This window comes from Patagioenas fasciata, chromosome 3 (genome assembly GCF_037038585.1).
Source record: "Patagioenas fasciata isolate bPatFas1 chromosome 3, bPatFas1.hap1, whole genome shotgun sequence".
Classification (NCBI taxonomy): domain Eukaryota; kingdom Metazoa; phylum Chordata; class Aves; order Columbiformes; family Columbidae; genus Patagioenas; species Patagioenas fasciata.
In genome coordinates this window covers 40,245,511-41,398,943 of record NC_092522.1, presented here as the reverse complement: position 1 = coordinate 41,398,943, position 1,153,433 = coordinate 40,245,511, and the positions used below count along the sequence as shown (strand labels likewise).

The window sequence follows — 1,153,433 nt, the reverse complement described above, 5'->3', positions numbered from 1 at the left end:
TTTTCTGCTTATGCAATTCCCACCGTATAGCTCAGGAATATAGTTAAATATGGTTTTTATTTTGTTTGTTACAATTATTATCCTCCCTTTCTGCCTCCCTGTTTCTAGAACTAGAATGACAATCCATGATACAGTTTACCTCATCTTTTTCTGCTTCCAAATTCAAACAAACTGTTGATTTCAGCTATAATTGCTTCTTGAATCAGTCTCTGTGTCTTTTTACACTAAAAGAATTACCTCTTACATACTGTAAAGCTAGTTGTTTAAAAGTGATTATTTAAGCTGCTGAGACAGTGCTTCACTAAATAATGTTCTGAATTTTTTGCTATAATAATCGGCTTGTTGCTACGCATGCAGCCATTTTTCTATATCGTTCTGTTGTTAGACTTAGTAATTTCTTTGATCTTCCTAGCAGAGATTCAATATTCTCATCATTGTCACAAAGTCAGGAATCCAGCTCCACTAATATATTTGAATTCTGAGAAACAGAATTAGCAATTTTCTGTAAAGATCCCACTCTCTTTAATCACAAATGCATTTGTTGTCAGTTGCACCACGTCTATTCACTCAAATGGGCCAGAGAATGGAAATCTTTCACCGCTTTCTGTACTCTTCAGAGTGTTTCAACCTTCCCATTTTGGCCTGTTGCACTGTTTATTGTCCCGAGCATCTGCTCCTCCAGCAGGTGGGGAACCCGACACCAGCCCCTTGGGCCTCATCAGAAAATTTGGGGGGTTTTGGGTGGGAAGAATGCTTTGCAACCCTAAGACCTGGGTGCTTGTGCATGGCTCACTGAGATTTCATCCTTCCTCCTGCAGTGGCCTGGCTTCCCTAGTTCTCTCCCACCTCCTGCTTCTCTCATCATCAAATGAGAGGGTCGTGTTAGAGCTGCCCTGGAGGAACATGCATGGTAACTGATTGACCAGTAAACACAAGTAACTGGTTAGCCGGGTATTGCCATGTGGAGCAACCAGCAGCTGAGTCTTGCCTAGCTTTGATCTTTGTCTCCTGTTCAGGTATTGATTTATCATCCTCTTTCCAATCTCTTTTGAAGTGGTCAACAGAGTTCGGAAAGTCGCTGAAAAAAGAAGGAACTCAATGACAGGTAGATGTGGGGACCATGGTCATGGTCACCTGAGTCTCATTTTATTAGGAAATCAGACTAAACAAACAAACAAACAAATTGCAAGAAAACCCAACTCTTCTTTTTACTTGCTTGATGACTGGCAATTGATCTGATGGTCTGCTTTGATCATTTTTCTTCAACTAAACAAATAGAGTTTCTTCTGTTTTTCCTTGCAATTATTAAACCTAATGTGATGTCTGTGTCTCTCCTAGAGTACCTCTGATTCAACTCCGTTTTTCCTCAAATATGATATTCAGAACAAGATATCAGATTACACTTTCAGCTGCAACGTAAAATAATGTCTTCTTTTACCTTCCATATGACACTGAGTATTAATATATGCAAGGAGAAGATATGGCTTCTCTTGTGAGTTTCATATTCCTGAATCATACCTATTTGATGGTTCAATAGCACAACCATACTCTTTCCTGAAGTAGTGCTGCTATGTCTTATTTCCCTGTTGGGTATTTCTACGTGTTTCTATTTCATATTTCTTGCATGTATCATTTTGTCCTTTTGGCTTGTTGATTTGGAAAAATATTTCTACTTTATAAAGATAGTTTTACAGTCAGACTCCGTTCTCCAAAAGGAACATTACATTTCTGCCCCCTCTGCAGTTTGTCGTAATGTAAAAACATAATTCAGACTAAGGAAAAAAAAAAAAAAAAAGAAGTATGCCAAACCAGAATAGGTTATCTGTGGAATCCTAAGAGAAATGTTGTGGCATTTTCACAGAGACCCATAGCTGGCTATTTAATAAGCAGAGTGGTTTAACTACCCTTTAGCATGTGTTATTGAATCTAGATAATATTTACAGGGTTTTGTTGTTGGTTTTTTTTTTGTGGGAATGTCACACAAGTAATGTTAAAACCCTTACTAAGTACAGATATGTCACATCTGTCTTGTCATCTTCCAAACAGGACTACTCCTTCAAACAGTAACAACTTTGCCGAAACAAATGGGATTTCTTGGGCACTACTTCTCTTCAAAAATTCATAGAAAATATTTTTATCCTTTTTTACATTGTAGATTCTTCAAAATAACTTTTACTTTCTTATTCTAGTATTTTTCTTAGCTTTTGAGTTTGCATTGAATGAGGATGGGCTCCTTCTTTTTCCCCTTTCAGTTTTCTGAAATCTTACTCACTGGCAACAAATTTGCAAAGATAAATGGTGCTAATCCAGATAAGTCCATACAAATCTAGAGGGTGACGTTAATCATGCAGCAATAGGTATAGTAGTACTACATAATGCCAACTAGTATTCATAACTCATACTTGGATTCTGCAAATATCACACAGGTACTTAACATTTTCATTGGTTTGGTGACTAAATTTAATATAAAAATTATATAAATTATCAGCAGAAAGGTGGACAGATCCGTGAAAGCAGTAAAACTGGTTTGCTACATTGCACTTTTGCAGCACTATGTTCCTAATCAACAGTTCAATTAGAATATATTTATGCTATTGACATAACAAGAAAACCACCTGTAATAAAGCTGAATCTGCATTTATTTTGTCCTTTTATAAATTCTTATTGAAGAAAATGTTCTTCTTTAAGAAATCGTATAGCCATATAATCAGCTTCAAGTATATGTTAAAGTCTTGTAAAAGACGAGTCTGTACTTAAAAGCTTTCTTGCAGTGGGACCTAATAATGTGAATGGTTAATCAGTACAGGAGTTTTCCACAGTGCTTCTCTGAAAGTGGAGCATTTTGAGCTAATTTTTCATAAAAAAAAGATGGCCTGAAATTTATCACTGGAATAGTCCTACCAGCTGACTTGAAATTTAGAAACAGCTTGAATTCAACAAGGGATAGCATATGGTATTTTGTTGTTTCTCCGAGGATTTAAAGCCACATTCAAACATTAAGTAGCTCTGGAAAAACAATCATGATTGTCTATTATAAACAGAAATAGTATATCAAATTGCTAAATTCTGACTTTTTAGCATCTATAAATATCTCAGTAATCAGAAATGTGCATAATAAGGCCTCAGTATCACAAATGTTTCTATGAAGTTTTAAATCCTCTGGTGTTCCATGGATACACAGCCTGCAAGCATGGCTTTAAGTCCTGTCAAGATCTTTCCTCTGAGATTTGCCTTTTTACATCTGCATCATTCATTCAGCGACTGAGTTGTGAATCATAAATGAGAAAATTGTATGTTCAGTCAAGTTACTGTTGTTATTACTATTATTATTATCTCTGTGTGTGTGTGTGTGTGTGTGTAGGGAATTTGTTGGGTCTTCATCCATTTATGTCTGCCAGTTACTGCTCCTTCATTCATGTCTTCAGGGTTTGGTTAAGAAACTTACTTTCTGTTAATGCACATATAATTTAATTAGTTGTTATATTCAAGCTAAAGATTCACACTTAAAAATGGCACCCAAAGAGAAGTCTTCTGTATTTCACTGAGGTGTGAAAACAACTCTGCCTTGAGACAGGTATAAAGGCTGTAACAGTATAGGAGGCAAAAGCAGATACACACACTAGAAAAAATGCAAAGACATAATTTGAACCTGAAGAGAAGACTGGAACCCCAAGAACAAATAATCAGATTCAACCAAAGGGACTCCAGTAGACCAACTAATGAGAGCCCATTTATTAATAATTAGCTTAATTCTCTCCTTTGCTGTACCCGTCAGCTCTAGAAACAGAACACAGATTGAACAAGTGGAGCTGAAACTATTAGGATTCTCTATTATGCAATATTCAGATACTTGTAAATTCAATGGAAACTGCAGTAATAGATTTAATAGCAAAGGAGGACCAAATGAGATTTTAATCCTTCTTTCCCATTAACATTGCCTTTTGTGGGGTGTCTGTCACATAACGAATGAAAAGCTTTATGATACGGAGACCCGTGTGACTGCACCCAGAACTAGATTTACGTGAATCCCTTTCTGAGAGTGTCAACAGCCTTCTTTCAGCAGTAATGGTGTCTGATTCTTAAGCTCTCAAAGGGAATCCAGAAAAGGCAGCCTTTATCTGAGGAAATGAAATTATTCTTAGCTGTGAAGTCTGAGGATTCTTGTAGTGCTTTGTATCCACATAGAAGAGGGTGGTAGGATTTAATTAAATGAAAACAATGACAGTCTTGCATATGAAATTTTACAGGAAGCCCCGTAGAATTGTGCATCTCCTGCGGATTCTTCAGGTTGCTTCCAAAAAGGTCACCCTTTCCTACTAAATTAAATGGGAACAGTTTTTAAAACTTACTTTAATTTTTCTTGTCTTTGCTATGAAAGCAACAAGGGGTCTGCAGTTTTCAGAAGTGACTTACACAACAAGATTCTTTCTACTGACTTGAGCGGAAGCAAATTCCAGCTACCATTGAGCAAGTTTGAAGGTCATGCCTGAACATTCAAAGTTTCTAAAACAGTTGTTTCAGGTTTGACTCTTAAACTATCAGAGGGTCGTACTAGATCAACACTTGTGATTTTTTGTTCTAGCAGGTCTGATATTCACTCAATTGCAAGCACCTGAACTGCCTTATTCTTCTTCCCTTATCATTCCAAAATCAATTGACAGTGAGTCTATGTGTGTTGTAGGGATCTGAAATCAAAATGTGCCATCAGGCTCAGAGAAATATTTAGCTCGCCAGCTTTGTTTCTTTGCTGTCTTTGTGAAATAAGTGTGCCATTATGGCAATGACAGACCCATTCTTTGATATACCTGTGCTGGAGTTTTCTTCAGATTTGAGTAAAAGTTCCCTTCATTGCTCCTGTGAGCTGTTTATTTGCCTTTATTTCTTCCAGATCATTCTGGTTGTATACTGCCTTCCATCAAGGCAACACTCTGTATAGGCAATGTCTAGCTGAACTGGGGGATTTGGACTCTGGGTAGTTTTCTGTGGAGCAGATGATGAAGGTGTAAGAGCAGAAGTGAGACCTGTCCATAGCAGGTGTGAACTACTTTAATAGCAGAAAACGACTGAAGTACAGGGACTCTGGAAAAAATGTTTTTAAAAAAATCTCTATTAATACATCCTCCTACTCACAGTCTGTGTCTAAACCCCCTAGATCAGGAGATATCAACCAGCTCTTAGAGGCAGGACCCTAGACCAGCTGGACCACACTCTGGGATGGGAGTAGACCCTGGCATCCACCATCTGGCTGTCCTCTTTCCCTGTTTCTCAATCCCAGTCTGAATCACTGGAGGACTGTGACTCTGCATCACGATGAACACCTGACTGCCTGCAACCACAAATACCCCATGGCACCCACATGGGCAGCAGCAGAGGCAGCCAGTGACCTGCAGGGTCTTCAACAGGAGTACATCAAGCAGGAGAAGCCTGCAGAATGTCAGTGAGATAGTCTGTGATTCTTTAGCTAGTAGGAGCTTATATCTGGGTTCAGATGTTGAAAAAGCTGAAAGAAATGCAGAAGTGTTCCTTGGGAAGTACTAGAATGAGACAAAAAATGTAAATAGAAAAATGATTATTCAAAAAAAAAAAAATTACCTTGGAAAAATGTCCAGTATTAGAGATGTTTCTATTTTTTCCTGATATGTGTTAGGACCTCCATTTTATAAAAACATTATTGCACATTTTATTGATATGGTTATCAATTTGAACCTGTGTTATATAAGAAAAACATATACACAGGAAAATGCAAAGAAATGTTTCAGTTTGCCTGCTATCTCAGAAAACACTCATTCGAGCGAACCAACAGTTGATTGAACAGTTGTTTCTCTCCTCCCCTCACCTTGTCCCCAAAGCCTTGACCCTTCCCTCTCTGTCATCTCAAAAAGGAACAATATAAGCATTGAATTCAGTATGAAACGTAGCAGGTAGCTTTAAATCATTTATTTCATTTTATGAACCAGTTACAATTCAGTTCACATATTAGTCAGAAGAAAAGGAATAGCTCTCCCTCTTTTACCCAGTCCCTTAATGATTTGAATTTACCTGAGAATGTTGAAAACATGGGTTCGATACCCACCCTTGCACATGTGGTAACGGCACTGCTGTGATTGAAATGATAGCAAAATTTCAGGAAAAACCTTCTCTGAATGACACAAAGGTAATTTTACCTTCCAAATCTCAAATGATTCTCTTTACCTTGAGGCATTTTAACACTGGCATCTGCTGCTGACAGCGTTTTAATATCCTTCAGCAGTCATTGGGACGGAGAGTTAGGAATCACTCTCCATCCCACACAGGAATGGTAACAACTAGAGAAATGAAAGTGCCTTTCACAGTTGCCAGTATGTTGGTTGACTGGGCACGCTCACAGGAAGCTGGAAATGACACCCTGGCTCTGTTTTTAGAGAGGAAGGCACTGCAGAATGGGTGCTTCAGCTGCAGCTGAGGACAGATGCAGGGAGCTTCAGCACGGAGCCAGGGCTGGTGCTGAGCATCCACTGCCCTCAGGGCCCGGCTGTACCTCCCCACCGCAGCCTGCAGCCTGGAAACTGGCATCTGGGAACTGCACTGGGGACAACCATGCTTTTATGTAAGAATATATTCATATATTTTCACAGTTAGCTGCACCGAGGTAGTAGAGCACAAGGTTCTCAGGAAACATTCTTAGTAAAATCATTAACTGAGAAGAACAGGTTGTTAAAGCTGCCCTAGTAGTATTGCCATTCAGTGAAAAGGGAAGAGGGTGAGATCAGTGTTTTCCCCACTCTCCCAGAAATGATTTTAGGTTTGCCAGTGGTGTGCACCCAGCACCCAGCTGGATGGTGGCACTGCAGGGGGAGTTGAAGAAGGACTCCGGGGCCTTGCAAGCCTCATCACCCTCCCTGGAAAGCCTTCTGGAGTCACCAAAAACCTTTGCACATCACCCTGGGGACCTCTGGCACTCAACAAAGTGATTTGGAAGCAGTCAGCAGTCTCCAGCATTATACATGTGATGTGAAAAAATTGACCCAATCGGGTTTTTGTCAGTTTTCGGGGCGACAGTTATCTGTAGGAATTGTGCTGGGTACGCTGTGCTGTGGGCTCGGCTCTTTTTCAGGGTGTGCTGTGACACATCCCTCACACTTTTGACCTCTCTCTTGTTGTGAACCGTTCAGGCTCCATATTACACCATTTGTCTGTTCTGTCACTTTTGATAACCTGGCAACCATTGCATTTACTTGCTTTTAATTATGCTGCCATTTAATTTGCTTTTGACATCTGTGTACAGTTTCTATCTGGGGTCATTTTAATTGTTTATGGCTAACAGACTTTGAAAGGAATAAGATTTTCTTATATTTCATTCTAAGATAATCCATTGTGGTTTGCAACAGTCATCTGCTGCTGTTGATTTGGTGCCATACAGATTATTCCATTACCTAGAGATCATTGTTATTACTATATATCAATATCAATTATCCATCCTATTTCTTATTGATCTGCAATCTCCTGAGCAGCTGATTTCCTGGGGCATATTTCATCCCAAGCACAAATCCAACGAGTTCACTGGAGTCATGTAAAAGATGAACCTGGTTCCTCTGGCATACTGACCTCCTGCTAGTACTTTTATTGAGACACCTACTGATTGTGCAATCACCTGACAGGTTTGATACTGCACCAGTTTACAGCTCCTGTGATTCATGATTCTGCTGAAACTGACTGGCCATTTGTCATCATTATTTTTACTTTCTTCCTTGTCCCCTGTGATTCTCACACTTTTTTTTTTTTTTTTTTGTCCTCAGTTTCCATCTGTTAGTTGAACTTTTAATTTTGTTTTCCTTCCTCCCCTCTAAGCTTCTTCTGCTTGGATATCTGCTTTCCTGTACACTCCGGAGTTGTGATATCACCTTTTTTGTGCTTCTGTTATGCCACCTGCAAGTCCCTAAGGCATCTCTTCTTTTTCTTCCCATCAGGCTTTGGTATCTAATTTCCCCATTCTTTGCTTCTACTGTGTGTTTCCTGGTCACAATTTGCATTTTGCACTTACTGCCAAGAGTCCTCTCTCCTTCCTCCTTCACCTCAACCTTTCTTCCTGATTATCTCTGGTACAAAGCACAAGCCAAGCATATATACAGTCTTACTATACAGAGATGCTTTGTGAAATGTCTTGGCAGGTCTGATATATCTCCTCTGTCAAGAGGTAATAACTACGTTTCCTCATATAAAACCTTTAGATGATGTTTGAAGAAGAACTGTAATAAGGTGGGAAGTATCTAGTTTACAGATGTGGTCTGTCAGGCAAATGTGGTTTCTACTGATGCATATACTTTTCTAAATCACTGTGATTTTCTCAAAAATTATGTAATTTATCTCATAAAGTACACATAAATATAAATAATTCTACACTTTGCCAAGAATGCAAGTATAACTATTAACATAAAAAAGACAACAACTCAGGGCTGATTTAATATTGACATAAGACTGAATTTCAGGCAAAATGCAAGTTTTTAGGATCTGCATCAATGTCCCTGGTGACCTCTGATGAATAAGTTAAAAGCAAATATTTGTGCTCTTCAGGAACTAATGTTCATGTTGTGCATAGGCTCAAGCAGCCAAACCTTCACTTGTCGACACATCAGCCCCGTTGGCTGCTCTGGGCCAGAAGTTTGCTCCACTCCTCTTGGGAACTGCACTGGGCTATGAGTTGCATCTGCTCTGCAGGAAAATGGTCTTGGCCTGTACGTGGGTTTCTTCCTCATTCTGGGCATTTGTTTACTTTTTTTTTTTTTTTTAATGTGCAATTGTTCAGACGAACAGTAACAGTTGGTAACTGAGATTGTCCTGGAGTTTAAGCAACCTCATATTTTCATGTTTAAATTTTCCTAGAAAATTATAGCTCAGCATGTGACTAGAATTGTCTCTTGCCTAAGAGACTCACATTTCTGTAATCAGTGGTATAGGAGCTTCCCTCAACCCTGTTTAAAGTATAAAAAAAAAAACAGGGTGACAAAATAATACAAAGGAAGTGACCAAAATATCTGACCACTCTTGCACAAATACTTAGAGAATCCAAGAATTTCTTCTTGTAATTTAATTATGTAAAAGCATAAATAATTTTATTTTGAGGAAATATATTGTTCCCATTGTTGGTTATTTCACTCTTCCTTTTTTTTTTTATTTTATTTTATTTACCAGATTGTCCTTATTTTATCTGGCTTCACTGGGTTCATGCTACTTAACCAAAATAGGTGGCAGCAACTGTTGTGAACATATACTTAAAAAGTAACTGAGATTTTCTATTTGCACTGACCTTTGATCTGCTGGGAATATGTTGGAAGGACTGAAGCCAACTGCAAGTGCCCTGAGGAGCACTGTCCTGATCCCCCCCTTGCCTCCTGTGATGTGAGGTCTCTGCACATGGAGGAGGGGGCACAGAGGAGATTCCAATTAATATTAATGACCGCTCTGGAGCTGGGGGGCAGGGTAGCTGAATGCCATTTCACTGCCCTTCATTAATGCTGCTTGATTCATTACTGCCTTCTTTGTCCTGGAAAAGTAATTTAAAGTCTTTGGACAGCGCTGCCCTTACATATATCTCACTGGTGAGTGAGTAAACATAAGAAAGCACCAGGGCAAAGGGTTATGGAAATAGAAGCTCTCAAGAAAGACTCACAAACCAGCCAATTTAGTGCTGTTTAAACTCAAGTGTATTAAGATGAGGTGGAGGGTGAGTGCCAGCTGAGACAGCCCTGCCCAGGCCAGCCTATGCCCCTGTCACGATGCCGGCAGGGCTGCACCGAGGGCTGGCTGCTCCCCGCACAGCTCCTGGTTTTACAAAGCTGCCTCCAAATGGTTTGACCTATGTTTTATGAGAACAAACTCAGCCTGGAGATTGCTGGGGAGTTAATGAGGATTAAACAAGTTCACCTTGATACGTCTCTTCTTCCTGAATAGCACTTTAAACTTGGACCCACATGTGTCCACTGACTAGAAGCTGTTATTCAAGCGAATCAACTGGCCACTGCAGTTCAAGCATCATCTGTGATTGACTGGGGAGATCTAATTATAGTGACAGCACAGCACTGTGAGGCTGTGGAGGATAGGAGAAAAGTCTGGAAGGAGAATGATGTGGTGATGCAGGGTTAGATAGCTACAGAAACTGCTGAACCTCCTGGGCTGGGGAAGTCAAACATCACCAGAGATACCACTATCATGAAAATTAGATTATTATAATTTATTATTACATGACAATGACTCTGTTTCATGCAGTCCAGGGTGAGACAAGGTAAAACAGAGGTTGCACCTGTGACTGTTACCAAGTGACCCTAGTAATGGCTGATAGCACAGATTGGTCCTGGGACCTGTAGCTTTGTGCCCATATTGCTGCCAGCAAGTCCTGCTTTCTCTTGCTGCAGGAAAAAATGGGGCTCTTCTGACGAAGGTAGCTGTGCTGAGTACAAAGTGTAGGAGACAGCCTAGGGGGCAGGTCAAAGAGACTGGAGAATTCATGGTTACCTGAAACTTTCCACAGTAACACCAGCTGATTCACTCAGACCAGCATTCAGGCCACTCCTGCAGAAAAGTAGACGTGGACCCTGCCTTAATGTGTGTGCCACACAGCAGCCAGACCCAAACCTGCAGGGTTTAAGCCCATGTGTTTGGTTGATGATTAACCTGAGCCGAGAGGTCACCTGAGCACAGGGATTGACAGACCCTCGCAGCCAGCCTAGGAGAAGTCAGTGACTCTGGTACAGGACAGCTACTTTGCCAGATGGGATTTAATTCAAATGAAAAGAACAGCAAAAATTTAAGAGCACTAGCTTCATGTTGAGGAAACAACAGCTGGAGGATTTTTTTTTCAGTAACAACTGTTTTCCATGATTTTTTAACTGGTTCATAGAAGCACTGAGCAGGTTGGTATTGCACCACACCAGGAATTATATTTATTCTGTTATGTGCAAAAGAAGAATACATTTATATCTCTTTGAATTAACTATGTTTTTTGTAAATGTACTTAATGAATGAAAACCAGTAGAATTGCAGTATTTCAAAATACAAATTATGATGCAGGTGCAGCATATGTGTTTCCATTAGAAGAAATTTACACCTCAGTGACCATAAACATCTTGGCTATTGTCTTTAAAAAAAAATCTATTTGATATTGTTTGCTCCCTACTATTTTCTATTAAAAGAATGCATCATTTATATTGGTCAGGATATATGAATTCTATATCATAGCACTCAGACTTTTTTATTTTCTTTTTTAGTTAACTATGCGATAGGAAGGCTTCTAATGCCAAACATTTAATGAAAGCAAATAGAGCAAACATGAATAGCAGGTCTTCTAATGAATAAATCTGAATAATAAAAATCCCTGTGGAGCATAGAGGCAGATAGGTTAATTCTTTCCCTTGAATTTTAATCCTGATTGGAAAAAAAAAAATCAGAAGAGTTTTCACATTTAACATTTGGCTATCCATGAAACTCAGAGAAAGAAGTTTTTATTCTTAATATCTGGTCTATAGCCGTATTTGATTAACAGAATCAATGAAAGGATACTTATAATGTGATCTCCATAGCATCAGAGAGGATGGAGCAGCAACATTGCTGCTCTAGTTGCTGGTAAAACTTGTGGGGAAATGAAATGGAAGTGTGCCCATTGTACTGGTTCTGAACAGTCAGCATAGAAGTACAAGACTGACCCCCTCTCCCCAGCATTTCTCTTAACTAAAACTCACAGAGAAGAAGGGATTAGAAGTTCTGGTATCCACCATAACCGTTGTGTATTCTTTGGGACTTATTTTGTTCTCTTTTCAGTGGTTTTTGAAAGGAAAGACAATAAAAAACCCAGCAGAAAAGAAAAAAACCTTCCATTGATTCAGCCATGAGTGAAAGTAAAACCTGATTTTTCTCTTCTAAATACCAGGTTGTTCTCCCTTTAAGATATATTTCAGCACCATTACTTGTTCATTTTAAAAGTGGCTTTTTTTTGATCGTGAAACATTGCCAGAGGAAATAAGGGACATCTAGATCTTAGAAGCACTATAGAAGCTATAGAATTTTTTGTTTAATATCTTTAAGGCGCTTATAGCCTTGTAGGCGAAATCAGGCTTCCATCAGCAAGTGAGAGTTATATACCCAAGACCGGACAATCTGTACCAATCTCGGACTTAGCGAAGTCAATGCATGTCTTGAGAATTAAAAGAGTGCAAAAGATGCAAAATGGTCAAGGCTATTTCTATGACACTTTTTTTTGAACTTGTTGTTTGAAGGTGGCAACAGAAAGCTAATTAGGATTATTTATCAATATAGAGATTATTTTTGTTTCCTTCAGTCTCCCATTTAAAATTTCCTATTTCATTTAAGGAATTTAGAATTGTAAATTTACTGCATGATAAACACTATATCTAAATGAAATCCACTCAATGCAAAGGCAGACTCAGGATAAACATTTAGTTTCATTTGTGGCATAGAAGAAGGTACATGACTGAAGGCCAACTTTTGGGTTTGTCTGCAGAAATCATCAAGTATGTCAAACCATCTCACAACATGGGTAAGATGTTAAGACCCATAGGTTTTAAATTGCACTTACAAGTGTGATATGTCAAAGCCAAGAACAGAACTACCCTTAGGATGGATAATAGCAACATGTAGGAAATATTTAGTCTCAGACATCCAAGCATGAAGATGACAATATACCTAGTAGAAACTCAGAACATTGTCAGGTTTTGTTAACAGTATTCAACACTGTGTAGCTAAAACCTTAATACCAACTGTACCTACCTAAAAAAAAAAAAAAAAAAAAAAAAAAAAGGCAAATTTATGTATTTGAAACAAAAATCAAGATGAATAAGGCAAAACCCAAAAATTTTATACATGTATTTTACACACACATACACACACTTTTTCTTTTCTATTTAAGAAGAAAAGGAAAAGATATTTTGTTTCTTTTGTTTTCTTATGAGAAATTAATTATTAAAATTCATTTATTTCAAAAAAGAAATGACAGCTCAAATAGAGTATGAAGAGAAATCCTGGTAGCAGCTTTAAAAATTTGCAACATATGGGCCAAAGAGGATATGCTGTATCAGACACTGAATTTGAAAAAAAAAAAAAAGTTGCATGTAGTCCTTCCTGGCTTATCAGTGAGCCTGGAATACCTTCTCACAGTGACTTTAAAAGCAAATGCTCTAGCTGGCACTGTCACCTATATCTTCACATACTTCCAGGCTATCCTTCTGGATACACAAGGGCTTCAGTAGACTGACAGGGTCTGGAAAGCTGCTAGGTGTCTGGATAGCATCAGATTTTCACACCTTAAGTAGTCAAAAATATTAGTTTATCATGGTCAATGTTGAACCACAAATTCCTATGGTAACTTCCTGTGCTGACCATCTCCTTTAACAGTCTGCAAGCAGTGTGGTTTTTATATTGATGGTGTGGAGCATGCTTCTGAAATAGAGCAGAACAAAATAGCATATTTTAGCATAAGATAAATCCTAAGGTAGATAAAAGAGCAAAGAATGCCAGAGATTCAGATAAGCAACGTGATGAGAGATTAAATACTGTATTGTCTATAAGACGATACTGCAGATCCTAAGCAGCTATTTGAACAAGTCAGGTGGGTTCTGTTTTTTCCACAGTGAGCACTGTGGAATGAAGATCTGTGATCTGTGATCAAAAAACCCAAAGCAACAAATGAGATATTATCTGTAAAGACTGTCTGTCTGAAAGTATTGTAACATCAGTGATGAGCCCTCAGCTACAGTATGTGCTCAATCCGGATCAATCTATTTGAAGAAGAGGTAAGGAGATGTAGAAATATGTGATGGAAATTGCTAAGAGCGTGGCACAATTTCTGTGATGAGAGATGACCAAGATTGCTATTGTCTAGCTTGGAAAAGAGATGAATTTCAAAGGATATGAAAAGACTATATAAAATAATGGGTTCTATATGAAAAAAATGCAGGTATTTTTCTTTACAGCTACATTTTCTCCTAATATAGGAAGAAGCAAGTCTTCAGTGAAACTGAAAGTCAACCAACGTAACCTGATGGGACGAAAAATATGCAAAATTTAGTAGTAGAACTCACTACCACTGAGCCTTAAGGTTTAGCTCAGTGCTGGAATCATTTAAGTACATATGTAGGTAAGAAGAGGCACCATTTCTGTGATGGTTTAGCCAGCTCTCAGACTGCAGAGAGGCCCTGAATGTCTTTTCTGTCCCCCATCTAGAGCCAGACTGCCTGCATCCTCGGGGCACCAGGTCCTCCTGCAACCCCAGCCCTGCTATCCCAGGCAGCAAGGCATGGCTCCTGAGTTCAGTGCCATGCTTGATTCAAATGAGAATCCAGCAGGCAAACTTGTTGTGGCGACAAAGAGATGGAAGGGAAATAAATTGTTATAATTTGCTGTTGAGACAGGTTTAGCACACAAAGACATAAAGTTTGGGTATATACTGACAATGCGCCATCCCAGAGTTCAAGAGTTTACATGTACATGTAGACATCAGCACTATCATATCTATTGGAGTAAAAATAGTAAGTGGTTTATAAAATCACTGTGTCTCCAGTCACAAACTGACTTATTGACTAATGAAGACAAACTTCTTCTTGTGGGCAAGGTGTTTCATAAATGACTACTGTGAATATTACTACACTTTACTTTCTGAATGAGTATTCATTAAAGCCTGTGTGCTGTGAGAGGTAGAATACTGGGTTGCAAGAATAATTAATCCCAACCAGCTTCTCTATTCCTATCTTTCCACATTCCTGAAATATATGTTGCTATATAACAGTAAATAGCGTACTGATGTAAAATTTTGATTAGCTATAAAAGAGAATGCATTCAGCCACTTGTTAAAATGATAATGTAAGGAACAATGAAAACAAAAATATATAGAAAAACTTTCCATTTCCTACTTTCAAGGAAAGTAGGAAAAATGAGTCTCACATCATCACTGTATCATAACAAAGCGTAAAAATAACTAACAAAAATCAGTGCCCAGCTCAGAAAAGACACTCTCGATAGCCATGTCAGAGATTTATATACTCATTGAAAGAGAAATGGCTCATTTGAAGAATGTGTCTGCCATTTAAAAAGCTGCTAGATAAATTCCTGATTTACTGTATCCTTTAAATGAGCAAATAAAGGTTTTATGAGCATGTTCTGATAATCACCCTTCAGAAAGCAAGGGAAAACTTCATGTGATTTATATTGCTCTGAGAAACTTTTGGCTTACTCTAGAACAATGCAGAGCTTACCACAACAGTATATGGAATGAACTGTGAAGCAGATGAAAATCTGGGACATCAATTTCTGAGACTGAGGCATGCTCATTGAGAGCGAAAAGTAGATGTTAATATAAATGAAAAGCAATTTAGAGTTTTCCTCTCATTCACATGCTGAGAAAAGGCTGAAGAAAACTCATTTGGGGAATCTATTTTTTAAAAAGCGAAAAGAAAAAAAATACAAAGATAGGATGACAATAAAACCAGTATACATTTATTTCTTCAAACACACAGACAACTGAGAAAAGGTTGCAATGGAGATAAACATGTAACCTGCAAATGACGATAAATGGAATTGCTTTAGAATCACATCCTTCATGTTGAAAGAAGGAAAATACTAGCACGTCCCAAACCTTATATTCAGCTCAGTCCTGCTGAGAAATCTTTGAGGGTAACTTTCAAGGAAACCCAAAGAGTTATTAAGCAATAAAAATTTTAGATAGCAGAAGAAACTCCTAAGGTTTCAAAAGGGACAAATTCATAACTAACACAGTTCTTCTCAAAGATAATAAAAAATGCAGAGGGATGGAGCAGAAGAAATAAAAAAGAAAGCATCAGTACTTTTTAATGTTCTAATTATTCATTTCAAGTTACTCCAAAGACCTATTATTTTAAAAAGACGTTCTTTGTCAGGACTGCTCATTGTCTTTTTTAGGAGAAAACTGATGAGTTCACTCCAAAACTAGAAGAATATATACAAAAGCCTTTGCTTTACAATAGTAAATGAGTCCGTATGTAGATCAGAGCAGTCTGAAGAGCAAGGAAATTCTGCCTATACTAGAGTCATGACTACATGCATGGCTTTGGGACTATCAAAACACATTGCCCAAGAAAGGACGACAGGTCTCATGAGAATGGAGTCAGAGCTGTCATCAAAGACTGCTCTAGGACTGCACGAAGGGATATTATTTTCCCTTGGCTGGATATTTGTTAGGGATGATTTTGCTGAGAATGTAAAAGAGCAATGAGTAGTGAAGAGATGGAAGCTCCTGGTAATTAGATTTCTGGCTTAAACTCCTGTCTTGAAATTCTCTAAACCGTGTAATGTATAATATTATTTTGTATTGAAAAATTCTCCTCTAAAGAGGAAAACAGAACATGTATTACACCACTGAAAATGACTTTGATTCGAAGCTTAAATTATTGCTAAAGGGTTTGTTAGTTTTCACCTGCTCAGCAAGGTAACTTAACATTTTTATTTCAAAATAACTATAATTAAAAACCCTTGATATATTAATTACATTTTAGGAAGGCAATAGACAAAAACGAAAAAAATGTAAAAAATAGAGATAGTAGAAGTTTTTATTATAAAAAAAGAATTACATTTTGTCTACAAGTTCTCTTTTTCCCTTATGCTTTCCATGGTTATTGAGCATTTGAAACACGAACATTTCAATCGCAGTAGTGATGCTGGCTTGGTGACATCTGGGAGAAAAGTTTTTGAGACATCCTGGTCCACCTCCTTCATTATGTCAAATTGCCTGGTTAATTCCTATAGGTGTGGCTTGGAAGATCTGATGAAATGTGACAGTAATATTAAACACCACCCCCCCCCAAAAAAAAAAAAAAAAAAATCACAGCTATTTCTAAATCTGTTTTAGATGTACTCAATGCTATGAACACTCTTGACTTGGAGCCAGTGCAAGTAATGGCAATGGAAAACCAGCTGGTCAGAAGATCATTTCCTTGTTCCAGCACCAGGGCTTGCCTCATCGTTGGTGGGATAAAGCCATTGCTCAAGCACTGCTGAACCTTAATTGTTCATCAGATCCTGGTGTTTAAGGGGTATTCTGATATGGTGAAGACTGAAGTACTTGTTTTAACAGAAATCCCCTCTCTACCCTGGTCATCCATACAGGTTAGTAGCCTCTCTCTCTCCGATTTGTAGAAATTCATATTTTAGTTTCTGTCCTTATTTGTTAAGGAAAGTTTCTCCCTGACTTCTGCTTGTTAATCTTTGTCTTCTGCACTGGAGCATGAAGGTTTTTATTCATTCTTTTCTGTGCAGCGATGCTGAGCAATGGTGGTGTTTCTCATTAACCATATCAACATGTACTTTGAGTCTTACAAACCTCTTGGCTATAATGCTGTTTTTCAGCAAGGAGTTGATTATGCATCGTGTGAAAACAAGTATTTCCTCTCAATACAGTGCCTTCAGACAACGTTGAAAATTCCAGAGCTGTTCTTCTCTGAGTAAAAAAGAACAAATACTTCAGTTCTACTCACAATGTACCCATGTTATTAATCTCTTACCTAAAATTTCTCTCTTTTCTAAAATGACTTGCTTGTTGCACAGAAATCCTTTTTCTCTCAGCATTTAATTTTCCTGTCCGTGAACCTGTCATGCTGTTATTGGCCAGAACTTGATACAATATTCCACCTGAGCACAAAGGCATTATTGTATTTGCAGTATTATTTTCTACTCCATTACATTTAGCCATGCTTCCCTCTTTGGTCATTATTTGCTTTCAGTGTGACCAACGTTTGTCATCATACTACCTGTCCGTCATGGTAGTATGCTGGCTTTCCCTAGGTTCTAGGTTTCTTCTACCTATACCCTGCTGAAATGCTTTGCACCTAAAAGGGCGGTCCTCTGATCACCGTTGCATGTGAACAGGGAGGATGCTGTTGGGGTGGCCCAGAAATGGATTTTGTGAAGTGAATGTGTTCACTTTAGCCTTTTATTTTAGTTGTGGCTGGGACATGACCAGGGCAGAAATATATGTTTGGTAATTACTGCATTTACTTTAAAGAAGCAGGGAACATATAACCTCGTGATTCAATTAGCATGCTGCTGCTTCGCTGCTGCAACAGCTGTGCTGCTTGCACTGACCTTCTATATTAATTGTTACTTTTCATTTATAATATTCCTTTGACACTTTCTCTATGCAGAGCTCCACAATGACTGTGGGCAACAGGTAATACAATGCACAGAGCAAGCAGTCCTGTCTCATAGCTAAACATGCAACAATCAAAAGCAAATGAAGTAACAGTTCTATAGTTAGGAAATTCAAAGTGCACATTCTGACAAATGCATCTGTATTTATATCTCTACAAACACATTTAATTCACTGCAGTTGTGCATCTAGCTACCTTCTATACACAGAAATCTACAGTTTGTAGACTGCAGTAACCAGACACTTCTGATTCCAACTCTGAGCATATATGTTTAATTTCCCCCCTACCTGTTTTTTCAGTCCTGCAGTTACTGTTTTTACTGCTAAATTTCAAGAGATAATAGAATAAATCTTCTAAATAAAATATAAAAACTGAAACAGTGGAGCTTGCATTTCCTGCATCTTAATGTTCAAAGCGGGTAACTGGCATTATTTCAACCTTCCTTTCTCTTATGCTTCTCTCTGCACTTACCATCAAGGTAAATGTAAGCTACATGGTTTGCATAATTTGTGCCCTTTTTTCCAGACTGCAAGGGATGTAGATGCACAAGGTGGGACTTCAGTGTGTTCTATATGTCTAAATCCAAAACAACAGTCCTCAAAATCATCACAAAATCTGCCAACTACCTTTCAAGATGTCCAGTGCCCACAGACACCTGCATTTTTAATGTTACTGTCCCTGACCCATATCTTTTTGATTCTGCATATATCTGAAGAGTCCTCAGTCTTGTCAAGGTTAGGTAACCTATTTTATACTGGAGCCCACAAACAGTGTTCCTCTTCTTGCTTTCTCTTGGGGTCTGCTCTGTGTATCCACAGTCACTGGTGCACGAAGCAGTGTCACCTTTTTAAGCTGTGAAGTAACATTTAGAGTACTTCTCTCCAAATTTCAAAGGTGCTTTAAACCACATCTCCCATTTTTGCAGAAAAATGGCCAAGAAAACAAATTATTTACAAGTGAAAGGCAGATGACAAAGGAGTACTGATTTGCTTCTATGGAAATAAAGACATGTTTTGTAGAATAATAACGGGCATGGGGAATGCAGGATTAACAGCACCATTTTTGACATGGTAACTGAAACATAATCCGAAGTCTACTTCTTGAACATGGACTTTGTGTGCATTTTGCATGAAACAATAACTGGATAAAACAACAATATAGATATGGGAGCAGGAAATAGGGAATCAGGTAGTTGCTGGGCTAAGGAGACATCACTCATTTTGCTCCCTGTTCTCGGGTGGTGAGCCTTTAATGAAACATGGGACAGAGACAGCAAGAGAGAAGTGAGAAATTCTTCTTCTGTGAATGGAGTACAGCCCATACAGTTGTGGCAGTCTTTCAGGGCAGGTTCAGATCCCTTCCTTTGGTCACTTTTCAGCTGTAAGGTTGACCTTTTCATTCAATTTTGGGAGAATGGGGCTAAGAACTATAGTGAAAAGGATGGGAATGTAAATGTCAGAGTTACAGCAAACAGCTTCTAGGTGCCTACTTTTCCTCTCCTCTTCCTCCCATCATTGTCCTCTGCCTTCTGGCTCCCCATGCAAATGCCAGACACACAGACCCGAATGCAATGCCATGGAAGAAGCAGGTGTGCTACAGTAACAATCTTCAAAACACAAGACTGAGCAGAGAGACATCTAGAAATAGGCAATAAAAAACTACTTCATGAAAAGTAGACTTCATAGCCTCCCATTCCTCTCCTTCCCCTAGACTTTTGACATCTCTCTTGAGGTGTGATGGAGGTGTTTCTGTCTATCTGGAAGAAGAACTGAGCAGCGAATATCACTGATTTTTTATAAAAATGTTCTCCCAGCAGGTGGGAGACCTGGGCTAAAGTTCTGCACCAAATACAAGAGATTAAACTCCATGCTTGCTGTGCTTTAGAAGCCTGCCTTACTTACAAGACTACAGGCACCTAATTTAGGGTCCTTGATTCTTCTCTTTGGTGCTACAGTGCCCTGGACTGTAGTGTGTTTTCATTGCCATGTATTTCTGGGTCTTTACTGCTGGTGGCTCCTTACGCTCCACTTCCATACTATGAGGTCTGCAGTTTATGTCTTTGTGCAACAGGAATAACCCCTCCAACATTTAGAATTTCAGGATTACTGAATCGTGTCTCTTACGCTTGGTGCTGTAGGATCAATCAAAGGAAGAAAAGAGAAGATAAAATAAAAAAAGGTTATACTTAGGAGAGCTTCTGCTAAATAATTCTTTGCTTTATCTTTCAGTCCTATAAAAAGCAGTCATGGCATCACAATGGGATACACTGAAAAACAAGTTTGTTTTGGCATTTAATCCAGAGTGGGAATTACCTCAGTATTTTTTATTTTGAAATCTGTGACATTTGAAGTACTTCTGATTACATTGTCACTTTATTCCCAAATCCTTTGTCCATCACACTCAGAAATGGATGGGTTTTTCTGATTGTTTCTGTTTGACTTTTTATTTTTTTGAATGCAAGAAATAAAGAAAAAGGAAACAAAGAAGATCAAAGATGTTTAACCTAATATGAGTCTGAGTCATCCAAGTCTGCACTATTCTCTGCAACTGAAATGGGTAAGTAAATTAAAGGCATTTCTTGAGCTTCTCCTCTCAATTTAACAAGAGAAGGACAATAATATCCTTTGCTAGAGTTACTAATGAGGACATTTTGCTGTGAATTTTGAAAGAAGAACAGAAGCACAGGTTCACATTCTGAGGTTTCTCCTAGTACTTGGGCAAGCCCCTTTTAAAATAAAAAGGCAAGCTCCCTAGGCCTAAGAAAGCCAAAGCTCATTACAGGGCATAATTTGTAATTTCTTCCTAAGAGTTAGGTTTCCAGAAATGACCTAGGGTCGAACCTTCAGAAAGTATTTAAGTGCCTAAATTCCGTTGCTAGGAATGGTGGGCAGCAAGTGCTCAGAGAAAGCTATCTGCCACTGGCTGGGTACCAAACCTAGGGACATCAGCAGGAGGAGATATTGCCACTATGCACCAGGCATGGGCCTGGAGGGCAGAGAAGTGGAGATGACAACATTGACACAGCAGCTGCATAGGACCAGGGAACATGTCCTGCATGTCCTGCAAGGTGCTGGCAGTGGGGGACTTCAGAGATGACCTCTGTGGAAAAAGGTCTCAGATGCCCCATGCAGGACACAGCTGTGCCAGCCAATATACACACCACAGAGCACAGCTGGACCCATCGGCCAAGCTGGTGGTGCCTCTGGGAAAATATAGTTAAGAAAGGGTAAAAAATGCTAGAGAGGCAGAGAAGAAGAGAGTGAAAACTAGAAGAAGTAACAACAAGGTCAGAGGAAGAGTAGCAGGAGGTGCTCCTGGCACAGGGACAGAGTTTTACTGACAGGGACTGCAACCTATGGAAGACTCTCGCTGGAGCAGAACTATCCTGAAGGACTGTAGTCCACACTGGAGCAGGGGAAAAATGTGAGGAGGAAGGAGTGGCAGAGAGAAGCTATTATAGATGATCAAACCAATCCCTTCCCCGTGCCACTCAGCAGAGGGGAGAGGAGTCAAGAGTGAAGGAGTGCAATGAAGCCTGGGAAAGGGGTGGAAAATTGTTTCTCACTACCCAAATCTATTTTGTTGACAATGCATGAAATAAGTTTTCTCCAAGTCGTGTCTTTTTGCCCCTGACAGTAACTGATAAGCAATCGTCCTGCCTTTATCTCAGTCCACAAGGTTTCTCTTCCTGTTTCTTCCTCCTGAGGAGGGGGAGTGAGTGAGTGGCTGGGTGGGTCAAGGCTAATCCCACACAGAAGCTCAGTGACACATCTCCCAAAACAGGAGAGAGATGAGGTTACTGGAGAGTGTCCAGCAAAGGGCCACTAAGATGATTAAGGGCCTGGAGCATCTCTGATACGAGGAAAAGCTAAGAGAGCTGGCACTGTTCAGCCTGCCGAAGAGAAGGCTCAAAGTGTCTTTTACCAGTACATGCAAATACCTGAAGGGAGGATGTAAAGAAGACAGAACCAGGCCATTTCCAGTGGTGCCCATGATGGGACCAGAGGCTGTTGGAAAGTAAAATGTGGGAAAGCAAGATGTATCTTCCAGCCACCTGGACAATAAAGGAAGATCAATACTAACATGACTATCCGGACGGTCGAAAACATAATACTAACATAGTAATATATAAAGGCCCTTGGACAGATTACTTTGAAGTATGTTTCTCATAATTGTAAAAAATTATAGCCCAGACTTGTGAGTATGGTATCTCGGGCCAGATAACTGCCCCCAAGTGCATGGGATGTGTGAATGTCCTTGGGCCTGGTCTGTGAATGAGTGGAAATACAAGTGAGACAAACATCACATGAGTTTAGTGCGTTTTTAATAACAATTAGTGGAAAAACACCTTTTGTAAACATCTTAGTCCATGCCCGTACCTGTAAATCCTATAAATTGTAAATGGTGAATAAAGAAGGCAGCCTAGGCCTAAGTCAGCTCCCTGCTTGGCCAGGCTCTGCACTCCTTCATGAACAAGATCTCTGTCTCTGCATGAATTTCTGTCTGCATCCCGGTATGCATCATCTCTAATCGCCGCAAGAGGCAACGGGTACGAACTGAAACACAGGAAGTTACCACTGAACATCAAGAAACATTTTTTCATTGTGAGGTTGACTGAGCACTGGAATGAGTCACCCAGAGAGGTTGTGGAATCTCTATCCTTGGAGATAGATATTCAGAACCTATCTGGATGTGGTCCTGGGCAAAAAGCTCTAGGTGCTTCTCCTTGAGATGAGAAGGAAGGATGGACCAGATGACCTCCAGAAGCCCCTTCCAACCTCAACCATTTTGTGACCCTGTGTAAATGCTGAAGTGTGAAAAAGGCAATTTCATCTTTTCTAAAAACAGAAAAGTGACAGGACATGAAATCTTTAAAAGATCTTTTATCGCTTATGATAGAAATTCAACAGAAAGATATTACTTTCGAAGAGAGATACTGAACTAAGACATTATTGAAACCTCTGTAGACTACGCTGATTAACTCAGAAGGAATTTTAAATGCAATGATTTTCCTCAGTTTTACTTAACCTCATGAAAGGAAAATGAAGGAACAGAAGTAGTCATTCTCACATTCTGAGAACATTCAAGTACTATTTCTAATTTAGCCAGGAAAAACAGTATCTGTCACTTCAGAAAAGACTGTAGTTTATCATCTACAACTATCAGTTTCACCTGCTTCTTCCTAATTTATACAACAAGCTGATAGCAGATCTTTGTCATCATTACTGAACTTGCTTGTGCTTTTATATAGTCTTCATAATTTTATCTAAAATGGATATTAAACTAGATGACCTATAATTTCTTTGTTCATATATTGTACTCAATGAGTAGTGTATTTCATCAAACTGTCAATGTATACCTACAGTATTACTAGATGTTGCCTCTTTTTATAACACTTTTTTCTTTCAACACATTTTTGTCACCAAAGCAGGATTCAAAATGAAGAAACACATTCCAGTTGTCACTGACATTTTGCATTGTACTTCAATCTCACTATAACGCCATTACTTTTTTTGATTCCTAGACTGTACTTTCTGTTTCCCACTTCCATACAATTACATAAATCATGCATTCACTTGGAAACACTGACTGAAATTACATTGCCTATGTTTATTGAATTCATTTTGAAAGCAGAGCTTCTCTAAGGTTGCACACAGTGACTATTACACAGCAGACCTGCCCTCCTCTATCTTTATAGTGGTAGTTTGAACGTATTCTGTGTTTAATCTCTTGGTAATACTCCTGTCCTATGGACTGTACTGACATGCCTGGTAGAGGATGTTTCTCTTTGTTCTAATGTCAGAAAGTATTTCACTTGTTTCCACTCACTCTTCCAGTTAAGTAATATACTCCAACAGATTTTGTTATCTATAATTTTTCCTTTGTGCATATACAGTGGCTACCCATTTTCTAATTATATGTTTCTCAATGTTGGTTCGTCCTATATCAAAGTGAAAGTCAGGTCAGTCTACCTTCAGAAGTATTATACTAAGTAAATTGTTACCTGCTCTACAGCAACTCTTTGAATATTGTATTTTGCAAAATGGTATTCCAGCTTCTGTTATGCAGTTTCTGTGCTGGGGTATTTTAATATAGTATTGATTCCAGGGTTTTTTAATAGTAGAGATAAAAAATGTTCAGGTTTTCAGAGACATTAATATCTATTTTATATATAGAATGTGAACAACATGCTCACTTTCTACCGATATTCTCAGCAGTCTACCTCACTTCCTAATTGCTGGCTATATTTCTATGACTTAAACATCTTTCTTGCATAAAGAAAGCCTTGTATTTTTCTGAGTCTTAAAAAAAAACATTGGTGAAAATAAAAGATAAATACCTTGAAAAATGTGTATTGCATACATTATTGGACACTTTTGAAAATTCAGATACTAATTTGACATATCATTCACATTGAAAATGTGTTCTAATACACAGAGAAGTGTCTGTATTGTATTTAAATATGTGCATCCTAGAAACTGAGTGAGTATTGTTTGTTTTGTTAGGGATGTTTCATCAGGGCCCATACAGGCCCCTAAGTTCCTTGGCACATTGATGATAGGAAGCAAATCTATTTCCCTGTGTGTCAGCCATCAGTGACCTGAAATTTTTACTTGTATTTTAAAACCACATACTTTTTTTCCCCCCTCTCTTTTTTCTAAAAGAACCTGGCTAGATCCCAGCTTTCAAGGCCCATCTCTTTAAATATTTGGGCATAAGCCTGTATGCTCAGTTAGACACCTAATAAAGTATCAGCATTTTCAAGGCTGTTATTTCAGCTGCTGTGTAGCTTACAGATCTCCATGTCCTTCAGATGTCTATTTTGCTCCTGAATATTTTTGCAAACTTCTGCAAGTGCCGATGTTGTCTCATAACTAATTAGTTGCTTGGAGCCTTAGCTCAAAACTAGAAGGCAGGTGGGGTAAATTAGGATCAAAGGATGTATCTGATAAATGAGTCTTAATTCACTGGCACACTGAGATCAAGCTTGACAAACAGTGCTTGCAAACCTTGGTTTAGGATGCTAGAGCAGGAGAGAATAGAATAGAATAGAATAGAATAGAATAGAATAGAATAGAATAGAATAGAATAGAATAGAATAGAATAGAATAGAATAGAATAGAATAGAATAGAATAGAATAGAATCTACAAGGGCTACTGATGTCACTTTAAATTGTAAATATTTCCTGGCAATGGTCTAGGTGTCAAACTGACATCAGTGAAAAAATCATCTACCCTGAGCAAATGTGAATCGACAACATCTAAAAAATATTTGTCCTTGAAGGAGCAAAGAAGTTAGGCTTAATGTGGCTTAGTTTAAGGATGCCGAAATTTAAATTATTTCATATTTGATGGGGTCATTTGCCGACATATTTAACATCCTAATGATTTTATTTAAAATACTTTCACTAGAGGACAGACAAAATCCTTAACCTTGACCCTAACTAAAGTCAAATTTTATAGCTTTGCCGCTGTTTTTGTAGGGTTAGGTTTATAACCCACAGTTTCTAAGTATGGAAAAGATTTCTTTGTAGGCTTAGGCTTCATCGTTTCTGATGTTTCTGCTCTCATTTATCAAGTCTGGAAAACCACAGAGGCAGAAAAATTTATAACAATATTCTTCAAAGTGTGAATTTAGTTTTCACACTCTTAACAATATCGAGATTTTATTTAAAGGACATGTAAGCCTAACCCCAGAAAAGACTCTTGTCTCCTCAGACTACTTCAGAAGGGACAGTACACTGACTGGAAACACACCCTTTTTTTTTTTTTTTGGGTTTGGTTTGTTGGTTTGTTTGTTTGTCTTTTTTTGTGTGTGTTTGTTAATTTTTCTTTGTTAAAAGCATTCTGCCTCAAATAAATTAATCTCAAGAACGTTCATACCTGAAAATATTGCTGTTGTTGATGGATCTTGAGATACAGATAAAGTAGCTAAGACTCACAAACTGACTTTGAATATTGCTCCAGTGTAGTGCCACCCTTAGCCGATCCAGCAGAAAATCAGTACTCAGCAGACATACAGCCTTCACGACTTTAACTCCCTGAGCCACATAGCTTTGCCCTGTGTAATATCCAATATAAAGATCCAAAAGAAAAAGAATAATAAATAAAAGACAGGATTTAGGTAGATAGGGGTCCTGCACCCTCCTCCAGGAAAAAGAAAAGCTCCTGTAATTCTGCTGTAGGTCACTGCGGGGGGAAGAAACAAACCAGGGTCAGAGATCCTTGGGACAGAGTTTTCTAACTCAACCAAACCAATAAAAAACACCATTCCTTCTTCTCTCTGGGGGTTCTTGGTGTGCACAGACAGCACTGTGGTGTGCTGGTGTCTTAGCCCAGCCCAAGCCTGCGAGGAAGGAGTGGGCAGGCAAAGCCTTCCTGGCCCCTATCTGGCACCTCTTCCAAAGTCTTTGGGAAGAAGGCAGGCTATATCTCATGGAGTGCTTCCCTCCAAAGTCAGATGCCATTGGTTTTGTGATGATTAACTTATCAATGTTGTAATTTTACATTATGCATCCACCTAATACATTCCTCAACAATCTAGACAGTACCTTCTCTTTCCCCTTTTATCCTCCTCTTTACACATTTTATTTTTCAATACAGTTGTTGAATTAAACATGCTTGCTCTGTTAAATGGATCCAGCTGGTCTTAAATCACTGCCCAGTCAATGGAAAACCTTAGCCTCATTTTTCTCTTCTTGTTGATTCTTTCTTTAGGGACTTTGCCACCTCAGTCCCTCACCTCTGGCACAGCTCTACTGGCAGAATCTTGAATTTTATGGAAAAACCATATTTTAAATTAGAAGTTTCAGTATGAAATAACAAGTATCACAGTCTTTCTCCTTCTGAATGCAAATAACAACAGATCTAGGGTATCAACTTTTTTTTTTTCTCCTTTCACTTCCCCTGGGAAATGCCTTTCTTTTAAGCCTTACTGAAGATATAGCTATAAGGAATGTAGTGGTATATCTAGGAAATTAAAATGGAGACAAGACCAAAAGTCATGGTGGACAGTCTATGGTAGAAATGACCAGATTTTTGTATGCAAGCCAAACCTCTACATTGTGAAGCCTCTATATTTTAAATAACTTGAAAGCTGAAGGCCCACTGAAGCGCTCTCACCTCCTGTCCCTCACCTCCTCCTGGCCCATCTCCAGCCCTGAACAGATACTTGCCTGGGTGTGCCTGGGCTTTCCTAGAGCTTAGGCTAGCCCTGAACAACCCCAAAGCCAGAGCACAAGGATATAGAACTCACACCATCCAGCTTTGGGAATGTGAGATTGGCACCTAACTGTTTGAGCCTGGAGTCTCTTGTCACCCAGGACGAAAAGGGTAGGCTCCTGCCAAGGAGAATTTGCAGCAGGACCAGCCCAGCTCCCGGGCTGAGTGAGTTTGGAGCATGATTACTCCCCTTCCTAGATCCATAGGAGTTTGTTGTTCTTTTTTCACAAGTTTTCCATGGAGTTCGTTTTCATCACTATTGCCCTCCTAAAGGACATTTCAGAGTTATTCAGTGTCTTCCCTGTCAGTTTACCAAATAATTTGTGCCAAGCTTAAAATGAATGTCCTGTTTCTCCTAACATGGTGTCTCCTCCATCACTGTCTCAGGGAGGTCTGCATCCCTAGGTAGTTATTTGATAGAGGCTTTCATACAATACCTGTATTCAAAATTATCAGGAAAAAAAAAATACTGTACTTTGTTTAATAGGAAAACTCACCAGCTTCAGGCTGAAAGTTGACATCAGTAAGATTAAAGTGGAAAAAATGGAAAAAAAAATTAACTATCAGGATAATTAGTCATGTGAATATGTTATCAAACAAATTCTGTTGGGTTTTTTTCCCTGCAGTTGTATTTCTTTTTCTGTCTCCCGTATTTATACTGTTTTCATTTTTTCTGTCCCATGTTTGATTTCTCTCTTCATCTTAGCACATGAAGTCCAAGACTTATTTGATTTATCATATAAATCAAAATACACCGAAATGTTTTATGATCTTCAGTCCTCTGATTTTTTTATGCTATTACTCTAGCATCTCTCAGACTTAATTGTGCAAGTTGCATGTCTCAATGCCATTAAGTCTCAGAAAAAAATTTTTTGCTCTTTCAGTTTGTAAATCCCAGTCCAGTGAGTTCCATGTAAAGATTATGAAAACTGTTGTGGTCTATAGCTCCTTATATACATCTAAGCTAATTCTTCAGTGGATCTGATTAGAGTTACAGCTGTAGCTTAGAACGTGGTCTGGACAGGTTGTCACCTAAACACTTCTCTTTCCATGAGCATTAAGTAAAGGGTTAACCCAGTACAGGAGTGATTATATTAGATTCTCTTCTTCATGTTGTGAAATTGTAATAGCTTCCTCTTAAACACTGTTACTGCTATTATCTTAATTTGTTTCACTCTGGGTAATGTACTTCCTGGCCTTCACTTTCATGGCAGGCCTCTCCTCGTTGTTACACTTAATTTGTGGAAATGTCAGAGCTATCTCAAGGCCTCCTGAAAATCACCCCAACAACTCACTCAAGTGACTCACAAGCAATATTAGCATTTGTCAGCCATAGCTTGAGGGTTTCTGGGTTTCTTGATTTTCTAAGCCACCAAAATCTGGAACAGCGAAAGTAGTGTAATGGGCCACTGTTACGAAGAAGTGATCTTGCTGGCGTATTGCGAGACCACTCATGCTCTATTTGAGTCTGGGTGGGATATGAAAGCATTTGAAATAAAAAAGAGAAGTGGAGAAGAAAACTTCACACAGAATCTTCCTCATGGCTTCTTGAAGGAGGAGTTGTCTAGACAGGGGAGGGAGAATAAGAAGTCTGGCCTTGGCACCAGTCCTTCGCGCACCAGTGACCCTTTTTAGAGTGGGAACGGTCAGACAGCTTCTCTTTCCCAGAGATAAGATGAATAGAGACCATCGCCTGCTTTGATGACTCACACTGATTTGGGGTTCCCTTAGATGGTGTCTGCATTTCTTTGTGCTCGCAAGCTGTAAGGTTCATAACGGCAGGTGCCCTCTTTTGTTCTGCTGTTCTGTGTTCATGGATGCTGAGCAAGTATGCTCGTTTTCCATGAGTTGGACTGTTACAAACTACAAAGCACCTCAGAAATGCCTGTCGAATAGAAAGAAATGGTCAGAAGAGTAACCATATCCAGGATAAAAGCTTTCCTCTAAAGCACAGAAAGAACTTCAATACATTCAGTTTCTTAGTTGCATAAGAAAACACATTTTCAAGTCAGATTCATAATCTCACAGCTTGGTCTTATAGGTGAAATGCCAATTTGTTCAGTCATTTAATTAATTACTGCTATCTGCTCCATGTGTTTTATAGTTAATATTTTGTGCTATGATGATGTCAAAAGGCTCCAGATAAGTCTGAGGACCCGCAGAGCTAAGTGCTACATGCAGCTGTAAAAATGCTGTCTCTGAGCTTGAATTTCATGTCCTCCCCCTCCACCCCGCCCCTCAAAAAAAAGGATTGTAAAAGAGATGTGGACATGGAAATCAAAGTTTCTTCCCCAGCAATGCACATAACAATGGACCAGAGTTGGAAATTGGACCCAAATATCTTGCCTTATCTGGGAGGGCCAAGTCTGCTCTGCCTCCCAGCTTCACAGGTACCATCTTCCAGCTTCTTATGAGTTATAACCCATCCCTTAACATGAAGTGCCTGATACTGTTTTAGAAGTGGAAAGTTTCCCATTGGCTCTCCCATGTCATATCTCACTTCTTTATAGCAGCTATCTGAAAGTGAGCCCACCAAGAAATAACTGAACAAAACATCCCAAGAGGAAGTGTCTGGAAAGGCCATTCTCTTGCCCAGTCTTCTATTTGTCATGACAACTTGCATTTTCCTGGAACATGTCCAGATGACAAGGAATGCAGCTGACTTTATTACTCATGACAGAAAAACATCATGAAGAATAATCAATTTAAAAACCTTTGGCCTTTTGCTGTTGTTCTTTTCATTTACATTTTTTGAGAGGCTCCCTACCTTTGAGGCTTAGCCAGTGCCTAAAGGGACAGGCAACCACAGTGCTACAGGGAGTACAGGGAACAAAGGGAGCAAAAGTAAGGGCTGCTCTCAGTGATAAGAATAAAGAGCACCTGTCTAAACTAAACCTTAAAAACCCTTTTTCTTCTGGGTACAAAACCTTTCAGTACGTAAATATTTCTTTGCGCCTGTGAGTTCCTCAAACTTTCTGTGAAGTATCCATTTGCTCCAAACAACACCTAGCTAGAAAATATTCTTAAAATTGTCCTCACTTTTCCTGTTGGCAGCTTTCCCTCTCAAGAAAGCTAACCTCTCTTTTTGCTGAGACAACATCGTTAGCCTGAGGTTTGGGGCAGACACCCAGGGTGCCATACTGTAGTTCCTTTGTCCATGCCTTACGGCCTTTTCTCCCAGACAGCCCAGATATATCCTCAACCTAGCACACCTGATGCCTTAGGCATAATCTCCACTTAGCCCTTTAGAAACACCCTTATACTGACAGTTTCATGCCCTGTTTGTTTTCTCCATGCTGCCTATAGCCAGCATAGTGATAACATAGTAAGTGCAATGGCTTGGTGCATGTGAAAATACCACAGGATAGAAAAGCAGTCTTCTAAAACCCTTGGTGGCACCTGTAGTGCTTTCCATTAAGCTGCTGAGCTTAGCATTTCTACGTATCTGCCTTTTCTTCCTTCCCTGGCTGTTGTACTTTGCAGCTCCAGGAAGGAGACAAGTGTCCTGTAAAGGACTGCAGTGGCATGGCTCTCCTGAGACATCCCCCTATTGTAGCAGGTGACTTGCTCTGAAAGGACAAGGTTAGTCTGAAAAGGTGAAGGGCACCAAGGGAAGCTGCATAACACAACATTATAGATGAAGTAAAGGAAATCTGTCAAGCCTAGGAAAGCAAGTCTACCTGTGAAGCTGAGACATTGCCTGGTTTGCATTTCTTATGCTCATTTAGAAAAGTTCTCTCCAAGAACTGAAGTCCCCTCAAATATCATTTCCAGACTATTTGTATATGATGTCTCTCATCAAGCTGGCCTTCTACACTAAATATGGAGACTTTTAGTAGGAATAAAAAGTATAAGTTTTCCTTCTGCAATGTTTTGTTGTTTGGGATGGTTTATTCACAACATATGACCTGTTTCACCACTGGATATTATTTGCCTTTTATACCAAAAGGTATGTTGGGATGATGAATTCAGAGGTGGCACAAGACTTCTCAGAAATGTAGGCAAATTGGATTTTCCATCTCCTTCAAAGGAGGTTTCTGGCTTGGGTTGTGGCTAGGGAAGAAAAGAGGCAGGAAGGAAGGAGAGAGCTGGAATGTTATTTGAAATGCATGGTCACTAGATTGTGGTCCCAGTTATTACAAAACAAGAATTTGAAACCCCAAAGCTTCCTTCCTGATGGAGAATGCCTTTATGGTCTTTATGACTGCAAATAAATTCGGTTACATTTATTTTCATCTGTGCGCTCCAAATGGCTGACTATAATTTGAAAGTGTCAGAACTCGCCAGAGAAATAAAATTGTGGAGGAAAGTTAAAAGCCATCACCATCCAGCTGAATCTGCAAGGCAATAGGGGAGGTATAGGCACTGAGGAAACAGACTTTAATGCAGCTGCCAGTTCCATAACTGGACATACGGAGTGGTGCCAAGGAGCATACCAGGCTTTACTGGGGTCCCTGGCTCAGCCTCCTGACACAGGATAGGTGCACCACTGGACACCAGATGCGAGCTGAGGGCAGTCAGAACAGACTCAGCTGTAGCCAAACTCTCCTGCAGCAGCAGGCGCCATCCCACGTGTACCCACTCTGCCTTTGGCACTGGCAGCAGCCACCAGCCCTCAGCTTCCAGTGCTCTGGCAGAAGCTATGCATATATTTATTCCCATGGCAGTCTGTTGCTCCAGTCAATCGGTTTCATTTATATATGTTTATGTGTGTGTGTGTGTTGGTGTGTATGTGTCTGTTAGTGGTATTTAAAATATGAAACTAAGTAAATCTAAACCTGAATAAAATAACAAAAATTCAATCAATGAACAATTCTAGCAAGGTTTTTGGCTTCCACAGTGTCCTGTAATGAACTTACGTCATCCACACATGACTGAATTTGCCCTCTAACTCTTTTCAAAGCAAGACAAAAGTCAAAACAGTTCTTTCTGCTATTATTATTTCTTTATATCAGCAGTAATGCATGCAAAGGTACCAATGACTGTAGCATCTTAGTTTTTGCTCGTCAGGTTAGTAGTGAAGTTTGGACATAGAAACTCCAGACACCCTAAAGCACGAATACACCCAGTCAGCACATATACCTGATTCTTCTCAGCTCTGCACATCCTTGTAATTTACCCTGCATAGTCTAATTGATAATCTGCATGATCACTTGCTTTTTCTAGGACAGCATTTGAAACAAAAAGGCTACCAAGGTGCAAAACACTTCTGCTAATGGTGTTTGTAATGGAAACTGCCCTGGTAATTTTCTTCACTGTGTTTAAAAAATAATAATACAAACGTAAGACAAGGAAAGAACTAAATCCAACTATTAAACATCTCAGAGCCTAAGAAATTACCACAGAGAAAGCCATGGAGCCAGCATTTTATTTATAGCGGCATGGTAGTCTTAGCTAATTCTAAATGAAAGACAAAATACAAGAGAAAAAGAAAGCAACAAAAACTTTAAACATCAGAAAGCATGATCCCAGCCATATGAGAATGAATGACTGGATTGGCAAGGCAAACTCGAGGAAAAACAATGGAATCTTTTAGCAAATAGTTAATGGTGATACTAAAGAAAGCACAATGCTAAAAAAAAGCAAAAAAAAAACCCCAAACAAACAAAAAAACCAAATAATCCTTGAAAAATAGGTTACTTTAAACAGTTCTGTAAAATGCTCTATTGTTTTCATGTGCCATTCATCTGTTTACATTAAGTTCTTATGATGATAATTTCCCACAGAAGGGAAACTAAAGTTAATCTTCATATTGGATTTAATTCACAGAGAGGATCGATTGTTATGCTAGCTAATGTCTCTTTAATCAACATGTCATGCGTATTTGGCTGGCTTCTGTAATAATTTATATCCTATTGTTTTGGAGATTGGTAGCTCCCCTTGAAGTGACATCTGCTATAAGCAACTCTGCAATTTTGTTTCTCTTGTGAGTTCTGATACTTTCAGACTGCAGTCAGTCATTTGGAGCACACAGACAGAGGAACTTAATCAATCTGATTTCAGATAATACTGACCATAATGTGGAACCCACCAGGTGAGAAAAAAAGAACAGGATTTCCTCATTTTGTTGTACCATAGGAGAGACCATAACCTAGTGACCAACCATCGACATAACCATAGGGTTACTGGAAGAAAAATTTAGGCCAAAAGGAGAGGTTAAAAATGTTAGCCTTCACTCAAGTAGCTTTAGCATCGAAGTAAGATGAGGAGCTTCCTGGCTTTGTTTGGACTCTCAGTCATCCTGCTATGACTGGATCTCTGATAATAAGTAAGGAACATGGGCTTTAATGGAAGAACAACTGTCACATCACCTTTTCAGCTACATTTACTTTGCTTTTCAAACATAAATTTGAGACTGTCGTGAGTCCAGACATGCTTTGCGTCCATAGTTCCCAGAAGCATATGTAAGCGGTGTGTCCACCTTCAGATCCAACAAGTTATAAAATCATAATTTTGAATGCCTGCAGTACAGATAGGACAGGCCTGGCTCTTTCTGTACCTGCCAAGGTGGATTCTCCTTTTTGAACATCACAGTGTCTTGCTGCAGCAGCGTCACAGGGCTCTTTGTCACACACAGGGTCAGTCATGTACTGCAAGGAAACCTGTAGCTGTAGACAACTGGACTGGAGTTACTGCAGTGAGGTAGCCCATGTGAAAATGGGGTAAGAAATGCCTGAGGGATTGATATGTCCCCAGCTTTTTCATAAAAGAAAAAGAAATGTAGAATTAAACAGCAGACTCCAACATGAGAATATTTAGAGCATGTGAAGCCATAGCCTCATCTTCAACCAGTCTGTAGTCAGGAGTAACAGCAACACTCTGTAAGGGCTTGTCATGTGGACTTACTGCCTAATGAACAGTCTCTTGCTGCATGTAAAATGTCTCTTTCCTGCTAAGAATGTTTTTTGCTTTCCTCCTTCCTCCAATTTTTGCCCGCTTTCCAGTTTTGTTTACACTTAACCTTCCCTAGTTAAGTGGGAAAAGAAAAAAAAAATCCATAATTATTTGTGTCTTTCATGCAGCTTCTTCTTGAAGCAGTTCATGATTAGGGAAAATAAAAAAGTGTAGTAAGATACTTGCACATTATCTCAGGAACTACGTATGGGGGCATCTGGCTCCCTGTGCTTGCTGTTTTGCTTACCTAGCAGCTCAGTCTGTTCTCTGCTTCAATAACCAGTTTATATCTTTGTCCAGCCAATGACTGTATGATATGAAAATTACAGAGAATGTCTTAGTTACTTGGCACTCAGATTATGGAAATTGCCTTCTATTCAGAGCATTAACCTTCCTGGAGTCATGGATTTCAAATGTGTTTGGTCTTGATGTTGCACTATAAGCACCTCACTGCTGAAACAGTTAAGGATATCACGTGAGTTTACCAGCATTTTGGAGATTCTAGTAATTCTCCTGCCATCCATTTCTAATCCAACAATGTAACTCTGGTGGTTCTTTTCCTTGTTCCTTTTGTATTGCCTTCAGAATGTCCTACAAAGAGATCCATCTATCAGAAATTCCGAGGATAGGTCCACTAAGTATATGACCAATCTTACCCTGCCTTCTTATCTAGAAGTTGGGCTTGTCTTTTAAAATCTAGTGATGTTGTTTATTTGTACACAGAAAAAAAGAGGAAAAATCTTTCAATAAATTGTGAAATTCTGTTACAGTTTGCAGTACCTCACTATTTCCAGCAGGGCACAGCCCGCAAAAATATTTCATTGCAAACTGGTTTTCTTCGTTTAGTTCTCCAAGTTAATGCTCTAAGTTAGCGATTTACAAAACCAGTTAATTTTACGCAAATGTACACTAGAGCAGATAAAAAACTTGGCAATTGTTTGGGCAGAGTTCAAATTGGGAAACATTTACAAAGCTATTTCTATGATAGCCACATAATACTACCTTGCAACCCAGCACAGTACAAGCCCAAATCTGAGTGAGGAAAGCCTTTGCATAAACCACTGACAGGCTTGGATACCTACTGAGAGCTTTTCTCAACTTTGCTGTTGAAACAGAGAAATTGTGTTGGAAATAGGGACCAGAAGTAAGGACTCATGAAGGCTAACTGTTTTATTCTCTGCCTGTTCCTCTATCACTGATGTCTGTCCAGTAACTCAGTGTTGACAGGACTGGAGAAAGGCTCAACCCAGCCTTGGGTACCTGTATTTTTATCCTGCTAGATAGGAAACAGTTGTGGTAGCAGTAGCTGTGAACCTGTTAAACTGGAAAGACTGAATCTCCCACTTGGTTGAATGTTAAAATCAACATGTGTTAAAATGTGCTGCTCTGCTTTCTTGTCTCTGAATAAACTATTCTGATAAAGTTTTTTAATGAAAATGGAAAGTTACCTTCCAGAAGGGGCAGTCTCTGACCTTGAATGGGGTGGAAAGTGACTCTAACTCAGGTATTAAGTTTCAGAGAAAAAAAAAAAAATTAAATAATACCTGTGTTCAGCATTATGTGTTAAATAGCTCTACTGACCTACCCAAATAGCTTAAAGGCTTTTCAGCTGCTCTCTTGATAGATCCAGATATTTTCATGCACATAGAGGATATGTGATTTGGGAGTTTTGATTCAAGTCGAGGGAACAGATCCAGAGAAACTTATATCCTTTATTTTCAGGTACATTTTGTTATCTACTGGCTCTTTCAGATCTCTCTGGGAATTTAGTTCTTGTTGAGATCTATTTCATTTATTCCTCATGTTTATTACTGAAGGTCTGGACCCTCGTTGTATCACCTGCATCATTTACTTGTGCAGTATTGGCTAACAGACATAGTAAGCTCTTCGCAACATGGTATTTTCAGCCTAGAACCAGAATAATAGTTTTGCTCAGAAAGTATTTTGAGAACAGTCAACAGCCTCATAGTTAATACATCTTGCTGACCCCATTAAATCTCAAACAAGCAAACAAAAACAACAACAAACAAACAAAAAAACCAAACACAATCTTGCAGTTAGGATCTTTAATTGAAAAAATTGCCACAACCAATTGTCTCCCCTTCTTTCCAGACCATCCATGCTACCTTGTGTATTGCTTCCTGCTGCAGGAAACAGAAATATTGAAAACAAAAACAAAACAACAACACCCACCCAAAAAAACAAAAACAACAACAACCAAAAAACAGGAGCACTTGGTAAATTCCTTCCCCTTGTGCTCAGTACCTAGACAGAACTTTCCCAACAAGTTTAACTACTTTTCCAATAGATCACAAAGGTAGAAGCAATGAAAATAGACTTCCCAAACTTGTCCCTGTCCATCTGTTGTTTCTTTCCAGCTGTTCTTAATTCACCAAAACCAGCCTTTTCTGATTGCCTTTTTTTAATAGGCAATAAGAACAATGATTTAACCTACTGATTATTCTCATTTGGCTTTTAAATAACTCCAGTATGTTCATAGCAGGGATATTTTTTTCTGGATAGAAGTAGATGAGGAAGAAAAGTGGTGTCACATCTTGATGCAAATGAGTTTGTTAGGTTTATATGATTACCAGCACTAGGAGGAAATGGCTTTAATGAAGAAACAACCTATACAATGGAAAATCAAGTTTTCATTAAGAAGGTATGTTATTATTCAGATACTATTTCTGGAGAACTTGGATGAAAGGAAGAACTTACTGTCTTATGACTCAGCCTAAAATGAGTAAATTCGGGAGCTTAGAGAGTTTCAGTCATTTATCCTGGAGTTCCTGGCTGAAGTTAGCTAGTTTGTTTTGATATAGGTGTCTTATACTATGTTTCTGAATATTGGTAATGTAAAATTTAACATGTTTATCTTTCCATCCTCCTTTTTTAGCCTATTAAAACCTTCCAACCATCACTCAAAATGAAAATTCATTCTGCCTTAATTCCCTGTTGCAATTTATGCGTCCAGCTGAAAAGCTATCTTGACTTCAAGCTGTAAGTGGGTGAAACCAAGAAACATGGGAAGTCTCACCAAAATTAAGGTGTTTGGGGAGGGAAGGGAAGAGGAAAGAGGGTTAAAATCCCAGGAAAAGAGCTGATGCAAGAAGCTGCCAACAGGCCTTTCTGCCAATACACTAATGGCAGCCTGCAGGGATGAAAAGAAGCTGTCTCCCACCTTGTTGATTTCCCCTTCGGGCCAGATTTGCTTCATTACAAAAATGAAAGGACAGGTGATACTCACTTTGTTTTTGTAGATGGCGAGGAGAAGAAGTCAGTAACTTTTTCATTTCAGGAAAAGAGAAAAAGCGGAGGGATTGAGGGAGTTAGTTCCTAGCTGTATGAAAGCAAAAATCCAGTTTCTGTTTTATCTTGAATGTAAGGAAGGTCCTATAGCCAGAAGGGCTGTAAGAAGCTGAATTTCCAGTAATGGCTTGGTAACATCTGATTACTGGTGCTTGTAGCAAGAGATCTGTGGAGCTGGGCTGTTGGAAACTTGTGTGTTCATTTTAATTTCCTTTCCTAAGCTCTATGGAACTAATTTGGGGTTGTGGGATCTAATACTGGGACTCATGTCTTTGAAGTATAGTGTCTCATGTAACAGCTTCTTAGAGTGTGAGCAGAAGGCAGCTGGAGCCTTGTACGACAGTTATTGATCACCAAGAGGGTAGGTGTTTTCCAAGTTAGCCAGATTGTTTTGGATGTGTTCTTTCAGGGCAGTTTTGCCATAACACTCTGTTTTCTAGGTATGTCCCACTGAAGCCTGACTTCCTCCTGTAAATAAGCAGTACTGCTGGGGACTTCTTGCTTTTGGTTTGGTTTGATTTGTTTTTCAGAAATTAAAAAATAATAAAAAAAACCAATAATGGATTCTGTGAATCTGTAAATGCATTGTTTGGTACCAACAGCTGAAGCTGAATGTCACTGGTCAGTCTGTTATCATAAATACGAGGGCAAAATGATATTGGAAATCATTAATGTAAGTAATCCAAAATGGCCTTCTTTCTTAATGGAAAAGATATGTCAAATGTATGTTTTACAGTCTATCCTGTACTGGCCTTGTAGTTGTCAACAGGACTTGCCAGGTATCATGTCAGAAGCAGCAATGAAGGACAAAAGTCAACAGAAACAACCCTTCATCCCTGTATCTTCTACCATTTTTTGTAACATTTAGGTAACTTACAGTATTAATATAATTATCATTTTCTATCCAGATCAGAAACTAGAAAGAAAGACTTCTAGCATGTCTGATCGTATACTACACTAACCTGAAGTTATCAGTTGTTTCAAAAAGACTGTAACATTCCAATTTTTTAAGCAGGGGAAAAAAAAAAAAATCAACCATTAGAAAGAGTTGGTTTTCTGGTCCAGGAATCAGTATTAGTCAATTAAATTTGTTGAGGTTTGCATAAACATTTTTTCTTAAACAGCGGTGATGATTAATAAGTCCATCAACTTTTACTGCTGCTGTTAAACTCAATTTGCAGTTGTCAGGTGCTTTTTGGGAATATGGAAGTTTGACTGAAATTCTAGAAAACTCCATCTGTTGTGTTTGCTTTTTTTTTTTTTTTCTCTTTATGAAAGAAGTGACACATAATCTGTTATCACTGTGTCAGCAAGTGCTGACCAAATATGATCACTTGAGACTGTGAAGTACCTATAACCTTTCTGTTTTAGCACAAGGGGAAAAGCTGACTATCAACAAAGCCACGTAGAAAATCATGCTGTTTATCTCTACTAAAGGCATGTGTTGTACTACAAACCTTGCAGGAAGACGGAAGGAATTATCTCCAGCAACAGTTTATAATGAGAGCAAAGTTTGTTAAATGTGATCTGTCTTCTATTACACAATTAGAGGGAGGAAGTGCCAGGTTTTACAAAATAGCTTTACCCTACATTTACACCATGCGAAATTTTTAGCTGGCAGGAAGAGATTCCACAGCTCCACAAACAGCATGCTTCTGCTCCCAACAGATAAGAAAATGCTATGCACAATGCATTGATTTTCCTTCTAGTACAGCACAAAAATGACGCTCAGGTTGTAATGACATTGGAAAATATTTAGTATGGATGTGGATGAAGTGTGAGATACTTTGTATTTACAGGTGAAAGTACAAGAAGGCTTTGTATATTATTTCCTATACACACACCCCTACTTTGACTTCTTTTTAAATTGTTTTGTCCTTTATACTTCGTTTCTGTTCTTTTCTCTTTCATCCACAAGGCGTAGTTCTATTTGCATCATCAGTTCTGCCTGTTCTTTCAGGAGATTGACTATCCCTGCTTTGTACTGGGAAGAAAAAAAGTAGAGCAACAAATAAATGTGTCTTGCTTAATGTATATTGAAATGAGCTGGGTAATGTGATATCATAACTAATAGCAATAATCTTAGCAGTTTTCCAAAATAGCCTATTCAGTAATTTGCTGCTAATGTTGTGAATTGTTCTTCTTGGCTATGTTTACTTAATATGTCTAATGATTTTGTACTTATCATTCTCCCTGACTCAGCTGAGCTAATAGCTATGACCCCTTCCTGTTAGCTTGATGCTCTTCCTCAATGAACAAAGAAGTTACTGACTGATGCTCTGCAAAGTACAATGCTCAATTCTTGCAGTCCAATTTTGACCCAGTGGGAATAGGATTTTTTCACCTGAGAGGTGCTTATGGGCAACAGCAAATTATAAAAACCTCTTTGGTCAAGCAACTTTGATCTTTGTGTTACAAGGCACTTTACTGGACAGTATGCACGTACCAACAGATGTGCATATGATGGTGGGATATGGGATGACCTTCAACTTTTCCCTTTTCCAAGAAGAATTTCGGATCTCTTCTGGACTGAGCCAGACCCCTGTGTGGTCTTGGAACTGCGACAGTCACTTTCACATGTATGAAACCAGTTCATATGAGTGTGAGGGAAATATAGCTCAGTTAATCAAAGTTCTTCTAAATCACTGTTCACAAAAGAATTAGAAATTTATTTACAAATGTCATGGCACCTTGTCAGAGGGTTATTTATTGGGTTTGCTGCTATTGCAGGCAGAGGGAATTGTCAAAATTAGTCTCATTTTCTTCCAATAATTCAGCTTCTTGATTTTGAACTGTGTTCTTGCCTTGTTAGTTTTTCGCACTTTCCTGATAGGTCAAGTGGTATGATCTATTAAACTAGCATTACCAATTTCAGAATGTCATTGCCACCTGGTTAACTGTATAGATTGAGGTCTGATAGCAATAGCATTTCATCAGCTGATTCGTAAGCAACCACTCTGAAAGCTGGCATGCAGCTATTAGAAGAGTAACAATTTCTCTTGACCAATTTCTAGAGAGAACTAGAAGTCTATGTCAGATACCAAAGCTCCCAAGCCTCTCTGCCAACCTCTCACCAAACTTTGAGTATGACAGAAACATGGAGGTTAACAATGTTAACTTCTTTACAACAAAGAAAGTAACGTGGCTCCTTTCTTAGAAGCAGAAAACATTAAGCTGTTGTAATTCTGTTCTAAAAGCTTCTTTGAAACTCTCAGCGAAAGTGTCCTTCCTAATTTTTCTCATCCTTGCTTTTGTATCTCCTTAAAGATCCTCTTTGTAAGTAGTTGTGTTGACAATTCCAGCTGTCTTTTTCAGAGAAGCAACTGATACACTTTCATTGCCCTGTCTTAAAAACACTGCTCCCAGCAGCCATCTAGCTCTTGCATCAGATAGCATTTAAACTTTGTCTCCTATTTATCAGTCTTACCATTTTCTTCTGTAAAAGTTAAAGGTAGGTGGCTCTGAGTGTCAAAAGATGTGCATATTTTTGAGTGCCACCTTGGCATTCATTTTTGGTGTGTCAAGAATGCCTTCTTCCTTCAGTGGGCAAATCTGTATGAGGACTGACGACAGTCAGGAGGCCCAGCAATCACTTGTTTTGTTTCCAAATGGATATTCAGTTCTCAACTGATAGCTTTGTTGGTGCCCCATGGAGACATGTTTCTGGGATATGAGCAGGATGGCCCTATGAGGAACAAAATAAATGTCCAGACTGTTTGTGGAGATAAATTCTTCTTCTGTTGAACTTTTCAGAGTGGTAGAGGGACAGGGATCACATTAAAACTGTAATCATTCTGTCTCTGCTCCTGAGCTGATATTAAGATGCAGTCTAGATGGGTGCAAGTCAGTCAGGGAAGGTACTATGTATCTGCAATTCCTGAAGTTAAAAATTCTCCATAAATTATATGCTACTCTTAATTTCTCTGGACACTGCCTCAAAAACCAATCTCACCCCCACCTGTATTTTGCTAACAACTTCATCAGGTCAAACTCTTCAGCCCCTCTCTGCTCCACAAGCCACAATTACTGACATCTATAGTCTCTGTGTTTTTGGACTACTCTCAATGGTAAAACTGTTCAGGAATATGCTTCTTCTTAAAAGCAATTATAATATTTTACTTTCCTATACCCACAAATTCAGGTTGGCTGTCTGAAGTATATTTGACTAACAGTACTGAATTAGGAAAAATTGCACTAAATATAAAATACAGAAATGTGCAGTGTTTTGGAGGTCCCCTTTCTGGGATGAAAGACATCAAAATCTTTATTAACATGTAAGTAAAGCAAAGATTCAATTAATATTAAATTATAGATTTAAATTCACAGTTAATTAATCAAGGAAATCAATTGATCAAGCATTGGAAATGCTAGCAAATCACATCAAACACTATAAAATCTGAAAAAATTATTTGAATTCCTTGCCTATAAGTAAAATTGTATTAAAGGTACTCATGTTTGAACATTTGCGTAAAATAAACAGTGGCTTATAATCTAGTCAAAATTTGTACTCTTGCTTAATCAGTCACTGTGGGGGTTTTTTGTTTGCTTTTAACCATAGTTGTATCACTTCAGTAAATCTGTGATTTGTTAAAAATAGCTTGAGATTAATGAGTGATGACTCTTACTCTAATGAAGTTCTTCCCAGTATCAGTATTAGCTTCAAAACTTTACACAGTTAGAAATGTACTTAATGTAAGTAGGGATGCATATCTGCTGGAGTTCATTACTGGATTTATGCTAGTGTCAGCCGCTGCAAATATTGCCGTACTGGAGTAGCAGAGCCTTTTAGGGAGCTTTTAGTGCAAAATCATTGTTCTAAGTACCAGAAATTTTGAGGCTAATTCTTTTATATAAATAGTTAAAAGCACAGCATCTTTTATGAAGACTGAAGAAGGTATCTGATGGCTTATTACTAAGTATAACCTAAGAATAATGTGTCCTACAAGGTGCACTATAATAGTCTCTTTGCCAATTTGCCAAGGAAAACAGCTAAACTTGAAAGGTTCTTTTTGGTCAAAGGTCATGTTTGCTGCTGAGTTTTCTACCTACTTAAGAATGTGTCATTTACTAAAAGAACATATGTTCTGCCAAACTTTTATGTTTGAAGACTTTTGTTTTCAGTATACATGAGAATTTCCCAGAAGAGTCTCTGTTGACAGCTTTGTGTAGTTACTCTGTGTGACTTGTAATGCATCCTTCAAGAAAAAAAATCTTTTTAATTAAACATCTCTAAAATGTAACTGCAATTATAAGACAACTTCTTCTGCCTCCTTAGGACATGACTTCAATGCTGTATAGTTATTTATGGCACAGACAGAAAGTATAAATGTCTCTTCATTAATCTACAACTCAGGCTTAATGAGTGCTGAGATTTGGGGTTTGGGGACCATTAAAGCAGTTCTACCATTCACCCAGCTCTGTGACATTACTACGAGTTAAACTGAACCTTGTAAAGGAACAGTATTCTTGCCATCTATTAATTGATGCCTGGGAGTGAAATGCCTTTTAGTTTCATTCAGTCTAGCTTTTTGTATGTAGATTTCTCGACCATTAGTCACTACCCTCAGAATTCACAATCTTTCATCACCAGAGTTATGGCCCTGGGATAGGATTTTTTTTTTTTTTTTAATGCCACAATTTGATAGGGAATTAGGACAAATACATGTGTGTTGAACTCAAACCACCAAATTCCCTCTGGTATGGACAGATAATATTGTTGTCAGTAGCTAAACACAACATTACTATACCTTGAATAAGGAGTTTTTGAAAAGTCTTTTGGAGAAAAAGAGAAGGAAAATGACATCCAATAATTTTCTAAGTTGTCTTTCCTAGGCCTGACTAGAATCTTGCCAAAGTTTTGTGCTAAAGAAAGTAACATTAAAAATGAGGCAAAAATGTTGTGTTTTTTTTTCTTTTATAGATGTATAGATAATTGTAAGATGTTTGGAAAAAGGAGACTTAATTCAGCATATTTAAATAAAGGAAAAACAGAGGAAACTCTGTGACCTTCAACTACTTTTAGTGGGTCTGCCAAACCTTCAGTACCCAATTCTGCTGACTACAAAAGTGAGAGTAAAAAATATTAACACTAATAATCCTTTGTATGTTGAATTTCTTTGTTAAAAATTCTTGTGTATTTTTTGAGATCTTGGAGGTTATATGATACAAATTACTGAGAAGTATTCTTGAGAAGCAAAAATGTCGTGGTTATCAAGTGGACGTTTTTACAATATCTCCTTCTAAGCTTCCTCCTTCACTCCCTCAAGTCTTTACACAACGTTGCTTCTTACCAACCTTCCCCAGCAATGACAGGTCACCCTGTGAGGAGCATGGTACTTATCTTTAGTTACTTAACATCCTCTGAATAGCTCTGGTAATTTTGTAAGAGATTGTTTGAGTATATTTTGGGCTGCAAGTTCTAAAGCATGGAAATTTGTAGCTAATTGCCCAAAACAGTAGAAATATCAAGTAGTAGGGCTGGGAAGTAGTCACATATCTTGAGATTCAGTGCAATTCTGAGATGTGGCATCCCCATTGGGCCAGAATAAATAACATAAGGTAATGAGAATGCATTGTCTTAAGATAGACTGTTTCATTTCCCAGTTAAATGAACTGAATTCCAACCTTTTCAGCAAGGCCAAACTTTGGCTGAGAAATGGTATTCTCACTAAAGGCAGAAAGCTTTTTGTGTTGGCCTTTAAAGTGCGTTTAAAAGAACTGTAAATGGCTACCTTGTCCTTGTGCTGTGTAAAGGCTACTGCTAAATTCTGTAAAAGCATACCTGCATGTAGGAAGGAATAACCCCATTCACCAGGTTAGGGGTTGACCTGATGAAAAGCAGCTCTGTGGAGAAGGACCTGAGAACTTTGGTGAACAGCAAGTTAACCAGGAGCCAGCAATGTGCTCTTGTGACCAGAAAGGCCAATGGTATCCTGGGGTGCATCAGGAAGAGTGTTACCAGCAGATTGAGGGAGATTCTCCTCCCCCTCCATTCTGTCCTGGTGAGGCCATATCTGGAGTACTGTGCCCAGTTCTGGGCTCCCCAGTTCAAGAAAGACATGGACCTACTGAACAGAGTCCCATGGAGATGATTACAAAGATGATTAAAAAGATTATTAGAATTCTGGAGCATCTTTCTAATGAGGAGAGACTGAGAGAGCTGGGTCTGTTCAACCTGGAGAAGATTGAGAGTGAATCTTATTAATACTTATAAGTATCTTAAGTGTGGGTGTAGGGAGGATGGGACCAGACTCTTTTCAATAATACCCAACGACAGGATGAGGAGCAACAGGCACAAATGGAAATATAGGTAGTTCCATCTGAATATAAGGAAAAACTTTAATTTTAGCATGACAGAGCACTGGAATAGGCTGCCCAGAGAGGTTGTGGAGTCTCCTTCTCTGGAGATATTAAAAAAATGCCTGGACGTGATCCTGTGCAACCTGATCTGGGTGAACCTGCTTTAGCAGGTGGGTTGGACTAAGTGATCTCCAGAGGTCACTTCCAAGCCTAACCATTCTGTGATTCTGTGATAGGAGCTGAGTTTTTTGTGATTTTGTTCTGTTACTTTGCACTGTTTAGTATGCGATTACAGAAAAACCTCTGTTAGTGGGCTTTAAAAGGAGAACATCATCCCTTTGTGATTGTACTTAAGATGATTTAAATTTGAACTTTGTGAAGGTCCAGGTATAACATGAATAGTTTGTGCAGATGTCTTGATACAGTTTGTGAACTGTTGAAAGGACCTAGTATATGCTTAAGAGAGAGTGAAAAACAATTAGTGTTTCACTGCAGCAACAGAAACTCAAGTGAAATTGGTTTGGCTAAAATTTCTCATCACTACTAGTTAATGGTTGTGGGAGAGTGTTGCCCTACAAAGTGTTTTCCTCTAAAATTAGAGAAGGTAAACCAATACGAGAGAATTGCTCTTCTTACTAGTTTGGAGGTTTAAGTGGCTTTCCTAAGCAGAAATGCCTACGGAGTATAGTAAAAAAACAGTAAAACAATTGCATCTTCCATAATGTATACAACGAATATAAGCAAATTTTTTAGTGAGCCAAAGGCAACTGTGGGGAAAAGTGTGACATAAATAGGACTGGACTGCAACAAAGACAGCACAAAAAACCTCATAGAGGGCTACTGACTGGAACTGTTTTCACTTGCTTAATTATGGAAATAGTGCTAAAGCACACAGCTTCTCAAAAAAAATAATGTCTCACTCTTTTGGGAGTTCAGTCCTTCTTCCAGACACTTGGCTTCTTATCTTTTTGGAATCACTGACTCTCATCCCCTTGTCCCTGAAAAATTATAAGAGAGTTAGTTTCGTCTGCTGTGTACAAGCATAGCTACCCGTAATGAAACACCAACTTCTGCAAATAATTTGAGAGATTTCTTCTTTTTAAAGATGGGGCTTTTTTTCATGTAAAACAGGTCCATTAAAATAGTACGAAGCCCCTCGATAATATTTTCAGACCCAAAAAAATGGGTGACACTTTATAAACAGTGTTCTATGACTACCTTACTATTTTTTTTCATGTACATGTATCTGTTCCAGATGAGGAACCTCAATATAGGTGTATAGTAACCATTTTAAAAACTAAAAAGAAAAAAAAAAAAAGGCCCTTAAATTTATGTAATACTTCTGTGCTCCTTTGGAAGTGTATAACTCTCAGTATGGAGAAATAAGGTGTCTTTGCTCATTCCAGTTGACTTGATGTTGGAGAGATGAGTAAGAGATCTCTGCTGACTCTCTGGAATGAGCCTGGGGCAAAAGTAGACAAAGCAGTAAGAACTGAGTTTTTCTGTCGGTGTGACTCTATGTGTGTGTGATTAGTCTGGCTTTCCAGCTGAGATCTCCAGAGGATGCAAAGATCTGTAATGACTTCCTGAACCCTGCAGCAGACGCCTCTGCTGACACTTCTGTTGGGCCTCATCCAGTGCACATATCGAAGGCCAGCAAGTTGCCTGGCAGAGAGGGAACCAAACCATTGCCTCCCTCACTTGCATTTAGCAGAGTAAATAACACCAACCAGAAAGCTGTGAGATGTAGATGGAGGACTAACTGTCCTTGCTGTGAAATGAGGTCTTACTACACTAAACAACAATGCTGTAGTTCATGTCACAAGAGAGGCATTCTCATGCTCTCCATGTAAGAGATCTTTGATTACTGCGTGCCAGTAGGATGTTCAGCTGCCTGTGTTGTAGTGCTTAATATTTACTATCTAATACTAGTATCGCTGCACAGGAGCAAATAGAAGCATATGATAGGTGATGCAGGACAAGTTGGGATAGTAGCAACTAAGGTCAAGAATTAAGAGCAGTGTTACTTAGAGGAATAAAACTGTTTTTTCTTTCCTTTACATGGTGTCTAGCTGCTGTGACTCATTTTCTTACAGCAGACAAGCTTGAATGACATGTGCAACACCCATACCAATTAAAGTCATTTCAGAACCTTTTTATGAAACTGCTTTTCTAACAGAAGTGCACCTGTCCTGCTCTGTTCCTTTCCTCTTCCTCCCTTCAAAATGTAATGGCTTTCTAAGCAATCTTGGCTGTAGTTCAAATTCTGCAGTTAGTTTTCTTGGATGATGACTACTCCTCACAGCTAGACGTCTATAGAAGATCCACTATATGCTGTTTTCCAGCTCCAGGTGAAGGATCATAGTGAGCATCATGCAGCTAAATAGCTACTTGGTATTCATTTAGTGACTAACTTCATTCACATCACAGGAATGCACCTGGGAGGTAATTGAAAGTAAAAATTATGCAAGTGGAGACTGGCTCTCGGTGACCACAGGAATGTAACATTTCTGAGAAGGAAGTGATAAATCAGTTCCAATTCAAATCCATGAAACAGGTGAAGAGAAATTAGGAGTCATCCAGGTGCAAAGAGAAAGTGGCTTAGGTAACTCTGGCAATTGTGCAACTGCACAGTGCCTAAGAGCACAGTTAATGGGCAAGTGGGTGAAACACTGAATTCACATGAAAAAGCTAGGCAAGTCTCAAGAGAGGCAGAGAACAAGTTGTTTGAAATTTTCCAGCTGTGGATAATGCAAGGTTTAAAAAAGTCTGAGACTGTTTCCTGCTGTGAAACCCCCCATAACAACAACACCCTAAGGTGGGGAGACATCTCTCTCACCAGGGCTCTGTAGTTTAGTGACTGTGATGTCAAATTCTTGAATACAATTTTTGTTGTGAAAACAGACTGTAAATGTTAGTTGCCTTGAAATAAAAACAAAGGGAACCAGCTGGGTATTTACTGAGCGACCTGCCCTGACCCCATTAGGTAGAATTCAAACTTTGTTACACATTCCTTTGATGAGATGGAGATGTTGCAGTGGCAACACCATGTCATGTCTGAACACTTAGTCAACTTCTCCACTCCCAAAATAGGCATTGTGTACCACTTACAATCACTGTCATTTTAGAAACCTGAATCCTTTTGAAACCAAATATTAATTTCTTTTTCACTCCAAGAAATTAAAAACGAATGTGTCTTATCCTAACCTGGGAAAGCACTCTGCAAAAATCATGAAGTTGGCTTCCCAAGCACATACATCCTGATGTCCTTTAGGTGTCAACATTGATAAATCATGATGCTGATGCTAAAGCACAAAGACGCAGTTCTGCTTTGGGCTCCTAGCAGAACTCCACAGTGGGAAGCAAATTGGAATATCACTGACAGTCAACATAATAAAGGTCAAACCAGTCTCAAGGGAACAAATACAAAAGAAATATTAAATAAATGTAGTCAATGGCTCTGCTGTCAGGAGGAGCACATACTGTTGTGTGAATGATCTTGCGTTTCTACTCTGTGGGGAGTTAAGCATGTGGTATAGCTGCACTCCATGTCTCTCCTACAGGTCATAATCTTTCTGCACGCTCCCTTCCTGAAGACATGGTCATGAAGGCAGATGTCTTTTGAAACAAACGGTTTTGCTGTGACAATTCCATGACTGATGTATTTTTCACATGCACACCCTGACAGTCACAGGTATGTGGGTTGTGGGGAATTTTTCTAAATGTTCTCAGTGAATTTCCAGTATCAAAGATCTCCTTCAAGGGCACTAGAAATATCACCAAAGGGATTGTTACAGCTTTTGTGAAAACTATCCATTCAATGTTCTTATTTGCAGCAATACAGACACTGACAGCCCACCAAGCTGTGCAGAACTCTGTTTATTGTGTTTTCAATGAGCTTGGATTTTGGTGTGTATAAACGGGAAGTTATAGTGATATGAAGTCCCACATGTAGGTGTGCTTTTTTCCAACATATTTAAATGCAAGTCATATTCTTTTTTTGCATTCTGTGTTCCTAATGAATTATTAAATATTAATTATCTCCAGTGCCTGCTGATGGCATGAGGTGATCTAACAATTATTTACTGTGTTTGCCAATATGCTCACCTGCTATGACTCTAAATAACAACACTGTTGTCAATGAAAGAAAAGGCAGATGAATTGTGCATGAGATCTCTGTGCATTATATTAGTGTATAAAAAAGATAAATCAATACTTGCAGCTTGGGGAAAGAATTAAATCATAGCTGCTATGCACATTTGGTTAACTAATGGCAGTTTTTCTAGCTGAAAGTATTTCAGAGAATGCCTTCAGATCTCCTGACACTCTGAGCTGTGGATATGTAACTCCCAAGTCTCAGAAGAACTGCCCCACACTCGCATGAACACTAACAGATCTATTTCTACTGATAGTACAATTCAACACGACACTTTAATGATCCTTGCCTAGATCCTTGGCATGTTGATACCAGAGTGCAGGAAGAAGAAGGCAAGTCTCCTGAGTTTTGATCTCCAGCATCCCCACTTGAGAGAAATTATTAATACTCATTTAACGGTTCCCAGCACTTCCAGCTATATCAACTTTATGGTCCCAGATACAGGTAGACTTAAAAATTAACAGAGCAGCTCCAAATATCCTTCTGCACCTGTGTTTCCTTTCCACTAGGAAATCTAGCCAGTGGATGAGAATTGTTCTCAACAGTTGCTACATGTTCCTCTTCACCAAGATCTGCCTGGTATGGGTGGTCAGGTCAGAGCTGACAGAATTTTCCCATCAAAACCTTTTTAAAAGATGGAAGTGAGTTTATAACCCAGCCAAAAAGCTAGATTAAAGCTTTCACTTCAATGATCTGAAACAGCCTCAAGTTGCTCCAGGGAAGGTTCAGATTGGATATTAGGAAAAAATTATTCATGGAAAGGGTTGTCAGGCATTGGAACAGACTGCCCAGGGAAGCAGTGGAGTCACCATCCCTGGAAGTGTTTAAAAGGCATTGTGATGAGGTTCTTAGGGACACGGTTTAGTGCCAGAGTTAGGTTATGGTTGGACTCGATGATCTTAAGGGTCTTTTCCAACCAAAATGATTCTATAATTCTCTGATTCTATGTGAAATACAATATTCTCTAAAGGCATACCTTAGAGTGGTTAATTATTCAGCAGGAGACTATCTCTGGCTTATTTGGAACACCACAATAACTGTATATTAAAATTGCTTTCGAAGATGGCATCCAGTCCAAAATATTTAAGTTTTTTGTTTGTTTCTTTTACTTTCTCCAAAATCCAGAATTTCTTGCATTTCTTTTCCAGATATTCTTCCCAAGCAATCAGATGACTCATGAGGAAGTCAGAATAGGTTAACTGATGGACCTGTCTAAGCCCCAGTAGAAGAAATATTTCCAGTGAATCTTTGTATGCCCAAATCACCATCCTTAGAGCTTAAGTATAGTAAACTATTATCACAGGTACAACCTAATAAAAGATGTGAACATTCAGTTATTCCTGATAGCAAAGTAAATCTGCCTTTTGCATATGTTAAATGTAAATCTTTTATAAATAAATATATTCTGATTTCTGATATGGCTTGAAAATGGTCCAACTGATGTGAAGTAAAACCTGATTTTATAGCTCCAGTTTTATGGGAGTATCATTCTACACATATAATTTTCAGATTTGTTCAGGTCATTTTCAGCAGTCATATTCAGTCCCACAGGGCTTTTCCTCTGTGCTTACAGCTCCTTAGAGTGTAGGAGTCACATGCAACACTAACATAAAAGCCACAGCATTTTTTTTCATTTTTTTGGTTTAAGTTTTGTAAATTCAGGAGTAGACAAAAGTTGTATAATGTTTCTATGCTTTTTCTGTATCTTTGCAGGAACTGCTCAGTGAAAACAAATTGTACAACATGGGATGAGTAATCTCTCTGATCTGACCAAAACTGTAGCTCATGCATAACTCTCTGGATCAAAAATTACTTGATCAAGAGGTAGACTGAATATGAATGAAGACACTGGTTCTTTTATTGTGTCTTTAGTTCCAATGTTGTTAGGATTTCTTCTTTTTACAATTTTCCAAATAATTTGTAGAATCTTACTCAAAACCTTCATATTGTTAGTACGTTAATCAATTTCTTGTCCATGCAGTGCCTGTAAATTGTGCTTGTGAAATAACTGATTAAACTATCTCACAGTAACAATACAATGTCATCCCAAAGACTTATGTTCTCTTTCCTTAAAGGAAAAATGTTGGTTCTAAAGCCTACCTCGTGTCTCAAATAATTTTGTTATAAGAATTTATTACATTTGCCAGAGAGTAAGTGGTTGTGAATTAACTTCTTTGCAATAGACTCGGTCATGGTATATTTGCAGTTATTAAAATCTTTCGGAATGAGAGCTGGTCAATGTGATACCAAACCAAATTTTACTGCTAAGCTCACCAAAGATTCTTCACCGAATTTAAAAGACCATATTTTTCAGATTTGCTCAATCAGATCTTCACACAGCTTCAATTTTCTTCTCCAGTGTTTTGATCACTATTTTAGCAGTTATTAAAACTTTTGTTAATAAAATATATACCTGTCTCCCATTAAAAAAAACCAAACCAAAACAAAAGCAACAACAACAAAAAAACCCACAAAATAAACAAACAAAAAAAACCCACCAAAAACAACAACAGAAAAAAAAAAAAACAACCCACCTACTTCTAATCTCATGGCTGCTCTGTGAGAAGAACGTTTTTTTTCCATGGATGTTGTTCTGGGACAGTTTTGGAAGAGTGGTGTGTGGGGAGCTATGCAAGCTGCAAGGGAGCTGCTTCCTGCTATTTTAGGAGGGAATACATCCAGGCATCCCTACTTTCTGCTTCTCATTGCTTCTCTACAGCCTCCTGCCCATCCAGTCTCTGCATGAGCAACTTACTGATCCCGTTGCCTATGCCAGCATGTCTCCCCTGAAGAGGCTATAGAGGCTGAGCTGAGTGGCATGGACCACTCCGTGTCCTCCCTTGCCAGGGGCTGGTGCTGACCACAGAGCTGCTGTGACACTTCCGCTGCCTGCAGGGTCTTTCCACCATATAGGAATCAACACCTCTGACTGCAGCTCTGTCTGGTGGGGCTTTTGGATCCTGAGCACCAGTGAGGGGACTCAGTGTGCAGGGAGTAAACAGCTGTGAACAAGAGTTTTTCACAAGAGGGAACAGTGAGAGGAGCAGTGCAGGGTGGGAGCACAGTCAAGGCAAGGGCAAAGGAAAGATTCTGTTGGTCAGCTGGCTTGTGTATGGCCCACCAGCACATATTATTTATCTGTGTGTTGAATATCCAGCTGAGATTTTGTGGTGATAGCACTTCAGATGATGGTCTATATTTCTCAATTGTTGCCCATGTTAATAGGCGATTAGATGAATCATGAATAAACAGGAATACTTGTTTCAGGAGAAATATTTAGCCTAACTTAGTATTCTAACCTTCCATAAAAGAGAACTTGCAGCCAGGCCCTTTATTTAGTTACAAATAGTTTCTTCTCCTTTTGACTCATACTAATACAGTTAATTTATTCTCAACACAGGAGCTGAACTGAATTATCCTTAAAAATTGACTGAAAATGAAAAGACAAAATGTCAGTTGCATTCTGACAGACCAGAAGACAAGAGTAGTTGCTCTGTAAGAGATTCAATATCTCAGGAAGAAATTTTAAGTGTCCACGTACTGTGGACAAGACAGGGCTCCATATTTTTTTTCAGACTTCTTAAGACAGAAACATGCTGTTGAATTGGAGTGTGACAGTTCCCACAGGCTAGACTACACTATTAGTTATTTTTTGTTTTTAGTTAAACAAATGAGTTATCTGAACATGTGCTTCTGTCATTGCCATGTGGATCCTGACCAACAGAAAAGATATCCCAAAGAACCTTGTTAGCAGAAACCACTCAGCAGTTAAGCAATGGTTTACAAGTCTTTACAACAGGAAACATAACATAGTCTCTTGAAAGACAGCAATTTCATGCATGGTGTTTCTTGATATGAAAAAAATGATGACTTGTGCCTAATAAAAATGTTAATGTAGACATTAAATATTCATTAGGAAATCACTGTCACTCTTCTTCATAGTGGAATAGATTGGTTTGATTTGTTCATTCAAGATGCTGGCAATCCTCAGATGAAAAATATTTTTTATTATTTCTAACTTAAGGTATAAACCATCAGTCTTGTTATTTATTTATTTACCTTACAGAACACCTACACAAACTACCTATGCACGTTGAATGGAATCATAAAATTATAAACCTATTTAGATTGAAAGAGACCCTTAAGATCATCAGGGCCAACTATAAACCTAACACTGCCGAGTCTACCAATAAACCATGTCCCAGAGTGTCACATCTTTTAAATAACTCCAGGGATGTAAGGTGTGTTTAATTTCATTTCCATTTAACCCCTAGTGCTCATCTTGAGTCCTTGTCTTCCCTGTCAACACACACTCTAAAGACACACATACCTTGGTGGCTGCATTCAAACATCTATGTACTGAAAAGTATTGAATTTCCTCTTTTCTATATGCCAGCTATGGGCTTCCAGAACAATCTAGATATCTATAATCCCAAACTATCTCTCCCCTTTGATATGTCAGTGTATTTTTCTGACCCCTTAATTTTAACTTGCTAAAACCACATCTATTTCAGCTGGGTACTACTCAAGTAAAGCCCCTGAAGTAATTGCTCTACTGGCAAAATGATTAAATTTGCCAAATTAATAGTGTGTAACAGCAACGACAACTAAATTATCACTGGAAGAATGTTTGGAGTTGATTTAGAAACCTCCCTTAATAAGTCAATATCTGTTTTGTCCTCAACATCCCTGAGAAGGAAATAGATTTGTAATGGAGTAACTAAGACAGAAACCGATAGGGAATTGATAGAGGAGTTTGTGTATGTTGGATTTCCAGCTTGAGAAGAGTTATTGAAAACATGACAGAGGTAATACCCATTACAATCCAACTGTTTAAATTTTATTTGCTAATATGGCATGAGAACATTTTGCATCACACTGACATTTGTGGGTATTTAAATTTGATTTGCTGAGCTAGCATGGGAACTAGTTTCAATACCTTGTGACATCTCTCGATGTTTAAATGTGCTTATCATGTTTAAAAATCTTTGCTTATGTACTTCGCAAATAAAATATAAATTGGTTTGGTTGACAAAGAAAATGTAAGACAATGAGATAGTTTCAGTGTCAGAGATTTGATATGCCATAATTCCATATTTTAGGAAAAAAAAAAATTCCATATTAGTTACAATTAATCCCAAATCTTACCTAACATTGAAATTAGAAAACAAGAGTAGGATGTGCAGAAGATATCTAACCAGGAAACACCTCCTCTAACTTAGACATATGAGTGGGTTTTAAGGGATCAGTCCTTATTGCCCAATTCATTCTTTATTTCCTAACCCCTCCTGCAACGTGCTGAACCTTTCAGAGTGGAAAAGATGATAAGGGGGAAAAAGCAGTACTGATTTTGAGGTAGCCATCATGTTCAACACCAGCTGTGTCACTGCCATCTGATACAGTTCAGCAGGTCTGAAACAAAGTCATAAGGGCAAAGCTCAAGATTTTTTGGTCTCATAGGCAAAACATATATGGAGTGGTACTGGTTCAACACTGCAAGACTCCTAACACTTCTGTAGTGTTCAAAGTGTCACATCTGTAACAACTTCCCTAGCAGTCACTGTGATTTGATCAGAGTTCAAACTCAGCTCACATTTCAGCCTCAGAAGGCTCTATGTTTGGGTTCTTGCTGCATCACCCTCTCCTCTTCTAGCCAGCCCTCAGTGCTAGATGCCAAACATTGTCTCCCTTTTAAGGTCCCACCAGGTTTATATCCACCTACTTTTTCCATTGCCTCCTCCAAACACCCTCATACTCCTGTAGAGGAACACTTTAATTGTGAAAAAAACAGCTTTTGAGACCTGGAGCTCTAATAACAGTTACATCGTTGGTCTGAGGGTACTCTGCAGTACATCCAGAAAGGTAAATAATTGTCGTCATGAAGTGTGACTTCAAGTTGTGGTTTTGTCATACACGTTCCAAAACTGTCTCTTCAAGCCCTCAAAAAGGACAAAAAGTGTCTTCAGTTTATTTAGTTAATAGTGAATAAAATTGTAGTTGAGACACTTTGCATTTTTTTATTAGGCTAGTGAAATTTTAGCATTAGCATTACTAGATTCTTATTCAATTAGTGCCTGGTGGAGAACTCATGATGCAAGCCAGAATGCAGAACTGATTGGTAGTTTGGCTGCTATGTGAATGAATGATGGACAGAGGGTAGTGGGTTTGGAAGTAGGATCAATATATATCCTGGTTATTTAGGAAATGTTTCCCTCCTAAAGCTCTTCTACTGTCAAATCTGGAAATACAGAGGCAGTCAAACAGGTGACATTGTGGACTCCACCTAGAAACTTCAGAGACAGTAATTTGTGCTTCTGCTTTCCATATAGGCTGAGAAGAACTGATCCTTAGTGTGATTTTTTTTTCCCCGAGTTTTGCTATATATGTATGTCAGGAGAAATGAGAAGAGCAACTGCAACTCCAAGGCTGTTTTGTGGAAGGGAGTTAGTGAATATAGAAAAAGTGATACACAAGTACAGAAAGGACAGAAAAAGTCTGTGAATTGTAGAGGGCATGTCATGAGAGCATGTTGCAGTCCTGGTTTCAGCTAACATCTAAGAAAATTGTGGAAGATCAAGGCCTATCCCTCTGGGAATCAGGAAGTTTAAGCTTCATGAAGTGACTTTCCTTGTCACTAAAAGATGTGATTCACTGGGTGTCACAGAACACATTTTGTCATCAGAAGATGATCTCTGTCACTGGTCTATGTTGCTTTTGTATCAACTAACTTCTAATATCTGTGCTTGTCTTGTTGCTCCTGTACCAGGAGGGAGGTTTATAGATGATATCACCAGATTGTCTCCCACTTTCCATCTTTTTTTATTCACACAATTCTATCATTTATCCTTAATTCCAAACATTCCTGTGTTATTGCCAGTGAAAGTTTATTCAATTATGATGCAGTATATTAGAATTATATTTTCCTGCTGTATACCATAAACAGGCCTTTAATAGCTCTGAATTCTGGTCTTTTGGGGAACATAAGATACTGGAAGGCAGTTTCTTGTGCTCAGTCATGGGTTTCTTGAACTAACTCCATGATAAATTTTACTGCTAAATTGATATTTTGACTCTGATAGGAAAATAATATGTAAACCCACTTGGTTTTGTTCTGCCTTTATTTTGCTTTCAACATAGAAATTACTGTGTTTCAATCACTTGTTCTTACTTGGAAACCAAGTCTGATATATTACTACTACTACTACTGCTACTGCTGCTGCTGTTACTACTACTACTACTAAAACTAAATAATTCCAGCACAGAGACTTTTCCTTGGAATTTGCCTCTTCAAGCTTTGGGTGTGCACACATTTCATGGAAGGTACCACAAGTTTTGTGGACATTATCCAAGGTTAGGTACCAGAAAAAGCAACTGCAAGGGGATGCTCAGCTTTGTTTATAAGCAAGCCATTCTTTGAGGTGATCAGTGATGATAACTGATATAGCTGTCCTTTATGATTAGAGCTGGGAAACAAAGCAGTGATTTGTTTTCTTTGGCAAAGAAGCAAAGGAGGAATTCTGGTAGAGATATATACATAGATATATAGATATCTTCCTGAACTTGCAGTAATCTAGGTGACTAATACCACATTTAATCACAACTCAAGAACGCAAAGGTTTGAGGTGCCATATTTTGCATGCATCCGCATCAGAGAGATATAAAAATAGCGAAATCACTAGTGCCTAAAACATTTTATTAGAAATCATATATAGAGGAAAATGTTGAAAGCAGTAAAAGTCCTTTTTATGAAAATTGCATTTGCCTAAACTGTCAGAAGAAATCAGGAACAATTTAAATAAAACATTACCTTGTGAAGAAACACAGACAATAATTGATGATCTCATTTCAGTAAAACATCAGGTCCGGATGGGATTAGTATTGAATTCCCCTCAAAATATACCAACATAATTTTACCTTGCTCAAGATATATTTACACTGTTCTATAAAATGAGAATTTTCTTCCCTGTTCAGAGACATGGTTACAACATTGTGTTTCATGTGCTCTTAGAATATTGCAATTGGAGTATTTTAGTGCTTTCTAAATGAAAATAAATCATACTAAAAGATAAAAATAGTGCATTAAAGATTTTCCTTGTGCTGTATATAGTATGTTGAAGAGAGAATTGCAAAAACTTGTCTGATGGTGTGCCTCCAGCCATGTAAGATTACTGCCTGTGGCCTGCAAGACAAGGCTTCTTAGACTAGACTGAGACGCTCTTATTGTGTCACAACAAACTTGGTAAAACAGCTCCTTGGGTTCCCTGGAATGTGGCAAGAACAAGCTGTAAAGTTTGTCTGGGTTTTGTGTCAAAATGTAGCTGTAGCAGAGATTTTCTGAGTGGCCATGATAATAACAAGCAAGCATCACTGATCAAAGATCCTTTTGACTAGCAATGACAATCACAACTTACTGGAAAGTCAATGAGAACATACATAGAACCCTAAACATAAACCACAGTAAATTAAAAAAAAAAAAAAAAAAGTCTAGTTCGACACCTTACCATTGGTTTGAGGATTGTCTTATATCTCAATATATCTCAACGATTGTCTTATATCTATCTGCTTCCCCATCTGTCTCCCAGGTGCTGTAGGGGAGCTACATTGCCCTGGGCACTGAGTTACTGTCCTTGCTAGCCCCCATGTCACAAGTCAGACACATATATGGGTGCTGCTGAACTGCTACAGACAGATGTTATTAGAAACTGTATTGGACTAGGGAACTGTGGTGTTTGGTTTTGTTTTAAATAGTATCATCTTATTTTGCAGAGACTGGGAGTTAATTCAAACCCTGCAGAGAACTCCCCAGCATGCCTGTATTATGGCTGGAGGCCGATGCTGAGAGACAACCACCAGGTTTCTGGTGTGCACAGACAATAGCTCACCCCAGGGAGGAGAGGTGAGCCTACCTGCCGACCTCGGGTACACACATCTGCTCCCACTCAGCCCCGTGTCAGCTGGGTGAGTGGCCAGACACAGCAGGCACAGCCCAGGAAGCAGCTAGCAGACTGCTAGGGAGAATTCGGCACCTTCTGTTTTGCTCAGGAGAAGAAAGCATCAGGAAGTGTGACAAAGTACGGGTTAAGATGACACATGCTGTGACTGATGAAAGAGAGGGATGTGAGAAGGAGATACAGGAACTTAAGAAAAAGGACAGAGCAGAAAAGCATTGCAGTACCTACCTGCAGTGTTGAGTGTTTGGGTATCAGAAAATGGGGTATGTATATATGGAAAGAAGGATCAGGTGTGTCTGAGTGTACTCTCAAATGTGTCTGTTATGTTTTGTCTGTTTGCAGAATAACTTGATCACCTATTATAGTGTTGTGAGAAGAAGTTCGTACTGTTAATTATTTCTTCATTTTGGCTTTATCTTTCACATGTTTGGACTTCAGCTAAAGCCAGTTCAGTATTTGATGCCCCCATCTATTAATCCTTTGACATTAAGAAGAAAAAAAAATTCATAATCACTCACTGAAAGCCAAATTAGAAGAGGAATGTGTCTTTCTTAACTTCAAAGTGCAACTACAACTTTAATATTAAACTTAAGAGTGAAGGACCCCAGGCAGAGGAGCTGCCCTTTTATGGTAGGCAGGTGAGAATAAGAGTAGGACACCACAGAAACTTTTGATATGATATTCTGAGGCTTAAGAGAGCAGGACGTTTACTTTAAGGGATCTAAAATAAAGTTTTTTCTTTAGGACCCTATTTGTATTAGTCTTCTTCTATAATCAATAGGGAAGGATAGATATTGCCAGAGGCCATTCAGTTTTGAGGCACACCAGAAAGTGACTCAGAGCCTCTGGTTACATGAGGACTATTAGGCATGTTATTTAGGTGTCTAAAATTAAGTCTGGTGAATTGAAACTAATCCATTAGAAAACTCTGAGACCTCCGCTGACAACACAGGAGTGGAGATGGCCAGCTACCTTCTTGATACTATGTTTCTGGCAGGAAAATACAGAGTAGCAGCTGCCAGAGCCCTGGTCTGCTACCTAAAGAGTATTGACGGCATATATTGAACACTGCCTCAACCCAATAAATGCACTCTGTTGGTGGCTGTGCAGAGAATAACATTCCTTTTCAAGGCATCAGTCCTTCTTGGTTGCAAACCATGCACTTGCTTGCTCATAGCTAAAGATTTTCACAGTTGATGTGTCCTGATTGTCATTTTCTCCTGCTCAGGTTTGATTGACTGTTCCTTAGCCTGCAGCATAGGGTGGGAATTAGGAAATGTGAGTGATGGTCTTGGAGAGAGCACAGTGTCCTCTGTGGACCATAAAGCCCATAAATCAAAGGAAACACAGATTCTCCCTTTTCGTGTTGTGGCTGGTTGTTCCTCCTATCTACATTTTTCTTGTTGCCCCTGTCAATAGAGGTTCAAAGAACCATATACTTTTAGTGGTAAAACAACTTCCAGAGTGTGGCTTTGATATTCTTCTGTTTTTCCTGTTCAGCAAGAGGTTTAATACATGGATATTGTACTTTTTTGCTTTCTATATACCTTTTCCACTCTGTTCATTCCTTTTATAATTCCAGTGGTATAATGTGTAAGGTGTTTTCCATACAACCTGCAGCTCACTGACCCTGAAAGGTAATGAATTCAGAGCTCTCAACTCTACCTGACCCATTGTTCACAATAAGCTACTTGTCATATACATCACATCCCTCTGTGGTCTGAACTGTGTCACAGGAACATTTTATAAATCACATAGCAGAAGAGGAGTGTACTGAAGATGCTTTCAATTGCGTCTACTGTCAATTGTCATTTAATGGACACAATCTTTTAATTATTTTAACTATTTGGTCGTCTCTAGTACCAAATAACACAAATCACAGAATATCCAAGAGCACTGGCATAATCTCTGAGACTTTCATGGCCACCTGGCACAGAGTTATCTGCCTTTAGCCTGTACCTACATGGTATGAAAATAAAGGGATCATTTGTGCGTTCAACTCTGTAACTGGGGTTGTGGTTGTGAATCCAGAGGTACACCACATATATTCTCATAGGTCTGACTTGAGGTTCAAGAAGGGGCTTATGCAAGCAACACACACGCACAGACTTAGGAGGTCAGAGAAAGGCTACAGTACGTATTGTTGCAGCCTGGGGATGCTGAGAGCAATGGGGTTGTGATGACCACAAAGCCTGAAAGTGTCAAGCTGATTGCAGACATCTGAAGCCAGTCTTGCCTTCTCCAGAGAGTTAACTACTCCTTGTTCTAGGCCAATGACTATACTGTATGGGCAGCAGCCACTCACTCATTTTGCAGTCCCTGAGACAGGCAGTATTGACAGTTGCTGTTGTCATTGCTTGTTCTCCTTCTGCAATATCGCAAAGCAGTCATTGCACTGGACTCTGCCTACAGTCTCTGAAGTTACAGACTTGGTTTCCTTCATTGTCTTCCCCAAGCTAAAGCAGATTTCAGCTATAAGCTAGCTATTTATAAACTGGTAGTGAGTTTGCCAAAAACTTAAGCAAGGAATTATACACAATCCAGACTATACAGTGTATGTAGACAAACTTAACATTTCCTAATGTTCAAATTTAAGTTATTGAATTCCATTAAAGAACAATGTAAGAAGAAGAAAGCAGTTCTGCCTTGACCTTGCAGCATCCAATTGGGCTTTGTTGCAGGGGCAAGCTTCAATAACCCTGTAACTTTAAATTGTATGAATTTGGAAAAAGACTGGGATAAGGTACGAATGAACTGATCTCTGAGGACACCAACAGGTTTCATCAGTTTTCAGATAGAGCATGATCAGTGTTGTATCTTGATGTGAAAACCACCCGCACAACTTACACTACAAACAGAAACTGACTATAATCTTTCTCCATGGCCCTCAGATGTCCTTCTTGGCTCCTCTATCAAATTCCAGGCCAAGCAGCTCCTTTGCCCTCCTGACCTTACACTTTTCAGCTGATGGCCACAGGACAAGGGTGGTCAGCAAAGATGCTGAAGGTCTTTCCGGTTTGCCTCCTTTTTCCTGCTGCTTGCATGCTCCACAGTCCTGTGGAAGTGAGTTGGACATCAATGACAAAATAGTCAGGGAGGCTGCTGCCTCCTGCATGTTTAACTGGAGAAGAGAGGATCCACAAAAAGGAGCCACATAGCCTCAAACCTCCCAGACTCCAGCTGCCACTGCTGCACAGTTCTGCTGCTCTCTTGCAACAACTTGTACTTCCTGAGTAAATGATGAAAGGAGATGAGAAATACCTATTCCTCAAAAAGGTGCCTTTGCTTTTCCATATAATTATTTTGATCAGCTGATCTCTACAGCTGAAGCTGTGGTAAACAATCTAGGCAGAGGTTACGCTTGAGACAGTTAAATCTACGCTTCTTGAACACCAGTGATCACCTTACCCTGACAGCCTCCCACCGGAACCATGGGAAACATGGCAATCACTGAAGCTCCTAACTTACAATATCTACAGACTTGATGCATTTCAATCCTTTTAACAGCTGAAATTCTGAGTTCCCTGAAAGTTACTCCTGTTACTATACAGTGTAAACCACTAATGGGGTTGACTATGAGGGTCTTGCTGGGAAAGTTTTCACTCGGTCCCATGATGGAGCACTTTTTTTCTATTATGAAAAACTGGAGGACTCCTCAAAAAAATATTCAAGAAAGCTGTACTTAAATGGTCTCTAGTGTTTACGTACTTTTAAGAAATGGACCAGAAAAGACTGAGGAGAGAATGTTTTGATTCCATTAAAGAAGTGAATAGAGTAAATGTCAACTTTCCCCTGCTTTATTTATGTTTCATAGACATAACATCAAACCATCAGAGCTTCTGCACTGTCTTTGTTACTCTGCCACTGTCAGAAACGTAATTCTTTCAGAGTATGGCTGTACTGGGGCGAACAGCAACATGGAGTACTGTGCTCACCTCTCCCCCCACCTGTCTGTATCATGGCACTTATGGCTGCTGCATGAGACCACCTGAATTTGCTTCTGAGACATTTTTACTTTGGTCTCAGAAACATGTTTATTCATAGAGCAAGTATTCTCTTTCTGATTTTCAAGCTACAGCAGATCATGGAGGATTTTTACCCCAGAAATTATAGGAAATATGGGAAAACATGCAATTTAGATATCTACAATTAATAGCATGCATTCAATACATCTCCTATTCAGTAATGAGCACGGCTTCTTAAGTCAGACTTGAGTCTTTTCATGGAGTACAAGACATTGCCCTAACAGATGCAGAAATCTTGCTTTCAACCACTCAGCCTGTTTCTTGTGGGACTCTAAAGCATAAACATTTTGTCTTGTCCTGTCACCACTAGTCTCTGGAAAGCAGCGATACTCTACAGTCAATGGATGTAACTTAGCTACATATTTCTGGGGAAAACAGTGATTCCTTGGTCACCACAGAATCCAGCTGTCTTGAGGTCTCTGCCTTTGTTCTGGAACAACAACCTGACACTGTCTCTGCAGCACTAATAGCAAAGTGAAGTTAAAACAGTCTGCCAAGATAACATGAAATCTAAGCAACTATGAAACATGATGCATTACCATAAAATACTTGAAAAACATGAACAACTCAGTATTCAAATTTCACAAATATATTTGTTCTGATTATTCCCTGTGCCACATCCTTTTTGCACTTTCCTGGTCATTTTTTGCACAAGGGGGGAGTGGGCAAAGTGATGTGCTCTAGGTTGCTTTTCTGCTGAGTCTTAGCAGAGTTACTGGTGGACCTGACTGCATGAACACATCCATCAATACTATAACAGACTCTATAATACAGCTTTTCCCAACTCCAAAGCACAGAGAGGACAGCTAAATGGCATCATTTTCTTAAGGTAATACCCTTTCAATAATTTTATCAAAGCTACTGAGAAAAAATGCTTTTCAAATAGTTCACGTAATTGCAGAGGCCTCCCTTTAATCTGAACCTTTATCTCAGGGCTCTTAAGAAAAAGAAAAAACTGGCAATGTATTTTCTCTGGTTCTTTCAAAGACTAACTGGCAATGCCAGAAGCTCCCTATTCAAGATCTAGTATTTTCCATTTGTTGAAGGCCAGGAAAGGACAAATGCTTCTGAAGACATATAGGTCCACTGGAAGTAAAGAAGAAAAGGGAAAAAAGACAGTAACAACCTTCAAAGAGACAGCAGTCTGAAAGTGGCGAGTCTGCTCACAAGATTTATTAGGTGTTGACCTGCTTCCACCACTTTGGTTGTAACGTGATGACAGCCTGGTGGTGATGGAGAGAAGCCACTCTTCCTCCTTGATGCTGACCTAGAGAATTGGGATCACGGACCAGTCACACAAGCATACCTTATAAAAGCATTCATGGTGATTACATTGCCACCTGCTCCCTTGCTATTTAGTACATCAAGAGAAGTTGTCAATTCCTCAGAAGTGAAAATCATTTCACATCTTGCAGCTGGCCCCCATCTTCAGGGAATAGAGGCAAGTAAAATATTTTTGCAACTCCCTGGAATGTATGTGATATATAATATGTGTGTATATATATATATATATTTTTTTTTTTTTTTTTTAATTGGGAAACTCAATATATTGTCACTTAATTTGAAGCTTTTAAAATACTGAAGATGGAGTACCTTAAATGGACCTGGGAAGGAATAAATCTCTGTATTTTTACAGTAGTCTGGAAAAAGGTGCACCTTATAGTGGGGGTGGGGTGGACAAAGGCATCCCTACCCTGCTTTCCAGTCAGCTGGGAACAGATCTTAGATTGTTGAGAAACAGCCTGTCATCATGACTTTTACCACTAGAACAGAGCATAAACAAATACACAAAGCACTGTGATGTCAAAAAAAAAGTTTAATGAAAACCCTTTTATTGACTGATGGCTAGAGGTGAGTGAGCAACAGACTTTTCTGGCTGGTTGGTCAAATCCCCAACTGTCTCCCCACTGTTTTACTTAAAAAAATAAAAAAAAATCAGAAAAGCTGATATAAAAATAGAATCCCTTCACCTGAACCACAAACCGTTTCACTTCATGATTATTTCAGTCCTTAAAACATGATATTAAAATACCAGACTTAAAAATTAAAATGTAATTTTAAAATGAAAAAAAATTAAATTTTTCCTTTGGAAAATGTGCAAATAGAAGTAATCTCTAGTTTTCTTCTCTCACATTCCAGATCCCATTCCAAAGGGCTCTTACTCATGTTCACAAAAAAATATAGTCTCTTGAAACTACTGCTTTAGGTGAATTTATTCTTCACTCCCAAATTTACTGATTTCTGATCTTGGCAGAGATTTAGGCTAACAGATTACTTTTTTCAGTTTCAGTTTTTATTTCTTCCTACCATTTAATTTATTTATTTATTCCCCTTAGTGTTACTAGAAAACCACAGTACTTCCAAAGAACATGTACTCTGTTTTTCCTCTTTTTTACTTTTGTCTTAGAACTAAAAAGAAATTCGAGATTCTGCTTAGTTATAATATTATGAAGAAAAAAGATACTGAAAAATGGTGTTTAAATATAAATATTCATATTTTTGAAGGACAAAATTAACCTAGAGATTATTTCTGTATGGTTGTTGAAGTTACTGTGTATGATTGAACATCCCATCTAAAAGAATTTTATTACTTTGAAGAACATAAAGTCTGTCCTGTCTCACTGATAAGAAGTGACAACAACTCAACAACAACTTTACCATTAGCTGAAAATAAAACCATCAGACAACTCAGTCTAGCAAGAAACAGGAGAGAGGTAGGGGGTGAAATTGCAAGTGGCTCTATATTTTCACCTATTACACAATAAATCCAATTCTATAATTGCAACATTACTACTGGTAAATTATGCTAAGTTATTGTTAAATCATTATTACTAAGAAAAGAAAAATCCAGAAATTATAAAAAAAAATGTATACTCTCAGCATCACTGTTTTGTTAAAAAATACCAACAAATGGTAGGTCAGGCTTTTTATAAATAATCTTCATTTTTAGCAATGATGTCAGGGAACCTGAATTGGACTTCTTGTTCTTTCAAGAGGAGGAAAAAAAAATCTTCCTGACTCCTTAATTTAAATGTGGGCTTTAAAATACACCATTCTTAGTGAAAGAGGCTGCTGTACCACATGAGCTGCCAGCAGAAGAGGCCAAGTGGTATTAAACCGTGGCACAGGGTTTCTGTGTAGCTCTGTAGCATAAGAGCATAAGGGGATAAGAAACCTGAGACTCATTTCCCTTTTCATTTTAAAGTGTTGTTCCTCCTTCCACCTCCCTACTCTCTTCACCTCCACCACCCTTGGGCAAGAGTTCCTGGGGGAACAGCTCTTGTCACCCACAAACGTAGGAATGAGAGGGCAGAGATGGTATCTACCAGGCACCTTTCCCTCTTTCACAGGCTTGAGAAGAGGAAACCCCTTTGCACTGTTCCCTCTTCCACGGTCTGAGCCCTACACTGAGGAAACTAACAATAAAACTAAAGCACGCTCATGGAGGAATTGCACTGTTGCCAACTCTTGTGATTTTTATTGTGATTTCACAACTTCTCATAGTCCCAATTCCTAGAATCAGGATCTTATGGTAGAGTCTACTTTTAGATTTTAAAGAAAATTTTAACTTTCGTGGTTATAGAGAAAAAAGACTTCTCATGTGAAGTGAGTCCAAGGTAAGGAACTAGAAGGCAAATAAGAAGTCCCTAATACACTACTATTATTTAATCATTTGATGGCTGGGAGAGAAAAGGCTCATGGTTTCTAAGTGTTTTTAGGGTTGTCAACAATTGAATGGGAGAAGCAGGTTCTCTTCAATGCTTTTACTGAACGTCACAGTTACTATTAAAGTGACAGAATTAATTAACTACATCTGAGGGTAGTAGGATCCATTCCAGATGTGAAAGGATTGAGGCTTTGGGGAAAAAGAAAAGGACTTTTGAGGAAAGAAATCAAAGAATGGGCAAAACGAAAGGAAGACCATGAAATTTCTTATTTCATAGCTTTTGTTTCAAAAAGAGCATATTCAGGTCTGCACCTTCATTAAGTGTGCACACAGTAGGCTGGTTCACTAATGACTATGGAAATACTGTCTGTCTTCATTATGGAATATTGTCTTGCCAGAAATTATATTTTTGGCTGCTTTTGGCTTTTGCATTTTATCACTTAGGTGTTTTCTACTCCTAAGATAATTTCCTGCAGAAAAAATGCTATTATTCTCATTCGAGTAGCATTTTTTAGCAACTGTTACTGTTTTCTATCAGCATTCTCTGTTTTGGAACAGAACTAAACTGTCTGTTTCAAATTCCATCTCTGTTGCACTGTCTCCAGCATTGCTTATGAGATAGCAATTTCACAGCCCATAATCCCGAAAGACTATAATAGGATCTACATAAGAGTTTGTGCTGGTTTTATATCAAATTACAGGTGATAGCATGGCTTCTTGTGTGCATTTTGTTCATCTGATACCATGAGATCTCATTGCTTTCACAGGCTTGTATGATTTTAGTGGTGAATCTGATTATACAGTGCTGAAATGTGGACACCTATAGCTGTAAGCATCACCTTTCTACCAGTTTTTTATAGACTGCATTTCTTATATCTACTTATGAATATCCTACATGATACACGTAAATCTTGGAGAGGACTGTCATGATGGTGGCACTCCCAGAAACAGATATTGCCCTCTCAAACCTAATCCCTTTGTTTAAAATGAAATATGTATGAAAAATAACCATAACACAGTCCCAGATACCCGTGCATAGCCTATTAAGTGCATTCAGGTGTTGTTCTCTGAAGCACGTGTTGTATTTCCCTGGAACAAATAAACCAGTCATAGTATTTAAGGAAGTTTTGTCATGTTTGTCTGTGTATGTGGGCTTGCAAGTAATTCAGTGTTTGTAAAAAACAATACAACCATTTTATTTATTTTTTATTTTTTTAAATATCACAGTGAAGTAGAGAGGGGTAAGAATGTAAGACATTAAATGCATATTTCTACTGATCTGAACTCCATTCTGAGTTCACAACCGTTGACTGTCCTACACAACACCATCTAGGGTCCACCACCAACATCACACATCCTGTGTCCTATTCCTCCAGCCTACCCGGGGGCTTATCTGGATATTTTTCTACCAAAAGGTGTTGACAATTATCAGCAGGTGGAATCAAACTCTTGTGTGATGTAAATCAGCCTAAGACCAACTAACTCCACCTGGCTTTGTTCAAGAAAAGTCTCCAATGTGGAGGGGCACTGAATGAGGAGGTTGGAGGCTTCAGTTCTTTACTGAATAATATAATTCAACTTTATATTGGGTATAAATTCATTGTAGAGCTTTGACTTATCAAACGTGACCAGTTTCCAAATAAAAAAGAATAAAATTGCTGGTCTCGGTTGCATAAGTAGGGGAGACATTCAACAATTTAGGGTCATTACTCATTGTCATAAGGAAAAGGTTTTTAGGAAGATGTAACAGATCACTTCAGATACTTTACACTCTAGTTATATATTTTAACTGAGCTGATTAATTTGTTTTACCTAGCCAGACACCTTAGCCGGCTGACCCTCGATTATAAACGGCAGCATGATTGAAGCCATTTCCTTGCCAGCTGGCCCTGAAAGTGGTAAACGGTACTTTTACTCCTGTTTAATCTCCTTCTCAATTATTTGCTACATGATTTAGCTCATCACTAAGAAACAAAAAACTCTGATTTTTTTTTTTTTTTTTCCATTTAATAGAGATGTTTTTTTTCTCCAGACAGGGATTCCTGCAAGCTGCACACCTTTACAAAGTGATACCCTTGTGTTGTCCACCCTGAAGTCATGGCAGAGGACAAAAACTCAGAAAATTAAATCACATGACTACAGAAGTTAGCAGGATGTGGATCCTATCCAGAGCTTTTACTCAAGCTGTCAGCTCTTTGCCTTGGCCATTGTTACTGAGGCTTCCAGACCAAGCTTATAGTTGTCAAAAACTAATCAGGATTGAAATACAATTTGAAGCAAACAACTATTTAAACATATGCTCAAACTTTTCTTAGAGTTTGGAAACTGTGCCTCAGAAAACGCTTTTTGAGTCTGTTGCTAAAGAAAATACAACTATCTCCATTTGCACAGAAGAAATGAAGTAACAAAAGCCAGAAGTCCTGAAGCATCACTTGAAATGAGTGCTGGAGGCCCTTCCTCTTCATCCCTACCCATAAATGTCACCTAACATCTGCCTGGTGAGCAGTGAGAGCCCCCACCATATTACAGGCATTATAAAATACCAGTGTTTCTCTGTTTTTGGTAGTTGTCCACTGAACTCTCCTTGGCTTTAAAGGAGAGTAAACTTGTACTTCCCAGTTTTCTTAGGAGACTTTAAACAGTGAAAATAATCATTATATTGTGTTCTCCAGGGAGACCAGCTATTTATTGGAGGCAAATACATTTTTTCCTGAGGTATTGTAGTCTGAGAAGATGTTACAATGTTTATCCTTTCTGTAAAATGTTACACATGAGTTATACATCTTAAAATTAATATTCTAAAAATATATTGCAAATGTACATATTCTTGTTGGTGTAAAAGGCAGTATGCAATATAAATGGATGAAGAAAAAACAAAATATTGCCACAGTATAACTCAAGGAGTTGTGCACACAATGTAACTCGAATACAGTTAGGATCCTAATAGGTAAAATATCGACTTCTGCGCTATATCAGCAAAGTTCTAAAAACAAGGGATGTTAATATTTTTTTACTGTGAAAAGAATTCTAAATAGACAAAAAAGACGCACTTTTCCCCAATTTGCTATCATGTTATGCCTTTCCAATAGCTTTTTTTCTTCTATTTTTTCCCCCCTCTGTCTCTACTCATGCATTTTCTTTGGGTGTTTAATGGTTCCCTCAGGGCAGGACCAATTATTTATGACACACTTCTCCATGTAAGATTTATTTGGGAAAACTGTTCCTATGGAAACTGCTGTTTTCAAACAGGCTTGTATTAACTTCAAACAATAGGATTGCATTTACAATAAAGAATACATCTTTTATTAGTAGGCATATTCTAATGACTTTGACAACCAAACAAATTGCTCAGAGGAACAAAATGAGGTATATTCTGTGATGTGATCAAGTGGGCATTCAGCTGTCAGCTGGTAAGTACAGGGAATTGGAGTAACTCAGTTCATTATAACAAAGTCCAGTTTGAAGCTCTCTTAAAATTTCAAAAGCAAGTTTTCAAAAATATCAGTCAGAAGCCTGCACTGGAATGCTATGAAAGAACAGTTAGTGCCTTATCTACAAATAAAACACTGAAGACTTTTATTTCAGAAATATCAAATTTCACGTGTATGACATACCTACACTATAAGGCTTTGGAGATAGAAGTAGACTGACAGGTCAAGATGTTTTGAACGCTTGATTTTTGTGGCTTCAGGATCAAGCTCTTATAATTATGTTTTCTCTTGGTGGTGTTTTGCTCTTTTTTCCCTCCTCTTTCTACCTCCTGCTTATCTTCTGCTATTTGTAGTCCTCCAGACAAAATGAAGCATAGTGCAGCTGCAGCATAGCCCACCTGAGCAGGTTTTTAAGGAAAAAAAATCATTTTTATGTGCCTGAAGAAACAATTTGCATTAACAATAAAAGCAATTTAAGAGCCTATTTCCTTGATTGCCATAGTGGTATCATTAGATTACTAGACATGTAATGCCTTGTAATAATATATTCAAGAATGTGGGGGGTAGGTACAAAAGGGTGTCGTAGCAACATCCCAGTCCTTCAGTTTGGACTCTCCCTTTGGGCCTGTGCAGAAGTTAATACTGTTAATATGCATGTTCCTGCTGCCCAACTTTGCACGGGAACGTTCGTAACACTTGTTTGTCTTCTGACTCATCTTCTTAAGAGAGATGCAGAAAAAATAACTTACATCAGCTTTCCTGCTGGAAATGCATTTTGTATGCTCAAGTGGCCTTTCACTTATTTACATGATTAGCCGAGAGAGATTCCTTTTTTTAGAAAGAACCAATTCAGCCAGGCACTGAATAAAATCCAAGGCTACAATGTGTAAAGGAAATAAACTGTAACTTCCAAGTTGGAGAGTTTAAACAGCCCAAGATAAGCTGACTGCAGAATTATCAGGAAAAAACCAAACAAAACAAAACTTTAGTTTGCTATGCTGCAGCTCCTGAGTGTATCATCACATGTACATGAAAAGAGAAAAGTGCATGAATTCATTTATCTGTTGAACTGCAAAAATGCAACATTGCCAACACAAGAATTAAAAAAATTGTTAACTAGATCACCCAAAGACACTGATTGCTCATATTTTTAAGACAGTCTTATGAGATTAGTTGGAATTGCTCAGGGTTTGGGACCTTTATAAAGAATTAGTTTCTACCCTCTTTTCTGCAATGGAGGCCACATGCCACTACAGACTTGTCAAAGGAGTGTTGGTGGTGAAAACTTCCACAGAACTGGTGACTGAAGTCATCTGATGGCACATCTAGTAGGTTTCATATGTAATCTTGGTTTCTAAGTTTGTGCTAGAAGAAAGGAGCTTCCTTCTGAATGGCTCTACAAACTTTGTCAGAATTGCCTGATCTTGGGCAAATAATGTGCTAAAATTGGCCTCAGAGCAGATGACATTTTCCAGTGGCTGGCAAAACCAAAATAATTTTAAAATATGTGATTATAGAATATACTATGTATAATGCAATATGTAAACAACAGAAATTACTTTGTAAGTAGCTGTAAGTAGCTCCCGTTTGTGGATTGGATTTTGCCATCTTATTTGTACTGAATCCCATAGTGTTTCATTGATCTAGAGGCAGTGTGTCCTCCATCCTTGAAAACTGCTTTCTTGAGGTTTAAAAATCAATTTTCGGGAAGAACTTACTTATCCATTTGAATATGGAAATGAAACGTGCATTGATTTATTTTTCACTATTTCATCCTACAAACAAGAGGCTAAAAGACTTCAATGGAGGAAACATGAGAATTTCTATTCCCATATCTTGATAGTCTTTGCCTTTTAACTTCTTCAAGACTGCAGAGCTCCCTCCCAACTAAAATCTATCCAGAAAATACTCATCTATCTATCTGTCTATCTGTCAGAAGATCTATTGTGACCTGAAGGCCAATAACTGAATTAATTTCTCCAATTTATATTCCCAGTGTTTGCAGGTTCTTTGATTTCAGTTGTATGTTCTAATCTGTAATTCTAGAACCTGGTCCTCTATGTCCCTATGAGAATCTCCACTTCCAGCCCTTTGTGGCAACACTGGAAATCATAGCAGCTCAGCACCCAGAGGGTAGATGGATTCATTTTTGTAATTAATTATAGATACATTCTCATACAAATGATCACTGGGTGAGTAATAATTTTTAATGTTTAATGTGACAAGAATTTCCTGAGTCAGGCTTTAAGTCATACAAAAACTGGAAGAAAAAGCTCATCGAAATATGGATATATTGCTTTCAAATAAAATAGAAAGGAAGGCATTTTTGCTTACATTTCAAGTGTGTTTGTTAGACCAAGAAATGCAGGGTCTTACCAAAAAAAGGGCTTTGCAATTTGCTGAAGACAGGGGATTTTCAGAAAGACCTACTCTTTTTGTGCTGTTCAATGGGATATTTATCATATTTTTCCAAGTCAGTGTAGGTCATTTTGGAAAACTCTCACTCTTGGCCTACTTAGAGTGATTTATACTCTCATTAAAAGAAAAAAAAAAAGAAATTCTGAAAGAAAATCGGAGAATCAAGAGTTTAAACACCTCTTTTAATCCCCAAATGCAACATTAGGTAACATAGGTGTTCAGTTGCTAAACCTCACTCTACTGGCACTGAAATGCACAGACAGCACATTTTTCATCAGCACTTTCTCCAGCAGCTGCACTTTTGCCTTGAACATTTGCACAGCCACTTAAATGCTGCACAAATTGTCACCAGCAAGATTTATCTCATATCCATGATTCACAAAGCAGCATTTTTGAGCTTTTGTCATATGTGGGCTGGATCGTCTCAGCCTGCCCTGAGCATTTGAACTTTCCATGCAGCTCCACCTCATTGGGATCCTAGCAGGCCCAGCAGCCCAACCCTCCTGCAGAGCAGGGGAGAGCAGAAAGTGAGGGCATCAGAGCCTCCCAGCCAGGGACACCCCTCTGCCCAGTCTACAGCTGGGACCTGAACACGGAAACTTCATCCTTCACAAAGTTTCCCTTACTCTTAACATGTGGAATGGATAAATTTTCTTTCTTCTGTTTCTCCTCTTTGTTAATATATTTCTATATTCACTGGATAAGGGATGTGTATCTAACTACCCCAGGTTAATATGAGGACCATTATGGTTTTTAAACATTCTCAAACTCCATCTACCCAATGAATTTTTAAACTTACACTTCAGGGAAGGAAGACAACCACCACTATCATTTCCTCCATTTCTGGAAAAAAAAAGGAAGTAAAATTGACTCAACTTAGACACTTCAGTCCAAGAAGGGATTCACAACTGTGAAACAGGTGTATTTCTATCCATTCCAAAATTAGAAACATAGTATATTTTGGAGGAAAAACCCATGAATCTTTCTTCTTCTCCAGTTTCCTATGGGAAAGCACTACCTGCTTCTACAAGCCCACATCACTCTCCAAGCAATGGACGGGGTGCCAAGTCTGACATTACAAATTTTTCTGGCAAGCCAGGGGACCAAAATTTTGTACATCTCAGTGTTCAATAGTGCAGTGTTTAATCCTCCTTGTATTTCTGTAGTTACCATACTGAACCAAAAGGAGTTGCTATGGTTTCTTGTATGACAAAATAAAAGCTTTACTAAAACAGGAGCTGATCCAATGCGTGATTAAAAACTGGAAATCTGAAAAGAGACCAGTTGACTTGCTTTTATTTTCTTGTAGAGGAGAATTATTAGAAAAGTGAATATAGCTGCTTCTTAACATCATATTTCAAAGCCTAAGTATCTGATGACAGATAGGTTTTTTAAACCAAAAAAATAAAAAAAAAAAAAAGAAAAGAAGAAACCAAACTAAACCAACCAACCAACTAACAAGAAAAAAAAAAAAAAAAGGAGAATAATGTAGACAATGGAATAAATATCTTTATTTTTAAACAAAACCTGCTTGTTTCCTCGAGATGACATACCAGCTTCTTCCCAAGTACATACCGACCTAACAAAAGTTAAGCAAAATTTCATAGTTTTGAACATGAAACTACTTTAACCTTCAGAAATTACAGGATAGTACAAACATAACATATGCCCCAGCATTTTGTATTTGTTCTGTGTTTAGACAATGAAATTAGTCAGTTCTCTGCAGAATTAGTGATTCTTTTTCTCTGACTTCTGTATTGAGTTTATATCCTTTATATTTTTACTTACAGTATTATTACTTGTTTTTAAACCACACACGTAATGTGCTATTCATTTGTTGCTCCAGTTTAATCAGCTATAAAAAGCAACCAAAGTGATGATCACTGGATTTCATTGAATTCCTAGATTGATCTTGAAGATCAAATTGAAAAGCTTTATTTTCAACAGGGATATGCCTGTTAGACGCTTGTCTGCTATAACAAGATAGCAGTACCTCATAGTATTTTTGTACTGCTGTAAACACCTTTCTAACCATTCCACAGGAATACCTTGTGTCTACACAGAAAAGGCATTTGTGAGGACAGACTCCCAAGGTCGTTTGCAACCTCTGCCAAAAAGGCAGCAAGGTTAGACTCAAGTTCACTCTGAAACTTCAGGACATAAGGAAACTAAGTGTTCATTTTTCTACAGTTAGTTTTCTTGAGCCTTTTGATCTACTAATCTCCATTTATTTGTCTTGTGTTTTCAAGTATTTATATTTTCCCATGAGGAACAGTAAGGAAGCGTTTGACTTACAGCTGCAACAGGTATGGGCACTGGCTGTATCTGGTGCACAATACAGAGCCTTCTCCCAGCAAACGCATGCTGATACTAACCAACAGAGTTTTGTGACACGTATGCTTGGCACCGGCCTTGGCTGCCAATCAGATTTTCAAGCCAGTCAAGCTCTCTGTGGATAATTATTTCTCTTTTTGTCTTCCCATCCTTGTTTCCTGTTCATCAGTAAAAACAGAACAGCAGCTGATAGAGTCCAGCTTCTATCCTGCTGAGAGATGAGATAAAAATTAAAATTTTGGGGGGAGGAAAAAAAGAAGCAAAACAACAACAACAATAACAACACACACACACATGAAACCACACAGAATTTTTATGGAACACAGTTCCACAGCAGATCTGGTTGAGCCTGAATCTTCCCAGTTTTAGTGTGCACAACACAACTCTTCTACTGAACTAAGTATGTGCCAACTAATAGCCAAATGGAATGTAAAGGAACCTGCTAGCAGTTTATTTTGTTTGAATCAACTGGACTAAAAGAACAAGAAAAGAAAGACCTTCCTCCTAGCAAGACATTTGATATATCTTTAAGATTATGAAACAGTTTGATGTTATTATGATAGATGCTGTGAAAAACACCAATGTCTAGATGCAGTGTTATAAATAGGGTTAATGTGGAGGCCAAAGTGATGAGCTTATTTTCACTTTTGTTGGAAAGACAACTTGAATACACCTAGCTCCTTATCAACCCCAAGCACTGGTAGCTAAAAGGGGGACCCAGCCTGTAGGGGCTGGACAACCCAGGGAGGGGAAAGCAGCAAGTATGTGCTCAACTGCATGAAATGTAGAGGGCATTGCATAAGGGAGGGTGAGGCAAGTACCTGAAAGAGGATTTTTGTGGAAAAGAGAGGAGAGGAGTATCTAGGAGGTGGGTTTTTTTGTGGGTGGTGGTATTTTCGGTGTTTTTGTTTGTTTGCTTGATTTGGTCTTGGCTTTTCAAATTCTGAGAAAATTAACTTGGCTTAAAAACCATAATGGGATCTGCATTGTGTGAAGGCAACTTACCCCTTAAGGTTCTCAGATGGAAATGCAACACATGAATGTTCTAGTTAAAAGCAATTAATGTCTGTGTTAAAATCTGTCTGGAAGATACACAAATCTCCCTGAGTTTCTCCTGAATATTTAACTAATACGATTTTAAAAATGCCAGACAAAATTCTTATTAGTCACTGCCTAAAGGCATTATGACATAATTCATATTATAGGGTTTTTGTCCAGGAAATCATTACTTCATGAAACTGTGATAACCTTTCTATTCATTTTGATATTGAGGCAATCATTACAACCCAGACAATTCTAAGATGTACAATTAAGAGACCAAGTGAATCATAAATATAAACAATCCTAGAAGCTTGCTTAAACCATAAATTGGAACACAAGGTCAGTTTTGGTCAACTGTTTGGGAATCTAGAACCAACAGAAATATTTCCTTTATTTTGGACATTCTGGTGGAAAGAGAATTGAGAGAAAAAATGTCTTGCAACGTAAGCACAAAATCGTTGGACTAAATCAACAAATGAGAACATGAAACTTAGAAGTCTAGGCTTGTTATCCAAGCTGAGAGAAATGTAAAACATATGTATGGCAGAGAAATAAATGAGAGACCAAATTCTGACTATAGTTGCACCCATAAAATTTCAGTGACAGATTTTAAAACATCGCCTTCTTAGTCAATTAAAGGGGTAGTTTTGTAGTAGTTTAGAAATACCTTTCTTTGACCTGAAACCATCTCTTTAAAATGGCAATTTAATGCTTTAGAAAACTAATATTTGCTGCAGAAGTTTTTAAATAAAATAAATTCATATAGGAGCTTGATTCAATCTTTATACAGTATTTGAGTACATGAGCAAAAGCCATTACAGAAATACATTTCCAAACTATAAAGCATGTACGGAAGTCTATTTTACATTTAATTGTCAGAGCAGAGAAATCACTTCCAACAAAGCACAAAAATAATTATTTGATATAGAAATTTTTCCTTTTACAAAAACCTACACAGGAGACTCTTTTTATCATCTGACTCTATTTAGCTCAGTTTATAAGAAAATAGTATTAAGAGATATGCAGAGCAGATTAGCCTTCTTCTCAATGAAGTTCAGTAGGTTCCAGGGAGCAGGTAGCTTCAGCAAGAGTGATCTCCATGTCCTGGCTCCATGTTGCAGTCAGATCTATGTTATTAGACATAATAAGTACAGAAGTGGGCCTTTCACTCCTGTGCTGTTATGTGTGCTATTTGTCCTGGAGATAGAGGAAAGGTGGTTTGCAGTAGGAAGAAATGACAGCTGCTGAAAATTCTGTTTGCCACATTTTAGGGGTATTTACACCTGTTGGCAGTTTGAGAAAATAGACTTTTAGAAAGAAATAGAAGAGAAAATAGAAAATAGAGAAAATATCCCATGTGAGGAAAACCAGTTCTAGGAGCTTTCTGGTTCCTCTTCTGAATATCAAGTAAAATCACCAAGATAAATCAAGGCAGCATATTCTAAGGTCCTACCAGAAACCCAAAATCTGCACAGTAGTACAACTGGAAAACATCAGTTTGAAACCTCCACTTTTTCCAGGAGAGACCTTTCTTGTGTAGTGCTGGTTCTGGAATTAATCTTGCCCACGCACCACCACTCACTTTTGGTATTTTAATGAACAAATATATTCTAATCTGTTTGTATGGGTGTCAGCAGCACATGTGTAGCTACATGCTTATGTCTCTCCTGAACTCACTCTATTCCTTCTAAGATTCAACAAAGTCCTTGTTCTTCGAAATAAATAAACAGGAGAGCAAGAATGCCTTCCACATCTCTCAGACATCTTAGCCTTGGAGTTTCCACAGAGGTATCTTCTGTCCTCATGCTTTAAGACCTGCAGTGGAAATGTATTATGATGGCACATATGCCATTAGTTAACATGTAGTTGTGAAATATGTGTTAAGTCATTTCCCCTGCTCTCTTAAATGGGACCAAAAAAAATATTAAGAACTGAATCTCAGACTTGAAAACACTGGAATGATTTTGGTCATAAAGCAAGAAAGGTTTCAAAAAAACAATCATACCTACTCTGCTTTCCTTTTCATTTCAAAATTTTGTTGCCTGTCTGCTAAAGCAACACAAAATCCTGGGAGATCAAATGAGAGGGCTCCCGCCAGGTTCAACTCTTGGCTGAGCAGGTGAGCACCCAGGGTCTGTAAAAGCACCTACCTGGCTCCATCTCAAGCTTAATTGCAGAGAGCAGGTTGGGTGCAGGAGTGACAGACAATCCCACTTCTTCAGAGCAGTCAAGGCTGTGCTCACATAGGGAAAATATGTAGTATTTTCAAAGGCCAAAGTGTAATCCCATCTGTATTTTTATATTCTCAATGATACCTGAACTGGGGAAAATGCTAATGGCAAATTCAAACTCTGTTATGTATTCCACGATAGAATTGTCATTGACTAAACAATAATTAATTGATTGTTTTAATGTGTTACTACAATTTCTACATCAGTATCAGACCTGAAATAATGGAGAGATGTTTTAAGGCTTTACTGAGTATGTGCCATTCCCATTTCCAATGGTAAACTACCAAATGTGAAATTGGTCATTGAAAAGCTCCAAGGGAATATCAAAGGGAATATCCTAAATGTGTTTATGCTTTTAGGCAGAGCTATTACAAAAAAAAAAAAAAAAAAAAATCCCTTAAGATGCACATATCTTATGTGTACTAGAGAGAATATTGCTAGTTTTCTATGGTCCAGATAATAGAAGAGAGAGAGGTAAGGTGGGGAACACTGAGTGCCCAACACCTAATGCTTTCCCTCCCTACAGACAGCTTTGCTAAGGCTGGTAAGAAACTGCTCACAAGAGTAGTGAGCAGTGGGTGGAAGGTGACTGCTTCCATGCTTCCTCTTTTCCTTTTGTAATGACTCCCTTGGATCTCTAAAAAACAACCTTTAGATTTTTCTGGTAATTTCCTCTCATCCTTCCACGTCCTTGTGCCAATAGCGAAGACAAGAAAAAGATAGACAATGTTTTAGAGAAAGTTTCAGAACCACATAGTGATTTGCAAAGTGAAGTGCTGTGGGAGGAATCTAATCTCCAAGTGCAAGGTTTCTGAAAATTTTTGCTATTCATATCTCTGTTTTTTTCTCAATTTATTCATCTTTTTCACTAGAAGCTATATTTCGTGCTGTATCTGCCTAATTGTGCTGTAAAACTGACCAATGATCAATATTGTCGGTGGTCAAATAACACTTGAGGCTCACAATCTCTTGTGGAGCATAAAGAATCTAGAAAAAAATGCTTTTGGTTTGGCAAATGAAAAAAAAATTAAAGTCCTTATTTGTGAAAATAAGAAACTATCAGGATTAATTAACCATGTTTCCCAGCACTTTTTGAGTGGAAAATTCCTACGGGTTTTCACAGTTTCTACCACTTGCTGGTGCTTGTCATTCCCCATCCTTTTGTAACCATAATAATCTCTGTATACACATCTGAAAAGGCTCCCACCGTCCCCTCTCACCTGTCAGCCTAACCTGTTTTTCATTATGCTTTGACAGTGTACACAAGTTATATTCTCCTTTCAGACTGTAAGAGGTTTAGAGGTCCAGTATTGGAGGAGGAAACAGTCTATGAAGCTTAAATTGTTCCTTTACAAATAGGCTTCTGCTATTTTTCCTGTGTATTCACTTCTCCCACATCTACCCATCCTGTGAGTGTATAAAATAATCCAATCATTTCTGCTGCTAAAATATTACCATCTGGTCAAATTGTGCTTGTCTCATTCCCTCACTGTGAACAGGTATGCTTGTTTTCACGCTGATTGATTGAAAATACTAACCTGATTTTTTGATGTATAATTGCTCTTTTCACTTTCCAGCTTGTTTTTGTACTAAGCAATACCTTTTTATTTGTTCCGTTCTTGTTAATCAAAAATACTTCTGTAACAAAATTAGGTGGAAGAAATTCAAGTCTAACAGGAGAATTGATAAGAACTGGACATATCACCCTTGTGAGGTTTGTCTGTCACTATGTGATACACTAAAGATAACTTTTTTCAGTAGGCCAGATATGTCTGTAGAATATCTGAGAAATGTCATGATGTAAGTTTTAAAGGAAAGTTAGAAACATAGCAATTACCTTTTAATTGATGCACTGTTTTACTCCCATGGATCAGATACCCACCTCGCCATGAAGATTTGCCTTTCCTGGAATATCAAATCAATAAATAAGGAGAAGCAGCAGAATTAAATTATTATTTACTTTAAAAAAAAAAAAAAAAGAAAAAAGATTTACAGTCGATATAAAAAGAGAGCTCTAATTTGCAGTTGATGTCATTGATATGAGCTCTGTTTATCTGGGAGTAATACATAATACTAGAAAAAAAGGTTTAATGGTTGCCTTAATTTCAGTTAGCTTGGCCAGTGTTCCTTTGGGCGCACTTGTTAAGCCAATGGGGTATTATTCTGTGAGGTTTATCGCTATTTTCTCCACAGAATCTTCAACTTGTGCTTTTCATTAAGAACAGTGTTATTTTGCAAGTACCACACTATGCTCTTAGAGTAACAGCGTCCTCCTATAGGTTCTACTTTCTTTTATTTTTATGAAGCTTTTCAAATGTAGTATGATCAATTCTTCTAAAATGCCTGTACCTACTATATGTTCTCCCATGTATCTGGAAGATCTGGCACAATTTAAAATTACTGCTTCTGCATCTTTTGACAGTATATTTCATGTTATTTTATAATTTTCATTCAGATTCCAGAATTTTGGTTAATTTCTCAGGATATTTTGAATTGCTGTTTTTGACAAAGGGAACTGGATTTTGCTTTGTAGCAGTATTGTCTTGTAAATCATCTATATCAGTCACATGCAACAGGCACAGAGTTTGTGTTTCTGTTTCATATTTGGGAATATTTTTGAGACAGAGAAAAAAACCCCATCCTTCTATCTTATTTTTGGTTCAGTTACTGCCTTTGTTTAAAACTAATCCTAACTGAACTGGGGTAGATTGTTCACCCATTAGATTTTCATTAATTTAAAGTTAATTCTTATGCTTGATGAGCTTTTTCACTGATCAGTCTTATTCTGGAGTAGAAAACACAATTGTTTATCTGGTATCCTTTTGGCAACAAGAAAAGAGCATAACCAAAGGAGAATCCAGGAAATTATGCATACAAGTAAGTTTAATTTGAATTCCCCAGAAAAAAAATCTGAAATAAATAATAAAATTGACCATTTTGAAGTACTGAACTGATCTAGTTTCAACAGAAAGAAAAGTATGAGGGCTCATGGGCAGGAGAACTGCATATGGTACTGTTAGCAAAGAAGGGAATATGTTCTGTATTAATACATGGGCAGGGTCAGTTCAAAAGTGTTTTTTCTATCACCTGTGTTTTTATTATCTATATTAACTACTGTAAATATTTAACAGGCCCAACCTTACTTGTAGTTTCATACTCAATAGCTCTTTTGATTTTAAAGATGACCCATTGATAACTGCTCTCTGAGTGCATTTTTAAGAAGTTCTCTACATTGAAGAACAGAAAATTCAAACTGATCTTGATAATTTGCTTTAAAAAAATTGTATACTACTATACTACTCAAGATAGTCAAGAGAGAGATACCTCACCTAGAAAAGAAAAATCTGCCACACAAAAACAGGTCGAGGATTAAATGGTGGGTTGTCAGGTCTACAGAAAGAGATATAAGGGTCTGAATATGAAATTAAATAAGAGTCAATATTTTTACACTTGTGAGAAAGGTAAGAAATCTACTTGAATGCATAAACATAAATGTATTTTAAAAAATGACTGACATGATTCTTCTCTGCTCAGCACTGGTAAGACTTCAGCTGGAATGCTGCAGACAATTTTGGGTACTGCAATTTGACAAGAACTTACACCAGTTAAAGAAGGAAAGCAACAAGAATGGTTGATAGTTCAGAAATTGTAATGTGAGAGGAAAGTTTGAGATTATACCTTCTATACGTTTTAGGGGTGCTGACATCACCAAAGATCTTGTTCCTGAGAGCAAATTTGTGCGGGGCACAGGAAGGAACAAAATAACATTTTCAGCACTCTTCCACCTTTAGTATTCCAAGAAACTATCAGTTCTTATCCCAACATCTCTGTGTCAAGAACCCCATGCCAGAACTACCGACTGCACTCACACTTATAAACTTAATATGGAAGGAGCATGGGCTCAAATCTTGATATATATTATCATCATGAATCCTGGCATACTTTTGGTGATACCAAGGCATCATCTGGGGCATATCTGCCCCAAGGACCCCTTCCAGCCAGCTGAATTTACAAGGTCCTGGAGGCTGTAGGGGAAGATTGTCACAGGCCTTTTTCTTCAGGGTCCAAGAACATCTCATATACTTTTGTAACTATTAGCATAGTCAACAGTATGGTGTCTTCATAGACCTCCAAGCAAATGTCAGGTTGTCTACACAGCAACTGTAGACTCATTTGTATCAGTCATTGAGCTGCTCTTGACTACCTTGGGCTTCTTCCTGTGGCTTCTATAAAGTTTCTCCAATTTTCCTCAAATTATCCTAGCTAGCCTCAAAAAACACCCTGTTTTCAGAACTGAAAACCTACAACTCTACCCAAGAATAACTGTTCCCATTTCCTCCTCGGTTTGATTCTGCAGGAGTTTAGCTGGCTAAAACAAACCGCAAAGCAGTGCTAAAGTGAAAAAACAAAGCCAGGCAGTCGTTTGTGATATTACAGCACCCTCAGCCCCCTGTCCCAGGGTGGTAGGAGCAAAGAGGGGGCTACAGCAATTTGGAGTGGACATGAGAACCAGCTTGTGGGGTGAGGGCAGGGACAGTTACAATCTGGGAGGGAGAAACACCTATTTGAGGGTTGCAGCTATGGGCAGTGTAATAAACAGCTGTCACCACACACCAGCAGCCCTGTCACTGTCAGGTCTTCAGAGATTCAGGCAAATTGTGTTAATGTCCCTGATCAAAGTGAGCTGCTGACGGAATAAACATGCTGACCTTATGGTCTGCTTATAATAAACTCCAACAATATTTCTCACTCTAACTGTAGGCAATTCAGACTGCTTTCTTAAGTTATGTTTGCTAAAATCAATTCCTAATGAACAGTGTAGTTTGAAGATAAATGAAAACATTTCATTGATACTGCAAAATGTCACAAAGGCTTATTTGAGCTTCATCATCAACCCGTTTTGCTGGGTGCAAATCTCCACATACTCTCTCTTTTCACCATAATTGTAGCAAAAAATCCTCACAGTATTTCCCTGAGGAGAGCATTCCATTTGGTTGCTGTAGGAAAAATAACATATGTCTAGTAATGCAGCCATTTTCATTAGATACTGTTCAATTAGGAGACAGCAAGGAAAGTTTTGTTTGTTTGGTTGGTTGGTTGTTTTTTTTTTTCCTTGTGGGATTTTTTTTTTTTTCCGCAGGAAGCTGGACAGTTTGCTAGCTGAAAACTGATGCTACAGGTAACTGACTACATGGCACGTGTTATTTATCAAGCAGCAGTTGCTACCTTGGTTTGAAAATGTAGCTGACAGAAAAAAAAAAATGCTTTTAGTAGTTCATACTTCAAAATTTAAAAGTTCCAATATTTTTCAATTACATGGGCAAGGTCCCCAGAACTTTTTTTAAACCTTTTAATAGAGGTTTTAAGACTCACAGATGGAAACCTTTCTCTATTACAGAAGCTGTATTTCCTAGGTGACAAGTGGAGAGTCTCATCACCTATGGAGCCAGCAGCTGGGACAAGATTAATTAGTGAAGCTGAGAAGGTTGTTGTGCCTGAAACTGCAAGACAAAACGAAAAAATATCCTCATTCTTAGACTAGACTTCAAGAGGAACATAAATATCTTGGTTTTTTTCTATTATATCACTAGGACTGAAGTTTCACTCACCTATTCAAAGTTGATATATATTCTAGATATGGAGGAAAAGCTGAAAACAAGTGATAGTCAACCACGTAAAAGTTAGAGAGAAGCTATAATATTTTTTTCAGGACAGTTCTCACATTTAGTGACAAAAACTTAGAGTTACTCATGTCAGAGAAATGCAATTCTTGTATGGGTTATCTATGATGGTATCTATCAGCTTGATGTATGCTTAATTTGGGAGCTGAGTTTTAACTCATATTTCTTGTGACATAGGACTGAATTTCATCATTCACTAGAGGGACAGTTAATCTAATGAAGGTGAAGAACTCAATCTTTTTCAAAACGAGTATGGATCTGGCTAGTTGGGATATCTGGCCATAAAATTAACTTTCTTACTTAAATGGTTGTTTATCATTATTTTATATGAAAGTGTGTGTGTGTATTCATATATACCTTTAGACCTGACATAATCTCCTCAGACGTGGCATTTCTCTCCTTGTATGGATCTACCTGAATGCAGGGCATTTTGTTGCTGGCATGGATGCTGTTTTGCCAAAACTCAAAAGCCACAGCAACACTGAACCAACATATGTGAGTCCTGCTAGTGGTGGTGTAGATGCTACTGCTCCAAAAGTGGTGGAAGAGGGACTTCAAGGCAGGCTGGGCTAGCAAGAGTGGTAGTTGCCACATGGACACAATGACTGGGAAAAATGGAAGCATTCAAGAAACTGAGAATGCCTGTGGCCTGGGAGGAGACGCTGTGGACAGGAAGAGAGAGAAAATAAGGTGATCTGGAGGAAAAGCTCTGGAATGATATGCATCATTGCTTATGAAAGTGCCATGACAAAAAAAAACCCACCCTAATAAAAAATGAATTTGCAAAACATTTTGTAGTGCCAATCTCACTTCTAAAACATGTCTGCTGAATTATCTATTATACATTAGCTCATTTTAAAATCGGTGAAGTTTGCAGAAGACTGCATTCCTTCTGGACCAGGAGCTCTATACATACTGTCTCCTAGGGATAAGAAAATAATTACTGAAGATCACCTTTTCCCAGACAAGTGTTGTGAACTGTTTAGCCACTAATTTACAATTTAATCCCAGGGTCCTCTCTGAAATAGGCTTTTAGATGCTAACTGGAAGCTAACAAAATGGTTATTTAAACTCATTACATTTGAAAAAAACAGAAAACAAACTTTCAGTCATGTGGTATAATTGAAGCTGTTTCTTTTGTGGCAAAAAGAGGAAACAATGGAATAGGATTGTGTGTTTTGGTTTTTTTTTTAAGTATTATTTTTTGTCTCACTCACACATATGGTCTGCTTCTTGATCAAGTGTAATATATACTTTTTTCTCAACATGTAGGATGAGTGATAAATAATAGCTTACTGTTTCACCAGTTATAGTGTTTTAAACTTTCCATGGAGACCCCATATTTTTAAATGCTGCTTTGAGAAGCATTTTTAAAAGTTTAAGTGTCTGGTACGAATACAATGGGATAAAGAATCAGACTTTGCAAAAAATGACAGGTCATTAGTGTTCTAATTGCATATATTTGTTTGGAAACTGTTAATGAGAGCAACCAATACTATGAGACTTGTTTTCTTATAATGAAGTATGCTTGGAAAATAAGATTTTTTTTCCCAAACTCCTCCTCTGTGGTTTTTTTGCTCTTACCCTGTGTCATGAAAGCAGTAAGTTCTGCTTAGTGTTGAAGACTCAGTTCATGTTCAAAGGATCACATTTTCTTTTGTTGTAAGTGAACTGACAACAGTTTAGCACTCCTGATTTAAACCATCTGAGATTCTAGTTTTTGTTTTGGCCTTTTCCACCCTTTCCCATGCATTTTAAACAGCATTGCTGAAAAGGTACTGAGGTCCAGACCTGCAAAATTATTTCAGTGCCCATGTTTCTCTGAAATCAATGTGATTCATGTTTCTAACTGGTTTTGAGCAGTCAAGACTGAAAGATACAGTGATGTGAAGGTACATACAATGTCAAGCAATACCAATTTAAATTTTATTGTGGTTGCCTTCAGTACTTTAGGAGAACAAAAACCTGCAGACAAACAAACCATAGGAAAGTATTTTAGAGGCCTTAGGGAAAAAAAAAAATGTGGAACTTTTCTTTTGGTAATTTTAATATGAGTGAAATATTGTACAAGTAACTCCCAGGTGATCCCCTGTCATTTTTGGCTCTCAATCTAGAAGCATGTGTATGTCAATACTACAAGCTTGCTTTCCCTGGACTGTATATCTGCTCTTCGATGTTCACTAAAATGTTGTGTGCTACAGTGACAATAGCATACAATTCTGTAGAATTCAGTGGGGATCATCCCAGGTACAGGAAAGAGAGTAGAACAATGCTCACTTAGTTTACATTTCAAATTAAAAAGTCAGGTTCATGATACACCGAAGCTATCATTTTTCGTAGATCTCCAATACCTCCAAATCTCACCTTTCAGGTAAAGTGATATATTAGAAAGCATAAAATGCAACAGGTATCGAAAATCATAAAAATATTACATTAGTGTTTGTTATTATTTACCTACAGAGATAAAACTGTGTCATGTGTACTGTCATCAAAAATAGCATTGATATTTGTCAGATGTTTTCTATCGTGCAGTGATCTCAGAGTTACATATTGCCTTGAAGTGTGTGTTGCAAATCTGGAAAAATTATCACACAAGGCATGATGTAAAAGGTCCCTTGCAAGATGTGTTATTGGAGTGACAGTATGCCATACAAGACGATACTGGGTAAAACAAAGCAAAGATATACCAGCGGCTGTTGTGTTTTCCTACTCACTCACTGAGAACATATCTCAGCTTTTAGGCTATAGCTTGGAGTGCATCCAAACCATCTGCACTCATATAGCCTGCAGTGAAGTAAATGCTGTAGGGTCAAACTTGCACTTTGTGAAAAAAGACAGTCTCTTTGACATCCTAATGAAATCACCTATTAATTACAGGTGTTTGTAGCAGGCACTATTAGGTATTTTGCATGAAGTAGTTGAAGGATGTAGAATGGGTGAAGAAACTTCTGTGAAAGCTATGTGCAATACACTAGTGCAACACAAATATGAAGGGTCTCCTGGCAGCCACCAGCCAAAACCACAGTGGAATAACTGGAAATCATCTGTTGGTTGTAATGACCAGACACAAAGTTTGGATCATCTTGTAAACAACACCAACATTGGATTTAAACAAAGTCTTTTCCATGAAAAACATGAGTTGCTGAAGAACTGTTCTGTGAAGTTTTCTGAGTATTTTTAAAGGATTTTTGTTTGCTGATGATAGTGTTTAACTCTTGCTCTATAAATTCTTGAAGTGTAACAGGCTAAAGATGATGAACAAGACATTGATATGAGTCACTCAGCAACAGATGGTGAAATATCATTCTTCCGCTGTTTGGGACACAGCTTTAAACAGATAGGTACTGGAATGCTCTTATCACAAATTCTCTTTAGATTGTAGACAATGTAAATGAATTATATCTATGTTTTATTTTTCTAATTCTTAAAAAAAAAAAAAAAATCCAAGTCCTGTTACTTAGAGTAAACCAGATTTATACTGTTTATCTCAAGAACTAAACTTTCCCTGCTGTAATCATTAGTTTTGCAGTTATATGAAAATGTGTAAGTAGGTGCTATAAGCTGTATTAATGTCATATTCAAAGTGACAGACTGTAAAGAGGAAAAGAACAGCTTTTTTGTTCTGAAATAAGCTGATCCACTCAGAACTACGTTGGTTGTTTTCCATATTCCAACTACTTCCTGATATTACAGGTAGAAGGACATGAGTGTCTGCTATCTAGGAATGAAAACTTAAGTAGCAGAGACATTATACAATTTACTTTTATACAAGGAAGAGTTTTACCTTTTTTTTTTTTTTTCTTTTTTAATTCAGATGTGTAACATGTTGTTAGAAATACATTGACACATTAAGGTACCAACAGGTGATGTGAAAATATGTATTACACCAGAGATCCTTGTAATGCTTCTCAATTGCTTTTCAGTGATTAGTTTGTTTCTATCTGTCTGCTCTCCACAAAAGGCTTTATTCAACTCAGGGTCTTGTTCTTTCCCTTTAGCAGAGTATGTCCTTAACACCTCTCCCCATATCTTTTCAGCTTTAATTTCCAGAACCTTTTATTTATTTATTTATTTTTTCTCCATAATCACTACAGCATCCTTTCTATAGACACTGTATGTCAGTGTAACAAATACAGGCAGGCAAAGACTACCTTGGGTGAGGAGCATGCAAGAAAACTTGCAAAGTGTTGGTTAGAGAATTATGCATTTCTGTTATTTAAAAGGGGCTAACAGGAGAATATTCTTTGTGTCCCTAGTTTGACAAAGTAAGACATTTAACAGTCCTCTAGTGATTTGCCCTCAAATTAGAAGGATTACTATGTATCCTTACTTGTGGTTTTTATTGAAACATTACAGCTATGTAACTAAATTGACTCTGAATTGGTCTACTTAAGGCCACTGAAAGACTATCCTTATTAAACTGGTATATCTCCTGGTTAGTCGTTGTAGTGTAATCTGATGCAAACTGAGAAAGTTTTAATGGAGGTAAGTGAATATATAGAGGTTTGCAGCAACTGAACTGGAACAATTTAGAATCAAATTATCTTCCTGAGTTCATGGCTGTGGTGGAGCTCCTCTTAAGCTATAACATGTAAGCAGTGACAGAGCTAGTTTAAAAGGAATACCTATAGAGATATGGGTTATTTCTTTAAAAGCTGTAGAAAGAAGCCAGGCAGTAGGAGCCCTGGGGAAGATGTAGCAGTAAATTAAATGGAGGAAGAGAGGATTTGGGACCAATAATAGATTTCTGTGTCCTATATAATGACCGTTGAGTGCTAGGAGAAATGCTTTGTGGTTCTTTACAGCTGGTGCAGGAGAACTCTTCTCCTAAAACTTCAGTCAGTGTGCTGTCTTTGAACTGAGTCCTTAACATCTGTCCTGGCATAATTTTCAGCCCTTGGTCTGTGAATATGAAGGCCAAAGGTTTGCTTTTAAAATATATAATAAATCTGACTCTTTCTTAATCTAAAGCTTCCTGATGTCAGTGCTTTTATCTAAAAACAGTGGCTTTCAGATACCACACCAATATTGAGTCTCAGTATCTACGTCTAACTTTTCTATGAACTACGTTTAAAGATGGGAGCCTTACTGGTTTCTTAGAGCAACAGCTTCCCTAGGTTGCACCCAAAGGGTAACTTGTTTATGCCACTGAGTTATAGTTGCAGGATTACCCCAGACCCAAGCTAAGAAATGGGAGAGGAATGGTGCTGGCTTCTGGTCTGTTTGGAAATAGAAAATGAAGAGAAGTGTTCACTCGTGGGGAAAAAAAAAAAAAAAAAAGTGTGCTTTCTTTTTTAGCTCAAACTTTTGTCACGGGATCTGCCTCAGCTGCCGTGGATGCAAAGGTATCTGAATGAGCCTGTTACACCAGTATACTGTCTGTTCCCACAGGAAAAAGGGAATGAAAATGGCATCAAAGCCAGTGGTCTGCACAGGTGCCAGGCGCAGGGCAGACCTTGCTGGTGGAATGGCGCTCAGCAGGATCCGGGGCCAGGATTCCTTGCCAAGTCCTGTGTACTGGTACAGTGCAATAGCCAAACGGATGAGGGTCCTACAGCACAGGTCCTACAGTTAGGGATCCCTTTGTTCACATTTCTTCCTAGGGGCTGGGAGTGCCTGGAAAACAGCTGGCAAAGGGAAATCTTCATGTTCTGTGGTGTACCCTGCCCCTGGAGAATGCACTTACATGCTGAATTCAACTGCTGAATCATGTAAGCCTGAAGCTTAGAAGGGGAATGAGAAATACGAGTTGGCTTAAAACAAGCATGAAATCTGGTAACACAGGTGAGCACTCCCAAATCTTACAAAACTTTGTAGTACACAGTTTCCATTTCTATTTGCATTACATTTACCTCATCAGATCTTGGTCCAAGAAGCCCCAGAAACCACTGGCTCAAGAGTGCTTTAGTCTCTTCACCTTAAACATATTGTTTGTTACAAGCTGCTTCTAAACACAGTAGTCCATCCTGTTCAGTACAATTATATTTTTAATAGTAGTGTTCCATCTACTTGGTTTACAAATATCAATGCTTCAACAATATAATGTTTGAATCATTTTTTCCATGAAGCTACAAATATTGTTGTTAATTTTTTTGACAAGTCACAGCAGAGGAGCGATGGGAAGTGAAAGCGTGCAAGTCAAACTAGATTTGTTTCCCATTCAGCCAAGGTAAAAGGCTTCTAGTCTAGTCTTTCTGGGTAAAACATAATTTTTTTTTTTTTTTTTTTTTCAGAAAGACCTATTGCTGTCATAGAACGATGAGTGCTTTTTCTCTCTTATTTTCTTGTTTGCAGAAAATGTTACACTTCTGAATATGTTCTCTGTGAGAACAGTTATACACATTTCAATTAAAAATAAAAATAAATGGAGATAATTCAGTATATTTTCCCCATAATTTATTTTCCAGTTTTTGCAGTATTGTGTAATTCATCTCAGTATGTATTCTTCATTTGCAGTAGGAACACCTTTATATCTTCTTGACATCTTGCATTTCCCTTGTCTTGATATAAAAAGCATCATTCAGTCAGCAGTGAGCACACATTGGTTCTGCTTCTTCAGCTCTCTGTGAGATCTTCCAGCTTTTCTCTTCCTGCCAATTTGCATTTTGTCTTTAGCAGGACAATCTTTCCTTGCAACTTCAATATAGTCTCATACAATTATCTTAAAGGACTTAGCCATCTTCAGCTCTCCAGATACACGGCAGTCTCTCTGTCTTTCTTCTGAAAGTTTATCAGCCATTTTAGATATACTATAAAACAGAAAGATCAATTGATTTATTAGTTTTGGCTTTTCTCCTGTGACACCTCCAGGGCTTTAACAGTCTCCCCACCTACCCTACCTTCCTACTCCTAGCCCAAAGCTCATCTTCAGCACTTTCTTCCCTTTCACCTCTACAGGCTGTTCTGTCCAGTTCTCCATGACCTCTCTCCCTGATGTTCATGACTTTCAAGCTAAGAACTTGATTACTGCAACTAATTAATTAATGGAACCTGAAAATTTGAAAATTCTTTCTTCCTGGTCATGCTGCCAGAACTCCCTCCCTTTAAATCACTTCTGTGTTTCAGGTAAAATCCCAGGTTTTTCTTTTAACTTCAAGACATTGTACATATTCATTTCTTGCTGCTTAGCTGCTGGTGTTATCTTCTTGTTTAAACTTTCATTCTGAACCATTCTGCCAGCACAGCAAACTTTGAATTTGGTGCCTGACTTCTGTTACTGGGTTCACACTCTTCTGTGCTAATATTTCATGCAGATTTTTGTTGCACTGGATTAATCTGTAAGGCTGCAACAATTTCTTCCTTGAAATCTTCCTCGAGGTAGAACCTTCAGCCTTGCCTGAAAAATGAGGGAACTTTGTCAACATTTGTAATGGTGCCCTTGGCCATTGCTGCATCACAAGGTCACATCTCATCAAATTTCTCTTTAAGGATGTGGAACAGGCATTTGTTAATTTTCTGACTTTTTCATCCAAGGACATTTTTCTTGATCCAGGACCCCCATAGTGTTCAGCAGGAATTTCGAGATCACCACAGCTGAACGACTTTGTTTGTGGTATGAAACATCCCTAGTGAGTCTGAGTGGCCATCTGAGGGCTATGAGCTGGATGCAGCTGTTAGCCCCAGGACTTGTGCTGCTCACATCGTGTAACCAGCAACATGATGTTGTGCTACTGTGACAGTTGCACATCCCCCCTGACATCCGGGGCCTTCAATAGGACAGTTGATGGCTCCTTAGCACCTTTTGTGCCACATTGTGCCTGTCCCAAGGTACATATAGGGTGGTGCCAAGGGGCTGGTAGTCACATCCTCCCCTACCCCGGGGTGGGGTGACTTCACCTCCACCTGGCTGGGGGGCCAGGAGGGGTGGGACTCTTAGTGTCCTCAATGAAGGACGTGCTCAGAGAAGCCGAGAAACTTCTGGACTATGTTGTAACGCCCACAGCCAGATCTGACCAGCCTATAAAATGGGGTCCTGCCAAAAACCCCCTTTGAGTGGTCTTCTCAGAGCTGCGGGTCTGTGAACCAGAGCCCTCCCCTTAGGCTGGGACACCGTCTAAGGAGACTTCCCAAGACTGAGAGCGCCTCACCTCCTCCTGTGGTGAGTGGTTATTTACTAGATATATTGTTGAATGAGACCCTGCCTAACCCAGGCAAGTGTGAGCTCTCACCTAACCCAGGTGAGTGAATATTTCTTGTGGGTATCCTGGAGTGAGAGGCCTCTGTTTTGTGTTTCGTGTGAGTGTATGAGTACGTTGTAGATCCTCTTTATTCTTATTTGCTACACTCCAATAATTTTCTTGAGGTTCACCATGAAGCTTGTTAGCCCAAATTAGTGTTAAGGGGCTAGAACAACATCTGATGTAGCTTGCAAATCAGGAGAGCTTTTTGATAAACTATGCTGGTTTTCACTGTAGAGTTTGTCCTCGCTGAGCTTTTATAACAGGTCTGTGTAGGTACCAGTGTTTCTTACATGTGTTGATGAAACTCACTATCTGAAAAGCACTGGTCTTTTTTCACCAGCAGGACCTACTGTGTAATGGACATCAATATGTGGACGTCATATTTGCATTCAGTAATCCTGCAATAATTTTTTTAGGTATTTTTTAAGCTCACAAATGAATCGAATGTGATTTGAGTGCCATTCAGTGATGAGAAACTGTTCTCTGGAAGAAATATGGACCTCATGGTCTTGAGCTCCTGGTTCCCTGCTTCATTCTTCACAACAATCTTCAAAAGTCCTATTCTTACCCTGGATGCAGCACCATTAGTGCAGATATTTTATTGTCAAATGTACTGTAAGACTAGGCTCCACAAAGCACTTAGCCATGGATGAGCTATTTGTTGATTTTGCTGGAACCACAGACAAAGCAAAAGTTAATTATATGTGTAAGTTCTTTGCTGCATTAGGGCCTGTATCTCTTTAAAATAACAACAACAAAAACAGACACCAAAACAAAAACACCAAACCATGTTCAACAGTAACATAAGGTAAGTAAAAATACTGTCATGATAGCTATTAAAAGTTTATATAATAGGGAGAGGAATGGGAAAGAGATTTAAGAATATTCAATTTCTCTGGGACTAAATATAGCAGATTTGGTTGTTGTTGTGTTTTTTTTTTTTTTTTTTTCCTAAAACAATCTTTTGCGTAGTAATATTGATCAAGTCACACGATTGTATGTATTTGTTCAGGAAAAAATATCCATGTTATGAGAAAATTTCTCCTTGATAATAAAATATCTAGAGGAACAGACATTTCCAACTTAAGGGTGTATAGATCAAACATGAAAGTGATATCAACTTACGAGAAAAAAATAAATTAATTTTAAATATCATAAACAACATTTATTTACTGCTGGAATGTCTGTGAAAAGACTGCCTTTTTTCAGGTGTTTGTTTTCTGGATTTTCCATAGATACTATACATGCACTCACTACATAAGAAATAAAATTGCATTTCAGAAATTCATTTTGATGCCAATGAACATTGCATTAGATTCTAAAAGAACATTATTTTGAAAGTAAGAAGTATTTCTGAATTGGCACAATACTTGCTTCTTTAACTGTCTATAGCATTTATGGTATCTGGATTAACACAATAATTTCAGAACATTACAGACTTTGTATAAGAGCTGTGAATAAATTGAATGGATTTTAGTTTTGCTTGTATTTTTCTCTCTAAATAAAATATTTGCCATCTGGCCAAGCTGACATTTTGCTGACAAGCTTGAAAGAAAATTAAGTCATTTTTTTATTTTACAGGTATATAGGAGAAATTTTCATTTTCAAAATGAGATTCAGGAAATAAAGTTTTAGTGAATAAATAACATATTGAACATATTTCTGTTTGTTCAAAAAGTTATGTGAAAAATCAACACCAAGCAGCATGATGACGTATTAACAGAAGAACATAAATAAATAAATAAACAGGTAAAATTCCCAGAAAACCTAACACACTTACAAGTGCACTTACAAATTGATACTTCAATATGTTCTCTCTAAAGGGAAACTTAACTGCATTATGTAGGCAATTTACCTTTTTTCATTTTACCTGCAGAATTTTCATTTTCCAAATGAATTCACATTGATTTTAGAATAAATTATCTCATACTGGGAAAATTAGGGCTTGTTTGTTTATGGTGGAATTTTCTGTTTTCTGTTTCAGTAATCCATTTCTACTCCATATGTACTAATTGGTGCTAGTCTGCTGGTTTGGAAAAAAAAAAATCCCCCAAAAGTAGTAGTGCTTGAACAGCCTGACCTTGTATACATACTTGAAGCTAACAGTTGTTCATGCAAATACACAACCTGGTCTTCTCAGACACTGAATAAATGCTAATTCACAGCTGGATTTAAGCTTTGAAATATTCGGTAGTGATTTTGGTAGCTTGTTGCTGCCCTGTTTTATAAAATCACAAACTTTAGGTCCATCTCTTGTATTTCCTGTCATTTTGAATGACATTCTTTGAAACTTGAATGACAGCTTTCTTGGAAGCATATATGGTAGGGGACATATGTGTCAAAGATGACATATTTGTTTTTAAAACACGATGATTTTCATATTTATGGCCCCATTAATCACAGACCAGTTACTGCCAGAAAAGTGTCCAGTACAGAGATGTGGCAAACACATAATTAGCCTTGTAATTTCTATTCCAAACTTCTTTTTTATTTAATTGGTATTCAAAAGATGCAAGTATCATTATTTTGCTAGAAATCACCCTCATTCACCCTAGTTAGTATAAGTAAACATGTAATTATAAAATGGACCACATTATTGAAGTCAAATTATCTTTTGAGAAGATGTTTTATGCTAGGAATAAAGATGCTGCTAAGGAAACCTTACTGTGACTAGAGCCATATGGGTGGTTAGCACAATGCAGCAGTATAACATATGTGGCAAGGAATTGGGAGAGAATACAAATAAATGAATATACTTGTTTTCCCTAATTATTTGACAGCATGGGACATGTTAGGATATTTGGATTTCCTTTTTTTTTTTTTTTCCCAGATTTTGCCTTTTTTGTTTGTTCAGCACCATAAGGGATTTTTACATCTTTCTCCTCCACATACTCTTACCTGGTTGATCAATCATGTCCTTAAGACACTAATAAAAGAAGAGTCATTGCTTCTGCCTTCTGTGAATCTGACATTATTAGCTATGTTCATCAATAGTGATTCACACTACCATATTGAGAGAAATCTTTATTGCCAGGGAGTGCATGAAGGAAGTGCATGAAGGTAGGAGAAGATTTGAGTCGGTGGGAGATGAGAAAGCCTGCTGCAGATCTTTCTCACATGAAAATTACAGAGGTTAAAATATTAACATGTAGAGATTGTTGGCAGAAATAGAAACAACTAATTTTATCAGTAATCTCTGCCCCAGTAAGATAAATTAAATTTACACCTTCCTTTTAACTAGGCTACATAACAAGAATGAGAAAAGAAAATGGCTAATCACTCCATATATGAGTAAGTTTTCAGTGTGACCCTTGTTCTTCACCCACATTTTTGGAGATGGACAAATGCTTCAGTGATGGGTCACATCTTGCAGTGGGGCTATGGAGATGGTACAGATTTTACTTTGGAGGACCACAAATGCCTCCAGAAGATCCAGGAAGGTAAATCCCAAAGTTACTCTCCTTCATAGGGTAGCAGCAGGACACCTCTCCCCCTGCATGGCTGGAATGATTCAGGTAAATCACCTGGAGGAAATGTGAAGAAACAAGTCTATGCTTGAGCACAGCAATTGCATTTTCACCTGACCAGTACTGAGATGAAGGATGATTCTTCACTCCCAGTTCCGGGAAAGTTTGCCAAAATGTAACTATAATATCAAAGGCTCAGTTCCCTTTTTTTCTTTTCTTTCTTTCTTTTTTTTTTTTCCTTTCTTTCAGAATGATGTAGTTATCTGTATGTTTGTTCACTCATTGAAAAAGCACAGAAGCAACAAGCTCTAACAGGCAAAAGGTTAGTATCATTGCCTATTCCCTTCTGAATTATCTGATTTGAGGATGAGTATGTCATAAGTGATGTTTTGAACTGGTGGCATGTGATTTCATGTGTGAAAGCAATTGTGTAAGGGGTATGTGTAAAAGCCCTTGGCCACTACTTTAGCCTGGTTGTTCCCAGTAGAAACTCTGTATTGGCTACAAAGTTATGCCACAGCCTGCCTCTGGAGTTGGTGAAGGGTTTTTTTCATCTTACCTGCTTGATATTCACACTTCATCTATTTACCCGGGAATCATGCAGAGAAAATAATTAAAAAAAAAAAAAAAAAGGACCCCAGAGAACTCTTCTGAATCTCATGTATGGGACATGAGATTCAGAAGGACATGCCATGTTCTAGTTCTGAATTACGAAATTTCAGGTACTCGTTTAAGAAGATAATTCAGCAGTGACCTTTGAGGTAAGATTACAGTATTTCCTCTAAATGTGTAGCAAAGTTACACCAAATTATATTCTATATCTCTATTGTACACAATAGCAGACTGAGAGCATTGAGAAAAGAAAGGTGTCATTTTGCCTCTATAAAGCGTTTGTGGTATAGTCACACCTTGAGCTGTCTGCAGTTCTGTTTTCTGCATCTCAAGAGAGAGATGGAGGTACTAGAAAGTGTGCAAATGATCCAAAGCATGCAGAAGCTACCTTAAAAGAAAATGCTAGAAAGTCTGCACGGTTTTGTTTGGAGCAGAGAAGATTGAGGGAAGGAAAGATCAAGAAAATCATGCAGATGACGGTAAGCTGAATGCAGATCTGTGGTTCACTAAATGCTACAACACAGAAATGTGGAGACATGGGATGGTAGTCAAATCAACTTAAAAAGATTGAAAAGTACTTTACATTATGGGTGGTAAACTTTGGGAACTTTTTTGCCACAGGAGATTGAGGATGGCAGATGGTATCAGCAGCTTAAAAATTTCTAGTAAGTATCTAATGGAACAAGCAGGAATGTGCCCTCCAATATCTCTAATTCAGTGGTAGTGGGTCCTAGAGAATGAGAAGAACAGGTAGCAGAAAATGATCACGTTTTGCCACTGTCAGGAAAGAAAACCTGTGCTATATAGAGTATTAGCTTAATCCAGAAGGATACTTCTCTTGGTCTTCCTATCGTATTATCCTGGCAAGTTCTTCAGTTACTACAACCTACCTCTTCATAACAACACTGTTTATTTTTATTCTAAGATATCCCAAAAATAAAGATATATGTGTTTACCTTGAAACCATTTTTGTACTGACAATACTCCCTCTGAATTGACAGAAAACTCATTTTCTTATGCATATATTTTCATGGAAATTTGAATTTTTTACCAGAAATTGTCTCTACATTTTGTGTTGCAATTTTCTTCATGTGTCTTAGTTTCTGTTAAATAATTCTCAAGAATTACTCAATTGTTTGAGGCAGTCAGACTTCAACTATGTCTTTATTAATGTCTTTACAATATAGTACCAGTAGCAGTCTGTTTATCAATGATGACAGCACATGCTGTTGGGCAGGGTAATGTAGTTCTATTGAGTTACATCAAGCAGTTGACTTAATAGGTCTGCACACATCCTGAAGAATATTCATCTGCTATAAGTTTAAAAGGCTGAACCTAAATGCCCACTGGAGACAATTTCTGACAGGGTCAACTCATCTTATTTAACTTTAATCTTCTCTGTCTCTAGCTGAAGCTACTTTGTTTACTAATGCCATTGACTAATGCACTGAGACCATCCCTCACTGGAGCATGTATGATGCATCTTTGCAGGGCTTACCCACTTCGCAGTATAAAGTCAGCTTTTGAAAAGAAAGAAGAGAGATTTATCCATAACTGGTAATTCTGAGCACTACCTTTCTGATAATTTTAATAGTCCAAATATTCATGCAAAGTAGTGTAAGCAACATACAGACCTGAGATTTGAATGTTGAAATAACCCCTTTCCAGAAGGCTGGGTAAAATCTTTTTTTGACAATGCCTGAGCAATCAGGGATCACTTTGATGGCATTTTTCTTGTAAATGTCTGAGAAACAAAGTTTGAATTTGCTAAAGAAGCTAGCTACCTGTCCAAACTCTTCTGTGAGGTTTAGTTCTTCCTCACCATCAATCTCTCCCTTTTTATCTGTAAACGCCTAAACTCATCACTGTACTCCCAGAAAAACCGGGTAGAAAACTGAACAAGGACTTTTGCAGTGAAAGTGATTTCAGACTGGTTTTGTTTGTTTGTTTGTGTTTAACAATGGAACAACGCTTATTTGGCAAGTGAACCCTTCTGCTTTCCCTGATTTTTCCAAGATCTCCCTTGGTAACAGGACACCTTGTTCAGAGAGATAATTGTGCCAGGCAACTAGCTATGGGACATAATTATGAGCTTTGAAGCTGCAAGTCTCCCGTTGACTTATAAGCTTTAAGTACATGAGGCGTCATTTGAGGCTCATTTTGTTTCTTAGGAACTTCTTAATTAAATCTTATTTTTTAATTCTTCCCACTCCATGCTCTTAGTAAACTTCTAGCAACAACAGTGGCAAATTACTGAACAGAAAATAGTTTAGATGCAATAATAATTTAGTTCATTTTAGCACAACCTCCCACAGAGAACTTTTCTATACCTATTTTCTGTTCTGAAGTCTCACTTAAACTATTCCCATTCTTAAGAATTTTCTACTTATCTTTGATAACGAAAATATAATTTTTACTTTGTAATAATTTTAAAAGGCTCATATTTTTTGATCTAATTGTCTTTCTCCTCACATTAACAAAACTGCCATTTCCCAGTGCAGTTTCTTAATATTAAGGCATAAATCAGGAGTTATTAGAAAACACAAATTACTCAAATCCCTGTTGCTCTTTTCTGTTCCTATCTGTGCAAAGTAGATGTAAAATGTTTCGCATTTGGAAATGCCGGCATTTGCACAATCTTTGCACTTGAGCTTCAAGCTCATCTTGTGTAAACGACTACACATGTTCTGGGCTCAGGGACGTGATATTCCTTGTTTAGTTCCATAACCCTTAATAATAATGATAACAACAGCAACAACAATAACCACCACCCTAACCTCTGAATCTTTTTTTTTTTTTTTGTAAGGAATAAGGTTTATTTTTTAAAGCTGGGTCTTGAAATCCATCTTCGAAAGATCTTTGGAAGGCAAATTGCAATGTCACCCAACTAACTACTGGCTTTAAAGAGGTCTGTTTCTGTGCGTGGACTTCAGTTGTTTTTTTCTGTCATTTGGGAAATATTAAATCAATGTGCAGAAATACCATATAGTACTTTGAATGAACTTGTAAAAAACTCCATTTTTATTTTGTTTATGTTCAAAAAGATCTGCTTTCATTCATTTTCTCTCTTTTCCTCAATTTAATCATATTCTTCCTCAGAAATACTATTTACACATCAGCAGACGGTCTGCATTTTTAGCTTTGAGCATGCCTACTTTTCACGTGTGCTGGCATCTGATTTATGATTTGTTCATCCAGACTTCACAGGCAGTGAATTCATTTACTAGGTTTTCACAAATGGGTCAGAAACATCTTTAATGCTGCAGAAGATAAAAAGCAAATGAGTTTGGCTCAAGATAATGCCTGTACTACCCATATAACCACCATTCCAGAATAGTTCATGGTTTGCAACCATGTCAAAGTATTCACTGAGAGCAGCAAATCAGGCTGTCTGTTTAACTTCTGATTCTATATACTTGCTGAATAATAGACATCTTTCTTCTAGGAGAAAAAAAAAAAAAAAAAACAACCACAAAATATTGAATGTGTATATGCAATAAAATATTACGACGTAACGCAGTTATGATGGATAAACAGTGATTTTACCAGCAATGGCCTCCAGTAGAAGGAAATGAATGACGGTACTTTAAGTGAGATCAAAACTTTCCAGCTAATGCAGAGTGTAGTCTTAATAAAACAAGACTTTTAGAGCCAAAGAAACTGGAAAGTTTAGATAGGTGGAGGAGGAAGCATTACTACATGGATTTAAACACAGTATTTTTCATTATGGAGTATACAAGGCTGCATAGAGTTTTGAAGTCAGTTAAGTTACAGCTTGGAGAGAAAAAATTAAAACTAATGAGGAAGAAATAAAAGGCAGAATAAATTTATGTTTAGAAATTCACGGTCAGTAGTTTTACAACTACAGCTTGAAAAATGCAGTCACAGGTTTTAACGGGTGAGAAAAAAATTCCCTGCCAAAGGTAGTCACCTAAGTCATCAATTTATTATTAATTAGCCGTAGTTCCTCTCCACGTCTGCATACCTGGGTTTTAAATGAACAATCTTTCCCCATGTGACTGCAGCATGAGAGCAGATATGTCCCAGCTGGGAGTACTGCCTGAATTGCTGTGGGGCTGAGTGCTACGCTAGACAGCTACCTTTGAGGGGAGAAGGTTTTGCAGATAGAAACAAATGTACACTAATGCAGCATTGTCTCTTGGAGACAATACACTAAATGATTCTGCAGAATCTCATATTTCTGCATCTGAAAAAAATATGGATCAGGTTCACATTGCTCCCCAAGTCCTCAAGCTGGACCGATGATAGTATTGAATCCACTTCCACAGTGCTTAGACCCCCATACAGTGGGATCATATTAGGGATGTATTTCCCATGGATGTAACCATAGAATACCCTATCAATCACATCTATTTTATATGGTTTTCTGTTGTTAAATTTGTATTCTGTGGTGAATTGCATACATTATTCTACCATCTTCTAGGCTGTATGGGTCAAACTGTGCATTAAAAATAATAATTTATCTGCATTATTTACTCATGAAATCTGAACAAATGTAGCACATTCAATTCACCACATTGTGATTTGATTATTTGTGTGCAAAAGGCCCTTGGGCACATAAAAGTCTCTGAGACAGTAGCATACCCATCTCTTTAAAGGATCAATATGTCTCTTGTCTGATATGAGTCCAGTGCATGTCCTGGAGAGGGAGGTACAGTAGGACTGGGATTCATGCATCTGGGGTCTGTTTTGTAGCAAGGGTGTTGACAAGACTCCCAGTTTATGCAAGTATCCAAAAACTAATCAGCCAGATACATCTCCAACTGCAGTATAACCATCTCATTTTTCTCATAGACCTAACAAAATTTTTAAAAAGGGCTTGATTTTCCTCCTCTTTCCGCTCATGCAAGCTTTTGTGACTAGTTTTGCTTTGTATTTTGGGCAAGGAGTTTTTCTTAGAATCCTCATGTGAGTGGTTCGTGGATTTTGTGGAGTAGCAAAGTTCAAAATTAAAGTAGAATTGCTTTATCAGTAATTACCATCAGATTTTCTTTGATACTCCTGTCCAACTCCTCTGTGTCCCTTGCTGGAGATTTGAAAACATATTTATGTGCATCCTTGACAGTCCTGTCTGCCATTTATGAGACACCTGGAAGGTGGGCAGTGAAGCTACTTTCTGGGACATAAAAGCTCTGCTCTTCTGTGTGCCCCTTCACTGACTTTGCTGTAATATTCAAACAAACAGCATTTAAAGTTAAGTTGCAAGAGCTTTGTTCTCAAGAAGAGAATTATTAATACACTAGCCTGGAAGAAGAGGAGTGGGGTGGGTGGTGAACAGAGGTTACTGTGGAGTGTGCACAAAGACGATAACTCAGTTTGAGAAGTTATATAAATCAAAAGGACCACCCCTAACTTGAAAGCAGCAGCATGGTCCTTTCTGTTGTTCAACACTAGTCATGGGTGATGGAAGAACAAGAAAGTCTTACAGTCTAGTTACACTCTTCTAATTGATCTGGACTTTGGTTAATCTGAATTAATTAAGTTATTCTTTGCTCGTTAGACATTATTACTAAAGATTCGGAAATGGCAATTAGGAACAGAGTAAACAGCAGTAAATGGTAGCTACATAGATGAGTAGACAAGGTGGGCCATATGTCAGAAAAGACAAAAAGACCAGTGAAGGGAGAAAAATAAAATAAGAGACTAAAACATTTATTTCTATGTCTAAAAAAAGTGAACATAAATGGCTCAGTTGTTCAGTCTAATCCTCAGACAGACACACATGCTCCATTGCTTCCCTTATTAATCCAGTGACTTCAAACACATGTAAGTACAGATTTTGATTATGTTAAATACCTGAGGATACGGGACTGAATCAAATCTTAAAAACATCCTTAAAGAGATTGGGGAAAAAGACAAGAAAATTTGGAAAAATAAATTTAAATAATTAATTATTTTAAGCAGATTGTAAGCCAAAACAAATAATAAGTATAAAAAGACTTGTTTTAAGTAAAACTGGCAAGTGTAAGAAACTGACTTCTTCAAGAACAGGAGGTAGCAAGTGCTTTGAGTAAAAACCTCAATAAATTGATATATCATAGAGAAATTTGTTGACATGTAGGGAAAAAATTAGGTGTATGTTAAAAAGTATTGACATGGAGAGGGTTTACCGGGGTTTGTGAGCACGCATCCTCTATCAGTGCTGATATCAGTCAGTATTCTGTAAATATAGTTGAAAGATCTCCAAATGTCCTGCATTCCCCCTTTGTTAGATGGCAGTATTGGGCCAGTCACAGGTTACTTCCAGCATTAATTCAGTTTTAGCATTCATCTTACCCGCAGTGATGATTTCCCTTTTTTTTTTTTTAATGAAACTAAAAATTGTAAGCAAGGCATTGCAAACTGACTTAAACACAGACATATGACAGAAGGGCAAATAGATACTTCACCTTGCTGTAATAGGACTAGACTCAGAAACTGTACTTTAATATATCAAGAATGCAAATTTGACAAATAGGTAGTACTAGAATCTAAATTACTTTAACACATATAAGCCAGATCTTCAAAATTCCTAAGAACTGGCCTAAAGTCATCAATAAGAAAGAATATTTTAGACATTTTTGTTACTGTCTCTTGGATTTTGATCTTAACCTGTTTGGCCCAATTTTCCTGCAGTAACTGTGAGAATTTTGATTTGTTTTGCTCTTTTTCATTGAAATAGAGGTTAACATGTATCCAGGAGTTTGTAGCTTAAAAAAACATAAACCAAAAACCAAAAAACACTACCCTACTAAATGTGCTTAGGTTCATGAAATGTAATGAGAATCAGCAACTTTTAAATGCAATAAAAGGGAAGCTTTATGTCAGTGTTTATCCTGTCAGTCCAAAAGAGTCTGGGTTTGTTGAAGATGCAGCACAAATATCTTGCTGGATAAGGAACTCTGACATCCCAAATAAACCTTTTTCTTTGTACTGAGTGGAATTCAGGATACACTGTAATGATCTGAGCACTCCAGTAAAGACAGTTGTGGTTTACAAAGCAATGTTAGGTTTGTCTGCCCAGAGCTAGACATACTTACCTAGAGAAACACATAATTAGGATGTGAACAGTTTTCCAGGTCATCTTGGAGTGGTTTTACTGAGAGGCGAAAGAAGAGAAGATTGAGGGTAGCTGAATCCCAGTGTTACCATACACCATCTCTTTTTCATTCCTTGTGGTGCTCAGCATCTCTTAAGTTATTGCCTTAGACATCTCTCAGCTGCCTAGACTGATATCCTGACCCACCACTGCACCCCTGCAGTGAACTCTTTTCACTTACATGGGCTGCACATCTGTCTCTGACTTTCATTGATTCGCAAAGGTACAATCAGGAAAGTGGGAAGTGAAATAACTTGACAAGGGAAATTAATATTATCTCCATAGTGAAAGCATGGGAAATGTCAAGTTTACTCCATATGAACTAAGGACAAAATTGTTATTATTGAACAGTAATACTGATCACCTTAAAAAACGTAGCTAGGTGGGCATCCGAATGTGCCAAAGCCCTGTACATCCAGTTGCGCAAATTTATGGCAAGCATTGTCCCATACAGCTTACAGTCTAAATCAAACTGGTGAGGTGACATACTGGACTGTCTCAAAAGAGCTGGAAACTGTAAGAAATGAGCAAGTCAGTTACAGGGAGAAGTCTGATACCGAAGATGACAGCAAGTAGGGTTGAGTGCATATAGGATATTTTAGCATTACTGGGAGGAAAGGTTTGCCTTGTGTACAGCACAGAGCAAATGTCTATATATTACAATATATATGTATTATTCTGAGTCCTACTTTTGAAACTGAGACCTGGATCAAGCAACTGCCAAACCTTCTCCTTCCAACGTTTGTTCCTCTTACCTATTTGGTTTTTCAAAGGAAAAAAAAGCTTGTTGAAGAAGTTCTCTCTAACATAGTATGCTAACTTCTTTTGGGCTTTTAACTGCACTGGATAAAAATGAATCACTCTTTATATGTAAAATAAAATAAATAGTCTTTTAAAAAAATCTCTTCAATTGAAATGGTTTATAAATCATATGAAATCTGTTATACTTCAGCATCATTTTACAATAATATCTCCAACTTTTGCGATCTTAAGCATCCTGTTTAATAAATAAAACAATCTTAACTACATTCTGAAGATAAATTATCCAGATCAAAGAGAACTACAGGAATAACAAAATGTGCCAGGGAGAAAAATAGGAATAAAATACATAATTTTCCTTTTAAAATAATTCCCCATATAATTTTATTGTTGTTGTTTACATGCTCTGTATTTTGATAGACATTATGAGTTTTCGTCTTGTCTTGACTATTAGATACTGTAACATATCTTAAACATTAGCATAACAATGTATTTTTCCGAGGTATTTATTGTATAGTATCATTTATGAAAATCTGTCCACCATGCCCGCATGTATGGATCTGATGCTCACAATTGAGCTTTGTTTCAAACTCTGTGAAGCCATTCTAGAAACAAAAGGTAGATTTGGCTGTTCCTTTGTCATTCTCCTGCTATAGAAGCTGATCAGGTTTCCAGACCCTAGCTCTGGTTTTGGACTGGATGCTTACTGGTGTGGTTTAAATAAACTGTTGTCTTATGTTAGAGAACTAAATACGAGGTTAGTGGACAAGTAGATAAAAAGCTATTTTCCAACACCTTCAGAAAACACAAAGTTAAAGACCTCAGCACATGCTACACAGAAGATCAGAACTTTCCTCCAAGTTTCTGTAGAAAAAGTATTGAACAAAAGTTAACCTACTTCATAAGGCTTAGCCATTTGATTTGCTCAGATTCACGCTTTTATATAGAGAAGATGCCTTTTGTAATCTTTGTAATGCACTGAATCTTAGAGGTGTGGCACCAATTACTGGTACAAATTTTCAGTAAAGCACTGGGTATAGAATTCAAGGATATGTCAACCAGTAAAACTGTCAAATGCAAACGGTCAGATGGCTTACAATCATCCATGTTAGCTATTGGTCTCAAAATGTAGACTCAGTCTGTGAAAGATACATTCAATTTTTTGGTTTACTTCTTTTCATTCTCTAATTTCCTTTAAATTAAATGTTCTACATATAAACTTTTGTTCCCTCCAGGTCTGTAGACAATTTTTTTTTTTTTTTTTTGGTCAGATGATTTCTAGGGAATTTTGCAATGCTGAACACAGGATGATAAGAGCAATATTCTTGAATTGCATTATAAATATCTCCAGCTTGGTACTGTCAAGGCACAGCCAGATTCTGCTATCAGTACTGAGAGAAATGCAGCCTCTTGTGCTCCTTTGTTTGCTCTGTTGTGGCAGCACCAAGAAGGAAGAGCATTGTTTGGCAATTTCTCTGTGACAAAGAAAACATGTCTTCCACAGTCAAATCTTTACCGCCCCTTCTTCTGAAGACATCTCACAGATGTGGGGTTGTTTGGTGAGTAGTGTGCATGATGACATACTCAACTTGTGCCAAGTATCTGAATATCATCCTATTTTATTTATTGGAGATCAGATTCCCAGAACAAACATGGTGAAAAGCTAATGAAAGATCTTGAATTCTTCTCCTGGCTCCCAACAGCTTTTATTAACAGAAAGCACTTTGGGGATCTTTTTTTCTTGTATAAAAGTGTTTCAGATTTCTCAAACTAAGGTTTAGGACTAGGTGTAAAAGAAAGAAAACTACAGTGCTAGGGGATTACAAGAATAATATGTTTTCTTCCTTCACCACAAGGCTATGCTGTCTTAGGTCTTATTCTCAAAACATAGCAACCATGTGAAGAATCTTCTGTTTCCTCTTTGGAGGGGAAGGAGCAATAAAGAAACTGTCCTTCTTTGCTATTTGAGATACCAATCCAAAACAGTGCCTCCAAAAAGCCAAGTGCACTCATTATCTCTAGAAAATCTCTGCAGGGTGTCAGTGGTCATGAGTATTTGTAATCAATCTCCAAGCTAGTGTATGGATCCATGTCCCCTGACACATCTCAGACTTCTTTGCCCAAAACTGGATTAAACCTGGGTACAAGAGACCCCTCTCCTCCCTTTCCAGATGATCCTGGCCTTGCAGCAGCTTCTTATTCAGGTTGAGCAGAATTAATCCTGGCTGTAAGGCACAGAGGCATACATGTGTGGAACAAAATAATTTTCTATATAATCTTCTTTGAATATTTAGTGTATAATATTAAAGAATTGTAATTTGACAGCTGTATTGGATTGTGTTAGACAAATGCCTGTTTAGTTAGAAGAGGAGATCAATAAATAAATTGATGACCTTGTTTTCCCTGTATGAAACGGATATTCTTAGGTAATTTGAATTGTGTATGAAACAAATGGTGCAATAAAAAATATGTTCAAGACAAAGGTCAAGGTAATAGGTTTTGAGGACAGAATTTAAAATCATTGATTAAAAAAGCAGTTCTTTTCTGAAGTTAAAGCATATTGTTGCTATGCTGAGAGTTCATTTATTTCAACTAGACCAACATTTTTAAATGGTGCTTGCTGCTTATTTCATACTCTAATTACAGTCCAAATAAACTCTATCCAAACTTCTGTTAGCAACCCCAACCCTTGATTTTAGAAAATGTTTATTATGGAGCTATTTAGTGACTATTTGTCTTCATGGGCAGGGGGAGTGGCTGTAAATTAACTCTTTGAATGTAATTCTGGGTTTCAAGTAGTATTTCTGACTGTGTTTTGTTATTATTTGTTGACATATACCATTTCAATTCTTTTCTTAGACACACTTTATACTGTAAATGCTTTCTTCATTTATTGTGTTTAAGTTCTATCCATCATAACTAAGGGATTGGCTCAGCTATGTTGTTCCTTATGTTTTGGATATTAATTATATACACAGCTGGGAATAAGTATTTTTGGGAATTCTTAGCTAAAAAGGTGTTAAATCTAGGACCATAAGTCTAAGATGTTGAAACATTAAGTCTAACATTGTCTTTATGAAAATGAAATTAGGTCTGATTTTGTTCCTGTCAAAGAGCTATAATCAACTCAAATTTTCAGGGCCAAAAGTGAAAGTGAAATGGCACTGTGACCAGTTTTAGACTGTCCACTTAGAAGACTGGTGTCAGCATGGCAAACAAAAAACAACAGGGAGGTCCTGGGAGTAGCAGATGCACAGCACAAGCTCAAAGGCTCAATATTGTGTATACATGAAGATGGGGCTTGTTTAGGTGAAGTAAAGCATGATGATGAAAATGGTGGCATCTTATTGACGGACATAGCTCTATCACAAGGGACAGTTAAGGACCTACAAGCAGTGAACCAGAAGCAAAGTGATAGCTTGATAAATTGAGATTGGTTTTGGAAGAGGATAGGTATGTTATAATTCTGGAGTCTGAAACAATCTCTGTCCATACAGATGACTGCCTCTTTGCAGCAACTGAGCCAAGAAACTATATTCAGCTTGGTGTAGCACTTAGGCTCACAGTTAACACCACTGACAGCTGCAAGGTTATGTGTTTGATCTAACCTCAGCTTTATTCAAGGACTGTCTTGTAAAACAATGTCTTGAAGCATCCTAAACCTATAGAAAGGTGTAGGATGACAAAACAGAGAATGGAGTAGGTTGTGCATTCATCGTATCTTCCATACAGTGAATAGAAAAGGTCTTTGTTTAGTTCCCTGAGATTCCTTAGTTTGAAGACCTGAAGCTAGTTGTTTTTTTTTTTTTTTCATACTCCTCATCTCGGAGGAGATCAGATGAACTTTTCTTGCAGAAGCCCAGATGATGCCCTGCCCACATCTGTCCTATGCTATGGGCGCAGCGTTTGCAGGCAGGAGTGGGAGGACGTATGACTAATCCTGCTTTCCCACTGTTGGAAATATTCTCTCTCTGCAGCATGCATAAAAACTGAAAGTAAGTCCAATTAAAGTGGACTATACCAATAAAGAGAGAACACACAGCAACAGTTGAGTGATTATGTAGGGCAAAACAGCGTGGTAACCAACTGACTGCAATATGCTCTACTAAATTTAGACCATATGTCATACATACAGGTAGGTGGTATGCACTGCAGTCAGCTACGTTGGACTTGTTTGCTTTCTTATTGATTAGGTCTTCAGGTCTGAGCTGCTGTAAATTCTTTTACTTCTCAGTGCATACTGTCATATAGGCTACCTGGGGAACTCGTAGCTACAGTCCTGTTTAAAGACTGAGTTTCAATTTTTTTCTTTTCTCAGTGTTCATTTATTCAGCTCTTCATTTCCAGTGCCTACTGTTTTTGGAGCCAAGTCATGATCAGAGCAATATACATTTAAATTGTTATTGCTGCAGTGTTTCAAAAGCTGTGTCTATCATCTGAAATGAATCACTAAAGCTACCTTATGATTTAAGTTATTTTTCATGCAATTAAAAAATGTGCATGGCATAAATATATGACTGACCAGATTTACACTCTCTCATTCATGCTGGGGGAAAAAAGCCCAACGATATCATCATTCATGTATGCATTCAACATTTTGCATGACAGGCTTTTCAAATGTTATGAATGTAAAGCCATAATCACTCCAGGGCAAGATTATTTTTTTCTAGTGTGCTCATAACAACAACAACAACAACAAAACCAACATTGATAGATAACTGAATGGAAGAGAGATTTTTAAATAGCTGAGAGAATGATTTCCAACAAGTTTTTTTGAATTTTATTACTTTTCAACTACTGCTACTAAATACTGAATATTAACATTATGTCCCTGTGTATATAGAACACTTGGGGTACATTCAACATGAATGCCACCATAAGAAAATATATCACAAGTTGTAGTGTTGGTACAACTTGTTATAAAGCTGTTCCTTATGTAATTAGATACTCTTTCTTTTGATTTTGTCAAATTCTCACCCTTTCTGCCACAAGATTTTTGTATTTCTTGAGAAAAACTTCATATGAAACTGTTCAGCTGTTTCTGAGAATAACATTACAAGAACAAGTTGTCATTTGGCCAATTTTAAGTAAAATCAAGTAAAATTAAATAACTGTTGTGTTCAAGTACATAGTTCTGAAGGCTTTTCAGGGCTACGTATCTCATGAAGAAACATTCTTTGTTTTCTGTTCCTTTCGCTGTTAACAGGAAATCATAAACAAATTATAAGCTTTGGAAAGATTTCTGTACTGATGAAGTACATTTTCATGTCTCTGTACACTTCTAACATATAGTATAAACTCTAGATTGACTGTGTAACATCTGCAGCTGATGGGTAAAGAAAAAGGCATTTCTGACAGTCATAGACTGAAATGGGGCAAGGACACATGCCAAGAACCTAGCAAAAATTCTGTAATGCAGAAGAAGAAATGAAGCTGCTGTGAAGGTGGGAAGAGAGGGTGAATAATTGGAGGTGCAGGGGATGAAAGGAGGAGTCAATTTTGAGAGAGAAAGAGAGAGAAAGAATGAAACAAAGAACAGACGTAAACAAGGAGTTTGGAAGGATGGAGACTGACGATGGATCTGGCATCCACTGGCACAGGTGTAACAACATGTGCCACTGGCTGTGTGCTAAGGCAGGGATACTGTGGGAAAAATATCAGCTATGCGTGTAATTACAGAGCATATGAGAACGCATGCACCAAAGTCAGTCAGCCAAATTCTGCCATTTCTTATCTTACACATTTCTAAATAGCAGAAGACATTATTTTACTAACATTAATTCATAACTGTAGAATAAATTTGATATATATACATAGCAACATGTTATTGTCTGTTACAGAATATTAGAAGAGTTTAGCTGTACAAGAAATATTCATTATTTTAAGAGAGAATTATCATCTGCAATATCAAACAAACAGACAAGTCACCAAAACAAAAACCAAACAAACAAACAGACAAAACAAAACAAAAAAATAAATCAAACCAAACAAACCAACAAAACAAAACCAACCAAACAAAAAAACCCTTTATTTGTTTCATAACAAAAACATTTTGGCTACATAATAGGAAGAATACTTTCTGGGAAATAAAACAGCTGGACCTACACTAAACAGAGAGTGGGGTATAAAGAATGGCTAGCAGCATAATATAGAGAGAGGGCCTGGTTTTCGAAAGGATCAAAGCTTCTATCTGCCTCTGTTTCAGCAGAAGATCCTAGCAGCACAGCAAGTAGCCTTTCATGGTTTACAACTGGTTCATTTAATGTCACCTTATGTCCTTGTGCATGACTCTCTGAAATTCCTGGACTATGCTCTTGGCAGAAGGAAACTAAACCTTGTTTTGCAGGAGTCCCAAACTTTCTCTAAATTACAAGTGCAGCAAATCAGCAAAAATTTGGCAGAGGACACCCTGCAGTGGTTCAATACCAAGCTGTACTGGATCCCATTGCAGTCAGGACAAATGCTGCAGCCAGGAAGACCCTTTGTTACTAAGAATTTTCCCATCATTCAAGTCTAAATACATACTCATTCTCTGGACATGGAACAGACAATTAATATAACCTGTATTGGTCAGGGCCATTTTCTGGCAGCTCTATGTCACTATCAACTTTGATTTAGGCCATTTTGTGTGTTTAACTAGATAAATAAGGAATAAATAAATAAGGAATCCAGCATGTTTCTGTGCAACAGATAGTAATTAAAAATATAGAAAAATACTGATAAACAGAGATTGGAAAAAGAAGTAGCCTAAATCAGGTGAAAGTCTAAGAAATGCAAAAGGCTTACATAGCTCATACATAATCTCTTGACTTCTTCAGTGTTTTCAGAGAAAACCACCTGGACAGTGTCCACTTTCATAGCATTAGAGATGATCAATAAGCAAAAAGAATGAATTTTCACTTTACATCATATATAAATATCACAATTAAATTTCGAGTGGAACTTACTGAATCAGCTATATGCTGGTATTTATTATATTATCATATCTCTTTGAACATATGTTTTCAGAGACATTTAATAACTAGTGCTAATAGCCAATGTTCTGCTTCCTACCTTGTACAGCTAGTCCGGAGATTTCATAGTTCCTGTATCCTTCAATTAGTCCTTTTCTCTAAATCTAATGTCCCAAAAGAAAGACAAGACTTCGGTTCAATTAAAATAAATAATGCAGGTGGAGTAATATGCCAAGCAGAACATTTATTTCTGGCACAAAACATATGCAACTGTCAGATTCCCAACTCAATCAGTGAAATAAAGGGGATAGAATTAACAGTAATTTTTCACTTTTCAAAAGCCTCAGCTAGCCTACAAATTTATGGGGTCTCATTACACTTGTATAAATCAGAAAGAATTCGGTTGAGTTTTTTTAATGATTATTGCGGTAATGCCTACCAGACCTATGTAGGATTTGATCTTCCTTTTTCTAAGTTGTACTCAGATGCAATCTACAAATTTGCAATCCTACTGGGTAAGGTGAAGACCTAAGAGTAATGAGAGGTTTGTAAAGTTGAAGCTCAGTGGTAAAACTAGTAAAATAATACACTAGAAGACAGGTTATTGACATTAACAGCTGAAACATCCAAACAGAACATAATTTGGAATGATCAAATTCCCTGAGGGGTCAATGAGAGGTGTTCCTCGAAAGGCACATCAGAGAATGATTTATGAAAACTGCAGGTAGAACTTCAGGGAGACCTTGCAAACAACCCTTCATGCCTTCTCCCTTGGACTATACGAGTAAATCTGTTTTCAGGGTTTTTTCTCTTGGCTCTTTTGTTCACCATTCTGTTTGTTTTCAGCAGATAGTAATATACTGCTTATAATTGTATTAGAGGTGTAGATATTAAGTATATAGGATTGTGCTTCAGTAGTGTTTGTTTTCCTGGAATATTTTTAGAGAAAGTCAAGTATTTGTTTCCTCTGGTAGCTTGTCTGGTGTTTTCTTGAAGGCAACATTTGTCTTCTCATTTAAATGTGAAAATTAGGTCTAAAATCATATCTTCACAGGAAGAATTATTTAGTTACTGAGTAGTGAATGTTATTAATATGGCCTTCACAAATCCTGAAATATGCTGCTACTCTTTTTCATTTCTGAAAAGACAGAAGCAGAGAGAGGCAGATTAAATGTATGCACTGTCTAGCCTAGTTATAATGACTTATCTTTTCTTTCCTCCGTGGATGGCAGATTTAACATTTTAGTGATGTTTTAAAATAATTGCACTTCCGATATCCTATTGCCCTATTTCTTTCTTCACCTTCTTATTATTTTCAGCATTTTTCTCCCCTCCTATCCAGATTATATCACAAATCTACAATCTGCTTTCTACAATTTCAATTTAATCACAGGTCAGACAGAAGATTATTCACTTTTCTGCTGTGTCACAATTCGAGCTGTATACTAATCAGCCTGGAAACCTCGTGACAGACAATAGCTCCTGCCTCTGATGATTTTATGGGATGTTTTCCTGCACTCATCTGAGTGTAGGGAAAAAGGAGTTCTACCTGGTCTCCTGGAGTTTGCTTGGAGAAGGTCTATCAGGGAGATTGTGTTTCACAGTATTTGTAATTGCTCTGTGTCAGTCACAGGCTCTGATTTTCAAAAGTTGAATCTTTCTTAATTGTTTAGTTTAGGTTACACCAGTGCTGCTATCAGGAATTGCATCTGCACCTAGCCTGAGGTCACCAGGCTGAAGAGGCTTCAAGCCTGAGCAAAATGCCAAGCAATGGAATTGTGCAGAAATATGTGTGACAGTTTCCATGGAACAGGAAAAAGGTCCAAGGAAGGTATTGTGGATGATAACCTAGCTATGTAGTGAACAATTTTTTGGAGATGAGAGAAGTCATTATGGAATTTGTGCTCTTTCCTTTCTGGAGGTCTATGGCAATAAGGAACTTCCATCTACAACAGTCAATAACATATAGAAAAAGAAGGGTAATTTTAGGACCAGAAACAGCTGATATCACCACATTTAAAAGCTGACTGAAGAACAACTCCCAGTTTTGCTTTTAGATTTTCAAAGGGCAAGGAAGATGTGGTGTTTTGTTTTCTTTTCTTTTGCATAAAAATTGCAAGATTTTCTTTATGTTTGAAGTGTGATCATATTAAGATCTCTTCTATTAAGAAAATGTGAATATAATGTCTTTTAAACTGAAATCCTGCTTTTAATATGAATCTATATACATAATTTCCTCAAATAATCAAAATCATAGCTGCTGTGACATTTTCTGGTTTTGAGCTTTTCATACTGATCTTAAATGACTTAAACTTGATAATAAATTCCTATTGAAATATCAGGAAAATAGGTTTATCATACATACTGACAATCATAGTTTTAATGGATTTCCAGACAGTTCTGAAATTTTTCAGCTGTCTTCAGGATCCTATAAAGCTATACTTTCTAAGGTGTGAGGAAGAGGAATTTTCAATCAATCAACTGCTTCAGCAAGATATCACTTTAAAGCAAACAGCTTTAGTTGCCCCTAGTGTAATATAGATACTCAGAAATCACTTCTGATTGACCTAGACTTTAATCAGACCAAATAAAACCTGTCTTGTTTTACAGTCACTGATGTAAGTCAGAATGAAAAGGTGCTGAAGCCAATGAGCTGGTTGCCTAGAAAAGCAGAAACACGGTAAACTGTTTTAATGTGGTTTCCCCACCTGGATCAACAAGTTTGGGTTAAATATTGTCAGAAGGAAGTGTTTCATGGGGTACCTTGTGATATGTGCCAGGTTCAGGCAAGCAGGTTGATTTACTATAGCTTCGATTTCACCTAGCAATGTGGATTGTGTTTTAAAAAATAATTTTGAAATCACCTTTAAAAACCCAATGTCAATTAGGTGAGTGAAAAAATGTCAGTGCTAAAAGTATGTATGATAACAGAAAGATTCAAAGGTCACTTTTTGTGAAATCTTCTGAGATAAAAGATTTTTAGTTAGAACATTACCAAAACATCTTGCTTAGTTTAAATTCCTTATACAACACCGGTTGTATTTCTAACATTCCTTAAAAAAAATATTGAGCATCTATTGACTATGTTATCTCACACTTTTACTACATGCAACCAGTTAAGTACTGACCAGTTTGGGTAGTTTTACATGTTGAAAATCTAACCAACTCTTAGTTTTAGACAAAACTTGAGTTACAACCTAAATAGAAAATGATCAGGTTCTCTGAATTAAAAAAAAAAAAAAGAAAAACAGTCAAAATCAAGCTGCATTTCTCTCTTAACAGCATCTCACTGTGGCCTCAACATGCAGGGAAAAAGTGCTTGCACATTATTAAGAAATACTTGTCATATAATGTTCAACAAATACTTTGTTCTAATTCCCTTTTTAGGGGGTAAAGTGCTGTATGTTTATCCAGACTAGACAAATCACTAAAGTCTGATGAAGTAATTATGAAAACCCTTTTTTCCACAGATAAAGCACCTCAAAAGTCTGTAAGTGTCTAGATTTTACGTAATCCAGTACAGCACTAATGATCACACTATAAATTAAGCCTGCAAAACTAATAAAATGAAGAAGGTAGACAATCCTCCCATACTGATTATCTAGCAACTCCTCAAAAACTGTTTCTCAATTTTTTGGTAGGAAAATGGAAAACTAAGGTATAATTAAATGTGAGATGTGTAGATGATGAAACACTGAATTCAGCAAGGAGCTAGAAAAGCTCCTGCCTATATCTCTTGGGTAATTACCTGTGCTGCAGCAAAGTATCTGCAAAAGCTTTCTCCCCAAGAGGGACATATTTCATGTTGCTGAACCGCCAAGAGAGTGTTCAGCTGGAACAAGCCCACAGGAAAAGCATGCAGGAAGGTAGAAATATTGAGATCTGTTTACGTGCCATTGCATGTACAGTGTGAAGAAAGAACTCCTAAAGGATTTTACCTTATGAGAAAATGTATAGGAAAATAACTCTTTTTAGACCAGCTTCATACACTCTGTATCAGCATAACTCTTTCAAGTCTGCAGACATTTATTAGGTTATATAAATAAAGTATCAGCTCATTTAAAGGCACAGTGCTCACTCTACATCCTTCCATCGCTTCCTCTAAGATAGCGTCATCACCTAATTTTATCCAGGCTGAAAGTCAGCCCTCTGGCCATCTGTATCACTGTATAACATAAAAAAAAAAAAAATAAAAAAAAGATCTACAGACCACTAGGTCTAGATATTATAGCCTGCTTACTATGGTAAGCTAATATATCTGGACAGTGGTTTCCACAGGGCCAGTGGGAGGACGTAAAACAGAGTTAGGAAGCAGGTCAGAAATATGTTATTTTGGAGATTGGGTTTATATGGAGTGACTGAGAAAATAAAAAAAAAAAAAAAACAACAAACAACCAACCAAAAAACCAAAAACAAAACAAAAACATGCACACACACAAAAAACAAAAACACACACACAAAAACCAAAAACACACACACTAAACAAAAACAAACAAACCAACCAAAAAAAAAAAAAGCAAAAAAAACCAAAAACAACTTCAGAAGGAAAACTGGCAGAAAATGAGCAAAGCAGTAGTCACTGAAAAGAGCATCACACAATGCTGGTGGGAAACCAACAAGCATTGCTGAGGAGGGCTAGCAAGCACAGTGGTGTACGAGGTACCTAAGGCAGATGCTCAGAAATGGCCATTCCATTGGAAGTGGAATACAACTTCTGAGAGTCTTGGCTGAGGTTTCTGAGGTGAGCAGGTGTGAGAACTGAGTCCACATTTATGGGGTGTAAGCTCTGCTGATATTCCAGCATACATTTTCAGTTGAAAATGCTCAATATATTTTATGAATAGACTATTTTCTGGAGATCTGCTTTAAAACAGAAGTAAAACAGAAGAACTAAATTAAAATCATAACTCTCCTTTGTTTTGGGAATGAAGGGTTATTTTCTGCCAAGCATTTCTGAAAAGCAAACCTTGATGTTTGTTTTTTGTTCCCAAAACAATGTGAGTTGCTACAATGCATTATGTAAAGCGAGCCATCTCCACAACTCCAATTATTTATAAGTGTTTTTATTTTCTCTTTCAAATGCAAAGTCCTTGAATAGAAGACAATGATCTACTACATAAATATTTTGGTGGATAGTATGAAGAGGGGTAAATATATTGAAACCATTTTGACAAGGATAACACGTAATAAATTCATTTTAAGATAATATAGATGAACAGCACAGATTCTCTTGTGCTGTGGAAAGTTTGTGCAGCCAGCTCAGAAAACTGCTCGTAATTCAAAAATATTTCTTTTTTTCTGTTGTTGTTCAAGAATTTATGACTGCCTGCATGCCATCTATTCTTAAGGCCCTTGACCTTAGGAGGCCAAATACAGCCAGTAAAATATCTACCACAATTATTATTTCAGAAAAAGAAAGAGGAGGAAAAGTAAGGCAAGAGGAGTGATGTGCTGTAATTGAGACTCATCAGTGATCTCATTGTTTCCTCCCATTGCCTTGTCTGCTAAGAAAGAGTTTCTGCACATTCCCCAAACCCTATTGTGGCATTGAGGAATGGCAGCGGCCATATGGTAAGCAATACTACAACTAATTTATTCAATGTCACCCGTTGAAAAAAGAACCACTGTGGGAACCAAACAACCATTTGCCGCAGTTTTTGTGGTGGAGGGAAGAACCATAAGTTCTCAGGAGATGCACTATGTCCATGGGCCTGCCTCAGGCAGGGATGTTATCTGGGGGCTGAGGGTGGCCACAACATGTGCCGTAGAAACTTCCTCACAGGTGGCTACCATCCCGCAGCATAATGGCTGGTTGTTCTGGGTGACAGTTCCCATCAACAGCCCCACTGTCCTCAGATGAAGACAAGGTGGTACCTCAGGTCCAATGTCAATCTAGAAAACCCTTTGAAGAGCTGAAGTACAGGTCTGGCCATGACTCCGCTCAAACCCCACCAGGGCTTCTAAGTGAGGGGTAGAGTGCTCCTGGGTGGGGGACCCTGGTGACAATAGTCAGGTTAGTCAGGAGTAGTCCTAGTAGTACTCCTATAAACTGCTTTGGCCCTAAAAGGCTGTCTTTAAAAAACAGTCTCCCCAGATCTCCAGTATGGAGAGTCTGTCTTAAACCTGGACTTCAGATCTGAAGTGTGGAGAGATTATGAACTGTAAGCAGCCACCTAAACACAACTGGCATTCAGCAGAGAGGCCAGTTCCATTCTGCAGGTACAAATAAATATATGTACTGGAGCTAATAGGTGTGGAGAGTAGTGGAGCTCTGAATTTGTCCTCTGAAAGAGTACATGAATAAATTTATGACACTTCAGGCAGGTAGATATTATCCATTGCTCATTTCTGTGAGGTTATTTTACCGCGTATGTTAGTCCAGCCAGTGTTCATCTGGAGGCTTTTATGATAATTTCCACATGTTTAGCCTGAAATTGACAGTTCAGTCTGCTATATATCAAGCCAAACTCTGTTGATCATCTCTGCCCTTTTTCTTTCCCAAAGTCATTACTTATATTCAGAAATGACTATGACTGCTTATGCAGAGCTCTCCTTTGTGCTGTCCTGCAGTCTTTAAGAGCTGTTTTTCAAAACAAGCTGCAAGTTGTGTTGCGAATGCTCATATTGAAGAGCCAGCACTTCCTGCCTCCTCTTTCCCCTGTGCTTCTCCCTGAGACTTTTCCTTCCATTAACAACATGATGCCTTTGAGAACTGAATGCATTCTCATCAAGTTCGTTCCCAACTGAAGCCCTCGCAAGCTGCATTTAAGCACTGCTGACAAGACTTTCTGTCACCCAGGAGTTCTAGGCTGCCCTCCATAATGATGATATATTCCTTTAAGATCACCATAATGGTGTAACATGAAGTCTACAGCTCTTCTAGTAATGGGCCTAGCTTTAAAAGCTGTTAGTGGCTTGTATGCTCTGGCCTTTGCAGTTCTGCCAATAAAAGGGTGTCTCTGAGTTTAATATTACCTCAATTGTACATCTGGCAGTGATGGAATTAAAGCAGCACTAAAAAAAGCAAGACAGAGGTATAAATAAAAAGGTATTTACTGTGATCATATACATAGGATGCATAGAAAAAGAGAATGACAACTTCCATCCTGATGTAAATACAATTCAAAACAGTGGACTGAGTGCTGCTTGATGAGCTCTGCGCAGATGTGTGTTTGGAATGTAACTCTGGGAAAATGCTTCACACTGGGGAAGGGAGAGGTGAGCTGCACAGGCTGTTGCCAGGTCTCTCTCCCTGAGCTACAGACACACAAATGTGGGGACTTCCCTCCACACCCCACTACATGGCTACCCCACCCACGCCTTGCCGTTACAGTTTGTTACTGGGAAAATATGTACAAAACAACACCAAATAAGCAGTCATTCTCATTTAACTCCTTTCTTTGCAGTCTTGAATAATCTGTTCTCTAGTGGTCCATCTGGAAGAAAACAGGTAGTTTTAAAGACAAAATGTGATATGCGGAAAAATTCCAGCCCTAAGCATTAGAGTCATTTGGGAAAATACAACAGTAGCTCTTTTTACTTGTAATTTTTAAGCCTACAACTTTCTATTTCTCATTTAGTCTTGCTAAACCAAGAATGCTGTGCTTATTTTCTCTTCTCATCCTCCATGACAAAGAGTTAAATGTAATTTGAGTTGCAAATATAGGTTTTAGGAAGCAGTCTGTATTAATATCCACTACCTACTTGCAGTGAGAATAACTCCAAAAAAAGGCAAACAAAAGGGTAAACAGTACATTGTAAAGCTACTTCTGACCTCTACTTATGGTGACAAACCCACTGTTAATCCACCAGTCATTCATGGCTGCGATATTTTTCTCCTTTAAAAGAACTGCAACCACCAAATGCACAATCGATTGGTTGGAAGTTGTTCTCTGAGATTCAGAAGACAAATACTTTGGTAACCAAAAATTTACATCAATTTTTTAGTATTTATGTACCAAAGGTAGCCTACTGTTACTTTTGCAAATACAGCAATAATTATTTCAGAGTATAGAGGAAATTGCCTCTAATATCACCGAGAACCTGACCTCTATGAAAATTATGGTGAAACTAATTTACAATAGTTTATCTTCCGAGCAATTCAAAAGAAATTATAATTCATTTTTAGTGTTGGGAGTTCTAAAAAACAAGTCCCAGAGAAGAACCAAACACTTCAAAGGTAAGACATACTCACTCTTCTCACAGCATCCATTGCCTTTGAATTACCATAAGACTCTGTTTTTACTAGTTTTAAAAATACCTTTTAAATCTGCATACAGCTAGGCAGATGCTGCTGCCCCAAGTGCAAAACTGTATATAGATTTAAAAGCTATTTGTTTTCAAACATCTTGTTTCTCTCTTTTGAAAACTGCTGCATCTTCAGCTGCAGGTACTTCAAAGACAGACAACCATTTGAGAAATGTGCTGCAGCTGAAACCAGGAATACTTCTTTTAGTTTATATGTTGAACAAATCATGATTTGGGGTTACAAGCACTTTCAGTATTTTTCTGGTGAAGGATAAATTATTATTGCCTTCAAACAAACAAACAACCTACCTAGCTCTCATGAATTCCTGTTTTACGCATTTTAGGCTCCTGTACATTAAAGTATTTTATTAAATAACTATGATTAGTCAAGTAATCTGCTATCTCATTAACCAGTGTTTTTCCTTTTTATCTTCTGCAAACACTGGCCTGAATCTCTGTTCACTCTCATAGAGGTCATTAGTATCTATCATAAAAATTCAGACTCATGTCAGGCCTCTTACTGACAAATGAAATCATTTTTGTTTACAAAACTATATTTCCCTATTTCTTGTAGCATAATTTCAATATTGGAACGGAAGAAATGGTTGGATCTTGCCTTGTTTTTATCCTAGGTTTTAATTTCTTTGTTCTCTAGTGTGATGGTCTATATTTCTACTCATAGGAGGGGTGGAGGAATGGTGATATGTGTTTACTTTTAAAATTCATTTCAGTTGTTAAGAACACTAAATTGGTCCTGTTCAGCTTGTTTAAAAAAAAAAAAAAAGCAAATCATGCTAATACAATAGAAAAGAGAGTAAAGTGATGCTGAACAAATAAGAAACCTGTTTTTTGTATCTCTTCTGTGTAAAGGCTGTGACAGGTGGGAGAGTAGTGAAATATGATATACAATTAGCATACTTTTTCTTTTCAGTTAAGTCCATCTGTATATGCAGGCTATTCTGAAAGCATTGCAAAATATACATGAATGCAAATTTTCCAATGAATAGCTTTAAAATTTCAATTTTTATAATTATTTAAATCCATTATTATTGTTGGTTTCTACCATAGTATTATCATCCTCTAAAAATGCTTTCTGCTTTGAAGTGAGATGTTGTGACATGACTTACTGTCATCTATGAGCAAGTAAAGTAGGAATGTAAGCCATTTCAATAGTTATTAAATATGTTGGAAATATTTAATTACAGTACCATTAAATTATCATTTCAATGTATTTAGAAAGCCTAATTGGAGTGTTACTAGTGAGAAACACTGCCAGTGAAAAACAACTGAGAGTAACAAATGAATAAAGCAATGTTTGTAACTGGGACAAATATTATAATGGGTTTAAATTCTATTGTCTAGGTTTTCAATGTTTCTTTGTAGTCTAGGCAATTATTAAAATCAGAAGTTTTAGTTCCCCTCTGTGTTTTTGAAAGGGTAAGAAAAAAAAGAAGGTCCAAGATGGTGTTTTGTTTGCAGCTGCAATCTTATAACTAAATACAAATGAATAAGGTAGGAGGCTTTAAGTTGAAATGACCATGGTGTAAAAACTGTATGCTGTCTCTAACATGCAGATCTCAAGTTGTCATGGACTAGGTCTACTGGTAGAAAAGGACTATCATAGCAGCATGTTTGAAACTTCTGTCTTTCAGGCACTTGCTCCTTGGAGTTATGCTGAAATAATGGCCAGGTGCTTGGGCTCACTGCACAATGTATGAAAAAATTGAAAAGCTGCTGAAATTCCAAGCCCCTAATGAGGCAACTATCTACAGTTAATCAATAGGGCAATACTGAGAATAAAGTGTTTTGAATGCCACACTTCTCTAGGCACTCAGTGATCACTTCAGTTTTATCAGTTTACTTTGGGATCCATAATCTACAGGGCTTTACTGGAAGCCGGCATTTTTGTCTTTATTTTTGTCTATTCTCATCCTAGTGGTGTTAAGGCTGTGACACATGCAGCTCCTTTGTTACTGCGCCTTCTAGGCTTCATTTGGGACTGTGGTTTGGGCTGCAGGTGTGCACATCTGTGCTCTGACCATCTGCCTTCAGGTAACTGAGAGTGCATCTTTTTTGGCCAGTATGTGAGAGGGTTACTGTTGTCTTCATCCAGGGCTACAGTCTCAAACCTAACAACTCATCTCAAGCATTTACTGTCCTTGAAATTATTCCTATGGTGATGGAGTAGAAATGGTACTAGCAGGTGTCTCTCAGAGAATGTCAAAGCCAAACTCCAACCTCCATGTTACTTCAGAATCTTGTATGCCACTTTTGTACTATTTATCTAGTTTGTGCTTTCCTGGATCCTGCCCCACTCCCCCCCCCCAAAAAAAAAAAAAAAAACAAAACAAACCAACCAACCAACCAAACAAAACCCCACAAACAACAAAGCAAACACAAACAACAACAACAACAACAAAACAAACACAAAAAGAGGTGCTTCTTTTAAAATCTGATCTTCTTGTAGTCTAAAATATATTTTCTGAGTTATATATATTCTGTCTGCTCCATTCTAACACTTGAAAGTCAGGCAATCATAAGAACCTGAACTCTGAAGGCTGAATAACTGTGTTAGATTATCTTTACCCAGTTAGTCCAAATGAGTGTGGACAAGGGTCTGCACCAGATAAGTGATATTACTCCTGCTGATAAGAAAAGTAATAGATCTGTTTGACTTGATCTGCTTTGCAGTTTATATTTACCTGGGATATTAGGGAAAAGTTCTTCAACAGCTATGATGTGTTCATCCATGATAAAATCCACATGAAGAAGGATGAGTCCTTGAGAAACGTGCAAAGAAAAGAAGCCAAAACCTCTGGGTGTTGCCTGTCCTCTATGCTGCATAGGACAGATGCCTTGGAAACTAGTCTAGTATTGATTCCCCTTGCTTCTGTGATATATGCTTTTATAAAGAGCATAGAGCACAGAATGGGTGTTCTTGCTGTCTTGAGTAGGATTAACCACAAAATTTAGTCTTTATTTACAGGTAGACTTTTTTGTTATTTACATTTTACTCTTTGTCCATGACAGTGACATTTAGTGACTGAGTTAGACACAGAAAAATATTCAGTCAGAGTTTATTCTCATTTCTGGTATGTATATAATTTTGGAGTAATGCAGAGGGAGAGAGAGAATGGATAGCTCTAAAGATTATATTTAAGAACAAACGTGCTTGCATATTTCCCAACCCAAGATTTTGTCTCATCTTTCATCTCTGATATTGCATTCAAACTCAGAAATTAAAAATTCATTAAAGCATGACCCTTTTAACTATTGATGAACAAATGCCAAAGCTATTTCAGAAACTTAAACAATCACTTTTCATATCATGATGTATGATGTTGCACTATTTTCAAGATCCTTCATGTATTTAAAGAGGAATTATTTTAAAATATCAATTTACCTTTTTTAATTCTAGCCTATGACATTCACCTAGCTATTAAATGATTCTCAGAGCTTTCCAAAAGACCGGTGTTGCCAAAAGATACTTCTCCGGACTTTCCCCCCAGTATTGATACAGCTGCGTTAATGAGGTTACTGGAGTTGCCATGTAATTGAACACTGCATAGACACCTGGGATTTTTCCAGTTTCTACTGTTATGCTACTTAAGATGCTACTCTGTCTGATTTTAGAGAACAGTAATTAGTAGAAAAGATGGTCCATTTTCGATTTTTGATTTTCAAGTGGATATGACATTTTTAGATACTTAATTTTTCTTTTTCTTCTCCTTCTCTAATTGTGCTAAAAAAACGAAAACAATAGGGGATTTACTGTCAGTGCTTCCACTAGGGAGCGAAAATACCTGCACATTATGGCAAACTATTATTTTCCTACTGTCAAGTACAAAGAGAAAAGTCTTGTTCAGCATGATTTAAAAACAAAAGCTAAGAATATTTTTCTGTATAATTACCATTAGATAAATAATCACAGTATTTAAAAAAATGCAGACAAAAAAACCCTAAACAACAAAGAAACAAACAAAACCACAAAGAACAACAACAACAAAAAACAAAACAAAACAAAACAAAAAACAAAAAACCAGTCCTCATATTATGGCATGATAAGAAATCATGAACTTAACCTAAACCGTGTGTATTTCACCTTTCACGCTATGCTAGATTGACTTCTAAACAAGTCATTAATTTAATTTCCTTCAGAACAGACTCTACAATGCACTTACAGGCCACTTTATGCACGCAAAGATCTCCTAACTCAGCTGAGAGCTTGAAAAACTTACTGTACCATGGTGAATCCAAAATAAACTCTCCCCAGCTAAGTGGCTGCAGCTCAAATTCAAACCTCTGTTTTAGATTCTGTTAATGCTGTTTTGTTAATTGGTTTGCTTCTTCTGGTAAAGTTTCAGTTAAAGAACATTCATCTCTGGGATGAAGGAAAGGAAAAGCCATCAAGACTGTTACATCTTTGCCTAAAATAAAGACAGATGTGTCAACCACAGACTATGTTTTGCAGGAGTAGAGGAACATGTCGTTCCCTTAGCCTCGTCCTCAGTAGTATGAGACATCTATGTCACTTTCAGTTGAGGGAAATGCCAGTGATGTTAAGAAATGCCAGAAGTACTCACTTTGGCTCTTCTGATCCCTCTAAGAAATGAAGTTTGAGAGAGCTTGAAAGTAAAGCATTCTGCCACAAGGTATTCTTTAGTTTATGCAATTGTATTCTACTGAATTACTGTTATTATGGGAATACAGGTGGTCCTAAGAAAAACCTTCTCTTGAATTTTAAAGTTGACATATTGCTTCTTTAGCAGCTCCTGAGTGCCTTAGGATATATAGTACTGTACAGTGTCTTCCTACAAAGGGCCTTTTATGTTGTGCAGAGTCAAGGTAAGCATGAAAGAGCCTCTGCTCATTTTCGAGCTCTGTGGCTTTGGAAGGTGGAGACTAGACGTACATAAATCAAGGCAATTATGGATGGAAAGGCTGCTGTACTTTTTCCTACAGGTTTTCAGAGTTGAGTGGAGGGTGAGTTTTACTTTAGATAACTCAAGTACTGGGGATCCCACCACTATCTCTGAAGAACATATTCCATAAAACTCATTGGTAGGAATTCTTTCCAGAGTACTCAACCTAATATTTCCCCCCTCTGTTTCATCTTGTACTCAAGCTGAAATTATTTTAATTTTGAAAAAAAAATAAAAAAAATCTTCCTATTGCTTCATGTGTGTATCCTTCAACTACTAGTAAACATTTTTCTTATATTACAAAGCCACCTATCAAAATGTTAAATCTTTCAAAGCACTCCAGATACAAGCCTAAGTATCTTCCTATTTATGGAGAAGAGTCTACTCTCATCCATTCATAAAAGGTCTGCGGAGATCCAGATGGTGTCTAATTTACTGTTACCATTCCTGTTCCTTATGAGAGGCTACATGGGGAACTAGAGCTACTGATACTGCATGATCATAGTTTTAAGACTGATAGAATTACAGTATTATATGACAATGTTTAACATAATTAGTTCTCTCTTCTTACTGCGTGAATGTAGCACGCTGCTGGAACAGAACTGAGAGAGCAGGTGGGCTAACCCTGACACATGTGAAGGTAATCAGTTTGTGAAAGGTTTATCTCACAGGGGCAAAAGGATGCTGGGACAGGAATTAGCAGGGCTCATTTGGAGAGCTTTAAACTAGACTCAAAAGGGGATGGGGTTGTAGCTGGGCTTGCATCAGTGGGGCAGCACTCTAGAGTTCATGAAGGCTGGGAGGCCTCCCATACCACTAGGGTGAAATTGGTGTGCTCAGCTCGCTCCCTGAAATGCCTGCACACCAATGCGTGCAGCATGGGGAATAAGCAGGAGGAGTTAGAAACCTCTGTTCGGGCAGGAGATTATGACCTAGTGGCAATTACGGAGACATGGTGGGACAGCTCACATGACTGGAATGTGGTCATGGATGGATATGTCCTTTTCAGAAAAGACAGGCCAGCCAGGTGAGGTGGTGGAGTCACTTTTTATGTGAGAGAGCAACTACAATGTGTTGAGTACTGTACAGGCATGGATGAGGAGCGAGTTGAGAGTCTATGGGTGAAAGTTAAGGGGCAGGCTGGCAAGGGTGATACTATTGTGGGTGTCTATTACAGGCCACCAGATCAGGGTAAGGAAGTTGATGAGGCCTTCTACAGACAGCTGAGAGCAGCCTCACAGTCACAGGCCCTGGTTGTCATGAGGGATTTTAACTTCCCTGATGTTTGCTGAAAGGACTACTCAGCCAACCACTGTCTAGGAGGTTCCTCCAGTGCACTGACGATAACTTTCTGATGCAAAGGGTGGAGGAGCCCGACTAGAAGAGTTGCACTGCTGGACCTCATCCTCACTAACAAGGAGGGTCTGTTTGAAGTGGTAAAGGTTGAGGGCTTCCTTGGCTGCAGCAACCATGAGATGGTGGAGTTCAGGATCTCATGTGGCAGGAACCGGATAACAAGCAGAGTTGCCATCCTGGACTTTAGCAGGGCAAACTTTGGCCTTTTCAGGCAATTGCTAGGGGAAATCCCATGGGCAAGGCTGCTTGAAGGTAAAGGGACCCAAGATAGTTGGTTGGTGTTCAGGGACTGTTTCTACCAGGCTCAAGATCAGAGCATCCCGACACGTAGGAAGTCAAGGAAGGGAGCCAGGAGACCTGCGTGGTTAAACAGGGAGCTGCTGGGTATGCTCAAGTGGAAGAGGAGAGTTTATAGATCATGGAAGGAGGGGCTGGCCACTTGGGGAGAATATAAGGCTGTTGTCAAAGGGTGTAGGGAGGCAACTAGGAAAGCTAAGGCCTCCTTAGAATTAAACCTGTCGAGAGGGGTCAAGGACAACAGGAAGAGCTTTTTCAAATATGTGGCAGATAAAACTAACACCAGAGGCAATGTAGGCCCACTGATGAACGAGATGGGTGCCCTGATGACAGAAGATACAGAGAATGCAGAGTTACTGAATGCCTTCTTTGTCTCTGTCTACACTGCCGAAAGTTGTCCTGAGGAGCCCCGTACTGCTGAGGCCCCAGAGGAAGGCAGAACAATGGAGGAGTTTGCCTTGGTTGATGAGGACTGGGTTAGGGAGCAATTAGGCAATCTGGACATCCATAAATCCATGGGTCCAGATGGGATACACCCGTGGGTGCTGAGGGAGCTGGCTGAGGTCATTGCTGGACCACTCTGCATCATCTTTGCCAAGTCTTGGGAAACAGGAGAGATACCTGAGGACTGGAGGAAATCAAATGTCACTCCAGCCTTCAAAAAGGGCAAGAAGGAGGACCCGGGTAACTATAGACCAGTCAACCTCACCTCCATCCCTGGGAAACTGATGGAATGACTTATCCTTGGTGGCATCTCAAGGTATATCAGGGATAAGAGGATCACTAGGAGCAGTCAACATGGCTTCACCAAAGGGAAGTCGTGTGTGACCAACCTCATTGACTTTTATGAGGACATAACAAGATGGATGGATGATGGCAAAGCAGTGGATGTGGTCTACCTTGACTGCAGTAAGGCATTTGACACAGTCTCCCACAGCATCCTTACAGCTAAACTGAGGGAGTGCGGTCTAGATGATCAGGTAGTGAGGTGGACTGGGAACTGGCTGAAGGAAAAAAACCAGAGAGTCGTGGTCAATGGGGCGGAGTCCAGTTGCAGACCTGTATCTAGTGGAGTCCCTCAAGGGTTAGTACTGGGGCCTGTATTATTCAATATATTCATCAATGATTTGGATGAGGGCATAGAGTGCATTGTCAGCAAGTTTGCTGATGACACCAAGCTGGGAGGAGTGGCTGACACGCCAGAAGGCTGTGCTGCCATCCAGCGAGATCTGGACAGACTGGAGAATTGGGCGGGGAAGAATTTAATGAAATATAACAAGGGCACGTGTAGAGTCTTGCATCTGGGCAGGAACAACCCCAGGTTCCAGTATAAGTTGGGGAATGACCTATTAGAGAGCAGAGTAGGGGAAAGGGACCTGGGGGTCCTGGTGGACAGCAGGATGACCATGAGCCAGCACTGTGCCCTTGTGGCCAGGAAGGCCAATGGCATCCTGGGGTGTATTAGAAGAGGGGTGGTAGTAGGTCAAGAGAGGTTCTCCTTCCCCTCTACTCTGCCCTGGTGAGACCACATCTGGAATATTGTGTCCAGTTCTGGGCCCCTCAGTTCAAGAAGGACAGGGAACTGCTGAAGGGAGTCCAGTGGAAGACAACAAAGATGATTAAGGGAGTGGAGCATCTTTCTTATGAGGAAAGGCTGGGGGAGCTGGGTCTCTTTAGCTTGGAGGAGGCTGGGGAGTGACCTCATTAATATTTAGAAACATATAAAGGGTGAGTGTCACGAGGATGGAGCCAGGCTCTTCTCGGTGACAACCAATGGTAGGACAGGGGGTAATGGATACAAAGTGGAACACAAGAGGTTCCACTTAAATTTGAGAAGAGACTTCTTCTCAGTGAGGGTAACAGAGCACTGGAACAGGCTGCCCAGGGGCGTTGTGGAGTCTCCTTCTCTGGAGACATTCAAGACCTGCCTGGACGCATTCCTGTGTAACCTCATCTGGGTGTTCCTGCTCCGGCAGGAGGATTGGACTAGATGATCTTTTGAGGTTCCTTCCAATCCCTAACATTCTGTGATTCTGTGATTCTGTGATTCTGTGATTCTGTGATTTTATGATTCTGTGATTCTGTGAAACTGCTCTTGGGAATCAGCTCCAGGAGGAAAGCGGCTCCAGCAGCCATGTACTCGTACTGTCAGCCACATTTTATGGTTACTTCTATTTTTAAAGGTTTTTATGCTTATACTAGTGCCCATGGCATCCTCTACTGCCTCTCATCCTCTACATCTTCCTTCAGAAAGGATTCAGTCTTCACAGAGTGGTCCTGATGTGTGGTGCCTGATATCCAGTTCCTGCATTCAAAGACAGTTGCATAAGAGCGACACAGAAGTAAATGTGTCGGCTTTCTCTTCATGGTGATAGCATCTCTTATGGCAGATCTATCTTATTCCTGCATCTATCAGCTGCTGAGCTATCATTTATATTGGAAAGCATCTGTATCTGGTTGTCAGTGGTGTGCCTATAGCTGCACATCTTTTCACATACTTTCAGAAGCAACACCTGATTATATGCAATTACAGATGGGTTTGAACCCCTGAGCCTTTGTAGCAGAACTGTTTTATTTTTACAGAGTGAGGGGAAATATCTGAATTTCAATCTGTTTTCCTTTCACACTACTTTCCCTTTCCCATGTTCAAAATTACTTTGGCTTTGGCTTTGGGTGTTTTGTTTGTTTAGGGTTTTGTATTGTTTTTTACTTTAAAAGTATGTGAATTATAGCCACAGACTGTGAATAGGGGTGATGTTATACCACAGAGGACAATACGAGAGAATGGATGATGTGTGAACTTTACAATTTTGGTACAGAGGGGAACAGGCAATGTAGAAAAGGAGGCATCAGTTACCATTTCTGACTTTCTGAATGGGTAATACATCCCTTTTTCACATCCAATTTCATGAGATTTCTTTATCCCCTTTCCAGAGCGCTGAGCACATTCCATGCTCCTGGGGATCTGACTACCAAGGTGCAGGGTCCACAGAGAAGGAGCACAGCGGCCGTGTTTCAGGCAGTTCTGATGTTGACCCTACCTGCAGGCCCACAGCCCAGCCAAGTCTCCATCCAACCCTATCCCCTCTGAGGTGCTGGATGCCTGGGGCGGTGGCTGCTCCTGGCTGTGCTGCTGCTGGCTGGGTTGGTGGGATGGACCCTGCTGTCAGGCCTGGCCCTGCCAGACCCACCATGGGGAGCCCCTGCCACTCCTGGCTCCCAGTTCTTCAGGGGGAGGAAGTTTAATTACCCACTTCTCCTTTGCAGCATATGCGTTGACCTTCTCTCAGTGCAGTATTAAATGATAGAAACTGGGAAGAAATATGCTCAAAGCTTTTGCCTGGAAAAACCTTGAAATCCTTGCTGCCATGGCATATGAGATTTATAGGCACATTGACCAGAGATATCAGAAGGAATAATGTGGATAGATAAAGTTGAGTTTGAATATATCCTGGTTTTGAGACAAGTTCAAGACTGTTGACCACAAGTCATATGGGGTTCTGCAGCTGTCTCCACTGTCTAGGTTCAGTCATGTTCTACTTTGATGTCTTTGTCAAAGCTCATTTTATAGGCTAAAACAACCTCTGGTAGTCTGAATGGCTTCTACAGAAGAGGAAAACAATGGAACAATAGCCATTCTTCTTGATTTCTCAGACCTGGGGTCTACTGTGGAAGAAGCCCTGCTTGAGGCTGGGTGCTACATCCCATGTGAGCTGCACACACTGTTGATGTAATCATTTCTGTACCATCTGTATATTCTCTCCAAACCATGGCTATGGAGAAGGAAGGGAGATTCATCATGTGTTGTTTTGCTCTCTCTAGTCCTGCTCCAGTTCATCTGTTGGCTTATGGCTAGAGCTCACTGGATACCTTTAATTCTACAGAGAATTCTACCTACAACCTCATCAGTGCATGCCATATCTAACGATCCATAGTGGAAGTGCTTTCTTAGTTGGAATTTGGCAATTGTGATTATGATGTAGTCATGCCAACCTGTGATCTGTGCTGTAACTAGCTATTTCCTAGCAATAGGATGCATCCTACTGTGACTTTTACCCTGCAGCAACTAAATGAGGAAATCTTACACGCTTCATTATTTTGTGAATGAGTGCGGGGATGAACTCAAGACGTTGTAAAATATTAGTGTGCACTGCCATCCAGGAGCTGTATTCAGCAGAATGTGATCCTGAGCCCAGCAACAAGGCAGGGTAAAAAGGTAGGATGTAGTTTGATGGATAGAGATTACACTGTCATCCTATTGCATGTAGAATCATGAGTCATGATGTCACAAATGTAATAAGATAACAGCTTGACCTGAATGTCCATGTATTCTACTTACCAATTGGAAATGAAGGAAAGTCACTATGGCTTTGATCAACTAATGTTTTTTTTTATTCTTCTCTATTTGGCATATTCACCTTTTGCCCTACAGCTAGCTAGCCACAGTTATGCCATTTCCTAAACAGGGTCCAGCTGCAGTGTTTCTGCTTTTATTTCACAGACTCTTCAGCCAGAGGGTTCAAATAAGTAGCACTACCCAGTCAGGGGACTGTTTCGAAACATTGTCTCCCAAAAGTGGGAGTAGCAAGAATAATCCTTTTAAGTAGGAATATGGGATTTGCATTAAGTGAACAGGGAAAACTTCCTCTGATGCTACAGGCTCTGAACATCCACAGCTGCAACCCACTTACCACCTGCTACTTCACCCATGACAAGCAAGCTTATGTTTCAGCTTTTTACCTTCCTGTCACAAAGTGTGTGAGTAAAAATGATGATTTGCAGATAGGACTCCTCATGAGAGCAAGCAATCTGCACAACCTCCTTGTTCTGCTGGCTTTAAAAACAAAAAAGCACTTGCAAGTGAAGTCAGGTACCATTCCTCTGCTCCTGGGAGAACACTGCTGCCCTAAGAATATGAAGAAAATGGTCATTTTTTGAATAAGAATGCAAGAACAGATGCACTGGGTCAAACCAAACCTTCACCTAACTCAGTGTCCAACTGTGTCCAAAAACAGAGATGAGGAAAGACTGTGAGGCATGCAGTATTCAAAAATTGACTGAATGTGGCCCTGAGAAACCTGATCTAACTTTGAAACTGGCCTTTCTTTGGGTAGTAAATTGACCTAGATAATCTCAATTATTCCATGACTCCAATAAAATAAGACTTTTCTATTACTACTGAATATGCCCACAGCCTGTAATGATTTACAGCTCCTGCTATAGCTCTGGGAGGTACCACCTCTTGTACTTTGTTGGAAAAGCAAATTCCCATTGTAACACACAGTTACAGAGTCCAATACCACAGCTTTAATTTGATTTTGTGTATCAAATATCAAAAATATCATCACTACTAATTCAAACTAAGTATCACATTGGCCACCATTACAAAGGAGATGTTTCACAGAAGCAAGCCACATTCTTATATGAGTTCCTGTTTTAAATACTGAAAGAGCTTCTTGGGATTCTTTCCAATCATGCTCCTGCAGTTAAAGGTTAATTTGTCACAAGACAAAAACTTTGTCTTTTACTACTCTGTCTTTGATATCAAACTCTAAATCTTAACTTTGTGTATCAAATCTCTGTTCTTGACAGATTTGTCACACCTACCTGTTTTAGCATGGGTTTGGCACACTTGAGTGGAATGAAGGACACAATTAGAAAGTCTTTAATATTTTAAAATATGTATTTGCAATCTTTGTAACAGAAATATAAAGTCATCTGCAACTGGTGACTGAAATTTATAATTTGAAAAACCACAGGATTTACATGTCCCATTCAACAGATATCTTGTGATGAGTATAGTGAATGTCTTCAACAAAAATAAAACTTAATTTCTTCCTTTCTGAAATGACTAGAGAGTAATAAAATGGTGGGGTATATGGAAGAAAAGGAGATGCAGTTTCTGGAAGCTTTTCCCCAGGCTAAACAGCCTGCTAAAAAGCTGATGAGTGAAAGGCTGTGTCTGGGACCACTGAGAAGCAGAGCTCACTTCACAAGGGGCTCCTTGGGCTTTTGTCATATGTATTAATGGCTTTGCAGAAGGAGCTCCTTGGAGGTATGCAGTACTTAAATAACTGAGCAGGCTGTGCTTGTTAAAAAGGTGAAGAGGAACAAACGTGCAGTAGTGTTGAAGACCAGAGCTAATGTCTGAGTTGTCCACAGGGAGCAGAGTATTCCAAGCGGCTGCGCAGGGGAAGTGTCCCAGTTCCTTTGCTCACCTCCATGGGATCAGTGCGGCTGCTCCCCTTAACCCTAGCAGGGGGTTGGCCACAGACTTCATGCTTCTGTAATGTTGGAAATATTACTTGAAGAGCTAGAGGGAAGAAATGCAGGAAATCTCTTCTCCCACTGCAGAAGATGCTTTAAATTAAGGCTTAAAACCAGCTCTCCTTCAAGACCTTCACCTCCCTCCATGAACAGAATTGACTCAGAAATAAATATTCACATCTGCTTTGAATTACCTAGTCAAGGCTCATCCTTTGAACTTCTTACTCAAATTCAGGTGAACAAATTCACAAGGCATGTCCAGCCGAACACTTTATAGACCATGTAAAATTGTGTGAAAAACACTTCAGCAGTGAAACCAAAATATTTACAGGGGAAAAAATGGGCTTGATCTAAACAAATATTTGTTATTCGTTCTTTGTCTGACTGAAATAAAAACAACAAAAAAAAAATTGGACACAGTCATTTTCTTTTTTTGAAGAACTGTTTTTTAATCTGAAAGAAAATGTTGCATTAACAACTGCTTTTAAGAAATGCAAAGTAAACAAAACCTGAAGTTTGTCTGTTTTGTTTGGTTAGTGTGTATTTTTTTAAAAATTAATTTACTATATGACTGTGTGTTCCCAGTTGCCTAAATTGGAAAAGGAGATCTGATTTTGTTTCTTGTGAGATGTGAGGAGGATCACCCCAGATAAGATCAAAACGTGATTTTGACATAGTCTTCCTTCAAATTCCCCAGCTGGATTGAAAACTCACTGTTTGAAAATTAATACTTCCACATTTTATTAAAAATGTAAAAGAGGAAAAAGACCCATATTTGCATGGTTAGGAACTCCAAGATAACAGACCCTATGTCAGATCTCCTTCTTGCAATATATACATGACCCAGGGTCACCCATTTTTCCTAAAGAGTCCCTCTATCCCTTGTTCTCCAAACTGTTTTAGTGGAATTACTTAAGGTTTTGAATACTTTTTTTTTTTTTTTTTTCCCCCCAGGAAAAATCTGAATTTGCAAATGTTTGGAAGAACCTAAGCACATTCTTTAATACATTAATTGTCAAAAATATTTTACCTGGCCCCAGGTAGAAGCAACAACTTGAGCAATTTTTTTTTTTTTTTAATAAAAACTGTATGTGAACTGGTCATAAGCTACAGGCAGAACTTGACTGTGAACTTTTTCTTTATTTTGTCTTGTATAAATTGAATGTTGAAATACTAATGACTTCTGGGAAACCTTTGTGCAGCAGCTGACAGTGCTACGGAAAGAAAAAACTTGCAACAAATTTTGACCTCAGGACTGACTTTGAATTGTGTTTTCATTAACTTTAGAGAAACCAGGAGATTCTGACACCGCTGAGAGAAAGAACTCTGTGTTATGATTGCATCAAATCATCGTCAAAAATTATACAAAAGCAGATGTTCTTTTCTTTGGCTTGCTCACTTCTGTCTCTGTTAGCATTTTCTCTGTACTCCTAATTTTCCCCCTTGAGCTTAGAAGCCAGATTTTCTATTATTTTGTTAAAGTAAGGTTAGTATGTTGTTGTTTCACCTAAAATATCATTATTTGTGAGATTTCAGGAACCAGTAGAATGTTCGTGACTATTTTGCGAACACAGAATCAAGAACTTCAGCATGACATTTTTGCTCCAAATTGTGCCTCAGTCATTTATTGTTTTCAAAATTGTGGCTCAAGTGTAGGTGTCCCCCAAAAGGCAAATCATGTTTATGTGTCATTATTAGGTATTTTTGCAAGTTATGAGTCTCATTTGAAGTCCAGGAAAATAAACGAGGAAACTTTCTATTTCCAACCCATTAACTGTGGATACACAGCGGAAGTGTTGCTGCAGAGGTGAAGCCCTGTCTCTATTCAAGTCAGTGGCAAAATTCTCTTGAATATCTGTGGATTCAGGATTTCTTAAGATCTTCAATACCCTCTTTGGGATGGTTCAGTTCCATCACCAATACCCTGTGAGTGTACCGGAGCACCATGTTATTCACCTTTTTATCCTGAGGGTACAAGTATTTTTGCATCAGAGAATGCAGCTTCATCAAAAGCAAAATGTTTTACAAGACTTGAATTGTTTTTCTCTGCAAACAGTCTTCCTGGTTTGATAAATACCTGATGTCCTGATTTGAGATGAAAAAATAATATTTCTTTTAAATTTAAGACCCAGTGTGATATTTTCATAAATATGTTTACAGTCTTATTTTATATAGTTTTATCTTAATTTTGAATTTTAGCCTTATTTTAAATATTATCTATATAATAATGTTTTGCTGTGATAAACAGCAAACATGCTGATGTTTTCAAATAATTTATTTTATTTACTGTCCCTGGACATATTAAGGTGTCACTGGCCTCAATATGTTCATACAGAAATCCCATTTTCAGGCCAGTGCTAGTTTGTGCAAACAAGTTTTGAATTAGATCCAAAAAGAAGACTCAAATGCTACAGAACAGGAAAAAAAAGACTATATGTATGTTTTGAGTTGCTGTTTTTGTGACACCTCCATATGACATGGTGATAATGTGATGAAGTGTCAGTGCCCTGAGAGCACTAACAGCCCCCCACCACAGCCTCTCCTCACTCTGCCCATGGCCCAGGACCCTTCTTTCAGATCCCTGGGGCCATCAGTCCCTGCCCCAGTGATGCCGCAGCAGGGGACAGCACTTTGGCATAAAGCACAAGGCAGGTAAGCAGACAGAAACTTAAAAAAGAGAGGGAATGAAAACAAATAGCTGACAGATACCATTTGAAGGAAGAGAGGAGCAAGAGAAAAATCATGAAGGCTGCCTTGGCAGCTTCCCAGGATTCTAAGAGATGGAGAAATAAGCCTTACGAGACGGCTGAATTCATGTTACTAACATCACCCTGTCTATGTAATTTTGACTTTGATAAGTAAATAACCAATACTACAATGTAGATGTTTATGCACAATAGTCTCCAAAGATATATCACCTGTTAACTGCATTGCCAGCAAAGTATGATTTCCAGATGGTTCTTAAGGTATTAAATTTTCAGTAATTCTAATCACAAAAACTTACTTTAATCTGCTTGGAAAACTCAAATACCCAGTCTAATAGGAATGACTATTACCAATTTTATTTCAAAGTGATTCCAAACTCATACATTTTGCCCGTGGGTTTTAAATTCAATTTATGGCCCAATTTGTCATCTGAAACATGGAGAGAATAATTGCCTTAAGAGAATAACAAGGTTCTACTGGTTTTTAATTGGGGGTGTGGGGGGGAAGGGATAAAAGTTGCCTCATGATGATTAAAACCTTAATGACTAATGTGAAAGAGATGGCCTGAATTAAGGACAGACATCATGCATGGAGCTGTGGGAACATACAAATTCAGAATTTATGGAACATACTCTAGGCTATCTTTTCTGATAAGGACAAAAAATTCTGTTTGATTTAAGGTGCTCTGCATCTCTAGCACGATTACATGAAGCTCAAAGTCCATTTGCTCATCAAGTCAGAATAAAAATGTGGCACAACAGAGAACAACACCTTTAAACCTTCAACAAAAGAGTTTAGCTCACTTTAAAGGCAAACTCTGGTTTCACTGAGTTACTTGCTGCAAAATGTCAAGAGAACCTCCGCACAGAAAACACAATCAAACACCAGAAAGCGATCTTTTCACATAGCCTAGGCAAGATGCACAGGCAAGGGCATATGAAACAAACTGCATATGTCTGAATGACAGCAACACTTAGATAACTTGCATTGCATAGCAAATATTTACAAGTGAGAAAGGTATTTGAAACAGACAGCTATATTTAAAATTGTCTACATCTTGCTGCTTTAAACATCCCAAAACTTTCAGCTATTGAGGAGTATTTATTCCAGTAGGAGAAAAAGGTTACCATGCAAAGATGAGTATTTCAATATGTCGATTTTTAAGACAGTTGTTAGGGAAGAATCCATTTCCTCCTTTATTTAAAAAACAAACAAATAAGCAATTACAAGCAAACATTGACCCAATTTCTGCATATCCTTGGCAGGCTGGAGTAGAAAGTTGAAATTTGGCAGGAAGATAGAATTTAAGGAATGAGAGATGTTTTACAGATTCTCAGGGAAAATTAGTTTCAGTTTAGCTGAGTGATCAACATTTTAAAAGTATAGTTTCTTAATATTTTGAATAACACCACTTACACAATGGTCTGAGGAAATAAATAGAGCATTTTGCATTGCACAAAGAAATTGAACCTAGAATTTAACTCAAGATAAAACTAATAAAAACCAATTTTCATGTAATTCAGTCTTTTAGGACTGAAGTTTTCAAATGAATTTTTTCATGTTCTGGTGATTTTAGGGGTACTGTAGTACTATATAACCATCTGACTTCATTACTTGTGGCTTTTGATACAGTCCAAATTTATACTAAATTATCATTGTGCAATGTAGAGAACAATTATACATGACCTTCAGAAGCTGGGTATGGAAAAGTAGTGTAAACTCATTCTACTGACTTCCTTGTCAATGGAAAATCATTCTTTAATGTATATTTGCAAGTCTTTTCACCAGTTTTTCTCCTATATCATTAATAAAGTAGTTTTAAAAAACTGGCCCCGAGAGAAGCCCCTGAACCCATCCTCTGAAGGTCTCTCCAGTTTGATTCACTGCTTTTTCAGGTGGTTTACCTGGTTTTGTGTCCGTGAGACAGCAGGCATACTTAAACCAATATCACAGTTTTCATTTTTGAGAGTCATGTTTCTAACAGCTTTTACATGTATGAAATTTCAGCTTTAATGACACCAATTAAAAAACACCCATTGATTTGGCGGGAATATAGGATTCACCACTTTTGCCCAGTTATCAGCCAAGTTAAAAGAAGTGTTCTGTTGTAACAACTGAGCTTCTTGATCCAATGTGTATCTATCTGCCCTCATATCATCCAGAAAAGGCACTGATCATACTAGTTTTGCCGTTGCAACATGCACTGCATTCCAGCACCTCTTTTATTTTTTACAAGATAACAATTACTTCAAGGGATTAATGTTTAAAAACAAAGACTACACACTAAGTAGGATTTTATTTGAAACTCTCAAAGATATTGCAAAGTGTTTTCCTCTTTCTTACCCTGGCATTTGGCACTTGGTTACCCTGGTTCCCCTGCCACAAGTTATTGTCTATGTATTTTCTGACTGCAGGCTTGCCTAGGCCCCACAATTGCAAATGTTAATGCAGGAAACTGGTTCCAGTGATTTCAGTGGAACTTCTTGCACTGTACAAGCACACATATGGGTATTTATTCAGAGAACTGAAGGGTTTATCTCTGAAGTTTTCAAGACAAACTTAGATCATCAAACTTTTTTACCTTTTGGACCTCTAAAATTAATACATAAGTCTTTCTGTAAGAATCTTTACCAACCTTTCTAATTTCTCAGGAATGTTTTATACCCTGAAAATTATTTCCTTCGGGCTGTTTAGGCTTACTATTTTTTTATATACTCCCAAAATATGGTGAAGCTCATGCAGTAAGTTATGGGGCAGGTTTGTGACTGAGCTACATGTCACATGGAAAAAAGACATAAGAAGGACAAAGTAATATTGAATTCAAGAAAGCCCATAAGAAGAGGAAGAAAGAAAGTGATTGATACAAGCTGTTTTTTCTTGAATTCTGAATTGGTCCATCTGTGTAGCCCAAAGCACTGGAACGAGGTAAAGGAATATTTGGAAAGTTCATGTAACTTATTTAATGCTAAAAATAGCTGGTAATGTTAGAAATTAACTGATAACGTTAGAAATAAACTGTTTCTTTACACAGATACACCATGCAAATGACTTCCGTGTGGAAATAAATGTGCGGCTTTGAGGGGAAAATAAGAACTTGATGCAAATCTCTGATTCAGTAAAGTCAAAGTTCAGATATGCATAGAGTTAGTAATTGATTTTCTGAAATGCTGTAGTGGATGAATTTCAGAGATATTTATTTTTTCAAATTGAGTTGTCAGTGCACTGTCAATTCATAAAACCAACTCTGCAGTAATATCCGCTCATCACAAAATAAGCTGACAGACTCTACCGTATTTTTATAGTGAATCATTTAAACCATGAATCATTCATAGCTTCACACAGGTGCTGAAAATAGTGAAAAACCTGCTGTCATGCTAGACAAGCTTGGCACGTGTTTACCACAAGTGATGGGTTCTTCTTTGCAGAACAAGTCAGTTTCTAATCTTATTAGGAAGGAGGAAAGATCAAGAAAGAAAAATAGAAGAAGGGCTCTTTTCTCCATCCCGTCCATTCCACTTTTCCTCCCATCCATTTTTAATGATATTATCTTGCCCATTCAAAATGAAAAATGGAGGGAAAAGTATTTTGATTTTCTACTGCAATTGTTCCTGCTTTTGTTCCAGTGACAGGTAGATATAATCTATGTTGTTCCAAAAGGATCAAGTCCTGATATACTGAACATATCAGAGTCCTTGTTCTGAATCACCTCCAGCATGTCATTCTGTTGGCGTATGTGTTTGTAGATAATTAACTGCATGCACCAAAATAATCCAAGGGATCTGGGCATTAGTACAAAAGGTAGAAGCAAATGATAGGCTAGCATCATAGCTTCTGTAAAATGTGCAGAACACCTGTCATGGGGCAGTCTGCAGATTGCTTTTTTCTCTGCCTTGAATAATAGTAGAAAAGCAGATTGCAAAGGAAAATTAAAATACCCACCTGAACTGACCTGCAAAAGGCCAAAGGATGGGCCTGGCTAGCATACAATGCACTAGGTGGTTGGTGATGTTCTGGGAAGCACTGATTCCATGTCAACGCATCTATAAAATGAGTTAATGAGCAGGGTGACAGGATGTAGCCATTTCACACATGACTAGGCAGGCTCTCCTTGTGGAGGAGTGCTCACCCCATCCCCAGGGACATGTTCTGCCTGCCAGTTTGCCTGCCAATCTGTGACTGTCTCAGACAGAGATGCAGGTCAAAAGAGGAAATGTTTTAGGCCCATCTTATGCCATCAGGGAGTAAGAATTTGTGATCAGCATTGCAGGATTTAACTCTTAGGCATTTAGCTCTTAAGCACTTTAGCATCTGACAAAACACTCCTACAGTACCTCTACGTTGCAGAAGAGTTATTTGTCTAAAGCAGTCTCCTGAGTAAAGTTGTGAGCAGAAAGGGCCAATAGCAAATACAGAGGAGCAGACCCCTCTCTTACACTGTATTCCTCTTCAGGAATCACCAACTTGTGATTCACAGCCCTGGACCTCTGTTGGAGCCAGGTGCCTATACCAAAATACTAAAGCAAGCTATGGGTTTCCTCTCTCTCCTGTCCTGCTTGTCAGTGGGGCACTCACTCACCAAGCTCTTGTAGTACACCCATGTTCATTTCCAGCTATCTCATCACAAGGTGTAGGGACCCTTAAGCTGCAAGGTATAGGGAAAAAAGTAGGGTGTGCTTCCAGTCCCTCATGTTAAAGCTGTTCCCGTTTGTTTGGTATAGTTAATTATTTATTCAGCAATGAGAAAGGAAGCGGAAAGAAAGAGAGGGAGTGAAAGCATGAATCCTCTCAGCCTGTAAGCCACATAATATTGACAAATATTACCGATATTTACCAGGATGAGGGGGAGACCTGAGGCCCAGTCACCGTGTTTATTGCTATTAATATGTTTCATCTTAACATGAAAAGGGGTGAAACTGAAGTTTTTATGTTTGAGATAATGGTCTTCCATAGATAGTGACAAAAAGGGAACTATAACCCGCCACCAAATGTTTTGCGTTGATTCTCCATAAAGCATAGACTGAGAATGTATCCTGCCTTGGACCATAAATGACAAAGTAGGTCAAAAGACCCCTAACCTGACAATCCAGAGTAGATATATGAAGGAACTATGGAATCACTCAGCACTAGCAAGAATAAGGAGCTTCCAAGGATTCCCAGAACTAACAGAACTTTGCTGAAAAAAAGCCCAATAGGTTCCTGCAATGTTTTAGAGTCCCTGGAGTTAGACAGCAGCTGAGTTTCTGAGATCTGAATGTTGGACGTTAAAGTCTGAAGGCTTTAATGATCTAAAATGCTAATTAGCACATCTGTGTATCTGAATGGAAATGACCTCTTAATCCCATAGGCTCTTTCCAGATCTGATTCAGAATAATCATGGACTTGGAAAAGTACCTTCCAACTGAAATGTGCCCACTCTTCTCAAATCCAGTTTCTCCTAAGAGAAATTATGCATGAAGGACTATCCTCGGATAGAGTCGTCTTTGAGCTTCCAAAATACCATATTGGTTGTTTATATGCTGGAAGCTCTTTAGGTCTTTGGCTCTTCTTTTTGTGTGTTCTACTTGCCCATTTGGAAGTGACCTTCTGGGGCTTGGCACAGCAATTTACCTAAGGGATTTTTATATGTAGATAAACTTTTTGTCTTTACTCAATTTGGATTTATTTTCTCTGAATTTAAAGCTAATTAGTTAAAATGCTTTAAAGGTCTGTGCAGACATATTTTAATTCCAAATATGTGTTACTTAATTCAGATTAACTTTCTTCAGAGTTCTTGTGCAGACAAATCGTAAGAAAAATGTGTTATTGTCATCCATCTTTATACTGGTTGGAGAAGGAAGATGTCAGAAATGGACCATCATTTAAAAAAAAGGAAATGTTTTGATTTTTCATAGGTATTTTTCCCCTTTTTTTACTTAGAATCATCTGCTGCTAGTAGGTTACCCCGTGAAGATAATTCTGGTCTAGTTCTAATGCACAGGTGCATAAACTGTAAAATATTATGTTGTTGGAACCCAGGGTTTATTTTCATGCATCAAGTAACTGATAAACAGATGTTATTCAATTGCCATTAGGAGCACTTCTTCACTGAAAGAAGAATGAACAAAGCCTGCTATAGCCTGATAACTCCAAATTATTTAAATAATAGAATAAGACAAAAGTAAGACTCATTTGAATGTTGGGTCAGATTGTTATTGAGAGTACTAATTATTTTTTCCAAATCACCATTTTATCACATATTTTTATGTTAGCCAATTTACAAAAAAATTGGTTTGATGTGATTATAGGGGTTCACCATTTTGATGGGCAAGTAAAATTTCAGATGCATTATTGCAGACCGAGAGTCCTCTGATCTGATCATGTCTGTGCTGATCTGCACAGAGTACATTCACCTAATGAGAGATCCTCCCTACTGTATGTAACCTGTTACCAAAAGAGAAGAAGAATGAGGACTTTTAGTTATAGCAAAAGAGAAATTAGGTGATTTATTCAATGTCACAAATAATGATAATGGCAGAGAAAGGAACTAAATCCAAATCTAAATCTCCTAAGCCCACGGCAGGGATTGTGGCCAAAAATCTGGGTTTGGAAATGGTTTGTATTTGAAAATGGCTTATATCCTAATCATTATCATTGTAAAGCGCAGTTAAATAGGTTTCTGTGTATAATTAGCATCACATTTGCCAAGAATATCTTCTATTATTGCCGATAACATTTTGAAAGTTCTTGTTTAAATTCCAGCCATATGTCTTAACTTGGTAATGAATTCCATGGTGAAGAAATATTGATTTGGGATTAACTCACATTGTTGCTGTCTTTTACTTGAGTAATATGAGCTGTCTCATTCAGATATGTTTAGTTGTTTTCTTAGCTTTTTAATGCTTCATTATTCTACATAATCTGAATCCTGATATAGCATACTAAACATCATTCTTGAAATTTTCTGGAATTGTTCCATAGTAACAATTAGAAGATTTCTCTGACAGTAAGAAACAAAACTAAACAAAACAAAACAAAACAAAACAAAACAAAACAAAACAAAACAAAACAAAACATTTTACCCAAAGATAGGTACATCTTTTTTTAAATCATGTCATTACACAGGGTGTTTCAAAAAGTTGGACCCAATTTCTAAGCTATAGTGATCTCAAATTGTGTCTGTCTTTTTGAAACATTCCATATATTATACCTGGACTTTTCCTGGTAGAGTATGAAGTCTAAGTAATCTAATTATCTTTCAGGTTTAGGACCTCAGTTGATGGCAGTGTAAACTGATCAAAGAGAATTAGGAAGGACAATCTGGGAAGACAAGAAGAGAGTTGCCCTCTGCAGGAGAGAAGAGCAGGGCTGCCTGGAGCTTTGCCTGGAAACAATGAGCCTGCTGAGAGCTTGTGGGTTGGAATCAGAAGGAAGACAACATAGGTGACTTTGTTGTGGATTTCTCCTATAGACACCTTGAACAGGAAGAACTAGATGAAAACTTTAGACAACTAGAAGAAACTTCTATTTTCACAGGTCTTGGTCTTCATGGGGGATTTTAACTACCTCAGTATCGGCTATTAGGTTTCTGGAGTGCATTGATAACATCTTAACATAGATGATCAAGAAGCCAGTGAAGGGGGGATGCTCCGCTGGACCTAATACTTACAAGCAAGGAGGAATCAATTTGGAATGTGAGGGATGGGGGACATTGTGGCTGAAGTGACCACGCAATGGTGGAGATCAGTATTCTAAGAGTGAGGAACAAGACAAATAGAAAAACAACAACAGCAAGACAAGCAGACTTAGGTTGTTCAGGGACTCGCTTGGAAGAATTCTACAGTCCTGAAGGGAGGAGAGGTCATGGTGAGATGATCATTTATCAAGGGTCATCTCCTTTAAACTCAGTAATGGTCCATCCTGATGAGCAGAAAATCAAGGTAGCAGGAAGCCTGAATAAATGAGGAAGGAGATCCTGATAAACTCAGACATGAAAAAAAAAAAACAAAAAACAAAAAACGTACAAGAGGTGGAAGCAGGATCAAGTCACCTATGAGAATCACAGAATGCCCTGAGTTGGAAGGGACCCGCAAGGATCATTTATCCCAACTCCTGTCCCTGCGCAGGACAACCCCAAAATTCACACCATGTGTCTGAGGGCATTGTTCAAATGATTCTTGAATACTGTCAGGCTGGAGGTTGTGAAAAAGAGGAATATACAGACTCTATATGAGTATGTAGGGATGGGTTTTGGAAAGCCTTAGTCTTTTCTGATAAGATTTGCCTTCAGGAAGTCCAGGTCCATGACAGTAGTGGAAAGGTCTTACTTTGACAAGGAGGACTTACCCTTAGTAGGGAAGGATCACATTAGGGAAAACAAACAAACTGAAGATACACAAAACCATGGGATCTGAGGTGATACACACGTAGTTGGTGGATGTTGAGGCAAGACCAGTCTTGATTATCTTTGAAAGATCCTAGCAGTCAGGAGAGATTTCCTAGGAGTGGAAGAAAGCAAATGTCACTTCTATCTTCAACAAGGGAAAAGAGGAGGATTTGGGGAATTACAGGTCAGTCATCATCACCTGGCTCTGTGGAAGCTGACAGCAAAAAAATTTTTTAAAACGTTCTACACATATTAAGGACAAGGGTGGCTGGGAGTGGTCAGTATGGATTTGCAAAGGGGAAATCATGCCTGACCAACTTTACATCCTGCTACAATGAGATAACAGAGGAAGAGGCATTGGGTAAGTCAAGTAGCAGTCACCTTTGATCTTCATCTGTTTTATTTGAGTACCAAAGAGCTGCATTTGAGTTGACAAGAAATAGATTTCCCATGTATTTTGCATGCACAACTTATTAGCTCTTGTTCAACTGCAGTATCTTTGAGTGTCTCAGTGTACGTAGTTACCTGTCTCCTCAACAAAGGACAAAGAGAAAACTGTTTGACGGCTGCCACTGAGATGCAATTATCTCTAATCCAAGAGATACCTACCCCTTGGCTATACCCCACAGAAGTTTACTTGTTTTATACCTGACTAGAAAGAAGGTAGAAGAAAACTGAGCAAGAGTAAATAAAGAAACTAGGTACTAATGCTGGGTTTAAGAAACACTGTATTAAGATACTCTAGGAATCAGGGGGATATTTCACAAATGTGAGAGGCTTAGGTGAGTCAGAAGAGCATGCACATATTTTTCTCAGCTTGAGGCTTAAATGGGGGACCAGTCAGTAAGGAAGGAATTCACTGAGACAGGAAAGAGTGTGATTTATTGAAAAAACACCTGGGAAAATTCTTGAATTCTTGGAAGTGTCTGACAATTTAAAACGAAATTGAGGATGTTGAGGAGAAGAAACATGCTGACATTTATTATATTGAATATTCTATAGTTCCTATCCTGGCTCAGGTGCACTGCAGGTCTGTTTGGAATTAGCACAAAAGCTGTCTATCCTTTGGCTTCAGGTATCAGTAGTCTCTGAGCAATGAATTTCAAACTCAAATAGCACAGAAAGCTGAAGGGAACATTTAAATTAATAAGATATTTCTGGTTGCGGAAAGAAGGAAGATCTTCCTTAGACCAGCAGTACACTAAAGTGGAGGGAGCCCATATAGTCTGTACCCTTGAAGTTTTTGATAAGCTAAAGAAAACCACACTTCTCTGTGAACAGACCAAAGAAAGCTGCATAATTTTCACACTGTGTGGAGAGTGTCTCTGCCACAGTCAGTGTGATGCATTCCTTCATCTATATTGGAAAAGCAAATGGTTGATTCAGTTTATGGTAAAACATACTATGCCTGAGCTCAAACCCCAGAAGAATCTTATTCTGGGAAATGAAGAATTGTATTGTAATCTAGTTATCCTTTACTTTCACACGATCAGAAGTTTTGTGGAAGTCAATCAAAGACTATTTCTTGGCTGTGGTTTCAGTCTGTAACTTGATCTCCATCTCTTCCCTGAGAAGCTTTTAAAACACCTTGATAAAGTCCACATTGTTCACTTATTTTTCATGTTTTGTTAGCAATGCTTTCCTGTGTTCTATTGCATTTTAACTTCCACCATTTTACACTAGGTTTCTGGCTTTAACCTTTTTTTTTTTTTTTTTCCTCTCCCTTGCCTGTCTCTAAAGCATTTCAGGGAGGAGTGTATGTTCCTTCAGTACCTTTAGCAGAGTTAATAGATCATAGTAGTATATGTATGTCTTGACAACTGTGTCAGCACAGTTGTACATAGAAATTTGGTCTTTAAGATGTGGTCATATGAACTATTCAGCTGGGTATGCACCAAGACTGACAAGCCTGGATCTGATCGGTGGTTTAACTGGTTGTCTGCTGTCTTGACAATAGCAAATAGAATATGTAAGAGGGTAAGAGAAAACCCAGTATTACAAGACAGAACTTCCCTTATGAAATTGTCTCCTAATTGCCTCTTCAACTGTAATATTCAAAATGGAAATTTGTGAAAGTTGGTTATCTAGTTGCCAGTATAGTAAAACAAAACAATGAAACAAACCCAAAACAAACAAACAAACAAGCAAACAAACTGGTGTAAATGTTTGGAATATCAGTGTTTCTTTATTGGAGTTTTCTTGCTATGCTATAAAACATTATAAAATAAGCATTTCCCTCTAAACATCTAATTCAAACTCTAATTTTTTTTTCTCATGACGACAGTATAGTTAGGCAGTATGTCAGAGTTTTTACTTCTATACCCAAAGCAATTTTTTGCCAAATGTTGTCCACTTTCACAAACATTTTAAATTTGTCAGAATCAAATAAAACAATGCAATATGAGTTTGCAGTTTTTTTCTTCTGATCAGTCTCAATCATTTTTTCAGTATCATTGTTAGATGTCTTTAAAAAAACGTGCAAAAATACAGAACTATGAAAACAGTTTGCACATTTCATGTACCTCATTCTTCAGTTTATCTTTTCATTGGAAACCCCACCTTCATGTGCCAAAAGCAATCACACCATGGTTTCATTAGTTATCTGAGGTAAAGTGGTACACTGGACACACTAAACTTTTAAATTTTTTTTTTTTTGGTCCCTTCCCCAATTTCTGCCAGTTTATCTGCGACTTATTTTGTGAATAATGTTGCCTATAGCAGTTCTCTCCCACTGCATAGTCAAAACTGTCCCTGGTAGTTAGGCTGTTGCTGTTTAAGTGCTGCTGTTGGGATGCTCTACATGCAAGAGGACATGGGACATGCTCTGGTGATGACAGAATGACTCTGCTGTGGGCCAGGCTTTACCCCAACACATGACGCATGAGGGGGCTCACAGGACCCCCCACAGGAATCTACTCTAACTTACCTACACCTGCTCTGCAGCATTGTCTCTGTGTTTGTAGAGCGCCTTGATATACTGGAAGTCCAGTAAAAGTAATAGTTTATGATGCAGCTTTTCCCCTGTTTTCTTGGAGACCTGGAAATATCAAAATATGTATCAGTACATCTTCTGCCCTGACAATTGGCAAGTGTGGCTCAATCCTTGTAAGTATCTTACCTGAGAACTCATTTACAAAATTCCTGAAGGGGAAAATCCAGACATAGGACCCAAAATGCAGTAAATGTGCCTTGTTCTGCTATTGGATGAGGAAGAACGGCTGCTGAGTTCTGGTCCCAGGTGCCATGACCTCAAGGTCCCATGCAACAGCAGAATACAAAATCTCACAGCCAGACCCCAGAGCTGCTCTTCATTAAGGTTAGAGGAGTTAATCTTTCTGTCTTCATACGAATCTGCTGCAATGGATTTTGTTTACTCCTACCTCGCAGAATGGGTGAGAATTCAGCCTGTGTCAATTAGTCTGTTTGAACTGGAATCTGCAGCATTTTATTGTGACCTTCCTGAAATTACCGTTCTCAGTAAGGGCTGCTGAACGGAGCCCTCTTAGAGCTGGAAAACCTTATTCTTCTTGGACTTTTAAAAATGTGCTTAAAAATCACCTAGAAATGATTTATAGCACTGGCTGGACCACGTAAATTTCAATACCAATGCATAAATCTTCTAACAAAGTTATCTACAGAGTTATAGGCAGAAAGGAGTGTCTTCCTTCTCTAAAATGAAAATGTGTTTGGAACGATGCCTCGCTCACACTTTGATCTAATGTGAAGAAATTTTATCGTATTTATTATACTTTGAAAAATCTTTGTACATGCTTTAAGATGACTAATCACAAAACTTGCTTACAAGATTCTGGGAATGAACATGTACTGTGGCTCAGGGCAATGATGAAGTGTCACTTTACTGAAATAACATGAAACAAAGCTTCTTATGATAAAGAAAACAATACTTGTAACCACTGACTGAATATTTTCTACTTTGAAGCTTCTGTTTATGGCTGCACTTTCTCTGTGTTCCTTTCTATTTCTGCCTGCTTTGTATTTTGCTACCATTTTAGAAAAAAAAAAAATAAACGCATGTCCACCATGGCTGTTGGTACCTTTAAAATATTTTCATATAATTTGTTTAATATGAATTTTAAAATAGGTATAGAGAAATTTTAAATGTATTCAAGTATCTTTCACGCTTAAGATGACACATAACTTTTGGTGATAAGTACACGAAGTCTCTACACTTGAATAGATATTTTCTGACTCATTTTCCAGAACTTAATAGTGACCCAGATATATTATAATGTATACTTGAATACTGAACATGGACTATTTACATGCCCAGAGTGTGGCATTCCATCCTCTCAGTTGTATAAATCCAGCAGCCTTTGTGAAGCAGTCTTCATGCAGCTAGTTCTAAAGATTAAACAGTTGGTAATGAACTTGCCTACAACTTTGAAATATAATCCTACATATTAAGACTACCTAAAATAGTCAAAGTACCTAAGGAAAAAATGTGAGAAAATAATCATCAGTCAACATAATTTATTTTTCTGCCTTTAACAAGAGGTGTATAGCATTTGCTCGTTAACTTGTTAGATGAGGGAACACTTATTTATAAGACCATCATTATCACCTGGGCTGATGTGGTTCCTGCGGCAGTCATCTCATCTCATGTGCCGTGCAGAGAAGTTCGAAAGTACAGAAACCACATTTACCTAAACGCAAGAAACAGGGCCTGATGCTTCTTTACCTTTAGATATAACCATGCAATATAAAGTATAATTATAACTAGAAAAGTGTGTGAAGGAAGTACAAAACACTTGTACGTGAACATTATCAGAGTTTAAATACAGACCAAGATCCATTTATGCCATTAAACACTTTAGTGATGCTTTATTATATGTAGTTGGCAGATCTGGAGAAGTTCTGTTTTCTTAAGTCACTTGTATTTTTAGATCTGGTATCTTTTTGTCATCTTTTCTTTTCTTGGAACCGTAAGAACATGAAAACTCTTTGAGAATGCTGATGTAGGATCTAGTTCAAAAGAACTGGGGGTCCTGGTTTTAAGCTCTTGAAGAACATACTATTTCAGTTTCTACATCTTACTGACTCCCATTCTTGTGCCCAAATCTGTTTCATCTCCATACTAAACATTTTCATTTCTTTATTTCTTTGTTCCTTTATAAATCTCTTCCATGATAAATACAATTGAATCCCACATATATATACACATACATTTAATATAAATATTTTAAAATAATGTTAAACAATATAAATGTTATAAAGACTATTTAGATAAATATTTACATATACATTTATAAACTTGATATAATATATAAATATACATCTTTAAGGATTTCTATAAATCTGAAGCATATGCAAATATCCTATTGTTAAGATTAATAACATTTGTAAACTCAATATGCGTAAAATCTTTATACATATATCTTTGCTATTGGATTCGTCTTCAAGAGATTGACTCTTGTCCAGAATCCACTCAGCCTTATTGCTAATTATTGACTTAATTTGGTTACTAAATGTCTATGTGTATTTTGTAAGCACCCCTCTGAGAGCACCCTCTCCTGCTTCCTTTGAGCTACACTCTTCAACCCTCCCCTATGGTAGAAAAGTACCTGCTCTGCATCATAGTCAATCTTAGACAACACTAGTATTTAAAAATACTGGTCTTCAGAAACACAGACACAAAAGGATATTTTGACTCACTCAAAGTCTTACCCTCTTTGACCATATTTTTAGAAATCAGGAGACAGTGACAGCTGCATCTTTAATTTTCTAATGTGACTATCGTAATCGCTTCCTACATGCTAAAGTACACAAAGAGAGGAAAAATGAGCCCAGTTCTGCCAGATCATGTTGATGATCTGGCAAATTTTGTATAGTCTACCCATTTTTGTTAGGGTTACCTTATTTTGGTGATAAACTCACTGTGCCATAGTCCCCTTCTCCACACTTTTTTGTTTGTTTGTTTGTTTGTTTGTTTGTTTTTCTGAGAATAGTTGTAGAAAAAGATTTAACACCTTCTTTTTCTCCCAAATATCTTATCTTGTAGGAATTCACTTTTATTTACTTTTTTTTTTAATTTTTTTTTCTCTTGACCTCTAGAGACTCCAAGAAGTGTATGTATTTAGATTTTTGAGTACTTGCCTTGTGCTGACAGAAACTTTCACTGGGGCTGTGCAATGATGAGGCTTTTCCAACCTAGATCTGCATTTCTTACCTCTGGAAGATGGATGGAATGCAACTGCACTGGTCCTTTGTCATAGAATCATGGAATCACAGAATGATTTGGGTTGGAAAGGACCTATAAAGATCATCTAGTCCAACACCTCTGTGATGTACAGAGGCATCTTTTACTGTCCTTCCAATGTCTGCACCCTCCTATTTGAGACCACAAAGGGACATGCTTTAAAATAGAAGATATGCATTCACTCTGAAATACTGTTATAATTCATTTATCTTTCCAGTTACTCTTTGCATTTAATACTTAAGCACCCTCAGTAGATATACCTTCAGTACTGTAAACCAAGCTTTAGCTGTTATTATTTTGCCTTTGTTCATTTGCATGTTTGTTTGTTGCTGGGTTGTTTTTTTTTTTGTTGTTTGTTTGTTTGGGTTTTTTTTAGGGCCGGTATCACTGTTCTGGGTACCACCTTGGCTTGAAGACCTGTGTCCAACTTAAAATTAAAAAGTATTCTATTTATTTTCAAGCTGACAGTTCATTTATCTTCTGCTGCTACCTTGGCCATTACTGCAAGGAAGAACAGCTCTGAGTTAATGACTCTGTAGTCATCCTCTTTGTCCTTGCTATCTATTCATATGCTGCTGGTACTTGCAACCTCTGGCAACATGATAAAATCCACTGCACTTCTTATATCTTCTTCCAAAAACTATCAATTACATTGGTGAGTGTTGTTTGCTACAGGATGTGTTTGTTCATGTGCTGCTTTTTGAGGCTGCCAGCTTCCTGTTACATATCTCTTCACTGGAAATATTTTAAATTCTGTACGATCTCCTCATCTTCAAAAGTATCATCTGCACTCCATAAACATCACTCTGGATCATGATTTGCCTTTTTTTCAGTATCACTGAGTTGTTTTGTAAGAAATGAACAGTTCTTATTTTCTAAAAATCCCAAGGTCAGAGATGTGATCTGTTCTTTTTTGCAGGTACTCAGCCCTAGTAGTTTGCTGATGACACCAAGCTGGGAGGAGTGACTGACACGCCAGAAGGCTGTGCTGCCATCCAGTGAGACCTGGACAGGCTGGAGAGCTGGGCAGGAAAAAATTTCATTAAATATAACAAGGGCAAGTGTAGAGTCTTGTATCTGGGCAGGGACAACCCCAGGTTCCAGTATAAGTTGGGGAATGATCTATTAGAGAGCAGTGTAGGGGAAAGGGACCTGGGGGTCCTGGTGGACAGCAGGATGACCATGAGCCAGCACTGTGCCCTTGTGGCCAGGAAGGCCAATGGCATCCTGGGGTGTATTAGAAGGGGGGTGGTTAGTAGGTCGACAGAGGTTCTCCTTCCCCTCTACTCTGCCCTGGTGAGACCACATCTGGAATATTGTGTCCAGTTCTGGGCCCCTCAGTTCAAGAAGGACAGGGAACTGCTGGAGAGAGTCCAGCGCAGAGCAACAAAGACGACTAAGGGAGTGGAGCATCTTTCTTATGAGGAAAGGCTGAGGGAGCTGGGTCTCTTTAGCTTGGAGAAGAGGAGACTGGGGGGATAAAGGGTGAGTGTCACAAGGATGGAGCCAGGCTCTTCTTGATGACAACCAATGATAGGACAAGGGGTAATGGGTACAAACTGGAACACAGGAGATTCCACTTAAACATGAAAAGAAACTTCTTCTCAGTGAGGGTGGCAGAGCACTGGAACAGGCTACCCAGGGAGGTTGTGGAGTCTCCTACTCTGGAGGCATTCAAGACCTGCCTGGACACCTTCCTGTGTAAACTCATCTAGATGTTCCTACTCTGGCAGGGGGATTGGACTAGATGATCTTTCGAGGTCCCTTCCAATCCCTAACATTCTGTGATCCTGTGATTCTGTGACTTTCTACCTCAGATCCATCAAAACCTCTTCAGGTGTTCATCTTCTTTAGCATACTCTTTGAAAGCATGTCATTCTTGATTCAGGTATTCATGAAATGCATAAACATTCAGTATTACAATTAGCTTCTTTTACTACCTTAAGAAATTTGAAACATTAAGTTTGTCACAACCAAAGCCACTTCCTGGCTGTTACTTCTTTTTGAGTAACTCACCTTGCTTGCAGATAAAGGTGTGCTCCAGCTGTATTTCACCTCTGGTAGCATTACAGGTCACTTCCTTCTCCGCATACTTTCTTAGTTTGTTTTATTCCCAGTGTCACATATTGAACAACAATCTCTCCTAGCCAATAACTCCAACAAGGGGGTGCTCCATTCAGTGTCTTGATATCTGGCAATTTGGTCCTATGAAAGATGTCTGTTTTGAGACCCCCATAGAAGGACAGTTCTCTGCACAGTTTTAATCATTGCACTGAATCAACAAAGCTATTAAAATCTGTGGTAGCTATACAGTGGGTAATTTCTTAGTCAGTAGCCTGAATGCAGAATAGTCCTACCTAAACATTCCTCATCTGCACCTTTTAATTTCCAAAATTTAAGAAGGAAGAGTGTTGAGAGACATCACTATATTAATTTTGAAATATGTTTAAGTTATGTTTGAAGTATGTTAACTTAAAATCAAACAATAAAAACATGAAAATAAAAAGAGAACGTTCAAGAAAAATAGTGTCTGAAATCATTAGGAGAAGTATGGAAAATAAAACAGAAGTCATTGATATTCGACTGTATAACACTGTCATGTACTCATATCTTGTTTACTGAGTGCGGTATGCGAGGCAATAAAACTACAAAGGTAGAGCAAATGGTTATAAGCACGATACTGAGTATGGAGCTTTTTCTCCCACTTGGGAAATAAATCAGTGACAAACATAGTAATAGCAAATTATGCATGGTAGGGGAATAGGGAAGAAAACCGAAATAATTTAGATTTTCTTCAAACAGTGAGGTTACACAACAAATTTTTTAAACAGTAGATATAAAACCAATGAAAGAAAATGTATTTTACAACCAAGGTAAAATTTCAAGGAACCACTGCCACTGGATTTTTAAGGCCTGAAATAATAACTGAGCTCACAAGAAGATTTGAAATATTCACAGAAGATAGGTCCATTGACAGCTGTCCATTAACTATGATCATCTGGATGCAACCTTTGATTAGGAAGGAGTGTTCATCTGCAGTTAGGAAGGTGTGTCGTGGGAACTGTGTCTCTACAATAATAATTACCTTATTGCAAAACTATTTTTTCCTAAAGATCGGCGGTGCCCGTAGTAGAGGTACTTCTTCTGAAGTTATATCAGTGCAGTACAAGGAGCTGAGTACCTTCTCCTTGACATGCTTACAGATCAGCATTGCATGCCCGTTGGTGAGAGATGTGGGCTACCATCGTAGTTTTTTCAATTATGAGAAAACAGTCCATCCCCTAAATAAATTCCTGGGTGAACTTCTGCAATCGACCATCTATACAGTTTCACTAATTTGACTAAGGTACAAACACAGATTAAAAAAAATATATATATATATGGAAAAAGCCCTTTTCCATTTCTCCCACAGATGAATACACATTGTTTAATAAACTTGCAGCAGCAAAGTAGGTGAGATTTTAATTTAGAAAATACAGTGTCTTACATCCGAAGGAACGACTATAATGTTATGTTTCGATATAAATACTCTTTCAGAAAACTCCCAAACTAATGCATACCAAATGTAGCACATAATCAACATTTGGTTGAGATAAATATATTCAGGTTTAATTATTAGGACAGTTCTAGTTTAATGCTTATTTATTGTAAGTTATAAAGAAAATGGCTGTCTAATTTTCACATTGTTTTTATCTTGTAGCATAAACAGACATTTTCTTTTTCCAAATTTTTAAATAAAAAGTGGGAGCTTTTTCTTACCTACTCAGGTTATGTATTGTAGAAATGTCAGAGCAGATATCACTGTGCTAAGTAAATAACACAAACTTTACTGTGTAATTCTCTAGTCAATGCCGATTACCGGTTTTGTTTGTTTTGATTATGATATGCACAACTGACTGTTTTCTGAGTAATCTGCAGTCTAGCTGAGTGCTAAGTCACTGGATAAACATATAAACATAGCATATCATACAAGACACTTCGGGGCTCCTATACATATAGGAATAATATATTTGTGTAGGTTCCAAGCTCTGGCTGATCACATATCCTATTTGTATATATGCTGATCTATACAGCAGTTAATTAAAGGAATTAGGACCTTCATACAAACATAATGAAGAACGCCTTTTGTTGGTTTTACTTCTTTTTAAGCAACCTTTTGGAGGACATATGAAATGATAGTGGCTTCTCTCAGGTCTCCTTCTTCAGCATAATTGCAGACTAAAGCAGACTCTACTCCATAACTTCTTCAGCATTTATCTTAGAGTGTACTGCTCTCAACACACCCTTGAGCAAGGGACAGGGACACAAATCTTATTACAAGAGCAATAAGCAACTGATTTTCAATGTAATCCGCTAGAAAGGATATATTTCTACTTTAGGTCAGTATTCAGTTTGCTATGGTTGCTTTGAAAACATCCCAGATAACACTGAGGAGGATTTGTCCAACATTTCCTTGCTGTTAAACTGAAAATACAGCAATCATTTCTATGCGTCCTGTTTTTCAAGTAAGATTTCTCATTGAACAGTAGGCCTTGATGGAATTTCCATCTTGTTTTACTATTTCTATTGCATCAACATCCCCTTTGGAACTTTTGGAACTGAGTGATACTGAAAATGTGTAGACCTTTAATTTCAAAATAAACTTCACCACAGAGACATCTGGAGTTAGTTTAACACCAGCTCTTAAATGTTCCAATTACACTTCCTTCTTCTTAGCTCTGACTCTTAGTCATATGGTGAAGTCCAGTAGCACCTTATTTCCAAAGCCCCCAATTCAGCAAACACAGCTTCTTCTGGTCTCCTTTTCATGTTTCTCTTTCTTACCAGCATGCTCTCCTTGCATTTTCAGGCTCAGACAACTGTCAGAGGCAACATCCTTTCAGACAGTTCTTTATAACCAGTCACATGGTTGTTGTGACTCTTGTGACTTATTTTTTAACACGAATAGGACACAGACATGAACTGACTTTGGAAGTCAATAAATATTCCTTCACAGTTACTTTATGATTTTTTGACCAGAAAGTGAACTACTCTGTGCAAAACAATGGGTGTGGTTGTTTACAAACAGTACACTAATCTAAAGTTAGTGTACTTCCCTTAAGGATATCAGAAAATGTAAACTTTGTTCTTTGACCATACTGGATTCATTAAAGCTGCTTCTATTTTTAAGCCCTAAAGTACAAAAACATCTACCATGGAGTAGCTTCAGTCCGAAGGATTCTGAAAAGTAGAGAAAGCACTGGACTTGTGGAAAGAACGAAAGAAATGCTGGGAGTGAGTAAAAAGCATTTTAACATGTTCCAGTTCCAACACCCATGGAAAGCAAAGATCTCTCTAACCTGTTTTTATTTTTTGCTCAGAGGTGGAGGAAAGGAAAATTGTAAAACGGCTAAAAGTAAAAATAAAAATAAAGACTTCTAAAGCCAGGATATTCCAGACCATTGAGATTACCAGAAAATGCTTCCAGTTATGCTAGGATATTGTATTATATAAATAGGAAAAGGCAGTGGCCTTTTACCATGCTAGGTGGTCAGTTCTCTCCCTATCACTCCTGATGAATTATATTTACTGTAATTACACTCCTATATATATATTATTTTATTACAAATTACTTGGAGAGCAAGGGTGCTTCTCTGTATCAACAGGAGTGGTAGAAGCTTGAGCAGAAACCTGAAACGAAGGAGCAAGAGTGGGGAGTCCTGTGCTAGAATTCTGCTTCTTACCCTAATAATGAGCATCTCATTGCTATCCTGTGCTACTACTCTTGAGATACATTGAATATCTCATAGAAAACTCGGTGCAGCAACAAGTTATCACATGGTCAAAGTAAGGACACTGAATTCTACCATGAAAGAGCCCTGGCATTCTAGAAGATTCCACCTTAACCTAGGTCACATTCTCCTGTGCTCCAGTGTAAGACCTTTGTCTCGAGGATCCCATACCAGGCTGAACACCTAGCGAAATAGTGCTTGAACTCTGCATGGCATATTTTTATTTAATTTAATTAGTTAGGTAACCGCAAAATCATATTATGTCCTATGTACTCTCTTTTGCTTCATCTCTATCATGCTACTTTTTGATCTACCTACAAGTATCCAAAGCGTTTTCCTGTATAGTGGATCTTTGAAGACGTGGTGCCCTTATTGATTCACCTAGTTTGACTGTCTGAATAAAGAATATTCTCAGAGCACAATACTATGCAGCACAACATGGCACGTAAGTCAGCTGTTACAGACACTTGCCCTTGATTAATTAGCAGACTGGCATGGTTGCTTGTCTTCTGTCTTTCCAAAGATAAAGGGTGAGCTCATGAAGGGGATGATCAGATATGCCATATGAAGAATGTCATCTGCAGAATCAGTGCTGAAAAGATGTGGCCCCTGCCAATACCAAAACAGAAAAAAAAAAAAAAAAAATTAAACTCTTCCTCTTCAAAAGCAATACAAAAGAGGAAAAGAAAATACACATAAAAAGAAAATCCAGCTAAATGATCAGTTGCCATTCCTGCAGCAGTAAACTAGAGAGACAGCAGTAAGCAATGTGTAGAAAGGACTTCAGAAAGCTTAAGAAATACAAAAGATTTGCAAAAAAAAATTTACAGTTAGTGAAAGCAGAAAGTCCAGAAAAATACAAATGACTCAAGGAGAACAAGGTTCAGAGTTACTATAAAGTATCTTGCAAGTCAGTGAAACCCAGTGGTACTTGATAATAAAGAGGGCAACAGTCAATGTATGGTTAATGTATGGTTAAAGAAAACAGTGACTGAAAGCTCTGCAGGATGCCAGACAGGGATCTGAATGTATAGGCCACAGGATCAAGATACAATTATAAATGGATCATTATATGTAAAGTACATTGCATATCAGAGTATATTTGTGAGATGAAAGGCATAAATGTGTTTTCATGTATCAAAAGTATGTGGAAACCATTTTTCTCTAAGCAGAGAATGTCACATAAGCCAGGTAAATGTCGTCTAAATAGTCTCTGACTGAAAAGGCTAAATCATGCCCAGTACTCCCCTGCTCTGACATGTAGAAAGTTTCTGGATAACAATCTTACCCTGAGATATGTTTCAGGGTCTGGGCACCTGCTGGGCATGTGTGTCCTGGCGGGGAAACAGGGGCAGCTGCTGCTGTCCTCACAAAACTTTGAAGCATTAACATTTTTCAGCGCAAAACCAAATGTTCTCATGCTAAGTTATGATAGAACAAGTCCCAAAGCCAACTGGCACTAAAACATCCTGATGGCAGTTAGGAAGCCAGGCAAGCTGAGATACGATCAGCCCTTGTTGAAAACTCAGTTTGAAAGCTCTAGAGCTTACAATGTCAAAGAAAAATATTTTCAAACCTAGCTAATGTCTCTTCTCTCTGGTGATCATTTAAGACAAAATTGGACAACAAAAATGGTTACATGACAGCATCTGGAGCCTTTTGTGGAGGGAGTGAGGCTCAGCATGTAGTTCAAAAAAGTAATGGGTATTTTTTGGTTTAGAAGACCGTGAGAAGGAACAGCATCGAGTGTTTGAAGACCTTTCTAGAACTCAGGTTACTGTACTTATGCATTAATAGTAGTATTTTTAATAAGTATTTCTGTTTGGCCAAAGAACACAGTACATTTCATTTTGTAAGGTGCTATAGAAATGCATGAAGCACAGAAGCATTATAGTCTGAAGGAGCATTTATGATCATTCTGCCTTTCTTCCTTCCTAATATAAGGCACAAAACTTCACACAGAGATTTCTGCATCAAATCTAAAAATACTATCCAACATAGTATCTGGATAGCACACATTTGAGACAGATACTGATCTGAAGGTACCAGGTCATGGAAAACTCCTTTCCCTTGCTAGAACATAACACAAGCTACAAGTGAGCCTGAGGGGCAGGGAAAGGACAAGGGCAAGGACACAGAGAGGGGAAGAACGTCGGAGCAACTGATGAAATCCAGCTGTTAGAGAACAAGAGTGTGGATAATCTAAGGGGTCATAATCTCAAAATTCTTTTCATTATTAAAAAAATATCAGCTTCAGTTCAAAATTTGGTAAATACATGTGCTGAAACAAAGAAGTAGCCAAGGGAGCAAGAAGATGCTGGATGCTACAGCATGATTTAACTAGGCATAACAGGATGAAATTAAACTGATAAATGAAAGAAGATTGTGAAGCTGCAGAAGCTGTTTAAATGTGTTGTTTTGGACGCTTAAAATAGGACCATGTGATGTCTAATACTCCCTGCTGGGACGGATAAGAACATGGACTAGGTGACCTAGTAAATCTTTTTTCTGTGAAGCTTTGCCATAGTTTTTAGTTGATTGTCCTGTCTAAGTTCAGCAATACTCATCCAGCATGTCACTTTGGGAGTTTGTGAAATACCATACACTCTTTGCCCAGAGCAGCTGACAACTAACAAACAAAGACTTTTTGTGCAAATGACAACCATGTTAAAACAAAACCAACCTTTTGATACAGCTTCCAGAAAAATATTTACGGGAACCACTGTATTTCAGTAACATGTTAGGAAGATTTTTCTATAGAAAATTTTCCATAAATATTCTCTATCCATTCAGTATGTCTTCAACATATGTGAGTGAAATACCCTCATACAGACCAATAATTTTCAGAGCAGAAAACACGTGTGAAACTGCAGACTGGCAGCTAGAGGTGTTATTTCTCACCTAGAGCTTGTCAGCCATTTCATACACTCACAAAATGCTCCAAAGATTGTGGAGAAATTTATGTTTACAGAAATGCCACCTTGAGTTTACTCCAAAGGCACATTGTAAAGGTTGTATTCTGCTTAAACAAAACCTAACCATTATATTTTCATAACAGCAACGGGATTTCAATAAGGAACTTTAACACAAAAGTGGTGATGTACTTGTTTTGTTGTCATATAAATAGCTTGCCTTAAAAAATAATAAAGACAGATCCTTTGTCCACATTCCAGACATTTGACAAACAGACTTCTGTTGACTTCGCTGGGCTTTGGATTATACCCACTGCCATCAAGATGAAAAACTGCAGGCACTTAAAGGTTCTGGATGGATCGAAAGACTAGATTTATTATCCCTCTAAGAGCATATGTGGAGGGAATTAGTATGCAATATATTGCTATGCACAACCAACCTCACATTCAAACTCAGGATCTGACACATTGGTAAAAATATAATTTAGTAGAAAACTTAATTTTTCTTATTAGCTCTGCTTAGTTCTGAAGTCAACTACTTTCTAAAGAGAATTTTAACATTGCATTTACATAAACAACTGAATGAGCTGTTGCTCCCAAATAAGCTTCCAGACAGATACAGGTTAAAAGGTAACCTGCAACACAGGAGTGGAAGCAAGAAATATCAATATTATAACATGTGGTGGTCATCAGCAAGATATTTTTTACATCAGTTTCGCTAGGTATAAATTTTGGTTGATTTGCTAAATATTGTCAACTTAGCTACCAGAAAATTCTTCATAGTACTGTGAAGTACAATATATGCAATCATTTGTCAAACATTTGCAGAAAGAGAGGAGTCTGAAGCCAGGATTTCCCATACCCTCACATTCGACAAGGACAGTTGACTGAGAAGGTGAATGCGAAACCAGGAAGTGCTGCTCATCTGCAGATCAAGGAATTATCCATGCCACAAATTGGCCACCTTATGAAAGTCAAGGTATATTATAAAGGTGACTTTCTTTTAAACATAAAGAAGAAGATGCTGTCCATAGAAAGACCGAGAAAGTGAGAACTAGTTTCTGGCACAGAAGAGGGTTGGGTGAGTGAGTACATTTGCATGCTTCAAACCACCAAAGGAATCATCAGAGCAAAAGTTAAAAGTAGTTTCTACAGTCAATAGTGCAAACATGTCTCATGCTGCTAAATAGACACTAGTAACTATGTAGAAAAAAAAAATCCCAAATTTCAAAACCACATATTTGCCAAAATAACTATACTCACTAGCCAAGTATACGCAGCGAGTTGTTTCAGGATTTTTTGTGGAATAAACCAACATCCTTTTTTCCTCTGTAAGTAAATATATTTTTGGGATATTATTACAATATCCAGTGTGTTACTCTCCATGTCTAGGTCCATAGAGGTGGTAACACTGATTAGATTAATCCTCTGACCCTGAAGTCACAGGTTTTGACAGGCTCTGAAACAGCTTTTGGGGAAGGTAGGAGGGGGAGTGCTGCAGTTTATGCGAAAGTTTGTCCTTAACTTCTGCAAAGACAAGTCCTAGGTGTAATCCTGACCTTCAGAAAAATTAAGGGAACATGACAACTGAGGTGAAGCTAAAAGGCCATTATGTTAGAAGGTGTTAGCAGAGCTCTGCTATTTCTGCGCAGCACACAGGGCAGGTTGACAGTGCAAGGGTTGCCTCGAGACCCTGTTTGCTACCAGTCCCTTGGGAGCAGGCCTACATGAATATATGAATTTTCTGTTTATCAGATGATCAACAGCAAGAAATTGCATTAGGTTGAACTGAATTGTTTGGGGATCTTTGTTTTGTTTTGTTTCTTTTAGACACTCTTTTTCTTAACCTGTTGTTCAGTCTCAAGATGAAAATTTGTGGTTTATTTTTCAATTTTTCCATCTCCTCTTTCCCATGTTCCTCCTCCCACCGCTCCCCCCCTTTTTTTTTTTTGGCAGAAATTATGGCTTGATACTTCACGAATCATTTCAGTATCCTCCAAACTGCATTTTTGACAAACTGACTATCCAAAACCATTGCTCAATTCTACCCAGTGGGAATAATTCGTCCCCAGGCTTCCCAGAAAGGATGCTGCTTCACACTCACAGCTTGGAGAAGTGAGAACATGACACCATTCTCCCAATGCCGAGAGGCTGCTGGGTTTTAAAAAATACAACTGGGCAAATATTATACTCTATGGAAATCCATACCAGGAATAATTTCTTGAAAATTGTTAAACAGTTATATACTTCACATGTATGAAAAACAATTAAAAATCACTGCATATATTGTTCAGTGACATCTGAGAAAAATTATCATTATCCACTTAAACAAATTATTTCTCCAGTTGTCAGACATAGTCATAGTATATGAATATGCAAAATAAGTATATAATTTTCATTTATTGTCAAAAAATCCATAAATACGTATTTTTGTTCTTTAGTCTTTGCTTCCTACTGTTCTGGTCTGAATCTAAGGTCATTCATTATTTCTGTGACATATGTCTATTTGATAACGTGAAAGATTCTTTTCCCCAAAATGCAGAACTGACTCTGTGATTATATGGTTTCAACACCAGGCAAGGAAATGAAGTCAGGTCTTCAATCACACACCACAGATTGTGTATTTACTCCGGTCTTTTCTCATACCAAAGATATTTTAAGTCTGTCTACTTTGCTTCTCCTATGAATGTACCCTTTTGCATTGCTTAAGATCAAACTTTCTGCCCCAAACATTTGTTCATCATATTGTGGGACTTGACACGTTGAAGTCTTTATAACATTTTTTCAGTAGATAACAAATGGAAACAGAAGCAGAAGCGGGCATTGAAAGCCAAGCCTTCACAGCTGTGTTTCTTACCATAAGAGACACTGCCCTTCATAAAAAGTTCTACATGACCATCACTGCTAAGCAAAGGATTTTAGAGTTGGCTAGATGGTTTTCAATCTCTATATTTGCAAAAACTAATATTTATATAAGAAGGCATTACAGGGCAGTCTCACTGAGAGAGCAGCTGTAAATTATTCAGGCACTCATCTGGAGAAGACATCTCCATTCTTAGCACATGTTTATAATTGAAACATGGTCCAGCTTTTCCAAGGCTCCACTGAGTGACTCACAAGGACAGTTCCATGTGCAGTGCATGTGACACTATCCCGCAGCTAATGTTCTTTCACATGGAGTCATCTGCATCCACCCAGCACTGGGGCATTTTTAAATCAGCCCTCCCTTCTCTGGTCAAGCTTTCAAAGCCCCTTTGCTCTGCTGTTGTGCTGGATACATCTTGCATTTGCATCTGGCATTTTGCATATTACATGTTCTGGGAGGCTGACCTGAAGACAAAGCAGTTTGGAGGGTTGGAGGCCAAACTGCGCCTATCTCAAGTTTTGTCCCATCCACTCCACTGACATTTCTGAGGCAGCATGTAAGAAACCCCGGTGAGCAGTATTGTAGTGTTAGATGCAAACAAGTTTTTGGTGATGCACTAACTTCAGAGCATAGGAAGTAAGGACACATGAGGTGGAAATGAAGAGGCTCTTAAGGGAACCCAAACTCTTAAAACAGCTCTTTGCTGAGATTCGTTCAACTTTTGTGAAATTAAGGAAGGGAATGTGCAGATGACTGGACTGATGACCCAGTGACAGTTTACTCTGAGATGCAACATTTAATGGTAGGAATAAAATGAAGAATGTATTCCACTCCTCCTCTAAAGTTCAAAGGCCACTTCAGAGTAATGTGTACAACTTTCCATATAAGATTTAATTGTGATTAACATGTGTATTCAGGGGTAGGTACAATGTTATAAAACTTTTATCATGCTTTATGTGGGGATTTTAGTGCACTATGTGTGAGGATTTTAACACTATACACATTTGTAGATTAAAATAAAACACCTGGAGGTTCAGTGAATGCAGACATTTTAATGAATTGTTTAATGAATTAGTGAAGTGAAGGTGGGCATTTTAATGATTCACTCAAGACTGGAATCCATGAATGCAAAGACATTTTCAATGAATTTTTAATAAACAAAATGAGAATGCCAAATTAAATGCTGTGAACAGTAGAAAGAGATTAAACACATAACTGTGACCAGTAGAAGTATTATTAAACACACACAATCATGTGCCAAGTTAAAACCTTAAGTACAAATTAAACAGGAGAGATTTATACGGGCTGCTTTACAGTGTCCAGCCATGATATCCACCATGCTTTCCAGGGACCTCTTTACTCTTTCATTATCTTCCTCAGCTGTGTCTGTGACAACTCTACCATGTCTTTGTTTTTCTCTCTTTTTTCCCTGTTTTTTCATTCCTTTCTTCCAACTCTTCATTGCTCCCTCAGAGTGTACACAGAATTTTTTTCTGAAGGCAGTGCTGCTGGAAGAGGCTGATCACTGCAGGGACACTCCATTAGGCTGTCCCTGCGTTGGAGATTAAACACGTTAGGTGTGTTCTCCAACGATGAGAACATAATCTGTTGAAGAGACATCAGTCCAGCTGAGAAACTATGTAGTGATCTCATTTGCTACACTGGTGCCTTTAGAACTGGGAACAGGGTGAAAGAGAGTCACAGACACTATGCAAAGTGCCAAGCTAACTCCATTGCCACGCAATCTGTGCATCAAATTAAAGCATATTCTTTTACTTGCTTTTCTAAAAATTAAACACTCATGGATCAACGTAATGGGTGCTACAAAATAGCTAGGACTTTACAGTAACCAAAATATCTTTCTCTGCTGGAAACATTTGTGTTGTGTGACTTGGCCGGTATACCATATCATACTTCATGCTGGTTAAAGTCTCAGAAGACATTTTTTTCCTTGTAACTACTGCAACAGGGAAAAGTGTACTTCCTTTAAACTTAATACTTAGTCCACACAGTGCCACCGTTTTGTTTGAAGCTAATTTGGGGCTTTTGGAAGTAGGAAGAGGAAGGAAGTAGAAGACCAAATGTAGAAGTATGAGGAGCACTAATCAGGGGACAACAGGTGACATTCATGTGGGGTATGGATGTAGCAACACCAATAAAAGAACTGGGAAGCCTATACGACTCTAGTACAGCTGCTCGATATATGCCAGCTAACTTCAAAGGAATGTGCAGATAAAAGTTTGTTTCCTCTCAGTCTGAGGCAATAGGGAGCACATTAATTTCTCACATACACAAAGCAATGGAGTTGACCCACTTTTCTACCCAGCATATCCCTGCATGCAGCCTCTATTTAATGAAGCAAATGTTGGGGATGGAAAGTCAATAAGAAAAAAAGCAGCAAAGAAGTACATCCTACTACACAATGGCAGCCCAGCCTGATAGAACAGCACCAAGGTGTTAATGTCTCTCTGCCTAAACTAGCTCCTGAGGGTGACTCTCCTCCCACAGAGGGTTACCCTTGCAGCTCAGGCAAGACTTCCTGACTGTGATTCTCAGAACTTGAATTGCTCCAGTGAGATTGTGGATTTCAGTGACAAATTGTGTCTGTTCCATGTCATGGGTGCAAACTACAGAGGTGTGCATGGGGTTGACCAAGCGCAATGCCTCAGCAAAGGAATCTCACATAAGTCCATCTCCTTATAGTAGATATTCATTTAGTGAAGTCTCTCATAGAACATGTTGCTTTCCTCCACACATCTATATGCATGTAGAGCACCTTCGTTATGTTGTGGTCCTGACAGTTTTGCTCAGATAGCTACTAAGAAAGCTCAGCACTGCCATGCTTGCATGTGAGAACTGAAGTCCACGATCTCAGGCATTAGCTGAAGCATGAGATCTCATTCAGGGAGCTGAACGCATGCAGAATAGACTGTGGCTGTAAAGTAGCGTTGAATAGCACAGTTTGGTCCAACCAGCATGACCTGGCAGTAGCAGGGGACCGCATGTTCACCCACTCTTTACAAATAAACTTCACTGTTGTGGAAAACATCAACTCTCGTTGGAAGCTACTTCCACCACGGGTTTCTTATCATACATGAGAACAGCAGGTTGGCAACAAGACTATTGTTTGGGAACACTAGGTATTTTAACATAGAAGAGTACAAGCTAACCAGAAAAAAAAAAAAAAAAAAAAAAATCAAGTGTTGACAAGCCTTCAGCTGATACAAACTGGCAACTGATCGAATTATTTCAGTCTACCATTATTATTCCCACATGGTAAGCAGGCCTGTACTCTCCTTTTAGGAAAACTGTGACTATGACTTTTCACTTTGCCTTTCTGTCATGGCTGCAAGGAGTCAACATAAATTAGGCACTCAGAAGCAGATGCTACATGCATATTCTCAAACATCATACAAGTGTTTTTCAAAGCATTTCTCGCAGATTTCTTTTTATAGGTACTTTGTAGCATTCCATTTGAAAATCACAGTTTTTCAATTTCTCCTTTACTTGTTACAGTTTTTGTGCCATTGTAAGAAAAGTCACCTGCTCATTAAAAATCTGGAATTAATATACTTTTTGTCTTTGGTATTTCTTCAAACCTGAGAGCCAGAAGCTCTATAAACAAACAAGGCTCTATTTTTAAGTGCTTAATTAGCACACTCTCATTTGCCCACCTTCACTGCAACTGAGAGGCTAGAAAGGCGTTTTTCTATAAATCTGAGGCTAAGTGTAATACTATGTTGCAAAGAGATAACAAGGGAACTCCTATTCCCCTCAATGTTTGCCCTAGGGACAACATTTCGCACATGGACAACAGTTGGAAAACAAAAACTGGAAAAAAAAACACCACGTCACCCTCTACATGTATAGAATTTTCTTAAAGTTTTTGAAATAAAGGACAAAATATTATCTGGTTTAAATCAAAACAAAATAGAGTGAGCATGATCTGTCTAGCAACGGTAAAAGGCACTGGTTCAAACTTTGTTACTTAACGTCTAATGACAGTTCCATGTTAATGTTACACTGCTCTGAAATTTTTATTCATGCTGCAGATTCCCCGAGTTTTAGACATATAATTAAAATCCCTTCCATGAGACTAAAGAGTTATTATCATGGCTCACATTCCTGTTTCTGTCTCAGCTGTTACCTTGTCTGGCCTCCATGCCATAATTTACTCTTTCTTCACATGATTACGGTTTTACTGTAACAAGAATCCCAAGAAGAAGTGAGAGGTAAGCCCTGAACTTTTTATCGTTACCTCTCCTTCAAGTACTAGGCATTTGCTTTGGAAGACAACAGAAAAAGCTACTACTGTTTATTTGATTTGGAGACCTAAAGAAGTTAGTTCTCTGCACCTCTGAGGCTGGAAGTATCCCAGTTGAAGTCTACCATGTCCCCATAAAAACAGCATGATATATAATTCTCAATCAGTTGAATCTTCATTCCTGTCCAGTAATGCATTGTATTTTAATGAAATACATTTGTTCTCCACAAAGAGGTTAATTAGTAGGAGAAATGAAACCCTATCTGGAAAGGGAAAAGAGAGATAATGGTGGCAAATTAAAAACAATTAATACTCCCAGAAAAGCACATATTAATAGCATCATAACTAACAGGGACTCCATATCACTAACTGAACAACAACTGTTGTCACGGGTAAATACAGGATTTTTTTACCGAGACAGTGTGGATCAGGAAGCATATGCTCTGTCAGAGTCCCTCCAAAGTGGAATTTTGGTGCTGAGGTCACAGGATCTGGCCAGCTTCTGTATTAACAATGCAACAGTTTCTCATCTCTGGGATCCAAACTTCTTTCACAGCACAGAGCAAGTCAAGTTACACAACTTTTAGTGAGTTTTAATATTTTAAATTATTACACCCTCTTTAACACAAGAAGGAGATGCAGCTGAAGCTGCCATCTGATGTTGTAGCACCAAGAAATCCATTCCAGGGAACACAAGGGTTTCTACACTTAGACTCGGTAGCCTTAATCGGATTGGGCTATCTACAGGTATTGACAAACTTAAGCAGTTTCTTCTCCCCTTAATTATGTTTTCTCTTACATATATTTCCACTGTTTGTCTTATAAATGTCATCATAGGTCTAAGAATGGATTTTCCAATGAAGTGGGTTTTTTTGTTGTGGGACATCTTTTGCTGTAAGGAATTTTTCTTTTTGGTCATGTTGTGCTAGTTTTGACATAACTTTAACAGAAAATTATTTGGACAGCGTATTTTCATCTCCAGCAGGATGTTCCTAGTAAAAAATGGGAGAGCGGATGAAGTAAGGACACAAACTGGTCCTCTGATTTAGACTAAAGATTTTACCTCAGACCTTTTAAATCATAATGTAAAGTATGACACCTCCATAGTAATATCAACACCTAGTACAGTGCTATTTAAACCATCTTGCTGGATTTTTTTTTTCAGCAAAAAGCAAAGATCAAAGAGTATAAAAGAAATCCTAGAGCTGCAGAATCTGACTAGAGGCCTTTGTTTATAAATTTGTAATAGTCCTGAAGACTCAGCATGGCATTTATCTCCCTAATTTAGACACAAAACGAAAATACCCACTTCTGAGATAGCTGACTGGAAACCTTTCATAGTCACCTGAGAAGAACAGGTATTTTAGGGGTGTTATATATCACAATGAATAACGCTGACTGTAGAAGCTGTCTCTCACCTAGAATTCTTTCTCTTTTTTTTTTTTTTTTTGTTGCCTATTATGCTTCTTTTTGTCTTTTTATTTCCTTTCTTTTCCTCCAGAGATTCTTTATTCCTTTAAATATTTTTCCCGTTAGCTTTCTTTATCACCAGGTAGCAGTCTTAAGATATTTCTCCAAGTTCAGTGAGTTCATCTTTGTTGGAGTCCAACTTGTAATACAATTCACTTTCCAGCTTTTTCAATAATATTTCTGCTGCTTCTGGCTCTCTGCATTTCCTTGTGATGCTTCCTGCTCTAACAAATAATGTGGTAGGCAATGGAGGTGCCAGGGTGACTCATGGAGATATTTTCTTCTCCTATAGAAAGAGGAGTGTCATATAAGGTAGTTTCTAATCTCTACCATTCCTCTGGTTAAAGGTGTGACCTCTCTGCATTATTGGTTGCTCATTGATTTGACTTCTGTACTGCTATTTTACAAAATAAAATATTTTGCTGAGATATTCAAAACTTTGCAGTTAAGGAGCTGGAACTGTTGTGGACTTTGGTACTAGGTATCTACGAGCTCTTCCGCTTTCCTCATTTCAAGAATCGTCTAAATTTAGCATGTTTTGTAGCTTTTGTATATAAAAATTTCAGCAGAGATTCCAAATAATTTTTCCTTTTTCCTCTGCAAGAAATGCAAAAGTTAATGCCTGAAAGTTCTATGGATTCCTAATTTTATTTCTTATGTTTTTATTTTTATTAGGTCTTTTAGTTCACTATTGCTTTATCTTCTCCTGTCCTGGTTTTGTTAAAAAACAAGTTTCTCTTTTAGTGAATTTGCCTGTCAGCTAAAGCCTTCATATTAGCTGCATTTTCCTGGAGAACCAGATACATGTCTTGGTAAACCTAACAATGGAATGCAAACTTATTGATTAGCACGGATGGACATCTCGCGAGAGGGGCAACGAGAAACCGGTGACCAAGAAGCTGACCAACGGTGTATAACATTCCATTCACGTGAATACTTTATATAAAAGTGGGAGATCACGAGGATCTCGTGCCTTTCTCTTTTTCCTTTTCCCTTCTGCTTATGGCCGACATTAGGAGAGGACCTTGTTAGTTGTCCCTGCGAACGGAGGCCTAGTGAGAGACTGAATCCAGCACAGAGTCTAATCCAGGATTTTGGGTGCTGGTTCTGCAGTTGTTGAGACTTTCAAGATTGGTTTTGTATATTTTGTATTATTTTCTCTATTCTTATTAGTAGCATTAGTAAAGCATCTTTAACTTTTCCAACTCTCTTCTCTCTGTCCTTCTTTCCCTCCCGATCGCCTGTCCTGAGTGGGAAGGGGGAGAGGGAGGGGCAAAAGGGGAAAGTGGGGCGGGAGAGGAGGTTAACAATACATCTGCCAGGGTTTGATTGTCACCCCACAATCTTAACCCTCGACATCTCCCCATGGAATTTTAAAATAATTTAACATTACTCTTGAGGTAAGGCCAGTCAGGGGGGTCTTTCTGTCAATCATAGAAACGTGCAGAGAGATTAGAAATTACTTATAAATCAGTGAGGAAGATAGCCCTGGCTCCTCTTTCTTTCACCCAAATGCTTGTGATAGACAATGTTCCACCCAGATTTTTATCCTTACCTAGGCAACCTGCATTTCAGGGATTTCTGAGCCAGAGGTGGGAGATTTGCTTTAGCAGCCCTTGGTAGATTGTGTTTCCAAGGGTTTCACCAATGACAAAAAAGCTGTACAGCTACACAATGTCTGCAAGGATTTCTTCAAGGACTTTACATCTATGAGTAAGTATCGCCACTAGTATGTTTTCACCTTGACCACTGATCTTTTGACTTGATGTCTCCCCTGTTTTTGTATTAATATGGAGATAGTGTAAATAATCTTCTCCTAATCCTTTTTCCTCTTCCAGTTTTACTGGTTTGATATAGAAAACCAAAATTGCACATGATATTCAAGGGCAAAGGAATACCATACCTTGTAGTTTTCTCAGTTGTTTCCTTGTTTGTTTGTTTTTTGCCAAAACAATATAAAGCTTATGAACCCAGAATAAAACTGTGAATCAGAGCCCTGACTATTGCTGTGATTTGTACACTGGGTTGGGAGTTTTCAATTATTTCCAGGACTATTATCCTAATACACAAACATGGCAGAAGGATCGCTACCAGCCAGTCAGGTTTTCAAGCAGGACCCAGTACTCTTCCAGGGAGAATGTCCAAGGGCGGAAAGGTCTGGGCAAGTTTAGCAAATGGAGATTTTTAAGCAATCTGGGCACAAGATCCAAAATGGCCTTGCAAAGAAGAAAGAAATAGCCCATCAAAGGCAGTTTTCTCTATACACAATACACTAGCTCCCGTCATTTGGGGAAGTGTCTACCTAAAATATATGTTTATCTGTGCTTTATATAAACACAACTATTATTTCAGAAGTCCAAGCAGCTAAGACAGAATTTTCCCACATCGTTTCCTCTCAAGGCCACCAAAACAGCCACGCTTATGATTTATTTGGTCTGTAACTTGCAGCTCTGTCCTTAGTGCTGTGGACTTGTAAGAGCACGTGTCCCCTACGGACACACGCACTACCTGTCAGGAGAAATTCTTAAGCAAGGGCCTCCCAAGAGGAGCTGAGGAAGAGTGGGGCCAGTGGGGACTGTTGCTCAGCAGAGGCACCAAGCAACACCACACGCATGTCCTGGAGGACCAAGGGCAATCTGCAGCCTGCAGCAGCTCTGCATCTTCAGGCAAAGCCAGAGCCTGACCCTAGGCAGGTAGCACAGCAGCCACTGCTGTGTCCTGTGGATTTCAGGTAATGGTATGTGCTTACCAGTGCCACTGTGAATTTTCTTTGTCTTTTTTCCCTCTCTTCCTTCTTTAACACACGGGAGAAATTACAGCTTTACAAATTTAAATCTAAATGGTATTAAGGTTATAAACTTATATCATCCACATTCAAAAAAATTATTCTTGCATCATCAACATAATTTTTCAAGGCAAAACTGCTGATATATTGCATTTGCTCTTCAACTGTGGTAAATATATAAACATTTTTGTTGTTGCATGATTGACATCCCTAGTACAAGGTGTGTATTCTGACTGAGTTGAAATAATTTTTCAGGAGTTTATTCTCTCTATTGCCTGACATTTTAAACTCACAGGACCCAAACTGGACTTCTCATGGGACTGTCTGATATTTCTGTGCTGAAATGGTGTTACCCATCCTCCCACCCTCCTGGTGGACAACAGGATGACCATGAGCCAGCACTGTTCCCTTGTGGCCAGGAAGGCCAATGGCATCCTTGGGTGTATTACAAGGGGGGTGGTCAGTAGATCGAGAGAGGTCCTCCTTCCCCTCTACTCCGCCCTGGTGAGACCCCATCTGGAATATTGTGTCCAGTTCTGGGCCCCTCAGTTCAAGAAGGACAGGGAACTGCTGGAGAGGGTCCAGCGTAGGGCAACAAAGATGATTAAGGGAGTGGAGCATCTCCCCTATGAAGAAAGGCTGAGGGAGCTGGGGCTCTTTAGTTTGGAGGAGACTGAGGGGTGACCTTATTAATGTTTATAAATATATAAAGGGTGAGTGCCACGAGGATGGAGTCAGGCTCTTCTCAGTGACAAACAATGATAGGACAAGGGGCAATGGGATCAAGCTGGAACACAAGAGGTTCCACTTAAATTTGAGAAAGAACTTCTTCGCAGTGAGGGTAACAGAGCACTGGAACAGGCTATCCAGGGAGGTTGTGGAGTCTCCTTCCCTGGAGACATTCAAAGCCCGCCTGGACACATTCCTGTGCGACCTCACCTAGGCGTTCCTGCTCCAGCAGGGGGATTGGACTAGATGATCTTTTGAGGTCCCTTCCAATCCCAAACATACTGTGATACTGTGATACTGTGATCCTGGAGGTAAATGAGTATCAGGCCCCAAATATAATTATGCTTGTGAGCATATGAGTGGATTCTCAGGTGACTTATGGAGGTAGAAACATTTTCTTCCATTTTGTTCATGCTTTCAATATTATGACAGACTGTTACTGTTCACTGGAAGCTTTAACCAAACCCAAATCAGAACTGTTAGTAGATACTGAGCCACAATTATGTAGTTGCTTACCCCATTTGTCACTATGGGACCAAATGTACTAAAAAGCCTTTATCTTTAAAGAAGAAATTCCATATACTGTTAGAAATGGAAATAAGTGTATCTAGGTGGAATAGCAGCCAAAAAAGATGGATGGGTTATTAATCCCATGCAAGTGAAGAGAACATGTTCATTTATTATTTTTTGAGCATAATATAACTAGCATATTTCTACATACACCTGCAAGTGTGTGATCCGTATATGAGTTTTTGTATGCTCTTATAGTATTGTCAGCGTTGACAGTAAAGTACATGCTGTAGTTCATGATGATTTTGGAGGACAAATAATACTGGGGAAATCTGTGGCCTCAATGTCAGTGGAGTCAAAAGCAGACAATGCAGCTGGGTCAGTGTAATCAGTCCCATTGGGCTTCACAATGATGCAGCTGTTCTACGAGATGCATACCGCACTAGTCTTCTTGATGACACTGGGAAGTGAAGGGGATGTTAAACCATCAAGGGAGAGCCTCACTTCTGGCCCCTGAGTGTACAATGTTGTCCATCAAAACCCTACCAGCTCTGAAGGCAACCATAATGCTTCCTAGAACTTCACCCTGCAGAGCTGCTGCTGTGCCTCTGGTGGTGTGGGGCTGCTGGGGAAGATGTTTTCTTCAGCCTCTGTGCCAAGGGGATTTGCTCTGATTGGATTAAAGGCATTTAATCCTTAATTTTACACCATGGTCAAACTTTCATCCAGCCTAGAGGAACGGGGTGGGAGGTCAATCTTTCAGAAGTGAGGAAAAAGGAGTGTCTGTGGGGCTTAGCAATGGGCACATACAGTAAGCCTGAAGAGCAGGACTTCAGGTGGTATTATTTGTCTTTCCCATAAAAGGTTTGATAGAAGGAATGTAATTTTGCATGTTTTTCACTACTGTCATTTTCAGTCAAATCCTAATAGTCCTCAAAATGGAGCTGCCTTCTCAGCTACATCAGATTTATGTTGGCATGAAACCCCCTTGGTTTCAGGGGAGCTAATCTCAGTTTACTTAAAGCATTGTAAATCAAAGAGAATATGGAAAAAGAACAGCTCAAAGTCAGGTTAATGGGAACGTGACCTGTGTGGGGGCCAAGTACAGTGGCCATTAATGTGCAGTGAAAAAAGAACCTTCATCTTCAGAAAGAGTTGCCAAAAGTCTATGACTTTTTCCTTCACAGTCTTTGACCTCACCAGAGTGCCTTAATTTATGTTTGTCCATTTCCACTCTGCTTCTAATTTTAACCTGTTTTTCCATGTCTCTCTGTATATGAAATTGCTCTATGATATCTCTCTTTTTCCTTCCCTCTCCACCCTGCCTATTCTAGGGATAGGTATCCTACAGGAGATCCCAGTCACAATATTCTTCCAGGTGGTCCTATCCTTAAAGATTGTTTGGAAGGAGTGATTTGTGGTTAATCTTCCTCGAAGGATGTTACAAGAGCATTGTCTTGATGTTGGAGAAAGAGTGACACATCCAAGCAGAAATGGGTGATCTTTAATGCAACGTGGAAGGAATTACAAATTGAAGATCACAGCCATAAAACTTTAAAGACGAAGCTGCAGCTGAGTAACCTGACTGAATGAAACACTGAAAAGTTTTTATACCTGTTTAAATTTTGATAAAGATTAGTTTTAAAGGACTTGACGTTGGAGATTTTGAACTCACACAATAAAACTCCACAAAATCCATTTCCTTGGAATGAAATGTGATTTTTCTGAAATATCACGTTTTCCTCTCACAAGAGAAGGACCATTTTCACAAATCAGAGAATTTTCAAAATCATTTTCTCAGCAATAATTGGAGATTAAGCAATTTTTTTTTTTTCTAGAAGTCTAGTGAAAAACAGTTCCATCATTAATATTTTGTTACTGGAGAAGTGAGCTGTGGTTACAGCTCAACAGACCTTGGAAAATTTTCAGCATAAATTATGCCAGAAATATCCATGGAGGAAAATCCTTCATTCCCCCTATATTCTTCCCTTCTATCAAGAGCTGTAAATACAAACTTCTTATTGAGTAATATTATAGAGACACCTACTTGCCCTGCTGCACTTAAGGGTTTGTCAATGCTTCTATTATAAACCTCTCTTTTTAGGGGTTCACCTGACTGTAAAATTTTGCTCTAGACTGAAACTTGGCGTAAGATCACAGTAAAAAAGCATGTTTGGGGTTTTTTTCCCCATAATTAGTTTTTCTTCAAATTTGACCATTGGAAAAAAAAATACATAGGCTACAAAAATCAGAAGAGAAGCTGTTACAAAACATACACTCTTCATACATTTTATCTCCATTTATTCACATTACTGGAAAAAACACAAACAAACAACAAACAAACAAAAAAAAAAAAAACACCAAGCAAAAAAACAAAACAACAAACAATAAAAAATAGGTTAACATATAGGTTAACATTCCAGATCCAGTTCAGCACTTAAAGAGCAAACACATTAACATTACAGCTGGAATTGCAGTGGTCTCTTAACAGTGGGTGATCTGTCATTCCATATGGGCTGGCTATAAAGGTGTGAGTTAAGTATGGAGTTACAGACTTAATTCTGAATTTCCTTAGCTTGGTGATTTTAAGACAGATGCTTAATTCTCTTTGAAGGGAGTGGTTTATATACTTTTACTTTGAATGTAGTTTTTGGACATCATGCCCAGAACTCTTTTGAAAGTCTTTCCCCAGAGGTAGGAAAATGAAAGTATGTTGTCATTTCCCATTGCTCCCCCAAAGGAGGGGTTTTGTTTGCTGTTCTGGATTATCGTTCTGAATTGGGGGTTTTGTTTGTTTGTTTGTTTTGTGTGTGTGTGTATTGTTGTTGGGGAGGGAGGGGGGTGTTTTTGTTTTGTTTTGTTTTCCCTCAGTCCAGTCCTGTGAACAGCCCAAATAATATACATATGAACTTACTTTTTTTTTCTGCCAGTGGAGACATAAGGTATCTGTATCACTTCCTGTAATCCAATGACATACTAAAAAAGTATATGATGCCACACATTTTTTCTCATTTGTTGAATGGACATTTTGAAAATTTGCCTAAAGTTATTTGGGAAGGGAAGGGAAGGGAAGGGAAGGGAAGGGAAGGGAAGGGAAGGGAAGGGAAGGGAAGGGAAGGGAAGGGAAGGGAAGGGAAGGGAAGGGAAGGGAAGGGAAAGGAAGGGAAAGGAAGGGAGGAAGTGAGAGAAAGAGAGAAAAAGAGAAAGAGAGAAAGAGAGAAAGAAGGAAGATTGTTTTTTTTGCCCTGTTGGCACTCAGAGAATGCTTTTATAAGTGGTTTCAAAATAAACCACATTTTGCTGAATCAATAGCCTTCATGTGTATGGTAAAATCATCATTAAAGGACATGCTTCAACCATAAGTATCATGTAGCTGTTTGGAAAATATTTTTGTAATCTTAATTAACTCTTCCTAATATTGTTAAAAATAATATCAAGCAATATTTTTATTATCTTCAAAAGGGAGTCTGTAGTATTTTCTGTTTCATTACTGACTGGTTTCTCACAGTAAGTTAAAAGCTCACCTAAAGTATGCACGCTAATGTGTATATGGTCATAGCTACTTAGTAAAGGAAAATATCTACCTTTTTCACATAAGAACTGTTGTAACGACAATTAACTCAGAGTCTGATCCAAAATGTGCTAAAGTCAATCAGGGCACTGATGTAAAATCTACAAGGCCAATATCAGAGCACGCAGCCTCTACTTACCAAGGGTAGGGGTATATGCTAAAATCCAAGCATCTGTATAGCAGAAATAATGTCAAATTCTGGCACCTTTGAAGCTAGCTGTCCTTAACCCTTCCTTACCCACCATACAGAACTTTGCATGATCAAGGCCTGAGTGATTTCCAGTGTTTCTTTTGAAGTCACGCTGACACAGTTATATTTGTTTGTAGTGGATTTTGGCTACAGATAATTTTTTTTCATACTTTTTCAGCTGTTCATCTTTTTTTTTTTTTTTTAAATCCCCTTTCTATGCTGAAATTTTCCAGCTGCTTTTGAGCCCAGAGTGTAAATATTGGAACATTTGAGTAAAATCCCTCTAACCACTTTTACATCATTGACAAAGTCTGCTGAACTCAATGGAAAGATGCCTGCTGACTTCGATATTCTTTGGATCACACACTTGCTTCTTTTCCTTTTGCTGTTTAAACTCAGATATTCTTCACTATCATGGGCTACAAGTTATCCAGGATTATTTTTTGCTGGCGGAGAATTTATAATAACAATAGGCAGGAGCTTTTCCCAGTAGCTACACTTCTGGACCTCCTTTACTTTCTTCCTCTTCTGTACATCTGTATATGTCTTATACATTTAAGAAATTAATCTAAAGATGCGTGATTTCTCTGCTGTGAAAGAAAAGAACACTATCTTGCAATCAGAATGACCTTATATCCACGGGCGTGTTAATTGCTGCAGCAGTGGCAAGAATGGTAAAAGTTAGGGCTACAAAGTGAAGAGGAGTTGTGGTGGTTGTGCATGACTCTTCAGCTGATAACACAATAAAGACCTTCGAAGAAAGTGTGTGTTGGGAGCTACTAAAACACACACATGAAGACAAAGAACATAAGGGGATTCAGATAACTAGCTTGAGACACCATGCACCACTGTTAAAGGTTGGTGAAAACTGTATACCAGGTATTTAGTTCACTGCAAAAATGCTGTGTTAGCCCAGTAAATAGTCTTGAATTTGCATTGAATTCTCTGAGTAGTTCTAATGCTTTAAAAGTACATTTATATTTTGAAGACTAGATAAAATCAAAGAGGACAAAAAGGAAGAAACAGGGGATTTATTTTCTGTTCCACAATTTGTTTTACTAGATTGAACACAAACTTGTGTCACCAGAGGAAAGATTTTTCTTCCACAGATTTCCTTTCTTAGGACAACTCAATAAATCCTGGCAGGATACTGGCAAAGAGCAAATGAAAACATATAGTATAGGGGTTAACACACCCCAAGGAAAGGTCTGGCCCATTATCCAGAAAAACATCATAATAATTAATTCTAAATGGGAGTCTGTCACTAGAGAATGCTTTATAGCATCATCAGAGATATTTTTTCAAGCTGCAAAGACCATCAGACAAAAGGCTGATCCCTGGCTTTGGGACAGGTTAAGAACCCACTCAGGCTCTTTGAGGAACACACCTCACCTTGGTTCTGTTTCTTAACTATGCTTAAAAGGTACTGAAGATTTTTTTTTTTTGGACTGAGCTCAAAATATAAGGTAAAATCTTTCCTCTTTCACATGAAAAAAACCAAACACACAACCCCCCTCTCATTTGAATCTTACACATATTTTAAAATTATTTTCGGTCAGTCTAATTACTGTTTGTCTTTGTCTGAAGGACAAAGTTATGGTAGAGGTTTTCCCACAGCCATGGAGTTTTAACAGGTCACCTGTTAAAATGATAAAAGAAAAGAGTCAAGCACATTGAAATAAAAGCTGAGATTTACAGTTATAAAGAACATTATAGGTCATCTCCAACCTCCCTGCTCACAGCAGGCTGATTTGTTGAGGTTTGTCTCAGGCTTTCACCTTGCAACACAGAAGTTTCATTAAGCTCAGTCATGTCCACAACTGCATTGAACTAATTAGAAGGAAAGCTGTAATTAAAAGGCAGATTTATTTAGATTAGGATGAAGAATTACTGAATGCACAAGGTAAGTGAAAAACTACAGGACTTTCACTCTGTAATTTGTTGCGTTTCTTTCATTCAAACTATTCTAGATAATGTGCATAACTACTGTGGGGAAAAAAAAAAAAAAAAGGTTGTATTTCCTGTATTGACTGATTCATTGATTCATGCTTACAGTATTGAGATGCTTTTAGCTACCTACCAGTGTAGTCATGAGAATGTTTGTAGCATACCAACTGGAGTTATTTTAAGCATTGTAGTAAGGGTTTCTAATGACAAGCTGCAAAATGTTTGTATCTTCTGAGCCAACTGACATCTAATTTGCTGGGAAATTTCTTGATTCACCTGCTGAGTAGAACAAAAGAAGAAGAAGAAACATTAAAAAAATATGAGTAAGACATTTGATAGGAAGCATTTTGTTTTCTTCTTACGCTGCTTTTCAAAACAGAGAGAAAAGATGAGATAACTTCTTTTAGAAACACTTTCTCACAATCAGATTTCATTTCAGGAGTTAAGACCCCAATAGAAAAATATTCATACCAAAAAGACAAAATAAAAAAAGAGAAAGACCCTGAAAGCAAAGGAATAAGAAGTGATGGCATATATTGTCTTAAGCAAGTGTTAGGCAGAGGTAAGAGAAGAAAGGAATAAAACAGAAATAAAAGAGTTCCTGTTTCTATGATTACAAGCGGTCAAGAGATTAGACAACACGTAAATAATTTTCAGTCTGTCATATCTGAAATAGCATATGTGGAAGGAATGGGAGGTGGCAGGGGGGAGACCAAACTGTTATCCTTGCAGGTTGTGGAGGCCTTGTTATATTTCAGATGTTAGAGTGGTTCTGCCAGATGTTGAGTCTGCCTGAGATCTCTGCAGGACAGAAGAGTGAAGTTGTCCCCTCAGCTGGTGCATCCACACTGCAGCCAGAATAATCTCAATGGAGCTATGCTGATTTAGAGAAACTGAGGATCTGGCCCTCTGTTGTCATGAGTGATTTGTCCTAATTGAGAACTTTTCCCAAAAAGGAAGTATCCCAGTGTGTGAGGAAGGGAAACCCATGGTTCCTAGATTCCATGTTTACCAGGAAAATGTCCTAGGCATGTTTTACACAGTTTAACAGTTTACCTGTTTGTTATTTCTACTAATTGCCCATGGTTTAACTACAACATCAATGGCTCACTGTGCTCCTGTCAGCTAGGATGCATTACAATAGTAACAAGATGGAGAAACATCTGAACTTGCACCTGCATTTAGTTCACTGGTCTCGAAACCGGTGTGGGAGAGAGGCCTGTTGCAGGACATGCAAGAAGGTGTCTGAAATCTGGGTAGGTGTCCCATTCTTACTCTTATTTTTCAATTTTTTTTCCCATGGCTTATTAAAATAAAATAGCTCATTTAGAAAATCCAAACATTTATGTGGTTCTTTACTATAAAACACTGAATGTGGTTCTATAGTAGGTAGCTCCTATTAGTTCTGTTCCTTCAGATCAGTTTTAATTGGCACTGATATCAAACAGTCATTTAGCTGACAAAAAGCTTGGTTTAGTGTTATGTCTTCTATAACAATTATCTCTTATCTTAGTCTTGCAAAAGTTATGCAATTGGAAGAGGAATACAGTTTATTTAGAGCTATAAGCAGCTAAAAGTAAATGAATTTAAAATACTGTGGCTCACCCTGACCCGATCCTAAACTGACCTCCAATAGGACTTTTTCATGGACTCCATTGGAAACTGCAAAATACTGTCATATTAAAAATTCCTTTAACAGTCACCTTCTGGGACACCCCTGGGTAACTAAGATTCTTTTCTGCTTTTCTGGATAAATGGAAACACCAAATTCCTTTCCACCTTTTCAAGCTCAAAGTAAAAAGCAAGAGGTTTTGTTTCTCCATGTGTCCATGTTATTTATACTGCTCTGATGGTTCAAAATCTTCTTTTCACTTGCACCCTAGTTTATTCCTGGCCAGGTTACTTATCAGCCCCCAAAATTTGTGATCCATGTCAAAACTGAAGAAAGCAAAAATCCACCACCCCAAACACAAAACTCTCCAGTCCTAGGCTTGAGAAGATTTGGAACAGTGACAGTATTCCTACTGACTTCACTGGATGCAGAATCAAATACTGGGGATTTCACAAGGCCTGAGGATCTGGCCAGTAGAGCAAATGAATCACTTCTTTGGGCTCGTTGCTGAAACAAAACTTCAAATTCACACAAACTAGGAGCATGTTGTTTTAGAGGAAAACCACTTAAGTCTGGAACTGGTGTCTTTGCTGCTCACTAAAAGCCCAGGTTTAATGCTTATGAGGTTTCAGACCTGTCTGAATAGTAATGCAAGTAATTTCATATTCCCAGATTATTTCTCTTCTTTGCACAAGTGAAACTGAGTAGGTTGGGTAACAAGTGGTGAATTAAACTCTGTATTAAATAACTTATTTTTATGTCTGCAGGTAGTCAAATAGAGAATCTTATTCTCTCTCAGAAATCATTTAAACAGTTTAAAACTGTTTTCACAAAGCCCTTACAATGGAACTTTTGTTTGATCGCATTCAACCTTGCTCTGTAGTTGTAGCTTTAAGCATATATGAGTCAGACAGAAAAGAGCTTTTAAGTAATTTATGTCTCCCTTCCTACTCAGTGTGTGTTAATCAGGTTGCCACCCACTTTTTTAGTAAATGATTTACAGCCCTGGTGCATATAATCACCTGCAGAACGTGAGTCACGGAGAACATGTTTGAACCCTAAACCTCTGCAGGCATGCAAAGGAACTGGGTGCCTCCTGCTCCTGGTGAGATCTCAGTAGCCTCACAGTTTTGCACAGATTGGTGCTCTAATTAAGTCTCACAGCAGGTGTTGTGTAAATCATTCTCCTCAGGTGAGGCAAACTATTTCTGAAGGAAAATTTTAACCAGAACGTATGGTCAGATTTTTGGGGAACAGACAGTCCTTCCCACAATGAATGTGTCCCTCAGTAGCTTTAGCAAAGCAGAGACTTTATTAACCTTATCTTTTATGAAAAAATAAGAAGTAAATAATGATCCTGATGTTAAATCCTCTTGGACCAACCTAATTGCAAATTGTAGATCTGGGACTGTATTTTATATGTTAGTTTCCAGGTCCACTTTGCTGTAATATTATTAGAAGCAGTGACTTTTTCCTCCCACCTGCACTGCCCGGTACACAGTGCGATCAGCTGTCAGACGATAAGTTCTTTGATTTTAGATTCCTAGTGCTGGGAGTACTTACTCTTGGGGCATGTTAAGAGAACAAAACCAGAACATTTTCTGAAAAGGTCAACCTAGCAGTATTCTTGCAGGATTCTACAGGTTTTCTCTTCTGCACCCACCACTGAAGGAAAGGGGTTTTGCTTGGGTTTTTTGTTCATTTGTTGTTTTTTTTTTTTCTTTCCTATTTGTTGGAGCAAATGGCTGCACACAGGCAAAAATGCTAATATGACCCATGCAAACAGTAAAGAATTGAAAAACATGGGTGGTTTTTATTACAGAGAGATGGCAGCCTGTTCAGCACTATGTCACACTCACCATTATCAAGTCCTTCAAAAATTTTAGTCCTTGTTACTTCAACATGAAATAGCAAGGACAATTTCAACTTAAAGATATCCCTTCCTTTCTTCCCTTTAGCAAGAGAAAAGTCTGACATTCTTTTAAAATTATATTAAAGATCTTAATATTTGTTTTAATGAGAAAAGTATATGTTAACCGAGATGTGCTAGAGGATTTGTGGCTGTTAAGGTCTGAAACAGATTCTTTGTAGACAACATAAACAGAATACAGAAAAGGCAAGTGAAAGATTGAACATGAAGATTCGTCCTCAGGTTTCAAACTGTTGCATACCCACTTAAGGGCAATTTTTCACAACTCATGGTCTTATAGTTGATGTTGGTATACAGCAAATATGTGCCATTGCAGGGTTGTTTAACATTACCCTGAGAAATCAAGTGCTTACGGCCATAAGGCAGCAAAAGATGCAGTATGGAGCACCTAATCTGAAATCTAGTAATTTAGCTATTTGTTAAATGCATATATATATATGTGTATATATATATTAAAGCAGAGAAATGGGAAGGACAAGGAATGAGGTGGTAAACAGGTGACAGTTCATTGGGACTAGGGCAGTAATGTGAGTCTTCCCTTTGAGGCACATCAGGGCTCATCTGAAACCAGCAACAACATCAGGATCATTTCAGTCCTCTCTGAGCTTCCCTGAGAAGCCCTCAAAATCAAATAGTGAAGACCCATACTGTCCCATGGCCTTCTCGAATCCTGCAACCCTCTCCTTTGTCCTCTGGTGCTTAATGTGAAAACCTCCATACAAGATGGAAGTGTAAGCTATTTTTCAATTGTTTTGTTTCTTTATACTTTATTTCTACCACCCACTATTTTGATGTACATCCATGTTAGTTGTATGAGATGCACTCCTAAATCAGCTTTTACTTTGGTTTTGCCAAAGCTTTTTGCCTATTTGCATTTATCTAGCTGTAATTTTGAGCAGTTATGTATGTTGTGTATACTTCCATACAGTTGTAAAGACCTACATACAATAAGTCAGAGCTCAGTTTGTGTTATGGTGGCCAGCTGAGGGCATAACCAGTGCAGAGAATGTAAAGTAAAAATATGAATGCCTTTGTGCTCTTTCAGTTTTAAAACAGCTCCAAACTTCTCCCTCCCAAGCACTCAGGACTCATGGAAACAGGAGTAGTCTGACTACAAACCAGGCACTGAGCTGAGATGGGACCAAGTTATGGCCTGACATGATTGATTTTTAACATGACATGATTCTTTGAGACATGAGAGATTTCATAATGGCCTCTTAAACAACTTTTAAATTGCTTCTATGGTTTTGAGCAATATGGCCTCCCAACAGTACAGAGATGGTATTCAGCAAGGGCCATAACAAGTAGTACGCATTTTCTGTTAGATTTGATTTCCACACACCTCATCAGAGCTGAGAAGCTAATTATGAGATGGGATGCAGTGGGGGTGGGGGAATCAGGAAGTGAATTACACTTTTAATATGCTGTTCTCTGCTGGTGGCTCTGTGGATAAAATTATTTTGTACCATATAGAACTGCTGCCTACCATCATGCCCAGAAGCATGGGTAGAGTTCATTAAAAAAGATGTTAAAAGACTGTTGTTAAGGATGCCAAATCAAGCAGTTAAAAAGTAAGAAATGCCAGCAATAAATTGATTCACCAACAGCTTTCCTGAGCATAATGATGTAACCTTAAATTATATGATAAACCCTTCCTTTTTTTTAAAAAAAAAAAAAACTTTTTACTTAATTGGTGCTTCTTTTAGCTTTATTCATCCAAATGCAACACTTGTTGAAATATTTGAAACACTCCCTCTTCTTTAAACATTGCAGGATATACTTGTTTGATTTTTTTTTTTTTCACTGTAAGAAACAAAAGCCCCTTCCCACAATTCCGCAGCATTCCTAGTGAAAGCTGCATTTCATACTGATTTTCTGATCATCTTCTCAACAGCTTTTGTCATAAAGCTGAACACTCAGCCCATATTAATGAGCTAAAAAAATCTGACTAGCTCTTCCAATCACATTAAAGACTGATTGTAATTCATATGCACAAGCAGGAAGAATTAAAATTTCAGTCGTTTTCATTTCCTAATTTCTGAGTACTTGACTTGGCAACCTTATTTTTAAGACATTGTTGTGTTCTTATCTAAAAAAAAAAAAAAAAAAGCAAAGCCAAATTATATTATGGGCCGTTTTCATGGCATCTCTTCATCTCTTCTGTTGCTGGATGACTGCCTCACTATGTTGTTAGTTCAGACCCCAGCATTGCTAAGATTTGAAGGAGGAAGAAAATAGTTAAGCAATCTAGATTTAGGAACAGCTCCCGCTTGCCTCTTGCTTATTTCCACATTCTTAATGTACGGGGCTGCCTGCTATGCTACCACCTATTGAGTCCCAGCTGCTGCAGCAGTCATTCTTTAAATGGAGACACATTCTTGACAAATTAGATACTTTTAAAATCTGACTAAAAAAAAAAATAATCAGAGGAAATAAAGACTAGTAGCCAACAGCCTAGTGAACAACATTTTATCCCTTGTTATAACTGTTGCTGTGGCATGGCAACTAATATATAAACTCTAAACTGCAATGCTATAATGTATTGCCAGTTACCTGGTACATACACAAATTGTTAATGTTTTATTTTCATGGTTTATTACATTACCCATATCACTTATTTCCTACAGTACATATTTTACATATGACATCCAAGTACCCTATCTGAATCTGAAAATGTATGTTTAATTTCAGGCACTTCCTAATTTCAAAAATAAATTAATTCCTAAAACTCTCTTTGCATTAAATTCCACCAAAAAAACCCTCTACATTTTCAGAAGTATTGTATGAAGATGGATGTGTAGTAAATTTATTAGTGGGTTGTCTTACATCATATTCGTCTATACGATGTTATAAATTGAAAAATATGATAATGAGGAAAATGCAATAACGATTAATAATAGTACTGATGGATGCATAATTCTCAGGGAAACAGATTTCACCTACTTTCATAGAAAATGTCCTTGTGGTGTCATCACCTGCTTTCCAGCACAGAACAAATAAACTGTGCTGTAAACTTGAAACATCTAAATGCAAATGCCCCAAGCACAATAGAAGTTTAGTGATTTTCAAATTATTTATCACTGTTGAATTCTGTACAAGTGGAATTTATTACCTCCAGCTCTTCAACTGACCAAACAGTGAATGTAATAAAAAAGAAAATATGTTGAATATGCATCTTTGCACAAGTTGCTTCTTGTGAATGAATTCTGTGAGTAAAGTGTTCTCTTTAAAAGCCTTGCAGTGGGCCAACCATTTGTTGTATCTCCTTCTATTTTTCTTAATTTTTTACATGTGTCAAACTGGAATTTTTCTCCATCCTTTTTTCAGCTGAACTAGTTTATACAGGAAACAGTGTTCATCTCTCGAGCTTCTTGTTTCAATATTCTAGGTGGGAATATTTTTACGTAATTTTAAGTGACTTTTTCAGTCATGCTGCTAACCTTTCTTATTTCTGGTTAAACTATTCTTTTGTAAATGTCTTGTTTTCCTTCCCTTTAGCTTTTTTATCGCTTCTGTCACAACAGTGTCTATATTTCCTAGGCAAGACTGGGAATCCACCATAGTATTTTCTCTTGAAACACCCGATAAGAGGCAGGATCTTTTAAAAGTGTTATAATCTGTATGGACAAGATAGACAGGAGATGGCAAAAAAAATCATCATCATCATCATCATCATCATCATCATCATCGTCATCACTTTGTTTTATAGATGAAGAATGGAAGACACAAAAGAGGTGTGGGTATTTAGGTTTTAAGTTACACCTTTAAATATCAGCCTGTGGAGGAACTGCAAAGTACTCCGTAGCTTCAGCTGCAAAATATTGGAAACCAAAGAACAAGGCCCACCCTCCCTGTTTCATGCATGTTATGAAGGGAGGAGACTATCTTTTTTCTCCCACTGTCCCTGGCTGATATTGCAGGAAGGTCATGGTCCTTCTTTGCTGCCTGCTGTGCACTAGGTGGAGGGCAGACAGGTGTTTCAGCATTCACTTCCCCCTTGCCAGACCCTGGCTCCCTGAGGCCCATCACGATGCCTTAGCATCCTCCTCCCAGATGGGCACAAGATAGTAATGTATCTATATGTATACCTCTTTTGTTGGTGGTGGTGGTGGGGTTTTTTTTGACACTCCCTGTACAACATATATAGCTCCTTACGCTGCCAACTTTCTTCTTGTGCTCACCCATGAATTTCACTTCTTTCTTCGTATGTCTCAAGGATGTTTAGTTCCTTGGGAAGGACCTTTGGAAATATACTATAATGAGCTGCACTGTTTACAAGACAGTTGCATTGACAAACTCAGTCACTGTTAGTTGAAAACACTCCTAAACATCAGTATCTATCATAATCTCTCCTCTAGTCGCTCAACTAGTAATGTTTGTGTTGTCTTTCTTGGCTCTTTTTTCAGTACTGCATTAGCTTTCAGTTACTAGCATATACTGTTCTTTACATGTATAGTAATACAAATATTTACTGTCAAATATGGTTGATATGATTCAGAAAGTATGCTCTATGAAGGTTCAGAGGGAATGTTTTCAATATTTTAGCACACTCTGCATATTTTTTAAATTCAACAACAATAAGAGAGTAACCAAATGTATTTTATGTGAATATGAAGGCTAAGTGAAGATGATCTATTAATTACCAAGTCCATGCAAGTGTATTTTAAACACAGACTCAGAACATCCTTGAGTTTTGCAGTTGAATATGTTTGCAAGTTAATTGGTCTCCAGTTACATCCATATTGTCATGGCTGTACCTCCACGTGTGACTACAGGATCCCCGGTCAGTCACAGGTCTTCAGGTGACACACATTCTGACTAGTTTGGAGTGAACCAGCTGGTTTGCCAGGGAGAAAAACACAGCCACAATGTGATGACTTGTAGTCCAGCTTTATTCTTACAGGCAATATGTACACTACTCTTTCTGGGTAATTTGGATTTCAGCCTAGATGCGAATGAAGCTACCAAAAGCTAGGTATCTATACCCTCTGTAGCTATGCACACCTGTAAAATGGATATACACAAAAGATGATTAAGGGAGCCACAAAGATGATTAAGGGAGTGGAGCATCTCCCTTATGAGGAAAGGCTGAGAGAGCTGGGTCTCTTTAGCTTGGAGGAGACTGAGGGGTGACCTCATTAATGTTTACAAATATAAATAGGGTGAGTGTAACGTGGATGGAGCCAGGCTCTTCTCGGTGACAACCAATGGTAGGACAAGGGGTAATGGGTTCAAACTGGAACACAAGAGGTTCCACTCAAATTTGAGAAGAAACAACTTCTCAGTGAGGGTGACGAAACACTGGAACAGGCTGCCCACGGGGGTTGTGGAGTCTCCTACTCTGGAGACATTCAAGACCTGCCTGGACGCCTTCCTGTGTAACCTCATCTAGGTGTTCCTACTCCAGCAGGGGGATTGGAATAGATGATCTTTTGAGGTCCCTTCCAATCCCTAACATTCTGTGATCCTGTGATATAACAATTCTTTTTTCCTCACATTTCCCATCTTGCTTTTGGAAACTCTTCATTTCACACTGTATCTATAAATTAATTAGCATCGTGGGACCCTTATCTTGAGGGCACAGAAATAATTATATTCACTGGAATCATTTTACAATTGTGCTAAACAGAGGAGGGAAAGGGAAATAATAAATATATTTGGCTATATGTAAGCAGTGTACAGAAACTGTTATTATGAATGATAAGTACAGCCTATCAAAGTAGTTAACCTGCAAACACACAGAAAATCATACATTATGTATTAAAAAATCTTTGTACAATGTAAGGGTTAATTTCCAAGTGTTCGACTGACATAGCTTTGCTGTACAGAAGATGAGTCAGAAGGTTTGTTTATGAAAGAAGTGAGACTGACTCTGTGAGTCTGAATAAAGGAGATAAATACTCAGGACAGACATTCTCTGCAGCAAACAGGGTAGCCTAACTCCTCAGCTCTGTGGCCATGCAGGAATGTGGGGTCCACATACCCAACCTGGGAATGAACTCAGTCCCACTGTCTATGTCACTGTTGAAGATCTTAAACAATACTGGTCCCAATACATACCCCTGAGGTACACCACTCATCACTGATCTCCATCTGGACATTGAGCCGTTGACCACTATCCTCTGGATATTACCATCCAACCTGTTCCTCATCCACTGAACAGTCCATCCATTAAATCCATATCTCTTCAATTTAGAGAGAAGGATGTTGTCGGGAACCATGTCAAAGGCCTTGCAGAAGTCCAGGTGGATAATATACATAGCTCTTCCCCTGTCCACTGCAGTAGTTACTTCGTTATAGAAGGCCACCAGGTTGGTCAGGCAAGACTTGTCCCTATTGAAGCCATGTTGGATGTCTCCAATCATCCTCCATGTGCCTTAACACAGCTTCTAGAAGGATCTGTTCCATGATCTTTCCAGGCACAGAGATGAGGCTGACAGGTCTGTAGTTTCCTGTATCCTCCGTTATGCCTTTTTATAAAATGGGTGTAATGTTTCCTTTTTTTTTTTTTTTGCAGTCACCAGGGTCTTCACCTCGCTTCCATGACTTCTCAAATATCATGGAGAGTGGCTTGGCAACTACATCAGCCAATTCCCTGAGGGCTCTGGTATGCATCTCATCAATCCTATAGACTTACGTATGTTCAGGTTCCTCAGGTGGTGACAAACCTGATCTTCTCTTTTAGTGGGAGAGACTTAACTCCCCCAGTGCCTGTCTTGCAGTTCATCCGCTCAAGAGGTGTGGGAAGAGAGATTGCCAGAGAAGACTTGAGCAAAAACATTATTAAGTACCTCAACCTTTCATCATTTGTTATTATTTTTGTGTTGCTAGTAGCTCATCAGCTTTCTCCAGCAGGCTGTGTAGTTTAGTTGGCCTTTGGTCTCTGCTGCCTGGTTTAAGTTATTCAGACAGATGGTTGTCTTTAAGGTCTCCAAAATTAACATGTAAGGAATAGCCTGCGGACAACACCTTTGCTTTTTTTATACAAGAATTGTGGGTCATGCTTCTGACTCCGTATGTTACTAACGTTGAACTGAACTCCTCAATGTAAAATTTTCCATCCTTCTCTCCTTGGTATTTTCTCAATTCTCTCATATTAATTCACCATTTATTTACTCTGAGCCAATCTGAATTCCAATTAAGATAATGGTATAATAATTTACTTCAATCATACCAGGTTTCTGACCCACAGAATACTTTACAACATAAAGCCAATCCCCATTTCTTTGGTGCAAAGACTCTGACTACTGAGTTAGTACAATCATTTTGCAATAGAAGGAGAATTAGAACAGGTACATTACCACATTCAGCTGTTTCTTCACCTGTGCAGGAATTGAACCTACCAGTTGGGCAGGGAGAGGGTGTTAGTCTTCCAAGGCACCTGCATTTCAGCAGGGGTCTGATGTTCTTCCCACAAGGGACTAGCATATCCCCTGGGGCAGACCCCTGTCGTGCAACCCTGCCATGGTCACATCTTTCCTAATGAAAGATCCATCTAACATGGCCCATTTTTGCAATGAGAAATGGTTTCCTGGGAAATTCCTGTCTACTTCTAATGAGGCTGAATATCAAAAAGTTATTCCAGAGCAATGACTGCATGCTCAGTGGACACAAACACATTTAGTGATGTTTTCTGGTGTGAGGAAAAGTACTGTCTTGCAAAAAGTGTAATGCCATTGGTCTGTCTCACTCTCTCAATTGCCTTTGAAAACAATATAATTTCAGAGTTCACTGCTATATGTATATGTGCAGCATGATTGAAAGAGCAGGGCACTGAATGAGACTTTGCTGTTTTAAAATGCACAGTTCAGTTTATGACAAACCAGTACATCTTCAGTGAATTGTGTTGAGTAAGCAGATTGTTCATGACAGCTCTATGAATAATAATGGTGATTTTATCATGATGCTTTTGCTCCTGCTGGATATTATTATGCAAAACTGTTCCACAGTAACTGTTATTCAGTTGCAACTTACAGAGAAGCTCAAAGGTTGCAAGTTCAGTACAGAAAAACTGTTTTTTCACTTTTCTTATTTATGTCTGTATTTACAACAACTCTCAGTTTAACATCTCATACGGACTTAATCCTTTACCCTCTTTCTGTGTGGAAGGTGAGTACTAAGGAGAAAGATGGGCAGAGTTGTAACAACTTATCCCTCAGATGGTTTTTCCCTCTCTCCTTCAGCAGTCCCCACTCCTTCCAGTCACTTGCTGTTAACCCAATGATCTCTCAACCTGAGGTGTTTTATATATGTTCCCATTTAGAACTTTCTCTGGTTAACCTGGCCTCCTTGTCTCCTCATCCTTGCTAAAAGCTACTGGCAACCCAGAAGGGCTAATAAAATGCACAGGAGGAGGACAGAGAGACTAAGAAACCATAAGCAGAGAGAGGTAGAGATCACGAATTCTGAATCTTCATCTTTGTAGATTATTACCCAGGAGCTGCTGCTGTGTTCCATTACCACTTCCCAGATTCATGACAGCTAGTTGGTAACTCCCACAAGCTGTCACAGCCACAGGGCTAAGGTCAAGATCATTCAGAATCAGCCCATCCTTTGGATGCACTGGAAGTGCCTCTGTGCTCCCTGCATGCTTCAGGGCTCTGAAGACAAATGTGGGAGCTTTCTGTGTAGGAAGGTGTTCAAAGGCAGCCAGCAGAGACAGAAGAGATGAGACCATGCTGTGGATCAGGCAGACATTAATGCCCTTTGCCAGGCAGACCTTTTCAATGTAGTGATTTTCTGCATGGCTATATTAGTTAAAAGTAAACAGTCTTGAAAGTTATGATGCTGTCATGAACTCTTTTTGTGTTCCTGTGTAGTGAAAGAGCTGTAGTGTTTGTGTAAGCAAATCCTAGAGAAGTCCAGAATACATGAGATATAAATGTGTTCAATAGACTATACCATGGAGGATAGTAACTCTAGTACTATTTTTTTCTTTTGACCAGTGTTAGTATCTTTTGAAGCAATTGCAACCTACTGCTGTTTTATCTGACCTTACCTGTGAAGCCATTCTGCTCTTGTCCAGTGTGTAAAAGGCAGCAGACAGGATGCCAGCTAATTGCCATTGCTGTTTTCAGCTGATGCTCTTTCTTATTCTTACCTGTTTGTTCCCTGTGTGAGTTGATTGTGGCTACTAAGCTGGAGAACAGGAAAATGCCCATCACAAGCCTCATCTTGCAGGCTGAAAAGAAAGAGAGAAGGAATGTCTCAGCAACCGCAGCAACTTCTGCTATGCGCTGAAGCTCTGAGAGCATTCCCACATTGCGCTTGTCTCCTGGGAGGGTGTGTTTTAGAGCAATAGTGTCAGTACTGTATCACTACCAATTTCCTAGCAGCATGTAGTTGATTTCCTGTCTATATATGCTAGAAAAGATGAAGGCAATAAGTGAAATTTAGAATAATGACAAATGAACATCAAAACCTACTTCTTCTTTCTTCCTATTTCCATCTACATACCACATACCTGCATGCATTTGCAGATTCATCCTTTTAATTTTTTTTTTTTTTTAGTTTTTTATACTAGAGTTTATTGCTAAGAGCCTGGACTCTAGTCCTATAAATACTAATGCACATGTCCAACCTTAGATATATGCAATATCATTACTTTAAAATTTTTGAATGTGTGTATTTTTTTTTCCATTGTTTCATATAGGTATAACATACGAGATTGTTATTGGTTTTCCTCTTACGAATTGAATTATTTATCGACAGTTTGTTAATTGCTGATTTTTGTTAACTCAAGCACAAACCAATAAATCATCTCTGGTTTCAAAAAAGCACTGCTTAGGATATATTTGGTCTTGCAGTGTATGTCACTGAAGTCTTTAATACAAGTGTCTCCCTCTTGGGAAAATCTATGAAAATACATCACAGTATCTGTGAGCAGTTTCATCCATTGATTTATTTTTGTTTTGCCTCTTGCATATTCATACTTGTTTCTGGAAACTGTCAAACTTTACCAAACTTTAGAGTAAATTACACTCCCCACCACCCCACATCCACCCCCCCCCAAACACAAACAAACAAACAAACAAACACAAAAAAACCCACCAAACTAAAACTAACGTGATTCACATAAAAAAGAGTTTCCCTTAGAATAGGGTTGTATGGTATCAGCCTAGGTGGTATATTTCAATACTCATGTCACTGCTAGGTTTTGGTAAATTATGCTATGGTTGTCACATTTTTCCTGGCAGCATCTCCCAGCTGCTATACTTTGGGAATTAAGTTGCAGCAATGAAAACACAATGTGTCTGGTGCTGTGGCATGCCAAAGGAAATGAGATCATAGTTCAGCTGATGAATTTCTCCATGAGAATTCAGTAGGCACCTTTTGGAAACAAAAATTGCTAAGGTGTGGGTAACCACAGGCAAAAAAGTGGATGTATGTCTAAAAGAGGTAAAGTTGCCATGGAGTGAATTCTGTTACAGAAAGGTACTAATTATATTGATCCTAAGGGCTGATCTTTTAAATATCCAGTGAATTATTTGCACCCAGTTGTTAGAAGGAATATTCTTTACTTTGTCTTCCAGCGCTGTGAGTGCAAGCTGAGTCTCTAGTGAACATTTGTCTTGGAAGCCTTTATCAGGTACTTCAAAGTAAAATTAGTGTAGAGTCTTCAGTTTGCTCAAAAAGTGGATACAAAAACCCCAACAGGCACAGTTTTGAAAGATATACATTTTAGCTCTGGGATGTGCTAAAATTTTCACCTACAGTATTTATTTTAATCAAAAGTATCAACTTGTATATAGAAAGGATAACAAATACTTCTACTACTTTGGGACTATCTTAAATACATGACCACTCACTTCAGGGAGGTCCAGACCATTAAAACCACCTCTGAATTCAAGGATTGGTGAGGTGTACAGCAAGATTAAAGCCTGAACTGCAGAGCTCAGAGGCATCCCTACTTTGTGTTATTGGCCACTATATAAAGTTGTCTGGCCCTAAAGGGTTATAGGTGAAGTCCTCAGAGTAAGACTCTTTTAGAGCCTTGCTTCCTCCCTGATGACTATTCATCTGATGGGAGAGGAGAGGGTTTAGGGAGTTTCTGTGTGAAAGGGAGTACAACAACTGGCATTCTGTGACTCCAGGCCAAGCTGTGAAAGACACTGACAGGACATCCAGCCCACACTTCTGACAGGGCAAAAGGTGAAGAAAAATGTAATCTCAGGTTTCAAAGGACAACAAGGACCAGAAATTTAACTTAACTGATTTGAACTGTCAAGTCCATGGCAGTACAGTGATTGAACAACCGGTCCATCAGCCAGCAGGGCATAGCCCTGAGCAGCCCTGAAGGAGAGGACTGATAAGGGAATATCAGAGAGATGCTCTTGAGAATTATTAAATAGTTGAAGAGTATTATCCAGACAAGAAAAATCTGCCACATAGGTGGCCAAGGCATGAATCTTGGAGAGGAAATGCAGGATAGAATTTTTGAAAGACAGGGGGTAGGGGGAAGATGATATTTAGAGCTTTGCCTAAACTTTTTGACTGTACCAGAAAGATTCCACTAATTCCCACTGGCCTTGCAGCAAGCCTGCCATGATTATATGAACATGTAGGAATGTGCAAGGGAATGTCAAAACTGACCCTGAGTTTGACAGCTGAAGGGCAATGGTGAAGCTGTCAACAGCGATGGGCAGAGGAGGAAGAGTGGCAGGTTCAAATTAAAGAATTACCTGTGATCTGTTTAGCTTTGCGTGACAAGGAATCAGCCTGAATACACAAAACTGTCAATTCTACTCAGAATGGAACTGAAACAGAGAGGAGAGGGAGGGAATAATAGCTGAAGAGAAAAACGTGTACAATGAGAAAACAGGAGTCTGTAGTGGCTTTGAGAGAGTCTCATGGAGAAGGAGCTGCTCTAAAAGATGCTGAAAGAGCAATAAAGAAGGTAGATCGAGAGCCACGAGGGGGTACTGCCACAAAAGCCAAGCAAGGAAAGAGTGATCAAGGGTATCAGATTAGACAGGAAGGTCAAAGAGGACACAGAGATTCCCCTGTTAGCCAAAAAGAGGTCATTTGAGACCTTGTTGAATTAGCTTGAATGGAGAGGACTGGAGCCAGATTGCAATGAGTCAGAGGAAAGGAAATCAATGCAGTGGTCGTAAACAGGCCTTTCAAGTCACTTAGAAGTGAAAGGGAGAAGGGAGGGCTGCGCGAGAAAGAAAAGCTGACCTATTTGCACTGGAAATTCACAAACAATGTATTGCTTATCCCTTTGCCTTCCTCAGTGTATGAAGTACCTTATTTTTTTTGTTTTCTGATGGATTTTGTTGTTTTCATTTTGCAGATCAGAGAAGTTTCCAGACTCCTTGATTTTAACAATCATCCATTAATATATCTCAGGCACCTACCCAAGGAAACACATATGTATAGCAGCCTGTACGAATTTCTGTCTCTTAAATTTATTACTCAATCTCCATTTAACCACAGAGCTTCATTTGTTTTCATGATCACTGCTTGAATGATGTCTGGTACTGAAATTCATTGGTGCCAAACTGAAATTAAATTTGGTTTTAAATCCCTGGAAATTCTGCAGAAACATGGAGCCATTGTGTTATAGAACACACTGTAGAAAAGCCTGACTTATCATGCTGTTTCTCCAAAAACATGTTTATTCTTTTCAAGGCATACATTTGTCTCACCAATCACAGATTTTGCCAACCTGGCAACTTTTAAAAGTTATAAAAACCATTTTGATAGAAATGCAACTGCTTAGGGGTTAGTCATATAATTCTTACTGGAATGAAAAGGTACCTCACAATAGGAAACATCTAAGTCTTATGAGGGAATACGGACTTGTGATTTCTGGCACTGCCTTTGGGGTCAGTAAGTACCTGTGCCTGGAAGAAAAACAGAATAGTGGGGTAGAGAATTTCCACATTGAGCTTGAAGCTATTCTTGCTGTCTGATTTTAAGACCACAGTTTTCGCATGCCACCTTCTGCTCATGATGTCTTGATTTTGACAGAGTGAACACCCAAAAAAAGAAAAGCCTCTTTGAATCACATTTTGCTTCTAAAAACATGAGTGAAATAAGAAATATGTTGTATATCAGACAGCTCTGCAATCAGGTTGCTGGTGGCCCACAGGGCCTTTCTGGGTGGCCTGTAGATTTTAATCCTGGGTGTTCCTTACATAAATTGCTGACAAATAACGATACAGTGGCTGTAGAGCCACTTCTGGCCTTGTGCCCCTCTGTGAGCATCAGTCTGGGACCTGGGAGCCCCAGAGCTCCCCATGCCAAGGGCAGGCTACGCCCTGGCTCAGATACATTGTGCTCTGCAGATCACAGAATCACAGAATCATAGAATCACAGAATGTTAGAGATTGGAAGGTACATCAAAAGACCATCTAGTCCAATCCCCCAACTGTAAAGTGATTATCCACAAACAGAACCTAGAGAGCATCTAGAGTCGGCTATAAAGCATCTTAAAAAAGAAAATCACTTTAACAATATTCAGCTTCACCTTTCTCTCCTCCAGAGCAATAAAGCAGTTCATCAGACTTGATCATTTTTTCCTTGATATTTAAATCAATGCTTTCATCCATGTTAAATGAATACCATCTACAGCAGATTTAATTTCAAGTTACAAATGAATAATCTTAGAGATTTTATCCCTTTTTCAAATAATTATTGAAAATGTGGTTTTGATTTGCAGACATGGGTGTAGAATATTCTGGACAAATACATCTCCAGCTATGCTCTACTCTGAAGCTGTCTCTAGAGACTATTAATGTGGTTGGTCACCTAGTTCTTATAGGAACCACACCCAGGTTTTAATGAAGTTTGCAATTTTAAAAGAAAGAAATTATTACCTTTAATAAGCTATAAATAATCTTGATTGTACACGCATACATTTCCCTCATCTACATTTGAATACACAGTTTTGGACTGAAGTTATCTGCTAAATTTCTTGTGAGGAAAGCCCACTGAAAGAGCCAGGGTTTAAACCTCTGAAATGGAACAATAATTCTGGGCTACATTCCCACATGGTTTACACTGCTGTACTGTTACTGTGGGCAAGGCAAATCTGGCAATGTTTCAGCTGAAGAACGGAGCTCACGGTCTCTGCAAGTGTCCAGCTGGGTGCCATTTCCCCACTCCACGTGACTAGCATACAAGAAATAGCCTTTCTTGCAGCGTTTCCATCCTCCCATCAGGAAAACAAATGCACTGGAAAAGTCATTATTGTCTCTTCCAGGTTCCCCTTGGTCATACATAGAGCTACCCAGGGAGAGATTGGGTGCTATATCCTTGTAACAGGATTGCTCTTCAATGGCTGCTTGGTGTCTTCAGAGTCAGAGCTGTACAACATCACACAGCATTCTCAAGGTCCTGTGTCATGGTTACACTCAGATATAGCCATTTTAATTTCATGGGATTTTTTTTTTAACATGCATTCACCATATAGAAGATTGTCCCCTCCTTCTTTCTTTTTAATACACCCTCAGGAACCAAATTCATTAGTAATAAGGATGTTACAAGCAAACACATGAGATACCAAGGATTATTTATGAAGTACCTGACAGTGATATTTTATGCTCAGTCTTTCTCCTGGGTGTATGCTATGTGGAAAAAACAAATTTTCTACATCAGATTGGTTTGGTTTAGGTGTTTTTGAACAAGTTACACAGGCCACAGTTAAGAATTCGTAAGGTTACAAATACTACAGGTATTGCCAGGAAGCCTAATTAATGCTATGGCATCTGAACAAATTTTTAATAATCTTTTCAAGCATTCAAAAATATTCACACTCTCTTATTCCCTATCTGATAGGCACTACTGTCCAAATATTCCTCAGAGAGTCAGCACAGGGTTATGAAAGAATTTCACATGACTAGACACATCAGAAAGCCACTAGAAATACTGCAAACTGTGGTTGTCCATAGTTTCACTATGTTCCTTGGCTTTCTCACAGCACCTTCTCATGCAATGTCAACTTCTGAATTGCATCAGGAAAAAATAAGAGATCCTGAATTCCACTTTTTCTCAAAGCTACAAAGTGTTGACTTTCAATTATGTTACCTTTTCTGGCAAAGTAAAGAAGTGTATGGAAGAGAAAAGGGGCACAGCTGTGATACTTCAAAAGAACGAGGGGGAGACTTTGCAATTTTAATTATTTAGATTCTAATTGTAATCACTAAGCTACAAAATTCCTGTCCTCTCCCTCCCCTTAAAAAATGATTAATTATGGCCCATTTTGCTTGACAATTTATTGTCATACTTCAAGAAGTCTAACAGCAATTAAGGTTCTCTGTTAATAGTGTCTCAGGATGCTAGAGCTCTGTGGCATGACCTCAAACTCTGTGTGTAAACAGAAAGCACCAGTTAGAACCCGTGGGCATTTTGATGAGCAAGTATTGAAGAATACTTTTAATCAGCTTGAGGAGCAAGGAAAACCAGAGCAATGTGGCGTAGTGGGGTGATGTTTTGGTGTTGTGGTCAGCAGCTGGAGCAGGTTGGATAGGAGAGCATTTGAGTCAGACCCTGGTACCTCATGTAGAATAGCACTGTAACTGCAATGTTGCACTGCAGGAGAACAGAAATTCATATTAACCAAAGGCAAGGAGAGAAAAGGGATCTTTATCTGGAAATGCAGAATTTTATCCCTTAATGTAAGACAAACCCATTCAATCACCTGGGCAGTTTATTGGTAACAAAGCAAACACTTAGCACATATGCCTTCAAAACGATGTTTTACCAGAGGAACAAACGCAAAACAGTTTTAAAGAATGAAAATAAAACATTGCCAAATTGTATGCAAACTATTTCAGATTGGTTATGATTTATTTTTCCATGTATGTTAATACAATGCATTTTCATTAAATACAAACCAAAAATGTGACAGAGTAAGGAGCAGACAGAGTTGGATGTTTAGCCTGAGGAACTGGGCTCCAAAAGTGTCTATCCACTTTATTCATACATTTCCTACTCTGCTCAATTTTAGACTAGTCAGAGTCTTCACTGCCTCTTTCTGTTCTTTCTGTGGAGGGTGATCTTAATGACTTACGGCTTTTGTGGACAAAGGTTGTTGAAATTGAGTCACCCAAAAAGGCAGAGTGGTCACGTCTTCTCCGAAGTCTTTTGACCATTTATATATGTTTAAATGAAGAACTTGTTCTCTGCTAGGTATCTCAACAGTCCTCATCTGTATCCTTCAAGAACATCTCAGTTAGTCTCGTTCAAATGTTCTTGTATGCTTATAGTTTATGTGATTTTCATAAGTCCTGTATGCCTAATTACTCTGCTAATTACAAGATATTCCCATGTTCATCACCTGACTCTGGAATTTCTGTAGAAAGCAAACATAAAAAGTATTTTATTCTGGCAGTATATGGACTGGTTACTAAGCCTTAACCAGTATAGTAACATGCTTTCTTCCCAATAGTTATGTTTATTCTGCAATAAATTCAAAAATTTTCTCTGAATACATCGGTAGAAAGTGGAAGCACAGATACAATGAACTTCAGTAGCCTCCCTACATTTATATGAGTAAGATATTAACTAAACTTGAGCTGCTAATGCATTCTGCTTTTGGTATTCCTTCTAAATTCACAACGATGAGATTATCTTAGAGTTGCGCATAGTTTCAAATACTATATCTGAACTGTCGTTTCAAGAATGATCTGAAATCCCATGTCCAGCAGCACCACACTCCTCTTTCCCCATGTCCTGGTCCCTAAGGCAAAGGGGTTGAGGAGGGGACAGCTCAGGCAGGGAGGTAGGACTCTCAAATGCCCAATGATATTGATGATGGGCTGAAACCAGCAGGGATTTTCTTTGAATCAAACATACAGTCTTCTTGTGGAACTGCCTTCCAGCTGAACCTTAGGCAACACATCCCAGGCACAGCTCTGACTGGGTTTGAGTTTTAAAGGGAACCTCCTCTGGAGTTTCCTGATATGCTCAAGTATGCCCACAAAAAAGGTTTTTTGGACTTGAAATGAGCCAGACCCTCAGTGATTCTAGACAGTGTACATGGTACATTTCCCGTGCCCTGTTAGACTTTCAGTTTTCATCATTTTTGAAACTTGCCTTAGAATTTCCTGTCTCTCCTTCAACAGCATTAAGCAGGTCAGAAATTAAGCAAACAGATCATCAAGTAATTGAACATTTCAGTTGTCACTATTGTAACACTTGCTTTCTCAAATAGAAGAAGCAGCTAGAAGTCTCATGGGGTGGTGAGGAGCTCTTAACAGAAGGCTATGCCTATTCTCCTGAGACCGCATCCAAAAGGCATAGCTGAAGAATAACTACACAGCTCAGGTGAAGGTATGTTATGAAGTGGATATGCTAGCACTATGAAATCAGACTATGAAGACAGACAGAAAGTGAATTCTTATCCATAGAATAATAATTTCTGACCTTTAGAATACACCCTTTCTGTAATATTAAGGAGAGAAAACATTTCAGACATCTAGAATATCAGAAGATTTTTGATTGTTAATTGTCTGGTTCTCCAGGAAAATGCAGCTAATATGAAGGCTTTAGCTGACAGGCAAAATTCACTAAAAGAGAAACTTGTTTTTTAACAAAACCAGGACTTTAGTGAAAAAAAAAAAAAAAACACAACAAAAAACTAATATTAAAGAACAAAGGATCATTTTAGCCTGGATCAGTGTAAATGAGTGCTTCTTCTACTGCTACTCTTAAAGTCAGAGTTTCTGCACTATTAGCTAGCTGAATATTTGTTTAATTTGCATTTTTTTAACACTACACTCTATACAGTGCCACTTACTATGAGGAACTGAAAATTATTACAGTTTGTGGAAGTTTTATTACTTGGAACAGCAAAATTCTTTAAAAGGAGTGAGCATTCCAGTAAAGATTATTTTTTTTTTCAACTATGCTATCCAATCGTCAAATGGAAAAAAAACATAGCTAAAAGGATTAGACTAAATCATGAATAACTGCCAATTTCCTTCTCTTTCTAGATAACACAATGTATCAAAGCTTTAAACCATTTCAGACAAGTTTAAACCTCCGAGTAGTGTTGCATAAAAGAAGGCATTATTCAGCATAGAGTGTTCACAGTTTTTTATTTTATTAAAAGAGCGTAGTGATGACTGCAGAAATTATACATGTCCACTGAGTCATGTTAATGAGAAGAACATGAAGAAAACTGGTCAAACTTTGAAGAAGTTTGGATCTGAAGATGACTCAGGCCCAAAATCCAGGCATGAGGGACTCTGCAAGGACCAGACTGTGATTATAAAGCTAAAATAGGGACCTGGGGCTCCTGAAAGCCATCCCGATTGTGCTAGACACTATGGTATCAACTCAGAATCGCATCCAGATGTGGGTAATGTATTCTGATTTTCAAATATTTTTCCATGGATGCAGAGCACCTGTACATAAGGAGCCCAGACAGACTATTGAAACCAACTTCCCAAGTCCAGACTGCGGCACTGACTGGAGCTGTCTCCAGCTGTTCCAAGTGCCCAGGCTGCAGGTCACCACCACTTTGCACTGCTGAAAGATAGCCAACCATGAGGGCAATGTGAGGGCTGACAGAGTGACCTCTGACCATGCTCCAGGCTGAGAGGACAGACAGGAACAAGGTACTGAGGGTGACCTGGAGAGGCCTATTGAGGAGTCTTCATGGCGGCCATGACCCAGCTTCTCATTTGGGCCAGGCATGCCACCAGCCACATCTGCATGCTGCAAGTCAGCTTGGAGAGTGAGCAAATGTAGCTCACATCTACTTGAGAAGTGCCACGTAGACATAACACCCTGTAAGAAAGGAATGAATAAACAACTCTGGCTGATCAAAAGCGATGGGATGCCTGCAGCTCCCAAGCCTTGCAGACAAAGACTTGCAGATTCAGATTTTTCTGACAGCTGCATGCAAACAAGCTTGTGTAACTCTGCCCTGGATGGAGGAATGCTGTGAGGCAGACACACAAGCCAGGGCTTGTGCCGACACCTTGGTCACAGGCCCTTCCTGTGGGTGGGAAAGGAAGACAGGATCCCCTGGGGGATGCATTAAAGTACTGAGCATGTTCTTCGCCCAGAAGCAGTGAAATAATGGGAAGCAGCTATGGGATGGGTGAGCACTGGCAAGACCCCCTGTGGTGCAGCCACAGCCAGCAAGCGTGTAAGCATGGCAAAGAAACATGGGATGTCTAAGAAAACAAAGGAGAACTGCTCTCCCAGTCTCAGAGAAAACTGTATGAAGGGGATCTCCCTCCCTGCCCAATGAAGGAAGTCTTTTGTTGCTTACAAAGAGGAGTGAGACTCGTGTTTAAGCAAATGAAGGAATCACAATCTCACCACTGAGGCATCTTCACTCACTTCCCATTGCCTTCACCCACAAAGACTTTGGCAGTTTTGGAAGACCTGGAAGAGCTGCCGAAGCCTGGGCAGATCACACTGCTGGTGTCCAAAGTGAAAGGAACATGGGGACACCTCGTCCTCCCATGGCAGCTGGAACCTCCGTGGTGTTACAGGCCCAGCCTCATTGTGTGCCCCCCAATGCTGGCTGGCAGGTGGGAGATGTGGGCACCTGAGCAGGCAGGGGCTGGGGTTTCTAACAGGGGTGAGTTTTGGGAGGAATATGGGCATATAGTGACAAGATGTGGAGCTATGGGGGCCGAGGGCCTTTGGAAATTGTGACAGAACTGGGCAAATGGCACTTGGAGTACTGAAAGTGAGACTTTAGAGAAGAGAGAAATCCACAGGGAGCCATAGCTGGTAGTTACATTGGCAGCTGTAGCAGAGAGATCAATACCTTTGCATCTTTTGTACCTTCTGAAAAAGTGTTGAAGCATCCTGAATAACAGAAATGGGGTAGTGCAGGGATGAAATTTTATAAAAGTCTAAATTACTTATTATTTGCCTTGGAGTTTTTACCCTAAAGATCTTCTCCTTTCTAAGTTACCTTGAATATCTGTTTTGGTTTCTTAATATGAGGTCCAGCATTAAAAATCTGTTCTCAGGTTCTGAGTTCCAAACTGAGATAAGTAGGCAGCTAGAGAGACAGTTACAGAGAGGTACAAAGGTCTGTGTGGTTTCATCTGCTATTCTTCCATTACAGTCCAAGAGCCTAATATTTGATAAATTCTTTATCATGTCACACCTTATTTAGAACAAAAGTGGTAACTACAGCTGAGTGAGAAATTTTCATGTAGAAAATATTAGATTTATCAGTTTCTTTTTATTTTCATTTTTAATAGGTGAAGATGAAGTGAAATAATCTTTCGATACCAACTACTTTGATATCAGTGAATCGACATTTTAGACAAAAAGGCATAGCCAGAAAATTCCTACCTCATCTACTAGATGCTCCAAATCACATCTTTCTCAGACTGACTACTTTTTTTCTGAAGCAGACAGTTGAACCATGCTTTTCTCTGACTTATATTTTTACCAGCATGAATTGACACATTTGTAATGTCAAAAAGAGCAGACTTCAGTATGATCAAAAAGCCCAGCTCAGCCTTTCCTGTAGAAGATAAAGCATAACAAATGGCAAGATCCCCTTTTAGCCTGTAGGTAAAATTGATGTAGAGATCAGCAGATGAACTGATAAGCATAAAGAATAAAACTGGCAAGTATTATAACCTTCAAGAACACTTGGCACATCTTACTCATTGCTGTGAGCTGATGCAGCTTTAAAGGTTAACAAATTTATACATGCCTCACATTCTCATTTCTAGTGTGGATCTTTCCAAATGTGTCACATGTACTCATCCTCATTGAAGATTAACTGCACAGCAACATTAAAGTGTTAAAAAAAGCTGTGTTCAAGTTCTGGGAAAGCAAACCAGGGACACAATACTTTCAACAAAACAAAAATAGCCAGATTTTCACAGAAACACTCACCTTTGGTCTGTGACCCGATGTTAAAAGTGTTACATCAATGGAACTTTAATGGAAAAGGTTTGTGGGATAAAAAACCTTAACTCAATTCTGCAGAAGCTACTTCATTTTAATTATGTATTGAAGACTGCAACAGCATAATTATTAGCCCTGTCTGTTGTTCCTCTTTATTTCAGTGTTTTACTTTGCATTGCATTCATGCTTTCAGTAGACAATAAAGACGATGCCTTCAAAAATGTGTTTACCACTTTCAGTAATTGCATAGTTCTATGAACATACCTTCAAATTCAGTTGTTATGTCCATAAAGCCATCACATGCTGAAGAGTCCGGTTACTTTGCTAATAACTGTCATGAGATATGTTTCCACAGAGGTATTTTTAATACTTGCCTGGCTAGAACGGATTATGAAAATTTTTGTAGGAAACTGAATATTTGCTGTTCTCTGTTGACTGTGCTAACTATTTCCCTGTAATGTATTCCTGTTGTCTGCACATCCCTTAACAAGAGACACAATTTCTCAAACAATAAAGGCAATCCTTCAGGTGCTGCTGATTTTGTTACTGCCTTTGCAGGTGCGTAAGTAGTTGCTGGGGTTTGATTTGTTCCACTAAATTGCTTTTATGTCTTCTAACTGCAACATACTTGAAGGTGCTCTTACTTTCCTTCTGGTGTTTAGTGGAAGCTGTACTTTTTATTACACTCGTTTGCTAAATGTGTACTTTGCCTTACTTTGCTCACCTTTGCTTTCCCTTTAAAACTTTTCTTTTTCTCTTTTCTCTCTGCCTCTCTTAGCGAAGTCCAGCTTGTGATTTGGAAAGTGGGACTGAAAGCAAGGAGGAGGGCAGAGGGAAAACCTCTGCCAAGCACTGAACATGCTCCCATGCAGCCAATGTCCTGAGCTGGGGGCAGGCACGGATTGGTGGGGCTGCCTGGTGAATGTGGGTGCAAAGCTGTTCCCCTCTGGCACCTGGGGTGGCTAGTGTCAAGGGGGATGCCCCAGCTGACTTTGGGCACCGGTCAGCAGTGAATTACTGTCACTCTCAGGAGGGAAAAGGAGCCAAGAAGGATTCTGAATCACAGGCTTGTCCTTCTCAGCGCAGATTTCATATGGAGCCTTGCTCAGTAGTCTGCTGAGAATTAAAATTTAGTTCTACAGCTGTAGTTTTTCTCCCTAAACAAATCAAACTTTCCTTAAGGAAATATAAAAGAGAAGATGAAAGATATTTTCTTTACTGGGAGATATTTCCAAAGGGGGAAAAATGTAGTAACTTCTGAAGCTGGCTTTAAAGCCTGACTTTCAAACTCTGATTGGTCAATGCATAAATCCTCCCACAAGCCAACTAAAAGTCATATAACTTTGCCCAAATATAATTTACTTTTTATTTTACTTATTTTTTTGCCTGTCTTCATCTTCTACCTCATTTCCAAGGAAATGACTAACCTTCCTCCCATCTATCCTTTCAGCCTCCAGGCTGAATGTAATTTGGTTCAGCTTAGTACTACACATGCTTTAAAACGTTGGGGAAGTGTGTATTTCCAACAAAAAAGCATGTGGAAGACTTGAAAATAGAATGAGACAAGACAGATAAGTATAATAAGTGACATCTAAAAAAACCAACCAACCAAAAAAACAACAACAAACAAACAAACAAACAAAACACACCAGGACATGTAATGCAGATCCATACTTGAACAAAATCAAAGTAAATAGAATAATTCATTTCAGTAGTAGCAGTATCTTACATCTCTTCACTTTAAAAATATTTTCTTCACTCCTTTTTCCTTAGGCTTCTTCTGCTTCAGAACACAACGAAGGGTCAGCATCACCCTGAGTAGCACCTTAATGCAGAAATAACCTCATGAAACCCAGTTTCTCTACTTAGGGAGAAATGGTGATTGATAGTGCATGGCCAATTATACTAATTGGTGCATCCTATTTCTGCACTTGCCTTAGTCATTCAGCTGAACTTTTGTAGGTTGCGAGAAAAATTTTGATGGTTTTGTCCTGGAGAAGAAAGGGACCCCAGTTCATTGCTGTTGAATGTAATTCCCTTTTGAAGAAGTCTCATCCATTTCTTTCCTCAGCTCTAGAAATCTGGTTGATTTTTCCAGGTTAATCTAGCTCTCTTGCTAGGGTCATAATATTGTATTCTCCCCCTAACCTTGTGTCTGGATGCCCTGCACAGAAAGCAACTTGCAATTATAAGTAAAAATAGATCCATAGGCTGGTTCAGAAGCATGCTTATACTCACTCCCATCTGGTAAGGGAGCAATAACACTCACTAACAAGGTGATAGGCCAGTTTCTACAAGGCATAAAAACTGACTGAAGATTAGCTTAGAGAGGAATCCTACCAAACACAGCAAGTGCCATAGTTTCTGTCAGTAGGACCTTCTGTTTGTAAACAACGTCATCTCAGAGCCAAATGTTTCATTGCCCAAGACCGTAGCACCTGTAGCCATAACTCAGTGAATCGGTGCCTCTGCTCTGCCTCTACTTTACTTGCCAAGGCAAATGGAGGAATTCTACCTCCAGTGGCATGATATCATCATTTATCCACACTTCTTGGCTATGTTTGTAGCAGTACCTTCTAAATTCTAAGCCCTCGTTAGTTTCAGTTAACACCACCACTTTCATGAGGGTCTCCCCTGAAGAATCCTTGTGTGAAAATCATAGAAACTTCAGTTTTGAATCACTGATCTTCAGAAATCATGTCTTTTCCTGTGCATGTTACACATCCTGAGAGAGAGACTGAGAAAAAAAAAGAAAAAAAAAAAACATAAACCAAATGCAGCTTAGTTTTATATAGTACCTTTCAGGCTAAGTGTACCCACCAGCACCCAAGAGCAGTGCAAACTGGATTTTCCCAGCTGTTCTTACTCAATGTTTTAAAGACATAGGGCTTAGCTTTAGGAGAAGGTTTAGTGCTCTGAATCCTGGATCCTCAAAGGCACTTCTTCCTGACCTTGAGAAAGAAAATTTCAACCTGAAACGGAGCTGGACTTCAGAGATACCTGGCCTATTCTCCAGCATGTTTGGCATTGCTTGGTGCCTCTTTGTGGAAAACCTTTTCTGAAAGGCCCATCCATACATCAAATAGACAGAGTAAGGACTCCTTAAAAAGTTCTGACAGAACATTTAAGGATGATTTTGCTGCAATATGTCCAAATGATTAGTGATCTTGGCCTTACAGCAGTAGGTGTTGTGCTGTCACATAACAAGTGAATGCAAATGTACTGTACAATAACTTCCAAAAAAGTAATTAGTGCTATATAATAGTACTATATTATACTTTCCAGCCTTCTCCAGCTAGATTTGGCAATGGGCTTTTTGCCATAAGAACCTGGCAGTATATTTGAGGTGATCTAATAAATAATTAAAGGAAGCACCCACCTTAATGAATTTTTTAGAACTTTAAATTAAATATTTTATTATTAGAATTTCTTGTTCAGTTTTCCAAGTGGATTCTCTGAGAGAATGGCATATTTTCAGACAATTGATGGCTGGGTTTGCCCCACTTCCTGCCCTCTATACCTTTTATAATGTTCAAAACCCTAGAAGAAACGGAGGACTGGAATCAATCGTAACCTGAAATGATGAGAGGTAAAAAGAGAGGGAGATTCAGCATTTTCACAACTCTTACTCCACTGTGCGACCTGTGGTATATGGGGTACACATGGCAGTGGTAATAGAAAGTCTAAATCCCCTATTACCCTTCCCTCTGCCTCTCCCCTGAGGCAAATCTGCTCCCACAACACATTTCAGTGCTCTAATGACGATTTTTTAATGTGCATAAAGCATTCTCTATTTATACCACTCCAGTTAGTATTTGTGGTACAAGAAAGCTTAATTGGGACCTTCAATGCAATTAATTCATAGATATAATTCCAGTGAGAAAGGACTATAATACGGGACTGACAGGGAGCCCTGTGCGGCTGTGAATGATGAAAGAAGAATGCTACTTGTAATATGCTGACACAGTACAGAATTAGGCTTTGTGTTTCCCAGTTATAAAGTGTCTTTTGGGAGGAAAGGCAGACATTTTGGGTTAGCTTCTATTTAATTATGTGTCTTCAAATGTAAAAGGGTTTATTGAAAGGATTCAAAAGAGAGAAAGAATGGAAAGGACTCTAACACTTTTTTTTTTTTTTCTGATCTTTTTCATTATGCAAGTACTCAGGGATCTCAGCAGAGTAAATTCTGATTAAAAACTAGAAGTGTTTTCATATTTTAAATAGTATTAGACAATGCTGGGGAGTCTACAACTTCCCTTAGAACTCTCCACTGCTTGATTTTTCTTGCAGTACCTGGATGAAATCCAAAGAAACCGTTACATGTTGTTCAAGATTTAGCCCACATTTTTCTCCTTATTTTTGAACCTAAAAGTTTCCAGGTTGTCTTTAATCTCATTATTTTTGTTCTGATTGTTATTTCCTATGTAAGTTACTTTGCCAGTGTCCTTAATGAATCCAGTTTAATTGATTTCAGACCGTTTCTCCGATGCATGATGATTAAACTGTATTTTATTCTCATTCTCCCATGAATTTGCAATCTCTCCTTGCTTTGTGTCATTTGAAAATATTATTTGCATTCTTTGTATTTTATCCATAGTCTCATTCATTAAATCACGTAACACATATGGCACAAGGGATGCCTTAAAGTGAAGAAAAACGAATGACGAGATGCAGACACTCTGGGGCAGAATTTGTCAGCAAGATACAAAATGAGAAAACCAGAAAATTGGTCTGATTTTCCTGAACCCCTAGGCAAGATTCATTAGGGGTATAGTAAGAGAGCCATGTTGATTTATTCTTGCTTATAATCTGTTCAGTTTTTATTAGAAGAAGTTACATCCTTGGGAGAAGTTCACATCAGAATCTAGATCCAAACTTCATATTGGGTTGATAGCAGATGTTCATATATATTATGTTAATTCAGCCTAATAAAGTAGGAGAGATGAAAACAGTGTTCACAATGCAGTAAACAAAATAATGTACACAGAGTTTCAGTTACCTGGGCATAAGTGAAGAACTAGCTGAGACTTTGACGCACTAATACACTTATCAAGTTTAAAAAAAAAAAAAAAAAAGAGAAAAAATCCAGAGAGGTTGAAATTAATAAGTAAATATTTTGATCTTCTTTTTTTCTCTGTATAGTTATGGCTTCCAAATAAACCATTACATACAGATAAATGTTAATATTTTTTAAATTCCACCAATTTTTCCAGTGATTGTTATGGTGAAAAACAAATAAACAGACAAACAAACAAACAAATTCCCACCAAACCAATCTGTCATAAATACTGAACAGTTAAAAAAAAAATTTAAAAGGATTTTTTTCTTTAAGCTCATAATTAGCATGGTGTAATAAAAACAAGTACCTCACAGCATTTTTTTTCATTAAATTCTTTTCTATCTAGTCACAGGCTCTTAGGGATTAGTACCGTGATATTTGGTAGCTGTTGGTTATGACACTTTACGTTTCATTTAACACATTGCAGTCCGAATCTTGCACAGTCACCACGCATTTCTTAACAAGAAGTTTAGATGTGTGCTGTTAGGTACAAATATGTACACAGCAAGGGAACATAGTTAATCCAAATCCGATGAAACATGTGTTCACTTGTTTTGTACTAGACTTATATTCAGGAAAGTATTATATTGTATGTATTATGCTGTAACTATCGGGCAAGGAAAAGCAGACAATAGGGGGTTGTATGTTCCTGAGGACTGATGAAGAAGAGCTCCTCCTCTAGGAGCATACTGCTATTTTCTCCCATCCTGAAGTTATTCAGCCATTTTTTTCTAGTTACAATCAGAAGATTGAAACTACATCTAGAAAATACTTTGTTTCGTTGAATTTCTCTCATCCTTGTAATATTGCAGCTTACTGTCACTAGTAAGAGGTGAAAAAAAGCCAATTAGAGGATGTCTGCATAATCTTTAGAGCAGCCTGTTTGTCCCTCCAGACTAGGCTAATGGTATAACCCAAGATTCACCAGATCCAGCTGCAAAGCCTTATTTTAGGAATATATTGGGCTGGTACAAGGATGTGACTGTTTAACAGTCTGAGTTTGCTTTGCTTTTGACACATTTCAAATACTCATGCACAATTTCTGAAAGTTTAAACAGACAGGCAGCAAAGTTTCAACATAAAATCACTGGATTCATCGTTTACCATAAAGATGAATGAAGACTCACTCTAAGTGTTTTAAGGCACAGGGAGAGAAAGCACTGGAGTCTGGCACGAAATCTATCATGATGGGCACTGTTGCGAGGAGAATTTATCTTGTACTGACAATACCTCTGCATGACAATGAACATAACAAACAGGGCCAATCAGGCAATGTTGTCAGGCCTGCAGTCCCAATGGCCCCTCAGATACGGACTAATGACAGTCCGATGTTTACAGCTTATGCCTCAGCGCTGTGTATATAACCCAGCTGCTTCCTGCGTCGGAGCTCTGTAGCAACAACAGTTTGAGCCTCCAAGTGCTCCTGCCAAGACTGTGGATTTATATTAGGAGCACTGAAAATATGGTGAGACCAAAGGTGCCCTCAGCCCACCAGTTCATCTCAAACAGACACCATCAGTGGTGGCCCAGGGAAGAGTAAAAGAACAGAGCAAGCACATAGTGGTACTTCCCTATGGTGGCCATGTAGCTCTTTGTTTTACCACCACTGCAGGAGAACATGGCAGTTTCTGTCCTGAGAGGGAAATATGCCTGTCTGGGAAGGAAAATTATCGCCATTTTCTTCAGGAACCCTAGAAATTACAGTCCTTAATTTGTGGATTCATTCCCTAAGAGACCTTCACTTGATTCCCTCTGCTTTCAAGAGCCTGCTGCAACTGATAAGAACTTTTGTGGACCCAGATGGCTACACGAAAGAGACCTTTCTCATTGAAATTTTCCAAATGTGAAGGATGATTTCATTCACACATACCTATTTTTTTAAGGACACACTTAGAAATTTAGCTACCATGCCTTGTTTCAAGGCAAGTCATACTGTATTTTTGAGGCTAGTGTGGACATACATTTGTTAAGTAGCTAAGCAATGCTTGGCTGCCAAACCGAAGTATTCCATATTTGATACACGGAACCAATTTAATTTACATAGGATGATATCCTGTCTCCACATGTATTAATATTTGGATAACATCCTTATAGAAACACAAAGCCCAGCCCTCAAGTGCTATCAAAGGACTGTTCCCTTGGTAGGATTTGGATACTGATTGTGTATTAAACAACTGTCTATTCCAGAATGTACAGTCATAGACAAGCTCAACTGAGACCAAATAATCTAGTTTTGTGAATCTTATTCTGATTGCACTATTTTTTAAAGCTGAGCAGAGTACTTGAAGTTTCTGAGCTTACCTGTGGATGTAAAATATAATGCTTAACTCTTTGTAAACAGATGATGAGTTAATACACAACACAAATTGTAATCCATGCAAATTACTTCAAAAAACAAAATCCCATTTTGGAGGCACCTGAAATTATAATGAATTGATATATAAATTATAGTTTCTGTATCATGGTGCAAAACAAGGTCTTGTATTTTCTATTCTATGTTTGTATTATTGATATGTAAAAAGCTGCTTAAAAAAAAAAAAAGAAAAATATTTCTAAAATATATATAAATAACTTTTACTGTTGTTTGTCAAAGCATATCCAAAAATGTTTATCTCATTTTTACTTATCAGACTCAGCCCCATGTTACAGATGGGGAAACTGAGGCTCAGAACAACCCAGGTTTCTCTGACCTCACACAGCAATCATAGCACTAGCATTGACTCAGGACTTTCTGTGCACCCTGCCTGCCCTCTCACTTAGTGACAACCCATGTTCCATTGCTATAGTCTTCATAAGTCTAGTCATCATGTATTTCAACAATTTCATGTTTTTGCTGTTTTATCTTGAAATCCCTACATTGCAGATGGGGTGAGTGCATCTATGTGCTCAGGCACGTGCATAAGGAGCTTGCAGTCTCAACTTTTGCAAGAGAAAAGACAGAATTTTTTAAGAAGTAACAGACAGTAGGAGGAATAACATCATAAAACAGGTGAGTAGGGTCATGAATCTCATTATAGAGACATACGGGGCAAATTACTGAAGAGTATGCAGCAATACAGGTAGCAACAGCTGTCTTTCAGTAAAGACATCAAAAAGACAGATTCTTCTTAACACAAATAATAGCTGCAATATTTCATTAAAAGAATAGTAAAACAACTTCTCATGGAAAACAATAGGAAAAGGTCAGTTTCCACCACCTCATTGTTAACAAGAAAGGATGTTGATTTACAACTATAGAATAGTTGTATTCCCAGTGATCCATTTCCTCCATCTCTAGAGCAGGCGTGTCAAACTAATTTTGACCGAGATGTAGGAGTAGTTACATTTATACAGTCCTAAAACTTCATTTGGCCCTTTGAAGGCAACTCTGAGGCTGATGTGGCCCACCACGAAAATGTGTTTGACACCCCTGCTCTGGAGCACACACTTCTAGAATGAAAAACAAGGATGGCGGCATATGAAAGTACCCTCGCCCCATGCAGACGTGAGACCTCTCTATGGTAGTTTCATTTTATTTCTGCTTCTTGTAAACCAGTAAGAACACACAATAAGTAACAGAAGAAGGGTAGGAGGAATCCAGAACACATCCAGCTGGGTTTCAAGGCAGAGAATTTCTTATTTCTAAAATCGTCTATGTGCATCATCCACAAAAGAATGGAGTAACCAAAAATTTTCAGATGGGAAAAATGTAAAAATAAGGAAGCACAGCAGAAGAATTTATGGTCATAGCAGATTTATATTCTCTTTGTGGTGTCACATTCAGACAACACAGATGGCTTCATCCCTTTGATTTAGCAGTGTAGATTTTTCATTGTAGTTTCCCCTAGACTCACTAAGTTAAAACAAGGCACAATTACATGTTTTACTGGGGACACAGATCACCCCCAATTTAAACTGACTTGAAACAAATGTAAAGAAATCATGACTGGTAGAGCTGGATCAAAACTTAGGACCTTACTATTCTGTCTTGCACAACACTGAGTTATTTTACCAATTAATGCCACGACTTTGGCTACTAGGATAATATTGTCCTCAGTTAACCTGTCCTCTTCATACAAAGGACCTGGATTCAAGTGATCCAGGCAGCATAGTGGTGCATGATGATAGCCAGTCTGCTGCTTCTTTGCTGAACGAAAATTGTTTGAGTATTAACAGCATTATGGGAAAAGGATAGTGGAAGGCAAGGGAGTATTAAAAACTATGTGAAACTGTTCTATTTTCCTAACATTTAATTTTTATGTCTCTGCCTTTACCTTCAAATGATCATATTCTCATTTCTAAACATTTCATTTCTCATTTGAGAGGCACATATTTAAAAAACAAAACAAACAAACAAAAAACTTGAAACTCTGTGATATAATGACCTCGCAGCAGAACATGAAGAACCTCATCCAAAACTTACTGTGGTCTTGAAAAGTGAATTTTCATAGAGATGCTGTAACACCTCATTTCAGTGATTGTTGGACTATATGAACTTGCACATGTTTCACAAGGAAAATTGCCTTTAATACCGCTCTTCTCCTGTTTTTTTCAGGATCACACATTTCAGCCTAGCCATATGTTCCTTAAGTACAATAAATCATCCTCACTTAGGGGTTTATATGTTCTGGGTACTTCAGGCTCCTCAGTCACTCTGAAAGCCAAGGCGCCCACACCAAAGATCGAAGTGAAGGGAGCTTTAAATTGCGCTGTACAGCCCAGATCTATCATAAAGCTTTCACAGTCTCCAGGCCATTAATTTGTTGTAGACAAGTGGGATATTAATATACTACACTTGCTCTCTTTAACTAGAAAACTATTAGCTGAGTCCCAGTGTTCTAACAAGCTAATAAAAATAATACGTTTGCAGTTAATCAGTAAGAGACTAGGTCAGTTGCATGTCTTCTTTCCAGTATTTTACAGAAGATCATGATGTCAAATAAACTCATAATCTTTCACACATATCCACACAAGCATCTTCTGAATAGCTCAGCTAACCAATTCAAAGACATCATCTAGATTAGGATAATTTTAAAGGAGAAAACATTTATATGATCACCATATTTCTGCATTTTTCCTCCCCAACAGTGCGACCTACATCATTTGTGGATGACATTAGCAGCAACTAAGATTGTAAAGAAAACTCAAATAATAAAGAACATACTCAGGATGTGAAATCTCACTAAAAAAAGAAAGTGAAAAACTTTGTCATAAGAATACGAGGTTGCTTGATAAGTTTTCAAAGCAGTGACTTGAGGCAAAGTTCAGATTCAGGCAGGAGACCTCCCCATGCCTTAATTCCCAGACCTTTGCAGATCTGAGGAAGTTTCAGAGATACAAGAACATCAACAGTTATAAAAGTTAAGCTAAACTAGAGGATTAGAAAATGCCAGGCTCATGGTGTTAGTCATTATAGATTCTGAGTTAGTTTTCCCATAGGTAAGCTGTCCTTGCATCGTGGACATCTTGCACCAGGACATCTGATACTGGCCACTGTCAGAGTTGAGGCAGAACAGCCTGAGCCACTCTGGCATTACTCTGTGCCCCAGTGCTGGCGGTGGCTCCCTGATGGATTTACTGTTATTGCCAAACAGCCATTATGGCCCCACAATCGCTTTGGGCTGACTGAATCCCATTCTGAGTATCCTCAACCACAAGCAAACCAGTAATATAGCTTCTCAGTACCTTGCTATGGTGTGGAAAACTTCATATTGCACTAAGGAAGGGAAAAAAAAAAAAAAAAGAAGAAAACAAGAGAGAAAAGAGAGGGAAACAGATGAAGGTGTCAAACCGCAGAAAGGGAAATGGTTAGTAAATAAACTGTCCTTGAATTATTTCTTTTTTTCTTTCTTTCCTCCAGGTCACCAGATCTCATCTCACCATAATAACTACTGTTTTGTGTCTTATTTATTATTATTATTGTGATGTGATGCTCAAGTATATTAGTTCTTACCAAGCCTCCCAAAGCCTTCACCTGTGATTAACTTTATGGCAAATGAAGTCATAGTCCCTTCAGTGATACAGGCCCATGGAAAGTCCACCACAGACCAGTGTGAATTGCAGTTCATATTTTTCATTGTCAAAAAGCTTATGACATGAATTAAGCATGTTTTTTCACTTAGTGGTCTTGCATAATGAGTTTGGTTTATATTCATTATTTCTTATTTTTTTACAAATACACTGTGAAGAGAAATTTTATGCTGTGATTTGTTCTTCAAGAATTCACAGTGGCTATTTGTTATTCAAAATTGAAGACTGATAATTAGCTACCTAAATGACATGGCATTATTTCTGCTTCCAGCTTGGAGGGCTGAATCATAATAACTGGAGGCAAATCCTTATTTGGGTTCAGAATTTCCATATAAGCATGTTTACCAGCACAATGACTATTTTGTGTTAATAATAAGATTATTGTTTTCTAACTTAACTATGAGTGCACCTCACAACGTTATTCGTGTCAGTATGCACAGCCTGTTTCTCCACAGTAAGCTTTCCTGTAACTACACTGGTCCTGCAAAGAGAAGCTGTAAACAACGGAGAAGTGACTTTGTGACTTACTGGCAAAATATTTATTCTCACTGCGCAAACAGTACTCCATCATTCACGTGACTGAAGGTGTGAACGAAGAGCAGGTTTCCATTCAGGAAGGCAGGCAGAGTCCCCGAACACCTTTCTCCAGTCCCTGGAGCAGGGTCTGCTACTGCATTGGGTGTGCATGGGGGTGGGGATGAGGAGCAGTACTTCACCTTCGCTCAGTGTCAGGATCTTGGGGGTGACCCCAAACAACATTTCCCCCTCCTCCCTGGCCAGGTACAGCTTTTGGCTTTACCAGACTGATCCCCAGGACTCCTGGCGGTATTTCTAACCTGTTCACAGCCCAGGACCCCCTCTCAACCCCCGTAGAATCATCAGCCCCTGCCCCAGTGATGCTGCAACATGGCTGGTCTCCATCTCCCCATAGCTCTACCTTCCCTGGTCATGGGCCCTGCTGAGCTGGGTTCCACCCACAGACTCACGACCCACCCTGGTCCCCAGGGAGATGCCTGATGCCCAGCACCCCCAAGCTGCCCTACTTCTGTCTGAGTCTGACAAGCCAGCTGTCCATCACTGTGGTCCCAGGGAACCACTGGTCTCCATGGCACCATGATGGGTGGGGGTGTTAATGGTGAGAATTCAGTTGCTTGTTGTAAGGCCAAAGAAAAGGAGTTGGCTGGGAACAGAGCTCAATTTTTGCTAGTATTTAGTCCCATATTTAAACAAGCTTAAAGGCTAACCTTGACAGGAAAAAAAAAAAAAACAAACATGAGAACAAAAATTAAAGGAACAGGAGAAAACTAATATGTACACCAATGGTATCATGAGCTCTGTGAAACAGGCTAGATCCCAGAGTAAGGTAATAAAACACTGCACAAGTTGGTGACTTCCAGATCCAAAGGGGGATCTGGCAGATCCCCTTCCCCTACTGCCTCCCTCATCCCACTGCCCTCTGAACTACTCAGTGGGCTGCCCACAGCCATCCACATCTGAACGGTCTGAAATAGTTTAAAAGCAGGTAACCAAATGCCATTGCTTCAGGTCAACAAGCATTTCTCTGTGTCTCCTTCTGCCTTCCCCTTCCCTCCATACAAAGCTATTCAGTGGGAAAATGACCAAGCTTTCCTTTCACAGTCTTCCTTATGAACAGAAAATGGAAACATTTCTAACTTCTACCAGAGACAAATGTGGATAGAAGAAAAACGCCTCTAGAAATGAGAGATGAAGTAAATAGTTTGTACCCACACATATGACAAACAACTGCAAAACTCATCTGAGATTCACCTTGATTTTGAGATAGCTTGTCAGTGACCTGTGGGTGGATGTAGAAAGAACAACTGCATTATTTCTTTATAATTCATATTGAACCTGCAAAAAGTACACTCTCGCATAATGCTTTTCTGAATGAAGGCCATCATTAAAGCAGTAGCTAAAAAATAGTGTAAGAAGGACTCCCCACTAATCAGTCCAAAAACTACTAGTTCCAACACTTGAAAGAGCAGCTTCTGGCAATGACTAATACATATATGTATTCCAAGAGTACCTATAAAATATGATAGCTGTCCTGTCCTGACATTTAGAAGCAGATGATCAAACAGCCCTCAACCGGGAAACTTCCAGTGCTCTGTGAATCATTGACTTCCTTATGATACCTGTATGACAAAGACCGCCCAGGAACATTTTATTCCATTACCACAAAAACTTCTGCATAAGAGTTATTAGGAATGCAGAACCCCATTCTCAATACTTTACCTACATCAGACCATTGTCTCTCATATGAAGAAACACACATAGTGTTCCCCTCGATCTTTTTCCTCTGTTATCTGCATTTATTTGCCATTGGACTATGTGTAATCATGAAGGAGATAATGTTTCATTCCTGTGGTTTTCCTGAGATGTTGAGAAAAAGCCTGATAGAACCAAAAAAATTGACCCAGGCTCATCTGCAGTTGTGGCTTTCTAGACTGAAAAAAATGCTGGTATACTTTTCTGAGGAAGATCTATTTATGCAGTGGCCTGTTCCAAAAGCAGGTTTATACTCATCCCTGTAGGGTTGCTTCATATTCCCCTTGCTGCGAAAACATGGTTCTTTTTCAGTTTTTCTTGTGTTAAATTACTTTTAAAGGAAAATAAGAGTCAAAAGGTATTAATAGAAGAAGACAGGAGTGAATGAAAGATAACATGGCAGATCAGGTCATGTCATAGAGTGTGATCTGGCCCTAATTTTGTGTGAGACGCTATACTGGGATACAAAAGTGTACACGAGCAAGAAAAATATCTTGAGAAGTAGTTCATCTCACCATCTGGACAGGCATTTCTTTCCTGATTCACTGGTCTCCAACACTGCAAACTCTTCTTCTGTCAAACACTCCTCCCAGGATTTCCCAGACTACTTGAGTAACAGTTTGCCTAAGACCTGTTTAGGTTTCAGCGTCGATGTCAAGGATTAAGTTAGAGGAAGGAGACAAAACAGAAGCACATGACAGCAAAGCAGAAACCAGCAATACTGACACTTGTAGCTACTGAGGTAAATATGTGCATTGATAGGATTGGTTAGGTACAAAGAGGTATCTCGTATTGTTTCATTTCTCGTATTTGAAAAACATGCTGAAGCTTTGAGCCCAGACACTTGCAGAATACGAATTTATTATTCTTTGCCCAGAAACTTGTACAATTCTGACTAGTAATGGGTAGTTTTGGATGAAGTTGGGCCATCGTTTGTGAGATAAGTACATTTAGCATATGAACATGCCAAGAGATTAGCTAAACAAAAATACACTGAAAATTAATTGAATCAAACACAGTAATCGCAAACCCCTTTTTTATTCTGTCAGATTTCTTTGTCTTACATTGGTGGGCAATGGAGAAATGCAACAAAGGTGGAGAGCATAATTTCAAATTTTTGTGTGATCATCTGAAACTCTGGTTTGAGGATGAGGGAGAAGCTGGGATCACTCTTGGAGCTGAAAACTTCCTGCCTGCTTTCACTCTCATGCTTTCACCTCTTTACCCTCATGTTTTCAAAATGTCCATCTGTAGAAACAGAGTTAATAAAAAAATGTCATCTTTAGGAAGGCATTGTCTGCTGTGGAAACTGGTGTGCTTCTTTTCAGAGATAATCTCATGTCATTGTTATAATGCCTTCTTCCTATAGTTTTTTTTCATTAGCATCCCCAGGATTCCAGTGAAAGAGTCAGGCAAGGGTTGTAAATACTATTATCCTTGTTTTACAGAGAGGAAATGAAGATCAAAGGGTAAAATAATTTGTTCTTGGCTGTGTACTGAGTTGGAGCTAAACACAGGATTTAGAAAGCAGAGTCTTTCAACACCAGGATACTTTATTCAGCCCCACTGCTTCCCAGTACCTCTGCTGAAGGTACATGAAGTATAGCAACCAGAATGCACGTGAAATATTTTCCTCCCTCAGCTCCTTGCAGCTCAACTGTCTTCTAACACATAAAAATAACGTACACTCTTTGAAGACAATATACCTTCCAAATATGAAAGGAATTTGAATGTTCTAATCACAAAATCTGTAGATTTTTGGTTATTTCTCTGAGACCAGTGAAGCATGCTTTGATTAACCATGTTTGAGCATAGATCAAAAAATGGCTAAGAGATTTTTGACAGAATTATTCAGTTCAATTATGTCATAGACAGGTAAAACTAAACCAATGTCAGACCTAAAGAGAGCTATTTTGAGTTAAACTTAATGGGAAAATGAATCTTGGAATGAAAATGTAAAACTATGATGGTATAATAAAGTGTTAAATACTGCTTAATTATTGCCTCTTTAATGTTACTATACAACAACATAGCATAAGACTCTCTACATAAGTTGTAATAATAATTTTATCACTTGGCAGACATATAGATTAATGATCTTTTCATTGTGCTATGGGCCTGTCTATCCCATCAGGAACAAAAGAAAACAGTCATGAAGAAGAGTGTAACACAGTGAGATGGTAGGCAAGGGGTGCTGCTGTGTGTTTTTGATGGGACAGCTGGAGCATGAGCTGCAAGAGGCCTCCCCAGGGTGAGGATGACTTCTCCATAGTCACCAACAGACATATCACACAACTGAGTTTGTAAAGAAGCAGGCACAAGAACTATTTCAGTAGTTCCTTTTCCATTCCAATTTCAAGCCCACGGTATTTTTCTTTTGTCTTTACAGTGCTACATGCTAGATCCATAGTGTTTAGTAGTGCAATCCCATTGATTGCATTGTGCATTTGCCTCAGCCTAAACGATCACTCCTTGTCATTTATTTATCATTAATATTATTTTTTCTGTTACTCCATAGAACGAGAGATATGGCTGGTTGTACATCTTGGCATATCTTCTATGCTATTCAGGTTAGTACTGCTCTCATCAATAGAGTACTTGAACTTCTTCCATAAGTGCCCCCTGCCCTTCTTATGAGTCACTCAATAGTTGTTAATGTTTGATGGCTAGAGGAATGGGTAAGAGATAAAAGACAGAGAAGCATCTGCAGCAGATTTTGCTCTGCAGAGAAACCTGGTGACCCTCACTGTGTCTCTGCTTTTTTTCACAGTGCAACCAGGAAGCTGGCTAAATCCTACTTAATACAACTGATGATGACTTAGGATAAGCAAAACAAAAGCAAAAATTGACAGAATTTGCTAATGGTATTTGCTCCCAAACTTATAATCATTTACGTACTTTTCTCTAAAGAAGGCTAAACTTATGATGATTTCCTTTTCAACGCAGTGATACAGTACAACAGTCCAAATTTTAGGACAAATATATTTTATTACATTCCCGCCTAGCATGGCCAGAATACTATGCCTTCAGGACTTTCATCCTGACTTTCAGGTTGCCCTTGCCTGCTAAGGAAACCTTTAAAATTTAAAGGAAAAGAAATCATTTGTACGTTCTGCAAGCTGAGGAAAGAAATCCTACTTGGTGTGATTTGCTATAATGATAAATTTATCAGAAGCTGTTCATTTTATCTGCTGCAGAACTGCTCTTTGATGGCATTAATCTGCAGTAATGATTACAGAAAAGTAATTCAAAGCTGTTCAAAGAGAAAGGTGACATGATGCTTTCCAGCTCTTTTTTGAATGCTGCCTCAGATTCTTCAACATATGTGGGGAGAGAAAAGATGGGTCATATGAAGCTGAATATTCTGGGGAATCTGGAAACATGGAGCAATGAGAGCAGTACTTAGACTACATTCATAGTAAAATACATGTTGCAGACTCCAGATAGACCTTTCAGAGTGAAAGACATCAGAGTTAAAAGTTTTGGTGATGATCAGTATTGTGTGTTTTCCATTAACAGTTGGTGAAGATGAACCACAAATTAACAGTAAATTAATGCTTCATAATACTTCAGGTGAAGTGGATTCATGGTACCTTTTTGCATGACCTTTTCAAAATGAGAGATTCTATGAATGGTTGTAAGAGAGCTCTGGAGCTTGTCTAGTCAGAACTTTGAACAAGATTTCTAGGACTTGAAGATACCAAGTTGCACAGGCTTTTCCTAGCTGTGAAAGAAAACACCCATGGATGGAAAGTCTATGACTTCCCTGGTGATGTGGCCCAAAGCTGTACCTTGCGTTTGCAAGAATGCTTTTTCTTCTTTCCAGACCGAGTCTTGCAAGCTGCAAACTGTGCTCATTGCCTTTTGTTTTACCATTTCTCTGGTATTGAAGGTCTGCCCTGAGACACTGCAGTGCCTTGTCTGCACGTACACCCCTCGAACTTAAAACTGCTCTAGGAGGACCTGCTCATGCTCACACTTTCTCTAGCGCTTAGAGGGATACCATGATCCCACAGGCCATCCAAAGCTATAGAGAAACTAACTCCACCAGGCTCCCATGCACTGTACCTATTCATCCATATTAATGGTCACACTTACCTCACCATCTGGTCCTGAGCGTGCATTATTATCTCATGGCCTGAGTATATGTTAACCAGCTACAAGTCACCAGGTAGAGACTGCAGGAGGTGTACACATGTCCTCAAAGCCCTAAGCCCAATATGAAGCCTGACAGTGATACTTACACCAACAGTGGCACTACCTGAAGTTATGTTTCTTGCTGTCACACCTTAGATATCACTGTGCCTTGCTATCTGCCCAGCTCCCCAGTGAGCTCCAGCCATGCTTACTGGTAACAGCAGCCAGCCCTCCAGTTTATGTTATTTCTGGTCCTTGGCTAACAGCTTAAGTTACTTGTGTTTTCTGCTCGGCAATGCAGGCCTGTGCTTGCATGGAAAGCTGAAGGGTAGGAAATGGTTGTACTTATATCAAGTCCTCAGACTGCTCAGTTTTTCTATGGGACTTGGGAAGATGCAAAGTAGAAATGAAGAGTCTAGCTCCTTTTGGCAAAACTTATCATCAAATGAAGGAAATCTGATTCTCTTTTTAATGTAGTTCAGCCCAAATCTCCTCTAGACTTTCCCCAGGAAAGGCCACATGAATGAGGATCCTCTGCCACAGTCACAGTAAGGACAGTGCTCTCACAGTCTCACAGCCACAGTTCTAGAAAAACACCAATGCCTTTTGCATAGAGGAATTGATTTTCTGGGGCACTGCAGCATGCTCTGCAACAGTTGACCCCTGGACAAAAAGCAGATCAAAACTATCTGCTTACTGAGCCAAGAACGGCAATAAAACCCATTGCAGCTGTGTTTCTTAAAATGAAACCTCAGGCTTGTATTCTTCTGTGCCATCTGTATCTGATCCTGTGAAAGCAGAACTTCACAATGCTCAACAAACTGTGGTTTGGTCAAGTAGGAAATCAGGATTTATCTTTCAGTTACTCATTAGTCTGCCTCACTTCCAAAAATCCAGAGAAAACCATGTTGTAGAATTAATATCTACATTCACATAAATGATAGATACTGTAGGAGTGACCTCAACTTTTTTCTGTCATCTCCTGTCTGAGTCCTGATCCTGTATCTGAAGACTAAATGTTGGCTGGGAATCATTAAGTCCCACATGAAGATTTGTAAAGAATAAAAAATACAGCAAGGTCTACTGTCTGCCACATTAGCTCTCTTGCATATTTCTTTGAAATTATTGTCTCCTGTTGTCATAGTCTGTTCGACGATGGACTCGTGATGGTTCTTTTCACCTTGATCTCAGAGTGCAAAATTGAGGTGACCAAAATGCCAAGGGGTCATGATTCAATCAAGCAGGTGTTAGTTTATTGATTTGCTCGTAAAGAGGCACGCGATAGAGAGAGAGAGTAAGAAAGAGAAAGGGGAAAGAAACGGGAAAAAGTAAAGGAAAAGATGAGAAACAAGGTTGTGTTTATCACCAGTTCAGTTCCAGAAGTGTCCCTTTGGTCTCAGGGTCCCGTGGAGTCCTGCTGGTCCTCCGTCGTGGTTCGGGATCCTCTGGTGGGAAGATCTTCAACGGTGTCCATTCTTTCATGCTTCTTCACCCCTCCTTGCTCCTATTGTTTTAGGTCAGTCTCCACCTTGATTTCGCAACCCAGGCTCATACTGCGCAGGCTTGAAAGATTCATGCTTTCTTTTGTCAACGCTTACGTGTCCAGCATTTGGGGGTCTTTCTCTGGTCCACTGGGTGACCTCAGGACCCTTTGTGAGCTTCTGGGCATGCTTCTTTTCGTTGGCCATAGTTTGAGGGAACAAGTGAGGGACACGTGTAACTGAGGCTGCAGGTAAGAACACGTTCTTCTGGATGGCAGCTATTGTCCCTGGGTCAAAGAGACCCTCATAACAATAGCTTTCAGGAGGTGGGGGGCTGGTTTGGCTGGAGAAGCAGGCAAAGTCCACACAACAGCCATTGTTAGCAGGACCCCCACCTCGTATCAGAGAAACAGTGCAACACAATGCTTCTCCTTGGGCCTCTCTCCAAGTCATTGTCCATGGGTTCTTTCGATCTCGGCTTCAGTTCTCTAAGTTCTTGATGGTGATGTTCAGGCAAATACTGCTCCATCTTCGGACTGACTCTCACACCTGTCTTCCTCTCCTGACCAGGCCAAATTTTAGTCTTCTTCCTGTATTGGCCAAATAAAGTGCAAGGCGATGGGGATGAGACAGGGCTCCCTTTGGAGAGGGATGAAACAACTGTCAGGAATGTTCAGGCATCCCAGAGCCTGGGAGTTTGGTAGGGAGCTTGTAAAACAAATCTTTCAAAACTTTCTAACACACACCTTGAGAAATAAAGGGAGAAAACAGTTTCTGGGGCAGAAGAAGGGTGGGCTAGGAAAACTGTGAAACTAAAGTTTCTCTTCTTTACTGTGTTTGCACCTTAGCCACCCTGGAGATGGTTAAGTTGATCAATTTTCTTGGATGCCTTAGTCAAGCCATTGTCGAGCTCACTGCATGTGCAGCAGTATGGTAATGAATTTGTGGTGAAGCTCCTGCCAGAGTTAAAAAGAGATATGTACTCTATACTCAGCTTGTGATTATTACTTATCTGCCTTCATCTGTCTCAGGAGCTCCTACAAAAAAGCCTACCAGCCCAGTGACATCTGACCAAGAATTCTCATGGAATGTTCAAAACAGAGATGGGTCTGTAAAGATGCATATTGCTTTGCAGAAAGATGTCACCTTCTGCAGGTGGATACTGTTTCTGGTCCATCTGAGTGTCTCTCCACTTGCAGTTGTCTCAGTAAACACGTTTCTGTGGCACTCTTGGATGTACATTGAGTGCCTTATACTATTATATAGTGGTGTAGGAGTACCCTTTCAGAGGCACCAGGCTGCTATTGTGGTACATCGAAGCTTAGTAAAAACAATGCTAGGTATGTTGACTTGGACATAACATTTGTGAAATATGCACTGGGTATAGTAACTTCTTGGTGTTGGGACATGGCAGGAGGGTGTACTGACAGGGATTGTCTTGAATGTCCTTCTAGAATAAGTTTAGGTAAACATGGCACTTTCTGGTACAAGTAAACATGGATCACTCTTCTAAGAGTGATTCCCAAGTGAGCATCATCTCTTTTTGGCTACACGCAAGCAGGCTGGGTGCTGTAGTATGGCTGTGACTGACATTTGACTGCATGATACATGAGCTGGAATAACACCATCTTGCTCCTGAAGGCATACTTGGAGTTCCACATTTCAAGTAGCCAGCACATGTGACTTTAAGTATTCTCACAATGTCTTGATCCATATAGACACAGTGAATGAGAATGTGGCATATGATTATTTCGTTACTGAACGTTCTCCTTTGTTTCAGGTGAAGTAATCTGGGAAAAAAAAAAATAAAAATTGCAAGGTCTTACCTGCAGTGGTATCAAACAAGCACAGTTCAAAATGAGTCCAGGGGGAGGAATATTTACTAGCGTTCATCAGTGGTAAGCGTCTTCTTTGCGATAAACATCAGAGAAGGCAGCCTTAAGTAAATGTCAAATGTTTTTGAAAATCATGTCCTAAAGATTTTCTTTCAGTGCATAAGAAAATATATCCTTCCAATAACTGCAACACTAAAGATAGGGTTGTAAAGCAGCAAAAAGCTAAGAAAAAAAAAAAAAAATCCTGACTGAAACACGAAAAATCCAAAAGTGAAATGCCCACTTTTATACAACAGACACATGAAGTGTTTCCAGTGATGACTAAAAGGGAAAACATGAAGCCTATGTTCAGAAAATTTCACTGGGAAAATGCTCTTAAAGACAGTGGCAAAATAAATCTTCGGTTCTTTTTTTTCCAATCCATGTTGAGAACTTATAGTACTTGGGGAACAATGTGTGTGTTTTGCTACACAGCTACCTACAAGCATGCCAGAAAACTGTAGAAAGAAGTAAACAGAGACATTTGGAGGATGTGTGTGCTGACAGGATCCAGTGTTCAAAATGTAGAACAACTACAATCACACCATCACAGTTTGACAGTGCACGTGTCTTCACAGAGCTAAAACTAGTAATAATGTCTAGCTTTTTGGCAGTATTTCTCATCAGAAGATCTCAAAGTATCATTGATAGCAGTTATTATAGCTCAGGCACAGACATCCCTGACAGCACACCTCTGACTGTCCATACTATCCTGGCCTATGAGAAGTGTTGAGACACCATGCAGCCCTACATACAGATGCTACTCAGATCCCTGGCAAATCACACTCTAACACCTCCAAGGGTACTAAAACATGTCCTGAAAAAAATTGTGTCAAAATGGCATCAGGCCCACATCACTGCAGCTTTTATCACACAGCAGGCACACCAGGACGAGACCCCGCTTACCCAGGGGCACGCTCAGTGATAACATCATGCTGATTCTGAGGGAACATTATAAACCTCTCCTAGTAAGAAAAGGCAGCTGCAATGTCTTGATAATCAGCGGTAGATCCATGTAGCCCCATAAGTTTGATACGACTATAGTATACCACAGGGACAAACGAGAAGCTGAAAATGGAAGTCAGTAGGAGAATTCATAATTAAAGCCCAAAGGACTGGGATGGAACAAATAGGTTTTTTTCTTTCTCTCAGTTTTTTATTTTGCCTCCTGTTCAGCTGCTTTTACATTTAACGAACATGAACAATTTTTAATGAACTCAGAGGTGGGCATGGCACAAAGTCCAAGCTCAAGATACCGTACAGCAGAGATGCAAGAAACCCTTATATTTGTTTATTTCAGTTCTTCAAACACGTGTTCATGCTGAAAGAATACATTTCCTTCCTGCTTTGAAGGTATAGACCAGATCATAGTGGGTCTTTCCCTTCTTTCTCTTAGTAACTACAGCTGGGGAAATGCTTCTATGCATATCTAAGCTCAAATGACACCAAGATTACAACCTTACTCTGATAGCCTGCAATGGGCTGCAATACTGAAGCATGACTATTCATACTGCGTAATTACTTACCTGTTCCCTGCAAGCTGTCACCTGCCAGTTGTCCAGACAGTAGCCAGAGAATATTCAGGCAGTTGTATGCAGCAGGACCATTGCCAGTGACCTGCACAGTGAAGTCTTTTTGAGTATTTTAGGAGATAAGATAGATTAGGTCCATAGATAGTAGCTGTGTCAGGCCATTCACCCTATGAGCCAGAGAATAGTCCTATGTTATCTGCGGTAACAAACATAGCCTGAAAGCCTGAAATGATGGTATTAAATAGGTGACCCATCTATCAGAAGAGTCCTGTTGCATATACCACATTAGAGAGAAAGAAGAGTGTCCATGTATGCAAATGTTTTCCCTAGTTTTCTATACTCCCAATGGGAAAAAAAAATGTAGAGAACAATTGTTGGCCAGCTTTCAGGTCTACCTCACTTCTATTGACTAAAAGAGCTGAAAACAAAAAGCTGTGCTTGAGTTACAGGCACAGCAGGGTATTACTATACAGTGATTTGAAACTCAGTGACTGGCTGCTGTTATGACTCCTGACTTAGCTTGAAGTAGGAATCAGTTTTAACCGCAAAAGAATTACAGAGTAGGCTCCCAGAATCAGGGACTCTGCAACAGTGTCATTCATAGATGTGGTAGCATTCACATTCCTCACTTGCACATTCATAAACATCGTTCTGATTTTTTTTATTAATACAGAAATAATAGGAAAGCATCAGAAAAAGGGTTTTTTTTCTAAAGAATCATAAAAATGTAGAGAGAAACCAGTATGCAAGACCAGCGAAGCTTCAGGAATGCAGGAGTGCTGCATATCTGTTTCACCGATAGTACTGAATATACATATAATACTTGATGCCATTAAAGGGTGCAAAAATGGGGTTATATCTGTTCCTTTTCATATTTACCTTTTCAGTCTGATCTCTGTAACACAGGATGCAAAATTTCCTCAAGAAGTTCTTCCACTGAGCTCATATGCTTTGGATGAACGAAAGTTCTCTTTTGGAGAAGACATCCTGTCTTGATTTAAGGATACTGAGGGAATGAGATCAAATTCCTTACTTAACCTGCTCTGTATTAAGCTAAACACATAGAACTTCCTAAACATCCAGCTGGAAGACACATCTTCCAGAAACATTGTATCACACCCTATAAAGTATTGATTACAAACTGTAAGAATGTATGTTATCTTTTATGGTTTATCACTAAAAGTGTCCAGCTTGCTTTGTGGAACTGGCTTGTTATTCAAAAGTTTTATGCATAAAGCAAGTGTTTTCAGACTCTCCCTCTCAGGAACAATTCAGAAAAACCTCTTTTTATATCCACAGAGTTAGCTGATATGGATCTAGTATAAGTGAATCAGGACTTAGTATCCTGGAGGCAGGCATCTTGGACCAAGGTGCAATACATACATACATAAATGTATTATGAGAATTAACTTTATCTCATTAATTATGATTCAGATGTTTTTATTTATATGTTAGCCACACATTTCTTTGGTTTACCCTTGTGCAACTGTAGACTTCCTTATCTGCATTAATGGTTACTCTGCTGGATGTCTTCACACTACAACAGCTTTTCTTCGATTTACTTTCACATATAAAATAAACGCCAAGCCAGACATTTATGTGTTTTTCAAAGCCATCATTAAGCATTCTGAAATTGAGTGGGAAATAAAAGAAAATGTTTTCCTTGAGTGTTTCCATATTTTCATGGTTATTTAAGAGTGGGCCTTTTTACAAACCCAAACAAGCCACAACAAAAGAATGACAGAATGAAATATTTAGAAAAGCTGATCTTTGTCAATATGTTTTCAATGAATAGGTAATATTAATACTATGTTAAAATGCTATTGTTTCTGTGGAAAAATATTGGTTCCCTGGGAATTCAGGTCCCCTCAGCTATCAGACACTTTTGTCAGTCTCAAAAATAATTAGGAAGTAAAAATCAAACCCATTTTTCTTCCAAGTGTTTTTCGCTACGGCATCCAGTAAAATTATCATGACAATAAACCTGAATTATCAAGAAAAAAGGCTATGGAGTGAGAGCAAGAAGAGACGGAATTCCAAGAGACAGTGAGTAGTTTAACAGTCCCACCACAGTAATGTCACATTTATACATCAATTGAATAACCAAATAAAAAATCATACTATTCAGGACTATCTTCAACTATTTTTGTTCTTCTTTACAATTTCAGAAAGTAGAGAAAACAACAAACTTTAAATCTGCATAGAATGTTAAGTAATTTATTTCAGATAAAGTAAATTTGGATTGGAAAAAGGGAAGGCAAAAATGATGACCTGTAAAGCGTATGCATCACCAGATCTGTAAAAGGAATGTATTATGAAAAGATCACTGAGATTTCATAATTTGGCATGGTGCCAGAAGAGGGGAAATCTTGTCTACTTCTAAATATCTAGAAATTAAGATTTTATAACGAATCTGGAGTAGGGTGTTTGACTTCAGTTTTCTAAATACTGCATTTCAGTCAAGACTCAAATAAAAGGAGCAATAATTTCAAAAGGAAAATGTATTTTGGTTTTGACTTTTTTTCTTATTTTAGATGGTGAATTTATGTTAAAATAATCCAATTTCACAAATAATTTTGTGTTCTTCAGAATCTCTCAGACCGTTGGGTTTTATAACTGAAAGTTTTCTACAACTTTTGGAAAAGTTACATAGTGGGAGATTATCCACATTATTTTTCCTCTGGGTAATTTTTAAAACTTACCAGCATTTTTCAATATTGTACAGAGGATGAAAGAGATGAAGAAATCATTCCCCTATTTACATTCAGTGACAAAAGAAAATTCAAAATGGAGAAAACAGGGGAGAGGCAAAATATCATTGCTTTCTATTTTCTATTTTAGTGCAAAAGCTCCTTGTTTTGCAGCCCAAGTGCAAAAAGGTATTTTCACAAGTTTAAAATGATCTATTCATCAGCTGTAGCAAATAGCTTTTGCTTTGCTTTTCTGTGTATTATTACTAGGGATTCACATACTTCTGTTGACTTCTTATTATCCTCCATCTCTTCTGCTTCGTATAAATGCTATTCCAATCCAGGTTTAATAATTAAGCTGTATTGTACAGATGCTGCTGGTCACATTGCAAACTTTCCAACTTGTGGATTGGTGACAGTTACAAGTATCAAAACCCCCCATATTTAAAGTTTAATTACAAGTATCATTTATGTAAATGCATTATCTTTATATATGGTGACAAATAGTGGGATGATAAAATGAGGGAAAGGACTGCTTTGGGTGACACAATAGTAGTCAAGGGCTTGATGTACTATGGGTAGTCAAAGGGAGAAAGTGAAAAGACAGTACAAATGACAGATGTCATGGAAGAAAGTGTGGCAAAGGAAGGACGGATGAGAAGATGTTACAGGGACGATGTCAGGAGAGCAAATGGACAGGGTAGTGAGTTTGCAGGGTGGTACTAAAGCAGCCTAGAGCACAGTGTAGTAGCTGACAAAAAAGAACTAGCAGGTTAAATTAAATGATTAACTGAGGAAGCGGAGTTGGCAACAACATCTGCTTAAAAGGAAGGGAATCAGTTACCATCTAAGTCAGCTGCATAGAGGAACAAAGAAGCAAGTAGTAATGAATTGATTTAGCAGATAAGTAGCAGACAGCAGCATATCAGTGAAACAGTTAGCCAAGTTATTTATTATGTCAGGTATCAATGGGAAGAGAGATGAGTCAGCAAATGGACAAATAAATAGATCAAGCAGTAGATTAGTGGTGAGGCATAATGAGAATAAGCTGTCAGAAGCCATGTACCTGGAAGACGTTTCCCAAATATGCTGAGCAGTGGCAGCAGGACAGCCAGGGACACCTGCAGGGACACTGCTCCCCGTGCAGGGTGCCCAACGAATGCTGCTGGGGGCTGAGAGCGAAAGTGGGATGAGAGAGCAGCAGTGAGCATCTGCCTGCTTCTGGGGAAAAAGGGGGAAGAAAATGTAGTCAGCAGGAGAATGGCCCTGTTTTTTGAGTCTCTTGGTTTGAATGTGCCCAGCTTGATGCTTAGAGCTTCTTTTAAAGATAGGTAACAATTCTGAGCCCCAACACTGCGATTAAAGGGTGGCAAATGGGAAACAGATGAACCTGGCTAGCACAACCTTGTATGCTTACTATTCAAAGAAACAACCACTTATTTGTTGGCCTCATATCCTGTGATGTTTTATCAAGCAAAATGGAGAGCTATGATTCAAACTGCACTTCCTTTTTACCAGCTGCTCCTTCCTCCCCACAGGCTTAGCAGAGAGGCTGAGCTCATTTCTGAGCCATTTGCAGCTTCTGCACTAGTGGATAGATGTACAAATGTTGTGAGTCAGGATGCCTCTTTGGTGTGTGGGGCAGCAGAGAGGAGAAACAGAATTGATGTTAACCAAGCAAAGACAAAATAAACTAAGATTTTAAGTAATTCCACACATAGGTACTATATATGTCACCTTTCACAAAGGTATATCATTAATTTGAATTTTTAAATTAGCAAAAGAGTGATTATTGTAGAGGGGCTTTTTATAAGGCAATGGTATGGTGTGATGTACTGGGCCACATGCTGTGTCCTCACTTCTTGGCTAATGGTCATTCTGTCTTGGGCAAAGACAGAAGTTTGAAGGGCAAGAGAAAGTTTTTGTTGATACGTTTTTATCAGGGAAGCAGAGAGACCTGATGAAAGACAGCTGGGATGTGAGGTTATTCCAAACAAAGACAGGGAAACTAGAGGAGGTGTATGGAGAGAATGAAAGAAGCTCGCAAGGCTAGTTTCTAAGAGATCTGGTTTATGTATATATAGAATCACATAAAACTACTCTCCTCTGATTATATTCCTTTATGCATAAATAAGAATTCACACCCTATTGGTATGAAGTATCTGATAGATGCAACAGTCCAGTTTCCCTGACATTTTAAACACAAGCATTTTAAAGCCTTGAAAGTCTTTTCATTGTGTTTCAGAAAGCGGTGAGGCAGGGGAAAGCTTTGTATTAATATGTTCCTAGAAATTTCTCTTTAGCTCGGAGAAGAGGAAACTGAGGGGTGACCTCATTAATGTTTATAAATATGTAAAGGGTGATTGTCACGAGGATGGAGCCAGGCTCTTCTCGGTGACAGCCAATGATAAGACAAGGGGAAATGGGTATAAACTGGAACACAGGATGTTCCACTTAAACATGAAAAGAAACTTCTTCTCAGTGAGGGTGACAGAGCACTGGAACAGGTTGCCCAGGGGCGTTGTGGACTCTCCTCTGGAGACATTCAAAACCTGTCTGGACACCCTCCTGTGTAACCTCATCTGGGTGTTCCTGCTCCGACAGGAGGATTGGACTGGATGATCTTTCGAGGTCCCTTCCAATCCCTAACATTCTGTTATTCTGTGTTTACTGTCACACTTTTTAGTTATTTGCCATTTGGACAGTTTGAATCTTCAAAGGCCTCCCAGGCTGGACTTTTGAGCACATGTTAATAGAAACAGAATATGACAGATGCCAGTGCTTGTTTTGCACGCTTGTACTTGTGTGCAAGATCCTATAGCTTTGCATGTACAAATTGTTGCATGCTCAGAATTTACAGGTTTTAGAAATAAATATTCTGCCTTTTGAATCTCATAAATCATTCAGTCTTAGCTTCAAGGTTCAAAAGGAAGTTAAATGAATGCATGGATAAATAGATAAATCTTCCATTGCTCCTACCTGTGATAATTCATTTTCTTGAATTTAAAATTGTTTAGCATTAACACCTCATTTCTTGTAATATTTTTCTACTCTCTTTTGCTTTAACTGTATCTTACAGTCAGTAGTTCCTGAAATTTTAGTAGGGCACTTGTAGAGTGAGGCAGGTATGGAAAGCCATTACAAAGTAGTTCATTATTTTGCAAAAGATAAACACTTCTTTATATTTGCTACTATCCTCTCTCCCTTTAAAAAAAAAAAAGGAAAGAGCTTCTCCTTCGTTTTGGAAATTTCCTGTTTTTTCAAACTGGCTCCAGAAATGCCATAAGCAGTCCAGAGAGGTCATTTGCTCAAGATGCTGAATGTAAGTTTACTAGGTTCATTAGGACATTAAAATTTAGCATATGCTTAGTTTTATTTTTCAAATTTTTGAGGATTGTTTTATTTTTTTTAATTCTGAGATTTTAGGATTTCTCTATTCCATCTGCAATAGGTAGATACTTTCTCTTCCTTCACAGAATGAAAAAGGACTCCATGAATAACCATGGAAGGAAGGAGGTTGACATCTCTCTGTTTGTCTGACCACTAATACTAGGAGTCCCTGATCAAATAAGAAGAGTAATTGTATGAGATGCTTCTGATGAGCTTTAACAGCATTTGAAAAATTAAATACAATGAGATTTAATATAGGGCAACAATAAAATAAACATAACAATAAAACTACCATTAAATATAAAAATATATACCTATAAAATCTGAGGTTGGCTACGATTTGCAGACCAGAGCACGGTGAAGTAAGACAGTAAAGAATTTTAGGAGAGCTATGAGAGAGTGGCAATATAATTTATAAGCATCTCAGGAGCATTACTTACACAATCTACAAGAACTACATGTTCATGAATTTCTATAAATGATCAGATTTAGTATTGTTTAAGAATGAAAAATAAAACTTTCCAAAGTTATGTGGGTAAATGTAGATATATTTTACACATTACTAGCTATATGTACAATGTTCCTAAAGATTTTAAAAACTCCAAAGCATAGGAAAAAATAAAGATGGAAAACCAGTTTCTGTAATTTATTACAGAAATAAGCCACAACTGGATCACAGCGCATTATTCTTCATCATGACCGCAATTGCATGAAAACTGTATTCGTTTACTAATGCATTACTTGGATGTAAATTCTTTGTTGTTGCAGCTTAGTTACATTTCAGCTTGCTTCCATTTAGCTTCAGAAAATTGGAGTTTTAAATTTATGTGTCCTTCTAGGAGAAAAAAGTTCTTACCAGAAGATTGGAATTTATATGCACTAACTTTGGTAATTTTTGAAAGATATGTTTATGCATATACACACACATACACTATTTAAGTCTCAACTTTCTGAATGCCTTCTCTGTCTCATTGAGCCCCAGACCCTGGTGCTTTTCTTGTCACAGTAAGGAAGGACAATCCAAGCATAACAGATGCCCTGGTAGATACTTGCTCTATTCCTCCTCCACCTCCAGCTCTCCTCATGACTTTGAGCAAGTTCACTGGCCTTTCTGATTTTGCCTGTACTGCCCATTTGAGTGATTCAAGTCCATATCCAAGCCCCGCTCACCACCTACCCATGCTACACACATAGGCAACTTGGTGGGATGTGCTATCCATCACATGGATTGGATGGAGAAGACTATCCTACAGCTGTCTCTGCCACCCACATGCACTTTTGCCTTCCAAAGCACAGTGTAAACACATGAAACATGAAGAAAAGCCAAACTCCCATGTAGAAAATGGAAGGAAGGAAGGAAGGAAGGAAGGAAGGAAGGAAGGAAGGAAGGAAGGAAGGAAGGAAGGAAGGAAGGAAGGAAGGAAGGAAGGAAGGAAGGAAGGAAGGAAGGAAGGAAGGAAGGAAGGAAGGAAGGAAGGAAGGAAGGAAGGAAGGAAGGAAGGAAGGAAGGAAGGAAGGAAGGAAGGAAGGAAGGAAGGAAGGAAGGAAGGAAGGAAGGATTAAAAAATAAGAAACATGGGGCTACAGGTATTTATCTGCACTGTAGCCATGGAGCCCATATGATTTTCTACCTGACAGTGCCCCTCAAGGACTTCTTGCAGTGGCATTAAGGAGTTCAATCACTTCAACATTTTGTACCTGAGCTATATCCTAACTTTTTAAGCTTACTTGCATATAAAGAAAGAACGCTGGTCCTTTCAGAATTCCGGTCTCAAAGCAACCAGTTATTGTGCATTTGCTTAGTTTCAACCACATTAGGAAAGCCTCTAAAAACACAAGAAAAGTTCCCAGTCTGAACAGGGACTAAAGTTGAATGTGTTCCTAATGCATGAGCTCTCTGTTGATGCTATGGAGAATATGTTGAAGGTGGTAAGAAGACCAGCCATGGTTGCTGGTAAAGCAACTATCTCGCCTTGCAGAGATGTTTTTCAGTTTTTGTTTTTTGTTTGGTTGGTTGGTTGGTTTGGTTTGGTTTTTTGTTTGTTGGTTGTTTTTTTGTTTGTTTTGGTTTGTTTGTTTTTGGTTTTTATTATTATTATTTTTGGTCCCCGGTCCCTCTCTTTTATCCCCTGTGTTTTCACTCCTTCTGTCTGCCCCTAATCTTTCCATCAAGATACTGACTGCCCTGTGGGTTGCCTTTTTTCCCCAACCACTTCATTATTTTCACCTGCTGATTTGCTTTTCAGTGATAAAGTGTAATAGAAGACCAAAAGGCCCAGTAAACTACACTCATTCAAAAAGCAAAAAATCCCTCATCACTGTATATACGTACATGGGTGAAAAATAGAATACCATATCTCCCTACAATAGACAGAGCTAAAAATTGAATAATATCCCTCTCTCAAGAAGGGCTCACTAGTGAAATAAAACCCAGAGCCTTGAATGCACTTCAAGGCAGTAGAAAATCCTAATGTTAACATGAAAAATAGGAAGAGTTGTAAAAGCAAAGTAGTAGGTGGCCTAGAGGGCAAAACACAAGTGGCAAGATTAATACTGAAATAGATGCTGGAGTATGTGCAAGAAAAGCTGAAGAGACACAGATCTAAGTGGTAAATTAATATATACAAATTTCCCTACTTAAGGGAATCAGAATTCCCTTCCCAATGTTGGATGAAAATAGACCCTTTTGACTCACAGAGCTTTTTTAAAGATCTTTATTACCTTTGGAGAAATGCAAACAGGGAAATGTAAACCTAAAGCATTGCTCAGCCTCGGAGAATTGGGTTCTAGGTGAGTGGATGGATAGATACACATAATGTATTCAGATTATTACAAACTTTTATTTCGTTGAGCTGGAATTCTGATGTATTTGCTGAAACTGTTTCTGACTTTAAAATAAATCAAGTGAAACAATTTGGCCATGGTAAATATGCTAATAACTGTCTGCACAAGTATGATAAAAGTCTTCTTGTGCTGCCAGTGTTTTAATTTATGAACTAATGCGACTATGATGACTGGAAAATGAGTATGTGAAGTAGTTAAACAAGAGGTATAGAAACCATGTTCAAGGAGGTGGCTCTTCAGAGCACTTTCCCCTGGGATGCTTCCAGATGCTGCACTACCCTGCTTTTGCCAGGCTGTATAAGAGGAAACAGAAGTTTTAACAACAAAAATATTAACTACACTTCCTGATTTCTTTCTAAGAAGGCCTATGATTTTCAGTAGTAGTTTAATAATTTTGATTTGACTAAGACAAGCTTAGCACAAAAAAGAAAGCTCAGTCTAGTCTCCAGCTCTTCTGAGACTTAGACACAGGGTTACTTCTGGGACAGAGCAATATAGTGTATTTATTCATTTTTGCTTGAGCTCAGATTTAGCTCAGAATGACTTTATGTGAATTGGTGCACACGAAGTGTATGTCTTGTTTATCTGAACCAGCCTTACCCTGGCTAGGCTGACTGCCAAGGGCAAGATAATAAAGCTCTGAAATCTTGCCTGGACGTCTCCGCAGACATTTGGGCTGTTAGCCTTTGTTGGCATTGGCTTCATGACAGCCACACCATCAGAGCAATACCTGAGGTAGTTTCAGGTTAAATGGACTGCATTTAATATTTTTCACTACAGAGTATCCAAGATACAAATATACCCTAGGAAAAAACATACAAATGTTCAAAAAAAAGAGTCATCCTATACATTTTAATGAACTCCTCTTTACAGATGCAGTTGTAATCCATTTTGGTTTTACTAGCACACAGAGCAAGAACTATTTAATTAAATTGTTGAAAACTGTAAACAGTTTAAAATCATGAATTATTTTTAGAATTCATATATTTGTGGCAATTCACAGGCAACAGAGAAAAGACTGGCAGAATTCATTAAGTAAATTACTCTTTGTGGATTATTTCACGTGCTGTTCACAAATGTGAATCAAGAAACAAACACGTTTTCATAGCAACTTGAAACAAAACTAGGAACACAGATTAACTACTTCTGCTTGCAAGCACATTTCTCTCATTTAGAATTAATTTATAAAATAATTTCAACTTTGACAAGTCATTTCAGTTGAAAGTCTGTGCACAAAGCACAAAACACAGATCTATCTTTAATAAATATCAGTAAAGCCCTAGTTGCACTTGCACTGCATGTACGGTTTTGTACAATGACAAGCAGTAGGGTAGAAGATGTGGCTGGGTTACAGACGGGAAAGCTCACTTGCAGATTTAATATCCATTACTTCCCTTTCTTCTTTTTTTTACTCTATGTATTGCAGATCGTTGACTGATAGGAAACTCGGTGTTAGCCTTACCTTTTAGAGTTGGCAGAATATTTAAGCAACAAAAACTAGAAATCGTATTTTAGTGGGATATTTTGCTTTGATTGTGAGACAGGATTTCATAGACAATTAATGTTGTCTTTTTCCTCTCCCAAAATTAGGCCTTTGATCATGCCTGTCTGCTACTTCTGATGCATTTTCCGTGATCTTAGTCTTCAAAATCTGTTACTTCACCAAGACATTGTTAAGGTCTTTGAACGTGGCATCTTCCCAGAAATTTTTCTTTACCAATTTCCACCTTCTCTCTTTTCTGTCTCTGTCTGTCATAAGTTGAAAGATCTGAAACTTGATTTAATAACTTCTTCATAGTGGAAGGCGTTCACTTCTTGAATCACTGATGTGTATATGTGTTTCCATGAATAAGTAACTGAAGTAATAATTAAAGTGATGAATAAAGAGATGGACTAATGAAGTCACGTGTATTATTAAATGGCTCAGATAGGTGGAATAACTTAGTAACAATATAATTACAAAGAGCACCATCAATGGAAGATCTCAGCTAACTGTAGGGGTAGAAAGTGTTAATGCAAGAGTTACTTGAACTCTCCCAAGCAAAGAAAATGCCCATGTTATCATAGTACAGGCCATTAACCTTCTACAGAGCTTGTTGTGCTGGCTGTCATGTTTTCTTCCATATGTAGTCTGATGGGCATGCCATCACTTCACAAATTTGTGTCAACACTAGAAAACAAATTTAAGATCAGCCAGAAGTGGCTTGACAAAAAACTTGGGAAACTGAAGTATATTGCGGATTTTCTTGCTTTGAATATTCTATACAAGTAAACCATGATGCCGCTTTGCTGACATTTTTTATCATTTGGATGTGTAAGATGTAAAGGTACTTGTTATGAATTCATAGAAGTCTGCCTGCTTGACACATACTGCAATGTCCTGGCAGTTGTCTTGAAAAAGCAGACACTTAAAATCTCATCTTGAAATACTCTTAAAAGAAATCATATAGCACTCCCACAATAGTATCTAAGGGCTAGGCATGTAAGAAATACAACTACACCCAGGAAATCTTTCGTAAAACATTATCAAAGACGCCTGAAACAGATACAACCATGAAGAGCACATTCGGTGCGTAGTATCACCTAAATGTGTCCTGCTAGACACTTTCTGAAATGAAAAGGTTTTTAAATCTAATTTAAACTTGGATAACTCCAAAGACCTTCCAAGGTCATAAGAAAAGCCCCAAAATGAAAATAGTAAAACTCTTGTGTGAAATTCAACATTGAAATATAAACTAGAATATGAGCTTAGATGTATTTTAACTTCTAATTAATGTGTTTCTCAGTTTCTGTTCCTTTATGATAACTGAGGTTATTCTGACTCCTCTTCTCATAATTCTTGGTCCATTAAATAACTGTCTTCAGCATTGTTCACTCACTTGAAGCTGGAGACTTAAAGCTGCACTAACTTTATATTAAGGAAAGAGAATCAGTCTCCAGTACTGCTGATTCCTGCTTTACAAAAAGCGAGTTCCTTGGCCATACTTAAAACCTTGCTTGAGGTCTTTGAAGAGCCTTGCTGCTATTATTTTTTCAAATTGCAAAATATAAAAAGATATTTTTAATAGCCAAGCTGAAGGTCCATTTACTGTATTATGAGGATTTGCTTTAGATTTACTTGGTTGTAGTCCTTGTTTTTTGTTTAATTTCTTAGAACACTTAATTGATATGAGAGCTTAGACAACAAGGGAGCTACAACCATGCAGCTTCATTTACATAATGCAGTACAACAGTAAGATCTTCAGTTTGCTTCTCATTTTGGAAAGGAAATTAATGTACTTTGTTCTTTCCTCTGGACCTTTTCAGTATAGCACTATTGTTTGATCACACAGGACTTGTTCTGCCTTGGGTTGTCCACCTGGTCACAGCAAAAAGGGAAGGAAAAAGGAACTTTCCCGTGTAGCACATGGGTTGGATGGGCTTGTAGCCCAAGTGCTTGGGGAAAACCAAGGACTGCATCAAAATTGCTCTGGTGGGAAGCCAGGGTGATCTGAGGAGGGAGGGTGCAGCCAGAGGCAAGATGCAGCAGCCTTTGAGGCACTTTCCATGTCACTCTGTATGCCAAGTATCAGAGTACATTCAATTCATGCCAGAAAAACTCTTTGAGATACAAGTCTATGCCTTGAGGGCATGGTCTAGCTCTATATAAATACTACTTTATAGGTATATTATAAGAGTGAGTTTCTTTATCCGAACTGACCACTTCAACTCAGCCCTGAATAGTGCTTGTGCTCTGAGTTCTCATGAGATCGGTTAACAGGGAAACGCAAACCACACTCCGAGAAAGAGCCAAAAAAAGGTAAAATTAGACCCTTTTCCAAGAGCCTTCATCTCACCCATGAAGTGACTGGGATACAGAGAAGTTCAGCAACTTTCACAAAGAGAGAGAGAAGTGTACTTGCCTAGCGCAGTGCAGCCTCCTGTGTATTGCCCCAAGCTAGCCCCGGGCAAACAATGCATCTTCACAGCACTGTGTGACAGAGCTCAGAAATACTAACTGTGAAACTGAAATCAGCTTTGTCAGAGCTATGCTCAGGCTTATTAGCATAGCCTCTCTGCCAGGCTAGTTATCTAAGACACTGTGCTGTGGTTGGACTGCTCCTGATACCACACTAGCCTGTTCAGGATGGATCAAAGATGCATCCAGCTTCATTTCATGGTACAGACTCCTCCTGTCATTCACAGTTATTTTTGAGGAGGACGCAGGTTCCCTGAACATTGTCCATTTATTCCAAGTACCACCAAGACTCTTGATGGTGATGAGAAGGCAATTAATAATCATGGTACCATTATGCTGCAGGCTTTAGAGAAGCAGAGAAATTTGCAAGCAAGCTGTAAACAGTTTAGCTGAAGTATCAGAAAAAGCCTTACCAAGTCCTGCAGATCTCAGCATGGGCTCACTCAGAGGTCAGGTCCTCTAGCAGGATGTGGTGCAAAGGCAAACCAGGTTCAAGTACATGAGCTACTTGGCCTCCCTGTGTGCTGCTCTGTGGCCTTCAGTTGAGGTTATGCCTCAAAGATCAGACTCCAGAGAGCAAGGAGCCACCCAACGCTGTCTCTCCATCAGGTGGACTGCACACACAACTCACAATTTTCCCTTAAAATCTCTACCACAACTTCCAATTTGTTCCCACTTAGGATCTGGGAAGGAAAAAAAAAATCTTGTGGTTCATTAAGGATATCGTGAATGCATAACCACAAACTCACACCAGCATGTTTTATCCCACACTTAGTGAAGCATTCATTGTTCTTGGTATTTTTCTTAACATGTGGAATATAATAAGTTTTCAGTGCTGGTTTAAACTTTTTTAGTTGTGATAGGATAGGAAATACCATCAGTCTTTGAGAGCACCAGCATGTAAAGGCCTCTTTTTGATCTCATTTTTCCTTTTGGTTTTCTCGTCTTTTTTTTCCACTTGTATAAACTTGACCTGGAACAAAATGTTAGCTCTTCCGTGACACAAACACCTGACACCATCATTCATTTCTAAAAGTTTCGGCCTTGAGGAATTCTAATCTCTTTGTAGGATAACCACATTTTCTCCCTGACTTTTACTTACAGAATATTTATCTGTTTTAGAGCTAAATCTACAAAGGACCCTAAATCCCAGACAACTGTCAATTTCACATCTTATATTGAGCCTCTCTTTCCCCTTATGCAATAGCTCGATGATTAGCAAACACATTGAGGTTCAGGTCTTCGTGATCCCTGGTTGCAGTGTTAACCTGTGGGCTACAGCTCACTCTACAGCTGCATTGTGAAATGGTCTCTCACACTACCTCCTATTGAATTATTCCACTCCTCATGATGTGATAAAATTGAGCCAAGGAGAGGCTTTGACATCCATTCTGCATAGTTGGAAAGGTCACACAGGAAAATGAAGGCCTGCTCCTACCAGGCTGGACCTTCAATGAGTGTTTGTCACCTTAGGGACCTTGACATTTAGAGTGGAACTGGGCCAGCTCTGGCAGGGAAAGGGTGCAGAGCTGAATGGGTCTGCTCAGAGAAAAATGGCCTAAAGATACCTCCCTGCTGGCTTACTTCTTCTACAGAGCAATTGAAAACCTAGCATAAGTCTCATCCCTGCCTTCAGTCTCCCAGACTATCATCATAGCAAGGCTGAGACTGAGGAAAATTTGAAGAAGAGAGCACGTGGCTGCTGTCACAGCAATGATGGCCATGGTCAATGTCAGTTAATCTTAGCCTGACAAACAACTGCAGTTCTCACAACTTCCAGCTGTTTTTCTGCAGAATTGTACACATTTTCCTTAAAGTAATTAAAACAATAATTATATTATGAAAACACTTTACAAGATAATCTCCTCTTAAATTTCTTTTAATATTTTCTGGGGAATTACCATGGGTAGCATAGAAAATAGGTAATTGAATTTTATCTCTATTACCATTTTGACAGCCTGAACTCTTTCCCAGAGTGACAGATTTAATTTCTCACACATGGCTTATATGGTTTTTAAATGGAATAATAAGTGGCATGATATTGTTTCTTTATGTGGCATCTAAGCCATTATTTAGCAATATATCTGAAGCATTTCATCTGAATTGATAGCCATTAAAATTTTAAAAGCAGAACCTTAGCAGGGATAGATTGATGCAACATCACTGGAATCAGCTGTGCCTTGCTAACTCACACAAGCTCAGGATTTAGCCTGTGATATTGTTGTCTCTTTTTCTTACCTCTCACCAAATTTTCGCGTATTTTTATCAATGATCTGGATCAAGGCATAATAAAAGCCCTGTGAATTCATTATAAGCCCAGCCCTGCAACCCAGGGAGCTATGCAAGGGGTGACACAACATTGTCTTTTTTCACTAGAGACAAGGGAAGCGGAAGGTGTTCTGGCTTTTTCCCGTAGTGCTCAGCAACTCATACAATTTAACTGCCAAGGACATATTTACTGCTAATTCCAGAGACACCAATGTTAGAATAAATCAGAGCAGGGAAAAAGGTGGTAGCTCTCACGAATACCTCTTTCCAACACAAATTTGAGGGCTAATAAGCATTACATAATACTGCTGCTTTCAGTTCAAAATCAAGTAGCTTAATTCACCTCTGAAATAACAGACCTGTTACATTAAATCCTCAACTGTGGATATAAATACTTGTTTTCTGCACAAGTTAATAGCTTTTCTGCATGCAAGGGTAGAGGAAGTTTCAGAAGGTCATAATTTCCTACTAGCTTTATTAAGAGAGGGTCACTTGGAGTTGCTGTGCATCCCAAAATGAGTTGCGAAAGTTCACAGGAATCTGTTGATAATGGCATTGACCTTTGTACTTCTATGATGCTGAATTTTAGTTCTGTTTTCCGGAAAGGAAGTTTCTGGCCTATGTATTCTAAAATGGATGTGAAAATACAGGTTAACCCAGAGCAGTGTGTCTGATAGCTGAGCTTGAAAGGAGCAAGGTGCTACAGCAGAAAACAGGAAAAGCCTACAACAAATGTATAGACTTAATGAGTACAGGTGTAAACTCAGCCCTTTACATTTGCATTGCATTTTTGGGAACCATCTGATCAAAATCTTTTTGGCTCGATTCCTGAAAGGAATGTTGTGATAACACAATATGGACTTCAGCTTTTTGCCAGGCAAACAAGTTTATTTGCACACCATCCCAACCCCATTAAAATTTAATTAAGGGGCTACAATTTTTAACCGTTTAATTATTGCAGACACAGCAGCAGTGGGAACTGTACTTCCTAGCCTACCCCCCACCTCCATCCCTTCCTATTGCACCTTCAATCCGCATCTCACAAAGACCTTAGAGTAGAGCTCAATAAAAACAGAAGTGAGGGTCAGCCTGTGATGTTCTGTGGAAGCTATTGTAATATTTTCTTAATCTAGCAAAGCAGAAGACAGTAGGAGAAGAGTTTATAGATAGGGCAGCAGCTGGAAGGATGATATGCCAAATGCGAGAGTAACACTGTGGGGTTAGTGATGGAATTCAAGTGTTTATCTCCTCAAGACAATAGTGATAACATCCATTGTCCCTGCTTATCCATATCGTTGAGAACATGCCTCATGCAAGAAAATGCCTGCTCCTTCTCCAATAGAAGGTAAGAAAATTCTTCTTTATTTCATCAGAATTAGTACAACACTTTGGAAAATTATGTACATTCAGAGTGGACAAGGTGAGAAATATTTTGGGGGTTATATTGAGGAATGCTGACAGGATTTAAAGAAGTGGTTACTAAAGAAGGTAGAGTGGCTGTAGAAATATTCCAGAATGTGTAATCGCAACACACACCTTCTGGCATTTTAAATTCTCCTTAAAGGTACTGACATGCTTGCAGAAAATCTACTGGAAGAGAGGGAAAATGGGTACACATTAATAGTTATCTTCCTTTTGGGGAGCAAATTAATGTCTAGCAGTATTTGTAGCTTAATCAATACTTTCCCGCTAAAACTAAACCAGTCCTTGCCAGCAACATACTTCTGCCCACACAAGTGGTCTGCCTTGACCGTGGCAAATCGGACATAATGCTGATCAGGTTTTAAAGCTCACAGTAGCGTATTTACTTTGGCCTGCAGTTGTGCAGATGTCAAGAAAAACAGCCATTTCCAAGAGTAAAGAAGTGCAACAGAACTTCATGGTTACCTCAGCTTGTCTCAGGCAGAAGTTTTGCACAGCTGGCCTCAGTTTACCACTGCTGAGTTCAGGGGGATTTGTAGAGGGCTTTTCCTGTAGCTGGCAGAGCATGTCACATTTATAATCAGCATCTAATACTGCTATGGAGGAGTTGGTGTTTAATGAAAAAAAAATATTTTCAAAGAGAAAAATAGGGATGAAATACATACACAATGAAACAGAAATGCAATATCTTTGTGCTTTCATATTTGCTGGATTATAAAAATGCATCCAGCTTAAAACATAAAGAAGCTCCCCCCAAACCATTATTAAGAAGTCCAGCATATAAACAAGTATGCTATTCATAAGCTAAATTATATATAGCAAATGTAAAATAGACAGATGTACCTTGCAGAGTCTGTAATCAGGGACCCAAGTACTTATCAGAAATTCCTGGCTTCCCTTCTTCAGAGCACTCAGACTCCAAGAAAGCATAAGGCAAACTCAAACATGCAGTGAATCAATAGGAAGGAAGCAAGAAATGGCTGTGAAATGACTAGGAGATAAGTGAATTAATCCCGCACCAAAGCTGGCAAGTTTGTTTTTTGGGGTTTTTTCTGCTTGATGTTTACTAGCTAAAATTTGAACTGAACGTGGAATCTCCTATGGGGCATTTAACCTTCTGGAATCCCATCTATCTCAGGGAGTAAAATGTTCAGTTGCTTCTTCAGGAAGGTCAGTAGTCCAGAAGATTAGCTACAAGCTACCATGATTCATTAATTGTGGAGGAAAATATGCCAGTTTGATAGTTAACTGATTTTCAAACATTATTAAGTACAAAGTAAACCTCAAAATAAAAAGGTCATTTGGACAGAGAAATAAAAGTCTGTGAAATCTCAGAATTAAGCATGATTTTTTAAAATATATTTTTGTCATTGTATTTAGTGATTTTGTTATATCTCGACGGAGGAATTTGATAAAATCAAAACAAAATCAGAAAGGGTTACAACGTTGATGAATCTATGTTTTGAGTGTAAACTTTGACCCCGTGTTAGAAGCCACAGTAGTGGTAAGAGTTACTAATGTGCAAACACTTGTAAGAGAAAGCCTGTCTGACTGAGGAGGTTCATGTGCACCCTTGATACATTAAAGCCTGTCACACGCTATACTGAGAATCCCTGCTCCTAAGTGCCTGTCCACCTCCTCTGTTACCTGGTTGGAGCATGGGTAGCAATCAGAGATTGCTCTTTTCTTCATTCCTTGCAAATGCCGCAATACGCTAAGGAGAGAACCAGTATGTTCTTCTGACTACAGGGCAACAACTGCTTTTTGCTGAACAGAGGATGTTCCTTCCAAGCTCATAGGACAATGAAGCTACAAACCACAATCTGGCTGTCTTTGTAGAAGTAAGATAACTGAAGAAAGAATTCACAATGCTGTTACACTCAGACCTTCTTCATTTTTTTTTTTTTTCTCAAATTTGATAAGAACATCCTAGGAAATTATGTGCTTTTGTTAATGTAACATTAAGGTTGATAAATCAAGTTCTCAAACATCATGAAATGCAGAAGTCAGGCTGAAGGCTCAACCTTTCCTCTGGCACTTTGCCTCTTTCTTAAAATATAGTCTGTCTTTATGCTCTTATATATAATTTCCCAAACTACAAAGGAGTCAGTATAACACAGACTGGAATCCTCTACAAAGCTTTATAAATAGTAAACGTATGACAGAAATGTTGTACAGCTAGGCTATATAAGGATAAGAGTAATTTACAAACACTTCTGTATGTTCTTCTTTGCATATCAGTTTGGCATGATTATCTTTCTGTCTTGATCATCTCTCTGCTATTATTCATGCAGGTAGTTTTCAGATAACACTAGTATTGTGGAGGTGCTGTTCCTCCTAGAGATACTGATATTCATGTGGAAATGAAAGTATTCAGATGTGAATGTAAATATTCATTTTTTCCTGTCAAATCTGCTGGCTACTGAAGATAAGCTTTTCTGGCCTCAGAGGAAAACCTTGGAGGTAACCGAGTCTTTAAGGCCCTCTGCTTCCTGGATAGCCCTGGATGAACAGTTATCATAGCAGTAGCAGAGCAGAAGTCTGTGCAAGGTTGGATTTGTCTAGGATCCCTCTCACAGCCACAATAAACACGGATGGCTCAATGGCAGCTATTCTCTCGTGTGGGCAAGGAAGACCATACTGATCATTTGCCTTACTGTCCCTTCCGTAGGCACCAGTCACCCCATGCAACGCCTTTCTTCCTTCACTGAGTAAAGCCCTTGCAGATCAGCAGAGGAGGTATATTGTAAATGGGGATGTTTCATACACACACATGTACAGCAGTTTTATAGGAGGATGGTGGCATGTAGGGCTTCATCTTCTGTCAGAATCTCAGCCCAGACTTGGCACTATTTTTCTGAAAATCTGCCTCAAGGTGGAATAAGTATCATGATGGAGAGCAGATGGCATGGCTGTTCACGTGTGTGTGCAAAATATCTCTTCCACATGTGCAACAAAAACTGTGTTGAAACGTGAAGATTTATTTTTCAAAGCAAACTCCTCCAGGCTCATTTAGAAATGTAAGTCTCCTCCTGCAAGAGGGAGACTGAAGATTGTGAATATAAACATAGATATAAATTGTCATATATGAATTTTCTAAAGTTTTATTATTATTATTATTATTGTTGTTATATGATTCATTTAAACAAAGTGTTTCAGCAGAGCCACCTACTTTGTCATGTGTCCAACTGTAGAGTAAAATTTCCAAGTACTAGTCCTTTTTGTACAGAGTGAAAAATACTTCTGCCTTTAAATGGTACAGGTCAGAATTTCTGGTACCTGGTAGAGGAATGCAGAGTGCACAGAAGCAAAATACTTTCGTTTCCACCGCTTTAAAATATATAATTTGGAACACCTGAGATGGTGATTCACCAAGGTAAGTGTATAATAAGATTGCCATGAAATCAGCTTTTTAGCACAGCATGCAAGGGGAGATAATATGGAGAGCAGAGGACAAGATTCCTCCTTCAGCATTGATCCACTGACACAGAGCCTCATTGGAGATAGGGTGGGCTGGACTCCTTGACCTTTCTTTCCCACCACACCAGGAGCTCCATGCCTGTGGTTTCACCCTGAGGCCAAGGAGTCACACTGCTGCTCTGCACTCAGATCAGTCCACTCATGACAGCTCTGTGCCTTGGTGGGAAACTGGCCTTATGTCACAAACACAGTCAGAAAGAAGAAAAACAGCAGAGTCTTAGATGTTTAGATCTGTTTTGTGTACCACCAACCTTCTCTAGATCATTGCCTATGAATCTGTCAGGAGATAAACAGTATTTGAGCAGACTGTACTTTTATTTCTTGATATAGTCCAAATGATATCCTGGATACACCACATCTAAATATGAATGCACCACGTTGAAAAGAAGTCAGCTGGTCAAGGTTATTACCCTGGATAACATCTACTGAGATTTATCAGACCCCTGACCTCAATTTTCATCACACAGCTAAGCACAGTATTATTATGTCTGCGATTGAGCACTCTTGAAATTTTGACAGCTTTCAGTCAGATACTTATCTCTGGACACAAAGAGAAATTTTGCACATGTACCTCTGTGCATTTGTCCCAATTTTAAATATATTATTTCAACTTTAGCCAAAGATGTGATGCACACTGCTTTATAACAAGTGTCTGCTGCCTGCACATTTTTGAGTAGTCTTAGATAACTTTTTGTGGAGTCATTTTTACTTATTGTGCATAAGGTGTGTACTTGCTCTGAAGATATGTTCAAGGTGCTCTAAGTGACATGTTCGCATTTTGTATCTATGTTAGAGATCACAAGGGAGAAAGATATGTCCAGGTTTCAAAAGGAGGCCACAGAGTCTGTTCCAGCACAGCAGCAGGGTTTGCCCCTGGACCAGCCCGCGTGAGAGCGAATGAAGAACTGGTGGGCCCTCCTCCACCGCCATCATTCCCTGATGAAAGAAATGAAAGCTCGTGCGTTGCAAGAGGAACAGATGCCTCACCACAGAAGCGAAGTGTCGCAAATTACTTCCTGTTCCTACTGTGAGCAATGAGGACAAGCTCTTCTCTGAGGCTCAGTGTTTTGGGTGCTTCCACCATAGTCTTCGATTTGAGCATTACCCATGGCATGATACAGCCTAATGTGAACAACTCCCTGGCAAGCCATTTTTTTTGACATAAGCCTGTTGGTATATCATAATGTTGTGCTTAAGTTCCTCTTGATTAAATGCAATTCTTTGCATCTCAAATTATTCTAGACAGTTTCCTTTAACATTAACTAGAATTAATATTTACATTGTGATATATTGCAAATGACAGCTGTTGGAACAACTTTTTCCCCAAAGAACTGTATTTTCTACCAGCCAGCTAACCTCAGAATTTGGTGGAATTATTATATAATGTTGTTTCCAACCAAAATAAATGTGTTCAGTTTTCCTATAGGCAGTGGCATTAAATAACAGTTACACAGCTCGGTCCTGTTCCCACTAAAATTGGTGGAAAAACTCCCACTGATTTCATGGGAGCAGATTTAGATCATGGTTGATTTACTATAACATTCATAGAAATTATGGGTACTCTAAGAGTAGGGAAAGTTTGGCCACATAAGCCTCCAAAGACCTAGATATTTAAAATATATCTATTGCTGCTACTTATACGTCATTCCATACACTTTCAGACTCCCCTTCATACTCTTTCATTGACTGCACAAATATGTTTGTAAATATAGTGAAAACAACTGGAATGCTTATTTTTAGGGAGAGTTGCAATCAACAGGAAGGGGAAGTTGACATAATCCCTTTTCTCCAGACGAGGAAACTAGTCTTTTTCAGGTTAGCTGTCAAAGTAAAATCCAGAGAGGGGTTTTTGCATGTTTAACCACACCTGTGCACAAACTTCAAATTTCTTTCTTGTTCCCCTAGATCAAGAGGTGTCTAAATGATCTGGCCTCTTAAACAACATCCTATCTTCTTGTGCCAGAAAAAAATATTTCCAGCTGCATGTTATTGGGTGTGCCTTTTTTATTTTTTTCAGGATTGTTGCTGTTTTCAGCTGTGCACCAAGCTTTCCCTGGTCAGCTTTGCCATTCTCCACTCCAAGGAAGCAGCAAGTCACTTTACATGAAGAAGCTCCTGCACTAAAGAAATATGTAAGTCCTGACCTACTCTGAGAGGGTGAGGAACATGTCTATGCAATTCCTCCAAACCCTTTTTAAGAAAAAGGCTTCCCTCGGGAGAGTGCCTCCAGGTTAATCCTTCCAGGTCACCACAGCAGCTTGTGGAGGACAGTGTTATTCAACACCAGCAAAAAGTTTCAGGAAACTCTAACCTTTAAGACTGCATAAATTACATCATTCCTACAGCAATCCCAAGAGACAGCATACCTCCACAGCATGAGTCCTTCCCTATTTTTCAGGCTTCAGGGAAAGGAATGGTTATTTGTTGCAGGCCCAAACCAACAGTAAATATCAATATTTCTTGCCTGACTCAGCTGCTTTACTTTGTGTATTGATCTGCCCTTGTCTTCCCACTCCTATGCCTGTGCACTGAGGGAGGACAAATAAACAAGTTCACAGCATTTATTTATGCCAACTCACCTCAACACCGTCTCCAGGGGCACAACAAGAATTCTTATTTCTTCCCTTTCCTTTGCAGAAGTGCAAAATGCAAGTCACAATCCAGCCTTCCACACTTTGCTCAATGTTTATGAATTAAATATGTGGATGCAGAAACCTGGAAATGTTATTGGAAAGGGCACACGGGGCATAAATTGCACACAGTCCTGCATGTCACAGTGCCTCCACCTGTCCTGCCAGCTGGGAAAGAACCCACAGATTTTCTCACACATCACAGCTGTATCCTACCCTGGTTGGTCACCCAGCTACAAAAGTACAATTTCTTATCCTGTCAGGCAGATTACCTACATGAATAATGTTAGGTAAAGCATGAGAAAAATTTAAAAAAAAAAAATCAGATTTTTTTTTTCTATTTTTTTTAGATTCAGATTAGTTAGTAGTACTACTTCACTGTCGTAGAATCTGAATGCTTCGCTACAACTGAGAAAACTGTAATACATGTTTTTTAAATGTCAGAAATCCTTCCTGTATCCAAACCAATAAAGAATAATACTAATAATTTTCTCGTAAGAATAGAAGCAATAAAATGCTGTGGAAGGGTGTCTTCCTCACCAAATTTTATACAATCTTGATGGCTTAGTGGATTCCAGTTCTTTTTCAATAGATATTTAGAGAAAATGAGGAAAAGGGCCACTTTTGTTATTTTCAGGTACAGTTTTTTCTTGCAACGCTGAGAATCTTTCACAGCACACCAGATAGAATTCTTGCCTTTAAAAAAGTGCAGTGGCTTTTTAATTAAATAATGATACCACTCTGATCAAAAATAATCACAGAAATTGTACTCAGTCATGGAAAGCAAAATTAGAGACAATAATTATCCCCTTTAACAATATTTTGTACTAGTTCTATTCCACAATTATTAGAAATCAACACAAGGGAATGAGCATAAAGCAGACATGAAATAATATCAAAACCCTGTGCATTATAACTACATATATCACAACAATTAAAAGCTCAGACAAAAAAAAAAAAAAAAAGAAAAAAAAAATAAGTCCTTCTACAGGAGAAAAAATAAAATAAAAGAATAGAATTTAAGGGAAAAAAACCCACTAATTTTATAGTCAAAAGCTATTCTACTTTTATTTCCTCTTCCATACTATCCTAATATCAGTTCAAAATATACCAAGACACTTACAACAGGAATCAGTTGTACTATCAAGGGATTATTCAGGTTTTGCAAAACACCAGTTCCTCAGGATACCAGTGTGACTGTGACTGCTTTTAGACATCACTTCAAATTTACCTTTGTGATCTTCTTCATTTTACAATGGCAAGAGAGAAATGTAGCAGCTTTTAGAAATGTCAGCTACTGCTACAGGTTTAGAGACTTGTTATAAAGTGCAAATATGATAACTAACAAAGGGGGCAGAATTATCCAGGATGATACAGCAGATGCTTCAAAATATATTGTTTTCCCTCAATTTAGGAGGCAGAAATTAATTTAGAAAGAGCAGGTGAGGAACCAAGATTTCTCATTCTTCTTAATTGTTGAAGCATCTTGAACGTCAGTGGACCTGTGTACATTTAAATTGTTGAGTCTTTAGCATTATTTTTTCTTTCTTTACCATGAAAACAACACTTTTAGGGTAATGGATTCTGTGCTCTTCCTGCATCAGAAAATAACCTGAAACAGAACTCCAAAAGAACTTTTTCCTTAGTCCCAACATGCAGCACCTGTGCAATCCACATTTTAACTGTATTTGTTAGACTTCAGTTAATGTTCCTACAGGTAACAATCAGTTAGTGTGCTTATTAATTAATTTAAATTATTTTATATGTTCATCATCAAAACCAACCAAACAAAAAAACCAAATCAAAACAAACCCAAATTAGAACTCAACCCTTCCATATTTGCAGTGGGATATGGTAACTGACATCTCCTTCCACAGGAGTTTAGTCTTTACTGGGCCTTCTGAGAATTATGTTATCCAAAAGGTAGTTACTTATATAAAATTTGTGTAATTGGTATACCACATTCTACTTTTTGAAAATATTAGGAATGCAGCATTTATCCTAGCTTGTTTACTTTCAGAAAACTCCCTCTGTAAATTTACTCAGAAACTGTAGTAAGACATTTTCCTGGAAGGTCAGAGATTTTGGGAATCACAAACAATCTGTGGGAAGCTGCTCCACACAGGATCTTACACAGGACGATTTAACTGTTCCTGCATTTAAAATGCTTCCTAGCCCTTCCTTCCAGTCTGCATTCATTCAGATGAAATGATCAGAATGAGGTTTGACCAAACAGGGGAAGTCCCAACACCTGCATCAATCATCTGAGATCCACTGAAGTCAATGAGCCAGTTTATCCTGGCTGAAGTACTGGCGCTTAATCTCTATAAAATAATTCATCTGCACATTTGGTACAATAAAACCTAACAAAGCTGTGAAATTTCTATTTCCAAGTTGGACAGGTCTGGGGAGGTTGTTTGGTCATGGATGGAAGCATCTCTGATCTCAGTGCCAGCCAGGGAAGGAAGAATTCCCTCTTGTGCTGTGGCTGAGCCATATTACACGAAAGGCCGCATGTGCTGCCCTGGGAAGTGTTAATCTGAGTGTGGTGTCTCTAACTCTGCTAGAGCCACCCCTCCATGTGTGTAAATGAACGTGTAGTCCAGTGCCAGCTACCAGCTTAGCCATCCACCAAACACAAGCTTCCACATATTTATTTATGCAGCATCTGCAGTGTAAGTCTGTATAGATTACCTTGGCTTGATATCACCTGGAAATTTCTGTTAACAGAAAGTGCTCAACCTGAATGTCATTCCTTGAGCTGATGAGAAAAGTTAACTTCCATAAAGGTGCCTCTCAGCTCACTTTCTGCATCATCTGTTTATAGGTATGTCTTGGGAGTTCTTGTATTTCATGTTCCTAATATAACTTTTACAAGTGTGAAAGAACATCTCATGAAAGTGCTTTAGTTATCCTGACTGTAGAAGAATACGATATCAATTACAAATTTTCTTGCATCTCTTATTACTGGTTTATTCAATTTTGTTTCTTTATTTTCAAGATTTGTTTCTGTCATATTTTTCCCATTTCTTCCTCTCACCATTTTTTTAGTGTGGGTCAAAAGTGAGACTGCTAACAATATTGCCTGTTGATCGTTTTGCTTACACAGGTGACAAAGGAACAAAGAGCTTGACAAAAAACATTCATTCTCCATTAGTCTGTATCCTCATTTACACGAGGCTTAATTTAAAGCCATATGTGTATTTCACATTGTACCATTGTAAATGACTACACAGGTGGAGAGCAATACAAAGTCTGCCCTAAAACCAGGGATGGTCATGAGCTCTGTTGCCCAGGAGACCAGTTTATGCAGTGAGGTTAGAGGAAATGACTGCAAGGCAAGTCTCACCTTGAGTTAATGATCCAACACACAACAGATTTAAAAAGTGAAAATTGCAGAGGAATAGGTACCTGAGTCCAATTGAGCATACAACTGAACAGACAGAAATGCATATAAATGGATTCAGCATTTCAAACCTCCTAGTTGATGCTTTTGGGATTAACCTCAGATAATCTACCTCCTCTAGGACAGACTGCTAAACAGCTTTTTTTTTTAAATTTATTTTCCAGTAAAGCCACCCTTGTGTAACTTGTCACACAAGCACAGTCTCTATGAATTGATTACAGTGTGATATACACAGCTGGATCACTGAAGATACAAGGATTGAAAGCATGCTGGAAAGGGAAAGGAATGAGTAATTAGTGATATAATCCACTAAGTGGTTTAAAATCCAAAGGGAAAAGACCACTGACAGTGAAAGCAGAAGCTGACTGTGTTTGCTTGTGCCTGAGAAATGCTATGGAGGTGTTGAGCTGAGAGGTTTCTTGGAAGGGGTTGGACAGTGATGGCTGAGCCAGGCCCCTCCGTGGGGGTAGGACTATGTGCCGGGCTGTTTTCTGTGGAGCCCCCCACCCACATCCATCTGTGGGGCAGACAGGGAGATCAGAGGGATGACAGGCGGTGGATGGTGGTCAGGCAGCAGTCTGGCTGCTGGAGGATGCCTGCTCTAGGCAAACCACAACCTGTCCAGAACCACACAGGCAGGTGGCATCTCAATCCTTCATCAGTTTGACCTAGTTTGACCAGATAATTTACTACTTTACCCCTCAGCCCCAGAGAATAAATCCTTCCTCTTCATCTTCCGGTTGACAGAGTCTATGTTTTCTCATTTCTCTTATACTGACAATTTTATCATTTTGGGATTATTTCTATTCTCAGAGAACCATCTAGAAATCCTCTAAAGAAAATCTCATTCTTTTCCTCAAATGCTTTCCCTTTGACTTATTTTCCTGTTTTTCACTTTTACTGTTTTTGTCTGCTTTCTCCTTATTTACTCTGCATACCATATCACTATTTCAGCTCATTTTATTGTACTTCTATCTCTTGTGTTCATTCCCACAACAAATGTCATTTCCAAGAACCATCATTTTGGAGTCCTGACTCTCCTATCTATTTCTTCAATGTCCAGAGTTGCAATACTGTTTCTTTCTTTTTTCAACTCTCTTTGCTTTTAACTTGATTTGACTGTTCCTTTCCTCTTATGCTTTCCTTACCCTAACAATGCCTGACCATGTCTCTCCTCTGCTCCACATGTCACTTTATTTTTGCATTTGTGCTGAATTAAAACAGGGGATAAAGTCAAAGTTGCCCTCCACCTCACCCTTCAAATCCTTCTTGACATGCTTTACTTTTGACCTCTTTTCACCCAATTATGTAGTCCTGGTCTATGTCTCTTACTGAATCTACTAATGATTGTTTTCACAAACTTTGCTTCACACTCTTTCACCTCCATTCTCTGTCCTTTCTTCAGAAGATTTTGCCTTCATATATCAGTTTCAAAGCCACAAATTCTAATACCAACTTTTAACATCTTTATTCTTGCATCACCTCTTAAAGCATTTTAATCAACTAGGTGTGATGTGAAAAATTTTTCTCTGTTATTTAAATATAAATAATTCAAGTTAAAGTATCTTGTGAATTAACTTCTAACAGGTGCATTAGGCATATGGAGTTCAATATAAGATGAAATGGTATTTTGATATATCCTTCTATTTTATTACGAAAAAAGGTGCTTAAGTCATTCAAGTTCACAGAATTGTGAATTGACAACTGACACGGAGGAGGAGAAAGGGATTTGTTCTACTTTGGACTTTTTTAAGCAGAACTCTAAAGATTCTCCTGAGATTGTTGAACTTGAGACTGAATGAAAAGTTAACGTTTATTTTACTAATCCCTAAGCCCCAGAGGAAGTCACAGACTCTTCATATCTGGCCCTATTTCAGTTGATTTAAAACACGTGCTCAGAGGAATCTGCTCTCTCGAGCCTTGCAGAAAAGGTGGTCGTTCCCCCTGCTCAGTCAACAGCACCGCGACCCAGCACTGGGAGCCCAGGTTTGGTTGTGATTCCTGCTAGAACAGAGGATCCTCTCACTCCAGCCCCAGAAGCAGTTAAACATTTTCATCACAGTGAACAACTTCAAAGGGGCCACCCCACCATCAAGTGTCCTGCAGCCTAATTTTTTTTTTTTTTTTACATGGAGGTAAATACAGTTCCAGATACCCGTAATAACTTAGAGGAAAACTCACACAGGGATTTTCTGAATGGTCTGCCAGTCCCTGGGCTTTTTGCCTGAACTTCACCTAATCTCATTCATCCTGCCCTTTTCATGCTCCCTCATGTAGCGCTAAATCCCACGGGCAAGCCAGGCTCAGAGTGGTGTGAAACAGCCCCGGGCAGGGGATGGTTTGGGAACCCCAGTCAGGATGGGCTAACCCACCAAACCTTGGGGCCAGGGCCTCCAGGTATCTACAGCATTGCAAAGGGGCTGGAAAAGAGTCTGATGGTGCTTGAAGGCTGTCCTTAGGAACATAAGTTGGCATGCTGTGTGTGGAATGTTTCAGGAAAATGAACTGTTCTCCAGGATACTAAAGAATACTTGAGTAGGAGTAACAAGTAACTTTAACTATGGGATGATATCCACAATGAGACTGTCAGAGTAAAACATTTCTGGCATGATCATCAACAATTTTAAACAGGATTTTGAACAATTAATATTTTGCTATGTTCCCATAAGACAAACCATTTGCTTTCCATTTGATGAGCACCCATTCTAAGCCACTAATGCTGCTCACTGATTTTTTTCTTACCAGTTGTGAATATCCACCTAAAACCTGAGGATGTTGCTTGCTTCAGAAAACAATATTTCTGAGAGAAATGAGGTTTATTTTTTTCCTGTGAGCTATCTTGCTCTGAAGAAAATAAGTGCTAAAAGTGTTTTACTGCCATAAGTAAAGCTCTGGAAAATTAACACTGAGGCTGAACTTTTCCATCCTGTGAAAGCCTAGATTTTCAACTGTGAGCAATAAAACATATTTTCAGGATAATGATGCAGGTTGAGAACTTTTGCTGCTGCAGGCTCTCTGAGGAAACTCCCCTGAGGATAAAGCACACATTGGATAAGAGGATAGATAGATAGATTAATTTTTCTGTATTTACCAAGTAATTGAGTGTTTTCTCAATATTTAGAAAAGTCAAGTAGTTATATGGCTGGATTTTGCTATTCATTGGCTTTAGGATTAAATGTTCTCTCATACACAGTATTTCTCAAGTTCTTATGGCTTCTGTATTGATTTACTGTATATTTAATCAAACTTTCTCATGCCACATGTCTGTCTGACAGTTTCAGCAAGGAGTAGACTCATTGCAAACCTACCTCTCCTTAGAATGCAGCTCTCTCTTACACTGGCAATAGTAATGTTATAAAATAACAGTGATTAGCTTCTGTCACTGTAAAGCACTTAACCCATTTTTGCCAATCCAGCTTCAGTTTCCATGGAAACAGGAGACAGTAACAGAAGACAGACTTTTTTTTTGCTTTTGTTGGATTTGAGCTGCCTTCAAACTTTACTCATGCAGCCCCCCTTCCTCTACACTTTTTTCCTTAAACCTATAAATGTTAGGATTTGGGAAGATTCAGTCATCCGGGGTTTTCATTTTACTGTGACTGGTTTTGAAGAAACTTTTTGGCTAGCAAAATTTGACAGAAGATAGACTTGAATATTGGAGTCCTGGGTCAATTCACAATGTGGTCTGAATTCAGTTTCTCAGAGATAAAATGAAGTCTTAGTGGACCCTGTCAGTGCTGTGATTTAGCAGGAATGGGATAGATACAAGCTATTACCTAGATGATCATTTTTATAATATTAAGATACAATTTTAGAGATGACCAGAAGCAGATACAATCAAATTAGATCTGGGTTACTATACCCTTAGAAGAAGGGTTTTGGCCTTTCTGAGAAAATAGAGATACTCTTTAAAGGAATGTAAAATATATTAATATCTCACCCTGGTGTATTAAGGACTGTTGAAAGGATAACTTATCAACTAAATCACCCTGACTTCAAGTAAGGTCCAGAAAGCATATATTAAAATTTTAGAAACAAAATGTATCAATCAACTAGTTGTCTGTCTGTACGATCCAGTACTTTTAAAAGCCACAAATGTGAAGCAATCACAAAGCATTATCTGGCTCACAGTAATGCTAAAGACAAGTACTACATACCAAGAATGAAGTTGAGCTTCCTTTCCATGCAAAATTTGTCCATGAATAAAAATGTGTTTTTTCCTTAATTTTTTGTTACCACTAATTTTTTGACAAACACCTTTGGTGATAAATTAGATATCCTAAGTTGCTGATTCACAACATTTTCTGTTCAAAGACTGAGCATATAAATCACTAACAGAATAGGCTGACATGTTAGCCAGACAATGAAACAGGTCTTTCTAAAACAGAGGAGACTCTTTACTACATGGGGCTTTGATTCTTTTCTAGTTTGTAAAGAAAAATAACAGAACATCAACAAGACTGGGAAAGGAAGTTCAGAAAATCCATTTTCAAATGTTCCTTTTCCTTCTCCATATTTTTAAAGAGCATTGTGCACTCCTGAAGCCAAGAGGATTCACAACTTCTATCATTATTCTCTCTTATTATCTGCATTATATACTATAAGGTAATGCTCACTGTGGACTAGGGTTTCTCTGTGACAGGTATAGCACAAATGCACAGCTTTTCCTGCCTTGAAAAGCTGATGACTATGAGTTCAGTGCTCAGGTCTGTGTTTCATTTTTTACTGTAAAGTTGCTTGTTTTCGTTCCTGATGGGGAAAATAAAACAACATGGTGAATATACATGCACCCAAACAATAATTTATTTTTATATCCATGCATGTTTCTCCATAAACTGCACATTGTGATACTTTATCTTCATTTCACTGTTCCTGAAGAAAAAAATCATGTTAAAAAGTCTGCTCATGCTCCCCATGCTCACTGGGAGCAGCTGCTCTGAGCACAGCAGCACAGGCAGCCAAGCACTACAGTATTGCTGCAAAACACCCTCCGTGCTTTGTCATCTGACTTCAAGCAACAGGGATGTATCTGCAAGAGCAGCATGACCTCAGTAGAAGTGGCACAGTTTCAAAATACCTCAGGCTTTTCCTTTATAATTGCAGGGGAGACTTAAAGAAAGCACAGCTCTGGACTTGCCAGTCCCATTCCTTCCACCCCAATGCCTCTTTCTGCCACCTTTTGCATCCCCTCCAGCCAAATCCTGATTTCGGCAGTTCAGTGCGGGTCTCAGTGCTGCCCCAGATGTCAACACCAGCAATGGAGCAGGAGTCTCACTACCCAAGAAACACCACCTGGCTCAGACCAGCCAGGCCCCTTTGGCATCAATGGAGATGCCCCAAACCCTGGGGCAACCAAGAGCATAATGCTGAGCATGGTTGCACTGATCATTTCTCAGGCATCTCAGGAGCTTCCCAGCCTCCACAGCAGGCACCACCAAGGTTTAAACACCTGCTGGCATGTATTTACATTTAGCAGCATCATTTTGTTAGCACTGTCATTCTCATCACTAACAGGATTCTGCTTCTTACACCCTTGTCCCTAACTGCTCTAGCCACCCTACAACCATGTGTCAGAAGCAAAATATTTGGATTTTCCAGTGTACAAAATAAAATTCATCCCCCAAATTTATGTACACATAAAACAACTATCTGAGAAGATGGTTGGTGTCCAATCTGATTTTTTTAATTTGTTGTTGTTGTTGTTGTTCTTGTTGTTGTTGTTTACAACAATACTTGCCATTACTGAGACCACCAATTAACTTCACAGAGCCAAATGAGCAACAAAGGTAATTTCTTTCACTGCTGTCACCATGGGACCCATTTCAGCTAACAAGGTCACAGCAAAATCTTCCAGGTCCTTTTCTCAATCCTTTCAGCTGTCTAGACCCACAAACTTGATTTTAACTGGAGTAAAGACCTGCTGAAATATATTTCTTTTTTTCCACAACAGCTGAGCATAAGAGTTGGCTCAGCTGAAATGAGCCCAGAGTTTCACATTAGCGCTTTCATAAAGGGAACTATCCCCAGTCCATTTATTTCTTTTCACAATTCTTGTTTTACTAGAAGAAGGATGCCTTTAGAAAGCAATACCATGGGATCTTTACAATAGGTGTTGTGCACTGGTATCACAGAGTATAATTTTGGAATAGATTCTTGTGGTCCATCCCCCCAAGTAACACAAAAGAAATTTTTAGAAATATAAAGAGGATCTGGAGAGATTACTTCATCCATCTTTGCACCGAGGCAAAGTTGGATTGTTTGGAGCTATTCAGTGAAAAGTATTAAATATGGCACAACTATGTCTTTCAGAAAAAAAATGCTATAGGGAAGTGAGTTTCAGTGAAAGCTTTAAGAGTTTCAGTGAAAGTTTTTATCTTAATAGCAGCAAAAACTTGCCATATTAAAATATGTACAGTTTGAGGTAGATTATATTTTTATTCAGCCAAGTCTTAATGCCAGTGAAAATAAAGCAACAGGACATAGTAACAAATAATATACAGAATGTAAACTCAAAAGGAAGACTGCAATGACTGACTGTAAATGTATCATTTGATATAATTTCTTAATTTTACTTTTATATTGTGAGATACAATAATTATTTTTGGTTATATTTTGTTTTCTGTTCTTTAGAATTGAAAGAGATTAGAGGAGCAACTTAAAATGAATGTTAAAGTTTAAATTTTAATGCCACCAGAATTTTTAGACTATAATAAATTTATAATTGAAAATATATTGGTTTCTATAGATCTTACTTTGTAAACAAAATATTTAACCTGATTGGAATTCAGCACTCTAATTTCTTCAACATTCTTATTTAAAGGACTTAGAATGTGAATGGGCATAAATCTCTGATAACTTCAAGCTTATCCTACAAGGGTTTTAACAGAGGGATTTCAGTACTGAATGTTGTGAGAACAGCCTGCTGAAAACTCGTGCCAAGCTGTAAACAATCCAGAGAATATCAATTTTCTATCATAATTCCCTTTTGATTTTCAGAAGGTAGTACGTGCTCAAAGTTTTGGCTCTATGAATGACTTTGTGTCTCTGTTCTGGCTTGTTGGCTCCATTTTTCTTACCCCTCTAACTTTCCTGGGTAAACTGTGTGAAAGATAATTTAGGCTGACAGCTGTCTGTTACTCCACCCAATACATTTTTCCAGAACCTATGCCCTGTCCTCACTTATACTCTACATAAAAATTTTAGTGATTAGGCTTGCCTCCATGGTTTGAATTTAGAAAGGAGTCAGTGGGCTTCCAGAAAGTAGGACAACTACCTGCACAGAGAGGGCTGCAAAACTCATGCTTAATAGCAAGTGACAATGCTTAACAGTTACAACTAGCTACAAGTAATGAGAGGAAATGGGAAAGAAAAAAAAAATTAAACACATCAGGATGGATATCTGGTGCAGTTTCCTGATCCCTACATCTTCAAAATGTAACTTGCAGGCAAAAACTGTAAACTGAGTAGTAACCCTCCTGTGTCCTAATGGATCATGCACTGTGAAGAACATAACATTTTGATGATTTCCCTCAGTGTATAAACAAACTCTATCTTCTGTTCCTGTTCATGCTTAAAATAAAAAGATGCTTAGCAGATCATAAGCCAGAGAAACTGACCGTTAGTTCCCTTACTGCTATAATAATGCTGTCTTATGTACTACAAAATTATTTTTACAGAAGTCAGACTACAATTACAGAAAAATAGGGAACATATAGTGACAAGCAGCAATTATCAGAAGAGAAGGAAGAAGGTTGAAGAGCTTTTGCACTCTCTGAGGAATCGAGTGTCTGAAGTGTTGACATGTCACAGGGCATTAATTTCTATTTGAAGCAGGACAATTCAGGTCTGAGTTTTTCTGTCTCCAAGTTCCCTCCACTAAAGGATGCTATGTCTTTATTTCCTGGACTGCATGTCATGTCATTTTATTTCTATCTATCTCCATGTAATACTTAGAGACCTATGACCATATAATGATCTTAGCCTAAGCTCGTATTTTTGCTAATTAATTAGGTACACCTAAAAAAAAAAAAAAGCACATTTAATTACCCTCAACTTGTCATACTTCCTAGGATGAAGGAGCAGCACAAGACCCACAGCATCCAAACTGGAAAGTCTAGTGAAGAATGCGAAACAAACAGCTCGTGAGAATTACTATGTAATGCTCCAGATTGCTGCTCTTTGGCTTGTAATTTTTTATGCATCCCAGGAAAAAATGCATGATAACACATAACACAAAGTATTCCTCTTGAGAAAAAAACTCGTAAACAATTATGATTTGAAAAAATACAGAGGAAATTATTGGTAGCTTTTCAGAAGCTGCATTAATAAATGTTTCAGTAGTACTTTTGGAGTTTTCTCAAAGTATTCTTTTCTTTTTTAGGCCTTCCAGTCTGAAATTTATTAGGGTCCACAATAAAGTCAGAGATGATCCAGCAAGAAAACAAATCAAAACAGAACACAACACATCAACCATCAAACAACAACCCCAACCAATAAAACTGAAGTAAATTTGCATCTCTAACTCATGTAAAGAGCATCTGATAATTTCAGGTTAAATTGCGTATATATAATTATTAATAGTTTTCATTAGTGAGCACTAAATAGTCCAACAAAACATCATCTATCCACACATTGACAGATATTTTTACCTGATTAACTTAATTATCATGCTGTATTAAAATTGGTAAGCAATTAAAATATACATCAAAGGTGAATTTTTATGACCTTCATGCTCTGTTAACATTCTGTTGTGAGCAATATCATGGCTACATTTATGTATTGCCTCTATTTCCACTATTTTTTACCTTTTTTTTTTCTTCCCTGACTTTTAAATATAGCATAGTTCTAAACCTAAGCACATTATCCATGAAACAAGCTTTAGCTATGCTTATTTTGCTATAAATGCTTTTATTTCTGAGAGTGTTGTCATTCCCCTTTAATGCTTTGACTTGGTTCCTTTAAGTAAATTATTTCAGAATTATGACTTTGAAAAAAAAACAAGAAAATTTGAATGATTAATTAACCTACTGACAGGAGAGAAGCCAGAAAGACGAAAAATATAAAGTCCTACCTTCAGGAAGGAACTTTTTTCTTTTTGCTTATATAATAATAGATTTTTAGAAACATATTTTAATATGCGCTTAATATTTCTATTTCATGCCTAGGCAAAGCCTGATGTCTCTCCATTGGCTTTCTTTCCAGAAAACACCTTTCTTGCTGCAAGAACATGTGTAATACCAAGCATGCACTTGAAAACTCCCTGAACAGGAAGCCCATTAATAGAGTTAAAAAGTGTATTAATCGGTTCCCATAACTGGACCATCTGTCACAAGAAGATGAAAAGCTATGTGGAAAGAGGCATTCATTTGTGAATTGGGAAATACTTTATAGTCTTTTTTCAGTGCTTATTATTTCCAAATACAAGAACTTTTTCCTCAGATGCCTGCCACTTCCACCCAGAAGGAGACATGGACCATGGAGGCAGATGCTGTTAGAAAAATAGTACAAGTAGTTCTTATTCCGTTTTGCTTGTTGAAACAAAAATGCACATTCTGAATCATAGAATCATTTAGGTTGGAAAAGAACTTGAAAATTATCAAGTCCAACTGTAAATTGTCATAGGCAGCTAATTCCCAGAGAAATCAGTGATATGCAGGTGCTTAAATACTAATTAGAGATATGGACAATGAGTCTATTCTCCCGAATATGGAAAGCAAAGAAGACAAATATTTTCATGTTTGTGAATTATATTTCAAGTGGGGAAAAAAAAATAAAAAATTTAAAAAGAATAATAAAAAAACCCAGCATCCTACCAATCCTACCATAACTGTTTCTCCTGGATGTTGAGGTTTAGATACTCACCATATTGGTTTTGTTCCAAACACCTCGGAGTTTGCTTAGTCTAGATTTGGAGTCATTTCTATTGGTTCTACAAGACTCAAGTATCATGCAGATCATACATATAGGACTGGTGGCACTTTCATTAGTTGGACAGTCCAAAAAATTTGATACTTTAGAATCAACACTGACAGGCATCTTGATAACCAGACTCAAGTGATGGTTTTCATGTTTGTCACAGTAAATGTCCCAGTCCTGAGCCAATAGAAGCTTATAAATAAGCAGCGCATTCTCTGCAGTGTGAAGTCTCTGGGAAAGTGCTTCTTGATTGTCATTTTCCAGCCAAACACACTGTAATGAGATGCTCTCTAGAGCTGACTGGAATTTCTAAATCTTAGAGTTTGAAAGGTAGAAGCTGGTCCTTGAACAAGGTAAAATTATGACTGTGTTTTTATAGGGTAAACAAATGTCCCTCTATAAACAGTACTTAGGGAGAACCAAATAAGGATTATGTAGCTTCATTGTATATTGCAGAGCATTCCAAGCAGACCAGGAAGCTGGCTGGAAGAGAAGATGGGAGCTTGGCAAGAACTGTACAAGCTATCTAGAGCCAGGGATATTTATCATGATCATATAACTAAAGGTCTAAAAAGTATCCATGCTCAAATGGAAAATTAAATTACAAATCGATCCCTAAAAACAGTTTCTAGAAATTTTGAGAATTACACATTTATTGCTGTCCCGGTATTTATAATCATCGTCTGTAATAAATAAAATCTTCAACTGTTAAAAAATAGTATTCTTAATTTTTTCATGTTCATCTCAAATACCATACCTATTTTCTCAAAGAATGTAAGAATTTCTGGGCAAAGAGGTCTCATATTAGGTATCCAAAAACTGAAGCACACATGAGAACCAGCCATATCTAAAGAACTTGTCTTACTGTTGTTGTGGCCATGGTTCTGTGTGTTGATTTCTGATACACAGATCCACTTTCTAGAACTGATTTCTTAAGGTCTAAACTGCACATTCAATTAACAATATATGCTGGATTAACAAGATGGCATTAACTTAATATCAGTTATGCCTGTCTCTTTTCCACATTATGTACTGTTTAGAAAAGGTTAGTTCAGTGAACGGTTGTTATAATACTGTCAGCTTCCTTGATTTTATTTAAGTTTAAAATTAATAAAGTTTCCATCTCTGATAGGTTACAAAAAACAACTGCAAAGCAGAATCCTGGCAGCTTCCACACACATTAGGGGAAAAATAAAAAAAAAAAAAAAAAAAAAAAAAAAAAGGGTAGCAAATAAAAAGAACCAAAAACTTATTTACAATTAGATCTATTTCTTTTTAAACCAACTTGAGGACATTTCAGATACTGGTTAAATTATATTTTGGGCTTTTGAAAAACTTGAAGTTTAAAACAAGATTGCTACTGCTTCCCAAAAGAGGTTATTTTGGATGAGGCATCAGAAATGTCTGAATGCCCCAGGAGGCTGTATAGGGAAAGTCTTGAAGCCTGGAGTAGCAAGGGATGGAAAATATCATAGTTTATGGTGAATCATGAAGGTACTTCCTGATTCTGAAAGCAGAGAAGTTATGGAAGTTTGAAAGTTACAGATAAACATCAGAAAAATAAGAAAATAGTTCCAAAGCATGATAACTGCAGGCAAGACTTGGAGTCATTGCTTTATGCATAAATCTGCTGCTGCTCAGTCAGTGCTCCCACTTCTCGTACACTTACTCTGACACAGTCTCTGGTCAGAGTTCATGCACTTTCTTTTCCCTCTTCTTCTGGAGATGAAAACCTAATGACACTAATGAGAACATAAGGCATTTATTATTCCATAAAACACTGAAACTGGCTTTGAACATTTTGAATTTCTTTTTATTTGCAGATATATTATTAGAACATTAGCAATGGACCCAGTAGTTTTAATGTCTCAATTATTTGCCACTGTTTTGGTTTGCAGTGGATTTTTTGTCTATTTGGTTTTGGCTAGGCTTTTTTTTTTTTTTTTCGTTCGGATGACCTAAAAGAATAAGGAGAAGAGGCTCTTGATACGAGATGGGTGGTTCTGAAGCTACAAAAAAAATAGAACTCATAGCAAAGAACGTAACTGTACTGTATCTACTGTAATCACTCCCTATGTTCCCTGAATTTGGTACTGGGGATAAATTACAGGGCTGAATGTGAATTTTCTTATGTTCCTTGCCTTGTGAATGTTCCACAAACACCAATTTCTACAGAAGCTGATTTATCTACCTTCTCATCATGTATTCAGCAAGTTACTTAGGTATGTGCTCATGTGTCTTAAATCACATTGTTTTGATGGATTTGGGCATAATATTCCAGCAAGTTCTAAAAGTATTCAAGTACTTGAGTGCTTTGCTGAATGAAGTGATAGAAACAACAAATGTAGGCTAGAAAAATATGTATACTACTTAAGTAGTAAAAATGCGAAGTAAGGGTGAACTATCATCCTTACTCCTACATCAGGGGTGTCAAATTCATTTTCACTGGGGGGGGCAGGGGGAGGGCCACGTCAGCCTCGTGGTTGCCTGCAAAGGGCTGAATGTAATTTTAGGACTGTATAAATGTAGGAGAGTTCGACACCCCTGTCTTACATGTCTAGCACAGTTGGGATTACGAGACTCGACACCTTAGGATTTACCACAAGCAGAAGCCAGTGCTATATGCTGCAATGCAACTAGAGATTTCTATCAGCATAGTTAATCTTGTCTCCATCTCCAATCAACCAATAACAAATAGAATTTAATCCTACTACATGTAAGTCTGCATCTTACATGACCTGGTTCTCAGAATAATTGAAAGCATATCAAAATTCGTTTTCGAAAATAATATTTTTAGCAGAATACCTGATGTTGTAAAATAGTCTAATGTTATATGCTTGTTCACATCATTCAACTGTTGCTTCCACTCCAGCTAATCTTAACTATCCTGCCTCTCCCCAAAGCACCATGCAATTCCCACTTGAAGTCAGATAAAGTAAACATTTTACAGGATAGCATGAAATTACTTACTTTGGTTTTATTATACAATATATTTTTAAATCCTGAAAACTAGAAGTTCCAAACACAATTTTATTTCCCTTACATCTGTACTTTTAAAAACAGATATTTACCCTTATTTATTCTACACATACAATAGATAAGTTGGCTATGCTTCTCCACAGAATGAACTAGAGGGTTTGTCCTTGCAAGTACAGTTGCTCAAGGAAAGGAAAACATAGTATTGCAAACAGAAGGTTTTGTTGGTTGTTTTATGATTATTTTTTAATATTCTTGAAATGACATCGTTCTATTTAGTCTCTTAAGCTCCAGTGTCATGCATCAGTAACATCCTAGAAACTGATGGGCAGAAACAGCCTGTCAGTCACATTGCCTCTTGCTGCCATAACTTAAACAGATGCCTTGCAGAAGGGCCTATTTCAAGAGGGAAATCACTGCATCCAGGACAACAGAAGCACATTTGCAAGTTTAGTTCTAGGAACATAAGTCACACACCATCAATATCTTGAACGTAATAAATAACACCTTTGTAAAATCCACAGTGATCTAACTATGCTTCCTAGTCATTACAACAGGACTGTCAAGGAGGTGCTAAACATTTCAATACTGTGAGCCCTGACCCTGGCTGTACTAGTAAACCACGGAAAACGATGCAGGTTGCATGCTTAGAATATTCACCTGTGTTTCCCAGGGTTTATGAAAGGCTACATCATGTCACAATGCTTCTGGTTTTTGCGTTACATTAGAGGACAATGACGATTTTCCTAGTGATTGCTGCTAGAAAAAAATTGCACCCAGTAGATCAGCCATGTAAAAAGTGGGTGAGGTTTTGAGTCCATAAAGGCACATTTTAGGGAATCTAAATTTTTATTACAGACAAATGAAAACTGCCATATCATTTAGATTACAAACACAAATTTTCTTTGTGTAATTAAACCACAACTTTCTAATTATAGGAATAAAAAGTCTGGCATATAAGCTTTTCCCAAAGACATTAAAAATACAGTAACAACTGTGGTACTTACTGACAGGCAGAACTGATTATTGGAATCAGCTATTTTACCCAAAGCTTGCCTCCTGAAACTTTATTTCAGAAACTGAAGCATCATTTCCCAAGTACTATAATTTTATGGTATAATAAACCTTCCAATTGTAAATATGAGATTCTGGAAAGAGGTTTTTTAATGTTGCTTTAAAAATTTACTTTTTTTCAAATTAATGCTTTTTTAAAATCACAGTTAAAACAAAGGTCAGTGAATTCAACTTCTGTATGGTTATATCACTGCACATCCCCCACAAGTAATCATCAGGAGTAAAGAAGCAAAAAAGAATAGAAGTGCAAAGTGGGAATATTAAGGCTTGTCACTTGTTTATTTTCACTGTTATTCAAGATCTGCAAAATTTTCAAGTTTATAAGAGTTATTATCTGCAATAAGCTGAAATAGATTCTACAAGTCCCTATTATTTGGACTTTTAGTCAAACTGTGTCTTAATAGTGCCAATATTCCACTGACAGTATCAATCACCACTCAGTAAATTAAGCCTGCTTAAATGTCTTATTCTTCCTGGCCACTTAGTGTTTATATACACTTAGTTAAATTACTTCTGACTTAGCAGATACTCCAAATCAGTATATACCCACTGGTATTTGTTTTCAAATTTCTCAGCAAAATGAAGCTTTAATTCTAGGTAGGGGTCCAGATGATTCTGTAATACAAATGTTAGAAACAGAAATTACTGTAAAACTTCAGTGGTTTTAAGAACTTAACTTTATCTTGCTGACTGCTTGAATTGGAAAATGATTGGACATAGCTGAAGAGCTGATTTTCGCTTATGCTTCCATTTGCTTTTCTTTACGTCTGTTCGAGGAGTTATGGAGAGAGAAAGTGTATCAGCAATCAACATCAGTGTTCCAGTCAGTGTCTCAAAGCTAAGCCTCCTGTAGCTAGGAATTAGAGATGTGATCAAGACAGAAATGGAGCAGCTTTGGCCAACCAGGACCACAACTCCCACATATCCTCTGCACAGCTTAAGCCTCACCAGTACTTAAAGCTTTGAGCTCCATTACCCAGCCGCTTATAAGCTCATCAAGCATCTCAGCCCATATATGACAAAAGCCAATTGAAGAGCAGTGGTCATCACAGAATCACAGAACATGTGGAGGAGCTGTGAGCAGAGTTTCACTGACTTTCTCCACTGTGACCCACACTCGATGCCTTGACATCTCACCCTTCCCATTGTCCCAAGAACACAACTGTCCCTGTCTTTCTGACAGCACCTTATTCTGTGGTAATTTTTGAAGCTGATAACAGCTCTTTCACCAAACAGATGCTCTTTCAAGATTTAAAAAGCAGCCCCTAGGTTCATTAGGTGTCAAGGATTTCTGAAACACCAAGGATTTCTGAAACACCAATTCATATTTGTTTTGTGCAGTGTTCACACAGTAAATATGACTTCTTCAATGTTTCTCTGTTCAGACAAGGCGGAAATCACCTGAACTTGTGCTGGAGAAGAGCCACAATCCTTTTTACTTCCTTAAAGTTCACAGGGGGAAATAATAAAGCAATATAGGTGATGACTGATGCCTCAAGTAGCACAAATACAGAAAAACTTATAGTGGGTTGGTCCCAGACACAAAGAAACATGTTCGTTCTAGATTCTGCTAGAATTAATAGAAGATTCTGGTAGCAGCCAGATAAAAGGAGAACGTCAAAGAGGTGTGACCAAAAGTCTGACTAATAAAAATAAAAATACTGTGAAGTCTACACAAAGTGAATTATTTGTGGAATTGCTAAATGCAAACATTATGGACGTTCAGGGAGAATGTACATATACTTTCTGCTAATCAGCAAGATGAATTACGCTGATTGATTGCTCTTAGATACCTCCGTGACTTCCATTCATGCTGCTTCTTTCCCTTTTCCTGCCACTACTGAACTCTGATTGAAAATCAAGTTTTGTCTCTGTGGTGTTAGAGACATTCAAGGCCACATTGTGACTTCAAGCTCTTTTACCATTACAGCCATCCAGCCCATAAATTCAGAGATACATGAGAATTGTTGAAACAAGATACGTCTGCCAGTTCTGCAGAGGAGGGAAGATCAAATCATAATGATGCACTTCAAATAAATTCCAGGGCTCTGATGGCTACTCTGTAGAAAGCTCACCAAAAGAGATTGAAACATTAGAGAGAAGAGGCAAAAGAAAATTTTGAAGTTTTTCACATGTCTTCCAGCTAGCCTGTATTTCAGTTTAGATTGACAGTGTTCAGCTCAGTGAGACTTGAACGGCTGTGACCAATCATGATAATATGCTGAGAGCATAAACTACATCAAGCCTGATTCAACCAACAAAAAACTCTTAATCTTAGTTTTGGCTGTAGATCTGCTCAGACTCATCCTTGCACAGGTCAGAACTGTAATTACAGGCCCAGACATCTTCATCTTGCCATCAGACAAACCAGAAACCTCAGCTCCAATTCTTCCTGGACCACAGACTCTGAGCTCAACATCCAAATCCAAATTCAGTCAATTTCAGTGGTTTTAATTTGCTTTTGGGATTGGTTTTTGGTTATGGAAGAAGATTGAAACCAAAAAATACTTCTCAGAACAAGGGCTGGGGAAAGATTATGACTCCATCTTAATTTTATGGACATAAAAGCTCACCCCTTTCAAAGCCAGCAACATCTGTCACAAACCATGATGCCATCACTTTTTGACTTGCACAAACTCCGTGGAGGGGACAGTTGATGCTCTAAAGTGAACATGTCCTGCTCCAGGGGGATGCACAGCCCTGAGATTTGTACCCAGGTTCCCCAGGGAGCTCGTGGAGAGCAATGGTGCCATGCCTTAGCTAGCTAGCTCACTGGGAAACCACCAAAGCCAACCAGGTTCGTAGCAGTGTCTGGATCTCAACCTCCTGCACCACCAAGGCAACATCCCAGTCATCCAGTGATTGGTACTCCAAGATGTGCCTTACTTGATTTCTCTGAGTTGAAATTCCTCTGTGAACAGGTGCAACAGTATCCTTCTCCCTTCACCATCAATACCTTACCATCTTGGTAGGAGACTCAAATCTTTCTTTCCCATTTTCTGTTCCTTTCTGCAGAATGGCATAGCTTCAAAGAGAAGTACAGTCACCTTCCTCTTCTGCCCTGGTTTCTGGATTATTAGCCCCAGGGCAGTACACTCTCTTGGCTTTTGTGGGGCCCGTTTCAAGTCATCATGCTAAATCAGAACTGAAACCTGGGTCATCATGAGAGGTGGAGGGCCACTAGTGCCATGTAGTATTGTCATCGCCAGCACTGCCATTTTATATTGTTATTACCCACTGTGCCACATAACCAGTCTTTCAGAGGGCTACTTCAGTCCTGCAGCTAAGGAGTACCTAGCTTAAGACTCTCACAAAGCTTTAAATATTAGCTACTGATGGTGATATCAAGACCTTGGAACAGCTACCAGAAAAATGACAGCTCACAGGTTTAGGTAGCTGCTGAGGGAAAGGTTTTGAGATCCCCTGTGGTGCCTAAATATGGTGCTGAAACTGGTAGTTAGGTGTCCATTTCTGGACTGAGTTCTCAGAACACTGATTCAATTACAGCATTCATTTTTTTCAGTTTAAGTTTACACTAATCCAGCATAGTGTCTCCAGAGCCAACCAGATTCATCACGCACACAAATTCAGGTATATGTTGTGTAAGGTCTTTGCAGGATTGGGATCAAGAATAATAGCTGTCACTGACAATTAAAAGTGTTCAAAAGAAAGTACAATGCCATTATTAACATCAAAAAGGACAAACCTACTTAAAGAAAAGGAGGAAAAAAAAAACCACATACATCTTTAGAGCATGTTAAAGAAAGTAACTGGACAATGGTTTTGGACAATAAAGAAAGCTGACTTCTTTTAGTTATTAGTGATGCAGATTACTGTCCATTTGTTGGTTTTGCTCAAACCTAATTTCTCAGGTCAATCACCATAATATCAATTTATAAGAATCCCAGGGGAAGACCATAGTTTTCACATTTAGCAACATTATTACATTTGCACACACAAGGAGTTGCAGTTTCTGGTAAATCTGTTGTCTTTATTTCTGTTTTGAAGTAATTAGAGGTTATCAGTTGACTAGCTACACAGTACATTCATTTTTATTCTTTATCCTGCAAATATATTTTATTTTAAATTTCCCCACCCAGATAAAAAAGAAAAACTCCAAGGTAGGAAAGGTTAGACAGTGGGAAAATGCAATTTTAGGAGATTTTGTGTAGCAAAAAAGGAGACCTGATCCAGAGCTGACTAATCACTATCCAAACCCTCTTGCAGCTCTTTATCAGTGTTTTAAGCCTGCACCAGGCAGCGGATGTTTGATAGCTGATTGTAAAACTTCTTATTTTTCCGGGTTAGCTGCAAAACAGTTTTAATTTATTCCCTCTGTTCATATAACCAGCTTTTATAACATTATGCAGAAAGAAACTAGTTTATCTGTAAGTACAGATGTAGTCATTTGCAGAGATGGCAAACCAGAAAATAATTGCTTATCAATGCGATTTCTTTTGTTCGTCCTCTTTCAGATAATTCCTTCTGGCTTTATAGATAAGATCATGATTTATTGCTAGGACTACATTACAAAAATCCAGTATTGCATCTCCTGCATAATCACAGTTATTGCCCACTGATCACTGGGTAGTTTATAGTTTCAGGGGGTTGAGGTGTTTTTGGGAAGGATTTTTATTGAGTTTGTTTGTTGTTTTGTTTTGTTTTAAAATAACTAAGTTATTCCAAATCTGCCTTTTACTCTTACTCGCTCACAAAACATGACCTGACCTTTACTAGTTTAGCAGACAATTCAATGATGCATGCCAGTGTCGGAAATACATAACTTTTCTTATCTGCTTTACAGCTTTCTTTTCTATTACCTGCTAGTATAGGGACAACTGCTGTAATACAATTAAGACTCTTACTAATCAGTTTGTTCATCCAAGCTATCTGCTAACATCATATACAGACAAGATAAACAGACAATTACCATGGAGAACATCTGCTAAACAAAGTTATAATTAATAATAAATGAAACTGAGTTCCCAACTACTTAAATACAGTAGTTATTAATTATCATGTGGCTCTGAGCTATTTGTGTAGAATATATAATTTACAATTCTGCATGATCTCAGTTGTATACCCTGAAGCCTCCAGAGCTATCTTTTGCATAACTTTAAACACCAATATGTTGGTTGTGAAAGTTTGTTCTGGCTTCTGCCCCAGCTCTCTCCATTACAATGCCAAGAAATGCAACCTTGTATTTATGTGGAAGAAATTACAACTTTTAAACACTAGTATATAGCAAATGCCAGGATGATAGCATGCAACTGAAGCATATCTGGCTGGCAGACCTGTCATACACAATCGTCATATACAATCATCATCCAGCTGTACAATAAGCAATGTGGAGGTGGCCAGCACTGTCTTACATATTGTTCACTTTAAAAATTTTTAACAGGTCTATTTTCATCACCTGGCAGATTTACCAGCCAATTTCTAAAGGACGATGTAATTTAAACTCCTATTATAGACAGTATCACTTCTTCAGAAAATTAGATATTCTACATAATGTAAAACCAGATATCTTTCCTACTAGAGGTCGCATCATAGATCCACAGACCAAGCAATGCCTTCAACATTTATGTGCTCACCATGAGGGGGGGACCATGCAATACTTGTTTCCTGATAATACCAGTCATACTACATTTTTACAACAGTACATTCTCCAGTTCCCAGATTATCACTTGCTTCCACACCTTCATTTCCCACCGTACTTCTTTCAAAGAGTTCCAAGAAGTCATAAGCCTTCTCCTGGTGGCTTACCCAATTTAGAAACCAGACTACCAACAGGGTTGTGTTTTCAGTGGCAAAGACCTGTCATTTCCAGAACAGGTCTACTCATATTTGCCTGGTGACATAAAGCACTGTAAGGACTCTGGTGTAGAAGGGAAAACTACTGCATCCACCCAAGCCAGCCCCACTGGCATTACTCACTTTTTTCTCCCAGCATACCCAAGATCTCTCTCCATCTCTTTCACTAAGTAGCTCCTTCTGCAGTGGCAAGCACATTAAGTCCTTTTTAAAACTGCATTTATTCTGCTTTTTATATCTTCTGATTGCCTTATCAGTCACTTCCAGAGAGAAAATACCTTGTGGGTGATCTAGTCTACCTACAGCTATTTGTCCTTAGTAAATAATGTCAACCAGACTTGTCTAACTATTCCACATCATGTCTCACTTCTCTGTCCTACTGAAGACACAGAATTTTAGTCTTAGCTTGGCCCAGTTAATAAACAGTTAATGAAAACAATTAATTACTAAATTACATTTAAAGACCCTCATTCTCCACAAATGCCTAATAAAGTAATTTAAAAAGGCATTGTCTCCTTGAAATGCAGAATCAGTGTGTTATCTGGTACGTCATAATGTACCCCATGTAATTTTGTTTTAGCATGATTAATTTCTGACAATGGGTCACATTGGTAATAAGCATGGTAATTGCCATAAAAGATATTATGACTTCTCTATGTAGCAGCCTCCTGCTGTTAAGCTTGCCAATTGTACATGAGAATTAAAAGCAATCTTCAGCCCAAAGTAAATATATGTAAGTTCAAATTCTAGACCTTGGAAATACATGTATTTAACTAACAGTTGTAACAGGATCTTTGGCCTCTGTGGCACACCACAAATAGCAGACTTGAAATTATCTGGGTATAATGATGGCAGCAGTGGCCAGTTACTTGTTGCAAGCTTGGCCTGAGCCTGTAACAGGGTGCTGATAAATGTCAGGTGTTATATTGTGGCTTATTCTGTGGGGGCTTTGTGGTTTTAAGCTATGTGTTGGTAGGGACTTTCCTAAGTAGTAACAAACAAAAAATAATAGAGGAAATCATTTAAAACAAATATTTTGCATATTTTAATAACACTGTTTTTTTTTTTTCCAAAAATTAAATAAAAGCCATGCAAAAGAGACAGGTGAAGTGATTGCAAATCCCAAAATTGCTAACAAAAGATTGTTAAATTTACAATATTGACCTCCTATCACATCCGGAAATCTCTCACTGGCAAAGCATTCCTGGTTCAGGAGGCTCATCCTCCAAACCACAGAAGTCCATGGTGGAAAAGACTAAACCTGGGCTCTCTGCTCCTCACAGTTCCCTGGAACATTTGGTCCTTTGACACTGCCTTCTGGCCTGTGAGTGTTAGAGCCAGTACCAAGATACCTGGTCCAAGTCACCACCTCATGTTTCTGGGAAGCCAGTACTTGCACCAGTCCTCACTATTAGATCTGAGTTGTAAGAAGAGCATGCTGGGACCTGCTATGGGGGTGAGGTGAGGTGAGGTGAGGTGAGGTGAGGTGAGGTGAGGTGAGGTGAGGTGAGGTGAGGTAGCAGGTGCTTTCTCAAAAAGAGTTGCCACACAGTGATGAGAAAATATTCTGGTAGGTAACGTACAAAGACTTGATCATAACTCACACAACCCCATACAGTCCAAAATCACAAGGGAATTTGGGAAATCTGGAATTCTGCAGACAGAAAATACATTTTGCTGTGGTCAGCTTCCTATCAGCATGTTTCACCTATGGTTGTGGGTGCAAATAATGTAATACAGCAGGTTTGGAACAATCATGATCATGACTAACTCTTGAGGGAGAACATTTACAGATTTCCTTATAATACACAGAAAAGGCATTGACATTTATATTTTGGCATGTGAATACCTGCTTGGAGGTCCTGAATGAGAAAATCTTGCAGAAATTCTGCCACTGGACTTGGAAGTCAGCTGAAGAGGACAACTACTGAGAGTCTGCTGCTGGTGGTATTCAAGTTAGTCAAATATAGTACACACTAACATGAAGAGTTACAGAGACCTTTTCTTTAGTAATGGAAGGGAAAAGTGCCTTGAACTTTCAGTGTGTTAGATGCAATCAAACCACGCAGGGGCTGCCCCTCCAAATTAGGTCCATACTCCTTCTCAATGCATACACTGAATATCCAGTACACTGAAGTTTTACTATCCATTGCATGGAGTCAGTGCTTTTCCATTTTCTCCACAACACTCGACAGCAGTCATGTCCAAAAAAGCTATTGCTACCTTTGTGTGTATATGTAGAGAAAAACTCTAAAGGCATAGCCTTTGTATCTAACTTCTCTTTTATTGATTTTGAGTAGCCTTTAGGTCAGAAACTTTGATATTCTGGTTGAAAAGGATGTACAACTAATCCTGTCTGTATCTGTGTTTATCAGCAGCATATTTTTCTTTTAAGTATGTGTAAAAAGAATATTTTATTAGTCATCTAAAAGCAGTTTAGAGATAGAAGACCTTTCTTAACCTCTTGAAATATCTCTCAAATCTAAACTTAAAGACTTCTGCAAACAGTAGCTGTAACTAAGAAATGTCTATTCTGTATGAAAACCTTTCTGGTCAAACAATTCATTTACATATTGTGCAAGGAGCTGACGATCTTTACACAACCACCATGATGTTCTCCAAGGCACAAGTGTTCAGAAGTAAGTTATATCAGCTGGATTGTATTTATCATCTATATGTCTCTGAAAATACCTCTGTGATAAAACTATTTTACAATTTTACTTCCCCAGAATGTCTGTTTTTCAACTCTGCTTTAGTTCTACTTCCAAGTCTTCTTCCATTGAACTAGATATGTTAACAATGTGGCAGGTAAAAAATCGGTTTGTGCAGGCTCCAAACAATTCATGTGTCTTTGTGTATCTAAAATAGCACAAATAAATGCAAAGAAACCCCCACAATATAATTGTTTTCTCAAAGCAGTGTTTGAAAAGACAGCTTTTTTTTTTTTTTTCTTTAGAAAGAAAATATTAACATTTCTAGGATTTGTCCAAAACTAGCCTTCGGTTTATTTGAAAGATTTGGAAGATGGAAACCCTGGTTCCACTAAAATAGTGGAAGTTTACTATGTGACAGCAATGGCGGTGGCATTTCACTCAGAAATCTTAGCCACTGCTGGATGGATGTTATCTGAATATCAGTTCCCAATATCAGGCATGAAGAACAGATATAAAATATCCTTGGTATTACTTCACACAAATTATTTTTTCATACTTGTTGTAATTTTTTGTGTAAAAAGTTTTATTATTTTCCCATAAAATAAAAGACAATCCTGAGGAAAAAAAATAACACATTTTAAAAGCATGTGTGCTGTTAACTAATTTCTTTTATAATGAAGTAAAAGCAGGAAGCACGAAAATTGAAGGCAGTTGAAATACTTCTCTGGAATGACCCCAAAGGAATGATGAGCACGTCACTATTTTGGAATGGAAGTTTTCTTAATTTGAAACTCTTATGTTAAGTTCTGAGCTTGAAATTTATAGTTTCTGACACTGATCCACAGGATCTCACCTTCTCTCAAGGTATATTTTGGGGATGAATGGCCAGTCACATTCCTCTATGTCATCTTCCATCTCATAAAAACAAAGTGTCTGTGCCAATGTCACTTTTTTCTTTTTCCAGGACATGTTGTCACAGCAGGAGGCTGTGAGATGTAATCTCAAAATACCTTAGTTACTCACTTTTTTTAATATTATCTCCTTCACATCTCTAACACAGAAGGGTATTTCTCTGTCACAGGCAATGGCAGTGGTCTCAGAAGCTCTGAACAACACAGACTGAGAAAGGGCAAGCAGTTCAGTCCTGAATAGACTTCTTTTATTTTCTTTCACCAGTAAATCAAATATTTATCCTTATGAAATACAAGTCACAAAATTTGCTAGGTCAACAATCAGTCTTCATGTACGTCTAATGATCTCATTCCACATGAAAAATCATAAAGAGAAGAAGTTAAAAAAAGGTTTGCTAATTGCTGGGCAGCTCATTCAGAAAGTAGGATGCTTATGCCTATAACCCATTGTGTATTGATGCTACTCTCTGTAACTTGGCAATATGCTTGGGCTCAACAATACAAGAAATTAGTAACAATTCAATTCTGCTAAACTTTTTAAATGTTCTTTTGTTGCTCAATTTGGTTGTTTGTGGGTTTTTTGCTTGGTTTTTTTTTTTTCTTTGTGGGTTTTTTGTGTGGTTGGTTGGTTGGTTTGGTTTGGTTTGTTTGTTTGTTGGGGTGTTTTTTAGTGAGACCATTGTGAAAGTAATATACTTTTACCTAAAAATAGTCTTTGAAGACAGGGAGAGGATTTGTTTTTATATAACTTTCTGGACTGATCACCAGCTATTCCTTAGTGAATGATATTAGAAACCGTTAGTATGTTAGAACTATATGGCAAGTACACATTTGTAGTTATTCTTATAAATTAAGTTAATAAATTAATGGCAATAAATTCCATTAGGTACACTGGCTTTGCTCTAAGCAATGAAAAAGTACCATATAGCGATATCATCCCTGTGGGGTTCTGAGATACAAGGTCTTTTCTCCTTGATTATATTGCTGTAGTCTCACAAGTAAGTTAGCCAAACAATTCAGGTTTAGTTTCCTAAGGTACCAATATAATGTTTCATTTCTAATTCTCAATGGACCCCTCTTGTCACAGGCTAACTTCATCGTAAGTGCTTGTAGAAAATTTTTAATAAATATATTGGAATGCTGTTGTTAAAAATTGTCTTAATTTAAGGAGAATTTTATCAGCAGGAAAACTCATGAGGATTTCTGTTTTACTTTTGCCAAATGTTGACCCTTGCAACATATTAGATCTTCTATTAGCAAAGCCAAATGCTTATGAGAATTCAAGAGAAGACTTGAACCGAGAATTGCAGGAGATACTTGACATATGCATTAATAATATATAAATGTGTATTTTTAAGTTTTCACAGAATTATAGGATCACAGAACCACAGAATGGCTGAGGTTGGAAGGGACCTCTGAAGGTCATCTGGTCCAAACACCTGCTAAAGCAGGGTCACCTAGAGCATTTTGCCCAGGACCACATCCAGACAACTTTTGAATATCTCCAATGAGGGCGACTCTACCATTTCTCTGTGCAACCTGTACCAATGCTTGATCACCTTCACAGTGAAAAAGTGAGTTTTGATGTTCAGAGGGAACTTCCTGTGTTTCAGTTTGTGTTCTTTGACTCAACCACTGAAAATGGCCTGGTTCCACTGTCTGTACATGTTCCCTTCAAATATTTGTATACAGTGATAAGATCCCCCCTGAGACTTCTCATGTTGAACAGTGCCAGGTCTCTCAGCTTTTCCTCATATGAGAGATGGTCCAGTCCCTTAATCAGTTTAGTAGACCTTTGGTGGACTCTCTTCTGTAGCTCCCTCTCTCTCTTGTACTGGATGGAGTAAACTATGTCCCAGAACCAGAGACAGCACTTCAGGTGCAGCCTCACCAGTGCTGGTTAGAGAGGAAAGATCACGTCCTCTGACTTGCTGGCAACACACCTCCTAATTTATTACAGCTCAAGATACTATCAGACTTCTTTGGCACAAGAACACATGGCTGGCTCATGTTCATTTCAATGCCCACCAGGATTCACAGGGCTTTTTCTGCAAAGCTGTTTTCCAACTGATTGGCCCACAGAGTATATTGATGCATGGGGTTGTTCCTCCCCAGGTGCAGGACTTGGCCCCTGCCCTTATTGAACTTCAAGAGATTTCTGTCACCCCATTTCTCCAGTGTGATTAGCTCCCTCCTGGTGGCAGCACAACCCTCTGGTGGATCAGTCATTCTTCCCAGTTTTGTATTATCAGACAGCTTGTTGAACCTATACTCTACCCCATCATCCAGATCATTTATAATGATGTTGGATGGTGTTGTACTTGATATGGACTCCTAGGGTAGTGATATACACCTGACCTCTGTTCAACAGGGCCAAGTGCTGGGTCCTGCACTTGGGTCACAACAACCCCACGCAATACTACAGGTTTGGAGAAGAGTGGCTGGGAAGTTGCCCTGGCAGAGAAGGATCTGGGGGTGTTGGCCGACAGCCAGCTGAACATGAGTCAGCTCTGTGCCCTGGTGGCCCAAAAGGCCAACAGCATCCTGGTTTGTATCAGGAATAGTGTGGCCAGCAGGACTAGAGTAATGATTGTACCCCTGTACTCTGCACTGGTGAGGCCTCACCTTGAATTCTGCGTTCAGTTTGGGCCCCTTACTACAGGGAAGACATTGAGGTGTTGGAGAGAACGCAGAGGAGGGCAACAAAGCTGGTGAGGGGCCTGGAGCACAAGTCTTATAAGGAGCAGGTTAGGGACCTGGGCTTGTTCAGCCGGAGAAAAGGAGTCTGAGGGGAGACGCTATTGCTCTCTGCAACTACCTGAAAGGAGGTTGTAGCATGGAGGGTGTTGGTCTCTTCTCCATAGTAACAGGTGACAGGATGAGAGGAAATGCACCAGGGCAGGTTTAGATTGAATATTAGGAAAACTTCTTCACTGATAAGGTTGTCAGACATTGAAACAGGCTGGCCAAGTGGTTGAGTCACCATCCCTGGAGGTGTTTAAAAGATGTATAGATGAGGTTCTTAGGGACATGATTTAGTGGTGGACTTGGCAGTGTCAGGTTAACAGTGGGACTCAATGATCTTAAAGGTCTATTCCAACCAAAATGATTCTATGATTCAATGAAGACTGGCTCAAAGTGACCGTGGATTAACAGCATAAACAAGAAAGCCACTTGCCCTGAATTCAGCCTGTACTAATGCAGGGAAATAAATTATTAATTTTTCAGAGAGTAGCTGACCACTTAAGCTAATGTCCCAAAATGAATCATGATCCATTCAGGAGTAACTCTCCACTAAATATAGCATAAACTCTGGGCATTGCACTCTTGATTGAGGCACTGAATATGGGTACTAATAACAGGTAGCATAAGTGCCCTTCCTTCTCACATAACTTACAAATGGATGTTATTTGGTGGAGAAGACTTAGAGACAGTTTCAGTACAGGTAATAATCAAAAACAAGTTTTCAACAGATTTTGTGTTCAAGAACATGAAGGAACTGAAGCAGCTATTGCAGCCTGTTAGCATCAGAGCAGTACAAAGCCAGGTCCCTCCTGTGGAGTTTTCCCCCAAGCACAACCCAGTTAATTCAGCTTTGCACACAGAAGGCCTAAAATGTCACCTTTACTGATCTCACTTACACGGATTCAATTTATTTGGTGTGTAAAGGGATAATAATGTTAGAAGGTTGTGTAAACTGATATATGATATTCAGGGGCATTACTCCCTGGCAGATTTCTGCTTTATGTAGCAGAGGAAAAAGATTTCTGGTCTGTGTCCTTACTTGTTTGAAACACTTTGTTGCTTCTGCACGAACTCTTATTAGTGGTCTGGGTTCACACAGAAGTAGGTTATAGTCCATTTGCAACTTTCAGATAACTTCTTACAATTATTTGATAAGAGCTGAACTCTTTCCAACATATGGATGGACAGCAATTTAGGAAATACAACACACATATGACATAAATATCAAATATGCTATCACTTTCTAAGGAAACATGGACCAGGATTGGAAAAGAACTCCATAGATTTTGGCATCAACAAATGATTTGCAAAGAACTCTGAAATGAAGGTGAATATCAGGTAATTTCAATATTGTAAAATGGTATTACCTTGTCAAGATTTTTTCAGTCTCTTCCAGATGCCTTTTATCTCAGTTGTCTTTCAAAGACAACAGATATTTAAACCTAACATTGTCACATCAAGACCCAAACACATAATACTCATGTCTTCTTCCCAAAATATGTACCAATCTCTCTCACACAAGTGCATTTGAATAAAAATTTTATTTAGATCACACAAGCACATCTGGCTCAGTTCACAAGGGAGACAGAGGGTAGAGGTACAGGTGTTTCTGAGCAGAGGCACCCACCATTTCTGTATTGGTGTTACCTGGGTGCTCAGATGTGACTTGGGGCCTCCATGTCTCCACAGCTCACACTGCCTGGCTATCACATCCCACTCTGATTCAAGCCAGGAGCAAGACTTCAGGTAAAAGGCCTTTGGGAAGAGGAGGGGAACTGCCTGGACATCATCTCTGCCTTTCTCACAAATACAGTGGTTTCATCTCATTATACAAAACCATGTTTGAGCATAGCTCTGAAAAACACAGCATAAGCACAGGCCAAATTTCTACTTGTCAAGTCTATCAGGTGTCTACATTTTGCTATGGGACATAACATAGGATAATAGTTTTTCCTCCCCTTGCATGTTCAGAGTGCTCAACCAGGATATAGGGTGTTTATGTTCTAATTCCACATTCAACTGACCTTCCTGGAACCCATGTCTACATGATAGGAGATCATATACCATAGTTTAGGCTTTCTGAATTAAGCCTTTTCCCTACTCAAACTGCTCTACATCGGGTAAATAACCAATCAACTAACCAGTCTACCATGAGAGCAGAGCGTGGAAGTTGATGCTGTGCACCCTGATGATTTGCCTTAACCACTGAGCTGGGGACCTGAATCTCACGAATTTTTAGCCCATGCAGCTGGGAAGAGCTTAGTGAGCTGGGATTTAAAGAAAATTGCACCAAAACAGCTAAAGGCTTGATTGAAGGCATGATTCTGAGACATGAGTCTACCCCCCTCAGGTAAGAGAGGGCCCTGAACTGGTGTGTCCTGAATTGCAGGGGCCAGTTGTGTCCCCTAATTCTAGTATTCGGGTTGGTCCAAAGCATGCTACCCTTTCAGAAAAGAGGAGGCCTAGGCAGTTTACAAGACACTCCCATAAACAGACAGACCCTATAATAAGAACCAGTGGTTGCATTTTAAGTACTGTTGGTTTTGAATTACTAGGTCTGTACTTTGTATGGTGAACATGTAAAAAAATCTGATCTCTCATAAACTGACAGAAAAAATAGAAGTGTGAAGCAAGTGAAGGTAGGAAAACGGATAACTCCATAATGAATATTTTCCACTGACGTAATAGTTTTTTTTAAAGGCATTACCAAACATGCTATTTAGTTAGTCGCAGACATTATACCAGGATAAGAAGTATTGCATACCATTGGAATTGGCTAACAGTGTCAAATCCATCTCTAGTACTTCCGCAGTGTTGTTACAGATAGGTAGGTATTAACTACTCCACCAAAAACTTCACTGAAGAGGTGAAACAGAAACTTTAGGAAACATTTATGAATTAATATAAAAATTTTTAGTATCTTGGTGGGTTTGTCAGAATGTAGTTTTTACTAGTAGACATGATCATTACTGAAGTACAGATAAATCAAATTTGCTGCATACACTGTTACCCATGATTGAGTAACACTGTAATTGCCATAAGAATCCAAGCAATATAGTTAACAAATTTACAAGACAGTCTTACAGAAAACAAATGTGGTTTTGGCAATGAAATTTTCTTTTCTCTACAATGAGCTGGAACTCAAAACTTATTGAATGGATAGCTTTGACTATTAAACAATAAATGACATAGCAATGCAAATGGCTGTACTTTTATAGTCAGCCTAGAAAACAAAGATTTGTTGCATATATATATATATACATATACATGTATACATGATCTCATGATAGTGTCTATATGAAGAGAACAAGACAAAAACTGCAACACTAACACACTCTGGCCTCTGTTCCTGTTCCAAACACAGAATGAAGACAACCGCAGGTACGACTACAGCTGCTTAAAGCAACCTTGTGTTGTTGTAGACCTGAAGAAGCCTGGGTACATTATGAACCTTGCAATAAAGTACTCAACATTAGAGAGTTAATAATGTGTGTTACTAGCATGCTGCAAGGTGCAATAACAGCTCATTAAATGTTCCTAGAGCTGTCTGGTAGATCTGGAAAATCAGAACTGGCTGGGAATTGCTCTAAAGATGTTTCCCCCAAGGACAAATACACTGACCCACAAATCTCAACCTCCTTCTGAAATACTGTTTTCTCATGTATATGATTGACAGGTTACTTTTGAAAGAAAAACACACAAGCACTGCTATTCAACAACATTGCATCTTACATATAAAGAGGTTACAAGGTGAAACCTACCAGAGTCTGCTTTTCCACAATGGCCTCTCTGCCTGTGCCAAGTTAAGCACTACAATATTTCAGGGATTGTTCTGTCCTTGGCAGCCAACACGTTTCAGAAAATGGTGTGCCGAGATGGGATGGTACCAACTTGAGCCCTCCAATTTCACTCAAATATCATCTGTGTGGTCTGACTGAACCCTTTTTTCTTTTTTTCTTTTTTTTTTCGTCTTTCATGAAAAACATACTTTAGTCGAGCACAGTTTGGCTGCAATGAACACAAAAGTGATGGGGCGAAATTTTACGATTTGCAAAATGCATATCAGCCAAGCTGATCCAGTGGTTCCCTCTCTCCCTAAATGGTGAGCATTTGACTGGCACACACTTGGATTTCTCACCTATCAATCTGTGTTGATGACTAATGAGCTGTTCTTTTCCTGCACTGAATTCTCCATGGAAAAAGCTTAGCAAGTGCATACATGGGGTAGATAGCTGAAAGGGTAACTAAGATTTCTGATCGAAACATGTATGTACTTGGTAAGAAGAACATGCTTGTTAGGTGCTGTAAAAATGTTTGTGTAGAGTTATGGCCCTCACTTCTGTATAGCAAGTGGAAATTAAATTCTGCACTATTCTTTCCAGATTCTGCAGAATTCTGACATGGCCAGTGAAAAATTCTGTTTTCCAGTGAATTAAATAGAGGGACAAGTAAAACAATTAATGTAGCAGAACTGAGTTGCTTCTCTAAGTACTAAATCTGATAGGATTTTCCCTGTTACTATCTTTATAATTGCTTAATTCATCTGTGTTTTGGTAAGGTCAAATAATTCACAGTATGTAGAAGTTATCATGGAAACCACAGATGGAGGGATTACTGTTGACATTTCAGTATATAGAAAGTGTGGATACTTATTGGAAATCTAAGATGGCTGGATTTTTCCTGGTAAAAAAGTCACTGGTGATATAATTAATAATGGTGACATTCAAATGTTCATCTTTATATTTCAAGCTTAACAGCCCAGTGAAATGGACGGGGCTGATTATGACTTACAGAGTTACTGTTTCAGATTGTCTGTAGACTCATTAAGACAATATCGCATTAAGTGTAATTTGTTCACTCTTTCAAGGTCACCTGCTACCAAAAGGACTGAAAGGCATATGTGTGAAACCTTTGTATCACTCCCTCTTCCAAACTGCCTTAGCTAAGATAACCTGCCATTGCATCTGTTGCTCCTCAATAACATGCTGTTTTCACAAATATTTAAATACGATGCACATACTTTAAAGTAATCGTTCATTTTATTTTGCCTTATGCTAAAATATATGTAGTGAAAAAAGTCCATACTACAGCTAAGAATATGTAATCATACAATCTTTTCATTTGTAATTCAAACTTTCATTAATGTGAAAAAATTATATAGTCCCACAGCATATGGGTTGGCAATATTCTACTGTGTATGTACTTTACAAATGTATAATGATCTTGGAAAGAGAAGATGAGGGAGGAGGCATTATACAATGCAGTAACACAGAACCACATTACACTGTGAAATTATTGCTGTTCTTTCCAGTACATTAGAGGAATTGGTGCTAATGCTTATTTCTTGTCCTTTCAGCCAAAATGTCACCAGCCACAATTGTTCCTGACTAAATTAATCATATTGGGCCATATGTTTCCTAATGATCTGCAGATCACAATTTGATAGCAGCTGTTGTAGATCAAAGGTATGAAAAATAAACAAAGAATGCATCACCATTAAAAAGCTGAAGCATTCCTGTAATTTCAAGTCTCTATCTGAATACAAAGCCTGTAGTATATGGACAACAAGATCTTTTCAATATATGGGGCAAAATTATTTGCTGTGATGTTTTAAGAAGTCATGCACATGTCAGTAACTCTGAAGTAGCCTGCTTAGGTAAGGGAAAATTAATTAAATAAACCCCCTCTATCATAGCACACCATAAGAAAATCACAGAATTATTTCTGTTGGATGGGACTTTTAAAGGTCATCTAGTCCAACTCCCCTGCAATGAGCAGGGACATCTTCAACTAGACCAGGTTGCTCAGAGCTGCGTACAGACAGAAATGGATAGTGAAACTGGAATTTTTCTCAGCAAAACATTTGGCTTGACACTGAACTCCCTACATTGAAGTTCATACTGTTGTAATATCTTTGATTTCAGAGGACTTTCTCATGAATTATGCAAATTAATCATGTGTAACTCAAGCTAGCAATTTGCCATGAAACACTCATGAATTTAATTACTGATAATTGCATTTTTAAGTGAAAATTTTGCCATTAAATACTTTTTCTTCAAACCTCATTTTCAACTTTGATACTAATATTATTTTCTTAATGAAGATCATCTTATGTTTTGAAATGTATTCAAGCACAAGATGAATTCTAAGTGAAATGGCTGCACCCATTTTAGAATTAGAGAAGCAAAAATAGCATTTTTTTTTTCTGGTAAAAAAGTGAACAAATAAAATTAGGTATGATATGAAAAGGTATTATAATTTTTTTCTGTGGTAAACTTTAATTTCCATACATCCTGCAGAACATGACACATATATTAATAGTACTTGTACACCAGAGTCTGAACTTTGATAATGAAAATTTAAGTTTTGCTAAGTTGAGAAACCAGTTGAGAATATATAGACAAAATATCATTATAAAAAGTAATGCAAAGTTCCAAACATTGTAATGTCCTGAAAAACTCAGAAACATTTGTTTTCTTCTGCTTACAGTTTCTGCATGCTCTCCTTTAAATCTGAACACAACCGTTAGGTACAAAGAAGATGTAACAAAAAAATTAGAAGGCATCATGTGCCTTCTTTTTTGTCATGCAGAGCCTCTTTTTTGAGTTCATGCTACCTTGTCATTATGAAGAAAGAATTTATCAGTTTTCATACCAGTGAGCATTTTTTTTCTCATTAGAGCCACCTAACTGCAATACATGGCCAAACCTCCCGTATGCTGTCAGTAAGGACTGCATTTTTGCATCTACAATTTTTCAGGCACAGCGGAAGTTACTTAAACATCTAACTATTTGATTTACAGATGCAATCAGGTACCTGCATATACAAGTGATTGTAACTGTGGGTGTTCGATTGGGGACTATCATTTAAAATTCTGGCTCAAAATGTACAAAATAATTATCACTGAAATTATTTAGGGATTTTATGTCAGTTCATTAAATAAGTAAGTTTGACACTTTTGTATTCTCCCCATGTCAGAAACTGCTTAAATCCTAAGTCAGCTTTCCTGTGGGTATGTGCTCTCATTACCTTCCCTACTCCACTCTTTCTTGTATCAACTATGAACACAGCATCACTTCGTCTGGCACAAGTGTAACATTTATTCTGTGTAGGCTGTGCACCTAGTTCAGTTGCAAACACCCATGGCTGAAGGTGGTTTGGTGGCTTTGTTTTATATGCAGAACCTGAGGACAAAATCAGTCTCTCAAGTGAAAATGGTGTGAGCCATGCCCTCACTCCCTTCCTTCGATCCACGCTTCAGCTACATCAATGAAACAATTTCCACTGACACTGAAGGCTTTATGTAAGAATTTAACAACTGAGCACAACAACCACAATCTGGCTGCATGTGTTATTAATCCATCTAACAGTCTCAAAATCAAAGATATTTTTTTTCCCCTTCTGTCCTTTTATCTGTCCTCTGTCTGCACTTGTAGGAAGATAATCAATACACATGAAACAAAATGATAATGGAAGATGTTGCTCTTTGAAATATTTTACATGAGACAAAATGATATTACCAGGTCACAGCACAAATCCGCGCCCACAGATACCAATCTTAAGGACTAATATCGTCTCACTCATATATGTAAATTGACGCATTAACAATTTATAAATTATGAAGAGACAACAGGCAGATTGTGTGTGATGATGTATACCCTCTGCACACTTATACAAACAACAGAAATCCTTTCTTGTTGTCCCTGGGTCCCCTTCTAAAATTTCTGTTATCCAGATTATAGAAGGGCCGCTACAGTGACACACTTTCCAGTTAGCAACCCTATTGATGGCCACTGTAGCCACGGTTCTTAGGTATTAACTGTGTTTGTGTGAAACTCTGTGGCCTGTAGAGGAAAAAACAAACAAACAAACAACAAAACACTGAAAACTGCCTTTTTTAATGGATTCCACCAAGTGCTGTACATTTTAATAATATAAATTATTGCAAAAACTGAAGTATAACAAAGAAGATTTTAACATTTCATTTAATTATATTTGGTAATAATTTTGTTCTTTACCTTTAACCTGAATTTTAGCTTCCTCCAGTAAGATAATAGATAATATAACCCTCTTCTACAAGGATGTTGTCTAGTTCGGTCATTTTAGCCTGGCAATTTTCCAGATCGTTAAAGATATTTTTCAGTCTTAAATATTGGCTATGACACAGTCTTCTCTTTACAGTGTCTAGATGAAAGTTAGGGATATATGTCATATGTTTTCTTTTCATTACTCCCCTACAAGACGCATGTTGGTAAAATTCATTAAGAGGGGTTACAAATGCTATTCTTAATTGCCTGAATTCCTCTGAGTGCAAAGAAAAGCATTCCCCAAGCAATAATGGAAACAACAGCAGAAAATAATAAAACAAAACCACATTAGATTTAACCAAGAAAAAATGCAACCTAATTAATCAGGTGAGCTGGAGGACGGTAACAAGAATTAAAATCAGCTCCTCAAGAAGAGGAAGATCTCTGAGCGGCAACAGTTCCAGGAGACATTTAGCAATATGTGCAGGCAGGGAACCAGGCAGTAGAGGTTTAATCTACTCAGGACTCCAGGGCATCTGCAAAGCTATCTTGAGGAAGGACTGTCTTATCCTGAAAGGAGAAATGGCAGCCCCACAGAGGGCAAAGCTCTGGGCATGTAAAGGTGTATGAGGTAACACTTAATAGCTATGGGGCTTTAACATGTCCTGCCTCTAATTCCTGAATCATACCACAGGTCACCAACAGGGTAATTAGAAAGATTTCTGCTGACAACAACAGGCCTTGGGCCAGGCTCCAAGCAAGGTCTAAGTGTATGACTGGTGATGGCAGACAGATGAGGACTTTGCGTCAAGATGCAGATTTTATCTGGGAGGTAAATGCAAAGTCTGTTTATTATGATTCCACACAGAAATCTGAAAACATAGATGTTCTTCTTAATATCATAAGATAAGGATAATTAAAAAGGAAATTAGAGTAGAATGACAAATGTGTCTGGGGGGCTAGTAGTCAATTAACATGTAGAGATTGGCTAGGTTATTGCTGTCAGAGAGAATGATGCCAAATGAGACATCAAAAGGGTGCCAATGCCAAAATTGTCTAACATCATTTTTCTTAATAATATAGAGAAGAATTATATGAAGAAACAACAACCTAAGATAAACTTTAAGGTGGAAATCTCTAGCTTTGCATAAATTAGGAATTCCTTACCAGAAACCTCCAGCTACTCTTTTTTACAGCTATTAAAATTATATTGGAGAAAATGTGATGTTCTCTATGGCTATGGAAAATTCTGGAATGCAGCAAAGGAAACAGATTCAAACCCCCTAGAAATCAATTAGTGCCTTTTATCCTTCTCCAGAACACAGCAGGCTATGTTGGAAGGAATTGTGATCCCAATGCCACCAGCCACTCACTTGTTGACTGCAATGTGATTTTCTGTGGATCCATTCTTCCCATTGTGCTCAGTCCTTGGTACTTCCCACTATGATGTCGAGAGTTTTGTGATTCTCTAAAACTCCACATAATTAATTTTTATAATTTGGTAAAAAAAAGAGAACAGGACTTTTCTTGAACATCTCATTTTTGGTCATCACAACTTTTGGAAACGTTATCCCTCACTGAGATTTAAAGAGCAAGATAAAGCAGATCAAAGACAGATTAGTACTAAAGAATTTTTTTCTTTTAGATTAGCATGTGAAGTGTTCTGTTTTGTTTTTTTTTTTAATATACCTAAACACCTTCAATCACCAGCCCTTAAAACAACTCAACATACCATACTTCCCTCCGCAGGGGACTTCCTCTTCCTTTCCCCCAGGAGGTGGCAAAACTGCTACCAGGGCTGCAGACACAGACAACACAATTCTCTCTGTATTTACTGCAGTGTGATAGAGACAAGCCCTTGCTTATTTCTGGCTTTTGGAAAGAAAACAGGTACACATCAGCCCATGAAATGGCTGCAATGTACAGCAATAAGAAGGGCAAAAACTCTTAAGAGCTGTCATGTTTTAACAGGCTACGACACAGCCTTGGCATGTGCCAAGAGGGGAGGCAGAGGGAGCTGCCTGGGAAGCATGTCATGTTTGCCTTCCCATCACAGAAACATTTTTCCTAGGCCTGTCATCACCCTTGTTGAATACTTGCCTGGAGGAAACTGAACGGTTTGCAGTGCTTCTGTACGAACACACCGGTGTGCCTGTCAGCATCACTGGGGCAAGACAGTCCCACTCTCCAGCCACAGGACTGGATCAAAACGTGCTCGATAACCTTTGGAGCAAAATACTGAGGGGGTAGCACTGTAGTTGCTGCAATGTGGGAGAAAGTAGCTAGAGTTAGGTAATGGAAGGAAGGAGTGGGGTGAAAAATTCTTCCTGGAAGAAGGTATCTTCATAAAGAAGCCTAGAAAAGAAGCACAGCTTTGTGGATGTGAGAAAGCACAAGGAGGATGCTGTGAATGTCTGAATAGCTCTGCCAAGCTCATAGAGCTATACTGTCCCTCAAATGATCCTAATGAGGACAAACAGACAATAACATGCTTGCAAGTGTGCAACTACATTCCACCCTTTTTTTTGACATTATTTCTAGAATTTGTTAATGAGTAACACAGTATGATGTTGCCAGGGTTAACCACATTTCCCAGTTTTGAGGAAAAGCTGTCGTGGGTTGTGGCTAAGCACTGAGGTCCTTGCAAAGCCAAACACCATACCTGTCCTACTGTTAAAAGTACTGGTGAAAATATAACTCCCCTCTTTCAGTCTGTCCTGGGGAGACCATTCATTTGCATGACAGATACAGTTATGTCTTTCTCCACCAACATTTCAAATCAAATCTGAAGAAACACTGAAGTAAAACTAAGAAAAAGCATCAGGTCCTCCATAAACAGCCAGGTAGCTAGACACTTTTCTCTCATTCATAGTGGAAGAGCGCCAAGGAAGTGTTTTACAGAGCATTCAGATAAAAAAGGGAAAGGAGGCAGTATTTACTTCTGATGGACAAAGGAATGTGTCTCAGCTTGGAGTGGCCACAGGGAGAATTCCTCTTTGCTTCTCAGTGACTGATTTTTCTGTGACAGGACAGTTAGATGTAAGAGGCAAATATTTGTGACATAGTGTAAAACATTGTTTGGATTCCTTTTCTTTTACAACATTTTCAGCCAGGAATGCACCCTCTAAATTTCAGCGCAAGATAGGAGCTGACCACACTGAAGAACCACCAGTGAAGAAGCTCTTCAGGGTGAGAAGAAATGTGTAGTTCTTTTATTTCAAACTTAAAGTGCTTCTTTTGTTTTTTTGACCAAATACATGCTTGTCAAAGAAACCTACATATGTGTCTAGAGAAGATTTTCTTTTTTTCACTGTATTTTATACCTGGATTTGAGATTTTTGATGGTACCTTATTGAATAAAAAGGAAATTGGAGAAAATATAGGGTAGGGGAAATGGTAGAAGTAGCTACGTATTTGGTAGAGGTACAGGGAGAGATAACTGACCATTTGCTACCAAAAGAAGAGGGTATAGCAAAGTTAAAAGGCACTGGAAGAAAGGCTTATGGTAATGTAATTACTGAGAATGAAAATTGTTATGATTTTTATTGGTCTGAAGTACTACATGGAAATATTACTGCAGCTGGTGAATCTCAAAAGGCAGCTGAGGAACCAAAGCATGAGGTGCTGCCAAATGACATCCCTGGCAGCCATGGTATAGTCAGCTATAGTGGAGACTATAGTCCAGGAGACTGCCCTACAGCACACTTTGCTTAGCCCTCCTGCCCTATGAGCTTTGAAAAAGCTGGTAGGCACAAAACCATTCATTTTAGGTTTTTAACTCTGGAAACAGAAATAAAACCCGTATTTTTCCTCCCTTTTCCCTTCCACCTGCCTTAGACATCATGGTCCCTGGCTGCGGTGAGATCGTGGCACAGCCAGGAAATGCAGGATTAGGTGCCGCCGGTGATGGGCAGCTGCCAGGTACTTGAGTGGATGGGGGTCCATCTCTTACCAGATGTCAGCTCTGGTCTGATCTGCTGGGAGCAAACCTCTTCTTTCCTAAGCGCCTGCTACCCTTACTGCCATTTGCCTGCTGGTATGTGTAGACAGATCACTTGTGGAGGCAGGGGCCGTCTTCCTCTCCATCTGTTTGCTCATCGACAAACAGAGAAGAGCTCAATTTCAGTATAACCTGCCTTTACAGCACTCCATCAATCAAGATAACCTACTGGGTGTCCTTTTCCACCAGAACTGGCATGCATCAGTAAAGTCTGGATTTCCATAGAATTTAGGTGAATTCACATCATTGCTATGTAAGCGTGGGTACAAAGGGATAGTGAGAGAGACATCATTGAATACTTTCATGCTTTAGTTCACTGTTTTACCTTAATCAGAAATAAAAGACTTTTGCCTTTTAAAGCAGTTTTCTCATTACAAAATACATGAAAAGGGCTGATGGAAACCATTTCCAGAGAAAGATTTTCTGTTGGGAAAGTAGAGGTTATGTAAATCAATATACCTTCAGGTAAAGATCAATTTTTATGGAATTTTCCCACCATGATTATCTAAATTAAATATTTTATTTTACATTTACATTAATTTCTGCATCCAGTTAGGCCAGCATTATGCCTGATGGGACTTGCAGACAGAAATACTCTTCCTTATTCTCCCCAATGAGCCTGGTTTTCTGTTTGACCTGCATCTCCCTCATCCACCAGTTTCCCATTGATGACAACTTGCTCTGATGAATCCCCAGAGTTTCAGCTGAACTCAGAAATGGGAATGGAAGAAAAGGAAAACCCAGAACCATATTCCAAAGGGGTACTGAAGAAACCCAGGCTTACTGACACCAAAGTCAAGCTGAGCTAGATACCAGTTCGCTTTGATTTTCACGTAATTTAATTCTGAAAAAGCTCTTATGTTTTTTGATTTCTTGGTCTGAATCAGTTTTGGATTTAGGTATATTCATGTTTTGCTTAGACATGTTTACCTGCTAAGATAGAGGTGGTATGAACAAAAGACTGAGATGGGGAATGAGATCTGTACAGACTATGGCAAGAAGGGCAGGAAATCCAGCATGACGAAGCCCTGGGCAAGCACAGAAGGAGGGAAAACATGAAAGGATGTAACTTGCTTTGGTTTCAGTGGAAGTTTGATTGTGATTGTTTCTCGAATTGTGTCACATATTGAAGGGGTTTATATAAAGTCACTCTACCTACACCGTGGTCCTAACTGACATTGCAGTCATGGAAGAGGGTTCTAAAGCTTCTCGCACTGCTATTTGTGACACTAACACAGCAGAATTTTCTATCATATTGGAGACAGCCACTGAAATCCTCTTTCGCCTGATCCTAGGGTGACCCTCTGTGAGGATGCACGGTGGCAGAAAGACCACATCCCTTTTAGCAGCTGTGTAAACTACTTTTCTGGCAGAAGAGGTTTGATGTGCCATGTCTGAGAAAGCGCAGTCCTGATAGTGCATCATGACTGCCTGGTTACTTCCATGGGTCCACACCATCCAGAGGAGCTGGTACCTGCTTGGAGGCTGTCAGGGTGAAGCAGAGGGTGTCAGTGATTCTCAGACAAGGAGACTGTTGCTACACTGGGAAAATTTGGGGAGGTATAGGGGATGGTGTCATCTTTTTTTTTTTCTGTGCTATAATATAATGTCTCTGCAATATATAATCCTGCTGCCATTAATCTCTCTGCTTCTCTCCCATAATTAAGAATAATTCTTAATTCATGCTCTCTAGTAGCATATATTTCTCTGATACATTGCTTATTTAAGCTCTGGTTTTATGATGTGTTTTTCCTCTGTTGTAATTAGAAAATGCCATAAAGCTATGTAACAAAGTAGAGAAATATGCCTTACAAAATGAAAACTAGAAAAGGCTGTTTAATAACAAAGGCAGTTTCAGAAGTGATAAAATAATAATGCGAGTTCTTTCTTTTTCACCAGGCCAGATTTACCAGCACACCCTGGATACATCACTCCTCTCCAGTCACACAAAACAGCTGTAAACCTGGTTTAACCAGGCTGTTAAATCCAGTTTACAGCTGCTTTGCATCACCAGAATGGCTCAAAGCAGGCAGCACATACCAGTAAACATGGGCCTAATTGTACACTAATGAACAATGAAGTAGTTTAGCATGCAGTATTCACTTTGGCAGAATGAAAAAGAAATCTTTATATTGAGCAGATATGTGAGAATTTGGTCTGGCTTTGCTCGAGGCGAAAAAGTCATCCTCTCTTATTCTGAATGGATTATAATTAAGAAAAGCATCAGAGACAAATTATTCAAGGTTAGAAATTTAAAAGGGCTTTAAGAATACATCCTCTCTTTCCAGATATATTAGTGCCTGCTCAGGCTGCAGTTACAACAAGTGGAACTCATAGTTTAATTACAAAATAACGGTCAAAAAATCTGCTTATGTAAGCATTGTGTTTCCATTAGGGAAGAAAAACCATTACAGAAAACAAGATAAAAAGTTAATGTTGCAAATCTCATTGTCTGTGTATAACTTCATTAATGCTGGATAACTACTTTATACTTAGCAGGTGTTCATCGTGGAAATCTGTTAAAACAGTTGAAATCAAGTGCAACCTAGGTGTCTGCTTAGTTTGTAGTTACCTTAAAAAAGCCAAAGCTCAGGGTATTTTTCAGTACTTTAAGACATTGTGTTTCCTCTGTAAATAAAGCTTATGGACTTAAGGCAATCTTCTTGCTGAAAATACAACAATCTCAGGTATAACCTGACAAACAGAGAAAACAAAAATACCCCGATGACTGATTCCCATTTGTTTATTCAGTAAATCATTCTCAAATTGCAGGGAAAAAGTGAGATAGGACAACTTGTTAACAGAGGAATCACAGAATTTAAGTGGAACCTCCTATGCTCCAGTTTGCACCCTTTGCCCCTTGTCTTATAATTGGTTGTCACTGAGAAGAGCCTGGCTCCATCATCCTGACAGTCACTCTTGTGACATTGTCCTCCTTGTACACCCAAGCACTGCATCAACAACAGTGGAGGATGTGATGGAGGATTGGGCTCATGCATCACTCATCTCTCCAGGTATTTCCTGAAGCCAAGAGACAACAGGCCTTTCAAATGGATTTGCTTTTGGGATTCCACATTCAAAAAGTGGTTGCAAAAGCATAGTTTTCATTTAAGCAGGATTGAGCCTAATATGCCTGATCTAGCTACAGATTGACTCTATGTACATTCATATAGCTGCTGGCAGGCAGAGGTAGGCCAGGCTTTGCATACTGAGCCTCAGCCCACAACCACATAGTCACCTAAGGCTGCGTCTGCTGTGCACAAGCTCATACCCCTCTTCCCAGCAGGCTCGTGATTATTTCAGACCGAGGGCTGTGCTCACAGCAAACACATGGCTTCCCCTTTGCTGCTGAGAAGCATCCAGCTGGCCCAGAGCATAAGCACAGAGAGTTGTTGTTTGCGTGTGAAATACCATACAGAATACCAGCAAAATATTATCTTAGTTTTGAAAACACATTATCCCAAGATGGACAAAAAAATGCCAATTTGAAGAAAAAGCCAGGAAAATCCAGTCTCTGGGCTGTAAGATATTTAACCTTTTTTTTACTTGAGTGCTGAGCATCCCACACAATTTCAGTGATGATAATAATAATAGCAGTAACAATAATAATAACAGAAAAGCAGAATCTGAAACAAAAGGCAAAAGCTGAACTCAAAGCACTTAGCAGGTGTTAAGTTTCATGCTCAAAATTATGCACCTAAAAGGTACAATTTAGGAAATCACACTTAACCAGCAATAATAATAATAATAATAAAAATAATAATAATAATAATAGAACAAAATCATCATGAAAAAGGATGAAACTATTCAGAAAAGCCTTTTGTCACTGAAACTACAAAAGTGAATGATGAATCAGCTTGTGGCATGTCATTAGAATGAAACATCTCTTCACTGTAAAAATGGCTTTTATCTAACTCAAAAATACAATCTTCATGTTACATTTCATGAGGATTTCAGTTCTTAGGAAAAAAAACCACACACATGAAATGTATTTCCTGGACACAATATAAAACCTTTCAACAGAAGTAACTACTTCAAACAATCGAAAGGTTTGTGGACCCTTTCATAGAAGATAATATTCAGATAATATTATAACAATAATAAAGGACGGTGGTTTAAAAGATGGGCACTACTACTGCCTTCCCTTTTTACACAGCCCAAGACGTGATTTGTTATATTAACTCCAGTCAAGTCAGGATGGAAATATACTGTTAACAAATGTAAACAGTTCTCTGATTATAATGCTGTACCTTGCAGAACAAATTGACTTTGTCTGGCCAGGAAGTTTGCAAAGCTGTATCCATACTGCTGCAGGACCCTTACAAGCCAGACTCTCAGCTGGCATAAAAGTTTGTCACTGCCTCCGTCTCAAAGGAACAACCTCAGTTTACATCCAGGGAGGATCTAGACCCTTATTTATTGTCTCTCTTAGTACTTCATTATTGTCTGCATAGATGAGCTGATTGATGAGACACCTCTGTCCAAGAAGATAAACGCTCTTGCAGCTGATACTTATGAAGAAGGACAGGTATTTTTCTGGAGACTTGTTCCCAGAGACTGGATTAATCTATGGAAGATTAGGGCTAGGAAACTGCACCATCCAGGCAGGAGCATCCACACTGTCCGCTGACCCCAGAAGGCCATGGCCAAGCCCTCCTTTGCTGCTTGGTGGGGCAAAAGGCAGACCCAAGCCTCATGCACAGTGGATGCTCTGAGACTGTCTCCCCAGCCACCAAAGGGAGCCAAGGAAGACCTAGTACAAGTTTGTCTGAGTTTATCCCTGCACGTGCTTTCACAGAAACATGGATCCTGTGGGGTGGGGGATTACTGTTACCCAGTGCCCTCCTATAAAAACATCTGCTTACATGCTTATGTAAGTGTATTGATTCCTAGGAGGCTCTTATCCCAGTCCTATGCTCCTCCCTTTGGTTCATATCTGTAAAGAAAATTCAACATTGTGTAAGGCACTGAAATATTTCAGTATCTGTGTTGGGGTTAAGGTGGCTCAAGGTTAATAAGTCACCTTACACTGGCTTAAAATAACTTGGAGGACAGTAACTCTCGGTGTGCAGAGTATCAGTCAACTGTTGCTTTCCTGGGTATAGGGAGAAATTTCGACTTTAAACAAGTTCTTTTCCGTGCATCCATCACATGTGGATGCAAATTCTTACATTAACCTCTGAAATGTCTGAAAATGGCCGTTGCTGGAAAAAGGACACTGAGTAACTAATCTGATCTGGCACAGGACTTGATGTGTTCTAAGTGACAAGAAAGAAAGGTTGATATCCTGTTTGCCTCTACATCAAAAGCTAGGAGGATGCAAACAAGAAAACGCATTCAATTCCATTGAGAGAAGGGTTAATGATCAGCCGAACACGGGCTAAATACAGGCAAACTTGAAAGTCCACAAGTGACCCTAGGAATATACCAGAACCAGTGGCAAAAGAAGATCTTAACAGATCCTTAAGAACATATACTTTCTCAAGCAGGAAAAAAAAAATCAATAGCACAGATTTAATTTAAAGCAGTGATAGAAAATTTACTGTGGGCAGAGACAAATAGATAGTTAGCATGGGAACCAAAGGTCGGACAAGGAAGATTACTAATCTTTCACCTTCTAAACTGGCTTGGTTTTTACATTCCTTTAAACACAACCCTGCAAGCCATACAAGGATTAAAGTAAGGAGATTTTGTCAAGATAAAAAACTGAAAATTATCTCTGTTAGACATAGTTAAATTGGTCTGAATTTCAACTGAATATTATTTATTGAAATTGGTTGTACCGTGGAGAAAAAATTACAAACTTGTTATTTTCTTCCATAAAGGGAGAAAAGCTTTTCTTCCCTTATATTCCTATGATTATTCTTGCTTAGAGGTCACCTTTTGTTAGAATATTAAGTATGAAAAAGCTAAGTGAAAGTTTTGGGGTTATTTTTGTCTTTTTGTTTTGTTTTGTTTTGTTTTCATATGGGATAAATTACTTTCTAAAACAATAAAAGAAAGAAAATATTTCTGTTTAATAATTTGACCTTGATGTGAGAATTCAATTGTCAATCTAATCTAGGTTCTGATAAAAGTAAGCAAGTATGTTAACTATACTGAAGAGATTTCTGCTTATAATGATATGTAAATCTTTCAGGTATGGAAATCCTCAAGAATCCCTACCTTTGCGTTATACATCTGTATTCTTATGTTCTGAAAGTTAGGTAGGAAGGAAAATCTTCTTGAACTGCTATGCTAAACACTGTGTAATGAGACCTAAAAGGTTTGGTTTTGCTGTAGAGGCAATATTAACATTCTTAATTCACGGGGGAAAAAAAAATTAAAAAGGATCACTTGATTTTATTTACGGCTATTCAAAGCACGACTTATGAATATACAGAGTGATGGAGTATTGTACATTACAGGTATACTCTATAGACTCTGAGACTGTATTTATCACAAGTAGTAAATATTTAAGAACATTACTGTTATATCTGAGTGAGTTCTGACAAAGCAATACCTCTATGTTTTCTGCATATTCTATATAAATATGTATTTGTGTTTGGACAGAAATATAAATATCTGTACCTAAAGACATCTATACACTGAAAATCATAAAGAAATGCACCAAAGTAATGAGAAATATTTCTGAAAAAGAAGTAGCCTGCACATGTGTTTCTCACTTAGGTAACCTGGAGAGTGTGGAGGATACTGGATTTAATATTGGGCTTCTGCTTTTATTGGTCTCCAAGGGATGGCTACCTGTCTCCTTGGACTTCAACAGGTACTGGCAGAGATTGGAGATATCCTAGTTCTAGGTCCCTAATGCTGAGCAACCATAGCAGTGTGATGGCGATACCCTTTATGTTTATCACATACTGGACGCAAATGTGGAAAAAGAGAACAATGCTAAAAGCCAGGAAAAATAACTTTTTAAGGAGCATATCCTTAGAAATATCAGTCTCCATATCTGTCTCATGACTGCAAAATTCTCTGTTCCAGGCCCTTTTAGGGGGCTGTAAGTGAATCCTGTGTCTCTTTGGGATTATCTCCTTCCTGTTATATGGAAGACCCAGTTTTGTTTCTGTAGATCTGCAGACTATTCAGCTGTCAGTTTTTCAGGGCTCTTTCTTGATCTTCTGGAATACCATACCTTTAGGGAGAAATATAGGTGTTTGCTCAGGAAAGGAAACAAATGTGTGGTAGGTTCAATTGTGACAAACAGGAAAAAAGCAGTTTTAGACTGCTCAAAATGTTGGGTGTTGAATGAAGTTTCTGGAGAAGTGGGTAGCAGGCAGACAAACTAATTGAATCTAGTATATTTGTTCCATGTTTAAGCACAAGGAACTCAGTTGCCTTCTTAGTGACACAGTAAATCATGTAATACATACATTAGAAATGTATGTATAAAGGTGTATAATTCAAAAAACAGTGGAAATTGTCCACCTTTTTGTCTTTCTATGCTACAGTATGAGACAACAAAGAAACGAGCCAATCAATCATAGCTTGTACACTCAGACTCCTAAGGCCTGCAGGATGCTTTGTAATTTGTGATTTGACCTCTTGGGACCTTCGTCTTGCTGAGGTTCTCACAGAAAAAATGATGTGCCAATGAAGAGTGACACAAGATTCATCTTGTTTGACTGGCTAGGTCACAACAACAGTTTGGGTTAGTCTATAGCCATCTGCGATGGTTGGGAAAGATATAGTGAGGCTCTGTGGAATTGCTTCCTAAAAGTATCACCAGGAAAGACACAAAATACGCCTAGGTTTATCACATGCAGTATTGGGTCATCCATAATACAGATACTTGTGTATCTGTATACTACTCTTGGATGCTGCACCAGCAAGCACAACAACAGAAATATCTTGAATTAAACAAAATTAAATCTAATCTGAATAGCAATTGGTAGCACCCTGCACTGTAATTGTGTCTGCTGCACTGCTCCACTGCAGGCAAAGCTTTTGGTGTTATAGGACTGGTGCTATAATTTCCACACTGCTGTCACTTGGCTGCCAGCAAATGAATGTGGCCAAATTCAGTGACCAGGACAGGTTGCCCTTAGGCTTGACTGGCCGTTAAGTCCTGAGCAGACATGCTGAGCTCCCTGCTGGTGCTGGTGTGACCTGCAAAGTGCTACAATGTCGTTTGGAGATGCACCAATACACTCACTGCTGGCCCAGGATCAAGAGACTTAGGAGTACATGTTTGTGAACTTGTTTGCTCAGCATCCTCTGATGTTGCATCATTGTTGCCACTTAAGCAACCATTTGCTAGCCAACAGGGATCTATGTCCACTTGGGTACCAGTCCCTTGCCAGGGCTGTTAGGGGCACTCAAGCTATGGTAGATCACTGAGAACAAGAAATTCTGTGGCTGTTATAAGCTTGAGACGGATATTGCTACAGAGGAGTTAGTTACCTGTAATTGCTGACACATTAGGAAGGCAGCAGTGGGAGTTTGGGGGTATCTCCTGTTCGTGTCTGGCCACTTTTGCTCTCCCTATCAGGTCATAAATCAATATACTGAATGCAACTGTATATAACAAGGAGTACTGCTGCATCCACTAGAGACACACTATCCACACACACACACACACACACACACACACACACACACACACACACTCACCTCACTCGTTGCTCTGCTGTTTACTTTTGATTTATGGTCCACTGCCAATCCACATGGACTGGGATTGAAAATGTTGCACAGAGTGAATCAATTACAGTATACTAGATTGATAGGCCACCTACTGTGTTTAAAAATAATTGAACTGTGAAATGATTAAGTAAACTGAGAATTTCTATAAGTTTGAGTGCTAGGTAATTGTAAATGGCAATTATGGAAGAAAAAGAGTATATTAAGCAGCAGTGACAAGAATAGATGTTAAAATTCTTGTACTAAAGAGGCCTGTTTTTAACTTTAGTATGTATGAGTTATCATCTAATCAGAGAATCCAAATATGGTACAAATCTCCAAGAAGGAAGAGTTAAAATGGTATGAAATGTATTAGAAAAATATGCTAATTTCAGAGAAAGCAATACATAAAATCAAGCTATTACTGAAAGTAAAACTAAGTGAGAAATATTGGGGAAATAAGCATAAATGGTAAATTGCAAATACTGAAGAAAATACATCTGTTAACTTAAGTAAGTTATTTTACTACTTTTTGATACATAAGAAGAGAGATAAATATAAATAGATAAATACAGAGAGATACTCTAGCAACCCCAGGGGCATGGAAAAGGAAAAATACAAAAAAAAAAAAAAAAAAAAAAAAAACAACAACTGATCAAAGCATCCATTAGGCAAAGCATTAGTATTCAGAAATGTGAACAACAGTCCTCTGATCTTCTTCAGGAGGAAGAATTCATAACATTAACCAAGTGAGAGATACTACCTGGTTCCTTCCCTAGTCACTGTGGAGTTAGACTGCAACAGGGTCAATGTGGTTGCCCAGTTGTTCACCCCAGGACCCTGTGCTGACAGTAGGAAGATCTCAGGGACATGAAAAGGCCACAGCTTCCTTCTGACCCCGCTCATCAGTCCACTGCCTCCCAAAGTCTGTTCATCCCATGGCCCACTGCAGATGGCCCGAAGGCTCCCAACGAGCCTTCTCATCGTATCTCAGCATGAAGCATTTTAACAGCATCTCTAGCCAGAGTCACCACCTGATGATATCATGGTCTCTCATTGAACAGCTCAAGAACAGAGCTAGTCTAATTTCAGAGCTTTGGATTTATTTGAAACAGTAATATGTTGAACAAGAAACAGCAAAGTTACAGAAGTACTACTGATCCGAAGTTTCATTCTGCCATTTCAGAAAAACATCCGGTTTCTTTTTTCATGTTTACACTGATTTTTTAGAGTTTTGCAACTTCAATAGTGGGAGCACACTCTATGCCATATGACATCATATTATGTTTATTTTATTGTGAAGTTGTCGAGAGGCTTTATTAATACTGATTTACTATCTTCTTCACAGGTTCAAAATATCTTCTGCCTGAGTTGTATTGACAGCTTGTACAATAATCAAAGCTTTTTTCCCAAGAAAAACCTTTTCAAGGACAACTTCCTAACAGCCTGTAAAAACTTCATTTATCCTGGCAAGTAATTATTCACAGAAGTAGTATCATGAAGTCAATGTGACCATCAGCGTGATCAATGGGAGCAATGTTGATCACAACAGGGCCACATGTCTCTAGTGACTTGAAAGTGTGACATCTGACATGTGGAGCTCCTTTATCCACTACCAAGTTCAGCAGGAGCTGAAGGGCCTGTAGCAGCATTAGAGGCACTCATCTTCTCCCAGGATCACCCCTCTCAGAGTCAGTTATCTCCTGACACACCTGAAAGAATTTTTTTCACACCTCCTTACAACAAAACCCTAAGGGTGTATTAGATTGTGCAAAAATCTGTTATCATCGGTTTGCCATGTGGAATAGTGTAAATTGATCAGTCATTTAAAAAAAAAAAAAAAAAAAAGAGAGAGAGCACACAGAAGAATAGATTGCTACCCTAACTTCAGAAACCCACTGTGCAGCCTGTGAATTCTAATACATGACACTGTCTATATGGGTCTTTGACATGTTGTTATTTTAAAAAAACATTACTAAGTTCCTCACAGCCATTCGCATGTTTTAATAGTGTCATTACAATATGCTTCTAAAGCAGCAATCTCACTATGCAAGTAAAAAGTACTATTCTCTGAAAAATTTTTTATCCTTCTCATCTGCCATGCATTTGTTAACATGTATTACATAGATTCGCTTTCCTCACTGATGCATAACGATGGTAATGGCCAATCTGTCCAATATAATCAACAGCCCATGAGAAATTTCATAGAACTAGTTTCTGGTGTGTGTTGGGAGAAGGATGGAGGCATCACAGATGTTGGAAAGTTATTTCTTTGTCTTCTTTTTGTCTCCTAACAAGATGCAAATACCCTTTCTATCTAGCATGATAATTTGTTTAGTGTAATGTGCATTTGGTAACGATAACAAGGGAGAAGTGTTTAACCTAGGGTACTGTCCTTTGCATTCAAATAAATTGCCTCTTTAAAATGTGCTTATACAAACTGTGAATTTAAACTCTCAGTTCCTGTGAACAGCTTCTATGATATTGTGTTTGTATTAGAGGAAAACTTTCAAGTCATCCCTAGGAAACTAATCCCCAAGAGGGATGAAATTCAGGAGAGGCTAACAGGGTTGCACCTTTGATCTATTCTCCTTGCAGCAAAGCGAGACAGGACTATGCCAAAGCCTTTAATAAAAATACTTGGGGAATTTTAAACCCAAAACTATCTGCAATGTTTACAATCCAGGATACTTTTCATTAGGTCTTCTCTTGTAATGTTTCTGACCTACACCTCTTTCAGATGCAGGTCAGTCTGCAGGGATGACAGAACTAAACATTGCTGAAAGTCTCTGTGTAGCCTTCATGTTCTGCCATGTAACAGATATTGCCTAATATGTCAATGCAGGGATTAGTTTAAGGAAAAGAGGCACTTTTCCACTTACTTACTTTTGCCTCTCTCCCTAAAAATTTACTCCTACTGTAAATTTTAAAGGTTATAACCAGTAATATATGCGTATACTGCTTTCAATAATTTTCCAAGACAATGCTTAATTTGCTATTTATTGACAGTCGGTTCAGTATCTGAACAATAGTATCAGGATCATTCCTACTCAAAAGCAGATTAGTGCAGAGGAGGAACTCCCTTCTGGTAACATTTCAAAACACACTGCTAATTACCAGAAGTACGTTTTGACTAGTAGCAATACAGGAATATCTTGCAAGAAAATGACTCCTCAGTGAGAGAGACCACCGTGTCATTTCATAGTATTTGAAGAGGTTTTAAATGACAGGTTTTGTTCTGGGAAGGTGGTGACAGTATTGCAGAATTTTGTAAGATGACTGTTATAAATGCAGCAGCAAAAGCAAAGAATGCTCAATAGACAATGAACCTCAGTACCTATTATTACTATTCTTCCAAGATGTAGGATTTCCTTTTCATATTTCAAGGGGTTTTAGTCAGCATTCAAAAAAATTGCATTTAGAATGTAACAGGTCAACATCCACAGACATTGTCCAGGTGATTCTGGTTAATGTAATGAAAATTGACTGTGAATGTCTAAAGAAATACATCTAAAGGAGATCTTATTCTCACTATACAAATGAAAAGTCAAGCCTCCTTAGCAGTTCAGCTTCATGTCATAATCATTTTTCCTTCTCCACCTTTCAAGTACTTATGAACTTGGTTTCCTAGAGGGATCAAAGGAAGATGTTTTTAACAGTCATCCCTCAGTATTTCATCCTTACATAAAAAGCCCTCCATAGCTCCTGGGAACCATGTCATACAGGCAGTAGTAGCCAAGGGAGCCAACACAAGATGTCTTGCTGTAAGATCAGTCTCATTCAGGACCAGCCACAAGTGATTTCACTTTCCTGTGCAGGTCAATGGATACCTAAATGTCTGTGAAATGGTGCCATAGCTGCAAGGTAATACTCCTATATTACCTTTAATGACATTTTCTGGTTTTCACTGCCACTCTACCCCATTAATCCCACTCTGAGAGCTGAAAAACAAGGTTCTATATATCCATATAATGGACTGTATGTGTTTTCAAGGTCTCTTCTGCATCTAAGAACATTAAAGTACATGAATTCTCTCTCACCCTATACAATGTTATAAAGCATTTTATACTACAGTAAATTCCTGATAAGGTTCTCTTGCTACCTTCCAAATGCCAGCCTCAACACCCAGGGCTCTCATGCAATGTCTGCTGAGTAACAGGATACAAAGCCAACTTGCTTTCTATTTGCAACCTGTAACAGGGAAACACATGCATGTTAGATTTTACTCTTGTTGGAATACACATAGAAAGAAAGTAGAATTTCTTCTACTGTAATCATAGAGATCGTAGGCAAATCCATGTTTCTTCTCAGACGGAAACGGGCCTGTTCTCAGCACATAGCTCAGAGGCTGTGGTCTCACTGCCCATGCAATTCAGGACCAAACCCAGATTTTGGCCCAGTGTGGGCCATGTTGAATGACCTGGAGTTGTTCTGCTCAATCTCACTTCCAGTCTCTCCTGCAAGACTTTAGTTTTATTGGTGTGCTGCTTGGTTGCAGCCAAGATCCTGCTCCAGAGTTCTCCTCCTTTCCTGGGGAGCAGCTTGAAGAAGTTCTAGCAAACCCTCCCTTGCCATCAGTAGCTGATCTTTCACTCCAAAAATGTCTGCAAGGCGATCTCAGGGTATGGTGAAAAGGGGTTTGAAGCACACTGGGCACAGAAGTACCATCCAGCGTGATGCGGGATTTGCCAGGCATATTCCTCTTAGATGAAAGAGCATTATTCCTTCGTTCTGTACAGGCTGGCTCCGTGCTTGCTCTTACAATATGTTCTGGAATTATTCAAGGTTTTTCACCTTTGGTAGCAAGTCTTTGACCCTTGTTTCTATGAGTATGCAGTTTGTGTTTACCTCAGAGAACCATGACTGGGCTCATTTAGAGGAATAAGTAACAAACGGGGCGAAGACTGTGTGACAGGTTAAAAGAGAATAAATCTCTTTAAGAACATAAATCAGTCTCCTGGAGCTTGTCCTTCTAGAGGTTAAAGTGACAACCAAAGACAACAGAGATCAAGGACTAGAGTAGCTAAACTGTGTTGCAAGGAGTTGGTTTTGGTTTGGTTTTTTTTTGGCAATTAATCACCAGTAGTGGGGCCTGATCTGCAAAGATCTACAAAAACTACTAACCCCCAAACTTTTGTCCAAACTGCAAAAAATACAGGAGTGTCTCAGGTCTGTGAAAATGGGCAGGGGTCTTGACATATCGCAACATATCAGTTGGGATAATCCAGATGAGAGTTTTCACACAGATACGTGGTGGGGGGGGGGGGGGGGAAGGGCAAAAGAAGCTCCATATTTCCCATCTTCTGCTCACCACACCTTTTTTCTCTATTATTATTATTTTTTAATAAAAACTCTTATCAATCTATAAAAGATTGCTTACTATCTATGAATGTATTCCTGGCATAGTAACTTACAGAAAGAAAGTAAACAGCACTGGTAACACTATTTTTACACACTCAGATAGGGCAGGTTATCTAGGCATAGAATCATATAATCATTTAATTTGGAAAAGACCTTTAAGATCATCTAGCCCAACCATTAACCTGACATGATCAAGTCTACCAGTAAACCACATGTCTCAGCACCACATCTACAAATGTTTTAAATACGTTCAGGGATGGTGACTCCACCACTTCCCCGAACACACTGTTCCAATGCTTAAGAACCCTTTTGGTGAAGAAATTTTTCTTAATATCCAATCTAAACCTCCCCAGCCAGAAATGAAATGTTGGTCTTGATCCTGACCAATGGCATATTCACTTTACACTGCTCCATTAACCTAAAGCAGACTTCAAACTTGATTTATCCATTCTTGAAGAAACACTGCAGCCTTTGCAGTGTTCCCATTTCACCTTCCATGGTGCAAGACCCCCAGTTAACAGCAGCATGTGGAACCCTGGCAGGTGGGAGCTGGGGCCAGATTTTCTCAGGATAGCCCTGAGTTGGCTGGCAATCAGAAGACCACTAAATGTATCCTTTTCGTCACTGCTGAGAACGTGAATGTGTCATTCACATGAAGAGAGAGTTACAGGCCAGAAGGAACTGCTTCTCTCAGGGCTGTTCCTGAAGATATAGGCATCCCTGCACATCCAGTGTGTGACAACTACTGCCCCTTGCATGCTGATATACTCAGCCCCTTGTGACAATAAAATAATTTAACTTACCCATTTTTTAATTTAAGCTAGTTTTCTATGCAAACAGTAGTTTGTTCTAACATTCATCTGCTTTTCAGGATTTCCAGACATGACCATTGCTAAATCACATCAAAAGCCATCATTCTTGCATGAAACAACTGAGCTTCCTGCTGGAAGGACCAGCAAAGCTTTGTCTTTGGGGAGTAAAGGTTCCTGCTGCAGGGAAAGAACAACAGCAGGGTGAGAGGAAGGGAGAGGAGAAAGCAGACTTGGGCTGCCTCTGTGGACATGAGATTGTACTTCAGGCTTTCCTTGGAAAAGTCCTGAGGGAGTGCAAGTTGCAGGACTTCATCCTTTTCACTTGGGTTTTCAGCTTAGCTGCTCACCCCAGAAAAGATCTGATTGTCATTCAAAACACTCTCTTTTTTCTTTTTTTTTTTTTTTTTTAAGATCAGATGATACCTGGTGCATTCTTTCATCTTAGCAATTTTGATTCTATACTGGCAAAGCCAGGGTCTGCAGGTCTATGAGCCCTAGTTTTCTGTATGTTCTACTTCTCCTGCATGTACCAAGATCCAGTAGTTGCCTTGTCTACTGTTGCAGTGTAGACACACATCCACTCATGCTACATTCTAGACAAAGAAAAAAAGAAGGAAGTACTACTTTTTCCAAGCAGGAAGACTGTGTCATTACATGATCCTGATGGGAAGGCTTCATGTCAGTTAAGGACACCCTGTTGCTTAATGAGCAAAACAGACGCTATTGATAGTCCATTAAATATAGTTAAAGGGTGAGTTTGCAGTAATCCAATTAATGTTGGGCATTAATTCCATCTAATTAATTTCCAAGGAGAAGTTATAGGTGGGAAAACCTGGGAGCCTTTCAGTTTCTCAGTTTGCAGCTAGGAATTGATTTCTAAAAAGTAATAATCTGAGAATGATTGAGAAATATATTAGCTAAAATCAAAGCGATGGGTTTAAAAAGCAGCCAATCAGAAGAAGACAGATTTGACACTATGAAGACAAATTATCTACTAAGTAAAATTAGGTTGAAATATTATGACCAAGAAAGCAAATCCGTCCTTGCAGGCAGCAAACTGTCTGCTTTAAAAGGAAGGGAGATTGTTCTCAAAGCTCAAGTTAAATGAAGGTATTATCTAAAATAACATGTGGAAATAAATCTCAAAATGTGACTGAGAAATCTGGAGAACTCTGTAACTGAGGCAGAAGTTCTAGAATTTTATTTAGAGATGAGCTACAAAAGAGTGAAGATATGAATCTGTGCTGCTTTATAGACACCAGAAATAGTATTTAACTCTTTAACAGAAGGAAAAAAAAAGCTTTTTCGTGGGTTCTTCCTCTACGAAGTTCTTTCTCAGTCTATTCTAAAGTCTTAGTTTTAGTTGAAAATCAGTAGTAACAGTGGTATGACAGCAGACTTGAAGAAGTGAAATTTGAATGAGATAAGAAATTCATATTTCAGAATGCTTCAATTTTTTTTTAATATTGGGGAGACCATATAAGTTTTGATATACACTATTCTTTCAAGACAGTTTAAAAACCCCTCAGTGATGCACTTGTCAAAGCTAAGTCTCCCCACGCAAACAAGGAAAATTGGGCTTGATGTTTCTTCAAATCTAAAACAAAAGTAAAACACAAATATGTTTTAAGTAAATGTATTCCCCCATCCAACATAAATGACTGAAAAAGGGCACTATCACCCTTTCCCCAAAGACTGAACATAAAGCCTAACAAAGTCATATCATATTACTCTGCACAGACTTTCAGGGAGATTGAATCCACCACAGAAGCTCAAAATCAAACCACTGTGGATAACTGGGTGCTGGATTGTCAGCTGCTACCAGCATCAAATGCCCGTGGACCCTGTGGATGCTGACACTTTGCATCTCAGTGGTCCCACCACCAGAATATGAGAAGAGTTGTCTCTTCCTAGTACCCTGGCCAAGTGAGGCAGGGTCCTGGTTTCTAAAACCTCACTGAAATCCTGCCTCTCTTCTTGGTCATTTGCACAGTGCTTACTGTCATGACCTCTGAGCCCTCAGTCATTTACCTGTCCCTGAGTCTCAGAGTAATTTAGCCTTTATATTGAGCCCGTAAGTAATACTTTTATTTCCCTTCCAATTCCATGCGTGTCTTCAAACTGCAGTGCATCTTCCATAACAGAGTAAGGTAGAAAACTCTGGCTTCCCTACTCTCTGTGTCACACAGAAATGCACATGGTCTCTTAGGAGAAAAATACCAATGGGCATTGCACTGCCTACACTTTGTATTGCCTCCTCCTCATCATCACCCTCCTTCTCCTCACCTTTCTTTTCTTCATCTTCCTCCTCTTCATCTTCCTCCTCCTCCTCTCTCTGCAGCCATGCTCCAGGTGTCTCCAGGGGGCTCATACTGAACATTCCCTATCACTGTGAGAAATACCTTCACATTTATGATATCCTGCCTCTATCTAAAAGACACGTGGTTCCCCACGGTATTCTCAGTATTAACTGAAGCCACACTAACCCCTGTTTGTGTGTTGCAGATAAATTGTTCTTGGAGACCTCTCTGCTTAACACTGCTTCTAGCAACTAGGCACTTCTCATTTATTGCGAAATTTGCTGTTTGCTTCTTTGTCACTTGTGAAACTGGTCTTTTTTTTTTTCTCCTAAAATCCCAAATGTCTGCAGTGTTCAAAGTAGCTGAGTGTAGACAATAGTTCAGCTTGGATTTTCTAATTTTATCTCCATCCTTTCTTCAGGTTCCAGCATTAGGGTTTAAGTAGTGACTGAATATAAATCCAAATGATTTTTACTTCCCCTCCCAGTAATAATCTATCTATGAATAGATAAAACTAATTTTATTTTCTTGAAAAACATACTGAGGGTAGAAATAGTAAGTTAAAGAAAATGAAAAGCAGAGTATGCAGCTTTCAATAAAAGGCCTTTTCTTTGTAACACATTATAAAATATCATTTTTATAACCTGAAAATGTGAAATAAATAGGGTCTTCCAAGTAAAAATAGAAAGTAGAATCACATTAGAAATGACTGAAGGACTCATTACTGTTGAATTTTTTTTTAAAAAAAGAGCAATTTTAAATGTATGGGTGAATGTGACCTGATGGAGTATTTTTTCTCTTTCTCTCCTGTAGTAGTCTGCACAGCAACATGAGGTAGCTTTGCAAACTAACCATCACAAGGCAAGATTTTAAAACCTCTGAGGACTCGGAAATATCAGAACTTGATAGGACCTGGTATGCTTGGAATGGAGCACTGACATTCTGTCATTCACTGCTTTGGTTAGTTATATAGTCCTCATATTCCTTTTCATAAATCAAGCACTACTAAATTTTTTTTTTGGGAAAGACTATTTAATGCCTGAGCCATGTCAGTTGCTGCATAACAAAAACATCACCTACACCAGTTTATGCATTAAAGAACAGTTTGGATATCTTGGTGCAAAAGCGTTTTCTCTTGCTGCCTTTATAACTTCATACCTGAGATGGCCAAGAGCACACCATGACTTCAGTACTGCTAAAGTGCCAGGTACATTGATGTCAGAGAATAAAATAGAAAGGTGTAAAATCTTGTTTGTTCCCAAAACCAAATGAAAGGACAAAGAAGACCCATGCCAGGGCATGTGGGAGGGCAGCAGAACGCCCTGTCCCACCCAAAAGGGTGATGCTAAAGCACTGTCTTGCCCCTATTTTACTGTGTGATTTAGAAATGCAGCTGAGCCTTGAAGAATAGGAAAACCATGGAGAAAAATGCTACATGATCATCAGATTAATGACTGCCATGTAACACAGATATGGGAGGACACAGACCACATTTGTGTCACCGAGTCTGGGATGCTGTTGCCTAAGGCACATGTTTTCACAAAACATTTTCCACTAGTAAATATATGTTACCTGACAAATTACGTTTTGCTTCTCTAGTGTAGTTATACGCAGAGGCTGTCAAATATTCTGTATAAAATTACACTGAACAAGAAGTTTCAGCACCCTTACTAGGAAAAATGAGACTTTTCTGAAATGTGCTTGGGGGGAAAAAGTTCCATTTAAACTTGCTTCTGTTACAAAATTACAATTTTTCTGCAGAAAATACAGAAATGTCATGACAGCATATCTTTCTTCCCATCATTTTACCAGACATTGCTCTTTTTTTTTGTTTGTTTTTCAATGTGGGTTTTTTTTATAACGTGTTTTTAATGCCAGTGCTAATATAATGGCTCCATTTAATGAACTTTTCCCAACAGTAATATCATACATTGCCAAAACATTTTCTATTCCTTACCACTGAGCACATATCAATATTTGCTTCTGTTATGCATGACAAAAAATAGGGCTTTTTGGTAAATGTGACTGCAGATGCAACTGCAATAGTAAATCTATTGAAATGTTACCTGAACGTGTCATCATAGAATCATAGAATGGTTTGAATTGGAATGGGCCTTAAAGTTCATCTAGTTCCAAGCCCCCCTGACATGGACCGGAACACCTTCCGCTAGACCAGGTTGCTCAAAGCCCCATCCAACCTGGCCTTGAACGCTTCCAGGGATGGGGCATCCACAGCTTCTTTGGGCAGTCTGTTCCAGTGCCTCCCCACCCTCCTGGTGAAGAGTTTCTTCCTTATACCTTATCTAAATCCACCCTCTCACAGTTTAAAGTCATTTAGCCTTGGCCTTGTAAGAAGTCCCTCTCCATTTCTCTTGTAGGTCCCCTTTAGGCACTGGAAGGCTGCTCTAAGGACCTCCTGGAGCCTTCTCTTCTTCAGGTTGAACAACCCCAATTATCTCCACCTGTCTTCATAGGAGAGGTGCCCCAGCCCTCTGATCATCTTCATGACCCTCCTCTGGACTCACTCCAGTAGATCCATGTCCTTCTTATGTTGGAGGTCCCAAAGCTGGATGCAGTACTTCAGGAGGGTCTCATGAGAGTGGAACAGAGGAGGAGAATCACCTCCCTCGACCTACTGGCCATGCTTCTTCCGACGCAGCCCAGGATATGGTTGACCTTCTGAGCTGCAAGTGCACATTGCCAGGTCATGTCATAGCTGATCACATTGTTAGATAATGTTCTACCAATTGATAAGATAATTCTGTACTAATTATTGAGCCACAGCTTCGAAAAATAAAAATACCTCATATGGGAATATATTCAGACATAATTCTTGTCCTTCTGCATAACCAGTGGAAGAAAAAATTGTAAATATTAATATGGACATGTACTGGCACTCTTAGGAAACTAACTTATGTCAACTGAAATAAGGAAAAAAAGAAAAAACTGAGGCTAAACTTCAACATTGAAAATGGTCTTGTGGTCAGGCATCTAAAAATAGATAACATTTCATCACTGCTTCATCAGTTCTGTAGTTTCAACTGTTGAGTACTAAAATCCCCATCTCTGAATACATTGTCTCAGACAGTTGATGCAGAAACTGGTGTCTCACGCAACAGAGGTTGGGTTTCCCTGACTGAGATCAGTTCAACTGCAAGCAGTTTGTAACAACACCTGTAAACTCAAAGTACACCATAAAATTACACTCACAAGATACAATTTTTACTTTATATGTGGCCCCTTTAACATCAAAAAGCTTTAAGTAACTCTTAGAAGGAGGGTATAGGAGCAGGTGTAGGAAAAAAAATTAAACAAGGCTAGTATTGTGATCCAGACCAAAATTACAAAAGAAAGATGAGCAGAATTTAGAGCCTGTTTCAGTCTCCTCTTGATTCCAGCTTTATATCCATCATGAATCTTTGAGCTCATTTTAATGTCTGTTGCGTTAGTATTTAATTATCTGATTAACTTCCATTTAAATATATACACGCACATATATGTAGATGCATTTATACATAATGTGATTATATATATATATATATATACATATATATGTGGTGTAGACCTACAAAGAACTTGTATAGAAAAGACAGATGGATAAATGCACTTTACAAAATAAAAATGCATTATAAAATACAGGGAGATAATAAGTCTGCTTCTTTCCCACCTGAATTCTACTAGAAAAGCCATCTATTTGTACTTCATTCCTTTATTTTTTCTTTCTCTGTCTTTTTTTTTTTTTTTTAATATACGTTCAGTGCTTACAATATCCTGTTTTCATTATAGACTGGCAGTGTGCTGGGAATTAAGCCTGTGTTGCACACAGACAGGTGTTATTTTATAGATTGTCATTCAATGTAATAGTACCAGATTTTAGCACACAGACTGCATCCCAATTACCCATTAACAGTTTGTGTGGTTGGGGAGCAGGAAAATATCTACTCTGCATTGTAGCAATTATTTCAGGATATCTGCTACCCAAACTTTATGAAATAGGAGGCTTTTCCATGAGCAGTAACTGCTATTTTAAGCAAAAGTTTTGACTAAGAAAAGAGTAAACTGAAAAGCATTTGAGTCTTTCTGCTGGGCAAATCTCCCCTTCTTACCTTTTTCCAGTCCATGAAGAAATGGAAATGTACCTGATGCAAGGAGACAACTGAGGATGGGCTTACAGAATATTCTGATGGCACAGTTCGCTGGTAGCTTGCGTTTGTTCCTGGAGTTTTGTGGGGTTTTTTAAGGAGACATGGTGTATGCAGACAACTGTCATCTTTATTCTATCATCAAGTCCACACACATCTGGAAAGCCCTCACATTCAGCATATCCTCTGCCAATGATGCAAAAGCATCTGCTATGTGCCTTTTCAATAGCATGCAAAAGGTTTCGTGATATCAGAGAGTGAAACACAGTTACTCCTCTCTTGATGCAGTTTTTGATCCCACTTTGTGATGGTAAAGATGGATAGTTATTTCTAAGAAGTTTTAACAGAATCCTGAGCAAGTTCACAAGAGAAAGCTGTAAATGTAGGACTGTAATGGCTCATCCAACATGACTGGGAGAATCTAACGACGTCAAGCTTGACAACCCAACTTCTGGGGCAGAAAAGGCCAGACTACCCAGGCACATCTTCAACAACAGATCCATATTTAAGGACTATGTTCAGAGTGCTAAATTAGTGAATATCTTCTAGAGGAGTGCATTTCCGGTGGGCCTGAACTGGGAGCGGGTCTGCCTGTTCCTTCCTGCTTGTTCCAACACCTATGCAGGGACCTGGGCAGAGGCTGGCCTGGGGACAATCTGGTGCCCCAGAGTCAGCTGCACCCTGGTAGCAACCCACAAAGCAGCAGTTTACAGGTCTCAGCAAGCGGCACTGGCGTAAGGACACTCACTAATGGGTTTTGAGCAGCAACTGCATTGGAAACTGTCACCTTCCCTGGATGGAATACCTGTGTAATGTGTGTGTGTGCGTGTGTGCACATATGCTTGTAATCATATCTGAATTCCTTGTGAAGAAAGACATTTGCTGGGGAAGAAGTTTTCTTTCCTGTTTCGGTTCTACAGTTTCTTAATTTTGAAAAAAGGATCAAAACACAGTGCACAGGGGGATCATCCTTCCCCATTAGACTTTTTTTTTTCCTAACTCGACCGTGTTTTTCCCTTTTTGAAACACTACCTATCTACATATGCTCAACAGCATGTTTCCTAATCAAGAATTTCCTCTGGGGAATTAAGCCCACAGAAGAAAAGGCTGGCAGGCTAGAGGAAGGGCTGGATCACCAGGGTGAATAACTTGAGCCGTGCAGCCATAGGAGATGAGAGGAATGGACAGAGTCGTCAGTGCAGCCTGTGTCATGGATAGTACCGTAGTCAAAGCCAAATGTACTTATGGAACAATCAGCTTTAAGGGAACGTAATTTTTTACATAACTTTTCCTAATCTGTTCCAACAATAAAATGAAGTTCTAACTTGCTCAGTTAATGAAACCCAAATACCTCTAAGCTTCCAGGACCAATGACAGACCATTATTCCTATCTCTAGCTCACACGCATGTCCATTTGTCACATTCAGTATTCTTCTCTGGACATCGGATATGTCCATGGACATAGTAAGGCAACATACTTCACTGTTCCCTCCACAGGACCTTATGCCATTCACATGGTTTGACTACTGATTCCAGGTTTTATTGGGTTGAGCAACTGTAGAGCAGAACTGAATATACATCTGACGTCCTCTCCTTCAGAAACAAGAGATCCCTTAATGACAAGGAAACCTTTAGAAACAAAAGTACTAAATAAGATGTGCAGAGGTATGTTTTCTTCTTCCTACCCTGTTTTTCTTACTTTGTTACCTCCAGGTAGTATCTCAAAAGAGCTAAGGTTTTGTGGATTTTCACTCCCTTGCAGTCACATTTTGATGACTTGGGTACAGAATTCAGGGTAGAGCAGGCTTGTGATGGCTTTAGTCCCCATGAAGCAGCCTGCTCATTCTGCCTTCAGCCACAGCTAAAAGAGTGGGACAACATGTGAAACTGGAGGTATACGGATCAGCTGTACAAATCACCCAGGCAAGCAACACAATTTATATAACCAGCCAGACAGTTTATGTTGCAGATTCACTTATCTCAGTGGCTTTTTTAAGATAGTACTCAGAGAAAACAGCTTTGTTGCAACAATGTGCAGATCCATGATGTAATGTGTCAAATTTCAATATGCTCAAATAATAAATCACTAATCATTACCACTCAGTTGTGGTCAAAAATCTCCTGAATCAGCCTGTGAGACGTGTTGACATTTCTAGTGGTAATCTGACACTAGAATATTGAGTACTTTTTATTGTGCTAAACATCATACCGTGTGGGTTTCTTTTTTCAAAAAAAAAAAAAAAAAGAGTCCTCTATTTCAGTCCACTGCTAGTCTATCTCCTTTTTCAATAACTTTTGTCTGTTTTGAGTCTCAGTCAAGTTTGTGGATAAATGTACCAAATAATTAAGCCTTGCAAGAATATGCTGCAACTTTACTTATAGGTCTGGACATTTTTAACACACCTTTCTCTAGCTTCTCATTTAGCTCCATAAAATGTCAGCATTTCTCTCATGTGTAACAATCCTTCTTTTGGAACAGGTATTCTTGTTCAAGTCATTTTGAACAACAGCTCCTAAATCATGACTCTCTGCAGTTGATATCCAAATGAACACGTCATATTCTAGTTCCCAGTACATTGGTGTTAATTTGGGTACTGATGACAGAGCTGCTCCTGATTTGTGCCTGTGATAGGTGAAGTCTCCGTACTACTCTAAAGAGGAATTACAAGAAAATACTGTTGCATCACAGAATCACAGAATCAGAGAATCACAGAATGTTAGGGATTGGAAGGGACCTCAGAAGATCATCCAGTCCAATCCTCCTGCCAGAGCAGCAACACGTAGATGAGGTTACACAGGAAGGCATCCAGGTAGGTCTTGGATGCCTCCAGAATAGGAGACTCCACAACCTCCCTGGGCAGCCTGTTCCAGTGCTCTGTGAGGAAAAAATGTTTTCCTATGAAATAATGATTGGTTTACCCTATCAAGAGCTTTGTCTGCAGGACTTACCTGATAAAATGAACACTGAAAGCGTTTTAAAACCTAATGAAACTAACAGAGGAGTAAGGTGGGCCTTACTCTCCCTTTTATCTTATGCTTGAAGTCCTGGTTCGTTGTTGTATTTCTCTCTCACATTTTGGTGACCTGCAAGGAGCTCAGAACGCAGTACACACATACTGGTGTGTCCTCCTGCTATACTCTTTCTGAGCATTGGTGGAAGTGGTAGCTCCCAAAAGGACATGGGAGATGTACACATCTGTGCACTCACTGTGTCCAGCTGACTTTGCCAAAATGCAGCAGAACCATCCAATTTGATAAAATACTATGTACTTCCATCATATCTCCTGTCTTGAAGTCCCTGGCAAATCTGTTTGTTCCATTTTTTAGGAACCTAGCCAAGGCAAAGTAACTATCTTTTCCTTTCTTTTCCTCTCTTATTTAGACTATCAAAAAATTGATTCACACATAAGGCTCATCCATTTTTCTGGATCATTTCCATTTTTACCAGTCTATTTCCACTTACTTTTTGGCAAGAGGCACTACTCCTTTTAAGTTAAAATCTGACTAATTTTATTGACTAAACATCCCAAGTCCTTAAAGAATTTATCAAATTACGGCATCCAAAACTCCTTTACCCAGCTTTTTTTTGGTAGAATATCTCAAGTTGAAAAGCATCAGCAGTCAACATTTATTAAGCAGAGATACTGGTTAGTGACTGTTTGACAATACTTTTTTTGCCCTTGTATCTATACAGAATACACATTCCTTCAATCTTCAGTTTATCTATAGCAAAAGTTCTTTTTTTTGTCACTGGAAGCCAATTTTCCCTGGGAAATGACAGAAGGGATTTAATAAAGAAGGTAAGTGTGACAATCACGTAACTCCCTCCAGACTCATATTTCAAAGATCACAGCCTCATGCAAGCAACAGCCCATCGAGTTGTCCATGGATTGACCCCACAATAATACTTGTATTGCACTGTTATTTCCAGCTTTGTCCTATCTAAGAATTCAGTTTTGGTTTATGTTAACGCTCTAGGTCATGAAGCAGTGTGCCCAGGGCAGAAATACATGTCTTGTTCAGCTCTTCCATCTTCAAGAGAAGAGCACATCAAAATACAGGCAGCAAGCTGAGAGCAGTTCACATTATTCAGGGTTAAAACAGTCCAATATTAACTATGTCCTCAGATGGGGAAAACAAACAAACAAACAAACAAACAAACAAACAAACCAGAAGATAATTAAGATAAGTATTTCGATAAAATTACTTTTTTTTCCCCCAAATCTTAAGAAATTAATATCATGAGCACATAGCAATTAGCAATACTTACTGTTTCCAGGTCCTAAAATCAGTAGCTGAAACACTCTTTTCTCCCAAGGTAATAAAATAGTGTGTAAAGTATGATGTACATGAAGAAGAGTATGGCAGAGCAAGTTAGACCTTGTGGCAAAGTTCTGTATAACTTAACAGGAAGGTGTCGAGGGTTAAGATTGCGGGGTGACAATCAAACCCTGGCAGATGTATTGTTAACCTCCTCTCCCCTCCACTTCCCCCTTTTGCCCCTCCCTCTCTCCCCTTCCCACTCAGGACACGCGATCGGGAGGAAAAGAAGGACAGAGAGAAGAGAGTTGGAAAAATTAAAGATGTTTTACTAATGCTACTAATAAGAATAGAGAAAATAATACAAAATACACAAAACCGATCTTGAAAGTCTCAGCAACTGCAGAGCCAGCACCCAAAGTCCTGGATTAGACTCTGTAGCCAACCGGAGCTGCATTCAGTCTCTCACTAGCCCTCAGTTCGCAGGGAAAACCAGCAAGGTCCTCTCCTAATGTCAGCCATGAAGAAAAAGCAAAAGGGAAAAAGCAAAAGGAAAAAGGGACGAGATCCTCGTGATCTCCCACTTTTATATGAAGTATTCACGTGAATGGAATGTTATACACTGTTGGTCAGTTCCTTGGTCACCGGTTTCTCGTTGCCCCTCTTGCGAGATGTCCATCCGTGCTTATCAATAAGTTTGCATTCCATTGGTAGGTTTACCAAAACATGTATCCGGTTCTCCAGGAAAATGCAGCTAATATGAAGGCTTTAGCTGACAGGCAAATTCACTAAAAGCGAAACTTGGTTTTTAACAAAACCAGGACATTTCACCCCTTACAATGTGCCATTCACTGAATACTTAAACCTTATCAATACAATCTATCAATACAATCCAATTAATCACTACTACTATATATATATACATATATACACAGGAGTAATTAATCAGTGGACCATCCTTTGAAAAGTTCATTAAGTTCATTTTGTCACAACAGTCTCCCAGGGCAGGAAAAAATGGTAGAAGTGCATCTCGTGACCACTGTTTGTGAGTTAAAGACACCAACTTCGAAGAAGTTGTCAGGCACCACTTGAAGAAGCTAGTTCTGGTTTCATCATCACTCTCTTGACCTGAAAGACACTTATTAAACACTGTTAGTGTGGCAATTCACATAATGCAGTTCAGTATTGAGTATTTTCACCTAAAATCAAATCCCCTTGAGGTACACACCGAACTTCTCCATCCTTAAGCATCACCCACCGGGTACTGCCAGGTCCCTGGGCAAAAACAATCCCACGAATGGGTTTGCCTTTGCCTGAGGCAGGAGTAACCCAGACTGCCTTTCCTAACATATTTTTCATGTGTGCTACAGGGACTTTATCTCCTTCTACAGTCCATAGAATTTCTGATTGGGCAGGCCCAGCTCGATTGGTTGATCCCCTAGTGTTGACCAACCAAGTGGCTTTTGCTAAATGCGAATCCCAGTTTTTAAAGGTTCCACCACCCAGTGCCTTTAGTGTAGTTTTTAACAAACCATTGTACCTTTCAATTTTCCCAGAGGCTGGTGCATGATATGGAATATGATATACCCACTCAATACCATGTTCTTTGGCCCAACTGTCTATAATACTGTTTTTAAAATGAGTACCATTGTCTGATTCAATTCTTTCTGGCGCACCGTGTCGCCAAAGGACTTGGTTTTCAAGGCCCAAGATAGTATTTCGGGCTGTAGCATGAGGTACACCGTATGTTTCCAACCATCCAGTGGTTGCTTCCACCATTGTAAGTACATAATGCTTAGCTTGATGTGTTTGTGGAAGTGTAATATAATCAATCTGCCAAGCTTCTCCATACTTATACTTTAACCATCGCACCGCATACCATACAGGTTTTAACCATTTCGCTTGTTTGATTTCGGCACAAGTTTCACATTCATGAATAACCTGTGAAATAGTGTCCATAGTTAAATCCACCCCTCGATCGCGAGCCCATTTATATGTTGCATCTCTACCTTGATGCCCTGAAGAATCATGGGCCCACCGAGCTAGGAAAAGTTCACCTTTATGTTGCTAGTCCAAGTCCATCTCAGCTAATTTAATTTTAGCAGCTTGATCCGCTTGTTGGTTGTTCAGATGTTCCTCCGTGGCTCGACTTTTAGGCACATGAGCATCTACATGACAAACTTTCACAGGCAGGCTCTCTAGCCGAGCAGCAATGTCTTGCCACAGTGTGGCAGCCCAAATGGGTTTACCTCTGCGCTGCCAGTTGTTTTTCTTCCGTTGCTGTAGCCACCCCCACAAGGCATTTGCTACCATCCATGAGTCAGTATAAAGTACTGGCCACTTCTCTCGTTCAGCAATGTCCAAAGCCAGCTGGATGGTTTTCACTTCTGCAAACTGACTGGATTCACCTTGTCCTTCAGTGGCTTCTGTATATTGTCATGTGGGACTCCACACAGCAGTTTTCCACCTTCGATGTTTTCCTACAAGACGACAGGATCCATCTGTGAACAGTGCATACTGCTTATCAGTCTCTGAAAGAGTATTATACGGTGGTGCTTCTTCAGCACGTTTTACTTCCTCCTCATCTGGAGACATCCCAAAGTCTTTGCTTTCTGGCCAGTCTGTAATCACTTCTAAGATCCCTGGACAATTGGGACTTCCAGTTCGAGCTTGTTGCGTGATCAATGCAATCCATTTGCTCCAGGTAACTTTGGTTGCATGATGTGGAGAGGGAACCGTCCCTTTGAACATCCAGCTCAGCACCGGCAGTCGAGGTCCCAGGAGGAGCTGTACTTCAGTATCGATCACTTCTGAAGCAGCTCAAACTCCTTCATATGCTGCTAGTATCTCTTTTTCAGTTGGAGTGTAGTTGGTCTCAGATCCTCTGGATCCTCGACTCCAAAAACCTAAGGGTTGACCTCGGGTTTCTCCTGGTGCTTTCTGCCAGAGGCTCCAGGTAAGTCCATTATCTCCGGCTGTGGTGTAGAGCACATTTTTAACATCTAGTCCAGTTCGGACTGGTCCAAGGGCCACCACATGAGTTATCTCACACTTAATTTGTTCAAAAGCTTGTCGTTGTTCAGGGCCCCACTCAAATTGGTTCTTTTTACGAGTCACTCGATAGAGAGGGCTCACAATCTGACTGTAGTCAGGAATATGCATTCTCCAAAAACTACAACGCCCAAGAAAGTCTGTGTCTCCTTTTTATTAGTAGGTGGAGACATTGCTGCAATTTTGTTGATCACATCCATTGGGATCTGATGACGGCCATCTTGCCATTTTATTTCTGAAAACTGGATCTCTTGTGCAGGTCCCTTGACCTTGCTTCTTTTTATGGCAAAACCAGCATCCAACAAAACCAGGACAGGAGGTGATTTTTTTTCACTTGTGCCAAAGGTGTATTTCAAAACAGTTCTGTTGACTATGAAACAGAACTATCTATATTTGCTCAGGTGGGGAGTTAAATTAATCCTATACAATTCCATACAGGAGGTATAATTGTTCAGTTTATCCTGACGATTCAAATAACCTGCAGAGAAGCTGTAAATGTATTAGTGTTTTAATAGGTGTTTATGATGGGAAAGGTATTAACAAAGGAAAAATTAAGAGAGAATATCAGGAAAAAACTTCCAGATGGTAAGATGTATTAGTTGATGGAATAGCTTCCCAAAGGATGAGGTAGAAGTTGTGTTGTCTGGAACTTTTAAAAACAGACTCTGCAAAATATAAGTAAACCTGCAATAGGCAATGATCTTGCAGTGACAAGAGGAACTATTCAGCTTTCTCCTCCTCAGGACATTTGTCCTTATTTACAATCCTCATCATCTTGTTGAGGGCATGTCCTTTCTGTGCATACTCAAGCAGCTGCAAACTTGAGAACAGTGGCCCTCAGCTTTGTCACCAGATTAGGCACTTCCAGTGTTATATCCACAACTAGCAACAGCTTAAGTGGCAAAATCCTGCACCTGGAACTGAAACCATCATGTCCACTACACTTGAGCTAAGACAGGTGTCTAGAATATTCACTCCCCATTAGCCTTAAGTCACATGGAAAAAAACACAAGAGCCTTGTAAAAACTTTTTTAGACCAGAGAATGTGTCTTTGAAAATAGGTATCAATGAGGGTGGGGTGAGCAAATAACGTGTAGCAAGAACACAGATGTAGTGTAGGTCCTATCATGAATAAGGTGGTGCAAAAATATGGAACAGTATGTTTGCTTGTTTTACATGAGTACAAAAACATTTTGTTTCTTAAATACAAAAAGAAAAAAAAAAAGGAAAGAAGGAAAAAGAAAAAAGGCAAATAGAAAGTTAGATTATCAAACATCCAGGTGATCATGGAAAACAGAACAAAGACCAAGGTGGCAGAGGCAGTTCATATTAATTGTTTCACTTACATCTGACCTAAAACATGATATGTTAGACAGTTATTTGTGATACTGGTTTATTCAATGTTTTAAAGAATATAGACAATACAAAAATTAACCTAATTTTTAAAATTTACATTATATTGTAAGGAAAAAAGAGCATACACTGATTAACAGATTCTTGTTCAGACAAAAGAATTTTCTGTAGTTTTGATGCTGTGGGACCTATGGATGAATATGGTTTCAAGATATGTTAACATTACCTAAATTAATTTTCAAAAAGAATACAAAAATCTAATACCTTGGCTTTCAAATACTGCTGTAACTAATCGAAACAAAGAGTTTGTGGTGGTACAGATGCCTTCATATAGGGATGCCATCACTTGGATCCCTTGAATGGATTGTGCTGTCAGCCTGAACAAAATTATGGAATAACTACTTCGTAATGAGCTGGCTATTCATCCATTTAGTGAATTGTAATTCTTCCTGTATGAATTGGCAATGGAAAACTGAGCTAGATGTTCACTCTACTGCAATGGGAGAAAATTGGCCATCACACAACTCGCTTGGCTTTCAAAGTAGACTGCCTAAGCTGTCCCAGAGCACCTCAACAGTGCACTTGAATAAAATGAGGCTGTTGCTAAATACACAGTGTTTAAAAAATTAAACCAGAAATGTTTATCTACGAACTATTTAAAATTGAAAAATGGAAAACAGGCATATGTGCACTGCTTTTTAATGCCATTTTCCAGAAGTCCTATATTCTGCATGACATAAGCTGAGGTAATTGAGCTTCGTCCTCTCCCATACCTGAGAGAGAGAAGGTGCTGGGTAACTGGCTATTGTTTTCTGAATTTTTGAGCCAGACATATCACAGTCAGAATTAGAACCTTATCTAGGCAGCATCAATTTCTGTAATGGCTTTCCATCCTTTAACAGACCTTGGAAAAATGCAGGGGTGCTTGGACGTTTCTTTGTAGAAGAATCATCCAGACAAGGGTTTGGGACCAGTGAGTTTGCCATTGTGTAGAAATATATCTTTAAAGGAGGTCTCTTTCCTGGCCAGTTATGACCACTGTGTACCTGAAAGTAGACATCTCGGCCTATTCTCCTCCTAGTGCCGTACTGCTGCATGCTGTACCTTGCATTTGTCAGGCTGCATTAATGCACAGATGAAGAATTTCACTTTGTTCTGCCTCTGCATTCCACCCACCAGAGATCTCTCTTAGGGAAGAAGCATCTGTAACAGCACATATTGGTTACCAGGTGAAATGTCACTACATTTAAACCACAAAGTCATTCATGGGACAAGCTGAGCGTACTTCAGAAACCTCCTCCACCCTTGTGGACTGCAACAACAAATGGGATGGACTGCGACCTCCAAAGGAGTGGTGCCATGGTTAAGGCACTGGGTGACTTGATAATAGCAAGTCCTTATTCAAGGACAATTCGTTGAGGAAAGCCTGCCTGCCTCTTGCTCCAGGAGAAGCCAAATGTGCTGGCCTGCAAGCCATGCAATAAAGCTTATCACCCTGCTCAGGGTGTTCCCATAAGATTGCTTGAATGGAATTAGGGGGCAGAGGAGAAAATTGCTTATTCTAGAGAACTGGTATGGTTACGTATAGCAATTAGTCTGGTGGAACTGATTTTTTTTTCTTTTAAACTGTTCATGCTTGGACAATTTTGACTAGCAGATTGTTGTTTACATCTGCTGAGATGCTATGAACAGAGCCTATTTTGCAGGACCACGTTTAGTTTGTACTCTGCATAGGAAGGAGCAGCTAAAGCTGAACATTAAATGTCATAACCTCTGTGGAAACCTCAATGAAGTAAAAAAATCAATATGCCTCAGTTTTCACCAGAAAAATTGTAATCCAAAGGAAGCACCCAGTGTGTTTGCTTGAGTGACACTGAACACTTACAGAATGCTGCCAGGACGAGGAAGGGTTATCTATCAGAAATCTTTGTACACAGAAGAGAGTGAATTATACCCCATTTTCTAGTCTCTCTGACCCCTCTTCACTGCTTCATGTAGCAAAGAACAAACTGCTACCTCCATAAATTCTGTATGAATTTGCAGGCTGATGTTGCACCAGCTGAAGTACAGAGCAGACAGTTTCATGAGGATTCAAGATGTTAATGGCAAAAATTCAGGCAAATGTTTAGGCTGCCTTAGGATTGAGCCTTGTTCTTGCTGAAGTTAACACAGCCAGTTCTCACCCTTACTGCCAGGGCCTGTGGGAAGGGAAGCTGGGATAAGTATCATAAGAAAGTCTGGTTGGGAGCTGGGACACCTGCAAAGCCTGTTTGGCTCTGGCTCCCATGTGTGTAAGGAAAGGCAAGCAGGAATGGGCTGTGTTTTATAGATCCTCCTATTCACTCCTCTCCCAGTCACAAGGTGAGCAATGTTTTTCGGCTTGTGGCACTAAAAGTAGAGCTTTTTCAAGGTCCCACTCTCCCAGAAAAAAATTCTGTAGTTCACCTCCTCTTACATAGGGTTTGAGTCTGTGGTTTCTCTGGTTTTCCACCTGTAATTAAGTATGGAAATACCTGCCATTGTCAATGGGTTTCCATTTGGGAGACTAGCTTCGACTGAAGTGTCCCCAAGAAACTTCTTCCATAGAAAGAAATGCAGTATTCATTAAGCAAAGGGCACTCAACCATTAGAAGAAGAATTAAAACTTTAAATGAATATTTGAAATGCTTAACATCCTCATTACCTTCCCTATAGTTAATCTTTCAATTTCCAGTTTAAGCTGTTTCACTTTATCCATCCCCTAACAAATGCCAAGCTAGATGAGACTTATTTCATTCCTACAAAAAACACCTCCCCCAGCTGGTTTCTTTTTGCTTTCTCCTTTAAAATTAATTACTTCTTCATCATGCCTAGGTTTAATTCGTTTTGTGTTCCCACCCAAAGTCCCCGGAGGCTGTGAGCTTCCAAGTGAATCTCACCAAACTGGTTTACTCTTCTCTCTGAAGGGAAGGTAGAGGCTGTCATCAAAGAGGGTTTCTAGGATTTTCTGCTCTGAAAAGCAGTAACTTTTTTGCAGAGCTCTCTACATAGTTAGATACACAACATTCACAGAAACATATGTGGATGTAGCTGGATATAGGCAAGACAGGCAGGACCCTAAAACAGAAGGCTGCCAGGAGCAGGAAAGGGTGACACTGCTTACACCAGATACCCACAGCTTGATTGCTTATGCCAGGGATCAGAAAAACAGAATGGCTGCAGATGCTTTCAAGGGAGAAGCTGGGGAGAAGTTCAGGATGGCAACCTCTAAGTACATCCTCTCCAGAAGTAGCAGCTGGAGCCTTCACCCCACTCACACCTCTGGAAAAGGAAATTTAGCAGCTGTGCCTCCAGCTCCTGCTCCATCCCACACCACAAGCAGTCCAGCTGTAGCCAGCCCCCATTTCCTCATCCTTGGGGCAGGAAAATTCAGTTCTGTGTCTATTGGATAATGGACACACACTGCACCATGACTGGCAAAGACTAGCATTGGTCAGGGCTACAGCAGCAGAAAGCTTGTAGGTGACCTTGCATGTAAGTAAGGATGATTGTACCCACGTTAGTTAGTCCTCAAGACCTACTATTTACTTCCAGATAACCCCAATCTCGAACATATGAGTTATTTTACTCTGAAAACTACTTTGAATCTGGGCATGCATTAATCCCCTAAGAGAAATCATAGCAAAGAGAGCAACTCCTTTGTTTGTTTTGAAGTAATTAATTGAAAACTCACTTTTGTCAGACCTGTAGCCAAATGCCTAGATAATAGCATGTATTTTTAAAAAAGACACTAACGGGAATCACTCTCTATGTTTACTTGAGTTTCCATATTCGAAGAAAATTTATAAACTCACTTTACTTACAAATTTTTTGAGAGAAGCCTTGTCAAGGGCATGTGAAATAGAAGCACTGGTCTGACAGTGCCCAAGAATGACTGGCATCAGGCCTAACTCATTATTTTATCAAGGATCTGGCAGTCAATCAATAGGAAATTATCTGTACTGTATTGACATAAATCATAATTGGTTTCCCTTGAATGCCATGCCAAATCCTTAACAGAATGAGTTACTGTATGTTCTATGCCAGTTTTCTTTCTTTATCAGTTCAGTCCAAATCCTTCTTTGAATGCAGATGAACAGCGGTATCCCCAGCAGAGCAATCCCCTGAGAACACAAGAATTGCCATACCTACCCCAGCACCCTGCATCTAACAGATAATACCCAATGTCTCAGAAGTCAGGGAACTGAGGAAGAAAATGCATCTGTTGAACCATGCATTATGATTATAGGAAACAGGATTTTATGAGTCCTTTGTGTTTCTTCTCTAAGTGGGAAATCTGGCTGCATCTCTTTTTCTCTTTCTGCAGCTTATACATAGCATCTGCATTCATGTGCCCATCAATACAAGATCACATTCACATCCTCAAACTTCTGCTCAGAAATTGATCTCTTAAAACCTGAAAGAAGAGCACTGCAAAGCAGTGTTTTTATTTGTCCCCTATTTCTCAACTGACAGTTTCTTCCATGGTTACAAGAGCCACTGAAGGTCATGATATCCACCTGGTCTTTCAAATGTTGCTAGTCACAACCTGCCCAGCCGATCGAGAATCTGAAAAGACCTGGCACAAAATTAAGCCAGCTTTGCCTTGAAGGACTGCCACCTTGTTCGGAGTCAGCTGGAGGTGGAGTTTCTCCCAAAGCCCTGCTAACACAAAGACTGACAGCAGTCACTTTCTTTGAAGCCTGTTGCTTCTCTGGTGATCAGCACCACATGAGGTTGACACCAACCTCTCTTTTGCTCCAGCTTTGTTTCCTCCCATTAAAAAGACCAGAGAAGCAGCAGTGAGGGTTATTCTCCTAAGCCCTGGTGACTCCCTGTTCTGGGACAGGAAGACGTAAAGAAGGAGATAAAAAGAAGGGAAAAAGCTGTAAGAAAGGAAAAGGGTGGATATGGGAGGGTTTCACATTCACAGCTTCCATGTGAACAGGAAAGTTTTCCTTCATGCTTCAGTCCATGAACCAAACTCAGTCATGCCAGCTGGGTTCTGCCATTCAGAAGCAAGTCACAGACCTGGAGCAGACCTTGCCTGGCAGAGCTCCTGCTGAAAGGCAAACCCAGCTGCTGATGCCAGGTTACAAGAGAAGCTTCAGTGAGTTCATGGCAATTAACAGCAAACATAGACTAATGCAACAGTAACACTGCAGTAAATCTCTCATTTTCTTTTCCGCCCCGCCCCCCGGTTTTCATTTCTGTATTTGTTATACATGTTTTCTCACCATACATCAAGTACTATTCTACTTTGAAATTCTTAGTGGATTAATAACTCCAAAACTAGACAAACTGACATTTAGAAACTTGTCTTTTTCTTTTTTTTTTTTCTTCCTTTTTTTCAACAAGCTGTTCGAAGTGGAATAACACATTCCAGGATGTACTTCCATCAGCCAAAATAAGCATACTTTGTATCTGCTCGGGCATGAAGCATACATTTTAGATGCACTTGTATTAACTCACTAACCAACCCAGACCCAGAACTTAAAATGTCCTGTGATTTCTTGGCACTTGAACTGTGTACTTACAGCACTATCATAGGCTGACAGTTTGTTGATTAAAAACAAGCCAAGTAAAGAACATGCAGATGTTAGTACTTGATTTAAATGATCATTCATATTCTCTCCTAAGTTAGATGAAAAAAAGAACATTTCTTTTTGCAGTATAATTATTTAATACACAAGCTGGAGTAACAACAAGACTTTTTCCCCCTTTTAAGTAGAGTTGCTCTGTATAATATCACCTATAACAAACTATCAAGTGATCTTTCAAATATCTTTCCCCAATACTGTATTTCCTGAAGCTATTCCCAACTTTAGATAGAGTTGCTTGTTTCAAAATAAAACAAATAAACACAATCATTTTTAAATTGTAATAACAATATTGTAATAACAATAATAACAATAATGAAATAGATTTTTCTTTGGTAGACCACAAAAAAGGATCCAGGCCATATAAAGGCAAGCTACTGTAATACACAGCAGTTTCAAAGAAGTTAGCCAGTGTTCTGATCCAACAGTACTTCATAGAATACAACTAGGGATTTCAGAATATATTTATCATGTCAAAGCATGGTAAGAGTCACTTATGCTAGAATCACATTACTAGACCACAAAAGACAGTAGAAAAAAAAAGCAAAGAAATAGACAAAATAATTTCATGTCATATTACAAAAGGCAGAGGACACTTTCCAGTGACTCTACATGAACTCCCATTGCAGAAGAGAAAGCATTTAGCTGTCCTAGGTAGGTATGCAATGACGTCAGCATAGCAGATATCAAAGTTGTCATGGAAAAAGCTCCAGGCACAAGGTGGGAGTTTGAAGTGCTGTGAAGAGATGAAGACGGATAAAGAGAATAAAATAATCATATGCTATAGCAAAGTAAGCCTAGGGAAAAACAGGTGAATGGATGATCTGTTGTGATGATATACACTCAGAAAAAAGACAGCTATTAGTATTTATCTCTCTCTTACAGATATGCAATCAGACCAGGTCTTCATTCCAAGACAGAAAAAATATTTCCAGGAAATATCTGAAACAATAACAATACAAGAGGAACTGTAAGCAGCAGTGGGAATTGATGCGATACAAAAACATGCTTTCAGCATCATTGCCAAAACCTCCATTTTATACCAAAAGGTTAATAACATTTTATTTCTTTTTAATAGCTACAGAGACAGACACATCCTCAGAATAATTTCATGCACAGCTAACTTGTCAAGAGGGCCTCAGAAGAATTTGTGAAAAGAAAAGGGATCTGTCTCACAAAAAAAAAAAAAAGAACCAAACACAAAACAAAAACAAACCCACCATCTTGCAGCAAAAGCTTGATAGCTGGGTGAAAGTAAGAAAAGAAAAATAAGTGTAAGCAATGCTGACTTGGATGAGGGACAAGAGTAACAGAACAGAGGAGAACATCGTAGGAAGAACAAAAAGGGAGAGAACAGACTGCATTTCTGAACATCTCAGTTGCCTTTGTATTAATGCAAAAAGCATGAGGAGCTATCTGGCAAAGCTGGAAGTCCTTAATAAACAGGATCAAAATTATGAGTCAACTATAAGAGAGACCTGGTGGGAATATTCACATGATTGGAATATTTAACAGCTTATTCTGCCGGGGAAAATGAGGAAAGAGGCACTTCTGAGTGGCAGATTGTAAAAGGATACAGATTTATATAAAAACATCTTGATAATAGTGAGGAAAAAGGGCAAAGGTGTTATCCTGGCAAATGTCAGCCATCAAACCAGGAGGATCAAGAAGAAGGCACTTTCATGAGAAATTAGTGGAGAGCCCCCAAGGTACAGGTCTTCACAGTAACAGGGAGCTTGAAAGCTCCAGCCGTCTCTTGAGAGAGGATCAGAGTAGAGCAGGATCTCCAGAAATTCCTCTAAGAGGAAATTTGATGATTTTTTGATGCAGAAACTTGTGAAAACAACCAGAAGGGAAGTTGGCCTGAATGCAAGCCTAGCCTGTAGGGAAGAGTTATTTGAAAATGTCAGAGTGGAAGGTAAAAATAGGAGAGAGTTGAGGAAGTGAGAGTTAAAGAGAGATAAAGCAAGTGGGAAAAAGCAAAAACAAGATATTGGACTGGAAAGAGAAACTCAAAGAACTAATAAATAAGATCTCGTGGGAAACAGCGAAAAAGGAGTTCAGAAACGTTGAGCCTTAAGGAGATAATAAAAGCAAAATTGTAGAATATTCCAATCTGTAGAATAGGTAGGAAAGGTACCGTGAGGACCTCAGAGAGACGATGCAGATACACCAGAAGTGGAAATAAAGTCTGACTACTTTAAACAACTAAAATCAAAAAGGTCATTGCATGAAATGAGATATGACTCAAAACAAAAGAGAAGGAGAAACAAAATTCCAAAAGTCCATTCGCAGAGGGGGGAAAAAATATAAGGGAAAAAAATGACAGAGGAAGCTAAAAGGCTGAAACGCCTAGCATTTTCCTTTGCTTCAGTCTTCAGTGAAACGCCACATGGGATCAAAAGCTATCAGACATGAGGAAAAAGAATCTGGGAAGGACAAACTACAAAGCACTTTAGTTTGGGGTTGTGATTTTTTTTTTTTTGTTTTTCCAAATTGCTAGGCCCAGTGGAATTCACCTTAGGTACTTAAATATGGTGAATCAATGGCAGAATCTTTAGTGATTGCCATGAGAAAACTTTCATGAAGGACTGGTCTGGAAAACTGAAAAAGTTTCAGATGAGCAGCCTATTTCAAAAGCAATAGAAGAGAGAGGGGAGTCTAGTTAACATCTGTTCCCAGAAAATACCAGAAAATCAAACAAACTATTTGTAAAAATCAAGACTACAAAAAAGCAGGTAAGAGTCCAGGTGGATTTGTCAAGTACAAATCAAACCAAACCCATCCAATTTTCCTCTTTGAGAGGACACAGGCTTTGTAGACAGAGGAAGACATGTCCAATGTCTTCATTTCTGTAAGGCTCTTCATGTTGTCTAATGTAGCATAACAAAGGAGCTGGAGAAACTGGGTCAAGGTTAAACTAGTAAAACGTGGGAAGGAAAACTGGTCAGATAAGCAGAGGGAGGTTCATGGTTAAAAGGGAAGGCAGCATCAAGCAGCATGTCACCACAGATTATCTTGAGCTCATACTACTCATTATATTTATTAATGCCCTAGAAGACCTTGCAGGACATACGGTTGTTACAGTTGCATGTGATACAGTAAATTAGAAAATGGGGTTGGAGTTCAAAAAGATCTTTGCAAACTGAAAAAAATGTTCTGTAGAAATACCAACTTGGTAGCAAACTTGCAGAAAAGGACCTCTGAGTTTGATAGATGATCAAAAGCTGAACATCAGTCAAAAAGTCCTATTGTTGCAAAAAAGCCAAACATTGTACTGAGATGTATTAAAAAAATTATAATTTTATGAGACACATGGAATATTTCTTCCACTCAATTTCCTAAAGTTCTCTGTCCTAAGAAGATATTCTTTAAGTAATATTAGCTCAGTGCAATAAAAACGTATCCAAATTTTTTTACTAAGGAATAATGATGCATCAGTTGGACTATTCCTATACTGAATACTAATCTGAATTCACATTTGCAAGAATACAGAGATGTTATCAAAAACATGAATATAGTCTATCTCTGTCATGCATAGATTTGGCATGTGGAAGGATACACGAAACTCATACATCAATTGATCGCGGGAAGAAGGCAGCAAGATTAAAATCAATTAACAGTAAAGCAAAAGCAAGTCTTCTCTATCGCCTTATTCTATCCTCCCATTTTCTTACCACTGCCTTTTACAAAACCACTGACAACAAACACATTGCAACTTATATCTATATTTATAGGCACATTTTGATCACCACGCACTGTCACATTTTAAACCACAGCAGAACACAATTTCTTGGTTTCCTTTTTTGAAGATTAAAGCAAGAAGTATTTTACAGAAGTGTAGAGAAAATTCCTTATCACTGTATTATTAACTAGAAGCCACTATTTTTTGACTCCAGCCAGCCTGAGATGGCCTCTGAGTCCCTCAGCTGCCAACCTCTAACAAATAAATCACCCAACTTCTTAGATATGGTTTTCCCGGCAATGTTAGAATCTGCTCTGCTGGATTTAAAAAAAACAGAAACAACCACAGAAGTCTCAAAAAGACCCCACAAGCTTGGATGGATTTTCTGAAGGCTTCACGCTCTCTGTTGGCATAAAGGACCTTGTTCAAACCTTCAGCGCTGGAAAACACTTTGTAGCCCCATGAGTCATAGAAAGACCATTGAAGCACCTTATCCAGTGCCTGTACTGGTTATTTCTACATCACTGAGAGGTCAGCTGCTCAGCACAAAGGCTAAAATAATTAGACACAATAAAACAAGTACTCATAAAGACATTTTAGGTTGTTTTTTTTTGTTTGTTTGTTTTTTTTTTTTTAAAGACACTGACCCCAAGGAAGAGAGAATGGAATTTCATTTGGGACAATACCTGTATACAGATGCCACAAATTAAACAAGGTCATGGGGCCAAGAAGGGTTGATGGTATGCTGCCATCACTAATCACATGCAGTTGGCATGGTAACACTTTCCTATCTTCTTTCCTATAGATCTGTATAATTCCCAGTTGTACACAGCACGGCAGCTCTGGGTTACTCATGAGGACACAGGAATTACTACCTAATCTCTAAAAGCATTTGCTGACTTGTATTAAATAAACTGACCTGCAGTTCTACATGTAATATGGTAAAAAATGCTTTATTTTTAAGGTTACCCATTGCACATTATTCTATACAATACAGAGCTCCCTGAAGTTTTTAAACATTTAGAGAAAAACAAAATTGGGCAGGGAATATGTCGTAAACAATGTTTACCCATACACTTGATAAATAATTATTAAGAAATATGTCGTAGAAAGGTAATATTAAAGGCTTTTTTCAACCATCAAAATATTCTGATGCAAGTAATGAATTATTTGTTTGCAATACTTTAAATAAATGTGTCACTGATGAGTTGAAACCAAATCATTGAAATCAGTTTCCTTCAATTTCATTTTTATGTTGAAATAAAGTATTTTCTGAAGCAAATAAATCCACCTTGTAACCTCTGTATTTCAGTCACTCAAGTTGTCCTCATTTTCATGCTGCTTGTATGCTCAATGAAACCTCCTTTTTAATATGTCATCCATTTTGTGACAGATGGAAGCCTTCACTTTGTTCAACATTCTGAAGAAGTGAAGGCCATTACAGGACAAATTAGAATAAAATAACTAACTTCTTAGTCATCTAAGAAACTAAAGTGAGCTTTTATCCGAACTGTCTCAGCTTATCTAGATCTGCTAAACAAAATTTGTGAGTTTAGATATCCAACTAAATTGAAATGGTTTCTACTTCTCCCTCCTTCCCTTCCCTTCTTATTTCTTCAGTTCCTCACCATTTCTCATTCTTACCATCATTCTTAATGACATTTCTATGGTTGTTCCATATGGTTAGTTAAGGTTGTACAGGTGCTTCAAGCATCCTCTCCCGTGCTGTAGAATATTTTGATATCTTTTTAATAATTTGAATTCTGTTTTTTCTGACTTTGATAATGCTAAGATTTGTGAAGGACAATATATCTTTTAAACTTTTAAAAATGCTGTTAGAGTCCTAGCCCCAAGACTTGGTTTAATGGATACTTTTATGTCTATTGTGTGGCACCCCATAGAGTTTTAGGCAGCTTCAAATGCAGATCACTTCCGTAGAAATTTTGCATTAGATACGTCACAGTTATAAGGTTCAAGGAAGTGAAGCCATGGGCTATAAGTTATGACTAAAGTAATACTATTTTTCAGCAAAATTTATTTGGTTATTTATGTAAAATAAGTAGCATAGCTGTTTGTTATTGATAAGGGATTTGACTGATAGGAGACCAGTGCCTTGGAGGACCAGCACAGTACGGACATATGATAACTGAAAGCCAAGAAGCAGCTGTTGAAAAGGTAACAAAGAGGCTGAAATAACCACAGAGAGATGGAATGGAAGGTAGGACGGCTCTGGGTGGCAACAGCAGCTAAAGCCTCTGAAGGTGTGGGAGAACCAGATCTTGAAGCTAAAAAGTAGAGAGATCCTGAGAAGGGAGCCAGAGTAAGGACAGAGTGGTGTGACATGACCTCTAAGTTCAATAAAACCTTATTCCCTCAGAAATGTTACAGCAAAACAATATACCAGAGATCACGGGCTTCTTGGTACACAAAGCGTGTTGCCTATATAAAGTTTAATAAATGCTATTAAGAACTTCATTATGGGTCATGGGAAGGACAGCTCACACCAGTCACACAGTAGGACATATAAGAGTTAAAGAAATAATCTTTTATGCTTCAGAAACCCATCCAGGAAGAAGTCTCATGGCATCTCCTAGCCACGGCTAGGAGGAAACTGCCACTATGAAGTAGCCAACTAATGTCCAGTTCCAGATGGAACCATCAGTCCCCAGGATAGGTATATAAACATCAGGTGAGACTGTCCAAAAAGGGGTGTCAATGCAAATTCCAGTTGTCTGAGGGTGTTGCCTGGCACAGGGAGTGCTGCTGTGGACAGCAGAGGCCAGGGGTGACATCTAGCTGCTGGGTTATGCTTTGATTGGAAAAATTGCACAACCCAAAAAGGTACCTGTTGATTGAGTTTAAGTCAAACTGCATTTTTTTATTTGATTCCAGACTTTCTCATCCTTAAAAGTCTGATCTTAAACCTCTGGTTTAAGCTTGACTGTTGCTCCTGGAAAAGGATGAACTAGAACAAAACTGTCCCAGTGGAGGTGCTCTGATTGCAGGGTAGGAAAGCAATTAAAGCAGCATGTGCAGACAGCCCTGGATGTGCTGAAGAAATGAATGGACATAGTGAGGAAACACAGCCTGTGGGGACAATTTCACTCTAGACTGCAAAGCAGCTCTGAGCAAGCTGCCAGATACCTGCCTTGAACCAAGTCAGGCACAAACCTGTGCTCCTCCTACAAGGAGCAGGTGGCTGAGAGCATTGCCACTTTTGGGATCGATGCACTGGGAAGATGTTCATAAAACTGTGTGTTTCACACAGGTGGGCACACTTGGAGTCCAAGATTTGAGGGGCAGGTAGCTTCCAGCAACAAGGTTAAAACAGGTAAAGTTTCAGCTAACTCCTGGCAGGAGGAAAAGGAGATCCTGGCACAGAAACTGAAGCTGGCCCAGCTCTGTTTGGGGACAAGCAGAGGGGAGGAAGGTGACAAAGAGGAGGGAGACTACATGTTCTCTTGATGGAGGAAAATGCAAACCAGAGTTTGGGTTAAAGATCAGGAGCTCAGTTTCTCCCATAGGCTGTGAAGTTGTGATATGCTGGGACAGAAAAATACAAATAGTTTACTTAGAATCTCTCCTACAGCTGCTAACATTATGTACTAAAACTCTGAAAAACTAATGAACGATTGAATTTTAACTTGATCTGAAAACTCATTCCAAGGTGAATTGAGTTTCCATTAGCAGACAAATGGCCCACACAGAGCACCACAAAGTGTTTCTGCCAGTAATTCTGGGGACTATGCAGGTAGTGGCATAAGCAGCTTTATGGTTTTTCACCTAGCCCACACAGACATGCAGTTTCAGTAGTTCATATGGACATTCAGCTATGAATTATGAATAAATGGATTTATGTGAACCAGTGTATACACAGAATAAAAATGTATACCCATTTACAGCGCATAGAATGTTTCCTACATGCCAATTTCATTTGATAAGGAATTGAATATGATTGTTCTTGGATGGTTTTCTCTTTCTATAATGGAGGTTAAGTATTTCCAGTACTATAATTTTGCCTGTCTTCTGCTTCCTCCATAGTGCAGTTGACAACTAGTCCAGGATTTATCATGCAAAAGCTCATTCATGCTAAGGGCTACCACTGCTACTCTGGGATGAGCTTATACTATCAATTAAAGGTTACTTCAAAGTCATGTAAGTTGGCAAGTGTGAACCTGCCCCTGGAGCAAGCCAGCGACGCCTAAATGAACCAGAGTCAACAGCATCACTATATGGCCTCTAACTAAAAAGTGTTTTACTGTCTCACACACTGGAGAGAAGATCAAATTAGAAAACACAACTAAATAAAAACATTTATTTTAAAAAGCTATCCCCTCCTCCCAGGACAGACTTAATATACAGTCTTGAGTCCATCAGAGCACAACCTGCATCACCTTCAAATAAACACACAAAGTGATGCTGTTTTATGCAAAAGCCAAGTCTTGTAAATATTTCCCTACTACCCAGCTAATTTTTATGCATTTTCCTGCAATTTTCTGTGGGCAGGGACCTCTAACCTATCTTAGAGTTCCCATAGCTGAATAAAATGTGTTTTATCTAGACTTTTTTAAAAGGTCATTAAGTACCTACGCATTTTGCCTGGCTTCCCAGGTGGAAGAACGCAATTTTGCAGTGCTGCCAGTCCAGTCACTCACTGGCAAAAGAAAATGTTTCATTGCACCTTGCTCACTCCTGCCTCACTACTAGCAAATAACACCTCTTTAAACATCTTGTGTTTGTTTACGCACAGTATCTGTGACAAAATCTCCTCTCACTCATGGAAAGAGCCTGTCAGGAACCTGTTCAGCACCTTAGGGTGCTCTTGGAGTTCTGCGGCACCCTGAGATGAGGAAGTCAGGAGCTGTAGCGGTTGTGTCCATCTGGTCAAGGTTCCAACAGCTGCCCACTGCCTCCACCCATGTGCTGCTTCCCACTACAGGCACAATCAACACTGACACAGCTGGAGATACAAACCCAAATAATACTGTTGATTTTATTATTTTCTTCTTTTATTTTTTTTTCTTTCTCTTTTACTGTATTTTCCTTTCTTTTGCATTATGCCATGTTTGCTTCCCTCATCTCACACCTGTTCTGTTCAGAAATACGTTAAGGTCCTGGAATAGAGCTGTAAGAACTGACTTTTAGCCATTTGAGGTTAGATGAGCAGCCAGAAACAGCTGATACCACACCCACAGGACAGGGGATTGAATTACCTTTGTTTCTCAGAGCACTGGTCCCTGCTGAAGCTCTTCTAGAAAGTATAATGAATGGGAAAGGGAAAAAAAAAAAAAACAACACACATTTGGTTGTGCTCCTCAACTACTGATAGATCAGGGAACTCCTCCTAAGATTTCTGCAGGTAAACCCATTAATTGTCTCTGTAGCTAGGGTTAGTAGAAGATGGCTTAAGCCAAGGCAACAGATAAGGTTTGGCACAAAAAATAGAAAACAAGGCTACAGAAGTTTCAAATTTGAGTGTGAATTTCTGCAGTTCCTGTATTTCACCAGAGCTGTCTTTGGTGTCAAGAGACTTGGCTACTGAGACTAAAAACAAAAGGCTGTCTCCTCACCACAGCCCCTGTGTCATTTTTCTGTGTTTAAGCACACAGCAGGCTGTGCCTCAGCAAGGTCTCTAATCCACGCTGAAAGGAACCAGCAAGACAACTGATGCTATGTTTCAGCACCTCATTTTTCTATCTGTTTGGTTGTCTTTCAGAGAAACAAGCAAGACTAATGTTGAGATTATTACCGGTAATAATCTATAAATATTGGTGAAGTGATAGCATTTTCCACTTGGTGGCAGATATTGCTTTTAAAAATAAGCACAAAACTCAAAAGACACGCTGAATGCAGTTTTTTACTGAGAAAGAGCTCTGCAGTACCACATGGGCACAGACTATTGTTGGATGTGGGGCTGAGCTGCAGAGCTTTGGTTAAGGACATGTCCCAGGAGCCAGGTGTGTGGCAGGCAGCGGTGCACAGCCATGATTCCTCACACCCTTAAGGGTCCACCCAGCCCCACAAATCCTTTGAGGATGACAGGAAGATTTCCTCTTTGCCATTCAGACTCCCTGGAACTCTGTAAAATCTCCAGCCCTTGGAGAAGGTCAGAGCATGCACGTCTTGAGCATGGGGGTGTCAGCAAATGGTAAGTTTGCCGCAGGCTGTGTACCTAAACCTCCCTCTGTTCCTGCCTTCTCCCATTTACCTTGCCTGTAAGCAGTCTGGTGCAGAAAGGGGTATTTTTTTTTCCTCATTCTCTCATGTGGTGCTGTGCAATGGCAGAGCACTCGTTGAGGGATGTAAAATGCAAGGACATTGTCCCTGGTTCAGGACACAAGCTGCTGGGAGCTGGAGAGAGCTCTGTGGAAATATTGTCTGACGCTTGCTCCCTGCTCTCCCCAAGGCAGACTCTGTCAGTCCCTCTCAGAGTCAGGGTACTATACTAGATCCTCCAGGACAACCAACCTTTTGTCCTTTTTCTTCTAAGATCCCACCATGGCGGGAAGGCAGAGGACAAATTTTACTCTGATTGCTAACAACGAACACCACAGAATCACGTGAATCTCATCGACCTGCAAAGAGGACTTTTGCATCTTCAGTCATATTGCTGACTAGAATCAAAGTCACTACACTACCTGGCGGGCAGTTAGTCAATTAAGTTCATGAATGTCAATGTATTTTTGCATGAAAATTTTTTTCAATAAAAATGCAAAATATTGAGGTTTTGACTCATTTCCTTTGATATTCTCACAATCCTTAAAATACAGCAGTTTTTCTCTGGTGAAAGTTAATGCTTGTCCTCAAAACACAGCCATTGTCATCTCGTTTGCTGTTCTGATAATATTTCTTGAAGTAATACTATGTCAACCGAGGTGAAAAAAGCATTGCAACGATACATCTCTCTGGAGCAGGACATTGGTGGAAAACAGCTCTGTCAGATACTCTCATGGACTGCCATGTCCTTTATGCAGCAGGAACCCCTCAATTTCCAGGTACTGCCTTCATCTCTATCATAGCTGCATACTCTTTCAACAAAGAAAAGATATCCTGAGGCCATGACATGTGTTTCTATAGCAGAGATTTATTTTAGTTGTACTGAACGAGAACACATAGTAATGCATCCTCTTTTAACACAAAGCCACACTCTCAAAGTTCTCTTCTCTCACCACTGAATGGGAAGCTGACTGCTTCTGCCTAATTATTCTGACCTTTCCCCTATCAGGAATTGACTCAGACTATTCAAGGACCAGATAAAGAGGCTCTGTTTTTGCTTCAGTATTGTGTTGCTTGGTGGCAGCATAGCCCTCTGACACTGTAGTGTCTCTCTTCAGCATTTGCTTCCTCCTGGACCCCTAGTCTGATACCAAAAAAAACAAACAAAAAAAAACCACCACAAAAACAAAACAACAGAAGAATACATTCCCATCCAGCTATGCATCTCTCTTGTCCAAGTATGGCTCTGCCATTGAATTTCAATGCCAATGAATCACATCCCAGAAAGGGTATGGGCCACTGCTTAGCAATGCTAATGAAACCGCCCTCCCTCTTCATGTTAGAGACTATCCTCTTTCAAGAAGTGAGAGTGGAAGGAAGATGCTGTTGTCTCAGCTAGAGAGTAACACGTGACACAGACAAGCAATGGATCCTACAGGTGGTCTATTGAGAGGGTCAGATGCCAGAAATTTCCTAGCTCTGCCTCAAAACCAAAATTACATTCATTTCCACTTTCCAGATAGTTGGCATGATGCTACCCTTATGCTAATTCAACTGCACCATGTCCCCACACAGGGAGTTCTAGGAGAGCTTGCAGTTATAGAGTTACATTTTCTATCTCATTATTTTGTCTCTTGCTCATCCTGACCTTCTCACAGGTTTTATTTTCCTCTTCCTGTTCACTTTACAGTGTCTCCCTCTCTGCCACTAATGTCAGTGACAAGGTACAAGAATGGCTATCTAAATTTCTTTTCCTTCTAACTCTAATTACTTTCCCCCTCCCAAAGGAAAAGATTCGAAGATAGTTACAATATTAATTGGACATGAAATTTCACTCAGAATTTTCCCTCCTGTGCTTTTGATATGTTGTATTGGTTATGACTAGGCTGGTGATTATGTTACAGAAAAACAAACTGTTATAAGCAAAAAGTGACCAAGATTAGAAATGTGGAAAATCAGAAGTAATTAACACAGTTTAGCCCACTTATCTGATTTTTTTATTTGTTTATTTGCTGACATTTTTGTACAGCATTGGAAAATTCCCACTTCAAGCCAGGTAGACTAGTGAATACTCATGCCATCTGCTTAAATATCTAATTTGCAGTGTGCCATCTATATGACCTTCAGTTTTAAAATCATTTTATAACCCATCAATCTGTGCACCTGGCACAATATCCTCTCTGTGTACCTGATAACGGATTAGCACATTTTAACCTCTCTTGTGGCAAACAATGAATATTCTCTATGCTCATCATAGTTTTGCTCCCCATTCCACCATTTGTTGTTACAGGAGGATAACATAATGAATTTGTCTGAATCAGATGCATTTTCATCTGACATTTTGCAAGAATCCATTTGCTCTCAGCACCCAGGTTTTTTTTTATATTTTAGCTGGTTTTTACCTGTCATGCAGACTCTGTTAGAAAATACCAATTTTTCATTTTTTAAAGGGAAAAAACTGTGCAACTCAGCACGGAAACTGAGACTACAAAGAGAGTGTCACACAAAATGCTGCGGACTGAGAGCATTACTCATGCAGGTGCTCACCACATGGTATTCTTCATAAAAATAGTATCCGGTGCTGTCGTCACTAAAATTGTCCAAACGAACGAACAAAGGCAAACAGCATGCTACGTGCTCCAGATGGGGTTAAGTGAATGTCTGCCCCTTAAAGCATTTTCTGAAAAGTTTATATGTCATGTCCTTGAGCTGTCTGGCTGTCAGTGATTTTTCAAATACATTCAGCATTTCCTTCCTTGCTCCCATCCAGTCAGATGATGCTGATGAAGCAGTACCAGGAATGTGACTTATGTTAGAAGGCAAAATGCTCACCCAGCACATGTTCAACATGTGTCACAGGGAAGAGACCAGCCCAAGCAGATAGCAAGGGGCAAAAATATGTCTCCTAGTTCCGATCACTGACAGACAGCGAAGGACTGAAGCTCTCAGATGAAGCTTTTGATGTGAAAGAAACAGTCCTTCAAGGGCAGTGCAAGACAGTGGCATGAGAAAGAGTTTGCATTCTGCAACACAGTAGAGCACAAATGGAGGTAAATGAAACTTACCGGCTTCTGGGAGGGCACTAAGGAATTAGTTCACATCTTACTACCCAACCTGGGGTACAGGGAAATGGAGTTAACCCTCTCTTCGGTTAAACAGGTCAAATATAGGTGTGCTTCCCTCACCAAAATAAATGAGGATGCCTCTGAAGTCCATTCCCACGAAAACCAAGATGACATCTGGTAAATGGCATGAGAACATTTCCTCTGTCACCTCTGTCTCCTCAGTCAAGTACTGCTAAGTTTGCTAAGACTAAAGTAAATATTTTCTAGTCTCAGTTAAATGTTGGTAAACAGGACTGATACTGCGAGTGGAACTGCCTGGGAAACTTCTGGTGATTTCTTGACTAGAAAATAGAAGTTTGTAAAAACTAACACTTTGGTCCAAATAAGGTTTCCAGGTTAAGGAGCACCTCTGTTTGCCCTCATTGTGGTATCAGGATAGCCAGAAGGGCATCTTAAGCTTTCTCAAGCTTTGCTCTGTCTTACTCATATCACAGACTTTGGTCTGGGTCTGCTGGGTAAGAGTATGGGCTATCCCCACCTATACAAGGGTCAGTTTGCCATCAGCATCTCACATGCTTGATGCCTGTGCATCTGTTCATAGCAACTGTGGATGTAAGGAGATAAACAGTATTTCTATAAATTAAGACACATACTGTGGATGCAAGAAAACAGCACAGCAAATATTTGAAACTGGCCACCCTCCACACTCTACTGGAGTTACACAGTATTACAGTATCACAGTATGTTTGGGATTGGAAGGGACCTCAAAAGATCATCTAGTCCAATCCCCCTGCTGGAGCAGGAACGCTTAGGTGAGGTCGCACAGAAATGTGTCCAGGCGGGTTTTGAATGTCTCCAGGGAAGGAGACTCCACAACCTCCCCGGGCAGCCTGTTCCAGTGCTCTGTTACCCTCACTGAGAAGAAGTTCTTTCTCAAATTTAAGTGGAACTTCTTGTGTTCCAGCTTGATCCCATTGCCCCTTGTCCTATCATTGTTTGCCACTGAGAAGAGCCTGACTCCATCCTCATGGCATTCACCCTTTATATATTTATAAACATTAATAAGGTCACCCCTCAGTCTCCTCTTCTCCAAACTAAAGAGACCCAGCTCCCGCAGCCTTTCTTCATAAGGGAGGTGCTCCACTCCCTTTATCATCTTTGTTGCCCTATGCTGGACCCTCTCCAGCAGTTCCCTGTCCTTCTTGAACTGAGGGGCCCAGAACTGGACACAATATGCCAGATGGGGTCTCACCAGGGCGGAGTAGAGGGGAAGGAGGACCTCTCTCGATCTACTGACCACCCCCCTTGTAATACACCCAAGGATGCCATTGGCCTTCCTGGCCACAAGGGCACAGTGCTGGCTCATGGTCATCCTGTTGTCCACCAGGACCCCCAGGTCCCTTTCCCCTACACTGCTCTCTAATAGGTCATTCCCCAACCTATACTGGAACCTGGGGTTGTTCCTGCCCAGATGCAGGACTCTACACTTTCCCTTGTTAAATTCCATCAGGTTATCCCCCGCCCAACTCTCCAGCCTGTCCAGGTCCCGCTGGATGGCAGCACACCTAGCTTTATCTCGTGGTCTAAGCGTGTCTTTTTAGATATACAGTATTCAGTTTCATCCAGTTATAAGAAAGGAGGGATGCTAAAATCTGAGTAGTGTTCAAGCACAGCCCTTGCCATGCACGACTGACTGTGTCAGTCAGTGTCAGTCAGCTGAGACCTGCCAGTAGTCACCTCACTCGTTCCTTCTGCGTTTTACCTGGTGTGACTCCCACTTCTTCAAAAATCCTCTCTGTTCACTTAAGCCTCAAAGATTTTAGCAGCCTGCTGTCATCTGCAAAACCAAGATCAAAGACAACAAAAGTGCCTGTCTAATCTTGAATATAATCCCCCTTAGGTGGGCTTGTTCCTGAGCTGCAAGTACCAGTACTCCTTCCATCTCTGTCTTTGAACTCAGGGCTTAAGACACTGGGGTCTCTCACTCTGTTGCCACCACAGATGTGACTGTTTTCCAAGAGCCCAGTTTCTGCTACCATTCATGGTGTGTAGTACCTACAGGCATGAGCAGAGTCTAGTTTGTGAATAGTCACACAGTATATGACAAAGGTATCAGAAACTGGCCTGGCATCAAACCTGTCATATTGCTTTTCAAAATGAGAGTTCCTGTCATGAAACAACTGACCCCTTGGCAGCAGGACCAGAGAGGTGAGCAACTGCAAACAACCACTTCTATAAATGCCAACACACTGTCCTTATCTGATCCTGTGCAGCTCCAGGTGATAAAATAGGGTTGACAAAAGTCGAAGCTTGGAGGTCTATGTTGCCAGACCTTCAGGAAGCCAGAAAAAACAAATAAATGCATGTCTTTATTCTCCCTTAAATGTTTTTCACCAGACAGATTTTCTTTTAGCTTTTGTTCATGCTGTGTTTCTCACATCTGCATGCGTTCGTTAATAGCGAGGCAGCGCATCCAGCACAAACCATGGATCTTCCCTTATGTGCATCCTCTCAAAGCCTGGACAGGATCCTCCCTCCTTGACAGGGGCTTTAACTTTTCCCCTTTAATCTCCCCAAGCTTTTCTTGGGCTTGGATACTCCAAATATAACGTAGTTCTAATTATTCCGGTAAAACACTGTAAAATCTCAAGTGCTTTTATTCCCCTAAAAGCTGGCAAGGGATGTGTAAGTTGTCTGTGCTTTTGTTTCACTTACTACACACTTTGTTTTCCCTTTCTCTCCCAGTTGCCAGCACAAAACCAAAATCTGCAAGTTTCCTTCTTAGCCACCCTGTGCCAGATTTTCCAGGAAGTAATCTGTAGTACTGGGTCCCGTAAGGATCTGTTGTTCCCACAGCAAACATCTGCACTGAGAAAAACAGCACAAGGAGAGGATTCAAAGCTACATATAATAGCTCCTATGTGCTTTACATCTGTGTTGCTATAACCTATTTCGCAAGCAAATTTCAAAGTTTCTGCTCTAATTTTTAATTTAATCTAGGACCATATTTGCTGCATTTAGGAATTATTTTCTCTGCTGAACTTAAAGAAAGAATTTACCATTTTTACCTAAGATTACATTGAATTCAACATGTTAGCTATAGTGCATTTAGGGTAATAGCTCTAACTGTAACTAACAAGCTTTTCTTAAGCTATTAAAGACAAACAGCTGATTAACTTAAAGGCATGTATCTGTCAGCTAAGTAGCGTTAGTCATTGTTCCCTGTGAAAAAAATAGCCACATGTTTATCTCAACACATATTTCTGTTGATTAATTATGTAAAACAATATCAGTTATTCTACCCTGGAGTTAAGTGAAGGACTTCTATTTAAAAGAAGGACTCTTGAGAAAACAAATTTCATTTCAAAGGTTATTAGCAAAAAGAAGCCTTTGTTTTAGTCTTAATGGAATCATTCTCCTAGGATGACACAAATATCCATAAAGCACCATGATTTCATTTGGGTTTTAAAAAAACAAAAACAACTTTATTTTCCCTTGACGCAAAACAAGATTAGCTGGGTTCGTTGTTTTTGGTTTGGTTTTGTTAACTTTTTTTTTTTCTTTTTTTTTCTGTATTGGGTAATACAATAATGGCTAGATTGTTTCTCTCTGACCGTTACAAGAGCATGCAGTGAGCAGGGAAGAAGACATGAAAGATCTCCTCTGCTGAGGAGCAGCAGGCGTTGTGCCTGGAGCACAGCCCTTTCCTCCTACCTGCTGCTGCCCCAGATGCCTGGGGCATGGCTGGACCCAGAGCTGGCAGCATCACACCTGCCCGTGGGGAAACACGGATTTACCGCTGCAGGTTTGCTCTCCTTGCTGCACTGCCATGCAGTCACGGCCGGGGAGGGACCTGGATCAGGGTCTCATATTGTCTAGACCAGCCAAGAGGTCTCAGCTGGCGTACGCAGAAAACGAAGCTGCTGCTTCCTACATAGCGCAGGGTGCGTATTGTCCTGCAGTCTGCAGCTGTGGGGGAGGCTGTCCGTACTCCAGCCAAAAACCGCAAAGGGCTTTGTTTACATCAGTGCAGCTGTGAGGTCCCCCAAATGTAGGACAGCTGCTTAAAGCTAAAATGAGCTTCTAAATAGTGTGAACCAAACTGTCCTCCTGCATCTGCCTTTTCAATCCTGTCCAATAAACTGTCCACTAGTAACAAAATAGGATGAGGCTGCAAGATGGAGAGTGCATGTTAATGTGATTATGATGGTTGGTCAATGTATCCCACTTTGCTTCCATGGAGAAGGAGCTCTCCTAGTCTCTGACAAGGCCCTGGAGAGGATCACTCATCTTCACAGAGGGTAAAGCAGACAAATTTCAAAATATTTGCCTGTTTTTTACCAATCTCTACGTGGGAAAAATCCTAAAAAAGATAAGGCAAAGACAAGTAACTGAGTTTGATTGTTTACAAATCCTTCAGACACAAAAACAAACCAAAACAAAAAATTAGGGTTTTCTTTAAATAGATACTCTGAGGTCTTCGGAATTGGAAATGTGTCGATTAATTTGGGAAAAGTCCTTGGCAAATAGCCAAAAGACCCAAGTGCTGAAAAAATCTCTGCAGGCTGTCCCATGTTAGTAGATGACACATTAAAAAAAAAAAAAACTGTCCGGTTAAAAACTTACACCAAGCTGAAAAGGACAAAACTTTGCTCATACCCTGTAGCATGAATATGAGAATGTGTCTGGACACAATAAAAATCTCCTCCGTAGTACATAATATCCTATAATAGTTTGTGACTTCTGAGTTCAGAAGGACTTTTCTTTTTTTTTTTTTTTTTGAAAGCATCTAAAGGGGAAAAACGATGCTATCAAAATATCTTTTATACCACAGAAAAAGAGATAGTGGTATTTGTAGCAGATAGCTGCAGGAAATTCTACTCCAGTTATCATAACAAGAATGTGTTCTCAAATGAAACTATTAAGAAAGTTCAACAAGTAGAGCTAGGTTTGTTTTCTTCATGGTTCATCATGAGCTTAGATACCTTATACCTCCTCAGGGCAGAGCCAATATCTCATTTGAGAAACATGTCATGCTCCAGATTTATTTGCATATATAAGAAGAGGGTTTTGCAGCACAGTTTGATAAACAGTATTTAAACAGCAAATGGTACTGATAAAAACAAGTGGGGGGTATGTTGTGTTTTTCAAGACAGAGGTTTTCTTTGGAGACAGCTGAGAGAAAGGCGCGTAGAAAGCCTTGTACTTCCCGAAGCCCTCCTGGAAGTAGGCAGCACTCTAAACAAAGGAGTCTTGTGCATCGTGGGAAATTAGCCCCAGTATCTCAACTGCATTCATCTTAAAACCTATGTTAACATGGGCATCAGATCTATGCTCCACTGTCATGATTTTGGGACTATAGTGCAAATGTGTCATAATCATGTCTTTTGTATCGTTTGGAAAATAATGCTCAAAACAATAAATCTATTTTTCAGAATGTGGGAGATAGGAAGGCTTCATTTCTAAATGAGGAAATAATTTTCAGGAAACACAGGGGTTCTGTCGGTGTGTTAGAAAATAATTTTGATAAAACATTGGCAAAACATTATATTATGTAAATAATGCCTAAATAAAAATTTCCTAATAACTATAAATGTCTTTGCTTTTAGTAGGGACTTTGTCTCTCCAAAATGGCATTTTTTTACCACTGAACATCTGACATTATGATCACAAGGAAAAAAAAGTTGCGAGCACATGCTTTTAAATGGTCAACTGGCTAAACATGTAAATAACCTATGCAACATTCATTTCCTGTTATTTCCTATGGAAAAAAATCACAAACTGTTCAATCAGGTTCTTCAAAAAGTCCTGAAGGGCTGTTGAAAAATGACCTATCTATTTCTACATCTGCTTAATTAATGCAAGTGAATGTGTCAAATATGCTTCCTGGTAATGGATTAGGAAATTACCTACAAGCAGTTTTGTAAAGCTGCAGGCAAACAGAATTTTTCAGTATCACTATGCAGAACATCCTGCCCTACATGAAGGCATATCTGAAAAACCTGAGGTAAAGCGAATGGGTTATAAAAATATGTACAGCTTTAAATTTTCTTGTAACAGACCAGAGCAGCATTACCATAATAGTTACATCTATCATGCCTCCTGTCACATAATTTCTGTCACTCTTGCTCCAGCTTTGCCAACCTTGAATGCATATTTCTCTCTTTTGCCAGCGTATCTGTAAAGCTTCAGGCGAATTTCCCTCGCTGATCCCTTTGCACATGGTCCCCAAATCAAACCAAAAAAGATGCTTCTTATCTCCTTCTTCGAATTCCTCCTCATGACATGTATATTCTATGATGCCTATAAGGAGTGAAACCCCTTTATAACAGCTAGGGTGAGTTGAGACAGCAGACATCACTGAGGTATCACTTTGAAAAATGCCTTTTTGAACAATTTGATGCATATAGTTGGCCAATACACGTATGATTATATTGCCTGTGTCCAAATTGTTTCATCCATTCACTAGTTGTATCCTGGCCTCTTTTGATGAAGAAAACAAACATAGTAATTCTTATGGATAAGAAGGGCAGAAGGCAGAGGAAGCCTGGCAGATGGGCCATGAAATGAAGAACACCAGATAATTTCATTGATCTAGAGCAAACAAAACACTATGATCCAGGGAAGTCATTTATTTAGAGTTGCAGAGAGATTGTGTAAGACATTTACCAGCAAAATATTTAGCTACCATACATGCAGTTTTAAGGTAGCTAAAGCCATTTGAAAATTAAAATTTGGTTGTGCTGGGGAGAAAATTAAAGAAAAAAATGGGCTTGATGAAGCAATTCATTTCAGCATTTTCCATATGAGAAGTTTCCATTGTAGGTGCTAAATTCACAAAAGGTTTGAGAAGATCAGTGCCTGTGGTTCTGTTATATTGTCACCTCTTGGGAAGATGAGGAGACAGTGTCTGATGCCCAGACATCTCTGATTTTCAAACTTTGAGCTGGTCTTACAAGGAAAGCAGCTGATGCATGCAAGACACCCCAGGCTGAAGAGTGGGTCAACAGCTGAAGACCGCAGCTCTTTATCTAGCACTTCTCTGAGATACTTCATTGCCCCTGAAGAGCATTGGTCAGTGATGTGGCAGTGTGCCTTCCCCCAGCACACCATGGGGCCTTTCCACAGAGAATCAGCTCAAGACATTCAGGCATTTCTAGCAAATTTGTAGATGTGTGGGGCCTTCCTTTTGTTAACAAGAGTAGAGGAAGAACTGGCCATAGCTTTGACCTGTGGCTGAGAGCTGATCTAAGTCCTTGCCTAAGTCCTTGACTTACTGCCCTCCCCTTTTTCCCCTCTTTCTATTTGATCATCTCTCCTTCTCTCTAATCTGAGCAATTTCAGGTCTAAAAGATCGAAAGGATGAACTTTGGACCTTGCACCCAGAGGATCTTCAGATATTAATTGAAAAGCAGGATGCTCCCTGCACAGCAAGCTGCCAGTGGACATGCAATGAGGCATTCCTCAGAAGTAACTTGGCCAACATGTTTCTCTGCTCCTTTCTCTGGTTGGGTAAAAGTTGGTTTTGTGTTTGCATTTTCAATGGGTATTGAAACATAGGAGCAGGTCATAATTAGGTTGATTATTTCTTCCAGCTGTTATGGACTGGATACATCTCTGCCTTTGGGACTTTGACTAGGAGAATCCTCCACTTTTCCAGAGGGAAGAACTTGCTTTAGAAGTAACCTAATTTAGAAACTCAGGACAGAGCATCACAGCACACTGTAAACAGGATAAGAAGGTTCTTCCTGGATAGGAGACCACTTTCTTCTCATATCCATGGGCTGCCTCACCCTCCTCTGTCTCACGGCAGAGTGTCAAAATTCTTAGTCCTTGCCTGTGGTGTGGGCTCAGTCCCTGATTCGTGTCCTCTCCCTCAACGTTGATTCCACCATCCATCACACAGCCCTTGGCGTCTCTCTGTGTGCAGAAACCAGTGCTTTCCACTGAGAGCCTTCAAGTTCAGGTAGGGCTTCCTCTCACCCCACCTGGCTCCAGGACCAGGGGTCCCTGCTGCTGCTGCAAATACAAGCACAGAGAAGCCCCACAGGTTCCTCCCCCTTGATAGAAAAGGGTCTGGGAATGAGGTCGAGATTGGAAGGGTGCAAGGCTGAGATTCCAGCTGCTCAACCAGGCCAACACAGAGAGCTCACAGACAGGTGCTCTGCTCTCACCACACCTAGAGGAGCACTGGTAGTCAGCGAGTTCTCAGCTGTCAGTAGCTTCAGACAAGGATGTCCAAATGATATAACTCTTTTTTGATCTGCACTTTGCAGGCTGCTGTCTGGAAGCTCAGTGTGTACCCACATGACTTGTTTGGTGCCTGAATCCCTTTCACACCTCCCCTTTGCTACTCCCATATACAACATGCAATGATTTGCAATTTCAGATTTTCTCAGGATTCCTGAAAAAATTCCTCCTCTCAGCTGGTTTTCACCTCTCTTGTCACACCTTTGCTGCCACTCCTGTTTCCCAGGAGCCATTTTACTTTTCTTTCTTGATTAAAAAAAGCCCAAACTTATTTTGTGTTTTAGCTACATTCAGTCAACTTGAATATCTATCCCATATAGAATATATTCCACTTCTTTTCTCAAGCACTTCACTTAAAGGCTAAATAATTTTTGAATACATTTTAACACTTACTTTAGAAGGCTTATTTCACCTTGATATTGAGTGTTATTCATGTTGTCCAGTGCTCTCTGATCTGTATGAATTGACTTATTTGCTGATATGTCCCTACAATAACTTTTCATTTGCTATGCACTTACTCCTACCATCATTCCAAGGTGGTTGTTGACTCAAATAACTTTGGGAACCTTTCCTTATTTTTTTCTCCCTCTACTTGTTTGTCAAATTCCTCCTAGGTTTTGTAATTTTGATTAAGAGAGACTTCAAGTCTCCTCCACATTTAAACCCCTGAGCACTTCAGTCCACTGAACTTTACTAACCACTTCCTTTAATTTCTCAGACTTCACTCTCCTGAAATGACTCTGTTTATTTTAAACTTAATCAACTCATGCTCCTACAATGCAAGGTAATTTTCTATAATCAGCCCCTCTAGAAGTTTCTTATGCCTTCACAAAACCTAGTCTGAAATAGGTAAGTGCAAATTCTCTTTACCCTTTTGTGATTGTGGCAGAGAGAAAAAGAACAATATTTAAGGTCTTTTGAGTTTTTTATTACCATAATAAGCAATAAGATCTGTAAATACAGTTTTCCTTCAAAATAAGCCTTAAATTTGTATGTGTTTCATCTGACAAACTTTTGTTTTGCAAGTCTACTGAAATAAAGTATTCTGAAGGTAAAAGCTTGACCTTATGGGAATAAACAGGGAACTGAGCTTAGTAATGTTAGGACTTTGCCCAAGAGTTGTGCAAGTAATATCAGCCCGCCCTTAGAGAAGCTGGCTGTGTATCACATCCAATATGTCATGAAAAACAGGCTGATGAAAGGCACCTGGGAACAGATTGGACTTTTTGCGCTTTTGAATGTACTCTGTGTATTTTTGTAAAAGTTCTAGGTAACAGTTGGGTAAAAAAAAAAAAAAAAGCATTGATCCAAAAATGAAACAGATTATCTGGCAGCAACATCATGTCTTTAAGTGAAACATAAAATACAAGCCCAAATTAAATCATAGGTGTTATAGTCATGGGTACTAGGGCTCAGTTGTTATGTTCACATGAGGAGATACAGGTTTTGCTTTCAACTTGGTCTGTTTCTGATTCGTCATTCCTGTAACTAAAGATGGATGAAAATTTTAATAAGGACTCATTTAAATTTTTCTTCTTCATATAACAAGCACAGGCTTCAGCTACTCTAATTTGGAGCTTCGTGATACTCAATATTCAAGAAGCATTCAGGTGTCCAGCCTGCACTCTGAACATCCTTGCATATCTCAAATTTCAGAGCAACAGTTTACGCCGTAAAATATTCCTACCAGGCATTTGTTACTTTCCTTTGCTCAAGAGCTTCCATCATTTACCCAGAAGAGAGAAGTGTTATAGCATACCACAAGCAACAGACAAAAAAATCCCAATAACAGATAGGCACGAGGCTGTCTTCTCTTTAAGAAGTCTATGGGCTTGAGGGCTGGTGAGGAGGGGTGTGAGGTAGGAGTGCAGTGGACTACTGTACTAGCTAGCACAGGTAATTTCAAGATAGTTTAAATATCCTCACAATACACTTCAGTTCATCCCTGGTGAGTGGGTTGTCATGGAAAGCCCCCCCGGGAGGCATCAGACCCTGTCTCTGATGCAGCCAGAAGACAGAGTGAGGCAACCTGTCCCACCGCAGTGTAACTGCAACACAGTTACCTGCCCCCCACAGAGAGACCCCTGGGCAGCCCGTCATGGGCATCTGCACCATGCTAACTGTACCTTTGCACCAAACATTAGAAACTTAAGATGGCTAAGTACCACTGAAAGTCAATGGGTATTAAGTTCCCATTACCAATTAAGATGCTTTTTTGCAATGCGAAATTGCTTTTAAGAATGTTATCCTTAGGCATTTTGGATTCTGTGTATTATCACAAGTCAAATTTAAAAGCTGTACTTGTACTGATGGTTTGCTTATGCTCTTGTGAAATCCTTCCCAGAAGAAACCAGCTACAGTGTGAGAATTATGTGACAAATACCTACAACGATGACACACATGAAAGTCCTGATCAGTCAGCCCAAGAACCAGCTTTTTAATACATTCACCAGTGTTATGTGAAGCACTCATACAATATTTTTATTTAATGTCTCTGGTTCCTACGGAGAGATGTGCACAGGGCCTGAGCCATCTGAAGGAGTGTAACCTGCATTTAGCTCAGCTCGTTTTAAGATCCCAGGCATTTCCCTTTGCCCATCTGCTCTATACCATGGAGCTTCTCTTTACCACCTGTCTTATATCTGAGAATAACAAATACACACAAGGTGGAAAACAAAAGCAGGAGGAGCAAATCAGAGTGAACCACGTATTGTACAAAAACATACGGTTTTTCTTCTCGTCCAGTATTTACTAGAGAATAGACATCAGGTATCTGATTGACCAAACTAACTGCAGCAGGCTTTGTAGACAAATGAAGATTTAAAAGGCCATTTAAATCCAGGTTTCTCATGATCCCTCCTGGCAAAGAATTAATCAGTTCAACATGTGAGGGCGTGGATGGGTCACTGTTGAGTTGATGTCTGAATCCGGTAAAGACAAAATAGTCTGTTTGTTTTTCTTGCAAAGAACAAGACTTTGTTGTTTCCTGAAGGACCACAATTCATAATTCTTCCTGAAAGGAAGAAATAACAACAAACCTATATTTATATTTTTGCTCTGAGCATGTATTTCTTTTTACTTGGGTGGTGAGCTATTAACAGAGTACTTAATAAATTGTGATCTTTCTGAAGCCTGGCCTCAAAAATGTAGAAACTTAAGCTAACTATCAGTGTTGTCAATAATTATGTTTTACAATTTCATGGTTGTCTTGTAAGAATTACAGATAAGTCAAACAAGAATGACTAATTGCTACAGCAACGTGTTACGGACTTTAACAAATAATTTGTCATTGTAATGAATTATACACCCTTGTATTACAGCTAATTATTAATGCTTGCTTAACTTTGTGGGGAGGGGGGTGGTAGTTATTTGATTACTGATTATAATTTTCTAATTACTGCTGGCAGCCAAATATTTTTCTTCCATTTCCCAAATAATAGCTATTAGGATAAAATGTGTCTGGGCAAATCTCCTATATACTTGCACGGTTCTGCAAATGGAGATCAGCACAGGGTAAAAATCAGGGCTCAGCCTGGGATACTCTCTTCTTTCTCACCATGCAAACGCACATTTTTCTGAATGCACTTCTCTGTTCTCCTATGCTGCCTGTAGCATCCATTCGTATGTTATGAGGAGATTTCTTCTTGGAAGGAAACTCCAGGACAAAGTGTGAATTTTAGCCAGTGGCAATCGAGAAGATTCACAACAAGACTGCAAATGCTGTTTATGGCCACTGCCTGTAACACAGGCCACACAGATATTGGCAACACCTCCATCAAGGGCTGCTGTTGAGAAACCAGTACAGAGCTGGACCAAAAGCAGAGAGGTATTCTCCACAGAAAGAGGAATTGTTGTTGGTTTAAGGAGAATTTTGGAGAGGCAGGTCATTTACATACTCTTTTATTTTGCATCAAAATGGACTTCAAAAGAGAGTGCAAAACTCTTGTTGTCTCACATGTTGGTTAATAGGCTAACCTGTTAACAAACCTCCAAGTAAATGCAGCATGGCACTACTCTTTCCATTTTGATTCATAACAAATACTTTGGTCTGCTCTCAGAATCCTCAACTATTTTTCAGGCCTAAGGCACTGTCCAAACATTTCCAGTGGCATTTAGTTCATATGTATGCACCACAATGTTTTACCACATCAGCCTGTCATCCACACATTTCATTCTTGCTCTCAGATACCAGCATCAGTATCTTTTGATAGACCACCGTTTCTCCTCTGTCACACAGTCCCTATCACCCTGGCAAGCACTCAAGCTCCCCTTATTTATAACAACATTTCCTCAGACCAAGGGAAGACAGAGGAGTCTGTTGTATGTTGCAACCATGTGCTACCTGTAAGAAAGTTATAATGGAAAAGAACTGGATGAAAGTGGACAAAAGTAAATTCATGGCATGAATATAATCCCAAATTTTGCAGGATTTGCTCTAGCAATGTTGCCTTTAATGAAAGTCCTACATTTACAACATTACTCTTTATTTAGTAAAGCAACTCTTGTTTGAAGACATTTACAGGAATTATCTTTGCCACATCCACTAATGCAGTGGCGAGGTTCATACACCCCTTTTAGTCCTCAGAGTTATCAATTCTCATAACGCTCTTTGTCTTCTAAGGGTGCAGAAACCCTTTTGTCATTTTATTAAGTAGCTGAACAATACATGAAGCATATGCTTGTAATCCTTCATGCTCTTATTCTTTGGCACACTGCTCCTTCACTTGGGCAGCCGAATGACCTCAAACACAACACCTGTACTACTGGGAAGTCCAACAAATCAATACTTACCCAAGTCAGCAAAGTTAGGACCCTGTTCTGACTTCTTGAACAAAGTTTGTATTCCTCCATTTCAAAAAACAATGGTTAAAACTACTGCACATGGAACTCCACATACTTTGTGAAGCTCAATGTAAACTTAAATGATGGTCTGACTTGATACAGTGAATGGCAAACTGCCACAGTAGAGGGGCAGGTCCATGGGATGCTCACTGGCCACCACTGTGGGTCAATAACTCTGGTAGAGGAGCAGGACAGGCAGCCAAGGGTGACTTCTCCCATTTCCCACATGAGAAATGTTGGAGCCTGTACATCTGAGTGTTTGGTGACCACCTTCCTGCCTGCTTCAAAGATGACAGCCACTAACTGAAGCTTGAAGTTGAATTGTTTGCTGAATTTTGAAATGTAGTTTAATTACAACTAGAGCCAATGTCAGCTATATAGATTTCTGAGTTATTAAATTTCTCCTGCAGATGAGCAGACTCTGCTGCTTAGCTCATACACAGTCTTTTGGTGATTTTGATGTCTGTATCAAATTACTCCAAGGACCTTTTCCCATCTTACAGATACTCAGATGTGAGCTTAAGGACAACTTATTTGGCTGACAAAACCAAGGTTAGTTTAATGGTGGTATTATTAATCAAAGGACTAGCTGTCATCTCTAGCTTTACCTTGAGTACCAGAGTCCTAGAACCTAGATTTGTAATACTAATAATAATAATTAAAAAAAAAAAAAAAAGAAAAACCTGGGTGTTAAAATGTGGCAAACTTTGAAAAGAGACAGAAGGAAGAGAAGATAAAAGGTGTGAATTAATCTTAGCCAGAGAGAAACTTAGAAACTCTAAAAATACAGCCTGCTGTCTCATCCTATATAGCTCCAGCAGTAGCCAGCTACCAGTGAGTCAGTATGTGGCTGTAAAACTGAACGAAGATAGCTGATATCCCAGGGCATCTGAAATAGCTGTCTCCAAACTCAGAAGTAGTCCAGAGCATCCAGTAGGGACCCTCGCAATAACAGTGACGGAGAAGAAAAAGGTTACAATTTCATGTACCCCCTACCATTTTTCCCAAGAAGATGACCATCATCCGCTAACTACTGACTCTTCAGGCTACTCAGATACACACACTGATAATCGATTACAGCAGATGCAATTAAACTTTGCTCTTCAGCAAGCACTTGTAGAATAAAAGGCAGCTTTTAATGGGCTGATACTGAAATCTGCATGGCACATAAGTGCTAATGGGTGTGTGGGGCTGTAATGGTACCAGGTGGGTACTGAGGTGTCTCCTATGTAATCATGCTGAAGAACTGACAACCAGCTTCTTGCTAAAAGTCATCTTCTGATGAGTAACATATCAAGTGAACTCTCAGAACACATCGTTTATAATGCTTACAGAACTGAGAAAGTATCAGGAAGACATGCAGAAAATGAACACATCATCTAATTTGCTTCACGTGGGTCTCCACCTGCACCTGAGCAGGAATGTAGTGCAATGCCTTTCTTGTCCTGGTCCACCTCACACTCTTGACACAGGTACCATGCAGAAGCTTGGGCATCCAGCACTTTGTTGGATTGCAGGGTTTCATTTGGATATCTGTTCATGAAGATGTTCATATCAATCAGGAGGAGAGGACCCACCAGGCAAAAGACTAGGAGCTTTTGCAGTACTTAGGGCCAAAGGAGACCCCCCCTGGTTAGAGCTTGACTCCAGTCTAGGGGGCGGGTGAGCCTCCTTGAGGCAGGTCCGTGTCAAAAGGATGAGGTTTTCTTCCAGTTTTAATTGAGTTCTGAGATTTGCCCGAAGTTTCTGTAGCTTCCTGCAGCCTGGGCACCTGCGAAGTGTCAGAAAACAGCTGGCTGTGGGTCTCCTCAACTGACAGGAAGGTGTGAAAGAGGATTTTGCAAGAAACATGCAGCGAAATATCTGTTATTTATAGGGGTTTTTTTCCTGCTAAAAATCACGGGTTTTGTAAGTATTTAGTGAACTAATTTTTTTCATACCTTCTTATCCTTTCACATTTTAATCTTCTCAATGGAAATGCTGACAGGGAGGGCGTGGCCTGTGGACAAAGAGGGTAAAATCAGAAACACATTCGATATAAAAGAGCTTGTGAGAGATCTTAAGGATTGCTATTTTTCCTAGGGGAAAATAATTTTTTAAAACAGTCCCTAGTTTTACAGGGAAAGGGGTATTGGTTATGTCAGGTTGGCCCAGAAATTTACTTTCATCAAAGTTTATATTGAACTAAGCTGCTTAATGTTTCTCTTTTCTCTGATATTTTCTCTAAAGGGGACCAGATTGTTACTGCATATTAACTCCACCAAGTAGTTTTTCATACAATTTTCAGCAAACTTCTTCCTCATTTCCTACAAGTTTAGTTACTGCCATACTATAGGTTTTCTTTAAAAGAAAAGCTGCAAAATCTCACAAAAGACATTTTTGTGCCAGATTCATTGTCAAAGTGGATGTTTTATGACCAGTATCTCAAAACTTTGAGTAGAGAGTAAAAATGAACATATTGAGCTTCTGTTAAATAATTACAATAACAAATACACATATAATTTTGAATCATCTCCATAGCATATAAGAATTAAACAGAGTTGGCACATCAAGTTAGGTGTTAAACATTTAAGGATGTGCTATTCCTTGGAAATCTGATAAGCCAAATACATTATGTTTTCAAAGTGCAAGAAAACCACTGGATAATATTGCTAGTTATATGTCACAGAAAAACCATTTGGCAGGAGTTAATACAGATACCTTTGTTAACAATGGATTTTTTTTTTCTAAAAGAGAACTATTTACCACTTTAATTCAAAACTTGTGTCAACCTGTTTTCCATGAAACACAAAGTACAAAAACTCTGTTACATCTCAGCAAATAATGGTGGCTGCATGTATACCATGAAGGATGGTATATGGGCTATGAATTTCACAATGTTCATGTTGCCTTGAGTATTTTCAAGTTAAAAGTCAAGTCTCTCTTCAACCTCAGCTTCCTCTTTTTGCATGATAGGAGAACCCTTTTCATCCAATATGGGCAAGTTCCTAAATCCCTACTGCTCTCTTCTGGACTGCAACCCCCTGGCTGTGACCCAGAGAAAATGATGCTATTTGGGCAGAATGAGGGTGGCAGGACATGGCCCTCAGAACCACAACAACCCTGAAGGTGGGGAAATATTCAGAAAAACCCTCTTCTGAGATTCTCACCTTGGTGTTCTTCACCAAGTTTGCTCTGCTGCCTCTCACTCTTAACATGAAAAGGAAAGGGAAGATCTGTTCATATGATGATTTGGATGAAAGCAGTTAAAAAATTTGAATGGGAAAAGGAAAATATGTGAGAAAAGGAGACTATACACTAAGGACAGTGCAAAGACATCTGGTAGTATGACCTAAAGCCTCCACATAGTTGGGATATCATGTAGGAAATTATATCTTTTCTCCACAGCTAAGAGAAATGTCAGTCTTTGGTTTTATCTAAGCATCTAACTTTGGGGTATTTGTAGTTTCCCTCCATCCTCCTGAGTTCCTCTATGGAAGAGTTGTAGTAATTGATGCTCAGCACAAATGACATCTAGGCTTAGATGAATTTGTCTCAAGAACGCATGCACACACTTCTTTGAATTTCATTGTCGTCTTAGCATAAACAGTAGGAGGTGTCTCATAGAAAGAGGCCTTTTTTTTCCTGGATGGCCAAAGGCAAATATGTATTTAGGATTTATTTCTACTACAGTAACACAAAGAGGCCTCAGCTGAGATCATAACAGTGCTTTTTTCCAGGTGCTCTTTACATAGAAAATAGAAGTCCTTGCCTTTGAAACTTAACAATCTAACTATGGGAGACAAAGCAGGAATTATTGCCCTTTTTCTAGAAGAGATGGCATTAAGACACCAAGAAATTAAAAATAACTCCAGAAATCACAAGAGGAGTCTATAATCTAAACTTGCCATGCTTTGTTGTTTGGGTAGAGTGACAGACATTTTCCTTGCATCCTGTTCTGGTCTATCGGGCTTTTTCTAATGCTGCAACAAACAGAGCCCCATGGGTAGTGGGTAGAGCAGGTACGGCAGCCAGGAGCACATCAGTGTCTGTTCGTGGATGCTCCAGATCACCCCACAATCCTCCCACTCCGGTGTCTCCTTCTTGAGGCGAGCCCAGGCTATTCGCTTCAGAAACCAGTGCAAGAGGCCCATTGAAATCATCCATTTCTGCAAAGAGGAAGTTTTCTTTCTTGCTCCCAACTCTTAGAGATTTCTTCATCCTCTGAAATTTGAAGTTTTATGCCTCTTGGGGACCTTTTATTACCAGTATTAGCTTTACTTTGGATGATCTCATCATTCATGTAAAATTCAAGTCCTACATGAGGAATATATACTAATGAAGGGGTCAAATAAACTCAAAGGGATTAACCCTCTCTGATCTCCTTTGGGAAACTGAAAGCACATATTTTTTTATTCTTGGACTGTTTTCCAGACCAATAACTTTCTGCATTTATTGAGTCTTCTGAGAATTTTCTTCCAGCCTTGAGAAAGTCAGCTGAACTCTCCCTTCCCCTATGGATATCTCGTCTTTTTCTTCAGTCGCTTGCACAGTACATTTTTGTAAACTATTATTATCACTAATGTTCTCAACACTTTTTTACAGCACTATTAAAATTTTGTCTTGTAGAGTGCTTATATTTTGGGAAGAGAAGGGACACTGGTGTCCCTTCATGAATCTTGCTCTCAGGAGACAGCAAATGTGAATTACCTCTGGCTCTACACAGCAGAGCTGAAACACATCAGCAGGAGTAAACATTTCCACAAAAGGACTCATCAACGCACACATAAACAGGTTTGCCTACACCTTTCCTTTTATCTCCCTTTCTTAAATACAGGTATAATCTTTGCTAATATCCAGTTTTATGATACTAATTCATTTGGGGAGTTTTTCTGATGAAATATACTATTTGACTGCCAAGTTCCTGCACACATTCTGCCAAAATACTGGGGAAGTGTTTACCCCTCACTGGCTGCAGGAGTCTCTTGCAGTTTTACTTCTGCCTCTGGTATGAATTGTCAGATGTATTCCTGCTATCAGTCTTGCCTTTACGTCTACAGCCTCATTTCTTCTACCAAAAGGGAGTAATAATATTTATTTCTGTTTTGACTAATACCTGACTATTCTGAATCTGTATTCACCTTCTCTCTCTCACTATTTTCTTAAAAAATATGGAGCTGAAGAACTTCCTGCTTTCTTTTAGTGTTCTTTCTAAGTTATGAGTCAGCTTGACTTAGCAATTCTCACCTCAGCACTACAATTTTTCGCTTATAACACACAGCTCTCTTCACATATCACAAATTTTTTCTATTTCTTAGAGTCTCTCTGTCTGCCTGACGAGGTTCAATATTGTTATGGTAGTTATTTATCTGTTTACATCCAGTGCTTCTTTTTGAAAATCTTTCCACATCACTTCTGCTACAAATTCTTAATGATACCAACAGCTTTATGTGCCTCATCTGCATTCAAGACTTGTATTCTCCAGTCCAGTCTCATGAAAATAATCTGCCTTATTTTATCAAAGTTAAGCTTTTCAATTTATTATTGTATTGTTCTAGTTTCAATGGTTGTCTTATTTGTGTTTGTCTAGCCACTTAACTCAAATGGGATTAGTTCATGTTCACTTGGTCCAATGTTATTTTCCATAATGTCATTTCTTCTACAACTTCACTTACTGCTTACTTAAATTAAGTCTAATGAAATACTCCCTCTTGTTGTTTCAGTGATTTAGTGAAAAGCTGTTGGTTATTACATCTTTGAGCATCCTAGCCACTGTTAGTAGCATTTGTTCTCCATTTTATTTACTTGCATGTTAAAATCACCCAAAATTACATTGGCCATGGTCAGATTTGACGTTGGGGTCTACAGCTAACTTACAGTTCCCTCCCAGGAGAACTTCCCTCATAAGCCATCCCAAAATGGACCCAAACAGTTTCTCTTTTAGCCACTCTTATCTCCTTTTTCCAGGCATGGATATATGATATTAATGTCAAGTTTCCTGCTGCAAAGCAGTTGACTTAGGATTTTGTATAAAAATCATATGGTTGTTTCTGGACTTTTTTTCTTTGCTAAGAGGTGGACAATGATATATTTGATTTTCTCCTTAGCCAGATTAAAAACTGACGAAAAGATTTCTGCTCATGCTCTCAAAAATATATATTTAGGTGGAAGCCAAGAAGAGAAAATATGATCAGCATAGATGAATCAGACTTAATAATTTATTAGTCTAAGAAAAGAGGGCATATAGCTGAAACCTGTGTGCATTTTTAACATTTGGTGTTAAGGCAACATATAAAATAACTACAAATTGCACGTAAGATTGCTAAAGTAATTAATAATTGTAGAAGAATATAAATATATATGCAAATTCAATTAATACCAGTGGTAATCCAGTGGAAGCTCACACTTTGGGAAATAACTATTTTCCAAATAGGTTTGAAATACTTTATTTTTCAGCTACTGTTTTATAGTAATTCTTCCTGCATAAGTTTTATGTTCCAATAGAAACTCTGACCAGGCGAAGAAGAAAGAACATTTACATTTGCCGTTATGTTAAAAATGCACCCATCACTGATCACGGAGGGAATGCATAAATCTTGATTTTAATTACTAAAGTAAAACAAAGCAACCCCTATTTCAATTGTAAATGTGACACTTCGAAAGCTGCAGCTGACTGATATCTTACTACTCTGAACATTTCCACAAAACACACAATTGAGCTTACTTTCCTTGAAAGTCATAAGCAGTGCAAGTATATAATCTAGGTCTCAGTATAATAGTTGTGCTGTTTATTTTAAACCCCAGAGAGCTCTCCTCAGTTCCATCTCTCAGGTGCCTTTCTTTGAATCCCTGAAAAGAAAAAATAAATACAACTTTCTGTATTCCAAAGGTACTTACGTTACATCATGTGTCTTTATAATTAACTTTTTAAAATACAAATTACTTTTTTATTTTTTCTTCAAAATGCCTGTTTTTTCTCGCTGTTTAAGAGTGGCACCCAGCTGGGCAGTTGCAGTGAATGGTCACAGGGTCTTTCAGCACTCCCATTAAGGCCTGCCTTTTTGAGTGTTTTATAATGTGGCAATTTTTATTCACATCAGGCTAAATCTTGGCAAGTGAGTCCCCAGCTTGGGAGTAAATTGTTTGTACAGAACTGAATTGATTTAGTTGTTTCTAAGTGAGAATGATGCCAAAAATCTCAGCTCTTGAGGTCAATTTCCACCTCACAGGGGAGCCAGAGCACAGCGAGGCAGTACTTTAACCTTGATTTGGGATACCTGTGCCCTCAATTCCTCTCATTTTCAGCCCATCCTCCTGGTTAGCTCAGTCCTTCCTCTTTCTGCAGGAGCTTAAGTGAGAGCCGTTTCATTCATTATCAGACTGTTTTGAGAACATTGCCATTCCTGTAAACCAATGTATTGCTGTTTTGTCAGGAACAAGAATGCCCCTGATGATTATCTACAAGGATCATCTGAAGACAGGTTCAAGACTAGAGTGACAAGCAGTGCAGCTGAAGATGTGGGACATCTTGACATGGTTCTGGAGAGGACACAAAGGTCATCCCCAGGAAGGTTGGTCTCTGCCACCAGCCCATCACTTGGGCAGGCGGCACAGGAGCACCCCAGTCTCACAACCCTTCCAGGTGTCTCCTGAAACAGGCTGCATACCACTGGTAAAAGCAGCTGGTGATCAGATGTGACATAAATCCTGCTGCAGGGCATTGCCCAGATCACATTTACTCAGTGTGATATCAACTTGCTGTTTCCAAATAGAGTAGATTATATTCTTAAAATGAATGTGTTTTGATTTCAACAGTTATTTTAAATTATAATTCGGAGCCTCTCAAAGCAGGAATTACACTGTCTTCTCTTCAAAAAGTACTGATTGCATTTTAAATATTTTGGACTCCTTTAAAAAAATAAAGTAATATCCTTTAGACCACACTACTGCAGTACTTCTTCCGTCTGTTTCTTTTAGCAACATAAACAACATATATTGTTGGGGTCTGGGGGTTTTCATTGTTGTTCTTTTCCTTCTTGATTATGAGGGCCACTTCCATTTCAACCGAAACACAGAGATTATTTTCTGAGTACCAACTAAAACCTGAGGTGTTGTTTAATCCTATTAGTGCAGTCATCTTTTTATTATCCGTGGTTCATCATGGAAATTTCAGGGGCTCTCTAGTGTCCTGTTAGTCATGTATGCAAATGGAAGCAGCCCCAGTAGTGCAAGTTTAACACTAAATTGTCTTGAGCAGATAAGATGGTATGTTGCTCTGTATTGATGAAGTTGTTCTTTTGCTTCCTTAATTGTAAGTGACTTTGACAGTTTTATTTTCTCACTTCAACAGTGTTAGCAGAAAGATAAAGTTCGTATGTTCCCTATGTATCCCATTATGTGAAGCTTAATGCCTTCTGTGGATTGGTATATAAAATCATATTTTTAAAATGCAATCAATGCCTTACAATTACTCCCTTTAATGCTTAACCTTTGCCCTTTGGACATCTTTATATTTCAAGGCACTGTATCGTCAACTAAGTGAACGGAATTCTGTATCATTTTATGCCACTTCTGTCTGTACAAATATTTTTCCTTATACAAAGAAATGGCATATGAAAAACTATCATGTTTTTCTTCCTATTTTCCTGTTTGATGCAAACTTCAAAAAATGTTTTTGATCAGCCATGCTGTTCACTGAGAAACTAATTTTTCCACGTTTACTCACTGCAGGTGAGTACCAAATAGAGGTAAGCATGGTAGAATTTAATTTCAAATATTATAGTAAAAACTGTAACTGTAACTATCTACAACATCCCAAGAAATGCAGATAGGTCAACTTGTTCATAAAAAAAATAATCCAAATAGTGTGCACACATTTTTTTGTTTTTATTTTTAATTTATTTTTAAATGACCAAAGCCTTTAAGTTTTTTCAGTTTGCTACAGAAAGTGTTCTGCAGAAGAGCAGATCTCCATTTTGGAGTGTGTCTTCTGAAGTCTTTAATCTTTCTCCACTCTATTCACCCCATCCTAGCCAATAATTATTTCAGGGAAGCCCTCAGACATGGCCCTCCCTTTGCCTGACTATTTGCATGCTAGACACAAAAAAGATGAGATATGCTGGGATGCAGACACACACCCAGCATCTGCTGCCAAGGCAACAGGAACAGGATGCATTTTCTAATGTTTCAGATAAAGAAGGGATGACATTTCTGTCCTGCCAACACCCACTATTTCCCTCAGGAGAGGCCAATGTTGCCAGTAGATCTAGAAATCATCTAGAATAAGCATTTCACACTTGGCTTACCTTGAGTTTGTCTGACTGAGGCAAGTACAAAGCGTGATTTCCAACAATGCTATTTGGAAACTGGAATCTGGGTGCTTCCTTCCACCCTTATATATATCAACATCAAGACAGGCCCCATGCCTTCTTCCTGCACTGTGACCTGAGGAGACATAATCTTACCCTTATGGTAGGTTTCCTTCATATAACACTGGCACACATCTTTGTTCACTTGTGATATTATTTATTTTCAGCTCTTCAAGAAGATTTGTACACTTATGCAGATGTTATGTTGAAAGGCAATAGTCTAAATAGCAGGTGGCTACTCACAACCTTAGCACAAAACTATTTGCATGCAAACCTAGGAAAAGACAAATGAATCTATAGCTGTGGATAGATACAGGGAAGAAAAAAAAATAGACAAATTCAGTTTGATAATGCGCTTTTTTTGTGCTCAAAAGTTCTGTGAATGAAGTGGGTTGAAAAGTTTCACTCGACAGCAAACAACTCTGTTGTGTTATGCTGAGCATGGAAAACTCCTGCCTTTACCTTCCTGCAGGACTCCACGTCCCAGCAGAGGCATAGCTGGGAATGTTCTCAGGAACACCACAGCACAGGAAAGAATCTGTGAATTGTCTTTTGGAAGCCTTTTTCGTACACAGGAAGGGAGTGCCGTGTCCATTTAGAAAGAAATGTATGTGCCTGGAGCATAACACTTTCTGTGATAAGTCATAGGACTCTGGCACTGCAGGAAGCCTTCTGCAAGCCAATTCATATGGTGTTAGATACCAGCTTTATCAGCCTTTCAGATATCCTTACAGTTCATCAGAAAACAAGTAGGAAACCCACTCTGTGTACGTCCCTAAATGTACATTAAGTATACACGTGTTGCTGAGGCATGTGTACTGAAGGAGCCCAAAGCCCTCTGAGCTGAAGCTGCTGCATCAGTGAGGGGAGAGGCTGCACACCAGGACTCGCACCCCAGACAGCAGACCTGAGTGCCATGGGATGCTCTCACAGCTGTCTCACAGCCTTCTGCCATCTCCCACCTGCATAAAGAATTAATAGAGCTGAATAAGAAAACTTTCACAGTAGGCTACAGAGTCAGACTCAAAATTACTTTAGAAACTGAAGTGATTGAATATGCATATGGTGTATTAGGGGACAGGCTGCACATTGTCACTGCCAGCAGTCAAATCTCTAATGATGAACTAGAATTAGATTCTCCCACCTTCCCTAATGCCAGTGATATAAGTCAGGTATAACATTAACCATAAATATTATTTGCACATTTATTTTATCTGGCAAGAATGCTATTTATTATTATTAAGCAGACTACTAGTACATTTTTGTCAAGACAACTAGAATTTTTTCATTTTCCCTAAACCTGAGTTAGCTGGTTAAGTAAAAGCAATTGATGCATCAAGGAGCTAACACTTGATTATCTTTTTTAGTAATCCACATCCTATGGAAAATTTTAGTGGCTTTGGAAAGACTGATGCAACGCTATAGGAAAAATTTTTAAGAACGAGGTAAGTTTGAAAAGTTGTTTCCAAAATGTAATTTATAGTTATTTGCAATAAAAAGGTTTTAGTGATCCTCTGTCCCTCAACAGTTTATAAAAATAATAGATAATTTTACCTAACTGTAGTCACTGTAAGGTGATTTTTAGAATGTTTATTTAAATGAAATTATAGTTCTAGGCAAATTTTAAGAGGCTGTGAAACAGAAATTCCTGGCACTTCATGCTTAGTCTGTTACATTTTAAATCTACAGAACTATCCAAACAGTCTGCATGAATGTATTAAATTTGGGAAGGTAATTGGATTTACTGGAAATACAATTATGTATCTGCATATTCAGGTATTTTATGTCCTCTGACATTTATTTTTCAGTGGCAGCGTTTTCATTTTACTTAACCACTTACGTGGAAGTTTCATTTAGGATAGCAAATAATAAAGGTGAGTGTTAACATTCTTGGCTTTTGTGCAAAGGAAATCCTTCTGAAATATATCTCACCATATCTTGAATCTCTAGATCATCAGATTTTATATATGCCCTTGTCCAAGTTTGTATCATCTAAACAGCAAGGGGCTATACCACTCCACCCATTCAAAAGCTTTCCAAAAGCTCTCAGCAAGTAAGGGTTTTTTTCCAATACCTTTTCTTTCTCCTTGTATCCGACAAAAGTATTTTAATATTAAAGCAGACAAAGGTACTCTTGTGAACTGGCTTCACTTCCGCAAAAGATTAAGCGCATTAATAACTTTCAATGCATTTTTTTTAAGCTTAAGATTGAAATATATCCCCATATGACAGATATAGCTGATACATCACATATGTGAAAGTAAACACATTGAAATGCTTTGCCAAACACAAATGGCTGTCCTGTGTGCTGAAAGATAAGTATATCCTTAACTGTTCAAACATTTTTTAATATGAGTAGAGTTTTGTTCAATGTATTTTTTTATTTTTTAGCAAACTCCATTAACAAATCATAAAGAGTTTTTTAAAAGGAGAGTTCTGATGGTTTTAGGAAGGGGTTTCATTCATTAAATGCTTAGGATCATGTTTTCACAAATGAATGTTAGTGCTTAGTTCATATTTTTACATTACTTAAATGAATTACTTCTATGAAGTACATTACTTTGTAAAGAAATGTCTTTGATTAAACTGAGCTAAATTATGACCTTTCCTTTTCTTGATTTTATATATAGAAAGTGTAATTTAATTTCCTTCTCTTTTGTTGTCTTTCATTCATTTAAGCTATTACCATTGTGCTTTTACTTGTGTCTGCATAAAATTTACCCATAAAATGAGGCAAATAATGAAAATTCCCCCAGAACGACAGGTTTTTTTGGTTAATTCAAGCTAATAGTTCCACACTCTTCTGTATGAGTTCAGATAACAATGCAGTATGTTCCAGATGATCTGCCCAAGCTCTAGAATTACCATCTACACTTTCTTTTCCAAATAAATTACAGCATTTTTTGATCACAGGATTGTGTGCCTCAGAAAATTCCAGATGCATTATTATATTAAAGCAAGCATTTGAGTTTTAGGTGAGTAATATATAAAGAAGCTGGGGGGGTAAATTTATGTCTGTAGAAATATAGTTGAAATATAAACTTATAAGCAAGGCTCTTTTATGCCATATTCTTTGCAGATAATCATATTCTATACTGTATCTCTTCATCATAGCCACTCACCTTTTGCTCACTGAGCTGAGCAGGATACAATTACTCTGCTATTTTGGATAACAATAAATACAACAAGAACAGGACCTCAGCTGGGACTTTTGGTGCCAATACTATTACTATTATTACTATTACTCTTCCTGTTACCATTACAATACTATGCTATATGTTCTCTTTCTAGTGCATGTCAAAGTGTCCCTTTTGTAAGCCCTCAAAGAGCCCAGTTCCCTTTCCTCCTTTCTCAAATCCTATATCTTTACCAAAAAAAAAAAAAAGAAAGAAAAAAAATATTAGAACTTGAAAGAACTTGAATGGGAATGAAATAATGAAATAATTGTGTCTAGTGTTTATATCAAATTTACAAAGAGATTGCCTAGGGCATTTTTTTGTTTGTTTTTGAGCATATTCAAAACATCTGAATAGAGGTAAAAGAACATGCAAAACCAAGTGATGACGATTTACACCAGGCAGTGATGAAAACTTCTCAAAATCTTGCTTTTTTTTTAATTCCTTTTTTATGTTGATGATATAGAAAACCCAAGATCTCATAGTACTAAAATTGTATAAGTTTATACAGGTGTGTTTTCAGAAAGTACTGATCATATCCGAGTGAAGTCAAGTATCAAAATTTACTCAGACTCTCCTCCCAGTTAACTGTGAGCGTTGCCTGCTGCAAGAAATGGGGCCAGTCTCACATCACCTAAAATATTTCCTCAACTCAAGAAGAATTTCCCACAAATCAGGTTTATTCTCAGCAGAGTATGTTGAGAATAATTTGTATCTGTTGCTACAATAATCAAAATTATTAATACGTTTCCATCATTATCTGAATTCCTTTGAGTTAGAGTTTGTTTCCAGTGCCACTATGCCAATACAAAGACACAGTTGAAAAGTTCGTGCCAAAGCTATAGTTTCACAATTGTATTTATTGAACCACTTTCCCATTTGCTCTGTCATTTAAGGGGGAATTTCCTCCCAGTTCTATACATACACTGCCTTTCAGAAGCATCTGTCTTTTTCTCACCTTAATTTTTCCACCACTTATACTACTCAGACCATGCTTTGAATTAAGACACACACAAAAGTTGCTGGCCTCCTTTCATGCCACAGAACATGTTTACTGTTAGCAACCAAAATCATCCTCACTATCTCCCACATCCTCACCTCCTCACTAAAATACCATACTTCCCCTGCTGTCTGTGTTTATGGAGGGCCCAAGTTTCTAAACAGAATGAACCTTCTGACCTTTTCCAGAAGCTCACAGACACCAGGAGAGCCATAAGTCACCCAAATCTGGCAGTAAACCTGCCTGCACGTCTACTCTTTTTGCTTTCTCTCTCCTGTGCCTTCATATTTCATTGTGTCTCTTGGTGGTCATGGCTGTATATACTTACTTAAGAGCATAGTCTCTTGTGTGCTCTTGATAAAGTGCAAAGATTTCAGCCCAAGTATTTCATTGGCTCATGCACAGAGATGTTAAATAACCACAGATGAGCTATAGATAAGGGCTGCTGGAGCTCACAGGGTTGCATGATGCCAGATGTGATTACCTTCAATGTGGCAGCGAGCCATGAAAAATAGACACTGCTATAGTCTATTTTGTAATAGTCCAGTGATAAACCGAGCAGATATGCAAACCTACTCCTGACAGCTTTGGTCCTGCCCATGAATACCCCCCAGAGATGGCAGAGAGGGAATGATTTAGGGAGCCAAAATAAGGTGATGAATCTCTGGGGCTATTAAGAGCTGGTTGCAACATTTTGTTTTCCAGTCATGATTGATGAGGCTAGGGAAAGGGTCAGTATAAGGATCACTGTTTTTCTTCATTCTCTGAAGAGGCACAAGATAAATTGCAAACAGGCCAGATTTTTTTTTTTACCTCACAGTAGTAGCTAATGGTCCCAGTAAGCAATACATTTAATAAAACTATTTGGTGCAATAGTTTGCACCTGTGTTAATTTACAGTATTTGCAAAAGCAGGGCCAAATGGTGGCTGCTAGAGATCCAGCCACATCTCTCCGGGACAGGCTCTGTATCACCACTCTCACCTGGCAGCAGGCAGAGCTCCACATGCAGCTGAGCATTTTCAAGGGGTTTGCAAACATTTTATTTCTGAGTAAAACCTACTTTTCACAATTTTCTGAATCATTCTCTGATTTTTCTTCTGAATTGGTCATAAAGAAACCACTTAACATTATTTTGAACACATTTCCAACACCTCTATGAGCAAACAACACTGCCAAAGCTCTTGCCAGCTGACGCACAGCCCATCGCTTCTATTACAATTAAATCAATGAAAAGACACAGAAGGCTCTGGATGGACCCTTCACAGAGTTTACAATGAAGTGAAAGGCTTAGGTAAGGATGTGATGTAAAATAGTCACCTGGCTTTTTAAAGCCACATATGTACCAGATATGTCTGGTTGTACAGGGAATACACAGCAGCTTCCTATTTCCAAGAACCAGATCCCTGGCATGTTAACATGGAACAAGTTAAATAAATGTCAGAGGAGAAAAAACACTAACAGAACAATATTGAATTATTTGGTGATAAAAGAAAAAAAGGATCTCAACCCAGTTAGGTAGGCAGTAAGACTGATCATGAAAATTTTTCTCTCTCAAGAAGAATGCAAGTATTTATAAGTGGATAGACTAAAATATTCATCGAATATCTAAATTGCTCAGGAGTTTGTCAGATGCTTCTCACTCACACACAGAGACACCAAAAAAAGGAATTTCTACACAAACCACTAAGGTCAATCCTGAGGTCAAAGGCAGCCAATCTGGACCAGGTGAGTCACGTTATCAGCCTTGCACAGGACCCCACATATGGACCTGCTTTGGGTCCTTGGACAGAGCAGAGAGGGGCAGCTCAGGCCCCTTGTACTATGTCCACGCATGGCTTGAGGACTTTTCCTTTGACATCTACAGACAGGGACCAGGAGTCAGAATCCCATCCTCCAGCCCAGCTGCTGCTGCTGTTGCAGGAGCTCCAGGCACGCTGCTGGGTGGGGCAGGCAGGGCACAACCCAGCGCGGGCAACGGGATCTCCAAGTGGGAAGCAACTCGGTGTCAATGGGATGGCCACAGGGGTCACGCTCAGGCACTTACAATTGAATCCTGTATTATGAAAAATATTTCCATTTACAATGAAGCGCAGGAAAGATTTATAAAGGAAATATATAGTCTGTAGTTTCCTAGGCAAGTTGTCCCTTTTGCTGAATATCTCAAGCAGTTTTCACTCTGCCTGAATAACCTGCAATTGTTCGTTTAATCAGCTCTTCTCTTCCTTGAATCTGGGCACCTGATTAGGAAAAGGAATTTCCACCCTACAATTTAGATCACAAATCAGGCTAAAAGAAACTACTGAATTTTAGATGTACTGTATGCAGATTTATGGAATTTCCAAAAACCAGATAAGCTTGTTAAAATTGTTTGGCTAATAAATATAAAAACATAATAATTCTGGGAATATCACCGGTACTTTCTGAGCGTTCAAGAGCAGAAGAAGGAACCAACCATTATGTTGTCCAAATGCAGAGGTCCTCGGATTTGTATTTAGGTGATTAATGAGCTTTGAATGAAATTATAAATTTCAGAAGGGATCTTCCACAAGAAACTCCCACAAGGTGCATAACTCATGTCAAAGCCTGGCAACAGCCTAATGCCTTGCTATCTTTTAAAAAACTTTTTTGGCCAATATTGCAGTTTTAAAAAAGGAATAATGCAACTCCCTCAAACACACAAATAGTCTATGTCCAACTTAGTATGTAATCCTTCAAACAGATCTGTCTTTTTAACACCCACTCTACAGAGAGAAAAAGAGAGATGGATGCAGTAGACTGTGTAGGTAAGATTTAAGTTGGATTTGATTAAAGGAAGCTCTTAAGTAGTCAAGATCCTTTCCCCTCCAATGCAAACATGAACCATGTCCTCTTGTACAATATTGCTCCCAATGGGGACTTCCTGTGGATGTTTTGTTAGCATTTTCATGTGTCCATGTGCCTGCCTGCAATAGTACGACTTGCTGCAATACAGTGGGATTTCTTCACTATACGTAGCCTTGTGGCACCCACTGCCCGATGCAGCATAGTGTCAAGACTCCCAAGAGAGTGCAGCAGAAATGCCCTGTTGGTCTGTCACCATGGTTAAGCAGATTCATAGATTTCTGTAGCCAGAATGGAGTGTTATGATCACCACGTAGTTTCACATTTCTTTATTTACAGGTAAAAGGATATTTGAGCAAGACTGGAACAGAAAAACATTAGAGGAAACAGGTATCCTCATTCCTCATAAAGAGAGTATTGAACAGAAATGTCAGGTTAGGACCTTGTTTTTCTGACATAACAAGAGACAATTATTCACACTTTTGTCTCAGTCTATAACCTCCACACAGGTTTTATCCATTTTTCTGTGCTGAGGTAATAAGCTCTGTGTTTATAACCGAACTGCTTCTCAATTTCAGGAACAGACTGTGTGTTCCAGAAATCTATGAAGATCACTAAAAAATGCACCTACTTCCTCATTCCCATTGAATATTCAAAGGATGATCGCAGAAAAACAGCGTTACAAAAGTTTGTGGGGTGTTCACTTACTGAGTTTCTCCAAAATGCAAAGTCCTAGTAACCAGAGCTACGTAAAGGCTGCTGGATGGACACTAGACTCCCTTCTTACGTTGATATGTAAGATTATACTGATTCAGAGAGCTGGGTCTGCTGAGCCTGGAGCAGAGAAGGCTGAGAGGTGATCTCATCAGTGCTTACAAATATCTCAAGTGTGAGTGTCAAGAGGATGGGACCAGTCTCCTTTCAGTGGTGCCCAATGATAGGATGAGGGGAATGGGCACAGACTGAAGCACAGGAGGTTCCATCTGAAAATGAGGAAAAACCTCTTTACTTTGAGGGTGATAGAGCAGTGGAACAGGCTGCCCAGAGAGCTTGTGAAGTCTTCTTCTCTGGAGACATTAAAGACCCACCTGGACACATTCTTGTGCAATCTACTCTAGGTGAACCTGCTTTAACAGGTGGGTTAGACTAGATGATCTCCAGAGGTCCCTTCCGACCCCAACCATTCTGTAATTCTGTGATTTATAACACAGGCATGACTGGTGGGAAGACACAACCATAATATGAACAAGCAGTCTGTGCAAACACAACCGTGGCACATGGCTGGGGATGTGCACTGCCAAAGGGCTGGTAGACAAGCCCTTTTGACTTCCCTTTCCTCCTCACCCTGTCCATAAATCCTTGTCTCCTCAGTTGCAACAGACACTATGAAACATCTTCAGGTAGCAGGGAAATCACAGCTGCACACTGGGACGAAGTGGGATAATGGAAAAGATCATGCGAACTGGATAAGTGGGACATACAACTTCCAATAACTCTCCTTTCTATAACGAATTTTTTTTTTTTTATATATATATCCCAACCGATCCCATCTTTGAGAGGACATTTTTCCATACCCTCAGAAACACCGTAGGTAAATATATATGTGTATATCCACTCACACAGTTGCACTATCCAGATCACTTTCAGAGAGATACTCTCAGACTGACAAGGGAATTTAGTCCACCAACAACAAACTCCACTATTTTCTCAGCACTATATTTTCAAAAATCATGTTTGAATTCTGGTATGTGACACCCCCACACAACGGAAGAGGACCCAGGCTGCCTCACCTGTCAAGAGTGAAGGACCACTGCTTGCGGGTGCAAAGGAGGAGGTTGATTAAAAGTATTTGGATGCACACAACAAGTGATAAATTCAGGGAAACACCTAAATAAATAGGCATGAGCTTTCAGTTTCTCTGGGGGAAGGCCAGAAATTACTCTCACCTGTAGGAAAGTCTAGTGAACACTTGTAATATAATGATAAAACTTCAATTCACTTAAATGAAAGTACCTGACTATAAAAAGTAATTTATTACATACTATAAATAGAAAAGGCAATTACAGACACAGAATGCAAGAACATAACATTATATACAGGATTAAAATTGCTATACTGTAACTAAGATAAACTCTCAGTTATGTGTTTATCTAGGGAAGTGTGATGGCCACCTTGGAAAACCATTGTGCTCTGTGCAGTTGTTGAGTAAGTAAAATGGAATTTACATCCCAGTGAATAGGAGAATACAATGGCATGAGTAGAAATGTTTTTTTTTTTCCTTGGGAATAGTATTATTTTTCCAAATTAAAAACCTGATCCTGCAAACATTCTCTCTCCTGCCCATGAGCAAATTTACTGATGTTTAAATGTTTCTAATTTGTGCTTACTCTCAAATAGTCCAAGAGCTAAGTAGCAGGTCTTTGATCTGAACATGAGGATTTACCAAATAATCTGAGTAAAACACTTTTCAGTCTTTGGGTGGTTATCAAAAATTTTTATTTGGACTCCATATTATTCATAGAGGTCATTGGACATAAAAAATGATATTCTGTCTGATTCTTCTCTCCCTGAAACTTTTTAACCTGTGAACTGTGAAGTAGAAAACCGTGATTTACACTATGTACTTCTGGCTTTTAGATTAGGCCAAGTTTGCTGTGCAGTTTCATCAGTGAGGCAGTCACAACTATATTGTCCTTCTTCCAAAAGGCTGCTAAGCACTGAAGCTACACAGTGGTATTGAAAGAGCAAATCTGAACAAATTATACTGGTTTCAAATGCACATTCCTACTGCACATGGCAGACCTGATCCAGTGCCCACTGTAGTCATTTGGGATGGCATCCACCTCTTTTAACCTTGGGCATTTAAAGCACAGATATCTACACTTCAGCCAGATCTTTGTCTTTATAGGCAGTGGAAGAAACTAGGTCTTTCAAGGTGTATCTCATTTCACCAGTTTTTTACTTCTACATGAGAATGGAATAACTCTTACTCCTGGAGCTCTTCTTTCTTTCCATTGATTAAAGGGACCATGGCATGACTCAGACGACTGCTATATGGATATCCAAAGTTAAGTAAGAGAAACTGCAATCTCTGGATAACCTGAGGGAAGAAAGAGGCCCTCAGTTCCTTTCTGAAAAACCCTGAGTGTCCCCATGTGCATCTTCTGGGTTACACAGGTCTCTGGAGATAGAGAGCAAAGTGACTGTTTGTTTGAATTCATTAGAATGCATTAAATGTATGCTTCAAGTTGTCGTACACTAAGTCAGAAAATATAGTGTTCTCATTTTACACAGGAGAAGACACCTGATGATGTCTCATGCAAGCTCCACAAATAAACTCTTCAGCTGGGACCTGTCACAGCAGTTGGGGAAACCTCAAGCGATTGAAGAGTTGTGCACTAACCCTATGCCAAGGTGATGTCCCACTTGTCCCTACCTGTGGGCAGACAGTGACACTTCTGGGTTTTCAGGGTTCCCTCATGGTCTTGTCTGAGAGGTAAGGATTGACAACAAACAGGGTGACCATGGCCAGCACAGGTCAAAGAGGGTACATGTACCAGCAGTCACTCAAGGGCATCACCATTCCAGGGTCTTGCTCCGAAGACTCTGACTGTGTAAATATCTACTTGCATCGTGAAATTCTGAGTTGTCAGCAATGTATCTAAACGTAATTCAGGGACTGGTTTTGTTCTAACTCTACTTCTGCTGAAGGTAACTGAAAAATCATATTAAATTAACCGAGAACAGAGTTAATCCTCTTCCCTTTTATCCTGTGAACTGCCAGGAGACATTAAATACAAATTTAACACTGTAATACTGGGTACCCTTCCTCATACTTAATATTAAAAAAAAAAAAAAGTTAATTTGGTTTTATATCAGTAATTTGATTTCTTATTTTAATTATTGAAATTTACTTATTATGAAACATGAGAGTTAAAGATTCCAAGTCAGAAGCTATGCCTGAGTAAAAAATACAGATTTGTCTCAGTGCACAGCTTCTGTAAAGGAAAAGTTGGCTTGTTTTTTTCACAGACATATGTAACATTCTGTATATAACAAAAACAGGAAAAAAAAATAATATGAGAAGAAAAAGAAAGAGCTTGAATTTCCAGTGGTGTACTTTCAAGCACTTGCATAAATACTTAATGCTTCCAGCTCTGCATTCACAAGAATCCATAAACAAGATAACTAGTTTCTTTATGAAATAATAATGTGGGTCTAAAAGACTATATAATGGCATGCAGCTTCTTTTGCAAAAATTGCTAAAACCGTAATTGCTAACATAGTATCTGCCCTTAAGGAAGGCACATATTTAAATGCATTAATCATAATGTGTTGACTGTATTATCTAAGAAACTGATTTATTTTTTTTTTTCCTTCAGAAGATGCTAATCAGGTCCTGTGGCAGATTTGTTTAAGAGTGCAAGTCCCAAGCTTTTGTGCTTTAATTTAAAATAAAATTATGAGGAGTAAATTTCATGCTTTTATATTCATTTTTTTCTTGTTATTATATTTCCCCTGTGTACCCCAATCCATTCCAGAGATGAACTTCACATTTTTCTAAGTCCTGTTTGGAGATTTTATGCACAAAATCGCTGTCTAAGTAAACACACTGATGAATTTTACATTAATTACTTTTGTGATGGCAAGATTCTCAATTAATTACTCAAGTGTACTGGTGAACAGGGTTGAATTTTAACATTGGTAGTATGAATCCATTTCCTTGTTATGCTTAGAAAAAAACTTCTCTTGAACTAAAGCTTCAGACAGCTCCGTACAGCATCAAGTGGTCAGTTTTTGAGCCATGAGGACAGATTTGCGTGAACATTAAAGTTTCACTGCTCCAGGTGAACCGTAATTCCAGGAAATGTGCTTGTAAATTGTCCCTTATTTTTTTTTAATTGAAAAAACATATTAATGAAATAGCACATAATCTCAATTTATTTTAGTCATTGTGTTTGGATTAGCCTATCTAAGACTTACACTTTTTCTGACCAAGGTCAAGGGAATGGTCCTCCAGTCACACCTGGTTCATGGAGACATGTGAGAAGGAAGGCTGGGTACTTGAGTCACTAATGCATGATTTGCACGTGTAAGACAGAGAACAAATGAACGAATTTTGCCCATTAAATTTGTCACAACTGTATTATTCTTTGGCTTCCTTTCACATCACTATTCCCTGACTTCTACCTCAGACCTGCTCTGAACTCTGCACTAAACTTCAGCATCCAATAGCAAGCAGGAATAATGCAGAAATCCACTGGATAGTAATGTTCATTTTTATTGATTGTGTTAATTTTCTGAAAGGTATGCTTTTAATTTCATTCAGAAACTTCCACAGCTTACTGTTCTCCAGTAAACTCAGCCTTGAGAAGACAAATGTATCTTGGATCCCCTGGAGAAGATAGAGGAAGAGTGGAGTAGTTGGACTACAGAATCGGGCACTTACGTCTTATGGGGACAACTGGACAAAGAGGCAGTCTGGGACTCATAACTCCATGGCTGAAGGCTGGAGACCCTGCTAACTGGAAGGGACAGTGGAGGATTTGCCACACAAAGGGAAGTTTGCCTCTGTCTTTTTTCCATTCTACATTGTTTTCTTTTGCTTCTTTTTCTTCCTTCCTTCCTTCCCAAGATGGAGCAGGTCAGTGCATTCATCTGGCTGAGTTCAGCATCTGGGAGAACTGGTTAATGATGATTTTGCACCTTTCCCATCATACAGATCAGGTCAGTGTTTTGGCATGTTGACTTCCATCTCTTCTTGAACAAGAACCTCACTCTCAGGTCTCCTTCACTGGTGGTCCTGACACAGGGACTTACTTTCAGCTGCAATTGTCAGGAGGATGCATCTTCAGATGGATGTAGTTTCTCATAAAATCCTATTACAGGTGTTTGAAATCAAGTAGAACCAAATCGGGCCTCTTTTTCTTTCTTCTCTTTTTTTTTTTTCTTCTTTTTTTTTCCCTTTTTCTAAAATTTGTTAAACAAAATGTGACATTCTGTCAAGGCAGACTATTCCCTCCTTGCAGAAGAAGAAAAGTTGGCTTGGTTAAGGCACTGTCATATGAGGCAGCAACTTGGGCTTAGCTCTTCACAGAGGTAATTCAAGCAAGCATTTGCAGGGAAGACAAAATGCACTGAACAGTGAAGTATACCAGCCATAACCTTTGATAAACAGGCTTGCTGACACCTCACTGCCCTTCTACAGCCAGTCTCAGCCTGTACCTTGTACCTCTTTCTGCAGAGCAGCATGGCCAAAATGGGATTGAAGTCAATGGAGTCATTTCAGCTTCAGACCACCATGTCTGAGCTGAAAATAATCTGTCTTCTGCATTTAATGTGGCGCTAGCCAAGATCACCTTGAGAGGCAGCATACCAGCAGAATTTCTGTGGAAGGGCTCCACCAGCAGTGCCTGCTCACCCTCCAGCTGCAGCAATGCTCATGCAGCACTTCTGATTTGGGGGCAGACTTTGAGTGCTGTTTAGTAGGAGGAAAAATAAGGGGAAAAAAATATTTATATTGAAACTTTTATCTGCTAGTCACACAGAGGATTTCTAGCTGAGGGAAAGGATGGGAGATTGCTGATGATTGTCAATTAAATTCAAGGTGCTGAGTACTCAACAAAAACACAGAAATCCAGAAGGTGACAGTGTGGTATTTCACGGTGGTTCTGCTGTTGTTGCTCTTGGTTTGTTTTTCTCAAATCCTGAACTGAGTTTTTTCTTCCAGAAATTAAAAAGGATTCCTGAGCTAATGTGATATTGAGTCATTGCAAAACAATACATTCCCTTTACTTCCAGGGTACATTTTGTGTTCGGAAAAAAACAGCAACTAAAATTAAAAAAATACTTTTATGCTATTCAGAAGAGGACTTTGTTAGGCAGCCAAGAATTTTCCCTCATTATTTCAGGGTGCCATTGAGCCTGACTTTCATAATAATAATATTTTTATTATTTTGCATTAATAGGAAACATGAGCCAAGTAGCCAGATACATCTGAGACGAGTGATTGCAGCTCCCGGTACTGCACACATGGTTCACAGCAGCAAGGACACCCTCATCTTCCTCAGCCCAGAGCACACCACTGGCACCGGCACAGAAAACCCACTACCAACCCATGGAAAGGCTTGGCAGGACAGCCCTTGGGAAGCACGTAGGAGCTCCTATCCCAGAAATAAATGCAGGGATTCTACAAAGGGAGTCCCAGGGGAAAGGAGCAGGTTTAGGAATACGGGGTCCCAAGGAGATGTCACAGGTGCCAACATCCCTTGGGAGACTTTGATCATTATTGTAGTAATTTCCTCATTTCTCAGCGCTGAACCTCTCATGTTTTTGGGATATCATGTTCATTCAGACCCTCATGTCTTCAGCATGCACCAGCCTTATGCCTTTCTGTCTTGTCACCTGCTAGAAAGTCCCCATCTGTAGCTGTGTGTGTATGCTCGCTCTGAAGGCTACCACCCTTCCACTTTAAACACATCCTGGTATAGTTTGGCCATTATTTCAGTACCTGCTTACAGAAAGATAATTTATGCTATTTGTTCTTGTAACAAGTTGAAGCATCTGTCAGAAGTTCCCTATTTGTTCTTCCCTTGGTCACTTTATCTGGTAAGAAGTTCATGACACTTTCCTGTCTCAGAAATCTATTTTCTACATACTCCAGAACAAAGTATTCCCTGAGCTATTTCAGAAGTCTCTGAGAGCTCAAAGCAGAATTCAGATTTTCTGAAAACTAGAGATATACACTGTGGCTGTGTTTCCTTCTTTTAAGAACAAACGGAGTTTTTTTCTCTCTGATCTGACAACACCATGCTGCATACGTCATGACTGGGTTCATACTCCTTCCACCTACACCACCATGTCTATCACCACCTGCTCCCCACAGTCAACTCTATTAGATTTTATAGAAAGCAGTCCTTTATTCCTCTTGATAAGACCAAGACTCCTACAAATATTTGGCCAAGCTCTTAAACCATTTATAAACATAAAGCTAGCAGCAATTATCACCATATCCATTAAACTCTCATTTTAGTAGGAGAAAATCAAGAGAAATCATGCTTTCACTGAAAAACAAAATAGCCTATCAATCCGCAATCCTTTTCCCAAAACGTCCCTTCATGGAAGAGGATCACAGCACTATTAGCTAGAGGAAACTACTGCCTAACCATACCCTCCATGCCTTCTCCAAGAGAAAGGTTAGAGCTGCATCACATGTGTGTGAGCTCTCACCTTTTCTAATCTAGAGTATGGGGGTAGCACGTGATACTCTCTGTCCCCTCATAACATTATCCTGCCCTATTAGAACTCAGGCTGAAAGTTGCACTTCTGGAATACCTGGTCATGCCGCCACAAGGCAAGTCACTCTCCCTAAAACTACTCCTTGCCACACCATCTACCAGTTCTGTACATCTTACCTGTTGATATTAATTAAGCTGAATCAATTATTTTTCTTAGAAATTCATTGCCCCACTAAAAGTGGGAAATCCCACCTCAAATACTCAAAATAATCAGTAACTTTTGGTATGGTTAGTATCTTGTGGTTGCCTGCCTTCGAATCCCCTCTCAAGAGTACATAGTTCATACAGCAAGAGCCAACAAATCCTTGGAATATTTTTACAGTCAGCATGAGATCCTGAGCTCAGATGTCCTGTTACCTAGCCAGAAAATGTGACTGTCCTGGCTATTGCAGGGCTATATCAGTAAAGGAATCTGCCTTTCATCTAGTGCTTTGAGGGTATCTTGAGGTCAAAATCTGTCTACAAGTGAAAGAACAGACTGTGTTCAACCCAGAAGTGGCAAAGAGCAATTCCTTCAGTTTAGGTTATCCATAGGAAATCAGCACTTTGCTTTCTGGCTGAGTGCCCTATGCTCAATACGCTGTTATCTACCCAAATGACATTATCAAAACAGATATTTCAGTACCATCTGATTAGTTTTCTTGACTATGGTGTAGCAAAGGTATAGCTTTATCTGCAATTCAGTTCATAGGTACAAGAACATTATTGTTCAGGCTTCTATTAAATAACACCAAGCAAAGAGAGAGAGTTTTGTCACAAGTACCTCAGCCTCCTGCAAAGGTTATGGACTAAATCAATGGACCTGAAATCTAATACTCATTATAACACTTTCTTTCATGATTTTTTTCTGCCCATGACCAGGCCCACACAATGCCAAGAACTCAGATTCTTATACCCATCTTTTACCTGAAACAATTCTAGATAAAGGATGTATTATCCTCATTTTATTTCTTCTGTAACCTGTGGACATGCTAAGACCCATTGTCACAGCTTGTTTCAGGCAGGTACTTTGATATGTACTTTAGGACACTTCAAAATTAATAGTAATCTTACACACAGATTACTAATTATAGTTTCTGTAACTTATAGTGCCCAAGCTTCTTAGGCCATTCAGATACCTTTGCCCATTAACTGGCTGAAAAAGCACTGTGATCAGGAAAAATGCGCCTCACTGTATCAGAAGCTTCCATAATAGTCAGATCATTCTGTAAATCTCACCACAGAGAAAATAAGTCTCTTAACTGTATATTTTCTCAAATGAATGCACTGACTGAACATATAATCTACATGATCTTAATTTTTTTTCTGTAGCTGATGTGACAATCCAAGACAGGACAGGTCCTAGGTTTTTTCTCTTTGAAATCTGTAGTCTTTAGCAATATATTTATGTTCTCTTCAATGTTATATTGAGATAACATCTTGCATTTACTTAATAAGAAAATCCCACTACATCCTTGTCTTATCTTCACATTCTTTGTCAGGTTTTGTGGCTGGAGTACACCTGGATACAGGAGACCACGTCACTGTGTGCACAGCATGCAAGTGGTTTGATTTCTGTTACCCCCTTGTGCACTACCCTGTGTGAAGAAAGCAGTGACTGGAGGGATGTCCACTTATCAGTCATTGTCAGGAGCCAGTGGCGGCAATGACAGGAAAGCTAACAACCCAGAAATCTCTTCAGCACCAAAGTGTAAGAGAAGAAAAAGTCAAAATAAAATGAGCTTACAGGCAGCGGAAGAGTGAAGACTGCTTCTAAAGGTACATGGATACTTTAATTTCTCTTGGCATGAAAATAGATGTTGCAGGAGTGCCATGTGTTTGTAGGCATAGAAATAATTAATTGATAAACTGGCACTATTCAGTGTTCAAAAACAGTGTTACAAAGTTTTGCCAACTACAAAATCAAATATGTGTTTAAAAAGTCTGCTTTTATGTATTTCTTCATGTCACTGTCTAGTAGGATGTTTTTTTCATGCATATGTACTGACTCACAAATTATTCTAATTTTTATTAAAAATGCTATCTTGAGAAGTCCACTCTCAGTTGTGCCTTAAAAGAATATGCAAATACATCTGTCTTCATTATTCTGAAGGAACAGTGAGGGACTAGTCGTCTATTCTGCCACTTGGTTAAAGTAAACTGAACAATGCTTTCTAAAAAGAATTAAATTAAATTTTCTACTGAAAACTGAGGTGTTTGATATTGGTGGAGTTGGATGTAGGGCTCTTTATAACAGCATGAGAATGAAGACTACTCCCATAATATTTCAGTGTTATCTTATTATTAAAAATAAATCCCTTGCACAGTTTGAAGCAGATTTAGGGTTCCTTAAAGGTAAGTCACCACAAAGCCACTAAGAAGCATGTAGTGAGCTCTGCTCCTTGCCCCAGGGCTCTAACTAAATTATTTGCCTTGTGGTAGCACAATGTGTAGACTACAACGAAGAGCTGTGCAGACCCCCCAGGAGAGGATGCTGAAGAGCAAGTTAGGCTGCTCCCATAAGCAGAGAGATTCTGTACGGGTACTTTCCCTACAGGGAGGGGCAAGACATTGCCTGGAGGCATTTGCAGGTCCAGACTCCTCTCCACCAACCTGGTGCATCAGGGGTGGGAAGCAGTAAACCACCCCTGGAGCACAACATCACATGTTAAGTATCCACATGTGTGCACGCCAACACACCTTGATTCCCACTTTTGTTCCTCTGCCCTGCTGTTCCCTGCTAAACCAACATGAAAGAAAATCTCAGTACTGCCTCTATGCTTTTCTTTTAAATGAGTCCAGGGCCACTTTCAACCTCTAACTCACCCAAACCATGGGGCAGTCCTTGTGTGGGTTGAGCTTTAGGCACCCTGGAGCTCAGCAAGGGGGAAACTGTGCACATGGGTCCTTGGGGATCATCTTGTTCACACAGGTGTCTTGAAAGTGGCAGATGGATTTGTCCCCACCACAATCTCTTCTTGACTTTTTCAGCCAAATCTGCAGCTGGATCTGCACAATGCTTTGCGGTACCATCTGGCCACCTTTAGCCAGAGTTTTCAGCCCATTCTGCTTAGCTGAGGGGCACCACCCACTGCAGGAAGGCGCTACGGGAGCAGAAGGCAAGTGAGGTGGAGGTAGCAGAGGGCTGGTGGTGTGAAGCAAGCTCATCAGCTGGCTCTGAGCTCAGTCAAGGGAAACCCCTTGCACTTGGGGTCCAAACTCAGATGCCTTCAAGACTTCTCCATGTCATCCTGCTCCTCCCAACTACCTGGGACACCACGGCCATTTTCCATGGCAGTCCATGTGCAGGACCTGAGGAACTACAGGGCATGATTTATCCCTTATGTGGGATATAGCATCATATTTTGAAACCTTTTCATTTATTTTGTCTCTTAAGGATTTGCATTAAATCCCTGTGCAGTGTCAGCCATGTAAAACTTCACCATAGTATCCACTATTAAATCTTCACTGATTTGTGGAGAGTAACAACTAAACTTCAAATGGATTTTCAAGTATTTCACTTAGCTGAGAGCAGTTTAGTGTGCTTCTAATGTATTCATTTCATATGCTGAGTTGTATGGGTGACAAGCTAAACAGTTTCAGAAAACAATTTTTCAGTAATTCTCACAAATGAGAAAACCTCAACAATGGTCCAGCTGAAAAATCTTTTTTCACCTAACAAATTTTAATACCTCTAAAATATTTGGTGACCATCAAAGCAATCTGTAGATAAACAAAAAATCTGAGTATTTCATTATTTGCACTTGTCTGTACTTGGTATTAACACAACGTAGAGTGAATGAGACCAGGCAGGCAATTTGTTTTATACATAAACACTATTGGAAAAAATAGCTGCATTGCCAGCAATGTTCAGTTTATTATTCTAAATGGATTTTGTAAATTGCTCTCCTTAATATACTACCACAATTTTTATAAATTGCTCTATTAGCAAAATTTATGGAAATTGTGTCATGCAGATTGTTAGTAAATTGAGTCTGTTTTTCTCTTTCATTGTCATTCTTCTCTGCCAGTGCACAATCCAGTGGAAATACAAGGATCAGATTATTCTCTCAGCTACACAAAATAGTTTCTGAATTATTCCACTGGAGTCATTATTAGGAAAGAGAATCTAGATCCTGATTTTCCATGCTGTAAATCCCATGAAATAATTTTTTTTTTTTTTAGTAAAAAGATTCTACAAAATGTTTCTGCAGCAGACCTGAAGTTAATGTACCCATTACTAACAGGATGCTCAAATATTTCTTTTTTTCTCCCACCACAGTATTGGGCTAGACAGCAATTTTAAGTTTCATTTAAAATAACGTGATTAAATTGCCCATGCAATATTGTCACTTGGCCAAGTTTTGAGCAAATTATCAATGTTAGAGAGAAAGCATGCCTAAGAAATTAGCAAAGTGTGTAGAAAAGGCAAAGGCAATTAACAAAAATATGGAAATTATCCTCACTCCAGGCCAATTTCCAAAGAAGCTTGTAGCAGTTCCCTGTCACACACAAACCTGACTGAAACTCCTTTCATTTTACCTTTTCATCTATCATAAACAATATGGGCCACATTTTTGAAGGCATACATTCCAGAAGATACAGCACAGCACTGCAAACAATCCCAAAAACTTGGAAAAGGTGAGGCTAGATCTTGAGTGTTTTCAAAGAACAAAAGAAATCCCATGGGCTTTTCAATAAGTTTTGTGCAAAGCCTTTAATATTTCCAATCTTAGGACAATGTCCCGGAATCTCCCAAGTAAAAATGCAAGTCGCTTTAATGTTTGGAGGATCTGAGGAATAAGGACCACATATAAACTGAAAAAATATGAAAGGGAGCCGGTATCCCCAAAAGTGTCAGGGGAGGGTTGATTCTGCCTTTCCAGCCTCCAAAGGCTCACAGAGGTAGCAGCAGACTTGACAGCAAGGGGAAAATAAATGTCCCCATCCCTTCCCTCGTTAAGAGGCATTTCATGGAGGAAAGGCACAGGAAGCCGATTTTGTCAGGAAAGGTTAATAGAGGTGCTGGAGCTTGGATGCATCAGGGAGCAGGGCTTTACACGAGGAGACAGCACAGAGATGTTGCCAATAGCATGCTGTCCCACCAGTGGTAGGGCAGAGGAAAGTAAGAAGCAGCTGAGAGGGGAGAAAATGGAGACGGGGCAAAGAGTAGAAGAATACATTAGGCCAGGTGAGACATGGAGGAAATACATCTGATTGCGGGATAAGAGTGAGAAAGAAGATATGTTGGAGATAATTTACGGAAGACTAACAGTTTTAGAGCAGAACCAGGTAAGGCAAGAAAGATTACTGCAAGGTGTGATTTTGCCATCAAGCCCAGAGATTTTGGCAGGTTTCTGCTACCCTGAGAGGACAAATGACCTAGTAGTGAACCACAGGGCTTCAGGGTTGGAGCGTCAGTTGTGATCCAGACTAGCTGCCATTTCACCCACTGACGCTGCTTGCCTTTTGTCCCTCCTGCCTCTGGAGAGACAAGGACTTCTTTGTAAAATGTGTTTGTGTATTGCTCAATATTCAATTCAAACTCAGTGTTAGTCTTATTTTAATGAATATAGTAGTATAAAGTGTGTTCTTTCATTTGACGAAGAGCACCGGTAGGACAACCAGGACTCTGCTTCAGATGGAGCAATATACTCTTATTATTATAACAACAATTTGTAGATTCATTTATTTCTCTAATACTAGCAGAAACTTAGACAAAATAAGGAAATACACAATGATCAGGACCCAAGCACGTTTTAAAAGGAAAAGGAGAATACGTACAGCATTAAAAAAAGCCCAAGAATTTAATTCAAAACTGATTACTTGTTTGGGGGGTTCTTTTAATGTTTTGTACTAATATTCTACTGAAATATTTTAATGAGGTTCATAACATGATTAAACATTTCTAGAGGAATATACAAATGTGAAAGTTACAAGAAACCACGTGACAAGTGTCCTTCAAGCAACAGGAGATTATTAGGGTGTCATGTCATTGCAACACAAGTATGAACTGAAATCACATACTAAATGGTTTACTGGTTTGTATTTAACTGTGAATTGTTTTTCTTCCTCAAACTGATAATGATATAAAACTGTTGCAAGACAGTTTCTTAAGAACCTGGGTTTTGCACCAGTTTGGATTATCATTGTTTTCTATCCACTTCCTCACTATTTTTTTGTGCTTAGGGTTGGGTTTGCTTCCATTGCCTCCTGCTCAGTAGCCTCTAACAAGTGAAAAAACAACTTCATTATTTTTCTTTCATCTTCTAATTTTAGCCAAGGGCATCAACCAGATCACTAGAGGGTCATCAGGTAGTGCTCTCCCTGTTCACTTTTCTCCCTCATAGCTTTTTTATTATTATTTTAGGCAGCTGTATTACTGTAATAAAGAATTACATGAATAGCACTGTCATATCTGGCTAAATGAATGTATAGCTGAATGCAAGTCTCCACAAATCATCTGTACTTTATTTAAATAAACATACATTCATATACATGCAGGTATCTAATAACAGAACTATAGAATAGTTTGGGTTGGAAGGGACCTTCGTAGGTTATCTAGTCCAACTCCCCTGCAATGAGCAGGGACATCTTCAACTAGATCAGGTTGATGAGTAAGCAATGAGGTGTTTGAAGGAACAGGCCAGGGTGCATTTAAAAGAAGTGTTTGCCCTAACTCAAATCACTGTTACATTTCCAGGATGGGTAACTCACCTGATGACACTTTTTTTCCCCACCCCACAATAGGCAGAAAAGTAATCAAGATATAAATGACCAGGTTTTAACACGTGCTACTAGAGAGACATAATTAGAAGCTCTGAAGGTTTGAGGAAAGGAAGTTTCCATCGTAACAATCCACTTGCACTTGCATGCATGTTTTTAATGTTATTGGTAAAATAAAAAACAGCATAAAAACAGAACAAAGACTCCTGATCACAGGTTCTGTGTCAGTTTTACTGCCATTGATGTGAAAATAGTGTAAAATACTTTCTCAGTCCCCAAATTCTTCAAATAAATGGCGTGAATAGATTATTTTACATAGACACCAAGAAATGATGAAAAATCCCATAAATACCTGTTCCACCCAGAACACTGAAAAAAATGGCCTGATAACAGGGCTAACAGGTAAGATTTTGAAACATCATTAATGTGAAGGATGCAGGTCTCTGTTATGACTTTGAATCCAAATATATGCTTTCAGAACCTGCCCTACTGCTAAACAAGGCACTTGTTGAAGTTCTCCCCCTAACTGGAGCTGATGATAATTGCATAGTCATACCTGGGAGGAATCTATCCTCTCTTCACAGGGTGTGAACTTTTACCACTGAACTTTGCTTTATCTGCTAAGAAACTGCTTAGAAAAAAACAGAAACGTAAGCTGCACCTAAGGTGAAGGATGGAAGCAGAGAATATATATGATGCCATAAAAAAATTTAAAAAGCATCTAGGAGACACCAGCCCAGGCAGGCTGAAGACAATGAGACAAGCAAGTATAGCAGAGGAGGCAGTCATTACAGTGGAGAACGGGTGAAGGCAAGTCAGGAGAGAAAAGAATGCAGTTGAAGGCTGTGAGAAGGAAAGATAACTGCAGAGCAGATGAAAGCCACAAAGGAGCTCACAGATCACAGGTGGGAGCACCCAGAGCTGGCTGGTTCTTGGAAATATGAAAGTCGGTCTCAATTGAATTCCCTTTTTGGGCCAGGTGATGGGGCTGGTCGCTCAGACGGCTGGGCAACAGCACTAAGAAACCCTAATGTTTGCTCCCCGAGAAGGGGCTCACACTTCAACTGAGACTGAAGTCCCTGGGAGCACATATTTCCTCATCCCTTCTCTCATGTATGTACCCTAGGAGCACACTTGGATGGGGGCTTTGTCTGTCCCAGGATCTTGCTACAGCTGGGAGTTTTAAGCTGTTCAACTATGTCTGCATTTCAGATGTTTGCTTGGGTTTTGGGAATTTGGAAATTTTATAAGGGGTCAACATTGCACATTTCAGCCCTTCAGATGGTATATTATAAAGGAGCACTGCTTTTGCAAGTGGTTCTTGATCTAAATAATCCAGCTTCCTATGGGATTTTTGACTAAGAGTCCTGCTTTTTCTCACTGTTTTTGTCATTTCTGGATTACTTTTTTTTTGCCTTCATTGTAGCAAAGTCAGTCCCATTGCTCCCAAACTAACATAGTAATGTGACAGGAAATGTTCCCTTTTTTAAAAAGGGCAGGGACACGAGAAAGTAAAGAAAAATAAGTTCAGTAAATATTCCAGAACAACAGAAAAAAATAATCAAGGGACAGGGTGAGGCAAGTACAATCTCTTTTCCTTGTGGTGTGGTTGATACACATCCTACTTTTGCTAATTTCCAAAGTGGTCTTTGTAACTTCATAATCTTATCATAGAGACTTCTTATTTTGTCTGTACTAACTTTCTATACTTAGTAATTCCACCTAGTTTCTAATTTCTGTACAAACCCTCCTTGGGCTTGAGTCAGCAAGAAGGTTTCGATTCAGACAGTGAGTCTCTTGCTACCCTTCTTTTCCTTCCTCATACAGGGATGGTTTGCAGCTGTGCTCTTTGTACTTTTTCTGCAAGCAACAGCCAACTCACCTCAATTCCTTTTTGCCAGATTTTTTTTCCTGGGGGCTCTCAGCAAGCTGGCCTCTGACACAGCTGAATCTGACTTTCTGCTTGCCTGTGGTCTCTGTTTTGCTGCTTTTCCTCCTTTTCACCCTGAAAGTCAGGAGCTCCATCCTTTCCTCCTTCCCTGGGAGCATTCGCAGCCTGTTCTGCCCTGCTGGTTAGGATTTAACCCTTCATGCCCACTACCACTGATCCCTTCATTTGGGGTCATGCTGCAGAAACTAATCATCCTGGCCTGAGGATCGCTGGGGAATTCCTGACATGATGTTGCCCTTGCTGATTTCTCATTTCATTTGTCCACCCTTCAACATGAGTCCACCAAAATTTTTACTGGCATAACAAAGGGAATGTTAAACTGCATAATTAATATGAGAAGAAAAAAAATGTCTCTGCCCAACAGGAAAAGTTATAAAACAAATTATAGTTTCGATAACTGCAGGACTTCCAACTTTGTGCTTATGTACTGAGAGCTTTTGGCAGAACAGAAAGAAACTAAAGACAATAGCAATAAACCAATAGGAAAGCAATGGTACACTGCAAATCCTAGTGAAAGCGTTTCCCCTCAGCTAAGTTAGAGGGCAAAGGAAGTTTTCCATGTTTTAACATAAGCTCTTCCTCTTCCTATCAGCCTGCTATTACCTGGTCTCTTTACCTCCTGTATCCCAGGTTTCTCTATTTTTTGATGACCAGAAAATTTTGTTCAGAGTTCATTATCAAAGCAAATTCTCCTGTGAATAGTTTTCTGGACATGCAAACACTGAAAAGAAGCTAGTAATAATTTGCATTCCCATTTCCCTACCTTCAGAAGATTGGCTAGGAAAATAAAGCAAGCCTCCACTGTGGTTCTGCAAACATACAAAAGCGTCTGTCATCTCATGAGAACACCCATCTCATTTATGTACCTAAATCAAGTTCAAAAAAGGCGGTACATATGCACATGAATGCAGAAGACTGAATGGAAGACAGGCAGCTGCATATTGGGACACTGAGCAAACAGCATGTCGGAGAAGTTTGGCTTATTAACATTTAAATAAGTATTCCAGATTTCATAACAACCACATGGGGTTATATTACATTACTAAGGTAACCTAAATGTTGAATGAGCAGCACGGAATCTCATTGATTAGAAGATGAGGAAAACAGGAAATGGGAAAGGTAGGAATAGTTTTGTTGAGATATGAACTTCACCTTCCTTTAAAACTACGAAAGCCCACCAGAGTGTTATTGCCCAGGCAAGGAAAATCCCTGTCTGTTCTTCAAAGCCCTCTGAAGCTCCTCTTCCAGTTTTCCACGGCTTCTTCAGCTTGGTTAGATGTTTCCACACACTTTTCTGTCATCTACTGGTTTTAGTTTGCCAGCTCCCTGTTCTTGGGCTGTACAACCCTGGGGAAAAGAACAACAAGAACAACAAAAAAAAAAGAGTAACGGCCTGTAGCAACTGGTTTTCTCCATGAAAAGCTGGCAAAAACATTACTGGACTGAAGAGCACTTTTTCCTCTTCAAACCTGGGAGTAGAAGTCCATTTTATATAATTTCAAAAATGTTGCCCTTCACCTGGGAATTATTATGGCTTTATATGGTTCCTATGACTGTACAGGGGCTCAGACCAAAAGCAAAGTTGTCATCATCAAGCACAGCCTAAGTCAGGTCTCCCAGTTGTCTAATGGATTTTCTGCATCATGTAATAACTCAATGTGTCCAGCTGCAAACTAAACATAATAAACTGTGTTGCTTACAGAACTTGTCCACAACCCAGAAGTGTTCAGAACATGGATAATGACAGTCCCTGTCAGCTAGGCCAACAACAAGGATGTTAATCTGACCTACAAAGCACACATCTGAGGTACAGATAAAATAAGCAAAAAAGAACCTTCACTGGTCAGAAAGGGATAAAATAATTTTCTTCTGTTTGTAGAGAGTTTTCAGATATGCAGCTGTAAAGTGCTTGATAAGAAAAATCCTTCCTGATTTACACCTCCTGAAATAGATTTAATTAGTTGTGGAGTATCATAAAATGCCTAGGAAGTAGCCACTTGCTGATTTATTCACCTGGGAACAATTTGAAGAATGGCTCTCCAGCTCTGCAGACATGCAAGATAAAAGAACAGACAGACCATGAGCCAACAATGAAATTAAAAATAAGGATACAGTGAGCAGAAAAAGTAATTAGCAACCCCACTGCATTTTAACTCATTCACTGTAAAGTATGGCTGGACAAAAGGACAAGAATTGGTGTCCAAGCACCTCCCAGTGAGCAGCTGCATTCAGGACAGAGATGAAAGGCAGCCCTCTGCACTGAGGGTTAGGTAGGACATCGGCATATCAAATCCCTTGTTTCCAGGATCACAAGACATTCACAGGGAGATGGAGAAATAAAGCTAGCATTGATGAATAATTCAGAGACAGGACCTGAATTTGGAGTCACTACTCAGACCTGAAATTAATAGCTGTTTTACCCACAGAAAAGCTGTGGGATTTCTAAATAAAGCTGTATTTTTCATAACGTGTACAAAGCCATTGACAACAGTCCTTATTTACTCTTCCTGAGCCACACTCTTGCGTGGCTGACACCTGTTTCTGCTGACTCTTAGTGACTGTGTGACTCAGTGAGCAGCCACAAAATCCACCTGGTTCCCACCAGGCCAGGTCTCCCTGGTAAGGTCCTTCTGAAACTCCTCTCAGCTCCAGGTGGTGACTCGTATGCCTGCTTGATCCTGCACCTTGGACACTTCTTTCCCTGTGGCATAGCACAGGGCTCCTCACCTACCAAGGAAATTTATTTAGAATTATTAGGACTATAGCTACCTTACATAGAAAGATTGTCAAGATACTTCACTAAATTATCAAGAAAGTGCACCAGTAATTTCCTAGCTCTCTAAACTGCATCTAGTACTATTAGTAGATCTTCATCCTCCAAGAATCCTCTGTCAAATGAGAATCACCAAATGAAAAGAATAAAGTTTATTTTGAATAATCTTCACGTCTGTGGTTAAAGATGTATTTTTTCCCATTTTTCAGGCTTGCTTTGAAGAACAGGTTTTATTAAATGTACATCATTACTGGGAGCAGCCTATCAAATGAAAGACTACTTAGGATAATTCCATGAGTATTCAGAAGAACACAAAATTCATTTCTTTTCCTTCTGGTTCTCAAAACATGCTCAGCACCTTCTATAGGGAGGGAGTTTTTAAGATACTAATTCTCTTTATTTGCCAAAGTACCATAAGAATAGTTTTCTTGATGTATTTTGCTATTTCTGATCCTTGTTCTGATTAGAAATGCAAAATACAAAATATGAGCAAATGCGAAAGGTTAGCCAAACATATTTGCACCTCAGAAATGTTACATTTGTGGTTTTGGAGAAATCTAAATGTCATTTCATACAAACAGATTTTCCCACGGCTCTCCTTAATTCTTAGAGAATATGATAACAAGGATACAGCCAAGAGATAAAGCCAGGATTAATGAGACATAAGTAAGGCACTTAATAGTTGAATCTGTGGGATGGTACGCACATGAAAATGATAAAATGGTCATGATGCATCATTTGAGAGTGTACTTCATTAAAAAAAAAATATGTACCAAGGGAAATATATTTGCATTGTAAGAGCAGAGAACTGAATAACCTAGCAGGGCATTTCCGTTACTAATTATTTGCCAGTGTGATTCAGTGACTGGATCCTGATTTTTGTGGAAATGTTCCTGTATGCTGCACGGAACAGATCAAAAGTCATCCGTTTCTATGCTAATGTAAAGGAGTACAATCTCAACACAAGATCTGCCTGCAAGACATTCTTATAGAACATTCAGCATCCAATTAAAAGTAGCTCAACACCTCTATTGACATAAAGTTCTACAGGAACATGCATATTTGTGATGTCCTAGACTAGCTTAATTGATTATTTTTAGTTAATTCATTGTTGAAGTGACAAATCTCTTAGTTTTGTTCGCTGACAAACACAATCTATATTTTAACATCATCTTTCAAACAGGATCCTGGACCAGGAGTGTAAGGGTAGAAACTATCCACACTAAAAAATACATGAAAGAGGACAAATTATTTTGAACTATTGCTATCAGCTAATGTAACTTAAAATACTGAAAACCTCAAATGTTCCTTTTGTAAAATAAGGGCTATTTGTCCCATTTGTCTGAAGGATTTCCTTGGAGAATAATTTATTCTTTTAATTCTGTGATATTTTTTCTCTAATGACAATTCTGAAGATTGTCTTATCTCATTGTTTGTCACACTGAACTCCCAATCATAGTTTTGAAATTCTCTTTCTCAAAAGAAAGACATTTTATTCACACTGATAACACTCTGATATGATAGCCTTAGTTGATGGTAAACATAACGGAATTATCAAGATGCCATTTTTTTTCAAAGATATTTCTGAAAACAAATTAATCTGGGTTTTAGACTAGCATTAAAGTTGCTTTAATGTAACATATTTCATAGTTCCAGTTTAAAAAATCATTTATGAGAAACATGGTCTCTTTTTGTGTTACAGGGTACTATGGTTCCACAGCAATTGTGAAAGGCAATTTTTTGTTACTTTCTAGGCATATGGTTCTTACTCTATTAACAGGTTTGGGGTTTTTTTTATTCTGAAAGATTCATTTGTTGAAGGTTAATTTAGTTTTTCTCTTGTCAGGAAACAAAAAGAAAAAAAAAAAGCAACTTCAAGCAGCACTTGGAGAGCCCACTTTCACCCTGCTCCTCTGTCAGGCTAATGATTTCACCATACCTGACAGCATGACTCACCATCTGATAGCTGGGCAGCTCATTGCACCTTTTAAGTGAAATAAGTATTGGGCTTTTAGCAAGCCAGTTTCCCTCCTTAAAGCCAGCACCTTCTGGAATGGAAGGACAGGAGTATAATTCAAACCACTCAGCTTTGGGAAGGAATTTTGAGGCAGAATGGGTAGCAGAAAAAGAGGAGAGAAAGATCAGGTTTTCCTTCCTTTAGGCTCTACTGACATAGTAAACTTTTATTAGAAGTAGGATTCATCACATTGTTAAAAGAGTTCAAAACTTGGCTGGCCTTCCTCTGCTTTGCTTTGATGACCAAGTGCAACACCAGGAGAAGGGGAAGGAGGAGGACAGCAGCATTTGGCACCCACTGCTGTAAATTAGTCAAGTTCTTGAGGGCAGAGAACTGTGGCTGTACCTGCACCTGATTTACACTACTACTTTTAAAACGAGGATTTGATAAACAAATGAATACAGAACTGGATTTCGCAAAGACAAAAAGTGTCATTATTCGAGGCAAATAGTCCCCCAGGGAGGTAGCTGCTGCCCTAAGCCCCATGTTGCTGTGCTGTGGGGCATGCATGCAGCCATTCCCACCACTCCCCCCTTGCCCACAGGGCATCCAGACTTGTAGCCACAGCAGCCACAGGGTGGCAGACAGTCCTTCTCAGCTTCTCCATCCTCCCCCTGGGACGTGGTGCAGCAGAGGAGAGGCTGGGGTCCCATACAGAGACTAGCCTGAAGGAAGCCCATGGATGTGACTTGCTCACATCCCTCTCAGGACTGTGGTCACTGCTGTCATACACGTCATTGCCGCTCAGGAAGAGCAACTGGGTAGTGTTTAATAACCCTGGCTACCTTAATCCCTTGTGCCTGAGGCAGGACCAAGCACTGACCAGATTTGGAGAACACATATTTGTGCTTTCAAAACATGGAGCAAGGAGCCTTGCCAAGGATACAAATACAGTGCAAGACAAACAGAGCCTCTCAGACATCCTGTATGAAACACGTTTGAGTCTGAAAAGGATACTCAGAGGAGTGTCACAGCTGTTGAGCAGCCCTACGCTGTGTATTCATTGGGATATTACTCTGAGACACTACACTCCTCAGTCACCATCTGGGTGAAGGACGTCACCTGGACACCCCTGGCGCCACTAAAAAACCCGTGGTATTTCTGAACCCATCAGGATGCACTCTCTGTCCTGACTCACTTCCAAATTGGGTTATTAAACTATGGCCTAAAACATCAGCTGGATTATATAGTTATCCCTTCCCTCAATAGACTGGTACAGCATGTGACTATACACTATTAAACAGCTGTTGGCTTTCGAGCAAAGCTGGCCAACGTTCAGCCATGGGTAAAATAATTATGTATAGCACTTCATTGTGTCTAGCCATCTCCAGACAGCTGCTCAAGCCGTAAAGAAACAGATTTCAGGGAATTTGCCCCCGGCCTCATTTTTGAGGTGTTGCATGACCAGAGCTCTCCAGCACAAAGGGCTGTGTAATCAGACCTCTTTTTAACTCGCACACGGGTGTGTGCAGCAAGGCCCATGATGAACTTCAGGCTGAACTGGGGAATTTGGTGCTCTTTTATAATGCTGGTTTTTTTTAATGAGGTATTCAACTCTTCAGAGCCACTCTAGGTAATCCTAATAGCTACTTAATGATTTTCTTCATTTTACTGTTTAGGCTTGAAGTATAATAATGCTACTGTGCTACACATGTTCTACAAATAAATCTTCTTCTATTTAGTGTTGTCTGGTTACCTCCTGGACATTATGTACTTTTTCTTCAAACTCGATCTCATTTGTAAACTGTAGTTGGAACAATTTATGAAACGTCATTTGAACCAAGAAGTATTTTTAATGAGTGTATTTTGCAAAGGGCAACAGCACCACGAATAACACTAATTAATAGCTTTATTTGATCTGGGGAGGAGGAAGAACCAAATAGAAACTCAGACATTGATTTTTCCAATAGGCTGCCTATTGTAGAAAAGTAACCCTATGTGTTCTCTACAGTGTTTAATTTTCATTTCTTACTTTGTGTAGTATACTCAAGTACATCTGAGCAGAAATGGGAATGGGAAAGAATGGGAAAATTCTCTTTCTGACAGCATACAGTAAGTAACATGTGTCTCTTGACACTTGATCAGAAGTAACTTTTGCCACGAAAAATGCCTTAATGGGAGAGGTAAGTGTTCCTTACCTATTTTTTCAATATCTATGAACTAATAAAGTGAAATAATTACATCGGCCAGTTTAACAATTCTTGAAGAAGAAAACAAGCCAATACTGTTTAATTCTTTAAAGCTTTCCTAGCTGTGTTTCTTTACTTCCTGTATTTGTCAAAAGGTTAACTTTTTTTTTCTCTCCTTGTCCCTTCAAGACCCCTTCCCAGTGACTTAGTAAGAAGGATCCTCATGAGTAAATGATGACATGGAGACCAGACTTGGGCAGGCTTCACAGTCAAGGGCAAACAAGCCTTGCCCAAATGTCTGTACTTCCCACACAGAGCCTGTCATTTTGCAGCAAACCAGTTTGCTCTGTGTTATTCCAGGCTCCTCTAACATGGATATTGCGTGCACCGATGCACTACCTCCTGAGCAACCCCCTAGCAACAGCCCACCTCATTACTCTAAACAATACAGTGTTCTTCCGACCAGGCAGTAGGACTGGGATAAACCAACAAAATTCTGTTTTCAGTCCCTGCTTCCAGAGGAATGCAGCCTCCCCCACGGGCACTAGGATCAGATATGGATGAGTTCACTCTACTGAGAGATAAAACATCTCTCTCTACACTGCGAAACAGGCTGGGAGCTAAGCCAGTGGTGGGTAAGTAGTAGAGGAGATCACGAAAAGTCCCTACCTTGCAGCAAGGCTGTGCCAGGGGTCCCTGCCCAGCTCTGGGCCTCCAGTTCAAGGAGGATGTGGAGAAGCTGGTAGCCACAGAGCAGGTGACCTGCTGGCAGACACAGAAACTCAATGGGGACATTGCTGATTTTCTGGAGCACATGTCAGCAATGGACTCTCCACATTTGCTGCTCTAATAGTAATATTTTTTTTAATTTTTTTTTTCCTCATGACACTCAAGTTGTCTCTCAGGGCTTTCTGAGACTATCTTCCTCCCCCTGTCCCCTTGCATTTCTCATGAAACAACAATAGACACTCCTGGAACCTGATTTTTCGCTGTGTGACAGAATGTAACAAAAATTAATATAAATTGATTTTATAACATTTTAAATGACTAATACAATTTAATATAGAACACAAAGATTATATAGATGCTTCCAAAATACGTCAAATAAGAAAAAAAAAAAAAGGAAGGCGGGGCAGGTGGAGGGATTTTGACTGCATCCATATCAATTTGGTGTAAAAAAAACAGATGTGGAGAAACAGGTGTACCCATCAGGACATATTCATCAGTGCTGTAAGCCACTTTGTCTGCAACCACCCCCAAGGGACTACTGTTACACTGAGAGGCAACAAGAATACAACAAATTTTCCCATCCTTCATTTGCTACGTCTTCCATGCAGGGTATCTGCTAAAGGGAAAAAACTGGTAAACTCTGAGCCTTGGGACAGGCAGCAACCTGGCAGTGCCAGAGGACCTCCTGCACCTGGGTCAGTGCCTTCTCCTGGCCAGTGCCTGGCAGGCAGCTCCAGGGCTCTGCAGCCACCAGGACCAGCTCAGGATTTCAGCTTTAAGGAAAGCTATGGAGGCATTTCAGATGGCAGAGGCAGAGCAGCTGCAGTGAGAAAAAGAGCAAAGTGAGGATTTCGTTTGCCATGGGACCACAAACCGTTTCAGCAAGGTAGCTTTGTTCCAGGGTTTTTCCATAGGGACACTGGCTGATCAATAGCGGGGAATGCCTAACTGACCGCTTACCAGCATGCTCGGCTTTGCAAACCAAATAAACAACATTTCTTAGGTATGCGCATTTTAATACCAGTACGTGTTTGGATTTCTTCCAGGTTTGACATTTAGTGTGAATTTCCTGGATTTATGTTTCTGGAATTTCCTTTGTAAAGTAACTTGAGATATACAGATAGACAAATACCCCTCTGGTAAAGCCAAGGAGTGTTGTCGTCATTAAAACATGATGCTCAAAGGCACATGTCACACAGCAAGTCAGTTAACTTTAACAATGGTGGACATGAGTGTCTGACAGGACTTATAAAATCTCCCCATTGTCAGCTACACTGAGGGTCAAACCTTTTTTGATGTACTCTCAGCACAGTGCAGCCTGTTGAAATTTATTCTTGTGGCCAGGTCCCAAAAGGCCACCCCAGAAGGGTCCCACAGGGATCTTCTCTCTGATGAACCCACCAGGCAGGGAGTGGAGGCACCGGCATCCCTGAGGTCAATTGCAAGCCCAGCAAGGCACAGACATTGGCCGAGCTCTTACCCACAGAGTGTGTTTCTGTGGCAGAGATATGCAATATATTCTTTGCTCTCCAGAAGATTAGTTTTCAAGGGTATTAGAGGTATTTCACTATATGTTAACCTCCAATTATGAAAGTCAGTGATGCTGCCCTGCTCTGTAGTTGCCACTACTGTACAGATGACCCCATCTTTCAGGGATTTTGCCCGTTCATCCCCACCACCCTGCAGAGTACAGAGTCCCTGCAACAATTCAGAGAGAAGGGCAGGCTCACTGGTCACCTCTCCCCCTCCTTCTTGTCCCCTGGACATTTGAGTGTGCATTGCAAGAGCAAAAGTGAGCAACCAGCCTCCTGCTGGTTTTGCGTTATTATAAGCAGGTATTACTGAGGCAAGGTGAGAAATGCGTTTAGCCAAAGCTGCACAGAAATGCAGTATTTTTCTTTTAAATATTCATAGCCAATTTAAAAAGGGAAATACTACGATTGCTTCAGGACTGCCTTTGGCTCTGATTAAAAACAGCTGAGCAAAGACAAATGCTCAGCTGTTTCTGCAAAGAGATTAACACCTGTTGAAGATGGAATAAAAATATGTGAGAGAGTTTAAGAGTAAATATCAAAAGATCGTTATTGTAAAGGGAACAGTAACAGCAGTGACTGATCACATCCCCACCCTGTCACGCTACATCATTCCTGGGAGGGAAGAAAGCACATTAACACATCCACAGTGCATAAGCAATATGCACACATATTTTTGGCTCTTTCTTCATCCACAGCTGGGAGAATGGCTCCTTGACTCCTGTTATCCAAAGAAAATTTACAGATGGTATCAGGTCAGCACGAAATAACATCTACACAGGCATGCTGCATACACTTCGAGCAGACAGCTGTATTATAGCCCATGTTATATAGTGCTTGCTAGAGTCCCATTTGGGGTAGGAGGAATGTCCTTAGTGTGTGATTTCCCAAATTACATTTTCCCTGGGCTGCAGGGATAGTGGGAGTGTGTTGCATCTCCCCATCTGTTGGATGAAGGCAGCTACCTGCCTCAAGGACCAGGGATTCTCCTTCAGCCTACGACAAGAACCTTGCCCCAGATGGTATGGGGCAAGGCCTGGCACCACTGGATCTCCCCATTCACCCTAAAGTGCTCTCCTGAGGGCAGCAGCAATGCGTCAGCCCATGCAGAATGCCTTGGAGTAGCTCCTCCTGTGTTTGCTGCCTGCATGCACACTGCATCCCTCTGAGGCTGAAGCTGAAACTGAAAGAGGTGACCTCACACTTTTGACCCCAAAACAGAGTTTCTTCACTGCCAGAGGGCAGATGCAGGAGCACAGCAGACCTCAACGTGTTGCCCAGTTCATCAGCCCCCTACCCAGGGGTCAGCCTTGCAGGGAGTTCTCGGGCAGAGCATGAAACTGCACAAAGTATGGGCTACCAAACATACACTTGGGTGCAGGGTCATCCACATTTCTAGGGAGGGAAGCATTTTGACCAGTGTTGAAGAGTCACACTTGCAGGCTCACCGTCTGGTAACCTGCCTCAAGAATTCCTGTTAATGCAGACATATACAAACATGTGCCAGCCCACAGCCATGTGTATTCCCCACTTGCTCCCCAAGGTGAGGAGACCACAGCAAGGGCAGAGGGGAAGAGCAGCTCCCTGGGATGGTAGTTGTGGGGACACAGCCCAACCCCACAGTCTCTCAGGCAACAATTAGACCTCCACAACCTCAGGCATGTGAATTGCTGCTCGCTACCCTCAACAGTAAATGTTGCACTTGTACCTGAGCCATGTTTCAGTGTGTGCCAAAACTGCCTGTGGCAGTAGAGAAGGAGAGCCCGGGCCAGCCATGCTTCCCACCTTGTACTAGCATTTTCACACCAGCTGCTAGAGGCACCTGCCACCTCAAGTCATGTAAAAAAATTGGCCGAGGGGAACACCACCCCTGGCTTTCCACTTGCTGCACACTGAGGAACAGCAGCTTGCTTCTCCACCCCAGATGTGGTGTCCTTCAAACTGCAGCCAGCTGAAAAGGCTGCCAAGGTGGTCACTTCTACACATGTCACTGCACAGGTCCCCTGTTCCTGATGGAGGCAATGATGTAACGATTTACACTGGCTGAAAATGTTGATGTATGTCTCCTTAAAGCAAATTTATTTTTATTCCAGGAGGTATAAATAATAGAAAAGCCTGTTTGTTTGTTTGTTGGCTGATCTCTTATTTATTTTTTCTAGTCATTTATTGTTGTTCCATTTCTTTCTCCCTCTGATTTCAATTTCTGCTTTGGACTCATTTTGATTCTGGTTTCCTCAAATATTTTGCACATAAATTAAGTAGCAGTATTCAGAAAAAAGAGATCTGGGAGTCACCTGTGTAACCCAGAAGGCATAAAAGGATGCAAAATGCAGACAGTACAGAGAATGAGAAAAAATATTGACATTTTGATTCCATTTCATTGCAATGTTGTATATGTAATGCTGTGTTTCTCATGTCATTTAAAAAAAAAAATAAAATAAAGTAGATATAAGAAGACATCTGAAACTAGTATTTTAAAGGATGAAAAAAAGTGGAAGACTTTAAAGATTTAGAGAGAGAAACGAGTAAGAAATTATATGCAATAAGTATATCTAATAATTGACCTTGAAAGTAATTAAATACATCCATTTTCCACAAGATAAAAGAACGACGCTACCACTGTAGTCTTTCAAAATTTGGTGAAAGTTTATTTATTACTTCAGACTGTAAAATTTTGACAAAAGTTATTGCATAGGTTTAAAATTAATTCAGAATATAAATTCACACATATTTAACACATTTTTTCATCAACTGATTATTTTACAGTGTTCATCTTGAAATATCTTGCTTATACCTCCGAAGCACCTAATATTATCAGTTTCATTGTTAAGTTACTACAGTAAGCGGTCCAGGTTGACCACGGATGGAAATGCTGACATTTCTTTAACTGTACAGCCTTTCTCAGGCTGTCTCAGTGAGAAGAAATTTAGCCATCTATTCCATCTTAAATGCAGTATTTTACTACTTGGAGCACTTAATTTAAAAAAAAGCATATTATTTTGTATGTCAAATACTGCAAGCTAAAAAAGTAGAAAAAAAGAGGCTACTGAAAGTAAGACAAGGTTCAGAAATCTTTTCAAAGCTTGAATAGCTAACAAGGAAGGGCATGCAAGGACAGAGTTGGTGATATAATCATTACCAAAAAAGGATTTTGTGTCACCTACTACAGAAGTTCAGAATTTAAAACATTCAAAATTATTGCCTGAACATGAATTTCCTTGGGCCAAAATACCATATTTCTGGTAATTACTTCATGCATTATCTGCAATCACAAATTATTTCATTCTGCCATTCACATGAAAATAATCCAAGGACTGTCCATGCAAGTTCGAACCCATTTCTCCCTGGGCCATTGCTTTCAGGTGAATGTTGTAGAGTGACTTTTTCAATTGCTGGGCCTCCAAAATCAAATGGGTCCTTGTGACTATGGTGCATACAATCAGAAATGAAGTAGCAGAATCCTCTTTTTACAACATTTAATGATTTCTTTAGTTCTACAATTAGCACTGTTTACAGCTGAAGGTGATCATTAAGTTCTTGCATTCCCATCGTAATTTTAAGGGTCATCAGATCTAATTGCTGGAATAGCTAGTCTTGGTGTTCTCCTCACTGAAACTTGAAAAGTTACTAAATCAGACAGAAATTGCCACCTACATTCATAAAATAGTGTTCTCCCTAACACAACCCTTTAGAGCATTGTTTCTGCACAAAAGCTGCACAAAAGTAATCAAAATGAAGCTTCTGTTAATTGCCTAAGCTAACTGAAATTCCCCAGTAGTTTCACTAGCTCTAATTAGCTGCATGTTTTCCAGAGGGTCACTTGGGAATGAAGCAAGGCAGGTATGGGACTAAGTGTCCCGGAAACTGGGATATTTCAATGAGTTGAATTTTCTTATATTTTTGGATACAACCCTATGTTTGCAGGTATATGCGTACCATAAACGAGGTAGTCATTAGGCACCTTTTTCAGCCACTGGCAGATAGGCAACCATGCAGTGAGCTCTGTGACTGCCCAGAAGCCCAGTACTTCCAAGGCCTTGCCTATGAGCTACTATCGTTACATTAACATCAGTTTCAAGCCAGGTTGAGCATGTCCATATGAACATCAGGACCAGCTTTGACAAGAGCGCATATGGGGTTACACAATACTATTTTTTTCTGTGTTAAAATCACTGAGTTATAAATGCTGAGGGCAACAAAAACGTTGATTCTCTCTGTCCGTGTATAAAAGACGTTGAGGTGCTGGAGAGAGTTCAGAGAAGAGCAATGAAGATTGTGAAGGGTCTAGAGAACAAGGAGGAGCGGCTGAGGGAACTGGGGTTGTTTAGCCTGAAGAAGAGGAGGCTGAGGGGAGACCTTATCGCTGTCTACAACTACCTGAAAGGAGGTTGTAACAAGGTGGGTGTTGGTCTCTTCTCCCAAGTAAAAAGCGATAGAACGAGAGGTAATGACCTCAAGTTGCAGCAGGGGAGGTTTACATTGGATATTAGGAAAAACTTTTTCACTGAAAGGGTTGTCAGGCATTGAAACAGACTGCCCAGGGAAGTGGTTGAGTCACCATTCCTGGAGGTGTTCAAGAGACGTATAGATGAGACATATAAATGGTTGGCTTCAATGATCTTAAAGGCTTTTTACAACCTAAACGGTTCTACAATTCTATAATTCTATAAAAATGAAAAGCAGAAGTTGTTGGATCCACATGTGAAATGGAAGAAGTGGGTATGGCTTGATCCCATTTCTCTGTGAACTATTTTGGTCATTACAAAAGCAGGAGGCCAGGTAGAACACACTACAGACAGGGGTGTAGACATGTGCCACCCTGTGGGCCCACCTCCACGATACAGATGGGGAGCTCCAGCTGGGTGACCTCGTCACAGAACTTCTTGCATGAAAGCTGCATGTGCTTGTTTGAAAACCAGCCATGGCTCCACATGCTGGTGTGTGCACCATTGAGAACAGCCCAAGGAAAATCCAGGATTTTTTTCCACTGCTCTCAGGCAGAGAGGAAAGTATCTTGTCAAATGAAATAGCATATGATCTGAAAAAGAGCTACCATCTGAATACCAAGGGTGGGGGCTCTTTCTTTGCTTTTTTAGTTTTTTCAAGTTTTTCAAAGCAGAAGTCAAACTGACAGGCTTGATAATTATAGGCAGTGTGCTTGGGCAAGTACAGTATCGCTTTCCAAGTAGAGGCATAGTAGGCAATTCCCTGCCTCCTACCCCAGAGTGGGAAATCTCCACCTTCCCTTGCTGTGTGTTACGTCAACTGCCAAGTACTAAACAAATACAACAGAAGGCATGCTGTCAGGTCACATTGACACCTTAAAGTTTAAAATTTCTTTAAACCAACATGAACATGACTCTACAGACAAGGAAAATCCTTCCTTATACCTTTATATCAAAAAGAGCTAACACGTAAGTTAGCAACTTCCACATTTCCATATTGCACCGGCTCACTCCGTGAAATTAGTAGATAGCAAAGAGAACATAGGGCTTGCATTGATACTTAAGGTGAGGGAACTAGAAAAAATAAGAATACAGAAAGGAAAAGTAAATTACATTTTAGAAAACACCTCCATATTGCAACATGGGGAGTTTGATTTAATGTTGTAGGTGTTCTTGGAAGTGAGCATTCCAGTTTTCATGTGCTTTTTAAGCTTTAATTAAATAATTTGCAAAAGAATACCATATGTGCACAGGTTCCTCAAGGGATAAGCGTGTACATTTCTACCTTGATATTCACAGACTGTTGAACCCATTTCAGCATGGAAGGAGGCTCAAGGTTTTTCCATTTCTTTCAAATAACTGCCTGGGAAACTACCAGCAAAACCAAGTTGGTACCTAGTAATCTGTCGAGGGTTAAGATTGCGGGGTGACAATCAAACCCTGGCAGATGTATTGTTAACCTCCTCTCCCCCAACTTCCCCCTTTTGCCCCTCCCTCTCTCCCCTTCCCACTCAGGACAGGCGATCGGGAGGGAAAGAAGGACAGAGAGAAGAGAGTTGGAAAAGTTAAAGATGTTTTACTAATGCTACTAATAAGAATAGAGAAAATAATACAAAATATACAAAACCAATCTTGAAAGTCTCAGCAACTGCAGAGCCAGCACCCAAAGTCCTGGATTAGACTCTGTAACCAACCGGAGCTGGATTCAGTCTCTCACTAGGCCTCAGTTCGCAGGGACAACCAGCAAGGTCCTCTCCTAATGTCAGCCATGAGGAAAAAGGAAAAGGGAAAGGGCAAAGGGACGAGATCCTCGTGATCTCTCACTTTTCTATGAAGTATTCACGTGAATGGAATGTTATACACAGTTGGTCAGTTCCTTGTTCACCGGTTTCTCGTTGCCCCTCTCGTGAGATGTCCATCCGTGCTTATCAATAAGTTTGTATTCCATTGCTATGTTTACCAAAACATGTATCTGGTTCTCCAGGAAAATGCAGCTAATATAAAGGCTTTAGCTGACAGGCAAAATTCACTAAAAGAGAAACTTGGTTTTTAACAAAACCAGGACATAATCTTTGTCACATTCTTCAGCATTCAAGTTCCCCAACATACAAGCTGTTGCATTACTGAGAAATTTCCCAGAGAGAAAACACACCTTTATGAGGACTTTTGTTCTCCTGTAGTAATAATAAAAAAAAACATTAAAGCATACATAATGCAGCAGTCAGTACCTATTCTGGCTGTGCCGCAGTACAAAGTAAAAGGAGTCCAGAATAACAAAGGGAAGGTGTGAATAAATGTTAAGACAAGCACCAGGTGGAACGGCACAGCCATCCATACACTGACTGTCTGACTCATCCCTTGTTTTTATATACATCAACCACAAGACAAACTCCACTGTTACGGGCAACTTTGATAATACGTAATTAGTTGGTGATTTAACAACTGATGGAAAAAATAGGACAGCAATCATGGCAGGGGGAAAGAACGAAATGCCACAAAAAGGAGTTGAATTAGCCCCTGCAGCCAGCAATTTTTTGAACTCTTCGGGTAGTTTGTCAGACTGTAACAATAGAAGTGATTTTGGTAACAGGAGCAGTTCATAAATTGGCAATGCTGCTGATTGACGTCCCTCATCCAAACTAAAGAAACTTTCATGAATCTGTAGTACAGAACTTTCTTAAGGAAATATTTTAAAACCTGAATAACTACTGCAAGGATTGTTCCTCTGATCAGAGGGATGATGTGAGCAACAGCTACAAAGGTGGGGGTACAGAGAGGCAGGAGATGACCAGATTTAATGACCAGGTTTAATCACAACTCTCTGATGAAAAAGAAAGCTCATCTCTAACTATTCCTTATGCTGAACAGGATAAAAAAAGATGAGTCCAAAAAGTAACAAAAATCAGTCCCAGTCCTCACTGAAGCCAATGGGAAATTTGCCATTAGCTTCAACTGATGTAAATATCTGCTGAATTCTGTTATTAAAATGCCTGAAAATGTTTTCTGATGGGAAGAAAGCAACAGAGTTAGCCTTCGTGTTCATTAGAGGCAGCTATTATAGTGATTTTGCATTTGTTAAAATATGCAATATAATTGCAGTCATAGTGAAAGATTGGGATGGCTTATAAATATGGTCACAGTTTTTGAGTTTATGATCGCTGGGATCACAGACTGGGAGGAGACTTTTAACCCAGTTGTTTTATCATTCATCTCAGCTGCCTCTCTTTGCCACAGAGGATATTCACAGAATCATAGAATGTTAGGGATTGGAAGGGACCTTGAAACATCATGTAGTCCAATCCCCCTGCCGGAGCAGGAATTCAGTCCAAAAATGCTAACCTGAAAGCTCCAATTTAACTTGCTCCTCTCTATTTATGCTTAGGTATGTTTCCTTATGGAAACCTATTTTTGAACTAGTATTTTATACACAATTGCAATTTCCTATGCAAAACTTTGCGTAGGAGAAGTAACAGCCTCATATTTGTAACCTGCAGACTCAGTCTGGGCACAGTTCAGTGGGTGTTTTTTTTCAGCTGATGTCTGCAAAGCAAGATATCAACTCTGTAGTTTTCAAATTTTATTAAAACACGAAACTGGTGTTCTGAAGTTGGAGGCAGTCCTAGACTTGCAATAATCTCAGATTTTTGTCCTTTCCCCCTCAAAACAGTTACAGATTGTGGGATTTCTGAATTTGAGATGGTTTTATATTTAAGATTTCTTAACATTCTGGTGCACTCTAACTTATATTTAATTTAAAACTCAGTTTAAGAGTTTCAATATGCCAAGTGAAAAATGTTGATAAAATTTATCTTAATTAAAAGATTCTTCAAGGCAAGCTTCTCTTTTACTGGCTGATTTTAATCCTGAGTTTTCACTTAAAGCATTAAAGCCAATAAAGAAAACCTCACACTTTCCTAACTCTTAAGAAACTTTTAGCAGAATGAATATTTTTGACCTAAAGGTTACTTTCCTTAAGCTACTCTTGTTTAGATGCATGTTCTCCATGCGGTTCTCCAGTTGTCCTCCTTTCTGGTGTTCTGCTGAGTTTTGAAAAACCAATATATATATGTCCAGCGAAAATAACTTAACACCTAAACATTAATTTCATTCTTAATAAAGTGACATCTACACAATACCTTAAATCTCAAATATTAAAGCAATAGATCTCATGAGAGAAATGTATATTATTACCTCCGTTACGCAGACAGGAGCCACACATCTATGGTGTAAGACCTTGTTCAAAGGGAAAAGCAACTCTGTGTGCAAACATACTATCTAGAAGAAAGGTACAAATTGGAGTCGCACTTTTTTTCACAGAGTGTTAACACTATGGTGACTACCATACCAAACAAAAGGAAAACAAATAGAAAAAATTAACAGATTTTTACATTTCAAAATTGGATACACATGATATCAAATCACTAACTTTCAGGCAAGAACTATACTGCCTTTTAGGTCATGTGTTGGTTGTCTGGCATTTTAAGATGTAGCAGTAACTCTGGCAATAAAAATCAAGAGGATCAACAATGAATAACCAATTCAAAAAAGGTACAATGAATATATGGGATTAAAATACAATTTTGAAAACAAACAAGCAAACAAAAAGAAACCCCACTAATATGTAGACTGCAGATGAAACAAGCTTTTACAATAAATTTCATATTGATATATTATTGTACAAAGCACATGAAGATGAAGATTCCTGCTGAGAAGCTGTTTGACTTATAGTTCATTTCCAAAACAGAAAGCAAGCACTTCTGCAAAGTATCTGAGGTGACGAGACACACAGCACATTTTTATTTCTTAATTTTGCTGACAGACAGTGTCAACAGTGCCTGTTGCCAAGTTTTTCTGTAGCTCATTTTTCCCAAACTGCTACTTCAAAAAAAAAATCTTTTAAATGTCGAACGTTCCATAAAATAATGGCACGGTGTCATCTTGGGACCTCTGCTTCACCAAAGATAATGGCAGCTTCTTCAAAAGTAGTCAGATGCGCTTCCATTATTTAGTCTTATGTATCCATCTGTTTGACACATTTGAGCCCATTAAGGTATCCATTTCTGTTGCATTCAAAACACGATATGCTTGTGATTTAAACAGCTCTTTTTTTAACAATACTTGCTGTGTATGAGTGTATTCAAACCCTGTTGGACCAAATTGAAAGGCCTGCACAGACTCATGGCTCATCTTCGGAGGAAAATACTACAAATGTGATGGAGGGATTCAAACAGGATTTTACTCCAGGGCAGCAGCCTGTACTGCTGGGAAAAAAAAAAAATAATAAAAAATGAAATTTCATTTCCTCTAAAATTTCTGGGTAGCAGAAATTATGGCACCAGCCAGCAGCAGCATCAAGATTTCATTAATCTTTCATTAAATGAGGAATGTCTTGATCTCAACGAGGGCTGTGACCACTGTCATTTCACTCCTCAGCTGTAGCCTTTACCTCTCGTCTGTAAATGTGAAAGAATGAGGGAATTCAAGAGGTAGTTACACCATGTTTGTCTTAGTAATCTATTTTTTCCTCTCCCATTTTGTTAGGTAGAAGACACCCAGGTCTTTTTGTACTCTTCAGTTTCCTAAAGTGTCGCTTTATATTTCCAGATGTGCATAAATTTCTCAAAAAAGAGAAGAGGTGGGAAGGAAAGTTCCCAAGGCTTAGAAGTTACATATAATACTGCATAAAATTGCACTTTAGTGTATTTTCTGGGGCCTCTGTATAATCCTGAAAGACTTGAAATTTTCATCTTCAATTTCTGATAAATAACTTCTGTCAAACTTCTGCTTATCAGGAGAATCCTCTTCCAAGCTTGTGTTAGTTACAATGGATTTTGTGGGGTTGGGGGTAGGAACTACTCATTGCTGAGGAACAGGATCCAAAGAAGGAAGCTACATAATTGGCTCTGAAATGGTGGTTTCACCATTGCATAACCTAGCTCAGTGCTATGTTTGCGTCCAGCTCTGAGAAAATGTGCTTTTTGAAATTCCTAGCTAAACAGACATGTGCTTTCATAAGATCACTGGAGTTCATAAACACTGTGGGTTTTCATCAAGCTGGCAATTTGGTTTCATTTTGATCCAGTGCCGCAGTCAATTTGTTGCCTTGATTATGATTTGATGTCTGTAATGCTCCACTTTTACTTTTGTGGAATATTAATACTAAATTGGCTTTGATTTCATGGTTCTATTTTAGTTCAAGTTTCTTAACAAAATTTATTGAACTGATATTTCTAATAGGATTTTCAAAAGTGCCTAATCTGCACAATTTTTTCAGTATGCAGTACCACTGCAGACTCTTTGAAGACATGGGTAAGTATCAGCTACTCAAGCTAAAACCCCAATTAGCTCTCAGTGCAGCAAGGAGTTTGTTCAATACAGCAGTAAGCATAAGCTCTGTAAGTGGAACAGATATTTGGAGGGAGTAGGGAGGGGGAGGGCAATCTTTCCTTTTTACTTTTTAATATTTTTTTTTAAGAGCAAATATTTTTTAACAATGTTTAAGACAGAACATTACTTCCATCCTTGAATACCATGAGAGTCATCCAAGGATTCTTCTGGACAGAGAAAAAGTGGTATTTGTACACCCAGATGCAGCTATCTGAAGTGGCCAGTTAGTCCTCTTGCACCACCTGCACTACAAGAGGGGACAGAAGCCCATGCTCATGTTTGCCACCTGGAAAAATGTATTTCCTCTGTCTGTCAGAGGCCAGTCCATTAAGTCATATGTCTAACAATGGGTAGTGCAAACAGTCCACAGAGCATGCAGAAACGCAAATGCGATTTTTGCGTTCACCCAAGGGCTACACTGTGAGGAAAGCACATCACAGAGTGCTTTGTGCCATTTCTTTGTTCCACAGTGAAGGACACTGAAGAGTCATTACGTTCTGCATGGGTAGCTCCCTACATTCACCTAAAAACTGTTCACACTGAGAATACTCATCTCTCCGTCCATGTCTGAGCTGGCAACAGGACTGCAATTTCCTAAATTTTCGCCTTGTGCTGGAACTGTGAGGCAGTCTCATCTCCATTTCTGAACTGAATTTGGAAGTATCCCACAGCTAAAGTGAGGCTAATTCAAAGCTAAGGCCTTTCATGCTCTCAGCACCCTAATCCTTGACTTGATATTTTAAAAGATGGAAATTGCAAAATGTAAATTTTCACAACCTTAAGGCTGCTTCATCTTTTCAGTCCAGTTGCTCTTTGGTTTCCTCCAGGCCCTAAAGGTTTTTACTCTATTACTATATTGAATAGTTAAGTTAGGGCTGCCACAGGCCACCTTCTTATCAGCTGGTTTTAATCTGGATGTGCCAGTCATCACCCTCAGCTCACTCTGCTCAGGACAAGCACCCACTTCTGCGAGCAGCAATTCTTACCCTCCAATATCCTCTCTGTAAATCAACCAAATCATCTGTGTCTTTATGGAAAAGTAAATTCACCTGGTAAACAGTTTTGCTGCACCAAGGACTCACAGGGGTTAATTTATGGAGGTTACTGTAGGAAACATTTTCCCAACTCCTTCGGAAGCTAGACCTGGCATGGCCAAACAGGCAAAGGCCCACCTGACAGCCTTGATATCCACACCACTGCTGCACCACCCCAAATTTTTACTGTGGCAGCTTCACTTTCCTCAAGAGCCCATCCTTTCCCCCCACCTGCCCCTCAGCACTCCTCCCCACCAACCTCCCAGGCCTCTTCCCTGAACCACCTTCCCAGGCTGCATCCCCCCATCCTCTCCCACCTCTGCCTGGCCCCACCAAAGTCAGTGCTGCACCTCCCCTAATTTTATATTTTTCAACTCCCACAGTCAAATGATTAGGTGAGAATCTTGGCGTATGGTTTTAAGTAAGTTTCCTAGACCTCGTGGTAGCAAGGAGAAACTTAAAAACATGACTCAAGTGCACCCTAAAGGCTAAGAAACCTGAAGGCAATAAACCACACCCTGAATTTATTTTCTTTTTAAAATCTCAGCTCTAAGTTTTTAACCAATCTCAAGCCTCTCTCAGACTTTCCTTGTGATTTGTGAACATCTGGAATTGGCACTGCTGCAATCTGACCAAGCAGGTTGGAAAACATCATCCTACAATCCAGCTGCTCCCTGGCATCCGCTTCCACCAGCCCTGCCAGACTGCATCTCCTGAAATGCCCTTCTGAGAGACAACAGGGACTCCTGCTCAATTCAGGGGGTCACACGATGAGCCACTGCATTGCCTGAGCCACTGCTTCCCCATTGCTATCTTTGGAAAAGTTGATGACCGTGTTGGTTTTCTTAGCTATCCCAGGGAGAGTGGTGTTCTTCAGGCATGCATGGATATCTGGAAGCAGGAGGAATAGGTGTGATCAAATCCATGTGTTTTCTGTTCCCAGAGGAGTATGCACTCAGCTCTCACCAGCAAAATCCTTCTCACTTGTTTTTCTTCTGCAAAAAAGCGATTCCAGGCACTCCTTCATTTTGGTAAACATACGTAACCTGCGGCTGGATTTTTCCAAGCAACATGTTTTTGTTTCTTTTGTTGTAATTTCCAAACATAGCAGGCCCAGAATAAAGGTTTGTATAAGATTTGCCCATCAAGATTATTGATTTCCTGCCTAACAAACATGGCATTTCACTCCAGCTGCTCAGCCTGTTTTTCCCCTGTATATTATTTTGCTTTCAGATCCCACTGTCATGCTAGGCAGAAGGGCCTGCCTACATTATTTCTTCTCTAGTCTCAGTAAGTGCTTATACTTTAAAGTTAAATTGATTTTTCCCTCTTCTGTGAACACTGTCCTTGTTGTTCTGACTACACCAGTCCACTCACAACAGCCAAAAAAATTTGCAAGATACAAAGTATATGTTTGCAAGTAGACTGAAGAATTCTGAATTCTAATGAAATAAGGCCAACGTAATTAAAAGCACTGAAATTCAGTGCTGATGTTAAGAAGAACATCACTGTTAGACTGAGCCCTGCTGTGATGAGAACTGCAGGGGTTATTAAATGTGTCTTCCTTCTTAATAGCAAAATTGATGGTTTCAGTAGTGATGCACAAGTTGCTGCCAGGTGTTAGATAAAAATAACTAAATACAGTAGAGTCACAACTGTGCTGATCAATGTGGGTTACGACAAAGAGTCTTTTAAAGGAAAAAAAAAGATTTCCCATCTTTGTTTCGCTACGGGTTAGATGATTCATAAGCCTTACTTGAAATAGCAAATAACATTCTTCTTATCTGCAAACAGTCATGCTGCTCATGATCCATTACTGGAGGGCAATATCAATTAATGTGTTTATTATTAACAATAAATATAAATATATCAGAAAAAAAAAACCAAACAAAGCCCTGTTATTTCAAGGTACGGGTTGGAGAATAAAAACACTGAAGCCTGTGGCTTTTGTTGTCGTTGGGTGAATAAACAAATTATTGGAAAATTTGAGGGGGGTCCAATGACATAAACCTGCAGCTCCTTGGCTCCGGTCCCAGACAACAGGAAATAATTTGGGGCATCTCAGAGGGGCAATTAACTTCTTGGTGCCCAGGCCAAAAGGCTGCATTGAACACAATCAGACACTAGCATGCATCAGAAAATCAGCAGGTCCTCTGCCCACCATTCAAATGTCTAACATGTGCCATACACAAACCACGTCAAATAATTAATGAAAGACTTGATTATGCCACTGACCTTGCAAAGACTATGTTTCTTGTCACTGAAGAAATCAAAGTGTTCTGAAGACAAGCTGCCCCTTCATTCTATCTATGAACTACAGTTACTTTCTCCCTAAATCTGTGCTTTGCTGGATGCAAGCGGGGAGGTGAGGAAATCACCTTGTTGCTGTAGGCTGACAGATCCTGAGAAGAACTGAAGTGGGACCTACACAGAGGTGTTAAAACTCCTCTAAATGCAGGCAGCCAGCTGAGGGAGGGATGGGTTAGGAAAGAAAGTATATAGAGAAATGAGACTGCAGTCTGCTCCAGTTGCTGCTTGATCTGTGAAGATAGTAAAGCCTTTTCTTAATATATGCTTTTAGGCTAGGATTGAAACACTCAATAAAAATATACCTGGAGCTAACAGACAATTAGCTTTTATTGCTACTGCTTTTTGTCTGTCAGTACTCCTTAGATTAACTGCTTTACTTTTATTCCAGTATTTGAACAAATGGTGCTATTACAAGCCTCTCCTCAGAACCAGTGAAGTGGTTTGTTTTGGTAACTAAGAGTACGTTATACCCCATAGACTATCCTCTAAGTCCTGAAAAGAATGAAAACCTTTGTACTGTGCTAGATATTATATTAAGTGGTAACTGAAAATTTTATAGCCAAAGTACCTCTTGCAAAACATGACTTCTGCAAGTGGCATTGTCCAGCTTCACCAGGAGTTGAGTTTCCCACACAGTGAGCTTCCCACTAATTGAAATCAGTTCAAAAAATGCACACTTGGAGCTTTTACAAACTTTACAGAAACATAAACCAGTGGATGCCATTACGATGGTGAGCTCGCAGCCTGAAATGCATATTAAGATAAACAAGTTCCTCCTTTGCTAAGTTGCACCCCCTCCCCCAGAGCACTGTGTTCACCTGGTGAAGAAGCAGAGCAGCATCTTATATCTGCTGGTGGGCACCGAAGGCTGCTTTCCCACAGGGACCAAAGTGACCTAGCTCTCTATCGAGCACTACCAGCTTTCCCAAGGTCTGACAGTATCAATATATGCTTACATTGTCTGGTTCATAACTTATATCTCTTATTTTTGGACCCCCAAGAGAATGAGGAAGGTGTGATCTCTCTCTTGCTCAAGTTAAGATGCAACAGACACTTTTGCTTTCTAAAAGTGAATGGTGACTCTGCTCTTTTTCCTGTTCAGGGAGCTGCTTTAGAGGAAAGATGAGTGGTGATTGTGCTTAACTCTACACGTTGGAGTAGTGACATTGGCAAGATCTAGGCCAAAACTGCACCTGTTTTTTTCCCCTGGTCAAAGCTCAAGGAGTCATTAAGAACTCTGTTATGAGCCATGTCCATTGCACCACATATCAAAATGTAAAGCAACAATCTGCCTCTGGATCAGCATTGATCATCAGAGAGACTATACAAATCGCTGGGAGCTGAAATGACTCACCAGTTTTCTGTTCAGCTCCACACTTACAGCCTCATGGTTATTACATTAAAAATAAATTGAAGTACTTCACATTATCTGCTTTAACACTGAGGTAATATTAGTGACAGCTATCAAGGTGCGGTGTTTCTGTACAACCCACACTTCACAAATATTAAACTATACAACTATTTATAAACATGCCTGTTTTATAAAACAAGAGAAGTATGGCAAATGCAACTAAAACCATGAATTTACATTCAAAAATAGATAAATAGCAACTGGAGATGTCATCTTGTCATGGAAACTAAGTGACAGATCAATAAAATTTCCACACATTTCAATATATTTACCATGTGTCCTCACTGAGCATTTCTAACTGTGACTTGCTTGCAGAGGATCCTTTTTTAAAAAATATACCAGACTTTTCCATCTTTTAGCAAATGCTCACCTTCCCAGAAGCATAATAATGCTGGACTGGACCAGTGGTCCATTGGGTGAAATTCTAAACAATCACAGTGCTAATGCAACGGCATGCTGAACTTGGCCTTCATCTTTAATATTCTTGTGATTAAAGCATGGCTATAAATGAAAACAAGTGAATTCCTGACACCACACTTGTCAGCATGGCATTTTCTTCCACTTCTCCAGCACTAAAATTTCACCCATAACTGAGGCTGAGAGTTGTTTTTTCCCCTTAAGATTTCTAACATCTTCCTTTTTACTTCGATCGCCACTTAAAATGGCAATAACACCTTGGTTTTCCTCCTTCTTAAGCAGCTGAGGTTATTTTTTTCCAAGTATTCTTTCCATGTGCCTTGCTTTGCATTACTCAGTAATGTTTTTCAGCTTCCACTGTACAGTGCTTTAGCTTGCTTTCGATCTTCAGAGTTCCTCCGTCATCTCTCAACCAAGCTAACCTGTATCACTTTGCCTACTGTATATTTTTCATCTCAGTGTTCACCTCCTTGTCAAGAAAAGTATGCATGTAAACACATCTGTATTCAGGGAGGAAGCCTGAGGCACTTCAGTACTAACCTTTTTCCATACTAAAAATTAACCATTTAATCCCACTTTAATGAGGTTTTCTGTCTTTCAGTCAGGATGGCAGCACTTCGGTTCTCATTCCATGAACACCTATTCTTCTGAGCCATTCCTCTCATGAGAGGTGAAGCATCTTCTGAAAATAAATTTCAATTAAAATGTCATCCCGTTCTTCACTAGATTTTGCTAACTTGTTCAGGGATTTTTTACAGAGAAGATATGATTTATCAAATGAAACACAATCCAGCTTAAAAACATCTGAATGTTAATTCAGTATCTCCAAATGTCAGCACCCTGACCTTGTAACATCCTTTATTTTTGTTCCTTAGAAAGAATAGGTTTCAGAAAAATATATTTCCCAGTAATCCATAAGATGAAGACTGAGACAAATCTTTCACCATACTTCAATACTCACTCTCCTTGACTATAGTTCAGCAAACTTACAGGTTTTCATGCAGGTTTTCTGATTTCATTTTATTGAAGGCTTAGTTTTATTCAGTCTTTTGTATCTCCGGTTAACTGTGTTTCATATGTTTCCCACATCTCTGAACTCTCATCATTTTGTCACATTTATTTCATTCAGTTGGGCAGAATTACTATTTTTTGAAGAATTCTCGTTTGCTTAGGAAAAAACACTTGAGCCTTGCTGCTGAATCTGACATTTTTTCATCTACCATCCTGATTTTTGTTGTATCTGTATCTGTTGAGAAATGCTTCCAGGTGGCCTTTACACTGGTTTCTAATAATCTTCACATTTTAAAGTACCTTTATCTGTAGGATTTTTTTTTTTTACCAGATTTCTCATGACATAAAATATTTCTTGCCTTCTAAAGCAAACTGTTAGTGTGACAATTAATTTCTATTAGCATATTCTGTTGGAACATTCATCAGAGTTTTTTAATGAAAGTGTCTAAATGTAGGTTTAAAAATAAGTAATTTGATTTTTCTAAAGCACTGAGCTCTCTCGCACCAAATGGAACTGCTCAGCATTTTTAAATCATGATATGTGAAGGTAAAACTTTGCTTACCTGTTATTTTTAAAAATCCTGAAATATGTCATTTCAGAGGAAGAAAGCAAACTTTACATGGCACTCCAAATGTCCAAAACAAGCAAATAATATCCAAGAAACTAGGCTGCAATAACATTTTAGAAATATTATAGAAAGCAAGTCTGGTCTGTACATGCTTTAAGGTCTACTCATAAGTAAAAACTTTATGAGCAGAAATCTGAGGACACTAATTGCTAAAGATAACAGAGCAACTTAAATCTGTTCCTCTGAAAAGAATATTAATTACCAACATTTTTTTTTCCAGCAGTGCCATCAATCCAACTTACACAAAGCCCCCAGAAATGAATTAGTGACCTCAGCCTTTCTTTCGTATAGCTATGTACAGATTGACATACTTTCCTGAGAAGCATTTGACTTGATTTAATGAAGCTATCACTCAATAAAAGAGAAATGCTTGAACAAAGCTTCTGGAATTCATCAAGTAGGTGTAGCGTGGTTATGAAGCTCTGATTGACACCCAGCAGTGACAAGTTTTTAAGACACAGAAGTTCAGTTAAGGTTTAATTTCCAAAAAATCTGCATCCTTTTTTTGTTATTTTGCTATTTTTCCAGAATCTCCCATAAACTGTGCAGTTAAAGATGGAGCATTTGCAAAGCAAGTGTAAAGGGCATTCAAACTATTCTATGATTTTATGATTCTGCCACATCAGTTTAGTTAGTCTGGAGCCCTCCCTAGCTTTCTTCTTTGGCTTTATGTTAATAACTATGCCAAAGACTCATAAGAAATACAAAAAACAGGCTCAAAGTAAAGCAGATCTGTATTTTGGTTTTTATTATCAAAATAACCAAAGTAAAACATTTTTTTTTAATTAAAATTTCAGTTCAGCAGGAATCTCTGAACTCAGTTCTGAGTCACTTCACCCTAGCTGTCACAAATTTCACAAGTCAGTAGACTTCTTGACTCTTAAACAAACTTTTAATTCTTCAAGAAATTCTAGGGCAAGTCAAAGAATAACATCTTAAGAAGCTGCTTCAGTGCTTCACATGCTGTAAGCCAAGTCATTCTTCTAAAGTCCCTTCCCCAAATAAATCACTTGGTTATTTCAGGCCCTGCCACGAGTCAACACAAAGATAAGCAATGTCATTGGCATTGGGACCAGGTGCTGTTTCCTGGGACCGGCTGCTTGGTGTGGACAGAGTTTGTGAGGAATTGCATTGAGTATCTTTTATATTCTATTTCTATTTTATATATATATATTTACTAGTAGTGTATTAGTATTTTGTTATTTTATTAAACTGTGTTTACCTCAACCCAAGTTTCTCCCTTCCCTTTCAATTCTCTCCCGTTTGGGGGGCATAGGGGGACCAAGTGAGCGGCTCTCATGGTTATATTGCGAGCTCAGGTTAAACAACAACAGTAATTTATTCCCTCTGATGATCTGCCCTTCTAAGTTACCATTCCCTGATTGCTTGGTTACTACCTGTGTTAGCAGATGATGGTCAGTGCAGTAGCAGTCCTCACTCACAACAGTGAGTAAAGTAACAAATAGAACAAAGGGAATGGAGTAACTCTGAAGATAACACAAAATGGAAATTCCTACCAGAAAAGTGCTTGAAGACATGTTGTCAATAACTTCTTCAGTCATTGACAGAGCAGTACGTTCAGTTCTGGTGAATCTTTTGACAACAGATCTAACGCTCTTCTCAAAAGAGCTCATCCAGACTCTTCTCTGATGAGTCCACCTGGGCTCTTCACTGATGGACAGACAGACAGACCTCCTTGAGCTGCTTGAGCCTATTTATAACCCTGTCTTCCTATGTGTCAAACCACAACAGGATCTGCATAATGATCATAACTAGTAATAGCATCTTCTTTGAAAAGAAAACCCAAATTCACACCAGGCAACCTCCTAACAGAGGATGTGCAAGTTCCACAGCTGGCACATCAGATGGGTTTCTTTGCCCTGTTGTTCCTGATAGGCTTGCTAGCTTGGCAACTCTTTTTTTTTTTTCCCCAGCTAGGAGCAGAAGGCTTAAATTTAATGTGAAGTGGAGAATCACATTTTGTTTCTACAAAGCATTTAGGAGAATTACAAATTGGAAAGATGAGATTAGATGAGATTTGGCATCAGAAGCCACCTGGCAATGACCAGTATTATTAGGTTCCTGGATTTTTGTCATTTTAAAAGTAAAATTCCCATCAACTGTGAAGTTCAATGCAAGAGAAAGGAGGTGAGGGTAAAGAAGAAATAAAAATCATTCCCTTGTTCCTTTTTAGCCTGTTTGCATTGCACGTGACCAAATCATTTTCTTTTAGGTCCCAGGTATACAAGCAGCTGAGCAACAGTGATAACGCTACAAAGAACAAACTACCCTGTCCAAATTCAGTGAATATGCTTTACAGATTCTAATGAGTTTTTATCAAATTGTATCCATAAATTGAAAGGTTTTGGTTTTATTCTTCATTAATATGGCAGGTATGGTTTGTCCATCACTTTGCATCTTCTGTATTCAGCTGGAAAATTAAGGTAAAATAGGAATACTCTATAGCAACAGAAAAAAGTAGGAGCACTTACAACCAGACCAGGCTCAGTTTTCACAGTAGTGGGTGCCAGTTGAGCCAAATTGCACAGGACGTGTGGATCTCCAGGTGCCAGTTTGCTTCCATCCCCATTCCCAAGGGGCTACCGTGTTGGGAACAGGCCCCATGGGCTGGGTGGGCACCACACAGCACAGTCAGCACTGGAGGCACCAACACTGTCCCTGCATAGGACAACCCCATGTTTCTGAGGGTGTTGTCTAATCGCTTCTTGAATAATGTCAGGCTTGGGGCCATGACGCCTCCCTGGGAAGCCTGTTCTTCCCTCCAGGAGACCCTTGGCATATGAAAGCCATGCAGTCTCTACAGTCAGCCCAAGAAAAGAGGGGTTCATACTGCTAGTGAGGACCTGAGCAGGTGGTATTTCAACTTTGTCAGCATAGATAAATGATGGTTGTTTTAGGCGTGAAGTAGTGAGCTCAGGAAGAAATGATGTGGCTCTTCCCAGAGTAATGATCAGCGTAGAACAACTTCTCAGTCACCATGCTGGGTTTCATTCCCCGCAGGGCAATATTACTCTGGCTTCACCTCCAAAAGCTCACTCTTACAGAAGCTTTGTTTGTGACTACTCACACATCTTGCAGAAAATGCCATGCCTTTGTGAATGACCACCTCCATCTCCTCCCCAGCAAGGCGGGGAAAATGGCAGATTTCCAGGGGTCTGCTTTTCTTGGGTGCTAATGAGAAAACAGTTTAAGAAGTGTACAGCAAATGGGTTAAAACATGAAGGAGGGGAGAGGGCTGCCTTACCAGGCTGTGGCTTTCCAGAAGTCAGAAGAAAGCCCTCCCTGAGGTTCAAAGGCCGCCCATAGCTGGAATGTGAGAGAAGCCTAGTGAGCTTCACTGCCCTTTTTGTGTTGGGAAGCTTAAATTGACCTTAAACCATCTCCAGCTGTGCTTTAGGAAGTCTAGCCTTAAATAGTCGCAATGATGTTGATTCTAAAATATTCCCTTCATGACTAATTCATATTTTTCCTTGATATTTAATCTAATTTGCTGCAGGCTAAGCCCTTTCATTTTTGGCCTGTTGACAAACGAAAATGACTAGTCCCTGTACTCCTCTTGGTTCTCTCTGTGGATCTACAGATAGTTATTATCTCTCCCTGGTCTTTTTTCTGTTTCTTCAATAACTCCTAGAGCATAAACACATCTGCTACTCTTCTTCCTAGTTAACGGAGAAGCAGATTCCAGGTGTTCAGAGACGGCTGAAGCAGACGCTGTCAGCAAGTTTTAGGTAAATGCTACAGTTCCCATATGTCTCTCTGGACCAAATCCTTTTGTGTCTAAATGCTTTTAATTACCACCCATAGGCTTTTACTGAAATACTTATCCCCAGGGTGTTCTCTTCCTTGCTCTTCTGGATAATACATAAGTACCTTCTCCCCTGCTCCTATTTGCTTTAGTTTAGCAGCTATTGCATGTTTCATTCATATTGTAAAAAATGCATACTGTACACCTCATGCTTCATATGCTCCTTTTGAAAGGCAGTGGGTTTGAGCTTTATCCTAAACTATAACATTCCACAGACTCTTTCCAGGGGGCTTCTCGGTTATATAATTATGTATGTAAGTATATATATATTAAAATCTGCTCAACAAAAACTGCCATGCTATGGCCACTGAGTTTCTGGTGCTTAAGAAGCCAATGCTGCTTCATCATTCTGGAGGGAGGCTTGTATTCTCTGTTTCAAAATATTCTGAAAATTCAGACTGCAAACGAGATAGCTTAGTGGCTTGTGCAGCACCTGGGGTGGCAGTCAAAATTCCAGTCCAAGTTTTCACAGGCAACCTTGGGCAGCTATTTTACCTACCCAACATATCTCAACTTCACCTCTATGAACTGGAGATAATGTTCCTTTCCCACTTGAGTAATGTGATGATACTAGTGAGATATTTGGATGCTATAAGAAGACAGCTAGGCAAAACTTGTTTGCAAATTATAAAACTTTCAAAAGATAAACAAAAGTAAATTAGATTTTATATACTTCCATTTTTGTCTACCTACCTCTAACATCAGAAATTCCCTGGAATTGCTGCTGTTTCCTCTTGTTGTTTTCATAACTGAAGCCTTGATCTGGCCAAATCCCCTAAACCTCAGCAAAGCTTTTTCCATGAGCCACCTCCCATGGGAGCTGGTTTAGGCACCCCAGTTGCAGTGTTTGCTGGGACAAACAAGCGAGTTCCTTGGGGTGTGGATTTCTTTGTGTTTTGGAGTACCGTGCACTAAGCAACATACAATCAACATGACAAAAATTTTAACTTGTATTAGCTAAATTTCAAAGCAGAAGTCATCTGGGGGCTACCTAGAGAATGAGAAAATTCATCTCAAAAGGATGATTTCTGTAAAATAAACACTCTTCCTCACAGGAGGAGAAAAGGACAGGCATTCCCAGATACTGCCTGTGATTGCTGCCTGTGTCCTCTAAAGCAATGATTCATGCCACAGGACAAATTCTTCCCATCTTGGTCTCACAGGCATTAACCTATGAAAAAGCGCCTACTGCTGGAACATGCCTTTTAGAAATGAAAAACTGTTAATTTAGGCATGTTATTGAGATTTATGTGAAGCTATCAGGGAAAAAACAAATCATGCATGATTAATTTTTTAAGCCCTTGTCTCACAGAATTACTTAAACACGTGAATCCAAAATTTTTCAGATACTCGCAGAGCACTGGGGCAGTTTGATGCAAGTTCAGAAAGTCTTTCCCTTTAAAAAAGTATTGGGCACACTACTCACGCCCTGCACAGTCTTGGTGAGTGTACACAGTGGATGTGAGGGCCTCTCCATGAACATGTGTACATAGTGAATGTACAGGCCTGCTAGATATAGTATCTAGCACTCGCAGAATTGTGCTCATGTACATCAAAGGGTATCACAGGGCTGGAAATCCCAGATAAAATAAGCGGTTCCTTGGAATTTTCCCAAGTTTTCTACATGAGAGAATAAATAGTATTCAGGGGGGGAAATGCAAATATATCAACCTTGTTATCAAATATTTTATTTTTATTTTTTCAACCCCCTGGGCAGCAACAACTGTTGAATATAAGTTTCCACACTGAAATGGATGGAATTACTCACTTATCGGCAGGTAAATAGGTGTCTGCAGGATTCTGTGCCTGCTTTCTGATTAAACGTTAGTGCCAACAGCACAAGATGTAATTAGCATTATGGTAATAATGGCATCACCTTCTGTCTTTTTTTGTTTTCCAGTCATGAATTAGAAATAGGAAATACAGTGATGTCAGTCTACATGAGAAGAGTGCTGGGCCTGCAGAGTTTTACAGAACACTGCAAGCATCTTCCTAGTGCAAACAAGAGCAACTCAACATAAGATTATGGGAACAAACATTATCCACTCAAGAGTGTAGAACACAATGTTATTCTTTATTATATTATTTAAAATGGGCAGATTTACTCGGTCATAAATTAATAATTCAGAAGGTGTAAGAAGGCACAGCCAATTAGCTGCAGTAATTTGCATTTTTATGCTCCTTCATTAGTTTTCTAAGATTCTTCTCTTCTATTATAGCATTGCAAATGCCATCTTCCAAAAGGTGAATAGCCAACCTGTTTTCTGTTTGCATGGTAATGGAGCCTCTTCAATTATTGAAAGATCAAACAATTTCATAATTTTTAAGACACAGCTTTGTTGCTACGATATCTCTTCTTTATACTAGTTGTCATGAAACACACTTTTTAAAAATGTAATTTATTTTAACCTGAAGCAGAGTTTATCAGGTGGTCTATTTTCTGAGGTTCCTAAAATCATGACTAACTTAATCATGAGTGATCACTTGAAGGGAGGTATTAAAGTCCTTTCTTAACTTAGAGGCTGACAAAAACCTCTGTGTATGACAGCTTTATTTTAGTGCAGGGTGTCTTTACTCTTGCGTAGGAATAAAGTAAGAAGGGTTTAATATATGAATTTTACTGCCAGGGGAACTTCCCCTTCCTATCAAGGAGGGCAGGGATGCTCCCCCATTCCGCAGGTACCTGCTGACACCTGCACCTTCAAAAGATTCCTCCTGCCTGCCCCAGGGATCTCCCCCTAGGTCATCACTGTCTATGGGCACAGTTTTGCTAAAGTTGTCATCTTTAGCTTCTGAAAAATACTCCTGAGGCCAGTAAGGCTAAAGTTAAAAGGCTTACTGCAGGCATGACTAAAGCCTTGGTCACCAGAGTGCTGCAGACCAGCTGTATTTGCTTCATCTCTACCTTCCCATGCAGGGCATCAGCAAATCCCACTGGCTTCTCAGAGAGCTGCTCCTAACCTGCAGCTGGCCTGACACGTTCTTATTTTTCCATTTTTACTCTGGTATTTTCCTTTCCAAATGCTTTCCATGTGAGGCCATTTCATTTTATTTTTATAATTATTTTATTTTTAATACAGCCTCTCATTCCAGATGTAGATAGTACATACATACATTCAAGTATACGTATAAGCGAAGTAATGCTGAGGCTGCACCTTTATTTAAATATCTCTGAGACAGAGTTGCAAACCAAGGGGAAAAAATCTGCAGTATTATGCAAAGATAGGATATGTTTTCTGAGGCAACCTCTGAAGGAACCTGGCTCTTCAGGTTGTCATGAATGCTACCGGGTGACTGAAGAACCCGTAGGAAACCTGCCCTTCTCTGTTCACCCCTTCAGGATGTTTGTCTTTTGGGATGCTTCGCTCTTTCAAGGGGCAGCCTGGAGCAGTAATCCCCCAAGGTCCACAACAGCACCCCCCAGCCTGCCACGGTCCCCTCCATGCTGCTCCCCTGTCACACTTTTTTTCTTTTAGCAGAGCTGGAGATCACAACCTGTTCACAACATCTTGGCGTTTTTGTCAACGAACCATGTACAAGGAGGCATGCCTTCTGTCATTTCATGGAGGCAAGTGCAGATAGCATGCTTATAACACAGACCAAGTCACCAACTGGAAGAGCACCAGAGTGTGCTGGTGTGTTTTAAAAGCCTTTCTTCCTCTTTTTGTTAACTTGATGGAGGCTGCATGAGAAGGCCAGGCTCTGAATCACTGCAAGCAGCAAGGGGAGGGTGGCAGAGGACAGGATGGCTGGATCAGCTCTAAGAGCTACGACTCGACAGCAAGCCACATTATGCCAGCAGGTATAATGAGGTGAAACAGGTGCCAGCAGGTGCAAGGAGAACGGAGAAATGGCTTGAGTTAATATGTACTTTTAAGTAGAATTGACCCAAAATAGAAAACTTTGAGCAAATAAAGGCATCTGAAAGCATAAAGGAGAATATTTTCTAAAAACATAGTAGTGGCAGGAGTCTCTATCTCTGCCCTTACTCCAGCCCCTCTGTTACCTCATCTCTTGTCCCCAAGCCCAGCCCTAACACATCTCCTGCAGGCCTCCATGCCAGGGGGACAAGGGTGGCCCTCAGGCAGGTTGGGGCTATTATTTGTGTTCCCACAGCAGGACAGACCCTCCCAACTTCCAGAGCTAAAATCTAGAGGTGCAATGCATTACTCTTTCCCTTCCCTAAACAACAGAAATTAGGATCTCTGAATACTCTTCTCTGGAGATGAAAGACCAGCTTTTGTAATTTAGGGGAATTTCTTTTCTTTGTGTCAATCAGAAGAATCAATCTTTTATTCTGTAATGAAGAATTAAAACATTTAATAGCTTATATGCCTGATATCTATCTTACAAATTAAAAGTATTTGTAAAGCACATTTTTTAAGAATGTCATTAAGTCCTTGTCCCAGACCGCCTCAGCCGAATAACATGCCCATTTTACGTTTTTGACTGAAAGATCTTAATATTAGAAGGGATATGTTGATTATCTAACATGACTCCCCTAACATGACTCCTACAGGACTCCCCTAAATTAATTTCTGTATCAAGACCAATACTGCAGCTAAGACAGACTGGAAACTGATCTTGATTTTAAATTTTCTGTTCAGAAAAGGTCCACTGCAGTTTTCAGTCAATTTTTCCAGTGGTCAGTTCCCTTTTCTGTGGTAAGTTACTTCAAGCCTAAATTTCTCTGATTCCAGGCAGTGGATGTTTCTAATCTTTGACAGAGAAATTAAAGATGCCTTTATACTCGTTTTCTGTTCTTCAGTAAGTTAAAGAGTTTGAACTTCAGTCCTTCATTTTCAGTGTGTTTTCCAGTCCTTTCAGCTCATCTAGAGTTCCTGTCAAAACCCTTTTTTTTTTCCCTTGATAAACCAAAAATACCAAAGTCCTTTAGAAGATGGTACCAGCAGCAGCGATGCAGCATGGCAGCAGCAGGCTGCTGGATGCCAGCACAGGTATGTGGGGGGAGCTGTGCTGTGCCCCACTTTCTCCTCTATCAGATGCATAAAGCCCCAAACCAGACATCACCAAGGAGCTACAGCCCCTGTAACACCTTCCCTTTTCCCTCACAGTAAATCTTCGCCTGAGTAATGCTTTTATTCATATTCTCCTGATTATAGTCCAGTGATCATTCTAGCACTTTGGCTGTGGCGCACCACAGGAGCTCCATGTGTATCTGATTATCTATCATAAAATCAAATCCTTTTCAGTTCGTATTTCCCAGCATGGAGTCTTCCATCCCACAAGAGTGGCTCACACTGTTCCTCACTGCTTGGTCTTCCAAAAAACATCTTGTTCCATTTTGTAAAGAAATTCAGATTGCTCTCTGTCACTCACCAGCCTTATTTGCCATTTAATTCTCCACCAGTTTTAGTGGCACAAGAAAACTTCATCAACAAAATGTCATGTTTTCCTGTCTCATTAATACAGATAATGTAGGGACAAGGAACCTTGCAAGGAACAACCATTCACCATGATGGTTCCGTATCTACAGTTATAAGACCTATTAATTTTTAAGTAAATTCATAGATGTTAGGTGGATTTTCCATTGCTCTATTTTGTTAACAAAATGTCTTCTGGTGTGAATGCACATCCTTTCAAAAAGTTTATCACATCAGCAATATTATCTTGATTGAAAAGGATTTGTAATCTCATCAAAAGATGGTACCAAATGAGTCTGACAAAATTTATTTTTGAGAAGCTAATGTTGATGGACATTAATTGTGTTTGAGCAATCTCAATTTTATAGGCCTTTAATTTCCTGAGTTAGTCCTGTTATCATTTTTAAATATTGGCACAACATTAGATTTTTCACAACTTGAAACTTCCCCCATTTCGAGACTGTAATCAACAGCATTAAATGCCAATGGGGGTCTTTTGCTAGTTATTTTAAAACTATAGGATGCAAGTTCGTTAGACATGCAGATTTTAAAATGTCTTAAGTTTAATAATCTACTGTGTAACTGGTTTAAATTAAAAAGTCTACATCATCACATCATATGACTCTACCATCTGGCTTTTCTCAAATGCAGACACCAGGTGACTGAGGTTCTGCTTTTCATGAATTCTTTTGAGTTCTGGTATCATCATACAGTCACAGAATATAGTATTATTGGGATTCACAGTGTGATTGAACTCTCTTCATTGCATTTTCATTCCTATAACTGCTAACCATATATTTTGTCTTTAACATATTGCTTCCACTGTCTACTTTCTAAAATCCAAGACAATTGTTATTATGACTGCTCCAGCTTTTTTTTTCCACTTTTCACTATGATTTGTAGATGTTTTTCACTTTACTTTGACCCATACTGTTCGTCCCTTAAGTCACTGCAACAACATCATTCTGATATATGCAATTTGGGCATCTAATAAAAAGTTATTCAACAATGGGCAATTATCTTCCTAATTTTCCTGTTTACCTTTTCTCCAGTTGATTGTCTCAAAATTTTTTTCAGCTTTATTAAATTGTCTTTTTCAAAACCCCAAGAATATGTATTCTTGGCAGAAACCACAATAAAAATATAATCACAATAGAATCAGTTTAATCTTTTTATTCAGTTCCGTAATTAACTCTTGCCTTCATAAGGTCCTGTAGAGAATTCTGTCCTATCAGATACAATATCTGTTTAGATAGGAAACAGTTATGCATAATTATAAAAATTCAAGGGGAGCCTTAAAATCAGAAGCCCATGTCTCATGTTTTTCAGATTGATATCAATCCATAAAAATAATTGTTCTTGCTACATACTGTAGCTGAATGGTTGTACAGACAGTTGCCTTATTCTCTAGTGTGTCTGGACATTTCTAGCAAAGCTAGAAATCTTTCTTGTGCTTTACCAATGTTACTTCAGTCCTACAGAATCCTTCTAGTTTTTTATCAGTGGCCAGTAATTTGGACCTAAGCAAGGCCATTTTAAAACATTATATCTCCTACTGCTGCATTTTTCATTCAATCTTTTCAATACAGACTGTTACAGCCAATAATTTTAACATTATGAGCATGGGAATCTTCCTATTTGCTTTCAGAAGACCTAGCTTTTTGCTTATAAAAGACAAATTTCCACATAACAAATGAAATGCTGTATATACTAGAATAAATTAAGTTTTAATTAAGATACATTGTTAAACATTTTTCTATCCAGCTCTTATGGTTATATTGGCCGTAGATAAGGTCAGATAACTTAGCTGAAGTTAGCATGAAATGCCAGAAAAAGCAGATATTCCATATCTATTCCTCTGCACTTCATTTTCTTACAATCATGCTCCTGATTATAATGAGTATGAAGTACGACTGAGTCTAGACAAATGTGTTAAGAGCTTCTGTTAGCAAACTTCTTGGTACAGCTGTCATTATTTTTTTAGGTTGTTATGGAGACTTACTAGTTTGAGGCATCACTGTTTCAACGATTTTCCATAGCAATACTGCTTTGATTCCTGTGCACACCCCAAAACAACCATGAGCGTCCTCCAGGATAATTTATCTCTAGTTGAACATACTAAAATATCCACACAATTGCCTAGAAGATGGTATGAAGCAGTAAGACCTCCTAAAGGACTGAGCTGATGACCTACTTGCTAAAACTATTGTTAAGTAGAATGAGCTTCATAATTAAGATTTCAGTTAAAAAAAAAAAAAAAGAAAGGTAAAAATACATAGCTGGGAGAAAATAGGAAAGGCAGGCTATTCTGTCAAAATAATACTTCTATGCTTTCCCAATAATTTAGATTTTAAACCTCAAGACCAGAATGCCCCTGGTAAATCTCAGACTTCTGAGAAGTTAAAATATTCAATTCTGTCAGGTTTCTTCTCTTCTTCTTTGTGCTCAAACAGAAATAACTGTTTTATTTTTTCTTTTTAAATAATTGTTACTTTGTGGAATTGTAGAAGGAATATATTTTAAGAATTGCATAGCTCAGTGACAATAGTGTCAAAGGACAAAAATCATAAAATAGCTTTACATGGACAAAGCACACAGCTATTATATGGATGAATGAAAATCTCACAGTGCAGCCATATCAAATATTCTGCTCAGAATTTAAAACACTCAGGGCCTGATATGCCTTTCACCCACTGCGCAGACATATCAACAGCCAGGAGTAATTGGGTTTGTGCTGATGGAAGCAGAGTCCAGGAGCTCCCTGCAGGCTGGGTGTGTGGTGGACCTCACCTCCCAAAAGTGCTGGGGAGGGGAGGGAAAAACACTGGAAAGTTTGCTTCCTGCCATTTATTTTCACTGATGCTCTTCAGACTTTTGTTGCAGCCTCCATCCATGGCTCCTTTTTATACACTAGCTTCAGTGGCATTTTATTAGAAAATCCAATACTGGCCAAAGTTTGCAGGATGGACAGCCAACCAATAGAGCTTTCCAGAGACAAAAAAAAAAGAGAGCAGTTCAAGTGAAAACCAAAAGGAAAGTCAATCAAATCAATTTTTGCCGGTCCAGTGGTACTTCAGACTGTTCAGGTGGTCAGTGATTCAAAGATCTGATTCATTATACAAAAAGGCCAGAGAATAATTACTTCTGTGGAGGAAGAGGATGATGTTCTCCTTTGACCCTTCAGCCCCGTGACTTCCACCCCCTTGGTGAGCAGGAGCAGAGCAGTTGACCTCACACCCACCTGCAGCCCTTCTGTGGGGCTCTGAAGGAGCAGCAGCTGTCCCATTCCCTCTTATTTCTCATTGTCACTAACATCCATGTGCCTGGCTTGCTTTTCTGCAGCTCTCAGGTAACTCAGGGCTACAGTTAGATATTTTTTATAAGTCTAGCTTTTCTTTGCTAGTTTACTGAAGTCTGTTGACAAAGAAAAACAATAACAACAAAACCCCACCTCTTTCTGATTTTCTCTTAGCAATTTTATTTCACTATTTGGAAGAAGCATCAATAGGTATCTTCAATCTTTTAGATATGTCCTGCTTTTCATTTTCCTAATGTTTCACGTTGCGAGTTGATTTTGTTTGCTGGTGTTTTGCTTGCATTGCCAATATATTTTCCACTACTGTACCTCTTTGTAAGCACACGCAGACCACAAGATGCTCATCTAAGAACTTTTTTTCTATAGAATTCATGCACAGTGTGTCAACAGCCCTTTGGCTTACAACAAGCCTACACTGGGTAGCAAGCCTCTGAGTGGATTTTGAACTAGTGACTAACAAACTGAGTGGCCAAACTGATGTTATGGACACAGATGTGTAAGTTAATTAAATTCTGTGACAAGAAAGCAGAATAGCACTTGCATTTATAACCATGTGGGAAAGTGTTATCAGCATATGACATATGGTTTAATTTTTTTTTCAAAAACAGGCTTATGTGGAATATCTCTATTGCAAATCAAGAGGTAAAGATGTAAGATTGTGGTACCTGGTGTAAAGGGGCACTGTACAGAATATGTGGAGTAGTACATAATGTATTTTCCCTAATATAGAGTATGTTGATATTTAAGCAGATAAATCAGTGCGGTTTGATACCACAGATCTGTGATGTTTTTGTCTGCAGTCTGAAAACATTCTGTATGTTCAGGTTAAGGTAGGATTTGTGTCTCCAATAATTTTAGTTGTTTATATATGGACATGAAAATGACCAAACTGTGTCAGACCACAGGTACAGAAGCCTAAAATAGTCCATTTAAATTCATAAAATCACCCTCTAAACCTATGATAGTGTGGAAAAATTCTGCTTACGTAAGTAATGTTTTACTTTGAATAAAAATAGTCCACAATACATGACAATAACAGCACAGCTAAAATTTGAAGTATCTATACATTCAAACACCATTAAGAAAGGAAGAGCGGGCTTTTCAATATTACTTCAGTCTCTGAAAAGAAAAGCAAAGTCAACATAGTTACAGTGTGCAAGATGGTAATAACCAAGAATTGGAAAAAAAATCTAGCTTTCTGATTAATTTGTTCCTAGTCCAACATAATAAAAGCATTGTACTTACAAAAGGATTGCATTTAGAGCTGAGAAAAAGTGTTCTTGAAATCTCTCAAACCTTTTAGGCGGAATACACCAGAAATTGAGATATGAATATTTGTTTCTTTCCAGCAGTTAGAAGTCATATTTTGCAAGGAAATTTTTCATAATTCATGTGACTGAATTCATACCAGCAACTCAGAGGCAGCTGTGAAAAGCACTATCATACAGAACTGATCTTATGCTATAAATTATTATAGACTAATTGCACCCAAATGATTGATCTCTATAGGCACAGATGGACTCTCCCCCCGCTCCAGACCGACAGGAGTCCCAAACTGAAACAGGCATAAACAGAATGGCATTAATCAGCATGGAACAGAAAGCTCAATGAGACTTCCATGCCAAGGGAAATGTGCCCTTAAGGCACTAATCAATCAGAGCTGAGTATGATTAAGAACCATGAAGAAATGACTAAAACTCGGAGGTAATGGTATTTGACCAAAGGTGTAGCTCTGCTTGCACATTCTGACTTTTGACTGCTTAACTGTGTAATTTTATGTTTGCCTAGTACATTGCAGGAGCATGTGTATTGACACTGTGGCTGTCAGCAGGGAAGAAAATTAGGACCAATGAACAAAAGCTGCTATGCTTCATTTTAAAAGACTCCATCTAGTGAATATGTGGGACCAGATTTCATTACAGTCACCTCAGGAGACACCCAAGTACCCGTGGGGTTGGACAAGCTGGCCGAGCTCTGTCTGGCCAGTGCTTGGGACAGGGATGTACCCATGGTCATTCTGCCTTCTCAATGCTGACACGTACTGGGAACAAAAGCCTGCTGCAGACTGACAGCCAAAATGAGATTTCAATCACAATAAATTGTGCAGATCTTCAATACCCTCCTTTCTTGCAGGGAAATAATGAACAAAATTAACGTGAAATTACTGAAACTCCATTGAGATGAACAGAATAGTTCCAATCTTATTAAAACTGTTCAGAAAGTAGCTCAGGTTTGGGTTTTTTTGTTTTTGTTTTAGTGTTTCGGGTGGTTTGTTGGTTTGGTTTTTTTTTGCTATGTTACATCTTCATATTAAAAGACTGACATCTTTGACATCTTCACTTATGTCAATCTTTTGTTCCACTTTGATTTTTCATAGAGGGAAGGAAATCCTTAATACAAAAATCAATATAAATGAGATAAAAATTGGTTTGCCAAAAACCAAATAGGCTTCTCTTTCAAAAACAGGTTTTATATTCGTTTTAAGTAAAGAGAGATCACCCTTTAAAATAGCTGTCACGAGAAACTTTTAACCAGATTCTGCTCTACTCTGTTTCAGGATCTGTACAAAATAACTAAATTCCTTCTGTCCTTGTTACACTTGGTTTACCTTTATTTTTGGTTCTCTTTACCAGTAAAACAAATGTTGAAATACAGATTTCTTTAAAGAAAAAGAAGTTGGAAAATGCAGGTAGTCATGATAATGATTAATGATACTAATACTTCCAACGGCATCAAGCTATATCATTTCTATGGACAGCGGAAGGATCCTTCTACTCCATATTTCAGGTCCTGATAGCATTTTGATACTGGACCTGACACAGGGGATCCCAAGTCATTTGAGCTATTTCTCCTCCTTGTAGTGACTCCACGCACTTTGTATCATTTATTACTGGGGAGCAATGGGGAGCCAGAGGTTGCCCCTTTTGTAGAACAAGAGGTGAAACCAATCTGCCCATTCCTCCCTTCGAATGCACAGCCATGCCACCTTGGGAAAGGCTCTGCTAAACTGAGCCATTAAGTGATTCCAAGGTTTGCCACTCACTGTTTTGAGGTGCTAGTTCTTTTTCTCAAGCTGATGATCCTTAGATTATAAAAACCTACTGTTTCTGCCAGCTAATGTAGGAAATCCTTTCGTTCAAGTCACAGGTGCCTGTGCAGTAAAACTGAAAGTCTGGATCCAAACACAGCTGATGACTCACTTGGAAAGCTGCTACAGCCACACATTCCAGTACTTGTAATAGCAACCTTTTTTTTAAAAAAAAAAAAAAAAAAGAAGGAGGGGGGGGAACAACACAAACACAAAAATCCCACCATATTTTATGTACAAAAATGAAAGTGGATTCTCCTTTATTTATGTTACTGAGCTCTATATTCACTGTTGTGTTTTTCCTGCCTAATTAATTTTATGGTTTTAGACTCTTAAGGTGAAAGAGTAAGAAGTCATCCCCTCTTTCTTGCTGCAAATAAATATTAGATTAATTGCAAATGTAGATCTTACAATAGATGTGCATTCGGTCTGTATTATGTTAATTATACCTCTGTACATCTGCCACCCAGTTAGCTCCCAATGTAGTCACAAAGCTTCAGTGGCTTTATACAACTGTTAAGGAGAAAATAAATCATAGTTCTAATGAGAGCTCAAACTCCATAACAGAATTTGCTGGAAGAAATACGAAAATAATTCAAACTGGAACAACTCGGGAATAAAAGAGAATATTTCAGTATGTATTGAAACATGACCTAAAAAAGCCAGTAAAGTGCTCTGCTTTTTCTATTAGTTGAACTGCAAGAAGTCTCTGTACTCTCTAGAGTAAAAGTAAGTTTTCACTCCTGGTAAAATCACAGCATGTGGATTTTTCAGTGTGGTATATTTTATGTTTCAGAACCTCGGTTTTTTAAATTGACAATTGTGTTTGTAAAACAGAACTGATTCAGGAAATGTTCAAAATGTCAGCATTTGTCCTTTAAAGATGAAGCCTCAAGAGAACTAATTAATCAATATTCAATCTCTCCAACTAAGATCTTATCACCTGGGGGTGTGGGGGAGAGAGGGAGTAAAATGTTCTAAGACATTAGCACAAGATATTTGTTAATCAACTTGCGTCAGGAAAATATAGAGATGGGGGGAAAAAGGGGTTTACTGAGTAAAAAGTCAGAGACAAAACCAGGCAACACGCATCACAAATTCACATTTTTACTGTATTTGTTTACTTTTGAACTTGTTCTGAAATACTGGCTTAATACTAACTCATTAAAAATAAGCACACAACAACTGCAGAAGCTCCAGTTTTCTAATTGCTCTTGTAAGGAAGACAATTGTCCTACATATGTAGAGTAACCCTGGAAGTGAGAGCTATATTAGCATTTCTGTTCATGACTTTCTGAACATTGCATGATGAATGACTGTTTGGGAAATCACTCCCAGCTCTTCGTTCTTTCTTGGAGATAGAAGGCGTGTTTGATACTGTTACGTTATCTCTGCAGCATAACTGCAAAGCAATTCTAAGAAGCAAGATAAATTAATTTTTAAAAGACAGCACATTCCTCCATGTGACACAAAGAAGACAAGTCACATTTCAGCTTTTAGTTAGCTTATGAAAGCTTTCTTTTAGTTATAACAAGTAAGACTTTAACTACAGAAACAAGACAAATAAGCAGAAGAGGCCACAATGCCTCCTTAAGAGTTTATAAAACTGCAAGTATGAGCTTCAAAGTATTGGCTTGAGTTTTGGTTTGTTTGTCACATGTGACATGTGACATCTGTGTGATGGGTCATTTATGGTCGTGCAAAGCAGGTAAGATATATTATGACCTAATCCTGAACTCAAGGACAGAAATAGTTAAAGAAAATACATGTGCCTGCTAATGTCCCTGCAGTAAGCTATATCATATAAAAAATTATCACAGAATGACATGGTCCTCATTCTTCCTAAAGTAAGTACTGTTGGTTCACCAGTAATTTCAAATTACTGATATGACGTAAACTTGATAACAATAAAAACAAATCCATAATGTTCTGTACAGGGTAGCAAATCAATTTTATGTTTTCCGTCGCCCATTTGAACAGACTGGCTTGCTTTTGCACAGATAAGCAGCAGTTTCAGGTGCACAAAGAGCAACACATCTGAAAGGAGCCTTATTCCCAAAGGTGTAGCAGCCAATATGATTTGGACTAGGTCAATATATCCTTTCCAAGGTATTTTCTTTTTCAAAAGAGTTTTGGATATGTCCAGAGATTATCACAGAGAGGGAGAGATTTCAAAGGCTTTCAGAAACTGAGTTTAAGAAACATAATCAACACATACATTGTTTGAAGTTCACACCATAAAAACTTGGAGTGCGTGACAAAATCTCAAACTCCAAAAATCAACAAAAGATCTTCAAATATAATGCCAAGAATGTGAAATGAATCCGTTGCTTAGGTGTAGTTAGAGCAAGTGAGTGTTTTAGAGAACAAAAGCGAGTACCTGGCAGCCAGCTGTGTACATGTTTTTAACCCCAAAACAGCTGCTGCATTTGACTGCGCCACTAAGAGAGAACAAGTCTCCTCCTTTCCCACTGGCCACTATATTAAGCAGCTCGCTGTAATTGCTGCACAGCACTTGGCAGTAGCAGGCATGGTAACAGTTAGCATTAATAAAAGTAGAAACTGTTCTCACAGTTGCGTGTCTAGCAGTCGCATGTGTGAAACATATCACGTTCAGTGTAGACAAACTGGACACCTACAGCACGGCTGCAGATTGTGACAGAACAAATATGTTCAGCTAAGTGCGCATCCATGTGACCGCATATAGCATTGGAAGTTAAGTAATTATTGTAGCAAGAAAATATACAAGCATGATGATTACTGAAATCATCGCTTATTTATTTTATGTTCTTTCAGAGCTCAGTGTTGCACTACTGAAAATTAATAACTTTGAGGGACGGTTTTAATTGAAACATTAATGTCTTACTGCATTAAAAATAACGTGGCTGTATGCATGTTTGGATAATTTTTCCCTTCTACCTTCATCTGTAGGGAAGGAATGAGTCAGAGCAGCCAGCATATAGCTCTATCTGTACCTGTCTATTCCCAAAATATCACAACAAATATTTAAGGATCTTTTCAAGTGACAGAAGTAAAGGTCAGGGTCATAGCAAAGGGCAGTTTGTGGAGGAGGGGATTAGCATTTCTCTAAGTGATTTCTTCTTCCATCTATTTTTTTACATCCTCCATAAACAGACCTCTCTAATTTCAAACACATTTTTTGAATTCTGCATAGAAGTCAGTTCTAAAAAGGCATCGTCCAAAATAAATGTTTTTCTTGGCTCATACATCAGCTATCCTATCTTTTCTTTTCTAGTATAGATATGGGTGGGAGAAGGCATATGTGTATGTATATTCTGTATATACACAAATATCAGTGTAGCCTCTATTTAGCATTCTGTACTCACACACTACTTATGCAAAGGTATTGACTAGAGAGCTTTGCTACTAAGATTTTTTTTTTTACTATTTAATTTAAAAATAATTATTTAGCAGATTGATTAGATAAGCATTTTTCTGTTTTATCTGGCTGGCAGGCTAATGCGAGAAGAAAGTTCCAGGTGCTCAGCTCCTTTACAAAACAGATCTTTATTTTGCATATCCAAATAGAAGGCAATTCTCCAGCATCCCACACACCCACACACACACTGAATTCTTCTCTTTTAAGCAGCTGTAAATTGTGTGCTAGGTCATCTCTGAATGCATACAGACTGCATTCACTTTTCATTTATTTTTAAAGATTGCTTTTAGATTAGAAACTGGTAAATGGCTTTGTGGAAGGGTGACCCCTCCACTGCCACCCTCTGTCTTGTCACCATCCAGCAATGAACAGCTGCTTCTAAAAGCAAACTAAACACAATGTTTCCTAAAGATTGCAATATAAAGTGCTCATTTCAGCTTTTATTCCCACTTGTGTTTTGGCAAGGAGTTTTCCAGGTTTCAGATTAAATTTGGCAGTAAATAGTTTTCTCTTTCTCAAAATGTGTGGCCAAAAAGCATAAAGAACCTGATTCTCAATAGCTTTTCAGTTCAGGTCCTCACCTACCATTTTGCAAAATGAAGATAGACAAGGAAAATAGAACCACTGATCTGACAGCAACTCACGGCCATCTAATACAGGTATAATTTATTACCATTCAGGCTGCTGCAGATGGCACCAAATTCTTCTCTCCCTACGTATGATACATGGCTCAGTAAAGGAACTTGACCTCTCTCCAGCCCATAGAAAGAGAGAAAAAAAGATGCCAACCCCAAGTATGCGAGAGGGAGAAAGACTAGGTTTTTCATGCTTTTAAGCTAGCCAGTTAAACTAGAAAAGGAAGAAAGGAGAATACTACTTAGGGATAAAGTTGAAGAAAAATAGAGTGTTTTTATATACTTGCTTCAGTGGGATTTTTGACCAACCTGTCAGAAGACACATGAATTTTACTATTGGTCTCAATGCTTCTGTACTTCAGATAGCCATTTGCCTAACAGGAAACTTCCCCTGCTCTAGTCTTCTTTGCTTAGGCCTCGCTGTAATACATGGTATTTTTAAAAATTACATTAATATTACATCAATCTGATTAAATTTGATGGCAAAATAGAAAACTGATGATAGAACATCAAGGAAATTATGAAAGAAGAAAAATGTTTTCGATTTTTGTGAGAGGCAGAGACAGAGGGAACAAGCATGTGTGTATTTATGCATAGGAAAGTGGTCAGGCTTGGTGAACGACTGATTGAGGAGAAACAAATACATCTTCACTTGAGACTTCGAAGCATAAGAGATGGGAGCCCAGGGGGGTTACCAGTATCATTAGTTAGTATTGCTGTGTTGTTTTTAATTCAGATGCAGTCTCATTACTGTATATACACATATCTCTACCTTTCAGTAAGATAATATAAAATGGATGAGTCTATGACTCCTGCACTTATTTTTCCCCCTAGTAGTCCATTCTTACTTCTGCTTCAGATCATCAGATTTTATAAGTTCCACTAGTGGTGAAACGAATTGAAAGCAGCTCCATTAAAAGCAGATGAGTCACTAGGGTATGTACCAGGTGATTAAAAAAAAAAAAAAAAAAAAAGAAAACACAACAGGTCACCAGAGTTCACCTGGAGTTTGGCTCAGATCATCCCCAAGTCTTGGGAGGCTGCATGAGGTGATGGGGAGGTAAAAGTACACGAGGTGAGATCAGTTGCCACGGCCTGAGGCAGCTGCACACTGCAGCACCAACCACAACTGCCCCATGGCTGTCACTTATGTGGAAACAGCTGCAATGAAGAGGGTGACTGCAGCCCCCACCCCTGCCTGGTGCTCCTTAGACAGCTTCATGCACATTGGCACAGCTGCTGACAGCCCCTGCGTAAGAGACCTGGCAGTGTGGGTCATGCCTGGAGCAGGTCTCACGAGATGCCGAAGGAGAGGAGGCTCCAGAAGCACAAGCCCTGATCCAGCACTGGCCATCAGAAGCCTTGGGGCAGCAATCACCCACCCACACCAACGCCACACTGAACAGCAGGGTCACTCCCCAAACCCATCACGGACAGGACCCATGCCTCTCCCTTGCTGTGGGAATGCCGGCTACACCCTGCCCACTCACGTTTGTGAGTGTTCTCAGGGAAATATGATCCCCAGGCCTCCTCCAGATTTTCCGCCCTGTGGTGTATTTCCCTGTGTTTTGCCCATCTAAAACATAGTTTGCGACACTGTGATGACCAGTGCTGATCCCAAGGAGAGCTCAAAACAGGACACTGGAGGCACAGCCCAAGAGTGCAAGACTATTTTCCTCCACACCTTGGATGGCACCTCTGATAAAGTGTATAATTGTGTCTAGGCAATGCCTCAACTAGAGAAAAAACCCACAGACTACATCAGTTTAAAATTAGGACATGCAGAGTAACTTGGGGATTTGCTCCCAAATTCAGGCAAAGAGTTAAGGATTCAGAACTTCGTCTTACCATATAGCAAATATGTACAGGAGTTTTGGAGGGGACTAGGAGTGTAACTAGAAAGATGCAGAAGTCAGTTCTGGAAATGAGTTTCTGTGTTGTTTGGCTGGCTTTCAAAGGATCTGATCATTTCAATACTGTAGGTATTAAACTGTTCTGTCAATGATGTGTTAAGGCAGTCACGGATTTACCAGGGTTTCTAGGCAGATCAAGATTACATCTTCCCCAATGGGCACACAAAGTCTTGGACAGACATCGTTTAGTTATTATTTAAATCAAGGAAAACATAGTAACTGCTTTCTAGAGCTGGATGAATTATTAACATCAATTGTCCTTTTCTTGCACATTATTTTTGCCAGAAGGATGACTGTAGGAATGTTTCATTGCAAATTTTACATAGCTTTTTCATCTTTGCTTGCCTTGGGGCACAGGCCTATATTGATTTGGATTATACTACTCTCTATGGCCAGGAGATATAGCCAGAGACACTTATACTCAGTTCTTCAGAAGGAGTGGTCTTTGTGGGTGTGATTTTACCCAATTGGAAAAAAAAAAAAAACAATCTTAAAGCCTACTTGTTAGTCACAATTTTTTCTGTTCCACTAAAAGACAGGATGGATTTGAGCCTGCAACATCACCAGCAATAATTTCTCAAAGGCAACAGTTCTGTATTGCTCTTCAAACACTTTAGGGGGAAAAAAACAAAAACACAAAAACCAAACCAAACCAAACCAAACAACAACAACAACAACACACCATGAGATGACAGATCACAGGTTATCCATGCTCCTTTAAGATTATGTTAGAGAATCACATGGACAAAGCAAGATAGATTTATCTTTATTGGTCATGCTCTTAGTAACCGTGAAGATAGTTGGTTAAATTGTAAGCTCAAGCATGAAATCTGCCTATGCAAGCTCTTAAGTTAGCAGGATTTTTTATTATTTACCTTGCAATATTAAGAGACAGATTCTTAATACCAGCAAATCTGCACTCCTTTTTAAAGAACAGGCCACCAGCATATACAGAACAGCAGAGTTTCTCATGTGTATAGCTGCAGACAAGCATTTGGGAGGGCTGTGTCCTTGTCTCAGGTGTATCACTGCTTTGCTGGGCAACCATGGAGAAATCATTCCCTTGTCTTCTACCACAGCTTCCCCCTCAGAAAAATATGAATAATAATGTCAGGCTTCTTTGGGAAGAAATTTGAAATCTATGGGTGGAGACCATTGTGTAAGAACAGGGTATTACTGGCAATGTATTTATTTATTGTTCAGTCATGTGGATACTGGTCTACTTTTATCCACTGCTGTACCACAGCAGTGATCACAATAAACATTACACTCATGGCATCTGAAGTACTTCTCTTGTGTTCACTGCCCAAACTCTTGTTCCAAGTCCCACATCTCGTACAGGTGACAGGTGGAAGATCCAACACAGATTCCTACCAATTCTAGAGCTGGACCTCCCTACGTAAGTCCTGCATATCCAAGTCTCCCATCTCCTCTGGCCTGGGTGCTTCCTTTCCCCTTCCCAGACTCCATTATGTGATGTGAGCATCTCAAAAGATGATCCACTCCCCTGCAGTGCCATCTGCTAAGGAGTGCAGCAATCCCCAGTCCACCATCTTCACCAAGCCAGCCATGTTAACAGCGTCTTACTCCTGCTTCCTCACTCCCTATATTGAGGGTTGACATAGCAGGGGGAACGAAGTGGAGGTAAGGGAAGAAAAATTTTAAAATGGATGCATTTTCTTGTCTGCAAGCACAGCATCTGATAATGATGTGCATGACTTCAAGTTGTTGACAGCAAATTGGATGAATGCTGGTTTGCACAGATGTCCAAACAAGCAGTTGCTGTATCAGATTTGCTTCCCCACCCCATGAGGAAAGATTTTCAAAAGAAGGAGCACTCTACAATCCATTAAGATTCACAGCCATCACTGAATTCAAAAGGTTGGGTTGTGTATCTGGCTAAATTTACATCTGTGTGACTGTGTGTGGGGCAGCTGTCCCAAAGATGACTGTTTCATTAATTTTGTGGGAAACGTTGCAATTTTAGGATGAAGCAAATCTCTTTTAGCTGAAAATCAAACTTAAATAATACACAGGATGAGGCCTTGAAGTTGCCACAGAAAGTAATACTTTGTGGGCTCAAAAACTGTGTAATAATTGCTGATGGTTTCATTAGATATTTCCCCCACCGTCTGGTCTTCCTTTTCAGTTACTACCAGTCATATGATACATATGATACAGTTCAGTCACTACCAATGGAAGATTAATTAAAGTTCTAATCTAAAAATGAAATCTTCTGTCATGTCTGTATTAATTCCCAGGCAATTTCCTTTCAACTCTTTTTATCTTTATCTTCCCCCATTCTACATCACCACTGCCTTCAGAACTGCCAGTTTACTAACCTGGTATTTACATTTTTTTGATTCATAATACATCACCATAACAGAGTTATTCATGGTGGTAGGTCTGTGCTGCCCTCCTCCCTGTTTTAGTTTTTTTTTTCAATCAAAACAATTCTTCACCATAGCAACATGTCTTGGCTACTTACCCATTTCAATAACTTGTGAGCAGCAAACACTTGACAACAGTGATCAGACCCCACTGTCCTCGTGCCAAATTGGAAGGCAACTCCTCCCTGGAACAGTAAACGCAGGCCTGAAGTTACAGGATGAAGCTGTTGCAGGTCTCTCAGAAAGCTCGTTTTCTTTAAAAAGTTATTGAACACTAAGAAGTTGGCTGTGCCAAAACTTTCGGAACTTTAGAAGTGACTCAGGGGAGCAACTCCTCCCTAAGCCTTTTAATTTATCATAGGAAGGGAAGAGCTATAAAAGCTAACAAACTTTTTATAAAAGTGGCAAAGAAAAAGAAGTGTTCAACTCAAATAAGCATCAGACATGGAACAAAAGGTGTCAAAAGTCATGCTGAACCAACAACTCCTAACAATACTTAAGTCACTGCCAGTTTGACATTAGATTTTTAACAATATGTCAAAGTAAGAGCCAACTTTTTAAATAAGGGTTGTCATTTTCCTATCCAATCATAGCTTCCCAATTACACCTTATGTAAAAATACTACAATACTATATTTTCCTTCAAAAGTTTTCTACATAAATGTCCTGCATGATTTAAAGTCATGTATCTGCCAACATTCTGGTGAAGTGAATAATTTCAATATTCACATCTATGTTTTCATACTGCAAAACTTTATCAAAGTAAAACTACAAGAAAAGCGAATTTGCCTGTTATTGAATGACTTGAAAATGGTTGAAAATTTATTTTATTTATCCCCTCACACTAAGAAATAGCACTGAGAGTCCCAATAAGCCATTTCATACTTTCAAACCAGCATTTACAATGTAGTTTTCAAATAGTTTATACTAAAAAATGAATATTTTCCAATTTATTTTTGGTTAAAAATGCTATAATTAGTGTCTGATTACAAAGCATTAACTTAAAGAAAAAGCTTTTACCTGCAGTTGGTAGAGCTGGGTGAAGCTAAAAAATGTGCAAGAATATAATATTTCAGTGTAGCCAAGAATCTCTGGAAGTTATTAAAAGTGGGAAGTTTTGAAGTGGGAGTAGCTACAATCTAAGTATAATAAACAATATCACCATATAAATATTAAAGTGCCCCATAAGTTATTTGGACGTAAAATGTCATAAGGTTTTTCTAACTAGCATATTCTCAGTGATATCATTAGTTCCCTAATTTTCCTGAAAATTACTGTGGTGTTCTAATTCTTTCAAGTTCCATTCCTAGTCCTGTTGCCAGAGATTTGCATGCAGAGATGAAGATGAATGACGCAGCAGTGGCACAGATGTAGTTAAAGAATATGGAGCAGTAGTGTTCCTCCTTTTCGGAGCAACTTAGCTCTTACTGCTTAGGCCTGGGGTATATGTTCTCTCCAAAGCCATGTGAAAAAACACTGGATTCATCTCTGCTCCTGAAATGAGCCTTCCTGTCTCTGCTCTTTTCGATCAGGTACCAGGACATCTTTCCTGAGCCCCTTTCTTACTGAGTCCCAGACTTTGGTCTTTTTACCTATTCGTTGCTTCAGCTGACAACTTTAGTTGCTCCATTAAACTTGTCAGGCTTTTCAGGACACATCTTTCCAATGCTTTCAAACACAGTTCTTTGATACTCACTGTCCACCTGGTGCACGAAAACTTATGGTTTCAACTTTACTTTCTTTAGACAGAGCTCCACCAAGGTGTGTGAGAAAGTGCTTCTGCAAGGCTTGTCCTAAAATTCTCCAGGTCTCATCCCTCAACTTCATTTTCCAAGCAGGAAGCACTACCATAATCATGACCCTTATCAGTTAGATTTTTTCTTCCATGTAGCCCGCGAATCCACCTCTGCCACTTCATTTGTATTACTAATGTGAGGTTGCCTATCCACTCATCTCTGGCAACAGAAAAGATTTCTCCTCTGTCCTCCTGTCACTAGGAAAAAATGCCCAGTCCAAGAGCTTAACCAAACTGGAATCAAGTTTTAATAATTTGTTAATGACACAATGAACTGGCAACCAGCGAATCCATACATTCATGACCCATATCAATTGTAAAAGAGATAAACCATATACTATATACTTCGGAAATGCTAATAAATGCTAATAAGGCCTCTTCCCCTCTACCCAAGGTTGTGGCAGCCCAAGCCATAAGGCTCCCAGCTGCATGACGGCTCCCCACAGCACCGATGATGAGGCTGTGCTGCTTGGCTTGGATGGAGGTTGTGGTGCTGACAGGGTGACTTCTTGCAGATTGTGTTGGCTGCTATTTCCTCTGGAAGGTCTCCACACTCCTCTTGAAGGTCCATTAAACAGAAGATTTTCATGTTTCTGTTATATGCCTTTTCAGGTTGACTATGTTTCCAAAGTCTCTTTGTAAATTCCCAGTTGTTGTTTAATTCAGATGATCAGACTGGGGCAGACATCCTATCAGTTTTGGATACTCCATACACATACACACTGCCTGTCATCACTTCCTTATCTTAAGGGTGTTTTTATCCAGGCCATTTGCCAAAGGTGGGCCATGCGAGCCACCCCACACTTTCTGAACAGGTGGTTGTTGTTATTATTATGATTATTATTACAAACTATATTGACATTTTCACACAACTATGCATTCCATTTTCACTATTACTTTACTGAATACTTTCAATGCCTGAATTATTACACCAGACTCATGCTTAGGCTCTCAGGCTATGAATGCCTCCTTTGCAGCCTAGAGAGTTAGCTTGTCTGTTTTTTTCCTTGGTTCACAGGCTTGTGTTTTGTGGCTGTCTCTCTGCAAATGTGAGAGCTGCAGGGACAATGGCTACAGCCAATTTGGAAGGCTGCAAAAAGAGGAACAAACTTCAATCTATAACCTCAAAACTCTGTGTAAAGACTCAAATCCGTCAAATTGGAAACCTGCTAGAAGAATTCCGTGCTTGTCAACATTTTTGTGAACTGCTCCAAAGTGTGAATGCTAGCTGATTCATTTCAAACTGTTTTAGACAATCCGAGGTTGTTTGGAGTTGTTTTCCTCAGAATGACAACAGAGTTTTTGGAAGGAATATTACCAGAAGCCTCATATATTTTTTCATAGGCTTAGAAATAAAAAAACCTAGACTAATTCAGAGACATCTTGCTTTGGTTTTGGTACGTCTTCTTTTGTTTGCATATTCTATCCCATTCTTAGTGTGTCTTTATTATTTTTTTCAAACAACCAGTGATATAAAGCCATTTGGACCCCATGTCATGGAACTGGTTACATTTTATCAATGCCCTCCAATCAATCCAGAATTTCATCTCTGTTTCAGCCTCTTTTCTGACCCAAGACATGGTCCATCCTCACAGAGCAGTACCTCTCATAAAAATCAAGGCTTAGGCTTCAACAAAAAAAGCATCTATATTTTACCTTTCCTTGCCTGACATTTTTGTCTGGGAAATTTGCTTGGTAAGCAGCAATTGATTCCTAACTTTAATAACGGAAGATGCTCTGAACCTCTAATACTATTACCAGAATATTATTTGTGAATCTATTAAAAAAGGCCTAAAATTAGATTCATCCAGAAAGTATGAAAGTAATTAGCTATCTAATATTCACAGGGACTTCATTGCAACACCTCCTGCCTGAAATATTTGCATTACATTTCTGTACCTTGCTGATTCACAATTTCATTTCAAGTTCCAGAAGAAAGGTTATCTTCTGTCCGTATCTTATTTCCTCTACATGATGTCCCGAATTGCACTTGAAGTCTTGCTTAAGAATTTTTCTGAAGAAAGTTACTTCATTTGTTTTGGCAATTTCTCTTTGCAATTTTTCCAGTTGTCTTCATGCTTTCACTAATACTTTTAAAACATGGCTAAAGAGGATTCCACAATGCATTGTAGATGGCAAAGAGAGATCATATCCTATTAGATGAACATTCCCGCTGCTGGAGAGAAAGTATGAAGGATCCTGATTTCTTTCAGAATTTGGCTTCACCAGACCGAAAAAAAATCAAAACTCTTTAGTCATCCCCATGTAAAATGCACATGGAAGATTGTGCTATTAGATTAACTAGGTTTCTTTCTCCAGCCTATTGTCAGCTATCTTTTCCTGCAGATCTACTGAGAGCTCAGTGGTTCGTATTTAACCCACTGCCAATGTTCCTTTGCTGTACTGCACATCTCCTCCATGGAAAGGACAAGATTTTTCCCCCTATTACTGTCATGTTCACAATTATAACTTCCTTTATATTGAAATTACTGTTTCTCCAGATGCCTTTGAGCTGGTCTACGGTGAGGGTACCCCACTGCAGTAGAGCAGACAGGCAACTCACTTCCCCTGCAAGGGTTCACAGACCTGCAGTCTTAATGCGCACACAGAAGGCGCTTGCACTGCCAGCTTCCAGCTGCTGAAAAGGGATATCCTGGGAACTCTCAGCTTTTTGAGAAGTAGCATTGTTTACCTGAACCTGATCACTAGGAGCCAAAGAAAGGGTGATAAGAACAAGCTGCAAAGTTGTTCAGAATGTGTGAACCTAAGACTGAAGACAAGTTCTTGCTTCAGAGTTTTAGTCTCTTTTCTCACAGTGCAGTTTGTAGGACCTTTATCCCTCCTCAGTTTCAGCCCATACAAGAGACAAGCAAACATTACATTGTGCAGCAGTAGACCCTGGTTTATTCCTCTGTTGACTCTTATCAATGGCCACCACCACCTCTCACATATTCACAGGAAACCTACTGTTTTCCTCCGTTTATGCTCCCTGTTGTCCCACTGAGCCATGGCAATTACACTTAGACTCAGAAAGGCCTCTGAAATAATCATACATCTCCCAGACATGGTATTTGATTTAGTATCTGATCTCCTAGTCTCTTTGAATGGGAAGATTGTACTCACCATCTATGCAGCAACGTGTTCTCTGTTTCACTTGGTACAAACATTCAGTGGCAAAAAATCTGGCAGTGATCTTTCCAAATTTCATTTGTAAAACAATCTCTATTCATTTGATTGACTGAAATGAGATGCTTTACAGAGTAAATATTATCATAAGTATGTTTGTGGGCTCTGTTTATGCTCTTCCTACTTCAGTGCAAAGAAAAACAGCTGAGAACAATAATTGGATAGAGAGCTGTAAAGCACCACAGTTTAATAAAAAATGATAAGAACTAAACAATTCAGTTTTTGTAATAGTAAACATGTCTCTCTATCCTATTAAAATTCTTCAAAAGAGTGAATATAATGATAGATAAAAGCAAACTGATGGATAAAATTAATTTTTTCTTTCCAAAGACTTTAAAAAACAAAATCTCCTAGAAGTGGCTCTTAGGAATAGTTGGAAATCATACATGCCTGAGGGTGCATCCACATCAGAGTTTTAATTCAAATCACCCCCACTTTCTGTGCTTTGGGTTGCATCGTGGAGCCACCTCAGAATTCACAAAAAGGTTTCCTTCCAAACAGAGAGAGCTAAACCAGAAGATGGAGGCCTAAAGCAGATCTGTCACACATCAAATGCTACCCAGTATTCAACCTCCAGACTGTATCAGAAGAGATCTAGCTGAGTACAAATCCCCAAATTGCACGGGCCATGTACTTGAGGGACTGCTCCTCCTGAGCTGCCTGCTGGCTGATGCGGAACTTGTCTAGGGCTCACATTCACCAGGTGAAAGTTACTGTACCATCTATCATAAGCTAGGATGTCCCTTTAGGGACAGTAAAAATTAACCTTACATGACCGATCATCCGCCTCTCGGGTGGTAAACTAAAATTCCTCAAAGGGACTTACTTAATATACATGGAGAACTGAAATATGTTACGGAGGTTGCTGTAAGGAAGCTGGTGGTGGGAAAGGACTTAGATGGCCTGGTGCACCAGTGAAGTGGAAGGACTTATCAGCAGTTAATTGGCAACGGGGCAGATGGTGGGGTCGATAGGATTTGGGCAGATGAAGGGATGAAGGTCAAACTGAGATGGAGCAGTGGAGCTTTCTTCAGGTGTGTATGAAACGGAGATTAGTGCTGTTTGTGTTTTAGCAAACTCTGGCCCCTTTCTCAGCCACAGAGCAGAGGAGGAGGAGGAGGCAGGAATTTGCTGTTTGTGCAGAACACGCTCCTCTTACAAACAACCCTTGTGCCCTCTGGCATTGGCAAACATGTTGACTCTGCTACTGCTGGCTACTGCCTGCTCTGCCTGCACTGCAAGTTGGCCCTGTCTGTTTTGAATGATATCAGCCAAAGAACAAGGGTCTTCACTGGTGCATCAGTTTACAAGCTGCTTCGCCAGCTTCACTCACTGAGACAGGCTCTGATGGTGCCTGTTACAATTCTCCTGTGCCTGCATGCATATCCTCTACAGCCTATATATCTAATATTTTGACCAGGCTAATTGCAAATATCACAAATGACGAGTGTCCTGAGATACTTCACTGCAGTCAGATCACTCGTAGCAGCTAGTGTAAATGTTAAAGGCGGAGAAAAATGTATGTAAGACCAACAAAGTCACTGCGTGCCTCGGAGACCAGGCTCTTCTAGTTCTCATACTGATACCCTCCCTATGTTGTTTAATCATCATCCTTGCATTTTGTTGGCATCTAAATCTGTACACTCAAAATACATTTCTCTTCTGCCATTCTCAGCAAAACATGTTCTCAAAACTGCGGTCTTCTCTTAAACATTTCCCAGGTATTTTGTTGGTCTCTGAGTGTCCCCTAGCCCGCAATACATCCTGGCCAGCAATCTAAAAATGGTATTCCAGGTACTGTTTGCATTGGCGCTTTTCTACAACTCTCTCCTTTCTCTCTGATACAGATCCTCTGTGTACAGCATCAAGTTACAATGTCCTTTTTCTACTGCCATATTGTATTGCAGTCATATGAATTTGTTATACACATTTCAGCCCCTATCAATATTCTCTCAGAGGTTAGCATTAATAATCATCATCCTTTTCAACATTAGTTCTCCATAACAGATTTCACCAACTGCCCACACAAATAATGGTTCCTTGGGTCCCAGCCTCATGACTCTGTGCTTATTCATAGAAAATAGTTTACATAAACTCAGTACACTCTCTCACTGCTTAGAGAGAGAAACAGAAGTTGAAACAGATCTATAAAAAGCAAGTCAATTAACTTGTCTTGAGGTGAACAACCAAGAAGCTAAGCTGAATGGCCCATGTCAGCATCTTTTGGGCATTTCCTGCACTTTGAGGTGTTATGACATCAATTATTTTTTGTTTATCGAATATCTTGAAAAATCAACACTTAAATCCAGCAGTATTGACATTAGCAGGGTTGCTCCAGTGAAAACAATGGCAGAACTTGCACCCAGTGTGCTGGGTTAGGTCACCACATACTCTCACTTCTGCTCTATTTTTAATGTCTCCTCTTGCTGCCTTTTTCCTGAAGAAGCATGGCCAATTGCAAGAGACTTTGCTTTTATTCAAAAAGCAAACCTGGCTGGTCGCCAAGAATTCTCATTTAAAGTTACCTGGAATGTCATTTTAAACAGGAACCGCATATATTTACTGGTAGGCAACCCCATAATTTCATTCTCCACAGGAATCTCTGGATGCATACATTAATGGTATAAGCATGGAAAAAAGTTATTCTGAATGAGAAGCCTGGTGTTTATGAAAGCGGTGTTCGGTACTTCAGCTAAAACGGTCCTTTACAGAGAAAAAGAAATGCTGAAGCACTAAATAAAATGAGTATTCTAATCAGGTTTTTAGAAAAAATAAATCATTGCTATCACTGTCACAAAATACCATGGGAGGGTAGAATTTGGTTTCATTCCCCAGCACGTTAAATCATAACTAGGCATGTGTGATTTAATACAACAGAGTGATTTCTTGATTCATTTTTAATTGCCAGTATACACAGACTGCATTTTCAGCATGAGTTATTTTTATTTTAGATGAAAGAAAATGGGAATAACAAAGTTTTCACGAGAAAATTCTTTTCTGCAACGCATCATATTGACTCAGCGGTGCAAAATGGGAGCTGCCTTTACAGAAAGCCAGTTTCGAGAATGTCAGGATGCCCAGAAAAGGAAAGTAACTCCCTACAGGCCTAAATTCAGTGGCACTTAAACACATGCTTTAAGCACATGCCTAAAAGTGTCCATAAATCAGTTATATATATATATATATTAATCACTGTTCATTGTAGTGGATTCATTAATAAGAGAACTACAAGTAACATGCATCTAACATGGCTCCCACTACATGTTTATACACAACTTTTATTCTATATTTGCCCTATGGCTGAACGTTACTTGTTAGGAGGGGAATTGGCATTTGTTCATTCTCAGTTCTTCATCTGTATTAAAAGATTCACATTCTACTGTAACATTTTCATTTACATCCCCTTCAGGCCAATAAAAAGCATAATAATTTTCCTTCCCAGTAACTGCATGGCCATCAGTTTTAATTTCAGCACACTTTTCTCTTCCTATACCTTTTTGTCTGGTAACAGCTGGTCAATATATTTCTTCATTATGCCCCTTTTTCCAAAAGTAGCTATTTCATGCTCCCAGTCATATACCTTCTTGACAATGCCTTTGTTCTAATTGTTTCATCCCTTGTAATTTCATGCACATTCTACTGATGGATGCAGAATGTCTAGGAGGCATACATTATAGATTCTATTTCCTCTACCTTTTTCATCCAGTTCCTGTGTAAAATAAATCACATCTATAATAAATCCTAAAGTCCAGAGAATCTTCAGCTAAAGGTACCAGGATGGTGGACTCTGATACAGAGTTTGTATCTGCAAATAAAATTCTACTCAATTTTTTCCAGTGCCCTTTCAAATGCATGTACAAAAACCTTGTTTATCCATTTGATCCTGGGAGATAAGCAGCAGTTCTAATATGCTTTAGAGAATATATCTGAAATTGTTTCAAAACAATTCTGGACTGTAACCAAACAACTTCTTCAGATAATCCAGAAACAATGAATAAACTCCATAAGTTTTTGCTATTCTGACCAGTCAACAAAACTATGTGCTGCTTTGAACATCTGGGGCGAGCATCAGCTATAGCTAACTACATGACTGATTAATCATATCTGCAAAATCCAGATGTAATCTCTGTCTCAGTTATGTATCCTGTGACGAGGTAAAGAATTGGAGTCTCATTCATTTTCTGCCACTTTAGCACCCAGAGCAATTATTACAGTTACAAACCACATTCTCAGGAAGCAACATGTTTTCTGAGGCTGCTCTTTCAAAACCCTACTTATTCAAAGTAATTCTGCACACTAACCCATTACACTCTTTCAGTGCCCTCTCTTCCATGCTTTAGGAGAATTTGAACTCTTCCAGTTCTGGACAGAAATCCTTTGGCACATCTTGTTAAAGAAATACTAGGCTGCTGGCAGGTTCTGAAAACAGAGACGTGCATTTAATGGACATTATAATATTTTGTAGAACCTACTAAATATTTTCATCTTTGTCAGTGGACTAGACCTTTTTTCTTGCTCATGACAAATCAGTGATGATACTTTAATTAAGGCTAAAAAGAGAAATAAAATTTCCATGAAAATTCTAAAGGGCTGTCCCATAGCCTAATCTGATGGGTCAAACACTCTCATTGCTCAAATCCCTGGCAGAGAAATAAACCATCTTTTACAATTAAGAAAAAGGTAACAAAATCATACAGGCAAAAACTATACTACAAGTAGCATTAGTAATTCTGGTTCCAGTTCAGTAAGGCTCTTTAGGACATACTTAATTTGTCTGCTTTTCTGAATCAGGGTCATAATTAAGATGTTCTTAATCACCTCTTTTATTTAGTGAAGGAAAATGTTTTTAAGACCAAATCAAATAGAGATTGTACCTAGAGTACAAATACAAATTAAGAAATGGAGTAAGGGATTGGTGAAAAAAGTGGAACATAAAGTTTAAACCATTTTAGAAACACATGTTAATACCTAATTATCACGGAGATACTACAATACTTCAGAAAAAAAAATCTCCCTTCCTACTTGCCCCTCAGGTTAGCCATCATTAGTGTAATTGGCTGATTTTCTAAATGCACCTTCCTCAGGAGGAATATTAAGGCAGAAGATCTTAAGGAGGCATGAGTGGCTTTCCAAATCATTTAAAGGGATGCTGTCCATAAACACAGAGCAGCACAGAATGAAGATTAGGGACATCTGTACCCGATGCAAACTGTTGGTGGGAAGAAGGCAGCTGCCACAAGGAGACAAAAGAACTAGGAACTCTGAAGGACCCATGAAAGGGAGGACAAAAACCCTGGGGATTCAGAGGAAGTATTTAGTTGAGGCAGGAAACTGAGGTGGTCCTTGCCACGTTATTGTCACTGAACTGTCAGATTTCAGGCTGATTTGCAGACATAATGATGAGGGTGTATAAATAAAACATCGAGGAAGAGTGTAAAAATCTTAGTGCAGCTATTTTGTTTCTGATGTCCAGGAAAGATGGATGGTAGCTGAAGTCTGTCAGGGCCCTCAATGTACCAGGTGTTCTGCAACCTGCTTGTTTGTGCCTAGATCCCAAAATCAGCTTTTCAAAACAGAAGACAACTAAAACACTGTTCAAAAGACCCTTCTACCTTCTTTCAAGACAAATCTCCAGGTGCAGTAGGTTAAGGAGAATGCTCAGACTGAGGGCTCATCTCTGCATGAGTGGAGAATTGCTTAACCTTCAGCTAGTGGCTAACCTGAATCCCTCCAAACAAAGCTGGAAGCATTCCTGTCAGTAGAGAAAGCTGTGGTGAGACAGAAGGCTAGAGACCATACCTCTTGAAATCTAGAGGAGAAAGCAGATCATGAAAACAAGAACTTCTGTGTTTTAGTCTCTGGATGTGTTTTATGCATCTTATCCAAAACACAAGTGAAAATATATTCTAGTTCATTATTAGGGTATTAGGTGTGTGGTAGACACAAATATGGACACAATACCTGTTTGGATAACAGCCCACTCAGAGATTTTAAAACTGTTGAGTAAGCTACCTGTTAACCACCCCCATCTCCCATTTCTTTGATCCTTGAAAATATCAACCTTACACTGTAACCCAAACCTCCTTCTTGTCAACAAAACTATCAGCTGCATAAACTTTTGAAAAACAGCTCCAAAGTTTTTCTACCAAAAAAAAAGCCCAACCTGATTTGTCTGGTAAGATCTATTCTCTATAAACTTGCTTTGATTCTCTGTTTATGGATCTGTTCCCTTCTAGAAACATAGGATGCATCTGCTTGCTTGGTTGTAAAGGGCTTCTGCATGATGAATCATTCACATATATGCCTGCCCTGCATATGAACTGCCTTGCAGAGCTCTATCACAAATTGGCTCAACACTCTAGATCAGAAACTGCAAGTTTGGTTCTGACTAGGAGCTTCGCAACACTTGATACATTGGTCTCTGTAATGTTTTTTGTTTGAAAGCAAGTTTCTTAACTACTATCCCTGAATTCTTTGGGCAATTTTCTCTTTGTATTTCAAAATACACTATTATGCCAGGATAGCTTTTTACCCCACTTACTTAGTTTCTTCTTTGAGTACAACTCTGAATTTTGTTTCCCGATAAAATCTTGTATTTATCAATTCTTAACCAAAATCCTACCACATTTGTACAAATATTTACATTGACTTCAGGAGGTCCTGAAATAAGTTCTAAGCAACACAGCTAGCAATTTCTCCTGTCCCCACAAATCTGGCACTGTCCCTCTACAGGGCTTTTGCTCTGTATCTTTCTTGCTAACTTTAGTATTTTTATATTATTTTGTCAGTATCACTCTTCCAGCTCTGTCAAGAATGATTTACAGGCTGCCACTAGTTTCAAACGCATCTTTTAATTTCAAGATGGATGCAGATAAACTGTAATAGGGAGGTGTGGAGTGCCTCTTCCATGTAGTGCTTTCAAAGCTCTGAGGCACTTCCTTTGGTAGTGTCTGACAGAGTTGCCTAGGTGCTTTCCATAACAGTTATTTTTTGTGGAATTGCTGGTTTTAGCTGATAAAGTCTTTGTTTTCAGAGAAAAAGAACAGAAAAAGAGAAAAAAACAAAACCAAATTGAAATATGTAAAATGGCATATTTAAGTCAGTAAACTGGCTCCAAATATTTAAGAGGTGAGACAATTATTTCTCAAAAAAATAAAATGACAGTGGTCACTGCATTCTCAGCATAAATTCCCATGTCCATTGAACTGTCTTTGGTCCAGGTGCCTAAAAACAAGACTGTGTTAGCTGAATTACAAAAAAAAAATCCTTGAAGTGTCCGAGAGTGTGACTAAAAGGCTTCAGTGTTTTGCAACGGACTTAAAGGGAAAGAAAACAAAGATATATCAGGAAAACTGCCACAAGGTGTGGTTACTTCTAGTGGTATTCACAGGGGTTTAGCTCTTGGGTGCTTTGGTGAACCATACAAAACACTGGCAGTATACCCAGCTTTGTTGTAGGCTGTGCCCAGAAACACCTTCAAGGATCAAGATTAAACAGCACTGAGAGCAAAGCAGAATATTTTCATTGGCAGATAACACATAGCATCAGGTTTTTTTTAAAAAAGGCAAGTAAACTGAAGTTAGGTCATTTCCCAGGTTTAAGAAGTGAAGTGGTAAAGGAAAGACTTCTGCTGAGTTTCAGCTACTTATAGCCAACGGCACCCAAAAACTTCAGCCTCGCCTACAAAAAAATTGCCGCTACCAATTTACACTTTGAATTTACTAATATAAATATAAAGCATTCATGCAGTTCATCTGCCATGTGTGCCATGTAGCTGTGCTGTCAATTTTGTCTGCGGCAGGGATTAGACTGGGACGCCTCCACAAGCAGCTCTGATCTCTCACTCACACAAAGCTGTATGCAGCTTACTATTAATACTCAAGCAAGCCACATTTTACCCCTATTTATCACAGCGTGGTTCAGCCAAGAATTGCAGGTTTCAATAAAAATGAATAATTTTACCAGTAAGCAACACAAACTTGAGATGCCCTTCACCAGTCTCAAAATATCTTGTTCTCCTGGATTGCATCCATAGCCTGTATGTCAATGGTAGCTGTAGCCTAGCTCAAGTGACTCAGTCGGATTCAAGGCATAAAATGGGGATTTTAATATAGATATCCATGCTGAATCTAAGATTACTTCATTTTCATATAAAGTTGTGGCATTCTGGGTGTAGTTAGGAGGCAGCTCTGATCACTTTTGCAGCACTGTGGTCCCTAAGGGACCCCTAAGGATATAAAATTTAAAACCAGGGCCTACCCTGTGCGTCAAGAGGCTGTGCTACAAAAAAAAAAAAAAAAACCAAAAAACAAAAAACACCCAACTAGAAATAAACTAGCGTAGCTGGTGGAAAAATCCTGAACTTGGCAGAGGCCGAAGCCTGGAGCTCTCAGCCTCCCAACCCAGCAAAACAAACCGCTGATAACACCGAGCCGGGCTGTGAGAGCCGCTGTTCAAAGGGAGCTGTCTCTCTCCCAAGGTCAGCTATTTGAGGTACAATAAACAGGAAAATATGGCGCTGCCCGACCCCGCCCCACAAACCCCGGCCGGTTGCCACGGCGACACCGCTCGCGCGCCCCCGGGCGCCGCGTGCCCCAGCCGTTGGCGGCGGCCGTTGGGCGGCGGAGCGGGCGCCATCTGGCGGCGCCCCGGGGCGGAGCCGCCGACTCCTGAGTGACCGCGGACGCAGACGAGGCCTCTGCTGCGGCGAATGGAAACCCCACGGAAACGGGGCAGGGGAGGACGGGCTGCCCACACGCCAGCGACGCTGTGGCGGAGGCCGAGGTCTCGTTTTGCACGGCGTGGAAGCGACGGACATACTGACTACTCCTGCCCGGGGCCTGCCAGCGGTCTGAGGCAGGGCTGGACTCTCACAGGCCTAGCTGCCTTGAGTGCTGCTGTACTCGGCACTGGTGAGGCTGCACCTTGAATACTGTGTTCAGTTTTGGGCCCCTCACCATAAGAAGAATATATAAATACTAGAGAGAGTGCAGAGGAGCGCGACAAAACTGGTGAGGACCCGGGAGCACAAGTCTGATGAGTAGCGGCTTAGGGAACTGGGGCTGTTTAGCCTGGAGAAAAGAAGGCTGAGGGGAGACCTGATCGCTGTTTACAGCTGCCTGAAAGGAGGTTGTAGCATGGAGGGTGTTGGTCTCTTCTCCCAAGTAAAAAGTGATAGAATGAGAGGTAATGACCTCAAGTTGCACCAGGGAAGGTTTACATTGGATATTAGGAAAAACTTATTCACAGAAGGGGTTGTCAGGCATTGGAACAGACTGCCCAAGGAAGTGGTTCAGTCACCATCCCTGAAGGGGTTTAAAAGTTCTTAGGGACATGATTCTTAGGGACATGGCGTAGTTCTAGAGTTAGGTTACAGTTGGTCTTGATGATCCTGAGGGTCTCTTCCAACCAAAATGATTCTATGACAATTTTAGGGTCCCCTCAGTCCCGTGTCTCCACAGGGCTCCTGTGCATCCTGTGTCTTCTCTGCAGAAATAGTGGGTTTAGATGAATTTCCACAAGCATGGTAGTTGGCAGGCTTCAAAGAAGATGAACAACCCAGTTAAATAACTTGATGGCGTGTCCTTTTTATTTAGTACTATAGATCTATAGTACTAAAAGTTGTGGGTTTGTTGCTCTCCTATAGACCATATACAGTGTGCCTTACTTCCATGGAGGGTGTACTTAAAGATCTTCCTAGTCCAGAGGGTCCCATGAATTACATTGACTTGCCTGGCCTGTGACCTCAAATCACAAAGGCTTTCTAAATTATACCAGCTATTTGTCTTTCTGCCTGGGGAAGCCCCTCTGAGATACTATTCGAGCATATGCTCAAACCCAAATGTAATTCTTTATGGCAAGAACAATATTGCATTTCCAGGCAAGCAGGATAAGCAGAGTATTTAAATATACTTGTTTCAAAGAACTCTGCTTTGTCTTCTGAATAAATCATTCCAGGGAATAACAGCAATAACAACCTATTCATATTAGCATCAAAAAAAGCAAGAATGTATTTTAAAACAACTATTTTTTTCTGTCCCAGGAAATGGCCTGCCTACCTCCTTTTTAAAATACTATTTTTATAACTCCCAGTGGCCTGGATTCAGGATAGAGTTAATATTTTTCTCCATGACGCAGTAGGCAGAACATGCTGAAACTTTATGAACCCAGAAGCGTATTCTCTATGATAAACAAAAACAAACTAAAGAAAAATCTCTAAGGACTTTGCAACTCATATGGCTTTTACCATCTGGCACATAGTCCTGGCACACTGTGAATCTTTGCGAGTGGTATCTCCTTTACAGACCCTAATACATAAAACCCATATGCCAGAGGCTCTTGGAGGCCACCCCCTTAAGTTGTAGACATCACATTATAGCAGCATGAGATCTTCTAGGAAGACAAAACTTTTATGATATTTTAAATGGTAAAAAAATCCATTACCTCCAAACCGTAACAGTATGGGCACTGCCAGTGAGGAAACTTCTAGTGATGGTGCCTTTCTTTGGAAAGGTCACCAGTCACACTCAACACAGACAGCTGGGAGTTGAGCAAAGGCAAACAGGAGAGGGGGTTTGAATGCTGAGTGCTTTAAAGATAATTCCAGGGTTATCTCTGGAAAAAATTAAAACAACTCACATCAAGACATTTAGTAATACAAGATACCGAGGTTACATTTGATGAATACCAATCCTAATGACAAATATACTCTGTGTAAATCTGAGCTCTATGACTTTTGGCAAGGTTATTAGCCAGCAGCTCAAAAGTCCTGGCACAGATTATCAACATGCCCATAAGTTTCAGCAGGCACAAATGCATCTGTTAAGTCATTGTTCCATGTTGCCTTTCACCAAATATATAAAGTTGTAAGTGTTGACCACTTCATCACCAAGCTGTGCCACAGGCTGCACCAGCTGAGAGGGACTGAAACCTGGAGGGAGCTCGGAGCAGGTTCCCTGAAGCTGTGTGTCTCTTCCTAGTATCTAAGAGGATACTGAAAAGCAGAAGGCCCTTAAAAAGCCAGATTACCCTGAATGAGGGCCGTCCTCAAGGATAACTAGATTTTAGTGCCAGACGGAATGTCAAGTCTAACTGTATGAATAACACACATAGTAATGGGTCCAGCTCACCTGCTCTGTAGACTCAGCATCTTTTTGATGTGCTACAATGGCGTTAGTGAAGATCTGGGATATCTGCATCTTCCCCAGTCCTCGTTTTTGCTTCCTGTCAGGAGTTACCATTCCTTACCTGAACTGGGGAGGTAGAAGAGCTGCAGGAGGATAAACACAAATTATTTCATAGCTCATTCTATACATGGGGGCAAGACTTTGCCCAGATGTTGAGATCACACAGCAGCTCCTTCTAGTGGCATCACTGATGAGGGAACATCCTGTTGCACCGCTGTGCTGTGTCCAGCTTCTCCTAGGAAGGGGCAGTGGAGCAAGGGGCCATTTACACAAAGCACCATCTTAATCCATGTACACACACAGATGGTTACACAACTTAAAGAGCATGTTCAGGGTGGGGTATAATAAGGAAAAATTAATCCAGACTGAAAAACAGTGTTTCTTCTCCATTTACACATCTGCTTAAAATGTGCAATTAATTACTTTTTTGTTTTTAAATAATTAACTTCATCTCTTCTTTGTGTGAATCTAAAAAGTATAGAATTACTACCATAATGACACCAGCAGCAACTTCCATAGCCATTCATGGCCATTTTCTGTGACTAAGGGCTGTACCAAGAAAAGTGGAAGAAAATGTATTTTCTTCCAGTGACTTTTATCCAAAAATGCATACTCCATTGTTCACAGCATTCAAGTACAGAACCTCTACCAACATTTTAGTAGTGATGCAATATTTTTATTAAAATGATAAAGATATTTTTAAATAGATACAGAGATTTTTAATTTGAAAAAGCACTAAAATTTGTCTGGCCCCAAACTTAACACTAAAGCAATAATGGAAGAACTTGAGCTTGATTATGGTATATTATTTTTTATACTCTTAAATTACTAATTATTATTCTATTATCATCATGTATTCCTCTTTACCATAGCACCCACAAACTCTTTCATAGGCTGAGATTTCACTCTACTAAGTACTGTATCATATATTAAAACAAACAAACAAACAAACAAAACCAAACAACAACAACAAAAAAAAAACAAAACACATCCCTTTCACTGAAGCCTTTAAAATTAAGGGTACAAACAGCAAGTCCTTTATAGTACAGGGGTTATAAATGGGGAAGTATTAGAAAAAGCCAGTTTGGTCAATATGAGGGACTGACAGCAGTTTTGAGAGTCTAGCTGCTCTTGGGGGATTTGCAGGAAATTTCCCACAGGAGAATTTTAAGGAAGTATTTACAGGCAGGTGACAAGGTAACTTTGCACAGGCTCTCAGGAAGAAACTCCAAAACCTGACACTGTGCAAGAAGCAGATTCAAAAAGGCATATTCCAAAATGTTGTGGGGCGGATGATAGATGCCAGCATCATGACATGTTAGGAAGCAGAGGCAATATCTTAAACCTGATCTGAGGAGATGAGTGGGAGAAATAACATGGGAGAAAGTCAGAGTGGAAGAGCAGGACACTGCACTGTGGGGGCTGAAGTACAGGGGGCTCAGGTGTTAGTGCGCAGGAGGGGATAAGTCTGTCAAAGACAAGAATGAGGAAACCAGTCTTTGTAGCAGAATGTTGAATGGATCTGATTCCTTTTATCGAGCTTAGAGGGGTTTTGAGATGTAGCAGGTATCTCACAAGGTATTACAGAGACACTATAATGCAAAAACTTGCAGGATTTAAGCACAGCACTCTGCACAGCTCCAAAGATGCCTGAGTGATATCACATGCCTGTGTGATGTTGAAGAAAATGATGTTGCTTGTCTAGGCAAAACATTCTGGGTAAGGATGGAGAAATACATCTGAGCCTAAATATGAGGAGGTTTCAAGAGGTTTTGTTGGGAGCATGACAAGTGAAATCTCTTCTTCTATTAAATGTTGAATGATGATTTCTGATATAAATGGGAAAAAATATACACCGATGCAAGTCTTGATGGTAATATCTTCCAGTGATATAAAGTGTAGCACTGTGGTAGAGTGATTGAAAACAGCAACTATAGCAGAGGAAGTAAGAGGTAACATGTTCAGCAAATGTAGCAGAAACTACAATGCAAAAATACTCTATATATTCCTTGACATTGAACATCAGTCAGCCAGAAGTGTGAATAAAAGCCAAAGTCAGAGTTGGCTGAGAAATTTCATAGTATCAGCAATTTTTATTAAGGTAAGGAAACCAAGGGCTGTCTATTCATATCATCTTTTTTAGGAATCTTGTTGAAGTTCAGTTTCATTATGAATTTAAACTGATCTAAAACCAGCCTGATGCTGAGATGCGTGGTCTAGCTTTCAACACATTTCTACTACTTCTCTTCTATTGCCAAGGTAAATCAATTTAGACCTAACCTTGAAAAAACTTTACTAGTTTTAAGCAACATCAGTGGATTGACCTGATCTCCCAATGACTGTACAAATCGCTGTAGCTCATGCAAGGGAGAAGGCAGGAATGAGCAGTTCTGGATGGGATGGAGGGGACAGGCAGGACTGCTTTCCAGGGCAGCAGGTTTAGATTGACTTAAACCAGCCATGAAGCAACTGTACTGGACAGTCAAAGCTGGAGTCATATTTAGGTGCTCTGAATCATACTTAGGAGGAGTCTCTAGGTCTGTAGGCTTTGTACATTTCTCTCCGTTCTACAGCTTTACACTGAAGGAAAAATATTTTTCTGTATTAAAAAAGCAATGACAAAAACTCTTCCATAAAATACAATTTTTCATGGAAATGAAACTTTTGTCACAGATTTTCTCCCACATTTTTGTTCAGTTCAGTCCTTATACACCATAGAAAAGCATATGCATTTTACATTAATTACATAGTTCTGATTGTTGGTCATTTGAAGTCTGTAGCAACTTCTTGCTTTTGCTTAATTTCTCTATCCTTATTTGCAGATTTGGCAAAATACAGTCTCAACCTGAAAAATTTAGTTTGCTTTCTGGTTTTTCAAAGTGTCATACAAAATCCATCAAGTTGTTTGTATCTTCTATGTTTTCTGTTTTTCTTGTTTGTTTCATCATTTTTCTTTTCCCACAAATGACTTGGAGCTTGTGCCTAATGCAGTGATCACGCAAAAAGACATATTATGTAGCAACTGAAAGCTTGGCAGGATATCGCTGCAAAATCTCTATAAATATTCCATCACACATGTTAAAAAAAATAAAAATAAAATAAACCCAGCACATATTTGCTGTGAATATTTGGCAATTGAAATTTACTGACATTCATGTTTGCTGAATGTAAAATATGTAGGTTTGAGCTCATAGAAGTACATTTTAGACCATTCATTGTTTATTCAAAACTACTTGCATGCTCATCCAATCAGGTAACATGAATAATGTGTGATTTATCATGCTTACTCAACTAAGCAAACTACCTCATAGTTTAAACATCTAATAGTGATACTTGTGCAAATTATTTATGACCTGTAAGTGAATTTATAAATGCATTTAATACATTCCTATTGTGGATAATCTAGGGAGGGCACTGTTATCTGTTGCAGATAAATCTCAAGAAAAAAAAAAAAAGTCCTTTTGAATTAAATGTTTATCTCTGGCAAGGTGACTGCTGAGCTTATTTTAGGTTAGATCCATAGAGACTAGTGAAGAAATGCATTGTCCTTTTAAAAGTGTTTTATCACTTTTTCACTTACTCTCTAATCTTAATTCCTTTTTCTCTTTTTTTCCCTCATCTATTGCTACATTTCTAACTATTGGGATCTGAAGTATGTTGCCCATAATAGGCATTTTGTTTCCCTATGTCTTATTTATTATTAACATAATATTTTTTTGTATTTCATATCAACATGAGAAACATGACATCATAAAAAGGCTATCTAAATTTAGAAATAGGAAATTAAGTGAGGAAAAAAATGAGAAAAGTCAACAGGTGCTTCTATTGCAGTAACTGCCCTGAAAATTGTGCAACAGATCCATTCTTAATGAAACAATATGCTAAATAGATTTGTTCTAAAGATATAAGTGTACACAATATTTTTCCTATTTTAGAAATCCATGCAACATCTAAAAAAAGATGTTCGGAAGTCAGATTAATAGAGTATGTAACTCTGAAGAATGAAATTATTAAGAAACAATGAAATAGAAGTGCTGAAAGAATTCAAACTTGCATCAAAATTTATTGAAACTATGAATATATTCAGATAGTACAAGCAACACTGTTGTAAATTCTGTGCCGATTCAGAACTAGTAAAGAGCAAAACCAGAAAGACAAGATCGTACTTGTCATGAGCTGAAACCAGGCAGAGCTGTGGCTCTTGCTTTACCTTTGCTATTGTGACTCTTTCAGTGGGTCTGGTGATATGAAAGAGACTAATCAGTTCATAGCTCCTGCCCTGTTTTATTTGGGAGCCTGGCAACCTTCAGAATATCTTGTATCCCATCTCTAGAGACTCGTATTAATACTTGAAGACCGCTTGTTCAGGGAAGTTAACTTTAAGCATGTGCTCAATCACTTCCCTGTATCGAAGCCTAGAAAATCGACTTTGTTAGTGCAATTTATAATAGAATTTGTGGGCACAGCAATTTTTATCATATTAAGAGAAACAATCTACCTTGATACCTTATCCTTTCTAATAATTGATAGTCTCATCTGACATTTTTACAATCCTATATTAACTGCGAAGATTTCCTGTGAAAGGTATAAAATAGCCCTTCCGAAAGATATGAGAGGAAACAGCCCAACAGTATGTTCACTGAAACAATGCTGATTCTGCTCTGAATTTCCCCAAAGATAATCATTATCTACCTGTTTCTTATTACTTTTATTATTACTGAGGTTTTTCTCCTGTAAAACTTTTTTCTCCTATAAACCTTCTTGTGTGTACTTACATAGAGTCAATAACTAAAAAAAAAAAAAGACTTTTTATTTTCAAAGGACATTCATTTTCATGTAATACTTGACCCACACTATTAGACTAGGATAATATATCCATTTATCCAACAGAATCAGCCTAATTAGCTAGAAATTATTATATGTGATAGGATTTAGAATAGCTATCCCATTGTATAGAATGTTATGTGAGTAGTTTATTGCTTGAAAAGAATAAAAGTTCACCTAAATATAAACTAATGTGACAAGATTATCTCATTGGTCTCTGAGGTTCTGATCACTTTATTATTCTTGATCCTTTAAAATTTAGGGAAAATCAAATCCTTTCAACAACACATAAGGAAAATACTTCTCTTTTTATAGAGATTCTCATTTATGAAACTTTGTAAAAAGCAACAAATCATTATACCCCATCCACAGCATCTGTTGCTATATTTGCCTCTTTTCTACTTATTCAAATGCAAGGAATACTTCTTAGAGGCCTACGTTTTACCGAGTTGACATGCCAAAAGTTCACTGACCACACTGTCATCTTCATAATAGCTTTGTTTGCTAGTTCGTTGTTTCTGAGTGCACTTGTTCAAAAGGACTTTGAAGCTGCTGATGTGTTGTATTTAGTTCTTATGAAATGCTGAAAACAGTGTCTTATTATGTTTAGCTTTTAGCTTACCTTTGTAACCAGTTCTAATTGTTTAATTTACCCATGCTCTTTTAAGGTGGACAGTAGAAAAATCCTCTCTTCTCGAATTACCTGAAGATTATCCTTGTTAGCTGTCATTACATCGAATTAGTAATTAAAGGACTTTTCAGTGAAACTAACAGGCTTATTACAGCTGTGAAGCTAAAGTATTCAGATAGAACCTAAGAGTTCAGGGCTTGGCCAAGGGTTTCCTGCCCAGCCTTGGGTAGGGCATTTTCTTGCACTTAAGTTTACCCTCTGCAAAATGGAAAAAAACCCCACATTTCTTCTTCCCCACCTTTGTGTATTACTGCAATTTTAAGCAATGAGGATCAAGAGCTTTCACTAGTTATACAATAAAAACCATAATTTTTTAACAGGTTCATGATTTTGAGAATAAGAGCAGTTCCACTGAGATACTTTATATGTGGCCTGTCTTTTCAAGGTTGTTAGGACCATTGGCGAAGTATGAAGACAATTGTGGCATTTTTGCAATGAGGATGCTATTAAATTGCCTTTTTGCACCCATTTTTAAGAGACTTAGAGCTGGCTCCTGGCTTAGCCAGCTTGATAATGACCAAGATAGAACAAAAAGAAGTTTTATTTCCCTTTGTACTGGGACATTCTGAATCCAGGCTGAAGGTTAGATCTAGCCTACCTTTTTATGACGGAGAAAATGATACATATTTATCTCTAAATATCAGGTGCACTTTTCTTCAGCTGTCAGTTAGGCTTAATTCTGATGTTAAAGGATTTGGCACTCTGTGGCTGTTAGAACAGTTTGGAAGGGATATTGCTGCCCTTGGCTGAGTTTTGCATTTTAGCTGTATCACTATTTAAAACGTCTGTATTTTCCATGTCACATGAATTCTCAAGTGTCATCTTTCAGAAGAATGGACAGTAGCATTCAATACAAACACACAGATTATATCTACTTTCCAAATATCTTGGTTTTACATATTTGCTTGATATTTACTTAAATGCACATAAAAGACTACAATATCTGCATGACACACCAGTGAAAAATAAAATCATGGCAAAAATTAAAGTCACAATGACAGAATATACTTTGTATATTCACACCAGCAGCAAAACCTAGAAATCATCTCAATTAGACCTTCCCTGATCTAAAATTTCTAAATAAAGAACAACTCAGCCTCTTCAGCATTTCTTATATTAAAGTAACATGCCCTGAAGGAGAACAAATAAATTTAAGCTATTTTAGATTGGACAGAAAATGAATTCTGATTTGCAGAGACCTTCTCAGAGAAACCTCTAACACTAATTTATGTTGTTAGCAACAAACAAGATTCTAAATTGAGTACCTCTGTGATTTGGGTCATCTGATACCTAGTGTTTCTGAGTAGTTTTTGTGGCGTGGGGTGAATTTCCACATGGGGAGACCATGGGTATGCAAGTATTTGTGCCATCTATGATACAATAACTTTCCTTTGAAAGACAAGTGTCTAAAGTAAAAAGAGTGTCTTCATTTCTAATTGAGAACAACTAGCTCTATTGATTGATTTGAAATCATGCATTTCTGCTTGGAAAATTTGCAGTTGTATCATGCTTAAATAAGACCTGATCCTTCTACTCATATTGGTTGTAAAGTGGTAAAGCCCTTACAAAGGAAAATAATTGTGCCTTACCCTGCTAAAATACATATGTTTCTCTGTGTTTATATGTGTATGATATACATATATATATTTCCATGTGAAGAATAATCACAAAATATGCTCAAAAGATTTCTCCAAGTCTCTTACTTTCTAGTATGCTATACTCTTTGTAGAGGAAGACTTCTCAGTCTTTGAATATTCAAACCAATAAAAAATCTGTCAGCATCAAGTATGAAGTTAGCACCAGTTATGAATATAACCTTCCCACTGGGCAGTCATTAAAAAGTTGTTCTTTCTGATTCCTGTATAAATATCTAGGTTAGATTCCTAATAAAAATTCTGTGAACCTTAGTTGAAACAAAAATAACAGAACTATTTGAGGTTTGTTACAGTCACTTCTATATCCAGCTGACCTTGTCCCAATTTTAGCTTTGTTTCCTTTTTCTGTGTGGCTTCTGGGAACCTGCTTTGAAAATAAAATCTACTCTGAGGGTCAAATCCTGAATTTCTTACTCTGATAAAACTTTTATCTAGCTTTTCCTGGCAAAGACTTGAAAACAATTGCCTTTGCACTCATTTTTTTCCTGAATCAGAGCTCAAGTTCAACTGCTAAGGCAATGACAGCCTAGAACAAATTAGGATATATTGAATAGAGTCAATTTATGCCAAACTAAGATTCATAATAGTGGGAAAAAAAATGCTACCAGTTCAAGCATACAAGAATTTTAACAGTAAATAATGGTTGTATATTCAACATTAAGAATTTGGGGTTTTTTAAGATGTGAGAGGGGAAAAAAGTAAACTAACTTTTTCTGAGAAGCTGATATTAGCTTCGGCAAAGTATTTCCAATTCAAACCATATGCTAAGGACTAGACTATGCCTTTAAAATGCAAATAGAGAACACTTTTTCCAAGTTTTCAGCCTGAGATGAGAGGGGAAGAAAGAGGTAGTATGCATGCTACTTCTTTACTCTATAGCTTAAGGAGACATTGTCCAGCTTTTAACATTGCACAGGGCTGTAAAGCAAAATCAACACAGGTCCCTGTGTCTTCATCCCTTCTTGCTCCACAGTGGGAGCATGAACTACTTGTGTTACCTACCTGATAACCCTGAGAAAATTATTGTTTTTTTTTTTTTTCTCTTGCTCATTTTCTTGCTCTTCCTCAGTCTCTTGATTAATCAAGATATTATCCTGACTTCTTTTGTAAAGTGCTTTAAAATGTTTAATAAAAATGCTACATTTACAGAAACAATTGCAGGATCACTGGTAATTGTTGGAGCAGTTCTCCTTTTAACAATGATTGACAGTCTGTTCAGTGATGATCCAATAGGTACCAGCAAAGCTTAAATTTCCCTGTTTCTCATTTGTGCTAAAAAAATCTATTCTGCTCTGATAAGCTAAAAGAGTCTCAAAACTTAAACCTCAAAGATCTCATAAATCAAGGTTTGCTTAGGGACATAATTTACATTTATTGTGAAATGCTCTAATAAAAAATCAGAATGTTTAACTTGTAGCCACCACTGCATTGTGAGCATTTCATATGCAGAAGATATTCATCGAAGCAGTGATTTCCATGTAAACTCTTCTGATCATGTAAGTGGTCACAAAAGCCAGGCACATACATTCACATGTGCAGGCCTGTGCCCTGATAAGTGTTGCAATTCTCCATTAGCACAGTTAATTGCTGAGCATCGAATGCTGCGAGTCAGTATACTGGAGTGGCTAAGAATAGATCCTTCACAGCCTGACCAAGCGATAGCAAACAAAGCATTCCACACTGCAGGGCAGGGCTGCAGGGACCTCCACAGTGGCAGGGGTAGACTGGGTACAAATTTGCTGGCCATCTCTTGCCTTTTCCCAAATCAGTTGCGTGCTATGGTACAAAAAAAAAAAAAAAGCTGAGGATTGCATAATTCATCTATGAAATCCATACCCTGCAAACCTTTTCTCTGTCTCCTGTTGTTTTTACCTGGAACACAGAGGGAAGTATAAACTTTGCATCCTCCTTACTCGACCCACAGTAGCAGACTCTTAAATCTAATAGAAATAGAAATAAAAATAGCCATGTCATTAATACAAGAAGGATCTGTGGGCCGGTACGTCTGGCTCATCTGTTCTGATGAAGGAAGTACATTCTGTTTCTTCTAGTAGTATAGCTGCTGATGTTGTGTGGGACTGCCAACAAATTCAGGACCGGATGTTATTCCTGCTGAAGTAAACGCTAATACTCCCATAAGGAAAGTAGGTGCTAAGAACTTGTGAAACAGGTGCTATTAAACATATAGCTAAATTTGGAAGAGATTTTTTGATACCACCTACGTGGCAGAGCGTGCAGTATTGATTTCAGACTGTTTAGACATTCATCTTGTGGAAACAACACACAACAAAGTAATTTGAGAGGAAGTCTGCTTCAGGATGGATACACAGTCACAAAAATATGTCAGCAATTTCATGAGATGATACATTACTAGATGAACAATAAACTACCATATTCAGCATATAACATTCTACATGTTGCATTTTATGCCCAGGAAAAGATTTGCAATAAAAATGCTGACATACTTAGAGTTTTGAAAAATTATCTTCCTGAGCAGCCAACAGGATACAAAAAGATTCTTCGCAAGAGCATCATGAGTTCTAATGTCTTTTAGAGAACAATTAATTTATCAAAGACTTTATTAGTCACAGGTAAGCTATGTTCTGATAACTGATAGCTTGTAAAGAAATCAAATACACTTGATTTCAAATAAAAATGGTCTTAACGCTCAACTAGCAAAACGATAAAATGTCATGATTAAAATAACTTTGATTTGACATACTTGAACATATGCACTGGAACAGTGTTGTTCTACCATGCTCAAAAGTTCCTGGCAAAGCAATGCTTTTGCAGGTCTTGCTTTAGTAAAGAGAAGTAAAAGACAACATTTATTTCTTTCTGGCTCATTTGCTTCATCCACCATCTATCTCAAACCTTAAAAGCAGAGAGAAATAAATTAGGAACACAAACTATCTAAACAAAGCTTACACAATTAGTCATGTGCACAAAATTAATGCCAGTCACTTGAAGAGCTTAATCAGAAAGTACAAATGAGAAGTTTTGAGACTTTTATCAGTAAGCCTTCAACAAACTGTATTGCAGATGTAGAAATTACATTCATAAAGGTTTACAATTCAGATGAATCTAACTGGATCTTCCTCATCTCAGATCGGTACATTCATCCGTCTTCTTTCAGGACTGTTCTTTCTGTCTTTCAAAATAATCTCGATGGAGATGAGAGAGCTTTACAAAACATTGATTTTTGAGATGAGAATATGACTGAACATTTGCACACAAACTTCTTTACTTTTCATTCATTACTTTTCTTTTGACTTCAAGTTAAAATCATCTGCTTGGAACAGAGGTCAAATGTAGAAATTTTTATTTCAGGTTGTTGACATTGGCAAAGCTATAGGCAAATGTAATGAAAAGAATGATGCAGTGTTAACTTTAAATGCTACTACTGAGTCCACCTAAAATACATCCATTTCAATATTATTTACTCTGCTCCATAATGGGGAAATATGTAGGAATTAAGGCTTTAACTTTTATCAAATCTTACAATCTGTTCTCAATTATTAATGATGAATGCAATTCATTTAAAAAAAAAAAAAAGTAAGGATCAGATTCCTCCCAGAAAAACTGAAGCAAATTCAATTCCAGTGATCAGTTTGACCCAGTATGCTTACCATTACTTCTGCAACAATCTTTTTCAAAATGCAGACTTGGAGGATGGAAAGAATGAAGAAGAATGAAAAAAAAGACCACAAAGTCTGACACTATGAATTCTTCCTTTCTGTCCTCTGGCTCGTTTAAGGACTTTTCCCTTGGTCTTAGGAGTGCATTCCCCAGGAATGAAATAAGATCATTCCCTATTTTGCTTACCAAAGTGCAAAGGAGAGAACCAAGTCAAGGTCTGTTCCCCTCCTGCTCTGGCTTACAGAGCAAGTCTTAATTCTTGGGGGTGTCACCTGCTCCCAAAGGCATGTAGCAGTACCATAAATATTTCAAATACTGCCTGTATGCTGTGGAGCTCCGGGAGGCATTGGGGTCTCACTGGAACAAGATGTCTGAGAAGTCATGAGGTGTGTAACACCTAGCTGTGCTGACAGGGATAACTGAGCTTTCTGTGTTGCTTATTAAAACTCAGTTAACTTCTTCTTTCAAATCTACATTTGTAGTTTCTTATTAACTGTTCCTTGAGCATATTATCAACGTCTGATGATACAAAGTCCAGTGTGTGCATTCCTTTGCTTTTAGTCCAGTTTTCCACAGGAATGTGGCTTGCAACTATAAAATTTGTAAGCTGTTGTGTCACCTATTTGCCAGTCCCTAGTAAACCTGTTGACTACTTTTACCCAGATAACAGAGAGCTAGAAGACCCGTCTGAATTTTTTTGCAGATCTCATGAAAGTAAGCAGCCGGGGAGGTGAGGGAGACACAGACATTGCTGTCCTGGCAGGAAAGGCTGTAGTGTGAGTGCAACCATTGCTTGGCATAACAGAACCCACATGGAAATTCACCCTCAGATACAAATCATAGAAAATTAGGCTTCATTAATTCCACTGCTCAGGGAACTACTTGTTTGAGGTGATCTATCTATACTGGAAATTCAGATGGTAATAATATCTTTGCTAATCTATAGAGCATTAATGCTTTTGTACACTAATGTATATAAACAGTAGGACATATCGATTGCCTGATCCAGCTCCCATCAACATCAAAGGAATCTTTCCACTGAGTTAAGTGGGAGTTGGACTAGGCCCATGCATAGTATTACCCATCATAAACATTTATAATAGCAATATTAAAACATAATTTATTCTGTAAAACACTGAAAAGCAGAAACAAAAGAAACATCTTAATCCAGTTTTAAATGCCATAGTAGATTTCACTTATACAGACAGAGGCATAAAAAGAAAACATAAATTCATTTTTGTAAAGGCATAAATGAGTGTACCATAAATGAAAGTAATGTTCACTTCCTTCACTACTCTGCAACTTTACTATATTTTGGAAATAAAACTTTCCATTATGCTAGTTCTTCTTCAGTCACACTCTGCTTACAGAGGTGGTTTTCACTGAAGTACAAGATGGCCAAAGTTATTCTGTTGGATGGAAAATTAATGTATATGAGGTACGGAATTCCATTACTCCTTTTTTAAAACATCTATATAAATGAGCATGAAAATTTTCAGAAGACTTGGCATTCGCGGAAGTCCTACAGAGGCTTTCGTAAATGCCTCCATTGAGGAAATATTTCATATTCTCCAGTAGCCTGCTATTCCACCCATGAGAGCATTCATATGCTTTCGAACCTACGTTAAAGCTCAGCTAAGAAGCCATTAGCTTTCCAGATTAGCCCTGCGCAGGAAAATCCTGCATGGGGAAATGGAATTTCCATGGCAAGCTCCTAGCAGAGTTTCCACTGTATTGTTCTTGTAGGAAGAAAAGAGGGGTTGTGTTCCCACAGAACAAGCAGTGGTTTCAGTCCAAGGGGCTCTCACAGGATTCATCAGGGTCTAGGAGCAATCATACCTAAAACTTCTATCTTCAGATTGCATTTTGGATCCTCGTCTCCCAAAGAACTGTACTATTAAGTTCTCCCTCTCTAGTTGCTGCTGCCCCAGAAGCAAAATTCAGAAGGTCATTGAAATTTATACAGTTTAAATGTGCTCAGGGCAAAGCTAATGTCAGTTAAGAACTTGGTGGTAGATCTAAGTCTCTGGTTTTGCCTCTTTTCATGGTAAATCCTCAGTCCTAAGAAGGACCATACAAAATAGGAGGAAAGTTCCTGAACAGGAAACACTGTTTCCATCTACAGACAGGGTCCTGGGGTTATGGTTTTTTGCTACTGGAAAGTATTTGGACTGATGAAGCCTACATTAAGATGCTGATCATTGTATCAGTAGTATGTGTGCTCACCAAATACTTTTTAAAAGGAAAAAGGAAAGAGGTTTAAATATAAGCTATAGTTACAGGAATAGTTTCCAGTCCAGGAATGTACCCTGACTGGATCCTGAATGAATAGCAGGGCAAGTGTGTAAATTAGCCCTCCTCTCCTGTATTCCTGCTCTTTTTGTCCCCATGAAAAGAAAACACTGCCATAGACCAGACCATAACATGGCCCATCAAGTCCCTTGAACTGGGCAGTTATGGATACCTGGTAGCACACAAATAAGCCCTGATAGAGTATAGCTGACTTAGAAGACTAGGTCCTGATTTCAAATTCATGCAAGCACATAGGATTTTACTCAAATTAATCACCTATATACATTTGAAATTCTAAACTGTGTCTTGTTCAAGTCACACAGGATGTAGGTTCTTCAATGGGATTATGACCTGTGAACACAGAACTTCAGCACTTTAATTAGCCAGGGCACTTTGGAAATTTTTAGATATCATCTCTCTGCTAGTTAGTTTTTTTAATCTCTTACTGAATGAATCTTTGATTCACTTGCCTGTGATACAAGTACAGTCTGTGAATTCTTAGAGTCAGAAATCACAAAATCCAAATCTGTTTTGATTAATGACAGTATGTATTCTGGTGTTAACTTAAATGGGAGCAAGAGCAAGGTATATTGTCAAGTAAAAAAGCAAACCACATCAGACAGTTGCAATTCTGTTTCTTCTGCAAAGGTGGATCATTGATGAGAGATCTTTTGTTTTTAAAATCTAGAGATACTATTGCTGATTTCAAAAGAACACTTAGTCTGTTCCAATTTAGTTGAGTATGAATTAGTACTTATCTTCCCTAACAGATTTTTTCTTCATAAACTTAAAATTATAAACCAAAGGTTGGTACACTGTCAGACACTGACACTGCTTGGATAATATATTTACTTTTTGACACACATTGTACTAAAATTAGTAGATTGACTTATTCTTTCTTACCTGTTTTTCTCTTATATAGGGCAATTGGTGGTATAAAGTATTTTTGGATTATGATTTCTCCAGTACAGTATGTCTTTGAAATCCTTCCATGTTCACAACATATAGTATTTATTTTTATTATCCTTAAAGTTAAACATTAAAATATTTTCCATATACTGCTCTAGATTAGTATAATGACCATGTTTGGAAGAAGGAAGGAAAACATATTGCTACTTCTGTTTATGTCTTGAAATAAAATGAAACCTCCTTCCCCCCCCAAACACATACATTATCCAGACAAGCTCAGCTTGCTGAGTGGCATGTATAAAATGATGTCAAAAAACCAAAATGAAGGTGAGGTATTTTGCTTAAGTGCAAGTATTTGAGATACCTAGTCTAAGAGAAACACATCAGCTGATTGTTGATTTTGCTTGAGATCTAGTTAGTTGAAAGGAAAAAGACTTCAGGGGTTAGGGGTTGAAAACCTATGGCAGGAGTATTCAATTTAAAATATTTCTAAGTGGATTCCTATTGTTCTTTTCTGATCTGGACGTTTTTTTTTTTTTAAAAGTTGTTTCTATAAGGAGATCACCATGTCCTGCAAAGAACTCAGTGCTTAGTTGCATTAGTTTGGATTATCCAAAATATGTCAGAAGAGACTGCTGTAGAGACCTGACCTGCTGCAAGAGGAGATAGTAAAGAAACTGGATCAGATTTATTACCAAACCAGCAAGAAATCAGACTGCATTAAATTAGTTAACCATGTCTATGAGTACCTTGCAATGGATTTATCTGCAGGCGTTTTGTCAAGAAAAATTATCAGAATTATGATTTTCTGAGGAAAGTAGAAATAGAAATGGAGCCCTATTAATTCTTTATTCTGGTCACAACAATACCTGTAGGTACTTTAATGACATGTGCTTTACCTAGATAGTAACATGTAATGCAGTACTGTTTATTGTTTGTAGATTCCCCCTTGTATTTCTACCTTTCTCATATATTTTGTTAAAAAGTCTTGTTTACTATCATTCAGAGTGTATTTAGACAGCCTGTAGTGGCTTTGGTGCAAAGGAACTGACATTACTCATTAATAATATTTTGGGAGGATGTCACCATAAACATACAGAAACTGTTCACCAGTTTGGTTTGAATTTCCCCGGTAATTTTAGCAGAAATGTTTTTAAAATATCAAAAAGCAATAATTGGCATATATGTAAAACAAATGGTTTCAACATATCAATGTTTGTGTATGTGACATAAAAGCCAAAGAAAAGAAGGGCTAGGCTCTGTAGTTAGACCATCCAGGGGATGTGTGCTGCACTCCAGCTTCTTGAGAGGATTTGAACTGGTGTTCCTGAAGCTTTGCACTATCCCCGCACTATTCTCTAACACACTGTAACCAGGGCTTTCTCAATGTCTCTGAGTGATACTGTTCATTGTGAGAGGCCTATTTAGAAAGAAAGTGGTAGAGAGAGAATATAGTGGTTGGTGGCTGGCAAAGTCATGAAACATCTGGGCTCAAACTTTGTGCTCTGATACAAAGTGGAGCATCTCCATCTGGAGAGACAGGTTCTGCCTGGAGTCATTGATGCTCTGCTGTGGAAGAGCTGCTTGGAAAGGAGGATAATGCAGGTTCAGGTCCTCTCAAGTAGAGATTCTCCTCACCATTTGCGCTCTTCCTGGGATGTCTGATAAGAGGAGAAGACCTGCCAGTAGTACCACTAGGAATCAAATTCTCCATCTCCCTGGGTGTTATCAGTGTGTACCTGAAAACTGAAATGCTTTAGGTATGACAAACTAATGACTAAATTCTACCAAGACATTATAGCTTCAGAGAATCCAAAATAAGATTTCAGTAGTCTGGAGGAGCTGGGTTCTCTTCAATTTTCTGGATTTTAATCTTGGTGACAAGAAATAAAATATTTAAATAGCCCTACGGTCTGTGTAATTGGTTTGACACTGAACCAAAAAACAACCACAGAACCAAAAATAAACAGAAAACAAACAAACAAACAACCCAATAAAAATCAACCAAACAAAAACAAACAAACAACCCCCCAAACAAACAAACAAGCACAAAACCCACCACCAAACACACAAAAAAAACCCCAAAAACACCTCAGAGTCTTTGCCCCCCAATCAAGGTTCTTTGTGCAATGTAGCAGAAGTGATTATCACCCTTCAAAGAAAATCTCTTTCAGATTGTGTTGAATAATTCATTTTCTGTTTTCTGACTAAATTTCATAACAGTTGGTTGACTTGTCAAGAATCCACATGATCATGTAGTGCAGATTTGGATACATGTAGTAAAGATGTTCAGCTTTCTCATCTGCATTTCTGAGAGTATGAAAATTGTCTCATTATCCTGTAGATTTCCAGTCGACATTTGCTGATGTAGGTGAATGGTCACTGAGGCACAATATTATCATTTCTCCCATACCTCCCATATCTTAGAAGAATGTTATTGTTGCCTTTGCTGCTGTTTGCTATTGTATAAAATGAAGAAGTTAAACTAAAAATGTCATCTGTTGAGCACATATGCTTTTATTTCCAAGAATCTGTATAATTTAATTATATTATCTATTACAAAATGTACTTCATACAAAAAGTGGTATTTGAACAAATTTTTTTAATTAATACTAAATTTTAATGCATGTCATAAAATGTCTGTTTTTCCCAGACAGAATATTCTGTTTTTCACTGATGTGATACAGGTAAATTCATGTAGAAAGAGGATTTAGTCTATTAACTATCACTTTCACCAACTGGCGACATTCATTTTCTACCTTTTTGTGTGTTATGTATTTGGTTGCAGAAGATGCTGTATACCAGACCACATCTTCAGTCTCTCTTCTGAGCTACTGTACTTTCTTCCTTTACTACTACTTCTTTTGTCTGTTACCTCAATTTCTCTACTTAAGGTTACACTTTTCTTATGAAAGCACAGTAAAATCCTTGTACTTTGCAAAGCTTGCATTTAGAGTCTGGGTTATGTTTCCATGTCTGGATGGAAAGTGCAGCATCAAAAAAAGTTAATTTAAATAAATGTTTTTTTCATTGCCTTCTGAGGCTAACAAAACATGTGATCTGTTGAAAGTGAAAAGAAAATTAATTTCAAATATATGGAGGTGTAGGAGGAACTCTGCTGCCCTACAGAGTTTATCTTGTGTCTGTTAGTTAAAGTTCCTGGGACAGTCATAGTTGATGTGGTAACGTACACAGACAGTGCTTCAAATAATTGTCAAATAAAGTCTTTATGTAACATAGCACAGTTAACTGCAACAAGAAGTGAGCTCTCTTAAATATTCAAAATACAGAAATATTTTGAAGGGTTGTTTTTTTTCTCCAGGTTCAACAGAAATTCAATTTCTATTTCATAGGACTGTGTGTACAGAGACAGCCACGACTCTACAAGACATGCAGAAATGGTGTGCTGTTGAACTTGTCTATCATAACAGTCCACATTTATGAAAGGAGAGGAGAGGATAAGGAGAAGGAGAAGGAGAAGGAGAAGGAGGAGAAGGGAAAAAATAAAAGAAAAAGAGCAATTCAAGCCAGGATGCTAGAGAAAGTTGAAGAGGCTGCAGGGCAGCTTACAGACAGCTCCTCTAAATGCCCAAATTTCTCTTGCCTTAGATGGCCCCCTTCTTGTGTCTTGGAGAGATTTTGTCTGTATTTATTATAGTAAAGATTCCCTTAGTCCATGGGGGAGTTCCAGCTAATTAAAGATGAATTTGTAGGTGTTTTCCCCATAAGGTCCCAGTACCTGACAGATGAGGCCAATGGTACTTTGAACCGTGGAGGTAGCTGTGCTACCTAGACAGCACAAAATTACCAGGTCCTAACTCTCCTGTCATGTCTCACCCAGATGATGCAACGATGACCAGCCCTCCACTTCCCCCACCACCACTCCCTTTCTTCTACAGAATTGGCGCAAATTGTATGGAAGGCACCACAGAGTTAAAACTAACATGCAATCATGACAGAAAAAAGCCTTTTCTTTTCAAGTTCACCATTTTTTAGCAGCCCATAGGAATTATCTCATTTTTTGTATATTAGGTCAAGATTATTTTTATTTGTATTTGCTGATTTTTCAGTCCTTGTATTTGGGATATTTTAGCAGTATACTTTTTGCCTTCATATATCCTAAAGGAAGACCTACAAATATCTGTAGATTTAGAAATAACAGTTTGACTAACAGTAACATTGGCCATTTCAATGTGATTTTTAAAGATGCTGGTGATTTTGTTGTAACATTATTAATAAAGAGAATGGACACATTCTGCACACAGTGTAGCTGTGAAAGAAGCACAAAACCACATCTAAATGGAGTCCTAGTGCTACCAAAGAACCCTTTTTCTGCCCACTTTCACCCAACATTATATTGACAATTTCTGATTTCCTTTAGGTTTCATCCAGCAGTAAAGGTCATCAATAATCTGTCCCACCTGACAGAAATTGCCAGTGTGCAGTAGAACTTGAGCTCGTGACTGACTCATCTGAAATACATGCCACAACAAGCGACAGCAGTCATCTGCACTATCCCCAAATTGCCAACAAAGCTGATTTTATAGCCCTGTGGCACCTTTGTATTGACTGAAACGAATGAAAAAAGCCCTGAACTATAAAACACAGGAGAGGAAAGTGGTTCAGAAAACAGGCACAAAGTAGTATTTTAGAATGAACAGAAAGTTTTGCAAAAGACACTGCACCTAATTGCTCCGATTTGAACACCAAACAATAATATCAGATAATATGGTTGCAATTTAATAAAATATTTCCCTATCAGATATGCAATGTTTTGAAGAGAGGTGCCAGGAAGTGAAAAATCAACCCTGGCTGCTCTGAATCGGCTTAAATCTAATGCCTAAGAAGAATCTGAGATCAAGTGAACACAATTCCCCAATGAGTATTCTGCCCAGCAGAAGGATTAAATAAAGAGTCACACTTTGGCATTTAAAGGAATATAATTTAAAGGACAACTGTCAGGCTTAAACTTTTATGCATGTCATGACCATTAAATGGATGAGACTGTTGATAAAGAACAAATTAAAAAAATTAACCTCTTATAGCTTTTAATATAAGAAAAAATATTATCACTAACTCCTAGTTCACATCTGAGAATTGCAAATATCCTAAGAATATTCTAAATGTGGACTGTCTCTGGGTAAGCAGTCTTGTGTCCTATTTTTCTACATATGCTATCAATATTGTCATGGTTACAGTCCAGTTAAATTATTAGTATAATACATATGTACAAAAATTCTGAGATGGATTATATTCAGAATGAAAGTAAGAAGTAGAGCCTTGCCCATTGCATCTGTGTCTACAAAAAGCCAAGTTTATTATGTCGAAGTTCAGGAGAAAAGAGAAATCATTGTCATGGTTGATTAAAGGTACATGTATTTCACATATGTAATTATTAGCTAGAACTTGATGAAGTTAATTAGAGCATTTCTATCAGCTTCAGTAGGTGTTCAGTCCTCTAGTTATGTGCATAAAGTTGTTGTAATGAAAAGTTAGCTTCAGTGGGGTTTAAGAGCAAGCCAAATGCAGATTTTTCTGTTAAAAATATGTTCATCAGACAGCCATAGTTAAACCAGTACCCTTTTTGTCACTCTTTAGCTTTAAATCTCACTTACTAAAAACGGCATTCAAATAGGAAAGAGACAAAGCATAGAATATGAAATAAGATATGTCTATTTGAATTATTAATGGTGATCTGGAAAAATTAGTTGATACAGAGAGAATAATAAATGTCCAAGGAGTATTCCTTTTGGTAATTTTCAGTTTTCTTTACCTATTTTGTAAAAAGAAAAGAAAAAAAAAAATTCTAAATTACTTTGAGTCCTCTCCTGCACCAACACATTGTCTCTTTGCTGTACAATTCTCTACTCAGCCAGACGGAACCCAGAGATACCAATGACAAATCTGCCCTGGATTATCCATTAATACAAAGAAAAACACAACAAGAACAACAACAAAGACTTTCTAGAAAATATTAAAAATACAAAATATAAAAAAATATATAAAAATATTAAATATAAAAATAAATTGCTCTAGAAACTCAGAGATATTATTTTCTACACTAAAAGGAAAAGTATCAGCTTTCACTACTTCTAGTTGCTATCTAAAATTCCTACTTATACCTGATTCTCTTTTATGACAAAGCCAAAATCTCTAATACAGAAAAGCTGCTAAATGCTATTTATCTCTTGCCATCTGTATGGAGTTAGGAAAGGCTACTGATACGTTTGCTAATGATAACTATTGACTATATGTATAACTCACTGGGGAATTTTCTATCAAATCAAAGAATTTCCTGATAACTCCTCTACAAAGAGCAAGATAGTCACGTGGAGGGAAAGCATTTGAAATTAGGATCTAAAAGAATCTAAACACACTGCAGATTTTCTAATGATTGCTTAGCCTACACTATAAGAACATACTTTAAAGCTGATCACCCATCATCCAGGGAATGCATCAGCTTTTTTTCTCTTGCTTTCTTGTTTTTATTTCTTTAAATTTTCTGGATGAGGTGTTTCCTGGTTCAACCTCAACTTTAACTGTAACTTTCAGTGTAGGGCAATGAAGATGTTCCTTTCTTAGAAGGAATGTAAAAGTTCAAAGATATGGAATAATTTGTAACAGAAATAACCAGATGGACTTGAAATACTGCATACTGCATAATTACAATTTCTAAGATTCAGCTATATAATAAAAACACTTTTATCCTTTTATATTTTTAAAGTTGAATTGTGCTGCAAAATTGTTATATTGATAGTACTTCAAGAATTAAAGTGTACATTTGTATATTTTGTTTGTATTCATTCTCAAAGGTTCTCTATAAAACATACATGACTCCAATTGCATCACTTAACCTGAATCAATGAACAAGCTTTCTTGTATGAGAGGGAAAATTTAAAAAAAAAAAAAAAAGGCTGTAAGTTGAGAGTTAGGCAAATGTTATTAATAAAGGAATGTGTTGGGGGTTTGATCTGCTGAAACCAATATTGAGTGATCAAAGAAAGGAAGGTGACTTATGGTGCTTTTGCCCTTGCTTGATGTGGGACATAAAAATCGATTCAGAAGGTGTAGGAAGGACCTGGACTTTGGTTACATCCTGTTGCCAGTTGTTCTGAGTCTTTTACAAGTAGGTCAGGCGAACTGTGAACTGTTGTCCTCTTCCCGCTCACCTCCTCATGTTCTTGAGACAGCGACAGTAGTTTTATCCCACAAAGAGTGGGATGACAACAGGACTGAAACAGAACTCTAGTCTCCATCTGACCAAGAGATCCAGCTGAAGGCTGACAAAAACATTTCTAAAACTCAAGTTAAGATGGTGACGGTGCTCCATTTTCTCATGATGGACTGCAGCTGAGACAGCATGAAAAGGCTGTATACATCCTGTATAATAGTTGCAGGTGTGATCTGCATGCTGTTTGTAAATCTAGCTATGAAATATCTCCTGTAGAACCAAATTAACTGGCCAGTATAAAAAATGTTTTTACTGCTAGTCTGCATTGCTGTGAAGAGTTAAGCAGACAAAGCATAACAGCAAATCTTTCTCCTTGTTACTAAGAAAGAAAACTAACAGCTTCACTGCCATGTAATAATAGGAGACCTGTAGTGTTTCTGATAGAATTAAAAGATTGGCTTGTGAGAATTGATTAACCTTTTTTCCAAATCTGTCACCTAAACTGTCTTCATCTCCTTTTTTGAAGAGGAAAAAAAAAAAAAAAAAGGCAAAAATATGTTGTCAGTCACGCACTCAAGAAAACACATTACTTTTATTAAACCTTAGAAAGTGATAAATAAACTCACTATCATGAGTTAAAGTATGCTAAAATCTACCTAGTTAACTTGGGGGCAGGCTATAAAAGGCTGTAATCAGCTGCAGGGTCTAGACAACTAGCTGGGAGAGGAAAGAGGAATTTCTGCTTTCACATAATCCGATAAATAAGGGATTTCCTAGAATGTGGGATCTGCTTCAGTTCAAAAGCAATGATGATCTGAAGATTTCATGACAGGAGAACCCTCTGCTTTTAATGGGATGACTTAGTAGGCTGTTGACATTAATCCCCTATATATTAAGAGGGAAGGACAGGGAGAATAATACCAATGATATCTTGTGTTCTTATTAGGAAGTGATAGAGCTTGAAATGTCTAATAAACTGCTAATATATTGCAAGTTCCTACCCACAGTGGGATGCTATTCCCCATAATTGCATCCATCCCATCTTTCCCCTGGCTTGAGAAAACTTCCTTCTCCACCTGCTCTTTACCACTCCATGTTAGTCAAACCATCCTCCTTCTCATCTTTCTTATTGCTGAGGCCTCTCTGCTGTTCAGAGCTTATTTTCTCTCACTATTGTTTTCCCAACATTATGTGAAATGTTAATTTTGTGAGGCAGAAATGTTTTAAGAGGCAGGAGATGCTGTGCTGTCTTCCTAACTGTGTCACTGCCCTTGTTATAAGTAAACTATCTTACACTCCTGTGTGTTTCCTTCTTCCCCACTCAAGTCCTTAAGCTTGAGATTCCAAGTTCGCACATGAAAAGATAAATGCTTTTCAAAACATTGGGTATGCAGCAACATCCGTTTGCTTCTTTCACGCATGCTGGACCAGGAAATCTAATGAATGTGTCTTCGTGCAGTTTGAAAGAAAAGGATTATGATCTTGCATGATGTTGAGTATTTTCTGATATAGGCTGAGTACCTTAACGTTTGTTGAAGCCTACAGCAAAATCCAGACTCCCAAGGTCTCTCAGTTTACTTAGCAATTTACAAGACGAGACACCATATTTCTAATTGTGTAAAGAAATAAGCCAGAAGTTAGCAAATAGTTCTTGCTAATATACTGAAATCAGCCATGAGAGACCAACTAATATCACAACACGAATAAGAAAATATTAGCAGAAAACAAAACAAACAACAATGAATAAGTAAGGCCTAGATACCCTTGAAAAATCACAGTAATCTGTTTTATTCCCTCAGATGCTGTGAAAACTAACACAGACAAAACAATTTATGTGAATGCTGATTTATACTAATCTTTTTCTCTCACTGTAACCACACCACAATAACTTCAGACATATGGACTTTGCAAATGGTATTCAAGCTGTGCATAGTTCTAACCAAGCTGTTAAAAAGCTGAACACTTAGACTGGCTATTCACTATCCATCAAGAGAAATAAAGAAGCTCAAACAACTTATAGTAATAGTGTTTTACTTTGGGAAAATCTCTCCACTTTACTCTCATAAGGAATATTATTTTCCTAGGATTGGTGAACTAGCAAAATCTGATTTCCTCAACATACTTGGTAGATATCAGAAGGTAAGCTTCTTGATTTGGCATACATGAAGCTGTAATCAGAACAGCCTTTGGCTTTATTCTAAACATTTTTGCTAACCCACATAATAATTTGCAGAAACTGAGAAGGTGATTATAGACATGAATTGAAGCAAGTCAGTGGGGATAGCTGGGTTTTATGGCCAGTTACATTTTTCAGCATTAAAGACTAGAAAGAGCTAGAAAAAAACACTGGAAATATGTTGCGATTCCTTGGAATGAAAGCTCTATCCAGATTTAATAAAGACATCAAAAATAGTTTTAATTTGCTAAATAAGTAAATGGCCAGCTTTGAGATTGACTTAATACCCCATGGCATCTGGGAGTTCCAGTGGTCAGAAAACAGCCAGAATAAGCAACACTGCCTGAAAAAGTTACAGAAAAACATTGTCAGGAAACTCACAGGGCTTTCTATAGCCATCTTACCATAAAGAGTTTCCTTTCCATGAACTGCTGATGGCTTGTCTGTGTTATGGATTAACCATCTTGCAGGACTGGAGACACCTGAAAGTCCCAGCATGAGGCAGTTCATATCTGCGAGCAGCAGGTTGTATCTGCAGGACACTGGCACACTGCCCCTGGGTCCCCACCCTCCACACTCACTGGTGTCACCAGCCTGCTCTCCTCCTCGTCGCATTCTCCTTGCATGATCCCAAAGGCCATCTGGCTTTCATCTTGTACTGCCTGTGGGCTTGGGGGCAGGGTTGGGATTTGGGGTGTTTGGGGGTTTTTTCCCCCTTCTCAGGTTACTCTTGTTAATGACCAGCTGACTAGGCCCATACAAATGAATGCACCTGATGAAGGGAAATACCTCTAATACAGAAGATATATTTTGGAAATGCTTTATAGGTATAATCCTTCTAGAGAAAGAGAAATGGGAGATCTTCATTGTCATTACAATTATTAAAAAATCTTTTTTCAGTGGTCTCTGAATAAGGTTGCTACTCACTCATAGTTAGACAACCTTCCTTTTAGCATTCAATTCATCTGCAAACTAGAGGACAAGCCATTTTGCCCCTATTTGAATCAGTTATTTGAAGAGTTTGAGGCTCAGTCAAGTTTTGATGAGTTTGAACTGAAATAAAGAATATTACAGCTGGGGCCTAACTTACCTTGATTATCAGCTACCCACCAGCTTAGTCTTTACTCACCAACTTCAGCCTCTCATGCTTTCCTTTCAAGAGTTCAAAGCCATGTTCAGAATAGGAAGTACCTTGCCTGGAACTCTATGAACTTGTCTTGGACATACTAAGCTAGGGAATAGAGAAATTTTAGATCACATCCAGTGTATCCCTCATCCTATCTGATTTCATCTACTATATACTGCACTTACTGATACACAGCAGATTGCGGTGAAATAAACACAGTATTTTCAGTTTTATATTTTAACATTTAAAATCTTATCAGTATGCAGCACTATGAAGAGAATTGTAGATGCAGATCGAATCCACCTACTATTCTGGTGGCCAGATTTTCCATAATAAAAATGCGTATAATCCCTAGTACGACGTACCAGTTTAAAAGACTTACACTTTTCTTTTGTAAACTGGCAGCATACTGTCTTTCCTTCCTAACTGCTTATTGGTTAAAAATATTTTCTTTGCACTAAAGAAGCTAAAACCAACATGACCTTCAGTGTGATCAATCTAAATACAAAGATATAGTAGTTATTTTTCCTGATAAGCTCCTGGTAGATAGCCTTAAACAGATAATTGATTCCCTAGTTCTTGAACCAGGCAATACTTAAGATATATATTATAAATTGTTCAGATCTGAAAAAAATCCTTAGCTTTAATGCACAAGTTTTTCAGTGATTTAAGTGCAATGTGAAGAACTGCACCTGTAAATAGCCAGTCCTATTCATTTATAACTTGTTTGTTTATAATTTTTATTAATGTATATTTTCTAAATTTGTGGAAAAACATGCGGAGTTATGTAAGTCATGGAACTGTATTTTAAAATTCCTTATGCAGTTGCTTTAAGGCCATTAAAAAAATTAGGTCCTTCTACTTGTATGTTCCATATGAGCAATCCAAGATGTATTAGGAAAAGGCTACAAAAATTCTGCCTGTTGGTTATTCCAGACTGAAATTTTGAACTACTGAGCTGTTCCAAATTAGGGATTCGACTGGGAAGAAAGGTTTTATAGGACTGAAAAACCAACAGAGAATACATGATGGGATGTTTATTTATGATTAACTGTTTCAAAACAATTATTAAAAAGATTGTTTCTATTAAAATGAATTCTTATATTCACTTTCCCAATTTCTCACCATTTTCCATTTAAGGGTTTTGAAACACCTTGCAGCTACTAAACTAATAAGGCTATGATACCTCTGTGAAGAAGAGAGAAATTACTCTCATGTGCTTTATACAGATTCAGCATTGTTTGTATTAGTGGCAGGTTTAATCTTGATTCTTTTTGTCTAGGAGTAGAGATTGCTCATGTGTATAACCTGTTTACAAAAGAGTTTACGTCAAGAGACTGCTACAAAATGGACACAAATGGTCTTAACAGACTGGAGAATATAAAAGCAATGTAATGTGCAACAAAGACACAATGAAGCACAGAAAAGAAACAAAATGCTTGTGTAGAAAAAGGTATATCTTTGGTATTAGAAGCACCCATGCTCCCAAAATTCAGAGATACATAAGCAGTTACCAGATTATATCAGCACAATAGAAACAAACTTTTGAATTGAAATGAAGATATTTTGACACTTGACTTGGGGGACAGCGGGAGGGAATGTTTTTATTTTTGGTAATATAAATGTTTACGTCACCTATGTCATAAAATGAAATCTGTATTTCTGTTGTAATTATTATGAATATCAGATGTACCAGAAGATTTATGCTGAACACCTATTTTTTGCATGGAGAGATTTACTAGTAACAAAGGGAGTGAGTACAGGACTGAGGAATTAGTGAAGGGGGGTATTAGTTTTCTCATAGCACTGTGTGGTTTTGCAAAAGCTCTGCGTTACATGATGACCAAGAAGGATATACAGCTCCACTCGACTGCTGCTGCAACTTCATCCAACCTAGATGTGGCTTCAGTACAACACTAACATTACAGGAAAACAAGCCCAGGAAATTTCAGCTGCTATGGCCTGTTTATCAGAATGCATTTCTTCCTCCCGCAGTTGTATTCAGCACTATTTACTAATTTGTTTCTAGGGGAAATTAAGGGCTGGATTTCACTGCAGTAGCCGAATCTATTTACTCCTTAGCTATTTGGATCAGTAGACCCCTTAATAAATCAAGAGGCAGCAAGAAGCAGGGGAAAGTGAACTTCCCTGCAAGGATCCTTCAGTGCTCCTTGCTGGGGAAAGCAACGATATTCACTTTCCCTGTAAAGTCATCAGATATCAGGTTTGCTGATTTCCAAGGCGTACCTCATTGTCCCCATGGACTCTTCTTAGGTTTGAGGCAGAAGCATTCTCTACCTTTTCTGTTGAATCTATGCCCCTGCACAATGAAGTATTTTGATTCATGGGGCCACAAAAGGGAAACACAAGCATATGCATGAGTTCTTCATGACTTCTACCTAAAGGGCAAGGCATGAGGAAGACAAGAATGCTCAGTTTTGGTCCTTGTTCATTAAATATTTCTGTATTTTGCTTCCTTACATGCAGCTATCACTGGGTAAAATCTACGAAGCAGGGTACTAATCCTGTTCACAGCTGAAGCCTCTCTCATTTGGCAGTCAGCTCAAAAGTTTGCTCTCTTTTTCTCAGGGCCCTATAACATTCTTATCTAAGCTGCCCGTAGCTTTCCTCTTTGTCTGTTTTTGTACTGCTTCTAGCGCTTCTTTGTTCATTCCCACACAGGCAAACAGGCACAGTAGGTCCAGTGAATTCTTTGTGCATTGAGTATACTGCACATCAGTACAGTACATGACTGGTAGGTCTGGCATGTCTGGGAAATATTGAACCGCCTGTGCATGCAATCCAACATGTCTGGGATTTCCATGCTGGCTATGTTCACAAGTCCTGGAAAAATACCTACGTATTTTTCATAGACCAGTTCATTTTTCCACATGAAGGGATTAATACACTGTAATCAGTTCACTTGTCATCTTTTGATAAATGAAGCTTATTGAATTCAAGTCTCTGATCATGTATTGTATTGTGCAGCACCCTCTCTAGTACTGAAATCACTTTTGTGATTCCTTTCTACACAATCTTGGGCTTGTGAACAGTGTTTTAAAAATACAGCCGCAGGAACTGTATGCCTCATTTGAAAAGCGATCTCAGCGACGCTATACATAGAAGGTAAAACCCATTCATGTGCCTCATCACTAAAAGAGGTGGCCAAAAGGCAGTATTTCCAGTTCGTAGGAAACAGCTTGTTTTTACAGACTGCTCTCACCCAAATCACAGTAGGGTTTTTTGGTGGAAACTTCTGGTGAATCAAAAGTACTCTGACCCCTGCAGGTGCTTCGGCAAACTGACACGAGAGGGCTGAGGGAAGAACCTGCACTTTTGAGGAAAGAGAACAAAACTTCTTGCTTAGTGTGTTGCTATGCCCGGGAGTATTGCCCATTTGCTGTTAACGTTCAAAGTTTGAGCATTTGCCTAACATGACCTTCAGGGTCATACCTGCTTTCCAGAATACAGGAACACACAATGGTTTTGGCTGTTCTCAAATGTATGCATTTGGTTTGTTTATACCAAAGCACGGTACCTTGAATGAGATTGGCTTGTTAGTTAACTTTCCAAATCTATTAGAAAACATAGCATAGTATCAGTTCAAACACTGATGCCCAGTAGATGGCTGCTTCTCATTGCCCATTTGTTGTTGAGATATGTCAGTAGAATGGCCGTAATCCAGGTAACGTATGCTGTATTGATAGCGCTTTAGCACAAAAATGATGTTTCACTGAAAAACAGACTAATGCCTTGCAAACTGTTGGGGCTCATTAAAACATTTGCAGCTCTTGAAAAATAATCTTCTGCAATTTAGTTCAAGTTCTGAATAAATCAGAATATAGCCAGCTATTCCAATGTGACAAAACATCATTATTTTTAATAATAGACAAATATGGGAAATGCTTTATTTTACACAAATATGGAAGCGCATTTTTTTCAGCATCATGTTACACAGCTGTACTGTTTCCATTAGTAATGGGCCTGTGCTAGTAGCAGGGAACCTTTGCTACCAGTAGGCGTTTAGGCTGGAGTGAACAACATTGTATTACAGTGCTTTTGAAAACACACTAAAATGGTGCACCATTGCTAACAAAGCTTTACACCAGAGTTTCTTCTGTTACTGGTAGCAACTTGTCCTTTGGCTTGCCAATGGGGAGCTTTGCCCTTACATGGCAGCTCCACCATTGACACAAGAACTGGTTCTTTCAGCTAAAGCGGACAAGCATGTGTGACTGGAGTAACTGTAGAAGCCATACCTTGGCACTCTCCGTAATAACCTATATTAAGTTTCCAGAACCTCTCTCCTAAAATTTCCCACATCGCTGGCAACAGTATGCGCAACCCAAGACTTCCCAGGCTCAGCACCGTGCAGCTGACAAAAACCCACCTGCCGAGTAAATTACTTAATTCTCCCGGTCGCCTCAGCTTCAGGCATTTCTGACAGCAGAACACGTTCCTCCCGGAGCTGCCTTCGCACCCTGGGCAGGGCGTGACACGGCAGCAGCAGATCCCACTCTTCGGTTACATCGAGGGGCTGCCCTTGTGAAGAGAAGGACAGCCTGTTTCTCTGCCGTCTCTTCCACCCGGTGGCTGCCGCCTGCGGCTACCGATCGCAGACAAGCCAGCACTTTGCCTTTCGGCAGCATCGTTCATTTCATTTTCCCTCCGGTCGCTCCTTCGTCCCGGCTCGGGGGCAGCAGCTCCTTCCAGCCCCACTCCGCCGGACTGAGCGGGGCGCCGAGCGCTGCCGCCTGCCCGCCCTTCGGGGGCGCCCCCGGGCAGTGCCTGGCTCCGGTATCCGCCGCCGGGCCCAGCGCGGCAGCGCCGCCGCGGCCGCCAATTCCCCGTGCCGCGACTGAGGGCCGCGCTCGGCCCGCAGTGCTCCAGCGCACCGTGCGCCGGCAGGGCCGCGGCCGCCCGCCCCGCGCCGCTCCGAGGAACACCGGTCGCCTCTGAGCAGCGACGGCAGCCGCTCGACGGCGAGACCGGCCAGTGGCCGCGGCCTCTTCTTGTCCGGGCGCCAGCGGAGACCACTACCCGGCCCGGGGTCGGTTCGGTGTGCCGCGGTCCAGGAGTCGGGCGCGGCACCTCCGATTCTTTACAAACAGACGTAGGGCGGCCCAGGACAGCGCTCCGCCACCACTGCCGCTGGAGCCGGGCAGCAGGCGCTAGGGGCGGCGGGGCAGCCCCTCCCGGCCCCGCGGAGCGGCTCAGTCACGGCTCCGCGCCCGCGGGACAGCTGGTCGGGACGTGGGGGCCTGGCTTGCGAGGCCGGGGCGGGGTGCGGGCGGCTCTCCCCGTGCGGGGCGCAGGGGCCCAGAGGGTGCTGAGCCGCTCCCCGTCCCGGGTCCCCGCGCCCCTCGCGGCGGGGGGCCGATGCAGGAGGAGTAGGAAGATCTCGCTGCCGCGGACGCGGGGCCACCTTCGCGACTCGCCCCCTCGCCGCCCTGCTGTGCCTGAGCCCTTCGCGGGGCCCGCTCCCTCCCCACCCCCCGCGTCCCCTGGAGGCAGAGGTGTCCGCCGGGCAGCCGCCAGCCCGTACCCGCGCTTTGGCGCCGCCGCCTCGCTCCGCTACGCGCTCGGAGCCCCGGGCGGGGGAGGGGAGGGGCAGAGGGAGGCGGCGGCCGCTGTGGGGCCCATGCCGCTCCTCGCCTCCGCCGCGTCCTCCCCAGCCCCAGGAGCTGGGGCTGCGGGGTGGGGAGGAGAGGGGGGGGGGCGGGAAGAGGAGCGGGCGGGGCCAGTCTGGGCGGCATCCAATGAGAAGGCGCGAGCAGGCAGCGGAGGCGGGGCGAAGATGATCACCGCCCAATGGGGGAAGGGCAGAGGGCGCACTTGGAGCGGGTTGAGTCGCAGGCAGGCGGCGAGTCGGGACTCGGGCAGCGAGGGGGGCAGAGGCGGGCGCTGCTGTTCGCACCCGGGAGTCATTCGCTCGATCGCTCGTGCGGCGCCGCGGGACCAGCAGCCGAGGGACGAACGGACTGACGGACGCCGCTTCCCGGAGGGGACAGCGGGCGGAGCCGCCGCCGCCGCCCGGAGGAGAAGTTTGGCTGAAGCGGCCGCCGCGAGAGGAAACTTTCCTCGGGGGGCCAGAGGCGGGGGCGGCGGGAAGGAGCCGCGGTGCGCTTGGGTCCGCCGCCCGGCGAGGGGGCTTCTGAGAGGCTCCCCCCGGCCCAGGGCCGGGCTGCGGCGGCCGGGATGTACCTGGCAGCGGTCTCGGCGGGGAGGAGACGCCCGGGCGGAGACGGCGGCTGGCACCTGGCGGCGGCGGGGTGGCTGTTACTGCTGGCCCTGCTGTTGGGCGAGTCGGGGACGCGGGCTCTCGTCTGCTTACCCTGCGACGAATCCAAATGCGAAGAACCGAAGAGTTGCCCCGGTAGCATCGTGCTGGGAATCTGCGGTTGCTGTTTCATGTGTGCTCGGCAACGTAACGAGAGCTGCGGGGGAGTCTACGGGCTGCACGGAGCTTGCGACCGGGGCTTGCGCTGTGTCATCCGCCCGCCGCTCAACGGAGACTCCATCACCGAGTACGAAGTAGGCGTCTGCGAAGGTGAGAGGCGGCGGGACATCGTCCATCCATCCCCCGGGTGGGGGTACTCGCTGGGCGGCGGGGAGGGAAGGAGGGCTCACCGGCGCCGGTGCGCCCTCCTTCCCTCCCCGCCGCCCGCATGTCCCATCTGGGAGCGTGTTTTTTAAGCTTTCCTCCCTAAAGCCCCTGTATTTGGAAGTTTTGCCCTCTATTTTCTTCGCATGAACTTCCAGGCTCTCCCACTTCTCGTTTTCCATAGCGCTTCACTGGTTTGTTAATAGCTTATACCGACGACTGATGCCCAACTAAAATTCCTTGGGAAGGGTTTGGCAGATTGGAGATCGGCGGAGGTCAGTCGTGCACACATGATGCCTGTTCCGGATTCCCTTCTCTGTAAGGAAACACAAAGGCTGATCATCTGTTTTAAAGTTTTTCCTTCCTGTTCCTGTCACTTAATATCTCCCCGCCTGTCCGCATCGATGTGTGATAAGAGATGTCTCTTTCCTTGCTGGAGCATCAAGGGAGAGGGAGAAATCCCCATGGCAGGACTCCTTTCCAAGTCACTTCTGCTTCCTGCTGGCTGTTTGTGAGGTGATGAATCGCTATGAAATGCAAGAGGAGTTCATCGCCCTCCCTTCAAATGTTCTATCTATTAGAGTCAATCAGATTTTTTTTCTTTTTACATATATGATTTAACAAAAGGCCAAAGACAAATTTTTAGTCTCTTTTTGTCTTGTCCATCTAGCTTCCTTTCCCCTCAAGTTGAAGGAAAACATGGCGCTGTAAAGAGATTACAAATAACCAGTAGTTTGGGATATGTATAAATGTATGCGAGACTCGGAGCAGGAGCTTCGACAATTCTGGAAAAGGAGAGGGAGCCGGTCTCCTCTCGGCGGGTAGAGGGCAGCAGAAAGTCCAGAGAGCTGGTGAGGCAGCATCTGTCCAAAAAACTTGCATTTAAAATGATGCACTGTTTTGAGAGAGCTAAAAGCGGTCATTTTTAGTGGGGAGCTGACCTTTGTCCTGGTGCTCATTATTAGTTTAAAACTCCATTTGCCTCCCTAACAAATAAATTGCAAACCGCAGCAGAGCAGTGCGGTGCGTCCCGCCTGTAGTGTAGCCAATGCCGTCAGCCTCTGCCGTTGTTGCCTGGGTAGGACTAGCTGCAGCGTTAAAAGCTCTGTTGTTAAACAATTTAAAATGCTTTGAAGACCTTGATTGAGACCATATTTCTGAATATGTATATTGTCTTACATTCTTACTATTTTTAATATATGTTGGGTAAGTTTTCTTAAGTAAAAAAGTACCAGCAAATAAGGAAAAGGTGCTTTAGAAACTTACCTGGTTTTGGGTGAGTTTTTCTTTTTGCATGTTTTCTAGTAAGAGTTTGGCTTTAAACAGCTTTCCTCCTCCCTCTTGGTTAAAGGAACTAAAAGCCTGCAGTCATGAAATGCCTTAATGTTCCAACTGCCTTACTGTATCGCAGTACAGACGTCTCTGGCAGTTTAGGAGTATTTCATTCCTTTGAAGTGATGCAATCTGTACGTTGCTGTAGTTCAACTTGTAACACGTCCCATCTACTGTTGAAAATAGTATGAAGCATTTGCTGGCAAGATTGCATTTCAATTAGTGTTGTGGTTAGGAACTAGTTCCAGCTGTCCCTATAGGAATAGTTTGGGAGATAACTTATCTGTTTGATTTTCATTCTTGTAAATCAAAAGCAACTGAGCTGAACTGTCAACCTAACACATAGTCCTGGAATGCTTATTAAATGATTTGTCAGGCAGCTGCCTCATTCTAAGCAACAAAAATGATGCATTGTTCTTCATGGTGTGTGCTGTGCACAGGGGGTGGCAGCAAGTAAGAAAGGGGACTTAATGTCCTACCTTTGATCACTAAAATGAGGTTGATTAGCTCTGTTTTTTTGCTTATTGTGACCTGAACGGTTGTGCAGTTTACAGGCACACGTGCAACAGGCTAGGCTGGTGGTGCCTGATGTGTGAGTAGTACTAAGCTATGCCTTTATCCATTAACGGAATAAGAGCTACTTCTCAAAATCTTGCCTACTGGGAGCGCAAACTCTTCCCTACCCTGCTTCAGGGAAGAGGAAATGGGAGTGACTTTTAGAGCTATGTGAATAGAAATTGGTGTTTTTACTCTCCTTCATCTCTTCAGCCTTTTCTTTCACTGCAATTTTTTACACTGAAATGACCCCTACTGGCTACAGTTATAAGCATATTTTTTATCATTTTTGAAGCTTCAGCAGCGTCTTATTTCAGAGTATCAACACATACTAGGCTACAGAAAACTTTAAGAGCTGGAATTGCAGCAACTAAAAATACTTGTCTTTTAACTCAGTATTAGTATTTAACTCACTCGGCATGAGTGAACTCTGCAATGCCTGATGGAGAAGTCTCCATGGCATCTGTCACTGGTAGCCTCTCTTTCTGAAACTAGAAATGGAGTAGTCTTTGTTAAACCAGTGTTTATTAATGGAATCTGTTACTGATTCTACACTCGTCTTTTCATACTTTTTAAACCTGAAGGAAGTCCTTGTTCATCTCACTACCTTAACTGTTTATATCTTTATGCAGGTCTAAGGCTCTGTTTGTAGCATTATCCTGAAGTATGTAAATGCCCTTCCTGAATGCAGTTGTATTCCTGGTAAAGAAAAATTCTGGGGTTGCCTTCCTCCACCATGGGTGGGTACTTGTCCTCAAGGGCAGTCTTGAGACATTAAACACCTCCAGCTTCTCTGTGGCTTTACAGAGATGCTGCTGGATTGGTTCAGTGAGGAGCTGTCGAGAGCCTGGAGCCCCTTCCAAATACTTCTAGTATTCAGAAATTTTAAACTCAAAGCAGAGAATCCACTTGCTCTCTGCCTTTGAAGGTAGATCTAGATCCATCCCCTAATTAGACTGGAGTTCTCCGTTAGCCTTGGCTTCTGCAGCAGTTCAGCCAGGCAGGGCTCCTGCATTTTTGGGAATCAGAAAGCCTTGGAAAAGCTCTGCCAAACAAGCTCTGTTACTCTGTGAAGGCTTTTCAATGATTACTCTTTTTTTTTTCTTGCCTCTGTTTCAACAGTTCCCTAATTTCTGATGCTTTTAGATGAAGAGGCCTTGATTGCTTTGCTGAATTCTTCTGAGGCATAACAGTAGCATGTGAAATAATGCTGAAAATGAGTTGATGTATTTAGCTGTGTAACAGAAACATAACTTAGGTTTTTGTGACATATACCCGAAATGCAAAGTTAACAAGACTACTAGTTTTACTCTGTCCTTAGGTTTCTCTAAGAATATATTATACTTCATATGAATTACCTTCTTTCAATGGCTGCCTAGAGGCTATTTCTGCTCCAGTAGCTTACCAATAAAATCTAGTACTTTGTTTGGGGGTTTTGGTGGTGTTCGAGGTGTTTTTTTGGGGAGCAGGGCATATAGTTGTTGCTGTATTATTTTTGCCTACTGTAGCTAATTTAAGGCTTGCCTTGAATACCTGAGACTTGTTTGCCTTGTGTGTAGCTTCTGAATGGGGGTTCCCTCAGGACTAGGAGAAAGCTGCTGTAGTGGATTTTGGGCAAGTATCAGGAAGTATGTGGGTTAATCCTCTAGGACGATGGTGGAAGCTTGCCCTGCTGTGGCTAGTCCTAGTCTCTTCTACTGAACTGCAGCTTTTTGGGAGCTTGGAGTGTTACTGTTTGACTCCTTGTTGGGACAAGCAGGGAGAGCTTGGGTGTCCCCCCCGACACATACCTCTAAGCCTCCTGTGAACTAGCTATCCTCCTCTAGGAACGTGGAAGAGTATGATATGTAACGGCACAGTATACTGGATGTAACCAAAATGTAGTGAAACTGGAGCTGATGAAAATAGATGAAATTTTGAAAACTTAGCTTTTTTTCAAAATCAGGAGGAGAAGAGCTAAGCTTGGTGGGGAGCAGGCATAGGTTTACACACATGCTACCAGAGTTCTCTTCTGCTTTTCTTAAGTAAGAACAACTTGCTTACAGACTTGCTAGTATTTTTACCACAATTGGTGCTTCTATAGCTGGTACCATTGGGAGAACCTTGTTTTCAGTTGGTTTTGGTCCTGTGCTTCGTGTCTAATGGGTCAATGGACACATCAACTAGAACATGATGCTTCGTCTCCAGACAGACTTCCATACAACATGCTTGGCTTCTTGCCTGTAATGCAGTCCAGACCCCTAAATATCAGGTAGTATTTTTCTTCAAGTAGGAGTTACTGAAGTTCACCTGATTTAGAAGTTGCATGTGGGTAATCTGTTTGTATCTTTTTGACTGCAACAATGTTGCTTAGATTTCTTGACTTTTTGTTTGTTTTTCTTACTCTGTTATGTAGCAAATGGCTGGGAAATATCCCTACGGTTCCAATGTCCACGTGTGTATAGAGAACTTCCACCACTAACATCAAGTGTTAGAACTGATGATCTAGTTGGGGACTTAATCAGTATTAAGTGGTACACCAAATGATTCTTGGCATGAATACTTCGTTCAAAGATTGTCAGCAGTTCAGACTATTGGGGCAAAAAATGGAAAAATTGTTCATGGTGTCAAGAAAAAAAAAATCACAAAAGTTACTGACCTCGGGAAACTGGAATGAGAAGTAATTATTTTGTGAGTGTTCCACTTCTGATATGTTAGTCTTGACCATATTTAACAGTCCTCTTCCCCCGCTTCCTCCAAAAAACTCTTACTAGGAACATGCTGACTTCTTATGCACAGGCTAGATGATTTGTAAGCTATTTCTACTCTAACTTGTGTCAATGCCGAAATCTCAGCATCAGTAAGAACATGTAGCTTTGAGCGTGGCACTGAATTGGAATTAGATCAGGTGCTTATTTGACTTGGAAATGGTTTCTTCTGTTTCTAGGCATCGTGTTTTGATTTTGGAAATAACTTCGTTCCAATATTTCAACAAAAATTAAATGGAAAAGTCCAGAAGATATGAGGAGGGATATTGATGCAGGAATTCATAGGTACAGTTAGTTTAAAACTAGTGGTCTCACTGTGGATGGGTTGAAGGACTAAATCTCTTAACTGCTGATAAGAGGAATACTTTTTAATTTTTTTAAAACCATTTGATCTTGCATGACTTTGTGTTGAGCACCCTCTGCTGATGTGAGTTTTTCCCTATAGAAAATGGTCATTTCATCAGGTTCCCCAAAATCGTGCTGCTTATGAAGATTTTTTTTTTTTTTTAATAAAACAAACCTACCTTCATACTTGTGGGTAGTTCTGCACCCTTAGGCATGTTTGCTGTTTTAAGTACCCTCTAGCTGATTCAAGAATACTTGTGTAAATTAACTTGCTGCAATAATATTTAGTCAACCAAGATATCATTTGACTGACAAGTGTATTATGCAATAATTAATCCATTAATATAGTTCAAAATGCCTTTCTCTTCCCCTCCTTCCTTTGCACCCACCTCAAGTATTCTTCATCTCAATGAGTAAAGTTTATAGCATTTTGCAGACAGGACCAAATGTTTCTCTGTTTTAATGGATTAAATACTTTGTAGAAGTGACCTACTAAATGTCTCTTGTGACTTGTAAACTGCTTTCATTTGAAAATGCATTTAATCCACAGGGAATGTAAACTTGGAAATGGTGAATGCAGGGTTTTGCTTGAGACTTCAGGTGACATCAGTTGTGTAGTCTGACAACATTATGTTTTAAGTCTGCTGTTTGGTATGTATGCACGCAGTTTGGAAAAGGACTGATACTGATGTAGTGTATAGTGTAAGTTTCACCATGTACAGAAGCTTTCTAAGATGGGAAGACAACCATATATAAAGGCTATCTGGATTAAATTCCACATAAGCATATGGATTAAAAGATGATCCCTGAGGGAGCTCTAGTCTAAACAGACTAGTTTGGCCATGTTTGGAGGAAGTAAACCCTTAGTAATGTATAGAGATGAAAAATGAAAGCAGTTCACACCTTTACCAGAGGCATAATATTCAGCCCCTGGCAGCTTTCACTGGATATACTGGATATTTTGGAATCTGCAAATCATGTTAACACCTTGTGGGTTGTGAGTGTGCAAGTCTTTCAACAAGAAAACGAACAGGAGAAGACAGGGTGGTGGCCAGGAGGAGAAGCACCAGCTTGGTGTCATGCACCCATTTCTGTATTCGCATTCCCAAAGCTTTAAGCCTTATATAGCAGCTACTATATGTATATATATATCCTACTGATAGGCTTCAGATGGGTTTGGTTTTTTAATTAGTGAAAATCCCAGAAAGTGTAATTTTTCTGAATCTGGGAGCTCATTCTGTTGGGTTACTTATCCTTGAAGCAAATTAAGCTTCAGGATTTTGTTATAGTCTGTGGTGTGCTCTGTTCAGGAGTTTTCTTTCAGAAAGGCTGGATCTGTGCTTATGGAGGTGTTTCTTCCCCTCACCAATGGGCTGTTGATAAAAAGTTGGGATCATACCCATAATGGTATTACATGTGCTAGTGTAAAATGTGCTGCTTTGATAACAGAAGACTCAAATTAATGTCGATCTCTAAGTTAGGTTTTAGAAAAAGAAAAGAAAGCCATGATGCTAATTTTAAATCCAGGCTATGTAGAGTTTTTCTTGTAGTCTTCTGTGGCTAAGAAACTGGGTGTCATTCTTCTGAAACATCCTGTAATTCTGGTGTTCAGTGATGCTGTGTTAATGACTTGGAGGACTGGGGGAAGTGGCAAAAGGTTTAGGATATCAGATTTCTTGTAATAGTGTGGACTGTTCTTGGTATAGGTTGCTTTATTCATAGCCCTGTTCCAGAATTTGTCTTAAGCAAAGCTTTTCCTGCTTCAGCAAGCTGCCAGCCAGCTACTTGTTTGCAGTGAAGCTGGTGTGTGCTGCTTTACCTGAAGGCTTCTGGAGCCTGTGGGTGCAGTGTGCAACTTGGAAAAAAAAAAAAAAGTATTGGAATTTTAGCCTCCTTTGGAAAATGTGTACGAAGGTTTGGTGGAGTTATTTATTTTTTTAAAGAGTTTTCTAGAGCTAGAGGAAAAATCTGCTAGGACAACTGAAACACTGCTGTCCATGCTCATTCTAATCAGGGGAGTACTGGCAGAGGCTGCATCTGACCAATTAAAGCCCGGGACACTGTGTAATATTTTCAGTCAACTATATACAAACAACACGTGGTTCTGGTCATAAGATTAAAATTTGCAAGTTGTTTTGTTTTGTTTTCTTTTTCTTTTTTTTTTTTTTTTTCAGGTGTTTAAATGTCTAAGGGTCAGACCTCAAAATGAATTATTTATCTTTTCAGACCATCTTTGGGGAAGAAGGTTATTGGAAATATCATTGAGTCTTGTTGAGGAGAGCCCTGATAGTGGAAGTCTTAAAACCAAAAGCAAACAAAAAGAAGTCAAACAAAACAAACCCAGAAAAACACTAAAAAAAGAAGAGTTGTGGCGGGAGGGGTACCTGGAGAACTGAAATACCTCCAGACAGTATGGGTAAAGGAAAATTTTAAACTTGGAATAGTTGTCTGTGTCACATGCTTCACTTAATGCTTCCATTTATCTCCTTGCTCTCCTCGTGGCTTCTGCGGAGCTTCTGATAATTGAGTGCAAAGCTGGTTTGTTTAAATACTTTCTACATTCCTTAGTATGAAATAGCTGCCTCGACACACACACACAGGGCTGCTGCAGTGAAAATCTTGCTTGCTGTGTTGGATTTGATCACCTGAGATATACACTCTAGTTGGAATAAGTTAAAGCAGGCAGTCAAATTTGAGACAAGCCTTGTGTGTATAGTGTTCCTGAGGTATCTAAATGTTATGATGTGGTTTTGCTTTCTAGCTTTGACTAGAAATTTTATCAGGAGGCTGCAAAACCCATTTGTACTGACATTCATTCCACATGAAGAATTTATCTTAGAAAGCAGACACTTCCAAAAGGTGGAAAAACTGCTTTATTGTAAGACTCTCAGCTGTGTGTCTTGCATAAAAGTTTCTGCCATCACTGGTTCCCGATTCATGACTTCATTGAAGGAATAACTTGTGAGAGGGGAGAGGATTGCAGTCAGTACATGAGCTCAAACTCACTTCAAGGCTAGCCTTCCCTTCTGCTGGGTTTCAAGGTCTGGGGCTGGGTTTCAAGCATTCTTTAGTGGTGATTAGTCATTTCTATTGTTCAGCTCCTCCAAAACATGAATTTCCTTTCCATCGTTCTTTTTTTCCTGTTCAAAGAGAAGCCAAAGCCTACTGGCAAGAAGTATTTCCTTTTTTTTTTTTTTTTTTTTTTAGTAAGTCTGTAGAATCTTTTCAGAGTCTCATACCATCTTAATGAGTACCACTGATTTGAAAATGCTGTTGTGTATACCAGTGTGCTGGGGTGGCGGGGGTTGGACCAGGGATCTGGTTTGATGGAGGAGATTTTGAAAGGTTCCCTCCTGTCCCAGAGGGCAGTACTAGTCTTGGTAAGGATCACTTCTGTGTCACTGTGAAAGCCGTTCTCTCTCCTCTTTCAAATACAGGATTTAAAAGGTTGAAAGGATCTGTAAGATGTGACTTGGACCATTCCATTCTCACACCAGCAATGTATTTGGTAGTCAGTTTACTCTTTTAGCATCCTGAGAACCTGTCTGTCATGCTTTAAAAAGACAGAAATAGCTGAGTAACACACTGCAGTTAAATGTAAATTATGGGAGGTGGCTCAGTTCATTACAGTTATGTTTACCCCTTCACCCTTGAACTGTAAATTAAGATTATTGTGGGTACAATTCTTTTATATTAGTTTTAAACAGGGATACTCCAGTGACTGTTCCTATGTGGTGCTTGCTGGTTTGAGTTGATTCATTATCTTTTTAAACAGTGGAGAACAGTATATGGTACAGCTGTGGTACTGTGTTGTGAGTGCTGGTATGTAGGATTTAGCATGGAAAAAGTGATGGAATGCTGCTTACCAGAGACATATTTCTCAGACTATTTCCCAGACTGGACCTGTTGTTTAAGGACCTCTTGTTCAACTCGTTAATGCCTTAATCCTCTTCCCTGCTTTAGATGCATGCTATGACAGGACTTGGGAGTACAGCAACCCAGAGCAGCACTTGAATTGTTAGCAAGTTGAAACATTTGCTTTGCACAAAGCCAGTGATTATATGAATGATGGAAGAAAACTAAAGTTTGGAATTAACATGATGCCTCCCCTCCCACAGCTTCCTTATGGTATGAAAGCACTCTTAGAATTCAAAAAGTATTATGTCTAAGACTTAACTTTGGTCTGTGTAAATGCAGAACTACTTTATTGTCTGAAAAGGGAATTTGCCTGAATGAGTTGGAAAGAGTGGGGAACTGCATGCAGGTGTAAATGATGTGAAAGGGTGACTTTCGAACTATAGTTATTTGCCTGCTGGGGAGCATTTTAACCACTTCTAGGTATGTGTGCAAAAGGTAGTTGAGTGGCTATATATGACAGCCCAATGTCCACTCAGGACTGCTAAAAAGAGTGGCACTTCCGTTTTTTTGCTTCCACCTGATCATGCCAGCACAATGAGATGGTGGAAATTGCAGCTAAACTATCATCAGTTTGGTTGAAAACAGTTTGCTTGGGCTGCTCTTCAGCTGGATTCTGTCTAAACACTTACTGTTAAACACCTACTCTAGAAGTCAGCTAGTAGATAGGATGCACATACTAAGGTTTGAGAGGCTCTTAGATTCTTACACTTGGGTTTTGTCAACCCTGCTTGCAGAGAAGTAAAGCATTCACAAATGATTATATCTCAATTTCTTCCTTCGTATCATCCAAATTTCTGAGAGATACACATGAAAGAGCACTCTTCTGAAAAGGAAGCAATAGAGGAGGTCAAAACAGAGCATTCAGGAAAATGTTTTTGCTACAGTCTGGAGTTGTTCATGAACTGTCCCAGGTCTCCAAATCACTGATGTGTAAAAGTTTGGTTTTTTGGAATAGTCCACAGGACATGATGACTTTTGGAATAACAGAGGTTAGGTTATATGCTTCACAGAGCCTAGACTTTGTTCAAGGCATGTTTCCATTATCGGTTGCAATATTGCTGACCTCTAAACAAGCGATAATCTTGTAGTGAACCACCATTCATCTGCATCAAGCAGAGCACTAGTTGCCTTTGCATCAGGTATCTAAAGCTTTGGGTAGAAGTGAGACACTGGATTCTTCTTCCCTTTAGCTCATGTGAGTACTTTCATGCATGTTGTACCTTTCATTTCAAGGAGTTTTGTTCTGCCAATACTGATGTGACGTCTGAGGGTTTACTCTAAGTGGTAAACAAGTATTCATTTAGCAGGACCTTTAATTTCTGTTTATAAAAGGACAAAATCAACTAGGAAAAGGGGTCTTAAGTCTGCATGAAATGTCATGCTAGATTTTCTATTGATTTACTAAACTAAAACATGCTATTTGTTTGCTAAATGTTTGTTCCTTCAGTGATGGAAATCTTGTTACTAAAGGAAATTGTCTGAAAGGCAGTCTGGTAAAAGATGTCCAGGCTAGAACTGAATTTGCATTCTTCCTGTCTGAATGTCCCTTTGTTTTATATTCACTTTCAATAATGAAAAATACCTCATTTCAAGATAACATGTTAGATGTTTAGTCTGCAAGTATTCCGGAGGGATTTATCTTCCTTTTAATGCCTACTGAGCTCATTTTTGAGCAGGGTGGCACTCTATGTGCACCTAGTATTGTGCACCTCCTTTTCTGCTCCCAGCTGAAAAGCCATGAGAGGTGGCAGGTGAGATACCAAACACTAATCTGTTTTGGAAATCAGATAATATTGCGGGTGGTGCCACAGTGTGTGGTGGATCTGCATTGAGATGTTCTGCCACGGGTAAGGGATGGCTCTGCTTTCCATGCCTGGTGGGTCCCACCTTACATGGCCCGAGCAGTTCTGGTGTAACGGGGACTCTGTCTCCATTAGCCTTGTGGTTAGAGTTTCAAACACCAAGTCTTGGAGCATAGCTATAGCCCCTGTTGTTCTTCTCATTACGTGGACTGTGGCTGCGATTTGTAAAATACAAATTGTCCAGGCTGTATTCCGGCTTCTCAAAAACAGGATGTATTATTGTTCTCCAAATTCTCCTGACTTTTTTCCTCCCTCTGCATGTATGGCCTTGTCATGATGAAAGTATCCCAAACATCGCTAAAGCGGCATCTTCCCTTGAAAGAATTTTAATAGTTTCTCTTCAGGAATTTCTGTACTTCCTTTGACTTCTATTGATACAGTTGCTGTATGGGATGATGTGTTAACTTCATCTGGAGAAAAAAAAAGAGGCAAATTACTTCCTGGGGTTAATGTCTACTCTTCCTGTACTATTTTTATGGAGTAGAAGAGCAATTGGATTCCCTTCTTCATGTCTAAAATTCACTCAGTTGTTTATTCAGTGCCTTTTGTCAACCAGGTACTTTGCTGACTTATAACAGAATGTAAGCAGTTGATTGTACAGGGAGAAACATGCCTGTGAGAATCTTTTCTGACACTTGCTGTAGGTCATGTACAATGCTTAACTGGAAACAACTCCTTCCAGGTGTTGGTTGTTTTTTTCCCCAAAACACAACAAACTGCAGGTTAGTGGATATTCTGCATGTTTCTGTGAGCAGTCGGTACTTGCATGTCAGCCTCAGTATGTGTGTGTGAATATACTGTTATTTACTACCAGTTTTTAGACTTCTGTTGAGTGTTGGACTGATGAATGTCAAACAGGTCATATTTGGCTGCAGCCAACCATATTGGAGGACAGCTTCTAATAACCCCAACAACAACAGAAAAACCCACCCTTTGTAGCTGGAACATGTCTTAACTTTTTGAAGTGTTTCTTGGCAGGAGCTGTATTGGAAACTTGCCTGTCGATAGTAAATAAAATTGGGGTGAACTACTAGAAGGCACAGTGTGAAAGCTGCTGTTAAATATAAGGATCTAAAGATTGAAAACACATTTTTTTCCTTATGTAATTACTAGAAGTCAGGGGGCTATCTACGTGACTGTTTTGTACTACTTGTTTTGGTAGACAGAGAAGCTTGGGAAATTATCTGGTGCCTGGGCCTGGTCTATTTTCTTCAATCTTGCATAAAAAACATGTATCTTGCTTAGACTTAGGTGTTGGTTGGATTTTGCTGTATGTGCACTTGAACTAAGGAAGCTGAGATTTTGTAGGACTGGTAATCTTGGTGGAATTTTGGGTGGACTGGAATTATTGCTTCCTGGGGCGAGGGAGGCGGGGAGGAGGTCTTGTTGCATGTAGCCTCCTAAAAGGAAAGTGAGCAGTTGTACAGTGGGAACGTTGGTTACATGCATTTGATGGGATTGGTTCAAAAGTAGCAGAATTATTTGAACTGAGAGACTTGTTCCAGCCTGACTAACCCCCTGCCCTTTGACAGCAAGGAGCCTGATGTGCTTGATCAATTTTCCCGGAGTATGATGGTAATCCAGGAGTGTTGGAAAACTTCCTTTTGGTCACATTACAGAATCTGGCATCTTGCAGTATTTTTGTAATAAAAAGTTATCGCTGTGGAATGAATTCTATGTGATGTATTTTTAATCAGGTTTAAAAATGCTCTCTTTCTGACTAGATTTTGACTTCTATAACAGCTGCAAATTCTGTCCAACATTCTCACTTCCACGATAAATATAACTTCAAGTATCTGCAGAAGTTATTTCAGTTAGAATAGCACTCATTTGTACTACAGCTATGCATTTCCCTGAGACATCATGGTTTTTCATACAGATGGAAATAAACAATGCCAGTAGCTGTAGCAAAATGGGCAATAGAACAGCTGTGAAACATGGTATCTGGCAAATCCCACAGTTTAAATTAATCCATTATTTTTTTTAATGTTATCTTCTGTTTAGCACTCTGTTGAAGTAAATCACATCCAACTCCAAAGCAGCTGAATTTATATACTGTAGCCGAAATCCAATAGTGAGTGAGTTTGTTTGTTTATTTTAGATGAAAACTGGGATGATGATCAGCTTCTTGGATTTGAACCGTGCAATGAAAACCTTATAACAGGTTGTAACATAATCAACGGGAAATGTGAATGTGACACCATTCGGACCTGTAATAATCCCTTTGAATTTCCAAGCCGGGATTCTTGCCTGTCGGCCTTAAAAAGGATTGAAGGTAAGCACTTGTCTTCAGTAATTCATAGTTAGTGATTTTTCTATGCTTTTGATGAAAAGAAAGGGTCTAGTATAATATGTTTTAGGATGGCTTGGGTAGTTTCAGATAGCTGTGGTCTTGTACTTTTCAGAAGACAGTTGTATGTTTTAAAAGGAAGATAGGGCTTTGATAAGCTTGGCCTTCCAAATGAGTAGGTTTAAGAATGGAAGAAACTTGACATTTTGTGCTTTGTGCATTATGCAGATTTTGAGACTAAAACCATTTTGTTTATAGTTTGTGGTAGCTACCTTCACATATCTTTAGCTGTAAAGCAGTGTGGAAAACTCTCTTTAGATGTATTGGTGTGACTGAACCATGAATAAACACAGTGGATTTTAATAGCAAAGACATAGAAAAAGGAGTAGTTGTTGATTATGCTTTTATTTTTTTTATATGAATGCATGAATTGCTATTTTCCTTAGGTTTGCATAATGTAGCATTATTTTAATGCTCTTATTTTTCAGTTTCTGTTTCCCTTTGATTTGACTTGCCTTAGACCATCTATGATTATGCTTCTGCACACATACATGATGTTTATTTATGTTTGGGGTTTTTGAGTTTTTTGTTGCTTATGGCTGAACTGGAAATGAGTTGGCTCAAAGTTGGAATGAAATTCTCCTGATGTATTTCTAGGATTGTTTTGAACGACTATTGAAGATTTGATCTTGGGCCCTTTCTATGATGCTGTAATTGCTGTTTATTTTCCAAAGTGTCCAGGAACATACAAAAGTTGATTAGTGGTGTGAACCTGCTTAATTAGTCTGCTTTGAACCAATGTTTAAAGCCATATTGCAAAAGTAAATGTATTTATAGGGCTACTAGCCATATTTAAAGCTACTGTATTTGAGTTATGGAAGTGTGATCTTATGACATCTGTTGTATTTCTTTTGTGATAAGGAAATTGTTTTTGAGCTATAGCCTTTAAGCAAGGAGGTCTTGTGAGAAATGTAGCTAGTGGAAACATGTTCATTAGCTTTGGTCATGACGTTGGTGTTTTTCTGGGTTTTGTTTGTTTTGGTTTGGTTTTTGTTGTAGTGTGGGGTTTTTTTTGTTTGTTTGTTTGGTTTTTTTCTTTCTTTCTCCTAGGAAGAGGAGAGGCAAAACCTTTGGCCTTTTGTATATTGCTGTAGTAGTGTAGAGTAGTGTATACGGGTTCTTAAGTAACCTCACTCGCCACTTCCTTGTTTACTTGTGAATGCGTGACTTAGTCTGTAGTGGTTCAGCAGGACTCTATTGGCATAACAGTTCATCATGTGTTCAACTAGCTAAGAAAATCTGCTGCAGGTGCTTTTTTGATTTTGTTTGCAGACTCAGAAGAAATGGACTTAGTTTGTGGAATGGCGTGGCTAAACCAGATTCATTCATTGCGTAGTTTGCATTCAGCAACCTCTTGTTTCGGGTAAATTCCCATTTTAAAAAGAATAGCGTTTGAAGCTTACCCATGAGGTAAAAACGTTCTACATGTAAACTTCCTGGTATGACAGTGATGGTGCAGCTGTATTTCAGAGGTGTAACTTTCTTTTTTGTTTATTTGTTTTCTTGGTTTTATTTCTTTTTTGGGGGGGTGGGCAGTGGGGAAAATGTTCTTCCAAAGTCTCAGACTATAGGGCACCATTAGTGCTTAGGACCTGTTGGCTTTTATTCCTTCACAGATAGGAAGGATAGTTGATGCAATGATGAAACAAGAACAGTACCCATAAATACAAGAAATCTGGCAATTATGACTTGAGTGTTACAACAGTCCAGCCTTTACTCATAAGAATGTGAATTTGCATTTGCATCCTCAGACTATCAAATTCTGCCACTGAGGAATGTTTAAAGTTAAATCCATCTTTATTGCCTAGTAGAAGGGGAGAAGTCGCAGCATAACTTTTGTCTTTGACAGTTGTAGTCAATCAAACCTACCTACTGTGTTTTGCACTGGAAATGCTTATTTCCCCTTTCTCTAACTAGGACTGGGAGTTAAATGCTAACTGCTTATGGAGGTTGTTTCTTTAACTGTATTACTTCTTGTTCTGGTAATTAAAATGTGTGCTTCATCCTGTGCCTAAGCTAATGGAAAAGAATAATAACTTTTTTTTTTTTTTCCCCTTGTGCTTGCCACATTCCTGTTTGGTAAGCAAGCCAAGTCTCTTGGGTAGAGTGAGATGGCCACTTTGGTGTGTCTGAGCCAGTTGAATTCATTGGAAAGTCTCCCCTGAAACATGGCTTAGGTAGTATGCAAACCAGAGGGCTCTTTGAGCATGTTGAAATGGAAAAATCTTTCAGTTTCTTTAAGGTAAGCTATGTCTTAAGCTGTAGTGTCACGTAAAAGGGGGTGATTCATAAGATCTGTTAGATATGTCTAAAATTTTCCTGCAATCCAAAGTACTGATGTATACTTCACTCTTTTGGCTTGTCTGTTAAATATAACAGCAGGAGGATTTAAAACTAGTAATTTAAAATCTTAAAATACCCGAACAGAATCTGCTGCCATGGAAAGGGAGACCCAGAGAGAATAGTTGAACTTCCCTCTCCTCACCACACTTGATATGGATAATTAAATACACACTGTGATTAAAAAGACATAAGTTGAGCACCTGAATACACCAGGATCAGAGTTTCTGAAGAAAATTTGAAGTGTCATCTAAGCAGCTACATCCATGTGTGTTCTACTTGGAGGATGCTTACTGAGCAAGTGAGACTGTTTTGTATTGTTCAATGACATGTCACTCTGCAAGATTTTTGATATTCATTATAAGTTTGTGTATCATTCACGTGTTGATCAACTTCTATAACATAACTAAGGCATGGAAGATGCTTAACTCCATCCTGCTGAGGGGCAAAAATGAGTAAGGTAGCTTTCCTGCTAATTATGGAGGTAATTGGAAAGACAGAGGGTCCTCTCAAGTGAACTTTTTTTGTAGTACTGTTCTTAAAAGCACACTTGAAATAGATTTATAACTTTACAGAGTATTTGACAAATTTGAACCTAGAATATTAGTAGTATACAGTGACATCTAAAGAAATTTTGGCTCAAGCAGTTTCATTTAAGTTGCATAACTATGACAAGTTATCTTGGGCTGTAAAAATTTATTTAACTGAGGACCTGTCTTTCAGTTTTCTGAGCAGTTGAGGCAATGCTATTGTAGAGGCCAGTGGTGCTAGATCAGTGTGGCTTGCTTGTTCTGATTAAAATGAGTTATGTGGCTTTTCTTTCTTCTTTATCTCTCTTTTTTTTTTTTTTTTCTATTTTGTTGGACTTTTTTTGTTGTTTCCTTGAAAGAAAAAGGAAGGGCACAGTTAGGATACCCCAACCATACTCAGTATGCATATGTCCATGCACAGGAGATGCTGGTGCTAATGCATAGAGTTTGCTGGAGTTGCCAGCTCTATCAGCCTGTATGGCTCACTGAAAGCTACCTTTGCCTGCAGATGCGGAATCTGCTCCATAAATGCAACTTGGTAAATAACAAGCGGTGGGCTGAAATCTGGAGTTCCATTTCCAGATGAGAATGCGTATGTGCTAAGGGGCTGGGGCTTTTGCATGTACTTTGGTTTCTTGTGTCTTTTTGTGCTCGCACTTTCCCTTTCAAATGCCTCTCTAGTAATCTTTTGTTTTTACCTACTTTGTCTTATACTTAAGCTTTTCAGGCTGTGTGTGGTCTGTCTTTTTGGGTTTGATATCAGTTGTAGTTTCCTTACTCAGCTGACCCAAAGTGTTCTCTTGTTGGCTTCATATAGGATCTTTCCCTATTGGCTTGTGTCCGCCTGCCTTCCTGGGCTCCTCATATTTTGTTCTACCTTTCCTAATCTTTTCTTGTTTTCCTTCCCTACCTGTTTCATACTGTTTGCAACACACTTAACTTAAACAAGCCACATGGGACAAGTAAGAATTTTTCTGTCTTTCCTTCCCAAAACCAGACTGCATGGGCTCTAACATCACATTGCTTAGATGTCATTTGGTAGGGCCCAAAAGTTGTGTTCTTTATTTTGCCTTGAACTGAGGAAGCCTGTAATGAGGAGAGTCTGTTTTAATCTGTACTCAAATGCACATAACTTCTGTAGGGGTGCAGATGTCTATTTGCAAGAAAGTACTGAGAGGCTAATGTGGGCTATCAATAATACAACTACTGAAGATGGTTGTCATCTCCACTGTTTGTCTTTCTTTTCCTGGGAAATAGTAGAATTAGATACATTTGAAAGGATTGATTTCTGTCATAGAACTTGGTAGCTGCCTTCTAACTAATCTTTGTGTAGTCATCCTGCAAGTGTCCAAAGACTTGTTAGTTAGAGTATCATGTAGCATGAAGCACACTTATGCCTTAAAGTTCTCCCACACTTAACGTGCCTGCTTTTCTGCATGGAACATCAGTGACTTTTCATATAGAAGGTTTGTCTAGAGGTTGTGAACCATCCTACTGTGAGGAAACACACATATTTGGGGCTAGAAAGAAACTATCTGGAAAAGCTATCACATAACTAAATAATAATAGAATCCTGTGTTGGGGTGGGTTTTGTTTGTCTAAAATGCTTTTGGTTTTTGTCTTGATGAGTGTCTGTTCTGATATGGTTCAGGAAATCCTGTGTTCTTGAGCACAGAAAGTTTGTTTCTGTTCAAGAGACTGCTAATGATGACAGCTTGGTTGAACTTAGACTATTGGAGTGGACTGTGGAAAGTATGGCCAGAGGGTCAAAAGTGATGAGATGCCATCTATCTGCCAAGCCATGGTAACAGGCAGAAGTCTAATAAGCTGCATCTACACGTTCTTGCAGCCCTTCTCTGCTAAGAATTAACTGCAGACAGTATAGAAGAGTCAGTTCTGCAGACTCTGTGGGATGCGGAAGATTGGAGGTGAGGGAAGTGAAAAACAGAGTAACTTTTTCATCAAGGTACATTTGTAGGGCATTGGTATGTAGTAGCATTGGAAACTAGTGGAGTAACAGTCCAATTAACTTGAAATCTTGCCTAGCACATATGAAGACTCACAAGGAAGTCAGTATCTGAAGTGAACCAGCCTATGTAGTTTCTAAGACTCTGTTCCAGTTCTGCAGTCTTCTTTCTCTCCCTCTATGCTAGGCTCTGGCAGCAGTTCAGGTAGACCAGCAGAGCATTAAAGAGCAGGAACCTAAGGATATTCTTGAGCCTCTTCCTCCTCCTCTATCAGAGCAGGTCAGGATTTGTGCCCTCCTGAGCTGCTGGTGGGAAGGCAGCATGCCTTGTCACCTTCCCCCTCCAGGGGCAGCAGCCGGTCTTTGGAATGGATGATAGGTCACTCAGTAAAACTGTTCCCTGTTGGAACAGCTGTCTCTTTTACCCTCTGGCAGATAGGGCATCCAGTCTGTCACTAGATGGGGGCTGTACTTCAGGTTGGGATCTCATCAGCTGAATTTACTAAAAACTTCAGTCTGCAGATTCTTTCAAAGATGAGAAATTTCCCACTACTACCCTGCTTCTTCAAAGTAGTGAGGCAGCAGTGTTTTGATAATATCATGTACTGATGTGATACCCAGATAAAGGTATTCTGGAGTGCCATGGTGTGTGTGCCACCAGCCATAGCAAAGGTGGTGGTTTTGTCTCTTTCAAGTTCTCTCAGTGTACACTTGAGCTCTAAGAGGAGAAACCAGTTGTCTTTATCACTTCATACTCTACCAAAAGTTAAAGTTAAGTACGACCCTTATTTAGAATATATGTGAAGGATACAATTTATACCTTTTGTTTTAATGAAAGATGTGATTGATATTTTAGGTAAATGAACACCCTTCACTTGCATCTCTATATGTAAAACCTGCTATTGATACTAAGTTATCAAAATCCCAAGTTTAGAGTAATTGCTTCATGGTTACCTGGCTTGCACCTTTCCAAGCTATTCACTACTGTCCTTCATAGGTGAAAGGAAAAGGGCTTTCAAGCTGCTGGTATCTATTAAGCTGGCTTATTGCAACATACTCCTTGCATGCCATTATTTTTTACATGTAACTGAATAACTTTATAGTGGCAAATGTTGCAATACCTGTTAGACCAGTCCCGGAATAACAAATATGAGAAGGTAATTTTATTCCGAATGCTTGTTTGGTTGTTGTTAAGTCTGATTTTGTGTTAAACTTCACCTGTGTGGTCTTAATGACCACAGCTATGTTGAAGAACTAGAACAGAATAAATCCAGCTTTATGCTGAATTATCAGGTAAGGAGGAGAGTGAAATACTTGCAAATGTGCTTAATCTGATATGCTTTCCTTTCCTCACACATAACAATTAATGTATGTTTTTGCTCAAATAACTGAACTTTGAAGGTTGGCATATATTTGCAATAAGGAATGTGATTGTGGCAAAGGTCCATATTTTACTGTTGAACGTGCATGTGAGAGCCAAGTATTCATTTGAAGACAAAATTTCACATGAAATACAGAGGAAAATAGCAGTATAGCTTTCAGGCTTTGTTTCTGAATGCAGAGATAGAGAGGGAAAAACCATTTGATATGGAAATAGCACAGATTAGGAATGCTGATATAAACTTGGATACACAAAGAAATCTTCCAAAAACCAAAAGGGAGGAGAGCTTGGTTGCTAATTGATAAGAGGGTCTTATGACAGTGGCACATCTGGCGGTGCAGTCGCCTTCACAGCATAACAGAGGAGCAGCGTTAAATTTGCAGGACTTGTCACTTTTCTGACTGTAGCTCCTCAGAGAGCTGTCCTCTGATCAAGGAAGTATGATTTTTTTCTAATGGATTGGCTCTTTTAGCATGTCCCTTTTTTAAGATGAATTGTCACAGCGAACATCTGTGCCATGAAATTTGAAGATAATGGTAAGAAAACCTTGCACAACTTTCAGAAAGGCATCAAAAGGGAAAACTGACTTTCATATTTCTGTATTGATGTGGCTGGATACCTAAAATTAGGTTTAATTAGATTATGAATAATGCTGTTTGTATTAATGGGGGAAAAACTGCATTGCAGAACCTGTTAGGAGGGAAGACTGAAGAAAAAACTCCAAACTGAGCAACTGCTTAAAAAAGCCCTAGAAGTGGTAGCATCATGGAAATTACTTACAAGTGTATCGTTACACTTCTATTTTCCCTTTTCATTTTATGCGAATGGTGTTTCTACTGTGTAGTAACTGAGCTTATTGTCTTTCTGTGCTACACTTGCTTATGTGAGCTGCTGTTCAGATGTCACCCTTGCCTTTGAATCTACATCCAAATCCCTTGGGTATGCGGTGCTTATGAAGAGGCTACCGGTTCTTCAATTTGTGACACTTCAGTTTCCTTCAAACTTGTAGTTTCTGGGGTTGCTGTGGACAGAAATGTAACCTTAACTGTGGGTCTTGGCATAGGACCATGTGACATATTCACCCGGCAAAGCTAGTAATCAGATGTTGGATGGTCAAAGTGTGGTTGTTCTAAATACAAAGGAGCATTCTTGCCTTTTTCTGTTTCGAATGCTTACCTGCATTAATCTGAAACTGAATACAAGATAACCTATTGTACCTGGAGTCTCTGTAAGAGAAGGAAAAGAACAGGACAGGTACTTTAAATGTGGTAAGATCTTGCTTTTGATAAGTTCTGTGCCTTCCAAATGTTCTTTTCCATGTTGTCAAGTAGGCTGAGCTAAAGTATGTCCTCTGCACGTTATAAGTTTTAATGAATACTTGACTTTTAAATTCTGTTAAAGTTGGTGGAGAGAGAGAAAATGGGGTGGGTGACGCTTAGCAAAACATTTCAGATGCAGCCTTGATTTTTAAGAATGAAAAGTTACCTACACGTGACAGAAGAGACATGAGAAAAGACCTCAAATTGGATGTTATGTGAACATTAGGCTAATGTTGCATACTAGCAGGAAGGTATATTCCTGTGGCACTTGGTGTGCTAGGTCACTGGTCTTGTTTTGACAGGGCAAGTCTTGTTTGGATATAGGCAGCATTGATGCTGACAGAGATAAGTGAGTGTTGGATGAATGTGTCCAGTGATAGTGGTATCAGTGACACACTGGTCAATGTGCCAATTTTCATGCAATGGTTGTCTCTATAAATAATGCGAAACAATTTGTTGGAAAATAAAGTTGTCTGTTTTGTTTGACCTCTAGTAGACCTCATAGTTGTCTCTTTAAAAGAATGATACACCAACACTTTGTAATTCTGTATGGTTGTGTAGGATGGTGACAAAATATTTTAGGTTTCTGTCTCCAAATTTAGGCCTTGAATTATTTTGTGAAGTTTTTGGTTTGTGTTTGTTTTTCTAAATAGAACAAACACTGTGCAGCTTCCACAGCGTCATAGTAACTTTTCTGTGCAATATAATGAAACGTGGCCAGCACTGTTTTCCCCACCCCGCCCTTGCCCCTGCATAAAACTTTCTAATAAGTTCCTTTTACAGAGACCTCTGAGAAGAATTTCTCACCCTATCCCAGAGAGTTAGCAGGGGTACAGTTCATAGTATAAACAAAGTCCAAACATCCATACTGCATTTAGGGGTATGGAAACTACCTAGTTGTAAGTGTGCTTTTCAGGACTCTGTTCCCTCTTTACCAGTGGCACTGTGGAGAGATGGTGCTCTGGCCATTGTTCTGATGTACTGAACATGAGTGCAGGTGATACGTGTGTGTCCTCTGTGGATCTGTAAAAAGAAAATGCTAGCGCTCCAAATGCTGAGGCATCTGTCTACTCACTCAATGTATTTTAGGCACATGCTTGTTCTTCTAGTTACTGATAAAGGATTCCTCTTCATAAACACTTGGGGAGAGGGTGGGGGTTTCATAGGTGAAGCACTGACCTTGAGGTTCAATAGCCTTCCCCCCCAAAAAAAAAAAGCCCACACAAACAAAACCCAGCAAATGAACCAAAATAAAGGTGTTCTTAGCCTTAGTGCTGACACGCAATAGCTCTACCTCCTCCTGAACTGCCATGTATATTCTCTTCCCTGTTCTGGATTCCCTCAAGTACTCTGTATTCAAAGTGTTTCTTTAAATTATTCTTGTTCAAATCTGAGAAAACTTCCTTTCTCACTCATGAATTGTGTTAGATGATGTACATTAAATAACATATTTGATTCTAGATGAGCTATGTCAAAAGATGTAAATTCTGCCTTTCTGTCCAGAAAAGAGGTAAAGCTCTTATTAACTCCTAGCTTCAGTTAGGAAGAGAAAAAAATAGTACTTTTGTATGATCAGCTTTGTTCTAGAGACATGTAAAAATTGTTGTCATAGTGACAAACCAGTCTACATAATTTTAATGTGGTAGAATTCAAATGGCTTGTCAGATACATATGCCAGAATTGCAGCTTCTATAAATGAATGCACTAATATGTTAAATGTTAAACATATTTGGCACTAGGATATAACTTTAGAAGGGGAAAGAAAACAATCTCCTGGTTTAAAACAAGCATAAAAAAAGAAAATCCAAAACTGGAAACTCAAATCTGCATTTGACCTCTGGCTAGTAGATACAGTCACATACAGCAGTGGAGGAAATGCCTGACATTCTGGCCATCTGAGCTGGGGCTTCCAGCTTCTTGGCACACTTGCATGAGTAGGTCTGATCTTTTGTCCTCGGTTGTCATTGCAGGCTTCTTGTAGAAGTGAATAGGGGACAGAATAAGGTGAAATGCAACATGTTTCATCTTTCTGCTTTGGGTCTTTCTGTAATATATATTGTTTTATAAGAGGTTGGAACACAAGTTACTAATGCCTTGTACATATTTAGAAGTCAAGTTACTATCAGGATTTTACAACTTCTGTAAAAATACTGCATTTTTGAAAAGCTTATCTGGATGCTTCTGAAGAAAACAGCTTCAAACATCAAAAATTGTCCAATGAACTTGTGACCGATACACCGGACTGGGATGATGGATAGGAAACAAGATTAAGTTTATTGAACAAAATTTTCTAATTATTGAGCTGTTATAGTTTGTGGGCATCAGGAGTATTCCTTATCTGGATAGATCACATGTGACATAAACCTAAAATCACAGTCTCAATGCTGCTGCTTTTCAAAAATCTTGCAGTTCGTACTGCCACCTCAGCAGTGGAGTTAGAGCATATACTTAAATCTGTGACACCATACTAAGCATCCTGTCCTTACCTGCCCAGTGTATGCAAAGCACTGTTTTCAGCTTCCAGCTTGCCATAACTGGATACCTTCTGCTGGGGCTTTGATATCCTGCAAAGTAGCTGGACTGGGTAGAAGGACAAACACCTCGAGCCTGGAACTTACTTGCTAGAGCAAGAGAGCTATCAGGACCTAAATGTTGTCCATCTCCATGAACTGGATGTGCCTCTGAACAAGATGCTAGCAGCCCTCAGAAGTCATGAAGAAGAAAAGCAGAGTAAGGCAGGACTCATCCCATCTTCCCTAGAAGCTGGAAATAATAAGTGAGCCAAGCAAGGTCAAATTGGAGAGTGTATGTGTGGGGGTGGGGGGAATGAGAAAGAAGTACCTATCTTTTTTTTCCAGACATCTCTTCCTAGTGTTGGAGAGTTAAAATGCCTAACAGGTAAATCTGCTTATGCTGTTTCTTGTGTGACATCAGGTGTGTTAAGCAAGAAACTGAGTGCTTCAGGAAAGTGGAATTTTGGGAGAACATGCTAGTAACTGAGGGTAGATGGGACTTGGATCCTGACTCAATGGCCATACCTGGACAGTAGGGCTCCATTCATTATAAAGAAATAGGTGAACTGACTGATTCACCGATAGGTCTGGATCTCTTACAAAACATGCGTAACATCTAATGAATGAGTCTGAGGCACAGCTTTAGAGATTCATAGGAATGAAGGGAAGAGAAAATTGTTGCTCCTCTCAGCATGTAAAGTGTGCTGTCTTAAAACTTTTTATTACTACATAAAGTTATTCTAACTTGATAAAGTTTGTGTGGTGTGTTTGTTTTGTTTAAGTGTGTTTCCTTAGTCTTTTTCAGAACTCTGTAGCATGTTACTGAGATTCGCTAACAAAGTTTGTAGGAGCTAGCATCGTATAAAGGGATGATACACATTGATCCTGTCTGGAAACAACTTACTGGCTCCTGTGCCTTTCTGTCTGAGAAAGCTATTTATTGAAATGAGGCATAAATGAGAACTCTTGGGGTTAACCTCTGATTAATAATCACATATGAGGATTGTCCTATATAAGGGGCTGTGGTTTACAACTGTACTCTGCAAGTTACTTAGGTTGTAGCCAACTTTCAACAGAACTGTTCAGTACTAATGTGAAGTGAGATTAAGTGAAACCTGACAACTGAGATACATCTTTATCGTCACAATAACACATCCCTAACTTCTTTTGAATGATACTATGGTGTTCCAGTAATGTGAGTAGCTTGCTACACACAGGGCATGAATGCTCACTGTAAGGAAGCCCAACAGTTTTTGTGCTGAGCCATCATTGGTTTGGTTCAGGAAGCTGCAGACAGAACTGATCCAGTGTCTGGCTTTTACTACCAGCTTGTTGACAAGAGAGAGCGAGCTTTGCTTTCTAGCACAAATCTAGTCTGTCTTTACAGCTGCAGTCCACAGAACTCGTCACTTAGTGATCAAGCATGGTTTCACATCAAGGTACATGTGCACCTCTTTTCATCACTATGGTAGTTCTTACATGCTTGTTTTACAGCTGTGCCTTACACAGCTGAAAGTGAAATCTGTGGAATACAGAGCAAGAAATGAAACTTTCTGAAACTTTTTCCCTCTCATAGAAGTCCAGCAGAGATCTATGAATAATTGCTAGCTCTGCAGTTTTTGGCTCACCTGTGGTCTCCTATGGCAGGTCTTCCTCTTTTTTTTTTTTTTTCCCTCCTTCTTCCCCACCCCTTAAGGGGGAAAACTGCCACAGACTACAGTAAGGAGCTTTGTGGGGGAAGTGCAGGGATTGCTATGGAGTTAGAGGAGAAAAATTGAGAAGGGAAAGGAGAAGTGTCAAAAGCATAGGACTTACAGCTGTGTAGTGCTTTTGGTCTTGCTTATGTTGCGGTTTTGATCTTGCTTATGTTTTGGGTTTATTTTGTTTGTTTTATTGTTGTTTTTGTGTTGTGGTTTTTTTGTTTGTTTGGGTTTTTTTGAGTTTTGTTTTGTTTTATTAGACTGAAAAGAAAATATCCAAACCTATCTTATTTACTAAGGAATCTGTAGTAGATGTAGCCTAGAAGTTCTCATGGCTTACCAGGCTTATAAACATTGACAGATTGGGGCTGGAACCTAAAGCATCTGGGTATAGCGCAGTAAGAATATGAGATCACTTCAAATTACATTGTCAATACTTCCATGGAGGAAGCATATCTCTCTTACATGCAAAAGAGTTAACAGAAATCTGCCTATGTCTGTGTGAGGTGTGTTCTCTGCATGTGCCTTTGATAAGGTTTAATTTCTTAAAAATAAATAAATTAATAAATATTTTTAAAAATGCAATATGCTGCTCTGTGCTTTGTAGTCTGGCAGTTTGGACCGATCTGGACTGAGTTGAATGAGTGATACTTCCTTTCTCATCTGTGTTTTGTGTAAACAAAGACTGACCTAGTTTAGGCATTAAAGTGCTTCTGGCTTTGAATCCCAAGTGGGAAAGGGGGCTTTTGAGTTTATGGCCTGGCAGAAAGGGTGGTTTCTGCTTGCTGCTTGCCTTGAGGCGTTCCTTCCTCTGTGCTCCTCCGTGTCCGGGTCCCTGTCGCTTTGACATGACATGCTGTGGGTCCATGCTGTGAACTGGGCAGAGGAATCCCTTCAGCTATTGGGGCTGACAAAGATTCTTTATTGACAAGCTGTGATGCAGATGGTGCCATGAGGAAACGAGGCTTTTATCGTTCTGCTGCTTTTGCCTCTGTCTCTGACTTGCCCTGTTTTCTGTCTGTGGTTACTTTTAAGATTTATTAGATTCCAGCAGTTACAAACAATGGATAGGGACCTCGAAGATATTATAATACTGCAAGTAGTGAAAACGAGCAACTGACTATGAGAGAGACTGTACAAAATGTCATCAACTTCAATACTAGCCAGCAGAGAATCTACAGGAGCTGCGGGAGGGATGAAGAGAACTATACTATGAGAATCCAAACAGCTAGAAAAGCTTTGATTGAAACCCTCATTATCTTGAGTGCTACAAAATGCAACTCAGGCCAGGTAATTTCAATGCTGGTGAAACCATTTGTTCTCTATTCTGTTTTGTACTGTCAAATGCTTCCAGTTAAAGAAAAATAAAGGTAAGAATAATATGGCAGAAACAATAATTTGAGGCTCTAGATGCCACTAGGTGGCAGAACCCCTGCATGTATTCTGTGGATGTCTTTTTGTGTCTTGATTATTCATCTGAATACATTGAAAATACTCCAGCTGTAGTGTAATGAGAATAGACATGGGTAAGGATGCTTAGATGCTATTCTTACAGAGCTCATGTTGGTCATTGTTGTGGGAAACATGCAGGGCTTTCAACACTCCATGTCCTTTATTGTTCAGACTTCAACCCCATCTGAAAAGCCTGCTACTCAAAGCAGTTGCTTGCTTTTAGGTATCAAAACATGGCCGTTTTATCTTCCTGCTTCTTGGTTCTGTTGTTAATAGATCAGAAATGAGGAGATGACAAAGATGTTTTAGAGGAGTGCATTGTAAGAACTGGAGGCAGTGGCAGGGTCATGGAGATGGTGAGTTTAATCTGTGGTGGAAGGCATGATTTTTGAGTGTTGGAAGCTTGCAGTGTTGTGGAGTCACTCATTTCTGTTGGTGAGATGTTTGTAGATGAATAAAATGTATTCTGGATCAATAGCTGTTAATGACTTATCTTTAAGGTTCCTCTTAGAGTTGTCTTCGATTGCAACATGCTTGTTGTGTGCTCAATGTGGGAGATTATTTTAGCTTCATTTTATTGCCGTTTTGACTTACAGAGTAGCTAGAGAAGTGGCTGAGAACAGCCCAAGAATAGGGCCACTGCCTGCCTGTGTTTACTAATGGAGGGCTGTCTGGGTCCTGGTTGTGGGGATGTCATAAATTCTGTGATTATTATTGTATGTTTGCATATTGTAATACTTGGAGTCTTGTCCTTATCTTGGATTTGGGGATACACTGGGACCAAGACAGAACCATCTACTTCATAGGTATACCATCTTGTTTAGTGAAGACCTTGATGGGTGGATGCCTTGTAATGGGTCTGATAAATACTGAACAAATCAAAAAGCAACAATATAGGTTTAATTCTTTAGGTGCTGTGTTTCAGGAATGTCTTCTAGATATTTCAGTTTGGACTAGTAATACTGATGACAATTAAGGTGTCAGATTTCAAAACAACTTGATGACGGTTTTTGGAAGAGGTTACAATCACCAGAATGTGATACCTCCTCTGAATTTTATATACAGTTGATGCTCTGCTGCAACAGGGCATTTTAATACAGATACTTCTGTTCACCTATAAAGTAATAGGAAGTGATGCCAACTTATTCCACTTGTTGCATACCTGGTGGTTAGTTTATAACTTTATTTTACCATTTTGGAATAATCATGTTACTGAAAATGACCTTTTGAATGTAGTGTCTTGGAGGAAATGTACAAGTCTCTTATTTCTCAGGAATTACAAAGGAAACTTTCTATGCAGAAGGTTTCTCCTCAGTTTTTTTCCAGTGCTACAGTCAACTGTACACAAATTCTTACTCCTTCAACTTTTTAGCACATCTACTGTGCCCCCTCCTAAGCATCTTTTCCCCACCTCACCCACATCAAATTGGTACTCCCTTCTGATGATCTTGATCACCTCATGGACACCTCATTCCTTGCTCCATGGATCTGCTCTGAACAACTGATCAGGAAATGCAAGAACTATTGTAGCCACCGTCCAGCTCTGCAGTGCCGCTTTGGGATGTGATGTGGATGTTTGGAAACCTCAGCTCTGGGTGGTGCTGGGTGGTGCTAGCTGTAACTTTCCTTCTAGCCTGGACAGAAGTGGGGGTTTTTGTTCGTGGGGTTATTTTTGTGTGTGTGGATATCTTAGGCTGTCAAATGCAGGCAGTGTGGCCTACCATGAAATGCTCTTTATTGGTACATGTGTCTGAAAGCTGGTTGGTTTTGAACATTCCTTTAAAATTATTGGTGTGTGACTTAAGAATCTTCATGAGCATGTAAGGGAATGTTGAAGGAAGTCCTGTGAAGGAAAGAAATTCAGACAAAAGTTAGTCTGCAGGAAGGTGCTACTTTGTTTATCATAGGAAGATAAATTAAAACAAAACCTCCAAATTTCCAAAAAGGCAGCTGTTTTTAATGTAAATATATTTTTAAAAATACGCTATGCTGACAAATGCGTAGAAGCATATTGGTATTCAAAATTAAGCATATGACTTCTCTCTTGTATCCTGTTTGTCATCCAACACCATATAATGGCTACCTATAAAGCAGTCCCACAGAGATAAATCAGCAGGCTTTATTTGTGGTATAAAAGTTACGGGTATTTATGCATAATATAGACTTTTTTGAAATTATCTCTAATATAAGCCTTCAATTCCACACTTGAAGTTATTACTTTCCTACTCATATAGTATTTTGAAGATGATATTTCTTGAAAGATTGAGGAGGTTGCTTGTTATGGTGATAGCCATTTGAATAGCAAAAGTTTGCCCCTTTTTTTTTTTTTTTTTTTTTTAATTAGAACTTTACATTGCTTTAAAAATTGTCCATAGAAGGCACTCTTCAGAAAGCAATCTGTTGACTCTGTGCTTCCCTATGCCATGTTGAAAATAGCTGGTGGTTGAATTTTGGAAACTTGAGAACTCTGATGTGCAAGATATGTGTAATGCCTGGTGAATCATCATAGTGTCATTTAAGGCAGTACATGGCCTAGCATACTAAATTGATGATGAAAGCAAGTTTGAACTAAGTAGATAAACTGTGTGAGCAACAGTGATGTGTAGATAGAACATCCCAGTTTTGTTGACTGTTTTGAAGCAGTGATGATTTCTGATTAAGCAATTGCAGTGATATAGAGAGAAAATAGTTTCTTAAGCAAGCCTTGTCAGCTCTCAGATACTGAAGAGTTCACAGTCCCAAAGCATATAGTGTTAGTGAAGGGGATTATGGGCATGTGGAGACACTGAAAATACTATTTTACTGATAATACCCAGAGTGCAATTCCAAAGATAGCTGTGGAGTATTAATTCAGAGAAGCAGTATTAGAGATAAAGGTGTATTTCTGTTCTCTTGAAGAGAGGGTGATTAATATAGAAGTTCTCCTTGGGGGCAGAGGTCTTGCATGGCGTCCTGGTGGGTTTTTTACCATTTAGAGAGAGGACTTCTAAATCTGCAGTGAGAGAATGTGCCTTGTGCTTCTAGCACTGGGTTACAGTTGGCCTTGTTCTGGAGAGTGTGAAACACTGTGTGCTGTCTGCCTGTGAGACTGGGAGGACATACTTGTTTGAGGAGGGGCTTGGCTTTAAAACACTGTGTTGTCCTGATGAACAGGGTTGCACTGAGACTGTATGAGTGCAGTAGGCTTTATTTAGAAAGGGTCTTTCTGCATTCCTGAAATGATGATGAACTTTTAGTTGTTCTGGGATGAGAAACAGAGAACACCGACAGTGCTGGTTTGTGGTCTTGTCAGCTTGGGGAGAAGAGTTCAAAGAAGTTTACTGCCAACTTCTGTACGAATAAGTTTAATTTCAACCTTGCATTTATTTTTTTTTTTCTAGTTCACACTAAATGTAATTGCTGACTAGGATATGCATGTTTTAATTCTGCAGTATACCTTGATGTGGGATATTCTTTTTCTGTTTATTTGTGAGAGTGCCTTTGGGGAGCCCTGTATTGGTCTTGTGTGTCTTGTGCTCCCTGAAGGACTAGTGGCAGCCTGGGCTGTTGGCTTCAGATTTCTTCTGTGACTCTGCCGGGCCAAGAAGCTAGACAATAAATTTTGCAGGGACTTCACACTGAGTTAAGTAAATTAGATTTGGACTCTGCAGCCAGTGGTTCTTACCAGCTCCAGCGTGATCCTTTTTAGCAGGTGGATTAAGTCTATCATCTCTGCAGTCCCTGGCTTCCATCAGTCTTGAGCCTGTGGATTCGTTGGCACTGGAGAAGGTAAGTCCCTTATAAGGGAATTTTCTTTAGAATGAGAAAACAAAACAAACAAATGTACAAACCCCAAACAACAACAAACGAAACAAACACCAAAACAAACCCAGCATCACTTTCAGTTAGTTTTTGAGGAAGTAACTATGAGAGTTTGTGCTGTGTATTTAGACCTTTATAATGAGTTTCCTTCCCAGGAAGGCTGTGTGAAGTCCACTTTCTATTAAAGGTCCATGACTATTGCTGCACATGCCAAGTGATCATGTTGTGACCATAACTCTTGCAGAGAAGCGTTTCTCAGCGTGACTTTTTGAGGCTCGCAAAGTGTTGCTGCATCCAAGATTATTCAAGAACAGTGTTGTGGCTCTTCCTCCTGCAGCCATGGTTTGCTGCCTTTGGCCAGGGTGGGAGATGAAAAACAAGCAGCAGTTACTGACTGCGAGTGTTTGCAGGAACTACTGACATCCCTTCCTCTCCTGTGAGGGGGGCAGTCCCACAGCTGCTTCTCGGTAGCAAAGCTGCAGCTGATACAAGAAGTTGTGCAAGAACAGATAAGCCAAGCAAGAACCATGCTTTCCAAAAGTTTTGAGGCACTCCACTTTTGCATAGGAAGGCATTGACTGCCTTTCCTGAGGAGAATGGTAGCATCATTTTCTTTCAAGTGCAGGAAGTTTGGTTGTTGCCTTCGCTACCCCTTTAAGATTTAATAAAAGGAATGCTAAATGTACAGATGTTTTATCTGTGAAAACATGAAGCATCTCTTTTATAGTCATGCCATACACTTTTCTCTCTATTGTTAAAAAGTTTGTGAACAGACTGTGGTTCTTAATGTTCAAAAAAGATTAAATGATTGAGACTTCCACTATCGGTGGCTTGATATCTAGATATTTGCAATTCTTACTGTTCTGCAGTGAATCTTGTGTAGGAGTGGAAGCAAAGATGACCACTGTCTGAGTCAACTCGCTCATCTGCTCCCACCATGGGTCCTGGCCACTTAGGAATTCTGCTTCATCTAAGTTTTCAATTATTGATCTATAAAACAAGAAATAACAGTTTAGAAGAGGAAAGAGCATTAAAAAAATAATGACAAATCAAGAATTTAGAAATGGGGGAAGAGGGATAAGTGTTGAAAACTGTTCCTGACTCACTTTCTAGACATTCATAATGAGAGATTTTGGGTTTCTGATACACACTGGGTTGAAGCTTCTCTGCAAAGGATACTGAATTTTTGTCTTGCCATATTTCCAGCCTTTTTGCCTGGGAAACAGGTGCTGAATCGTAAGCAAGCGTTCAATGCAAATTATGGTTTTGGTGTACTGTAGTTTTTGCTTCTGAAGCGTCTCTGCAGCAAATATGAGATTATTATAATCCATGTTATATTGTTGACAGCTTGATTTGGAAACTTCCTCTTGATTAGTGAACAAGCATGATAGAAACTATGGATCTTCCTTAGTTTTCCTGTTCATTTTATCTATGACAACTTTCTGCCTGTAGTCACTTTCTTTTACATACTAACACTTGTGTTGACTTTTTCTGAGTTGAAGAAGGTGCTTTGTATTCTCACATTTCACTTAGTTCAAGTAATAAGTTAATATTTTAGGGAGAAGTTCACTGTTCTCCGTAATAAAATCCCTTCCCCTCTAGTCAAGACCTCTGCTTTATTCTGTGCTGTATTTCCCCAGAATCTATGAAATGTTCCCACTTGCATATTATGCCAGAATTGTTTCTTGTTAATTGCATGGGGAAATACAAGATAAGTTTTACCACTGTTCATGATACTTTTGTTTCTATACTTTCACATTCAAGAAGAAAAATAATTCTTAAACCTGTTTTTAGAGTTTAGTCATGAAAAACTGAAAAATTTTAAAAGTATGTTTAACTTTAACAAAAACTCACAATAACACCTCCCCACCCTCCAAAAATAATCCAGAATTGGAGAAGGTAGGAGAAGCAACAACCAGTGGCTTTTCCTTTCTATCTCTTCCTTATAGAGAAGAGGCAGAGACTAAATTGAATTAATTACCAGTATTTTGCTCATGTATAGTCATATTTAGATGTTCTAATACTGTGCAGCCTATCTGCCAGTTAGATTTATTAAAGAAAATTGACTTTTTCTTTTTTTTTTTTTCCCCATGTTCCAGTTCATATAAGAAGCAGGTTATATTTTTCTGGGCCAGCAGACCTATGTCATATACTCTGAAAACCAAGAGCTCTGAGAGCATCCTAACATTTAACTATGGGGGAAGTTTCCTTAGATGTAGTCATCAGCTCAGCAACCTCATTTGCACGCTTTTGCAGCATGCTTGTCCTTGTAACATGAAGATGAGTAACATAAGAAAAATTTCTTCATGGAAAGGGTTGTCAGGCATTGGAACAGGGTGCCCAGGGAAGCGATTGAACCACCATCCCTGAAGGTGTTTAAAAGACACATAAATGAGGTTCTTAGAGACATGGGTTAGTGCCAGTCTTACGTTAATGGTTGGACTCGATGATTTCGAGGGTCTCCTCCAAACAAAATGATTCTTGATAAACAGAAATAGTCAAAATCAGATCCTTGCTGGTGCTTTTTGATTCTTGGGTGAAAGACTTTATCCAGTAGATTTAATTTTTAGGTGTTGCCAATAACTTTCTTAAGAATTGTTACAGATAGCAGAGTGGCATTCTTTTCTAGTCACTTTTGGAATACAAATATTTGATGTGAATGTTGAATCAATATCACTTTTTGTTGGTCTGATAAATACTTCTCCCAACCACCCTCTCTGCTGCACTGTGGACAGATCTTTGCCAGTCTTAGATTTCTGCAGTATTTCCACCACTGTCTGAGTTCTTTTTACTCTGATATGTCTACACAGACATAAGGTTTTGGGTTTTTTTTCATAATTCCACACTCATCAACATTCCTATTGTAATGTGCTCCCATTAGTTCTGAGTATCTGATAGTCATTCTGTTTTATTTAATATTGGGAGTTTTCCAATTGCTTTTTGTTACAGCACCAATAATTTTATTCATTAAGAATCCTCTTTGGTTTATGTTTATGTGTATGTAATGTATATGATTTCAGATTATCTGTTCTTATATTCTTGTCAACTGATATATTGCTGACTTAATTCCAAAATGTCAATTTTAAACAGTACCTAAAAATCTTTGTTAAAAAATTAAAAAGGACTTTGTGCCCCTTTAAGAGTTGAAGAGCAACACTAAAATATTTTTGGAGTAATATAATACTGTACTCAGCCTCATTCCTGTCTGTGCATTGCCTGCCTGTTGCCTTTTACTTTCGAAGCTGGTGGTACAGGTAAACACTTCAAAGATTGAGGAAGAGGATGCACTTGCGCTCCCCTCAAAGCGCTTTAGAGAGGAAGTACAACTGACCCATCAATGAAATTCTCTATACAGCAAATGCTGGTAAGTGTACTAAATGAAGTGAAAAAAAAAAAATTGTCTATGGTCTTTTAATTTTAGCAGTCCTGTAATAGGACTCCAGTATCTAGATGAAAATGTATGTTTGATTTTCAAGTTGAATGGTGCTAAGTTAATCATCCTGTCTTTAATTCTCCCCTTCTCTTGGATCTACAATTGTCCATTTCTTTCAGATACTCCAAGAAATTACTTTCCCTAGGCTGCTGCCTTTCTTGGCTGCCTTTCTTCCTTACAGCATATTCTCCTTTTCACACTAATAATATTTCTCATTGGCAGCTCTACTTATCCATGCTTAGCTTTTCTAGTAGAAGAGGGAATAGTTTTATGAAGTATCCATGGAAGTGTGTATGAAAGTGTCTTAGATCTGCACTTAAATCTTGCTGATTATTTGCTAACAATGTTGAGTGTCTGTTACACTGAAAACATTTTGAATCATTCTGTGATCAGATTTACTTTGTCTTTCTAAGATATGGGGTAATGTGATCTCATAGTAGCTAGGTAAGTGTCAGCTGAATAAATTGTAACTGTTGTCCACATGCTTAGCTTACTGCAAACACAAATTAAAATTCATAAGTTTAGTTTGAATTTGCATTTGGGACAGAATAAGCAACCTGTCGCTTCATGTCACAGCTTAGCTGATAAGTGCTAGCTTGTTAAGACAAGGTAATATTAATATGGTTTAGATAGCATATTTGTGTCCTTGACTTCACTGGAAGTATTGAAAATTTTAAATTTGACCAGTATTATCCACTCTTGATTTCTACTCTGTTTGTTGTGTACAGTACTGCAATAACTAATACTGTTTCTCTAAATTTTTAAAAAGGCTTCTTTTTTAATAAGCCCAAGAGAGCCCTTTCAATAATTAAACAGATTTCTGAAACTTCTTTTAGAGAAATTGTCCTTGTGGTAATTTTGTAGATAAATTTACACAGGCATTTTCAAATACTTAGAGTTTTGACTCTGAATTCATCCTCCACCTTCACCCAGTATCCTAATAACGCTTTTTCATTAGTCAGTTCTGTTGACTCCAAATGTCTTCAGATACTTAATTGTAGAGTAGCTTCAGGTGTTAGATGTTAATTTCATTGACTGAAAAGTTTTGTGGAATTTGTGTAGGGCCCTGGTTATTCGTTTGTGTGTTTATTTATTTTTTCCCAACAGAGCTGCATGTAGTAGGCTTTCTACCAGTAGAGGCTGGAATCATTATTTCCTTTCAGTGTTTCTAAACCTGATTCTTGATGACTTGAGTCATCAAGCAAATCACTGCTTGGTTATCTAACAGACTTTGCCTGCATAAACAAAAGCAAAAATGCTTTCTAAAATACTAGGTGTCCCCCCTTGCTGCAGAGCTATTGAACATCCTTGATAGCATTTTACTCAGTTTTCTGGTGTTGTCATTCCTGGCAAAACTCCTATATGTTATAAACACCAACGTAGTTACAGGGAACCTTGAGAAGCGAACAGGCTTTCTCAGACACTTTTTTTTTTTGTTAAAAGCATATGAAAACCTGTGTTAAATTCAGTAGGGACTGACTGAAGTAAATGGGATGCTGTCTCATGGTAGTATTTTGGATATTAAGGCCCTAAGGGGTATCCTTCATTCCAAGTTAATTTTAAACCAGAATGTAGCTATGAGGAAGCAAGAAAGAGCAGAAAACTCAAGACCCTCTGTTTGAATATTGAAAGACAAATCCTACTTTTATGTGCTGCTTCTGTTTGAAAACATCTGTACAGAAATGCCTGCCTTCAAGATGTAGAGTGATACTTGAGAAGTGCCAATGTGTGTATTTGCTTTTTGTTAACATTGTGCAAAGGCACTGAAAACTGAGATGGGCAAGTAAGAAATGCAATTATGCCAGGTAATGGGAACTTTGATTAAAGAAAGAAACAGGCAGCAGAACAGCAAAGAACTGGATTTTTTAGATATGAAAACGGAAGAGATGCACTAAGTAGACAGCAAAGTTGACACCTTAGGCCTGGGTAAGAATCGGAAAGGAAAGCTTGAGATGTGATGGTAGCTGGTGCGGTGTGCACAGAAAGGTTTAGGAATGGAGGTAACAGAAGAGGTGTTAATAACGTGACTGAAGAGGATGACTGAGAAAAGATGTTTAAGTTAGGTGCAGTTTTGAGAAGAAGAAAGGGAGAAGGTCAAGAGGGCAATCATAAAGAAAAAAATCTTACTCTGTGGCCGTGGTACTAGGTAAGAATAAAGACAGTCATGAGAAGGCTGCAAGATTCTTGTGCTGCTCAAGAGCCATTGAGAAGAATGCCTGTCACTGTGAATGGAAAAGTGTCACTCTTCTTAAGGAAAACTGTCTTTCTGAATGATGAGATGAATCAGTGACAGGGAAAGTACAGAAGATATGACTGAACAATGTGAAGAGTATTAATTCTCTGAGGCAGAAAGGTCAGCTGTGGATTGGGAATTTAAGGACTCTCTTTTCTTTTGGTTTTGACAGAAACATGACATCTAACGAAGCAAGTGACATCTTCATCCTGGAAAGTTATAGTAGTGTTAAATACCAATTGAAGGGCTTTTGGCAGCCTAGTGACTTACAAATGTGTTCAAAGAGCATTTAATAAGATAGATACTGAGTAGTGGCAAGGTGCAGTCTGTCAGGGTGAAGAACTGTGGTATTTCCCACTTCTGAGCTTGCTTTCCGGGGTCAACATACCTGTGTGAAGAAACATTCAGTTATTGTAAATAATTGTATATTGGCTGGTGGGGGGTAGAGAATGGATCAGCATTTAAAGCAACTGTTAAAAGCATGGGCTAGGTATTTGTCTGAAGGGTTTTTTGTGCACTTTTCCAGTGATTCTTATACGGTACTTAATGGATCAAGATTTTTGAACACACCATGCAGGTTAACTCTTTAGTGCCCTGGGGGATTTTTTTTTTTTTTTTTTTTTTTAAAGCTGCTGGGCTTAATTAGAAATATTTTGTTCAACTTTGAAGTTTCAGAGGCATTCAAGTTCTGGCTTCAAACTGGAAACCTTCAACTCCTGTTCAGTTGTCCTGGCTAATTCCATGTGCAAAGGTTCTCTCTTTTTTTAGAGATGTTTGGTGTTTTTGAATGGTAGGGAGAGTGGGTACTGCTTCTATTTGTATTCTTGTCTTACAGAGGCTAAATGCTTGTTTTCTTCTCCATTTAATATACTTCCTAGTGTTCCTTTGCCACAATCTTTTTTTTTCCCTTCTTGTATTTTCTTGATAACTGTTTTCCCATTATTTTGAGGGGTTGTTTTTTTGTTTTTAAGCCCTTTCTGAAAAATACAGATGCCCAAATGCAGACATCATAATTTTGAAGAGAAATTAAAGTGTAACATTTTGAGTTGCCTCTGTGAGAATACCCTCCAGGAATAGTCCTTGGCAATCTATAAAGAAGAGAGTTCGTTCCTTCAAAATTCTCACATTATTGGGGTGTTGTCTGAGCCATGCTCAACTTAAGTGTAATGAGCTCACTGGGTGTCTCAAGTCAATAATTAGTACAGATATCTCTTCACTGACATATTGTCTTTATCTCTGTTTTTTTTATTTGGCACATAGGCTGTTTTCTATGGTTTGATTTATTTTGTCAAGTAATGACATTTTTTCTCATTAACTAATGTTTCTCATTTCACACCTTTATGAAATAGCTGTAGTTGCTGATTGCTTACAACTACATGTAATGTGCTGTACAGAGCTAAAATAGGAAAAAGCTAATTTTTTTGAGCTTTCTAGCTTTATAGAATAGTTCCTGTAAGTGATAGTGATATGTGACTATCCTTGAAAGCTTTATGTAATTTATGGGATCAGTGAGTTATTTTCAAATTTCAGCTCCTGGAAGAGGCAATTGCAAAAACTTTCTTGTAAAGAAAGTTAGCACCAGGGAAAAGTGAACGTCAAACAGAAAGATGTTCTTGTTTTCTCTCATCACCTTATGCACTATCACATCAACCTCTTGTCTGTTAGCTAAGCTTTTTATACCTTTGAGTTCCACAGAGACTGAGTTTCAAATGTGATAATGCAAGTGAGTTTGGCTGCTGAGATGCCAGTCATTTTTACCTCATAATGAAACCCACATTTTTTTGATAAAGCTGTTGAAATACTTGGAAAAAGTATGTTAGAGGCATGAAATCTTGTGACATTTTGTCAGGTGTCCTCGTTTTAGACAGGTAAATTGTCTTGCATCAGCTCACACAGTTCCTAAAAACACTGTTTTGTGGTAGTCATTACATTTTACATTCCTCCCCTTCAAAGACTTCTGAGAATAGGTAGCTTTTTTCCCCTCTGTACAAAGATTAGATAATTTAGCAGATACTTTCACAAATTCCCACAAAAGAAACAGGTAAGTATGACATGCTTGTCCACAGCCTTTTAAAAACGTTATGTGCATGTACTGCAATTAAAGAATTTGCTGATACAGAGGTACAGACAGAATAGTTTAAGATGGATTGTATGCATTGAACCTTTGTACAGTCTTTCCTCTGGAAGTTGCATTAATAGAGAAACATAAGTCCTTTTGTATCTGTTGTCTTCAAAGGATAGTAGCCAATATAGCTAAATACTGCAGATAGATGATATACTGCTAGGCCAAAAAACTTTATCTGATTGTAGCAGAAACAGCAAGTCTCCATAATAGCGATGAAGTCCTATTCCTGAGTAACTTGCTATGCCCTGCTAAGTTTCAGCTGTTCTCCCAGCGTTCAGACCATGCAGGTTTGGATGTGAGCCTTGAGTCTGCATTTGGCCCCTGGTAGCTGTTCCTAGTAGCCTTTCTTTTCTTTCTGATTTCTTTAGCAGAGGCTCCCATTTGAGAAATGTGTGGCAGGGGAGAAAGAGAGAAATCATCAACAGGCCATCTCTTATCTCCAGCCTCCTAATGCCTCAAGCATCTACTTTCCTTTTATTTCTTCTTTATTACACTTTGGTGATGAAGTTTTTCTAGATTCTCACATGCAGTTTAGGTCTCCATTCTGTGAAAATGTAAATGAGATGGAAGTGCACAGGCTGGCACTTCCCTATTGACCTTGTTTGACAATTCTTTTGCTTCCTGGTAGGTGGGAGCCATAACGCTTAGTGTAAGGACTCTTGTAGGCTGGAGGAAGAGGAAGACTGCAGTAAACAGGACTGACGGTAAGTAACACTTCTTCCCCTCCCATAAAAGTCCTCAACAATATTTGGTGACTGTTCAAGAAAAATGATTGATTCTAGATGAAAATGTGTCTGTTCCTGAGGCTTCCCAGAAAACTTTCCTTGTTACTTAGGGACACGTCTTAAGCTCTCAGGGGATCAGATTAGCTAAGAACAGTTGTTTCAAGTAATTGGCATGCGAAGGGCACTCTGGATCTGAGAGGCCTTGGAATAGCAGGATTTTCAGTTTCCAGAGCTCAAATACAATGTGAGGAAGTATCTTAAGAATAGAAAGTTCTCTCTCAGCAAAATCTATCTGACAAAATCAGATAGAAGAGCATGGTTTCCCTATGAAGGGATTTAAAGGCATTTCAAAGGTGAGTCTGCAGTTTGGCTGTATAGCATTTTGATGTTGCAGTCAGATGTATGTTTATTAATTGAATTGCCATTGATACATGTTTGGGATGTCTTGAATTCCTATACTCCTTTAAAATCTAAGATTTCTGTGTGATGGTGATGAGGAAGAGCAAGTTGTTGATGTTCCCATAGTGGTTTCAGTAGAGCCCATTGCACATTTGTTTGTAGCCAGAGGAAGAGAAGTGTGAAGTAGTGACAGCTACCTGTCTTGTCCATCAATACATTAGAAAAATGAGCAGTGCCACTTAAATTCAGTATCTGTTGCCTTTTGTATAGACTTGAAGAAAAAGTGATGTCTCAATGCTATGTGAGGGAAAACTATTAGTTTTACATACAGCATCAACATTACAGCTCTTTTTCAGTGTTGATTTTCAATCGGAACTACCTGACTGTGATTATTGTGCTAGAGCTAGCACTAAAAATTACTGGAAGGGTTTCAGGAATCATCCTGGCTGTGCTTCTACACCGAGATTGCCCCTGGCTGCCTAATAACTTTCATAAGGTAATGATAGTACATAGAAAAAAATCTGGTCACAGTAACATGTGAAACATGGTAAGTTTCACAAGTAAACTTTGCAATAGTTTTGCAAGTGTAATCACAAAAGCAGGTTGTGGAATGCTTATTCATTAAATGGTGTTTGCCAGCCTTCTGAGTAAGCAATGAGCTGGGGTGAATTTGTGTAGCCAGAATGGAAGCCTCTGGAAAGCCTTGAACAGAGTTGGTAAGATAGTCTATATTGACAAAGAAATTCCTTTAGGGAGGTAAAATTTTAAATTATTTGCTGAAATTTGCATGATAATACAAAAAGATACTATGAACAAAGTAGTGGTACAGATGCATTACAAATAAATTATTACATACCTTAGGACCTGGAGTGTGCAAAGATAAATGTTACCTTTCTACAGGATAGAAGAAAGGTTTGGTATGAATTAAAATTGCTGTCCCTTGCATCTTTAACATGAATTGGAAACACTGAGGGATGAGAGATACTTTTTTTTATATGCATGAATATAAATTAATCTTGTCATCTTCGCAAATGTCAAACTTTTCCTTGACCTCCAAGTACATGGCAACGTTACCTTCCTAGTGTTTTACTTAAAAAAAAAAAAAAAAAAAAAATTCATAATTTAATACTTCCGTTCTTTTTATTGTCATCAGCTTTTGCAAGCTAGAGTTAATTTTCACAACATTATTGTGTGGTCCTAGATTTCCACCCTTAATGCCTTGAAACCATCTTAATGTCTTAAAACCATAGTAATGCTTGGTCAGACTTTCTTAACCTCAGTGTTGGATATTTGGAGTGTAGTCTGGTAGCTCAGCAAAGATAGAAAGCCAGAATATCAAGATTTTTGTAAGTATGGCAAGTTTCCTTCTGGGCCCTTTGAAAAACAAATATTCTTTTTGCTCCCATTTCTTTACCTGAAAAACACTATGTATCAATGTGGAGCTTGATAAAGATTAGGAGAGTGCTCACGTATTTTACTATCTCTAATAACAAAGGCAGGTGAGGCTAAAGGCTTGGGAATGCCAGACTCTACAGAGAAATAGAGTTATCCTACAGTTGATTTTAGGGTACCGTTCCATTTTGGTGAGGTTACAGGAGCTGGAAAAAAAAAAATTTAGTATGGAGAAACTACTGGCATCAACTTGGAGCTATTGAAAGTCATAAGCATAACTCGTATACACTTCCAGATGCCTGGAAAGAGAAACATTTTGGCTATTTGTGTCAAATAAAAGGTGTGCTAAAAGCTAGTATATATGCCTTTAGCCCTTAGTTTGCTGCAAGTTACAATTGTCCCTTTCACAAACAGTTCACTTCTTGCACTAATACCATGGGAAGGATGTGCAGTAGTAGTTCTAGCTAGAAATGGCATTGTTCTCTGCTTTGATACATCTAGTTAGCACCCATGCCATCTTCCCACTTCTAACTGGGAGCAAAGGGCATGACAGTCAGCTGGAGGAAGAAAGAAACACAATCAGTGCAAGACAGAGACAGGTCCTTTCTTTTTTTTTTTTTTTTCCTCAGAAGACACCAAAGTCTGCTTAATAATTTTCTTCCCTCTTCCTACCCCTCTTTGAGTTGTTCAGAAAATTGTAATGGTAATATTCTTGCAGGTTTCTGTGCAGCTTTTCCTTCTCATTCCACTTTTTCCTACATGTTTCAGAAAAGCTGTGTTTCCTCATGCTGCTAACAGCTGATTTTCCTTCTCAAAGGAACAATATGGATATGATGAATAACTTCTACTTATGTGTGAAATGTCCCATATGGAGATGATCAAAAGACATTAACTATAAAATAGCATGTGATGTGATGTGGGAGTACCATAGTTACTGCTACTCCATTGGGTGCACAGATAAAAATACAGCCATCTGACTAATAATTGATAGATTTTTTAGGTGATTATAGCTAATGGTGGTTGTTATAAATTATGCATGGACCTTAAAGAGGAAAAAAAATCCTCCAAGACCAGAAGTTGTTTCACGTAAGGGAGAGCAAGACAACTGATCAATTAAGAAAAACTTCTGGATTCAAAAATTAACAGATTTTCACAGAAGGCGCTATAAAACGGTTAGCAAGTGATATGCAATGCAAAGTAGTACTGCCATGTGAATTAAAAAAACAGCAAACCTGGAATTTTCTGTAATGAAGCATGCAGCCAGCTTCATACAGAACCAGAAATGCACACTGTGACTAGTACGTTGGGCTGAAAGAACATTTGTTCAAGGTAAATCTGGCGGATAACCAAGAGGCTTGTTTAGAGTTAAGTAAAAGTAACTGAAGTAATACATTTTCAAGTGTAATGGTTGCAGGTGCTTTCCAGGCAGCTGGATCTGGTGTTTGACCCCCCATTCCTATGAAGAACGTTTTCCCTGTCTCTACTGGAACATCCCATGCTGTGGTTTGGGACCCCGCTGCACTGACCCTCCTGCTGGGCACCTCTCAGAAGAGCTGGATGCTACCTTCTTTGTAGCTGCCCATCAGACAGTTGCAGTCAGCAGTTAATCTACTTCTGCCTCCTTTTTGAGGCCAAATGCTACCATTTCTGTTTGTTTCTCCCTGTACATTGTGTGCTTCAGGGCCAGTTTGTCTTGGCAGCACTTTAGGACTTGCCGCAATGCATCACTACCTTGTACTGAGGATCCCCAAACTGTAGGCCCAGTGTAATATCCCAAGTCACAGATAGAAATAATTTTATTCTACCTGTTGAGTAAACTCTTAGTCATGCAGCCTCATGTCTGGTAGCCTGTGTTGCCACAAGGCCACTCTGCTGACTTGTGCGCAAGCTCTTGTCCAGCAGTGCCCCTGAGTTTTCTTGTGCATAGCTGCTTTCTGACCAGCTAGGCCAAACCTGTACTGCTGTGTGGGGTTACCTCATCCCAGCAGCAGTGCTTTTGTGTTCACTGAACATGTCAACCTCACCTCCAGCCTGTAAGGATCCCTCTGAAAGAACTCCCATTCATCAGCTGCTCCTCCCAATTTGGTGTCTTCTGCAAACTTGCTGAAGGTATGTTCTGTCCGATCATCCAGTTCAGGAAGATGCTAAACTGTATAACTCACTGTAAAGGTGCTGGAGGAGCACTGCTAGTAATGGGTCACCCTCTGGACATCAGGTCTGTGACCACTGTGCTTTAAGCCTGGTAGTCCAGCATGTTATACACTCACCTTCTGGTCTACCTGTCCAGTCTGTTTCTTGCTTGTTTGGTTACAAAGATGTTAAGGGGGTCCCATGTTGAAAGCCTTGATAAAGTCAAGGTAAATTATATCTACTCTTCTCCCCTCATCCACTAAACCAGTATTTTCATTGTAGGGAGTGACTACAGTCACTTACTTCCTGTACCTAGAAGTGGCTTCCACAATGACTTGCTCCATATTCTGGTGGACTGAGGAGTTCTGTATGTCTGGTTTGCTCTTGGCTGTCTCCAACTTTATCTTTCTCAGCTCTGAGATAGTCCTTCATCCTCACAAATGTGCAGTGACAGAGATCCTGGAGGGCTGACAGCAGACCTTATCAGTTAGGACTGAGGCAAAGGAGATGGGACATTAGCCTTCCCTCTATGTTTTTATTGCTTGGTCCTACATCCATTGGGCAGCTGCCCTCACTTCATCTTCTTTTTGCTGCCAACATAGGCTGCAGAAGTCCTTGTGACTTTTACTCCCACTAGTGGTTTCAAATCCAGCTCAACTTTGACTTTCTTGATTTCATCCCTGTGAGTCTGAGCATTGTCTCTGTATTTCTCCAGAGTAGCCTAACTCCACTCACACTTTATTTTGAGTTTGTACACCGTCAGGAATTCCTCATTTAGGAAGTGTCTGGGAAATGCTTGGTTTATTTTAGCTGTTCACAGATTTCACTATTGTATAGTGAATGTAAAGGATTCAGTGCTTTGTAAAGTGCTGAAAAGGATTTTGTGCTTCGTAGCTATTCTGCTCTTTGATTTTTTGTTTTGTTTTTGTTTCGTTTTTTTGCATTGACTTGGTGATCTATAGTCTCCTCATTGGTTTTGTTTGCTATAATTTACTATAACAATGTCACATTTTTCATACTTATTGCATTAAGTAGGTGATGGGAGTTGTATAGGCGGTTCATGAATTGTATAATATTTAGAAAGATAGGAAAAAATGGGTGGCAAGAACACAGATTATTTTTTTTTTCTATAACCTTATTGTTTTCATAATATTGTCAATCATTCACTTTGTTCTTGAGGAATACTGAGGAATTAATAAGTCTGGTTTAAGCAAGTGTTAATGTAATAAAACAGCATTTCAGAGGCACCTGAAACTGAAATACTCACACATACTGGAAAGCAGTCTAAGTATAACGAAGGGCAATACTATATGCTATGATATTGAATGTAAGAGTACCTGTATATTAGGGTACTGTATCACGTTGATAGAGTAGGTTTTTGTGTTGTCAGTCAGTGTTCTGAAAATGGTAATAAACAGGATATGTATTATAGCTTCCACATGATTGTGAACGGAATAACTGCAAGAAGCAAAGTATGTTATATGTATTCCAGAGAACCTAGGAACATACAACAGGCTCTTCTCTGTTCATATACTGTTTATATTTTAGGGGAGAGGCAAAAGAGAGGAGGAAATTTTAAATAATTAATGGCAAAAACCCCACAACTTTATCATTTAATAAGCAATGATTGAAAGTCTGTTGGGATACAGCTGCAAGGACATAGTGTAATTAGGTAATTTGATGGTCTGTTTAAATAGCCATTGCATTCTGGAGCAGGAATAAGAGATCTTCCCTGAAACTCTGCAGAGAATCAATATCTTTTTCATCTTCCTTCACTAGTTTTTCCTACTTTAAATATATATACACCTTTCATCTATTAGTGCTGACATTTCATAAATGGAAATTTTAGGTCTGGTAACTCATAAACGTAGTTTCAACGGTTATCTCCTGCTTTTTATAATTGGTCTATTTTGTAGTCATTTCTGTGCACAGAGGAGCAGATGCAGATTGCCATTTCAGAGCTCCCTCTTTCTATTTTTTTTTCAATAGGCATATTTACATGTATGTATCAGTCGTATTTTTAGGACGAAAAGAAAGAGTTTATGCCTCTTAACTTTCTGACTCAGACTGTAACATAGCCAGATCTAGCAGTGACTTACAGTGAAAGAACATCCTGGGAGCTGCATCATTCAAGGAAATTGGGCACTTTATTTTTACTGTGTCCTTGAAATTTAGTTTTTTCATACAACTCTGTTCCTTAATTATAAATTCTCACTTCTGTGATTTCTTAATAGGAACTCTTGAGACTTACTTTGATATTTCATCATCTTAAAATCATACTCCAGTTCTTAGTTTCTGAAATTTTTAGAAGATTATTCAGGAATGAAAGGAAAAAGTATTTTCAGGTGTGAAGTGGAATGTGTTTGGGAAGACAAACCAAGAAGCAATGGAGAAGATTCTTATGACTAATTTGAAGGATTCTTCCATTAAGTTGCTAATCATGTCAGCTTTCAGCTTGTACTACAGTACAAATGTGGAGAGTATAGTACTACCTATAACAGGTTTGACTCTGAAACAGTAGAAATTAATGAAATGAAGTCATCTGTTTTGTGCATATTTTTCTAAAATAAGGGGATCACAGTGTTTATAATGGAGTTCTGAAAGCTCTTAAATTTGGAGTAGTAGTTCCAATAGGCATATTAATTATTCCTGATCTCATAAGTAATTTTTATGTGTAGAATTCAGTGTACTTTTGGGTTACAGCATTTTCAAACACCAAATTCTTGTAGTTCAAGTCAGAAGATACCATCCAATCTCACCTGAAGTTTAAAATGACAAATATAGTTTTAGCCAGTGAAACTTAATTGTGAATATTGATAGCAGGATGATCCATATGCAATAACCAGGAAAAATACTCAAATGCAGTACAAACCTTAAACTGCAGCACTCATTCTTATGAAAGTAAACTTTAAATTGAAATTCAGACCTTACTCTAAAACAAAAATGGACATTCAGGCTAGTTGTTTCAGAACATACAATAGAAGCAAGTGTGCTGGGTAAAAAATTGCTTGTATATAACATCAAAATTTGTCCTCAGAATAATTTTAACGTTTTAGAAAGAGAAGCAAAGATCCTTTTTGTGCTTCTTGTGATGGCTTTGCTGGTTTCGATGCCTTGAGGTATAACTGGCCTGTTCTATGCTTACAGTGAGTCTCTCAAAACACTTAAATTTTCCCTTTAAAACCAGGTTATGTAGGAGTACAAAATACTATTATAACTTAAGTCAGCCTGTGTACCATAGAACTCGCATCTGCCTGGTGAAATGTTAGGTTTGATTTTAAACCATCAGCCTTACCTATTCTTTCTTTGCAGAGTTTTGCATTCTGACCAGGCAGTTTTCACAGGCAAACAGTTCCAAATCCCCACCTAGACGCTGAGAAGATCCTGTTGTGTTTCTGGCATCCGTGGCTTGTCTGTTCACCTGTTCTCTGCTCTCTCAGGGGTCTCCTGTGCGTTGGGACCCTGGCTTGCCCTGTCTCTGCCTGGCTCCCATCTCTTCCTGGGACTGCAGCAGTTTCTCCTGGCTAGGTATGGTTGGCTGCCTCCAGGGAAAGGTGCACTTCCCCTCTTTTATAAGGTCTCACCTGAAAGAGTTCAACAGGCTGGACAAAGTAAACAGGCAGCCTTGCCCAGGGCTATTCCACCACACTTAGTGTTTACCTGACTGAAGAACAACATACTCGACAGCGAATTCTAAAAGTGTGACCCTGAACGCAGCACACTGCTATGGGGATACCTGGGCACGCTTGGAAATACCTGTCGTGGATACTAGGAGAGTGTAGCTGTCCTAATGAGCACTTGACAGGTTAATCTGTGGTGTGTTGTCTCTGCTTTCTGATGTGTCTGCATGGGAAACTGGCAGAACTCCCCAGCGACCAGCGGTCTGCCCTGAATTGCTGCGGTAGCCCCAGAGCTTCCCAGCTCATGGCTCACCGCGGGGCAGCTGCTTTGTGGTCAACCATCGGAAGTCTGACTGGAGACCATTGCTGGCTGCCGTTCCCAGCGCTGGGGCAGCTCCAAGGGCGGGAGAGAGGCAGAGCTAAGGCAGGGCAATACAACTACTGAGGCCAAGGCAACAACATAAATCTAAAAATCAGCTAGTTAAAGTAACACACATCTTTTTTCCAGTGTGATTTTTCTCTAAGGCTTTGTAATAATAGTCCTCTCCAAATGTTGTATTTCTGGAGGAATTTTTTCCTTTCACAAGGAATCATCATCTTCAGCCAAAGCTTGAATGTTCCCTGTGACCGTTAAATATGAGATGACCCCCTGCCCCCCACCCCCAGTATCTTCTGCGCTGAGGACTTCCCGTTCTCTTTCAGTTGGACATAGTCAGTCATTCTGGTCTCCCTCCCTGTCATTTATCATACTATATCAAAATCCCTTCTTACCACCAGCTTGATTTTTATTGAAATTCAGCTGATACAACTATACAGGACTCTTGAATTTCAGAAAGTAACAATTTTAATGTTACATCATCAACGTAGTCTTCTACTGCAGTCATATACTCATGAGTAGTTCTTTCACTTTGTTTTATCCACAGTATATTTAAAAAATTGATATTTATTCTTTGTGAGTTGTAGTAATCGAGTGTAGCAGTTCAATAGGTTGATCAATGTGCCTAGTAATATTGACAGACAGGGTTGTTTGTGTGTGGGTGGTTTGGTTTGTTGTTTCTTTTTTTGACATTACCATAATGTGTGCCTGGCTGAGTGGCTCAAATTGCATTAGGTGTTATACAAATACAAAAGAAAAATATTTTTCTGCCCAGCTTGCACAAAAAGTAAGCAATGGATACTAACAAATGTGTAACTACAAAGAATCAGTGAAAATTTGGCTAGCATGGAGGCTAGCATTGGAAATCTACTATTGTAGAGATTTGTATTTGATATCTTAGCAGGATCTTAATAAGAATCTAGGGATAACACTGTGGCACAGTCTAGTAATCCGAGGGTGGCAGCCACACTTTGTTTTGGAAGGGAGAGTGTCCGTTTGTCCTTCAGCCTTGCTGTTCAACTGCCATCTTTACTTTCTCTGTTTTTCTTTAGATTATGGTTACAGAGAGACAGGATTATCTGGATAACTATGCTGCTTGAATATTTGCTGCTTGATTATTAAGCAGTGAGCAAATACAGGTCAGTTTAATGCATAGGTTGCTTTTTCAGGGCACTAAACTAAACCTTGCCTTAGGTGGTGGTGTTAGATGTGCACTCTACTTTTTTTTCATTTGTTCTATTTACATAGCTCTCTTAAGTACTGTGAGTACATTTCATAGAAATTAAGATTGAATAATACTATTTCAGAGTTCTGCTGTTGTGTTTTTGTGAATTGGTTCAAGAACCTTTAGCAATGATAGCTAGCTTGTGTTCTTAGGGGAAGATTTTTTTAGATGTGTTTGGAACTTTATTTTAGAACTGCAAAAGTATGTTATAACTTGTAAGGCAACTTCAGTGTATTTAGTGTATAAAGAAATGTATTATGGGTTAGTTTTCTTACAATTCTGTAATAGGAGAAAAGATCCCTTTAAACGGGGTTGGCAGGTACATTTGGAAAATAAAGGTGTAACAGATCTAGAACCTGCATGCTAAAACTTAGAAAAAAATCTTGTTAAAAATCTGCAGCTCAACTAGTCTTACCATTATTTCTTTTATGTACCACTTGCAGTTTCAAAGTCAAGATCTGGATATCTTTCTAAAAAGATTATTGAGCTTAATTGGAGACAGTAGCTGCTATGATTTTTCTCTGTGTTACATGGTCAGTTTATATAATGCTGATTCTTCCTCTTGGTATTAAAATAGCTCAGGGAGCCATATGTATGAAATATAAAGCTTATGTGAGTGGAGTATAAAGCAAGAGAGTAATGTACATAGGCCATATTAGGGAAGACAAGAGTTGTCTGGAGTAGTCAGCATGGATTCAGCAAGGTTAAGTCATGCTTGACCAGCTTAACCTTCCAATGATGAAATGACTGGCTTGGTAGATGAGGGCAGAGTGATGGACAATTGTCTGCCTTGACTTCAGCAAGGCTTTTGGCACTGGCTCTGGTAAGATCCTCATAAAGAAACTGGTGAAGTATTGGCTGAATAAGCAGACAGTGAGGTTGAAACTGGCTGAATGGTCAGGTCCAGAAGGTGGTGATCAGCAGTGTAAAGCTTAGATGGAGGCTGTTAACTAGTGGTGTACCGCAGGGGCTAATACTGGGTCCAGTCTTGTTCAGCATCTTCATTAGTGATCTGGATGATGGGGCAGGGTGTACTCTCAGCAAATTTGCTGACGATACAGAACTGAGTGGAGTGGCTGATACACCAGAGGGTCATGTTGCCATCCAGAAAGACCTCAACAGGCTGGAGAAATGGGCTGGCAAGGAATCTCATGAAGCTCAACACAGAGAAATGCTAAGTCCTGTACCTTGGGAAGGAACAACCCTATGTACCAGTATGTGCTGGAGACTGCCCAGCTGGAAAGCAGCTTGGCAGAAAAGGCTGTAGCTGTCCTGGTGGACTCCAAATTGGCCATGAACCAGCCACATGCCCTTGTGGCAAAGAAGGCTGATGGTGTCCTGGGCTGTATTGCGAGGCTTGTTGCCAGCAGGTGAAGGGAGGTGATCCTTCCTCATTCCTCAGATGTGATAAGGCCATACCTGGAGTACTGTGTCTAGGTCTGGGCTCCCTACTACAAGAGAGACATGGACATAGCAGAGAGCAAAAGGCACAAAGGTGGTTAATGACTGGACCATCTCTTCTATGAGGAAAGGCTTGAGAGAGCTGGGACTGTTCAGCCTGGAGAACACTCAGGGGGATCTCCAGAATGTATATAAATACCTGAAGGGAAGCTTGTAAAGAAGCCAGAGCCAGGCTCTTTTGAGTGGTGCACAGTGACAGAACAAGAAGCAGTGGGTACAAACTGAACAGGAGGTTCCCTCTGAACATCAGGAAACACCTTTTTACTATGAGGTTGACGAAGTGCAGGCAGGTTTGCCAAAAGAGGTGGTGAAGTCTCCATCCTTAGAGGTACTCAGAAGCCATCTAGATGTGGTCCTGGGCAGCCTGCTAAGGATGGCCCTGCTTGAGCACAGGGGTTGGACCAGATAATCTACAGAGGTCTTGTCCTGCCTCAGCTATTCCATGATCCTATGAACTAGGACACTGCAATTTCATAAAAACTTTGTTTTAAAGCGAAATTATAAACGGGTCTTTTAAAATAGTACTTAACTGTGTCACAACTATGGTTATTTTAACTTTTTCACCAAATTGAAGACAATTTTGTTATACATATGGGATACTTAAGGAAAACTCTGAGGCTTGAATTGTTAAGGTTTAAAATTGGAGCTTGTGTATTTGTGTCTTCCTGGTTTGCACAGCATAGTACCACTTGGTAACTGCTGCAAGCAAGTTGTGTCCTCCAAACAGAGCTTTTGCTTGTATGGTAACAATTTAGCAATGCACATACCTGCCTAAGATGCAAAACTGTTGACTTCGTTTCATGGAAGAACAAATGAACTTTTAATTTTTATTTTTTTTTTAAACCCTTACTTTTGAGGGCTTTTATGCCCTCTCCTGGAACTGTGAACTTCTGTATAGGTCTTCAGGAAGAGGATGTGCAATATCTGTTGCTTGGCTGAGAAAAATGCAGTGTTTACTGGAGGGGAAATTTTCCAGGGTGGGCTCATAATGGCATATAAGACAGGAAGGCACTGCCTGGATCATCCTGTCCTCTCCTTTGAACATAAACACTAATCACTGCTGTCTGTACTACTATTAAAATAGAGCCTCAAGGATTTTGCTTCTTTCAAAGGAAAGACTAATAGAAATAATATCCAGTTCAGAAACTGTGATAATCCTGAACCAAATGTTTTAATTTTGTCTTCTCTTTTCTTAGTATGCTCCCATCTTAGTGTCTTCAAATTACCAATGTTCCATTAGATAAAAATATTAATGACACTGTTGTTAAAGCTATCATTTACTGCAGAATGTATTACAATACCACAGTATTGCAGGAAAATGACAATCTTCCAAGATAACTTTCATGTATTTTCGAAAGGTCATTGCAATCTTCTGCCTTCAAACCTTGGAGGAGGAAGATATAATTACTAATCCTTAGAGTGTGGCTTGATTTTCATACTCCTACCATTCTATTTTGGAAGAAAATGGATCTTGGTAGTGTGTCTCACTTTGTATACGATATTCATTAGCATTATATTCTCGTTTTATACTTGTCAGGTTTTAATTCAAAGTCCAGGTTTTAGTTTCAAAGTTTGATTGAGACACTCTTGTCTTGTTTCATAACTGTAGAAGTAGTTATGAAGCCTTGTCTGAAGAAATCCACTCTTTAAACCAAAATGTTTGAAAATACAGATAAAAACATTCTCTGCATGTATTTACATTTTGGGGAGGGAAAAAGTCCAACAAATGTTGGCATCCAAAATTAATTTTCCCAAGTAATTACGCTGCAAATAAATATGGAATAAGGGCAAGAGATTTTTTTTTTTTTGTTATTCTGCTTTTGGGGTTTTGTACCTCTGTCCCTTCTGCTTTCCATCGATATGTTACTTTGCCTCAGCAATCTTTGGTGTTTTTTCGAGTTCACTGAAAGTGTTACGGAGTTCAGCATTTTGACAGTGTGAAAAACCTGACTTCCACAGTGAACTAAACCATAACTTTCTGTTAATATAATGATAGCAGCTTTGAATTCAAAAAGATGAAAGATACTGTAAAGCTTTTTAGACTCATCTCCATTGCACCATGAGGTGCTTAATCCTTTAATTCATGGAGCTAATTTAAAGCTAAGGAAATCTTGCAAAAAAGACAGTATTTCAAATTTTAAAAATGCTTTTCATGTCACACTAGATTGCTCCAACAGGAGAACTTCAGCAGGCCAAAAATAAAGTTTTAATGTGTGAGGAGTTTCCTAGACAGGATCCCTTCCTAACTGTCCTCCCCAAAGCTCTTTGAGGAAGGTGTGCAAATCAAGTTGTGGTCACTTTTTTGTGTGCTGTTCACAGCAGAACTTTAAAGCACATGGTTAAGTAATCACCTGCCACTTGTCTGTGTTACAATATTTGGAGACTGACAAAGCCGCTGCTTGAGTTAATGAGGGCACTTGAGCTTCTGTCCCTGAAATAAAAGGCCCTCAAAAAGCAGCTTCGTAGAAGAGCCGTCAAGAGCTTAAAGCTGCCCCTTCAAACAGGAGTGGGAGCTGTTTAAACCATCTGACAATTAGTGCTGGTGGTTCCAGCATGGAGAGTTTCTTCCCTCTGCTGGTTGAACAGCTCCGGTTCCTCTCATCCCCCCTCCCGCTGTCTGCTCAGATCAGCCTCTCCTAACCCCTCCACCCATCTCTCTTCTGCACTGTAGCTTTTACCTTTGCCCGTTCTCTTCTGTGTGAATTTTGGCACAGAGTTCATAAATAATAAATATAATTATGACTGTCTCTTCTCCCTACCTGTAGCCTACTTAAAACAGTCTATTTCATAGCAAAGGTTTTGTACCGCATCTAGCAGCACTGCAGCATACCCTCAGCCTTGGCATGGTTATTAGCATACTGTATGCATACTATAAAAATTACTCATCATATTAAAAAATGAGCAACAGGTTAAACATTTCCTTTCTGTAGTATTTAGTCTTTCCATCGGACTCTGTTTCCCCATGTCTCTATCCCAAGAGAAGCCCCCAAAGCTGTGTATGTTTGCTTTCAGCGCTATATTTGTATTCCTAATTTTACTGAAATGTGGGACAATGTTTTGATATCTTCCCATTTTATACTGTAACAGAGTACTACTCTACATAGTAAGATACAGTGGTATCTTTGTTCTTTGAAAGGGTTTAAGATTTTACTGGACTATTTGAATTATATTAGTTTGTGGTAGATGTGATTCTGATACACTCTACCCTTTTTTTAAAATGTGTCAAAAATATGGAGTTGTTGCACTGTTGTTAAAAGGGAAAGGGAAGCTGGAGAAGATGATCCAGTCCACTAAAGGCCTGAATTGCCTTTGCATATATACAAGCTTGTCCATAGCATTATGCCAGCATGGGGAAATTTGGTTAATAATTTAGATGCTTCAGCTAGGTACGTCTAGGTGGTACAAAGCTCCTGGCCATAAGCTTGTGGGGGTTTTTTTTAATGTTTTCCTGACTATTTCTGCATCTTTGGCACCTAGAGTAGGCAAAGAAAAATGCATAGTGTGTGATTAACAACTAAACATATGATGATTGTCTATTGGTTTTGAAAGGCAAAACCAGTATTGAATAAAAGAAAAAAAAACAGCAGCAAAGTACAGCCACCTAGAAAAACTTAGCTGAAAGAAAAATCACTAAAAGAGAACCGGTCTTGTTTTTAACAAAACCAGGACACCCACCAACAACAAAACCCCACACAAAACCAACAACAGCTCCCCCCACAAAGTAGACAAACAAAAACCAGCAACAAAACCCCACCTTTTCTACTTTTCCGACTGGCAGGTCACTAGTTATTGGCAATAATCAGGTACTGGCAATAATCAGATACTGGCTTTACTCACCCATTTTAGGAGCTTTTTTTTTCCTCCTGTATTTCAGACTCTGTCCTTATTTGACTGGAATTGGCAACAGTCTTAAAACCTCTTATGTGGAGATGCTAGCAGATTACATAGGCTTGGGAAAGTAGAATAAAAAAAGATCAGCTTACTTTCAGCCCTGGCAAGAAATGCCAGTATTGCTTCTCTTCTCTCATTTCCTTGAAGAAATCCAAGTTGACATTGCTGAAATGTGTTTTTTTTTTTTGTCCTTAATAGTAAAACCTGGGGATGAAATACAAAGAATTCCAGGTTAAAGGGCTTGGGTTTTTTTTTAGTTAAAGTAACCAAAATATGATTTCAGAGGGAAATGGTAAATAGTGTTAATTACATTTCATCATTAGAAATTATGGTAAAACCAGAGATACTGTCTTGTTTTGTTTTGGGTTTCGTTTTCCCCTACATAGTCTTTCAGCACAATGTACTTTTTTATTTTAAAACTTTGGGAAATATCCATGACGCTTGTGGCAGGGTTTCAAAGAAAACCACAGGCACATACATCTGAAATGTGCTTGAAATGAGGAGTTGAGCAGCAGTGTGGTGAATGGGTTTGCAGAACTGGTGACTGGGTGGCAAGCAGCATCAATAGGCTATTTTAAGCCACTTTTTTCAAATGGAATAGACCAATGCTACCTAAAAAAAAAAAAAAAGTTAACAAGACCCAACCAGCCAACCAACCAAAAATAAAAAGAACCCCACCTTTTTACAAGTATTTTAACACAGATAATTTCCAAAAAGTAAATTGGTTCCATTTGTAAAAGAAAGCAACTTACTTGGACTATCCAGTCCCAAAGGAAAGGTCATAATTCTGTTAAGAGGCAAGCATGTAAAGTACTGCATTGATCTCTTCATAACACGCAACAGATACATAAAACATTGGAAACAGTGATAGATGGGGTAAAACTTTCCAGGTGAAAAGTGATTAATGCACTGAGTAGACAAAATAAGAAAACTAGCAAAATCAAGTAAATGGGGGAAAAAAGTATATTAACAGGGTTCAGTGCTAAATCAAAATAAACCTGATAAAAAGACCTAATTTTTGTTCACAAGGAATATATGTTTTTATATATAAAGTAAAAATTAATCAGTGTGCCTCTAGATAAGAGAAACAGATAAACCTTCTGCTTCTGAAATGTTTAAATGAGCCTTTCAAAATAAAACCTGAATCCAGGATGCGACTGACAGCCTGTTTTGCGTTCACCTTTTCTAATGAAAATATGTGCAAATCTCAAATAGAGCACTTGGGCATCACTCGGAGCAGAGCAGCCTGACTGCGTGCGGAGCTCCTGCCTTGGCGAGCCAGCTGCTGCTTCCAGAGGGCACTTGTTCTTCTGGAGCAGATTAGAAGTTGTGCAGTTACAAATGCCTTCAACGCTGCCTCCTGTTTCTCTTGTTTTTTACAATTGCCTGTTTGTTGGATCTGGGAGATAATTAAGTACTTTAAAAGATTAATTGGTTTCATAACTGAATTTGCATTCCAGGGATTCTGAAATTACAGGAGACTATTCATGCAAAAAATGCCTTTGTGTTAATTCTAAATAGCTCTATAAATATGAGACATGCTTGATTGTAGCCTTTAAACAAATAACTCATCTGTATTCTACATGATTAATTATTTTAAACATTTAGGGTGAGATTGATTGTCAAGGTAGATTAAGATGTTTTTATCTAATATTTTTGAGTACAGATTTTAGCATGTAATTAAGATGCCGCTATCCAGCTGTGCTTTACATGGAAGAAAATATTATTTTTATATGCTTGTTTAATTAACAGTAGTTATTGGTAATAGATCTATTGGAGGTTTATACTGTAGTGCAGACAAAAAAGATTAGTAGTTGAGTTTGTAATTTTTGGTGTTTAAACCAAATGACATAAGCAAAGTCCTACATTCTTTGTCATAGAGCTTAGACTGGTAATTTTGTGTGTCTTTTTCTTTATGTTGATAGATCTCAAGGCCCAGATTGTGACAGTATGTTGTAATGGATGTTACTTTGTGGTGAAGTGTAACCCACTATAATTTTCTTATAATTTTCTAACATAATTTTGGAAATTGGGGGAGAACATTTACGTAAATGAATGGCACTTGCCTTTCCCTCAAGTCTTTTTTTTTTTTTTTTCCTTTTAGATGTAGCATGTGTGTTTTTGTTTTGGTTTTGTCCTAGAAAGCATTAAGTAATTACACAGATATCGTTGATTTGCCGTAGATCGACATGGGTGCGGAAATGTTACTTCATAAAATACTTGTTTAATTTATTGGATGTGGCCTTCTCAGAATTTCTTCTAGTTAATTTGTATCTGCTGTTAATGAGATTGGTTCATATTTAAACTGAATTCCTCATATAGCTGTTTATAGTTGGGATGTTTCCAGAACTTATTTGGGATAAAAATCTTCCATTTTATTAAAAACACAGTAGAAAAGAGTTTCCTTGCATGGGATGTATACTTTGATTTCCTTTAAAATTTTACACATGTTTTCTTAGAATTTAGAATCCAGTGAGTTTGACCTATCTCAACTTCCTTGAATTTAACTTTACTTTTTATTCCATTTTGTTTGTAGGTAATCTCCCCTTCCCACTTTCCTGGTTGCACAGTGGGACTTCTCCCACTGCCGTTGGTGTCCCAGCTGGTTTCCTTGTGGGAGGAGCAGCCTCAGCTGTTCTGTGGGTGAGTAGAGGCCATTGGGATGGAGGCTTGGACAGCAGTGCCTCTCCTCCAACCTGTACTTCTGGTCTTCACAGGCAGCACATGAATTCCTCTCAACCTTTAACTACATGGCGTGCAACATTTGTATTTCCTTCCAGGTTACAGGCATGGTAACAGGTCTTTTGACATATGCTTTAATCTGGAGAAAAACGCTAATAGCTTCCCAGTTATGTGTCTTCTGCAGCTCCTGGTTAATTCATTAACTGCTCTTTTCTCCTTGCACCGAGTGATTGTGGTCACAAGGCTAAAAGACCACCAAGTGTTACGCATCGTCTCTTGAATGTATTCTTATGCTTGCTCTGTTTCTTCTTTGTGGTTGATCTTGATCTGGCTCTGACGAAGTCCCACTTTGTTAGGAGAAATTGGTGGATAGGTGCAGGACTGCTACTTGAGAGTGGGAGAGGGAAGAACAAACAAAACCTCATAACTTTGTTTTGTATTATAATTTTTGAAAAGATCTTGTACAGTACTTCATAGGATACCTGTAAGTTTTTGGAGGTGGGTAGCTAAAAGAAAACCATAGGCTGAAGCCAGTCTATTCAGTTCTACCCCTTTGTTAAGACCAATTTCTTATTTTTTGTCTGAAGGAGTTCAACATGGTACTTACTCATTGATCATGAACCTTTTCTTGTCAGTTGGAACTGGTGCTTGACTCAACATGTTGGACAAGCTTTTTTCAAATAATATTTCTCTTTCGTAAAATGATGGGATTGAAAGTCACTTTCACACTGAGTGTTACTTGGTTAGCTAGTATCTGGGATTTACATAATGTTGTCTTTTAAAGTAAACCACTAGAGTTCAAAAGCTATACAGTAGCTGTTAGTACTAAGGGAGCATCTGAGAGGTTCATATACTCGTGATTTAGCAACAATAATCTGTTAAAGCATTTAGTAAGTGGGTCCTTGAGTTTGTGGACCAGCATTTGATGATAATTTGTGGAGACTGGAAAGACACCTAAATAAGGGTCTGAAGAAGGTGCTGGTGAAAGGATCATTGCCATTCCTTAGCATCTTCCACCGTTTTTTAAAATGTAACACCCTGAATCCACAAAAAGAGTGTGTGAGCAAGCAAAGTAGAGCATGGAAAGACTTCTGAAGTAAATGTCCATTGAGGTGGAGAAGGCTTCCAGGATTTCTGCGTAAGTGATAAGCTGTGGTCAGTTAAAGTACATTTAGTGAATCCTTTCCCAGGGCAATGTAAGTAAAGGTATGATAAATTCAGATTAAAAAGAAATGCATTGTTTGCAAAAATATATTTACCTTACTCATGTTAATTTTTATATTTTCTCATTTCAAGTTGTAATTGGTATGAAAACTTTGGAAACACTTCATCTTCAATTTCTTGAGGCTTTTTATGGCTGACATGTCTGCATCTGTATCTCTACCTTGACCTTGACTGTACATTACTACTTTCATCATTTACTTTTGCTCTGTACTTAATTTTGATATGAAAAGTCCTTCCAGAAAAATAATATACTTTAACAGGTCCTGTTTGTACTGTTGTCCCATCCAGTGTTCGTAATTTATTGCTGTCATTCTGTTAATATGTTAGAAAATACAGTCATTAAAAAAAAAAAACAGGTACTGATAGTATCTAGGGTGGTAAAACATAACCCATACTATTTAGAGATGCTTGTGTCTTCGTTTATCTGCAGAGAGCATTAGCACTGTTGTATAACAATGTGTGGTGGTGGTGGTATATTCTAAGTGGTGAATGATAACATTTTTACGTTTTTATGCCTGGGGTTTTTGTGTCGTTTGATCAAAATAGTGTCTTAACATTTAGTTTCTTACTTGTATTATGTACACTCAAATTATATTTCATCATTCTTTTCACCAGTTTTTTGGTTGATACTGGTTTACAACTTGCACACCTTTGTGTATTTTATCTGTTATTAGAGCAGAGACATTAATTAATTTGACAACAGTGGATGCAGGCTGTAAGTAGACAGAATTTAAATGTAGTATCCAAATTAATTTTGTTGGTGACCTTATTAATACCTTTATTACACTCACCAAATCTGTGAAAGAAAACCTGGTACTCGGGTATATTTAGCTGCCAATTCTGGATAACTGAGTTATATTTTAGATAGACAAAAGATTTGAGGGGAAAAAAAATGCCCATCTGTTATAACTGACATGTTCAATGCACAAATACCACATCCATGCAGTCAGTGTAGCTATTTGATGTCCACAAAAGGAATCCTCTGCATTAGGAAGTATCTGATGTGAAGATTTTGGAACTTCGTTGCACAATTATATCCCTTCATTCTGTGTGGACAGGTCTTTGCAGTATGGAGCTACATATTACATGTTTATCACAAATATAGATTGAAAATGTTTTTCACTATTAGACTGAAGACTGATAATAGTAAGAAAGTTACCTTTGATGTAGATAGTTTCAACCCTGCTGTAAAAACTCTGTTCAGAGAGAGAAAGGAGCAGGTTGGAGTGCTTGCAGTTCTCTTCAGAGCTTGACTCCCCAGCAAGGAGCCATTTCTGTGGCAGGGAAATCGATAGTGGGAAGGCGGCCAGAGCTGCTTTGGCTTTGCTGAGGTGCCACTGAGGATGGGGATGCTGACCAAGTCCAGTTTGGGTTTGTTGTGGCATGTAAGTGAGGGAGCCATCTGCCCAGGTGTGTTCTCAGCCTGCAGCGGCTGTGCGGGCAGTCTGACTCCTTCTCTGGTGCTGCCCTCAGGGAAAGATCCCTGCTGTGGTGCTAATTCTCTTGTATTTACTCCACCTAGCATTTTATGCTTCTGATTTACAGTTAATGATAATAAATAGGACAAAAATCTACCAACATATTTTATAACTGGTTTTAGTGGTAGCAGATGTGTGAATACTAGGATAGCAAATTCAATGATTATTTTTGCAAGTTGGTTTTCCGGGATGACATAACGTTGTGGGTTTGTGTTTGTGTGGTTTTTGTTTTGTGATTTTTGTGGGTGGGTGTTAAGGTGTGGGAGTTTTTTGGGTGGGGTCCGTTTTTTGTTGTTGTTGGGTTTCTGTGGTTTTTTTTAGTATATATATATGTATATACATTAACTATACCTATAGACCCATCTGACTAAAATTTCGTCCTATGACATAGCACTGTTCATAACCCTGATGTATCAGCTGCTTCCCGAAAATGCTTGTTTTTTATAATGTGAGCTTCAGGGATTTAAGAGGCCACTGATATAGAATATGGCACTTGTGTGTGTGTTTTAATGGGTAGAGAGAGGTCTTTATAGGATAAGCAGTATGTTTTATTGTTTTCGGCTTTTACTGTATTTGTATGGAAATCTTCCTGCCATTTGAATTCTTAAAGAAAACAGCTGAGTAGTTCATTGCTTCTATATCATTTCGAAGAACAACTCTGTGTACCATCTCAGATGTTATGTATAGTTCCGCATGGTCAGAAATACATGGAGCAAAATGGTATGCTTTGTGATGAGAAAAAATGCACTGATAATAATGCAAGAGGGGTGGTTCTCCCCCCCCCGCCCCCCAGGTTTATCTAACAGTCTTAAGGTCATAACATAGAGGTTACTTTCTTTTTTTTCCTGTAATCAGTAATATTTAACTTTATTGCAGAGTAATATTAAGGCAAACTTCTTTATGTGTGATGAAGCTGCTATATAGTCACTGTGAAGGGACTATATATCCAGGACTAAATAAACTTACGTTATGAAGTATGGACATTTCCAGTTGTCTCAACCTTATGTTTGTATAAACAGATAGACAAATGTTAATGAATAAAACTGTCACTTTCTTTTCTTTCTCCCCACTTTGAAATGTAGAGTAGGGTATTAAGCATCGTTTGTATGTTTTAACATTTGTTTACAGCTTGAATGAGTAAAATATTTTTCCAGGTGACTGTTATGAGCATATACATTTCTACTTCTATTTTATTTGGCCCTCTAATTGTGAAGAGGTGTTACTGGCTGTCCATGTGAATATTAAATAATTTTAAAGCTTTGGTTTTTATCATTAAGGAGAAAACTATTGGCAACAAAAAAAATGAGCAGTAAATTTACAACATAAGGAAAATAATTTTAGGACAAAATGATAATCTGAAGTCAAAAAATACTTAATCTGACTTAGCTTTCAAAAATACAGGGTTGGTGGGGTTTTTTTCCATCACACTTTTTTGATTTGCTATTCCTGAAGAATCGGGCAGCAGGGGGAGATAATATTTTTTTAAATTCTTGTTCTGAAAATTTCAGTTTCATTTGATATTAAGATGGTAGCTTCTGGTATGAGCTTGGAAACTTAGTTCAAGTATGCTGTTTTGGTTGTTCCCATATATATATATAGAAACTCTAGCTAGACTGTATCTAAATGATGTTTACAGGCTCTGTTACTGGAAACAGCAAAGCTAGAAATAGCATGCACATGCTGTAACATCCTGCAAATTATTTGAGGTCCATTCCAGTAGTCATTTTGCTGTTTGCTTGTTTAGTATCCCAGAAGGTATTTTCATACCCTTTCCTTCTCTATTGAAAACTCGTTTTTTGCATGTGATATTTGGACACACCCTTGTTAGTCATAATTCTTGTCTATTGCATTTTTATTTTTCCAAATAAGTTGCTGTGCCTTTTACTTCACTGGATTATTCAGTTTGCTTCTGCATTCACAAGTGTGTGTAGCTGCTTCATTCATATTGTGCCTGATACAGTAACTAAACCCATATTTTAATGGAGAGGATGTATTTAGTCTTTAAGTAGTCTCCTTTTCAGTGAAACAAATTTGTTTTCTTGAAATCTGATGCAATTATGTTGGAAGCATGCCTATTTTTTAAAAAGTTGTACTTCTAAGCATCTCATATTTATGAACACTCTCTCCATATTTATTTTCTTTTTACTACAACATGCACTTCTACTTTCTAATATTTACGTATTTTTCCCTATATGGTTGGGTAGATGTGAGAAGTCAATCTGCACGGAAAAGTGTGGGGGAGGTTTGTTTGTTTGAATCTGAGTATGAAACTTAGAAGACGACAAGCATGCCCAAAACTTTGCTGCTTCCTGCACATGTTCTGTAGGAACTAGTTTCATCTCTCATGCCACATCACACTCTTCTGGTTGTATTCTTCTGCTCTTAATGTTCTTAACCTGAATGTCTTTGATTTTGTAACTAGGAAATGCAGTGACACTTTCCTTCCTGTTTTCACCAAGAACAGATCTACCAGTTTCTACTGTTGCAGTTGTGCCACTTAAAGCACAGCATTTCAGGTGTATCAAACTGTTCTTTCTAACACTTTGTCAAGGCTAAAACCTCTCTTAATTTCATTTGTATATAAGTGTGTTACTTTCAGTGTTAAGTTGTTGGCAGCATCTGTTTCTCAATTTCTAAAGCACCCATGATTGGCTCCAAAAGTATATTTATAGGAACTGGAATTGGCAAGTCATACTTCTTTCCAGGTTCTTACGTTAAACTACAACAGATTTGTGAAAAGTGGCTTCTGTCATTGTCATGATTGAAATGGTTTTATTCTGTATATAAGTATTAATTGATGAAGGGATGGAAACTTGCTTTTACAATGAAGTGAAGCTTCTAATCTTTGAGCAACATAATGTGGAGGGAAAGAATGTATCTAATTTTGAATGCCTAGTGAAGTAGCCTCAGCTGGAAAAATTATATTCCTGTGAAACTGTGTGATGAGTACACTCTTTAAAATATGGCTTTAGATTCATATGCAGCAAGAGGATTCGAACCTGAATTTATTACACATTTAAGGTCGTATGTGCTTACTGTAGATTCCTAAGGAAAAAAGGAAATTACCTTTTATCATGAGAAAGTGCTGGCATGTTGTAGATGCTGATCTCGCCAACAGGGCTTAGAGCCAAGGTCCCCCAGGAACGTCCCCTTGTGGTAGTTGCCATGTGCCATTCTTTTTCATAATCTAGATGTTTATGAACCCTCTTTTTAGCCTATACAAAACCTAAAGAAACTCAGGGAGTTCTGACTTACACTAGTTTTCAGACTACCTAAATACATTGTGCTACAGACGTAGCACAGGTGATCTTTCAGAATACAATTTTAAGAAAAACTCTTATTTCATTGTGTTTCTCTTTAAAGAGAATAAATGTACAGTTGCAGACCTGCCCAGTTTCTCTTTAAGTTTGTTGTTGAGCTAATATGGCAGTTGTAAAGTACTTACTGAAAAGCATAACATATTCCTAATATACATATCTCAGAAAGAGTGGTCCACTTGAGTAACCACTATGGATAGCTTTGCTAGCATGATACTTATGAAGTCAAGAGAACCAGCAACGACTAAAGGTACCTAAATTTTAGTGAATTATGCCATTAAAGCACTGCCGTGGTTGGGTTTTGGTATAGCCATTCTGTGTGTAACAAATATGCAAGTACACTGGGTATTTAGTTCTCTTTATGTTAGTGAATAGGGCAGAACTCTGTTTTATATCCTGTTTCATGTGCAGATTTGGTATTACTAGTCTTCTCAGTTATGTTACTGCCTCTGAAAGTTATTTAAGCAATTACTGAGTTCTGTCTGTCTTTGATTGTGTGCGTGAAGTGTACTTTCAAGCTAATGATGAGTTCTAGTTTTTGTGCTTCTGCATGTATACCTTTAAACCTACCAAATGTATCACTTAAAAGTCTTCGTAAGAGGGTGGACAAGCTGTGCTTCTTTCTACTGTTTTTCTTTCTCCATTTATTGTATGGTACCGGAGTAAAAGGCTGTGAAAACTGCCATGGTATTTCCTGTGCTCCTCTCTTGTGTTCTTGGTGGTGTTTCCTATGTGAGATGAGATAGGCAGGGAGCAAGTTATGAGTAGCGTTGAGATAATTTAGCAATTTAAATATTTTTGTCTTTAGTTGTATAGCTCTTTGCTGAACTTGAAATGTGTACATTGAAGTGCTCTTTGCTACATCTGCTTCTAGATGATTTTAAAACGAAGTGAGGACAACAAAGTGCAATCCCAAAGCAAATAATCAGTATAGGGTTTGTTTTCTTTGAGATTTTTTTATTAAGTGCATTGTAATCTTCATGATACAAAAAACTTCCTGCAGTGTTTTCATAGAAAAGCGCTGCCATGGGCATACTGTACATCAGATTTAACTTGGATATTGATGCTTTTTATACTTGTAGATAACTGGTAGGGAATCTGTATTCATTATATTCTTTGTTGACTATTCCTTTTGTTTTCAATATGACACCTGCCAAAAGAGACACTGCTTACAGCTGGCTAGGATAGAAACCATTCAAAAAATGCTTGCAAAGTTTCAGAGATTTAAGAAAAAAAAATCACATTTTAATTCACTGAGGATACAGTGCACTTTGGGCATGGGAAGGCTAAGGAGAATTTAATGCTGTCTTGTAGCTCTGTGTTGTCAGGAGTAAGGATTGAAAGCAAGGACAGACTTACATGCTCATATTGCTCCACTCACACTTGGACAGTGTGTGAAAGGAGCTTGTTTGAGCTGAATGGAATAGGGATGAGATGTGAAGAAGGGGAAGAAAGAGTATGGAATAGGGAAAGGACTAGGAACATAAATGTCAGGTGACTGGAGATGAGGGAAATGGTGGGAGGAGCTCAGAAAGGAAGAACTGAGAGAGATGGGAGGTTGATAAGGGAGTGGTGTTTGAAGAGGAGTTGGGGAGAGCAAGATCTGTGAAGGTTTGTGTCTTTGCACATTCCATCTTTGCAATCCAAGCTTGGAATAATTGACAAATTTCATGTATTTGATAACGAATACCAAGTAAGTTGGGTGTTGGCTCACTGTAGTGTTGATTCAGATAGGAATTTATAACTGTCTTGCAAGGTATTATTGTTAGAAATTATTTATAAACATTGTAAATATGTGGTGAATCTAATAAAAACCCTTCCTGTTGATTAATTAAGACAATTCCAAATGCTGCAAATTTATATTCTATCCTAAAAATAACTGCAACTTTCTAAAAGGAATGTTATCTCAAAAATCTTTGAATACATGGGGTGCAAGTTAAGTTACATTTGGAGTGATCCATAAATATATATTCGTATATACATATGTTTTAAAAAGTCTTCCTACTTCTGTCACGGAGTAAAATGTTTCTGCATTTAATTATTTACTAGGCAACAGTAGTGGGCCTTGGAGATGCATAAACTGATGTGCAGATTGTGATGTGGATAGAATTGGTCTGAGAACATTAGGAAAGACATTACTCTAATGGGGAAACATGCTATGTAACTAAATTCTAATCCTCTTTGAATGTATCAGAATAACCATAGAGGGTTAATCTCTTAAAAATGTATAGTTCAGGATGGACAACATATTACACCATATATGCTTGCAGCAGAATACTACCTTGCAAGCTGAGTACTAGTATTAACTTGTGTTGGTTTGGGGTAGGACAGGGTTAATTTTCTCCATAGTAGCTTTCATGCTGCCATGTTTTGGATTTGTGATGAAAACAATGTTGATAACATTCTGATATTTTAGTAATTGCTGAACAGTGCTTATGCTGAGTCTGGGCTTTTCTGCTTCTCAGCCAGCACCACCAGCGAGTGAGCTGGGAGTGCACAAGGAGTTGAGAGGGGACACAGCTGTGACAGCTGACCCCAACTGACCAAAGAGATACCCCATATCATATGATGTTGTGCTCAGCAACAAAGACTGGGGAGGGACGAAGGGGGAGTGGGGGGAAGGTTTGCCAACACTGCCATTGCTCTGGGACTGCCTGAGGATTGATCAGTCAGGTGTTGATGAACAATTGGGAGGTTTTTGCATAACGTGTTTTTCTTGGGTTTTGTTTTTCTTTGGGCAGATTTGCTTTTCCTCTTTCCCCTTTTTTATTTATTAAACTGTCTTTATCTCAACCCATGAGTTCTTGCACTTTTACCCTTCCAGTTCTCTCCCCAGCCCACTGGTGGGTGGGTGGTGAGTGAATGGCTGTGTGGTACTTAAAACTGCCTGCTGGGGTTAAACCAGGACATAACTCCAGCTCATTTATGAAAGTCTGTCAAAATGAAGTCCTAAAAAGTTGGGCTGATTGTCTGCTGTACATTTCAAGTTCATATGAAATAGTAATCTAGACTCTCACACACTTTCAAGATCTTCCAGGGGCTCTGGTTTCCTCTATACAAGCTTTAAGAGTTTAATTTCTTATTCTAAGTCTTCGCCATATTCATGTTAGGTTTGACATTTTGCTTCTGTATTTCACTTTGACTTCTTGTTCTGGAATCTAAGGTATTACAGAAATCATTTTGTTTGATACTACTGCTCATGGAATTGAATCACTTTTATGAAGCTGACAGTGCAGCGAGCCTGTTACAGTTGAAATCTCTCTGCTCCACAGAGAGATGTGCTGTAAGATGATGTTTAGGTATTGCTTAATACGCAACCTGTCTAGTTTTATTATACAGGATTCTAGTATCCTGTCAATATGTCCTCAGTAAATGTTCTTTTCAAGTCCAAGCAGTATTTATTTTCTGTTTAAAAATATTGCAAGTACTTCTGATCTTAAAAGGGAGGAGTTTCCAGTGTTCTTTTTCTTTGTGGGGGGGAAGTGTGGTGTGTTACATATTTGTTTTTGTTCAGTATGAAGATTTGCATTTAACACATATGTAAAAATATACCTGTTATTTTTACATTATATTAAATGTCTTAATGATGTATTAATATATGTATTCAGGGAAGTGGTGGATTCCCCAACATTGGACATTTTTAAGATTCAGCTGATCAGGGTGCTGGGCCATCTTGTCTGGACTGTGCTTTTGTCAAGAAAGGTTGCACCAGATGATCCTTGAGGTTCCTTCCAACCTGGTATTCTATGGTTCTATGATACATACAAAGAAAAAGAATACTTGAAATCTGTAAAAGAAGCAGGTTTGATATATTAAAAATTTACCAAAATAATTTTATTTTTGTACCTCTTGTAAAATACGTAATTATTTTTATTAACTGTAACATGATAGTGTTCTCGAGGCACGGAAGCAACTATAACATTTGAACCACATTAATGTAACAAATGTTGCCCACTTACTGTTGGCTACCACGCAGCTGTTGTTCCCGTTATTTTCAGGTCATCATACACTTCTATGTTTTGTAATAATCAGTTGCATCCACTACTGGAGAATTGGCATGCCTGGTGTTACAGGGCAAAAATAGAGCTTTGGCCATGGGCATGAATGCAAGTGTATTTGTTTTATTTCAGTGTTCATCACAACCAAGTCTTATTTTGAAGGCAAGCAGTTTGTAGTTGAAGTGAAAATGATTTATTTATAGGAAGTATTGCTCACTTATATTGAGTTTTTATAGGAAAAGGAAAGTTATTGTGGGTCAGTCATGTATGTAATTGAACACAATGTAGGTGTAAATAATACATATCTGTTTAATTGTTCTGTGTGGTCATTTTGATTTGATATGTGTCCATACATGTGTGATAAACCTGTCACTCAATGTAATTGAAGGTTTTTGATAGCTGTACTGTGGTTGTTAGTATGGGTGGGTGTGTTTAGACAGAAGAATGCAATCTATTGTACCAAAGTTTGGTATCCTGGGACATGCCTTCTACTTGACCTGTATGAACAAGGCTGTAGGCTTCTCAGACTTGTCTGGACAAGAATCTGCATCTGAAGAGGGGCTGCACTGACTAAGGTGGAAGAGATGGTAACTCTTAGGCTATGCCAGCCTCTTAGGTCTCGGGGTCTTTGCTTGGTGGTAGCAGATGAGCTTCCAGGATTACTTAAGGTCATAATACATATTTGGGGACAAATTTATCTTGGAGTTGGGGGGAATAGCACTCTTGTTTCTCCTCAGCTGTTATTCAATACAGATGCTCCTCCAGCACAGCCCTTTCCATCCTGTGCTCAAGTACTAGAAGAGAAATGCGGAGATGCTCTAACTTATCCTAATGCTTCTGGCACTAATCTGTTGTATAAAATCAGGTCAGTAAATAATTGAAGAACATATGTTAACTCTAGAAGGAAGCTTATTTGCACATTTGTGTTCATATAGCTCTCCCTTAGCTAAATTCAGAGTTAATATTTAGATTAATAGCAGAAAAGGGCGACTGTGTGGAGATTATATAGCATACCAAAACTGTGAAGGCTGGATGACAAAATGTTAGGTAGGATTGTTTCCTTCATAGCCCAAACGAGCTGAAGTAAATACTTATCTATGAATGGAGCAGTAAGCAAAGTATAGTACTCTGAAAATTTCCTCTTGTTTATTCAGAATTTGTCTACTATAAGTAAAGTTGAATTCAGGCCTCAATTTAGTAGAAGAAGACAACATACATTCATGGCTGCAGTAGTAATTTGTGGACAAAATTAATTTTTCTTTGCAATACATGAGCCTGTTATTCTGCTGAATGTTTGAACAGCTCCAAGAGATATAACTGACATGTAGGGAGAACAAAAACTGAATCCAAGATTAAAAAAATAAATCTTGAAACTTCCCTTTTCACATTTGTTGGTCATAAACATCTAGCTCCAAAAGAAAATTATTAAAGTTCTTTGAATTTCTGTTTGGCTTGCTGGACTGAAGAAGCCAATGATGGGTTGCAGAACCTACCTTAAATTGTCCTACTAATAAAGAAAATGTCACACTGGGAGCAATATGTTAGTGACTGTAGAAATTTCTCCCCTCACAAAATCTGGCAGGGAAAAAGCTTAACTGTGACAGGCAGGAGTAGTGACCTACCCTGACCAAGGCTGACAGCAGAGCAAGTTGCACATGGGGCACCTGTGTGCCCTCGCAGTGCAGGGGGCAGCTGTGTGCCAGGTTGTGTTAGCAGAAGTGCAGCCAGCAAAGCCAGGAGGGAAGATCTTCATGCCTTCTCTGCAGCACTCGTGAAACCTTATCTGGTGTAGTGTGCCCAGTTTGGGGATCCGAACAGGCTGCCCAGGGAAGTGGTGGAGTCACCATCCCTGGAGGTGTTTAAAAGGCATTTAGACAAGGTTCTTAGGGACATAGTTTAGTGCTAGAGTTAGGGTGTGGTTGGACTCAGTGATCCTGAGGATCTTTTCCAACCAAAATTATTCTACGATTCTATGATTCTAATGCAAGAAGAATGTTTGAATAGGAGGCTGGGGAACAAGGTCTGCAGGGAGAAGAGGTTTTGTTCAGTCTTAAGAAAAGGAAGCAGCAAAAGGGATTTGAGGCAGCTGAAGACAACAATATACTTGGTTACAGAGAAGATGGAACTAGGGGCTTCTCTGAGATGCACAGTTGAAAGATGAGAAGCATCCTTCCACTGCAACAAGGAACACTTCAGTTAGATGCTGGGAGGTGCTTTGTGAGGGTGGTCAAATGGAGGAACAATCCTTAGGGTTGTCTGAACTCAGCTGGACCTGAGCAGCTGACCTAGCATCAGCCTTGCCCTGAGGAAAGGATGGGACCAGGTGGCCTCACTATGTCCCTTTGGATGGGAATTAGACTGCAGCTGGCAGAATTGGAAAGGATAGATCCTCACCAAAAGTGATGGAGGGACCCAGACTTACTCTCAAGAGTTCTAAAAGGGCTTGTCTTGAGGAAAATGCTCAGAAGTTTTACTTACCAACACTTACCATTCTTGAGAGCAATTGTGGACCGCTTGTTACCTGCTAGGGTTTGTTCTACAGAACTGGTTCTAAGCATTGCTGGACCCTCTCAGTCCCTCCAAATAGCTGGACAATCACTGCAAAGGGCAAGGATTTCCTGTTTTGCAGGTGAGGAGCATTTCGGTGCCATATTTATGAAGCAGCATATATAAGACCGTATATGAAGCGCATGCTGTTGTGACCTTGAACACTTTATCGCTATGATGCACATTCCTGTGTATCTGTTGCAAGAGAAGTCTGATTCTCTCTGAATGTCAGGTGCAGAAAAGTTTAGAAAGGAAGCCCTTGATATTTTTCTCAGCTATCCAGCTATTTTATGGTGGATGTCTTATTTATAGATTAGGAAGCTCAACGGAAATTTAAAGAGCTCAGAGTATACACAGAGGAGCACAGGCTTCACATCAGTGTCCCAGAGTTCAAGTATGTGGTTTGCCTGTTACATATTCCCACTTCTCATTGTGGGTCAGCATAGAGAAGTAAAAGGTTGCTGGTATAATTACTGTGGTTTGTGTTTGGAAATAAAGTAGTCCTTTCTCAAAGAGATTTGGTGACCCTCTAATACAGTTGTGTTTAATGTCAAGCTCCCAAGTCAGCAAAGGTGCCTTTTAAAGTTACTGACCCCCATGGTGAATGACAAAGTTTTTTTCTGATGATGGAAAATACAGTCCATTAATGAACACAATAATGAGACAGACTAGGGGCAACCCTGAGTTGTTTTTCCACTTTCTCTTGCAAAAGTCTTGTGAGAGCTTTACAGAAGTCTCACAAGGGTCTCATGTGCTAGTTTTTCCTCTTTCTCAGTATTATGTCAATTGGAACAGATAGTTTCTATGAGACATTAATACTTCACCTGCTGCTTACTCTGCAACTGGTTTAGCTGCTGCCTGTGTCTACTATGTCTATGTATTCTTATGCTGCATTCGAGACAACTTGAAAATCTGCTCAACAGTGCTCACCCTGCTGGGACAGGGGTTGGCTGGAGTTCTACCAGGCCTTTGAACAGCGGCCTTATGAAAAAATTGTTTACGAAAGATTAACCAAAATGTGGTTTCTTCCATTCTTACTCTATTCCAGTCAGCATAATATGCTTCTAGCAAACTGTCTAATGGCATTGTGGCTATATAGACTAGGGTTTAAGCGTTAATTAAAAGAAGAAAGGTGAGTACATCATAATTAGCAGCAGTCTGAACTTGGTAATACTTGGTAAGCTGAAGTGTCTTTACAAAACACCAATTCACAACTACCTGCCAGTGCCTGACTAGTGAATATTCATTTGATGGTACTTTGTGTTATCTTCTCTTCAGCTTCTATTGAAGAAAAATCTGAGCATTTTTTTCCTGAATATTCAGGTTTTCTAGCAGCAGCTGTATAGTGTTTTCAGATACATACGAAACAGTTGGGTGGCATTTTGGTAGGTTGTTTTGTTTGTTTGCTTTTTAGCACCCAGGGATCATGACTGAAAAAGGATAGTGTTTTGTACAAAGCATGAGACCACGTGCAGAATACATTCCCCTGTTCTTGTGAAACAATTGTGTTTGTAAAAAGTGTGTAGACTGGAAACTGAAACAAGCAAATTGCTTGTATGAATTACTGAAACTAGTAATAAAAACTCAGTCCAGTAAAATGTGGTGCTAAAATTTTGTCTTTGGTCTTCTGAATTTTCTGTCTGATGTAGCATCCTTTCTGTTCATTGGGTGTCTCTTGGTTTGTCTGCTTAATTATATAAATAGTATGAGACAGTATAAATTCACAGAAGTGCTTTGAAGTCCTTGACTACAAAGTCAAGCATTTAAGGCAATTTATGCGAACTGAAGAATTATTCTTAAATCTTGATAGATAAATAATTTATTTCCAAATAGAATGTTTACATGGCTCTTAAACTGTGCATTTACAGGCTTTTTAGGCTTGTCCTACTGTCTGCTTTTATGTGTGATTTAAGTGTTTTGGTTTTTTTTCAGTGTAACAGAAGTTGTGGCTAGAATGTGACATTGAATCAGTGTAATTTTTATTTTGTTTCCCTTTTTTCTGAAATAGTTGATGGTTAAATGCTATTTTAAAATATCTTGAGATCTACAAAATAATTCATTGTGTGAAATGGGAGAAGGTCAGCATGTTAAAGGTGGTATTTAAAAACCTGCTTCACAGGACGTTAAATGAGTTAAATATCAGGTTACGATCAGTACTGTAAGTTAAGTCTGTGAAAGACTTACTAAACTTAACTAGCTTTGCTTGCTTTTAAGCATTTAGCTAAGGCATTAATGGGACACAGTGCATGAGGAGGGTGCACCTGTGGTAAGAATGCAGAGTAATTTTTTAAAATTCTTCTGTTTAATTTATTCTTTTGATGTTGAGATTCTGAAAGCATGCAAAAAACATGTCAGGTGACAGCTGACATATTTGCATCCTATTTTACTATTATTGACATACTAGTATTACTTCATCTTGTCTTTCCTGCATGCCTGTATTGCATAGTTTTCTGATAAATCTTTGTGACTCTTGATCCAGATTTCCGTGAAAGCAAGTATTTATTCTGTGTCAAGAAAAAACATTCACTGCATAGATTGGAAGAAAGATTAGAGGAGAGTTGTTTGACTGTCAGCAGTAATATTAGGTGGCATGTTCTGCAATTTAGTCTTTTTTGTTGAAAAAAAAATGCATTTTGAGTTATGCTGAGGGAAAGTGTCCTTTAACACTCAGCCTTCAGTAACAATTATAGCCTAGAACTGGTTGAGTATAAACATTTTTTTATCCTTTCTCATTTACTTATGTTGATGATGGTTTAATAGAAAGTCTGGGAGAACTGCTATTTACTGGGGTGTACTGTGTAGGAGGTGTTTTAAGTGACATGGGAGATACCCTGTCATGTAGCAAGACTAGATTTTATTCTCTCTGGTGTCTCTTTCCAGCCAAATGGGGAAAAACAATGAAAACACAGTGGTTGTAAGGGTCATTACATCTTTTGAGGTATAATTTCCTAGTAGCTTCAAATATTTTATTTCATTTTTTGTTTCTAATGGGAGAACAATTTTGTTCACAACAGCCATCAATTAAAATGCTGGTCTTTCTGCTTCTGTAGTCAAGGCTTAGTCAAACTGCCCTAAGAAATTAAGCTAATTAAATACTTCTACAGCTGAATTTCTTAGTTTTTTTTTTTCTAGTTGTGTCATGGAAGTTGGTATGCAAAATAACACCATATGCTTTTCTTTGGTATTCATTGAAAAAATAGTATTTCGTATTAAGGTAGGTTGTTACACAAACCAACTATATTGCTGTATGTTATATTAATGAACATGTATAGTAAGAAAGATAAAAGGCTATGGAAGATGTGTAGTAGTTTTGTGGTTTTCCTTAGAGAAGGCTTAAACAATAAGTGGATAACTTCAGAGGAAAGGACCATCAAGAAGAAAGAGTAAGAAAAGCACAGGGTAAAGAATCAAAATAAATCTCTGAGCTGGGGTAACTCTTCCAGTTTGATAGTTCTACTAAAAACAAACAAACAAACAAACAAAAAACAAAACAAAAACAACCCACTTGGGAAAAACTGATTAGCATACCTGCAGTCATCTAGATCATTCCCCTTTAAGCTGCTCTTGGAAAAGACCTTTGTAGCTAATTAATACTCAACTGTATGCTTCAAATGAGATCATAAGCTGCATCTAATTAAAGAATATTGCAGCCAACAATATTCTGAAATTGAGAGATTATTTTTATATAGTTGGCATAGGATTGTTGGTCTTTTTCCAGATTCGCAATCTTTTGCTTGTAATAGAAGGTGTTGACATTCATCCAACTTGAAATAGAGGGGTCCAAGTTTAATGACTACTGCAGTCATTGTACTAATGTTAACAGAAGCTCAGTGCTGTGTCAACTCTGACTTTCTGCTTTTATGTTAGTTTTGACATTTAATTCCCTCTGTGGGATGTTGCTGCTTTGAGGTAGAATACAGAGTACTGCAACAGGGTGGTGATATCTAATAGCATTTGATGTGTGATGGAAATGAAACTGTGTTTAATTCGTATAGTCTATTCTGACCTTTTTATGTACCTGAATAGCCCTGTGCAGACACCTGTTTAGTGACTGTGTGAGGAATAAAGATTGTGGATATTACACCTTTCTCAATTTGCATGAAAAGTAACCTGGCTTCTTACATTGGGTTAGGTACGGCAGGATTGCAGAAGGGAGCAACTTGTTTGCCCATCCCATACTGTGGTTCCTTGTGGTTTTTGGTCTGTTTGAGGGCTGGTTATGGATACATGTGTGCATGTGGCTTATGCTGCTATTTTTGTTTGTTTGTTTTCATAAACGTGTAGATATTTCTGGTTTGGTTACCACTGTTGTTCAGAAGCAGGAAGAGTAAGATGATTCTCAAATTTCCAGTTGTCTATTTTCCTAATCAGTTGTCAAAAACTTCGGTGCAAACAGTTGGATAGCTGTCGTCTTGTCTTCTAAGACTAAAATTAAAATGTAATGTGCTTCTTTTTCTCTTTCGTTGCTGTTTTTCCCAATAAATATTTTTTTCTTTTTGTATTAGTGTAATTGATAGTTATGAAGAAAACAGAAACCCATCCAAGCTTGCACTTAAAACAGGTATTATGAGCAGGAACATGGAACTTAACAAAATTCATTGTGTGATGTTGAAGCGTTTGGTTTAATATTATTTTTCCTAGTGCACATGTTCTTTGAACTCAGTTAGATTTTAAATATTCCATGTTTTTACATGGAATGTGAGAAATTTCCTCCCATATAAGAACCAAAGAACAGAGTCCTCTAACTTCTTTTACAACTGAGTCTTTTGATACACTGCTAATTTGTGCCTCTTGCATCCGAAGTGTCAGATGTGGCAGTTTATTAGAAGACTTTGTCTTTGGAGAAATGATAATGTTTTATGTGGAATACGCACCATCTCTATGTTCAATGAAGTGCTCTTAGATAGAGTTCTGTTAAGTGTTATTTTTCTGCAAAAATAAATCTTGTAAAAACACAGATGTACTTTTTCTGGAGGACTGAGCTGTTTAGTAAGTTCTTCCATGTTTAACATTTTTCTTGTAATTGAAAATGTAGTAAAAATATTGCAGAATCTCTTTGCTGCAAGACACCAAGAATTTTTACATAAGAATTCACTGTGTCAGTATAGATTTAGCGCAAAATTATAATGACCTCTTTTGCTCTGCATTCGTATTCCTTACAATAGCTAGACCTCTCCTTCTGTTGTGCTAAATAATGCATAGACATTTTCTTTAGTCAATTGGTGCAGGTTTGGTAGTTGATGAATTGCAAAGTAATAGTTATAGCAGTTGGTATTAAAAATTGTTCAAGGGAGAGAAATCGAATAGAAATATTCATGTTTAAGAAAAAAAAAAAAACGAAGAAGAAAACAATGGAAAAAAGTAACAATTCAGGCAGATCTGTTTGCCTAAAAGAAAGAAATGGTGCCTTTCTCCATACTTTCTGATAACTATGATACCTTAGGTTAGTAAAGAGAAGAAGAGGGTTAAATATTGAACTGAGTTGATTTTTCTTATGTTATGCATCTTGAGTGTTTTTGTGAAAGAATTTAATAAATATGTGGCTAAGCTGCCGACAAACATACGGAGGTCCTTTGAACAGAATAGCTAGGAAACAGTTTGCATGATGGAGTTTACTTGCCAGAAGTATCTTAATGCAGTTCAGTCCTAATTTTATTGTGTGTGGGTTTGGTTTTTTGGTTTGTTGTTGGGGGGAGAGGAGTAGGTGGTTGTTTGATTTGGGTTTTTTGTGTGTTCTTTTTTGTTTGGTTGGGGTTTTTTATATTATCAGAGATCAAAGAACTAGAAAAAAACACGTATCTTACGTATATTTTCATCAACTTAAAGCAAAATACTGAACAGCAGACAAGAGTTGATTAATTTTCAGTAAGAACAAAAAGTTGTGTTCCTTTGAATATCAAAACCCTTAGTTGTAAGTCATTTTTTACACCTCAGTTCCTTTTTTAATCTAGAAAACTAATTGCTACTTTTGCTTTCTTGAGTTTTATCTTGGTTGCTAAGTTCTTTTATATGTGAATTCTCACTTCTTTGTAAAACCATGTATTTATTCTGATTGTAGTTTGCATTTGTTGCAAATGCATGTGTTTTCTGGGTTCTTGTTATGTTTTCAGGGTTTGATTAGGAAGCAGTGATTTGAGAATATTGCTTGGTGTTACTTGGTACAGCACACACTTGTGTGCTCCTGAGGTCCAGAACTGCCTCCGGAAGTTTTTGTCCTTCGCAGGGTGTAAGTTATATGCTCAAATTCAAATCCTTTTCTCCCTGTCACATCAAGATGTGTGCTGCAGTACTTCTGTAAATATTTGTGATTGTTGCTCCCAATGTCAGCTAGTTTATATTTTTCTTAAGCTATTTTAAGGAGAATTGTTCCAAATATGTGTTCTTTATCATCATTTTGGTACACATTCAGCATTACCTTTGGTTTGCAGCTGCTAATATCATCGCAATAAAGAATACTTTCTGCTTTAGGTAAACTTAGTACTGGTATACATTTTTTAAGTCATTGAAGTGTATGCAGTTTATACTGGTTCTGAATTCAGTATCTTCATTTTTGGTTTACTTCCAAACTACTTCTGAGTTCTTCGAAGTCTTGACTCTGTAGTTGAGACCACCTCATTACTGTTTACATGCTCTTTCTTGCCTTGGAGATTTCAATTCATTTGCCAATATAAAGAATGACCAAAAGTAGGAGTAGTATCATTCATCCAGAATAAGAGATTCTCTTATATAAAGAAATCACAATGTACAATGTTATTGCAGTAATGAGAATATTGAAACTTTTTTACAATGGAGGCAACCAAGCTGTGAAGCTGAGGTACCTACATGCTCATCTCTCCATCTAACTTCTGAAGGATTTTCAATACTGAAGCTTAAAGGTGCTTTATTGCTACTGAAAGCAGTGCAGTTACTAGTGACGATGGATGTTGTCCCTGGGATGGCACATCTCTACCTGTCTGCTGTGCAGCAGGCTGGGCTCGTGTCTTTGTCTGCATGTATGATTCTCTTAGAAAGCTAATGTCATCTCTTATAGATTTGGATTAACTTGTTGGTGTCAAGCTGTTAATTTATATTAAAAAAGGTTAATACATACCAACTGAAAGCAGATTTTAAATGAAATAAGGAACAGGAAAACTACCTTTGAGTTTTCCAGACAGGACCATTTCTAATCCTAATGGAGAAATGCTTTGTGCTGGGAGATTTGGACCTAAATGCAACTATTGCCACAAACAATACTGGTTTCATAGAACTTGCGTGTGCATTTAGATGCGGGGTGTCTGTCTGATAAATCCTCATTGATTCTGTTAAAACCCTTTCTTTGATGGACAACAGCTTGGGTGTTAAGGTTTGATTGCAATTCCGGTGTGCGTTTGCTTTTGAGTCACCACCTTTCTTTTTAATATTTTCAATACAGGAAAAGAAGGAAGTTCAGGAAGTGGAATTATATGTTCCTAATAGCTTTGCTATCCAAATGGGTCTGTTATCTTTCTTGGCTTTGGCTGTCTTGAGTGACATAACCCTTGGTCATGGTTATTTGGCCCCAAAATGAAAAAATCTTTGGCAAATACATTATGAATACCATGTTGCAAAGATGTATATTGACGAGTGTGTATTTAGTAAAATTTTTCTGTGACTGTCTTTTGTGTGTAACTCTCTTAACCCAGGTTAGTTGTAGGCTGAGGCTGTTGCTGTTACATTACAAGAAGATTAGGCTACTGTATGGGTGAGATAGGTTGCTCCACTTTGTAGTACATCAAATCCAAACTGTCAGAAGGCTGGAAAGCAAAGCAAAAGTCATTTTAAAAGCAGGATGGATTTTAAATAAAGTTCAGTTTTAGGTAAAAGGTCAGGCTGTAGTTCCTTTTTTATTTGTAGCAGTTCATCCGTATACAGTACTGTGCATTTTTTACGTGTAAGGTAATCTCATTTTTTAATCTACTATAACTGTTCTTTTGATTCTTGAAAATCCTTTTGGGTATTTTGCATTCTGATATCGATCCCTGTCTGTCTGACTGCTTCAGCTGGGTAATCATTTTTCTTGTTTATCCCTAATCCTTTTAATATTTCCTTCCTGCCACTGCATAACAGTACAGTATGCCTATTGTTTGCAGTGTGTTTCAATGACAACTGTAACACTGTACGGTAACAGTGGCTGTATTTTAGATCTCTCAAAACATGTTTACAATGAAAAAAAAAAATGCAAAGCTGATCAACACATCATCAGAGCATGTATGCTGACCGTGGTGCATCATTTAACTTAGTCATACAAAATGTTCATCTTTCTGAACCATATTCCGTTTTGAACTGCTCTGAAAAATGCAATATGAAGCTAGCTACTTGAAAATGTTTCTTATTCTGAATTCTTCTTAGGGACCTAACAGACAAAATAAGTTTTATTCTCTCTCTATGTATATATGTATGTATATACATATGTGTACAGGTTAAAAAAACTTGGTTTTAAAGGAGCAGTAGAACAGTTTAAGTATCTCAGTAGAAGCGTTCAGACCCGAGTTTTCAATACTTCTCTTCAGCCTTCTCCTTGGATGAAAATATTCTGTCCCGTTTCTATGGTGACTAAGGAAAAGCATCTCTGGTCATATGAAATTTTGAAAAAATGATAAAAATCTCTCTGTGATAAGATTTCCAGAACAGCACAGATCTGTTTCATTTCACTTGAGGAATGGGGAGAGGACTGTCCCACCCCCATCGGGGCTTTTTGTCTCAGTTTCTCCCACACTAGGTTATACCTCAAGATCCTTTCACTGTGCTAACCAATATTTTAACTGTTCTGCTTTTCTCATTAAATAAACTTGGCATATACTTTCTCTGCGTGTCAAAGCAGAGTGTGCAAACATAATGAAGGAAAAGAATTTGATACAAAGGTGAAAGCAGTTTTTACGTCTTCTTTAGGAACCATTTTTATTTCTACACTACTTTGGTACTAGCCAAGATGGTGGTGTGTCTGTATGCTTGGTTGGGTTTTATTACAACTGCTTTACTTAAACAAAACAAACAAAAACCCCCTGAGATCTTGACTTCCTATATTCAGTGACTGTCTTAATTAGAATTAGCTCTTGCTAGTAGCAAGTTTGGGTAAGTATTATATAAACATTTCAGGAAGATGAAGAAGTTACCTCATCACTGCCAAAGCGTTGGTTGTAACATAAAGGCTTTAGTAACTTGCCATTATAACTCCACTTTCCCAAAACAACTTCATAAGAACCTAGGAAACATAATTTTAAAAATATGCCCTTGACTCTGCTGTGGGCTGGAGTTAGGGAAGCTGAAGGATCGTTGTCTGTTGGCTGATCGAGCCTGGGTCAATATCGTTTGACTTTCCTGTTGCTCAGTTGCATTTGTCTACTGGGAAGGGAATGTTTTTATCATGTACATAGTCTGAGAGTGCGGCTGATGTGGTGTGGGCGTTACCACGGTGACGGTGATCACACCTCTGACCCTCGCCTTTAAAAAGCCTCTGAGAGGGCAGCGACACGTTGCTGACCACCAGGCGCTGGGAGGGGAACCAGCTTGTGAAGTGAATGAATGCCACCCACACTGTGCTGCAGCAGTGGGTGTGGTAGCTCATGCAGCAAGGTGCAGAGGTGCTTGTTAGACCAACTCAATTATTGCCAGTGTCCCAGACTGCTGCTGACCATGGTCTCCTCCAGACAGAGAGCTTGTCACAAAAAGACTGTGGTGGCCCAGACGGAGGGCCTGCCCTGAGCCATGGCTGTTCAGGTCTCTGGCTGCAGGGAGTGGCAGAGCCTGCTGTTGCTGGGGAAGGGAGACCAGCATTCCATCTGTGTGAGGTGTGAGCAGGTGCAAGATCTCTTCAGTGTGGTAATGAAACTTAAAAAGGAGGTTGAGAGACTGAGGACCATCAGGGAGTGTGAGAAGGATATTGACTGGTGGAGTAACTCCCTGGAGTGCCAGTCAGAAAGGCCCCAGGGAGATACCCCCCACCCTGTCAGGCAGAGGGAGACCCAAGACAGCCCCAGCCCTGTCGCTGTCAGGCAGAGGTAGGGGACCAAAAAGATGAGGAGGGTTGGAAGTCAGTTCCAGTTTGCTGTCGCAGACACCCCCCCTCCCTACCTGCTTTGCTTCCCCAGGTGCCCCTCCATTATAGGTTTGAGGTCCTGAATCTTGAAGACGAGGTAGGTGAGGATGTGGTGCAAGACCCACCTACAGGGTCACATAGGAAGAGGCATTTGACTTCATACCTCAAGACTGCCTCTGATAAGAAAGAAAGAAGAGTAATTGTAGTAGGCGATTCCCTTCTGAGGGGGACAGAGGGCCCAATATGCAGAGTTGACTCTCGTCGTAGGGAAGTTTGTAGTCTACCTGAAGCCCGGATCAGGGATATCACCAGGGCACTCACCAACCTGGTGCACCCAATGGACTACTACCCGTTGCTGATCTTCCAGACAGGTGGGGAGGAAGCTACATCCTGCAGTCTGAGGGGAATGAAGAAAGATTTCAAGGGCTTGGGACAGTTGGTGAAAGACTCTGGGGCGCAAGTGATCTTCTCTTTTTCCATTTTCAGGTGACAATGTGGGATGGAGTAGACAAATTTAGTCCATAAATGACTGGCTACAAGACTGGTGCTACAGGCAGGGCTTCAGGTTCTTTGATAACAGCTGGGATAGGAATTAGCAGGGCTCATTTGGAGAGCTTTAAACTAGATTTGAAGGGGGATGGGGTTGTAGCCAGGCTTGCAGCAGTGGGACAGCACTCTAGAATTGATGGAGACCGGGAGGCCTCCCATCCATCTAGGGTGAAACCAGTGTGCTCAACTTGCTCCCTAAAATGCCTGTGCACCAATGCACGCAGCATAGGGAATAAGCAGGAGGAGTTGGAAACCTGTATTCGGTCAGGAGATTATAATCCGTTGGCAATTACAGAGACATGGTGGGGCAGCTCACATGACTGGAATGTGGTCATGGATGGCTATGTCCTTCTCAGGAATGACAGGCCAGCCAGGCGAGGTGGTGGAGTTGCTCTTTATGTGAGAGAGCAACTACAAAGTACTGAGTACGGTCCAGGCACAGATGGGGAGCGAGTTGAGAGTCTGTGGGTGAAAGTTAAGGGGCAGGCTGGCAAGGGTGATACTGTTGTGGGTGTCTGTTACAGGCCACCAGATCAGGGTGAGGAAATCGCTGAGGCCTTCTACAGGCAGCTGAGAGCAGCCTCACAGCCACAGGCCCTGGTTGTTGTGGGGGATTTTAACTACCCTGATGTTTGCTGGAAGGACTACTCAGCCAGCCAGCCACAGTCTAGGAGGTTCCTGCAGTACATTGATGATAACTACCTGATGCAAATGTTGGAGGAGCCAACTAGGAGAGGTGCATTGCTGGACCTCATCCTCACTAACAAGGAGGGTCTGGTTGAAGCTGTAGAGGTTGAGGGCTGCCTTGGTTGCAGTGACCTTGAGATGGTGGAGTTCAGGATCTTATGAGACAGGTACAGAATACCAAGCAGATTCGCAAGCCTGAACTTCAGTAGGGCCAACTTTGGCCTTTTCAAACAATTGCTAGTGGAAATCCCGTGGGCAAGGGTGCTTGAAGGTAAAGGGGCCCAAGGTAGTTGATTGGCATTCAGGGTCTGCTTCTACCAAGCTCAAGATCAGAGCATCCCGACATGTAGGAAGTCAAGGAAGCGAGCCAGGAGACCTGCTTGGTTAAACAGGGAACCATTGGGTAAGCTCAAGTGGAAGAGGAGAGTTTATAGATCATGGAAGGAGAGGGGCTGGCCACGTGGGAAGAATATAAGGCTGTTGTCAGAGGATGTAGGAAACAACTAGGAAAGCTAAGGCCTCCTTAGAATTAAACCTTGCAAGAGGGGTCAAGGACAACAGAAAGAGCTTCTTCAAATACATGACAGATAAAACTAACACCAGAGGCAGTGTAGGCCCACTGATGAACGAGGTGGGTGCCCTGGTGACAGAAAATACAGAGAAGGCAGAATTACTGAATACCTTCTTTGTCTCTGTCTACTTTGCCGGAAGTTGTCCTGAGGAGCTCCATACCGCTGAGGCCCCAGAGGCAATCAGGACAATGTAGGAGTTTGCCTTGGTTGATGAGGACTGGGTTAGGGAGCAGTTAAGCAATCTGGACATCCATAAATCCATGAGTCCAGATGGGATGCACCTGCGGGTGCTGAGGGAGCTGGCTGAAGTCATTGCTAGGCCACTCTCCATCATCTTTGCTAAGTCGTGGGAAACAGGAGAGGTGCCCAAGGATGGAGGAAAGCAGATGTCACTCCAGTCTTCAAAAAGGGCAGGAAGGAGTATCCAGGTAACTATAGACCGGTCAGCCTCACCTCCATCCCTGGAAAGGGGGACAACAACTTATCCTTGTTGCCATCTCAAGGCATATCAAGGATAAGAGGGTCATTGGGGCAGTCAACATGGTTTCACCATGGCTTCAAGTCATGCTTAACCGACCTCATAGCCTTTTATGAGGACATAACGAGGTGGATAGATGATGGCGGTGGTGGTGGTGGATGTGGTCTACCTTGACTTAAGTAAAGCATTTGACACAGTCTCCAACACCATCCTTCCTACTAAACTGAGGAAGTGTGGTCTGGACGATTGGGTAGTGAGGTGAACTGTGAACTGGCTGAAGGAAAGAAGCCAGAAAGTCATGGTCAATGGGGCGGAGTCCAGTTGGAGGCCTGTATCTAGTGGAGTCCCTCAAGGGTCGGTAGTGGAACTATTCAATGTATTCATCAATGATTTGGATGAGGGAATAGAGTGTACTCTTAGCAAGTTTGCTGATGACACCAAGCTGGGAGGAGCGGCTGACACGCCAGAAGGCTGTGCTGCCATCCAGCGAGACCTGGACAGGCTGGAGAGTTGGGCGGGGAAAAATTTAATGAAATACAGCAAGGGCAAGTGTAGAGTCTTGCATCTGAGCAGGAACAACCCCACGTTCCAGTATAAGTTGGGGAATGACCTATTAGAGAGCAGTGTAGGGGAAAGGGACCTGGGGGTCCTGGTGGACAACAGGATGACCATGAGCCAGCACTGTGCCCTTGTGGCCAGGAAGGCCAATGGCATCCTGGGGTGTATTAGAAGGGGGGTGGTTAGTAGGTCGAGAGAGGTTCTCCTTCCCCTCCACTCTGCCCTGGTGAGACCACACCTGGAATATTGTGTCCAGTTCTGGGCCTCTCAGTTCAAGAAGACAGGGAACTGCTGAAGGGAGTCCAGCGGAAGGCAACAAAGATGATTAAGGGAGTGGAGCATCTCCCTTATGAGGAAAGGCTGAGGGAGCTGGGGCTCTTTAGCTTGGACGAGAGGAGACTGAGGGGTGACCTCATTAATATTTATGAATGTGTAAAGGGTGAGTGTCACGAGGATGGAGTCAGGCTCTTCTCGGTGACAGCCAATGACAGGACAAGGCACAATGGATACAAACTGGAACACAAGAGGTTCCACTTAAATATGAGAAGAAACTTCTTCTCAGTGAGGGTGACAGAGCACTGGAACAGGCTGCCCAGAGGGGTTGTGGAGTCTCCTCTCTGGAGACATTCAAGACCTGCCTGGACGCCTTCCTGTGTAACCTCATCTAAGTGTTCCTGCTCCGGCAGGGGGATTGGACTAGATGATCTTTCGAGGTCCCTTCCAATCCCTAACATTCTGTGATTTGGAAGCACAATATTTACACCAGTAGTAGTGGGGGCTTTGTGTTTGTTTATTTTTCAGGACTATGAAGTATGGAAGTGATAATGATACTGAATTAAAAAGAACTTGAGTTTTATTTCTAAGTAACTTCTGGCATTATGCAGTGCACAAACATGTCTTCACAATATGGTGATTCTTTGTGTTTAAACCACTTCCTCTGAAGGCAATGCTGGTTTTATTTAACAGTAGAGTCCTATTGTATGGTGTTACAGTTAATTATGTTGAGCACAATACTGTAATGTGGAAAAGACTATCAAAGATATTAACTATGAAACAGTGAGTGAACATTTAGTACAAAAATACGTCACAGTTCTCTATTTAAAAATTTCTCTCTCCTAGTGCTTGCAATGCTTCTTACATGCTGATAGCGACACATCCTTATTTTCTTCACATTATTACTAGGTGATGTTATCAACTCCAACAGCAGGCTTTGGATTCGTCTTCGAAATAAGTATACCTAGAATCCTGAATAGTGTGAATCCCAATAGTTTGGCATGTACTTCTGACAAACCTTGCATTTCTGAAAGCTGGCTTAAGTTGGACAAATACAGACACTTAGCTTGGTATAGATATATGTGTGTAAATGCAGTCAAACAAAAATAGTAGGTAAAGTTTTTAAAATATGTGCAATATAAAGTCTGTTCAAAAGAGAAGCTGCATGAGGATGGGATCACCTGTTAGTTACAGAAATTTAAAAAATTGCTGGATCCATAATGCTAGGGCGGATCAAGTAATGAACAGTGAATTTAAGGGTCTATTATGGGCATGAACTTCAGGGGCTGCTGCTGCATGAGTGTTTTATCACTTCTGTGTGTACAACTGAAAAACATACAGTGGAAAATAAAAAGTTTTTTGAAAGCTAAAATGTTGAGTCTTTTATATCCATAAACTAAAGATTATCAATAATATACTGATGCTAGTGAGTTATTTTTTATTTATACAACCTTCTGCAGTGAACCGCTGTAACCAGTAATGTTCAGTCTGAACAATGTGTTTAATAAAGCAGATAACCTAACATAAGGGTAAGTTTGAAAAAAAATTGGTCTTACAAATATTATTGAAAGTTATATGCAAAGTACATAGCTACCCTAGGCTATTTTAAGATAGATGGAAATAGGTTTTAACTGTAAGAAAAGAGTTATACCACTATCTAGTATCACATTTTAGTTAGTAGTCTCAGTTGCTTGTTATTAAAAAATGTAAAGTACTTGTACAAGAAGGAAATACTTGTAATTTTCTTTTTATTCTGTTCTGCTATATTTGCCAACTAAAATTGAGGCAAATGTTTATATTCATTATTTCCTTTTGAAATTACTAATGCTAAGACCTAGATTAATATTTTTCTAAGTGCTTACATATCTAGGCATTATATCCCTCTATGTTTAATGAAACTGAAGCACAGTTAGCAAATCAACCATGTGGACAAGCAATACTGCTTTGATTTTTCAGTATGACATAGAATTCTGAAGAATATGCTAAAATTAAGTGTAAAAGCGATCCTCTGGGAAAAAAAAAAAAAACAAACAAATGCTGTTATTGATATTCAGTGTATGTTTAGAAGCAGAATTACACATTTGTTGTGTTGCTTTTCATTTTAAAAAAAACAAAGACATATCCAGTAACTTTAACTCCAAAACCAAGGAGTTACCAAAATTGTGCACAAGATATTATTGATTTTTTTTTTTTTAATCAGAGTTGCTTATATTTGATATGTCTTATTCAATCACTGAAATTATCACTAGAGATTGATTTTTTTTTTAAATGGCAGTAGCTTAAACATCAGATTAATGACGTTAGTGTTGTTTTTACTTGTTTCTATTATTCTGCATCTAACTTCAATGACAAGAAGCAGAGTAGTCAATTTTATAGGTTATTAGTGACATTTGTAGGAGAACTATCTAGTTTAGAAACTGGCAGATAACCAAGGACTGGTAGAAACCCTTTATAAATTAAGGTCTTGATTTTCTATTGATGTGGGTTTTTTTCTGGTCAGGCCTGGGAAGGCTTCCTGTGTCACCTCCAAACACTTAAGTCACCATGTCCCACTGACCTAAAGATGTTGCTCTTCTGAGTGTCTTGAATCCACCTGGTTTTAAATAGCACTCAGGTATATTGGGCAAAGTGAGATGCTCTTGGATACAAGCAAGTTTCTCACTGTTTGCATTATGTACTAAATCAGTCACAGGACTGTTGTGATTTTTCCCAGTGTGGCTTAGTCATTGGAGGGCATGACACAACATTTTTGCCAGAATTAATATTTGGTTTTTTTATCAAGAATGGAAATCTTGACTTCTTTTCCAAGTTTTGGGGGAGAGTTACCTAGTTGTCCAAAAAAAAACCTTCTTCTATGTCTTCATTGTCTCTTTGTCTTAACTCAGTGTTTGTCCAGCTTGTCATTTGTTCCCGCCAACTTGTTACACTTGCTCCTCAATATTCCTTTTATTGTTGCTATGTGCCTGTAGCCAGTGCCTCAAACCTCTGGTGCCAGTAACCAGTGCTAGTCAAACTTCTTCTCCTCTACTGTTCAAGTCACTGAAGTATGTGAGAACAACACTTTTAATGTGAATATTGGGAGCATGCACAGGAAAAATCCTCTCCTGCTTAAGTATGGGCTCTCCTATTACATTAGCTGTTGAACTTTTAACCAACTTTTTGAGTATGTGAAGTGTCTATTCAGGTCATTCAATTTTAATAAATCAATCTGTTAAAATCAGCCACTTATAATGGAAAGTCTTAGGAAACTGAAGGTGTAGGTGTGTGAACATCAGGGTTGTGCATGATATAACAAGTTGTTTCTTAATGTCATGGCCAGATGTGTAGCTTCACAGCTGTTTCTTGCAGCTGTAGGGGTTCAGTAGTCATGCACACTGCACAAATTAGAATTTTTGTAAAACATTTCATAACACACCTGCCATCTTGCAGATACCAAGATTTTTTGAAGCAAATACCATAATGTTAACTTCTCACTTCAGCAGCAGCAGCAGCAGTTTCCTTTCTATTGTTTTGGGAGGAGGGAGAAGAAAGGGAACTTTATCTGAGCTCATCTTTATAGCTTCAATACAGTGCTTTACTGACGTTGATGGCATGCTGATTTTTTTTCTCTCCCTTTCAGAAGAGAAACCTGATTGCTCCAAGGCCCGCTGTGAAGTCCAATTTTCTCCTCGCTGTCCAGAAGATTCCATCCTGATTGAAGGCTATGCTCCTCCCGGTGAATGCTGCCCCCTCCCGAGCCGCTGCGTGTGTAATCCTGCAGGCTGCTTGAGGAAGGTTTGCCAACCTGGCTATTTGAATATATTGGTTTCTAAGGCATCAGGAAAGCCAGGGGAATGCTGTGATCTCTATGAATGTAAACCAGGTAAAAGTGGACACTATTTTTTTTTCTTGTTTTTCAAGATTTTCTGTCTGATACACACAATAATCTATATATTTGCATCTATTAAAGCCTATATGGCCTCTAAATTCTTCTGATTCTTCTTCAAACTTAAAATGGTTATCTGTGGGCAATAGTATTAAAAAAAAAAAAAAAAAAAAACAACAAAAAACCACCATTATGATAAATTTTACTTTATTTTTTTCTTCAGACATTATCTAATCTTAGCAATGAAGGAAAAGTAGCCTAGTGAGAATATTGCATTTCTGTAAATGCTACTAGTGAAAGTGACGTATTTTATTTCCTAATTAGGTTATGCAAAGGGTTTTCATAGTGGGAGTATATTGTGCATGGACAGGGAATTAAGGTTTCTGTCCTAAGATTTCTCTAGATTACAGTGTGATGACCCTTAAACTGGAGGGCAAAAGGATTATGGAGGAGCATAGTGAAAGACTTTACAACTTTTTCGGTATTTATCCATTTGCCGTTTCATGAGAACATGAATAACACTTTCTTGTGATTTATTATTTCAGTGAAGTGAAAGATGAAATTCACTCTTCTTTTTCAACTAGGCTTTGGTAAAGATGAATAATAGAAATAGAAGGATGAAAGCAGGCATATAAAATTGTATAATCCAAAATCCTCTATGCAAACAGTTTGAGTATGCTTAAGCTCTGCCTTTCCTGTGCTTGTTTAACATTTTCTCAAATCCTCCACATAAGACTGTACAGTCTTTGTATCTTCTAGCACTTCATGTTTTTCCTAACCTCCAGTGCAAATCTACCTGTGTGGAAATATAAGGATACTTTCTTGTTCTTCGTCTTGAGTAGCTGGTGAACAAGTCCTTATAATAATTTTTGCTCTGGAACATTTTGTCAACCTTAGTCTTTTTTTCATTTAGAACTAACTGTAATTTCTTATAGTGTAGTTTCCTTGGACTCCTTCCTTATTATGTTGCCCCTTTATAAGTTTTCTCAAGTTTACTCACATCTTTAAAATGTGGTATCCAAAAACAGACTACTATTTTGGGTGGGTCTTCATCAGCATTAAATACTATAGAATAACTACTTTCTGTCTTTCATGCAAAATTCTAAATAAGAGCTGACTCTTTTGCAAGTGTTATATTTAAGTTGTGAAATGCTGTGATCCCAAGATCTTTCTGTAGCTATTGCTACTGAACCACTATATTTGTACATTTTAATTCTTCCTACATATACTTCATGTATCCTTTACTGATTTTTTTTCATGCTGACTTCAGATTATTTTATTATTTCCCAAAATAAATGTTAGCTCTGATCTTGCCCTCCTGCCTGTTATTTGCATTCCCATCTTGTAGTCTGCAAATAATTCAGTCCAAACTTCACATTGTAGGTTACTTGTTGAAGGTTGTTTTCAGCTTGTAAATGTTACAGAATCTTCAAATTGAATATGTGATTATTATTGCATTAATGGATTTATGTAACTATGTGTATATTGTTTTCTGAAGTAGTTTGTTGTTGTAGGGAGTTAAGAGGTGAAGGTACATGGGAATAGAAGAATGAAGATGCATGTTAGGAAGATAGGAGAGCAGAAGCTTTGGAAAGGTTGGGAAAGGAGACTAATGGAATTCAGGGGAAGTAGAGGGCTTTGCGATGGGGGTTAGAAATTGAGAGGCCAAGGGAAAGCAGACAGTTCTGCCCTGCCTTGGGAGATGAAGGTTACGTTTCTTAGGCAGTGGCTAAGAAGCTGAGGAGTGGAGGTGGGTGCTTTTGTGCATCTCCACAGTGATAGATGATGAAAGATGTAATGACTAAAGCACAAACTACAGGATAAGGGGGCCCCCTACTTGTTGCAGTGCCTTGGCTTTAGGGGAAGAAAAGCAAATGCAGTTAATATGGAGCTGTTAGTCACTACATAGCCTGATTTTTACCAAGTTAGGCTTCAGTGCTGTCCAAGTTGACTTTTAGAACCTTCGGTCTAGATGTTTCTTTCATTTGCTGTTTGACATGGTGGGAAGATCACAAGCCAACACAAGACTGAAAGACAGGGAAAGGAGCAGGTGAATGTTCACAGATCTTAACAGACTCCAAATCACTTGCCACAGAAGGCCTTTTTTTAATGGCAAGTCATTACAATTCTGAACTTTTTTCAGTTTTCAGATGAACCTTGTTTACATAGAGTATAAACTGTACTTGTATAGACAGCATAATTGGTACTCTATATCAAAAATATTATAGACTAAGCAAATAATGCAATTTCTTTTGAATGTTTCCTTTCTTGTAGAAAGTTTAGGGATTTTATTTTTAAATTTGCAAGTCAGCATGAACCTTGCTTTTTTTCCCATCTAAGCTGTTCTGTCATGTTCACCACTGTCTGTGGTTTTAAAGAAATTTCTTTAAGAATAGGCAGTGGAATATCTTGTTTTATTAGGATTATATATTCATAGGCTTACAGAATAATTTAGGTTGGAAAACTAGATGACTTTGGAGGTAACCTAGTCCATCCTACCTCTCTTGCACTTCTTTATGCCATTTATTCTCAAGGAGCATAAACATGTACTACTGCATATATAGTAGCATATAACTGGTTTCATGTATGTATGAACCCTGTGTGAATTATCTATGTGGATGTATTGAAATAGTGGTCAGAGAGTAAAGTCAGATAATGCTTCTTACATGGCAGGAGTATTTAGCCCATGGCAAGTCTGGCAGTAAACCTTGTCTCTTCAGAGTGTGACTTGGTGTCTTGAAGAACTGTAGGAAAGAAGTGTTGGGGCGAACTGAACTAGCTGTGCTCAGTTCCATGTTTTCTCTGTTTTTTAATGTCATGTTGCTGAAAAAAAATGGAGAAGGAACAGTATAAGGCTTGGTAGATAAGTGTTCATGATGTTTCATATGGGTCTGATGTCACTAGTTGCACTAAATAATGTCAGCATGTCTTTGGATTTTGCATGTCAAACAGAGAAAACTGTTTTCCATACTTTGCCACAGACCTAAAAGCTTTAGTCCTTTGAGTGCTGCTACCAGAATGTTCTTCTTGCACCTCTGTGTCTGCTTAACCAGCTTCATAGAGGTTTTGCACCAGTAAGGGCTTTCTGTGGAAACAAATTGGCACAATCTGGGAGGACTGCTTCCTATGATAGCATTGCTGCCTTATTCCAATATCAAGTGTTTGCGCAATTAAAGCGTAAATTGTGTTTATTTCTGTTCCCTAAATAAGATGTCAATGCTCTCCAGTTTACAGTGACATTTGAGTTTGGAGTCTTCTGAGAACTGCATATGTTCAAATACTGTGATTGGCAACTGAGTTACTAAAAGGAAAATAGGAAGTGTTTCCTTAGCACTAAATGCTAGAATAAAAATAAAATCTTGGAGATCCACTTGCTCTTCTACCTCTCTTACTTTAGGAATACAATGATTAAAGGCATTGGCATTCAGTTAAAATGAACAGTGAAGAAACTTAGTAGCATAGTCATACCTGTCTGTTAGCCTCTATATTGATTTGTCCTAATTGTTCCTGTCCATTGCTCCACCAAACATCTCACCATTTTTGATAATTTCTGTTTTTGTTGTATATGGTGAGGTGGGGAGAGTCATATCGTAATTTCTGACATCCTTTGGCAAGAATTAGAAAATGTCTGTCATGCTAGAGAGAACCTCTGTTGAAAAGACTGCTGAGTTGTCTTCTTCTAGCAGCCTTCCTGGCAGAGCTTTTATTCACCTTCTCCAGCATCCCTGCATGGCCTGAAAACTGCTCTTACTGAAATGGAGGTGGTTGTTTTGGTTTTGTGTTTACTTTTTTTTTTGGTCTGGTACAAAACCTTGATTTAAACACAACTGTAAAGAGAATGTTGTTGTTTGGCTTATTTCTTTGGGAAATTCTGTGCAGTCAGGGCTTGGTGGGAAGTCTGAGATCAGCAGCAAAATTTAGTAAGTAGTGTATAACGATGCACAGAGAAGTAGCTTGTGCTCCACCCTGGTACAGCTTCAGTGTTGAAAATCAGGTCTGGAATTTTTACAGTTTTGCACTATGGACAGAGGTCAGCAAAATCAACTTTTTATACGTAGCTGAGAGAAACAGAATAAAAAAAAAAAAGACAACTTATTAACTTATTCTCTGTTTACAGAAATAGTACATGTGGTGTTTTATTGAATGCTTTGTTAGAAGCTGATGTTGAGAGGACTTGAAATTGGTAGTTCCTTAGCTCAACAGAATTGTGCAAATTGTATTGGTCACGTTGAGCCATACTGACAAGCTCATGATTCTCAATATCTGTTGTAATGGCGAAACTCAAATGTTTCAAATGTTATTTGTTAATGAAATGGAACATAACTCTAGGGTTTTTTGAAGTGAAATACCATAAAATTAAGTAGTCCTGTCTTAAAGGCAAATAGGTATGTTTGTGTATTTACTAAGAGATACAGAAGTTAATTTGATAATTGCCAATGTCGAGATAAGAAATTGCGATCTTTCCATTTAAATTTACTAACTTTCTGCATTGCTCCACCAATTGGACTTGAATTAAATTTCTGAATTTCTCCTTGAGAACTTCTGGAATTTTCAGGTTGCTCTGATTTAACAGATAAATCCATGTCCCAAATAATTGGGAAAATGACAGATTCTGAATATCACTTGTACAGAGGATACTCATGTACTTTGAAAGTTAATGGTCTTGAGGATAAATCTACTGGTCTACTGGTGTAATGCTGAGACTGGTGTCTCATTATGACCGATTTAATTATTATTACTGTGTACCTCTGAGTATCAAGCCTGAAAAATGTGGGACTGGATGACAGAAAATGGGGCTGGGAAAGGTCTTGGCTCTTGCACCAAGTGCAGTGTAGCATTGCCAGGCGGCTTTAGCACCTCAGAAGACCTCTGCAATAGTGTCAATACTGATGTAATCAGGGATATCATACTGTGTAATTTTCTGTCTGATAACATTCTGTTCATCCTACCTACTCAGTCACAGTAGGTAACTTATCTCTTTAAAGAAGGAACCATGTTTATTCTGTACTTTCTTAGTATAATTATGATAAGGAATAGCAAATAGATAATGCCTAAGCTGGTATTGTTTGTTAACATGGGAGATTTAGGACCAGATAAGATAAAGATGTTTTTCAGCTTTCCTGAGTATGACTCATAGGATTAAATGTATATTCAGCCTGATTTTTTTTTAGTTGGGCATATTTAAGCATTTGTTGCTTTCTAAGAGGCGTCAATCAGTCTTACTAGTTATATGGAATTTTTCATCGTGTTAATGCAGATTGGTAAACTACATTTCTTTTTCACCACGTATAAATACCTAAACTATGCAACAGGATGGACTGATTCTTAAAAATGTAGATCAGATGTGCAGGCATAAATCTTTAATAATGTATTAATTTGTCTTTATCTTCTGTAACCCAGGTATTTTACTTTTTAAAGATACTTTAATCAGGAAAAAAAATAAAAAAAGAATTTTAATTTTTAAAAACCATGAGGAAAATATATTCTCAGTAACCTAGTATATTTGTAGTAACTAATATTATTCACAGCTGTAATGATTGTTTAAGGTTTCCTGTCTAACTTTTATAAAATTTTTTTTATTAACTAGTGTTAGTTCAGTTGCTTCCTGAGTCAATAATTTTTAAAAGTGAATCTGAAATACAATGAAAGTCTTTTTGTAGTGTTACCTACCAAGTATCCATTCATTAGGCGATTCTTCTGACTTAAATTAACAGACTGATGCATAGCTGGTTGCTTATGATGAAGTATTTTGCTAAAAGCTTCTAAAATGTGAGTAAAAGGAGTTTTCTTCTCCCCTTCCTTCTTAGTGTTCAGTGTGGATTGCAGCACAGTCGAATGTCCTCCTGTTCAACAAGTTGTTTGCCCCCTGGATAGCTATGAAACCCAAGTCAGGCTGACGGCTGATGGCTGCTGTACCCTGCCCACAAGGTTGGTGTCTTGATAGCTGAGTATTGTTAACTTGTTCTCTACAATTCAAGTACTATAAACACAAGATAATAATGCATACTCCTATGGCAATGAATGTTAATACAGAATAAAAGATATACGAAGTAGGTTAAAGGTCTATCAGACTGATGGAAGTTCCAAGAAATGTTTGAAGCGGAAGAAAATTCTTCTTGTTGCAAAGGCATGAAGCTGATTTTTGCTAAAATTGTTTGAGAGGGTTGTGGTTTTAGATTGATGTGGGGTTTTTTTCAATGTATTCAATTAGTTTTATAAAAGTAAATTATTTTAAAAGACTTTTGAAGGTCTTTGACAGTAAGGAATTAAATGGTGGTGATTTTAAAAAATGTGCCAGGGAAAGTCTCATCTGGTTGAAGAGAAAATGTTATTTTGGGTGTGTGGAAGACTGCTATAAGAAGCTGAAAGATGGAGGTTATAACAAGCTGAAAGATGGTGTAGGGAAACAGAAGCTTCAAGTACTTGCTTCCATTTTACTTCTGTTGTTACCGAAGTAGGTATAATTTATTACAATTCAGAAAAATAAGACAATTTGGAGACGATTTTTGTTACAAAATTCCGCACTACTGTTTCAGCTTCTTTTTTTACAGCAGACTTCCCAAAACCTAATTCAGCAATATGCATAATAAATATGAATTCACACAAAAAGTACCATTAATGAAAACATTTTACACATCATACAATTTTGTCATGTTCTCAACCCTTTGTGAGATTGTAAAGGAGTGATAAACTTACGAAGAATTCAGGAAGCAGAAGATGGCAAATGTTGGGTAATAAAACAGGGATCTTCCCTGGTGGATGCCCTTTGAGTACGCATTTAATATGGTGACTTCTTTGAAACTGTCGTTTCCATGAAATATGAGGAACTCTTATTGCATGGAGAGTTAAAAAATGCATCTATTAAAAGAAGTAAAAGTAAGGCAGGAAAACTGACATGAAGAATTTAATATAGTGCAGTAATCCTGTCTATTAGAATTTGAAAATATATTTCTAAACTCGACACATTTTATTTGTAATTGTAGAATACACATAGTAGTCTGCTACTTAAAAAATACTTATTATTCTTATTCAGTGAATGCTACAAACGTTCTTTCATTGAGAGTTTGTTGGGCTTTTTGTTGTTTTGATTTGGTTTGGGGTGTTTGGGGTTTTTTGTTGTTTTTCTTTTTGTTATTTTTCCCTAAATTTTGGACCAGAACATGGTATGTATTCTAAGTATCTTGTCTTTATTCTTTAACATATTCTCATTAATCTTCCTAGGAATTACGAAAATTTCATATTAGTTGAGAGCTGACTGGACTAGCTGGGATGGCATAGTAATCTGTAGATTTTAACTAGTCATTGTACTGGCTTTGCTGCCAGTACAGTTCAGCATGTTCAAGACAAGTAGAACAAAATACTACTAAGAAATGAATTTGGAAAGTAAAGAAGCAATCTCAGATTAAAATTTCATGAGTTTCTAGTTTAGATTAATACTTGGAGAGCTTAACACAATAGAAAACTTGGATTAAAGGTAGATATTTACTTCCAAATTTGTTTCAACTTGCGGGATTAAAAAGTGATGTATAAGCCAAATTATTTTTTCTTTCCCAGAAGTAAAATTGTGTACTGTTTTTCTGCAGTCTAACATAAGTTGTGGTTTGATTTTTCTGTTGCTTGCATGGAGGGAATAAATAATATCCACTTTATTATTTGTAGATGATAACTTCAGTGTTCCCTCTATCAGGAAACAAAGAGTATCAAGAAAATAAAACTGCTTTTACTTCAGAAAAATGACTGGTTGGAAATATTTTCTATTTCTAGCACACACATGGAAACAGATCTTAAATAAAACATCTAGAGCACATATCCTTGAAAGAATCTTTTTCTTTCTTTGATAATGTTTAAAAATATAACCAATTGTTTTGCTGTGTGTTAACTGTACTGAAATGTCTGAAGCTTGTTTGCACATGTGTGTGGTACTTAAGTGGCAAAAACAATATTCTCATATCCTGCATACAAAGACCCTGATTGTACAAGCAGGCTTGAAGTGTGTGAATGATTAGGTAATTGTAAATTGCACCAAAGCCTCTCCAAAATCAGGTTGCTCTGCACTACTGGGATCAGAGTTTAACAAGGGATCAGAACTGGGACAGCTGAGTTCTTGCCTCCTGGAGTCTTATGATCAGATCTGAGGGGGTTTTGTGTTAGTCTCTGTCCTCCTTGATGTGTAAAACTGGGGAAAAAAAAAATAAAACAAACACGTAATTAGCATAACCCAGTCTGAGTCCACAGACAGGCTGAAACAATTATAGGTGTCATTTACTCCGCCATTAATTTTTCATTTTGTGGCTCAGTCTGTGTTGCGGTATGTAGTTACTATGTGGGTTGCTGGATTTTTGGGTTGCCTTAATTCAGCCAAAACAATAATGCAGTATTTAATAAAGTAGGTGAGAAAAGAAGAAAAGCTGAATCTGGCAGCAGTAAGATTGTAGAGCTACTTGTTCTGTGCCTGCTAGAAATGTATTTAATTATTTAAATTTTAATATACTGCTGTGCTTCTTAAGGAGGACAGTGCCATGGTCATCATTCAGGTGCTGTGGGTAAAGATATCATGTGAAGGAAGGAATAGAGGAACACAGACATGAGGATAATCAGAAAAGAAAGTTTGTATTACGGTTAGAGGGAAGAGAAGTATATGTCTGAAAAGAGTGAGAGTAGAAAGGGAAACTAAGTTTAGTTCCTTGGAACATGAAAGTCAAACCATTTGGATGCAGGTTCAGTGTTTCCTCAGACTTTGGAGCTTTATATTTGAAGCCAAGGTCTCTGTCACACATGAAACTTGTATTTCAAAACTGTAGAAAAAGTCAAAGTGCAGATTTATGAATTAATGACCCTGCACTGGGAAAGGGGGGTATTTTTCCTTAATTTTGGAATCTCTTACTAAACTCATAGTGAAATATTAACATTGCATTGACTGTTATTCGGTTTAGAATCGCCTAAATCTATGTCATATATCTTCCTAATCATTAGAATTAAGCTCAAAAGAAGTGGCAGTGTATGTTTTAATATATATTTGAAAATAATTTATTAAAAGCAGAGAGATGGTGTTTCATAATGTCATAGACTTTAGACTTCATGAAACTATTTTTGTTACAATTGTGGACTTTTCCAAGAAATTATTATACAGTTAATTGTTTCATTTACTGCCACTAAAATGAAGGTTTAAGACCAGCAGAACCAGAGAGGCATCTAGGAGAGTGTCGTGACTCAGGCTGGGTGGCAGTGTCACTGACTGAGTTAAGTAGCCGACAGCTTCACAGACAGCAGATTTCAGTTCTGTCTCACATCTTGTTCTTGGCTGGTTTTTTGTGTATAAGATGCTAGGAGAACACCTCCTTAGGTCTGGTGTTAAGTTGGCTTGCTTTTTTTTTTTTTTTTTTTGTTATGAGTGAGCTCTTGAATATTGAAAACTCCTCTAGCAATGCTGAAGAAAAATGGTAACAGTAAACAAACATCTGATACTTTAAGTTCTTCTCCCTGTTTTCACAGGTTCCATTTAGTTTCGTACTGATTTCTAATGCAGTGCTGCAACCAGAACAGCCTGCTGATTCAGCATTGATATCAAAATACCAGTCTCAGACTGTCCTGAGACACCTTGAATTTCCAGCTGTTACGTTAGGAGAGCTAAATGATATATGTTTTTCTCTTATCTTGGTAAATGTGCTCTCTTCTCCAAGGAGCTTCCAGAATAAAAATGTATTAGAGCTCTTACAGAGAACATGTTATCACAGTTTTGTTAATGTAAGTTTGTCATCTGTTACAAAGCTAAATTAAGAGAAAATTAATATGAAGGGTACAGAATCCATTATCTTCAGATGCTTCAAATTTTTCTTCTGTAAATGAATTTTCTTCCAATTTTCAGATCCCTTTGAGAATTTAGTTGTAAGTGTGAAAATCTTTATCAAATATTTTATTTTTTTTTTACCTATTAAGAACGGAATGTAACAGCAGTGATTAGTGCTTTTTTATCTTTATTGCTTGCATGGTTGTATACATTTTTCATTGGATTATTTACAGTGGAGTAAATGGCATGTTTGGAAAACTTTGCACTGAAATACTTTTGGACTTTCTTTTTTTTTTTTCTTTCTCACTGCTCTCTTTATTAGAATTATTTGGAAATTTATTCTTTACTAGGTCTCCGATTCTTGCTCTAATATTATCCCACTGCTTCTGTGCCTTTTTCTCGTCTATAATCTAAGTATAGTCTTTTCCTTTATGCCAGGTTTCGTTCTCCCTGCAGTTGCCTGTTATACATCTGGTAACTTCAAGATTCATTCAGTGCTCTTTTATCTTGGAGATTTTCCCCCAATCCACCTCTACCCCCCATCGCCAGCTATTTTTGGTCAGTCTTTTAATAAAACCAGATAAACCAAAAGAACTCTAGAGAACTAAAAAGATGTTAGTCTGTGCCAATATTAAGAACAAAACTAAGTAATTAAAGTTTGGTTAGCTTGATATCAGTTCTGAGAAAAATAGCAGGAAAACTGTTAGAGAATTGAATTGAGGATTAAAGGATGTAAATATAGCCAAAAGTGACCGATGTTGCTTTGACAGAGACAGTTTTATGAAACTTGATTTTTGTCTTTTGAATATACTAAGCTTGCCTTAAAAATCCAGCCATCACAGTGCCTTTCTTCTCAGTTTCTGTCTTCTGTAGTCACCAGTCCTTTTCCTTGTACTGCATTCTGGCTAACAAAAATTAAAAATTAATATTGCCTCACAGGGTCTGCTTTATCAAATGGACATGTATCCTCTTCCCCAGACTACTTAACATTGAAGTGTATTTCCCACACCCTTCCTCCCCCAGATGTTGAAAGTGAAACAGTTCTGATGAGTCAATGTAATTGTCCTTTGCCTCCTGAGATGAACTCTTGCAGCGTGCCCGTGCTGGCTTGAACATCTTGCTCATATATATGCTGGTATATAATAATATCCTTCTGAGAGGAGCAAAGCATCTAGAAGTATGTTCACTAAATCTGAAGAATAAGTTTGCTTAACATACTTTTTTTAAAAAGCTTATGCCATAAGCCTGAATATGTTCTAGACTTTGTAAAAAAAGTTCAGAAATAATTTATATGCTTATCCATCAAAATCTCTAGTACTTTGTTTCCTATCTGACTCTTAGCTTTGAAAAAGAGGTTTTGAGGTTGTTGTGGTGAGGGGAGAAAAAAAATTAAGGCATAAGAGAACCAGAAATCAAGTTACAGAGACAGAAACTTTAGGAGCAGTGAACTGCTTAATAAATCTAAATGAAACAGGAATACAAGTCACAATGACTATTTCATATATCAGAAAAATGAAGAAGAGCTTTCTACAGATACAATCTTGCAAGGTTGGAGCCTGAAACACTTGGACTGAAGGGGTGAGCAAATGAAGACTCTTTGAATCAGACCATTTCACTGTCACTTAGTTACAGATAGCTGGATAGAGTTGCAAATGCAAAATTCTTAATTGGTTTGAGTAGCGTGGATAAGTAGTATTATAGGTTTATTGTTTAGAAGAAGACCTCTGAAAAAGTTTCTTAAATGAATTAGTCATAGGACTTTTTTCCTTGTTTGAATAGCTTTTTCCCATTCTTCTTTCTTTGTGTGTGGCTAAAATGTCTCACTCTGGGGCTGCTGCAAATGGCAGTGCCACAGTTTGGTCTGCAGTATGGTGAAGAAGTGAAATATCCTCAACCAACAAAAGTATTAGTTCTCTGGACGGTATAGTAAATTATTTTTTTGTTGTAATCACCTTTTCAGTCCTGTTGGGAAGGCAATTTATAAGTGCATGTTGTTTTCCCCAAGCATAAAGCTTTGTTTAGAAAACAGCTCAGCTTTCCCTCAGGCCCCAGTTCTTAAATACTTACATTTTTATACAACAAAAGAAAATTAGTATACCCAAGGTTTATGTTCAACTACATTTGGATAGTTAAGTACAACTTAGAACAGTACAAGATCAGATTTTAATATCACATTTAATTAAGTAAAATTACTTTTCAAGGGATCAAATAGTAGGAAAAAAAAAATAAATTTACAAAAATATGTTTCACTTTAAGGATAATCTATTAAATTAAGAAAACACTCTTTTGCTTCTCCCCCGTACTAAAATATTTTTAGCATGTGTGCTTTATTTAGCAGTTCTAAAGACATCAAGGAATAGTAGTAGTTTATATTAGTCTCTAAATTTTGTAAACCATTGCTGAATTGTTTTGATTCCAAAGGAAGAAATTGTATGTTTTATTATTTTTAGTCTTTTGTTTCCAATAGAACTTTGTGCTGTCTTAGGCACAATAGAGATGCCACTTGAGAAATTCATCATCAGCAGTTTTGCTTTTATTTTTCAAAAAAACCTGTAGATACCGACTAAGTCAACCATGCTGTCTTTTCCTGTTAGTGAACTGACACAGAGGTCCTGTAGCAGCTGTTTATGCAAAAATCGCACGTCTTCAGAAGTAATTTTAAACTATTTATGATTTTTTTTATCCTTCTAGATTACTTTGCCCAGTAAACAATTGCTTTTAATATACTTTATCACCTTTTATGACATTTGGACTTGTCGTCATTTTATAATCTATTGTGTCCACAGACTGTCACAGCATTTGACCTACCAGCCAATATTCTGTATTTCATGTTCCACCAGTGTCTAGGGGATCCTAGTGGAAGCTACACATAAACAAGCACAGTTATTTTATCCTTGTTTTATGGCAGCCACCAGAATCGTAACTTGGAAGTCTATAGCTGTACTTTCTCTTTTAAGCTACTTTCCGGTTATGTTTGCACTGTATTTGAGAGTATCCGCGTGCAGCTTGTTGGATAATGCTTTTTTCTTCTGATAGCACCTGTATAGGTGGCCTCTGAGTCCCTGATCACCTTTGCATCGGCCTCACTCAATAGGAGGTGTAGAGTACACCCTTTCTGTTCGTTCTTTTTAACTGCTTGGCTGGGCCAGATCTTTTCTCCGTCATTCCTTATCAAAATATAACATGATTCTTGCATATTTGTGTAGATTTTTCCTTAGGTCTTCTTGCATTTGGAATACCTTAATTTTATGATTCTTTGGGTGTTCACTACAGGATTCACCACTTAGGTTTTCCCAGCCTTCTTTAGAGGGCAGTCAAAATTTTTCAGGGTGTGTAACTTTTTCTTTTTTCCCCCTGCACCAGTCACCTCTCTTAAGCAACTTTTGCTGATACAGAGGTCTCCCTTCTATTTGTTCTAGAATTTTAGATCCTTCTCCTCCACCCATCTCATCCTCAAGAAATGGTATCCGAGAGAAAGTGGTTGTGGATCCCAGTATTTGTTAAAGGAAAGTTCAGCTGCAACTGGTAAGACAAAATGCAAATCCAAGCACCTGCGTCTTCCTGAGATTTCTGTTCAGGCCTTGACTTCTGAGTAACCTCAGTGGCTGGACCAAAGGTCTCACAAAAGCATGTTAAAGGTTCTGCAGAAGCTTTGCTATGCCTTCAGTTCTTACATCAGCATCTTAGAAACTCAGTTTCTAGCTATCATGGTGAACTTGCTCAAGTAGTTCCTCCTGTAACAGAACACTTTGCCATCTCAAGTACATCTGAGCATCCAGTACCATGTTGTTGTAACGCTTGGTGAAGTGGGAACACTGTTCCTTACCAAAGAGGCAGATTTTGTATCGAAGGAAAGCTCTCCATTGATGCCAGTTGAACCCATCTCACATCAAACTCTGGCTTGCAATAGGGTTTTGTTTGTGTTGAAAGAGTTACTGAAAAGGCTAAATAGAAAACTGCAATTTTGCAAAGTTTTATAGCATCTGGAAATAGGTTCTTACCCTTTTTCATGTATTTTAGTCTTTAAAGATGAATCCTCAAAAGTTAGGAAAGAGCAAATGTTTTTCCCAGGAAAAACATTTTTCTTCATTTAGGTCTCCTAAGTGAGAAAGTGATATTCAGTTCTGTTTGCAGACTGCAATGTACTGAATATCCATGAAGAGCAAAGATAAAAGGGCACATGTGTGACCTTTATAGGTGACCTATGCTCCATGTGCATCGTTTCAACATGGATCTTCCAGGAGATTGAATGAATTGCTAAATCCAACATTCAGGCAGTGCCTTTCTTCCTCCCTTATTACAGCTGCATCAACAATTCCTAGAGGTTCTCAGTGTGGTGGTAGTTATTGCTGCCTGGGCATCCAACCTCACAATGTGAGTTGTTTTGGCAAGAAACCATATTTTTGCAAAGTCTACAAATGAGAAAAATATTTTAAGTTGTTGGGCTTGTTTTTGTTGTTAAAAAAAAAAAAAAAATCTCAATAAAACTTGAACAGAATCTCTGGAAACAAGACATTTCTGCAGCCTGATGGCTGACTTAAGAGTATCAGAGACCTATAAGAATGGAAATCTGAGAATGTTTTGAGAAGAAGTAACATGTGAATCTTGTCCAGAAGAAGCTGTAAGATTCCCGCATCTTTTATAAGATCAGCTTTTTGCACCTGTATTATAGAAATTAAAAATGCACATCCATGCTCTTCCACCAACTCCTAGGAAGTACTGAATTGCAAAACCCTTCAAGACAATGCTACTTACTGGAAGAAGCACATTTCCCATAAGCAAAAAAAAAACCAGCATTTGCACTGAGGAAGGAAGTATTGATCATAGTTATGCAAGCAGCTTCCTTTTTATTAGGTATGTGCTTTTATGGATAAGTAGTACTTTAATCTGACCATGCACTACATCAGTGGTCTATTTATGTATTCACTGTTAATCTTACTTTAATTTACATGAGATAAAATTTCTTAACTCTAGTTGCAGTTACTTCTCAATGATGTTTTGTGCTTGGAAGTAGAATGAGACTGTATTGTCTGTAGAATTTGGTTTTATTTGCATTCTTAACAAGCAAGCTGGTGATTGAACTCTTCCAATTTGTAATGAGCTGGTAGACATACCTTTCTGTTACACATTTTTGTTTTGAATTGTCAGTCTAAGAATTAGTCTATACCTTGATCACACTGAATATTGCTCTCCCTCCTCCTTTCAGGACTTCTCACTCTATTTTGTTCCATTTCTTGTGCTTAATCAGCTATTAACCTGTTTGGAAATGGAACAGGTGATTTAGTTCAGAATAATTTCTGACTTGAACAGGCGATTTTCTGTTTGTATCACAGAGATCGATACTGTAATTGACAGTCATGTTAAAACTCACAACTGTACAAATGCCCAGGGAAACCCATATACATGATAAAGCAACAGAATTATCACTCGGATGTTTGCATTTCAGAAAGGAAGTAGACATGAGAGTTTCCAAGCAGTTTCCAACAGTACTCACAGCAGATGATATTAACATTATAAAGGTTTTATGACAAGAGGTCTAAGTTGTGTTTCCTCTGCAAAACAGCAGTAAATATGTTGGACTTCAAAAGCCACCAACTGCTGATTTTTTTTCCTTCTTAAATTATTTAATATTTAAAAAGTGGAACTGACAGTTGTGAACTGATTTTAAAAAAAATAGTCTCTCACTACTCTTCCTTGAAATGTCATTGGTGGAATTTCAAGAATATTATTTTTAGAAAATGTTACACTACTTGCATATGCGGTTCCCATTACATGAAAAAGGTCATATTAATTTTGAATGGAGTTGTTTGGTTTCAGAAATACTGGGATTCTGGAGCAATCTTTTGGCCTCATTTTTAAATTTGATCCATCATGAAATAAATTCATAAACTAAATGATCATCTAATGGTTTACCTTTTTTGGGGGAAGGTCGTCTTTATCCTTTCTGAACAGTTTGCTTTCTGGCCTCTCTCATATGAAAACAGCATGAAATAGTTCTCAAATAGAATCTTAGTCAATTTATCCTTCCTAAACTCTCGCAGAAATACCCAAGAGGGTGGTCAGACACTGGAACAGGCTCCCTAGAGAGGTGGTTGATGCCCCAAGCCTGTCTATGTTTAAGAGGCATTTGGACAATGCCTTCAATGATACGCTTTAGCTTTTGGTCAGCCCTGAAGTGGTCAGATAGTTGGACTAGATGATCCTTGTAGGCCCCTCCCAACTGAAATCTTCTATTTTAATCAGAGGCCATGAGAAAGGTGTTTAATACCACAAATGGCATGGAAAAGCTAAACATTGAATAATTTTTGACTTTTTTCTTGCAAAGAAGAAGGAGTGTACATCAAATTAAACAATCAGATAAATTACAACATGTGGTTTGGGACAGAAGATTGGTAGGCTGTTTTGCTTTTTTTTGTTCCGGGGTTTTTGTATTTGCTTATGTTGAGTTTCATGGCTTAGTTTGAGGGAAATACCATTCAGGAGTAAGAAAGTTTGGAGTTACAGGAATGCTGAAGTTAGTGAATAACTTTAAAAAAACTATTATTTGCAAGTGATTTTTTTGACCTGAAGTCCTTAGGGGTTGCGTTTTATTTGTAAGAAAATCAAATATTTTAATTCCTCATGTAAAAAGTAGTGAAATAAGAAAAGAAATAGTTCTTACAATACCAGATTACTAAGAGTTGTATAACATCTTAACTAATACCTTATATTTGGTTTTGAAATGTTTATTATATTATGAAGAGTTAGGCTGATAGCCTAAGGAAAGAATAACTGAGGTACCTAGTGGTAAAAAATAAAGACAACTTGAACAGAGGAAAACATAAGCTGGTATGGCAAAACATGAGACAAATGCAAGGTTGGGCTGGTTTATATTATGTTTTATTTCATGTAGTGATGAATTCAAAAGGGTCTATACATACATCAATGCACTTGAAAAGTCAGTGCACTTGACCAGTGGCTGTACAACGGGTTCCTTGGCACTACTATTTTGGTTCTCTTTTCCCGTATTCATCTGGGGAACAGACCAGTTGATATAGTATTAGTCAAAAGATGAAATCAATACTTTTAATCAAATGAACTCTCTGGATTCTAATCAACCTTGGAATGATGGTAATCTACTTGATGTGAATGCTGTTTTTACACCTTTTTCTCTTGCTTAGCATCTGTTTGCTGTTTCCTAATGTTAAGAATATGTAACAGATGCACAAAAAACAGTTCCCCTTTCAAAGTATATTTAAAAGCTAGAAAGTCACCTTTTGTAATATTTAAATGTTCCCTGTGTATAAAGTTTACTATACTCATGGAAAAATGCACTGTTATTTTGAGTATATATTTGTAAAAATATCCAGAATTTTAGAAAGGAATTCTTACTTAGGATCACACTACCTTTGATTTATTGTTAAGTGAAACTCCTGAAGAATGAGAACAGGAAGAACTTCCATATTAGTCACATAATTCACACAGAAGTGATGCAGAACTTCTGAGCATGTGGAAATGATCCAGTAATAAATGTTATATGCAACTTCCACAGTTCTTCTGCCATCTATTCAGGTTTGTTATTGATCTCCAAAATAAAATACTATGAGCTTTCCAAGACAAAGGATTGTTTTCATTACTGACTTGCTTAATCATATGCTGAACTTGTAGGCGAAAACTCTCCAGTCCGTATGTCTGGAGATTTAGGAAAATCCTAGCTGAACTTCTTGTGTTAGATTCCAGCAAGGAAAAAAAAGACGGACTGTGATAAAATCTCCACAGGAATGCAGTGTATGTTTCAGGAATGCTTTTCTCTAGTCTCAGTGCTTCAGACTTAACTTTGGTTTGATCCTCAAAACAAATATCCCTCTCCTCCCTCCCCCGCCTCAGCCTTTTCATTCACTAGTACTAAATTATTTTTCCAAGGTGCTTGTTCTTATTTTCCTAGCCATTATGCCTTCTGCCTAATGAACTCTTTTGATCCTACCATCAAAACAGCTTTTCTGAGGCTACCAAACCCTTCTCTCTTTTCATCTGTTTAATAGCACAAGTAAATGAACCAAGATAATTAGGTTTTAAATAAAAATTGTTATTTACAAGTATTATGTTTGATTTCTTCTTCTCCTTTGTCCTTTTCCTATATGCAGTTTTGGTGACGTAAAGGGAAAATAATGATATAAAAGAAAAAATGGGAAAAAAGCACACATACACACATAAAAAAACCTCAAACACGTAATGAAAGTATTTGTTTTGAAGAACTTAAATTGAAATGAAAAATTAGGCCATTTGTATTACTGAAGCAGTTACCTTCATCAATCTGTAAAGTTAATGAACATCATCTTGTTTCTGGTCCTGTATATACAGTTCTTACCCTTGCTCAGTTGAAATTTCTAGGATTACTGTTCCTACTAGGTTTCTTTTTTTTTTTTTTTTTCTTTTTTAGCATGAGGAACTGTAGAAAATTCTTTTTTCTAGCCAGGTTGTTTCTGTATTTTCAAAATTTTGGTACAGCTGACTTGTACTTGGGACTCTGGATTTCTTTCAGGCCATCTCACCACTTCCAGTGCTCCATGAAGTCTCTCTTGCACGACTGTTTGATTCTCTTGTTTTGTTTTGTTTTCTTTCTGGGCTCTCTTATTATTGGACATTGTACTCTCTTACAGGACTGTTCTGTATTAAAAAGACATGTTCTTCCTTCCTGACTTGTGTTATGGTGTAGCTTCCTAGGGGATTTATTTTCTTAGAGCTTTTGCCAATAAGGCATGTGATGGGGAGATCTTGAGTTCCAAATTCTTGGTACCTCAACTATTGACCTCCTTTTAATCATGGAACTTTTGGATACCACCATGCTACTTGATGTCGCAATAGTGTCACTGCAGGCCGTGTAGAGAAGACAGTGTATACAGTTATCTTCTCTCTGGCAAGGTTTGCTTATAGTAACTTCACTGTGCCTGTTTTCCTTTCGGCAAATTATGGTGAGAGATAACAAGTCAGAGGCAACATTGTGCCTTACTGATCAGCAGACTGAACTGTTAAATCTTATAGAAATTACTTTGAGAGGGACCATGGCTACTATCAACAGGCTTATCACAATCTGACCTATTAAACTTTTTCAAACCTAATGTTTAATACCAAGGCTAAGGTGCTCACACACTGCAGCTGGAGAGCTGCCTGGGATAGAGCACAGAGCTGGGCTACAACTTCTCTCTGTCCATCCGCTCCAAGAGGCACTTCAGAAAAACCTAGTACTATAAAGCTCGTTTTGCTCTTTTACTAAGAACAGGATCACTTATTCCAGATTTCCAGATGTTGTTGTTTTGGCAGTGCAACAGCCATGCTCAGCTACCAGAATTCCTTCTTTTTTTTTTTTTTTCTTTTCCTGAAAGACTTCTGTCTCCAAAACAATGTTTTCCGTGCTAATAGCCTGGACGATGGTCAAAGGTTTTCCTAGCAGAGGTGGCTGAAAAGAATGCAGACTATTTAAAAGTCCATCTGAGACCATTTGCTGCTTTGACATTTTTCCTATGCATGGATTATTTTTTAACCAAATGGGAAGTCAATTTATAAAATGTTGGAGGGTGGGGTTTTGTTTGCTTACACTGTGAATGACGTATGTGAAGCTTTGATGCCTCTGAATGGGAGGGAGTCTTTTCTGCAGAAAGGAACATTGGCTCCTACTGGTCTTTTAAACATCTTTTTCAGCCCTTCTTCTGTAAGGTTGTCCTATCTTTAATTATTTAATCTGGTAATTGATTTTTTTTGGTGTTTGGTGTTGTAGTTTTTTATTCTTTTTTTTAAAGCAGTTGACTGGGGAGAAAGTGAGAGGGGAAAGGTACAAGTTATTAGTATAATCATTTAATACTTTTCTGCAACTCATCAACGATAATGAATGTGTGGGAAAGAATAAAGAAGATACAGGCATGTCTGAAAAAGCTTGTTGTGAAGGCAATAAAAATAATAGTGGTAATTTCAGCTCATGAGACTTGGAAAATCAAGGTTCACAACTGTATTTCCATCACGTGTGCAATTTTATCTGTGAAGGACATGAATTTTCAGGAAGTTTGATCTACCTATTTTTCCAGAGATTTTCTGGATATTGAATATGGGGTGATTGAAGTGAAACCTACTATTTTTATCTAGGCTTTTAATATTCCTTTTACATTGTGTCTGTATATATGTTTTAATAATTTTTTTTCTTCTTCCTTAGTATTACATAGGCACGTATTTCTGGGTTTCATTCTTCTTACAAGAGAAAAGCATCTTCCAAAGCAATGTATGCTAGATGAGTTAAGTTGTAAATTCCTTAAACCTGATAGTGCTAATTGTTGGGGTTTTGTCACAAACCCTCTGGATTTTTGATCCCTTGTAGTAGAAGCCATAATGTTTTTTTCATTCTACATCTCTGAAGGTGAAGGGCATACAGTAAAGAATTAGATTCCCCCTTTTTTTGTATTTACAAATAAGTTGAGAAGAAAATGGCAAAAGCAAATGTATGATAAATAAAACTTTGATTTCTGTACTCATATTTTTTGTTAGTTTACTTCGTTGTCCTTTACTGCTACAGTAAGCAGAATATTAATTAAAAAATCCTTGAAATGTTTTAAAACCATCACTATACTGTAATATATATGCACACACAGAGTTAAATTTCTTCACTTTATTGTGACATATTTAATGTTATTTGTGAAATGTGATATAGTACTGTTTTTTCAAGGACTCATTGCTTTATAGTAGCACACTGCTATAATGCAATATTTTAATAAACCTTTTCAGATAGTATTATGAAGATTCTGTGAGATTCCTTGACTTGTATTTCTTCTTACGAATTTCCTTTTGAGTAATACCTTACAGTGGAGAATATAACCACATTATCTAACACTGAGCTTAAAGGGAGAGATATTAATCCTGTGTTTGCAAAGAGGTGGCTCTTCCTCATTAATTGAACCCTGGTCTGAGATGAAGTGGCTGTTGGGCAATCAATGAGACATGCATGGAAGAGGAGAACCAAACTTCATGCTTTTTAAGCATGAAGAATAAGCAAATGCACTATGTGTTGATGATACTTCTTACTAATGCATGGTTTAATGTGGGAATGGCCTTGGAATACTTAAAATATTTAAAATAGTTACTAATAAGTAGAATTCTAATTTTTCATCCTTTAACTCACAATTACAGGATCTCTGGCTGAGCTCTTTTTTTCCTTCTGAAATCCACATGTATTTGTTGTATCCTTAAGTAATCTACAAATTTTTTTTCAAAAAAAAAAATCTGTGTTTTCCAACTGAAAAATTGAAGTGCTACTCCATGAAGTTTCTCAGTTATGGTATTTGCATATTTCTCTGTTCTTTTTTGTCTTGCATGTTCTTGAATTATTGCTGCTTATCCTTCTGATGTGCCCATTGTTCAGGGCAAGAACTCTGTTAAACGTAAACTCATCAAAAGTCTTAAGTATTTGACTCTTAAACTATTATGTTAATCATAAAGCGAAGAATCTGAAAACAAACATGGCTGTTGGTTATCTACATTTTATGTCTTCCAGTTCTTCAGGCTGTTTTCTTAAAGAAGCAAATAAATACTACATACATGGAGAAAATATTCTTTCTAGAATGATCCAATCTCTAAAATTAACCACAGTATTTAATATACCTAGCCTCCCACATTATTTGGCATCTCATGTAATTGGTTACCCCCCCAAAAACTGAGGGTAGTACCATCAAAAAACAAAAAAGAACCTGCAGTTAGTTTCTTTTGGTTAGATTTAATGATTCTTCATGGTCTTCCTTTCTCTTTAATCATTCCTTACATAAAACTGGCTATAATATGATTTCCTAATGAGAGAACGCTCTTCTGATGAATGGGTACAGTTACTGCTTGTTGGTGTTTCACCAGTTTTCATTTTTAAGTGAGAATTGGAGGAGAAGCCTAATTTTGCAAGGCTGGAGAATACAATTAGTTTCAAACAGTCTGGAACTACAGTTTTCTATGTGTTGACATACAGGACTAGAGAAGTGTTGGCGTTGCACGTTACCACCTTCTTGTTTGCTTGACCAGCAAACAGTTTGGATGGTTCAAAAAAACCAGCTTCAGGATGATAAACTATCTTGCTTGTTGGGTTAATAAAAGACGATTCTAATATATTGAATATGCTAATGCTGCAAGTTGTGCTCTATTTTCCTCTTGCTTATTCTTTCCCCTTATATGTGGCTTCACTTATTTATGGGGTTTTCCTTACTGTGCTTTGGTTTCAGATGCGAGTGTCTCTCTGGTTTATGTGGTTTACCCATGTGCGAGGCAGGCTCCGTTCCCCAGATAGTCTCGCGTGGAGATGGAACACCTGGCAAGTGCTGTGATGTCTTTGAATGTGTCAATGGTACGTGATGTTTTCTCTTGTACCTGGAGAGGAGGGTTTTATCTGTGGGAGTTGCTGGGCATTTGGATATTTTTACCATGTTGTCAAGATCTAACAGAAATAATTTTCTTGAGGTTCATTCAGTAAGAGGGAACTGGAAGTTCTGCTGAAGGTACAGTGAGAAACCGTATCATTTGTAAGTTGTCATGTTTCTTTGATTTCTAAAACACTTTTCCCTGTGACCCAAGGAATTATAGTTTTAGCAAAGCTCCCTCACTGCATGGTTTTTCAGGTACTCCTTTGCAAATAGCAAATACTAGAGTACTTTTAGAAGTGAATTTTTTGGTAAGAACTGCAACTGCTTGTTGCAGTACCTGAAACAAAGGCATGCTGTTTAGACTATGGGGTTCACTTTAACATTTTGGAAGTAATTTTTAGCATGATTGTACAACCTTTGAAAATTTTAAGTCAGTGTAAGATTAGAATGGTTCGCATTCTTTGCTTCCCAATGTAAACGTTTTGGAAATGTTTAAAAACCTTGAATTTTATATGCAAGTGATTATATCTCAGGACTGCTCTATGCTATATTTATAGAATGACATATATGCTCTACATGAGGAGTTGGGAAGAGACTTAGATATTTGACTGTTGGTAGACAGAAGAGGAAAAATACTCTGGAAGAATGCCAAGTTCAGATAATTTCTGAGCATAAAAAGTTATATATTGCTGCGGTATTTACTAATTAATATTTATTCAGCAATATTTAATCCTATTTAGTGGTGCACATATCATATGTTCGAAATGGCTTTTATTTTATATTCTTCATTGTATATGCATGTGAACATATATAGAGAGACATTTCCCTAGGAGAATATTTGTGATATTTACATGTAGTAGTATTTTCAATACTCAAATGCTGATTCAAAAATAATACTTAGTACATATGATGGGACATTATATATAAAAATTAGCTTCTTTAATATGAATAAAAGAACTTGCATCTGGAAGAATCACAGATTCTTTAGCATTCAGATTAATTCTTCACTAGGTACTATAGAATTAAATGCAGCTTACCTAATTTTTGTTTATATATGCTTGTTATACCAAAGTAATATTCATCTTTCTTTGGTTCATATTTGTGTCATTCTGTTAAAGTACCATTTCTGAATTTGATTTGTGCCAGAGTTAGGTTAATGGTTAGATGCGATGATCTTGAGAGTCTCTTCCAATTGAAATGATTCTGTGATTTAACCGGGTGGCACACCTCAATGCAGTGTTTGATTCAGGATTTACTTTAGTACTTTGAGCAGGAAATGTGAAGCCAATTTCTGATATGATGTTTTTGCTGGTGTGAGACAGTCTCAAAGGTACAAACCACCTAGCTAACATTCCTGTTTATCTTCATTCCGCAAGTTATTTGTGGGTACCACTATCAGAATTGTTGCAGTATATATCATGTCAGGTGTTAGATGGAGCTGTTGAAATTCCACACTTTTGTTATCCCTATTCATTTTCATATCCTATTTCCTAGGAGGAGGTATTTTCATTTTTCATAGTAAACAGTGAATTAGGACTGTCTTAGCACCGTTACCCTGTGCATCATTCCCTTATTATTTACTGTAACTTACTTCAAAGATTCAACCCGCTTTTGGGTCGGGATTTCTTTTTGCCTCTCAGGTTTTCCTACTCCTAATCTGCAGCTTAGTAGCCTATGAAGACAGAGTAAATTGGAAGAAAAAATAGGAATTTTTGGAGGGAAGTTGATGCCAGGGACGGAAACAGAAAAGCCAGATAGAAGGAAAACAAAGGTTTGTAGGAAGAGATAATATTTCATTTTATGTCCTTAAAACATCTGTATTAAAATATTACAGGCAAGTATGAAAAATATATTTTAATAAGTTCCTCTTTAAAAAAATATCTGAGAAACCTGATCAGAAAAGTTAAATACTTGTGTGGGTTTTTTTTAAAGAAAGGGCATTTGTCTTTATTCTACTTAATGCTACAATCCAATGATGTGACTTGAATGGGCTTTAAGTATATTTAGAAGTGAGAAATTTCCATCTGCAATTACTAATGATGCTTTATTTTGGAAAGAGGAAATAGTTATAAGCCTGGAGATGATAAATATCTATATCAACAAGCTGGGAGCAACTGTGAAGCTACTTATGAGAAGCTCTGTTTGTGACATTTGGATTGTGTGGCAAATAATTTGTAAAGAGGGCAGAATATTCATAGAACTTGATCTGCATTGCTTTATAAGTTGGATTTTTTCAAGTGCATTTTAGGATGGTTTGGTGGTTTTTGTATCAGGAACAAATACTACAAGTCACACCTCTAGAACCTCTGAATTTGTAGACAAGTAGCTTTTGACAAGAACTGAAAAGATGAATGTCAAGTACGATGACAAACTGGTAAAAAAATATATTTTTATATATAATTTTATATATGTATAATCCCTACCATTACTTCTGTCAGTTTAAAACAAAGAGGAGCAGAGGAATGTTCTTCGTGACACTTATAGCTGGATATATTTGGTTTTGGTTTTTGGAAGGATCCTGAAATAGTAACAACTACAGAAGAGATATGGTAGATATCAGTGGCAGATGGAGGAAATATCTTACAGTGATAGACATAGATCAGTTCCTTCACTTCCTTAAAAAAAATTGCCATCAAAGTAATAAGAGTCAAATCTGCAAGATCTAGGACGTGCTGTTCTCAGCAGTGAGAGCAGTTAACTGTTGGCGCAAACTGCCAGCAAGATGCTGAATTCCTTATCTTCATTCTTTCCAATTAGGATTAGATGCCTCTTTTTAAAGGGTGTGTTTTAATCAAATGCACGTTAATTGGTTTATAGATGGTAAGTGGGGAAGTTGTGTAATCATTGTTACCAAAGAGTTCCATTACTTCTGTGTTTGAAAACCTCTGAAAACAGGCAAGAGGATGGAATAAAAAGGGCATGTGCGCAATCACATTAGTGTAGTTTTCCTTCTCTTATAACGTCTATTTAATATTATAATTAAATAATTCTAGGGGTGTGAGGGAGGGGGCAGCAAGAAAAAAAAGTGTCAGGAGTAACACTGATCATCTGAATTACCTAAAAATAAGTGTATGTAGACTGCAAAAAAATCCCATTTGTGTGTTGTGGGATAACTACATTGCGTATTTAGGTAACACTAATGATCTGCAGAGTGTGAATGCAAGCCTACCTTCTGCAATATCAATTGCAAGTATGTGCTAATGGAATAGATGCATAGTTGCATGTTCAGAGGGAGTGCGGGAAGGCTGCCTTTGCTGTGGAGGAGAGGGGGCTGCTCTTGTTCCAGAACAGCATTGGCCATGTTGAGGGGGTAGTTAATGAATAAGGACAGCAAAATATGTCTTGTAGAGTCTCTGCAGCATGTTCTCCTTGTTGTTTGTGAGCACTTTTTGGGACAGATCAGTCATTCTTTCACATATATTTTTCCTGGATTTAATATAAAACTGATTAGGTGCTCTGTGATGTACCTGTAAATTTTTTATGTGGTTATCTTTGTTACTAGTACACACTGTCTCAAACAAGCTTTCGGTTAGTCTGTCTTAGAAAAGTATGTTAGTCTGTAGTGAGATAAACTTCTACAGTAGTCACTCTTTGCCAGTAATGGAGTTGTTCTTGTTTGATTGTTAATACAGCACTAAGTCAATACACTAATCATTATTTTCATGCTTCAGATTTATATTTGGTCTATCCTTATTCTTTCTATCATATATAATCTGCCGTTTCTCGTAGTTAGTTATGTAATTACATAGACATCATTTATCACCAAAATAACATTCTTGCTTGGAAATGGTCCTGATATTTTGATTTAGTTGGAGCTTGTTATTAAGTACCCGCTGTCTGTGGCTGTTCAATCTTTGTATAGGTTGAGCTTCTCGTTTGATTTTTTCATACAGGAAATATTTTAGAAAGCATTGAGAGCAACTTTGTCATTGGTGAGAAGAAAAAAAAAATATATTACAGAGACCTGATGCTCTTAATAGTTCTGTGCAATGTTTTAATCATCATGAAGAGATGCAGAGGTCAGAGTATTTTATGTAAAACTGTTATATTATTATAACTGGCGACATAAATTTGTGCTTTTAAAAACACCACTGTGGTTTAGAGAATTTGTCATTACAATTCATGCACAGATATTACAGTCATTAGAATGGAGTTCATGTCCCAAAGGTCAGTCCATTTTAAGGCACATGGTGATTAGTTCATTTTGAAGGAAAGCATTTTTGTAAATAAAATAATTCTCTATTGTTTAAATGGTGGTAGGAATCAAGCCAAAGTTCCCTTTTGACTCAATGAAGTTCCTCTGTCATGATTTATCCAGTGCGAGTATTTGGGCCATCCCAGAGCGTACCCGCCTGGTCTTTGGGTCTCAAAATGATAGCTCGGACAGCAAGGATGGCCACGACTTTGTTGTTTCTTGCTCCTTTTTCCATGTTAGAAGAAAGGTCTTTAATTTGTAAATGAAACCTGGCAACTCTCTGGAACTGTTGGTAAACACTGATATACAAAGCAGTAGTGATATGATTTTGTCAGTTGTCTTTGCTTAGAAGATGACTGGCTGGTTATTTCTTCTAATCTCACTTTCTTGATGACCCTCAGGCCAAGCCCCAGGTCATACATGTAACAAAATTTTAGCCTGAAGGAGACAATAACATGAATTGCTAAATTTAAATCTCTGGCTTTCATTAAATAGTACAACCAGAGGTATAGCTGACGTAGCTCTATGTATCCCTGCTTGTTGCACATGGGAATTGGAGACTGGTGGTGTTCAGTAGTGAAGTTTTCAGGGAAGAGCTAGATCCATAGTCAAATGTGCTCATTCTTGGGAAGTGTGACATTGATACAGAGAAAATAAGGCAACATGGGAAAACTATAGCAAATAATATCATCTTCGTATATGAAACTGAAAATGAGGTTTTGCCTGTCATGTGGTTCCCGCGCATTGTAACAAAGTGCATGTATCAATGAAAGAGTGTATATTGCTTTGTTTAAGGGTAGATTATTCCAGTTGCCCTGAAATTTCTCTGCTTGCACTTACCTGAAATCTGCCTCACATCTATAAAACACTAGATAGTATTAATATATGATAGAAATTTGGAGAAAATTGAGCAAGAGATTCGCAAGATTCAGTCCTTCCCAAAATTCTGTGTTTTACAAAAGTTATTTCAAGGTTTCTTCTGATCTTCCTAAAAGATATTACTCACCAGGATTTTTATCTACTAAACCTGGTGTGCTGCCGTTTCTCACTGGAGAGCTCATAAGGAAATAAAATTGATTCAGCATTGAATTACAACCATCAAGAAGTGAATCTAAAGAGATTGAAAGCTGCACATGCAGCAAGAGAAGAAGTGTTTGGAAACAGGAGAGTATCCAGACTTGCCTGTTCTCTAACTAGGTATTGATGCATGGGTTTCTTCAATCTAAGTTGTTCTAAAGCACATACTGACTGTGAACTCTGCCTTAGAAATTTGAGAGAGCAATTTCCAAGCATCCTGCAGCTGCTTCCTTCTGTCAGTCAGGGCTTCCACTTCTCAGGAAGTTTACTTGAATACAACCGCTACTTTAAAAGGGTCTCTGATTGCTTTATGAGAGATGGTAAATTGCCAGTGTGCGAGTGGTCCTCGTTAATGTCTCCATGTGGTCCAAGATCGAGGGGATGACAGCTTCCCCTGGGACTTTAGACTGGGACCTTCCCTTTCTATACTGCTGTTCCAGGCTGTGCTGATCATCATCACATGATGGTTTAGAAGAGATCTCTTAAATCATCAAGCCTTATTCACTTGATGTGATGCATAACCTGTGTTTTGTAACTGCTTCTGTAACTTTTGTCTTTATTTGAGAGGACACCACTGAGATAAATGAGGCATTTCTTTTTTTGCCTCCTGACTTTCTTCACAAAGGTGGTACCACAGTGGAGAAGAGGGAGATAAAAATTCCTCTTTAATCACAGTTTTTGTCACCTGTTGATGCACTTACTCCTCACAGGAATTGCAGTTCCTTTATTAAGCTCATGGTGTGGAAAAGGCTAAAGGTGATTCCACTATTTCTAAAGTCCTTCTTTGGCTGTCCTCGGGGTTTTCTCTGTTAGGGCTTGAACCTCCTGCAGGCTATCAAAAAGTAGCACTGCTGAATTTGCAGAAGGAAATACGGACAGAGGTGGGATAGCCTAGAGGAAAGCCTCAGAAACTAAAGGGAAATAAGAATCACCTATTTCTAAAGGGAGCATCAAGGAGTACTGAAGGGATTTGATGGAGACTCTTGGGTCAGCAGGGAAAATCTTCACTGAAGAAGAAGGAATGGAGGCCAAGTGAAACACCTCACAGATACCACCTAATTACCATGGAGTTCCCATTATTTATTGCACTAATCCTGACAGAACTTATATTGCACTTCCATTACACTTACTTTCCATGTGTTCCTAAGAAACAAAGATTGAACAAGGTAACAGAGTCTGTCCCAGAGAAAAGAACTGTATATAGTCCTTATCCTAAAAAAACGTTACTGCATATTTCTCTCTGGGTATCCAAAACTACGGCATTTTGTAGTGGACTTTAAGTAGACACCTGCTTAAAAATATCAAGATGCAAAACGCAGCTTGTAAGGAGCAAAAGATAATAAACTATGTGGTAAGTAGTAAAAGGAAGATTAATATTAAAGGAAGATGATGTGAAAAGGTAGAGAGATTTAGTGGTTATGGGGTGGTGCATTGGGCTTGTTTGGTTTTTCTTCAATCAGAACAGTTTTCAAAAATCATAGCTAATAACCAGCCACAACAGTGTAAGAATATGGTATAGTATAGTGAAAAAGCAAGTCAGTCTGCCAAACAAAGTCAAATGTATTAGGTCTTCTGCAGCTGGATTATATTCACCATAGTCAAATTGGGAAAAGTACCTGGAACAATGCAAGTCATTACTAGCTACATTTAAAATGGGAGAGAAAAGGAAGATGCAGAAAACTGAAGACAAATGAAAAAGCTAGTCAACCAAAAATTCCTCTCAAAAATATGCAGTCTGTAGATGCATATAAATAAATAAATAAAATGTTAATAAAGAAAAGACGAGGGGTAGCAATTGTCAGGATCACAGCTAGATGTGAAATCCAACTCTAAGCTTTTGCAGTGGTTCACTGTGAGTGGGAGGGTTGACAAATGGATAGTAGAGACTGAGTTTTGAATAACATAATGACAAAGTCTAACTCGCTTATTTCGTTCATCTCAGTTAATGAAATACAAGATGGTAGGTGGGGGCTGATGGTATGTCATGTACAAAGAATATTAGGTGCCAGATGGTACAGTTCTGTCTGGTTTTAAAAGCTTAAAAAAAAATCTGCTAGTATTTACTTTGGTGAAGTAGTAATGGCTTTTTTGCCAAAGTGAATTTTCTTGGTACGTTAATGTCTTCAGTGATATTCTGACTTTGGGATATTTCTACGTGCTTAAACTTGGATAAAGTTGTCAACGTTTTGGAGGACAAGATTAGAATTAAATATTTTTCTCAAAGAATGGGAGAAATGGTTAGATGTGGTGTAATACCAAACCATAGCCTTGTGGGGTTTTTTTCCTGCAGTTTTTAACTTCTGTCGTGCACTGGAGGCTCATCACAGATGCAGTGAATGATGGGCTATGCCAGTACTTTTTAGTGATGCTGAGATGGTTTCAGATACCTGTGCCCTGGTGAAATGTCTAGGGCTAAACTGATCACAACATGTATTTTCTCCTGTGATAGATTGGTGGAGACTGCTGGGTTTTAAAAACATTTATCCGTTATGAAGAATATGGCTTGCTTCCAGGAATCACTTGGCAATTTTGCTGAGATAATCTTTCCCTGTTTGGGTATTTATAGCACAGCCATGGCCTTTGGTGGCTCCAGCTCCTCCTTTGGCTGTCCTCAGGGTTTTGTCTGTTAGGGCTTGAACCTCCTGCAGGATATCAAACAGTAGCACTGCTTGATTTGCAGAAGGAGGTACAAACAGAAGTGGGATAGCTTAGAGGAAAGCCTCAGAAACAATCACTGAAAAGCATGACTTGATGAAGAAAAAATAAAAATTGAAATAAATGTGTGCATTTTATCTATAAGAGAGGATGGAGGCAGGGACATCCAGGATGAGTCCTCTTAGCAAAAGATTTTTACATTGGAGGAAGGTAAAAAAAAGTAGGACATGTAGCTTAAAGATGGGAAGAATAATGAAACTTGGGAGACTTCTGTGAGTTAGCCGTTTCTGTCTAACCTGAATTACCCTTGCTGTGATTTGAGCTTACTTACAGTAGTTAAGTTGCAGAATTGTTTAATAGGCAGGTTGCAGTTTCGCCATTACTAGTCATTTTAAAGAAAAGCCAGATATATATCAGGTAGAGCTGATTCTGTTGGGGAATCTTTCCCTGCTCTTTTTCCATGATGCAACCTCCACCCAATATGGTGACTTGGAAATAAGTCTTCTCTATGGGGAGCACCTCACTGTCTTTTTTACTTTGTGTAAGAAAGACACATATATCAACCTGCACAAGAGCTGTCTTCTGATGTTGCCTAAACATTAGTGGGTTGGGATCTGCTGCTGAGACAGAGTGAAAATTTTAAGGCTCTTTTTGAAAATCGACACTGTATATAAATTGTGACATCTGGATATAGTAGTGGTTTCTAATATGATGCTGCGGACTTGCTCTGCTAGAAACCTTACTATAAAAATCTGAATATTTCTATTTGATTTTAAAGGTGATTTGCTGAATTTGATTTTCCTCAGCATCCTGAATATCTTTTAATATCTTTTACAGACCGTAGGTGCCATTAAGCTGTGCAGATATGTATAAAAAAATTGTATAAATGCATGCATAAATAATTGCATTGATTTACAAATAGTTACAGTCTCTCTCTTTCTGGATGACCTTTTTAGAAGATGCAGGACCAAAAGACTTGCAGAAGGATCCTGCAGTTGTGTTAATAGGGGGTATACTGCACCCAGTACAACCTGAAGAGTAAGAGCCTAAGAACCTAAGAACCTAATTTTTTTGTTTTTCATTTTTTTTTTTTCTTTCAACCTAGCTTGTTTCATACATTTGCAAGGAAACAAAAAGACACAGTGTGTTGTCTTTTAACATTGTTATGGGCTAATTCCAATGAAATGTATCTTTCTCTTTTTAAACTCCCTATCAGTGCAGATTTTGAAAAACAGAAAGCTTTTCTGCATTTTGTTTATATGGACACAGGATTCAAGTTTATCAGTTTCCTTCCCTTTCATTTAATTGAAAGTTCATAGCACTTGAGTTTAGTACAAATCCTTCTGTATGCTGGAGGAATGTCCAAAGTTCTGGAATCACGAGCCTTTTAATCCTTTAAACAACATAAACTTGTTTTAAATCTCATTTCCGCTTTGGGAGGGCTGGAATTCCTGATAAAAGAAAATAAATTGCCCAAACCTACCCACAGGCAACTGATGCCTGAAGCATCTCGTGTGCTTACCGTGACTGTGTGCAGAATTGCTGCCTTGCAAGGGATGGATTGACAAACTGTTGTGTCTTTCTGAGCTGTTCCATTACTCTAGTTAAAGAAAACCAGAAGTATTGGGAAACTACAGAAATCTCAATAACAGAAGTTTTACTTTGGGCTTGTTCAGCCTATAGCACTGTGTTTAACTAGATTTTCAAATATAAGGTAAAATACTTTAGAAAACTTGATTTGATAGAGCTGATTGTGTCTGTCTGCAGTTCACATTTGAGATAAAGGTCTTGAAAATAATCACTGTTTGTGCCTGTGTAGCGTGAGGCTGTGTGGTTTGCTGCCACACTGACTTGTAGGGCTCTCACTCGCAGAATGAAAAGGCTGTGGTTGTGAGATCTGTAGAGCTAAATTTGTGCCAAAACTATCTCTCATTTAACTCTGTGGCAGGAACTTCAATGCCAGATCTAGTCCAGTCTCTTAGTCATGCTTAACTTTATGTAGGAGCAGAGATGCGATATGATCTGTCCTTCCACAACCAGGATAAACTCTGTATTGTTCTGGGTACCGTCCACTGTGTCCTGGCTCCTTTCACAGATAGGCAGCTGCACATCTGTGCTTGGTCTGGATCAGTCTTGTGTTACCGGGTTATCTGATAGCTGGCAGACACTGATTTCATGTTCATGAATCCGTGGCCTGGGTGTCTGTCTCATGCCCACTGTTTCATTGTGGTAGTCTGCATTAGAAAAGGGATTGGGGTTTCAGATACGTTTAAGCACTCTGTGCTATGAAATTCAGTCAATTTAAATTACTTTGTCACAGAGCAAAGCTTTGGTACTTGAAAAATTCTACCTGTAGTATTCTCCTTATTGGCAGAAAAACTAATTCATGGTTACTGGCCTTTAGGCCAACATATATTTATTTAATGTTAGCTTTATGTTCTTTCACTCCTTTGTGGCTGCCATATGTAGATCAGTAAGGCAATAAGAATAGCACTTTTTTTTTTTTTTTTTAATAAAGAGAGAAAAGAATCCTCCAGCTTCTTGTGGCAGAAGAAACATCATTACAATTCCACACTGTGGTTTTCACTCTTTCATTAGACTTCCACTTTAAGAGTATCTAAAGCTTAAGTTCTTCATTTAGTGCTTCTTTTAGTTTGACTGCTTAAGACTGCAGTCTTACAGATGGTTCTAACATAAGTCATCCTTGTCTCATAGCTGGATGTATAGGCTTAGTTTAGTATGGATGTATATACTACCATAAATCTGGATAGTAAAAATACACATATAGTGAAAATCTATGGTGGTTTTCATTGTAGGAATAAAACATACTGTTTCCTTTCAGAATTTACAGTTACTTGCTTAGTCTTGTTTGGACATTTTAAAAATTATTTATAATTCATGGAAGATGATGTTTCTACTTCTAATTAGGCAGGAACTCAGGTCTGCAGTGGGAGAGGGGGGAAATCAGTAAAAATCCGGAAAGCTGCAATCAAAACAGTAATGTCAGAAGCAAATGGATTAGAGGCCTTTTGAGTTGTGTTGGCACTTTTTCCTTTTTGAGAAGGTTTTCAGACTAACAGCTTGAGCTACATAAATTTGAAATATTTCTCAAGTGTTTGTTTATGTGAATGGCTTTCTAATGAGGTCATAGCTGTTTTCCCGGACACAGTGGTATTTCCTCCTCTTACTACCTTTTTTTTTTTTTTTTAATGCTGCTTTCTACATTATGCCTTGAAGACAGAACAAGCATATAAAAATCAAACATTGTTCAGGGTACTTCAAAGTTTCAACTCTAATGCTTTACAATCGTATTAAATGACTCAAGACTGGAGCTCAATATAAGCGTATGTAGAAAGAAATACTAGAGTCCCTGAAATGCTTTAGAGTTTTAAAGAAAACCTGTACCATTGTCAAGAGTAACTCGGATGAAAAGTTTTTAGCCCCTGAAAGTAAGATGATTGAGCTGGGTGGAAAGGAATCTGCAAATGTTGAATTTTCATTCAAATATTGTTCATCTCCCGTGTGAGACTGAGCACTAACCAGAAAATAAAAAACCACCTGACCACAAAGTGGGCACAGTTTTCAGCTCTATGTGGCTAGGCATTGCACATGCAAGTAAATAGGCTTTTCCATGTATTCTACAGAAATCAGCAACATAGGCAGTTGTCCATTCTTTCCTTTGCTATGTTCAGTTCAGAGGTAATGAAATGTGATTGTTTTACCTACAGTTTGGTAATGTTTTTAATTTGACATTGTTGTTGAAATAAATAGCTTCCTGTTTGCAGAACCTCTGGCTTTTGAAACTGCTAGATTCGTGGCATCTGAAAAAATACATCTGTTTAGTAGATACTGTGTAACTTCAGGTATCTTGGCCATTACATGATGGAAAAGTGAAGTCTTGATTTCCTAATGACTACTGTGGTGTATTACAATTGAACATGAATTTGGAGTATTATTTCTGTTGTGTCTTGAGTCACAATGATTCAGCCCTGGGCTGTGGAGCTGCACAGCGTTGTGTGCGTACGTGTGTGTCACTTCATCTGGTTGAGCAGAATGTGCTCTGTTGGCAATAGATGGTGGAGATGGATGGAAATTCATATGTGCAGTGTTAACTGCGGGGTCAAAAGCCCTGAGGAGAACTTATGATGTAATCATGATGTGTGAATCTGGTTCAGAATCTGGAACCAAACCTCTTCAGAACAAAAAAAAAATTATAATTAAAAAAGGTGGTTGATCTGGAAACTGTTTCATTACTTCAGTTAGTATTTTTTTATGCTAATGAAGTAAACAGGTCGTGTCCTTCCCAAAATATTTCAAAGGCTTTTTGTTTCCCAGCAAGCTTGGATTTAACGATACATTATGGTTATTCTGTAGATGGAGGCATACAAGAAATAGTCTGTGTTTTCGAAACGCTAAAGTGATCACATCAGTATTTTTTATGATTGAGGTTATTTGCTGTGGGGAATATGAATGCGAACTGACTGTGCATCTTGAGGTTGCTTGAACTGAAAAGTATTCAGTTGTGCATGACAGATCATGCAGTAACAAAATATGTTTGTTGGCTTTTTTAAACACACCCCTATGGATTGGACTGCTCTGCTGCAATTCATCCACTTGTGTACCAAGTGCTGCAGAAAGGAAGATTATGATTAAGAAACATCAAAAACTCTCATCTTAAACCAGAAAAAATCTATTGCTTCATGTACTGAAATTTGAAGTAGGTTCTGGCTCATCTGGAATGAGAAATATTTAACACCTATGAAGACATACCAGTGCCTTAACCTTCTTTCACTATTTTATTTTTTAAAATGGAGATTTTTAATTGTAAATAATTGCCCTGAAAGTAATTTTGAATAGCATTTATTTTCTTCCATTGTTGAAACAGACAGTAAAATGTACAATGTTCTAAAAAACAAATTGAGTTCAAAAAATAAGAACGAAAAATCAGCTGTCTCTTCCTATCTGTTTGTGTAAGGAACAACGTGAGTTTGACTATTTCCCATATATCTATATCTGTAAAATGCATTTTTTTGTTTTCCCTAATTTTTTCAGAAGTGAAGCCAACTTGCATATTTAACAGCATGGAATATTATGATGGAGACATGTTTCGAATGGATGCTTGTCGTTTCTGTCGATGCCAAGGTGGAGTCTCTATTTGTTTCTCTGCCCAGTGTGGTGAGCTACACTGCGACAGGTACTATGTCCCAGAAGGGGAGTGCTGCCCCGTGTGCGAAGGTATGGTATCTTTTAAATCCTGTTCACTTATTAATTCTGTTGCTTTTTTTTTCTAATTTGCCTTTTTTTTTCAGTGCAAATGCGCAAACAAGTGCTTTATTTTGGTCTTCTAAAGTTTGCATATGCCTCCTTATTTCATTTTATTTCTACATTTTTGTTGTGTCTTATAATGCTGTCATGTTTTTTGCAATGCTTCTCTGGTGTTGGCACTCTACCCCTTTTTATATAGAGCTTTTTGAGTTTCCTTTCCCTTCTGCATCAGGACTTCCTCAAATGTAGTCAAGTGTGCAGTACTTTTTGGGGGGCCTTCTTCCCAAAGGACACAAGAAACTGTTCCTAATTTCTGCACCAGCTACTTAGACAGGCTTCTCCAAACACTAGACGATGTCCTCAGACACATGGTGTGAATTTTGGGGTTGTCCTGTGCAGGGACAGGAGTTGGACTCGATGATCCTTTTGGGTCCCTTCCAACTCCGGACATTCTGTGATTCTATGAAAGCAGAAGTGGTGACCTGAAGACACATCTCCATTGCTTTGCAGTCTGCTTCTTCCAGCCTTGTTCTGTTCGGGCCGAGCAACATGAACACCTTCTCTTCTCTGCAATTATGGCAAAGAAACAGGGCAGTAAACTGACTTCCAAGTTTTTTTTCTTCCTCCTTTGCCCTGTTGACAGCCTTTTCTTCTCCTGGCTGGGCCTGCAGTCCTGAAAAAAAGGATTCTATGGGAAATTTCAGGTTGACCATCTTGCTTACAATAGAAAATATTTGATGCATCTTCTGCTAGAATACAGAAAGGATTCCAGCACAGGGAGATGGGGCTGGTGCTCTGCGCTTGGCTCTTGCCCCAGTGTGGGTCAGGTTATGGCCAGGACACAGACAAAAGACCTATGAAGCACTCCTGGCCCCTGTGTTTATAAGCAAAATAAGCTGGTGATCTCGAATCTCCTGGTGAGAGGAATCTAATTTTTAATCCCACTTTCAAACACTTGCAGTGCGCTTAATATTAGTATTCCTGTAGTTCCTTGCAGGAGCAGATAAGCCAAAAGATCCACTGTAGTTGTGCTTCATTCCCAATAGAGAATCATGAAGGTAAAGAACCTCATGAAAATGCGTCTGAAAGAGGCAGTTACAAGAGTTGAACCTTCTCAATCAGCTCAGGATCTAGTGAAGGATACTGTTTTGGTGGCTTGTTTCATTACAGACTATTGAAAGCTTCTTCAGAAATTTAGAAAACCAAAATCTGGATAATGAAATATCAAGGTAGTAAGATTAGAAAGTAGGAATTCTTTAAAGAGTATAAGTTCATATTAGATAGGCTGATAACATGGTGTTCACACATAGAGAAGCTGAAATACAAATGCCGTAGGCCTAAGTATTCTAAAGAGATCCCAGTCTATGTTTGCCCTCTGTTTAAGATCTGGTCTAGACATGCATTATTTGCTATAGTGAGAGGCAGGATGCTAGACTTCTTGGTCTTTCCTTGTACAGTTGTACCCATGCTTTTCAGAGACTTCAAGCTGAGGGGCCAAAGGGGAAGAAAATTCAGTGCTATAACATCATTTAATGACAGATTTAAAAGTTTAGAGAGGTCATGGCTGATGTGGTGAAATCCATCCTGAGTAAGTGCAGATCCACTCTTGAAGAAATTGCTCTAAGAGCTCCTGACTTTATGGAATATGTGAAATCTGTTCTTTTTTTCCTGTAATTACTATTTTTAAAATATGTGAATATTCTGAGATGTGGCATTATGAAATCATTAAGACAATGTATATAAATACATAAATACTTTATCAATATATATGCTATATTTGGCCTCTCTATATCAGCTCTGTCATACTCAGATGTGGGTGCTGATTTTTCACATTGGATTTACAGTTCTAGATATGTCCTTCATCGTCTTTGGTGATTTTAACATTCATCTATCTTATGATTCATCAATAAATTGTTCTGCCGTATCATCATATGGTGTTAAAAGTTGATTTTTCCATTTTTGCAACCTTTGAATCAGACTATCAGGAAAACCTGTTAACATTTAATTTTGGGTTTGAGTTGTGTATATTTGGCCTGCAAATGGAAATTTCTTCTTAGGACAGGTCCTTAATATACAGAATAAAATGGATAATGATTTATAGTTATTGAGTACAATCTTCTTTTTCAAGTAATGGCTATGATTTAATTTCTGCTCAGCTGACTGATGCCAAGTGACAGGGTCCTTCATCAAATCATCTGGCACTGTTTGGCTTACTTGTTTCTGTTGCATGCTTTTCTGACAGGGCTTGTAGCACTGAATCAAGGAAGTCTTGATTCTGACTTCTGAATGATTGGATGGTAAGATAAATGTTGGGTTTTATTATAAATCCTTTTTGATTTAGTGGAATTCTTTTAGGTGAGGCTAGATAATTCATTAATGTGTTATAATTTTCCTAGTTCCTTTAAACACTTAGAGAAAGCTCTGATCCCTTTCTTAATAAATCAGATTATGTTAAGTGACACCTAAACTGAGAAGGTAAGTCTTTTAAACAGGCAGAATGTAAACTTAACAGCCCGCCCATTCATTCTTTTCTAGTTGATGACGAGGTGGCATTTTTTTTCTACCTTTGCTTTGTCTATTGATTATTTCATGACTGATTTTCAAGGCAATTATTTGTTTCCTACTCATGTTTTCTTGATGATAGAAATATAAAGAAATATAATGCTTTCTTTTTTTCTGCAACAGTTTTTAAATGTCAGTGGTAAATTTGTTGTCAATTGTGTACTACAAGCACAAGCCCTTCTCACCTTAGCTCCAGGAAGAATTATTTCTTAAAGTCCTGTAGGATACCTCAGCATCAGGAAATGTAATTTGCTGGGTTCAATTTATAGCTTTAAGCGCTGCTGACCTTTTAAGGGTAACAGAAGCTTTGTGCTTTGACTCACATAAAAGACTATTGCAAATAGCACGGGACTTATATGTCTTTTCTGTGCTTTTTCTGTATTCCTGTGTCGATCAGAGTCCTATACATTAGTTGAATGATAAAATTAACTTCATTTGTTTGTGTATGATTTGATTTTGGCTAGGTCAGAATAGTTAACTACAGATGCAAAGAAATCCTAAAACATAAAAGGTGAAGAATTAAGAGATTAGGAAACATTTTAATTTTTAAATGTCTTATTTTCTCAAAGACCTGTGTTTTATATTGGCCTAACCCATTTTGCTAAAATCGGAAATATTACTAAAATTCAACATGAGAGTGAATGTCAGGTAAAGGTAGAAATCGTGTGCAGTTTCACTCCAAGTGCTCAAAGTTGGTACTGTCACTAAGTGATACAATGGCTTATTATAAGTCAACAACTATTAGCACGGCTGTTGATTTTATGAACACTTAAAATGGATTGCGTTCCTTCCAAAGGGGAGTGATGAAACGTCAGAGAAATAATCCAAGTTTCACTGAGTCTTTTTTTTTTCTTTTAGATAAGACATCTTTTTTTCTCCCAAGTCGTTCAAACTTTTGAAAATTGACTTATGGGTAATTGGTGGTTATTTGATGTCTGCTATCTGATGTGTGCAAAGAAACATACATAATAGTTGTCCTTCAAAATTCTGTTGTTTAAATAACCGAGTCTTAATTTGATTGGTAGCAGGTATGTGGGTCTTGTGACTTTCAATAGGAAAAAGCTCCAATTGAAATTAACTTGAAAACTGACCCCAGATAATCTGTTCAGGAAAACTAGTAAATCTCCAAAACTGTGACAAGATATAGCTTAAGGCAGCCTCCTTTATTCCAGCAGGAAATGTGCCAAATGTCTCATCTTTGCTCAAACTATAAAATAGTGGTGTGATGCTCACATGAGTCATTTCAATGGTTCATTGAGATGTTTTCAGTTTCCCTTAGAATTTGTTAAGTTAGTACCAAAAAATGGATCAATAGACCTAAGGTCCATTTTGTTCTGAAGATCAAAATTAGAAAATCAAATTATTATGCCTCATAATTTTTACATTAAAAAATTGAATTGAAATAGTTAAAAACAGAACACTGAATTTGTGAATGTTCAGTATAAGCTGTCAACTTTTTTGACAGTAAATTTTAATACTGAAATATCTAAGTTGTTACCTATCTTATTTTCTCACCGTATACCACAGTGTGGTTCTTTCCACACTCTTCTTTGATAGTAGCTGCACTTAAGCCTTTCCAGGTAGTATAAAATCACAGTTATTCATACATAAACTTCAGGTGTGAAAGGGAAGATAAAACTTCTTGCTCTCTTGCAATTCCTCTCATTTCAGACCCAATTTACCCAGTAAATAACCCCGCTGGCTGCTATGCCAACGGGCAGATCCAAGCTCACGGAGACCGCTGGCGAGAGGACGATTGTACGTTCTGCCAGTGCATCAACGGAGACCAGCACTGCGTGGCCACAGCCTGCGGGCAGAGCTGTCTAAACCCTGTCAAAGTCCCTGGGGAGTGCTGCCCAGTTTGTGAAGGTAAGATTGGCATTCCCTCTGTTACGCTTCGGTCTGTCATGGCTGCTGCTTACTTGGTAATTCCTGGTTTACTTCGCAATGTTGGAGGACTGAAGTAGCTGGTGCGATATCGCCTGTGACTGAATAAACTAGTGGGGATGGAAAGAATAGGCATGGTTTAACTACACCTGTATGTGGCAATGCCTGATATGCTTTTGGCCCCAAAGAGTGTAGTAAGAGATCATTTAAGGACAACATTGTTAATTAATTTTACTCTTATTCTTTAAACATTTATTAATAAATACAGGAGAAATGAGAAGATCAAATGCTCGTTGGCTGGAATTGCTGGTAATTGGGTTATTCCTGGTTTCTTATTCATCAATGTCATTTAGTTAGAACTATCTCTTTGCGCAATATGCCATGATGTTGAACATAATTGTTGTATGAATAAAACATCCTTATTTCAGTGGAACTTACAGAGGATGATGTTATCTGGGAAACATTAATTTTTAGAGTTTAAAATGGAGTTTTCATTACCTTGTGGAAATACGTATCTTGTGTAACTGACTGAGTTTTTAACTTAACTACATGATAAGTGCTTGCCCAGACTGGCAATGGAAATATGAAGATTTGCAAACTGAGACATGAAAATAACTTTTTTTAAAAAAAAATCATATATATGTATGTTAGTTCAGAGTTGCTTTTTATTGAGTATATATTCATCATGAAAAACACCAGACTGCTAAATTTAGAAATTCCTAAGCTAGACCTGCCTTCAGAGCCATCTCCACAGTGTACAATGGTTGTGAGTGCTGTGTGAGCTACCACTTATGTTTTTCCTGTTCCATCTCTGAGAGAACTAAATTAATTTTGTGCAACTGCATGTGTTTCAGGGCCATTCTTGAGTTCCAGTGTACCCATCTGTCTTCACTGGATTCTTACTTCTTAGGATAAGTTTGAGGAGCATAAAGATTTCTCACAGGTGCTCTTTCATCCCAAAAATCGTGTCACAAGATATGAAGGTGTCTGATAATATGTAAAAGCTGCTGGTGAATTTCGGAGAGTTGCTACTTGCATTTAATTAATTTTATGATGCAGAAGCACGTTAGCTGCTTTTAAACCCCAGTGATCACTCATGATGGATATCACAGAGTATGTGCTGTTCGTCCCTCGTTATTTAGCATGTACAAGAGCAACTTTGGGAAGGTAGTACAGAGAGAGAAAGGCTGATGGAAGTATTTTCAATATATTGAGGATTTTTTCCCTCCAATGAGAGAAGGATAGACAGATATCTTTGTTTTCCTGTTCCAGATTGGAGAAAATGGATGAGAGATAATTGGATTAAATGCTTATCTATATCAGAGTGAGATAATTATGATGAATTGTGGGAAGCGAACACAGGGTAGAGCATAGGTTTCCATCATTCATTGCTAAAGGCTGCAACATAGCCAAGCTTGTCCTTCATTAACATGCCACATTAATGCCTCTGCAGGGCTATCAGGGCACAAGTTAGCTCATCTGGACTAGGTTAGACAATTCTGTGGTGTAACATGGTTTTACTCTTAGAAGCAGAAATAGTTAGGAATTGCTGAAGTCCATAAAAGTTGTGCTGTTGTTGCAGGGGAGTTGGTGTTAAATTATACTTACAACAGAAATGATGACAAATAGATCAAGACTGATACAATAGACCATGGAATCAATATTTTAGTAAGATTCTTGCCATCTAAATTATATTTTCTCAGAAAATAATCTCACTTATTTATCATGTTAGCTGTTGTATGATGTACACTTATATGTAGTCATCTGGTTTTGAGTGTATCATCTGGAGGAGAGTAATACTGAGTGGTGTTTTGAGCAACTTCCTAAATTTTAAGCTTCAAAGCATCACATTTGACTTGGTGTTCCTTAGGTAGCATATACTGCCAAGTAAACAATCACTGGAGAATGAAATTACATAAATGATGGAACCAGCAATTACTGGAAGTAGTTTTAGTTGGTGCTAGGGGGAGATTTGAGTATATTCAGATACCTGAAAACACACTTGAATTGTCTCTTCTTTCTACCCTTCCCTCCCCCACACCAAACAAACCCAAACAAAGCAGAAGATTATGCTCCATAATGCCAAGTTATTTAATTTCAGGAATTTAGATTTGATAATATTTCAAGGATCAAAAATCTGGGCTGTTAAAACTCAGCAGTGAGTTCAGATGCTGGAACCCAACATATGAAAAATACAGCTTGCAAGAAGTAGCTTCGGATGATTTTGAGAAATTACTCAGCATCTGAGCCTTAACAACTTATCTTGCAATATAATAAATCAAAAAATCCCTGAGAAATAAACCAGTCAAGGCTACCAGTAAACTTCTTGAAGTTATGTTTTAGGACATCAAACAAACTCCAGGCTGCTGTGCCTGGTGATCAGCAGCGTGAATAAAAATATTTACAGATATTAGAGATCAAGGTCTTAGCAGATTGGAAGTTTGTTAATTATGGAGACCTGTGTGTCTTGCTGAATCTGTTGACATTTTTCTTTGAAAGGTCACATTAAGGAAATCCCAGAACATTACGAAATGGTACTAGAGACAAACTTTTTAGCAGGACTTGTTGCGATAGGAAAAGGGGTAATGGTTTTAAACTGAAAGAGGGTAGATTTAGACTAGATGTAAGGAAGAAATTTTTTACAAAGAGGGTGGGAAAACACTGTCCCAGGTTGCCTGGAGAGGTGTTAGATGCCCCATCCGTGAAGACATCCCAGGCCAGGCTGGGCGGGACTCTGAGCAACCTGATGTAATAGATGTCCCTGCTTATTGCCGGGGATTGGACTAGATGACCTTTGAAGGCCTATTGAAACCCAAACTTTCCTATGATTCTATGAAAAAATAATAATCTTCTAGATGTTGGCTGTCTGCACACTGTGTGTTTTTTAAATTATATTTCAAAAAAGTAAATTTTTGAGCTGATGGCAGCAGGGACTTGTGTATTAGTGATAGACCTATGGTGCACATCCACTGCTAAATAGCATCACGTGTCTTAAGCCTTGAATTTGAGATCAATAGTATTTCTACTTGGAGTTCAGTGCATAGATAGAAAAGCGTAGTGTCTGCTTTCTTTGCAATACACCTCTTGCTTGCTAACCCATTAGGCAAGGATCTTCTTTAGATCTCTGTTCTCTGGTTTTCTTCTTGTAGTAGGGCTGACTGTGGAAGTAGTATGCTGTGGGAAGACAAACCTTAAAAACTTTTTTTCCTCTGCACATCTTATTATCTTGAATTTCAGTCGTATATAGTTTTAATGAAAACATGGTTGTATCTGAAATGCTATTTTGTTTCTGTCATAATCCAGCCAGCTGACATCTCTATTCTCTGCTAGGCTGAATGGGTTGATTCTCCTTCTTTTTAATCAGCATCTCACTCATTTTCCTGAGTCTCATTCTGTTGTCGATATTCTGCTACTGATACTCACTGCATCATCAGTGACCTCCAGGGTTGGTGGGATCAGGGGAGAAGAAAGTCCTGGCTGGGAAGCTGGCTGACAAGTCCATCCCTTGATTTTAATGATACTAACAAAAAATATGTGCAATACATTTATTGAAGATCTATAAGCAATAAAATACATTCTAGGCACAGTTTTTCCCAAGAAGAATTAAAAACTTTCCGTGTTAGCTGTATGATGCTTTTCTGCATACTACCCCATTAAATCTCCATATCTGTAGTTTAACCTTAATTTTGCAGTGTAATGTATGAACTGTTGATTAAGTAGAAGCTCAGATGTTATTAACATTGCACTAACAGCTTAAACAATTGTCTTGTGCTCTCCAGTCTGTCCTCCTTTTTTCCTATCCTTCTGCATCTTTTATCTCCTACTATTCAGCATAGAAAACAAAGATTGGTGTCTAGTGTGAACTAAGTTCCAGGATCACTGGCATTACACAGCACCATATTTTCAGATCCACAAGTTATTTGAGAAAAGTGTTCAAGGAGAAAGCATCATAACTTAGAGATATGTTCAATAAGTGGGCAGAATTAATCTCAACTTTGATCTTGAGATAGTTTGCTAGTGATTGTAAGGATAAACATACCTCATTTTACACTTTTCTTTTGAATGGCTTCCAGTTCTCTCTCTCACTTCATCTGACAATGTGAAATGTTCAGTCCATAGAGAATATACCATAGTGAAATAGTGCTCTTTTTGTAGGGTGGTTTAAAATGGCCACGTAGAGTAAGTATTAAGTTATATAATGCAAGTTTATCGTGAATGTACTTTACTTTTCTGCTCTTACATGTATTAGATGTTGCATGTCTTAATAAAGGCTTTAGCTGTAGAGCAGGAAAAAGACTGCCTGTTGAAAACTTTCTATTATTTTTGTCAATATAGTTGGTAATGGACCAGTTCAAGCCCATACTTCCATTAAAATATAGGCATCAGATCAAGAACAATAAGGCAGAGACTTTAAATGCTTACTGCTATTTTTAAGTATGTGTTTATTTCTCATTAGGCTCTGTGTATGTGTAAAATAGATCTAGTTTGCCAGTGACCAGCTTAAGTTGTGTGAACTTACTTTCAGCATGTCAGATGTTAGCTCTTTAGTATGTGAAACTATTTAGTCAAAGATATTTCTTTCTTTTGTTTTGGTTTGAGTGTTGAAGAATAGTGTGATTTGTGGGACGTGAAATTGAGGGACAAATTCTAATCAAATCTGCCTGTGGATCTGGCCTGCCTGCAGTTCATCCAGCATAAATGATTATTAGTGTCAGTCACTTGTGACATTTGTCTCCATATATCATCCAAGTGCTGCTACACTTACAATTCTGCCAATTCAGTTATTTCCTGTCTGGTTTATAATCAGTTTCAATGAAGGAAGTATCTATTCACACAGGTATGTTTTACATTCCTACAGCTACATAAGGATAAAATTCTTCTTGATTTTCATCTTCAAAAATGTTTGCAGTCAGAGATCAAATACAATGTAGTAGAAATTCTGTGAACACAGGTTCTTGAAATATCAGCATGGTATGTCAGCATGCAAATGTATACAGCCTTTGAACACAGTAAATTCAGACTAAACTAGATCATTCCTACTACTTCATCAAGAAAATCCTGGTTTTCTTACTACAGCAGTGATAAAAAACAGGGTTCAGTGATTGTAGAGACTGAAGGCATACAGAAATAGCTGTTAGCTGTTTTCTAAAGTAGAGATTGAGGAGCAGCAATTGTGATATGCAATATTACCATACATGCTTTTTCACGAACTGCTGTCTTATGTATCCATAGCACAGATCCTGCAGGTGTGTGTGCAGCCCACACATATACATTCTGGTGTTGACTGGACAGCTAAATTGGTTTGAAACCTGTGATTTTCTGAATACTTGTCTGGGGCTTGCTGGACTTGGAAGAAGATAGCTATTCAGCTCCCACCAGCCTTTCCATGCTTGCATCTTGTCTACTGATGTTGTCAGTAGAAGGGGGAGGGTGAGTGAGATGCTTGAGGTACTTCACGCTGGAGCTCCCAGGGGAAATTGCCAGGAGGGAAAGGGCAGGAATGTGAGGTAGATATATGGAGGAGAGGGATATGGATGTCGCGCTCCACTGCTGTGGGTTCATGTATGGTTTTAGTCTTCAGAAAGGACAGCCTTTCTTTATTTGCATTGAAGTTGGTATCCTCTAGTACCTGTGCTGGGTCCAGTTCTGTCTGATGTTTTCACTAGCTTGGATCAAAGCTAAATATATTTAATCTACAAACAACAAAGCTAGAAATGACAGTAAGTATCTTGGAGAGCAGAGTATGAATTTGTATGTTTGTTTTAAAGCAGAGAGCTAGCAGAAAAATGTTAACCAAATTCAGCAAGGGAAAATACAGTGTGCTACACTTGGAGGAGACTCTTCATGACTCCTGGACCAGAGTAATTGTTAAATAGCAGTTCTCCAGGAGAAGTCTGGTGATTTAAGGGGAAGGAAAAGTTGAGAGTGGATTAATGGAGCCTTGAGAAGGAAAATACCATGCTGAAGTTATGATCAAGAGTACAGTTTTCAAGACCTGAAGTAGTCCTTTTTGCTTTGTTTCCTGTGGGTGGATATGTCCCTGACATAGCTGACATAGCAGGCTCTTGGTCCTTTTCCTGACATTGTTCCTCTGAAAGAGATGCAGGCAAGCTGGACGAGACAGAAGGAGAGCATGGAGCACAATCCAACATTAGCAAAACGTGTCTTAAGAAGACAAATGGAATAAGTTGGCTTGTTTTAGCTTCAAGAGAAAATTTTGAAGCTGGAATGAGAAGACATCTGTCTTCAAGAGCCTAAAAGGTCCTTGCAAAGAAGAAGATAGGACAAGAAAGAATGAAATTAAATTGCAAGAGGGAAGATGTGTTTTAGCAGAAAGCAGAGAGCTGTTGAGGAAAACAAAATTCCTCCTGTGGCATGTGCAGGGCATCACAGTTTGTATTTTTAGCCTCAGCAAAGGAGATTCACTCAGGAAATTGCATACATAACTGAAAGCAGTAATAGTTATTCACATGTAGCTTTCAGTGTTTATGCAAGTGATGGCTGTGGCTCACAAATATATAGCTGCTGTGTTTTTTTTGAGTAAACATCAACATGATCAAAGCCCTTTCTTGTTATAGTACATCCACCATTGTCACTTTTTGCCGGTTTTCTGACACAACAATGCCTGTGGGTTGTGCTGCTGCAAGGAGAGTGTAGATAAAAGCCCAAGGTGTGAGCAGGGAGCTGACTAATTCAAGGCAAGTGTGTCTGAGTTTGGGGAGAGGCAGAAAGCAAGGGTCACCAGTAAGGCATGAGGCTAGTGACAGAGGCACATGGAGACCATGTAGTGTGCAGGGGAAGACCTTCCTTCATCAGCCTGTCCCCAAACTCAAGCTCTTTAGCCTGCAGCTTTTCGAGGCAGGGACCTCCTTTCACTGGTGAGAGCTGGAAAATGCAGGCACATCACTTTCTGTGGATCCCACACAAAGAGTTAGATTTAAGCTTCTGATGGATGCTTCTATAGCACTTCTGTAGCTGCTGTAATGATACTGGTCCTTTGAGATTTGCCTTTGTTTGTTTAATCTATTATCTATTTAGTCTGTTTTTTCTTTTTTTGTTTTCTGAACTGTCTTCATTAAGAGCCAAGACTTAGGTAATCACACTGGCCCTCTGTGCTTTCCCTCTGATTTTAGAGCCAATAGCTTCTTGCAACACTAGAAAGTCTCAAGAGAACCCATTTCTACAGGTCTAATGAAAACAGACAGCTAGGTAGAGGGGAGAGAGTGATTTTTCAAGAGTCATAAGGAGCTGTAAATTTTGGTATGCATTGACACTTCTTTCAGCTTGGAAGTTCTTCATGGGAGCTGGTCTGTGTACATGTCCCATTGGAGGAAACCGAATCCATTATTCTGGGCTAACCATTGTTCATTTGCTGAATAAAATGGGTGTAGTTTAAGTAGCAATTCCATTTTGAAATAATTTTACATCATTCCCCCCCCAAAAAAATAAAATGGATACTGGAGCTTAAAGTAGCTATTTAGAGTCAATATATGATAGCATATGAATAACACCAAACAAGATACAGTGATAGGAATAACCACATTTTCCTTGGGACATCTGCATCTGTGGATAGCCATCTGTAAACTGGAATAATAGTTCTGTTCACAGCAAGTAAATATTGGGTAGAACAGTATGAAAAATGTCTGATTTTTTTAAAATTATTTTTTTAGAAAGTTATTAAATACAAGTGCTTGGCAGTGGCAGTGACGCCAGAAATGTCCCTTAGGAAATTCCATGGTCACTTCTGTTCCTTTGCATCTCCCAGAGGCTCAGGCTGTTCATAGGGAAAGCTGTGACCCAGTCTGCTAATGCTTAGTAACTGATTATCTCGGAGCACGTCCTTTTGCGTGAGAGCCCTCAGGTACAGGTGGCAGGGTGCCAGTGTAAGCTGTGAATGAGAAATTAAGTGTTAAGCAAAATCCCCTCAGAGAATTTTCATGAATAAGGCCTGCACTACTTTGCTGTCATTATGGCTGACACTTTATCTTTACAGAAAGAAATTAACATTTTCATCAATAAAGGGCTCCAAACTCTAGCTGAGATGTAATTCAGTTCAGTTCCTTTAGCGTGTCCAACACTTCATTAAGTAAAAACAGGCGGCAGAGTCCAGTGAAAAGAAATTTGATTCATTCAGGATGAAGTCAGTGGTAGTGAGCAGTGTTCACCGGCGCAGGATTTGGGCCCAGAGATCTCCTTAGAGCATGAAGTATAAGTTATTGTTCGGCAGCACTGCCGTAGCTCTCAACTGGCCTTTTCATCAAAGTCAATTAAGGGATGCAGACGCCGTGCTGTAGAGAATTGGGCTTATGTTTGCCAGATCATGATTTAGTATAGTGGTTTTAGACAAGGCAGCCGAGGCTGTTGAACCACACCATCCAGGGTATAATGAAACCTACTGCCAGTGAAAGTCCCTCCAAATTTAAGAAAGTTAGGAAGACTATACCAAGATAAAAGAACCTTTTCCTAATTTTCAATGATTGATCATGAAGTTTGGTGGAAAAATACTGAAAGGATAGATAACTCAGGAATCCTAATTAATATATATCAATGCAGCTAAGGATGTCTCACTTTTAAAGAACCTCATGTATCCTCTAATTAATTCTTTTCAGTGCCCATAGCATTCATAGATGTGCCCTAGATGCATGCTAATTTAGTGTGTTTGCTGTATCTTCACCTCGTAATGGTAACTGAATGACCTCCTTACCTGTTTGTACATTTCTTGACAGGCAGGCTTAATTGATTCGACTTGAATAAAGGTGGTTATTTCCTAGTGTCACTCCACCTGAAATTGTCAAGAAAGTCTCATCAGCATTAAAAGATATCTGAAGGGTATACATGCCCATTAAACTGAAAACTTGAAGAGTTGATTATGACAGACAAAAGTTTTTAACTTCGTTTGGGAGTATTTTGATTGCATGACTGCAAAAAAAGAAACCTCTTACGTGCAGCTTTGCTTCATAGGTGGCTTCTTCAGCTTGCAATAATAAAATAGTTACTTTCGAGGAAAAATACATATTCAAGTAGTTTCAGGTTGCCAATATGAATAAAATTTGAAACAAAAGCCTGCCAAACCCAGCTATGTGTTTAGAAGTATTAGTGAGTATGTTTTCAGGGTTATTTGTGACATTAGAAAATTATCTTATGTCCTTGCCTGCATTTTATGAATAGTTATATGATGCTGAATTGTTGAACTCTGATATTTAACACAGATAGCTAAACGCTGGCAAAAAAAAAAAATCCTGCAAGACATTAGGTATTTCAAACCCAGGAAGGAAATTCTCTTGCCCAGGATTTGGGACTGATATTTTCATGTAATGAACTGGAGGGGCGGGGAAGGCTGGAATGTGAACTATGAGGATGGAAAACATTTAGTCACTCTTGGAATGATATGAATGTTTTTACAGGAAGCTTAAGTAAACACACATGCTGCTGCTTAGTAGGCTGCAGTTAACTTTTTTGGACAGCAGACAAAATTCAAATAAGTATGCAGACTCAAAAGGCTGTTGAGCAGCACACCCTTCAGGACCAGTTTTTAGCCAGCTATCCCATAAAGCAATAGGTAAAAACTGTTCACTTTTTTTTTTCCTTAGTTTTTATAGTAAATGTTGAAAGCACTGATGCTATATTTAAGTCAGTTTTTGCTGGTTTCAGAAGATCAGAACATCTTACACCATTTAGAAGTAGTTTGTTTTACAAAATACTACAGAAGAGGGAGCTATTTCACCTTCACCAAACACAGACATGTTCTTTATTATTGATGTTAGAGGTCTTTCTTCATTTATAGAACATGATTTTGACTCATTTTTCCTTTATGCACCAGGAGAGGTTTTCGTTTCATACTCCCAATGAGATGCTGGGTTTTCTAGAATCCTCTTCTGTTTAACTTATTCTCTGTACATGGCTAACACTTTCTCCAAGTATTCCGAGACGAATCATTGCAGAATATATATGCACTGCTATTTTATAGGAGTTGTTCTGTCTGGGGTTAATAAATCATTGTAAATTAAATGTGTAAACTTCATAGAGTTATAACAACCTACGCAGTTCATTATTGTTAAAAGTACTGAAGACATCAGTGGGCTGAATTATTTATAGAATGAATTTATATTTCCATTTACGTACTGAAAAGGGTTCTTTTTCTTGTGATTAATGCTGCCTAGTCCGGGGTGGTGGGGAAGAACATGCATGGAGAGGCTCACAGGTGGAAATAAAGTTTCCCTGTGCTATACACTGAAAAATGCGTTTCCATGTTCCAGCTTTTTTAATAATAGGTACAATTAGTCTATATTTACTAGTTAAACTAAAGCCTGATTCACATTAACTAGACGGAAATATGGAAGAGGAGGTTGAGGATTTATAGCACTGAGCAGTGAACCATACAATCCTGGTTCTTATGTGACAATTATGGCTATATAGTCTTCACATTTAAATTTAGGATTATTTTTAGGCCTGGTGGCTTCCATGTGCTGCATAACAGCTAGTTTAGTGTGCTTGAAACATTCATATCTTACTGTGTTACTTGTATGTTGAAATTATCTTGATTGTAATTTAGTACAAAAGTACAAATGCTTTCTTGCATGCTTTTTTGTGTTTATTTTTTTATGCTTTTTTTTTTTTTAATACATGGAGAGAAATCACTGGCAAGTTTACCTTCCAGTTGCATGAGCAGTATTCTCCAACTAATTTCTCAAGATATCTTGATTAGAATATACTGTGTTATACATTAAATATGAAAACCAACATCTGAAACCATTTTTAAGCATACTAGTAATAGTCAATATACAAATACTGAATAAACACATGTCCAAAACTGTGTGCAGTTTTGGGTGTCTCAATCTAAGAAGGACATCAAGCTATTAGAGCATGTGCAGAGGAGGACGACCAAGGTGGTAAAATATCTGAAGGGCAAGACTTGCAAGGAGCAGCTGAGGTCACTTAGAGGAGAGGGAGAGGGAGAGCAACCTCATGGCAGACTCCACCTTCCAGGCTGGGAGCAGTGGAGGGGGGGATGCTGATCTCCTCTTTCTGGTGATCAGCGATAGGACAGAAGTAAGTGGAATAAAGCTGCATCAGGGGAAGTTCAGATTGGACATTAGGAAAAATTCATTGAGAGGGTGGTTGATCACTGAAATGGTCTCCCCAGGGATGTGGTCACAGCACCAAGCCTGTCAGCGTTCAAGGAGCGTCTGGATGATGTTCTTAGGCATATGGTTTAATTTTACATAGTCCTGCAATGAGCAGGGAGTTGCACTCGATGATCATCATGGGTCCTTTCCAAGTTGAGATATTCTATGAAATATGGAGTAAACACAAATAAAATAAAAAATAGTATTTGGGGGGGTTCTAGGAACACAACTTTTATATTTGCTATTACTGTAAAAATTGTCTGCTTGACAATGAATTTTTGAGGACTTTGCTATTAAATTCCCAGTAAAAGATAGGTACTAGTGTAGTAGTTTGCAATCTTTCAATGGAATTGATAAAATCTACGTTGTTGTGGGTATTCACAGGAGGAGACCATCTCAAAACAAAATTTGCAACCTCTCTGTAGTCAAATATCTGTAGAGCTTACAATTTCACAGTTTTGATGAAGAACCTTATTTCTGTGGTGCAGAATGAAACCTCTTCATTAAAGTGAAACCGGCTGGAAGTACTGGTTTTATATACAGATAAATTTATATATAAAAATTGAAACAGGCAAGAAAATCTTGCGTACATACATAAAATGCTTGCAGCTTTGGGGTCCGAAATGCCCTCTGTTTGCTTGATTTTGTTTGATTTATGTGTATACACACACAGACCACTGTCAACCCACACTGTTGTAGTTTGTTATTATGGCATTTGCAAATAATTTTTTTAATATGTTAGCAATGCTTTACACCAATCATTGGTAGGATTTACTACCTTTCAAGAACGTGCACGTAGAGTAACACTGAGTAGACCTGCGCTGGGAGCACAGGTGAAGTCAGACCTCCTGTATCTGCTTAGCTGGAGTAACCCTCATGCTTGAATCAAAACAACTGAACCCAGATGTTCAATGCATACTTTTGTCATACTTCTGCAGCAAGGAAAAATACAGTAATTTTTTTGTAATATTTATGAGTGGAATTGAAAATTGGCATGGCTGAGTAGTGCAAAATACATGTCCCCTTACATTTCTAGTGTTTTTGGCTTAAAATACGTATTGGTCCAGATTTCTAACAGTTGATAAGAAGCAGCAATAGAAGTTCCCTATTTACTTTTAAATTCAATTGTATGTTGTACAATCATTTTGATTGGAAGAGGCCCTTAGGATCATAGAGTCCAACCATAACCTAATTCTAACACTAAACCATGTCCTTAAGAACCTCAAACTATGTCATATTTAACAATTTAACGATATGCAGAAGAAGAAACTCAGAATGCAATAGTTACTTCCCCAGTTAAAACCACTTTTGTAAAGGCCTGGAGTAGGTATTTCCCTCACATGTTATTTCTAAAGACGTAAAGAAAAAGCCTGGTCTGATTTAAAATATTGCATTCTAAATGAAACAAAGCAAATAACTTGTTTTAAGTATTTTTCATGTAATAATGATTAAATAACCTACCAAGAGGTGAAGCATGAGTAAAGTATGAACTTACAGGAGAAAAGAAAATGAGACTCATAAAAGGTGGTTGTGGCTGTCAGTAAACAACATTTCAGAGATAATTACTGTTATAACTGCCTGGAAGAAATTTTGCTTCTTCTATAAAAAGCTACTCTTTAAGTCATTTAGTAGATTTCAGAGAGGTGGCTTTAGGCAAATGTGTACTTTTCATGCAGAATGAAGGTAATCAGTACTTAGCAAAAGCATGCAGAGATCATCAGAAACTGAAATGTTTATCTTTGGTTTTCAGTTCCCTGATTAGGCTCCATCAAGGATATTGCTGCTTTCACTGGAAATGTCCTGAGTTTGTGTGAAAGTGAAATTTGTGGAGCCATCCAATTTGGAAAGGACCACCCAACATTTTCTAGTCCTGGTCCTGCTCAAAGCAGGTCCATTGACAGCAGGATCTGAGGGTGTTGTCTCAATTAAGTTTTGAGTATTTTGAAGGGTGGGGATCACACAACCGCTCTAGGGCTCTGTCATAGTTTGACCACCCCTGTGGTTTAAAAGAAAGAACAAAACAACTTTTATCGAGTTGTAATTTCCCGTGCTCATGCTTGTGCTCATTGACTCTCACTGTAACCTGGAGCACCTCCAAGGTGTGCCAAGCCTCGTCATCTTTTGTACCCTCCCATGATGTAGTTGTAAGGCAGCAGTAGGACGTCCCTGTTGCCCTCCTTCTCCGGGCTAAACAAGCCCTGGTCTCAGCCTCTCCTTGTACACCACCTGCTCCAGCCCCTGACCAGCACAGTGGCCTGTGCTGGACTCACTCAGATGTGTCAGTGTCTGTCTTCTACTGAGGAACCCAAAGCTGGACACTACTCCAGCTGTGGGCTCACAAGTGCCAAGTAGAAGGGAAACACCACATCCCTGCACCACCTTCTCCTGCTGGTACAGGTCCCTCTGGTCCTTCACACAAACCCAAACTGAATGTTTGGTGCTCTCATCATACATGTGGCTTTGTAGTAGTACAGTTAAGTGGAATCCCTCTTAGTTTTCTTATATGCATTCAAAACCCAGAGCAACTGTGGGTATGATGGGTATAATTTTTCATTCTGGTACCAGCCTTGACAGGATGGCGGGGAGGAGGTGTATTTTAGTTCTCTTTAAAATTAACTAATTAATTATGTAAATGAAATCGCCAAAGTTAGAATGAAAAATGAAATCTTCAGTGAATGATTTGTTTTTTAACATTCAGATAAACACCAGAAGTCAACAAGAGTGTAATAAATGGTCTTCGATTTTTGTTTGTTTTGACTTTTTTGTTTGTTTTGACTTGTTTTGTTTTCCAGGACTTTGGCAATCAATGGTGATTTGGAGTTTTCTTTCTCTTCTTTTTGATAACTGTAATTGATCAAACTGTGTGTGTAATAAAATTCTAATCCTAAGGATCTCTCTTTCCCTCGGTCTCACTGGAACATGGAAATGCATCTGTTTTTCTCTCCATTTCTGCATACTTCATCTGAGCATTAAGACCTCAATACTCATCTAAGTATAACAAGAACTGTGCATGAGGCACAGTAGAAGACAAGATCAACCATCCTTTGTTCTTGTGTGTGTGTGTGTATATATATATATATATATATAAAAAATATTTCACTTTTTAAATAGAAGACGATGTCTGTTCTTTGTAATACAAGCTGTGTCACACCATTCTTAGGAGAAGTGGGAGGTCTGAAGAATCAGAAAACAGCAGAAGAGTGGGGCCTGGGGATTGATTTTCTTCATATTACAGAAGTATCATAGATAGAAAAAAACATCAATGAAAATATAGTCTTATTCCACCTTGCCAACATTTTGTTTTGGTGACACTCCTTTTTTTTGTTGGCATTGCTCATGTAGGACAAAGCCAGCTTCAGGGATTACTTGGATGTCACCAACTTCCCTTCTTTCCCCATAAATGCACAGTTTGATTTCAAGCTGGAACGAACAAGATGCAGGGTTTATATCACATCTATTGTGATCGCACTGACAGACCATCAGTGGCTGAAAATCCACTGTGGATTTCAAAATTTTTGAAATTATTTTTAAGCAAATGGCAGTATAAAAAATTAATTGAAAATTTTTTGTCAGCCTCACAGCTGGCAAATTAATAATCCTTTGCACTAAAATTCAGGCTCAGAGAGGGTATCTAGAAGCAAGATATTCTAATAGAAGTCTGTGTTTCACATGTTTAAGCACCTGACATCAGCAAAATTTGTGCTCTATTAAAAAAAAAAAAAAAAACAGCAACACATTCTTTTCATCCAAACTCTCTTCAATGCCCTTCTCTTTGTTTTCTTCTTCTCTCTTTTTGTGGTATCGTTTTATTGTTGTAAAGCACACAGACAGAAACAGCACACGTTTTTCCCACCCATTGTCTGTGCATTTGTGTACTGGATCCTCCTTCTGCCATTTCTACCAAGAGCAGTTGTGAAAGCCAAGCTCAGATCATGTGGTGGTACATGCTTTTTCAAGCTTAGCTACTGCTTGCCTATTCAAATAGCCAGAAGCCTGGCAGAGCAGGGCAGGCTTTATTTGTTGAGTCTTGTCTAGCGAAGTGAAAAGGGTTGATATTTTTGTTCTTTCTGGCTGCATTTTTGCACATGTGGGGGTAGGGAATGAAATTATTTCTTTTGTCCTCTACTTGCGGCTCATTGAGAAGCAGGCATGCATACAAAATTACTGTATCTCAGGGCTTACCTTTAGGGACAGGAGGGAGAAAAAAACAGATTTGTAGGCTTGTCTGGAAACACTGAGGATGCTGAGAGCAGACACAAAAGTGGGAGGTAACAGAATAATAAAACACAATGCATAGAGGGCTAACAAAACCTTTCAAATTAATATAATGACAGTTTAATTTTGTCCTTTGTAGGAAATACCACATTACTGGGTGTATCAAGGGGGCAAAAAATTGTGCTGTTGGTGTGTCCCAGATACAAGAGCATCAAAACACAGAAGTATAAGTTTGAAAAGTCACCACAAAAAATATGTAACAAGTATATGATTTTTTTTTTTCTTGATATTAAATTATACCTGCAGTTAAAGATAAATTATCTTGAGGGCTGAACTTCAGTGATGGGACGTGAAACACAATCCTGTTTCTCTCTAGGTTTAGTTTACACCCAAGTGGATCAATTGATACTAACCTGCATCTCAGCTTTCAGTGAGTTTTTGTGGGGTTTTATCTACGTGTTTTTACCTAACTGTTCTGCAGTCAGGTGGTAAGACATCAGTCTGCTTCAGTTCTCCAGTTCGTGTTAATGTCTGTGAACTTCGCTTTGGGTAACATTAATGATTCATATTATTTGTAGTGGTTTTAACTACCAGTGAGGATAAGCATTACTGTGGGTTTTTTTCATTTGAAGTGTAGGGTTTGGGCTGACTGGCCAGTAACCTCAGAGCAGGTTCAGGATAATTCTTGTATTTTGATCTTTTGCATGGTTAAGGTATTTTGGTTAGAAAAAGGAGTGAGGTAGAAAATGAGGTTTTCAGAAGAGGCACCAGTGCTAAAAATCAGTTTGTTTGCAAAACTATATATACTCTGTGTTCTAAAATAGGGTTAATTAATGGAGTTTCTGGAAAATATCATATTATTGGTATAAATCAGTATGTTTTTGATTCCTAAACTAATGCTTTGTTGAAGTTGCAAATGTTAAATACTAGACATGAGTATGATTTAGTCAGATAGTTTACTGAGTTTGCTGAGATTAAAAGAAGTCTAGTTTGGGAATCCATGGATTTTAACACACATGGCTCTTTATGGTTGTACTACATGTGTAAACTCAGACCAGTGAAATGAAATGAAGACTTGACAGAAATTTATAAAATCCCTCCTTTGAACCCCATCCTAGTAATCTATATTAAACTCTTAGGAAAAAAAAAAAAAAGTGTTTTTATTTAGATTAGGAGAGATTTGGAGGATCTACAGAGACATGAATGCCGTTATACAAATTTTGAGCTTGTATTTGAACAAAGCTGTTGGTGGCATTTTATAAACATATGAAGTGTATAGCTACTTTTTCTCCTGAAATTACACAAGCAACGGAATGTGAATGTTATACTTTGAAACTTTCAGCAAAGTGAAGAATCTGAACCGTGACCTCTGAGATGAGTTTGTAGTCGTCTAACTTCATTGTAGTGTCTTTCATGTAGTGACTGCCTCCAAACTCTGTACTTAGATGACCTAATTTAAAAAGGATTAAAAATGTTCATCCACTGTATAAATTGTTGTGAAGAAGAAGAGTAGGGCTGGGGAGAAGCTATGAAAGCTGAAAATTGTGAAGGACAATGAATGCAGAAAAACACATTCTCGTAATTTTCACTTGACTGGAAGGCATGGGTGCAAAAGCTGCCTGCTGGACATGGAGCCAATAGACAGAGATATTTATATTTTGGTTAAAAGTGTGTGCTTCTAACAACTTAATGAATTCTGGGTAGCATTTAACCTGCAGTCTGAAGTAAAGACTAGCTGCCTTTAAGTAAAGATGGCAAAATCTGCCTTTCAATATATCTGGTTTGACGATGAGAGATGGCAAGATGTGGCCACCTCCAGTACATGAAAATGTGCGTACTATATAAAACATATTATGGTTTATCACCCTGATGGTTAGTATACAGTTTCTCTGTATTTTCACAATTTATCAATTCAGGTAGTGATCTTTTTTTAAATGTGATTTCCTTTAAGTCTTCATTTCATGAGATGGAGGAAGGTTATAAACTCAATTGAAATTCCAGGTTCCAGTGTAGGTTGGGAAATTACATATTGGAGAGCAGTGTAGGGGAAAGGGACCTGGTGGTCCTGGTGGACAACAGGATGACCATGAGAGAGCTCTGTGCCCTTGTGGCCAGGAAGGCCAATGGCATCCTGGGGTGTATTAGAAGGGGGGTGGTTAGTAGAACAAGAGAGGTCCTCCTTCCACTCTACTCTGCCCTGGTGAGACCCCATCTAGAATATTGTGTTCAGTTCTGGGCCCCTAAGTTCAAGGACAGGGAACTGCTGGAGAGGGTCCAGCGTAGGGCAACAAAGATGATTAAGGGAGTGGAGCACCTCCCTTATGAGGAAAGGCTGAGGGAACTGGGTCTCTTTAGTTTGGAGAAGAGGAGACTGAGGGGTGACCTTATTAATGTTTGTAAATATATAAAGGGTGAGTGCCACGAGGATGGAGCCAGGCTCTTCTCGGTGGCAAACAATGATAGGACAAGGGGTAATGGGATCAAGCTGGAACACAAGAGGTTCCACTTAAATTTGAGAAAAAAATTCTTCTCAGTGAGGGTGACAGAGCACTGGAACAGGCTGCCCAGGGGGGTTGTGGAGTCTCCTTGCCTGGAAACATTCAAAACCCACCTGGACATGTTCCTGTGTGACCTCACCTAGGCATTCCTGCTCCGGCAGGGGGATTGGACTAGATGATCTTTTGAGATCCCTTCCAATCCCAAACATACTGTGATACTGTGAAACAGTGACATGAAAGCTGACACTTAGTTTTTTAAAAGTTATGCATTTTGTGTTTCATGAATGCTTAATGTGTTAATGACCATAACTATAAATTCATTGGTTCTCAAATTGTTGAATTCTATTCATTGGTTCTTAAGTGCTTGAGTTCTATGAAAAACACAATTAAAATACTCAATCTCAAATTTATTTGTTTTATTTTTCTTACCTTCAGAACCAACATACATCACAATAGGTCCACCCACCTGTGAGATTTTGGTGAACTGCACTTTGACTGAAAAAGACTGTATCTATAGTTTCAAACTGGACCAAAATGGTTGCCGCATTTGTCAGTGCAAAACTAGTGAGTATGCAAAAATACAGTGGCTTTTACCTTTTATGTCAAGCTGTATGGAAAAATGCTAGTATGCTGGTTTTCCCATTCGTAACATTTATTATATGTTGTGTTAGTATGCATGTGCTTTATAGTTGTTTATTTTTTAAAAACTAGGTTCCTGATTTCTGGCATTGCTTGTTTCCTTGCTTAAAGTGTGTTTGGAGGAAAACATAAGATGTCTCACTTTAGGTAAAAATTAACAGCTAGGTAGAAGAGTATCTAGGTTTGTGCACTTCACAAAGTCCTGTTGCTAAATAGCCTATTTTCAACTTAGCTCTTTTCCCTCAAAGCTTAGTTTTTGAGGATAAATATTTGAAAATTACATGCCTGGGGGCATGTTTCTATGTATACAAACACATCCATGTATAATTTTATTTCTATAACATTTTGTTATATTTTTATTATATATGTATATATAAATACTTTGAATTTATGCAGGGTTTAACATCTGTTTTTTTCCCCAAGGAAAATCATTGTGCCTTGTGAGAAGTTTGTGTGCATCTGTGAAGCAGCAAAAATGTATTTTCTCTATGTATTTTATTAAGAATTTGATGTTTACAGATGAAATAGAAAGGAAGGTCAGGTTGGTTGTTGGAATTGCCCAGCAAAGGACACCCCTGGAGCACTAGTCTCAGCTGCAGGATCCATCACTCTGGCTGCCAGCCCAACCTAGGAGTGGACTTAAACTCTCTTTGTAATTTTATTATAGTTCTGCAGCTTCCTTGTAGCCTCTGAGACTTTCACAACTGAAGTATTACTCAATTCCTCTTACTTTTATTTCAGTCCGCCCATTTTCAGCCACTTTCTAAACCAATGTGACTATTTTAGGACTGCTCAGTAAAAATGGTCTAAATAAAACTCTCAATTGGTACAAAATAAAAAGTTTTAGAATTAGATTGGTGTTTTGCTTGAGGAGCAAGAAAAGGGTTTGTCCTGGCTTTTTTTTTTTTACATTTCTTTTCTGGTTAAATATGCATTTTTCTTTCCATAAGGTAAAGGACAGGACGTCTTAAATATATGGCAAGCAATAATGTCATTATGGTAATACAGAAATAATACCTTTGGTGAAAAGGATGACTTTCCATAAATTGCACCCAAGATATCACATATATAGTTGTTCCTAAGGACAAAATTAGAAATGTTAAATTCTGCTTTTTAGTATTGTAATTTGATTTTCCTTCTTTTTATTGTTGTTAAATTGATTGGGAGTTTAACACAAACAAGAAGATGGACATACTCGGCAAATTTCAGCATCTGTTTGTGCAGTCTTTTCCTCCTGTTTGGTGCACGGAAGACCCATCGCTCCAAAGGCTCATTTCTTTTGTCCTAGATTACCAGATTACATGCATACACACAGCACATCCTGGGAAGTCTCTTTTCTTGCTTGGAGTGTTTCGAATTAAATAGTGCTTAAGAACCTATTCAGGGGAGTTTTTGTCTTGCCAGATTTGCTTGAAATTATTTTTGTTTTGCAGTAGCAAACTGTCTGGAGCAAACTTAATAGTATCATTTGTATGTCATCTCTTTTTCAGTTAAATAGCTTGAATTGCAGATTGCTTTAAAATCTCCTCAGTCATTTAGAGAGGGGAAACCTTTATTTTCTAAAGAAGTGAAGAAAAACAACAGCTTGGAAGTCTTCATCACTTGCTGGTCATCAGTCAAAATGACAGGAATACAATTTTTCTGTCAAGTAATGTCTCTTGCTTGCAAGGCTCTGGATAAATGAGTGTGTAAGCACTGAGAAGAAAGGAGGTTTAGGTCAAATATGCTGAAAATGTATTGTGCTAGTTCTCTGCAAATTGAGGTCCTATGTACTTTCATGTCGGAACCAGTTTAATTGCATCTTTGCTCTCTAAGAACATGAGAATGTGTATTATCTTAAGCTCAGGGAGACTCATGTGGACTTTTGGGAACATCACTGACTTTCTACAGCACCCACTTCTTTCTTGCTGGTCTAAGCTCCTCGACTGAGTCAGATTTAAAGGAGGCTCACATGCCCCCTGTTACCACTTGAAGTCATCATATCCTAACTCCACTAATCTCTTTCCAATAAAGGTTCCTTTTTCACTCATTTCTTTTTAGATACCTCTGCTGAAGATTTGTTATACTTCAATCTATTTCAGCCAGTATAAAGGCAAAATGGCAAAATGGAAGAACATACAGTAAAGCTGTAAATTGTTCCTCATTATGATCTTCATTTACATTCCCTTAGCCAGAAATCAGAACAAATTTATTTGAAACAATTATCTAAGTATGATATCATGGAACATGTTTGGTGCTTTATTGTAATTTAGATACAAGTTTATTCAGCTTGAATCAAGCTGACTGCAGAATGAGAGAAGGAAGCAAATCCTTACATTTCTAGAATACAACGGTTTTAATAGGAGTAGTTTACTTCGTCCTCTGTTTTTCCTGTTTTTTATAGTGAATGTTAAAACATGCTGCAACAGTCTGCACTGAAAACATACATGCTGTAAAGTAAAATAAAATAAAACAAAATAAAATAAAAAGCAGAGGCAGACCACAGTTGTAAGAGAAGGGAGGAAAAAAACTACCACTGAGCAAAGAGTGAGCACAAGTAGATATGAGTGGAAAGTTCCAGTAAGCAGGAGATGGAACCACAAATGAAGAGAGAGAAGGAGTGACCATAATGACAAGGAGAGTATTAGAAGCCAAAGCAGCACAACAGAAGCATAAAAGGAGAAAAGTATAATCCAGGAAATAGAAAGGACTCTTGCAAAATAGCAGGAGTAAAACTAAAACAGCAGGGGAAATACGAATAGCATTACAGAAAAAAAAAAAAAAGCTAAAATCATACAAAACCAAGAAGCAAATACAAAGAAGTAGATAAGCAAAAAATTGGTACTAGTAGGGTGTAGCAATTGCTATTGTATTTGTAGTGTCTAGGCCTTTGCTTTCACAGGGACAACTGGAGTGGATTAAAGCCTTTAGGAGGTGAAGAACATCGAGGGATGAAACAAGACCAGTGGTTGGCTCTTTCTGAGGTGGGACTCCTGTTGCCCCAGAGAGTAACAGACACAGGGAATCATGCCTGCTGATTGCAGTAACATGGGATTTACAATCTGATAGTTGCTGCTGGACACTGACTCGTTCTTCAGTGAGAGTCTGCAACAAGGGCCAGTATTTTATCCAGCCTTGTGTATTCCCTGTATTATATTCATAGTAAAGAAAAAGCCATTTATATCTCTCCTACAACTTAGACTACAGTGTTTTACCCCAAATGAATTGAATGTGAAGTACTGTTCAGGGTGTCACTGCAGGCTTGTATAGCTTCAGTATTTTTTGAACTTTCAAAACTTACTAAAATTGAATTAAATGTAGAGCATTGCTCTACATTTTAAAAATTGATTGCTTCATTTAGAAGGCTTACCTTTGCAGTTACAAGATGCAATTGTCATGCAATTTCAATAATTCCACACTTCTTATGGAGAGATGTAATTGTAGAAAGCTGAGGCAAGTCATTTTGCCTGCACATTACACTGCATCATCATCCACTTTGTGTTGTGGTCTCTTTTGTCAACCCTGAAACCACTATATAAAAATTAAAGATATTGGTATATTCTGTGTTTTCACAGTTCTCTAGGCATAAAACCACCCTTTTTCCCCCAAACACATTCTATATATAGATACAGAAACATTTTTGAAAGAGTCTTGATACCTTTTCCTTAAATGAGAAGAAAATGTATTCCACCATAGAGTTAAAAAAGGAGATACTATCATTCACTCTGTATTAGCAGACATTGCAACATAGACTTCAATATTCTAGTGAATCACGCCATCTCCCTTTATAGCTGATGTAGTGGAATTCCAATGTGGAATTTGGGTTTGGCGTTGTGAGACATTCAAAGACTGGGTTGGAAGGTTTGAGAAAAGTTAGGTAGGTGCATCAGTGGGCTGTCTGTTAGTAGCAGCATTAAGGCTCAGAAAAAGTGTATGGAATGACGATGGGAAAAAAACTAAGAAAAAATCTGCAGAGACTACAATGGGACAATATGTCTTGACTCCTCTTTTCTGTGTGTTAATCATTCAGTAATTAGAGTTTGGGATGGTTTTTCCTAGCTTTTCGCTCTTGCTAGCCAAAATTTGAATATCTCATTTGTTTATTCCTGTAAATAATCCATACTCAGGGATGCACTCTGAACACTGTAACTCCCTCAGTGGTAACTTCATCCATTTAAATAAACACTTTATTTTGATGTCAAACTAAGATGGGAATAATCATACATAATACACAAATAATCATACACACTAATCACACAAAATGTATGCTTCAGACATCGCAAAAATACTGGAAATAATAAAGTCAAATATAAATTAGGTAACACTTTTCTGCTTTAGTAACAATTACCTCATCTTTTTACCTTGATTTAGCAACAAATTGCATGGGGAAAAAGCTATAAAAGCAAAGACCGTCTAGGTATTCTTCCTTAGTGCAAGGAGAGTGCATCTTGGATTTGTGAATAATTTTGTAGACTTGGCAGAAAAAGAAAGTTTTATTATCCTTCTGTAGTGATTTGAAAGGGAATAACTATTATATATTAGACCTCAGTTAGTGAAATACAGCCATGGAGAATTGAGGATGAAGGCTTACACATGTGAAAGATAGTGAAAGTGCTTCATGAAGAGGATGGAATTATTATGAACTACTCATGCCAAATAAATATTATCTTCTAGTTAGAATAAAAGTCTTTGGCAGGGATCTCTGAAGATTACAGTGATATATTGGTTTTAGTAATGCTTACGATATACCTAACACAATAGAAGCTGATAAGAACTTCACTTGACTTGTGAAAGAAAAAAAATGTGCTGCTAGATGGTTTACAGAAGCTTGATCGTTTTCCAGTAATTCCACCTTTGAGATATCACTGCTACAAAGCCATTTTCATGAAGTCATGTGTTGTATGTGAATCCTAGGGTTATTTAGAGTAGATATTCAAGTGGGTAATTTGCCTCAGTGGACTCATGAGATTATTTTTTTAAACAGTTTTCTAGCATCACAGTGCCCAGTCCCTTCATTTTTATCCAGCTATGGTGAATCATGAGTTAATTCTAACAAAAGGAGGGAGGGTTAGTGTGGATCTGTGGAGGCAATATATTCAGAGAATTCCAGTTACTGATAAGTAACCTAGTTTTCTCCTTCATAAATTTGCCTCCCCAGATCCCCACCCCCGAAGATTACCCAGCAGTAGCAATCCACACCGAGAGGACGGCTGAGGAGTGCTAAATTGTAAAGGTACTGTGAAACAGTTCTCCTTATGTGATCTAGCCTCAGGGTCAAGAAAATAATGATGGTAAAGGTATGTAGCTAGCTTTGTGTAGCCACGCTACAAATTTTCCAAAAATGGACACCAGACTAAGCCAAGTTGAAATACTGACATAATTCTTGTCAAATATCTATTAATATTCTCTGGCCATTTTTTTTAATCTGTGAATTGGAGGATTGAAATCTAAAAGTATTTCAACAGGCTATGCATCTCTAGAATGCATTTTCAAAAGTTTTTAGAATAAAATGGCTTTCAGTCTTTACAGTACAATTATCAATGTGTCCATATGTGATATAATAAATTGGAGAAAAATATCCCACATAAGAGCTTGGAGTTTTTTTACATGCCATATATTTGCTGGAAGAAGGAAACTGAGAAGTCTTTTTTAAACAAGAGTTAGCTGGAATTACCATCAAACTATTAGAGGTTCAAACAGAAGACCTTTTTTAGACCTAAACATGCAATTCATGGAATTGAATTTAGTTTACTTTTCAGTTTGATTTTTGAACAACATTTTATAACACTCCAAATATTCATATGTTTATGCAAGCTAGGGATGTGAGCACTCTGAAATCAGGAATAAAAACAACAGCTGATGTTAGTGTTAAGAATAAGATATTTAGTGGAAAAGAGTTTTGAGACACCAGGTAGTTTGTGTGCAGTGTACTGTGTAGAGCTTCACCATATCTTGGTAATCATCTGTCTTTAAGACAAGACTCTTCTTTGGAGAGTCTTGTCCCATCTCCCATATCCCAAGCAGATTCCTCTTAAACAGTATCATGTTTTTATGAAACTCTAATATTAGTTTTATTATAGTCTGTGTGTATGAAACAGTTTGAGTGGGTGAAGTGGGAAAAAGAAACCACTAGATTTAAAAGGAGTTTGTGAGGAATGGTGACCAGACTTAAAAACCTTGGTTCTAATGTTTGTTCATTAATAATTCACAAATGTTTTTTGGAAGACCAGTTCCTCTTCAAATGTTCTTACCCTTTCTACTTTTTTTTTTTTCCGACAGCATCTTATTAAATTCATCCAAAATAATCCAATAATCTGAAATTCCAATATGCAGCTCAGCATATAATGTGTTCAATTGTTGCAAAGTACAGAGCAAACTATTTGTTATCACTACAGTGTTTAGAGGGGTCAAAGTCAATAAGCAATAGCTTTTACTACGATAGTGAAGTCTAGCAAAGACTGTGACTCAGAACATCAACCTGTTGGCAACTGACTTTGCTGCTACCTTTGTAGTCATGGTTGCATATGGAAAAGAAAACCATATGGTCGTCTTGCGTGGACTGAATTTACTGCCCTAAGTATCTGGTGCGTGTTTGTCCTCAAGTGAGTATTGGTTCCTAGCAGGAGGCAATTCCAATAATGTTTGTTTGAGGACAAACAACCTTTCTGTGGTTACTGCCCTAGCCTTCTGCCGTACTTCAGTTGACATTTTTCACAAATTTTAAATGGTATTTCAGCTGCCTATCCTAACATTAAAAAGCTGAGTATTTGTGGTAAAAATACAGTTATGTTAGCCTGAAACACTCAGGAACATATTTACCTTTTTCTGAAGTCAGAACACATCACTATCATTCTGAGTTCAAGCAATATCCTGTGCCTGAATTCTCAGGTTGTAGCACAAATTCTTGTTTATTCCCCATGGGCAGCATGCCTTTATACATTTTCAGAATTACATTTCACCCCACTATTACTATTTCATCCCCCTAAGCCCTCCTATTGCCTTGCATAGAAGGATTGTTTACTCTATTGACATTACCTCATTGGCATTTCATATTTCATAAGAAAAGTTGGTGAACATACTTCTGCTACTCAGAAGAACTCAACTATCCAGTCAGATATTTCCCTAAGCAGCACAATGAGAGAGATTTTCCTTTTAATGTGTTTCCTATTCATCCTTTTGTTTCTGTTTTAGTCTTCTACCTCCTATCTAACCATTAGTTTAGTTCCCTTGGTGATGTCGTCATAACTTATCAGTCAGAGAAATAAAGATTGCTTATACTATGTGAACAAAAGCTTGATCCCATTCTCTTAAGAGCTGCAGTGATGTGCAGGTGTGTAATGCAGTTCTCTCAAACTCTGAAAGGTAGTCTTCAACCTGCATTAGTTTTTAAAACATTTCCTATCTTCTCCTTTCATACCAGTTACCCTGATACACTTTTGAAGCAGGTAGTAGCCCAGTTAGGGCTGGATCTCTTCCCTGCAAATGCATTCCATTATTTGGGATTCAGGTTCCTGATGAAATTTATCTAAGAAGAAGTGGGAAAAGCCCCCCAAAAAGTAACCTACAAGCATTTTGCTATAATAAATTTCCTCTGTTCATTGGAATTGACTTTCATGAACCACTTCTCTTTAACATTTGTCACTTGAAATGCAAAATCTTAGCAGAAAATCTGTTTTTACTTATCCTTTCATAATGAACTTCATTATTTTATTAATGATGAATTTAAAGCTATAGCAAAGGCTACAGAGATATAGTTGGGATGATAATTGCATACACTGAATTTGATTCACATTTGAATCTTTAGGCTTGCAATCTTCTTTTTTTTTTCTTTCTCTGAGAGCTACACTCTACTCTGTAAAACCGGTGATTTACTCTATTTTCTGAAAAAAATACCCAGTTCAGAAGAGTGGATTACACTTTTCAACAGGCCTGTGCAGCAGACATAAACTTTGTATGTGCACAAGAAGATACTTCAGTTTGAGCCTGTAATTGTCATGTTTTTAATAATGTTTTAGTAGGAGAAATTTAGGTGGTTAGATGTGAAGTCAGAAAGAAGATTAGAATTCACTTTCTGATTTTCATGACATTAAATTTCTTCATAGAAAATGTTTTTCAAAAACTGTTTAAAAGCTATTTCCACAGCTTGTAGCATCAACCCATCAGAAATTTAAGTATGAAAGCATGTTAATTTTAATAATAACTTCTCAGAAGGCATCATTTTTAGCATCTTATTAGAAAGACTCTGTCAGGAGAGGTTTATCTAGATTGTTCTGATGCCCCCATATAGCATTGATATAACAGTGCTGAGTTCAGATGTGAACAGTGGTCTGTTTTGACTTCAGCAAACTTTCCCTGTTCCTTTGACACAACCAGAATTTTAATGTTATTTTGTATCCTCTTCCGTGTCTGTTCCTGAGTGGCAGTGATGGTTAGTCAGTCACCCATCCCGCGGCTCTGAAGAACTTTCCTTTCTTGGCCGTTTATCCTCAAAAGAATTTTCACTTTGTAACTCACTATGTGTAGGATTAAGCATGGAAGATGCTGCCTTTAAAGTGGATCTTCTGGTTAGTATGTCAGCAAACTGAGTTTTAAGTATATTTAACATCATAAGCTACTTGGGATGAGCTACTTTCTCCTCATGTTGCACTGTCCTAGACACCTTGGCACTTCTGTTAACTTTACACATAAAAAACTTGGTTTGCTTCTCTGAAAAGCAGTTGCACTAAGCAGATCAAAGTAATCAAAATAGAATAGAAGATCAAAAGCATATTTGACTCTGGGTTAATGTGGAGTCATTACATACTCAAACCTTGGTGTTGGACTTTGATAGCCCTCTTTAACACAAATCTGGAGAGAAAAAAGAAATACCCCAACTCAAAAATGGTTTTGTTATTTCTGTTTTTTCAGATTTTTTTTTTTCCAACTTTTCACTTTAAGATACCTATTCATTTCTGCCATCCCATTGTATTTGTACCTTCTTGATCCTTGACCTGTCTTCCATGAGCCTGACATTTATGGACAGCCACTTAAACGCTTCATCTCCATGACAAAGTACACTTCAGGAAATGAATGGTTCTGATCAATCCAACCTGTGCGATTACAGGATTATTCACTACTCAGTTCTGAGCATTAACAGGAGATATCATGACTTACACCATATCAAAGGTCATAACTGAGCTTAATTATTTTTTGGAGATATTCCAGTGTAGGTGTACTTTTCCATACATTCTTTATAAACTTCAAGTCTAACTTTAAAAATTATGACTACCTTATGAAATCATGCATAATGAAAAGCATACTTAATTTTATTATCACTATATGCTGTCAGGGAATAATTTTGTACAAACATCCTACTGTAAAAGATCCTTTAAAAAAGAACATTTTTAATTATTTTAACTTCCTTCAATGAATGTCTTTCTCTTTGCATTAGATATATATCACCCTTTACTAGACAAGAGTATCTACATTTCCTCTCCATTATAATGCTTTTAAATCAGCCTTAGAGGCTACATGTTTGAAAGATCTGGTATTTTCATAGGTCAGACTGAACTCTATCCTTCAAAATCTTGTAAAACTTCATTAAAATCTTTGTATATGTGTGCATGAGTAAAGCAAGGACCTGAGATAAGAGTTATCATTGCTCTCAAAGGTTAGATCTGACAGAGGAAAATGCTTAAATATTTTGGCATTGGTTCTCTGCTGACAAAGACAACCTCTAGAACCAGATGTGAAAGGTTCTGGCATTTCTTCTTCTGTTTTCTGAATGACAAATGAACTTGCAGCTTTTTAGCTTCAGGCAACAAATTTCCATAAAAGTAGAGGGGTAGGAGCCATGAACTTGATGATGATCTTCATCTTAGTTAAACTGAGAGCTGTTGTTTAGGATTATTAGGCTCCTGTGTTGTGTGGCACTTGTATGCCTGAATTCTACTGCAGAGGTAGGCAGTGAATTTATCAGTTGTCCACGAGGCTTCAGTCTCACTCTGGGGCACTAAGAAACATGACTTCTTTACCAAATGAGCATTAACCTGGTAGAATAGATAAGGGAACACTTAGCTTAACCACATCTAGTTAAGTCTACCCTTTGTAAGTAGATTCTGTTCTATTTTGCAGTCTTAAATGCAGCATTACAAAAACAGAAGAGAAAATATCTAAATAAAGCAGAGACTCCTGTTTACTGTGCATTACTGTGTTAGAGACCTGAAGATTTTCCTTCACCTTTCAGACCCACAAAAGTAACGTAAAGAACAGAATAAGTCAATGTACTGATCTCCGTGTAACAAGCACTTCATAGTGGTGTGGCTGTGTGCACTGGAGATGAGCTGTCCTTTGATTATCACTCTGAAAATCGATCCTTTGAATATCACCTATCATATTCGTCTCTTAAAGAATCGCAGTTATATTTTCCTCTTTTTCTACTTTGATCTTACTTTGGCTATTGTAGTAATGGTGATTTTTTTTCATGTGTTTTGCATCCCTAGTACAACAAAAATAAATGTTTTCTTTTTCCTCTCACCTCTGCTACCAATAAATGAATTTTGTATCCCAGAGTATGTTAACAGTGTTTTTTCTGTCACTTCTTTCAAGAAGAACAAAAAGAAACTCTTCATTCTCAAAACAGTGCATTCCTGATGACAGTGAATATAATGATCATTATTTATTACTCTTCCTTTAGTTATTTATATAATGGCCAACATTATTTACCTGTTGGAGAGGTCCGGAGGAGGGCCACAAAAATGATCAGAGGGATGGAACACCTCTCCTATGAGGACAAGGTGTGAGAGATGAGGTTATTCAACCTGCATGAGGGAAGGCTCTGGGGAGAGCCTTTAAGCCTTTCAGCACTTAAAAGGTACTTATAAGAAGGATGGGGACAGACTTTTTAGCAGGGCCTGTTACAACAGGACAAGAGGTAATGGTTTCAAACTAAAGGAGGGGAGATTCAGGCAAGACATGAGGAAAACAATTTTTACAGTGAGGGTGGTGAAGTATTGGAACAGATTGCCCAGAGAGTTGGTAGATGCCCCATCCCTTGAAACATTCAGGGCCAGGCTGGACAGGGCTCTGAGCAACCTGATCTAGTTGAAGATGTCCCTGCTCATTGCAGGGGGGTTGGTCTGGATGAGCTTTGAAGGTCCCTTCCAACCCAAACTAATCTATGATTCACTGGAGAAATTGAGGTGCCAACAATCTGGCATCTCTCTTGTGCCACAAGAGGCTGATAAAACATGGTAGCAGACTTGAAGAGACAGGTCTTTCAGTCTAGCATTTCTAAGCTTAGATCATCTCTTAGGATAGTATGGTTACATTTTTAAAAATCGGGTCTTAATCACCAAACAGTTGACAGCAACTAGCGTGAGGAATAAAAGTTGTTAATATATCCCAGCCTTGCAGTTCTGTTTAAAACAAATAGAGGAGAAATAAAGATGCTCTATATTGAGCAGAAACCTATTAAACCTATATAGTCTGTTGAAGCTGTATGTTCTTTTAAACATTTTATTGAAGGGCAACAAAGTCACAGATGTTGTACTCCTTTGGCTGTGCACCTGTTCATAAAATCATGTTAGTTTAGGGTGCCAGGTAGTACTCCCCCAAGTTCTTGACTGAAGCTGAAGACGTTTTGTGGTGTTTACACATACAGTTTGGGTCATCACTGGAGAATTCTGTCAAATATTTTAAAATTAGGACAGTCCAAAGGTAAGGCTTATCAGTATTTAAAATGGATCAGAAGATTCATTCTGCTAAAGATGCATTTGTCTGCTATGAACAGTTTTCACATTGTGATAACCTACGTGTGTCCTTCGCAGGGGAGGAGCTGTGCACCGGCCTCATTTCGGGCTGTTCCTTGGACTGTTCCTTCGGCTTCCAGACGGACATCCACAACTGTGAGATCTGTCAGTGCCGACCGCGGCCAAAGAAGTGCAAACCCATTTTCTGTGACAAGTACTGTCCCTTTGGATACTTGTACGTATTCTCATTCTTAAAGCATATTTAATACACTCCCTGTACATATTGAAAATATGCAAAATCCAGGCATGTGTACTTGTGTTTGGTTTGTGACAAAGCGGGGAGGAAATGTGGGAAAATAGAAATTTTATTACTTGATATGAGATTAAAGTATTCTTCAAAATGAATTTTGATCAAGAAATTAAGAAACAACTAAAAAACAGCAGCAGATTATAAAAGCAAAGCAGTGCTTAATTTTTTTTTGAAGAATATTTGACGAACAAGATGAAAAAGCTACTTAAAAGTAATGTCTCTTGCAAGTACCTTTTTGAAATTCTCTTTGTGTGTTCTGCTGTGACACGCTTTCATTTTGCTGCCCATTTATTTTATTCAAATGTTTTTTCAATATTTTGAGGGTTTTTTAGTGTTGATATGACAGTGGACTATTTTTAGTGAGATACTTGTGATAGTTACATGATTTGTGAAAACCAGTACCATCTCGTATAGAGTTTTTGTAAACGTGTTGAAAACCTGTATTGTTGCTGGAGTTCTTTCACCATAAAACCAAACATTTGCAGTATTTATTCAGCTGTGGAACAGGTGACAAGAACTGGACAGGTCTTTTGTCACAGAAATTTCTTAGTAATCAGTCTTGTGGCTTATATATATATTTTACCAATACATTTCAGTTTTGATCTGTCCATTCCATGTTACTGCCTGCTGTTCGTAACAGTTTAATTTCTACCTCATGTCAGTTGATCTTCAGATAATGTTCATGTGTTATTTGCTTTCTTAGTGTTCATAAAATGAAGTTTACTAGTGTTGCAACTCTTAGTGTTTGGTACTGATACTCCTTTAATTTCTGGTTAATTTCACAAGTCTGTTTGACAGTTGTTTGTAAATGCTGCAGGTTTTTGTAACGGTAATCTGTAGTAATCCTCCTCTTTGTACGCAGTTTTAATAAAGTTTGGGGGAATCAAAATATGGTAAAAACTGAATGACCAGAGAGGTACCAGAGGCTTCAGAAAAAGAGAAATGAAGCTGTAACATAGTGGTATTCTCACAGATTTTATCAGCTCTGCTCATAGATGGTGCCAGCGAACCATTTATATCCTCTCCGGTCATGCTGCCAAATTGGGGAAAAAAGAAAAAGAGAATACCAGCCTTACGCCTTCCTTTAATCTTCATGTTATTCTTAGCCACAGAGTGATGTTCCATTTAGGTGAATACAGTGTTCTGGTTGACCTCTTTCTTATTGCCCATACAGCTCTTGCATTGTGCTTCGTGCCAAATAGGCAGTGGCCTTACATCAAACAAAAAGCAGACCCATATCTCATGGAACAATTATGGCACAAATACGCTGCAATACACAGCCAATAAAAGGGAAAAAAAAAGAAAAAAAAATTTGAAGAGTATGCTTGCCTTGAAAACAGTAACTTTTTTTTTTTCTGCTTGACTTGTATCCTTGAGGCATCCCTAGTGTAATTTGAAAAGACCTACATAATAGCAGTCCAGCAAAACAAATACCATTTAATATAATCCTGTATCTATTACTTGAGATACAGTATCAGGCTTGCCTGTGGTTAAGTAATTGAAGTTTTTGCTGGGAACAGCACTCATGAGAGTGATAGAATTGAAATAGGACAAAATAAGGGAAAGACAACAAAAAATAAATCAAACTTCACTTCTTTCCCCAAACTCAAAGTTTAGTAGATGAGAGATGAAAAGTAAGACTTTTAAATTAGAAGGTTAATATAACTATTTTTAAGCATGTTGACTGCAAGAGTGGCTGGGAGTTATTTTCAGTTTTGCAAGTGAGAGAAGGTAGAGCAAGAGGGAAGTTACAGCAAAAGGATGTCAGTTTTGTTGTTCCCACAACTTTTGCCCAGTGGTTTCAAAGGCAGCGATGGCTGAAGATGGGTAGGAGAATGAAAGAAACATGAAAGATTGACCAGAAATAATGAATGGTTAGTTGTCTTAGTTTTTTAGATTGGATAAAGCTGTCTATGTTAAGGATCAAAGGAGTGAAGTCAATTAAAACAGGTGCAAAGCACACAAAATTGCTTAGAAAGTGTCTGGGCAGAGTGAAGCCTGAGCCATGCCGTTGAGCAGGCACAAAATGCAGGATGAATTCTCTTAAAGCGAGGAGCCAAAGAGGCAAAGGGTGTCGGGATGTCTGAAACTGTGAGAATTCCATGTTGGAATCAGCAGGAGGGGTGTCCAAGATGGGCAACAGCAATAAAGGAATAGGAACGTACAACTATATTCAAGCATTTACTGGAAACTGCCATGTAGTCCTGACATGGTGTAACCATTTCTCCAGGGGCAATGAAATAATTTGCGCTAGCTTTCATTTTATTTTGAACTTTGACCCAGAATATATTTGCAACAAAGATGGAAACCATCTTTTTTATTCATGATACATAAAGCATCTTCAGTAGCAAGTACAGGATGTAAGCTCAGCAGTCTCAAGACTGTAAATCTGAACATTTATTTTTATTTCTGTTTTATATTTGTGTTCTAAAAACTAATTTCCATTAACAATACTCAGTCACTGGTTATTTTTCAAATTGGTTTATAAACTCGGTGGAAATTTAATGGGCACACTAGGCTGTTAGGTCTTGGGATTTATCCTTTTTCTGTATTGTAGCTCTTAGTTTATTGTCTGTAACAAGGTCAATAGAGTAAAGCTATCAGGAAAGAATCTGAAAAGACTTTTTTCATCCCCATGCTCGAGGAGTGTGTGCATGTGTTTGCGTAACAGCAGAGACAGTTGGTATGAACTACGCATTTTTTTACTGTTTATTCAGTGTGATTGAACAGTATTTAGCTTGGAACAGGAAAAGCTTTTATTAATTTTATTATTACAAGTACATGAATAAATTATTATTTTTAAGGTCATTTGTGTTAGCCTATTCAAAAATCATAATATGAGAAAAACATTTAATAAGATCTATTTCATGCCTTTTTGACACTGCCTTTTTGGACTTACACAGAAATAGCTTGACTATATTCATGAGCCAAGGTCTAGATGTTTCTTTCCATCTCAATTAACTATTCTTTGACTTTTCTGCAGTAGCTAGAGCAGTCAAGTTTGTTTCTCCCTTTGGTTTCTTTCAGTTTACTACTGCTGGTTTTCTTCACTGGCAGTCTCAATGTAGATGTCACATTTAAGTTTTAAAAATGTTTTTCTACTGCTGATAAGGAATGTTCTGAACTACACTTACGAAAGTCATTTACTATTATTGTGTTTTGTTTGTGTAAATGTATTAAATTTACTGTTAAATTCTTTTAGTTTATTGTACAACACCTTCCCCAATAACATGGATTTAGGAAGAAACACTCTCTTCCACATCATGAGTAGCTTTTTCTGGTTTGGTTATATAAACTCTGATTTTTGTTTAGAGGAAAGTGGACAGTATTTTTACAACTTTAAGTGGAACATAGTAGAGATCTTGATAATGTGTTGAGCTGAATATTTTTTTACCTGCAAATTTCTGAATCTTCAGTAAAAAGCAAATATTCTTTTAAGATAAGACAGTAAATTGCCATTCCTGGGCCTGTGCTCCCAGTGTGCATGACTGGCAGTAATGTTCTTGATTTAAGTCTACCTCATTAGTGATCAGACCATGTGTAACTTCTAAAAAGGACAGTATTTTTTTCAGTCCTGTTTCGTTCTTTTCAGTAAAGATGTGCCTGTTATTTCTGCTTACATATATTTTTATTCTGCAACTTCTGATTTTTATTTTCTTTTCTTAAACAAAGGTCTCTCTTTACTGTTGTCTCCTATGCTACTTGTTAGTATGGATTTGTTTTGCAGGGCAGTTGGCTGCTACATGTGAACTGAATATATTAGTGAATTAATGAACTGATTAATTCAGAAACTTGTTACTTGGTTTGAGAGGTCTGACTTTCATGGTCTATCTCTCATGAACTGTGACTTAACTTGTTTTCTAAAGAAAGCTTTAAACAAAGATGAAGAAGATCGATATGTATAATGGGAAGATGACTCTCAGATTGCAATTAATTTGACCCATGCTAAGGATTATACTCTGACACACTAGTATAAATAATCAATACATTTTTGAACAAGAAGAAATCTGATATAATTCTATTGGCCTTCTCTTTTTGCACTTTAGGTGAGATGCGCCTGCATTATTTTGAAAGGCCTAAAGGAGAAATCTCTAAAAATTAGTATTAATACCCCATTTGAAAATTGAAATTTTATTTTATTACCCTCCATTAAGGGGAGGGGGTTAGAATACTGCTACACATTAAAGCACATAAATTAAATCTGATCTGAAAATGCAGGTGCAGACATTAGACTGTTGAAGTCCTTACACCATTGCTTTTTGATATGCACCACAGAAGCTGAGGCTCTTCTCTAATTGTGTATCTTCTATTTAGCCTTATCACATGCAGTGTGATGCCTTTACATACTCTACTTTTATATCTTCACAGAAAGATAAGACACAGGAATAGAGCCTAACATACTTGGCACCTTAATAAACTGATTTCTGTGTTTGACTGCAATCCTCTTGACCTACAGAGTCCCTTAGTTTGTCTGATCTGTGAGTATCATCAGCTGATACCTGTGCCTGAGCAGTTAAGGTTAATATTGTTAAAAAAATTGTGGTATGTGTTGATAATAATCTAGCTGATTTTATGGGGAAATATGAAGTTGACCATGCCATCATCTTCAATGTGGGCATACCTGAAGCTTGTATTAATGCTGTCTACGCAGAAATAGTTCAGTCTTCTGAACAAAAATCAAAGAGGACTGAAAAAAAGAAAGATGGGCTTAGCATTATATAAAGAAATCGATTGAATCGTTCATTCTCCTGGAGTGCTTTGCTGCAATAGAGAGTGGATGTCTTGATTTCTGAGAAGGATCGGAAAAGTCCTATGAGTATTGTCCATGAGCCTCAAGAGTACTTTAAACACAGTGATGCTTAGTCCTGTGTGCAAGTATTTTTCATTGTCAGTCATGTGCCAAGGATAATCCGTTAAAGGATACAAATTTCAGACACAAACTCAAGTGATTTTCTAAACTCATGGAAGAAGCAAGCAACTTCTAAGAAACCATGTGATACTGTCACATAAGAGTAGGAAAAAAGTTTAGAAAACATAGTAAGGTTTATGATGTTGAAGAGAATGATAAGACAGGCTTTGTTTCCTAGATTTGCTAGGCTTACTTTGTACACCTGAGGAAGACTAAAACTACCGAATAATAAGCTTCAAAATGGAAACTCTGATCTTCAGAAATTGAAAGTGTCTGGAATGTAATGAAAAGGAAAAAAAAGTGGTAAACAGGTTGAAGTTAAAAAGCGTAAATATCGAATCTTGCAATTTGCAACTATTCATTTGAAGTCCTAGACATGATAAAGTGACACCTGGATGAGACATTGACTCACAGAGTGTCAGATCTGGACCAGTGAATGACTTGCCCAGATAGTCCCCAGGTCAAGACGTTGCTGTCTGCCTCATCCCACGCTGTCCCACTCGAGGTGGTGGGGGTCAGTGAGAACGTCACACAGGTCAGGACTTGTTCCATGGGCTAGCACTGAACCATGCCTCATCTTCAAATAGAAGGCATTATAAAAAAGATAATGTTTAGCCTCTCATAGAATTGCACTGCTTGCTGTAAAGAGCAGTAACTTTCAGTCTGTGTGTACAACTCAATTAGTATATTGACCTACAGAGTAAAATTACTTATTTCTGTATGTACTTTCTGTACTTAGATAAGCTGAAACACTTTCGCCTTTTGTTTTTTAAACTACAGTGTGCATAAAACCGTTTTATTAGAAAATCTATGTGAACAATGTCCTGGTGGACAACAGGATGACCATGAGCCAGCACTGTGCCCTTGTGGCCAGGAAGGCTAATGGCATCCTCGGGTGTATTACAAGGGGGGTGGTCAGTAGATCGAGAGAGGTCCTCCTTCCCCTCTACTCCGCCCCTCTACTCCGCCCTGGTGAGACCCCATCTGGAATATTGTGTTCAGTTCTGGGCCCCTCAGTTCAAGAAGGACAGGGAACTGCTGGAGAGGGTCCAGCGTAGGGCAACAAAGATGATTAAGGGAGTGGAGCATCTCCCTTATGAAGAAAGGCTGAGGGAGCTGGGGCTCTTTAGTTTGGAGAAGAGGAGACTGAGGGGTGACCTTATTAATGTTTATAAATATATAAAGGGTGAGTGCCATGAGGATGGAGTCAGGCTCTTCTCAGTGGCAAACAATGATAGGACAAGGGGCAATGGGATCAAGCTGGAACACAAGAGGTTCCACTTAAATTTGAGAAAGAACTTCTTCTCAGTGAGGGTAACAGAGCACTGGAACAGGCTACCCAGGGAGGTTGTGGAGTCTCCTTCCCTGGAGACATTCAAAGCCCGCCTGGACACATTCCTGTGCGACCTCACCTAGGCGTTCCTGCTCCAGCAGGGGGATTGGACTAGATGATCTTTTGAGGTCCCTTCCAATCCCAAACATACTGTGATACTGTGATACTGTGAAAAGCATTTTAGAAATGACAGCAGATATTAATGAGCATAGTGTGGTAGCTGTGAGATAAATGTGTTTTAAGAACAATTTGATTTCAAGCTGATGCAAGTGTTTAAGGAACCCTGTCTTTTGGGATGATGCTTCCCTTGCATTTTTGTACATCTGAAAAATAACTGAACTTTAAACTTTTTAAGCTAATTGGAAAATAATCTTCAATTTAAATTCTGTTTTCAAATGTAGAATGTAATTTAATTTTGCACAGTGCTTGGCTGTTCTTTTTGAATGGTGACTGTTCAATAAATCTTAAGATTATTGCAATTGAAAAAAAAAAATGGAAATAAGCACCCTAATCCTGTCACTGTGTACAAAATATACAGATAATTTCACTGAATGAAATTAATAACATTGAAAGATAACCATCTGTGTAAGATCATAGTATAAAGGGCTAAAATTGTGGTAAGAAGTATTTTAAGACCGTTTCACTTCAAGTTGTACTTTGGTGCTAAAATTATATAGATTTGCAATTCTGTAGTATATTTGTTTGATTCATTACTGCAACCATGCAAATTTCTTTGCTAGAATAACAAGCCTTATGTGACTTCCGAACCTGTTATGATCATCAAAAGCATAGGATGTAATGGAAGATAAATCTCTATTTTAATGTAAAACTTTGGTCACAGATGGGAGACTGAAGAAGCAAGTATTAAAAGAAAAGTATTTTAGAGAGCAAAAAGTTAAGGAGTAATCATGATGTTTGTTGTTTGGTTTTGTTTGCTTTCAATGGAGTTCACTGTTTTAAAGTTCTACATATTAATGGAAAGAAGGATTTCTTTTGATATTAAAAGGTCTGTGGTTACAGAGATTGAGGAGGAAAAATGTAGATGGACAGGAAGTCTTCTGTTCTCTATCCTATGTGCAGATTTGTTTTCCTCAGCCTTTAACTAAAATTAAATAAAGTTTTCTAGAGCTTGAAGTCAGGCTTTCTAGATATTTACATAATATCTGTCCCTTTAGATATTCTTTAACTTCCCATGTCTTGTCTTTGTTTTGAGGGGAAGTAGTGTGCTTTTAATGGTGTAGTATTCAGTAAGGGATCTGTCAGTTTCCCAATAAATGTTTTTCCCAATTTTAGTGAGTTACCTCCTTAGAGTGATATGTTTATCAGCAAACTCAGGAAGATTGTTTAATATCTGTTTGTTTGTTTCTTTTCCCCTCTTTGTCTTGAACTTCTTCATTTTAGCTTTTCTTTTCCCCCTGTATCTTGGGAAGGTGCAGAAAATTACTGTATCTGTATACAAAGGGAAGTAGTACACTTGTGCCTAGAGTTTGAACGGTATTACCTGTCTTCTTGAAAACAGGCAAGCAAATATTGAGCATAGGATTCCCAGAAGGAGCATGTTTATACTGCTGTGAAGAGATGCTGTCAGGGAGTGCTCAAGCCTCCTGCCTGGCTTCACCTGGAAGCTTTGGAAGCATTTGTGTTCTTGATTCTCTGTACTCTGCTAAAACGTTCTCTGGTTTTCTCTGTTCCAAAATGTGTTACTGTGTGTCTGTATGGGTCACTGGCGTTCCACTTGCTCTTTTTCAAGTAAGCTTTGTGACTGTTTCTTTAGTGTTTTTGGAAATCTCTCTGTAGTTTTAATATGCAAGAGAGGAAATCTACTGTTCTTCATCTATTGTTGAAGGAAAAAAGTTATCAGTAATTTGTGTTAGAAAACATAGTAATTGAAACAGATTCCTACCCACTCCTCCAATTTCACAGTTTTAGAAGTTATTTTTTCTACTTTTTCACTTGAAAAAATAATTGATCATCAATAGTAGTCACAAGCAGGTACATCTAGATTATCTGCTGTGGCTTGACAGTACCAAATGCAGAGATTTTGTCAGTCATGTGGAGGCAACACATGCCAGGGATGGAGACCTGTACACCCCTTGGACCAATGAACCTAAGGGTGATAGTTAACCATAATGTTCTTTACTTGATCAGTCACTTCTTTAGGGGATGCTTTTGCTTTAAAGATCATGACATGTAGCTATTTAAAGTGACCTGCTGACCTTTGACAAATTATTTTGATCATCTAGGAAGAACAAGCATGGCTGTGAAATCTGTCGGTGTAAGAAATGCCCTGACCTGCCTTGTGGTAAAATCTGTCCGATGGGCTTCCAGCAGAACAATCATGGCTGCGTTATCTGCAAGTGCAGAGGTAGGTGCAAGTACATTATCACCTGTAACTACAGCTTGTTTTCAAAGCAGGTGGAAGCTAGAGCAAAATAAAAGGAATAATGTACAGATTATGTAAGAATTAAAATATAGTAAGTGGAGGGGAGTCAGTTCATCTTTGCTCAAAGGAGTGTATTGTTTTGCAGGTGTTTGTTATTATCTGTGTTCATCCTGGCTTCAACAGAAGGGCACAGCTCTGCCTCCGTCTCTAATTACGAAGTCACAAAAGTCAGTTTGTTACTATTAATACAAATTAGGTTAGGCTCTTAATAAGTAACTACTAGAAATAAGCTAGTTGAGGTTTTTTGTTTGTTTTCTTAGCAGCAGTGTTTATTTTAACTGCTTCATCATCATCTTTTCTTTGCAAACTCAAGTCTTGGATTTGATAGATGCCCTGAACACTACCTAAAATTACGGTGCTGTTTCTTGGACACTTTCAGCTGGTCTTGAGGAACAGTGAGTGGTGAGAGCACTTACCCAGGAGAAAGGACTGGGTATTCTTAAGCTGAAGATTTCACATGTGCCACATCCCAGGCTTGTAACCACCGAGTCTGAGGTGGAGATTGAGATAAGATGTTCATTAGTTGTCTTCTTTAGTTTTGTGCTGCTTTTAAGCATGTATCTTTTTAAAGATGTTTTCAGTTTGTGTTTTGTATTAGTCTGGATATCGGACTTCCTTCATTGCTTATCTGCACGTGTGGCATTTAATAACTTTTCATCTGTGCTCAGGCTCTCTCTGATCTTAGCTGCTCTTTCATGCTTATTTTCTTTGATTCTTGCTCATGTGTTTTGCTTTCTAGCTATAGGCATGTACATTTGAGTATTTTCCCATTATTAACTTTTTTAGCAGCCGTTTGTTTTGCATTGTAAAACGTGATAAAATATAATAAGAAAAGCTATTGGAACATGGAATTAGAAGAAATTATATGAGTTCCTGAAGTCAATCTTCTGTGGTTGGAGGCCAACATGCAGTCATATATATCAGAAGGATCTGATAGGTATTTTCTCCACATGACATCACACCCTGCAGACAATTATAATAAAACTTTAAGTCTTCTACCAAAAAAAAAAAAAAAGAAAAGAAGTGTTACAAATGTACCTTGCAGATATGAGAAGTAGAGAGCAATTTCACTGAGGTACGCTGCAATCTATGACTTATACTAGAAATAAAAAATTTTTAAAATTAATAAGAAAGGGTAATTGCTAAATGGAGTCCCATAGAGGCAATTCTCATCACTTATCTTGTCATTTGTCTCCATGTTCACAATCAGCACACTTGTCCTGATTGTTGTGATGCTGTCATGGAATATAGACAAGGTGTTCTCTTAGGTGTGCCATACTTGCATCCCAGGCTATTCGCAGATGGAACTCTTCAGTTACTAATTATGTGTATGCACATTTCTAAGTGCTTCCCTTAACAAGGATAGATTTTTTAAAAACATACACAAATATTTAGAAAAAATAACTTGATCCCTCTCTAAATAGTATTTATTGTTATCATGATCATAAAGTTATCAAGCTGTGGGCATATCACTTCGACATGATCATCAGCAACTTGTCCAAGAATAGTTAAAGGAATGACGAGTATGTTTTGGGGGAGCTGTGAGTCCTTGTTAAAATTTTGATCCCAAATCCCTAAGTAGGAGGAAGGGATGGGCAAATCCTCTGCTTGTGAATTAGCTCCACTTTCTAAATTGCTTCTGCCAGAAATAGCTTATGCTAAGATTAATAGAAGTAGAACCATAGAAGTACAGGGTTGGGATAGTCCTCTGGAAAACTGAGTGTCCACTTCCCTGCCCTTGCACGAAATTGAGTTTATCTAGATAATCCTTGACAGATGTTTGTCTAAGGTTTAATTTATTAAGAATCTCCACTCTCAGAAAAAAAAAATGAAAAAAACACAAACAAACAAACAAAAAAACCCACATAAACCTCTCTAATGTTTTTCTGTGGTGTGGTTGTGGTTACCAATATGTGACATTTTAAAATAAATTTTCTAATATTTCTGTCTCCCACAATTTGAACCAGTTACTTCTTAACCTAAGCTCAGCAGCCATGTGGAACAGCTGAGCACCTTGAAGGAGCACCCTGAAGTTTCTTGTTTGTTTTTGCTCAGTCAAATAAACCCCATTCTTTTGGTCTCTCATCACAGTTCAAAAACTGGATATTGTACTTTAGCAGCAGCAAAAACTCCTAACTAGTAGAAATAGCACAACTGCATTTAAATGTGCAGAGCGCCTGTACTTGTATCTTAGATTGAACTTCCCTTCTTGACACTGGTGTCACGTTACTGACTCATTTTTACTTGTCAGTTTACTATAATCCCAGATCATTTCAGCCATACTTCTAGGTATTCAGTTATTCCCATCTTGTATTTGCGCATTTAGTTACTTCTTTAAGCATTATGTTTTGTACTAATTTTAATTAAAAAACCGAAAAGCGGACATAATCTCAGTTTGTGAAGTTACCTTTGAATAGTTGCCCAGATGCTTGTTTGGTTTCTCTGAAATTTGGAGTATACTTTAAGGAAGGGGGAGGGTATTGCCAGCTGAGACTTACATGTGTCAATAATAATTTTAATGTACGACAGTATTCCAGTGAAATTAATTCAAATAGGAATTAATATGCAATCTGATAGTAAAGTATAAAAGTGTAGTAAGCGAGTGTAACTTTTTTTCATAGTGTTCCTGTTTGTGCAATAGGATGAAGTCCATTTTAAGGGTCTTTTACCTTTATGCTATGCCTTTTCCTTCTTATTCACAAAATGGTATACTAATGGAATATCTGTGTGTTGGGTTCTTATTCTGATAGCTCGCATCAAACTCACTTCATACCATCTGCTGGTGGGTCTTAGACCACCTTTGGTAGATCTGCCACAGCTGAGGAGCTGCTGACCTACATGTTAGTAAAAAAAAGCTTACTAGAATTACAAAAAAACCCCACACATTACTATCTTTCATAGTGCATCCTTTTTTAAACAGAAAATGAAATAAGCAACTTAGTAGAAATAACCTTATATATGTGTGTGTGTATGTCAGCTGAACATTGCTGACATACCACTGAAAACAAGTAAGTTCACTGACAAACTGATCCTAAATCCTTCATCATAATAATGAAGTGGTTGAGGGAGTGTTGGGCTCTCAATTCACTCTGCTGATTAACAAAGAATATATTGAGGCTGAACCCTACAGCACTTAAATACCTCTAAGATACAAATGAGACTTTATCGTCCCTAGGACTGCTGCTTGTGTGTTCTGGCTGAGTGCAAGTAATGCAGCAATCCAAGCTGCTGTATTCCAATCTCTGTAAAAGCTAGGAATGAGGGTTAAAATTGTCAGAGCAGTTACCATCCAAATATCTCATTTATCATAGTCATATAAAAAATAATTTCTCACAGGTGTTTTATGACATATTTCCAGTATCTAGCATGACCCTGTTAGAACTTGCTTGTTATTTGTATTCATTCATTATATAAGTAAGAGCATTCTTAGCTCTTGTAAATGCTTTTATGTTCTACTTTCTATCAGATACATTATAGATAATCTAATACACTGTAGTATTTAAATGTTTCATTTAAAATAAGCTTTGTGTTTTCTGCTATTTCCCTCAATCGTATTTGCCTTTTTTTCATATATTATTTAGCCAATACTGTATTTCTGTGTGATTAGAAACATCATAGGTTTAACAGAAAAAAGTTGTTATATTTTCCAAAGAAATATATCCTACCATCCCCTTCATTGTACCTTTTAATTGTTTCATGGGTGTTCTCACTTTATTTCTAAGCATAAATGATAGAATCATTGTTGTTGACTTGATCTTATGTTTACTTTAATAATAAATGCAATCCAGGTATGTAGTTGTTGTGGTTTGTTTGCTTTTTTTTTTTTCCCCTAAGCAACCCATGCTTATCAGGATACTTCATTTTCCTTTGATTTTGTGCAGAGGCAACCGCTTCGCTTATGCCTCCCATCAAAACAGGCTCTTGCCTGTCAATGGATGGGCGCCGACATGAGAATGAGGAGAGCTGGCACGATGGCTGCAGAGAATGTTACTGCCACAACGGACGAGAAATGTGTGCCTTGATCACCTGCCCAGTTCCTAATTGTGGTAACCCCACCATACATCCAGGGCAGTGCTGCCCATCATGTCCAGGTAACGTTTTCTTCTGTATGCTTTGTAATTGGGTTTCAGTTCACATGTGCTCTGTTTCCTGGTACATGAAAATAATCTCATGCACTATTCAGTAGTAGATATGTATGAAGGTTTTTATGTCCAAATATAATATGATGAGTGCCTTTCATTAAGATTTCAGGTGAAAAAATGGGAACTTAAATATTTAGGGGGGGGATGCATGTTGTGGGTCCTAACATGTCAATCTTTGACACATTGAAATCTTTAAACTAGAAGTTTCTAGTCTATATTAGCTATAATAGGAAATTTGTACTCATATGCAATTTTCTTACCTATAATAGCTAGCAAGCTATTACTTTTTAGCTTTTTTACCTTGTGGAGTTTTACTGACATTTACCTCCTGATCTGTTTCACAACCTCTCAAGGGAGTGCACGTTTAAACAGGTGTCTTAAGTAACTGAGCATTATGGTTCTGTGGTGTGAGGGAAGGTTCCTGTGCCACCAGCAGTAGAAGACTATTTTAATGCTTTAGGTGGGAACGTCAAATACAATTAGTGTTTCATTCCAATACAATTTTAATAATAAGTGTTAATATGAAAAACACCTATGAAAGATGTTAGAGTGTGGATAGAGTATAAGATCTGAGATGGATACACTAAGGAGGATACTCCCACCAGATATGCACACTCAGTACTGTTCTCTCCCCTAGGAAACGTCAGTGTGGAGAAAAAAAAAAAAAAAGAAAAAAAAAGATTCGATTCTGAGTATTGTTCCAGGAACAGCAGCCAAACAGTAAATAATACAGAATATTGTGTTCCTAAAGTCATATCACTGGACAGAGATGTTATTTTCCACTTGCACTAGCTGGAATGTAGGGCTGCACAGAACTGTTGAGTACATGCAGTAGTCATTCACCTTTTCACAATGATTTGTGAATTATTGTAGGGGATGGTATACTTCATACGGATGGGGGCAGGTTAGCATGTCAGTCTTACATTAGATAAACATTCAGAATTTAAAATGTAGGGCCATTGTTCCAGTTCCAGCAATTCTGTTGTTAGATCCTCAAGACTCCTTAGTGATTTCACTCTGCTGTCAGCATTCTTGTGTGTATTGATTTACCTAACACATACAGAACACCTCAGAGCATTCAAATAATTTTTGTCTTTCAGCAGCACCAGTGGCTAATTACTTTGTGTACAGAGGATGAGTGTGGGTACATAATTTCATAAGCCTAATGTTCAGTTAGTGGAAGAAAGGTCAGTATGAGATAAGCAGTATGAGATTAGTAGTATCTTCACACACTGGACATTTCTTGTGGGTGACATCAGTGTTCGATTCTGAGCACCAGCAATGTTGATCTCTTGTATAAGCAGTTGTTTACCCGGTAGTGTCTGTTCCTTTGAGATGTAGTGTCTGTTCCTTTGTGATACAGTGTCTGCATGGGTTTCTCTGTTTGACATCCTTTTCTGCTTCAAAGGTACCAGTCACTTAGCTTCTGTGTTAGCAAAATCATACTTGGTCTCAACTCTTACAATGCTAGGACAGACAGAGCATTTTTTTAAAGTGATTGCATATGTAAGTGTATGAATTAATATGGCCAAATTAGTCCCAGTGTGGTTTTGCTTCCCCCACTGAGGTTTTATATTTGTTAGAAATGTACTTCTGATTTTATTGTGCAATTTATTGATTCCCCGCTGATGTTGTTCAATAAATATCGTGGCTTTTAGAGAATAGGAATGCACTTTGGAACTGTGAGACTGTGAGCACGTCACTTAAATGTGTCTGGCATAAGGATATTGAAATAATTAGCAATCCTGATGTACTGAGTTTTGAATTGCACCGTTAACCTATCAACAGGGAAGTGGCAGCTCTCACGGGTAATTTTTCAGACTGAAAAAAAAAGTGGTTACATTCAATTCCATATTTAGTTGTTTGTCAACAGAGCAAGATGTACCTTGACAGCTACAACATTCATTATGACCATGTTTCTCTATATTAAGAGGCTTAAGTGAATTGTCGCAATGCCTGTGAAAAGCTCTAGGTTTCCTGTAGCATTTAGAAAACCATTAACTGCTAGTGTTTTGCAGAACCATGCTATCCAGAAAGTATGTATTTGTTTGGCTGGTTGCTCCTGCAGGAATATGGTAGTTCTACATTTATAGCAATTCAGTTGCAGTGATGTATCAATATCAATGCTGATAAGGGAGCAATAAGCAATACCATGTGTACAGCAATACTATCTGGTTATGCTTTTCTGATTGTTAACAGTGTATGAGCTGTAGTAAAACATGCCTGTGGTTCTGCAGAGAACTAAATGCAAAGGAGATGGCAGAAAATTTCTAGGACATAACTAGTATTGCCTTTGCCATGGTGAGTCAGGAAGTCATTACTTAAAATGTAGTCTATTGTTCCAGCTGAAATAAAAACCAGACAGTGACACAGCAGCAGACCAGCTGTCTCACTTCAGGTACATGCTACTGAATCACATACATGGTTCATAAATGTAAATAATGGGAGAGGTATAGCATAAGCAAATCAGTGAAAGGTAAAATAATTTCCTGAAAGAAAAAATGCACGAGTACTTTGTGAATGGAGTAAGATCATCAGGTTCCTTGAGTTCCACTGAGCGTTCTTCAGAAACAAACACAAATAGTTGAGTGATGTGTCTTCTACATGGCAATGTCATAGAGCAAAGGGCACAAGTGCCGTTCTCCAGACAATCACAGCAGTGCTCCAGATGTGGAGAGAATCACAAGCCCTTGGTGAGCCTTCAACTGCCTAAATGATAAGAGGAGCTGCTATCCATTTAATTTTTCTGTCCTTAATCCACATATTTGGATTAGGATGATGTTCACATTAGGCATCTTTACAATTAAGGAGGAGAGAGGGACCTTCAGCAAGTGGTTTAGAAATGCAGAGTCATTACCTGGAAGTCATTTTCTCTTCCCCTCTATTCACAGCACAGGAACCCCGAGGCAGCTGAGTTTTTAACACGGGCACCTATCTTAGTTGTCTCATCTTAGACAGGTTGAATTCAGGCTGAAGGACATCACCACTTACAAGCCTGAAGCTTCACATTGCAGCAGCATGTAGCTTTCAAAGTCATGGGTCCTGTGGTTGAACAAAACATCTTGTCTGAGGCATCCCCATTCCTATACACAGTGCATGGAAAAAGCAGGTCCAAGTCCCAAGCAACCAGCATGGTGAGCTGGCAGCTATTATTGTCACTATGTGAAGGGGGCTTCAAAGCATTTTAAGCAGGCTGTGGGGATGAAGTTCATGGCATAACCTTTTCTTGATGGTAAGTGCCTAAATGCTTTTGAAGTGCAGGACAAGTTTATTTTTTCTTTTAAAACACCAAGAATTAAAGAGAGTTCCCCCACTTTTGTAATACCCCAGTACTTGGAGAACACTCATGCTGAACGAGGGAAACAGTTTCAGTTCCTTTCTTAACTTGAAGGAGGTCAAATCTGTTCTCTAAACTGCCTGGGTGAATCTTTTAGCCAGGGCTGTAGAGGAACTGTAATTACTTATCCGAAAAGGACCTAAGGCTCATTTGGTGAGATACAGTCACTGGAAATATGAGTCTGCACACTGTGGCATCTCGTGTTACTTCAAAGACTGCAGAAAATTTGTATGTATTTATTTATTTTAATGGAACAAAGTGATGAAGCACTTCCACTAATATTAAGTGTATATATGTCTTTAGGGGGTTGAGTGAAGGATTCTGTATTTTTCTTTTTCTTTTTCTTTTTTTTTAATATGGCATCAAATGGTACAGACACATATCACTCAGGAAACTTAAAGGCAGACAGTTGAATCTGGACTTCCTAGATCCCAGATGAACACCATACTTATCCATCCTTTCATTAATTGCACTAATGCTAATATTTAGCAGTTAAGAAACTGTCTGATCAGTATAATTTTTCAGAAAATGACAATTGTCTCTTGGAATTCCTACATCACAGATTGGTTTGATTTTTTTTTTTTTTTTTCTGAAATGGCAAGAATGCTTAAAGGTATCTCTGATTTATATGAACTAGCATTTATTCAGATTGATTCTCAAATTGTTTCTTGTTAATATTTTTTCCATTTTCCGTAAGATAAAGGTGCCATAAAGTCAAAAGAGCTTAATTAAGAATACATTTGTAGCTTGTTTTGTTATTCCTATTTTTTTCAATAACAACAGAAATTATTAATCGTGTGTACATTTCTTAATCATTAAAGTCACAGTTATTTTTGCCTGTCTTCCAATTCTGTTTATCGCAGATGAAATAATTGTGCAGAAGCCGGAGCTCACCAGTCCATCGATCTGTCATGCTCCCGGTGGGGAATACTTCGTAGAAGGAGAGACATGGAATATTGATTCTTGCACTCAATGTACATGCCACAGTGGACGTGTCCTGTGTGAGACTGAAGTCTGTCCACCTCTGCTTTGTCAAAACCCCACCCGCACGCAGGACTCCTGCTGTCCACAGTGCCCAGGTATATATTGATAACCAGCTTTTATCAGAGTCCTTTCTTCACCCGAGAATGTGTGATGTGAATATTGACTGGTTTGGTATGTGCACACTTTGTTCTTGTGGTGCCTTTGTTCTTTAGCAGTTTGGAGAGGGAGCCCGCAGTCCTGTGTTTCAACTGCAAGACTTGACTGTGTGCAAGAGACGTCTTATATGTAAAGGGGAGCTGTGGCCCTGAAGTTTGAAACTTTTCTCTGAAGGCAATCTAATAGTGTCAGGGTTGCATGAGAACCAGAATCCTTATTTGGAAGGTTTATGAAATATGCACTGGCTTGTTTATGGAAACATGCTGGACTAGAAAAACTTCGAAAGCAGTCAAAGTGCTAGGCAGATACAGGCTGTTTCTTTTCCTTTCTACAAACCTTGGTTTCTATGAACCTTTCTACTACTATCTCGTCTATTTGTGATTTGGTCTCAAAAATACTTCTGTTTGCTTTTACCTTCACCTGGTATGATTTGAGAGTGACTTGAAGGCAACTGAGTAATATCAAAGCATTCCAGCCTAGCAGGTGTGCCAGATTCCTCCTAGGTTGTCTCACAGTGTCAAGAAGGTAGCAGGATTTGCTTTCCCCCAAGGAAAGAGACACAATTATAAATGAATGTGAATTCCTATTTTACATGGCAAATGTGGAGTTTATTGCACTGGAAATTTATAATTTCAACCTGTGAATTGTATATAAACTTACTGAGAAAATATTTGTCCTTATTAACAAAACAAAATATAAAAACTTTAGGAAAAAAAAAAATAGGTTTTGCCATTTCTTCTACAGGGTGTTCATTGGTTTTGGGGGTGGTGGTTTTTTTCTCCTGACAAAAGATTTTCAGAAAAAAGTTAGCCTGTTCTCCTGACTTCCATTTTTCTGATTATTAATAACAGTGAGCATTTGCTTAACTTCAAAGTACTGTTTGGAGTGGCTGATCTTTCCTCCCTGTATAAGGAGCTGTATAAGGAGCCTTAGTCTCATAACTTACACGGTTAGATTGAGAACCTGATCTGAGTGCCCTTCTGAATCCTTTTTTGCCTTCTACTTTTCTTATATGTTCTCTGTGCATACATATGTATTTCTTGATCCATAATGCCTGTTAAGATACAGCTTCATTGCAGAAATATGTGTCCCAATGTGTGGACATGAGAATTAAAGCAGACTCATTGGCATTAAGCTGAAGCCCAATCAAGTTCCGTTTGTTTCTCAACAGCTTATCATTAGCTCATGTAAGTCCACTAGCGAAGGCGACAGCAGCATAATAGCTTTTCACTTGGCATCATTCAAGGATTTGAACTGACATGGCAGAAGCTGGGGTTCAAGTTTTAGATTTAAAATTTAATCTCTCTAATTTAAGCTGAATTCCTATGTATCGTTCAGTTCAGAGCATTCACAGTGACTTTCTGAGGGGCTGCTTCTGATGGCAATTGTTTTTCACTTTGCTCTCCTATTTTCCTTTTTTATTTTTTTTTTCTTGAGTGAACTTGACAAAGGTCTACATGAACTTTATTCTAGAGCATATCATGAGATCCTCGTCACGTGTAAGGACTGAATAGGCACAAGGCTCTGTCCTTCTAGTTCTTCTGTAGTAGTGTGTTACATTCCATTGTGTTCTTCAAGGGTGAACCCTCTGTTGAGGAAATATGAAAGAAGTTAGCTACTCTTAATTTCAGTAACTTAATGTGTTAATGTTTACAGATGAACCTCTTCAGCCCTCTTCATCAAGCAATGAGAGCATGCCCAGCTATTGCAAAAATGATGAAGGAGATATTTTTCTGACAGCTGAGTCCTGGAAGCCCAATGTCTGCACTAGCTGCATTTGCATGGATGGTGTCATTAGATGCTACTCTGAGTCTTGCCCACCAGTATCCTGTGAGAGACCTGTTTTGAGAAAAGGACAATGTTGTCCTTACTGCATTGGTGAGCAAATAAAAATAGTTAATAACTTGCTGTTCCCTTCTTGAAAATAAGAAAGAAGTTTTATTTCCCAGTTGAAATATGTTTTCCCTATTTCGGGGAGATGCAGTTTGTGTCTTCAGTTGAACTGGATAAGAAAATCTGCATAGGGGGCTCTAAGGATCATGATTTGTGTAGAGGTGCAGGAAGATATAAACATAATTTGCCTGCAAACTTGAGAGGACATCCTCCTGAAAATTTGGTAATACACCTTACTAGATGAAAACATCCCACAAAATCATGCAACTTAAAGGAAAACCTGCCAGGTAATATCTGTTATGTCAAGATACGTGATAATATGAGGAAAATATTGATTACAACTGCAGAAGATAAGCTGAAGCATTATGAAATTACATGAAATGGAGAAGTGTTAATAAGGCATTTAAATTAAAATACAGGAAAATCCTGAAGTTCATCGAAAATAGTTATAGAAGACCCAAAAGAATATACAGAGTGTTTTGAAAAGGTAGACCCAGTTTCAAAGCAGTGAGGTTTCAAATTGGGTCCATTATTTTGAAATACCCTGTATTTGAGAAAAAGTTTGGGAAAATATATATATGTATTTTTTAATACTAAAAATGTATTATATAAAGAATTGAGTGCTGTGCTGTGTGTTTTAAAATTGGAGTTGAAGTCAATAGTGGATGCTGTAGATAGTGAAAATTGTTTGGCAATTTTAAAGTTGCAGAATTTGAGAATATTGATCACTTTTTCATTATATTTTTAATAGGAGTATTTATTTACAGATGACTTTTTTATTGTTTCATAGTAAGCACAAAGACTGTAGAATGGAAGCTGCTGATAGGGAAGAATTACATAATGAACTTACTCAAATTAAGTCTTTGTAGCATTGCTGGAAAGCATTCAGACCTTACTTCATTTCCAAAAGTAGCAGGGGAGTTCCAGTAGAAAAGAATTCAGTAAAAAGGAATATAATAAAATTGATGGCTTTAACTGTCATTAATTGAACATGTGTATCGACTCACCTATCTATAAACAATACAGTTTTTCATCAGAAAACTGTCAAAAAGGTTGTGAACTCCTTTCAGATGAGTACTATTGATATAGCTCTTGAAATCTTTAATTTATTGCAGATAAAATATCTTTAATAATAAGTGATACAAATTTATAAGATATGCCAGGAATTCCATCAACTAAATGTCTGGAGAAGTTAGAAGGTATTGAAGTTTCAGGTGCCCTTGGAACCCTATATATATTCCTGGTGAGGACGTTTTGAGTGGAAAGGAGTATGTTATCCTATTACTATTTTCTCATTGTGGTTTGCATAAAAAATGGGGAAGATTTAGTTTCTTTGACAATTGGTTTCCTGCAGGTTTTTCTTCCAGTGATTGCCTTTACAACTGTGAAGATCATTTTAATCCAGAATACATTTTAATGTTAAAAAAATACAGAGTGTAGGCAAAGTTGTGCAATCAAACCAGTAGAGTCAGAACATGAGCTTTAGCACTGTCCTGGAGAGTTCTTTAGGTCGAGGAGGGCATGTGCTACAGGGACTAGTGCCATAAGCTACAAAAATAAAACCTCTAGAACTTTGTCCCTACCCCTTGCATGTCAGGTTTGCAAATACATACAGAACGTGTAGATATGGCTTTAATTAATTAACTTTGAATCCCATATAGTTGCACAATATTGCAAATACTGAAATGTTTGAGCTGTAGAAACTCAATGGTTTGAACTACTGGCTAAGCAATACAAAATACAGAAAGCAGATTGTGATTAATGCTCACGTATGAAGATTTTCAATGGTGATACATTTTATTAATCTAAGCTATACTATATTGTCAGTGTGTTTTATGGTCTAAATAACTGAAATTCATGGAAACTTACTTTCTTAATGGCTTCTATGAACTGTGTAATCTTGCCTGTAAAAGGAGTAAGATCATGCACTTAATTTTTATCTTCCTGGTTCTTACTGGTTTACTCTTCATTTCTTGAGAACTCTGGAGCACGTCTTCGTACAGATTCTTCCTGTTTTCATGTAATAGCTGATAAAGTGTTTAATCAGCAAACTCTGTGGAAACAGGCCTTATTCATTTATTGGAATTTCAAAAATTATACAAACTTTCAGCACTGTATTTTATTGTGCTTCTTTCTGCATCCAGATCTGGTTAATGCTCAACAAGTTAGTAGAGATTCAAATTCAAAATTTTACAGGCCTTGGATGCTTTGTTGTTTGTCTGAATCATCAAATTAATCCTGTGGTTCAACATTCTTCTTTTTCATGCAAAGAAAGATTGATTTGGAAAGATAACCTTCTAGTTTAGAGTGGATAAAGGGATATCTATTTGATTATATACAAGATTAGTCTCCTGCAGAAAACAGAGCAACAACTGTTTACTAGATGAGATTGGTTTACTGGTGCAGCTAGAGAAAATTTGAGAGAATACGGGTAGAGCTAGACACAGTGTTCTGAACTGCATTTTTGTGTGTGCGTTTCCACTGTCCTTGAGTACTTGTTGGTGTTGTGGCCTTCATCTTCCTCCTGTGCACTTATACATGCATAGAGAAGAACACCAAAACAGGAGACATACACACAGGATAATACTTTCGTAGGACTTAAAAATGTTGAGGTTCAAAGGTGCAACATTGCTGTTGTGACTTTACCTTGTTCATTCTCCTAACAAATATTTACTGTTTTAAATTGTGATGTGTTCTTTACAAACTTGCAAAAGCCTGACCAAGTTAAGGGACTTTTCCAGCCAGACCAGCTGCTGAGTGGAAGAAGGTGTCCTGAGTGGGGCAAGGTGGTGCTTTGGGAGCAAATCAGCCCTGAGTGCACGGGGAGGGCTCAGCCTTAGGTCTGCAGAGGGGTGACAGCTCAGGCTGTGTGCACCTCACCCTCTCCACTGCCATATCCGTTTTCTGACCAACACGGGGCTTCGCTGGCTCTCTCTGCCAACATGCAAGTCATCTGTGGAAGACCCTAATGTGATTTTTACAGCTCACCATCATTTTTTCCTCCCACACTTCCTTTTCCATGTACACCCCATATTCGCTTAAGAAATCCTCTACTTGGAGAGGTGGGGACCCATACTGACAGCCATGGAAGCCATGGGATACCAGGGCTGTTTGGAACACTTGCACTTTTTTGATAATTCCATTAGTATTTTCACAGTAGTACTTCTTGCATTTGAATTTAATCTATCTGCATCTGTTGCACTGCTCTGCTGACTGTTAACCTTGTTATTCCAGATGATGTCAGTCTGTTATGTTGTCACTACTTAAAGCTGTACTGATGGCCAAATTATTTAATAAGACTTTATATTTGGGAGGTAATTCTGACTGACGTACTTACATATGTGATCAGTGTGAATGTTAAACCAGTACTTCTCTGACAAGAAGTTACTTTGTAATTTCATTCTGTTATCTCATGTGTATGCTTAATCTGCAAATTCATGTCATCAGCAGGTTTCATAATAATTTCTACCTCTAAGGAAAAAAGGTAGCAAGAAGCTAAGATGAAAATGAGATGCTGCTTGGCTTTTGGAGGTTGTGGCTTTATTATGATTATCTATAGAGGGCTACAGCAGACAGAAACATCCTAGGCTAAGTAATTAATGACTTTCTTATCAGCGAAACAGAAAGTATACTGCAGACCACGTAAAAGGCTTGCATAGGATGCCACATAAAAAACAGTCGTGTATTAAATGCTTAGGTAGAAAGCAAATTAATCTTTTAAGTGTTTTCCCAAGACCTACTTGCTACATCAAGTCCAGGTCCCTATTAAGTACTGTATCAAAATATATCTGAAAAGTTGTTAGCTTTTCAGCTCTCAGTCTTTGAGAGAAGTTTTCTGGAACCTTACTTTTTCTGCAGGCTAAGATCACACCAGTTTCTAATTTATAGAACACTAACCATGAAAAAATGTACTGATTTTGGTTATTGCCCTTTTCCTGAGGTTTTCCATGTAACCACTTACAGGGAATGATCAGATCCCCTTTGAGTCTGTTCTATCATAATAAATAGTCTAAGCACTTCTAGTTAGGTCACTTGAGGGTTGCTTCATCCTTCTTGGCATCCTGCCTAATATTTTCTTCAAGTATTCCAGACCGAGTTCATCTTTCTTGAACCTTCGTAATGAGAAAAGTAGGTAGTTCGGTTTTTTTCCATAGTTAAATAGGAATTACTAGGAAACCAGGAGGAGGAGGAGTTGGCAGTCTCAAACAGTCAAACATTAAAAAAAAATCCTTAATTTTCACAGTACTTTTGATATCATCATTTCTTGTACCAGTCATCTGTCCTCTTGCATGAGGAAAATGAGGAGAAGCAGCCCAGGCTAATTATGTGTTTTATAAAGAATCCAAAATGACACATTTTAAACAAAGATTTTCTGGAAGACAGAGAGAGGGCCTTTTAATTACAGCTGGGATTTCTTTGTAGCTGCTGTTTCACTTTTGCATTTGGGGAATAAATCGGGTTTGTGTGTACCTGGCCATTACCGCCTGGTCACACCGCTTTGTTTTCCTTCAACAGAAGATACAGTTCCAAAGAAAGTGGTCTGCCACTTCAGCGGGAAGACATACGCTGATGAGGAGCGCTGGGACATTGACAGCTGCACACACTGCTACTGCCTGCAGGGTCAGACTCTCTGCTCCACAGTCAGCTGCCCACCCCTCCCTTGCGCTGAACCCATCAATGTGGAGGGGAGCTGCTGCCCCATGTGTCCAGGTAATGTGATGCTGGTTTTCCAGGACTGATAAGAAGTCTTTTTAATTGGATTTTGAACGTCAGCCCGTGTTTGAACAGTATTGAGATGACAACAGACATTTAACCTTCAGGAGAATTAATATTCTTAACAGACAGGCACACTGTGCAGACATATAGTTTGAATTTTGCTTATGTTGAGAACTGTGAGCTCAAAAATAAGTTGCTTGTCCCTGCTCTGTCCTTTCACAAGGTTATGGAAGTACACTAGTGAAGCAGGAAAATTAATATCCTTACATCTTCACAGATTCTGTCAGTGATTAACATTTCTGTCCTTTCAAAGTTTCTTCATTACTTTTCAAATATCATATTGCTTTATTTATCATTTTAACTTGGCTTAAAAGTAATATTGAATTTTCTTAGCTATGGACACAAGGGATATAAGAATTGCAACTATTTTTTAAAGCTAGTCCTGACATTCATCTGCAAGTGTTGGCTTATCTTATGCAGTCAGCTGGTAACTACTTCCAACAGGACAAGTGGGGAGATTCAGCAGCACCCCCTCCTGGAGTTCTCCTGCTTTGACGATTACAAAAAAAGGCAGGCAAAGAAACCAGCAGTGACCATTTACACATCAGCTGGGAAGATGTAGCCTTCCCTTGGTCTTTTTGTCCTTTAGTATCACAAAGGAGCAAGGGGCATTCAAGACCTGCCTGGACACCTTCCTGTGTAGCCTCATCTAGGTGTTCCTGCTCCAGCAGGGGGATTGGACTAGATGATCTTTCGAGGTCCCTTCCAATCCCTGACATTCTGTGATTCTGTGACTATAGTAATGTGTGTATTCTGAAATGGTTTTTTCAAAAGCAAATTTGTCCACAGGACTATTATCATCCCATTCACATTAGCATAACGATAATGGCAGCAGGTATGGATCCCCTATACAGTATGAAACGGATTTTGAAACAAAATCCTAGACTAGTAACGGTGAAAATTCTGAAACAAGTGCAAGGATTCATGGGACAAAGCACTGCAGATGGCCAAGTGTATTTTCTGAACTAGGAGCAGCACTGGGAGGGTAAGCAGCCTGTAATTTGTGAAACACGTTTATCTCATTTCACAGAGATGTATGTACCTGAACCTACTAACATCCCCATTGAAAAGACAAACCATCGAGGAGACATGGAATTAGAAGTACCAAACTGGCCAACACCAAGTGAGAATGATATCATCCACATTCACAGAGGTAAGATCTCATATAAACTGTGCTAACTTAGGTCTGTGTTTATTCCTTGTGTTTTAATGCATCTGCTTGTTCTATTCAGGTAGCATCTGTATAATGCTTTGAAAAGGTGGTTATCTGAGAATATTCTTCCGTGCAGAACACTTACATGCATTTTGCTTTGGGTAAAGATGAGTCAGTATATTAGTTTATATTTGTGTAATTTGGTCTCATTATCATTCCATCTTCAGCTTGGAAGAAACACCTGTCTTGATATGATGGAGTTCTATAAAATTAAGAATGCAATAAAATGATGAATGAGGAATGATTCTGCAGTGTCTCTTCCTATACAAAAAATAGAAAGCAGGCTGTTGTCAGGCCACTGGAGTTGATAGACCTTAATTTGATTGATTTGACATCCTTATATTGATAAATGAAAATAGGAAAACATGTACCACAACTTAACAGATATCATAGACACATCAGAGTTTAAAAAAAAAAAAGCAACACTTCACATGTAATAACACTGAATTAATAGAGTTGTTTAAGGATGTAAGTCCATCTTTTGTTTAAAACCACGTTGAAATTGTTATTCCAGGCTAAGGGAAACACTCTTATGACACAGTCTTTGTTAATCTTTTCCAACTGAAGGACCTGTATGTATTTTTTTTTAAATCTAAGTATGATCTCATAGCATGCCGTTGTTTAAAGAAAGGATGCACTAAATGTAACTGCTTTGCAAAATTGTAAGCTTACACTTTTATAATTACAGCACTTTCATTTCTCACAGGCATTAGTAGCTAGCTTGCAACTATCCTGGCTGTGGATTTTAAACACACACTGCAAACTGTGTGCTAATGTTATACATGTCACTGAAAATTACCATTCTTTGCAATTACATGCAAAACTTGCTACAGCACTCTGTTTTCACAGGCTGAGTGCTACAAGCATTGTAACACGTTCTCAACAAATGTAAGAGTTGTCTTAATAGCTTTTAAAAGGGAAAAAAAATATAAATAATAAGGACTTTCATCCCAAGACTTCCAGGTTTGCCTCAGCATAGAAACACAGGCTGATTTGGTTGTGATCAGGTAAGATGATGCAAACACAACTGAGCTAAGAGGTTATTGTCAGACTCGCTTGTTATTATGCTTTAAATTCCATCACATTTCCTCTCTTTTTGATGGCCTTTCCCCAGATAACACAGTCACTATGCAAGATACTTCCTTTCAGTTGTTCTAATTTATATAAATATGGTGACATTTTGTGAGAGAAAGTCCTAATTCATATGAGTGACAAGATCCACAACTGAGAGTTTTATAATTACGTTCTTCTTTATGATCAAGGCCCATGTATAATTAAGAACAAATGCTCACATTTGCCTTGCAGACATGAGCCATCTCCAGGGAGGGTACAGAGGGGGCAGTGGACCGCACCCAAGTGAAGATGCGTCAGTTAGCTCTGTTGCCTTGGTGACAATTCCAATCATGATAGCGCTGTTACTGATCATCGTCCTTCTGCTCATCAATCAGAAAAAACAGTGGATTCCTGTCTCCTGCTACAAAGCTCCAACAAAGGTGCCATTTATGTCTATTTCCAGGCTTTCACTTTTTAGGAAAACAAGATTAACTAGAATATTGTGTGGGATGCAGTTGGGTTTGCATCATGTGAACTCTCTTAAATTATTTTCTCATTATGTGTTACAGGATTTTATACCAGTCAGTCTGTTGGTATTTATTTAGACTCCTAAATTACTTTTTTCATGTACCAAACTAAAACATTTGCTGTTCCATATAGTAATGAGTTGTCACTAGATAGAAATCAAACTCAGCAAAAAGTTTAAAAAAACTCCAACCCTGTATATGTGTAGATAAATACATGCAATTTTCTTATCTACAGACAAACTTTTAAGAGAATATTTTGCTTTCTTAACTTTCATCTGCTTTAAAAGTCTTCTCCAACGTCAGGTGCTGTATGTACTAGTAGTGTTTGTCACATTTTCTAATAACTGCATCACATAGTTCTGGGATTAATAATTTAAGAGGGTTCTCTTAAAAAAACATTGAAGTATTTCACCAAAAAAAGGAAGAAGCAGGTAGCTTGGGAATGAACAGTGAAAGAAGTGGTTTGGGTTTTTTTGAGTAATGGTTCCACAAGCAGACTAAGCCCTTACTCCATATTCAAATGCCATTTATATCAGTAGTTCCCCAATTTATCCCATTTATGCTTCCTAATTCTAGTCAAACAGACTGTCCACACTTTGAACACAATTTGAGGGCATCTTCAGTTCCACCTAAAAAAGTAATACAGCAGGGCCCGTATTCTTTCTGCCACTGCTGCAGAGCCTTTTTTTTCTTTTTTTTTTTTTTTTAAAAAAAAGTCATTTCTGGAAAGCTTACAAATACAGTCAGAGCATAACATTGATTTCGACTGTAATTAAATAGGAAGCATGAAGAATTGGTATTATTCCTCTTCTAGTTTTTAAGACAAGTAAGCAATACCAGTTTCTATATTTCTTAAGGATTCCATTTAAAAATTCATTTTGAACTAATAGATTCGCTCATAAACTCTCAGAAAGGCTGCTCTCCATCCAAGTGTTTTGTGACAAAATGGTTGAAGCTGAAGTGAAAGTCACAACTTCCTAGCTGTGGAACTATAATCAATAATGCTATGTACTTTTTAACTTATGGAACATCGTTTTTGTCTAACACCTCTATTGCTGAAACATGGTTTTTTCAGTGTCACCAAAAGGCATCATCCGTATGCTAAGTTCACTTTAAGCCACATGCAGATTCAGTGCATGTCTGTGGATATACTGGAACTTGGGTGTCTCGTGAGGGTCTTTGCCCTAAATATCTTTCTTTTAAGGTTTCTTCAACCAAGTGTCACTCTTTAGTTTCTTCAGTTCTTTGCTGGGTGACTGATGGTTCTTGGTAATAAATTTTGTCAAGTTTGTTTTAGCTTATGTTCTTTCTGTTTAAAATAATCTACCTATGTCATAAAGAACAAATCAACAGCTGTGCTTAATTCATATCAATACCAAAAGAAATATGATAGAAAAAAGCTTGAAATGACAGATTGACTGCTAGTGTTTCACCCTGGTTCCATTAGTATCAGTAAACCTCAGGAATTCTTTTTGAAAACAGTCTGTAGACTTTTGAAGATCCAAATGTAAGACATTTTAAAATAATGTTTTGTAATAAATAAATGGGTAAAAACCCCTTTTTGTTATAAGGGTTACTGAATGTAAATTTTTAGTAATAAAGACCCTTCTGATTTTCTGATTTAAGTCTTGGAAAAAGGAGCTACGTCAGTGGAAATTTTTAAGATTTGCTGTCCACGTGTATGCTTAGAGCATGAGTATGCATACACATTGTCACTAACTTCATATGTATCCACAGAGTACTCTTACTGCCTGTCCTCCTTCACGCTTAACCCACAACCATTTCAGGTAATGCGCACCCAGAGTTTTTTCACCTTACTCTCAGCTGCAGAATCTTCCAGTTGAAGGATTCTGAAACAGAGGAATAGCAGGACTGGAAAGCCAGGACACATATAGCTCAGCTCTTTCTTTGAGCAATGCTTTATGTGTATTCATGCTGGTAGACATTACATACTCAAACGCTCATTCATTCATGCTTGCCTAAAATTGTATCCCCTATACTACACTTATAAGCAGGTAAGGACAACTGCTAAGTGCCACATCAACACTGGCATCTCCATAGTAACACACTGCTTTGCAAGGGTATAAAGCTTAGCAAATACTAGAAAAAAAAGTGGATGTTTTCCTAATTAAGGAAGTAATACATAAATCACCTCAGAAAGGAATACAGAAGGATTCCATAGGACACTTCATGCCAGGAATTAACTTTAACAGCTGAGATCTGTCCCATTCTCTTAGTGGAACTGCAACCAGGAACAAAACATTCTTGAAAATGATGAGCAGTAGAGAGGCTGTTAATGTCTTGGAAACAAGGTGATCCACATCAGGGGCAACCAGGTTAAGTGCTTGTGTGGTGCTAGACTAACAAAGAGCAGTTTAACCAGTCCATCTGGGATAGGAGAATACCAGAGCTCCACTCAGAAGATGAAAAGTGGTGATTCAGAAGAGTGTGTTAGCTTGTTGTTGTGCCTGGCATAAGCCTTTGCCAAATTGAGCAAAGTCAAGACTCTTCCAATGACTGTTTGATTTTATTGTGCTTATGGGCTCGAACCACAAAGACTTTTTTAATTACATGCAGAATAAAATTTTTTGTAATTTAATCAATATTTCCTTTCTGTTTTAACAGCCTTCTTGTCTAAACAATCAACTGGTGTATGTGGACTGCAAGAAAGGTACCATGGTCCAGGTGGACAGTTCTCAGAGGATGCTAAGAATTGCAGACCCAGATTCAAGATACAGTGGATTTTACAGCATGCAGAAACAGAACAACCTACAGGCAGATAATTTCTATCAGACAGTTTGAAGAATTGCACCCTTACCAAGGATTTAAGAAACAGAGAGAGAGAGAGACTAAGTCTGCTATTAAAATAAAACTAGAATTGTGCACTTGCTTAGTGGATTGTATTGGATTTGTGACTACATGTACAGCTCTAAGACCTTACTGGGATGAGCTCTGACTCCTGCAATGTGCCAGAAAAAGCATTCCCACTTTTCCTTGAGATAACTGACCAAGTGTTTTCTTAGAACCAAAGTTTTAAAACTTGTTAAGATGTATTTGCTTGTAACATAGCTATAGAGGTTTTTTTGGGAGGGGAAATCAGGGGCTAAGGATAGGCAATGAGGTAAAAGGAAGCTTCAGAGAAGAGAAAGCTGGTCATGCTTGGCTGGAGAAGAAAATGAATAAGAAATATTGCTGAGCAGCAGGATAGTGTTTTTTCTTGTTGCTCTGAAATTGCACCTGTTGCAGCAAAGCCTAATCCCAGGTGAAAAAAAAAAAAAAATGAAAAGGTCTGATATTTTTTTTTTCCCAGCTGTTGCTACAGTAATATACTCGTAGAACAGAATTTGTCACATCACAGGTGTGGTGTAGCTACAAATATTTTTCTATATGATGAGAAGCTGCAGTAGTTAATGAAATAGCAAGGAAGAGGTTATAGCAGAAAATAAAGGGTTGGTTTATTAAGGATGTATAAAATTATACCTTGTGCTGCTTTTTGTTTTTATTTTTGTTTTTTTCAAAGCTGATTGGCTAGATTAGCAAATGACTGAGGCCTAAGTAATTCCTGATATGAGCACTGGATCTTTTGACAGCAGTATTGAAGGAAGGAAGGAAAAGTCAAGAACACCATGCAGTTCCAGGGGCTTTTGTTTGTTTGTTTTGTCTGTTGTGGTTTTGTTCTGTTATTTTGTATCACTCTCTGGTTGTTCATACAGGAGAAGGAAAAATATTTTTGTTGGACAAAGCTCTTGCTTACAAGAGAGTAAAAAAGAGACTGTTTTAAGGTTGTTTTTTTCCTGTTGATGTTCTTATTTACTGGTATGCAGATTTAGAAACTACTTCCATGCTAGGAAGCTGCTTAATTTTAATTGTATATTACTCAAGCACCTTTTTTGAAGCTCAGAAAAAAAAAAGGAGATCATGCTTCTTTAAACTTAAGCATTATAGGAATATTTATGTAAATATAATTATGCTAAAAACGACAAAAAGTATTTGTATGTTTGTGTATATATATGTATATACAAATGCATGTAGGTATACATATGTATATATACGTGCATGTGTATATACACTATACATATATATACTGTATATATAAAATGCTATGTATACAGTATATATTTTTTCTATTTTTTTTCTTGTTGAATGTATTTTTATCTGAGAGAGATTTTACCCAGAGCAGAAAAAGATAAACAGGCATTCCGTATCAGTGCTTAATCGCTTGTGAGTTTAGGAAAGACAAGAAAAGAGCATCTCATTCTACCTACAGTTTGATTTGATTTGAAAGTGTTTGTGTGTGCGTGTGTGTGCTCTCTTGTGTTCGCGTGTGTACAGTACGTGCACGATTATAGCAGTAAGCGTTGCTCTTGCTACTTGCTACATTTCAGGGTGTTTCTTATTTTTCTTTTCCTGCTTAGCCTTAAAAAGGCTTTGCAATGAATACGTTGGCTAGAGACACTGATGACAATATACATGCAGCACTAATCAGCTCCATAGAATAACACCATCAGCTCCTGGATTTTCTTTTTTTTTTTTTTTTTTCCTTTCTTTGTTTTCGTTTTTTCAAACAATTGTTTGAAACAACTACTGGAATATTGTCCACATTAAGCTGGAAGTTTGTTGTAGCTTGCCTCATTTATAACTCTGACTGTATAATACAATGTTAACTTTCCAAACAGGTCTTGGCACTTTTATACTAATTACCCATTTGTGCATTGCCTTTTTTCTTTTACAAATGCTTGTCATAAGAGACACAGATACCCAGTATGCTTAATGTGAAAAGAAAATGTATTTTTTGTAAAGGAACTCTCAAGTATTGTTGTAAATACTTGGTCAGAGGTTGCTGAACTTTAAAACTGAAAAAAAAAAAACCTAATTTATTATTATAATGACCTAATTTATTAATCTGAAGATTAACAATTTTTTTGTTTTAAGATATCAAAAAGGTGTTCTAGCTGTTTGCATCCAAGAAAAAAATAGGTGTATCATTGAGGGTCAACATTTTTTCCGCTTATATAGCTTCAGTTTCCAACCACCAATAAGAAAAAATGTAGTCTCCCCAGTGTTTTGTACTCGATCTGATATTGAAACGGAGATATTTCTGTCCAGTTACTACAAAGATTTTTGTCAAGACAAAACATCCATTCCTTGCATAAGAGTAAGCAGTCTTTATCCAGAAATTGTAAATGCTTGCTTTTGTTTTACAATCAAGGCCATATTCTGAAAATATTAGCAGGATATAGGACATGGTGTAAAATGTTTTTTATTATTATTATTTTATTATTATTATTATTATTTTAAAGATATGATTTATCCTATGTGCTGTATCCATTACACTCTTTTACTTTGGTTCCTGTTGTGCTCTTGTAAGAGAAATGCAGATAAAATTTTCTGAAAAATAGATGCATATGTGGCACTTGGAGTGCACTACGGTTCAGCAGATTGCTTGTTTACTTTTTTAACTGTAAGGCGGTTTCTTGTAATTTGGCTCTTGGCAGCACAATAAAAAAATTTTAAACCTATTCATGCGTATTTTCTTAAATATTTATATTTATTACTTCTGCGCACAGGTCCTCGAGACATTAGTTTGTATCTTGATCTTGTGAGGCTTTTTCCCTGGGAGTAGGAATTCATATTATTGTCCTGCTGACCTTAGATCAGGACAGTTCAGAACATACTGTGGGTAAAGAACAGTTTTCCGTCACAGAAAGTTCTGGATTTTACACTAAAGAATCTTCACATGAGGGATTTGTGGAATTCCAAGTAGTTCCAGTACTCAGTAAAGATGCAAAGTTAGACCTTTGCCTTGCCATTGAGTCTGTGTGTTCTAGTTGTACCAGTCAGAAAGCCATAATCAATCATATTGGACTCTAATGTGAGGTCCTATAGAAAGTGTGTGGAGTCAGAATACATACTTCATGAACTTCCTAAGCCAGAGATCATCTATTTACTTATTAGCCTATAATTTTTTTTCTTCTATTAATTTGTAAGTTAATGAACTTAATATAAAAGTTCTGGTATGTAACTTCCTGAGGCAAGAAGTTTTTCAGCTTAACTACTTGCTCCATGAAAAACTGCCTCCTTTTCTTTCTTTGGACCTACCCTTTTGATGGTTTCATTTAATATCCCTGATTTTCTGCATTCAAAGAAGCAGTGGATCAGTTTCTAAATGCCACCGATTCATTTAGAGACTGCTACCTTCTCTCCATTTTTTTCTGTACTGAAAAGCCAAAAATACAATTCTTTGGGAGCCATTCCATACTTTTTGGCCAACTTTGCCATTCCTTGTACTTCCCATTCTACTACATCCATTTGAGATCAAGGGTAAAGGCACTGAAAACGTCCACATTGTTCAAAGTACACCCTGCGTCTAGCACCATATTTACTGTTTGGATTGCTACTGACTACTGAGTTGATGTTCTTGCAGAGTCAACTGCAATAATCCAAAATGCACAAGTAGTAACAGTTACTGCAAAGCCCATAATTGACTTTGACTAGGATAGGTGGGTATTTTTGTGCATCCCTTTACATTTATATATGCTGAATTTCCAGTAATTTTCTTTCCCTTGCTAGTTACCTGTTCCAGCATTTTTGCTCCTCCCTAAGATTATGGCTATGGAAGACTATGTCTTCTAGAAGAGTGTCTTCAAATTCTGCCTGCAAACATTTTTTCATCAGAATGAAACAGAAAACATCATTGTGCTGATGTATAAAACAATGGTGCATCCGCATTTGAACATGCAAGGCAGTCCTGGCCTCTGCCCTGCTCCCAGTGTCAGAAAGGATCGCATTTGGAATGCCTTTGTTTACTGCAGTTTGTCAGCTTGAAAAAGCTGAAGCTGAGTAGAATACGGCAAAAGTCTTTACCTCAGTGGCATGCAGATGCTTAACAGGGAATTAATTTTCCACTACGTCTCTTTCCAAACGCAAAGTATGAAAAGAAACTTAGAGGAGGCTGAAACCAGATTCAAGAAGTTAGCAGAGAAAAATCTTGCTATGTACTTCGGGATATCGGAAACTTACTGCAGCTCAAAAAAGTACTAGATAAAAAAAGCCCATCACCAGCTATTGCACATAAGGATGAAATACAAAGCTAGCACAGGATGGGCATGAGAGTGACTGTGCTGCTAAGAACCGAGTATCTCCAACACTTAGTTTTATATGTGTGAGGTGGCTGGAGGAGGGGGGAATGAGTCAAAAAGCCGCCCATCCGTAGGGTACCAGGTTACAACGAAACTGTTGCAAACACTTCTCCTTCCCCTTTCCCCTCTCCGGTGAACAACCCCTGCCGGACACCCGGCTTCCCGTCCTCCGCTCCGAGAGAGAGCTTGGGGGTAGCGGGGCGAGCTCGCCTCGGCACTGAACAGCCGCCTCTCCGGGCCCTCCCGCCGCGGCCGCCGGGCAGCCCCGCGCAGCCACACGCCCCGCCCCGAGCTGTGGGAGGAAGCGGGAGCGCGCAGGCCGGCGTCTCCGGCTGCGGCGGCAGCTATGGCGGCGGCAGCGGCCTCGCAGCGGGACCCGGGGGACTGGCAGGACTTCTCGGGCTTCCAGCCCTCTGCGGGGAGCGGTCCCGAGGCTGCCAGCGACAAAGGCGGCTGGGGCGGTGGGGATTTGGGGGCGAGGTTGTCCCTCTGCTTTGACTCCCCGCAGGCCCGGGCTGGCGGCGGCGAGAGCCGCGTTCCGCTGCGGCCCCTCACGGAGCAGAGCGCCCTGCAGGACGACGAGTGAGTGCAGGCCCGGGGGCAGGGAGAGGGGGTGGCGGTGGTTTGGCCGCTCGAAGGGGAGGCCCGGCCCGGCCTGGCCTGCGGGGACAGCCGGGGCGGGGTGCGGAGCTGAGGGGCAGGGCGGGCTCTGTGGCTCCCTGGCCGTGCCCTGCGAAAGCGCTGCCCCTGGGCCTTGCTGTGGCTTGTGGGCTGTGGGAGCTGAAGCCTTTCCCCGTCCGCGGGACTGCAGGTGGGGGCGGGCGGGCCCGTTCAGCCTGCCCGGCGCAGGTTTGACATGGAGCCTCCCGGTTTTGTTCCCCGAACCGGCAGGGAAGTGCGTGTCCAGGGAAAGTGGCTGTTCAGAAATCCACAGTGACCGTGGGTTGTATTTGTTTAGCTCTTTGCGGAATGCCTGCTGTTACCGTGTTTGAAATTAAACATGGAAAGTATGGAAAGCAGATGGAGACCAGAATCTCGGTTACAATTGTGATAATTATTTGGTTTTGCTTTTTTCCCTGGGCAATAGCGTGTTTGTGATCTATGCTGCCTCCCTGTTTCTAACATTATTTTACAAGTATTTATAGTTGATACTTTACAGTAAGTTTCAGTCAGTTTATCCTCATTAAAATACTGCAGTTTTACTTTGAGGTAACAAAACTGTTTGTCTTATTCAAAGAGAAGAAAGAAAAGCTCTCCTAGCAAAGGACTAGATATCTAGGATCTAAACAGTGAGGTAAGTTTAGACAACTATGAATCAGAGACATGTTGGGCAGTGATGAGGCAGTGTCTGGCTCAGCCATTCCTCTGAGCCTAGCTAGGCAACAGCTCCAAACAGGCACTCACAGAGTAGTGCTTAGAGGCAGGGTTTGTTGACTGACCTCAGGCAGCAGCCTGCTAACAGGGCTGCTCTGTTTCAAAATCTGAGCTCAGATCCCAGAACAGGGCTGCATATGCAAGCCTCTGGTACAGCCAGAGAGGTTGTACACTGTAGACACAAGAACAACTGTAGACAAGAGTGGTGGGCTGAGCTCAGCAAGAGTATTTCTGAATAAAACAGAATTTTTGCAGAATTTTAGTATAACTTGTGCATATTCATTATTCTGTGATAAAGGGAAGGGAAGAAAAAAATATTTTTCTCAGAATTTGCTGCTCAGCCTATGCTAATTTGTTATTTTAACATGCAAAAGGCAATGAAAACAGCAATGCTAGGAGAGGATTTATAGCTGAGCTCAGATTTCATTAAAGAAAAGACTCATCCACCTCTCAAAAAGATTTTGAGTATGGTTATATAGTTAGCAATGAAGCTACTGCTTAATCTCATTGTTTTATTTTACTACTGCGTGCACACTGTTGGTTTAAAAAGGGAAATAAATTGTGTTTATCAAAAAACATTTTGTCCTAGCTTCAAAACATTATAAAATATTTTCAGTAACTTGTAGATTAATATTTAGAGATGAAAAATACTTATTGATAGAAATATATTATTACAAATATGTTTACTGCTGATCAGTCGCTGCTTGTTTTAAGGCCTACATTTTTGTTCCTTTATTCCTCTCTCCAGGATTTGGAATGCTTTAACTGATAATTATGGTAATGTAATGCCAGTTGACTGGAAGTCTTCCCACACCAGAGCTTTGCACTTGCCAACACTGAATCTTTCAGAAAAAGGGGTAAGTTCTGATCAGCAGAAATACCCTTTTTGGATCTTTTATACTCAGCAGGGAAATAAAAGACTTTGCATTTGTATAAAAGAGTGTTGTTATTAAATGGCTTAAAATATTTTTAGTGCTTGGTATTATATCTGAGAAGTTCTTAAAAAATCAAAAATTCAAACAACCATTGATGTATACTTGCAGGATTCGGTTTAGATGGGTTAGTTTTTAGTTTCATTAGAACCAGAGCAAGACAAAGACAGAGAAAGTGTTTCACATAAAATCTTGCAACTGTCTCTTTCGTGTTGGACACTATTCTGGGTAAGGGAGGAAAGGCAGCAGAAGTAAATCCAGTGTGGACTTTTTTTAAGTTCATCTAATTCTGCAGTCAGGTGGAGATTAAACTGGCTTCTTTTACAGGAAAGGTGACCCAGGAGACACCGAAGTGCAAAAATTTATTTTGTTTTTCTTATTTAACAGGTAGAATAGTTGTCTGAGGAGGCAACAGGGAATTAAGAACTTCAGAGAGGTTTATAGAAAGTGTTGTCCTCTGATCTCCTTAAAAATTGATTAAAATGCTTCAGGAAGAAAAGCTAGGAGGAGTTCACATCTCCCAGGTCTTCTGAGGAAATGAGTGGCTTATCTTTAGACATAGTGAAGTTATGTTGTAAAAATATCTGTGTGTATAACCCAAGAACAGGGTAATGCCTTGACTCCTCATACATTATATAATCCATGGCTACTTTTTACTGGGACAGGAACAAAGATTGCTCTGCTGAAGAGGATACTTTGGGCTTCAGCAGGGGAAGATGTCAGTTTGGAGCTAACTTTCTCAAATTGAGTCTGATGATTATGACTTGGATTTTACTTGTGTTTATTCTATATTTTTTTTTTGGTTAGAGTGTTTGTTCAGATCTTCTGAGTGGTTTTAGAATAATTAAATCCCTACATTTAAAGTAAAAAGACTTGCTACCCCCTATGCTGTGACCTTGTTATGTGACTGAAAAATGGACTGATGGATTTCTTGGCAAGGAACTAGGTAGAATATAAAAAAAAATGATTAATACAGTTTTTGTAAGTCCTGTACAAAAAGTTATGAAGGAACTACATTAAAAAAATGTAAAGTGGTGTTGCTGGATTAGAAAAAAATCCTAGGTATGCTGCCAGAAAAGAGAAAATCAGTTTATGGATTAAACCTATCTCAAGATTTTCAGCTTTCACTCCACCTGGCATGCCTTTTGATAGGGTGAAGCCCATCTGTTTGGGAGCATTTGACATACTTTTTTTCTGTTTCTCTGTGTTTCAGCAGAATTTCTGGATATGTGACAGCACATATGGACGAGCTAGTAGCTTGTTTTAACTTTCTTACAATGAATACTGACAGATAAGCAACACTTTCTTGATGCGTTTGAAACTAATAATATGCTGTTGAACTTGTGCTTTAAGTATTTCTCTTCCTCTTTTAGTAGGACAAAAATGTAAGGTGAATGAGGCTGATTCATCTAATCTTTCTTGCTTCACATCACAGATCTGAACGCTTCTATATGGCTCTGACAGCTTGAAAAAAGTAGTTGAGCAAAAGTGTACAGTGACACAAGAAACAGGATTGTGCAATAGCTTGCTTATGGTGTTTTTGTTAAATTACTTTAAACAAGTCATTCCCTGGCAGGAGTGTGAGGACAGAAATAGGCATGGGATGTGGCTGAGTGGGAGGCCAGGTGGTCTTGGGCTGGTTTAGGTGGTATATTACCCTAAATTATCAGAATCTATTGTCGTAGTCTCAAAATCTTGTTTCTGGAGATGTTGGGAGGGGAAGCAAACGTCCTTCTAGATAAACTGTTAGCCTTGCTTACTACCACAAAGTTGTCATAATCCTACATATGTGGAAAAACATTTGAGGACTGCAGACATTAAAGAATGTCAAAGCTGTGCAGTAGGTGAACAGATATTCTTAGTGGAGCCCTTTCACACAATGGTTATTGGAATTCAGATTCTGGAAAAAAGTGGACATTTGACTTCATTGTGGTGTCTGAAGAAATGCAAATCGTATGTTTTCCTCTATAGACCAGCGATCTGGGGTTATCAGTAGTATCTTCAAAGTGAAACTGAAAACTACTGATGTTTCTGAAGAAACTGGGAAAATTGAAGGAATTACAACAAAAATTGGAAACTGGTACAGTGAGAGCAAGGACTTTGTACAGACAGTCATAAGACTTGTAAATTAGCTCAAAATCAGTTAAAGTGATTGAGCTCAAAATGTCAACAGCTAGGGGTTGCAGCTTTTGGGGCTCAAAGGCTTTTCTAGGTTGGTTTGGCTGAAATCTAGTAATAGACAAAGTGCAGAAAACGCAAACACCTTTGTAAATAAACTAGAGTATATCACTGTGTAAGAGTAAAACATACTTGACTGAATAAGGAGAGGGCTTAAATATTTTATTCTACCATATATACATCTTTGGTTTTGAAGGATGAGTGTAATTTGATGGTATATGTGTGGGAACAATGTTGCTTCTGTTTCTTTTTGGAAAGACACTGAGATATTCAACAACATATTTTTTTAAATAATCTGAGGTAATAACCATGTTCTGTTTTTTAAAACAAAATTTTTTGTGTCTTTTATTATGTGAAAAAGTAGAACTATAAAAGCACATAACAGAACAGGTTTGTGTCATGTTAGAGATAGGTTTTCACTCCACAATGAAGAATGTCTGCCTTCATTTAAGATTTAAGTATCTACGTTGGATTGACTGCTTTCTGTGTGGATGTCTGCATGTCATTGTGTGTATGGTCTTTATATGCTGAGGGTATTAAAAGACTTCAAAGACTGACAAATATTTTAACTTTCTCCAATTGCAATTTTGGTTTCAGTTGTTAACATACTTCAGTTTCCATGTGTTTGACAGCAAAGAATCATTGATTCCATTATTATGGGCAAAGAATCTGTTTCATTCTGAAAATTCAGTATTAGTTGTGCTTTCGTTTTTTCATACATGTACATGTATTATATATTTATACACATACAGATGTGTGTATATATATATATTTGTATAAAGACACATTTTCCTGCTTTCTAGGTAAATGATAATTTGAACCTTGACCTGTCAGATGACGAGGAGCTGAGAGAACAATTGGATATGCATTCTATCATTGTTTCCTGCATTAATGATGAACCACTCTTCACAGCAGAGCAGGTAAAGTGTTCAGCAAGGACAGTGCTGTTGTAGTATCTTGGTTTAGACTGTAATTTTTTTTTTTTTCTTCCTTGCTGTTAACCATAGCTAAGCTTCTTGGTTGTTCTTTATTTTGGATTGTAATAATGTGTGAGATATTACTATGTCATTCAGATTTGAAAAGTATTCCACTGGTTCAGGTGAGATTGGTAGTCCAGGGTCTTTGAAATCTTTATACGTTTCTTGCCATGAATTAATCAGAAGTACTATGAAATTAAATATAAGTGTTGAGAAGCAAAAATATTTTCAGAATGTTGGTGGTATTGTAGAGTTTTGAAGTTTTCCAGCATGGCTGTATGACCATTTGTATCTTCACATGACTCTCTGGTTAGTGAGAACTCTTTGAATTTTTTTCCTAATTTGAGAGCAGGTCAACAGTTCTGCTACTAAACTTTCAAATAACTTAGTGTCTAAAGCAAGAATATATTTTCTGGTTGTTTAAAAGGTTAGCTATGAACTCTGAACATTAAGAGTACAAGAGACAGGAGTGCTTGAACTGCCTCAGCTCTTTTTTTCTGTGAGGTGGATCTCAGCACTGTCTACAGTCTTTATAGCTGTAAAAGTTGATGTGTTGTTTATTCAGCTGTTCAGTAAATGATTTAGCCTGTAGACATAGTTGTTTCTATGCTGCTGTGTGGTTTGGGTTTTGTTTTGTTTCTTATAGAAGTATAGGGAAATGGGGGATGGGGCGGTAAATTATTGTTGTTGTTCTGTTTTCTTTCAACTGAATACTCAGCTAAGATATCCCAGCTCACTCTTTAGTTCAGTTCTCTTTAGGAGAACCATGTGTATTTTCATCTAGAAATAACTGTGTATTTTCAACACACTGCTTGTTATGAGATCATCAATTTACTTTGGAAAGGCAAGCTTATTCTCAGAGAGTAAGGATGGGAGGGAAGTGTCAATATGATTTTGTTGATTCTCTTCCATCCAGTCTTGGTATTAGTTTCATCCAGCAGCATCTTCACTAATTGAAAGTTTAAAAAAAAAAAAAAAATCTTAAGCTCTTAACAGCTTTGCTTCAGATTGCAGACTGTTTCTCTTCATTCAGGAGGGTTTTCATTTTTTGAAGGTGATTGAAGAAATAGAGGAAATGATGCAGGAATCGCCTGACCCAGAAGATGATGAAACACCCACCCAATCAGATCGGCTCTCAATACTTTCCCAGGAAATTCAGACACTCAAGAGATCCAGTACAAACAACAGCTATGAAGAGAGTAAGTGGTATTTATTCAGTATTTTGCTCTTATGCTTATTGCAAATAGTTTAAAGGGTAGGTTTCCCACATGTTTGATTTATGGCAAGTCCTCCTTACGGAATATCTGCATTCAAAAATATTTTCAAAATACCCTAAACAAATAAACTAGATTTAGAACATAAATAGAAGACTTTATCTTTTTCAGCTTTCATAACAGAATAAAACTAAAACTTTATAGAATTTCACTTGATTCACTGCAATGAGGTCCCTTCATAGGTAAAGTGATAAGTTCATCGTTTTTATTAAACTTTATTAATTTATATATTTTAAAGTGAGAAACTTTCTTGAGAAGATTATCTAAAGCTCTTGAAAGCTATGCAGTAAATGAAGGAGATGGTGTTTCTTTGGTACTGTTTCAGTCACTGCAACATATCTTGATACACAGTAACACAAAAATAAGTCAACTGTTGCCTTTTTTTCCCCCATTTGTAGTTTGATTGTAGTAGGTTGAATTGTATGTGACGGAATCCTGTGATGCCTGTGATTAATCAGTTTCGTGATGGAAATTTCTTTCATCTGTGTATTTGTCAAAATCAATTCTAGAAGATGATAGGAGCACCAGGAATATTTGCTAGATGATCCTGCTTCGGTCCCTGTTACCAAGTTTGGTACTCTTTTTCCTGTAGTCTGGATCAGCAATATAAATTGTGTAGAAGACCGAGAAAGCTGGCTGACCTTCGATGACATGACTTAGAGTTTTTACTGCACTTCAGGTTTATGGAGGAGATCACATTTTCATGGTTGGACTCTTAGCTGTCTAACACATAAATTTCAGGAATGTGAAAGCAATGTGTATCCTGCTCAGCAGGGCTTCTTGCGTCTCTGACAGTTCCATATGTCCTTAGGTTTGAAGCTTATCAAGCTTGCTTGGTATTTCATATCCTATTTATTTTGCTTTGCCTCAGGAGTTCATCTTGTCTGTTGCATCTTTATGGTTTAAAGGTCAGCCTTGACCACACAGCGCGTTGAGTTACTTCGGCAGATGATTTAACTTTGCTTCACCAGTTTCTCAAAATCTGCTTTTTTTCTTTAGTAAGTGACAAGGAGCTTTCTCCAGTCAGCTTTCTCTGCTGTGATTTAGGAGAGCAAAATCACATTTCACCTGTTACATTTGGTGCTTCTAACAGCTATACTTTTTGTAGTTTGTGGCCTTATTTGTATTTTTCAATATTTGTTCATAGCCACTTTGCCTTATAACAGTTTTTTTAGACATGACATTTACTATACTTGTTCATAATTATTTGGTTACATTGATTATCTGCGCAGTGGTGTTAAACAGGTTGTGCCCTTCAGTGTAATCAGGACTGGCTGTTTCTCAAATGCCAATGACATAGACTAGCTTCCTAGGTGTGTCAGACTTAATTGGGAATGGAAAACAGTTGTCAAAGAATGTCCACACTTTTAACCCAAGCAAGCATCTGAATATTTTTCTTGGTCATAGTTTTGCTCTTGGGAACACATGACCTAATAGTACCTCTAGAATGCAAACCATTAGAGTTTTTTTGGTTCCAAACTGACATTTTACAGACTTCTGATTTAGCTTTGACCAATTCAGTCTTATGCTTTCTCAAAACTATTAATGCTTATTTTTTATTGAAATGAGCCTGTCAGCCTATTTTGATCTAGGTCTTTGTTTCAGGTAATACAAGGCCATGCTTATGACTACAGTCCCCAGACAAAGAAAATTTGGAGGATTTTCATGGTTTTTATAATAAATGCATCTAAAAATATTATCATAAAAACTTAGTGCAAGCTTTTATGAATATGCATGCATACCTTAGCAGTATCCCCAAGAATATTCCCCTGCTCAGAGTATGGTTTCTGTATTACTGTAGGTGAGAAATCCAAGGATTCCAGAAGTGCCAAAGTGTTGATTATTGTCTTAGAGAATATAGAGATCTTTTACTTTGAGCAGTGAGTGTAGGTGGGAAGTAATAGTTAACAGAGATGTCAGTATTAGAAGTTTAGTAGTTACTTCAGCTTAACTACAACATGCTCTTCCTATTTGCAGATTATCTCATATTTCTCAGAAATAAGAAGAAAGTTTAATCATCCTTATGTTGCTGATCGAGTTGCTCCTGTGATGTGTTTATTCTTTAGGAATATTTTTTTCGTTCTGTGTAGTTTTAGAATGGAATTTTTTGTTTTGAAAAATTTCAGAGTACTTTTTTCTTGTAATTCCCATGACTATTCTCATGCTTAAAACCTTGACAGATTACTTTTTACACAAATTATTTATAGGAGTAAAAAGATTGTCTGTTGCCGAGTTAAATGAACTACTAGAAGAAATTGAGACTGCTATTAAGGATTATTCTGAGGAACTGGTACAGCAGTTGGCTCTACGAGATGAGCTGGAGTTTGAGAAGGAAGTGAAAAACAGCTTCATTTCTGTCCTCATCGAAGTACAAAACAAACAGAGGGAACACAAAGAAACAGCAAAGAAGAAAAAGAAACTGAAAAATGGCAGTCCTCAGAATGGCAAACAAGAAAGAGGTCACATGCCTGGAACAGTAAGAGAGTTTTTGTAGCTACTTATACATTCAAAATATTTTTGTTTTGTTGTTTTTTGTTTGGTTTGGGTTTGGTTTTTGGTAGGGTTTTTTGGTGGTGGTTGTTGCTTTTGTTGTTTGTTTGGTTGTTTTTTTTTCCTTATGGGTAGTAGTGGTCCTAGATTATATCAAGTACACCTGGTACACCTGCTTCCATGCCTTCATTTGTAGACAAGGCTTAGGTACTTCATATCATGATTATGTATTTCACAAGATCATATAACGTTTTACTCTCCTTGTACGCAAAAAAAATATTTTTTATTTTTTGCAAATTAGCCTGGAACCAGCATACACTTCTTGCAAAAAAAAAAAGTCTTTGAATGTACTGCCATGTGTTCTGTTGTCAGTAGGCAAACTCATTTATCTGTTTGGTTTCACTGTGTGAGTTTTAGTATGTGTGTACCACTGTTAGTCTTGCAGGAAATTCAGTATTATTGTTGGTGTAGCTGTACAGATATTTATTGACCATGTTAGTTTTTAGATAGGAAAAAAGTAAAAGTCTTACCTTGGACCTCTTGAAATTTGTGGCAGACATACTATGTCCAAGACGAGAGAGCAGCGAGGCCAAAGTATAGTGCAGGTGTACAGGGAGGAGATGATTTATTCTTTACAGAACATAACAACAAAAGGAAAGATGTCTTCCAAACAGCATTTGGATAATAGGAGGAAGAAAATGAAATAAATTAGGTTGTTATCTTGTCAGTGCAATTTTTTAAATTCTGAACTGTCTAGTATAATATTAAATCACTTAAGTGGGACGTTAATGTTAGAATTTCTTAGTGTCTCATATAGGATGTGGAAAATGTGGTTTATGTATTGTAGATCTTGGCTAAGTCTCAGAAAGAATGCTTCAGCTTGACATCAGAAGTTTTCTGGGTTTGTTTTTCAAACATGAGGAATAAACATTTGTAATGAAACATTAATTCTTCAGAATCTACTTCTAAGCTTGCAAGAATAAGATACCTCTGATGTAACCCAAATGGAGTTCTGATCTTGGCTGTCTAATGAAAAGGTTGTACATAGCTAAGTTTTAATGGAACTCTGAGAAAGTATATGTCCAGAGAACAGTACAAAATTGTCATCCCTTTGCAAGAGCACAGTGAAAAGTTCAAATATGTTCCTTTTTTGGTTCTCAGTCATGGAAAAACAAAAAGTGGTATTCTAACTGGAAAGAAAAATAATGGTTTGGTTTGGAAACTTGAGTCAAGTGATTTATAAGCTATTCTGGTTAGTTGCAAGTTTGGAGACTTGAATGATGCTTTTAAGTATAGTGTCCGTGGTTCCAATAGAAGACATTTTCATATTTGGTTGCTTCAAGATCTACATATGTCAGTTTGCTTTCTGAGAGTGATTGAACAAAGTAGCTCCCAGGTAAGACCATAGGCTGCATATGTGCAGTTCCTTTGAAAATTGCTTTCACTGTCACCAAGTACAGATTTGTACCGCTTCTCCCAGAAGAGGTACAAGCTTCCTTCCTTCAACAATCCTTGTGTTTTTCCTGAAGGAAGTGCTGAGAATGTGCTTACAGATAGTATGTTCAAGTAACTTTGTGATGAGTGAGTTTCTGTTAATAAATGATTTATAAATTAATTAATTTATTAACTATAACTATAATGATGTCTAATTTGATTACAAAGCCTGGAAGTAGGGTTAAGTTTTCATACTCTAAGAAAAATAAATTCTCCTGCAGATACTGTCATTGAATTTTAATCAATAAAGGTTTTAATTCTTTGTCCTTGATGTAGTCTTCAGATAAATTGCTTTCTTAGACTTCTAAAACTTTTACCTCTCTCACAAGGGCGAACTGGGGAATAATTAAAAATAGTCAGGGCTTGAAGATACCAGTTCCTTTAAGCAGGATATCTTAAAAGAGTTAAGATGGCTTTAGCAACATCTGTGTCTATTTACTGACCTCACTGTGCTTTAGAAAGCAAATTAATACTGTATTCCAGCACATTTCATTCCCCTTCCCATAAATAAATACATTCAGATAAGTGTGCTGAGGTGTGCGCATCACACTGCACTGTGTCAGCACCTTCACAGTTAGTTTCTTCATGTTTTTGGATTGCTGATTTTTACATCTTACGCTAAGCATCAAAATTATTTTGTTTTTTGTTTTTTTTTTTTTAACTTGTCTTCTCCAGCAAGTAAAATGAATTACAAATTTCAAGTAAAAAAACTGTGATTGGATTATATATTAATTTTCCTTTATTTAGATTCTATGATTCTGTGTAATGGAGCTTGAAATTAATATGGGTGCATTATTAACTAATTGTGTATATTTTATCATATTGGAAAAAAATGGGGTATACCAATTGTTGCTTCAGTTGTGGAAGGGGAAGCATGGAAGCATAAAGTGTTTTAAAGAGGTAGAGCTGAAGATTACTGCCTCTCAACAGTGTGTCTAGTAGGTGCTTAAAATCTGAAAAATTGGTATAGTGTCTCTAAATCACAGATTTTAAGCAAGATTGTACTGTGAACTAAGCTTTCAAAAATACTATTTTTTTTTACTTTTCAAAATGAAATAACCGGAAAGGCAAGCCCAGGTTGTTGGGTCTGCAGCATGAAAATGCTGCTTGTTTAAATTTTGATGTAGATCTACTGCTTAACTGCCATTATAAGGTTTGCTTTTTAATTATAAATACTAAGTAGGTGAATGAAAAAGTAAAAATGTGCTGAAATACGTCTTAGAGCTTGTCTTTGTCATTCATCTTTTATAGTCTTGATAAATGCTGGTTTAATAGTCTTCTGACCTTTCATCTGTCCCTTTTTTTATTTCTGCTATGTTTTCACTACTTTTAGCGCTTCAGCATGGAAGGGATCTCAAATGTCATACAGAATGGCCTCCGCCACACGTTTGGAAACTCAGGTGGAGAGAAACAGGTGCTGGGCTATCTTCTCTCTTTTCCTCATTCTTTGCCTGAACTTTCGGTAGGAGCTGAGGTCTTGAAAATTGATGGTAGTTGAAGATAAATGCTGAGACAGGAAAAAATAGGACAAAAATGTTGGAATCAGCACTCTTTACCTGCCTCAGGTCTCTGATCAGCCTACAGCCTCTCTCCTCAACAGCTTGAGGCAGTCAGTACTTGATATCCTGATACACTGAAATAATAACCCTTATTTCTTATCCTAGACTAAAAGTCTCTTTGGGCATAATGCATGCTTCGCATACATTGCATGTTTGTAAAAATCTAATATCCAATCGAAGAATATGCATCAGGTTAGACATAACATTTCTGCCTTCAGCATTAAGGACTTGAGTAATTTCTCCAACTGAAAAAAGGTTTTGTTTTCTTTTTTTCCTCAAAAGTTCAGAGCTGATATATCTAAAAACAGAGTAGCATCTGGAAAATGCATGGACTCTATTGTATGTCATCTTTTTGCCTTTGAAAACTGCATGATACTAAAGCAGCCAAATAAGTGCAATGCAGATTACTGATAGAAAATACATATGCCATAGGCAAGTTTGTGTCTTTTCATTGATTATTTAGATGTTGAAATATGCAGCACAAAGATCCAGCTTCATTGGGTATCACTGTAGATGTTACATATGCCTAAGCAGCAAGATTCTTGTGCTTTATTTCAAAGTAATACTTGGTTTATTTCAGAACTGTAATGTGTATTTTATTAAATACAGTCTGTAATTTGGTAAAGTGCCAATGCTTGTGCTGTTGTTTAGGCTTTGGGCACACATTACGAAATACTGGTATTTCACATTATTTAATGCATGCCCACCCATTATAGTTTATGCATTTGTGTCAGAGAGGAGTGTGTTACATATATATATATATATATATATATATATATATATATATATATATATATATATATTATTTCCCCTCCTCCCCCTGGTGGGATGTCCATTGAGGCACTAAACTGCCTGGTAGTTTAAACTGCCTGGAGTGTCCTGCAGAGGAGTTCAGGAGGTGAAACAACTCCTCTCAATTCAGTCCTGAATGGTGACATTAGAAATCATGGCTTTACTCTCTTTCTCAAGCAAGGTCTGTGTATGAGAGTTCATGAATACAGAGGCCCACCTATTTGTCCCCATCTCTGGGGATCCTGAGCACATGCATCTTCTTATTACTGTCTCAATACTGGTAAAGTAATAGCTTTCCTGTTTGTGGTTGTTTGCTTTTTTTTTTTTTCTTTGCTATCTTTACCATTTAATAATAGATTACAACTGATTACCTGTATCTTTAGCTACTTTAATTATCATGGGTTTTCATAAAGTGAACATGTTTAGCTTTGGTTTTAAGACTTCTCTATTCAAATGCACCTTTTTTTCTTTGGCTGCTTCCTGACTTTCTAGACATAAATAACATAATCATATATTAGCAGTAACACTGATTTCAGTCATTTTTGAGTTAGTTTACTAGTGTTTATTATGCTTGTCCCCTGATTTATCTTATACTATATCCTTGTTAGCAGCACTGTGGGGTTTCTTTTTCCCTTCCCATATGCTAAAGCAAATCTTGGAAATAAAAAGGACTTAAAATGAAAAATAGGGGAGAAATGTAGGAAAGCTACCATCTCTTTTCTGATTTAGTCCTGGAAATCCATTTTTCTATGGCATTTGTTTTTTTGTTTGGGGTTTTATTTGTTTGGTTGGTTTTTGTCCCATTACCAGACCCCGGCCCTGCTTTCAAAATATTGGTGTTGTCATCTTGCTGCAGTTGCAAAATAAAAAAAAGTATCAGATGGTCAGCTGCTTAGTGCTGCTTTCAGAATATTCGAGTGTGTTTTCAGGGTGTATTGTCATTATAAACTCAAACTCATGTGTTTTCTGATAGCAGGGAAGAGTTAATAATCTGGAGTTGTGCTCAAAAAAAACTGCAAGGACAGACAATTTTTGGTGTACATCAGAAGGCAGAAGTTCATACACATAAAGTCACAACATAAAGTTTATGACAAGTTTCTAACAGTTACTTCGGAACTCTTGTCAGTGTTTAATTTTTATGGTATTTACCACCTTTACGATTTCCTGGATAATATTACTCTGATAGTGGCTACTTGCTTTTTTAAAATTTTGGTCCTTTTTTTTTGCTGTGTGTATTGGAGACAAAAGTGACTATTACCTGGGCTTTTTCGATATTTAAAGATAAACTTCAGTGGTAACTCCCTATTCCCATCTGATAACACAGTTGGAAAAAAAACACCAACTGCATAAAAGCCACTGAAATATTGGTGGTTCTTTCTGTGATCATATTTCCAGAAGAAGATTCAAGATAATCATCTCAATATTTAGGCATTTCTAATGCTTTTTATGGGTGCTAACAAATTGCTGCTTATCGTATTGTCAAATCTGCTTAAAAAATTTAGAGGCCACAGTAGACTTAACACTTTTCATGTCAGTAAGCAACACTTCAGTAGTTTTTTTTTCTTCCTTGCCATAATATGTTGTCCTTCTTACAGCAAATCAGGGAATGAGTTTTTATAGTGCTATTATAGAAATTTATTATTACAGCAGAAAAGTATTGATGAGAAAAACAAGATGATTTCTGGAAACTGAGAAAGAAATTACTATTTTTTTTTTTTTTTTAAATTATTGCTATTAGGAAGATTGGAAGGTGGAGTTTACAGGAAAAAGAAATTCAGGAGTATTAGTATTTGGTCCAGTGAAACATGTCCTAGTAAGTAATTGTCTAGGTAAAGGGTACAATGTCACTTAGTTCCGAAGGCTGGAAATGACAGTCTGAGATCTGATTTCTGAGTTGGCAGATCTACTTTCATCTCTGGCATTTGCAGATTTAACAGCCTTATGTCTAGTTATTGATTCTGGTAATTTTAGTAAGAGTGCAGTTCTCTAATGATACCTGTTGGTTTCATCTGCTGGACAAGAAATTGAAGATTGACTGTTCCCTAGGAAGCTTTGCATACTTTACTGTGTTAAGTGGATGTGAGATGATGTGAAAGGAAAAGGGAGGGAGCAAAGCTCCCTCAGTTTGCCTAAGGTCTCGGCGAGGTATCAGTATATCCCGTCCAACAGGTTCTCTTAAGTGACACAGAACTGGGTCTGTTGGACTTTAAGGCAGAGGATGTGGTTGAGCATGGGGTGCACGATCCCACTCTGAACATGGCAACAGTTATAGCTGCATTTGGCAACACTCAGTCTCTTCCTGCAAAGTGAACCTCTACACCAGAGTCTGAGTTACACTTGATGCTTGCTGAACTGCTACTAGGAGAGGGGGAGACCTCATGTGAAATGTGGTTTCTGATTGTTGCGTGGGGAACCACATGTCTCTCAAGTTGAATGATAAAGGGTTGTTTTGCCTGCTGCCTTGCAGCTGTTAGCCCAGAATAAAGGTCCTTTGAAAGTCTTAAAAATTGAATTGAGGGAGATTTCAGGAAGCTTTTTCATTTGGGAAAATTCCAGCAATTTCAGTATTTTTGAAATGCTCACCTGTTTCAGAAGAATATGCATTCATATAGGCTGCAAAGTAAGATGTGGACAAAATGCATTTAATAAAAGAGCAACAAGGTTACTTCAAGAATTTGAAAATAAATCTTGGTTGCACTGCATGTGTGAAAATCCTGAAATATTACAGAATTTTTTTGCTTTTAAAAAAAAAGTTGGCAGGAATGAAAGATTTCCGTAAGGAGTAAGTAGAACAAACGTGGAGTTGGCTGGAAACAATCCATTAGCACACTCGACTAGTAAAACTGAGATTTTAAATCAGAAATCCAAATCGTGGGCTGTTATGTTTAATTAGGCTTGCGTTGTTCCTTTTGGTTGGCAGTGTCCATCATGAGAAGGCAAAAGTTGTCTGCATTTTCACCTGAATGTGGAGCATCCTAATTTTCTTTGTACAGAGGACAATAGATCACCTTCAGAGCTGGGACTGGGCAATGCTCTTTGATGTGTCAAAATCCTTGGAATGTTTCACATTCTTAGCAAGAGTTAACCAGTCACTGAGAAAATCCTATGACTGTTTTGAGGTTGTTCAAATACAATGTATGCCAAGTTTGAAGTTTTTTGGTTTTGTTTTTAATTTTCCTGAATACTTATTAGTGCACTTTTGTATACCTGAACACCTTACTTAAGGCACCCCCACAGCCTGTATCAGTTGTACTCTGTAATCCTTTAAAAAGCTGACTGTTACCAGTTTCCCAGGTTATTAGTAGGCAACATAAACATTTACCTGATTTTTTTTTCTTTATTTTTTTAATGTACTTCCTGGAAAGAAAGAATTATTTTCTGATTTGCATACAGCTGGTGACACTTGCTTGATATTTGTGCTTTTTTTTTTAAGAGTAAGTTTTAAAATTGTTCATCTGCATTTAAAGTGTTATTTGAGGGGAAGTGATGAGAATGTTGTTCTTCCAGCTTTTATTTCATTGTAAGAAGTACTTTGAATACATTAAGAACTTCTGGTTGACTTGTGGAGGGAGAAGAGGTAAGATTTTACTACTGGTGTGGATAGGATCTGAGGAAGAAACCTAACAGAAATTTGTTACTGTAAACAGCTCCATGTTTTTAAATATTTTTTTTCAGTGTGTAGCTGCATGACTTCTGAAGTGGTTACAGAATTTGGAAAAAAAAAAAAAAATAGAAGTTGGCTTCTGTAGTAAAAGCTTTGAGATTGGGAAGGTAGAATCTTGATCTCTTGTGAAATAGAATCTTTTGAAAAGCTTTTATTTGTGACTAGCAATTTCAAGTGCTACAATTTTTGCAAAACAAAATGCAAGCAACAGAAATTGCGTGAAAGGACTGTCGGGTAACTCTGTTTTTCATTTGACAGTACTTAACAACTGTCATTCCTTACGAGAAGAAAAATGGACCCCCATCTGTTGAAGATCTTCAAACGTTAACCAAAAGTGAGTATATTAATATTTCCCAGTGATCCTTTCCTCTTCGTATTTCCAACTGTGGTTGCTCAAAACCAAGGAATCCATACAGGTATCTCTTCCCCCTTACCCGCTGGCAGGCATGTAAAGTTGCATGATTTTTAGCCACACATTTTGGCCAATCTTTTTCTCTGAGCCTTCAAGGCCTGCTTGTTTTCTAATTGTTCTCTGAAACCCTGAACGCTAGAAACTTGAATGTATCAGAAAGTAAATATTTTCACATTATTTCAACAGGTGCGCCTTATGGAAAATCCTGCATGTCATGGAGTTTTGCAATACTGTGTTGTAGTACCCGATATGTCCCTATTTGTTTTAACTGCTGTGCTTTATTGATGTTATTGTAATGACTTTCAAAAATTGGAATGGATGTTGGTACAAATAAGTAGTCATATGGTGAATACATGTGGTAGCCTTTAAAATAGCCTGCTTCTCTCTGTGGTGTTTTGGTTTTGGTTTTGGTTTTTTTGTTAATACATTTTAATAATTAGGAGGTATAAACCAATCAGAGTTTTGACAGTGCTTTGAATTCCCCTTTTTTCACATCTTCTTAGGCCAGATCATCGAAATTATATTATAAGTTCTAAGTACTCTGTTTTGTTTGTGGTTGCTTTTTTAAAAAAAATTCTAATTCGCATGGAAAAATAAGTGTTTGGGTTTTTAAAATTAATTATTGAGGTGGTTAAATACAGTGGAGCATCTCTGGGAGTCAGCAGCATCTCCTTCAGTTGCGGTTTATAGGAGCAGTTTAAAAATAGATGGTAGAGTGCGTCAATGTATTATATTTGACCAGATCTCACGCAGGGCTTTGGATCTGACTGCGTCTTAAGGTTCTTTCCAGCAGCACAGGTCTGTGATTCCACAGGTGGCGGAGGGAAGGTAAAAGGCTCATTGGTTGTTTCCTGGAAAGAGAAAATAAATATTGTACAAATTCTGGTATAAACAAAATGTTTTAGCAGGAATTGAATTCCCTTTATTTTTCTGCAGTAGGCACTCTTAGCTGGTAATTCATACTTATTCTGTGACAAATGGATTTTTCATTTTATATTTACTCCTGCGGAGAAATTTTATCATCTTGCCATATTTAAATTTCACTGGAAAATATTCTCCAAAATTCTATACAAAGCAGAGGTTGAAACCTCCTGAAAGCATTTTGTGGGTTTGACAGTTGATTAACAAAATGTCTTGTACAAATGCACTGTAAAGAGTATTAACAGTATTGCCTCATGTGGGCTGGTTGGAACTTCATCCTGTGACTCAGTTGCAGATCTCTGAATCACTGCTCTTGTTAAGGCAGACAGTGAAGCAGGTATTTGGGGTTGTTTGGTGGGTTTTTCTTTCAAAGCTGTGTATTATTCTGTAGCTTTGAACACTAGTGCCTTACTTCAGCATAAAAATTGAAATAAAACTCGTTGTATTTTGAGTTCAGATTCTCATATGGGGAATTTAGTGTTTATTAAATACTGTTATTCAGTATAATTCTGTACTTTTGATTCTTTCAGTCCTGTCCAGAGCAGTTCATAATGGAATGTCATTGGTTTTGCTCATGGAGTAAAGGACAAGCTTATGTCAAGTTGAGCTAGTCCAAATGTTTTTCCTTCTTCAGAAATATGCAAGGATGGACTATTTTGGCTTGACATAAGTCACAAAAATGCCATTTTTTGCATTATTCTACATTAATGCCAAATTCAATAATGTATTTAGGATTTTTCTACGCTATAGCTGCTAACGTTCATGATTTCAGGGGGGAAAAACACCAACATTTTAAGTAGATCGTTGACAGCAATGTCATTATTGAAAAAGATAAGTGTCATTTTTCCATGGTTTGGGATGAAGATCAAGGAAATAAACTAAGTAATGGAGCATACTTTTTTCCTAAGATTTCCAGCCCTCCAGTACTTGTTAGTACATTTTAGGTTTGGATATAATGACTTTCTTTCGGAGAGACTTCTTTATAGGGAAGAGGTGCTTTTTTGTTATTATGGCTGATGACATTCTACTGTAATAATTAACCACGTAAAATGAGTCTCTTGCATCCATCTGCTGTGGAGTTCAGTGAGAATTACACAAGTGAAAGGTGAAGATATGATGTGTCTCATTGTATCTTCTCATATTCCAGTTAGGATTTTTCTTACTAATCTGGTAGTAATATCCTTATGAGTAGTTGGAATAGCTTCATGGTGTTTCTTTTGAGTGTGTTGTATTTATTTTGTGGCTAAATATCTGGTGTGTTGTTTTTTTTTCCCCTACTTTAGTCCTGCATGCTATGAAAGAGGATAGCGAGAAAGTGCCAAGCTTGTTAACAGACTATATTTTAAAGGGTGAGTATGTTTCTTAACAGGGAGTCATTAATTTAACTTAATGTATATACATGGTGTATTTGAAAAGAATAGGCCTACAATATTAATGAACTATGTTACCCTTTTATCAAACACAGCTCCCATTTATATTTTTTTCTATTTTGTCTGAGGTTTCTGAGCATAGATTTCATGAATAAAATATGTTTATTTTGTTTGTGATAGTATAATATAGCAAAGTATGTGGTGCATATTCAAATAGCTGAAGGACGTCAGCAGGAGCAGACCAGTCTGTCTTACAAAGTTAAATGTTGAAAACTTGTGTTGTACAGGTTTTTCAGAACCAGATTTTGAACTGCCTGTGGTAATAGCACATTTGCTAGATGAAGTGCTTATAGCTTTATTTTATGTTACCTTGTGATCAGTAGTAAAATTATTAGTTTTTCATTTATTTGTTATACCTTCTTCACATTTTATTTAAAAGGTTTGTGCATGACTCATTTATTTTCCAGTTTTATACATTGATGATAGTAATAGAATGTCAAACATTGAAAATCACTGCTTGCTTTAACTTTAATTCATTCCAGGTAGTTGCCACATTGTTAAATTACTTTTAAACATTTTTCTACTGACTTCATTTTTGCCTACATTTTACTAATGCTTATGTTCTTACTTAATTCTTGGCGTATAAATAGTACCATCTTCTTTAGTGTTTAATGTTTAGAATATGTATCAAACTCACAAGATCTGAACAAACAGGTGTAAAAAGGATGATGGATGCCTTTGCATTTGCCACCCAAATGTATATTATGTTCTGCTTTATGTTCATATGCTGCAGAGTTTTTTCTCTCCTTTTGGTATCATGCTTTCCAAGTCCCACTATCTTTTCAAATACAATCATTTGACTTAACTCCCTCCATATGATTTTTAAAGGTTTTTGTATTACTTACATGGACTTCTAATTCCTCTTATCTCACACAGATTTGAGCGTATTTTCAGTTAAAGTTGTGGAAGAAATTTAGTATGCTATTGCTTCAGAAAATGTGAACAGAGAGCCATGAGTATTCTAGAAGCTCTGACAGCCTTCCTGTTGGAAGAAGCTCATTTTAAGTTTTATGCAGGGTTGCAGAACTACCACATACAATAAGAATGCAGAGATGCTTTCAGTTGATTTCTTTGATTTCTCCATTGTTTACTCACCCTTTCTGAAAATCCTTCTTAAATTACACATGTATTTGCTTATGAGCTGAGAGCTATTTAGGCTTAAGATCAAGGTTTTTTATGGTGATGGCACTAAACTTCAGTTTTGTGAAGCAAAATCTTTCAACCAAGAGGATGAACTACTGTCAATAATTAAAGCTGTTGGTTGTTCATCATAATACATCTGGTAGAAAATGATTGGAATTAATAGTGCTCTTTACAGTGTCTGCTCTTATTTTTAGACGTAGCTATCCAGAAGCGCTTTCAGATTACTAGGATACTAAGAAGAAACTGGCTGCCTAGGAAAATGGAGAAATCTTCTGCAGGGGTGGCTTATAAAAGTAGATTAGCTGAACACATGACAGGATGATCTAGGAAGCTTGATACTGAGATTCCCTCCTACCACTGCCTCTGCATGCTCGTGACTTAAAAATCACCAGGGATGTTCCGCTAGCTAGACGCGCCAATTACAAAATCGTGCTCACATTATGTGTGTTGGATCAAACAGGTCGCCTCTAAATCATAAAGCACAAATGATGGGAGTATGAAGAATAATCACTCGCATCACTCACACTGACAGGAGAAGGTAATTTCCCCTCAGCTACCGTTTCATTACTGAACAGAACTAAGACTTTCTTGATCTTCTGTTTGCACAACAGCAAGCGATCATATAAGCTAGTGAGCAGAAAATTTCACTCTTCCTTTCAGGGTAGCCTTCACTAAGCTTCGTATTGCTCTGTTTAGATGATGTTAAATATTTCTCATTTGGCTGGTAGTGTTATATTGTAACATTGATTTATCCTGTGGAAAAGGAAAACTCTTCCAATTGTTTCTGAAGTTGTAATCTGTTTCTCTCTTTCTGAGGCTTCATACATGGCACAAAATACTCCCAACCACCTGTCTATTCTCTGGAAATTATTTTTAAAGCTTGCTAAAGGGAGATCAGATTATTCTATACTATCACTTAAAGCAACTTTCAGCTCAGGTTTTATACCTGAAACTCCAGCCTATTGCTTGAATTAAAAAAAAAAAAAAAAGAGTGACCTACTTTTTGAAGTGTCTGCTCTCTTCACTGCAAAAATTAAAAATGTCTTGGCAAGGTGAAAATTATCATAAAGGTTTAGTCTTCCTAAAGAAGCAGGAAGATATGTTTTGGAACCAGTAATAACCATTGTGTGATATAACGATAATTATATTCATTTTACATTTGTTTTCTCTATGATCCAGCTGCTGTCTTACACTGAATGGATTACATTCCTTTTTATTAAGCATTGATCAAGAAATTAAATTTTGAAATGTGTGAATCATATCACCAGATATTTTTTTTTCTGTTAAAATCTGTTAACTTCTTGTTCCTTTGAGGATCATTTTTTCCAATCTTACAGCAAAATAAGGAGCAGTAAATTGTATGTGATGACAGGATATGTGTAGCTTTATGGAAAGTCCAGTTTGTATGACATTTGTCAGCACAGGTGAAACTTTCTAGCTCTATATTCCATTTTACAGAGCAAAGAAAAAAAAAAATCTTATTTTCTTACTTTTAAGTCCTTATTGTGGTGTTGTTTTTATTTTTTTTTAAGCAACTCTTTTTATTCTATGGTATTCAAAAAAATAGACCATGCAGTCTTATGGGGATGTTACGGCTGTCCGCAGAATTAGTAATAAACTTGCCCAGATATTGTTGAAAAGTTACTTAGATTGTTTAGAAGCAAGAGCTGAAGAAAAAACATCAAGAAAAAAAGTGATTCTAGAAATGCCGTAGTATTGTTGACGTAATGTAATGGGACAAATAAAAGAAGAATGCTGTTAGTGTGGAAAGGTTAATAGAACCATAAGATTGAGCAATAAGTGTTGATTTAACAAGAAATCTTGCCAAATTTACTGGTGTTCTGAATTTTGTAGTGTTTTGTAGAAATGTTATCTTGAATGTTTTGAACTAGATGCCAAAATAATTCTGAAATTTGTGAAAGACTAAATTTGGATTGTGAAGGAAGACACGCACAGACTCCCTCCATGTGTGATGCCTAATACTTGATATCTTCATTTAATAATAATAGAGTGAACTTGTTTTGGCAAGGCAGTTTGGGCAAGAGCTGGGGCACAGGACTGGAACTTGAAGGAGACTTCTGCAGCCAGATATGCTGTTGCTCATCTATGTTACCATGCATCATTCTTGCATGTTTTATGTACCCAGTTAACATTTCTGAAATATTGGAAGTGGAAATCCTCAGAACACTGGATGTGCAAATCTGGTAGAACAAGGAAGTGGAAAAAACCCAATACAACTCAGTGCAAATCATGTTAAGGAGGGAAAACAAACAAACAAAAAAACCCACTTGATATGCATTTCTGAATAAGCATATTAGTTTTGAAATTATTTCTGGTGTTTGCTTTTTTAAAGCATCCTCTTTTCCCAATTTCTACTGCCCCCTTGTGTCCCCCAGAATGTTAAAAATACCATCATTTTGTCCTCATGCTTAAGACCCTCTTTCCAGCAATCAGTTAGCTCTACCCTGGATCTATTCCATAGGGAATACCTCCTCAGAGGTAAGTGTCCCAAAGTCAGACTATGTATATATTCCATGTAGAGTCTTGTATGATGCAGGAACTTACCTTCTCTTGTTCATGTTACTAGTGATGCACCCTAAATTATTTCCAAGTGGATTTTTTTTCCTCTTGCGGGGCTTTGTTTCTTTTTTACTTTCTAGTGAAGATTTCCGTTCTGAAGTTAGTGATAATGAAAGGAATTTAGTGATTTGCTTTGCAAGTAAATTGTAGTTCTTCTCCCACCAGCATATGATTCATATTTTATAGATTTAGAATGAAAATCGATGATAACATGAAATCAGTAAGCATTTGCAATTGTGCTTAGATTTTTCTGAATATATTTTTAATATATTAATATTGTTATTAAATTTTATCACTGGGTTTGTGAAGTAGAAACTGATACTTTGAATAGGGTGGAAGAATACTTTTGCTGTCAGGGAGAAAAATATCAAGCCAACACTGTGAAATTCTTCATCTTAGAAAGCATACTTTGGGACTGAAGCTGACAGCTTAGTGAGCTCGCTGTGTTTAAATGCTGTTCGTACTCATATTTCTACTGATCTCTTTTGATGGTTTAACAACTATAATGTTCTTCAAAAATGTGTTTGTTTCCATTGAAAGACTTACACAAGTGAGTAAGCAGCAATGTTTATTGTGCACAAGTTAATCTGTAAAGCTGGGAGCACAGATAGAGATGCTTTTGTCATCTCTTGTAGTTGCATTGGTTTTAGGTATCACAACAAGAATTGGAACTATAGATGAAAGCCTGTTTGTATTGACTATACCCATTGAATTTTTGTTTTTTACAGAAGCTTTCAGTCTTCTTGCATGTATAATGTAATGACTTTCTGAATTATGATTTATCTGGCAAGTGCGATAATGGCAACAAGTGATAGCATCTGTAACCCTCAAAGTATGGAAGTTTAGGTTGCTTTCTGAAGAAAATGCCTATATGCAGTCGTCTGTCTCTTCAGCTTCACAAATATTGATTCCCAATTTCAACCCCACAAGACAGAAGGAAAGGTTGCGGGAATAACTGCATTTCACAAATACCGTAGGGAGCTTGCATCTAGGTAGGAGAAGGTCTGAAACCACTGTTTCTGTTGAGCTAAAGGCTTTGAAAAGCCAACATCCAGTTAACCAGATGGCTTTTGTGTATTCATGTACTGGTGAATGCACTTACAGTAGCTCCCAGCAGTTTTGGGGGCATGAAGACAGAGGAACAACATGAGGAGGACCTGCTGGGATGGAAATTGTAGCAAACTTAGAGTAGAAGCTGAGGAAGGCACTGTAGGAAGGGGAATTACCTATTGTTATGAGGGTAAGGAGGAATATCTGAGGAAATCTGCTGGAAGCAAGTGTTCCTTAATTTAGCTACTTACGGAACAAATCAATGATATATGTGAAATGTTAGCCTGTAGATATACACAGAATCAAGATATTATGGGTAGGTTTTCTGGTGTTACATCTAGACACATTGTTTCAAGAGTATTAGTTTTCACATCCAGTTTTTACAAAATTTGAAGATTTAACTTCATGTACAGGAATAATTTTTTAATATAACGTGCCAACAGTATAACATGCAAACTACACCCCTGCGTGGTTGATTTTTTTCCTTAATTCAAGAACACATGGAAGTGTAAATAATTGTGACATTCTTAAAATGTAACTATTATATATAACAATATGTAAGTATGTATTTATAGCTGACATAAATGTCTTCGAATTCAGATGTGTCCTTAGAGTTAACTATTATAAGATGTATTTATTGCTAAGCTTGGTGTTCTATTCCATTGTGCTCAAACAGTAATTGTGACATAAAAATAGAGTTCTAAAAACATGCTATACATTACTACTGAGTAAAAAGCATTAAATATGTCTAGTATAATTTTATTTTAGACTTTTTTCTGAATGTTGATGTCATAAAACAGGATAATTTTGCATCTTTCAGCTTGGTTTGCTATTTCATATCTGTTCTTTCAAGCTTCTAGTAAAGGTTTAAAAATAACACAGGTTTGTTGTTTGTTTGTTTTTTTTTTAATAAAGCAAGAATTTTTACACCTTGTTCTATTTTTAAGGTATGCAAGTATTTCAGATAACAAGAACATTTGTTTTCTTGCCTTTTAAGTTTTTGTTCAGTTGTTATATCTGACTTCTTTATTTGCTTTTGTGTTGTGCTAGCATTGGTTTGAAAGCTGGATTGCTCTGAGGTTTGTCTCTTACATGTGAAACAGGAATGAGAAACACGTGGAGGACATGTCTTATTTTCCCACTGTGTATTCAAGTACACGCACCAGAATTAGAAAGAGTTAGAATCTCAAATTGTCAGTGCATATTTTCAGAATATAACTGCATGCGTCACCTTTTGTTTAATGTTCTGTTTTCTGATAGAACACCTCAAAAAGCACTGTTTAAGACATGACCTTTAGTTAACTCATTTCTGGATAATATTAGTTAAAGATAGTGGGTTGTGTCAATTATCTTTTGAGAAGAGGATGATATCTTAATTGCCAGTTTCAATTGATTTCTAGATTTTACTGTGTTACTAATAGGGTAGAATTCAGCTTTTAAGTATTTTAGTATATACAATATATTTTTATACAGACCAACTTCCTGACGTTTCTCAAGATGTATTTGTGGTTCTTTTGCAGTTCTGTGTCCTACGTGAAGAGGGCTGCCTTTCAGAATTAGCAATGCTCCTTCCTGTGATGAGAAACTTTCTGTGGATATAACTCATAGTGTTTTTTTGTTTGGCACTATAACTAAACCAGTATGCATTTCCCTCCTCTGTGTGTGCGTGGATTTTCCGATCCTACAGTAAGTCTTCTGGGCATGACAACTCATCCATTTTAACTGAATAGTGCAATGAACTGGAGCAGGGAACAAACATTGTACAGTTTTACTCACATTGTTCTGGCTTTTTAAAGTCTATTTTTACATTGTATAGCATGTTGTAAATCCTCCTGCACTTTTTGTTGTTGGAAGGAAAAGTAAACTTTGAATAGTGTAAATAAAATAAGCCTAATTTTAAGGAAAACATATTGAAAAGCATCCTTAGTTCCTATAGCAAAAATGCAAAGAGGATCATAGTTTGGCTTGAACTAAAAGACTCAAGTGAGTTCTGCAGGACACACTCCAGAACGGTGTTGGTGGAAATCGACACTTCTTTTAAAATGGTAACTTTGTTTGAACTATAGAACAGTATTGTTTGTACAGTGAATAAATCCAGATTCTTTGATGGTTTGGCATAAGTATTCGGTGTGTTACCTATCCTTGTTATTTAACACAAACACCCAAGTTATATTTTGTATTTGTTTTGATTATTAATGTTATTGTGGCTTAGATATTCTCCCATATTGCTGCTATAATTTTACTGGTTTTAATAAGCATTTGATTTTAATGAAAATAGTTCAATACAGAAACATTTTAAAAGGCTTTATCTTTTTAAAAATACATGTACAGTTTGAAAAACTTGCACCTGGGTTCCAAGTTAGTATTATATTGAGATGTGCATTGTTGTGTATTTCTAAATTTTACTACAAGTCTCTCTTGTAAATCTTACGCACTGTCTCCTCTGTGATGACGTATCTGCATTCAAACAGATGAGAATGTATTTTACAAATCCTGTAAAAGAAATGTACCCTATAATCTCAACATTAAATACTTGTCACAAATAATTTTGCCAGTCTTCAAGATTAGATTGAAATATAAGGAGTACTTATAAAGGAACTACTTTCTAGGTTGAATTCCTATTGATTTTACACCCCTATTTATGTACAGTATATGTGTAGGCACTGGAAAATAAGATTCTAAAGAGATAACCATGTCTTTTCTTCAAACAGTTTTTACATTTAAAGTCTTCAGTCTTTTTGTTAGTTGAAGAGAAATTTGGTCCTGACTATCTTGTGTCACTTCTTTTATACTGAATTTTATCATCATAACCAAATACTCATTTTGATCAGTAAAACACATTCAGTTTGAAAATTGTTCTTACAATGCTGCTTTTTTTGCCTTTTTTTTTTTTTTTAACTTAAAGGCCTCAATATTTTTGTCTTTTCTGCCTTTAAGTGTATTTACATTTTCAGCTTTGAAATTTTTCTCCCTCTCCCCCACTTGACCACCAATGGATACTTGCCAGCCTGCCCAGGAACAGATCCACTGCCTAACTGTGTCATGTCTGAGGAAGTTATTTTGTTGCTTTATTCTAGTTCATTTGTGGTTTCTCTAACAAGAAAGTGGCCACTTATTAATTTAGCTGATGCATGCCATAATGAGTTTGTAATGTTTCTTCTATAGGAATACTTGATGTTGACTCTTGATGCCTGGAATCTGGCAAAGGGGATGACTCTTTGCTTAATTCTTTAAAAAATGTTGCATATGTGAATCACAACATGTCTCGTTCTATTCAGAGATGTTTCGATCTACATTTTGAGGTGACAAGACGGAACAAAAGAAAAAGAAAATTAAGGGAAGAATTAAAAAAAAAAACAAAACCACACACAAAAAACAAAAAGCACCCACACCACCCTACTCCTTAGTAAAAAGTTTGTATTATTGGTTGTAGCCAATGATGGATGACATAAAGTTACAGAATACTAAAAATAGCAAAACTTGAAAGAAAACCCAACACTAAAGACCAGAAACAGTTTTAGTACACTAAGCATCTGCTTGGGTATATCATGCCCCTCAACAGTCTAAACAAAAGTTTATTATGAAAAGTACCTGTTTACCTTTTATGTAGAATCCTGGCATTAAACAATATCTGCCAAAGGTAAGAAATGTTATATATATATATATACACCTATATATGTACAAAAAATAGATCTCAAAGTATTTGAATAAAAAGAACCATGCAAATCTGCATTTCTGCTGAGTTCTGTGTACTTCATAATCTATTATTCATCCTTTTTCCAGATGCATTATTGAATCTTGCATTCTTTCAGGGAGCTGGATTTCGTTATTCTTTTTAGTTTTAGCATGTGATAGCTGTAAATGGCCTCTCAAGAACAGTTGCTGACAAATACCCTAGAAGAGGTTTGTTAAAATACATTTTTACCAAAACCCATTTCATTTTTAACATGAAGAGTCTAAAAAGCAAAGTCCCCTTAAAATCATTGAATTTTGAGTTACTTAAAGTTAGGCTATTTGTATCACTTGCTTTAGTAGCCTTGTTTAGTTGATTTTTAATCTAACCCTTCTTCTGGGTTTCAGCTATTTCATCTGATATAAGCTTATTCACTTGCTGGCTAGAGTCAAATTTTGAGTTGGGGACTGGACTGTCTGGACAGTATGTCAGGGGTAGGCAAGAGTCCTAGAATTATAATATGTTGTCTTGGTTATGGAAAGAAACTTGAAAACCATGTCAGTTTCCTTCTGGTGAAAGATAATGATGTAGCTGGTCTCTCAGCTGGTGTGTAGGTAAGTGGTGATAGAGAACATCTGCTGTGGGCTGTGCCAGGCAATCATAGCCTTTAACTTGGAGTGGTGCCCATCATTGTTCCTTCCAGTAGGTTCCTTCACTGAAAACAGCATCTACCCCTTTGCCTGGGAAGGGCCTAGAAGCCAAGCTTTCTAGTGAAAGGTTCTCAGTTCTGATGCACTCAAGCCTGAACGTACTGACTCGTCATTCTGCAAAGCCTATCTTTCTTTTGGGTGATGAGGCTGTGTTGTGATGGTGTCACATCCTGCCCTCAGGTATGAGTCAGGGGGAGAAGTGACTCAGGTTCGTGGGTCTCCTTTGGTTGGAAAACAGTACATGCAGTACTTCAGGTCTGTAAACAAAAGGCTTTTGTTTTGCAGCTTGGCCCAAATGGTATATGATCTGGTGGCAGAAGGTAGGTTCAAATTAGTAAACATTAAAAGTTTGTGGCATATGCAGGGCTGTAAATCTTATGTACTTATAAAAGGGAAAGCAAAAAAGATAGAAGTATGGGAAAGAAAGAAAAGAGAGATAAAGATTTCACCATCCTTATGTCTGATGGAGTTCACAGTCTCAGATCCAGCAACGTGTGGCGTCCTCTGGTGTCTCGTTCAGCTCGTGTGGTGAGATATGGTGGGCAGAGTGGTCCTCAGGATGGTAGGTGGGCGCCGCCAGTGCTTGCGCAAGGTCGGCCTTTATAGCCCTCTGGGTTGCCCGCTTGTCGCTTTGATCTTTTGTGGAGGTGTTATTGTGAAAGAGAGAAAAGTCTTGGGGGGAAAGACTGTGAAAGATCAACAAGTCTCCGGCCATGTTGAAGGGTCTCAGCTTTTCCCTTTGTGCCATGCTGGGTGTATCAGAAGGTGGAGCTGTGTGCCCTCCGGCATGTCCCCCACCTCCTGTATTGCCAGCTGGCCTGGGCTATGGCTCGTTAGCTTGTTGATATGCAAATCGCAATTCACCCTATACTGACTGTATCATCTCCTGTGGCTGGATGAAATAGTTTTGCCACAATGTGTCAGCCATTATCCATAATCAGTACATGACAAAGGGTAAGAGAATCCCTGTAGGTTTGGGACTATTTTCTGGTTCAGATATCAGAATTTTTAAAACTTGAAATGGACCTCCAAGTTATACCTGGATATCAAGTCACTCCAGAAATGATAAAAATTTTGTCATCCAGTAAAAAATTAAATCTCAGAACAAAACTGATCTTGAATAATGATGAGTGAATTTAGTGTTCTTATTCTCTTGGGGGCACAGCAGTGTTAATTTTAAGCCTAAAAAGAAACTCTGATTGTCATACAGGAAATCTACCTGTTCTAACACTAAGATATTACAATTTCCTCTCAAGATGTCTACGATTCTGCAGGTAGCTGTGTGTGCTAAGAGGGTTTTATAGGGCACATTTAATGATGGAGAAGTGCTAAATACCTTCCTTGCAGAGAGTTTACCAGTGAAGAACTAGAACCAATGTTTTCATGTTTTAAGTGCTTTGTCCTAGCTGGTGAAATGAAGTCTCTTGTTTCCTTGCTCATGTTGTTTCGATCAAGACTTAACTCAAGACTTCTTGCCTTTTTGTTTGAATGTGTTGATCAGTGATGGCTCTCTGGATTAGCTGGTCGGTGTTTAGTCCTAACAATAATGGTTGAAGAAACTGTATGACCTGGAGGAACTACTTAACTGACTTTTGTTGCTGCATTTTGTTTTTTTCTTCTTAATAATCTGCAAAAGATGGATAGGAGCCTCTTTTTTGCGCTGAATGCTGATTTGAACAGAGCTCGTATTTTTGCTGTTCATTTTCCAACCCATCTTTGTGTTTGGATTTTATGTTAACTTCATGTAATAAGTATTAATTTCAATTTTCTGTAGCATTGCATGCAAATTTATGAATGCAAGTATATATTTATTGGAAAACAAGGCTGAATACACTGGGATGAAAAGCTCAGAAAGAAGATAAAGTGTTTGGATTTTCTTGATCAGGAGTGTTTAGAGAATGCCCCAGTTCTTTTTTTCAAAACTGTGGAAAGCGAATTCTGATCCTCCACGTGTTTCTATGGCTTGATGATAGTTAGGGGACTGACCAAGGAAAACAATCCAGATTTTCCTACTGACTGCATTTTTGGCCTTCAGGAATATTCCATTGCCCAGGTCAAGCAGGCTGGGGGTACAGAAAGTCTTTTGAGTGGAATGGCAGCGTTGCTGTTAAAATGTCAGTTCATTTTTGGCTGTAGATAAATCATTGACTGCTCCCAGGAATGTTTCTCCTTCTGCCTGTGTTGCCCTCACGGGAAAACTAATCATGCAAAGTAAGCCCCATATAAATCATACTGCTTATCTGCGTATTTTGTAGTCTGGGCTTGGAAGATTCCTAAACTAGCATGGAGGTCTCTCAAAACACCCTTACAGCTTCTTCCTTCCCTATTTCAACATGAAAAAACATCTCCACAGTATTATGTGCATTCATCTCTTTGCAATTTGAGGGTTTAAAATGGTCCTTGAGATAAATTTGGAAAAGAAATATGCAGAACCTCTGTCACTTTCAGTTCCAGAAGAAGTTGATATGTCTGCTAGTGATATCATGGAAATAGTTGAGTGGAGAGCTACCTCCTGCTACGTGCATCTGTCATTGGTGCGTGGAGGGAACAGCCATATCAGCCTGATCTAAACCTCATTGTCACCAGAACCACTGAGCTTTTGCCTAAAATTGAATTATTTCTTCCTGTAAATGCATATCTGAGTTTGCGATAGACTGAGCCCTTGAAGGCTTCACTTTGCATTTGGTGCGGTGAGTGATGCTCCTGTGAACATTCTGGATATGGAAGCACAATGTGGTGCTGGAGTTTCCTGTTACCCTGGACAGCATCAGAGCCCGCTGTGCTGCATCAGAGCCCGCTGTGCTGCATCAGAGCCCGCTGTGCTGCATCAGAGCCAGCTGTGAAGCACAAGCACTTGGTACTGACGGAGGGTCTTGCAGAACCACTGCACTTTACATTAGTGGCAGCTTCAGTAGGACAGGGCCATTCCATCCTTAAGATTTCTACAGAGCATATCAGCCATGAAAGACATGCAGAAAGGTCTTTTTTTCCTCTTTCTGTAGACATTGCTTTTCCAGTGCCTCTTTACATTTTTGATTGTGCGCAAGCCGGCACCCAGTGGCATCTGGCGGACGAGGCAGAGAAGGGTGGATCACGTCACCCATGAAGCAGACTGCTTGCCTGGCTTTCAAAATGTGAAGCAAGCAGCAGCCTTTCTCAGGAAATCACAGCTCTTGCACAACCAGGACTTTGTCACGGTTGCACACCAGCTGGTGCCTGGCAGCATCTAGTGGCCGAGACCAAGCCAGGTGTGTCACATTGCCCATGAAGCAGAGTGCTTGCCTGGCTTTCAAAACTGTGAAGCAAGCAGCAGCGCTTCATAGATGGAAGAGCTCAGGAGTAGATGGATGGACTTCGGAAGGTGAGATCAGATACTCAGTGTTACCAACACTGATGACATACTGACTCAGGAAACAAAACAGCAGGACTAGCTGGAAGGTCTTCATTGTGTCCTTCTGGCCTGTGTTTCCTGGGCAGGGCTGAGTGCCACAGTGACCAACCTGCCCTGCCTTTGCCTGTGTTCCCTCCAGGTGGCCCTTCCTGACCAGTCGCTTGTGTGTGCTCCTTCTACAGCTCCTCTTCCCTGTCTGCCTGAGGCTATCTTTTGGTAACCCTCGCTCCATGCCTCAGTAAGAGGAACATGATGGGACCGCTATCCTATCCTCCTGCTCCAAACCAAAGTTTTTCTTTTCCTCCTTTTCCCCTAAGCCTGGTGGCTCTTCATTTGTGTTACCAGCTGTAAGCCCATAAGCCCTTTCTCCCTTTTAAATACCCCATGGGACATAAGAAGTTTAAGACTAATTTCTTTGAAGAGGGAAAAATCATGACGGAGCTAGGTGTTGGGGAAATGGTGTCTGAGTAAGCAAAGAAGCATCTCAGAAACGGAGCAAGGATGTTTTGGGGGTTGCTGACAAAACTGAGGTCAATCAAGGAGTGGCAGGGCTGGCTGTGGTGGGCTGTGAGCACAGAGAAGCACTGTCAGAGCCAGAGGCGGCTGGTGGGCAGAAACACAGTCTGGCTGCTGCAAGCTATGGAGTGCTGAGCCCAGCAGAAGGGAAAGGGTTGTGAGGAGGAGCAGGTCTGGGTGAAAGAGAGGAGGTTGTCCATGTGTGACTCAGAGAGTAAGAAAGAGTGTACTGGGAGACTGGAAGTCCCCTTTTGTCTGTTTTGGTTGATCTGTTTGTGGAGGCTGTCATGGTTTAGTCCTCAGTTAGCTGGGTATTGAGGGACTCTGTGGTTTTTCTGCCTGCTCTGCCATCATGTGCTAAGGGAAAACAAGGCTGGGCTGTGTCTGTATCTGTGAGACACAGTCCTGCTGTGGTCTATAATGGCTTCTAATCATCCTTGCACAGATTTCACAGTTCAGAGAAGATGCACCTTCCTAGTGTATACCTGTCCTTTAGGTTTAACAATCTAGCTGAATGCCTGTTCTACTGAGGTCTTGGACAGCACAGGTTAAGTTAGCAGGAGGTAGGTGATACCTACTCTGCTGTGAATTGGACTTGAACCCCCATAGAACCTGGTATCTGCAGGGTGGAAAAGTCTCTGCCCTCACACTCGGAAATTGGAGTATGCACAATCTGGCATCAAAGGCAGGACTGACACAAGTAACCTTGGTGCTTGTGAATTGTTCCTGGTGGTGTCTAAGGGCTTGCATTATGAAAGACTGGGAACCTGTCTGCTTGCAGGATGTGTAGGAGTCCTGCAAAGTTTGCTAAACAATATTGTGAATCCATCAGTGTGTCGCTTCATGCCTTCTTCAACAGGTGGATGCCATCCACATTAGTGTGGAGAGTGTCTTGCTAGAGGAGCCTGTGGGTGACTAGGTGAAAAGTCTCCTGGGGTCCATTCTGCCCCAGGGCCTGTTCCAAGGATGCAGCACAGCTCGCTGCAGGACATGGCAGCCTTATGTAGGATACCAGCTAGTTTTCAGTCCCTGTGAAGTCTTTGGTTCTCTAAGGAGATTACAGTTCTAGAAATCTGGGTCTCAGTTGTGGCCATGTTTGCCAGGGCCTATAGAATCTCAGGTATGGTGTGTCATTCCCACATCTTGGTCAACGGTGAGATTTCAGTGCCATACCTCAACAGTTCTGGTCTCTTCTGCAAACTGTAGCTTCTCCAGAATAGTATGATCACTGTACTGTTTCAGGGGGTTCATTTTTTTTCAGGCTGGGGTCTCTTAAGCCTTCAGTTTGTCTGTATCTGTAGTGTGCAGCTCATCTGGAGCTAAAAAGCATGTTGCTGTCAGTCTGCAAGTTCTCACGTGTCCGCAGGTGCCTGGGTCTCACAGCCATGTTATAGAAAACTATTTCTCCCTCAAAAGACCAAAACAGGGGAGAAGATGTGAGAAATAGATTTTTGGAATTTAACAGCCCGTTTGTCATCCACTGGTTTATTTCTATTCCCCACACACACACACACTTTAGATTCAGTGTTAGGAACAGTGCTATTGTGTTGTGCTTGGATGCAGTCATAGCAGAGGACTCACGTTATCCAAGGCATCTGATGGCTTTTACAATGGAGGACACCAGCAGAGTTACCATCAGAAACAGGGAGATCCTTGTATTCATGTGCATTCTGGAACTGGCAGTCTGAGGTTAAGGTTAGAGCTGTGTTAGCATTGGCATCCTTCCTGGAGTTAGACCACTGAATACTGCATTGCCTCCCCATTTAAAGGGCGGACATGAGCCCCTTTTCATCTTGTCCTCATCATCTGATTAGGAGACTCATTTCTACTAGAATCACTGTAATAGCCCGTGGCTTTCCAAGACATGAAGACTGTTGTTTACAAATGACTAGATTTCCTTTTGTGGAATTTAAGAACAATAGGAGTTGGTAACCGGAGTTCTTTCTACAAGAATACTGTTTAAGGAATATTTTCTCTCTGGCAAGTGTCAGTCTGAAATACATGTGCCTGCCACAGGATGGCAGCAATCAGTCACCTTTGAAGCATCTTAAATTTCAAGTGTTGCATTTCAAAATGTCCAAGGATGAACTATTCATGCTAGGTCACTTTGTGAAGATGATATGACAAACACAGGAAAGCCTTTGTGTATTCTAATTCATAATTAATGAAAACCATGTTTTACAAAGTTTATTACAATGTGATAATGTGCTTAGCTACAAAAGCTGGCCCGGGAGATGAGCTCTGAATACCTTATTATATAGTAGTTTGTATAGGAGTTCATCCTTTGGGGGATTAAATACTGAGAGTGAGGTATGCAATCTTTTTAATGCTCTCCAGTGAGTATGTATTTAATTCTTACCAAAATCTGAGTGGTTTCCACCTTTAGGCCTGGGTTTCCCGTGCCTCAGGTAATCCAAATTTTCCATCACTGCAGTTTCATGGGGTTGCTGTAGTGTGATGCCCAGCTGTGATATACCCTTAGTTTCACAGCCCAGATCTACCATCATCGAAGGTGCCAGACCATGGGTAGGATCAAGGACCTGTTTGACAAAGCATACCTCCTTCTTATCCCTGATGTTTTAGCAAGTGTACGTAAGGAGAGGGAACAATTAAGCCATTGGCAAGATCTATATGATCTCATAGGTAACACAGATCTAGGTTATAGGCCTAATGATTTAGGAGGATAATTCTGAATTCAATGTCTTCAGTCAGAGCTCTCTACTTGCCATTCCTGCAGGGCGTGTGCAGGCACCTGAGCTGTGTACTGAGTCACAGGGATGGAGTCAAGAAAGTATCTGAAAGATTATTTCCCTTTGCTGTTCACACGGGTCAGATTTTCTTTCCTGGTTAACAGTTGGTTGCAGTCTTTATATTCATCCATTCTCTGTCTCCTGCTGGCAGCAGCTTTTCTTCCCTGAAATCCCAAACAAGGTGAAAAATCCAGCATTTCTGCAGAAAGCCATCTCGGCTGCCAAGCTGTGAACGATTTGCCTGGCTGTTTTGCTGCAGGGAGAGAAGGAACATCAGAGACCAGAGACATGACATTCTGTCTATGATTGCTACCATTTTTTGTGAGTTTGTCTCTGTCATTTGGAATAACCTGGATGTCTTTCAGTCTTGATCTTGCACCAAGTGGAACTAAACATTCAGTAGTGGTACGGTCACAGTATGAACTATACTGGCTTCTCTTTCTTGACAGGCCATTAAAGGATCAGTTCTTGTAGGCTTTTAAAGAAAACTCTTGGTAGCCTTGAGCTTTACAGCTCTCCATCTCAAGCAACACAATATGATTAAAAATGTTACAAGAATGCAAATGCATTTAATCTCTGACCTAGTAACAGAAAAGATCCCTAAAACTCACCGCAGGTGCAAAAAAGGCTCAGATCACTCAGCTGATGTGTGACCAAGTCCTGAGCTTGGCAGGATTATGTTGGGTTTGCCTGGACAGATAAAATGTCCTTTGTGGAAAGCCTTGGCACCCTAATGGTGAAAAGTGACATTCAAATTTTAGGCTTTATTTTTCCAGTTTGCATTGGGAAAGTGACCCAAGGACTGGCTGACAGGGTCTTTGTGTATCTATGAACAGTGATGGTCTCTGTTTTCCCTTCAGGAGATGCAGCCCTGGCTGACCTGCTTGAAGGATTATGAGCAAAGTGGGCAATGTGGTGCAGTGCCCAACTCCTTGGCCATGTTGTGAAGCTGCGCAGTTTTGATGTAACTTCTCACCTCTTCTGACCTCACTTGGCAGTGTGTGCTCTTGCCCAAATAAGCAGGCTGTTTACTTATACACCAAGCAAACAGCCCTGAAAAGCCGATACTGCTCCTTTTGAAGTGCTGAAGAGCTTTGCCATTCATTTGCAAGATCAGAGACACTGTATTTTTTAGGCAAGCTGCTCTGAAGTCCATACTGGACTTGTTTGTTCCTATTTCTTCACTGAAAAGTCATCTGCTCCATCCTGTCCCTCAAGTGCGGTCAGAGCTGAGCGTCTGGAAAGAGTACTGGTGTTTAAAAACTTTCCAGGGAAAGAAGAGGTGATGTTCTCTCTTCTGCAGGGCTTATGTTGTGCTGAGTCTTTTTCTCTAATAGGAATGTGTGGAAAAGCTGTTTGTAGCCTCATACGGTTCTTCAGTGGAAGCTACCGATACCTATTACGTATCCATTGTTGTCAGCATTTGGATTTGAAATTGCAGTGTTAATATCATTTTGTTAAGTAGATCAACTTGGAAATGTGAAATGATTGAAAGTTTAAAAAAAAAAAAAAGGGAATATTTTGTCTTTAGATCTGTCTTGCATCAGCGTTTGCCATGAGAAAGGCTGGCAGCCATAGCCTTTCTGTGTACCACCATGGCATCTTGAAGACTGCTGAGGGGATGGTATCTCTGTCTTCTGAGAGACTGTTGATCTCAACCTTGTGGTGAAGGCAGACAGATCCCACTATTGCCCTTTCTTAACGTCCTTTTAACAGAAGAGGTTAGGAAAGCATGTTAGTAATTCTCACTTGGCCTTATTAAAGGCTGAGAAAGCTTTTCCTGAAGTCTTTTGTCTGAAACTACTGTTCTGTTGCAGGTGGTTGGGACTGGCACATAGCTTCAAAGTTGCCAGGGAGGAGCAAGCTGATAAAGTGGTGGCACACATGCTTTTTCTTTAGGAAATGATGCTGAAAAGCAGTCATATTCAAATAAAAATCCAATGAAGTGAGAGAATCTACCTTCTGGTTCTATACGAGATCTGGGGTTTGGATGGCAAAGAAAATACTGGAGAATTTCAGCTACATGAGATCTTTACAGCAGAGATTGTAAGGAGAATCAGCCTTTCCCTACACACAAAAGGCTCAGGAAGAGAGAGTGAGGCAGGCAGTGGTGATGGGTGAGATATGAGCTGAAGTGCTACAACAGACACAGACATCTGCCTCTATCCCCTCATCACACCAACTTTGTCACCCTTATTGTATGGCAAATGTGCATGGCTGCGTGCAGGCTTTATCTGTCACAGAGTCATAGAACAGTTTGGGTTGGAAGGGACCTTCAAAGCTCATCTAGTCCAACCCCCCTGCAATGAGGAGGAACATCTTCAACTAGATCAGGTTGGCTAGAGCCCCATCCAGCCTGACTTTGTATCGTAAATTCAAGAGGCATGAGCTGTTCATTGGAGATGCGGGACTGAATCATGGCTGATGGGGGTGTTGGGGCTCAGGTTTTAGAAAGTCAGTGACGCAGCAGTGCTGCCTCTCCTCCTCAGACTCTGATGTGCACTGATTGCATTTTATCTCTAGGGTAACCTATGAGGTATCTATAGTGCTTCCAAAATATTCTTAGGCAGAGGCTGGAAAGCCAAAACCCTAGCGTTTGACAGAGCTTTCTGGCATTACAAAATATAGAGATTGTGCCATTTTTTACTTCCTTTTGCCTGTCTTCTTGCAAATAAGCATGAGTCTTTGGTAAACAGAAGTTTAATGGGGTCAAAGTTTCTTATGTGAAATCTCACTGCTTACATGGATATGCAACGCTTTCCTCTCTAATAGAGAGAATATACTTTAATGTGATTATAAAATATTCTATATACAGTATACTGGCAGGAAGCTGTCTGCTGTCAGATGCCAAACTAAATTCTGAGCCAGAATGAAGAACCTGCACAAAATGCTTGTGTTCCATGACATAACAATGTTTCTGTTAAAACCGTTCATGCGAGGAAATAATGTCTGTGATACAACTCAAGTTCTTTACTACGTGGCCTAGATATGTGGGATTTATACACAATTCCTTTGGCAGTCACACCAGTAGGTACCTAGTAGTAATCCAAACCTTAGTTTGCTTTTCCAGAAATTGCACTCTTGATTTATTCCCCAAGTTTGGAAGAGAAACTGAAGTGGCTTGTCCAAAAATAGTTGTCCAACTAACTTTCCAGAATGTGGACATTAATCTTATACCCATATAACCTGTTCAACAAGGGACCTTTACCCTCATGTAGGTAACAGTACAATGTTTGGGTCTTTTAAAATATATTTTTGATGTATGGAAAAGAATTAGTGTGTTATAGGAAGTCCAGAAAGGGTAAGAGCGGAAGAAACCAGCATGTCTAGGATTCCTCTGCCACAACAGTCTCCTAGACTGGTCATTGTTATGAGACACTTCCATTATCTTCTCCCACACCTTCTGGAATGCTGGTATTACATAGGAGCCTATGGTGTATAGTTTATAATAGCAACCAGCACCTGGAAACAATTAAGTGGATTCAGCTGACAGAAGCATAATACCAAGTTAAGATTACTTGCGTTTTCAGTTATTTCCTCCTACTGCATTGTATTGTCTTAATCCAGGATTAAATTCTAATTGTGGCTAAATCTTTGGAGAGCTCATCGATTTGAATGGAAGTTTTAGGAAGCCAACATATCTGAGGTTTGAATGGGAAGTTGTAGGATATGAATCTCACTGCCTTGTAACTTCTGGACATTTCGTAGAGGGCAAGCACAAATTACATAAAATGAATGAAGAGAGAATCCTTGCAAGCTCTCAGACATGATGGCAAAAGCAATAGGGTGAAAGCACAGTGCCTTGGGTTTTGCTCCCATTTATGCTGCCTGCACACAATCTCATCTGAACACACTAAGACAAAAATCTGTGTTGTTTTGCTGGTGTGAATGTTAGAAATGAGCATATAAAGCAAAAGCTTCATCAAAAAGAAAAGCCACGCTTTTTTCCAAGTGGTCAGAATCAACCTGTGCGTAACTTGATACAAGACAAGAACAGATGGAGTTTAGCAGGAGGTTTGCTTTGTTCTATAATTTTTATATGAAAGAACAAAATTTCACTCAAGTCAATGCTGCTCTATCCGGCTACTGCCTGATCTGTGTAACCTGTATCCCCACAGCTATTGATATTGCTAGTTGTCTGCCACAGTGCACTATTAAGGCATGTCAGGCTTGCTTTGCCTCAAATTGCCTTGGCCTGCCTAGAACTTCGTTTTAGCTGGCTTAGCTATGACAGCATTTTTTTTAATTATCGGGTGACTATATCCTGATTTGTTTTACTTGTGTCTTTTTTAATTTGTTGGGGTTTTGGTTTTGGTATTTGTTTGTTTGTTAGTTTTTAATCATGGGATATAATCACAATTTTTGTACAGCCTGGAGTAGCAAATTTTTATTCTGTGTAGAATGAAATATTTGTGACACCGTCTTAATGTTGCAATGTGGGAGAATAAAGGCCTGGCCTGGCAGCAGAGGGCTTGGTTGTGGCAACCCGAGCTGGAGGGGAGAGGAGTGTGGTTGTGGGGGGATAAAAGAAGAGGCCACAGAATGTCAGTTCAAGGCTATGAACAGCTCTGCAGCAAACAGCTAAATGTAAATCTGTGAGCAGGGCCAAACCGACTTATAGGTAGCAGAGAACGCAGATACGAAGTATGCAAGACGCATAAGATACTTTTTATATAGGATATTCGGACATAATGTGGAGTTGCAGACCAAATAAAAAGAGTGATGTGTAAAGCATGAAAGAAAATGTACAAAAATAGCCCCAAGTGGACCTTTTCAAGAGAAGGAAAGAAATCAGCAGCTCCAACATCGTGTTTCTCCTGGCACCTTCTACCACCACCATCATACTCCTACCAGCAAAAACCTAGGAAAACTGATGACTCCCTGTAACCATTCCCTCTCCTGACTGAAGCCAACAACCCGAGGACTTCAAAAGAAAGAGCGGAAGGGTAAATATGACACCAGGGAGAAGGGTAGATGCTGGGAAGTATGTGTTTTATTGAATTATTACTGAGACTTTTTTCCCATGTTAGTATTCTTTTTTTTTTTTTTTGGGTCATAAAAATCTCAAAATGTATTTCATTTATGTTTCCCCTCCTTTCTTTTTTCCTGTACGGTTCCCAAATTTGCTGAATTTGTAATATCTTTCTTAGTCCCTAGAATGCAACTTTTAAATGCCTCCTGACATTTAAATCCTGCTGATATGTGAAATACTGGGGGTTCTGTTCTGCCTTTTTTACAGAAAGTGACTTCTTCAGGTGAGCTTAAGTCACAGCTCACTCAGTGCACCTGCCTCACAAAGAAAAAAAAAGTTCATTCACAATAAATCGTAATAAAATGTCATTTACTATTAGCAACCAGCAAGCACACTCCATACTGAATATATCTGACTGTGAGGGGTAGCTTGGGTTTTTATACTGTTTGTAAGAGGTGGCATCTTCTTCAGTTTTCATGTTTCGCAATATTTGCACTGTCCATAAATTCTGCCTGAGATTTCAGGCATATGGTAAGATGCAAACCCATATTTGGGGAAAAATTATACTGCAGCTAAGCTCCCCTGTGAATTGAAGCACTGAAGTGCTACTGCAACACGGCCACTTAAAGTGCCCCAGTGACAGGACACCAAGTCAGCCACTGCTCTGAAGTAGGTTTGTCTAAACATGCTTCCCTAACAAGCTCACCAAGGATGACTGCAAGGCTTTTAAAGCCAAAAAGCCAAGTTATCCTAGAGTAGAAACTATGGTAGAATTTTTTAAATACAAAAAATTCAGTCCAACTCATAAAGACAGGTTGGAAATGAAAGTGATCAAATCTCAAACTCCCCCGTGCCACAGAAAGGCTCGTGCCTTCCAGCCAAATTTCCACTCTTCCTCAGTGGTTGCTGAAAGTTCCTGGTCCCCTCTCTTCTTTAGGAAACTCTTTCTGTCATCTCAGAAGCAGGACTTCCTGCTCTCCACTGTGATCTCTCATGAACTGATTTAGCTGCCCAAAGGGTTTTAGTTTTCTTTAGCATCACCTAACCTGCTCAGCGCACAGCAGGGAGTTCAGATAATACAAAGCTTCAGCCACCTAATCTGCACAAGGCAGTTTTCCCTTCTCCGGAATCATCTTTCAACATGGAAGTAGCATATATTTAAAGCTGCAAAATAGTACGTTTTCGTATTGGCATCAGTTTAAACTCAGTGGTCCCTCAGAAATTTTTCATTTCGAACTGTATATTGCAGCAATAGGCACTAACCAAGCATTTTTTCTGACAGGTAATTTTATAGATCTGTCGCAAGCCACAGAAAACAATTCCACAGAGAAACATTAGCTCTCAAGATTGATAAGAATGAGAGTGAAGTATGAAGCAGAGTAAACTAAACTCCATTAAAGTCATGGCAGAAAAATGGATTTTACAATATATTAATTATATGATGTAATAATTTTCTTAACTGAATTCGGCAAGTAACCTAATACAGGACCTGAAATGTGGTTTAGACAGCCATGGAATGCATCAAATGCATTTGTTTTCATGTAAAAATGTCATAGCAAGGTAGCAGTCTAGGGTTAAACAGGCATGTTTTGAAACATAAATGGGCAAGAATGTTTCATATTATGATCACTCATCAACCGAAATATTTCAGATGTGTTTTTCTGCTATAAAATTGGAGGTTGTTATTTTACCACCAGGTGAACCTCAGCTACAAAAGAGCAGATTCAGGTCTTCATTCTTATGGGGGAGCTATTCCAAGTGGCATGCAGCTAGCACAGTCATTTCCATTCAGCCATTGACATGTCTTAAGCATTACTGACCTGGTCTGTTTATAGGAGTTTTTTCTTTTAATTCAGTGGGTGTTAGAAAAGATACTGTGTAAATCTTTCAACAAACGTATTTTCTGGGAAGCAGTGAACAAATACTTGATTTGATTTTGGAAATATCATCTGTTAGTGATATGAAATGCGTTTTCTGTGTACCTCAATGAAATCCACAGGCATAACTGAGCATTACATGATTATTCTTTGCAAGGCTAAGTGATGTCTTGTTGGATACTAACAGCTTTTTCATTTTATGATGAATAGTCTAATGAGAAATGTGAAGTAGAAATGAAAATAATTTCTTTTTAAAAAATCTATATTAAGATGTTCCTACCAATACGGCATTGTATTTGCCTTGAAATCCCCCTGATTAATATTTCTGTAAAATTTCACAAACCGTTATGCCTTCCAGAGACAAAACTGTATTTTTATTCCACAGGAAAAAAAAAAAAAATCTGCTTATGTTTTTTTTCAACCCATGTCTTCTGCATACTTTTCCTTTTGCCTCCTCCCTGTTTTATCCCTTTCTTTATTCCATATGTAACAGGTATCATGCAAAAATAGTGCCAAGATAACTGAGACTCACTTTCTGACAAAATCATTCCTTTGTCAACTGCCAAATTCTTAATACTCCTCAGGGTAAACAGGTGCTTGTTAGAAACATACATTGTATGTTTTCTGTCATACATAAATTTTAATTCTTAGGATTTTTCTGTTATGAGGTAGTGGAAACAGTCTGTAAACTGAACTCTGATGTAACTAGCCTGAATATCTCAGGCCAGTTAATGCTGCTGTGATACTTCCCTTATTGTGCTGGTATACATGTCACTTTGAAAGCATTTAGAGAGATGGTTAAGGATTAAAAGGCTGTTGCACAATTTTATCAGCCCAAATAGGGGCTACCTGCTGGCTTATATCCGCTCTAAATTGGCTTTGCCTGCCATCTCAGAGACCATTGATTGGTTTGCAGTGTCCATAAAATGGGTTTTATTAACAGGTTGTATCATAACCTGACCATTTCATCACTCGCTTTAGTCAGGTACCCTGAGGTTTTAATGGTTTCAGAGGGTTTCTTCCTTCATTAACCTTCCAGTAACAGCTGCGTTAAACCCTGAAGTGCAGCCGTGAGTATTAATTTCTCATATTCTCTTATACAAAGCATAGAAATTTCAGCTTCTGTTAAACTTGAAAATGTGGCTTACTGATGGTCTTAAAACCCAAATTCTACTTCTACCTGCAGCAGCAAGGTCATCAAATTGCATCTGGCAGGTGGCGTGCAGGACTGACCCCGATCTGCTCATTGTGTGGCTTCTTCCTCCAAGGTCTGTGGAGAGCAGTTCAGGGGACAACTGAAATGTCCGGCTCCAGTGGGCACTGCTGGGCATGGACAGGACTTGCTCCTCCAGCTCCCAGACCCATGCCTCAGATGCACAATGAGTACGTGCCTGCTCCTCCCGCACTTGGCCGGGGCGGGGGAAAGGTCATCTGCTGAAAGCCCTCATGGCCAATCTGCAGTACCACCACAGCGTCTCTTCCTGCAGCTGACAGCAGATGGGTCACAGGACTCTGCAGGCAGGTCACAGCAGCGATGAACGCATGTTTGAGAAGTTCGGGCAAGCAGAGGGAGCTATAGCAGGAGCCATGGCACCCACCTCCCAAGGCACATTTGCATTGCTTGTGTCCCTTCTGTGGAGCCAGCCTGTAGCTTCTATTTATTTAGGAGTGTGGCACTTTAGGGTCCTTTCACAGACTCGTAGGATTGTTTTGGTTGCAAAAGACCTTTAAAATAATTGAGTCCAACCGTTAAACGAGCACTGCTAAGTCTGCCTCTAAACCACGTCCTTAACAACTTCATCTACCCATATTTTAAACCTCTTCAGGGATGGTGACTCAACCACTTTCCTGGGCAGCCTGTTCCAATGCCTGACAACCCCTTCTGTGAAGAAGCTTTCCCTAATATCCAGTCTAAACCTCCCCTGTCCAAATCATTTTTTTTCCACGTGCCTCCCCACAGTCATAGTTATGCCAAACACAGTTATTTCTCCATACCACCACAGCATTTTAGTTTCATCCTTTTTATAGAACTGCCTGCAGCATATACTGTTCTAATCTTTTCAAAGCACTTTGCAAAGATAGTAGGGGCATTCAGGATTAATCTCTGTGAGGTGAGTAGATTGGTCACCACCGAAGCACTGAGAGACATGAAACGAGGCAACTGTAATCTGCAGAGGGAGCATTCCTCTCCTTTGGAAGTACAGGGACCTGTGGTCGCATAAACAAGCCTCAGGAGTTTGCAAAGCCTCTGGCTTTTATTGAAGGATGCCACCAGAGGGAGTAAGGAGAAAACGGCAAACAGGCCAAGATATTAGTCAATCAGTGTAGTGTGTGAAAACCAGGGATTAAAAATAATAATAATAATAATCAAAAGGGATCCTTGACCACGAAGAACAATTCAATGTGATCATTTTTTTCCTCCTTGATGTCAAGACTTTTCTTTTTGTCATCTCACTGTTATTGAAATGTGCAAAGCTTGGCAGAAGACTTTCTCATTGAAATGCAAAATTGAATTGAAGTGTCTACGGAGCTGCAATATTTACATGAAACTAAAAGAAACTTGCAGTTCCATCCTCAATTTAATTTGAACTAAAACTCTACTGGTCTTCAGTTGTCACAGGGGAGTGATTTAGGTGTGGGAGGGTAGAATGCATCTGCCTCATCAGCAAAGACAAAAAAAACATAAGTATTGTCATTTTAGCAACATATCAATGTGCGCAATGTTTGTGGGTGTGTTTGTGAGCCTGCAGGTTATGTGGTATCACCCTATTTTAAAAGAAGTTGTCTTTTTGTCAGATACAGGCTCTTCATTCAAGATTTGTGCACGTAACAGTAATGAGGTTAGGAGGAAATCTGCTGTCTTGGGCTGTCGACAGATTCACAGGCTGTATTAATAGAGAGGATTAGCAAAGAAGAACAGGTCAGGAGGCTGCAAAGCTCCTGTCCCTTGAGATTTCCTTGTTTAAATCATTAGTCTCATTGCAGAGCTCCCGTGAATACAGGGAGCAGAAACTGAGGAAAGGCCTTGAAACCAATTTATTTCGCTGGGACATAGTGAGGAAAGGAGAATTTCTGGGTTATAAACTCCACTGAAAATGTCTGTCCAGTTTTCTCCACAGGCACCCTGGAGGAACAACAACATCAGTTTCCTGAGCAGAGAGGCAGCTGTAACAGAGCAAGGAGAGACTATCATAGGTTTCTACCTACTGGCTTTAGGTATGTACTCAGCTTGGGTGAGAAAGGAAACTCCTAAGCAGAGCTTGGCATAAAGTTCTAAGTAGTTCATACGGGTTTCATCCCTAATGGAACAGGATGTTAGAAAATGCGACTTTTTTTCTTCAGCTATTACAAGATCAGAGGAGCTACAGCTTTCTTTTGTTAAAAAGAAATTAATAAACAATGCAGAAATCTTGTGGAAGAAAACAGTCAAGCTTTTTACAACTTTTAAGTAACGTTTGCAGAAGTTAATATGTGGGAAGATAAAAAAATACTTTATCAGAAGTGCATGATACATCCTTGTCTTCTCGTGTCTCAGTAGCACTGAACTAATGTTCTGTAATTTCCAGAGTTTTGACTGCTGACTGTCAGTTGGCATCCTACAATTAGCTCCTGCAGAGGCAGAAAATATGGTTCTGTAGTTTTAGACTTTTAAAAACTATCTGTATTGCTCTTGGTTTAACTGTTTAATGCACAGAGAAATAAACTTCTTCAAACAGGATTTATGAAAGACCTAAGTACTAGGATATTATCCTGTGTTAGCAGTCCCAATATTTTGTGTTTATTTTGGTTCTGCTGTAAGATAGCTATTCTAAGTGTATAATAAGGATTTGAAAATGCACTCAATATGAACTGACTTTGATCCCAGCTCAGTTTTGTTTTGTTTGTTTAAATATTGTCTATTTGGGGCAGATTCATTGCAAGATCTAAGGAAACATTATGAAATTTCAAAGAATGCAGGCTTGCTAGGTAATAAAAATTTTCAACCATAAAACCTCACAGGAAAATACAAAAAAAAATAATTTTTATCCAATCGGTTCTTCTAAACAGCATATTTTTTTTCTGATTTTAAATGGTTGATTTAAACAGTTTTTGTTGTTGTTTTTTCTTTTTCTAAGCTCATCACATATTGCAAGTAGCTCACTTAGCCCTCAGCTTATGCTTGAGAAAGGTCTATGGAAGTTGCAACGTAAAGGGCTAATTATTTTCATATGTTTATATGAGACTTTCTTTTTTTCCTATAAGAACTAAAGAGGAAAAAGTTGTGTTTTGAATAAAAACAGAGATTCTAGTAGAAAAATTTATGGTTTCTATTCTAGGAGGTTTAATTAGAAGAGTGGCCATAAGATAAATCAGAGTTGTTCAAGTCTATCCCCAATCTGTTCGCATCTGCGTATCCCTTCATGAATGGCTGAGAAATAGCTGCACCATCAGCTAATGGGCTAATCAGTTGCACTTGAGACTAGAAAGAACATCTTGGGTCAGCGAGGCCAGTCCCCTGCTTGACAATATATAATCTCATTTACAAAGCTATCATGCTCCCTTATATAACTGGCTGGGGTTTTTTGGTGTTGCTACCACTCTTCCAATTGACAGCCTGTTCCTGATTTTGTTTCTCTGTTGGGTAGGAGCCTTTTCCTAAATTCTTAGCTAAAGTGATCACACCAACTTTATACTCTCTGTGTCACTCCTTTTAACTGAAATATTATTTTATTTTTTTTGCCTGCAATTAACATCCTATGGCCAATCTGTGTTCCTGAGGGAAAAATCATACCCTGTGATTAATCTTTGTATTCCTATATCAAGCAAGAGAGGTTGGTTTTTTGTTATTGTTCAGTTGATTTGGGGAGATTTTTTATTATAATTTATTTATCTGCTGTCATGATATCCTTCCACTTGTCACCCCAGCGTGTCATCCTGGCAGCCTTTTACACGGTCTTTTCCAGCCTGGACTCTTCTTATTTTTCTTTTTAAACTTACAGCCAGGACTGAATCCAAGCAAGGTCTTGACATCACCATTCACATTAGCATTTATTCTTCCCCAGCTTCACTGATCCTTTCTAGTGTTGTCTGTGTATCACCCTGGTAATTCAAACTTCTTCCACCAATTGACCAACAGAGGTGTTTTCCTCTGCTGCTTCCTAAAGGTCAGCCCACATCTTCTAGCAAATACTTTTTAAAGTACTTAGGTGCCTGAGATTTGAAGTCATATGTCTGTTGGGTTTTGATTGCTCCAGATCCTTCTGCCAACCTTACAGGTGCTTGTCACGTCATTTGCGGCTATCCCTGACACTCGAGTTGTATTTCTTGCTAAGTATATATAACCAGCAACAGCACTACACCAAGTTAACATAGTGTGGATCTAGTTAAAATGTGATGGAGGTAGGTAAACCTTTCTGCATTAAGAATGTTTGAAAAAAAATCTTCTATTAATACATAAATCAGAAAAGTCCCCGTCTTTTTCTTCTTGAAGGTCTACTGCCTCACTTCTGCAAGCACCAACCATGACAATTTACAGCTTTTATTTTATGTGCACAAATAACTCAGATTATCTGGGGAGCAGTGATGTGGCAGAGCAAAATACTCTGTTACGCAGACACCCTGTTGCCCTTCTGGCAGCAGAGGTCAAAGGAAAAGATGCGATGCCAATCCCATGGCAGTGAGCCATCACAGCGTGCTTAGAGGGACCACGTGCAGGTGACAGCGGCCCCTATGTTACCCTTCCTTAGGTCAGCTGTGTCAGCATCCCTGTTCTGAATGCAGCGCTCTGTTTCCATCCTTCCCTTCCATGAGCTCAGACTGTCTTTGACAGACAGGTGGGAGTTTGCCCTGTTGCTAGCATTACATCTGACCTCCTTTTGCCTATGCCAGAAGTCGTATAGTACTGTGGAAAATCATTGTATAGTTTATATTATTACATGCAAATTAAAAGTACTATCCACAGCTGCTAGCTAAATCAAACTTAGATCTGGGGGTGGGGGTGAGAAACGTAAACATTTTTTTCTTCATAATTATGAATTGGAATTCTTTAGGAAATTTTTGTTTTCTGCATTTATATACAATTTTTTCTGCGCTCATTTTCCATAGTTTCACAGCTAACTGGGACGGTTAAGAGTGAACGCTTGGCATGAAAGGAAATTTTAAGTTAGTAAGAGATAATATATGTTAGAGAACAAATTCTGACTTTTTGTGAGTGCTTATATCAGAAAGGCATGATGAGAGCATTACCAATCCCATCAGAAAACTGGAACAGACCACAAGACCCAACCATGCATTTAAATGGCACATATTTCCAAACAATAATGGTAAACTGTTATCTGACAAGGGACAAAGTGACTCTTATTTTGGGGACATTGTTTCACAGAAGGTGGGAAATGAAGCAAACTATTGACAAAACATTTATCCACAAAATGATCGTATTTATTGAACAAACAACCTCTCCATGCTTTGTCAAGTCTAAAACATGATGACTCTTCTCCTTCCTGCCAAAACTGGCAATGTGCCATAGACAGGGCAATGCGTAAATATATTTAGCAGCAAAGACTACGATCAGAGCAGGGTCACTTCACAGTTGCAATACTTAATAACAGCATGGCAAATTCTCTAGATTTTATCATTTTCTTAAATAAAATTGTCTAGTCTGAAAATTTTTACAGCTAACCTCTTTAGACATTTATGCTAATGTATGGGTAGTAGAATTGGTAACTGACTTCATTCATGCCTGCTCTATATCTAGATGCTCAATCTAATCTCTATGCTAGAGATAATATTATTTTCTGAGGGAAAAGCATATCTTGTCTTGTGGCACTGAGCCTTCACCCTTCGCTCTTGTTTCTTGAATTCTTCCGCTTAAGGCTCCCTGTACATTTTAAACTGCAGATGGGTGAGTTGTAGCACCCATTTTTCTAATTCATTCTTGTCAGATTTTACAAGTAAAGACCATGCAACAATGTCTAATGAGAACAAGTCTAAGTACAAAGCATAATAACCTATTTTAGCTGGGCATGGATGCAATCATCTATTGGAAATGTAGATTACCAGCTTGGAGCTATCAGTTCCCTTGTACCAAATTTAATTCTGCAACAACATAAATTCAGTGTTAGCAACTGAATTGCATGCAGCCTCAGGTGCTTATTGCTTGTTCAAAGACCACCTCAGGTACATGAGAGAAAAATAGGTTATGTCTGGATGCTCAGACTTGAGTGATTCGGCAGAAATTATTGTAAAATTGTTGTGTTCCCTCTTAGCTATTCCTGGCGTTAATCTCACTGTCCTCAGTTGCTTTCAGCAGACAGATTTTCAATATCCTTAGTCACACTTGCTGGCTACTTCTTCAGTGCTTTCTTTCCACGGGCTGGTGAACAGCATGCTGATACAGGACTTTGTGGATAAGGTTTTGGATCCTGACTACCACCAGCTTGCTTGGCAGCCTTCCTGTGCCTCCACCAAGAAATCGCAGATAACAGCACCAGCCTCCTTTGTGGAGCACTTTTTACACCTGTGACTACAACGCTCTATTAGGTATTATTCCAGGGGAACGATTACTACTGAACTATATAAGGGCAATACAACATTTTAATATTGCTGTCCATCCTATTCCTCCTACCTCCCAATGTTTGCAAATGTGGTACCAAGTACTTTTCTATGGGTGTCTGAGGAGTAAAGATGACTCATTAGCTGTTCAATATTTAGCATTTATCAACTCTTACTTAACCTATTCTACTCTGATACTGCCAGTCTCACAACAGCTGTTCTCAGTCCTGCTCTTTGCTAATGAACTTCAGTAACTGCGTGTTATCTGTGTGTATTGCCACTCCAGAAGGGCCAACAGATCTCGTTGATGAGCAGCCCATATCAGACAGCCTTACAGCTTTATGGGGCAAATGTGGTGATTCCTCTCTGAACCTTATGTTTGGTGTAACTGCTCAGTGTCTTCCTGTCTGCTGTTTTTTTCTCAGTCACATTTTGATCTCAGTTGGAACCTGTCCTTTCTCATCTTAGAGTGCTGGGGTTGGATTTTGGGTTTGGTTTTAGTTTTTTTCATATACTCTTGTGAGTGAATATTGCTGGCTGTTTGCAAAAAAGGAAACTAATTACCTCAGTTATTTCTTTTCTATCCTCTGTTTTATTGAGATGCCATCTGGTGACACCAAGGCCTTATAGCACTTCAAAGTTCAGAGGATTCTTCCTGGGCTCTTGATCTACCTGTGATCTATTCTGAGGCACATGCCACCTGCAAACAGGTTGAGGGGATCCCCGCCTGCACTGGGAGTGTCAGAGCTATTGCTGTGCTTCCTCCGTAGTGTGTGCAACCTTTTCCCCTGTTGTGCTCTTAGGGTTTGGGGGCTAGGGGGAGAGAGGTTGTTAGGTTTGAGGTGTTCTTTTAATTCGGGGTGGCTCGTTGTGGGGCTTGGTTTTGCTTGTGGTTTTGATTGTTTGTTTGGTGTTTTGTTTCTTTGGGGTTTTTCTTATTGAAAAAAAAGAAAAAAATCAGTCAGTCAACATAGTCAGCAGCCCCCGGTCAGCATATCTATCTGATGGTGCAGAGATCCAGTGTCCCATAGTCACTGCTCTAGTTGACAGCACTTCTATCCACAAAAACCACTGGTTTTGTTACTCCATGGTTTACTAAAAATTTAGTTCCGCCAGGTTTTTTTGTCACAGTATTGATACGGTCTGCTGCCCTAACAGATCAGCCATTTTAGGGACTAGATGTGCCAGTGCAGGTTTTTCACTTGTTTTGGTTAAAAGGATTGTGCCTACCTGTAGAAGTCATATTCTCTGTAACCTTATCACCCTCAATGCTTCCCTCATCCCCACCCTCTGTGTGACTGTAGTTTCAAAAAATGATCACAAATGCGAAGTCTTTGTCACCTCCATCTAAAAGTTGTATTGTTATTTTACATGATGTTTTGCTCAATTTCTTCTTTAAGATACTTAAAACGAAAACTACCTTACCCTCCAGGCTAGAGGAACTTGCTTTGCGTATTCGCAGGGAGTTCACATTTCTGACACTTTAAGGTTAGCCCTCCTAGCCATTACATGGCATTGACAAAATTTTGCTATATACAAAGGAGGTGCCATTTTATTTTGTCTGCCATTTTACCACTATGTATTTATATTGACAGAGAAAATACTTCCATGCCTGCTGCCTTGAAATCTCTCTTACCTTACAGAAGGTAAAGCTGACATACACAAACACAACTACCATGTTTGCATTGCAGACTGTCCTGGTGCATGACCAAAGCTGCCTTCCTCCAGTGCCCTGCTGTGCATATTTATAATACCCAGACTCAGACAGAAGTCAGAAACAATTCCTGACTTACACTACATGCAGCTGTTGGAAAAGAGACTCGATTAAGAAACATTGTCACCTAGTGGCCAGAATAAGATATATTTATTATTGTTGATCTTATCCTTATAACAAGACATATATAAGATATGCTGTATCTCAGCGTATCGTTGCATCAGTGACTTATGGTTAATACGATACGCAGACATGTCAGCTCTTCCCAGTTCAAAAGCTCTTTAGTAAACCATGTGCGCTTGCTAAGCAGGCCAGAGCAGCAACAGTTTGGCAATTTTGCAAAGAGAAGTTTTTAAAGGAAATTGCATTGCAGAAAAAGCAGTCCCTGTTCCATCAACCATCTCCCCTTCCATTCCAAACTACCCAGAGCACCTCACTAGGTGGTAAGTACTCAACCTGTTTGTTTGGAAAACAAGCGCCTTGCTCTTTGACCTTTCATCTTGTGATCCTCCTAGATGGCCTGGAAATTTGGAGGCAATTTCTTCCCCTCCCTTCCTAGCTGAGGCAGCCCAGCATGCTACGGGATTAAATGTAGCCATCTTTCATCTCACAAACTCCTCTGAATATCCAGAGATGCTGTGCAATGCCACCATGTCATGTCTCTCTTCAGTGCATATAATTCACGTCTCGCTGTGTCTATATGCAGCACCCTTACTCAGGCATAGCTACTGCTTGTGCCTGTAGAGAGGGCTACAGGTCAACTCCTCTCCCTCGCCTGGTAGTTACTGTTGTACCCTGGCATCAGCTGTAGGGAGCAAAACCACCAGCTGCTGGGTTCCCAAACCTGTCCTAGGCTGCAGGCACTCAAAAGAGGTGGTGTTTTGTTCCACATTACCAAGGTGAAGTGGGGCTGTTAGCAATCAGGACACATAACCACGGGCGTAGTTATATGCGGTGCTTTATTTCAGCACTGGGAAACCAGGGGTTCGCACCCAAAGCTGGCTTCAGCGGTCAGTTTAAGTTGCACAATATTTATACAGTCCATTCACATACATACTCGTATATTCATTTAGGATCATTAGAATATGTAATAGTTACTCAACATCTATTGCAACATCGATTGCAACACCTTGGAATTACTTTGATCATGTGCAGTGTCTCCTGGTGGTCTTTCAGGGGGTCTTCAGGATGAAGTAAGTAGTCTTCATCGCTTCTGTCCTTTTCACCTTTGGGTACTGCACATGCGCACTACTCTATAATTGCATAACTGCTGACTAGCTTAATTTCCAGAGATACTGTGTATATTTCTTCTCATTCTAGGCGTATTTGGGCTAAGATAAATGCTAGGTTGATAAGATAAGAATATACTCAAATCCCTTATTAGGTAAAACACAATATGCAAAGGATAAATCAGTTTTGCATTGCATAGATCAGTTTTGCATTGCATAGATCAGTTTTGCACCTGTTCCAGAAGGGAACATTTTGTAAAATTGATTCTGTTACTAACAGGGCCACCCGTGTTGGCAGTGGCAGAGCAGGTGTTGGAGGTGGAAATGGCAGCCAACAGGATACAGCCTGGCCTGCTGCTCAGCCCCACTCCAGCAGCCACCCTGGAGCCATCCCCTTCACTGGCTAAGCCTCATTTTCAACACTGAGCCTGACACTTATGAGAAAACATTTTGTTAAAAGCCATTTGTTTCTATGTGTCTACGCCATTCCAAAAAGTGGGATGCAAACTACGAAGGTCTTAGACTGATGGGTGGAGTAATAGCCATGCGCATTTGGAAACTCTAGGTCTCTCTGACTGCATAACTGGCTGGCTCCCACCAGATTTACAGTCATCTCACTTGTGTTTTCCTCATGTAAATAGAGATGTAAAAGTCAGGCACCTCTGTTCCTGAAGAGAAGACACAACTTTCTATAAAAATAAATTTTAAAATACTTTAAATCTTCTGAAAGGTCTGTTCTACATGCTCTCTTCATATAAATTATCAGGTGTATTGCTGAAAAACATTCCCATCTGGGACAAGCTTTGCTGCAAAGAGATCCTAGACAGTTCTAAGCAAAGAAACTTAATCCTATGTCCCTTCCAATCCCAAACATACTGTGATACTGTGAGCTGCAGTTCTTGGGAGAAGACTGATAAAGCAGCTCTCTGCCTACATGCATGAACTTTCAATACCCGTTATTATATACAATGCACCTAAACAGCTGCAATTTCTGGTAAATTGTTTGTGGTCTCTGCTCCACCCTACCAGTTTTTCCTTCTTCCTTTTTTCCCCAGGTGTTACATTTCATGAGTTTCATCTGTCCACTTAGGAAAAAAAAAAACTTCTCTACGCCCTTAAATGTCAGATCTTTGATAGATGCAGTAGCAGCTCTTTGTGCTTGTTCTGCTTTATTGCTGGAGTCATTCACTTGTTCCTGCTTCTGTAATGTACCCAGCAACTTAAAGAAGGCTTTGTGCATAGGTTTTGCAGTGGATAATCTGGTTTAATTTGCTTATAATGGGACAAAAGGGTCATTTTAAAGGAGACGTCACACATTTACACACTGAACTGCTGCTTTCTTTACTTGCTTTTTGATTTAATGGATTTTTTTTTTTCCAGGTTGGCTGTCCTGGTTTGGAAACAGCATTGTGATTTTTGTCCTGTATAAACAAAGACATCTTCTGCAGCCCACTGACTACCTCACATTTAACTTGGCAGTATCAGATGCCAGTATCTCTGTGTTCGGTTATTCACGGGGGATCATTGAAATCTTCAATGTCTTCAGAGATGATGGATTCATTATCACATCGATATGGACTTGCCAGGTAAGACTGGATTACACTTAATTAGACAAAATAGATACAGCTATTTCTGTGCATATGCTGAATATAAATAACCAGACAGGCCGAGAAGAGTGAAAAGAAATACTGACTGACCTTCTGAAAGGACAGTGTCCTCTTTTGTTACAGACACAAATCTAAGCATTTGATCAGAGTTTGACCAATTTTCAGTGATTTCTTTTCTTCTATCTATCCATGATATTTCCTACTTGTTTGGGTTTATTTTAGCATACAACTACTTGTACTGGATTAGTTGTAACTCCTCAATCCTTCTCCTAAATTCTTGGTTGGTTCATTACCTGCGGTAAGATGAGTGACTTAACTCTAAGGCACAGTCATCCCTGAACTTGGATACAGTTTTTTGTTGGAGAACTCAGAAAATGTTATTATTGTTAATTCTGAAGCACACCTGTGAAAACAGAATATAAATACATCCCAAGCATAGATAGGCACCAGCCTGGCTCCCTGGTGCTTTTAGGAACATCTGTGAGAAAGATTATACTTACTGTGTCTATTTCATGAGGGAATAAAAAAAATCTGAAAATGACATGATGGCCTACGGCAAAGTGTAAGAAAGATCATGATTAATGAAAAGGGAGAGAGAAATAATCCTCTTTTCCTGTTTTTTTGTTTTTGTTTTTTGTTGTTGTTGTTTGTTTGTTTGTTTTCTGGTTGTTGAACTTTTTATTTTATGTATTTATTTATTTTTTTTTTAAGAGAAAGTTGGTCTGTTGTGCAACATAGATGAAAGAACTACAGCTCATATCCCCTCACTTCCAGTACAAAGGTTCTGTTAATCCAGAGAAGAAGACTTCCTATAGAAGACACTTATTAACCTAGGAACTGTACTTTGATCTAAAACTATAATTATTTTCTTCTTGAAAAAGTATGTCTATAGCCATTTGGCAGAAAAGGGATTTATCAAAATGAAGCTAATTCTTTCCTCAGAAAAATCCCACTGTTTATCTAATGAGAACACCTACAATTGCAGTCTGAAGTCTGTTAGGGAGAACCTTCAAGGACACCTCTTTAATTTTTTTATTAATGAAAACCTTTGAAGTCATCAAATAAACAAAGACATACCTGTAAACTGTAAAATTCACACCCACACTCAGAATGAAATAGATCCCCATTTTTTCTGTTTCAAGGCAGTTTGGCGCTATGGTTAAGAAAGGAAATATGAAATCTGGATCTCTGGGCTCAGTTACAGTTTTGCTACAGAGTTCCTATGGAAGACAGGGTAAGGCATTGTGTGAAATCCCGAACCAAGATCTGTTGCATAACCTAACGTTCACAACCAAATGGTTTGAAAGAGGTAATGTTAAATGACCCTTCTGCCTCCCCAGTCCAACCTTTTCCAGAGCCCCGTCTATGCTGTGCCTCCTTGTTTGAGCTGTAAAAAAACAGCACACACAGGGATTGACACAGTGCAGCACACTGTGTCCATCCCCTTGTTTGCATGCAGTCTCCTGTCAGTAGCCTTGCAGCTTTCTTCAACAGAGCCTCTGCCTGGGAGTCCTTTATTGTCTGACTTTGAGCTATTTAGAATCTCATTACGATGATCTGGCAATTTTTTTTTTATTTTTTTTTTTCCTAAGATGTAAAAATCCTGGGATGGAGGTGTATTTGAACTTAATGTGGTGGAGATGTGCTTAATCTTGCTGCATTTGAACCTCCTTTACAAGGATAGAAGCGGTCTGTAACGTTTTTGGGCTACTCAGATAGTTTGCCCATCAGGGTTTGTTAAGTAATGTTATATTTTGTTCAGGATATTAAAAATGCATCGGCTTTTCTAAACACTCTGATTTACAAAATATTAAAATTTCTGCTTTGGTAATCCTCTGTAGTCTCTAAAAGTAACGTTTATAATTTCAAATAGAAACTGGTACTGTATTAATGCTAACTAAAAGTGCATGGTAACCCGGAAAAGTCAATCTGTACTCTGAATGAATAGTTCGAATTGGTTGTGACTTGTTGAGTGATTAAGCTGGTTGTGGCTTGTTGAGAGAAAGTCATGTAGGACTCCTGTTTCCATCAAGATTTTGTTCTTTGTTGGAGTCTCACAAACATGTTTAAACCTAGATATCCAACTTATTGATTATTAAGCTTGACAAAACAGATGCCAGTGACAAATAAAGTAATTTATAGAAGTGGAGTGGCTGTTTTTAGGAAGAATATTGTGTACAAATAGCAGGAAGCTTCTGTGCATAAAAAAAATATGTGAACAATTTCGCGTGTGAGCGTGGACAGCCAACAAAAAGGTCATCCTAAAAATATTCAACGTTGACCAGCACCTAGGGTTTTGATTGCTTGTTTTTTGGTATTTAGAAAACATGATACATTCGTAGTCCAACCAGAATGGGCCTCACATCTAGAACACAAGGAGGAGCTTGGTGCCAGGAAGGTAAAGCCCATCCCTTCTGTCACGGCTCTTCAAAGTTGTCTCTTGTTCCCCTCACTGCACTCAAGCTTCTCTGTAAGTAGCAGGGATGACAATTCAGGCTGTTACATACAGGAACATTGCTCTTTCCTTAGCATGGCCTATGTGTTTTCCCTGACTTTGTTCATCTTGCTGAGTCCAGAGGATGGCCTTACTTGGCTTGCTGTTGCTGGCTATTTCACTACACATTTGCTCCTATTTGATCAGTCAGCTTCTGCTGTCAGGTATGTTTAAGGAAGCTTTATTTTCCCAAGCCAGCCTGTCATTTCTGTTTATGAAGAAATTTCATGAGCTCACCTCACTTAATCCACCTAACTATTTTCCCTTTCTCTGACTCTGGCCTCCTTCTGTGCCCTGAGGTAATATTCTTCAAAATTAAGGTTCAATGTTCTTGGCTGCCCCAGTTAGAGGGAGTGGGGAGAAGTCAGACAGATGCTACTACTTTTCTTCCAAAACAGCCTTCTCTGTGAAAACTCTCTCTAACGAAAGATGTATCTCCAGCTAAAAAGGACTATTTGGCAGCATACCTGCTGAATGGGGCAGATATGTGTGGTCCTGTTCTCCTCTGTATGGAAGAAACACCACTATTCTTCCCCATGGCAAACATTATTTTTCTTTTTGGAGGTCTGAGCGAGCTCTCCTCTCAGGAATGAGGTTCCATGGTAGGTCTGTATCCAATGCTGCCCATGCTGAATGCTGTGTACAGAAGTGGTTTTCCAAGGGTGGCTTTTAGACTCTGCTTTCACGTCTTTTTTATCCTTTCCCTGCTCTACCACCGTGTCTCAGTCCTGCTGGACAGAAGCAGGACAGCCAGTTCCTAGCACATTCATTTTTTAGCCTTTGGTAATACTATCAGTAAGTAAACTAGTTCATATAGTAAAGTTTAGGTTAAGGAATGTAAGCCAGCTCCCCCACTGACCATCTTTTCTGCGAAAACCTACCTCAGGATATGCTTTTGTCCTTCCCAAGTGCTTTTTATTTGCACGTTCTGCTGAATCAGAAGTTGCACTGAAACCTATAAATAACATTGTGCACAAATGTTCTTACATGTACGAAGGAAATATAAATTCTTTGCAGGTAAACAATACAGTTTCTTCTAAACCTTATTAATCAACCAACAGAAAGCTTTTCTTGTATCTGCTAGTGGTGAATACAAAAGATGTAGGCTTCAAGAAGTCTTTAAATATAGGGGAAGGACTATAACTTATCTGATCCGTGTAGGTTCATTGTAGCCATGTAAGGAACCAAGGATGGGCTGTGGGGTGCCTTGGAATTTGAAATCCTTCATCATACTCATACTTCAGTTTAAACTTATTTTCACTAGTTAACTCTTCTAAACTATTTTGTTTGGTTGGTTTGTTTGTTTTTTGTTTCTTGGGGAGGATTGTGTGTTTTTTGTTGTTGTTGGAATTTTTTGTTTGGTTGTTTTTTTGAGAGTACAGTTTGGTTGTTTTGACATTATAAATACATAATAATTTTGCTACAAGTGTAAAAAAAAATTGACTGCTCTTATAATATGCTCACTCTGTTGGTATAGGCTTCTTTTAAAAAAGTTACTTATTTCTGACTGTTAGTGTGTCAGCTGTGCACAACAGAGCACAAGGTAGTTATCTCCAGGTCATTGTACTGTCACAAATATACCCACTACCACTGACATGCTGACTGCCACTATTAGCACAGATGCACTTATCTCACTATCAGTCTAGGTAGATTTGGTCCATCTGGCCAGCCAGATGGTGCCAAAGCATCCCCAGCAGATCTGGCTCTGCACAGAAGGAGCCTTCAGGAGGAACCAAAAAAAATATGTTCAGCTTTGAGGTATCAGCGAGCAGGACAGTAGCCTCTCTGACAGGATTCAGCCCACATTGCCTCTGTCCCTGCACCCTGCCCTCACCATCCCAACAAGGCCCAGCCTGGAAAGGCCTGCCCTTACCCTCTTTTGCTGAAGCTGCTTTGTGTTGTGTAGAGTAATAAAGCTATGGAGGGGAATTGGAGAGGAGAGTTGACTGTCTCGCCCTGTGGCTGGGTTTGCTACAGAGCAGTAAGCAAACCTGGAACCCTGCACTGCTTAATGTTTTATAGGGTATTTTTGCCTGGTATACCCTGGACAGAAGCAACTGGTGATGCAGTGAGCAGCAGTGAGCCCAGCTTGCATGCATGTATTGTTTTACTGAGTTATCCCTAATTCATTTGTGCAGAGCTTGCCTAATGGCACCAGACCTGTGGCATATGTGCACTCTGAAAGGTCATGGCGTGGCTGGGAAGTCCAAAATGTTCCACAAGTGACAGAATAAGTGTGTGTGCATTGGGAATGATGTAAACCATGGAAATATCTGAGGTTTCTTACACTTTAATGGACTTTTCCAAATTGTGGTGATGTAGCTGATCAAGTTGCCAGCTGAAATCCCAGAAAAACAGGGATCTCTAAGAAGGTCTGAATGTGCAATAGCTCTGCTTCAACAGTGCTGTTGGACAACGAGGGTTCCTCTCCTTCCAGTGAGAGCCTGACCACTCACGCAGGGAATTTGTCTTTATCTCCGGCCCTGGTATTTATTTGCTCTAAGGACAGTGGAGTGTCACAGTATGATGAATAGTCTTCAGGCTTATGTTCCTAGGCAGGGAATGTGGATCTGAGAACCTTTGGATGGAGAAAAGTGAATCCAGCTCTCCCACACCGTCCATGGGGGAAAAGAGAGAAATGGATCAGCAATCCTTCTGCTTTTCACAGTGACGCTGTTTGATTTTTGAAAGGTCTTACACAGTTAAGGGAAGGATATGGCTGTGAATACCAAGCCATTCTAATATTTTGCAGCCTACAGTAAGGCATTAAAAATCAAAAGGGAGGTCAGATAAGCCCCTCGCCTTGTTCTCTTGGCTGCTCATTTGTCCACTAGCTTTTGCCATGTCCAGTCTAGGAGAAGCACTCAGAGGCACGACTGCCCTTGCACCAGGCAAGCAACCAGAGCTGCAGCCCTGCAAAGCTGAGCACAGTGGCCCTTACTCCCTCTTGTAGATTCAGCTTTCAATCACTGCTTCTTGCTGACACTTAAAAAAATCCAGCATTTTCGGTGTTATTAAATGTTAGAGGTCTAGTATGATGTTTCTGAGAAGTAATAATGTCCATCTTTTGTAAAAATTAGAGGTGGGATCTGAAACAACAAAAGGAAAATTGCAATAGTAGGAAATTCTGAGATCAATAAAGCTGAAAACACATGGGGTCTCTTCAGAAGTTTTGAGCGGAGGACTTGTAATCTTGATTAAATTATTTTATATATTATTTATGGCTTTTGCTTCCTCAGAACACACATTTATCTCTTTTCCTATACACAGATTGGAAAACATTGCTAAATCTTTTCTGAGGAGGAAACAGAAGACTAATACCTTCTTTTTTTAACAGAATGTTCAGGAGAATGTCTGATATATCAAAGACCATAAAGACATGTATGTTTTCTTATAGAGTAGTTTTGAAGGACATTGATTTCTATCCATTTAATATAACTGATAGAACCAACAAATTGTGGACTTAGCTAGACTGTTGACTCTGTTGACTCAGTTTGGGATTTTATGTAGTTGTAAATGCCAAGATAGTGTTTACATATTACTGTGTGTGGTATGGTGTTCCCTCATGTTCTGGGTGAGACGACTGAGCAGTGGTGGCTCAGCAGTTAGCATGACCAAGTAATAAAAGCAATGGCAGATGGAAAGGACCAAAATGAAAGTTCTCAGGCTTCCTTTCTCCTTCCTTCCCAATACCTGCAAAATTACTGAAGTATCTGTATGCATTCTTCATTGAACTTCTTCCAGCACAACCACCCATTCGCACTGCTCCATCATCCATTCATTTTTTCCTTCACAAAATCATCTGACTTTCAACTCACCCCATATGTAACAAGCACCCCTTGCATACATGTCTCACCCCCACCTCTGCCTCTCATTCTCCCCAGCAGCTGTCCATGTGAGCAGCCTACTCACCACAGAGCTCTCATTCATAAGCCCCAGACAAATCCACAAGCTGGTCATCTTTACCCCTCGCAACATCCATCAAGGAGGATAAAGATTTGCTCCTGCCCACCCTCCCTCCTAGCTGGCTGTGGGGAAATCTAGTGATGGTTGCTGTTATTGCTCTTGCCCACATGTGAGAGCACGTGAATGTTCTTCCATGTTTTTCCTCCACTGTCTCCCTGTTGGGAACCATATGTACGGATGCACCTCGAGTTCACTAATGCTTGTGCACAGGGGAACCTTCATCCTCAGCACAGGTTTCTGCAGTGTCTAACTTTGGCAGAGGTTTCCCATCCAAAGACTGAGCTAGCCAACCTTGCTTGGTGTAAAAAATCTTGCAATGTCACTGTATATCCCAGTGTCCAAGCATGTATCTCTAAGAGTGAGGCTGGGACAGAAGAAAACAGGTTTGGTTTTGGTTTTTGTTTCCTTAAATCATAATAGCACAGGAATGTGGTCTAATGTCTGCTTAGCTGAAAAATGTTCAGCTGTCTACCTATAAGATGTTAAAATAAATTGAACCAAACACAGAAAAGGAGTGAAAAATAGTTATCAACTACCTTAACACAGTACTGTGGTGTGATATTGCTGGGATTTTACTTATATATACTTTATCATTTCTGACATTTCAGTAGGATGAAAATAATCCAAAGTCAAATCATGGAACTGGCACTAAGAGCATTAACAGATAGAACAGGTGTTAAAGGTGCTGAGGAAAATCTCTGTAACATTAGCCTTGTATTCACCTCACCCTAACATGCTGATTCACTGTGAAAGGTAGAATGTGGAGACCAATCTATAAAGCAAATTTAAAAAAAAAAAAAGAGTGCCCTTTACTTTACATGCTGTGCTACACAAATTTTCCTCTCCCAGATGCGTTTCTGAGCAAATTTGATGTCTCGAATATTATAAACACTGGAATATATCCTTGTCCTTTTTTTACTTGAATAAATGAGACTTGGATACTGAAAAAATATTAAGTTGTGGAGATATTAGTCTTCCCCATTTCTTTATTTCTGGTCCTCCTTGATATTATCTGAAGAGTGTGCACATTGCAGTCAAAGAGGTAAAAGCAACTCATGTAGACATCTGTGAGCTAATTTTTAATGAGAAAAATACTTCATCTGGAGAGAAGGGAAGAAAAATGGTGCTTTTGCACAAACAAAATCATTAGCAACATAGAAGATCATTTCAGTGTAACTAATGAACTAATGGGACTTCAGGGAAGCTACAGCCATTTTCATTAGCCATGAATTTTTCCTCATTTTCCTGTAAATGAGAATTTTTGTAGCCAATTGCAACAAATTAAGGAAGTTTTATTTTGGGTACTTGAAAAATTGTGAATGCTCAAACTATCTATTTTCCTGTTTAACAAGTCTGATGTCGCCCAGCCCATGCCACCCAAGCACTGCAAACCACACACTGCTGCCCAAAAAGGGCATTCATTGTCTGATAGTGCTCCTACAGAGACAGGATTTTCCAAAGCCTAAATTTTAACTCCTGCACTAGGTTTCTCTCAGAGGGCCTTGAAACATCCTTTTCTTGTTTGCTTATGTGGAAAATAGCAGCCTCCCTCTTTATTCTGTGCTAATGTGTGTTTCTAAGAGATTAAATGTCTTCACTCAAAAAATGCTGTTCATGACTTACCTTCATTATTCATGATCTTCTCACCATGGGGCTGAACAATTTGTATTCTTCTGTCTCCTCCCTATGTGCCACATCTTCTCACTGACTTTTAAGCAAAATTTCATACGAAATTTAAAATTCTTTCTGGTAATATCTGCAAGTATCTTAAATAGTCCTACCTCATATTTAGCTATCTTCTATTCTATAAATATGTATTCCATTAAGTTGATACACCACTAGTGTGTAGGAAGCAGTTTGTACTCAGGTCCTGACCCTGATCCTCATCCTGTCCTGATTGAATCAATGAGAAGATGACCTTTGCTTGCAATGGCTGTATATGACATGTGACATACATATGACATGACACATGACATCCAGTTTTTCCACACCACTGTCCCTAACAAAGGGATGACATTGCAATTGGTGGCTTTCCAGATTTCTTGGCTTTTTAAGGCCAGGAATGGCCCATATCTTTTACACTTTCAGGCTTTCTATGGGCTCCTGTTAGGAGGTGTTAGGTCCAGCTTATCACACGCAATTGTGATGTGAAGACCCTTACAGTCCATATCCATTTTAGACCTATAAGCATTTTCTTGGGATAAATCAGTCATTTTATGTTTCTTTCGTTATTTTGGGACATGATCCAGAGGAACTAAGAGTATCAACTAGGAGTAGATCCCCTAGTAGCCATGAATCTTTTTCAGGCTTTCAGGGACGTAGCATATTCTCGTCTTGGCCACTTTAGGAGTGGCTGAACTAGTACTATTAACTAGCATTATTAACCTGCCCTGCCTTGTGCCCAGGAGCTGAGATGACCTTGTATTAACCTAACGGTGTGTACAGAAGCAGATTCCTTTTTGCTGGGAAACAGCACAGACAGTTCTATTTTGGAGAATGTGGAGGGTCACTTGTAATCTCTGTGCTGTCCTGGCAGAGCCTGTGAACAGTCTGTGGGACCTCTGCTTCCCTTGAGACATGTGTAGGACTACAAAAACATTTACCATAATATTCTGAAAGACAAAGATTGTATTTTTTTGCTTTGAAAATAAAAGCGTGACTTTAGTCTGATGTTAATGAATCTCAGTAACTAGGGTTGGATCACCACTGTCCCCCCAGCCAAGTCTTGCTTTCTGTGGAAATGTAAAGATGAGATGGGTGACTCATGAGGCCATTTTCCTCTTTTATCTGTCTGTGTGTTTGTTTCTTTATATTAATCACGTTGCTAGCAATGAACAAGCAAGTTCTGAATTAACATCACCGAAGTGGAGAGGAGTTTTGGCTCAGGCCCACTGAAAAGAGTTTTACACAGCATAGCACAGAAGTTCCCAGAAGGCAATGCTATCTAGTGCTTCTTAATTTTCCTGTACAGTAATTCACAGAAAGACAATGGTAATACAGTGTTTAACCTGAAGATGGGAATCTTTTCACTGTATCTGGATTATCAAATGTTATGAGCTACGTGCTTGGTAGCTTCATGGATGAACAGGAGAGACACGAAACCTGCCATGGTCCCATGGCATCAACCCAGAGCTAGGAAGCAGATGTTTCCAAGCATGCGGAGATGGGGTACTCGAAGTAAGGTTATATTCCGATGAGGCCAGATAAGGATCTCTGAAAGAAACTTCTGTCTCTTTGTTAAATGATGTGCACTTAGTGAGGTTGTTACGTTCATAATTGTGCTTATCAGTAGGGACATGTACTAGTATGAGTATAAATTGTGACCTGAGAGGGTTACAACTATAATAGCTGAAAGTCAGCCCAAAGTAAGTATATGTTGAATCTCACTTGAGTGAGTATATAAGCCTAAAACAACTACAAAGCAAACAAGTAGATTTATTCTGGATTCCATAACATTATGAAAGCCAAAACCTGACCTGCGTATATAAATAGCTGGCACTAAGTATACATTTAACTATATAGCATAGTTAGTATAATTACATATCTGTACACAGAATTGTATAGCCTAAATATTGCATTCATATATTTTTCCTATGTTTAAAATATATAACACCAACAGACAGATTTAATCACTTGGTGAATGAAAAGTACTGAGTGTCTGATGCTCTCACTTACTGGCTTAAACTATCTAGTCCTGTAGTATATCAGTTTTCCTTGTTTTTTAGTAAATGAAGTGTTATGTCAGAGACCTATAATGGCTCAGGTTAATGCAATCACTATAAGAACAGTTACCCTTTCAAGCCTGCTGAGACATTTTAAAAGGCAGAATGCAACCATAGCTGAGCAATGTCATATGAGCAAAAGATGTTGTGTAAACTGTGGTAAGTCTCCTTCCTATATTGTAGTAAATGTTAAACAATTTGAGTGCTTTACAAACACTATGAATTGGGAGTTTTAAGAAGTCTCCTGTGAAGACTGATTTTGATTATGTACCTTGGTTCTTCCTTTTGACAGAAGAGTTACTATAGTCTGGTTGACACATTATTGATATATTGGAGAGATGGGAGAATATGTTGTCGTCAGACATGAGTGGAATATTTTCTCACTTACTGCAAACTCTTTGAAAATTTTAAATTAAGGACTGATTTAGGTGCTTTTTTGTCTAAGGATGAAGAAAGTTTGTTGCTTTTATCAATCCCTGTTTAAAGTTTATATTTTTCTTTGCATATTCACTATTTCATATTTAATAGACGATAAAAGCAGGACAATGTGATTCTGAAAGAAAACAAATTGGCTTCAGGAAATTGCAACAGATTCACCAGTTTGCCAGAGGAGGGAGCGATACAGCCTTTCTGGCTGGTGAGATCAGTGTTTCAGCCTAAATTGAAATGAAATAGCTATTTTGGCAGTCTGGTTTCAAACCATTAAACATTGAATAATCCAATAATAAGAACAATAGGTTATATTTCACTCTTTCTACTTTAAATGAAGACAACTCTTATGAATTCAGTAGGGATGCATAAGTAGTAAAAGGGGGGGATACCCAAGCTCATAGCTGCACATTTCATAGTGCACCGGGGATTTCTGACTCTCCCTGCGTTGAAGCAAAGTTTAAGAAATGGATTTGCATGCAGTAGGAGGTTTATGTATTGTGGGTTGTAAATAGTACACCGAGAACATTAGTGAGATTTACCATCAAGCATAAGTACAACGCAGAAAAATCACAGCCATTTTTTCAGTTCTGTCTTAGCTTCCAGGCAACATAAAGATAATGAGTGAGTTCTGTGAATATTTATATAGCCAAGGGAGTAATATCAGTATAGCACTGAGAGAAAAGCTTTTAAAACTGCTAATCTACTTCTGTTTCTTAATGAATAAAAAGGAAAGCTGGTGGATCAAAATTACCACACAATCAACTTTGTGTTTATGTCAGAATTCACTATTGCTTATTAATGCTGCTGTTATTTGATTGTAATTAATAGTATGAAGGACAAAAATTGCATTACACAAAAAGGGAAGAAATATTATGACTGTGGAAAGAGGGACCTGGCTGAGGGGGTAGGATAAAAGAAAAGGAAAAACAGAACCAAGGAAGACAAAGAACATCGATCTTTCAAAGTAATTAAATATTATCTACTATTCTAGTATTTCCTTGGTTGTCATTCCATATATCTTTAAATATGCAGAAAACTGAAAATATCATGTATTTTTGTTACTCGCTTATATTAATATTTCTGCCTATAGGAATCAGTACTGTGCCAAAGCAGTTTTTCTGCTGCTAACTACTTTGGGTTCCAAGCAGTCACTTTGGTTGCTGCCTACAGCCAGTGTTGTCTGTTCAGGAGCAGAAGTAGTAGCAGATATCTTTCTTCCATATCTGGCAAGTGTATGTTTGAAGTACGTTGGCTGCAGCTAGAGTAAGATCATTCGTTCTCTTCTGAAGACATATGTCTAGGTGACACCAATATAAATGTATTGCAGAATTGATAGACTTGCTGGGAAATGATGTATGCATAGCTCAAGAGCTAACTCGCTGATAGAAGTTTGGCAGGGACAATACTGCATTGAGAACTGTATTCCCAAAGCAGCCCTAAACCTGTCGGATGCTCTGCCATGTCTTAATATTCCAGATACCATGGCCTCTGTACAGGCTGTTCTGCAGCTTGAGAACCATCTCATTTACCCCCTTTATTCATTTCATCCCAGCACTTCTTGTCACTCCCGTAGCTCCCTCCCCTCCTTGGCATTTCACCCTGTCACTTGTTCCTGAACCGCTGTGCCTGTGGCTGGCACAGGGCAGTGAGCACACCCTCCTCTGGGAGACTGCTGCCACTTCAGCCACTTACTAACCGTACGGCCCTGGTTAAATCTCTGATGGTAGCCTCCACACTAGCAGAATCAACAGTATTTTGATCTGCTGAAATGCTGTTACAAAATAGTATGAAAATGAGACATGGCACAGACAATGGCATGGTCCTATGAATGATGTTGATATAGGTAAACCTTTTTTTTTTTTTTTTTTTTCTTTTGCAAGGTATCACTCCAAAGAAAATATTTTGGCTTGTTTTTTCGTATGGTGACAGAGTTCCATCTTCAATGGTAAAGGACAGGAGTGTATTTTTAGATCCACTTCCCCCCCGGTTAGTGTGTTCAAAGGCTGTTTCAACTGATCACTTCATACAATTGTCTCTCTTTTTTCTGGCAAGAGGGAAGGGAGATGGGAGAATAAAGGTGACATCTGCAAGTGATAAAACGTACATCAATGTATTTCAGAAAAACTCAGCTGGTTTCAGCATAGGAGGGCTAACTGTGATGCAAACTAACAAGTTTGTCTTACTACTTCAGTATTCAGTTGCACAGCTCTTTAGACTTAATTTCAAAGTGTCTATTTGCATCATTGCTGAAATACTTCTTCTTTTCTAATCTAATAACTAATTAAATTGCTTAAGCTTATGCAGCATCATTTCTCAGTAGCCCTTGGCCACACTGTTTTCTGCATTTATGAAGCACTGTTAGAGCAAATGGAGAAGTGGCAGCTGTTTGCACCAATAAGGGACTGATGAAATGCATAGCACATTTGCATACCCAGGTATTTCACTAATTTCCACAGTGCACAGTGGGCCAAATTCAACCAGCTGCAGCTTCTAGGAAGTGGCAGAGACATCCAAGGAAGTCTGTTTTCTGGTGTAGAAATGGTTGCGTTTCTTCACCAAGCATGAGCTGATTGTAAGTCGAGCATACGTGGATGTAGATTGCTGTAGTATCAAGTCTCATGTGTTTAAAATGTGTTGAGTCTGTCAAAGTTGGCATTAAGAAGAATATAGTGTGTAATACATAGGGGTATTGGTGTCAAGGAGAAACACCAGTAAAAGAAATTATGAAGCTGCCCTTTCCTAACCCTTCACCCAATTTAATTTATACAATCTGCCATGGTCTCAGCTTTAAGCCTGGATTAAAGCCCCACATTCAGTGCTGGGATAAACTGAATTCCAAGGGAGTCATGCCCATTCACACAAAGACATTTTGTTCTGGTAGAATAATGACGTGCCTCTCCACTGATAATTTTACCACTTGAATGCCAAGTGACAGTCCAGAGACACTTGTTTAATATTCCTGCTTCACTTGGTGTAAAACTGGCACCTCCAAGAGCTCCTCTGCTCTGGCCAGTTTGGTGTATCTTCGCAAGCTTTCAAAAAAAGGACTGCCTTCAGCTTTTTGCCTGGATCATTTCCCAGCCATACAGTGCTCCCTAGCAGATGGCTACAACCATCTCCACAACAGTCAGCAGCAACTTCCTTCCCATACCCACAAGTGAAACTTGCAGAATTTTAACCATCCTGTGCATATTTTGCTGAAACGCTGATGTCAGTGGGAGCCTACACAGCTGTACGTCTCTGCCGGCGTCACTCGGAGGTGGTGAGGATCCAGGCTTAATAAATAGCACGCAATCAGCAGCACCAGCGTTGAGACACAATCTACTTGAATGATTTAGCTGTGGATTATTTACTTTTTTTAAAAAGCTTTTCTCAGTCAGCCAAGCCCATCACCTCCCATGGTCTTCCCTCTTTGATCTGAAATTCATGGGTTCAGTTTGCACATTTGCTCTGTCTAAGAAGGGCAGCTGCATTCAGTGCATTTTTGCCTGTTCAGGGCTTTTTGTCTTTTCAGTTTAACATTTTTCTCCTTCATTTGGCAAGTCATTTCAGGAAAGCATAGATGTACAGCCGTGCTTCCTTATTTATTTTATGTACATGACAGAGCACTTATATAATTTTGAACATTACTTGCTCACTGATCCTATAGAAGATAACTGCACCTGACATTTTATATTTCCCTGCTAGTTCGGTTTCTGGAAAAACTTTCAAGAACACTAACATGAAAATGACAGGAGTAATCCTCATGGTTCTTTTCCTCTTCAGCTCACTACAGTAAGAGAACATGCTGCACTGCTTTGTTTTTCAGGTCGATGGCTTCCTGACACTTCTCTTTGGCCTGGCTAGCATTAATACCCTCACGGTAATCAGTGTGACTCGCTACATCAAAGGCTGCCATCCTGAGAGAGGTAAGGAATAAAGGCAGGTCCAGTTCTGCCTTCACTGAACCTGGTGCAGATCTGTCACAGGCTATATCAAATATAGGTTAGATGCATTGAAAACCAGAACGTGACACAGTCATTCATATTACAAACATGTTTGCAGAGAATCCTTCAGGGTTAATGCCAATAAAAGCCAAATCATTACTAGTACACTTTGGTCACCATGGATTAAATTCACCCTTGCACCAAAGATACAACAGATCCTGCTGACCCATTGTATTCCTCAAAATGCAAATTAAATTACTCCGAAGTGATGCATGCATTGTTGTCTGGATCTCAATGAAAGAAATTAATTTCATCTTCTGTGAGATGATGTTTGTTTGGGAAGTTTCCAGTCATTGATAAGATCCTTGGTTCAAAAGGCTGCGCAGCAGGCATCAGGCTTTAGATGGCACTGGGAACATTCAGTCTGTGCATCTTGCTTCCAGCTTTTGTAGCACTGCACAGCCTCCCATCCCCACATGTCTCTCCAGCCTCCCCTCAGTGGACAGATTCACATCATGGGACATGAAAATTATTCCCACTGTCCCCAGAATTGACCATGACCTGACTCTGCCCAGATGGTCCCTGTTGCCTGTCTGTCTCCCAGGTCTGCAAAGCATCATCACCACAGCCCCACACCCGCACTTCTCTATTGCCCTGTTGATCTGTAACCTGAATATCTCAACCACCCACTATTCAGTACTGTCTCCAGTGCTAAAAACCTTTTAAACACTCTCTTTCTGGGTTTGTGTTGTGTTTGGTTTGATTTTGGTTTTGGTTGTTTGGATCAGTAGAAACTCTTCCTTATCATTCATCCTGGATCTCCTGTCTGCTGAAAACTTTGACTTCCACTAGGAACATTATGTAATCTCTTTTCTTCATGCCTACATCTTCCACAAATTCTCCCTAGTTTTCCTATTACCCATCCATAGAAAATGTATTATCAATTTTCCTGCCTTTTTTATGACTGGCTTGCACCAACTTTCAGGCAGAAACCTATTAATGTCTGCAGGTAAAGCATGCATAAGTACACTGGATGCATCATGTGTTTTTTTTCTCTCTAATTGCATTAGCAGTATTAGCTATGAAAAAAAAAGCTGCAGGGCAGTCTTCTTTTCACAGGAAGTTCTTTAGCAGTTTGTTGTAATTGATAGATTTGTTGAAGTTCATTTCCAACACAAACTGCTGTTGGAGCTGCTAGAATTTGGCTGTGATGTATTCTATATCTTGTATTCATTTAATACTATGAAGTCATATTTAAAATCCACATTTCTCTTCTGCAAAGCTGTATCATGTTCATCTGAGGGTGTGCATAATTTATGTTTGCCTCTTGAGGAAATCTGAGCAAGCACCCAATTTAAATTTACAGAAATGTTGAGGAAGAGATTGGTGGATGCATAAATATTTCCCATGTAAATGCAGAAATAACTGCAATGTATGGCAACAGCAGGACAGATTAAATAATTTGTACAGAATGGCTAATGTAGTTTGAGCATCTAATATATTCTCTCCTGTTTAACAGGGAAAATCTTGAAATGAATAAGAAAATCCTCTGAATTTAGACTTATTTGTTTCTATGTAAAACTTAACATACAACTAACTGTTTCATGTTTTTTACAAAATTGCAAAACATAACTCTAACTAAGAATTTGCCAATTTTGTAGTGCTCAACAAACATGCTGTATTTCACTTAGAAGTCATTAATTTCCACTGTTCACAAATGATCTTGAACACAAGCCTGACAGATGCTTTCAAATTTAAGCTTTTCTTATGAAGACGCATTTTTTCTCTATATATTATTCTTTTAAATAACTATATTTTCCATATTAGCTGTTGATATGAGTGCATTTAGATTTCAGAGATATGCTTGCCTTTCTAGATATTATTTTCTAACTAAACCATGCCATTTTAGGCCACTGCATCAGCAACAGCAGTATGACGGTGGCTCTGGTTCTCATCTGGATAGCAGCTTTCTTCTGGTCAGCAGCTCCATTACTTGGCTGGGGCAGTTATACAGGTAACAGGTACCTTTCAGTTATAGTTATTTGGCACCTCTCTCCTTAATTTAACAAAGATACTTACTTTTCTTTTTTGCTGTTTGTGATAAACCAGACCAATTATCAGTTGCACTGAGAAAATCATTCATCATGCATGACGTACACGCAGAGTGTTGCCTGCTTTGGTATCAGCTATAAAGAGATTTATTTGAAGATACCACAGGAAAGACTTGGACCAAGTGCATATTATCTATGAAAAAAAGAGGGGCTAGAAATATTTGGCATCATTAAGTAAGGAGATAAAGGAAACTATCAAAAGACATACTTCAAAAACTGTCAAGATTAGGAAGCTAGAAAAGAACACAAGTTCCAGCAAGTTAAACTTGAAACTATTAGACAAGCCAAAAAGATTTGATGAAACAGTTTGTTGAAAATATGAAAACTAACATAGCAGAAGAAGAAAAAGATACCAGAAAGTTTGTCAGTCCAAGAAGTTATTAGGGTGCAAGACAAGGCCATAGCAAAAAAGGAGGTGAGTGGGGGAAAGGAAAAATTTTGAATAGGGGATGCTGTGAAAATTCAGTAGTTAAGGGATATTCCCACACCAGAAAATTTCTTCATAGGAAAAAGTTGGAGAAATTGTCTCAAACTAAGGCTCAAAAAATTCAACAAAACAAATCTCTAGGAACAAGTGTTAATGATACAAGAGTCCTAACAACTGAAATTGTCCAGTGCTTATCTGCCTGGATCCTGTAGGCATCTGCATCCTTTTAGAAGTCATTAGATCTATGAAGACTTATTAAAGCAGCTATGTGAATATATCCTCTTACTTATTAAATAAATAAGCTTTGAGGTATTTCTGGACCCTTGAAATAAGCATGTGAGAAAAGTATCCATTTCTATGATTGGTTAAGTCTTCTTCCCAAACCAAAATGCTGCCAGCCTATTAGGCTCAATGGATCTTTTATCTGAATCAAAAACAAACTCTTTACTAGACTGTTCTAATTTTATGTCATGTTTTTGCATTCTGGATATGCTATAAACTTGGGGCGTTTGGACTGCTCATTTTCTTTCTATCTTCTGGCTATCTGTGTTTTCTTTTTTACATTAATGTTATTAGCTCTCCATTTGTGGAACAATCTCTGATGACCATTTTTGGCCTTTGCCTGGAGCAAAGAACTTCTTGGGCATCACTGTCTTGCAGTGTCTTGGGCGTCCAAGTGCCTCTATGGGTCCTGTTTGTACTCCGGATTCAATTCCTTGACAAAGGTCTTCAAGACCGCTTCTAGAAGCAGTCTTTCCTACTGAGAATCATAGCAGTTTCAGGTTCCTGGGCTCACTCTAAACACATTTCCATGGAGGGCACCTGTGGAGATGTGGGAGCCCAGCAATGGCAAGTCTGGCAGTGGAGCATGCAGCAGGTGCTGGCAGAACAAAACACGTTACACCTGGCTGCCTCGGACCTCTCACTTCTTCCCAGCAGCTGCAGGGGTCCCCAAGGACCCCACTGATTTTTGAAAATGCCACTTGCTAGGGTCTCTGCAGTAGGAGAAAACACAGCTCTGAATTCTGACTCACAGAAAACCTGCAGAATTTTCTTTTCATGTCACCTGGCGGCTGCTTTCTTTTTTCAGTCAAAAATTTCACAAACCAGAAACCTGGAATTAAGCCAGCTTTTATAGTTATCTCTTTGAAACTTAGGGTCTACTGATGAAAAAGGCAAAGGAGACAAAAATCTGTTTCTGTTACTGAACACATCCAGACAGCAACAGCTAAAGCTTTTGGTGTTAAAAATACTGAGCTCTTTTTGATGAAAATCACAAAGGAGATTTTAATCTTTTGCTCCTTTAATTCATCCTGTTCAAACCTCCTATCACCTGCGAGGAATTAAGGGCATTTTTTTTTTCTCCAGATTTATCACTGGATGTCAGGGAGAGATCAGTTACTAAATCATGCAGGCTTCACCTGTATCGTATCTCCAGGACTTGTTAATACTTGACTTACATAATTTTGGTTCATGCTTCATTTATTTATAATTAGATTTGCTGCCATAGCTGTCAGAAAAAAACCCCAGCTTTTTCCACTGGAAAAGAAAAAAACAACGATTCACAATCTATAGAAAACTTCTAATGCTATCAAATTCAAGTTTTATATGAGGATACATTTGCAAACACATTAGAGAGTCTAAAGAAGTCAACTGTTTTTCATAAAAGTATTTAAGCAGAGACTGGACCTTATTCCCATTGCCCTTTAGTTCCCAACCAGCTGGTGTCCTTTTGTGAATCCCACTAGTTGCAAATTCTGCAATCTGCCTAAACTCATTTTTAAGAGCCTGCAGCTCCTTTGTAGTTGTAGAACTGTATGCTTCTCATTAAGCAAAGGGTCTCATATCTCCCTAAGTATTTATGTTTCATGTTCCCATAATCTTTATCATTAGGTGTATTGGTTTGATCTCATGGCTTTTTCTACAGTAAAAATTTTGTTGCTTTTTTGTTTCTACTAAAAAACCCTCAAGATTTTTATTTCCTATTTTATTAAGTAGTGACTTTTTACATTTAGCATATGTCTCTTTACAATTGCTTGTTATGCTCATCTTACGAAGTTACTGCGTAGAAAATTATTATAAATAAGGGTAGATAACAGTCAATATCAAACCTGTTGAATGAATACCCATTTTATTTCTAATAAAGTATTGTGATTTCCTGTTCTGAAACAACAGTTTGTGCATTATGAATTTACACTGAAAATCTAAACAGGACAGAATAATAATACACATAAAAACTTGCTACAGTGTAGCTGGTCTTGAAAAATTATTTAGGTATAAAATTATGCCACAGAAAGATTAATCCATTCTTTAATGCTCAAAAGAAGAAAACTACAGCATTTGAACGGATAAATTAATCATTCAAAACCAGATTAATATTCTAAAAATGCTAACCAACTTATTTTTGTTTTCCAGATCGTATGTATGGCACATGTGAGATAGACTGGGCAAAAGCCAACTTCTCAACAATTTACAAGTCCTACATTGTCTCAATTTTTATCTGCTGTTTTTTCCTACCTGTAACAGTCATGGTCTTCTCATATGTGTCAATTATCAATACCGTCAAGCTAAGTCATGCATTAACAGGACTGGGTGATCCCACAGACAGACAGAGGAGAATGGAGCGGGACGTCACCAGGGTGAGTTTGGGTTTCACGTTGGGTGGAATTTACCTCAATTAAATGTCTTTCCCAAAATTGGTCCCAACTAGAACAGAACAGAATGTATCAGTCACATTTCATTTCTCTATAAATTCTAGTTACAGAGTCTGAACTCAGTGAAGAATATGAGAATTGTTTAAAACTGCTACCCTAACAGTTGGTTAGTATTTGTGCTATGTAACATGTGAAAAATAACCTAAATATAATTGGAGTGGGTTATACTGCCCAAAATCAAAAGTTTGGTTTGGCATATGCTCTTTTCTTTCAGAAGTTACCTTACTTCTAAGCATATACAGAAGTTACAGTGGAGCTTTCAATTTATTTACCATCGACTTATGTCCACCCAAAACCCTCTTAATTCATATAAACATGCAGGAGACTGTAGCTACTTTCATTCCATTAGATGAGGCATTGCTCAAGCACACCACCAGGTCAAAATTAGCATCCAAGCTGCTATTCCCAGTGTATTGTTTCCTTGATGTAGTCTTCCAGAATAGATTTAAGACTATTCTTCTTCTGTTTTTTTAGGTTTCTATTGTAATTTGCACAGCCTTCATTATCGCATGGTCACCATATGCTGTCATCTCCATATGGTCTGCCTATGGTTACCCTGTGCCCAATCTTACCAGCATCCTTGCCAGTTTGTTTGCTAAGTCTGCCAGCTTCTATAATCCCATTATCTACTTTGGAATGAGCTCCAAATTTCGGAGGGACATTTTCATCCTGTTCCATTGTGCCAAGGAAGTCAAGGACCCTGTGAAGCTCAAACGTTTCAAAAACCTCAAGCAAAAACAACAAGAACCTTCTCAGAAAGAAGAGAAGTATGCGGGAGAAATGCACCCTGCACCAAGCCCTGATTCTGGGGTGGGAAGTCCTACCAATACCCCACCTCCAGCAAACAGGGAAGTGTATTTTGGTATTCTTGATACACCATCTAATAACCCTGATATTGAATGTGATAGACTGTAAGTTTTTTGGCCACCTAACACATGCACTCACTTTGTGTTCAGGAAGACGCGCTTCAAATCAGCGCTTGAGTGATTTCTTAATTCCCAGTCCATCTGTTTCTTTCTATAGCACTGATGACTATGCAACTCAAGCAAATCAGATGGTAAAGTGATATTTTCCTTCTATGTAGGTACAAAAAGCCATGAAGCACATTACAATGTGGGCATAACACCCAGTGCCAGAAACATTTGATCTTCACATTCATGCAGGAAAAGGAGGAATGACTTGTGAAGAGCAGGCATTAGCTAACATAAATAATTAATCTGTCCCTATCCAAATGTTACTAATTAGGACATTACATTTCCAAATATGGTTTTTGCTCTTCAGGAGTCCCAGCCATAGAGGACAGTTTTCCATGGCGCTGTAGGAGAAGACAGGCCCTGCTGAGACTGCCATGGAGCTGCTGCAGCTCCAACAGCTGTGGACTGGCAGGCAAAGCCATCTGCTCCCTGCGGGCACCGATGGGTGCCTGCCACGGGCTCCCAGATCCTGTCCCTGCATGGTTGTGCATCTGATCCCCTGTGCCTGACTCTGTGTGTGTCTACATGGGTGCTAGGAGCTGTAGATCTTGGCATTTGTTAGTGGCTGCAGTCTGAACAGTGGCTTCATACTTTTCCTCATTGGTCTGCAGAACTATTACCTCCTTCCCTGACCTTCCCAGTGAGCAGGACTCAGGAAAGCTGGCTTTTAATTTTAGTGATCTGTCTCCAAACTGGTGGTTTTTCTACATGGTGGAGCAAAAGATGTTGTACAGGCAATGAAACCAAAAATTACACTACAGTTTTAAGACTACTGATGAAGTGTGGCATCAGACCTATTTACAAAACATAATCCAACACTTCACTGCTGCTTCTAAAGAAGGTTTTTGTACCTGCCTATGGGTAAAAAATGACTTTTAGGTAAACGTAACTAAGTAGCAACTAAGGAGATTGATTCAAATAGTTGAGCTGTAGGCTTAAATTGGTAGCAAGACTATCACATGTAATAATATCCAATTATTCCAGTTTATTTTACAGATTCAAAGGAGATACGTCTTCATAATTTCCCATCTTGGAAATTAACTGCATAATCAGAGACTTCTGTAAAAATGTCTCTGGATTAACTGTGGAAATTGTGGGTTCGTTTAGTGCCATTTGCAAACTAAACAAGGAAGAAAAGAAAAACCCAACAACATTAATTGCTAACTTCACTGCTATTTATGACTTTCTGGAATCTCACTGTCTGGGTGTGCTAAATTGTAGCTGTTTTGCAAAAGTATGCTTTTCCAGATGTGTTTCTTGGGACAGTTACAAAGAGAGCCGCCTTCATTTCCTCCATTGCTTTATTTGTTTTGAGAACATCACCTGTGTTTGAAGTTAAAAACAAATAAACATTATAAGCGACATTGGGGAACCATGTTTTCTTTCATGGCCACAGACCTGAACTACAAGAGTATTCATTTTTGTGGAAAATTTTAAGATACTGGTGCTATTTCATTACCATAAATAATTAAAAACAAACAAGCAAACAGTTTGCTTCCAGATAGAAGTGCATACCATAACTGCAGAAATAGATTAAATCATTTAGAGCAAACTCCTGTTGCAGCTGGATGAAGCCTGGCTGGGTTTGCCAAAGCTGGCACACAGTTTTGAAAGCTCCTAGATGTAGCATAAAATCTGCCTTGGTAGCCACGCTGGACTGAGCCTTCTTGCTGCCGACAGTGCTCAGGTTTTCCTCCAAAGAGGATGACAGCCACACAGCTCCATCGGCTGCGGTTCTCAGAGGTACCTGCAGCCATAGGTGTGCCAGACAGGTGTGCCAGACCTGCCCATAGATGCTCCAAGGCCATAGATGCCAGGCTAGGTTTCAGTCTGTATTTCCACTAATTTATGGATGACCGGGAAAATTCTTGCCCTGCTGCACTGTAGTTGATCTGCAGGATTCAGACTCTTGACAGAGAAAGATGTAAAAAAGGCAATGGGGAAGGTGCAGCAACAAGGCCATTTCCAAGAGCACCCACAAATTCCTGCACTGAGCATGCCAGCTGAAATCTCTGCTAGTTCGTATGCCATTGAGTGCATATGGTCACGTTAGACTGGAGGAAGAGGAGGGAGTAGAAAACATGAATCAGAATAGGAGCAGAGGAAAAATATAAGAGGAGGAGAACGAGATAATCAGGGAAGCAAGAGGCCAGGAGCCAAAGGATGCATACCTGCTGACAGACAACTGGAAACAGCCAATACAGCACAAGCCTTGGCCAGGCTGCGGTAGACCTCCTTCCTGCAGGGCCTACGGCTACTCTTCTTTGTGAACATATAATAATATCATGGGACTGCATAACTGTAGACCAGAATATCTGGTTTTGCAGGTCACACAAGGGAAAAGAGGGATGGATGCCTTTGCAGGCAGCAGCTTGTGCTCCAGGTATGGTAACAGCAAGAGCACATTTGTCGTTATTCAGGCTAAAAAGCTTCCACCCCAAACGCACCAGTGCCCTGTAGCTGCACCTGTGACAGCAGCAAGTGGCTGAAGGCAGAAGAAAAGGTCCAGAATCCATTACCACTCGAGTACAGGTAAGGAAATGTTCTTCAGAGTTTCAAGCATCTGAATCAACACAAATCAATTTGTAAAACAGTTTGCCTGCATGCTGTGTTTCTTCTCCTTGTCTCTGGTCCCACACGTGCCCAGACAAGGCTGGTCACTGCTGCTGCCCCCGCAGATGGGTTCCTCTGCCTGTCCAGCTCATGCTGCTGGTCAGAGAAGAACAAAGAGCCCAGGGGCTTGAGGCAGTCAGCAAGGCTAGACACAGTTTAAATATGCTGAAGGGACATGATGGGGTTTTACACTTTTTACTCAGCAAGAACGAAGTACAGTGCAAACAGCATAGGGAGTCCTGGAGTCAAATTAGTCCTCCCCATAACCTCGCTGCTCCCCACAACATGGATTTTCTTTTACAATGGACCATCCCATCTGGGATGGTCTTACAAGAGAGCTCCCACTCACCTTGTCGAAGCAAAGGGCTACCTGCTCCCAGTGCTTTCTCTTTAGAAATGCTATAGTTTTACATTAATGCAAAAAGTCAATGGGTGTGCCAAAGGCAGGGCCAGATGTCACATCTCAACAAGAGAGGACATCCCACCCTAGTGCTACTGCTTCACCTTGTGTGAAGGCACACGGTAACAGGCAGCATGGGCTGGCAAATAGGACCTGCTGCTTCTGCTACCTCTGCCAGAGGCTTGTTTCAGTGTGTTGGGTATTGAAGGGATTGGTGCCAGCCTGCATGAATGAGCTCTTCTGACTATTACTAGTATCCAAATGGTCTCCTGTCATGTGGGTGGAGCACAATATTCAGGTCTTCCTTCCTTTGGTGTAGAAACTCCACCAGATAGGCTCCTTCTGTCTCTCTGGCTCAGCCCTGGACATGATCGTGATATCTTTTAAGTGTTGGGGTTGGTTTCATGTATGGCACACTAAAACTAAGTAGCGTCGTTTGGCAGAAGGCAGTAGGCCAAGCAATCCTACCATTTCCAAAGGATGCTCTCAGCATTTGCTGGCTTGTTTCACCAGAATCTGAGACAGATAAGCTATGTTTCACTGCTAGATGCAAGAAACTCAGCCAAAAAAAAATCCCTGCTAGCTGTTCATCATCCATTTTTGTACTTACAGCCCTGTTGACATCATTAAAGCACTCCAGCAAAAATTACATGCCTGAATATAATAAAATTCATTTGGCAAAATGGTTGAAGCCCTTAAGCCATGCTTTAAAATCTGCCTTTAGCTACTCTACATATCAATTTCCAAATGTTAGCTAATTGTTTTGTTTAGCTATTGATTAGTACACTCAGCAGGTGAGTTCTTAATGATTATGTAATTAATGTATTTACAGGTGCTTCAAAATCTCATCAGCTCTTACTTGATTTCTTCTCATTACAAATATTATTCATAATCATCAACAGGTCAGTATTATATCATAATCACTGCAGTTATTAATCGTGAAGGGCATTCATTAATATTCATGTGTACAACTTGGCCTTGCAGGAGGATTACCAACATCCCTGTCACTGACCAACCCTTTCACTTGGGCTACTTACTTGTGTTCAATTTCCACATTTCTCATTTAGGGGAGTAAAAAAAATAATAAATAAAAGCTACACTTATCATTTGTTCATTTATGCCAAGAAAAACTTTTGGGCCCACATTTCCTCTGCTGAATTTTTTGCCAAGCTGAAAATCCTTTAGGGTGTCAGCACATTGAAATGCACAGCAAAATTTCTTAATAGCTTTGACATTTCTAAGGGTAACATGAATAACTGGAGTGTGTAGTTGGAGGGAGTGGGATAGCATACTGCAGTCCACTCCCTGTTCTCAGTGCTATTATGCCTTTTTATCTAATGACTCATGTAAAAGCATTTCTTGAAGCAGAGACCAGAAAACAGGAAGTCCCCCTCTACCTCCCTTTAGACAGTGACTTTGTTACAATGTGAACTACTCAGACTTGCACCCCATTGCTGGTTCTCTCTCCACTCCTACAAATCCTTCATTCTTTGCTGCTCAGACTGACCAGAGAGATCCATCCAAGCATGTTCTGCTGTTTGGCACTCCTTAGGAGTACAAGACGGAGACAAAATTCTGTCAAGAGGGCATGGCTGGACAAGAACATCATTTTCCTTCAACCCTGGTGAATGTTCTCACCCCAGTCAATAATAAAAAAGGTGGGTAATACTGCCAGGTCTGTATCTTCAACTATCCTGGAGACAAGCCAGCCTGGCAAACCACGTTCTCTTGCAAGGCTGTATGTGTCCCTCTGCTTACCTCTCAAATCATGGAAGGGTTGGAGTCTGAACCTTCTCAGTACATCAACAAATGCGAAGGATCTTTCCAGCACTCCAGGAACTCTACAGACCAAGGTGAGGATGCCTGCAGGGTCAAATGTGGTTATGTCTAGTATGTAGTCTGAAGCCAAGACTCCACAGTAGCTGGCCCAAATCCATTCCTGCATTGATGATCTAGGTATATGGAAAGCTCCAATACTGTGCAATTGTAAAAAAAAAAAAAAAATAACCTCAGAGGTCTTCATGGTCAGCATATGTTCCTGCAATGGCAGTTTTGTGATTCAAGATGAAGCAGGCTAAAAGCTGAAAATGAGATCTTCTTCAGAAGAATAAAGGTACTATTTGATATACATCTACACAGATCCTTCAAGATGCTTTGTGCCTGGAAGACTCCTACAAAACTTCGTATATCCGCATTCAGATTAAGAGAGGTAGCTAAGTGAACTGCAGTGACTGCAGGAGAGAACAGGAGCCTGTCACCTGGGCCTATGTTTTTCTCTACAGTTTTGAGTGCACAAATATGTATTTAATACATAGTACTGAGAGTTGGGGTTTGGATTTTTTTGGAGGTTGTAATCTCTATATAAAACAATAGCTCTTCATAAAAAGGAAGAAAGTATGCATCCTTCTTGATACACAGGAGAAGGACAAAAATAAATTTAAGATTTAAGTAATAAATAGTAATACAATAAGAACGCAGAACAATAAGAAAATTACTTAATGGAAAGTAATAATCCCCTTATTAATACAAAAATCAGGGCCACACTGAATGATAAAAACTAAAAAAATCCAAAAATAAATGTCTACCAGCTGTCTGTGCCAATAGTCATCATCTTCAATGCTCATTGAATGAGACAAAAGCCTTTTGGGAATAACAAACACACAACATTTATTTACGTAATAGGATGTAACCGCGTAAAATGGGAGTGGAAGGACTTACAGAAATCACTTCAATAAACACCCTCCCTTGCTGATATCTGACACTCCCCGGTAGCTTTTGACACTGTATGCCAGCCAGCCTGGTTGCTGCAAGGAACCACCACAAGAGCAAAGCTGGGCTGGTCCTGGAGGGTGCAGATGTGGCCAGAGGCACATCAGACAGGTCCAGCACAAGGTCAGTGCAAGCTGCTCGAACAGGAGCTGCCTGTGTGTGTCACATCCACTGCAGTATTTGCAAAAGGAAATATGAAGTCAAGAATAACGTTTGGTAGCACAAATGAGAGCATGAGTGTGTCTTAGTGATGTGACCTGGCAAAGCCTTACCATGCACCCAAGATAAGTTTCAAATGGATTCATATCATATAACCTTCACACAGAGAAGTGGGAGAAGCTTAGTAAACTCAGAGCATGTTTTTCACCACTGGTAAACTGCTCTATGAAAAGAACAAAACTAATTTATCTGAGAACAAGCTAGCCAATCCCTGGGATAATGTGTGGCCTATATGTGGATTTAAAGGGAATGGAAAACAGACTTTAGCTCATCCTTGATTGATATTGTGTTACCTGACAATCCAGTCTTCAGCTTTCTTTGCTGGAAGGTGGTCAAGTATAGCAGCATTCTCATGTGTACTATACGAAAAAAAACTCAGCCCAGGCAAATGACCAGTTCAAGAATCTGAGAGTTTAAGTCCCAGCTCCAGAGATGAGACCCACATCTCCCCACAATTTGAGGGAGCCATTACCAGACCATTCCCCATCCTTGGAGTCATGGCAAGGGAAAACTGATACAATCTCATTCTTTGAAAGACACTATACATTCTTAAAAACACACATGCCCGGAAAGATAATGTACCTTAATGTGATGGCATGGACAGGGCGTCCAAAGGAGGGAACGTAGAACTCAGTGAAAGTCACTGATCACCGCCTGACTACCAAAGTGCAACAATACCTTGGCAAGTCAGGAAGACTCAGGTCAGCCATACAACATATAAAAGGACAAAGAAAATGGTCTACCAGGACAGTAAAATTGCTATTGTTATCTCAAATTTCACTTTTTTCCCTGGGATGACACAATCCAGCTGAACCAGGCAAACACCTGCATGAACTGGAGGTGTAGCACAGTATATTTGCCCTGCAAATTGCTTTCATGGGCTGGGAGTGCAGATTAGACCCATGTCTGAGGAGCTGTTGCCTTTTTGGTGAGCTACAGTACTGCTTGAACCAGCTATCTTTTCTTTGGGAGACAAATATCACTGCTAGACCTTGGCTAAATTCACAAGAAGCTCTTAAGCATTTCAGCTTCTGAAAGAAGTCAGAGCTTTTAAAAGAGGTGGAGCATCTGGGATCAGAAAGTGTGGGAAAAGGCAACTCTCTCTTAGAGGGATGTGAGGAAAGACCAGGAGAGCTCTAGAATAACCAGTCAGATAAAGGAGCCTACAGATAAAGGAGCTGAAAACCTTGACAATCACAACTCACACCTAAGAAGAGTAAGTCTCTGTCAGCTTCTGGGCTGCAACGGTATTTAGCAGGCTTGAGTCTTCCTCAAGATAGTTTAGACCCCCTCTTTGCTCATGCCCCACTCACTGGCTTTGTGTAATGGTTGCTGGTGCCCACCCACATCTCTGTTGATTTGCTGTGATTCTGAGGAGAAACGGCACCCTAGTTTCACATTTTCAGTCTAACAGAAATCTCATGTTCCAGGCCCCATGTTTAGAGCTTGTTTTATTGCCACATACCATATCGTACCCAATATGCACTATTGGTAGGTACTTTGGCAACAGATATGGAAGAGCACAGCCAACAATCAGAAAGTTAGCACAGGTGAATACAACACCAAAACACTTTCTACTAAGATTTCTTGCTGCAAAGAGCAGGCACAACTTTTCCCAATTGCTTTTCATCATCCAGCCTACTATGAAAACAGAACATCACCATGGAATAGTGAAACATGAGGAGTTCCCACAATGTTACCTCTTACCAGTTCTGTCCATAAGGAACCCTTTAAGCATTTACCATGCTAGCAGCAAAGAATAGGCCTAACATATGTATCAGAAAAACGCTATCAACAGTAACCTCCCTGAAGTCCTCCTGCAGAGATTACATGAATTTGAGGCCACTTCCCCTTTACAACCATATGCAACAGAAATGAAGTTAACAGTGTTAGTTATATTGCCACAATCTGCACCCAGGACAATACTTCTGGCTTCATTAAGTTATATTCTCCAAATAAGACCTACTCAGTGAATCTGCTCAATAACCTAAAGACTTTTCCCTAATGCCTCCATCTGCAAAATCTGGAGTTGTACTTCACCCAGCAAGTTCAGTTGCAGTTCAGTGGGCACAGTCAGGTCTAGGGAAGCTCAACATATGGTCTCTCAGCTGTAGATCCCAAGGTTTTTAATGAAGATGACATGCCTCAGCTGCCTCTAGTCCTGAAGAATCTGATTGCTTTCTGAATAGCAGAATGCACCCAAAGCACTTCTGCCATGAAAAAGTCAGGTTTATCTTATTTTTTAAATATTGGATCTTGCACGATAAAGCAAACTAAAAACTAGCTGTAGTCTAGGCAGCCACACTCATTAACAGTGTTGAAATTATTTTCTCTATTTAATCGCAACAGCAGGTTTGCCACCATTGTTGGTCTCATGGACTTACTGACTTACTTTCACTGACCTATCTAATCTTCAAAGACCAAAACTGTCCTGCCACCCTAACCTACAGCTGACCACAAGAATCCCCCATTTTGAACTGGGCATTTTCACTCCTTAGGATAATGACAACACAGCAAAGCAAGCTTCTCCAGACCATGTAAGAAAACTAGCTTATCACCGTTGGTCTGTAAATCCCTGTATAAGTCCAGGTTACAAAGATAGGACAAAATACCAGACTATAAGGCAGCCTGGACTGCCATTCAAGCCCTTCCTTGACACCTGGATAAACCCAGCAAGGAGTAAGTATGATCAGTAGGGCCAGAAAACTAGCCTGGTCTGTGTGGCTCATGTTCCCCTTCAGCACTGCTTTGACTTAGTCACAATTATTTCAGGCTTTGTTAACCAGATGTGGGTCAATTTGACTTGCTCAGCAACAAGCTTAACAAATAACCAAATTAATGAAAGAAGCAGAGTGTAAAAGTGTTCGGAAAGGGTTGGAAGCTGACACATCCCTGGTGGGACATCTCCCCAAAAACACAGGCACACAGAGGCACCTCGTTAACTTGGTGGGGACAACAACGTGGCTGCTCTTTGAATCCCACAGCCCTTGGGACTGTGACATTTCACTGGGACTCAGAAAGCCAAGGAGGAAAGGGATAAAGCCCCATATACCATGCAGATATCCAGGCTTGCAGTTAAATAAACTCTGGAGACAAATGCTAACATTTGCAACTGCTGCCCACTTCCAGTCCTACAACATCTCAGCAAGGACTTACATAAAACTTCCCTTTAGCCCATCAACCCAGCCTTCGTTAGGCAACAACAAAGAAATGTCAGAACTGATTTAAGAGTATATCTTTAGCCCTGAAATGAGTGTTTGTACTTAGGCTGAGGGAGGAGAGTGGAGTGGGAAGGGGAAGATTGAGGAGCGTTCACAATTATTCACATTGCAGTCACAGAATATATGTGTAGGGCTATTCATTTGAAATGTTGTCATTGATTATGGCATTTAGCTGCAGAAATCCCTAAATATATTTAGAGAGAGACAACTCCTCTGCCTGCCTGGAGTGATGAAAATTCAGGGCTTTGGCTCAAATTCCTTGTGCCACTGCTACGGTCCTAACCCTCACTGTATAAAACATTGTGATTAAGAAGCAGTTTAACGGCAACAAACCCCACCATCAATGGTCTCCTTCACAAAGAGTCATCACGCTTGCATCCTCCCTGCAGCTTCTCCCCGCAGTGCTGAGGGAAGGAGAGACAGAGGGCAGCAGAGGGAAAACATCTCCTCTTCCTTCGAAGTCATGCCCACACGATGTGTTTATCTGCTTCTTGGAGCAGCAGCAGAGAAGGTCATTCCTTTTTATGCTAGAGATAGGGGACAGAAATCCTATTGCCTTGGAACCAGCAGCAAACCAATTAATTGTGACTCGCAAAGATTTCATCCACAGCATGTCAACATGAGGCCAAGTCACGGAACAAGTGAAATGTTTAGAGAAAGGAGGACACCAAGACCAACTCCTTGTGTGCTGCAGGATAAATTTAGTCCCTCTTGTCAAAATTATTGTGCCTAAAACTGTTGTCAGACTTTTTGAAGCTTTGTAGATTAGGAAAAATAGCCACAACAACAACAGTAAATTACATACTAGCCAACAACCATTTATGGTGCAAAAATTCTTGAAACCTGCACACATCACTTCTGCCATCCATTCATGGGGTCTCTGGGACTGCTCTTTTCCAACCTGTTGATTCCCACTCTATATACTAATTGACGTCAGAAGTGACGACGTTGCAAATCTCTTCTGCAATACCAACCCAAGCACTAACGTCTAGTTCCTAGGAGCTAGTTTTCATAGCAACTGACTCCATGGAGATTTGCTTGCACTATCACAGATTGCTACAGATGAAACAACAAAGACATCACAGAATGTCTTCAAAAGCTCTTCCCAGAAAAAGAAATATAAAGAGATAGGTAAATGAAATCTAGCATTTGTACCAGTTTCCTCAGTTACAGATGCTGCTAAGTTCTTGATCACCCATTTTCTGCACTCAGCCTGTTGATGCGTCATGGTGTGCATGCACTGCTCTTGTAGAAAAGCCACCGTGATGACAGAAAAAGCTGGTGTGCAGAGGGCCATACTCGGCTTTCTTTTGAAGTCCATTTATCCGTTGTCTTTCATTTCTTTGATTTCTTATCAGACAGCAGCCTTATTTTATGCCCTGTGACCTTCAGAAAGTCCAACCTTGGAAATGCAAACCAAACCAAATAGGGAGTTTATTCAAAACTTCCCATAACTAGGTAGAGTCGTTTGGCAAACTGCATCTCTCACAGTAACACCAAATTCTTTCCCCCCTGCATGTGAAAATAAATAAACAGAACAACAGACTAAAAGCAAACAATTACTTATCACAAAATAACCCAATTTATTACATGAAATCAGTACTTGTTTCAATTTTCTTAGTCATTCCTGTAAACTGGTTCTCTACTAGATGATGAAAGGTATTGACTTATTGAAAGAAATTGGCAAAAAAGCAAGCTGTAAAGCATTAATTTTGTGAAGACCAAAGAAATCCACTTCAGAGCCACAGAAGCTTTAAAATGTAATTTCAAAAAAAAAAAATCACTGTCTGCTTAGTTCGGGAAAAAAAGCCAAAAGGAAACAATTGTTGTTAGCAGGTTTCTTCACAGGCTTTCCGGTGCAGTGCCACAAAGGAGACAAAGTGAGCTCTTGACAGCATCCCATGGAGCACCCAGGCTCCTTTAAGTGTGGATGCAGAGTGCACATACAAGCTATCCAGGTTCACGGCAAAGAGGGCTCAATGGCAGAAAACTCGTGCGAGGAGGACACAGTGAGGGGGGAGCTCAGCAAACACAATGGGAGCTGAATGCCGAACCACAGTGCAAAGCACCAGGGCTGTCAGCAGCAACTCCACCACACCAGAGCAAACAGCCAAGGCAATCAGCGAGCTGTAACGCAGGGCAGTGTGTCATGTTTAACATTGCAGCTGACACAGCCTGGTTACGTACTTTATTAGGTCACTTAGGAGGGGAAAGCATCACTTTATGTGGCTCTGCAGGCCTCACCTTCTCTTATGCTGAATCAGGATGATCTTCTCTGTTCTCCCTGCAAGGACATTATGCAGGTACAACGTGCCAGCTGCCAGTGGAGATGCAGAAACTGAACCAGGATCTGGTCATACCAAGGCATGGCTGTAGCTGTAACTCACCTAACTTAACACAACAAATGCCTTGCTCAGCCTTCCTCTGCCCCTAGTTATTCCCTGGCCTTCCCAACCACTTACCAGGATGCAATAGAAACCATTAGGATTTTGCAAATCAAAGTTGGAGCACTGACCTCAGCACATGGTGTGGTGTTGCAAGGCTGTGAGTGCAGCAGCAGGAAACATTTTCCTTTTGCCTGGTCCTGAGCAGCTACTTCCCCAGCATGCACATCTTCATGGCATGTATGCGCAAAGCTCTGGATGTCTCTGGAAGCTGTGAGCATCCCTCACAGGCCTGGGAAAACCAGAACCTACCTGCAACATCTTTTTTGTTGTTGGTGAATTAAATAAAAGGCAATATCCTCATACATCTCTACCTCTTCTGACAGAAGCCACCAGTTTCAAAGCTACTTGTTGAGCTGTTTGTTTGCAGAAGAGCTGCCTTATTATCATCAATCCAGAGGAAGCAGGCCAGGTTAGAGAACAGAGCTCTTCTACAGCAGCTCAGGTTTGGGAAGGCAAGGGCTGGCCCGGGCAGCTGCAGGGTGGTCACTGGCAGCTGGAGATGGCAGCAAGCAGCTGTGGGTAATTGCCACTTCTAGGATGCCTTTTGTGGAGCAAGCCCTAGGAGATAGGCTCCTGGTCCTCCTACAGATACACATCCCAAGCTCCTTTTCAAACTTGGTTCTGTAAGCTCTGTGCTTCTCAGCTTTCTTTTCTGCAAAAGCTGCTTGCCTTTCTTTTCTTCTAATACTTTATAAGAACATGCATATAATTTAATTTTCTCTCTCCTGAAATATTTTTTCATTTTCTTTCATTGTTTGCTTTCTTCTGAAAAGAGCTTTGAGAACTTCTTAAGGTAAAAAATGTCAATCATTAAAGTAGTTCAAAAGTCTTTATAGTATTTTCTATAGTATAAAACACTCTAAGGATTTAGCAAGCATAAAATGTAGAGGCTTTCCACTTACAATTCTTATGGAGATTTAATGCCAGCAATTATAAGAATGCAAATGGTATTTCCAGCTTAACTGTGCTTGTGACTAAGCAATTTATTGCAAGTAATTTACTTAATTTAGGAATCGAAATGCAGAGCTCACCTTATAATATATGGTTGTGGCACTGAAGGCAAGGAACAGAGGATAAGAGGATAGGACTTATTCAGAGAGATTTATTTTTCCTAATAAGATTTGAATAGTTTTGGGTGGGCTTTGTGGTTTTTTTTTTTTTTTTTAAATGTAACAGAAGAACAGCATTTCTTCCAAAGGCTTAATTTCAGAGAAGGATTTAAACATGCACTGGATCTTTCAATAGCCCTTGAAAGCATTATAGAAGAAAGATGGCTCTCACTTGCCATTCTGTTACTACATTACTGAGTTTATAGTTAACTGAACTACTACAGCACGGAGTGATATTTATGCATACTGTCTGCTTTCTGGTTTTCTAAGTGGAAATTAATTGTGAGAAATTACCAGCTTACAAAAAGCATAGATACATGCTACTGCACTGCAGGAACTTATGTCTACATCTTTTGTCCCTTAGGGTACACCTCATAGCTCTGTGTGGCTGGAAATGCCCTAAACAACTTGATGCTTGGATAAAATGATGGAAACTAGCAGTAATAAAGGTTCATAGCAGTTCTTCACAGCCTGCACTCCCCAGCCCTGACCCCTTTGCACACACATTTCAACAAAAGCTTAGTCACAAATATCCTGAGCAGAAGGAAGGTGGGTGAGTGTCCTGCTTGCAGCCCTTCCCCGCAGCCCCCAAAGTGGCAGAGCTAGTGTCCAGCCCAGCTACCCTGGGCAGACAACAGTGTTTCTGTTGGGCCGATTCACACACAGCAGAGTAATTTTTAAAACTTGTTTTAGTGACTGATAGCACTCGGGAGCTTCAATATCTTCACTGGTGGTGACCAGTTAAACAACAGAATCACCATTACTTCCATCCCACCAGAGGTGAGAGCAGCAGAGAGATGGGGCAGGGATGGGGGGAGGGCAAATGATGACATTCCTGCCAGTCCACTGGGGTCTGCATGCCCGGAGAGGTGCTGCCGTCATTCTACACTCTCCTTGTATCCATACCACAGAACGCCCAGGTGCACTCCCCAGCACCTTCCCCTGCCTCAGCCTTCCAGTAGGACCCCAGTTTTCCCCTCCCATTTCTCCATTGCCTTTCCCAGCTCTGCCAGCCCCCAGCGCCAGGGCTCTACAACCTCTCTCCTTTCCTTCCCAGCTAAATTTAACCTTGCTGGAACATGGGACTGTCTGTTTCTATTGTGTGTACCATCCCCCAAGGAAGGTGTTGACAGCACCTGGATCCACACAAAGAGAGGTTTATGTGGGTGCAGCACCACACAGGAGCTGGGGGGACCCAGTGTATTCCCACCCCATGCTGACATCCCACGTTCCTATACAGGTACATGGGCATGATCCCTCCTGGAAATTTTCCCTCCCTGGAGGCAAATGGGCCTCTACAAGCACAGTGGGCAAGGAAACCCTGGAGAGGAGCCAAGCCATCGCCATTCAACTTGGGAGAGAGTGGTGTAAGCCCTTACATGGTGAGTCTGTGCACAGGGGTGCATGCAGAGGGGCTTTTCACGAACTCTGGCAAATAACTGTTTCAAAAAAATGCATACCAGTAAAGAAAATACCCTAATCCGCCCATTAAACACACTGGCAGCTCTGGCTCCACTGCATGTTTGGACACTTCTGCTTGCCAGAGCAGCACTCTGATTTCTGCATTTTGCCTCCAGAAACACTGCATTTTGTACAGTCCTCAGTGCTGAGAGCCAAAGCTGGAGAAGACAAGGATAAGGGCACCACAGAAGGGATGCATTAAGTTGCTGGGATACAGCCATGAGCTCTCTACTGTGAAGTGGCTTTTACTGGCATCACCTACTTGCTCTGACACCTGATGCCCTACAGAGCATAAACAGAAAACACATCAGGAAAATAGTCAGGAAGAACAGACTGAAGACTGTTACTGGGTTTACATTTTCCAGGCCTGATTTGTAGCGAATAATCAAGCTTTACTACCAAGGTAAGGGGCAGTGGGATCCAGAGTGAGACCTGGAATTCTGGGCAAACTGAATTAACAGTGACAGTGACAGCACATGGCTCACACTGGAAGTAAACAGATAGGGAAAGCACGCTGAAAAAGCCATTTGTATTTTCTGAGAGCTGTAGTCCTCAACTGCAAACTTCAGCACTGAATCCAGCACTGCTGAAACTTTTGATTCACAAAGTGCACTCTCCTAAACAGACGACTTGACTTCTCATACAAGAAGCTTTATGCTAATGAATCAGGTTTTATATGAGGTAGTACAGCAATGAAATATATTCCACTTACTCTGGGAGGACTCAATCCCCACCCATGCTGGATTGAAGATGAACAAAATCCATATGTTGCATTTCCTACAGACCTAGTTCTGTTCAGTCATAACTGCAAGTTTTGCTGAAAATCGGTTCTTAAAATGTATTTCCACTGTGGTGCCACTTGGTTTCTGATAGTGGACTGGTGAGATACAAGCATCACAGTCCACCTCCATAATATCCTCCAGCTTTTAAAGCTGGTTACACCCTTTCAGATCCAAAGGCCTGTGGTCACAAACAGGGCAAACTCCTCCCAGGCAGCCACCCTTGGCATTTCTTCATCCCAAATGTGACAGGGGCTGTTCCAGCCCCAGTATTTATGGTTCACTTTATTTATGTTTCAACACAGCATTTGTGGCAGCCTCTGCTCTAAATCTGGCATGGGGAATATGTGGCATAGGAGGTATGGGTAGATTCAGCTACATGGTAAAAATAATGATTTTGATGGTCATGATAGTTCAAGTGCATCCTCCATCTGCTTTCTTTTTTCTTACAGAGCTATATCTTGAAATAATTAAAGAAAAGCAATAGCTGAACATCACTTCTTTCTGGTATGGTTGAAGCTCTATAGGCAAACCCAGCTGACTTGTTGGTTCTTTTATTGCCTACATACCCACAGCTACTGCACTACGCATTAAATTGCTATCCAAGTATACAAACACTCTTTACAAATAACAGTCATAGAAAAGGGTCTCTTTCCCATTTCCCACAATGAACCCCCATTTTTTGAGCCTGCCCAGTCAGGCCAGCAAGCTCCCAGCCAGGCCCCATTCCCATGCCATACACTGCAAGAGATCCAGGGTAAGGGCCTTGCCACCTCTCACTTGAACATTGCCTCCTGGTAAACCTGAAAAGGCTGATTTTTGTCGCCTTTTCTCCCTGCCTTTCCTGTGGAGCAAACAAATGAACCTGGGGCCTATTGACAGAGACCAACTTCTCTATAGTCTCAGGAAACATGGCCATTGCCATCTTCACTGAGAAACACCCAGTGGGTCAAATTTACACAGTGTAAGTTTGATATTCATCCATTTAAGCCAAGCATGCCAACATTATGCATTCATTTGGCCCATGAGGTCTCCTCATTCATAAAAGAAAAAAACAGATGCCTGGCTACCCAATTGCTCTAATTATTTAAAGACATTTCTGATGCTGGCAACATCTACAGCATACATAATTCAGCCTCCATACCTTTCTCAAACACAAGACAAACACATCAGTGTATTTCAAATAAACCTTCTAGGACATTTGTTATTTTATTTAGCTAAGGTCAATTTAGATACAAGTGCTTTAAGAAGTTAAAGCCAAACAATATTAACCCCCTACCTGCCTTGCCATCTCGATTATACTTGTAACTTTCTATTGTGCTCTCCCCATGTATTGTTTTCTTGTATAAATTGTTTTCAATCACAGATTACCTTAAGTGAAATAACGCATAAGTTAAAATTCTATTTCACATAGCCTGAGAAATGCGGAAAAACTGCAGAATTTGAACTCCACTGCCACTTGTTAGGAGTTCAGCTCTAAAAAGCGTGGCTGCACTGTCTTTGAACAGAGCCAGCACTGCCAGGCTGTGCATGGCATCTTGGGGTGTTACAGCTTGAAGAATATTCTGCTCTCTGATTCCTGTGGTAGTATGTGGTGGAAAAGACTTGAAGGTACTTGCTTGAGAGCAGAAAAGTTATTCCTTTCTGTTGAAGCACTTGGATGGGATTAGAAGTGACATAGCTATGCGTGATCTTGCAGAAATAATTTGTCTGTGCTTTCTGTCCTTACATGCAGTCAGGACTTTATAGTACTGGCTTACTAAGCTTGCAGTGGTCAGCTGAGAAGATACATTTAACAGGGGCTGTGTAATGATCACAAGCCAGTGATCTCAGTCCTGGTCACTTTAATTCCTTGTACATTTCTTACTCACAATCTGGAGAGCAAAGGATATCATGATTTTGAAAGCATGGCCCACAGCCCTATGCCAGAAGAGCAGCGTGCACCTTGGGTCCCACAAGTGGGACAAAGACCCAGCATGTAGGAGACTCTGCACTTCCCCCTAAAAATTTCCCAAGGAAATTTCCTATTTCTCTAAATCTTTTGCAGGCATAGCTTGTTCTGTAACATAGATTATTATTATTTTCTTTGCGTACATCTACACTACTAGATCCAGGAGACCCTTTTGAGTGCTGGGGAGATGAGCACAATGGGTTGTGCTGCAGTACGCACCTGCTCCACAAGATGTGTGTACCCATCGCCACCTTATACAGAGTTCTTGGAAACAGTTTATGGCCTTTGAAGCCACCATCCTCTGCATTCAGAGGTGGACCTATACTATGTGAGCCTGCTATATGGTAAAACCTTTCTTCAGTTCCCCTTTCTACAAAAGTTTGACCTGTTCATGTAAATCACTACAGAAAGGCCAACTGTGACCAAAAGATTATGGGCCAGATGAGTAAGAAACTTGGACTAAATCTGGACACCTGTGTCCAAAACTACACCTGTCCCTGGTGGTGTCATAAGAGTTATATACAGTCATGTTGTTGCCTGTCCTCACCTCAGGGGACTGTCCTGGTTTTGTTAGAAACAAGTTTCTCTTTTTAGTTTCTCTTTTAGTGAATTTTCCTGTCAGTTAAAGTCTTCTTACTAACTGCACTCCTGAAAGTTAGATACATGTTTTGGTAGACATAGCGATGGTATGCAAGGTCATTGATAAGGCTGGATGCACGTCCTGCAAGACCAGTGAACTGGAACAGGTGACCAAAAACTGACCAACTAAGTATTCCATCCCATTCACATGATACTTCGTATAAAAGTGGGAGATCACGAGGATCTCGTCCCTTTTCCTTATGGCTGACATTAGGAGAGGACCTTGCAAGTTGTCCCTGCAAACTGAGGCCTAGTGACAGATTGAATCCAGCTCTGATTGGCTGCAGAGTCCAGTCCAGGATTTCAGGTGTTGGCCCCACATCTGTTGGAGCAGTTGCCGGGACTTTCAAGATTGGTTTTGTATATTTTGTATATATATCCCTTGGCAGGGATATACCACTTGGTGAGCGTCGGACCCTGAACAAGTGAATTTATTTGTCATTTCCAAATAGGAGAGGCTTCCCCTACTTAATTTACCTGTGCATCACTGCACACAGAGGGAGGGAGACATGAGCAATCTTACATTTTTGTGTTGACTGAAACATGTAAGTCTGCTAGTTAATTAGTAAAAAAACCTTCATTAAAAAGTGTTGAAGTTAGATTTGTAATGAGAATGAGATGAAGTCTAGTGAGCTTCCCTTTACTGAATTCAAATTGTCAGCTGCTGCCCAACACAGCCTTTATCCAGCTGTTACCCAAAGCAATGCCTTTTAAACAAAAACTGTATACCTTCAAAATTCTGCATGAGAGATGATCTCAAAACTAAGATTTATTTAAGGGTCTGTGACTAAGATCCATCAGTAAGTGCCTGATCTTCTAGGCCTGCTGCTAAACCTGTTTGAAAACACCAAACCCCCTTAGCAAGTTTTCACCAGATTCTCTCTCCTGTCTGCACTGACATCATTGCTTGTATGCATCTTATCATATCTCTCGCTTTCTGCTGTTGTGTCTTCCGGAGCACAGGTAATCTCTGTGTAGATCACAATTCAATGCAGCCACTACATTTTGCTCAAAAATGAAGAATCTTCTCAAACTCTCTTTGAAACCAAAGTATTTTGATTTACTGGTCTTGTTTGTTAGCTGCTTCATTAAGACTTTCAGGGGACAGGTTAGAGGTCTGCATTCATTTGCTTTCAGTCTTCACATTACAGTGGAAACAAAGCTACTCTGCATGTCAGTGCTACCCACTTAGAAATGAGTACTGCAGCAATTTTGGTAAAATATTTTGATGAAGAGAGTTACTGAGCTGCTGCTGCTGTGGAAGAGTGAGGCTGTAACATGCATCAGCCTTACTTAATAGGTGTTTATGTGTATTTGTGCATATCTATGTCACGAAGTAGTAAAGACTCTGCCACTTGAAATTTGTCACCTACTCTAAGTGTGCATTCATATATTTAATATTTTCAATGGATCCCGCCAAATCCTTTTTTACTAACTAGCAAATGAAAATACAGTATAGTAAAACTTAAGTACTACCAGTTAGCAGAAAACTCAAGCAGAGGCCTTTGACTAGAAGTGATGGTGGAAGACATGAACACGTGCAGATACGGAGCACTGGTCCATCCCCTAGACAATAGTGTTCAATATCTATTGTCTTCAAATGAGTGGCTTCCTGACTGCATGGTCAGCTCTTCTGCAAACAGATCTTGCCCTGTGGCAAGTCCCAGCACAGAAGTCGAGCCACGCAATGTAGTTCTCCTGCACTTTGTGTTGCCAGATCTTGGGTTGCTGGAAATTGCTTCTGTCCGGAAAGAGCATAGGCAGCAGCACTCGGAAATGTTGTGGTAAAAAGAGGCAGCCAGTGCCCTCCTCAGTGTTTTGTTTTGATACTCTTCAGCTCTCCATTACACATGATAATGAGAGGCTGAATACCCTGGATAATGACAAACCAAGATAGTTTTTCTTTTTCTGCCCATTCAGTGTTTCTGCTCCATGGTTCCTGGGCTGCTCATTTCCAGGATGCCAGGCTAGCTCACAGGCAGTGATGCAGAAATGTGCCAGCCCACTGGCAGCGTCCTTGACCCCAAGCCCTGAGCAGAGCCAGCCAGGCCAGGAGAGCTCAGGTGGGTGCAGCATGGGCAGGGCTGTACCACGGTTGGGTTTCTGGAAGCAATAGAGCTGTGTTCACACACCGCTGCATTTGAGCTAAGTCCTGCCAGGTCCACACTGGATCTTTGCCCTTGGTACAATTTACCTGCAAATTAGATAATCTGTCCATGGAAAACAAGAAATGGATCTATCAGCTGTTTCTTTTGTAAAACTACCACCTTGCAGCAGCAACAAGGAAGCACAACCTCGGTGTAGGCACTGTTGCTTTGACACCTTGCTGACCACGTTCTGCACGCCAACATCTACACCCCTCAATGAGCTGATGCAAGTATCAGAAACTGAACTTCCAGAGGACTTCTTGCCTGTGATGGTTATCCTGACTGTCTGTTGCATCCAACATGTCAGCTCCATCACTCAGCACGAGTCCAGCTGTTTCTGTGCATTCCTGTCATGTCCACTACAGGCACAGCCTGAGCCTTTGCTGTCCGACCATGTCTTGGTTTGCCAGAAGCTTGCTCCTCAGCACTCTCACTTTTGGTTTGAGATCAAGAGGCTTCTTCGATAACCCACTGACTTTAGTCTTTAAAGCCATACAAGCAAGTCAACTTGTACACAGATGCCCATGGATTTCTGAAAATAATCTACTTGAGTGGGAAATAAGTGGCTAAATACCAGTGAAGGCCTAGTGCACAAAAATTTTAGAGTATTTCTATCATCAGCATCTGTAGGTAAGGTGTCGTCATGGGGACTTCAGCCTTCTACTAGCACTGGGAAGCGACACATAGCCACTTAGCTGCAGAACCCCACTATTTAAATGTTTGGCTTCCAGTACCTGTGTACCTCTAAATTTCCAGTCGCAAAGCCTCAGTCCTTTTGCCCATGGTTCTCTGAATAAATAAATTTCAGCAAGCCTTTTGAAAAGAGTGATGATATGTTAACTTGAATTAATAAGCCTTTGGGTTTTTGTTTGTTTGTTTGTTGGTGTTGGTTTTGTTTTGTTTTTTTTAGTAGATATTCTAGGTAGATCTGCTAACAGATTTGCTGTCTGGAGAGGCTTTCTGCCAGTCCACTGCATTCTGCCTCATAAGGAATTACCATGGTAAGCTTGAACTTCTGTATTGAGAGAATCAAATGAATTACAAATCATTATATCTATCTTAGTAACACAGTTGGGACTTCTTGATAAAGCTTTGTTGCTGTACTATTTATTGAGCTGAGCTGTAATACAGTTTCCATAAGAACTGGAATAAATATTCACAAATAACAGGTAATCACTTTTCCTTAAACCAAATGTATTTACAAGACTGTTAGATCAGAAGTAGCCAGGAACTACCTGTCTTTTCAATGTGTCTTCTGGACTTTATCTCCTGTATTTATCATCTATTTTGATATGTACATTTTCACTAATAATGATCTTAGATAAAACAGTGTATATTCACTCATATGTGTTACCTACACATTTCTGAATCCCTAGGTGGAATTGCAGATTATAGTCTGCACTCCAGCATCTTGGAATATTACACCAGCCCTTTTTGTGATAATCTTGTAACTATTGTGATCTTGATTCTCTCAAAAACATTTCCTTACCAAAGAATTTTAGGAGATCTGTATACAGATACTACTTTAAAAAATTAGTCCTTTTTTGTACTTCATTTGGCCATGTCACACTTAATGAGTGCCAGTTTAGAAGTCTTTGAGAGCATTTTATTAAATTCTCTCAGCCAACCTTGTCAGAAAGGAGCCCCTGCTAACCCTTATGTCATACTTGTACCTCTCTGTGCCCAGGCTCACATACTTGCTCTGTCACTAATCCTCCAGCTTCAGAGAAGCTGTTGAAGGAACATGATGTTATTCACATGAGTAAAGGCATCAAAGCCTGTCTCTTCAAAAGCTATTTTTTCCTCTTTAAATTTGACTTGTGCCTAACTAATCTGGTATTTATCATCTTCAGAGCTGTATAGTTTACTCCTGGCTACTACTAGTTGTAGTCCTTTTACTACAGTGTTGAACTGCACAGGGACGCTGGGAAAAAAAAAAAACAACAAAAAAGAAAAGAAAAGAAAAAAAAAACCAAAACACCAGTCAAGTAAAGCTTTCCTTCCCCAAAAAGAAAAACTTGACAAATCTGACAGGCTAGTGCAAAAAGGAGCATAGAAATCCCTACCAAAAACATGTGGGAGGGAACATATATTTAAAATAGGACCGCCTAATTCGGCTGCTAAATCAGTGTAAGGAGCTCTGTACGTCTGTGTGTGCGGGAGGGAGAGACAGAGGGAGGGAGAGAGACACAGGGAGAGAGGAGCAGAGGGAGGGAGGCAGGGAGGGAGAGCAATGTGCCTTTCACAGAGCTGGGAGCTTGATGGGAATGTTTGATTAGCTCCTCTCTGAAAGAGAAAAGGTGTCCAGGCCTCCCTCTGCTGCCTGCCTCTCTTTCTGTAGAATAATGTTGACTGGAGTTTGGGGTACAGAAAAGCTTGGAAATAATAGCACTTTCATACTGTGTGGAGAAAAGGAATAAAAAGTTGCACACCTCAAGCAAGGTAATTCTGATGTAATTTCTCTGCTCTATTTATTTATTGGGGAGAGGGTGAGTTGCTTTTTTGCCTGTTGATAAGTTAAATACTTTCACTGCTAAGAAACTATAGGGATGTAATTTTTTGTTTAGCATTCCAGCTGTGTGCATAGGATCAAAGACCTAAGGAAATAAGGACATAGACATAGAATGAAACTGTACTTTAAATTATATATAGTTCATTAAGTATTTATAAAAGCATTAAACCCCTACTGTTAAAATGGACACATATACTCACTGCCTGAACAGCAAGGGCTTAACTATTTGATAAAGAATGGTGTATATTAATCACATACAAATAGACATCTATATGTGCCCACTGTTCAAATAGTGTGTAACAGGTAATGCAACTTGTTCCCTACGTTTAAAATTATTTTGCTTTCAAGACTTTGTCTCTTTAATCAATAAGTAGATGTGTGTTGTATCATTAATTAGCACTACCTGACACTGGGAAACACTCATCTCCAAGATACAGAATGGAAAATTGTATTATTCCAGTGATTTGTGTTTATATGGTGTGAACTCCCTTGACAGATGGCTAGATACAGATGTATGAGCAGTACAGTAGCCTAGACGCTATGTATCCTTTTGTGCTGAGTGCTTGTTTTGCTGGTGAGGCTCCAAAAATGAATAGCATTGTCAAGCCTGCCACAGCCGTTCAGCTCTCTGTGGGGAGATTAGAGTCTCGATAAGTCTCTTCAAAATGTGATTTCTCTCAGACTAGTACGAACATGAACCAAATGCCCCAAGCAAACTTTCAACCCTAGTTAATATTTTGTTCCTAGAGTTTATGGGAACGATGCCACATCCAGAGCAAAAAAGGAATTACAGATTACAGAGACAGATCCTCCTTAGACCACACTGCTTTTCCTCTAACCTCTCCAAAATTTAAATAAAACACCAAAAACAAGCAAGCACACACAGAGAAAAAGTAGTTCAGATGTTTTTTGATTGAGAACAGCAATGGAGTCCTAAATGTTTATAGCTTGTATCTTACCATATACATCCTAAAGTGGAAAACACCTTGCACGCTCAAAAAATATCCATGTTTTTCTGTATCAGTGTTACTATGTTCTTCAGACTTTATTCAGTTCATCACTTGAATGACAGTCATGGCTGTAAGACTGGTCTCTTTCAGAGATGCAAAGAGAGTTCAAGCAAAAATAACTGCATTACACATGCACATTAGTTTTGGAATATTAGATTAGTATTTTACTTTAAAGAGACTTACCTTTTTTGCTTATTTTATCTAATCCTTCAAGTTGCTGGGGTTGCTCTCACTTGGATGACAGAAAATAGGTCTTGTCTTTCTGTTATTAAAGACATAAAAAGTACTTTTTAAAAAAGAAACCTTCACTGTCCTGCCAGTATAATTGAATATTGCTTTGTGTTTCCACCTGTAGTAGGTATGTTATGTTCATAACTTGCTCACTACTTTAAGTAAGACGCTTCTTTCCCCGATAGTATTCTTACACATGACTTACCACTGGCTAGTTGAACCAAGTAGTTTTACTGGTTAACCCAGGTTTCCTCACACTTGGGATGCAAGAGGCCTACCCCATGTATATTCTCTGGTGTCTAATAAGAATGAGATCCTACCAAAGACTTTCCTTTAGTGGAGACATTAACAAAGTATTCCCCCCTTCACCCAGCTATTTACTTTCACAGAAATAGTGGGAAAATAATTTTTATGCTTCCTTTTGTCAAACTTGATTAATTGGAATATTTCTTAAAGGGGATTGCCTGAGACACAGTGAAAACACAAAAGTTGGGAAAACAGGCTATTTACCTCATGTGAAACAACAGAACTATTTCTTATTTCTGGCCATTGCTTTTTACAAAACATTGATAAAAATACACCTGAAATTTACATAACAGTGGCATCAAAGACTTGATTGTACCTGATCTGCCTGGAGATTTTTTAGCTTTTTCCTTTTCACTCCTGAGCCACTAAAAAAGCTCTAGAAAGAAAATACTGCCCAGCAGCTTAACATGCTAATCCAAGGTTCAGGACATGCATGTTCAAGTCTTAATTTTATCAAAAGTCTCCTAATTGATGATAGACAAGTCATTTAGGCCACCTGGCTGAAATAAGCAATAAAAGTGATAGTTTGGTTTACCATCTGCAGCTGTGTTCTTCCTCTGATGTCTTGAGGCTAAACCATAGGAAAGAACACTCTGGCATTTATAGACATTAACTATCCCTACAGAGGGAGCTGAACATGCAGTGCCAGACTAGTGAGGTTTGTGTTGGCCCATTGTATTGAGGTGGAGAGGCATCATCTTTTCTGGATGGGTAGTGAGCAGGAACAGGCCAGGATTTCCTGAGAGCCCTGGGGGATGTTTGGGCCCCCTGGAGCTCTGAGTCCATCAGGACTTCTCCAGCATTGGCTGAGTTTTACACCTCCCATTCAGGGCTCAGAAAGTGGACACTGAACAGATATGTCCTTCTTTCTGAAAGCCCATCCATCATACAGGTCTCATTGGTCTGTGTTTGAAAAGAGAAACACAGAACAAAAATAAATGAAAAACTAAGTGTTGGTTGAGGGTTTTTTTTTTTTTGTTTGGTTTGGTTTGGTTTTTTGTGGGTTTTTGGTTTTGTTTTTTTAAGGAGAGAAAACTAATAGCTATAGTATGTGTTGTACATAAAGCCAGGGAGGATGCAACTACATCAGCCACAGGTCTGCCCTCCCCACCTTTCTCCTGTGCCTTACTTTTTAAGGCCAGAGTCAAAGAGAGGCAGATAGGTGCTTAACACCTACTTAGAACACTTCAATTCCTCTTTTGAACTTGCCGGGGCACAAGGAGCCCCCTTGTCCCAGTGCTGGCCTGGGGTGCCGTGTGAGAGCTCAGCTGGGACCTGGGACAATGCAGCCCCTGTTCTGCGCCCGGCTGTCACACAGAGACTATAATTATCTCTCTTCTAATGACCAGCCAGGCAAGATAACAGTTTTTACACTATGTTTAGAAAACAATGTCTTACTACAAATTGACGGTTCAGTCGCCTGTAAAAGAGCCTCTCTAACAGTCCTGGAGCAGCTGCCATTCTTTTGCATCCCAGGTCCTTTATTTGCTGCACATTTCACACTTGGAAAACTTTGGTGAATGCTGTGCAGGCAGCACAGCCTCCCCCTGCCACAGCAGAGGCTCAGAGAGGTGCAGAAGTGCCCAGAAAATTTGTAGCCTTTTCGATTGTATCTGTATTAGTAAATTAAACTCTGACTGCCTGGCTCACACCAGCCTGCATCACACTTGTGAACTCTTTTAGCCCCTGCCCCGAAGGGGCGCAGGCACTGCTGCCAGTGCTACCGAGAGGAGCTGTGAGACTGCCTTTTACTGACTCCTGATAATGCCCTGCGGAAAGCAAGCTGCTGCAGAAAGTGGGATGTGAAGGGACTTGCTGCAGATAAAACAGGAGCCTGCATTACCGATGAGCTTTTCTTCCAGTGCTCTGGCCCACAGACAAGTTGGGGGACTACTGAAATTATGTAGGCTCCTAAGGCATCTATGGGGTAGCTGTACTCACCAGCTGAAATTGCAGCTTGTGTGTATACGTCTGACCCTTGCAAATACTGAGAGTAATCAGACATGGGCAGTTGGGAGAGCATGACACTCATGGATTAGCTACTTGAGTATTTGCTCTGGGCTCTGCAAACATTTTGCACCGAACTTGGTGCTGGGGCAGCTGTATATTTAGTGGTGTCTGAGGGCTGCTCCCACATCCTCTGCTGCTGGCCACACCAATGGAGGAGCAGAGCCTGCTCCCTCTTTCTGCAACAGGATCACCTCACCTCTCTTGCCACCTTCTCTGAGCTGGCATCTCTGCTCTCCTCTGCAGCAGGACATGGCTGGGTCACCTTGGGCTGCCTTTCCTATTCAGGCTCATTTTTCAGCAAATGAGTCCTGGGGAAAAAAAACAAAAACAAAACGAAACACCCAGAAAGTGTTAATCAGAAAGAACATTTCCCAATGAGTTGCAACCAGCAACATTTCTCATGAAAATGTATTTTAATTATAAAAAAATAGCACCATCTGCAGCTTTTGCTTTCCATTTTAAAGCACGGCACCCGAATCTATAGCTCATATCCCAAACTGGAAACACATTTGCATTCAGAAGAGTATCTATAACCACCTCTTCTTCATTCAAGTCATCTAGGTTTAAGCAGTTCTTAACCTGACAAGTCTTACTGTCATGACTGAACGGGCTTTCTAGCACGCATCAAGTCTATCCTACCTTTGCTTTATCTCCAGAGCTTCAAAGTGCATTAAGAGGTCAGTGACACATTAAGAACATGATCTGTGTCAGTTATCCCTAATGTGTCTTATTCTACAGGACATCCCATAGACACAGATATGAAAAATACTTTAAAGATCAACTTGCATTTGCAACCTGTTTTTTCAGCCTGTCACCTTATAAAATAGCTTTAGAAATGTAACACATGTAACACAGCAGCCAACAGTGTCTCAGCTGGCAGCTGGTTTCATACGAAAAAAAGCGCATAATTGCCAAGTGACAGTTTTACTTGTGCCAAAAATTCTGGAAAAATTCTGGAAGATTTTGTTTAGCTTTATGCGTTCTTTTAATGTCCCCACCAGGATAAGTTGGAGATTTCCAGCTCCTCCAGGCTTGTACATAAAACTAAGGAAATTTTTACCTTTCCAAAATCACATGTTTACAGGAAAGTTTAGACGTAGCCACCTCTGCCTCTCGATTTCCCTGCCAGGTTCCTTTGGAGATTCAGAAGGCTCCGTTCTTTCTGTTTTCCCCAAATACATAGTTTACCTTTGAGTCTGTAGAACAAGGGTGAGACATTGAAGAAAGCTGGCAGCAGCGCTGTGTATCCTGGCCCTGGTCACCTTCGGTGAGTCAGAGTGAGGAATGGGTAATGGCTCCATCACTCCAGGGGCTACTTTCACAGCTGCCAGCCAGCTGAGGACAATGGGAGCCCATCCTGCTCACCTTGGTGGGAGCCCATCTTTCTCACCTCTCTTGCAATGCATCTGCAGCACTACAGCATTTTGTTCTCCTGGGCTTGGTGGAAGAAGTTTTTGGACACGAAGAAAGAGAAGCTGTTTGGAAAGGAGGCTAAATGTGAAGGAAATGAGTGTCCAGATGAGGAAGAGGACAGGTTAGAGAATTTTAGAATAGTTGGCACAAATGAGACTGATTGCAAGGTCAAATTCAGCATCACACATCAGACAAGTCTTCTTTCACCCTGTTTTTTAGACTGTCTTTCTACCCAACTGCATCTCAAAATATGTGATAATTTGGGATGTAAAGTCTCAGGCTTCCATGGTCTACATCTTCTGTTCTCAATGATGAAATCTGTGTGTAGAAAAAAATATATGTTATGAAATAATTACATTTGAAGTAGAAGCTCGTATAGTAATCTCCTAAAGCCAAAGTTCAGAACAAACTTCCTGAGCATGGAAGTGGATTATGCAATATTGAGTCTGCAGGTTTAGTTTCATTTTAAAAACAAAAGACCTGAAATTATGAGTTCCTGCTCCCAGACCATATGATAAGCCCAGTTCACCTTTTTGATCTTGGGGTCTCAGAAACAGAATCCTGTGATTCATCTCTATGTTGAAACATCAGGTTTTAAAAGCTTCTAGTATGCAAAATTAGTGAATCAGTGTCAGCCTGGTCCTGTGGCACATTCCTCAACGATTCCTTGCTGCGCCTACACTGTCACAGTATCCGGGACTGGGCTCTGGCTGCTTTCTCTGCCACCATATTTTCTAGCTTTTCAAGTGCCCTCCAGGGCATTTGGATATTAAGGGATGTAGTTCTGGAAGCATAATCATCCCTCATGTTCCCTGCATAACCCATATGCTCTCTAAGCCCACTCCTGCCAGTTGCCAAGGGCTGCCAATACACATGCCATAAGGCTGCACAGCTTGGCCCACACTATGTCAGGTCTCTCACCAGTATCTCCACCAACAGCATGTCTTCAGAAACCCAGTGCTACTATAATAGCCTCATTTATAATGCTGGCACCCATGCAAATCCATAGCTCACTTTCCTCCCAAAAGCAGCATGGAGTGCCAAGATATCTTCTGTAGTCATTAAAAAATGGAAACTGCATTCACAGATCCACAGTTTTCAAATGGGTCCCCACAACAGCCATGTCTGGTGAGAGACCTCAGCTTCAATGTGCCTGTTGGGTTACAGGTGGGCTGCAGACTAGCACCAGGTGGGAGGGATACAACTGAAACAGCCTGTAGCAAAGCCAAAGCAGCAATGGCCACTACCTGGGAAGGTCAGACTGCTGCAGTAACAACGCTTAAGGCTCCATCCTCCCTGCAGGTTTGCACCGTGAGCCCTTGAGGAGCAGGACTCAACTCCAGCCCAGGAGGAGAGGGGACAGACTTTTCTACTGTCTTCTCAGGATCACTCTGGAGAAGACAATAGAAAAGCATCCAGCTTATCCACAGAAGTAGTGGTAGACTTTGATATTTTCTGTGAGGAGTATGAGAAAACAAAGATCTAGTGAGTGGCTTTAGGAGCCACTCATGGCCCAGACCTGCAGGACACGAGTGCCAACGCCAGCGGGAGATCCACAGATGTGCCTAGCTACTGAAACTACTCATGCGTATCCTCTGAGCACCCAGGTGGCACCTCTGTACCCCATGCCCAAGGAAGGCAGGAGCCTGGGCTCCACCTGCAGGGTATGTGGTAGTGTGGCCACCCACCATGCCCTGGGCTGTGGGGTCAGGCGTCCCAGTCCTCAGCAGCTGACTCTGCAAAGAGGCAAAGGATTTGGAGGTGCCAGCACAGCAGCACCAGAAGATGACCGAGGGCCATATGGCATTTCGGAGTTTCTGATTTAACTTTTGTAGCAACCCCCTTTGTAGCAGGGATTGGACTTTCCTAAACTAAAGGTATCAGAGACATTTTTGAGAGAGCTGGAGTGAAAGGTTCCCAATCAGGAATAATAATGCAGTTAGTCAGGAAGTAATAATATTTTTTGAAGTGCACGAAATATATAAGGGGAAAATGTTAAGTGTTAATGTTAAATGTTAAGTAGTGCAAGGAGCATGATAGTATCATTTTTACAGAGAACTATAACACAAACTGAAACTGCTTTCTCAACCTTGTTCCACTGGTTTCCACCACAGAAGCAGCTTTCAGCTGAGCTTTCCAAAATGCTTTCTACAGCTTCCCCAGTGCTTCCTGATTTGCTGAAGATAATTTGTGTAACATCTTACCTTGATCAAATTGTTATTGCTAGATATCAATAAACTTCACCACTTACTGACATTTCAGAATGCAACCACCCTAAAGTTTCTCTTAATTTCTGATTCTGAGTTTCTACCAAAAAAGAAAAAGATGTCAAGTTTTGTTTGAACACGCCACAGAAATTCCAAGAAACATTCCCAGGGTGATGTGCAGTTTCTTTAATGCCTTTAACACAAATTCTTCACTGATAGACCAAATATGTACCTTCAGGGGAATTCTGACACAGTACAATAATTCTTAGTTTGCAGGCAGCACAGCAGCATGGTTAGTCAGCACTCTTTTCATTGTGCATCCAACCTGAGAAACAATGTATTGCACTTTAAAAAGTCACTTTTACTTGTTAAAACCAGTTGTTGGAATCATAAACCAGTGCATTTTCTAAAAAGTGAAAGAAATGTGGCCATGAATCTCATATCCCAAATTCAACACAGCCCTCAGGCACTGCTGAATTGCAGGTACTCCCCTTTGCCCTCAGTTTTCCGGGGAAATGGCAGTGCCAGGGATTGATGGTACCTGACTGATGTGAAGCAGAAGTAGTTAAATTAGAAAAGGGAAAGAGGTTCTCTGCAACAGTGAGCAAGCTTCAGCGTGCAGAGGGAGCACGGGCTCAAGCCTGGGAGCTGGCGGGGCAGATACAGGAGCAGACAAGAGCCATGGTGGGAAGGAGGACAGAGAGAGGGAGTTGTCTGGACAGCGATTCACAGGTTTGAGCTAACAGTGATTCCCAATGAGCCATAAAACCTGCTCATCAAAGTGAAAAAAAAATTAATGCATAATATATTAACAGAAACTAGGAAAGTACAGTGCAATGACCTACACAGAAAAGGTCATTGGGATAGTCCAAATTATATTTTCTCTGTGAGTGGGTGACATATTCTAAATGTATCTCTTCCTCTGCTGGAAGGGGCAGGTCAGACCAGCATAATTGATGGTTATCTTGCTGAGACAGATGAAAAAGCATAATCATTGCAGTTTTATTTAGGCTCTGAGAAAGGTCTGGCAAGTTAAATCACACTGCAGTTTTAAATAAATTACTTTCTTCTGAGAGAGCTCTGTGGAAAGTAGAGAAATCATTCATCACTGTTACTTCAACCTTATGTTGGTTTAATTTCAAGGCATCGCATGCACACAAAATGAATAGCGCAGGGCTGCTTGAGTGTTTTTATTTGGGTCTAAATTGCTAGGTAGAGCATCTCTTCATTATACCTACCTGAACTGAGCTATTTTGGACTAAATCCTTCTTGCAAACCTTCATATAAACATTTCTTAAAGCAGCTCTGAAAAAAAAGCATTTCTGTGCCCAAAGTAGAACTCAGACCTCTGAGTCCACCCAGACTTGAGAGTGATGTGAGAGGCACCCTGCAAGAAGTACTGGCTACCAGCGGTCCTCCCAGCCCTCTTCTGAGTCAGGGACCTCATGAAGCAGAGCAGGCACCACTTAGAACTTGATGTAGCAGTCACAATAATCAAAGCTTTCATAATAAGGAGCAAGTGGTAAGAACCCTTAATCAGGGATAACTGCATCATCTTTCTTATAGAAAAGGTGATGAAGTCTGTAGGATTTTTTTAATTCCTGGATGAATACATTCTATTTCATACCACTCAAAGAGTGAAGTCTAGCATCCCATGCAAACAAGCTCACCCTTGCAAAATAGCACCCTGGATCTTACCTTTTGGTACCCAGAGGCCTGGCCTGGGATACCTACAGGTCAGTCTAAGCCTCTGAAATAAACATATTTAACAACTTGGCTTTTTCGGCTCAGCAGAACTCATTACTCGGCTTTTTAAAATAAACAAACACTAGGATATTTTTTTAATATAAAGACTTTCGGATCAACACAGTGCAGTGAGTGTACATCGTTCCTTCTCTCTGACAAGAAAGAGGATGAAACTAAATTGCATGGTTAACCATATTACCTGGTGTGAAGCAAAATGAACAGCAATTATACTACTGAGCAAGCTGCAATACCATGGGGACAGAATATGAGCATGAAACAAAGAAAAGGTTAAACATTTTTTTTAAAAGATACAAAAGAAAAAAATCTAAACCATTTTATTCTAGAAGATGACAATCAGCTCTTATTCATTCAAACAAGTTTACTCACACCTACACCAAGCCCACTTGATTTTCCCATAAAGGGCACATATTTGACTCAACCCACAGTGCTTAGAGATCGTGCTGTTAGCTCCATTCTGCTTGCTCAGAGAGCTTTCAAACAAAGTCCCCTTCCGGTTTTTTATGGTACCAGTACTGCTGCAATGTTACAGCCCCTTGAGAAGGCAAACAATAACACACGATTGCAGTACAAAGAGAGTACACAAATTAATTTATGCAGCACAGGAGATTACAGGAAATAAACTGCTTACTCCTGCAGAGACAAAGCATGTGGCACCAGCAAAGAATTTCCATTTGCACGTGGAACAGACAGCAGTGCCTGACACCAAATATCAAGGACTTAAAACCTACACCTCCATCAGAAAATGCTGTAGTTTGCCATACAGTAACAACTAATATGGATTTAACCATCTGTTTGTTTGTAGCATATAGCAGCTCTCAGATCTTTATAAAAGTCAAGCTCCTAATAAAAGATCTGTGTAAAAATCTTACTTTATATGCATAAAGAATAGTTGGCTAGCTCTGTCTCTTCCTTAACATTCAAGATTTTTCAAGTATTTCTGGTCGGAAAAAGTAATCAACATTCTTCCGAATAGAAATTTGATTTTAAAAAATAAAATAGGACCTGGACTGGAAGATACTGAAGTAGATGCTTCTTACTACCTTTGTACTTGACTTAGCTGGAATTTAAGCCCGGGTTACTGTAATGTATATGCTTAACTACTTTGCGGGTATAAGCATAACTTCTGTTATGCAGTCTGAAGGACACCAATGAGAAAACGTACTCTGATAAACAAAGATCCAGAATACGTTTTAGAAGATTCACTGAACAGTCACTAGTTACTGGTACTGACTGGGACTGCAAATACCATATTAATGGAAATCAGGTAAAGAAAAATCTCAGCAAAGCTCATACTCCAGACTAACCCAAGGTAGAAACTTTCAGGTTTGTTTTAATGGGATCCATTAATTTGTTAAAGGAACAATAGCTTTGTATTTAATAGCAAAGTATCATTCCCGATCTACAGATAAAACATCCCAAAACCTCCCATTGGATCTAAACGAACTAAAAAGTCTGTTGTATGCGTCAGTCTGCTTACAGGATCAGAGCCCTGTTTTCCCTTGTCTTCCCAGAGAAACAAACAAACAAAAAAACCCACTGTTTTATTCAATTTACTCCGTTTACCATTTTGAAGTAGCAGATGTCACGCCTGTACACGGTATAGGAGATCTCATACGACTTAAATCACGTGACTCCCATGGCCCCAAATACAATGAACACACACACACAGACTTCCCACAAGGGAGAGCTTGGAGCCTCTGAACCAGACATTAATGGTGTAAATCCTCCTGTGCCTTGCCCCGTGTGACAGCTCAAGGCATGAAGGCCAGGACCCCCCTTGAGAGTGTGGCCACCAGAGCTGTGTCACAGGATGTCTGCATTTTTCTTGGCATACCAGTGCCTAATACAGAAATTAACATAGTGGCAAAAAATAAGTTTATTTGTTATTATAGTTCATTTCCATCAGGATCCTAGCACACCAGCACTGCACCAGCAAAAGTAGAGTCCACAACAGGATGCTTTCAAGTGTATCTATGACAACAAATCTGTTAAGTAAAACTAACAGACTTGTCTGAATGCTTCTGCTAGCCCCTCTATTGATAAAACACCTGTTATTACAAGCTAAGGGGCCTGCTTAACTCATTTGCCCCTGAATGGCTTTATTTATGAACTCCTTTTAGACTTGTTGGCCTCCTTCTGCAGGAAACTAATGCTTTAGGAAAAAAAGAAAAGGGGGGGTGGCAAAACAAAACAAAAAAACCCAAACAAACAAAACACCAAACACTTTCTGTTACCTTTAAAAGCAATACCAGCAGACTAGGTAGAGATTGCATTTGCAGCCAGGAAGGACTGGGATGGCTACTGGGTCACCTGGCCTTGGCTTGGGGACAGCAGGGCTTGGAGATGGCAGGGCCTCCAGAAAGCAATGAGAAGTCTTGTGCTGCACTGGTGGTACAAGTGATTTATACAGGCTGTTTCAAAAGGATGGACCAAATATGTTACAATTACACAAAAATTTACAAATGGTTTAATGAGTTACCAAGCTTTAGTAACCTCTTTATAAATGCTCTATGTTCCCTCCACCTGCTGTACAGATAGTACAGTTGATAGTTTGTGGTTGTAGAGACACAGTGATTTCAAATTGGCTCCACCTTTTTGAAACACCCTGTACATTGAGTAAGACAGGAAAAGTTAGGTAGCGTTGGACTGTCTACCCAAAGCACACAGCAACTCACTCATGAAGCTGGCTTTTATATGGATCCTTCACCATCTCAGACGTTTTCTACTCTAGTTAAACTGCAGATGAAAATACTGCAGCACCAAGAAACCAGTGTCACCACAGTGTCACAACTGCAAGATACTTTATGCAACACCCTTCAGGAGTGAATGGACTTATCGTCTCCATATCTTAATGAGATGATTACATGGTGCACTTTGATGTGCAGACAATACAATTCTGTGAATATGCCCTAGAAGAGTAGTGAATGAACTTGAATAGCTATCAGAGCATGTCCACACCCATCATGCCGTCTGCTGCCACTGGCTTCAGAAATAGTTCGTAGAATGAAATATTGGTTTCTTGAGGCAAAAGGCAAATCTTGGACAGAAGTAAAAAATTAGTCTGTGGAACTGCCACAGCCCAAACACTATCTCCTCTGGGAACATCATCTGCTCTACAAAGCATGAGAAGAAGATGCAACATGTGAGGACTGTGTAAGGTTGAAAAAAAGTGCACAGTCCCTCTTCCCCTTGCTGTTCCACTATCATCTGTAGTATCTCTGAATGCAGCCTGATGTACTCTTCTTTTCCTTTTCAGTGCTCCTTAGTGACAGATCGAGATTTTGCTTTACTCACCATGAAGGTCACAGTCATTGCAACCTTCTTTGGTAAGTACAGTTGATGTATTGCAATCGGTTTGTGGTTTTGTGCTCTCCTGTCCTGTCTGACCAGTGGCTCCTGGCTTCTCCTCTTCCCTTTGGAACCCATGGCTGATGAATCTCTCAGCACTGGGTGGAGTAAACCTTGGCACAGCTTTTCAGAAATGGGCTACCCAAACTTCTTGACTTCAGCATAGTTACACTATTATTTGCAGAGATCTCTAAGTACATGACCAGCTGTATGCAGTCCATATCAGATAGCACAACTGGGCCTGAAAAACGTCTGTTACATAAAGATTGACTCCAAACTAAAATAAGCTGTTTCTTATGTGGGAGCATTCCTTCTGAATTTTTCTCTGTGGTCTTGCTCTCTCCATGAACAAGAAGGTGCCAAAGGAAAAAGGCTATAAATGTGTCTTAATTCCTTTCTTCTGGAAGTCAGATAGGTTATTGATTTTTGGGAACATGTTGAAACTCCAGAATTTGCAGTTCATCTTACATGAACAATCTGGTTGACCAAGCATGGTTTCTTAGTATACTTTACTTATATGTCTCACTTTGATGAAGATCCAGCCACCACGTAGCCCAACAGCACTGTATGACTTAAAATGTGATATTCTGAGGCAATGATGTTCCCTCTAGCTGGGACCCTCAAGTCTGGCAGAACATCAATTCTTAGTTCAACTTCATGGCTATTTATGTTGTTCTTTTGTCTTTACTAAGAGACCAAACTACTTTCTCCACATTAAATCATGCCCTAACATTGCATGTAGTTAGAACTTTGCACTTTATTTTCCTCTTGTTCTCTCCTTCTATTTTCTATCTATGGTTTTGCCTTGGTTACACAACTGCACTAGTGACAAAAGGCCCCAATACTGCATCTATATGCTGCCATTTCAGATATTGTGAGATTGATTTTTCTTTTGAGCAAGTTCATCTGCAAACTCTCTGCAACTAGTCAAGGGGGAGAAGAGTGTAAAAGAAAGTAATAAGACTGCTATTGCATATTCTAGCAATACTAACTTAACAAATGATGAAAGGATCAGCCAATATACCACAGAGAATTTCAATTCCCTCTGAAAGTTCAGGGAAGAGAAAGGTGAATAGCAAGGTCAAGTTATTTGCAATTAAGTTATTAATTACCCATAGTATAGAGCTTATAAAATAACACAGACAATGTCAAGCACTTAGCAAGTACACCTGACAGGGAACATACATATATTGTTATGCATGTTTTAACACAACAGAGTTTGTCTCTTCTACCATTACACTTTTCAAATAGTAATTGTACTTACTAAAGAAAATCAGTGCCCTTGCTGGGACAGGATACTGGGACATGCGATGCTAGAACCTCATCCAGTCCGTTTGCCCAGTATTCCATACCTGCTACCACCTGAGAGTGAAATGCCACAACTCACAGGATAGCCTCTCCATGGGGTTATTCAGAGGGATCTTTTACTCCTAACTTCCCTGTCACTTCAGGCACACTGCATATTGTTTCACTGACATCTCTGTCACACCAAAGAGCTTCCACCACTTGTGGAAATACTGGGGCCTTTCATGGTTTTCTGGACCACATGGAATCAATAGCATCTTTTGATCCCAATGACATCTTTCCACAGATGAACATGTGAGCTGAATTCATCTTTAATGCCCTTCGAAAAACTACCCCACAGTAGACACCATCTTGACTCCAAAGCTAACCGAGTAGAAACCAAGTTGTGGCTGAGAACATTCTAATTTCATTTTTTTTCAACATATTGATTCCAATTTGGGAAATCTTATGCACAGGAGCTTGTGGTGGTTGATGTTGATAGTCCCACTTTTTTCTGATACTATGTTTTCTTCATTTTAGGTGTGTTTCTTTTATGTACATACGCAGCTAAGGAAGCCACAAGGAAGACAAAAAAGGCTAAGCTATGTAAGTGGACCCTTTAGTATTCTTGGCTGCTTTACAGCAGACATGCCTGATGCATTAAAAAAATAAAGTGCCAAGTGAGCTTGTATTCTGGTAACTCCTCACAACTGTCTGCAGAGTCAATGGGATCATATGGTAACTCACATTACTCTATTGAAATCAAGTCACTAAATACAGTGTGTGCTACTGAATGTGCGTAAAGGGGAAATTGTATGCTTCACTACTGAAATGTCTTCACAGGTCATTAGTTACCACATAAGGATCTAAGCAAGCACCAAGGTTTTCACAGCAAGACATAAGTGTGTGAAATGGACTTTCTGTAACACAAAGCATATGTAGCTGATTAGCATGAGACAAGTGGTGCATGTCCTGTGCAGTAGGATGTATTACTTTCACCTATACTCCTGTAAGATTATTGTTGTCCACAAATTATTCTGCTCATTTAGTTGAAAAACAAGCCTCTTGAGGGCAAGATAATGTGATGTGGCTGCAGCCTGGCGTTATAGCTGGCACAGAGCTACATAAGCACAGATGGAGGCTTGGGAGATATCCCTCCTTGTGTGTGCAGAGTCTTTCCCCTAATCCCTCCTTCCCACATGTTAACCACAGTTTGGGTGAGTACATTTCTTCCTCTCTCCAGCAAAGTGTCATAATGGATATTTCCTTCAGAGAAGCAAACACTGAAGGTCAGAAATATCCTCAGGCTTGTTTAATCCATCTTTAGTTACAGCCACATCCCTCAGTAAAGGGGTTATTATGTGTTATATTGTAAATGCAAAACACATAGACGTGTCCTGTATTCCAAAACCACTGATACAAAGACATAAGAGGAGGGCAACCCTGTCACTCAGTTACTCATTGTTTCATGACAAGATCACTCAGCTATAAAAACATTCGGTCTGACTTTACCAAGATTTTGTACTCACAGATGTACCCCAGATTGATTGCGATGTCAAGGCGGGGAAGATAATCAATCCAGAATTCATCGCAAAATGCCCTCCTGGATGTCAAGATGTAAAATACCGTGTTTATGGCACAGACATTTATGCTTCCTTTTCTAGTGTGTGCAATGCTGCTATTCACAGGTGAGTGAGTCTAAATGAGCAAGGCACTCAGGCAAAACTATCATTTCAGCATAGGGAGCTCTTGGCTTTTCAGATCCTTTAAAGTTCCCACTGCCTTGTAGGTTTGGCTGCAGGCTGCTCTTCTAGTAGAAAAAACCTGCAAGAAAGACCATGTGTGATGCTATGGATCCAATTTTATAAAGTGCTGTCAATCTAGTATTCCTCTTGAAATCAGTCATGTTTGAAAATGTTTCTCAACTTTAGGAAAAGTGTCTTGAGATTTGCAGATCTCTCATTCACACATAGCAAATTACTATTGTATTATTATTATCCAAGTGGAAGATCTCAATGGAGCTGCTGTTACTTATAAAGCTTATAAAAAAGGAGGCATACTACCAGTGATGAACACATATAACTCTCACACTTCTGGGATTGGTTTTGGTTCTCCAGATTTGAATTTAACTGTCCTTGACATCAAAGGCTGAGTAATGTGCTTTCCTGCCACAGAAAATGACACTGGATGAGAAAAACGTATAATACAAATTTTATAGCACAAATTTTGCAGAGTTCTATTAGCCATGCAAAAATGTGCATAAAATTTTAATGGAGAATAACTTCACAAGCGAAACACACCATCATTGCAGACAGGATGCAGAAGTAACTGAAGACGCATTAAGAACTTACACAGCCTGACTGACAACTTGACTTCATTCGGAGGTATTTGAGCTATGGCAGTGCTTCTACTTCTGTAAAATAGCTGGAATCTTGAGTGAAGTTAAATGAATAGTTCAGGCTTTGGGACTTTGCACCTTCTCTCTACACAGTGCAGTGCACAGGCTGATGTGCTGCTGTGCGTAGGGCTGCCACCTCCTGGCTGCAGCTCCTGCCACTCAGCTCCTTGCTGGGGAGATGACTGCCCAGTGACTGGCTTCAGATGACAAATTCTTCCTTCAGATGCTCCGCACAATGGAAATTGTGTGTCTCTGCATGCAGAGCTTGACCCAAAGGGAAGTTATAAAATACTGATGGCGATTGTGACTTCCCCCATAGTCTCAGTGCTGGCTGCTTGTATTGTTGCTGTGAGGGCTTCAGTTTCCTCATTTGCCAGCTGGGTTTGGCTTTGTTAGCTTACATGTTGCATTTCTGCAGACAGTGGCTTTCCTTTCCCTACAGTTGTTTTACCAGCAGCTTCTTGCAGTCATCAGAGAAAGCTACAGCTCTAATATATTCTTCACTGTTTGCTGCCCACGACTTGTTTTCCTGCACAGTGTCATTCCTGCCAGTCCTACCACCCCTCTAGTTTCACGGGCAACTCATGTTTGCTGCTTTCCTAATGATGCCACAGCAGGTTGCATGCACTGAAGGTTTTTTGTTTGTCTTGAGATACATGTTACATCACGTGTCAAATACCATTGAATGTGCACAGCACATGGAGCCTGCCAGGTTTTCTACAGCTTCCAGCAATACTGTTTACCCCATGCAGATGTCAGAATCAGGCTTAGGTTTTTGCAGATAACACATACCGGAACTCAAAGAAAACATTGTCATTAGAAAAGAAAAAGTCAAGCAAGTGGGAGGTTTGCCTCATATTTGTATTTCTGTCACATAGTCGGCCTGAAAACTCCTCTGAGTACCTCTCCCGTATCTTCAGTCGTTCAATCAAGCTTACAGGAATTTTAACGAAGGCGGTAGCTTGTTCTTGCGTACAACTAGGTCAGCCTTAAACACAGGACCAGTAGATCAGTGGGAAGAGCAAACAGATCCTGACAGCACTTTGTAACAAATGGCTCTTCTCTATGTGGAAGAAGCACAAGTATTTCTGAGCAGCAGACATAGCAGTAGTGTTGCAGCTCCAATACAGCCCCTGGTTTGAAGGTAAAAGTGAACATTTCATACCTCTTGCGCTGTTGAACAGTTTCTAAGGTTGGGAGCGGAATTTCCACCTTCAGACACCATGTTTTCCCCTTGCAGTGGCATAATTGACAACACAGGCGGGAAGATCCTTGTCCAGAAAGTCGCTGGCCACTCTGCTTACCGTGGGAGCTTCTCCAACGGGGTCCGGTCGCTGTCGCTGCCGCGCTGGAGGGAATCCTTCCTTGTGTCAGGTACCGCAGGGCTGCCTGCACCCCCTGCTCGACCACCCACGCAGCAGCTGGCGGAGGAGGAAGCAGCCTTCTCATTTTAAAGACCTGTTCAGTCAGCACAAGCCCACCGCACCTAGCTTTAGCGTGAATAATGCCCTTCACACGGTTTTTATTCTGGGCATCCATGGCCCGCAAGGAGACACACACCCTGCCAGCCATGTGCTCAGTTCAGCCCAGCGTGAGTCTGAGCTCCCTGCAGGAGGTGACAGGTGCTCTGGGTTTACTCCCTGAGGGCATCTTAACTCCTGATATTGGTGCATAAAATTCAAGCCTCAGTACTGACAGGAAGGTCTTCCCATTGTACTTGCTCTCCACCCTGGTAAGAAGTGCTGTGGAGGGAACTAAAGGGCCTTTTGGCCATTTGAAGCACCCTCAGCCTGCACCTGAGTTCACATCTTCTGAAGTGACTTCTGGCTTCTGTCAACCCACCTCAAGGTATATAGCCACACTGTATTTATGCAAACTCTCTATTAAGCAATTCTACTGGTGCATCCCACGCATGTTATTAATTCTTCCCACCTCTATTAGTCATACCATTTTGATACCTACTCAGTGCAGGGAAATCCATCTTAATTTAACGCTCATTCCTTTTTTCTACCCATAGTATATACAGCAGCTCACTTGCATCCATTGACAAAATTCACAGGGGTTTTTTTGTGGTTTGTGGGTTGTTTTTTTGTTTTGTTTTTATTTATTTATTTATTTTGTAAATTAGATCCCCTTTACACCAGCTTCAGATTAGCTTAAACCTATTTGCATTCATTTTACCTGTGTGAAAGGAGGATCTAATTTACATTGCTTCACATACAATTTCTAAATCTAACTTCTTGTTGCATCCATACAGCAGGTAAGTTCTTGCTGGTCTGTACTTTCAGAGGTTTAGGATAGGTATGACCAGTTGATGTTAGTTAACTACATCATTCCTGGAAAAATCAACAGCTTAAGCAACTGAACAGCTACTGAAAATAAATGTTCTCTTCATGTCAAATTTTGTGCACAGCAAAGGAGGTATGAGAAACTGAACAAAACAAACTGTCATCTGGTGCTTTCATTAATATGTTTGGATGCACTTTTTACAGCATTCTGCCATGGGTACACCACATTAGGAGAAGGATTTATTTTTGATGAGTAGGAATTTCCTGGAGGAGCTGAATTGCTACTTGTACTTGTTGCTGTTTTTTTCCCCAACAAACCGCACATTGTAATTCTAATACATAAATTGGAAATACACTGCTGCTCAGTTGTTATCTCATAGAAGTGTAGGAATTTTTGATTTATAGTAACAAATCCTTATTCTTAATTAAATGAGACACTATAAAAAACATCCAAGAAGAGGTTGTTATACAAGCACATGTAACAGGGGATGACGAGAAATCTGGGTATGTGTAAGCATGATGAGATTTGTTTCTTGTGCACTTAATTTTATGCAAGCTGAGTGCTCTCACTCACATGAGTGGAACTACTTAGTTTATAGACTAGCTCAAGCATAAATCTCACAGCATATCATATCATATCATATCATATCATATCATATCATATCATATCATATCATATCATATCATATTTCATATATAAATAGGAAGAAACTCTCACAATACCTACTGAAAATGTGGGAATTTTAGACTTTTAGAGAGTAACTTGGAAAACTAAAACCCCAGGAAGGGAGTGCTATTCATCTCAGCAGCCTGAGGCTGAATGCAGTTAGATCTCACTCTCAAAAAGAGATGAGTTGTTTGGGGTTTTTTTTACAATTATGAGTCATAAAAAGACAGAGTTGCATAAAGCATTCCCCAATAAAAATATAAAGTCATCTAAGGCATTCATTTCAGGACAGCTTTAGATCTTGAACTTAGTCCCCTATTCTCCAGCCGAATTCCCTTTCAGCAGACAAGACACATACACACTACGGTACCCTGGAAATGTGCCAACAGTTTATTCCAAGTTAGGATATTGTCACCAGGAGTTTGTGATGTTTAAATTGTGAATGAGCATCTGCACAAAAGAGCACAGAAGGGGGATCCTCGGGGGACACAGGCGATGAAGTGGCATGATTTAGGGGCAGAGGGGGACAAGGTCTCTCCTCTGGGATGAGAGCAGCCAGCACACCAGGAGGTATGCAAATGTGCTGGTATTCACTTTCAAGCACTGAAATGCCTTGGCACTCAGTTGAATGACTCCATTCAGTTTAGTGGGAGTTTTGCAGCTAGTGGGTTAAGAAAATAGAGTCGTAAACCTCTGGGTTTGCTCATCACAAATAAGCATGAGAGAAGGAGCAGCCACCACCCCATGGCTTGTACTTCAACGGCCAGAAGTTGAGGTTTTCAGCCCACGTGTAAACCCATTTTGAAGTCTGTTAAGCAAACTTCAACCTAGATGCAACTTTTTCCAGACAGTGGAAAATACTTATAACCATTGGTCCAGAGAGCAAGGCCGCATTCAGGTCAGACCTCAGACCTACCTCTTGATCACATATGAGATGTAAATTGCTGTTGATCAAAAACTCCAGCATTCAGGAGCAGCCGGCCTCCTCATGCCAGCTAGTTTTTTTGCACAGTAGTGGACTTCAGGCTTGCATTAAAAATCAGATTAGCACAGAAAGATTCTAAATTAAGATCAGATTATTACACTGTTGGTATGTCTGTGTACCAGCCACTCACACCTGGCAACTCTGCCTCTGTGTGGAATAAAGAAATGAATTTAGAAATCATCTGCAATCCTATAACTTTTCCATCTTCCTGTAAAATTGGCAGAAGAGTTCCCTAGTCCTGCTTGGCTCCTTATCCTGATTTTAATTTGGGGAGAAATGGAAGGGAAGACCTGTTGGGCTTCACCTAGGTCAGCCTCTGTGAGAGACCCAAGGGCAAGGAGGAAGTTCTTTCCAGCTTGTCTTTGCATGCTAACTTGCCTGATCTGGGCTTTGCCAGATCTGTGTTGACTTCAGTGGAGCTGCTCTCAGTTTATACCACTGTAAATGAGAAATGGAATAGCTCTTTACATCATTGCCCTGTTAGCAACTCAAACTAACTTCTTCATTGAGGGTTTTTTAATGACATCCGCAATTTCAGAGAGCAGCAAAACAAAGGAACTAGGGACATGAAAAGGGGAAAAGGACAACGCCTTTCCAGCTCTACGGCCATCCCTGCACGTAAAGGACAGGTGAAACAGCCCCCAGTTCTCAGGAGTGGCTCAGACTGTAGCAGCTAATTATGTTCAATGCTCTGTTGGTCTCTGGATTAATCACCCAGGATGACAACTGACATGCTCACGGTGCCATATACACCTTCTGAAAGAATCCACCAAGGGGATAAAGGAAAGCAAACCTAGCATCACCATCATGACTCAGGTTTTGCAAGAGGTGGAGGTAGGTCTCACCTGAGGTGGTCTAGATGCATGACATAGCACAGCACCTTGTAGAGACAACCAGCAGGTCTGGAAGTCCTACATCCACCAACTCCTAGAGACCTGTCTTCCCTACACTGGGCTTCTCTGCAACACTTTTCATTCAGTGATATAGACATACGTTGGAAATATAAAAACTGCAGCAAGAGATGGAATTGCATGGCCACATCTACCAATAGAGATGGCATCTGCTGCAGTACTAACAAGACTTGTGGTTTAAAGCTTAACTGGGAAATATACCTCATTGTTTTAAGTCAGGACCCTCATTTTAGATCTAAATGTAGGTACCATATGTTCCCACACACAAGCACAGCCTTCTCTCACTGTTATTACTGCAAAAGACCATTGCCAGAAATGGCATGTTGCAAAAGTGAGGTCAGAAAAGAATGTTGTGTGTGACAAAACGAATCCCACATCAAACATGCTTTCTAACTCATCTGCATAGTTGGACACTGGAAAAGGATGCCTGGGGAGGCTGTGGGTTTAAATATAGGTTATACAGATGTCCATCAGAAAAGGTTCCCTTATGCTTAACTACCTGACCTCTTCAAATCCTTCCCATGACTATGTTTTCATGCTTTCTAATTTTGTTTATCTGTTTGTTTACGATGGTGGATTTAGGCATTGGTATTTTTAGTGGCATGGTTTTGAGATTCTATCATCAGATGAAAGAAATCTTCAAGAAAGTTAGTTGGGCAATAAAGAAGCAGGGCCTGATTCTGAATGCATATGTTAGATGGGAGTTTTGTTGCTAGAAAGCTTAGAATATTTCGTGATGGTGTCTAATGATTTTTTTTTTCTTTTTTTTTTTTTTGTAGAGGGCAAGCCAAGAAAAGGTGTGACATATCCATCAACTCTTGAATATTCTTCTTCAAAAAGCACAATTGTGAAATCAGGCAAGTAATTTTGACTGACTTTCACTTACTTCCATTCACAACTATCTGTTGCAGTTTCTCAGTTATATTTTGTAACCTTTATAATAAGGATATAATTATTCAAAGTGAGAAGTCATCCCTTCGTATCTAATTCAAATCCCTTGTGGCATTTTTTTATGTAAAGCATACGGAAATCATTCCAGACAATTTCTATTTTCTGGCCATACCATGTTTCGCAGACTTCTGTTTCCAAGTGGTTTCCCACTTGTTTCGTATCTGTTAGTGAATATGATGCTGTACTAATTATACGAAAGCATTTGAGGTTTGACGTGTTGAATTTCTTCTAATGTTATTCATGTTATTTTGGGGATATTCAGTGTTGAGAATATAATAATAAATAATAATAGTAACTACAAAAATAGTAATTAACTGCAGCTTTAGCTAAGGATGATATGATAAGGACCTATTCTGTATAACCATTTTAGTTGGCACCCTACTGTTAGACTCAAATCAGTTTAAATCACTAACTGTTTTCAGAGTTCTTTAATCAAGTTTCACACAAGGTGGTAGTTGATATTTGAGTGAACATGAAGTACCTTTGTCACTGAAATGACACTTATTTGTGCTCCCTGTATCATCTGTGTAATGTTCAGACTCTTCCTTGGGGGTGTGAATGAAAACAAAATGAATGCCTCATACTACTACATGCTTACCTAACATGGCCCTTTTGCTGTTTGCTGAGCCTGAGCTTATCCACTGTGAGATGGAGTAAAACAAAACATGCAGTATCTTCTCCATGAACTCACATGCCTGTCGGTGGATGCATCCATCCAAGGCCACACAGAGGTTACTTGAAGCCCTGCTCTTCTGTACATTATTGTTTGGTCTGTGGAAGCAAAGTACAGAGCTCTTTCCTCATCTTTAGACTTTTACTTGCACGAAGGCAAATTTAAATCTCAAAGCTGTAGTTATTCAGACTGAATATGCATCACTCAAACCATGCCTCTAGTTTGTTAGTCCTTTGCATTTACGATCAAATTTGTACAGATTCATACGTATCTCGACTGGGTATGCAGGAATTAGAATCATAGAATAGTTTGGGTTGGAAAGGACCTTCGAAGGTCATCTACTCCAACCCCCCTGCCATGAGCAGGGACATCTTCTACTAGATCAGATTGCTCGGAGCCCCGTCGAGCCTGGACTTGAATGTCTCCAGGGATGGGGCATCTACCACCTCTCTGGGCAACCTGTGCCCCTGTTTTACCACCCTCTTTGTAAAAAAATTCTTCCTCATGTCTAGCCTGAACCTCCCTTCTTCTCGTTTGAAACAATTACCCCTTGTCCTATGACAACAGACCCTGCTAAAAAGTCTGTGCCTATCCTTCTTATATGCCCTTTTTAATTATGGTAAAGCTGCAATAAGGTCTCCCTTCTCCAGGATGAATTACTGACTGAAATATTGTGCACTACTGGAAGGGAGAGAATACGTTACAAATCTTTGCTTTTTCTAAGAAATATTTACTAAAACCACATCTCATCATTCCCAAATGTACCCACACTTCAAGTATCAACCCAAACACCTCACACCAGACCAGGGACAACCACAGCCAGGGTTGAGCTCAGCAGGCTGCAAAAAACTATTTCTTTCACAAGAGCTAAAATCCACATTATGTAAGGATCAGTACAGAAATGGGGAGTGTCATCAAGTCATGTTTCAGTCATGCAAACAAAATACAAGGAGCCTGTTCTTGCAGCAAACCAAAGATGCAAGTGGCTTCTGTCACTTTGTTCTTGAATCGAACAGTGTGAATGAAAATGTTAGGATCCTAGCAACAAAGACTGTGCATGCACACAAAGAAAAACCACAATGATCAAAGGAGCCAATAATAACTGTTACATCAAACCCAGTGCTTGAGGACTCCACTACCTCGCTTTGCCCAGTCCTGTTCCAGAGGTAGCACAGAGATCTGATGGTCACTGTCCATATTGCCCAAGCCCCCCTTGACCCCATCAGCCCTCTTTAGCCCTGACACCTCGGCCCAGACATCTCAGCTATAATGTGCTAGAAACAACTTGCTCTTAAGGTGAAGATCTCTGTAATATTGTGCTGGGCCATCTTGAGATAGAGGATTTCCTACTTCTTTCTGAATTTTAAAAAAGTTACCTTTTTTCTTCTGATTTAAATTACGGAGACCTCATTGCACACTTGGATACTTCAATCCATTATCTGTAAGAGATCAAGGCAGTCCTTTGAGGATTACACTCACTTGCTGCCAGATTAGCCAAAAAAAATTCTGCTTCTCACCTGATCAGCTGTCAGAGATGCGATTTTGGTTCTCATCCCAGTGGCAGTGGAGATTCATGGTACCTGTCATTTCACTAAATGTTGCTGGTGGTTACAGTGCTTCCCAAATGCTGGGCACAAGAAAACCTTCTCAAAATTGTAACTACTCACAGCTGATAAAAGCAATTAGAAGATATTGTTCTAAAAAATAATACAATTTTTTTTGAAACCATTAACCCTGGTGTAATTTCACAAGGAGGTCAATGCTACCAAAATAGCTAGAGAAAAAAAAAAAAGTAGGAGATCAAAATCCTCAGACATAAAAGCAGAGGTAGATTCTTCTGCAGGGTAGCAGTAAATAAACTGTAATAAATGTTCCAAGTACTTTGATGACTTTGTGTCTTAGAAGAAAAAAAGAAAAGGTCTCAAAAAAATCCGCCTTTTCCTTCTAAGTCAGTTCATGGCATCCAGGATTTGGTTCCAAGATGATCTGACAATGTCAAGCAAGAAAGAACTACATCTGAATGTGAATTAGTGACTGAAATAGCTAGTATTAGCTAGTATTCCCCAAACACCCTACATACACTGTGACCCTAATTCTCAGGACATGCTGCTACTCAAAGGAAAAATCAACACTATGATGCATTAATCTTACGAATATTTATTGCTCACTTCAGAAATTCTATTGACGCAGGCAGGAGCTTTTGATCATTGAAAATGCCTAAATTGAGTACCAAAAATATGAAGTGACTACTCTCTAGAGGCACCCAGTCATCACTTTTTCTCACTAGGGGAGAAAGCTCTTATTAGATTGGTTGACCTTCCTAATGCCAGGTGATGGGATGCTTTCCTTTGGGGCCTGATAATCTCTAAATAAGAGAATTAAAATTATTTTCTTCCAGAGCTGCATTTCCTAATATGCTTAATTTTTCTTCAGAGCCTAAAAAGCCAGAGCAAGACCTAAAAGCTACGAAGAGTGCAGATACTGCTAATGCATCAGAAAAAGCATCAGAACAAGGTATGGTTTGGGGATCTTGGTGCTCTTTTACAGCATTTATCCCAGTCTAAGCTGCCTGCAGATGTGTATAGGAAGCAGACACTGGCAACATATACAGCTTCAGCTCTCTCATCCAGCCTCCTCTCTACAGCCTTGTTCCCACCAAACCAGCCCCATTATGTGACCATCTATAACAATGCCTGAAGGGCATGTGCCAATTCAGAGAAGAGAGGGCAGCCTCTCGGTTTAATTTCTGCCTGCGCTTTGGGTGAGGTCAGGTGCCATGAACTTCAGAAGCCTGCGTCACAGCTCTTGGCAGTTTCTTACGCAAGGCATGTGCCCTGCAAACCCTTTGATGATGCTGTGAGGGAGATGGGCACTCTGCCCATGGGAGCATTGAGAACGGCTAGTCCTTGAGAGCCCTGCTCTTGTGTGAAAGGCTCCACCAGAAACCCAGCCAAACACGCACCAAGGCAACATCTTTGCTCTTGCTATGCTGCTTCCTTGGGTTTTCTGCTAACACTGTTAGCTCTCAGCTCCCTTGCTCCTCGCAGCCTGGGGTATAAAGCTGGCCGATGTGCCTGCTCCCCGCTCCTCCAGCACCAGATCGCAGGGGAAGAATCACTGTGCCCTCTGTCTTCTTTCTTTTAGTGCAGCAGCGTGGAGCGGGGCACTGTTCAGCCCAAAGAGAGCCATTCATACTGATTTTTTTCAGCTGAGTTGCTTTGTTTTTCTTTTGAACTCTCTTTCAGCATTATCCCATTAAAACTGTCTGAGGTCTGAGTTTTTCACTGGCTAGCATTAGGTGGTAATTAATCCACCAGGCAGTTTCATGGTGATGCTTTCCAAAAGGAGAACATCCAGCTATAAAACACAAGCTTGTGCTGTGCAGCATTGAATAGGCTGCAAACCATTGCCTTTCAGTGTACACAGCATGTCAGGCCATCCCTGGGGATATGGGCACAGAGGAGAGGAACAAGACTGAGGTGAACATGGAATATGTTTTAGGGCAGTGTTTTTGTAGATAGGTGAAGAAAATAACCATGAAGGCTGTTTTTCAAGATGATAACTTGAAAGAGCTGTAAGCATGTTAACAGTTTCATATAAGGATCTATTTAAGATGCAAATTTTGCAACTAGAATTGTCTCTGTTCTCACAACAGATGATACATTTTAAAAGTAGTAGGAACTGTGAGATGAGTCAAAGATGAAATCAGCACCTCCCAAGTGGTACTCTCCCCTGCTTCCCGCAGCTAAAGCCCTATTGTTCCCTGCTCTAGCTCTGACCTGCTCCCCGAATCACCTTTGCATAAAATTTGTCTTTCTGCCAAAAGCATTTCAGTGCTGTGGTGGGCAACACGTATTTTATTCTGGTCTCGGACTCTGAATCATCACCTTTTATGTCAGTTGATTTGCATTTATGTAGACTTTATTCATTTATATTTATGCACTTATATGGACTTTCTATCTGCTTAATTACACTGAGAAAAGATGATGGCAAAATGGAAATGCAACTGCGACTGGCTGGTCAAATCATTTCATAGGTCTGAAACATCTGTCGGGTTGAAAGGTGTTCCTGGTCAAAGAGAAAGTGTAGGGGAAAGACTAAGGCTATTACAGGCTGTGTCAGCACCCTCTGCAGAGCGATGTAATTCTGGGCCACACATCCTCACAGCAACAAAGGCGCTAATGGCTGCACAGGTGAGGATGCTCGTAGACATCCTGAGGAGAATGCCAGTGCCTGAGTTGCCTTAAACAGTGAGTGCTATTAATGATGCTTCCGTGTGTGTCACACATCCAGCTGCAGTGATCGTAGAATCATTTTGGTTGGAAGAGATCCTTAAGATCATCGAGTCCAACCATAACCTAAATCTAGCATTAAACCATGTCCCTAAGAGCCTCATCTATATTTCTTTCAAACACCTCCAGGGATGGTGACTCTACCACTTCCCTGAGCAGCCTGTTCCAGTGCTTCACAACCCTTTCCGTGAAGAAAAGTTTCCTAATATCCAACCTGAACTCTCCCTGGCACAACTTGAGGCCATTTCCACTTGTCCTATCACTTGTTACTTAGGAGAAGAGACCAACACCCTCCATGTTACAACCTCCTTTCAGGTAGTTGTAGGCAGCAATAAGCTCTCCCCTCAGCCTCCTTTTCTCCAGGCTAAACAGCCCCAGTTCCCTCAGCTGCTTCTCATCAGACTTGTGCTCCAGGCCCCTCACCAGCCTTGTCGCCCTCCTCTGCGTTCTCTCATCCAGCTGCAGTGATCGTGTCAATGTTATTACAGGGGACACAATCCACAAAGAGCAGACACCTCCAGTGCCGACACCAGCTACACAAATGGCCACCACAACCCCAACACCAACAACCACAACAACGGACCCTTCCACCACAATGCCAAAGCCAACAACAACAGCTGCAACAACCAGAACCACAACACTTGCAGCTGCAGCCAAGACTCGACCTGGACTGCATAGGTTCAGAAATATAGGTCAGTGGCATGGATGTCTGCATTGCTTTCCTCCTGATTTACAGCTTTTCTAAAATTTAAGGAACAGGACACGCTGCTGAATATACCATGATTTTGTGGATCATGAATTCAGTAGTTCAATGCAGAAATGTTCAGCATGGATAAAGAAATTAATTCCAGCAGATGGGCTATGGTTAGACTTGTGCCTTAGACATAAATACAAAATTAGTGTGTCTTACATAAACACAAAGACATATAGATTCTCTGAGATCAGAATTCATCTGCAGTAAAATTGTGCTTAGTCTCTATCTTTATATATAATATACTGGCATATACACTGATTCATATGGGAGTAAGCTCTCCATCCCCAAATGCTGTCATGATTTTCAGGTGTAGGAGCCAACAAATACTTCTTTGATTCACTGAGAGTTCAAAAAATAGGTCAAGACTCATTTCAGAATTAATTTTGTGATAACTTTCAATAAATGAAAGTTGTAATATGCGTTTTTTATAACAGCTTTTGATTCTTAAAGATTTAAACACTGTGAGGGAATTCTCATATGATTTTTGCACACCAGGTTTTCATTTATCTCTCCTCCATTTATTCCTATTCATTAACACTGGTGGTTTTTGTTCAATAAGTGAAAATTAAAATCTCTTATTTTTAGGTTCTAGCAATGTCCACCCAGCATACTCATCTGTGGTAGCTGCAGCATCAAGTAAGTACGGTAAAGAAGTATGTGCCACGAGGCATGCAGTACAGTGTATTTTAAGGCAGCAATGATTCAATAACCTTTCAAGCCTCAGCAAACTCAATGACTGAATCCAAGTCTGGATTTAAACTGAAAAACAGACACTTGGCCTGAATGTCAGAGGTGCTGCTCACCCACAGCTCTGGGGAAGCCTTTCTAGTGAATATCTGCTCATTTCAGCCTTGACAAATGCTGGGTTTTGGAACACTTGAGACAAAGCTTGTGCTGTTTGAATTGTGTTTTACTACTGCTTCTTTCTGTCTTATTCTCTCAAAGGGAGACTTGATTTAGTTGTAAGATACATGATGCAGAGGGCTGCATAGCTATCTAAACTTCAGGCTGAAAGCTCTGAAATGCCAACTTGTGTTAAACCAATGCTCTTTGGAAAACCTTTGGCTGTGGTTCTGAGCCTGGTATAAATGTGATGTTATTCCTGGCGTGCCACTTGTATTATTGGCAGCAGAGCGGCAGCTGCTCAGAGCTCTGCATCTCGATCCAGAAGCCTGCTCCCATTGCAGCCCACGGCCTCCGATGCAAGTATTTAGAGGTGTTTTCCCATACAATGTGTAACTACTCAGCTGTGCAGTCAAGTAAAGGAGAATATTTTCAACTCTTTGCAAGTTGCTGAGCATGGGGATATGATTGCTTTTGAGTGAAAAGCGAGCTGGGCCATCATTAGGTTTTATGTTCTATTGCTGTTTCTGAGTGCCTTGAGCTCAGCTTTGCTCTCACATATGTAACTGCAGCCATCCTTGCTGCCGAGTAATTCAGAGCCAAGCACGTAGCAGGTATCTTCTGGGCAATTCAGGGCCTGAGGACAAGCATCATTAAGTCAAATTTAACTGTAAGTCCAGAATAAAAGCAGGGGCTGGAGGGGTTAATCTTACAGAGTCAAACATGGAGGTATGTGTATAGCAAAATTTACAAAAGTGTCAACTCAATTCAAGAGGATTTGAAGTCAGTGGGAATCTGCATAATCTGGTACTTAACGTTCCTGTAAACCTGGTCCTGCTCTCTTTTCTATTTCCTATTCCTGCAGGCTGAGCACTGAAGAGGCCATTATTGTCTTTACTAGCAATTAGAAACTGTTTGAAGTTCCTCAGTCAGTGAGAGATGCATGTTGAGAGTGAAGTTCTGGCAACACTGAAATCAGTGGGAAGGTTGCATTTGTCTTTAAGAAGACCAAACTTTTGGTCAAAAAACAAAACAAAACAAAAAAGCAGCACTGACCTTTTCAAGTCTTTCAGTGGTCACTTCATTGCAATTTGGATCCATCTCTCTACACAATTTTCTTTACTGAAGTTCTAAGCATAAATTAACTCCCAAAATATTAAATTGATCAGTCTGGCTAAAAAAAAAAAAAAAGAAAAAAAGAAAAAAGAAAAAAAGAAAAAAGAAACACCAACACAACCACCAAAAACTACAGAAAGTACACGTACAGTTTTGAAGCTATGACACAAAGCAGTTCAACAGTTTTCTCTGAGAAGCCTTTAGGACTTGCTCCTATTATTCAGGCTAGAGCTTCTGATGATGCCCTTGGCCTTAACCAGAGTTTGGCTAGACCAGACAGAATGCAATGTTCTGTCTGTCTTGGCTCAGGGGGACTCATAGATTGACCTCTCACAGGGCTTTAATAATTTGCCTGCAAAAGATGCCTCAAAAGTAAATAGCCTTGAAATAGACCACAGGCTGCGGCTGCTGTTGGCTCCAGCATTTCCGGTTCCAGCCACTGGTACTGGCCAAAGTTCACAGGGGCAAGAGAAAAGCAGGACTTGCCACTTAGAGCATTAGAGCAGAGGCAAAGCTCTTCTGTTCTAGCTCTTGTTATTCTTTCCCCTTTATCATCTGCTTGTCAAAGATATAGAAACAGGAAAAATATCTGAGATTCTGCTTCATTGCAGGACCCCTGCTTTAAGGCACGATATGGCAAAACTGCTAAATGAGAAACCACTGATGTGACTAGGATGACATCTGACAGCTTGTTCCTACCTGCCCTACCAATGAGCGCAGCATTTCACCAGTGCAGTATGTGGTCAGGGATGATCCTGGGGGAAAGCAGAAATGGCAGTGAGCTTTGAAAATAGATGCAAACTCTCTCCTGCTCAGGGCACAACTTTAACTTCAGCCACGCTCTGGTACAATGACCACTTCTCCTTCTTTCCAACGGCAGTTAACCAAGCATGTTCCCAATGGCCACCAACCCACTTGCCCCCTCCTATCCCAGCTCTTCAAGCAATCCTTTCTCGCACAGCTGCCTGGACCCTAGATGAGGCCTGGGAATAAATCCAGTGCTCGTGCGAACACTGCAATCATCAACCATGCCATGATCCTCGGTGCCACACAGAGGCCAGACTGAGCGGGCACGTGGGGCACAGCAGGAGTGAACAGTCCCAAGGCCAAGCGCAGACAAAAGGAGCATAGATGGAAAGCCAGGTTGCGGAGGGTAGGGTAGACATAGAATTAAAAATGTGGCATAAAATACTGCTGATACTGAGCTAATCTCTACCCCATTGTAATCTGTTTCTACTGACCTTGTAACTGATGCTATATACACATTCGGGCTTGGTCGTGGGAAACCCAAAACAAGGAGATCTCTCAGGCTCAGAGTTAATTTTCTTCCACCTCACTGGCACATACCAATCTCCCACAAAGAAAGTGTGCCCTGCAAAAACCCACACAATGCTGCTGCACAGACAGACTTTTCCCTGCACAGCCTAAGAAGTCAGACTGGGCCAGCCATGGTTCACCTGGAGCCAGAGGTACAAGCTTACTGAGTTTAAAAGCCTTGCCGGTTTTGGCAGATGAGTCTGTTACTTTCTTAAACAGGATCTCTTTGGCTTCTGGAGTTCACCAGGTCTCCCAGGACAACTCCTAGAAATCTCATCAAAAGGCTTCCAGTGGCCTGTGGAGGGTCAAGTTTGAGTCAAACACAAGCTATTTTCTGTCACATAATTTTGCAATATCAAGTTCCCAAGGAGCAGCAATTCCTGTTTTCTGAGGCAACCATGCAAAATGGTCTCATTTATGATATCTTATTGATAAAAATATCTCATGGGCCCCGTCCAGTGTTCACAGGAGTCAGCTAGAACATTCCCACTGATTTCAGCAGGCTTTGGAATTAATCTTTCTGGGAAAATGAACAAATAACGGCTTGTTAAAGGATAAGTTTGTTAACAAGCTTCTTGAGAATAATTACTGAAAGGCATGATTAAAGATGTAGTTTTAATCTGCAAATGCTTTGAGCCTTTAGTATTTTTGAACAATGGGAATTTAATAACCCAGTCACCTTAAAAAAAGCCTTTTGTGTAGATGGTGGTGAAGACATTTCAGACACATGAATTCTCCCACATTATTTTTGTCATTGGCTCATTACTTACAGTCTGCCTGCTTGCTTGTGTTCACTCACTCTCTGCAGAAAGGGTAGAATCTGGTCTGGGGCATTGTTTTGGGCTGTATTTTTTTGTTAAGCTTCCTCAGACAACTAGGACAATTGGATGGTACTGAAATAGAAGTAAACGTAGATAAACAGTGGGAGTGAGAGAAAGAAAATTATAAGGGAAAGCAAATTACAGCAGTAACTACAAACCTTTTAAATGCAGACCAGAGACCTGTACAAGTAATATTCACAACTGAATGGCATGTTAACTAGGCTGATCTATATGACAGAATGAGCAAAGCCATCCTTTCTTAAGTCAGGTCAAAATGTATGGAGTTAATATCAGAGAAAGTATATTAATAAAAGCTTTCTCTATACGAGCCATTAACTCTGACAGCTATAAAACAGTCAGTGAAAAAAACAGGTAACAATAGTCCTGAACCAAACATGGTATAAAGTGCACTTTTCCATCTTAATGTCTACTTAGGACAGGTTCAGACTGCACAAGGAAGAGGACAGAATACAGGTATGTCTTAAATGAATAATCACTAGTAATTTATATTGCTAGAATACTAGGAAATCTTGTATTTGAGATCCATGTACTAACGAATGTAATATTTTGAAAGCATTCAGGGGAACTTCCACCTCTGCAAGTAACAGAAATACTTTACAACCCAATACAGGTAAAGACATTACTATCCCTTCTCTCCTTCCTACCCGTAGCTAGTTCTGCCACTCACCTCTCTTGAGTCATACAGTAATGCTCTGTTTTCCACTCTTTACCATGTTCATAGCATGGTGCAGCGGGAGCAGGTAACACAGTGGTTATTGCTTTCAGGAAACAAACAAACAAACAAACAAACAAACAACAAAAAAAAACTGGAATAAGCAAAATTAGAATTGTCCTCAAGATAATATTCTAAAACAATTTATAAAGGTTTTTTACAGCATCTGCTGTTGCAAAATGAAAGGGGGACTTTGCATCTGTGTACATTTGGAGGACCCTGAGAGGAGACACTTGATTTCAGTTTGCAGGCCCTGAGCATGATCAGTGTCTCAGGACCCACTACTAGTTTGTCTTGTGCACAGGTGTATAGCTACACTGCATAGCACCTACTAACATTTAAACTCTTCTCTTCTGCCAGCCTCTTTCAGCTTTTTCTTTTTTTTTTTTTTTTTTTTTTTAATCCATAGTTTCCATTTTCCTTTTTCCATTCAGTTTGAAAATACATGCAGAAAGGCAGTTTAGGGCCACCACATCCCTTGTAATCATGCTTCTTTCACCTTGGTCACTGTCCCCTAACCTCTCACCCCTTTGTTGGCTCATGCAGGTCTTCAGCGCCAAGAGCCTGTCGCTGCCTTCCGGAGGGCTGCCGCCTCTCCAGCCCACCTGGGTGAGCAAGATTACTAACAGCAGATTCTTATGCTCTCTTTCATAGTTTTAGCAACCTAAAATTAGCTCTCAAGCAGTACCGCACATCATTTTCGTGTGTCCTGGAGGAGGAACAGGGCAAGCCTCAGGCACTGTATGCCAACTAGCAGCTTCCTGAGTGTGGAAGGCAAAGGACAGCTCAGTCACTGGAAAGCTGTTGTTTCAGGCCGTGGGAATCAACATCCATCGCAATGTTTGCCCTTTTACTTATTTGTTAGTCAAAATGAGGAACAAAAAACCAGCTCTGTGCAGCCTATCTGGTCTGCGATCAAGCTGAATCTTCTGTTCCTGTTGATGCCAGGAGCCTCCAGGCTGATTGTGGCTGTAGAGTTTGCCTTTAATAGTGAGGGTAGAAACATCACCAGTACTTTCCTTCTTCCTTGGCTGCGCAATTCACCATCATTGCCAGAAAGCAGGCCCATCAAGTGGGCATGCAGCAAGGCCACCAACTTCCTGGGGCAACAGACTTCTTGGTGCATGTACAAACACTAACTCTCCCTTGACAGCAAAATTTCTCAGAGATGTCTTTTTTGTCTGGGAGTAGCCAGAGCAGGGCGAGCGATGGGAGCCAGGTTGCTATCAAGGCAGGCAGGGATGTACCTTGCTGGCAAGTGCTGCAGACCCAGAAAGCCCCAAGAAGAAGAGCAGGGCAGGCCCAGTGGTGGTACCTGGGGCCAGCTGACAGCTCAGGCTGCCAGGCAAGTCCCCAGCAATGAGGCAGGCAGGTCTGACCAACTGAGGCAGGACGCCAGACCAGCAAGGCAAGGTCAGATCAGGATCAGGACAGCAAGGTACAAGACTCAGCACAGATGCAAGGAGCAAAGGCAAGGGTATGTGTTTACATGATGTCCCTGAGCAGCACAGATGGAGGACCCACAGATGCTTCCCACAGCCCTTGCCAACTGTTGCACTCAAGCGTAGTCCAGAGCAGCAGAGCTGTGCTGCAGAGGAGCTGACCTTGAACAAAACCCCAAATCCCTGGGGAGGGAGAGGTTTCAGTGCTAGGGGGTGTCCCAGGGCCCTGAGGGCTTTGGTGAGAGCTGGGAAGCACTGGAGGAAGCAACAGGAGAGAGCAAAGTAGTCTTTGATGTTGAGGTTAGAGGACATTATTATGTAGTAGGGCTTTCTAGATAATACAGGCCAAGTAAGTTTACCCAGCAATCTCCCCATCAAAATGACAGTTTGTAGCTGACCTAGTTGCAGCATACTTAAAGTGGGTATACTCCTCTTCCTTACATTTACTTTGTTCTCTCACTTTTATACCTCTCTTCCTTATTTCTGTCTCCCTTCTCTTCCCTCTGGTTTCCATCTGTGTGTCATACCCTTTTGGCCATACCAGCATCACAGCCATTTCTTTTTTTTTTTTTTTCTCATCTCATGGTTTTTGTGGTCCCCAACTCTCTTTGCTCTTATCAAAATCAATGCCTACCTTTAGACGGGAGACAGCAGGTCAATATTTGCCTCTGCAGAACAGCAGAGCAAATATGTTGCCTGTAAACATGCCAGTCATGGCACTGATTATGTGAAACCATGTATACGGCAGGTATAGTCTGTGGTGAGAGGCCTGCCTTCCTGGCAGGTCTGGAACGGGAAGAGCCCTAACACCTGGACCAAAAGGTGTGCTGGTTAATCCTCAGGCTAGCCAAATCTTTGCCAGAGAAGCAGGGTGATCACAGTGCTGAGCCTTGTTTAAATCAAAGTCAGAATCTGACACCACCTAATTGCTTAAGGCATCTTAAGGTCCTGCCAAAGGTTAATATGAAGTACACATTTTCCATCATGAATGATTCTGTTTTCTCCATCACAGAACAAGAAGGTAAAAACCACAAACACATACTTGCTATACTCCCAATGAGTCCTGATCTTTTTTTCAGCCCAGGTTTTGGCAGCTCAGATGTGCTGTTTCCAAGCGGCCAATTTTTCAAAAGATCAAAGGGAAATTCCTGAACAACTCCTTGCTTTCTTGGAAAGAATAGTTGTTTTTCTTGATCCTACCAATCGTGCACATGCTGCTCTGCAAACAACAGTGATCAGTTCTGCAGGTTTGGCCGGGCTGTCGAGGAACTTCTCATCAGCTCAGGTTAGCAAGAGGGTGTGCTGGGAAAACACCCATCCCAACACACTGGTTGCCTGCAGAGCTTCTGGCAGCACATTCTTCAGAAGGTCTCAACTTTTCCAAGCTCTTAACAATGCACATTAGCACTCTTGAAATTCCATACTCACTTAGCCCAGAGCTTTTTTTCAAGACAATTATACTGAAGAGTTGTGGTGGTGGTGGTGTCTTTTTCTTTTTAAATGCCAGTCTTGTAGTATTTTAAAAACCAAACCTTCATTTTTATGGCATCATCAAATGAAAAAAGAAAAAGCCTTAGTGGCTTATAAGAATAATAATTTCCTTTTCAGATATGGATTTCATCAAGAGCTTTCTTTGTTATGTGCTTAGGACTACATGCAAGAAGGTGCTTTTGCCTGGATTTACAGGTCACTCTGGAAGCTGTATATTCCACATGTTTGCAGCCAGCTACCCAAAACCCTTGGCACTTTTCCAGTGCTTTTCTTCATTAAGAAGGAAAAAACAAGGGCTTTCTTACCACAGCAAGTTTTAAAAAATTGTGAGACATGAGAAGAGTGCTCAGAGAACCAATAGACAGCTTTTACCCGTAGTGGTTTGGACAGAATTGAGCACCTGCAGTCATTGAGTTGAAGTAGTTCTTGAGAAGAGTGAATCTCAAAAAATTTCAGTGTTGCTCCTACTGACAAAAACCATTTTTTCCTGAAGTTACCAAAAAGCATTTGCATGTTTTTTGAGCTTAAACAGTCAGGGAAGTGATAGGAGCCTGTGCTGCAGTCACTGAAGACAGTCCCTGGCAATGTGTCACCAGCAGATGCAGACCTGTGACAAGTGGGACAGGCACGTTCCCTTGCTCATGTCCTTCAGCTCACATCCCTGCTTATGAAGAAGAGCTGGCAGATCTTTGCACGGCTCCCTGGCTTGTTTCATATGCAGTGCAGTTCCTACTGTTTTAAGCACCATTTTTCCCCTCACAGAACAACATATTTGCACAAAACACTCAAGAACTGAGGGGTCTTCTTCACTATTTGTTCCATGGCTGGTTTTTTTTCAGCTGGTCAGGCTGAAGAGTAGCTTCATATAAAATTTTTCATGTAGCAGTCACTGGACACTTCTCTCCCCAGCAAGGGTGAAGCATACCTTTGAGGTGGTTTGACCGAAGTCTGGTGTTCTTCATGCTGACATCGTTCAGGAGACACATCGTCCACTTTGATAACAAACGAGCACCAGCTCTTCTGTATGGATAGGGTCATACTGCTCTGCAACCAGCACCTCTAGCTCCAGTCACTGCTATATCCTCCTGACACTGCTGAGTGATGTACAAAATTCTGGCAAACACCCCTTCCCAGGTGGATTATAAATTAGGAATATTCCTCCTGTCTTTCCTGCTGTTTCCTTCCCCATTACCCAGGCCTGCCCTTTCTTCACCATACTACTTCTCCTAAGCTAAATCACAGCAAAACTTCTGTGTATGTCATGACTGACTTCTCAGGCCTTTGCTTTCCCCAGTTTTTAGATCCTTCATAGCGTGTCTAAGCAGTGCTAAACATAAGAAGGGAAAGGGGTCTGGAAAAGTCACCATAGGAATTAAACATGATGGCATTCCTCTTGCTCTAAGGGAAACCACACATCTTATTCAGCCATCCATCTCGTGCAACAAGTCTCCTTCCCAAAGAGAAGCTGATAGCTCCTCCCGGGGATGGCAGCCTAAGAGCAAAGTCACTAGACTGGAGGACACTGGCAAGCTCACGACTTTTTCCAAACCTACATTGTGCTTCAGCCATTTGCTCTAGTCAAGAGCACACCAGCTGCCGGTCTGGGCAGGGACACTCAGGCATGGGAGGCAGTATGGATTCAACAAGCCTGACATGTCTTTGTAAAACCCTCTGACCAAACCTAGAGATGGACTGTCAGGGGCCAAGGATCTCACCAGTGCTCCTTGGTACCATTCTTGTCCTAGTCGGCTGCAAGGGTTTTCATGGGTCTGTAGCCCAGAGCAAAACATCACTTTTTGGGAAAGCTCTTAAGCAGGTTCCAAAAAAAGACACTTCGGGGTTTATTCATGAAAGCAGCAGTTTTGGTAAAGTTTTCCACGCCTGATAGGCTGCAAGCAAAATTTAGACAAATTCTTTGTTTTGGATGGGTTGAGATGATAGAAAAAACATGGATGAGAGGTACTTGTAGATTTTCAATGAAAACCAACCTAAGCCACGAAAAGGTATACTGAAGTCAGTATACTTGCCTCAGTATCAATGCAATTTAGAGGAACAAAACAAAAACAGATCTGAAGTGAAGAGACGTATTTAAAATAATAAAACATATTAATGCTCTTGAGGCAGTGATATGAGGCTCCTAAATATGGCTTGTAATGTGCACATAAAGGTTTCTAGGCTTACTGATTTCCTTAGGTCCTAGTTGTTCACTGTATGATTGTTCACTGTCTAGACTGAGTCAGAGCTTTGTAATCTCTAGTAGTTTCATTATTTTCAATAATAATTTTTCTTCTCTTTCATGTGCAAAAGCAGTGGAAACAGACTTGTGGAAACCTGGATTGAGCCTTTTTGATACAGGTAAATATTTAAAGCATCCAGTAACTAGTTTGGGAATAACTGGTTTCCACAGCACATGGGGAAAGCTAACCCTATTAATCAGGCCCATGACATTGCTGATAACAATCTAATTTTAAGGAGTAATTGCAGTATTTAAGATTATAAACGAGGCATATAGTTTACATCTTAGTAGTCAAAATTATTCCGTCCTTGCATACCTCTTGAGTTCCTGCCTAAAGTACGAGCACAACAGATGAGCTCTAGAAAGAGTTGGCAGGTACACTGCAGGAAATGGGCTCAAACCAATGAAATCCATCTGTAAACAAGGTATTTTGGGAATGTCACAGTTGGATCAGCAGTCTAGAGTTGCAATCTGTGAAGGAGGTGACAGATTATTCTGATGTCAATGTACTTAGGAAACACATTCAGATAACTAAGGGAGATGAGCGTAAAGAATGAATATCATTGAAAATTTCTGACTGTTTAGCCTTTAAAATTGATGTGGTTTAACCTGGCAGACAGCTAAACACCACACAGCCATTCTCACTCAGCCTCAGCTTCACAGTGGAATGGGGGAGAGAATTGGGGGGAAAAGAAAGCTAAATCTCTGGGGTTAGGATAAAGACAGATTAATAGGACAGAAAAGGAAAGCAATAATAACAACGATAAAATAATATACAAAACAAGTGTTGCTCAATGCAACTGCTTATCACTCACTTGCTGATGCCCATCCCATTCCTGAGCAGCAATCACCTTCCCCAGCCACCTCCCCCAAGCTGATATGCTGAGCATGACATCATATTGTATGGATGGATTTGATTCCTTTGGCCAGTTTGGATCAGCTGTCCTGCCTGGCTGTGACCCCTCCCAGCTTCTGGTGCACCTCTCACCTTCTCTCTGGCTGGCCACTATGAGAAGCTGAAAAGTCCTTGACTACTTAGCAATAACTGAAACATCAGTGTGTTATCAACATTATTCTCATTCTTAACTCCATAACACAGCACTATACCAGCTACTAAAAAAAAAAATTAACTCTATCCCAGCTGAAACCAGGACAAGTGACAATATGGAGCTGACAACATTTTTATAACTACTGATGAGTGAATGGAAAAAAAAAAACCCTACATTTGTAGCAGGCTCAAGTAGCAGCAAGACCCAGACTTGCACAACTCTTAATCAGAGACACTTACCAGCTGCAAATTCTATGTGTTCAATATTTAACAGATCCCTTTCCTCAGGAGCATTTAAAGCATGCTGCACGAACTACAGGCCAGTTCATTTCAGGGTACTCTCTCTTACGAGTGGCTGGACCATCCAACATAAGATGTCTTTTCCACCTCTGGTTTTGTTGCTGGAGAGGGAGGTACCAATTGCCCTTGTAAAGACCATTCCCTTGAACACTCTGCTCACTCCAAAGCTGAGGCATGACTAACCCAAGCAGCACAGCCCGTGTGCATTAGCTTGCAAATCTAGTGTCAGCAGCTGCCATCAAAATTTGCGTTGTCCCAAACACAAACAGATCTCCCTTCTCCAGCAGCGGCAGTCTGAGCCAAAGAGAGGAAGTGTTTCTATTTGCTGTAGCTTAAGCCTTCAGTGTGCTTATTTAGAAAAAAGCTACAGCATTAGCACCAGAGGTGCAGAGGGGTACTTTGAGGCAGAAAGTGATAGATCTCATTAAATGCAATGAGAGGTTGAGCGTGGGGGAAAGGGATGTTGTATTAATAGTTTCTCAGCAACTGAAGTGCCTGCGTAGACTAGTGCGATAAAGTCTGATGAATTCAGATTGTCACTTCAAAGGAATGGTTTCTGGCATGGATGTAGTCACTGCTGTCTTACTTAAATGAATGGGAAGTTTAATCAGGATGGACAGCTGTGACAATCAGTGAAGGGAACTTTAATTAGCATGGAGTAGACTGCCCATGCAGCAAGCTGAAATTCCCATGGCAATAACAACATTAAATTGGACTGGCAGAACAGGGAGCCCCATAGAAAGTGACCACCTCCCCAATTAGTTGGGGAAGATTATTTGGTGGGTGACCTTGTTGTTATACTAAGCACAAATCAGCTAGCTGACCTACAACCTTCAAGAACTGGTAATTGCATTGGCAAATAAAAATGAAAAGTGCTGCATCACCTACACTTCGGTTTTCCATACCAACAAAGCTAATGTCAGTTGGATGCCCGGCTAAGAAATATGGATTTTTATTGGATGCAGATAAATGCATGAGGCAGATAACTATGAATTATCTACCCTATACAATTTAATTGCTAAAATGAATGGCACATGTTAATAGCTAATTTCACTACAGTGTTAAATTCACCTACTTTCTGTTTTGCAAATAAGGCGAGTGTGGGGAACTGCACACTTGGGATAGCAAGCTGGCACATGTGAAGTATGTGGTGCACAGGCTGTGGAACAAAGCATGTCTTTGGTCTATTACTGAGGAACTGTTATGGGCCCATGGAATTAAAGCCTGTACTGGAACATACAAAGTCAGGAGAACAAGCCACCAACTGTTTCAGGTTTTAAAGAAAAAAGCCCACAATCATTCTCATCCATGTGCCTGACAGAGAGGCTACATAGAAGTCCAAGCTATTGCTTCCTTTCTTTCTCTCTCTCGTGTCAGCAATAACTTCTGCATCAGATAAAACCGCCATAAGCCAGCACTGCCAGCAAAAAGAGCCGTTGTGCCTCCAGCCACCCTCTGCCCAGGCACCTGCGTGGCCAGGGCTAAGCTCTGTCAGTGGGCTGGTCCAGCCCACTATTGGCCTTGTTCTTTCCTCAGAGTTTTAACTGCGTTCTTTCCCCTTTCTCATTGCATCTCATCGAGACCAGGCAGGCATGGGGGCCGGTGGTGGGGCAGAAGCAGGTGGAAGGGTGCCTGGCCAGAACAGGGTAGTGAGGCTGGTTTGGGCAGTGAGGCTGGTCTACACCACGTGAACGTGTCTGTGGGACTGTGCCTGCAGGCATTTACACACAGGCAAAGCAAGGGCAAAGTGGGGACATTGCCCAATCATACTGATGAGATTTTCCTCTCCTGGGTTTGGGAGGCCATGGCTGCTGGTGGAGTGTCAGGGTCACCAGACGCAAGTGCACAGCCCAGCCTCAGCCTGCAAGAAACACTTGGTCCTGTGGCCTCTTCCTTCAAAGTGCCCTCCTGCAGTGCCCACTGCCTTGCTTTACTTTGCCTGGCTGCTGAACTGCCTTCCTTTGCATTTATCCAAGGAGAAGCCATCAACACACACCAGCCTAAGCCCGAAGTTTAGTCTCTGCCTCTAAGGCTGTCCTGTTTCCCCTCCCTGCATTGCTGATGCTTCCACCTCACGGTGACAGTGCCTCTCCAGGTCACACTCATGTCTTTCCACATCTGCAGCTGGTGGGTTTGCTCTGATCAAGTATTTTCAGTTAAAATACTCCTCAGTCACCCACATCCCACAGTGCCTAGCACAGCAGAGGGTTTATCTCTCAGGAGCAGCACTGCACCTGTACAGGATTTGCTTTGTGTCATTCCTCAGGCAGATTTCATCCCTGGCAGCAAGACTTCCAGGTCTGAGACAGAAGTGTTTGCTACAGCAGACGTCACTGGACGGAGCTGCTTTGCATCTGTTCCAAAACCATCACTTTTCCTCAGTCAAGAGCCAGTGCCCAGCCTCAGGCAGTGCTGACCAGCATCACCCGGCTGTCTCCCCCAGTGATGTTCCCGCCATCCAAATAGGCCTCCTGTAAGGAAGCACATACCCCCAGGAGCCCTGTCCCCTGCTACTTGCCTGGGAGCTTGTCCCAGGTGTGCAGAAAAGAGGCAAGACAAGGCACAAACCAAAAACATGCTGGACAATAGCTCCAGGTCGGAGGGATGAAGCCAGCTGGAGCTTGGCTCCCCAGCCCACCTTCCAACAGGGCCAGCCTGCTCTGGCAGGAGAGGGCTGGCTTTGCTAACTGGGGAGAGTGAAGCTTTTCTGTCACAAGAACCCATGTTAGGATGGGTGGAGAGCCCCTATGCCCTGACCAAAAAGCATCTGCTCCAAAGCCTGGGTAGGAGCGCAAGGAGATGTGCTGAGGGTGCAGGCACCGCAGGGCACCCAAGTGCTTGGTGACAAAAAGTAACACCAGCCAGTGAAATTCTCAAACAAAACACACAAAGAAATCACTTGCTCTTGCCATAAACAAAGTAGAGCTAATCTTTGTGTCCTTTACCTATTTCATTCATTCACAACCACGTGGGCTCCTGTACAAAGTCAAGCCCAGCACTCCAGCTAGCGTACTGTCCCTTGCCTAGACAGGCAACAGCAGATGCGTGGGGACCAGCAAAGCAGAGGGAAACCACATAGTGCTGCTGTTAGCGGGTCTGTTTAGTCCCTGCAGCAGAAACTTTCTTCGCTGGCAGCTGAATTTAAAAAGCAAACAAACAAACAAACAACAAACGAGAAGCCAAAGCAACCTTTCTATCCTGTAAGGACATTGTAGTGTGCTATAGCCACCCAACGTGGGACCAGGCATCAGGCCAGCTTTGCATTAGGCACTGCATACTCAGACTTAGTACAAACTTGGCCATGACCCAAAACTATGTGTAGCTTTCAGCATGCGGGTGTAAGGACTCAAGGTAGTTGTGTTTGCCCCTTATGAGGGGTGGATCATTAGACATAAATGGAATGGAAATAGGACTAGTGATGGAGGGAGCTAGAGCTGGTATTTCCCCCATTTTCTTGGCTATTTCCTGCGCTATTATGGCATGGTCATTAATATCTTCAGAAGCAAGCCAAGGTGGTACATGCTCTCAGAACTGTTATACCTCCCATCAAATTTAGGTGGTGACCTTCACTGATGTCCTTTTGCCACCTGCATTCTTTACATACACTGATGCCCTCATGCTTTGCTTGCTGGTGGCTGGCTGGCTGCTGTGGAGAGACAAGCTCTGTGGCACCTAGTAATTTCTCATCTTCTTTCTATATTAAGCTCATGCTTTCTAAAGTTACTTTTTACTGTCTCTCTGAAGTGTGTAGTCTTTCTTTGACTTATTTGGTGATGAAGATTTAAGGAAGCCTTCCTCCTCTTTTTTTTTTGTAAAAGTTAATATGCATTTACAAACATAAGCCATTCTGCTGTTATTTTCAACAACTGCTTCATTACTGAGCATTGGTTTGGGGCTTGCCTGATCACTGCTGTCTCTTCTGAGGATTATCCCAGCTAAATTCCCTTAATCTTGTCTTGCTGTAGTGAAAAGAAACAGCTCCTTGCCTTTTTGGAAGGGAGATCCTATACTGTAGGAGACTCTTACCAGACATTCAAGTCACGAATAAGCTTAGCATTTTCAAACCTTCTGATGCCAGCCTGATGATGCCCTGTAAGTCAGTGCATCTCACAAGGACCTACTCATGTTGCCAGGGCTACTACCATTCAAATACCTCAGTTGGGACTTCAGCTAAAACTTACCAGTAACCCATGAGACTGTTTCCCATGACTGAACTGTAGCTCCATGCCACCATTTACCCTGTTTCTTTTGTGCTTTCCAAAATAACCCAACCCTTTCAGAGCACCTGAGGATCTGTGGCTTGCATTACATTGCAGCCCCAGCTGTAACATGGTGGGGGTGAGTCACCGCCAGTGCCTTCCTCTCCAGACAGAAATGTGCTAAATCTGTCACTCGTCTGCTTCAGATGTGCAACCCATTGTAAAGCACAGGTGAAGCATGATGAGCAAGCAGTGGAGCAGCGCCGGTTCTCTCAGACGTAAAGTGCTGGGAGGTCACCACCGCACACCATGGCCACCAGCCTCCACACCTGAGGAACCCTCTACTTGTGCATGCTGCTCTCAAGCCCTTGCAGTGAGGGGACTGACTTGCAAAGAGGAGTTGGTTCTTGGAGAGATTTTGGTGGCACTTCTAGAAATGCCTCCACTCTTGTTTTATAGAAGTGACATAGGTAAAAAAGGTAAGCTCCAAGGATGTGCTCCCCATCCTTGTTTTCCTCCCAAGTCAATCCTCAGGCCAGGGGGAACTCTGAAGCCACCCCATTGCCTGCTTCCTTCCAAAGCAAGGGCAGCCACCAAGCACACACCAACAGAGCCTTTCCTTCCTCTCTCTAGGCTTCAGTTCAAAGGAAAAATTGAATCCGAAGCCGTTGGAGTCCATCTCCCAGGGGAACCCAAGTATGTACTTCAGAATTCATTTTATAATTAAGCAATATCATTTTATTAATTACACATTGCTAGAACGCATTCAAATTAAATAGCAAAATGAAAGTTTTCAAGAAAGTCAGAGAAACTCGAGGAATGCGTTTTTCCCTTGCAGAGGAACAGTGATCGCTCTCCGCTGGCCCCTCTCATACACATAACTGGTTTTTGCTTCTACAGGGGAGGAAATAACAGCCAAGATTTATCTTACCTGGATGGGGAGAGGGTGGCTGCTCACCGCTGCCTCTTCCCAGACAGTATCAGCTCCACGTTCCTGGGGTGCAGAGCTTCACTCAGGGACTTCAATGGTGGAGGACAGCAAACCAATGTGTTGCAGCCAGGGTTAGATGAGCGAGCCCTGCTGACCAAAGCAGGCTCCTGTAGCTGTGCTGAGTGTGGGCACCCTTCCCACCGCAGTGTGTGGGAAGGAAAGAAACCACCTGAGAAAGGGACCTAGCGCCTGCCACAGCAAAGAGAGAGGGAAGCATGGAGGATCCCTCCGTCTGGGGGTGGAGATGTAGGGTCGCTGCTTGAAAATCTTCTACAGCCCTTTATAATTAAGTCAGATTTTCCCATTAACCCATCTTTAGATGGGGCCCAGAGTAGAAGGAGAAAGAGAGAGCCAGCTCTGAGTGGAGAGCTGGGGTCGTCTGACGCCTCGTCATGGGAAGCTGACCTGGAGAGGGGGCTTCACCCTCCCACCAGTGCCTGGGTCCTCTCTTGCCCATCCTCCAGCAGCTGAATGCCGTCTCTCACAGAACTGGCATTTCAAGGACTCTTTACATTAACTACTGAACTGAATGTCTGCACATTCCCAGGCACTGCTCCTAATACTTAAAAGTATTTATTTCCCCTATCAAAGATGTCCAATACACCTAAAACTGATACAGAAATAAGGGAAAGAAGAAGAAAATGGGAAGCATTTGCCCTACAGACCCCGTTGCACTGGAGGAAAGCAGAGCTCAGTGTAACAGAGACAGAGGCAAGCATAGCTATGTTTCCAGCAGCTAAACTGAGATAAAGCACACCAGAATCAAAACTCTCATCCTGCTGATACCTCTAGGACCATAGAAGCTATAATTCAGATCTTGCCTCCTTGCAAATCAGAAAGCACTCAGCACAGAGCACCTTTTGGCTGCGCCCTTGCAGAGTTCCAGTGATGTCCCAGCACCAAAATACTCCTGCTGTCTGAATCCTCCCTGGAAATTAAGTCCGTGTGTAAGTGTATGTAAATATTTGCATGCCCAGACCCTGCTGTCTAACGAACTCCCATTTTTCACATATAGACTGCATGGTGTAGCTCCCTTTAAAGGACAGGAAATTCAGGAAAACTTGGCCGTTAATTGAGGTATTATTTGTTGTGGGTTCCCGGCCTCGCCTCATGATATGCTGTGAACGAACACGGTTCTCAGTCACGCTTCTATAATTCAGCATTATTAAAATTAGAAAAACAGACAGCTACGGGGGAAAAAATTGAAGGTAATGAGATGGGAGACAGTTGCATAAGCCAGTAAGAACAATCAGCGCTTTGTAGCCTTCGGGCTACCTAATGATTAAAACACACTATTTTGGACAGTCTGATTGATAGGAGACATCATCGGAGGGAAATCAAGAGATGAGGATGACCCGGACACCAGAGGGGGAAAATGTTAATTAGCGCTCTAGTTAAGCCACATTTTGATCCGCTCCTGGTCACAGTCCAACCAATCAATGTTTTACCACTAACTTGCAGAGAAGTAAAAGCAGGCCAGCAGTGATGAAGACAGCATTCACAGAAGGACAAAGGTTAGGTTCATCTGTTTAATTAGAAGGAAGAGAGTGTCTGGGTGCAGGCATAGCTTTTCTAGAATATTGCTTTCAGCCCAGAGAGCCAACACGCTCTGCTGCTGCTGTGCACGCAGGTAGATGCCTACAGCCGCATGTGAAAAGAGCCCCCACTCAGTCCAAATGCACCAAACAAAATCATCATCCCTGATCTTAGCTCCAGACCAGAATGCAACTGCTGAACACTTCTCATTCAGAAGCACAGTGTTGCCAGGACTGCCGTCAGCAGCTCCTCAGAGACCCCGCAATGTCCTTCGCCCCAGGGTGCATCCCGGGCATCAGGGAACTGAGCCTTCCCTCCCTTCTGAACAGCATTAACATCACGTGTGAAGACCTGGCCCTGTCATGTCTATCATACCAATTAAGCCCATAAAACTGTAACCAAGGAAATCCCTGCAGCCTGTGCTCTGCAGGCAGCCAGAATTCAAAATCCAAGGGTCTCGGCTGGCTTTACGAACCTTCTCCACCCCTGGGCTGAGAATAAAGCGGGCTGAGCCCAATATGCATCTCTGAGGACACAGGACACAAGCCAGCTTGCTCCTGCACAGCTGACCTCTCCTCCACAGCCCCAAAACACAGTGCTCCCAGACCGAAACCTGGGGGCAGCTTCTTGCACTGTTGTCACCTAGCTAGGCTTGGATGTTGTGTGGGAGAAAGTCACATGAAGGACCATGTTTACCAATAAGCAGGACAGACTTGAGCCCCCAGCTGTAACCTGGCTTTGTCAAAGGCTTTTTGTAGAGCTTGCTCAGCAGGACAAGTCACTGGATGCAGACTTTTTAGGCCTTTGCTCCTCATGGGAAGCACAGTTATCAGAAAGGACCAAAAATATTTTCCATGGTTCTGTGTCTCTCCTCAGATTGCAAGGTTGATTTGTCCTTCTTGATGGACGGGAGCTGGAGCATCGGTAAACGTCGCTTTCAGCTCCAGAAGCAGTTCCTTGGTAACGTGGCTCAAGCCCTTGGCATCAGCAGTGCTGGTCCTCTGATGGGCATCGTTCAGTATGGGTAAGAGCTTCTCGTGCAGCTGCTCCCATTGCCGTGGGGCACGACTGCACACTCTGGCAGCTGTAGGTCTGCAGCTGACCTGTGCTCAAGGTCTCACTCCAACTCACACCCAGGAAGCACAAACAGGTCCTACAGTGTTTGTATTTTTGCATGTGAAGTGAAAAACTGACAATGGCTTTCATTTTTCCTTTTAGTGATGACCCTTCCACCGAATTTAACTTAAAAACATATGTCAACTCCAAGGATGTAAGAAATGCCATTGAGAAAATCGCACAGAAAGGTGGACTTTCCAATGTTGGTAGGTGATGGGCTGTTTGCACGTCCTCAGCTCAGGGACGGCTCCAGAGCTTGGGTTGTGGTGATCCCACAGCTCCTCGCTGGGTACAGAGGCTGTGACTGAATGGTGCTTAGTGCTAGGGCAGGGCTGCAGGGGAAACTGTTCCCACCGTGACCTGTCTGAGTTAGTCCAGGGTGCTGTGAGTCCATCACAGGTGGACAGGACTTACCTTTCTCCTCACAGGCAGCTCCCACCAAAATGTTGGGGACCCTTGCTAACCCAGCTTGTCAGCACCAGCCCGTCTGGGGCACGGTGAGTGGGTGGATGTGGTTTGGCACACCTGTGCAGGAGAGCCCAGTGACCTCCCCTCCTGCTCACAGTCACAGAAATAGCTTTCCCCAGCTCTCAGCAGGGTTCCAGCACTTGAGTCAACCCTCTGCCTACCATTTTGTGAGATACTACCAGGCAGAGTGCTTCAAGGCCTGTAACTCATCCTCAACTCCTCTTTTATTCCAGGGAAGGCACTTTCTTTTGTCAACAAAAACTTCTTTTTGGACGCTAATGGAAACCGAGGTGGAGCACCCAATGTGGTTGTGGTGATGGTGGATGGGTGGCCAACAGACAGAGTGGAGGAGGCCTCCAGGCTGGCCAGAGAATCAGGGATCAACATTTTCTTTGTCACTATTGAAGCAGCTGCTGAAAGTGAGAAGCAGAATGTTATCGAACCAAATTTTGTGGACAAGGTACTTACCGGGCTGGGCTCTGACTCTACATCTTCCAAGCTATTTCATTAAGGCTTTTGCCTTTCCTTCTTACCACTTATGGTTATTTCTTGTCCTGCTCATACTGTCTTGAGGTCTCACATATGAAGAGCTAGGCAGAAATGCTGAAGTCGGAAAGGGGATGAAGTCAGTAAAGTTCTGGTTTGAGGTGCAACATGGAGCAAGTGGCATTTTACTGACGAAACACTGGCACAAACCTGTAGTCATATTGAGATGGGACATTTTCTAAATACACAGTAGCGTTGCAAAGCACAATTGTGGCCTGAGCTTTCCATAAGCCTCCTGCTGCACATCTCCCACTTTGCAAAGGTTGAGGAGCCCTGTCAACCTAATGTCAGGTTGACAGGTCAACCTTTACAAGTAGGTCCCATACACGCAAATGTTAGGATATTCCAAGGCAGGCACATCCCAGTTGTTCAGCTATACTGGATAACTCAAACATTTTGTTTCCACTGTTGGTCTGACGTGAGTTACTTTTCTCTTGTTTGTTTCTGCTGCTATGGACTCCACGGTATCTCTCAGAAAAAGAGTAAATCCCTGCCATCTGCAGGGAAAAAAAAAAAAAAAGGAGTGCAAGCCTTGAATAGTTTGTTTCTGGCATTAACAGTAGCTGCCTGCTCAACAGTGCTTCAGGGCAAGCTGGCACCCAGTTAAGGCAGGAGGGATCTATCAAGTGCCAGACCAGGCTGGGCTCAGGAAGCAGACTTGAGTTATTTTCAGAAAAGAGATTCCCATCTGAACCGCATCGCTCTGCCATTAAATAATCTCCCATGAATTTCAGAGCTGCTCCAGAGAGCTGCTCCATCTCCGGTCAGCATTTAATTGGATTGTAATCTCATTTGCATTTAAGGTTTTTAAAAGGGCAAAGCTACGCTGAGTCTCTGCAAACCTGCCAGGGACATGGCAGAAGGGCGAGTAGAGTGGGGTCAGAATAGGAAGGGGAAAAGGGAACGGTGACTTGATACTGCTGCATCGTAACACTAAAATAGCAGCAAGACAGTAAGAGCAAATGAGAGCAGGACATGGCAAGAAGCCCAGGCTGGTGGGAACCATAACTCCCTTGGAGCTGTTGGGCTTTATGGAAGTCAAGACCAGGCACCAAGAAAACAGTGCCTCAGTCTTTTAAAACATGCAGAGACACACCGAAGTTGACAGATAAAGGCTGGCTTAACAAAATATTCTTACCCAGAGATCTGAGGCATCAGCATTTAAAAGGCGCCGAAGCCAAGGACAACTTGATCCAGCCTGTCCCCACCTGCTGTCCCCTGCTGACTTCTCCCACTCCCTCTTCTATGCCACCCCTTCTCCTGACCCACACTCACCTGACTCCCAACTAACCTTATAGAAGCCTCCCACACATCCACTCCCTACAAATATTCAGTTATAAAAGTTAATGATTTTTCTTTTTACTATTTGGCAGAACCAGCACAATGGGAAATCTTTGTGGGCTTTTTGCATTTTCACTAAAATTGCCTGGGTTCTTTTCTCCTTAGAAGGGTATGAGCCAAGAATAACCCAACTTCAGTCCAAGGTTTCAAGTTCAAGATAGTAGGGTTTGTCAGCCAGCAAAGCTTTCCTTGTTGCCCTAAATGACAGGAGCTGAAGTTGCCACCTGGCAAACACACAGGCTCCCATAATGCCCACTGGAGCCACACTAACAGCAGCTCTGTGATTTGGGTGCTTTTTCTGCAAACAATCTAACTCGTCTAAAAAAGTGTGACAGGTGGCAAACTTGCTTATTACATTTCTTTCACTACTATAATATCAGATCCAACCCACAGTTTAAAAAAAAAAAGTGGGGGAGGGACAGGAAAAACTGTCTTGTTAGACAAGTGTCTGTGATGTTACACTGATATCATTTCCCAGGGAATCAGCATTGCTCTTTCCCGGAGTCTATATTTACAATTTAGCTACATGGCCCAGCCGAAACAGGCGAGCTGAATTTCCATTGCATCCATCCTTGTGTTGCCTTGCAGGCAGTGTGCAGGACAAATGGTTTCTACTCCATCAATGTGCCCAGTTGGTTCAGCCTTCACAAGGTGGTCCAGCCTTTGGTGAAGCGGGTCTGCGACACCGATCGGCTGGTTTGCAGCAAGACGTGCCTCAATTCGGCTGACATTGGCTTTGTCATCGACGGCTCCAGCAGCGTCGGTACCAGCAACTTCCGCACGGTTCTCCAGTTTGTAGCCAATATCAGCAAGGAGTTCGAGATTTCAGACACCGACACCCGCATCGGAGCAGTTCAGTACACCTACGAGCAACGGCTGGAGTTCAGCTTCGACAAGTACAGCACGAAGCAGGACGTGCTGAGCGCTATCAAGAGGATCAGTTACTGGAGCGGTGGGACCAGCACGGGAGCAGCCATCAGCTACGCCTCAGAGCAGCTGTTCAGCAAATCCAAACCCAACAAGAGAAAGATCATGATTCTTATTACAGATGGCAGGTCCTACGACGATGTCAGAGTGCCGGCCATGGCAGCTCACCAAAATGGTAAGCCCTTCTATCACTGCCTGCTCTCCCTACATGCCTCGTTATTTATCCAGGTCAGAGAAATGCAGTTTGCTACAATTTGAAGGCACGGGATGAAGCTTTATAAAGGAAGAGTTGTGCCTCACTCTGGGGTCTCATTGAGCTATAACAAGACCAGCACCTGCTTAATAGCTGAATAAGGAATTTAAACAAACAACAACAAAAACCCCATAAATCTGGTAAAATGCAGCTATGTCTAGGAGATCTCAGGGGTTTTCTACTGTCTTAGCAACACATGAAGCCTCCTTTGGCTTTCCAGTGAGGACAGTCACACATCTTCCAAGATAATTATAAGACATCTGCATTGGAACAATAACCTGTTGTTCAGCTGCATCTTGTTCAGATGTGGAGCAGAAGCTTTACTATTTTTTAAACCTTTTTGTTCTTGGCAAAAGGTACTTGCAAGGCACAATCTAGGCCCTTTCTGCAAATTTGAAAATACCATTTATATTCAGAGATAGAGCACAGCAACTCACTGCCCACATTTTTCTGGCCTGGCAACTACCTTTGCAATATTGGTCTTAAATCACATTTAATGCAATGACAACTTTTATGCTCATTCAAAACTCTGGGTTCCTTTCCAGGAGTTATAGCTTACTCCGTTGGAGTTGCTTGGGCAGCCCAAGATGAACTGGAAGCCATCGCGACAGACCCTGACAAGGAACATGCCTTCTTCGTGGATGAATTTGACAACCTCTACCGCTTCGTTAATCAGCTCATCCAAAACATTTGCACGGAATTTAATTCCCAGCCACGGAACTGATGGACTCAAGCAAGGCGGGACCCTTCAGCACTGCACACACCAAGTGCCATAGGTGAAATGTCAGCCCTCAGTTCAAGAAATAGTGGAGGTGTTTTTCTCTGGTACTTTCCACTCAAGAAGGTTGATCGCAGCTCTGTCCCTATGCATGATAACGCTCTGTGTAGACTGTTGGTTTTTTTTTGTTCTTTGTTTTTTGTTTTTTTCCCCTCTCTAGTTTTGGGCATCAGAAACTCTGATTTGGATTGATAGCAAAAGAGGCAGAAAACATGGAGGAAATAACTGGAGCTATTTGAAAAGCTGCTTCTGCCATAGAGCCCTGGCTTGTCTAATTCCCACCTTTGGGCACAGGCACACACAAGTTCCTTAAAACATACCACCTGCTTCCTGAAGTGGCCAGGTCCCTCCAGGGAGCAGCCACACTGCTCCGCCGCTGTGGCAGAAGCCCCTCTGCGTGGCATTGCCCACCAGATGACACCTATGTCAGGGCTGAAATACCGTACACTTTTTGAGGGGAAACAGGACTCAGATTTGAGTACATTCTCAAAAGCAGGCACTCTCTCCATACAGCTGTCTTGCCAGCAAGTTAAGCTTCAGCTAGTGTAAATTAAAGCATTGAGATTTATCCAAACCCAGAGACTGGAAAGCAAGTGAGAGGAGCAAGTAAAGCTGTGGGACTCTACAACCATTTGACAACCTCAGTAAAGCCCCAAATCCACAAAGTGGCCAACAGGCAACTGGAATCTAGTCTCCTACAGTACTACATCATCATTTGATTTTGAGAAGTGTCTTGTCCCCTTAGCTCTCTTGCTCTGTTCTCATGTGGCTCAAGGCCTGCAGGAGAGTTGCCAGGACAGAGGAGACTCTTTGAGAAAAATTGTGGGTTTAAACTGCTCACAATTGGAAAAGCATTTGAGACCCACTGCTCTACCGTTAAACCACAGCTCAGAAGAGTTTACAGCAGTCTCTAGTGTGAGGAGGGCTATTCAAGAGCCATTAACAAGATTTAATTTAAGGGTGAATTATCTGAACTTCTGCACTATACACTGGGAAAAGAAGCATTTTGAGAATTTACAGATGCCCTCTCCCAAATCGGGGATTGACTGCCATTTTATGGATTCATTTCAAAATGAACCTATTACAGCCCTGAATTACTCAAACAACACAGTTGTTTCTTAAGTGGAGAGATAGCCATATCACTGGTCAGTAGGGGAGCAGTGACATGTTATTATAAGAAGGTCAAAAGAATTGCACTTTATTTAGGAAGCAGCGGTTGCTGGCTATGTTTCCATCCAGTACAATTTAAGAAAACATGTTCATTAAGCAAAGTTATCAAAGGAAAGGAATAGAGCTGCAGAGCCAATGAAAATGTGTGTGTTCATGCACCTTACGGCAATCAAAGCCACACCACATCATGCTTGTGGAACTAACGGGAAATGGGAAGCAATTAAAACTCAAATTTCACATCTTGCACACAAGCCAGGCTTTTAATAGCATTTATGGTTTCAATGACCATGACCCAGGATGTCTATTATTCACATAAAAATGTTAATTGAAGTAAATCGCCATAAGGAAGAGTCCTTTCTGTCAGTGAAAGCACAATCTTTTAAATTGTTACGTTTGGAAATACGACAGAAGTAGATAAAAAATTACCAATCATGTAAGCATAATGTAAATCAATGAGAATGGCAGTTTCTGCATGATCTCCCTGGTATGGTAACACAAGCCAGGCTGGGGTCTTCCCAAGAGCTGTCCTGGATTAAACAGTGGTTCTACACAGGGAAGGTTCAGATCTTCCTCTCAGAAGAAACACTTAGTTCCAGCTTTAACTAAATGTCATCAACACAATAATGCTATCCAGAGAGAAGACACTGGGCACTGCCAGCTTCCAAAAAAAAGCAAAACAAAGACGTAAAATATATTTGTATGGAGAGCTTTTAGCACTCATCTGTGCCACTGCACTTCCACAACAGTATCATCTCGGCTTGAAAAAAGTAAAGATTAAGCATAGAGAGTGAGGTAGAAGCAGTGCAACCCCTGATGCCCCCATCTCCTCACCCACCTCCCTCACTACTGTTCTGCAGAAAGCATCTTTCTCTGTCGACAAGGCACATTACACAGGCTGGACAAAATTAAAATGAATAAACTGAATTTACTATGGGCTTCAGTTCAGACACCAGATTTATTGTCTGGAAAACCTGTTTTCTTGAGGTTTAATTTGGAGCTCTCTGAGAAAAAGGCCTAAGTCTTACTTTTTAGCTACTCTTAATATTGTGGTTTAATTTTTGATGCAACAGCTTACCACCACATACTGTTTTCCATGCCATACTTCAGCAAAAACGGAAGACTGCAGAGACTCACCATTTTACTCGTGCTATGCTGAAACCACAGCACAGACAGCGCAGACATTACGAGCAGTTAGAGCTACAGGGGTTCTTTAGGATACGCATTTTAATTTCTTCCAAAATCTTAAACTTCAAGCAATGACAGTAAGCTTTCAAACGCTCTTTTACAGGGAAGTTGCACAGCTATCTTCTGTGTCAAGCATTTATAAAGGGCACTTCAAGGTTTGTTGTTGTTTAAATGTTTTATCTTACATTTATAGAACTATAGCCCTCAGTTGACAATGCGCTTTTTTATTAACTTCTCAGGATGACCTTGAAATTGTTGGATCTCAAAGGGTGAAAGTGGTTTATGTCTAATCTGATTCTCATCTCAACTTAGATGTCCTACTCATAAACACCGTAAACTTGAGCCTCAAAACTTTTAAGAAAATACCCTTCCATTAACAAGAGTGGATCAGCACAGAACACAGTCCTCGTAACCATTATCTTTCATAACAATCAAATTACTTGCCATCTAATAAGGTCTCTAAATATTGTTTTTTGAAAACAACAAGATAACTTCCATCTAAGTCTTCATAAATGTTTGAGGGGGTATATTTGTTTGAAGAAAGCAGCAGAACTCCTTCTGTAACATATACAAGCTATTTTGGGCTTATCAATACAAGTTGCAATAAAATTGTCCCAAAGGCATATGTAATAAATGTCTCATTTGTAGTTAAAAAATAAACACCAAATATGGTCCATGCCATTTTAGTTTCTGAGATGCCGCTGAGGTTCTTACTAGATTACAGAAGATCTAGCAAGGCTGGTAAAGCCCCAGGTGTTTCAATGTCGTCCTTTTACCTGCTCAGCTGAAAAAAGGCCTAGGAGTGAGCTAGCAGGGGAAGGATCACCAAGTTACCTATCAGAGAAATCAGTCATTGAAGCAGAGCCTAATGGCCAAAAGGCATGAAAATCATATGTACTTTCCAAGTCTGCAACATCACATATTTGGAACCAGCCTTCTTTTGGAAGCTGGAAAACAAAAATAACACAGTGTTTACACACTTTCTAGATGCAGGGCTGAATCAGAGAGGATCTAGATGTCCAGATGCTTCATGCTAGGCCACTTACTTTCCGATGCCTGACCAGTGCAGTAGAACCTGTGTCTGGCTGAGGCATCAGAAATCAATACAGGCATTCATACTCTGGAAGCCTTACGGGAGCTCTATGGCAGTATTTCTTGCCTTTACCTCCAGCATTAGCTACTTACATTCTGGGCGAACAACCAAAGATCAAAGTTCAGCCATCACTTCAGAGAGACATAACTCCAAGCCTTGTTTCCCAGCAGTACCTCAGCTTGCTGGCCCAGAGGCAGGACACTCAGCACCTCTGTTGTCACTGTGCCACCCTGCTGCGTTTGCCCTCTTGCTCCTCAGGTGCTGCTGCTTTCATGGTTCAGCAGGAGGGTTCCCCATGGCAGCTGCTGAATTTTGCTTTTCTGATCAACAGGTAGATGATCTTCCCCTTCCTCCTCGTGTTCCTTCCCCCAGGGCTCTCCAGCACACAAGGGGAACTGTTCCAGGACCAGTGCAATCTAAGTGTCCTTAATGGTTTTAACACCCTATCTGTAAACTCCATAGAAAATTATCCACATTATCTACTTGGCAAATCAAAACAAGCTGCAAATATAAATATTACCCAGACACCAAACACTAAGTCAGTCTTCTGTGGTATACACACCTTAAATTACTTCATGGTTGAATAAAGTCACTATCATTCTTCTAGTTATTTTTCTCTGCTCGTCAGCAACATTACAGAAAAAACTTGATCCCTTTTCTTTCCCATTCCCATCTCAGTTTGAGACGTCTTAGACTTCTCAAAGGCTGTCTACATTTGCTAAATCACCTACATATTGAAAACATTGCAAGTGTACATCTATATAGCTGAGTGCCTCAAATTCCTGAAAAGCAGTCTTTTTTTTTCCTTGTTAAAAACTTACACTGGGGGGTATCACAGGTTTTAGCACTGCATCAGCTACTTCACCTGTAATCAGCTATCAGTCACACTGAATGGCAAGAGACACAAGGGCTATTTTCCTTAACACGTTTAACCCTTTATCCGATTTCTAATAAAAACTCTGATAATGCAGTTCAAGAACTCCAGTTCTTACTCGTAGAAATTATTTAAGCACAAATGATAGCTAAAAGTTTCACCATACAGAGAGAAATATGCTCACTTTTCTCACACCCAAACCATCATGCGGACATGTCTTGTTCAAGGGCAAAGCCATAAGGCTACTAAGAAAGGCCTCCCATGTGGGAAGGTCACTCCTACATTGTGAAATCTTCTCTGCCTCAGGAATCTTCTGCTGACCCTCTCTGGAGGTAGAACAGCAGGATGAGAATGCAATTGTATTCTCATTTCATAAAGTAATTCCTTCTTTCCTGTAAGAAGGGAAGATGGGTAGGACTAAATCAGGAGGGTTATTTTACCTACCATGGAGAGGAGATCAGAACTTCACTTATCCCACCCTACAAGCTTAGACAAAACAGGCTGGACTCGCTAACAAGTTGTTCTGCTCAGTTCTGTGTAGGTTCCTGTACCACCCCCTCACCAGTGCCATTCTGAGCCTCCTCCCGTAGCAACGCGACTGCCATCTGTGGTGTGCTGTTTGCTCTCCCTCATCCCCTCCCCAAGGGCAGAACCATGTGCTTATTTTTATGTTATATGAATGTTCTCCCTGGGAAGCGCACCATGTCTCATCGGGATCAATGCACTGCTGAGAGATCAGCTCCTGCACAACAGCACCGTGCCCACCCTGCACGTCTGCTCCCCTCATGAAGACACCGGGGACCTCAGTGCATGGAAAGACATAGGATGCCATCAGTGACAAGACTGCAGAGCAGTACAAAACCAAGACATATGGAGAAATGAAAAAATGAGACGCTACTGAGAACGGTAACACTTTGCACAGCTCGAGAGGAAGTTCACGTGAAGTGTCCTCACGCCCCTCCAAATGCACGTCTGCTTCTCCTAGTCTGAGCGCACATCCCCCTCCCACACTCCAAGACCACAGATCTTGTGATAAAACACAGAATTATGAACACAACACAAAATGTTGAAAAATAGTATTTATTAGCACCCAATTTACATAAGTATATGGTACAAATGACACTTACTTGCTGCCGTAACATTAAATAAAGCTGCTCTGAAAAACCATTGCCTATTTCTGGAAGTCCATGTGATTTTGCTCAGCACAGACGGCGGGTACAGCACACAGCTACCCCACTGCACTACTGTCATACCAACACTAACACCTGCGAGGTTACCTCAACATCGGCTCATTTGAAACTGCACACTAACATAAGCAGATCTATATAACTTTAATGACAAAATATTGACTTGATGTATTCAGGCAAGTGAATGCAGCTTTAAATATAACCTATCCAAGAGGTTTCACAAAATAGGAATTGCAGTGAAAAAGAGAAAATTCAGGGCTGCAATTGAAAAGCTCAAAAATATACTGGCATATTTCAAAATAATCTCCCTCTGAATCTTCTGGTTTTGCCATTTTAAATGCTCATCCAGGATTTTAAAATATTGAATTTTAGTAAGAAGTTTAATATTGTTTGAAGAATCATTTTCATTTAAAGTAAAAATGCATACTTTTCATAATAAATGCTTATCAAATCTGTGGAGAACTAATCACTTTTTCGCTTTTCTCATGTCACATGATTAAGAAGCCTTTCTAAAATCATGAAATACACGACATTTATGGATCCTAACTCCCAAGGAAACAATTTCGTTTCACAAGTTAGAAAACAGACTTTCTCACTTCAATTGACATTCACTTTTGTACAACAGTAGCACTTAAACAAGGTAATTTGGTGGTACTGAAATTCTGACACAGCCTCGTACTGAGCCATACACAAACTGACACGCAGCCTATTCCTCAACTAGTGGGTCTTTCTCATTTGGATCTACCACTTTGCAAGACACTTGAAGCCCAACATTGTTTCAAAGTAGTCATTCAAAACTGGCGTGCAAAATCATAACTTCAACGTAATTCTGAAGGAGAGTCTTAATTTCCTTTAGGTGGTTACATATCAGTCACAGTAGCCTTTCCGTATCAACTATCTGTCATGGAAGTGACCCAAAAAAGAAGAGGAGCAACTGTAATTACTAACATTTAAGTGGTTATCACCTGTGGTATTCTCTCCAAAAGAGAACTGTCAGGTAAATCTAAGTTCAATAGTTATTCTTGAAGAGAGAAAAAAATAAAAGTATATTAACAGTAAAAAAAAAAAAAAAAGAAATTCACACTATGCTGCATAAAGCAAATAAATTTGTCTGGATTTTTTTTTTTTTTTTTTTAACCTGACAGCTTCTTTTAAAAGAAATCGATTGAAGATAGTTACACAAAATATGATGCAGGTAGTTGATATGCTGACAAACGTCAACAGAAATCTTACAGCAACAATGGTCTTATCACAGACCTTCTCCTACAAGTTGTTTCAGATGCATGATTCACGGAAAATATAGCACAGGACTGCTTTTCAGTCTGTTCGGGCTATACAGGTACAAGAAATTATTATCTAATGTGCTCAGTTTGCATTTCCAGAAAAAGTGCTACCACATATGACACAGTGTTCAAAACCTATGTATGTTTGTAAATGTCTGACTGCAAGGAAACACTTCTAGGAGTCATACATCTGAAAACAAGCTACATTCAAAAAGCACTACCTCGATGACAGGAAGAATAAAAAAATAAATTCTTAATGGAAAAATATTAGCTTGAACTCCATTGTTCATCCCTTATACAATGTTTTTGGCTGCTTTTAGTAAGAACTCCAAAAATAATGAAAATATTTGGTTTGGCAACAAGTTATCCCTTCCCTTTTGGAATAGTACAAATCCAGCTGCGTAAATCTTTTCTCAGTGTCCCAGTCTAATACACTGGTGTGAGGACCAAGGGCATCTTGGAATAGCAAGGAAGTAATTTTGGGAGCCTGCAATTCAAACTGACGAATGCAAGTAGACTGGGCTTGAGGACTGTGTCCACACAAAGCCCTGAGCAGCTTAAAAACCACATGTGCAGGGATGGTTTACACATGGGTGTGATCTTCCAGGATCACAACATGGCTTGTCAACACGAGCAGGGCGAAACTAGTTTAACACACAACACCAAAGCCCAGACCTAATCTGGAAGATAGCTGGGCTAAAAAGCACTTCTTCTTAAATGCCTTTCTAGTTCAGCCATAGTTTGGATTTTGTCATCCAGCAACAAATCTCTTCTGACAATGAATCAGCTGAGATCAACAAATCGTAGTACTGAACTGGATTTACATTTTCTGTAGTGGAATTCAGATTCTCAAAAACATCCTAAATTATACAGCACTTCATAAGTTTTCACAACAGACAACAAAGCAGTTAAACTAAGTCAGCAGGCAGGGTTACTCAGTAGAGTTAGATGAACTGGAAATAAGGAGGTACAAATCAGCCTTTTGATGGTGGGAGGGGCAGGGCTGAAGCTGAAACCCCACCACTGTTCAAAAAATACTCAGAGAAAAATCAATAGCCCTTTATGAAATTGACCCTGCAATGACAGTGCACTGCAGCTGCAATTTTCAAATCCTTGGAAAATATAGCCTGAAGGAGGATTTAAGTGGGAAGATAAAAATCAGATATCAAAAAGACAGATAACCTGCACAACAGGTATGTTCATTAGCACAGGCAGAGACATAATTTTAAAGGTGTTACTTGCCACCATCCTCCCTCCTGCGATGAGTCCCATCAGCTGAACAAGAGCACTTGTACTTGGATGATTTACAGACAGGTCACCCCCATCGTCCCCCCTACCCCCCGCCTCCCCAGGTGTTTTTGTTCCTTTGCTCTCTTGTATGTAACACTATCTGTTACAATATGGGTTATTCCTTGTAAAACACTGCCTATATAACTGGATGGATTAAGACTGTGGTTTTCATCAGGTTCTCTGCTGCTCAGTAGAAACATTCCAGAGGTTTTGAACTGCAGTTATGGGCCACGCATTTCAGTCATGGTGTTTGTCTCTAAGCTTGAAGACACCAATGATGAAAGATTTAAGACTAGTCATCTATTGTAACCCTCTTCAACCAAATACATTATCTTACATTACTTAGATAAAATATTCTCAACACCTTCACGTCCTTACGGAAAAAGGGAGCTTCCTGCAACATTTGAGTAGTTTTTTCAGGGAAAACTTTGCTTCCTCTCTGTGACTCAATACTAAGAGCTATGCTGTGCCACCCTACAATGCCCACCAACAGCAGATGCCCAAGAAAACTCAATTTACTATATCAAAGATTGCAACATCTTATACAAAGCAATTCATCGTATGTAAGTGGTTTACTATCATATTCTGATTTCTTAATTCTTAACAGTGTATCCGAAACAATTTCCACTAAGCAGCCACAAATTCCAAAATAATTTTAAATGTTAGATTATAAGCAGCATCATGTTTTCTCAGTTGTTTCCATCAATCTTACCAGCTCACCGATTGGCAGGTTGAAAGACATACATGCTAAGTGACTCACAAATTACCTGGAACCGGGGTGGGGTGGGGGGGAGTGGGAGATAGAAACAAGCCTAAAATTCTACTCTGCTTCCCAAATTGTGTGGTTTTGGTTCAATTCTAACAGACATCATGAGATAAAGTGTTAGTCCTGCAATTCTGTTTTTAAAGAAATGTTTAGCTGGAAGCAAAAGAGCAGTCCCACTACAGTGTCTGAGGAACTTAGCTTCACATAAATGGGTCCCCAACATGAAGACTATCTATATTAGCAGAAGAGTAAGCTCTGTTCTTAGATTTAAGTAATCAGCTATTACAAATCTCTTGCCATGTCCTCATCTAAAGTGACATAGTTTTGAAATCTGAACTATCTCCACCTTGTACTTTGACACAAAAGTGTATAATTTGGAATCTGGATATATACTATATTTTATCCTTCATACGACCTGCAACCAACGGCCAAATTAATAAATCTAAGGAATCACTATGGGAAAGCCTCCCTAAACTTGCTACTCAAACCTTTTAATGTCTTCCTCTGTGACACCATTGGGCTTAACTCCACACTGCTGCCCAGCCCAGTTCTCCAGAGATGACACCAGTCACATGGAGGACACATCGGTTCCATCCATCCCCTAGAGAGTTCAGCACATGGTCTCCCTGCTTCCCTTGCTGTGCAGCACACAATCCAAACAACCGCTGCCCACAGCTTTGCAAAGTAAAAATACAAATAATCTAATATGCAGATACTCTCACACTGCAGAAATCACTCATGTTAGACTGCAAACCTGATGCTTCAGCAAAGACGACTCCAAGGACAAGACTGCTGTAGTCTCTTGCACAGGCACAACCACAATGGCTGCATTTTCTTCCTTAACTAAACCTATATTACTAGGTTTTATTAGGTGTACTAGATATTTCACACAGGGGTCAAGCAGGCTCCTTAGGACAGTCTGCAAAGACACTGCCAAAGCAGAGCCTGCAAATGCTTCCACATACACCTCTTGAAATGCATTAAAAAAACCCCGAAACTTGCTTATCTGATAGTTATGCCCGCTTTTTAATTTTTTGTTTCCTTTAGGATGGAATAAAACTTCTGCCACTCAAACATTGCTCAAACGACACATCAGTTTATGGAAATTGCTGCTGCCCAAAATTACACTACTAAAATGTAAGGAAGGGGGTGAGGAAAGGGGGCACATCTGTGATCAAACATGTGTACTGAAAAAGGTGGTGTAACTATGTCCTTTATCTCTTACACATTTATTCAAAAGGACGAGTTTCTGGTTACTTTAAGTCCACAACTGCAAAATGGTGTCGCATGACCTAATCACAAAGCTATGTGGTGAACATCGCACACTTAATCAAATACATTACATATGGGACTGCTTTAATGTAACATTATTTGAAAACATATGGCCTAAAAAGTAACTCACAGTACGTGGCATATAGTTCCACAGGCTTCTTGATAATAACATATTTTATCAAAATAAAGATGAATGAGATCCCAAAAATATTCATCAAGTGACTTTCTTACAGGTAATAAAATCTTTTACAGGGTATGTCAAAAGTTTTCCCTTTGAGGCATAAAAATAAATGCAGACACTAGGATTTTATAAGAGTGAAGAAAATGTTTTCCACAATAGAATTATATCTAGAGCTTCTTCCAGGCTACTCCAAATCATTTTGTGCAAGCATTTAGTTAACTGAATCAAACACGTGAAAGCAAATAGCACAGTGAAGTAAATTAGAAATAAAAATGAGAGTACTTAAACCTAGCAGACCAATTTTCAACATACAGAAAGACTGAAAATTCTTCCATTAAATTAGTTAGTAAAACCAAAATCAGCAGCACAGGCTAACATGCACACAAAATTAAATGAGTTAACCATTAAAAAAAATGTACCATGTAAATTACATACGGGAAAAATAGTAATGGTAAAATGCCATATACCGATGTTGCACAAAAATGCTTTTTTGCAAGAACAAGCCTTAGGTCCAGTTCTGTTTACATCTTCAATAGATGTATGCATCACATTCATGAACGCTACCAATTACATTGAACCCAGAAGAACTGCACATAAAAGGGAAAAAATAATTTACTGCCCTCAGAGATCCAAAGTTCAAAGCTTATAAAACCAAGGATCATAATGAAATGGGAATTAAGCATCTAGCTGCAAAAGAATCATAACATACTGAAAGAAGAAACTTCAGAAGCAACAATGCTCAAAGTTATTTAAAACAGTTGTCAGAAATAAAGAAATATTATTTGGGTTTGTGAGACACTAGCTGGAAGACCAAACGTTTGGTCTTCCCATACAAAAGCATCACATTAGAGAGGAATAAACTAACCAAACAAAACTACACTTAACAGATGACCTTTGGACTAGGTCAAACAAATCATGGACATGGAATGGTGGTGTGGGCACCAAGATACGAAGAACAGAGCTAAAAACCTGAAAACAAAGTTGTGTAAAAAAAGCAGACTAAAAAAGAACTTGAAGAAAGTGGAAATGAATGGAAATACAGAGCTAGAACCAGTGCATGCATGCAGCTTCCAAATTATAAAGATGATGAGGAATATGCAAAATGGCACAAAACATGGCTTGGGATACTGGCATGAAGTTATAAAAAAGAACTACTAAATATCATGTCAAATCCTCCTGTCAGTGAGACATAATTATTGAAATTATCTTTGAAAGGAAGCCAAATTGTTTAGAACATATATAAAACCTCACTGGCCAAGACAACATTAAAATGCACAAGTCTACAACCTTGCTTTAGCAAGCAGATGGACTAGATAACCTAAATAATTTTTCATCCCTAACTCCTATGGAGATGTTCAGAAGATCTGACAGGCTCACGCACAACACCCTGCAGTCCTACAAATATATGAGCAAGTACAGTAAAAAGACATTGACATCAATTATGAAGACCAGCACAAAAATATATATACTCCACAACCTCTTTGTAAGGCTACATTTGTTTTGTTTTGTTTTTTAAAGGCACCTCATCCTCTAGCTATTGCCAGCTTCGTAAAAAAATCACTTTTCAGTTTGAGCAAGAGCTCACTAGTGAGAAGGAAACATCTTTCAATTCACATTTGAATGGCCACTTCTTACATTCCAATTGTAATCAGAATGACAGTCTTTAAAAAAAGCATGCTGGCCTATTAGCTTTACGTACAGCAATTTAAACAACTGTAACTACATCTTGTATTGTGTAAGCAAAAGCACAACATTCATTTCATACTCACACCATTATCCTTTGTATACACAAACTCAAGAGAACTCTTAATACTAAAACATTAAAATGCACCCATGAAATCTTCCCTTACTAGACACATTTAATACATGTTTACAATATATATACACATATATAATATACATAACTTTTAGAATTTTTCAAATAAATCTTTGTAATTTCCTCTTCAAAAAGCAATAAAATGACACTGAAAGAGTCAAGTACACAGAACTCTCACAAAGTTGAATGCTCAGTTTTGCAGCCAAGTTTCCCCCTTTCCATCATAAACAAAACACTTTATAAAAACTAAATAATCTGAATTACTATTGTAGTCATCTGTTTCATGGTAAAAGTTCTAATCTTATCTATGGAAATATATTGCATATCAATATAATGAAGTGACATATCTGAATATTCTGAGCAATTAAAGTATTCCAGGATATTTTAGCAGTAAATATAATGTGTTTCAGGCTCAAACAGCACAGATCAACCTTTTATTCTAAATAATATAGTTGATTTAAACTCTGAGATCAGCTTCAAATGTGGTCCCATCCCCAAACACCATTCTAAAAACAACACAGTCAAACCCTTTCCTGATATCATTTAATGATTCCTTTTTAAAAACTGTCAGTTTAAATAAAGGTAAAGATTTACTTATCATTTTCCAGTCTTAACCTCAGCCTGGTATGTGGAAGAGCTGCATTGGGTTCTTTACTACTCACATTAGCATCAGAAATCATCTCCTGCAGAAATTCTGCCTTCCATTCCCATTAGAGGAAACCACCAGCTTCAGGTTTATGAGCAGTAATAACTCTGATGATGACACATAACAGAAAAGAATCCACTTCCCTTTCTTTAAGAAGGGATAAAAAGACTAAAAGATCAGATTAAAAGTTATTTGTCATTCAAATCAACAGAGAAGCCCTGAATAGATAAACGAAGCACATCTGTTGACTAATTACAAGAAGCACTCATTCTTCAGGTAACCTAATAAATGGCACAATACACCCAGTAAAGTGGACAAGTTTCAAGTTCCACAAATGGTGAAGCTGGGAAATACCTCTATAAGTAGCAGAATGTCTCAAACTGATGGAACTTCGTATAGTCTCCACATATTGCACTAGTAGGACTCATACAAAGCATCGGGTATAGGTTTAATTGTCAAAAGAAGCATGTCACTTGTATCTTTAATGCCCAGAATGATACCCTTTTTAGCAGGAATAGAAAAAGGAGGTGAACGTTTGATAGTTAAATTGTAGGAGAGGTTATTTGGAAATCTTTCTGATATTTTCCGGTGCCAGATCTCCAAGAATAAACAGCATTATAAATCTGAATAAGTTAAATCTGCTACTACAGTATATACAGACTGCTTCAGCCTGTCGTTAATTGGGACTAGACTAAAGGCTCAGCTTCTAGCCACACGCTAACACAGTTTTTAAAAAAATTATATCCTTTTTTTTTGCAAACTAAATATTTGCTGCATAACACAGAAGATGTAACAAAAAACTTTACTGTATTTTAATTTATGTTAGTAATTTGCTTTCCTTTAATTGCATTTATCTTAGGCTAGCAGCCAGGTGGCTGAGATTAACTATCCACTACTGCTCTCTGAACAAGATCTACATTATTAATACCAAAGGGATGACAAAGTGCCTCCCACATGACACAGTAATGAGCATGTGAACTGTCACTTTTTCCAGGTGATTTAAGTACATTAAGATTCCTCAACGAGAAGCATCCTAGAAGTTTCCCTCTTGTCCTACTCCCTGATGCAATTAGACCCCTTCTTTCCAGTATTCCATTTTATTAACAGAGAATACATAGACCTAGTTTCACCCAAGGCCTGCCTGGACGAAAATTCACACCCTCTGAAATAAAAGCATTTCTTTTGTTTTTTAACTACCAGAAACTGAGAGTTTCCAAGCTCTCAGCACCAGCTGAGCTCACAGAAATCAGAACAAATGTCAATTTAGAAAACAGCACCCTGCAAAACTAAACACTTACAAACATTCTCTGAATTACACGGCAGGATAAGAAGACACATGCCCTCCTCTTCGCTTTTGTGCAGCTGGTTAAATATATACAAAGCTAGAGTTGAAAGGGAAGCACTCTGTCATACGAACACTTTAGCCAGGGCATCTGCTCCTGCACTGGCAATATAACATTTGGAGGGGTGGAATGCCACATCATGAATGGACTCATCAAATTTTTTGCGATGAGCAGTAAATTCTTGGATGCAGGTCTTGCTTTCAAGATTCCACAAGCGAATCGAACAGTCATGACCTAAAGAAAGGGGAAACAGTCGTCTTTATAATTCTCCTGTCTGCCACCATGATGAGAAAAAGAAAATGAAATCTGAATGTACTTACTGCCAGACATCAAATACAAGCCATTAGGATCAACAGCTAAACTTGTAACTGCATCTAAGTGAGCTACCATGGAGTGGATCAGTTTTCCTTTGAAAAAAAAGATTTATTTAGGTTATTTTCTGCAATTCAGTTTGTTATCTGTGTTCACTGCTTAAGCCCTACCACAGCTCACATTATAAATACAATGTCTTGTCCTGTGATTGAATTACGCAAATGAATTATGAAAATTATGGAAGAAGTCATTCTTTTAATATTACAGTTTCAGAAGAGCCACAGTGCCAATATCACCAACTTTGCTAGACCTTTGTTTTATATCTGCAAAACCACCACGAAGCTGCAATCACTGTTTATGTTAAGTATCTGCTCCTTAAGTGAATTAAGCAAGTTCAGGAGTAAGATCTTGACTGGGAAGGACAACAGGGGCTGAGTATACGAATAAGCAACGAATATAAACTACATATGAATATGGGATAATTTAACTAACTTAGAGAGAATCAGTGTTCTATTACAGCTTACTATAATTACACTAATGATTTCACTTTAAAAATAAGAAAACATGGGTCAAATGTACTTTTTTTTTGGTTGCGGAAGATAATAAAACAAACAAACAAAGAGCTTCTGTTTCCTCTATTGTTCGTTACAGAACTATATCATCAAACAAATGAGCTATTTTCAGCTTTTTTCTCAGCTTCCTTTGGGTCCTTTCACCTCTTCTTATTTAACATACATCTGGGAGTAGTAAACTTAAAATCAACAAGAACATTGACAGATCTCAATTTAACTTTTAAGACAGTGCAACCTGGAAGCAGTCACCAACTGAAGATTATCAAGACTCACAGTCAGAATACTGATTAATATATACTACCATTCCTGTCAAAAAGTCCTTTAAAACCCAAGAGATTTATAATAACACATCTTAGTGAGACTCTCAACACCAATCAGAAACAAGTATTATAAGTTCTCTAGATATTTCTGCAGAAGGGAGAGATCTGGAGAAATGCAGTGGCTCAAATTGAGAATGATGTCCACAAGCGGACTTCTACCTCCAAGCCGTCACGCAGAGAGGTCTTACAAGCACTAATGGAGCTTCCTGCCCTCAGATCAAAATAACATAGACAACACCAACAGAAGCAGCATGAACATAAGCACATAAACATTTTGAAAAAGCTTCCTTTTATGTTAAATATTTATAATCCCCATGCATAAGGCTTTTTAAAAAAATGGACAGAGAATGGTGCAGGTTCCTTATCACTTTGCCAATAAAGTTGTAAGTGGGCTGGCAAACTTTGATGATGAGAGATTTCTGTGTCAGAGAATATCCAATTCTTGACAACACTCATCATTGATGTGAATAATATTAATCCTAATGAAATTCTGCTTATGTATTATGTTATACAACTGCTGTGACCAGGCCCTGCTGAGAAGATGCATACCTGTATTGTTGTCATAGAATTTGATGTGTCTGTCTTCATGAGCAGTGATACTAATTGGAAGAGTTGGATGGCTGATGACTCTGTTTATCTGACAGGAGGAGCTGACTGCTAAGAAAAAACGCACACGTCAATACATGGAAATTGCTAACTTCTTTGAAAGATTGCTACTAAGAAATAAATACACATACAATCTTGTTTGCAAAAGAATTCCTACCTTTACTAATGGAAACTCCCAGCTAGCAGCTTATGTAATGTGGTTTACTCTAAAATGCTTTCCAAATTACACACACACAGAAGCATGTGTAAGCTATATGTACGAGTGTAAATATAAACACATATGGTTCAACTTTTGGCCATGGTTTTAGATGGCTGCCTTAGGCAAGAATGTGAAGCCAAAAACTGAGGGAAAATACCTTTTTTTCCACTTCCCTACCTCCACATTACTTCTCCTGTCAAGCCAAACTTTCTTCATAACATATAGACAGTACAGGAAAATTAGTACTGCAGGCAGTTATGTTTCCAAGCAAACAAGATCCTATGCCCTCACAGAGCAAAACCCGCCTACTACTATTTGATGGATTAAAATTCTTATCAAAAAAAGGATACTAGACTATTCATAGGACAGTCATTTTCATAGCCTTCAAGAATCTTGAAATATCATATATATATTGCTGTGATGCACAGACTAGTGCATGCGTGGTCTTAAAAGGCATAGATTAACACAAAAACACAAATAGCCATGTCACAGAGCATCAAAATACAGTTATCTTGCTTCATGTGGGAGCTGACTGGTTTTGTTAAGCTGATGCCAAAGAACACTCCCATCATCTAATCAAAATTCTTACTAAAATAAGCAAAATACACTACTATAGGATCACCTGCTACTAAGGTGGTAAAGACTTCACTTTACATCTTTCTACAAAAATTTGAACTCTCAAGTAGTGTCAGCATTCACAGGACACTTACAAATTACAGAACTGCAAATTAAGGAAAAAGCACATTCATATTAATAACCCCCCCCTAAAATTACTAAAAGTATGTGAGACTGTACCTCAGTCAGCTATTCTTCATTTTAAAACGCCAAGCAGAGTGAGGCTTATAGCAAACAGCAGTGTCCCTAAATGCTGGTGGCAGGGCATTTCAGGTGACTCATTTTTCTCTTGCCTAGTTCTCATTGAGATAATTTTTTTTATATATAGATATATATAGATATATATCTTTTTTTTAAACTACATACAAGCTTTACAGCACTATTACATAACTAAAAATACTAAACAGGGACTGCTTGCTATACCGTGGTCTCATTTCCTGAAAGGGATATTATTGTATTACAGTAAGGAGGAGGTGGTGAAAAAAATAGAAGGAAAAACAAACAAAAATCCCTCACCAAAATAAAAAGCAAAATAAGAAGAAAAGTAACTTCTACTGAATAGAATTAACTGATTTAGCAGTGCTTTCTCAGACAAGAACAAAGATGTGAGTTAAAAAAATACATCCTGCACAGTAAGGAATAAAGGTTATCAAGTCACAATTTCGGCCTGAATACAAAACCTAATGCTTCAGGTCATTCTGGTCTCTTTCCTAATGCCAGGGCAAAATAATTCACAGATAGCAGGCTCCTTAGTTTCTTCTAAAACTTCTGATACTGGCCACTGCCACAATCCAAAGCATTATATGGGACCTTGTGAATACTCTTTCACTGGAGCTTTGTTTTTTTCCTACAGTGGAAATTTCAAACAAACCCCAACTGCAAATGAGCCAAGAGTGCATATAAAACTTAGAAAAGGGATACCTCTGAGGAAAAATAAAAAGTATCCACACATATGCCCTCCCCAATTTTTCATAAATTCACCTTTAGATTTTCCTGATGTTACCTCTATCTTGCCATTTTGGACTGGTGAGAGAATGGAAATCTTGAAGCTCCAAAGATCACTGGGCTTTATTAAAGAAACCTGTGCTGTTTCTTGAAAAGGAATCCATATAGTCTGGGCTTGTTTCTTCTACTGTCTTCCAAAAGTATATGCACTCTTTTGCTACTGCAATACCCACAAGGTCTGTTGTAGTAGTAATAACTTACCATTACATCTCAAACACAGGCTGTAACATAATTCATGTTAGAATTTAGCATGACACTACCTAATTGTTTGGAAACACTGAAAAGACCATCAACAGTGGCGATCTTAAACAAGTCTTTTTTTTGTGTCTTTTTGTTTGTTTGTTTGTTTGTTTTTCTTTTCTTGTTTTTGTTTTTGTTTTGATTTGTTTTTCTGATACATACTAGTGTCTGCACTGGACTCCAGGATAAGAACTCGTTGTCGTGTCTCCATGTTAAAAATGCTAGTGTGTCCACTGTTAAATGATGCTACCATGAGGCTTGGGTCACTGCTCACAAGATCTACTGATGAAGGGATTCCCATTTCTAGAAAGCAATACAGAGAAAGTTTTTGTAAGATTTAATTTGTGCAAAGAAAACAAAACAAACAAAAAACCCAACAACAACAAAATTTTAAAAAACTCCAACCAGCAAGCACTTAAATATCAAAAGGTCCATGATTATGAAGTGTTACATTTTAAAATCTACATTTTTCCAATCTAAACAGATTTCCCTGTATGATCACTATTTGAATCCTATTTTTCTGATATGTGTATTAACAACATTCTTTACCAAGATGCTGTAGTTGGAACTGTGTCTGGACAGAAATCTACTTTGAATTCAAGAAAGTAAGAACTCCCTGCCCCCTTTTCTTTCCTTTAATTGTAAGAGCAATTCTTAAACAAACCCCCACTGCATCAAGTAAAAGGACATGAAATTGAAGTGGTAAAATAATTTATACGACAGACAATTCATGTTGTTATTAATCTGGGCAAAATCAAAGCTTAAAAAACCCCGAAGCTTTCCAGGTGCAAATTTTATATGCTGGCACTGTCAGCATGGGAAGTTACATCAATACATACTCATATCACCAAAGCTTCATCCCTCCTGCCTATTATGGTATGCACCTGATACCTTTACACAGTAGCTATCTGAACACTACAGGACAGAAGGCCACATCAGCAGACCTTGGGTACAAATTTTTGTCCTCAAATGTCCTTTCACCACTCACTATGCGAAAGAACACCACCAGTTGCAACAGAACCAGGAAGGGGTGGAAAAGGTAGAGAGTGAGACACTGAATGTCCATGGATCCAACCAATGCAGTAGTATCATCACCTCTCTCTAAACCCAAGATTCATAAGAGAAGCATCTTTCTTGGACACACAACCTCAGGAATGGTGGTACTTATCTACTGGTACTCCAAAAAAGCCAAAAAGGATTGGTGTGAGTAGACAATGTGTTTTGTTTCTGAAGTGACTTTTTCTACCACTGCCCTGCCTGCTTATCTGCAGCCTACAATGGTTCATCTAACAGACTCCAATGATGACTGCTAGATATTGTAGAGAGTTCTTAATAAGCCATAGGAAAACTCTTTGAATTTCACAACTGGGTTTCAATCTGGTTTGGAATATTTAAAATCCAAAGACTGTCTCTGTGAGCCAAGACTACTCACCTCTCCCCCTTAATTTAATAATTAAAAACAAAACAAACAAAAAAGCCCAAGCCAACAAACAAAAAAGCTGCCACACTGTACCAGAAAGTTTTCAAAGTAGCCAGGTAGGCAGGCTGGCAGCAAACCAGTTATGTTTCTCACAGAACTGTGCAGACCTTTGGAAACACAGTTCTGCAAGAACTAAAATACATGAAACATTTCTGTTTTGCTCAGTCTATTTTAACTAATGAGTAATGGCAGATATGACCAGCTTTACACCACACATCCACAAGTTTGTTCAGTTACGTTGAAGTTAATGTTGCCTCAAAGTTCCTCTGAAGAGCCAAGGAACTTTCTCAGTTTGTGGGTTGCCTTTAGGACCATCAGCTCTAGGAGAGTTAGGCGATGTCAATGGGCTTATTCTAGAGCACTTATTCAAACAGCACCTTCAAGAAATTAGGCTCTAAACAGTAGGACTTTGATTAATTTGTGACATTTCAGTAACTAAATCCAAATGAGAATTTTTTCAACCAGCAGTGTTTAGGATGACTAGGTTATTGCTATTTAGTTAATACAAACTTAGGAATTCAACTGGAACCTCTGTATTAGAGGCACAAGGAATGTAATCTGGAAAGCACAATGACACCGGCCTGAGGCAAAGCACTGGTTACTCCAGAACTTTACCAGGCCAAAAAAAATGGGCTTTTTATTCTGGAGAAACCAAAAGCAACAGCCTAATGGAAACTCAGTTTGAATCTGAACTATGGAGTTGATATATTACACTCCATGGTTCTAGTAACATCAGCAGATCATCCGCAGCAGTTGGCTTTTAGATGTATGTGACCGCCCCCCCAGCATGTAGGTATCTATTCAGCTGGTGTCAAAGGAGAAAAGACCCATAAGTTATTCTTACCAAAAACATTCATTAACAGACAAAATCCAGCAAAGCAAACAAGAAGGATTTCTATTCAGTAGCCAAAAGGATGGCAGCCTGAACAGCAACGCTGATGAACTTTAAGGTAGGGCAATTTTCTGTACCTTGATTATCATTAAATATACTGAGAGCTGGAGCAATTTCTGTAGCTTTCCATAGACGTATAGTGCCGTCTGCTGAACAGGACAGCAAACGCTGGTGCACTCCACTGTAAACCAGACCCCACACTGCATCTGTATGGCCTACAAAAGCACCTCTTAGAACAGAAGGATCTGTGAACAAAACACAACAAACCACATTTTAAAACAAAATTTGAATTAAGTCAATACTTGAATCTTGGTCTGTGTTTATGGACCAATGTTAAGAAGCTAGTCCATAAAAAAAAAAAAAACAAGACCAATCAGGTCATATCAGTATATAAGTCTCAATTATTCCTGTATGAAGATGCTTGAATTTCATCAGCATATGTGGCATTCAGTTCTCCACTTTACAACTAAAAGAACAAAGCAATGTTTCAGCAGAAGGGACAATATCAAAATTGGTGAAACACACTTTGATTTTAAAATTCACTTTCAAACAACCATTAATGGCACCTCAGTCTCCTTTTTTCCGAAAGCCAGCTTTGACGCCAAGCACATCTGAATCCGTGAGAAGTGAAAAATGTTTTAAAACACAGATACAAGGCTGACATCCAGTCAGGTCTGGTAATCTTACCGAACTGAGTGTTTTTAGCCATTTGCAGACGCTAGCAGCTTTGGTCTCAGACTATACAACCTCTTCTTATCTCAACTGCACAGAGATTTGTCAAAGAAAAGAACATTAAATACATTTGCTGTACTTCCCAAGTATCAGGTGTAGTCCTGTACTTTCTCAACCCAGCTATTTCTCAAAATGGTGATGAGATCATTTTTTCTTCTTGTCAACTACCATCACTATTAAAACAAAAATTTATTTAAAGTAATTGAAGCCAACATTCCATTTTCTCTTTTAAGTTTTAAGGAAGCATCTACAAATCATACTATTTTAGCCACATAACATTAATGTCACTTGACATATAATTTCAGTGGTGTGTGAGAGCAACGTACCATAAGAGTCATAGGGGTCGATGTTTGGGTTGGTTATATTCCAGCCATGGATGAGGCCATCCGTTCCCCCACTGTAACACTGTTCGCCATTGCTGCTCATCACCACACACAGCACCGGGCCACTGGAAGAACCACCCCCCAAAGAAACGGTGACTATTATTAACATTCTCATTATGTGAAAAACAACGTCAACAGAGTCTTCAAATTTCCCTGTTAGATACAATTCACTTGCTGCACAGACTGCAACAAAAACTTTGCATAGTCAGATCATATCGTACAACACTTCCCCCAAAAAAGCCTTTGGTAACGTAACTAAAATCAGGAAAATGTAATCATTATGCACATGAAATAAGAAAAGCGTCGCACTTTTAAACTATAGGCTTTGTTATTTTGCATAAACAGCTTTTTTTCCTTTTTTAAAGATCTAAGGCTCTTCTGTGAAATCAATTCAGTCCATTTAAATTAACTGCAAACAGCTTCCTTCTACAGATGCACATATCTGACAAAAAGGTAAGAACTGCAGTGATGACCAGAATATCTAATCAAATTTAAACTGTAAAATCAGTAGGTTTTTCTTTTCAAAACTGTGACATACCTAGCTCCAGACATAAACAACTAAGCAGAAAGGAGATGAACATACGCAGATATTTTAAATAACATGGGAACTTAGAGCATGACATGAAATCACCAGTTGACAAGATGGAAATTACTTTTTTTAAAAGTTCTGTGTCTGTTAAACAGCCACATATTCCTCAAAATATGACAATGTTTCTCAGGAAATACTCACTTATGTGCTCTGAAGGTATATATTGGCTCTACGTCAAGAGAAGCACTCCTAAATGAAGTACAAGAAGATGTTAACATGCATATGATCTTACACAACGCTTCACAAAAATGTGCCAGAATTGCTAGATTCTTAAAAAACACTGCTGCCTCTTTTCAAGTGTTTCTCCCACAACTTGCTCTCCCAATATGACTTTTCATATGCCTAGAAATTCTTTACATTCTTTCAATATACAATAGGATTTGCTAGTTTGGTGGCATTTCTTTGTTTTGTTTTGGTTCTGTTTCTTTGTTTTTGTTTAAAGACCTTCAAACCCCAAAGACCTTAAAGAGTCAACAAACTCACAAACCAGTCAAACCAGTAGGTAGTAGGTAGGTAGGGAAAGAGTAGGGGGCCATCATATGGAATATATCATTAAGTGTTTCCAATCCCTGCCAGAGCAGAGGAGCTTACAACACCTTGTTTTTACAGCAATGGTGCAGCACAATTACAAATCACTTCAAGAACTGCTGCTCTGGACTTCACCAGCCTGGTGCTTGTCACGGGCAGTGGGGAAGCCAATGTGCTTTGGCCAGTCCTCCTAAAAGGTGTGATGCACTCCCTTACTGTACTCACCCTGCTGAGAATTTGCTCTTGTTTCCGCAAATCCCCAGCAACATGCAAGAGACAGTGAACACAGGAACCTTGCAACATTTCAGTCAAAGTTTAAAGCTGTACACATGTATATGCATACATATGTATACATACATATGCACATATACATAAAAATGCATTTTTTTACATTTACATACACGTGCAAACACACTACCAGGCCACATCCAAATATTTTCACTAGTAAATTAATTTGCCATGTTATTGATATGGAGAATATTAAAAAGTGAATGGTTTTCCTTTCCACAAACAAAACACATTCATAAACATGCACAGATTTCTTCTGCCACTCTTTAAAAGTCTCCATCCTTCTCTAAGAGCTTGCTTTCCTACTCTTGAATTCAAGGAACCATTTCCATTAACTCAAAGGGCCATCCAGTGAATGGACATCTACAATTTTTTTCTTCATAAATGAATTTTTTTTTTTATACAAAGCAAAATAATAAAATCTTACTTTTTTGCTGGGGCTGTTTTTTGTAAATTCCACATTTTTAATGTATGGTCCTCTGAAGCTGTTATTAAGACTGGTTCAACCGGATGAAAAGCGAGACCTCTTATTCCATCAAAGTGACTTCTTAATGTGAATTTGGGGTTCCAAGTCTTTCTCAATGCATCCTTATTGTTTGCTATCTAATAAAAAAAAATGCCAAACTTGTAATTAATCTGGAAGGCACAAGGAAAGGAATAAATCAGAAATTTAGTTTGGCATTTTCAGATGGCAAATTACCTCACCCACTTTTCACAAGAACCTGCTCTTGAGCAACAGTCCATTTAACATTAAACAGACAATTCAAAAGGAGAACAAAGGTAGATGTATTCCACAAAGGCAACAAGTAATGTCATCTCCAGAGTCATACATTCTGTGCAGATCTTAAATACTCCACATGTCTGTTAAGCTACACATTTTAAAAGCTGAAAAGTATTTTTCTGACTGACAATGCTGGGAACTCAGTTTGGTATTTGAAATTTGATCTATACCTACTGGCTCATTCATGAACATCGGGCCTGACTCAACCAAGCTGTGGTCCCTGAATATCCAAAGCATCACTGACACGGCATCTCTAAAAGTAAAGATCTAAGAGAAACAGAGAGGAGTCTAGCAGCACAGAAAGGAACACAACCTAACTCACCTAAGGCAACACAAGCCCTGTAATAATGCCCGACAAGTAAAGATTGCCAGGAGAAATAAAAAAAGGCAAAAAGGACTTGGCTACACACTAAGAATACAACTGGCAAGCAATAAGCTATTGTATAAACAGATGCAATTATTTCACAATAAATGCATTTTTAGCAGAAAGAAGCAAAAAGAAAGCTTAAAAACAAGTTACTTCAACATTGCTCCACTGAACAAATGTTGATGTAAAATGCTGAACAGACTCTTATTGCTCTGTCAGTCAACAGTCATAGTTAAATTTACCTTCCCATAACCGCTGCTAATTGTGGTTATGGAAAACCAGGAAAACAAACAATTGCAACTCAAATATTGATGATTTCATATATTGAAATCTACAGATATTCCCAAATAATTTAGTATCATTAACTGCAAAGAGACAATTGATTTGGGCCATTTCAAGAATCTACATTTTATTCTGGAATGTGAGGGCTGGGGGAGGCGGGAGGTTTAAGAACAAAAGTGGTTTTTTTTAAAGTTTCGTTGCTTCTGGATTTAAAAACAAAAATATGCTTCAGTTAACAGTTTCTATAGATTTTAAACAATGAGAAAGTAGCCCTGACAAACAGCAGGTTTAGTCTCATCATACTTCTTAATAATGATGTACTGTCTTGCTTATGGAGACAAGCCAGTTTCTTTGTCAGTTTACTGAGCTGCGTTGGCTCAAGGAGGGAACAGCCAAATGCTCAAGCTGGTGCAAGGATGGGGCAGGACTGTAAAGTCAACAGCTCTGTCAGATTGGCTGGAGAATGGCCAAGAAAGTTTCAGAAAAAAAGGGTACAAGACTTACAGAGTATTCACAGATATCTAGAAAGGAATTTGGTTGCCTCAACACAGGCAGCAAATGCCAACTAGGTGATGGAGGGAACCACGCCTGCCAGACCAGCAGCACAGGTCCCGTGTCACATCTGCGAAAGTCACAAAGACACCTCAGACAGCCTAACAGCGCAGGCCAGTTCTGGCAGGAAAATGATCTCCACTTGCTTCTCATACATTCAAAGATGTTCTTCCAAAGGAGCCTGAGGTGATCAGCTTATAAATTGGGAAGCAGGTGGAGGGCAGTCCCAGCCAGCAGACCAGCAGCAGAGGTGGGAACAGATGCCAGTGCCTGCCTGGCTGCACTGTCACCACTCTGCACCCACCCGCCTCTCCCAGCCTGCCGGGGCCACTGCCACGGTCACTGCCAGCCCTCTCTTCTCTCTCCCCACTAAAATAAAACACTGAGGTAATCTGAGTCTTGAAAAGCAGTTGGCGGGGTGCAGGGGAAGAAGATGATGTTCAACCCCCAAATTAGTACCTGATCTAGATCTGCCACTAATAGCAATATTTGTGTCTACAAAGACAACTTGAAAACTCCAGAACCAGCAATGATATGCAAGTAGGATTATGGACACTTCTCTTGTTCAAAGTTGCAGAAAATCATGCAAGAGCCAACTGCAAAGTCCAAAACCTCCAGATCAGTACACAATATTAAATGTAATGATTTTGTAGTTCAGATACTCTTATGTACAGTAATCAGGGTATTCTAATTTTATGAAGGTTCTTAATCGACCCAGGAAACTTGCGAAAAAACCAGAACCAACCAAAGTGAACAACTGTTACAAAAATAATGTGTAAAGGAAAGGAAAAAACCAATAACAACAACAACAACAAAATAAACCTAAGAGAGTTTTAGCTAGCAATCTGGGAAATTTCATCTCATTAAATATTTTTAAAACTTACCCAAAAGAGAAAGTTTTCTGTTTAGGTAATAAATTCATAATCTCCATTATCAAGTCAAAACCATTACTTCATTTACAGACAGCGAAAGCAATATGTAAAAAGCTTAACTCATAAAATGAAGTAGGCTAATGCTGCCATGTTGTAGAACAATACAATAAAAATGTCAGTGGGAAGAAAGGGATTTAAACCAGGAAAGTGTCTGCAATTCTTGAAAGCAAAAACATTTAATGACCAACTGACATTAATCTTCTAACTTCATTCTCCCTGATTCAAAATTGACACTTAAAAAAAACAAAAAAACAAAAGATGAAATTTCCACTAATTCTGCCTGATTCACATTTGGCTGTTGGAAGAATGTATGAAGTAGTCCAACATAAAAACAGATAATACTATTTGTAAGCTAAACTTCCAGTGAAATTTGAAATAGAAAAACTATCCTTTCATTTTGCTTCAATAAAGAGTACAGTGACAAGAGCAAAGAGCTTTATAAATTTTTTTTTTTTTTAGTTGTCAGCACTAGGAAAAGGTAAGAGTTGAGGTGAACAAGACTACGAATTCCTGATAAAAGTATTCCATAAAGCCATTTAAGAGGGAACAAACAGAAGTTAATATGCTCAGCTACACAGAATAGGATAAGGGTGGATAAAGAAAATAACATTTCATAAATGAAAGCTGTTAGTTCAGGATATAGACGCATGGACAAACACAATAGCTGTTATGGACACTTGAACAATGAAGTGAAGCACTGAAACCATTAAGAACTTGTACAAATGGTTTAGGTTTGTCATCTCCTCTGAATTTACAAATTCAGCATCTAAATTTTAGGTGTAACTGTAAAATAAATGAAATTTGTACACCATCTTACCCCTCTTTGGAAACAAAATCAGGGAAGATAAGCAAAAAAATTAAGAGCTGAGCCCAAATTAGGAGATAATGCTAAAGTCTGAATGTTAGTAGAGACGCTCTATATCACTGCAATCCTGATGGCTAACAACATATCATATGCTCAGAAACTTGCCTTAGTAGTAGAGCACATCTCTGCAATGTCACACTCAAAATGTGTGTAACCTTTTATTAACTATATAATTTATTGCTTTACAAGTATATAAAAGTGTAGAACTTCCAAGTAAGGACCTGCAGGTTATTTCTGAAGTCTCAGATTTGATTTGTGATAGCAAAATCCCAGATAGTGATTACTTAAGAGTCAGATTTACTGAAGGGTAGGATTCATCCCCAGTATGGAACACTAAAAAAACCATCTCTGAAACCCCTCAACCTTGACAGAGCTAGGCAATGCAATAGCAAGATTAATCTGCAGTTCACAGAGCATAAATGAGCAGGTGATTAAAGTAATACCTGGACTATTCTAAGAAATCAGAAATGCAGACAAAAATTGTGTATGACTGCAAAGAGGCAATTTTAAGAAAGATTTTTCACAAAAAATTGAAAGAAAAAGAAGCTGTAGGCTACATACATAGTCACAGAAGTGTTGGTTACAAGAGTCTCCTAAAAAGTCTCTGGTCCAGCTTCCCATTTGAAATGAGAGAATTGTCCACACCAGGTAATGTAAGCCACAGCTCTCTCCCAGCAAAGTCTTAAACATGTCCCAGGAGAGGGATTCCACAGTTCCACTGGGGGACTTGCTTCCATACCACCTCCTGCATAACACTTTTTTCCCCTAAAGACCAAACTGAACCCCCCAAGCCATAATTTGCTATTGTTTCTTTCTGTTTTAACATGTAGCACTATGAAGAAGTTTGGCTCTGTCATCCTTGTAAGCACCTTTCCAATACCTGTAGGCTGCTATTTGAGCTCCCCTTGTCCTCCTAACAACTGAAAAAGACTAGTTCCCTTAACATCTCCTTTTCAGTCACATGCTACTGGACTCCCCCCAATTTCTCTACAATGCTCTTGAAGGGGAGGGGCCCAAAACTGCAGACAGGTGTGGCCTCACCAGCTCCATGCAGAGGGGCCATTAACTTCCTTCAATCTGTTTGTTGGCCATGCTACTCCCAGTTTTGTGCAGCATCACTGGGCTTACAAGTACCAAGCTGTATCGCTGTCACTAATTAAATTTACTTTCAACTTTCAACTATTTGAATGACATAGCAGGCAAATGAGAGAAGGAGAGGGCCTTGCAGAAAGCTTGAAGGCTGCTGTGGATGGGAAGAACAGATAATGTTAAGTAAAAATTTGTGACATCCTTTGGCAGCATAATTTTAACAGGAAAAGGTTTTCTGCTGAGTCTACACACATGTAACTTGCATCTACCTTCAGCAAGTAGACAGCAGGATCTTGAGTTACCACTAATAACCACTTACATCGTAAGTCAGTGAATCTGCCTCATTGGCTACTGTAAGGCCTGCCAGTTCTCCAAGACCCAGTTCATTTTCAAGGGCTTCATCTGTTCCCATAATGAAAGATTTTCCTGAAGAAGGAGGGAATGTTAAAGCTTCCACTGCAAGAAAACAAAATAAAAAAATCCTGAAACATAGGTTTATATAACATTGATTAATAAAAGCATATTTTCCACTTCCAATATACTAAACATCTCTCAAGTAGCTGAGGGCACAAAGATATAAAAAGATGCATTAAAAAACAGCCATTCTAAAGAGAATCACTACACTTGCCAATAAACGATATCCTCTGAACAAAACACTTACACTTGAGGTGTGTATGACTCAAAAGAGTAAGTGTAATTAGCCACAGGAAGGAAGAGTACTCTACCATTCACCCATATATAATAAAAAAGTAACAAAGAAAAGCTCAGGCCCTTCTCCAACTCCACTATAAAATACGCTGATAGGCTCCGGAGAAGTGGAAAAATGTTGAGAAGAGCTGATGGGAGTAGCTGGACTCTTCCTTCCTAACACAGTATCCACATGCAACCAAAAGCACGTCTACAGTGAGGCTGTTTACATGCACTCTGAGCTAGCAATACAACAGGAAGCTAACAATTCATTGCTGCTTGTAAAATCAGTTTAACCACCAGACAGGTTAGTCAGCACTGAATTCCAGGTTTTTACTAGCAGTTTATAAACTGACTACTTTACAGCTGCTGTAGCCTGCTTATAGGAGCTCCAGTCACTAACATAAACACATCCATAGGCAGAGTCACTAGAAAGAGGAGGGTCAAAGGCTAAGAGGAGTCCAGTTCACACACTTGCACCACATAAGGTTCTGCACCAAGTGGTACAACTCAAAAGTTGTGCCTTTACCATCTTCCCTGTACAATAGCTCTCCACATCTATACATCACAAAAGGGGGATTGAACAGACGAAAATGTGTTATCTTCTGGACACAAGAGACTTCGCTCGATTTTATACATTTTATGTCTCAAATTATAAGGGTTTTTCAATGAATTATAATTTTTCCCCTGTTAGCTCCCCTGTAAATACAAGCCTTAGTGAACACTGTTGCTACCAGGGAGAGAAAAGGAAACACCATCTTATTTAGTCTAACAGCACCAACTCTCTCTAAGTTAAAACCAAGCAAACAATGATGAGCCTCACGATGAGCCAATGATGAGCCTCATGTGCTCAGGCTGCTTCCCTCTTGTCCCGAAGGCATCGGGTTCAGATGCTACTCAATTCCCCTCCAGTACACCGAGCATAAAGTAAGCTAATTTTTCTGTGGTCTTTCTTTTCCATCCTCACACCTCTATTGAGTGTCCTGTTCACTTCCTATTACTTTTTACAACCAAATAAAAGCCCATCAAGCTCTGACATTTGATTAGGTCTCGTAGTTATTACCTTTTAATCACAAGCATCTCTTACCTTCTTCACCTTGAAGTCTAAACTACCCTTTTCTTTTTCTCTCTTTTGAGTTTATGATGTAATATTCCACTCAACACACAATACACACAGGACATCAAATTTGAAAGGTTACTAGAATTGAAAAATTATATGCCAAAAAAAATCATAGTCTCACATTTATAAAGGCATACACAGCTTTGTAATACTGAACTCAGACTGATAACAACCAGTTGTCCTCTTCTGTTTTTGTCAGAGTCCATCTGCATCTCTGAATTAAAAAACACATTCTTGAAAGGACATGAAAATAGAGCTCTGCTAATATGGCTCTCAGTACATGTGAGAAAAGTGGGAAAGAAAACATCCAACAAGAAATTCCTCCACTTCTCCAAGTGTTGCTAAGTTACCCCCTTCTTTCATAAAGAAAATCACTGAGTATGTAGGAAACAGAACTACTGTGATCTTTGGTAACTACACCCCACACCAGGGCTTTTTATGCATCTTAATTATAACTTGGCTGACCTACTTTTTTACACTCACTGAAAAAGTGTTAAGTGAAACCTGTGTTTTGCCCATTTTTCAAAAGACATATTTGCTATTTAAATAAAGAGCAGATATGATCTTCTACAAATTAATATAGCCGCACATGTTTATTTTATTACGCTGTATATTATAGAATTTCAAATGTTGAATTACATAGGTGATTTAGTGACTTTAAGAGATAATTTTAGTAACAGTAACCACATGCCTCATTGCAAAGATGCATGGCTTTCCATACTGGGACTACCCACTGAGAATATTTTTTAATTTTTGGAACACATTATGGAAACTAACACACTGGCAAGAGGCAAGCTGTTCTGTATTATTCACTACAAAATCACCACATACATTTAAAAGCTATAACTAGACACCTGCATTTACCGGCAGAGCCTCTATCTTTGCACTTACAAAAAAGAACACATACATAGATGTGTATGTGTGTAAATAAACATATACACTTAAAATTATGTTCATGAGGAGAAAAAGCAGGTATTTTTATGTCCTGAGAGGTTATATTCCACACTTGGCTGCCAGGCTTGAGCACAAACAAAAGCAAATGCCTTAGAACTTCATATTACTAAGCTGCCAAATGAGTTTTTGCCATCGTGTTCAAAGGTGTTCAGCCAGGACTTCACCTAGGTAGGTGTTTTGACCTTACTAATAGTGACTGGAGGGGAGGAATGGGAATGTCATTTATCACACACAGAACTCATAATCCTGAAATCAGTATTTGTGCAGTGCTTGCAAAGTCTTAGAGAATAATCTTTAAGCAGAAGTAACCATAAGCATCTACCCTTTACAAAGGTGTACGCACATTTTTAATACTTACCTTCGTCTGTCCTGTTTATCTCGTGTTCAATGAGCCTTGAGCTACTGGGCCTAGAAGAAGGTGCAACAGATGGTTGTAATGAAGGGAGATCATCAACATCTCTCAAGTTTGCAAGCATATCTTGCAGCTTTGACCTGTTGGGCCCTAACCAGAAAAAAAAAAAATTTAAATGGTTTATGCGTAGTTCATAACAGCATTACTTACATCAGATATGCTACCGCAGCACATGCAACAATGGATCCTACCTTGCATTATAACGTTACCACAGAAAAACTAATGAGCACCTATTTTCAGCAGTAACTAATCATCCAGCATGAAATGAATTTCTTGAAAAGAAAGTGATAGAAGCAACTGAGAATTGTGAACACACTATTTTCCCCACATTTATGAACTCATACTGCTACTTGCATGGGATGCTGAAGAATGCCTCCGAGTCACACTGATTATTAGAATATTTACTTTTCCAAAACAATAGCTGACAACTGTGAATATTTTTAAATTTGTGCATTGGGTACTTTGTGCAGCATATTCTTAAGAAAACATGATTATTTTAAATTTAGTTGTGCAGTCGTGAACTACATAATCCAAAAGGTTATATTCATATTAAAATATAAATGGAACTGGATTCACTGGCCTACGTCCTGAAGCTACATATGGTGAAGACCCATGCCCTTCTTGCCACTTACCTGTGCTTTGCTCCATCATTTTCCCACATCCCTGTTTTGACTGTTTTATATAGGATTGAGGCTGAAACATATCTTCGGTAGTTTTTCCTGTTGTAAGTTTAATTAAGAATGGGAAAATGTCTTACCCATAGTCCATTATGTTTTCTCCTAGACCAGTAAATAATACAGCTATTTTTAAGCAGCTTTAACACAGAAGTGTACTCTAACATATGTATTCTCTCATAAAACCATTCTATGATTCTATTTTCTTATTACTTCACAGGAGTGTTTACTACAGCCTTGCAAAATCGTAAGTTCACTAATGCAGTTGCAAACTACTTTGTCCACCCTAATCATAATGACAGATAATGAACTAAACTGTATTTAACTTGTCTGTCACAAAAATTTTACCTGATTCAGAAAAACAGCCCACAGGATTTTGCAAGATTGTTTTACTATAATATCTGATTTATAAAAACAATATTTTACTTAGTAGCAGTTCAGTGTCTAAGCACCATTTATGATGAGATTAAAGTAATAGAAACAAACTTCATACAACTTAATGTCAAGATATTCAGTCCCTACTTTTTCCCTGGGCTTCCTTCCTCAAATTCTGCATCACTACATGCACTATTATGAATAGCTGAAAACAGGTTGTGATTCTTCCTGATTTTTCCACATTGATGCCTTTCCAATGATGGTTTGTCCATGGAAAGATGCTTAATTTCTGTACTGCAATAAACCATTTGGTCTCCCAAGGTCAAACCAATCAAATCATTCCGAAAGGTACTATAAACGTACTGCGCAGCAGTTATCTTCATGAAGGAGCACTGGATGTCCAAGCGCTGCCTTACATCAGGAATTTTTCTCATGAATATATAAAACATGTTCCAATAATATGTCTATATTAATTATTAAATATTATTTTTATTATCAAAAATAAAAAAGCACTCAACAGCCGTTCAAGAATTTCAACAGTTTGATTAAATAATTTCTGCTAAGTTAACCCTACAACTATTTACCCTGAACTACATACCATGTCTGTGTATTTTTAAAATGACAGACAAGTTACAAAAATCAATTTCACTGAAATCACATATTGGTATGGCCTCTCTACCTTAACTATAAAGAAATTTAGAACCAATTTTGTGAAACATGAGCACTTTATTTGGCCAGCTCAGCTCCAAATATCACTTGAGAAATCTAAAGTATGGTAATTACTTGCTTTTTTTACATTTAAAAAAAAAAAAAGGAGGTTCAGTTTGTGTATCTGATAGCATAATTTCAGCAACATAACCAACTGCTGAGCAGCAGGTTATCACAGTATCAATACAAAAACTAACAAGTCAGCCTCAATGATGTGAGGATCTGACACCTTTTGCATCATTATTCATGTCCCTTTGGAAGTGAGAATTTCCTTGGTATTCATAAGCATCTTCCCACAAAGGGAGAAACATCCCTCAAATTTCTTGCTGGGCTACATGCAATATTATTAATTTACATCATTCCCATATGAATTCTCAATACGCTTAGATGTTTGAAACAGCTGTGAATACAGTGTTTCATTTTAAACTCTTCATCTGAGTTCAAAAAGCTTTAAGGCTTACTTATCAAAAAACACTGATTTTACAAAACAGATCTGTATTTCAAGAAATGTAACAAAAAATATAATACAGGGCTAGAAACTGTATTTCAGATACTGATCACAGGTTTGGTTTTACTTTTGGATAAAAATACCCAACATTTTTAAAAGCTAGTCCCACAGGTATGAAAGTCAATAAATAAAATACTGTGATTTACGAATAAACTGATGGTCAAAGTTGCTTCCTATTTCGAGCCCTGCATAACATATTATGAGGACAGCATGACTTTCATGTTGTGAATGTTAAGTATAAACAGGGGTAGAAATTAACCTGGTTTTGCCCTCTGTCATCTAATGGGATACTCAAGACAGTTTCTGTTTTCTTTTTTATTTACATACCAGACTTTAACTTGTCCTGTGAAACTGGCATGTTTCCAGCTAAGAAAAAGTTCTGAAGTCTTCTATATTAAAGTATGAACTGTTAAACCAATGCCTTTTACAATTTCAGTTTCTGAATAACAAAAGTATAGTGCATGCTGAAAGCAAGAATTTTTAATTAATCCAGCACCTGGTTGGAAGAAGTTGTGTCTAATCCAACTATTTACCAGGTAACTTGATTGACTGTCATTAATTTCAACCCCTGAGAACTGGTGAACAGGAAAGCAGTCAGGAGCAGCAAAGTAAAAGAGTAAGTAATTTTAGGAAAACATTGAAAGAGAGATAGAATTAAGGGTGTGAAAGATGTGGGATTTATGATTTTAAGGTGCAATGTTTTCCACTTACTCTTCACCCCCTTTTTCCCCTTGCGCTCCTTTTTGTATTGTTCCTTGAGTTTGGTTATTACTCCCTGGTCGACATTCCAAGCTTCAGGCATGAGACACTGGTCTTCCTTTTCTAAACAAAGTGAAACAAATGAAACATCCTTTTTCAATAATGTCACCAAGTGATCTCCACTGAAGGAGGTAACAGCTGCTGTCAATGGCATTTGTCTTATTCTAAACAGACAGAAATAGCACCAAGCTCGTGAAAACTGTAAAACTGCTACTCACGTTCCACTTCTACTTTCTCAGAATTTTCTCAACATAAAATTGAGATGAAATTTCACATGCCTAAATTCTATGATCGAGCACATAGCTGTTCATAAATGTAAGCAACATTTGCTTTATATGAAGTCAGGAGATATTTTGCAGCTTTTTCTCTCCTCCAGGGAAAGAATTACTACTGGTTAACATAACTTTACAACTTGGATGAAGCGTCACTGCATTTCAAATTCTCATTTCATTGTCTTTGTGCTACACTGTCATTTACAGAAAGCAGCAACACCTTTAAATCTTTTTGGAACATAGTACACACCACCGAGGTTTGAATAAAATCTTAAAACACTAAAGCTATGCAATTTCACAAAAAGGGAAAGGCTTGAGTTACTGAGTTACTAATCTTTGAAAAAATACACAAAACATTTCAGCATACCTGTGACAAAAATATCTCTTTTTTTTTTTTTTTTTTTTAAAACATCTCTCTCAAATTGTTTCCCCTGTGACATGATACAGAGAAGAAGCATTCCTCCAATAGTATGGTATTTGGAGATTTTGGACAGAACATGTTACACGAGTTCGAATCTCTAAGTCCTTTTTTCCATATATGGAAAGAATGTACTGAGGCAGCTTAGAAAAATAATTTGTGAGAGAAGGGAGGTAGTGCAGCTTTTCCTGATATATATTTATTTTCATGACCATTACAGCTACAATTTTTTTAATTACATTATATTTTTGCTCTGTTTTCCTCATTAAAATCTCAACCTTATTATTTAAAAATTAATTCCTTTCAGTTCAAGTTTTCTTTCTACATCAATAAACTATTCTAAACTTTTAAAAATACAAACAATAATACACTTATCCTCAGACTAATATGGAGAAAGGGCATTAAATATCTGTAGAGGAAGCACAACACTATCAATCACAACCTGAAGGAGTTACTATGATTGGATACAAAAACTAACATGGGTTGTTATTGGGACTGACTTGTTAGAAATTAACTATGCTGAAAAAGACCTAAGGATCCTCTATCAACACCAAACTGACCAGGAGTCAGACGTACCCTCTTGCAGTAAAGGCAATCAACCATCACCTGGGCTGCATAAACAAGAACGTAGCCTGAGGGAAGTGACTATTCCCCTCTGACCACACCTTGAGTACTGTATCCAGTATAATATTTCTTATACTGGGAAAAATTTTAAGTGTAATGCCCAGGACCCAGCAGAGCAAGTCCAGAGGATCAGCCAGGATGGTTAAGGCAACTGGAGCAGAGGAGCTACAAGGAGCAGTTGAGACCACTGTGAGCACTCAGTGATGGTGAAAGCAACATCTTAGTGTTGCTTACAACTACCTACCGGGACGGTGTAGAGAACACAGACTTTGCTTGGCCTTGCAGCACAGAAGGACAAAATACTTTTTAGCACAGGAACACCAAATACCAGAATACTGCCCCTGAGAGTTTATGGGAACTCCTTTCTTGGAAAATATTAAAAACTTGACCAGAAGGCAGCCAAAGTAACCTGCTGGAAATGGACCTGAGCAGGAGTTTGGACTAGATGATCTCTCAGTCCTGTGAAGCCTCCAGTCCTGATCCTATAGTCAAAAGTGACAGATTAATTCAAGACCCAGATTCTTGAGGCATTAGTCTTTTTGCAGCAGCTATGAAAATAAATAGGTATTAATAAGCTGAAAAGAGACTCTAAAAAGTCTGTGGGCTAAGTCATGTCCTCTTAATACTTATGCCCAATTAAGTACTACTGATGATCAAAAATTGCATGAAGAACTCAAAAAAGGAAAGAGAAAACCATGTTTGAGAGAAACAAGTATATATTTTTTCTGGGACCATGTTATAAGTTTTATTTGTGCTTTTTCTCCCTGGCTAGACAGGATTTTTTGCTCTCCTCCAGCAAAAAGTTTAGGTACATTTGTATAAGATTCTACTGTTTCCAGGGAAATACTTAATACACTAATTTTCTACACACTGTCTCAGATGCTTCCTGCATGTCCCACAGGTTCTGTTCAACTTCACAAGTGGATCCTGAACTACTAGTGTGCAAGTGCTTTATAGCTTAAAAATTACCTGAACGCTCCTGAGGACCGTTCCAGCCAAATGGATTCAACAGATTACTGTAACTGATCACTAAAGCCTGGGACACAAAATGAAGTAAGGACCTCCTCTATTTGCTTCTATCCTCACTACACAACATCACCCTTCTACACTACATGTAACAGTTTCACTTAAATTAACGGAAGACATTCGTAATGGCAGTTCCTTGAAGAAGCTTATTCTCATAAAGAGTCACCATAAAAGACACAGGTTGTGAAACAAGTATTTGAAAAACATGAATGTCTGTACCTCAAAAAACCCTTAATATTTCTAGAAATGAAACTACTACTTTCCATGACAATTTATTTTTAACGTTAGACTTTTGCTCATTTGTAGTCAGCTGTCATCAATGAAAGTAAAAATAAACCAGAAGTGTGAACTTGAGAACAAAAAAGCTCCCGTTGGCATACTAACTTTTTGGTGACACAAGCAATAGCTACACTTATCAAGCATAAATGGATAAAATTTTAATACTAAATAGAAGCATCAGAATAATCTAATATCTTTCACAAAAATGAGTAAAATTCCTAAATTTGTTAGGTGAGCAGAACACTGACTGCTGTATCTAACAATACTGAGATACATCCTCTTAAGAAGAGAGACTACACCACAGTGAACAATACTTTGGAGTCCAACCAGGAGCTGGACATGGCTTCAGTGAAATACAGTATCTCTGAGCTGTTGCTCACGTGAGAGCCACAACTACCATGGCTTATTTGTCTGTCAAGCTTTCAGTTCCATTATAAAGCTCAATTATTTCCCATTCACTTTCCGTAGCTCCCTCTGTGTCCAGAGCAGCTTAAGGAGGTAAAAACCCCCCATAAAGATAATTAACCAGTCTCTTCCTTCTTCTCTTACATACACAGTGGGTTTATGCAGAGTAATTACATCAAGGTAAGTGCACGCTGGCATTCTGGGTTGCAGTACATGAACCTCAAAGGACAGACAAGTTTGTGAAATGTCTCTCTACGGCTAGGGGGCTTAAAGATATGTTCTTCTGCTAAATTATTAAAGAAAACTTGAGCAAGTGAGTAGTTCATATTGCCCAAATTGCTAACACACAATAAAAGTACAACTACTTCAGTCTTTATGACTCGCATTATTCTGTCTATCAAAGTGAGAGAAAGCAAAGATGAAATAACTCTAACGTCATAATTGTGAAATACACCTTTATCAGAGCTCTTCATTAGCAAGGGTCATTGGAAAAACATATTGAAATTCCACTTATAAAATTCAAATTCTCTCTGCCTTACTATTAAAGGAAAAAGACAATGACCGGAAGCATAAACCTTGAAGAATCCTTACATTAAAGCAGCACACAGAAAAATGAGAATATTTTGTCCAGAGGACTTCAGTGTGCCAATTATTTACTGCAGGAATACTCAATATGTGCCGTGATAGTGACAAAAATCTCCATCAACCACTCACAATATATTCTTAGCATATTTTTTTCCTCCTGGTACAATCCATTAGATTTTCTTACCCCAGTCTGTTCCATCTCCTGAACTTCTTGAATCCCCATCACCTTCATCTGAGGTAATCAAAAAGTCGAACTCCTTCAAAGCTTCTTCTGTATCTCTGTCTTCACTGCTGTCAGACAGCACTCTTTTCCTTACAATCTGAACGGTCAGGAAGGAGAGAAAAAAGCTGAATTAAGTTACACGCACATCTTTATACTGAGCAGTACTGTCTTGTCTTCTACGCAAAATCCTAACAGGAAGGTGAAGAAGAAACAGAAAAGTATATACTCATAAGCTATCCAGAATAAGCATACAGACTTTGTTCAAATTTCTAAGTCAAGATGAAATTTACTATAGAACTTTCTTCCTGTGACAACCAACAACCAATCATTTGATAATGAATCTACACTGACCTAGGAAACACAACTCATTGAATAAATATTAATTTTGAAAAGGATAAAATGGAGTACTGACTGTATGTATCTATTTTATGTGATCATATGACCAAATCATAGAACAAAGCATAGATTGTGAGGGAATTTTAGGTATTTGACTGAATAAAAAAAAATTATTAATCACATAGAGTTTCTTCCAGTTATACTTTTTCTTCCTTCCACAAGATATTTAAAGAGAAATGTGGTATTTCAGTTCTGTATGTCGCATGGATAATTTTTTACAGGTAATTTTAAATATCAACACATGTATATAAATATTCAAGAAACAATGCAGTTTTGACATGAAACATTACAAACAATACCTTCGAACTGAGCTGAAGATTGTCAAAAAAGACATCTGCTACCTTAAAAAAAGCATCCGATATATACCAAAAGTATTAGGCAATGTGGAATAGCAGAAAAACAATCTAAAATTTTTAATCTGTCACTGCAAACTTAAAGCAATAAAGAAGGCAAAGCTTAACTTGTACGTACAGACTCAGAAATACATATATAATTCCTCTTATGCACACATGCTTGGACAGACCATCGTAAAGATGCATTGATGATTTGCACGTGTACATACACAGTCATATACTTTGCATATAGGCATCTCATTAATCTCACTTTTTCTGTCCTTCGTAACTTTTTCAATTATTTTTTCCACTCACTGTTGCGCTATCAATGATTGTTTTCTCTCTTCCTTCAATATCTTCTTCATCCTCTTCATCGCTAAAGTCCGCAGCTGCATTTTCAAGAAACTTGAAGGTCTCTAGCAGAGAGGCAGAGTCAGTCAATTCAGGTTTCCTAAACAACAACAACAACCATCATCATGAGTAAAAAGAAATCATAACAAAGTCACTTTTGCAATTACCAGTCTGTTCTGTATCAATATTCAGCAATACATGAGACTTAAAGAAGCCTATAGGTAAAAACGGACCATTATAGGTAAAAATGTTTGTGGGTTAAAAAACTAAACATTATCCATAAACTCATTAGAACCAACAATTATTCCTCATCCAGCTGCAATTACCAGGACAGACACTTCAGATTTTAATTTGAAAATCATTTTAAAGCAACGCTCATCTGAGCACCCAAAAGCAACATCAATACCAATACATCATTACTGAAAGCCTCAGCAACACGGACATGAGTTACAGCTAATAAGCTGCTCTCCCACATGCACATCAGGGTACAGGAAAACTTTGCTCCTGCCCTCTGATGTTCCGCACCTTGCTGGGAAACATGAAACTCTACATTTATCATTCATTAACTTTTGAGACATGGTAAATTTACCACTATAAAACAATATAATAGGAAAATACCACTGATGTTTATGTAGATGTTAACATTAAACAATAAGGAAACAGATAAAGGAAGACTGGGTAAAATTATGACTGCACTGGCACAAATTCAAGCAGTGCCTCAGAACCTGAAGCATAAGGGTGGTCATATTGAACAGGAAGAAACCAAGAAGGTCCCACCATAATTAAAACTCTGATGAAAGTACAGTTAAAGCTGTCCTAAAATTAACAACAGGTACCATGTTTTCTATGCACAGGATGCACTATATGTAGATATATATATGTAAATATATACAAATATTACAAATCACTCAAAGTGGTGAAAAAAAAAATGATTCCGTTTGAATTATAATGATTAACTCCAGTAAAACCTTGTGCATTCTTTATATGGCTTCACAGCAGTGAAGACAATCTTTATTGTTTTCTTACCTTTAATCAGTAGTCTGTTTTTCATAGTCCATCACTAAATGCACTCCATCTTGATTTTCACAACCACTGAAACCATAGAAGTCTCTCTCTATCATTTCGGAATTGTAGTTCTACAGTGTCTTGCACAGTCACCCGTGCTACCAGCAAGTGCCTCACTAGTGCTGCATTTTGCTTCTGCTGTGACCCATTTTAAAACGTTCAATCAACCAAAAAGTCTATATAGTACAGCCTTTTAAACTCTCTGCAGTGTGAACACCTGATTATCCATCCTTTACCCACTTATTCCAGTGTTCCCTTATAACACTCTTCAAAGGTTTATTACAGGAAACATCCAAGAGCAAAAGCTCTGATGTGTAATAAGGCATGACAAGCAGCACACTTCCTTCCCTACACAGTCTCTGCCCAAGCAGTTCTATGCTTACATGACAACAATTAGCAGGAGTGGCTTCTTCATAGCCCCAATATGTCTGCATATCATTAAGACAATTTGCTATGCTACGCTTTCTGCATTCACTTATTTCTACATCCCCAAAATACCAATAAAGATTTCACTTGCCACTAGAAATTCCATATATACAGTAGCATAATATACCATGATGTATAGTATGTTTTCATGGTCACTGGTTTTACTGAGAATATTCCTTCCAGTTTCCCATATCTTGGATAAGAACAATCTCAAACATGCTTCCAATTTGCCTTGCTTCCTGCAGTATTTTGTTTCTATGGCAAACCTGAAAGTACTCTGTAATATTTTTCTTTTTCCTTAAGTAATCACTACTTTTGCAGATTATAATACCTCATGAACCTGTAGTAATAATGTGTATTTTCATAGAAATCCTTGGTACTGTTATTTCGCTGTTTCCAACATATAGATCTTGATAAGACAAAACTTATGATGTGCTTCACTTCACTAAGTTCTTGATTTTCAGCAAATTTTCTGTGTCCTGGTCAACTTTTAGTGGACTAAATCATCCGACAACAATTGTATTTGCTTTTTCCTCTGTATTTTGCTGTGTAAAAATCTGCCATGTAAAAACATTATGGTTGCTGATCTATATTAGCAATTTAGTAATTTAGTGCAAAAGATATACACATAATTGTATATCTCTATTTCAATGGGGGGGGGGTAAAGGTATCTCACGCATTGGAAAACACAGTCATTTATCATGTATTTAAAAACTCCTACGTTGTACAAAAATATACAAAGTCAGCATAGTGCCACTGAAGATCATCTGTGCTAAGGCACAACTTGCAAAGAATTTATAAGAAAAAAAAAACCACACAACACCAAAAATAAAAAAACCCACAAAACTAACAAACAAACAAAAAGCAGACAGAATTTACAGAATATTTAAATCACTTAAAGGTTCTACAGGGAAAATAAGCTTCAAGTTAACAGACAGGTTGATTTGCTGTATTGTACCCCAACGCACTTTAGCAGTCAAGTCAAAATTAACTCAATAATTTAGCTATTTTTCACCCTTTAGCAGCACATACACATAATGTATTTTAGATATTACTGTCAGTATGAACACTGAGCAATACCATGAAATATATTCAAGAAAATGTCAAGCCTTAGCTAATTTATATTATGTAATTTGATCCAATTTGAAGTTTGCTTGTTTCATTATCATCCGTTTGTTTATTTCTCTTATGGGGTCAGTCACGAAGCAACAAAACAAGTAGAAGTGGTAAAAATATATTCAGAGATAGGGTAGTATGATTACTCTAAACTCCATTTTAGAAAAAGAAACACAACTCAACCCTTCCAGGTGTTTTGTAGTCTAGAATACATTTTTTAAAAAAATAGTGGGTGAAATAATAGGGCAGAGCTCCACAGGCAGGGGCTGATGCATGAACTGTAGGTACTACAGGCATGAGCAAGGCAAGACTATGACAATGTTCAGAACCTGTTGCAAATAAAGGGAGACCAAAAGAATCAAAAAGGTCTCAAAAAGGACAGTTCCTCTTTACTGGACTATCCTGGATCAACACATATGCAAGGGAGAACATAATTTTCAAAGTGCAAGATCTTAGGTGTTGTCTTTTCCTTCTTCCCCAGTCATACTGTCTAAAGAAAAACTGCTGGGGAGGAACAAGCCAGAAACTCCAGACAGCAGGAGCAGCTACAGAAGCTGCCAAAGCAGAGATCACAGAGCAAACAGATTTTGTCAGGACTTCCCCAACCCTGTGCTCCCCAGCTGCTTGTTCTCAGTCTGTTTCCCACTGCCCCTTCCTCAACTGTGCTCTGCAACAGCACCCTTGCATGGTTTTCTCCCCAGCACCTAACCTGGCCCTCTGTCCTTGAGGGTTTCATCCCAATTGACTTACTACTTCCTAACAAAACAAACAAACAAACAAACAAACAAACAAATAAATATATATATATATAAAACTTTACCAATATAGCATCTTCTATCAGGTACCATTAACTGTGCATTACGTTCTCCTCTCCAGTAACTTTATCCAATTAGACAGGAAAGTCTCTGGGGCAGAGAGACTACCTGCTATTCATGACTGCACATTACTAGATACAATAGGACTAACTGATGTCACAAACATAACAAGAACAATAAGTAGTGCCAGAACAGAAAATATAGCTACATTAATGCTGCTGGGTTTCCCACATTACTACTAACAGACAGGCAGCATGCAGATTTTGTGAATATTACTCTTGCCATAAGGAACTTCTGATCCCTAAAGATAAGACACTTTTTCCTGTTTAAAACACAAAATTCCTGTTACAAGTGGGTTGGTAACTGAAGTACTTACCTCCCTTAAAGCAATATAAACCTGAAATCACATTAACATTTTTCTCCTCAGGAAACAATGCCAGAATTTTCTGCAGCTGTGACTGCCTCAAGAATCTAATCCCAACTTGTATTTTACAGGTTGTTTAATTATCCAGATTTCTCTTAACTCCCTGGCCCCTTCAAGACTAAAAATAATAATAATAATAATAATCTCTTTCCATGAAATCTGACAAATATGATTCCTAGCTGTTCCACGTGCACTACTTAAAGTAAGCATGGCTCTCGCTTGGTCTCCGCAGGCCATACAGCCAAGTCTCCATCTCCTGCCCTACAGTCACACAGCTCCAGGCAAGTATTTTGTGTAAAAATCCAGTTGACCCTGACACTGAAATATTAGCAGCTTTACAAAAAGTATAGTGCTCATTTGGCTCTCAACATTCAATATTCAGGATCTTGACAAAAATCCTATTTCTTACTGAGTGGCACGTAGAAACCATAACCTATAGGAAAGGAGAAGCTGTTACAGAGAAACCAAAACAGCACATTGATCACACCTTTCCCACTCCCAACATGATTCAGTACATTTCATATTGCAAAGTGAAGTTTAGCTTAGACTAAAGCTACATTACAGACATGTTTTTTTTTTTTTTCTAACCAACACATTCAATATTTCTACCATTATCTTCTCCTTTGTTGAGAATAATTCTTGGGAGCCTGTGGTCATGTCCAGGGAGACCCTAATAAACTTCTCCCATGAATTGCCCAACCACAAGGCCAAGCAGGGGGATGTTTTATCCAAGACATACACAAGTTATCTTACATAAAACCAGATTTTATTGGTAAATTCAGAAGCAGGAAGAAACACCATAATAAAGTTAAATAAACACAAGTTCAGCTTAGGCTGAGAAACGTTTCTGGGGGCCCCTACAGGAAAAATCCTGTTGTGACCCAGCATTTCAAGAGCTATTCCAACATACTGTTTCTTCAGCCTTTTCTGTTGGCTCAGTTTCCTCCTGCTATCAAAATTAGCTACTGTAAGATCATGGGTTTTATTAATTCTCCACAGAATTTAGTTATTTCATGTTTTCACACAGTCTTTTCACCATGGCTAGTTTAGCTCTTTCAAACTGAATGCAGTAAATAAACACATGCAAATTCAAATGTATTCCTTTCTATGACAACTATCTTTAAGGAACAGTTCATGAAATCTTCAACACTGTGCAAAATCTTTCATAATGAAGCACAGAAAGCATCAAACTAGAATAAAACTATGGAACACTTAAAATTTACACACAAGGAACATGGGGCAGGCTAGACAGCCTTTGAAACCTTGTATGAATTCACACCACACAGTGCAAGAACCAGTGCAAAACATACTACAACTAGTAAGCAACACTTACAAAATGGTTTGGATGTAAATTGGAATAATGAAGGAATGCCATTTAAAAAGGAAAGGCAACTTCTCTTGCCAAATCTAGTCAGATAACTATAATATGTCAAATAAACGAGTTTTTTAAAGATCAAAAATATAAAATAAAATCCATGTTTGAAGAACCAAAGTAACTTTCCTGAGTTATCTCTCCATCCATCCCCCCTCTCTTTGCTTCTCTCCCACTGCACAACTTCTCCATGTATTTCTCCCCATTCCTTCTGTATCATGAGTCTTACGTGACATTTTCAAGAAGCTTCCCTCAAGCCCTTAAGCCATAGATCTGTACCAATGAAATGAAAACAGTGGTCCACTGGTACTACTTTCCTCACACAAAACTTGAATCTACCTATTTTTTTTCTGTTTCAATGCATCTGTTGCAGGTGTCCAGGTATGGTCTACATCAGGTGCCTTGGAAACACTTGTTAGGTCACTGCAAGATGGAGCCAGGGACAAATGGGAAAAGGGTGAAAAAAACAGCAGTAAAGGGAATAATAAAAATAGATTTTGGATTTTTTTTCTTCTTTTTGTAATTCAATATTTTAGTGTAGGAAATCGTTTTCATGGCAGATATTACCTCAGGTTGTTAAATTCAGAGGTATTTTCCCCAAATAAACCATTTTATAAGCAAGTCAACACACAACATTCATCAGCCAGTATGCAGCAGTTTCATTACAGGGGTCAGTGTTAATAGGATTTAGAGATCAAAAGAGTTACTCAAGGCCTTCTGGTATAGAAAGACATTCATTCACTGAAGTGTAAATTGGAATGATTTGTTGTACATCAGAAAGATAAGGTCTTCAAAATGTTTAATTTTTGAGAAGGTCTTTAGATTTTCTCTCAATGTTTTAGGTGTGATGTTTTTTTGTTCATGTAAAGTATAGACAGTGGAAGCCATATTCAGTCCAATAAAAACAAAGGACAGTAGCTCAGTTTCAGACAGAGACTGATATATCATTCAGGATCATTCTTCTTTAAAAGTTTCTACTTAAATATAGTTCTAATGATCAAGTCCTTAACAAGAACTCAGATAATTTATCTATATTGTTATAATGTATATACACATCCATATATATGTGTATATACATACAAATGCTTGGTATACCTTCATTCCTTTCCAGTTCTATTCCTTTATTATATTTGCTTCCACTCATATCAATTGGTAGCCAAATACACACCTTCAAGAAGGTAAACTAATTTGACTGTTTAGGTCAATAAGATAAAACTATTAAAAATGAGGTAATAACTGCAAAAAAGATACTTGAATACTCTCATGTTCTAAAGGCTACAAGTGACATTTGCAGGCAGCTTTCACCTCTGTTTCAGTTTGTTCGGGAAAAGCACCCATTCCTCTCACTGCAGATGTTAAGAATTTCAACCATTACTATAAAGTTATTATTTTAGTATCTATTTTTGAGTCCGGTCATGCCAAGTGGTACTTATCTTTTTTAATGCAAGTGAGCTGATCTGAAGAAACTGAAAACAGATTCCCTTTTAAATTCCATGAAAAAAGTAGAAACAGGACTATATTATCTCATGTTATCATATTAACATTTCATTTATGGAATCAAAATCTTCCGGGGTGTATTCAAAATCCACATGATGTCTTGAGTGCTAAAGTTCTCAAGAGGATCTGTACATTAGCAAATAAATAGGCAATGTAAGACGACAACTTTGGCCACAGATGTAGCATCTAGTAACACGAAGACGGAGGCTACTTCAGTTAAAAGTAAGGAAATAAACTGATTTGGCTTTTCAAGGCTTTCAGACAACAGTAGTTTGTTCATCATTGTACCAAAAGAAAAAAAACATAACCAAAGAGGTGGGGGAAGTCTTCTGATGTAACTGCAGCCCTTTAAGATACACAATATTAAGCTGAGGGATAGGAGGGACCAAATGACAATTTTCTAAAACAACCGGAGCTTAGCAGAATTCAAGTTACATATTGTCTGCTGCATACAAATATTATTGTCTTCAGTATTTGCACTATGGTAACTACTGTATGCTTCTACATATAGCACCAACATCACAATAATCACCCCAAACATTCTAACAGCATTTCCCACAAAAAGGCTCAACTTCCTGTCAATATCACAACACTGAGTGTCCGAACTCTGGCTGTTGAGGTAGGTATAACTGGTATAACAGACAAGCTCTGATATAACAGACAACTCATTAAAATCTGTAAAAGGTGTAGTGAGTTGAGCAGAAGAGAAATATCCTCCCTACCCACCACAAAGTATACAGTTCACACATCCCTCGTGTCAGAGCAAAAATGCTTATCCTTACAACAACAAAAGGTATTCAGAAAAAAAAAAGAAAGGACAAAAGTGTGGGTGTCTGCTGTTGTCAGAAATACAGTCGGGTAGATCAGAGGTATTACTAAAGCAGGCTGAGTAGCAGCAATAATCACTATATACACATTAACGGGCCTACACAAAAAACGTGTTAAAATCAGACTGTGCTGAGAAGTATGTCAGCTCTTCTATTATTTTACTGATACCAATTTGTCTTGTTCTCCACCACTTTCATTGATTGATTACTAATAAACACTAGTCAAAAGATAAAGGAAGTTTTGTTTCCTATTTGATACCCGTCTCTCCTCCTAAAGAGGCAACCATATGGCAGCATAAAAGCATCAAATACCATTTTTTGCTTTCTTTGGGATTCATCACATGAGTGTTCAGTTGTACAGAAGGCAGTTTAGCCAATCTGTTCTTTTACATTGCTACATGGAGAAATCTTTAAGGATATTTAAAGCTCATGTGCCTTCTATTTTCCTGTTCCTGAAACACATCATTTTGACCATTTTCCTTCTGTTTTTCACTGTGCCATTTTCCTCTTTATTGTACATTATCTTCATCACATTCACTCACATTCTTTCCAAACTTCTGCTGATTTGTGTCCATTGTTTCTCACCCACAAACTTTCTCTTTCTTCAATCCCCATACTCCACTTTTCACATTCTTCCCAGACTTAAAATCTGCACTCTCAGCTGGGTCCACAATATCATGCAGTTCTTCCAAGATCAAACAAACCAATGTTCTATGGGCGGTGTTTCCTCACTTTAACTGAGGTCAGACTAGATTAGTTTCCTTGTATTACATTTTGTCCAGTACTCTGCTCTTGAAATGTAACTAAAACATCTTCAGGTTGACCACCAGCCTCAAACTTACTAGCAGACATTTGACATTAATGTTCATTAAATGTTTTGAACCACAAAATTTGCCAAACTGCATTGGCTTGAGCAGTCCACAGCTTTTTGTGGTGATAGCAGCGATTTCTCCAACAAAGAGTTTCACTGTATCCAGAAAGCCAGAGAGCATCTTCCATCTGCATTTTGGTTTGCAGCTGTCTCAATGTCTGGTGGTCCCGGCAAACACACACGTACGTCCTTAAACTTCCTCGTATTGCAGTAAGGCTTTGCTTGGCTCCTCGTTCTTCCAGTCTGTCACCGTAACTTTCCTCTTCTATCACTACCAAACTGCAGACAGTTCTTCATCGTGTTCCTTCTAAATGCACAACCTTTCTGTGGCCCCAATCCTCTTCTTACTTTACATCCACTCTTGGAATAGCAAGAGGCTGCTTAAAGAACTACCAATCTTTTTGTCCTCCTGGTAAGTGGCCTAGCACTGGTGAGGGTGCTTCAAAGAGTGCCCCTGCCTTGACTGTGGGCCAGAATTTAGTTGAGCTACCTAAATTTTTCCCAGTTCTGACAATCAGGTAGAAAAAGCAACAAAACAAGTAACGCTGACAGCAGATGAGGCAGGGAACAGGTAAGTATGAGCTGAGTACAATACTTCATCTCATTTCTAATTTCCCATCTGCCATAAAGCTGCACTGTGAAATCTCAAGAGGCAAACGATGATGCAGTTGGGAGGAGATGAACAGTGCCACATGCCACAGTATCTAGTAGCACAAGATGAAATAGTTGTTAAATAACAGGCAGTCTCTACCAAGAAGAAAGCCACAGAATGCTTCCTGCACGAAAAAATGAAAGAAATGTTCTGAAAGCGTATTTGAAACGGCCAGAAGAATCACAGCATTGAATATTAGCCCTGTATTCAGACAGACCAAGGAATTTTTGTAAAAACCCAACATTTTCCTCTCAGTGAAGGAGAGCTCGGCTGACATCCACAAGCTCAAAATCACCCAGGAAGTCTGACATGACTACGTTGAACACGATCCCTGGAAAATTCCCTGAAAAATCCTGGAGTCACTTCTTGCCCATCACGCATCTCATACCAACAGCCCCCTTCTGCACCACAAGCCAGATGAAAACCCTCTGTCAAAGCCTGAAGCCTGATCAGCCTTGCAGGTGACAAGTTTGCAGAGCCACAACGGAAGTGAAGTCACTTTTCTCCAGCAGTGAATATCCTCAGCCATAGGACAGATGACAAAGTGTTAAACCTATGACAGATCTACCCAGAAAGCAACTAGATAGGAAATAAATGCAAATGTATCCAAAAATGCTATATTGAAACCACTGTCCAACCATCTCATCCATCAAATAACTACCTTACAAATGTATCCATTTGCTTCAAAACCAAAGTAAACACATTTAAATAAATTTTGAAGTGTAATAATTGGAGCTTTATTTACCTACCTCCCCCCAAAAGTGACCCCTTCACCATAAATCAAACTAAAATTGTTATTGTAATCTATCAAGCTTTCCTTGTTCTTCAAAAACAAAGCTGCTGTACATAAAGGACATGGTTTTTCATCTATGTAGCAGCACAATATATTTTAGGAGCTCATGAGTTTTCTCATAAACTCAAATTTTCCACCTCACAGCATTAGACTTAATTACATAGTAATGAACTTCCACCCTAACGTAACTTGTTGGCCTGAAGTTGCTATCTGCTGGATATAATTAAATTTTAGAAATGCTTTTTAAAAGACAGAATGTATCATATAAGAGTATTAGACCTTAGGAAAACAAGGCTTTGCATTTTGCCTCATCAGTATAGACAAGGAAAAAAAAGGGAGAATCTTTGAGGAAAGCTGTGCTCCATAGTATAGCGCAAACTACTGGGAACAGTTACCTCATATATTGTTCAGACAAACGATTCTGCACCATTTTCATTATTTTTCAAGTTTTGCAACTACAGTATCTTAAGCAAAACCAAGCAGACTTTTTTACTGAAACCTCTACTGTTATGTTTCAGATTTAACTTACTCTTAAAAAAAACCCAAAAAACCCCCAAACAAACACACAAACCTCTGCATGAAAAAGAGAAGAAAAAAAAAAGACTCTTATGTTTTCAACATTATTTAAAAGTAAAATTAATCACAACAAGCTTTTACACTTCTTGATTGACTTTTCATAGTACTATAAATATTGAAAGACACAAATTAATACCCTACATTTCAGCCACATTTACATGTTTATCTATTAGTGGAAAACGAAAAACTTAAGAGGAATAGGAATGTAACAAGTGAATTTGTTTTCCTGATCCAGTCAAAAAAATCCTACATCTCATATAGATTATCATGTCATAGCCAGCACACATCAGAAGAGCAAAGCCTATAATCAATACAGTAACATTTCCAGCAATACAAATAAACAGTTAACTTGAAACAACACTGACCTCTAGCCAATTCGGAATTGTTTCTCAAAGAGGCTTGATTTACTTTGTGGTGCCCTTCAACTGAAAAAAAAAACTTATGGTGCTTTTCACCTGTAAATCTTAAGAGTTACTTCCATACCGATTGCTTAATGTAATAAAATTAGTTAAAGTTGCTCTAATCTCCAGCTAGGGGAAAATTTTTGAAATCACCTCAATAAACAAAAATTTGTTCTACACCATTAAGTGCATTTATGCAGAAAGATGACATTGTCATCCTGATGCTTACCCCATCATCGCGTTCTCTTTAATCTGCCCCTCTGTGCCATTTACCATTGGCTCTTGGTTTCTGTTTTCCTTCTCTGAAGCATCACTTGAGAGGCCCAATAAAGCTCGTACTCGTTTTGACTTCACATCCAATATTGTGTCGGTGTAGCCCACTTCTTGTAGATACCTGTAGGAACACAACTCATGCTAATCTTCCATGCACATCATCTCAACTATTCAAAACAGTAAATGAAAACTTCTCCCCCAACTCATCTTCAGCCCCTTAGCTTAGCAAAGTAGGGTGCTGTGCTAATGAAACATGCTTATAAATGATCCTGTACCAGCTGCCGAGGGATCGCCTCTTGCAGTACCAGCCTCTACAGTCACTGAGGGGAAAAAAAAATAGCCTAGCAGTCAGAGGTTACACAATACGTTATTCATTCATTTACTAAAATGGATGGAAAAGAACTTTTATTTAAAATATTTACAACTGCCTTACAAAAATCACCACGGTTGCATGTATAACATGGCCATTTTGTTCTTCAACAAACAGAAACTACACATGAAGCCTTACAAGTGTCGGATATGTTCCTTATGTAAGCATTTTTAGAAGCCTAGAAAACAGGGAATAAAAACAAAATCTGTAGCTGTAGCTACTAGCAAGAGTTGTTATTTATAATGCACTAGGTTTGATAAAAATCTCTGCCTTGTCTTTTTCTTATTCTGTAGTGGATCTGCAAAACATTTATTTGCCTTGCATATAAAGGCTGGGCAGCAAGAATCCTGGTCTAGCTTGTATGAAAACCTCGAGGTCTAAAGTTGGCTCTTTCATCAATATACCATGTTGCCTTTGGAGGTAGAGGGTAGAGAGGAAATAATTATTTTTTAAAAAGTAGAAATCGGTCTCTGTCCTTTCCTCTAGCATATGGAGTCCACAGCACTGTCTTCTCAAGAGCACTGGATTGATTAAATGGTCAATATTCTAGAGAAGCCTAAAGAGGGGAAATGCTATTTTATAGTAACAGTTGCTACGAAGGACATGCATTTTTCTGCAAGAAGATTCTCCTCCAACTATTTAACAATATCCTCTACTAAACCACATAAGGAGATAAATATTTATAGTTGGCTATACAAAAATCAAACAAGTCAACTACACAAATCAGAGTCCACCAGCAATACACACTCTATATTCAGTACTGTGTCACTTCTTTATTAATCACACTGAGAAGGAATGACTTGTCTTCAAAATCACTGATCCAAGTCAAGACCACTTTATATTTATTCAACATACATGTAAAGATTTGAACTCTTGAAAAAGAAAAGCATGTACAAGCCATCTAGCAGACAGAGTTAACCTTTGTATGATTTCTTGGATAAAAGTCCTTTAATATAAGCTCTAGACTGTCCTTACTGTCTCCCTTCCTGCTCATTTAATCCTATGTAATACACCAAAAATAAACTAGAAATTAGTTTTGCTAGCTGATTAGAAGACCCTAGAATCTAACTACCAGCATACAGGACCAAGCAAATGAATGAAAAAAAACCGACAGAGACATTCTGATGAGAAGTCTTTAAGTGACCTCTTCAATTTAAACAACAGGCTGTAACCAAGGCAAAACACCCCCACAAAAATGTGACCAAATACCTTGGAAATTAATTAACTCATTATGACCACAATTCAAAAACTGATTTAGATTAACAGACATTTGCTTTATTGAGATGAACTGAGAACTAGAAAACTTCTAGTCTAACCTTCTGGATAGTAGTCTTTTTTGCACCTAGAGCAGGCCAAAGTAAAAGTTATTCCACTCAAACACCAGTTATTTTTATTTTACATAGCTCTTAACAGAATTACTTGCGTGTGTTGTTCTCTAATAGCAAAAGAAATTGCAAAGTGCCATGACCCACTGTTTTCCTAAGCAGATTGTCATATTATACTCAATGAGAGAAAAGCAAAGGAGATTAGGTGCTTGTGATTTGACAAGGCTTCTCATCTGAACTTCTGAAATATTAAAATTTTTCAAAAACCTAGGAAAAGTAGGGCAGAAACTAAATGAAATTCATTACACACACTAATGTTTCTTGAAAGAAAAACTAACAGAAAAAAAATCAAATACCACCCTCATCACATTTCATTACCAGATTCTTTCTCTTGCATTCATTATTCAAGTATTTTTGTTCAACACTTACTGTCTCAGCAGCTGTCGTCCTTGTTTCCATATTAGCTGACTGTTCTGTTGTGGCTGAATCTCTGTCTCATTCCCTTCATCTAGAAAAGATTATTTAATTACAAACATTTCTTTCCTTGTCCTACTTTTTAAAAAGATGCTCATCCACTTTAAAAGATGAATGTGATTTTTTTAACATTATTAGGAATGGTTTAATAACAGAATAAAAGATTCAAAGTGCCAATAACCAATCAAGAGAGACAAAAATGCACATAGCACGTAACTGTAGTACTACGTGCACAGGAAGATTGTCAGGTACATCCTACTGTGTGACAGCAAGTTCCATTAATCATTGGTGCCTTCCCTTTCATCTCACATCCAAAAGCCCCATCTTACTCCTTTTCCTTTAAGGGAACGTAATGACATAGACAATCTGCAGTTCAATTTTTGCATTAACCTGCCAATATATTTGCTGCTTATAATTTAAGTTTGAATAAAAACATCTTTAAATGCTAACACTATCAAATACAACTGCAGCATGGTAGCTATTTACAACTTACTGTTCAACTGATTTCCTTAATATTTGACCGTACAACACAAAACCAACAGACCTACACACATTAACCATATATGCATTAGTTTTGCGGAAAGAAAAAAAAAAAAAACCACAATAGGAGTAGTTTATTTTTTAACCTGAAAAGTTGTTGAAAAATTTTAAGCACATTTTCCACAACTATAAATTTATACTGAAACAGTACTACTCCAGGAAAATCCACAAAAAAAAAATTATGTGGCTGTTCTGATGAGAAACCTATCTGAATGCTAGCAACCAACAGCTCCACATTTATTCCATATATAGCTTCATGCTACATGATGGTGGGGTTTTTTCCCCTCCTCCAGGAGATACATAAATATTTGCTTCCCAAGATAAAAGATCTTGGTTTATTATCTATAAAAGCCTCTACAAAACTGGAAATCCTTGTGGTCTAAACACCAAAGGATGAACAATCTTCTTGTGTAAACAAAAATTAAGAACCAGAAAAACCTGTGGTATGAGTAACTCGATATGTGATGTGGAAAAGCTGCTGTCCTTACCGGGAAGTCATTGATCTTTAAACAACTGAATTAACACCACACAGAAAAAAACCTACCACCTATCCAAAGAAGCTATCGAAGACTAATCAGAATTCACATGCAAGGAGAGTCATATGAATTTTATCCACCTCAAATTCACAAATCCATTTAACAGCAACCATTGGAAATAATCAATTGCACAATCATTTTTTGATTACAAGTGAACACAGTTGGACCCGATACGCAACTATCAAATCTCGCTCTGCAAGAATTAAAACATGACTGAGACAAATCTGTCTGACAACTCCTTTTGAAAGCAAAACTCCTTCTTCCAAAGGCACTTAAGTACCTCTACAGGCAAGAATTCTCTTTTGCTTAGTCTCCTCTAAACTGATGACCACCGTAACAGCGCTTTACAGATCAGAATTAAGGGACTTGCATTATGAGCAAGTAATAGCAGAAGATATCACAAGCAGTATAAAAAACAAAACAAAACAAAACAAAAAAAACCCCCTTCATCAGGAGATTGACCTCTTTCTTCTAAACTGTATCACTGGCTCCCCATAGAGAGAAAACAAACAACAAGGGCCCATTTGGAAGAACTATTAGAGACATTTCCATATTTTTTCCTGAATGGGCAGAAAAAACGGGGGCAGGGGAGTGAAGACACAGGCATACAAGTAAATTTTTATCAAAGACAACTCCAAAGGAGCATGACAACAAAGTTTCTGTTTTAAGTGTGTATCTTCAATTAATCCAGGTTTGATACAGAATAAAGGTGCACATTTCTGACAGCTACACATATAGAAAGCAAGGGGATAAATCAGGATAATCGACTTTTAACAAAGGAAATTGCACTGCTGTTCACTTCACAGAAGCAACGCACTGGCTACAGCTCTGCTGGGCAAGCCAGGCCTTGCACTACATTCCTCAGCTGGAAACTGGAGCAACATGCTCTATCTGCATCCTGAGAAATTAAAAAAACAAGGATATCTAGCATCTTGGTATGATCAGGACAAAGTTTTCTAGTGGTCTAGATACAGATTGGGGTCTTCTACTTAGCAACCCCAAATTAAACTATTTCTTTAGTAAAGGAAATAACCTTGACAATAATGTGAAATAAAACGTCTGAAAAATTCATTATATGTTTGAAAAGAAACACCTAGTGTAAAGTTTCGTCAGTTGGTGCGGGGTTGGATTTTTTGTTTGTTCAGGTTTTTTTAACGACCTTCTGAATCCAATGAGATAAGAATTAACCATGACCGTAAATCAGACCATCCCTTCCACCAATCAAGTGACAGAGCTGAGGTCTGCAGACTTTCTATATCCTTACTTTATGTACAGGTGGTTCTAGTTTTGTAGCTGTAGTAGGAGTATCAGGGGACTGAGATAGAAAAATCATCACCTGTTACTTCTCCTTTCAAGGGCTTGACCTATAACCAGATCTCTGTACCCCTTGAAAGGATAGGTAGATAGAGAGAGAGATGAAAGGAAATAATTTAAATTCTTAATTCCTCAACTTCAGTGCTTAAAACCATTTGTGTTAAGTCAGAGATGCACCTTCTAGAAAAACACATCAGCTTTCCAGAGACCACAAACTGTCCTCTCACAGCACAGCACTGAAGTGAGTTGCATGCTTTTCCAATGATCACTGCATTTTTGTAAATAAATTCCCCACTCTCAAACTCTCACTTTTGTCTAATATGCACTTTCATTATTTTTCTCCTGGAATACCATTGAGGTAATTGCACAAGAAATTATGTACTATACATTTCAAGTCCTTTGTGATTAACTTCTTATTCAGAAGAATTATATAAAGATAAAAAGATTCTATAGCTATAAATCTAGTATGGCCCTGTTCTAAAACATCCATACACATTACTCAAGAAGAGAAAAAATATTCTATCCAGAAGCAGATTGTTGGTTTGGGTTTTTTTAAAATCAAACTTAATTTTTTTTATTAATAGAATCTTTCAGAGCATTAGCATTCATTTTTAATTTTAGAATAGTTAAATACAGAGTTCATTAATTATCTCTATTCCCATTGCTTCCATTGAGTGGCTTATTTTATCAACACTATCATTTCAGCATTTGCACAAACCACAGTTAAACTTTTATGCCAGTAACAAACGTGTTCATAGGAAATTCTTACCAGAATCATAGTTGGGTGGCTTCATATCTCCCTGATTCAATTCTGTGCCATATTTCAATTTGTGATATTTAGCCCTGAAAGAAAAAAAAATTACTAGCACATTTAAAGGCTCTCTCTAAACACGTGTCACCTGTCTTCACCTGAAAAGCCACTCCTTTCTTCTAGGTTAGGAACAAAACAATTTCAGCAGGACTTCAGATATGTAATTTTGTTTAATTATTTTTTCCAAGGTTGACACATAATTGCAAAGTGATACTGATGAAACACAAGGATCAGCAGACTGCAGATCTTACAAAATGGTCTTGCTACAAGGAAGGTTCCTTGCCTGCAGATATGGGCTACTCTTCGTTTCCCTCCTCATTCCCCCTTTCTTTTTTATCTGTCACTATGAAACATTTTTACTATCTATGTCAGTTCAGTGCCATCTACTTCATATTTCATATTGCCACCTCCATTAAGCAAACTTCGTCATTTTATTCTTTGAAATGCTGTGCTTTCCAATGGCACTAGGCCCTCAGACCTGTTCTAAATGAGATTTAGCACTAACAGCAGCCCATCTACACTGGTTTCTCGTAAAGCTTATAGATCTGCCACTTGACCAAGTTCAAAAATGGAGACTTCTCTTCCAAAAATATTTAGCCTACAGGAAGTCTATTGTAATAAACCCCACAGAGCATGCTATTCAATGACAATAAGAGTAGCAAGAAGAAAAAGGGAAATGCTTTCTAGTTTGAAACGCTTCAGTGTCTTTTAAACACACAAAATAATGCCACAGCAGTACACCACATATAAGTTATTAAAGATTCATTTGAGTAGTCTTATAACACAGTAACAAAGAAACTGAGGCAAAGAGAGCCTTAGCTAGTTTTGCTATCTGTTCCCCCCTTTCATCATACTCACTGTAACTTCTTTCTGTGATTGTTTTCTGCCGAACACAAAAATTTAGATGACTCAACCCTGGTTCCTTATGCAGTTTTGTAGACAATTAAAACTGGGTAGAAAAGCAGCGCTCATATATACTAGTTTCTACGCTGAACGAAAGGTAGGGAAGAATTCCGGCTATGTTGGGCACACAGCCTGGCGGGACAGGGACGAGCAACCAGCACACGCACATATACGGAGTTTCAGTGCAAATATACAGAGCTCGGTGTAAGGCAGCAAGATACGAGCTACACACACAAAAAAAACACCACCAAACCACCTCAAGTGCACCAACATGAAAATGGGCTTCATTAGCTTCACTACTCACAAGGAAATTCTTCCACTTAACATTTGTTTTTTAAAAAAATTAATGGGTGTGACAGGTCATAATTGTATGAGGAAAGTCTCACTAAGCTCAAATGACTGTATTAAGAATGGCTGTAGATAATGTTTTCAAGTTATCTGTACCTCTTGACTGCTTCTCAGACATCTTCATTACATTACTGTTTCATTTTGCCTTTTCCCATGTCATCAAGAAAACTCATTACTTCTAACAAAACGGTGCTGAGGGAAGCAATGCTTGGGAGTTCCTATGCTTCAGTATCAACAGTACTAGTTTCCTATTAATTCAGCTTCAATTTAATTCTGGATAAGAAGGGTAAGTGCAGAGTGAAGAAATGCTTCTTGGGCATAGCAACAAAGACAGATGAAGGCACTGATCTCCTCCTCAAGAGCTAGAGCACTAAGTTCTAACTCAGCTGAGCAGCAATCAGCAAGGAAAGGAGAAAGGATGAACCTGAAATGTCTTAACAGCAATAAGTGAAGGATAAACATTTTGGTTGGTACAGAAAAGAATAACCAAGAATAGAACAAAATTAAAGCTGGATGCTCAATCAAAATATTTAACTTTCTTTCCCCAGCTATTTGTTTCCTACATCTCACCAGCAGAGAGATGTTACCCTGGTAAAACACTTGCACTTCATTATTTTTAATACTGATGCTATGTATACATGTTCTTCCCATCACTAATAAAAAGTAATGGTTAATCAAGAAATAAGAAATCATCTACTGTCACTAACCTACCTCACCAACTTTAAACACTACACTTTGTCAAAAACTTCAAGGTTTTATGCAGTCAGCAATTCAAGTGACCCTAATGTTTAATCTATTTTGATTTGACTTATCAAAAGAGAGCAAATATTAATACTTCATTTTAATCTGGATTAGTGACCTATACTGTGCTCTACTAAATTTCTGCAAATAATTTCAGAGAGCAGTTAGTTTTGTGGCATGAGGCATTTGCTTTTACCTCATGGGTCTTATATAATAAGTTCCATTATCCTTCACGCATTTACTAATTTTCTTATTAAAGTTTTGTTAATTTTCACTTTGAGAACCAAAGCAAAATGTTTACTAGGTTAACTGAAAGGATCGTTCTTTATGCTTTTTTTGTTCCTCAGATCTCTCACCTGTTTTGCAAAATCCATTTTTCAAAAATTCAGTGTGCATTTTCAAAAATTTCTTAGTATACTTATTCCAATCTGTTACATCTGCGTATGGTCATTTTGTAAATTTCTTTCCCTCTTAAAACAACTGAAATATTCTTCTTTCTTCTTATTGAACTTTTCCACCTTTATTAAAGTCATTATAAAAATCAGTTCAGCAAAGTGAGATTATTCATTCTATCCACCTTAGTACCACATATTAATAGGAGGTTTTTTAACTGGTTCCTTCTCATAATGCAACAGTTTTTAAAGCCTTTGTTATTCTTCTTAACTTCAAGAGGATAACCAAGATTACATAGTCTTGTACACCACTGGCCCTTACATCTATGTTAAGGCCAAGCTGGATGAAGATTTCATCTTTCAGAAGATATAACTTTGTATATCACAATCAGAGACCAGCAGAAATGCAGATACAGCAGAAGAATCATGCCCTAACAAAGACAGGCAATTGAAGAGACAGCAATCCCAAAAAGCAATCCTTATTTTTAATACTGCTGGGAAAGTCAAAAACAAAAAGCCACAAACCTTAGCCTGAACACAATGACAAAAAAAACCACAAAAACACAATGCCAAGCTCAAACCTGAATTAATTAGAATCAATTAGTATAAATTCAGGTATTTGAGCAAGACACCAGTTAGATGTGAAACAGAAGTATGAGTGTCAGAGTGCTTGACTCAGTGAACCCACCTTCAGCTATGGTCAGCTTCTAAAGTTCAGAGGAATATTTTTTAAAAAAATCAATATAGTTAACAGTGCATCAAGGAAAATATTTTCTAAACTTTTTCATGCAGGAAGTATGAGATTTATTATTAGAAACTTTCCTATGGTACAGGTGAAAATGTCTCAGGTATGGAAGACAAACAATCTTATTTCTAAAGCATATTAAGGAAAGGGTGGAACACAATGATTCAGACTCCAAGACTAGAACGGAGAGTCTTGACCATTCATTTACACATACTGCAGTCAAAGGTGATGAAACTTTGCATAAAAGAAACTTTAATTCTTTTCTATACAAATTTTGAACATAGCTTATTCTATTAGTATGTTTATATTTAATCTACTTCTACAATAGCAGAATATCTCCTGCCCACCCATCATGCTTAATTTCTCTGCTTTTTCAGAAATCATACAGTCCATTTATTAACAGCTTTAAACTGGCCCTCTGCAGTTTACATTGAACTCTAGTTCACACATCACAACAGTGAGATACTACTATCACAAAAAGGAGCAAATGTATTTTTTCTGTAAATAAGTACAAAGAAAAACCAAAGTTTCTCCAACCTTTGTATAACCTAGTCAAAAAACAAGGACAGTGGTTTTGGGGGAGAAGGAGGGAAACAAATCACAAAGATGTGCCTTTATTATCTGAAACTTGATCAACTTGGATGATATTCCTTCAACTTCCAAAAATTACATCTGAATTATTAACAATATGCAGAGAATGAAAATTTACTTGAAAATAACCAGCTGAAGGATACAACTTTACAAAAGGTATTTTCCATCTGAAAATTAGCCCTCAAGTCATTTGAAACACAGCTATTCCGGGGCTATGAAACTATGTTGCAGGGTAGGTGCTCTTACTCAGATAAAAATGAATATTACCACTGCTCTGGCTTCTGCACTTCATTATGCAATTCTCCTTTTTTGAACAGCAGTATTTTCTTTAAACTGTGTGCCTTCTGTGCAAATGGTGCTTGGAGACATCCAGCATGGCTACCATAACACTTCAAGAGTTGCTTAGGAAAATGCTAAACGCTTTCATCCTTTCAAATTTCCCAAGACTGAGAGCAGAGAAACTTTTCTGAATGCTTCACACAGAAAAAAGTTTGCTCCCAGTCAAAAAAGACCATTATTTCTTGGAAATATCTGTCACCAGACCTGAAGCATCTGATCCAGCTGTGCTGAGTGAGTCTGCCAAAACATCCATAGAAGATCTGGGAGCCGCCGCCAAACCAAGAGACATAAACAAGAATGACTGCCAGAAACAGCACGGCAATATTCTACCCAGGGGAAAAGGCGCCAGCCTTACACTGATCAGACACATGAGTGCAGAAAACAACATAAAATTAAATCAACTGTTTCTAGAGACATGGCTCAGGAGTCCAGTTCTTTGGTTAAAATATGTTAAGGCAGGAAATGAGCTAGACTAGATAAAACAGGACATGTACTTGAGAGAATCAGTGTTATATTTCAGCTGGGTCCTGAAAATCCAGAGGAAACAATGCAGTTTACTGGTGGTGGAGCAAGTATTGATAAAGTAACAAACAGTAACCCTCAACTGTGAACAGCCTCAGACTGCAATCTACTGGATGTTGGCAAAACTACACCAAAACTGCTGTCAAACAAATGACAGTGCTTAACTATTAACTACCTCCTTCTAAGCTCTTTGCTATTTAGTGTATTATGACTCTTCAGGAGAAATAACGGCTTCCTATATGTGCAACAAAAAGGTCATCTTACAATTACTAACAAAAAGACCAAACATTAAACTAGATTTGTCAGAAAAGCATGATAATCAGTAAGCAAACTCATTTTCTACCTTGCCCACTATAAAATTACGTAAGTGCCATGAAATAGAGAACAATGACAATGCTTCCAAAGTTATTTACTTATAGTAAACTTTGAAAACATCTGGTTGACAAAAGAATGCTGAACACCCACTGTACAGAACAGCAGCTCATAAAATCATGTGCCTAAGAGAAACAATGTCACTCATTTCTTGCAAACATAGATTACTCTGGGTCACAATTTCATGTTCTGTGCCATTAGTCATAACTTATTTCATCAAGCTAAGAAAGATTTGGTGTGCTGGGAGGCCACGGCAGAAATGAAAGAAGGCAGGAATGGTTCCCTGCTGCCTCTCACCTGTACCACCCTTCCCCTAACTTGACCAGAAATGTTCTCCTCCTAACTTGTAGGATCCCGTTTCCCAGCTCTGAGGTCCCAGTGGACACAGCCAGTATCCCAGCTGACTACTGCCTGACCTGGCCAAGGCTGATTAAGGAAAATGCTGGGAAAGACAGCAGTGTTTCCAAGCTCAGCTTGTTGCCATTCTTTTTAAGTATCAACCAAGAATACTTGCTGAGAGACATTTCCAGCAGAAATACAGGACAGTTTCTTCAGAAACTCATAAATACTACTGCTGTTTAAAACTACAAGCTCTTATAAATAGCTGTCTCCAGTACACACCATTCACAAGCATCACATTTCTTTTAAAAACCATTGCACACCCATACTGAAATTGTCAAACTGGATCAGATCAGCTGACTGTAGCCTACTGACCTGAGTAACTGAGCCTCATACCATACACTGCAGAAAAAAAATACAAGAAAAGATAAAAGATGCTTGTGTAAACACTTCTAGTAAGAAACCACCGGGTGTTTTTTCCTAATGCTGACAGTGACTGCTGCATTAGGATTTAAATGTCTTAATTTAGGTGGATTTCACTGAATGCAACTGAGGGACATTTCCGCTATCCATATGGAAGTTTGACTTTTGATTTTTTTTTTTAATCTTACAAAGCTTCTCTGATTGTACATAGAAATGTATTTACATAGGCTGATACTTTTAGATAAACTGCTATTTTGAATGGGTTATAACCATTAAGTATTAGAGATATTCCTGAGTAATAAGGAATAGCTCCCTTGATTTTTAAATACAAGAAATCTTATTGAATTTATATACCTTATAGCATATCTTTAACTACACAAGAATGCCCTCCATTGCCTCCGTCTTCTTTTAAAGTTACTCTAATCTTTAGAATCATGCCTTAAGTGTAAGCCTTCCCACAGCTATAAACTGCAATCTCCATTATGCATTCAATTGATGTTTTTCTGTGCTACTTGGTATAAGGTCAGTGCCGTGACAAGGCCTGGGCAAAAAGGGTATCGGCCTCAAGCATTCCTCCCCAAAGTGGAAGCAAGAACACTGGAGCCCTGAGGCTGCTGCTGGCCAGGGAACTGGCTGCAGCTCCATCGGTTGCTACTGGAAAGAGCCAAACTGGATGGTGTGAGACTTGTCCCATGTGCTACAGCAGCCCATATAAGATAAGCAACTCTAAATGCAGTACAGTGATGTACAACTGTTAGTGTCCTTTTTAATGTACCTAGCTGCTACATCCTATTCCTCATTTGCATATGTGTATATTTCTAATCTCATTTCTACTAATACAAACCATTTAAAACAGGCTTATTTTGTTAATAGTTTATAAAAGAGAAGTAGGAATTATCTGACAGGAAAATGGTATGTAAGTAATGATTGCTTTGCAGTAGTAACATAAATTACTCTTTGGTCAAGAATTTTAAGAGACATTTTACCAATAAAAACAATTTAAAAGCTAACTTGGGCCCAAAATAAATCAGTTGAACAGAAAGACTTGTGGAAACATGATTAAAAAAAAAAAAATTGTTTGCCTCAAAGATTAGAGGAACAGAAAAGTATATGTAAGAAAACAATGGTTGACTAGGGATTTCTGTTGAAACCCCCATGAACAAAGAAACAGACATGTGATTAACTGCTAAACATTTACATTTTTCATTCCTCACACAATTAGCCTCCAGAAGATACTCTTGTAGAGTCTATCATACTGAAAAGACTAAAAATTTAGCATGATTAAAACCTAGTAATTACTAGACTGAAGACAGTTATTCAAGATTTCAGTTGTCAGAGATTATTAAACAAAGCTAGTAGTTTGAACAAAAAGAGAATGCACTATAAGTCTGGGGTATAATTTGTACAGTTAGGTGCAATCTTACCAAGGAAAAAGTTTTTGTCATTGATCAATCATGTGTTTTATTTGCATGTTTTGGAGCCACACGCTGTTAGCTATTGTTTTTACCATAATGCAGACATTTAGACTACTAGGCTTATTTAGTATACTAATATTTGTTGATTTGAGCTCTGGATATACTCAGAAGAAACATTTCTTGATTTTATCAAACACAAGGACAAAAGAAAGTATCTGTTTTCAGAATTCCTACATTATATACTCATCACTAAAGCAGCATACCTTTCCTGTTTAAGCGCGTATTCCAGCATTTTGATTCTTCGCACCAGATCCTTCTTCAGATTTTCTTGTCCTTTCCTTTCACCTTGAAGAAAGGCGATCTGGGCCTGCAAAAGGCCAAGATCAATTAGTTCAACTAACCTTAACTAGTTCAATTTAGATCTGCTTCCTCAAAACCATTCGGCATAGCTCTTCAGTGTTTCTCCCCCAAGTTATTTTGAAAGTGATTTGTACAATTCAAAAAAATTGGCTTACCGTGTTTCATAAACATTAAATGCTTAGACAAAACACTGCATAGATAAGCCTTTTAAACTGCATGTTCATTACAGATTAAAAAAAAAAAAGAAATAAAGCAATTTTCATTTGTTTGACAGAGTTTATTTCCTCCTTTAGTTGAACATTCAATAAAGGATAAGGAATAGATAAAAAGTCTTCAGCAGATAAAAGCATTTACCAACAATAAACAGGAGAAGATGAGAAAGTATTTCTGCTCACTAACTGAAGTAGTATATATTTAGTGTACTGTTCTATAGATACATGCTAGATACATGATACTAGTCAAACTGAAGTACAGCATGTTCAGCTAAAAGAAAAATAAAACCCTGTTTGTAATACAGTGCTAAGTGTTAATTATAATACTTACTAAAATAGGTTAAATAAAACTCTCTAGAAATACTATAATTAAGACGGAGAAAAATCAGAGAACAGGGAAAGGTATTTTGGTGAGTGAGGAGTAAAATGGCATAGAAGAAAAGTGAAGTGGAAACCAGACACCTAATCTTTACCAACTTCCAGCAGAGAATAAGTATTTAGTTGCCCATGAAAAAGTTGCCCATTATTATACATACAAGATAGTAATTTCTAATCATAAAGGCAGAAGTATTTACTTTTGTCCCTCCTGCTCAAATCAAGTCCCTTATAAGAGCCAGGTGTTTGTGCTCCCTCAACTCATGAATACACGTGTAGACAAAAGTGCCTACGGGCAGTCACCACTTCAGGCCTCCACCTCACCTGCACTGCAAGACACCTGCCAGTTCAGGATCAGAAGCTTTCTGCCACCTTTGCAGCTCAGTTTCCAAGTATCTCATGTGTCTCTTGAGAAGCGCAAACAGAATAAAAGGCAATTGGTCTAGACCACCAGCTGCTGAACATGAAGACCAGTAAGCTTTTCATTTATATAAATATCCATTGCAGTTCTATAAGCAGTGTTTTCTATAGGTGCTGTAGTCTGCACCAATCGCTAGGGAAACCTCGGGAGCAATGAGCAGGAGCATCCTCTCTTCACCTGCCACAACCTTGCAAGCAGTACCCAGATACTTTAGTTAATGGAGACAGACACTTCTGAAGAAAAGCTTATTTGACTTCAGATTTTTAACCCCAGGTGAGAAAAACAGTGTTTGTAAATACCATTTTCTCTCCACCAGCTATGATGAGAATGCACACAACAAACTTGGTTGAATTCTGGAGAAAAGGCAAGATGAGTCTTACTCCAAAACGCCATTTGCTGGTGGTCAGCTAGAACAGCTGCTTTAAAATAAGACACCAGCTGACATAATTTCATTGCTCAAGTACAGCCAGTAAACAGCTTGGCAGACACCTGAAGAATCCTTAACCACAGTCACCAACTTGAGCAGCCAGTTTAAGATGAGTGAAAAACACTGGCTGCTCTCCAATGAAGTCAGTCTTCACCTTCAATAGGGGAAACACATTTGATTGCAAAAAAAAATCCCTCAGCTGAATCAAAAGAAAGGCCTCTGCTGCTCTGGCATCAAGCTTCTCCTCACTCAACACTCAAACTGCGATGAACAAAAAATTACAATTGAATTATAATGTGAATTTGAGAATCAGGTTTAGGGAAAGGCACAGAACAAAGAAATGCTGGCTGTGGAGGCAACATTTCCTATCCAGATGAACGGAAGAGTGCAAGCAGCATGTCAACTCAACACGGTCACCATCCCTCTCAGTACCAAGAGGAGCACCCGAAGCACAAAGAACCTGGTTTGCAGTAACTGGGATTGGACTAGATGATCTTTCGAGGTCCCTTCCAATCCCTAACATTCTGTGATTCTGTGAACTGTGCAGACACCCAGATTATCATGCATATCACTGCGTTAGCCATCCCTCTTTCCCTGCCTCCAAACAGGCCCAGTGAAAATAAACAAATACCCTTCTAGCCAGAAAGTGAGATAATATCAAATCACACTATAAAAACCAGTGGAATGTGATATAAATATGGATTTGGCCGGAATGAAAAAGATCATCCAGTGCCATAAGGACACAAGCTGAAGTGATCTATGACGGGACCTGCTGTCTGCAAGCAATTTCTTGCTAAGAACAAACTGATTGATCAGGCTGGAATGAGGCACGTTCCGCCGGTAGGTTGGCAAAGGGCAGCCAGTAATGAGCTGGCTCACATGCTGCTCTACCACAAGGGTTAAACCTGCATCACCATGCTCACAATTGAGGTTAAGGTCATCCTCCACTGGTAGCAGCTTAAACAAAGAAAAAAACCCCATAATTTCTCAATAGTTTTGACAGCTTACTTTTGTAAGAAAGAGAGACATAAATGGATTTGATTAAGAAATATCACACAACACCTCCTTCATGTGAAAATGAGCAGAGTCACGCTTCCAATAGAGGGCAGGCCTTGCTCCGTGACTTGTCTGACCAACTATTTGAGAAACGAGATTCAAAATTGTTACCAGAAGCTTCATAAGCATGTAAAAGAATGCAAATGTTCCTAACTCTGCCTCTGGAGCTAAAGCATCTATGTCTTATGATTCAAGATGAAGGAAAAGGATTGTGCTCTACCTCCTTGGGGCCACTGGCAGGCTGTATGTATTCTACACATATTGCACAGGAAGAAAGAGCACTGGAAGAAATATTGATTCTTTGGACATCTTTTATTGTCAGTAGTATGCCAATGCTCTTAATGATGTCTTACACCTTCTATTTTTCCTGGACTTCCAACAAATCCTTGTGTTTATTACTCAAAAAGCATGCAGCAAAAAGAGAGTGGAATTCAAGGCCCAAGAGCTGTCTCTCCAGCCACAAGCTTATTTGACAGGATCTTTCAAGATTACTATATACTTCACAGACCAGTAGTTGTATTCACAAATCAAGAGACAGAGAGGTGCACCAGAGGGCTTGAGAATAATGCTTGGAGGCTGAATGAATTTCTAGTAAAATTTGTTCCTGCTTTTTTTCTGGGTAGCATTTTTATGTCCGATACTCATTATTTTTGAGAAATTCCGGTGCTGAAATTTAGAATGTCTATATTTTATCATTTGCATAATATATAAAAAGTAAGGATAATATTCTCCACCTTTCCCACAGGATGCTGGCAACCCTTATCCCTCAATTATATAATTACTAGATAATTACAATTAAGTCAGCCTCAGTGGACAACAAAACATCAGTTAAATATGACAGCTCAAACTTTATTTAAGAAATTCTTAAATATAATATTCAGGTTTATTTGTAATGCACATAAAGACAGCATTAAAATAATAACTGAAATTTTAGACTAATAATACTACTGTAACAGTCCATATGTCCTAACTAAATTTCATTCTTTACAATGTTTGGCAATTAACTGAAAATAAGCCAAGGAACCTAAATTTTCATACCATAAATGAAACAATTTGTAGTATGAATGAAAACACCGAGTTTAAAAATCTAAAACGACAAATGATGAGATCTAGCAGGTTTTTCTCAGTCTCTAGAACAAACCAGTGATAACTCCAGGTTCATCATTTCCGATCAAAATATTTAGCCAACACCTGTCTAAATTTTTGTACAATTATTTAAAGTGTAAAAGCTCTACAGTTTTCTTATGATTCAGATATAAATGACAGAATTTTATCAGTAGATTGAGACTGCACAGGCCATTTCCCACGGCTGCAGCTTTAGCGCAAGTCAAACCTGAAGGCTGTGCTACCAGAGGGAGAAGGAGTACAAAGGAGGATGCTCCTGCTCTGAGTGATCCACAACACTGATCCATGCTTCTGCTGCTCCTGGGAAGGTTTGCCAAAAAATTTCAAGAACTCACAAATATGCCCAACAAACAGGTTTTGCGACAACTGACCTTCTAGCTAATAAGGTTAAAATGCATCAAGTTGTAATCTAGCCATCACAAACCTCTAAAATGCCTACAGGGATCACACAAAACCTCATCTTGTTCCTCGCCTTATGGGTGGGGCCCATCATCTCTACAACGCACTCAGCCCCATTGGCTCCACAGCGAGGAACCAAGGCAGCGCCTGCCCCAAGTTTATTCCAGGCCAAGTGCTACAAGTCACTGTACCACAGCGCAACTGCGAACTTAAAATCAAGAGAGAAAACAAAACAACAACAAAAAAACAACACCAAACAGAATATTGGGAAGAGAGATGCTTGGAACAGTCTATTCCAGCTACAACTGTACAGTTCAGTTTGGGTTTTTTCCACTTTATCTCATTAAAGTTTTTAGTCTTACCAACTGCAAAAAACTTAGAAGTTTCCTGTGCATTTGGTCTAAATTAATAGCACTGTAGCTATCTTAATTATTCACTTCTTTACCAAGAGACTTTAAAAATAACATTCATCCTTGTGTTAAAAATAAATAAAAAAATAAATAAAATCTCAAGCAACAACACTGTCGTTTTAAGAAATTCCCCAAAAGACTCTAAGGTCACATTACTGTGAAGCAGACAAAAGGGTGAGGCAATATTTTAGGTAGCACTGGGTTAGAAACAACATTTTTTAAAATGCTGACAACTTCTTAATACAGGTTTAGCAGCTGTAACGACATAACCAAATAATTAAACTGCATCTTAACAAATCTGGATTTTACCAGTGTTTAAAAAAGTAAACAGAAATTTACACTTCCTGGAATCAGCGACCATGACATCAAGGACGTTAAAAAGCATATTCATAGAATCATAGAATATCAGCTTGGAAGGGACCACAAAAATCACCTGGTCCAACCTTTCTTGGCAAGAACATGGTCTAGAGAAGATGGCCCAGAACTCTGTACAGCTGAATCTTAAAAGTGTCCAATGCTGGGGAAACCTAGAATCTTCTGATATTATATCTGCACACCTTTTTAAGCTGACACCTTCACATTACAGAAAAGCGAGACATTAAAAAATATTTCCTTTAACATAAAACATTTAAAAATAAACAGTACTATGGCTGCTAAACAAATGATACAAGTTTAGTATCAACTTCCATCAGTTCCTGAATTTTACAACTATTTCAGATTTAAAGGTATTTTTTTTTTTAATCCTTAAGACTCAAGAACTATAAAAAGCTTTTCTGTTCTTTTCTTTAAAATGTTTATCTTAATATTTTAAAGTAAACCTCACTTAAAATTTATGGGCACCTGAAGGTCAACAGGCATCATTTGACAAAGTAAGAGCTAGTAAGACATGTGGTCCTGTGTAGGCTGCTTCCATAATTCAACAAGGTCTTCATAGGTGGAAAGAAATGGAACAAGGGAGTGGAAAAAATGCAAGAAAAATATTGCACAAAATATGTAGATAGCTAAAATAACAAAATACATACACAGATGAATCAGCCGCAAAGTCTTTCTAACTAGTCTACCGAGATCTGCCAGAAGCTTTCTGCAGGCTGTCGGGGTGCTGAGTATTTTAGATCATAGTTGGCTCACTGAAGCGCTACATATTTAAGTATATTTGTAAATAAGTGTAGGTATGCCCGGGGGGAAGTCAGAGAAGAAGAGATAAAAAACAGGTACAGGGGAAGGGGGAAGGGAAATACCAGTGGTCTAGTACAACCAGCAAACAATTCTTCAGGCACCATACTTAACATTGCAACACACACCCACCATTACTCTGTGGTAGAAGCCAAGGAAGCGTCTGCAGCCATTTACAATCACAAAACTGAAGCAGGGCCACAGGCTGAAACGAGTGGCAAGCATGGGGGTGTATTTAGCTTCACCCTCCCCAGACACACTTCATCCTGTTTATCACCAGCACGTCGGGCGATACAGTCCCGTGGGACTAACACACAGCACGATCTGCTACTGGCAAATGATTTTTGCTGGATTTCTCAGAGATGCCCTAACACTGGCATCACAGTTAAGCCCTGAAAAAATTAAACCATCCAAAAGAGATTAAAGATTTAGCTTACAGTAAAAAAAGATGGTTGAAAAAGCCATTTACTTACATTCTTTATCTCTTTCAAAAGACCGCTTGAAAAACAATTTCTTATCAGTGAATTCAAAGCTCCTAATAGATCACCCAGAATCAAAAATAATTCAGTAATTTATTCCTGGCAATAACTTGATTACTAATTTAAGCATCTCAACCAACAGGAAGACTTTTCTTTCTGCAGTTTGAAGTGTTTTACTAGGAAGATCTCTGTTCAGATAACCAGTCTTTTATCCACTCTGCAGTGCTGCCTTTCCCTGTTCTAACAACTGCAAACATCAAAATACTTGTTGAGTTAGCCAAGCAACGTATATTCAGTTTATTTAATCGTTCTTCATAAGTAAAAGTTTTCTCTAGTCCTCCAGTCATTTTTGTAATGCACTTACTTAAGTGGTGAGCATCAACTTTTTTTTTTCTTTTTGAATCTCAGCAGTATGCTCCACATAGACTGATGTAAGGACAAAAAGAGAGCAAGTTTTAAACGTGGTGTAATTTTATAGGCAACACTGCAATGACATGTCACAAAACAATCGCATAGTATGAGCTGGAATCCAAATTGCCAATGATCAAATGTAATTCCGTTCCACCTACTGTACAATAAAGGCAGAAATGCAACAACGGCAATCAGCACCAGGACTGATAAACAGACTTATGGCCCACATTTTAACCGAGACAATAGAAGTTCACAGGCTGAATGAATCATTTGCTATGACAAGACAAAGGAGAACAAATCTGGAGGAGATTTGTAGATTTGGATTCAGTAACAAAACAAGGAGTGAACCAGACTTGACCACACAAGCACTTGCAAGAAACAACTGGCTCGCTCCCGGTTCTCACCCCTGCAGCCAGGAGCAGCTACGCCATGTATTCAGTCATGTACCACCACCCTGAACTGACTGGAGCACCAAGTGAAACAGATACAAAAATAACTGATTTTGTTCTCGCCTCCTGTTTACAAGCTTGGATATATATATAACGCATGCCATTTTTGTTTCGATGCTTTTGCAATCCTGCCCTATGTGACTGCCCTAAAGGGAAACATATTCCTGGCTAAGCACAGAAAAAAGGCAGTATTTCCACACTTTGGTCGTTGATTTATTTGTCACTGGGTTATTTTCAAAATATTCAATATTAGTTAGCATATATCAAATTCCTTTCCAATACGAAAATAACATCTTCTAGATGAATCCACCTACAGGCCCATACAGAACAGGTCACTATGACAGAGTGAAACTTTGTTTTCATATTTCAGAGTATTTTTATTTCTAGTGTATTGTATGCAAAGCTTGGATCCTGGGCACTCTGAAGTGATTCAGAAGAGCTGTTTCAAGTATCTACACATTTCTCGACATTTAAGAACAAAACATAACAATCCATCTATTTATAAGACAGTTCTTGCCACTTTTTAGCTAAGGAACTTAGAAAGGAGGACTTGATAATATCTTGCAGCCTTGCGAAGCCAAATATGTGAGTAGGTTGCTGACCAATACCTATTTTCTCAAAAAACCGTGTATGGATATCAGTTTTAGTTGAACCTTGGCATTTGTACAGCCTTACTTCTTTTGGCATTAAACTAAGATGAACCAAAAGTCTCTGGGGATGCACGTGACCTTACTTAGGGAATTTTACACAACTTGTTCTAGAACTAGTAAATAAAGCTTCAGTGTCTACTGAAATGCTCATAAAGGCCAAGTTATATTTGCAACTTGCTGTTCAAACAGTGCAAAGTTACTTAGCCCTGATGCAATAAAACTGACATCAGCCAAGATCTTCAACAGAAAAAGGAGGATTACAACTAGAGTAGGACACAGAGATACTGATTTAAATTATAAACGTGCACTAGTAAGGACATACGATGTTTCACTATATGCTAATCTGACATAGAATACCAAAGTTTTCCCACCTAGAACATAACAACTTATCTCATTTCTGCTTAATTCAACAACTCTGTAGCAAATAACGAGAATCAGAAAATCCTTTTTTTAAGGTACAACTGACTGTTCATGCCACCTTGATACTTACAGCAGCATTTTCCTAAAAGAGTTAGGCCCATTTAAGAAACACATTTTCATTACACTTAAACTAAATTACAGGTTTAAGAGATTTGAGAAGAATGGGAAAATCTGATGCTGGGTTAGGTTACGTTATGTTGGACTCAATGATCCTGAGGGTCTCTTCCAAATAAAATGATTCTATGAAATATTCGGATCATTTATGCAATTAAAAAAAAATAAAAAAATCAAGCTACTATAAAAAACAGATACTGACCTGCAGAGAACCAGTCTCATCAGTTTCTTCTCACATTCTACTTCTCAACAAAAGCTACAGATTTCTATAATGTAGCTCTTTGATCACTGAACATTTACTCCCACTAGTCCTCCTGGCTTAAATAAAAAAAGCCGTGACAGCTTATCAATGAGTATATTGGGATTAGCTGGTAAACACATATATAAGCAAACAGGAAAGAGGAGGACAGAAGCTTCTCTCCTTTGCTTCATGTGAATTGGGCAACTAGAAAGTTTGCTAAAAAAAAACTTAGCAAATGAAAGGACATCTGGCAGTCACCAAAACACATTTAGCATCATCTTTCCAACTAAACATGCCTCAATATTGTGACCAAGGCTTATTTTCTGCCACCTTTCTTTTGCTTTAGCTGACATATTTAAAAGAATAAAGCTGAAAATATTGTCCTTCTGGGGTGGAGAGGAATTTAACATTGATCATTGTTTTCTTTGCAATATCTGCCTTATAAGAAAAAACATTTTATTGAAGATTTCTACCGACTTCAGCCAAGTAATATTTCACACAAAATCTCAGAGATTCAACCCACATCATCATATTTGAAAATCTTACACAAAACTTCTTCAAACTGTATTACTTGATCTTCCATTTTATTGGCCAAACCAAATCTTGAGGAGTTTTCCATTAACTAAATAACTGATTTCATCAACTTACTGCTCATTAATTTTTCTCAGACCAATATTTGCAGATTATCTATCAAAAGGATTTTCAACTAGAAACTTAATCCAATAACAGGACCGCTATCTAAAAGCCAACAAACTGTAAATATCAACTATTTCTGAATCAAGTAACGAATGTCCTAAACCACACTATAAATAGCCACAGCCATCTGTCTGATTTGCCCCTTCTCCTTATTACTTTAACTTGTTTGTCTCCAAGGACACAATCTTACCACGGAGTGCCTGGTTTCACTGCCAGCCTCTGACCTCGGAAAAGTAGCAGCAAGGGGGAAGATCATAAACCCTGAGCCTCCCCAGAGAGCTTACACCTCCAAATCTGACCTCCACGACCCACCTCAAGTGCTTATCTAGTACTTCCATCACATTCCTTCTATTACAATTGTTTGCTATCATTTAAGCACATTTTATTCCATTTCATTAACTCCTTCCCTAACATTTAGGGGTTTGTTTGTGTTGTTGGGGGTTTTTTTGTTCATTTGTTTTTGGGGTTTTGGTTTTGTTTTGTTGTCTTTTGGCACTGTCTTGCAAGGAGTATTTTAACAAAGTTCTGGAAAGACAAGCACATTGTATCCACCCATTCTCTGTAATTTCCTTGCAAACCTTTTCAAAGGAAAGCTTATCCAAGAAAAACAATTTTAATGTAACCCTATCAGGTCCTACTACTCCAAACCTGTCTACTACTCTTAAGAAACATTTATCAGTTAGAAGAAATGAAAACTTTAGCAGTGAAGAGGACAAGACCTAGAAAATTCCTTAGCAGGGCATGAGGTGTCTATACACAGAGTTACATAGAGAATAGCAGTTTGCTGCAATTTAGAACATTTGTGAAATGCGAAGAAATGCCAAAGTCTGCAAATCAGCATTTTTGCCAGAAAAATGTTTGTCAGAAGCAGAACTTTCTACAGCAACATATGCATTGCTTGCAAAGACAGAATTTCTAGTCAAAACAAAAGCCATACGCATACAAGCCTTCCAAGCTCACCCAGCCCAGAACAGCAGAGCTCAGCAGCCTTTTCACTTGTGAGGATGCACATCAGCAGCGCTGGGCTCTGCGGGGTCCCAGCCCCCGGCGCAGAGTTCCCATTGCTCTCTCTCACAGGGGCGGAAGATGGATAATTAAAAGGCAAATAACATCCGCAGCAGAGGATCTCCCCCAACCAGTCAGAATACATACAGTTAAGGCAAGACACCAATATGAAAGGCATTTTCAACCCTGCTTGCTTCAAGCGAAGATAGGAATTTTGGTGCCCTGCATATGTATTTGAACAAACTCTTGGCTCCTTTGGGATGGGCTTGTCCAATACATAATGACAACTCTGAAATGCCTCAGAAACACAGTTCAGAAAAATTCAGAATGAAAAAAACCTGAAGTTTAAAACTTTTGCAGAGGAAGAAACCCTTTGTTGTCAACTATCCCAAGCAGCTGCTAGAAGAACCCAGGAAAAGGAAAATTACTGATTTCTGAAAATATATGAAAATACATGATAATGCTACAAAACAGGGTTTTGGAACACTAAACTTAGGATTAATAACACTGGTATTTCTTCTAGTGAAGTACTTCACAGAGCATCATGAAGTTTATTCTTAGGATAATTTTGCAATCTGCAGATGTCAAAGTACTGTAAACAGAAAGCAAACGCTAAAAGTAAAATATGTAATTAGCAGATAAGCATCTAGGGGAAGTCTGTAGGAATCTGTTTCCATTCTGATTTGAAACACACAGCTTATTAATGATACTTGCATAGACATAAATATTGAAGTCCCCTTTCACTGTGAATGAGGAAGATTATATAACAGAGGAAACAATAATTTTAAAAGATTTAAAAAAAAAAAAAATGAAAACCAGAGTAAACATGGATATTTGCCAGGGAAAGCAAAATAAAAGCACTTGATAGGAAGAAAAATCTTGGAAAGGCAGTAACAGACCTGTAACTAAGAACAGAGAATGAGCTGCCCTGCCTGCCAGTTCACGTATGTTATAAACTCAGGTGTGTGTCACCTAAATAAGTATCACATAATGCAACAGAAAGGTGCTCTACCTGAATATCACATTTAGTTCCACACAATTGATTACAAGGAAAATAAGAAAATAAAAACAAGCCCAGAGGGGAAGAGAAGGACGATAGGGAATCACAGTGGGACTGACAACCTCATCTAGGTGTTCCTGCTCCAGCAGGGGGATCTTTTGAGGTCCCTTCCAATCCCTAACATTCTGTGACAAGGTGTTTTCGGAGAGAGAGTGTGCCTTAGCTAACCAGCAACTACTGAGCAGAAGCCAAGCATGGTAATGCTGCAGCATAAAGCATCTGAAGTATTTAAATATCATGACAGGTGACAAATTGGATATTAAAAAACAAAAAACAAAAAAACCTCTAAGAAACAAGATGAATTGCAGATAAAATTTATGGAATACTAAGAAGACCACACAAAATCCATCCTCTGCCACACAGCCTCCCAAGAGAACAGATAATCTAACATTTACACTGGATTCAAGGGTGGTGAAGTACAATCAGGAGCACTGAATCTTTATCTCAAGAGAGAGTAACTGCTTGACCTCAAATTTCCATTATTCTGTTAAACACTTCCAAAGATATAGGCCAACAAAAGGCTTCAGAACTGTTTTTTAATTAACACTTCTTATCCTTCAACTGTACATGTACAATTTCTACACCCTGTAGTTGCTGAACCCCTAACACAAACCTTCCATACGGATCAAAGAACATTCAACTGCAAATGGTCACAGCAGATGTAACGCCTGATGCCTGTAGAGACAGCCAAGAATTTTGCACCTTTCTGAACATGACTCTGCAGCAGATAAATGCTGTTACAGCTCGTGGCAATGCCAGCCACAGCTAATTATAACTTTATTGAGATGTTTTGGCAAGAGCCAAAGGCGTTCAAGCAAACAACTTGTAATAGGGTTATATTCCCAGTTCTGCCACTGATAATACATGACTTCGGCAAATACTCTTCTTCTTTCCTTCTGTCTCATCCATAGCACCCAAGCTTATGAGAGATACTTAGGGGTGGAGGGGGAAGACAGATAGCACGGTAGACTCTGTCGAGCGGCATTATAAACCCGCAAAGTGTTATTAACACACTGGCAGAATTTCCTGGGTCCTGTAAAATGTTTTTTTTTCCTGCAAATCAATTTTTGAGATCTATATTGACTACAAAAAAAGTCAAGATATTTACAAGACTCCACTAGGCATGTGACACATGATATTCTTATACACAGCCAAGCTTTCTACATAGTATATAATACTTTCTACATAGCATTTACTAGATGTATGGAGTAGAAACATGATTCAGTTACTAATGAATTTTTCATTGAATCATTGAAGCTAAAATTAAAATTACTCTTTTGTCCTCACGACCACTTCCTTTAAATTCCTACAAAGGAAACCTCAATGAAGAATGTCACATCGGCCACCCTTCTCAGAGCGGTTGTTTGATGTTACCATAGGAAGTACAATTAAAAAGATGACTTCCCTATTAATTGAAAAAAAAAAAAAATAGTCAGAGAAGTGGTTCACGTTGCTAAACAGGCTCAAGACTCCCTTGATAAATACAGTAGTTTCAAGCAACGATATAGAAAGAAAAGAGATGGACAGGAAACAAGAGACAAAGAAAGGAGGCCTAAAAAGGAAGCCAAGTCGACACTTCTCAGTCTCAAGCATGGCCAACTGAGAATCAAACAGTGGGCGGCTGGTAACGTGGACAGTGTCAAGGTTTACAAGAGAGATTTTTCTTGTAAACAAAGCCAAAGAGGAACAACGAAGGTTGCATTATCGTCTGGTATTCATGTAACGCGCCTGTCAGTGAAGTATCTGACAGCGACGGCTCCAAGCCAGCAGTTCACAAGTTCTTTAACCACAAGATCACTATCAGTCCTTCAATACATTAATAAGCGCATCAACCCCACTGCTTTTCAACTTAAAACAGTACATAACGCGTCCTATAACACCGAAGGAGTGGCAGCCGGTGTCCCGGGCCCGGCCAGGGGCCGGCGGGCCCGGCGGGGCTGCGGAGCGTGGAGAGCCGCCCGCCGCGGAGGGGCAGCGGCACCAGCGGCGCGGGCAGCTCGCCGGGAGCGACTGGTAACAGCGGGTTATGAAACTGGTGACAAGTTGAAGCAGCCGGGCCTGGAGGGGCACCCGGAAAACTCCGGGAAGGCGGCGGGAGCCGCTCCCCCCAGCGCCGCCGCCATGTCACGCCCCTCCGCCCAGCGGCGGGGGGCGGCCACGCTCCGAGGGGAGGGAAATGGCCCGCGGCAGAGCCGGGTGATCGCTCCCTCATGGGGAAAGGGACAAGGGGAAAGCCAGGACAGCGGGTAGGGCGGCCGCTCCCCTCCGGCTGCGCAGGGGTACCCCGGCCCTGCGCAGCCGGAGGAGAGCGGTCGCCAGAGCAGGGAGGGGGAGAAGGAAGGAGGTCGCGGCTGTTACCTGCAGCTCCGCTCGCTCCGCCTCCCACTCGGCGCGCTCCGCCTCGAAGCGGCCCCACTCGTGCTGCAGGAAATGCAGGATGCCCGGCACGCTGTACTGAGCCCGGGACGCCGACACCGGTGCGGCGGCTCCGGAGGCTGAGACCCCCCCACTGCCGCCTCCTCCTGCTGCCGCCGCGGCGGCCGCTGCTGCCGCCGCCTCGCCCGGCTCCAGCCCCGGCCCGCCCGCCGGCGGCGGCAGAAGCAGGGCGTTATTGTTGTTGTTGTTGCTGAAGAAAACGCCGGGCCCCGCTTGCTCGTCCATGGCCGGGCCGGGTCTGCCGTGCTCCCCGCCGACCGCCCCCTCCTCCGCGAGCCGCCGCCCGCACCCAGCCGTGTCCCGGCAGCAGCAACAACCTGGGCGCGTCCCGCCCGCCGTCACCGCCTGACAGCCGCCCCCGCCGGCTGCTACGGCAACGCGGAGGGGACAATGCCAGAGCGCGATTCGCCCCGGCCCCTCCCGCGGCATTCTGGGAATTGTGGTTCCGCTGGGTAGCGGGGCGGAGGTGGGAAGATTGTCCCCGCCGCCTTCGTCGCCTCCGCGCTGCCCCTATTTCGAGGGGTGACGTTACAGGGAGCGTTCCTCACCCCCGTGACGTGGCGTCCTGGGGCAGAGACGGGCAAGCCGCGGCAGGGGGCAGCTGGCAGCGTGCCCCTGACCCGGGGCGGGGGTGAAAGCAGAGCGAGCCGCCCCGCAAAGCCGCGGCAGGAGGGGCAAGGGCACACTGAGCAGCAACGGAGCAGGGATTAATCATAATCTCCACTTCAGAGCTGGATGTAAATGGCTTTGGCACACTCACAGCCCACCCTGGGGACATAAGAAGGGCAGGTGTCTCACAGCAGCTCCACAAATATGGGTGAAGCCCTGCCCTCTCACCCCAGGCTTCTCCATTTCAGCCTTGTTATGAGCAGCATTAGGTTAACGCACCAAATAGTATAATACTATCCCTGGCTTGGATGAAAGGGAGAGCAAAACTGCATTTTTCAGGAGTTACCACTCTGCCTCTTCTGCAAGGAAAAGGAAAACAAGATCATTTAAGACTGACGGCAAAGCTCTGGGCTGAGGGCAGCAGCTGTCAGCAGCACTTCTCTCTCCTCTGTCTCCCAAAGACGGGTCAGGTTTGCCTTCCATGCTGCACACAGACACCAGAGGCCTGGTGAGGACAGACACATGGCTACCAACAGGCCTTGCAGCAGCAGCATGTGAAAGATGGCCCTGCCACCGCACAGGGCACCCCGGGCGCAGCCAGAGCACCCGCTGCTTGCTCAAGCAACGCTTCCTGTTTCCTTCAGGCTGTTCTGAAATTGTACTCGCCCTCTTCATAACCCAGCCCTCGGAGATTAAAAGCATAAAGAGATCGTCCACCAGCCACAGCTCTAAAGAGGGAAAGACAATGAGGGAAGCTTATAGAGAGCGTTGCAGAGCAGGAGGGGAAGAGGAGCAAAAGCATAAAAGAGGGAGTGTGGTCCAGGGCAGGGAACCAGGGTAGAACAACACAGCTCACCCAGAAAGGAAGGAAACAGTAGAGAGGAAAGACATGAAAGGGAAACTGAGCAAACAAGCTTTGTAAAAAAACACATTAAAAAGGCCATCAACAAAGACAAATATCAAAAGGAGGGTGACAAAGGACAATAAGAACTGTGGGTATTTCAAGTTATTTTGGGTTTTTTAATAAAATGAAATTTCATGCCAAAATATTATGTAAAATGACAAGGCTCTACCTTTAGTACCAGGAACAAGCAAAGAAGGAAACAAGGACTAGAAACTGTGAAGGATGTATACAAATGAAAGCTGAGCATGCTGTACACAGTCACACGGTATACAAAGAAAAACCTCTCCTCTATCCCTCTACATCTGTCTAGTGCCATTTTCACTTCTGCTACCGTTTTTTATTTTTCTACACGCTTCTTAGTTATGCTTGATTGCTATACTTCCCCCCCGCTTTTTGTGAGTTTTCAGATGCTGTAAACTAGAATCTAACTAAAACATAGAAATGCTGAGATAAAAAATAAATAAAACCTTACTATAGACAAAAAGTTTCCAACAAACATCGAAATCATTACTTACTAGTGTATCTGCAGGGGAGGGAATCCAAAACTTATTTTCTTAATTTTACTTTCAAAATTGTTGTGTTCAATTTTATACTGAGTTTCCTTAATACCTTCCTTCAAATGTTAAACGGGTTCAGAACTTCTTTCTGAGCAAAATAACTTTGTAATCCTGGAAATCCTTATTAGAAAGTGATATACGTTAATCAATTTAATTCCCACTACACATACAAAGATTAAAAAAGTAGTGAAATTACTTTCCTCTTCCTGTACGGCATATTGTTTTCACTTCTGTGTGCATCTTTACTCCTGTAGGACAATGGAACGAGACTTGGATGTTAGCATCTTGATAAAAAAAACATTTGAAAGATTGGAGTATGCAGCCCTTGTTGTGTCCTCACTTCAGTACTAAAATATTCACTGTGAAATAAAAGCTTTTCTGATTTTATGTTAAATATTTGGCACACACCAAACACAATAGGGCAAAAGAGTATTGTCTTGTCCTCCATTTTGCATAGGTACTCAAAGCGTTACATCAGATATTACGGGAAACGAGAAAGCAGGCAAATGATTATTCAGAAATAATCATGTACAAATATTTCAACCAGCTATTAACCACAATCAATACTATTCACTATTCCTTTCAGTTTTTACCAAGTATCCAGAAAAACATCCGAGACAAAACTCAACAGGCCTAGCTAAAGTTTCTAGTTATGTGGCTTCTCTCTAGAAAGCAAAATGTATAGAAAGATCTGCATATAAACCTATAAATTCAACAGCAGTATCAAAAAATTCATGTCAGTCTTGTATACACAAGAAAATACATGGTTCTACACTTGCGCCAATCGGAGAGGCGAGGTCTGGCAACAGACAGACTTGGGGGAATCACTGGCTCCATGCTCCAAGGTTCGCACAGCACTTGAGCCCTGAACTCCAAAACCTGTAGATCAGACTCTCAGATGTGAGGGGACCCACGTGCTTTTCAAAAAAGAAAAGCCTGGCAGGTGAAGGAAAAACTGGAGGAGCCTGGTTCTCACCAGTGTTCTGCCCCCCTAGTACAGGTGCAAAGTGCTCAAAGAATTTGGCTCTGCAAAATTTTATCAAAGACTCAAGAAAAGATATATCCAATGAGACTAAAAATCTTGCAAGAAGGTTAAATAAATACCTAGGAGACTGGGCAAAGAGCAGAGCACTGAATCATCATATTCAACTGGTGTCTGGTAGAGTAGGAAGGCTGCCAACACACAGCACCTTACAAGGGCCAAAATCTACACCTACAAAAATGCAAATAGCAGGCGGTTCTCTTTATGAACTCAATTCCACAAGCATTCTTTAAAATTTATCTTAGAAGAGATAGGGGATCAGATTCTTTACATTCTTTATTAATTTTCAAGCATGAAAACGGACCTGAATGAAATATACACCACAGAAATAAACAACAGCATGCTTGATCGTCCACCGTGAGAAAGGCTGAAAAATTGCCTTTTTTTTTTTTTTTCATGCAAGCTGAAATGATCTACAAGGTCTGATAATCCCCTTCCCTTCTTTGTTTTTAGAAGGAGAAAGTGCATACTTCTACACCATGGTACATGGTAAGTACGGCGTAACAGTTTCCCCTCTTCCTCTGTCCCCACTGTGTTAGTGTGCACAATAGTAGGATAACAATCATCAGATTTCAAAAACCACTGAAAGGTTTGGGGTAGCTTTCAAAAATAAATAAAACTACTTAGTCAGATAGAGAATAGGGTTTTTTTTGTGGATAATTTATAACACAAATTCATAAATATGATCACATTCAACTTCCTAAAAATCTATACAAGTAAAACCACTTCCCTTATAATGCATGGATTTCAAGTAATTACACAAAGCTCTATTAGACAGCCTTTCACATACAAATTACACAAAATTACAGACATATATGCAGTAACACATCAGGGATAATGTAATGCTTCTGACTACTTAATGGTCCAAAAATAATAAAAAGTAATTCAAAAAAAACTAGTTTTCAGTTTAATTGTTGGGGTGGAATGTACTGTGGGTGGTGGTTGCCTAGCAGCTGCTTTTGCTTTGCTGGCCTGACTTGCTCGGACTGCAGTTTCTAGACGTGTTTTTAATTCAGGAGCAGCTCCCATTACTGTCTTGAAAGCATGTGGGTAAAGTGGACCAATGTGCATTAGATTCTGAAGTGCAAATTCATGAAGATCCTTAGATGCTGTAGGTGCAGAGGCAAAGGCATTTTCATTCAGTAAATAGGATATGAGAGTGGGAACCAGAAGGGCAAGCAACTGGACTCCTGAAAGTAAAAGAAAAAAAAAGTAATATTATGCAATGATATGTAATATCAGAGAAGAAAACAGAAGAAAACTAATTTTATCAGTTACTAGACTGATAAAGTCAATTTTGTTTACAGGATTGACAATAAACGCACTAATTAAAGATGATCAAATAAAAACTGAAGTGTAGATGGTTTCCTGTTCTTTGCTCACCAAAATTTTATTACCAGGATTGTGTTTCAGATTTCTCTTGTTGTTCAGCACAGTTATTTTGTTCCTGACACTCTTTAAAGATGCCTTCGCACCATCAGATTGCAGATCATTGATAAGAGACCATAAGATGTAGAGTGCCTATCACATTAAAGGATTTCAGAACACTTTTCAGGCACACAGAAATATTGTTCAATTGAATCTGAATATCAGCCTCCTTGGTGAGCGTAACAGAACTGCCATTAGTACGCAAGTGTTCATGGAAAAGTCAGGACCAATTATCTGCTATATTAGCCCATCCTAGAAGATTCCAATCCAAAAACTAGCACCACAGCTATACTCGGACTAGCGTGACCTAATGAGGCCACAGCCTAACATGGCACAGGGATCAAAAGGGTCTACCGTGGGAACAAAAAAGCAGCTGAACCTAATCAATAGGGCTAATTTTTGTGTCTAGTGAAATGTGTAACATGTTAACTGTAAATTTTAAGCTCAAAGAACTTAAACATTAACGGTAACTCACTTATCTATATTTTCGTAGGCTATCAGATAATTAATGATTTTCTCCTAAAGGTTTTGATTAAATTCATACTCATGGGGTGATTGTCTCCAGCCAGCATTAACAAAAATCATGTTTTGCTTACTTTCTCGTTTTAAATGTCTTTTAAACAACTGTGCCAGAAGCAGACTGGGGCTCAAGCAAACATACATTTAGTGTTTTATCAACAATGAAGAGAAATACCAAATGGGAGTATGTTGGGAAAACTAAACAAAACACACCACAAAAAACAACAGTAATATTTTTAAAAGGAAATTTATCAGCATTCAAAGCCAAAGACTTCTTTAGAAACAGCATCGTTTCAGTTAGAGAATACCTGAACTTAAACTGTAAACACTGTATTCTATCTACTAAAGCAAACAGGAGGCTCCATCTACAATAAGGTATTCTGACCAGTACAATTTCTTGAGCTTTTTAGATAAACTTTGAGCCTGTAGAAGTAACATGACAAAAGCGATGAGTCTCCTAAAATAAATAAAAGTTAACAATGAGAAAGAAGTAAATTTAAATGGTGTGAACAGCTCATTTACAAACAGAAGAAAACATCACTCACTACTTCAGTTCGCATTTTAGATTTTTTTTTCCTGCAATCACCAGAAATACAAAGGCTAATAGCATAGCATACTGTATGTGCTATACAAGGCCACACATGGAAAAGTTCTAGTACTGAAATTACAAAACCACGTTCAACAGATGTGGTCTATTTGTGACTATGCCATCAAGTTCCTAACTGCAAGATTTCTAATGCTCATTATCCTATTTTTAGCATTACGCATTTCTCTAGAAAAACGAAATACTTACTATTCTGCTCCTCACCAAGGGCAACCAAGGTTTCAAGGACTTTAATTCCTTCCTGGACAGCTAACAGTTCCAGGTTGTTGTTCGGGCGGCTCTTTTCCACAGCTTTCAACTTCTCAACCATGATAGGGGCCAATGAATGAATATATGGAGTTGACAGGGCACGATTGGTGTGTTGGAACACAGAAAGCAGAAGCTGGTAACACTTGGCTTGAACCTGATCAAATCAAGACAAATACATTGTCCTTGAAAGTTATTTGTTAACTCAGGGAATTCTAATAAACTCTGTTATCTATGTATGTGAGGTACACGTGATATCAAAAAATAAGAGGAAAGCAGAGGGAAATATGCTGCATAGGTGGAAAGCAGCAATGTAGCCCATCTGCTAAAATAATATTAGCCCAGTTTTCAATCAAAGGAAGGCAAGTTACAAAGAGCATGCAAGTACTAAATAGTAGTAACCATATGAACTCAGAGAAAAAAAAAGGAATAGTTAATATCATACAAGGCAGTCACAGAGGTCCCAGAGAATTACATCTTGAAGTCTCAGAACTACCAGTACTAAAAGTAAATCTATCTGCAAAATCATAAAATGCTATTCCCATCTCAGAATGGTAAAATAGGCCATAAAATGACTGAGATCAAAGTGCTGTAACATGAGCCATGGCTGTAACCAGAAGTGGCAGACCAGTCCTCCCTTCCTTCTCATTCTCGATCTTATGCTGGCAGTAGTACAGGAGTACACACGGGGCCATACAGTGAGCTGGACTGCAGAACCCACTCCTCATCTTCCTTCCATTTTCTCCACCTCACCCCCCTCATTTTCTCTGCAAAGCAGTCAGTATTTGTGAAAATGACTCACTGATGACCTTGTTTAGATGAACTTACAAATACATTTGATTTGGGTGTACAAAAGTCTTCCTCCAAAATCCCATACAAATAACCCAGAATTTCTGAAGAGGTAAAAAGCCTCACAAATACAAGGATAAAATATTGCATGTGCTTTCAAATTGCACTCAAGTCTGAACAGTATGAGGTACTGAGCACAATCTGAACAGAAACATTCTAGAGAAAGTATTACTGAACACAGTGATCTGTGAGGAGATCTGGGGATGACTGGAAACACAGACATATAAATAAAATCATTAAATATAAGTCATAGATAATAAAAAATAATAGTAACAAAATACAAGTGCAGCTCAGGTCACTGTTAGTTCACTGCAGATGGCCGCAGATTTTTATACAATTAAATTTTTAAGGCCTGAAGTAATAACACTTCTAATACCATTTCTACGCTTTTTAAGAGAGCTGTCCAGAACATCATCTTCTAATGCCTTACTCAGCATCATCTTTTACCTGTTTCAACAAATTACTCCTCTATCTTTCTATACCACTCCAAATAATTCCCTTCCCTTTCTGTCTACATTCTTTAAACTTTACTCATGATTAGCTGTTAAGATTATTAACCTTCAAAATAAGGAGTAAAAGTCTCTTTTCTTACACGCATGCACAATTCAAATAAGAGTTTTACAACTGCATCTGACAGCACAATTTCATCACATTTTATTCCACCTATATAAATCCTTTGACGATTCTGCATTCACAGAAGTCTACAAACATTCCTGAAACGTAAAATCACGACTTCTTTGAAGCATGTAAGGCACTCTTTCACACAACACTTATCCATTAGCATCAAGAGAAAACGGTCTCTTAGCATAGTTTCCTTGTTGGAGCAAAACGAAATTTTGCTCACCAGCCTTCTGATTATTACTATACATGATACCAAATCTTTCAGACTTTTGCAAGTGGTGATAATTGCAAAAACGCTCCTTTATTTCTTATGAGGCAGTGGTATTTCCTCAGAAGTTTTTTTCCAAAATTGGTTCAATGCTTGTAGTACAATCAGTATAATGCTTTTATTACAAAAAAGTGTCTATTTACTGACCCCCAACAATTAATGTTTTGTATTAAAAAACTAAGACAAACACACAACAAGTATCACAGACTATATGTTCAGCACATCAACAAGGAGAGTGGACACAATCTGGCTGCTGTCAAAGCATTTGCTATGAATTACAAAAACAGTGGTAAGTTCCAGCTCACTGAAAGCTTTCCAGCAGGGTGGTGGGCAAAGATGTGCTACTCTCACTATTCATGTGCTATAAAGAGCTGAGAGTATAACATAAAAGTTTCTGCTTAATACAACTGACACTTCCATTCACACACTAAAATTTTAAGTAGCTTTCCACCCAAAGTCAGGCTTCAAAACCAACTGAATTTTATGTTTACGCTGGAAAACACCAGCTCTGCTGCAGAGAAGAATTATCAGTCTAAACAGGATTTTAAATACCTCACTGTGACCCTAAACACATCAGCATTTTTTGCATGTTTTTCTTCTCAGGAATCTTTTCAGTGCTTACTTGCGGAAACACTATAGATTTTTCTCTTCAGCTCCCACCTGCAGATTTCTACACACACTCAAACAAACTGATGTATACATGGCTGGAACAGTTAAGCTTAACTATACAGTGCAATTGCCTGCTTGAACGAACTAAGTCTACAACTTTTTACTTTCCCTCTCTAGTGAGAAAATAATTTAGAAGATAATTCAATAAAGACAAACCAAAGGGCAGAAGTGAAATCAGGAGACAGATGATTCACAATCTGTAGATGTTCTGATGGTGACCACAAAATTACATTTTGCACTCAAACTGAGTTTTGTATGAACACGTAAAATAAGCACAGGTTTTTACACAAACAAATACAAAATTCATGAGAAATGGGGGCTGTAATTTTATCCACAGAAAAAAGTGGTCTAATTCATATTATAAGAGATCAGCATTAATGTAGGAATGTCACCACTCTCTGGTAACCTTTTCATTTGCTAAAATTTCACATATCAAAGATAATTTTCCTTTTAAAAAGTTGCAAGTCCAGAACCTGGCACAAGGCCATGAATGCACATTATCAAGCAGCACTTAGTTTGAGTTGTTTTGCTCACTAAAGAATTTCTATAATGCACTGTTGAAAATTCTAGTTATCTTGACAAGCAGTATCTGTCTCTGAAGTAAAGGCATCACAAAGCATTCAAGAAATACGGTATATACATCACAATTAGTTTTTCTCAGCTATTTATCATTCACATTCCTATAACATGGTCTTACCCAAGGATCAGAGGAATTTAATGCACTTTTAAATCTGTTCATGCATCCATTTTGTAAAGACTGCACTCCAATTATTTCTGTGCTTGCTGACCAAAGGAAGAGAGCAATAGCTGTAAGTATGCTTACTTCATCAAGAATAGGTTTAGAGGCTTCTGAAAAACAAAAACAAAGATGCTGTTAGCTTACTCCAAAAAGGGTTTAGAATTTATTCAATAAAAGCCAGTAAACACAGATAATTTCAAATACATTTATTTCCTCGTGTTTACTTGCAAGTGCACACAAATGTGCATCTACTTATTAAAAAAAATCATTTCATCATTATTAAATGTGACAGAAAAAGCTGAGCAACTCTATTATTAAATAACTGTTTTAATAAAGTAAATCAAACTTTCTGAAACTTAAACATCAAGGAGAAAACATCACAAATGCTTTCTCTAACCAAGTCATATGTTTTCTTTTCAATGTGCAAAAGAGTGAACTGTGTTTTTTAGATTTTTTTCCCCATTAAAAATATACTTAGCCTTTTTTTTTTTTTCAATCTCTTTGGCTGACACAGCAGAGCAAGAAACTGACAACCAGCATGGCAACAGCTTTTACTTATCACAAGGTTTCACAAATCAGCTGATCTGACAGCTACCTGTCACTAATAAGAACGGTCCTACTTTAACCTTTCCTGGTTTTCAGATAATCTGTATTTGCCATATATAATTATTATAATATACATATAAAGTACTGTTCTGCTGGTTTTGTTTGCCACATTGTTTCTGGTCTCCCTAAAGAGGCACAAAGAAACAGCAGATACATAGTCAGCAAAAAGAAAAACAGCACCATTGCCCTTTACAGAAGTCAGCTAGTCACTCAATTGGCCTAACCATAATGTGAAACCTCACTTTGAAAAACTACTCCAAGCATTTTAAGTAAGAAATTTTTTAATATTTTTTTTTAAATGTGTTTGAATTTTATTGAACTCTGAGACTTGAAACCACATGCAGTAGACCTTGCTTAGATTCTTGTGTGTGCGATGTGTCCCACTCCACAGAAGTTTGGAAAGGAAAACAAACACTCTTGCAAGGACCTGAGGAAGATTTCTGAAGTCTGCCAAAAACCCTAAAACCAGTAATGTTTCTGGAAAGAAGGACTGGGAAATCTTTACAGCAACAAAACGCTGGAAGACAAGAGCTGATGTGACAAATCAAATTCGAAGTTTGGCATGGTTAACACAAATCTACTGATCCTTCCCCTTCAGACACTTTCAGGATCGTTTGCAATTACCTACTTACTACTCGTCTTTCACATGAGTAACTCCATTCACGCCACTCTTCAGTCTCTATAAATGGCTCCTTAGGGACGTAACAGGATGTTTTTTTGGCTGAAATACCATTATGCAAACGACAGATCTTTGTGTCTCTGTTTTACTAACTACACAGCTGAGACTGTACATCTTTTTTTCTTTTCGAAGGGCAAGGCAAAGTATGAATGTGAACCAAGAGCAGAAGCCTGCAGTTCTCCAAAGAGATGCGGTAGACATACTGCTGCTGGGTAACAGATTTTTTTTTTTTTGGCAGAGGTAGAATTTTTGCTCACCACTGAAAGCTTGTAACACTATTGTGAATATCCTACTCCAGTATGAACTTTGACACAACTATCTCTTGCTGTCTTCACACTCATTCACCTTTAACACTTGCGGTCGTTAAGAGCATAATGAATTGTGTCAGCACACACTTAAAAGATACACTGATTGCCATTTTTATTGAGGTCTAATTCAAGGTGTCACATCTACGTATGATATTGAACAACTACAAATTCAGTAAGAGATTGATTCCTCTACAAACGCTTTTGGCAGCTAAAATCTCCTTTCCTTTCAACGAGCAGGTATTCTGTGGAAAGAAGAAAGGAGGGTTGGAAATGATAGTTTGCTCAGGCCTTGCCAACATGTCTAGAGTTGCTGGTAATCACAGAAATTGAGGCATGGTCCTGGAAGTGAAGTGAATTCAGCTTAGAACTCCTTTAGATTTTACTTGTGAGACATTCAGCAGATCTCAGAAAGATCAACTAATATCAGAAGGTAGATTTCCAAGTTCCAAATACAAGTCACTAGCTGAAACAATGAAGACTGGGAAGGTCAAGCTGAGGAAAATCTAAAGCATTAAATAATTACATCATAATGGGATTCCAAATGGAAAAGGAAAGTCTGAACTAGTACAGAAAAAGACCCTACGGAAAGGACCTGAGGTGAGGTGGTGCTGCAAGAAGAGTTGCAAAAGGCAAAATTTCTAACAGGAAGTTATGATCAATATTGTCACATAAAACAAGCCAATGAGGACAAATCCGGCATGAGAACTTGTGAAATGTAATTTTATTTTCTTAAAGTAAATGCTGTGCTTGTCTTCAACAGAAGATCTTAAGCAACTCTGAGTAGTTACGCTGTGTGCACTCAGGTCTTTCTCCCATTTCAGTTTTACAAGTCACCACTTTTAATCCCCAGCTCTGACATGAAGTCTATTAAATTACAGGCAGATACAATACTTGCCTTTTCATTACAGCAAAACCTAGTTCTCTTAATTTTAACCCTCCTACACTGGGAAACCACTTACCAGGTTGAGAGTATTCCAAGATAGATGCCAGAGTGCTGCGGATAAGACCTGTCCATTGTTTCTGAGTTTCATCAGTCTTGACTGTTGGAAGAGTAACAATAGTTTTTATTCCTTGAAGGGCTGCACTGACTGGAGGTGGGACCTGATTATCTGCTGATTTTACTGCTGTTTCTTTCAATACTCTTGTAATCAGAAATAGGATAGTGGGTAAGATTGTCATACACCCTAAAAAAAAACAAAAACAAAACAAAAAACAATTTCTGAAGTTAATTCCAACAAATGTGGTAGATAACCTCTTAGCTTTCCCAATGTGGATATATACAGCTAGGAGACAAAGGAGACACCAAGATAAACTGCAATTCAGGTAACAAGTGATGTGTGCCATTCAATATTTTATCACCAAACTCATTTGTCAGTACTAGTGAAGTGTATCATAGCACAAGTCATGCAAGCCAACACTTAAAATGTTGCTGTCGATTCAGGAATGATGACTCAGCTAATCAAGTCCTGCCCTACATGGCATGTGATACATGGTACGTGTCATACTGAACACATCCAGATTTTTAAATATCTTCAAACAGGATCTGCATATTGCTAGGGTCCTATTAAATAAACAACAAGAGGTCTGGAAACAGGTATCTAAACCAAGTTATTGCAGACATTTGGCACTTTCCAAGCAAGCTGGTGTGAGGTACAAGCCTCAGAAACAAAGTAAGGAAGTCATCTGGGTATGTGACATCCTAGGCAAAAGTTGTAGACATCTGACCACTCTACAAAGGAGACAATTAGAAGGAGTTTCAATAATACACATACACGTTAAGCCCATACAGGACTGAAAGAAGCATGCTATTTGGTTTAGGAGTGTAGCATCAATCTGTAGCTCACTTCAGACAGTCAGGTCTCTTTCCATGTATTTTTATGCATCATTTTACTGCACCCGTGGGAACGTAAATCCTGCCATTTTCCTACTTCTTGGAATGTTGTGAGGATAAATACACTAAGTAGAATAATTACAACTGGAAGGGACTGCTGGAGATCATCTAGTCCAACCTCCTCTTTTTCAAAGCAACAGTCTCTAGATAGGATTGCTCAGGATCTTGTCCAATGGAGACTGCAACACGCTCATGTTTTAAAGGAAGAGGAAGAAATATAAAAACCCCACTCAGTCACACAAAGCGATGAATTATCTTTGTTCAGTTTCCCTTACATCCAAAGGCTCAATTAACATGTCTGTGCATATACTATCGCCCTTCCCTACAGCTATCGGCTGGCTACATTATCTAGATGAGACATAAAAAAAACCAACTAGCAGTCTGTAGACTAGCCATAGTTTCTGAGCTACTTTCACTGGCCACTTGTCAAATGCTGGGAATCATGTCTTCAGTCAATACAGAAGTAATACTGTTACTCTTTCTGCACATCCCACCCTCTGGGGGCAGGGGGTGGGGGAAGAGGGAAAAGAAAAAGAGCCACAGATCAAATAACACCAGATCAGCTCAAAATCTACTATTTTTAAAAAGAATTGTAGGACTCAAATTGTCCATCTGATGACAGTCTATCTTGTGTTCTGAGTATGAATTTGTCCAAACATGTTATCTACCATGCATCTCATTAAGGGACCAACCTCTAAAATGTCTTATCTACATCAGTGTGTGAACCTTCCCAGAGATCCAAGAGACAACTCTTAAGCATTTTGTTGTCTGAAAAGCAAAATTTGAAGGGCACAGCTTCCCATGCAATTGTGTCCTTTACCCCTGAACTCCACTCAGTGCAATTACCCTAGATTACACATATTCTTTGTGACAGTCTCCCTGGGCAGAAGAAAGCTCCATTTAGTTTAGGGTCACATTTGGGACGACTGACAGCCAATGGCTGCAAAACCAAGTGCACCACAGCTGAATTGTGCTGTTTTTTCCTCACTAGGATTCTCTTTTCATCCAGCTGCTATTTTTCATGAACTTCTCAGGAATTTAATTATCTCTGAGATGTCTATGTTCTTTTACAATACGATTAAAGTTGGCCAAAAGGTTTCAAAATCCTGAAAAAAGGAAGGGAAAAAAAACAACAATAAAATCATAGTGATATAGACCCCAATTCCTCAGCAAACCTGCAGCACACATGCAAACTTAAAATCCAATAATTTGCTTTATGTTGCTCACTGGAAAAGCCTAAATTCTTAATTAATTTTAGAACCTAACGGTAATTTTCAACAGATGACCCTTAAAGTATCCCATGAAAATACATTTAGTTTGCTTTTAGCATCATATGCTTACAATTCCCTGACAGTAACCACTCACATGTATTTTGTTACAATACCTTACCTGCTGGAGAACACAGAGAAGGCAGATCAGATAGTATAGTCACAGTGGCAGCCACAAGACGAGCACTTTCCTCAGAGAGGTGGGTTTTGGCAGCAACGTGACTTGGAGAATCTGACACTTTTGAACTCAGATGGGGCATGTGCCGTACTAGGATAAACATAAGCAATTCCATGGCTGCAAAGACTAGAGATTTTCCAGGCACAAGACCACCACTCTCACCACCCTCTCCTAAAGCAAGAGAATTTTCTTTTTCCTCAATATCTTCTTCATCTGGAAAAAAAAAAAAAATGAAATAAATGTCTGAGGAGACAGTTAAGAAAGATCCATAAGAAAGAGTACATTAAACACTTTTTTAAAATGTTAAAAATCAAGATTTAAAAGTTGCTTGACAGTAAGATATGACAAATACAGCTCATGTCAAACTGTTTTAGTTAGAATGGCTTAAAGGGATTTAAAATACTTTAGAAGTATTGCAATTGAAGCACTACTTAAAAATCCATCCAGAACTAGAAAAAAAAAGTAGTCATACTTACACAAAATAAAAATGCAGAAATTATTTTGTTTCTTTTAAAACTGATCGTAAAATTAACAGAAATTACTGCCAAATAAATAGGCATGACATTATTTTTTTAAATTTAATTTAATTTAATGTTCTGCCTTGACAAAATTCTACTTCAGCCTAAATTGATTACGAAATAAGAGAACAGAAAAGCATTGTAGGATTCTGTGTCTGAGTTCATGACTTCAGTGCATTCAGTTCAAAAAGTCTCTCTTTTGAATGGCAGCTTGGCCAGCTGCAGTCTTTCCTTCTTCCATTAAACAGCAACAGAGATTCAGTAAGTCAAAGCTGGCCTGAACAACCCCTATGGAGCTCCTATGAATTTAAATGATTGCTAGTGTTATCACATTCACCAATTTGAAAAATGCAACTTACTGGGCCTACAGTAAACAATTCCATTAATTCATATGAAGGAACAGAGCTTGCATTTTTAGCTGTGCTGGTTCCTCAAGTTTCAGCAAAATCCTCTGTTTTTGTGTGGAAAACGGGTAAAAGCTAACAGGTTGTTTTTTCTCAACAGTATATTGTGCCAGACTAAGATGGTAGTTTTGCTTTGTAAGAGAATATTCTTTGGGTTTTATTTTACTTCTTTCAGGTAAAAGAAAACATGGCAGACCTAACCTAACCTAACCAGATATCAATGAACTATTTGCCAGGTAGCCACTTGGAAATTAATTTACCTGACAAAGACGGAACCAGTACACCCAACGTGAGATTCTTTAAAATAAATAGCAGAGGGATGATTGAACAGGGAGATGCTCTGTTAAAAGGAAAAGGTTCCTAAAAGTACCTCAGAAAGTAGTTTTTGGACTGATGCTAATACCCTTATCAAGGATATTCTTATGTAAAGTAGAAACAAACTAACAAAATACGCTGATGAAAAGCCTAAGCAGAACATCAAAAGCTGAAGCATCATACCAGAAGAAGCAGGGACAAAAGAAAAAAGAATTAATTTTACTAAAGCTCAATAGAAGTAGAGGAAGAAGATTTAGGTATATCAACACCTCAGAGAATCTCAGAAAAATTTAAGTTGAAAGGGACCTCCATAAATCATCCACGTCCAACCTCCTGTTCAAAACAGGGGCAGCTTGAAAGCTAGAGCAGGTTGCTCAGGGTTGATTCAGTTTTGAATACCTCCGAGCATGGAGATGCCACAACATCCCTGGGCATCTGTTCTGCTGTTTCACCATTCCCACGGTGACAAATTTTTTCCTTGTATCCCATCTGGATTTCCATTGCTGCAACTTGTGTCCATTGCCTCTTTTCTAAAAGTTATATGGTGGGTAGACAAGTCTGGATTGGTCTTCTCTTTAAATCCCCTTTAACAAGGAGGATTGCTATTCTATCCCATTTTAATCGTCTACTGCGGACTAAACAACTTCAGCTCTCACAGCCTCTCCTCATGTGTCACAAACATCATCTCCCTTAAGCAGCTTAGTGGACCTCCACTGGACTTCACTGAGTTTGTCAACATCTCTCTTATTCAGGATGAGGGGGAAAGGCAACAAAAGGTAGAAACTGCTCCAGATGCATCTTCAAAAGCTCACGTTGGTCATGCTTTTCTAATGCAGTTCAGTTAACAGTCTTCAGCATTACACAGGCACACCCAGGTTTCACATTCATCTCGTTATTCAGTGTATCTGCTATTCAGTCAATCAGCCCTCCAGCCTATACCAATGCACAGGGTTATTTCATCCCAAATGCAGGATTTTGTATTTTTCTTCACCAAACTTCAGCAGGTTCTCAGTTCTGCAGCTCAAGATTCCCCTGAAAGCCAACACTGCCCTCCAGTGTATCCACCACTTTCACTATTCGGTGTCATCCACAAATCGGATGAGGGTACATTCTGTCCTATCATCCAGACTGAACTCTAAGGAACGCCAGCTACAACCAGCCAGTTAGACTTGAATCAACAAATTCCATTCAAGTCCAGGAGTTCATCTAGTTATTCTTCCACTTCCCAGTCCACATTTCTCCAATTTGACAATGATACTATGTGGTAGTGGGTCAAAAACCTTGCGAAATTCAAGGTAAACGATATCGACCACTCCCCCTTCATCCAAAGCCAGCTATTTAATCACAGAGGGTGATCAGGCATTATTTGTCCTTGCTAAGGGTGTGCTCACTATTTCAAATCACATTCTACTTCATGTACTCAGAAGTGGTTTCCAAGGTGATTTACTGCAAAATCTTTCAGCACACACAGTAGGCCTACTGGCACGTAGTATCCCAGAACCCCCTTTGTGCCTTTACTTATTGAAAATTAGGCATAGCATCCACTTTTTGCCATTCATTGGAAAGCTTTCTTGAGGACCACAGTTTTACAAAGATGATTGCAGGACCCCTAGCATGTCATCAGCCAGCTCCCTCAGATGCATCTCATCTGGTCCCAGGGTATGTTCAGCTTTCACCTAGGTGGTCTCTAACCTGATGCTCACCTACTATAGGCAGCAATTATCTCCCTTAAACTTGCTCACTAGACAGAGAAACACAGGAGGACTAAGCAAAGAACATAACAGTGCCTCAGTTTTTCCCCTGATGTGTTTTGTCCCTAGACCCAGTCCATTCAGTAGTGGGTCCAAACTTCCTTGGTCTTTTTGCTGGCAACATGTATAAAAGCCCTTCTTGTCACACTTGACATCCATCACCAGTCTCAGCTCCAGCCAAATTGTGGCTTTCTTAATTCCACTCCTCCATACTTAAGCAGACATCTTCAGAAGAATCCCTGGGCAGTATGCCCCCACTTCCACCATCCATACACTTTCTAGTCACATTTGAGCTCAGCCAGAAGTTACCATTCAGCCAAGTCAGCCTCCTGCCACAACTGTCTGACATCCTGCACTTTTGAATGACCTATTTTCTGTCACTTAAGGTGAACCAACTCTTCCCTTTGCCCTTCTAGGAAGCTTACTGCAAACTCTCATCTGCAAGCTCCCTGCACAAGCCCAAGTCTGCCAAGTCAGGACAAGGCTTTTGCTCTGCTACTTGCTTGCTTCATTTCCCTCAGGAACATGAACTCCACTATCTCATGGCTGCTACAGCACCAGCTACCATTAACCTTCATAACCACTTCTTCTGTATTAGTCAGGAGCAAATCCACTGGGCACCTCCCTTATTTGGACTGTTCAGCATTCACACTGAAAAAACCTGTGCCTCATACGCTTCTGAAATCTTCAGATGGTTAGCAACCTGCAGTACTGCCCTTCCAACATATGTCTGGATTGTAAAAGTCTTTCATGACACTCCCATGGCTTGTGATTGCAAGGCTTCTTCCAGTTGGTTTAATATGGCTTCACCCATCACCTCTTCTTGATTGGGCAGTCAGACAAGATGGGAGTTCCTGACTGGTATCACCCTTCACTTCCTCTTAGTGGTATCAGTTCTGACCTGCCAGGGAGGCACAGCTGGCTGATACCTACCCTGACAGCTTGTTCTTCTCCTCTTGCCAGACCCCTATAGTGTTCTCCTACTGGATGTCTGGAGATAAAGCGTTTTGTTCCTGGAAGTCAGAACCTTGCAGCCTCCACCTTTGTGGGAGTCCCATCCTCCAGGGCTGTATCAAAACACAGCTGTCCCTCCTTCTGTGACACATGTGGCTTGGGCTCTGGTGCCTGCATGATCTCTGTGAAGAACACTTCATTCTTCCATTTGCCTTTCCTGACACTATACAGTCTGCTCACCTTCACACACATTTCCTCCACATCTCACAGGAGAGACCAAAGTCATCTCCAGCCCTGGCTGCACGGATAAGCACCTGAGAGACAGTGGCATCAGGACTTTCATCCCAATTTCAAGCTAGGTCATTAGACCTCTGATGTGCCAGAGGTGATGACTGCTCAGCCAGCAGACCGTGTCTTGCTGTATGTCACTGTCATCATTATGCTGACTCAAGCAGTCTTGAGCAGCACTTTTGGGCTGCATGAGCATGCCTTTCCATGCCAACTGCCTTGCTCCTGCTTGCACACCCTGTTCCCAGAGCTCCTGGTTGCTGACACACCCTGAATGTCAGTGAAGTAAGAACTCAGATGCAAGTCTGCTCAGCTTCCTGGCAAGATCTCCCAGGCAGGCAACTTTTCACATTGGCTCCAGTAGCATTTCAGTGGACTCACAAATGCCAGTTGTGCCAGGGACCCACCATGAGACCCTACATTGGGGTCTGAAGCATTAAACTTCAGAAAAAAGGTGAATGAAGTGCTATGAGGCCATCAACAGAGAAACATTAAGGAAACTGAGCAAGGTATTAGTAAAACTTGAAGTGGTGTGCTGGATATAATTTTCATCACTCATATTCAAGAAAAATGAATGAAAACCATGCGATGAAAAGAATAATTGCCAGAATGATCAGAACAAGAAAAACTACATCCTGCAAGAGTTAAACAATCAGCATTAAGATTATGAATACATTAAAAGTATCTGTGGAATACACAGCATTTTCCTTCTCTCTTTAACCATACTCCAGTCTATTTAAGTTCTTTTCCGAATACAAGAACCTGTTGCCTATTTGCTCTGCAAAGCAAGCCGTGTTTTCAAATTCTTACTTAGGGTGTTCCTTTTTTCCTGCAAATAATCTTGAGCTGCTCTTACTATCTGCTGGACAACTCCAGTAACCAGTAGCTGGACTGAAGGAGGATCCCAGGTCAGAAGGAGGCGGTGAAGTACACTCAAGAGTTCAACACCAAGGAGCTACAGTAAAACAAAATACATATTAAAAAAAGTAATTAGGACTTAACAATTCCTAATTGTTAAGTCACTTGCTTATGATGAGCAAATACTGTTTTCATGCAAAAATAATGACAGTGAAAGACCAAGACCTAGAAAAAAGCTGATTGTTGCAACACTCATACAGTACCTGATCCTCTGCAATATGGATCCTGGCACAAGGGGAATCCAACAAAGTATGAAGTGCCTGTAAACAAGATGTAACATGCTCAACAGGCTCTTCAGGTCGTGGGGAACACAGAAACTGTATACTAACACCTGAAAAGAGTAATAATTAAAAAGAATGTTCACATCATCATAAAATCAAGTTTTCTTTTTAAAATTTCTTTACAAGTATAGCAGGTTCTTAACAACTTCAGAAAGATACATGTTTTTCTCGATTCTTCCTTTAAATGAGAGTTTATGTATTAGAAATAGCAGAATTGTATTTGCTTTCTCTTCTGCATCAAGTCTTTCCCAAAATTTGGCAGGAAAAATACTAAACAGTGACAGCAAGCAACTGAAGATTACTGAATGGAAATCCACACTTTCTTCTAAAGATCTGTAAGTCAGACTTATGAAGCCTTCAGTTGTAAATTGAGTTCTTTGAACTCTTTTAATGATAACTGAGATTAAATTAAGCCTAAAAATTATGCAATATTCAAATTATACATACAGCACTTAATTCTGGTTTTAAATATCTCTGTATCTCAGCAAGCTGTTAGCATCCTTCAGAATAAGTGATCATATCCACCTTTTAAAGTTGTTAGACAACTAAAAAGGGAAACAGTGAGTGGTACTCACAGACAAAAAACTGACACAAAAGGTACTGCATGCGACTTGTCAAATATTGGTCTCTCCTGAATCGTGTTTTTATGAGGGTGTGCGCTTTAATCAAACTTACAACCTTTGTGTCATTGAAGCATAACACTTTGTATCATCTGAATTATATTACAGCATAGAACAGTTCCTACTCATTTTATACAATTACATTAAAAAACTAGATATATGACTTGTCTATAAAAATCACAATCACACTGACAAATACTCTGTCAAAGCTATACAGAAGACAGGAGGCAGAGAAATATGGAGAGAAGGAGACAGAGATGTTTCAAAACATTACCATCCAGACATGTGATGCATTTTGAACGTCCCACTTTTCAAGCAAATATATTTTCTCACCCCTGTAACATTTTGTAGCATAATGTGCTGAATTCTGAACTTGTAACTCTTACCCAATATTAAGTGCATTCGATCTTTGTTTATCTCTGGCAAAGATTTAGTGGTAGGTGGAGTTCCAGGTGTCTGGTTTAACATAATTGCTGTAGCACGTTTCTGTGAATTGGGCACTGCTGCAGCAGTCTCTTCTGTTGACTCTGAAGCATTAAATCCTGTACTGTTTAGCCAAAGTGCCACTGCATGTAGTATGGGAGCCCAGGAGTTTCGGTAATGCAGTCTAGCTGTATCAATTGTTTCTGGAGTGTAAAATGCTCCCCCTGTTAAATCAGCAGAGCGAAGGTAAATTCTGAAATTCTCTGCAAATAATTGACAAAAAGCATGTACTCTGAATTTAGTAGCATATTTACTCTGGGTGTATTTGATCACATACACGTTTAGATGTAATCCTTGTTAGTGACAGTGCATTCCAATTCTCTTTGTGAAGGAGCAACATTAATACCTCTCATAAGAAAATGCAACGGCCACGATGAAGGAGTACGAGAACAAGAAAGACAAACTCATCAGATCCTGCAGCATTTTTCAGAGAGAATACTCGTTCTTAAATCAGTAAAACATTATAACTCAGTATCTGCTCTAATCTCAAGGGCTATGTTTTTCTTAGAGTAAACATCTTTTTGCATTTGATATCAAAGTATTAGAGATGTAGAAGTATTCTTAATTCTAAAAAGACACAGTTTTAATGATCTCTGTGATTCAGATAAATATCTTCATTGCAAACCGAAGTAAAAAAGAACACTCAAACTTCAAACATACTTTCTTACTATGCATAGGCAGAAATTTATCACTTGCATAAAAAATGTGCCTGCCAAATAATTTATAGAATAATTCTGAAGTTTCAACTAAGGGTTTCTTTCTGGTTTTCATGACAACACAAAAATAAATTCCAGTGCTTACCATCTGGTGGAAGCTGAGTAGCAAATTCAGCTGGTAAAGTTAAAAGCGCATAATCTTTCAGTGCAGCCAACCAGAGACGGCTAAGTGCAGGCAGCTCAGGTTGTACAAGTGTTATCAAACTGTCTGGTGGCAACTCGTCTATAGTACCAAAATCATCCTCATCCTCCTCTGTGCTCTTTAAAACACGCTTTGGTTTGGTCTCTGCTTCTTTCTTGATTTTCATGGCAACAACATACACCTAGAAGAAAAATAGATACGATAGTACATGCTGTGAGATCCTAAAAAGAAAAAAAGCAGCAGGCTTTCCAATGTGAAAGTAACAGATCTAATACACAGATGGCTGACTGGAAAATTACTGGGAAAAAGAGACTTACAGTTACCTTTTATTTCATTATTTTTTCTTTTATTTCTACCAGTATATAACAGCAATATAAATGGCACTTTCCTAAAAAAATGTGGCTACATGCTTTTTGACTCAAAAAGTGTCAATTACTGTTGCTCTACACAGACATATTGATTTAAACACCTGATTTAATTAAATCATTGCATCCTTAACACAAATTTTTCTTTCACCTACATTAAGAGCTACTAGATAAATTAGAGCAATTGTCACTTATAGTTGAGCAGATTCGGTATCATAAAGACAGGAAAATGGCTTACCATTTGCATAATTATACATACAGCTCCACAGCATGCAAGTAACATTTCAGGAAGCAAGGCAACGTAAATAGCGCTAACTTTGTCCTTTGTACATACTTGAAGATTTCTGGTATTCCAGCTATTCCCCAACAATATCTACATTAAGTCTGCCACTTATTATTAACACTTTGACAAACTTCTACTTAATTAATTGTAATAATATACCAGACTATATTAATGTTGTTTGTTCTTGGGGCAGGGGGGGGGGGGGGGTGTGGGTGGGGGTGTTTTGGTTGGTTGGTTTCTTTGTTTTCGGTTTCTTTTCCAGTTTAAGATCAATAAGATGAGAGGAAAATCAAAATCTGATAGGGTATGAGTGTATACACAGAGAAGTACAGTAAAACAAAGAATAACCAAGCATCACTGTAAATATGGATCAACAGAACAGAAGAAAAAGGAACAGAGAATGATATAAAGATGAAAACAACCCAAGACTGGAAATGCAACAGGTAACGAGAAGGGCGGGTGCAAAGTTCACTGGCTGAACAGCCAGTGAGGTGCAAGGCTACTATTACGCTGCAAAATATTTTCAAACTTTTAAATATGTAATGGTCAGTGTTTACCTCAGCCCATGCTTTCAGAACTGCAAGTTTTTCCATCGTAGTCGCACTCTCTCGATAAAGCTGGCTAGAAGATCCCTTTCCTGCTTGCACTTTATCCAGGGAAGAGACGAGAAGGTTGTGAACTCGGCGGAGGTCATTCAGGTCACTTACAACCCCACTTCCTATCCAAGTGCTACACACCTAGAAAACAAAGTTCAGAATCATTCTAAACTAGTACAAAACCCAACAACCTTACACATGAAAAAAAAAAAATCTGTAAGAAAACAAAAAACAAAGCAACCACCACAAAAAAATATTAGCAGCCCTCCTCCTCAATATAAAAAAGTCAAGGTTTTCCTTTTTCTTCCCCCATCCTTCCCCATGACACCGGAATTGCTCTTACAAAGGTTGTATTTGCATAGCATATTACAATGGAACTTAAGAGAGACACAGAAAATACTTTAAATCGTTTTTTAATACTCCATAAATAGGTAATAACAATTTTTGTATTCTGTTCCCAAGTGTGTGTTCAAATAATTCAAGTAATGGGTCATTGCATTCACTGTGAACACCATCTTGGAGAGCAATCAATAAAAGTACATCTTTAAAAACCCACACCTCTCAAATTATGTACTAAGTCTCCATACTAATGAGAAGCTTTCAAGATCATTGATGTCAAGAAGATAAAAATCATTAAACAACTGGGCTCTGATCTGGAACCAACAGTACCACATTCCAGAACAATCAACACCAGACATGGTGGACAGACAGTTGGGTGTCTCCTCACTTTTCTTTCAAATGAAATAAACATAAACAGGTACCTAAAATCTAAACATTGTACAGATCAGCTGCTCCTGTCCAGTGCTACACATTGGCATTTATCCTCTGAAACACATTCATGCCCAGACATAACACACGCAATAGAAGACTTTTGGTGCAGCTGCTTTTCTACAAAAAGGGACAAATTCTTCCAGAAGAGTTGCTTTGGATTCTGGTGGTAATTTTAGAAGGATGAGGAACAAAAGCAAAAAAAAAAAAAAAACAAACCACAGAATGCAAGTGGTTCAGGTTTTACAAATCCTTTTTTCCATGGCATTTTTGTCTTATCTCCAGTGTATTTATTTTGCTTTTAGAGATCCAGTTCCACTAAAGCCTTTGGGGAAGGGCCTCTCACGATTGGGAATGACAGACATATTCAAAGTAAACACAAAAAATGTCCCAAAGATGCACAGGACAAGGCTGCTGTCACAAATCCATAATTCATTTACAGTAGGACTAAGACCAGCCTTCACTCCTGCTGCTGGGCAAGTCAACGTTGTCTCATTAATGACATAAAACTAACAACATCAAACTCATTCAGTGTAGCTCATCTCCGTTCACGTAACTTCTAGAGAATGAGTTAAATATCCCAACAATTTGATCCTGTAAGTGCACACATGCACTCAAAACTGGTTGAATATGGAAGATTTTAACAAGTTACAAAGAAAGTTACATGTTTTCACACAAACTGCCTCTTCATCTAGTTAATAGCTTTAGATACACAGAAATTTTCCATAAGGTAACACGAGCATATTCTTTCGCATGTATAGATACCAAATTATGCCATATTTTATCTATCCTTAAAAGTTTTGCTGTAAATTAAGACTATAAAATAACAACACAAAATCATAATCCTGCCACATCAAGATTTACTAAACAGAAGTGACACACACAAAATTATCATATTAAAACTGATGTTGGCATAACTAAACAAACTGGTGTTTTAAACTACAGCAGTCATTTAGCTGTGTAAACCACACACCAGATACTACTACAGCTACAGTACTGATAGCTGATTTAAAATACAGTAGCAAAAGACAATACACAATAAAAAACACACACAAAAAATACTCTTTCACTGAATTTTCACTGAGAGGTTGTTACTACACTTGTAATGAGAATGATCGCTGCTTTTAAAAATGTCAAAGAGTGTATTAATCCAAATAAAACTTTTGAGCTTAAAGGTAAATTATCAGCAATCCGAATAAATGATCAGACTGAAAGGCATCTCAATAAATACATCACTATTGGTCTCGTTAAGCAAGGTTGTGGATTTTCATATTTGGTTTTGTTGTTTGGCGTTTTTTATCTTTTTGTGTGTGCGTATGTTTTATTGGTGGTGGGTTGGTGGGTTCTTTTTGGTTGGTTGGATTTTTGTTATTGTTGGTTTGGTTTTGTTTTTCTTTTAGTAACAAATGCAGAACTGACATGCAGACATAATTAGTTTCAGGAAGACCAGATATTCTCTCATGTAGCTCCTAAAAAGGACTTTTGCACTTCTGAGGAACAAAATACATTACTAAGAGACTCAAAAAACATTGCAAAATCATCATGGCTTTGGTTTTGCAAATTCTTCCAGCCATTTGCTACTACTTTTCTTCTGCAACCTTCTTCCAAAAAGAAGGAAAATCAGTTTGGCTTATACAATCTGAACATTTCCCTCTGTACCTGGCAGGCCTTTGCAGTTATATCAGATGGTGTATCTTGGGAAAAAGCTGGCCTCAGAGCAGCTCCAACCTGTTGAGAGGAAAAAAAAATTAAATATTTAACTACTTAAAAAATAGTGACACAACATTCTTGAGCTCACCTTCTTTAAGACTCAAATACACATACAGCACAAACAAGACAAGATTTTGGCATTACAGTTACATCCCAAACTTATCCTTCTTGTCTATCAGACATTTGCAATAGAATTCTTTAAACAACAGAATCCTAAACCAGATTTTTTCTTCTTGCCCGCTGCCTTTTTAAGCCTCTACCTTTATCAAATATGGGATATTATCTTTCTTCTGTTACTGAGTATCCTTTTAATCATGAAAGTATCACAGGTGCAGCTTATGCTAAGGCTCAAGAAGCCGATGACTTTTTTAATGTCCAAAGGAATAATGATGTGAAATCAAACATTTATGGTTGGATGAGAAATTCTGACCAAAAAAGCCTTTTAGGCAGTTGTTATAAGGCAGCATTTTTCAGAAACAAAAGGAACCAAGTCAAAGACAAAGAAGCAATTGATACAACACTACAGTAGGAAGACGAAAAAGGCAAGAAATGAAAAGGATGTAAGCCTGACTTTAAAAGATATTTGCAAAGATCTTGAAGACACAGTGAGGACAAAAGAGGTGAAAGAGTTAACCTATGCAACAACATAAAGCAATAATGCCCCAAAATAAATCTTCAGCTGTTCACTTCCCATTCCTATATTTTGTAGTTTTTATCTAAACAGAAGTATATTCACTAATTCCCAAGAAACTACATTTAAGAGACTCAGTCTGGAACTGAATCAGCATTATCTTCCAATTCCTAACTCTACAAATGAAATGCCACTCTTGCGAAAAATTAAATGTAACTTGTAATTTGCCTTTCAAGAATCAATAGGTACTGAATTTTTAAATTTCATAAGCTGCTATAATAAATAGGAAGAGATACAAAAAATAAATTTTGAAGAGGTAAATAAAAGTCTCTTTAGTACATTTTCACACACACAAATCCCTTTTGAAGTTACAAAATGTTCTCAAAGCTAATACCGGCATATTGGCATAAATATACAATTTCCTGAACTTATAAAGGATGTCTCACATTAGCCTGATATTGCTCCAGTATCACATGGCCTGGAAACTCTGGCTCAGGAACTGATGCAAATTTCTTGATAATGTCTTCAAGAGCCTGAAGACCCGCCATTCTTAACTGGTTGCTGTGATCAGTCGCAGCCATGAATGCCATTCGAATAAGGTCAGAGAGATGGAGTACTAAGAAGTCATCTTAGAATGAAACAGAAAGAACTATTTAGTAACTTGAAAGATAGCTACCATAACAGATATTTGTAACATTTTCCTCATTGACATGTACAAATTTTACCTATTTTACCTTTTTTAAAGGTCCACAATTAGAGTACACAAGAAGGCAGGAAAGAATCTGGGTTTTTTCTCCTTAAAGTGATACAAGGACTTTTGTTCCCAAGACAACCTTAAAATTTAAGCCCAAATTTGAAACAAAAATATATGAGATACAGAAATTGCTTTGAGTATGTATATATGGCTGAGTACCTTAGAAGAGATTAGAATGTTTAGTAAAGCTAATTTTAGTGCGGTCCCCCAAATCTACAAGGCAATTCCTGCTTGAGTCCTATGCTTATAGTGACCCCTGCTGATAAAGGAAAACCTCGTCAGGTTTAAACACCTAAAAACTTCCACATCCAAGGCTGCAAGTAAGCGGCAGACAACATGCAGAAAAGAACAATACATAACTAAGTAACATTTCTGGAAGGATTATTCTCCTCTATTTTTATTAATTTCATTTCTTTCCTTACTCTCAATTTGAAACTACCAGATGTTGTACAACCAATATGAAACCGAATTATTTAAAAGCATAATGTCAAGGATGACTAACAAAAAGCACAAGTTCTAACAGCTCTACATATTTCAAGTCACAAGGTAAAAAAAGTTTATTTTGTAGCTGAAACTTTTCAGAGGAATGTCAGTTAGAAGACTGGAAATCACTTAGAAATTATGAAGTGATAAAATCTGTGTTTACTTTTTCAGACCATCACAGATGTCAGCAAAATTTAAGCATTTTGGAAGCTTTTACAATGATACCAAACACATCAAGTGCACTTTAAATAAACTGAGAGACATAAACTCTCAAGATTATTATATGCAGTCATCTGCAGGATCCTATTAGCAGTAGTAATACTATTATTTTCTCTGTAATACAACCCTATCTCAAAACAAACTTTCCCAAAACTTTTCCCTCTTACTCTTCAAACAGTGACCTCAGCCTGAAATCAAATCAGAAACAAGATTCTTGCAAAACCAATAGACAGTGCTGGAACTAGGCTGCACCAAAGCAACATATGCAAAGACCTAAATCAGTCTCCATACCATACCAGACACTCTCAACAACACAGACACTAAACACCATTAATCCCATGCATTCTAGGATGGTCGTGATATTCATCCTACCTACACAAAGTCCTCATGAGTGCCACATGGGGGAAAGCAAACAATCACTATGCACCAGAACTAATACACATGGACGACTCAAGGACAGAAATTTCCCACCATCTGTTAAAAAATGTTTCTTCACAAAACAACTATGTCATCTCTGACCTCTCAATTTTGACCCTCTAACTCATAAGAGTATCTTCAAAACACGAGCTTTAAAACTAATATTCATCACTGTCATGTACACCAAAAGAATTATCTTTATAAAGCGGCTGTCCTTCTGTAACTCTCTCACATCTCGCACTCCGCAACCAATGCCACAGCAATAATTAACTGGTCTTATCTCTTTTCTTTCCTAGCATCCCTTCAGTCTGGAGATGCAAATATAATCTCTGAAGTCTAAGTCATTGCAATCATTACATTAAACTTAGAGAGACTGTTACCAGCTCACCATTATCTAGAAGTTCACTGCTTCTGTTTCAGACTAGAGAAAAGGTTTCCAAATCTAAAGGGTTTTTTTCCAATCAGATCAGTCTGTCAGAATTTATATTCTCCAGCAAACCTCATTCCTTGTGTTCATGGTACAGTACCTACAATGGTTACAGTTAAACTACAGTTTTATTGCCTTTTCCTGGTCATTTCCTTTGTTTCTAATCATTTGAATGCAAGGATAACTGCTTATACTTTTTTTCTTTGTTATGTAATGTTAAGCTGTAAAGAGGTGTCAAAAAATACTAAAAAAACTATCCATGTCCTATAATTACTTTTTGGGTTTTTAAGTCTGGCCGAACGAGCCAGTGCCAGATCAAAGTGCGCCTTGTTCACATTCTCACACAGCATGATAACACGGCACAGACAGTCTGCTGCAAACACACGAGTTGCCCAGCGAGGTGCTACAGAAGGCTTGGATTTATCCTCTTCACCCAAGGTGGTAAACATCGTATCGTCATCCATCTCATCCTTCTTCTCTGCTTCCTCATCCTTCCCTCCTCCCAAGGGAGCAGCTGTGCTCATGTCTACAACAGAGAACAATTTAAAAAAAATAATAAATCCCAGTTACAATCTACAGAAGGACATATTTGAGCCTTTCCTTAACACTCAGATTCAAACCACACCAATTATTTTGTTGAAACAACAATATTTTAAAAATTGTAGAAAGGCATAGGAACATCAGTAAAATGAATGTTTTTCACTTCTAATCTGGGCTGTATTACCCTTTATTTGGTTTAAATGAAATGAAAAACAGTGCTGTAATGTTAATGCTCCACAGATACCAAGCATAGCTGAATCCCATATGTAAATTTCTCAGCTTTGAAAATTAGCCTGTTAAATTGCCAGTACACAGGGTAAGGAGATTACAAGGGTCAGAATCAAGAAATCAGCTTGTCTTTGAACTGTTCAGCTCCTGTTTCAAATAAAAGCTACAATGCATGTTAAACTGCAACAAAACTACAAAGTTCCATACCATGGGACAGATATGCAGCCGAGTAGGCAGTTTATGGCATCCACAAATGGGTTTAACATTCAAAGAAATATTTTCTAAGTATGATTGTGAGACCTCACTTCAGAAAAAAAAAAAAAAAAAATAGCTTCAGTAATCACAAAAAAATCCCCAAAAACCCAAGCAAGGACAAAAAGCATCTCACCAAGCACGCATATAGACTTCTGCTATTCAGAAAAGAGAACATAATGTCTTAATGACAAGGTCTATATTAGCAAAATGCCAAGATACTGACTAAAATTACTCTGGCAATAATTAGAGGAGAATAAGAAGAAATTATTGCAAGAGTAACCCATTCCAACTAAGGCATGCACCTTATAAAGTCTAAATTTAAGCAGCCAAATAGCCAAGCCAGTCAATAGAGAGAGAAAGAGGCTACAGCAAATCAAACATGGAAGAAGCCAATTCATAACAAGAGTGTTTTGAGAAGGCATCCAGAAACTTATCTGGCAGATCTGTAAATCTCTGCTTAAAAAGCAAAACAGATTTTGTTCACATGCCAGTTAGCTGGATCAAAGGATTTCAAAATGAAGCTGCTGGCTTATTACAGTACAGCTGAGAGAAATTTATTTAAATAAATTCTCTTAGAGATTATTTCACCTACTAATAAATAAGAGATTGGACAACCATGTTAAAACCCAGCCCACATGAAATAAGAGAAGGACATGTCAACGACAAACAGGGGAAACAAGGTCTTTCTCTCTGCGTATACGGTAACTACAGGGTAACCAGTATATATGGTAACTACATTGCATAAAGAAATCGCTGGTAGCATTACTCATCAGTAAACGTAAAACTGGTAACATTCAGAAAGACCTTCAGGATGAACTCACTGAATGCCAATAAACAAGTATAAATGCAAGGGAAATGAGCAAGATCTGCGTCACAACTATCCTACAAGCTGAAAAACAGGAATAAGGTCTCAGAGAACAAGATCTGTGCAAACAAGTCTGCTAAGCTGAACAAGCAGCAAAAGTTTCATCACCATGGTAATCCAACATCACATCAGCAACTCGCAAAACCTCATAAAAGAAAGCTCAGTGTGTACAGCACTCTTCCTTCTGTACAGTCCTGATGTATACAGGCTAAAAAGAACGTGTCTGCTTTCATTAAGATATTGAAATGTCAGAGTAACAATCACACTGTTTCTCCACTGGAAATCCTACTTTAAGGCAGCTAACTTTTTACTCTTAAAAGCAATAGTCTAAAACTTAACTTTGATGATTTCTTCTTTCTAATGAAGTTTTAATGCATTATAACCATAGTTGTGTATACAATGTAAGCTATGTATCAACTAGGATAAAAGACAAACTCCAAACAAATACTGCCAGAAGATGCTAATACTAAGGACATCCTGTCTTATACGTGAACACTATACAACACTTACCACTGGAAGCTGCAAGGACATCCTTACAAAGCATTAGCCAGTGAGAAAGGTTTCCTACTGCCAGTGATGAAAGCATATGTCCCAGAGTATCATGGATATCTGAGCACAACTTCCGATCAGTCTCCCGATCCAACATTCCAAAAAGGACACCTTCGAGTCCTGTCTCTGTTATATTAACCCCCTGATGCCGGGAATGAGCATCTCGCCGAGAACCAGGTCCTGGTGCAAAAGGATTAATATCTGCAAAATGATAATAAGAAATGTTTTCTGAAATCAGTAACTCAGTTTTAAAATTTGGAATAACAGACTACAGTTGGACATTGTGTATGTGTGTGCCTATAATTCAAGCAACAATACACCAAGATTTTACTGAATTTCTTCCAAATTAGCACTAGAAAGATTTTAATAGAGGAATTAATTTAATTGTTCCTCCTAGTTTTATTTTAAAAAGTCTCTCTCTCTTCAAGGTACCTACCCCATGAATTTGTAAAAATCCCTATTAGTACTGAACTCTAAAGAATCTTTCCAGAGAAACACAGATTTAACTGGTGTGATTTAATACAAGTAAGCTCATGATCCTACATTTGTAGGAGACTCTTCTGGTAGCACTGTTGAGCCTCCTATTTTCAGAATAAAATTACAAGTCAGAATTGAACCAACCAGCAAAGTCCACTGGTTTTGCAGATGTGCTGCTAACAAAATATACCACAATCAGATATCTCAATCAAACAGCATACAATTAAGCCAATTTTCAAAAGAGCAAGACCTAAAATAACAGAAAAACTATTAAATGTTTCCATTGTGTATACACTGAGTTACCTATTTGATTGCCACTTTTAATGTAGCAGAGAAATTTAAGTCTGAACTTCACAAAAAATTAAACTAGAAGTGAAGTTCAGGAGGTAAGCAAGAGTGTGGCCAGAAGTTACTGGAGCTGAAAAGGATGGTTTGAATTTTGTGCTCTGTTGCTGGGAGGCCGGTTCCCACACCCCTCTGAAGGCAAAGCACACAAACACTCATATGTGCACTCAACTGTTGCAAAAAGGCCACATGAGAGAAATACTTACTGATGCCACTGTTTTCTTTGTCTCCAGCATTTTTTGCTAAGCTCATGGCGTATTCACATACTTCTGCTGCTTCCCTCTGAGCAAGCTGTCGTAAACATGCCACTGCAGCTCGGCGAAGCAGCAAGTGGGAGCTGCACAAATGAACCTAAAAATCAGAACCATTATAGGTGAGTGAACTGCTGCACCCCCATATGAATAAATAAGTGCTAGAGGACTAACAGCATTCTACTCTTCAATCACATGCCCATGTGTGAGCTGCTGGGTACCAAGCTCTTTACAAGATCTTGAAAGTACACAAATAAGCACTTTTTATAATGTAAAAATATGAAAATAAAGCTGACATATACAGAGCTGACAGCTGTTATCTGGTTGAAGAGGTAAGAGCTCAAATATTGGAACTACTGTAACAGTGTGATTTAGATTACACTTTCCAAATCTGTTACACTCTTCTGTACCACTCAATCTCACATTCTGCTATACTTGTAAATCACATTCTTTTAAACAAAAAGACATCATCAGGTGCTCCACACATGACATCTATCATAAAAAACTTTCATTTCAACTTGTACTGGAATTTATAGCATACATTTTTCTAAGTGCCTCTCAATAACACAGCTTCAGATTTCTTTGCTAACCAACACTGGCTTCTAATTCCTTTTGAATCACCTCAAGTACAAGCAAATATTTTTCTTAGAGAAGAATTGTGCATGGTCCCTATTTTCCTGAAAGGAAAAAACTGCACAGAGAATTGTATGTTTTTCCACAGTGGAAGAGATGAAGTGTCATCTTTAAGAAACTCTGATTCTTTAGCTACCCATGGGAATTTGTTTTTAATAAACTGAACACACATTTGCTTTCTCAGTTTTAGGTTATTATGTGGATAGAAATTGCTTTCCTAAGTGAAACGGCTGTATAGCTCATAAAGCGTTTTAACAGTAGATCTTTATTCCACATATGAATATACAAGATTCTAGTCCTGAAAAAACAAGCAGACTTTAAAGAACCTCTAAATATGACACTGAGGTTGTTTTAAGGGAACTAAGACACAGAACATTTGAGGGACTTTATTAATGGAAAGCGTATTCCCTGGTTTAAGTTACAAAACAACTAGTAGTTGTGAAGCCAATGCAGGAAGAAGAAACGAAGTTAGACTGTGGAACTGTGTGGCTTAATTTTGACACCTGGCATTAACTCCATTCAAAACGAGTTTGAAGGCAATGAAGGGTTTGTTAATGGGGCAGGTAAAGTAGATCTTGCCAACATACCTATGCAGGATACTATGCAGTATAAAGAAATGCCCAAAACAATTCAGAGGAATACTTATCAAACTAAGTATGACTTGGAAGTAAGGACTACGAGAAAAAAAGGAGGAAAACAGCTTTTGTTCAGTGAAGGACCATCAAGGAACAGGAAAGAGACAGCAGAAAATCCTGGAAAAAGTTTTCAAAACAGCACTAGTCATTGTTCTGTGAACTTCATTGTCCATAATATTACCCATCAGTACTTGCAGAGTAAATGGCTATAGGGATTGTTTCACATGTTGTACACAGTATTCTTATAAAAGGGTCTACCTACTTTTGGGTACATGGCACCTATTTCATGCAAAATTTTGTGAAAGGACCAATGGCAGGTTCAGGGAACACACTGCACTCCTAGGAGCACCCCAAAGTGTAGGGCAGAAGCAATAGTAAGCATGAAAAGGGAAGCATGTAACAATGTGAGGCTGCCCTACGCCAAGTCTGGGGGGCAGGCTAAAAAGAAGTTCCAATGTTGACTAGGTAGGATTACATTCCTCCAGGTAACACACAACTACCATTTCCACAATTAATGAACAAAACACTTTGCCAAACATCCAACAGATACAGAGAAACTTTTCAAATTTTTCTTTATTGGACTGCTGGACCCTCTAAAATATTTTTTTTCAATAGTAATAACAACTAAAAAAACCTACACCAGAACACACACCCACACACACCACCTTTCCTCCTACAGTCATATTTGGCATGTTTACGGTTCCAGCCTCTGCCTCACGTCCAGGCTTCGGCCTGGACTTACTGACAGAACACTAAAGGAGGGAGAAAGCAATGCTAACAACAGCAGCACAAGAATTTAAATGTCAGCATCTACTATGCTGACAGTGGTAAAATAAATCCAAAATCTCCTGCCTTTCCCCTACTCACTCACTGCCCTCTGTGCATGCTATCAGAGGAAACAGAGTGTTTCAGCATCTTTTTACTCAGTCATATTATATACTTACTCTTGCTATCTTGTGCTCTCTAGGGTGAAAGAGAATCAGACCCTACAACTTCAATTTGGGTAGCATTCTGGAAAGATCTAAAATGGCTTGGGGAGAGACATCTTCTTATTGCACTTCAGTTTTTTTACAGATGTGTCTTGCTTATACACACATGTATCCCTGACATCTTGCTAAGTGCTTCTCCTGTCCTCTGCTAAGCATGTAAATAAAACTTTGAGGAACAAAAGGGATGCATTCTGTACTCACACAGAGACTGGGAACCAGACTGGACAGGTTGACATGCCGTGGTGCAAACATATGAAGCTGCTGAAGGCAGGATATGGCAGCTGCCTGAACAAGTGAGTCCGAATGGTCTTGTGTGATTGCACATCCCACCAAACAGGAAGAACGGATTGTTGAAATTGTAGCTCCATTACCTAATAATTTTATAGGATATCCTTAACACAGCAAAATCTTTGTACGACAACAGTAGACTTTAAACCCTTGAGAAACAAGAATTTTTAATGCTTTTAAATTCACAGATTAAGATGCAACTTTTCTGAATTCCTACCACAAATCAGTTGAATTACAACTTCAAAGAAACACTACAGAGCGTTTCAATATCTCTTTTTTAACTCAGTTAAACAATGTCCTGTTCAAATGAAATGTTGGATCAATAACCTTCAGTCAGAAATACTTTGAGAATATCTTGCTAGGACATGAAACCAGTAAAATTATCCAAATTTCGATTTTGAAAGTCTCTTTCATTCTATACATATGGGCAACATTTCATGCACTGAACCATTTCCTAACATACCAGGTATAGTGTTTGGCATGAAAAGATCTTATCCTCTACAGCAAGGTACAGTGATTTAAGAATTTTAAGAATGAGTGGAAATGTGCTATAGTTCACATCATTGACAATGACATCAAACTTAAGCTCTTGCCATAAATTAAAAATAAAATGAACATTTGCTAAAACAGCAGAGGAAAAAAATATTTCCTCTTGCCCCTCTACACACAAAAATAAACGTGGAAATATATGCAGCAAGGGTGTTTTTCATCTAATTTGCCATTAGCCAGAACACCATACATCACTGCAACTTCTTTATACAAATCTCAAACTGCAGTCAAAAAAGCCCCAAGCAGTCATAAGTAGAATCAGAAGTGAGGTTGCTTGCACGACTGTAACTGAATTTGTCACGACATCCCCCCCCACACCTGCAACTGCAACAAAAATTTATTTTCTTCCACTTAAGATTGCGATATATTATCTTTACGCAAGTTACTTTTTTTTTTTTTGTTTTCTCTTCAAATTCCCACTAACCTTGCAGCTCAGGCCCAACAGTAGTTATTATAGCTCCAAGACATCGACCTAAGCATTGATGTACTTCTGTATGTGATGGTGGAACAGTTAAGAGCAGAGTAAGAACTAGAGAAAGCGTTGGCTCCACATATCCACGGTACATTGGTCCACTAGAATCTACTATCAGGGCAAGTGAATGGAGAGACCAGGTCTATCAAAAAAACAAAGGAATACTTTTCAGTGAAACATTTATGAAGTTTAAACAATTCCATATGCAAACTATGCATAGATCGTATATGTCCTTGCTTAAACATATCCAGTTAGCTACTCTTGGCTCCAGAAGTATTCCAAAGGCCTCAGAATCTCAAGCAATCACCTGGGTGTTTAAATATCTCTAGCATACTCTTTGGCTATCAGTTTTGGGATAACAGAGATGAAGATGACAAAGAATTTGAGCAAAAAATGGTTACGCACTTTGAGGAAGGAAAATACAAACACAAACAACACATCCACTGAAACAAAAAAGGAAAAAAGAAGAGTGACTCTTAAGGCAGGAGAGAGAATTGTTCTGCTGTAGATCTGGATGTAGAGTCTGGAATGGACAGCTTACAAAATCTTTAGTGGGGAGTGCCTTTGAAATTGCAGTAGAAATTTATTTCCATGACAAGTATTTTCCAATTAATTTTCTTATTAGAGGGTGCACAGTCAGTATACTACAGGACGAGGAAAAAAAAAAAAAGGTGAAAGATCAACCTATTTCAGTTGCAAGATAGGTAAATAATAAGCGAGCAAAACCATTTACTGTAATTGCGAAAGCAAGAAGCGGGCAAGAAGACAGTCTTTTTGGTCACTGACATTTCATAGGAAATAAATTCCCCTGACAGACCTAAATGCATTAGATACCTCTCCATAATATCCTACTAAATGACCATATTTCAGATTTTTCCTCCATTAAATATGTGATGCAATTGCACTGCAAGGACTAAGTTAAAAGAATATTAGTTACAAAGCTAGACTGGAAAACCTGCCTTTAAAACTGCTCCTTTTTAATCCTCTCCAATGCAATCCAAAAACAATTAGCACTAGCAATGACGTAACTACTTTCACAGTCCTAAACACACAGTAGCATATTACAGCTTACCCTTTCATTCCTGCAAATTTCTATTACTCATGTTCCCATGCTGTTTCTGTGTACCCACCCTGATCTAGTAAGGGATGAGGTTTAAAAGCTTAGCTTTTCACAGGGGCCTGGTGATGTACTCTCAACAGAAAACAAGGTAGGTAGGCAAGTTCCATCTGGGCTCCCCCCTCTTCATACTTCACTTTTTTTTCATAAAGCAGCAATTCTTTCCATTTTGTTATTCAAATATATGGTACACAATTATATGCCTCAAAATTATTATTACTTATTCATTATAATACTTAACTCATACATGAAGTTACATATACAAACTGAACTTTGTCTTACCTTAAAGAAACTAAGGAAACTGAAAAGAGATTTTAAATTTATAGTTTACTATTTTTAAAACATTATCTCCAAACAAAACTAGGTTTGTTTTCCCAAGTAACAAGGCTCGATTTTTTTTTTTTTTTTAATTTCCCTGAGAAAAAGAGATAGGAAGGTATATTATTACATGTTCTATCAAGTTAATAATTTAAACCCAGGTGGAAGTATGATTCTGTATAACTACTTGGGCTTTCATCTTCTCAATCTGTGGGTATAAAGTGCCCACAGCTTCCTGCTGCTAAAGCATAATAGTCACCACTCCAGGTAATCATTTCCTTGCAGTAACTTGTGAAAAGAATGACAAAGATTACCTGTTATATCATGCAATTAACACCATAATATTTGAAGAATAATTACAAACAAAACACTTGATTTTACTCAAAAAAATGTTTCTTTTTTCTCTTTTTTTTTTCCCCTTCTGTAGTGAATCTTTTATTCTAATGGTTCAATAGATTTCATTGCTGAAAAGAAAAAAAAAAAAATCAGCACTTTTCCCTCCAATATTCAACTTCTTGATGTAAAGACATGTACAGATGTCCATCCAGCCCTTTTTTCTTTTTACAGCAGCAGCCACAAACTGATGCTTAAGGGAGAGTAAAAACAGACCTAGACAATGACCCCTCAGATTTCTCTTGGGAGAGTAAAGACGGTGTATTCTCCCATTTTCAAGAATTTTCAGCTTTGGAGACTTCCTGAACTGCACAGTGTTTACCACATTCAGCAACTCCAGAGACACTGCTCTTTCAGCAGCACATCTAGTCTCCTTTTTACTTCAACAGCAACTTTTAGCAGTCAAGTTGTGTTCTTCTGAGATGTTCCACACATCTGTAGTCCATATGGAACAGAAACCCCTTTCTGCCTTTGCTTTGTCTTGGACCTGACTCTTGCTAGTTCCCCTTCTGTTTCCTAACTGCAGTTTTGCTTGCAACAGATTTTTGTTGTCCTAATATAATCCCTTAAAAATGATGTACTGCCATACTGTGTCCACAGTGTCACATATAAGGAAATTACTTGCCAAAGAAAACTACTGCTCATCACCTGAGAATCCAATAACTGATCACATGTTAATGATTAGCCAGTTATTAAAATCTTAAGTTAAGGCAGCTAAGGTACAACTAACACGTTCTACTCTACAATTAGAGTCAGTTAGGAATATGCCCACAGCGATACTCTGGCTCAGCTCACAAGCAGATACTTGTCAGTCTGAAGTAACATGACCACTTGCAACTGCCTTCCTAACAGTAAGGTTACATTTTAATTGTAGTACACATTTAGGATTCTGCACTGTAAGAGTTTATAGGGTAAGTTCCACTTTCTTCATGCTCCCTGGTACATACTACATCCATGTAATTTGGCTTACATGTGACAATCTCTGTTAAAGAACATCTGAACAGGTAATTTGATTTTTAATTTTAATCCTGAACGTTTTTAAAGCAGTCTTGTAGCGATTGTGTTTTTTACCTGGACTTCAGGAGAGGTTCCATCTTGTGCCAAAGCCAAGAGAATACTGACGCTAGTTTTCAGATGTTGTCCAGAACCTATTCCACCCACATACCGATGGAGACAGCCCAGAGCCAAAGAATGGCCTGTTCTTGATACAACATCTCGAGCGGATTTTAACCTATCAATGTGTAAAATAAAAGGAAATCATGTAATTCACTAAGTTTGTTACAAAGAACCCTTCAAGTACCATAACAGCGCAAATGACTAACAGAATTTTGCAGGCCACCTTACAAGACCTTGAGAAGCCTTAACAAGAAAAGCAAAAACAATGTACTTAACCTATATAGCTATTAAAACAGATAACATACAAGAGAAATGAAAAAAATATATATATATTTCCATAGTTATTTTATTTTCTCCTGATCAGAACTTGACATTTTAGATGAAGAATAGTTTTGGAAGTGAAAGAATATAGGAAAAGCATCTGGTGTTTTCCAGCGTTTCACAGCAGACTAATTAGATAATCAGAAAAGCCACATCTAGACCACTGTTGTGAAAAGGAAGAAAAAAATGGGGAAATGACAGCAGATATCGAGAAATGACAAAGAAATCCACAGCCACATCTTCCACTGCAAAGTCAACTGAATAGCTTTTTAATACAGCTGTTTTCCTCTGCAACTGAATTCTATGAGTTTTCAAAAAAAGATTTTTTTTTTTTAAATAGTGTTTTATTAATGAAGCTAAACCAGAATGAAAAGCATTCTGAATGACCTAGTTGTAAGAAGTGGTGACTTGTTTAATATTTTCTGCAATACCTCTGCTTCTGAATGCAAGTCACATACAAAACTTTTTAATTAGAACTTTTCTGGGAAGTGGAGAAGAGAAAGAAAAGAAGGATACCCTAATTGGAAAAAAAGGCAGTTAATTTTTTTTTTCTGATTTTCTGTGTATGAGGGGTGAGCATGCTCTTCACCAACAGTGAACAAAAAAGCAAATGAAAATCTCAAATATAAAGAAAAAATTACTTGACAGTGTCAACAGACTGGCAACCATAAACAACTTGAATCCCAGATAAGAATCCCAGTAACAGAAAATAACGGAAAGACAGTAAAGATTATGCACTTTATTACAAGATGAAATGATGGGAAAATTTGAATTATCCAAAGGTAGGAGAGCTGAACTGAGGCCATGTGCATGCAGCCTGGCTGGCTAAAAACATGGGCTGCCACCCTGAGGCAGGTGCATTCTGATTCACAGATAGGCTCATGTCTTAAATTTAAGCCCAAAACTGGGAAACATGTTTACTTTTTATATCTACTAGACATCTTTCTGAAGAGCTAAGATTAACAAGAACAACAAAAAAAAATTATGGGCCAGTAGATATATCAATACGTAAACAGGATGTTTGGTTGAAACAGAAACACTATGGCACAATTCATATTACAGACATACTTAGTGTAACCTGCATTTATCTATCTGAAGCAGTTTAGTCACCTTAAGTAACACATCAAAATGTACTCATTGGTATCATTTCACATTCCAAGTATTTTAACAAGTCAGCTTTTATTGCAGGAAGAATCGCATGGAATACATCAAAAAAAGAAGAGCGTTTGAAGGTATGTTAGATCTACATAATCACAGTAATAAAGCATGAAGAGAATCATCGTCCAAACTGCATTAAATTATATTTTTATCTCATTTCCTGAGTCAAAACCAACTTACTTATCGAAACTGTATTGAGCCATTCTAGCAATGAAAGAGGCTTCTCCAACCACTTGAGCCATTCTGCCAAGAGCTTCACCTGCTGCACACCTCAAAATAGGGTTAGGATTATCAAGGGCACCCATTACAAGAGTCAGAGCAGATTTGCGGACTTCTTCTGGTCCTAATGTGCTTTTATTCTCGGCTAAACCCTAAATGAAAAAAACATAACAAATTAGGAAAGAAAAGGAAGATATAAAAGTAATTTCACTATATTCAAGATCTTCAGTTAAAAATTATACACTTAACTTTTGACTTTATGTCTTTGGCCATTTATCCTAAAATACACTGTCTGAAAGTATTAAAAACACACACACACACACACCAAAAAAAAAAAAAAAATCAACAAGATAGTCTTATGTTTGCCAGCTCTCTACCTATGGCATATACAGGAAGACCTGTTGCACCATTCTTTTTTATCAAATGCATTATAGCACTAGACGCACCCTAACGCTACTGAATTTGATCTAGGTTACACAGAATAGCCCAGGAAAAAAAAAGCGCTTTAAAATCTAACTGCAACATCTCTTTCTGTCAGACAGGAAAACCACAGCTCAGTTATATTTCTGCAAGAAAAACTTGAATCGAAGATATTCTAGGCACATCATTTTTTTTGCTTAACAATCATATATTTGCAAACATTTATACAGCCTCTTATATGAACATTCTAGAGAACAATATGAACATTCTACAGAGCAATAACACTAAACACTGCTTCTGCAGCTTCTTTATTTCCCATATTTCATTAATAACACATCACCTTTCACTACATCATCTTTTACTTTAGGAAAAATTATTAAACACATGTCAAGCATAAACACTGCATGTATTACAGAGAAAGAAGTTGATTGCTCTACCAGAGATACTCATCCTCTGTTCTGAGATTCTTGTTTCAGCTCTTACAATTTTGACAACTCTTTGGCCATTTGGCACGGTAAATGATAGGCATCTGTCTCAGAAATTACTTTTCAACTTCTAGCCACATGGTTCTTATTTCTAAGTACAAAGTAAGGAAGAGAGGTGCTGTTTTGACAATGTATTTTACCCATTAAACAAGGACTTGGAGTCCTGGTAACAATTAGTTTAAATTAGGCAGTCATTTTTACATGGCAAAAGTCAGATGAAGAGATTCATCCAATCTTTAACTGCAGGCTGGTACTTCTATGATGGTAGCTTCCCCAGTGCACAGACCTTAATTGTAATCCTTGTTCATCTTCAAAGCAATGACAGATGTTGTCCAACAGACTCATGAATTGGAAATTATATAAAACAGCATCAGAAGAAAAATAGAAATGCCTTAAGAAACTTGACTAGCGGAAAAAAATCCTACACTCTGAGACACTGTTCCACAAAGCCACGAGGCAATGCAAGTCACTGAAACCATGTATTTTCTCAGAAATATTATTTGTGACTTGCTGGCTCACTTTCTGATTTGATGACATGAGTCTGCATTTCCAAGCATAGACAGAGAACACAGAGCTGTAACTGAAGTCAGTGGGACTAGACAGAAGCATCTAGAATTCCATGCAATATCCAACCCAAACCATGCTTCGATTCTACCATTAGGGAGCATTAAGAACAACAACAAAAACATAATACATACAAAATGGAAACCCAAATCTGTTTTTATTTCCACAAGCCTCATTTGCACTATATTCTATGACAACGGTTTTTTGAATATATATGAAAGAGTATTTAAATCTGTGAGTCCAGTGTAAAGAAGACTACAGGACTGAAAAAGAGAAAAAAAAAAAAGCCTGAATACTAAGAGTGCTCACTACATAAGGCTCCTCTATTCATGCAGACAAGAGCTCACACTAAGAATACCTGAAAAAAACCTTCAATTTTGGTATTGTCAAAATTCGGAATGTTTAAGTGGTAACTGTAGTAACGTTCTTCTAACAGCCTTTTGTACCGAATACAAATCAATCAATCAAACTGCTGAACTCTGGCATCCATTACAAATTTACAAGTTTTACCTTCAAGGCACTAAGAACAGCAGTGAAGATATTAAGCTGCACAGCTTGCTGGCGAACACCTTTAGCCTGCTTAACACATTCAGCAAAGTGATCCAACATCTGTAATCTGAAACGAAAGAACATAATTTAAGTGATGCTCTTTCAAAATACAAACTGAAACACAGCTGGTAAAAACAAACACACACAACAAAAAGGTCCTTTTAAGTTCAGTCACAGAATTTATGCTTCAAGGGCTGAAGAAGGTATTAACTTTAGACAGAAAGTGTACCGTTATTCTGAACATCACTTTGCTGGTTCTTTTAGTTAATCCACAAATTTTTACTATTCCTTTTGAATAGTAAAACACCACCAAGAGGAAGTGAATCTTCAGATACATTTGGTTATATAACTAGAAAGCTATGAGGACAAGAGTGGAAAAATGCTGCCTCTCCACTACCATTCAAATACAGTGTTACCCACCATATTCCTGTTCCTATTGTTTTCTCCATTTAACCTCAATTTCCCCCCATTTAACCATGCCAGAAAGTATTACTGGGAAGAGGAGTACTCCTTACAAGATACCAAGAACAGGAGTATAGTGGATAATCTGCATTCTTAACTACTCAGCAGTTCCCTAGACAAACCTTTCCATAGCTAACAACAGATATAGATCAAGTTGAATTACTGCAAGCTCGCCTCAAGTGTGTCGTGCACTTTCTGCAAAATTAGATTGACCGCTAAGAAAAAACTGTTCCCATCAGGATTGTTCTGAAGAATAATTTTACTTTAAAATGCACGATAGAGTTGCTTTCACTCTGTGCTCAGTGACAAATTAGCTAAACTGAATGACAAAAGTAGTCCTGACAACTCATAACTCTGAAAAGGTAATGTGGAACACAAAGAAAACAAAGTTGAATTCCATTCTCTCTTTTTCATCATGCATAAAATCATTTGCGGAGTATAAAACAAATGATCTTACTCGTGGAAGCCAAATGAAATTCAGTAGATGCCACTTCTATGTTTTCAAGGCTGATTTGAAGTTAACTGCAATGGACATTTTTGCAGGGAATTTTGGTTGCAGAGATATTACTACTGTTAGATGTAGTAAGAGAAGAATCCTACACCTCTGAATCCTCATCTTCAGAACTGATAAAACAGAGGAAACTGCCTTATTTCTAAACTGAGTGGACATATTCTGGTATCCTGAGACACAATGAACACCAAATATTGAACAGTGAACTTAACAATAGTTTGTATCAAAGCAGATTATTATTTCAAGGAAAAAGACCAAAACATAGTACTATCCACACAACATTACATTCTGAAATTGAATACTGATGTAAACTAACCTATGTTTGTAAGAGACATGAGGAAAAACCACACCAAAGAGAGCCACAGATGCATCAATGACAGATACTCCTAAAGGAAGGGGACCAGGTACAGCTTCACCAGCAGGTATGCGCAAATAAATAGAAGATGGATCATGTTCCAAGGCACCACTTCCAGATGCACTGTTTGGCTGAAGCTGCAAAACACCACATAATACCTCTGAATATATTTTTGCACATAAAATTTGGAACTAGAGGTAACAAAAACAAGTATGCAGTATCTTAGAACAATAAAATAGCTTGAACACCTGAATGCAACTGCAGTGTCCCCCTGCATATACACTCTAGTGTTTACAAGGCCAGCTAAATCCCGGAGGGTCGAAGCAGTTAACAGCTGGATAAACGCATAAACTATCACTCCTGGTAGTAAGAGATGGAAATTAGAGAAGAACTAATTAATTCTGATACTAACAGTTGTTTCTGAATCACTGACTACAAAGTGATATTTCAGAAAAAAAGGTTATTCATTCAGCATTGAGTTACAATACAGTATATTAAATGCTCAGTTTTGGCTGTGCTGATTCCCTACACAGAAAGATTCAGAAACAGTACTGAAATCATTAACATTGCTATCAACATGAAAATACTTCCTAACAATCTTTATTTCAGGAAACACAATTAAACAATCACCCATTTTCTCTGAAGAAAAACTTATTTTCATAAGAATACTGAACAGTGAACTTAACAATAGTTTGTATCAAAGCAGATTATTATTTCAAGGAAAAAGACCAAAACATAGTACTATCCACACAACATTACGTTCTGAAATTGAATACTGATGTAAACTAACCTATGTTTGCAAGAGACATGAGGAAAAAACACACCAAAGAGAGCCACAGATGCATCAATGACAGATACTCCTAAAGGAGTATCTCTGTATTCTTCTTAGAAAGTCAGGAAAGACAGCAAACATTTATTGAGACCCCCATGTCAGTAAAATGTGACTGAGCACAAGAGAATTCTGTGAGGCACTACAGATTCTAGGCTAAAGTGTGGGGAGGGGAGGGGGGGGGGGGAGGGTCTGGGAAAGGAGTGGCCCAGAAAGCTCTGTGAATTGAAGACGGCCCTGGAAGTCTACTATATCCACCACAACAAACAAGGGAAGTTTATAAAACTCTTTTTCACTTTGACATGCTGATCTCTTCTCAGAAACAGCTTCCCCCTTGGTTTCTCACACTTCACACACAGAATCACACAGAATCACACAGAATTGGCTAGGTTGGAAAAGACCTCAGAGATCATCAAGTCCAACCCTTGGTCCAACTTCAGCCCATTTACTAGATCATGGCACTAAGAGCCATGTCCAATCTCAGTTTAAAAACCTCCAGGGACGGTGAGTCCACCACCTCCCTAGGCAGGCCATTCCAATGCCTGATCACTCTTTCCGTAAAGAACTTCTTCCTAATATCCAGCCTAAACTTCCCCTGGCAGAGTTTAAGCCCATGTCCCCTTGTCCTATTGCTAACTGCCTGGGAGAAGAGACCAGTTCCCACCTGACTATAACTTCCCTTCAGGTAGTTATAGAGAGTGATGAGGTCACCTCTAAGCCTCCTCTTCTCCAGGCTGAACAACCCCAGCTCCCTCAGCCTCTCACCATAGGTCATGTGCTCAAGTCCCTTCACCAGTCTTGTTGCTCTTCTCTTCGTATCAATCTTTGCTTTGCTTTTGCATCTGCTCAATCAAAACAGCTGCCCTTTGAAAAACCTTGCCATAATGTGGCAGAAGAGACATTTTCAGCTCCCCCCTTCTTATGCCAAGAAACTTCTGAGAAGACAAATTACAAACTTTATGAAGGTACAGTTCAGAAAATGCTCAGAACAGTTACTTGCCTAGGGAATACAGTTCACTGAAAAAATCAAAAATCCAAGCAGAATTATGAAGACAGAGTTGACAGAATTATAAAGAGAGTTGGTGGGTATACCCAGAAGGACAAATATTTTTTTCTCCATGTCGTTCAGTCCTGAAATATATGAAGGTAAAAGGCCAGCCTCTTCCTAGTCATCACAAATTAGGAAAGCAAAGAGAAGGCTATTACGAGATAATTCCCTACGCCACTCAACAAATTGTTTCCTATGCTACATTACTTCCCCAAGGGCCACATGAACAATGATAACCCAATAAACATTACTAGTTGACATGAAAAATTTTATTAAGAGAGATCCCACAGCAATGTTTGCTTCCTTTTTTAAAACTTTTAATTCCTATGTTTCAAACACTCACTTTTTTTTTTAGAAGTTTGGGAAACTCCTTATAATGCCAAAAAAACTGTGTCAATATTTTATACTACACCTATAAAACCAGTTAAATCTTGTGTGTTACAATACCGTTTGCAATACTGATATTTTGACAGCAGTTTCATTATAAAACGTATTAGGTGGAACTTGTATTTCTCCTGTTCCAAAAAAATGATATAAGAAAATAACTGCTAGACTAGGAAGATCAGGAGAGATGTTCTGTTTTAAAGAAACTGGTTCACTAATCACAATCATACACATTGCATAACACTACTCATATCTCAGCTGTAGGCAGTTCTTGGTCAAAACAGTACACTGCAGATGGAAGGACTTATACCTAAAAAACCTCTGAAACAAGACTAAAAACAAGGTGTGAAGCTTCAGTTTTAGAAGGCTTCCCATACACACACATCACACAGACACAGAGTGCAGATAGTTCATTATTGTTCTCAGGTTATTACCTGGTCTTCAATTGACTTATGATCTGTTTCCTGCAGCCAAGAGCCAAGAAGAACACTATCATCATAATGACAAAGAGACCTTAGGAGTGATGTGGTTGTATTAGCAGAGTTGTCTGTCAACGTAAATTCTGCTACCAGCTCTCGAAGAAGCGCATTAAATGATCCTAAAAGGATGAACATTAAGAAGAATCATTGCTGCTTCTTATCCAAGACATTTCAGCTAGACATCAGAAACTACAAATCAAAGCAGTATCATTACTTCGATTCTACAGGTAGCAAGCAAAGTAAACCTGACAAGACTTGAGCTGAGAGCAAAGCTTCAAACAGTACCCTGGGCTCCCAGTTCCCAAATCAACATACTAAAAACAGATCAGGCCATCCTTTCCAGAATGACAATCCAGATTTTGCAAAAATTTGCTCATCCACATGATCATGCAAATTTGATGAATTAACAGAAGACAAAACCCCAAAAAGCAAATCTGTCAGATCATGTGACAGTGCCTGGCAATTTAATAACTACAGCATAAATCCGTCTAATAGATCAAATCAGGTTTTAAAACAAACAAACAAAACAAAACAAAACAAAACAAACAAACAAACCAAAACCACCACACACCAAACTGGAAACCAAATCTAAATCTTCACTCTCCCATCTGTTCTTCGAATATACTAAGAAATAAGGTTCACTACCTTTCTACCTTTTAAGTAACAATGACATAGAAAACTTAAATTGGATTTCAGAACATGATCTCCACACGTCTCAATCCTATAAACAGGACTGTAACTTTTAAACTCTTAAGTGTTACTCTAACATTTTGCAATATTCACTCTTCAGTTATACTGTCAAGATGATAGAGAAAAATGAGGTACATAGTACACGACTCTTGAAGATCACTAGATTTCTATTTTGCATCTTTTATCTGCTTCAAAGGCAAGCACCAAAGACTTATCAAAAGGAGTAAGTAGAATTTTTACTTCAATAAAAATTGTTAAAAATGTACGTACCTTCATATGTCTTTGGAGGTAACAAAGCCAATATATCATAAAGTCTTAAACGGACCATAGCTGCACTAGCTTTGAGGTGAGCTCCATGAGCTTTAATTACTGATGGAATGCTACAGAAGCAAAAGATAAAAACAGTCAGAAACATTGCAGTTACCCGAAAGAGTATTTTCAGATATATTTTCACAAGATATGTCTCTAGCCAAGACAAGAAAACAGTGTTCAAATAACTCCTCTGAGCAGCATTACACCTAGGTATCAATGCATTTTCAGAGGTAGTTCTACTGAGCGAACTGTTTGTTTTTTTTAATCACACACTGCTGTAAATTGGAGACATATGCTTTCTCAGATGAAACTTCTACCTTTAATCAGGGGGCGTGGAGGGGATGAGAAAACCAAATTACAAAGTTAACCCAAAACTGTATTTTATCTTTTATTCTTAAAATGTTTAAAGTCTTTTCATTATTACTCTTCCTACAAGAAGAATTTCTTGATTAACATCTACTATCCAGTATCTTAGGTTTCTCACTTCTTGCACAATAATAGCAAACCATTAATTCAAAAGCTCACTGAACTGGAAATCCACAATACAGTTAACAAAAGTTGCTACAGTAGGCCCTTCATCACAGGTTATGCAATAATACACTTTTTACAAAGCTAACAACCATAAACACAATGCTCATTAAAAGATTTTTCAACATGGAAAAGCAGCGACAGCACACTACTGGCTCAGAATATGAATTAAAACAAATTTGTTCTAGTATTTTAGGTGTGGGAAAAGACAAAAAGTGAATAAAGTGCAAGAACCGCCTACTTACTGCGACATCATTGTCATGGCACATTCTATGGGTGTCATCAATTTCCTGATCACATCCTCAGTAAGGAGCTCAGGACAGTGAGCAACAAAACTTCTCATAGCTAGTAACAAAATAGTTTAAATTAAAATTTTACTGACACTAACAAATATAAAGCATAAGCAAGATATAGACCCTAAGAGAATATAAAAAACCACAATTAAAAGTGTTTATTCAAAGACTGTGTGAGATGTTATATGCCAAAACCAGATCACATTGATGAAAATTTGACAAATTTTATTATTTTTCAAAGAAAGCAGGGAAGTTACAAGAGTCCTATCTATACTCGGGATCACGTTTTGGTTTACTGCACACTTGTAATCTCAAAGTTTGAAATTCTTACCACACAGAGCTCCAGCCCGACCTTCCAGTGTTACTTGCCAGGTAAAAGAATCCCCTCTCGCCTTTTCTGCTTCTAGCTCCTTCAAAGAACGTGGAAACACATTTCGCCATAGCAGTAACATCTTAGGCAGGTGATACCGAACAACAGAAGGACCTATGCAAAAAAAATAATTGACAGTATTATAAAAACCTGTATTTAACTAAATGTGAAAAATACACCATTAAGGCTTTTGCTCTTTAACCTATTTTTCATCTTACTTCACTTTTCTTCCTTTTCTCCCTACCTGAACAACGAAAACAAAGGAAGTTCATTCTCATTTCTAGGTTGAAAGTGTGGCAAATAAATAGTATAGATAAGTCTGTTTGTTGGTATCAGTACTAAAAATACGAAGTAGGCAATTCTATACATTGTCAGGTAATATGTAACCACTGCCAACTTTGTTTTTATTATCGTTTTATTCTGACTTCTGGGGTTTTTTTACATTACTGTTTTGAAGGCAAACTCTTTAGCCTATCCTAACTTGTTCATAAAACTACTAGAAAGATATCTGACAGGTTTTGATTATGTAACTAGCTTAACAGACAAATTTAAAAACTTCAGAAAAAGCTCCAGAAGATCCAGTGCAAGTACATTAAAATATATTGGACAAGGTCAACCAAAATAGTGCTACATTGCTGGAAAAACATGACAATAAGCTGGCAAAAAAGGGACAATTTACAGAAGCAAAATGAAACACAAAATTTTATTTTCTGAGATCAAAATACTGCGGAATACATCACAACCTTATATTTTCCAGTATAAAACAACCCAAACAAATCAGACGTTATTACTGCAATATTTAAGAGTATACTTATTACCTCTCAAAATACAGCTTCTTACATTTCTGTGATGGCAGATACAAACATGAGGCTGGCTTTTTTAAAAGACAACTGAATGGCTTTTAAACTGATATCGTTTCTCATCAGTACTGCTGCCCAGAGGCACACATGCAACTTGCTCGAATGCTCATTATATTTTATTTCAGCCCAGTTCTTCTACACCATAGTATTAAGGCAGGCAGGCTGTGGGCAATTTTGCCTTTTTTTTTTAGAGTGACTAAAGGGTGAGTTTTTAAAAACAGAGCAGTTTTGTTTTTTTTTTTTTTACACCACCTTCTACTATCGTTCAGCTTAAATAAAAACAAATATTTCACTTCTCCCCAGCATAAACAACACTGCTACAATAAATGCACTAACACTCCGTTTCCCTTGGTATAAATACTCTTGTGCTAGATACTGGACTCATTATATATGGAGACCATTTGCCACAGTGAATAATCAGAAATGTTGGACAAGCACTAAAACAAAAGCAGCTGTTTTTACAAACCTAAAGTCATAAGTGCTCCAAGTAGAAGCCATCCAGCTTGAGTTCGTTGCAAGGAGAGTCTGCTATTTTGCGCAGCAGTTCGTAACAGATCCTCAGCAATACTCACCACCATCTGCACCAATGACAAAAAACAGTGGATTCAAAAAATATAAATGAAGCCACCGTAAGCTACTGCTACACAGCCACCCTTACAGCCTATATGTAAAGATGTTCTCATATCATTTAAATTGTCCTACTATAAATAACGAATGTAGATTACCTTTAATGCAGATGATTAGTGTTGTGCATACGACAATACAGACAGTAACATTCTCTTCAGCAATTATTAAATAATGTGCCAAACAAGAGTGAAAAAGCTGGCCATTGCTTTCTTATTAGGCACAAGTTCAATTTCAATAATGCTTTAACTCATTAACCATGACATACGTTTTGCAAAGCTATTGCTTCTAGATAAAAAGGTATCTTTTTAGTAGACTTACAGATGAAACACTCATTATCTCACCTTTCCTTTGGCGTGAGGAATACCTAAAGGACACTGATGCACACCACCCAACAAAGCAGCCATTGCAAAACTGTAGCCACTAACAGCTTCAGGGGAGGTCTTCAGATTGTTGAGTCTTTCTGCACATCTGTCTAAAAATGGAGTCAACTGAAAAGGCAAGGCCACAGCTACACACCGCAGGCACCATGCGGCAGCAAGTCGAGCAGCCATGCTGGGATGAAGAAGAACCGAAGTTACTGTCTCCAACAGACCTACAGAAAAGAGAATTTACAGTCTTAAAGTTATGATGTGCCTTTATATATATATATATACAACTAAACTGAACCAATATTAGACAGGCAACATAAAAGTGAAGAAAGTCAGAACTAAAGTACCTGAATATTATGACTTTGATTTTCTCTTTAAGGAAAGACAGAAGTATTAACGTTAGGTTGCCCCACAGCAGGTTTTACCAGCAAAGCTGCAGCTGAGATGATTCCTACAATCTGCATATCTTTTACATTGGCTGCCAACAATACAGCAAGACTGATTTTTGTTTTTGTTTCACATTGTAGACAAGCACATACTATAGATGTCACTGACTGCTGTCCTCCACTTTTGACACAATGCTGTCTCCCCTGCACCAAGTTATCATCCACTTCCTAACTGTGAGCCCTTCAGGCCAATCTGTCTCCACACCAACACCTTCCTTTGTCCAGACCTCTTAACTTAGCAAACTCCTACTTCAAAGCTCCCACTGCTGCCTTATCTGTTGCTTTCTCTGTAGCTAGTGAACAACTTCCGTCTGCTTATTCCACAGCAGCTAGCAGAAATAACACTGAAATACAGTCCCCCCTGTTCTTACAGGGCATAGCAGCCATAAGGAATAAATATTAGTCCAGTCTTCCCCACTGCATAGTTGGGCAAAAATCAATACGAGAAGAATGTCATATGCATCAAAACAATAATCTACATAATGAAATGTTTAAAGGAGTTTGCCTTTCCACTGGAAAAAACACAGGCATCCACAAACTGGAAAAAAAACCAAAAACTGCAAATGGATTCACGTGTTAAGAAGAAAATCTCACATAAACCCAAGTCAGCTTAAGCCAAACAACAAGCTTTTTAAAATGGGACTATCCACAGCTTCATCTTGACAAAAGCCCCCTAACCTCCCCACAAAAATCTGGCATCTGAAGGCAATACAGTTTTCCAGGAGCGAATATTTCAGAGCTCATATAGCAAAACAATGTATTTCCTGTAAAATCATAATCAGAAACAAATCGAGGCTAAAAATCACAACTTTACAATTTTATTCACCCCAAAAAAGAGCTTCAGGTAGACTTTGATCAAAACAGTTGCTTAATATTTTGTCATGTGTGAACTAAAGCTAGGGCACTAAACACAATGAGCTGGACAAACTTAATTACCTGGAATACTTCAGGGAGTGCCAGCTTCACCAATTTATTTCTTACATATTAATTTATTATTTAACTAGATTTAATGATATTTCATATTCATTGCTCAAATGTCCCATTTAATCTATTTAAATTTATTTGCATACCAATAGAGGGTTCTTGAATAAGAGGAGATGCAGTGGCATTTAGACTCTGAACCAGACTACCCAGTTCCTGCAGGGCACACACCATTACATGCTGGCTTGCAGATACATCAGCAGTTCCCGATTTGTTTTCACTGTTAGCATCATTCACTACCGCTTCTGCAGAAAACAAAAGTATCTTGCTTAACCACCACTTGAATCACACCTAAATATATGCAAGAAAGAAAGGGACAGTTTTGACATCAACTCTATATTAAAACAAAACAAGTTTGGTCATAGTGTGAACTCAATTCTGAAGAAAAATAGTTTTACACCTATCAACCAAACACAATCATCCAAAAACCATCAAAAACAGAATCCCAGCAGTTACTGTGGATGGCAGCACACTAAGAGGTAGGGTTAATAGTACAATAAAGCAAAAGTAAGCCTACACAAATGCAGCCTGTGTGTATTGTATCTATGTATACACAGCAAATAAAAATACAAACTTTAGATATCTGGCTTCTGCATATAAACCTGCATGCATATATATATATTTGGAATACAATTGTAAAAGAAAAAAAACAAAACAAAACAGAACTTCAGTAAATAATTAACCACAACCTTTAATCATCTTAAAGTCATGCAATTAAGTTCATAGATCCCATTGTATGTTCCTTCTCCTATCCAATATCCCAGAAGCTGCAACTGTGACTTCAAATAAAAGAGATTTTGGTATCAGCTTGATGTTTCTATGTCTACTACAGTACAAATTTAGAAAACAGTCCCCCCCATATGAAGTAAAGCAACCATTACCAAATGAAAACCCTTCCAATTTATCACCAAATTCATCAGAAATGCTCAAAAAAATGAAACAAGTTCTTTCCATCATCCAAATATATAATGGTATTTCCTGAAACTTCTGCAAGGTGGCAGGAGGAAGAATTTCTACAACTGTTTCATCTCAGAAGTAGCATTTCCAATACATGCACTTTCCTGAAGTAATACTTATTGTGATCAGAACCCTTTTAAGGTTCCATGCATACCCTATCAAACATACCTACACTATCAAAAAACAGTTATGAGAAGAATCTGCAAGAATTTCAAAATCAATTCCATTTCCATATGTTAAATATTATTTTAAACTCAAATCAGAAGGCAGCAGAAAAGGAGAAGAACAGATGTTTGGTAAATACATTGTTCTGCAATTCCAATTTACTTTCTCAATCTCTAGCTTGAATTAATTCATTTCATAAGTAACAAATGCCAGAGTTGTGTCAGCCCTCATAGTGACGACATATTCTGCAAGGTTCTGCAAAGGGGCCATGTTTATCTTCTCCAGTTCCAGTCTTCAGACTAAATCTTTATTTGTCACCTATAAAATCTAACTGGATATCAGTATGGATATTAGTGGGGGATACACAAGGATGTACAAGATCCTGACCTACAGGATCTTTAACACTGGCAGTAAAGAACTCCACATGACTTTCAGCAGAACCTACCCCAAGACAGACTGCAGATGCACACTTGTTTCCTTACTTCCGTTCTAAGCAAATGCAATGTCAAAAGCCATCACTGGATAACAAGACAGTACTACAAAAATCACTTTTCAAGCAGAACTTACATTTTGGGTATCATACTTCAAGCAGAAAGCAGCTGAATTATATTTTATCATAGCAACAAAATAACTCCTTGCAGTAGAAGAAAGCTAAAAAACAATTAGCCCAGTAAAACAACAGTAACTTTAAACCAGTCTCAAATAAAGAAAAATGGTTCTCACCCACTGCCTTCATTTGTTTACCAATGGCTTGACATACATCTTTGGCAGCTGCAATCTGTGCTTTCTCCCCGAGTAAGCTGCCCACAGTTGCTCTTAGGATAAAGGACACACATCTTCGAGAGTAAACTGCTTCCACGTGGGTCTGAGTTGCACGAGGATGAGAGACCAGATCAAGCACATGCGACAAAAACGTAGCAAAGTTGCGTTCCAACCACTGACCTCCTAATGTTGTAACAAAGACAACGTAGGCCTGCAAATTCAGAAGTTACATACAGATCCAATTAAAACAGAAACAAAATACTACATTCAGTCACTGAAGACTAAAGGCTAGAGTTATGCATAATACAGTACAGCAGCAATACCAATTAGTAATAAGCAACCCTAATGAGGTTAAGCAGGATGAATCAATCCATTAGCCAGGTCTTTGTTGTTGAAGTAAAACCGTTTCCAGTGCCAAGAGTAGCTCCCATACTGCTACGTATACTTTGAAGCACAAAATACTCTTCGAGTGACTGCAAGAACACTCCATTTATTGCTCTAAATTTGTCTCTTTTTAAGAATGTTAAGAACATAATGTCAGTAACAGCAACAACATGAGTGTGTTCTAATTCACAGTGAACAACAGGCATTTTTGCCAAGTTAAGCTGACAGGTTGAAAAAAAAAAAAAAAAAAGGTTTCACAAAATACCCTATGATCAAAAAATACAGATTCTGACAAGTTACTGCAGCATATTGAAGTATCTGTCAGAGTGATAATGTCTGCATTTGAAGAGATGATATCACCTTTCTCTATCAGATAAGCAGAGCTTCCACATTCAGATACTACTCAAGACAGACGTATGTAGAGAAGGAGAAAAGTGTATCCTCTAAAAAGAAATAAAACTTAAATAGGGAGCTAAAGTCTTTATATATATAAGATTTTAATATTTTTGTGAGCTAATCCCACTGATCAATAAGCTTTTCTTAGCACCTAAACTATTGTTACTGTACATCAATAATAAAAGAAAGTAGCTTATGTGAATAACATCACATATATATCTCTCAAAATATGTGAGTCAAACCAGATTTGTAAGTTAACTTATAAACAAATGAAGAACACAAGCATGTATATGTTCTACTAAAAGAGTTACAGTTATGTACAAACGGTGTGTTATTTAAGAAAAAGACAGCTTATCACAAACCTGGGTAACACCGACTCGCACTTCCCTGTTGACAGATCCTCCTACTTTTAGCATCTCTCCACCACTCTTTAGGAAACCAGATCCTCCTCGTAGAAAGCCAGTGGCCATGAGCTCCAAGACCTCCTCAAGTGTGGCTCTCTTCACATTCTGTCGCATCACTTTTGCAAAAAGAAAAAATAATAATTTAATCCAAATTCCAACCAATACAAGAAATTATCCTGAAACCAGACATATCAATTTAAAGTTGTCTTGCAAAAATCTACCTAACATTTTAGATAACAGCTTGTTTTCGTGATTAAGGCAATTTTTGATAGTTTGTTCTTTATTTCTTTGCATGACTATGACAGGAAATCTGTACTCTTCACTCTTTTTAGGTTACAGTTTATATAACCAAACAATCCAATGACAAGCTTCCATCTACTGGAATAACAATGTATCATGCAGATTGTCCATCTGGAAATGGAATCCAGAGGGACTGTACCTGTTGCTTGTTTTGGTATCAGTGCTGTAGCCATGACCGTCCCCAAAAGCTTTGACACTGCAACTCGCACACCATAGTTTGAGTTTTCCAGAGCTTTAAAGCACAGCGTTGCAACATTCTCTAGTTCAGCTGTCCACATAAACACTGCTTCATTCTGTAATTCCAGCAGACACTGTAGGAAAAAAAGACTTGCTGAGCACCAGTGGAGACCATTCCTACCTTTTATCTAAGTATCAGCGTAGTTGCCAGGTTTATTGATCAAATATTTTAATATAAATATTTTAAGAGTTATTCCCCCCCCCCCATTTACCCAATAACTTACCCAAGTAAACAACTGAAGAATCATGAAATAAGTTAACACATAAATAAAAATTAAAAGAGGAAAGCAAAACACAAGAACTATATTACCAAAAACCTCTCCCACTGATGCTAACAGGTAATATATTCTATCTCATGTTTGTTTACAAAGCAGAGAAGACAACATTTCAGTGCCTCCTTTTACAAGAAATAAGACACAAGTGTGAGCTTTGAGTGTAAACTAAGGACTTACCTTGCTCAAATAATCATCAAATTTCCCATCATAAACAACTGGTCACAGTTCAACTGCAGGCACTTCACAGTCACAGCAGAAGAACTTCTAGAAATGCTGAGAAACACACCCACCTTAGCCACTGCACATCGTACAGCCATAGATCTGTCCGTCAAAAGAGATCGGGCATTCTTGTAAATATCACGGTGACAAGAAGCTGCTGCTCCTCCAAGACCATTTAGGACTTTCTGTAAACTCATCAGAATTTCACTGCGGCCCTGAGACTGCACACACAAAAAAACCTGATTACTGTGTCCACATTTTTGCATGAATATCAAGAACTAGGTGCATAATTCTGGATTTTCCTGTTTGTGTGTAGGAATGTTTTTGGAACCATAATATAGTTCACTAAAGTCATATACAACCGATACCTAGCTCGTTTTAAATAGCAGTAAGCACTATAAACAGCTTTATTAAAACTGCCTCGGTTGTCATATAAATTAAGATGAGCCCAGGCAACCCAACAAATTTGCCCTAGACAAGATGCTTCTGTCCTGCCCCACCATTTATGTGCTGCAGCCTCAGGAAAAAAGAAAAAAAAATAATTGATATGAGAGAACGGGAAGCCCAGGTAGTCAACAGCTTCCTATGATACCTGCACACAGGCAGGAACTTAGAACTGGAGGGCACAAAAAAACAGACAAAAAAAACCAAACAAACAAACACCACCAAACACAAGCAGACACACAAAAAAAACGCACGGGTACAACAGCTGAAGAAAAACAAACAAAATCCCAACAGAACCATTTGTACCAAACCAGACCCACTGAAGGCCCAGGACACATTCTCTTTATTCTCTCAGTATTATGATGCACATCCTCTCTTCAAGGCACAATGCATCCTGCTCACATGCGGAGTAACATCTTTGTTGCAAAACTTTCCTATTTGTTATTTTTAAACAACTGAATATTTATTCATGGTACACATCCTAACCACAGTAGTTAGAAATGGTACATACAACCATTTTACAATTTTAATTATTGATACCACTATGAAGCAACTACTATAATATTCATATGACAAAATTCTAAACTCTGCAGTAATAATACATGCACATGTTTAACTTGATAATAATTATGGAAGTGATTTGAATTTTTCTACTTGGAAAGCAAACAATCCAAGCATTTTGACAAGCACTTTTGGAGGAAGCAGGTTTCAGTTTAAATGGAATCAAGATCACTTATATAAAATAATCTGAAGCTTACCTCTGCACTTTTCAGCGACTTTAAAAGATTATTCACTGTTTCTGGAAAAGAACTACCCAGCATTCTGCCCATTTTTTCATAAAAGGCTCCAACACATGCCACAGCAGCTCTACGGAAAAGGCAATAATCAGTGTACTCTTTTTCTGTATCATCTAAATGAAGACAAATACTTAAACAGAAATATATGTTTTAAAAATCACTGATGAATAAAAATCTATTTATTATCCACTCTTTATATTGGCTGTTTAACACTGTGCATTTAAATAATGTTTTTTGTTCACAAAAAAAAAAGTTAATAGCTTCTAAGAACACAAAATGTATTTGCATGAGTACTATTACAGGATCCATGCAAAGAGTGAGAAATTCTGGAGAAATCTGTGCTGAAATCTCAACACAATTAGGGCATTGTGTGTTTCAATAAACTCTCTTTTCCACGCACCTGCAAAGTTGTGGAGAAAATAACACCTACCTTTTAATATACCCTGATACATTTTTTGTAGATACTGAACACTATTTTTTGTTCTGAAGCCTAAGAATTTAAGATGTATAAATTATTGCATAACACAAGAAAAGTTATGGACACTGTAAAAAATCACTGGATCCATAAACAGTTGTATGCATGTTTTCCTTTCCTTGCCATTTGAGATTAGGAACGTTTTACGTAACACCATACTACAGTTATACACACAAATTTCCACAGGACCATCAGACCATCACAGAAGCAACTCCTAACAACACGTACTTTCTCCTCACAAAGGAACAAGGCTTTTTTTAAAAACTTCAAATTCTTGGATAAACAACTTTTTAGCAAAGCTATTTGTTACAAATTCATTAGAGCCTACCCATTAATGGGCATGTATCTTAAACTTGAAATCATCTAGTAAAAACCCCTCTGAAGTTTCAAGCATGTTATAGTACAAAACCCTTCCCATGCAAGTTCCTCATAAAGTTGCAGCAACTTCAAATAAAAGGAGGACCATATCTGCCCAAACTGTGACTATTTCTGATTTTGTTAAATCCTATTGTTATGAAAATGTCTGAAGGCAAGCCCAAATCGGGCTTCACTAGACACTGTGAACATATCAAACAGCACATGTGGGAAAGTACTAAAATCAGTTTCAGTGGAAGCTGTTTGTAGCATTAACCAGATGCCCAACAATGAGACTGCTACTACACGTAAAGACAAAGTGGATCACACATACATGTACACACACATCCACACATACAGACTCTGTTTGAGATGCTTGTGCAGTATATATCACAGCAGGGGAATATAAACAGGCAATGTTTGATGGGGAAAAAAACTTGAATATTTGGTTACAATTCTCTGGGCATAGATAATGCTTATTTGGCAATCTGCAGGTTCCATTTTAAATGGGGCACCTGAGCGCAACCAGCAATAATCCCACTGGTAGAATTTCTTCATCAACTGTTACCCTCTCCATGACACAAGCATGTGAAAAAACATAATACAGTCCCTTGATCAGAGTAAAGCATCTCACATCCAGGTAGCCATGTATGTGTTGCTTTTGAGTCCTCCCCTCCACAATCTCACTCCTGCTCTTTTCTCTGCTGTATCAAGTATATGTGAATTCCAAATAAGCACGCGAACTACAAGTAAACATAAGGGGCACATGTAAAGGCAGATTCTCCTGTAATATCTAGCACCACTTTGCTCAAAAACCATTCCCCTTTCCTTAAGAATATTAAACATACAGTTTCGTGGGTAGGTAGGCTGCAGTATCATCTTTGCTCTTGATGATGTCATTACACTTGTCAAGTGTCTGAAAAACAGTAAATGTGTCTCCAATGCTGTAGAGAGCAGCAAGATTTTTTGCTAGTAGTTTTCGCGTAGGTGGCCCAGGGGAACTGCTGATGAGTCCTGTTAACTGTTCTACAAGCTTCTTCTGTTTTTCTTTGACATCTGTCTGTTAATGGACCAAAAGTAAAACAGTCATTTAATCCTGTGCCTTGCCTCCAACACCCAGAAAAACCTACAGGAGCTTTAAGTAAATCTTATACCACTCTCACTTGTAAGTAATTCGGCAAATGGTTTGTCTCAAAGAGATTTGAGATACATTCAGTAATAGCAGAGACAGATGCTAGATGCTCAGAATTAGCTGTTGCCCTATTTAATTTTATTTTTTCTTAAATGGTTACTAGAAATACAGTAATACCTGTCTTGAACATCTTTAATCCTCTTTACCATCAAGAATCCCTACTCTAGGATGGAAGGTTTTGCCTTCCAAATATTTAAGACAATGAAGATCTCCAACCAAACTATCTGTTATATGATAGTCTCATACTGACTGTTTACAATTAAACACTTAAAAGCTACAAACTAATACAGAAGCTCTTAAGGTTGAATCTGAAATCACACAGTTATCAACTGGCCATTACCTGTGATGTTTCTCTAGCATGAAATGAACACAAGTGTTTTAGAAATGAGGGGAAAAAAATATTACCTTGTTAGCAGCTACCAGCACTTTATCCAAAAATCTCAACCATTCAAATATAAAGACTGGTCTCTTTGCTTCTGTGATTTGAGCTAATGCTTCCTCGTTCAGTAACAAACTATGAGCCAGCTCCATACTGGTCAAATTCCAGTTTTATTGTAAATTTCTGTAGCAACTCTGAAACAAAAATGTAAATATTAGTATAAAGTACAACAGTAGGAAGCTTTGAAAATCAAATGAAAATATGAAATCTACATATTGCAGTATCAGCTAAGCAGTCCCATATGAAAACTACCCACATATTTACAATTGAGTTACATACATTAGTATTTCAGGAAACAGAGTTGTTAATGTTAAAAAGAGCACCCACAGGAAACTTCAGGATGCTAACTCTTAGCCAAGAAAAATATACTGAAGTCCCTGTTTAAAGCAGAAAAAAACCCCACACACAAAACAGATAAGAGAGTCATCTCACTATCTCTTCTTACATAAAACAGAATAAGGGTTGTCCCTAATCAAAACTCTTGATCACACTCTCGAATCTTGGGCGTGAACCTGCTCACCTTCTCAAAATCTTCAACAGCCACTGACGTAAGACCTCCCAGATCCCACCAGCCTTGCCTTAAGGGCTGTGCAAACCAGCAAGCATTAGCTGCGACAGCCTGGAACACAAGCAGCAGCCAAACGACTGCAAGTCTCCCCAACAGGCAAAATGCTACAGATCAAACACCTGACATCCTGCTCAAACAGTGAATGCTAGGCAGCAAAGCACTACCAAAAGCACACTATCATTGTAAGCAAACATTCCACAGACAAGTTAATCTCAGCAAACCACATTTCAACAAAGCATAGCTGTTTAAAGCAGAGCAGGTAGAAAAAAAAAAAAAAAAAAACTAAAAGTTATCTAAAAATCAAGAGGAAAGAAAAAACACCTCAAGAATTTAATGTAGTGATGCTGAAACTAGGATCTTGGGCAAAACAGAAAACACAAAGCTGCTAAAGAGTATTACGCAAGACATCATCTTTTGACAGCTGCACTGTTCCACCTGTGCTGTCCAGTGTTCACAGCTGCTTCCTCATTCATGGTCAAACCCAAAAAATTCTTTAAGTCAAATGAAGCAATTTAAATATTTTTTTTAAACAGTCCTGATTAGACAGTAGTAAAGGGTGATGTACTAATACTAAAACTGTATTATGGTTCTAAATTAACGTTAATGATTTGGTGCTGATGAAACGAAAGCACCACAAGGTCTGTAACACTAAACTTTTTCCCTATTCTTTGGTAACTTGAATTATAATATTTTTCACTGTACACATCTCTAGCAATAAATCAGCAAAAGTGGAAGAGCCACATATGGAAGTACATACAGCCCTGCCCCCAACACCTGGAAAGACAACTTCTGCCTTTTTTTTCTTTTTTTTAAAGTCATCGAGAATTGAGGAGCTATCGCCCGTTGGTAATGCACAGACATAGTGCCTCAAAACACCTTCACATGAAAGCAGAAAGAAACACAACAAACGAGAGCACTGTGATTCTTCAGGTATCATCCCTGAGATCTACAGTTCTCATCACACCCACACAGCACACGCATACTGTATGACAGCACAGCTCATGACTCCTTTTCCTCCCCAAATAAAAGTTTTCATTTTCCCCTGGCCTTTAGGGCCATAAACCCCTTATACACCTTTCACACACTCCCTTATCTCTTCATCTAAAATTAGGAAACGCAAGCTCTGAGCTACCAAATCCCCACACACACTCAGCTGTGCCATCAAAGTACAAGGGATTAGATACAATAACAATTATATGAATGTTCAACTAATTGGAGACTTGGAGTCAAAACAAACAGCTATGAAGGCAGTCCAAAGCTCATCTATGCTGGCCAAAGGTTTGCTCCAAATTTCAACAAACAATGCCTATCAAGTCCTATGGATTCTGGTGAGGGCTGGGTCATACTGTGTGTTACAAGTAATAAATACATTATCTCCCACGGGATGCAGAGCAAAAGCCTACCAAAGTCAATTAGCATTCAGTAAGTTATGTGGTGTTCAATTATAGTGATTATAAAACGTTCAGATATAGTAGAGTTTCCCTTCTATTTTCCAGCTGCTTTTTCTGTAGGCTAAATCAACCATTCGGATCTCCACCGTGCATGCACTTCAGCAGACTGAGAAAGCTGAAAAACAGGCAAGTATAGGAGAAGTGACATCCTCCTGAGGAACTGCAGCAGCTGAAAAGGTTTTTGTGCCTGGCTCCTTCCACACATATCAGCTACTTTAATAAAGCCGTAGCACCTCTCCCGGTGCATCGTGCCTGCTTCAAAATCCCCTCAGGAATTAACCCTTCCAGACCGTGTTACAAAGCCAGCTGAACACAGCTACACACCAGTACCTCAGCACAGGAATGACCCCAACAACCAGCCAGCAGCGTGCTGCCCCCACACCCGCACCGCCCCCAGGTATGTACACATGCACACGCACGCCAGCACCGGCTCCTCTGCTGGCGGGGCAGCCGCGGGCAGCAGGCAGCGGCACCAGGACGCGGAGAGGAAGCACGGACACATCGGCCAGCTCTGCCGCAGACCCCTGCCCGCCGCAGACCGCCTCCCTGCCGCCTTTAACGGTCAGGGCGCACGTCTTACGCTCCAACCGCGCGGCGGTCGCGTCCGGCCAACTCCGGGCTGCGCAAGGCGTGACAAGGCGGCCGCGGCCCTCGGGGGGCGGGACATGGTCACGGACACGCTCGACCGCACGCGCCCCCTCACCCACGGCGCCCCAGCTCCGCGCAGCGAGGCGCTCCCTCCGAGGGGCTGTCAACCAGCGGCCTTGGCTGCTGCAGCCCCCGCCGTGCCGTGCCCTGCCCGGCTGGCAGGAAGGGAACCGGCGGGGCGGGGGGAAACGAAGGGCTTTGCCCCGAGTCCCGGCGCAGGCCCCTACGCACCTCAGCACCGCGCAGGAACCTGCGGCCCCGCAGCAGGAAGTGCGAGGCGCGCAGGCGCCGGCGGGCGGGGGCGGCCGCGTGCAGGCGCCGCGAGCGGGCCGGGCCGGGCTGGGCGGAGCCGAGCCGAGCCGAGCCGAGCCGAGCCGAGCGAGTGCGGGGTTGACTGGGCCGACCCTGCTGCTCCGCGCCGGCTTGGCGGCCCCTTTGGCAACGGCCGGAGGCTTTCGGGGGTTGCGAGGCCTCCTGGCCGCCGGCCCGGAAAAACGCGCGTGGGGCGTGAAGCCTGGCACGGTTGCCCCGAGGGGGTGGCCCGGCCCGTGTTTCTCCGGGTTCCCGTGTTTTCATCCATCAGGGCCGTACCCCTTCTGCCCCCGGCCGCGTACGGAACGCGGCAGACCTAAGCGGCAAGTTTTCCTTACAGGTTCTGCATTTCAGGTGACCTGCGGAGAAATAAAATGCGTGATAAGGCGTAGTGACAGTGGAAAGGGGTCGGAGTGGGGTGTGTGTGCTAAACATGGAGGAAGATGAAGAGGAAGACTACATGTCTGATTCATTTATTAAGTAAGTAGGTGGCTCTTTTTTTACTTCTTAAGTGATTGTAAGCTGTGTGAAAAAGACAAAACTGATATTTGCTGGAATTATTAACTTTTAGACAGGACGTAAGGCCAGGCTTGCCCATGGTGAGGCGGGTGAAGCAAGCTTTTCAGAAAGAAGAAAAGCAAAAAGAAGCCAATGAGAAGAGCAGACAAAAGAGTATAAAAGAAGAAGAAAAAGAGAGACGTGACTTGGTATTGAAAAGTGCATTGGGCAGTGAGAACAAAGGCTTTGCTTTGCTCCAGAAGATGGGCTACAAGAGTGGCCAGGCCCTTGGCAAAAGCGGTAAGCTTGTCACTATCAGGAAGTGTGTGCCTGTATTCAGATGTACCTGGATATTTTACAGACTGCAGCTGCCACTTCATTTATAGACAGGGTCAATAGCTGCCTCTCAGAGAACCCTAACGTTACTAAACTGTCAATGTATAGTGGCAGAAGAAAACACGAGAGCAGATCTCTAAAAGCTGAAATTAGTGCAGTACATACTATTGAGAGATGGAAAGGAAGCAGCAGGACTTACTATTCAGTAAATGCACTTCCAGATGTGCATTCCTACAGGAATTGCATTAAGGATATTTTGATAGTCTTGCAAAGCTAATAGATTCTAGAATGAGAAATGCTACAGAAGGTTGTAACAAAGTAGTTTTCATCAGAGGTATGTTACAACTGCCAAATCAACACCCTTTTCTTTTGGTTAGGTAGTGTCCTCAAAAAAAGTATATGGCAATCCAGCAAACAAGCCAAAAAAGAGAGGGAATTCCTCTTCAGCTGGGTCATTTTCAGTGCATTAAATGTACATTGAGCTGGGATTTTTCAGCTGCTGACAAAATCCTCTAGGTGAACCTGCCTGAGCAGATGGGTTGGACTAGATGAGCTCCAGAGGCCTCTTCCAACCCTAAACATTCTGTGATTCTGTTATTCTGTGAGGATAATGTACGTATTTAATGGCAAAAGCAGCTGGCCTGCTTGAATATACTGGACAAATCATAGTTTGCGAAAGACCTTATTTCTTAAATTGGCCTATTTTTTTCCCTCACAGGTGAAGGCATTGTTGAACCTATTCCTCTGAACATTAAAACAGGTTTGTGATACTTCCTAATTTACTTAGTGGGACATCAGAGTTTCTCAACTGCTTACATTCAGCTTTTTAACTTACATAGGTAGAAGCGGGCTTGGTCATGAGGAATTAAAAAAGCGAAAAGCTGAAGAAAAACTGGAAAACTATAGACAAAAACTCCATATGAAAATACAAGCAAACGAGCAAGCTGCAGATCAGTTCAGGTGAAATGATGTAACTGGTATTCCAAGCCATGTCTAAACAGCCATTCTTTTCCTGCTTTAAGTTTGGTTATTCGTTTAATGTGTTACTATTTTTGAATGTTGATTGAATGGGAGTTAAGAGTTGAACTGCAGATTAGCTGTTTCTCAGTTCTAAAGAAGAGGCAGATGAACACTGTAATGCCAAAACTATGTGCTGCATCATTTATTTTTGTAAATGTTAATAGTGCAAACAACGTACATACTAACTTTTCTCAAGTCATTTGCAACTTTTTAAATCAGAAAACCATGTCATCTTTTTTAGTATAACCACAGCTAATCTTGCAGTGTTGCTACAATGGTTTTAAAAATCAGCATAATTTTTTTAATGTTTTGTTATTTTTATTTTCTCCTGATTTGCTTGTTATATGTGGAGAAGGAAAAACTAATGAAGGCTGTATCTCTTGCAGATGTTTAGTGAACTGCTTTTTTCATGTCTTACGAAAACCTGCTGGAGAAACAGTCAGTGTAGTGTGATTACAAAAGCTCTGTCTTGAAGGTGTAATTCCCAAGAAATACATGTGTGCTCCCACAGAAACAATGTCAGAAGGACTTCTTCAGCGTTGTCCTGGTCTGAGATGATTGGTAGCGCTAAAATCTTAGATTTTCTATGTAATCAAAGCCGTTGACTGTAATGCATCTCACTCTTTGTCTATCTACTTATTTTAGCTATCTACTTTTTCTTTACAGAATACGATTCAAAAACAAACAAGAAGAACGTAAGATGGAAGGGGACCTTAGAAAAAGCCAGAGGGCCTGCCAGCAACTAGATACGCAAAAAGTGAGACCTGAATTTTTGGAGGTTGGAAGGAATGTTTATAAGTTAGAGATATAGGCTACAAACAAAGTAGAGATTCAGTTCTTGGAAGTTCTCTAAAATTGTGGGATAACTAGCCTGAGGTCTCAGTGTTCAGCAACACTTCAGTCCTGTCAAAATATTTTGAAGTGTATGTGTGCACCATTAAGGTATTTAAAGTTGTACACTAACCTCATGGTACCTTACGTGAGGACCCGTGTTAATTTGTGTCATCAGAGCTCACCTCTTTTTCAACCTGCATTCTTGTGATTGAGCTGGTTGCCTATCTTTCAGTAGCCATTGTCAGTTCATTCCTAAATGATGGTGCTGTTTGCCTCAAGTGAGGGAACAACCTCATCACAGAACAGTTGAGACTGGAAGGGACTCAGCAGATCATCTTGTCCAACAGGAGCACCTAAAGCAGGTTGTCTAGAACTGTGTCCAGACAGCTCTTCAGTATCTCCAAGGATGGGGTTCATGGAGGGAATCAGCAGATTCACCCAAGAAGTATTTAAATAAAAACAAACCCAAAACAATGTATCTTCCACCTGTAAGGAATAACGGGCAATAGCAGTGAACTACCATAATTTTTTTGGCACTTGATTTCAAGTATGTTTTTTTTTCACTATTAACCCATTAGAAGTTAATACCACCCCATGAGTGTTTCTGAAATTGCATGACACTCTTCAGCCTGCTTCAGATGAAGTTTGCTGAATTAGCTTAGATCATCTTTGTTGACTCTTCTTTTAACTTTACCTGAGGTGGATGAGGAAGAACTGTGTGATCTCTTGACAAAAATAACTTGGGGCAGCATGTCTTCAATGGATAAAAACAGTGTCTGGTCACAGCCTTTGTGTGAGATTTTGTTGCTGGGTAGCCTTACACATACTGAACATAGATGGAATAGAACTTAATGTTATCATGCATTTACTTGTTTTGTTTTTTTAAAGTGGATCATCCTTCTTGTGGATTACTGTACTTTGTTTCCCACTACAGCTTTAGTAATTCTTGGTTATACTATACAGGAGAGTTTTAAAACCTAACATCCCACCTATTAAAAATTGGTTTTATCCACCATCTTACAAGAAAACCTACAAAGCCAGATAATTTTCATTTAAATTCTTCCTTATTTAAGGCTATTGATGTTCCCAAGGAGACTTGGTATTGGCTAGAACCAGAAGAGGAAGACAAAAAGGATGAGGAAGACAAGGAAGATGAATACACAAGCTCAGACTTAAGTGTAAGCTCTGCAACTAAATTAGTGGCTTGATTCAGAATTAAATTTAATATTCCTTTAAACAAAAGTAGGTATATATACATACATACATGTATAAAGGATATATGTATACGTGTCATACTCCAAGCTGTAGTGAATGACCTCTTTGCAATTTTAGAGCAGCGATTTTTATAGCAGTTACATGATCAAACATAAAATATTAAACTACTGATTTATGGCTTATCTGTTTTGAAGCTAATTTTTGGAAAAAGTAGCCTAGAAATTAGGTTCTAAACATTTTTGTGTCTTAGTCAAGCTGTGCAAAAATCACATAATTGATCAAAGTTACTTGCTTTTGTGTTTTAATTTTGGATGCCTTATCTCATGTCTTAGGCTGAATTTTAGAATCACTAATTTGTGAAAATGCTTCACAGGTTATCTGAAGATGGGCCCTGGAAATTCATGTATTTTCAAGAACTAGATTACACAGCTGTTGTTAGCCTTATGTGTTTGATTGGCAGAGATAAGGTGTGAAAAATTCCACCAAAAATATCATATACTTGAAATAGGGTAGCCAGGTAATATTTTCACCTCTCTCTTTAGTGCAGGTTTCTTAGTTGGGAAGAAGAACAGCCGCCACTTTCCAGAGATCATGAATTCCTGTAGCATATGCTACAAATTTAGGAAACTTCATGCTTTACTGAGCTACAGTATTGTGTAGCTTTTCCATAGCAAAAGGTTAAACAATCTATTTCAGTGAAGCTAGTAGTTCAAACTGTTTTATGTCATGTGAGCCCCAGATTGTTGCATATCTGTATGTATCTCTAGGTATCAGAAAAGCTACACATTCTGACTGCCTATTTGAGAGAAGAACACTTCTATTGCATTTGGTGTGGAACAACCTATGAAGGTGAGAGTAAACCTGTCTTTAAGTGTTTTACTTTGTTTATGCAGCTAGACTCAAATACTACATTATATCCTGTATGTCTCTCTTACTGCAGTCTTTTGAATCTGGATAGCAAACTCTCCTTCCAGGCTGCTTTGTGCATTATGATTATAAGGCAATTTTAGGTGTTTACATGCACAAAATAAATAAAAAAAGCCACACCAACAGAACGCACCATAGTGGCACTTATTTGAATTGGCATATTAATTTTGTTTTGAGAAAACAAAATTCAAGTATTAAAACCAGTATCACAAAAATTGGCAAAAGCTTGCAGGTGTTTCTGAAGTAGTTAGAATACTATCCAGTTTTACTGTACCAAAGAAGGTGCAATTTGTGTTCACTGTCTTAAAACAAAGTTTGGAATTAATGACTTGCAGACTTGCTTGAATTCTATTTAATCTGCTTAATGGGGATTCTTCAAATAATTGTAGCAACTTTTTTTTTTTTTTTTCCCATCCTCTGAGTTGGAATTACTCACTTTTTCCTCTGCCTATCCCGTAGACTCTGAAGATTTATCTTCAAACTGCCCTGGAGACAGTGCTGCAGATCATAACTAAAGCCTTTTTGAAGGAAGGATTCCTAGATAAGTATGTATAGTACATAACATCTTTTAGGAGGTTTGGATCTGTGCTGTACTGAAAAATTCACACCAAATTATGCAGAAGGTTAAAAAAAAAAATCACACTTTGAAGCATCTTATGGATCTTCTGCTTGATGCACAATTTAATAAGAATGAAAACTTTGCATTTATAATTGAACTACCATAATTGAAAGGCAGGTTAAGCCTTCCACAGTCTCTGATTATGCTCTGCACAACTGAACCATCAGCTGTTCAGGTTTGAGTAAGGGAATAAATATTGGTTAATTACTATGTTGTGTAATGTGTTAAATAGTGTTGGTTGGTTGGTTTTTTTTCAGCTTTACAGACATGACTAAACATCAGACTTTTTTCCCTTACTTAGACCTGGTGAGGGAAAAAAAGTTTGTGAAACATTACAGTGATGTTATTTGAACCAGTATTCTCTTGTATGTAAAGGTGCATATTTTTCATAATTAAATAGTAACAGACCATGTTGTTGTGTGGTGTTTGGTTGGTTTTTTTTTTTTCAATATATAATAAGTACATTTTAATGGACCTTTTATTTTAAGGTAATGGCAGTTGCTACTATAAACAGTCCCTAATAGAAAGGTACTGCTGAAGTATACAAATACATTTAAAAAAAAAAAAAAAAAATCAAACATTTCAAAAATTACAAGCTCAATATTACTTAACATTAAGAAGGTAATGGCATCATGGGTGCTCTGCGCGAGAACTGTCAAGGATATTCAGCCAAAGTTTGTCACATATCAATTTTCATATTATAAGAGTAGTTTTATGGGTGAAAGGAAAGAGGGAGTGGAACTAGTGGTATTTTGTCTGTGTCAGGATATAATTTCTCCCAGATATTGACCACTGTAAAGAAATACTAATTAGTCTAGAATTGAGAAATGCTCTATGTATTTGTAATTCATTATAAGGATAAAAAAACAACTTCAGGCCTTACAAAAGGATGTAAAATCAGATTTCTTATTTAGCAACAAATACTTGCAGCAGATCAACAATAATTTCTATAAGAATATAAAAAATCACTACGCATTCATAGTGTCCCGTTTAACATTTCAGAAAAATCATACTCTACTTTACGTAGCACCTATTTTATCTCTGCTCATTTGCCTTTATGGAGTTCTGTGAGCTCCACAGCAATGAATAGTTTGACAAGATACAACTCAAAGACAAGCATCTGAAGACTAATGGTCCCGTCTTTTCCCCCTGCTCTCTACCGTCACACACACAGTTCTTCCAGATCAGCAAGGTTGGAACTCTTCGAAGTGTATAACTAAAGAGTAACAGGCAAACTGCTGTTACCTTTTTTGAGGATGACAGTAAGGTCATCAGAGCTGTTCACTACACTTGTTACAGTGAAGGCATGCCTCAGTGTTACAATAAGGGATCAAAAAGTGGCAGCATGGGAGAGAATCTTTAAGGTGCTCTCTCAGCACAGGACTTCAAGTCGTTATTACTGAGGAAACTGCAGAATTTTGCTACATTAAGGAACTTGCATGTTCCTTTTAGGAAAACCGAACAAACAAAATCCTACAGTTTTCAAAATGCCCTTTTAAAAAGGTGTTTAATAACTACGAGTTTGAAGTGAATTGTCTTTATCAACACACTCAAAAAATTCAAGTATTTTAGATACAGAGTATCTTCCTTTAGGATGTCCTGAAAGCATCTTTTTGATTATGGATGCCTGCAAAAGAGAAATTAAATATCAATACATTCTTTTTTATGAACTGAACAAACTGAAATAATGTATTAAAATCCCGTACCTCAGTTGGAAATTCATTGATGAAGCGCTCTGGAAGTTTACCTTCTTTGATATTAGGCCATACCTGAAATTCATAAAAGGTAACAGTTTCAGTGTGTTTTCATAGGTTATATCTTGCTTTGCCCTTATGACCCATATAATTTACTGAAGTAATTATGAAAATACAAATCTACAAGGTAAGGCTTCAAAAAGAAACTGTAAACAGTTTGAAAGCATTTTTTTCCATTTAGTTGTACTTTGTGTTGTTTTTATGGTCTTTTCACCAGCTGTTGTCCCTTTTTAAGCTTAAAAGCATTAGACTCTACAATGATGTGTTCGTTTCAGCAATCCTCTCTGTTTCAGAATTTTGTTTTCATTTTGGAAAACTGCAAGTGTTTTGGCTTGATAGAAACTTTATTCTTGCTCCACTGTGCAGTGAAGACAAAAGTGTGGCAGAGACAAAACTTGCCTTTTCATAATTTTTATTTTGTAAAATTAGAAAAATATTACCTTCAAATACTCTGATCAAACAAAAAGATTTATCAGAAACTTGAAATCTTTTTTGCTAGACATTCTTTAGCATGCTGAGGCTTTAATATGTATGTCAGTAGGACATACATGAAATAAAACCAGTAACATTTCTTCACTTCAGTTATTACATTTCAACAGAGGTGTGAGGACTTACAGGCCTTACATAAATGAATCAAGGGGAAATGTAAAGAGATAGTACTCCAGATATACAGATTCCTTCTGGCATGCAATCAGCATGGGATACCAGCAGCAAGGCAAAACAAGAACGAGACTTTTTTATTTTTTAATTTAAAGATTACGTACCTTAGATTTCTCATGACAGCTGATTCCCGAAAGAATTTCAAACCCAATTAATCCCAGTGCATAAATATCTACTTCCTTTCCATATGTGTCCCCAAACTACGAAGATTAGAACAAGAACAATATAGGTGTCAAATCCAACTGGACGGCACTTCTTAAAGTAAAATTTGAAGTCATTAGACATTTCCACTCCAAGGCTACAGGACTGGCCCTACTTGATCTTCTTACTAGTTGTTAACTCTTTCTGCTACAAACCTATTAAACAGTGACTCTTACGTCACATTAAACACACACTGAAATTAAGACTCCTACAGACGTATACAGATAAGGCACACTAGTATCTCTCTGTCACAAATAATGAAACAAATAGAAGGACTCAAATGCCAGTTAACAAAGGTCCTAAATTGAAACTGAAATAAATGGCTGGCAGCTTGGTTTGACAAGAGCTTTCCTTACAGCACACAGTGTCAGACCCTGTAGGTTAGCACAGCAAAATAATATCAGCACACTTGCCAACAGCTTTCTCCAGAATACAGTTATCCTTGTATACAGTCATACCAGGGAACTTTAGGCAACTTGGTTTAGTACTGAGTTTAGAATCTGCTACTAAGTTTCTAATGCAAATCTAGTTACACAGACACTGATATAGCAGGATAATTACCTGTTCTGGTGCCATATATGATTTTGTTCCCCTGTTCTCAGTCAGAGTTTCAGACGCCTGAGAAGTCACAAGACCGAAGTCACCTATTTTTATTTTATCTTCATGTGATATGAATATATTCTGAGGCTATATATATATGTATAAAAGAAAAAAAAAAAAAAATCACTGTATGACCAAGGTTTATCATCAAGCATAATCAGGCACAGAAGTGCTCCCCATAAAATTTGGTGATTGTTCACAGAAATTAGCATCAAGAAACCAATTGGGTGGGAAATAGAAAAAAAAAATATAATGAATTTTTAAAAACAGAAACTAAATTTAATGTAGTGCATGGCACAGTAACAGCAACATTTTTTTTTCACTAGCTCAGTCATAGCCATATCATGATTTAATACTCTCCAAATACCTCGTGTATATAATATTTCAAATTCAGAAGTACTTTTTAGTCTTCAATCCTAGCCCTGGGATTTGATACACTTGGGCAAAGCATTTAAATGCACATGGAATTCCACTCAAATCATAGTTTCTCCTAGGTACAGCAGGATTATCTGTACTAAGTCAGTTGCAGAGTTAGGGCTTACTACGGGCATCACAGTATCACTTTTAAGTTTCCATGGAACTTCAGATTTTTAAATTCAACAAAGTCATGAGCAACTAAAAATAGAATTGTAGATGCTTGGATGAAGTTTCCCAAAGAAAACAAAGAAACTACATTCCTGAATGTTATTAAAACAAAACCAAATAGCCTGATGCCATCTTCTACTCAAAGAAGCTCCAGTGCCTTGTAAGGCCAGGAAAGATTTCATATTTAACAGGAAGAGATGTTTGTGTCAAGAATGCCCAATGCAGTTCTTTTGTTCAACTTTGGCCATTTCCACACACATTTAATACAGTACCTATACCTGGTTACACTATTTGAAGACTCTTTTCATACAAAGCACAAATGGGATTTGGCTCAGCTTGAACCTATCCTGCAGCTTTGATTTTGGGACATGGAGATCTCAGATGGGCAAGCATCTAAGTTGACAGCAGATCAAAGTGGGGAGAAAAGTTCCTAAATTCAAATGCAGACAGACAAGTTAGCCATAGGATTTGGAAGCAGGTTACAACCAGATGCCATGGAAAAGGGACTGGCGCAGCAGATTCATAGGAATAGGGAAAAGTAAGAGATTGTTGTGAGATGAAAATAAAGTAGAACTGAAGGAGTAAGAAAATATAAAGCACAGAGAGGGAAGAGCTAAAAATGAATGGGTGAACAGAGGAGGCACTTATAAGGCCTCTTTTTCCCAGGCATCTAAGGAAAATAATAAATGTATATTTGTGGTTCATTACAGTATTGTAGCAATATGCCTAATAGAAAAGATCTAGAAGATATGAACATGTCTGTCCATGAGACAAGATTCTATGAGTGAGCAGCGAACTTGATCTGGAGCTACAACGTGAATGCAAAATTGGTCAAGAAGTCCATAAACTTCAGGTTACTGTAAATCTTGAGAGGAAGGAAATATGCATCAAGGACAGCATCACTGTATCATCTCTCAACTCCAGTACTCCCTAGGTGTTTGGAATTAGCCACTATACAAGGAGAACAGCATCCTAGACCAACATTTAATGTGACCCACTGCAGCCATTTTTAGGAACACCACCACACTAATGACTTTTTCACAAAGTGAGTGACGTTATAGCTGGCATACGATGCCCTGAAAACTTCCAACTTCGTCCTTTATAATCTTTATATTGAAATATTTTTTTTCCATGATCGTGCACCTGTATAGACTGAAATTCCATCCAATAAAGTAGCATTCAAATATTCGTATGCATACATGGCACAAGAGCAACTAGCATGTGTTGTTACAAAACACAGCATGTATTAGGATGGATAAGCTACCCCTTTACGATATGGCAAGAACAAACTTTGCAGGCTCAACTTGTCACTTACATTCTTTTAATTCATTTATCAAGTACATTATTTTTCCAATAGGCAGTCTTGTGACCCAGTAACACAGACTACTCATTGTTTTAACTACTGCATTCAGAGATTCTCCAGTTCACCTTCTGATTTTAGGATGAAGTCCAGCCAGTTGCTGAAAAAAAAATTAATCACTATCCGTGTCAGAAGAGGTACATTACTGGGTTACATAATAATAGACTAAACAAAGACTAGAAAAATGTAACATTTTCTGAAATTCCAAAAAGTACTATTTTAATCTAATTTTTATTTAAATTATCTATCCTACTTACCTTGAGGTCTCGATGAATTAACCCTTCAGAATGGATATAGTTCACTCCTTTCAGTATTTGTAAAAATTTGGTTTTTGCCATCTTGTGATACTCCTTGTCTTGTCTATGCTTTGTAATCCAGTTTTCCAATGGTCCTTTTTCACAAAAGTCCATTTGGATGAAAAGACAGGGAATTTCTTTGTCTGACTTCTGCCTACAGAAGAAAATGGTATACCATATTGAAACTGGCAAGATGCAATTCCTCACAAGTCATCAATGATTCTCAGGTTCCTCTTCTTTAAAAAAACCTTTTTGTTAATTATTATTATTTTTTGAGTTCCCCAAAACAAAGTCTGCAAGTCCCTTGACTTTAAAAATGTTTTGCTTGCTTCCTTGTTCACACTGAAATTTTTTGAGTGCCCAAATTCTGCTCCCATCATACCTAGAGGCATGTCCTATACAGGAAAAAATAGCACTGTCCTTGGCTCCCGTCTTGTCCTCTAGGAGCTGCTGCAAGTTCCTGGCAGGTAGTCCCTATTCTGCTCAAACAACACAGCACTAGCCTTCCTTTCCTATCCAGAATGATCACGTTTTCAAACTTGGTCCCTTCAAGAAGGTAGTGCAGTGACCATCTCTGACATCAGTCTGTGAGTTAGAGAAACCCTTCCGAGAGCTGGAAATCTAGATGGAATGTATTCACCAACCTGACAGGCTCATACTTTCCAGAAGAGTTCCAGTCCACCAGCCCACAGGGCAGGCTGAGGCTGGAGATGGTGAGGGGAAGGCCAATATGAAGAGGAGACGACACCGCTTTTTCCTACATGCACTGCGTGATCTGCATGCCCTGGAATAAAGTCACCTGAGGCACTGAAAGAACAGTCATTAAGTGGCTTGCAGCTCTTTGTAGCCTTGAGGTCATGACACTAAGTGGAATTCCAGGCTGCAGCCTCAGCTTTGAGCAGCTTTTTTTACTGTCCTTTACCGTATAACCATTCAATCCAAAATGTATAGTTGGTATTGAGACTCCAAAATATTTACGGTTGGATTTTGAAACATAGACTTTTTTTTTTCCCCCATTTTGTTGCTTGTTCACTGAGCACACTGGACAGATACCATGCTAACTGTAACTTTGAATCCATTAATATTTTATGGCTCTAGGTAAGTGTGGCAACCTATTCAAAGGGTATGAATTTACAGCTAGTGAAAAAAAACACAGAAGCTTTGAAAAGTTAATAATCTAACTTATTAGTAAAACTCTCACCACTGTCTTCCCAGAAGTCTTTGTGTTGAAAGACTACCTCTAAATGAAAAAGCATTTAATTTTGTATATCTGTTCTCAACATCCAAAACTGTTTCAGGCATCATGGTTAAAATGCTAACATAGAGAAATAATTAAATCTATGAGAGCTACTTGCTGACCAGTGCTTATTAAAAAAAGGAAAGTTTCAGTCAGGAATTTGGCAGCTACCTGCCAGACAATTTTTTAGTTTCTGTTGTTAATTCTAGCCCCAAATTCTGAGTTCTGCATTCTTACACTCCTCTCTAGATTCAGCAAGTTCTATATATTAAGAGAGGGAAGAAAGCTAAAATTATGTAACAAATCTTATTCATCAAGAAGATGTAAATATACATCATTATATATGACCTGCTGCTGAAAAGTACTGTGCCTTTTTTTCCTAACAGTAAGTATGTATGTGTATGCATTTATATTTATATAATGATTTATAATCAATCATCAGCCTTTCTTTTTACAACACAAAATCCACTATGGCAAACAAGTTTGTGAGTGCAAACTACTATCTTGTAGTTACCTGGAGTCTGCCCAAGTTACAGTGTCATATCCAGAGTCTGGCAAAGTTACACGGTCATATCCTTTCCAACAAGAATGATACCGCACTACATTTTCATGGTCAAGTCTTGCAAGTTCTTTTACTTCACGCCTCACATCTCTATTTGGAAGAGGTAGAAGAAAGGAAAATAAAATCTTGGATGGCATTTCCCCATAAAAATGTAATACTGACTCAAAGACATAATATCAAGTAGTAGTATCCAGATAGTTTTACATTAATTTAGTAAAATAACATAATATTCTCCTTCATACAAGTTCAAAATTGCAGTTACAAATTCTGTGGGATTTCTTTCATATGCTCAGTTATTCAAAGTTCAAGAACATTTTAACCGTATTAGAAATGAAAGCCCCACTCAAAAAAGCCAAAAAGAGCAGACATTTGCATGAATAATTACATTATGTGGCCAAATACAATGTAGCAAACACTCATGTTTTCTTTTTACCTCTATAAAGTTTGTTTATATATACAGAAGTCAGTGTAAACACTCATGAAGAACTGTTACTGAATTTGGCCTGCACTTCTTTGTCTTTATATGAAGAATGAATAGAATGTTTTTAGTATAGTTCTCAGGACTGCAATATAAGTGAAGATAACACATTTGTGAGAAAAACAAGAATTTGAAGGTCATTTACACAATGTAAGGGACAAGAATCTCCAAAAACTTGAAACTTTTCGAATAGATTACCTAAAAGAAATTCAAGGTTTTTAGTAGCTAATAAAAATTCTCCACTAGGTACTGGTTACAGAAAATTACTTAAAAAAAAAAATCATCATTCTCTGTTGAGATTTATAAAGGACAAGGAATACTGTGAGAATAATGGCTACATGACTCACATACAAAGCATTTGCCAATAAAAAACTGCAAAATACATAACTTTCATTTTTCTCTATTTTCCCTAATTATAGTCATTATGCATTACTGATACGTAAATTTTCCATGTAACCTGTCAAAAGCAACAGTGCTGCTTTTAATGTTTTATCAATCAGCAAATTTTCTTCAAATACATTTTGCAGTATTAATAACCAGAGCACTAGTGTATTCAGGAAAAGTAGAACTTAACAAATCTACTTTTTTACAGCTGCATCTGAAATTATTGCAGTACATGCAAAAATTAACAAAGTTGCCTGCCATCTTCAGCTTTACTTTGACTTAAAGAAAACAGGTTACCAGAAAGAGTGGACAATTAATAATGAAAATTGCTTAAATGCTCCTAGGATTATTAAACAGACAAAAAAGTACTTAAATCTTGATTAAGGTTGCCCTAAAATAAAAAACAGAAGTAAACATTCAGTACATACTTTGTGAAGCGAACGCGTTTGACTGCGTAGGTTTTCTCATCAAGTTTTGATGTGGCTTTGAAAACATTCCCAAAACCACCTTCACCAACAGGTTCTATATTTTTAAAATCCTCGAGAAATCTTAATTAAAAGAAAAAAGAGATGACTAAAGCATACTCAACATTAAATGTACAAGATATAAAAATGATCCTGACAGATCTAATACATCTGCTGAAATATCATTCTACAGGGATCACTCATCACCTCTACAGGTCTAAATCATAATCTCGTAGATTAAAAAACTAAGGAAAACTGGCCCTTGAAAGCATGTAGGGTAATTACTGTCTCATCTTCACACAAATGACTTTTGGTTGTAAGCATTAAATATCATTGCATGTCTGTTACTATACTGTATTTGAAATTTTCAGAAAAAAAAAAACACTCAAAAACCAATTTTCTTTTAAAGTTATTTTTACAGCAGTACTTCCTATTATAAATAAACACAACTAGACTACTATCTGCTGTAATTGCCATACAGGTCTTATTCAAACAAAAAAATCCTTCTTACCTTTTATTCACAGTATATGGACTTTGGTTCTTACTGGTATTTGTATCCAAATCTTCCAAGCTTTCATTTGAATCTGACATCCTTTTTGCCTCTTCGTTGTTTTTTGCACTATCAAAATTAGCTGCCAATTTTCTTTAACAAGGATAAAAGCAAAACATAGGATGAGCCATTTATCTAATATGAAAGAGGAGAGAAGAGAGCAGAGAGGTACCTCCTAATAGTGGCATTTCTTTGCTAGATATGGAAACACTAAAATGATTTGCAATATAGTTTATGGGAGGTAGCAACCTAGAAATAAACACATACCTTTTGGGTTTCACGGCATTTGGGTTTCTCTATATGAAAAAGAGAAAAAAACTGAGATATCTTGAATATTTTCACTATACTTGATTTAAAATGTGTCTGAGAATGTATCTAGGAATTGTCTGTTAATGTGTTCATACCTAATATAAACAATGTAATAAGAATGAAGCCGTATCTTAGCTTAAAATTTTTCACATGTGCTATGTATTACATCATTATTGTTCCCACAGGAAAATATGATCTCAGTTTGATCCCCTCTCTTGGGAGTACTGCCCACTTGGTCAACAGTGCATAAATTAGGTCCACAGCCCAGAAGTAAATGAGTAATGGTTAACAGTAGGAAGTATTGAATGGTCTTAGGAAAAATGCACATGTGTTTTCTAGTGATTAGTGGATAAATAACAAACTGATGCTACACTCTGACAAGAAGCTTGCTCTGTTCAGGGTCTAAAGTGTAATTAAGAGGAAGGCTGTTTTCATACTATACCTGAGAAGGTGAAGGCTTTTCATGTACTTCCTTTTTTACTACTAATTTTGGAGCTGAGTCTTCAAAGCAAATACTGCTGTTATTGAAAAATAACAGACTAGTTTTAGGTGAAAGTAACACAATAATTTAAAAAAAAAAGGAAACATAAAAAAGCAAAACCTGAAAAAACATTAACAGTCATGACTGATTTAAACTATGAAGCTTTATTTTGGAAAGCTAATAAAACAATAACATTTTGTAATATACTGCTCTACTTCTATGATCTGACATCATTATATCTAGATATCTACGTAATATATGTTCTACTATATCCTTTAATTAAATAGGTTAAATCCTGAGGTTCATCTCAAGGCATTGCAGCCATCTCTAGCATTATTGCTTTACAATCATACAAAGAACATAAAAGAAGTGGTAGGGCCACTACAGTCAATTTAAGCATTTTCATTTTCCTTCACTAAGCAAACTTTCCCTTTGGTGGAAATGAGGATTTATGTAGAATGAAAAAGGGAGGGCAGGGGAAGAGAGAAGAAAGAAGAAAGCAGAATGTGGAGTACAGGAAAGTACCAAAATGGAATTATACTGAGTTCACAAGAGCGGCACAATAGAAAAATGAGTGTTTAAAATGGCATGAAAAATAATGCTGCTGAATGAGGTAGATTATTCCATATACATCACAGTAAAAATGTTTCTGAAATAACTACTCATGGCAAAATATAAATATATCAGAAAACTCTAAAATTATTATAAGCTAACACGTAAGGACTCAAAATTGCACAAGTACAAAAAATTTTGCTGTGAAGTCTAAGAAATACAAGCTCAAATTAAATGGCTTTATACTGCAATAAAGGAATTATGACAGATTTTATTTACAACTAGATGACATGACCCTCTGAGATTAGTAAATACATGTATTTATCACATTATCAGTGAACCAAACTTACTCTGATTCAGACTGAGTTGCCACTCGAGAGGAATTACTATGTTTGCTAAATGTAGAATTTCTGTCAGATTTTTCACTTCTAAACTGAAAACCAAAACAAAACAAAAAACCCAAACAAGAATAGTTAACAAAATCACATAAAAAACCCCCATGGTGCAAAAGATGCCATTCAGAAAGGTGGAAAGGAAAATTACAAGGTTGTAAGTGGAACCATTGAACATTCAAAGCCCTGCAGAATAAAATTATCTGCCTGGCTTCTACCCGGAGGAATGAAACACAAGGCCCTGTCACAGTAAGCATTTTCCTACTCATATTGAGACTATACAGACACATTTGCAGAAGTAGACTCTGGGAACTATTAAAAAATCAGGGTAGGAGTAACAGTTATTAAAAACAAATGTTCTCATTGTTTACTGCATATGCAATTGTCTGTGTGGAAAACGAGATATATGTAGGCTTTGGTATATGTCATAAGCAGAATTGAGAATCTGAGTCTGTAAAAAAGACATTCAATGTCTTCAGCATTAAAAACCTGCAAACCCAGATTACTAAACTGGGGTTGACTAAAAAAAATTAATCCTGAATACTTAGTATAGGTTATTTCTTTTTTTTTTTGGCCTCACATCATAAGAGTGTAAAAGCAGCATTAAATGACAGCGTATCAGATCATACTCTGAAATACGCAGAGATATCAACCATGGTATTTCTTTAATCCAGCAACTGAATATAGAACCACCACATAGATTTCACCAACAGAATCATGTAGCCCAAACAACCCACCACAATATGGATTGTTTCCCTTTTAAGTGGAATCCATGGAATATGCTTTAAATACAATGAGGAAATCTGTTCAGAAATTAAAGATACAAGAATTAAGCTTCTGTCTTAAGGCTAAATTTAGCACATACTGTTAGAGTGTCTTCCTTTTGTAGCTTCTCAAATGCTTGTTTTGCAGCAGCTTGTTTTGCAGCGGCTACAGAAGTTCCAGCGCCAATTCCATACACAAACCCGCTAATTGTACAGCTATAAGAAAACCTGCCAAATACAACAGGGAATGAAGTTTTATATCCCATATGATGAGCCTTAATTTAATGATTTTAAACACTATAGTCAATTGACATTATAGAATGAAAATCTGAAATATACATCTTCAGGATAATCTTTCCAATATACATTTAATCGAATTAATAACAGCAGATAACTAATTTGATATGCCTTCAAGACAAGCAGTTTTCAGAGAGCGAATATTTAGCACCTTTTAAGGTTGAACTCCTCAAAGCGTCGTATCACATGCACCCACAATCACAAATGATCTGCAGTTTAGGTTTTAAAATGGCTGATACTGCAGGAAAGCCATTATGAGTTTTCTAGCAGATATTGTCAAGAGTTAAAATATGCAGATATTCCTTGTCATCCCTCAGCTCTCATTAACTTGAACATTTCTACAACTCACTGACAGCAATATGTTTAGTAGGGGGACACAAACAGTCTCTCCTTGGCATTTGCTCCAAAATACATTCTGAGAGGTCCGCAAAGGTGCCAGAGCTACAACCAAGATAATTAACAATTTGTCAACTCTGACCACCATTTTATCATGGTGAAATCTCCTCCCAGCTCAGCTAACTCAGTCCTCTTAGACTCTCTGCCTATGTCCTATCCTCCAACTCCTTAACCACCTTAATGGCCCTCCACTGGATTCTCTCTAGAATACCTCCAAATTTTTATTGTATTTCTAAAGATTAATTTAAAACTACTCAGGATAACCAATGGTAGTGTTAGTAAAGACAAAGAAGTATTAAAAGCAAGTACAAAAAAGAAAAGTACATCTTACATGGGAGCATGGGCATCTCCAGTACGGTCTATGTTACGATAATCAACTATTTGTGATGTCTTTTGTGAATAGATATTCAGTAGGCTGACAAAGTCATTGGTTTGTACGGGTGATATGGTCACTGGACTTGTTGATTTTGCAGCTTGCATATCTGAAGGACTCTCTGGCTATAAAACAAGCAAAATAGGTAACTTAAAAACTTAAGCTTAATGAATAAAAGGTACACAAGATCTAATGTAGCTGCAAGGTTTGTAAGCATTTCAAAACACTTTTAAGAAACCCCAGGTTTGCATTCACAGAGTCCCTTGTGGCAAAGAACAGCCATCCCAACCCAGAATTACTACACTTCGAATTCCCAAATAAATGTAAATCCAGTTTCTCAAGTATTGCACCAATATCTTCAACAACCTATCACCATGCCTCCTCCCACCTCTTTTAAGAAAATACAGGGAACAAACTATGAAATGTCTCATTTTAAAAAAGCAAATGCTGCTTTCTGAATTTTCTCACAGCCTGACCAGAGGCAAGAAAACAGATTGCAGCAAAGTGCTGCTGATGCTGCCATTAGCAAGAGCTGCAAAAGCTCCAATGCACATACAAGAGCAGAAAGCAGAACTTCTCAGCAGTGTCATGATTAGGCAACATTAATACTACACTAACAAACATGCAGCAATTTCATAAAGTAATGAGGGTGACACAGTAAGAAGCATATGGAAACATGGAAGGAAAGATTTCACTTAAAAGGTGCTAAAAAGCATTCAGAAACAAAAAGAAAAAGAATAGCTATGAAAAAATACGTAGCAGAAAATGGAAGAGCAAAATTCAAACCTAGACCAAATCAAGGAGGATAAAGAGTATAAAACCAGCTATACCGCAAAGAGTATTTTGACTATGAAAAAAAGATTAATCAGATCAAGTGAAAGTAAGCAATTTTATGAGCAGAGTGGCAACAGGCACACTGAACAATGCCTTTACAAATGTTTCAAAGACATGAAATTACTGAACAGTTGTGAAGATGAAACATTGTCCACTCTGCATATACCAACGCAGCTTATACAAAGGCAAACACATTTCATCATCATCCCATAACAGCAGGGGACGAAACTCTCTCAATACTACACACCAACCCTGCAGTAGAACCATAACAAAAGTCATTCAGTGGTAAAAAGTAGAAAAGTACTCAATGAGGCAGAACAAAGACAACTTAAATAATTAGAAATTCTTTCAAATTAAAGAAAACAATGGTATTTTACTGTCTACTTTCAGAGATTCAACTCCAAACTTTATTAGCAAAAAAAAAATAAAAATCCTACAGTTTACTCACCTGTCTTTCAATAATTTCCCAGGTTACTTTTGCTGCTATTGCTTTTGCTTCCTTCTTGTTTTTACCAGTGCCAGTACCATAATTTTCACCATTTATTTTAACCATAACTGTGAACCTGCAATGAAGGAAACTTTTCTAAAACGCTGTCACATTTTGTCTCATATATACTCAATAACCTTCTCAGATTCAACGTCCTTTTTATTATCTACAAAGCACTATAAGTTAGCTGTGGATGTATTTAAGTATTAATGTGTTTTTATTACATCTAACTCCTGATTATCATAAATCTTTAGTAAAAATATTTTTAAATGTTTCCTCGTCAGTCACAAATGCATGTACTTTATTAGTTCTAACAGTATTTCTAAATGTCTAACTGCTTTTTAAATACAAAATTATTTAAATTTTTTAAAGCAAAAGAATGCATAAGGTCATAATTGTTATAGACAAAGTCAGGAAGCCCTAACACCAGGACATATCTCAGCACTGCAAAACTGTATGTAAAGATTAGCTAATCTTGATTTCATGAATCCAGATGTGACATTACACTCATCTTTGCTACACTGCTACATGCGCTATTTAGTAAGTGCAAAAAGGTGTCTGGTGCTTCATAAGACATGAATTTAAAGTCAGTCACAAACAAACCCCATACAGTTCTGCCCTTCCCCACTCAACCACTGATCCCTTCCACCTCTGTTGCGCAACTGTGCACACACTGCTTCCCATACAGCAATGCCATGAGTCAGAAGAGGGAATTGACGCAGCTCAGGACTGTGTGTATTGGGTGTGACTGGGACGGAATCAGCCTTCTTCATGGCAGCTGGTATGGTGCTATGTTGTGGATTTGGGAGTAGAACAGTGCTGGTAACATGACAATGTTTTACTTATAGCTGAACAGTGTTTGCTCAGCATCAAAGCCTTTTCTTTTTCCCCCATTCTGCCCCCTCCAGCAAGTAAGCTGCAGTGGTGAGAAGCTGGGAAGCAACACAGCCAGAGCAGCTGGCCAGAGGGATACTCCATGCCATATGGCATCGCAGTCAGAAGTAAAAACTGGGGGAAGAGAGAGGAAGAGGGGACATCTGGGGTTATAATGCTTGTCTTCCCAAGTAACCATTACACACAATTCAGCCCCACTTTCCTGGAAATGGTCAAACATCTGCCTGCTCCTGGAAGTAGTGAGTGAATTCCTCATTGTGCTTTGGTTGCACATACTGCTTTGCTTCACCTATCAAACTGTCTTTAGCTTGAGCCACAAGTTTTTCTCCCTTTCACCCTTCCAATTCTCTTCCCAGTCCCACTCTAGGTAAGTGAGCAAGTGGCTGGCTGGGGGTTGAACTGCCACCTAGGGTCCAACCCATCACAGTGACCCAAGAACAAATGGTTGGTTTTCAGCCAAAATCAGTTCTTGCCCAGATCCAACTGGTCCTGCAGCTGCAAAATCCCTAATGTTTCTGCTGCTGCCTTTGCACAAAAAGCACCAGAGGGGAAAACAACTAGATTTCTGCTTTTCGGAGCAGCACAGACTTGCATCAAGTTGAAGTGACCATTATTATAACCTCACAGTACATCTGTACTTCAGATTGCAGCAGAGCAAGTTCACAGTAAATAAGACAGAGTCACACAAAGAAACAGTCTAGGTATAGCACCATGAGTTTCTCTGTGGGACAATTTGTCTTGAACAGTGGAATGACTTCAGGAATTTACTTTTTTTTCATTATTCCAACTTCACTCTCCACTTCCCTTTAATGAAACATTTGGGTGGAAAACAATGCAGATGCAGAATAGTGCTTGCATAAGCAAGCCTTCATGAGAGATCTTAAGGAGTTCAACAGTAGGACCAGGCACACCTCAGTGTGCCACATGCTCAACACAAAAGCATATCAAGAAAAAGCATGAAAGATTGTTCTTCAGGAAAGGGTTTGTTACCCAACCCATATCTAAGTGCTGAATACTACACACATTCAGCTATGACTCTGCATCCAAAATCTACCATTTTATTTAAGCATCCTGGGGAAACCTACAGTCTGAGTCTCAGTGACCCATGAAGTTCATTATTCAAGTTGAGGATTATCTGAATGAGTGTTACATGACTTGGTCTCATATATACCGTCATGCTTATCCACCACAGACCCCAAGTTATTAAGCACTGCCCAGATTTGACAGTTTTAAGCACAACTGATCTGGTTGTTCCCACACATTGTGTTCCCAGCCCAAGAAAGCTCACAATCACTCAGGACTGAGCCAGCCTGGGCTCTCTGAACCTTCTCACATTGCATTCAGCAGTGACCCTCCCAGACATTGCAGAGGAAGGAGCTACAACACCAAAATCAGGATAGGATAGGAGGAGATGACAGGAGGTGTCTCTGCATCATGCCGCAGACAAGTGTGGAAGGACTTAGGAAATGGAGCACAGCACAGCAGAGTTAGGGAGCACACTCAGGACCAGCAGTGGCCAATGCATCCCATTGGCAGGCAGAGCACTGGGAAAGAGCACCAAAAAGGCACCAAAAGAGGTTTACAACACTCATCACTGTAGCCAGACACTCTACATTGTACTCCTTGGAACAGCCCAAGTTATCCAGGTTTTTCTTAGATATCACTGTCACACCTCACATCACTTACAGATACAAGAGAATTAGCTGAATTATATTTGTGAATGTAGTGGAGCACAGAGAAAAAAAATAAAGAGGTCACTAAATGGGTAAATTTGAAATGTATGTAAATTCTGGTAGTCCCATGCCATCACTTTTGAAGCGTGAAGATGTGTGACCACAGCTCTGGTCATGACTGCAATAAGCTTTACTTTTTTGAATTACATGAGCTGCATGATGAAAAAGAATTATGATAACTGACAAACATTTGAGACTCAGATAATATTTATTCATACTGGGACTATGGTCAGGTCTAATAGTAAGTCAGCACAGATGGCGCTGGCTGGTAACATGGAAGACGTTAAAAGAAACATACTAATTATTAGCATAAGGCTTGTCTTCATGCAAACTAGCAAAAATTAAAAAAAAAGGTCACAAGGAAACTTCATAGATCTTGAGTATTTATGATTTCTGTCAAGGGGGAAAAAAAAAACAAATCAGTGAAACACCATATTTGTGTTAAAAAAATAAAACATATTCCATCACCTGTAATTGTCCCTAAAAGTAAAAGCAAAACAGCTTAAGCAAAAGACCCTTCTCTTATAATAGAAGTTCAAAAAATAACTACACATAAAACATGTTGGTACCAAATCATTTATACCAAAGTTTCATGCTTAGAAATTAATCACAACAATAAATCACAATAATAAATCACAAATAATTTCCATGCTTTGTAAAACTAAATAAAAATCAAAGCACTTACGTTAGCATAAATCATAAACTGAAATTATGCTGCAACCCACCCCACCTCCTGAGAGGTTTCATGGCAGATGTAGAACATACTTACAATATGGTTACCACTAATACATGGATTGCTTTTGCTTTCCAAAAGAGGGCCATCGACTCTGAAATCAGTTTCTTCCCAAACCACATGACATGACATCCTCCCCCCCACCTGTGGTTTCAGCCAGCTCTCCTGCTACGTATACATCTTCAGCAAATTAACTTTCGTGATTGCAAGCTTTAGCCAGTTCCTTCATTTCAGGAAGTGTCCTGATGTATTGACATGCATAGTGAACTTACTCAGGACAATGACTTGGGCCGGTCCTGTCGACATCGGCATAATCCAGTGTAAGTCCCTTCTTTTGACAGTAATTGTTTATCTTCTCCATATACTCACGTTCCATTTTGACAAAATCTCCAAAAGGTTCTGCAAAGCAAAATATGTCTGTGCCTCCAGGTATAGTATAGTGACAACCTCTAATCCTGGCAGAGCTCTGCTGTGATTTAAAATAGAAAACCGGTGTCAGTAAGACAAAGTTAACAGAAAACTGACTCTAATTTCTAATTCAAGTGGTTGATCTGCAATTGGTTTTGAAGAATCATTGCTTGGAATAACAGATTTAGAAAGCAACAGCAGAGAATTTTGCTCTTAGAGAAGATTTCTTAGCAGATGTTTTTGGTGGGAAAAGGCTGAATCATTCATCGAATCCTGGGGGGTATAGGGGCGGGGCTCCACAACGTTTCTCCGGACAGATTCCTTCAGAGGAGAACCAAGAGGCATTTTAACATACCCTTTCAAACCGCGATGACTGTCAGGCTCAGTCACACTCACCGAAAATGAATCCCGGCTCTCGTTGGCGACGCGGTCCGTGAGGGCCGGAGTGCGGGCAGCCTGCCTCGGCGGGACCGGACGTGTTACCTCCGAGCCGCGGCAGACGCCCCGGGGCCCCCAAAGAGCTTCAGCAGTCGGAGCAGCAAGGTGGCACACGGGCGGGGCGGGTCGCAGGCGGACCTCCCCGTTTCGCTTCCCACATTACCGCCCGTCTCGGCTGGAAGCGAAACCGAAAGGACGAGCGGCAGTCCCGGAGCCCCGGATGCGGCACGGTAGAGACGGCCACCGCAGAGCTGCCGTTCTGCCGCCTGGACTGACAGAGCCGAGTCCCCGGTCCCGAGGCTGCGGGGACCCCCGCTCTGCCCACCGTCTGCTGTCCCGTCCCGGCCAGCCCGGCTTTCTCCTGAAGTGAGTGCAGCAGGGCAAGGAAATCGCCTCCCCAAGACGTCCCACACGGCTGCAGTGTCACCCCAGCGGTACTGCCGCCCGGAGTACTTGTTACCGTTTCCTGTTACAAATTATACAAGGAAGCTACAGTAACCACATACTACAGCTCATCTATATGGACAACAAAGAGTAGTGGCGCGCCCAGCTTTTCCCAATTACATCCAAATATACATACATACATATTTATATTTAGTAGCCCTTTTCCCTCTCTAACTAGTCAGTCACCACTCATATCCCTTACAAAGTGTGACAGAATTAACTGGAGCTCCACATGTTCTTAGTGGTCACATCGGTACCCCACGACTCTGCAACACTGCAGCTTCCCAAATAAATTTATTCCAAACCATAGTTACTGCACATAACAAAAAAAATATATTTCCTTTTATACATTTTGAATTTTCAATTCAGTTGCTAACCTTTTGGCTGGATATTATTTTATTACATCTTACTACTTTATTGAATCCCATTTTACTGCAATCGCTCTAAATTTTTCCTCAGCCCTTAAATGCCTTTTCCACCCTTCCAATTCTACATCTGTGGGAATTTTATAATGACGTGATCAGTAAGCACAAATAATTTCAAATGAAGCTGTACCACTCATTTCAGTTAAGCGGGGGGGAGGGGAGGGGAGGAAATCAACATAGTTTTTTACATGCCACTTATTTCCATTCCTCTTATATTGGTAAGTGTTGATTTCACAAAGGTGGTCTTCCACTTTTTAGAGATCATGAAAAAAAAAAAGTACATACTGTATTTAGAAAAGTGGAAAAAAAGGCATAATTTAAGTGTTTTTCCTTCCAGCCTACATTGTCTGTATTTATCAGTACTGAGTGGTGTTAGCCAATCCACTCAGTCTGCTCAAATATTTTAAAATTCCTCACAGTCTCGCTTTGGTCTCAGCCAACAAATAGCCACCTAAATTGTGAGGGCTATTTCTCATCTCTCATTGTTCAGCCCTTCTTTAAACTTAGAATATGTTATGGGTATCACTGAACATTAAGGCACTTCATAGTAAATCTCTTACTGGGATAAAGAAAAATCATCCACCAAATTAATGTCTTCTGGATTAAAAAAAACCAAACCAAACCAAACAAACAAACAAAAACACAAAACAAACAAACAAACAAACAAAACCAAACAAACAAAAACACAGGAGATCACCAACATTAGTTTCCAGAAGCTATATCTAAAGTATGGAGCAGATGTATCTCACTGTGGCATTCTACATCTATTCTTGACCATCCAGATACATAACCTTTTGGGCTCTGCTTTGATTCCCTTCACCACCCCCTGCAAGATGTCTCTCCAGGAGAAACCAGACAGCTGTAGAGGAGAGAAGGAAAAGAACAGTAAGCTTCAGGTGTCATCTTTGGTATGAGGAAATGATTTAGGCACCCACCAACACCCAGGAAGCACACCTGCTCTCCTACAGCACTGACATAACCGACAAGGAACCCATTCAGCCACCGGTGGAGATACAGAAGAAAACATCAGTGAGTTCAAAACACTAAATTTCCAAGGACAATAACCTAGTGAGCTAGTGAGGAATAAAGCAAAACAAACCAAACCCAACAAAAAAACAAAAAAACAAAACCAACCAAACAAAAAACCCACACAAAACAAACAAAAAGCACACCAAAAAACCACATCACAAGTTATGAGTCTCATAACTTCCGAAGTATTATTTATGTATGTATGAACAAAACAGGTTTTCACTGAAAATGTGAAAAAAGCCACTCTTCCTTGTTAAAACCCACCTACTGAAATTCCATAATTCTATGTATGGACCTCATTGAGAGATACCAAAATGGCATTCTTACATTTATAACTTCTGGTATGTGCAATACACCTCATGTTTCAACTTGGCTCCTAGTTAGGTTTCTGATCACCATTCCTTTCCTGGCACTGAGCTTCTGTGAGCCATTTCCAGTCTCTAGCAAGCCTGCAGAAAGAACAATGAGAAAGTAATACACATGTCTGAAAGCCTAAAATGATTACAGATCATGCATGCTGACATGTGGATAGAAAAAGCTGTCATGAATAGCTTTATTTACTAACAGAGCATGGCAAATGGTTGTTTGAAGTGAAATGACCTTGCAGTGACATTTACAAGTATACACAGAAGCACACTTTACTACTGCAGTCCTACTCTGAAGGGAACATGTTTTCCACACACAGTTAGCTAAAGAAAAAAATGAAAATAATAAAAATAAAGTTGAAATATAACTATAATCCATGGTTTAACTGCTTCAATTCTATCTCTGAAAGCTTCTAGTAAAGATCTATATCTTACAAAATCTTTTAAGACATGTTTAGTTTCCAATTATGACATCTTTGTTAAGCTGGTTTCGAAACCATAAAGATTACTTTCATATTAAGTGTACCTTTTCTGAAAGGTACATATTCATGGGATCCAGTGCTCACTGACTGGAAAGTAGGGCTGTCTGAAAAGGATACCATCTTCTTAAGCAGAATATAATCCTAGAAATTCAGCTATTTCTAAACATTCTTTGTGTAAATTCTGAAAAACAGTAATTCAGTAGAGGCACATTAAATCCACACACCCAACACCTTTTCTGTTCTATCAAATGACACTAGCACATTTTATAAGAAGTCAATTAGAGCAATTTTATTAAAACTCCACCTGTTTCCTTAACTACAGGATCTTTAGCCATGTCTGTTTCTTCTCAGAGACCTTCCCTCTCCTCAAATACTACCTTCTGTAGTTTCACTTGCCTTATGCCAAGCCCTTTGGCACGATTTTTGTTTTCTTCTTTATGGGTGACCCAATGTATTTTATCTAACAAGGAAATTGCTGTCAAATGTGCAGTTTCCAGAACTGAAAATGGCGTAGTGTGAACTTTCAGTTTCTCTGGTAAGATATAAAGTTTCCTGCAAGTTTGTGAATCTCATTTAATTATTAATGTCTAATCGACATTAGCAGTATTAACAGCAAGTAAATCAACAAAATCTGCTTGTTGGTTGATAAAAAAAAAACAAACAACCACGTGTGTTATCAAAACATGTAAAAGAGCAAAAGGGATATTACTTGAGCAATCGAGCCTGCTGTTTAATTTCACCCTAGTGAAAATGATCTGGTTTGAAACAGCATGTGGCACAGACTAATGTAAAACTATTTCTGTCATGCCTGTCTGCTTCATTTGCTCTAGAAAATATTTAACTTCGGAATTTCAAACATTCTAATATCATATCAGTTCCCCCAATACCGAAGTATTTATATTGGAGTCACTGGCTTTGAATTCATCACGAACAAATCACGCAGGTGCTGTGGAACGGATCGCACTGTGCTTCGCCCCCAGGTGACTCTGCCGGAGGACACGCTCCAGAAGGCGACAGCGGAGCCGGGGAAGGGGTAGTGCCTGCCCGCCCACATGAACCGCCTCTCTTGCGTGCGTGTCCTCCCGCTCACCAACGCCTCAAGGAATGCTCTGCAGTACAAACCTACGGACTTTGGCATCTTCGGGCGCCGCGCAGCGACACCGTGACGAGAACATTTCGCAGGGGTGATAACAGGCTTCACCAGTGGCGGAAGTCGTGCACGGCGGCACGAAGGCAGCGAGCCCCGGGCCGGCGCGGGGAGAGGAGCTGCGGGGAGAGGAGCTGCCGGGAGAACCGCGGGGGCCGCCGCGCAACCGTTCCCGGGTGGAAACAGTGTGTGGGGGGGAAATCCTCTCATGGTAAAGCTGTCCCCTGGCAGCATTTCAACAGGTGTTTACCCAATCGGGTGCCTGCTCTAGGTTGCCTCATTATGAAAGCAAGCCTTAACAGAAAGGACAAAAAACAAACCACAAAAACAAGGAGCGGACCCGCCCGTATCGCCGCTTTCCACAGACCCCACTACCGCTCACCCCTCACTCCCCGGACAGGTGCCTCCTCCTCCCCGCCTCAGCAGCCGCCACCGCCGCGGCTCCCATTCCCCTCGCGTACTGCACCCCCGCGCACGGCCGGAGACGCGCAGGGGACTGCGGCTCCCACTGGCACCGGGGCTCGGGAGCTGCCCCTGCGGCGGCTCTCGCTCTTCCCCGCCCCAGCCCTCCACAGCCCCAGCGATCTGGGCAGGGTCTCCTCACAGCCCCACGCCAGGGCCCTGCGTAATCCCAACCCTCTTCTCGGGGCGGAGCTGAGCTCCACGCGCACCGGCAAACGCCTTTTTTACAGCAGAATGACGGGGCGGCTGGCTCCCGCCGCTACCTCCTTCACGGGCGTGACGCAGCGCCCCGTGGACGGGCGACGCTCCGCCCGGCACCAGCGAGAGGCGGGGCCGGGACACGGGCGGCTCTGGCGGCGGTCGGGGCGCTCCCCTCCGCCCTGGCGGCTCGGCCGTTCGAGAGGGGCGGCTCTCGCGAGAGGCGGCGCCATGGGGGTGCACGGCATCAAGGCGGTGTTCTTCGACTTGGACAACACGCTGATCGACACGGCGGCGGCGGGGCGGCGCGCCATCGAGGAGGTACTGCCTCTGTCCCCCAAGCCCCTCCGGCGAGGGGCCTGCGGCCACGGGCTTCCCCCGGCCCGGCGGCGCCGCGCTCCCCCGGCACCGACACGCAGCCGGAGGCCCCTTAGGGGCCGTTAACGGGCCGGCACCGACACGCAGCCGGGGGTCTTCTAAGGGGCCGTTAACGATCGCGGCGCTGGGAGTGGGGGGGCGCGGTGCCAGGCACTGCGTGCAGCGCGCTGATGGGGGGCCCTTGTCCGTTCAGGTGATAAACGCGCTGCAGTCCAAGCACCACTACGGTGAGGGCGAAGCCCGCCTCATTTGCGACAAGGTGCAGGCCAAGCTCCTCAAGGAGTGTCACGATCCCGCCAAGATGTGCATCACCGACCTGCGCATCTCGCACTGGGAGGAGGCGATCCAAGAGACGATGGGCGGCGAGGCCAACCGCGACCTGGCCGCCGAGTGCTACTTCCTGTGGAAAACCACCCGGCTGCAGCACCTCACGCTGGCCGAGGACACGCGGGACATGCTGACCGAGCTGCGGAAAGGGCTCCGCCTGCTGCTTCTTACCAACGGCGACAAGCAGACTCAGCGGGAGAAGATCGAGGCGTGTGCCTGCCAGCCCTACTTCGATGCCATCGTTGTGGGAGGAGAACAGAAAGAAGAGAAGCCGGCGCCATCCATATTTCGTTACTGTTGCGATCTCCTGGGGGTGCAGCCCGCGGAGTGTGTTATGGTCGGGGACTCTCTAGATACAGATATTCAAGGAGGCCTAAATGCTGGTTTGAAAGCAACTGTCTGGTTAAACAAAACAATGACAACCCCAGTAGATACCTCCCCATTACCTCATTATATTATTTCTTCTGTTCTGGATCTTCCAGCAATTTTACAGAAGATGGAGCACAAAATTAATGCTAAGTTAGGAACTGACCATACAGCTGGTAGTAATGAAGCACACTGACGGTTCCAGCATATGATCAGGGACGTGCTGAGCTGTTAGGTGACTCACGCTCTTGTTAAAAATTTGACCTTAGGATTTTGAACTAATGTGTGGTATGTTTGTTTTTGTTTGTTTGTTTGTTTGTTTTTTTAAATAGCAGGTGAATGAATTTTCACAGATATCAGTGAAAACTGGATAAAACCAAGGAGTTAGCAGATGCATGTGCAGTTAATTTAAAACAACTGCCTCTGGGAATGATTTTGACAGACTGTGGCTAAAGTCTATCTGTCTGTGACTTAAGTTGCCAGTCTCTTGTTTAAATAGTGGAAAAGAAAATGTGAATGTTTTGATCTTTAACATGCTTTGCTGACTTGTAAGTTTAGCAGAAGCTTCAGACCTTGTTTGCAGTGTGTAAAAGAAGGTGAGAAAGAGTGTGGTACAATCTAGTAAATATTCACAGTTGGTCTGCGGTTCCACTCAGGAACTGGAGTGAATTTTGCTATTTCTAAGACCAGAATTTATTAACAGAATTTATTAAGTATCAGATCATTAGAAAATGTTCTACCTTTGATATTTTTTCAAGTTTTAGAATTTTTTTTCAGACTTTGCAGTGAATTTTCTTTTGTGGAATCTGTACCTCTTTCCAAAAGTACTTAAATGTACATTAAAAAATTGAATTTGTATAGGGGACCATTTATCAAAGAGACTTGACGGATAAGTTTTTATATTATCTTGGTGCTTATACAGATATGTGTGATATTTTCAGTGGTCTTCTTACTGTACTGTGAAACTCTTTAAAAGCTAGTATTATTGTTCTGTCCAATTTTATATGTGAAGTTTGATCAGACCTTTTGTAAAAACTATTCTTGGTCTTGCTCAGGTGTACGACTACTCAGATTCAACTGCAGGATCAGTGCTTTTTGACTGTTTTAATGGCACTGCTATACAATCCCTCCTTACTCGAGTTTCTACAGATATGTCATGTCATTTGCTCTTGAGAAAAAAAGAGCTAGTTGTTTGTAAGTGGCTTTCATGACTCTCTTCCAGGAAACTGGAAAATAATGTCATATGTATTACAGTACTGTGTACAACTTTGTAATGTCTATGTGCTGTTTCCACTAGATGGAGGAGATGACTCTATAAACACTAAGATTCCTCTTTCACAGATCATGATCTTAATTATTTTTTTTCCTGTACTTCATATTCTTACTATATGATGATAATGTATTCACATATTAAATGGAAATGTAAACACCTGTTGGAAAATCTGCATTTTTCAAAACCTATTTGCTATATATACACTTTGGGCTGAATATCTCACCATATATGAGCAATCACATTTTGTATTTTAGAATATATCCATTACAAATCGTTTGAGAACAGGGATACTGAGGTGCTGGCGGAAGAGTATCTGGCATGTGCGCAGCAATAAAAAATCAGCAAAAAGAACAGAAACCTACCAGGAAATGAGTGTGTAGAAGGAATCCTTTATGCAAGAAAGGTTCATTTGTTTAATTTGACGTGAATTCAAGTTAATGTAGTGAAGTCTTGCATAGGATGACAGGTTCAGTTTAGAGGAGGCTACTACTGATCTGGATTAAATTATTTGGCTGAGTTTAGGTTGCATCAAAGTATGTCACCCCTACGTTAAGGAAAAAAAAATACTCTTTAAAGTTTGAACCCCTTTTATCCACTTGTCCCTTAAAAAAGGTAAAGCAGTCCAAGTTCTTGATGTTACCTAGTCAAGACCTTTGAGACATTAGGATGAATGCAGAGAAGAGAGGCAGGCCTCACCTCTACCTTTGAGACATTAGGATGAAAGCAGAGAAGAGAGGCAGGCCTCACCTCTACCTTTGAGGAAATGGGCATGTGCTAAAAATGATCCAATTACAGTGGTTTACTAAGTTGCCATATGTAACAAGCCATTGGGACTGACTTGACATACCTTTGTTACTGAAACAAGAAGCCTAAATTAGGATTTTATTTTGTGTTTAGAAGAGCATATTTTGTGTTGAGAAGAGCAGTCACTCTGGTTTAGCAGATGAGCGAAGTGTTATTAATAACTTTCCTTATAACCAAGGATTGAGAGAAAAATAATAAAGATCATTAAGCATACAAGGAATATTGTGTAAAAATAGAAAGATATGCAAAAGGTTAGATGGATCCCTGAAAAGATAATGAATTCGAAGTAATCTGTTTTAACTGTACTGTCTGATACAAAAGCAATAACTTTGCTTACAACAGCATCCCAAAGGAGCTGCAGTGTAACTTTGCGCTGTTTGCGCAGCATCAGGTAACAGAACTTAGGTCAGAATGAGGTTTCTGATACAGCTGAGGTTTAAAATAACAAATATAGTAATAATTTGCAATTCTCTCTTTAGACTTGAAGGATCTTTGTACACCAGGTTATAATTTTCTAATATAAATTGAGGCTCACATTTTCTTGCCACTGCATCATGCTGGAGTGGGATTATGAGCCTGCTTATTGTACAAAGGGTCTCTTGTTTTAGAAGAGACTGCTCTCTGTTTTGCACGTGGCCAGTGGTTTTCTTAAATCTATGAAAAAAACACTGTAACTGAACACTCAGGTGATGGTGTGGTCTGTAGAGGCCACATCCAAGTATATATACGTATTTTTTTCTATTGCTGAGTTCTGTACCAGGCTGGAGGTGACTACCAGTGCCCAGACAGGGCAATAGTGTTACAACACTTCTATAAAGCAAGAACAAAGGAAGGATTTATCTATCCAGGGGTCTTTTTAGAAGTGGTTACCCAATAAGCTGGATTAGATATCTGGAGTATCACTAAATACTCCAGTTGTTTTTCTTGGATGGAGCTCTTACAGAAAGTCTAATGAAAGATACTTACATTTAAGGAAATGGAAAAATACATGTAGTGATGGGATAATTTTTGCATCAAAAGCCGGAACAGATCAATAGAACAGTCTATATTCAGTTCTAGTTCTGGTTTTGCTTAATGTTATGCTCTATTAGCTGTCTAGTTTAAATTATGTTGCCAAAATACATCAAACAAAAAAAGAAAAATAAGTTCATCTATATTTTTAAAAGACTTTTTTAACAGATAAATATTACCTGGAGATTAATCTACAGTAACTTTGACTTTAGTGAAATGATCTGAAACAATAGTTTAATACCAACTGTATTTTAATTCTTGATTTAAAATAACCTGTGTACTAGTCTTATAAAAGTGTTTTGTTTATAAAACATTTATTTTAATGCTCTATTACTGTGGATAGCAATGTTTGCGACCAGGTTTACAACAAAGGGCAAGAGTTGTTTGTTTTTTAAAATAGCACAGACTTAGGCTTCGAAATCTGTGACCTCATGTCTAGGTGTGATGACTGAGTGTAGTTTCCATAATTTCAAACAGAGGTTGGAACTTTTGACTATGTATTTACGAAGCTTCTTGGCCAGACCGTGTAAACCCTATTGAATTCCTAACTGCAGTTCATTGCTGGTTGAACCTGACTTGCCCAGCTGAATGCCAGCTCAGATATGCTTACATGTCTGATGTCATGGCATAAGAACAGACTGCAAAGCAGATAAGATAAATAAATACAGTAAGCCCAAGTGCAGAAACCCATTTCAGCAGGTTATGGGTGCAGAAAGCCATTTCTGAGGTATTGTTACACTCACCTCTGTGTGACCTGGGAGAGGGGGGAGCAGGAGGTTGCTCACCTCATGGCTCTCTTGGCTGCAGAAAAGCAAACTGTACCCGATAGCTTTCCATTAGGTAATGGAACCAACTGTCTGTCTTCTGGACTTGTGGAGTTAGATGGAGAGAGGTGGAAAGGTACCTAAAGACACTCAGGGACTCAGCTTCCAACGCAGGCACTCAGCTGTGCCAGCCAGCTGTCTGCAGTGTCACAGACCTGCACTACTCAGCATCTCGCTTCTCATTGAGGAAGCTTTGTCCCTGTGTAAGGCATTAAGCTGGACAGTGAGAGCCTCAGAAATGAGGACATGTTCTCACACACTTGAAAAACTTTAACACAAAGTTAGAGTTTTTAGAAGGTGACCAGAACGTTTAATGCAGGAGATAAGTACGTTCCATTAGAATACTAAGTTAATGCAAAGAAATAGGATGTTTGAATGGGGTAATAACTAAAGGGGTTTGTATTTCCTGAAATACAGACAACATCCTGTGCCCCTGCTAAACTCAACCAGTTCTATTTGTCTTTTCCTCTGAAGCTTGTGTTACTTTACAATACCATCAATATGGTTTTGAACTAAATTGAAGTAGTCCAATCCATCAGAGCAATTTCTCCTGTTCATGTGTAGTGATTCTTTTTCCAACTTGTGCGCTAAAATGTGGGTATTTTTTACCCCCAGGTTATCTTGAGACCTTTAAATGAAATTTAAAATCCTACTTTAATTGTATACTAACAAAACTCATCATCTGGAAATCATTTGAACACATTGAGAATTACAACAAATAGAAATGCAATGTATCTGTGCTGTATATATTGGTATACTGTTCTTTTGTGCACAGCTTTTACTATCAGCCTCGCAGTGGGATTGTCTCCATTATAACTCGCTTTCTAGATCATGCTGTGCACATACAAGAGACATAACAATGCAGAGATGATGTCAGCTGTGTCTAACGCAAAAACTGCAACTTTTTGCCTATGTTGCAAGGGACCTAGACACAGAGAATCACATTGCCTGCTCCATATAGCATATTTTGACCTTGTACTCCACCTACTAAAAACAAGATTGCATGAAAGCCTTCTGCTGAACAGTCCTCAAATGCCAGAAAAAAAGATGCATTTTTAAAAATACGAAATGAAATTATGGTGCTAATATATGAAATTTCAGTCCTTCAAAATGCAAGCCATGTTTGTTAAGTCAGCACCTAACCAAAGGCCAGATGATAACTTTGCATAGGGTCTAATTTAACATAGGAAAATGTTGCCATTTACATCGGTGGAGCTTCACAAGTTTATGTAAGATTTGTATGCTCATTTCTGTAAGATCACCTGCAAGAATCTGCAAGTGGCTTCTGTGTTTCACTACTCCCTCAGCTATTTGACCTCTGCCATAAATTGACTAAATACGTCGATGCATTTCCATATCTTTCTGAATCACAGCAGTATCTAGCATTTGGGACAAAGTTTGCAGATGATCACAATAAAAAGTAATGGAAGAGAGCCAGCTTTTGTAGCAAGATCATGCTAGTACGTACACTTAGTACTAGCTCCTTGGCAGCTGCGTGCTGCAAATATGTGTTTGGGCTGTGCTTGTTTTAAACAGTCTTTCCTCTAAACAAACTTCCATTCATATCACACAGACTAGGCAAATTTGTTAATTTGTAAAACAAAACAAACCAAACAAACAAACAAAACAATCCCAAAAGTAAAAATGTGGGAGGAAAAAAGTGCCTCCAAACAAAATCCACAGTTAGTCACCTATAGACATCAAGGTTTATAAAGCAAGTTTAAAATACCAAATCTGAGATACTTTTCTTTAAGTTTCAACATAAATGTTGATGGTTAGTTGACTTAAGAAGTGAATGTTGCAAGGGAAACAAAACACTACGTATCATTTCAGCAGCTTTTCAGTGTCTGTTCAGTCTGTTATAATTTTTCCATCAACTATATTCAAGAACAACTTTGTCGCACTGAGAAAATCCAACCTCTTTATATTTTGGGAATAACGTATTACTAGGCAACATGGAAGAAACTATGTACGTAGCTTCAACTGTTTTAACACATATTTTGTTTAAAGTATTTAATGTATTAATGCACTTTTTTGTTCTGTTCTTTTTTGTATTTTGCCCTGGAAATGTTTATTTTGCTACACTATCAATATTGCAAAATGCAATAAAACACAGGACCAGGAAGGTACAGAGATGTATCAGAGTGTATAGAGCTGAGATCATCTAAGAGGTACGCTTTAGAGCAAGAATTTAGGAATTTTTTTTTTTTTCGCTTCTTAGTGATTTTGGGAAGTCACTTAGAATAGTTACGACTCAGTTTCCCCAGAAGTGAAGACGGGAAGAACGAAGATGAATTGGAAAGCATTTCAACTTATCTTGCTTTTCAGTCAAAATCCAGCCTGATGAGCACCAGATGAGCACATTGTTATTTACTGGTGTTGTTGCTGAGTCTGCTCAGTGGTACGGCATTCAGGTGACTTGGGAAGGCCATTTTCCCAAGCCAGTAACCAACATAACAGAAAGGTGCTACTAGAAGTGAAATCATTATGTGTCAAAATTTATCAGCTACTGAAATATATATATTACCAGTTCTTTTGCTATGTGAGTACTAACAATCTCAGTGTATTCTTGTCCTTCATTCTTTTTGTGAATTAGGCCAACAAGCGTCCTCAAAGTCACTGTGCAGTTTTCATCAGAGCACTAATGATTTGTCATTCTGTTTGACGAAGTCAGGCTTAACCGTTTCCATTTGCGCTGCGGGTGGGGTGGTCTCTGCTGTTAGTGCTGTGGTCTGTTGAATCTCACTGGGGTTAGGATTTGTCAGGAAGTCTGCAGTGGGTGGACTGACAGCTTTTGTTTTCCAGACTGTTGATGCCTTCCATTGTATTTGGTTTCAGACATTCAAATGAGAAGGGTCCTGAATGTTCTAAGTCCTTTTTTTTTTTCCTTTCAGGAAGAAAATGCATAAACCACACAAACAGCTTGTTTATTTTTCTTTCAGTAAATGTAACTGGTTAAAAATAGCTTTTGCTCCCATCCCTCTCATTTGAAAGTATTTTAAAAGGTAATAATAACTTGATATCTAAACCACTTCAATATACTTGTTATCTTTATCCTGTTACTTTGCGAAATGTTATATGTCTGTTTTAAAAACTGCTAATGCTGCAGCCAGAGGGTCATCTTAATATTATATTATTATTATAGTTTCACACTGTATTTCTATGCTGTTTCTTGAAATGAAAACAGGCCCCTACCTCAGAGATATTTTACTTTGAGATAAACCTTACTTAGTTAACAATTTATTTTTGTTTTATTTTGGATACTGTGCCCCCTGTTTAATGATGTTCTGTCCACCCAAACCACTTCCTATCTGTTTTGCTCTCTTTTCTGTAGAACAGCAGTGTTTGTGCATATTTGCAGGGTGAGCAGCACACAATGGATGTATGCAAAATGCAGAGAAAAAAAAACAACTTTGGCTTCTGATATCCCCTGTGTTGGGTTTTGCATTCCCAGCATTTTACAGGACTTGCCGGTTTTTAGGTTGATCTAATAGCCTCTTCTGTGGCTTAAGTTCTGTCACCAGTGAATGATGAGCAAAGAAGTTGTTTTTGAGTGCTGTGTAATAATTTTATAATACACTGCCAGGAGGAATTGTAATTGGCCTAGATTCTCCATTTTAGTGCCCCAATACAACTATTCCAGTGTCAGCAGGTTCATGCTGTCATAAAGCATTTTAAGGATATCAGAAATCAGGTCTCACTGTTTTTCTACTTCTATTTTCTGTTACCAAGGACCAGTGCTTTATTTAGGGTTGTAAGCATTTGCTCTATAGTGGGGTTTGATTAAGAAAATGTCTTTTTTTGTTGTTGTTGGTTTTTTTTCTGTATTGCTGAGTGCTAAAGTGATGGCCTTAAGGAGTCAGAGTGCTGCTAATACGCTATCCTTTCCACATCAAAAAATGTGAATATATTTTAGGATAATTTTGGGGTGTCTGATTTAGGAGTTAAGAAAGACAAAATTAAAGTTGAATAATAGGACTATCTCTTGATTGATTACAAGGAGTTAGTGTCTGGACTAGTGTTGAAAAGGAACTTCTATCATTTGGGTATTTAAAAATACACCTGGTTTATTATGCTCACAGTTGCTCATCAAAGCTGCTTAAAATCTTTTCAGAATTTTCATATAATACGCACTTTAAAAGAAATCAATAACAGGAAAAATGCAATTAGTAGTCTGCTGGAGACTTAACTCTCATTTTCAGTGTTTCCTCAGCAGGTGGCATTAGAGGTTTGTTAGATGCACATACCCGCATAGTTTTTGTTGTGATTTTTTTTTTTTTTCTATTCTCGTTATTGTTTTTCTCCATCACTGTTTTAAAAATAAAAAATACCTGGCACCTGTAAATGAGGTCAGATAAGTTTTCTTTTCATTTCACACTACCCTGTAGACATCATAAATTATGAGATCCTGTTTTACTGGGCATTGTACACATGCAGGGCAAAATAGCACTGCCTAGAAGAGGTTTTGATTAGGTAGATAAGTATTATGTTTATTTCAAGTGTGAGGATCTGTGGCAAAATGCACAACAGTCTGTTGAAAAAGAGCATGACTGAGAGGATCAGCAACAAGTTGGTCACAACATCATGGTGCCAAACCAAATCCAGCCTTCTAAGGTACAGGCGCACTCTGTTTGAGCTGACTTCGATTTATATCATGTAGGTATTGGATTTAAGAAAAATGTTTTCCTTCTACAGCTGATTTTTAAGATTTCAAAATTCTCCTGATGGTCTCCTCTTTCTATAGTTAGGCAACAGGCTAGCACTTTATTTCTATGACACAGAAACGACCTGCTACTGCATTGTATTTTTCTCAGTCTGTGGTGTTCTTGGCTGCATCCCCAGACCAGTAGTTCAGGCCACGGTTGTAAAGTCAGTGCCCCCATTCCTATTCCAGCACCTGAAATGGTGAGCTAATTTTCATTCACAAACCCAGTGATGTTGTGTTTAGCATCTCCTCCTGGCTACTGCTGTGAATTTTGGTGCTCAGTGACAGCTTCAGGCCCTGTCATGAGGAAGCCTTGAACATGGGCAGGAATTTCTGCTGCATTTTTTCCTTGCTGCTCAGCAGGTGGCAGCTGAGGATCAGTTTGGAGCACAACCAGCCCACAGGCCACAACATCTCGGTGGTAGCCCACAAAGAATATCTCTACCACAGGAACCCCATTGACCCTAAAAGCACAGACAAACAGATCAACACCTGCAGTGGGCTTCTTCCTTTCAGAAACTTGTTCCACAACGTATAGGGTTTGCCCAGTGCATCTTACAAAGTGTATACTTGTCACTCATCAGGTGTAGGGAGTGCAGGCAGGACAACTGCCCAACATGCCTGCCATGGGCCTCTGCGTGTGCTGCTGTTGAGCCATCTGGAGCTCCAGGGTTGCCAGATCACCAGCAATCACCAGATCACCTGGGTCTGCTCCAGTCAACCACAACAGAAAAATGTATTAAAATTTCATGTTTTGTCCTGACAGAATTTATAAAAAGACAAAGAGAACATGTCCAGAGCGATAAAGGGTACTCCCACTGTGCAGTACAGAAATATTGCTGCCTCCATCTTCACAGAGATGGAGTGAGGCTCAGAAAACCAGAGTGGCTGTCCCATAGTCACACAGCAAGCCTGGGATGGACATGCAGCTCACAACCAGCTATGCCTGGTCTTGAAGGGGGGCCTTGGCCATTGCACATGAGGCAAGAGCTCTTCTGAAGCTCTTCCAGGCCAAGGACAACAACATGGTGGCAGTGCCTGCCCATATAATAAGAGTAAACAGAGCATCATTTGAGTGGTTCAAAATGTTCACTTGCACTTGACAACTCTTCTCACCTGAGAGCATGGCTGTGCAGGAGATGTATTGCTACAGCGAAGCACCTCTGAGAAAGAATTGTGAAGTAGGCTACACACTCAGAAAAATCCATTTCTGCACTGACTGCCTGTCTTCTCCTGAAAGTGCTTGGAAAATTTTGTGACTTTCTCAAGAGGCCTAGTGTTAGAGGAGGTCTTTCTCCATGTTAAGTAATATTATCAGATGTACACAGAGAAAATGCTCTTAGACAGTTCCCAAGATCTTTCCTTGTTACCTAGAAGGCAGGTTGCTGCATTGCCCAAATGTCTGCCTGTTTGACACACACACACCAAATGTGGGAAATGCAATGATTTTGAAGAATCTTTGTGCCCTACTCAGGCTAGAATGATGCAAAATACTAACATTTTGATGCCAAAAGTCTGGAAGAGTCAGTGTAAATGGTCAATGCGACTTTGGCCTCCAATATTGTAAAAGGCTGTATCACAAGACTGACTAGGAATTATATGCTTCATGTTATATTTGCTACCCTCCTTTTCCTTTTTATGCCCATCCAGCTCCTCTCATTTCATCCACTTCTCAGGATGTGCTTGTTAAGCTCCCTTGGGCAAGCAGCCTTACTACAAATTTCTACAGTGCCCAGCATAAAATAAGTCTATGAGGTTGGTCAATGCATCATACACAAAGTAAGCACAGTTAATAGTTGTTTTGTTTTAATGAACAATATTTCTTCATTATGCAATGAAAAGCAGACCTCCCAAAGCTTCAGTGCTTTGCACTGAGAACAGCAAATTTAGAAAGTAAAAAGGCCAAAATCCAACATGCCTGCAGATTTCCATAAGTCGTGTCAGAGAAAAAACTGTTATTTTTCCTGTTCTTGCTGCTTTTTGGCTCACACTCTTGCCGTGCTTTCACTGGGGTGGATAGAGAAGAACTCCGTTAAGAGCAAAGTGCCTATGACTAATCTAAGCAGTGGAAAGGTCTGGCCTGCTGCTTGTGAAGTAACTGCCGTCACATGTCCTTGACAAAGATTTTAGCTAATGTCTGTTACCTCACTGTAGTGAAGCAAACCTGGAATGATGTCCTCTCCTACAGATCAAAGTCAGTGGGAATTCCCTTTGAGCAAAACTAGCAGCTGTTACCTGCGAGAGGCTGAGGGATCAGGTTTACCTGGAATTTCCCAAGACAAAACCCATAGTTGCTGGCAGGTATTTGTCAGCATGAGGCAGTCTGGCGTGCAGAAAATGAACAGGGTATGTAGAGTAGTGAGCACTTTATCTTGAATGCTGCTGGGAGGAAAATAGAGAAATCCTGGGCAATGATGCCCCGTGATCTCTGCAGATGAGCACAAGGCAAGTGGGAATTGAATTAATATCAGGAAACAGGTATACACAAATAACTCAGACGCTTTCTCAGGACACCATATGTGTTAAATACAGAATTAATTCCTACAGGATGTTGTGACTGCCAAAGTATAAATGGCTTCAAAAACATTAAATCAATTTGTGGAGGATGCATCTAAAATAGCGTGCTAAACAGAATGATCTGGATCCAGCTTATGCCTCTGGAAGTCTCTACCTCATCTACAGCCAGCAGCTAGAAGTGCTTACCAGAGAAAGGAGCAGCCCAGAAAATGTTTCACTTCACATCCTCCTCCTCAGTCATTTCCCACTTCCCACTCCTGCAGACACCACACTAGATTGAGTCTGAGCTGCTGAGTTGTCCCAGACAGATGTACAATATTTTCCCTCCAAAAGTATCCCCATAATTAAGATAAAATTTATATAATTTTCATATAGCTTGTACTTCGTATTTAGCAAATATTATGATATGAGGCTTCCTACACCTTGCAGACAAATACCTCAGAAAACCAAACAAAAAGTTCAGGTATTTCAGACACAATCACTGTGCCAGCTGGCATCTTTTAAAAATATTGCTTTAAAATAATATATTTCAATAAGTGGATGCTAAAATTTTACCTCTCTAAATGTGACATTACTGAACTTTACAGATTTTAACGTGAAATTTGCCCTGGGAAGAAGTTCTGCAGAAGTTTCAGTCTGAAACCAGCTCTCACAAAGCCAGGGGAGCCCCTGCGAGCCTACAAAGATTTCAACACGTGCAAGTGCCATCAGCCTGCTCTCAGGTTTAAAGAGAGGTTTGCGCCTTAGTACCCTGTTTAAACAGAGCCTCATGGACTTGCACATGTGATAAGCACAAGCACGTGCAACTGGAGATGGCCCCCTGGCCTTGTTCATTGGTACAGCTCTGGTCATCTTCATATATATTTTAAACACTTGCATCAACCTTTTTGCCCCTTCCATTCTCCTCCAGTACCTGCAAATATTTTTCCACTGAGGTTTTCCAACAGCTTTTTCCTAGACAGGCTAACCAACTTTCCTGGGTTGTGTATTTCTTAGGGCTGAATTGTATCAGAAGTTTTCTGTATTGATTCTTTAGCAAAAAATGTAGAAAGTGACAAAAAATGGCACCTATGAATTAGATCTGTTATTATAATACCAGCTGATCATACAGTAAGCAATTCTTCATCTTAACAAACAACACTAGATAAATTACTCCAAAATATATTAAGCATAAACCACAAGTAGATAATATCATTTTGATGAATAGCTGTTATTTCTAGTATCAAGTATCGGCAGGTGTGTTTGTCAGTCTCTGGTGTGAGACTATATGCCAGAAGTTCTCTGGAAATATTTACACTTTCACATTTATTCTATTTTTCATTATTTGGTCACTGTAATCATCTGAAAATTAGTTTTCACAGGCCCCTGTCAAAGCTTTCTAGTCCAATTTTGTGTTACTTGGGACACAGTGATTCAGCAGTAACAGCTTAAAAAGCTTTTTCTGCACACACAAGAATCAGTTCCTTGCCACTGCCAGGCTAAACAAACTGTGGCTTCTTTCCAGAAAATAAGAAAGGAATTCCTTATATGAACCTAAGATGTTGTTGTAAGTTTATCTTAATGAGATGGTTACAGTCTCCAGCACTCATTTTTTAATTATTTGGAGGAATCCTCTCAGACAGAGGGAATAGGCATGGTAGGATATTAATCTGGGCTAGAAAAATCCAATTACCAGAAACAAGCAGGCAGCTTTTCTGAACAGCATCCATTACATTCTGCAGGATCCCAGTTTTAATTAAAACAAACAAAGCTCTGATGTTCTGTGTACAAAGAAGGACTCCAAACTTTCCAGTCCGGTTCAGGCTCAGCTGCCAGTTCTGTCTTCCCTGGGCTTGATCTATATTCAGTCATACCAATTTACCTCCCAAGTAGTTTTTAATCACAATTAATGAAATAGATGCTAACCGCTGCAGAAATGCACTTAATTTGATTTAAATAAGGTTTATATCAACCTAGTTAATTGAGTTTATTGCCAACTTCAAGTGGTATATATATAACATTTAAATCTGAATAAAGAGTGTCTTCAGATTATACGACAAAATGTATATTATAAAGCCAACCAGCATAATTTTGAAGGTGAATGTTACCTATGTTAGGGAAACCCAGTTTTGGGAGAGGGCTTCAGCAGCCACAATCCCCACGGAAAGGCCCGAAGGACAACTCCACAAATCACCAGGTTGGAGCTGGGGAACACTGAGGCCTCAGTTTGCACTGAGAGCTACTCCCTGTGTTGGAAACCACGGTTGGACAAGAATTTAATGTGCTATTAATTTAATGAGGGTGGCATATCAGTGAATGACAAATAAATGATCTGCATTCTGTATTAAAAGAAAGGGATAAAATATTATATGGAACTGCTGTGCCATGATAGCATAGCTGCAAAGACAGTTGCTTTCAAAAGCTGACAGGCATTTCTGTTTTATATACCAGAAATGAAAATGAAAATATGTACACATTCAATTATACATGACCCTGAGAAGATATGGTCCCTACCCAAAGGAGCAGGAGTTCTAAATAAGCAAAAAGGCAAAATTCTGTGATTGATAAAAGAGCAGCGATGAACCGGCCCTACTGGTGACAGTGTACCTTATTTTGATGGATATCTTCTCCTGCTAAGAAAGCAAAATAACTTCCCTATTCTGGATTGTAAGTAAATCTCATATTTTGAGATCTTAAACTAAATGGCTTGTTCTCTCACAACATGTTGATAATGTACCATCCAACTCAGCCAAACAGATCCAGCCACAAGCAAAGACAGATCTTTTTAATAAGGATGTCTATTTAAAAAGAACTTTAATGCTGTGGGTCATGATAACCTAACCTGTTCGTTGAGAAAATTATGAACTGATATTATTAACAAACTTTTTGCCCTGGCCTGTTCAACACAAAGCATTCCCGAATGTTTTTTGCCTGTGTTTGGAATTTCCCCTTTATCAGAAACTCTTCACATTCATTTAAATAACCCATTGTCATTGTAGCCAAGAATATATTTATTATTTTAAGGATCCAGAAGGTAGGACAAAAATACTACCAGAATATATTGAAACAGCAGATAATTTTGGTGAAAGAAGCTGCACAAATGAACAGCAGAGGAGTTTAATTTAGTGGATTTAGCGTGTTCAGAGACTAGCAGCTAGTGGTACTGCCTCTCCATAACTCAGGTCACAGATGAAGCAGCTCCTATTTTGGAGCTCTGGTCACGTATTACCCACATTGCATAGACTTTGTTTGCTGCTGGGCTTCAGACTAGGGCAAAACAGTTAGTTCCACTGGTGACAAAGTCCAAACATTTTGAACTGAAGAATAGCAACAGTGCATATTAATTAGCTAATTAGTTAGCTAGCTAGCTGTATTAATTAGTATCTACTAAAAGTCATCATTCAGATTCAGGTCTCACCAGGCTGAAAAGAGCACACGGCTTCCTATGTCTCTCACCCATGTCAAGAGGAGGGCAGCCCAAGCTCTGCATCCCAAGATGAGGCACAGATTTACAGGACTCCTGATTCCTCTGCAGTAAATGGAAGTTGCATTTACCATTCCTCTTTCTTGGCAGTAGTAAACTTCGGCTTGCTTGGGAAGTGTAAATGTCATGGGTGAGATCCTAGCTGCTGCCAGCTGGAATAGCCCCACTGAAAACAGGGAAGCTCTGCTGCTGTATGTCAGCTGAGCATCTGACCAAACTTCCATGGTAGGGATAGGGATGTCTCTTCAGGTTCATAGTATTCTGGAGAGAAATCCTTCCTTCCTTCCTTCCTTCCTTCCTTCCTTCCTTCCTTCCTTCCTTCCTTCCTTCCTTCCTTCCTTCCTTCCTTCCTTCCTTCCTTCCTTCCTTCCTTCCTTCCTTCCTTCCTTCCTTCCCTCCTTCCTTCCCTCCTTCCTTCCCTCCTTCCTTCCCTCCTTCCTTCCCTCCTTCCTTCCCTCCTTCCTTCCCTCCTTCCCTCCTTCCCTCCTTCCCTCCTTCCCTCCTTCCCTCCTTCCCTCCTTCCTTCCTTCCCTCCTTCCTTCCCTCCTTCCTTCCTTCCCTCCTTCCTTCCTTCCTTCCTTCCTTCCTTCCTTCCTTCCTTCCTTCCTTCCTTCCCTCCTTCCTTCCCTCCTTCCCTCCTTCCTTCCCTCCTTCCTTCCCTCCCTCCTTCCTTCCCTCCCTCCTTCCTTCCCTCCCTCCTTCCTTCCTTCCCTCCTTCCTTCCCTCCTTCCCTCCTTCCTTCCCTCCTTCCTTCCCCCCTTCCTTCCTTCCCTCCTTCCTTCCCTCCTTCCTTCCTTCCCTCCTTCCTTCCTTCCCTCCCTCCTTCCTTCCCTCCCTCCTTCCCTCCCTCCTTCCCTCCTTCCCTCCTTCCTTCCCTCCTTCCCTCCTTCCCTCCTTCCCTCCTTCCTTCCCTCCCTCCTTCCTTCCCTCCTTCCTTCCTTCCCTCCTTCCTTCCCTCCTTCCTTCCTTCCCTCCTTCCTTCCTTCCCTCCTTCCTTCCTTCCTTCCTTCCCTCCTTCCTTCCTTCCCTCCTTCCCTCCTTCCTCCCTCCCTCCCTCCCTTCCTCCCTTCCTCTCTTCCTCCCTTCCTCCCTCCCTTCCTCCCTCCCTCCCTCCCTTCCTCCCTTCCCCCCTCCCTCCCTCCCTCCCTCCCTCCCTTCCCCCCTTCCTTCCTTCCCCCCTCCCTCCCTTCCTCCCTTCCTTCCCTCCCTCCCTCCTTCCCTCCTTCCTTCCCTCCTTCCCTCCCTCCCTCGGTCCCTCCCTCCCTCCCTAATTTCCTTTGCTATTTTCACTATTTTCATTATTCTTTTTTTTTTTTCATCTTTATTATGTTCTAATGGAGATTCTAATTATTTAAATCCTTATTACCAGTCCTATTTCCTGATTTTTCCTACTTTTTGAAAAGTCCTGAAAAAAAATACGTTGAAATACATAATTACATGACAATGAGGATAATATAGAGACTATTACACTCTGGTGTGATTTACCTAGCTTGGAGAAGTTTTAGCATTTTCTGAGAATACACTTTGAAGCTGCCAAGTTTCATGGGAAAATTGAAAGAACTTAATTGCATTGGAGTACAATACTATGTTGCCACCCTTACCATCACATTTAATAGCAGAAAACTGTTTAATAGCTTTTGTCTTAGAAATTATTGAAGTGTTGCGTCACTTTTACCTCTGAGGTTTTTTTTTTAACATCTTGTTTATAAAAAGAAAAAAAGCAATCTCAAGTCTAACAGTTTGGAGAAGAGTTGAGAATGCTGATTACGTCTGGGAAACATTTTTGAAAACTGTTTTCCGAAGAAAACTCTGAAGCTGAATTTGACTAAATTATCTTTTAAAAGTAAGAGGTGTTGAACCAACATATTTTATTCACTGTGAAGGCAACTGTGCTTTTATTTTTCCTGCTCAGTCAAAGAATTTAGAAACCAGTCATCCACACATTTCTGGTCTCTTTTTTTCCAGTCTAATAAATGCTTCATTTAAGAAAAACTATATTAAGGCAACAAAAAACAAGTGCGTAGTTCCTAGACTGTGGACTGCAGATGATTCTGGAGGACGTGGAAAGTGGTCCCTACCTTGTGTTTTTAAATAAAAGTGTGCTGGCAAAGTGGTTCCCCTCTTTCACTCCCAAAATATTTTTGTGAGGATGACAGTGGCCATTAATCCAAAAAATCCTTGAGTATCACTGGGTCTCACAAAATTACTTTTCCTCTAAAGGGAGGAGTTCTCACTCCAGCATTATCACCAGGATGCTCCTTGTTCTCCTTGAGCTTGTGTGACTTTCCCAATAGTGGGAAAGATCACTACAAGGATAATGAAAGATCTCCATGCCCACTTGAAGAATTGGACCTGAATGGTCTTCTGTGAAAGGGACAACCTGTGTTTGGACCTGTTCATCCCAGGAAGGCAGTACTATGAAGATGATGATGATTGCTATTATTTCATTCACTCATCCCCAGGCTTGGGCCTGCTGCAGCAGAAAGAGCCCACAGGAGGTGAGCCAAGGCAGGAGGAGAGCCACAGCCTCTCCCGCATTTCCCTGCCCCTCAGAGTCACCCACTCCCCAGGGTATATGTATATGTATCTATGCATATACACACACATTCATACACACATGGACAGATTCAATAATTAAACATAATTTATTTTTACAGCTGGCTACATCAAAGCTGGGTTTTGTTAAAACAGTTTGGCTTTGCGAGGTTGCTGGGTGCTCACAGTGGCCTTTGTCAAATGGTTCTTCTCACAGAGGGATTGTGCCACTAAGTGAAACTTAAAAATACGGAGTAGAAGAACTCTTCCAAGCAGCATACAGTCATGGCTCTTACCGCATAGTCCCTGGTAGGGAACAGTAATGATGTGCTATCTACTGCCATGCTGGTTTATGACTGCTGAAGTATGGTTACACAGTTAACAGTGTTGTTCAAAAGCATTTTGGAGTAAAATGTGTACCTGTAATTTTCAACTCACTTTACCCTCCTCTATGAGACTCACAGGGCAAAAAAAATCCTGAGCTTGTGAATATCAGCCTGTCCCTAGCAATGCTCAAATGCTGTGTTTGTGCTCCCCAAGAAAACAGCAATGCTGAACTGACCAAAGCTCTTAAGGATGACAAACACTGGTCTGCCACAAGTCAGATTTCCTGCTTCTCCTTCTTAACGTGATGGAGGTAAAAAAGCACGCACTGCAGGGCAATAAAAAAATAAAAACATAGATACAGCCAACTTGCATCCTACAGGTGATACAAGAATGTTTTATATCAGAAGTGCTATTAGTAGAGAGAAAAATAATTATTGGGAGGAGTGGTTTTGATTTACTAAACTGTAATTAAAAGCAGGAGACTGGAGTACTAGCAGTAATGCTCAAGTACCAAATATTCCCCCATCCAGAGGAAGCGACACTTGATTTTCCATAGCGGAGGCAGTACCCCTGCAGGGACATGGGACAGCCATTAGAGTTATGTAGCTACGGTGCACATTGGCTTTGGGAAGCAGAAGTGACCCATGGGCCAGCTGGTGCTGCAGGATGCAGAGCCTTCAAAAGGGGACCTTGTGTGTGCAGAGTGCACAGCACGCAGGTGAGTACTGTAATGCTAGCAGCTATTTCAAAGTTTTCAGAAGACTGAAAATATTCCATGTTTTGTGTTCCTAGTCACCATGTTGGCAAAATCAGGCTTTCACTACTGACTCATCTCAGGAGGCAGGAGCTCTGGGAAGAGTTTACTGAGGGAAAACTTGCAGGATGGGTGGGAACTGAGCTAGGTTACAAAAATGTCCCTGTTTGCTGCTGTGCCCTTGTGAGAAACAATTATCCTGACAACAGCAGGAGCAATATCATCAACAGGTATTTAAACACGCACAGGCAGACCCCTCTCAAAAGCATACCCACTTGTGTGTGTTCACCGCTGTGCGTGACTGCGTAAAATAAATGGCAGCATTTGGGTTTTGCTTTTGCAAGCAAGTCACTGAAGCATTTCAGGGATTGTTTCATGTCTTGGTCTTAGTTTTACAGATTGTGAACCCACCTGAGCAGCCAAACTCCTTCCCCTAGACCCTGACATTGGGGACAGGGCTGCTACTTCCATCTCCTTCAGCTTTTCAAAGCATCTCTCTTAGCCACACATCTCCTGCCTCCCTGCTCTCATCTTTTTATCCTGCCTCTGCTCTCCTTTCTTATCACCAACCTGCCTTGCCCTCTCACCCAGCCCCATCTTTCCTCTCCCCTTCCACATGCTGCCTCCTCCATTCACAGCCTCCTCTCCCACTGGTGGCACTGCCCTGCTGCACTGGAGAAATGGCTGCACCAAAATCCTGCATCACCCACGGCTGCACCTCTCCAGAGTCCCAGAAGGAAAAGAGAAAACACCTTGTTCTTGCTACCAGCTCACAGTGTAAGCATGGCTGCATACTTATCTCTCAAAATAAAAAGGATAGGCTGTCTGAGCCCCAAGGCCCGTCACTGGTAGTCCAGGGGATCAGAGGAGGTGCTGCTGAGTTCCCAAGCACTTCAGAGTCTTCAGCAGTGGTAGATGAACTGTATGTCAGCAGCCAGAGACAGGTACCTTTCCTTTTATCCTGGGGAACCTGAGGCACGAAGAGCACTGTCAGGAGTTGGTGTTGTTCTCAGCAGGCACTAGGGAGCGAACCTGTCCTATGCTGGCAGCATCATCCTGCAGCCAGCAGACATCTAGCTGGGGGCTCCACCCTGGCAGCTTGTGCACCCCCTTCCTGAAAGCCAGAGGTGGGTGTTGGCCTCACCCCTGTCCTGGCTTGCCAGCAACCCTCAGGACAGGCTCTGCCCTGGTGAACCCATTGACCACAGTCATCAAAAAGTATTCGGCTACATAAACAAGGTGCCTCATGCTCCGAGTCATTAGTACCACCAGCTTTAGGAGCTAAGCCATTAGTTTCTCCCAGAGATATCACTTTGCTTTGGTAGCTTTCCAGGGTAATGTTGCCAAAGCCTTCCTGGATGGTACAGGTAACACCCTTTCTCTTTTATCTTCATTTCAAGTTCCCAGGCCAAGCTGTCAGCCGGGAATGGATCCCTGGGCGTGATACCACAGTCAGCAGAACCAAAGCTTTCACAGACTCTCTTTCCTCCTACAAAGCCTTGCTCTAATCCTCAGCAGAAAGCTGTAGTCCAATTTACAGTGTATTTTCTCACCTCTAAACTTCGAGTCTTTCTGCAAATCTCACATAATTACAAACCAATGATGAAATAACAGTGCCAGGTAACGGCAAAAAAGCATTGAGAGCAAAAAAACATTTTTTCTTCTAGAACATGTGTTCTTGGCACTGATGGGGTGGGTTTTAAGATTCTTGGACCTTTTTTGAAAATCACACGTAAAAATATGGGAAAGCATCTGCAAAACACATAGTGCTGTGTTAAGATGGCACGTTCTCAGTTGTCTTAAAATGCTGATATTTAATGAATGCCCTCATACAATTCTTCAGCTTGTCTTGGCCCTAGATATGACAGGCACAATGGGAGAGAACCTGATTAATTTATTTTTTTTGGTGTGGATCAGTATTTGACAATATAACCTCCTAAATCCTTCTGCCTTACCACAGTCCTACCCCTCTCCAGTTCTTCCCATTAACACCTTCTTGTAATAGCTCGGGGCTGACCTTGGCTTTTGAACCAAAAGTAGGACTCTTGTGAGCTGGCATTTATCAACAAATGAGAAAAGAAATACTGAATGTCAGCCTCCAAATACACCTAAGGAAACATTATTGTTTCCCAGCTGAGACCACAGTCACATGTGGGCCAAACCTGGCTTCCACTATAGTCTATCAGAGTTAATTTTCCCAAATATCTTCACTGGTTGTGGTTCTGTGGTAACAATTTCATTTCATTTTTATGGGTATGAGAATTTGTCCCAACTGACTTGCTTCAGGTTGCAGAATAAACTCAGTATAAAAGGGCAGGAACATATACCCATGTTCTAAGTCTAGTTCTTTGCATGAAGTCTCATCCCATGTATAAGCCCATACCTGCCATGAGAGTTTGTCCCATAAATGACATTTATGAGCATAAGCATTCACAGGAAAGATACAGTCACAGTAGAGCACAGTAGCTACAGTCAGTCTATTCACTTACTCACCAAAATAACCTAAAGCATGTTTTAAATGGAAATATCACTGCTTCCTAGTATCACACATTTAATTAAAACAGATAAATCAAATTACTTCCTTTGCCTGTACAGCATAAAAAAAAAAAAAAATTTAAATCCCTGTATAATTACAGAGAAGGCCATCCTGCACGCCATTTTATGGCATTATAACTGTGCTGATTCACCTGATCTTGAGCCAAGCTTCACTTTAATCTTCTGAGTCTTGATTTAGTTTGAGGAACAGCCAAATACACCCAGCTGGGCAGTATAGATTAGGTTTCCCACTATGCAGTAAAAAGGGATATAAAGATTAAGTTACTTTTCTGACACAGGGGTGTTTTTTTTCAATAATGGACTACTGTGATTCACTGTGTTCATTTGTGGTCCCTGCTATACAAAAAAGATGGGTCCAGAGAGGAGCCACAAAGATGAATAAAAGACTTGGAAGCTGCCATATGAGGAAAGGCTGAGAACTAAGATTGTTCAGTATTGAGAAAAGAAGGCTTAGGGGAGACCTTATCACCATGGTCTTATATTTAAAGGATGGCTACAAAGAAGATAGAGACTCCCTTTTTAGAGGGAGTTACATGGAGAAGATGAAGGGTAATAGGTACAAGTTACTCCTGGGGAGATTCTGATTAGACACAAGAGGCAAAATTTTCACAATGAGAACAACCAGCCATTGGAATAATCTCCCCAGGGAAGTGGTGGATTCCCCAACATTGGACACTTTAAAGATTTGGCTGGACAGGGTGCTGGGCCATCTTGTCTAGTCTGTGCTTTGCCAAGAAAGGTTGGACCAGATGATCCTTGAGGTCCCTTCCAACCTGGTATTCTTTGATTATATGATAAGATCCATAAGGGTTTAATGAAAAAAGAGGAGAGGGAAGATTACTAGGCAATTTATTTTATGCATATTATTAATTAACAGGCAAGGCAATTTTCTTTGTTGCTTTAGTTGCCACAGTGTGTCTCTACAGCCCTCAGTACAAAGTGGTCCTGATCTACAGTAGCTCAGATAATAAAGATAGTAGGAATATGGACAATGGTGATGATGATGATAGTTCTAATAATAACTTTCAGCTGTGAGAGCATACAGCATCCTAACCAGTACTGACCACCAGACTTGATCCTGGTTTCAAATGTTGGTCACAAATCCACATACAGGACCTGCAGAGACTGGGTGACAGTGTAGCAGGCTTTCTGGTTTAATGCAAACTGTGGCCACTTGGCCAGCATCTGAGATGTGCCCAAGCAATGCTCTGTCCCTTGCAGCAACATCCAGCTTTGGCATGGGGACTCCAAGTGCGAGAGACTTTCTCACCTCTTGCCATTTCAGCAGCTAATTGCACCCAATCCTAAACTTAGCAGACTTCAGCTTTGAGAAACTAAATATTTTTCTGCCTTTATCTGTGAGATTAAGGAGCGCCATAGTTTAAAGTATCCTCCCCTCACCTTCATGTACACATTCAGCCTCCGATTGAATTACCTGTTTGCTTTCTCTCTAGTTAGTTAAATGAACTATGCTGATCAGCCTCCCGTTTCCCAAACCACTGTTCTCTCTCCAGCTCTTTGCAGCCAGCCCCAGCCCAGGGCAGGTGCTGACGGCAGGGAGAGCTGCCATGGCTGTGCCCTCCGGCCCCATCCTGCACTCCTGGTGCTGGGCTGCTCAGCACCCAACAGTCCCCATGGGCCTCTGCTCAGGCACAAGCACCCCTGACATGGACACTGTCTGGTACGAGCCTACTGTGCACCCACAGAAGTGATGGTCCAGGCCTTCCTGCTGCCTGGTTGCTCCTATGCACCAACGGAGCCACTAAGCACTTCTCTCCCTGTGGCCTCTCTCAGCTGTTAATTCCTGTTCCTGCAATTTTCGTGCCATTGTGTCTTCAGTCAGCCAGCAGTTTGTGTTTATGTTGCTGGTGAATTCCAGTCTGCATTTTCATGTGATTCATTTCTGTGAAACACATTTTACCAAAATCCCCCGTGGGTTGGTAATTCCCTGCTAACACTTTGCGATCCCTTCTGGCCAGTTAATTCAGCAGATGACTTCTTGACTATTGTCTTTTAGACACTGTCTGCAACTGGAACAGAGTCAGTCCCCCAGGGCCTAAGTCTACCTCTGATTTCTAAAGAGCAGGTTTCCTTTACCCAAAACAATTTTTTTGCTTTTAACTGGAAATTGAATCTTGGAATTTAGCAGAAGACAGAGTACACATGAGTGCCATGGGGTTGGCAGGTTCCCACTGTACTTGTGTGCACCAGCCTCGTGGATGTCCTTGCTGTGTGTCCTACAAAGAAGTCTTGCGTGGCCTGGAGGGCGCCCACAGGGCAGGGGAGGCAGGCCCAGGTGTTTTAGAGGGAAACCACATCGGCCTTTGTACACAGTCTTTTTATCTATTTTCTGGAACTCTTAGATCCAGAAACTATCTCGACTATTCAAAGGATCAATGCTACGGTTTTGCTTCTTATTTTAGTAAAGTTCACAGAATAATAGTATATTTTTCCTGCTCAGGCACAAGTCTCAACCCTAGCAGAAAGGTAAATAGACCTTCAGTGGAATTCAGAAGGAAATCCTAGTTGAACAAAACCACTCAGAACTATCAAAAAAGAGTAGTCAACAAGACAGTGTTTATGTTTATGGATTACATTGTCTTTCCCCACCTAAAGGAAGGGACAGACTAGAAATTACAGGAGTTGATTAAATCTTCTTATCCTGTATATTCAGAGTGGTGAATGCCAAAAAACTGCTGTCTTGATTTATACCAGGGGTCTGATTAGCTTCCAGCCTCACAGGACCAAGGTGAGCACTGACTTTCTAGTCAGCATAGTCTCCTCTAACTGCTAGCATTTTAGAAGCCCAGTGAAGAAAGTGAAATACAGCTCCGTTGGGACATGGAGCTGAACATCATGCACCACACCTTGCAATTTCAGAATTGGCAAGTGGTGAAGGCTCCCTTTGCTTCTGCCCATCATCTCCTTGAATGAGACTGCCCAACCACAGAATCACACTACAGCATAGGCATGGAGGATGCAGTGTACAAAGAATGAATACATAGCAAATGTGAGGGTATTTGGTTATAGTGGCATAACTGGTAGAAAAACGAAAGCAACAAAAAGCCATAACTGAACCAGAAGCTCTCTGGAGTGCACAGATAGATGCCTTTCAGTCCTGTGAGCAAGTGGACAGTGAATGGCAAATTAATAATAATTTGGTTATGTAAAACCCACATTTCTGCAAGTTTCGCACCTGAAGACCTGCAGTCAATATCCTCCTCACAAGTCCAGTCACCAGTGACAAAAACCACTTTTTCCTCTGCACATGACCTTACTTTGAGATATAAACTTGCAATAACATCAGTGTTCCTAAACATATGATGAATTAAAAGCAAACATCACAGACAGGAATACATCCTGTAATGCCTGGTTGTTGAAGAGATAAAGAAACCGCTTTCTTTGCCAGTATCCCACACATGTTGGAACCCAGTAACAATATGTTTTGATCTACCAGCCTGCTATATTGACATTCTGAAACAAAAAGTGCTTCCACTCAGCCAAAACCACATATCCTGGCAGTCTACATCCTGAAAGACAACTAAGACACAGTCTAAAAACTTGGCAACTGTCCTGGCACGCTACACCTTAGGTTTAGCAAGTCAGTCACGCTATGCTGGCTCTGGTTTTACCATAATGCAATAACACAATGAGAAATTCTGAAGTTTTGGTAACTCCCTGAGCTGGGAAGTCATGCTCCTTCTTGTAATCCACTCCTGGTGAATGAACAGTGTTAAATGGAGAAAAGTACTTAGCACTTACTGTAACTCCCTTTCTCTTATTTGTCTATTCACTATGGTAGGTGTTTTCTAAGACCTGAATAAGGAACGTAAGACTTGCACACCTCTATTTAAACATCAACCAGCAAGTTAAGATATTGGATATCAGATTCAGCTGGAGGTCCTGAAGGCAGATTTAGAGAAGTCTCTACCCTCGGTGAAAAGGCATGTTTCTAGTGAGAAACTCGGCTGGAGGAGAGCAAAGGAGAGAAGATGGGGGAAAGTTCAGGGTTTTAGGAGGGGATTAGGCAATTTCCAAACAGAAGGCAGTTGTCAAATATTAGTTCTTACAGATGGACTGTGATATCCAAATTAAAAAGTCATTGTCCTAATTGCATGGAATGGGAACTAGTCACCTCTTGGGATAGGTTTACTAGTTCTGACACAATGTTGAAAGCACCAGAGCTATGTTAATTTGTGCCACTTCAGGATCTCGCCTTACTCTGAAGAATGATGGCTGTGAAAACATTAAATCAGCTTTCGAGGGCTTGAGAAAATATAAAGAATCTACTGTAAAACTCCCATAACACAGTGAATCTCACCTCTTTCGGCTAAAACCAGTGCATAAACAGTGTATCGTATCAAAGAAATGGCGCTGGTTAATACTGGTAGATGTAAAAATCAGCTGTTTCACTAGAGATTAAAAAAAGTCAAGGCAGATTGGGGAACTGTGAGGAAAGAAGAGCACATGTAGCATGTATGTGGATAAATACAGTATATCAATGAAAAGCTGTTGGGTTTCTATGAAATGAAGCTGTATGTAACTAATCTACTAGTGTTATCTGAAGGCAACAAATGCAAACAAATCAGATTGCACTGATCTTGTCTAACTGGGTTTCCAAAAGGCATTTCAAGCAGGTCATTCACAGAAGGCTCTTCAAGAAATTAATCTGATCTAGAAAACAAGAGAGAGAGACTTCTCAGATCAATAAAGGCTGTTAAAGGTTAAGGAATAACAGTGGCAATAATGTGGTGGCTGTAAAGATACTCGTCTTCTCACTGTGTTTTCTCCCACATCCAAAATATAGCCAAACCTTCCTCCCCTCACTTGAAAATTTTCATCAGCCACAGGTTTTTTCATCTGTTTCTGCCTTTGAAAAACAAGAGTCTGTTTACAACTTGAGAAGATAGTACTGCAGATATTTTCCCTTTTCAGTGGCAACTTCAGAGGGAAACAATGACACCACTGAAGACGGGAAGCAGTCGGGGTGCCCGTTCTGTTGGCAGAAGATCAAATGTTGTGCCTGTCCTGGCAAGAACTTGGCAAACAGTAACTCAGTGATCCTACTCTCAATAGGAGCAAGAGCTGTCGAACAAGCGACTATATAATCGATTTGCAAATACTTAGAAGACATCAACGGGACTAAAAATGATCAGCATGGGTACCTGAAGAACAGACTCTCTGGCTTGGTGGATAAGCTGGAAGCATTAGATACAGATAATACTTGATTTCAGTAAGGTTTTTAGTAGCATCACACAATACTCACAAAAGCAGTTTAATGGACATTGGTATAAACATAATGTGCCAAGCTGGTAGAAAAAACACTTCGAAAGAACAGTTCTCAGGAGTTACGTTTGCTCCTGCAAGGGCCTTTCCTGAGCAGAGCTGTAATTAATACTCTGGTGAACAGCTTAGAGGACAGAGGAGAGTGGGCTGAAAGGTGACGCATTGAGATTTTTAAAGAATTTTGGAGAATGGGACTAGAATTCAAACTGAATGTGAGGAATCAGAAAGAGCAAAACCCAAACAAGGATGACATTCAGTAATTACAGTGCACAGCACAATATGTGGGAAAGAAAAATCAAATGCACAAGTAAGTGTTTAGCCAAAAAGTGAGGCTGATTCTAAGCTGAATATTAAGTAATAATTTAACACTGTTAATTCATCTCAACTGTACTGATGGCAGCATTATACATATCTCACAGGATATAATGATAGCTTTCTTCTCTTTGCTACAAAAAATCTCAAATGCCACATTGTTTTTGATCATAAAAGATGTGGATAAATTGGAGATAAAGAGTCTGGGTTACAGGATGTTGAAGTATTGACTATGAGAGAAGATTGGTCCTGCTTACTCTAGACACGGGCAGGTTTGGGGATGGTGATTAGGTAGTAATCTTCCAATGTATTGGTCTAAACGTTATTTGAGAGAGGATTGTCATCAATTTCTCTCCAGAAACACCTAGCAAAAATAGGAAGAAATTATCTTTATTTGCAGTAAAGGAGATTTAATTTGAATATTGGGGAAAAATAAACCTTTTTTATTGGAGTCCTGAACTAGTGGAATAGACTGATTAGGGATGTTGGAAGTTTTCAGAAATCCACTGGATAAACCCTTTTAGGGAATGCATAAATGCAGTTCATCCTCTTTTGGTGAAAAGACTTGACATAGATCTTCTCTAAGGATTCTTCCAAACACCATCTTCCAAGTCTGCAATTTCATTTTTAAGTAGTAGATCTTTGTTTCTCAGGTTATATATATATATGTTCACCACTTTTTATTCACACTGAGATTGAGTCAACTTTACACACAGTAATAGGTGGCCCATATGTTGCATGCTTCACTAATTTCCACATGACTGTCACTGTATTTGCTGTTTTCAGCTCAGCCAAACAGCATACAGACCATATATGCTCTACCATCCAGCAGTAAATGAGGAAATGAGTACAAAAGGTGATGATTCCACAGTATCTGCTGTCCATGCTGTGATACTGCCCACAGGCATAACTGACAATACACCAAATGAGCACAGTCTGTGTGGATCACTCTTACAAGGCATTCAGTACATTTACAGTTCCAGGCACCCCTATAGAATCACATCTGGTTGCCAAGAAAGTGTCTCTAAGCTTTGAAGATTTTTTTTTTTCAGTTACTGGGGGAAACAAAAATTAATTCATACATGTGAAGTTTGGACAATATTTTGTGACAACTAGTAAGAAACCTCTTGATATAGTGAGTGGCATCTGTACAGAGCAGAATATGCTGCATACAAATAGGAAACAGATGCCTTCTAAGTGAAAGGATTAATCTTAATCTCAGTCATTAAATGCTGACTTCTCTTCCCTCACAGAAATCTGTTCTTTAGGTTTTCATTTTCTTTTTTAAACTACACTATTTTTATTACTGAACACTGAAGAATATTTTGTGAAAGTCAGGGTTGTTCTTTTTTCCCCAAAGTATATGTGAAGTTCTTGTTTAGTGAAAACATAACCTTAAGATATAAAAACCCCTTCCTAAGATAGCACGTTTACCTACCCTAATAACCATCCCTACACAGGCTGTATGTCAGCTACTGCCATCAATTTTTGTTCACTCAATACAGACTTTCTGTTTTTCTCCACAGTCCAGGTTTTGAGGAACAGACACAGAGGTAGTAACTGCAATGTCTCTGCTTGTCCTGTGTTAGGTCTCATCAGCTCATTCACAGACAGGACCCCTAAACATTGGCCCCTGCTAGAAGGTGGCATCCAGAGAATTCAGTGCTGCCCTTACATGGAGCATACAGTAATGGAAAGAATAAAAAAACCTTGGAGGATTAAAGGAAAACATTTTTAAGTGTCCATGAGAGACAAACTGACATGAGTGCAAGAATAAGAGGATGCTGAAACAAGAGGAGGGCATAAAACTAGGCTAATAATAACGATAAAGGTACCAGTAACGTATGGTAAGTTCATTTATTGCTCACCTGATTGTCCTACGGCAAGAATCTGTCACCAGAGAGTAGCATTAATAATGTCAGTCAGGCATGGCTCAATATCTCTTTGATTCAATGTGCTATAGGAGACACGGAGAGCTTAAATCCCTCGCATTTTTCAGCTGAATGCTAAGGAAACCTGGCTAGTTCTTATCCAGATGTGTTCAGATGTGAAATTCATGAGTTTAGGTGGAACACATCTGAAATTCAATGGTTTTTCATGGCACAAAGCCTTTTGTCTCATTTTGGCTAGACTTCCCATTTGGAGATTTTGTATTAATCCCAGGCTATAAACCAGGGCAACATTAGTGGGTGTGAACCTGGAGGAACCATTCAAACAGAAAATGTTTTTTCATGAAAACCCAAACCATCATATTTCGGGCAGCTCTGCTTTATTTCAACATTTTGGGGCTTAAGAGATTAGGCAGGTGGCTAAAAACCTGCTGGTCTCATGCTCCCTTGTCTGCAGCCACTTTCTAAAGGAGAAGAATTATGTTTGAATTCCAGTTCCATTGTGCACTGTTCAACACAGAGGCTGTTCGCCAGTTCAGCAGTTGTGCAAACAGACTTTTGCCCATTAAAAGTCTACAGAGATGTGCCACTCATGCCAAGTCCTGAATTAATACAGTGATAAAATAGTAAGTGTCTTTATGGATCTGGTTTGTGGTTTGTTTTTTTTTTTTCCCACTTGAAAATGTCTGAAATAATTTTAATGTGTTAGGACATTCTGCCTCTGAATATAACATTTTAAGAAACACACAGTGTGGGAATGTGCTATGTGTCCTACAGATACAGAGAAAGCACTCAAACAGGGGAGAAGATAAGCAGAGATGGCTTTGACCTGTCCTTATAGCCCCTGGATACAGTGTTGCTCCAGCAGTCCAAGTAAATCCTCCTGGGCACTGCACGTTGCCATAAATCACCCCTTTTGCGAAGAGCAACATTTCTGGACAGGAGTGCCACCACATGATTTTCCCACCTTCTAAAGGCAGTCCCGCTTCTGGTACGCTTCCCATGGCCAGGCCTGGGAGAGCTCATTAGATGATCCCTCCTTGCCATCTTAATTGCTGACCTGCAATGCCATCCCTCTTCATTTCCAAAGCTATTAGATCCATTTTGTGTATCTGTGTTCCCCTCAACCAAAGCACAAACCTGTACATTCTTCAGTTTCTGGGTAATACCACTGTGAAGGTATTTTGACCCACTGCACATAACTGTATTGCAAAGCAATATGTAGATCTTATCAGATGACTGGGGTAAGACGAGTGTTGTCTTTCTGAACAGCCAACAATGGTAGAAATGTATCCTCATAATAATCTGATTCTGTTTCTCATATGTGCTGACTTGAATTTAAACCTATATTCTTCATGTAGGATACTAGAAAACAGTTTTACTTAGCATCTGTACCAATAACCTCTGAGAACTGAGAAACAGTAAAATGGGAGCAGAGATAAGAAATGGGAAGAAAATATATCAATAGGCTTACTCTCTTACTCAAATGTAAATATTTACATTTGTGGGATAAATGCCTAATTGACATGACTAAGAAAAATGCTGGCTTTTTGTTGGGAGAATATCATTCACGCACACCGTTCACAAAATGAAGAAATCTGAGAATATGATAGAAGAGATGTGAAAAACAAGGACTGGTGTAGAGGTCCAAGCTGAATATTAAATTGCGGTCAGGCTGCCACAATGGGGGAGACCTTGTAGCAGAGTAGATGATGGATACTTCAGTGTTTTGCTGGGCTTAGAGAGGGGACTGTACCCTGGGCAGAAAGGCAGCAACATTTCATTTCTGCAGTGATTGGAAGTTTATAGTCCTACTTAGTCTGTTTAAATGTGGTAGGTTCCTGATTATATTACATTATTTTGCCTCAGCCAGGTGTTTGTCAATTCTGATTCCATAATGGCAACTTTTCTTAACCTGGAAATACCTTACACAAGATGACCAGCCTCAGCTGCTCCCTTTTAACTGGAAAAGCCTTGCAGATGCCTGATGCTACAGCTATGGACTCGTGCTGGCAATTTGTCATATGGCACACTTTTGTTAAGAAAGGTATTAAAATACTCATATACTAACAGTTATTATTTTTGTCCTCTAAACTTCATTTCCAAGGACAAGTCTTTAAGCTGTTGGTTGGGGCTGAATAGGTAGGAGAAGATCACCACAGGTCACCTGTTGGCAGTGCAGATCAGAGGCAGGGAGCATCCATCACTGTGTCTGCGCTTGTTCTTTTCAATGCTGAAAAGCTTTCTACAATGAATGGTGCCAGTGATACAGTTAGTAAGAAATCTGGGGCTTGGATGGATGCAGGAGTACATAAACAAGCAAAAAAATTAAGAAGCAGTAAAGGAAAAAGCAAAAGGGACCTCAGTGGTTGTATTTGTTTTCCTTGGATCTTCTTTGGACTGTTCGCCTTCTCTCTCTGAAATTATTTGAGTGAACTGGTGACTCCACAGTGTTTATTACTTTAATTACCAATGAACCATGCAGATGACATTTACTGAATAATAAAGCTATAGACAGATGTACTCTGCAGGTCGTCATGCACAGCTGTAAATTTGGGAAAAGAGCAAGATCTTACTGAACAAATTAATTGGGCACAGACCAGAAGGACTAAGGAATTTCAAGCCAATGTTTTACTCCAATAAAAAACAGAGATGTTTCCGATTTGTAAATTACTGGCTTAATTTAATTTAATTCACGTTAGCAGGAGCACCTTGGAGTCATCCTTGCTTCCAGAGCTTGGCTTACTTGAGGGATGTCCAGAGGAGGAAGGAGCAGAAATTAGGGGAAGAACAAAACAAAGCACCCTAGCCCTAACCCTAACCCTAACCCTAACCCTAACCCTAACCCTAACCCTAACCCTAACCCTAACCCTAACCCTAACCCTAACCCTAACCCTAACCCTAACCTAACCCTAATCTAACCCTAACCTTAACCTAACCCTAACCTTAACCTAACCTTAACCTAACCTTAACCTAACACTAACCCTCCTCCACACCAGCCAGCAAAGCTGGGCAGGTGCCAGGGAGGCAGCTGTGGGCCGGCTGTGCCCCATCTGGCCAGGCAAGGATCAACACCAGCTCCTCCATGGGCTCCTACTTGCATCGCTTCTTGCATGATGCATCAGGTTGGTGTCCAGAAGGAAAATTGCATGCCCACTGCGCTGTCACTCCCGCGGCTGTGTGCTCCACCCTGTGTGAGAGGACAGCAGCAAAGAGGAGCAGGGATTCAGCCCTTCTGCCCACTTCCAGGAGAATGATGCCCGGGAGAGGGCCCGGAGCAGATCCCAACAGTGGGGCAACAATCTCTGCAGCTGGGTTGTGGACACGGCAGACTACAAACACTCAGACAGGAGGAGGAGAACAAGTTCCCTGAGCTGTGACCGCAGTCACAGGGATGAGGCAGCTCCAAGACCTTCCAGCAGCATCTGCCAGTTTGCATCAGCACCTCCAGTGCCATCCAGCATCAGCTCCCAGTCTGTTCCTGCCCCCAGAGCTGCTCAGGAGTAAATCCAACCAAGGCAGAGAGAGTAGAGCAGATCCTTGCGGCAGGGCTATGATATCCGCAGCTGGTTTGTGGAGATCATGGACTAGCATCACTCAGTGAGAAGGACAAGGAGCTGAAGAACAAGTCCTCCATGGAGTCACTGAGCCCTAAGGGTTGATGCAGCTCCAGGGCCCTCCAATGGCAGCTCTCAGTGTCCTTCCACACCCAAAGCTGCTCAGGAGCAAACTCGGCTGAGGCAGAGGGAGCAGAGCAGATCCCGGCAGCGGGGCTATGATCTCCACAGCTGGTTTGTGAAGATCATGGACTGCGACCCCTCAGCACAGAGGAGGAGGAGGAGCAGGAAGGCTTCAGTGCCCTGGAGATACAGATCAGAAAAATGGTCAGTGGTGACAGGGGCAGATTTCAGCCTGGGTGAGGGAGAACACAGCATCTGACGCCTGCGATGCTGGAGAGGACAAGGAGGAAGAGTCCAGGAAGCACCAAAGCTGCCCCAGCAGGGACCAAGCTGCCCCAAGGGCAGCAGCAGCCAGTGCTGCCTCTGGCAGGAAGAGCTCAGAGAACCCTTCCAGAGCCACAGGCAGCTCTGCCGGCTGGCCCGCCTGCCCACAGGCCCCTCAAGGAAGAGCTGCAAACTGCGTCCCATGGCTGGGATTGCTTCTCGGAAGCACTCACTGCGCACTAGTGGGCAGAAAAGCCAAAGCCACAATTAAAACCAAACTCTTGTTTGCCTCGTGTGTGTTGTTTAAGGGTGTTTGCGTCTCTGAGGGTTTTGAGGCAATTGGTGAAATCCCCATTTGGATAAGTCTCTGTGATGGGGTTTTGAGAGCTGCATGCTGCATGTGCCCATCTTGCTGCCTCTTCTGTTTCAATATGGAGTTGTAAGGAGCCATTGAAGGGGGAATGTTGTTTTTACAACTGATCTGGCACCTGACCGCAGCAGGGGGAGGACTGAGAGACATCAGACTATGAATCTTTAATGTAAAACAAAGTCTTTTTGAAATAATCCCAGAATCCAAACTGATTACTGTATTTAAAAAAATTAAGACAGGGAGAAGGGTAACCAAAGAACCAGGAAACCATATTTCAAATAAATCAGTAAGGTTAGAAGTTTGTTAGACTTAGATGACTGAGACAAGTAAACTGAGGCAGGTGTCGAGTAGTCTGTAAACCCTGCAGTACCCAACCAATGGGGAGGAGGGGAGGGAATTTGCAGTCAGGGTTTGGCGGGGATATAAGCAGGGGGTTTTTGCCCTATTCTGTGTGCCTACCTTTGGGTAGAACACCCAGTCTTGCAAAATTTTTAATAAAATATGCTTTGCTGAGAGGTCCTGCCCGGGCTTACTATATTGGCAAGGTGATTGTCTCCTACAGCAGGATTTAGCAGCAGAAGGGAGGCTGAACAAAAGGGTCCATGAGGTCAGAAAGCACATCAGACAGCTGGTACGTGGGGTCACGGGCACCAAACCCAGCTCAGGTCGGAACCAAGAGGGTCCTCTCGTGTTCAGGACCCAAAGCACCACCTGTAGCATTTGCTCGTCGTTTTGAGTGCCCAGAGTCTCCTTCTTGGGGCCCAAATCCTCATGTTTAGGGTTGTAACATGTCTTTTATGACGGACAGCCTTTGTCTAGGGCCCACAGTTTCATTTTTTAGGTGGAGCTCATTGCCTGGCAACAACCACCCAAAAGGCTGTAGAGAGTCAGTGGACCCAGGACAGCCAATCACATTTGAGGAGGTGGGGAAAGTCATGTGACTGATAGGTAACCAGCCAATGAAGCTTTGAGGCCTGCAGGAAAGGTGGCGAGAGTTAAACAAACTGGGCAGCATCCGGGGGTGGGCTGTGCTGTCTGCACCAATCGTATAGGGAACTGAGTGCACTGGATAAAAAGTATCAATTCACGTTTTCTTGTAGTTGGTGACCAGTGTGGGAAGCATATTTGAAGCACAGAAAATAAGGATTACCCATTAGCACTGAATAGGTCATAAAAAACAAGTGAAACTGGCAAAAGCCCTAGAGACACAGACAACTACTGCCCAGCTCCCAGTTACGGAGAGAGGCTGCTTGAGGTGACCACCTCTTTGCTGTACCCAGGTTTTACAAAGTATAAAGATTGTTGCAAGAAATGAACTTTGAACTAATCACTAGGAGAATTCATCTGTCTTCTCCCCTTCAACAAACAGCATCAGCTTTACTTGTGTAAGAGGAAAACAGAGGAGTAAGAACACAGCTGTGAGTGGCAATCCCAAGGTGCAAACAACTGCGCAGCTGCAGAGCTGAGGGAGAAAGAGGGAGAGGTGTCGCATGGGAGGGGTCTGTGCCGTGTGCCTCCATACTCCTAGTTTCTTTTAAATTATTATTTTTTTAATCCCTCAGAGGCTGACATTTTCTAGACAGAAACCATTCTCTTTGTGCTGTGTTCAGAGTATAACACCAAATACGGGTCCGTTTGAATGCCCACAGGAACTCTTTCCATTGGCATAATTGCTCTTTGGTATCCTCTGTATCCTCATCCCATTGTCAGCTTCTTGCTGATAAATATGTAAGAGAAATAACTATTGATACTTGTGATGTAGCAAAATGGGATAGTAAATACCTAAGAAAATAGTGATCCTGACAGTAAGCAGCCTTTTCTGAAATTATATATTGTGTGATTTTGAACTGATATAATAAGAGAACATCCTAGCTAACAAGACTGTCTTCACTAGCCAAAAGCATTGTGTCATTAATGGAGTTACATAATGTGAACAACCTTAAACGCCAAGAGCTAAAACCCTTCCTTCATCCAGTAACCTACATGACACCGAACACAGAATTCAGGTCCTTTCCCCTTGGCAGAGGACTGGCAAAAGCACCACGTTTTTCACAGCCACCTTTAATCCCAAGAGGCAGAACTCAGGAAATATCGCAGGGGATCGATTCCCGGCTTACTTTGCTATTGCACTTTCCGCCATTCACGGTTCATTGGGTCTCGCTGGGCACTCTCGGCTGCAGAGCTGCCTGGCGTCATTATGCACCAAAAAGCAACAAAGGGAGCTCAGTTGGCTTCAAAGGACATGGGACCCATGGCCCAGGCTGAGGGGGGCTGACAAAGAGTGAGGAAAAGTCAGGCTCCAGTAACTTTTCATGACAGCTCTTGTTAGGGTTAAAAAAACAACTCAGCCATGGTGCTGTGATTTGATCTGAAGGGAAGCCCATCGCCTTGGCTGCTACAGGTCACAGCATTGTGAAGGAGGTCATTACCCTCAAAATTAATCATTCAGAGCTACAGCAACAGCCAGGTGATGCCAATCTGAGATGCAAAACTTGCTGCTACCTGCCAGATTGGAGGCTGATTACTGCCACTTCTGCCATCTCATCTGGCTTGCAGGATCCCTCCTCGCCTATCAAACTACAGTTTTTTCCAAGCGAGAAAAAGCAAGTTGTTTCAGCAGGGTCCATATTTGCCTCCTCCCTAGACCCCCTAATCAGCCCCTGGAGGGATACACTGACTAGTGCAGATGGACACTTCAAATAGCACTAGATAGAAAAAGTCACAAATAAATTATAATCCTTTTTTTTGTTCAATTTCTTAGTATTTTTTTGGCTAATAGAAAAGAAGATTTAACAATTTAGAAAGCTCTTACTCTCCTTTCCTGGTTTTACTAGAAATAAAAAATATTGAAGCAAAAATCAGCTGTCAACATTGGTAGCAATCAACGGAGAAGACTTCCCAAACCTTTGAAACTCACCAGAAATGTCATATACTTGACGTTTTTGCTCATCAGTCCCACCTACATGAGCCCTTGGACATCTTTCTGGCTTCAAGAGCATTGTGTCTGCCAACACAAGGGACGAAATCTGTCCCAGTCTCAGTACGTTAGCCACACCTTCTGTGATCCTCTACTGAGGATAAACTCCTCATAATTCACCTCTCAGTAACTTTCCTGTGTCAAGAATGGACTATGTTCTCATTAGATGAGTGAGGAAAAGTGAAAATCCAGCTGTTGATGCTTATTTTCTTCTGAGGAGTATTTATTTACTATGATTTGTGCCACAACAGCTCCTGAAAGCCCCAGTGGAGCCTTGGACCTTGGGATGATATGGGCTGTCCATGAGTTACAGCTACACACCCTGCAAGTTTATAGTCTGAAATAAAAAGATGAACAACTCAGATGTTATTGCAGACAAAGAAACTCACATATCATTAAATTAAACAGTCCCAGTGGGAGAAAGATTTGCTTGGGTCTGTGGATAAGTTCAGCAGAAATTCATCCCCTGAGAATATAAATATAAAATACAAGCTTAGAACAACATCAATTACCACATATTTAATAATTTAAATGACACATACTTAATCTGTGCCTCATTTAACATCATAATAGCTCATCTATTTCAATGGCTGGATGACTTCTCGACTGGCTGGATTTCTGCTGTACTGCTGGTAATGTTCACAATGAGTGTTATCATCAATTCCTTTCGAATTCCTGTTTCTCAAGCACTTACATTCTGTAAAACAGCTCTTTGTGGCAGTTACCTTGAACTTACAATAGCTTCACATCGAGAATTCTGAGGTATTACGTGACTGTTATTTTAACATCATTTGTGTATGCAGTTGCACAGAATTATGAAATGTAATTTTGAGAAGGGGTTTAGAGAATTTATGTGTAAGACATTTCACAATCATTAGTAACCTCAGAAAAGCCCCATTGGACCAACACAGGAAGGCAGAGAGAAACACTCCTATTTTTCTAGTACTCTGGAGTGGTTTTTCCATTTGTTGACTCTAGACTTTTTTTCAAGCAAAACCTAGTTCCAGGAGCATGGGAAATCGCCCTAGATTTACATCCATACACTGCAGAGGAAAAAAAACCCTGATCCCACACAATAAATCATTTTCCATTTCATTTCAATATGCAATTGCGTGACAGCACGCTGGGGAGAATGGAAACATGATGGTATCGCAGCTGCGCATGGGCACACCGGCAAGAGGACAAACCCAAGACAATACTGAGTTCAGAAGTTCAGATCCAGCACAAGGTTATAGAAGCTGGATTACAACCTTTGCTGGACTCAAATCCTTATAGCAACTACCCCCTTCCTTTCCTGTCCCCCCCCAACCCCCCGCCACACACACGGTATCTTGTGTACTATAGCAGAGTTACTGGGGTGCTTAGAAATGACAGGCTTCAAGTGTGACAATTTCTGCCCTTTCCTTGTTATTTTTGGTAACTGCTCAGAAGAATCATGAACTTGCTCTTTCCTTCCTAATAATGGGAATTGTGAAAGATTTGCATAACAGACTTTCAATAATTTTCAGTCGTATTTTTTAGCATAATAGAAATGTAACGGCAATAGCATGATGCATTCACACATAATAATAGCTTTGCAGGAATAGAAAAATCCACAAAATGGACATAACCTCTCAGTGTACGTAGAGTAAAAACCTATTGGATTTTAATGCCTCAGGATGTGAAAAATCAACCTTTAACTCAGGGTGCTCATCAGGTTTGGCTGGAAGCACCACTCCTAACCCCGAATAGTTGCTGGGGTGGCTGGGAGAGGAGGGGAGGAGAGAAGAGGTGAGGAGAATACGTGGGGTTGAGCACCTCCTGCAAACTTACCTTCGCTGGACAGCTAGCTGACGATCTCAAAAACGCCACCTCAGCCAGGGTAAGGCTTTGTTGGGGTTTAAACACCACTAAGTGTTAATTTTAGGGAATGGAGCTTCCTGGGGTATGATGCCCACCCTCTCTTCACCCACACTCAACGATTCAGAGCAAGCGAAGCCATAACAGCAATCTTCCCTGATTTTTGTTTTAATGGCTCTTCCTGTGTTTCTTTGCCGGTTTAATTCAGAACAGTGCCCACAGTAGGAAGAAGACATGGGGAGAGGGCAAGGGTCCCCTACGCATTTCCTCAAAATGCTCCTGCCTGCCACAGCCGAAACCACAGGGATTTTTGTGGGACTTCAGCAAGGGAACATTCCCGAAAGGAAAGGCAAAGAGATCCAGTGAAGGAAGTGTGCAAAAAGGTGGTTTTGTTGCTGTAGCTTGCTGCTGGGCTCCTTGCTGACAGTGATCTAACAAAACTTCCAGAAGGCCAGAAGTTGTGTACTGAAGGGGTCTGTTGGCTTATGTGGTCCCAGAAAGACCTAGTTGTGCTGTAGGCAGCAGCTCTCTAATTTGTTTTTGTTTGCTGCTTTCCTGAAGAGAGAGGTACCCTTTTGCATCTGAGAAACTAAAAGTAGGCTCTTAAATCTGAATGTAAGCCCTTAAATAAAGGTTGCCAAAGATTTTAGTGGGATTTGGCAGTGCCTGGGCTATTACTGAATTCCTTGTTGCGGGCAGCATCTCACTGCAATACAACCGCATATTTTTAGCACAATGGACTTCATAGCATCCATGAATTCCATCAGAGCCCAGGGAATGAGCTTAAGCCAGTTTCCACTGGACCTCTGTCTCACACGAGATATCTATCACAATCTGGCCAAAAGTACTGCAACAGTCACATCTCATTGTGATTCAGCAAAAGCAATCAAGCAAGAGTTCCTGAAATGAAACAACTGAAATCTGCTTCCTTCAACACACCTTACACAACCTTTGTCCTCCTAAATTTAACTTTCTTTTCTCACCTTTAGGAATCACTAGAATTATAGCTTCCCTCTTTTAACCTACAGCCATTTCTCACTCTTCAGTTGACTCACCATGACCTCATGCCATTCCAGCATCATTTTACTACAAGCAAAATCCAAGTACCAATTCATATTTCTCCTCCTTGCCTAGATTTTCCTAAAATACTTACACAGTCATCTACAACAAAGTAGGAAAACACTTGGAAAAACTATTTATTTCCAGAGAGGAAGGAAATAGCTTTTGTTGCTCTTTCAGTTATATTCGCTGCTACAGTGATAGGGTCTCTGTAGAAGCCTGGGTAGATATGTTCTGCTGCAGGCTTATTGCATTGCCCATGGTTGCATTGAATTGTCCACTCAGAGGACCCTGGAACAAACAAAAATCATAATCCTGTCCTTCCATCTTTCTCAAACAATATCCGAGACTAGAAAAGAACACTCATTTGTCTTTTTAAAAATGATATTTTAATTACTCATGTCATGCCTCAGTAAAATGGCTAGCCTTTTGTTAAAATGGGGCTTAATTGCGTGACGGAGCCTTCATGGGACCCTCACACATAAAGCACTTTTCTTCAGACTTTCAAGACCTAAATTTGCAGTTGGCTCCTGACCAGCGCACTCGAGCAGATAGGCACGTAGGTAGCGGGCAGACCCCGTGTTGATGAAGTAATCATAGTTGACTGCCTCGCCTGTGCTATTCCACAAATATGCCCACAAACAACAATTGGATATGCATGTTGGTTTTAATTTTGAATTCATTCAAAAAAAATGCCCTTGGTATGTCAAAAGCATGGAGACACCTTCACGGACTGTTGGCTACGCCTCGGCAAAGCTTTACAACAGTCTGTTAGACAAAAAAGAGACTGATGCAGATACCTTAATAAGCATCCCATCTGTGAGGTCATCGGGATATTTCAAACAACTTTCAGCTCTCATTAGTTTAGTGGTTTCCACAAGCATGTCCTTATCTTTTGTAACTTTTACAGCCAAACTTCCTGGGAAAGCCTCTGAGCTGGGTGACATTCTTACCCATGGGTCAGTCTGCAGTAATGAGCCACCAATTTATGTGTCCTTTGCACTCTCGGGCAGTATATGTTTATATTAACCTTTCATGTTGTGAATTTTTTCCTTTATCCGTGTAATTCTCTGGCTTCTACCATGCAAATCTCATTATTCCTAATAGGCTGCAATTAGGATCTCCAAGCTGTTGATCACAGCCATTCGGAACAGTGAAGGGCATTTTCCAAGAATAAGTGCTTTTTCTGCTGTATTAATGATGGAATGTGTAACAGAGACTATGCCTGAAAAGTAATAGTGAATAATGGAGCTGCATGCTAATGGGAATTCTTATCAACTCTCTGGCTTTGTACCTTCAATTAACACAGAAGGTATAGCATAGTCTATTGCTTCACATGAAACATGCTATGCATGACGTTGTACGGAAATGAGATTTAAGCTTTTTCAAGTCTGCTAGCCCTGAATGGGTAAATTGGTGTTTATTACAATTTCTTACAGTTTTATGCACTTGAAAGAGATATAGCAGGTTCATCAGCACTTGCCTACATGCTAGGTCTTTATCGCACTAATGAGTCCCGCTTTACAGAGGATGTTATAACGCTATTTTCTTTTCTAAGAACTCCCATGTCTGTATTCAGAATTCGTTGGGCTCAAAAACACTGCTTCTTAAGGTGAAAGTGGGTAATATCCACAATCCTTATTCAGGTCTTTTTTGGCTGCTGTTGTTTTCTCAGTTTTGTGTGAAGAACATGGGTAGAAAAGGAGAACCGGTGAAGCACTGATAGCAGATGGATGCAGTATGATGAAGTAAGAAGAGATGCCAAGGAATATTTATCTGCAGGGCCTTCAAAGATAACAAAACTTGGAATATCATTCAAAAAGCAAGGGCAGCCCCAGGAGTGAGCCAAAAGTGTGTATGCTTGTGCATTGTTGGAGGGGTGTCTGCCCAAATCAAGATGAAGGATCAAATTTGCTTTGGCAAAGAAAGTGAAAATGGAGATTAAGCAGAAGACATTGTGTTTCAGGAGTGGGATAGTCAACAACTAGATTGAGGTTTTGGTGGGAAGGCTGAAGTAGCAGTAAAATAGGGAAGAGATTACAAAAAAAGGCCTGTATGGGAGCGGTGCAAACGAGGAGCAAATTGTCAAAGATTACCATACCTGAGGCTGGGCCAGGCAATGGCGAAGGTTAGGAAGGGCGGAGTAGGACAGGAGAGATTGATCTCGCACTTGGAGATACAAAACTATATTCTGATCACATTCTATATTCCAACTGCCTTCATTTTTCTTCTGCTGTGAATTGAACATAAGATTTCTTACCTTCATTTTTCACCTTCCTTTTCCAACGCTCACTTGATGTGTACAAGGGCCTTTTCAAAGCAAATAGAAAAGGTTCATGAGGCCACAAATGGCCTGAGTAAGGAGACAAAAACTCTCCAGTCCAGACTTTCTCAGCTACCCACTGTCTCCATGAACTTCTCTGCCTCCCTATAGATTCCCACCCAAATTAATAAAACCTGAAAAAAAATCTGTTAGGCAGCACCACTGACATCATGTTCACATCACCAGGAAGAGCCTTGAGTTTGAATGTAAATAGTCCTGTGGATTTCATAACCATTTTCCTCATTTCCTTCTTGATGTCTACCTAACATACTCATTTTACGCTGTATTACCTGTTTACAGTTTACAGTAGACACCAGCAATGGCTTTTCTGTTAGTATTTTCTGTAACCACTCTTTCACATGGAGGTTTTTTTTGAACTGCACGAACAATCTGCTCTCCCAGGCAGACCGGCTTCTAGGTTTCTCCCTTTACTCTTTTTGTGCTCCCATATAAATCTTATAAAATATGATCTTTAAGCACAACAGTAACCACATGCTTCATGATATTTATCTGTATTTTCTTGTGCGTTTTCATCTTTACAACTTGTGTGCTCAGATGGAGTCAGTATGGTTTTCCTGTCACTGTTCCATAAAATAGGAGTAGCTTATGCACATTTGAAAAAGGAAATTCAACAACAGTAAAATCTCTTTCCTGTCAGAGAGAAATGTTACTGTGGGTTAAACACTATGTTTTTCTTATGGAAACAATGCAATTCAGAGCAGACAAATGAAATGTACTGTTGCACCGAAAAACGTGAGGTAAGGAAAAGAGGTTGAATAGCAATGAGAACTAAATGCAAATAGTAGCCGATGCTTTCCAAAGGGCTTCTCCAGTAGTATTTGTATCAAAAAAAGGCTGTATTTGCATATAAGACTGAAGATTTGTGTATGTTTTACGATCCTGAAGTATCGCACAAAAACCATTGATGAAACACAAAGATTTTGCTGTGAATGTCCCCCAAAGATGTCACTTTTCCTATACTTTGTGATACCGGATATTAACTTTTGGAACTGACAGAAGTACAGGTATCTAGAAAGAGACCAAATTTAACCCAAATGTTCTAATCAGGTCTTGGTCTTCTCTTTTCGAAAGGCTTCATAGGAAGCCCCTTCAGAGGAGTTGCAGTAAAAGCAGGAGGTAATGTTTTAGGCAGCTAAGATTGCAATATCTCTTGTGCTTATTTGAACTGAAACATCTCAGACTGCTGATTTACAGCATCATGGTAACTGTTCTGTAGAACCAGGTTAAACAATACAATTTAGTGTTTTCAGTGACAATTTAATGGCAGGTTGTCAATAATCAGTCCACTCATCTCAGTTATTTGGTTAGCAACTAATCTGTGAGACGTCCTTTCTCTCTGCTTCCTGGAAGCTCCCAGAGGTGCAGCTTTGCTTCCAGGAGCCTGATGTACCCTCGCACGCTGCCAGCCGTCTCCATCTCTCCATCTGCGAGGGCACAAAAATGCTGCGTGGTTCTAAATCCACAAAGAATTGACCTCAAGATGCAGATATGTGGTTAGTGGTACAAAGACTTACGCAACTGCAAAAAGATGTAAAGCAAGTAAGATTATCAGGCTGAACAACAACTGTTATGCTGTGTAAGATAAACAAAAGCAGTATTTATGGGTAATTATTAGACCTCCTGTGCCTTTCATAGATTATTTACTCTGTTGTAGGCTTTTCAGTGGGGCAGACATAGCCTAGATCTCAATGCAGTAGTTTAAACATGGGTGTTTAGAGACATCTGAGATGTCCTGTGTCTCTCTGCCCCCAGATGCCACCCAGAAGATTATGTGACTCCTGTAGTTCCTGTGTCATGTTTGTCTGTCCTGCACAGATGTCTTCTATCCATATGTATGAGAAATTAATCATCCAAGAATGGACTGGAAAATTCCCAGAGCATCTAACAGCCAAAGAGTTTGCAGGGCAATACCCCACTGGCTCAGAGGCCTGCTCATAATCAGGCTGTGAAAGTCATCACAACATTAAGAGACATCTCCTTCAGCAGATGGTAGTCCAGTTCTGTCAGCAAACAAGAAGAGAGTGGAAAGAACACTCAAAACGATTTGGTCACCATGAGTCCTGCCACAAGGCTGAGAAGGGTCCCTGCCTATGCACCATCCCCTCCCCCCTGGGAATGTCCCCGTTTGCAAACAGGGAACTGTACACAGTGCATGAAGTGATGGAGAACCTACCTCACACCTGGGTACACCTCTTCAGTGTCTTAACTCCAAAAGCACCTTTCATCCCTCAGGAGGTCATCAAATGAAGATACCAAGCTTGAATTAGTAGCACATCAGCTACTCCTCAGCAACTGCCTGTGGTTACATGGTCTTACCCTGCAGTACCCATAGGAAATGCAGGGGATTTATCCCTCCCAGGAGTTGATGCAACACAGCACAGAGCAGTAGCACCATCATGACCTGTTATTTCTGGCTAGCTGACCTACCACCACAGTAACTTGTTTACCCACATAGACCTAATGGAAACCTAGCGTATGCTAAAATGCCAGCATGAAAACAAGATAAATTTTCATCAGGTTGTCATCAGACTGATTTTAATCGTAATCTTTCAGGGCTAAACAATCCCTACTGCTGAGGGGTCCAGATGGGATAAAAAGAATGCAAATAGCAGCCTAATCAGTGTGACAGAAAGGGAAGATGTGGGAGAGGAGCCTTGTTTTCTACTATTTGAAACCGAGCCAATGAGTCATTTAATCTGCAGCAACATGTATAGTACCAGTAGCTTGTAAATGAGATGATTAATATAAATTTTAAAACTTTCTTTTTTTTTGAGATGTCAAGTTGCAGATAGTTTCCTGTAGGCAGGTGGAACACCACCTCTGGCAACAGCCTAATTGTCTGAAAGAATTAAGCATCAAATTTCTCTCAGCAAACTGTGTAAGTACGTGGCCAATTTCAGTAGATACAATCTCACTAATAATATTTCTTGCACTTTCTTTTATGCTGTTTTTCGTTGGATCTTTTTAAGGTTTTGGTTTGGAAATCAACTGAAATAGAGAGGTTTTAAAAATTATATTCCCTCTTTTCCAAATATTTACTTTTCTCCCCATATATGACTAAGCTTGTATTGCAATAACTCTGTGTTTTCTAAGCTGGAAAGGTGCTTCATGCTTAATAAGTAGGTGCTGATGGGTTTTTTCCTGCTCTCTATAGATAAATGCTTCATAAAGGGAGACAGAAGGAAAAAAAAAACACAGAAAGGTAGACTATAGTAAAGCATCTATGTAAGCTTCAGTCTTTCACCCTGAATCCTCCATTTACCTTCAGCAGACTGAGAGCAGTTATTAGAAATAATTCAAAATAAGGGACTCAAGGAGTGCATTGCTCACCCTCCCCAGGCTGAAGCAGCTTCCACTGCACACAAACATGTTCTGGCACCCAGGTGAGAAGGACAAGGACACGAGGAGCTTCAATGTCTTCCTGTTTCAGATTAGTGAGAGAGAAATATTGCCTGCATTTCCTGGGGACAAAGTGCCAAACCACATGCCCCTGCAGCCACATGGGGGTGCTGGGCTGTGCTGGAGGAGCAAGGGCTGGCTGGTGGGATGGGGAGAGGGGAGCGCTGCTCCGCATGCAGGGTGGGCTCCTTGCTGCTCCCTTGCACAGAGGTGGCTCAGGAAAGCTTCTCCTCAAAATCAATATGAGCCGTGGCTTTCTTCTCAGCTCACCTCAGTAGTATTTCACTTCCAAAGACCAACTGGTAAGGCTGGCTCTACAGGAGAAGGTAGAATCTTTAATCTATATTATTTTAACTGAGATCTTAGCATGGGAAGGCATGGTCTAAGAGTGTGATTTAAAGCCAACTGAAATCACTGGAGAGACTCCTGCTGGGTTCAGTGCACTTCGAATGAGGTATAATGAAGCATCTTCTGTCAGCATATTAGAAACCATGGTTGAAAAGTGCTGACAGAAACAGGCTGGCTTCATGTTGGACCAACATGAGGGCAGTGCAAGCTCCTAATGAAAAAAATACCTACAGACTTGTACTGTGTTAATATACTCTCCAGATTAATTTAAAGTGCCATTTGGAGAAAATTCAAGGGTTACCAACAGCTTCTAGCACTATCCACATTTCTACAGATTCAAATGATAAATGGATATCTCTGTTATATTAAATAAAATCAAATAAAGTTTTGTTCAAAAGACTAAAACATCTGTAAAATAAATTGAACTGTAGTGCTCTCATTATCTTTCATAACTGTTCAAATCCCCCAGTCCTCTACATTTCCATGCAGTAGATATACCACTTTTTAAACATTTGTTCCAGCATTAACTGCACTGATTTTATTAAGGTGATTCCATTTCTGCTGTGGTTGAAATTGCTGTGATGACTTTACTGTAAGGTTCACTGACCATGATGCAGGAAAGAAAAAAATGGAAGCCAAGTGTAGATTAGACTCTACTTCTACAAATATTTCTGTAAGATGGATGCACAGGCAGAAGTGATCTCACTGAAGCCAATGGGATGAAACACCAATGCACAGGATAGAGGCAAGTGCCTACGGTCAGGTACATAATTAAACTTCCACAGCCAAGAGATAAGTTTGGTATAACTGGGGAGGTATGAGTGTGGACGCATCCTGGAGGCAGCTAGTTATGGGACATGCTCTTCAGAATTTCTTGCTGCAAGCACAGTTAAATGATTCTTATTAGAGCTGTGGCCAAACACCCTGTAGGATGGAGAATATGGATTCAGTGTCGGCTGTGGAACCGCTACCCGTATAAAGACTCCAGGAGAGGTCTGCCCTGAAGAAAGGCGGCTCTCTGCTAAACCAGTTTTAAACGAACTCACATGAAGTGGCACAAACTGAAAGTCTCTCTGCGACAGTGAACCTGTTTCAGGACAGTCTCAGGTTCACTACAGTAGGTTTTAATTTGTATGCAAAGGACCACGTTCAGTAAGCTTGCAGCCAATTAAGATTATTTACAGAGAACACAATGTTTAATTTCAAACCTTACAGTTTCATGGAAGAGAGGACAGGCCCTGAATGAACATGGATGGGAGACTCCCGACAGTGCTGGCATGTGGCAAGGAACAACATTTGGCTGCAGACAGACAACCCAGAGCGATACAGGGGTGTGGGGACAAGATGTGCCTGCCCTCCCTTATCTGGGCTGCCGCCTCCTGGCTTGTGAGATCCCTCCTGTCGCTTTCAGTCCTCATGAGCTCAACTAGTGTCAGCAAACCCAAGTAAATGCAACTGAGAGTCCTGGGAGGAGGAGAGGCTGACATTTTGCAGGAGGTGGGGGCTGCAGCCACACACTGCGGTACAGATGGGCCACAAACCACATCCTGAGACACTCTGCAACAGTGAGCCTCACTCGAGAAGACCAAGGAAACCTTGCTGCTGGCAGGCTTTGAGTCCAAAACTCTACTTTTAATGCCGGTATTTAGAATTTTAAAAATTATTTTAAAGTATTTTTGAAAGTGTCACTTTCCTGGCAGGCTTACATCAAAGCCAGGACAGGTCACACACACTACAAAGTCAAAGAGCCACAAATCAAGGTCACCCCAGGCTCAGAAGCTGCCAAAGGGAAGTAGCTGCTGGTAAGTTGTAATAGGGTCCCTCCAACTGAGATTTTTAATAAGCACAAAACACCACAGCAATAAAAATGTAGTGTGCTAACCTAGGGTAAGCTTGAGAATCAGCTTCCCAAGGAAACTTTGCTGTTGATTTTCAGAAAGGCATAGCCTATACCTTATCTCCATCTGTCCAGCCTGGCAGCTACCAAGCCTTTTGGCACAGGGCTTGTCCAGTCCCTAACCACAAATCTTAACCATCAAATTAAAATTACTTTAAAAAAAAGACTAGGTGAGTTATTGCTAGTGATTCTTAGAGGCGATGACAGTGTGCTCTATGAAACTGGCACATGTTACACTGGATCCTGCCAACTACAGTGCATTACGCTGAATGTGATATGGTGTTTGTCATTATTACCTGCCGAGAAACAATAAGGGTGTTTCCAGCAACAGCAATGTTATTGCTAATGTGATAGATGAGTAAAATCTCAGTTAGAATGGTATATAAAGTTCTTGCTATCTGTCTGTTTCAGGGAAGATGAATTCAGTCTGAGACAGTCAAGGAAGTGCCACCATGACAGTAAGAGAAGGGCAATGCATGATGCAAGAGAAAATGGAAGGAATTTATCATGACAAAAGAAAAACTGAGGTACCATGTTGCTGCTATTTAGTACCTGGGGGCTACCACCACAGCAGGAGAAGATCCTGTCAAGTTCACAATCAGGAGAGTGTTCCAGAGCAGATTGCCTGCATGAGCAGTGAAGGCAAGCAACCAAATCTAAGAATTAACCTTATTTTCAGGTTTTTACAGGCTTTAATGAAATCGGGGGGGTGAGGGGGAGAGGAGGGGAGGGAGTTCCTGTACAAAAATCAAAAAGAACCTTCCCTTTCTCAGTTCTTATATTTTACAAATTATTACATGATGTCAGCAGCATTTCTCAGCTCTGCCATGCTGCCATCTGTGTATTGCACATTATCAAAATGCAAAATCCTCTAGCTTCTGCTAATGTGGTTAGCCAAGGCGACTGGTGCAGTAGCAACAGGCAGGAGATGAGAACTTGCCTGTGATCAAGTTGCAAATTACTGATCTACAGTCTCTGACACTGAAAGAATGCTGTGATGCTATATTAATATAGCTCCATATTTCTTAACCCATCAGGGAGAAAAGCACTGCTTTCTGCTGTACACATTTAAGATTTTTAGTTGTTAAAAGGATTTAAAATATTCATTAATCAATATCAGTAGATTTAGAGAAGGTTTAAAATGCAATAATGTGGGAAGCCTGGACCCACAGTCCCACCATCAAAAAGCAAAATATTAACTTTCTGGAAGTAGCAAATAAACTGGTGAGAAAATTCTTGGTAGTATTTTCCAAATATATCTCCAAATTTGCTCACAACCCAAATATCTTGCTAAGAAGAGTGCCAAGATGGTTCGCACAGTAACAGTGACCAAGAGATGATAACTACTGAATCATTCCTATGATCAAGTTGCAAATTAGAGATCAAGACTGGGACATATGGAGACAGGACAGCGGTCCTGATGTGATCTATCTTGGTGGGACTGATAAAACTGCCAACTCAAGAATGAAGAAAAACATGAGTTGGCCCCAAGTCACAATAATGATTGAATTTTATGACAATTTTATGTGTATAATAGAATTTAGAAAATGCATCAGTCTCCGGGTTTTTCTTGAAACCAGCAAAACTGAGCCTTATCAAAAGCAAAAGGGCATTCACCTGTAATCAGGAGGGAGCAGGAATATTATGGGACTGTATGACTGAATTAAACAATGGCAATGACCATTGGCTGAAATAAACAAAAAATTCACATACCAACTATTTCAAAAGAAATTAAGATAAATTACCTTCTCAGAACAGCTCTGTTTTATAGTTATTAGATGACATTTTAGTCTGCAGTAAGGTAAGTTTTGTGAGAGATCTCTTTGATTTATAGAACACTTTCTTTGTTGCAAAATCCCATCTATAAACAAACAAATTTATTGCAACTTAAGCTGCAATCGCTTCTATTATACTGTCAGTTCTGATTAACTTCACCATAATCTGGTACATCAGTTTATTATAACAGGCAGACACGGGTTTCTTCTCATGAGAACAAAGTAATGGATATGGGGAATGAAGGCCTTTGTTTTTAAGGCTGTAATCCATTCTAATGCAGTGAAAACCAACAACAACAAGAACGAGAACAACGATTTTGGTGCTGGCCTAAAACAAGAGCTGGCATTCTTCTCATTGAGAAAACTCCCCATTATGAGACCTTGTCCAGTATCAGTTTAATAGCCTCTGCACCACTCGCTGGAATGGTGAGGGTGCCACCTTCTCACCCATGTCGCCCAGGCACAGAAAGTTTCGTTTAACAATTTTCCCTTGTTGTTTAAACAGGTTCAGCAGATTTCATTTTTTGCCAAATAAATCATTTGGAATAAATCATTCAAGAACCTGGACAATTATGCTGAAAGAATTAATTTCTGTGTGACAACACCTGTCATCTCTTTTCCATTGAATCACGAAGCAGATCTCAAGGACAGCTACAGTTTAATGACTTATTTTCTTATTTACAAAGAAAAAAAGTAACTGTGTTTTTTAAAAACATCAAACATTTTGTTTGATGGCTAATATTAGAAGGAAATAAAACTGTTTAAAATCAATAAGAAGATAGTCGGAAACGTCTCACTGTGGTTTGCTAAGTATTTTTTCCCAGGTGACAAAGCAAGCTTTCATCCTGCTTTATGGCTTGTTTGTCTAGATTTCACAAAGCAGGTGATGCAGGTGACACAACTGTGGGTCTACATCTCTTGGTCTTACCAGAGGGGCATGGGGACCACAGCCAGGTCCTTCCTCTCCTACAGTAAGAGCTTCACCTTTTCTTACCTGTAGATTTCTTCTTAACCTCTTGACACCACCCCTGCCTTTGAAAGAGGCACGCCCTGAGTGGATAAATATTGGAAGAAAGGAGCAAGCAGTGACCATGCAATTGCCCAGAGGGTGAAAAATAGGGAGGGAGAATCTCACAGGCTGACATCTTTACAGGAACAAAATAACATATCAATAGATCTCTTCTGCAATGATCCAGCAAGTACCAAAATCCTTTTTGAAGCAGGAGCACTTAGATCTGGAAGTGACCAACAAGCACTCGTACCAATAATGACCAGCCACAAAAATCCTACTCTGTTCAAAACTTACTTAATGTTATAAATATACAGGATTTGCTTAAATAAATCCCCCAAACAAACTTTTTTTAGGAGATGACACTGAAAAGCCAAAGATTGAGAAAGACAAACTAGACACTGAAAAAGTGTGGTCCATGAACCTGCAGCATCCCAGAGCAGCTAGGCACACTCTTGATACACAGGCAAATTAACATGTTGCTTAACACCAATGAGGTTTGACAGGTATGTTTACCTACAGGCTCAAAAGATCAAATGATGAAGAGCATTTAAGTGTTAAGTTTAATGCAGAGAGGGTTTATTTCTGCTATTTGCACAACTATTTCAGGTTTTACATCCCTTCTAAACTTGGTTTTGAGACTTTTCAAAGTGCCTCTGAAGATTCCCTCTACTCACAGAAGTATCCAGTCCTCTTTCCAATCTTCCCACTCCTGAGCCTAGTTGCTGGTTTTTTGGCAATGAGTCTTAAACTTCAGCTGTACATTACAAAAAATGCATTTCCTTTAATCTATTTGGAATTTGCTCATATTTCATCTCTTACCGTCCCCTTACTCCTGTGTTGTGAGAAAGGTAATAAAAGCAACAAATTGATCAGCTCTAAACACTTATCTATGTTGTCTATTTTTATACATCCCTTTTTCCTTATGTCCTCCCAAAGGAAAAAGCTCCAATCTTTTCACCCTGTGGAAGGCTGGATGCATTGGAGGGGGCAGGAGCAGCCTCTTTCTCCTCTTCATGTGCTAGGAGAAGAAACGGGGAAAGCTTGGCTACCTCTGCAATCAGAAAGGGACTGACACATCAGGTCTGATGAGGAATATCTGAAGACACAGAGATCAAACTGCTGGACTAAGCATGTTCCAGAGAGTGCAAGCTTTTTTTTCATGCGTCAACCTGAGGCATCATTAGAAAATCATCTGCTTGTAGACTTCTTGTTTCTCAGGTTGAGGAAGACAATGAGTAAATTAGACTATCAGGTACTTTCCTGGGTGACTGTCTCTGTGCTGTCAGTCACTAATAAAAACGGCTCCCACCTCAGATGTCAGTGCATGAAAAATGAGTAATTCATTTAGTCACCTTAAGACACTTCTAAATCCAGTGCTGCCTTCTTTCCTTTCAAGTTAGAAACTTCACTCCTCTTCTAAAGAATTGCTGATGGCAAATGTTGGGGAGTTGTGCAAATCATTGTCTTTCAAACACATTACTTACTATTAGGTTTCAATGCTACCATTTCAAGTCTATCTAAGAAATGTGTTTCCTAAAAGGAATAGTGATGATACTGCAATGCTGGGCTAAGGAGAATACAAGCTTTGTTCCAGTGAAAGCATAGATTCAGATTTCAAATGTCATTGTTTGCTTAATACTTTTCACAGCAAAATCTGTTTTCCCATATTACAGCTATGAAATTACCGAAGAACTGAAAACTACCATGAATGGTTTGTACTACATGGTATAAAATTTACGGCAAGCAAGAGTCTTCATCTCAAAAACCTCAGCAGAAAAGTGAACGTGAATATCTGATTCACGTAATGAACCTAATTTTTAGAGAGTCAGAGATTACAAAAACTGAAATACTTGGGTTCTTCACAGCTCAGGCTATTTTAACTTTCCTTCTAGAGCCACTTCATTCCTTTGAGCAACATCAGTGGCTTGGAGAGGCCTCATTTATTGTTTTCTAATGCAAAACCCAAAACCTTAATCTGAAACAAGAAACAATTCAGCTACATCTGAAGCTGTAATAATGTAGTATGGGTGGAAACAGAGGGTTTTCTCATAAAAAAATGCAGATGAGCTGAGAGCATCTAGATCTGGATCCCTACCAACTTCACCTCAGTTAGTAGTCAAAAAGACAGAGAACAGGGTTTCAGAGAGCAAATCTGTCTAATAGCTGCAGATGAGTTTGTTGCTGCCCCAGCAAGAAACCTGTTATATCAACTGTGAAAAATACGACCTGGGATTGACTAGTCTGAGACCGTGAAGAAAAAGAACTGAGCTGACTGCAACAGACTTTGAATAAACCACCTGCTTTGGAAACCCAAGCCAATGGCCCAAGTCCTGAGTGCACATATTCACTGTAACCAAAGTATGCAGACTAAATAGTTTAGAAAAGGCTCAAATGATCCTGACAGCAGTCTGCCCCTGCACTGCTGCGAGGTGCGCTCACTGCTCAAGTATTACCTGATACCAACTTTTACGAGTGTGCTGAGATGGGCACGTACCCACTGTGTACCCGGTCTACCCCCACACCAGTTCCTTCTGGCACTGGGTGCTCCAGCAGCTTTGATGAAGCCCCCCCCACGCCACTGAGAGGGGATTGGGACAGAGGAGACCTGTCATCCTCAGCCCTCTGGGATCCAATTGGACCTGATGCTACCTACTGGAAAAGCTATGTCTAAAGACATGACTGACTATCAGAGACTTCTTGGAGATAAGAAGGAGGAAAAGAAATATCAGTAATGTTACAGTTCTATAGGTTAAAAAGAGATTTTAAATAGAGGCTTGAAGGGTTGTCACATCATAAACAATAAAATTGGCAAAAGATCACTTTGGCTTTGCTGAGTATTGTTTTTTGATCAAAAGCTTGTGTGCTATTAATGCTCACACTCCAGCACAGCATGAAAGAGAAGAACATGACACATCAGGAAGGAAGGAGTGCTGAAGAATGATTGATGTAGCGATGCCTCATGGCTCTTCAGTAAAAAGCTGGACTGAGAAACAACACATGCATAAAAAGTACATGCAGTATTAAGCCCCGCGGGGCTCCATGATGCATAAACTAACTAGAAAACAAATTCATCAAGAGACCAAAGTGGAAGACAGGAGAAATATGCTCTGGTAAGATCTTTCATAAGAATTCAGCACTGTCTTACTCCTAGCCAAGAGACATGAGCCACTCACAATGGACTGTTTAATTGACCTTACAAGGACTGCTGTGAGCAGTGAAACTAATGAACCTTCCCCTATGGATTTGTGCCTTTTGGTTGAATTGTGCCTGTTTGGCCGTCAACAAACTCTAGATAATCCACCTGGCTTCTGTCCAGTTTGACTGAAGTTTATAGGAATGTCCAGGACCACCGGGATCTCTGTCTCCATAGTGGCCAATGGGTTCAAAGGCTTTTTGCGGAGCACCAGGACACCCCCATATGTGCAGTCAGCAAGTACTGTGCTTGCCTTGCTTCCTCAGGAAACTAGCTAAAACCAGATGCCCTCCTCATCTGCTTATTAAAGGAAAGCATCCAAGAGAAATGTGGACAAATATTTTGCAGAACTGCTGCCTACTTCTTCCTTTAAATACTTGCTACATTAAGGGAATTTGGAACAGCCTCAGAGATCTACACATAGTTCAGATTTCATGAATAACTGAGCATGAAAAGTCAGGAAGAAGAACAGTCCAAAAAGGCTGTAGGTGGTCAAGCACATCTGCTAAGGCACTTTAACGGGATCAGATGGTGAAAAACAACAATGAAAAACAAAGTGAGGGACCAGCACTGCAGTGGCAGTAGGACACAGAGCCTTCTCTGTGTCCTATTTGTACCATTTGCCGACCGAAATATCCCAGGTCCTAGAGAAAAGAGCCATTTTACTCAATTTCACATCTTCTAAACACATATTTTATATCTGTGCTTCCAATGTAAAAGATAGCAAATAGCAAACAGACTTAGCAGGCAAGTGCCACTTCCAGCCTGTTTAACTCTATGAAATTGTTTCAATAAACATAAACACAAAGAACATAAATTGCATCTAAAACTTCAATAATATTAACATTCTTTGGTTATTCAGTCCTTCGATGACCCAAAAGAAAAATAAATATGTCAAGCTGGCCATGCAACTGATGCTAATTTTTGTCACTTTTCCTCCAGTAATCTGGTACTATGTATTATGTTTGTGGTTTACAACTTAGATAAAAACAGACCAGTATCAAGAAATGCAGTTATAAATGTCAAAATACAAGCAAATTTGCTCCTGCACTATCAGGCTATTTATCTTATTAACAACTACTCTTATTACATAAGATCTACGTGCTGTGCATTTATAAACCACTTTATCAGCTTCATTTAACTTCAGTCAAATTCATGCCCTAACAAGTATTTATCAAGATAAGATTAATGACATCACGTATTTTGCTATAAGGTGTTTTACAACTCATACCTGGCTAGACAGTATTTATTCCTCAAACTCTTCCATAATTACAGACATTGCTTAAGCATCTCGTGTGTGTGCTAGTGCTCTGAAATGCACCGTGTAAACACACCTTGGAAAGCTGACTTACCACCTGTGGGGGAGATGATATCATACTTCCTTGGTGGTATTACCATAAACCCTTAGTTCACATTTGCTTGTAATATGAGACATGGGAAACACATGCTGTTTGTAGAAGAAAAAAAATGACACATCTCACTTCTTAATTATTTCAACTTTCTGCGGCATAGCCAAGTTGTTTCTTTTTTTGTGTGTGGTGTATTTTCAGTATGAGCTTCTTTACCAATGATTCTTGTCTTCATTCTTACTCACAATCTTTTCAAGCTGGTGTTCTTATCACAACAGATGCCTGTCATGCTAGAAGACACGGGCTTTGTCATAGAAGACATTTTAGTGAAAATAAAGGAGTCAGCTGCATATACAATGGAAAAACTGATCTACTGAAAACACACAGGTTTAGCCTGAATCCTCCCATCTTCTCTGAAGAAGGTCCAAGTCAAAGGAAATGCTACTGGATGTGCTAAGACAGAGAAGATTTGTGGGGACTGAACACATGAAGAACCTTGCTGGTATACAGAAATGCCTTGTAACTTCCACCAAATCCCATAGCCATCCTTCATTTCATGCAGCTAATAGGGAAAGTGCCTGCTAATTGAGTGCAGTAATTACATGAGTCCTCTACATCAGCTATGGGCAGAGCAACTGCACTGGCCAGTGAGCAACTGCACGTCAACTTCAGAGAGGAAATTTATCCTCGTAGGAACTGGTTTCTGCATCAGGGTCTTGCATGATTGCCCAGTTTTCTCTTTCTGTTTTCTGTACAAAACAGAGCAGATTTTTTTAAATGACAAAAGATATGTTATTGAAACACCTTAGTTCCACAGTGACCAGAGATAGTTTCTGAAGATGTGACATGGACAATTACTGAAGGAAAGAAATGAAAAATAATGATGATGAAGATGGTCCTACCTGTATACTCTATCCAGATACTCACAGACTGCTGTATGTTTTCGAGCATGAAAACAGACTGGCAGGGAGAGGAGGAGAAGAAATCAAGAATAATGAAAGTGTTTTCTAGGCAGACCATAAAAATAGCTCCCCGTAAAGTAAAAGTAGCCACTCTTGGGGACATGTAAACCCCTGCATCTTTCCCACAGGCACAGGAAATACTCTTAATTATCATAATACTGTTATGATAATAAAATAACAAAAGCACTGAGATTCAAAGGTAGCTACGCATCCACATATTTAACTATTATAATTTCTTCATACTACATTTATTCAACTTTTTTCATTACCTCACAAGATCTTGCTGCACAATACAAAACATTGAAAAGAAATTGCTTCACACACTGAAAAGAGAGCCACAAGACAATAAATACAAATAGCAATCCCGGGGTTGTGTACCACAAGATTTACCTTTAAAAACCAACAACACACAAAAACCTCCTTTTTGTTCTGCTCACTTGTACTCTTTTGGATACTCTCTCCAGTTTTAGACTCTGGCTATAACACAGAGCAATAGCAGGGTGCCTGGGAAAAAAAATTAATAAGAATCACATGCATTTAGGAACTACAATCTACAAGAAGGATGAGTTCTCCATCTAGAGAAGACTGAGGGGAGACATGACAGCAGACTTCAAATATAAAAAAGGCTTTGGATGGAGGAATCTATTTGCCAAGTCTATGGTGGATAAAATTTATGTGTCTGAACTGCAACAAGGAAATCTGAAGCATGACATTTGTGAAAGGGCAACAAAGCCCCAGACATACTGTCACAGGACAAAGTGGGATCTCCATCGGGAAGGGTCCTCAGGAGAGCTCAGACACACATCTATTGCAAGTGTTACAGACATATTTGATCCAGGCTTGGCAACGGCAAGGGTGGACTGTGTTATGCCTGGAGAACCCCAAGTCCTGCATGGCTCCAGCTCTACATTCCTGCTTTGCAATTTCCAGTTGTAGTTTTCAGCCTCTTGACCTGCACCACCTTGTGTGTGGGGACTCAAAGCCAAGGAACAAAGGGTGGCAGTGGGGAACTCTGTGTCCTCTAGGTGTTCACACACACGTTGCTGGTACTGTGAGCAGTGCATAGAATCACAGAACCATGGTTCCAGGTCTCTGCATGTGAGCTGTGTGTGTGTTTCTTCCCCCATGAGTCAGAACATGACTGTGTCCACAAAGGAGCCAGACTTGTTTGTCCCAGAAGATAACTAACCGATGTAATAAAAAGATGCACTCGCTCACCCAATGTGGAGTTGACTATTTTTTTCCACAAGTATTTTTCTACCACATTTGGTGTTTCAAACCTGTGTTTTGTTTCTGGATTTCCCAAAAGAGTTTATAAGAGATGCCAAGAAAATGCTTGAAGTAGGGTGCACCAGTGTCATCAGTCAGCTTCCTCACCTGGCATTAATATGGAAGTGTGTGTGATGCCTAGCTGATTTTGATACAGGTCTGGCTTGTCAGAACAAACCTTGGGAAAAAACAGAAGTGGGTGAATGTATTTATTTCTCCTCATATAGAAGATGCTTATTTTTAGTCTCACATTTTCTTAGTAACATGGAAAATATCTTTCAGAAGTTCTCTCTCAGTCGGAACACTTAGCAAGGGTCTGCTTGAATGTAAAAGGGTATTAGATATAACAGGCAATGCCAAGCAGAAGTGTAAAAAAGGATAATGAAGCTGTAGATAAAGTACAGGAAAGAAGTAATTAAATTTGATTTTCCTGCCAAACAATAAAAAAAAGTCAGGGATGGCCTCTGGAAAGTCCCTAATCATGTTATTTCAGTGTTTTCCTCTCTACAATGGAATTTTAATAATTACCGACCTCACAAGTGTGCTGTACTGCTATGATTAGGAGTGATTGTGAAAGGATCTGCAACACACAAAGATGTTATTCACGTTATTATCACTGTGATCTGTGTACATTTATGCAAATACATCTGTGTCCCCAAGTGATCTATTTCAAATGTTGGCTGGAATTTAGAGGTAAGTCAGCTACTTACGCTTAGATTGTTCCTCCATATCTTAGTACAATTGATTGACAGATACTTATTCCAGATTACAAACTGTTTTTCTGTATAATCTGGACAGTTGCCTAGATCTTAAATCAAGAGCAAATATTGAAGAGCCTATTCAAAATTAATCTTGTAATATGTAACAAGGATGCTGTAGACCAGAATATGCCAAGGAGTAACCACATTAAACAAACCATTTCAAAATGCCTGATGTGGGCTTAGTAAACAGAATCTGTGTACTTACCTACTGAAATAATAATTTCAGCTGACCTTGCTGGAAGAGAAAGGATTACACATCATACAGAATAACTCAGGCTACAACTCGATAAGACAACTCCACAAGACAACTACATTTGGCATATAGATCTAAAATGCCTGGGCTATGTCAAACTGTAAAACTACAAGCTCACTCTGTCAGTTCAGGTAAGTCCAGAATATTCTGAAGAGATATCGTCACCTATGCAGAGTTCATGTCAGACTAGATAGGATTTTTTTTTCATGTTGTTCTTATGGGTATTGGATCTCCTTACACATGTGGCATAAAGCCTGAGAATGGTCAGATTATATTTGTCCTGCAAGATGATCTGGCAGTGCACTGAGGTGGCATTAGTGTGCACCCACAGATCCTGCAGCTCAGCATGCTTGGAGACAACTGGCCAGAGAGGTGTGTGTATGCTTCACCTCTTCTTTGGCTTCCTAGAAATAGAAGCTTAAAGGAGAGGTAAATGAAGGGATTGTAGTTGTTACCATTACCAGAAAGGAGGAATGCTCATCAATGTAAACATTAAAAATCACAGTAAAATAATCTAACAAGACTGTAAACTAACAGGGTTGAAAAAAATGCTCGGATATGAGTGACATCGCTAGGACTAAGAAGAGTCAACCTTAGACCCGTGCAAGAGAAGAGGTGTACGGGCTTGCAAAGAGCAGGCAGCTCCCAGGCTGCCTTCTACCTGCACTGCCTGGTGAAAGTGCATTAAAGTGCATAAAAGTGTACCAGGGCCACCATCATCCCTGCTCCACAAAGCCACAACAATCCTGAAAGACGCCACAGTCAAACCCATTCACTCCCACCAAAAGAATGTAAAGCCATGTACATACCAATCATGGCAGACAAATATATTCTAACTTGTCAAAATCTCCAGTGCCAAAACCAGCAGTGAGTGGCCTTTTCCAGTGCTCTGTTGTCTTGGTATAAAGTTTTTCCTTGTGTTTAAATCTTGTGTAATGCACAAGTAAGTTTTGACCATGCATCCATTGGAGCTAGAAAAAAGCCTCGGTCCTCATTACTTTTTATAACATACACCTAAATACTGAAGTCCTTATCAGCCTAAGCAGGCCAAAGAATTTCCATCTCTTAAACTTTGCTATATTTCTTACTGCTCTAATCTATCTCCTTCCAGTCTGTCCACGTCTCTTTTACAAAATACTTAAACTGAATACAACAGAGTTCCCCTGCTGTGACCTCATCAAGGCAGGAAAAGTCTCATCTTACATATTATTCTGCTTCTTATCCATTACAGACTGACATTTGCTTTTTTGCAACATCCCCAACTTTCTGTTTAATGTGTGATCTATCATGACACCAGCCTCCCTGATGCTTATGCAGGAGCTGCCTTCTCAGGCACAGTTGCCACTTAGGGTCGCGAACGTTGAAAATACTGACTATTAGGTAGGTATCACGAACCAATCTCATTTGTGTCTAGACCTCTGCACTTTCATTACTTCATCTTGTTGGTGCCCAGCCTTCCTCACAGTACATCCAAAGCTCTGGGGGTACTGAGCCTGTTTCCTGCACCTGCAGACTGATGAAGCCTTCCTCTCTAATTTGAATCAGTGTGGAAATATTGACTTGTAACCAATGGCTCCTCATTTCTCATGATTGGAATAACTTAAGAAAGAATATGCTGTTTAAGATAAGGAGATAATTTAGAGGATGTTGAGTATATAAACATTTTAAAAAACTTATATTTTCTCAGCATTTTAAGAAATCTGCCATGCAAAAATGCTGAATATAAGATTGGCACCATCACTTTTTCCACAGGCACTATGAACAGTGAAGCTGTTTGTGTGCTGCAATTGTTGCTTAATCACACCCAGACTATCTGTATCTCCATTCTACGCACTCTTTGGGAAGTGACTTCCCACTTCATCCTACCTCACCAGCAGTGAGCGTCGTGCAGGCAAAGTTCTGCCCACTACAGAAGCTGCAACAGTAAATAACACTAAAGAAGATTGTTCCTGCTGTTGTGTTTCACATGTGCACTGCTTCAGACTCGGCATCTAGTTGTGTGATCCTTGTCCAGCTGAAGGTCACAGTAGTTGGTTTGTCCTCCTGATCTTATGTCAGGTTTCCTATCTGGAAATCCAAAATCTTCAGCAGATGTAGACATAATTCATGGTCCAGCAGCCACTGCTTTGTGACATGAGCATTGCAAATGCTGAGTATGAGGTAGAGTGAACCAATCTCAATCACTCTACTTTCATCAAAAAACCCATTATCTTCAATAGGACTTTCTCTTGCATGTACAAGCAAAATGTGGGCTTGCTGCTTCTTCGCAGCTTCTTCATACCTGCCTCCTCACTTCTCTTTTGATAAGGTAACACAGGATAAGTTTAATAAAGGAAAATATTTTACTATGCTTGTCACATGCTCTTTCACAGCCTGTACGCTGGTGGGCTTTCTTGCCCAGGGGAAAGGGAAAGGTCAAGGCACAGAAATACCCAAGTCTTCTTCAGCTTTCGCTCCGGGATACAGTTTGTTATCTAAACATCAAATTCATAAAGTAACACAAAGAAAAGCTATTCCCTCATCCAAAGCCAGCTGCAGGGGCTCCCAGGCTTTCCATGCCAGAAAAAGGGCACACATCTTCATCTAAGCCCCTGCTGAATCAAATGACATGCAGGCAGCCCGTAACTCTTTCCTGACTGTTTAACCCTGTCACAGCAGGGTTTGCTGTTGTGAATGTTTTATTCCAGCGCTGGAGCAGACAGTTTTACACTCTTTCAAGTTTTTTAGTGCACAACACTTTAAGAGTTTGTTCTATGCATCAGTACTTAGAGCAACATTATATAATCTTGCTAAACTTATTTAAAAATCAGGCTGTGGATTGCTATATGAGATTTTTATTTTAATGGAAACCTTTCTTCATCAGACCAAATCTGTACATACATTTTAGCCTTCAGAAATATACTCACCACAGAAAGACCGATTGTGTGTTGAGGAGTTCATGACCTCTGAGAAGCTGCTATTAGATGTGAGTTTTCTATTCTCACCCAAAGTATCAAGACAAATGGGGAAGAATAACAATGAAGATATATAAAAGTATTATGTATTTTGGATGCTTAGAACTGAAAAATAAGATGGTAAATAGTAAACTAATAAGGAAAACATGACCTTTTAAATAAGACCAATTCCTCAAAAGGGCAGATAAGCTGGAGGGATGTGAACAAGAAGCAAGAAATAACAGAGCGGAGAGGAGAAAAGCAAACATTTATTTTCAAGGCTGCTTCAGATAAATGCCTTCCACAACTGGTTGCCTGGTCTACTGTGGGCTCGTGAAGATGGAAGGCAACATTGGTTTGTTTAACTTAAAAACAGGAGTAAAAACTCAGTCCCTCAATTGCTATCCTGCAAATTTAAACATCATTTTCCTGGATGCTGGCTGTACAGGGTCTACCTTAACAAACTAGAGAACAGTAGAACGGATAATGGGTGGATCCACATACAATTATCACTCCCAATTTTATGAGGAAGCTGAAGCACAGAAAAGATTACATGTGCTTATGTCCAGAAACATAATCTTATACAGTGTTCTTGTAACAATAGGTCCATCTTGCCTTCTGTTATTTTAACAAGCATTTTATGATGGCCTCATTTGTAAGAGTAGAATTTGACTCTCTATACCTCATGCCCTGTCTCTCAGGCAAGTGTGAGTAGCAAAGTCTGTCCTGTAAGTCCCATAAAACTGCATTTAACTCATGTTGTTCTCACTTCCCTGGAGATAAGAAGTGGTGCTAAGAACAAACAGGATCTCTCCCTTTCCCGAACCCTCAAACAAAATGTCAGATTAATTCATTTGGTGCAGCACTGGGTTAAGACATCTGCCAGAAATAAAACCATTCAGGTTTCAGACCTCAAGGTTAGTTTACTTGTCAGGCAGATAAAAACACTTCTTTTCTGCTTGAAGACCTAGCTTATTTCATGTGGAATCACTGAAGTGAAATGAAAAAAAACCTCATCACTAGGCTTTCTCCGTGGTTGCTTTCGAGGGTGAGCACGTCAGTAGGCAGGCTTGGCACTGAACCCCACATCTCCTTGTAGTCTTCTGCTGTAACTACTAGACTCTCTCTTCCTCTCCTGCAAGACCAGGCCACCCATGAGTGGTGGATATTCTTTACATCCTGCTATGGGAGGCTAGGTCAAATGAAATCTCACCAAGCAGCGCAGGGGGCTGAGACCCATGCAGCAAAACGTGGATCCTCTCTCCAGCTCAGGCCCCCACACCTCAGAAGTGCTGCATCCCCACACACTCAGTACTGACTCCGCTGTCACAAACCCTCTCATCTGTAGCTTCCTCCTCCAGTCTTCTCCCTGCCATGCCAGATTATGTACAAACAGGGAGGTATGAATATCCTACCCACATTTTTTTGCCGAATTTTCATAAAGCTTTCATGAGATCAGTTACAAGAGCAGCCATGAACAAACTACAGCCTGGATAACATGACCGTACATTCCTTGCCTGAAGAGAGGTCAAGATGTGGGCTCTACACAAAATTACAATATAGACCTTTATGTAAGTGGCGGATTAAGTAGGAACCAAATCAGTTTCTGTCACTTTAAAACTTTCCTCCACCCTACATCACCTCCATCCATCAGTTGCCTGCAGCATGTATATTAAGGAATCGCGTGCAAATGTTACCATAACCCAAGGCTTAACATAAACTATACTCTTTCAGGTCATTGGCAAATAACAGGTATATCCGGTTGTGCCTTTGTACTTGCCTGCACGCAAATTAAAAGCGCATGTAAAGTTACAATAATCAAAGTCAGTCAGGGGGAAGGGGAGGAGAGCAGGGGGATAATAACCAGGGGATCAGGTTATTTATCTTCACAGGGAAGCCACTGAGAGGAGCCTGCTTGCATGCCATTTACACCTCAAAAGAAAGACTGGGGCAAACCTGGCTTTTGGCCAAAGCCATCCCCTACAGTGCCCCAAGCTGTGCCTAATCCTGCCTTCTTCCTGCATCTGCTAAAGCACCCTGTTATCTCCACTGCTGCTACCTCTTCCCCATGGTGCCGCACAGCTTCTTATGCTTCCTCCTTGACTGTGGGGTGATAGCGTTTCTATGGGAGAGGTCAGCGGCCAAGATGGACTTTGACCTTTCTTCTTCGGGAGACTTTTGCTCTCATGGTCTCAGATATCACTGCTCTCACCTTTGCCATGAGAGTGCACCTCCGGTGTGATGCTGCTTCGTTCCCTATTCCTCAACAGAGCCAGCACTCCGTGGAGTGACCCCAGGTCCGTCCTGCTGCCCCAGGGTGGGCAGGGTCTCCCGTACTGCTGCCTTCCTGCAGCCACCCTGAGCCTGGGTGTGGGTGCTTGGGAAAGGGAAAAAATTATGTTGTTTTTTTTTTTTTCTGTCTTTTTCCCTTGGCATGCCATGAGATTAACAGACATTAGCAAATGCCTCTTCCCGGAGTGCTGCGACAAGACAAAACCTGTCCTGACGGGCACCTGCAGTCTGTTTCCCTCATGGTCTTTGATCTGCCATTGCTGAAGGTTAGAAGACCTGAATGGCTCAGAAACAGACACTTCCCTGGATTTGCTTCCAAACGCTAGGAGCAATCTGTATGTGTCAAGAGTTTTTTCTCCCTGTTGAATTTACTGAAGGCTAGAGGAAATCTTTATTATTATTATTTGTCTTACAGGAGGAGTCAACTGTCTTGATCAAGATTGTAGGTCTTAAACAGAATATTGTAAAAATCTCCTAAGCTTAATTTTCCGTCCTTGACCACAGATACCACAAAGGGAATTTCCCTTATCCCCTTGGTTTTAATATTCTCTCTCCAAGTCTTCCTTCAAATTAAAAGATGTGAAAATGAACAACTCCCATTTCCCATACCTCAGGGAAGAACACAAATAATTTTATAGGCTAGAGTGTTACCCGCGTACATCCCCAGTCCCTAGTATTTGAGTAATTTCATTTACCACTGAAATGCAGTTACCGCTGTAGGCAAATACACCAAATCCCTGCACAACAGAGCAGAGGAAACCAAGAATGCCCTGCTGCAGAGGCATGTGCAAGTGTTTCTTCAGCTGAGCTGAAGCAGCCAAATCACAGAAGGTCCTGGTTTGGATTCACGCGTTTCCATCTGACAGGATTCTTCATCAAAGCCAGTGCAGCCAGAGCTACTGTTTCTGGTGGGAAATCTATCACTCTGCAGCTTCTTCACAAATACTCTTCACCATTTTATTGACCCACAGTCATGGAAGGAAGAAGGAGGGTGAGCATGTTCCCTGGCTCATGTGAGCAGGGCTACCTAAGGAGTGACATTTACAAGCAACTGCTTGACTGACATGAAATTTCTTAGGTCTGCAACATGAATCTTCTTTGGGAAATCCCAGATAAAGGCCTGTCTCTTCATGATTAAAAGCTTGGGAAAGCCCTCACGATGCACAAATTATTGTGTTTCTGTTTGGTTTAGCTGCCATCTTGACAATCAGTTTGTCCCCAGAAGCAGCACTAAGAAGAATATTTTTTTCTAAAACACTGAAATCTTCCAATTATAAAATTTCAGTCCTTTGGGCACGAAATTACTCCAGACCCTATAGAGGTCACACCTAATAGCACAAATAAGTTTAGTGTATCCACTTGAACGTGCAGGTAAGCAGAGCAGGCTTTTCAGACCTAAAATTACACTTGGCCCTTTGAAAGCCACCACCAGGCTGATCTGGCCCCTGGTGAAAATGAGTTTGACACCCCTAGGCTATAAGGTTTCTGTACTTCAAAATAGAGGTGGACCTTGCCAATACAGCTCTTGGTTCTGCAAACCTCAGAAACAGGGTGAGGATGCAAAGGTGCCAGATGAGCCCCTTTGCTAAAGAGGGAGACTACGCAGGCACAAAGTTTGCCCACATATCACATGTTGAGGACAGATACAACAACGCACATCCTGAGCAGTGTCTAAACTTTCCTAAATGTTGTCATTTCATCCATATTCTTCAGAGTACTTCTTTAAGAGTGCTTTAATATAGAGCATTTGTATAGTATAAATACCAAGACACACACAAAATACCACAGATGAGTGCCCAACAGTGTGCAAACCATATTTTGCTCTTTTGGCTCTTAGCAGAAAGCAGTTTAAAAAGGCTTCTCAAAAGGTGACTCCCTAAAGGGATCAGCTCTGTGTTTTCCTCTCAAGAAAGACTTAGTTATGTGGTTTCATCTCAGACTGTCAAGAAAAGTCAGCAAACTTCAGAAAGACATACTGTAGGAGTTTGGCAATGCAAAAATAAAGCAGTTTCATAATCAAGGTTGATGCCTCAATTAAGTATAACGTTATGTCCCCATTTCTGTAATCATACCTGTTTGTTACCTGGGTGGAAGAAGACCATAATGTATGCCTTTAATTTGCACGTAACATGGAAAATGCAAACAGAAGGAGAGTCTGCAATTCAGACCAGCACAGAGCTGAGCCCCATCAAGTACTGGGAGGTTTCTTGCTTTCCCAGAGCAGCTGGGGGAATTTGGCTCAGAATTAGGTGTGCAATTTAGGCTTTTCAATGGCAAGGGAGTGTTGAAAATGTGAGCTGGGGAGTCACTAGAAGTGCAGGGAAGACTGAAAGTCCAAGGAAGCTGCAAGTTAATGAAGGTTAAGAATGTGATATGTAACCACAAATACACATGCTTGACAAAGCATACCACAAATGCTTCATTTTAAGCCACAGTGAGTGGCATAAACAAATAACCCTGAAGCATGGAGCTGCAGCTGGCTCCTACATGTGCCCGGCACTCTGGGTAGCACTGAGGATGTGGCTCCTTATAGTTTGCTTACACCTCATGCTTAGCATCACACGAAAGCTGCCAAGCTGAGCAAAACCAGGAACCCACATCAGATGTGATCTCATTGTAAGCCACACTTGTGGTACCCCAGTCTCAGGTAAGTTTTAATGCTGTACAATTCAGTACCATGTAGATAACCCTGAGCAAACAGGCACATCTATCCTGTGCAGAACAGCAAGTAGGGATGGTGGCTGCAGAGCCAGTTGCCCTGGGCTTGCACAGTGTCTGGACCAAGTGGCTGGTGCAGATCTTCTGCTCCTAGACCAAAACTGCTTGAAGCATAGTGGTAACTCTGCATTCTGCTGGACTGCAGTGTAAGCATAATCTGAGCAAGCTGTTGTAAACGCAGAGGTTTACAGGTTCTAATTCTGATTATAATCTGGTTGTTTTAATGGTGATTTTCCTGATTTACAGCAGTATTGTTGAGACTAGAGTCAAACTCCAGAGGCACATAAGAATGCCTGTATAATTTTAAGCAGTCTGAATCAATAGCATATTGCTTTTGTTTAAGTTTCCCAGTGATTTGTGTTTTACAGTTACAGTACTTGTTTCTTCATCTTATATAGTATTGTGCAACGCTCAGAAACAGACAATCCAAAACAATATTTCCAAGGGATTATTTAATGAAGAATGACTTGGATCACTCTATAAACTGTAAATGTTTTGTACAAGCTCTGTACTGAAGCAATCCCAGGATAAAATATTGCTCAGCTGTCATAAAATCCACCTTGAAATTTGGTAAAATTAAGAGAGAGGAAAAAAAGATACATAGTCCCAGGTATGGGAAAGAGACAGAGAGAGACACAGTGTGGGAGGGCTCTCCATGGAAACCTGCAAAAGGAAGAAGTAAGAAAAGAAAATCGTACAATGGCAAGCCCTTGAGAAATTCCAGGTGCTTCTCATGAGGATTTACGAGCACCTTGCCAGTGTCCAAAATAAAAGCCAACGGCTGTCATAGAAGCAAAACTGAGACCTGAGTTTTCAAACCCTTGTTTAGGTAAGTGATCTTTAGCACTTGTAAAAAATCTCCTAGGGGCTAAGGGCTTTTCTCAGAAAAGGGAGGACTGTGGCAGAGAGATGAAATTCTCCTCGCAAAGGGCAAATGAAGACTCTCCAAGTTGTGTAATTCCTCCTTCTTTATCAAACTTTTATGCACAACAAGGACTCTTGTCCACATACATTAAGCACTTCATTCAGAGTTACAGAGGTACTGATGTCCACACAGACTCTGCCAGCCCCCTGCGTCTGGCATTCCGGTCAAATCAATCAGGATTTTTAACAGATTAGGCTGGAATTCCTTTCCCTTAATCCCAAACCCACACTTTTTTGCCCCTTCAACTCTTTTTCTCTTCCATATCTTACATCAAGTAGGGTTTTCTAAGTCTCAGAAATAATTCATTTGAGGTGGTGTACATTTTCAGTGATTCAGTCTTCAATGCCTAACAGAACTAATTTTGACTCAGGAACTGGGGACTGGCTGCAGTAGGACCTGCATCTAAATTAAGTCCCCAGAAGCAGGAAAAAAAGAAACATGCATTATCTAAAAGGAGTTTGAACTTCTGTGCTTCTAAAAACAAAAGAAGTAGGAAGAGTAAATAAAGAGGTAGGCAGGAGGGCAATTTGTGGAATATAGCAGTGACCAAGGGCCTGATCCTCCATTGCCTTCATATTGTATCACACTAATTCACTGGGGTGATAAAACACTTCACCCAAGCTATGCTCGATTGTAAGGGACTAATTAAGGTCACATAGAATGACAGCCTAGAAAATTGGGTGAACATGTGTTGCATACAGTCAAAATAATACTCAGGCTGTAATATAATACATGCAATAGTAAGCCACAAGTGTTGTACGGCACATACTACAGAGGGACCAACTGGTACTACTACCACAATAGAACAAAATATCTAAAATAGATCTTCCTTTCTTCCTGCCTGATAGTGACAAAACTCCTGAAGACCAAAGAGAAGTGAGGAAAAAAACAAAACAAAATGAAAACTCGTAGGAGTCAATGAAATTGGTTTTGTTTCAAGCATCTGGTATTTTACTAAGTAGTATTCCACAGGTACTTAGTGCTTGGTCTCAGTGCTATGGTCTCAGTACTATGCATATTTTTAGCAGGTTTAGAAGACATCACCTGTGAATACTGAAGAAAAGCTAGAGAGATGCTTCTTGTTATTGCTGACATGCCACATTGATCTTCCTGGCTACATCAGAAAATTTTGGTCTTTGTGGTTTTGTAGGATTGTATGTGATGGCACCATGAAGTAGGATTTCACAGCAGGGGATCATCTAAAGATTAAGCTGCCTTTACCAGCCTTACAAAAAAAAAAAAAGTGCGTGTGTGTGTGTGTGTGTGTGTGTGTGTATGTGTTCTGGTATACTGTTGTAGTCTCTTGCCCTTAAAATGTTTTAGTACTCATTATAGCGCATGGTGACCAGTAGACCTACCAGGATTAGAAATAGTGGTATCAAAATGCCTGAACTAGAAGATGGCTCACTTTTACACGAAACTGCCTCTGTGCTATTCCTTGTTTATCTCCCAGATACATAGAGGAAGACCACTTTGGGAAGGGTTTTATCAATTATACTGATTAAGAACAGGTTTTTGATAATCAAGTTTGGCCACAGTTTTGCATTTGTTAGCTATCCTCTGTGATTAATTTCTGACACCTGCCTTGTAATTTTGATTACGATTGCATGAGTGCATCAATAACCAACCACCTTTTTCTTTGTTCAGTGTTAAGCATTAGTTGTTCTCCCCATGCTTGTCTACAAACCATTGTAATTTTTCTTTGATCAGGCCTGCTTAAGGCAATACATTATTTTTCAGGTGTGTTGGGTGGATCTTCCTGTTAACAGCAGCATTTGTAGAAGACCATGCCATATTCCACAGCTCTGGACCAGCTCAGTACCATTGGGGGATGGCTGACGGGCAGAGAGGAAAAGCTGGAGACACCAGGGTCACAAAAAGTGCTTCTGGATAAAACAGTCAGGAGCCATGTGACATAAGTAAATGCTTGTCACAGCAAATGACACTTCATTACAAAATGCTGTAGCCAATAGCATGTGCTGATGACAGCAAGCCTTTTTCCTGGAATGCATTTCAGATTCCAGTATTTTATTTCAAACCTTGCTCAGCTGTGTATGACTAATGAATAATAGAGAAAACTACAACTCCACAGAAAATTTGCAGATCTTCTTTCGATCTTGGAAAGCAGACTTCATTTGCATGGTGTTCTTTTAGACGACCTTCACAACTTTGTAGCAGGCTGTGATTCAACTCTGCTAGGCATTTTCACAGCAGCATAAAATACTAAAATCAAGCAATATCAATTAATATTATGGAATTGGGAATATCAATGAGAGAATCATTTGGATTTGTTAAAATGTAAAGTGTAACTCTGCTTAAGATACAAATGTGAGTTCAAGGCTTTTAATGCTCTTTATGAGAGATGAAATGAAGTCTCATGTTTCATAGAAAGAGGAGCTGCAGTTGGTAGGTGCCCTGTCATTTGCACATTAGCCTCAGCAGGGTACTTTATCCACAGCAGAGTAGTGTGTCCACTTGCTAAAACAGACAGACTTGTTGGCAGGCTGCACCCTTTTCCCCTATCTTCCTCAAAAGAGCATTTATCTCAGCTTTCTTCCTGGCGTGGGGTCTAATTGTTTTTAAAGAGACAGCTACTACTGGCATTGACAGTTTGGCTGGTTGCGGAGCAGAGAGAATGGGAAACATGGCATGGACTGGCTTGATGGAAGGAGAAGTGTTTTTCAGTGTCTAGTCCCATGGGCCTCTGATTTCAGTGGACTGAAGCACTGAAGTAACACAAGTAGGAAATTAAAATGCAATTCACTCCCACTCCAACTTCTAGAACATGATATTTTCCTTGATGTTATCTCATTTAAAATTAATTTGACACCCCTTTGTCTAGTCTTGTCTTCCACTGAATACATTTCTAGATGGTATAAAAGGCTAGATGGCTTAATAGTCTGGTAGACTTCCGTGCAACGATTTTTGGAATAGTCATTTATACTTGCCCTGTGTGTTAAAGCAATATCATCATGCGCATCCATTTCTTCAGAATTTATACTCTTCCAAAATAGCAATAAAAATTCCTTCACTGTTCAGTTGTAGTTGATATGTTTCGAAGCCAGTCTGCTAGAGACGTTTTAGAATACATTTTCTTCTCTAAGTTTTTTCTAGTGTCTTCTCCTTCAAGAGAAAGGGAGATCCAAGAGTCACCTCTGCTTCTTTTTCTTCGGTAATTTGCTCAGCTTTTCAACAAAGACCCATCCACCAAGTGTAAGATACAATTATAGGAGGAGTCCCAGACCAAATTTCCATTGGGTTTACTGGTTTTTACTTAAGCAAGAATCGACTTCCCTCTAAATTAAATACCTCCCTTTTTCCAAATAGCTGGTATGGAGTGGCTCTGTTATTTTAGCATTTCTGCTAGAGTCAGGTAGGCTGCAAACTGTAGTCACTGCAAAAGAACCTAGAACAGATAGATTTCCACTTGTGGTTGTGTGATGACGTCTGGGTAAATACCGAAAAAAGTGACCTGGGTTGTCTTCACATAAGTCTCTGCCTACTCATGTCATGCACGCAATGGGAGGATTCACCTTTTAAACTCTGGCTTATTTCAGAAATGCGGGCAAGCTGTAGGGATCAGGCTGTGAGAAGGTGGCTTTGGCAGTCATGGAGCAAACAAACAGCCTGGTTCTTCTGGCCCAGAGGACAACCTGGAGGGAAGTGACATTAGCACTTTTATTCAGCATTGAAATTGCAAGGAAATAAGGTAAAATGATATCCTTTTCATTGCTACTTGTCATGTCAGTACACGAAAGGAATTGCAAACTGCAAATGACCATATGCCAGGGGTACCTTGATGTCTCCAGCTAAAGCAGGTTGTTGTAAGAAAATAACTTTCTGAACTTTCTGACTCATTTTTACCCCTGGTGTGACTCTTCCCTGAACATGTCTACCATTTTGCTGTGAGTGAGGGCTATGAGAACTGATCTTTCAGTCATATTTGTTTTCTTCTTAGTAGAAGTGCTGCTCTTGCTTTTTGTGAGGAGGTTGCAAACAGCTGTTTTCTGGCAACAGAAGAGATAGTCACTGTGATTGCCTGAAATGTGTAAGACAGGTCATCATACAACTTCACTTAAACTCCCATGCCACATAAAAAATCTTGGTATGCCTATGTCTGGTGGATTAAATAGCCCTTTACTTTCATAGAACTACTGTCCTTGCAAGTACTTGGAGGCTGCGCCTGAGTTCTCTCTTGACCTCTACGCACAGTCTAGCTCACTAGAGCTCCGTCAGGCTTTGGTTCTGGCGTGCATGTGACATTCTCAGTACTTTAATTTTGAGCCATTTCTCATCTTCGTTTTCTTTTAAAACTGTAGGTATAAAGACATTCTTGGAATGTTTTTTCATAGCCATGTCCTATTCTTTGCCATCTTTTTTAAGAAATGAAGACATGATAATGGTAAGCATATCCCAGTACAGCTTTTGGTATAAATGGTGGAAAGGAAGCCCTCACTATTCCTCCTGGATGTTCTTCTGCCTAATAGACCAAGACTTAGTACCTTGCTTAGTTATATACATTGTTACTCAGTGCTCTTTGTGCCCCTTTCAGACCATTTCCAACTCACCATCCTCCTTTTCTTGATCACATATAAAACATCTAGTTCTTTATATTGTTGTGATGAGTATTATTAAAAACAACATGATTTTGCGCCCAGTTTATTAGACAATTCAAATCTCATTGTGTGAAAGATCTATCATTACCCTAATTCACCACTGCAGCAACTTTGTGTTGAACTTTTTAAGCATCACAGTGATTCTAGAAATAAATGTCACATAGCTCATGAAAGAACTTGAACTTCAACTATTTGCACGTGGTTTTTTTATTTTCAAAAAGGGTGTCGCTTTCTTCTTTTAAAATTAAACTGCAAAAGCCAAACATGATGTAGTGTTTAGCCTTTATTCCTCCCACCAGAATAAGCAGAGGATTTAAGCCACCTCTATTTCCCACTCCTCCTTCTATTCCTTTTCAGATTTGTAACATTAAAGATATATGGTGACTGCTGAGGAAATTGCTTTAAACTATACTGGAGTAATAAAGGTTGCATATGTTTTATGAGAATAGCACCCCTGCAGTAGAGAAAGTACCACGATCCATCACTTTAAATCAAGAAGTCATTTGACATGTTTATTTTCTGAACAAGGAGTGTTCTGTCAGATCAGTTGGAAACCCTGGAATCTGTACGTTTTAAGATGGAAGTTGGAGTAGCAGATGCTATTTTGCTGGGTCAGTTCCATTTTCACAGGGAGGCCACTCTGCCAATGGGATGTTAAAGAAATATCTCTTTCTTTCCTTTCAAAGTGTGTATGCCTGAAGAAATCTATCAAAATAGGGATAGGGATTGTAGTGAGTCACCTTGAGAGGATTGTGTATCTGATAAATTATGTGGTAAAATCTGATCCAAAATACAAATGTACTTAAAATATATCGTATATTGTATAAAAGTGCTTTTAGCAAAAAAGGGAGGAAAAAAAAGTGATAAAATTTCCCATGTTATTTTAATCAGAGAGTTGTAAAGGATATTTTGCAAGTTTGAAGCAAACCATAGTTGAATCAAATGTATACACAGTAAAACCAAAATTGGACAGTTTTGAAAACAATGGTAAGCATGGAGGTGGGAAGAATGGCCAGTTGCACCTCCCTTGAAAGCACCAGTTGCCCAATAAACATTCTGTCTAGATTGTAGGTATCAAAGGGGCTTCCAACCAGATTGTTAATGATATATGTGTTAAAGCTAACTGAATATTCTCAGGTTGGTCAACTTCAGCTTAAACACTACTAATACAAAAACTCTGCCAGAGATGTACAGACCTTGCATGCCAGCTGCAACTGTTGGCCATCTGCAACTTCAAAGGCTTCCCTGCTCCAAAGCGCAGGCAGGTACTGTAGACTGCCCTCAGACCTGCCTTTGCTGCCTTATTGACTATCAACATGGCTTCACCAGGTCGGTGGATTTGTTCTCTGTGTGAAATTATCTCAAAAGTACGTTCTTATTGACCTGCTTAAGATGTTTTTACACTTCTACGTCAATAAATACGCATTGCTGTTTTCCCTCTTTGATTCTGTTATTTCACCTGTCAGAGAGATCTGTTTAAGTAACAGATGCCTGCAGTATTTTGACAGTGTGTTTGTTTCTGTTTCCAGCATAAAACTCATACAATGACAAGCAGACAGTAAAAAGAAATTTGCCCCAAATGTGCTAGAGCCCACTTTTCCTCTTCCCTTTCCCACTTGAAAATTAGCTTTTGTGTTATTACTTTGGCACGTGCCTGCTGGGAAAAAAAAAAAAATCCCTCCTTGCCCAGAGACAAGGAGTCCTGATCTTCCCTCTTTTTGAACAGACATTTCTTGGCAAGGTTCTTGGTGTGGTCAGGAAGAAATATTGGTGTCTAGGAGTATTGTTGAAGACAAGAGAACTGTCCATCATCTTGAACACAGAAGTCTTGAACATCTTGAGCAGCTGAGGAGGAATCCCTGAGATATCTGCTATACTGCTAAAAGTCAAGCATAGTAGGTGTGTCTTGAAGTTGGTTTGAAGAGTTCATCTTTAGAGTCATCACTGTGTATCAAAAGCGAAGACACAGAAGCACAACAATGTTTAAATTTGCTCTGTCTTGGTTCTTGTGTCTGATATTCAGTTGAATGACTCAGTTATTTCAGGTAACTGCACTGAATTCCACTATTTTAGTTAACATCAAAACCTAATACCATGCTACTACCATTTGTGAGACAAGCCTGTGTTGATTACCACATAAGATGAACTTACTGCATTTTTAAGTTGTCATTTAGAAATACATATTACTTTTGTCTTTATAGTAACTTTGCCTGCACTAACAATGTTTTGTTATACAACTTTTTTTCAGCAAAGCTCCCTACAGTCAATAGTAACTCAAGATCAAACTTTGTAGACTCAATCACGTATGCAGCCTTGTTCTGGAGCATTGATTATACCATGCAGTGGAAGAGGGTTTAGAGATGACACAATGAGCAGCGCTCATGCTAGTCATGGAACCAGATGGAAAATTGCCCTCTGAGTCTCAATCAAAGAATCCCTCCATTCTCATAGAATAAGGCAAATGTTGTTATATGGTGTTAGCACCAAAAGTTTCTTCACAGTACTGCAGATGTACCCATATGGGCAGATGGTATCTGAGACATTACACTGCACGAAATTCTGCCCCTTAAACTGCAAGCTCGCCCTCATTATGTCAGAGCAGCAACTAGTCAAACAGCGTCCTGATCTGGGATGAGGGCTTTAGATACTCTTATAAAATGATGTAGTAAAGACCAGGTTGTTGAAACTGAAAAATACATTAAGCATCCAACTGAATTTCCTCGTTGTTTCCTATTCTTACCAATGAAAACATGGCACAGCATCAGCGTATCTGCTTTTCTGAAGTTCTTGTCTTAAAGTCTCAGGATTAAAGTATAAGTAATGAAGGTTTACTTGACTACAAAGAACATCTTTGCTATATGTTTTCAGGTGAACCATCCCCTGCCTGAGAAAGTGTTGGTGCTGTAACTGGACTGTAAGATGCTGAAATTCATTTTGGTCCCAATACGTTTAATGTTTATTTTCAGGCATAAGCCTGCAGATAAAATCAGTTCAAAAATCCAAATCCATAAGTCAGCATGGCAGAGACATTTCAGGGCAGCCTACCTGTCTGGGCATTAGTGGAGGAAAAGCCCTTTGAAGTCACAGACTGCCAATAAAAATGCAGCTGGCATTCAAACTTTAAATGGCTCCAGCATTGAGCTTTTATACTGTTGTTACTTAAGCAAAGGCTGAAAATGTCTTTGAATACTGGTCCATAGTAAACTTGTGTACCTACAAGGTGACTGAACCCCGTCACCCTCATTTTCTTGTCATTAAAGAAATTGTGAGAAGCACTCCAGATAACTCACAATGCTGAGAACTGGGAAAGCTCCGGGCTTCTGTCATGCCTGTGGTGCAGGGCAGGACATGACACCAGGCAGTCACTCAGGAAGGGCCAGGTGAAATTCCTGGTGACATCTCAGAAGTGGGGACATGCATTTCACAGCCTGATATAAGGGCTATGTGAGTGCTTTGTTTCCTGTGCTTGACTGTTCCCTTTCTGTGTGGTGGCTCTGTGGATGTGACATGGCACAAAAAGCCACAAGAGAGGTGAGCTCCGCTTCCCCTGGCCTGTGGTGGGGACCAGAAGGGTTGGCACGCTCTGTCTCTGCTTTGACCCCCTGGTGGATGCAAGCTCTTTCCAGGGCTTTGTACAGTCCCCAGCATGATGATACAGGGGTTTCTGAGCTAACTGGCACAGCTAGAATACAAATACTTATGAATGAAGTTGGGATAGCTGGCTCTCAAAATTAAAAATAGCCCCTGGCTTTCTGAATTCTCCACAAATCTTAAATGCATCATAATTTTAAGCATCCACAAGTGTTTATAAATATTGGTAGGAATAAGAGCATACATCCATTCACTAATTAAATATCATAACCTGTTTCTTTTATCACACTTATTCAATAAATTTTGAATTAATTCAGAGAAGATTTAAAAAAAAATCAAACACTTTGGCTTTGGAACCATAAGAAAAAAAGATGTGAGTTAATAGTCTATGGTGTTGTGTGGTTTATGTATAACTCCCAGTGAGCAAACAAAAATAATAATAATAGTAATAAAAATTTTAAAACACACAAAAAAAAACAACGAAACCAACCAAACAAAAATCAAACAGAACAAAACTCAAACCGCAGATTTATGAACTGTCCTGTATGTGGCTCATGTAAATACTAGCACTGATCATTAGTTCCAATTAAAGGTCAAATTTGAAATCATTTACAAGGTGCATTTAAAACAAACCTTTAAAAATTAAACCAAGTTTTAAGTAGAACACTATCTCATTGGCTTCCTAGATCAAAATATCACAATCCGTGGGGATTCTAGATCAGTAGAGTCAGCACAGCAGTACAGCAAGGGCAGTGTAGGGAGGTAACACTGCTAATCTTTTCAGGTGGGATTTTTAAAAGTACACTGGTCTGGCCATGTCTTCTTTTTTTTTTTTTTTTGTTGAACCTGTTCTGAGACTTTCTGTAGTTTACCTTCCGATTACCATGGAACCAGAGATATGCTCAAGGCTTTTAGCCCAATGTGATTTGCAGGGAAGCTGATGGAGGTAACTGGACTTAAACCCATTGGTGAAGAAGATGCTCTCTGCCATTTCTGGTGCAAGGTACTTGGAGCCCAGTGCAGTGCTGTGCAGGAGCTGAAGCTGCAGACTGAGGGTTTGTCAGATCCCAGGTACAGGCCAAAGGGTTCAGCTGTGCTGCAGGGTGCCGCGTGGTTACCTGCACTCACTCAGATCTAAAACAAGCTAACAAAATACCTGAGTGAAAACATGGAGCTCTTAAAACCTGTCAGAAGTTGAAACTCTCCAGAAACGTGGAGGATAACTGAAGGCAGCTTTAATGGCTCTTCATTGGAACTTTAGGTAGCAGGTGCCCTGGTAAAGAAAAACAATGAGAAGACGGTCTTATTGCTGACATTTCATCTTTTTTATAGGTGTAACTTAACTTGAGCAACAAAAGCTAACTCTTACCCTGTATAGCATACATCTGGGATGTACTGCATTCTGCAGTACCTCTCCTCCCAATGTATGAATGATACATCTTAGATGAAGATCATGAAAATAAAAGTAAAAAAACAGTGTAACTGACCTAAGGTTAAGAGCTACGTTTAGGACCTTAAGGCTACATTTAAACTGAGCAATGGATATTCTCCCATGAGGCACCCACCCAGCCATAATGCCTGGTTTTCTTCCCATGGATGTAGTGTGTATCCTTGGTAAAACACAAGATAACTGTGTGTGTAATAGAAAATCCCAGGACTATAAAAGGATACCAGACATGAAGACGCATGGGTTTCGAAGGCAGTGGGAAGCAATGGATGTCAGAATAAGCATAGTGTGGCAAGTTATTGATGATTAAATGCTTACAATGCGGAAGGAGATCTTCATGGGAGTATTGCAGCAGAAAAGGGCTTATGTCTGAGAGTAAAAGAACATTCTATATTTCCTGCTGGATACAAGAGCATTAGTCCAGATCACACTTTTGTAATACCAGGACTTTTGGTTAAGAGGAAAGCTAGTTTTGCATGGCAGTCTTGTTCAGGAAATTAAATCCAGGTGTAAATAACAACTTGGAAAACTGTAATCTATTAAAAAAAAAAAAAAAAAAGGCAGTGTGACATAGTAGTTGTTGAAAGAGTGTCCAGGCTTTTGTTTCACTCAGAGGGTGTCGTCAGTGCAGTAGTAAGGAATATGATCTTCTCACTGCCCACTGCACTGGGCACCAAGATACAAAGGTATCTGAGATACACAAAGGTTTCCTTTTCTTTATAAAAGAGAGAAGACTAAGGTCTACCTGATGATAATATCACCCTATCTAAGATAAAGGAAACATCTACAGTTAACGTGTACCGAAATTAGCTGTGGTTGCCTCCAGGGCTGTATTGGTATGGAGGTTGTACCTTTTAAATAGTGTGGTTAAAACTGGACACTAGATGTTTATGAATCACTAGAGAAGATTATCAAGTGCTCATGTAGGTGATGATGTTTACTCGTGCAACTTTCTATCACCTCTTTCCTTCATGGAGTCTCCTCTGAAGCACCCATTCTGCTCGGGACCTCAGTCCAAGGACCAAGCTGCCATTAGGGTTCTGGTTTGTGTTAAGATTCCAAGAGCTACAAAGCCTACAGCTCCAGGGACACTGGAGCTGCAAAAGGCATGCCAAGGAGGGCGTGGCACTGAACCTACATTGCTCCTTCCACAACTTTCTCACCTGGGCCACCCATGCTGCTGGGACCTTAAAATGTGGCTCATGCCTTGAGGTTGTGGAGTCTCCTTCTCTGGAGACATTCAAAACCCGCCTAGATGCCTTCCTGCATGACATCATCTAGGTGTTCCTGCTCTGGCAAGGGGATTGGATTAGATGATCATTTGAGGTCCCTTCCAATCCCTAACATTCTATGATTCTATGATAACTGTGAATCTGCAGCTCAGGGTAGTGGAAACATGCTCCTTCCTCCGTACTGCCTGCCAGCAGCCAGCAAGCAATCCCACTTGCAGTTTGATGTTGAGGAAAAATGTCAATAGGATGCAAAGCATGCAGTGCACTGGACCCACATGGATTCACCAAATGGATGTGAAACAGTGAGGTGGGTGCAGGGCCACTTGCAGAGGTTAGAAACAGCAGAGCCTGTCACCTATGGCAGTCCCATGCTGAGCTGTTCTTCCCCTTACCAATTGAAATTACAGTCTGGCCACCTTGAGGACACTGTTTCTTTACAAATTCAGATTTACATGGGAGCTGGAATGGAATGTGTTCGACTTGCTTTGGAGTAAATGGCAATCTCTTGCTTTGACTGCCCTACAACTAGTTTAAGTGCTAAAGCAAAGAAAGGATTTAGGAACTTACTAACAAGAGGTATGACACTTGTGTTTTAAGCAACTGATTGCCATGATCACCAGCAAAAAGGCAAATTTACCTGCTGGTAATGGCAAATGCCCACCACTGTAATCCAGAGCACAGGTAACTGATCCAAGCTTGTTCTTAGCCCAGAACACTCACTGCAGGCAGAAGTCTGTGTCTCTTTGACATGTGACCAATTAAGTAGGGGAGGGTGGCCCTCAGGGTGGGACAGGCCACTTCACCACAGCTGAGTGGTTACAGCACGTGAAATTTGATTTCAACCTTGTGGTGGTGATGGAGAGATCAAACTGCCTAGTCTCTCTCCAAGCTTGCCCTGCCATAGGGATGGAGCTATCTGCTCCTCTTTGAAGCTGGTCCATGTGATGGCTGGACTGTAGGATTCTTCCAGTTCACTCCAGACATGAGGCTGGGAAGAGGGGAGCTCACTTTTTCTGGCACTGCTTGGAAAAAGTAGTTTTGACATCTCTTTCACTTGGCAATGACAGGAAGAACTACAGTGCGCTCTTGAGGCATGCAGAGAGATATGGCTGATGCTAGGCTGAGCAAGAGGTAGTACTGCGGACTGGAGGAGCCCAGGACAATGACAGCAGCCATGATTACACTTAGCAAAGAAAGAAGTAGTAGCAGCCTCGCCAGGCCCGGGTTCACACCCTGAGCTGGGCTGGCTCCCAGCAGCTAATTTTGTCTAATCCCTAAATGCTACCAAAACACCACCTTTTCTTCCCATGACGTGACTGTGGAGAATCTGAAATAAACATTGTGTTTTTAAATTTTGCTTTGTACAGCAAAAACGACAACAAAGCAGGAGCATTCCGATTTCTTGGGGAACGGTTTCCTTGATGCCTGTGGGTTTTGGAGTCCCGATTTCCCCTGGGGCGCCGGAAAGCTGGGGTTGTGGAGCCTGGCCCTCCACATCCACACGCTCCTCGCCAGCTCTCCTGGGGGCGGGGAGGGGAGCAGAGGTGCCAGATTTCAGAGTAAAAAATCGCCGTGAGCAGGAGAGAAGGGAGCGCTGGGTGGGGGCGAGGCTGGAGGGCAGCGGGGCCGCCCCGGGTGCGAGTTGCCCAGCGCTTCCCTGTCTCCTTCCCCCCGAGCCGGTGTCAGGTATTGCGAGGAGGGGTAGGGGCCCGGGGAGGAGATGGCTGGAGGCTTTCCAGCCCCGGCTCACGCAATGCAAGCTCCGCACGCAACGGGGAGGCGACAGGCGGAGGAGGGGGAGCTCTCCGGCTTCCTCAGCCCCCAAGATGCAGGCGAGACTTTGCCTCCCAACAGAGAGGGCTGCGAGCCCGCCCGCCACCCCGCTCCCCTCCCAGCACCTCCTCCGTCAAAACTTGTCCTCGGCCATAAAAGCATCCGCGGCTCAGCCACTCCACTTGGTGAGGGCCCAAGGGTGGCTGGCAAAGATCTGCGACCCCTCAAGCCAGGGGAAGGGCCAGGGAGCGGGGATTTGTCAGCGGGTCTATCTGCGGCACGCCGGCGGATACCGGCGGATTGAAAGCCCCGAGTACCAACGCCAGGCGCCCGGCCAGAGCTGCTCCGGCTCAGCCTGGGGACAGCGGGCCGCCTGCCCCCCGCGCTCTGAGCCGCTCGCCTTCACTACCCGCAGCCGGTTGGGGTGGCCCCGTCCCCGTAGCCCAGCAGACGGGTGGGAGGGAGGGTGCGGCTGCAGCCCACTCGCCTCCGGTCCGCGGGGTTGCACCAGGCAGGTGGTTGCCAGCGGGGCGAGCTCCGAAGGGTTAAAGCGCTGGGAAGGTGATAATAACTCTGCACTGGGATCGGGTGCAATTGGCATTTGCCTGCACATGACCTGCCAAGCTCCGGGTGACAGGAACGGGGACTCCTAATGAGTTTCCCAGAGGCTGGGATCTGAACGCCGCTCTCGCCGCTCGCCTCTCTGGGCTGCCCGTTAGAGCTGCCGCCGGCTGCCCGGCTCCTCTCCATCCTTCCCGAGGTCTCAGATGGACGAAGTGTGCAACAGGTCAGTTCTGCTACAGGCGCCCAAGGTGGCCGTTTATTTCACTCCTCCTACCCCTCGCTGCCTCAGAAAGGCTGGAGCAAACGATAGGAGCGAGTGGTCCCGGCCGCGGGAATGGGAAGCGGGGCCAGTCAGCTCTGCCGCGCAGGGACCTTAGGCATCCTCCGCAGCCCATCTCCGGGGCCGCCGGCCGCCAGCATGCGCTGCCGCCACGGGCACGAAGGTGCGGGGAGGGGGGAAAGGCTCGGGACAGAAGGGGCTGCGTGGTCATGTGCGGGGATTTCCTCTCTGGAGCAGCGGGAAGCTCCTACGTCCTCGCGGGGAGCCCGTTTCTCGCAGGGGCTCTTTCATCAGGAAGGATGTGCAGCGCCGGGATGAACCTGTCTTCACCGCACGGCAGCTGCCTGCATCTGCGGAAGGCTCGTCAGGAGAGAGCATCCTCCTGACACCCTTTCTGCCTCACACATTACCTTCTGGGTCTCCCGCTGCAAACTTTCCCTACAGAGAGGGAGAGAGCAGCGGCCCCAAAGTAAAATAGGATTTTGATCCCTTATTGAGCGCCTACCACTTAATTATCCATTATTCCTTGTTTTTCGCACAGGATCCGGGCGGGCTTCAGTCACACGAGAAGCTCATAACAAGGACGCATCCCGATTCTGAGCGCCAGAAGGCTGTCGGTGCTCCCCTCCGCCAAGCCAGCGGCGCCCCGTCCCCTCGGCTACCCGGGAACCAGCTTCTCCCTGCCTGCGGGCGACGGCGAGCTTCCCAACCCTTCCTGAGGGTCGCATCCCGCCTACTTTCTTCTTTCGCTTGCAGCATGGCCCTCGAGAGGCTCGGGGAAGCCCTGCGCAGCATCCCTCCCTTGCAAAGCTCCCTGCTGCTCCTCCTCTGCCTGCTCACCGCCATCCACCTGGGCAAGCTCCTCCTGCAGCAGCGCCGGCGGCAGGGCCAGCGCCGGGCGCCGCCAGGTCCTTTCCCCTGGCCCTTGATCGGCAACGCGGCGCAGCTGGGCAGCGCCCCGCACCTCTCCTTTGCCCGCCTGGCCAACACCTACGGCGCCGTTTTCCAGATCCGCCTGGGACGCTGGCCCGTGGTGGTGCTGAACGGGGAGCGCGCCATCCGCCAGGCCCTCATCCGCCAGGGGGCCGCCTTCGCCGGCCGGCCGCCCTTCCCGTCCTTCCAGCTGGTGTCGGGCGGGCTCAGCCTGGCCTTCGGTGGCTACTCGGAGCTCTGGAAGCTGCACCGCCGGGCGGCGCAGGCCACGGTGCGCGCCTTCTCCACCGGCAGCCCCGCCACCCGCCGCCTGCTGGAGCGGCACCTGCTGGGCGAGGCGCGGGCGCTGGTGGCGCTGCTGGTGCGGGGCAGCGCCGGCGGCGCCTTCCTCGACCCTTCGCGCGTCCTGGTGGTGGCCGTGGCCAACGTGATGAGCGCGCTGTGCTTCGGCCGCCGCTACAGCCACGGCGACGGCGAGTTCCTGCGCCTCGTGGGGCGCAACGAGCAGTTCGGGCGAGCGGTGGGCGCCGGCAGCCTGGTGGACGCGCTGCCCTGGCTGCAGCGCTTCCCCAGCCCCGTGCGTGCCGCCTACCGCGCGTTCCGCGACCTCAACCGCGACTTCTACGGCTTTGTGCGCGGCAAGTTCCTGCAGCACCAGCGCAGCCTGCGCCCGGGGGCCGCCCCCCGCGACTTGATGGACGCCTTCATCCGCCTGCAGCGGGAGCAGCCGCGGCTGCAGGTCGAGCATGTGCCCGCCACTGTCACCGACATCTTCGGCGCCAGCCAGGACACCCTCTCTACCGCCCTGCACTGGCTCCTCATCTTCCTCATCAGGTAGTTGCCGGCGGGGCGGAGGCGGGAGGCGGGGGTGCCCCACCTGCCCTGGGGAGGGACACGGGGGTCAGACCGGGGTGTCGCGGTGACAGCGCCAGCCTTGGGGGATCCCCGTTGAAGTGGCGCTGCCCGGACACAATCGCCGCTGGGAAGAGCCCCTCGGCGGTGAAAGCCGGCTCAAAGGAGCGCCGAAACCGCTCGGTGCGGGGAAAGCCGAGGGAGCGACGCTGCCGGCGAGGGTCTGAGGGACCGGCCCGCCCTCCTGGTGCCGGGGTACCGCAGGGGCTTCCGATTAACTAACACGGAAGCTTTGGGAAGCCTGCCAGAAAAAAAGATAAGAAAGGAAAAAAAAATAATGTGGCGGTCGGGCAATGGTGCATAACGAGAAGCTGGCAAAAAGGCAACCGAATAAAACCTGAAAGTAACAGATTTTACCAGGTCAAGATCAAGGAGATCATAGGAACAGGATAACAACTGCTTAAGCAAGATAAAGAGTTCGTGCACCGGTTTACAAACCCGCTATTATGTTAATTTGCCAGCAGTGTGTACCCTTATCGCCGTGGCGTGACTTGGGGAACACCACCTGGGCAGCCGCGGGGGCAAGCGCACCCCTCTGCGCACCCTTTGCCCTGGCACCAGGTCTCTGAGGGGGAAAAATCTCAGCTTGGGAAGGTGGTTTAATAGAAGGCGGCATAACACTGATTTTCTTGCCTGTCCTGGCTTTTTCTTTCATCATCTGCGTAATTCATAGGCTTATGAAAACACATCTACTCAGATGCTGCTTGACAAACTGGCAAATACTTAACACTTTGAGCTGAGGGTATGATGCCCAGTGGTCACATAACCTGTTGAGTTTCTCCCCATTTGCCCAGCATTCAACAGGCAGACCTGCTGCAGGAAGAAAAGGAAAGGACACAGAAACCAAACTTGAATACTTAAAGAGGCAAATAAAGGCTCATTGGAGGAACGTTTTCTTTTGCCTGTCTAAAAGCACATAAGTAAAAATTATTAATATTTTGATGTTTGGTTACTATGTAGTCTTCCAAATGATCCAGACTTCAAGACAGTTGTCTTAAACTCCTTTATAAAGAAAATATTTTTTTATATTAATTAGAAAAAGGATACACACATCAAGAGTGGAGTGTTTATAAAGTTATTCTGACAATTACTAGCAGGGACTTTTTCAGTTTAAGAACCTGCAGACTTTCATACGTATATAATATGTCTAGTGATAGTAAACTCCATGCTAACTTTTAGAAGTCACATGCAGAGCTGGAAAACCAAATTCTCATTGCCATGGAAAGCCCAATATTTAGAAGAGATAAGTAATATTAAGCTATTTTCAGTTAATTTCATTTTGTGATGTTGAGAATCAATTACATGTGATATTACAGTAAAAACTGAGCAAATCTAAAATAACGCCATTGTTTTCCACCAAGTTCTGCACGTTCTTGCAACATACTTAAACTTTGCTCAAACTGCATTATTTAGGGGAAGGGTGAGGTTCTGTGAAAAATGTTTACATCAAGGATTATTTTTAATTGGAAGTGTTATGTACATACACGTCTTACTTTAAATGACAGGTATCCGAATGTGCAGGCTAAAATGCAGGAAGAAGTGGACAGGATTGTTGGAAGAGACCGTCTGCCATGTGCTGAAGATCAGCCTCACTTGCCCTACATCATGGCTTTCTTGTATGAATCCATGCGTTTCAGCAGCTTTGTGCCTGTTACTATTCCCCATGCCACCACAACCAACACCTTCATCATGGGCTACCTCATTCCCAAGGACACAGTGATTTTTGTTAATCAGTGGTCAGTAAATCATGATCCAGCAAAATGGTCCAACCCAGAGGATTTTGATCCAACAAGATTCCTGGATGAGAATGGCTTCATCAATAAAGATCTTACCAGTAGCGTGATGATTTTCTCAGTGGGAAAGCGTCGGTGTATAGGAGAGGAGTTGTCCAAGATGCAGCTGTTTCTCTTTACCTCCATACTGGTGCATCAGTGCAATTTTACTGCTAATCCAAACGAGGACCCTAAAATGGACTTTATCTATGGGTTGACCATTAAACCTAAGCCATTTACCTTGAATGTTACGCTTAGAGATACTATGGATTTGCTCGATCAGGCTGTCCAAAGACTGCAAGCAGAGAAAGCAGCCAACGAAAATCAGCTGTCAGCAAATACCTAGGCAACAAACCTTGCATCTAAAGATAATCCCTCTCTCTTTTTAGACTTAAATGAGTTATAGTTTTTTTTTCTATTGATCTTTTTGGAAATTAGACTATGTTACAAGTTACAAGAGCAGGAAGGAAAACTGCACAAGGTATAATTCAGTCCTCTTTTTCATTCTAGAAGGAGAGCCAGGGAAACAATTTAATATATTAAATGATAAAACATATGCAATTTGAAAGTAAGCCTTTTCTTTTCTAGCTTGTTCACAGAAGTTGCCATTGTAAAGTGCCTTTTATCTACTGACTGGTTGGAGCATCTCCAGGAACTGTTTGTACAATCTTCTCCATGTCTCCATGTTCTATGCCTTAACTCTAAGTTCATCTTCAGTGACTCCACATCCCAAAGTGAAATTTATTATTTAAGAAAGAAAAAAGCAACAGAAGAAGAAAGAAAGAATGGGTGCTCAGAACACAGCAGCCTGCCTCTGAATTCACTCCACTGGAAACTGCCATGGGCAGCTCCTGTGTTGTGACTGCTGGGATGTTCATTAATGCCTTTATAATAAACATTCAAATAATTTTTCATAAAATGACGAGTCTTGCCTTTAACATTTCAAAGTGTTTACATAAATGACTAAAAGAAAATAGACTTGAAAATAAAATTCATCTTTTGTATGAGAATTAATAGAATGTCCTAATATTGTAACTTTTCATTAAGTTTTGAAAGATCAGATTTCATGTCACCAAATGATAAGGTGATGAAAACAATATGCTAATCTGTTCTTTAGCATATTCACAAACAAAGGAGATATTTGAGTTAGAAAGTTTTATAAAGTTATAGCTAAACTTTGTATTTCTCTAGTAAAGAGTTAACATCTCTGTCCCTAGGCACATGGGTAAGTCAAATAAAATCCACATAGGATGAGGTATTTAGAAGGGAAAATTTGGAGGTTTTATATTGAAACTTTCATGCTGCAAGCTTCGAGTAAGGTGTATAGCAAATACAACCCTGCTCACTAGTCATTCTGTTAGGTAGAGTTAAATCAAATATCCAAAAATCAATAGGTAATTTTAGCATGATTTGCTTGGAATGAAGTCTCAGAAGGAAAACTAACATTAAATGTCCTGATTAATGTAGCCATTAGCTGAAGAAAAAATAGTTTGAAAATTTTTGTGAGGCAAAGGACATGAAATTTAAAAAGACCCACCCTCCAAAACTATTATTTAAAAGTATAACACACAAATGAAATTCATGCCCTCCAACCTCTGGCTAATGTTCTTGTACACAAACCAGCATGTATTTCTCTAAAGAGCAAACAACCCTATGTAAGTGCCTGATTTTGAAAAGTGTTGGGCATCTCTTTGAAGCTGCTGATCACCTTCAATTACATATGAAATCCATCAGAAATGAGAGTACCTCACATGACTTGCTGGGTCCTGCCTGGTACTAAGTAAGGTATCAGTAGAGCTAAAAAAATAATGGTGCGATGCTGCACAGTATAGTAGTTCTGCTGAGATCTAAGTGAGGAAAGATTTGCACTGGGTCAGTCTTAGTCACGTTGGCAGCAGTGACAGACCTCTGCTGGGTTAATGACACAATCCTCATCTTCTTAAGTAGAAGCTTCACTACCGATTTAAAAAACCTGAATCAAACCTAAAAGTACTGCTCCGTAACTCCACACAGTAGTAACATACCTGTTTAAAATCTCTGACTTCATATGGCATCTGTCTTCTGTTTTCCAAGCTAAAAAAGCCTTCTGTTACTTACACAATGAATAACCTCAGGTGTTTTTCTGAATTCTGTACAGGTTTGTGATGTCCCAGAACTTAGCCTATGCCTGTGAAAACCTTCATAAGATATTCAGCATTTTCATATGGAGATCTACATTAGATCAAATGCTAGCATTACAGTATTCCTTGTACCTTAGTAAGTATTGTTATTAAAAGAAAATATGTAAAGGACGTAACCTACAATTGAATAGTTATTCTAATGCAAGGATCACCAATTCATATTTTAATAAAAAAGGCTTTTGCAATTTTGTACTCTTCCAAGAGCTTTAACTATGCATTGGCTACTAATGCAACTTCAGTTCACACTGTTAATGTCTGTCAGGGGTCACACACTATATAGCTGTTGGTCAAATAACACCTTGTATAATCTGTGAAGTTATTCAAATTTAGTAGCATCCATTTAAAATGTATGGAGTTGTTCAGCGAGCTAAATTTTATGGTAATTTTGAGATGTATCATGTTACCAAAATACTAAATAAAATTATTCTTACACTGCCTTTGCTTAGTTTATGTATGGCTTTCTAACATCAAGATAACTAAAATTATTGTTTCTGATTTGGAAATTATTAGTATTTTAGATATTCTTTGCTCACATACTTTTCACCCTCTTCACTTCTGGATTTTAAGGTTTTCCTCCATCTAGCCCTTAACAGCTTCTCAGGTCTGCCTGCTTATTCAGATCCTGCCATCTGTGTTTAATGTCCTCATGCTCCTTGCTAAGAACGTTCCAGACTGCTCATCTCAAAATCGATCTGAATTCTCTCATGTCCTTTGGTTTCTTCTAGTACCTGTTAATCTCTCCTCAGCCTGCACAGTCTCTTATGTTATGTTCTTCCCTCTGACATTTCAGTTTACTTCCATCTCCCCTTATTTGAAGCCCGCAAACTGGTTTTCCCTTTGCTTTTCTGTATCTAGTGCTGGCATCAATTTAGTGCTGAGACTGGATCCCCACTGCTGCCCTGGGGACCAATTTGTGCTGTTTTGGCCTTGGTGTATAGTCAGGAGTGCCAGGAAAGAAATCTCGGGGCCAAATGGGCCTTAACGTGCCCTTGCAGTGCAACCTCTCACAAAACCAAGGCAATCCTGTGGTGAAGGGTGGCTATTATTGCATATATAAAACAGTTCTTAATGATGCAGTAGAACCCCTCCCCTCACCCGCACCCTCCTTGTCTTCTTTCCCCTGGTCTGCTACACAAGCCTGCTTATTTCAGATCCATCTTAGAAAATACTTTCATTTTTTCCCTAGCCCCAAGTAACTGGAACAGAAGCCAGGTGGGACAGAAGGCTGGGCAGACTGATCAGCAATGGTTCCCTCCTGATTTGTCATATTTTCAGCTGGAGCTTCTCCCTAAGGGAGCAGGATTCTAAGTACAGGCTGAGTTGGTGAAGTCAAAAGGAGCACAAGGTGAAGATGATTTACAAAGACCCCCTAGGAGTAGCTAAGGGTGCGTGTTAGTGTCCAAAGATACCCCTGGCAGTGTATATGTGGCTGGGGCTGCCGAGTGGGACCTAGCGTAGATACAGAGCAGGTGTCCTCCCTGGGTGAAACCCAAGAACGACTTCATACAATCAAGAGATGCTGACACATTTTCCCTGCTGCCTGTTAATTTCTAGGTATTTTTCTGCTTTACCAGCTGTCTACAGCTTAAGTCTTGACTCCTTCTTCAGTGTTGACAGGTACTTTTTTATACTAGAACTGCTACCTTAGTGCTGAAAGATGCAGTACTGATGCAGCCAGAAGTTGGCATGGAGGCGGCATTCTTGGAGAGATTCTCAGAGATTGCTACAAATACTACTTATAGCAGTTGAACAGGGAACGGAAAGTTTCTGATCGCCTCCTGTAAGCCAGTACCAATCATTAAGAAAACAGAATAAGGCCAACACAGCAAATTGGTGGTGGTTTGGGGTTTTGTTTTTGTTTTTAATTCTGTATTTTGATTTTCCATTTGTTTCCCTGGAACAGCTGGTAGAAAAACCATGATTTTCAAAACTGGGCAAGGTCACATCTAACAGCAACTCATGCACATCTCATGAGATGGTGCATTTGCACTGTCACTGCCTCCCTCACCAACTTGTGACTGGATGTCGCCATAGCAATACTAGAAAAACACATGTTGCTCCTTCTTCATGAAATAAAGCGCTCTTGTTCTCAGTATGAAAGCGAGATTTCAGTCAAATTTTGACTTCACAAAGCAAGTATGGTTTGCACTTATCTGCAGAACAGTGTGAAACAATACTGCATGCTTCCCATTCTGTGAAAAACTTTCAAGCTGCAGTTTGAAAATTTAAATCTACTGTATATCTTATTTGTAATTGTACTTTTCCAGTCTATAGAGAAAAATAATAAATGATGAAGCTATTCAAGTTTTCTGGTTCAGGAAATGTAAATAAATGTTTAAAACAAACAAACAAACAAACACCCTCAAAAAAAACCCAAAAAAACAAAAAAAAAAAACAAAAAACCCCAAACAAAACAAACCATAAAACAAACCAAAAAAATAAAAACCAAAGCGGCACCACCAGAAATTAAACTTAGACTTCACAATAATTACTCCAATGAAAAACAAGATTCTTAAATGAACCTTTGTTTCATTATAATGAAACTCCTTTTCCTTCCCTTGGTTCATGTATACAGCCGCTGGGGCACAGTCTCATGCTGCAACTTGTTCCAAGACACAACTATGTTCATCTTTCTGTTTCTGGCAGAAGCGAGGAAGAGCTGTACCCACACTCCAGAACAACGTGCCCTGCAGGGAAGCTTTCTGGGTAACCCTTCCAGGTGGCACAGGAACAAAAGGGAAGTGTTTTCCACCAGTTTTCTCTGGATGAGCGTTCCTTCTCTTGGGTACCTAACACGCTGCCAAGTGTGTGACAAGCCCTTGTGCCCACAGATCAGCCATTGGGCTTGGGTAAGAAACATCACAGAAAGCATTTAATAAAATTAAACAAGGATGAATTCCCATAAAGGAGCGGAGAAAAAAAATATATCTGGTTTAGATAAATATTTAAATTAAGAAGGTTCCCCAGAGAATTACAAGGTAGATCCTCCAGCAACATTGTATTCCAACTGAAACCTTGTACAAAAAAAATCCTACTCTTGCTGGCATTAAGCCTAAGATATTTAGCATCTGTGCACACAGATCTACAGCACACCGACATTATTGTCCTCTCCATTTCAAGGATAAGGTACTAATTTCCTTCAAGTCATCAGCAGAGCCAGAATTCAAAGCATGTGGCTGATAATGTATTCACTATACAACACTGTTCCAAATATCTTTGTCTTACTGAAAGCCAGAAAGACTCTTTTCTTATCTTCACAAGTTATTTCTTACCCCAATACAATACTTTTCTGTTTGGATAAATAGCTCTAGCCTGTTCCCAGAGTAAAGTGCAGACAGTAGTTTTCATTTGGTATAAAACCATAAAACTGTACAGCAGAACAGAAACCCTTAGGGAAGTTCTTGGAATAAACAGATGCTCCATCAATTGTCTGAATAGCTGAAATTGTGAAAACAGAACAGATACATAGGATTGGATACTAAAGATAACTTTTGCTCTCAAGACAACAGACGCTTTCTTCTAGGGTTTATGAAAAGTCAATTGATGAAGTAACTGGACCTCTTTAGCTCTCTTTGTAGCCCCCAAACCAGATCTTGATTAGACCATAATGTTTTCCCTAGCAAACTTCCAGTTAGCAGGGCTTCCTGCATCTTTACATTCACATACAGTCAAGGTCTTCATGTAATCATGAACAAGTTCCTCCCTAGGGATTTGTCTTCCCTCTCTTCAAATATTTAGCTGGCAAAAGTATTCTAGTGAGTTATTTCACTGAACTGCAGTCATGTGTATTTTACTTTTTTAAATAGGCACCTTCCTGCCTTTTGGGGAAATCCAGCAAGGTTTGATCATATGCTAATAAAAGCAGTAGTTCTTCAAGCTCAATAGCAAAGAAGATTCTTTATGTATGGAAAAATAAGTATAGGGAAAACTGGAACAGGTGAGAAGGAGAACCCAGCAGGGAAGAAGAAACATTAAAATAAGAGGACAGAGAAAACAGAAAGAAATGTTTCATCACATGGAAGAGAATGAAAATGAGGAAAAGGAATGCAAGCAGCTACTAATGCTAACTTGCTCCATTCCCAGGTCCAATATCTCCCCAGGGCACCCTAGGGACCACAGGCTGTAATTGATGAAGACAAACACAAGACCCTGCAGAGGGCAGTTCATCCCATCTGCCCCTTTATCTCCACTGACTGGAGAGCACAGACAGCCTGCTATACCACCATTCAGGTTACTGATGCACCATGTCCCTCCCTTACTACTCACCATATGCTAGAGACAGATATTTAGGTCTGCCCCACTTAGAAAGTGACATGTTAAGCTACAGAACATCTTCAGTGGTTCAGTTAGATTAGAAAAAAAGAATAATACTCTTACACTGGTGGGAGAGATCTCCTTAGGGAGTGGGGAAATAAGCCACACTGATTTAACCAGGCCACCTTCCAGAGCCTAACTCGATTTAGCTACCTGATGTCAAGCATCACAGATCAGTTGAGGTGGGAAGGGACATCTGGATGTCATCTGGTCCAACTCTCTGATCAAGCAGGTCCTCCTGGAGCTGGTCTAATCATTCTGCCTTCACAATAATAATAACTACCCACCACGGATTTTTTTACAGGAAATAGACAGCAAATAATACGTTTACCACAGGTTCACTTTCCTCTTGAAGTTAAACATGCATGGGCATCACCCTGGGAAACACACTGCTGTCCCTAGGAAGAGGTTTTCCTCAGCCCCACACTGCATGAGAAAAGCCTTCCCCTCACCTTCCCTTATGAAGCATCCCCGGAGGCAGGAACAGGAAAAGGCCATACAAGAAAGGCAGCCATCACTGCCCATCTCCTGCTGTTTTGAGCTGGATTTTATGGGATTTTGTGTGCATTTGCTCCCTGCTTCAGCACGTAATGGAGAGGATCTATCTGCCCAGAACGAGCTGTCACAGGCTTTCCTGCTGCCTAACCAAGCCAGTAAGTCATTCACATCTCCCCCAGATGTTTCTGTTTTCTGAACTAACAGGAACCGCATGTACTGCAGCTCTCCCTGAAGACCTGGCCCAGCACAGACAGAGAAGGGGGGGAATTCTCCGCTTGACTCCAGGAGCCAGGCGCTTGCTTGTCTGCAGGAGCAGGGTTGGGCCAGGAAGCTCCACAAGCCAAAACTCTGGCAAAGTACCGCTCCTGAACCACTAGTTTGACCCCTTGGTGAAACCCCACCACCACCTTTGAAAGGTTTTAATCCTTTTAACGTTCTAAATAGCACTACAGTGTCTTTGATACTTTGACTGACAATTAGGCACTACATGCAGCAACCTTACCTATAGCAGGAAGTGAAGTAGCCATGCGACTTAAGACATGGGTGATTAACAGTGCCCTGTTTGTCACTGAGCTTTAGCACAGAAGTTGGTGGTTATTGCAGTGGTGATAAAGCAAAGAATCTAAGCTTTCCTCTCAGTATTTTAAAAATAAATTTATTGAAAAGTACTGTCATCTATTTGCATGTTTCCAAATATTGTGACAACAATGGTAAATGCACATCATGTCTTCAAACTTTGTAGTTAGGATTTAAGAGAGGAAAAGCTATAGAGCAACACACTTGCAAACAACTAAGTCCCTACTCTGGCCATTACATTTTACTGCATATTTTTAAATTTAGTAGACACTGAAAATTAAATTTTAAAGATGGGAAACCAATTGCGATTTATGTCAACCCAAACCTGGACAGGGGAATTCAGACCACTGAACAGCATTTCAAAACTAACTAGAAATTATAACTCTACCTTTTTCTTCCAAGTTTGGTTTGTGGGTTGATTTTTCATTTGTTTGGTTTTGGTTTTTTTCTTGGATCTCTCATCCTTGCTCAGCTATTGGTCAAAATGATTTACAAAAGGCTTGCTTTCCCAGTGTCCAGAACATTGTGTTGAGTTATCCAAAAGAAGTATCAAAACTGTACTTCAGATTTTTTAGAGGCCATTTTCTATCCAACGCACAAAAACATTTGTTCACAGATGTTCACTAAAACAAGTTTATCAAATTATGCCACAGAAATTGTCTTCAAATTTATTGGGAGGTACAACATGTTTCCAGTTTAAATACACGTGGTTTATTGCGCTTTTTATTTTGACTGCTAAATAACAGCACTATTACTGAATATAGTCTTCCATGAAATACAGTTCTCAGGGAAACAGATTTCAGCAGTAGCATACACTTACATAGTAAAGATCAAAAAAAGGCCCATTGTTCTTCTCAAATAGTTATTTTCATTTGTCTAGCTCTAGCCAGGCTAGATTTTTCACACTGCTTCTTTCAAGGGACTGGTCCTCAACCTGTGCTCAGTAATTGGCTTGTACTCCCACAGAGGCCCTATGAATTTCTCTATTGACACTTGTGACTCCCAAATCAGTTTGAGTTCATTCTTCAAAAACACACTTGGACACGATTAAATAACAAATTAGAGAGATTCACTGCATCCCTACGCTGGCCTAAAAAATTAGACCACCCTCATTGTAACTCTGCACTTGCAGTTGTCATGTTTTTGACATCCAACCCCAGGATCCTTTTGTACACTCTACCAGAAAGCTTCTCTGCCAGTAGCCCACGAGGCAAGATGAAGCCACTTATTTTGTCCAGGAACAAACTAAAACATGGGGTTAAAGTTCAACATTAACTAAAGCTCCATTTGAAGTCCAGTGATCTTGATGAATATCAGTAAATTTCAAAGACGGTCAAGTTACTTTCCTCCCCCAGACAAGCAAAAGGGCTTCCAGGTGATAAAACAAGCTTGATCTCTGCCTCCATGCTCCTGAGAATTATTATAATTTTTAATGAAACACATTGAGGGTCTGCATTGCTGTCAGCTGCCTGCAACTTGGTTTATTTTTAGCTTGTAATATAGTTAATAAAAAACAGGTACAATCCTCATTCTGCTTTAGAAGAACATCTTGGAAACTGGACAGCTCTGCTAAAGTCATCATAGAACAAGATTTTAAGATGCATCTACAGAGCCATAAACCAAACTGTTCTTAATATGCCATAAAAGCATTGTTTATCCATGTGCATGCATAGAAACATCTGATGTTGCACTTTCCCATTTATCAGGAAAGCCAGGCCTGTTCAGGGAGACCACACACTATGTCACATTTAGCACCTGTTAGGAAACTTTCAGCATGATTTTAATTATTTCCAAGATCAGTAAATCCCCTCTGCCTTCTTGCTGGAAGGGTTTACACCAGTTGAAGTGGTATATCATGTAAACGGTTTAAGCCCCTAGAAAGCTTTGATTTGCATCCTAGTTAGGAAATTCCTTTTCACTCTCCAGCTCTAGCCTTGGTCATGACAGAATGTAAAATGTAGTTTCACAGGCAGCACAGTACCCAGAATTTACTCCAAAAATCTCTGTATTGCTGTCAATACCTATGATGAATGGCTTGCACTGTCTGTAGAGCTGCCCTGCACAGACAGAGAAACCAAGCGAGAGCAGACGTGCCACATGGCTGCAGTGACATCAGACTCCAGGCTCTTCCAGCATTTGTATCTAAAGAGGAAATGTCTAGAAGAGCTTGGAACATGAACTTGGTATCTACACCCGTGTCTGTTTGGAGAACGACACAGAGATCTTAGCAAGCAGCCTACTGCTGCAGTGGAACTGCACAGTGCTATCATGGAACAAGCCACATAGGTACTTCAAATCTACAGAGGCAGATCACCTGAAGTTTCCTTAGTTCTGAATGCTTGCGAATAAGCCTAAGTTTTTTGGATGTAGATAAAGGATATTTGTTAGCAAGGAAGTTCATCTGGTCCTTATATTAATTGAAGATGGATTATATCAGCAGGACAAAACTTCAGGATTATGCTTGAGTGTGACAAATATCAGATGCTTCCAATACGTTGCTGCTCTAACTCAGGGTGGAGTTCTCAAGTTTTCAATAACATATCCGCTAGAAGTCATTCAGGCACCTAACTAACTACTCTGTACTCAGAAATCTGGACACAGTTACTTGTGTTACAAAGTAAGTTATTTATTCTTTCATGAAGAGGGTAAAAAGCAACCAACCAAACAAAAACCCCACAACATCAAACAAATAAAAATTTAAAACCCCCCTAATAACATGTTCATAATACTTCCATTAAATATTTCACATAAAGAGATACAAGTACTGTAGTTAAGTTTCATATTTTTGCAGGAGGAGGAGGAAGGAATTTGGACATAGCCCTGGCAATAAACATTCAACAATAAGGAGTTATCCTAGAAAAACATTATATTGCCAAACATCTTCCACACAGATGCATGTTTGCATTGTTCCTCCCTTGTGCTTCAGGAAACAGTAAATAATGCCGTGGACAATACCCAAACACAAGGTGATTTCAGTAGAAGACCTTGTTTGGGATCAGCCCACAGTCACCAATCATTAAAAAAAATCCCTTAAATTCAAAAATACTGGTGGTGTCTGGTGAAATACAAATATATAAGTCAGGGTGACACTTGTACACCCAAGCCAAGGGCAACAGTGGCACTTAGGGGCAGACAAGTCTCTTCATTTCCTAGTGGTGGATATATCGGTTTCTCCAGTAAATGGGCTCATTGCCAGGGTTAGAGCACGGAATGGGAAAACCTCACAGGATGCAGACATCCATGATATCTTGGGCATTTTAACAGGGAAGGCTGCAGACCCCTGGGAAACACATCTCACCGCTACGCCATGAGACGCCTTAATTCTCCCTGGTCATTGCAGGGGCTGGGATCTCAAGCCGGCTCACGAATTTCACTCCCTAACCTAGAAACAGAAGAGCTAAGAGTAACACCATCACATCAAGGTGATTAAGCCCCTTGCCAAAGCTCTTGCTGGGGACTGCTGTTACCATTAAACCTATATGCACATTTCAAGCCACAGCCAGCCCAGCCCTTCCCCAGGGAAAGAGCCAGGTGTTAAGGAGGAGATCCTAGGAAAGTACGTTGCTAATCCAACTTTCACCTCCAGGAAGTGTTCATATCCCAGGGCAATCTTTTCATCAAAATTGGGTCTGAATGTGAAAAAATAAGGAAACGAAAAATGAGTAAATAGTGAATTAGAATCCCATGGCACTTAATTGCGGAATCAACAAAATATGGTGTTCCTGGAAGGAGTGCTGTGCCCCAGGTACCTCAGCAAACCCCAGGCACCCATTAGGCTTTCTAATTTCTTTCTCTTTTTAATGCTTGTACTGCTGTCTCCAATATGACTAACGAGAACTTCAACAACTTAAACAACAGATGAGGCTTCCTCAAAGTGGCACGTTGTCAGAGAGGGAACTGCATGGCTGGCAACTCAGCAGCTGACCAGCATCTCCGGTTCTCCTGCATATGTCCTCACAGGGTTACCTGCTTATTAGAATAGACCTACAGGCTGCTATGTGGTCTCTGTTTATGGGAAGAATAGCGGTTATGCATTTTGTTTTTCATTTGATTGATGGATATGACTTTTTGCATATTAATACCAGGGAGCTGTTAAAGCTACTTTCATGAGAAAAAAATAGACTAATTAATAAGAAAAATATGATTTTTCTAAGTTTTTTACCAAATTGTCATGCTGGTAACACTGCAGTGGAAATGTACTGTTTTCCTTCCTATGCCACAAAACCTGTTGACTCCCCTCATTCCCTAAGTGTACAGTCAGCTTAGAAATTGTGGTTTTTGTAACATGCAAACATCATTCTCTGAACACTTTCACTGGCTAGCTTTATTCCAGGGCATTAAACTGGTGTCAGTTTGCATTTTTTTCAGGCAGTGATGGAAACCCAGAAGATAATGACAGTTAATTTTATGGCACCCTACTCACCACCACACCTGAGAACACTCCACTTGAAACCAGCAGGAAAATCCCTTCTGAACTGCAGGGCACCTGGGTGCCTCTCTGGATCAGAGTTAGAGACTGGCTGGAGGGCTTATGTTGTTTGGGTTTTGGTTTTAAACCTATAAGAACATGAAGGATGAGGAATGCAGAGCAATTTGCAAGTGGTGAGTGTCAACCATAGGAGAAATGTCTTAAAAGGCTTATGCAATATTTCTCAAAATCAGGGAGACTGGGTAAATACTGTGTATAAAAAGATCACTTCAAAGACTTATGGCACACAAACATTGGTGTGAAGTGCTTTGCACAAAGCAATCCTCAGAAGGGTATCCTTTCAGACCAGAAGTTTTCTAAACTATTGTGCAAAATTTAACAGAAAGCTTCTCATGTTCTGAAAGGTCATGCATCTCTCTAAAGCTGCTGTGATGCCTGCAATATGAAGAATTATTCAACCTGCCTCTGAATATGAGATATAGCCTTATGAAGTCTGTCAATAACAACAGGAAATCTATCATGTCACTGGAAAAAGAAAATGAGGACTTGGACAATTGGGCTGCTTTGTACCCAAGTTTCCACATCAGCTGTATTTTATCATAATTATACTGAGCAAAATACTACCTGACTGGAAAAGTTTCACAGGTGTCTAATGCAAGAAATATTTTCTTGTAGCCTTTAGGAGACCCTGAAAAAAAGAGATGCTCCACCTAGTTGCAAAAGCTTGTGCCAGAGATGAGAAGGGACCCTGCCTGATGAAATAGGTGAGTAATTAGAAAAAGCTTGGGATAACAGTGATCAAAGAACAGAGTAAATACAACATTACCTCCTGCAGTGTAATATATTGTATGCATTAGGCATAGTGGAGGCTCTACCTACTAATGAAGATACCAATGGAGAAAGCAAATGTCGATCTGAGGACCCAAACTTGTCCATTGCTGTCTGCCATGCCTCAGAAAAATGGGAGTGAAAGTCAAAGCCACTTCCAGAGAGGAGTCATCACAGAAAATCAACATGGAAAAACAGAGCTTGCCAAAACCATTGGAAACTGAACTCCAGGAGATGTACACAGCTCTGCTGAGGACTTAGTTTTTATGGACACCTTCCCTTCTGGCCACAGGGCCCCAGTTGTCTCAGGTCAAACTTACTGGCAGGCCTGCCCAATGCCCCTCCTGTCTGCTTGGCAGAAAAAGTACTTCCAGCCCCTGCAACACGGGCTCCAAAGCTCACTGGTTTAAGGTTACATTTTGACTTCTCGTCACTTGGAGCACAACTGAAAATACCATTTGTTTTGGCAAGAAAACTGGAAGAGGTTAAGTGTAATACGGGTGATTGGACCAGCTATTAGATTCTCAGCAGGAGTCGTTCAGGGATGCACTTCCATCTCCTCATACTTAATATCCAAGATCGCTTCAATCTTGCCTGAAATTTCTCTCCCCTTCCCACTCCCACAGGAGTTACTTTACTTCTTGATGAATGAGTATTGAGTGCAGGAAACCAAAGAAGACCAAACATACCACATACGGGTATTAAGCAAGCCTCCTTGAGGATTTCTTTGCAAACTATAATCCTTACTTACAGAAAAGCACCCTCAAAAGACAACCCCCACCTCCAGACACATAAGGCTCTCCCCGCCTCATCCCTGTCTTCAGGTACAGGCTCTGTAGAAAAGGATATGATGTTTTGGGGACACCAATTACAACCATTTCTCCTAGAGACAGGGTTGATAGCTGATTCCTACCAACTCAGTAAACACTTTAGAGTTCACAAGCTCACTGGTCAAGAAGCCACGGCAAGGAAAGCTAACATGTTTACTTACAGTCTGTTTTAACTTTTTCTTTACCACCTGCCTGTCTCGAGTCAAACACGTAAGGGGCTTCCAATAGCAACTGATGGCTCTACATCAAAATGAGCCTGCAGTCTGGAGCAGAGTAAGCACCTAGCATTTCCCCTCCAGCATACAAGGGATCTGGCAATATTTTTCCTGTCTTTCTTCTCAGAGGGAGGCCAAGTTAGGTGCTGAACTGTGGAAATTCCTTTAATCAAGTATTTGTAACTCTGCTCTTACAAGTTAGGGTGTAAAATGATGTGCACGCAGAATCTCTCTCCCTCACTTTCTTACATTTTCACTTCACACATTATGGATAGAAATTTCAAAGGGTTCACAAAGTAATTAAGTTTCTCACTGTATCTACAAAATGCAGGAAATCATATCTATTTTGATTCCTTTGTTGACCTTATGGATACATCTCTCTACACTTTTTTCATATATATATACACAGAAACTGTAGTCCCCATTCAATTTCTGCAAGTATAATTACAATCTGCCATTCAAAATAAGACAGTATCCATAACATCCGTACCAGAGTAAATCCAGTGCAACACAGAAATCAGGACGTTGAGGTATAAGTGAACACAGTCAGTGTGTTTGCCTTTACCTGGTACCACTGCAGATATACGAAACATTTGCCTCTGTTCAGCTGCTCAGTTTGATATAAGGAAAGCTCCTTCATTTGACTTCCTTCTGTAGTCCTAATTTAAGGACTAAACCCTTTAACAATTTAAGAAAAACACAACACCCTTTAGCTTTGATTTAAGATTGCCAATTGATGATCACAACCCCATACAATCTTCACACAGGTCCGTCAATGAGGATTTTAACTAAGTGTCGTAAGCAGTTATGGAGGAAACTAAGTAAAACATTGGCATTTAAAATATACCCCACAAAACAAAGCCACAGAAATGTTTTCACACCAGTGTTCTAGCTCGATTTTAGCACTCATTTGCTTAATTATAACAAGCTCGTCCCACAAAAAAAAGGCGGTTCATAGGTAATGTATTTGAAACCTCTTTTCTGTCTTATATTTTTTGCAAATGAAGTTAAGTTAGAGGACATGGACAAAAAATACATTTTTTTTTAAGTAGGAAAGAAGAAAAAGAACATTTTCATTTCCCTGTCACCTGCCACATGTACCAGTGCCCCAGAGGAGGCTGTGATGGTGACAAAGGAAGGTTCTAGGTCTTGTTGTAGGGCAGTCAAAGCCCCACACAGAGGAGTCTTGTATGTCAGTAGTTACAGACTCAAGACTTAACATGTCTCCTCATCAGGAGTTACCAAATCCTGTCTGCCTTTGGTTAGCTTCCCTAGGAACACCTTCCAGGTTTTCTCTTTTAACTGAATGCTGGAAGGTGCCACAGGCAGACACACATATTTGTGAAACACCCACCATTACAGTACCCATTGCACGTGACACACACTCTCCCACTCACACAGGCGCAGCAGCACAAAGCTGGATAGCCCATGGAGCATGTACTCACCCTCCTTCACCTCCAGACCAGCAGCAGCCAGGGGCTCAGCCCACCTTACAGCAAACTCCTACAGCAACACATCAGGGAGTGGAGCATCTCCCGTATGAGGAAAGGCTGAGGGAGCTAGGTCTCTTTAGCTTGGAGCAGAGGAGACTGAGGGGTGACCTTATTAATGTTTACAAATATATAAAGGGTAAGTGTCACAAGGATGGAGCCAGGCTCTTCTCGGTGACAACCAACAGTAGGACGAGGGGTAATGGGTTCAAACTGGAACACAAGAGGCTCCACTTAAATTGGAGAAGAAACTTCTCAGTGAGGGTGACAGAACATTGGAACAGGCTGCCCAGGGGGGTTGTGGAGTCTCCTTCTCTGGAGCATTCAAAACCCGCCTGGACACCTTCCTGTGTAACCTCATCTGGGTGTTCCTGCTCCGGCAGGGGGATTGGACTAGATGATCTTCCGAGGTCCCTTCCAATCCCTAACATTCTGTGATTCTGTGATCCCAAGTGACCAGCATATGTCCCCCAAAGATACCTTTCACAAGCTCTCTGGGAACATTTAGTCCAACCATGGGCACCAAATTGTGGATTCTCTGCTCAGGGTTCACCTGAACCCCAACTCCAGGCACCCTGGCCCTCTGTCCCTGCTGCTTGCCCAGGTGTGCCAGCCTCTCCCTGCCCAGCTGACAGCACACAGCTGTGGGTAAGTAGGACTGCTCCCACCCAGCCACTGCACCTGTGTATCCATCCACATATCTGCACGGGCTTTCCACGCCTTCCAAACCAGCCTGGAAATGCAGCATAAATGCTTCCCAAGGCTTTGTCTTCTCTGACAGGTCTTCAGGTGCTCATAGAAAGATCAAGAGAGGCCTAAGAAGTGAGGCCTATTTACCATGTACTGCTGTGTGTGTCCTCCAACCAGTTAACGCTTGGCTGGACCTTGGCTTGGCTCTACCCATCACTGAAAACCACAGCACAGCCTTCCTGGCTTGCAAGGCCAGTCTGGCAATGGGGGAGCCTCTGCCAGCTTCAGTGGCAAGTGGGTGGTCCGCTCAAGCACTGCAGTTGTGGAGAGCTGTGTCTCACTGCCCAACATGTTTTTCTTCAAACCAGACGGGTAAAAAAAGCACTACCAGCCCCATTTTTTTTCAGATGGAGAAATAAATCAAGGGGGAGGGAATAACTATTAAAATGTAAAGGCTGGAGAAAAATTCTGTGATGTGCAATAGGCTAGACTGATCACAAAGCTTCCCACCTAGAGAAGAAACCAGTGCCTTTTACAGAAATCATGTCTGGTAGACAACTAATTCAGAGTATTAGTCAAACGACCATACAGGTCCAATTGTTTGTTGTGTTTGGGTTGGTTTGTTTGTTTTTCTCCCTACACTGTTGTTCTGAATTTCCCCCATGACAGCTGAAACCACCTGCAACCTGCCTTCTCGTTTCATGAATCAACACATTTGTTCATGTAGGAATGGCAGTAAAAGGGGCTGAAAGCAGCCTGCCGGTGGAACATGCCAAACCAGGTCTCAGGATGTACAGAAACAAATGTCACACAAGGTCAAGTGGGTACTTTTAAAAATCTCATCCTGACACAAAGCCTGGGTCTTAGTGATGTCCAGGGGCTGTTTTGCCACGTTCTTGATGGCAGCAAAATGTCACAGGTAGATTTTATAAGGACAGATCAAGTGAAACTACTCTTCTGTAAAGTAAGAACTTCTGAAACAAAGAAGACATGAAACGACTGTGGGGCCACACAGTTGACTAATGTATTTTGGGCCTGTGTGCACTGGTAATTCTTGCTCAGGGATTTGTGGTGAATGTACCAGGAAGACTGTTTTGCATGAAATTGCCAATACCTGCCCACTGATGGTATCAAAACCAACAACAGTGCTTTTGTATGAACATCTTGCTGCACTTCAGAAGTGTTGCTGCAGAAGCATTCTGCTCTTTTATTTTGGAAAAAAAAACAAAAAACAAAAAACAAAAAAAAACCACCTATGACTGCTTTAAGACTTAATATATATTTTTATAGGGCGCTATATGAGCTGGCCTAGCATTCTGATAACCAGCAATCTTTAACCCAGACCCACAGTCAGAAGCTCTACAGATTACTTCATCTATTCATAAATTACCCTCTTCCAAGATTAGGAAAACACAGATAAATTGCTGAATTCGCTTTGCTGATTTGCCACATTTTTCTGAACAACAAACAAGAACATTTCTCTCACCTGGGGGCTGAAATTTCATCAGCCATGTTGATTACCTTTATCCATGAACTAGAAACCTGAACTTAGTTTGGTACATTAAAAAGTAAATCCGAATTTGTGCCCATATCCTTAAGACATGTTTTGGTTGCACAGAGCTTAGATTGTTCCTTTCCAAGTTCCCACTGGACATTGCTCCCACGGATGCTTCTGGAATGATGGGTTGTTTATTTTAAAGAAATCAGCAAAATATTTCCTAAAATAAAATTTTAATGTTTCACATTCTTAGTTCTAGTGCTTCATTTACCAGCATCATACATACACGTGTTATACAAACATAGATGGGGCCAGAAAAGCTTACTTGTTTTCGTATTGTCGAGACAGTTTGATTTGCTTGTTCTCCAAGGAACTGGAAGTCTGTAAGAAGGAAAAGTGCTGAAAAATAAGAATATAACCTTATGTACAGAAAAAAAGAAAAAAAAGGAATATTGGCCCTTCAGTCAGAGTTACTCCTCCTTGAGTTTGCACTGGATGAATACTGCAATACAATTTTAACCCTCGCGTTGCTGCGGGGTTTTCTAATTTGGAGTAAGTGTAGTGCATCCATCATGACTATTGTACCCACTGAAAGAAAATACCACAGGACTGCCCTCCAGGGTGTCCAAGAAATTTGTAGAAAACCCACAGACCTTGCTGAAATCAACAGTACCTCCCTAGAGTTCTAGGTACTTCAGGCTAAAGGTGTTTATGTGGTGATGGCTGAAGGTTAGTAGATCCAGATAAGCTGATTTGTTTGTGTTGAATATGGCTGGATCTCTGGTAGCCACTTCTTTTTTTGTTTGTTTTATTGGTTCATTGGTTTTGGTTCTTAGTTCAGGCTTTTACTGCATATACTAAGGGGGTTGCATGCTGCAGGCATAGATTTAGCTTTTTTCTTTATTTTTCTTTTTCTTTTTTTTTTTTTTTCTAATTTTTTTAAATTTTTTTTTTTATTTAACTGGGCACAGGAACTGTCACTTTTTAAATCATCAGCTACTCACCACTGTTGGACAGCTTCCTAATTAATTCCAGAAGTCAGTGTATTGATACTACTACATAAAAATGAGTAAATCACCCTAAGACTGCAAAAGGAAAGACAGTAATTTAAACAAGGCAGTATGAGACTGTATCACTGTAACCACTTCCACAGTGTGCCTGTGATCAATTGCTACAAAAACTATGTAACTTAGTTTGTGATGACCTCCTGTTGCAGAGAGACAACCCCGGAGAGATCAGAATCAAATGACAGAGCCCTTAGCTGATTCACCACAAGAAATTAAAAGTATCTCAATTATCCAGGAAGGCAGAACTAGTAGTTTTAACTGTAATGAAGCACTAGAATCCTAGTATCACACCAAGGGCCCCTGAACTCACCTGTTGCAAACATGTAAAGACATAAATTCCCCCAGAAAATTTCCAATTATGTACCAGAGCAGAGAGCAAATAGGAGATACCATGGTGGAAGAGGAGAAGGAAGCGGTGGGCAACACGGCCAAGGCACTGTGGCTTGGGGCAGCCTGCAGCCCCATCTGTTCCACATGGCCCAAAGGCCCCCAGGGTTCAATCTGGTTAACTTCTAGCTCCTCCACTGAGACAACACTACGGAAGCAAATGTCTGCTTGTGGATACTTTAAACAAAAAACATATGGCCCTCTGGAACTACGTTTGCTGCTTCTCCAGCTGATATGACACAGAGAACAGATAGCCTAGGCCTAGAACTAAGTGCTAAAGCTTTATTCCAAGGAGCAATTAGAGAACAATTTAGGGAACATGCTTGAATTGTAAAAGTTCTCAGATTAGCAAAGCAGAAATATTAAAAAGTTGAGAATGCTCATGTACATTAACTAGTAAAAAAATTTAAATGCAGAAAATAGCTGTATAAAACAGCAGTTTCTTATCTGTGTGAGGAATATTTCTGCAAACTATGAAAGACAAGTTAGAAAGAGTAATTAATACTAAACTTTTCTCTCCCAGATGTTATTTTGTGATTCTACACACAGACTAGTAATAAGCAAAAAATTAAAACCGAAGAATGGGCTTAATTTAGAAGGCTGAAAAGAAAGACCAGTAATTTCACTCATCAGAAATTTTATTTAAAAATGAAATCACGTGGATTAAAACTGCAGGTATGATAAAGAAACAGTCAAGGGCAGCCATGATGGATATCTTTAAATTACGGTCTTGAAACATGCTGGTAAACACTTCGCAGCACAAATTCATGGGGCAGCCTGGGCACAGACACAGAATCAGCGTGTGCAGACACAGTCCCACCATCTGCAGACACCCGGGAGGAGCCCCCGGCCTTGCAGGGGCTGGAGCGTGTGCTCCCCAGGGACAGCAGGGCCAGGAGGGATCATCAGAAGCCATTCTGTCCAACCTCTGCCAGGGGATGAACTGTGCCTTAAGCATTGCCAATGCTTAAAGTCGTCTTTGTTTAACCTTTACTTTAAAACTTGTGTAAATGATTTTATAATGTCCTCAGGAAATGTATTGCAGGGCTTTGCAAAGTTACCATCACGATTATTTTCTCCTAATGCCTCATCTGAAGGTAGGCAATTACTTCTCATCCTATGAACTGGAGAACAAGGTTTTGGGATTTTATTTTACTGTCTGCTCTGTGATAGCTTTTTACAAATGTGAATACTCCTTCAGTCGTTGCTCCTGCAGACTAAACAAACCAAATTCTTTCAATTTTTACACAGAAAATGATGTTGTCTAGCACTCTCATCTTTCTTGTCTCTCTCCACTGGACTCTTTCCAATTAGCCCCCAGCCTCCTTGAAGTGTGATGTCTGAAACTGGATATAGCGTTCCAGCTCAGATCTCATTAGACCTTATTAGGCCTAATTGGAGTAAAAGGCTATTTCATATGAATTTAATGGGGAATGCTTATTTATTCGGTCTAGTATGAAACTTGCTTTCTCACAATAACATGACATTATTCACCCATGATTAGCTTGCCACTCACTGGAATCCGCATGTCCTTTTCCACAGGATTACCACAACTAGCCGGGTCACCTCCATCCTCTATCTGTTACTTACTTCCATTCAATATTTTCTATTCACCCTTCACGAAGCAAATTCTACTTAAGTCACCTAATTTCAACAATTAATTTAAATTACTTCTTGTTCTAATATATTCCTCCAATACTCCTTCAGACTTTATCAGCAATAACTGCTTGTAAATGAAATACCTATTGCATAATCCAATGTATTTTATAAAGTATTTCAACTAGCATAAAATTGATCTAAGTAAAGGCCTCCTTATTACATCCTCTCAGGTCACAATGAATTGCTAACAACAACTGCGAGTACATATCACTTTTGTAGATCTGTTTACATTATACTTCCTGCATTGGCTATGACAACGTGCAAAGCAGTTTTTACCAAAAGCCCCTTACCAAAATCAGGATATGTCACCTTTGCAGCTTCTCTGTTCACAAGTCGATTATTCTGTCACAGAAGGAATTACTTGATAGGATTTATCTCATATGGTATTTCCCCTTTTCTCTGAAATTATGTATGAAAAATAGAGAACTCTGGAACTGAAAAAGAGCTGTAGGAACTATTTTCCCACAAACAAACATTAAGAATCACAGGAACATAACAGTGAGAACTCAGAACCAGTTCTGAACTTTCAGATTTTGTTCCGAGATATCTCACAGTAATGCTTGCATGTCTGACAACATGTTTTTAAAGAAAATGTTTTAAAATATGGAGAGCCCTACTTTATGAAAATAAATCTGTACTTTATGCCACGGAGTCAGGCTAAATTCAAATGTAACTCTACACGTGTCTTCTCCAAGTCTACTGAATCTATTGCCTTCTGTTGTTAGTAGTTAAAGCTCACTCTTACCTATGAGATGCTTCAGTCATATGTATACATACTCCTCCACATCTGCCCAATTTTTAGATCTTTGTTGTGGTGACTGTAGTTCCTACTTGCTACTTTCGCTGTTCCACATCTGTACAAAATTAAAGCCTCAATATATTGGTGCCATAGGACTCCTCCTTGTTTTAGCCATAAACTGGTCCATGTTATCTTACATATCACATAGGTCAAGGGAAAGCATTGTGGTCCTCATCCAACTGCATTTCCTTTAGCAGAAATGCTTAGTTCTTCCAGGTACACTCTGTGCATGTAGATTAAAATCCCGAATTAAAAGCCAATGAAAACTGGCCTCTACTTTTCTACAGACTTTGGCGAATTCTGGATTAGTCCAATGGTGAACAGAATTCTTGCCCTACCTGTTACATTTTATCGAAAACATTGCTGTCCTACACATTCACACAGAAGTAGCAGGTCTTTAGTTAGTGTATTTTTATGCACAGGTTATTTTATATAGATGATATGAAAAATTAGTGATGGTCACACGCTGGACTAGTCTCTCTGAAGATACACTGATGCCACCGTGCTAGGCAACTGTTCAGAGTCAAAGAGCCAGGATTCACAGACTTGGTGAAGGTCCTGTAAACAAATCCATTAAACATCACAGCTGTAATAAATTAATCTAAACACTTCATTTAATTGGTCTGATTTTTAATATTGTATTTGATATTACAAATAAAATATAACTTTAATATTTAATTTGTAAAGTTTTCACATTTTTTTGTAAAACCAAGAGTAAGTTCAAAGTAAAAAGAGCTCCATGGAGGCAACAGCTTTTTCTTTAACTTCAATAAGATTCTATTTTTATAAGAGTACAGAAATGTGTAAACATAAACATTCATGATTTTCTTCTGTATACATCTGTGTAAATTAGCTGATACAAATATAATTTACTATAGAAACATTTGTTTGTTTGTTTTTGCTACACAGAGTTCTATGCTGGCATCACATACTAGTCAATTAATCTTTGACAGAATGAGATTTATGCATTTTGCATTCTAAACCCCCATAGGTCCATTGCCAGCAGTGGACTTTGTGTTCAGAGAATTAGACTCACAGTGTCAGCAATCTAAAGTTAAACTTCAGTTCAAGATTATAAATAATCAAAAAAGAATGCATCATTTTCATATCATAATCGCCAGATGCTTAAATGCCATGAACCAAGCCAACTACAATCAATGACAGTTTTCCCACTGACATAGCTGGCATTCACCCGCAGTTCCCAGTCACTTCAGATTCTTATTTTAGTTTTGCAATTTTATCCCAGTGTGAAGAGTTAAAAAGTGCACAGTATCACAGCTTCAGTGTGAGTAGTAGAGCCTCTAAGTCTTTCTGGGCCTCTTTATCCTGAAAGAAACAGACAATCATGCATCAACTTAGATAGGATAAATCCCTTCATTTGCCTAATACGTGCCTGTCCACATTTCTTTACTAACAACAGACATAACACACAACTCCGTCAGCCACAGAATATAATGACTGCATCGTAAGTTAATTTATCAGTGAATGCAAAAATAAAGTTTGAAGTGAAAACAAGAGCCAGATGGAAGCTCTCCCTTTACAGCTCTGTTAAAACACTTAAAATGATAGCCACAAATAGCCTCTCAGCAGACCAGCGAGCCTTTCAGCTTAGGCCGTAACTTTTGTTGGTGCACTTTGCATGAAGTACTGCCTTGCCTTATACTTTACGCAATCTTGCGACCCAACTGTGTACAGTTCTTCTGAAAATATTTCCGTGACGTCTGCTAATGATTTACTATGCAATTAACAGGAAAACATAGGGAAATGTAATTAATGACACAGGTCAGATTGTGGTTTCAGTGCATACCGCCATATCTACCTGTAGTAACCACCGTGGACTGACTACACCCTCGGTATCTTCCATACTGGTGTTGGTGTGCTCTGCCTATGCCACTGGGCTCACAGCAGTGTGGAGCCAATGGAGGAGCAAGAGGCAAGTAATCTGCTGTGCTCAGAGCCAACACCACAGTATATAAAACCTCCTGTGGCAGAAGGGAAAGGCTCCTTTCAGCCCAGTGTGTATGTGCACAGTTTGCACAGGGCTTTAAACCAAACCCAGCCCACAGGTAACCAGTGACATGTTTTGGTGACTCCATGTGTAATCTGTTTGGAAAGGGGTACATACATACAAACGTGTAACCACAATACAAAAACTCCATTATTCTACTTACTTTTAAATGTCTCCTGGATATAATTCACTTGATTTACTTGCCACTGCGAAACCTCTAGCTTGCAAAATGCACCTTGGTTTTAAAATCACATTTCTGAAACGTCAGCACCTCATACCTGCAGGCTGGTAAGCGTCCGAACATCCAATACCTGCACGCATGTGTGCTTAGCAGTGCAAGTGAAAAGCACTTGCACATCACAAATTTTGCGCAAGTATTTCTAACGACATAGACCAATATTTCTTTCCCAGATAATGCCACAGGCAATTCTGAAAGAAAATACTGTAGACAGACAGTGAAGTAATCGCTGAATTTCAGGATCACTTCATTATCCAATCAACCAAAGAGCTGGAACAAAATACAGGACATTTTAAAATACATTTTACGGGTGAAGAAATTCCTGCTTCTCTTTATTTTGGTTAGTTGTCTATAATGTCATGAAGGAACAGAGAAGAATATTGAGATGATAGAAACCATATGCCAGACATGTCAAACTACATTATATTATTGGTCTGGATTAAGGCATTAATACATTAGCTGGACACTTCTCTTGGAGTCACTGCCTTGCTCCCACTGGCAACAATAGGCTAAACTATCTGCCTAATCATTTATCAGAGGCTTTAAAAGGCACACACTGTAAAGCCGGTAAGCTCTGCCAAAATACTCTAACATAGGAAATGTCCCACTGAATTTAGCACCCCTTCAACTCCATGACACTACAGACTGCCTGGAGCACCAGCCCATGGCTTTCGATAAAAATTGGGAAACTCAACATTTCTATCAATATGTTGATTAATTCAGGGAAAATACACATTTCTGTACTGACTGTGGTCAACTTGTGAAAACAGTTCCAACTTCCACTAAACAAAACAGTAAAAAGCCAGATATTGTCTCACGCTATTAAGAAAATGAAAAAGGTTTTAGTGTATCCAGTCCTACTCTTTTCACACTTTTGTAAGCTCAAAATGATAAAGATGCAGGTTTTCTTATATCTGAACAGTGTTGTGCTTTTCATGGGTTGATGGGATTCTTTACTCACTTTGCAGGATACAGCATTTTAAAAATGTATCTCCAAACAACTTCATAATTGTTTCTCTCCTTAGAAGCAAGGAATTATATTGGGCAATGAGCTTTAATAAGTTGCAAAGGTCCCCCAAAAAATTGAGCAATCTTTCCTGAATCTTCCTCTGGGCTTTGGAAAAAGCATGAAACAATCCGAGGATTGTTCTAAGAACTTGCTGGAGAAGAAACTGCAAACATGCAAAGCCTCCTACCTCTGGGCTGCCAGTTCTAAACAAGACTACATTAGTAAAAGCAGGAATTATTATTTTTGCAAACTACTTAACAGGGTGCATTAATTGAGCCAGTAGCTTTCAGTCAATAATAAGAACTCAGATGGCAAAATCATTAAAAACAAACAAACAAACAAACAAGCAAAACACTAACAACATAACAACATTAAAAACAAAGTTGAGAATGGTCAGTGAACTATTATGTCACCTTTGGATAGAGTTCTTGCAGATCAAGAGGTGTGTCATGCTAAAACGAGGGAGAAGCCACAACTCCAGTGTACCAATCTCGAGCTTCAAGGATGAAAACTTCATTAATGATGAAAGCTTGACTGCTAATGGGAAGGTAAAGCCATAATCCTGTATTTGGCCAACTTCTTTCCTCATTGATTTTTGAGTCTGTGGCTTTCTGAAAATGAACAATCAGGTCGTCTTTTTGTTGCTGTTTGTTTGTTTGTTTGTTTGTTTTTTAAGATGGGCAGGCTTTGATCTCCCTTTAGACCATAGCAAGGAGAGGATGAGGTGCAAAGTCATAGGAGGAATGCAGCATATGTGCGTCAGTCCCACTTGTTCACCCTGAGGCTGAGTTAAGCACTGACTGAATACACAGCCATTTTCAACCTTGACTTTCTACTGTCAAGGCTTACATTTATTAAACACTTCTCATATCATTTTCAGAGTTGAATATGAGTTCAAAATGTTCTGCAAACTGCTGCACATTACAGGGTCAGTGACTGTATTTTCCCCTCTTCCTATTTAGTTGCTTTTCTTTTATGTTTCATCATCCACAGGGAATATGCACAGGAAAAAGAGACCTGGGAGGCCAGGGACTGAACAAGAGAAGTGAGGGAGTTGAAAACAAGAGCGAGATGGAAGAGAGAGCTGGTGGGAAAAAGGGAATATTGGCTCAACTGGAGGTAGTCCATATTTTGACAGTTAATTTCTGCTGAAAAATTTTACTGATAAATATATATACACACAGACATACATATTTAAATGTGCATGCAAAAATTAAATGACAATTTAAGCACAGACAGAAAGATAATTTACCTTCCACCTCCGCTAATTATTTCCTTATGCGCTAAACACACTGAACCCCGGCACTGCACATGTGTGCACTTGTTGACAAAGTCACGACTGTCAACAGAGAACGATACACCCCCATGACCACAGCCAAAAGGGTTACACCAGCCAACTACAACATAGTTGTGTGCAACCACTGCCAAATCCCAAGCTGACATGCATCCTATAAGGTTTCACTGAAGTCAGCAGGGCTGCATTGGTATATTAAAGGAGCTGGGCTGCCAGGGTGGTCCAAAGCTGTACTCTGATATGCACTCACAGCAACGAGGTGCTGAGAGACACCCCTGCTTTTGGGTACAGCTGTATCATTCCTCTGCAGCTCCAGAAGAGACTCCCAAACATTCACAAAGATCATTAATTAGACAGTGACAGCACTTATGGACAATATAAATCATATAAAGCTACATGCTGTCCATTCTTGGTTTCATGATAGACTCTCACAGATGGTGTGCCTGTAGTAGGCATTGATTTACATACAATTGCATAATACTGTTTTTCCCCTCAGATATTTCAATAAACCAATGCAATCATTCACTTGCAACCTCCTGTACGACCGTTGTATGTCGCAAGTTTGGGCATTTTATGTTCTTTCCTATTTTTAGTATCTCCCTCTGGGGAAGAACCATGACTTTTCAAGGCTTTTAGGATCAAGGCAAGCACAGCTTAAAACATGTAGCTGACAATAATTCCACATTTTCTGATTATACTTCAAGTAGAGGGAAAAACACCCATTCACGCCCAGAACTGTGAATGAACAGTTCAGCTAGTTTGAGGAGTGCTGCTGAAAAATTACAGAACGGCAGAATTCAATTTAGAATAAAGGGTTGTACAAAATTTTTATCTGCTATTTCTTTTCTTAAAAGACTAAGTTTCACCTGTAATCTGTTTTACTACTGTATACAACATGGAGCTTTCGGCATTCAAGATGTTCCCCTTTTTCTGTCCAGCCATCGCCCCCACCAGGGTGGGACCTCCAGCCCTTCTTTCTATGCAGTCAGCACTGAAAGGGTTTGAACAGGCTGACGTTGAGTTACAGCCCCCTTCAGAAAGACGCCTGTTGAGGCTCCCTGTCACTCTCTGTATTGACTCTGAGATAATATATTTCAAACTCCTGGAAGCTTGACTTCCTCCAGCCACTTGACAAAAACAGGAAACCAATTGTGAACTTCTAATACCTCCGTTCACCACCACCTCCATGAGAGTTTCTCCCATTCTCCCCCTGCACCCTGAGGAGGCCAGCGGAGGAGACGCCCTCCACGCCATCCGATGATTAGTCATGCCGCACTAAGAACTTTGCCAAAACCATGTTAACTTTGACAGGATGTGAAAATGAATACTTTGAGACAAACTAGTCAATTTAACCATAAATAGAATAAGCTCAGTATTTATCAGGATAGACTTTATCCTTATGTATGAAACTACTACACTACACAAAAAGTCTTCATTTTTGGAACTGTTTTTCTGGTTTTGGAGAGGGCGAAAGAATACGCAGACAATGTAAACAAACCTTTTGGCATGAACTTCAAAAACATGCAGACAGCAAATCAGTCTGATCACTAAGAGAAAAATAGACTGCATTCTCTGAAGTGCAAAATAATATGAAATATAGGAGGTCTCAAATTCTTTTTGCAGCTCTTTTACAAATGTCTCATTTTCCCCAGCATTTTACAGTTTGAAATCGGATCTCTTTAAAATAATTTTTTAAAAGGCCCATTCCCTGAGCTTGAAGAACTTAACTTATATTCAGTGTAAACAGAATCACTAATTAAGGAATAGCTTTCTAAAGTATATTCAAAAGATACTTTAATTCTGGGTTGGTGGTAGCTGCGGGGAAATTCTTGTTCCACTCCACAAGCAGTATTATTCAAAATGAACGCAAATCTGAACGCTTCCGTTATTTTGTAATCGAAACACCACAGACTTTTGCACGGAATTTGGAGAACAAATGTTAATAAAATCTAAAGGAACAAACATCCTCTGAAAACAATGATATTTTATATTAAGCTGGTTATGTTGAGAAAAGAAAATGTTCTGTTTGATGAGAGAACAAAAACATTTTTATAAGGTTAACCCAAATTATTCACATAGTTTCAATGGGTAGTTTTCTCACAAACAACTCATAATTCCTACCCTTCACTTCACAAGAAAAAGTAAATTACTTTTCTCGCCGCAAAATCTTACTTAGAAGGACAGATTACCACAGCAGCTTCAAATGAGGTATTTTGGAAATATCACAGCAAAGTCTGCAACATATGATCAATCTATGGTGGTTAGAGGAGACATTTCTTGGAAAATCTGCTTTGGAAAATTAAAGATACACAAATGGTCTGTTGTAACAGGAATAACGGATGGGTGCTGACGTTTATACTCTGCCCTCTATTCCATCCCTCTGTAACTCCCACTCTTTTCCTAACAGACAATATAAAAAATGTAAATTAATGACCAGGGCAATCAATTATGGTGATGTGAAAAAATGTAAGAAAATCTTATGGGCATGATTTCTGCCCAGCAACTGCATTCTCGTGTAAAGATTCAGACATTGTTCCTGCCCATTATTACGTTTACCTCCTTCTCCTCCTCATGGGCTTTTCTAGCGTTTCAACATGTCTCTGCTTCCTGCCATTCTACCCCTGTAAGAAGTGAATACTGTAATAATCAATTTCTACAATTTCTGAATCTCTCTCACTTGTTCATTTCAGCTCAATTGCCTTCATTTGTAAGTGCTGGGAAGGAAGGAGTGCTTCTGAAACTAATTTTTTTTTTTTTAATAACCAATAATTTTGTAACATATATTCTCAGCTTCAGGGAAGTTTTCATCTGCATTTAAGTAGGATTTTCAGCAGCTCTCAGTGCAAATAGATTTGCTTTGAATTCTTCCTGCTTTGCTGTCTTCATCTCTTCCAAGACTACTTTTTTTTTAAATATAACTGCTACTTCTTAGATTCATTTTCAAAAAACATCACAGAGACCAGAGCCTTGAAATTTTAATCTCTTTCTCTGCGAGGCTGTTAATCCCTTTGTGGTGAGTTTACCGGTCTTACAAGCACACAGTTCACTCTCACTTCCATGCTGATCTCCAGATATAAGAAAAAAAATTCTTCACTATTATACTTCATAATCCTACATTGAGACTTTAATTTTCTACAAGTTCCAGTCTTGAAAATACCTAACAATCTTTGTTATAAATCAGTGTCTTATTCCCCCTATGTGCAAAGTGCTATGTGTTTAATCAAGCACAACCCTCTCGTTTTATCTTTCTATATGCAAGACAAATGCTCATGTTTTCAAATTTAAATTACATTTTTCTCCCCAAATTCAAAAAAAAAAACCTTCTTTTTTTTTTTTTCTGTCACAGTAGTCCACCACATCTGTTTTCAACAGCCCTTCATGTAGTCACACTCAGCAAGGCTTTGAGTGCACTACAAAGTCATGAGTCTCAGTAAGGGGAATGCAGCATCTACTAGATAAACAGCGCAGCTGTTACGCTCTTTACAATAACTCACAGCAGCCCCGAACATTAGGATCTCTGTTACAGAAGGGGTGAATGTTTCCCAGGACCCTGAGGTTATCCACCTGGACAGCAACCAGAGAAAAGCAGGACAACTTAATGTCCTGTGCACCTCCAGCAGTGCAGTACCACTCTACAGTATGACAGTATTTATGGATAAGGAAGGACCGTATGATTCATTGGAGGTTTTTGTTTAGAGTAGAGAGGATAAAGAGAAAGGTCTCTAAAATATTACTGTAACATCAGTTTTGTTTTCCAGATGTAAATTGCACCAAATCTCCTGTATTTCCTTTCAAAATAAATGCATAGACAGATTACTTAAAAATGCATCAAACCTTTTTTAAAAAACTGACATTAGGACTCCCATGAGTAATTGAATCAGAAGTTGCCCCTTCTTTGATATTTTCTTTGATATCCTTTCCAGGGTTCACAATAGGGTTGAAACGTGCCATCTGATTATTTTTTTCTTTAACGAGAATGACCTCTGTTTGTAAGCCCCTCTGCCCCTTGAATTAAAAACATATTCTGTAAGTGGTCGAAAGGATGCACAGAAAGGATATTTGGATGCAATACAACATTTAAGACAAAAATCATCTCGCTTAACTTGAAATGTTACATGAAATGAATCCTAGACAAAGTGTCAGAGAAGGGCCCTGACTTAGACCAGCTGAGAATTTGACCTGAGGATTAAAATGAGCTATGGGCTACTTTACTGATGCCAAGCACCTCTGGTTCCCACTGAAGTCACTGGAAACTGTGGATGCTAAGAAGCAATAAAAAGTAAACCACTGACTACTATTATTTTTCATACTTATGCTGCAGGATGATTTGTATCATGAAATACGATACATTTCCTCAACGTGGCATCTTTCCAACATCTGCGTCTCTCAGCCTGCTCCTGATTTTATGCCTTTATACACATACATGTTTCTCAGTAGAAGCCAACATATAAAAACAATAGAGAAATTCCCCTGCCTGAAGAAAGAGAAAACTCGCATGAGAAACTATGATTACACTTGGGAATGGTGAGATTCACATGACTGTGACACTATACCACGCTGCTGACAACGTTGGGATCCTGTGCCATGGCAAACTGAAAGAAAACCTCAGATTGCTGCTGACCTGTGTTTTCTATTTCAGACCAAGAACCTCATTTTTTTACAGGGCTGCAGTCAATTCAGGCACTTTATCCGCATATCTTTATTACTGTCTCCTCAAAGTCTCTTTAGTCTTACTATAGTCTCTTCCCTCCCTTAAACTAACCTGACTAAATGTTATTCCTATGTGGAGCTCCAAGGCCTGAACTACTTCAGTTCCAACAAGTTTCTCCTCAAAATCAGTAACAGTCTTTCTGAAACACAATAAGCAAAACAACACGTAATATTCTAATTCAGATGGGACTTGAGGTAACAGCATCAGCAGAGTTTGTGTTCCAGACCTCCATTTCATAGTAATTCCTCTCAGCATGCACTTGGTTTTACTTTGTGCTGATTGTTTTTCTTGTGGTTTTTTTTGGTTTTTGTTTTTTGTTTTTTTTTTTTTTTTTTTAACTTGAATTACATATTATTGCCTCAATGCCATGTTTTCCTGGACTTTTTTTTCTAAACTTAAAACACATTGACAAAGCACACAAATCTGTGATATCTATAGAATTGGTCAAAACAGAAAAGGACAAATTTTAGCATTCTCAGATAGACAAAAGTTTTTGGGTCCACTTGCTGCTCTTCCTTCTGCTCACAAACCCCTATCATTCTCATCACCACCCTGCTTGCAAGAATACAGACACAAATCTCACAGATTGCTCCCAAATTCTTGCTTTCACCTCAGAGTCCTCTGTGGTCTGCTGGTACCTCAGAAATGTGATGGTGCATTCCTTTTACCAGCGACTAAACCCCTCCAGGTGGCCCAGGATGTGCTGAACTCCAGCTCATGTTTAGAGTGATGACACTGGACTTTAGAGGCAGAATTCACCTCCCATCAACTGCTGAGTCTAGGAGCCAGGTGCCTAAGATATATCTTACATATATCGTCACCTCTGGTCTCTCTCTGCCATCAGGGGACAGAGAGGAGAAGGATGTGGCACCTGGGTGCATCCATCTCGAAATCAACTGTAGGAGGAGCCTCAGCAACTACCTTTGGTCACCAAAATTTGGTTCAGCTATTGTTATCAAAGACGAATCCAAATCTATGCTACCTCTGTACTTTTTCAAGAAGTCTTTATGAATTTGTTGAATGACTTCCAGTTTACTAAACACAGACAGTCTTCTGCCCACCAGAATTCTCTGTGATATATGTCTGCTTGCAATTTTACCAGAGAGCTTCAGAGGTGATTGCAAGATTACCTGGCCCGTAGTAAGTTGAATACAGGGAAAATAAAAAATTCACAAGCACAGTCAGTGCAGACATATACAATATAGGCTGAATTCAAACAATTTCAGTTGTATGCTTTCTCCCTTACACCATTGGTTCTAATTGTTATGCAAAGATATAAGGTGCCAAATAACGGAAATTTTATAGCAGTCTTTCACATGTTCTGTCATAGGCAAGTTGAAGGTACATTTCAACAGTAAGTAAAGAATAAAGCAAAGTTAAGAGACTATTAATGTCATACCTGTATCAATACAAATTTAAAGGAACACTGAACTTAAGAAATGATTGCTTAATTTATGATTGGTACATACTGTAACTTGGGCCAAAAGTAAAGGCCACCCAGAAGCAGCTGCTGGTGAGGCATGCAATGGTCTTTCTTCCCAGCAGGAACACTTGACATAAACATGTTAGCGCTCCACACACAACATTTATTGTCAATCAAGTTACAGAGCTATTTAATAGTCTTTTTCCTTAACTTCAAAGAATTAAATGGGATAGGGCCAATTCGTCTCTGGAATCACCTCTCTCCCTCCCTACCACATCTGCTGTGCTCAAAGGCGGTCCCTTAGGCTGACAAAGCTCAGGTTTGAACTTGTCACGCTTTAGGATGGTAAGACGTTTCCAGTCATAGGTCGGTAATTATGGAACTAGCTTCTACACGAGATCAGACAGAGTGAACCTTCTTGCCCTGACTTGGTTTATATTTGAGAAATTAAAATAACTTAAAATCTCTCAAATATCTGTAGAAATTTTGTGTCCACATAGTAAAAATACTCTAAAGGGCCTACAAAGCAATCTAACAATCTTTTAGAATAAGAACTGGGAGAACTGTGCCTCCTTAAATGCACTGTGGTTGAAGACAAAGGCAAACCTGAATAGCTCCTCTACCTCTGCTACAGATGACGCGCTGCCCAGGAGGTCTTGACAAGACTTACAAACAAGAGGCTTCAGGAGCAGGAACAGAGATTGTGGGACCAAAATCCAGAATGCTTTCAACTGAGAAAAAGTAGGTCCAGGGCAAAATTTCAGCACAGCTAGAGTGACATACTCAAATACTTATGCTTAAGAGAATCTAATGAAATGAGTTGACTTACAAAGAGTGGAATTCAACTCCTGACACCCCCTGACACAAACAAGTACCTGACAGTTCCCTAAACGAAGATTTTTTCTTTTTTTAAGCTGTTGATACAGACAACTGTAATGAGTCAACCTAGAGTGGAGGAAAAAGGAAGGTTCTGAGTTCAGAGGAAAAAGTGAAACATTATGTTATTACAGACAGTGCAATAATGGGTGCCAAAGAGAAGACAGTGGTCAGAAGAGAACAAGTTATAACTCTCAATACCCACCTCATTAGTAACTGAGAGAATTGACAGTGCAGAATCACAGTACTTCAGTGCATTGTTCTTCTGGCCAAGATCTTTATAGCACTGAGAAGAAAAAATATTTTGTTTCCAATCAGGCCACTGTAAGAATATCAGAGTCTACAAAACAACATTTTTAAAAGAACTTGGTTACCTTTGCCAAATACACATAATTGTATTTGGAATATCCTGGATGCATTTCTTCTGCCTAAATAATAAAAAACAGGAAAGAAAACAGACATAAAACTTGTGTGATGAGATTTATGTGGTCTGCATAACATTTTTGGTAACGCACTAAGCTTCCTCAAACATCAGACTAAATCATCCCTACTGTGTGCACCTCAATCTGTTTAGCACTTCAGAAAAAATCCCCAGAAAACAAGAAAACCTAAACTCAAACCCTAAACCAAGCACATGAGGTGCTGATATTGAACACATAAAAATGTTCTGTACTGCTTGCTCTCCTCTCTCTCTAAGTGCTTTGTAAATATATAGGATCATTCTATACAATAGTTATTGGATTCATTCACTTACACAGTGGGTTGGAAGACACTGCTCTCTCTAGTTTATTAATATTTATCTCCTCATCAGAGAAATAAACAAGCAACCAACCATTCACACTTTGCGTAACAGGTAATGAACTGTATTCATCAACTTCATAGGTATTTTTCTTTTACAGACCCATTTCTTCCAGCTCTGGGTTCGCCTTTCTTTTCACATCACCCTCATCTGAAAAGTTTGGGTTGTTAAAAAAATTTAAGATTGCCTTCCTTTTAAAACACCTTAAGGATGTAGAAGCTTGAAAGATGAATAAAAATCATACCAACTGTCTACTAATCAAGAAACAGTTTTAATAAACAAACAGCATTTGGGAGAGAAAAATTACAGTAGTGAAATTCATAGTAGCTGTAATCCTTGGACCAAAACAATGCTGCTTTCAACACAACTGTATATTACCAAACAATTGAAAAAGAAACCCAAACAGTTGTCTTTTAGACAGTAATTTAGTTTTTGTTGCAGAAGATGACTTAAGACCACAGTTAACTCCAAAGCTCACCACAAAATGACCTGAAGCTAAAGTGAACATTTCAAATTATTTCTACCACCTCTGGAGTGTGACCTTAAGGATAAAATTTCTTACACTAGGAAGACGATAATGTATTGTATTGTCCAAAATTCAGGAGATCATTCCATCTTTAAATTTACTAAAAACAGAGATAACAAGCACTTTTGCTAGTGAAGAAAATATGCTTGTCCAATTCCATCAAGGAACTGTCTGAAAGTAATCGTAATGATGGAAGTTTATGCTTTGAATTTAGTTAAGTGAAAAACATGTATTTTTCAGCTCCAGAAGCAGAAATGATTCATACAAAAGACATTGCAAGACACATTTCTTTTATTCATATGGTGTTTTCTCACAACTGTGCATTCAAGTAGAATTCCCAGGACCTATATGACAGAGTTTTCTTTTCTACCTCAGTACAAAGGTAATTTCATCTCCACAAACAAGAAAGGTTTCTGCTGAAATTCAATGAAAAGAGCTTCAGATCAGAAAAAGTGTAATGATGACAAAGTTTTCCTTGCCTGTGTTAACCCTCTTGCAGGAACAGGCAAATCTTTGGTTATCACTACGGTTAACTTGTTTCAATGGCACATACAACTAATCTATATCCATCTCACATTTAATCCAATAACTACTAACATGGCAAGTCATTGAAGAATTCCCTAAAACTAAAGAAAGAGAAGAAAGGTGCTAGTCACTCATCTCCAAATTAATTGAAAAACAGAGGAGAAAAAATATTTTAGCAGAGATCACTGTGTTAATTGGAAGAGTCCTGGATTTATAGCTGCTGAACATCATCTGCTATGCAGACATCTCAACAACAGCGACCTATAGCAGCTGGTAAGCAGTCGCACGGGGAAACCCTTGGCTAGGACTTACCTTAAGGAAATGCTGCAACGCTTCTTCTACTGTTGAAGTTGGTGGAGTCCCAAAGAGAGCAGCAGCTACTTTCTTTTCAATCCAAGACAACTGAGCTACCTATTAAAAAAAATAAAAAATAAAAAATAAAAAATAAAAAGCCCTTAGGTTTGCTTCTCAGTTTCATAGTAAATACTGTCCTGTGCCACTGTACTTCTTACACAACCTGTTTTGCAAAAGAACCTGTAAAGGAATGTTTTATGCTGCTGATTCACCAGCTCAAAGCATAGTCTTTTGGATTTTATATTCTGTTAACAATGAAGTGTACACATTAAGAAATACATGATGAAACATCAACATCATTGATATTAGTTCGATGTACAAAGTACAGTTTAGGTTTCGTAAGACCTTGTCATTTTTTAAAACCTAACACAAAGAATAGTGCTTTAAAGCTATTAAGGCTTTCATATGACAGTTTAGCATGATAGACCATGTACTTGACCACTTTTCAATGTTATGAAAAACAGTTGCTACAGTCAGAGTGAGAGTGCTTTTGGTGCTTGTGAAACAAGTTCATTTATTACACAGAAGCTGGTGACAACCACTGTTAAGAAACAGGCTTCACTTTTTCCTCTTCAAATCTGACAAATAACACTTACCAAAGACCTCGTCTCATTTCAGGAAGATGGGTTGCTATAAAAAGACTTTGGGGAACTGTCTTATTGCCACACAATGTATGTGACTTCCTCCCTTACATTTACCAACACCTGACAGAAACTGCTCTAGTCACTGGCATAAGGTATTTGGCTCCACCACCCAACCTGGTAAAATACATCTCACATCTCTAACAAAGGATGGAGCTGCTCAGAAATGCAATGTGAGACTGGAGCCTGTTTAAATGGAGAAGTGAAGCCACCCTCCTTTGGACACTCCTGCTTCATCTGTGAGGAAAAGTCAGGACTTTATTCCTTCATATCAGTATTTGAACCACAACACTGATGGCTCCTGTTACAGAATACAGCTGATTTTAAAACTGGTAAAGAAAAAAAAACAAAAGGTTCTGTGTCTTCCTCGCAATTTCTGGCCTGATCTATGCAGGGGCAACACAGAGAAGGGATACACTGAGGTAAAGAAAGAGAGCTTCTGATAAGAGACCTGGAGGTGAAATATTAGTCACATAGGGACATTCCTTTTTCATAGGGAGCTGCAATCCAAATAACAGAGTTGAGCCTTGAACTCAAGTCTGTCCTACCGCTGTAATAATCAAAATAGTTTTGGATAGCTTTAGATAATTCCTGCCTTACTCCCTGGCTTCCCAGTCTCTTCAGGGCTGTTACTGCTCCTCCTGCCTTCTCCGGCTAAATCCAGCAATTATTCAGTAGATGTCAGTTAATTACAGTAAAATGTAAGAATCCATTCACACATAGCCATCCACAGCCATCAACAAGAATGCTTCTCTTTTGGACAGACATCAAGCTCTATGTATTTCTAGTGTCCTAAAAATACTATTGCAAAGAGTGCAAATACAGGTCAGCAGGCAACAGGACAATGCACAGGACTATGTTTTCTCAGCTGGCCTCAACAATAACTCCAGCTACATCATAGCAACATTGCTTAAGACAGAGGGCATCCTGGTCAAGTCTTGCTGGTTGTTTGGCAGGTTCCAATGCCTTATTTGTTAAATGCCGTCAGTAAGTCTTTCACACAAACCCACTAAAAATTACATTCCAGAGGAAAACAATATTAAGAAAATAAAGCTTCTTGTTTGTTTGTTTTTATTTTGTTTTGTTTTTTTCATTCTGTCTCACATATCCCACTCTTGAAGCCTCTTCCTGGGGAATAAACTGTTTTTTCACAAAAGCTCTCCAGCAATCCCAGAGTTCTTATTCACTGAAGAAACAAGATGTTTCCCCTCTCTGCACTGCAGTCCATTCACACAGTGTTACACACTGCAGCACACTGGTTAAAACTTCAAATTGTAGGTACGTATGTAATTCCTTCATATACTTCATTTCCATAGCTGCTCTATGGCTTCTGAGACATATTTGGCAAAAGATTAAGAAGATTTTTGCAAAAGTATTGTTTTCTTCACACCAATCTACTGCCGCAGTGCTCGCTATCCTTTTAGAAGGGGAAGGAGGTTTTAATATTTCAAGGTCCATCACATCAACAGGGTGGCAGCTTACAGAGGAAGAAAGAGAAGGAAAAAAATAAAGGGAATGTATATTCTTACAGTGTTCTCTGCAAGACCACACAGCACCCTGGAGATACACATACACTGCACAGACACCACACACGTGTCTGCTGTTATGCAACAACGAGGAAACAAAATGGCAGTTTTTCCATGTGGAGTTATAATTACCTATTGAAAACACAAGTTCTTCCTGGCAGTTGCTTTATTTTCTTGCAAGATTTAATCGGAACTGACTTACTGAGGTTTTAGTCCTTATTTTGTCTGCCTTGGGTGCTGCTTTGCACTACTCAAACTTTAAAAAGCCCAAACATATATGCACTTGGCCATTTTTGTATTACAAATCCCACCAACCTGAAACAACGCTTAAAACTGAAATGCATGCATGCACAATAGTGAGGTTTCTTTAATGCAAACTGGCTTCAGCATCATAATTCGTGACTATTACAAAGATAGCCAGAGAGTTCTGTAATGTTCTGAGCAGTCAGACTTCTATACCACTGGCTGGATGAATTCCTTGCAGCTAACTCAAACCACCCATAAATGAAGTGCCAAGTTGTCCAGGTTCCTTGCATGGTCAATGCAGAGAGAGGCAATTCCTCTTCACCTACACTAGCCTGAGATGAACACTCCTCTCCTTCTCTTCATTCTTTCCTTCAACTGTTACACAAAAGGAGCACAAACAAATTATACCTTGGGGATAGCTAAGGGCAGGTGAGGTAAATCACATCACAACAGCTTAACCTTGCCCACCTGAGTCAGTCTGCCCCCCCCCCCCCCACGAATGAGGTGGCACAAATGGAAAAGACCTGTTTCATACAAGACACAAAACTGTGTCCTGGAGCAATAATAATGAACAGGAAATTATACTCTTCCCATAAACACACACAAGAAGAGTCTTTAATTTGAAATAACTTTATTAGAGCAAATCATATGCCATGTTTAGTTAAATGGAAACATCATTCCAACGGAACTAACTAACTTTATTAAGCATTCTCTGTGTGAGAAAGCACAGGCAACAGAAGCCCTGGTGCAGCATGCTCTAGTGTAGTGCAAATTTGACTTCTCTAGTCTAAGTTAGTCCAAATACTGCAAAGCACACCTGACTGAGGTCTGTACAAAATCAAGCGCACAGAGACGGTAACTGTCATCAGCTTCACTGGAACCATGATTTCACTTAATGCATGTTCCAAGAATGGTATAGGACAGCAGAAAGTAGTAAGAAAAACAGCTACTGCAGCAAGTAATACTTATAACAACAACAACAAAAGAGAATAAAGATTGACATTGCCCTACAGATGATTTCCAAACATTGAGTTTTGGAGGGTTTTTTTAAGTCTCCCAAGCCTTGATGTCAGTCCCCCCAGCAACCTGAAAACTCACACGAGCACTGCAAGGAACACGGTGTTTCCACAGAAAATCAGGTTTTAATTTATTGTGTTACTTGAGGAACATCACTCCTCAGCTGCCATACATGAGGATTGGTAGTCCCACTCACTCAAGAGCAAAAATCAAGGGCCTGAGGGACCATCAGCCAACTCCTGAACTTCCTTCCCTAGGGCTAGAGGGGACAGCCTGGCCTCTGCCAAGGAGAGGAGACCACTCTTCAGTATCCCAGAGCTAACAGAGATGGCTGTCTTGAATGATCTCTCCCATAGATCAGTCACACGGTAAACTCTCATCCATTTATTACACCCAAATCTCAACTAACAGCAGAGACGGAAGAACACCCCCCACAGAGTTAAACTGTAGCTGACTGTAAACTTTGTAGCGAGAACACTCCCATCAGGCCTCTAGTTCCTCCGAAGACCAAAGCAGAAAACGTGGTTCTTCCCTAAACAGAAAAGGGTTTTTCTAATATTTCTTTCTCCTACTTAGCCTGGGATCAGCAAAAATCACATATAAACTAAAACACTGGCTGGAGTTTGTTTTTTGTTGTTTTTGATGACATGCAAACCCTGCCCACTGACAGCTCTTTTCAAATTGCAGGATGTTGGCACCAAGGAAATGAACCCACTTGATCGAAAATTCAGCCAGGATTGACGTGCAGCCCTAAAGAATTTCCTCCATCGATGTTTCCTTGCTAATAGCTCACTGAAGACAGATCACATAATTGTTTTCCATAAAGGAAAATCATCCCATTGACCTAGCTTCAGTAAAATATTAATGGCACCTACTTTAATATCTCCAGTTAGTTTCCTTTTTTTTTTTTTCTTTTTTTTTTTTTTTAATTACAACATATTTATGTAAAATTGTATTAAATAATTTTGCAATGTTTTGACTTCTGGAAGAGATTAAGTAACTGGACAGCAATTTTAAGATACTGGCTTCCAACAAAAATATTCTCTTCCTTGCCAGCTGAGGAACCAGGACAGTCTGCGCAGGCATTTAGGTATTTATCCAACTTGAATCCCCTGGGCTTTTCACTTTCCAGTAAGGGGAGCAGACTTACAGAGCACACAGATGAAGGAACTGGGTCCATTTGTTCCCTGATGTAACCCAAACAGACACTGGGATATACCAGAAACGAATGCAACACATGGCACGTAACTTCCAAAAAGAAAATCCCAAAAGATCTAATTTTTAATATCCCACTCGCATTTACCAGAGGCTCTGATCCAGTTTCACAATTATACACTAACTGTTCTGTGCCCGTCCTGTAACGGCAAGTAGCCATAAGTCTTAAGTACATATGTACTCAGTTTTAAAAGCTATTCTAAACATTAAAGCATTAAAAAAACCTTACAAACATAAAATAATAAGGGATTATCAGATAACTGTGCCCAAAACTCTAAGGAAATATAACTAATTCCTACACACCATGCACCACAGATCAGTTCACTTCCAGTAAATACTTCTTTCTGATCTAATGAACAAAGTAGTTTTCAGTTTTCCTGTAATAAAAACAAAGCTAAAACTTGAAAGGGTCTGAACACTGTAGTTATTTTAGATTATAAGAACCAAGACAAGCATATATTTAAAACACCAAACCTTGCCTAAAAGATACGTACTTAATAAAGCCTGGTTTTGTCACAGAAGGCTGAGAAGAAAATGTTTTGTCCACTAAAGACAATTTAAATTAAAATTATTTTACTGCAGTTGTTTCCTTTGGAATAGTAACATCTCTTTTACAAAATAAACACCAGTTTACTTTGCTTACTAGATATTTTAAAGAATTTTAATTACAATTATATGTTAATAATCTTTTCCTAACACTACCACTAAAGCTATCCTGGAAAAAATTACTACTACACAGAAGTTAATCCCATCTCTGGAAAAAAGGAGTACTAAAATAACATTTGGTAGGGTTCTGCAGTTATCTGCTACTGGCAGTATTCAATTACATTTGCTCAATGCGTAAATAAACAGGGTTGTGGTTTTTTTCCCCGTTGCTACCTCTGCAAAACAAAACAAGAAACATTAGAGCTATACATGGTTTCCTGTATACAAAGCCGACCTCACAGGCAAAATTTTGCCCATCATGACATCTACGAAAGGACTGGGGAAAACCTTGTCTACTTGATTCTGATACCAGAATTAATTTTCTAACAAAGCTGAGATGATGCACACATCAGAACAGAATCTATCTCTTTTGTATAGCTCTATTGGTTTTGTAATAGTAAGAGAAATAATAAACGGCAAAAATTTATCTTTAGATGAGGTGGTACAAAACTGTCACTGGCTTTGCATCACAGACAAACCCGCACTGCTGCAAGGCAGTGAAAATTCAGCTCATCCCTCCTGCTGGAAGGTGCTGTGAGCTTCGGATGTGGCCCAGCAAGAATAACTGCTGACTAAGAACCCTGGCATTGCTATACCACTGCTCTTTGCAAATGACTGTTGACACTGAGGAAGGTGAGACATGGAAGTCAGACCCAAAATCCGGCAAAACGTTACAAATCGAATAGCTTTACAAGTACAGTATGCAGTCTCTGGATATAGATTTCAGACTTAATAAATCTTTTCCGTTTGCCTCCACTACACTTTTTACACAGAAGTCTTCAACTGATTTTCGTTTGAGAGCCCAGATTTACAATGCTTGAAGCACCCCCTTTCGCAGTCTCTTATGCTATACCTGTTTTTTTCAGTGTGTCAGCCCAACAAACAGCACTAGAAGATAGTAATAAGATCTCCCAACATTAAATGGAACATGAATGAGAAGCATCTGGCTATACTAGGATGACTTCAGTACATCATGTTTCTAGAAAGTATCAAACACTAGTTATCTTTTTTAAATTACACTGCTTCTACAGAATATGCAACCAAAAGCAGATGATAATGCCCCTGGAAGTGACACCTGTGAAAGAACAAACATTGCAGCCAGTTCTAACTGGGCCCCCAAATCAGCTATGCTAAATATAAAAACTAACCTGCTTTCCTCAGTCATCCCTTTTTCTTTTTGAATTTCCTCATCTTGGACAACACAGCCTTCCCAGTCCCAACCCCAGCTATGCTAAACAGACAAACAGACAAAGGTCTAAGAGGAGCATTATCACTCCATCTACAGGTATCAGTATAGAGAAGAAGTGATACATGTATTTTTCAAGCACCCTGTCACAATCCCTGCTCAGAAGTAGTATTTGGAACAAACATCACAGCCAACAGTCTACTTTTGGGGTAATTACCAGAGCATAAAACACCACAGTCTGCAAAACAGGACCAAGGAATTTCTACGTCTTCCACAAGCTTCTAAGACCATCTACATCACATGCATGGCCAAAACCTGTATTAGCGTATCAGCACAGAAACCTACTCATCCAGTGTGCTAAAACTAATGAAGATATCACCAACTCCACTGGGCTAGGATTAATCTCTAATTTCCGTAGAAGACACTCAAAACTAGCATTTCCAAATGATGGCCTCATCCTGCTACTGAAAGTGTGCAACCGACTGGAAGTTTTTAAGAGCTGACAGCCCCAGAAGTGAAAACAAAATGTTATTCAGTCCTATACTTGCATTGATTTGTGCTATGAAAATCTGTTCTGAGCATTTCCTGTTACTATTTTGTCATGGCCATCAAAAAGTAACAGAAGTCATGATTTAAAAAAAAAAAAAAATAAAAAAAAAAAATCAATCTGTAAGTATTTCAGTGGCTACATCTTTTTAGGTAGATTGTTTCACTTAATAAAATGCAGACCAAGTCATACCTTAAAGCAAATGCTAATCTGTGGCTTTAATGTTCAGTAAGGAAGCCCTGCATAGATGCTGCAAGTGTGGAACATCAGTTTGTAATGATAAAGCACAACAAACCACATGTATTAATATTAGTCAAGAAGTGGGAATTGTCACTAAAACGGAACAAGTAAAAAACAGTGCAATAAGAACAAAGTGAGGTATACTGAGATTACATGTATAGTTTTCAAAAGCAATAGTTCAAGTGAGAAATAAGCCATGGAAAACATCCGAGAGTGTTCGACATTAATGGACGCCGCAGTCAGCTGTCAAACACAGCACGGTATAGAAGTCTTAAGGAATCACGGGTGAGAGAGATGCTCTTCAGAGTCAGGACAGCAAGCACATTGCAGGACAATCTTCAGTGACTCACTTTTGCCTAGCTAATGCTGATAATCAAGAATACAGGGTGATGAAAACCAAAATGGAAAGCTCTTTGAAAAAGCTGGAGTAATTCCTTATTCAAATCAACTGAGGAAAAAATGTAGTTGCTGAAAGGTCCTTGGAAGTTAAATATATGATCTGAAAAAAATGCTGAAACGTTACTTTGCTTTAATTTTTGTTGCAGACAAAGGCTGCAATGTATCACAGCAGCTCATTCCCAGTTCGCAGGAACTTCGTAGTGATTAGCATTGGAAGGAGCTGGAGGAAAAAGGTAGGGCTGGCATTCCCTGCACATTAGCAGTTATTATTCTGAGAAGCCTCCCAGTAATCATGTACAGCGCAGACTACATGAGAACATTTTCTTCTGATGAAAGATTCCTCCCAGCACTAAAGGTGAAGCAATAAGGAGAGCCATCTGAGCCATCAAAGATGTGGGCTTAAGAATAAGACAACTCTCATTACAAACACAAGCACCATTTTTCTATAAAAAATAAAATTAATCAACACCTAAGCTTGTAAAACAATTATTTTAATTTTTCATATAAGAATACTTATCACTATGTCATTAATACAATATTTAAAAGCACCTGTTGTGTTGGCATAACATTAATTGTATCACTTGCAAAACATTTTGGTGAATTATAGATTTTTATGACTGCACCTTTGTTGCGACATTCTCCTGGAATTTACCAAGCTGGTATAGTAGCCTTGCTGCCACAGCATGTAAATGAGTAAAGAACTGAAATCAAGGCTTACAATACCAGAGATCGTCCTTCCTCTCTGCCAAATATAAGTTACTTTTCATTCATACATTCAGATAAGAAACCTGAACGCAACAATGAAGGACATACAAGCACAGCTTACTTAATGCACATGATAGGAATGGTCAGCAGTTCACACAAACATATTGAAGTTAATTCAGGAAACATAAATGCAATGCTTCATTTGGCACAAAATGTCAATAAACACATACTTTGTCTTAAGTCCCACTATTTCATTTCAAATGCATTATCATTTTTTAGTATACTCTATTCATAATTTAGGTAAAAAACCAACTTACTGAATAGCACCATCTTCCATTTAGGTAATATAAAAAAGGATCTTGAGGCTTAAGTTCAATTGCTTTGTCTAGGTGTTCCTATTAGAAAGAAAATCAGTGTCACTTTAGATGTTTGTTTGGCAAGTGTGTTTACATTCTATGAAGTTTGCTGTACATTATAAACAAATTCAGAAATTCTCTTCTGCTGTAATTCTTTTCTGACAGTCTAAAAATATTTTAACAAGCAAACCCCTTCCTCATGGAGGCAAACCATAAACAAAATTACATAGCAACTTGGCGCACAACGCAAGATGGCATGCTGGATTTAGGACATGACTAAGCAGCTCTAATGCTTAATCAAAAAACTCAAGAACTTTTCTCTTAAAAAGGCAACAACTTCAATTAAATTAATTTTATTTATAGTTAGTATTAGGAAACCATCACACACCAAATCAGTGAGAAAGCAACCATTCTCTTTGATAGATCTTTGATGCCAGCAACCATCACTGAAGCAGAGTCTCTTCAACCTTGGAACGTGACTGCCCCAATGGGGCATGATTACATGGTACATGATACAAAAATTGTTACTACAGTGTGAAATTCAGAAAATAAAATGGTTCTGTTTATACTGAAACCATAAAACGTATAAAGTATCTAATGAGGTACTTCTTCCAAAACCATTTTCATTACAGGTCATTAGTAGTTTAATTTCTCTCTTTAATTTACTAAAGAAAGCTCTTATTGTTCAATCTGAGTTTGAAGGAAAAAAAAAAAAATCTGTTATTTGACTCCTAACTACCATTTGTCTCTCAAAAGGTACTAATAAGGTTTCTTCTTCTCCCTCCCCCCATCTCTTTTTCTAATTAACCTTGTCACTAAAATATCTGAGCTATACAGATCTAAGAGCCTATTGTTTAATAATTTTGTCCAAAAACTATTGAGACAGGAGCTCTGTTTTCACACCACTATTTTCCTGAATTGGTAACATTTCAAAATGATTCACACAGATTTCAGTCATTACTTGTGAAGAGGAAAACCTCCCTGAAAAGGCTACTGCCAACACTACGGGCTCTTTAAAAACTCCATTCTTAAACAATTGCAGCACTTGTGTTATTAACCATTTTACCCTCATTCTTCACTTGTCCCAGTGCTTGGGGCTCAGCTCAGATGTAATAAATGCTCTCTCATAGGAAAGCTCTGCAACATTCCCAGCCCTGACACAGACATGATATGATAGGGACCCATCCCAGGCATTCCCCAGGATGCGAACACATCTGCTGCCTCTCACTGACACCCAGAAAGGGGGGACACCGGCCAGGAGGGCAAGGGATGGAAAGCACCTAAAGTAATGCCGAACACAAGGAGGGGGAGAGTAGCACATGTAACACAAACTGCTAACTCTAAAATACACAATTAGCTTTGAAAGGACAGTGTTAAAACAAATATTACCTCTTAACGATGGCTTGAAGGATGATTGCTTAACTGTGTTAGTTCATCACTTAGTAATTCCTGTTTTTATTTTCTAAATGGAATTGTTACTCCCTTCGCCCCCTACCTTGACTACAAAATCAAGCAGAAATGTTAAAGCTGTTCCCAGAATCCTACCTCAATTCTTCTATTTTGTAAGTATCTGATCTATTTGCATACATAAACATAACTTTTTCACTTTAACATTGGCACCAAATAGACCTGTGAGGCTGAATCACTGTGTTGGAAAAAATCTGTCTTTGACACTATATAAGGAAATAATTTAAAGGAATAGCTTAAAAAACCCCAAACCCTACCAAAACATACCTTGAAGAGATAACCATTCCTGATTTTGTTTTGTACACTTTCAAACTGAGACATATAGCCACACATAATTGCAAACCTGAGAGGGGAAAAGAAAAACACACACACATACTTTTCATGATTGAAATAAACCTTGGAATCAAATTACAAAATATTTCAATACCCATTTCACAGATTAACAACTGGTTTTGTTTCGTCTTGATGGCTGAATAGAAGTTTGGGACGATAGGTTCATACTCAGGACCAGACAAAAAAACCCCAAATAAAACAATAATGGAAACAAGAAGTTTAAATGACACTGTTTGGGCTGCCGGTGAAGTGAAAAAACTCTTCCAAAATTTCTACCAGTTAGATCAGAGTGTGACACTTCCAGACTGGCTCCAGCTTTGACAGCAGTTGAACTGGACACATTGTGCTTTGCATTGCTCAAAAATTGTTCACAGTTATCTGCTCCCCTTCTCAAGCATCTTAGTGCATTCCCACACTTCTAGCATTCCTTTAATGTCTTTAAAATTATTTAAAAACATACACACACACTCTGCTCTAAAAGGATCACTACTGCTATTACTTGCTGCCTATTGTTATGATTATCATTATTACTAGTATTATTATTATACATTTGTGACTGACAAAAAATGTTAAATAATTTCTATTAAAAAATTGTATCGTTAAGCAGGTATAACTGATAATATTTTCAGAGGTCTCTACCGATGAAGATTCAGATTTCCTAAGCAACATTATTATCTTATTGACACTCTACCTGAACTTCCATTACTCTATCCTTATTACTTCAACAGGTATAGTACCTGCTATTCTTAAGGAATCTCTGGTACAGACTTCAATTGTACTTACTCAGACCTATTTTCATTGGCATTAAGACAACTTCGCATTTCTGTATAAAACTAGCAGAACCACCCTATATATATTTAAGTAGCATTAACTAATACATATTCTTTTTCTAGACTTTTCAGAATTTTGCTTTTGTATTAAAAACTTTACAATGCAATATCAAATTAAATCAAAAATTAATCCTAAAAGAGGGAAATCAAGTTGAAGTCCAAAGGAAAACATGAGAGTTATGCAAGAAACTTATCGAGTTAATTATGGTAACAGACCCACAATCTGTATGCCACACACGGTTTTTAAGCATTACTTAACCTCAGCTTTCTTGAATTTCTTTATATAATGTAATTATTTGAGCTCCAGTGAATCCTCATTAAAATGTCAGGGCTAACATAACTAAAGAAATTACTGCTTACAGTTATACCTAATGGTTTAAAGTTAGAAACACTCGTGCTAGAGTTTGTTGCATCTGTGGTCAGTAAGTGTTCCCCGGTAGGGCATGCGAGTCAGCAGAACAACAGTAGTTGGACTGGTAAGAGCTCCAGACAGACTGTCAAACACTGTTGAGCCGGATGGATGTTGTGACCAAGGTGCACCGAACAAAATCCGGCTAATGGCACCACCGCTTCTGACAGTTAAAGCTGCCGAGGGAGCGCATTTCATAGGTGAATGAGCTGCAATTGAGGGAAAAAGCCAAGGGTGAGGGTCAGGAAAGTTCAGGTATTTAGAAAGAGGGGGAAGGTACTGAAAACTTTATTAGGCTTAAGTAACTCAGGCAACATTTCCCCTACTCCCTTCACTCATTAAGTGCTAATCAGATAAACTCAGCATACCATAGCTAAACGGATTGCTGCTACAAAAGAAAACAATGAAAAGCGAACAAGCTAATCCAGCATCTTGCAGTATTTCCCTGTCTGTGCGTGACAAGAAAGAGGGCCTCAGTTTAAATCAGTTCAAAGAAAAACTTCTACTTACAGCTCAAATCTCTGGGGAAGGAAATCCCAGTAAAATTTGCAACAAATGAAAAATAAGCCAACCTAGTAACTTTTTTTTTTTTTAAAAGGACAAAAATAAGAATGTCTTTCATGTTTTACTGCTTTTTATTTTCTTTTCTATTTATACTTTTGAATTGGGATAGCCAGGCAATTGGCATAAATCAATTATTTAATTTTTTTAGTTGTATGGCATTCCAGATATCCATTTCATTTCTAAAAAAAAAAATAAAAGGGGGATTTTTCCCTTGCCCGCCCCCGCCCCCGAAAATAATTCTTATGCATTTTAAAGCATTTTCAAATAGCTTAAAAAACAAAGTTTATTTTCCCTGATAGAAAGGGTAACATTAAGAAAATGATTGGAGGAAACGAGGAAGGAATTCACTAGAAATGCTTCCATCTGGTTCTTGTCACTCAATCCCGCAGCCACCTCTCCAGGTGGTGGCCTCAGGTCCCGGCACAGCCGGGCAGGCCGGGCCGGGCGCCTCGCGGAGCCTCCGCCGTTCCCTCTCCGTTGTCACCCGCCCCACCTGGCGGTGACACCCGGACACAGCAGGCAGCCGCGGGGCCTGCGCCTGCAACCGGGTTTTTGTTATATGCATCGTCACCTTGTTCACTATTATAAAAATTAGGAAGGGGGAAATACATTTAAAAAAATATTGTCACACAGTACTGTGCAAATATCCTACAAATTGGGTACAGCGTACGTATCTTTTGTCAGAGCGATACTGGTTTTCCTCACAACCGTTGCCTGAATCACGCCCTTTGAACATAAAGATTAAAATACCCCCTGACAATACCTTCACAGAGAAAAACAAAGAGAAAATTGTACCGAGTGCTGCAAGCAAGTGACCTAACTGCTGAGCTAGTGCTACTCCTGGATGATGTTAAAAAATATCCACAGACATGTTCATCTAAATAAAGATCACAACCTCACTGAGACAGAAACAGTGCTTCTGTCAACACACACAAAAAAAAAGTTATTTCCAGGTGGAAGAAAAGTTACTGAGAAGAGTGTAGAAGCATACACGTTAGTCACTCACAATTAATGCTCTTTTCCTAAGCACAAACACAAGCAAACTAACTCACTGCAAACAATGCCATTGAAACTCAGACTCACAAGAAACAGCTGTTGTCAGAGATGAAGGCCAAGTGCCTACGTGGTTCTCACAAACAGGTGTCTAGGTCAAAGTGAATTAATGTTTTCCCTTCTGGTGCTCCAGAATTTCTATACGTACTCTGACAAGATAAAACTGTAAGGTGCCTGAATCACGCCCTTTGAACATAAAGATTAAAATACCCCCTGACAGCACCTTTACAGAGAAAAATAAAGAGAAAATTGTACCGAGTGCTGCAAGCAAGTGACCTAACTGCTGAGCTAGTGCTACTCCTGGATGATGTAAAAAACAGCCACAGACATGTTCATCATCATCATCATACCTCACCTGCTGCAAAAGGAAGAACAGCAAGTCGATATAGCAAGTTTTATCAAGCATCTTTGCAAGCAACTTGAATTTTCATACAAAAAATGCAGAGAGATGCTACCAATACTTAGACTCTGGCACCCACAGCTTGTCCCGTACAAGACAGATTTACAGAAAAGACTTAAGGTCTTAAATCAAGATTACGTCACATTAGAACATAAATACAGTAAGTTTTACCTTCTCCCTGGTAAATTTCACAGCGCCAAAATCAGAAATAACACTCATCTTCCCAGGCTTGTGCCTTGCTCTTCTATATGTCCTCCAATGCATCCCAACTCAAAAAAACTCCTTCTATTTCATGTAGGCTTCGGAAATGCATGGGTACAGGGCTTGCACTTAGCAGCCCTTTTAGCTGCCCTTTTAGCCCTTTTAGCTGTCCAGTGCCAAAAGGAAAGTTTTTCTTAACTGTAATTGGTAAGACTTTGTGAATGGGAGGAAAGTTTGCCATATTTACTAATACCGAAGAACTTACTATAATTCATTGGTGCCATATCTATTTTTCAGTCCCTATTCTTCACCTGAGACACCTTTGACATGTAAGGTAGTATGAGTACAGGTTAATGCGTTGCTAACATTGAGAGGCCCCGTGAAGAGAAAGTTCATTTCCATTCCAGTTCTTAAAGTGTTCATGTGTCTCCCCATCCCTGTACAGGCTCAGAGCCCTGTGCATCCCATCTTCTTTCTTTGCCATCGACTCCCTCACTCATCAGTTTCATGCACTTGCATATTCTGACAGTCTCTGCAATGCAGTCAGACCCCTGGGATTCCTTTTTAATATGACTCCATTAGATATCGATTCCTATGTAGTCAGATTTTGCAACTTACATAACTATGAATGACTCCAGTTGCATCACTCTTCCAGAGATCACAGTGTTCCATACTTAAAATTGTATCACTTTCCTACCATAATACATCATCTATAAAAATGCATCTGATATTAAGCTTCCATGGAAAATTAAAGTAACAGTTCAGTATCACCTTCCTCATGGTAGTGCAGGTATGGAAGCAGTGGCTAAGAATGTGAAAGACTGTCAATATACAAAGTAAAATGCATCAAGGTGCAAAGTGAAGTGATTAGGTGGTTTTTTGTTCATATTTTTTGACTGTTTTGTTTGTTTGTTTTCTTCTTTCTTCTTCTTCTTGGAATACAACTTAGTCTACATTGTAGAATTTGGCAGAAATATAGTTTTTATATTAAAAAAATCACCAGAGTGCTGAAGTTGAGCTCCAGGGAAACATCAGATGTAGCACACAATTGCATAGGTGACACTTGCGAAAACATGGAAAACCACCCCATATTTTGGCAAAAAAAAAAAGCACAAAAGGACATTTAAAAATTCTGGCTTTGTAAATTATTGCAACACATACTAATATACCAAAATAAAGAAAAATGCTGATGTTAATGCAGGTTCACAGAAATTCACCAGTAGGACATGTGGATGCGATGTTCTGTATTTCTGAGACTGTGGAACCTGCAACTGTGTTAGATTTCTATGTTCCAGAAATTTACCTTTTATTTTTATTACAGACTTTTTTAGTCATTATATCTGCAAACACAATATTGAATATACTAGCAGGATATAGTCTTCACAAATGTAGAAACAGAGTGAAACAACAGCTTTCAGAGACAATAACGCAACAAGTCTCCTTGACAGAAATGTAACAGAGATTACTAGATTTCCAGTATTATTTCCTCTGTGACCATTCTGACAAAAAACCATGCAGTAAATAGTTCTTTTCACATTTCAAATGTACCTCCTTCGCACTTCCATGAGGATGCTGCAGTGTTTCACCAATGCACCACTATTTCAAGAAGCTTTTCCAGGGGATGCATCGTACTCCTCCTCAGTCTGGACTGCAGACCTAAACTTGTGAAGGGCTACTGGCATCTGCCACTTCCCTTCACCGAGGAGGGAAATGTGCACCAAGAAGAAAGATCAACAGGCAGAGAATTTGGAGAAGGGACCACAAATGCCCTGAGGCATTGCAGCATGTCTGAACTGAAATATTCCACCAACCTGCCAATCCCCCACTACATTGTGATTTTTTTCCCCACACAAAGTGACTTCTATCAGATCTAATCGCTAACCCCAGCAAACACACATTCCTAATACACGTGACTTTCCACCATTCTGTCATTTAAATGCTCTGACCAGAAATACACAAGAACCTACGCATCCCTCTGATCCACTTACTACAGAACAAGTTGCAGCTTTTCAGAAATGGCTTCTGCATTCACCTTTCTGTATTTGAAATTTAGATTTAGCACAATTAACAACAAAGATTGCTGTAAAAGTGTTTTGGTCTTCACATGAATCAAATACAGGGCAAACAACTACTAACCTGAGACCTTGTTATACCAAGTTTTGACTGAAAGTATTTCTGCACAAGGTATCCTTAAAAATAAGACTGTATGATAGAAACAGATAGCTGTAGCTTGTAAGTTATCTCTCTCTTCTAAATTTAAATAAGGGATAAATACTTACAATCTTCTGCCCTTAATTATTTAGAAACATGCTATGGATTCAATTTTAAAAGTCATATGATAATATCCCACAAAATACTCTATAGTTTTAAAGAGCTTTGTTTCATGAGATGACAATTTTTATGCCATTGCACCCCACACATCTGACAAATTATCTGTTATCATTCTGTTACTGAAAGTACATGACATTCACTTTTTTGAGGGAAGTTCATGGAAAGTCTCTTTGCACGTATATGCCACCTAATATATAAGCTCTTCTTCCATAAAAATGTTTTTGCTGCTTCTGCACAGCTCCCCACATTTCTGCAAAATAGCCAAGTCACTTAGTTTTAAGAACTTGACTGTATCATGCTGGGTAGTAATATCTCTTCATCTTAAAAGTTAATCTATGGATTGAATTCCAGGAGAAACTTTATCCCGGTTGTGTCAAAATAGTAGTAGACTTTCTTCGAAGTCATCTTTTCCTTCTTTATCCTATTATAAGTGAGTTTACCATCTTTTGTTCACAAGTCATGCAAGTTAAAAGTTTGTACATTTCTTAATACTTTCTTTGTACAGAAACACAACTTTCTACATCTCTGAATACTTTGTACCTCTCAAATAATACAAAACACCTTCTGGCTAGATACTCCACTGTTACATACAAGCTTCTCAGTATCTTTGCAATCTCTGGACTTCCTCAATGAAATATCTCCTACCTGGGACTATCAATTCTTTTGTTGTTGTTTTTTTTTTGTGTGTGTGTGTATCAAGTACAGAAAGTCTACTCAGATGTGTAAGTCAAATAGCAAATCAAAGATTCCCTAAGCATCAGTTCTAGCCCAGACAAAAGCTTAGCACCAAATCATTTGTGAACATAAGGGTCAACATTTTTAATTAGTCCTAGAAGTGAATAATAGATCTTTACAACTAACAAAAGCTAATACGATTTCTGTGATTATATCCTTTTCCATTTTTTGGCTTACAGGTCAATCAAAACACCCAAGTAAGCGGTAATTATTCACGTCCCAGATGAAGCCAATCCATTCTCTTCCATTGTGTTCCCTCTCAGTAAAAGATCATCAGCTCTGGAACCCGCTTCCAGGGACAATCTTGGACTTGTGAAACTTGTTTCTGCACTTCCAAGTAACCCATTTATGCACAACAGAGAAAAATCTTGAGGGTAGTTGAGGTCCAGTGGGAGTCTTCACTTGAAATTACTAGGTTTTTACTTCATAACTTCAGTCTCAATAAGACATGCTATATGACTCCTATCAGCAAGTAAGTCCTATAGAGTAACCCAAATTTAATGGCAGCGCTAAGCTTTTTTGTGACAAACAAACCAAAGTTCAATGCAAAGAATGATCTTTCTAAGTAAATGTTAGGAACACTGGCTGCATCTGGTAACATTTCTATACTTTGCAGAGCCTGTAAGAAGTCCTCCTCAGCAAAGAAAGAGGTGTGGGGTTCTGAGCAAGAGCAGAGAAGCCTTCTGGACATCTTCCAAACTCCAGAAGAAAAAACAGCAACAAAACCCTCACAAACATAAAAACTCACTTGTTTTGCAAAATAACTTCAAAGTGGTTGTTTAGTTTCAAGTAAAAGCACTATTAACATGCCTCTACGTTTTGTGCTTTCTGTAATTATGAAGTTGTAAAGCAGTGCCATCTGAAGGAGCTATACCACTGAATTGTTTGCATAGCACTTCCAATTAAAATCTGGATAATAAAGATGCTCCATGGTCCGGTAGGAGCTGTGTGGATTCATAGCTATCATTTGGGAAACACTGACCCACGAAAAGATTTTGCCTGAAGCCTAGGGAAAACAAGATGACCTGCAACTGGCTGATGCCAAATTTTGCATGCAAGTTCCTTCACAACTTGAGTAATTTGACACCGGTTGAACAAAGCAAGAAGTCACTTAGAGTATTTACTCTGCCTCTCTTTAGGGTGGCCGTACAAATAATAAAAGGTTACAGCTATGTTTTTCCTTTCCAGTGTTTCCACTCACTTCAGTTTTTCAGAGGTCACCATTCAAATACATCTGAAGGCTTTTTGATCTCATTGGAAACTACAATACTAAGTATGATCACACGTTTTCAAAAATCTGGATTCTGGTATGAAAATTATTCACAGCTGCAAAAGTTCATTACCAAAACTGTCTGACTACTTCAAGATATTTTGCTCTGTTCTTTCTGCATGTATTTTATCAAATTTATTTAGAGGATTAATATTGCTTACTTGTCAGTATGCGGATCAGTAAATTGGCCAGTTTTATTGTTGATGTATTTTATGATACAGTTTAATTTAAAAATATGGCTGATCTAGTAAGGAGATATATGGCATTTTTTTGTTCTTAACTGAAGTAGATATGAAAAGAGACAGCTGAACATTAGTGAGAGTTTGCTCATGAGACCATTCCACTTAATTCTCTTAATGGAGACAAAAGATACATTCTATTTCCCAGACAGCTTACAGCAGTTCCACAAAACAGGAAAACTCCCGCTCTGAAAAAGGGTTGCTTTTGCCAGTATAGTTCTGTCTACACTAGGGCTTTACTGGAACAGTTATGTCAGTCAGAGTGTGACAAAAATGTATTTAAGCAGTATACAGAGCTTTCAAGCAGCATGGATAAGCTTCCAAAAGAAACTTTCAAAGAGGTACAGTGTACATTTCTAATGAAGAAAACAAAGCCACTTAAAAATGCCACATTATAAAAAGTTCTAGAGAAGAATTATGAAGAGACAAAATTCACAAGCACAGGAGCAAATCAACCTTCTTGATGCAGAGAAGAGAAGACAGGAAATAGTTTTAAAGGCTATTTCAGCTCCAGTGAGGTGTTTTCTATTGACTTAAAAATCCAAAAGTAACTGGCCCTAAAAGTGAAAATAAGAGCACACAGCCAAGCTACGGATATTGGATGAGTAGTAAACATATATATATATAAATATATATATATATATAAAAGAACTGGATCACATATTTGAAGATACATACATCAGAAATGCTAAATACAAACTGAATTGCAACTCGCAAGAGACATACGAGGCAATAAGAAGAGGTCCTATAAATATGGCAGAAGGAAAAGAAACTTAAATGAAAGTACAGAACAATTAGCAATGAGCAAAAAAAGACAAAATATGAAAGCAAGAAGGTTGAATTAAATTTCTTCTTTGCTTACATTCTTCCTAGCCCCCAAGGGTCAACTGTAAGTAGAGAGCAAGGAGCAGGACCAGAAAAAGAATAGGACTATCATTTAATCCTCACTCATTTAGTAAGCCATAATATATAAATATATATATAGTCATAATATATTAAACGGTTCAAGAGAACATTAGAAATAATGCATGAGTTGACAATACACCAAATGTGAGTTAAAACCTCAGTTGTGCTGACAGGAAATATCAAAACCCCTCAGAAATAAGAAAGTATAGATTAGTAAGAAATCAACCAAAACTTTCCTTAGGCAAGGTCAGAAAACCAGAATCCTCATCAGTAGTTTATATAGAATGAAATAACCTTACATGAAAAATAAGAAAACTGTCCAACAAACAGATAGGCTTCTCTGACACAGGCTAGGATTATTTACCTTGTACAACTTCAGAAGACTTTACATTGGTGGCAAGATGAAAAGGATTTTGTTTCGAGCCAGCACTGCTTCCACACTGAGCTTGTGTTCATGCTGAGCTTCTCATCTGTGTATCTAATCTCCTATTACAGTCAATGGAGACCCTGATCAATTCACAGCATCCCTGCTTGGATGCAGGTACCGACTGCCACTGGACGTGCCCCACAGTTTCCCATCACTTCTAGCTGCTGGCTTGGAAGCATACAGTCCCCCAAAGGTCCAGTGGGATATCTGCCATGCCGTGTAAATATCCTGGCTCGTCAAATGGCACACGTTACCTATCAAATGTTAACTCTCCATCCCTTCGAAGTGGAGGACAAGGCTCTCACTCACACGTAGACACATATAACGGATACAGTACATTTAGGTGTCAATCTGGAGTTGAGTACTGCCCTTCACTTCTGAACTTACGTATAACTGGTACACCATTATTCTTTAAGTGGTCACTTACTAGTGATCCTGGTATTTTTGTATAAATATTTATTCTATTTTTTCTTTAAAGTTTTGCTTTTTCTCTTATTATCCTTTAAACTATGGTTTTCATATTACTTTCACATAATATTTCTTTATGCCTTAATTGTGTTGCACTGTTTCCTGTCCACATACAGTGTTACCTATTTATGATTTTAGGCAAAGTTCTGCTTGTGTACAACTTTGAGCGCACAGTTTCTACAGGGAAGATACCCTGAAGTCTTATTTCCTGTTCATGGGTATTAGCATGTAAAATAATGTTTAGATAAACTGGATAAATTAGCATCAGTTAGACTCAAACAATCCAGATCTGACATACAGCTGACTACCAAAATCTTCTTGGTAATGCAGAAAGTCCCAGCATAAAGGAAAAAGGCAAACACAGTTGTTGTCTACAGAAAGAGGAAAGCAAATGGGAAAGGAAAAAAGGAGTTTGGACAGATCAACCTAACCTGAAAACATTCCAGAATAAATTATTCCGTAAGTGCAGAGCATACAAAACACTTAACACAAGTTTGTCATGAACAAACAGTATCAAACAAAAATATTTTTCATGTTTGACAACATAAACAAGTCTAGAATATTAGAGGAATGCAACAAACAGGATATAGCTTGAACTTTATGTGGCCTTTGACTTCTTCCTACCAGATGTTCATAAAAATATAACCATGGAAATATAGTTCAGATTAAATCACTTGTAGAGATGGTTGCAGAATCAGGTTCAAATGAACCTGAGCATCATTACAGGTGTTCCACAAACATTTGTGCTGGGTCCATTATCTCCCAGTAATTTCATTAAGTCAAGTATTTTAAAAAACAAAACACTTCAAAAGTAAAATGGTCATCTAGGAGGGGATGTAAGTACTTACAAACCTAAATGGACTCAATAAACCCAAGATATGGTCTGAAATACACATTAAATCAATGAAATGTGTACAAAGTACTCTACCAAGGAGGAAACAAAGAAATGCGCAGTTACAAAACAAGTCCATCTGGTGAAGCAGCAGCACAGTAGAAAAGGATCTGCTGGAACCACAGACTGAACAACAGTTGGCAGGCTACACAAAAACATACAAATGTCTGTCTGGAGCATGGAAGTCCATTTAGCCCAGAATTCAGAGCCTCAGAGCGGCATAACCAGTATGAGGCATAACACTTCAAAAATTATGCATTAAGTCAGAAAGAGTTCAGAAAAAAAAACAAGCAGATAAAATCTTCAGAAAAAAATATTATACCAAACTTTTCAAATCTGTGGTATACATCTACATAACTAAAAATCTATCAGTTCCACAGTAACTGATAAAACCTTCACGTTCATTTGCAACCCAGACACAAAAAGGATGAAAACTGTAAACCATACAGAAATCCATTGCCTGTTACAACAAGCAGTAACTTACAAAGCATTAGATTTTCTTTTTAAACATCTCAAATTGGCTTTTTGAGGTAACCTGTGGAACGTGTCTCCTTACACTCATAATTCCTCCCTTGCTAGATGTGCCTGTCAGTACAGGATCTCACATCTGAAGTCCAGCGGACCACCTACATCTCCCTGAACAGCATGTAAGCTTTTATCAGCATAGATTCTGTCAGTAAAGTTGTATTCATACTAGGAGATTTCATCAGTCTGGTGGACTGAGGAGGAAGAGAGGGAGGGGCAGGACTTTTGCTTTGCATGTGATTTTGTGGTTGTTTATACACATAGCTCTAGCTGAGAGGGGTACACCAGCATTAGCCTGAAGAACCGACCATGGCTTTGGTCAGGCAAACAGCAGAAATGGCTGCAAATTGCTTTCAGCAGGTATTCAAGCTATATGGGTTTCAAATCACCTTGTTCTGAGGAGTGATGCTCAGAGGATCCTTTTCTGTTACTTTCACTGCCACAGGGGCAACCTCGAGCTGATAGGAATTAACCAGCAGCCAGGTTAAGGCCAAAAGCAAAGGCTCCTGTCTTCAACTACCACATTATGGCCACCTGTGGCCTAGGCTTCACCTTCAGGCAGGTATCACCATTGCTTCCAAGACATAAGAAAGAGCAAACGTAAATCTGTCCATGACAGTGAATTCTAGTCAAAATTCCCACAGCACACCACTTCCAGCACCTTGTTGTTACAAAGCAGGCATTTGGATCACTAGTTATTATAAACAGAAGGAAAAAAAGAATCATAGAAACATGGCAATGCGCACAGGAACACAGGGTGGGGCAATAACATAGCCATCTTTGAAGTTCAGGAGAGAGAGGCCAAGCCAGAGTGTCACCTAATTAAATGGAAACATCTGTGCCTAATCAAGCATCTAAACCTGAGCTAGCTGACATGTGCTCTCTTTATTGGCCAGGGAAATGCTGTCAAATGAACCTCAGAAGAAGTTCATCTCACTCTAATGCAGATGGGCAAAATGGACTCGGATGAACTGCATTCCAGAAGTGGCTACTTCTTTTTAATTTGTGAAGGGAGACTCATATAATAAGATTTGGTTTAGACATGTAAAAGTTGAGCGAAATCCCACCCTACATGTGTAATGACAAAATTAATGAAGAATATAGAAACAAAAATGGAAAGGAAAAGCTTCTAATATTAGAAAAGGAATCAGGAGCTCAGTAAAATTGATGAATAAAATATTAAGCTGAGGAACTATCAGCTAGAATTTAGCAGAATTATCTTTTACCTGTCAACACTGATTTGATAAAAAATATTAACATTTGCAAAGAGTTTGTTAGCACTGGCAAGGTCTACAAAATTAATTTAAGTGCCAAGCTTTGAGGAAAATGATACAATAAAACAAAAACTGAGAAGTTAATTGAAACTTCCGTAGTCCTCTCCTTGTGTATTTTTAATTACTAGAATTTAGATTATTACAAGTAGAAGAAAGGACAAAATACGAGGCCAAATGACATTATTTTGCAAAGTCTTGAAAGAGAAGGTAAATGGAAAGCTATGACTTCTCTGAGCAATAATATACTGCTTTACGCAAATACTTCCTTCTGCATTTCATGGTATGTACTGAAGTTTGGTTATTGAGTTGTTTCACATGCTATAGTAAACGTTTCACAGAATATTTCAATGTAATTTTTAGCTGCAACTGATGATAATTGAGTTCCATAAAACGAGGAAGATATTTATGAAATTGATGTGAAACTGCAGCATGATGTTACTTGTTCTGGGCACTACTCAATGCCAAAGACAGCTAGTTTTTTTTGTTGGATTTAATAAACACATATAACAATCCAAAAATGCACACTTTCTCAAACTTACCACTGATGACTCTCAGCACTCCTGGCATCCAGCTGAACAGCCTTTTCAGCTTTAATCTTCCCTGTAAATGGAATACAATATATGAAAGGATTTATTGTACTCTTCCACATTTTCGTAAACTCCCAAGGATAAAGCAATCTGATATCCTCTAGCTGCAAAGAAGAAATTGCTTCTTTCTCTTGTAAACATTTAGATGGGCAATATAGCATCCTGGCTTTATACCATTTACATACCCATACATACATATATAAATATATGCATAAGTATATATGGGTGCAATTTTAGTATTTTCTCTTAAAATCAAATTCAGAAGCAGCTAAAGGACTGGACTGAACTGCCAAAGGAGACCGTGTTGTCTGCAAGACATGTTGGAGAAGCACCTGCCAGAAGAACCAGCAAAGTTGTTTCCTGCTTTGGGTAGAGGAAAGAACTAGTTGACGTTCCTTTCCAGCACAAAGACTTCCATTAAGTTCCACTTTTAACTGAAAAAAGATGACAGTAGGTGATTTGATCAAACCCATGCTCCCAGTAAGAAGTTCAGATGAGATGCTTGCTGTTTGCAAAGCCTCAGCTGCAACCAATTAAGCCACACTGACATTTCTGTACTGCAAGCTAACTTCATAAAAACAAAGAACAGCACACACAGTCCTCCAACCTAGTGGAATGAAAAAAACCCAAGAAACTGTTGCCAGCTCCCCCGCAGTCTCAACCCCTCTGCATGACTTATAAAAACTGAGATGAAAAAGGCTGCTGCTGCCACCCACCACTTCATGAGAATTGCCAAACTGGGCTGCTTACTCAACACCTAAACCCAATTTCATTTCATCGTTCTTCATCTCTCCCTGTCTTCCACTATGCCATTGTCTTTTACTGGTTGAGGCTACATGTAGTCACTGGCAAAGGATCCAACAACAGTTTACTGTTGTAATTTAGCTTGTGGCATAATCCTCACTGCTCTGGGTGACTTCCATACAAAGATGTCAAGGTCTACTAAAGCAAAGACTGTATCAATTAAGTAGTTAAGACATACTTCATGAGTATTTAGATGACAAACAGAGAGGGACAAGGACCTTGGACAAGCTGAGGTTGGCTATGGAATATGTAATGACAGAACAAAGGCACAACACTGCCTTTAGGATGATAAAGGGCAGTCAAAACTGCTTTGTCAGTGATGCTCTCATTGCTGACAGAACAAAAAGTAGAGAACGGGAAAAGAGTCACAAAAGACAAAATAACCTGAACTTGGAATACACTTATAAAACCTGAATTTGGTGAAAAGGGACAGGCAATGGAGAAACAAAGGAAAGAGAGATATTCCCAGCTACAGGCAAAAAGGATTATTGTAAGAACAGTGTGTTGACTGAAGGAGAGTGACACCGGTAGAAAAGATTAAGGTTTTATTGTAATAAAGAGAAGAAATCCCCAAAAAACATAGGGCAATTTAAACTGTACCACTAGCCAATATGCATCCAGATAGTGAAAGAAAAGGCAATGCTTTTAAAAGTAACAAAGTGCTGTGAAGAAGAAAGTCAGAACCTTGTTGAGGTTAAGCTGTCAGACAGGACACATGGGGAGAGATTCCTGGAAGCAAGATCAATTGCCACATATTACTTCTGTTTCTGGTCAACAGTTTCTTCCAGATTCACAAAGTTTCATCCCCACCATCATCACAAAAGTGGCTACTGATATGCAGGAGCACTCCTTTCCCACAGAAAAGCAGAAAAACAAACCTTGACTTCGCCTTGGTATTTATTTATTCCTCTAGCTCCCTCAAAGGAGCATCTGTCTTTTTTTCACATTCTGGATCTATCTGATTGTCAATAAAATACGGTATTTTAAGGCACCATTCAGTGTCAATAGCCCTCAACTGTGACCCACAATACTACGTCTTTGCCAATTTTGGATCTCTCCAGTGAGGAAAGAATGAAGTTGTATACTGTGGCAGTTTAACATGCAAAACATTATTATTAAAGTACAAATGCTCCCATTCATTGTATTGGAAATTCCTTGGATTAGAAAACTTAAACAAATTTCAAAGCATGTCTCACTACATTCAGATGGCATTTTATATAAACATTTTTTCCTCTGCTTACCATCAGAAGCATATTTCCTCTTCTCCTCAGCATCAGTAGTCATCTCAAAGAGATCTCCATAAGCGCGTGCAAGTCTCCAAAGAAAGTCCGCACAGTTTTCATACTGAAATTAGAGGACAGCTGGGTAATTAAACTGATCAGAATGTGATTTAAACAATTTCCTTTCATAACACTTTAAGGAGTTTATCAGAACATGCCATAAGTCTTTGTTTATTTTGCATCTTTCCATACTACTTTTAGTTTATGTGAGAACCAGATGACCAAGTTTACATGACCAAAAGAGAAGACAGCTTTTGGAAACACCCTGGGCTGTCTGAAGAGATTTTATTTCATAATTCAGTTTCTAAATTCTTTCATTATAAAAATTAAAAAGGTAATCCAGTAAAGCAAAACAGATCCCTGAAAGAGGTGATATATACTTTCTTTAGATATGCCATAAGCACCACATTTACTCAGTATCTCATCTACCTTCCTGGGTATTTCAATATGTGAATGAAATTATAATCAGAAGTATTGTTTATCAAATCAGAAGAAACTGATACACTGAATTAAGCACTGCAAATCAAATCACTTGGAAATTTTATTTGGAATTACATACATGCACAGTAAAGCCAAAGGAAAAATTCACATTAAGTATACCAGAAAAGTATAAGCAGACCACAGGCTCACAGTTTGATTTCTTGAAGACACTTGGTCTGGTTACTATAATACTTAATTCCACAGGACTTTCTCACACAAACCATTCTAAAACCAGCAAAAGTAACATTTACATAGAAAAAAGCCCATGATCTTTCTTTGTCGCATGCAAAAATACATACTCTGTTTCCCCCAACAATTAAGACAGGGTTTTAAATAAATTTTTGCTCCAAAAGATGTGTATTTTTTTACATGTATAGCTCTCCAGACACTATTTAAATTGACTTTTTGTTATGAACTGTAACTAGGGCTTATTTTTGGAGTAGGGCTTATATTTTGAACATCCTCAAAAATCCTGAAAAATCACACTAGGGCTTATTTTTGAGCTAGGTCTTATTTTCAGGGAAACAGGATACATCAAACAAAGCCTTAAAGTTACTGAGACTGGATGGGATAGAAAATAATAAAACTTCTATGCATACCAAACACAAATATTAGCATTACCTTGAAATATTTCTTTTTCACTGTATTTTAAAAATATGCAGGAAATTTCATCTTCCATTCCTGTCTACATTTTAATGCTTGGATTAAGGAAGTTCTCAAAAGCAACACAAATCATAAATTAACAGGAACCTAATATTAAATTTACCCATTAATACCTTTTCATCTTTCTCAAGTAGAAGTCTGAAGCCCTCCTTCTTATCATCCTCTGAACCCTTGTGCAAATTGTCCACCTGCTGTAAAAGATTAAATAACTCTTGTCCTTCTTCCGTTTTCACAATGGCATCGGGCGATCTCATACATCCCTTTTCTTCCTCGGAGTCTCCTTCAGAATCAGTATGAGCTGTAAGATAACTAAAATCACAGAAAACAATGACTATTCTAAAAATAGCGGTAAGGCATTGTTAAATTCAAACACAAAAAAGCCTGGAGCACAATTTCTTCCAGTTGTCCAACATTAAAGGAGTTTTTATTCATGGTATCAAGATGATGATTATTATTACAAAACCTTCATCTTCAAAGGGACAGCACAGTCATATTCCAAACATAACAGGCAAGTAATTACACTGTCCTGCTGCCTAATACTGCATTTAAAAAAATGCAGATACATATTAGAAACACACGTATTCTTGTGTTTCAGATGCAGAACACCTTAAATCATTAATGTGTATTAAGACATGCTCTCTAACCCCAAATAGGCCTCTTCAACTCTTTAACTCAATTTCCCTAATTTTTGAAATAGGAATGAGCTTGCTAACCAAAACCTATAGTACTATAAGAATCACTTCTACATGCTTTGTTAAACACTTTTGGATCTAGGCATAAACAACACCACCACTGTTATAAATTCCTTTACTTATTTCTTTTGAACACTCTGAAGGTCAGAATATCTGAAAACAGGAAAAAAAACTTATATTAATTTATTATGCTTAGTGCACAAGTACTCAGCACAAGGCAATCAAGGACAAAGAAATATCTACAAAAGTCATAAATACCATGCAGAGATAAGCAGGTGGCCTCACTGTCCAAAGTGCTGAGCATACATTAGGGTCCTCCAGTTTCATAGAGGAGCAGCCAAATGACAATAGTTTTAAAAAGCAGCTTTTTGCTTATGTACTAAAAATTGAAAGAAAAGCCTATTCTTCTGCATTTCCATTGCTGAAAATATTGTTCTGATGAGAAATAATAATGTAGAAGTATTAGCTGCCAGGTTCAGAGATTTTTTAAAATGGTAACTGTGGAGAGAAAGTATGAACTGTACTATATACATTAAGCAACCGAATAATCAAAGTAGGCCACGACAGTCAAAATATATACATTTTTTTCCAGAAATGTAATCAGTACAGAATGTTAGCAATATAAATGGAAGTTAATAATCATGGCTTTTAAATATTCCATTTTCAATAGTTTGCTTTCAGAAGTGATCAGAACTAAAACATGAGCAGATACACTTACAGCCTGTAAACGAACAACTACAACTGCTTATCAAGCTACAGAAGTGCTAGATGTGGTATGACAGTTTCACTGCAAAATTAACCCGGTAATATGGGAAAGAAGGGTCAAAAATGTGTTTGGATAAAACAATATATAAATAAACCATGTGTACATGTTAAAACTGAAAAACAACATAGAGCAGAGATGGGAAACTTCACAGATTCCTAGAGATCTCTTTTACATAATCTTGATGATGCTGAAGTTGATGACACATCCTATGTTCTATCCTGCAGAATCTTTTTCTGTAAGTCACCAAACATTTATTTTGGTTTTCTGAAGCATCTTTGGAAACAGACCATCTTGTTCTTCCATAGTTATTTTGAAGTGGGTGCAGAGTTACATCACACACAGGCTGCATTTGTGAGAGTGCTAACTTGAGTAAAAGTGAAAGGGATTGGGGGGGGAGTGGGACGGTCTTTTAGCTCCAATATGAAATCCTGTGATGTGAAGTATGTTTGGAAAGTACCTTTCTTCACATGGTTTGGATGCCCCCCCACACCCAGTTAAAAGACATGAATTGAAGGTTTGTGTAATTACCACCCTAAATAAGGTAATGCCAGTAATTCCTAGGGACTGTAACAAACCACACAGCCCTGCACCTGCTGACATAGATGAGAAGACAATGAGCTTCACTAAGGTGCAGTAGTTTCTACGCAACCAACAGAGAAGAATGCTATTCTCAGATAAAAGAAACAAAATGTTTAAAATCTTCTCCACTTTTCATTTGAAGTGAATAGTGCTTTTCATTGGAAGGCGAGAAATTAAATGTCCTGATACCAAAATGTCCAAGGGAGTACCAACAATTGTTAGTGTTTAGGAACGGGCATGCTAGTTACCCTGACATGCATCAGCATTCTTCTAAACTTTTCCTTGCTTTCCTCAGAAAAGTAATGTCTTGGTGCCTTCAGAGGATGCTCTCTTCTTTGTATCTTCTTTTTTGGCTCCAGAACTGACATTGCTGCTTCCCATCATTTTCCACAGTAAAAGCAACAAGGTGACAGCCAAAGGCTTCAAGAGTTATTGGTGATGAGTTCCCACTTCACTAGTCATGCACCCCAGTCAAGCTCCTACACTGCTCACGAGTCATGGGGTAAAATGACAGCAAGGTATTTTAATCAAGTATAAAACACTAAGTACCACTTCAAACATTGTGGCAAGCTAAGCATAAATAATGTTTTTCTGTTTTGTTTCTGAGGACACTCATTTTCTTATTAGCTCTCTGTTCTATCCTTATCATAGCTGCAATGTTTTAAGCATGAAACATGATGTTAAGAAGTCAATATAGACTGTTAAACACTAAACAGCTAGGATTTTTCTTAACAACACAGGTAAGCTGTACTTTAACACTTTGAACTGAAACAAGTTTTATTACAAGATAGGAAGTCCTTCCATCTACTGAAGTACAAAATATGAGTGTAACAATATTACTGATATCAAACTGCAATAAGAGCTTGATAACTGACTTCAACAAAGCAGCTAGTAGGCTTACTCATCTACTAAAAAAGCATGTTATGAAGAGCAATATTATAAAAAACCCACAACAGACAAACACAAAACAAAAAATTAAACCAAACAAAACTAAACAAATAAAACACCAAAACACAAACACAGTACTAACACAAACAGAATGGAGATTCTTTTTAATGCAGTTTAAAAACTCCAAGAGTCTAAGGACCAATGATACTAACCCAATAGGAAAATTAACAAAAAACTAGGAAGAGTTACTATGGTTTGTTTTACAAATATTTCCTATAACAATACTGACATCTGCGATTTTACCTGGTAGTTCTGTGCATGAGGTTTTATCAGATGATAAACAGAAAAGTGAGTATTTACACTTGACAAGCACATTGACCAATATTTGATAAAATGGAAGAACTTCACAAATGTCTATAGTCAGTGCCAATTTGTTTTCTTGCTTATTACCAAGGGAATTTACTTAAAAGAGAAGCACAGTCGGTAAGAAAGTGAGGAGCAATGATCAATCAACAGGACTCAGCTAGATCACAAAGGACTGTTCAAAGTTCAAAGAACAAATGGGAACTGTGCTGGACACTCACCCCAGTGTGGTTGAGCTGTTCAGTAAGTCCAGGTACCTAGTACTGCATTAAGAAAAAACTGAGCTACAAGGTATAAAACACCACTGTTGTATAAACGTGTTTTGCTGGTATCACCTATTCACAACACTTCAGCTTTTACTCAGATCAAATATCACCTCTTGTCTCCCTGCCAACTTAAAAAAATCACAAGCTGACACAAACACGGCCTCATCTGCTCCAGCTAATTCAGTAGAAAGGTAATTTTATGTCACAAATTGATCTGGAGAGTGCAGAGTGCATATCCATCAGTAATGACAAGCGGTCTTTGAGGAAACGTTTGACAAATCAGATTCTTAGGTCAACTGATGGTTGCATTGAAAAGAAATGGGCAGCAAAAATATATGAAGAAATGGTAAGTGAAGTGATATTCAGAAGCAGGCAAGAGAAATGTTTCTTCCTGCCGAATATTTAAACTATTTCAAGTAAAAATTCTAAATAAAACATCTGTAAGAAACGCATTTACTGTAGTAAATCTTTCTGGTGACTGATGCTAAATGTAATTTGCAAAGTTTGGATGCCAGGCCAGATGAAGACTGGTGCCAAACATGACCCCAATGTCAATGGTTCATCACTGCTGTATCACGGAGGAAACAGCTTTAAAATCACAAAGAGGAGAATCAGCTGACACTCACCATCCCAGGTGATCATCTAGACACAATTTATTGTATTTGTAAATGAATGAGTGCTTGTTACACATTCTGAAATGTTAAAGATTGAGGTTTTCACTAGTAAATGATGGAAACTGAAACAAACTATTAAGAACAGAATACAGAAAAGCCCAGACTAGAAACCATAGGCTCTTTAGCATTCAATGTCTAATCCATTCAATGTGCCTTCCATTCAGGCTGTTATAATGAAAAAATACAACTCATTTATTAAAAAACATGTGATATTTTTCCACTTACAGACATACATAATTTTTGAAAGGCAAAACAGAAAGGTTCTCTTCCCAAGGCTGAATACCAACAGTGACATTGAGAATATGACCAGAGTAGATCAAAGCAGTGAGGAACATATCAGAGAATTGCAGTTTCAAATATTTTATGGAAAAAAACAGATAGTATTAAATGTTTTTCTGAAATAAGTTTATAAATCTAAAACCAATGCAGCCATCCAGAACAATTCCATAAAACTCCTGAGATTACTTTATCTGTCAATTCCCAGCATCTACCCATTTGTCAGTTAAAACCAGAAGTGCTTAACACAAGCAAAATCCTAACTTCTAGATAACAAAAATACTCCAGGCTGAACAAACCAAGTGACTTTAGCCACTCCTCATATGGCTTCCTCTCCAAACCCTTCGCCAACTTCGTAGCCCTCTTCTAGACACTTTCTAGTAGCTTAATATCTTTTTTATCCTGTGGTGCCCAGCACTGCACACAGTGCTCCAGGTGAGGCTGCACCAGTGCGGAGCAGAGCAGGACAATCACCTCCCTCACCTGGCTGGCAATGCTGTGCTTGATGCACCCCAGGACACAGTTGGCCCTCTTGGCTGCCAGGGCACAACTGCTGGCTCATGTTCAACTTGCCACCGACCAGAACCCCCAGATCCTTCTCCACGAAGCTGCTCTCCAGCCTCTCATTCCCCAGTCTGTATGTACAGCCAGGGTTGCCACGTCCCAGGTGCAAAATACAGCACTTGCTTCATGCAGTTGGTGATTGCCCAGTTCTCCAATTTGTCCAGATCTCTCTGCAGGGCCTCTCTGCCCTTGAGAGTGTCGACAGCTCCCCCCAGTTTTGTGTCATTGACTTAGACTGAGGACTTGAGGGCTTGCTTAGTAAGGTTGCCATTTATAAAGACATTGAAGAGCACTGGCCCTAAGATGGATCCCTGTGGGACCCCACTAGTGACTGGTTGACATCCCAACATAACCCCATTTACTAGAACCCTTTGAGCCCAAACCATCAGCCAAATGCTCACCCACTGCACTGTGTGTTTACTCAGCTGTATGCTGGAAATCTTGTCCAGGAGGATACTGTGAGAGACAGTAACAAAGGCTTTACTGAAATCCAAAAAGATCACATTGACAGGCTTCCCTTGGTCAACTAGCTGGGTAACCTTGTTGCAGAAAGAAATTACATTGGTTAGGCAAGACTTTCCCCTCATGAACCCGTGCTGGCTGTGACCAATGACTGTGCTGTCATTCAGATGTTTTTCAATAACTCCCAGAACAATCTTCTCCATGATTTTGCCAGTAACAGCATAAAATAATGCACATGGTGTTAGACCTACAGCACATGAAGTTGTGATGCACATTAACTGGAAAAAATACCTGTGTTGTTATTGTCTCTACTGGCAAACTCTAATAGAACAAGCATCACCGTCATAAAATTCTGTAAGACCTCAGAAAAAGCTATATACATTGCAACCGTACACACATTAGGATTAACAACCTATTTCCACTTGCAAGAGGAAGAAAAACAATACAAAAAGAAAATTACTTAAATGAAACAAAATTGTATTAAATTTAGATAAGATATCCAAAAGAGGCACAAATACAAGGAAAAAAACCACTTCTTTTCAAAGGGGATTAAAAACAGCATGGAAGAAACACATATCCAAATAACTAACACTGTCTATAACCTTGAATTATCTTCCTTCCTTCTGACTGCATACAAATACTTGTCGGAGAAGACCTTTCTTAAGGACACAATCAAATCTCTTGCACACTATAATCACTTGTATTGGATCATCTTATCATCATCTTCATCATACAGAGGAACCTGAACAGACAAGTTTCCTTGGCTAGTTCCCAAACTGTAATGCATCTCTCCTGACCAGAAAATGTGATCTTCTCCAATGTTGGGTGTGGAATAGCCCCTATATAATCTGTGAACCTGATTATTCATAAACTGGTCCTTTAGCCTTATCTACATCTCCAAATATTTCATGCATAAAGGCCTCTGCAAATCAACTAATGACTAAAACAATCTAAGAAACTAATAGAACTTAAATGTTTCTACATGATATGAACAGGAAACATCTTTGAATATCCCTGCCAATATTGAATAGTTAAAATAAATAAGTGGTTCATAATAGAACTGTCAGGTCTCAAAACACAGTACCGAAATGTAAGACTTGTGAAGCATGTGGGCTGGGATGTAACAAGAAATTCTGCCCCATTAACTGAACATAAATTTGGAGGAACTCTTAAAAAACCAGAATTCCATTAATTATTATATGAAGCATGTTGCTGTCTTCAGAATATTACAGAAATATTAAAGAAAAAAAATTACTTAAGATAGGCAAATCATGGACATAAGGGTGCCTACACAGATGTGTATAACACACTGAGAAAATGGTACAAAAAACTCAGTACTATAAACATATCCTTATTAAATTCCATGTAAATATCTAAATCTGATTATATCAAAACAATGTGGAAATTATAGGAGAGCAATGTCATTGCCATTATTACATTACTACTGGAAGGTAAATTAGGTAACATATGAAGAGATAAAACTATAGTCCCTATCCTGGACTCCAGGTACATCTGATCCTTCAGCACGTTCCTCAGGTCACACATATAAAAGATCCCATTAACCAGAATGGGACTACAAGATGTGCTCAAAACAAGGAACCTTCTCTGCCACTGAGTCAGCACCCTAAATTCCGCACGATTACTTTTTAAGCCACCAGAAAGTGTCTACAACAGCAAATACACATAAACATACCACCATTTGTACACGTGTTGCATTTGGACATAGCTTTCATAGCATGTAACACCTTTATGCAGAACACTGTAATTATTCATCTTTAAGGTCCACAGAAGACAAATATCACAAAAAGCCTAAGAGCATTCATACAGTTTGGACAAACTTTGTTACAGACACAAGAGTACTTTCTTACTAGAAACACTTTTAAAATCACACCATCATTGTGAACTTTGCCTCTCTTTGCACAGCTATGTAGCAATACTGTATCAGATTGTTACCAAACGCACCCTTAAAATCTGTTACACTTGATGTTGACCCAAGTTCAGCTGTACTGCAAATTCAGAGATAGTAACCTAGAGTTTCCTCTGGTATAAAAATTACTAATCTGAATCTTATTTTTTCCCCTCTGAATATAGAGAGACATAAAAGATACATAAAGCTTTAAAAGGGCTCCTGTTTACGATACAAAGTTTCACATAGGTAACGATGCAACTTGCATTGTATGTGTACTGTAGTATATACAAACTATTGACTCACCCTCCTTCACTTTCGGCCTCCTCCGAGCTGGTAGTTTCTGTTGCACCAGAAGCTGTCTCAGGTTTTCTCCGCTTCGTTGCTCTGTGTGACGGGCTAACTCTCTGAACATCTCCCTTCCCTTGAAGCTCATTTCGAACAAGCTCTTCAAGCTTTGGAATTGCTTCTTTCAGAAATTTCACCTCTCTCTTCAGTTCATCCACACTTACTAGCAAGCCATTCAGTTTTTCTAGTATCTGCAGTTGCCTTCCATGTAAAACCATTACTACTCCTTGCTCATTAGGAGCTTCATTTTGCAAGCCCACAGAATTAAGCCTGTTACCTACATCTAGGAACGCAGGTATATGCATAGCTGCACTGGCTTTTTGGCTCTTACGGTACCAAATCAGCATCAGGCTTATTCCAGCAGTCCCTGCCATTATGCCCAGTATCAGTCCTTTATTTTCGCAGGGAGACATTTCTGCACTCTCCTAAAATTGTGAGAAAACAATAACAGTCAGAGATGCTTTTCCTATTCTACCCAAATTACTTCGCTTCTAAGTCACAAAAGTATAAGGCTGGAATAACCAGCGCGTGCTGCAGACAGAAAGTTACAACTCTGGCAAAATCTGCAATAAAAGGCTACGTGCTATGACAGCAAAAACAAGTCGGTTGTGGGTTTGGGGGGGGGCTGGGGGCATGAGAGGCACACACTTCTGCATCGGCACGTGCGCAGCCTTCACTTTTAAACTTCTCCGCATTTAGGGATTTTATTTTTGTTTTACCGCGAGAAACTCCTATAATCGGATTTTCCGCAACTGCGGAGCGGTGGAAACCCAGCTGTCAGGCCTCGACGCAGCCCGTGCCGCCCGGAGAGGGTGTCCCGCCGCCCCCCAGCCCCACAGCGTTAAGGGCTGCCGGAGCCCCACGGTCACCTCCCCGCGGGGGAGCGCCCGTCCCGCAGCCCGCCCCAGCCCCGGCCGCCCCGGCAGGGGGGCGCCGCCGGTGGCAGCACCAGCCCCGGGCCCAGCGCCGCCCCCGTTACGTACCGGCGGGCCGGTCCAGGAGCGGGAGCGGGTCCGGCCCAGGCGCGGCACTGCGCGGCCCCGCAGCTCTCCCGCCGCGGCACAGGGGGCGGTGGCGGCGGTGGGGCCGCCCCAGGGCGGCGATACCCGGATCGAGGGGGACGGGCCTCCGCCGCAGACGCCGACCCGGTGAAATGCCGCTGCCCTGTGAAGTGAGGGCGCCGGGCCGGGCCGGGCCAGCGGTGTCCGGCTGTGAGCCCGGGTGGGCCGCAGGTCTGGGAATCCCACCAGACGGTGCTGCTGGGGGGCGCCTCTAGCACCTGCTGCAGACTTTTCTCCAATATGCTGGTCAAGTGCAAATTTACCTGTTTATGTGTGTCTCTTTAGTCTGTTGGCTACTTCTTTTCTCTAATTTAACCTTTGCTGCTTCTAGGCCCTAGAGAAACAGTATTTCCACGGTCTTAGTGGACACCTGAAGCTGCAAAATCATGGAGAAGCCCTGCCCAGTTCCCAGGAGGAGGAGCAGTCCTGGCACAAAAGCTTCATTGCCATTTTAGCCATCTAAGGGCCCAAAGCTGGTTTGACTCAAGACCATTCTGTAGTGCCTAAAGTCATGGAGCAACTTGTGGTTAACAGAGTGCAGGAGGTATGGCATGTGTCCCACCTGAGACATCACTTTTAACGGTGATACTCACAAGACTCTTCTTTCTCCTTATGACTATCTCTTTCTGCATCTGCCTCCCATGCCTCTTATTTCTGGCCTTGAATGGAAGAAGGGTCATCACAGACAACCTGCTGTGCCCACTTGCCCTCCTGAAGGCTCCTGGAGGGTGCACATGCACAACATCCTGCCAGAATTTAAAAGCATAAAACTCATGGTCTTCTCTGTGAGGGCTTAAGGAAACCATTAAGGAAACAGCTATATCTGTGCAAAGAAAGAAACTGCTTTTCAACCATTGGAATTTTCCTCAGCCATATCACTCAGAAACAAAGGAACACAACGTCATTCTTAAAAAAATCCTAATTACCTTTAAAAAGTGAACAAAATGCTGTTAAAAAAAAAAAAAAAGGTACTTGAAACAGGTACCAAGAACTCAAGAATTTTCTGTTTTACTGTAAATTAACAAATGTAAATCAGTCTGATGTCTATTTATCTTCCAAGACTTCCTTTAAAATAACTATGGCTGCTAACTAGTTCTCCACTAAGAATCTGAGGATGAAACTAGCCTTACCTGAGACCAAACTGCAACCTGAAGGAAAGGCAGAAATTTAAGATGGAAAAACAAATACAGTTTCAGTATTCTGAAAAAAGTAAGTATAATCTGCTCATATGTTTTCAGTTTGAGGTTTTTAAACTGAGAATGGTAATATGTTCAATTTTATGGAAACTTTAAGAAAATATTATTATTTTAAAGAAGAAATTTCACTATAAGCAATTGTTGTGAGTTATGTAATCCATCAGTGTTTTAAAATGGAACAGGACTACATGAATCTCCATGCCGATGATATTTCACATGTTCAGGAACAGTAATAAAAATTCATTGGAGAACCTTTCTTTTTACTTTCTCTTCTCCATACTATCTGCCAAAACTCTTTCTATAAGCCAACTAAAACAGGAAAGGATTTTTAAAAGAGAATGAATCAGAGTGCAAACACAGCACAAAGCTGAAACAAATGATTATGGATGTGAAAACCAAAGAGAGTTTTCCAAAGTGGCTGTCTCAGACTGCAGGCCTCAGACAAGTGGCCAGTTTTTAGAAATAATGGCTCAGGAGAACTGCTGCCTACAGCTGCCTACAGCTGCCTGGACATGTAGCAACAGTGAAAATCAGGTCACTGTCTGGTCCCAAACTCCTTATTTTTTTTTCAGCTATGGCCATTTTACACAGGCAGAGCAGTGCAGAAGTATAGAATTATTGCATGCATGTAGAAACCTGCCAGAACACAAGAGCTTTTTTCCAAGCTGTGGAAGTAAACACAAATTTACCTATATTTGGCACAATTAAATTTGCCTAAATCTGTTCTAAAAACCTGAAACTGTTTTAAGAAAAGTGCTGTTCTTCTGCATGTGGATTTTTTTTCCTAGTTCAAAAGAAACTTTGTACCTGAAGTCTAAAACACATGCAGGTCCAGAGCACCATCTATTATAAAATGGTTAGTCTCATGTATTTTTAGTATTTTTGGTATATTTTTATCCTTAGTTCCTAAGAAGACAAAGCTTATGTCCCCAGGTTGTCTGTGTGCTGTCTTTCTGTTAGGCTATACCATGACACTTTCTCCACTGAATAATAGCTCCTGAACTTGTAGCTTAATTTTAGCCAATTTTGACAGAAGAAAGATGTCAAGATACTGAGGTTCCAACAAGTTTCATGCAGGTCAGCAGTTCTGGGGTGGTAAGACCCTGTGAATCACCATCTCTGAAGGTGTTTAAAAGATGCATAGATGAGGTTCCTAGGGACATGGTTTAGTGCCAGTCTTAGGTTAATGGTTGGACTTGAAATTTGGGTCTCTTCCAACTGAAATGATTCTATGAACATCCTGCCTCCCTCCACCCCTGACCCCAGGCAGATGTTCAGGGATGAGCTCAGCACATAAGAGCTGCAACACTGACACACCTGCACAAGGCACTAGCCTCCTTACAGCACTATTTGGGTAAAACCAGGCCACGTAGTTTAACTGATCTTTTGGGAAATTTTGAACTTGGACAGTATTTTTGTGCCATATTAGAAAAGTTAGCTTATTATTGAGCAATTGTGTTCAATGGGTGAGAGAACCATTACACTGTGATGGATGTATGCTATTTCTAGCCAAGTTGTAGCTTAATTTACTGATGTTTTCATTTCTGTATGGAAGACATTGGTGTTTTACAATTAAGATAAAATTCTTTAGCTGTAATTCTTCTGTAAATTTTCTCTTGTGGTGAGCTGTTCTTTCTGAAATGCCCCCCCAACTAGAGATTAATCTACTGCTTGTAACAAATACAGAAACTTTTGTTGTGTTAGTTACATTTCGTACTTATTACTCCAGCAGTTGTCTAGTAAGCGTATAATCAAACATTGTTAATAAATCACCAAATATTGTGAAAGCTTAAATACCTTTGACCAGACCTGCAACCAGCATGCCAGAGATCCTACTGTTCTGTCAAGTTGTATTGAACTCTCCTGGATCTTTTGCTATAAAAATAAACAAAATTATATCTTACCTCATAGGGAGGAGAAGCATTTACTGTCAGACTTGTCAACATTTTCTGCTGCTCTTGCCCTGAACAATTGTCTGGTGTCCTTAATGAAAAATTAATAAATTGGACTTAATATGAGATGGGTAGTAGCACAGTGATCTCTTCTGTTTTCTTCAAACACAGATATAATGCTTGGCATAGTTCCCAGAGGAGAACAGTTATTGTAGCTGCACTGTTTTCATTTCTCTATGTGTGTGCAAGTGTAAGTATACCCCTGCATCCTCTCCAGTATTTCTGAATCTTTGGCCAGTTTCAGTCAAACTCAATAGAGGAATTAACTTCTGACAAGTTTCTTTGAATTTGAATCTTTTAAAAGAGAAAGATCTGAATTAGTGCCCCCACTATGGGGAAGGTTGCTCACCCCTTGTCACATGACTGAGAATCCACACAAGAGAAAAATAATTTGCAAGTATGGGAAAAGCTAAAGCAGAACTTACATTTTATTAGATGTGAGGGAAATAACTACAAGATATAACCTGATGAGAAACCTTGCTTCATTAGTTCAGCAGCACACAATCATCTGTTTATTTATTTAGTGTGTTTATAGGATCCAGTGCTGCAATTTCAGCTAAGTGCAAATGGTCACTGATGCTATAGCATTTAAAAAAAAAAAATGTACATGCTGTTCCTACTTTTTTGCCTTTGTCTTATCTAACCAGGAAGCTCGAGGACATTATCAAATATATTTATACAAGCTATGTTAACTTTTCAAGATACATTAATTTTTGAGGCCCAGGTACGTGGTTCAGTCTTCTTGATGTAAGAGGAGAGAGCTGGCAGGACAAAAGACTTTGTGTATGTTGTGTTGACAACAATAAGAATAAATACCCAAGGCTACATTAGACGTAATTCCACAACGCTGCTTGATTTCTTCAAAAAGAGAAATTACTCTGGAAGTGCCTGGGTATATTCCAAAGAGGAAAAATATATTAATAGTCATAAAAAACCATAAGATTATATGTGTGTAAATGTGTGTTTTATGTATATTGTATCTATTCCTTGAGAGTCAAAACTCAAAGATTTAAACACTTTGTAAACATATATGTATGTGTGTGTGTGTACACATGCATTTCACATCACCAAATGTATTTTCTTCTATGTAATGAGCAGTGGGTTTTTTTTTCAGCTTACCTGTTCGTATGCAATTTCAGAGCATATTGAAGTATTTTAAAGAGCTTTACTGTTTCCAGCTGCAAATGGCAAAGTGCCCCTTCCTAAACTCCATAGACTGGTCACTCCAGTAAATACTGCCTAATACATGGTTCTGGGATGTCTGCAATTCCACATCTTAAAAAACCCTTCATCTGGGTGACATGGTGTGTTCTTACATCATTTCTGCCCCTGTTCTGTGCTAGCACATGTGAGCTTATCAAAAATTTCCCTTTGATTTTAACTTTCCATCTAGGCCGCTCCGGTTATGTGTACACTAGCAAGCAGCAGGGACTGACAGGCATGTGCCTGTAGGCAAAAGAGCTGGTGCTGAGGAGACGACACCCACGCCATGGCCCAGGTTAACTTTTGACTGGCTCCAGTCTGACGGCAGGGGCTGCGTGCTCATGCGCAGCTGCAGCGCCTTGGCTGGGCTTCTGCAATGGATCTTCCCAAAGTGCGACTTGTGTGCCCAAGGCTGCTCTGTGGGGTGAAGCAAAGCTTGCTGAGCTGGGATGATGGGGACATCTGCCTCAGAAGTACACATCTAACCCAACCCAAATCATTACCCTATACGTAATATATGTACTAGGATGTTGGTTACACAATTATTCAGGTAGGACAGAATAAATGCAGGGCAGGAGGTCACCTCCCCCTGGCAGTTACTATGTGCTGGCAAAGGGGTTCCTCCTTTATTGTAGGATTATTTTTGGACAATGACAATCGACAAATGCAGCAAAAAAGCATGAAGAAAAGTGGTGAAACCAAGAGAGTTAAGGAGAAGCAGAAAGAAACTCCTAATCATTCACAAGATTTTTGCTATGTACAATAACAAGACAGTATTTCTACTGTATTCAATGCACACACACATATTGACTCAGACAAATATACTTGTATACACAGCATTTTAGTTTTGCTGACTGTTTCAAGTCTCCTGATGTGCTTTTTCGGTAGGAGACAGATCTGTTAAACTAAAATGTAAATGTAGATGTTATTATTTTAGTTGCTGTTTGCACCCACTCCTGATGTTTAAGAAGCTTTTCCTCTCATTCTGAGCTGCAGACTCCTAAAGACTAAAAAGCAAATAAACCGGGCAGCCTTTCTGAATGTTGATGAGATGAGCTCACAAGCCTCTTGCTCATTCATAGTTCTAGTGCTGCAGCCTTGTGGAGAAAAAAAAGTCTGCAGCAGCATCAACACTGAACTAGCCCTCTTGTAAGAATGCTAATTATGGCCTTTCAAATGTTTGCATGTTTTCGCTGCTCTAATTTTTTTCTTATTTAGAAATATTTCACCCAGTCTGTGTTAGTGTGATTAAAATAGCAGGCTATAAGATGAATCATTATTTAGTGTGGTCCAGATTGAGATTTGGGCTCTTTGCCTGGAATATTGTACTGTATTTTAGCAGAAGTAACAACATCCCTCCTAGTACATTCTGGAATATAAACAGTACTGCTGTCTGTGAAAGCAGTGAAAATGTTTCTTCTATTGCCACTTCTTATAGATGCTATTTAAAGCTACCGCACAGTTACTCAATATGTAGTTTCAAAATTCCATACCTAACAAACAGCCAGAAAACATCTCAGGCAACATTATGCTGTTCTTCTTGAACAGGCAGATTTTTGGTCAGAGTAGTTGTTTTAGAAGCATTTTCTTTCATGTGTGCTTTTATATTCAGATCAAAATATCAGTTAGTTCTGACAAGAGAGTAATACTCCAGCCTCAAAAATAAACGGTACCGACAACTAAAGCATGTTTTTCTGTTTTCTTGTTTTATTTTCCAGTTTTCAAGTGCACATGCAAATACAGCTTTGTATGTCAACCAGCACATAAAATACTTTATACGCTTCTATTGCATGCTGATACAATCCACTTTAGCAAGTTGCTAAGCAGGTTTTCAAAATCATCCATGTTCATAAAGGAGATAGTTTGTGTTTTACTCAATAGCCTAGGATTAGGAAAGCGGGACTTAAGCAAGAAAAATACCTAGAAAAGTCAAAGACACAAATGGAAGAGCTTGCCACAGAGCCAGCAAAATTAAAAATAATGTCAAAGAAATTTGATTAACTTGCTTTCATTTCAATAAGATTGTGTTTGTCCCCTTTTAAATAGAATGGGGGTATAAAGATTGGTTTGGTTTTAGAGTTGTTTCAAAGGCAAGAAAACAATTTCCAGAAGTATCATCATGGCAAAACATGGTATACTTTCGAGATGCAAACCAATCCTTTTTGACACTTTTTGTTTTTTTTTTTTTTTTTTTAGTTTTAAAATGCTTTTAAAACTTTAAAGGAGTCTATAGGTCGAAGGATAAAATCTAGCACTACACTGAACAAGTCTGATACATATAAAGAGTTACTCTGAAGAGCCAACAGTGTGTGAGGCAGTAAATGATGTAGATAAGTGATAGATGTCACTACTTTACATCAGATCCTGGTTCAAAAATGCAGAAAGAATGCTAAAAAATGTGCTTATTTTTTAACTTACTGCAGTGCTCTCCTCAATGAGGGTGCAAATGGAATTTGTAAATATGAAGAATAGGAAATCTGTTTGATATCATGGTACTCTCTATTCATTTGTGTTAGGCTGCAAACTAATGTTGGGTGATAACATTTAAATCTTCCTTGATATTTTTATCAAAAACAGCATCATGCCAGTATTAAGTGTCATGATTCAATTATGCCTTTGGCCCACGATGTTTGGAACTGCTGGTGAGGGCTTCCAAGTGGGAGTTTGGAGGGCAAGTGAGGCTACGCAGCAATGAGCAGCAGCAGGCTGGGGAGCTCGGGGCACAAGTCAGGTACTGGTTGGTTCCGAGGCAATGTGTGAATGAAATGCCTCCCCATAACCACCCTTGGTTCCCTCCATTCCTGACAGAGAACCTTTTGCAGGGGTAGTATAAGGCACACGTGGCCCACATGATTTTCCCAAGGCACCATCCTGGGTACGATACCTGTGTCACAACCACACCGCATCCTGTCATTTGCTATTGTCTCTTTGCCCAGAACAGTGCCACCACAAAAAACCACGCTACCCACATGCCGGGGGGAGGAGGCAGCGAGAAGGGGCGCCACTGCTAGAGCAGACACTAAACACAAAGACAAATTGGTGCATTCTGGCCATGGGCAGATACATCCCGGAGACAGCTAGCAGAGGAGGTGGGTTACAAAGCAGCCTTGTGATGGAGTGTGAAATGCAGCAACACTGCCTGGTTTTCAGAGGGGATACGACCCATTTGAGAACAGAGGCATGTAACATGTCCCCGTGAGGAAGCTGGGGACAGGAGCACATGGGCCCTCCAGGCCCTTACTAATTCCACATGGCACATCGTGCCACACACACCCTGTGTGCATCCCGGGCACGAGGAGCACGGAGCCCTCCATGGTTTCCCAGGTGCCAGAGTTTCTCCTCACACACAACAGGCTCTCGGAAACGGCCTGAGTCCGAGAAGCGACTCGCCCTCCTGCCAGAGGCAGGGCCGCAAGGCCGCCTGGAAGCGACACGATTTATTGTCACCTGAGAGACACCCCCTCCTGCCGCCCCGCGGGGCTTGAGGACGTGGCCGCGCGCAACGGCCCCACTGGGTGGCACGCGAGCGCCGCCGCGCAACTGACGCCCGGCGACGGAAGGCGAAGGGACGGTGAGCGGGGGAGCGGTCGCTCCCTCCCGGTGCCCCGGGGCCCTGTCCCACGGATTAGGGGCAGCCCCGCGGCCTGGGCGCTGTCCTGGAGGTTTCCCGCGGCTCCCGCCGAAGCCGGCCCGAGAAGCCCCTCTGCGTGGGGACGTCTTAATAAAACTGCCGGGGGGGGGCGCCGCAGGGGTGTGGGCTCCGTTCTTCTGAGGCCGAGAGAGGCCAGTGGTGAAGCCGGGAACGAACCCGTTTATACTGAAGGACATCATAAATACGTAGAATATATCAAATTAAAAAAATATAGTTACAAAAGCCTCAATGGAATTCTCTTTCTGACCTAACTACAGACAGATTGTTCACAGACAAAAGGTATCTCTGAAATCAGCTGCAGCTCCCCTCCCTGCTCACTGGGCTTGGTCAACAAGTGCTATCACAAATCATTTGGAATACTGTTAAGACAAAATAATATAGAGCACAAGAAACCTACTCCTAATTTTGTTTTTCATACTGCCAAGGGTGTAGGAAGTGACCATTGGTGGGGAACCCATAGCAGTGCACAGTGACAGAGTCACAGCACTAGACTAACCCGGATAGGGATACTAGGGGAAAACAAAGCACAGAAAGGGAAGGGGGAGAGGGAACCCGTAAAAGCTGGGAAAGAGAAAGATGAGCAAGAAAGTGCACACGCTCCCCTTGCCCGCTGTCCCTTACTTGCACGGGTGCTTTGCAGTGCATTTCGGGAGCGGTGGGGGAGGTGGCGACAGTGGGCCCAGCATTCCTGCCGCCCCAGCCATGAACATGAAGCCTCACAGCAGTCGTGAGATCCCTGGTCAGTCCTGGCAGAACTGGCCAGAGATACTTGTCTGTGATGTTTCATGGCTGGCTGCAGGTCTGGCTGGAGCACAAGTCTGATGAGGAGCGGCTGAGGGAACTGGGGCTGTTCAGCCTGGAGAAAAGGAGGCTAAGGGGAGACCTGATCGCTGTCTACAACTGCCTGAAAAGAGGTTGTAGCATGGAGGGTGTTGGTCTCTTCTCCCAAGTAGGAAGTGATAGGACAAGGAAATGGCCTCAAGTTGCACCAGGGGAGGTTTAGATTGGATATTAAGAAAAAATTCTTCATGGAAGGGGTTGTCAGGCATTGGAACAGGCTGCCCAGGGAAGTGGTGGAGTCACCATCCCTGGAGGTGTTCAAAAGGTGTTTAGATGAGGTTCTTAGGGACATGGTTTAGTGCTAGAGTTAGGTTGTGGTTGGACTTGATGGTCCTGAGGGTCTCTTCCAACCGAAAGGATTCTGTGATTCTACGATTCCTTTCTGCAAGCGCCCCTTGGGCAGTGACAGCAGCCGTAGTGCCCAACAGCAGGGAGGGCTGGGGGGCAGGGGGTGGCTGCTGGTCGCTTTGGAGGTACCTTGGATTAATCTAGGAGCTTGGCTTTTAAAATTTTGGCCTCAGGAGGCTGATATACGAGCAAACTGCCATGTTAGGCTTTGATTTTCACTAGTTCTATCTAAGAAGAGGTAAGGAAAGAGAGATCAGAAGTCAGGAAAAAGGAAAACAGAATGAGGGAGGAAAGAATGGTCAGTGGAAAACAAAGCTTCTTGGATAACAGCATGCTGCCACCCAAAGCAGGTGTCCTCTTTTTCCCTGTGCTTTTACTCTTGCACTGAATCCAGTGTTCACTAGGTTGTTCAGCTCACTGACTTGGCTGGAAACCACTTTTTTTTTTCATTTTCTGATAGATTGGTGGATTGAAACAGCTCAGGGCAGAGCCCAGTGTGAGAAAAAAGGCAGGAGCACATGGCCAAGAGCTGGAGGAAAAAGGTGACTGATGTGACTCATCTCCTGGAAGCCACCTTGGCACTGCACCACTAATTGGGACTGTTGCATTAGAAATGGTGTAAGACACAAATGGACAAAGGAAAGACAACACTTAACTGCTTGTATCCTGTACTTGTACCACGGGGAGAGCAACAGATATCTCAGGACTAGTTAAGAAAGCAGCAGAGATCTATGTGGTGGTTATTCTTGTTTCTAGTGTAGAGTTGAATGAGAGTTATTCTCACGGTGTCTCTCTGTGTAAGTTGACCCCTAGTGAGAAAGAATCAGCTCAGAGCATTGTGTCCTTTGAGTCTTAGAAAAAAAATACCAAAGAGAAACCGAAGCAGCAGAACAGATGCACAGGAGAGAAGTGAAATAATCACAAAACTGGAGTTAAAAGCAAAGAAGAAAGAAATAAAGGAAGATGGAGAAAGTCTGTAAAATTTCACATGCCAAAAGAGCTTGTCTCTGCAACAAGTGACCATGATGTGGATTCCTTCCTTCTGACTATAAGTATGTAACCAGCGTACGTACAAATAGGTTTCCCATAACTTCTGTGGAGAGAAAGGCCCCTTCAAAGGGGAACAGATCTTCAGGATGGTTATCTGCAGTTGTCCATCTGCTGTAGACTGCTGAATCTTACTCTTACATGCCTAGGGTACACCGACCTCTGCCTATTTCAAGAAATCCTTGTCATGGAAATTATTGGAGACAGATACTTAGATAGTGTTATATGGGAGGCCAGCCCGTGTCATCATCATTGTCTCTTAGGCCTTAAAAAGGCTGACTTCAGTTTCAGCCTTTGGCAAGATGTCCTGCAATCTATTTTGAACTGAAACAGGAGGATGAGCAGAAAATCACGAAGCTGTGATAGCTTTCCTGTTTATCTTGGCTGCCTCCTCCCGAAGAGCTGTACTGAACAGCAGTCTGGTGCAGCAAAGAAACTTGACCAGTATTTCTAAACAAACATGGGTTTCTCAGTACAATTTTTCTTATCTGCATCTTTTTTTTTAAATACTTTAATCTCTTTGAGGCAATGGCAGTCTTTATCTGTGATGGCTCTGACCATAATCAGTGTTTCACCAGAAAGCATAATAAAAATTAGCTCAAGCTGAGTTGGAAAACAGCATCTTATAGGCATTTTAGTGTAACAAGTCAAGTTACTGCTTATAGTTCATTGTCGTTGTAGTATCTACACCTAAATACCATGAGAAGGCACAAAACTGGCACTAAGCACAAGTTTCTTATTTTCATCATGTTTCACCTTCTAATATATGGAAAAGAGTAGTACATGGAGAGCTTCAATGTAAAGAAATAACATTATAATTGATCTACTGCTTAAACTGTGCCAGTGAAGTCACAGTAACAGCTTAACATTCATTTTAAGAGCCTGGCTTCAGTGGTAGTAGTTTTGGACCCAATAGTTTTGGTAGTTCTGTGTACTTTAGATAGACACCATTGTCCAGCTTAGTTATAAATGCATTTCAGTTAGCTAAGATAACAAGTGCAAGTTATCTCCTGCTCCAGTGGGGGGACTGGACTAGATGATCTTTCAAGGTCCCTTCAAATCCCTAACATTCTGTGATTCTGTCATGGGTGTTTAATAAAAAAAGCATGCATTTCTTTGTGGATAAAAGCAGAAGGAGAATTCCCTTTGCTCTTAAATTCAGAGAATATTGGTCAGGACTAGAACTCTAAAAAGAAGCAGAACTTTTTATCAGAGGACTACAGTGTTGCATAAACCCCTTTATTTAAAGTCCCTGGCAAGGCACGTGCATTGTTTTGGCAGTCCCGCTAGAGTGAATACACATACTTCATTCTAGAGGGAATATCTGACATTTCGGAAGCGTATTCATCATTGGGCTGTGGCAGCCAGGACTGCAGACCTGCCGTAATGCCAGGTCTCCCCGGGCCCTGCACCTTCCGTGTGCGAAGCTCTATGGGCCTTTTTGCTTTTCTCATTTGGAGAAGCGGTAGCAACACAGAGCAGATCTGGCTGGAAATTTCTGACAGAAAGTTTCGCTATTGGGAAAAATAACACAAAACCCCAACTAATTGACAGATTTCTGGGCAGCACATTGGCCCTGACAGCAGCCAGGCGGGAGCCCAAGCTGCCTGCTTCCCCTGCAGGCTTACTTGGCTCTCTCTCAGCAGTTTGCATGCTTTCTGGGCTTCTTGACAGCTCAGTAGGGAAGTTACCATGGGTCATGGAGCTTGTGAACTTGAGAGGTGTGGCCAGGATCAAGCCCGCCTTTCCATTGTAATCTCAATTTAGACTGACAGTCTTTTCCAGAAATATGGGAGAGAAATCCTGGCGCTCCGGGGGTCTAATGAAGGGAAGAGCAGTTGTTCTCCTATTCCAGAGCACCTCAGGCAATGCCAACAGCAGAAAGAGTATCCATGCTTCTCCAGCCCAGAGGCAGCAGCAGGGATAAGGTGCTCAAAGGAAGAAAAGGCATCCTCTCTTCCCTTTTTGAGATGCAGCGGCAGAAGGGACCTATCAAATTTTAATTGCTCCATCAGCTCCGTGGGACTATCGCTGCTTTTCCATTCCTGGCACGTAACGCTGTCCATGGGGATACAGTTAACAGACGTTTAACCTCGACCAGTGAGTGCGGTGACAAAACACAGAGAGCGATTCATAGTTCTCAATTGCTGTTCTCAGGCTGAGAAAGGCACTAGTGCATCCTGGCTGCTACCTCAGCCATGCCTAGGTGCTGTTTGAAAAGCTCCTTTTTAATTGCTAGACATCTACAGTTTTTAAGCAAGCAGTGAAATGCTCAACAGCTGTTTGACATGAATATTTTCAGGTTCTCTACCTGTTAGTAACCATTCTTCAATATAGCACGAGCATGTGTATTTTCTTTACCGTAAATGCAATGTAATAGTTTAGCCAGACGTCACACAAGGTTTCTGCTTCTCTTCAGCATAGGTTAGAAAGTGTTGTACAGTGAATTTAACCTAAGCTCAGAACACCTCTGTTACGTAGACTTCAGAACGGCTCACATCCTGAAGTCTTTATTCAGGTCCTGATTAAATGAACTGCACAAGCATAAATCTAACTAACATAATGGTGTGCTGAATTTAAGTTCCAAGTCTGGCTCAAGCAAACTATTCAGGGAAGTTAAAACTGGGCTGCAGCTTTGAATCTGTTGTTTCAAGTCAGAATACTTACACCTGTGCATAAAACCCATTATCACTTTCTCTTTTCATGCCTTCAGTTTTTCACAGTCATCTGTAATTTATTTTCCCAGTTAGAGGTATTTGTAGAAGAAAACAGAATAGGACAGCTTTTTAAGACAGCTGGTCAAGAGGCAGAATTAAATTTGTCACAGCTAAGTGATTCGCCATAAAATAGTGAAAAACATTAATCTTTCACTGGGTCCATTTTAGGTTGTGAGAAGAAAGGTGACTTTTTTAAAAAAATATGTCTTTTATACACAATTCCAGAAGGTTAAACATGTATTTACTTCTTTGTAAGCAAGTCCAAGCTTCTGGCTACAGTCCACCAGACATTTTTCTTTGTCCATTAAGGCAATCTCCTACACAGTTTACCAGGGGAGGATGAAATTCCTCAAGCTGTGTTATAAACATTCATATCTGAAATTATGCTCCTAATAATAAGAACAGCAGACAAAATTAAGGCAGCTCTACATTAGGTGTGCTTTAAAGATGGAGACTATAGAATCAGGAGTGAACCAGTAAAGCCAAAGACCAAGTAAGCCACTGTGAAAAGGTTAAAGAAGACAATTTTCTAAGAGTTTTGAGGCTCAGTGAAAGTAGGAAAAGCCCAATTCTGTCCCTCCAAAAAAAAAGACAAAGTAATACTTAGATGTCAAATGAAAGAGTCAAAGAAAGGATCTTTTTTTCCCTTTTGAAAAGTCTTGGTTCTTCCCTGTAGCAGCGCTTGATAGAGACAACCTGCTAGGACTTCAGAGCCACACAGTCTATATTTTCTTCCCTTGACAAGTTTTTTAAGACCTCTAAAGAATCCTCCTGTTGTTCCTCTCTTACTTTTCTTGATCAAGTTCATTCCTCTTGAGCAAAGAGATGACAGCTGAAATCAGGGTCCTGTTGAGACCATAGCACTCAGTGGGCAGCAATGATTTTATTAATAACTTGGCCTGCAGTTCCCCGTGGGACAGAGAACAGGCAGCATTGACAGCCCCATGGGCTTCTGGTCAGGGAGTCTCTCTTTATCGCCTCACTTTCCTGTCTTCCTTTTCAGCTGCAATTTACTCCCTTCTCTGCCCGTCTCCCTAATTAGTGCAGAGGATTTGTTTGTGTATAGCCCTAATAAATTGTAATCACCTTAGATATAGCGCTTCCCCAGGCTCAGACCTTTTGCTCTGCAACCACATCCCGTGCCAAATACTGGGTGGGAGGATTGGGCGAGGATTTCCTATGAACTGCCATCACCAGCAATGGCGAGCTCAGACTTCCCTTCCTTGTATAGGCCTGTGCTGAGGGCTACCACCATTAATTAATTATTTCCTTTATGAAAGCATTTCATGAAATTCAATAGGGATAAAGCCAGAAAGCTATCAAAATCTTGAACAAGTTACTATGGACCTTCTAAAGCATTTTAAAAGAAAATGAACATTTCTTAGGATCTGTGTTTTTGTGACAAAACCTGTGTTTTTCTAGGAAAAGAATAATTTATAGGAGACTCCAGAAAGGTCTCTTAAAATGCTGACGGCAAGAGGCTGATGTAGTGGGATTATCTGGACGTACTGTGAGTGTGTGAATACCAGCCTCTCTGCCACTGCAGGCCACATCTGGTTTTCAAAGAGTTACATTTTCAGCAGTGTTGTTGGCAGGTTTCTGGTGTGTGAATTTAGTGAATTTGGGAGCCCCATTGGGCTGTAACTTATGCAGAAGGCTGCGCTGAGTCCTGGCAAGCCCAGTCCTCCAGAATTTAACAGTGTAGTAGAAGGAAACATGCCAAACCATCTA

General features: G+C 39.2%; 11 protein-coding genes and 4 long non-coding RNA genes across 33 annotated transcripts; 9 read left to right on the top strand and 6 right to left on the bottom strand.

Moving 5' to 3' along the window:
- Window positions 1-16,963: 16,963 nt before the first annotated feature.
- Window positions 16,964-51,092, top strand: LOC139827709 (uncharacterized). Its single transcript, XR_011738626.1, has 4 exons — window positions 16,964-17,121; window positions 20,623-20,717; window positions 48,449-48,579; window positions 50,755-51,092. It is a non-coding gene; the product is annotated as an uncharacterized lncRNA (long non-coding RNA).
- Window positions 51,093-447,129: 396,037 nt separating this feature from the next.
- On the bottom strand, window positions 447,130-459,328 carry LOC139827555 (uncharacterized). Its single transcript, XR_011738293.1, has 4 exons — window positions 458,863-459,328; window positions 457,956-458,107; window positions 448,007-448,146; window positions 447,130-447,491 (listed from the first exon to the last, which is right to left on the bottom strand). It is a non-coding gene; the product is annotated as an uncharacterized lncRNA (long non-coding RNA).
- Window positions 459,329-478,617: 19,289 nt separating this feature from the next.
- On the top strand, window positions 478,618-667,124 carry CRIM1 (cysteine rich transmembrane BMP regulator 1). 2 transcript variants are annotated; one of them, XM_065834389.2, is made up of 17 exons: window positions 478,618-479,096; window positions 492,011-492,184; window positions 564,308-564,550; window positions 570,361-570,481; window positions 586,565-586,686; window positions 599,682-599,864; window positions 604,128-604,325; window positions 622,618-622,746; window positions 634,608-634,764; window positions 643,325-643,446; window positions 647,406-647,615; window positions 651,867-652,082; window positions 653,800-654,021; window positions 658,552-658,746; window positions 659,843-659,965; window positions 661,331-661,518; window positions 664,231-667,124. In XM_065834389.2, exons 1-17 carry the CDS (start codon window positions 478,745-478,747, stop codon window positions 664,405-664,407), a joined length of 3,132 nt encoding a protein of 1,043 aa, XP_065690461.1. In that variant the 5' UTR covers window positions 478,618-478,744; the 3' UTR covers window positions 664,408-667,124. The 2 variants fall into 2 exon arrangements, with proteins under 2 accessions (XP_065690461.1, XP_071662287.1); XM_071806186.1 differs by lacking the exons at window positions 564,308-564,550; window positions 570,361-570,481; window positions 586,565-586,686.
- A 1,910-nt stretch (window positions 667,125-669,034) lies between these two features.
- Window positions 669,035-696,746, top strand: FEZ2 (fasciculation and elongation protein zeta 2). 2 transcript variants are annotated; one of them, XM_065834505.2, is made up of 9 exons: window positions 669,035-669,326; window positions 670,867-670,975; window positions 674,032-674,148; window positions 675,260-675,404; window positions 677,687-677,955; window positions 680,797-680,877; window positions 685,737-685,812; window positions 688,095-688,160; window positions 694,535-696,746. In XM_065834505.2, exons 1-9 carry the CDS (start codon window positions 669,091-669,093, stop codon window positions 694,549-694,551), a joined length of 1,116 nt encoding a protein of 371 aa, XP_065690577.1. In that variant the 5' UTR covers window positions 669,035-669,090; the 3' UTR covers window positions 694,552-696,746. The 2 variants fall into 2 exon arrangements, with proteins under 2 accessions (XP_065690577.1, XP_065690578.1); XM_065834506.2 differs by lacking the exon at window positions 680,797-680,877 and having other exon boundaries at window positions 669,037-669,326.
- Window positions 685,228-810,677, bottom strand: LOC139827554 (uncharacterized). Of its 2 annotated transcripts, none has more exons than XR_011738291.1 (6): window positions 809,989-810,677; window positions 798,297-798,387; window positions 797,558-797,680; window positions 769,770-769,881; window positions 767,210-767,288; window positions 685,228-686,741 (listed from the first exon to the last, which is right to left on the bottom strand). It is a non-coding gene; the product is annotated as an uncharacterized lncRNA (long non-coding RNA). The 2 variants fall into 2 exon arrangements; XR_011738292.1 differs by lacking the exon at window positions 685,228-686,741 and adding an exon at window positions 704,169-704,307.
- Window positions 713,907-745,065, top strand: LOC136100669 (visual pigment-like receptor peropsin). Its single transcript, XM_065836013.2, has 6 exons — window positions 713,907-714,119; window positions 722,757-722,962; window positions 737,406-737,505; window positions 739,433-739,537; window positions 742,477-742,700; window positions 743,250-745,065. The coding sequence occupies exons 1-6, from the start codon at window positions 713,999-714,001 to the stop codon at window positions 743,688-743,690; spliced, it is 1,197 nt and encodes a 398-aa protein (XP_065692085.1). The 5' UTR covers window positions 713,907-713,998; the 3' UTR covers window positions 743,691-745,065.
- VIT (vitrin) lies at window positions 765,670-819,991 on the top strand. Of its 7 annotated transcripts, none has more exons than XM_065835832.2 (19): window positions 765,670-765,946; window positions 778,217-778,286; window positions 780,133-780,198; window positions 781,109-781,280; window positions 783,231-783,364; window positions 787,621-787,698; window positions 790,899-790,979; window positions 793,246-793,449; window positions 794,097-794,147; window positions 798,044-798,082; window positions 798,183-798,239; window positions 798,888-798,950; window positions 803,585-803,629; window positions 809,691-809,753; window positions 812,461-812,608; window positions 812,803-812,906; window positions 813,402-813,628; window positions 815,644-816,157; window positions 816,781-819,991. In XM_065835832.2, the coding sequence occupies exons 2-19, from the start codon at window positions 778,256-778,258 to the stop codon at window positions 816,957-816,959; spliced, it is 2,256 nt and encodes a 751-aa protein (XP_065691904.2). In that variant the 5' UTR covers window positions 765,670-765,946; window positions 778,217-778,255; the 3' UTR covers window positions 816,960-819,991. The 7 variants fall into 7 exon arrangements, with proteins under 7 accessions (XP_065691904.2, XP_065691903.2, XP_071662283.1 ...); XM_065835831.2 differs by having other exon boundaries at window positions 803,582-803,629; XM_065835833.2 differs by having other exon boundaries at window positions 765,671-765,946; window positions 781,124-781,280; window positions 803,582-803,629.
- A 7,209-nt stretch (window positions 819,992-827,200) lies between these two features.
- On the bottom strand, window positions 827,201-893,812 carry STRN (striatin). Of its 4 annotated transcripts, none has more exons than XM_065833650.2 (19): window positions 893,306-893,812; window positions 879,728-879,831; window positions 872,293-872,366; window positions 869,089-869,167; window positions 866,921-867,085; window positions 855,821-855,956; window positions 854,739-854,874; window positions 850,898-851,008; window positions 848,554-848,640; window positions 847,868-848,011; window positions 845,068-845,204; window positions 840,308-840,483; window positions 839,206-839,253; window positions 838,419-838,540; window positions 837,438-837,605; window positions 835,151-835,291; window positions 832,873-832,980; window positions 831,440-831,526; window positions 827,201-831,353 (listed from the first exon to the last, which is right to left on the bottom strand). In XM_065833650.2, exons 1-19 carry the CDS (start codon window positions 893,810-893,812, stop codon window positions 831,184-831,186), a joined length of 2,700 nt encoding a protein of 899 aa, XP_065689722.1. In that variant the 3' UTR covers window positions 827,201-831,183. The 4 variants fall into 4 exon arrangements, with proteins under 4 accessions (XP_065689722.1, XP_065689723.1, XP_065689724.1 ...); XM_065833651.2 differs by having other exon boundaries at window positions 832,873-832,977; window positions 893,306-893,718; XM_065833652.2 differs by lacking the exon at window positions 848,554-848,640 and having other exon boundaries at window positions 893,306-893,717.
- A 1,179-nt stretch (window positions 893,813-894,991) lies between these two features.
- On the bottom strand, window positions 894,992-955,442 carry HEATR5B (HEAT repeat containing 5B). Of its 4 annotated transcripts, none has more exons than XM_065834302.2 (36): window positions 955,389-955,442; window positions 952,457-952,624; window positions 951,708-951,919; window positions 949,992-950,100; window positions 948,861-949,010; window positions 948,198-948,369; window positions 947,717-947,874; window positions 946,536-946,785; window positions 944,780-944,935; window positions 943,237-943,487; window positions 942,735-942,846; window positions 941,370-941,522; window positions 940,991-941,090; window positions 940,176-940,285; window positions 939,171-939,334; window positions 936,437-936,612; window positions 935,109-935,214; window positions 933,091-933,281; window positions 931,387-931,546; window positions 928,440-928,629; window positions 927,380-927,549; window positions 924,877-925,021; window positions 923,810-924,049; window positions 921,686-921,937; window positions 919,558-919,739; window positions 918,430-918,498; window positions 915,964-916,143; window positions 914,702-914,939; window positions 913,804-914,064; window positions 912,720-912,847; window positions 912,409-912,553; window positions 907,312-907,581; window positions 904,991-905,215; window positions 902,397-902,548; window positions 899,236-899,449; window positions 894,992-897,685 (listed from the first exon to the last, which is right to left on the bottom strand). In XM_065834302.2, the coding sequence occupies exons 2-36, from the start codon at window positions 952,580-952,582 to the stop codon at window positions 897,381-897,383; spliced, it is 6,222 nt and encodes a 2,073-aa protein (XP_065690374.1). In that variant the 5' UTR covers window positions 952,583-952,624; window positions 955,389-955,442; the 3' UTR covers window positions 894,992-897,380. The 4 variants fall into 4 exon arrangements, with proteins under 4 accessions (XP_065690374.1, XP_065690373.1, XP_065690375.1 ...); XM_065834301.2 differs by lacking the exon at window positions 955,389-955,442 and adding an exon at window positions 955,213-955,308; XM_065834303.2 differs by lacking the exon at window positions 955,389-955,442 and adding an exon at window positions 954,929-955,068.
- Window positions 955,443-955,541: 99 nt separating this feature from the next.
- Window positions 955,542-961,328, top strand: GPATCH11 (G-patch domain containing 11). Of its 2 annotated transcripts, XM_065834307.2 has the most exons (8): window positions 955,544-955,949; window positions 956,041-956,267; window positions 957,022-957,063; window positions 957,143-957,263; window positions 957,990-958,080; window positions 959,231-959,335; window positions 960,140-960,221; window positions 960,759-961,328. In XM_065834307.2, exons 1-8 carry the CDS (start codon window positions 955,903-955,905, stop codon window positions 960,812-960,814), a joined length of 771 nt encoding a protein of 256 aa, XP_065690379.2. In that variant the 5' UTR covers window positions 955,544-955,902; the 3' UTR covers window positions 960,815-961,328. The 2 variants fall into 2 exon arrangements, with proteins under 2 accessions (XP_065690380.2, XP_065690379.2); XM_065834308.2 differs by lacking the exons at window positions 959,231-959,335; window positions 960,140-960,221 and having other exon boundaries at window positions 955,542-955,949.
- EIF2AK2 (eukaryotic translation initiation factor 2 alpha kinase 2) lies at window positions 961,311-984,540 on the bottom strand. 2 transcript variants are annotated; one of them, XM_071806180.1, is made up of 20 exons: window positions 984,387-984,540; window positions 981,366-981,487; window positions 980,801-980,868; window positions 979,099-979,606; window positions 978,567-978,763; window positions 974,896-975,010; window positions 973,572-973,738; window positions 972,649-972,775; window positions 971,742-971,824; window positions 970,801-970,876; window positions 970,317-970,345; window positions 970,011-970,142; window positions 969,464-969,583; window positions 968,126-968,263; window positions 966,336-966,528; window positions 964,095-964,220; window positions 963,437-963,532; window positions 962,625-962,687; window positions 962,495-962,545; window positions 961,311-961,559 (listed from the first exon to the last, which is right to left on the bottom strand). In XM_071806180.1, the coding sequence occupies exons 5-20, from the start codon at window positions 978,668-978,670 to the stop codon at window positions 961,311-961,313; spliced, it is 1,869 nt and encodes a 622-aa protein (XP_071662281.1). In that variant the 5' UTR covers window positions 978,671-978,763; window positions 979,099-979,606; window positions 980,801-980,868; window positions 981,366-981,487; window positions 984,387-984,540. The 2 variants fall into 2 exon arrangements, with proteins under 2 accessions (XP_071662281.1, XP_071662282.1); XM_071806181.1 differs by lacking the exon at window positions 961,311-961,559 and having other exon boundaries at window positions 961,809-962,545; window positions 984,387-984,535.
- NANP (N-acetylneuraminic acid phosphatase) lies at window positions 983,729-986,192 on the top strand. The gene is made up of 2 exons (XM_065834305.2): window positions 983,729-984,013; window positions 984,264-986,192. Exons 1-2 carry the CDS (start codon window positions 983,729-983,731, stop codon window positions 984,957-984,959), a joined length of 981 nt encoding a protein of 326 aa, XP_065690377.2. The 3' UTR covers window positions 984,960-986,192.
- Window positions 986,193-1,063,309: 77,117 nt separating this feature from the next.
- On the top strand, window positions 1,063,310-1,070,375 carry CYP1B1 (cytochrome P450 family 1 subfamily B member 1). Of its 2 annotated transcripts, none has more exons than XM_065834819.2 (3): window positions 1,063,310-1,064,084; window positions 1,064,683-1,065,908; window positions 1,067,492-1,070,375. In XM_065834819.2, the coding sequence occupies exons 2-3, from the start codon at window positions 1,064,899-1,064,901 to the stop codon at window positions 1,068,102-1,068,104; spliced, it is 1,623 nt and encodes a 540-aa protein (XP_065690891.1). In that variant the 5' UTR covers window positions 1,063,310-1,064,084; window positions 1,064,683-1,064,898; the 3' UTR covers window positions 1,068,105-1,070,375. The 2 variants fall into 2 exon arrangements, with proteins under 2 accessions (XP_065690891.1, XP_065690892.1); XM_065834820.2 differs by lacking the exon at window positions 1,063,310-1,064,084 and adding an exon at window positions 1,064,143-1,064,304.
- A 19,456-nt stretch (window positions 1,070,376-1,089,831) lies between these two features.
- RMDN2 (regulator of microtubule dynamics 2) lies at window positions 1,089,832-1,138,771 on the bottom strand. Its single transcript, XM_065835795.2, has 11 exons — window positions 1,138,670-1,138,771; window positions 1,137,645-1,138,111; window positions 1,130,016-1,130,211; window positions 1,128,721-1,128,823; window positions 1,126,628-1,126,688; window positions 1,113,499-1,113,574; window positions 1,111,726-1,111,803; window positions 1,102,940-1,103,038; window positions 1,101,152-1,101,205; window positions 1,100,983-1,101,063; window positions 1,089,832-1,090,544 (listed from the first exon to the last, which is right to left on the bottom strand). The coding sequence occupies exons 2-11, from the start codon at window positions 1,138,097-1,138,099 to the stop codon at window positions 1,090,491-1,090,493; spliced, it is 1,257 nt and encodes a 418-aa protein (XP_065691867.1). The 5' UTR covers window positions 1,138,100-1,138,111; window positions 1,138,670-1,138,771; the 3' UTR covers window positions 1,089,832-1,090,490.
- On the top strand, window positions 1,138,734-1,141,961 carry LOC139827553 (uncharacterized). Its single transcript, XR_011738290.1, has 2 exons — window positions 1,138,734-1,138,993; window positions 1,139,079-1,141,961. It is a non-coding gene; the product is annotated as an uncharacterized lncRNA (long non-coding RNA).
- Window positions 1,141,962-1,153,433: the final 11,472 nt, after the last annotated feature.

What these genes read in the sequence shown, in the direction of transcription:
- CRIM1 (XM_065834389.2), top strand. Translation starts at nt 478,745, where the DNA reads ATGTACCTGGCAGCGGTCTCGGCGGGGAGGAGACGCCCGGGCGGAGAC. An exon ending in TCTCTATGAATGTAAACCAG is followed by an intron (nt 564,551 to 570,360) that starts GTAAAAGTGGAC and finishes CTTCCTTCTTAG; the next exon opens with TGTTCAGTGTGGATTGCAGC. An exon ending in CATTTGTCAGTGCAAAACTA is followed by an intron (nt 622,747 to 634,607) that starts GTGAGTATGCAA and finishes TGTCCTTCGCAG; the next exon opens with GGGAGGAGCTGTGCACCGGC.
- FEZ2 (XM_065834505.2), top strand. Translation starts at nt 669,091, where the DNA reads ATGGCGGCGGCAGCGGCCTCGCAGCGGGACCCGGGGGACTGGCAGGAC. An exon ending in AGCGCCCTGCAGGACGACGA is followed by an intron (nt 669,327 to 670,866) that starts GTGAGTGCAGGC and finishes TCCTCTCTCCAG; the next exon opens with GATTTGGAATGCTTTAACTG. An exon ending in AAACAACAGCTATGAAGAGA is followed by an intron (nt 675,405 to 677,686) that starts GTAAGTGGTATT and finishes AATTATTTATAG; the next exon opens with GAGTAAAAAGATTGTCTGTT.
- LOC136100669 (XM_065836013.2), top strand. Translation starts at nt 713,999, where the DNA reads ATGTCTGTCCAGTTTTCTCCACAGGCACCCTGGAGGAACAACAACATC. An exon ending in AGGCTGCCATCCTGAGAGAG is followed by an intron (nt 737,506 to 739,432) that starts GTAAGGAATAAA and finishes ATGCCATTTTAG; the next exon opens with GCCACTGCATCAGCAACAGC. An exon ending in TGGAGCGGGACGTCACCAGG is followed by an intron (nt 742,701 to 743,249) that starts GTGAGTTTGGGT and finishes CTGTTTTTTTAG; the next exon opens with GTTTCTATTGTAATTTGCAC.
- VIT (XM_065835831.2), top strand. Translation starts at nt 778,256, where the DNA reads ATGAAGGTCACAGTCATTGCAACCTTCTTTG. An exon ending in CGCCTCTCCAGCCCACCTGG is followed by an intron (nt 798,951 to 803,581) that starts GTGAGCAAGATT and finishes CATGTGCAAAAG; the next exon opens with CAGTGGAAACAGACTTGTGG. An exon ending in ATGGGCATCGTTCAGTATGG is followed by an intron (nt 812,609 to 812,802) that starts GTAAGAGCTTCT and finishes TTTTCCTTTTAG; the next exon opens with TGATGACCCTTCCACCGAAT.
- STRN (XM_065833650.2), bottom strand. Translation starts at nt 893,812, where the DNA reads ATGCCGCGGGAGGGGCCGGGGCGAATCGCGCTCTGGCATTGTCCCCTC. An exon ending in CAATCATTGATAGCGCAACA is followed by an intron (nt 854,875 to 855,820) that starts GTGAGTGGAAAA and finishes CTGACCGTTCAG; the next exon opens with ATTGTAAGGAAAAGAGTGCT. An exon ending in AAAACAGCCCCAGCAAAAAA is followed by an intron (nt 839,254 to 840,307) that starts GTAAGATTTTAT and finishes TACTTCATTTAG; the next exon opens with GAGTGCTTCTCTTGACGTAG.
- HEATR5B (XM_065834302.2), bottom strand. Translation starts at nt 952,582, where the DNA reads ATGGAGCTGGCTCATAGTTTGTTACTGAACGAGGAAGCATTAGCTCAA. An exon ending in GAACCTCTCCTGAAGTCCAG is followed by an intron (nt 928,630 to 931,386) that starts GTAAAAAACACA and finishes TTTTTTTGATAG; the next exon opens with ACCTGGTCTCTCCATTCACT. An exon ending in TGTCCTTGCAGCTTCCAGTG is followed by an intron (nt 921,938 to 923,809) that starts GTAAGTGTTGTA and finishes TCTCTGTTGTAG; the next exon opens with ACATGAGCACAGCTGCTCCC.
- GPATCH11 (XM_065834307.2), top strand. Translation starts at nt 955,903, where the DNA reads ATGGAGGAAGATGAAGAGGAAGACTACATGTCTGATTCATTTATTAA. An exon ending in CCAGGCCCTTGGCAAAAGCG is followed by an intron (nt 956,268 to 957,021) that starts GTAAGCTTGTCA and finishes TTTCCCTCACAG; the next exon opens with GTGAAGGCATTGTTGAACCT. An exon ending in AGCAACTAGATACGCAAAAA is followed by an intron (nt 958,081 to 959,230) that starts GTGAGACCTGAA and finishes TCCTTATTTAAG; the next exon opens with GCTATTGATGTTCCCAAGGA.
- EIF2AK2 (XM_071806180.1), bottom strand. Translation starts at nt 978,670, where the DNA reads ATGGAACGTGAGTATATGGAGAAGATAAACAATTACTGTCAAAAGAAG. An exon ending in GGAGATGCCCATGCTCCCAT is followed by an intron (nt 972,776 to 973,571) that starts GTAAGATGTACT and finishes TGTATTTGGCAG; the next exon opens with GTTTTCTTATAGCTGTACAA. An exon ending in GCAACTCAGTCTGAATCAGA is followed by an intron (nt 970,877 to 971,741) that starts GTAAGTTTGGTT and finishes TTTCAATAACAG; the next exon opens with CAGTATTTGCTTTGAAGACT.
- NANP (XM_065834305.2), top strand. Translation starts at nt 983,729, where the DNA reads ATGACGGGGCGGCTGGCTCCCGCCGCTACCTCCTTCACGGGCGTGACG. An exon ending in GGCGGCGCGCCATCGAGGAG is followed by an intron (nt 984,014 to 984,263) that starts GTACTGCCTCTG and finishes TTGTCCGTTCAG; the next exon opens with GTGATAAACGCGCTGCAGTC.
- CYP1B1 (XM_065834819.2), top strand. Translation starts at nt 1,064,899, where the DNA reads ATGGCCCTCGAGAGGCTCGGGGAAGCCCTGCGCAGCATCCCTCCCTTG. An exon ending in CTCCTCATCTTCCTCATCAG is followed by an intron (nt 1,065,909 to 1,067,491) that starts GTAGTTGCCGGC and finishes TTTAAATGACAG; the next exon opens with GTATCCGAATGTGCAGGCTA.
- RMDN2 (XM_065835795.2), bottom strand. Translation starts at nt 1,138,099, where the DNA reads ATGTCTCCCTGCGAAAATAAAGGACTGATACTGGGCATAATGGCAGGG. An exon ending in CGTTGCAGCATTTCCTTAAG is followed by an intron (nt 1,101,206 to 1,102,939) that starts GTAAGTCCTAGC and finishes TTTATTATTTAG; the next exon opens with GCAGAAGAAATGCATCCAGG. An exon ending in ATTATGTGTATTTGGCAAAG is followed by an intron (nt 1,101,064 to 1,101,151) that starts GTAACCAAGTTC and finishes TTTTCTTCTCAG; the next exon opens with TGCTATAAAGATCTTGGCCA.